We start from the raw sequence: 1153433 nt of genomic DNA, 5'->3' as shown, positions 1-1153433 counted from the left end.
ATCTTTGTTGTTAGCTTAGGCCTCTTATCTTTCTCGGTTTGCTTGGGACTGTTATTTTTACCTTCTTTGGAGATTTCTTTTGACTTCTTGCAGTGTCACAAGGTGATCTAATCTTAAATGCTTGCCTTCTCTTTGCAGCCCATTCTAGCTTTATAGCTTGGGTCTTTCATCTATTTCTTGATCCAAGATCAGGTGTTTCATTCATTCATAGATAATTTACTTCTACTGGTTATTTGAGTTTTTCAAGCTCAAAACGCCAATTGAAGTGAAAACTTCAGAAAAAAAGAGACTCAAGTACTTTGGAGTCTAAGACATTTAAGGTTCCTCCCAGGCGGTTAACTCTCCAGTTCAAGGTGAGAAGATTTGCAAAGTTAGAAAGGCTGGTAAATTCATGAATTGACTTCCGAAGTCACATGTAATTTGCTTTTTAAGAAGAAGAAGAGCATTAGAAATTTGGGTTCAAAATAGAATATATACAATGAGAGAATTCAGTCCTGAACTTTTTCTTGTATTTTTCCATTCAAATAAGGCAGTTCGAGCGGAAAATAGGAGAAATTGACCCTGCAGTCAGCTAACGGTAAAGCTTAACATATAAGAGACAATATTTTAAAAGCATATTTTAAAGCAGTCTAACTCCAGTAACAGAATTAGAGTCATTTGAATCCTCAGCAAACTTTCAAAATTTGCGGCTTTGTTTTGGTTTCCTTCTCTCTTTTCATTCTTTACTTCTTATTTTCATTCTGGTGCTACCTTTGCTTCACCCATATTTTAACTGTTCAAACCTCAGCTGGCAACCTAACATCCCATTATGCCCCCCTTTTCCCCATACCATTCAAAATTACTTTCTTTTTATGGTAATTTCAGCTAGGTGTTAGGAGAAAAATAATCTGAATAAATTTCCCTTTACCAGGCCATTTGTGAAAAATGTACACAGGAGAGAAAAAAAATTTTAAAGCAACAATATCCTAAAAGTGATGTGATGGCTATTTACTGGTTTCACCCACTCTGAGCAACAGAATCTTGAGTTTAATGGTTAGATAGGGTCTCCTCAGTGAGACAATTTATATGTAACAGGAACAGCAAATAAATTAATCTTATTAGGCTAATTCAGGTTGATAGTGCTGCTTGAAGCACTGTGTTAAGAAAGTTTACAAAGCAAAGTCAAGATGCAGTAAGAAAGAACAGTTCAAATGATTAGAGCTTTCTTCCATAGATGAGAGATGTGAGAATGGTAGTCCTAAGGCCAAACCTTTACCATGCCTAATATATTGAACTATACTAGTGGAACCTATGCTTTAAAGCAGTTGAAACAATTAAATGAAATAATACTTAGAAAATACTTAGCATGATCATCCTCAACTCTAGCTGAGATTTTGATTTAGTACCTCTGAAGGGATTAAAACAACACAGCAACAACAGCAACAGCAAATGACTAGATGAAAATGACTTTCCACTGGGATTGAGACCCATTGGCTTTACCCATAGTAGGCCATCAATATATATTAACTGTTATTATTGTTATTAAAATGGAGAAGCATTTCCCAAAAGTTGTGCTATGAACACCAGAGCATTAAATTATGTATGAAAATGACAATTGCAGTTATATGTGTGTGGAAATGCTGCATAGTCTGTTCCCTCCTTTAAAACTAAAAGGCGCTTTGCTTATTGAAAAAGTTGAGAAGTCCTTTAGTAAATAAATTTATTTTCCAAGTTTTTGTGAATTCATACCTTTATCCTTAACCATCTATTGACATTCATTGAAAGTAGAATTTGGAAGAATATATTCTGAGTACAGTTCTTAAAAGTTTAACTTAAGCAGGAATACACAAAACAAACTACACATAATATATAATTGTGTTCTGTATAATTTCTTATTTTGCAATAGTATGTAATGGTTCCTCTGACCAGATCAGTTGCAGAATAGGAAACATCATGGAAGTCATTTCTGCTATAAAAAGGCAACAGAAAACCTCTTTTTTGACTGAACCCAATTACCATCCCAATTTTCACTTCTTTTTTGTTCCATATTTCCAGCATAGCTTGTCCTATGCTCATATACTTTATTTTTTAATTTATTTTTGAAATTAATTTTTATTAGAGTATAGTTGATTTACAGTGTTGTGTTTCTGCTGTACAGCAAAGTGAATCAGTTATACACATACGTATATCTACTCTTTTTTAGATTCTTTTCCCATATAGGTCATTACAGACTACTGAGTTCCCTGTGCTATACAGTAGGTTGTTATTAGTTATCTATTTTATATATAGTAGTATGTATATGTCAATCCCAATCTCCCAATTAATTACTCCCTCCCCAACTCCCTTTCCCTCTTGGTAACCAAAAGTTTGTTTTCTACATCCGTGAATCTATTTCTATTTTGTAAATAAGTTCATCTGTACCATTTTTTTTACATATAAGTGATATCATGTGATATCTATCTAACTTACTTCACTCAGTATGACATTCTGTAGGTGCATCCATGTCACAGCAAGGAGCTAGAAGATTTTTTTTAAATCCCAATTTTCTATGCCTCTGGACAGCATATCTCCTTAGAAGAGTTGCCTATACTTGCTGTGTTATGGACTGAATTGTGTCTCCACAAAAATCCTGTGTTGAAGCCCTAATCCCCAGTATCTCAGGATGTGACTGTATTTAGAGATAGGACCTCTAACGAAGTGATTAAGTTAAAACAAGTTCATTAGAGTGGGCCCTAATCCAATCTGACGGATGGCCTTATTTATAAGAGGAAATTTGGGTACACAGAGATACCAGGTGTAATGCACAGAGGAAAGACACTGTGGAGCACAGTGAAAAGGCAGCTATTTGCAAGCCAAGCAGAGAGGGCTCAGAAGAAACCTAACCTACTGACACCTTGATCTTGGGCTTCCAGCCTCCAGAACTCTGAGAAAATAAGTTTCTGTTGTTTAAGCCACTCAGTCTCTGGTATTTTATTATGGCAGCCCTAGCAAACATGCTGCCTACAATATGTCTACCTTGTCTTCTCTTGAATCTGCTCCATTTAGGTGTTTGACCTCACCATTTTTCCCAAACAGCACATCTGAGGACACCACAGCATTTGATGCAGTTGATTACTCCCTCCTTTTTGGAAAGTTTTTTCCACTTGGCTTCTAGGACATCACACTCTCCTGGTTTTCCTCCTATATCACTGTCACTGTCATTGACCAGCCTTCTCACTCTTCACTCTGTTTTTCCCTCATCTCCCTGACCTCTTGCTCCCTGGGACTCCTTATTGCTCTTCCTTCTGTTTTTTTTACCCAGAACTATCATTATCAAACACCTACCTTATATATGTATCATCATTGTCTGATTCCCTCCCCAGGAATGTGCAAGATTTTTGTTTCTTTTAGCCACTGATATATCATCAACATCTAGGACAGTGCCTGGCACATACTAAGTAGGTTTAACAAATGCTTTCTGAATAAATAAATTGGATACAACCAATTAATTCACTTAGGAAAATGGTCTATTTCTTTCCTCATTGTCATTTTCTGATGTACTCTTGTGTTCCACTCTGTTTGGAAGCAGTAGAGGTTCATTTCTGCAGCACTTTAGTAAATTCTAGCATTGTCTAGTGGTCAAGGGTATAGGCTCCAGACCTGGACTCTGCCTTTACTGGTTATGATAACACAGGCACATTTAGCCTGTTGCCTCAAATTTGAACAAAAGCTAATGATTATTTCACCCTATAGGAGATGAAGGGAGAGAATGCATGTACTTAATGCAGTGCTTGGCACCTCGTACAAGTTCAGTGTTATCTTCCATCATGATCAGAATTTCTACAGCAGAATTTCTACAGTAGAGCTACATACTTCCTTGAATGCAGAAACCTTGGATTCTATACTTTCATGTTTACCAGTTGCTAGTGTTGTAATCTACATAGCAAAGCTACTCAGAAATGCTCCCCACTGATGTAGAAGCACAGCCCTAACTAGCTACATAGGTGTTAGGAGACAGCAGCCTTGCAAGGGTTAACAGGACTTTCTGGGTGGAAGAGCAGTAGCACTTGTTTTTTTTTTCTGTTCAAGACTTCACATACTGCCCAAAGTATCTCTTATAATTCTGTGCAAAAAGACTAAAAAAATCTGAGATCCTCTTCAAATGTAAGAATTATGAGTCAATAAAATGTGGGTTTTTTGATATGGAAATGCAGCATAAAATAGTTAGATAAGTGGAGCATCTAACATAGAAATTTTGAGAGTGTCTATATCTCTATTCAGTTGAGGAAGTGAGTGGTGTAGGTAGGAAAGGGGCTGTTTTAAGTTCACACTATGAAAGGGACTTTAAAGAATCCTTTATTTGTTGCGTTCTCTTCTATTTGTGACACAAAGCAAAGGGGTTAGTTCACAAGGCTGTGAGCCAGAGAGCTTGGAGTATCCTGAGGGAAAAGGCTTCAGCATTAAACACACAGACAAGAGAACCCAAACACAGGGTGTTAACACATGCAGGAAGCCTGAGGGCTTTGACAGAGGGCTTTGGAGGGAGCAAATCTTCTTAGCAACACTGATAATAAATATGCTGTTGAGAGTGAACATTAAGGGTTAGAATAAGGAAAGGCTGAACATTTTGTAAAATTTAAGAAGGGAATTAGAGGCAAACAGAAAAGCAAGTGTAAAGCAGAGCCCAGTTAGAATAACAAGTAGATTAGTGTGGCTGGAACATAGTGTAAGGGTGAGAGTTTCAAAGCATTTTTATTTATAGGGTAATTTTTAGATTGTTGCAGGGTCACTGGATCTCCCCAACCCCTTAAACTAAAAGTAAACTGCAGTTTTTCTTCACTGGGTGTTACATGAGGGACTGTGGTCACTGAAATGTAAAACTCTAGCAAGGAAATGGAATAAAGTTGAAAGAGGGGTTGAAGCTCAGCCTTGGAAAGCAATGTAGAGTAACACCTAAAAGACGACCTTGAGTTCAGGTGACTAGGTTCAAATTTCAATTCTGTGACTTGCTAATTGGGTGATCTTGGGCAAGTTAATTAATGTTTTTGAGCCTATATTCTAATTTACATAATGTGGGGATAATATTATCTTCCTCACAAGGTGATTATGAGGATTAAATGAGATCATGTATAGAAAGCATTTTGCACAGCGCCTGCCTTATTGTTAGTGTTTGGTAAAGATAAATGATGCCATTGATTTTGACAATGGCAATGATTTAAAAGGGCCTAGGAGGGAGATCTTACAAAGTTTTCAGTATAATAAAATGGACATAACAAACCCACATTTACATAGATAAACACATCACAATCCCTAGATTATATTGGGGAAAAAGGAGAACATCACAGCTTCACAAGAGAGAAAGTGCTGGATATTGGACCTTCTTACGTAACTGGAACTAAGAAAAGTAAGAACACGTAATCAACTTTCTCCCTCTGTGCTGTGGACCTAGCTCACTTGAGGATGCTTTGCTCTCATCAGCTGGCCAGCTAATGTCAGAAGATCAATGATAAACTCAGTACACTCAGATAAGCTTGATTCTGAACCTTAGAGTGCCACATCATTCTTTTACTGAAGTGAGCCCAATAACAGAGAAATGACCTTTTTGGATTGTCAACGACAGAAAAAATATATATATACTTAAAAACAATCCTTTTGGGCTTTAAGAGAAGGTATTTTTCTTGCAGCGGTATTCCACAGCTCAGTGGGGCTAGCCAGATCTTATACTAGAAAGGATGTACAAATGGTGTCTGAGGAACACACCTGCTGCTCTTTGTTCTAAATTTCCCCATGCTGCCGTTCAGGACCATGCTCCCCGTGGAAATGTTACATAAGGCCCTCCTTTATCCTGAATTGTTTATTAAAACCATTTTGAAATGAAGATTTTTATCTATGCTACCATCATCCACATCGATAAAATATTTTCCTGCTGATCCTCTCAAGCTCTAAAGCATACCCTGACTCCTGAGATGATTACATTTTATGCTGGCTCGTGGCATAAACTTTCAAAACCACTAGATGAGTTGTCTTTGTAGTACAACTGATTTCTTGATTGATGTACAGTGTCTGACATGGCTTTGTTCTCCTGGCTTCCCACTGGTTATCAGATTATAGATAAGAAGAAAAGAGTGTTGGGCTTCCCTGGTGGCACAGTGGTTGAGAGTCCGCCTGCCGATGCAGGGGACACGGGTTCGTGCCCCGGTCCGGGAAGATCCCACATGCCGCGGAGCAGCTGGTCCCATGAGCCATGGCGGCTGAGCCTGCGCGTCCGGAGCCTGTGCTGCGCAACGGGAGAGGCCACAACAGTGAGAGGCCCGCGTACCGCAAAAAAAAAAAAAAAAAAAAAAAAGAAGAAGAAGAAAAGAGTGTAACAATCAGAACAACACTGGGCTCGCTAATGATATTAGAGGTTACCTTCTCTTTAAGAGAGCATTTGTTATCTTAAAATGATTGGATCATCCAAATATGTCATGCCGGGCAAGTCGACTCAACTACAGACAGGCTTTGGAAAGCTTTCTTCCTGATCCCAGAGTTCATCTCATTTTTGGCTGCAGGAAATCTATGCCCTGAGAAATTAGATGTCTGGAATGATCTTTAATCTCAGCGGAAAGCTTTTTTGTTGTTGAAATGCTGCCCAATTGTGAGGAAAGACACAATTTTCCTTACAGTGCAGAGAAAGAAAAAAAATTTTTTTTATTTAAAGGAAGGTACTTAATGCTGGCCTCTTACTTTGCAAAACGGAGCTAATACTTTCCTCTTGCTGTGAGAAAACTTCAGCTGTTTTGTTTTCCTTTCTTCCAAAGTGGAAGAAAATTGACATACTGAGACGTTCTTTGGAAAGCACATAGGACACTTAGATTTGGCTTGCAGTCTGTAGATACTTGGCCTATCAAAAGATCTGGAAATAAGCTTTGATGAATCAACCAATTTTCCAGTTTGGAAAACTTCTCTGAATCCATTATTATGTAAAACAAATAAAATTGGTTTTTCTTTCAAATACGCTTTCTAATATCCACTGTGCTTCAGTACTAGTTAGAATTGCAACTTCCTATGTGAATATACTGTTTTTCTAACACAAATGGCTACCCTCTCCTATCCTCTATGGTGCAGTGGCTCTGTGAGTGTGACAAGGTTAAATATTTTGTGTTTAAAATATCTTTACTGAATCTCAGCTGTGGGCTTTTAATCCTAATGGAGAACACGGACAGATCTTACATACTTGTCTCATGCACCAATTACTTGGTGAAGGAAGTTGGCATGCAGATGTGACCTCTAAGAAGGAAACCTCAGACAAACGATAGCAAATTATATTGGAATAGGCAGAGGCTGAGGTCACCATAGAGAAAACATACAGTCTGTAATTCAAATGGCCAAGGCAGATTGTTTAAAACACAAATCATTAGGCTGGAAAGCGTTCTGCTTAGCAGTAAAATTTGAGTTATCCTTCCATCCCTTCAGACTCTTCTTATCCTATTCAGCCCTACTGCACCAGGCTTAGGGACTCCAGTCACAGTTTGTAGCTCACCCATTCCTCTTGTGTTGCTAGCAGGTAAGGCTGTTCATGCAGAAATCACTGATGACAGTGGGAATGACTGTACTGTCTTAGAAACAGACCCAGAAGGCCCTGGCTCCTTCAGATATCAGAGGCTGATGTACTCGTGTGATTAGTCAGAGGGGGAGAAGTGTCCAGCTCATCCCTCTGATCAAGCTCACCAACAGTGCAAAAACCCCATGGCTGGAATTGTCATAACTTCTACCTTGTAACCAAAAGTTGCCCAGAGCTGGTGAGCACGCAGGCTTGACAGAGAGCTGTGGGTAGGAGAGCAGGGGGCCAGCACGTGGCTATTTCAGAAGAGCAGCTCTAGCTGAGGAGAGAGAAGGGCAAGACCTAAGATAAAGTGAGCTTGGAGAAAGCATCTCCAGGAAGAAGAGACTTCCCTTGGGTCTCCTGGTTCCCCTGGGATCAGATTCCTGTGCTAACCATATGCTCTGTTAATGCTTCTGCCCTGTGTCTGGCTGTAAATGACTCATTTATTGAATGCCTGTGTACCAGGCACTATTAATTTAAAGTCTATTCTGTCAGGTATTAGTATTGTATCCTTCATGTTTTACAGATAAAGAAAATGAGGCTTCGGGAGATTAATTTGCCCCAGTTTAAACAGTTAGTGCATTTGTATTAGGATTCAAAGTCAGGTGTATCCAACTTTTGTGTTTTTAGCACAGTACACAGCTTCCCCATTTCCTCTCCACTCTTTGCTTGTCTCTTTTCTACCTTGAAAAGTCTCAGGTTTGATTGTCAAGTTAGTGTCCTAGAGCAGAATTCTGCCCAGAGCATCCTTACTGAAGGGGTTGTCTAGACAGGCAGGTCATCAGGACAGGATACCCACGGGGACTAGTACTAGTTGACTGACCACAAGGTTCCAGTGCAAAAGGGGCAAGGCTGGGTGGACCTTGCAGAAACACAGTTTAAAAGAGGAACTTTCGGCAAACAAATAGCATCGACTACACGACACCGACCAAGCTCAAATTATTCTCGCGCATAAAGTCTAATGATAAACAGAGGCATAGAAATTGATTCTGTTTTGTTTTGTTTCGTTTCCTACTTGAGTTGGACCCACTGCTGGATCTGTATTAGGTCTAGGCACATGCTCGCTTTTATGATTTACTTATTCCATTCTGTAATAGACCTTAAATTACTGATGTTTGATGAAGATACACATTCCCAGACTGGTAGGTCTTAGGCTAAGACATTGATGCCACATAACCCTACTATGCTATTCCTAACAAGAAATACAGAATTTTTCTGATTCCCTCAAATCAGCAATGAGAAAAGCCTAAGAAGAGGAGCAAGGGAGAAGAGTTAATGATGTTACTTTAGCTGAGATGAGCTGGCATATTTGAAATCAGTCTCCAGCCATGAGTCCCCAGCCTGCGGTCCCTTCTCCCTACAGTACCACCACTTTGAGGCTTCTAAGGGACAGACTCTATGCCTAGGAAAGTGAGACTCGGGGCTTTTGAATTTAAAAACAAACTCTGGTTGATTTTGATCAGCAGCATTCTTTTGGGTTTGCTGAGGACAAGCTGTTGATGGAGAGGTGGACTTAAAGAAGTTTAGGATATGATCCCTAACTCAAGAAGCACAAGGGCAGGGGTGGTGATAGAAGGGGGAATGTGTGAGATGGCACAGTGCTCAATACAGGTGCTGGTAAAAAGCTGAGTGCCAGAGTTGTGGGATGGACATTCAGACGAAGGCGAAATCTTGCCATCTTACACATTATATTCTAACCATGATAGTAGCTCATAGTTGCGAGTACAATTTTGAGAGGCTCTATGAATAATTTCTTTTCTTTTCTTTTTTGCTTAATGGCCTGTAGTCAGTCTGTCTGGCTTTGACACCACCTTCACTACCTAGTAGTTGCATGATGGTGTCCAAGTCTCTTTCTGTGTCTGTGCCTCCGTCTCCTTATCCATTAAACAACAACACTTGTACTAGTAATAAATACATCATTGTATGAAACGCGAGGAGTAAATGAAATAATTCGTATGAAGCACTCAACACAGAGCTTGGCACATGGAAGAGTCAGTAAATAATACTATGGCCGAAAGTGTTGATTGCATAATATCCATTCTCTCCTTCCCTGCTGACAAACTCCAACTGAGTTGAGTGGCATTTTCCCTAGATGAATGCTCACTCTCCAGCCTCCCTTGAACCAGAGGTAGCCACATGGTGCTATTCTGGTCAATTTGTTGTAGGTAGAAGTCTCCTGGAAGTTTCTGGGAAAGGTTTCACCTCCCTATTCAAAGGGAACATAACCTGACATGTGCCTGACATAACTCCTTCCCCAGTTTTTCTTCCTTGAATATGGATCTAATGTCAGGAGTCAAAGCCACAATTTGTGACAGAAGCAACAAGAAAAGAGAAATTTCAAGAGAATTGAAGATATGCCAGCCCAAACCCTGTCAACCTACAAAACCAACACCAGCAGGAACCCATATCCTGGTTTCTTTTTGTGTGAGAAAAATGCCCCCTAATATTTATTTTTATTGTTTTAAGTTGACTCTATCAGAAGGTCTTCGTTATTTGCAGGTGAAAGCATTTTTAACAGAGTTATGTATCACCATTTTTTTCTTTTTTACTTAAACCCAGGGATAATTTTAATCTTTGTAAAAATCCAGGAAGGTAAGGTATTGTTATTCTCAGTTTTCTTCAGATGAGACTTTTATTGAGGCTTAATAATAAAAAGTAACATTTTAATATTAAAAAGAATTAACAATGATAATACTACAAATAATTAATTATAATGTAATAAAATGTTAATGTAATAATAGCTGACAGTTTTTGAGTTCTTATTATGTGCCACTTGCATTTTATTTGTTTAATCCTCATAACTCTATAAGGCAGGTTTTTTTGTATTTTTTTTTTTTTTTTGCGGTACGCGGGCCTCTCACTGTTGTGGCCTCTCCCGCTGCGCAGCACAGGCTCCGGACGCGCAGGCTCAGCAGCCATGGCTCACGGGCCCAGCCGCTCCATGGCATGTGGGATCTTCCCAGACAGGGCACGAACCCGTGTCCCCTGCAACGGCAGGCAGACTCTTAACCACTGCGCCACCAGGGAAGCCCTAAGGCAGGTATTTTTATCCCCACCATTTTACAGATGAGAAAACTGAGGCAAATAAGGGTTAAAAAACTTGCCCAAAGTCACAGAACTGAGATTTACATTCAGAGCTTTTGGACCACCAAGCTTATGTGCCTAATTATTTAACTAATTCTACCTGCCTTCCTGCAGTTCCCAAATGTTTTCTGTCTCCTCCAGGTCTTTTTGTACATGCTGTTCATTGTGACTGGAACAGTTTTCTCTCCACTACCTTTTCTTGGCTAAATATCATTGATGTTTCCTACCTCAGCTTAAATATATCTTCTTGGAAGCCTTCCGCGACACTCCCTCCCCGCTATATGATTCCATTTTCTCTTGTGTTCACTCCTGTCACAGAACTTAGTCCACTCTTTTGCATGTTCTATTTATGAATCTTGCTCACCCCTCAGAGATCATCTTTCAGGACATTGGCTCTACGCTCTGTTCACCAACATTGTCCTAGGATTTGTCTTATAAAGACATTCAATTAAAGGTGTCAGAGTTAACTGATGCTTTGTTCTCATTGGATGCTTCAGGGGAGGAATGGTGCCTTAGGAGGTATGAACAAAGCAGATTTAGGGAAAGGAGGAATGACGGACTCAATTCTAGGGTCCCCAGCAGGACTTGCATGCAGATCAGTTCATGTAGTGCCAGTGAAATTATGCTCGCTATTTTAGCATTTACTGCAATCAGCCCTAGGAAGGCTACTAAGTAGTCCACAGCCAAAAAAAAAAAAAGGAAGGAAGAAAATAAAAAATGCTCTGAAAAGGTGGCAATGTGTGTCTCTGGAAGGCAAGCCTAGACATGTGGTGGGAGTTAAAGAAATGCAGAATTACAAAAAGAATCCCTCCCACGGATGTCTAAAAATGACGTTCCTAGCAGCTTTAGGTATCACAGTTGTTCAGGCAGAAAACTATTTGATTAACTCACTGGCATTATCTCCGAGGTGTGGGTGTCTTGGAAATCTGCATGCACAATATTTCCTTAAGATAAGCTACTGGGCATTGCTGTATATAGGCTTCATTGCTGCTCTTCGGCTCACTCTGTATATGGCTGACGTCATGCACTTTAAAAATTGTCCCTCCCAAGGTTAAGATAGGTGTGCTGTGGTCATTTTTGTGCCTGGCCTTTGGGAACAAGATAATGAGATTTGACGTTGACATGAAATAGAATTTCTGAATGTACCAGAATGGGCAACATACCCAACCCCACCCCCTTCATTCTCTCTACACTGCTTTCCCTTGAAGGTTTTCAGGTAGCTCCTTTCTCATCTGCATTTTTCCTTTTGTTTTAGATATTTGGTGAATCAGACTTGGTTCATCTAGGTGGCAGAGTTAGTCATAGTGTGATATTGAAGTCTGCAGAGGCCACATACAGAAGGATCACCAGAAATTATGGAATGAGTATGTGGGTTATTCAGTAATCCCTACTCTGACCCGTACCTAACCCTGGGTCAGAAATATGCTTTAATCGATTTTCATGGTTAGAGAAGAAAGCTTTCCACCCCAAGTTTAAGAAGCCCAAGCAACAAGAAACCTGACTTCCCAAATGTGACCTTACTTAAGTCCACTGATTTATAAATGATTCAGTTTGATTTAGTAGTAATGATAAATGATATTTTAAATTATAGGAATACCTAACAGTTTTATTTGTTTGTCAAATTTCAATCAGTCTTAGGGGGTGCCAGGAGCAATTTGTTGATAATGATTCTGAAACTATGTATTGGTTGGTAGAAAATTATACTGTAATCCAGGGGTTGGCCAATTTTTTTTGTACAGGGCCAAATAGTAAATGTTTTAGGCTTTGAAGGCCATACGATCTGTGTTACAACAACTCAACTCTGCCACTGCAGCCCAAAAGCAGTCAAGGCAATACATAGAGAAATGGGCGTGACTCTGTTCCAATGAAACTATTTGTATAAACAGGAGGCAGAATTTGGCTCACTGCAGGGCCATAGCTTGATGACACCTGCAATTAACAATTTCTTTAGTGGACAGAGGGAGATATTGGTAGAGATTGGTGACACAGAAGCCATGCAATTCCCATTGCTGTTATAGAGATTTGCAGCATTCAAACCCTTTCATTTTTAAAGTCTTATTGGTTCCTCCCAAGAAACGCATGAGGCAGCTCAGCAGCAGAAACTTTTAGGTCAGTGGTGCATTCTGGTTAAAAGCACAAGCTTTAGAGAGAGACTGGTGTTGGAATTGAACTCTGTACTTAAAAGCTGTATGAACTTGAGCAGGCAATTATCCTCTTGGTACCTCTGTGCCTAATCTGTTAATAAATGATAATAATAGTATCTACCTCAAGTATAAAGGGCCCTTTAATCAATGTTTGTGATAAATTCAATTATTATTATGATCTTCCCTATCTATAAACCGGGGCTAACCACATGGTACTTACAAGTATTAAATGAGGTAGCATATGTAAAGCTTATATAGCACAATGCTTAGCGCATAGTAATGCTTAATAAATGTTAACTAGTATTCATATTTCCATTTTACTGATAAAGGAAGTTTAAAAGGATAAAATAGTTCTGCCAAATCTTTATAGTAAATAATAGCAGAAGTGGGACTAACACCTAGTCCTTTGGACTCCAGAGATCATGTTATTGCCCACTAAAAATGAGGAAATGTACGTTAAACCTCCCTGAAAAGGTACAAAGTGAAACTCAAATGGAAACATTTTTCGTTAGAAGTGATAGGATATAGACAAGCCCTCACTTTCCATTAGTTGCATTTATTGATTTGTTTATTTTTAGTCATATATTTTGTCACACACTTCTCTATAAAATTCCTTGATTTGAGGTATATTTTTCTTATTTGCCAGTCAGGAGGCAACTTGGCCCTGGGAATAGAGCACAGGCTTGAGAGCTGTTAGGGAGGAGAGATTTTATATTGCCTTTTCTACGAGATATATTTCATCCTTTATAAAACAGACCCGATTGCCTAAATGCCCATGTTTTATTCCATGTTGGTACCATAATCTTAACCTTATCCCAGTGGAGAAAAATAGTGGACATATACACCAAAGTGGGGGGAGGCTAGAGACCTCTAACTTGTGTGCTTGTGTGGCTTGGAGAGATGATCTGAGTCAATTAGATTAATTTCCACTCCACTGTTCTTTCTCCCATGGAGAATGTCAGAGCAGTGAAGGGCTTCAGAGAGGAGATGGCACCTGGAAAGTCATGAAGAGTAAATAGAAAATTCAGCAAGAGCAGAAGGGGACAGACATTATAGGCAGAAAGTACAGGCTAAGCAAAGGAGGGTTGACTGCAAAGGGAAGAGAGATCCTAAAGAGAGCTGCCAGGAGGCTTTTGAGACTGTTGCTTGGTAACCACCTAGCACAGTTTGGTAGCTGTAGCTGAATCATTCAAATAACTCTTGGCTGCCCAATCCCTTTCTCCACCCCCATAAGTGTGAACACAGAGTGGAATCTAATTCTAAGTCAGCAGCTGATACAGACATCAGCGATGGGGAGTAAGTTATCTCAGGGACATCTCTTCTTAAGTTGTGGGTAAGTTCTTGCCTTCTCTCCTAGGGACACCCATAGACTCCCTTACCCATGTTCAAGTTGGCCCCTGGACTAGTGAGCTGTGGCTGACTTGAAAGAAACTCACCTTTGTAAACACAGTTCCATGAATTATACCAAACTCTAGAAGAAGAAATCAAACTTAAAACAGAAGGGAGATGAGGAAAAGTCCCCAGGGGAAGGTGCAGATGAGCGTTTTCATGTACTAAAAAAAAATGTAAACACTTTCAAAAGATGGCACTTTCAGCACAGGCAGGCAGTGAAGGAAGAAATTTGTCAAGATCCCATGTGTTTTCTTGATGATACTTCTCCTCCCTCAGTGAATAAATTGATAAAATATCAAGAGCTGTTCTGGAGGTAACGAGCACACAAGAATTTACAGTAGAGGTTGTTCACTGCAGCAGTTGACTGTCTATTTGATTCTAGCCCAGACAGTCTCCTACTCACCTACAGAGAAGGGTGGAGATTCTTCTGGTCATGACTCATGAGGCCGGTGGCCAGAGGAAGGGGGGAGACCAGCGTGGAGAGCTCAGGCTTGAGTGGGCCCGTGTACCCTTGCAAGCCGGGGACTCGTGGGAGATGCCTGCCCCACGTTTGCCTCCATTTGCTTTTTACTTCTCTCCTCCTTTCTCTTTCCATCCCCACAAACACATGCACATGTTGGAGGGAAGAGGCTATTTCCGGCTTGCTAGCAAAGACAGAAATCACACCCAAACACAGAAAAACTAGGAGAGGATACCGCTGAGACAGTGAACCACATTTTTGAATAGCTGAGTTGAAGACCCTTCAGAAGGAAGGAGACCTTTTGTGACATTTGGTTCTTCCCTTGTGATTGACTTGTTTTGCTTCAAAGGCTAAAATTCTTCTGAATTTCTATCAGCAGTTGCATGACAGTTTCGGAAAGAATGACAGAATGGCTCCATTAAACAGAAAATTCCTTCTCGACAAGCCACTTGGATGTTTAATGTGTATTTCTTTAACTTCTTGGAAGAATGGCGTAACCCGGCTAATGCCTGGGGGTCTGGTCATGTTCTATTCTTTTTTGATTCATATATTGGGAAGGAAATGAGTCACGCTTGATTAAGGGGTTGATACCACCTACTCATGCAAATTATGTGTGTGGACGGGGGCAGGATGAAGCAGAATGCCATAGGGTGGGCAACATTCCTTCCTGTGCTTGAGTGTTGACTTTGCAGACCGCAACTCTCAGCATCTCCATCCATGAGCTGTTCTGTGACCAACTCTGCAGAGAAGCAGTGTGTGTTTACGTGTGTGTGTGTGTGTGTATACCAAAACATCTTTGGCTCATCACAAAATGTCAAACTATTATATGGTCCTTATTGCCTCTATGGAAGAGACTGTTTGAATGCCAAATCAGACTGCCAGGCACAAATTACAGTAATAAAAATAATGGTTATTTATTATTTGTTTTGTGTTTGGTAGTGTGCTAGGTGCAGCTCCTCATTTAATCCTCCCAGTATTCCGCAAGTAGATATTTATAACCTCTACTATAATAATCTCAGGAAGGTTAAATGAATAAACTCAACCTCAGATCTGCTTATCTCTAAAATTTGTGCTATTATAAAATAGCATCCGCAATCTGATTTTGGAATTGCACTGTGAAACCCACCATGTTTCAAAAACATTTTTATAAAATGTAAGGCAGTGAGATAGAATATTTTATTCATAATGCACTGCAAAGCCAGAAATTTAAAATGATTCAATATCTGTACTACTCAGTTTAGCACATAATTTAATACTCTCACAAATTGTTCTTTCTTTTTTTTTTTTTTTATGAAGACCAATCCTTGAGGGCAGATTTTTTTTTATACTTTTAAAATGTAAACATATAGAGAGAGAGAGTCGGTATTTTGAATATGATTCAAAATTTCTGTGTCTGTTTTACTTCAACTGCATTTTTTTCTTTTCACCTTTTGGCTTCCTTCATCCATTTCTCCCATCTTCCACCCCCTGCCTCTGGCAATCACTAATCTATTCTCTGTACCTATGATCTTGTTGTTTTGTTTTGTTTTAGTTTCCACATAGAAGAGATACCATATAGTATTTGTCTTTCTCTGTCTGACTTACTTCACTTAGCATAATGCCCTAGAGGTCTATCCATGTTGTTGCAAATGGCAAAGATTTCATTCTTTTTCATGGCTGAATAATAATCCATTATATATCTACGTGTGTGTGTATATATATATATATATATACATATATCTTTATCCATTTTTTTAATCCATTCATCCATGGATGGACACAGACTGTTTCCTTATCTTGGCTGTTGTAAATAATGCTGCAGTGAATATGGGGGGGGTGCATATATCTTTTTGAGTTACTGCTTTTTTTTTTTTTTTTTTTTGATAAATACCCAAAAGTGAATTGCTGGATGATATGGTAGTTTTGCTTTTTTTTGGCTACATGACATGCAAGATCTTAGTTCCCCGACCAGGGATCAAACCCGTGTCCCCTGCAGTGGAAGCACATAGTCCAAACCACTGGACCACCAGGGACTTCCCTGGTAGTTCTATTTTAATTTCTGGCAGAACCTCCAAACTTTCTTTGTATCCTCTTCTGGACCTAACATAAGATAAGAGATCCAGTTACAGTAAAGACAGGAGAGCAGATGAGAAATTAATATGTGTGTGCCCAGCACAAGGAGAGGTATTTTTACATGGTTCCTATGGAATCACATTTTATGTGAGGATTTGATTATAAAGTCAGCACACATGGTGATTATTTGTTAGACTTTTACCCAGTATCAAGTTGCCTTTCTTTTTTTTAATTTATTTTTTGAAGTATAGTTGATTTACAATGTTGTGTTAATTTCTGCTGTACAGCAAAGTGATTCAGTTATATATATATATATATATATATATATATATATATATATATACATTTTTTTTTCCTAGAAACATACAGCCCACCAAAACTGAATCAAGTTGCCTTTCTATTATAATCCCTCATTTTCCAGCCATGTGGAATTTGGATGGGACATGGTCTCATCACAGCTCCAAAGTGGGTCCTGATTGAATTAAACTAATTAGTGAATTCCATCCCCTTGGCTACAGTTATTGATTCAGGGATGTCATATGACCCACACAAAAACAACCAGGACACAATTCCTGAGCTTTGACCTGAGCCATGAGAAAATTTGAATTCCTATTTTTGTAGCGTCAAGAGCCTTTTGAGGACGAAGGAGGAAGGACTTTCATATGAACCTGCCCAACATTGAAAATGCAGAGCTATGAAATGATGAGAAAGACCTGTGTCTCAGGAATATTGTTTGAGTCCTGAGTCACCCCTAATCTAGGAGTAGGATCCAATTTTCTTATTGCTTAAGGAGTTTGAGTTGTTTTTTCTATTCCTTACAACATGAATCCTACCTGATTCTCCAGGAAAGGCAAAAAGAAATCTCATATGTTATTACTTTATAGATAGTTATGAGGCAGGAGATAGATGGGCTCCAGGCCAGACATTTACAACTAGCCTCCTGTTCATATTTCTTGAGGCAGGGGATAGATGGGCCCCAGGTTAAACATTTACAGCCAGTCTCCTGTTTATACTTCAAGATAGAAATACAACAGGGACAGGGTAAATAGCTGAACTTGGTCTCCTGTGGACACTTTAAGATAACAGTAGTGGCAGGGGCAGAGATGGGCTAAGCACTGCTTTGGTAAAAGACCAAGAGGTCACATATTTCTCATGCTTGGGGTCAGGGAGACCTCGACTGCACGTGCACAGAAAGGCTCCTTGGGGGGTCAAAAGGAGGGGACGCCAGACCATAATAAGTTGTGGTAACTCCCTCAAAGGCCCTTGCACTGAAATCCATCTTGGCTAAAGGATGTGCACACACATAAGTGAGGGCCCTGAGGCAAATCAGCCATGGGGTCAAAGCAAGACGATTGGTCAGAGGAAAACAAAAACCCAGAAGACTGCCCTCTTATAAATGATTTAAACTTCTCAAAGGTGCTACTTCTCTTTCAGCTCGCCCATGCATCTGTTGGCATGTCCTCTGCTTTTCTAATAAACACCCAACTTTCCTCTTTACCTACTGTCTCCTTGTCAAAAAACATTTTTTCAAGGCAGACAAGAACTGGGACCCAGACTTTGTCTGCTGGCCCTACTGGTCTAGTGGTTGAGATTTGGTGCTCTCACTGCCGTGGCCAGGATTCGATCCCGGTCTAGCCCCCAGCTGCTGCTCACTGTTGTCTCTCCAAAATCAGTCATCGAATCTCCTAGTAAGGCCAAAACAACCAGTTTTTTGTTTGTTGTTGTTTATCATGGAAACAGATTGCTGTTTCTTGAGTTGGGCAGGTAATGAAGTGAATGGCTTTCATTTAAGGGTCACATTAGGAAAAATATATTTTTTTTAACTCTAGAGTAACACTGTGCTGTTAGATGCTCAAAATGTGCAAGGCAAGTGGAAACTGGGTTAATCCCAGGAAACAGCAAAATTTTGTGCTTGCTCTAGGACATTTGCTCACTGAGTGGATGTTAGGTAACATCACTGTCTTAGTCAGCTCAGGCTGCTATAACAAGAATACCATAGACTGGGTGGCTTGAGCAACAAACATTTATTTCTCACAGTTCTGGAAACTGAGAAGTCTGAGATCAGGGTGATGGCATGGTCAGGTTCTAGTTCCAGCCTTCTTCCTGGTTTCCACGTGATGAAAAGAGAGGACTCAGGACTCTTTATCCCCTTATAAGGCCTTCAATTCCACTGTGGGGGCTCCACCCCCATGATCTCATCCAAACCTAATTACATCCCAAAGTCCCCCACCTCCAAATATAATCACATTGGGGATTAAGACTTCAACATATGGATTTGGGAAGGAGACAAACATTCAGTCCATAGCAATCACCCAAACTATTTAAAATCCTTCCCCACAGCAACTCCGCCAAGTACTTGTACTTGAAATCACATAAGAAAAAGAAATATATCCAGAATATGTCTCCACAGAATTATCTAATTTTATCTTCACAGCATTACTTTAAGGAAGAAATCAGTATTTCAATATTCTGCATATGAGGGCATTGAGACTCAAGGAAATTTAGAGTTTTCTTTCAGCATTGTAAAGATGGTAACCAAAGCCAGGATTTACAGCCAAGCCTGTCAGACACAAGCTACATGATACAGGAGATCAATAAACTCTTTTTTGATTAATTGAAAGTCTTATTAGATTTCAATTTAATGAAAGTTATAAATATGGTGGCAAATTGCTACCTCTCAGGAATCAATGAGCCTGTTTAAAAATGTGGTATTTAGAAGTCTTGGCCTATCCCCTTAACTGAATTTTTTTCGAACTGTATTTCAGTTTTAGAATCATGGCAGTCTCTAAATTACAGAATACATGGGGATCATGTAGTGGCATGCCCCTCGAGTAGTTCTTTATGGCTAAAGAATGATAATTTCTTTTGAAGCAAAGAAGTCACACAGTGCAATACAGCAGAAAATAGTTATTGGAATTAAGGAAATAATAGGTATTCTTTGAATTCTTCAAATTTGTATCCCTTTGATAGCGCCCATAGAGTTGAGTTTCTGTTGCATTTAAGTGAATACAGTAAAGAAGGATGAAATATCACTTGTTTATAAGTCAAAAGAGAAACTACTTGGCAAAAATTACAATTCAATGCCCTAGGTTTTGACAGCCTTTTGGGGAAAATGTCATACTGCAATACCAGGGTAATTGCCAATTTCCCACAAAGGAAAGCATTTTTTTTTGTAACTAAGGAAGTTTAGTGTGCAGTAGGATATGAAGACTTGAAAGCACTTGAATCGTCTCTAGAAATGGCTGAGCTGTACTTACCCCTCTCTGTGTACACATCAATCAAACACAGTTTTTGTCAAAGTTGCTTTACTTTGCTCCCTAACTTATCATGACTTCTGCTGAGATTTGGTTATGGGGACGGGGCTTGGAAATAAAATAGCAACAGTGGTTTTAGAGGTTTTCATTTTTCAATATATTGATTAAAATAAATTAAACTTCAGCTAATTTATCAACCCTTATAATGAATTCATCAGGCCTCTGAAAACATAAGGAAGCACAAAATTGTTGCTACTTGTTTGTATTAAACTTTGGCATTTAGTATTCCATGGTTTATCATGGCAACCATTCTTTGTATTACCCTTCTTTTTTAGTGTTGGGAAGAAGGAACCAGGAAGAAAAGCAATTAACTTACAGTTTCCTGAATTGTGTTAATACAGATAGTCCTTGTACAGTCTTTAGACTTTGTTTTCACTGAAAAGATAAGAAGTAGTAACTCATTTAAGGCAGAGTGTCTTGACCCATATACATCTGAATTTTGGCCTGTAATTTTCTTTAAAGTAACAAGAGTTAAGAAGTATTTTGAGGGCAGCTATTTATGCATATGTTGAAGTAATCGTCAGTGCTTTTTGTTCTTTTTTAAAAAATTTTGTTTATGTCATCATCATCCCAAAGTGGGAGGACAGGTTTTATAATTCACATCTCCTAACCCCCAGTGTGATGTCTGCCTCATTACATTGCATTGTCCCTGGGGTAGGGAATAATTTTGTTGCCCAAAGAAATATACAGACTAAAATATATGAAAAAAACTGTCTTGTAATTTAAAAGTAAGGATTCACATACGGTTGAATAACTCAACACTACGAACGGTTTTCTAAAAGAAAAAATAAGTAAGAGACAGCACTTGAATTCAGGAAATTTTACTTTAAAGGATAAACTCCATAAAATGCATCTGACATCCTCCTTCATCTAACTGCTACCTACTTTTCTAGCTCATTTCCTGTCATTCACCATCTTACATTGTGTATTCCAACAACACTAAACTGTTTGAATTTCCTAGATACATCATGCTGGAAGTAAAAAAGAAACAGGTGGTTTATCAGAAACTAGGATTTGGGATTGTCCTGCAAAAGCTAGAACCATGGTATGGGCTGCCAGGTGGGAGCTGATGATAGGCTGCTCCTTGGGAGTTGAACCAGAGAAAGCACAGCTGCTGCTGGAAATGCTGTCATGCAGAGTGAGAAATATATAAATCTCTTGCCTTCTCCTCTATTCTTGCCCTTGCCCACCAGTGACTTCCATGCCCACACCAACCAGATGTCAGTTGCCAAGGGGAGGCTGGGAAAGTTAGTTCCCTGAGATGCAAAGCAGATCAGGGAGGAGGTAGGGAATGGATCTTAGAGCAAACATGCGAATGAAATTTACAACCTATCTTAAGTTGAGCTTACCCAGAAGTACCATAAAATGAGGACTTGCATTCAAGCAGTTTCTTTGGGAGGTGAATCCAGGATATAAAACAGAAGTGGAAAAATGATGTGTGGGGGAGGTAAGGAAGCTGATACAAGGAAAATTAATAAGCAAGTTATCACTGTGGGAACCTGGGGCTCAATCATGTTGGGAATCTCTGAGAAATTGCATAGAAAATGCCTCAGAATCCCACCTGAGGGATGAGGAAGCTGGGATATGTATGCAGCAACTCTTTTCCCTCATTGCTTGAGAACTGCTCTTGCAAGGGAATAGGCCATTATCTTGGTTGTACTTCCAGCCTTCCCTGAGCATGGGGTGAACATTCTCAAAGAAAGATGATCAGAGAATGTCCAGAGGCAGAAAAATCACAAGTGCTTGCAGTAAGAACCTGTCAGCAGATAAAGGAATGATGATGGTCAAGCGGCAATGAGAGCACCTGCTACACGCTCAGGACTGAATTAGGTGCTTCCTTTCTGTGTGTCGTTTGTACTTTCTTCATATGTCTGTCATTGTGTTTTTTACATAGCTGTTTCTAATCTATTCTTTTCTTCCTTAAACCAGAGCTATTTCTTATTCTTTATCTAGTCTCCACCAATCAGCCACAGAACTCCTTATATATATAAAATATTAAATTGATGTTTTTAATCCTATCAGACCTAACTCCTCCCTTTTTATAACAAATAATATGAAATATCCCATTTAATGTCCTGAAATTTAAATAATAAAGCCTATTTAAACACATTTTAAAAAATATCAATATTATATCCTAACTCTAATAAAAAGAAAAAAATCAGAAGAAACCAATTTATCATAAAATAGCATGTGTATCATTAGTAAAGGATAAGGTATGAATACACTAGAAGGCATAATAAGTGGTTAGACACTTGCATTTACTTATGAAAACTACATGAAAAACAGAAAGCTTTTGAATATTATTTACATTTTTATCTTTGTTAGTTGAAATATAAGCTAATATATAGACTCAGTGTATATATACATAGACATAGTGTGGATGCAGCAACTAAAAGTGCAGAATGACACGGAAGTGTTGTATGAAAACTTAAATTTCATAAGATTATTTCAATTTATGATGTGCTTTTCCAAAACAGTGAACAAGTCTTGATAGATTTACTAAGAAAGTACTTTTTGCTGATTAGCATAATGGCATTTCTGAAAAATTCTGTGTAGTTAAAACAGAGAAAATGTGTGTGTATATGTGTGTTTGTATTTTCGTGCAAAATAGAGTTAGGACATAAGCTCAGATATTATATAGAGATTATTCATCTACATGAATCTCCCACAGGACATTTGATAGTTGCCAGATGTGAGTTAATTATCTAATGTGCAGGACAGGCCTGTGCATTGAAGTATATATAGCATCCTTGGTCATTCCTATACCCTTAATTCTAAGGGGTCCCCTAATTATTGTGACAATGAAAAAATACTCTCAAATTTCTAAAACACCCCTTTGAAAGTGAGACTTGCCCTTTGAGAACTACTTTGTTAAATGTTTGTTGAATGCATCTGCTTCTCAAGTAGATAGGCCACAAATAGTGGATTAGTTATGGATGGGTGAATAGGAAGTTGAAATTACCTAGGAATATAAAAAGTGGAAATTCATCAACATATCAAAATCACTTTCTGAGTATAAAGATGATTGATGGCTGTTTGGAAATATATATTTTAAAATGTGGCTACTTATTGGTATATTTAAAACTGTCCTCCAGAAGAAAATATAATGAACTTGGCCTTTCAGCTCAACATTTTAATAATGGCTTGGAAAAAGATACAGGAGCCATGTTTATCAGATTTGGAGATAACACAAAGTTGGAAAACATAGTTAATGTGGTGGGTGATACCCATGGTAAAACAATGAGTTAAAAAAATACAATGATATTCATACTCTGGTCCCAGAATATGATTGCATCAGTACAAAACGAAGGCATAGGCTCTCTTATACACATCAGCTCATTACTATCTTAATAAGTAGAGAGACACTGGTTTCACCTGTTTCCATGTGATCTTTAACTACAACAAATGTCTAATATTTAACACAGACAAGGTTATAATCCCACTATACTGACTTGTTTATGGTAATATGTTGAAGTCTGAGTGGTGCCCTTTAAGAGGAGCATTGACCAACCTAAAAACTTAAAAGAAAATAATAATAATGCAAGATCTGAAAACTCCTCCATTTGAAGAATGATGAACAGAATTGGGGATATTCAGAGTGGAAATGAAAATATTTAGGGGAGACATGGTTTACACATGAGCGAATTAAGACTCAGAGGTTAAGTAATTTGTGCAAGGTAATAAAACTAATACATTTAATTTATCAAACATGCATTGCTAAGTGATGGACTATGGATCATTTGCAGTGTTCATAATAAGCACGTGTATTGGCAATATAAACAGTGCCCAAATTTTAGTAGCTTACTAATTCAGCAACTTAAAGTTTATTTACACACAGCTAAATTGTCCCATCTTTGATCTTTTTAAGTGATTTTCTGTCCTACATGGGGTGATTCTAGAACTCAGGCTTCCTCCATTTTGTCGTTGCTCTTTCCTCTAAGTTCTCAGCATCCTCCACATTTAGTCAGCCAATAGGAAAAAGGGAGCATGCGTGGTAGCACAACTGCTTCTTAAAAACTGCCTGGGAAGTGACATACACATATTCCATTAGCCAGAAGAACTCACATGACCAAACTTGGAATCAAGGGAGGGGGAAGAGAGCAAGGACTCAGGAAGAAGATGAGAACCATAGGCCTGAATTAGGCAGTTGTCTCCCAAGTATTGCTGGCTATGGAAAGAGAGAATGAATTTGTTGGAGGAGCCACTAACATTTTCAGCTACCATCAGCAAAATAAACTTTTCCACTTATTTTACAATTGAGGACACCAAAGCTTATAAATATTTAAGGACCTTTCCCTAGGTCTCATAGCTTTTAAGTGGGTACTGAATTTTTTGTCTAATTTTAAAGTCTAGGTTTGTCTTTACACTATTCTAAACCATCTCTAGTGAGAGATAGACCTTCCTATTACTACATTTTGCTTTCTTCCCCAAATGAGTTCAATTTTCCTATTTTTACTTACTTTTTTGATCAACCAATGGGATCTTGACTAGTTCTAACTTTTCTTGAATCGAGCGTTACATCCCCTTTCTAGACAAATTATTGTTAATCACCCAGAGGCATGCCACCAATAATCTTTCTTCTGGGAGTGGTTAAAACAGATACATCCAAAACATACACACACATACATTCACACACACACACACACACACACACACACACACACCTGCTTACACATACACACAGTCACTCATACACTCATACTGACACACACACTCACACTCACATATACACGCACAAGCTCCTTCTCTGACCTTTTCTAACTCATACATTTTTCTCCTTTGGGAGATTAGACTACTCCTGGCTCCCCTTTGCTGGTATTTAAATAAAGTCTGCATAAAATACTGAAGTCATTTTCTTCCTGGCTTTGCTCAGTCTCCATAGCAACCTGCTTAGCAACAGACTTCTTTAAAAAGGAATCTCAAAAAAGCTGCACAGGACCATATTTCTTACAATTGTACTAAAAATTGGGAAAAAATTAAAATAAGAACTCTCATCACAACTTACACTAACTTTCCTCTCAATAATTCTCTGGCCTGTTGACCTGCTTCTGCTCCTGCCGTGTACTGTCCATTCTCCACATTGCAGTCACAGCCACCTCCAAACACAGTTCAGTTTGTATCATTTTCCTTCCAAAATGTTTCTTTCCAAGAGTTCTGTTCTCATTCTGATACAGCCCAAATTTTGATCAGGGCTCACAAAGCCTTACAAAGTCCCCCCAGTCTCTGGGACGTGTTCCTCTTTGCTCCCACAGTCCTTTCTTGTTGTCACTCCCATCCGCCAAGTTCATTGCCCCTTCAAGGCCTTTACATCTGCTGTTCTCTCTGCCTGGGCTGCTCTGCCCCGAGATTTTTACATGATTCATACCTTCTTATACTCACTATCTGAATTAATCTGCATGATTTTAAATAGAAATGGATATCATCTTCTTCAATAAGTGGTGCTGGGAAAACTGGACAGCTACATGTAAAAGAATGAAATTAGAATACTCTCTAACACCATACACAAAAATAAACTCAAAATAGATTAAAGACCTAAACGTAAGACTGGACACTATAAAACTCGTAGAGGAAAACATAGGAAGAACACTCTGACATAAATCACAGCAGGATCTTTTTGACCCACCTCCTACAGAAATGGAAATAAAACCAAAAATAAACAAATGGGACCTAATGAAACTTAAAAGCTTTTGCACAGCAAAAGAAACTGTAAACAAGACAAAAAGACAACCCTCAGAATGGGAGAAAATATTTGCAAACGAATCAACAAAGGATCAATCTCTAAAATATATAAACTGCTTATGCAGCTCAATATTAAAAAAAAAAACAAACAACCCAATCAAAAAATGGTCAGAAGACCAAAATAGACATTTCTCTAAAGAGGACATACAGATGGCCAAGAGGCACATGAAAAGATGCTCAACATCACTAATTATTAGAGAAATGCAAATTAAAACTACAATGAGGTATCACCTCACACCAGTTAGAATGGGCATCATCAGAAAATCTACAGACAACAAATGCTGGAGAGGGTGTGGAGAAAAGGGAACCCTCTTGCACTGTTGGTGGGAATGTAAATTGATACAGCCACTATGGAAGTTCCTTAAAAAACTAAAAATAGAATTACCATATGACCCAGCAACCCCACTACTGAGCATATACCCAGAGAAAACCATAATTCAAAAAGAGACATGCACCCCAATGTTCATTGCAGCACTATTTACAATGGCCAGGTCATGGAAGCAACCTAAATGCCCATCGACAGACAAATGGATAAAGAAGATGTGGTACATATGTACAACGGAATATTACTCAGCCATAAAAAGGAATGAAATTGGGTCATTTTTAGAGACGTGGATGGATGTAGAGTCTATCATACAGACTGAAGTAAGTCAGAAAGAGAGAAAAAAATACTGTATATTAATGCATGTATGTGGAATCTTGAAAAATGGTACAGATGAACTGGTTTGCAAGGCAGAAATAGAGACACAGATGTAGAGAACAAGCATATGGACACCAAGGGGGGAAAGCGGGAGGAGATGGTGGTGGTGGGATGAATTGGGAGATTGGGATTGACATATATACACTAATATGTATAAAATAGATAACTAATAAGAACCTGCTGTATAAAAAATTAAATTAAATTTAAAAAAGAATTGAACATCGTCTGAAAATACAATCTTTATTTGTTTATGCACTTATTATACATGTGATTTCCACCAGGGGAGGGGCTTTGTCTTCTTCACAACCTTATTCCAACCACTTAGCACAGGGTTGGCAATGAGTAATCACTCACTGTTGAATAAAATCAACAACTAATGACCAATGTTTGTTTAGTGCCTCCCACATATCAGAATGTATTTGTTTGTTGTTTCAGACTGTAGATAAAATGACTGAAGTTTCTAGAGAATAGGGCCCAGTGTCTCTGTCCATCCTGAAAGTAAATGCTTATGCATTAGGAACATTCCACTCCACATTTAGATTAAGAGCAGAACTGGGATTCTGTCAGGCGGCCCAAACTGGCCATAATTAGTCTGCAGAGGTGGAAAAGGACTGTCCATGTAGTTTTGCTCACTGCATTCATCTAGACTCTAAGATCATGCATAAAACATGTTTGCTTTAACTTTGCACAAAGTTCAGTATGCTGGAGTTTGAGGGAAATTCATCTTTCAGACAGGTGGTTTCCAAGATTATAAAATTGAGCACAGGTGACTAAAGGGGTTTGCTTAAGAGGGGGAGGAAGGATTCTTTAGTATTTTTTACGCCTGCCCCTCTCCTCCTTTCCCAGAAATGGTGCTTGATAAAGAACATTAATTAAGTGGGTACTCTATGGATGATGCAGATTATTCCAGAGGAAATAAATGCAGTGTATAAGTTAATCAAAAGAATTTCCCCCGCATTGACTTTACCCCTTAGCTCTTTAATTAGCTATTCAAGAGCAGCGCTCCTATACATGTCTAAAAATAGACAGAAGCTTCCTCAGGAGAAAAGTAAGGCAACCTGTTTTCTCTGCATTTCAGTAGTGCAGATTTGCACTTTAATTTCATAAAACTGATAAAAAAAACTGAAAAAAAAATTTGCACTTTAATTTCATAAAACTGATAAAAAGTTTGTACATTTTTTTCTTTTAAAAGTGTACATCTGTAACAGAAAAGACATGCCCAGAGGCTTTACTCATGTAAAAGCATAGTATTATATTACGTTTGCATAGAACTTTGTAGTTTGCAAAGCTCTTTAATATAGATAATGTGACTTTTCTTCCTCACATTCAAGTAGGTGATGTTAACATTAAAAAACAGTTGTGGGGCATCCTGATCCCATTGGCACTTAAACTGGCAGCCCCTCCCATCCTGGTGTTTCTGGGAGTCCCAAGGAGATGTTTGACCTTGTCTCACAATGTTGTGTGTCAGCTACTGCTACCACAAGAAGCCCTTTATTTTCTTTCTCATCTGTACTGTATTCTTTTGTTAATGTTCTCCAGATTACTTTAAAAATGCCCACTAGTGCCTCTGTGAGAATGCTAATATCCTTGCTGACCCTTGAGGTGCCAGAGGAGTGCTGTGATCTCCATGGAAGTGGACAGAATGCTTTGCTTTAACATATTTTATGCTACATTTTCTCCGCTAATTCTTCCACCTTCAGGGACACTTATGCCAAATACATAGATTCTTTGAGCAGGCTCCCCCATCAACTCACAAATTATGCTCTAGCACTGGATCTGATTGAGGCCCAAGTAAGAGTCTGCTATACGTTATTTCATTAGGTTTCCATGACAACTCTATGAGATATTTAGGGTAAGACGTTTAGGTGAGGTTTATTATTGGTTCCATTTTATGTATTAGAAACTAAAATACAAGGAATTTGATTCATTTTTTAAATTTTTAAAAAATAATTTTAAAGAATTGTCAGGTTAAAATAGGAATGAGATACCTTTCTACTTACCTACCCCCACATCCTTTTTGTTATTTCTTTTTCTAAGATCAAAGTCTCCTTTTTTAAGTTCCTCATGCAAACTCTTTTTTTTTCCAGCTTTATTAATGAATAATTGACAAGTACACAGGTAATATCTAATTCTCTTTAAATGAGAAAAGCTGCCCAGGAAGGAATGAATTTTATGTGAGTGGAGGTTTGGAAGCAGAGACTGGAAGGTACAATGGAGTGGTCAGATACCAGATGGAGAATATGGACTAGATGCATCTCTAAAATCCCTTTCCAATCCTTTTGTGGTCAATAATCCCACAGCTAAAACCGAAATCAAGTGAACAACAATGTGACTCTGCTAAAGGAAAGGGAGACGGTCTGGACTTTTATTAAAAGAGGGGTGAGGAAAGCACAAAGCAAAATGGTTGATGAAATCTGAGAGAAAAATCAGAAGAAAGGCAGAGGGAGGAAGTTTTCAGTTTAGGCAAGAGCAGCAGGGTCTGGAAAGAGTTTGTGGATTACTAAATCCTTTCAAGTTCAAAGGCAGAGAGCTGGTGACCTGACATGAGGTCTTCTATAGCTGTTGGAGTTTGAAGAGGGGGCAGGAATAATGCCAGTCAGCGGGAGATGGGTGGGATCAAAGTCTTGAGTTAAGAAGCAGCTTAGCCCCATAGAGGCATCTCAACCCTCTTGCATTTGGTTTCAGCTCCATGTCCACACCTGGGAGCAGCATGCCCCTAACAGACACCAGGGTGATAGTGCTGGTAGTGGTAGAACAGACCTCTCTGCTACATAAGAACCAATCAGGAGAAACCAGTCTCATGGGAAAGAAAAACTAATGACAATTGTGGGACATCCAGAAATCTCTTCTCTGCCTTAGTTTTGAGTAAACATAACTCAAAAAGTTCTGGGACAAAGAATTGTGACTTGACCATTGACATAGGCCATTGGCCTGTGTCAGAACTATCTGTTACTCTGCTACTTTCTATATATCTATTTAATTGGTCCTTCCCCACAGATTACTGTTCATTGATCTTACTAAAGGTTTTCCAGCATCTGGGTTTTCTGTATACTTGTTTTCCCTAGGACACTGGAGCTCATTGCCTTGTGCATGTGAGTTGGTAGGGAGTTACTTAGTTGCACATCATCTTTATCCTGAAGTGACCTTTTTCTTAGCTTTGACCCATGGACCATAAACACTTACACTGCTAGGCTCTTGAACCACTAGGACGTGAGGCTCTGTCTGGCATCCCATACAGATGGCTTTGCCTCATTTATCTCAGGCTTGGAAACTGAGCATTCTAATACAAACACCCTTATGCATGATGTAATATTTATTTTAAAATTGTATATCTTTTTTGCAATAAATAATAAAAAAGTGAGTTCAGACAGCCTTAATAATCTAGTTAAGGCTTGCATCAGAAAAGAAAAGCAGGGCTTCCCTGGTGGTGCGGTGGTTGAGAGTCCGCCTGCCGATGCAGGGGACACGGGTTCATGCCCCGGTCTGGGAAGATCCCACATGCCGCGGCGCGGCTGGGCCCGTGAGCCATGGCTGCTGAGCCTGTACGTTCGGAGCCTGTGCTCTGCAACGGGAGAGGCCACAGCAGTGAGAGGCCCACATACCACAAAAAAAAAAAAAAAGAAAGAAAAGCAATTTTTATTTCCAGATGGGTAAATTGAGACAGGTTAAATGTTTTCTCCTGATAACAGCAAAAAGTAACAGAGTTGGGAGTATAACTCTGCAACCCTGATTCCCAGTTCTCATTAATAAAACACAGTCAACACCCTGCTCCCTTGCTCTGATTGCTAAATTTACAGACCCCAATTCTCCCATTAAATCTAAATTGTATTTGTATTTAAATCTAAATTGTATTTAGCATTTCCATCAGAAAGCTTTAATTTTTAAATTATTTCTAAGAGCTCTGAGGAGAGGTTATTGGCATTCTATCTTGAGAGCACAGGAGAAAAGGTAGTACAAAAGTTAAGTGACAAACCACAGGACATAAACAGACTGCTATTGCCAGAATAGACAGAAATTCATAGAAATTCATTCCGTCTATTTTTGAATATGAAAATTTTCTTAGTGAAGTGTTTAAAACAATCCTAAAATCAAAATATGACAAAATATAGAGAAAAACTGAGTATCCATTTGCCCACTAAGCTTACTCTTTAACTTAATACCTTGAATCGTTAATTATCTTTATCTAATTCCTATGTTTTCCAAACCTGTTTGGCCCTACCAATAGGCTAACATGCATATAGTGACTATAATATGTTGAATAACTCCAGGATAAACAGTAAAGATTTGAGCTTACACAGTCTTGCTATATTTATATGTGCTAACTATTGACATCAATATACTCTTAATTGCTGAGTACACATGAGATCACTATTTACTGCGAAAGACACTGGATAGGATTGAAAGGAAAACATCATGATAAAATTGCCCAGTAATTCAAAATGTTAGCATGTGACTAGGAGACTGAAAGCACCACCAATGCATTCAGAAATTTCTGTTCCAATGCAGAGTGTGAGTGAAGATAAGATAAAATTCAGATTTTAATGCAAGAAAGTAAATAAGACTATAGATTTCACCAGGACTCGGTAAGTGAAACTCTCAATTAGAGTAGAACAATTAAGGGATAGAATTTGTACAAAATGTAGAAGGAAAGATGGGAAAAATCTTTTACATGGGTACATATCCTATACAAAATATGTATAATAATTTCAGAAATTTAAGCAGGGAATGACATAATTTTCATAGAACTGCATGGCATATGATTAGAGGGTGGAAAACAGGAGTCAGAAACCAATTTGGAGGATTTCCAGTGATGTAGATGAGAAATAATAGATGTTTAAACTAAGGAAGAGACCATCTTTGAGAGATAATTAGGAGGAAGAATTAAGAATGTGAGACTTCAAAGAGTCTACCCTAGAACAATGGGTGGATAGTGGCTTCATTTACCAGGATAGAGAATGTGAGAAGTGAAAAAAAAAGACTTTGAGAAGACATTTAGATTTAGAAATTTTGCTTTGATATCTTTGTGAGACATTCAATTTAAAATGACCACCAATCAATAGGAAAATCATGCCTGAACCTCAATCAGTAAGTCTGGGAAGAGATATTCACAGTCCTGAGGTTTTTGTTGTACAAAATAACCTGGAGATACTGTTCCATGTGGGAAGAGACTCATGGATTGAACATTGGAAATTCCACATGTAATCAACTAGTCACATCTTTGTGATTAGTGTTTTAAAGAACTAAATATAGCACTAAAAACAGGTATATGCCAAGAACTTAGGAGTAGAAAAGGAAATTGAGTTGACCCTTGAACAATGCAGGGGTTGGGGCACTGACCTCTGCTTAGTCAAAAATCTACATGTAATTCATAGTTGGTCCTCTGAGTACACTGTCCCTCATCCTTGGATTCAGCCAGACTCCGATTCTGTAGTACTGTAGTATTTACTTTGGAAAAAAGTCCATGTATAAGTGGACCTACACAGTTCAAACCTGTGTTGTTCAACTGTATTTTGTTTTGCAGTCTGTTCTGGTAAATTAGGGATGTTTTCCTTAATCTTGGAGGATGTCTTCTAAAAGAGAAAGAAGACTTAACCTATGTAGCTTCCAAGGCTTAATCCAGAAAAATGAAATAAGGAAAAACTGTCTAATAAATTGAACTGTGCCAAATAAGACAGTTTGGTTAGGCAGAAAAAACTTTCTAGACACTAAAGCTGTGTCTGACATACAGACAACACACAGTAAACATTTGTTGAATGAATAAGACTGATCACTTTGCTGAGAGTTGTAAATAATGATGAAATATTGAATGAGGAGTTCCCTAAAATTGATTTCTGTCCAGTCTTATGTATCTAATATTTTACATTGAATAGTTCTTTGGTCCATTTCTTTGAGACATTTAAATGTAAAGACTTATCTGAAGGTAAGACTTCCCTGTAGATATAGCTCCATAAAATTAGCTTATCACCCTTTGCTGAGAAAATAGTATATATAAATGTGCTGGAGTCTACTTTGTCAAACATAATCTGTAAATCTAATAAGACATTTGCTCAGAACTATCACTTTGCCAATATCTTTACTTTGAACATGGTTGGCTTCCTAAATATTTTTTAAAGACTTTATTTTTTAGAGCAGTTTTAGGTTTACAGTAAAATTGAGAGAAAAATACAGAGATTTTCCATTTACCCCCTGCCCTCACACATGCATAGCCTCCTCCATTATGAACACCACTCACCAGAACGGTGCATTTTTTTATCAAGGGTGAACCTACATTGACACATTATAATCACCCGGAGTCCATAATTACCTTAGGGTTCACTCTTGGTATTGTACATTCTATGGGTTTGGGCAAATGAATAATGACATACAACTATCATTATAATATCATACTGCCCTGAAGATCCTCTGTGCCCTGATTGTTCATCTCTCACCCCTGCCTCACCCCTGGCAACCACTGATCATTTTACTGTCTCCATAGTTTTGCTTCTTTCAGAATGTCACATAGTTGGAATCATACAGTATGTAGCTGTCTCAGATTGGCTTCTTTCACTTAGATATAGGCATTTAAAGTTTCTCCATGTCTTTCCATGGCTTGATAGCTCATTTCTTTTTAGGGCTGAATACTATTTTATTGTCTGGATATAGCACAGATTATTTATTTACCTGTTGGAGGACAATCTTGGTTGCTTCTACATTCTGGCAGTCATGAATAACTGCTGTAAACATCTGTGTGCAGTTTTTTGTGTAGACATAAGTCTTCAATTCCTCTGAGTAAATACCAAGGAGTGTGAATGCTGGATCATGTGGGAGGAATGTTTAGTTTTGTAAGAAGCTGTCATACTGACTTCCAAAGTGGTTGTACCATTTTGCATTCCCACCAGCAGTAGAGGTTTTTTTCAGTATTTTAAGATTTTGTTCTTCTTTCATTTAAGTTTCTCCTTTACTATTGTTGTATCCATGTAAAATTATAGTGATGAACATGGCTAAAACATTCATTAATTAGCCCACCTCCCTGGATTTGGGCAGAATAGTGATTAGATAATTTTGGATTAATGGGGTAATAAAAATATACATTACAGCAATTTTGTGACTTCTTACTTTTATAATTTGTCAGTTTTATGCACATTTAATAGTGTGAAGTACATGGAAGTGTGTATTTTCTTTGCTTCATGACCTCATCTCTAACCTCTACGGTTTAATTTTGTTTTAAAAAGGTACTAGATTACTTCTATATACAACTTAAAACATATGTGACAATATCTCCTAATATTAACCTGTATGTATCAATCAAAATTTGTTTCATTTTATCTTCCTTTTTTCTTACTGATGATCCAATGTATATTTTCTTATTTTATTTTTTATGAAAATGCATTCACATTTTAGATTCTATATATTTTTCTTTATTAAGTTTTCAACATCACTAAAATGCTTCTGAACTTGAATGGTGTTTATCATTCTCAAAAAACATGTTTCCTTGTATTCCACCTCTGGGATCTCTGAGAGCCAGTATTAATGTGTAAAACACATTTTTTTTTATTGCTTTACAGAACCTTCTTTATCTTTAAAACATGGTACAACTTTATTATGCTTCCCTGATGCAATTAGGACAGAATATGTGAAAAATGTCAACACGAATAACAGTTGAATGTTTGACAGTGAACATGTGCTATAGTCATTTTAGGGGCAAGTCTAAATTGGAAACTCTAGTTAGATAAAGGTCAGCTTTCCTAAATAGATGAATCAATGTAAAGAAGCAATAGCTTCTTCCATAATATTTATACTATAGTTAACATATGTAAGCTATTTTTTCTTTGAGTTCTATGTGAAACTTTGTAGTTCAATATCCTACCTAACATACTAATGGAAAAATAGAAATAGCATATATCTCATTTGAATATGCATAGCACAAAGTATAAAGGGGTCTCCATCCCTATCGTTCAGTTTGATGGTGGGAATACATGCCTTTCTGTTCTGTCCAAACTGATCCAAATACTGATCAACTAGTTATTACCAAGTATTTACTTTGTTCTTGGAATTTGTGTTGAAAGTCTGATGCCATCAATTAGGATTATAAGGTAATTGGTCAAGACAAAGGTACTAAAGAGATAATCAGTCCAGATTTGATTTAACATATATTTAACACCTATTTATTAATCATTTCCTATATACTACATATGTGAAGAAAGAAAATTAATATGTTAGTGCAACCCAAAGTATTAGCTGTGGGTAAGAGATGGTTTTAGGTAACATGTTGAGGTAGTATTAAATGACAGTGGATCATACACTGGGCAAGCTCTTTTTACTTCTCTTCCAAACCTTCTGATTATCATCAAAGAGAATATTCAATTTGATGCCCCCATATCTTTAGCTCTTCTCTAGACAAATTCTCTCTCTCTCTCTCTCTCTCATGAAAGCGAGGGGCATCAATCTAAGAGCTCAAGGTGGAGAACAATATTACAATTTAATAATATGATTTTACTTTGTCATTTTTATTTTTGGGCTTCCTCTCTTATTAGAGTAAGTGATATTTTTTTAAAAGATAAGTCGATTTAAGTGAAAAAGCAAAAAGTTCAAGTTGAAGGAACATTAACAATACATGTAATATACCGTTGCAGCAAAGCTGGTAGATGGTTACACAAATGCCTGGAGATGGTAAGCACTGGAAAGCTATATCCTATGTTCTTGGGCATCACCATTTAGATTATTTTTTTGTGGGGCAAACTTCTATTCCTGAATGTTACCTATATTATGCCGCTAATCTAAATACTCTGTTTTACACTACTGGTTATATGGGGACAAAGATCATTGCCATCCTGTTAGTTTATTTTAAGGTTTATATGAAAAGACAAAATTAAGAAAAAAAAATTGAGAGCTAGTCACTGCCTCTACTGCATTTTTCATCAAACATGAGAGCTGAATGTGCCCCATGAACTTGTTCTACGATGCACAGCACTATGGTTGTGCGTTTTAAAACAGTGAGCTTTGTGTCTTGTTTGGTTATAAAATTACTAAGTCACCATACTTTGGGCACTTTCAGAGGGTAGATATGGCAACTTTGGATAGTACAGTATGGTACAGGTTAGATATACTACAGGTATGTATCATTTCAGGTTATGAATAAGCTTCTGAATCAGGAACTGGCAAAAAAAATAAGCAGTTAACAAATCAGGTACTGATTGTGGTTTTCTGCTCCCCATAATCAGAAAGAATAGTGGCCTTTTGTTTGTTTATTACTATTATTTCTTTATTATGAAGAGAATGAATGGCAGAAATGAGAATCAAACTTGGAAACCATGATTCCTGGAGGATGGTTTTTTCACTCATAGCAACAGCATGAATACCCTCAGGCAAATGCCACAATCAGACTACAAGAAACAAGAGAAATCCTGGACTAACAGTTAGGAAACTAAGCTGTGTGACCTTTGGCAACTCATTTAACTTGTTGGAGCCTCAATTTCCTCAGTTGTCAAATAGAAAAGTTAATATTTTCCTTGTTTGTCTTACAGATCTGCTGTGAGGCTTAAAGAAAATGCTGAAAGATATATGAAATTCTGAACTGCCATGCAAATGTAAGGCATTGTTATCCTTATATATTACCTCTTTCACTCTTTTGTGATGTTGATCATTTTCTCTACCCTGCTCCTTAGCCCCTGATCTTTCATATGTGTTCCTGTGTGTCTATGCTTCCTATTTCCTGATGGATGCAGAAGCTTGACAGGCTGCCATGAAGTCATTGGTATTTGGCAGAGAGCTCTCTCCTGTCCACATCTTTGCTGGGACTGCCTCCGAGGGACTCTGCTGGATTTACTGCCTTGGGCAGGGCTCCGTTAACGTCATCTGTTCTCCTGTTGTCATGAAATAAGAGAAGCTAAAGTTCAAGACAGAGAAGAGTCAAGATCCCAGAGGAATTTGGTGAGCACTTCTTCCTTGCCCTGGACCCTGGTGACACATGGATAAAACTAGGGGTAACGGTAATTTGCAAAAAATTTCATTCAACTTCCCTGATCCAACTCAAATTTCATATTCCCTCTGAAGCCTTTTCTGATCCCCCCAAGCAGAAAAATAGATCCTAGATCTTGTGTTCTCATTGCACTTTGATAAAACCTCCATTATGACACACACTATGATATATTGTACCAATTTCATATTTTTAAGCTTCTCTTTTGCAGCTGATCGTCTAGAGAGAAGAAATCTGTCTTATTTATTTCTATCACCTCAGTACCTACTCTGCTGTATAATAAGTAGTCATATTTTGGGGGGAATAAAAGAGTGGGAAAGACAGAAGAAAAGATTAAAGAGAGCGAAAGAAGGAGGGAGAAAGAAGAATAAGTGAATTTTCCTTATTCTCTGGAATGGATGATTTTGTTTGCAGCATCCCTAAATCTAGAGCTGTAATTTAAACCTAGGTTTTAGCCCTAGAATATTTAGCAAGGATATATTATTTTCCTAGGTGGTAAGATAACTGTGATAACTTGGTCAAAATGTTTGTTTCTTCCTTAGAATCCATTTTGACTACAGGCTTTTTTCTTTGCTTTTAATACCCCCCCAATTTTTTTTCTTAAGTAAGTGCTGTATATGTGACATGGTAAACATATATAAATGGTATTCTCAAAACGTTTTAATCAGTTTTGCTTTTGCCTATGAGATTATTTTTGTTTTCTAGCTCCAAAATGCCAAAAGAAAAAACGTAGTGCATTTTTTGAAAGTCTAGACAATTTTGCCTTTTGATTTGAGGTCTGGGCACTCATCTTATTCTTGTACTGCAATTAGAATCAAGCAAATCATTAAGCATGTCTAAGAGGACATCCTATGTGAATTTAAATAGCTTATATTTCTGGTTCACTTTTCCCAATTTTAAGCCACTGCACCACACGTAAACAGGCCTATCAGGTCAAGTGTTCACCTAACAAATTTCTTGCTATATTTTCTACTGAGATAATCCTATATGATTATGAAAGAAAAAAAGAAGGAAGGCAGAAAAAGAGGGAGGCAGGGAGAGAAGAAGAGAGGAAGAAAATGGGGAAGAAACTTTTTACTTAGATTTTTACAACATCTACAGTAAATGTTTTGGAGACAAGGCCATGATACTGGTAGAAAAACAATCAGAATGGAGAAAATCCTGCACAGATGTAAAAAAAATCTAAGAACATTTGTCCTTCTGCTGTGCTCTAAGAATCCTTAAGAAACAGCCCTATTTATTATTTTTTCTTTATTGTACAGCATTCACTATCAGTGATCTCCATTGCATTTGATGTTTAAAAGTTGCTTATTTTCCTCTTGAGATTTTAGTACAGTCTCATTAGAAGTGATCTTATCAACACTGAGTGATGGTCTTCAGAAGAGAGCTAGCATTGTATAAATACTGATATTTCACTGAGATCAGAAACCATGTATTTTTCAGCTTTTTATCTTAGGGCTTCATAAAGTGGCTGGTATGTGGGAGACATAAAAAAGCTTTTGAAGAAAATGCATAAATGATTGAATGACATATGAATGAAAAAATCAAATTTAAAACAAAACAAAACAATAGCCTAAGTATTTAATTTAGTTGGGAATCACAAATGTTTACTGTGTGCCTGTCATGGTTTACACACTGAATTCAACACTGTAAATTATATAAAATTGGTAAGTTTCTGATCTTCAAATAACAGTTTTAATATCAGTCACATATTCTATCATGACAGAATCAGCATCAGTTTTGGCTTAATTGTTATAATTGTGACATTATGCATTGGTTACTAAGAATGCCATGATTACCCTCACTAACTAGTTTTCTGACTTTTATCCAGTTTGCAGAAACTCATAGAGGAAAAAAATCTTCATGTGATGTGTAAAACTTTGTACCCAGGACAATTTAACATTCTTTCATTGTTACTAGCAGAGTTTCATATGTTTAGGCTTATCTTTTGCAACTGGTCCTATGGAGCCTGAAATAATTTCATTTTAGTTTGAAAATAGTTCAATTTTTAGTCCCTGACTGGTGAAGAACCAGATATCAAGGTGCACAATTAGGATAATGAGCCAAGTTGAAAGTAACATTCAAGCTTTCATTCACTTAACTGTGACAGAGCAAGCAAGAGGCAAAAAGTAGCCCTGGCTCCTCGGTGTTCCATTTCTCTTTTGCGGTACGTGGGCTTCTCACCGCCGCGGCCTCTCCCGTCACGGATCACAGGCTCCGGACGCGCAGGCCCAGCGGCCATGGCTCATGGGCCCAGCCGCTCCGCGGCACGCAGGATCCTCCCGGACTGGGGCGCGAACCCGCGTCCCCTACATCGCCAGGCGGACTCCCAACCACTGCGCCACCAGGGAAGCCCTTCCATTGTTTTCTGTGGAATGCACCAGGCAAGTCAGGTGGATTAGCACAGGCAGGGGAATCTTCTTACTGTGGAGGAGCCTGGACAGAAGGTCACTGCCTTTTTATAGACCTGTGTGTGTGGTAGTGGCAGGGGGTGCTGGTAAGGGATGGGAACGGAAAGGTACTAAGTTAAGTGGAGAAAAGTACCTCCGCCAAGACCCTCAATAAGGAAGTCTCTGAACTGAATGGAGGTGCCTGAATTAGGAGTACAGATATGTATATGAGCATGTCTGGCTGGCCCAGGGATGGGGGGGCTTGAGTCCTTGACTATAACTCCCTCCAGGACTGCAATGAACAGGCTATGCACCAACTCTGGTGTGGGGAAGGCAGCTTCGTCCCACAAGGCCTGCAAGGAAAAGCTTTGTAATTGCATATGGTTGGGCCAGAAAGATCACACATGGGATTTGGCCTGGCACCAGCTCCTCACTTCCCCACCATCTTCCCTCTGCTCTTCAGCACTGGGGAAGCATCCACACTAGCTCCCTCCTGGTAGTGTCACTCTGCCTGGAATTCTACAGCATCTGGCTCAAAAATATCATTCCTTTCAATGCATTTGCTATCTTTCAGACACTTGATCTCATGGTCAATTACCCTCTGCCTCTATTAACCTTCATTTCCACTTCTAATCAGCCGTGTGCCACAAATAACAGAATAAAGTGCTATCCCTGAGTTCCCTCGGTACTGTCCAAAATTAAGCCATCCTCACCTGTCGTCTCTTGCATTGCTTCCTCTCAAGCACAAAAATTGTTTTCCGTGCATATTGATATTTTAGAATATTGTTTTCCTAAAGTATTAAATGAGTCCCCTTATGGCCAAATGGTATTTTTTGTTGCCAACCCAGCTACCTGAATTATTTTATTATTCTATTGTCGACATCTTCTCTCACCCTGACCCACCCCTCTCTTTGCATTCCAGTACCGAGCCCGACATTATCCTCACATTCTACTTTCTCTGCTCTGTTCCTGCTTCTATACTACAGTGTTTGCTGGAGCCATAAAGCTTGGCTTACCAGAGGTTTGTTCTGTCCAACTACAACTTGGCCGTGGATATTTGCTTGGCAACTGTCTGTTCATCCCTCATTGGATTTCTGGCTCCCTCTCTTCAGTGGCATATCCAGCCTTTAGACTTCTATCACTTTTCTTTCCCTCACCTCTCCTTATAGCTGTCAACTTTCTTTTTCCTTCAATGAGATGTGAGCTCACCATCTACATCCTTAGTACCCCTTGTATATTGTATATCCTTTATAATTCCCCTATAAGAGAAAAACCGCAATAATGTAGTGTAGCATAATGGTAAAGAACATGGAAGAAAATATGAGACACTATAATTCACATCTAAATTAAAATCTAATATGATGAAGTAACAGGATCTGGACTTCTACTCAAGTAAAAAACAACCTTGAAAAAGACCAAAAAAAAAAAGAGAGAGACAACTATATGGAAAAATTCTTTTTAATACACTGGAATTAAGTTACAAAAGATTACCCATGAAAGACAAGAAACAAATGAGATAAGCCCTATGATTTCCTAAGCTTAGTGCCTTGAGAGAGTTTCAGGCTCCAGCTGAGGGAGAGAGAATTCAGGTAAAAACCAGCTGACTCTCTGAGTTGAAAAGATGAGTAGTTAGTTCAAGAAAACCAACAGGCTTGACAGAGTACCAGAGAGCTGCACGAAGAAAAACCCTTGAAATTTACAGAAGATCCCTCTCAAGTATTCAATCATGAAGTGATCAGTACATGGATGTGAAAAAACAACTTGAGGCTGGAGAAAAAAGGGAACATTGCCTCTATACTCATGCAGGGCTGGGAATAGTACCTCTTTCCACCAGCCTAAATGGAAAAACTTACAGGGCATTGGTAGAGAAGTCAAGAAGGTCTTTCTTTAACAGTGGGGAATAATTAACAAAATATAAAGGGAAGATTCAAAAGAATCAAATTGTTTTTAAGTAACTAAGCTATATTTCACAATAAAGCTCAAAGATGTTTATGAGGACAAAAATATCTGGCACATAAAAAGGTAAAATTCACAATGTATGCACTCAATCAAATATTATCAGGTATGAAAGAAAGCAAGAAAAACATGACCCACAATGAGAATAATAAAAATTGAAATGAACCCAAAATAGACACAGATATTAGAATTAGTAGACAAAGAATGCTAAGATAATTATTATAACTATACTCCATATGTTTAAAAAGTTAAGTAGAGACATGGAAGATATAAAAAAGACCAAAGTCAAAAGAATGCCAAAGTAAATGAAAAGAGCATCAGTGGGCTGTTGGGACAACTTCAAGCAGCACAATATGCAAATGCAGAGTTCCTAAAGCGAAGAGAAGGGAGGTAAGTCTACAGATCCAAGCTCAATGAATCTCCAAAACAAGAACCATGAGGAAAACTAAACCAAGGCATATCATGATCAAATTCCTCAAAACTTGCAATGACAAGAAAATTGTAAGATCAGCCAGAGGAAAAAAAGACACATTTCATACCAAGGAACAAATTTAAGGATGACAGCAGATTTCTCCTTGAAAATAGTGCATGTGAAAAAAATATAGCAACATCTTGAAAGTATGGAAATTTAAAAAAAAGTCAATCTAGAATTCTATACCCAGCAAAAATATATTTTAAACATGAAGGTGAAATAAATGCACCTTCAGACATACAAAAGCTGAAAGAATTCATTACCAGCTGACTCACAGCACAAGAAATATTAACAGAAGTCCTCTGGGCAAAGCAAAAATGATACAAGTTAAAAATCTGGATCTACATGAATGAACAGCACTGGGAAGGGTAACCATGTGGGTAAATATATGAGTGTTTTCTTATTAAATCTCTTTAAAGGATATTAACTGTTGAAACAAAAGTAATAACAATGCATTGTGGGTTTTATTACATATCTGTAAGTAAAATATATGGCAACAATAGCATTTAGGCCAGAAAGAGAGAAATAAGAGTATACTATTCTTAGATTTTTATAATATGCATGAAGTAGTATAATATCACTTGGAGTGTACTGTAATAAATTAAGGATGTAACTCTAAACTGTTATGCAATCACTAAAATATTTTTTAAAAGTTACAGCTAATAAGATAATAAGAGAAATAAAAAGGAACCTTAAAAATTGCCCAGCGGGGGGGAAAAAAAAATTCCCCAGGAACTCCAGAAGAACACAGAAGAAAGGAACAGGGAGAAATGGGACAAATAGAAAACAAATAGCAAGGTGATCAACTTAGCTATCTCAGAAATCACATTGAATGTAAATGATTTAAATATCCCAGTTTAGAGATAAAGATTATTTCAATGGTTAAAAAAAAAAGCCAGACTTAACTATATACTATTAGAAACTCACTTAAAATTAAAATTTAGCACAAATAAAGTTCCAGACTCAGATGATTTCACCGATAAATTATAACAAATATTTAAGGAAAAAAATATCAATTCAATACAAACTTTTCTGGAAAATGAAAGAAATACTTTCAAACTCATTGAATGAGTAAGGTCAGTGATAGATGTTATTGCTGTACATATAAAGGATTGATCAAATCTACCTGGGATGATTAGGAAACCTTAAATTTTCTTCCAGTAAAACCTTGTTGATTTTACATTTCTTTTCATTGACAGTACAATGCTATACCTTCAAATAATGCCTAATATCTTTCCTGTTAGTACTATAAGAAGTATATTGTAACCAAAGACAATGACTAGCAAAGGAATGCATGTTAAAATGCATCATGAACAGAGTATCAGCTGTGAATGCATTAAATATCTGTAAAATTATTCTAAAATCTTGATTTATTTATCATTTTCTGAGAAACCTTTTTAAGGTTACTGTAAAAATGAAGCAATTTTTCTTGATAGAAATTTTGTATATCATTTCTTTAATGCAAGCTACTCCAATTACCATTTAGCTAATGAATCCTTCAAATTTCATTTGCATAATTGGTGCCAGTTTTGACAAGGGGAATTTATCCTGCTGTGATAAAAGCATCATCGGACTCACCAACAGAGTGATGATTATTTAGTTTGAAATCAGCATGGACATGCCACTGAACAGACAGCCAGAAACACTGGCTTGTCATTCTAGGTTTCTAAAGTCTTAGCTTTCTTTCTCATTACAGGGCCTGGGACTCAAAACATGATTGATTATACTGATGTTATAACTAGTGATGAACCTTTCATTTGACTGGCATCTTCAGATGTACTAAAAGCCCTGGTCTTCAAAATGAACTACCTTTTTTTCAAATGTGAGGGCATTTTTATATATTACTATCTATATAGTGGTGACCGTCAATTCTCTATTTCTATAGCTCCAACTTTACTCCTGAGCTCCATGGCCATGTATTAAATTGCCCACTAGATACCTTCACCTGAGTGTCTTGTATTATGCTGGCTCTGTGCTAAACATTTATCATACATTATCTTATCCTTACAACAGTCTGGAAAAAGAGATATTATCATCTTTATTTAGAGATGACAAAAGTCAGGATCACAAGTGAATTCCCAAGGTCATGCTGGTAACAGGGGAAGGACATAGGATTCAAATCAAATAACTCTGAGTCCAAAGCTATTTTATACTGCTTCCAAGCTTATATTACATCTTAGACCTAATCTGACTTAAAATTGAGTTCCTAGACCAAATAATATTAAGTTTGAGATCCTACCTTTTAAAAAAGTACTCCATATCGATGAATAGCACAGAATTCCTTCAGTCAAACAAGTATGCCTCTGCTTTCCTCCAGCCCAGTAGTGGTTAATAACAGCAACCAGATTGCAAAGGCTGTGTTTGGGGATTTTCTTTAAGTAGAATGTTGCCTGATTACTTGGGGAAATAAAGCAGTGATAGGTGAAGCAAATTCCCAGACAAAATTAATCTAAAAATGATCATTCTCTCAGACCCGAGTATACTTGACAGTTAGTACAGACCCCTACATTACAACTAACGCAATTCAAGATGATTACCCAGGTATGAAAAATTGATTCAGACCATCTAGTCTTTGGTATTTTGATCTGCTTTGTGTAAATACAACCAGATTCCCATATTTTATAAAATTCACAGGTCCATGAACTATTACTGAGTTTGATTATTATGGTGAGAAGTCAGAGGATAAAGCCAAGCTAATATTTCTTGTTTCTTATTAAATATTATGAAATCCAGTTTCCTCCTGAAATTACTGTGTGGATTAAATGTGATATGACAAAATCAGTGAAAGCCGTGTTTCCTGTATAACACAATTAGTCACATGTTTCTATAAAGCAGAGGTTCACTAATTGTTTTTTGCTGTTGATTTAGATAAGTTAATATGAGAGTCCTAGCCACTACAGGATGGAAACTAGCCATTATTAAAAAGTGGAGGAGGGCTTCCCTGGTGGCTCAGTGGTTGAGAGTCCACCTGCCGATGCAGGGGACACGGGTTCGTGCCCCGGTCCGGGAGGATCCCACGTGCCACGGAGCAGCTGCGCCTGTGAGCCATGGCCGCTGAGCCTGCGCGTCCAGAGCCTGTGATCCGCAACGGGAGAGGCCACAACGGTGAGAGGCCCACGTACCGGAAAAAAAAAAAAGTGGAGGAATATGTAAAAGAAAAAAAAAAAGAAAGAAAAAGAAGCAGGAACTTACTAGAAATCAGAACTCCAGTAGTCAGGGGAATTTCAGGGATTTGACATTTATTAAGTACTGATGATGGTCTGGGAAGAGTGTGAAAAATGTTTAATATGCTTTGTTACATCTATCCAGAAGGATTTACTGAGTGCCTACTGGGCTGGTCCAGGCATGTTGCTAGTTAAGAAGCCTGTGATTTCAGTGCTATTTTGTCCATTTTTCCCCCTTGCAAATAAACTGAACATTGGAATTCTAAACAACTTGCCCAGGATTGTACAGTCTGTGTCAGTCAAAACTTAAACCTGGGTTTATTTGACTCCAAAGCACATGTTCTCAAACCCTGTGCAATTCTATGTTCTACATTCATAAAAGTTTCTCTTACCAGACAGTGAACTTAGGGTAAAACACATGGCTTCCAGAACGGAAATAAATTGGGGTTTAAATTCTGGTCCCGTTGTCATTAACTTACAATCATTGGCAAGTCCAGCCTCATAGCCCTCAGTTTCTTAACTAGTTTAATGAGAAATAAAACTCCCAGTTTATCTGGTTTGCAGTGATGATTACAGGAAACAATGTATGCAAATTGTGTGGCATATTATCTTGTACTCAGAAAAAAATATTATATTATTTTAAAAGATTGGTGACTTCTTCATTTTTTATTCTCAGCATCTAGCACAATGTCTATTATGTTATAGTTACTTAAGAAATGCATGTACACTCAATAATGAATAAAGGAGTGAATAGATGCATATAAAGCATCCAAAAGGCTATATACCTCTCGCAATAGTTTTCTCATTCAAAGTCAAGATATGCTTATCTGTTCTTGCTTATCTGTTTGCTTCTGAATGATTCCTGCTTTGAGGTAATATTAATAATGCTTCACCTTGTAGTTTTAAAAATATGTCATGCCAGAGCATGTAGCAGGAACTGAGTAGGCACAAATTACATACAAACTAGGACAAGAGAAAATAATCCATTAATCCAGAGTGTGAAATAACTGTTATTGGATCAAAATTACCAGAGATGATTGAAGGGCTTCTGATTTTATAAAATAATGCATAGAAAAACATACTTTAAAAAAATTTCTCAGTCCTTCCCAACTTGATATATAGATTCAATGCATTCTGAAACAAAATCTCATCAGGTTATTTTGTGGATATCAACAAACTAATTCTAAAGTGGAGGCAAAGACCCAGAATAGCCAACACAATATTGAAGAAGGACTGATACCACATGATTTCAAGACTTACTATAAAGCTGCAGTAATCGAGACAGTGTGCTGTTGGTGAGAGAACAGACAAATATTGTTAGATGAAAAGAACAGAATAGAGAGTTCAGAGACAGACCCACTTAAATATTGTTAACTGATCTTCGACAAAGGATCAAAGGTAATGCAATGGAGAAAAGATAGTCTTTTTAACAAATGGTGCTGGAACAACTGAACATCCAAATGTAAAAAAAAAAAAAAAAAAAGAATCTAGACACAGACTCTTCACAAAAATTAACTCAAAATGGACCACATACCTAAATGTAAACTGAAAAACTATAAAACACCTAGAAGATAACAGAGGAGAAAACCTAGATGACCTTGGGTATGGTGATGCCTTTTTAGATACAACATCAAAGTCATGATTCATAAAAGAAATGATTAATACACTGGACTTCATTAAACTTAAAAACTTCTGTTCTGTGAAAGACAGTATCAAGAGCATGAGAAGACAAGCCACAGGGTGGAAGAAAAGATTTGCAAAAGACATTATCTGATTAGGACTGTTATCCAAAATATATGAAGAACTCTCAACAATGAGATACTACTACACACCTATTAGAATTGCCAAAATCTGGAATACTGACAACAGCAAATGCTAACGAGGGTATGAAGTGACAGGAATTCTCATTCATTGCTGGTGGGAATGAAAAGTGGAGCAGCCACTTTAGAAGACAGTTTGGTCATTTCTTACAAAACGAACATACTCTTACCATAGGATCCAGCAATCACACTCCTTGACATTTACCCAAAGGAGTTGAAAACCCATGTCCACACAGAAACCTGAACATCAATGTATATAACAGCTTAATTCATAATTGCCAGAACTTGGAAGCAACCAAGATGTCCTTCAGTAGATGAATGGATAAATAAACTGTGACCCTCCAGACAATGAAATGTTATTCAGCGCTAAAAATATCAATTCATGGAAATACATGGAGGAAGTGCATATTGGTAAATGAAAGAAGCCAATCTGAGAAAGTTACATACTTATGATTCCAACTATATGACATTCTGGAAAAAAAAAAAAACTATGGAGACAGTAAAAAGATCAATGATTGCCAGAGGTTGAAGGGGAAGGGGAGAATGAATAGACAGATCACAGAGAATTTTTAGGGCAGGGAAAATACTCTGTATGATACCATAATGATGAAATACATGTCATTACACATTTGATGAAACCCATAGAATGTACAACAACAAGAGTGAACCATAAGGTAAACTGTGGACTTTGGGATTATAATGTGTCAATATAGGTTGATCAATTGCAACAAATGTACCATTCTGGTAGGGGATGTTGATAGAGAGGCTATGCATGTGTCAGGGTAGGGGGGTATATAGGAAATCTCTGTATTTTCCCCTAAATTATCCTTGAATTTAAAACTACTCAAAAAAAGTATTTTTAAAAAATCTATTAAAAACTTCTAATACATAAACATGTTTGGAGCTGTGCTTTAAATGGATTCTCTAACGCAGAGATTAAACAGAAGTTTGCACTGTAGCCAAGGTATGATTAAAAAAAGAGTATTCAGATAAGCACAGAATTGTTTTAATACAAACAGGCACAAAATTATGCATGGAGGAATTGAAACTAAAATATACTATTATTTTAGGAAATGGGTATTTAAATTTAACTGACATATTATTGGGAAATATTTGTATATTACCTTTAGTGTAAAACATGAGAACAAAGATAATGAGACTGATTTTATTCTATGGTCTATGGAATTGATGATATTATTTTATATTGCTGACATGGGTTTTTGAAAACTAACTAAGAGAAAAAAGTTTAAAATATCTAACTTATGTTCTATTGCTTTTACTGCAGGGCTTAACAAATTGTGGTAGATTGTTTTTCAAAATATTCACTCTCTCCTCTCCATGGCTTATATGTACCAGACCCTTTGCTTTGGGCTCTGCCATGTGGCTTTCTTTGCCAGTTCCATACCTGTGTATTAAGGTTAGGGTTGCAAGATATAGCAAATAAAAATACAGGATGTCCAGTTAAATTTGAAATTCAGATAAGAAATAATTTAGTTGAGTATAAGGATGTCCCAAACATTGCATGAGATGTACTTATGCGAAAAAATACTTGTTGCTTATCTGAATTTCAAATTTAACTGGGCACCCTGTATTTTACTTGGCAGCTCTACTTAAGAGCCATTGAATGCTTTTGCTTGTCCTCTTGCCACTGCCATGGAGAGAATATATGTGCCCTGGTAAGCCCACTTAATTCCAGGAGGTGGAAAAGAGGTTCATAGATCAGATCTATTCTTAACCCGTGAATGAGAGCTGCTCAACTGAAATTTATCTAGATCAACTAATTCTTTACCCACCCATTCAAACTACGGATGTGTAAGCAAAATAAATACTTATTGTTGTTTGTCACTGAAATTTTTGTGGTTATTTTTTATATAACAATGGCTGACAGACACACAGATTTTAAGAAAATAAAAGGAGTAAAGAGCACATTGGCATAATTATCAAAAAACACAGAATCAATAACTTTTGTGACTTTTTTCTAAGTTGATCAAAGGTTTCATGGTGATATACTCTATAGTAGATATTTTAATTTATACCCAGATAAAATTTGTTCATTTAGTAACACAGAACAGTGTACCATCTCTGTGAGATTTACAAATTATTGTTGATTGATTACTGGACTGAATCTTTTCCAGATCACACCTTTCTTGTTCTTACCTGTTTTCTACCATGCATAGACCAACTGTTAACACTTATGAGCCTCATTCACTTATCATTTTATTCAGTGGATATTTACTTAGTGCCTTGTTATTACTGCTTAACAAATTAATTCAAAATTTAGTGGCCTAAGACAACATTTATCATCTCACAGTTTTTGTGAGTTAGGAATCTGGGAATGGGCTGGCAGAGTCCTTTTCTTCACGGTTTCTCACAAGCTACAATGAACATGTTGGATAGATTGTATTCATCAAAGGACTCAACTAGGGAAAGATTCTGTTTCTAAGGTTATTCACTTAGCTGTTGGTAAGATTCAGTTCCATATGCGCTGTTGGACTGAGAACTTCAGATTCTCAGTGGCTATTGGTCAGAGACTTCCCTCAGTTCCTTGCCACATGGGCGTATCCAACATGGCAGCTTATTTCATCAAAGTATGTAAGCCAAGAAAGAAATGGAAAGAGAGAAGACTAGCAAGATGGAAGTCAAACTGTTTTATAAACTAATCACATAAGTGACATCACATCAATTTTTCCATATTCTATTCATTGGAAGCAAGGTACTAGGTCCAGCCCCCACTCAGGGGAGGGCATCACACAAGAGTATGACTACTGGGAAGTGGGCATCATTGGGATCTGTGGTAGGTTGAAAAATGCCCTCCCCCAAAGATATCTGTGTCCTAATTTCTAGAACTTGTGAATGTTACCTTATGTGGCAAAATAAGAACTTTTGCAGATGTGATTAAGGATCCTGAAATGGGGTGATTGTCCTGGATTGTCTGGGTGAACCCTAAAAACAATACATACATCCTTATAAATGGAGCCAGAGGGAAATTTATACATAGAAAGGAAAAGAGGATATGAAGATGGAGCATAGAGTGATCTGAAGATGCTGACCTTCAGAATTGGGGTAATGCAGCCACAAGCCAAGGAATGTCAACAGACAACCAAAGCTGGAAGAAGCAAGGAATACATTCTTCCCTAGAGCCTCTAGAGGGGTATAGCACTGCTGACTTGATTTTGGCCCAGTGATACTGATTCTGGACTCATGGCCTCCAGAACTGTGAAGTAATAGTTTTCTGTTGTTTTAAGCCACCAAGTCTGCGGTCATTTGTTACAGCTGCCACAGAAAACTAATATGGGGTCTTGTCAGAAGCTCCTTACCATAGTGCCATTATATGTATCAGTGTATTGTTCAGGAGCCTTTCAGTCTTTCATATTCAGCTAACAGAAAGCCATACTTAAACTAGCCTAAACAAGAAACATTTGTTTCAATTACTATCCACACTTAAGACTAAAGTAATGTCATACATTTTCCTTCATGGTTACTTTTATACTTAGGCAGAATAAGAACCGTTGGCAAAATGCGGTGGCAAAGCTCCCGCTTTGCATCCTCTTCTCATAAATCTGAGCCAAAAGAGTAATTCTTTCCTCCAGATATACCCCCATAAACCCAAGAGTAATTCTCATTGATCATGATTGTGTCATATGCCATCGATGAAACAAATCTGTCTGTGTTCAGAGGTATGTGATGGTCTGATTTTCCAGGCTGGTTCCTATATCTCCCCTGGGCATGATGTTAGCTCTACAAAGCTCATGGATTAAGAGGAGAGGAGTGATTTCTTAACAAAAATTAGAAACTGTTATTAGAAAAAGGATGAATGTATCCAAATAAGTGAAAGGGAAAAAAGGAATTTATATTTCATTCAATCCTAGTGAGAAATAGTTATAAAAAAAATCAATCAATCTATTTGAGATTGTGTTTGAGGAATTTAGAGTCTTATGTTGGGTACAAAACAATAAAGGCATAAATCTACTGTGTCTCAAGTAATTACTTTCTCAGAAATCAAGACTAAGCAATATCATAAATACAGATAGCAGACACACACACATTTACATATATATATATATATATATATATATATATATACACATTCTGCTTTAAGCAAGTACCTCCTTGACCTTCTTGGTACTCCCTGGAAATATGCTATTCTACATCTCAGCACCTTTGAGATATAGTGTAATGTACTGTTTAAAAACATGGGTTGTGTGATCATACTATCTTGGTTTAAATCATGGCACAAACATTTTCTAGTTCTGTGATCTTTGGTAAATTACTTAGCCTATCTGAGATTTAGCATTCTTGTTTTTACAACTGAAATAAGATTACCTACTGCATAAGATTTTTCTAAATCAGGATTTAATGAGCAAGCACATGCTTAGAATTTTAGTAAAATGTCCAGCGATTACTCCATAAATAATATTTATCATTATCTCTCAGCTTCCCTGAGTCTAGAATATTCTTTCTCTGTTTTCTCCCCTGTCAGTGAACTTCTTTATAATAAAGGAGTAGAGTAAGTCTGCTCTTCTTTGAAGTCTTGTTTCATAACTTTTCTTACACATTGTCTATAGCAATCCATGGTAATATCTTCCCTTGGTCTTACTGCTATTACCACATCACCACATAATCATGTGAACATACACTTTTGCACTTCTTTCTCTTGCTAAGTGTTAAGAGCTCTGTTTGACTTATACTGGGTCTTCAATAGGACTTTATTGAAATTATCATAAAATATTATCTTAGGGAGCATGGTGAAGCCTTTGACCTCATTGCAAATCCCTGGAAATCAGAGCATTTTTACTCCTTTGACTGTAGAAAAAGTTCACATAATGGTTTCCACAGTCTAATTAATCTATGTATTTTTTTTAACATTTTTATTGGAGTATAATAAGTTTACAATGTTGTGTTAGTTTCTGCTGTATAACAAAGTGAATCAGCTATACATATACATATATCCCCATATCTCCTCCCTCTTGCATCTCCCTCCCACCCTCCTTATCCCACCCCTCTAGGTGGTCACAAAGCACCGAGCTGATCTCCCTGTGCTATGCAGCTGCTTCCCACTAGCTATCTATTTTACATTTGGTAGTGTATATATGTCAATGCTACTCTCTCACCTGTCCCAGGTTCCCCTCCCCTGCTGTGTCCTCAGGTCCATTCTGTACATCTGCATCTTTATTCCTGTCCTGCCCCTAGGTTCATGAGAACCAATTTTTATTTTTTAGATTCCATATACATGTGTTAGCATATGGTATTTGCTTTTCTCTTTCTGACTTACTTCACTCTGTGTGACAGATTCTAGGTCCATCCACCTTACTACAAATAACTCAATTTTGTTTCTTTTTATGGCTAATATTCCACTGTATATATGTGCCACATCTTCTTTATCCATTCATTTGTTGATGAACACTTTGGTTTCTTCCATGTCCTGGCTATTGTAAATAGTGCTGCAGTGAACATTGTGGTACATGTCTCTTTTTGAACTATAGTTTTCTCAGGGTATATGCCCAGTGGTGGGATTGCTGGGTCGTATGGTAGTTCTATTTTTAGTTTTTTAAGGAATCTCCATACTGTTCTCCATAGTGGCTATATCAATTTCATGTATTTTTTTTAAAACTGGGGTATAGTTGCTTTACAATGTTGTATTAGTTTCTGCTGTACAACGAAATGAATCACCTGCATGTATACATATATCCCCTCCCTCTTGGACCTCCCTCTGACCCACCGGTATTCCACCCACCTAGGTCAGCGCAGAACACTGAGCTGAGCTCCCTGTGCTATACAGCAGGTTCCCATTAGCTATCTGTTTTATATGTGGTAGTGTATATATGTCAATCCCAATCTCCCAGTACATCCCACCCCTCCCCGTGTCCACCCATCTGTTCTCTACATCCGCATCTCTATTCCTTCCCTGAAGATAGGTTCATCTGTACCATTTTTCTAGATTCCACATATATGCATTAATATACGATATTCGTTTTTCTGTTTCTGACTTACTTCACTCTGTATGACAGACTCTAGGTCCATCCAGAGCATTGTCAATGTGTCAGAATATTAGAGAGAAATAATATTAATTGTGCACAAAGTGTTGTAGTATATGATTAAAATTGTTGTTTTCACTCTTTTTCAATGACATAATTTTTCTCAAGAGACATTTTTGTCCTTGGAGAAAACATTAAACCATTTGAATATTTACCATCATAATCTATGTTTGAATGCCTTTTGTAAATAAGATTGATAGCTTAATAGATGAGAGAGGAAGAGAGATCGAGAGGGAGAGAAAAAGAGAGAGGCAGAGAGAGAATAAGAATCTTTTTTTAAAAGTCCGAATTTTTGTTTTTTTCTAGAGGCTTGTTTGAAAAGTCACATCCAGAATTAGCCCATGGCTGTGCTCAACAATACACTATTACTGAAGAAAAATAGTCAATTTGGTTTTACTCTTAGTTGGGGGTGGTGAATCAATATTTGTGGAACAAAACTAAACTGATTTGACAATCCTTCTCTTGTAACTCTTTTATATAGAGAGCCCCTGAGTTATTTCTCAGGACTAAGAGTTCTAAGTTTGAAAAGCATAATGAATAGCAACAATTGTATTTCCTAATGCCTTCTTTATTTTGCCTTTCTGTGCCCACCTTCCACTGCTCTTATAAACATTCTTTAACTTTGTTTATTAATCTCCCAAATAGTGTATCAGCAAATGGGGCCAACTCACAGATGGAAAGTTAGAACTTGGGCCACACAGCTAACGTATTCGTCCACTGCCTTCCAGTGGTAGTCAAGTGTGTCCAGCTGGTTTAGCATAATAGGAAGTTATTAATACATAGCATCATAATCAGTGAATTGAGACTAAATTTTCTTTCAATAGAAATGAAACTACACAGTCACAGTGAGTTTTCTACAGAATCTATGGGGAAAAGCACAACCTGTTTAAAGTTATGATTCCTCAACATCTAACAGAAGCATTTCCATCATTGGAAGCAGAATGTATATTTGCCTTGTAGTACATCTTACATTTCATTTTTCTTGAAAACCTTTCAATCAATAGCTAATAATAGCTAATAGGGTAGATTGTTAGGGCATTTATAAATAGACAACTTACGGTGTTTAAATCTAAGTTTTTTTGCAAGTGATTTGAATTCCACAAGGTATAAATCCTAGGATGCAAAATTCACAAGCGCCATTAAAAAAAATTCACAAGTGCCACAACCTGATTTAAACATTAAATAAGGGCTTTACAACTTACCACATATTTTACAGGGAATATCTTAGTCACTATCATTGTCTAATTATGAAAAGAACTCTGCTTTACATAGTCCGTAGCAGCAGACATGCTCAGTGATGTGGAGAAGTGAGACAATTCTAAAGCTAAATTGAGCAAGTAAACAAAGCACTTACACTTAAATTATCTAAAGGAGTCCAGAACTTAAATTATGTAGACAAATTTTTCAATTTTCTCTCTCTGGGTTTGGCCTCCAACATTATGATCTTCATTCATCTTATCTCTTTGAAGAATTCATTAAAAGTATGAAACCCTAGAAATAATCCTAGGATGATGAGATTAACAATGATACCATTATTGTCAGTGAAGGTCAATCAATCTGTAAGAAGACGATGCCATATTGTAAACAGCATAGTCTTTAGGGGCAGTACAGTATACTTAAGGGATGGTCTATAGGGCTTAAATATTCCTCTGCCAATTACTAGCTTGGGTTAGTTATGTAAATGCTATGTTACACTCTAGTTAATAAACTCTATATAGGATAATTATAATAGTACCTACTTCCAAGAATTTTTGTAAGGGTTATATGATACAACGTAAAGCACTTAGAATCCTGGCATGTAATAAAATCTCAATAAATCTTAGACATTATTATTACTATACTTATTTTACTAGTAATATTATTGTTTAGATCCAGAAAGAAATGTATTTAAATCATGTTTGTCACTTACTAGCTTTGTAAACTTGAGAAAGTTGTTTAGCTGCTCTGACTCTCCGTTTCTTGGTATATCATAAGGCAATGTATTGCCTCATAAATATGGTATGAGGCTTAAACAGAGTATTCCTTGGCAGCTTGTACTATACTGTGAAACACCAATATAATTCCTGGCATAGCATTTGATAAGTGATACCTATTTTTATTGTTGCCTATTATTTTTACATGGTAAACAATATCTGAAAGGCTGTGAGCATAAGTTAAAGAATATATGTGCTAAGGCTTTTTCAACCTAATTAGAAGTCAAAACATACAGAGTAGACTTAGAAATAAACTATCCAAACATTCAGACATTTTTGATAACTCAAAAGAAAGAATTGGACCTTCCCAATATTAGACTTTTTATTTCTTTTTAAAAAACTACATATGTTGGGCTTCCCTGGTGGCGCAGTCGTTGACGGTCCGCCTGCTGATGCAGGGGACACGGGTTCGTGCCCCGGTCCAGGAAGATCCCACATGCCTCGGAGCGGCTGGGCCCGTGAGCCATGGCCGTTGAGCCTGCGCATCCGGAGTCTGTGCTCTGCAACGGGAGAGGCCACAACAGTGAGAGGCCCGCGTACCGCAAAAAAAAAAAACAACAAAAAAAACCCCTACATATGTTATGGTACTAATGTATTATGAATATCATTAATGTATACAAATATACACTTTAAAAGAATGAGATAAAATGTTATTAAAGGTATACAATCATTTTTACTCTCACTAATATATTGTTATTAATATATAAATATACGTAAGGGGAAAGCAATGTGATTGAATATGGCTCATTGTCTTTTTTATTGTTGTTTTTTAACATCTTTATTGGAGTATAATTGCTTTACAATGGTGTGTTAATTTCTGCTTTATAACAAAGTGAATCAGCTATACATATACATATATCCCCATATCTCCTCCCTCTTGTGTCTCCCTCCCATCCTCCCTACCCCACCCCTCTAGGTGGTCACAAAGCACCGAGCTGATCTCCCTGTGCTATGCAGCTGCTTCCCACTAGCTATCTATTTTACGTTTGGTAGTGTATATATGTCCATGCCACTCTCTCACTTCATCCCAGCTTACCCTTCCCCCTCCCCATGTCTTCAGGTCCATTCTCTACATCTATGTCTTTATTCCCGTCCTGCCCCTAGGTTCTTCAGAACTTTTTTTTTTTTTTTTTTTAGATTCCATATATATGTGTTAGCATACAGTATTTGTTTTTCTCTTTCTGACTTACTTCACTCTGTATGACAGACTCTAGGGCCATCCACCTCACTACAGATAACTCAATTTCTTTTCTTTTTATGGCTGAGTAATATTCCATTGTATATATGTGCCACATCTTCTTTATCCATTCATCTGTCGATGGACACTTAGGTTGCTTCCATGTCCTGGCTATTGTAAATAGTGCTGCAATGAACATTGTGGTACAGCCTCATTGCCTTTTAATCTTTAACATTTTGTGACATACCAATATAAAGGTCTTATTTTGGTTTCATTTTTTTTATTCCTGATTTTTATGGCTGCCATAGCTGAAAAAAATTTACAAATCCAAATGGTAGAAGGCATCATAAAGTGCAATTAAAAAAATTATTACACAAGATTTTTAAGTTTATTCACCACTTATGGATAGTTTATATCGTTACATCTTGTAAATTTCTTTCTTCTCTGATTCAATTGGTTGTTTTTCAACCTAACTATAAAACACTGTGCTTTTACATTTTTAAAAAAGCGTTTCAAACCCCCTCCCCGCCGAATACTATTTGTGAGAATTTTAAGAAGGTTAAAAGACTATGTTTCTGATTAGAGTCTGCAGATATGAGCATTTTTATGGGTGATATACAGCATTTTGGGCAGCAACACTAGAGGAGGATGGAAATAATTCTAAGCATCTATTTTCCATATTCTCTCTCCACAGCAAGAATTTCTTTCAAAAAGCAATTATTTTCTTGCTTATTGTTGAAATATCCCTTTTAACTTGAAGGGATGAATTAAAAGAGTTTATTTATTTAAACATCTGATAAGTAGCAGCTACCCAACAGCCACTTGTCATACCAGAATAAAAGTCAGCAAATTTGGAACTGTTTTCTTTTTCAAAACAAAAACACATAATTTACTTTTAAGGTCAACAGCTCAACTCTTTTTACTATATTGCCGAAAGATTTTATAGCCAGTTCTCATTTTATTACATAGTATTGTACAGATTTTATTTTTAAATCTTTATTTTTTTTAACACAGTTAACCATATGATATCCCATAAAATGCAAAATGTTTTATGTTCAAACACAAACCACCCAATGAGAACACTACTGTCAACACTTCTGTTGTGTGAAGTGTTCATTCTTTTCTGGGATTATTTTCTGATAATAAGCTTAGGTAGAGTGAGAACTGAATAAGGCAGAGATTAAGGCAAGATAAAGAAGAGGTTGGCCCATTTACTGAATATTAGAAAGTTTAATTTCTTCCTCATATTTATATTAAAAATAAATATTATGTACTCTATTTTCTCCCTGTTTCCAATGGATCATCTGATATATTCCTGGGTTTGCAGCTCCCACTTTGGAGGTTACTGCAGAGACTGCAGACTTTGAATGTAATCTATGTAGTAAAATCAGCAAATGCTGGAGTGGTGAGAAAAGGCTAGTTCATTGTGTTGGGGTCAGGGGGAAATAGCTTTTAGTAGCTTGTAAAGATTATAGAATATTTCCATTGTTTCAGAAAGCTGGTCTGGAATGAGACCTCTTAGAAGGCCTAGGGCAAGCAGAGCTTTTCTTTGTTGCCACTGGTACAGCATCTTAAAATTCTGAAGAAAAAAACCCCACTTTATTTTAGTCTATAATATCATAAAAGGAATAATTTTCCTTCCTCAATTAGTCAAATAAAATTAGAACTCCAAACATAATAATACTAGCTATTTATTGAGAACTAACTTTGTGTCAAGCATTGTACTGTTTCTGAGGATTATTTCATTTAATTCTCAAAAGTAATCTGTGAAAAAAGTTTTCATAGGGGTAAAGTAAATAATCCATGGTTATAGGATTGATAAGTAGTAAAGCTGTGGTATGAGTCTAAGCAGTCAGAAGTGGTGCCATGTTTCTGGTGATGTCACACATTCTGTGTGGCAAGGACACAAGTGGTGTGAGGAGACACAGGTGCACACCTTGAGTACAAAATTTAGGGGAAAGGAGTATGTCAGAAAACTCGGTAATCAAGATAAATAATCTTTTAATGCACTAATTTTTAAAAATCAAAATTAATGCAAAAAATCCATGGTGAACACAATGTCAAAATTTTAAATAAAGACAGGATCACTATTTCTGATTTTTCCTTTTGCCTGAGGTTCCAGTGTGGTTCCATATGACACTTTATTTAAAATTGTGATATTTCCACATTATGGATTTTTTTTTTTTTGCATTAGTGTTTTTTAGCAGTCCCTTCATAAATTCTTCGAATCACTTCTTTTGACCCTTGCTGGAACCGTGACTGATACAACTAATTAATCAGAATCTCTGAGGGTGTGGAACAGGAAACTAGATTTTTTGAGAGCTCCCTAGGTTAGATTTTGTAAACACTGACCCATGATTCTTTCTCCTGCTTTGTTTTCTGGTGGTATAACCAGATAAAGTAACCAGTTGGGCACAATGATTTCATTACACTAGACTTTTGCAATAACATTACCTGTCTTGCTATCTGTCTTGACTTTTAGGGTAACAATGATAAGTGATATTAGTCCTTAGATATAGAAATATTACATAAACATTTCTTGGACACAGAATTATTGGGGGGCACATAGTAAACACTCATTAAAATGTAGCAATATTTTTTATTAGATGACATTTTTTTTCCCTCTCCTTGATAAATTTTTCTTGAGAGATGAGGAAGTTGGTGTAGTATAATTAAGACCTGAAACATTGTACTGGACCTTCTAACATTGCAGAAAATGAAGGCAGCCACAACAAGTGATTAATAAGCAAAAACATTATGTTCTATAAAAGAATAGTACCATCTAGAGTTGCCTTCGACCACACACCTTTCACCACTTTCTGTTCAATGTTATATTCCCAGGTCTCACTTTTTACAGAGCACCTCAGTTTCTAGGAGGCACTCTGTACAGAGAGGAAAAGAAAAAGAGACAGGCATGGATTTCTGATACAAACAGAAGTGTATCCAATCTTGGGCAAGACCCTTGATCTCCCTGAAAACTCAATTTCCTCACAGAAAAAGCAATGATTATCTGAGTATTTTTATATTTCATTGTGTCTTATGGGGTTATATTTTCCTAACCTTTAGTTTATAGAGCTTGGTTAGTTATATAATTTTTAGAAATAAAACATAACCTTTGCTTGGTTATTGCTAACTACAAGACACTGTATTTTCAGCTAATGAGGATAGAATCCTAATGAGAAAAGGAAAACTAAACAAAGAAGGGCAATTTAATTTGAGCTTCTCCTAAGAATATTAATCCAGCCTCCATCCTAATATGTGAGTACACGACATGATTAAAAGCATATCTAGTAGGCACATTATTAATATTCAATATCAGTCACCCTACCTTTTGGTATACATTTGTTGAGAAATTTACAACCACCTTATAACAAACAGGATATCAAGGAATCAATTCCTACACATCTGTGGAACCCAAATATACAATATATCTTATTCAGTCTTTTGTCTTTCTGACTTATCCTAATATGTTTAATAAAATCACTAAATAAGTAAATAAACTATTCTCAATCCCACATTATTCAGATACTTTATTTTGAAGTATACAAGCAACTATCTTAGTGGCATGATTATATAAGTCAGTTATGCTTGAAGAAACCACAGTTTTAGCTGACCCATAATATAACCGTGTTATATATAATTCCATGATCAAGATTTGCTTCAGTTACTTGTTGCTGCCATAAAAAAGCACTAGAAAGTTAGCGATGTAAAAATAGTTTATTATTTTTCATAGTTCTGTGTTGACTGAGCTAAATTGGGTATTTTTTCCTACACTGTACAGGCTGAATGAGGTCACATTCAATGGGGAAGTCCACTGGGGCTGAAGTGGCCAAAGTTGCATCTTATCCACCACAGTGTTTCTACATGTAGCCTCTTGATATATACTAGTCTAATGACTGTCCCCAAGAGGCAAAAAGCAGATGTCAGTCTTCTTAACACTTGGGCCAAGAATGTAATTTCAGCTGCATTCAAACAAATCACAAGACCAGACCGGTTCCCAGAAGAGAGGAAACAGACTCCATCTCTTGATGGGAAGAGTGGCATGTGTGTACAAGGATGGAAGAAATGTTGATAACCGTTTTCAGAGGCCATCTATCTCTGTATTCTGCCACAGCAATTCACACCCCCCAATCTGCAAAACACCTTCACCTCTCCCCAGTCACATCCCGTTATGAAATCAGCTCCAAGTCAAGGATCCTGTCACCTTAATCAAACTCCTATGTGGATAAAGCTCCTCAGGGGCAGTTATTCAGAGGTAAGAACTTCGGTGCTATTTCCAACATAAAATATATGGCATTGGCATTGTGACTGAGTAGTTGGCAGAGGCCTGAATGGTGATGAGGAGATTGTTAATGAAGGAAGACCAGAAAACTGGGAAAATTACTATGAAAGACTGGAGAAAGTGTAGGGTATGTACTTAAGTATTGGCAGAAAAATTAAGATTATTGTCTGAAGTTACTTAGAAGATAGAAGAAGTACCTAATGAACTCTGTATGGCTTGGAAGCTTTCCAGGCAACATTTTTTAAGCTATGAGAAGATATTATAAGAGACAAATGAACTAAAGAAGGAAATTTTCAGTGTTCAACAGAACCAAGAAGAAATATTTTCAACTGGGTTTTGCTGGGTTGGAAAATAATACTATTTCTCATTCCCAGTTACTCAAACCTACAAAAGGTTCTCAGCGTAAGAAATAGCTTCAGAACAAAGATCAAATTGAAGCTCTGACAGCAAAATGTGGGCTCAGAGTTAAGATCGAATCAATGGCATAACTTTAATACTGCTTGTTAAAAACACTGAGAGATTTAAGTCAGTGCCTTGTAGACCCTTTTGACCAGACAAAAGGCTTCAAAGAACTTTAAAGATATTACCCCAGAGCATCCTGAATCTCAGCCCAAAGTAGAGAGTGACCTAAAGAGATCTGTGGTTGTGGCATTTTTCTAGTGTACTGGATTATAATTTGATACCTTGGAAACACAGTGTTTTTGTTTTTTTTTTAAGGTAGTTGAATTAGATTGGATGAAAAGGGACAGAGAAAATTTAAAATGAAGAGACTTTTAGGCCCTCAACTTTGTATTGGCAGATTGAAGGCTGAAAATGCCACTCAGCTATAAATATAGGACATTTCTTATGCAAAAAGATGATCTGAAAGGCAGAGGCAAGAGTTCAAGGATGAAGCTTAGAGCCATAAAAAATCACTCCCAGGGAACAGACTGAATCCTAATCAAGAAATTTTCCTTGTTCAAAAGTGGGGTGCTCCGAGAACATGTACCTTGCCATTGTCTGCTGAATTAGTCTTTTTAAATTACAAGTCTCCAGATTGACAAGACCCACACTAGAAGAGCCTTATCTGGACATGAATGTGGATCACAAGAAACTGGACGTTAAGCCTGATAAGACTTCTGAGTTTTGAGTGGGGGTGAGAGCCTTCTGCACGTGAAATGATTGTGAACTGTGGCCAGAGGGTGGATTGTAGCAAATTGCCTGCAAATATTGCCATCAACAATTTCCCCCATTCCAGATGTTTAGGATGCTCCCACATTAAGAGGTGGAGCCTATTCCCCTACCTTGAATCTGAAATAGCCTGTGACTTGCCTTGACCAATAAAGTATAGCAGAAGGGAGGTTCTAGGACTTCTGAGTCCAGGCTTTAAGAGAGATGGCAACTTACACTCTCTCTTGCTTAGAGCTCTGAGCCGCTCTGCAAGAAGTCCAGCTCTTCTGTTGGAGAGACATGGGGGGAGGGGGGAGGGAGTGTTAAGACCATTCCATACATTCTGAGCTTCCAGCTGAAAGCAGCCACATGGTGACTCCTGCTGACCCCCGCGTGAGCCCGTGTCAATCCAGAGAAGCCTGAGAAATAAAAAAACATTTTTGTTTCAGGCTACTGTATTCATTTGTATTGATATATAGCAAATTACTACAAATTTAGTGGCTTAAAACATACGTTTATTATTTCCATTTCCCTGAGTCAGGAGTCCTGGGTCATGGCCTGGCTCGGTCCTCTGCAGAGAATCTCACAAGGCTACAATCGAGGTGTCAGACAAGCTGCCATCTCATCTGAGCCTTGGCCAGATAAGAATCCACTTTCAAGCCCCTTTGGGTCATTGACAGAATTCATTTACTTGCAGCTATGTATCTGAGGGCCTCGGCTTCTCACTGGTTGTTGGCCGAAGACCTCTCTCAGGTCTTAGAGGCCACCCACAGTTTCCTGACACATGGCCTTCTCCACTTGCAGTTCACAAGGTAGCTGTTTATGTCTTGCTCTAATCTGCTAAGACAGAGTCTTATATAATGTACCTGAATCAAAGGCGATATCCCATCACCTTTGCCATATAAGGTAACTTGATCAAGGGAATGATAGCTCATTGCCTTTGCCATATACTGTTAGAAAGAAATCAGATTCCTCATGCACTTAAGGGGAGGGGATTATACAAGAGTAATTGCTGGTCACTTTAGGGTGTGTCTGTTGTTTTAGATGGCTTGTGAAGCAGCTATAGATAGTCAAAGGACCTTCCCTTCAGCAGCAACCCTATGAATATAAGTTGTCATTTTTAGTCATTCAGGTAAAGAGCTTAGAGAAGTCACTTCATTAAATGTTTACAAAATTGAAGAACCATCTTTTCAATAGAAATCTTGGCCACAATATATAGGTAGAGAGTGCTTCCCATGTGAGTCAGCAGGTGAGAAGTGCCAACTCTATAAAATCTTTACGCATATCAGATGCTGAGCTTAGGCTGAGCAGTGTTCTATCCATATTCTGCTTTCAGATTCAAGCAGCTTCTTTTAGAGGCAGGACCGTATGGGAGAATATGCCATTTCAAATCTCAAGAAGGAAGTTCGGAAAAAATTATAGTAATCCACATCACCTGACATCAGATGATGTTGAAAGCTGAAAGCCAAGCATTGGAACATGCTCTGTAGCAGAGCTCTTTGAATGTTATAACTTTTGTACTAATTTGGAACCACCTTAAGTGAAGATAGGAAACATTTGGATCAGACTGAGTGTCTAACATGTAAAGATAGGTCCCAGGGAATGCTTTCGTCAAAGGGCTGTTTACAAAGATGACAGGATCAGTGTGCATCTTTCAGGCTCAGATTATATAACAGCATACTGTTGCAAAAACTCTGCTGCAGATATTGCTTTATGGCAAAGAGTAACTGTAAAATATATAGGTAAACTCTGTACAATAACATTAGATAAAAGGCACTTTATGTGTGTTACTCAATTAACACTCAAAACAATGCTATTGTAGGTACTACGGTAAACTGTTTAAAGAAATAATGGGGAAAATGAGTCTAAGAGAGTTTAATAAAATACCAAAGTTTATGAAACTAGGAAGTCACAGAGCCATGACTCTAACTTTATTCATTTTCATCCAGCTCCAAAGCCCATATGTATTTTCCATTTGATGAACTGTTCCTTTATTTATCTTCATAAGTGCATGATGACAAAACTTTTGGGAAGGATTTGATTTTTATCACTAACATCTAAGCGTTCCTCTCGTTGGAAATTGCTAATAGAGATAGTGAATAGATTTTCCACCGTTTCCTTCAAAGAATTGAGATTATAGATGGTAGCCATAGTTTCATTCCATATGCATCAAATCACTGATGCCTGGAAATGTACTTTTTGTTTGTTTTTTTTAAGTCAGAAAGTAAAGTTTGAATATCTAGACTAAATAAGAAGACCTTGACCCAGTCAGCATAGCTGGTTGGTTTTACCAGTTGTAGTGGTAATAAAAATCAGTGGCATTCTAAACACAGAGGATTGAAAAGAAGAATCAAGTAGAGTTTTAGAAAAGTAATTCTAAGTTTATGAAAATAAAATCAATTAGTTGGAGAAGAAATGCGCAGTGAAAGAATCAGCACTTCTATTCTCATAAATAAAGTGTGAAAAAGTCTCTTACTGCTGAGGAGAGGAGAGTTGCTATACTTCACAGCCCAGAACTTCATAGAACTGCTGAACTTCAAACAGACTAGCTACAGACATCTATGAAAACTCAGGAAAACAGTGATTCTTCCACGGTCACCACAGAAGCTGGAATAAAGATGAAAGGAGTTTACACCCACCAGTTTGACCTAGATGCAGCTTCAAAATAGGCTTAACAGTCCACTCGTCCATTCATTCTTTTTATCATGCATGGGTACTGCAGTTCCTACTATGTGCGGCTGGTATTGAGGTAAGCACTGGGGATACAATGGTGAGCAAGACACACCTGGTTTCTGCTTTCATAGAGCTCAGAGTATAAGGGAGCATAAAAGGAGGACAAGTGAGCAGGCATTTTTAATACAGTGAAACAGGTCAAGTGCTGTGTTACATGAGCCATAGAGGGAGAAGGGATATCTGTCAGGGAAGGCTTCCTGGAAGAAATCACACATATGGTGGAACTGAGTAATGAATGGTAGATTGCCAGGTTAAGAAGACTTGGGAAGCCAGTTATAGACAAGGAAATGGCTTGTGTGAAGACTTAGTGGTGAAAAAAAGCAAGATAGATTGGAGGAATGGAATGAATTATAAGCTGGTGGAGCCCAAGTGTAAAGGAGGGAGTAGCCAGAGATGATGCTGGAATATTGGGCCAGAACATAGTCTGGCAAGTCTTGTGAGACTTGTCTAGGCAATGAGAAGGAGTTTGCACAATGGGAAGTACTGAGGGGAAGAGAAATGTTCAGATTATTTCTGGTTGCTATTTAGAAAATCAGTTAGGGTCGGCAAGATAAAGTGTAGTGAGACTAGTATGGTGGCTATTGTATGATAGAATCAACAGGATTTGATGATTGGCTGTAGAGTTGAGGAGGAGGAGGAGTCACGAAGGCCTTCCCAAGTCACTGGATTAGCCAAGGGTGTGGATGGCAATACTATTCGGTGCATAGGAAACCCAGGAGGAGGAGCATTCTGGGGGATGAAGGACAGGGTGATGCAGTTAGTTCAGTTTGAGGCAAGAAAAGGTATGTGTGGGTTTACTGAGAACCACTATAATAAGAGTTCAGTATGCTTTACTGTTTCTTTTGAATTGCAGTTTAGCTTTTAAATAAATGTTTTCAAATGTTTGATTTTTAAAATGTTATCCGCATTATTTCTATTTCTGCTACTATAGACTGTCCCCAACTTATGATGGTTAAACTGAAGAATTTTTTGACTTTACAATGGTACAAAGGTGATACACATTCAGTAGAAACCATACCTTGAATTTCGATCTTTTCCTAGGCTAGCCATATGCAGTATGATACTCTCTTGTGATGCTGGGCAGCTGCAGCTCCCTGTCAGCCTTATGGTCACGATGGTAAACAACTGATTTATGCTTAGAAGTGTAATGTTTTTCACTTTCTGTACAATATCCAATAAATTACATGAGATATTCAACATTTTATTATAAAATAGACTTGGTGTTAGATGATTTGCCCAACTGTAGGCTAATGTAAGTGTTGTGAGCCCCTTTAAGCTAGGCGAAGCTAAGCTATGATGTTTGGTAGGTTGGCTGTGTTAAATCCATTTTCAACTTATATTTTCAACTTGTGATGGTTTTATCAGGGTGTAACCCCATCCTAAGTTGCGGAAGATCTGTACTATTACCATGACCATAATCTGCAGTTTTGAACAGCTCCAAAGTGCTAGGCTTTGTACTAATGAATTATATTATTTAAATCTTCATAGTCATCGGATGAGGTAGGCACTACGAGAAAACTGAGGTTTAGCAAGATTACCTAACTTATCTAATGTCACACAGGCAGTACCTAGTAGAGGAAGGATTGAATCCTGTTGCTGCCAAACGCTGTGTTCACGAGTGTGTTATATTGAAAGTAATGGCTAACTTTACAGTTAGAAGAAGAAAAATACATTCAGGAAAAAAAGAGATACTGATATTGTCTCTGTTAAGTTCCAAATGCCATTTCTACAGAGATAAACGTAACATCAAGCCTACCTTAAAGAGCACACATTTTAGTGAAAGAGGCAGAAAGCAAACATATACTATTTCATGTAGTCTGTAAAAATTGCTTTGAAGGAAGTAGGTCAGTGGCAGTGAAGAAACAATGAACAAGAGGATTACATCAGAGTGGAATAAGGGAAGGTCAAGTAAGTGAAATAAGTAAAGTCAAGGAAGTCTTCTAAAAAGTCGCGAATGTCACAGAAACAATGTAGAGCATAGGACATTGTATGATCTGACAGAATTTCAAAATAGCGGGATCACAGTGTGAAATGGAAATGGTAAGGGATATAGCTGAAGATAATCAGAAGTCAGATCATTAAAAGATTGAGTGCCAGGGTAAGGTGTTTTGATTTTAGCCTCGAATTAAATCATTGAAAAACTTTAGAGTAGAGGAATGATATTATTAGATTTACATTTCTAAACAGATCATTCCAGAAGCCAAATAGATTTGTAAGATACAAGGTATAGAGACCATGTTCACAGAGTTTGCAAACTAGCTCAGAATTTGGCCACAGAAGTATTTAGCCACAATGATGGAAAACAAAACAAAACACAGACACAGCAAACAAAACTTTGAAAGGGAATGCTTTTAAAAGTGGCAAGAATCCTCCAGCCCATCATAGCCCTCACTACTCTGGATTTTCTTAGAGTGGTCTACTTCACTTATGTATATTACCACCTGGTCCCTTAATTAACAACCTTTATGATAGTAAGAAATGAAATGATGAAGACCTAAACTAAGACTGACTTTAGGATTAATGCAGAGTAAACAGGTTACAGAGAGGTTAAAGAGGTCAAACACAGAAATTGAAGTCCATGGAATTGGAGGCAGGGAATATAATTCGTGAATCGCCACAAATCATAAAAGACAACTTCAAGGTAGTTGAGTTCACCCTCTGAGGCTTTGCAGTCTGGTGAGAGAAGCAGAGCAAGGGAGGAAGTGTGGGAAACATTGACTTTAAAGGGTGGACTTAGGAAGGGTAGTTCATAAAGGATACTTTGAGGGTAGGCCAGAGTGCAATCTCTGGCTGTCTTTGCCCTTCTCAAGCCTGTGCCATTTGACTGGGAATAATGATTAAGAAAAAAAAAATTAGAAAAAAAAAAAGAAATGGCTCCACATATACAAACAATGTTCATAGATTCATAGAGTTGCAGTCAGCTCATTCCAACCTCCATCTTCTCAGAGGTAAGTAGGAGAGCCGGTAAACCCAGACTAATGCATGTGAGCTAAAAATGGGGCTCTTCTTAAACCTGATTTGTATAGATTTACTTTCGTATTTATTTAGTGGAAGTGGGGCAAATCTCATTTTTTGAAATAGTTATTTAAATCACACAAGATATCTATTAATTGATTCTTATTGTTTAAAAAAAAATCCAAATACTTTAGAAGTACAAAGAGCAAAAAATGAATCCCTCCTTACATTCCTGACCCCCAGTATTCCTATGCTTTCTTCATACAGTGGCGTATATTATAGTTTACAGTTTAGTATACATTTTTCCAGAGATTTCCCATTACTTTTATATGAAAATGTGCAGATTATTTCCTATTTGAATTCCATGCTGTACACTAAATTTCCATATTGTGTAGTAAAGAATTAACCTTACCCAAAGAGAAGTCTGGGCTTTGCCCTTGATGACTGGGAAGAGAGCTCTAGAACCCTGGAATATTCTGCCTGACAGAATATTCTATTCTGTCTATAAGGGTTTTGGCCACTGGACAATCTAACAGTGTGATTTCTGATGAGGACTTTGAGCTGCAACGTACCAATTCCAACTTCCAGAAGAACTGATGACAAAAGATATTAGTCTAACTTCTAGGAGGGGCTTCAGACTAAAAGTCAACCATGCAGGCACTATGTGATAAAGCCCCAATAAAAACTCTGGACACTGAAAGCGAGCTTCCCTGGCAGGCAGTTCTCTGTGTAGATTGTCTACAATGTGACCAGGCTGTTCATGACTTGGTGGAGAGAGGACTACTGGAACCTCCATGTTTGGACTCCTTGTGGACTCGACTCTACGTGTCTTGTCTCTTGGCTGATTTTAATCTGTATCCTTTTCCATCAACAACTTGTAATGTGAGTGTAACAGTTTTCAATGAGTTCCCTTATTCCTTTTAGCTAATTATTACACCTAAGCGTGGTATGGGGAACCCCATGAACTTGCAACTGGTGTCAGAAATGAGGGTGGTTTGTAGGGACGTGTGCCCTCAAACCTCACAGTTTAGATAACTCTGGGTACATGTAAATATGGGTCTGCTTGATACCTAAAAGGTTAAACCTTTTAGATATATAAAAGGTTTTATTTTCTTTTCCAAAAATTTCTTTACTACCTATGTATTTTCCTTTTCATTTTGAAGTGAAGAATTAACTTGTCAGAATCATCTGAGAATATAGGCTTGAGATAGCTTTGAATTTACAGATTAACATGAGAATTTTATATATTTATAATATTTAGTTTTTCCATTTGTGAATTTTATATATCTACTTAAGTCTTCTTTTATGTTTATTAGTAAAAGTTTACCTCTTTGTTTGAATAGGTAGTGGTTATATTCCTAACGTTTTATAGTTTTGGTATTAATTCAAGTAATATTTTCTCCTTTTTTCATTATTTATTTCTATTGTATAAAGTAGTGATATTTTTGTATGTAGCTCTTTTTATCCAGTAATATTACTAAAGCCAATTATGAATTTTTTGAACATTTCAAATAATTTCTCCTGGATTTCCTTGGTAGAGAATTATATCATTTGTAAATTCTGACAGTTTGTCTTTTTTAAATATGTAAAGTTTTAATTTATTTTTCTAAATCTACTGCTTTGCCTAGAATCTCCAGTAAGATATTGGCTAATGACAGTAGTAGTTGGTATCTACAATTTGTTCCTGAGTTCAGTGTAACTTTTAAAACTACTTACCCTTAAGTATAAGTTTTGCTGGGAAGTTCTGGTATACACATGTTGTCAAATAAGTTTCCTTCTATTTCTAACTTGCTAAGATGTTTTTAAACAAAAATCATATCAAATGCTTTCTACATCTATCAGGATGATCAAAATTGTTTTTTCTTAATCTACTAATGTAGTGAATTATAATATGATTTTCCTAATGCTAAACCCTCCTTGTATTTCTTAGAAAGAAATCCTTTTTGATTAGAATAAATTTATTCCTTCTCCAGTTTTGTTGTTAGGACTTATGCTTACTTTGTGGAATTATCTTAGAATCTTTTTATCATTTTACATATTCTGAAAACTTAATAATGTTGGCACATATTGGTACTCTGCTTCTCTTTTGAATATAATAGCTATGAATAGCTATGGAATATTGAAATATGTATTTTTTGATCACATATATCTGCCTACAGAATATATATATATATATATATATATATATATATGTATATATGTTGCTCCCTCTCTCTATGTGTACATTGAGAGAGGTGGATAAAGACAGTTAAGACTAACCTGCATGGTTCTGGGAAGAGCAAGTAATTTTCTAAGAACAGAAATGACTGACTAGCCCCTGCATGAGTACAAAATATTCAAGTAATAAATGACTGATGGTGATTTACAAAATCTAAGGTTAGCTAAAACCTAAGATTAGTCAACATGACGTCAGAGTGTCTCTGTTGAACTGTAGCTCCTGAGATGTTATCTCCAGAAACCAGGGCACAGGATTGGGAATAAAAGTGAAAACCATTGCTGCTACACTAACTCTGACTCCTTACTCAAGAAGGTTGAGCATTACAATTGGAGTGGCTAAGAAATTGCCCAGGTAGAATGAGGTTTGGTGTTAATGATTTGGAGCCTTCAAATGTCATACTCCTTGACCCCAGGTCCTATGCCATACTGTACCTATATTTTAACATCTCCTCTCTCCCCACAATACATGGTGCTTCCTAAGTATATGACATTTAAGAAGTTATCGCCCGAACTGGGAATCATCCTTAACTATTACCTTTCCTTCATCCCCACATTGCACTGATCCAGTTTTTGCAATTCTATCTCTTTAATCTCGTGGAAATCCCTTTACTCTGTGTTAATCCTATAGTCATCCTTCGTTTAGATCTTCATCATTTCATTTCTTACTGTCACAGAGGTTGTTAATTAAGAGAACAGATATAAGTCAGGGATAGAGTTAAAAATTATAACACAGAAACAATTGGGTCCTAAAATTTGCTGGGAATTGCCTATAAAATTTTGTGATTCCAATCATTTTATAGGCAGAAATTTGGCTATCTTTTCTCCTTTTTCTATAGTTATCATTCATTTCAGTTTTTTGAAGTGTTCTTGAGTTGTTTTAAAAATTATACATTATATTTCTAGGCTTCCAATGATTACCTTTGATTTTGAAGCTGATATTTTGACTATTTTTTCTAAGAATAATGAAGTCTAAAGTTAATACTTACACTCTCTCTTTGATCAAAATCCAATCCGAGGGCTTCCCTGGTGGCGCAGTGGTTGAGAATCTGCCTGCCAATGCAGGGGACACGGGTTCGAGCCCTGGTCTGGGAAGAGCCCACATGCCGCAGAGCAACTAGGCCTGTGAGCCACAATTACTGAGCCTGCGCGTCTGGAGCCTGTGCTCCACAACAAGAGAGGCCGCGACAGTGAGAGGCCCGCGCACCACGATGAAGAGTGGCCCCCACTTGCCACAACTAGAGAAAGCCCTGGCACAGAAACGAAGACCCAACACAGCCATAAATAAATAAAGCAAAACTGTTAACACGTAAAAATAAACACTATTAAAAAAAAATCCAATCTGAAGACCTTTGCAGTTTCACTTATCACCAAGTTCCTCTTCCATCTGCCCCTCCCCAATTTTTCATGTAATGATTGTATTGGATTTTTGATCCACATATTATTTTTGATATTGCATATCAACATTTATAGAAACTTTACTATTTTTACATTTCTTCACTCAGCATTCTTTCTTAAATTTCAGTGTTTTTCTTGATTTCACATTTCACTTTCCTGCAGAATGTCCTTTAATTGTCTTCACATGTCATAACTTGCTCTTCTTGACGAACATATTGGCTAAGTGTAAAATTATAGTTTCAAAGGTATTTTCCAATTTTTTTTTCTGTAGAAAACGTAACATCCATTCTACAATATAGGCACCACCCAGATCCCTAATGGAAATCTTTTTCTTTTGTGAGTAACTTAGTGATTTTGAAAATTTTAGCAGTTTTTCTTTATTCTTGAAGTTCTTAGGTAAATCAGGATATGTGTATGTTCTTTTCTTTTTAAATTTATGCTGTTTGTCACTCAGTGGACAATTTCATCTAAGACCATATGTCTTTATCTCAGTGGGAAGGTAGGTCTTCTATTTTTCTTTTCATCAATTATCTCTATTGTTTGATTTGGAAATCCTTTTAGACAGATATTAGATATCCTGCATTGATCTCTATGAGTCTTAATTTGTTTGCACTTTTAATTTCTTTGTCTTTTTACTTTTTTAAAAATCTCTTTGACTTAATTTTACACGTCATTAAATTGTTCTTTAGCCATTTCTCTTCTCTACTTCACCATTCTGATTTTTCTCTAATTTCAGCTACTCTTTTCATTTTAGTAATTTTCATAGTGCAGATTCTTAATATTTGTTATTGCAAGAGCTACTCTGTTTTTTGGAGAATGTTAATTAAATAATTTTTTTAAATCCCCCTTTATTTTTGGAATTTCTGATCTTTTACCAAAGTTAACTGTTCTTTGCTTACAATGTTATGGAATGATTAATGTATATAAAAAATCTCTCTTTTTAAACATGAAGTAAAAGTATCCACTCTTATTTATTTCTTTATTTTTTGTGGTATGTGGGCCTCTCACTGTTGTGGCCTCTCCCATTGTGGAGCACAGGCTCCGGACGCACAGGTTCAGTGGCCACGGCCCACAGGCCCAACTGCTCCGCGGCATGCGGGATCCTCCCAGACTGGGGCACGAACCCGTGTTCCCTGCATCGGCAGGTGGACTCTCAACCACTGCGCCACCAGGGAAGCCCCTCCACTCTTTATTAATTGACAATCATAAAGACTAGATGAAGAATGCAGATACAGCATCATCATCAATTCTACGTTCTGCATCAAATCTGCTAACAGTTACAGAAAAATATGTTTAAAATATATTAAATACAGAATATCTTGTTTATCTTTTCATTCTCTTTCAGTTCACTGCCTTTCTCCAGGAGCCTGGTGATCCATAGTTTGCCAATCTGTTAGGAGCGAAGGACTAGCAGATTAGTCAGGGTACTGAGAAACAGTTCTTTTGCACGTATGCCAGTCTTTGTCACCAATAGCCCTCTCTCTGACTGGCTGAGGTGACTGTGAGGTTTGTATCTTTGTGGAGGACGCAACAAGTGAGCTTTACTTCAGGATGTGCTGGGGAGAATACAGACAGAAGAACTAGTCCTCTTGCCCCAAGCTTCCACCAATTACCAGAATAAAACTGTTTGACTTGGCTTGGAAGCACTGTAAATCATTTCCTTTCTGTCAGGAATGACCTTTCTTTGCTCTCCACTCTTCCCCCATCCCTTTACCCCAACTTCAACTTAGGTTGCAAATTGGCATTAGCTCAAGCTTTGCTCTGCTTTTCTCTCAAACCCCCAGGCCCACACTAGGAGCCTCAGAAATGTCCCTGCTGCTCCTTGTTCAGTTAGAGCAAGGGAAGAAAAAGAACTCAGCATTCCAAAAGTATAGTCCTGCTTAGGTAAACTCTCCAGGGTCCTCTCTGACTCTTTGTACAATCTGACTCTGAGTTTCAAGAATCATTAAAATTGCTGGAATTTACATTCCAGCTTTTCTTCATATTTTGGAGGCTGTGGTTTTCTTAATTTTGTCTCTGGCCAATCAGTTATGTCTGCAATTCACCTTTCAGGTGGTTCTCAAAATTTCTGTTCTGCTGAAGTCACTCTATCTTATTTTCCATTATATTCTGTACTTATTATATTTAAAACATATTTTTCTGTAATTTTTAAAGGATTTGGTGCGGAAGGTAGATTTGATGATGATGCTGTATCTGCATTCCTCACCTTGTCTCTATTATTATCAATTAATAAAGAGTGGATACTTTTACTTCATGTTGAAAATGAGAGGTGTTTTATATGCGTTAATCATTCATAACTGTAAAATTAATAATTATCTCCCAATTCATACCTTTTCTGCCATTCATAGGTAATGTTAGTCATTGCATTAGTCTGGATTCTTCAGAGAAACAGAGCCAATAAGATATGTGTATATAGAGAGATAGATTTATTTTAAAGATTTAGCTCACACAATTGCAGTGTCTGGCAAGCCCAAAATCTGCAGGGCAGGCCAGCAGGCTGGAGACCCAGAAAAGAGTTAATGTTTCAGCTTGAGCCTAAACGTAGTCTGGAGGTAGTATTCGGTCTTCCTTGGGGGGAGCTTCAGTCTTTTTCTTTCATGGCCTTTAGCTAATTTGATGAGGCCCACCCACATTCTGGAGAATAATCTGTTCTACTCAAAGTCTGCTAATTTAAACATCAATCTCATCTAAAAAATACCTGCACAGAAACCTCCAGACTGGTGTTTGACCAAATTTCTGAGTACTGTGGTCCAGCCAAGTTTGCACATATAATTAACCATCACCATCATACATGTTCATTAACATATGAATTATAGTTACATGTGTTTCATTACAAAGCCTTACTCAAAATACATTTCAAAGGTTCACAAATACTTCTTGAATTTAAAATTAGATTTTTTAAAAAGATCATTTATTCCTAGCAGAGATTCCCATGTCATGCATTACTCAATTTCAGAATTTCAACTGTTTATAACGATTGAGTTTAAGCAGTCCTCAGTGGACCAAAGATTGCTGCAAAATTCTCAGCAGAGATAATTAGTACTTTAGAGGAGGTTACTGCTGTTTGATGTTGCTTTTAAATTTTTATTCAAAAACAAGTCATCTTTGGTGGATGAGTTAGTATTTTTGTTCCCACCCTTTACGCCCTCCTTATCTTACAACTTTGTGTCAGTAAATTTTGCTATGGACCTTCCAGGAGAGTAGATAGAGACTGTATCTCCTCTTTGTTGATATTCAGCTTGGCTCTGTGCCTTGTTTTGAGTAATTAAATGTGCACAGGTATGCAAGCAGAAAGTATACTTGCATGGTTTGACTTATTCTGTTGAGCTTCTATGTTTCCACATGAGGACAGAATTCACTGAATAACCAGTTTTAGAATGAGAAACATGTGGAACAGTCATAAACTAGACTGGACTGAAATAGAGCCATACCAAGTGTCCCACAGACCTATGAATAAGGAAACACTAATTTCCTAAGCCACTGAAATCCTGGGTTTGTCTCTTATACAATTATTTTACAGCAGGAGCGGACTAATACTGTAGGAAAATAAAGACCAATTTACATGTCACTGTTACTTGAATTAACTGGTATTATATTTTATCCAGTCATCCCACAAATATTGATTGAGCAACTACTACATGCCTGGGATCACTCTGGGCAGTATTAGTACTTTTCTACTGCCAGTGATATTTCTTTGCTTTTCTTATATAAGACACAAGAAACCTGCCTTGCTGCCTTCCTATTTAATTTAGATCCAGGTAGAGCTGCTGTTGAAGAAAAAAAAAAATCCCTTCACATTATTTTTCAAAATAATCAGTGTCAGTCACCCTGTGTCTTGAAGGAAAAAAGTCAGACACAAAATATGATGTTCTCTGATTAACAAAGTAACAATGGATTTTAAATGTCTTATATACAAATGAAGTTACAGATTGTGAGTGGAACACTGCAGGATAGACTGCAGTGACAAATGACTGTAAAATCTCAGTGTTCTGCAACAGCAAAGATTCATTTATCACTAATGCTATGTGTCCATCATGGAGTGGTGTATGGCTCTTATTCATGGTGTATTCCCTCTGGGCCCTCTGCAATATCCAATGTATAAAACATTGTTGACTCATAACAAAGAGAAAGTGTGAGCTGGTGCTTAAAATTTCTGCTTGAAATGGAATTCACTCATTTCTATTCTCACTTACTGGCTGATTCTGTCATCAGCTGGCCATGAAATTATAATTGTCCTCCAGGGAGGGGCAGCAAACAATTATGAATCATAATATACTTGTTGCAAGCAACTAGAATATATAGCTTCATAATTATTGGTTACATTTCATAAGAGAAGCCTTTAAACTTTTGAAGTCCCTAATTTTAAAGGAAATTCTTCAAAAATAGGCAAGGAGTTTTATGACGAGGAGATAGAGAACAGGTATAAATCTGACACAGATCTTACTCTAGCAAGAAATAAAGTGTGTATTTGTGATAACACTAAGTCAAATGCCTTGCAAACATTCCAAAATTTTATCTTTATCAATGAGCAGTAAATGACTTTAGAGTTCAGAAGTTTGCTTCCTGCAATGTACCTGAGTCCACAATCTTTTATCCTCCCCCAATTTTCATTAACATTTGCTAAGATCCCTTATAGCCTCTGGTATCAGCATAATTTTTATTAGATATGACTGAATCAAACAGTATGGAGCTTATAGGTTTTCTACTATGACATTAAAGATTATAGAGCTTATATTTTTCTATCTTCTCAATAAAGCAAGTAGCAAAATCCCTGGCATAAAGTAGGACTAAGAAAACCCTCCTTCTCTGTCTACAAAAACATACTTCCACCTACCCTTAAGGATCATTTAACCTTTATTAAACCTAAAAGTAATGTTTACCATTTATAAAGCACTTTTTGAAAATTCAATTAATTCTCATCACAATCCTATGAAATATGTATTACTACATTCCCTTCTTTATAGATGAATATATTGGGACTACAGGAAGTTAAGTAATTTTTGAAACATCACATACCTCAGCAAGTATTTGCTAAAGAGACCTTTGTTCAAAATCCCATACTTCTTCCAGCACGTTTTTTTATAATGCCTATAATTTGCTTTAAAACACTTCAACATAGTTAACGTGTGCCAGTTATTTTTAGCTCTAGGGGCGATTAGACAGTACCATGCTATCAGGACTTTAGAGTCCAGAGGTCTTCAACTAGCAGTATGATAAAGGGTCACATTCCAGAGATAGCAGAGAAACACATCCTCTGCTATCAACACCTAATCCACAACTGATACTTTACTAAGTGGGCAGTAGATATAAAAATGGGTTTTTACTGATGAAATTAATGTTGTTATTATCATTTTTTTAAAATTTTATTAACATCTTTACTGAAGTATAATTGCTTTACAACTGTGTGTTAGTTTTTGCTTTATAACAAAGTAAATCAGCTATACATACACATATATCCCCATGTCTCCTCCCTCTTGCATCTCCCTCCCACCCTCCCTACCCCACCCCTCTAGGTGGTCACAAAGCACCGAGCTGATCTCCCTGTGCTATGTGGCTGCTTCCCACTAGCTATCTATTTTACATTTGGTAGTGTATATATGTCCATGCCACTCTCTCACTTTGTCCCAGCTTACCCTTCCCCCTCCCCGTGTCTTCAAGTCCATTCTCTACAACTGCATCTTTATTCCGGTCCTGCTCCTAGGTTCTTCAGAACCTTTTTTTTTTTTTTAGATTCCATATATATGTGTTAGCATATGGTATTTGTTTTTCTCTTTCTGACTTACTTCACTCTGTATGACAGACCCTAGGTCCATCCACCTCACTAAAAATAACTCAATTTCGTCTCTTCTTATGGCTGAGTAATATTCCATTGTATTCATCATTTATTTTTAAAAGGAGACTTGTTTGAAAAATTGAAAACATTCAAGATATGTGGCTTAGCTAAACCATCTTTGCTTGTTACTTGCTCCTCTCAGAGACAATATCCATGCTTTTGATCCCCTAATTGGTCATGTGTCCAGTTATTGGTTTTGGAAGAATGTCTGGATTGCATGATGCCAATTAGATGGATTCCTTGTCTCAGGAATTTTGCCGTGTCCTTATCAAAACCACTTAGTGACGGACTCACCTAGAGGACATAGAACTGGGGATTCTGTTTTTTTTGGTGGTACGCGGGCCTCTCACTGTTGTGGCCTCTCCCGTTGCGGAGCACAGGCTCCGGATGCTCAGGCTCAGCGGCCATGGCTCACGGGCCCAGCCGCTCCGCGGCATGTGGGATCTTCCCGGACCGGTGCACGAACCCGTGTCCCCTGCATCGGCAGGCGGACTCTCAACCACTGCATCACCAGGGAAGCCCGGAACTGGGGATTCTTAAAGTGTAGAAAACAGATTGTATGAACCCCTTCTGTATCAGCTTTCCTAATAAATAGTAATCTAATAAATGTCCATGTAGGGGACAGAACTGAGGACTAATTCATGACTTGCTTTCTTTATAACCCGGCAGCTATATTATGGGGAGTAAGAAATACCAGCTAGCTCTGACTTTACTGGCAGCTCCTTTTATCTGTGACCAAATTGGTATAGGTCAGTTCTCAATCACACTACATATCTTCTCATGAACACCATGCAGCAGCCTTTCTTGAATGCTGGTCTTTGTAACCCGAGATTACCCGTGTGTTAATATTGAGGACAGTGACATTGTGACTAGAGCATGATTTTTTTCAAGGCCTTGAAATGCTTTGAACATATATCTGAGCTCTGTAAATAGTTGTATAAGCTAGAAATTAACTCCTTGAGAATGTTTCTTCAGATGCTTTAGAGTCCCCTGATTCTTTCTATAAGGCTATGTAGAATGAGAGATTCTACTGCTATTTTAAAAATTAATGTTCTTTATTTGCAGCAAGCGCACAGACAAAATATTGATACTTAGTAATAAAAAAAAAACCTCTTAGCAATTATACAAAGCCCATCTTTAGACAGCTTTACAAATATCAGCTAATTAAATTTTACTAAACATAATTTATTTATAAGATAATAAACATATGGTGGAAATAAGAAAAACAAAGCATAGTCATAGAAAATTACACCCAAATCAAATGCTAATTGATTGAAATTACTTTTTCTCCTTATAGGGTACGTACTCCCACCATCTTCAATATTTATTTTATTAATTCATGAAAGTTGGATAAATTTATTCTGAATTTCACATTTTTAGTATGCCTTAGATATTGCCTTCAATTATCATAACCGTCATTTCAAGGGAAAAGACTTCTTTAACTGTTATAGTAAGATACAATTTTGAATAAAAAATTAAGCTGCATTGTTATTGAAATCAGGCATAAAATGTAATTTTCCTTTGGTTTTCCACCTTAGATGCTTTGATGCTCTGATTACCACCAATTTTTGTCTTTCTTGTTATGCTTTCCAAACTGGTACTATTATTGTGATGGTGAATCTTTGTTGATGGCAGAAATACTCAATTTTGCAGCACCAATCAAATTAAAAATTTTTTATACAACTTCACAACTTCTCTCTCCCTGTTTGCTTCTCTCTCTTTCTGGTCATCCTTCCCACAGTGTCAGTAATCTGTAGAACAGTGAGGTTTGGCTTTCAGGTTAGAGATAAAAGACTTATTAAGCTTAGAGTTTAGGAGGATTTGAAAGAGTTCTTTGTGTTGACCGTTCAGAGCACCACCAGCTCAGGCTCTCTTCTGAACACTGCCAGCTCACAAGGTTAGAAAATGTTTTTCATCCCATAATTTGTGAGCCGATTGCTAGTTAGGGAATTTCAGAACTTGTCTCTAGTAAGCTGACCAAAAAAAAAAAAAAATCATAACATATTGAAGGGGGTCCCACACCTGCAGAGAAAGGACAACCAAAAGATCAGATGACTGACAAAATATAGCTGCTGGAGGAGAAAAACATCAACTTGAATAGAAAAGTAATACAAACACAAGACTATTCAGATTAAATACAGAAATTACTTTTTGGAAATAAAAATTTCACCATTAAAACATGATTTCCAACTAAACAATTTGATAAGTAAAGTGAAGAAATTGTGACCATTGTTGAGACCTGAATTAGTATCCAAAAGATCAAATAGAAGAAGGAAAGAAAAGTTCAGAGCAAATATTTTAAAGTGCAGATATGGATGGAAAAGAGGCTCTGAGGATAGATCCAGGATATAACATGCCAATAATAGAACTTCCAGAAAAAGTGAAAGGAACACATGTAGGGGTTACACTAATTTAACAACCATTTAACACAAATATCCCTGGACTAAAGAAAGACCAGATTTTATCATTTTAAAAGATGCACCGAGTTGCTGGTATGAGTGATAAAAAAAAAGGACATGTACCTAGGCATTAAAATTTCTAAATTTAAAGATAAAGAAAAAAAAATCTCTTAACATTTCAAACAGAAAGAGCAAACTGACTGCAAAAGTAAAATAAGCTAGAAGATGGTGGAATAATACATACATAAATAAATAATACATAAATAAATAATAAATGAGTCAGAAATAAAAATTAAAACATTAGAAACCTATATCTGACCAAGGTATTAATACATAAGACCAAAATAGATAGATAGATAGATAGATACAGATACTCAAGAATTCAGAATATGTGTTCCCTTACATAGGGTAATATATAATTTATCATTCCAATTGAGGGTGAAAAGTGCCACTATTAATAATTATTCTACAATAACAGGCATAAACTAGGACTTGCTAGGAAAGCTGGAGGGGGATATAATTTATCATCCTAAAGGAAAGTGAAAAATGGCATTATCAATACTTCCACCAAAACAAGTAGGACTTCCTAGGAAAATAGGGATGAATTGTCACTACCCATATACCACATTTGAGAAACATTCTGAAGAACTTGATCCATTTAAAAATAAAAAAGAAGAATCAGGAGATAAAGCTGAGAACTCAGGATCGGAAAAATGAATCAGGAGGAAACAAGTGGTGAGCAATAAAACTAACAGTTAAATTTAAATAAATAGTGACAGATCCTTTGAGAATGAATGTTATGTTTAACATTTCAAGAATGCAATGTTAAATGAAGTTCCTGAAATATAGGAAGCATATTCAAGATAAATTCTAATAATAGTACAGAAATAAGAGTAATAATATGTCAAAAAGAGTTGGAGTGAGAATAGGAAAAAGAGGGGAAGCAAAGTATTTTTATCACTTATCTGTAGGGGGAGAGAGTATGAGAGTATAGTTTTAAGTGAGTAGAGGAGAAGTAGTGCAGTCGAGTGCCCAGAATTAACCAAATTTGGGGTTAAGGGCACAGTCCTTAAGTCAAAACTTCCAAGTCTGTCTGGTTTCTGACACCAGCCAAGTCACAAGTTTAGGGTTCTCAAGGGCCATGCTCTCTTCAGACCAGCTTGATACAAATTTGGGGGTCTCCACAGAATTCCTCAGAATCAGTAATTTGCCAAAACTCACAGAATTGAGGAAAGCATTATCCTTATAACTGCAGTTTTATTGTAGCAAAAGTGTACAAGTCAGAACCAACCAAAGGAAGAGATATATAGGGCAGAATGGGGGGCTGAGAGGATTCCAAACATGAAGATTCCACGTCCTCAGGGATGTGTTACCCTCCTAGCATTGATGTGTAACAGTATATGCATCCCATGAAGCTCATCTGAGTTTGGCATCTAGAGTTTTTACTGAGGCTTCATCATGTTGGCATGATTGATTGCATTATTGCCCACTTAGTTGAATTCAACCTCCATTACCACTACTGTTCCCTGGAGGTCAGGCTGATCGCATGTTACTCAAAGTCCCAAGTCTCTAATCAATCACATGTTTGGTCTTCTGACATGGCCAGCCCCTATCCTTGTTAGTATAAATTATCTAGTGGCCCACCATGAATCATCTCATTAGCATAAATGATCAAGTGTTATCAGAGGGGCCAACCATGAATAACAAAGTAACTTCTATTACTTGAGAAATCATCAGGGTCTAAATGTTACCCTAAAGGAACCGGGGACAAGGGCCACACCTCTCTTTGGGCTGACACCAAAGTTTTTATTATATAGAATCGTTTTTGTGGAGGAATTATTTGGTAACATTTTCAGTTTATATTATAGAGGTATGTACCTAAAAAAGAAATGGAAATATATAGCACAACTTATAAATTGTACAGGGAGAAAATATGTATGAAATTGCTGAGCTAACGCACCAAAAGTAAATTTAAAAGATGAACTATTGGTGAATGGATAAAAATGGAAGTGATGTTTACAACTCGCAAATAATTCCCTTGAAAGGGAAGGTCCTGTCCGCTCATTTGTTCCTTTTTCCATCCAATTAGCTGGAATGTGGATGTGATAGAAGATAGAGAGCTATTTTAGAATACAACATGGAATCTGTGAATTGAGAAGATAGAAGCCCTGGACTTAATAGCATTTAGCCACAAATTCAACTGTGGATCACCTATCTTGATATTTGTGAGATGGGAATATATATTGTGTGTATTATAGATTACCCATATCCTATCTAGTACAGCTTGGAAAAGGGATACTCAGGAATTGCTATAAGTAGATAACCATAATGGCAATAATAATATCAGATAAGATGGCATTTAATATTAAAAGCACAAAAATGGCTAAAATAAGTCATTGTGTAATGAGACCCAATATGATGACATAATAGTCATAAATGTGTATACTCCAAACAATACAGCACCTAATTACATAGGCATAACTGTTAAAAAACATAAGAATAAAGTGAAAAAAAGATAGAATTGTGAATTTATAACAGACTTCAAAATACCTCTCCAAAATTAAAATGATTCAGTAGACAAAATCTTTAAAAATAAAGACTATGAAGACTTTAATGATGTGATCAATAAGCTTGATTTAATAAACATAAAATATTATAATCATTTAATAAATAATATCTAGAATTTTATTTAGTATGGGTCTGCATAAAAATGTCCTAAGATTTTTTAAAAGTCAGGATTTTTTAAGGGTGGATTTTCTGATTATGAGCCAATCAAATTAGAACTAAAAATCTTAGCAACTTGAAAGTCACTATTAAATAACTCAGATTAACAAGGAAAAAATCAGAAGTGAAATTAAAATTATCTATAAAACAAGGAACAGGAGAACATCTTATGTCGAAACATAGGATACAGAAAGAGCAATTCACATGGAAAAATGTATAGCCTTGAGTGACTACATTTTCAAGAAATGATGAAAAATAAAGGAACTTGGTACATCCTAGGGAATTAGACATGCAAAGCAAACAAAAATAAGGAGATGAAACTAAGAGGCAAAATTTTCACATTAATATAATGAAAAAGATAGAGAAAAGGATTTTTCAAAAAACTAAAAACTGGTACTGTGAGAAAAATAATTACTTTGATTAACTTATAAATATACTATGAGCTTGGAAACTTAGAAGAAATCCTATATTAACACGGATCAAACGTGGTTGATTGTTTCCATGGCAGAATGCTTTCAATTCTATTTAAATTTCTCCAGGTTTTCACTGTGGTAACTAATTTTTAAAAAATTAACAATAGGCAAAAACCATCTGAAAGCTGAATTCAAACTGTATGTCACCAGTTTGCAACTTGTTGTGTATAAGATTCCTTAAGGTTGCAGTCCCAACTTTTAGCATATATATCAAGTATGTTAGGTAAAATATCACAACATTGTCATATAAAAATAATCAACCTCTCTTTGAGCCTAACATTTTTATTTCAGTATACTTCTGTTAATATTACTCGGAGCTCAGTATTCCATTTTTAATTTCAAGGAGAGTGGCATTGCATTGACTTCAAGAGTGAGAGAAATGAAATAAAATAAAATTTCTTCTTAAAAAAGATGATAGTTTCATAAAGATGAAAGGGATAAACAAGGAAAAGTTTACTTAGTGATTGTCAGTTCTAAACCCCCAAATTATACTTTTCAACCACTTTGTGGAATTTGCAAGTCATGGTCTTGCAAATGTACATGTACATGTCATGAGATGTTCAATAGTTTGATTGAACTATTCTTTCCCTCTTTAACCAACAGTTATTACAGAAACCCAGAAATCAATATTCTGGTTTATTTCAGCCAGGTAGGATGGAGTTAGGGTTTACTTCACATGGCTTTCAAGCCAATGACACTTATCTTTCTCATGAATTCCAAGTGAAATTCAGAATTGCCAAGGATTACACCATAGCAGATTATTTAGGGATGTGGATTAGTCACACAAATCTTCTTGAATCAGTTCCGTAAAGACGATAAATGGCTAAAACCATGGTGCCGAAAGGAAGAAAAGGACAAGGTACAATCTATGAACAAAAATGCAGGCCATTTAGCTTTATGTGTAACTGTGTCCAAGTGCTTTGCCAGAGGAGAGGAAGGGCTTGGAAGGTAAATAATGAGTCCAGAGATTTAAGCCCCATCTGTTCAGACAGGCTGAAGCTCACTGGGATGACAGTGTTTATGCTGGGCATTGATAGATGTCATCTCAATTGGCTCTTGACATGAGAGATAGTTGAGGATGTCTGAATTAGAAATTGATCCCAGGATCCTGAACGTGAGCCAAGAGCAGTGTTCATGAAAACACTGTAGTAAAAGAAAGCTGGTGTCCTCTTCCCCCTGTCCGCTCCCTCTCAAAAAGAAAAGAAGAAAAAGAAAAACAATAAGAAGAAAATGTAGAATGCTACCCAAGTCTAGAAAATGTCAAAATAGCAGTTTCCTTTGTGTAATTAATAATTATTTGCATATATTTGACCCACGTGTTCTTTTCTGTCACACTTATTTTATTTTTATTGTTCTTAAATGTTAGTTTTACATTATGAAAAGGAATTTATACTCAATATTGCCAATATCTGATCATTTATTTTATTCATCATTTAATTTATTGTTTTTAATAATGTGACAGACATAATATTCCATTATTATTTTAGTTTATATTTTTTTAATTACTTGTGAGATCAAGTAATGTTTAATATACTTCCATACATTAGTGAATCAGTTACTTACTCTCTGATATTTGTTGGTCCAGGTTTTATTTTGTATATGTCTTAGCATATAAGGCACTGCAATCAGACCTATCCAGTCCCTGCCACCTGTAAATTGTATGGCCTTTGACAGTTTTCTTAATTCCTCTTATTTCAATTAGTTGGCCAGTTAAATGGGAATAATATTGGTATGGTATTATTTACCTCTTGATTCATAAAGTTACATATATTTTTAACCAAAACAGGCACTTGAGTCATCTGTTTCCCTTATTTTCCATAATCAATACTTAACTAGCCTTTGTTGGTTTAACCTCTAATATCCTTTTGTCATATTTCAGTGAATCTAAAATCCCATCAACTGTAACATACACCATTACTTTAAGTACCCATAACAGAAAAAATGCTGCCAATGCATGCATTGACATATTGCTTGCCTTAAGAGTTCTAGAGGTTTTTTCACACAGTATTGTCATCATGAAATTTGGCTATATACCATTTCTAAGAGAATTGCTCTGTTATCTTTTGGATTTTGAAAATTTCCATGCACTTACACAGGCCATGGCAATTGGATAATTAATATAGCACAGAGACTATAAGAAGTATCCTGATTTCAGAGACGTTAAACTTTTTTCAAAGACAGTATTTCTCATTATCTCCACTGCCATCAAAATAGTCTAAGCTGTAATCATTTCTTAGATAATTGAAATAGTTATTGAAGTAGTCCATTTGCATTCACCCTGCCCGCCTTCTTCTATCCAAACCTATCTCCACCTAGTAGCTAGACAGTTTGAAAATCTGATAATGTCACTTGTGCTGGGTCTTCTTCCTATGGCTCCCTTCAATGGCTTCCTGTTGTACTTAGAATAAAGACAAAACATCTCTATCGACCACATTTTGCATGGTCTGGCCCCCATCTCTTCTCCAGCCTCATCCTTCTCTGCTTTTCTTCACTCTGCATTCCAGAGGGTAGAGCACCTCTGTTCCCTGCCTCATCTTTGCACATATGTGCTCTTCCCTCTGACCAAATGCTCTTCTCCCGTTTAATTAAGTCATCTTTGTCCTTCAGATCTCAACTCAAATTATTTCCTCAGAGAAGCATTCTTTGACTTCTTCAGTCAGGTTTAATTACTGATTAAATTCATCTATACAGCAGTTGACACAGTTGCAATGGTATAATTATTTTTGTGATTATTTGTTTAGAATATAAGCCCTATAAGGACAGGGGCCATGATGACTTTTGTTCCTCACTATATTGCCACCAACTAGCACAAGGTCTACTAAAGAACAGATGGTCACCATGTATTTATTGAATGCATGAGAAAATAAAGAGTTCTTATTAAGGCTGAGTGTGATAATGCAGATTATAATAGTGCAGTACTGACTCTTTCATAGTAGGCATTTTATAAACCTTAGCTCTTATTATTATAGTTGTTGACTCTCATTCTTCATAAGGCATCTCTGTCTTCTCATCTACTTTTAAAGAGTTCACATGCTCTATATATCTTCACTAATTTCAATGTGTTTGCAGTGCAATGGACCCAAATGATCTCTCTCAGTTGTAAAACAATTGTACCTGCCCTGCAACATTTGTTTTCTTGGCATCAATTATACTGAAAACTACTGAGTTGCGAGCAAATCAAGTTATCACTGTCTATTAAAAGCCCAAGATTTGGGGCTTCTCTCGTGGTGCAGTGGTTGAGAGTCCGCCTGCCGATGCAGGGAACACGGGTTCGTTCCCCGGTCCGGGAAGATCCCACATGCCGCGGAGCGGCTGGGCCCGTAAGCCGTGGCCGCTGAGCCTGCGCGTCCGGACGTCCGGAGCCTGTGCTCCACCAACGGGAGGGGCCACAGCAGTGAGAGGCCCGTGTACCGCAAAAGAAAAAAGAAAGAAAGAAAAAAAAGCCCAAGATTTGCATCTCTAGAAGGATGAGAAACAAAGGGCCAAATTTGCCTCCATTTGGGAAGCACAAGTCTGTAATCACAGTTTGTCTGTTTTTGTTTTGCTTTGTTTTGTGTTTTTTCCTAGTAAAAACTGATGAGGATAACAGGTTTGCTAAATAGATTGTTTAATAATGCTACTTAAGGAATGCCAGAGTTCCATTTTAATCATCTCTCTCCCCAAAATATATGTATTTCTTTGCTCAAAGGCCAACTCTACTTTTGCATTACTTTAAAATTCCTTCTGTACAAATACCATGAGTATAGAAAAGGTACCTATAAAAATGTCCCACTCAACACTATCATTTTTGTGCATTTGCCTCTGGTTTAATTGGAGTCTTTGATGGCTACTTCTTGATCATCACACATTTATTGGCCATGTATTGTGGGTCACGAACAAGATTAGGTATTGCAAGGGACACAGAGGAAGAATAGAGGCATACACCATAAACTCTCTCAAGTTCCTTCTTTTTTCTTCGTTAACATCTCCCAATACTGGAAAGCCATTTTTCTTTGAGAATGGGCAGAAAAGATTTACTGTTTCAGTTAAGAGCTAGCTAACCAAAGTCAAGTTTTTAAGCAACCTAAGTCTCTAATTTTTCATCTGTAATAATATTGTAGATATCTGTGGTAGATTGCATCATTGTCACCAAATCTTTATCTTCTTTGTATCCATGTATTTTGCCATATGCCTCTGCAGTTTCTTCCACTAAGTCTAAATATGTTCCCAAGCTCCATTGATGTTGGACTTGCCCATGTAACTTACTTTGGCTGAAGGAATTTTATAAGGTCTGATGAGAAAAAAGGCTTGACATTTGCTTGTGTTGGGCTGGGTGGGGTTGGGTGGGGTTTGCTCTCTTGTGCTTCTGTCATAGTCATGAGAAACATATACTCAAGTTAGCTGAATGGTCCAAAGAGAGTGAAAGGCATGTAGATCATATCTGGATGATCCATGGCTTGCAGCCAATTCTAGCTGAGCCTGAACTAGATTAGCTGGCTCCCAGTCTGTCTCAAAAATCCATGAGTGAGAAAAAATGCTTATTGATTTTGCCACGCATTTTTGGTATGGTTTGCTATATACCAATAGCTGACTAAGACATGCCTCATCATATTTTTTTAGATAATTAAGAAAGACATGATATATAAGGTACCCAATATAGTAGGATGCTGAATAAACTGTACAGAATAGGTAATGATGGAAAAGTTCATAATCCAGTAAGAACAAAGAGTATTGGCAAAGTGTTTTTAGAGCTCTGAAATCAATAGAGAAGCATTTGACATTCTTCTCTACCAACTCTGTGTCCTTGAAGAAGGTACTGAACTTCTGTAAGTCTTGGTTTCTTCACCCATAAATTGAGGAAGATAATGGCAAGTAACTCAAAGCGTTTTTTCTTTTATTGAAGTGTAGTTAACTTATAATGTTGTGTTAGTTTCTGGTGTACAACAAAGTGATTCAGTTATACATGTATATATGTCTATATATATATATATATATCCTTTTTCTTATTCTTTTCCATTTTAGTTTATTACAAGATATTGAATATAGTTACCTGTGTTATACAGTAGGACATTATTATTTATCTGTTTCATATATAGTAGTTTGTATATGCTAATCCCAAACTCCTAATTTATCCCTCCCCTACCCCTTCCCCCTTTGGTAACCATAATTTTGTTTTCTATGTCTGTGAGTCTGTTTCCTCATAGTGTTTTAAAGATTCAATGAGGCTATGCTTTTGAAGGGCTTTGCAAAAATGTGATTCATTGTAAGCTTTCAATAAATGTTAACAATTGTTATTACTATATTATTATCATTATAAGTATTTATTAATCATTATCATTATTATAATTGCTATTTTAATAGGTTCTTTAGGGGCAGAAAGAGTATTCAATTTCAGAAATATTGGCCAATTACATTTTCTTTTTATTAACCTACTTCAAAAAGGTTACCAAATCCAGAATTAACAACCTTTTTTAAAAAATAGATACAGGGCTTCTTTGGTAGCGCAGTGGTTGAGAGTCCACCTGCCGATGCAGGGGACACGGGTTCGTGCCCCGGTCCGGGAAGATCCCACATGCCGCGGAGTGGCTGGGCCCGTGGGCCATGGCCGTTGGGCCTGTGCGTCCGGAGCCTGTGCTCTGCAGCGGGAAAGGGCACAACAGTAAGAGGCCCCCGTAACGCAAAAAAAGATACAATTTACCTATTGTTCAGTTTGTTTACTTTGATAAAGATTTCAAAACTCACAATATATGTAACCCCTAGTAGTTTGACTTCTACTATCCTCTTCAAGTTTCTTTGCACTATGTCTGGTTGGTTAGTGGGACAAGATCATGAATGATACTATTAGGATCATTCTATTCTGTCATCTAAATCTGGTAATCCCTCTTGTCCGGAAATCCTATTGATATGTCATGGCTTTTTGTTTAATAGCTATACTAACATGAATATTTTTCTTCATAGGAAAGATCATTTCTAAATATTATAGCATATATTTATTTTTTTAATTTTTTTTTTGTTGTTAACATTTTGCCACATTTACTTTCTCTCTCTCATGTATGTGTGTGTATACACACATTTACACACAAATATACAAACATATATGTATACATATACACATACACATAAGACTTTTTTGCCAAATATTTTAAAGTTGCAAACATTGCAATATATCACCCCTAAATTCTTCACCTTATCCTAGGAATAAGGAAATTTCCTACACAATCCCAATAACCGTTATCACATCAAAGTAAATGAACACTAATTAAATACTATCATTTATTGTTAATGTTTTTCTCTCTCACTAGTAAGTAAGGTCTCTGAAGGAATGGAGCTTGTCTTCCTCACTGCTACATCTCCAAAAACTAGAACAGTGTCTGACACATAGGGCTCACTCAGCAAACACTTGCTGAATGAATAAATGAACTTACATTAATAAAAATGGTTAGAATTTCAAACATTTTTACATGAATTATTTCCTTTAGTTCTCATAGAAGCCCTAAAATATAAGTACTATTAATCCCATTCTACAGATAAGAAAGCTTAATTTTCCAGTTATTTTTTTACTTGGATTAGACCCATTTGCAAAGAACCAAAATAGAAAAAGAAAAGAAAAAGACATTAGTGTACATAGAGAAAATCTCCCAAATGTAATTTCTCATTCAAAAAGATTTTTACTGCAAACGAGTTTTTAAAAAATAGGAAAAATATTTCATGAATCATTCATCTTCAGTGGATGGTTTTCTTCTACATTCAGGTGAAGTCTTTCTTTCTTGTTTTCATACATTTATCTTTTGGGATCACTGAATCATAGCTGTTAGAGATGAACACAACTTCAAGAGTCTGGTTCATTTAGAATCATGTATTTTTTGTTTTGTTTTGTCTTCTTTTCTCTTGAGATCTCTCAGTTTGGAAGGGAAATTGGTTTTCCATGGATCGCTGAACCAGCCACATGGCTTTTACTTGCCTGGGCAGCATCACCTAGAATTTAAAGGCTGTGACTCCAAAATATGATTTATTCAATGAAAATAAAGTAGTGAAGTAACCAAGTAGCCACTGAGTTATTTCAGACTAGAAATGTAAACCCCCAAAATACAAATTTCCCAAGGGAAGTTACATGTCTTTTTTGTGGTTCCTTAATCAGATCACACAACAGTCTGGACACAATCACACTTAAAATGAATTGAACTGAATGAATAGTGACTAGCAGCTGAAGACAAATTACTGAACCATTTTGTTCAAGGCATATGAATATATATCTTAGACATTTTGCTGAAACCAACATAAAGGCAGTGGAGTGTGTTGAATTAATTTCGAGAAGTGATTTTTCATTGTCTAATTGACCTGTTATGAAAATGCAACCTGCACCACGGAAAGGGTGATTCTAGCTTAGATTCTAGCTCTAAAATACTGGAGATTCTAGCTCTTCAGCATACTGGTTAGCAAAGTAGCTCTACAGCTAATCAAATAGATTTCCCAGAGAAACTGAACTTTTCATCTGAGGGACAGTGTGCATTTTGCCTGTCTCCCAGAGCTGAAGACTTAATGCTCAAAAAAGGGAATATACCTTTCCCCAGAGGATTCAGTATCTGAATTGGTTACTGTAGTCTTTTATTCGTTAGAACTCATTAATTTCAATGAAATAAACCCATTTGAACTAGCTGAAGCGAAACAAGAGAATTTATGAGATTCTAGGGCTATTTCCCAGAAACTGAGAGCATGCAGTCCAGTGGACCTCCAGAGTTACTTAGGTTGTAATATGGCTCCTGTTATAAACTGGTCAAGACAAGAGTCCATTGCTGAACTTCCTGAGCTCTAACAATTCTCTCCACTTGCCGCTATTCACAGCAGTTCCTAGCTTCAATGCTGCAATTATTTTTCTAACAGTCTAACACCTTTGTTTTCCCTCAGTGCAAAGTGTTTGAAGCTTCCTTGAAAGAGATATGACAAAGGAAGCTCACCTCTCCTAGTTAATGTGAATCTTTCCTCTCTTTCCTATAAGCTCCAGAAAGCAGGATATTTGCCGTCTTCAAATTATGGACAATTACACTTGCAAATAATTGGGCTAGTTAACCCTCTCATTACTGACTCTCAGTCTGGGAGGGGAGAACAGCTTCAGCCTCAAAGAAGGTTTCCTCGGAGCAGAAAAGCACTTCAGCAAAGAAGGCTTATGACATGACCAGGTCCCAGAAGCCATTAGGTGCCTGTCACATAGAATGACTTGTTATTTGCTCTACCTATAATTATTCCAGACTGACACTTTATGTATGTTGAGGAGGATTAAGAAAAAATAAATATGCTAGGAATTCACATCTTGTGAAAGAATGATATATATAAACAAACAATTCATGCCAATAAAACCAAAAAAGCTATTGAGAAATTTGTGACATTGAAGTAATATTCACACTGACAATCAATAGCAGTTGTTGTCACTTCAACATGAAAATGTTGAAAGATAAATATTGGTGCCTCTTATTACTGCCCTGACTGGAAATATTTATTGTTTAGATTAGTGGATAATTAAAAATAACTTACATATACTTATGCGTCCAATTCCTATCACAGTCTCAGAGGTAGATAGTACCTGGTAAAAGGATCCTCAGATTTCATCTGCAAGAAAAAATAGTATCAGCTATAGGCTAAAGATCTGAATTCACTAAGGTATTTTAGCCCCATTTTTAGTATTTTAAATAGAAGGAGGATAGCTTTGGAGTTGAGCACGCAAAAGTTTGAATCTTTGCCATATTTTAGTTGGATGGCATTTGACATATTTTTAAAATCTCTGAACTTCATTTGTGAAGTTCAGGGGAAATAATAACCACTTCATAGAATTATTATGAGGAACAAATGGAGTATTGTGTGTGTATCAGTGAGTAGAGTGACACACACCAGACAGACAGCAGAGAGACTCAGTATATAGTAGCTGTTACTAGTGATACTATTATATTAGAAAATAACAGCCCTATACTATAATTAAGTAATAGTTGTGCTTTATAGCATGTAGGGTCCTGGAGGAACTGAAAACCCTGATTTCCAAAAACGTCAGTACACTTACTAATTTTTCTTACCTACATTATACACAAAATAATTTCAAAATTATAACACCTGTATTATTATCAGGAACAATATCATTAAATAGAAAACCCAGGAGAGTAAGAAATCAAATATATAAATACCAAAAAAAAGATTTAGAGTTTCAAAATACACACATAAAAAGTAATTCATTTCAATCAACATTAAGTCAGAAAATGTAATTGAAGAATTTTTATATGCCTGCACTTGCACACGTGCACACACACACACACACACACCCCCCTATGAATAAACTCAACCAAGAACTTTGCAGTACTCTCTGTACAGATGAGGGTTTCTCGGTCTTGGCATGATTGATATTTTGGACTGGATAATTATTTGTTTTAGTGGTCTTCCCTCTTGTAAGATGTTTAGCAGCATCCTTAGCCTTTGTTCACTAGATTTTAACTAGATTCCAGTAGCACCTCCTTTCCCTACCCTCCCTGCAAAGTCATGACAATCAAAATTGTCTCCAGACATTGCTAGATGCCCTGGGAAGCAAAACTGCTGGCAGTTGAGAATCATTGGTATAGACTATATCATGAAAGAACACTCAAATGGAGAGAATGATCGATTTCTTTCATGTTAAGCTCAGTACTATACAAATGTCATTACTCTTTGGTTTTGAAAAGTTTTATAAAATATTTTTAAGGAAAATAACAACCAAGAAGAATAAACAAAGTATGTGGACATATAATTCACAAAGAAAGAGATAATATTTATTGGCTAATAAATATGTAAATGAATTTTCTAACTCATTAATAAGGAAAATAAAAACATAATTAAATAACTAGATAATATATTATTTAAAACATCAATGTTAGTAAATGTGCTTTGAAATAGATTTTCACCTTTCCTGCTGGTGGGAGTGTGTATTGGTGTGAGATTTTTCAGAGGGCAAATTGACAGTAACATCAAAACGTTTTAAAAATATGCATCTTATTTTATGCAGTAATTTCACACTCACAAATGTATTTATCCTTCACAATTAATTAGATTTAGATATGTGCAAAAATATTTGTAAACAAAGGTTTTTTTGTGATGTGATATTTAAAACAGCAAGGATTAGGAATGCAAAAAATGTCCAAGAACAGGAGTTAGATAGAATAATTATGGAATCACCATTGAATACAATATTATTCCTCTATTATTAGATTCCTGTATTATTAATAATATGTGGTTATTACAACATATACCTTTAATAAAGTGATGTGTGTGTATTTGTATATGTAAATGTGAGGGGTTAAGTTTCTCAGGAAGCAGACTCAGCAGTCTCAGAGATGGAATTTGGTATGTTGGATATTTCTTAAGGAGGGGCCTTGGGAACAACATCTGTAGAACAGAGAAAAAGGAAGCAGTTGTGAGCAAAAGAAGAAACCAACCTATGACTTATACTCAATGATAATCTTTTTTTGATGCTTAGGGAGCTCTGGAGCTAAAATGACAATTGAATGTCCCAAAAGATGGACCAGGACTTTATACCCATGCATCAATCAGCTATTGGATGTAGGCTTTCAAAGAAAAGTCATGACCTTGGATGGGGATGCTCTTCACACCTGAGGTGGTCCCTGAAGGGGCTGACAGCCCTGTGCTGATGCTAATTCCAGAAGCTGGGAAAACAAGCTTTTATGAAAGGGCCACCTAGATGGCACATCACAGCATCCACCACAGAGCACATGTGTTTTGTCGCTGTGTGAAGAATAAAGCAACATCCTTCTTTCCTGTCCAAGTTCTGAACAACTTGAAAAATAAGATTAAAACCTCCTCAGAATGAAGGCTAAAATATCACCTTTATTACAAAAAAAGCTGCAGTTGAAGAAAGTGGCATGTGGTCTTTGTAACACTCCAAAATTAGACAGAGCTTCCCATTCGGTCTTCAGCAGAGTTGGGCTGGGATAGGCCTCCCACCAGGTACCCACCTCACTAAGACTTACCACATGGAGGAGCAGAACAAAAAGTGTGCTCCTTTATAAGTGACTAGGTCCCAAGAGAAGGAAAAGAGGAAGGGGCTGGACAACTCATGTGCCAGTTTCCACTTCTAAACCCTCCACTCTGATTTTTCCACTTGGAGAATAGTGAGAACCAGTGTATAGAGAAACAAAGGAGCAGAATGATCCCCTAATTGGCTTCCTCCACAATTTAGAAAATATCAACAATTCCGAAAAATCATTTAACTAGTAAGGATACACATGTGGGGAAAAAGATTGTAGGCAAACACAGAATACCAAAAATGTTATATCTGGGTTGTGCTTTTGGGGCAATACAACTGTTCTTTTTAATATATACTTTTAAAATTTTATAAATGTCTTATATTGAACATGTATTTCCTTCATGATCTGGAAAAAATTAATTAAAAAATTAATGCCAGTTTGTTCACAACAGAACAGGTAGTATACAAAACATAGAGATGGTGAAGTAGGGGAAGATTGAACTACATAAATAGAGAAGAGAAGAAATAATATGGAGACAAGAATAGCAAGTGCAAGAGGTTGGGACATGAGTTGAAAACATGGCAGTCAGGACTCTTGTTACTACTGAATGAAAGACAAGTACACAGAGTTAATCAGTACCAGCTACAGTGACTGGTGGGCTGTGTTAGGAAGCGAGGTTCTCTAACTGACCCTTAGAAGGCAAAGTGCTTGACAGCATGGCAGTTACTCTGGCAGTATCCCAGTTTGGATGCCAAAACTTCAAAAATGGCCCTCAGATCCACGAGACAAGTTGAGCCAGAGTTGAGATTCAGGATGCTCTGAACACTTACTTTATTTTTGTCCCTCTCTCCAACACTAGAATGTAAACATCATTGACAGGACTTGGTTTGCCATATAAACTGCTTTTTCTCCCCTGTACCTACAACAGAATTCATAATAGGTTATACAATGGTATTTTTTTAAATGCTCGGAAATGAGGTAGATATGACTGTTTATCAACCCGTGAAAAAGAACCCCAACGTAATCTGTAATTCTTAAATTATAACAGTTAAATAACCCCAATTTTTGGATAGGCTTTGTAAAATAGGATTTTAGGGTAAAATGCCCACTTTACACCAAAATGTTTCTGTTAACATGGAATATAGTCTAAAAATGGAAGTTTTTGATAATGAACACATAGGATAGTTTTTATAGCATTGAAGCAGCCTCAATGAAAGATTTTACGATTTCAAATTTATAAAGGGCAAGCATCATTGTCATTTTTTCTGTGTGAGTGGTCAGCACTGAATACATAAACAAACACATTCACAACTCATAAACATTTAAAACGTATTAACCAGATAACGCAGCTTTCTGCCCATGCCCTTGCTGTTAATCATTATGGCCATTGTCTTTTACGTTATTGCTAACATTTTATAGCCTTCCTATGAGGGAAGAATTTTATGTTTTGCACTACTTTTTGGGGATAATGCAGCTTATGTCCACAGTGACAAGACCAACATAAATCTATCTGATGCTTAGTTGTGGTTTGAGACAGTGGGCTTAAAGAATCTGTACGTTTTTAATTTAGAATGCCTCTTCAATACAGTCCCCGTAAAACACAGAAACTATAGAAAAGTGACTTTCTTTGTTGTATACATTGATTCTTATGTGTCTTTCACTTATAATAATAAATTTATTAAGTGTTTGCTATATGTTGGGCACTCTTATAAGCACTTTTTATGTATTTTGTAAATCTTCATTGTGACACTATGAAAAAAATGCCATACTTTCCCCCTTTTAATAGGTGTAGAAACTGAGAGAGAAGGGTTAGTAAAGTAACAAATGGTTTACACACTTCATCATTTATTCACTCATTTAACATTTAACAAGTGTTATTAAATGCCCTTTTATGCTAGGCTTTGTTCTGAGGGTTAGGAATAAAACTGTGGACAAGTGGACAAGTTTCCTGCTCTTGGAATGCTTAAATTCCCTTAAAAGATAGAGGCAATAAATAAAAACAAATATAAAATAAATAATTTCCAATACTGATATATGCTGTGAAAAAAAGTACACATAGTTCTAAATAAAGCAGATATGGTAATAGAGTGTGACTGTATTTTACTCTATTATTTATATATTTTTTAATTTTTTTACATCTTTATTGGAGTATAATTGCTTTACAATGGTGTGTTAGTTTCTGCTTTATAACAAAGTGACTCAATTATACATATACATATGTTCCCATATCTCTTCCCTCTTGCGTCTCCCTCCCTCCCAGCCTCCCTATCCCACCCCTCCAGGCGGTCACAAAGCACCAAGCTGATCTCCCTGTGCTATGCGGCTGCTTCCCACTAGCTATCTACCTTATGTTTGGTAGTGTATATATGTCCATGTCTCTCTCTAGCTTTGTCACAGCTTACCCTTCCCCCTCCCCATATTCTCAAGTCCATTCTCTAGTAGGTCTGTGTCTTTATTCCTGTCTTACCCCTAGGTTCTTCATGACATTGTTTTTTCTTAAATTCCATATATATGTGTTAGCATACGGTATTTGTCTCTCTCTTTCTGACTTACTTCACTCTGTATGACAGACTCTAGGTCTATCCACCTCATTACAAATAGTTCAATTTCGTGAACTTTTTATGGCTGAGTAATATTCCATTGTATATATGTGCCACATCTTCTTTATCCATTTATCCAATGATGGACATTTAGGTTGTTTCCATCTCCGGGCTATTGTAAATAGAGCTGCAATGAACAGTTTGGTACATGACTCTTTTTGAATTATGGTTTTCTCAGGGTATATGTCCAGTAGTGGGATTGCTGGGTCACATGGTAGTTCTATTTGTAGTTTTTTAAGGAACCTCCATACTGTTCTCCACAGTGGCTGTATCAATTTACATTCCCACCAACAGTGCAAGAGGGTTCCCTTTTCTCCACACCCTCTCCAGCATTTATTGTTTCTAGATTTTTTGATGACGGCCATTCTGACTGGTGTGAGATGATATCTCATTGTAGTTTTGATTTGCATTTCTCTAATTATTAATGACTTTGAGCATTATTTCATGTGTTTGTTGGCAGTCTGTATATCTTCTTTGGAGAAATGTCTATTTAGGCCTTCTGCCCATATTTGGATTGGGTTGTTTTTTTTTTTGTTATTAAGCTGAATGAGCTGCTGATAAATTTTGGAGATTAATCCTTTGTCAGTTGCTTCATTTGCAAATATTTTCTCCCATTCTGAGGGCTGTCTTTTGGTCTTGTTTATGGTTTCCTTTGCTGTGCAAAAGCTTTGCAGCTTCATTAGGTCCCATTTGTTTATTTTTGCTTTTATTTCCATTTCTCTAGGAGGTGGATCTTGCTGTGATTTATGTCATAGAGTGTTCTGCCTATGTTTTCCTCTAAGAGTTTGATAGTTTCTGGCCTTACATTTAGGTTTTTAATCCATTTTGAGCTTATTTTTGTGTATGGTGTTAGGAAGTGATCTCATTTCATACTGTTACATGTACCTGTCCAGTTTTCCCAGCACCACTTATTGAAGAGGTTTTCCTTTCTCCACTGTACATCCCTGCCTCCTTTATCAAAGATAAGGTGACCAAAAAAAAAAAAAAAGATAAGGTGACCATATGTGTGTGGGTTTATCTCAGGGCTTTCTATCCTGTTCCATTGATCTATCTTTCTGTTTTTGTGCCAGTACCATACTGTCTTGATTACTGTAGCTTTGTAGTGTAGTCTGAAGTCAGGGAGCCCGATATCTCCAGCTCCGTTTTTCGTTCTCAAGATTGCTTTGGCTATTCGAGGTCTTTTGTGTTTCCATAAAAATTGTGAAATTTTTTGTTCTAGTTCTGTGAAAAATGCCAGTGGTAGTTTGATAGGGATTGCATTGAATCTGTAGATTGCTTTGGGTAGTAGAGTCATTTTCACAATGTTGATTCTTCCAATCCAAGAACATGGTATATCTCTCCTACTATTTGTATCATCTTTAATTTCTTTCATCAGTGTCTTATAATTTTCTGCATACAGGTCTTTTGTCTCCTTAGGTAGGTTTATTCCTAGATATTTTATTCTTTTTGTTGCAATGGTAAATGGGAGTGTTTTCTTGATTTCACTTTCAGATTTTTCATCATTAGTGTGTAGGAATGCCAGAGATTTCTGTGCATTAATTTTGTATCCTGCAACTTTACCAAATTCATTGATTAGCTCTAGTAGTTTTCTGGTAGCATCTTTAGGATTCTCTATGTATAGTATCATGTCATCTGCAAACAGTGACAGCTTTACTTCTTCTTTTCCGATTTGGATTCCTTTTATTTCCTTTTCTTCTCTGATTGCTGTGGCTAAAACTTCCAAAACTATGTTGAATAAGAGTGGTGAGAGTGTGCAAACTTGTCTTGCTCCTGATCTTAGTGGAAATGGTTTCAGTTTTTCACCATTGAGGACAATGTTGGCTGTGGGTTTGTCATATATGACCTTTATTATGTTGAGGAAAGTTCCCTCTATGACTACTTTCTGCAAGGTTTTTATCATAAATGAGTGTTGAATTTTGCTGAAAGCTTTCTCTGCATGTATTGAGATGATCATGTGGTTTTTCTCCTTCAATTTGTTAATATGGTGTGTCACATTGATTGATTTGTGTATATTGAAGAATCCTTGCATTCCTGGAATGAACCCCGCTTGATCATGGTGTATTATCCATTTAATATGCTTTTGCATTCTGCTTGCTAGTATTGTGCTGAGGATTTTTGCATCTATGTTCATCAGTGATATTGGCCTGTAGTTTTCTTTCTTTGTGACATCTTTGTCTGGTTTTGGCATCAGGGTGATGGTGGCCTCGTAGAATGAATTTGGGAGTGTTCCTCCCTCTGCTATATTTTGGAAGAGTTTGAGAAGGGTAGGTGTTAGCTCTTCTCTAAATGTTTGATGGAATTCACCTGTGAAGCCATCTGGTCCTGGGCTTTTGTTTGTTGGAAGATTTTTCATCACAGTTTCAATTTCAGTGCTTGTGATTGGTCTGTTCATATTTTCTATTTCTTCCTGATTCAGTTTTGGCAGGTTGTGCCTTTCTAAGTATTTGTCCATTTCTTCCAGGTTGTCCATTTTATTGACATAGAGTTGCTTGTAGTAATCCCTCATGATCTTTTGTATTTCTGCAGTGTCAGTTGTTACTTCTTTTTCATTTCTAATTCTATTGATTTGAGTCTTCTCCCTTTTTTTCTTGATGAGTCTGGCTAATGGTTTATCAATTTTGTTTATCTTCTCAGAGAACCAGCTTTTAGTTTTATTGATCTTTGCTATCGTTTCCTTCATTTCTTTTTCATTTATTTCTGATCTGATTTTTATGATTTCTTTCCCTCTGCTAACTTTGGTGTTTTTTTTTGTTCTTTCTCTAATTGCTTTAAGTGCAAGCTTAGGTTGTTTATTCGAGATGTTTCCTGTTTCTTAAGGTAGGATTGTATTGCTATAAACTTCCCTCTTAGAACTGCTTTTGCTGCATGCCATAGATATTGGGTCGTCGTGTATCCATTGTCATTTGTTTCTATGTATTTTTTGATTTCCTCTTTGATTGCTTCAGTGATCACTTCGTTATTAAGTAGTGTATTGTTTAGCCTCCATGTGTTTGCATTTTTTACAGATCTTTTCCTGTAATTGATATCTAGTCTCATAGCATTGTGGTTCGAAAAGATACTTGATACAATTTCAATTTTCTTAAATTTACCAAGGCTTGATTTATGACCCAAGATATGATCTATCCTGGAGAATGTTCCATGAGCACTTGAGAAAAATGTGTATTCTGTTGTTTTTGGATGGAATGTCCTATAAATATCAATTAAGTTCATCTTGTTTAATGTATCATTTAAAGCTTGTGTTTCCTTATTTATTTTCATTTTGGATGATCTGTCCATGGGTGAAAGTGGGGTGTTAAAGTCCCCTACTATGAATGTGTTACTGTCGATTTCCCCTTTTATGGCTGTTAGTATTTGCCTTATGTATTGAGGTGCTCCTATGTTGGGTGCATAAATATTTTCAATTGTTATATCTTCTTCTTGGATTGATCCCTTGGTCATTATGTAGTGTCCTTCTTTGTCTCTTCTAATAGTCTTTATTTTAAAGTCTATTTTGTCTGATATGAGAATTGCTACTCCAGCTTTCTTTTGGTTTCCATTTGCATGAAATATCTTTTTCCATCCCCTCACTTTTTATCTGTATGTGTCTGTAGGTCTGAAGTAAGTCTCTTGTAGACAGCAAATATATGGATCTTGTTTTTGTATTCTTTCAACCAATCTGTGTCTTTTGGTGGGAGCATTTAATCCATTTACATTTAAGGTAATTATGGATATGTACGTTCCTATTCCCATTTTCTTAATTGTTTTGGGTTCGTTATTGTAGGTCTTTTCCTTCTCTTGTGTTTCCTGCCTAGAGAAGTTCCTTTAGCATTTGTTGTAAAGCTGGTTTGGTGGTGCTGAACTCTCTCAGCTTTTGCTTGTCTGTAAAGCTTTTAATTTCTCCATCAACTGTGAATGAGATCCTTGCTGGGTAGAGTAATCTTGGTTGCAGGTTTTTCTCCTTCATCACTTTAAATATGTCCTGCCAGTCCCTTCTGACTTGCAAAGTTTCTGCTGAAAGATCAGATGTTCATCTTATGGGGATTCCCTTGTGTGTTATTTGTTATTTTTCCCTTGCTGCTTTTAATATGTTTTCTTTGTATTTAATTTTTGACAGTTTGATTAATATGTGTCTTAGCATATTTCTCCTTGGATTTATCCTGTATGGACTCTCTGTGCTTCCTGGACTTGATTAACTATTTCCTTGCCCATATTTGGGAAGTTTTCAAATATAATCTCTTCAAATATTTTCTAAGTCCCTTTCTTTTTCTCTTCTTCTCCTGGAACCCCTATAATTCGAATGTTGGTGCATTTAATGTTGTCCCAGAGGTCTCTGAGACTGTCCTCAGTTCTTTTCATTCTTTTTTCTTTATTCTGCTCTGCAGTAGTTATTTCCAATATTTTCTCTTCCAGGTCACTTATCCATTCTTCTGCCTCAGTTATTCTGCTATTGATCCCATCTAGAATATTTTTAATTTCATTTGTTGTGTTGTTCATCATTGTTTGTTTCATCTTTAGTTCTTCTAGGTCCTTGTTAAATGTACCTTGCATTTTGTCTATTCTATTTCCAAGATTTTGGATCATCTTTACTATCATTATTCTGAATTCTTTTTCAGGTAGACTGCCTATTTCCTCTTCATTTGTTAGGTCTGGTGGGTTTTTATCTTGCTCCTTCATCTGCTGTGTTTTTCTGTCTTCTCATTTTGCTTATCTTACTGTGTTTGGGGTCTCCTTTTTGCAGGCTGCAGGTTCGTAATTCCCGTTGTTTTTGGTGTCTGTCCCCAGTAGCTGAGTTTGGTTCAGTGTGTTGTGTAGGCTTCCTGGTGGAGGGGACTAGTGCCTGTGTTCTGCTGGATGAGGCTGGATCTTGTCTTTCTGGTGGGCATGTCTACGTCTGGTGGTGTGATTTGGGGTGTCTGTGGGCTTATTATGATTTTAGGCAGCCTCTCTGCTAATGGGTGGGGTTGTGTTCCTGTCTTGCTAGTTGTTTGGCATAGGATGTCCAGCACTGTAACTTGCTGGTCGTTGAGTGAAGCTGGGTGCTGGTGTTGAGATGGAGATCTCTGGGAGATTTTTGCCATTTGATATTATGTGGAGCTGGGAGGTCTCTTGTGGACCAGTGTCCTGAAGTTGGCTCTCCCACCTCAGAGGCACAGCAGTAACTCCTGGCTGCAGCACCAAGAGCCTTTCATCCACACTGCTAATGACATGGTGCCGATGGAACATCAGACATGAGGGACTCAGGGTGCATCTGCTTTCAACCACAGAGCTGGCATCTCCCCTCCTTGGGAGCGAGGTGCAGTCCTGACCACCCGGCCGCCAGCTGCCCAGCGGCTGGGTAATCACAAGGTGATATCTACTCTATTTTATTTTTTATTGACTTATAGTTAATTCACAATAGTATATTAGTTTTAGGTGTACAGTGTAGTGATTCAATATTTTTATAGATTATACTCAATTTAAAGTTATAAAATATTGACTATATTCCCTGTGCTGTGCAATATATCCTTGTAGATTGTTTTATACATAATAGTTTGTGCCTCTTAAGCCCCTCCTTACCCCTACCTTGCCCCTCTCCCTACTGGTAACCACTAGTTTATTCTCTGTATCTATGAGTCTGCTTCTGTTTTGTTATATTCATTTCATTTGTTCCATTTCCTGGATTCCACATATAAATAATAACATACAGTATTTGTGTCTCTCTAACTTATTTCAGTAAGTATAGTACCCTCTAGGTCTATCCATGCTTTTGGTCCTTCCATGTTTTTACAAATGGCGAGGATGTGGAGAAAAGGGAACACTAGTGCACTGTTGGTGGGAATGTAAATTGGTGCAGCCACTGTGGAAAACATTACAGTTTCCTCAAAACTGAAAATAGAATTAGACTGTGACTTTAGATAGGAGAGTCAAAGAAGGTTTGAATAAGTGAAAGTCTAGCTGAAGCTCAATGTGGAGATAGACCAGGCATAAGAAGATCTAGGTAAAGAGAGTTCCAGCCAGAGTGAAGTGTGAGTAGGAACAGAAAGAAGTCCAGCATACTTGGGGAATGGAGCAGGAGAGATAACAAAAGACCTATCATTCAGGTAAATCCAGGTCCTCTGACTCTGGAACCTGCACTCTAATGTAATGGCTAACATTTAGGAGATTTTCAGCTACAAAGTGTTTCCAGCTCATCAATGGACCACAAGAATTCTGACACTTAGGCCAAGGTAGTTGCTACTCCAAAATGTGAAATCTCTGAGAATTTTCCAGTGCTTATGTAAAACATACATAAATTTTGCATTCTATTCCCAACGCATCTTTTTTTGTTTTAACATGAGAATATATTCTCCTCCTCTTAGAAATTTTGAATTCTGGGAAGATGAGCTATATTTCTTCTGAGACTCTGCATGGAACCCCCATGGAGCACTTCTGAGCACACCTGGTGTATACAAAACATATCTTGAGAAACACGATTAACATATCTCATGGTAAGTACTGGATAAATGCTTAATGAACAGATGCGTGAACACATTCAGCTTGTTCCTCCCCTCTGAGTGCATGGAAGTGTCACAACATAACCTTAAATATCTTGTCCGGAGGTGGTAAATCCTAGTGTTAAGTATACCTATGAGTTGTTTATTAGGTTTGAATTTTGATTCTAGAATTTGCTATCATTTGACCTAGGGCAGATCATTTAATCTCTATGTGACTGAATTTCATCACCTGTAATAGTTGGGATAATAAAAATACTATGGTACCATAAAAGGATGAGGATTAGGTATGATAAAGTATTTAAGGAACTTAGCATGATGTCTAGGATATTAGGTCCTGTATAGGAACATGGAATATCCCACTGTTTGCCAATGACTAAACAGGAGCTGCTTTCAGGGACATGTGGATGAAAATCTCAACACTGAGAACAGTAAAACTCAGAATATACTAACAGCTGGAAGTGGCATCAGAGAACAGTATTCAACTATAGTATCTTGGTACACTAGTGTCTGTTGCTTAGTAGGCTCTTGAATTATTACTGAATAAATACATCAATAAGTGAAGGAATGATCAGTAGGGTGGTATGCCATATGTATTAACCAGTAAAATAGTTGATAATATAATTTTTTAATTAATTCATTTTTCTTATAGTTTATAAAGCATTCAATTTTGTCTTGACAAAAGTATTTCATGGCCAAATATCTTAAAGACATCGTGGGTATTATAATTTAAAAATCTCTCAGAATTCCTGTGATAAAGAATTTATCATCCAAAGGTATGCTGATAAACTGCTCTCTGGAAAATAATCTCCAATTTGTAGTCTTTGCAGATTTCGTGTCAATAATCCCACCTTGGCCTATTTCAAAGTACCCATATGACATTACTGAGTGCAGAGATGGAAAGAGACAAGCAGATTTAGCTCTTATGAGTTGGTATGAACCAGCTTCAGCAAACTACTGCTTTGTCATATCAGAATTTTCTAAACTTGTATAGTTTCCCCACCTTTTGTCTAACAGCATGCCTGTTGGTAAAGTATGGAAATGTTTTATGGGGCATGTTTTTGTGAAAGTATGCCATATGTTGTAATGTTCTCTTACTTTCATTCCCATACACTTTCTTGAATGAGTAGCAAATGGGGAAGGCTAGAGCTAGGGCATAGTTCCCGGAGATGGTGTTTTAGGTACGTGAGCTTGTACTGTCATGTGTGTCATATGTAAAATGTACTGAGACCTGGTGGTGTGAGAGAAGGCCCATCTAATATGGTTCTATTCTTTGAAGGCCCAGAGATTCACTCATGTCAGTGCCCAGAAGGGGTCAACTCCTAAGAGTTTGATTAACTTGGGCTACTGAATTTAGAATGGTACTGCGACAGACACAAAAACGACTGTTGAACATACTTTTATGCTAGTCATACCTGATGAGAAAGCAAATATGAACCAGAAACTAACTGACTTACTCTAAGAAAATAAAATAATAGGGACTGAAATAACTTGAAATCTATTAACTAAGCCATTTAATGGCCCTACAGGAATTAGATAGTTATATAATTTAACAAGATTGAGACAAGATCATCTGATGATCCCATTTCACTTTAGGGATGATCTTGCCAGTGACACTATTGGCTGAAGTTGCTTCTACCAATGTGACCAGTAACAGGATCAGCTCTGCCAGAATTTGCTTCTGTTGTCTTTTTTTCAGTGATCCCATTGCTGACCACACCCCATCCCCAAACACCACTGCATTATTTATTTATATCTTTTTATATATTTAATTAAGTTATAGTTTAGTCCTAGGTGTTAGAATATTCTCTTTCAGAGTTTTTGAATATCTCTACTCTGATCCATTATATTTTGTTCTCACTAGTTCACAGTCAGATAACAATCCTTCTCCTTAATTTCCTAGCTGTTGTGGGTACCACACCATAACTCTAAATTGCTACAAGTTTAGCAGCAAATATAATATTGGAATGAACTTAGGATTCAGGGTTTTATTTATTCTTCCAAAAATACTAAGTTTACTTTTACTATTGCCATATTTTGGTGGAACACTGGTAATAAAATTATCAGCAAGACAGACATGATCCCAATCTTCGTGAATTTATAAACCCACTATTTCTACAACATAGTAAGCTGTAAGACTGTCTGGATAGGCAAATCACTTCATCTTTTGGATCTTCAGTTTCCTAGCATGTAAAATGAGTGTAATAATATTTACCTTGTGGATTGTGTTGGGGAAATATCATTAAAGACAAAAAATCTTCTCCCAACCTAAAAATTCTCTCTACAAAGTCAGTAGGGAAAGAAAACAGTTTTATTATTACACAAACATTAAACCAGGAAGTTTTGCACATCACAGGCAATCTGCTAAGAGACTGCAAAGACAGAAAGAAATCTCACCCTTTAATGTAGCCAAGCTGATATGACTCATTACATACCTGTGCTCGAGATAAAGAAAAATTTGTCCTTGTCAAGTAAGAGGACTTGACAATACCATTTGCCACACATAGTTCATCCCAATATCACTTCATAGTTGGTGTGACTGTCTGTATTAGTTAATTGGCTTTATCCAGAAGAAAAACAACTTTTCATATCTTTATAATAGGAAGCAGTTATGCAACTTGGAGCAAGGGATCCATGAAGTTGGGTTCCTACCCTCCCACTGAAACGAAGAGGTAGCGGTGCTAACTCCCTTGATGTTTATATTTCAAAGAAATGGCTCCCACGTATTTGAGAAAGATACTCCTGGTCATAAAGCTGACAAAGGGCCTATCTAGTTTTTCAAAGAATTTATATGCATTTCAAAGCAAAAAGAAAGTACTTATAAGTTTTCTAAAGTAAACAGTCAGAAAAAGGAGAGGAGAAGGATATCTTCCCTTATTTTCAATAGAGAGAATTAAGTCTATTATTTTTTATTTTTATATGCCCTTTCACCTGTTATAAGAATTGAGTAATGTGTCTATAAATGTAAAAGCATTCTGTAAATTCTTAAATGTTTTTACAAACTGAAAGTGTCATTTTAACTGGAGTAGGCATTTCCTTGAATTAGAGACATCTTGAAGGCAGATGTGTGAAGCGCGATACTGCTAGAGAGGGCCCAAACTAGTCTGAACAAAGAGAGGAAAGTAGGAAGGAGCAGGCCTCTGCAGGTCATGGTCGAGTGCTTTGCATAATGAGAACAAATACTGTCTACTGGGAAAAAGTTTATGATATTGTACCCAGAGTATGTTGGAATTTGTGTGTCACAAGAACGACATAGCTTTTTTTTGATAGGCAAAAGGCAAAAGGAAATATTTGTAATTTTCCTTACAGAGGAATGACATGAGATAACAACATGCAGGCAATTCAAATGATTAGCATTTGGATGGATTAAAATGTGATAGACTGGCTATTGAGAGCCCAGGTATTGACATCCAGTAGACCTGGACTTCCGTCTTCAATGGAAGCTTCAATACTTCCATTCAATACTTACTATTGAGCTTCAATACTTACTAACAGGACAAACTTGGACAAGTTTCTCAATATCCTTACAGCTCATTTTCCCTCTCATCTATAAAACTAGGAACATAGTACCCACTCAGTAGGATCACTGTAAGATTTAAAAGTGTTTAGTCAGTGTCTGGCATATAACAAATGCCAATAAATGGTGACTGTCACAGCACCATTTTCATTATTAAGAAAAATAATAAATGAGTTGGGAAAGTTTTGGAATAATTAAATGATCCTTGAAGAGCTTTTTAGAGTCTTGTTTGGTTTCTAGTTTTTTAGTGTGTATAGAAAAGTTGCAAATATTGCAGGTATGTTGAAAGTTAAATCAATAGAACATGGACAGCAATTTGGTGAAATAAATAGACAATATTAAGCCTTTGTCGTCTGTTTGAGATTGATTGCTTAATGGGCCCAATTCTTCATCCCTTGTCATGGGACTTCGGAGTGCCTCCGATCGAGAGGCAGAGTGTATTTTCTCTATATATATCTGTGGCCAATGAGGTGTTAATAGGAGTGAGCCAACAGAGGTTTATAAAAGGAACTGCACATTTCCACTAGTCTAGTCCACTTTTACCTCTGCTATTGCCATGAGAAGGACATGTCTGGGGCAGCCTGTGGCAGTTTGAGAGACATGTGGAGGAGAGCCAAGTAGCTCCAGTCACCTCAGCTGATAGCCAGACAACCTCTAGACCTGTGAAGAAACCCAGCCAAGATCAGGAGAGCTGATTCCAGATGCATAAGTTATCAACTGTCTGTTGTATATCATGGAGAGCTATGGTTGTTTGTTACTCAACAACAGCTAACTGATACATCATCAAACAGATATAACATCAAGCCATCATCAGAAAAAAAATAAAATAACTGCCTCACAAGGTTGTTGTAAGGATTAAAACAAACAAATGTACAAAGCTCCTGCCATTAAAGTGGCACTTAGTAAGGGCTGGTTTTTGAGGCTGAAAAAGTCAACTTCCAATAAAGGTCTATAAACTTTTCTCAGTGCAATATATTTTGATGTTTGTGATTACTATTTATTAGATCCAACAAAGAAAACAGAAATGCTATATTAGAACCTTAATGATAGATTCATGTGTGTTTATAATCCCAGAATAGACTTCCTTTTTGAATTTTTATGTATTGCTTTTAAAAGACCCATTTTATATGACAGACATTAAAATAAGTCTCTCTTTAAACAATGAACTGTTAAGATAAGACTTTATTTTTCCATTTTTCCCCCATTAATACAATGGCCTTATTTTCCATTTACATAATGGACTCAAGCAGTCAGTGATTGGTTAAATTGCTCATTCTGCCTCTTGCCTGCAAGGCTTTTGCTGTGAGCAAGCATCAAGCACAAAATCTGACTACCATGGAACATGAAACAGGTATTCTCCTTTTTAAACTTTGTGATCTCAATTTCCTGGACTTATCCAATAGAAAGCAGATGCAAATTAAGAGCTCGATTCACAAAAATAATAAGTAGCATTTATACTGGCTTCCTATGGAGATGGCTCAGAAAAGTATGGAAGGCACAGCTAGCACTGCCAAATGAAATGTGTGTTCCTACAGTTTCATAAATATCCTTCTTGTTCTCTTCCAAATATTGACCTTTCTGTGCTGAATGAAAAAGTAAGTACAGGCTCAAACAGGCACAAACAGGTAGAATCATAACAGAAGACTGCCTCTCTTTAGAACATGCTTTGATGGGTTTTACTGTTTCTTTTTTTAGACACACTAAAGAAAGAGGAACAGATTTATTCAGTCTGACTTATGCCTGCTGTATAGTGCAATAAAGGGCCACAAAGCTGATATGTTTCCAGCCCTCTCTCAATATTACAGCAAAAGATCTCTAGCATTCTAGAGAAAGTCATTAAGAAAGGGGTTCTTTGGTTTTTGTTTGTGTGTATTGTGTGTGTTGTGTGTGTTTGTTTTCTGTCTGTTCATTTGCTTTATTTTTGCTTTATGAATGAAAGAAAAAAACCTGGAAAAGATAAATGGCTCTGCTATATGTTGGTGCATTTATAGCAATCCTTAAAAGAATTGACAGCATGTTTCACCTACATTAATTATAGAAAGTCTTCACACAGACTTTGGTTTTCTCTAGAAAGTTTGTAACCTTTGGTGACAATAACAGAAAAGGACATAGAAAAGTGAATACAAAATGTGACTTGTATTTAGGGAAATGGAAAATCAGCATGAAGATTCATCACAGCATCAACCTCCACAATGAACTGAACTCTGTTTTAGATGATCATTTGGTCTGAACAATTTGTAGAACCACATCAAGTTTATTGAGGATTTTCACTAAGGAAATCTATGATACACATATAACATAACTAGGTACTCAGTAAGTGCTTAATGAAATGGAGTGAAGCTGGTCTAAGAAGATACTAAGGCGAAGAATTGGTAACTTGCATGTTAGATCAATATGGAGACAAAAAGCTGGATTCTTGGAAATAACCAGATATTTGGCATATAATAGAGAGAACAGCTGCTGATAGTTCATTTTCCTTGTCATTATTTTGGCAAGATCATCAGTAAGGAAATCTTGGCTATAAGGAAGGTATCAACTTCCACCCCACCTCTTACATCTCAGATGTCTGCAGGCGGGTGGTGGCAAAATGGACTCATTTGTAAATGCAGAAAGCAGACATTGATACCTATTATGACAAACTGCCAGAGATCATCCTCTATTTGTATTTAATCCTCTATCCCTGCACTCATTTCCAAAGCTCTCATATTCCAGGATTAGAATGTTGCTGTTGTAGAGAACTGGCTGAAGCCAAATGGTCTATGTACATTTATTAGATTACTTGTGATAGATTTTGGTAGCTGCTGCAGTCAGCTAGAGATGAGTGTTAGCTACTCCCTGACAACATCAATACTTGGATAACAGGTTATTATAAAAGCAAGTGTCAGAGCAGATCCACCCACACTTGGAGATATTTTTTAGAAATGCTATTTGTTTAAAAAACTGTAACAAATAACAGCTCAACAGCCCTACTCTGTACATTCAAAGATGTACCAGTTCTCGGTTCTTTAGGTGCTCTGAACATGACATGCTGTCTCTGGGTTCACTAGAGATGATGCAAACTATAGAAGCAGGATTCAATTAGTCTTACACTCATCATCCACTCTCCTGAAGAGTGAACAGTGGAGGTCTCACTGGACTTCCTATTTATGCCAGAGTGCAGAGTGTCTCCAAATATCTTAGACAAAGCATAGATCTTGAATACTACTAATTTGTCACCATTAAAAACCCATTCTTAATATTTATTAAGTTAATTAGCAAAGCCTCTGGAATTGATCGGAAATAAACATAGCTGACTCAGGTAACAACCACCTCTGGAGCCCGGGCCTTTCTGCTCTAGAATTCCTATGACCTGTGAATTCTTCAAATGACTACCTCTAGATTATAAATTCAAATACATTACACACACACACACACACACACACACACCATATTGTCTGCAAATTTATAAATTGCATACATATAACAGATGTCAAAACCTTCTGGCTCTCTCAGCTTTTTTGAATCTTCACAGAGTTTTGAGCCTTCCTGTTTTGATTTTTGAATTTCTATTTGGGACCTGTTGTTTTACAGTTTAGTTTTTGCAACGCTATTCCCCTCTCTTGCCCTTCCCCAAGGTTTTCTTTGTCTCTAGCCACATAAAACCCTGTAGGCCATGCCTGCCCTCAGTCCTGTAGTAGAGGAGGGTTGAAGAGAACAGTATTTCTAAATACTTCTAGAACATTGAAGAGTAGAGTATGTGTGATTTGTAGCAAGAGGAAATGGTGCTGAATGAAAAAAAGAATCTTTCTGGTAGAGTACAGTAAGTAGAAAGATCACATATAGGTTTTAGACTCAGTTCTCTTTATATTTAAAATCTGACTTCACCATTTGCTGCCTGTATGGCCCTGTGCAAATTGCTTAACCTCTTTTAATCTTAGTTTCCTCATATGGTAAATGGGGATAATTTTTATTTACATATATATATATGTAACATATATAATAACATATATAATGTGCTTAAGTAGTGCCTGACATACCTTACTTCTATAAATGGTAGAGTGTCAGTGTTAATAAGTAATCTGTATTATTATTGTTGTGGTTGTTGACATTATTAATTGATATTGAGGTTATTAATATTATTCTACAGACTAGATATGAAATTGTAAGAAATCATTGAGACTCGAAACATGAAAAAGTCCTCTTGTGGGCATATGAAAGGAATTAACTTGTGAATTAGGTGTAGATAGAAGACTCTACTAGTGATTAGTATAAATTAGTTTGTATGTACACAGATTGCTCACCACTATTGGTATTTAAAACTATACCTGTATGCTATGATTGTTTTCAGTAGTGCTATCTTTCTTCCTGAAAGGGAATGAATATAGATTTATATGAACATATATAGTATACTGTATTTTACATGGGTGCTAACCCCAAAGAGAGGAATGCAAATGGGAATCTTTGTAGGGCTCTGCGTTATAATCCTAAAAGGAAAGCCATCATCTTCACAGTAGGCATTCTAGTACAATGATTATGAGCTTTAAACTTTGATTAGGACAGAGCTAGATTGTAATCTGGCTCTACCTCTTACAAGCCATGAGATCTCACTTATAACAGCGATGGGAAGAACAGAAAAGTTTGAGGATAAAATGAGGTAATGTATAGAAAGCATTTATCACAGTACCTGACACATAGTAAATGTTAATTTTATCCATTTGACAGAGAGAAAAACAAAACCCAAAATCTCTCAGATGTTCCACTGATGTGTGTGTTTGTGTGTGTGTGTATATATATATATATGTATATCATGCATGCTGGGGAAACTATGGAAGTCAACTTACAAAAATAATAACTGTAATGATAAATGCAAACATGTTTGCTTTTTCGTATGTGTTCCAATTACTGGGCTAAACACTCTTGTAATCTCCCAAAGAACAGTATGAAATAGGTACTATTATTTCCCTCATTTTTAGAGATGAAGACACTGAGATTTAAGAAGATAATAACTGCTCAAAGTTGCACAGCTCACTGAGATTTTGATTCAGGCTATCTGACTCGAGAAAGTAGATTTTTAGCCTCCAAGCTATAGCACCTCTTCTTCATAAACCTTCCTAACCGTTAAGTGACAGGTCACAACCACCAACAAATCCTGAAAACAGCTACTATTCAGGCCCTGAGACAATGTGTTATAACGTCACAGCTGCTGTACACACTGCAGTCCAGGCATTGCCCCATCCAGAAATAGGACAATCCTCAACCACCTTTAAAATGGATGGAAAGCCCTTCCGTCTTGCCTCCATTGTACTTTCTAGTCCTATCTCTCTCCACTTTATTTCTCACACTTTATTTCTCAGTCTAGGCTCCACACATACTAAATTTCTTTAATTTCCCCAAATGAGCCTGCTTTCACAGCTGTCAGGACTCTGCCCAAGATACACTGTCCACCCTTTTCTTCTCATCAGCACCCTGGTGTCCCGACTAGCTTACCTTGTGCCTTGTGCCTATACCGCCAGTGGTCTGACTATAGGAGCAGTGATTTTCTCTGCTAACCAAGCCTTGATGTTTGCCCCTGACATTAGGAACATATTTCCTCTCAATTACATTTCCCAACATTTTACATCTTTTGGAAATAACACCTTGTAAAGGAAGCAAGAACAGGAAGTGGCTGGTGCCTGCAAGCCTCTAAGAATTCTTGAACTTAAAACACTGAACTGAGTCAGAATACTTCCATAGATCATGGGGTTTAGCATCAGTCTGTTTTTCTAAGTGTCTGAGTCCTGGCTGTACAATTGCTGGTATGCATCTGTCACAGTCAGTATTGAAAATCCTACAGCCACAGACTGTGAGAAAAGGTAACATTTGAGGTTTATTCACATTTTCTTTACACTTATTCATTATTCATCTTGTGTGCCTGTCATCTTGGAAGCTACAAAGTTCTATTCACACAACACCTGCTGACCAATGATCAGTGTGAACGAATGGTCTAAAAGTAGCTAAGAAAAGAAGGACAAGAGAAAATAGAGCAGCAACTTATCCAGGAAGCCAGATCCTCATTGTGTGTATGTGTGTTTGAACATTTACAATTCAGTGTGACTTTAGCTTTTCATGAGGGAAAATGAGCAACAAAAGCAAAATGCAAAAGTATCTTTTAATGTGAGCTTTAAAATTTTAACATACAGAATGATTTATTTATCATTTAGAAAGATCTCCCAAGGGAGATATTTATCAATACTCATGTAGAATTTGCAAACTGGTTTCACCTTTCTTTTATTTTTATTTTTTTTTACATCTTTTTTTCTTGTTTCTTTTTTTATTTATTTTATTTATTTATTTTTTACATCTTTATTGGAGTATAATTGCTTTACAATGGTGTGTTAGTTTCTGCTTTACAACAAAGTGAATCAGTTATACATATACATATATCCCCATATCTCCTCCCTCTTGCATCTCCCTCACTCCCACCCTCCCTATCCCACCCTTCTAGGTGGTCACAAAGCACCGAGCTGATCTCCCTGTGCTATGCGGCTGCTTCCCAATAGCTATCTATTTTACGTTTGGTAGTGTAATTCTCCCACACCGTATGGCAGACAGGGCAGGGTCTATAACCCTTACTTTAGATGTGAGGGGGAAAAAGGAACAGGGAGGTTGAATGATTTACAAAATTGAACCTTTAAAACTTCATCTTCTAATTTCCTGACATTCTTCAAATCTCTCTCCCTGTGCTCTCCAATATATCATTAGACATCAGACCTTGGGCTTCAAAGATCTTGTCTTTATTAGGAAGAAATAAGCCACTTTCCAATGGGTCTTACATTGTGGAAAATCATTCTTTCAGTCAGAAGATTATTTTGCCAGTCCTTCTCTCTGCTTCTCCCTGGTTCACAGTTGCAATTGTCCTTCTGTATAAAGAGATACAAGGCTTCATAAGTCAAGGGAGTGTAAATGGTAACAACATTCCCACTGGGTCTTGGCCTGCTACCAGCCCCAAGAAGGATATCATTTTCAGTGTCATGTTTCCAACTTCCCTGGAAAGGTCTCACCTCTTTTCCCACACCCCAGCTCTCCCTAATCTTGCAGGCTTATGTCTGAATTGCCTCTGCTTGTCTCTGCCTTTTCAAAAAACCGAGGTGCTTATCTCAGATATACCATTACAAGCTCCTCATCTTTTCTACTTTTGTCACTGATACCAGCCTCTGCTGTCAGAGTTGATTATCAAGATGGTAATCTTCTCGTATATAAATATGCCTCTGCTCTCGGAATGAGAAAAAGTTTGGATGCTGGCCTTGAAGGCTGTTTTATTATGATCCTTATTTGCCACCCTTGCTTCCTTTCAGGAACATAGAGGAATCATGTTGATGTTTACTGGAAATGCTGTAATCCCAATAGGATTTCCATAATAGAATAAATTTCACTGTCATCACCTTAGACCCCCATAACTTTGCGCCGGTTCTATGACAATGGCCTCCTAACTGGCCTTCCTGCCTCTTTTCCAAGAGTGTTTCTCAATATTGGCAAATAGAATTATCTTTTTGAAGCGCAAACCTTCTCATGTTGCTTTCCCATATAAAACCCTTTCAGAGGTTTCCACCAGCCTTTAGGATTAGAGTCCACATCCTGTAGAATTATCTACAAGTGTTATTTTGTAGCCTTATCTCAAGCATTCCACCATGTGGTCCCTACTTATCTCTTTAGTCTCACTCCTCTCCTTGAAGCCTTCCTTTCATCCATACTTTTAGCAGTTTCCTAACCGTGCTGGGCTCTCTTATGACTCTGGGGGTTTGCATGTATCATCTTACTGTTTAGGATAGTTTTTTTGGCTGCCTGGCCACTGTTTCTTTATTCTGTAGGACTTACCAGGCATCATCGTTTTTGACTACACAAACACCATGAGTCTGGAAGAATTCTTTGCCTGGGTTCAAACTACACCGCGATTAGTTGAGAATTTGTAGTTTGAGGGCAGAGGCTCGGTATTATTCATGTCTGTACTTCAGTGCCTGGCAAGAAGTGGGTACTCAACGATGATTATGGAATGAATTGTTGATATTCTACCGTCAGTATATGAGTGTGCACAGTACCCTTTCTATAACTCCACAGTCAGAGATTGGGTTCTTGTTGTACTAATGTTCAGGCAGGATACCACCAAACTGGGAGTCAGGAGGTCCAGTTCTTATTACTGACTCTCCAAGCTACTGTCTGAGCCTCTATTTCATTCACATACTTCAAAATGTATATTTGTTGAGTCACTACTAGGGGCTGACACAGTTCTAGGTGCTGAGGATGTAGTAGTGTCCAAAACAGGCAGAGTCTCTTTCTCATAGAATTCACATTGTATTTGAGAATACAAAAACAAATGGATAGCCATATAGTGTGCAAGTTATTGTAAGAGTTATAAAAAGTGAAACTGGGTACAGAGGTTAAAGAAGCAAGGGGATACAATTTTCAAATAGGATGGTATGAGGTGGCCGTTCTGATAAGGTAGTATTTGAGCAGAGACCAGTGAGCATGTGTATCTTTGGAGAAAGAGCATTCCAAGCAAAGGGAACAGCAAGGTCAAGGAGCCTGAGGCAAGATCACGCTTATCATGTTCCACAAATAATAAGTGTCCTATTGTGGTAAGAGCACAGTGAAGAAGGGGCTAGTAGAAAAAGATGAGGTCAGAGTGGGCAGGACCAAATCATTCAGGGCCTGTAGCTAGTGGGGAGGTGTTTCCTTTCTACTCTGAGTTGCAGAAAACTCCATTGAAAGATTTTCAGCAGATTTGAGGCACAATCTGATTGCTCTATTAAAGCACTCTGACTCTTGTATGGAGTAAATACTGTTAGGGGGATAAGTGTAGAAGCAAGATCAGTTAGGAACCACTGCTGATGACTCGGGCTAGGACGGGAACCGGGGGGAGCAGAGAAAAATAGTTAGGTTTTTTTTTTTTTTTGCGGTATGCGGGCCTCTCACCGTTGTGGCCCCTCCCGTTGAGGAGCACAGGCTCCGGACGCGCAGGCTCAGCGGCCATGGCTCACGGGCCCAGCTGCTCCGCGGCATGTGGGATCTTCCCGGACCGGGGCACGAACCCGTGTCCCCTGCAGCGACAGGCGGACTCTCAACCACTGCGCCACCAGGGAAGCCCCCAATAGTTGGGTCTTAGATACATTTTGAAGACAGATTTCATAGCATAGCTTTTTTGCTGATGAATTTGATGTGAGATGCATAAGAAATAGAATAATCTGTGATGATTTTAAAATTTCATGCCATTTACTGAGGTGAGGAACACTGTGAGAAAAGCGGATTTGGGGAGGGGAGAGAAGAATCAAAGGATCCAAGTTAGATGTAAATAGATATAGACATAGATATAAATATAGAGCTATAGATAAAGATGTAGATACAGATATATAAGTATATACGAGAGGAAATCTCGAGTCAGCAGTACGATAATTGAGCCTGGAGAGTAGGGGAGCTCGAAGTTTGAGATAAAAATCTGAAAACGACTGAAATACGGATAAAGCAGCCATGGAATTGCACGTGGCTGCCAAGGGAGTGAGTGGAGGCAGAGAAGACCAGCGTCCTGAGCAAGGTTTAGACGCGGGGCCATCAGAGCAGACTGAGAAGGAGGAATAAGACTGAAACCAAGTGAAGCCGTAGTTTCAAGGAAAGAGTGATCAGTTGTTTCAAAAGCTGCCTAATAGGTTGAAAACAATGAGGACTGTGACTGTACCCTAGAATCTAGTACTGTTCAGGGTATTAATATCCCTGACAAATGCGGTTTGGGGGAGTGGTGAGGACAAACCTGATAGAAGTGAGTTCATGAATAATTAAAGAGCAAGTAGACGCCGGGAATATAGACAGCTCATTAAATGAGACTGGTGGGCTAAGTAATTTTCAAATTGCCTTTTCATCTCTAATTTCTATGATTTTAAAAATCACATCCATGTTGTATACCTCAGTATTTACTTGGGTTGCCAATCAGAACATTTGAGTTCAACCCAATATCCTGAGCATAGAATTATTTTGAATGCACTTTTTCTTTGGAGAATTCAGAAGGCACATTAGCTTTTTCAGAGCCTCAGGGCCACTTTTAGCTGCTTCAGTTATCGCTGTGCTGCAGAAGTGGTGAAGGGCCAGGTAATAGAATGCTGGGTAACAAAGAGCTTCTGGCATGTAGAGTCACCTTGTCTTTTGCTTCATCCTTCCATCTGTTCTGCACACCTTATCACTAATGCATCAGTCCATCCATCCATTCAATCATCCATCCATCCACCCTTCACTTATTCATCAAGCCTTGGTGATACTAAGACCTCAGAGTGTTCTCGCCTCTCTATCTGGGGACACAGATATGGAGTATCTCCTGACCCATAGGAGGGTCTCCCAGTACAGATTACACTGAGCAGGCCCTGCAAACGAGCAGGCCCAGAGCTGTAAAAGGAAGGGGAAATGAAGAGAAGCAGAGGCATTATAGTCTGAAGACTTTTAATCATAATCTATAATTATGATTGAATAATCATAATGAATGAATAATCATAACCATAATCTGAGAATGAACCTTGGGTTGAAGCTATAAATATTTTGCTAAAGCATCAGATCCGAAAATGATTAGGTGGAGAAGGTTCAGTGCGGTGTACAGCCTGAGTCAGGAAAAGACGTTTAGGATGAAGTCCTTGTGAGGGGTTCTAGAAGTCTGCTCTTATGTTATGGAGGTTCATGAAACAGGAGCAGGGCTGATTGTAAAAGGTAATACGCAGTGCCAGAATAAAACATGTTGGAAGGGCTTCCCTGGTGGCGCAGTGGTTGAGAGTCCGCCTGCCCATGCAGGGGACACGGGTTCGTGCCCCGGTCCAGGAAGATCCCACATGCCGCGGAGCGGCTGGGCCCGTGAGCCATGGCCGCTGAATCTGTGCCTCCGGAGCCTGTGCTCCGCAACGGGAGAGGCCACAACAGTGAGAGGGCCGCGTACAGCAAAAAAAAAAAAAAAAAAAACATGTTGGCAAAAAAAAAAAAAAAAATCTTAGTAACTAAGATCCTGAAGTGCTCAGTTTTTTATTCTTTTACTTCCTCTTTTCCTATCCTCTCCTTTTCGAGTCTATCCTTTTTTTCTCTTACATAGCACAAAGAAAAAATTGATATAAACCATGACGATGAAATTCAGAATAAAACATTTCTTTTTTAAAGCATACAACTGAGCTTTACCTGTCTCTGAATTAAAGGTGGGGTAGCTGTGCTTTGCTGATGGATCCTAAGACTAATTACTAAACGGTAAGACCTGCTAAATTCTAGACTTCTTTCACATTTCACTGGGGTGCACAATTCAATAGTGTAGATATACTAACTGAAGGACTGGAGTGCCAATCACTTTGAGAGAAAATAAGGTGCTCCCTGGTATAGGGGGCTGTTTTAGGGGGCCCAACACACTCTCCAGTTTTCTGTGACCCTGCCAAATGGTCTCTTTAAGCCCCAAGTTTCATTTCAATGTTGTGGAATAGCATTTTTCAGCTCACTTGCCCTCATCTAAAAAACCCTGATAATTCTACTTAGTTCACAGTTTGTTAAGTAGATTAAGTAACACCTGCATAAATGTAGTTAAACTGTAACTTGCTATATAGCTTTTATTAATCTAACTCAATGTTGGCTACTAAGTTACTTGAGGACAGGGACATTCATCACTGAACCCCCAGCAGCTGGTACATTTCTGATATCGAGTAAGTGCTTCTTAAAGTGAAATGTGAGGAATTATTATTATTGTTACTCTTCTTATTATAGATTGTTTGTTGTGCTCCTGTACCCTCATGTCCCTGCTTATGCCTAGTACCTGTTGTACTATTATATTTTATCTACAAGCTCACCTGAACCCCTGAAGACATTATACTCTAGAGCTGGCACTGTCCAATATGTAGCCACTAGCCCTGCATATACAGAGCACTTGAAATGTGTCTAGTGCAACTGAGAAACAGAAGTTTTGATTTTAATTGATTTAAATTTTAAAACTGACACTGAATTCAGTTATGGGAAAACTTTAAGTATGTTTGGGAATACTTGGATATGTGATTCTACCTTTTCTCTAAACTTTATGCAATCTAAATACAAATCAAGTATTTTTGGTGAAAATTCAGTATTTAATTGAGATGGGATAAAGTGTAAAATACACATCAGATTTTTAAGATTTAATATAAAAAAACATGAAAATCTTATTAATGATTTTTCTGATGATCACATGTTGAAATGATAATAATTTGGACACATTAGGTTAAATAAAATATAGTATTTAAATTAATTTCACCTGTTCCTTTTCTTTCCACATCTAATTATGACTGCCAGAAAATTTAGAATTGTTTATGTATCTTGCATTATATTTTCAGTGGACTGTGCTGATCAAGACAGTCCCCACTGATGACCAGTTATGCTCCAATTTTGATTAATACTCTGAGCTTGAAACTAAATTTGATGATGATGATGATGATTGGAACAACAAAGACAGTATCTTAATCTAACTACTTACATGGAAATTTAGAGTTTATAAAGCATCCTTAACTAGAACATTATATTAAATGCTATAAATCGCTGCAATGTGCTATAAAATTCATGGAAGCTCAGAGAAGCAAAGTGATTTACCCAAAGTTATTCTGTCCATTATTGGCAGGGCTGAGATCAGAACCCATGTGTCCTGATTCCAAAAGGCTTTTTCCATCCCTCACTGAACTTCCCTTTTATTGTGTTGTCTGTGATTTTTTTCTAAAATACATCACTTAAATTATTAGTGTACTAAATATAATTAAATACATGTATGATGTCTATTGAACTCAATCATTATACCAGGCAGAAGAGTGGCCAAGGGTTAGGATTCATAACTGGCCCTTGGTTAGACCATCTGTTCTGATGAATTTTTTTTCCCTCAAGATTATAACAATAAGGTTAGAATCCTGACACTGGAATTTTTCATAACTCTCTGGAGTTAATTTTTCACTCAGGTATTATTTCAGCACCCAGAATAATAGAGACCTGAGGCTTCCTTTCACTTTCCACATATGTTGCTTGGCCATCAGTGTGTCTGTCTGCTAGTAGATGACTGTCTATTACAGAATTTAGTCTGAGACATATTTATGTGATACATGACTTGTTAATGTTTGGACTTTCTTGAGGAGTACAAGGGGGAAGTATTTTTTTTTGAGAGCCTTTCCACATCATATCTAGTGTTAATGTAATGACCAGATTCTATAGCAGTAATCTGCTACATTAGCAGTAGCAACTGGTAAGAATAAAAAAAGTAAAGAACTGCTATAAATTAGCACAACATATGATCAAAGCAGATTCCTTTAACTTGTATCGAATATCTTCTATGTGTTGGGAGATTTCATCATCTCATTTCATTTAAACATAAAACAGCCTCATGAGAATGATATCATTACCATTTTGTAAGTAGAGGTCCAGAGTACAAGTGGTAAGATGGGTTCAATCCTGGGTATATGACTGTGGCATGATCTCTGTATTTTTCCTTCTGTCTAAAAAGTGGCAACTGTGGTGCAGTGCAGTAAACACTAGACTTTGAATCAGAATTGAATCCAAATTACAGGCATAATACTTAAGATTACATAATACTCAAGATTCAAAAATATTCATAATACTCAAGATTTAAGTTACAGACACAATTCAATCCTTATGAAACATCATTGTACATTTGTTCACTCATTCATTCAACAAGTGATTGCTGATTGCCAAGCCATGTGTTAAATGCTTAGATGTTGTGAAGCTTAATGAGCTGCATCTAAAAACATATTTTATAAAACAACAAATGCTTAAAAGTAGCTTCTATTTATAAATTAGTAATGATTCAATAGTCTGTGATGATGTGGAGAAATACTGTTGTCTAAAGTAATAGACAACCTCATCAACTACTTGGTTATCCTGGCCAGAATTCATTGTCATCCCCACATCACATTTCTAGCAATAACTGTTGGACATCTGACCATTCCTCTTCATCCACATTGCTATTGTTTTGTTTAGGCACTATCTTTTTTTAAATAGACTTTACTTTTAAAAGCAGTTTAGGGTCACAGAACAAATTAGCAGAAAATACAAAGATTTCCAATATATGCCCTACCCTGACACATGCATAACTTCCCCATTATTGACACTCCCCACCAGAGTGATGCATTGGTCACAACTGAAGAACCTACACTGAGACATCATTATCACCCAAAGTCCATAGTTTATGTTATGATTCATTCTTGGTGTTGTATGAATACATTCTATGGGTTTGGACAAAAGTATAAGGACATGTACCTACCATTATAATATTACACAGAGTAGTTTAATTGCCCTAAAAATCCTCAGTGCTCTCCCTTTTTATTCCCCCTTTCTTACCAATGTCATGTAGTTGGAATTATGTAGAATGTAGTCTTTTCAGATTGGCTTCTTTCACTTAGAAATATGCATTTAAATTCCCTCTATGTCTTCTCATGGCTTGATAGCTCATTTCCTTTTAGCCCTGAATCCATCGGCCAGATGTATCATAGGTTATTTATCCACTTAACTATTGAAGGGTATCTTGGTCGCTTCCAAGTTTGGGCAGTTATAAATAAAGCTGCTGTAAACAACCATGTGCAGTCTTTTGTGTGAACATAAGTTTTTAACTCATTTGATTTTATACCAAGGAATGTGATTATTAGAGAGAGTATGTTTAGTTTTGTAAGAAACTGCCATACTTTCTTCCAAAGTAACTACACCATTTTGCATTTCCACCAGCAATGAATAATGGTTCCTGTTGCTCCAAAGCTTCACCAGCATTTGGCATTGTCACTGTTTTGGATTTTTGCCATTCCAGTAGATATGTAGTGGTGTCTCATTATTGTTTTTAATTTGCAATTCCCTAATGATGTATGAAGTTGAGCATCTTCTCATATGCTTATTTTTCATCTGTATATCTTGTTTGGTGAGGTGTCTTTTAAGATCTTTTGCTTAATTTTTAATTTTTTTTATTTAATTTTTTTTGGCTGCATTGGGTCTTCGTTGCTGTGTACGGGCTTTCTCTAGTGCAACGAGCAGGGGCTACTCCTTGTTGCGGTGCATGAGCTTCTCATTGTGGTGGCTTCTCTTGTTGCAGGGCACAGGCTCTAGGTGTGCGGGCTTCAGTAATTGTGGCATGCAGGCTCAGTAGTTGTGGTGCACGGGCTTAGTTGTTCTGTGGCATGTGGGATCGTCCCGGACCAGGGCTCAAACCCATGTCCCCTGCATTGACAGGCAGATTCTTAACCACTGCACCACCAGGGAAGTCTCTCTTTTGCTTAATTTTTAATCATTCATTTTCTTACTGTTGAGTTTTAAGATTTATTTGTATGTTTTGGATAACAGTCCTTTATCATATGTGTCTTTTGCAAATATTTTCTTCTTACCTATTCTGAAGGGGCAGTTATGATGATCTCTTAGCTATCTCATTGACATCAACCTTAACTTGTTCTCCACACTGCTGTTAGACTCAGAACCCCATAGTGTGGACTATAAGATGATTATCTGTCCCTCTAGCTGCTTCCCACCATACCACTTCACCCCTGCACTCCAGTTATACTCAACTACTTCCAGTTTCCAAAACAAGCCAGTCTGATTAAAGTCTCCATGCCCCTGACCATGTTTCTGCCTGTACTCAAAATGCCCCTTTCCTGTGCCTTTACCAAATGAGATCTCACTGATCTTTCAAAAGTCATCTCATCAGGCTCTTCTTTTAGCTTGTATTTCTTAAACCTCTTACCTTAAATACTCAGGTCAAATTGACCAATTCCTCATATCTCTTTGTTATCCTTAAATAAACATAAAATATGATGATACTAAAGCACTGCCAATATCTAACTGTACTTATTTATTTACACAAGAAGTTGCCTCTACTAAACTGTGCGCTCCTTGGGATCAAAGGTTGTTTCATTTATACATCCCCAGTGCCTGGCATACAAGAAGATTCTCAGTACATATTTTCTAAGAAATTGAATAAATAATTAACTTATCATTGCTTAAAATCTTTTAACGGATGCCCTTTGTCTACAAAATAAAGCCTGAACTCACCTCAGTGGTATATCAGTCTCTTCCTCATAGAAGAGACTTAGTCTAGAGTCTTTGCTGTGTCTATACATTTATTCATGATCCCATTCTACTAAAATATAAGCAGTTCTTCCAGTGCGTGTTAGGGTTTCAGGCTTCAAGGCCATGACTCATCCAGGTTCACAGTTGAACTATTTCAGGGTCTGGTCAATCATGCCATCCTTGCACTAAGGGCTCCCACAAAGAGCTTGTGGGAGCTCTTTGTTACCTATGGATCTAAAGAGAGTGGGTGTGCTGAAATGTAGGCCAACCTTTAAAGCAAAACCTAAAATGTTCCCAGCCTGTTTTATATACCCCTGGCCTTGCCAATTCTGTCACTCTCCAGCTGAAGTTCTCAAATGCTTTCCTGCCCACCATTCTTACATACTCCTAGATGTTCAGGTCTTTTTTGCGGACTCTTAGGTTGCAAATAGCACCCATTTTTACCATCTTGTCTTGACTACCATCCTGTGACTGCCTGCTAGGAAGTAGTGTATTTAGGCCACTTCATTCCCCAGGAAATGTGTAAGTAATAAGAAATGAGAAGCTGTGCTTTCCAAGAGAAAAAAGTGGGAGCGAGCTTTCTGCAAATTCCTTGCAGTTAGAGAGTTAACTTGACATTCCCCACTTTACGTGGGCTGAAGCTGGCACACAGCAATGCCAGCATTTCCTCCGCTGCTAGCATGTAATTAAATGCTTTGTGAAGCATTTGGGGACATTCAGTTATGTGAAAAACATCACAGAAATGAGGGCTGTCTTTGCCTTTGTTCTTTAATCTAAGGCATCTTGTTTCTTGCATTCATTCTGTTATTCTTTTTTCAGATAATTATGGGTCCCCAAAAATGCTGAGTTGGACATTTGGATAGGAAGATTTTGTTTTCAAATTGGAAAATCCCTAATAAAGAATTTCAAAATATTAGCTGTAAAGGGCACACCTTTCATCTTAAAGCAGAACAATGGTCATTCCTTTTCCTGCCTCTCAAGTATTATCTGGTGGGTCAATAACAGACTGCAGTTTCAGGTCAACCTAATTTCAGCCAACTTTACCTTTCCAAGCTCCTCTCTGCCTACCTCCCTCCCGAGCCAATTATGACAAAGTCAGAGGCTACATAAGAAGGTCTCTTGCTATCATGTGAGGGGCTTTGGACTGCATTATGCAGCCAATGGGCCCAGTGTCTAGTGTGCCATGGATAAGCTCTTGGTTGAGTCCAAGAAGCTTCTGAGTCACAGGATTCTCTGCTCCACAACCTCTATACCATGTTAATACTTTTATTTCCAGAAGACAAGGCAGGTACGTTGGTTTCTTTGCCCACCCCATTTGCCTGATAACCTGAACTGCTCTGAAACTGTCTAGCTCTTACCAGCCTATCATTCTCCTCTCCTTAGTGGCGCTTTGACTTCCTGTCTAAGACTGTGAGATTCACTGCATCATCCTGAGAACACCATCCGCTGAATGATATTAGTTGCCCACCACCGGCACTGTTCACAGGCCGTTGCTGTGCCGCACAGTCCAGGCTGGACGTTCCTCTTCCTCTTCCTTCCCCAGGCACCGAGCGGTGAGGTCTGTCCAAACCATGCCAGGCTTGCAGGCCGACAGAGCCAGTCTCACAGAGCCAGGCCCTGTCTCCTTTAATTGTCCTCACTATCCTTGTTGCCAAGGGCTAAGGATGCCATATTGTGAAGCCACTTCTGTTATGACAGATCCCGACTTGGAATAGTCATCTACCTTTTATCACAGAAAAATATATTCCTTTGACATGTCATTTTTATCTTTGGTATTAAAAATGCTAGCTGAATGCTCTTCACATTTGCAGACCTGGGCACATTTATCACTGTGCTCAATTTAAAAAAATCCTACTCATTATTTATTATCTTGTTGTTTGTTTTGTTAAAAAGAATAAGTCGATGGGTACACTCACATGCACTTCAAACATTTATTTATATATACAACATATAAATACATATGTATATTATACATATATATGAATCTACATTTTTAAAAAATCATAGAGGCAGAGCAGAAGAGCACTAATACTTCAGCCTTGAATATACAGCAATATTCTTTCATAAAAGCAATTCTAAATATTTTCTCAGTTAAAGGATTACAATATCAAGAGCCTGACTACATTCCAGGGTATATGAAATACAAAGTACAGCCAACAGTGTTCTAGTAATTCAAAGAAAAAGAAGCAAAGGGAATAGCCGCTGGTGTGCCACAGGAGGCACAGAGAAAATTCTTAACAATGTTTAATTATGGTCTTTGTATCAACTCAGCCTAGATTATATAATAACAGGGATGACCCCCAAAAACAGATGATTTCATCTAGAAATCATATTCTGCTATTCTACTACCTGGGAGGTACAGTAGCTCTCTGCTCATATGAGGGGGCAAAGATGTCTCTTCTATTTGCCAGTAATCCTATGCCTACTACATTCTGAAAAGTAGACTGGAAATTTTCAAAGGACACCTTAGGTTTTAGTTGTTATGCTAGATAGTACATTATGTGTCACTCGATTCGGCAAAGGGATGACATTGTTCTATAAACACACCTGAATTGCAGTTAAAGAGGGCAGATATTCAAAATCACTATTTAATAACATGCTTCCTAGTGAAACAACTATGGTGTCTATATATTATACACATACACACACATGTTTTTGAAGTTTAATTGGCTATTTTGGACTACAATATTAGAAATGCATATATTTAACTTCTCCAAATCTCAGTTTCTAGGTGTATACTAAGGGAATAATAATGACCACTTACCAGCGTGGCTATTGTAAAGATTGAATGAAATAATGTATAGGAAACACCTAAAAGAATGTAACAAATAACAGTCATTCAATAAATGTTACCTACTTTCCCATTCTCTTTTTTAAAATAAATTTATTTATTTATTTAGATTTTTAATTTTGGCTGCATTGGGTCTTCAATGCTGCACGTGGGCTTTCTCTAGGTGTGGTGAGCGGGGGCTACTCTTTGTTGCAGTGCGTGGGCTTCTAATTGCGGTGACTTCTCTTGTTGCAGAACATGGGCTCTAGGCGCATGGGCTTCAGTAGTTGTGGCACACAGGCCCAGTAGTTGTGGTGCACGGGCTCTAGAGTGCAGGCTCAGTAGTTGTGGCACACAGGCTCAGTAGTTGTAGTGCACAGGCTCTAGAGCACAGGCTCAATAGTTGTGGCACACGGGCTCTAGAGCGCAGGCTCAGTAGTTGTGGCACACAGGCTCAGTAGTTGTGGCACACAAGCTCAGTAGTTGTGGTGCACGGGCTCTAGAGCGCAGGCTCAGTAGTTGTGGCACACAGGCCCAGTAGTTGTGGTGCACGGGCTCAAGAGTGCAGCCTCAGTAGTTGTGGCACACAGGCTCAGTAGTTGTGGCACACAGGCTCTAGAGCTCAGGCTCAGTAGTTATGGTGCAGGGGCTTAGTTGCTCCACAGCATGTGGGATCTTCCCAGACCAGGGCTGGAACCCGTGTCACCTGCACTGGCAGACGGATTCTTAACCACTGTGCCACCAGGAAAGTCCCTCTACTTACACGTTCTCTTACACATGAAATTTGAGGCCATCTTGACAGTGGTCATTTCTACAAGCAGTGTTGTGCCCCCAAGAACAAGTCTGGTTTGAGTGGACATACCACTGTATTGACTTAGTCATCTGGATTAATCCTCCAGGCTGAATTGGTTTAACAATCCTGGCTGCTCTCACATTAGCTGATACACAAGGTCATACTACAGTGATAATAATGGCTCCCACTTATTGATAATTATGCTCTGGGCATTATCTGTACACCTAAAAGTCTCTCTGAAAGGTGGGAATTTACTCCCCTCATTTTGCAAATGAAAAAGTTTAGGCACCAGTAGATTAGAGACATATCCAAGGCATACAGCTAGCTAGTGTCAAAGCTGGTAACTAAGCAGATGTGCTGGCTTTCCAGTTTCTGTATTTCCACTGCACTGCATGTTTTCATCTCATGTGTCTACCTCACCAGTCTATAAGACAAGACCGATGTTATATTTATATTATTATCTTTACTTCATGACACAGTTCAAGGCATAGAGCAGATCCTAAATGATTTCATGAAAGAAGAAAAGACTATTCGGTCTGACTAATCATGTAATTCAATTCAGTTCAATAAATACTTCTAAAAGTTTATACAAGAGGCCTATTAAATTCTGGCTGTAGGAGAACTACAGTACTAAATAAGAATATTATTTTAGTTGAAATTCCCTAAAATCAGTCTTGTTTTTATTCCTTAAGGAACTTGCAATATACTAGGGGACTCTATGTGTCTGACACTAAAGCACTGCAAGACTAGGTATAATGAACTAAGAGTGATGCCACATGCTTGGGTGTGCTCTTGGATTCTGCATCAGGTGGTCAGAGAAGTATCCCTGGCAGGGAATGGGGTGGTGATATCTAATTTGGACTTTGAAAGATGAGCAGAATTTCATTATGTGACAATAGGACAAATGACATTTTGAGCAGAGGAAGATGTATCAGCAAAATAGAAAGAGTAGTTTGTTTGCATAAAGGCTGTACTTTGAGATAATTTAGGCTGAATTAAGGACCTTCTAAAAATCCAGAAGTGACAAGCTTGCTGCTTCCTTTGAACTCAAAGTAACCACAGAAAGGAGCATATGTATATCATCTTTAAGAGTCAGAAACAGTAGCCAGCATTTATCTTTAAGAGTCAGAAACAGTAGCCCACTTTTATCAAAAGGTTTACCTGTATCTCTGCCCTTGCAAGGCATGGCAAGGAGAAGTCAGCTATCATCCTTGACTTCTAGAGAAGTAGTTAAGTGTAAGTGAAATTGAATAAAAATATTTTAAAAATAATAAAACTTAAAATAAATAAATAAAGCACTTAACCAAATCTAGGACTCAGGATACTTGCCAATTGTTAGTTTTTTTCCCCATAGCTATCCAATGAATCAACTAATTAAAAAAAAAAAAGAAAAAAAGAAAAGCAACTCCAGCTGACCACACTCGTTTCCTTCCCTTTCCTTTCCCCATAGCACTTTTCATCATCTGACGTTATGCGTCTACTTGTTTATTATCTGCCTTCCCACTAGAATGCAAGCATCATGAGGGCGAAAACATTTTTTTTCTTTCAGCATCTAGAACAGGGCCTTAAACATAGGAAGTCGAATTGAGTGAGCGCTGGTTGAATGAACGAAGGAAAGAATGAAACAAAATTAAATGTAAGGAGCAGTAAAAGATGAGCCCAAGGAGCGGGGAAGGAGCAAGATCAAAGAAATCCTTGATGTGTTAATTGCCATCACTGAAAAAGAGGAAACATGAAGCTGAAAGTAAAATGATCTGCTGTAAATAGAATTTGAATGCAGAATATTAGAAGGTCAGCAGATGGGGCTCTAAGAGGTGAAAATTACATATAAATTCAGACTAAGAAATAAGGTGATGTGATAAATTCAGAAAAAGATGAGATAAGATACAAGACCAGGAGATAAATTTTTACTTTGTGGGTTAAACAATTTAAGAACAAAGAGTACAGGTAAAACCAGCTCTCTGCAGAGGAGAAGAAAATGACTCACTCCCAAAATAAAACAGAGAGCAGAGAGTTTGTTGGAATAGAATCCACAGACCAGCATGTGGTTCTAGGAAGACAGGACATATAAAGGAAAATATACAAATTCTGATCTAAGGAGTGTTAAAGTTTGCATACTATCTGTAGCTCTTACTGACTGTGTGACCTTGGGCAAGTCACGTAACCTCGCTGAGCCTCAGTTTCCATATCTGTATAATTTTTCTAATAATGCCCTCAAAGGCAGTATAGGTGTGTGGGCTCCAAAATCAGACTGCCTGGATTCAAATCTTAGCTCTACTACTTAACATCTGTAAACCTGAGTAAGACAATGTCCTTGCCTCAGATTTTTTATCTGTAAGATGTAACAAATTACCTATCTGCCGCAACATTCATAAAAATCATTTCTGGGGGTTGACAGGCAAAACTATCAAATCCTTTGAAAGCGACATTGAATAATATTATTACAACCTCAGGATTGGGAAGGATTTTTTCAACAAGAAAAAAATAATTTTAACTTATAAAGAGAGAGATTGATAAATTGGACTACATTAAAATTAATTGCAAAAGATAACAGTAAAGAGAGTGAAAATAAAACCATAAACTGGGAGAAGATATCAGCATCCTATATGAAACATAAAATATTGATATTCAGGATATAGTGAAATAAAAGCCTTACAAGTCAATAAGATAAAAGACAAACCAATAAACCAAGAGAAAAGAAAGGGAGTTATTAACAACACATTCAAGATACTGGTCCATTGAGATAATGTAGGAAAGGAGGGAGATGCATTTTTTATTTCTTAAGCTGGGTGGTAGATACTTAGGTGTTCATTTTATCAATATTCATATTTTATACACTCCTTTGTAAAGATTATGTATATTTTTTAAAATAGAGACTGTAATAAGTACCTACTTCATAAGGTTGTTATGAGGATAAACAAGTTATTTAGAACAGTGCCTGGAGTATAGTATTTAATGTATTTATTATTATTATTATTTTATTATTATTATCTTAAAACATTAGAAGCATTGCAGGCACTTAATATAAGGTAGTTATTATTTTGAAGCTATTGTCCCATGAAAGAATATGTGAATGGAGAGAAAGCGGTCTGCATGCAGACTAGAACAGAAGAAAACCATCCAAGAGAAGCTCTGAGTCTCTACTTGGCAGGCTTGTCCTTACCAGTGGAGGTGGTTCATCACAATATAGTAGATCTATTATACTAGCCTTTATGACAGCCTTGCCGTCATATCAAGTTCACATAAAAACACTACAGTTTCTCATACAGCTGTTCTCAGAGGAACAGAATGTGCAAATCAAACAGTATAAATATTCCAATCTTTGGTTAGCTTTACCACGTTTTATCTATTAATAGAGGAACATTCTATTTTGTCTCAATTGCTTGTGAGCTCAGTTAGGGGAAGTTTTAGCTTTCTCAATTCTGAGGGCATCAATAAAAGGGTGCTTCAAGACCAATGAGGCAGAAGACTGGTTCCAGGATTCTGATCCAGGCTCAGTCGTCAAGCCTGGACTGAGCAGCCCAGCAGACAGACCCCTCTTAGATTTCAGTCCCTAACTACAAAAGATGAAAGAAAAAAAGAGAAAAATGTTTTGATAAGAGACTATGTTAAGGGTTCTTGACAATGATACTGAAGAGCAAATAGATGTTATCTCTTGAGATCATTTAAATATATTGAAATGGGCAGCTGGCAAACTGTTCTGAGTGAATTCTGAAGCATTGGTCACAGAGTGTAAGACAGGTTAACCGGGGAGAAAAGGAAGGTATGTGATAGCAAGTGTGCCATGACTGATAGGCAAGTGCTGATCACCAAACCAAGAGGGGAGTAATATTTTATGTTTATTGTCGAAAGACACAAAATGTCAAGACGAAAACTACAGCTATTATTAAGAAAGGAGGAGGACAAGACTTGGGAATATATGCTCCTTATAAATGCAAAAGAGAGAAGTTGCCCAGGGAATGTAGCATTTGCTCTGTGTACAACTTAAAGCATGGAAATGTGGAGTAACTTCATCTAGGTGTCTAGGTTTAAAAATAAACAAAAGCAATCAGAGAAGCCACACAGTAAAGTATTACTTGTATGTGAATACGATTAGAGACTCTGGATGTCAATATATGTGCTCAGAGGTTGGTCAGTATTATCAAAAGTGTGAAGTGATCACTTGTTAAAATGGAAAGGCAGATTTTATTCAGAACTGTCTTGATAGTTATAGGGACTATTGCAGTGGGTTTTGCAGTATGGAGAGATTAGGCTCAACTCCAAATACAGCAAGGAAAAAGGGGAACTTATAGCCAAGGAGCAGGGTAGGGGTCTGTAGATAGAAAACTACTAAGGAGAAACATCAGGGGTAAGGGGGGGATTCTGGCTAAACTGATTGGACAGGATTTTTACTAAAACTGGTTCTTTTTTTTTTTTTTTTTTGCGGTACGTGGGCCTCTCACCACTGTGGCCTCTCCCGTTGTGGAGCACAGGCTCCGGATGCACAGGCTCAGCGGCCATGGCTCACGGGCCTAGCCACTTCACGGTATGGGGGATCTTCCCAGACCAGGGCATGAACCCGTGTCCCCTGCATCGGCAGGTGGACTCCCAACTACTGCGCTACCAGGGAAGCCCCTAAAACTGGTTCTTGAAGACATGCCAAGGATGGGGTCTAGTCAGGCTCAGAGGTTCCTATCTAGAGTTTGGTCAAGGAGAGAGTTGTTGTCAGTGGTAACACATGGTAATAAATGATATAAAGAAAGTTTTTAGGAGAAGGAATAAAGGCCCAAACTCAAAGCCTATATGTAGAGATTAAGGGAGTCCTCGTATAGAATTTTTAAATGTGAATAAGTTGGAGCAAAAGGTATACACACCACCAAGAGTACATGAGGCAAGTATGAAAACTCCAAGTTGGTGAGGAGAGAAGATAGATGGATGATTGATAAATGACAGATAGCTAGCTAGCTAGTAGCACAGCAAGGATGGACCCCCCCCCCGAAAATTTGTTTCAGATGTCAAGACCAATAACCACACACACATACACACCCCAAGAGAGTATGAAAAGACTTATTCCTTATATAATCAGACTTTTTGGAAGAACAGGGTGAGCGGCCCAAGCTGGTTAACAAAAAGGACAGTGCAAGGAAGGAGACTGGCTTAGGCTTTCACTGTGGTTAGTGGTGGGGCTGAGGCCCACCTGCACCAAAGGAGGGTGCAGCTTTCTAGGCCTTCTAAGCAGTTTTGCCCAGATGTGGTCAAAAGGGTAATGGGCTTCAGCTGTGAGCTGTGAACAGGAGTAAGGTATTTTTGTGACTGTCGTAGGAAAGTATTGGAGAATTTGGGGCAAAGGAGTTATGTGATATGATTTACATGTTCAGAAGTTTTATTCCCTTTCTGGTATATTGAGAATGGAATGTAGGGAACAAGGGCAAAAGCAGGGACATTAGTTGAAAGAATTATGCAGCAATTCAGGCCGTTTTTACTTGGCAAGTAGCAATGAAGCTGGTAGGAAGAGCTTACTTAGAGTTGAGATATATTTTGAGAGTATCACTAACAAGACTTGGTGACAGATTGCATTTAAAGAATGAGAAAAAAGAAAGGGGCCTGGACATTACTTAAGTGTAAGACCTGGTCAACTGGGTGAATAGTGGCCCCATTGAATGACATGGGGAAGACAGCTGTGGGAGGCAGCCCCCAGAGGTGTGTTTGCACATAGGCTAGATTTCAGGTACCAGTGATATATCTAAGTGGAGGTGTCAGTTAGGCATTTGGTAGTGCTAGAGACAATACACTCAGAGGTCCACATTTTAAAGTTACCATTGAGTGAAGACCAATCGAAAACTAAGAACAATTTGGCAACATATGTAAAAAGTCCTGTACTTCAATGTAATTTATTTCAGCAACGTTAGTCAAGAGACATCATGAATTTGTTCAAAAGAATAAAACTCTTAGGGTGAAGCTGAAATCTCAGCCCAGGTTCACTAGCCAAGAAGTGGGGAGAAACCCATTGTGATGTTGCCCAACCTGATTGAGATCACTGCTGAGTTCTCTAAAACATCTGAGAATGGGCTTCCAGCCAACATTTGGCTGCACTTTTAATGGCATACGGGCTGAAGATATAATGAATGGCACAATGAAATAAGAGATGTCAATAACAGCAGAGGTGAGAGAGAGAGATTTTGTAAAGAGGAGGCAACAAACCATACTTATCATTGACTACCTGATTTTTGAGTAGGATCTTGTTCACAGTCTGGGGAAAAAAATGGGAGGATATAGCTAAACCGAGAGCCATAAACTTAAGGTAAAAACATGTAAAGTTTTCAATAAAGGAGTGGTCTGGAAAGAATTTAGATTTTGTGTTGTTTAGACAAACTAGAATTTTTCTCTTTATAAAAGGTTACATTATGCTCCTCAAGGGGGAGGTGATAGACTCATAGACTATGTGAGAACATTACATTAAAGTGACCACACCTTCAAAGCTCTTAGCTATTTAGAGCAATAAGTTAACTTAGGAAGGGACATCATGTTCAGGTTGCCCTTGAAAATCTGGCTAGTAAACTCTCATAGGAAAAGTTGTCCACCTGCCTGCTTTCCTATGTGCATGCTACCCTCACATGCTTCCAGAACTGTCTTCCAGGAGAACAAATCATATTTTATTTCTCCCATTTCTCAAAATCTTAGTCAAGGTCCTACATTATCTGATTTTCACAACTTTTTCACACCAAGTGTTCCACTCACTGTGTCTCATCTGTATTTTTCTCTTTTGTTCTCTTATGTTCTGCCTTAACCTTTGGGAAACATTTTCCTACAAAATCCTTCACATCCTTCAAGACCCAGTTTAAATGTCTTCTCCTATGAGAAGCTTTCCTAGATTCTCTAAACTTAGTGAGTCTTGGCTTCCTCTGTTTCTATTCATTAAGTAACCTAGACTTTATAAACAAGTACTACAGTTATTATATATAATACTGTGTATTACATATGGTTATACATGACAGTTGTTAGTGTCTAATTTCCCAGTTAGACTGTGAGCATCCTTGGACTAGACACCATGCTTCATTCCATGTGTTGGTATTTCCACAGCCCTTAACAGACTGCCATGGTCATTGTGTTCAAGAGAGGCTTGAAATCATGAACTTTAAAATGTTTTATGTCTGGTATAGGATTCAATTAATCTTAATTCTTGATATTGATATTAGTAATTTAAACACAATGAAAAAAATAGGGGCTGAGTTTTTTTCCCCTAAATCCATTTTTTTCCATTATCTACCTATGGATTAAAGTGAAATCCAGAAGTTTGGGGGAAGGCCTGGTCCTAAGTCTTTCCCATTTATGTGGCATACTCAAAGGATGAGCAGAACATAGGCACCTAGGCGTGGATCTGGGAATTTCTGAAGAAACTTCTGTTTTTCTCTTTGTTCCATAGTCAGGTTGCAAGATCTGAAAATTTTCAATTTGAATACAAAGGTAATTTCCAAGGTGCAGTGTACTAGATAACCTACCTAATGAGCATTTGTAAAGTTCTTAATGTCTCCGTGGAAAGGTGCTATGAAAGAACAAATGAATTTTCTTTATGGTTTCACTTAATTTCATTTCATTTATAGCTATTTGTTCCAAAGATAACAGGTTTTATCATTATTCTTACTCTCTGTGTTTAGCTTTATTAAAACAAACTGTTCTCCAGGAGGAAATTGTTTTAATGTGATTTTAGAACCCCATGTCACATAGAAATATAACAGAATAAATCTGGTAAAATGTAATCCTTCATTTTTCAAAAGATAAATTAATTATCCTTTCATGTTTATTGGCACTTCTGAAATGATTAGCCACCTTGAAACATTTTGAACTTGCTGGAATTTAATATGTCCTTCAAGAAACCAGGCAGTAAATGGTCTTTTTAAGATAGACTTGGCAATTTCTCATTTTGTTTCTGTACATCACTGATACTATAAGCTACTGGCTGCAGGTTTGCCCCTCATTGTGCCTCATAGTGAAGGCAGCTTAGCTCCCTAAAAAGCTGCCTAAGAAGGAAAGGAAAGAGGAAATTACAGAAATATTCATTGTGATGCACAGTCTCTAGTTATTACTATGCTGTTACGGGCACATTGATTGTTATGGACTGAACTGTGTTGCCTCCAAATCATTCATGTTGCAGTCCTGACCCCCAGTCTCTCAGCACACAACTGTATTTGGAGATAGGGCCGTTAAAGAGATAATTAATTAAAATGAGGCCATTAGAGAGGGTCCTAATCCAATCTGACTGATGGCCTTACAGTAAGACGGAATTTGGACACATAAAGAGACATCAATGATACAAGCACACAGAGGAAAGCCCATGTGAAGAGCCAGTGAGAAGGGGGCCATCTGCAAGCCAAAGAGAGAGGCCTCAGAAGAAACCAAACCTGTCTACACTTTGATCTTGGACTTTTAGCTCCAGAACTGTGAGAAGATAAATTTCTGTTGGTTAAGCCACCCAGTCTGTGGTATTTTGTTACAGCAGCCCTCACAAACGTATTTATTCTCCACCAACGTGGAGCACCATCGATTGGAGTAACACTCCTGTCTCAGTCACTTCTTTTCATCTGATTGGTGATTTGGGGGATGAGAAACTGGGAATGCTTGGCTTGACTTTACTCTCCCCGCTTCTCTCCTTTCAGACCTGCCCACTTCCATAGAGCACGTGCTCCAGTCTGAAGTTGGCCAGAGCAGCTACTGGACATAAGCATCTCAGCTGTTCTCTCCTTTCTTTGTCTTTGGAAGCTGCCTGCCTACTGTGACCATGCATTCTATTCTCATTCATGCTACAAGTTTTCTAGTGGTAATCTCTGTCCCTGAAGCTCTTTTCTAGTGCTTCCAATGCCTGGGTGTTCACACTTGTCTAATTCTGGGGTGCAGCTTTAAAAATTCCACTATTACCCCAAACTTAAGCCATGTCCTTAAGAGCTAACTATTTAACTCCTTATTTAAGTTCACCTTTTGTCTCCATCTGATACCATTTTGTCTATTCACTTTGCTTCCATTTCATGTGACTTAGAAAGGGAAATAATTCATTTACATGTTTAAAACTCAACATATAAGAAATTAAACATCAAGTGAGAGTAATCATAGCCTCTGCATCTGTTCATGATAAATAGTTTATTACAAACTAATTGATTCTTGTCTAAAAGCTAGATGAGCCAGCAACTAAACTACTGATAGACACATTTTAACTCTTCTCAACTACAGATGACTGGTTGGCTGGTTTTGTTTAACGTGCCACCTACAAATCAAATTTCCAGTTTATGATGGCCTTATTATTTTCACTTCTTACCTATTCTCTGGTTTTTGGATACTTTATTAGTATAATCCACTTTTCAAGAAGATGAACAGCAAGCTCAGAGAAAGGAAGGAGAGCTAATTTCTGCTACGATGTTTGGTTTTAATAAAAAGGGAAATATTGGCTTAGCAGTGTTGCCAGATTATTTAAGCTATAAAATTAATATAATAATGACATAATTAAAATTCATTGTGTGTGTATTTTATGCTAGTATGTATATATTATAGCAGAAATCTGCTAAGTACCGCACATGCATTATCTCACTTAAACCTTATAACAACCACATGATGAAATGGAAGTACAGTGTTTAAATACCTTGCCCAGTCACCCAGTTGGCAACCAGTGGAGCTGAGAATTGAATTTGGGCTTTCTGACTCTAAAGCTGATATATTCATCACAAAAACTTGCTGCTTGCCCTATGCCAGGAATAAGCATTAAAAGCCACTCAGAACCTTTCAATAGTGGGAAGACACAGAATCATTTCAGGAGATCAAGTGGGGAAGAAGACTAACTGATGAATCAGTGACTTATTTCAATTCACATAAAAATAGTTGGAAGAGTTTGAAACATAATTCAAAAACATCTCTCATTTTTTCCCCAATAAGTCCACCAAAATTCTCTTCTTTTGTGAAATAAAAGAAAATGGTAATTTAGTCATTGCTATAATTGCCTTAAACAAATTGGTGGCTTTTAAATCATATTCCTTTTTGTTGGTGGTGTTTATTTTTTGGCTGCGTTGGGTCTTTGTTGCTGCACACGTGCTTTCTCTAGTTGCGGCGAGCAGGGGCTACTTTTCGTTGAGGTGCGCAGGCTTCTCATTGCAGTGGCTTCCCTTGTTGCAGAGCACGGGCTCTAGGCACATGAGCGTCAGTAGTTGTGGCTCGCGGGCTCTAGAGCGCAGACTCAGTAGTTGTGGCACATGGGCTTAGTTGCTCCGTGGCATGTGGGATCTTCCCGGACTAGGGATTGAACCCGTGTCCCCTGCATTGGCAGGCAGATTCTTATCCACTGTGCCACCAGGGAAGGCCCTTAAATCACATTCTTATGGCTCTTGGGAGAAAAACAAAAAGTCCACGTGATTTTGCCAGCAATATGCCTTTTAGGGTTTTAAGATTCCAAAGTAAATTGTCCTCAAAAACAAACACTAAAAATATATATTTGGTAAAACTAAACTTACACATGGGAGCTAACCTAAAAGTTACCTACCACAAGTAATCAAAGGGCATGTTTCTATTAAGCTTGTTTTATAGAACAAAAATTCCCATTTGGTTCTTCTTTATTATAAATAAACTTCCTAAATATTAGCAGATTTCTTTAATTGCCATTGCAATCATGTTCTTCTCTATTAAAATCTAAATCTGGATCATGTGAAAATAGCAGTGTAAGTAGAGTGAGTCTTATTTCATGTGCTAGATGAGCTAAGTGTAGTTCTACAAAATGCATATTCTCTGATGAGTTGGTCACTCCCCAAAATGACCTCAAATGCAATATGAAGATCCCCCAAACCACGTGAAGAGAGATTTAATGAGTATTAATGATACTCTAAAGAGATGCTAGACTTGTTAGTGGTGAGCAAGAATGCTTAGATCATGCTAATATTAAAGCCTAACAGATTCCCTAAATGCCTTTCATGTTGATGCGAGATTCCTGTTTCCATGGCAACCTGCAGTGAGTTAAGAAGAGTACTGTTAAACTGTACCACAGTTTTGCTTAGTCTCTCTGAAAGAAAAATGTCAGAAGAAACCATTTCTCTATCCATGATTGTAATTAGAGATCCTCCACCTCCACCCACAAGCTTCTGCTGCTGCTCCTGAAGAAGAAATTAAAGGCAGTAAATCAGGAATCTGTTTAATGACCTACTGTGTTCTACATGAGCATGAGCTGCAGACCCTTTACTGGATCCAAGAATCACATTTGCATCACATTAATGTTGGAAAATCTGTAGAAAGGGATCAAAACAGATAATGGTGCCAAATAATGTGCAGGAGAAATAATGAGGAAAGCATCTATGCCCTGATTCTTAGAGGCTGCTTTTAAATTTGTTCAAATGACTTCCTCTAGGGTAGTGCGTTACTGTCCTGTTTTTGAAGCTCTGCTATTCTTTGCATTTTGAAAGGAATGAAAATATAATGAACATTTCTGTTGTTCTTCAAGGAATCTAAATCAAAGCTCTGACAAGGGATATCAACCCACACGTTTGCTTCAGCTTTCCTAATTCATTCATTATCCTGCTCAAAGCTCATGACCAAAAGATTCGCCCAGAATGACAGAGGCAGTATGTCCATTGGCAATTATCCCAGACCACTCAAGGGGGAAAATGCAACTGAAAATCAAAGATCCTGATACAGAGCATCTTTTATAGGAAATGGAGTGATAGGAATGCAGAGTCAATTTTTAAAACCACATTTATTTTGTTATATCATAGAACACTGTAGCTAACATTTATTGCACACCTACTCTGCTTTAGGAATTATGTTTTATATGCATCATCTTATTAATTATCATAAAACTAAAAAAGATAGGAATTACTATCTCCAGTTTTAAAATGAGAACATTACCTATGAGAAATGCCTAAGGTCACCCATATCCTAGAAAAAATTTTAAAGTCATCAGAGACAGACTTTGAGTCTGCCTACCTCCCTGGTAGGCATTCTTTTGTTGTTAAAAAATAGTAATAATAATAAAATAATAGTAATAATAATATCTATCAATCCAAATCTAGATGGAAAAATCAGTAGCTATATAATTACAAATATCTTCAGAGTCATGCCAGTAATTTAACCGAGTAAAGCAGGCTGATTGAGTGGAGAGACAATAGAGACTGGTGCAGACTGTGGCCAGCTGGAGTTCACGTATCCCATGTAAAGGAGGCAGCTGCTGCTCAGCTCCCACTGATGTTTGTCATGCTGAAACATAGGCTTACTGTGGCCAGATTTTCTGACTTTTCAAGACAATCCACTAATCACAATTTTCATGTGAAATCTATGCATTTTTAAAAACGAGTACAAAATTAAGTGTGAGAACCAAGAAAGAGATCTTCCCCAGGCTTCCTTATTGCTTTCTCCATGTTAGGAATTAATCAAACTTCTCTACAGAAATGAAAGTAATTTCCAGAGGAACCCCCCCACCCCCGAAAAAAAAATACCAAGGACAAAATTAACAAGGAAGTAGGAGTGGTAGAATTTTAGGCATTGGTGAGACTTTCTGATAAATGTAGTGGAAAGAACAGTTGCATAAATAGCATCTAAAAGTAATGCCCAGTTGTGATTTTGATTTCACTTATTAAACTTCTCATAGAAACTTAATGCTTTCCCTTTTCTTCAATGTTGTATTTTTTTATACCAAAGAATTGAAGTAGAACAGAATTCTATTTGCTCCTTAATTAAATGAAATAACATTTTTTTAAAAAGTTCTATAATTTTCTTCTGTGTGATGGTACAAGTGGCAAGTTTAATTTCATTCAACTGAATGACAGCAGTAAATGCACAGCAGAGGTGAGTAATTTAGATTCTCAAAGCTCCTGCTATTGAAGTTACCCAAGGTGTCAAGGGTAGGGAAATCTTTAAGACATAAGCTCCCACAGCAGCAGTCCCTTGCAGACAGCAAGCAAGGATGAAGCTGAAATTTACACTGGAAAATGTTTACTACTGATTTTCTTAATACGTTTACTTTTGATGACAGAAGGTCAAGTTACATGACTATTTCTATACAAAGAGAAAAAAAGAATATAGTGCCTTGTTTCAGCTTAATTGACTCATTAAATAAACAGTAAAATTCTCTCTCAGGGGAGAATATGGATATATATGTTTAAAACATGTCTTAGAGATTTTCTAAGGCAATGTTAATATTACATTAAATATCAATGAGTCATTTTGTTGGAATAGTGATGTTAGACCATTTCCTCATAATTTTACTACAGTCATTAGCTGGCCAAATAAATGACCTTGAGTTACACAAAAGTGAGAATGATCATAAAAATAAATTTGAGGGCTCACAGTGGTCCAGCAACACATGTAATAATTCATAAACATGGCCCCCACGATGACAGTTCAGGGATTCTTTTCCCTAACTTTACAAAACTGTGAGAGACTATAAAGCAACCAAGCTCAACCAGCATTCTGGCATTAATAGCAGCCAATCAGACCTAACTGAACTCTTTAAATGCAAACATATATGGATGGAAGTAAAAATTTGTTTTCTGGGAATCTGAATTTGAGGGTCAGCGCAGGAAATCAGAATAAATACCTGAATCTACATGCCCCTTCATTTGCATACTATATTTCCCATTATCCACTGTTACTTCATAAAAATGATGATAATGATTTTAGGCAATGATATATTTAGTTCTTATTAAGTACCACGTATGGTGCTGTTCATATACAGTCTCTCATTTGATGCACACAGCAACTCTGAGAGACAGGGATTGTTATCTTTATGTCACAGAGTAGAAGACATGAGCCAAAGATGCAAAGTAACTCAGTTAAGGGCATAGCTAGTAAGGACCAGAGCAAAGATATGAAGCCACCCTTTTTCATGCCAATGCCCTCACCACTCCAATGTTATAAATCCTATTGTTACACTGTTATGGTAGCACTGGGAATCCAGGACACAAGTGAATTTCTCTGGATGACAAAATGCAGGGTTCCAGAGAGCTGAATACGTTGAGCAAGCCATTTCGTCATTTGGGGTACAATCTCCAAATCTATAAAATGGGAATAATGCCTTTGCATTGCCAACTCCATGAAATTATTGTGACGATCAAAGGAGAAACTGTATGTGAGAGCAATTTGAGCCGTAGAGACTGTTAGCTAAAGTCACTTGAGAATAAGCAGATATGAGAAAAGCTCTTTGCCCTCCCCATATTTGCCTAAAAGTAAGACATAAATTTGTAAAGGTGTCCCCTCTCTCCTCTGAATAAGGAAGGACAAAAGTTAATCATTGGAGACAAGTCTAAACCCTTAACAGCCCAGAGAAGACACTAAAGGAACCAACATAACAAACCTTGCTCAAACTAGCCCTTATCTACCATTAGTTTTTCCATATATTTGCCTTTCCACATTTGCTGCCCCTAGAAGCTACAAGCCGTTTTCCTTTGTCTTGTCACTTCTCTAAAATTTATTATTATTTTGTTAAGATGCTATACAAACTCAAGTTCTACCCACCCCTGTGAGTTACTCATCTCTGAGTGCCCCCCTGTGTATGCCTGTGATGCGCATGCTAATACACTTCTGTCTGTTTTCCTCTTTGTCATCTGTCCTTTGTTAGTCTAATTTATAGGACCCCAACCAAGGAACCTAAGATAGGTAGAGAGGAAAATGATTGTTTTCCTCCCCTACACTGAGATCCACTTAGAAAAATTTTGACTGAAAATAGCCCAGAATAGTGGCTACTCTGAATTTGATCCCATCCTTTATTTCTAGCCTCACTTCCCCAAACTGCATCCCCACAGGGACAGCCTAATGCACAACTTGTGCCCCAAGCACATTATACTTCCCACTCACCCCAGAATTCCAAGCTCTTCTGTACACCCAGACATTTGTATCCAATTTCCTCTGCCTAACATGCCATAATGTCTCTTCGTTGAACAATAAATTGCTACTCATTTTTCAAGATTGAGCCCAAGGGTCACTGCTTCGAAAAAGATTTCCAGAGCTTCCAGACAGAGTGATCTTTTACATGTCTCAAACTCTGTTCATGTCTCATATCATTTACCATGTCCTGTGTGTAGCAGGGTGTCCTATTTGAGTCCAAACTAAATCAGGCTGTGCACCTTATTAGTGGGCTGGTGGCCACAATTTGCATGAATATTTTGCATGAGACTTTTTATGTGTTTTGGCTAAAGGACAGGGAAAGGTTTGCTCTGTTGTGTTTTATCTGTTTGTTTCAAGCTCTTAAGAGACAGAAACAAAAATGGAAAATAATGAAGCGTGTGTTCCTGCCTAGTCCTTTGGTTATGTTGGCTTTTTTAGAGAAGGAAGAGTCACAGCTGGGGATACTGCTTTTCTGAGAGTCTCTGAGACCTTGAGTACCACTGGGCTATGCTACAGAATGCCCTACTAACCAAACCCTATTAAGTAACTCAGAATCAGAGCACGGACAATCTCCCCACCCCACCATGGTCCAAGGGAGAGGAGTGGCTTAGGGCCACTGTCAACAGTGCCCTAGTGAAGTTCCCATTAGCAATTTAATGAGAACAAGATGGTGTTCCTTCTCTTCTCCTGTGACTCTCCTAATCAGTGCATCTACTGTAAAGTCTCTGTAGCTAATGGATCAGTTCATGTACCAGAAGAAGCATCCACTGGGTATTTCTAGAAATCTTTGGGGGTATTTTGCAAGAGGTAGAAATGTCCCAAGTGAGCAGTTAGGGAAAAGAGCAAGGCTGGGAGTCCTTAAGACACTGAATTACATATTCTCTAGAGCATTGGCCTAGCCTACAATTAGTAAACAAGCAATGTGATTACCATTCTAATTGTCTCCTTGCATGCCTATATATTCCCATATATTCTCCTTGCATGCCTATATATTCCTATAGGCTGTGCAATTCTTCTGATCAAGAACAATGTCTTGATAGCCAAATTTAGTGCACCTCAGCCACTAGGCACTCCATGCATGACTTTTGAATAAAAGAGTGAATGGATATAGATTCAATCAAAGCACAGAACTGATTGTTGCTTTGAGCAAGTATTGTTCACAACCACACATACTGTTTTTTTAAATGTAACATAAATCCTTGTAAAGTCACCTAGAATCATGGAACTGCAAAGGGAAATTGAGAAAACTGTTAGACTTGAACTTATTACCAAGACAATGCAATGTAAGCTAATCTCCATTTGTATTTTGTAGAGCACACAAGGATTCTCCGCTGTTAAAAGGTGTTCCATCCTCAGAATAAGAATAGTATAGTGATTCAAAGTACAACTTTACAGTCAAATTGCCTGGATTATATCTTTGATCTATCACTCTTGAGCTGTGTAAGCTTGGCTAAAAATTTGTGTTCATGTGTTTCAATTCTCTCACTTGTATAATGGTAAAAATAATAAGACCTACCTTGTAGGACTGTAGTATTAAATAGTTATGATTAAAGTGTTGATGACAGTTCCTGGCACATGGTAAGCATTCATCAAATGTTAGCCTGAATGGATATTTATTAGCTGAACTCTATTTCACTTAGTATGGTCTTGGCTTGCCCAGAAATCTAGTAATTCCAGCCATGTACTCAGGCTTGGGTTTCCTATACTTCAGTTTCACTTTTGTAATATTGACACTAGGACTGGATGGACATACTGAAGGTTAGCAATAACATGTGTTACATTTCTGGGGTAGGGAGGTGTTTTAAAGTACCTACCATGTATTGTAGCCACATACCTGGCCTTGTAAAAAAAAAAAAAGTCAGTGCTTTTTCAAACGTTTTGGCCTTTTCTTTTCTTTGCCATTTTAATACTGCTCCTACCACTTGCTGACCTCCTATGGAGAGACTGGTTTCCTGGTGATGCGTGTACTCATATAGTTACAAGCCCACAAATCGACCCATCAGTAGGTGAGAACAACTCGTTCCAATCTGACCATTACTCTGTCCCAGAGAGTTGCAATTAGAATTCTAACAACTGCCATATGAGAGAACTCCTAGGGAAAAGGTTACAAAGAAGGGACAAAGAGGTATTTAGGAAACAAGTGAAGTCAAGTACAAAAGAGGATTTGTGTTTAGAAAATGGATATTATGTCAGGAGAATGGTTTCTGTTTACTGGTATTGTGCCCATTTCTTCTGCAGGTAGCTCAGGATGCTGTTCTTCTGATGGATCACGTTTGAGTAATTGCAGCGTCAGTCCATTTAAAACACCTTGCTGTGAATCAGACTGAGGTGGCCACGAACTCAGCAGAAGTCACTGCATTCTGAAAAGGTCAGGCACAATAAACACAGGCTTTGTAGATTAGGGAGGTGTAGAACCTAGATTTCAATGGAGGCAAAATGAGTGTGCCCAGTTTCACAAGTGAAATTGCTATGTTCGTCAGTCACTTTTGTGTATTGCTTTTTCTCTACAGAGCATGAACGGTAAGAGATAGAATCCAGACTCCATTTTTGTTACAAGTCAGCCTCGTCTGCCATATTACTGAGACTGTAATTTATCTTTATCAGCCTGTATTTACAGTATTATCATGAGTCATAAGATAAAACAGGCTCTCATAATTATAGGTTTTATGGTGAGGCCATGTTGGAAGGGGCTCTAAAGAAAATTGAGAACATTTGGAAAGAGACGTTTTCCTTTTGCTGCATGACTAGTTTTCTTTCTCTCTGATTTCTGATCACTTGAATGTTTTCAAGACTTCAGTGATTTGCCATTTCCATAAGGATAGAGTTGCGAGATAAAATAGAGGACACTTAGTTAAATTTGAATTTCAGTTAAACAAAGAATAGTTTTTAGTGTAAGCATACTGCATATATTGCAAATGTTGCATGGGACATACCTGTACTAAAAAATATTTGTTTTTTTAATCTGAAATTCAAATTAAACTGGAGTCTTATAATTTTTTTGTGTGTGGTACGTGGACCTCTCACTGTTGTGGCCTCTCCTGTTGTGGAGCACAGGCTCCGGACGCACAGTCTCAGCGGCTATGGCTCACGGGCCCAGCAGCTCCGCGGCACGTGGGATCTTCCCGGACCGGGGCACAAACCCGTGTCCTCTGCATCAGCAGTCAGACTCGCAACCACTGCACCACCAGGGAAGCCCTGGAGTCTTATAATTTTATTTACTTAATCTGGCAAACCTACCTTAGGGCAAAAATCTCAACTCCATAACCAAGCTCTACACAATGTTTCCTTAGTACGTAGATCTGCTTACTTGCTACATTTTTTGCTCTGATCATATTGGATTTATTTCAGTTTATTAACTATGTTATTTGCTCTATCAGTGCCATGCCTTTGCTTAGCTATTCTCTTTAGCCTAGAAATCTCCACTCCACCATCACTATTTATTTGCCCAGCCCAACAACTTATATTTGTTAAAATCTTTAAAAGGTTCACCAGGAAAGCCAATATTGTATAGTCTTGCCCTTGTTAGGGTTTCAGTGGAGGCAATAAATAAAAACCCTTCCTTGATCTCTTGAGTTAAGAGCCAACTGAGAAATAAGATGCAGAAGACAGAGAGAAAGCAAAACTGACTGATGAATATAATTATAAATTTGCAGCCAGATGGACTTCTACAACTCTCCCTGAATTGGACTTAATCCCCCAATTTCAGGGGTTGTAAAGAGCAGGCCAGAGTGTTGCTCCCAAAGCAGAGGAAAAACAGAAGGACCGAACTGAGTCTCTTCTCCCAAACTGTTGTGTCAGACAAGTCACTCTTCCTCCCTTGGGGCTAGAGGGAAACTCAGAGCCTTCCATCTAAAACTTTCTTTCCCAGGAAGTTGAGTAGAAATTCTCTCCTTTCTCCATTCCCCTTCCCTTTGAAAAATTAGGAATATGGAATAAGTATCTGTCTCCAATGTCCCCAGCTTTTTATGTCTTTAACCCACTCAGTTTATTCATTAAGTCTATGGTCAACTGTTGGTGTAGCCAGTTTACTAGCGGGAAGAGATTAGGATGGTAATGCTGTTACCTTCCTGAGGCCACCTCACAATATCAGACACTCATACTTTTTTTTTTTTTTTTTTTTTGACACTCATCCTTTAAAGTCCTGCCAGGCAACTGGTGGGCAATTTAGCTTTTGCCTCCAAAAGGCTTTGAAATGGGCCAGAATGGAACAAATTTCTGAATCCTGGGTAGAAAATTTATCCTTTAGTTTTTTCCTTCTGATTTACAAATAGACGTGTCCTCTAAAAACAATCCTAAAGGAGTCCTAAATTTGAATAAAAACCATCTCTGATTATGAAGAACATGGATACAAAAGGAGGTCCAAAGGTTATATTCCTTTTTCTTTACAAGTTAAGACCAAATAGTATGTAAAATTGTTTCATCACAATCACCCAATTTCTTATTCTGCTCAGTCTGACTCAGAGAGATCTCTGATGCTATTGTTGGGTAGAGTTGGGACTCAGTAGACTGCTTCTACTAAAAAGTATAGTTTCTAAATCATGTCAATGTGGAATTAATCCAACTTAAAACCGCTTACGTGCCATGTTTTTTTCTAATATTTGGACATAAAAGAATATCACAGCTTCAACCCCACACTGCAAAATTTAAAAATTCAAGTCAGTCTCCAGCCTCTATAGAAATACTGTTCCCAGAACCCTATACTCTGTACAATCCAGACCCACGTTGTTGCCAGAAATGAAAGCAGAAACGTAGTAGCTGAGGAAGAGGAGAGATACAGGGAAGTCTTGGTTTTAGCGATTTACCAGGATGCCTGTTAATTCATGTCAGTAATCTGAAGGATACAGGCTGTGAAATTAAGCTCTTATGAGAAAAAGCTCCCATAAGTTTAATTGTAATGCTATGTTTGTCGTCTGTAAGGGGAGAGCAGGGGGTAAGGATCTACATATACACCATCTCAACTCTCAGAGCATGGCATTTGAGACATCTCTGCCTTCTTTAAAAGACATTATAACTGAGCACAAGTGGCAGCTTCAGTCACGAGATCTTATTAGACATGCCATTCTTCCCCATTTGGCATATGCAAAATCTCTTCTTTCTGCTTTCCCTCTAACCCTCTAGCATTCAGGGCTGTGTTATGTGTTTTGTCGAGTGACATAGGCTCCACCCTTTTTCTTTTGTGAGAAGTCTTTGTCTTCTGTCATAGTGATCATTGCCACTGTTACTTGTGAAAGTTCTTTGACACTTGAAGCCTCTTTTCTATATTTGTTTATACCGGAGAATCACCATACAGTTTCCCGCATTGTAAATATTGTTGATGCTTCTGAACCTGAGCTACATGGGCCTAGGGAGAACCAAAACACCTGCCATCTGCTTCTCAACACCTTGCCTTTCCAGGCTCCTTTAGAGAAATAACCCTGATCTTCTAAAAACTCAACTCTCTTTTTCTATCCTCTGCTCTTCATCATCCTTATTGATCTAGAAATAACTATCATGTTCTTTAATTCATTTTGATCTTTTTGAATTTTATTTCTTGTCACTGTTACTATTCTGATGGTAAGAAATAAGCATATTTTAAAATTATCTTCACCTTTCTGATTTGTTCAGCAAGTTTAACTTCTAAAAGCTGAGTAATCTAGGTACTTTCTTTCTTATTTTATTTTATTTTATTTATTTTATTTTATTGGTGTATAGTTGCTTTATACTGCTGTGTCAGTTTCTGCTGTACAGCAAAGTGAATCATCCATACATATACATATATTCCCTCTTTTTTGGATTTTCTTCCCATTTAGGTCACCACAGAGCACTGAGTAGAGTTCCCTGTGATATACAATAGGTTCTCATTAGTTATCTATTTTATACACAGTACTGTATATATGTCAAACCCAATTTCCCATTTCATCCCACCCTCCCCTTCCCCTCTTGGTATCCATATGTCTGTTCCCTACATCTGTGTCTCTATTTCTGCTTTGCAAATAAGATCTATACCATTTTTCTAGATCCCACATGTATGTGTTAATATACGAAATTTGTTTTTCTCTTTCTGACTTACTTCACTCTGTATGACAGTCTCTAGGTCCATCCATGCCTCTGAAAATGACACAATTTCATTCCTTTTTATGGCTGAGTAATATTTCATTGTATTTATGTAGGTATGTTCTTTCTTAACTCATGAGTTTGGGAAAATTTCATGGAGTTTCTATGTCAATCCAAGGAGAAGCCAGATTCTTCATTCCTTTCAAAGTGTTAATTAATAAAGACTAACATGCTTCTGTGATCAATACCAAGGTATGAATCACTGTAATCTAAAAACCATGGTCAAGGCTTAGGTAACCAATAAATCAGAGTACTAAACAGAGACAACCTGTTAGTAGGGAAGATGACCCAGGACCCTAAAGATAACCTACATGAATCCTAGAGTTTAGCCATGATTTGTTCCCCACTTAGTCCTGAACCTTGATCTACATAGAGAAAAACAGAATTGGGAGTATATAACCTTGCATTTCTTCCCTATGCCTGGCACAAAACATACCAGTGTTCGGTAGCCCTCACTGAGATTAGCTGTCTTTAGAGTTTAAAGATTTAGTCTATAGTCTTCATTAAGAAATTCAGTAAATGCAGGAAAAAAAGTTATTCTGCCCAGCAAGGCCTAAAAAAGCCAGTGTGTTGAAGTACTGCCTATCTTAAGATGAGGATTAGGTAAGACACATATACTCTCTTTCCTCTATGATCTGATCCCTATGTGTCTTCTTAAATCACATCAAGTTCAGTCATAAAGGTCAGTCATAAAGGTCTCTGGTTATTGCAATACCCCAAGTGTCACCGTCTTCAGTAACCAAAGGCAAAGCCCCACACAGATAAACTTCCTAGCTTTAGCACTGGCAAAAAATTTGAATACCTCCTCGGTTTAAGCCAAAAACCTCAATCTCTCTTTTTGCCAGTGGATTAATTTGGTTCTTAAATGCCAGTTTCTTGCATCTACTCCTCAGATATCTGGCAAATGCTATAAGATGATGGGGTATAAAGGACATCAGTAAACAGCATGTTTATTTTCTCTTCCAAGTTTAGAATCCATTGAGAAATTAGGCTCAGGACAGACAGATGGTTATCAAAATATCAGCTCATTTTTAGATCCATAAATCTGATTGGAGAATGTGGTTTAGCTCTAATACTGAAGTCTGAATTAAACCAACCCTTCACCATTTCTAGCTTTCCCCTGCAGGGCCAGAGTCCCTCTGCTGAACTGTCTTCTTGGGGAAATGAAGATCCTGTGGTGCACAATCCCTTGAGGCTCTTTATTCAGAAGAGAGAAACCAGAGGTTTGGAGCATGCTCAGATCCCCCCTGCAACTCACCCTTCAGGCAGGCATTCTGTAGGTCAAAGAGACACAAATGAGGGGTGAGGAGGCAGGGAGAAGATGGGAATGAGAGGAGTGGGGAATCCCTGGTCCCAACTTCCCGGCCTAAATCAAATCTCCCTGTTGAGTTTTACAGCAGCTCTCCTCATTTATCTGTCTTCTGATATAGAACATCCTTGAAGGCAAGGATTCCTTTTGCCTTGATTGTCAGTGTATTCTTTGCACCTGGTAAAGTGCTGGCACTCAGAAAATATTTGCTGAATGAGTAAATGACTACATGGCCTCACTAGTGTGGAATTCTGGGATAGCACATTGCTCAACCAACCTGTTTGCAGCAGCTGGCAATGGTATCACCTGGAGATCCAGATGGAAGATCCAGATTCCTTCTACTCTCTTTCCATAGCACAGGAATAACTAGCATGTCTCTGATATAAAGATATTCACTATGTCACTGTCCCCTGTGTGTCCTATTTCTGGCAATGCACAATATCACTGAATAGCCCCAGGGACCCATCAGTCATTCTTCTCTTCTCGCCCTATGCAGTGGCAACAGAATAATATTCTAGGCATCTGTCGCCTGAGACTACTGAGTAGTTCTCAGAAACGTAACCTCCTCATAGAATGACAGGTTAACTGGGTATCTTCAATTAAAGAACATTGTATACAATGTTTATTTTATTTTTCCTAAGCTCTGTTTTAATGTAAAGTTGTAACTCAAAATCTTTCACATTGATGGCTGCATAGTCTAGAAACAAGTTTTTCGACAAGAATAAGCATTTTGAAGGGAAATGGTGTTGATCACAAAGCCTCCCTCTTTGCTCTAATTTCATGTGGATGTCCTGGCATCAAAAACATATGGGAATAAAAATTGAATAATGAGGCTGCTATATATGGGAACTTCCTATATCCTTTTGAAAGACTGGAAGTGAAATCTTTAGAAGAAAAATTAACTAGATCAAACATAAAGTAGGATGGAGGCCTTTTGCTCTATCCTATCCAGTGGCTGGTATGATATAACTGAGGTTATAACTGAGGTGAGGAATGGACTGTCCTGCATAAGAGTTACTGTCACTTATAATGTACTTAGTATATAAGTCAGACATGGTGATTTATGCTTATTGCACATGATCTCAATTATTCATTATAACTACAAAGCAAGTACTATTATCCTCACTGTACAGATGAGAAAACTGATGCTTATAAAGGTAATACACCCAAGGTCAAGAAGCCGGTATTATGCATTACGATTGGAACATAAGTCTGTTTCTGGAGCCCATGCTTATTACCAACAAACTATGATGCATCCTTTCAGAAGAGGAAAGGAAGTAAAGTGTGATTGGATTGGCTCTAGCTTAGGGTTTAAGGGGGAAAGCCAAAAGAAGGGTTCCCCAAAAGTTCATACATTATCCTGTTTAGTTTACCTGGTAGTGGTGAATTCCAGTGGAAATAAAGAGTATGCAACAGCTTAAAGTTTTCTCTGCTGTAAGACCCTCAAGGAACAAGACAGTGGAAAGCTGTACAAATATTTGGATTAGAGTCTGATACTAAGGGGACTTGTAAGCATTGGATGAAATGAGAACCAAAAGCTCTAAGCAAAAATAATCCAAATAAAACTGTCCATCCTTTAGCAGATGGTCAGTGCAGGGGGCTCCTGCATCAGAGTCATGACCTGGTCCTGTGAATCTTCCTTGGTGATCAAATGGCACTCCAACAGTGGGGTGGGTTGAGCAAGCTCAGCTGTTTTGAAAAGTTGTTGAGTTAAAAATATAAAGTGTCTCTGAGGTCCTGTAATAAGTAGTATTTGCTAATGAAGTTATGTACACACTGCCTAACAATAGCGTATCTAATTTCCACAAAATGAAAGTTGTCCTTCTTTTTAACTTTTTCTTTTTTGATATTCCTTAGCTCTTGAGAATATTTGGTACCCAGAGAACCATGCCTGTAGTTTTTAAAAACTTTTTCTGAGTTTCTCTTCTGAGTTGTAATTTAATTATTTATGTGACCATAAAAGATAGACTGGATTCAGGTAAATGCATTTGATGATAACAACACCTAAAACAAGGATATATCCAAAGGTGGTGCGGAGCTGGCAAAAGGTTAGATTTCTTTTATGCACTGTATGGCCTCTGAGAGGACCACATGGATTTTTTTTTTTTAAGTCATCTTTGCAGCACCAGACTCAAGACAGGCATTAGCATAACTCCTGATCAAATTCAGAAATACTTTGTACAGTGTCTTGGAAAGGGGTCATGTATATCTTTAAACAGTGAAAGCCTTGTTGGATGGGGAGATAACCACTTCCTCGAATAGCCACTTTGTTCTGAGGTTGGCCTAATCACTTAGGTTCTTCCTGACAATTCAAAGCATACTCATTGTAATTTAGGATAATGGAACTGAAAAAGACTTTAAATTCATTTGGCAAAACCCTCTTTTTTATAATAAGAAGTCCATTAATTCACTCTACAAAGAAACACTGTGAATCCACCATGTGCCCAATATTGTTCCAGGTACTAGGGGTACACAGTGAATACAGTGAATACTAGTGAATACAGCAGACAGAAATCTCTAACCTATGGAGCACACCTCTTTTGAACTGGCTTGCTCAGTCATACAGTATTGGAGAGAAATGAAAAACAAAAGACTCTCATTACCCTGTACTATTCATGTCACCCCCTTTATTTAGATTACACTCTTCTTCATTGCCCAGCTGTATCCTATGAGCCATCAAAACATTGTTTAAAGTCACCCATATTTTCCATGTTAGTCTTCTATATTTCCCAGAGTCTTTTTTTATAACTCTGTAACAGTGTCTTTGATTGCTTTATGCTACCTTTATTTATATACTTAACTATCCCAATAGACTATAAAGTCCTCAGTTGTTAGAATTTATTCATGTTGTAGCCTCAGCATCATTCTGAGTGTTCTAATTGAATGAATTAGTGAATTATTGTATAATATCTTTTCATTTATTTATTCATTCAATAAATATCTACTGAGTGTCTATAGTTTGCCAATCGCTACACCAACTACTGAAGATCCGTCATAAAAAAGATGCAAAGCTTATATCCTGATATTGAAAATGAGACACTGAACAACAAATTAAATAAGTAACTTAAATGTTAAGTAGGAAAGTAATGTATTTTATATGAAAAATGGAGTAAAAGTTTTCAGGAATGTCGGGATGCAGAAAGCAGTTGTAGTTTGAATGCAGTAGTGAAGGCAGGTCTGAGTGGAAGGTGATGTTAGAGGAAGGCCTTGAAGGAGATGAGGGTGCGAGCTGTGTGGCTATGGAGGGAACAGCATTCTGGCAGAGGGCGAAGCCACTGCGGGGGTCCTCAGGGAGGAGGGGGCCTAGGCTTCAGGAGCAGAAGGCTGTTGATGTGGCTGGAATAGAGTAACAGACGAACCATTCATAGGAGAGGAGGACAGAGAAGCAGTGAGGGCGTGGAGACTACCACAGCCTGGTGATCATTATAAGGACTAGCTCTTACTCTGCGAAACTGAGGAACCATGGGAGCATTTTGAGTGGAGGCGTGATAGGATTTGACTTGGATTTTAACAGGATCTCTCTGGATAGTCTATCGAGAAGAGTCTGCAGGAAGGCATAGGAGCTAGAAAAGAGACCGATTAGGAGGATATTGTAATAATCCAGTAGCTAAATGGTTTTGTGAGATAGAAAAGAAGGCCCTAAGAAGTGGTTGAATTCGTGATATATTGAAGATAAAACCAACAGCATTTGCTATTTGGGGTGGCATGTGTTAGAGACAGACACAGCAAGAGTGATTTTAAGATTTTAGGCCTGGGTGACTGAATGAATGGAGTTGCCATCAACTAAGATTTGGAATGTAATCAGTGGGGCGAACCGTGGAGGAGGGATGAGGAAGCAGCAGTTTTGGACATAAGTTTGAGATACTCATTTGGCATCCAATTGGAGACATCATATAGGCAGTTGGATACAAACGAGGAAGCTCAAAGGAAAGTGTGGTAAAGGAGGAGATGATCCTCGTTGTCTGTGTGTGTGCGTGTGTGTATAGTATCAGCACATAGGTAACATTAAAAGCCATGAGATGGGATGAGATTATCAAGGGGCAAGGTCCAAGCTGAAATAAAAGAGAGAGAATGAAGAAGAAAGGTCAGTGTTGTGTTGTTAAATAAAGAGGAATTGTGAAGTAGCTGTTTATGAGAATGCAGCAAAGGATAGAGTAAGGAAACATAGTATGATTTCCAGGAAGCATTAAGGGCACATCTGAAGTTCATGGTCATAAATCTAAAGTAAGACTAGTCAGCATAGTTTATGTTTTTCTCCAGCCATGTTCAGTTGCATGGGTGCAGGTAGAGTGTAGATGGAAAGTTGGGTTTAACATTTTAGACAACATTAAATACATCCTGCATGAACTGTAGCTGTTTGGGAAAGTATATTGATAACTAGCATCAGACTTATTAAGAAGAGAATTCTCTATATGTCAGAGTGTATATTGGTTAGTCTTTTGGGTGCAGGAGGTAGGACTCCAAATACATAGGTTAAAAGGATACAATTAAATATTCACAGAGAAAAAAAATACTCTGCATGAGAAATGACCAAGTTTTTATAATAGAGAAAGTAGGGAATGAAGAATGTGCTGGTGAAAGAAAGCAATATGGCAGAATTCCAGAGTCTGAGGAAAACATTACTAGGAAGAAATTTCTGGTGACCAGGCAGACAAGGAGATTTTATGAACAAAAATAACTAGCTTATAAGTCATCTTTAATATTTTATGGTGATCAAATCCAGTTACTCTAAACATTCAGAGAAGCCTGCCTTACACACAAAAGCCTGAGTGAATGAGAGGAAAAATCAAAGGAAAATCAGAGGTGAGAGAAGAGAACAGACACAGAAAATAAGATGAGTCAGAGCTCAAGAGAAGCAAGAACTTGGAACAAGAGCTACCAGGGAGGACATGAACCCAGAGGGGTGTGCAGAAATATTGTGAGGACCGTAGACATGACATAGACTTTGTGGGTTCAGATTAATTTTGTATTAAATTTTTAAAAAATAGCAAGATATCATATGTTATTTCAGTTAAGTGAGAATAATAGCTACTGTTTTTTGAATGCCTACTTTGTGCCATGCATACCCACAGATGTGCCTACTATAAATAAAACTTATTTTTTTATTACAAAACCTTGCAAGATAGGTTTTATTAAATTTTCACGATATTAAAACATCTACTTGTTTATACCTTTTTATACTGATGCATGCATTGCATTTGATATAGGCTATAATTTTTGTGAAATGCTGCTATTAAATTGCTGACATGCCTTATGTTTGATATCTTAAAATTAAGAAAGTGTGGCAATTTAGTCACTATATGTGATAAGACTAAAATTCAGAAAGCTTAATTAACTTTTCTAATTTCCCACAAATGACTGACTCAACGATTCAAAATCTAGGTCTCTAGGACACCAAATCTCTGACTATTTCCTCATGCAAATTATGGTTATTTTTCCCACTGTTTGAGAACCAGCCCTGATTCAGTTTAGCAAGCCTAATTCAATTTGCATACCCAGGAATACATGTTCATGTCATGAAAGCAAAACATGTTCACACATCAACAACTCATCAGACTAAAAAAATCTTGGTGTCAGCAGTGGCATAGAAAGTGTCTCGGTGGTAGAGACAAAAACAAGTAATGTAGCTATCTGATTTACCAGAGAAAGTGCAGGGGTCACAAACAGTAAGATAAATTATGAAGAAGGGGAATAAATCTTGTTTTCTTAGTGAATCGGGGAAATGAAAAAAAACAAAACAAAACAAAAAACAACCAGAAGTAATTGCTGAATTTGAAACACTAGAAACAGTTGACAAAAACAAATGATTCAATCAAAGTTGTTATTTCATGTGGTGGAACAAGTGTTTGCAAAACCATTAGTCTACTAGAAAGTCACTCATCATATAAACCCAACATACCTTTCAAGAAGATGTCCTTTTTGGATCTAAGCTATTACAAACAGCCTGGGATTCTTATGTTTTCCCAAAATGAACTATGTATTTAAGGTCCTAAGCTCAGGAACTGGTAGCCCAGCTCTGAAGCTGTGGCAGAAGAGGTCAGAAATTGACTAAAACTGGCATTAGATGGGTGATGAAAACAGGAGGCATGGCTAAGTCACAGGAGAGAGAGAATTCTAAGCAGAGATACATGTATCTATGCTATGAATATGAGTATATATATGCTATGAATTATAGCAGTCAGCCAGGGGAAGGAAGTACCAAGTAATACAGCCAGAGCCACTGGGGAGGAGCTATTACTGGAAATATTATGCCAAGGGAATAAAACAAAATTACTAGTGGTATAAGGTCCGAGAAGGCAAATTCAGGGCAAGCCTGAAATAGAGTTTCATGGTAAAACAGTGGCAAACGTGCGTAAGGTTATCTGAGGTTTTTCTTTTTTAGCCATTTGCATTCTACCTCTTTTGCTACCATACATTTTTTTTTTTTTTCCTCTTAAAGTGATCAACTTCATACTTACCTGGCAGGGGAGATACCATGATCATGAAGGTGATTTTCCCAGGGCGTGGCTTATCCATTGCACTCCGGATGTGCTGACCTCTTTGATTTCCCCAAATGTGGGAAACTTGACTGCATAATTTGAGGTAGTGGGGGACTGCATTTGCGCTTTCCCCTGATTTTTGCAAGGTTTTTAAAAAAACAGACATTTTGTAGTTTTACGTATTTCTCTAGTGTATTTAGTGTTCCCTCCTTGTTACCAGATTTTTTCTGCTTGTTGTTCAGTCTGCACTTTCTTTTCCTTGTGGAAAAATGTAGGTGAGGTGCCCCTTTATGTCAGTTGAGCCTTCTTTTTATGTTGCCACGTAAAGTATATTTTAGGTTGTAACTTTGATGTTTTGTATATCTAGCTCCACTTTTTCTCTAGTCAGGGGATGTCTAAGCAAAGGACTAGTGGGCTGTTACTGGCACTCCTCTACCCAGAAGCAGCGAAACACAGAATTCCCCTTCTTGCTTTTACAGCCTTGAATAGCTACCAACTTCACCACGACAGTTTTCCTTTTAAACCCCACCCCACCAAATAAATACGTACATACATACACACATACGTAAGTGATGAACTTCAGGAACCACTCACTACCTCCATGACTTGATGCCTTAGATAATCTATGGTTAAAATGGAATCTGTTAAATTCCTAGCCGTATTTCAGCAACCTTTGTCTGAAATGACAGAGCCCTAAGTAGCTTCCTCTCAAATCACTTGTAAGGCCGCCTGAATTCCCACCTCTGAGTACAATACCATCCTCAATTTACATTTCCACACATTGACGTTAGCAGACTTTTAACTTTATAAATCTGATGGGTGTGAAAATGTGAAGTTGAACATCTTTTCTTTATGTATATCTTTATGCCTTCTGTTCATATCTTTACCCTCTTATCTAATGGGTTGTCTTTTACATACTGATTTGTAGATTTCTTTTTATATGTAATGAATGCTAATCTTGTTTTCTTACACGCATTGCAAATATCTTCTCCCAGTGTATGGTTTCTCTTTTAGCTTTGTTTATGGGGTCAACTTATTGATGCCTTCATTTGTGGTTTGTTACTTGGTTTCCCCACTTTATTTAAGAAAGCCTTTCCAATCAGGACATAAATATAGTCTCCTGCATTCTCTTTTAAAAGTTTAAAAATTTCGCTTATCATATTTTTGTCTTTAATCAATCTGGAATTTACTTTTGTATATGGTGTGGGGTAGAATATCAATATTATTTTTCTGTATATAAGCCAATTGTCCCAGTACAATTTAATTAATATCTCAATTTTTTACTGATTTCTAATGCTACCTATGACATTTATAATGTCCCATATTTTCATGAGTCTATTTTGCCTTCTGCAATATGATTAACTCTTTGTTTCTGATTTTCAAAGCCCTATATAATCAAATCATATAGACCTCAGGTGTGTACCCTGTAGTACAACAACAGCACTAAACCCACAGAATCGAAGAATCTTAGAGCTTGAAGGTAATATGTAGTTTTTAAAAAATCTAGTTATATAATTTTATAGATAAGAAAACTCAAGCCCAGAGAAGCTAAATGAGTTGTCCAGGGTAATATAGTCAATCAGTGGTAGAGCCAGTTATAGAAATATATTTACTCAACATCCACTGCAGTCCCCTAGTCACAAAACTAGTGCTCAGCACATATTAGATTTACTTACTGTTTACACCAAATGACAGCTTCAAATTAAATCAAATGGGAAAATATGATTTGTTAAGTGCCTACCATGTATTAGACATGGTGGTATATTTCCCTAAAACTTGAGAGCAAATTTCCTTTGAACTTTGGCCCATGAGTTCTAGTCTGTGTGTTCTTTTCTCAACCTCTGTAACATGACTGATAATTCTAAGAATACTCTTAATCTGATAAGAAGGTTCTATTCAAAATTGAGTCCTACACTGCTGGAATGCAATTTTCTCCAACATGCAGAAAAGTTTTGCAAAACCCCTGAATGATACTTACATGTGTATTACACAAGAACTATGAGAACAGAATTTCTCCTTAGAAATTCAAGCTGCAACTGTTATCTACTTCTTTTGCTTCTGACTACATATTCCACAAACATATTTTAAGAACCCACATAACACAGATCACCCTTATGAATAACATTCCTGTTCATTAGAGTCTTATAGGCTAGTTGTGGAATTAGGTTCACAAAAAAAAGCGATTTATAATTCAATTGTAGTAAGTGTCATTAAATAGATAAGAACAACAAAGTTATAGAAAAGCACAAAAAAGATCTGAACTGATCATTCTACATGGTAGAGTCTAGGAAATCCTCATGAGTGGGAATACATGAAATGAACTAAAAGTATAGGAAGGGAAACAAGTATTTATGCGCAGATATACATATTGATATGGAACATTATAGCACAAGAGTTAAAGAAAATTGAGATTTTGTGTTAGTTGGTAATGTGTCTTTTCTTCCCAAGATCTCACATTGTGATCAGTATCACTTAATATTTATTAAGTGGTCAATTATTTTACAGGCACAATGAAGGGCCAGGAAATACAGGAATGGACAAAATTGACTTGATTCCTGCTTCAGAGATAGATGTGTATACAGTTTAACAACCAAATGAGTACACTTTGAGATTGTGAAAGGATACTATTAATAATTACAGTGTGGCAACAGATGTGAATCAGGACTAGAATTTATGTCACCATATACAAAGGAAAATATCAGTGTGAGAAGTGACCATGCAATAGGGCTCATAACCCTTTTTGAGGTGTCATAGAAGACTGTGGAAATGAAATTTCTCCATAGAGTCAGAGTTTCATCAACATGCAACCTATGCTGTTACACAGAGTCCTGCACCTAGAAGGGCTCTGCAGTTGGTTTAAGGCTCTGCTGTTGCTCTCTTAAATTATGAAAAATTTTTAACCAGAGGTTTCACATTTTCATGTTGTACTGGGCTCCCCAAGTTATGTAGATAACACTATATGGAAAATATAATTTAATCTGATTTAGCAGGAAGACATTCAGAATGCCAGAGGACTCAGGAACTATGTGGTATGAGGCTGGTTGAAGAATCTGGAAATAGTTAGCTGGATAAAAACTATCCAAGGATGAATTAATAACTGCCTTAAGATAGTGAGAGTTCAAATGGCCTAGAGGAGAAGTAGGATTTTCCAGTGCAGTTCTAGAAAGGGAACAAGAACAACTTTCGAAAACTATAGGAAAACTGAGACAGGGCAGAATTTCACTACAATAGAAGGAAAGACATCATACCTGTAAACTCCCTAATATCAGGGGTATTAAAGTTGAGGCTTGGTGATAAGAAGTAATGATTATTGAAAATTAAATTTTGCATTCATTAAGCGGAGAAAGAATGAGATGATTACAATGGTCCAAACCAATCCTAAGATTTCATATTTATGAAATACATTGAAACTTCCTTGTCAAAATGAACCATATATTAGAATTCCAGGAAGTAAAGCAGGGAACATGAAACACCATCTACCTTTGATTACCTGTATACTTTTTTGAACAGAGAAAATGAGGAAAAAATGTAGACGTCTAATAGTGTACTCACTTAAATTATCTCATTAACAAGTATACAAGTCATGCTGACCTTAATTGTTGTTAAGATTTCCAAGACATGACTTTAAAATTAGCAAATAATGGTAATAACTCAACATTCAACAAGTGAGGTCTAACTTAGTTATTTAAGCCTCACAAAGAACTTGTGAGTTAAGACTTGTTATACCATTTTATAGATGAGGAAACTGAAGCTCAAAGAGTTGAGGTTTTAGGCACAGAGCTAGTTAACAAAAGAGTAAGTAATCAGTCTATTTATTCACTGAGGAGCTATTTATTGAGTGCCTAGGATGTTCAGGCACTGCACTATGTGCTAAGAACACAAACGTGAGCAAAATGGAATAGAGTTTACACTGTAACAGAATAGCCAGGATGTAGTAAACTTTTTCCTTTATTACATTCTAAAGGAAACTCTCAGGCAACTTTTCTCATTGGCAAACAATTGTTATTTTGGATAATTGGGATTTACATGTTTATTAAGCCTTTATGTTAAGTCTACATGAGCCTGGTGCTATCAGCAAGTGAATAGAACATATTCTCTGTCTTTTGAGAGGTCTAGCAGAGACAGACTTACATAAACAACTGACCACAAATACAAAGCAGAATGAATAAGTAGTAAGAAGATTTGTAAATATGGGAGAGGCTGAAGAGCAGGAGAATTAAATATGATGGGGTTATCAGGAAATGTTTCATGGAGGTGAGCCTAGAACCACGACATAGGGATAAAAGTTCAAAATGATGAGAACAAGTTTCAAGAGGACACCCTATGATGTCAACCCTCATACCCACAGCACTAACACAGTAACTAGCATATATCCAGTTAACAAATGATAAGTATTTATTAAGTGAATGAATATTAAAAAACAATTTCTTGGTGTGTATTTAATATTGAACAAGGAGAAAGATCAAAGTCACAGAGTTATGAGTATCCATGGAACATATGGGTAGGGAGCAGGCTGATGAGTATTCGTGGTGAGTGGTATGACCATGTCAATGAACAAGTGCTTATGGAAGAGAGAGGAAATGATACTTAGAAAGACAAGTAGGAATCACATTGTGGAAAACCTTACTTTTTAGATGAAGCTTGAAGTAAACTCAGTAGGAAATGACAAGACTGTAACATTTAGCATCTAGCACCTATCACAGTGTCTTAAACAATAGTACACAATATATGTTTGCTGAATGAAAACACGTCTCCCCACAACTAGGACGCCTGCCAGCCGCTGGTGAGGGACCTCAACACCCAATGATATGGGAGGAACCCCGAAGCGAACTGGTAGGATGTGGGGGGACTCAGGGGGGAGACAAGTGGAGGCTGGACACAACTGGTGTCCCTGAGGTGTTCCCACGCATGGAGGGACCCTCGGGGCCTTGGATTGGGGGGAGCGCGCCCAGTGTTTCCCCTGCCCAATTGGCTGGGGAATTCTGCCTGGCTCTTCGGCCGGGTCCTATGCTCTCAGAGGCCCCCTCTGGGATGCGCTGGTTCTGGAAGAGTAGGAAGGTGGCCAGGGGAGAACAGGAGAGGCAAGCAGGAGGGGGCTTCCAGAACCTGAAGAGCAGGAGAGGAATGGAGGGCATTGGCACCACCCACTGGAGCCTGGGAAACCTACTGAGCTCCCAGGTGGGGTCCCCTGCCCTCTGAGACCAGAGGCAGGAGGCACGTCTGGGCACCTTCTGTTCTGTTGAGCCTAAGCCCAACCCCCCACACCTCCCAGGACCTTTTCCAGCCCTGTGGGTCCTAAGCATAGGCCTCTCCCACCACCCAAACCTCACCCCTGCTAAGGACCTGCCTTCCACAGCCACGGCCTTTTCCACCATTTTTTCTTTTTTTCTCCTCTTTTTTACTATTGTGTTTTTGTTTAACCTTCCAGTTGTTGTTTCATCTATATTTTTATTTTTATATTCTTTCTAACATATTTGTTAGTTTCCTAGTCTAATTTTATTTTTTACTTTGTTACTGTTTTCTTTTCTTTTTCTTTTTTTGTTTTTTTTTCACCCTGCATGGCTTGCAGGATCTTGGTTCATGAACTGGGGGTTGGACTGAAGCTCCTCTGGTGGGAGGTCCTCGTCCAAACCACTGGACTAACAGAGAACCTCAGAAGCCAGGGAATATTAATTGGAGTGAGGTCTCCTGGAAGTGCTCATCTTGGCACAAAGACCCAGCTCTACCCAACAGCCTACAAACTCCAGTGTTGGAAGGCTCAGGCAAAACAACCAGTAAGACAGGAAAATAATCCCACTCATTAAAAAAAAAAAAAAAGAGAAATTAGACAGCAAGTCACCCAAGTCCAGGAAGCACAGAGAGTCCCATACAGGATAAACCCTAGGAGAAACACACCAAGACACATAGTAATCAAACTAACAAATATTAAATTCAAAGAAAAAATATTAAAAACAGCAAGGGAAAAACAAAAAATAACACACAAGGGAATCCCCATAAGGTTAACAGCTTATTTTTCAGCAGAAACTCTGCAGGACAGAAGGGAGTGACAGGATATACTTAAAATGATGAGAGAGAAAAACCTATAACTATAACATTACCCTACCCAGCAAGGATCTCATTCAGATTCGATAGAGAAATCAAAAGCTTTTCAGACAAGCAAAACTGAAGAGAATTCAGCACCACCAAACCAGCTTTACAACAAATGCTAAAGAAACTTCTCTAGGTGGGAAACACAAGAAAAGAAAAAGACCCACAAAAACAAACCCAAAACAATTAAGAAAATGGTAATAGGAACATACATATCGATAATAACCTTGAATGTCAATGGATTAAATGCCCCAATGAAAAGACACAGACTGGCTGAAGGCATACAAAAACAAGACCCATATATATGCTGTCTACAAGAGACCCACCTCAGGCCTAGGGACACATACGACTGAAAGTGAAGGGATGGAAAAAGAGATTACAAGCAAATGTAAATCAAAAGAAAGCTGGAGTAGGAATACTCGTATCAGATAAAATAGACATTAAAATAAAGACTGTTACAAGAGATAAGGAGGGACACTACATAATGATCAAAGGATCAATCCAAGAAGAAGATATAACAATTATAAATATATATGCACCCAACATAGGAGTTCCTCAATACATATGGCAAATGCTAACAACCATGAAAAGGGAAATCGACAGTAATACAATAATAGCAGGGGACTTTAACACTGCGCTTACACCAACAGACAGATCATCCAAACAGAAAATAAATAAGGAAACACAAGCCTTAAATGACACAATAGACCAGATAGATTTAACTGATATTTATAGAACATTCCACCCGAAAGTGGAAGAATACATTTTCTTCTCAAGTGCACATGGAACATTCTCCAGGATAGATCACATTTGGGGTCACAAATCAAGCCTCAGAAAACTTAAGAAAATTGAAATCATCTCAAGCATCTTTTCTGACCACAAAGCTATGAGATTGGAAATCAATTACGAGAAAAAAACTGTAAAAAAGACAAACACATGGAGGATAAACAGTGTGCTACTAAATAACCAAAGATCACTGAAGAAATCAAAGGAGAAATTAAAAATATACACAGAAACAAATGACAACAAAAACATGATGACCCAAAACCTATGGGACACAGATGCAGTAAAAGCTGTTCTAAGAGGGAAGTTTAAAGCAATTCCATCTCACCTCAGGAAACAAGAAAAAATCTCAAATAAACAATCTAACCCTAACACCTAAAGCAACTAGAGAAAGAAGAACAAAAAATACCCAAAGTCAGTAGAAGGAAAGAAATCATATAGATCAGAGCAAAACTAAATGAAATAGAAACGAAGAAAACAATAGCAAAGATCAATAAAACTAAAAGCTGGTTCTTTGAGAAGATAAACAAAATTGATAAACCCTTAGCCAAACTCATCAAGGAAAAAGGGAGACGATGCAAATCAATAAAATTAGAAATGAAAAAGGAGAAATCACAACGGACACCACAGAAATACAAAGGATTATTAGAGACTACTACAAACAACTATATGCCAATAAAATGGACAACCACAAAGAAATGGAAAAATTCTTGGAAAGGAACAATTTTCCATGATTGAACCAGGAAGAATTAAAAAATACAAATAGACCTACCACAGGTAATGAAATTGAAACTGTAATTAAAAATGTTCCAACAAACAAAAGTACAGGACCAGATGGTTTCACAGGCAAATTCTATCAAACATTTAGAGATGAGCTAACATGGATCCTTCTCAAACTCTTCCAAAAAATTGCAGAGGGAGGAACACTACCAAATTCATTCTATGAAGCCACCATCACCCTGATACCAAAACCAGAAAAGATAGCACAAAAAAAGAAAATTATAGACCAATATCACTGATGAATATAGATGCAAAAATCCTGAACAACATACTAGCAAACAGAATCCAACAGCACATTAAAAGGATCATACACCATGATCAAGTAGAATTTTTCCCAGGGATGCAAGGATTCTTCAATATATGTAAACCAATCAATGTGATACACCATATTAACAAATTAAGGAATAAAAACCATATGATCATCTCAATAGATGCAGGAAAAGCTTTTGACAAAATTCAACACCAACTTATCATAAAAACTCTCCAGAAAATGGGCATAGAGGGAATCTACCTCAACATAATAAAGGTCATATACGACAAACCCACAGCAAACATCATACTCAATGGTGAAAAACTGAAAGCATTTCTACTAAGATCCAGAAGAAGACAAGAGTGTCCACTCTCACCACTCTCATTCAACATAGTTTTGGAAGTTCTTACCACAGCAATCAGAGAAGAAAAATAAATAAAAGGAATCCAAATTGGAAAAGAAGAAGTAAAACTGTCACTGTTTGCAGATGGCATGATAGTAGACATAGAAAATCCTAAAGATGCCACCAGAAAACTACTAGAACTAATCAATGAATTTGGTAAGGTTGCAGGATACAAAATTAATGTACAGAAATCTCTGGTATTCCTATAAACCAACAACGAAAAATCAGAAAGAGAAATAAGGAAACAATCCCATTTACCATCACAACAAAAAGCATAAAATATCTAGGAATAAACCTACCTAAGGGGGCAAAAGACTTGTACTCAGAAAACTATAAAACACTGATGAAAGAAATTAAAGATGACATAAACAGATGGAGAAATATACCATGTTCTTGGATCGGAAGGATCAATATTGTGAATATGACTACACTGCACAAAGCAATCTACAGACTCAATGCAATCCTTATCAAACTACCAATGGCATTCCTCACAGAATTAGAACAAAAAATTTTACAATTCGTATGGAAACACAAAAGACCCTGCATAGCCAAAGCAATCTTGAGAAAGAAAAACGGAGCTGGAGGAATCAGCCTCTTGACTTCAAACTATACCACAGAGCTACAGTCATCAAGACAGTATGGTACTGGCACAAAAACAGAAATATAAATCAATGGTATAGGATAGAAAACCCAGAGATAAACCCACTCACATATGCTCACCTAATTTACAACAAAGGAGGCAAGAACATACAATGGAGAAAAGACAGCCTCTTCACTCAGTGCTGGGACAACTGGACAGCTACATGTAAAAGAATGAAATTAGAACACTACCTAACACCATACACAGAAATAAACACCAAATGGATTAAAGACCTAAATGTAAGACCAGACACTGTAAAACTCTTAGAGGAAAACATAGGAAAAACACCCTTTGACATAAACCACTACAAGATCTTTTTTGACCCACCTCCTAGAGTAATGGAAATAAAAACAAATATAAGAAAATGGGACCTAATTAAACTTCAAAGCTTTTACACTCCAAAGGAAACCATAAACAAGATGAAAAGACAACCCTCAGAATGGGAGAAAATATTTGCAAATTAAAAACGGAAAAAGGATTAATCTCCAAAATATACAAACAGCTCATGGAGCTCAATGTCAAAAAACAAACAATCCAATTAAAAAATGGGCAGAAGACCTAAGTAGATATTTCACCAAAGAAGACATACAGATGGCCAAGAGGCACAGGAAAAGATGCTCTACATCACTAATTATTAGAGAAATGCAAATCAAAACTACAATGAGGTATCACCTCACACCAGTCAGAATGGCCATTATCAGAATATCTAGAAACAATAAATGCTGGGAAGGGTGTGGTGAAAAGGGAACACTCCTGCACTGTTGGTGGGAATGTAAATGATACAGCCACTATGGAGAACAGTATGGAGGTTCCTTAAAAAACTAAAAGTAGAACTACCATACGACCCAGCAATCCCACTACTGGGCATATACTCTGAGAAAACCATAATTCAAAAACAGACATGTACCACAATATTCACTGCAGCACTATTTACAATAGCCAGGACATGGAAGCAACCTGAATGTCCATCGACAGATGAAAGGATAAAGAATATGTGGCACATATATACAATGGAATATTACTCAGCCATAAAAAAAAAACCGAGATTGAGTTATTTGTAGTGAGGTGGATGGACCTAGAGTGAAGTAAGTCAGAAAGAGAAAAACAAATACCATATGCTAACGCATATATATGGATTCTAAAAAATATATATATATATATGGTACTGATGAACCTAGTGGCAAGGCAGGAATAAAGACATAGACATAGAGAATGGACTTGAGGACACGGAGGGGAGGGGGAAGCTGGGGTGAAGTGAAAGTAGCATCGACATATATACACTACCAAATGTAAAATAGTTAGCTAATGGGAAGCAGCAGCATAGCACAGGGAGATCAGCTCAGTGCTTTGTGACGATCTAGAGAGGTGGGATAGAGAGGGTGGGAGGGATGCTCAAGAGGGAAGGAATATGGGAACATATGTATGCATATGGCTAATTCAGTTTGGTGTACAACAGAAACTAACACAGTATTGTGAAGCAATTATACTCCAATTAAGATCTATTGGATCTTCCCTGGTGGCGCAGTGTTTGAGAGTCCGCCTGCCCATGCAGGGGACACGGGTTCGTGCCCCAGTCTGGGAAGATCCCACATGCCACAGAGCAGCTGGGCCCCTGAGCCATGGCCGTTGACCCTGCGCGTCCGGAGCCTGTGCTCCACAACGGGAGAGGCCACAGCAATGAGAGGCCCGCGTACCGCAAAAAGAAAAAAAAAAAAAAAAAGATCTATTAAAAAAAGAAATAAGCAGCATATAAGTTAAAGTTTGAAATATGAGCAGGAGTTGGGGAGAAGGAAAAACAAAGTGTGCAAAGGGCTAGAAATTAGAAAAGTTCAGTAAAATATTCAAAGAAGGCCACAGGAAGAGCTAAGCCTAAGGATGTAGAAAGGAAACAGATGAAATATAAAATCAGAATGCTGAAAAAGTGAACACCAGAATGCCAGTGGGGTGACAACAGCAGTAGGTTCACAGGAGAGCTAACTAAGGCCATGGCAAAGGGAACAGAAATGGGGGGGGGTCTTTGTAACTTACATGTACTCAATGTTCAATAAATAGTGCATGACAATAGGATTTTGGGACTAATTGCTTATGTAGGGTAAAGAAGAAAGAGAAGAGAAAATTGACTCTGAGTTTTAGAGTTTGAAGGGTTAGATTGATATTGACTATATAATTGGAAATTGGAAATATGGTCAATGAGCAGATTTTGCAGTTCAATTAGTAAATTTAATTTCGGCCATAAATTGGTTAAGATATCTGCCTGCCTTCTCTTTTGTCGTTGCCTAGAAGAGTGGAAATATACGTGGAGCTCAAACCTCATAGTGTTAAAGGACAATTCTAGCAGAATCCTCTCCATCACACCACTAAGTAGCAATTTTTCCTTTTCATGGAAAGTAAATGGAAGTAACAAATGGTGACTATTTTCTATTGCTCTTAAGTAGAGATTGTCAATATGTGTTGCCCTTTCCAAAAAGGTAGGCTGCTCCTCTTACGTTAACAGATTAAACAACCTCTTCAAATTTCATACTTAAAGCCATTTTACTTAGAAATCATGTATGTTTATCTTTGTATGTTTACGCCTAAATAACTAACTTGTAGGAAAATATGTCCCTTTGAATACTGAATAAAGCCAAGCAAAATTATGTTTCGATGTTTCCTAATTTCTTCACAAGAAGGATAATGAAAGGAATCAGAACAAATCCTTCTCCCTTGAAGAAAGAGTTGCTCATAGGAGCTTGTCTACCAGCAAGGATCCTTCTTTATGCACTCTTTTCACTCAGCTAGCCCTGCATGGACTTCTCAGAATATTGATAAATCCCACCTTTGGCAAAGAACTGAATGCAGTATTTCTTGGCATTTGTTTCATGGAGCATTAAAGGAAAGTGAAAACATGTCACTGGATTTGGTCTACTGATGTCCTGAAATATCTTTTTAATTACAACCAGAAACATCAAAGTATAGTATAGCTCGGAGAGGGAGGCTGCCACTATTTTGAGAACTATGAGAACATTTATAAAGACATAAAGCATTTGAGTTCAAGCATCATCTAGGAAAATGTACCATATGAGTCCAGGGGAAAGAATAAAATAGAGAGAAAGACAGAGACAGAAGTGTGGGGGAGAAGAGAGAGAGAGCGAAAGGAAGAGGGAAGTAGGGAGAAGTGAAGGGAAGGGGAGGAGACAGAAGAGAGAAAAGGCTGAGCTGAACACTAGAAACTCAATATTCTGAAGAAATGAAATTTTAGGAGTGAAGAAGAGAAAAGTGAAGCAAGTTCAATGAAATGTGGTGAAGAATAGTTGAAAGGATGAAGACAGACATGAGACCACTGGATCTGACCACGAGGCACTTTTTGGTAATTGATGGAACCACTTATACAAACATTTCAACTTGGATGCAGTGGAAAAGAAATCACTAAGTTTAAAGAAGATACTTACGATACTAGTGATAAAAGTGAGATGAGATACAGAGTGTGTGTTTTGTCAGGTCCCAGAGGTAAGCCCAGGTAAAAATCATGGATTGGAAATACATGAAATGTAGCTAATATTCAACTCACAAATCACTCAGTATATTGCACACAATTAGAACACAACACAGGTTAGTCAGAGTAGTGAAATTAGAAAAAGGGGTAACAAACCACTCCAAGGAGAAGTTCAGGAAGAGGCATCTCAGCATGAGCAGTGGTCTTCAGTCCAACAACAGATCTTGAGACAAGCCTGAGTGGAAAGTCACCTTCTGCTCCAACAGGACCTCTGGCAGCGCTGACTAGACCAGCTCCCAGCAGCAGCATGGAGTCAGGTCCTCCAGCAAGGAGCCTTCAAGTGTCTTGGCTCAGTGGTTTCATTTTAAGAAGTCTGCCAGCATGGCGTAAAGGTTACACCCTAGAGGGTTTTATCTCTATAGTTGCTCCTATGTTCCAGTAAAGTCTTTCCTCTGACATTACCAAACCAATTCCTTATCTAAAGTAACACTCTTATTTATCACTCTAAGACACTTGCAGTCCTGTATCAGACATTTCAAAACAACTGTTGTGGAGTTCACATTGGCCACTGTGACTCCATCTTGAATTACTTACCATAGCTTAAATCCTAGGAATTTCACACAAAATGAGTAGGAATCATAACACAAAAGAATCACACTGGGGCTTCCCTGGTGGTGCAGTGGTTGAGAGTCTGCCTGCCGATGCAGGGGACACGGGTTCATGCCCTGGTCCGGGAAGATCCCACATGCCGCGGAGCGGCTAGGCCTGTGAGCCATGGCCGCTAAGCCTGCGCGTCCGGAGCCTGTGCTCTGCAACGAGAGGGGCCACAACAGTGAGACGCCTGCGTACCGAAAAAAAAAAAAAAAAGAATCACACCATAACAGTGTGTGGGCTGGTGAAATATTTTAGATTTTTAAGAGAAAATCAGATTTTTACACATCATAGCATATTCCTCTTAGCCTGATTTCTATACTTAGCCTTAATAGCTGTGATATGGTCTGGTAGAAAGACAAAATTATCCTCTGGTGGAGATTCTGTTTCTCACTAAGTCCATCCCTCAATATTTTGAGTAGAGAACAGAAATCAAATGCACAAGGTCAGTGCATTTTAGTCATTCAGGTTAATTCTTTTAATACAGATATATTGGTCAGATAGGTGACACTTATGTACAGTCATTTTTCAAGTCTGGTTACTCCTTAATCCTAATTATGCCTGACCTAATTTAAAGTGAACAAAAATTCATTTTCAACAAAGCAAACAGGAACAAAAGAGCTTTTATTATTTGTTAGAACAAGCCTTGTTAAATAGTGAGCATCTGCTCTCCATTCCAATTATTGTTTGTAGGTTTTAAGGGTCTGGGTTAAGTAGAGTTGTCAGATTTCACTTTGTTAGATAATGAAGTCAGAAAAATGATAATAACATCAGCTCAAATCTGTCGTGTTTTGCAGTTTTTTTAGTGTATCCATTTGCCCCTTTGATTCTGATAATGCTGGGAAGTAAGTACTCCTGGTTCTTCATCTGTACAATGGGGATAAGAATTATATCCTCCTTATAAGGTTGTGCTATTAAATGAGTTAATAAAGGCAGGGAGCTTAAAATTGTGCCAGGCACAAAGCAAAATATTAATAAATGTCAGCTGTTTTGTTGATCCTATTATCATGATTATTAACTTCAGTGTACTTTGTACAATTTGTATCACACCAAAAGAAGAGGGAGCAGAAAAGAGATGATGAGAGAGAGAGGGAAGGCAGGAGATAAATGAAAAGAGGAAGAAGGGATTTATAATCAGACTTACAGGTGAGAGAATCTGCACCTTACCTATCTGAAAAGGCTATTCAGGATTGTACCATGTCAGTAAGTAAAGTGGATTGAAGCAGATACAATAAACTGGTATTGATTAGCTTTGTAAATATCCATTCTCTTGCAGTCAGTCATGGGAGATCATTTAGATTAGAAAGAAGTGTGGTGAGACACAGCGTCCCAGGGATTCAAATGAAAGACTAAGAACCAATGACTATCTGTATGACCCTGTGTGTGCTTGTAACTAATCTGTCAGGACCTAACCCATTTTCTCTGAAGTGTAAAGTTAAGTAACAGTTTCATATGTTTATCTTGTGGCAAGAGCACCAAAAGGAAAGTCAGAAGAGGCATATGGAGTCCTTCACCTAGGATGACTACAATGATGAGTAATCTCAACAAATTGTACTCTGCGGTGGTTTCAGTTATTGTTTCTTTTGTTCTATATAGCCTGTGTTCAAGTCCTCACCATGCCACATCTGGATGATTGCATACCTTCTCACTTTTCAGTTTTTCACCTCCTCAGTCCATGTGCCATGTTATACACCAAATATACACCTGATCAAGTTAATTCTATCGCTCAATGAACAATCAAGTCAATCACTATAGCATGGATTTCACAACCTGATATTAGAAACTTTCTTAAAGCTTATTCATTCTGTCCTCATCTTTACAGAACATTATTTATTATATCTTTATCTTTACAGGGGTCATACAGACTAACTTCCCATTGTTGTTTTACTGTTATTCACTGTGTGATTTGGAAAAATTGCTTAACCTCTCTCAGCTTCATTTTCCTGATTTTAGCAGTGACTGATTCTCAGTAGGGGTGGGAGCAGTTGATTGTGCATCCCAGTGGACATTTGTCAATGTCTAGAGACATTTTTTTTATTTTTACAAATGGGGGAAGAGTGCTATTGGCATCTAGTGAACAAAAGCCGGGGATACTACCAAATATCCTACAATGCACAGGACAGCTCCCCACTATGAAGAATTATCCATTCTCAAATGCGTGTCAAGGTTGAGAACCTCTGCGTTATGGAGATCCTAAACCTACTGACTCATGTCACTGTGACAGTTAAAAGTTAAGGGCCATACAGTGCCTGGCATTCACAAATACTCAACAAATGTTCATTTTGATTGCCTGTCCAATCTTATTTCCTGCCTTTCCTGATTCCTATTTTTATTTATTTAACGAAATCTTCTTTAGTGCTTGCTAAGCGCCAAGCACTTTAAAAATATTAACCTATTTAGGGCTTCCCTGGTGGCGCAGTGGTTGAGAGTCCGCCTGCTGATGCAGGGGACATGGGTTCGTGCCCTGGTCTGGCAAGATCCCACATGCCGCGGAGCGGCTAGGCCCGTGAGCCATGGCTGCTGAGCCTATGCATCCAGAGCCTGTGCTCCACAACAGGAGAGGCCACAACCGTAAAAAAAAAAAAATATATATATATATATATATATATTAACCTATTTAACCCTCAAACTAGCCCTGCCACGGTAAGTTCATGCTCATTTTCCAGATGAGGAAACTGAGTCACAAGGAGGTGGAATATCTTGGCTAAAGCCATACAGCTTGCAAGTTGCACATGTGGCATTTAGACATTGGCAGTCTGATTCCAGAGTCTGTGTTCTAACTATGGTGTCAAGCTGCTTTCCCACATTCTACTGTCCTATGTACCAGTCACTTCAGGCTTCTTTTTAGTTCGTGTTATTGCAAGCATTTCCATACCACTGAACAAGAAGTGATAAATTTTTGAAAAAGGGACCACATTGTTGTTCCTCTTAGAATCCCTTGTAGCTAGCAAAGTGCTTAGCATGAAGTAGGCTGTACATGAGTAAATGAACCAACCCATCAATCTATCAGCCAGAGTTCTGTGGTGCAGTTTCCCTTTCAGTCACTAGTAAGGCAGGGTCAGGGGGATGTACTTGACCCTAGAGCAGAAGAAAGTCCACTGATCCTCCCAGGGGCTTTATCTTTGTCTTTCATCATGACTTCTTTAGCCTGGGCCCCAATCACCTAAACTAACCAAAACCAACCCTTAGTGAATTTGTGGGTACTGAGCCTCCCAGAGGCTCCATGTGGCTTGATGAAAATGCTTTCACAAAAATGGATACATTTGTATGTCCATTATTTGGTGACCAGACAGACACTAACAGGAGCATATTTTGGTTCTTAACAAGCAAAAAACAAACAATCATGTATATTATCTTTTGAGAAAGTAGGTAGGAAAATTATTGAAGCTTTCTCTATTTTTTCGTGACACAATTCTAACACATGAAAAGAAAAACGAAATAACATCCTCCTTGTATGTGTAATGTTCCATCATAAATATTGTTTTAAAGCCCAGGATTTGGATTCAGAAGCCTCAAGTTTAAGTCCCAGGTCTGCTACTTCCAAACTGTGTGCCCTTGACCAAGCCAATTAACCTCTCTGTTTCTGTTTCTTCAACCTGAGAGAATATTAATGCACCCACATGCAAACACACACACACCCCATTCATGACTGTTGCAAGGGTCAAGTAAGATAAAGTATATAAAAGTACCTAGGAAAATTTTACAAAAAACTGCTTGAATTTAGTTAATATTAGGAAATTAATTAATTAATTTAAAAATAATTTTAAAAATAAATTAATTAATCTTTGTAACCCTCAGAAAGGGGACAGGCTAAAAGAATGATTTGGGAGTGTTACCACAAAACACACCTATAGTAGCTTTAAAAAATTGACTGAAAAAATCAGGACAAGGCTGATGATGGCTGATAGGATACAAAAGCTTCATATTTGAGAAAAAGCCCAGTTTTTACTCACTGCTTTCATCTTTATCAAGGTGTTAGCTTTAGGAGCCCTCATTTTAGGGAGCAAGGAACTCATCGATATGCTCAGTCCTCTCCTCCTGTTCCAAGTTGCCCTCACTTCCACCCTCATGACCGTGGACTTCAACATATAAAGGAAATTCCATTCACCATTCTGCCTGCATGCAGGGTCTTGTCTTCGGCCACCCTTCACTGCTGATTCTAAGATGTCCCTGGATGGAGACTTTGGTTGTGTAAACCATTTTCTTGTTGTCTCTGCGTACATAGACCTCACCCTTGACGAAGACTCGTTCCTTAACCAAACTTTAGTCAGGTTCCTCTGGACACTATTTTTTTTTAACATATTTATTGGAGTATAATTGCTTTACAATGGTGCGTTAGTTTCTGCTTTACAACAAAATGAATCAGTTATATATATACATATGTCCCATATCTCTTCCCACTTGCATCTCCCTCCCCCCCACTCTCCCTATCCCACCTCACTAGGTGGTCACAAAGCACTGAGCTGATCTCTCTGTGCTATGCGGCTGCTTCCCACTAGCTATCTACCTTACGTTTGGTACTGTATATATGTCCATGCCTCTTTCTCGCTTTCTCACAGCTTACCCTTCCCCCTCCTCATATCTTCAAGTCCATTCTTTAGCTGGTCTGTGTCTTTATTCCTGTCTTATCCCTAGGTTCTTCATGACATTTTTTTTCCTTAAATTTCATATATATGTGTTAGCATACGGTATTTGTCTCTCTCTTTCTGACTTACTTCACTCTGTATGACAGACTCTAGGTCTATCCACCTCATTACAAATAGCTCAATTTCGTTTCTTTTTATGGTTGAGTAATATGCCATTGTATATATGTGCCACATCTTCTTTATCCATTCATCCGATGATGGACACTTAGGTTGTTTCCATCTCTGGGCTATTGTAAATAGAGCTGCAATGAACATTTTGGTACATGACTCTTTTTGAATTATGGTTTTCCAAGGGTATATGCCCAGTAGTGGGATTGCTGGGTCATATGGTAGTTCTCTTTGTAGTTTTTTAAGGAACCTCCATACTATTCTCCACAGTGACTGTATCAATTTACATTCCCACCAACAGTGCAAGAGGGTTCCCTTTTCTCCACACCCTCTCCAGCATTTATTGTTTCTAGATTTTTTGATGATGGCCATTCTGACTGGTGTGAGATGATATCTCATTGTAGTTTTGATTTGCATTTCTCTAATGATTAGTGATGTTGAGCATTCTTTCATGTGTTTGTTGGCAGTCTGTATATCTTCTTTGGAGAAATGTCTATTTAGGTCTTCTGCCTATTTTTGGATTGGGTTGTTTGTTTTTTTGTTATTAAGCTGAATGAGCTGCTGATAAATTTTGGAGATTAATCCTTTGTCAGTTGCTTCATTTGCAAATATTTTCTCCCATTCTGAGGGTTGTCTCTTGGTCTTGTTTATGCTTTCCTTTGCTGTGCAAAAGCTTTGAAGTTTCATTAGGTCCCATTTGTTTATTTTTGTTTTTATTTCCATTACTCTAGGAGGTGGGTCAAAAAGGATCTCGCTGTGATTTATGTCATAGAGTGTTCTGCCTATGTTTTCCTCTAAGAGTTTGATAGTTTCTGGCCTTACATTTAGGTCTTTAATCCATTTTGAGCTTATTTTTGTGTATGGTGTTAGGGAGTGATCTAATCTCATACTTTTACATGTAGCTGTCCAGTTTTCCCAGCACCACTTATTGAAGAGGCTGTCCTTTCTCCACTGTACATTCCTGCCTCCTTTATCAAAGGTAAGGTGACCATATGTGGGTGGGTTTATCTCTGGGCTTTCTATCCTGTTCCATTGATCTATATTTCTGTTTTTGTGCCAGTACCATACTGTCTTGATTACAGTATGTTTTTGTAGTATAGTCTGAAGTCAGGGAGCCTGATTCCTCCAGCTCCGTTTTTCATTCTCAAGATTGCTTTGGCTATTCGGGGTCTTTTGTGTTTCCATACAAATTGTGAAATTTTTTGTTCTAGTTCTGTGAAAAATGCCAGTGGTAGTTTGATAGGGATTGCATTGAATCTGTAGATTGCTTTGGGTAGTAGAGTCATTTTCACAATGTTGATTCTTCCAATCCAAGAACATGGTATATCTCTCCATCTATTTGTATCATCTTTAATTTCTTTCATCAGTGTCTTATAATTTTCTGCATATAGGTCTTTTGTCTCCTTAGGTAGATTTATTCCTAGATATTTTATTCTTTTTGTTGCAATGGTAAATGGGAGTGTTTTCTTGATTTCACTTTCAGATTTTTCACTAGTGTATAGGAATGCCAGAGATTTCTGTGCATTAATTTTGTATCCTGCTACTTTACCAAATTCATTGATTAGCTCTAGTAGTTTTCTGGTACCATCTTTAGGATTCTCTATGTAAAATATCATGTCATCTGCAAATAGTGACAGCTTTACTTCTTCTTTTCTGATTTGGATTCCTTTTATTTCCTTTTCTTCTCTGATTGCTGTGGCTAAAACTTCCAAAACTATGTTGAATAAGAGTGGTGAGAGTGGGCAACCTTGTCTTGTTCCTGATCTTAGCGGAAATGTTTTCAGTTTTTCACCATTGTGGGTGATGTTGGCTGTGGGTTTGTCATGTATGGCCTTTATTATGTTGAGGAAAGTTCCCTCTATGCCTACTTTCTGAAGGGTTTTTATCATAACTGGGTGTTGAATTTTGTCAAAAGCTTTCTCTGCATCTATTGAGATGATGATACGTTTTTTCTCCTTCAATTTGTTAATATGGTGTATCACATTGATTGATTTGCATATACTGAAGAATCCTTGCATCCCTGGGATAAATCCCACTTGATCATGATGCATGGTCCGTTTAATGTGCTGTTGGATTCCGTTTGCTAGTATTTTGTTGAGGAATTTTGCATCTATGTTAATCAGTGATATTGGCCTGTAGTTTTCTTTCTTTGTGACATCCTTGTCTGGTTTTGGTATCAGGGTGATGGTGGCCTCGTAGAATGAGTTTGGGAATGTTCCTCCCTCTGCTATATTTTGGAAGAGTTTGAGAAGGATAGGTGGTAGCTCTTCTCTAAATGTTTGATAGAATTCACCTGTGAAGCCATCTGGTCCTGGGCTTTTGTTTGTTGGAAGATTTTTCATCACAGTTTCAATTTCAGTGCTTGTGATTGGTCTGTTCATATTTTCTATTTCTTCCTGATTCAGTCTTGGCAGGTTGTGCATTTCTAAGAATTTGTCCATTTCTTCCAGATTGTCCATTTTATTGGCATAGAGTTGCTTCGAGTAATCTCTTATGATCTTTTGTATTTCTGCAGTGTCAGTTGTTACTTCTCCTTTTTCATTTCTAATACTATTGATTTGAGTCTTCTCCCTTTTTTTCTTGATGAGTCTGCCTAATGGTTTATCAATTTTGTTTATCTTCTCAGAGAACCAGCTTTTAGTTTTATTGATCTTTGCTATCGTTTCCTTCATTTCTTTTTCATTTATTTCTGATCTGATTTTTATGATTTCTTTCCTTCTGCTAAATTTGGGGTATTTTTGTTCTTCTTTCTCTAATTGCTTTAGGTGCAAGTTTAGGTTGTTTATTCGAGATGTTTCCTGTTTCTTAAGGTAGGATTGTATTGCTATAAACTTCCCTCTTAGAACTGCTTTTGCTGCATCCCGTAGATTTTGGGTCATCGTGTATCCATTGTCATTTGTTTCTAGGTATTTTTTTATTTCCTCTTTGATTTCTTCAGTGATCACTTCGTTATTAAGTAGTGTATTGTTTAGCCTCCATGTGTTTGCATTTTTTACAGATCTTTTCCTGTAATTGATATCTAGTCTCATAGCGTTGTGGTTGGAAAAGATACTTGATACAATTTCAATTTTCTTAAATTTACCAAGGCTTGATTTGTGACCCAAGATATGATCTATCCTGGAGAATGTTCCATGAGCACTAGAGAAAAATGTGTATTCTGTTGTTTTTGGATGGAATGTCCTATAAATATCAATTAGGTCCATCTTGTTTAATATGTCATTTAAAGCTTGGGTTTCCTTATTTATTTTCATTTTGGATGATCTGTCCATTGGTGAAAGTGGGGTGTTAAAGTCCCCTACTATGAATGTGTTACTGTTGATTTCCCCTTTTATGGCTGTTAGTATTTGCCTTATGTATTGAGGTGCTCCTATATTGGGTGCATAAATATTTACAATTGTTATATATTCTTCTTGGATTGATCCCTTGGTCATTATGTAGTGTCCTTCTTTGTCTCTTCTAATAGTCTTTATTTTAAAGTCTATTTTGTCTGATATGAGAATTGTTACTCCAGCTTTCTTTTGGTTTCCATTTGCATGAAATATCTTTTTCCATCCCCTTACTTTCAGTCTGTAAGTGTCTCTAGGTCTGAAGTGGGTCTCTTGTAGACAGCAAATATATAGGTCTTGTTTTTGTATCTATTCAGCCAATCTGTGTCTTTTGGTGGGAGCATTTAGTCCATTTACATTTAAGGTAATTATCGATATGTATGTTCCTATTCCCATTTTCTTAATTGCTTTGGGTTCGTTATTGTAGGTCTTTTCCTTCTCTTATGTTTCTTGCCTAGAGAAGTTCCTTTAGCATTTGTTGTAACGCTGGTTTGGTGGTGCTGAACTCTCTCAGCTTTTGCTTGTCTGTAAAGGTTTTAATTTCTCCATCAAATATGAATGAGATCCCTGCTGGGTAGAGTAATCTTGGTTGCAGGCTTTTCTCCTTCATCACTTTAAATATGTCCTGCCAGTCCCTTCTGGCTTGCAGAGTTTCTGCTGAAAGATCCGCTGTTAACCTTATGGGGATTCCCTTGTGTGTTATTTGTTGTTTTTCCCTTGCTACTTTTAATATGTTTTCTTTATGTTTAATTTTTGACAGTTTGATTAATATGTGTCTTGGTGTATTTGTCCGTGGATTTATCCTATATGGGACTCTATGTGCTTCCTGGACTTGATTAACTATTTCCTTTCCCATATTAGGGAAGTTTTCAACTATAATCTCTTCAAATATTTTCTAAGTCCCTTTCTTTTTCTCTTCTTCTCCTGGAACCCCTATAATTCGAATGTTGGTGCATTTAATGTTGTCTCAGAAGTCTCTGAGACTGTCCTCAGGTCTTTTCATTCATTTTTCTTTATTCTGCTCTGCAGTAGTTATTTCCACTATTTTATCTTCCAGGTCACTTATCCGTTCTTCTGCCTCAGTTATCCTGCTATTGACCCCATATAGAGTATTTTTCATTTCATTTATTGTGTTGTTCATCATTGTTTGTTTCATCTTTAGTTCTTCTAGGTCCTTGTTAAATGTTTCTTGCATTTTATCTCTTCTATTTCCAAGATTTTGGATCATCTTTACTATCATTATTCTGAATTCTTTTTCAGGTAGACTGCCTATTTCCTCTTCATTTGTTAGGTCTGGTGGGTTTTTATCTTGCTCCTTCATCTGCTGTGTGTTTTTCTGTCTTCTCATTTTGTTTATCTTACTGTGTTTGGGGTCTCCTTTTTGCAGGCTGCAGGTTCATAGTTGCCGTTGTTTTTGGTGTCTGTCCCCAGTGGCTAAAGTTGGTTCAGTGGGTTGTGTAGGCTTCCTGGTGGAGGGGACTAGTGCCAGTGTTCTGGTGGATGAGGCTGGATCTTGTCTTTCTGGTGGGCAGGTCCACGTCTGGTGGTGTGTTTTGGGGTGTCTGTGGGCTTATTACGATTTTAGGCAGCCTATCTGCTAATGGGTGGGGTTGTGTTCCTGTCTTGCTAGTTGTTTGGCATAGGATGTCCAGCACTGTAGCTTGCTGGTCGTTGAATGAAGCTGGGTGCTGGTTTTGAGATGGAGATCTCTGGGAAATTTTCACCATTTGATATTATGTGGACCTGGGAGGTCTCTTGTGGACCAGTGTCCTGAAGTTGGCTCTCCCACCTCAGAGGCACAGCAGTAACTCCTGTCTGTGGCACCAAGAGCCTTTCATCCACATGGCTCAGAAGAAAAGGGAGAAAAATTAGAAAGAAAGAATTAGTAGAAGTAGAAAGAAACAAAGAAAGAAAGGATGGATGGAGGGAGGGAAGAAGGAATGAAGGAAGGAGGGAAGGAAGGAAAAAAAGGAAGAAAGAAGATAAAGTAAAATAAAATAAAGTAAGATAAAATATAATAAAGTTATTAAAATAAAAAAATAATTATTAAGAGGAAAAAAATCTAAAAAACAAACAAAAAAAAAAACGATGGATAGAACCCTGGGACAAATGGTGGAAGCAAAGCTATACAGACAAAATCTCACACAGAAGCATACACATACACACTCACAAAAAGAGGAAAAGGGGAAAAAAATCATAAATCTTGCTCTCAAAGTCTACCTCCTCAATTTGGGATGATTTGTTGTCTAAAGGAGGGAAGGAAGGAAAGAAGGAACAGAGATAAAGTAAAATAAAATAAAATTATTAAAATAAAAAGTAATTTTTAAGAAAAAAATTTCAAAAAAACCCCCAAAAACAAACAAACAAAAAGGGACGGATACAACCCTCTGACAAATGGTGGAAGCAAAGCTATATAGACAAAATCTCACACAGAAGCATACACATACACACTCACAAAAAGAGGAAAAGGGGAAAAAATCATAAATCTTGTTCTCAAAGTCCACCTTCTTAATTTGGGATGATTCGTTGTCTATTCAGGTATTCCACAGATGCAGGGTACATCAAGTTGATTGTGGAGCTTTAATCCGTTGCTTCTGAGGCTGCAGGGAGGGATTTCCCTTTCTCTTCTTTGTTCTCACAGCTCCCAGGGGCTCAGCTTTGGATCTGACCCCGCCTCTGCATGTAGGTCGCTGGAGGGCGTCTGTTCTTCGCTCAGACAAGACGGGGTTAAAGGAGCCGCTGATTCGGGGGCTCTGGCTCACTCAGGCCAGGGGTAGGGAGGGTCACGGAGTGCAGGGCGAGCCTGCAGCGGCAGAGGCCGGTGTGACGTTACACCAGCCTGAGGCACACCGTGTGTTCTCCTGGAGGAGTTGTCCCTGGATCCTGGGACCCTGGCAGTGGCGGGTTGCACATGCTCCCCGGAAGGGGGGTGTGGATAGTGACCTGTGCTCGCACACAGGCTTCTTTGTGGCGGCAGCAGCAGCCTTAGCGTCTCATGTCTGTCTCTGGGGTCTGTGCTTTTAGCCGCGGCTCGCGCCCATCTCTGGAGCTCCTTTAAGCAGCGCTCTTAATCCCTTCTCCTCACGCACCAGGAAACAAAGAGGGAAGAAAAAGTCTCTTGCCTCTTCGGCAGGTCCAGACTTTTCCCCAGACTCCCTCCCGGCTAGCCGTGGCGCACTAACCCCCTGCAGGCTGTGTTCACGCCGCCAACCCCAGTCCTTTCCCTGCGCTCCGACCGAAGCCCGAGCCTCAGCTCCCAGCCCCCGCCCGTCCCGGCGGCCGAGCAGACAAGCCTCTTGGGCTGGTGAGTGCCGGTCTGCCCCGATCCTCTGTGCGGGAATCTCTCCGCTTTGCCCTCTGCACACCTGTTGCTGTGCTCTCCTCCGCGGCTCCGAAGCTCCCCCCTCCGCCACCCGCAGTCTCTGCCCGCAAAGGGGCTTCTAGTGTGTGGAAACCTTTCCTCCTTCACAGCTCCCTCCCACTGGTGCAGGTCCCGTCTCTATTCTTTTGTCTCTGTTTTTTCTTTTTTCTCTTTCCCTACCCAGGTACGTGGGGGGTTTCTTGCCTTTTGGGAGGTCTGAGGTCTTCTGCCAGCATTCAGTAGGTGTTCTGTAGGAGTTGTTCCACGTGTAGATGTATTTATGGTGTGTCTGTGGGGAGGAAGGTGATCTCTGCGTCTTACTCTTCTGCCATCTTCCCAGAAGTCTCTGGGCACTTTTTTGATTTGGCCCTGTCCTTGGGCCTTGTCTGCAAGAGCAAGAGTCTTGTCAAATCAGTTTAGTGAGAATCCTCCACCCTATAAATCGGATCATCCCCAAAGTTTGATCAAATTGCTCATTCCCCATCATTCCCCAGGTGATATCTGATCACCCTGAACTGCCTTCAGCAAGAATCCTGTCCAGTTTGTTTAATTAACCAGAATCCCCCCTTCCTTACTTCTGATATTTCCTTTAGTTATTTCCGGTCCACAGACCCCAACCCCCCCGACCCCCCCCCCCCCGCTCCTTGCCTATACATTCCCATTTGTCCTTGTATACACAGTCTAGTCCAAGTCCTCCCCTCTACTGCAAAACCCCGTTGCAATAGTCCCTTGAATGCAGTCTTCCTTACCATCTTTAACAAATACCGGAATAATTTTTAAGTTAACACTCTGAAGTTGATTCCCTGAATCAGCTCCTTATAATAGTAATTATGGTTCACAGTCATGTTTATGCTGCCACACACCACCCTTGGAGAAATACCTCTCCCCCAACGGCTGACCCCAGGTTCAGCTCAGTTCTGAGATCATACAGGCTTATGCCAGCTCCCAGATTCAGCACCCAATGCATTGCACTCTTACTAAAATTGTAATTCTGAATACATGTGCTTCTTTATTGCGGGTGCGAGACAGTTAAATGCCCAGCCTGGTAGTATGTATGGTACTCTCTGTGTATGTATTCTCATTTAGGAAAAGTCATGTACTCACATGAGAATCATGTGATAAAATCCACATACTGAGAAATCCTGCCATGACTCTTGCTTCTACCCAACAAGAATTTTAAAATAAAGTCTAGTTGAAGCCAAAGCAGTGCATCTGGCATATGCTTTGCAAATCCAGTGTTTCAAACTGGAATTTAAAAGGTCCATTGCCCTCATTTGGCATCAATTTCTAATGTACTTCACCTAGGATATATGCAGATTTGCCACCCAAATCCTAGCTACAACTCAGTCCCTAGTCTCAGCCATCTAGGGATAGATTGCTGAAGTAAAACAGCCAAGTGAATCAGACAGAGTCATTAGGACCGCTGCCTAGCAGGATCACAAATGAAATGATTTCACATTTGTAGCATTCTTGGCAATTGACTTGTACTTTTTTTTTTTTTTTTTGCAGTACGTGGGCCTCTCACTGCCGTGGCCCCTCCCGTTGCAGAGCACAGGCTCAAGACGCACAGGCTCAGCAGCCATGGCTCACGGGCCCAGCCGCTCCGCAGCATGTGGTAGCTTCCCGGACCGGGGCACGAACCCGTGTCCCCTGCATCGGCAGGCGGACTCTCAACCACTGTGCCACCAGGGAAGCCCACTGACTTGTACTTTTAAAAGTCATCCTAATACAGGGCTTCCCTGGTGGCGCAGTGGTTAAGAATCTGCCTGCCAATGCAGGGGACATGGATTCAAGCCCTGGTCCGGGAAGATCCCACATGCCATGGAGCACCTAAGCCTGTGCACCACAACTACTGAGCCTGCACTCTAGAGCCTGCGTGCCACAGCTACTGAGCCTGCGTGCTGCAACTCCTGAAGCCCGAGTGCCTAGAGCCAGTGCTCCGCAACAAGAGAAGCCACGGCAATGAGAAGCCCGCACACCGCAACAAAGAGTAGTCCCTGCTCACCGCAACTAGAGAAAGCCTGTGTGCAGCAACAAAGACCCAATACAGCCAAACATGAATAAATTAATTTTAAAAAAAGTCATCCGAATACAAATTCAGTTCTTGAGCTCTCATTCCTTGAGTTTTTCTAACTTGTAGCAAAATGAGCCAAGAGAGGTTTCATAAAAAGTCCATTTTCCGACTCAAAGACGGTGAGCCATATCAAAGAGGTCTGTGTAGACACAGAGTAAGGCTTTACTACTGCCAACTAATCAAAGAAAGGAGAGTAAACATGTGAATTTTAGGCAACTTTAAAAGAAATTAAAATAAATATATTCTGAATAGTATAGTAATTCAAACCTTATGACAATAGCTTATTGTTTAATGAAGATTCCTGCTCTCACAAACAAGTGAGATTGAATTATAAGTAAGAGCACCAAACTGCACACAGTTCTCTGAAGAGATTGCTCTCCAAGCAGATTAAAAACTTTCGCTTTTAATCATATTAATCTAATATAATTTAAGGGAAACTATATAGCTATAGATAAAACAAAAATGAATCTCAGTATTTCTATTCCCAAACTTTAAAAATGCATAAACTAAGGTTTCTTATATATCCTTACATAATATAATACAAAGAGAACTGAACTAGAAGTAGAAAAAACTGGGTCTTTTTCTCAGCTCTAAACATTGTTTCCAAGTCAATTGTTTCATTAATTTAGTTATTCAATAACAATTATTTATCTAAAGTTAAGTCTGTGCTGTAGGCTGTTTCAGGCATTAGAGATAACAGTGGTAACAAAACAAGCTCACGGCATTATGGATCTTAATTGCAGGTGGATAAAATAGAACAGCAACAAAAAGTTGTCATATATATAAAACACAAAAAGAATCATATATGTATAATTTCACACGGTGGTTAGTTACTTGTTTAAAAAAATTGCAGTGTATAGGCATAGAATATGAGATGGTAAGGGCACGGGAAACCCAGATACAATTTGATACGGGGTGATTAGGAAAACTCTGTAAGTAGGTGACATTTGAGCTGAGCCTTGAGTGTGGAGAAAATTCCATAAGCCTCAGTCTCCTTATCTGAAAAATGAGAATAATGATAGTATAGCATATTCCATAAGATTATTTAAAGTATTAATGTCTTGCATTGAAGATACTTAGCAACTGAATGATGGCACAGGGTAAATACTCAATGAAAGAGACCTATTAATGTTATTATGTTAGGCATCACAGTGATGACAAGTTTGGATATATTTAAATAATAATATAAATAGCAAATGTTCTCTAGAGAGGATGAAGTCAGGTGGCATGTTTAATTAAGACACTAGGTAGAATGATTACAACAAAGCAAGATAAAAACTATTTAAAAATTAAAAGTTATATTGTCACCTATCACCATTGGATTACCACTCATAATCATATTAGATTGAAAAGAATGCGGCTTATTTATATAACACCTTTTATCTGAGCACCTTAGCATGCTTGTATCACATCTGGGGGGAAAAAAAGCTATTAATCTCTGTTGATGTTTTATCAAAACAAGTTCTGTTCGTTCTCATGCTACAAGGTGGAATCAGAATTGCAGGTGAACTAGAGTCTTGTATCACATACAGAACATGATTTCCTTCCCCTTTTAGAACTCCAACAACAGCGAGATGTTGTAGAGATGTTGTGAGAAGTATGTTTGAGAATGGTAGATCTCTTAGAAACAATCATTCCTTGCCACTTACCAACTGTGTAACCTTTAAGATGACACTTAACGTCTTGAAGGCGTAGTTTTCCTATCTGTAAAAGGAAGATGGTAATTCCTAATCACAGGCTGGTTTTGATGTTTAAGTGATATAATAGATACAGAATCAATTAGCACAACATCGCCGATAAACAACAAATATTGTCCCTCTTTCACTGAATTAATCAAATAGGAAAAACGGACAAACAAATAAGGTCATGATTGAGCAAAGCCATGGAAAATAAAATGATATAAAAATGATGAAATAATAATGAAAATATGAAGAATGCCAAGAACTATTTTTTGTAGCAGTGGCTCTTTTGGAAATAAATTCAAAGAGGGCAGTAATCATCCTTCCTTAAGTTACTTGGTAGAGGGCCTGACACAACAAAAATGTCACACTTAAAATATTGATTTGATAAAGGTGATTGATTATTGTTTTATAGTATAAGTAGGCAAGGAAAATATAGCTATAGGAAAATAAAAAGATAACTAAGACAAAATGTCCACTCCATGCTTCAGTGAGTCTAAAATCTAGTGGGAAATAAAAAGGAAGAAATACTCTCGGCCAAAGAACAGTATTCCTTCTTGTGGAAAGATCACCCTTTTAAACAGCTCCTAGAAGAACAAAAAAAAAAAAAACAAAAAGGGATGCAAGCAAGAAAAAGAAAACCTGCTTTATAGTAGATCAATTTGTCAATCAAAGAGGTTGCTATTTTGTCAGAACCACATCCTTCCCCAGGGCCACAAGAAGAAGGCAGAATGTTACAACTGATTTGAAAGAGTCACAGATAAGTCAGCATTGCCCTAAAAGATGCTGACCCTCTGAACTTGGGGAGTCTACATTTCAGAAGTTCATATCCGTTGTAAACCTGTAAAGTATTCCAATTCACTTGACAAGTTTAGACAGGACTCAATGAATTTACATAATTGCCATGTAAATCTTAGGAGAGGATTTTTCTACTTAAAGAAAAAAGGTCCTTGGCACCCAAGCCAAAAGTAAGACACCAGGTCCTTTTTGTATAAGAAAGTTAGAAAGATTTTGCTTATATTGCTCAACAAATGCATAACAAAGAGTAAAAGAGATCATAGGGTCCTAAATGCTGTACACTTTTCTTACACATAGTAAGAGCTTAAAGATCATTATTGAATAATTGACCCTATTCAATGAGACTGTTTCAGGAGACCAGACAAAAGAGTATGTTCACACACTTTCTGGCAGACTGTTTATTATCCTGCCACTGCAATTATGAAAACCAAAAAGAAGTGGCAGCTAGGAATGGGGATTTTTCTGGGTTTTTTTAAAAATACGATAGATTTCACACATACATATAAATTGCGTTTTCTTCAAGCAAGTTTACTAGCTTCTGCCACTCAAATAACTGTCCTTCTCTCTTCAGAAAACTCAAGTTACCTGTCTTATTGGAAGTGGTAGTTTCCTTACAACATAATACAAAACACTTTGGGGAGGATAAACGCCAGAAAGAAAAAACAAACAAACAAACAATTAATGAATATGGCAAGTGCATCATTAACTTTCTATTCTTATGAAATAGAATATTCTTCCAATATTCTTATGATTGAAAGCTATGTAAAAAGACTTTTCCATCTTCTTTATTATTTTAATAAACTAGAGAGTCAGGAAGATATGTGAAACTGGAGTCCTGAGATTCGTTTGAATATTGATTTCACTCAAATATTATCCAGTGATGTGTCTTCTATTTTTTGAGGATGAATGAGATTGAGAGAAGTGGAGTGACTTAGTCAAGTTCACACATTAAGTCAAGGGTAGAGAAATCAGATATTCTGACTGTCAGCAACATGCCCTGCTCTCATGAACACACTGAATGCAATTACTGATTTTTTCCCAGACCTATCTGTGTAAGAAAAAAGTCACTGAAGCTGGGAATAACAGTGACAACATTTTTTTTAAAGGAAAAGGAAAAGCTCTGTTTCAGAAAATGTCTTTGTGAATCTTAAAGGTACATAAGAACCTAAGGTACACAGATATCTTAAAGAACATAAGGCAGGTGGGATAGCATTAGCGGTTATCTGTCACTCCACTTCCAGTTGGTGGGGCGAAGGAGAGTGGCCTCCTGCTGTTAGCATCTTTGTGTTCCTTACACTTCCTTTGACAGAGGAATGCTGTCAGCCCAAGATCATCTCTGGATACCATGAGTCCTGAAGTCAGGTACATTTTGACAGTTGCGGATGCTTATCCCAGAACCTTGAAGATACCAAGTATATCTGGTAGGAGTTCCTGAAATAAATATTTAGACTTCTAAATTATAGATTGCAAAGTTTTAAAATTATAACAATAATATCAAAAGAATCAACCTCCCTCCAGATCACAGCATGATAAGATTTGAACACAGAATATTTCAAAGGAGGCATGTTCTCTGGTTTGGCATAATTTATATACAGTAAGTAAGCAACACATGTCTTTATCTACATCAAAAATGCATAGAGTATCTTAATTACTATAATAAGCTAATAACTTTGAGGAAAGGAAAGACAACATCTAGTAGTTTTTCCACTTTCTAGTCCTTGTTTGAATGATTTTTCCTGTTAAAACACACAAATTAATGTTCCCCAAAACATGCATTTGGAAATATGGAGCATCTTGGTGTAGAGGAAGTGTAGTATAGTTGTCAGGATTTGCAAACAAGTCAGCCTGAGTTGTACTCTGAATTTCACTGATTACTAGCTCTGTGTTATGTCACAGTCACTTACTCTTTGTGTTGGATATAGCTTATTTAATTGGCACTCCACATTTATTCCCACTTTCTACTAGGATGCCTCCCTTTACAGTAGATGCTGAAAGACTGAAAACTACATTTCCCAGATTCCCTTGCAGCCAGAATCTGGTGACAAATTAGGTTCACTCATTCGATTGCATTCAACAAAGTTTTGAAAGGTAGAGGAGAGACGACATAGACCACATTCCCATTGCACTTAGTTTACTATGCTGCTTGAAAATATCATAGAAATGTGGGCATTTTCTGCAGCAGTGCACTAGTGTCTAGCTTTGTAAGTATCTAGGATCATGATGGCTTCAAGGGCTTCCTGGTCCTTTCTCCCAGTTTCATGGCTTGCACCTCTAGCTGTTCTTATATTTAATAGCTTAGCAAAGACCTCCTGATCCCCCACGTTTCTGCAGGGAAATCAGTCCTGTCCTGTTATGTTTGTGGGTGTTGTTCCCAGAGACCCTGCATAGAGACCACACCTCCCACTTTTCAGTGATCTTGATAAGTACCTAAATCTATGTGTTGAATCTGTTTCTGTTTAAACTGTCTTAAGCCTGTTCGAAAGAAATAGCACCCCAAAATGGAGTCATTTGCCTTCCATGACAGCAAACCAAGAGTTAATTGCAGTTCCAACCCCTCCCAGAAATGTGACCTTTAAAGTAATCAATCTGAAATTTTCTGATCAATGCTAGTGAGGTAATCTGCATGATAAGGACCACTGCAATTCCCTTTCCCCCAAAGATGTCCTGGCCTGAAACAATACTTTATATTCTTTTGCTAATACCTTCTTACCCCACCTTCCTTCTCCTTATAAAAACGTTTCATTTATACAACCTTCAGAGTGCCCTTCTATTTACTAGATGGGATGCTTCCTAATTTATGAATCATTGAATAAAACTGATTAGATCTTCAAATTTACTCTGTTGAATTTTTTTTTTAACAAATTGGTGGCAGCAGTGGGATCTGAAACAAACTTCCTATGGCATTTGGGGAAAATGAGAAACAGAGATGACACTCCACAAATCCTTTTGAGTTCACTGCATTTCTTGCTGTTCCCAGGGGCGTTTGGTAACTTCCTCATTCCTCTCAGTTTGAGCTCCCCTCTCTTTATGTTCGAGCTCCCAGTCTCATTGACTTTTTTTTACAGGGCAGATCAGCTTGAGCTGGCAACAATTCTGCCTGGAGCCCAACAGAACTAGCAAATAGTTCTACCTGGGGCCAAGTCACTAGCCATTTAGACCAAAATTCTTTGGATGAAAAACCTAAGCCCTTAATTCTGTCCCCAGACTCTGCATTGGGAACTGCTGTAGTTCCTCCATTTATTTGGAATTCTTCCCCAGATTCCACTCTGACAACTGCTGGTGGAAGCTTCAGTTCTCCATTTGTTTGGAGTCAGTCTGCAGTTCTCATTCTTAGAAAGCTGCTGGTACAATCCTTTTTCCAGTCTCTAGTTTTCTGTTTACTGCTGGTTTCTGTTAATATGCACATGAGGTAAAGTCATTGCTTATGGAAATCCTGGAAGCCAAAAAGTCACAAAATTGATGGGCATGAGTCAGGCATTTAAAAGCTGTTAGAGTGCTTGTTACCTCAAGAAGATCCTGTGATAGGATAAGTTAGTCATGGAACAGGTTAGATTGACACTAGTCACTTGCCAACTTCAAGAAAATTTCTGTGAAACAAGGCACACTGTAAAACACCCCATAATTCCCAACCCCATGGCATATCCCTTCTAGGTATTAGTTTGGCTCCAAGAGAACCAAAGGCCTAGCTAAAAGAAGAATGCTTTATATCCAAAAGTTGAGCATACCACATTCCAGCACACCTGCTCATTTTACGTTTGACAACTATAGTCTTGAAAGTTTCAGATATCTAATAAGATGGTAATATTTTACTAAAAATAATCTATAATTACAATGGCCATTATGTGGAACATTCCAATTAGACCATATCATTCATTAAGAAATGCACTTGAGAGAAAGGGATCCCAAACTGGACAGATAGAATGGAATGCCTACTTTAACTGGTATGCAGAAGCTCATAAAAGGCTTCAAGATTCCAAAATAGCTTCATTAAAAGAGTCATTACAAAAGGCTAATGAAAAATTAAAGACACTAACGGTATCTATAACAAAGGGTGGCAGGACCAATGTGACCACTGATGTGACTCCTGCTGGCTCCTCCATCCTTTTTCACCTGCATATTCATGATCTATTCCTAAAATCTTCCCTGTCCACCTGACTGGTCTATTTTTCAATCATGCAAACAAAAGAGAGATGAATCTGTGACAGACTTTAAAGCCCATTTGGAAGCTTTCTTTCTAAGGCATTTGGAGTTCCATACAGGAACTAAGGTCACCCAGCCTACTCTAGCTGCCCATTTGTAAATGGATTATTTCCTGAGATTAGTGGATAAAAAGGCAGAATATAGGATGGGAGGCTACCAACCTGATTGAACTTGTGACTATAGCTGAGCCTTTTGAAAGGACTCTGGAGCAAGGTTTCAAACAGAAATCGTCCAAGCAAATAACTTTGCAGCTACAACAGCTCCAAGGCCAGAGACCCAAAGTAACACCTGGGTCTCCTCCATTACACCCTCTTAGGGATTCATCATCTAAACACTGGCCCAGAAATTGATATCTCAATTATAATCAACTGAGGGACTGGAAAAGAGATTGTCCTCAAAGGCTCTATGCAAATTCATCAACATCAACTCAAATGTTCCCATATGGGCTCCTCCCAATATTGATTGAACTCTGAGGGACTTTCTAATAAACTGCTACGTTTATTACCTTAAATGGTAAAGGGGAAACTAAAGATTAAAATTAATGGGGTTGTTCAGTACTGCCAGAAATATTTACTGTTTTCCAAGCTGAAAACTGACAAGATATTTGAAAGAATTTAATAACTTTATGATCAGAAATTTGGCCAAATTGGAAACTAATATTCAGAGCCTAATAGGAAATTTTTTAGCTTCTCCCATAAGCTAAATGTGCCCAAAGAGAAAGAAGAACATTCAAAATAACCCAGCTGTCTTTGTTTCACAAATCAAATATTTACAGGAGAAAAGTGTGGCTCTATAAGTTCAAAACTCACTTGCTTTTTTTCTTTGTCAATACACATTACCTTACCTATTCCTTGCAAATCACTTGAAGAGATCAGGACGTTGGAAACAGAATTGCCCTGCACTTAATCTGTACCTTTGTGATGTAGATTTCCTACGAATTTCTCTGTGACCTAAGAGCCATTCTTTGAAATGCAAACTTTAGGAAAGCAATTCTTATGGGAATGGGGAAAGGCCATTTGACACTTAGGTCATCTGAAACTTAAAAAAAATTACGTCTTCTCCAAAAATATTATTAAAAAAAAAAAAAAAAACCCTTAGTCATCGGAGCAGGTAACTTTAACTTATTCCATATGTCAGAAAAACAGTTTGGATGTAACTGATTTTTTTTGTGGTATGCGTGCCTCTCACTGTTGTGGCCTCTCCCATTGTGGAGCACAGGCTCCAGATGCGCAGGCTCAGCGGCCATGGCTCATGGTCCTAGCCGCTCCGCGGCATGTGGGATCTTCCCGGACCGGGGCACGAACCCATGTACCCTACATCGGCAGGCAGACTCTCAACCACTGCGCCACCAGGGAAGCCCCTAACGAGTGAGTTTTGATTATCATATCCACTTTAAGGTTAAATTTTTAGAATGGAAGCACTGAAGTTTCTGTGTCTGTTTATATGTTTATGTTTGTGTGTATATATATGTGTGTGTGTCTGTGTTTGTGTATTGTAGATGTCTGATGTTTTTCTACCTCTGAATCATATTATAAGATAAAATAGTGAAAAATTAATTATTAAACTAAGTTTATTTACTTTTGGCTTCCTATTGCAGAGAAACTAAAGATAAAATTGGATCTATTAGTAAACATGTTTTATGTCACACTGAGATATTTTCTACGAAAAAGCACATTTTCCAGAAATTATAACAAGTATAAGTCTGCCAATACACAGAATGCTAATGTAGAAGAGAATTCATACTTGCTTACTTTTTAGTTTTCACCAGAAATTAAAGGTTTCTAAGGGTTAAAAATTCTAATATATATAATTGAAACTACTAGAAATAATAAAGGAAACAACTCTGTATGAAAGGGAAGCAGGATATGTTTTTGATTAAGAAAAGGCATGAGGTATGAAGATACATTCCTGTTAAGGGAAATGACAATAATTTTATCTAATCTAAAACTTCTGGTTGTTTTGGAGAGAGAGAATCTTGCCTTGCATAATCAAGTTGGCTTAAAAAAAAAAAAAAAAGATTTGTTATTATAGGGTTTTTGGAAATAGGCTTTTATGTTATGTAAAACTAACTTTAATTTTCTTTTATCTTTTGAAAGGACAAGTTTTCTGGGATTGTAGATCAGCTCTTAATAAGAAATTGTAAACAAAGTTCTTCTTTATCTTTTAAGCAATTGACCTAGAAAACAAAGGTTTTGTGTTTTATCAAAATAATTTTCTTTGTTTCCTGTCTTTATCAGGTCTTTGATTACTTAAGAAAACTGAGTCTTCTTAATATTAAAAGAGCTAAGTTTTGCTAAAAGATATTAAGTATTATGTCATCATAATCTGTGATCCTATTTAGTAACGTGTTTTAGAACGTTTTGACATTTTTGACAAACTTTCCAAAATCATATTCTAAATGAAGTCTTCTGACCACAAACTAACTTTGAAATTTTTCAGAGGGTCTCTGGAACATTTCAAAAGGTTTGTTCAACTAATTAAGCTTATTTGATATGTTAAATTACCTGGAAAGCAATGCCAAATAAAAAGTAATACTAAAAACTATGGAGGTTTCTTATAAAACTAAAAATAGAGCTACCATATGATCCATCTATCCTATTTTTGAGCATATATCCAGAGAAAAACTTGGTTAGAAATTATACATGCACTTCAATGTTCACTGCAGCACTGTTTACAATAGCCAAGACATGGAAGCAACCTAAATGTCCATTAACAGATGAATGGATAAAGATGTGGCACATATATACAATGGAATATTACTCAGCCATAAAAAAGAACAAAATAATGCCATTTGCAGCAATATGGATGGACCTGGAGATCATACATACATACATCTGTCTGAAGTAAGTCAGACAGAAAAGGAAAAATATTGTGTGATATCACTTATATGCAGAATTGAAAAAAAATGATACAAATAACCTTATCTACAAAACAGAAACAGACTCACAGATTTAGAGAATGAACTTATGGTTACTGGGGGGAAAAGTGGGGGAGGGAGGGATAGGCTGGGAGTTTGGGATTGACATGCACACTGCTGTATTTAAAATAGATAGATGGCGGGGACTTACTGTAGAGCACAGGGAACTCTGCTCAGTATTCTGTAATAAACTAAATGGGAAAATAATTTGAAAAAGAATAGAAAAAAAGGTATTTAAAAATAAATGGCAACAACTTTAGTTAAGTGGGGTTATTGCATGGTAGGGGGTGGGCAAGACATTTGAAAGTTTATATATAATTGTTTTTATGGAACAGTTATCTGTACATAAGATCAACAATTTACTTTATATTCCTTTCCTTACATTTTAAGTAAAAGAGCCTTTCATATTTGTTTGAGAATAAAAATGTTTTAAATTTTCAAAAAATAAAATAAAATAGAATAAAATAAATAAAATTAAAAGGAATCTCCCATGTTTGCTGTAACATATGGGTAGTCCGTCCATATTGTTTTAACAATGGCTCACAGGCAGTAATAGTTTTATCTTCTAGATATCTTCAGATTGCTATTTGACATCAAAGGCTTACTTTTTCATAGATGTGAATTAATTCATGGATTTGAAGTTTCTTAGTCAGCTACATATTCAACAAATATGTATTGGATGCCTGTTATATACCAAACATTGTTCTAGGTTAGTTGTGATCTATCACACTTAAATATATTCTAGTGTTAAATATTTGTTTAGTATAATGTGTTACTGTTATATTATATATTTAATAAATATTTAATATATATATTTTAAGCAATACTAGGCCTTCTTTATTTTGTATTGGCGCAGGTATGTAAGTTTTCTAGAAACTGTGTGAAATTCCTAGAAATGTGATATGCCTTGGTATAATGTTATCAGTTGTAATTCTAGCCATTGTCTTACAGCATATGATGTTCTCTGGGACCATGGTCAAAAATGGGCAACAAATAGGTGATCTTCTCACTGCTATTCTCTTACTTTCTGAAAAGTAATTTGATGACAAAAAATGAGGTTCATACTAAATGGACTGAATCTGAATATCAAGAAAATGCCCTAGCTGACTTTCATGCAAAGGCAGCAGCAACAGAAGCTATTACGATCGTGGCAAATGTAGGCAAAATCTGTTCTGCTTTTGCAAAAATGGCTACTCAGTTGCCAGACTTTTGCCATCCTGATGTCCTTGTAACATGACAATAGTCTGCTCCTAAATCAGAGAAATTAAGAGAAGTAAACATAGCTATATATTAATGAACATTCAGGGCTGGGCTATGGGAACTACAAGACAGCTGCTTGGTTCTTTCTGGCTCCCTGGAAAACCCATTTTCTGGTTTTTGCATTCCTTTACCCACCATAGTGCATTTAAGAAAAACTATTTTTGTCCCTAGAGGCCTCAGACCTCCTCTCTCTGGACCCTTTGAACACCTGTAGCTGGACTTCATTCAACTCCCACTTAGTATGGGTTATCAATATGTTGTTGTTATTGTACGTATGGTTTCCAGATGGGTTAAAGCCTTCCCTTGCTACAAGGCCAATGTCCTCACAGTGGCAAAGAAAGTTAGAAAATGTTTTTTCTCATTCGTGGTATATCTTCCACAGTCTCCAGTTACCAAGGCAGCCACTTCACTGGGCAACTCATATGATCCTTAAAGATAACTTTGCAAACCTCCTTGAATTATCACTGTCCCTACCCTCAATCATCAGGCAAGGTCAAAAGAACTAATGGAAAAACCGGATAAAGCAGAACAAGAAGTAGTACTAACACGGAATTAAATGAACTGATGAGGATGATTATAATTTTTATGACTTTGTGTTTAAAATATTACAGGTTCTTAATTTTTTTCCAGATTTAAAGAAATCTTTTCTCTAAAGCTATCAACGCTTTGGTAAGATATACCTTTTTGTAAAGAGGTAAAGAATTTACTTTTTCTTCCTACCTAGTTCCTCCAGAATTCAGAAACTCTCAGTGAGTATTCTTATTTTCATATTCCTTGTCAAACAAATTAGTTTTACTGTAATTATCTCTGGTAAAAAATGAAGATAATTGTGGAGAGAAAAATTATGTTTGCACCTTTGTAGACATTAAATTCTAGTCCTGTTAATTGTCTTCGAGGTCTTATTATATACCTTAAACTGGACTGAATCCTGAATTCTTCTAATATCCTCAAATATCTGACTACAGCTCACCAAACTAATGTTTCTAATTTTCTCCCATCCTTCTGATTTGGACTGACTAAGAACTAAGACACTCCTGGAACTCCATTGGAAAGGACCTTACCAACTGTCCCTGACCACTGACACTTCTGTAAAACTAGAAGACTTTGAGCCTTGGGTACACATCTCATAGCTTAAGAAGACCCTACCTGACACCTGGTCCTGTAGGAATGCTGGAGACCTCCGAATCAAATTGATGCGGAAGAGAAGCAGTTGACTGAGGTAGACTCCTTCCATCCCAGATGACAGATCAAGATTTCGTACTTTTACTGAACATGAACCCCTTTCTTCTTGTCTTTCTTTCCTTTATTCTCACATTGGCCTGGAAAGACAATGCCCTCTCTTCACCTCCACATTCCCATGTTAACAGAGGTAAAATTTGTCCCCACTCACTAAGGGAGCTCACCAGCAGTACCCATCTTTGTAAAGCATTTAGGATGACTCTTTATTTCAAGCTAGGAAATTCTCTTCTCACGTGCACTAAAAACCTGACTGACCCTTGGATATTCCCTGATTAGGAATACATACAAATGAGAATATGATCAGAAATCACTCCTTGACTCTTGGAGACATTGCAGATTCCATTGCTAAGAAAATTGCTGCCCAACAAACATCCATAGACTCTCTGGTTAAAGTTGTTCCTGATAATAGAATAGCCCTTGATTATCTTTTAGGTGAGCAAGGAGATGTCTGTGCGATGGCCAACACCATGTGTTGTACCCAGATTGAAAATTCTGGGGAAGTTCAAACTCAATTACATAAGATCATTAAGCAAGCCATTTGGCTTAAAAGAGTGACTCCTTCAACAGGGTCTTTCTTTAATTGGTTCAGGTCTTGAGGACCATAGCTCTGAAGTTCACTCCAAACATTTGGAATTATCATGCGTATACTCTTCCTGGCACATTGTATTTTATCAAAAGGTTTAAATGCATTTTTGTAGGTGCTGACCACTAGATATGATCTCCCTAAGACTGGAATGTCAGAAAAAAAACAAAGAGAGTAACTGACTTAAAGATTGTAAACTTGAAGCCCTGATCTGCGAATGTCTCAGGGATTAAGCAAAAACATCATGACCTAGTGATACCACACAAAGGATCAGAAAAAGCTATAAGATATAGAGCAGTAGTGGAGAGGGGCTTTAATGCCTTCAATTTTGATCACATCTCTCAGTTAGGCAGAGAGTTTGATCAAAGGGGGGAATTGTTAAAAAGAAATAACAAGCCCCAAATGGAGTCATTTGCCTCCTATGACAGTAAAACAAGACTTAATTGCAGTTTCAACCCCTTCCAGAAATGTGACCTTTAAAACAGTCAATCTGAAATTTCCTGATTAACAGGAGGTAATCTGCATGGTAAAGACCCCTGCCTTTCCCTACCCCCAAAAGAAGATGGCCTGGCCAGAAACAATTCTTTCTTTTCATTTGCTCATACCTTCTTGCTCCACCCTTGGAGCAACCCCTTGGAGTTGAACAACCCCTTGGAGTGCTCTTCTGTTGACTAGATGGGATGCTGCCCAGTTTATGAATCATTGAATAAAGCCAATTAAATCTTCAAATTTAGTCTGTTGAATTTTTTTTTTTAACAAGCCTTAGCTTTCTCATCTATAAATGGGGGCAAACTGGGTATTTAATTAAAAAGGATGTTATGAGAATAAAGTCAGATGATTTACGTAAATATTTAACCCAAGGCCAGACACACAGTAAGCACTCAGTGTATATTAGATATTATTCTTTTAAATATCGATTTAATGCTGCTGTGCCCAATGTTGTCTTCTCACTAAACCTTGGAAACTCATTTAATAATGGTAATAGGAACAACTGAGAAAGATAAATTGAATAGGAACACGAGATAAAAGGAAACACTTCTAAGATCCGTATTAAAAACAAGGTTGTAAAACTGGCATTTTCCATAAAGAGAGATATGGGTGAGAGAATTGTCTGAAAAGAGAGGCACCAAGAAAGAAGAGATGTGTCCCTGGACAGCAAAGAAAACATTAGAAGGATGATATAAGAACAAGGGAGCAACTGAATGTGAATGCAGTAGAGAAATCTCTGAGGCCAACTCTAACACATTAAAATAATTAACTGTTGAAATTTAGGAAGAATGCCCTGGGGAGGGGGTGAGGTGTTACAAACCAGAATGTAAAATTTTTGACACTAGGCAACAAAATGTCTTGGGATAAGGCATTTCTTCTTCTTCCTTCAGTACCTGAAATGTCCACTGCTTTGTTCATTGCCCCTTGATTTAGAATTATTTTAGTGGGATTTATACCCTGACCTAAGGAAAATAAACTTAGAGGGTATTACTTTTAAAATTATATGAGGGAGTTAATTTTTAAAACCAGCAGAAATAAGAATTATTAGAGTAATTATAGCACAGTCTTAATCATTTTCCACATCTTTTGGATGTGCTTTAAATTAGGCAATTGCTCCCCCACCTTTGTCAGGTTCAGTCAATCAAACTTACTGCATGTAAATTTAAGTAGTATCTCTCTTATGCAAATTGGAGGTCACACCATAGGAGATAAAATTAGAAGAGGTTCTACAAAGAGACTTTAATGGAGGCTATTGATTGGCTCATTACTTGGCCTTCGGTTTTTAGACATCATTAGCAGGAAAGGACTTAACAGAAAGCCTCATTAGTATAGGGAATGTGCACTGGCATGAAAAATGTATGAAGGTAAAATCAGGTATTAGAATTCTTTAGACATGTATGAAGTATTCCCTGTGTTCCGGAAAAGCAGAGGAAATGCCTCCTGAAAAGCAGCTCTCATTTCACATCCTGCAAAGATGTTACTGTAAACTCAGATCTAGACACAACTTTGAGAAGGAGTTCATTGTTTCCTGTTCACCCCTTCAAATCTTAGGGATTTCAAAATGAATGTATAAAATGTATAATCCAATCAGAAGTAGAAACCAGATTTCCTGATGCCCTACTCAAATAATTTTTCTACTATATCATACTTTGTTACTTCCAATTAATATAATGTATGCTCTGAAGTGATTTATTTCTTTCTGAGTTACCTGGTAAGGCTGGGCACACATTCTAAATCAATTGTTTTATTCTTAACATTGCATTTCATTATATCCTGGGGAGGTCTAGTTTCAGAGAGGTTCACATATCTTCATATAAATGTCAATCTCAACATTTAACTTTATTGTACACATCATAGATCAACTTTTAGAGAAATTCATAAGTCTTCATATGAGGTGTAAGAGTCATCATGGAAACTAGGATTTGAGAACTATAATTTACAAAGTTTAAACAAGAGATCTCAACTTCTCTCTGCCCATAGATATATTGGTGGGCTCTGAAAAGAAAAAAATTCTCATGAAACAAAGAAGAAAACCATGAGGAAGATGGGAAGATGGAGAGTAATAGTTTTCTTATCTTATTCAGTCAAAAAATGTCTTTGTTTTTAGGGAAAATAAATTAGAATTTCAATGTGATGGAGAAAATGAATAATTTGCATCTAAACAACCTAACTGAGCTCATTAGGAAAGATCCTCAAGAAAGTTTGGCTTTTCTCCTGATCTTATCAAAATTTCTATAAGTGATATTTGGCCAAATCATTTCACTTCTCAGGTCTTTAGTGTTCCTTACCAGTAAAATGATGGCTCTGGTTTTCAAACTGGGTTCTGCAGAGCCCCGGCCTCCTCTTGAAGGTCTGCAAGTATAAGGAGAAAGCCACATGGGGAGGACCTCAAGAAAAATAGAGAGCTGAGCTTTTGTCCCTCTTGAAGTTTTGTTTAAAGATAAAGGTTCACTACCAAAACAAAGTAAGCCCTGATTATTTGAATGCATTTCTAGCTCTAAATGCTAAGATTCCAAACGGCTGACTTAATCATCAGATCTGGCTTTTTGTAATTGGATCAAAATAATGCAAGGGAGGAAAATAATATTTTTTCCTACCTGCTTAAGTTCTTACTTGGATTCCTCATAACAAGAGACAGATTAACAAGAGACAAGCATACATATTTATTTAATATAAGTTTTATGTGACACAGGAGCCTTCATAAGGAAATAAAGACCCAGAGAAATGGTTAAATTTGAGTGTTTTCATGCTAGGTTTGATGAATAATGGGAAGTTCTGAAAAGATGTGATAGGACAAAGGTGAGTTAAGTATAGTAAACTGGGGGAAACTTAACAAGGCCTGTTTGTTCAGATTTCCTTCTTTGTCCCTTCATTTTCAAAGATAAGAATGTTCCTTTCTTCTGAGTATTGGGAGACCACTTCTCACATGAGAGTTTTACTTCAAGGGAAGGTCAGAAAGTCCTCCCTGCATACACCATTTCTCAAATTCCTTCAGCTTGAAATATTTAACATGCTAAGTTGCCATATTGTGAAGTAGCTTATCCTGGAGTAACTTATCCTGAACCCCATCAGAGAAATTTGTGCCAGAAATAGAAATAAAAAAATGTGACCAATGAAAATGAAACTGAGGGCTATACCCTGGTTAGTCCCACCAAGCATAATCTGCCTCACTTGCTTTTAGTCACTGGCTTTTAGTTGATTTTAAACCTCATTATAGTAATGGTTGCTTAAGTTGTTTTTCAGAAACATTAAGCTAGTTCTTGCCCAGTTCAGACCTGCTGAGACCACCAACCATTCAAGCAGGCCTATGTGAGTGTCCCATGGGTAACCTTTTGACATCAGAGGGCCCCAAACTCCACCCTCAGAACATGCAAATGCCACCATTTTCTGAACTTGCACCCTATAGAGCCTTGAAGCTTGACTACCCTTGCACAGACCACTGATTACCTCATTTTTCTTACCTCCAACCACCTTTCCCCACACCTCAAACCACCCTGCCTCTTTTTCCCATAAATAGTCCTAACCCTTATCTTAGGGGAAAGAAATCTGAGATTTGCTTTCCTGCCTCCTTGGTCTGCTGCCTTGTGAATTAATCTTTTCTCTACTGTAGACTTCAGAGTTTCAGTGTTTGCCTTGCTCTGTGTCAGTTGAATGAACCTCATTTTGTGACAGAACTATAGAAGAAGGTACATGCTTTTTTGTATAAGAAAATGTCTTAGGTCTCATTTTATGCCTACGTTGTCTTGAGTTCACCTCGGTGTTGGTATAAAATCCCAGTAGAATCTGCAAACAGCAGTTGTTGGACAAGTCCTCAGCATGCAGTTATACTTAATCAGCCAACAAATATTTCCTGAGTTCTTACCAGGAAATCTTACATTCCAGGCCCCAGGATAAAAAAGAGTTATATAATAGTCATGTTCATTGGCCTCTTAGAGCTTACAGTACCATGGGGGAGGCAGACAGTAAACAAATCTAGACTCAGTAAAGATTTTCACTCTCCTTAAAAAAATTATTGTAAAATAATTTTAGATTTACACAAAAGATGAAGAAAATTTGATGCCAAAAACTTGGCCTCTGTGCACCGGTGCTGAATCAAATCTTGGAGACAGAGTTTTGGGTGAAGTAGAAAAGAATAACTTTATTGCTTTGCCAGGCAAAGGGGGACACAGCAGGCTCAGGCCTCAAAAACTGTGTGCCCTGACCTGGGAGGATTTGATGAAGAGTTTTATAGCAGTGGTTCAAGGGCAGAGTTGCTAATAAGGATCAAGGTGTGTGCAGGACCTGCATTCCTTTAATCTGGCCTCAGGTGGTCTCCTGATGAGTTTCTCTAGGTTATCAAACTGACTTTCTCTCTGGAACATCTTCAGTTTGGTGGGGGTTTTAGTTCTGCAGAAGAACTCAAAGATATTGTTATGTGTATCCCTTGAGGCAGAACCAGCTCCCTGCCCCAAGACAGGCACTACTGTTTCTTGACTGCTCCTCTCTTGTCTCTGCATCCCCTCCCTTCCCTGATTAGCAACAGTTCAAATCTGCCCTTTGGAACTCAGGGAAGGTCATGGAGGCTGGAGTCTATGCCCTACAAACAAGAAATGGGGACATTGAAAAGCTTCTGTGTGCAGGAGCCCCACAGGGTCCTGCTCAGTTTCAATAGTACAGAGTTCCCTAATGTCAACATCTTATATAACCATGGCATGTTTGTTAAAAGTAAGAAATTAACATTGGTAAATACTATTAACTGAACTAGAGATTTTATTTGGATTTTGCCAGTTTTTTTCATTAATGTCCTTTATTTCAGTGTCTAATCTAGGATACTACATTGCATTTAATCATTATGTCTCCTTAGTCACCTTCAGTCTGTGACAGTCTCCTTACTTTTCATGATCTTGATCCTTTTGGAAAATACGGGTAAGGACTTTTGTAGAATGTCCCTCAATTTAAGTTTGTATGATGTTTTTCTCATGACTAGACTGGGGTTATGGGTTTGGGAGAAGAATACAAGGATAAAGTGTACTTTCATTACATTATACTAGGGGGTACATGCTCTCAGCATGACTTAATCATTGGTGATGTTAACATTGGCCAAGAAGTAGAGCCAGTTTTCTCCACTGCAAAGTTACTATTTTTACCTTCCTATACTCTTCATCAACAAGGAGTCACTGAGTCCAACCTATACTCAAGGGATGGAGAATTAAGCTTTACCTCCTGGAGGGGAGGAGTCCATATTTATTATTTGGAATTCTTCTTTAAGCAAGCTGTCTCTTCATCCCATTTCCAATAAATAGTTTTGCAAATTATGATAAGGGCCCTATAGGAAAATAAAAGTGTGTTGTGAGAGAGATAACAGGAGAGATTTATTTAGAAGGCTCTCTAAGCAAGACGGGAAACTTCAGGTCTCCTACACTGATGCCCCTAAAGACATGGAAGAGGCAAAGAGAAAATGGTAGGAGAAAAATGTACCATTACTCTTTTGGTTTCCTCTCCTATCCTACCACTCATGGCAGGAATTACAGATACTCGGGATAAGGGGTGCCAGGAGACAGCATAAAAAAATAAACAAACAAAAGGACAAAATGAAAAACTTGCAAAACTATCTGGGACATGAACAGAACTCTTGTACTGCAATGATGACTACTATTGAAACACAGAGTATCTTGAAGGAATTCTTGAAGAAATAGCTAACTTGAGCAAAAGAAAAGAAAAAGGTCACAAGTTTATTTTGCTACCTGAGATATTAGTTGAGAGATTACATCCCTTCCTCTTTTTCATGCTTATTAAACCCAGTTGTTGTATAAAATACAAGAATTATAATGTGCAGCATCACAGAATCTCAGACTGATGTACCTGAAGTAAATAATCAAGGCAAGGTTATGGGGAACAATAGACTGGAGTTAACATGAAAAGAGTTAAGTAACAGGAGTCAGGATGAGTTCACATTCTAGCTTAAATCCCTGTAACCTCAGTTCATGGGCCAAATTAGAAACTGGCGATATAAATGTCTGGCTTTAAAATCTTTCCTCAACAGGATGTGAAACTTCAAACCCCTTGTGAGTTTGCAAACACTATCCTGAGATGAAATACAAAATGTAAGAAAACCAATATTTTAAATAAAATAATAAAAAGACAACTGCATTATGAGCTCAAGGAGAAAGTAGATTGGTTAATTGAAACACTACTTCCAGCAGAAAAGTAGATGAAATGGGCAGATAAAAGCACTTTCTAAGCTTCCATGCCCTTGTTTTGTATGTTTTAACTTTCTTTTCACAGCTCTCAATCCTATGTCCTATTTCAGAGCCTTTTTTCCACTCGTCTTGGGAACCTCAGGACACTGAGGAAATTTTGATGTTCAGACATTTTATTTTTAGGGTATCATATTATATAATATCTTAGGCTGGTGTCATTCATTTCAAAAACTGCTGTTTTGAACAAGAACTGAGAAAAACGTATCCAGTAGATATGAACCTTTTACATTTAAACTGTCTTGAAAACACCTTATAAAAACTCAACAATCCCTCCTGAAAGCATTTTTCTTCTTTTATCCATTAACAAATACATATGTGACTCCAGGTTCATTTTCAAAGTCTAATCCTTGCACCTCTATTTCTGGCAATTTTTCCTCAGTTAATTATCTTTCCTAAGAGCACAGTTAGGCACAACATTGAAAAAGAGAACTTTTATTTATTTGGTTTCCCTGCTGTGTAAAGGATGTTATGAATCTAGTATACTTCATCCTTTGAAAAAATCCTCTTGTTCTCCCATCAAGGATACCCATGAAAGCAACAGATAGAGAAAGAAAAGGAGAAAAGGTGCAAAGATAAAGAATAATGAAGGATGTTGTATATCTACTGAGGCTCAAATATCAATAGGGCTCTGCCACATAAAGGGCCTGCAGTTGTGTCTGCTCACCACTCAAAGTACTCTTTTCATCTTAAAGGAAAAACATTTGTGGGATGTCACTGACAAGATCAATGTCAATTTTGAAATTCTGCATGGAAAACAATAGTGAGCTTCTAACCAGCAATTATCATAAAGTCAAAACATCTTACAGTTTTATGGTGAATTAGTAGAATTGTTTTTGTTATGGTATTTATTTGAAAAGCTTTTCATCAGTTCTAGCAAGCATTTGATTGGTGGATCTTGGTAATTTAGCCAGTCTGATGTTTAAACAGAATTCTGCAGAAGTGGGACAGCAATCCTAGAATGCTGTTGAAATGACCATAGATAAGCCAGCCTAGTCATTAGTTTTATTGCTAACAAAGAAAATCGTGCATATAATTATACGGATTGCAGAGCTGGCAAACAGAGTTGGCACCAGGGAATTATTTCCCTGCCACCATTTCTTCATCAGGATCAGAAGTTGTCTATATGCCTTCAAAGGAACATGGAGTTGGGAACGACATAAGCATGTGCTCTCTTTTTGCTGTAGATTATTTTTTACCCCTAAGCAAACCTCTCTCTAGCCCGAGCCGGTTAAACTATTTTCAGAAGTCAGTGAACCTAATGAGTCAGTGAGTTGACTTATGATAACTGTAATGTCAATACAATATAATTAGTAAAAAATAACTATATTAATGAGAATAAGAGATAATGAGAACTGAAGTTCAGAGAAGTTTGAATGATTCAAAGTTACAGAGCTAGTAGTGAGTGTGTGTATGTGTGTGTGTTTCTGTGTCTGTGCTAGTGTCTTCTACATATATCTTCAAAATTTTGAGGTTCAGTCACAGATGGCCTGCCTCTAAGTGTCACAAACAGACAAGAACAAAGGACCAAATGAACCTACTACTTGGGTCTGCTTGGGGAATTCTTACATTCTTATTCTGTAAGGCTCCTTTAGACATCAGCTTCTTAGCCATCCTTGAACCTCTCTTATTTCTCTTGTTCAGTTGAATGGGATAATATGCATAATTCACCAGCACAGTTCCTGACACAGCCAGACATTCTCCCTTATCCAGATGCATTCCCATTCCTCTCTCCATTTGTAGCAGAAGAACCCTCACTTTGGAATCCAAAGGACCTTGTATCCAATGATCTTGAGCCATTCAGATTTCTCCCTATAACATGAAGATTATAACACCTGTCCTACCTTTCTGAAAAGGTTGATATAAAAATGAAAGCAAGATAATGCATATGAAATTGTTTTGTTTATGATTCATTAGCTGATTTTACTTCAAAGTTCCACATCATTTTTATGAAGCATCATTGCTCGAATCCATTGAGATTTCTTTCCTCTGGGAAATATGACTTTGTCGTTATCCTTGATTTTCTTTGGCAAATAATGATATTTATAGAACATAAAAATGTGTTTCCATATGTCCAATGCCCAGAAATTTATAAGCAAAGAAAAAAATGGTCCCTGTAAGCTTTGTCAATACGGGGATATTGGTGAGGTGAAACATCACCCTGCAGAATGAAGATAAATGACAGTTCCACATAGCCTTATGGTTGGAGGCCTCCCAGTGACCAGCTCAGCTCACAGATGCAGCTGCAGCAAATAATAGCCAGGGAGTGATGAGCATTGTGATTTCAGTCCATTATTACAGGAAGCCTGATATACATAAAATGTAGGTCAAAGCATTCTGTTTAATGCCATATTTATCTTCAGACTATGAAGCACGAGAATGTAGTTCCAGCATTAAAGAAACAGAGGTGATAAATTAGTCGTCTCCAAAGTGCTGTTTAAATGACTACATTCAATTTCTATCTCCTCATTGAGCTATAAATTCCACAAGGGAGAGGACCATGTTTATTTTGTTTTCTGTCATCTCTCGGGGCTTGGTACAGTGCCTGCCTCATGTAGGCCCTCAATCAGATGTATGTAAAATGTTTGATTCATTAGTTACTTGATTGAGACCTATATTGTTTCACTTATTTACTTACAACTTTTTCCTTGCTAAACTAGCCCTCCACATGGGGCATGATTATATTGTATTCACCTTCATTCACCCTCTATCTAGAAAGGTGCTTATTCAGTGAATAAGTAGATGTAAGAAGGATGCTATAAATATAAGAAGTTGCTGCCAGATGTTGCTTTCTGCTCTGGGTCTTAAGCACAGGTAAGAAGAGAATACAAGATTTATAATGGAAACAGTTGTTTTCCAGGATTAAACCAGCAAGAGGAACTGATCAATGAAACAAGGCAGAAACTGTTATGGATAGAAAAAGTTACAGGAAAGACAAGAAAATTAATGGGATGTTCTCGGGTAGACTAATTGGCACAGAAAACCAAAGGTAACTCTGGAACAAGAAGAGAAGAAAAAGGAATGGAGGAAATTTCTGAAGTCAAAGAAGTTAGCAGAGAATGGTAAATACAGCATGTTGCTTTTTAAATGTCAGAACACAAAGAAAAATTTAGAGCTAAGTTATAGGTTTCAACTGTAAAAATGTAAAAGAAACAGCATAGAGACAATTGTTAGAGGGTTAGTGATATGTTTAAATGTAATTGTGTGAAGAATATGGCAGTTTTGATTGTGAAAAGCTGTGGTTAGGAATATAAGGAACTATTTTTTTAAGCTATGTAAGTAAATTCAGATTGTTGGCGATAATCCAACAGCTGCTGTGCATGGAATTTAGTGTTTACATCTTGGAAACTAGCACATTATATTTGGCCTTTAGTCAAAAATTAGTTAACAAATGATTTTTCAGAGAGATTATATAAAATTTACTATCATATTTTTCACAAATGCTATTCACAGTTTGAAATTCTGAGGGAAAAATCAGGAAGTAGTCTTTTATATGCACTTTTCTTTATACATCTCATTCTTTCATACAAAGATGGATCTTGATAGTTTATCTGCTACCAAAATATGCTTCCTACAATTTATGAACATAAGAGTTTTAAAGGTGAAAAAAATAGTTGAACAATATTTTGTATTCCTCAAAATGATTGATTCCTTGACTTAAATTTTCATTGATCCTGAATTTTAAAAAGAACCTGTTCGAGTATCTATATACACCCTCTATCATCTGACAGATATCAGCAGTATCAAGGTTGTCATGAGATGGCAATGGTTTAAACACTTTACATCTAACTGGACACTTTGGAAAGTTAAATAGCAGAATAACCCAGAAATATAAAAATGGAAAAATAAACTATGATTTTATTTTAATATTATATTTTAGGAAAAAATAATAAAAATATGAATACCAATTTATTCAATATGGAAAACAAATTCACTTTAAGAATCCTAATACACACAAGGGCTATGGCTTTTTGAGGAGAGACTAACTAATGAACTTATATTGGTGCCTCTCGGGACTGCTATCTCTCTTTCAAGTCATCACTTCCTCTTGAAATAATATTATTAATATTTGTGCTGACTAATGAAGAGATATATGTCTCTTTTATCTACCTACAAATAAAAAGTGAATTTAATGATTTAAAAATAAGTCTATGGAGGATTTGTATCCCAAGGATTCAGTAAATGTTTCAAAAATCTCTATAAACATGCATTTATGCATAAGTAAATAATTTGCATTTAAATCTTAAAATTTCTTTTATGGTAAATACATGTGCTAAATTGAGAGTTAAGAGAATGAAGACCTTTTCCCAGTTTTGTCACTAACTAGCTCTGCATTATGAGCAAGTCATTTAGCTGTTTGGCTCTCAGTATATAAAATGAGGAGAAAGTGGTAAATATCCTTTAAGCATATTAAATAAATGAACTTCTATGACAACATTAACTACTGAAAAAAATTCATATAAACTGAATTGATAAAGTGAAGAATATCATCAACCATTATGGATTGAGTGCTGGTGGTTAAAGCCAATAATCCTTTGGAAAGTAATTAAGTATGCCCAGTGGGTTATAGTGATTATTCTTACACTACGGTTAACATGTGAGCAAAAATGGCCCACTTTAGTTACGTGAAAGATGTATTATGAGTTTGTACAAAGATTAAACTCTGGAAGTTGATAAACTATCAAAAACATTTTAATAAGCTTTGATGATAAGTATTAGTTCTATTTCTAATTAATGTCCTCACTAACTAGCTATTTAAGTCTGAAGTATCTAGGGACTTCCCTGGTGGTCCAGTGGTTAAGTCTCTGTGCTTCCACTGCAGGGATCACAGTTTCAATCCCTGGTCAGGGAACTAAGATCCCGCATGCTGCACAGCCAAAACAAAGAAACAAACAAAAAAAAACAAAGATGGTATGAAATATCTATATTGTCACTTGAGATAATAGTGCCAATCTTATTAGCAGTTCAAATGAGTATTAACATCTTTAGCTAGCTAGTTAACAAGAGATTCTCATATTTGGGGACATTTGTCACCTGGTTAATGTCAAAATTAGGAGGATAATATTGATTTTGATTTAGGTTTACCAATTATAGTCTGCATGGTGAAATTCAGGCCATAGCATTTGATTGGTCCTGGTGCATAATTGTGGCCAAAAAGCAGAGCTAAAATCAGTTATTTTATAAGCAAAGTTAGTATTTTTACTAGATGATTTCAACGTTTTGACTGCTTTATAAGGAGCATAATACCACAGATCAAATGACTGGTTTTTTTTGACCATCACATTTCTAATGATGGCAGGGACAACTGTGAGTTTTCACTGCTTAACTTTTATTTGAAGCAGGTAACTATTGTGTCAGTGAAAAAAGGAACATAATTTGGATCTAAATTGTCTATTTACTTATGTGCATAAATGAAATCAAAATATTTCGAAGAAAAGAGTTGATCCTACTGGTGAGTTTTCAGACAACTTTCAAAATGGATGTTTATCATTATCTCCTATGATCTGTTAAGGCACATGAGTCTTTATATAACTGGTAGCAAAAAAATACTTGTGTATCAAGACCTTGCCAGTTACTAAACAAATTTGAGCTGGCTATAACCCAGTATTTTTCCAACGTTCATTTGAGAGATATAATGTACAGGAATAATTACATGCAGAACAAACCGTCCATCCACCTTCTCTGATATTCTAAAATATCACACCAGATCAGTGGAGAGGTAAACATACATACTATATTATAAAGGCTACAGCTCCTGACAAATTATTTTGTAAATTTTCTTCTAATTGGATGACACCAAGAGCTTACACTGAAATTTAGTAACAGATAGTCTTATGAAATTCAGTTTAGTTCAACAAATTATTGAATACCTACTATGTGCTAACCATTGGGTTAAGGACCAGGGGTATGACAGTGAACCAAACAGAGATGTCTTCAGTCCTATGGAGCCTGGTGATGTATACAGGTGTATACTGATGTATACAGGTGTATACTGATGCATACAACTCAGAGAGGAAAGTGCTGTGGTGGGAGCAGTGCAAGGTGCCCTAGGAGCCAAGTGGAGGAGCTTGGAACTCATTCTGGAGGCTTCAGAAAGGCTTACTAGAGAAAGCAATATCCCAACTGAAGATCTGAAGGATGAGTAAAAGTTAGTCAAGGAAAAGGACAGTTTTGTGCATCATTATAAAATATTTGTCTTAAGGATGTTACCAAAGATATTGTTCTTTATCTCAGAATGCTGTTTTTAAAAATCAGCCTTAGAGTAATTCATGTCTGGCTTTAATACCATGACTATTTTGTTTCTTTTGAAAAATTCCTTTTTCCTCTTATGGATGAAGTTAAACTACTTATTGGCTTTTAAGAGTTCAGATCAAATGGTTAGGTCATTTCAGGATGCATGCTTTGCCAAATGTCTAGTACCTACTTATGTCCCTACCTTTCTTTTCCTTTCATTTTTCAACCAGTTTATTTCATGTAAATAATTTTTCTGTTTACTAATGCAGTGCACGTTCCCTGTAGAAAATTTGAAAAGGGCAATATCAACAAAAAATTCAGAGGTGAAAATAAATCACCCATAAATAACCTCGAGACAATCTCCAAATAAGAATCCATATCTAAATGTTTAGACAGAAAAAGACAAGGGTATGGTTTTGTAAATCGAACTGCACTACATTTTAACCAGATATTCACTTAGCAATAAATATCTTGCTATATCTTTAAATATTATTGGCAAAAACATTTTAGTGGTTATACAACGACTTCTCCTCTGGGCATATAATTTATCCATCTAATAGTATTTTATTTTCAGACATCTATGTTTCTTCCAAATTTTACCCTAATACACAATTCAAATTTTCACCTGAGGAATATTTTTATCAATACATACCTCCACTTTTGTTTTATTTTCTTTAGCTTTTGTTTGTTTTCAATCCTTTACATGATATATTTGCTCAAAATTAGCGGTCTGTGTCAATCCACAATGTGAAAAATTGTATTACTATAAATTGAGATGAGATTAGATTACTAGGAGCTGGCAATTGGGCCAGGTACCTAGGAATTTCTCAAACTGCCTTATTTATTTAGTCTTTCCTTATAGATATTTGACAACTTGATCTATAATATATATATATATTTCAACCTATTTATTTAAATTTTATTTCATATATAGTATTTTAAAGTGTCAAAATTTTTTCTGTAATATATTTAAACCCACAAAAATTTTTCTTTGTGTTCATATCTTTGGTTATATTCTTGGTAAAGTACTTCACCATATCAAGATCTATAATTGGTATGTATTATGTATATATATACATATATATATATATCACTTATTTTTCCTTTGGTTCTCCCTATTCTTCTTTTCTTTTTTTTTATTTTACATATCCACTTATACATTGCTTTAAATTATTTCTGCAACAAGACAGTACATAAATACATACTGTATTTCTTAAGATCCATAAAAGCACTGAAATCTGAAAAACAATTAATGTATAATAAAAATGACCAATAAGAATATTTAAAATTACAGTTCTCTGTATAATTCTATATAAATATTAACTTAGTGGCTTATAAGTTGAGTCTTATTGTAAGAGCTGTGTAAGTTTCATTAAGTTAAGTATACCTTGTGGCATCCAAGATATATAACATGCAAATATACTTTGAAATTGAAAATGTATTTTCACCTAGACATATTAATTTATGATCTTCATTAAGAGAGAGTGACAAAATTTTATTTAAGCCAAGGTAAGCATAATCTTCATAGCAAAGATGATATTTACAAATGTGTGCATTGCTAGCCCTTACTGTAGATATATGTCAGTATTCAGCATTTTTCTACGATGTACGTAAGAAACCTAGGGAGAAATGAAAATATCAATAGAATGGCAGATTGAGTCAATCTTTTAATTGGTAACTACCAGGTAACGCTGAAGTTATGTTTTTCTTATTTTAAGTGGGAGTTCAGTCTCTTGAGATGACACCAAACCAAAAATCCTGCTTCTTCTCAGTGTTTTTGTTTGTTGGTTTTTAAATATATATATTCTGAATTGGACCAAATGGATTATACACTTACATTTAAAAGTCTCCAATTGGTTAACGCCTATACTTATAATTTTTGGTGCTATAAATTGAGGTATTTGATTTTACTGAAAACTAACTTAGCCATTACAGTGGGTAGGAGTTTGCTACAAAGAAAAGAATATGAGTTATAGAGTTAGAAAGAGCTGAATACACTCTCAGTTAAATAGCTTGCTAGATCTGTAGCTTTGAAAAATTATTCAAGCTCTCTGTTACAGATTTTAACCTATCTAACAAATAGGAGTAATAGTTACCTTACCAAGGCTTACTTTAATGATTAAATTAGATAAATTAAGTAATAATATATAATTTTAAAGCCCCAAGCACCCATCCCAGAGTATAGTAGGTGCTAAATGGTTACTCATTTATTTTTTTTAAGTACTAAACTTTATTATTAATTTATATATATATATATATGAGAAAGGGAAATAAACCGGTTTAGCATTGATATTTTAAGCATCTCTGGACAAATCAGTTGACAGTAAGAACTGATTAAATACTTCTGGTTCAAAGTAGTAGAATAAAATTAGCATGATCTCACATTTTCTTCTCAGATAACACCCAAATTAGCAAGAAAAATAAAAACTGGAAACATAAACATATCCTGTAATAAAACTATGAGCCGTCTTATGGCTATAATCAATAACATATGTGGAAGTATTACCACAAGCAATGACCATCAAAAAAAGTGAAAGAGGATTAAAAACAAAATGTCAATCCAGCAACTGTACTCGTATACCCCAAAGAATTGAAAGCAGGGAATCAAACAGATATTTGTACACCAATGTTCATAGCAGCATTATTCATAATAGCTAAAAGGTGGAAATAACCCAAGTGTCCATCAGTATTTGAATGAATAAAGAAAATGTGGTGTATACATACAATATAATATATTCAACCATAAGAAGGAATGAAATTCTGATACATGCTGCCACATGGATGAACCTTGAAAACATTGTGCTGAGTGAAATAAGCTAGACAAAAAAGGAAAAATATTGTATGATTCTACCTATATGAGGTATCTAGAATAGGCAAATTTATTGAGAAAGAAAGAGAATAGATGTTACCAGCAGCTGAGGGGAGGGGGAATTGGTGAGTTCCCCCTAAGAATTTTGTACTCAGCCAAATATAATTCAAATGTGAAGGCACAAATATTTTCAACATGTAAGAAGCAAGAAATCAGAGATGTTATTCTCATGACTCTTTCTTAAAAATAAAAGCACTATAGAACAAATTTCCATAACCAAGGATGGCAGGGACATTATAGCAGAAGAAATGGTAGTGAACACTAAATATTTGACAGTGGGTCTAATATTAAATAAACTAAGTAATATGCTTGTAAAGTGGAATGTGAGTAGTTTAAGCTGAGACAATACAGAAATTATATTTTTCAAAAAGAAACTAAAAGTGAAAGGAATAGAGATGATGAGAGGGAATATAAGCCTGCTGACTGCCTCATATTTATTAACAAAAGGTCCAGAGATACTATGTGAAGTTGATAAATCAATAAGTAAAGGTAAAAATAATGTATCAGTCAGGGTCTCAGCAGGAGGCAGATGACATACTTGAATGGGATAATTGAGAAGAGTTGACAAGTGGATTTTTTTTTTTTTAATGCTGGCAAAGTTAAAGGAAACCAGCAAGAAATGGTAAAATTCCCAGGAGCTAGCAACAGTGAGGAATTCTTATTACGGATGTGAAGGTAAGGGAGAACCTATTAGATAGTATAGGGTCACTCAATGGGGGTTTCCATTGACTGATGCACTTGGAAGCCAGAAGGTAACAGAAACTTTTGATTCAGCCCATACCGTATGTGTCAGCCTTTCAGGTCACAGAATAGAATGGAGAATTACAGATAGTGGTTCTTGAGAAATGTGGAGAATATCCAGTACAAACATACTTAATTAAACAAAGAAAAACGCTAAGAAAAATAAGGTAATCTGCAAAGAGAAAAGGGAAGAGAGGAAAGGGAACAGAGTGGAAAGGAGAGGAAGATAGAATTATGATGTCATTTGTTAAGGTGAGAAATCAGTAGATACTATCTAAAGAAGTAGAAAATCAAGGTATTATACAGAAATATACATTTAAAATTAACCATTAGAAGCAAAAAGAAACATTGAACAATAGCAGAAGATACAAGTACCCTAAACAAAGCAAAAAAATTACATATGACTTGATCCTAATACAAAATCTAGATCTGTTATATTCAAGAAACAATGTAAAATTGAAAACACACATACAAACACATAAACATGCACATAGACACAGAGAGAGAGAGTTGGGGGTGGAGAAAGTTATATGGGGTAAATGTAGACAAAAGGAAAGAGGATCACTACCATAATTTTAGACAAGGTTGAATTCAGGAGAAAATAAACATTAAATGAGAAAAGAGTCACTTTGTAATTATAAGACCTCAATTCATAAATAAGCTATGAGTATTAATATCTAAGTGCTAACTAAGATCTTATTAATAAAGCATTAATTATGAAAGTTACAAGAAGAAATAAAACCAAAATCCAGTAGTTCTAAAATTCATCTTTCTCATTCCGTGGCTAATCAAGTAGACCAAAGCTACGCTGTAAAATACTTAGTGTGTCAACAAGTTACGTTGTATTTACTATATATATTCACTTAAGACAAGAAGAAGAAATTAATGATTAAAAAAATTAAAATGCTACTAGTATTGCATTTTATTATTGTTTTTGCATTACTCTTTGATTAACCTAAGAACACACAACTTTAAATTTTCTTATTCAAAATTCTATGCATTTCTGTTTCCCTAAATCTTTTGGCTTCCCTCAATAACAATTACTTTTTAGTATAGATTTTCCTATATATTTTAAAATATATTTTCCTATATTTATTTTTAATTATTTTATTGGTATTGTGAATAGACATATTTTTTCATTATATCTTTTAAATGCTGCTTTTTTCTGTATATGTAAAAGCTATTGATTTCTTTATGTTATTTTGGTATGCAGACTGAATTTTCTCATTTATAGAAAATTTTCAACTGACCCTCTCTGGCCAAAGGGACATATACTTTTTACTATTGTTAAGTACAATTGTGTTTTATCTTCACATTTTTTTTTTTTTTTTTTTTTGCGGTACGCGGGCCTCTCACTGCTGTGGCCTCTCCCGTTGCGGAGCACAGGCTCCGGACGTGCAGGCTCAGCGGCCATGGTTCACGGGCCCAGCCGCTCTGCAGCATGTGGGATCCTCCCGGACCGGGGCACGAACCCGTGTCCCCTGCATCGGCAGGCGGACTCTCAACCACTGCACCACCAGGGAAGCCCCACATTTTTATTTTTTAATCATTAATTTATTTCTCTTATCTTACATGGAATTGTTCAGCTTGTGAAAATTCATTGATCCGGTTGTGATTTTGTACATTTTTCTGTACATGTGTCATTCTTCACTTTAAAAAGTGAAGTCATGTTTTTCACCTATGAAAATGGTAGAAATATTAAAAGTATTTTGACTAGGGAAGAAGAAGAAAATACTCTCTTGCAGTGATAGTAAGAATGTAAATTAGTGCAAACTCCATGGAAGACAATTTTTATTGCATCAAAAATCAAAACTACAAATGCACACATTCCTCTTCCCCACAAATCTACTCCAAAGAATATACTCTTCAGGTACTCTCACACATGAACAAAATGATGTATGTTCAAAGTTATTTATTTCAGCATTGTTTGTACAAACGGTGTCCGACTTATAATGATTTGACTCACAATTTTTTGACTTTACAACAGTGGAAAAATGATATGCATTCAGTAGAAACAGTACTTTGAATTTTGATCATTTCTCAGGCTAGCCATCTCATGATGCTGGACAGCAGCAGTATGACAAAGCTTCCAGTCAGACATGCAGCCACAAGGGTAAAAAACCAATACAATTACAACTATTCTGTACCGATACAGCTATTCTGTTTTTCATTTTCAATACAGTATTCAATAAACTACATCAGATATTCAACACTTTATTATAAAATAAGCTTTGTGTTAGATGATTTTGCCCAAATGTAGGCTAATGTGTTTTGAGCACGTTTAAGGCAGGCAGGCCAAGCCATGATGGTAGGTTAAGTGTATTAAATGAATTCTTGATGTATAATATTTTAAGCTTACAATGAATTTGTTAGGATGTAGTCTCATCCTAAATCAAGGAAGATCTGTATTAGTAAGAAATTGAGACAACCTCAAAGGCCATCAATAAACACCTGTTTTAATAAATTATGGCTACAACTATTCAATAGAAAATTATGGAGTTATAAAAAAAAACATGAGGAAGAAGTTTATGCATTGATAAGGAGCAATTCCTAAAATATATATTGTTACATTTCAAAAAAATAGTAAGAAGTAGGAGGACTGAATGGTATCTTTTCATTTATTAAAAAAAGTTTGTATAAACGTAGGGAAGGGTAGATTAAAAATATGTAACATTTAATGCTTCTAGACAAGGGAATGGATAAAGAAAAACTAATAGTAGTAGTAGGAAGACTTTCTACAGTACACTTTTTTTTTGAATAGGTAAATGTATCATTTATTCAAAAATCAAATACAAGTTACTTTAAAATGAAACATCAATACATTAGGGAGGAAAATATACATATTCTACCACAGAATAATTGTGAAAAAAAGAGAAGTGAATTTTCTTGCCTGGATACTGTACCAATGCCATATTCTAAAGTCACACCTTATGTTATTAAGTGTGAGATATAATAAATCATTGAAGACATTCAGAGAAGGCAGTTTTATAGTTCCTGCTTGATAGGATATAGGATATCCTGTGAGTATATTTATTGGACTATGTCATTGTCAATTTAAGATCATGTCTACTTCTTTATTCATTACATTGAAAAGAAAATAGATTACCTAACATACAGTCAGTTTACACTTGCCTTTCTGTTTTCCAGTTTTTTTTATAATTTAAAAAAATTACTGCAGAGACTTGCTCTTTAGGAGTAACTGTGTTTGCAAGGTATCGTATCTGGATGGAAAGTCAAAAAGTGCTTTAGTTCTAACTCTTCTCTTTGTTTATATTCTTGGGTTAACAACCTTTTGTTATTTCAGCAACATACAGATAGAGTTAATATGGTTGTAACCTAAAAGGTTTTGTTAGAATCAGTTTTTTTTCCCTAATTATAAAGCACATGTGGAGATATTCAAGGAATATCTTCTGTTAGCATGGAAATATGTTCAACAGAAAGGCTAACAACTTTATTTCAATGATTTATTAATGTAATATATATTTTTCTCTCATTATTTGGCAATATGGTTTGATTTATATCCAGTGGTTAATCAGGAAAACATTTTATCATTGATACCAAACATTAATATGCTTTGGATATATAGTTTTTAAAATGGAGAAGTAACTATAACTTTTATTCATTATTTTAAAACAGTGACATGTTTAGTTTTCATATAAATTTTATAACTACATCAAGAAACTGAATGAAATTATTTAAGAGTTTGAGAAAATCATTCCACTAAATGCAACCAATATTTATTGAGATTCTAATCTGTCTGCTAGAAACCAAAGGAGGTATAAAAGAACTATTGGGTCATAAAAAACCCTTGACTGGCTCCTAAGGACACAGAACAATAAGATCCAATCTCTACTTAGAAGAAACTTACTTTATTTTGGATATGGGTTATTTAACTGTAAATATATGTAAAGATACATAAAAAAATAAACTTCATGTGAGTTGTATAGACAACAAATACTACATGAGAATGCATTAGACACAAGGACGTATCAGTCAGGGAGGAAATTGGGAAGCTGACAGGACTACAGAGAATCCAGAGAGAATTTAATTTTTTAAATAAAGCTTTTTTTCAATCCCATTCTATAGTTAAGTCTACTATGTTGTATACTATGGAGAATTCATACAGTTGATAAAAAATATTTGTTGAATAAATAACTGAAGTAATTTTCTGCTTTTAAGTAAATTACCATCTGCTATGGACACAGCATTATCATAATAAAAAATAAAAATAGTAAGTACTATACTACATGAATAGATAGACAGCAAATAAAGGACTTTTATAGTACTTAGCAATTAGTGAGGAGCAGTTTTTTATTATTTATTATTTTATTTTATTTGTTATATCACTATTTTGTTTGTTGTATAAGCATTTGCTATTGAGGTATAAATACTTGGAGATAGTGGTGTCTTGGAGCCAGCTCCATAACTCTGCCTTAAGTCATAGGGTCTTAAAATATACCATAGAAATCAACAAAGGCCACAAATTAGGACTTACACCCTACCTCCAGAACAAATGATAAACACAGCACCATAAACACAGTTCAATGTAGCACCCCATTGCCTAGCAGACAGATGAATATGCATTTCCTCAGGTAAAATTTGTAGTTTACTACAAATTCTTTGGACATAATTTTGCCATCCTAAAATTGGATATTCTCCCGGCCATTTTGCCTGGTTAATTGGTGATGTATAAAGAAAACTACATTATCTAATTTGTACTAATAATGTTCTTCAGAACTTCTTTGTGGGGTCCACATTTTTCAGAATAAAATGTGTTGTCCCTTAGGGGTTGCAGTTACCAAATGATTAGATATGTATGGGTAGGCAAGAGACAGAGAGGAGGAGAAGTTAGAATTAGAGAAATAATCTTAAAAAAATACCTTTCAATAACTCATTCGTTTGAAATATAATTATTAAATACAAAACAGGGTACCAGACACTGTTCTAGTTACTGTCAATGCAGTGGTGAACTAAAATAAACATACTTGGTCCTCATGGAGCCAGTGGCCTTACCAAGGTGGAGAGGCAGCTGTAAAATATTATGGTTTGTACATATCTTGGTTCTCTTACCAAAGGCGTAGACAGAGAGATACATTATTTTCCAATTTTATTTTAGGCAGAGAGAGGGACTTTCTTTCATGAGATAAAGTGTCTGTTGACCATCAATTAGTTGCTGAAACCAGAATCATTATGATCTCTTGGGTTCCGTCAATAAATGCCACGAAAATCAAAGACTTTTTTTAAAGTTTATTTTTTTTCTTCTTCCTTATGAGTATTTAAGCTAAATGTTGTGAGAGACTTCACTGGGGGCTAATGGACAGGCTAGTTTGCATTCATTGGGCATAACTCCACCATCCTAAAATTGGATATTCTCCAACTTGGAGTCTTTGCTTCTTTTTGTAAGAGAGAGCTTTATTTCAAGGGATGTTTACAACTTGAATTGCAATATTCATTCATTCAGCCAGTGGCTATTGAGCACCTACTGGGTGAATAATTCAGTCCTAAGCTCTAAATATTATATTTTGCCAGAGAACACTTACCAGTTGTTAAAAAAAATGTACCACACTTGACTATTCCTTTCTACTTTATTTATTAGTATGACTGTGTTTTATTTATTTTGCTCAAGCATCATAATTTTCCCTGGAAAACTCTGGTTCTGCATCAACATGAACCCCTACTCCACTATCTAAGGCAGAAGCATTTTGGATTCTAAACAGACCCTGGAGCCACTTGAGGAAAAGTGTTCTTGAAAGATTGGTATCTTGATACCTTTTACTCACACCCTATGCCAAACTTTTCCTTCTGAAAATATCGATAATATGATAGTCTTCTAAGATTGCTTCTGATCAAATGTCCCACTAAGTAACTGAAAGGTGCCTCAAATTCCTGTGATACTGGCAATAAAATAAACCAGAAAATTCCTTTGATTTAGTTGATAAAAGTAGATACTTTATTCGCTTGCAGTTTCCCTCACACAAACATTGTAAACTGTGTAATCGGGATGGGGGCAGGTAGGGGTGGTAAACTAGAATGTTATTCTACTGGCCGCATCAGTCACATAGGAATACTTTCCATTTTTAACGTAGATTTTTCTTTTGAAATAAGATCTTTTGGTATTGTCCTCAACATTAAAGTAAATACTTTTCAAATTTGCAATTAGCAGTAATTTAATAGGAAAACCTGAGACCAACAACTAAATATCATTTAGGAAAATTAATATACTCATGGTACATTTAATATAACTATATAATTAAGTTTTATACTGTAGCCATCAAAAACCAACGCAGTTTCCTTTATATATCCATTTTTAATTAGAAACTTCTTACAACTCAATTGGCAGGTTATCCATTTTCAAATGCCAGATATTATTTGATTAAGCAATTAATCACTTACTGGTGACATTTTCTTTCCAAATAAAGTTATGAGGATATGCATATATAACCACATACCATAATTTTAATGAATGCGATACTCAAAATCTTTTTATCAATGTTATAGTTCCAAAACTTTCTACTCAATGACTCTTATCTCTATAGCATATATTTAACCTCTTTAATGTCAGCATGAATTTATTGATTGATTAGTTAAATCATTCACTGAAAAGTATTTATTGCTGGCTTGACTATATGGCAGCATTGTGACAAGGCTACAGATGTTTGAAGGTTGCTACTCTCAAAGATTTTCCATTTCAATGGGGAAAATAGCTATACAAACATATTATATTCAGAATAAAAAAAAAAAAGGTTGCCACAGGAGCAGAGGAGAGAGAAAAAAATTTAGTTTTTGGCATGGCAAAAGGCTTCATGGGGTAAGTGATATTTAAGTCTTAAAAGTTAAGAAAGAGTGCCACACTGGGAGAAAAGTGCATCTCACACAGAGGGGGAAAATGGGTATTCCATTCAGAAGGAAATATATGTTCACAGTCATGGTTGAGTAGAAGAGTGTGGTGTGTTCCAGAAATTTCAAGTACTGTACTGTACAGTGTAACTGGATACAGAATGCATGTGAGCCGGACAGCTGGGCAAGGAGGGCTACATGCAGGTGGAAAGAGTTTTGACCTGCATCTACAGTATGGGAGGGAGGACACTGAAGAGTATACAGTCTTCCCTTGCTATCCACAGGGAAGTGGTTCCAGGACCACCCCTTCCTCCTTGAGATACCCAAATCCACAGATGCTCAAGTCCCTTATGTAAAATGGCATAGTATTTTCTTATAACCTATTCACATCCTCCCATATACTTTAAATCAACTCTACATTAGTTATAATGCCTAATACAGTGTAAATGCTATGTAAATGTTGTAAATAAAATGGAAATGTTATGTACATAGTTGCCAGAATGTGGCAAATTCAAGTTTTGCTTTTTGGAACTTTCTGGAAATTTTTAAAATATTTTTAATTGGCAGTTTGTTGAATCATGGAAACTGTGGACAACTATATAATCCATAATGAAACCAAATTTCCCAGTTTGGCAGCAAAGAGTAGGATGAACTGAGAAGTTGGGTGAGATGAAGTGTAAGGAAGCTGGGCCCATTGCTGTGCTAAGAATGTTGTTGAAAGGCTTTGGGGGCCTGAACCATAGCAGTTGTGGTGACATAAGGACAGGAACAGCAGTCTGAGAAGTATTTAGGAGGTCAATTTAAGATGGGTTCTAATTAGAAGATGAAGTAGATGTTGCATATGCACATGTATACCTATTCATCCAGTCATTTCACAAGTGTCTAGGAGCACGCTTTATGCAAAATACTGTGATGGATCAGTCATAGTCCCTGCTCTTAGCCAAATCACAACTCAGAGATGGAAGAAAGGCATGTTTAAATACCTGGAAGGGAAGTTAAAATATGGCTAATGTCTCACTTGATGCATAATGAGAAACTTGATATAAAATGTGTAAAAAGACAAAAACTGGATGCAGAGTGTTATACATATTACTAGCTCATTATTAAGTGAAATGGAAGATTTTTGTAAGATTTCAAACATTAGGGTATGACCCACAGGCTGATTCATTCCAGGAATGCTAGTTACTGAATTGAATTCAGTTATAGTTTAAAGGTTAAGTGAACATTTTCTATCTTCTAGGAGATGGTGTTATTAAACTTAAAATATATATATATATATATATATATATAAATCTCCCTACCTTGAGAGAGTTTAAAGTGACAGAGAAAATGGGAGGTATTCCAGATTGGGGAAGAAGTACAAGCAAATGAAAAGGTGACAATGAGATGTTCTGTATGACCAGAAGTAAAATTTAATTTTAGAGGGGAGTGGTTCTCAGGAAACATGGATCTTAGTGCTATGAAAGTCAGCTTATTTTAAGACATAATCTACTGACTAGTCAAAAGAAGAGGTAAGGAGAAAAATCAATGTTTATCAGTATTTACAAACTATTTATCAAAAGGCAATAAAGTGAACGTTTTAAAAAGCACTGGAGGGTAAGCTGTGACAAAGCGAGAGAGAGGCATGGACATATATACACTACCAAATGTAAGGTAGCTAGTGGGAAGTAGCCGCATAGCACAGGGAGATCAGCTTGGTGCTTTGTGACCGCCTGGAGGGGTGGGATAGGGAGGGTGGGAGGGAGGGAGACGCAAGAGGGAAGAGATATGGGAACATATGTATATGTATAACTGATTCACTTTGTTATAGAGCAGAAGCTAACTCACCATTGTAAAGCAATTTTACTCTAATAAAGATGTAAAAAAAAGCACTGGATTATACCACTTACTAGATATTGTGAGTTGCTTAAGCTTTCTGTACCTAAACTTTATATCTAGAGGTGATAATAATAATACATACTTTACAGGATTGTTAATAAGTTGATACGTATAAAGTACTCAGAACAGAGTCTGGCACATAGTAAGTGCTCTATAAGTGTTGGCTATTATTGTATACAATATGATAGGCAGTTCTGTATGGTTAAAAGCTCATAGCCCATGGCATACGGTGGGTTTTCAAGAAATATTTGCTTGGAGAAAATGAAGGACTACTGAAAAAAGGAAAATGTAAATTTGAATTCCTGCTCTATTATTTACTGTGTGTGTGACCCTGGACAAATGGGTTAGCTACTCTGTGCTTAATTCACTCATTAATTGATTAAATAAACACTTGTTGAATATCTATTCTGTGCCAGAAACAATAGCAAAGGAGACAGACTTGTTCTTCGTTTTTATAGTTTCCTTTTAGAGAGAGCTTCAACCACAAATATGTAAACAAATATGTAAAAATAAGAATTTCACTTTGTGGTAAGCACCTCAGTTCCCTCATCTGCAAAAGGAATATAGCAATACTGAGTTTTTAAAGTCACTGCAATGATTATAAATAATGTGCATAAAAGCATTTGCATAGGGCTTCCCTGGTGGCGCAGTGGTTGAGAGTCCGCCTGCCGATGCAGAGGACACGGGTTCGTGCCCCGGTCCAGGAGGATCCCACGTGCCGCGGAGCGGCTGGGCCCGTGAGCCATGGCCGCTGAGCCTGCGCGTCCGGAGCCTGTGCTCCTCAACGGGAGAGGCCACAGCAGTGAGAGGCCCGCGTACCGCAAAAAAAAAAAAAAAAAAAGCATTTGCATAGTTCCTGGCATAGACTATAGGGGAGTATTTAATGACTCATTAGTGGTAGTATTAACAGTGTTCAAATAAATATAGCGTGGTTCCAGCATTTCAGAAGTTGATGGTCTAGTGCAGTGATCAAGAAGCTACAACCCTTGGGCTGGCCAACTGTTTTTGTTTTGTAAATAAAGTTTTATTGGAAAATGGCTATGCCCATTTGTTTACATAAGCAGTCTACAGCTACTTTCTCACTAAAGAGGCAGAGTTGAATAATTGTGACAAAGACCATATGGTCCTTAAGCCATATTTACTTACACATTTACTATTTGGCCTTTAAGGAAGTTTTCTGACCCTGGTATAATATACCAGTTAGGTGATATTACAAAAAATTGCCTCTAACATGTATGTGATGCACCCAATGATGAATATCAATTTTTTTTTTTTGCGGTACGTGGGCCTCTCACTGCTGTGGCCTCTCCCGTTGAGGAGCACAGGCTCCGGACGCGCAGGCTCAGCGGCCATGGCTCACGGGCCCAGCCGCTCCACGGCATGTGGGATCTTCCCGGACCGGGGCACAAACCCGTGTCCCCTGCATTGGCAGGCAGACTCTCAACCACTGCACCACCAGGGAAGCCCTGTCAATCTTTAATGTTGTGAAAAGGGAGAGATTGATTGCTCCTAATTGGGGTTATCCTAGGGAAGAAAGCATTTTAACCAGGGTTAGAGAGATAAATAAAAAGTCAGGAGATGGAAAAGGCTGGGAAGAGGGCATTCCAGGCAAATTTCTATGAGGAGAAAAGCCTCAATAGAAGCATAGTATGTGATGAGTGCCACAGTTCAGAAATTACTGGATAGGAGGCTTAAAGGCATGTTAGGAGATGAATGAGAAGTGTTTTGATAACCAGACCAATGTATTTGAACTTCATTTGGTAGGCAATTGAAAGTCACTGAAAATTTCTGAGCACGAGAATGACATAATCAGTATTTTAAAGATATTCATTTGTCAGTTGGTACACAAAATGAATTGAAGCAGAGATAATGAAGAAAAGTCAGCCATCAGCAAGTGAATAAAAAATTTGCACAGGCATAAGATAATGAGGCCTAGCACTAGGATGATAGATGAAAAAGAAAAAGATGACCACAAATATTTCTATAGTTACTGTGAGAGATTGAGCACGCAGGGTGGAACTGGGGGCAAAGCCTGAAAGCTGGTATATGCCATCAGTGTCAATGGTGTGAGAATGGATGAGAATGATGAACAATGTCAAAGCCAGCAGAGAAACCAAGATGAATGTGGACTGAATAAAGATCAGTGGATTTGGGGATTTAGGAAGTCAATTGCTGCTAGCATAATGGTGACAGATGTGAGATTATGACTTAAAGAGGTAGTGTACTTGAAAAACGAGAGAACAAAAAGTAGCAAGGTGGTGGTAGTAAAACCTGTCTCACCATCACTGAGGGCTTACTATGTGCTAGGTGCTGTTTTAAGTACTTCAGTACACTATTTCATTTAAGTTGCATAATGTCTCTATCAGTAGTCATATTATTATCATTCCCATTTTACAGGTGTGGAAATTAAAACTTAGCATCATTAAATTGCCCCAGGCTTTCACAGTTAATACTAGAGTTTGAACTCATGTTTGTATGACGTCAACACTTTTTGCTTAACCACACAACTGCACTGCATCTCACGGAAAAAATAAGTATGATGAACCAAAGCAATGGTGCTTTTTAATCTTGTTAATTATTGAAGTATTTGCTGTCATTTGGTAAGGGTTACATGACTACTATTTAGAATGAAGTCTTCATAGTTGCAGGGAAGGAGGTACCTAATTTTGAATGCAACAATTACTTAACAAAAACATACCATAATATTTTTGATATTTTAATTAGTTAGCTTTTTGGTAAGTGTTGAGAAGCAAGTAGATTCTTAAGGCTGGCCACATTTGAGATAAAATGGCAGGATCCTAACTACTGTAAAGGTGGATTCCAGTGCTGCCTAGAGCTTGCCAGACCCAGCTCCAGCTCTCCCAGTGATTTTGAAAGCACCAAATTCCCTCTGTTAAATCCTTTTCTACTTAACCTAGCTGCAATGATTTCTGTTATGTGAACCCTAATCTATCCTATACAGTATTGAAGCAGTAAAATTAGCAAGCATGAGATTGACAACACTGAAGTTCCAGGAATTTCTCCAAAATGTCTCTTGTAAGCTTTCCCTGACAAACAAGGGGAGTGCACAATCAGACAAGGGCTGGATTAAAGGAGGTGTTTTCTTAATTGTGGTTATTTTCCAAATTAACAAATGGGTAGGGAAAAAGACCAGTGACCAACAGATAAGATTCCTTAGGTTTACAATCTCTCTCTCTCTCTCTCTTTTTTTTTTTTTAATATTTATTTATTTATTTGGCTGCGTCAGGTCTTAGATGCAGCACATGGGATCTTCATTGTGGCATGTAGAATCTTTTAGTTGTGGCATGTGGAATCTAGTTCCCTGACCAAGGATTGAACCTGGCCCCCTGCTTTGGGAGTGCAGGGTCTTAGCCACTGGACCACCAGGGAAATTGAGGTTTAAGATCTTTGCCTTTGGAAATAGTTTACTCTCTTATGAAATTGACCAGAATCAAATAGCCCTGATGCCTTCTAGGATTTTAAGGAAACTGTTGCCAAAAATCTGTCAAGTAGCAGCCTGTGACTGTTCTACCTAAAGAAATCCTTGGGCTCCTGAAGCTTAACAATGGGAGCAAGGTGTGAACACTGTGTGATTCCCAGAAGGGTAACCCCTTCAGAGCTTACCTGAGATAGTTGGAGATTTTCTTTGGCTTCTATTTGTGCTCTTGATTTCCAGTTGAATTATATTATCATCTGATAGTGCAGTCTGTACTATTTCAAATTTGGAATTAAATGACTTTTTCTTTGAGTTTAATATGTAGTCCATTTTTATAACTGTTCCATGGTTGAGTTCCTTTCTTTTACTACCTATATCTATAGATCTATATTCATCCAACTTTATTAATTCTTTTGTTAAAAACCCTCTATTCTTACTTATACTATTTTCTATGCAATCTAACATGAGGGAGAAGAGATACATTTCTATATTTATTATTATCTTTTTATTCATGTAATTCTTGAAGATTTGGCTTTCGGTATTTTGGTGCTATAATATTCAAATATTCATGACAAACTATGTCCTCATTGTGGATTTGCAAGTTACAGTTATAAAGTGGTACTTTCTATGTCATTCAGTTTGCCTTGAATTTAATTTTGTCTCATGCTATTTAAAATTTTAAATAGACACTCAGTTGGTCTGATTGAAAATCAAGAAATTTAAGAGATGGTTGATGGACAAGAAGAATCCCCCCCACTGGAATATGACTACTATGTTCATATTGCTTCTACATATTTATGAAGTGAAGGCCCAGGGAAGGAGAGAATCAATGTCTGCCAGTGACAATAATGAAGCTAATGAGAAAATAAACTTTAGCTTTCATCTTTCATAAAGTACATTAACAGATAACATTAAAGTCTGGGGAAATAATTAAAATTCATTAAAAAAAAGAACCCCTCACCCACAAGATAGTGTTATTTTTCCTGATCTTTCCTGGTAAATCTGTTTAATCTGAAATTCTTAGGTAGGACTATGGTCATATCATGCAGGGTTCATAAATTATTTGTATTTGTTTACATATTTTTGTCATTTATATGGGGATAATTTTAGGAATTAGAGTTCTCTACGTGTACTTTAATTCTCAATATTTAATTTGTTTAAAACCCTAGCTAAAACTTCATTAAGTACTTCTTTCATTAGTTAACATAATAGATTCAAGCTTTTTAGTAGGGCTTTTATTGCAGTAAAAATGTGTTATTTTCCACCACACTTTAGATCCAAATAACAGGGACTTCCTGGTGGTCCAGTGGTTAAGGCTCCATGCTCCCAAAGAAGGGGGCCAGGTTCAATCCTTGGTCAGGGAACTAGATCCCACAGGCCACAACTCAGAGCCGGTGCAGCCAAATAAATAAATAAACTATTTTTTTAAAAAAAGATCCAAATAACAGACTCGTCATAGCTTTTCTGACTGTATTCCTCAATCTCCTTGGGAATTTAAAAAATGTAATACCATCCACCATCAATGTTCTTAGCAGTTCTTAAAGGTCTGAAATAACCACTGTAAAGTGAAAATACCTTGAAGGGCAGCTATTCCACGGTCTAAACCAATAGCTATGATTGGGCTTGTTTGACTAATCGATGCTTATAGCCATCATTTAGATCAAATCTCAGACTCTCCTTTTTTGTCTGTGTTATTGAACTTGACCTTTCTTTACATTAATCATGGCATGCTTAGCAATCAGATTAGAAGATTTTTTTGACATTTGAAAAATGTCCTTGTCTCTGAAGGGCACCCCACTGTGAGTACGAGAGACCTACTTAATAGAAGCAAAGAGATGTGCAGCAGACCTGAGAGAAAAATCTTATTTTTACACTTTTCTATTTTTCTATTTTCTCATGCATGTGTTTTTTTTTTTTTAATTTGGCAAGTTTGTTGCTTTTCATAGCTACTAGCTTTTTTTTTTTTTCACATCTTTATTGGAGTGTAATTGCTTTACAATGGTGTGTTAGTTTCTGCTTTATAACAAAGTGAATCAGTTATACATATACATATGTTCCCATATCTCTTCCCTCTTGCATCTCCCTCCCTCCCACCCTCCCTATCCCACCCCTCCAGGCGGTCACAAAGCATCGAGCTGATCTCCCTGTGCTATGTGGCTGCTTCCCACTATACTAGCTGTTTTCAACAAGTTTTCAGTATTAGTTGTTTTGTAGTAGTTCCCCTATTCAACCTAGTAAAGTCCTAACAATTTTCAAAACCTGAAGATATAACCCTACCCCAGTGAGCCATTCCCCAAATACTTCAGAATGATTGATATCTCTTCCTTTAGAACGCCTCTAGTATCTGAGTTTATGGTCAACCCCATGTTCAGGACATGGTCATTTGGTCTAACTTCTTTATCACTCATTTATAAGTCTAATCAGATCCCATCTATTAGTTTTACCTCTTGTTTCAGGTCCTTCTCCTCCTCTTTCAACACCATGTCACCCACCTATCTCTGTCTACTAGTATACTGTCCCTGTCACCTACTTGGTTTGTTCTCCTCTAAGTCCATGCCAGCCTCAATGAACAGCTATTTAGGATATTTTTTCTCCTTTAATCCTGATTATCATCACAAAGTTGGCTGTAAAGAGTCTAGAATGAGTCTGGCTATAGCAGTTTCCCAGCTTCTCTCAGCATTTTATTTATTTATTTATTTAGCTCCACTGGCTCTTAGTTGCAGCATGCAGGATCTTTGTTGCAGCATCTGGGATCTTCATTTGCGGCATGAAGGATCTTTAGTTGCAGCATGTGAACTCTTAGTTGCGGTATGTGGGATCTAGTTCTCTGACCAGTGACTGAACCCAGGCCCCCTGCATTGGCAGCATGGTGTCTTAGCCACTGGACCACCAGGAAAGTCCTCTCTCAGCATTTTTAAAAGTCTACTGTTTAATGTGCAAAACTACTGGTTTCACCAAAGTTGTTCAGTGATGCTACTTTTTAAAGTCTTTGCAGCTACATTAATCCTTGCTTCCTTCTTTATGTTCTTCACATATGCCTCTCAAGACTTTACATTCCCACGGCAGAATTTTAGTCATACAATCATTTGAGAGACTCTCTAGATCATAGGTCACAGTTCAAGGACCTTGGTGCTCAGATATTCTTTCATACCACATTGGCTCTCCTGACAGTATTACCCAGTCTGGCCTCACACATGATTTTTACTTTCCAAAAGAAAAAACAAACAAATTTTGTTTCTCTCTCACACATACACTTAAATTCACAACTGCACACAGAAACTGATTGTTGGAAGAGACTAAGAATTAATAAAGTACTTCTAGGATATAAAATATTGCTTCATATCCATGAATGTATTTTTTAAAAGTTTAAAAAGTCATTTTTACATAACAATATGTAAAATTCTAATTCATCAGTTACCTATACAGACACAACCAAGAGTTATCTTGATTTGCATATTTCTTATGCAGGTCCTGAAATTTTTTGCCCGTACCATGGCTGCCAAATGTCAACTTTATAAAGGCAAAAGTCATGTCTATTTATATTGTTTTCAATAGCATGAGAACAAGGATTATTGATGATTTTTCTTAAAATAAAGATTGAACTGCCAGGTCTATTGTCATGTTTAATGCCAGTGAGATTCAAAGGTGAGATTGATAATTTCTTGAGAAAATCTTTAAGTTAATCAGCTACGCAAGACAGTTTTGTCAATCAGTATCTGGATATAATTTGTCCCTGGATTTCTCCCTATACTAGCCATAGCCTCATAGGACCTAAAGTAAAATTAGAGAAAGCAGAGACTGTCTAGCTCACAGAAACTTGGAAAATTTTATTAACTATTAGAAGTTATAATAACCAATCCAGATTGAAATCAGAGAACGAGATTTCACCAAGTTCTTTGAGTTCAAATATTACAATTTTTCTCCAGTGTTTCTCCAATTCTTATTCTTCCTACTACATCCACCAAACCAGAAGAGAAAATTCTAATATCTAGCTAGTCCTTGTCTTTGATTTGAAATCACATGGTCCATTTTTGATATTCTAACAGCAAGTTCAGCTGTGTGCCCTTGAAGATTTTACATATTATAAATTGAGAAAGCTAAGTTCCCCTCAAAGAACTATAAAATATTTTAGGCAAGAGATAAATGACAAATAGGATCAGTATTTTAGGTTGTTAATTTTTGTTTATTTATTTATTGGCTGCGTTTGGGTCTTCATTGCTGTGCACGGAATTTCTCTAGTTGCGGTGAGCATGGGCTACTCTTTGTTGCGGTGCATGGACTTCTCATTGCGGTGGCTTCTCTTGTTGTGGAGCACGGGCTCTAGGCGCGCAGGCTTCAGTAGTTGTGGCATGCAGGCTCAGTAGCTGCAGCACGCAGGCCGTAGAAAACGCAGGCTTTGGTAGTTGTGGTGTGTGGGCTTCAGTAGTTGTGGCGCTCAGTCTCAGTAGCTGTGGCTCACGGGAACGCATGCTCAGTAGTTGTGGCGCACAGGCTTAGTTGCTCTAAGGCATGTGGGATCTTCCCGGATCAGGGCTCAAACCTGTGTCCCCTGCATTGGCAGGCGGGTTCTTAACTACTGCACTACAACAGAAGTCCCAGGATCAGTATTTGAAAACAATTAGTTGGCATAACAGGAAAATTTTTGGCTATTACACATTGAGGAAATAATGGCACATCTTGGTTATAAATACAAAGACTTAGTTCCTGCCTATCTGCTTAGTATTGTTAGGAAAAAGTATCCAAAAACATATAAATGACATATAAATAAGGCAAAAGAATGCTTGCATATCTTTTCAATGTCACATTGAAGCATTATTTAACTGAATCACCTAACAGTTAATTCTTTAAGAGAATGTACCATTGTTTGACATTGATATTTATTATTTATTAAGAGTTAAGACTGTGAAGTTACATGTGACCTTGGAGATTTCATATGGCAGAAGTGCAAATAATTTCTATTGTAAGAAAATTAACCCTAAATGTGAACAGTATATAATAGAACAATAATTCTTCCTAAGATTCTTTTATCAAATATCCTATAAATATATAGTTCTTAAAATGCCCTTTGAATCACGTTGACTATCATACTGATCCTTCATCAATTAATAAGTCAAATAAATTTTAGACATATGTTCATTCTACATTTGCATGTGTGTCATGATTTGTACCATTTGGAAATAAGTTTTTGTTAGTACATCACAATTCTGCTTGAATTCTAGACATCTTTTGCAGTTAATCTTAAGCATTTATGGCAAGTGCTTCTGCAAACTTAACTCATTAATTCTGTGCAGTTTATGAAATGGAAGGATTCTCTAAAGTGATGAAAAGAATACTCCTTCTGTGGGTGTATTTTGTTTTCATTTAATTTGGCACTAATCTACCCTGATTTCCTGGGCTTCCCTGTAGAGGACTAATCTTCTCAGAGCAGGATGCAAGTAAGTAGCTGACACTGTCCTCTCCGGTTCAAACAGGATGTTCATTAATGTAGTTTCCAGGCTGCCTTGACCACCAGCTTCCTGCTGTGCTTCTACCTACTTGCTGTTTCAAATGCTGTTTTGTTAACATTTCTTGCCTAAGCAAATTATTTGATTTTACTTTCTGGACACTTATCTGTCACTGCATAAATACCTTACTATTGCTGGTGGTCAATTAACTGGGGTGCTAAAGGAAACTCAAAAGATCATAACACAGTTATTAGAATCTGTTATACTTTGTAAATAGAAAAGATTCAATAGAAAACAAAACCATTCAAGGAAATAAACAACAGGTGAATACAGACTTTTTGTGTGAAAATGTTTTTAGAAATAAGCAAATATATTTATTTTTCTACTTTCAAGATCAAAAAACTTTGAGTGTAGACATCAAAGGGTCAATATCACTATTGCAAAAGTCCCAAGGGGTCAGAGAAAACACACTGCCAACATAATGCTGTGGGAACTTGATATGGCCACTGTGAAGATTTCAAAGAGTAAAGAGAGTCTGAAGAGTGGTAAACCTGCTCTATTTGCAAGTTCTAAAAATGGTTTCTCAACCAGCATATTAAAGCTGTAAAACATTTTCAAAATTCAGTGCAATAATTTACACAGGAGAGAAATACATCCTTTTCTGGTATGTTACCTGTGTGTTTTCTCTTTGCATCACAAACTAAAAGCAATTAATAGTAGACATTTCTCGGCATTTTTCTTTTCCAGGAGAAAATTCCTATTGCTCTTATTTTCATTTCAATGCAGTGCTACAGCCATTTATCTTAAAAGTTAGCTAGTGTAACACAAAATGACTGAATAAGGCATTTTGACTTACTGGAGTAGTTAATTCTGTAAAACCAACTGCAAATTTGATGAAGCAAACTCACTGAGGTTTGGTAGGAAAATTGAGACAATTTTACTTTTGTTGGTTTGTTTACAAAATTTATTGAATTACTATGGTTCAGGGACCAAAGATATGAACTGTATGTGACACTAAAATAATGAAATGAAATATTTTATTTTTTATCAATCAAATCAATATTTTAGAGACCAAAGATTTGGTTGGCCAAGTTGAACTTTGTTTTCCCAGAATGTAATCAAACCACTTTATGTGTTGGTATGTATCTTAAAAATCCATAGGATGGAATTCCTGAGTTTATTTAAGAGATCTGACTTTCCAGAATGCAGATCTCTCTGAGGTAATTCAGCAGGAAATCCAGCATCTGCTACAGCAACTGGAGAAATCCCTTGGTTCCCAAACTACCTCTGTCTTAATTTCCTGTCCTTTTTGTTAGCTTATTTAACCTGCAATTTTATAATTAAAGTACAGTGTTTTCAGCTCACTGAAAATAACCTTATTCAACCTCTCTTCCCTTCACATGGGTCTTGGCGCCCTGGCAGATTTGCAACATCTTACAGGAATCTTTCTCCTTTTCTCTCTCTCTCTGAGTTTCAGCATTCTACACAGAATTTTACAAATTAAATGTCTCATAGCACAAAAGGGAACACAGTGCAACTACTGGAATGATATTTGGGTCAAATAGTTACTGAACTAAACTTGGGTCCACTTGCCTGTGTGCAGTAAAGCCAACCTACTGACACCGGGCTGTGGTAAAAGAAAGTGGAGCATTTATTGCAGGCAACAAGCAGGGAGTCCAGGGCAGCTAGTGCTTAAAAGATCCAAGCTCCCCGAAGGCTTTCAAGGAAAGGTTTTTAAAGATAGGGTGAGAGAGGGGGGTTGTGAGGTGTGTGATCAGCTCGTGGACATTCTTCTGATTGGTTGGTGGTGAGGTAATCAGGAATCAACATCATCAGCCTCCTGGTTCCAACTGGTCTTGGGTTTACATATGTGCTTGTAGGTAGCATACGGTTAACTGCTCTCACTTGGTGAAGTCGTTTCAGTATCTTCAAAACAACTCGAAGGACATGGTCCAGAATATTATCTATAGCTCTTGAAGAGGAACTAAAGGTCCTTGACTTTGTTTAATGGCTAAAGTATTATTTTGTCTTGCTTGACTGTTCTCTTTTCTTACTGCATTTTCTCACTTCTCTGATTAAATTTACTCTTTGGACCTCGGGGAAGGCCGAGGAGGCTACAGTTTTTCTGCAGACAAGAGGCAGGTGGAGGACATGGTGCTGAGGTAGTCTGGTCTGGGAAGACTCCATAGGGTCCTGCTCAGTTACAAGATGAGCTGGGTCTGATTTTTTGATCAAAAAAAAAAAAGAAAGAAAATTTCCATGAAGATGTTTGGTAAGGCTTTCTAACTAACCCTTCACAATGCCAGGCCTGATAAAGAGGAAGCCATAGACCTCCTTTTTAATTCCAAAGACTATACAACCAGAACAAAATCCACATTCTAGCTTTAGTGTGACTTTGCTTATCTTAATTTTTATTCATTAGGCATTGATTTCTTGGTTTAATTCACACAGAGCAATCTTATTTTTCTAATTTCAAGGGTCTTATGGGAAGCATCACAATGACTTCCATCTACTGACATCAGTGAAATCTTTATATCTCTTCCTTTGAAATTTCTCCCATTTCTTTTTTGCTTAGCAAATCCTACTCCATCAAGCAATCACAAAATATTTATCAATTGAATTCTTTCAGATATGAATTGTAAAAATCCAATTCAAACTATCTTGAGCAAAAAGAAAAACATAAAGGAAATGTATAAATTCTGAAAGTATACAGTCTGCTCTGTCTGACTTCTGGGATCCTTCTATAGTAGTTCCCTTTTCCTTTAGGTAAAGGTGGTTATCAGGAAGTACTCAGATCATCAGGAATCTGTCTCGATTCCTCAGCTCTACTTCTCCCACAATTAGGCTCACACATTCTTGTGGTGGCCCATGACCATTTCAAACTTATATCATCCCAGCTTAGAAACCACGGTGACATAGCATGCTTCTTTCCCAATAAATCTAGCAAAAATCCTAGGTCTAACAATTATAGGAAGAGTGTGGGTTTGTTATGGAATGCAAGTTCCTACACAGTGAGGCAAACAAAGTGAAATGTCAGAGTTTGGAGCAAGAGAAAGGTTAACTGCAGAGTCAAGCAAGGAAAATGGGTGGCTCATGTTCAAAAATCTCCAACTCCCTGATGGTTTCTGGGGAGAAATTTTTCTAGGCAAAATTTGGAGTGAGGGCTTCAGGGTGCGTGACTTTCTTCTGATTATTTGATGGTGAGGTAACAGGGCAGTGTTCCAGGACTCTCAATCATCAGCCTCTGGTTTTCAACCAGTCTGGGGTCTGAGCCTATAGTTACCATCTTCTATATGGGTGGAGGCCTTAGTTCCTATAAAAGAACTCAAAGATATATTGTTATGTATATTCCTTAAGGAGGAACCAGGACCTTGTCCCATGGCTGCACTATTGTTTCTTGACTACTCCTCCTTAAGTTCTGCATTCCCTCACTTCCCTGATTAGCAACTGTTTGCATCTGCCTTTTGGAACAATCAGTAACTGGAGCCTGAGGCAAGTATGTAGGAAGGTCAGTCAAGTGGGTAGGGTGTAGGTGAAGCAGGCACTGGTCGGGCAGGGGATGTACAAAGAGCAAGAGAACAGCCATCTTGAGTGGCCTGACCATACACAAGTGTTAGAGCCAGCTATACCATTATCACTTGAACTGAGGGAGTAGGGAAAAGGTATATTCAAATAAAATTCTCTATTCACTTAATAGAAGGAAGCACAGAAGGTTGGCTATAAAAGCAACAAATATAAAACACAATCAACCGCTTGGATGGCACATGCACATGCAAATGTACACACACAAACACAAATTTCATCTCATTGCCACAATTTAAATAATGCTCATAAGTAGTGTGAAATAAAATTCATATCTTATGGCAAGACAAAAAACATTTTAATGAAAAAATCTCTTTCCTTTGGCCTCCTCTTTCCCTCACTGTGCATGGTGTACCTGCATTATGTATCAACCAAGCCTTCCTCATTGGCAGAAATACCTGCTCAATCATAAAGAGCAGTATTTTCCTAGCATCAGTAAGACAGCTCCTTAAAGATAATATTGCTTCTTGATAAGGGTTCACATGGCACCTAGATCTGGATTATGTAAACTGTCAATAATATGTCATTTGATGTACAGCCTTCTGTCTCAAAAAACTTATATAACTGTGCCTTGACTTCTAACGAGTGGAACAGTTCTCAGAGATTTCTAAAATGTTCTTCCCAGGTTATAATCCTCAAATTTGGCTTGAATAAAATTTTCCACTTTTTCTCTGACAGTAGTACAATGCAACTATTTCTCCTATAACTAAAAACACATGCTCTCTCTTTCCATTAAGATATAACCAAAGACTCATACAGTTACTGCATCTAATTCCCAATTCATCGTCACTGAATGATGTGCATTACCCCTATAAGGCCCTGATGTTGGATTTTGTGTTCTGGAATCCCATATTCTATGAACCCTGCAGGGGATAACTGCCATAAAAATACCTATTTGAGAAAAAGAAAAGAGAACATTATGTAGACTGGTATGCAAAGGTACATCCCTTTAGCTACCTACTACTGGTTGGTGAGCATTTAAGAGTAAACAATTGTCTTAATGGTCAAATGATTAAAGGTCTCTATTTTCTGCTCTGGAAAAAAAAATCTCCCTTTAAAGTTTAGGTAGGAGGTCAGGTCTTTAATTAACAATGATGGATTAATTTGCCTTGCTTTGAACCAAGCCTCACATTCAGAAGATTTGGAGTAGCTGGAAACAATATTTTAAAAGCAAATCTATTTTCATTTATCAGAATGCTACCAAGACACAAGGCTTGTGAGAAAAAGAAAATCCAGAGAGGTGCTCCAAAGTCCATACTGCTTTCCTCTGCCAGGCCTTGGCTGATTCATAGATAGTTGCTGAGAGGCTGAAAAAGCAGGGCTGTGAAGATGAGAAACAAAGCAGAGATTTCAGCCATTTCACATGCTGAGGGAATAAACATTGATGAGAGTTTTGTTTCCCAGAGAATTAAAAAATATGAGGCGTGGATAATTAAATTGCCTTTAGTAATTACAGGTGCCAAATATCAACTGCTATTCAACTGCTATCGTGTTGCAGTGTTCACATTGCATCAGCTTTAACTTTTTTTTTTCTTTTGCTTTTGGAATTAGATTTTGTGTGACCTATGGGTCATAAGTTGCTTATCACTGTTTAGGTCTCTGAAAGACAGGGCCAAGAACTTTCAAGAGTATATATGAACTTGTTTGTTTGTTTTAAATTTATTTATTTTTGGTTGTGTTAGGTGTTCGTTGCTGTGCGCGGGCTTTCTCTAGTTGTGGTGCACGGGCTTCTCGTTGCAGTGGCTTCTCTTATTGCAGAGCACGGGCTCGAGGCACGTGGGCTTCAGTAGTTGTGGTGCATGGGCTTCAGTAGTTGTGGTTTGTGAGGTCTAGAGCGCAGGCTCAGTAGTTGTGGCACACTGGCTTAGTTGTTCCACGGCATGTGGGATCTTCCCTGACCAGGGCTCGAACCCATGTCCCCTGCATTGGCAGGCAGATTCTTAACCATTGTGTGACCAGGGAAGCCCTTTTTGTTTGTTTTGATTCTTGAAAATATTTTGCTCCTATGCATCTATTCACTCACTATTTGCTGATGGCAAAACAGAGGACTTAAGAGCACAGACACAGAGCAGACTGCCAGTGTGGAATCCCTGCTGTGTTATGTATTACCTGTGTGACCTTAGGCAAGTGAATTTGCCTGACTGAGTTTCAGTTTTCATATCTTTAAAGTGGGGATGAAAATAGTACTAACATAATAAGAGTTTCTTTGCTGAATAAATGAATTAAATATACAAATAATTAAACAATGATTACCAACTAGTAAGAACTATATAAATGCTTCTTATCATCATCTCATCATCTTCTTATTTTTCTCCAGTCGAGGTCCTTCTTTGACGCCAGGAAAACAGACTTTCGTTATTTGAGGCTAACCACTTTATTTTGTGCCGTCATATATTCCCTTCCAAAGAACTTCCGTGGTGGTTTTTTATACACCTGCCAATTACTCTGGCTATAGTCCCTTTAGATAGTAGACTTGATCATGATGTGAGAAGCAGGACACGGTCAAACAGATTTGGCTGTCAAGATTACTGTGTGTTATTTTTCACTGAGAGTATTTCTGTCCATTAGTGACAAAGAATTCTTGATCCTATTCTTTTCTCTACTTCCACAACGTTATGAGTTTGTCGTAACTATATTCGAGGTAGCAGAACTGCTTCTGAGTTGTTCTGGCTACAACTTTTAGGAACACTAATAAGCTCAGGTCCATCCAAAAGATTGGCAGAGACCCAGCGAAATGTATATAGTGTACTGGGAAGATAAAGGTTTATTAATCCTTCTGAACTATAGAGCTAAAACAGTCCTGAAATAGGTAGACAGCTTTGCCAGCTGATGCAATGTTAATATTTTGATGTTACTGCAGGCTTTTGAGGTGTTTTTTTCCTCACTAATTTTGAGTGCCATCAAAGTCAAAACCACTTCTACAGTTGTGATGATTCAGTGAAAAAAAAATTTTTTTCTGATTTGAATCACAAAATCTCTTTACAGCTCAAAATGATGAGTGACTGATTGTGCACTCTTATCCATGGAATGTCAATGACATGAAAATCCAAATATACTCTCATCCTTTTATACTTAACAACATTTAATCCTGATTATGTCAAGCTCTTAGACAACTACTTGCCAAGTGAAGAGCTGGAAGAAATTTAAAACCAGTGGATTGGACAAGTATTATTCCTTCGTTGCAATTCATGAATTTCAGGTGTCACTATCTTAATCAATCTCGAGGTACTTTTCCATATCCATAAGTGACTAATAATGACTAAAGTAGTTTAAAGCTGATTTTGGTGAAGGTGGATTGATAAAGGACAGAGCATTTGACTTTAAGTCTTTAAAAATTACTGTATCACATGGTTTGGAGTATGGTGTCTATTTGGACATGGGGTACTAAGTGAAATGATGAGTCAGTTTTCTCAGTACTAACGATGAAGACTCTAGAACGAGTTAATACAATGCAACAAAATTCATTTCGCGTTAGGTGCTAATCCAGAACAAAACACATTGTACTGTAACTATACACAAATGATACATAAAGACAAGAGTACAGCCATTTTGGAAAAGAACATGGGAATGGCCTTGGGCAAAACAGGCCTTGAAAGCTAAAGAACAAAGGCCCTGGGGGCCTGAGTCCCAGAGACAAAAGTCAGGCTCCCAGGGATAAAAGATTAACTATCTCTGCTACACTAAGGAGTATACCTAGTTGCCACAAGACAAGAAGCTCAACTGTAAATTTTAACCTTATCTGTTCCTGTGTTTTCTTGCAGAAAATTCTCATGCATTTCTTCCTTTCCTCAGAAGCCCCCGCTATTCCTGATTGCCACAATGGAGCCACCTGCTGCTGATCATAGGAGTCTGACCATTTCTGGAAATTATCAGTGATCATGAGACAAACCCTCCCTTTTGTTATAAAAGCAACTCGCCCCTTCTACTTGGAGAGCTTGCACTCTTTTCCTGCATTCTCCCTTGTGCAGAAGCTATCTATCTCTTAATAAAAAGCTTTGCTTGCCTAAGAGTCTTGTGGAAACGATATTCATTTCTATGGTATTGCTGTCCAAGAATCTGGAAAGGGCCACCAACTACATACAACGCATTATTTATAACACATAACAATACAATGTACTGAAAAACATTGTATTATAACTTGTATAAAGCCTTTAGAACAGGAAACATACAATTCATTTCTCTATTTAAATTGCCTAGTCCAAGGCATTAATAATTTAGAAAGTATTTGGTAAATAATTTTGAAAAAATATAGGAATTAATAAGTGTAAAGGAATTCTACAATATTCACATTTTTAATAGGTGAAGTTTCTGGTAATGAAATGAACATCAGTGTTTTCAGCACACCAAAAATCCACATCATGCTTTGTTTATAGCTATGTTATCCTTTATTATAAATAATCAAATCACGGTTAGGTTCATAAAGTGCCTAATGTCTACAAATAATCAGCCACCTGAAGTTTAGGCCTGTGATGCTTTTCTAACTAATGGCTTATTTTTAAATTTCTGTCCTCTTTGGAGCTGTTAAAGCATCTGGATTGTGTTTGCTGAATCTGTCAGAGGGATAACGTGTTTATATTTACTAAAATTTTTGGATATTATTTTCTTGAAATTAATATCCTTATTATTTTTATAACTTGAACTTTACATACTTATAAATTTACAATTTACATATCCAATATTTTTAGTCATAATTAATTTCAATACCCTCTTATAAATATAAAATTAATATATGTTCAATTCCAAAAACTTGGAAAATACAGAGAAGCACAAAGGAAAAAAAACTCAACAATTCCACTAATTAAATGCTCCATTATAAGTATTTTGTTGTATATGCAATTTGTACGTAAATCTTAATACATATGTTTGCCTTTATACATTATGATAATGTAAATGCTGTTTTGTAGCCGTTTAGTTTTCTACTTACCATTTTACACAGCAATATTCTTTAACAACATATTTTTAATGCATATAGTATTATACCATGGTTTAGTAAATTAATTTTCCATTGTTGGATGTTCAGGTTGCTGTCCAATTTTTAGCATTATTAAATACGCTCTCCTGAGCATCGTTATGTCTGTTTTTGCACAAATAGCTAGAAATTTTCTTTTTGGCAGAAATAACCATAAGTGAACTGTTGTTTCAAAGGGTGTGTAATATTTTGACCATACTGAAGCTAAAATATTATATTTTAGCTTCCATTGTCTTCTCCCAACTTGTTGATTAAAAAGTCTTCCACTGATTTTTTAAAAAAATCATTCATTATAAATTGAATAATCAATTATTCCTATCTCACAAAGTTTTACAGTCTCTTATGAGTTATAATAAACTCCTCTGATATAAAACAATGTCAATGGTATAAAGAAATAATTAATATTGTGGTAACATTTAGAACTGATTGCTTACTAAGTGCCTGGAATTTTTCTTAGAACAGCAGGTTGTATAGTAAGTACTAACTCACCTAAACCTTACAAGTCCTATGAGGTCAGTACTTTTAATGAACCCATTTCAAAACAGAAAACTGAGGCACAAAAAGGTTAAGTAATTTGTCCATGGTCATGCAGCTAGTGAGTGACAGACTCGGGATACAAAGCTAAGCACTCTGGCTCCTGAGCCCACAGCATTAACCACCATGTTACACTGCCTCTGAAACAGCCATCGTGATGTGAATAACCTCTTCATTTGCTGATCACTGATGGACACTGGGCATTCCCTGGAATATATTCAAATGACTCCATAAAATTCTGTCCAATTTTTACAAAGTTCTTCCTGACTTTTTTTAGATTAAAATATTTTCAGGTAGAAATCATAGCTATCTATGGCTCCTACTTGATACATAGATTGGTTTTGTGTGTACTGTGCTTAAAATATGGAAAATTGCACATCTTTCTCCTGGCGGGCTGGGATATCAAGTGTGATATTTGAAAAGAAGGAAAAATATGGTCTGACTTTTACTTCAGCAAAGGCATTGCTATTCATCCTATTAAACCTGGTCAAATGTACTTATTCCTGGTGCCAAGCAGAGCCCTTGAGATCTAGCTCATGTGAAATCTCCAGCTTTGCAAAGGGCAGAGAAAGCTTCAAAATTACTGCTGAAAAGGAAACTAGATGCTCTATCCTTTTATGCCTATTAGGCTAAATCCTAAAAGAAATGAGATCGTTCCATTCTCTCTTACTACCTGAGACCTTGATTTATTAATTATCCTCACTCTCTTAAATAGTCTGCCAGTCCCGCCCTTAAGTTAAACAATGGTACACCATAGACTTTGGAAATATGAAGCTTGACACCATCAGTTAGGAATACTAAAAGGAATTAGAATAACAACACAGTTGTACATTGATTATTTCATAACCAATCTTGGAGGTAAACAGCTCTATTATCCGCATTTTACAGATGAGGAAGTGGAGGCATAAAAACAGTGTGTAAACTACTTCAGGACACATAGCAAGTGGGTAGCAGTTCATAGACTTGAACCGAAGTCCTCAGACTCCAGGGCCCTTTTTCGCAATCACATTACTTGATCTTCTATAGCATATGGGTGATAAGGATAATAATCACTATCTTACAGAATTTCTGTGAAAATTAATAGTATCACAGAGCTTCCTTGGTGGCGCAGTGGTTGAGAGTCTGCCTGCCGATGTAGGGAACACGGGTTCGTGCCCCAGTCCGGGAAGATCCCACATGCCGCGGAGCGGCTGGGCCCGTGAGCCACGGCCACTGACCCTGCGCGTCCAGAGCCTATGTTCCACGACGGGAGAGGCCACAACAGTGAGAGGCCTGCATACCGCAAAAAAAAAAAAAAATAGTATCATAATATCTGGAACATGATGTACAAATAACAAAGGATTAGATTATTGTTGATGACGCTTTGGTTGTTATCACCCCATTAAAAATATACCTTCTATTCATGTGCAATATTACATACACCCCAATAATATGTGTATCCATAATAAAACAAATACCTACTGTTACCCATTGTAAGAAATAAAATATGTGTGAGCACTGCCTTTGAAGACACTATACAATCATGTTACTCTCCCAACACCCCAGAAGAGTTATCTTACTCTGAATTTTTTGGCTTATTATTCTCTCTCTCTCTCTCTCTCTCTCTCTCTAAAGCAAGTTGTCATTTATTTAGTATCTGAGTTTTTTGTCCCAGGATGGCTTTTCAATGATCTCATCAATAATACTGCTTGAGGAAAATGTCCATTGTGCCGTTTTTACCTCTAAATTTCTTGAGTGGGCATTCTGCGCTCACTTCCTTTTCCTCAGCTGAGTTTATTCATCTAGGCTTGCCTCTTATAGATGTAGGAACATGAAAGCTAATGGGGAAGAGCAAGAAGCTAGAATCCTGGCTGTAAAGCCAACACTTTAAATATGGTGTCCATAACAGCATGAAGAACTGGAATGGAAGGGATCCTGGTGTCACCTGGCATGGGCTTGTCAAAGTTTCAAAGATGTCTTTGGTTAGTGGGGATATTTGCATCGAGGCACAGAGGACTGCAGACCAGAAGGTCTGTTCAGTGAGACGAGGGTTCTAATCAGGCACTGGGATTTTGGAGCTGGTCTGGTTTCAGAAGCAGAGCATGCACAGGAGCCTGGCTGAATGTGCAGACCCTGTCAGACTGGTGCTGCCACGGCAGAATTTCTATCTCTACAGGATATGGAGACCAATGAATGGCTAGTCTTATGCCCGGAGCTCATTTAAGATCCACTGAATGCTGTGAAGGAAACAGGATTCATTCCAGATCCACATGCCAATGAGAATGTGGCCATTATAAGGCTACCAGATTGTTTTTTTTTTTTCTAGATTGTTTAGCTGTTCTCAGCAATTGTCTGTCCTGGACTAAGCTTGCAACTTGAATGTTTCGAGTCTGATGTCAAGTAGAGCTGGTAAAGGAAACAATGCATATTCCTGTTCCTGCATCTTCAGTTTCTACTCCTCTCAATCCCTTCCACATGTGCGTTTAACTATGTCATGCTACCAAATCCTGCGGAACGTCTTTGTTCTTCAGCTTGTTCTCCTTCACTTCTTTAAAGTATTTGAGAGTGCCAGCCACTCTTTCTTTCTAAATCTCTCTTTCCGTTTTCTTCATTAAAATATGTATGTCCTGGACTTCCCTGGTGGCTCAGTGGGTAAGTATCGCCTGCCAATGCAGGGGGCACGGGTTCGATCCCTGGTCCGGGAAGATCCCACATGCTGTGGAGCAACTAAGCCTGTGAGCCACAACTACTGAGCCTGCACACTAGAGCCCACGAGCCACAACTACGGAGCCCACGTGCCACAACCTCTGAAGCCTGCACGCCTAGAGTCCGTGCTCCACAACAAGAGAAGCCACTGCAATGAGAAGCCCGTGCACCACAAGGAAGAGTAGCCCCCGTTCGCCACAACTAGAGAAAGCCCACACGCAGCAACAAAGACCCAATGCAGCCAAAAATAAATTAAAATATATATATATATATGTCCCACTTCTGTTATCCCTCTGTATTTTACTTTTTGCTTTAATTTGCTGGTTGCCATTTGATTTTCTTTTCCCTAAATATAATTTTAAATGGATCTGTCTTTATATTTCTTTCCTTCTAATTTCTATATCCTCTTCTCTGACCATTTACCCCATTCTTATAGTTCCAAACTACTCTCTAGTCTCTCTTTTGAATTATTGCTCTTTATTTCCAACTTGTCATGCATAACCCTACATGAATATCCTACATTAATTCCATCTCAATATATCTAAAACTGATCTCATTATCTGTCCTTCCAAAACTTGCTCTTTCTTACATGTTCCCAACCTTTATGAACGACATCTACATAATCCCCAACACCAAGGCTCAAGATCTTAGTGCAACAGTTCTCGAAAGGAAAGATACTCTCCTAATGGGGCATTTTGGACATTTGTGTGGTCTTTTGGGTTGGGGTTGTCATAAAAATTGAGAGTTACCAGTACAATTTCTTTTGTAGGGGCTAGAGATGCTAAACAACCTGTAGATCAGGTTGCCCACATTCCCCCCAAAATTGTTTCACAAGTTGAATGAATTTTAAATGTCTGGCCGGACATTCAGAAAGGTAAAAAAAAACTTTTTTTTTAAATTCCTTCATCCTTGAATCCAACTCTCTGTTACATTAAGCATGCAGAATTTTTGGCAGTTTCAATATATAATGAATTTCCAGAAATTCATACACCATGTAAACTGTCCATTTTCCTAAATACTGCCAAGAGGTTTTCATCATTACAGAAAATTATATCACTGTTGGCAACACAGCTCATGGTCTTTGAGTCTCCAATAATAACTACTCCATAAGTCTGCTTTTGTAGCTGTCATATTCATAGTTATCATTCATATGGGTACAAAAATTTGTAGAATCACTTTATTCATTCTTCTTTCATTTATCCATTTAAGGCATAAAAACTTCCTTATGCTTTCCCAAGGTAATCATGCTGTGGTTTATATACTGAAGTACATTTTGCTAAAATTGTTTTCCTTTAATTTCTCTTATTATATGTCACATTTAAAGGATTATACTGATTTTGCTTAACAAATGGATGCAGATAATTTTTAGATATCTAGAAATTTTATTTCAGGATAAAGAAAGGGGAGTTGCTAGTATTATTTTTATGTATGTGGACTTGAGAACTGTTGACTTATTCTCTAAATTCTTCTTTTCCCTCATCTACTAACATAAAAATATTTGACAACTTCTATAAATTTTACTTCATAAATATTCTTAAATATTTTTGTATGTTACCACTGACTATATCTTAATTTATATAGTCTTAATCTGAATGCTCAGTGGCTTCTTAATTAATCTTCTTTCTTTGAAAGATGTTATAAAATGTTTTAACATATTGTATAAGTCAGACTGACTTAAATTCATATTTTATCTTTTCACTTATTAGCTGAATCTTAATTTTTTATATTAAAAATAACAATTCCTGCCTAGCAATAATGATGCTGTTAGAAATCAGTAGAGCAATATACAATATGTCTAATGCATAATAATAAATATTCATTTAATGTTAGTTTTCTCTCTCAGTTCTAGTACATATCTATATTATGATGATCATAACATTCTAAATTGTATAATGTTATCTTGATTACAATATTAAATATTATGGTCAAACCATGTGACATGATGTTAGGCTTAGAAAATATAGCCAACATAATTGCAATATATCTTTTGGTGTGTGCACCAAAGGCCTAGGTGTGTATGTACCCACAGAACAAGCAATTGAGAACTCCTTTAGTAATGGGTATTAAATGACTTCAAGAGATAAATTCTCATTATTTCTTCAATAATATTGCAGATACATTTGATACTGGGTATGAACAAAATTTTCTTTCCCATCTAAGCTGCCGTTTCTACTGGATGTCAAGAAGTTACTTATTTTCAGCTTACATTTTTTTTATGAACTGTATTTCCATTCAACTTCTGTTCACCTGAAATGGAAATATGAGGTAGTTATCAGGAAGCAGGACTTTTCCTGCTTCTTTATAAACAAAACATTTCTGAAAATTAATGTGGTACCCTAAGTTAACAGCAGTAATTTGAATGCCAGCATGGCTGCTACTTTAAGGAATAGGGAACATAAGTTGTTTTTATTATTATCACTATTTGTAAAGCCCATTTTGGAAGATTGCTTATTTCCTCCAGTTTGGACTTCCTTATTTTAAATATTCACCTGCAAAATAAGTTGTCAGAAGGTTAATTTAAAACTGCCACTCTGACCAATTTTCTGAGATGACTTTCTTAAATGTTAATAGATAAGCTCATTTATATCAGGAATATTCCCAAAAGGAGATCAGAGACAACTATAGAAAAAAAGAATTGAGTCAAGTTTGGGGCATTAAGGACAGTGGGAAAAAACTTGTCTTTTTAAGGACAGTGGGAAAAAACTTGCCTTTTAATTTTAAGGAACTGGATATACCTACAGAAAATATACAGAGCAAGTCCAGTGGGTTTCAGGCTAAAGGGAAATTATAATAGAAAATTGCATCTGTGAGCAGTGTATTAATTTGCTAAGGCTGCTGCAACAAAAGACCATAAACTAGATGGTTTGAGAAACAGAAATTTATTGTCTCACAGTTCTGGAGGCTAGAAATCCAAAATCAAGATATCAGCCTTTGGTTCCTTCTGAAGGCTGTGAAGAAAATCTGTTTTCTGCCTCCCTCTTAGTTTCTGGTGGTTTGCAGGTAATCTATGGTGTTCCTTATTTTATAGGAGCATCACCCTGATCTCTGCCTTCATCTTCACATGGCGTTCTCGCTGTGTGTATATGTCTCTATGTCCAAATTTTCCCTTTTTATGGAACTCCAGTCATATTGGAATAGGGCCCACCCTAACACTTCATCTTAACTAATTACATCTGCAACCACCCTACTTTCAAATAAGATCATATTCTGAAGTACTATGGGTTAGGACTTAAACATATGAATTTTGAGGGGACATAATTCAACCTATAACAAACAGGATTGACAACCACTAGAAAGTGTAAATTTCTGGGTAAATAGGATAGATTACCATTTTTTTTCTTTTTCATTTCCTTGAGATAATTGACTGTTTAAGTGAAAAAAACATTTTCTTATGAGGTTTATAATATTTATACATGTAAAATATATGACAAAAATAGAACATCCAATGAGAGCAAAAATGGAGTTTTAGTGTTGTAAGGTGCATTTAAAAAATATATTTAGTGTGAAGTATACAATATTAACTCTAGGAAGACTTGAGAAGTCAAAGATACATATTGGAATACATAGAATAGTAATAAAAATGAAAAACTCATTAGGAGAATTAAAATAGGATACTCAAAAATATTCATTTAATTGAATAGAAGGCAAAAAAAGAAGGAACAAAGGGGAAAAAATATAGACAAAAAATACACCTAGCAAAATTTTATAATTAAAGCAAACAATGTAAAAGTTACATTAAATATACTGAATTAATCATTTTAATTAAAAGCCACAAATTTTCAAACTGGATAAAAATGCACTACCCAACTATATGCTGTCTACAAGAGATACATTTTAAACATAAAGTCACAGATAGGTAAATAAATAGAAAATATATGCCATGCAAAGAAAGCAATTGTGGCTATATTAAGATTAGATGAAGTCTACATCAAAACAAGAATTATTATCAGATATGTATATATATACACACATATGTACATATAAACATATATGTATACATATATTCATACACACATACTTCTTGTCTCTCACTTTCTATGTGTATATATAAATATATATCTATAACAGACTTCAAAATACATGAAGCAAAAAATGACAGAAATCGAGAAAAAAAATCCACAATCATGGCTGGAGATCTAAATCTGATTGATATGGAATGCTTCACTAACAACTAACAACTACAGAATACACACTTTTTTTTTTTTTTTTTTTTTTTTTTTTGTGGTACGCGGGCCTCTCACCGCTGTGTCCTCTCCCGTTGCGGAGCACAGGCTCCGGATGCGCAGGCTCAGCAGCCATGGATCACGAGCCCCGCCACTCCGCGGCATGTGGGATCCTCCCAGACCGGGGCACGAACCCACATCTTCCTCATCGGCATCTCACCCACTGCGCCACCAGGGAAGCCCACATTCTTTTTAATGAACATGGAACATCACCAAGACAGATCATCTACTGGGCCATAAAATATTTCTCATGAATTTGATTTTTGCAGAAGAGTTTGACCATAAGATAATTAAATTAGTAATTAATATATAAAGATACCTGGGATAACTGGAAAATCTTCAATTATTTATAAAGTAAACAACACACTTTTACATGAACCCAGGGTGAATAAAGAAATGACAAGGGAAATTAGAATATATATCAAACTGAATGATAATGAAAATACAATATATCAAAATTCATGGTAAACTGCTAAAGCAGTGCTTAGAGGGAAACTATTACAGCTCTAATTGCTTATATTAGCAAAGAAGAAAGGTTTAAATTCAATATTATAATTGTCCACCATAAGAAGCTAGAAAAAGCAAGGACATTTTAAATGAAGATAAATGGAAACATGAAAAATAAATATAAAAATATGAAAAATAAAAATATGAAGAACAAAAATAAATGATATACAAAACAGACATAATAGAGGAAAATAACAAAGGCAAAAGTTGGTCCTTTGATAAAATTAATACAATTAATAAAACCCTAGCTATACTGATAAAGAACAAAAGAGAAAAAAATACAAATTAACAATACCAAGAATAAAATTGGGATATCTCTACAGATCCTACAGATAATAAAAGGATAATAAGCAAATATTATGAATGACATAAAGCCAATGAATTTGATGACTTAGATAAAATGAACAAGTTCTTTGAACCGCATAACTCAAAAAACTGGTACGGGCTTCCCTGGTGGCGCAGTGGTTGAGAGTCCGCCTGCCGATGCAGGGGACACTGGTTCATGCCCCGGTCCGGGAAGATCCCACATGCCGCAGAGCGGCTGGGCCCGTGAGCCATGGCCGCTGAGCCTGAGCGTCCGGAGCCTGTGCTCCGCAACAGGAGAGGCCACAACAGTGAGAGACCCGCATACCGTAAAAAAAAAAAAAAAAAAAAAAAAAACTGGTACAAGATGTTGAAATAGAAATATGAATAGCAATTACATGTTAAAAGATTTCATTATCAAAACCTTCCCAAAATAACAAAACTTCATGCCCAGGAGATATTTTTGTGAATTCTATCAAATTTTTAAGGAAGGAAAAATAACAATGTTCACAATATATTTTAGAAGATAGAAGACGAGGGAACACTTCCCAATTTATTTATAAGCCCAGTATATCTCCAATACCAAAACCTAGCAAAAACATTTTAAGGATTTTAAGGAAAGAAAAATACAGACTAATATCTTTAATGAACATTGCTGTGAACTTTCTTCATATATACTAGCTATTCAAATCTAAAAACAAATAAAATTATATCAAGAACAAGCTGGTTTTATCACAGTTATGCAACTTTGGTTTAATATTTAAATATCAACCAACCTAATTCACCACATTAACAGGATAAACTCTCCAAAACAGGATCATCTCAACAGTAGCCTAAAAAAAAAAAAGGGGAAACCAGCAATGACAACAACATGTTTGGTAGAGTTATGGGGAGGAGTAAACGCCTACGTGTATAATCTCCCAGCTCCTGGCATACGGAAGTGCTTCATTGATGTCAATAGTTGCTGTTATTAAACGTGCTGAAGCAGTTTGCTATCGTCCTTGTTTTAACGTGACTTTCAGAACAAAAGCGTATATATTTCATCAAGGACCAAATTTCAAAGGAGATAATGAGAAGAGTGAGTGGCAATTTAATTCTGAGAGGTGTTGAAGACAACTTCTCTAATTCATGGATACTGGCCTCCAGCTCAGAGGAATCTGTAGTTCTGCTTCATCCTCACAGCAGCAGCCAATAATTTTACACTGATTATTATGTGCTGGGCCAGAAAGCATGGAGAATATGCTTAGCTCAGTGCCTGGCAAATTGCATTAGCTGAATCTGAATTTACCTCAAGAGCCCATCAATGACTAACTACTTAGGAGACATGAACTAAAGAAAGAAAAAAAGACTAGTGAAGTAAAAAAAATTAAAAAAAGACAAGTAGGAACTCTAATAAGAATTTGCAGAAGAGCAGGATGAATATTATATGTCTTCCATTTTACACTTAACAAGGGACTTTCATAAATATTATCTCAGATCTTTATTTGTTTATACTAAACTGATCTAAAGTAGAATTTTTGAAAGTCTTCAATATGCTAATGTGCATTACAAATCTCCAAAAGCTGACATACAGTTATACTTTTCCGTCCAAACAATATTAACTTCCTGAAGGACCAGGGTGCCGTGGAGTACAGTTTATAAAATGCTGCACTGAAAAGTTGTGAGATCTTTAGGAGTACGGTCTGTTTCAATTAAATCTGTATTTTCAGAACCAAGCATGAAATCTGGTGTTCTATGAATGTTTCTTTAATTACTTTTTTTTTAACATCTTTATTGGAGTATAAGTGCTTTACAATGGTGTGTTAGTTTCTGCTCTACAACAAAATGAATCAGTTATATATATACATATGTTCCCATATCTCTTCCCTCTTGCGTCTCCCTCCTTACCCACCCTCCCTATCCCACCCCTCCAGGTGGTCACAAAGCACCGAGCTGATCTCCCTGTGCTATGCGGCGACTTCCCACTAGCTATCTATCTTACGTTTGGTAGTGTATATATGTCCATGCCTCTCTCTCGCTTTGTCACAGCTTACCCTTCCCCCTCCCCATATCCTCAAGTCCATTCTCTAGTAGGTCTGTGTCTTTATTCCTGTCTTACCCCCTAGGTTCTTCATGATATTCTTTTTTCTTAAATTCCTTATATATGTGTTAGCATATGGTATTTGTCTCTCTCTTTCTGACTTACTTCACTCTGTATGACAGACTCTAGGTCTATCCACCTCATTACAAATAGCTCAATTTTGTTTCCTTTTATGGTTGAGTAATATTCCATTGTATATATGTGCCACATCTTCTTTATCCATTCATCCGATGATGAACACTTAGGTTGTTTCCATCTCCTGGCTATTTTAAATAGAGCTGCAATGAACATTTTGGTACATGACTCTTTTTGAATTTTGGTTTTCTCAGGGTATATGCCCAGTAGTGGGATTGCTGGGTCATATGGTAGTTCTATTTGTAGTTTTTTAAGGAACCTCCATACTGTTCTCCACAGTGGCTGTATCAATTTACATTCCCACCAACAGTGCAAGAGGGTTCCCTTTTCTCCACACCCTCTCCAGCATTTATTGTTTCTAGATTTTTTGATGATGGCCATTCTGACTGTTGTGAGATGATATCTCATTGTAGTTTTGATTTGCATTTCTCTAATTATTAATGATGTTGAGCATTCTATCCTGTGTTTGTTGGCAGTCTGTATATCTTCTTTGAAGATATATTTGAAGATATATTTAGGTCTTCAGCCTATTTTGGGATTGGGTTGTTTGTTTTTTTGTTATTGAGCTGCATGAGCTGCTTATAAATTTTGGAGACTAATCCTTTGTCAGTTGCTTCATTTGCAAATATTTTCTCCCATTCTGAGGGTTGTCTTTTTGTCTTGTTTATGGTTTCCTTTTCTGCGCAAAAGCTTTGAAGTTTCATTAGGTCCCATTTGTTTATTTTTGTTTTTATTTCCATTTCTGTAGGAGGTGGGTCAAAAAGGATCTCGCTGTGATTTATGTCATAGAGTGTTCTGCCTATATTTTCCTCTAAGAGTTTGATAGTTTCTGGCCTTCCATTTAGGTCTTTAATCCATTTTGAGCTTATTTTTGTGTATGGTGTTAGAGAGTGATCTAATCTCATACTTTTACATGTAGCTGTCCAGTTTCCCCCGCACCACTTATTGAAGAGGCTGTCCTTTCTCCACTGTACATTCCTGCCTCCTTTATCAAAGATAATGTGACCATATGTGTGTGGGTTTATCTCAGGGCTTTCTATCCTGTTCCATTGATCTATCTTTAATTACTTTTTCCATTTATTATATTCTTGTTTTGCAGATGAAAAATAGATGTTCAGAGAAGATAAATTATTTGCCTAAATCAATCAGTCAGTGACAGAGATGGGATTTGATTCTTATTTGCAGTCTTCTGCTGTGTGAACTCAAGTAGTTAGGCTCTGGGCTGCAGGTAGACAGAGAGATTCATGGGGCAGAAATGGTATCAAATTGGTGGTTGGCAAATATATGATCTTGTGGTGTTGCTACCCTGGGCAGGGCGATTTAGAGCAAATTGTGTAATGTTCCGGGCTTTATATGCTTCCTTTGCTATGAAACAGAGGAGCAATTAGATTAATGATTTTTTGAAATACCCAAAACCTCTAAAATTCTCTAACTTGATCTGAGTGTGAAGGAATGACAGAATGTAAATGCGTAAAGAAGGTGAACAAGATAGTTTCAGGTATCTGGGGAGCAACTTGACACTTCAAAGTTAGTATCCATTGGCAGACTCCCCCTAAAACTGAGCACCATCACCAGTCACCTTGTTCTATTAATATATATATATTATTTTAGCCATGCTGCTAAGCATATAGGATCTTAGTTCCCCAACCGGGGACTGAACCTGTGCCCGCTGTAGTGGAAGCACGGAGTTCTAACCATTGGACTGCCAGGGACGTCCCTCTTGTTTTATTAATATTATTTTTTTTAATCTGTTCATTATTACTATTATTGTAAATAATAATAATAATTGCTTAAGTTAGAAGAGGGTTTTCCTTTCTCAAAATTGTTTCCTCATTTATTTCCCATCTTAACCTTTGCTTACTTTAGGGCAGAAAGCAAAGGCAGACATATCTGGCTATATCTACACTATTAGGACAAATGGAGAATTTGCATAAGTTCCCCCAATAAGCAAAGTTCAGAGTCAAGGTCTGCTGACTTCCAGCCTCATGTTCCTTTTTCAAGATTGCTTTTTCCTTTCTCTCACTAATATTTTAAAATATTTTTCTTCCAGATTTAGATTTCTCACCTTTAATTTTGCTCAGGGATCATGATCTCTATACAACTGGAGCCAGAGCTTCTTATTTCCTTTCCACCCTGGGGCTTTCTTCTCTAACTATAGATGATTAGAACATCTCTCTGCTCGTCGGGATGGTCCTTGTAAAACCACTGTAAACTCAAACTTCAAATCTCCTTTTATGAAAATGTCTCAAACCTCAAATCACAGATAAAGTTATTTATTATACCTTGAACTATGCTAGAGATTTAATAATTCACTCTTTAAACATAGCTTTCATACAAATTATTTTTATCTCTTCACAGCAGAGTAAAAAATGTATTTTAGGCTGCAGATTTGTTTGTCAGGTATTAAGGGTGAAGATGGTGTCAACAGAGGAATACAACTACTAAACGCCTACTATATTAGTTAACAAAAATATGTTAGTTAACAAAATAATGTGAAATAATTCTTAAATGATTTATCTTAAATGAACAAAACCATCCTTTTTATTTGAACAAAACCATGCTTTTTATTTGGTAGCATTTATTCTTTAACAAAATATTATTAGAGTACCATCTTTTGCCAGAATCTGTGCTACGTTCTTGTTGATTTAAAGATAAGCAGGTGGGCTTCCCTGGTGGCGCAGTGGTTGGGAGTCCACCTGCCGATGCAGGGGACGCGGGTTCGTGCCCTGGTCCGGGAGGGTCCCACATGCCGCGGAGTGGCTGGGCCCGTGAGCCATGGCCGCTGAGCCTGCGTGTCCAGAGCCTGTGCTCCGCAATGGGAGAGGCCACAACAGTGAGAGGCCCGCGTACCACAAAAAAAAAAAAAAAAAAAAAAAAGTTAAGCAAGAAGAAAAACAGAAAAAATTGTTAGCCTCAAAGTCTTCATAATCTAATAAGAAGAGAAAAGAGACACAATTTCATATTATTTCAGATTGTTAGATTCCAGATGAAAATAACTCTAGTATATGTAAGCAGAAGATGCTATGGCAACCAAAGAAGGCAGCTCCTGAATGTCAGGGTCAGTTCACAGAAGAAGTGATGCTTGAGTTGAATTCTAAAATATGGATGGGAAGCCAGCAGGAACTGGGTGGGGAGATGATAATTCCGGGCATGTTTCAGCATATGGAAAGAGCATATCACTTTATGGGAAATAGATATACTTTATTATGACTAGATTACTGTGGTCATTTGGAAAAGTAGTACTTGTTAAAAATAGAACTAAAGTAAGCCATAAAGGGCATTGCATGCCAAAAGAATTTCTATTTTATGAGACATTTGAGAAAAATCTCTCCGGTGATTGTGTGAAGGAAGTTGGCTTGAATGGATTAAAAAGAGTAAGTGAAGGATTTTCCCAAATTGTGAACATGAACAGAAAGGTAGTTACTTTGAAAAAGGAAAAGTTGGGAGAACAGAAGTTCTCTTTTAGACATGATATTAAACAACCAGGTGGAAGTATAGAAAGTTGGATACACAAGTCTGGAATTTTAAGGGACATTTCTAGGCTGAATTATAAATTTTGATTTTATCAGCATACGGGTAAGATTTAAAACCAAGGACTAGTGAAATCACCTACAGGAAAATATAAATGGAAATATCTTCCAGTACTTTACCTGGGAATATATATGAGAGAGATGGTTGTTGGGGGAAAATAATTGCTGTTAGAGATGATCGTGCCCCTTTCCATCCTTTCTCTTACTTATTGTAATCCAAGAATGAATCTGGGGCTAGAACAAGACGACATCTTGTTCAAAGTCTTGCAAACTTTCCTCTGTAAGAACGAAGGTATTACTTAAATTTGGGAACACTATTTTCTGGGTTTGAGATTGCGAAGCAGATAAAATGCTATCTAACTTTGATGTGTGTGAACTATTGTTCCTCTTCCGCTTCCACCTGGGTACCTTGGGTGGTAAACAAAGGATCTGCTCCTCCAGGATCAGGATCTGACCTGTCTCCTTTTAGATGAGCTCTCTCTTCTTCCTTTGTGAGGCCAAGGACTACTTCCTTAACCTGGGAAAGCTGAGGCAAGCAGCTTAGATGTTCTTTGTCTAATGAATTTAATTTTGCTGATTCAGAGATTTTTTTTTTCTGGCCACACCACACGGCATGCAGGATCTTAGTTCCCTGACCAGGGATCCAACCCGCCCCCCTGCATTGGGAACACGGAGTCTTAACCACTGGACCGTCAGGGAAGACCCTGATTCAGAGATATTAATGTAAGGAACCATACCTGACATGGAAATAAAGCTTCATAATGCTACTAATGGAATGTTACATTGCTAAGTGTTTTTCTATGACCATGATTTTTCATTTTTGATGCCAATGTTATCAGACATCTCTCAATCTTTTTCTGTTTTCTCTAGGATATGAAGGTTAGTCACCAATTTCTGAAGACATGAATATAGTGTATAAGAATGTATTCTGATTAGTCATATATTAATTGTCTTAAGAAAGTCTGTTTTATCCAAACAACCCAATCCAAAAATGGGCAGAAGACCTAAATAGACATTTCTCCAAAGAAGATATACAGACTGCCAACAAACACAGGAAAGAATGCTCAACATCATTAATCATTAGAGAAATGCAAATCAAAATGACAATGAGATATCATCTCACAACAGTCAGAATGGCCATGATCAAAAAATCTAGAAACAATAAATGCTGGAGAGGGTGTGGAGAAAAGGGAACACTCTTGCACTGCTGGTGGGAATGTGAATTGGTTCAGCCACTATGGAGAACAGTATGGAGGTTCCTTAAAAAACTACAAATAGAACTACCATATGACCCAGCAATCCCACTACTGGGCATATACCCTGAGAAAACCAAAATTCAAAAAGAGTCATGTACCAAAATGTTCATTGCAGCTCTATTTAAAATAGCCCGGAGATGGAAACAACCTAAGTACCCATCATCGGATGAATGGATAAAGAAGATGTGGCACATATATACAATGGAATATTACTCAGCCATAAAAAGAAACGAAATTGAGCTATTTGTAATGAGGTGGATAGACCTAGAGTCTGTCATACAGAGTGAAGTAAGTCAGAAAGAAAAAGACAAATACCATATGCTAACACATATATATGGAATTTAAGAAAAAAAAATGTCATGAAGAACCTAGGGGTAAGGCAGGAATAAAGACGCAGACCTCCTAGAGAACGGACTTGAGGTTATGGGGAGGGGGAAGGGTGAGCTGTGACAGGGCGAGAGAGAGTCATGGACATATACACACTAACAAACGTAGTAAGGTAGATAGCTAGTGGGAAGCAGCCGCATGGCACAGTGATATTGGCTCGGTGCTTTGTGACAGCCTGGAGGGGTGGGATAGGGAGGGTGGGAGGGAGGGAGACGCAAGAGGGAAGACATATGGGAACATATGTTTATGTATGACTGATTCACTTTGTTATAAAGCAGAAACTAACGCACCATTGTAAAGCAATTATACCCCAATAAAGATGTTAAAAAAAAAAAAAGGAAAGTCTGTTTTATCTAGCTTAGATCCCACCCACCACCCTCAACTGATAGATCTGACTGAAGCAAAAGGAATGTTTCTGATTGACCAACCCAGGAAGGATGCAGGTTCATACTATGAGTGAAAACTCTTCTGCGGGAGGGGTGGAGACAAAGTGAGTTTTTATCACACAAAGGCTGAAAGGCAGTCATAACAATTGATGTTTTCTTTAAAATGACTGAGGAATGGAGTAATCTTGCTTTATGCCTCTTCTGGTTGCTAACAACATCATTGCTTTGCTACTCTTTTGTTTCATGGATAAATAAAACAGTAACTACCTACCCTGTTCAAGTTATAAAGAATTCAAAAAGTTGCATGGTTGTTCATGTAAATGAAGCATGCCGTTTTTGACAATTCCCCGGGAAAAAGCTTGTTAATATGAACAAAACAAATATAAGTAGGGTACAAATTACCCATCCATTTAAACCTCCTCATTGTATGTGTTTATAGATAATAATGGAAATCTTCTCAGGATTCCTGTACTTAGTGTTATTATAATTTTATAGATGAAGTTAAAATTCAGAGAGTGTATGGTGTTCACCAAACGTTCTGGGAATAAGTAAGAAAACTAAAACTCAAAACAAGAGTTTCCCCAAGGATTTATAGGTAGCTAGGGGGGGAAATGAGATTTCAGCATGTTAATCAATACAAACACAATCATGGAAGACTTTCTGGGTAGTATTTTCCAAATTATTAATGAATTTTGACATACTCAATAAAGCATTCACTAGCTCCATAATCCTTTTTAAGACCTTCTCTCTGACCTTTTCTTTTCTTCCAGTTGTTTCAATTAGCAAGTAAATTTTGCCAAGTAAAGATGCCAGTGTCCTTGAGCCCATCCACTCCTGGCCCAGAATCTTCACTTGCTTTCCGCTGAGTGAGAAGAAACAAAGGCAAGCTCTTTTTTTTTTGGTCTTGATCATACCAGGCTAGAGAGGGCAGGCCAAGAACTAAAAACTTACACTCACCTGTATGAGCAGACCAACCAACCAAGTTAAATGAGAGGGTATTATGGAAACACAGTAAAAATGAAAACAGAAGAGGTTTAATCTTGTAAAATATATACATATATCTTTATTGTCACTCTAAGAATTTGGTTTATTTGATAGCTTGGATAAATATTTATGTACTCCACATTCTGCATTTGAATTTAACATAAAATCAGTTTAAAATATTCCTGATTGTGACACAGCTGACAAATTGAATACTAAATAGGATTACTGCTGTAAGGCAAAGCATTCTGCTGGTTTGCTTTAGGTAAAATGATATTCTCTTATGAGTACCCACAACATCAAATATATCAACTTTTTATCAAAAGGCCAGATTGGAAGACTTCCATTTTCTAATTACTCTTCTCCAAAAAGCCAAATAGAATTACAGTAAATCCAGGAAATATTGCAGCCATTTTAATTGTAAACATTAAAGGGTAGAAAAGAAACATTCTCTTCTTCTCAAATAATAACGTCTTGCATGTATATGAAGCTTTGCCATTTTTAACTTGCTTTGACATGAAAAATCTCACCTGAGTTTCCTTCAATAAACACTCTATGTTGTAGACGAGCATACTAAATCAGCTACCTAAAATTATACAACTAGGGTGAGGTGAGACTAGGGCCTGCATTTGACGTCTGTACTATTTCTTAGTTTAGAGGTCTTCAGCTACATTGAATTTTCTTTATTGTTTTCAGAGTATGACACTGCAAATTATAAATTTTTTGACAAATTAATACACCAGCTTACTGTCAGGACTAAATTTTTCTTAAAGTTGTTCCATTATTCAAAACCCAGAGGTTATTTTTTCTATTGCAATAGTAGGGTTTAAAAATTCCACCTTTGCTGTCTTTTTCCTGTTAGAAAGGAATAGAAGGAAGAGAAAAATAGAGTGAATAAAGGATAGCAGGAAAGGAGAAAGAAAGAAATAAGGAAAGGAAGAAAGAAAGAAAAAGAAAGGAGGGAGGGAGGGAGGAAAGAAGGAAGGAAGGAAAAGAAAGAAAGAGAAAGAAAGAAAGAGAAAGAAAGAAAAAGAAAGAAAGAAAGAGGAGAGAGGCAGTAAGGAAGGAATTGTGAAATTGTTCAGATTGATCATTTCATCAATGTTAAATACAAATTACCCAAAAGATGAAAAGTCTGTCTTTCTTTACTATTTAAAATGGGAATCAGTTAATCTGTAGCCGTTTTATGACACATGAAAACAGTCAGCAAGCCCTTAAGCAGGCTCTTTCTTGGCACCAATTCCCTAAAGCACCTAGAAATTATTTTCAGACAAAATCCAAGCACTTTATTTCATTATTTATAGGTTTAAAAAATACTACATGTATGACATGCAAATAAATGTTCTTCTCCAGTTCACTAATTCTACAATAAAAGCCTTGTGATTCTATTAGCAAAACATTCCCAAGCTGGTGGATAGAGGTCTTGGGGAATAGCACAGATGCTTGCTTATCCAACTGATCTTGCTTATAAATTAAGAAGCTGTTGAAGCACAATAATTATTTAATAGGCATAGCTACTTCAGTGGAAAGGGAGAGATAGTCTCTAGACTCTTGAATTAAGTATAGTTTGAGTTTGAGGAAACCTTATGTTAAAAAGTAAAAGTTTCCTCCATCTACCACAATATGGCTGTGATACAATCACTTTGCAGAATTTTGAAATTATAGAATTTGTAACAGAGACCTAATTTATTTTTTATAACTTGAAATTTTATCCTATATAATTTTCATAGCAGTACTTATCATTAGTAGTTACCACTAGTAAAGGGTGTTGCTACAGTCCTGTTTTCTAAGGCACGATATAGTATGATAAAAAAGGGGGAGAAAACAGGTAAAAGAGTTGAATAATGGTAACTTTGTTTATTTAGCATGTTGTTTAAAATGCTCTATGTATGAGAAAGTGTGATTTCCAATTATTAAATGAACTTCTGTGGTCCAGGGTTATACAGACACATTATCGAAGGTGAGAGAAAGATCTACAGACTAAGAAAATAAAAACCAATGTGCAGCTAAGGACCATATTTTTCAGGAAACTCATTTATTTATTCTTTCATCCATCAGCTATGTATTAAGCTCTTAATCCATCGAAAGCACTGTGCTTGATGTCTATGGAACCTGGCAATCCCAGTCTCCTTGTAGGTGGCCATATGCAGTGGGAAGAGCCATGGCTTTAGGGCCTGAAAACTGGAGATTACTTCTCTCTTCTATCCTTTATTAGCTGGGTACTCAGGCATACATTACTTAATCATTCCTGAGACTGTTTTTTATTTGCAAAATAGAAGTTTAACAGATGCATTATGAGTTCATGAGAATTAATTGAGATACTGTCTATAAATACCTGGCAGATCATCTGATTCAGAATCCAGCAGTTCTTCTGGACACAGTTCTTCTTCAGCACAATTCCCTGTGCTGAAACAGGCAAAACTGAGGATAATTACATACTGATAAAATTCCTTTCATTTGACTTTTCCTCTACCAGATAATGGGTTTCTTAGGTGATCAAAGAATACAGCTCTGTAAGTGGATGTAGATTTTTGAGGAAATCTGAAAAATGTTGGCATGCGAATTAATCAAATAAAATTGGAGACCTGGGTGAGTGGAATCATAGAAGTATTTTATGTAAAGGTGAGTCCTGAAATAATTTAGAAATCTCAAAGTCTTTATTTTACAAGGATAAATAGATAAAAATTACCCATTTATTTGTGTAAAATACTTTACTGTTAAACATACTTTAAGTTTGGAGAGCTTTAAAACACATATTCAAATTTAAAGACTATTAACTAATGGAATAACTGGAGACCCACAACCCCAGTTAAGAGATACCATGGCTAGTATTTTAGGAGCTTCATCTATGTCCCCTGTGTGTACCTACTCAATCACACTAGTCCCATTCACCTCAAGAGGAAACCACCATTCTTATTTGTGTACTAATCAGCTCCTTGAATTTCTCTATCGTTTTTGCCACATATACAGGTGGCTGTAAAGAATATATAATTCGTATTGTTTATTTTTTATTATTTTTTTGCTGTACACGGGCCTCTCACTGTCGTGGCCTCTCCCCTTGCGGAGCACAGGCTCCGGACGCGCAGGCCCAGCAGCCATGGCTCACGGGCCCAGCCGCCCCGCGGCATGTGGGATCTTCCCGGACCGGGGCACAAACCCGTGTCCCCTGCATCGGCAGGCGGACTCCCAACCACTGTGCCACCAGGGAAGCCCCGTGTTGTTTATTTTTTAATTTTTTAAATGATGGAATTATACTGTTTGTAGTTCTGTGATATATTCCTCTCAATATTATGTTTTTGGGAATTAGATTAACCCAGTGCATACCTGTAGTCAATTTATTTTCATTGCTGAATATTACCATACTGTATGAATTTAGCACAATTGTTAATCTATCCTACAATTGATCAGCATTTAAAATGTTAAAATTTATTTTCTACCACAAACAATCCTGCCTTGTAAATTACCTTCTTCTGTACTGGTGCAGGATTTTCCGAGTTTTACTAGACACTGGTGAACTGTCTTCCAGAGTGTTTGCCACAATTTTAATTTGATGAGCAGCGGATGAAATTTTTCATTGCCCCGCACTCCTGACAACACAGAGTGCTGTAAAACAATGTGTTACTGAGACAGCAATGTGTAATTCTGTGGTTGCTAATGAGCTTGAGCATCTTTCTGTGTATTCAAAGGTCATTCATATACCTCTTCTATGAAATGTCTGTGTTTTTTGTTCAATTTTAATTGTTTTTTTTTTCTTGTTGATTGATTGGTGGGGTAATAATCCTTTATTGGTTATATATGTTGTGAGAATTTTCTCAGTTCTTAGCTTGTATTTTGTGATCTTTATGGTATTTGTGATGATCAGAAGTTATTTTAATCTAGTAATATATTTTCCCAGTCTGTTTTAAATGATTTGCATTTTCTGTTTTTTGTTTAGTAAACTTTTCCTTGCCCTGAGGTCGTAAAAAATGTCTTGTAATAATTATAGAGGTTTCCATTCCCATTTAAATATTTATTCTATCTGGAATTGATTCTTGAATGATGTAGAGAGTTAATTTGACATTTTTTTCCCCGAGTGGATAAACAATAATTCAAAACCATTTATTTCCATTGATCTGCTCTGACAACTATGTCATAAGTTAAATTATACTTTCATACACAGATATGACCGTTTATGGATTTTCTATTCTGTTCCATTTTTCTAGAATTCTATCCTTAAGCCAATACTATACTATTAAAATAATTTTAGTTTCATAGTAATTTTTTATAGTAAAGAAAATCTTCTTCAGGGTTATTTTTGACACTTTATACCTCCAAATAATTTAAAAACTTAGTTGTAAATTTCCACAAAGATCCTGTGGGAATACTGGTCTACAGAGAGGTGTCATTTTTAGTATAGTGAATCTAAGGATATGAACACCTCTCCATATTCAGGTTTTCTATATCTTCAGATAGATATTACAACCTTCTTCATAAAAATCTTAAACTATTTTTTTATTCCTAAATATCATGTTTTTCCTCCCTATATGTAGTAAATGGTTTATTTTAGATTACATTTTCTAATCAATCATTGCTTTTATCTTGAATATTGGCTTAATACCCATTATCCTTTATTTTTATTAATTCTAATATTTTTATCTGTGGATTCATTATTTTTAATAGCAATCATTTCATCTGCAACGTCTGCAATATTGATTTTTCTCTTTTCTTTCTAACTGTTATATTTTTGTTTCTTTTACTTTTATTATTATTTTTTTTTGGAACTGCAGCAGGCTTAAGGTAAGCCAAGATTGTTTTAATGAAGATCAAGGTAGAATAACAAAACTTAATATGCAGCAACAATAATGTACAGAGTTTAGTACTAGCTCAAGAGTAGAAAAACAGACAAATGGAAAAACCACAGACTACAGAAGTAGGACTATTTATGCTTAGATGATTTATGATAAAAGTGACCCTGCAGAGCAGTGGGTAAGTATGGACTTTTTAATAAATGGTCTATGAAAATTGTATATCTGAATGGGAAAAAAAGAATTTTAACCTTATCTCATACCATATACTAACATCAATCCCAGATGTACTGAAAATCTAAATGTGAAAGACAATAAAAATAATGTTTCTATAACAAAGAAGACTGTCTTCATAACTTGGAATATACAGACTTTTATTCCAAATAAAAATAAATCTATTTAACAGACTTGTTATATATTTGTGGTTCAAATATAAAATCCCCTATAAAAATCATCAAAGGTACAATCATTAAAATCCAATTAGTCAGAATATTTAACTCAATACTTTATCTTTAAATATAATACACACTCTAGATGTTTCTGTAGGTCTCCTATATCAGCTTAAAGAAGTGCCTGTATTTATTTTTTATATTTTTGCTCCAGTTTTTGGGTCCTGAATGAATGGTTTTTTGGGTCCTGAATGAATGTTTTTTTCTTAAAATGACCAGTCCTTACAAATGGCCAGAACCGAGGCCATACCCAGCTCTCTTATTATCTCTTCCGTAGCATTCCTTACCTCGCTCCCGCCCACCACCCCAGGCACACGGGACACTGCAGAAGGCGCGTCTACTTCAGTGCTTTCGTTTGTTGGATCCTCTACCCTTTTCCCAAAATATCTACAAGCATTACACTTTCCTCCTTCAGTTTGGGGTTATTACTAGAAAGTTCCCTTCTCAGTAATGCATTCCTCAGACACCCCACCTAAAACTGCAGTTCTCACCCTCACCCCTCTGACAGGTCCTGTCTTCCTCACTTTATCTTTGCCATTGGAATTTACTGGTACTGTGTTACATGCATGTTTTGTCTTTTTAGTGTCCTATTAAGGAGAATTTTCCTCTTGAGTATGCTTTCACAAATCAGTCAGCTGAGAAATTACTTTAGAGGCAAATAGGCTTGATTCTTTCTCCTCTATTAAATGCTTAGTATCATCCTAGGTAAGCTCTCTGTGTATTCTTTGTTAAAAGGGAAAACTACTTCAAGAAACTTTCAGCAACATCCTCATATCTCGGATTATTTATCTATGGAACTTTGCAGCAATATCTTCTGATCATGTTTTCTCCTACTAGGCACAAAGTCTGAATCATGGTTTTAATTTGTTTTTGACATTTTATCTATAAGATGACTCTAAATTATGAAAGAATACAGAAATAATTTCTTTTCCAGTTAAAAAATGAATATATAGAATAACAAAAAGTTATCTTTTACCATGAATCAGATTGATCAGAGCCATGTTTTTATGGCTACCAGGATTCTTGAACAAAGAGATAAAATAAGCAGATTACTGAATGTTATGGTCTCAGGGCATTTGGTTTTCTTTTGGGTATCTTACAGGTGATAACAGTTGTCTTTCACTTAAAATGGAGAAAAGGTGTTGAATTTTCATTTATTTGTGAGGTAGTTGTATTGTGGTAGACAAAGGCACACATAATGGCTTTGTGTGGCCATTGGGTTGTTGTTGGTAGTTTGACTACAGGAGAAAGGACTGGCTGAATCTTAAGCAGACAAGTTTCAGACTGTGGCCAGTACTGCAGACTGGCTTATGAACTCTCTTCCAAACCACTCCATTTGCTAAAGGCTTCTCAATGTGGCCAGGACTAGAGTGAGACAAGTGAGGTGTCCAGTCCCACATATTTAAGAATGCATTCACTCTAAGGCTTGTGCAAGTACAGGATTGGCACATTAGAATGAGTGCCACCTTAAACTCTGTACCCTGGATGTCTCTCTTGCTTCACCCTAGTCTCAATCCTGCTTCCCAAACTCCCTGACAGCTCAGTTCCACCTATGACCTAGCTTCTGATAAGCCAAAATTCACCCTTATGAGATTTGGAAGTAACAAGTGATACATAGTCCCCCTCCTGGGAATTCTTCTGTTTCTACTGGCCCACAAATAGGAGGAGTGTGGATTTTCCTTTTTAGCTTTATCAGAGGTTCCATTAGCTGTTCCCCACATTTGCAGGCATTTAGAGGGAGAAGGAAGGCAAGGAACCTGCAGAACATCCATTTTACTGGAATGAAACATATTTGAGATAATATGCTCCCGAAGCTAGTAGTTGGCGTGGTTCTCATTTATTTCACAACTAGAGCTGAGGTGGTCAGGCCTTAGAGCTTAGAGTTTGTTGAGAACATCTTGACCTTCAGACTTGAGCAGAGCTGGATTGATCCTGGAGCGAGGAGTTAGAGGAACAGCTCCCTGACTTCTAAGCATCCTGATTAGAAGGCAGCAGCTCCCCTAGTGGCCATTCTATGATGGTGTTCTGGAAGTAATCGATCCTCAGTCTGCAACTGGTCCTCTAACCCTTCCAACAATGTTCTTCGTACACCACTTATTTTCTGCCTATCTGATACTTGCAACAGACCCTTGACTGATATGAACAGAGAATAAATGTTTTATCCTAAAGGAAAAGAAAGACTGAAATAAGTTTTCTGGTGTAACACCAGGATTGACTATAAATAAATGTTTACTCAGGAAACATTTACTTATGTATATATTTATTTTTAATCATTCACCATGTTAAATATATGGATAATAGTTTGAACTAATAGGGAAAGAATTCACTTTGAATCATGCTGGTCAATTAATTAATCAATAATTATGTTTCAAGCATGCGATTAGAACTTTAGCAATTGAGATAAGAGATATAAAAATGACAAAACTTATTCCCTAAAAAACCTGTAATTCTTGTCATTATTAAGAAAATAAAGAAATTGCAAATGATGCAAACATGACTGCGCTCCAAGAAGGCAAGGAGTATCTGTAAGCTCTAATATATCATGATTCAGAGTATTCATATTCAATGTTATCTAATTGAATATGTTAATAATTATAAAGAAAGAGTTCATCAATTGAAAGTGACCAGGGATTGGTCTGCCACAGCCAAATAATAAAGGAAGAGTCACAAAGGCAAGATTGTCCACTTCACTGAAACACTGGCCACCAGGGAGGAAACTCAGTAAAGCGCCTTATAGTACTCCTAACTTCTATCCCGTTGGAAAGACCATTATCACAAATTATTCTCATTATCTTGAAAAATTATTTTAGCTTGATTCCAATTCTTCCAATGCCTCTTATTGTATTTTCATGCCCACTAAGTGATATTCTAATTATGTTCTAGAGGAAATGGAGTGACAATGTTCACCTACTGTTTTCTTATAGTAGTTATACTTCTCATAAGCTATTCTGTTGGTATTCTTGCTCTATTCATCACTTTTAAACTCACTTTATGGGGATCTGTTGCTACAAAATATATTACTTCTTTTTTTTTTTTTTTTTGTGGTACGCGGGCCTCTCACTGTTGTGGCCTCTCCCGTTGCGGAGCATAGGCTCCGGACGCGCAGGCTCAGCGGCCATGGCTCACGGGCCCAGCCGCTCCACGGCATGTGGGATCTTCCCGGACCGGGGCACGAACACTTGTCCCCTGCATCGGCAGGTGGACGCTCAACCACTGCGCCACGAGGGAAGCCCCTATATTACTTCTTGATAGCTTTATAAAACTAAGTTTGGAGACTATAAACACTGAGGGTTACAGCCTGGACTACAGAAAATTTACAACTGCCAACTTGTGATGCCTCTCCTCAGATAATGAATGCACCTTTCCACGGAAAACAGGCACAAACCAGATATTACAAGACCACAAGCAGAGTTAAAAAAATTTGTTTGCTTGTTTGTTTTTGTTTCTTACAACAACTTTTACTTTTCCAGGAGCATAAGAAAGTGATATCTGGAGTTCCTGTTCTACTTATTCACCCATTTCATCTGAACTTCTGGAGTTTTAAAGCTATGTCCAAACTCCTTTATTTTCTTGTAAAAGTATATTGAAATCTAATCCAAATTATTCATGCTATCTTAAGATAGGATATCCATGCTATATTATATTTGCTATAGAATTTTTTATTCTAGATTTAAGCTCCTGAATGCTTCCCTGTGGTAGCTTTAGCATTAAATCATGAATACTTTAAAATGAAATTTAATTTAAACTTAACACATGTCTTATTTCTTTTTAAGCACACACGGCTTCATGAATAGTAAATGGTTTATAAATGCTCCTTGATAGTGATGAAACAAGGTTATTTTAACAAGAATAATATATAAATTATGTCTTTTCATTATTTTCTTCTGTAGCCAAATTTAAGGAAAATTAATAACATTCTACATCATTTAATCTCTTTATCTCTTTTAAAAATTGACCAGGATAATTTTGATTCGATTTTGAATTGAATTATGACTTACAGTTTTTTGACAAACATTTCACCAGCCCTGTAGAATATGACTAATCCCAGACCCTTTATTTAGAACAAATTATCATCCTAGTCTTCAAATTTCTGATCCAATAATAACATCTCTATTTGTTATGGTGGGTAAAAAGTGCTTTTTTATCCATTTTTGATTTGGCTTTAGCTTCACAAGCAAACTTGTTAGATAGGCTGGAGTAGAGTTATTCATTATTTCTATCATGCAGTTGTAGAAAATGAGGCTCAGAAGATATACTGGATTGATTAGTCACCCAGTTACTTAGTAATAGACCCAATTATGAATTGAGGGTTTTTTCCCTCTTAAATCAACTTCTTTTAGGTATAATTTATAAACAATTTATAAACAATACAATTAATTCATTTGAAGTATACAATTCGGTGATTTTTGAAAATTTCATACCCCCATGAAACACCACAATCAAGATACACAACACTTGACAACAGCCCAGTAAGTTCCCAGTGCTTCTTTGCAATCAATTCCCCATCACAACCAGGCATGGCCCTAGGCAATCCCTGATAATGTTTTCAGGCCCTAGAGATTGCTTTTGCTTTTTCTAAAATTCACATAAATGAAATCATGCAGTATGTACATTTTTGTGTCTAGCTTCTTTTGCTAAGCCTGAATTTGAGATTCATTCATGTTGCTGTGTGCATCATTATGAACTGAGATCTTTGCATGCTAGGTAATTATTATTCCCAAGGGACTGTCTTATAATGCTTCTTATCTTCATCCCAGCTTTAAATAGTCTTAGTTTTTCATTCAACTGGGCTATTGAAATCATCTCCTCACAAATTTGAATCTCCACCCTATCAGCCATACTGTTTAAGAGAACTCTTTCCAAAATACAACTCTTTCAGATTCCTTTGCTTACAGCAGTAGTCCTCAAGATATTTCATGGAAACTATAAGGGTGATGAGAGCAAGTTGGGCCAGTTCCGTCTGCTTCCCGACTTACCTCTCTGCCTTCAGGCAGAGCAAGCCAATATTTTACCTCTTTTTTACATTGGATTTCCACATAAATTTTTAATTGCAGTGAAAAAAATTTCTGTGCTTTAAAATTCTGAAAGTAGCTAATCTACAGAATAAATCCATCCTCCGGCCATTCACTGCCCCTCCAATATGTGTCTCATCCTGAATCCCCCCTTCAATCATTTTTCTTCCATCCATAGGTATTATCTGTTTTCAGACCACACACTGTGCCTGTAACTCATCAGGTTCTTTTACACTCAAGCCTTTGCTCCAGCTGTTCCATTTGCCTGGGGAGTTTTCTACTCTCAATCTTGACCCATCCAGCAAACACACATTTATCACTTGAGATTTTAAGCTCTAGGTACACCTTATTCATAAAGTTTTTCTGACTTCATCCCCTAATATGAGACCCACTTGTGACACCACAATTCCCTGAACTTATCACAAATACTGTGCTAAGAAAATAGTTTTTCCTACACATGCCTATTTTCCAGTAATTATTTCTTACCCGTTATATATATTTACCTTGGAAGTAGCCATTTTATACAACTTTGACATGACCCAGTGACCCCAGTTCATTGATAAGGAGTGATTCATAACCCAACTTAGGCCAATCAGAGACTCTTCCCCACTTGCTGCCACTTGGACAGTCCATTAGTTCAGGATGGGCATATGATCCAGAATGGGCCACTCATAGCTCACAGTTCCCATTTTTGCTTAAACTAGTTTAAGCTGAGACTTTGTTATTTGTGACAAAAAAAAAAAAAAAACAACCTCCTAAAAACATATAAAAACTGAAGTGCATTTATTTGTGTTTTTCAAATCTGCATTTTTTTTTCCTTGACTGTATTCGTGGTCTTTATATCTCTAGCCCAGTGCCTGGTACAAAACAGATATTTAATAAATGTTTAAAGAGTGAATGAACAAAAAGGTGGGTGAAGAAAAAGTACCTGTAGAATATAATAATTAAGATGAATTTATTAGCTTGAATAACCAAGCTAATTTATTTAGTAATTGAAACTAAAAGCAACTAGACATAAAATGTACAGAAAAACGGATGGAATTTAACATTAAGAATATTACAAAATAAAGATACAAACAAGTGGCTAGAGAAAGATCAAATCAGAGAACAAAGTTCACGATTTTGAAATTTCAAACTGCCATAGGGTCTGACACTTAAACCTTGCAGAGACACCTTCTTTAATTAAACAATTTTCATATATTACAATTGCAGATAGTAGTCTCGAGGAAGCCCCAAGAGAATGAACAGAAATCATGGATGTAAGCATATTCACAGCTGGGAATAAAGTGGGAAAATCACACCATCAGCCTTTGTTCCTTAACATAAACAGGTGAGGTGTGCATGTTCATTCCTTTCTGGCTAGTAAGTAATAGAACCCTGGTTAACATGCCATGGCATCTTCAGAAGGAAATGATTTAAGAGAAATAATAAAGATCACTTGAATTCTAGACTTTATATATTATTAAAGCATCCAAATAAATAATAATATGTAGAATGAATTTTCTTTATTTTACCACAAAACTTTACTGAGTGCCTGAAGAATACCAGATACTGAGTATTCAAAACCAATATAACAAAGACCCTACCCTTGAATACAGAGCAATTACATGGGGGACATAAACAGAGAACAAAATTTATGACACAACATGGTAAAGTGCTGTAAAACAGTATGAATAAAGTGCAGCAGAGATAACCTTAAACCCCACCAAAGAAGATTGTTGAAGGGCTTAGTAAAAAAATTAAAGAATATCACCTATACTGAAAGTACAAGTTTTGACCACTATTCACATCTCTTCTGCTAAGTGTAGCAAGTTTTATTGGCTCTTCCCCACATTCATATTTCATTGAGTGATATATCTACTAAGGAGTGTTGAAGAGAAAGGGCAATTTGCTAAATAGAATAGAATCAGATTGGGGGAATTACTTAGGTCCTATTATTTATTGTCAGCATAAATATTCTTGTGCTTGATTATCTACAAGGTACTTATTCTTATGAGTTTAAAAAAGTAAGGATAATTGATAATTCTCTCCTCACATATGTGAGATACACTGATATTATGTATAGGTGGGATTGACCCTACAATAGAGGAAGATGGGTGGCTATTGATTTGATTTGAGGAATACAGGGTCTTACCTGCTTAAAAATGTTACCTTCCCTCTGGGCTGCCTTTGCATGAATTTCTTATGAAGTGAGTTATATTTTTTGATTGAGACATTTCCTTCAGAAGGTCACTCAGGCCATGCATATGAACTGACTGGAAAAGGCATGCTAGCAATGGCTATGGTGCTAATGTGTCAATAAGTGTCCCGGCCTAAGAAGGATATGAAGGAATAGGTCACAAAATTGTTGAGTTTTGCTGGAAAAGAGGAAAATAAGAGGGTCTTGAATATGAGAAGCCATTCAAGAATGGCAGATTCAGTAAAAATAAAAGCAAAGGCATTTCATTTGGAACAAAAGAAGGAAATCAAGCTCAGAAGAACAGAGAAGCACAAACTATTCAGACTAAAAAGAACACATTTTGTTTACTTCACTATTTTTATTGTATATATTACCTTTATAATCAATGTACTTTATGCATCTTTAGTGTGTGTGTATATATATATATATATATATATATATATATAGAGAGAGAGAGAGAGAGAGAGAGAGAGAGCAAGAAAGAGCAAGAGAGTGCCTTTTTAAAATAAATCTGTACATTTATTTGAGATATTGCTATTGAATCCCTACATGTGCCAGACTGTATTGCAGGACCTGGAGATATGATGGTGGTAAGAGTGACCCAGGTCCTTGTATCTTAAAGATCCTACTATTGGAAGGTCTATTGGAAGACACAGGCAAATATAGGAAAATATCTTCTATGATAGGAAATATACTGGAACTATGGGAGCATTAAGGAGAACTTAAGTCTAATGTAAGGGGTTAAGAAGAGCTTCCAAAACAGTGATTTCTAAGCTGAGCTATAGAGCATGGGCAAGAATAAGCTGGGTGAGCCCAGGAGAAGGAGAAGGAAGGGAGAAGGCAGAAAGAGCAACATGTGTAAACACTTAGAAAGAAGAAAGATAATATCAAATTCAGGAATCTGAGACATTTTTGTGGCTAAAGTTCAGAGTGTGAAGAGGGAATATTAAAAGATGAGTGTATTAGGATTCTTTTGGAGCAAGGTAGAGAGACACATTGTTTCTAGCTTAAACAAGTAAAGGAATGGTTATATTTATAAGCCTAATGTGATATCTCATGAACCCACATGTCAAGGAACATGTCAAGGAACTCTTTGGTCCCAAGAAAGGAGTGAATTCAGAACTATAATGGTATTAGGATTCCCTTTATATCATTTGTCTTTGCTCTACTCTCTGGGTTGGCTTCATTCTCCATGCTCACAGCTGACACTGTCTCTAATTGATAGGCTATAATTTTGTCTTTCTTTGCTTTTCATAGTGGATACTCATGAAATTTTTGCTTAGTCCCTGACATTATACTGAAAGAACTCCTTATACAGTTGTCGTGGTGGTCCCCAGTAGTCACTTTGTAACTGATTGATTGATAAAGAAATAAGTAGTTGGCTCATGATAAGGCAATAAGAACATTTTCCTGGCTAGTCTCTTGCATGGAGATAATTCAATCTTGGTTGATACAAGATCAACATATCACCATGATGACTGTAGAAGGATCTCTTTCAGGATAAGGCAAGGGGCTAAGCAAATACCTCTGTAGGTATACATTACAAAATAGTAGAGTATTGAGGAATTTGGACTTCAGTATATAAAAATATGAGCTCATCAAAGGCTGAAATTCTTTAGTTGATTAAAGCACAAATATTTCTTGAACTAGAATTTCCATTTGCTTGCAAGCTGTCAGGAGAAAATTCACTACCAAAGCATGATGCATTTCTTACACAGTTGAGTCCCTTTGATGCATGTGAGTTTCTGCAGGTCTGAAGACCTGAACAATTCTCATGAAGGACCACATTTGTCTCCCCAGAGCTCCCCATGATTCTTTAGACTCAAAGTAAGATAGAAGGAGTAGTGGGTGGGAGCAGATGCTGTTCAAGAATTTCCTTCACTTTTGGCATTTTGTTTTCTGATCAAATGAGATTTTCCTATATTTACTTTGGATACAGTCCTGCCACTTTCTCCCAAACCCCATCATCTGCATTTAACAGGCTGTGTACAGAAGTACTGATCCTTGTCATATGACAGATCACATGTCATATGAACAGTGCAGTATGGTGACAGACAAACAAGTAGATGCTTTGACAAAGCATGGAATGGCACAGACTTATCTGGGTAGCCCTTCTTTATTCCTATTGGCATGTTTTAGAAAAATGGTTTTAAAAACTCCTGGATCTTGCCATACTGAGAGTAAAGCAGTCTTGCTGAGATTTTGTTCCTTGTATTATTCAAGAAGAATAACAACTATCTTTTATTTATTAAGTACATATTGTATTCCAAGTGCTTTATGTAATCATACATTAATATGACTCTTTCTTACTCAGATTTGGTTGAGATCCCAACCAAACACATGCATGCACACATGTACACACACACACAGAAACACACAGCCAGTACTTGTTCCAGTTACTACTGGGTGACCATCTAAGACAAAACTTAGAAGCATAAGACAACCATTTTATTATGCTCACAGATTCTGTGGGTCAGAAATATGTATCCAACATATGATCACTCAACTGACTCCAGGGCTGGGGGTGACTCAAAAACTGTGAGCCAAAATCTTCTAAAGGCTCTTTCACACACACGTCTGACACTTGGGCTGGGAGGAGTCAAATACTAGAACTGAAAACTGAAATTGCTGAGTGTGCCCTCTCTAGGCTTGGCTTCCTCACAGCATGGCTGCCTCAGGGGATTTGGACTACTTACATGGAGGCTCAGGGATTCCAATGTAAGTGTTTCAGCAAGCAAGGCAGAAGCCACATCATCTTTTATGACACAGCATCAAAAGTCACACAGTGTTACTTTCCCCATATTCTATTGATCAAAGCCTACATGCATTCAACAGGAGGAGACATAGATCCTCCTTTTAATGAAAATCAAAATTTGGGGGGCCATGTTTTCAAAAAACCAAGGCATCAGATTGCCCTGGCATGGCATGCTTAAAATTGTAAAAATGGTATTGAAATTCTTAGCTCACCACCCTTTTTGGGGATAAATAACACATGTGAGGAATTAGCAAACATTAAGATTGCTTTGGAAAAATTGTCAGTATGTCCTATATTCCACTTCTTGATGTCAACCACGGTGAAAAAACAGGGCATGGGAGGAGATTACTTTGCTCTTGCCTGAGACGAAGGGATTCTTTAAGAATTTGGAGAGTCTGGTATGCAAATCCTGCAATTTGAAGGATGCAGTGACTACTGTCTGATTCATGCCTAAGACGTCTAAAGGCTAGCAGCTTTGACTAGCTGAAGTAGCCTATAGCAGCAGAATAAAAAAGTCTTCACTGAAAGCAAGACAAACTTTTAGAGTTTTCCTGTGTGATTTCCATGTGTCAGAAAGAGTCTAGCCATGAATTGTCCTGAAAATGACAACGTCAATCTGCTTCCTCCAAAGACTAAGGCGACCTTGATATAAAGAAGCTAGAGGCAAAAGCTAGAGGGGGATGGATGTGGCCAGCTGGAGATTGTCACATGCACCAACGAGCTAAAATCAGAGATCCATAGTAGTGACAAAGGAAATAAGTAAATGGCTTTGGACATCCACCACATCTAGTGGATGTCACTGAAACATTAAAAGTACAAGTAAGACCTCCTTTGTTCCATACCTTTCTTACCATCTATTGTGTCACAAAACAACTACCTGGCATTGGAAGATGTGAAGTGAAAATAAGAATGGAAGCATTCCCAGCCTATCCCCACTAGAGGATAAAGGGAAAGAAAAGTTTTTAATTGAATGAGAATTCAATGTTTCAAATGTTTATGGACTGTTCTGTTAGTAAAACCTGGGAAAAGAAAACATCCTTTGAATACCTGATGATGACTAACTGTTTTATGATATCTGTTGAAATTTTATGCAGGATTGAAGACAAACAAACCCCAGAAAATAAGATAGTTTGTAGGAGCAATTGTTGGGAGATAAGCATGCAGCATGCTTGCTTTCTAACTTTTTCAAGTATTTCATTAAGCGTGGTTCATATATTTTAAATTTTATTTAACTCTCATAATAGCTCTAATAAGGTAGGAAATATTATTCCTTGAAGCAGACAAAAGGTGGCCATAAACTCTCTGACATTTCTTTCAACAAGAGATGGAGTCTGTGTGTCCCCACCTTGCATGTAGGTTGTCTCTGTGATTTCTAAGGTGAAAAAACAGCAGAAGTGGTGCTCTACCAGTTTCTAAGACTGAGGCCTTAAGAGACTGATGAGGGCTTCCATTTCCTTTCCCTTTAAACCTCTCTCTAAAACCCTAAGCCACAATGAAGAAGTTGAATTACCCTGAGGGTATCATGTTACAGCGCGCCTCATGTAGGTGCTCCAATCCAATGTTTGAGTCCAAACATCCCACACACAAGGTTCCAGACAAGGGGGTGAAGCCATTTAAGACCCTCCAGGCCAAAGAATCTCCCAAATGAATAACACATGGGTGACCTCAGCCAACACTTCATGGAGCAGAGAAACTGTCTAGCTGAGCCATGCCCAAATTAGTGATTCTCAATAACATGAGGTATAATGAAATATTATCCCTTAAAGCCACTGAGTTTTAGAGTTATTTGTACACAGCGATAAATAGCCATTTTATAGATGAGAAGACTGAGGCTCAGAAAGGTCAAGATTTTTCCCAGAAAACACATTTAACAAATGGTAAAAAAAAATTCCAATTTTAGATTGTTTTAGACTCCAAATTCTTTTCACTATGCCATGCTACCTCAAAGCCAAATGCTGGATCGACTAGGAAATATTTATTTTTATGTCACTCCTTATTTATTCTACATATAGAAATATCAACAATAAAATCAAAGTAGAATTATTACATCTAGGAAGTTGGGATGGACTTCAAGTACTATTCGGGCTATATTTTCTTTTTAAAGCTTAATACTGGTCCGTTGGATTAATCTATTTTATAGGTCAGTTTACCTGACAGATAATTCTGCTGCTTTGTGTAATTGGTGTAATTGTACCTAATTTGCTGGTACAACATAAGTCCTTCTCATTTATCTATTAACTGTATATTTCCTTGAAGAAATTTTGTACATATGCATGTATGCATATATATAATCACTAATTTATTCATTTATTCATCCATCCATTCATTTGCTTCTCCCTTGCTGCTTAATTTTTCATGGCTATAGGACTGGTTTCCATAAATAGATAAAAACTAAGGAACAGACATAGAGTTTTACATTTTTTTCAAACCCTCAGATTTTAATGTGTGATGCACAGAACGGCCCCAAGTTGGATTTCAGGGATTTTTAACACCCTTAAATTTTATGCAAAATGTATTAATTTTCAGATATGCATTTTTTAACATCTTTATTGGAGTATAATTGCTTTACAATGGTGTGTTCATTTCTGCTTTATAACAAAGTGAATCAGCTATACATATACATATATTCCCATATCTCCTCCCTCTTGCGTCTCCCTCCTACCCTCCCTATCCCACCCCTCTAGGTGGTCACAAAGCACCGAGCTGACCTAAAGTGCTCAAAACTTTTATGCATTCTCAAATCTAATTTTTTTTAAAAAAAATTAAGACTCACTGCTCTTGAGCACTTGGTAGAGTTGAGGGCTAGTAGTAAATTCACAATATATCTTGGTGATTTACCTCCTGGTTTAGAACAAGATCTCCCCTTAATATTCATGAAACTAACAGCAAATGTGTGACATTGGGACTCTACTAGACTAAATTCAAATTAAAATTAAAAAAAAAGAAAAATAATAAATATACAGCTATAAGATACTAGCAAAGTACAAAGGAGAAATAGAAAAATAAAATATAAATTCATACATGATTTCTTCACTCAGAGGTAACCCTGTTAACTTTTTACAGAGTATTTTGTCTCTTTCACATCCTCTCTATATATAGTTTACAAAAATATACTTATATTTTGAACACTACTATATTACTCTTTTTAATTTTTGTTTTCTGGGGCATTCACTTTATTGTCACTCTAAAACCAAAATTTATATCTTAATTAAAAAGTCAGGCATTAGGATCAGTCCCTCTTTACTGATCTTTCCCAACAGCTATGGCTAGTGACCTGGGTTCCATCTCATCCAGACACTGAGGCAATAATAGGGAGACCGAACGAGATACCAGGAGTTCTATACCTTCTGTGGAACGTGAGTGTGTAAATAACCTGCTTCTCCTACATCCAATTGACTAAGTGGCTGTGGAAAATGTAATTTCTGAATCTCCGAGAAAGAACTAGGCAAGAACATCCTTACCCTTGTGGCAAGTTTATCTGCCTGGTCTAACTCTCTGATAAATACATACATACATGCGTACAATACATACATACATACATACATACTTACATACATTTATTTTTTCCTGAATTACTTCTACCTAAATCCAAAGCTGAATGGAAGACACCTGACCTGCTGATGAGTGGCTGCCAGTTTTGATTTCTAGAGCTGGATCCTGGTTCTGGTATCTATTACATTGCCTTAGATGATTCTCCTTAACTGTGACTTTAACATCACAACTGATGCCCTAAATCTCATTTATCTCAAAGAAGTAGGTAATGTACAGCTCCACATCACAGATAGCATATACTTTAGAAAATGACATTAACCCAAATTGCATTTGACTTCACTAAATCCCACTCCTACCCCAGGTCTTAGATCTGGACTTAGAGTTTTGAAATATTAGCCTCTTATTGAGACTCTTAGTTCATTTCTATGAGCCCATGTTGTTGCCAGTTCCTGACATATACACTACCTCACTACCTCTAGTGAAGTTTTTAAGACTACTCTGTGACCAGCATATATATGACAATTTGGGAATATTTCCAATTGGTGGAAGATTACTTGGGCATTTGTCAATATGGAAGTTGTTTCAAGAATACCAAGAGGTCCCTTAGTGCAATTTAGGAAGGAAGCCATCCTAATTTCCTTCTTAGCCTTAGATCTTTCAAGCCTCTCTGAACTCTGTGAAGAGAGAAGATCTTAAGTATTCCATCAATACTGAAAATTACCCCTCCTATTAGTTACCAAAGTATGTATTTCAATTTTATGACTCTATAAAACCTATTCTTCACTATTAAGAATATTCTTTAATTTTATGTTTCTATATTTTAGTTTATTTGTCTCCTTCTGATGCTCTACAGTATTTTAGAGTGGCTATTTGCAATTAAGGAAAAACATTCTGAAATTTTTGTAAAGCTGAACAACAACCTAATGCTTTTTCATGTCTACTTTGGTATACATTGGCTAGGGAGTTTTCTGGTTGCTGTTGTTGTTTTTCTTAACTATATAGTCATCCTCCCAGAGTCATTGCATCACTTAAATAATACTCATTCATTCATTCATTCATTTATATATTCAACAACAAAAAAAATTAAGTATCTACTCCATACCAGGCATTGTTCTAGACTTGGAGGATATACCAGGGAACAAACTGGACAATAATTATGCCCTCAAGACGTTGACTTGCTATACGAGGGAAATATAGATAATAAACGAGAAAAATGCTAAAGAAAAAAATAAAGCAGGAAATGAGTGTTGGTTGAAATGTAACATGTGGTGGTCAAAAAGGGCTGAAATAAGAAGTGGGCTTTTGGATAACACCCTCCAGGAATTGTAGCAATAAGCCAGGAGGATTCGGGAGAGAACATTCTAGAGAGAGGGAAAAGCAAATGCCAGAAGACACTGAAAAAAAGCCATATTTTAATGTAAATTTTATAGCATTTTTTACTCATTTCTGAAAGATTATTATAGACACTGTTAGCAATGTCCAGTCAAGAGTTAAAATGAAGGAGGCTTAGACCAAGGTAGTGACAGAACACATGTTGAGAAGTGCAAATATTTTGAAGGGAGACCAACAGATTCACTGACATATGGGATATGGGATATGAGAGAAAAAGAGGAGTCAAGATTAAGCCCAGGGTTTTGATCTAAGTTACTGGAAAAATGCAATAGTCATTAACAGAGATGGTAAAGACTGTTGTAGATCAGGTTCTTTAGGAATAGTCAAATGATGGGTAGGTGAAAGGATGAATCAATAGAAAGATAGCAATGGATGTAAGAAAAATGAAAACATCACATGTAACCAAGGATGCACTCAAACCCAGCAGCTCATATATATATATTTTTTTCTTTTATGAAATAACCAATATACATTGAGTTACTATAATGAACTACATGTTATACTATACATACTGCCTTTGTCAGGGTTCTGTCATGAAAACAACAACCAGGTAAGGTGTTTTATGTAAGGAATCAATTACACGATTGTAAGAACTTACAGTTGTTGGGAAACTGGGGAAAAATAAAAACAAAAAACAGTAAAGTGAACTGAAAATTAGAAGCATCCATGACCAGTTTCTACCCCTAAGTCAGAGAAAATAAAACAGTACAGGAACGTAAGATTAGATAAACAAATATCATGAGTAGGGTTAGGCAGCCAAGCTAGAACTTGTAGAAAAAAAAACACAGTTTTTAGGAAAAAGAAAATGCAGTAGTGGCTAGTCAAGTCAATAAGAGATATCAAATTTGCTACTGTATAGCAAGTATTGAAAAATGCTGTGCTGGTCTTTGGATGTGTCAACTTGGCTAGACTACAATCCCCAGTTATTCAATCAAATAGCGATCTACATGTTCCTGTGAAGGTATTTTGTAGATGTGATTAAAGTCCTTAATCACATCTTGACTGTTGACTTGATGTTAGGGAGATTATCCTAGATAATCTGGGTGTGCCTGATTCTTGAAGAGCTGAAGTTGTCCTGAAGAAGAAATACCATTTGTGGATAGCTGCTTCATCTCACGACCCAGAATCCCAGAGTTCAGTTTGCCCTTCCTGATGTCCTGTGCTATGAATTTTGGACTTTCCTAACCAGCTACCACAATCAACATGAGTCTGGCAATAAATATTTTAATATCTATCTCCTATCTTCTTCTCTGGTTGAGCCTTAACTGAGACAAGTGCTAAAAGAGAAGACAAGGGAAAGGATGTCTATAGCAAGTGAGAAGTCAGTGAGAGGGAGAGTAGGTAAGGGAACAGAGGAATGGAGTGGAGGCAACAATAATCAGGTGAAATCCTTGACACATGAAGCAACTTTTGCCTCCACTATGGGAATTTTATCTTTTCTACTTGGGCATTAGTCCGTCCTCAAGCATGACTTAACTTGGGAATGTGAGGTAGAAATGCTTGGTTAATACTCCTCATATGAAATCAGAGAGAAGGGGAGCTATGGCTGGTGGTAGATTGTTATTCTCAAGGCCCCCAATGAATTACATCTGGTATCCACACCCTCATTTAGTCCCCTTGGACATTGATGCAGGGCTTGGCCACATCATTTAGTTTTGTACAGTAGGATAAATTGAATGCAGTTTGATAGTCATTGAGGATTGCACTCTTTTAAAAGTGCCTGAAACCGCACGTGAAGGAACCCAGTCTAGTGTCCTTGAAGATGAATCCCTACAAGGAAAAAGAGGCCCAGTTTTCCAGCCCTCCCTGCTGGATGCCCAGTCCCCCTGCAAACCCACCAGCTGAATGTAATTGCATGAATGAACCCACACTGGAAAAATCACCCAGCCAACCCACAAAACCTTGAACAAGTAAAAGTTTTTTTTTAAAAAATAGATCTTTATTGGAGTATAATTTCTTCACAATACTGTGTTAGTTTCTGTTGCACAACAAAGCGAATCAGCCATATGCATACACATGTCCCTATATCCCCTCCCTCTTAAGCCTCCCTCCCATCCTCCCTATCCCACCCCTCTAGGTCATCGCAAAGCACTGAGCTATGCTGCTGCTTCCCACCAGCCAACTATTTTATATTTGGTAGTGTATATATGTCGTTGCTACTCTCACTTCACCCCAGCTTCGCCCTCCCACCCCATGTCATCAAGTCCATTCTCTATGTCTACCTTTTTATTCCTGCCCTGCAACTAGGTTCATCAGTACCGTTTTCTTTTTTTAGATTCCATATATATGCATTAGAATACAATATTTGTTTTTCTTTCTTACTTACTTCACTCTCTATGACAGACTCTAGGTCCATCCACCTCACTAAAAATAACTCAATTTCGTTTATTTAATGGCTGATCAATATTCTATCTATCCATATCTTCTTTATCCATTCATCTCTTGATGGACATGTAGGTAGCTTCCATGTCATGGCTATTGTAAATAATGCTGCAATGAACATTGTGGCACATGTCTCTGTTTAAATTATGGTTTTCTCAGGGTATATGCCCAGTAGTGGGATTGCTGGGTCATATGGTATTCTATTTTTAGTTTTTTAAGGAACCTCAATACTGTTTTCCGTAGTGGTTGTATCAATTTACATTCCCACCAAGAGTGCAGGAGTGTTCCCTTTTCACCACACCCTTTCCAGAATTTATTGTTTCTAGATTTTTTGATAATGGCTATTCTGACCAGTGTGAGATGGTACCTCATTGTAGTTTTGATTTGCATTTCTTTAACAATTAATGATGTTGAGCATCTTTTTATGTTTTGCTTGGCTATCTGTATGTCTTCCTTGCTGAAATGTCTATTTAGGTCTTCTGTCATTTTTAAACTGGATTGTTTGTTTTTTTGATATTGAGCTCCATAAGCTGTTTGTATATTTTAGAGATTAATCCTTTGTCTGTTGTTTCCCTTGCAAATATTTTCTCCCATTCTGAGTGTTGCCTTTTTGCCTTGTTTATGGTTTCCTTTGCTGTGCAAAAGTTTTTAAGTTTAATTGTCCCATTTGTTTAGTTTTGTTTTTATTTCCGTTACTCTAGGAGGTGAGTCAAAAAATATCTTGCTGTGGTTTATGTCAAAGAGTGTTTTTCCTATGTTTTCCTCTAAGAGTTTTATAGTGTCTGGTCTTGCATTTAAGGCTTTAATCCATTTGGAGTTTATTTCTGTGTATGGTATTAGGTAGTGTTCTAATTTCATTCTTTTACATGTAGCTGTTGAGTTTTCCCAGCACCACTTATTGAAGAGGCTGTCTTTTCTCCATTGTATGTTCTTGCCTCCTTTGTCATAAATTAGGTGACAATATGTGCATGGGTTTATCTCTGGGCATTCTATCCTGTACCATTGATCTAATTTCTGTTTTTGTGCTGGTACTATACTGTCTTGATTACTGTAGCTTTGTGGTATTGTTTGAAGTCAGGGAGACTGATTCCTCCAGCTCAGTTTTTCTTTCTCAAGATTGCTTTGGCTATTCGGGGTCTTTTGTGTTTCCAAACGAGTTGTAAAATTTTTTGTTCTAATTCTGTGAAGAATGCCATTGGTAGTTTGAGAAGGATTACACTGAATCTGCAGATTGCTTTGGGCAGAATAGTCATTTTCACAATATTACTTCTTCCAATCCAACAACATGGTATATTTCTCCATCTGTTTATGTCATCTTTGATTTCTTTCATCAGTGTTTTATAGTTTTCTGAGTACAAGTCTTTTGCCTTCTTAGGCAGGTTTATTCCTAGGTATTTTATTCTTTTTATGCAATGGTAAATGGGAGTGTTTCCTTAATTTCTCTTTCTGATTTTTTGTTGTTGGTGTATAGGACTGCCAGAGATTTCTGTGCATTAATTTTGTATCCTGCAACCTTACCAAATTCATTGATTAGTTCTAGTAGTTTTCTGGTGGCATCTTTAGGAATTTCTATGTATAGTATCATGTTATCAGCAAACAGTGACAGTTTTACTTCTTCTTTTCCAACTTGTATTCCTTTTATTTCTTTTTGTTCTCGGATTCCTGTGGCTAGGACTTCCAAAACTATGTTGAATGAGAGTGGCGAGAGTGGCCATCCTTGTCTTATTCCTGATCTTAGTGGAAAAGCTTTTAGTTTTTCACCATTAAGTATGATGCTTGCTGTGGATTTGTCATAGATGGCCTTTATTATATTGAGGTAGGTTCCCTCTATGTCCATTTTCTGGAGAGTTTTTATCATAAATTGGTTTTGAATTTTGTCAAAAGCTTTTTCTTCATCTATTGAGATGATCATATGGTTTTTATTCCTTAATTTGTTAATGTGGTGTGTCACCTTGATTGATTTGCGTATATTGAAGAATCCTTGCATCCCTGGGATAAATCCCACTTAATCATGCTGTATGATCCTTTTAATGTGCTGTTGGATTCTGTTTGCTAGTATTTTGTTCAGGATTTTTGCATCTATATTCATCAGTGATATTCATCTCTAATTTTCTTCTTTTGTGATATCTTTCTCTGGTTTTAGTATCAGGGTGATGGTAGCTTTGTAGAATGAATTTGGGAGTGTTCCTCCCTCTGCAATTTTTTGGAAGAGTTTGAGAAGGATGGGTGTTAGCTGTTCTCTAAATATTTGATAGAATTAGCCTGTGAAGCCATCTGGTCCTGTACTTTTGTTTGCTGGAAGATTTTTAATTACAGTTTCAATTTCATTACTTGTGATAGGACTGCTTATATTTTCTAATTCTTCCTGGTTCAGTCTTGGAAAATTGTACCTTTCCAAGAATTTGTTTATTTCTTCGTGGTTGTCCATTTTATGGGCATATAGTTGTTTGTAGCAGTCTCTAATAATCCTTTGTATTTCTGCAGTGTTCATTGTGATTTCTTCTTTATCATTTCTAATTTTATTGATTTGCATCCTCTCCCTTTATTCCTTGATGAGTCTGACTAAGGGTTTATCAATTTTGTTTATCTTCTCAAAGAACCAGCTTTTAGTTTTATTGATCTTTGCTATTGTTTTCTTCATTTCTATTTCATTTATTTCTCTTCTGATCTTTATGATTGCTTTCCTTCTACTGACTTTGGGTTTTCTTTGTTCTTCTTTATCTAGTTGTTTTAGGTGTAGGGTTAGGTTGATTATTTGAGATTTTTCTTGTTTCTTGAGGTGAGATTGAATTGCTATAAACTTCCCTCTTAGAACTGCTTTTACTGCTTCCCAAAGGTTTTGAGTTGTTGTGTTTTCGTTGTCATTTATTTCTATGTATTTTTTAATTTCTTCTTTGATTTCTTCAGTGATCTCATGGTTATTTAGTAACACACTGTTTAGCCTCCATGTATTTGTGTTTTTTACAATTTTTTTTTTCCGTAATTAGTTTCCAATCTCATTGTGTTGTGGTCAGAAAAGATGCTTGAGATGATTTCAATTTTCTGAGACTTGATTTGTGACCCAAGATGTTATCTATCCTGGAGAATGTTCCATGTGCACTTGAGAAGAAAATGTATTCTGCCACTTTTGGGTGGAATGTTCTTTAAATATCTATTAAATCTATCTGGTCTATTGTGTCATTTAAAGCTTGTGTTTCCTTATTTATTTTCTGTTTGGATGATCTGTCCATTGGTGTAAGTGGGGTGTTAAAATCCCCTACTCTTATTGTGTTACTGTTGATTTCTCCTTTCACAGTTGTTAGAATTTGCCTTATGCATTGAGGTGCTCTTACATTGGGTACATAAACGTTTATAATTGTTATATCTTCTTGGATTGATCCTTTGATCATTATGTAGTGTCCCTCCTTATCTCTTGTAACAGTCTTTATTTTAAAGTCTATTTTATCTGATACAAGTATTGCTACTCCAGCTTTATTTGATTTCCATTTGTATGGAATCTCTTTTTCCATCCCTTCACTTTCAGTCTGTATGTGTCCCTAGGTCTGAAGTGGGGCTCTTGTAGACAGCATAAATATGGGTCTTGTTTTTGCATTCCTTCAGCCAGTCTGTGTCTTTTCGTTGGGGCATTTAATCCTTGACATTCAAGGTTATTATTGATATGTATGTTCCTATTATCATTTTCTTAACTGTTTTGGGTTTGTTTTTGTGGGTCTTTTTCTTTTCTTGTGTTTCCCACCTAGTGAAATTTCTTTAGCATTTGTTGTAAAGCTGGTTTGGTGGTGCTGAATTCTCTTCAGTTTTGCTTTTCTGAAAAGCTTTTGATTTCTCAGTTGAATCTGAATGAGATCCCTGCTGGATAGAGTAATCTTGGTTATAAGTTTTTCTCTTTCATCACTTTAAGTATACCCTGCCACTCTCTTCTGGCCTACAGAGTTGCTGCTGGAAAATCAGCTGATAACCTTATGGGGATTCCTTTCTATGTTGTTTTTGTTTTTCCTTACTGCTTTTAATATTTTTTCTTTGAATTTAATTTTTGTTTGTTTGATTAATATGTGTCTTGGTGTGTTTCTCCTAGGGTTTATCCTGTATGGGACTCTCTGTCCTTCCTGGACTTGGTGACTATTTCCTTTCCCACGTTAGGGAAGTTTTTGACTATAATCTCCTCAAATATTTTCTCAGATCCTTTCTTTTTCTCTTCTTCTTCTGGGATTCGTATAATTCGAATGTGGTGCATTTAGTGTTTTCTCAGAGGTCTCTGAGAGTATCTTCAATTCTTTTCATTTTTTTTTCTCTTTTTCTGCTCCTCAGCAGTTATTTCCACCATTTTGTCTTTAGCTCACTTATTCGTTCTTCTGCCTCAGTTATTCTGTTATTGATTCCTTCTAGTGTACTTTTCATTTCAGATATTGTGTTGTTCATCTCTGTTTGTTTGTTGTTTAGTTCTTCTAGATCTTTGTTAAATATTTCTTGTATTTTCTCATCCGTGCCTCCATTCTATTTCCAAAATTCTGGATCATCTTTACTATCACTACTCTGAATTATTTTCCAGGTAGATTGCCTATTTCCTCTTCATTTATTTGGTCTTGCAGGTTTTTACCTTGCTCCTTCATCTGTGACATATTTTTTTCTGTCTCTCTCTTTTTTTTTTTTTTTAATGAGTGGGCTTGTGTTCCTGTCTTACTGGTTGTTTGGTCTGAGGCTTTCAACACTGGAGTTTGTAGGCTATTTGGTAGAGCTGTGTCTTGGTGCTGATATGAGGAGCTCTGGGAGACCTCACTCTGATGAATATTCCCTGGGGTCTGAGGTTCTCTGTTAGTCCAGTGGTTCAGACTCAGAGCTCCCACTGCATTAGCTTTGACCCAATCTGTGGCTCCTGAACCAAGATCCCACAAGCGGCGTGGAGTGGCAAAAAAAAAAAAAAAAAAAAGAGAGAGCAATAACAAAATAAAAAATAAAATTAGGCTAGGAAACTAACAGATATGTTAGAAAGAATATAAAAATAAAAATTTAAATGAATCAACAACCGGAAGGTACATCAGTATCACAATAGTAAAAAAGAGGCAGAGGGAAAATAAAAAAATAAAAAAAAACAAGGGGGAAAAGGCCTTGGTTGTGGAGGGCAGGGCCTAAGCAAGGGTGAGGTTTGGGCAGTGGGTGGAGCCTATGCTTAAGATGCACAGGGATGGAAAAGGTCCTGGGGGCTGGGCAGCGGGGCTTAGGCTCAAAGAACAGAAGGGGCCCAGGCGTGCTCCCTACCCCTGGTCTCAGAAGTCAGGGGACCTCATGTGGGAGCCCAGCAGACTTCCTGGGCTCAAGTGGGTGGGGTAAAATCCCTCCTCTCCTCTCCTGCTCCTCCTGGTTAGCTCCTCCCACCTGCCTCTCTTGATCTCCCTGGCCTCAGGGGTATCTATCCTCTCTGTCCTCCACTTCTCCCCACTCCTCAGTCCCCCTACGTCCTACCAGTTCACTTTAGGGTTCCTCCCTTCTTCTTGGGTGTCAGAGTCCCACCAGCCACCGGCAGGTGCCCTAGTTGTGGGGAGATGCTAACTCCATGTCTTCCCACACCGCCATCTTGTCTCTGCCTTCCCTAAAAGTTTTGTTTTTAATCTACTAAATTATGGGGTGGTTAACAATAGCTAACTGATACAGTGATATTCTTTGGTAATGTTATACCCTGAGAGCATGATCCCCATTAGTAATGGTCAAGTGCCAGTATGTAATATTTTAGCCATATTTATTTTTAGAAATTTTACCCTCTAGTTTGCTCAGCCATTTTGGGATTTATAAAGATTAGAATATAAATTGTCTTAATTTCTTATCTGAAAAAAAATATTTTTGAATAGTCATGGATATGAAATATGAAAAATGTAATTATATAAAATTATTATCTGAAAATAAGTGATACAGTAGTCATTGTGGAATAAGGAAAAAGGAAAGTGTGGATACCAATAACATTACCAAATAGACAATTTATATAACTTCAGAGAACAATACCATGCAATAATAAAATTTCCTTCTGCCCAGCAGGGCTGCAAAGTTGTTCTGCATGTTTGAATCAGAGCCATTCAAGGGATGTAACTCCTAAATTATACCTAATTTCCTCTAAAGATGTGGCTCTGCTTACTAATATGGATCAGGAAAACTCCTAAGAGAATACTTTTACTGCTACTGCTATTTTTGCCTGGACTACGTTCATTGCATTTCTTATTCCTTTGCACTCTGCACATCTGAGAGTTAAATTCAGTTATGCAGGACACAGCTACCCTATGTTTCTTTTGGTCTTGAACTTAGTGGCATATACTCTCAAAACTGTGCTTTCTCTTTGGGCATGTAAATGTCTCCTTTTCCCCTTTAACCCGTAAAATCTCTTGCCTTTTCTACAATATTAAAACTCTAGATGTTTTACTGGCCAGCTGGCCTGATAGATAGACAAGCCAATTACTGGCCACCATATATCTTTAACCTGCATGACCAGTTAATCAAATTCACACTTAAAATTTAAAAGTCATGCTCCCAATTAGAATGGCTGTCATCAAGAAGACAAAAGACAGAAGGTGCTGGTGAGGATGTGGAGAAAAGGGAACTCTTACACACTGTTAGTGGGAATGTAAATTGATGCAGCCTCTATGGAAAACAATATGGAGATTCCTCAAAAAATTAAAATTTCCAGGCTTCCCTGGTGGTGCAGTGGTTGGGAGTCCACCCACCGATGCAGGGGGCATGGGTTCATGTCCCGGTCCAGGGAGATCCCACGTGCTGCGGAGATCCCGTGTGCCACGGAGTGGCTGGGTTCGTGGGCCCTGGCCACTGAGCCTGTGTGTCCGGAGCCTGTGCTCTGCAACGGGAGAGGCCACAGCAGTGAGAGGCCCGCGTACCGCAAAAAAAAAAAAAAAAAAAAATTAAAATTTTCAGGAATGAAAAATGGGCAGAAGAATGAAGGCTAGTGCCCCCATATCCTAATCCTTTGTGTTAGAGTGAGAAGAACATTCTCATGGTACTATACTACTAGAAAATCTCTCACTCAGTGAGAGAAAAAAGATTTTTCTAGTCTTTTCTCTTTGCTTGTTTTAAATTATAACACATCTACATCATATGAAAATGGACCTTCAGTACATCAAGAAAGAAAATGTAGTAAAGTGGTTAAGTTAATGGGCTCTAGAATCAGATAGACAAGGATTTACCAGACAAGGTGGCCCTGGGCAAATTACTTGACATCCGTAGTCTTTAGTTTTCTCTTATGAAAACAAATAATAAGTTTGTTGTGATGAGTAAAGTAAGACAGTTGTTATAAAGCTCTACATTGAGTTTGTGGCATATGATGCATTCAGTATCAGTAGCTGTCAGTGGTAGCCACACTTGTTATCTTCATGTATTTGCTTGAGGGAATAAACAACTGAAAAAAATACCCCAAATTCCAGTCAGTCCAGTAAATTAGTAGTATTCTATCGTAATTTAATCAGTAGTCTCTATCAGTAACTTTTTGAGCACCAGTTTCCTATTCTCAGATAAGAAATGCCACTTTTTCTTGTTTGTTCCAGAAGGTAATTCTGAGTGGTTCTGCTGAGTTTCACCTCTGTGGAGCTGGGGCTGAGTCATTCATCAAAGGTTGTTAGAAGTCATCTGTATCTGCTCTAACAGTGGCAGCGTCCCTGCTCCTGGTGACCTCACGTTGCACTGCTGCTCACGGGTGTTAAAAGCACTCTCTCCAGGGCATGGCTTTTATATACAGAACCTTCGAGCAAGCACTAAAATGTCTTGACAAAATTGGGCACTCTGTGACAGAAAAACCCAGTGTGTGCACTGAAAGTTGTTAGCAATACCCTGTCACAATAATTGCTATCACAGAGCAAATATGAGGTTGTTTGTACTTATGCAGCTTAAGAAAATCTGTATGTGGGGGAAAAAAATCTCTTTTCTAAGATAGAAATTCTTTGTAGAGAATAAAGCTGATGTAGTGAGACAAGCATTGAACTTGGTGGCAGGAGAACTGGCTGGTGTGTCAGCTCAACTTACATGTGAGCTTGTCCCAGTGGTTGACCTCTCTGTGTCTCAGTTTGCCCATTAGGAAATTGGAGATAATCCTACCTATCTAGAAGTCTCTGTGAGGTAACGTATGTAAAAAACTTCCCACTGTAAATGTTAAATAATGTGTATAAAAATCATATTTGCACAGGAAAGTTGTTAAAATTCCAGTTCCTGGGCCCTTTTCTAGAGATTCAGACTTAAATCTGGGGTGAGGACTATAAATATAAATATTAAACATGCATTCTAAAGACCCTCAGACTCTGTGCAGTTTATCTCTGGACCACACTTTCAGAAATCTCAACATTTTATTGTATACTTTTTTTTTTTTTTTTTTTTTGCGGTACGCGGGCCTCTCACTGTTGTGGCCTCTCCCGTTGCGGAGCACAGGCTCCGGACGCGCAGGCTCAGCGGCCGTGGCTCACGGGCCCAGCCGCTCTGCGGCATGTGGGACCCTCCCGGACCGGGGCACGAACCCGCGTCCCCTGCATCGGCAGGCGGACTCTCAACCACTGCGCCACCAGGGAAGCCCTATTGTATACTTTTGAGTTATTTAGTACTACTACTGGTCAGAAGAGAAGGAAATGTACCAAATTCTTTTCTCTAATGTTTGAAAATTATCGAATATGAAAACCCTGAGAGAACTCTATGGATTCAGAATGTCCCTTTCCTCCCCACTATTTTTAGCATAATTATTATCAACAGTGAAGCAAGAGCTGAAAACTTTAATGTGCTAATAAGTAAAGACAGATTCTATTGTCCTAACCATCATAACATCATATGCTTAAATATACTTAAGGCTTAAACGTGAGTAGAAAGACCAAGAGAGAAAACAAGGGGGATATAGATCAAACTGATCTGTTTTGGTTGGAATGAGCTACGCAACACCCCTGACCTATGGATTCTCCTTAACCATCTAGCTATAGCTTCAAACATAACTTGTGTTTCTCTTAATCAATACAAAGATTTAGGACAGAGCAATAAATGGGGGAAAATCAAAATGAGAAAGGATATCGCAGTATTTCTGCTCTCCGAAAACCAGGTGCTGAGCCATGGTTGTCATTGTACAATAGAAACTGGTGTTGTCATTAGTTTCCAGACACCACTATTACAAACACAGAAAATCTCTACCACCCCCATTACCAGGAGAGCCTTTACAGAGACGGAGTTAACATCTAGCTCTGAGTTATCACTTGAAAGGTGCCTAAAGGACTCCCTTCTCTGGCCAAAAATATATTTCTTCCACTGATTTGTCACCAGTTGATTCCAAATTGACATCTTTTAAAAGAGCTAAGTACTTATAATAAATTAAACATACATGTTATTCCATATCATGAGAAGTCAGATAAACAGAAATTCACTGAGTTCCTATCTCTTTTAAGAAATTAGATAGCCATTAGGTGCCTTAATTACATTTTTGAATATAGCAGTGTGTACAAAGTTTTGTTTTAGACAATGTAGACTAGTTTATTTTGAACCAACTCTCCTGCTTAAAACATCTAGAAAAAATTTAGACAAAATAACAAGATCTGTGTGTAAGCCTTGTTTGTAAGCTACCAAGGACGTAAAGTTCACCAGACTAAGTTCCCAAAGATGAAGAAAACATAGAAATGTGAACCTGACACTTAGGACAACTTTCCCCTCAAGCATTTGCTGATTTGAAAGTAGTAGCTGAAAGGTTAGGAAAGTGAACAGAACTTTTGGCAGACTCACTATCTGGGGAAACAGATCAGAGCCCACCAAGAATGGAGGGGTCCCAAAATAGTACACCAAAAACTTATGCCCCAGGAATAAGGGTCAATCTGAAATATACCAGCCCTCTTGGGGCTTCAAATTTTCGAAATCTCTGTTTCCATTAAAGTTAAATGCCCTTAACCTAGTATCTTACAGAAGAAATTTTAAAACCCCACTAGTGTAAGATGACATTATTTAGAACCTCAAGTTATCTCTAGAGAATTTCATCTAATATTTCCAGCCAATGGTGCTGGGTTAACTGGATATCTGTGCAGAAAAACAATGACTTGATCTTTACTTAATTATCTACACATAAAAACTATGTTTAATAAAGCTTAAACTGAAAGGCAAACAGTCAGGCTTATAGATTATAGGTAGAAACAATAAGTTTCCAGGAGTACATCTTTGACTACAGTAAAATTAAAATTACTCTTAAACAAAAAGAAACCCTTAAAAGAGGGTAAAACCAATCTATGTAGTTTTGACATTTGCAAAACACATACTTAAATAGGAACTTGTGGTCAAATTATATAAAGAACTTCTATAAATCAATAAGAAAAATCAGACAGCTCAATAGAAAAATGGGCAAAAAGACTTGAACAGGCACTTCATATGAGAGAATTTTCAAATTGCCACAATCAGAGAAATGGAATGAAATAAAAAATAATACTGCAATGAGCCATCACTGCACAGCTACTATAACAGCTAAAAACTGAGAAGACTTGCAATAGTCCTGTTGGCAAATATGTGGAGCAATGAGAACTATCACACAGGCTGGTAGGAGTATAAATTGGTACAATCACTCTAAGAAAGCTACATGGAAGTAACTATTAAAGTGAATATGTGAATACTTTATGGTCCAGAAATCCCAGACCTAGCAATGTGTACATATGTGCACCAAAAGACATGTATGTATAAGTCAAGAGTGTTTATCACGTTATTATAATTGTCCCAAACTGGGAAATAACCCAAATGTCCAGTAAGTGAGGAGTAAACAAATTGTAATACATTTATACAATTCAGGAAATATAGAGTATGGAAGAAAACAAATCTCTGCTACATACGACAGCATTAACGAATCTCACACACAGAATGTTGAGTGAAACAATCAGATTTTAAAAATTTTGTTATTTAATTGGTATGAAATTCAAAATAGGCAAAAGTTAAAATTTCAAGAAAATGGTTATTCTTGGGGAGGAGGTATTTAATACTTTGGAAATATTATGAGGGATGCTCTGGTTCTTTGTTCTTGACATGAGTGGACCTTCCATGGGTGTGTTCCTTTGTGATCATTCATTGAGCTATACACTTTTGACTTTGCATTCTTCTCTGTATTAAACTTTAAAAGTTAATATTAAATCCTTGGTGAAAACAGCTAACTTTTGTAGTGTCTTTTTTCTCACTTTAAATTGTCAACTCCTTGAGGACATTTACAAGAATAATTAGGCCTTGACCTGCAACTGAATTAATATCTATAGGGATGGTCCCCAGAAGTTTGTTTCTTTTTCAATCTCCCTGAGTACATTTTGGCAGCCAAGACTGAGAACTACTATGCAAGGACCTCCAAGTCTTTCTCAGTTGCATTTATATACATATATACACAAACCTATTTTTCCCATTTGGTACTCAACATTTATATTTATTGATATGCAAATATGTATAATGTGAGAGCACACATAATTGTTTTCTCTTTCCATAAAGATTTCTGTAAGCTCAGTTTTTGTAAGAAAGGAAGATGATTGATCTTTGAGTACAAATTGAATTACTTGTGCTTAAAAGACTTTTTTTTTTCATAAATGATTATATATAAAATTTAGGTTTCTGTTGTATTATATTTAGTTAATTGAATCCTGTAATCTCAATATAGATTTCACTGGGATTCCTTAAGCATTACTTAAAATAGTAAAGCTTATAATACAGTAATTTTGGGAATTTTGTTATTGTCTCTTTGATATTGTATTTGGATGGGAAAAGAAATAATTGAGCCTGATTTATGTAGGCCTTCAGAGACAGACTGTGGGCTAGATGACATTGTTTAATATATTATTATAAGAGTAGGAAGAATTCCAAGATTTCTGATGTACATGCCCTGTATAATTCCAGGAATTGTAAATTATGTACCTCTAATGAAAATAATAGATTTTATTTCTGTGATTATGTTATATCATATGGCTCAGTTGACTTTAAAAAAGGGAGATCGTCCAGATGGGCCTGACATAATCATAAGCGCCCTTTAGAAGTAGAGAATTTTCTCTGTCTGGTCGCAGAATAAATTGTCAGAGATACGCATTCTGGCTGACCTGGAGGAAAGCAAATATCCATGTTGTTGAACTGCCCAAGGAGACAAGTGACCTCAGGGGGCTGACAGTGGCCCTACTGACAGCCAGCAAGGAAAGGGGGACCTCAGGCCTACAATCCTTAGGAACTGAATTCTTCCAACAATCAGTGAGTTTGGAGGATCTCAAACCACAGATGAGAAGTGCTGCCCCAGCAGAAATCTGTTTTTCAGCCTTGTTCTACCCTGAATAGAGAACCCAGCCATGCCATGTCCAGATTTCTGACCTACATACTGTGTGAGTTAAAAATGGGCATTGTTTTAAGATGCTAAATTGTAATTTATTACATCATCATAGAAAACTAATAGAGATTTTGGACCTGGAAGTGTGGTGCTACTGTAACAAATACTTATAAATGGAATAGTTTTGGAACTGAACAGTGAGCAGAAGCTGGGAGAAGTTTAAGGAAAACGGTGAGGAGCATGCTTGAGCAAGCCAAAGTGACCTTGAGCAGACTGTTCAGAGAAACATGGATGTTGAGAATGATGTTGATGAAGGTTCTGGAAGAAGTGAGGATGTCATTATTGGAAATTAGGGCAAGAAGGATGGATCTTCACTACGTAGTGGCAGAAATTGTGTCCTGCAGTTATGTGGAAAGCAGGACTCGTAAGTGATGAATCTGGGTGTATGGCTAAAGAGATTTCCAAGCAAAGATATGAAAGTTCCACTGGGGGCTTCCCTGGTGGCACAGTGGTTGAGAGTCCGCTTGCCGATGCAGGGGACACGGGTTTGTGCCCCGGTCCGGGAAGATCCCACATGCCATGGAGTGGCTGGGCCTGTGAGCCATGGCCACTGAGCCTGTGCGTCCGGAGCCTGTGCTCCACAAGGGGAGAGGCCACAGCGGTGAGAGGCCCGCATACCGCAAAAAAAAAAAAAAAGTTCCACCTGGTCTCTTCTTGTTGCTTATGGTAAAATGGGACAGGAAAGAGACAGATTGAGGGAAGAACTATTTAACTAAGAGACTCACAGTCTGGAAAGCATACTCTGGAGAAAAGGTTGAGAGCGTGACTCTATAGTCCTTTGATGAAACCTCAGAAAGATCAAAAATATCAGAGGATTCATTCATAAGAGATTAAGGATGTGCTTACAGATCCTCTCAATCAAACCAGAGGGCCTCTAGGAAGCTTGAGAATATTTTCTCTAAGTCACCTCAACAGGAGGTTGGGCTAGAGAAGGCATTATCTTAAAAATCTGTGCATGTAGTTTTTGTGTGATGGAATGAGTCCCTGTGAAATTCACAACAGACCCACAAGATTCTTGTGGAAATTATGTCAGCAGAGACACTTCCAGCTTGGACTATAAGAAACAGAGAGTGTGAAATTAAAAGAAGCTCCCGGACTCCCAAAATTCTACTGGCAGGCTGATAAAAATAGCCGCAAACACTTGCTACTTTTCATGAAAAAGGAATGATGATTCAGAAGGCAGAACCAAGGGCCCAGTGGGTATAAGCAAGTACTCAGAAGTCAGAACTGAGAGTTCCCAGGCCTTGAAACCTAATCAAAGAACTCTGGCTGGATTATGCCCAGATGGATTTCAAAATTACATTAGACCCGTGAATCTGTCTTACCTTCCATTTTCCACCTTTTTTTTTTTTTTTTTTTTTAACAGTAATGTTTATATCCTATGCCTGCACCACAATTATATGTTGGGATGTTTGGGGGCAGATAACTTGTTTCATTTGTTTCAAAAGTCCAAGGATGGAGAAGAATTTTGCCCCAAATTTTATTTAACTGATTACTCATTGGTACCTTATTTAGAAGCTTTCAGTGGTGGAGTTTTGGACTTTGAACTGAAGCTGTAATGGGATGAGGACCTTAATCATCTTGGGAGGTGGAAGGGGAAGGAATAGGGTGGACTGGAAGTGTATCGCACCTTAAGTTCATAATAAGAGGTGGGGTATTCCACAGGCAATGGGAAATCACAGAAAAAATTACACATTTTTAAAAATGGCAAAGTTCAAGAAATGTCTAAAGGAGAAGCTTCTGTCACTGTAATGCAGAACTTTAAAAACAGTTCTGTGTGAAATGAGGCATTATTCACAAAAAGAAAAAAATATCACTATAAAATGGACTTGACCTCAAAGAGACTTCTTTTCTTGTCAGAGGTGATCTTACAGATGTGAAGATCCTATGAAAATCCTATCATGTTGGAATTTGCCTTTGGCTGGAAATATTTGTTAAGAACTGTTCGATGTTTTAGATATTACAAGCCTTCTCCCCTTTATGTCAAGAAACGATGTGTAAATGGACTCATGTTTGTATTTATTTATGCCTTGCAGATTTAAGGCAAGTGTCTCAACAGTATTGCATCTGTGACAGCTTTTTAAAGTACAAATTAAGAAAACCTTTTTTTCCCCTAATTATCCCTCATTTTAACTGCAAAGGATGTCATTTCTCTCAGAGTTTTAGTGTATCATATATTCAGCTATAATGAAGCCATTTCCCCCTTTGTTTCACAAACTCCAGAGTTGTATCCTTTACAATCCCCCAAACCTTGTCATGGTTTCTTTAGCCAACGATGGTCTTCTGTACTGTAACCCATGATGATTTGTCCTTGGTTTACAATGCGAATGAAACTCCCAGGCTCTCCATTGGCTGTAGGGTGTCTTGAATTTTGGCACAAGCACTTAACTATAGACCATACAATTAATTAGAAATGTTTCAAGAACAGAGCATTTTTATAGTAATTTTGACATTGACCTGAGGGCTCTAGAACGCATGTCATATGAAGAATGATGCAAGAAATGAAGGACGTTCAGGTGGAAATCAAGCACATTTAGTGTTCACTAACAGACTAGTACCAATAGGTAGACACTGAATACAAATTACTGTTTAGAAGAAATATCAAAGATCTTGATTTTTTCAACAAAATCAACTTATTTTTCCAAAATTATTTGTGAACATTTTCTAGGAGAGCTAACCAGGAGCCTGCCAAGTGTCTACTGGACATCAAGACTGCATTGTTTGTATTGGCTGCATTGAGTGAAATGGAGTACATGATCTAAACTCCTTTTGAACCCAGAGTCTAAGATTCCCTCTTGTAGGGTTTCTGATGTAAAGAAGGACAGATCAACTGGTTCCAAAAAAAAAAAAAAAGAATAAAGGTGACCTATATTATTTTTTAATAGAAACTTTGTTTGACAGAATTCAAAGCAAAAATAAAAGCATCCTATTCCAAAAAGATCTGAAAGCAAGCCCAGAATTCATCTGATCCAAACTTTTAATTTTACCAATGAGAAAACTGAGGCCTAGAGAGTTGATGTGACCTACCTAAGATTATAACAAGTTCACACCTCTAAAAGGTGGGCAAACCAACCAATCCCTGGTATGCAGGTTGTAGCTCTTAGCAGTAACCTGGGCTGTGTAACAACTGCAATTCTTTTGTTTATTTCCTATTAAATCACCCTTAAAGAGTAGTGCATCGTTCCTCAACTTACTTCTGTTTTCTCACATAGTAAATTGATAATTTCTACTTCTCTTCTCTGTCCCTTCATCTTACTTGCAACCTCACCCTAAACACTCAAATGCCCTACCTGCTTCTTCATTGAAATAACAGTGAGCAGATGGATGCCTGATCTAAAGTAGGTTTCAGAGACACAGGTAGCAATACTAAAAGCAGAAAAAAAAACCCCAGAAAACCCTATTGCTTGCTATTGTCAAAGGAGATCAGAAGTCAAAAGTCATGAAATACAGAGAAAAGGAAAGGAGGCCTTTAGGAGGAAATATAAGAGGTAATTGTGTAGGAGCCCCAAGACTAAGAAGCTCTGTAAGCACGGGCAACACAGGAAGTTATGGCTGAAAACGTCTCCCTCCCTCTCTTGACCCCCTGGAACTCTGATACTACTCATTACTTAAGAGGCTGTAGTAGAAGACGCCATAACAAAATACCATAAACTGTGTGGCTTAAACAATAGAAATGTATTTTCTCACAGTTTTGGAGGCTGGAAGTCCAAGCTTTGAGTGCCAGCTTGGTCAGGTTCTGGTGAGAGCTGTCTTCCTGGCTTGCAGACATCTCATTGTGTGTTCATATGACCTCTTCTTTGTGCTAAGAGAGAAAGAGTGAGCTCTCTGGTGGCTCTTCCTATGAGGTCATTAATGCCATCATGAGAGCACCATCCACATGACTTCATCTAATCCTAGTTATCTTCCAAAGAACTCATCTCCAAATACCATCATATTGATGGTTAGAGCTTCAATATGTTAATCTCAGGGTGGGGAAAGGATACAAACATTGAATCCATACAGAGGGCCACTTGCTTGCCCTAGAATACGTACGCTGACAAAAAAACTCTGATACCAAATTTTCATAGCAAAATGCTTTTTCCACAGGTTTTCAGCCTGTGGAAAATTTTGAAATTGTGTACTTAGAGCAACAACAAATATTAAGTTGCTATTCTCCTTTGTTTAGTAGGTTTAAGAGTATTTTTAAAGGTTTATTCAGAGAGCTTAGTTAAACATTGACTATGAGACTAATTTGAAATTGTTCACCTTTATCTCAAAATTGTATTTTAGGATTCAGAATGAAAAAGAAAATCTCTCAACTGGTTATACATGCTCCAGCTAACCCCTTCAATCATCCCCCTGTCCTATGTTAATACATTTCTGGTTAAAATAGGTGTGCCACGTACTGTGGAGAATATCACATTTTTATACTGAGATCTTTTGGCGGGGGGGTGGGGGGGCATTTAAACATGTAAATAGTTCAGTCTATTCTTATCATTTCTTTTACATTTTGAAATGTTATTTCCCCTCCACTGATAGACATTTCGTGTTCTAAGTGGAGAAGAATATTAAGTTCTTTTTTCTCCCACTTCTCTACTAACACACTGAATATTTTTGAGAAAATATCAGGCTTCTACATGAAGGATCTAGGTTATGTATCAAAATACTTTTTCAACATGTTGGTGTTGGAGTAGAGTTGATGGGAGATGGCATATTAATACCATTCTTCAAGACTTATGAAATCTGCTTATTTTCAAATATGTACTTGATAAAGATTTAGGGAAAATTGTATCCATCTATATTTAATTAGAACACCACACTTTTGTAATATCTAGGTCAAAAAGTTAAATCCAAGGACTCCAAAATGAATGTTTAGCATTCAGCAAATCTAGAAAGAAAGAAGTCTTGATAAAGTACATTTCATAAGGTGTATAACTAACTTAGTTTTTTCACACAGGGCACTCCTAATCATAAAAGGCAGATGGGAGATACTTTGGTCAAATATCGATCTGTAACAATGCCTGAAAATGTTCCCAGTCTCAGAACATATTAAGACAAAAGGATTTGTTAAGAATGACCAAACCCATGATGTAGAAACAGAAGTCAATTTATTTTACTATATGTAATTATATACTATTTACTCTTAACAACATATATCCAGGTTACAATAAAAAATTTAAACTTCTATGCTTCCCTGGTGGCACAGTGGTTGAGAGTCCGCCTGCCGATGCAGGGGACACAGGTTCGTGCCCCGGTCTGGCAAGATCCCACATGCTGCAGAGCGGCTGGGCCCGTGAGCCATGGCCGCTGAGCCTGTGCATCCGGAGCCTGTGCTCTGCAATGGGAGAGGCCACAACAGTGACAGGTCCGCGTACCGCAAAAAAAAAAAAAAAAAAAAATTAAACTTCTCTCATTTTAAAAAAATGACAAAAATTGAATTCTATATCTTTAAGACTAAGTTTCTATTCTGATCCTCTTCTACTCCCCACTCTTCTTCTGCCTATATGGTCGTATTCTGAGTCATGGAGAACTCTAGTTTAAACCCACTTGCTGTAGAATGGTGATATCTTGTGTTTGGTTCTAATGTTACAAGATGGATAAAATCATGTTATCTTTCTTTAAAATTCAGGTTAAGCACCAAGTCTTTATCAGTGATATGTTGTATATATTGGGCAAGCCATAAACTGGAGTGTGTAAGAAGTGGAGTGTTATGTTTGGTATTAATGGACTTTATTTTAAATCCACATTCCTCTAGAAATTGGAAATTTATGTTCTGTTAACTTGGAGTCTCACCATCCTTTCCCAGGGGTTATATCCAAATTCTATAGGAAGAGGGGACTATGTAGCACTCTGATCTTGCCATGTTAACAGTGGGATAGCACAATAAAATCTCCATTTTCATTTATCTACTCTAACAATCATTGCTTGTTCCCATCTCACCTATAGACAGGGATTCACCCAGGGAGCTGCTCACCCTCTTTGTTCTAAACTCAGGGCACCAATCCCTCCAGCATGGCCACACTGCTCTCCATGTACAAAAGATACATTCTGCTAATTCTAAACCCATCAGACTATGGGTAACTTTTGTACTTCTACTTTGAAGGGTGTTGGCTTAGTTCTTGCTTTGGCTTTTGCTCTAGCAACATACTGGTTGTGTGGTTACTCTAGGCTCTACTCTGGGGACAAGGTTACAATTCCTCTCTGCTCATAGATCTCCAAGTATATCCAGAATATTCTCCCCTATCCTTCCCCAAGAGCTCTGTATGTGGTGGGGCAAGGGCAAGGCATAAATCCACTTCTCGGGTAAACATCATAGACTAAGTTATTTACTTTTCTCTGTGGTCCTTCTCTCATTTACTTCTAGTCTGGAGAGAGAGATGAGGTGGGTAGTCTATTTCTTCATCTTTTCTTTCAAAGTTATCATTTGTGGCATGTTATATCTGAGCTCTTTAAAGTCTAGACTTAAAAAACAGCTAAAGACTAGACTTTTGTAATCCTAAGTGATTTACCTTTTTTAATGTTTTTATGCTACATTGTCCCTCCAAAGGGGGGAGTGAAAAGGGTAAGAGAAGATCTGAGGAAAATTCCTTGGTAAATATTTCAAATACTAGCCTTGATATTTGCTTTCTTTTAAAGTGCTTTGTATGCACCCTGCTATGCCTTTCAGCACTGTTTTCTATATGCGTATTTCTCCTCCAGTTGCCTCTGTCTTCTACTCAAACTGCGACAACAGCAGGCAACTTTACTTTTCCTACAAAAGAGTTGATTTTTAATTTTCTGTTTATGACATTAGTACCCGCCGCACTGGGAAGAAATATGGATGTCATGACACCTGCTGAGCTATGTTATTCAATATGCTCCACTCTGCCATAACCGTATCCTATTTATTGTATTTGAAGCCTAGCAGAATAATCATGTAATCATATTATACTCAATATTGTATGAGCTTCAGACTCATGTAATAAACTCTGAAATACAATTGATATGCTTAATGCCAAGCCGTCAGTACAGATCAAAAATGAGCTACTTTAGTAGGATGAGATCCAATATGAACTGCTGTTGTTGAGGAAGAATCACGTGCAGTGGTTCAAAATCAAGAGTATTGGAGTAAATGACTCTTCTAGTGAACACAGTGCAGATGTCAAAGCTATATTTCAAGAGTAATATGATTAATAAGTAATTGATACTGCCTTAATCTTGGCCTAAAGGATAGCAGCTGGATTTTCTACAAGACCAACGTGTAACTGGGAGACCATGGATTCCATGCTCATGAGACATAAATCCTGTATAAAATTAACCTTTAGTGATTAATTAAGTGGAAAGATTTTAATCTTCTGAAACAAATCCCTTCCAGAACCTAACAAAAGTCCTTTGTCTTATAAGAAAAGAATTATTAAAATAATATCACTCTTTCCTTTATATCTAACAGTTGATCTCATGCCATCAAGTTCAGACTTCAAAGTCATTTTAAATTTATATATAGCACAGAGTACTTGGAAGGGAAGGGAAATGAGATGCTCTAAATGCTTTTCCTACAAATTGATGCTTATAAATGGGCGTTTACACTTCTAACAGACCTATTGCACCAATTCTCATCCTCATAATCTATTATTCCATTTTAATGTGTTTATATAGATCATCCAGCTACTGTGAACAATATTTGTCTTGCCTAAGGATTCCTGATAATCTTATCTGGTATGATGAGATGTAAGTAAACGTCAATAAAAGTCATCTGTAGAAAATTCTGTGTTGTTCATTAAATCAACACATTTTTTTCACTCAGTCTTTTTTTTTTTCTATCCAAGGTACTAGACTCACTGCTGAAGGTAGCAAAAGGTTAAAAAATATATATTCTTATGAAAGGAAAACAAGCACATAATTAAATGAAACAAATGCGATGCAAGCATCAAGCATCCTATAAGGAAAAAAGTGTTAAAGTGTTATGAAAATTCAGTTGTATGAATGTTCACATTCAACTGGAGAAATTAAAAGTCTTCATGGAGAAACTGTCACCTAAGACATGCTTAAAGGAAGCCTGAGATTTGAATAGCAGACATCCTGATTAAAAACAAGAAAATATAAATAAGAAAGGTCATTAAGATGGAGGATAGCATGAGTAAGTTGGAAAAATATGGAGCATATCCAAGGAATAGGTTTGACCTGAGTGTCTGTAATATAGAATTATTAAGAGTAGAAGGTAAACTAAAAATTGGTCTGAAACCATTTACTGAAGAACCTTAAAGATCAAGTTAGGAGGATCTACCAAAATTAATAGGCAATGAGAAGCCACTGAGAGAATGATATTATGTGGAGTATGTTTTCTGAAACTTCTCCTGGATTACAAATTAGCTGTCATATTTAAAAACTAACTTTTATTGTTTTTTCCTGGTCCTGTTTCCTATGTCTATATCTTTTATGTAGGTTCCAGATATTGATCTTTATATTTCACTCACCTTTCCCACACACATACAGGCCCACATGTAAATGAACACGTGTACATACACTTTGACACACTCTTTTCCGAACTGACTTACTGTTTGTTGTTTTGTTTTTGTTTGTGGATTTTTTTCTTTCCTACCATGAAGTATAGGCAATGTTTTTAGACAAGTATTGTGATGATTTCTGGTTGTATTGTATGAGAAATCCAACACCCATTTCCTACCCTTTTCCCTTTGCTCTTTCTATCACTGAGGCTGAAAGAATATTCACTTTCTCGTATTCTTTTGTAAGAAGAGAGTGGTCATGTGATACAGATCTTGATGTATAATTGGAAATCTGCTAGAATGGCTCCTGGGAAAGCTCTTGCTTTCTAGGTTAAAAGGATTGAATCAGTATCATCGCCACCACTTTCTCCCTCTTTTCTTTTTCCTGGAATGTGTATATGATAATTCTTGTAGCTGGGGCAGGGGTGTAGGGTAGGGAATTTCAGAAATATTGGTTTCTATATATTTGAGCTATTCAACCAATGTCAGCAGAAATCTATAGATATCTGACATATGATAAAAGTAAGCTCAAATTGCTTAATTCACTTTTAGTTTATTTGCTGTTAAAAAAAAGTGTTCCTAATTAGCATATAATGTTTATTTATTTTATGTATATCTTAACTATACATAAATCTATAGAGTATGTTTGGTTAAAGTCAAATAATTTATTTGATAAATTCATTTAACCTTTCTGACTCTCACTTTTTTATCTGCAAAAAGAAGAAAATTCCAGCTACTCTGAAGAATTATGAGGACAAAGGGCAACAAAACACCTGATACAGGGTAAAAACACCTATCACAGGGGCTGATCCATAGTGGCAGATTAATGAAGATTTTTAAATGAATGAATAAATAAGACATTCTTACTTCTAGGAAGCTCCTTTGAATGGTGTTAAGTGTTGGCTGCGTTGACTGATTAGACATATATCTTTTTTTTTTTTTTTTTTTTTTGCGGTACGCGGGCCTCTCACTGCTGTGGCCTCTCCCATTGCGGAGCACAGGCTCTGGACGTGCAGGCTCAGCGGCTATGGCTCACGGGCCCAGCCGCTCTGCGGCATGCGGTATCCTCTCGGACTGGGGCACGAACCCGTGTCCCCTGCATCGGCAGGCGGACTCTCAACCACTGCGCCACCAGGGAAGCCTTAGACATATATCTTTAAAGAATCCTGTTGGTTATCTTTTCTTCCCATCAGAAGAAAGTTGGCAATTAAAGAATATTTGATACCAGTCCAAATATAGATTTGGAGGTCACAATTATATCTATATTTAAACTGAATAATAGAGACAACATGTTGGATTTGGTTTCTATACCTTGAACTAGAATTTGATACTGAATCAATCTTGGTGATTAATAAGTGACAAATATAGTCAAATTTGAAGTTGATATAATTTAACAATGTTTAGAAGATTGCCAATAAAAATTTTGAATTATATAATTCAAACTTACATTCCTTCTTTATTCGTGCATTGCTTAAGAGCTTACTCTATAATAGGAGAATATACTAACAACTTTCAATATTGTACAGTAAATAAAAATTGCATTTGTCAAGACTACATGCTATATCATGATTCTACTTAATACCATTAAGCTATAGCATGATGATGACTGACAGTACAAAATATTTCTTAACTTAATGCTTGAAAAGCAGAGAATCAGTCAATATATGAAGTAGGAGGATTGACATTTAATAAGCCCAAATCAATATTACTTTAAGTGTTCGTTACATAAGCAGAAGATAATACCTGACTTCAGATAAGGAAGGGATGTAGAAAACATAGTTGATAAAAAGTGGTGGCAGAGTGTATAGCTCGCAGTTTGAGGATAGCTCACATCCATCTTCAACGTCTAGTAGAATCAACCTAAAGGTTGGCTTCATAACCAGATCCTTATAAAATTTTACATAGAATTTCAGAAGCTGGTTTTATTTTGAATCACAAAAAGTGACTATTGTGTCTTATAGTAAATCATGTCAAAAATAATGTTTTTCCTTTATAAACTCTCCTCCTGCCTCCAGAACTCAATCCTGCTGAGCATTTTGAAATTCTGAAGAAAATATATGGAGGGTTCTTTATTGGAGCTCACTATCAGAATACAGACAGAACCTTTAAAACAATAAACATGACCTCACTGGCCATAATTCACAAGCAAAGAATCATTTGACTTCAAAATGCTCTGGCAAAACTTTTTGCCTTTGAAGTTGAATGAAGGACAATCAGAAATACCCTCAGAGTTCAAACAACTTCCTATTCAAAGAAAAATCTTCCATTTCCTTCTTCTAATCAGAGTATTATTTTAGGGTCTTCATGTCACTGCTACAAATGTATAGTTGTATTCTCTTCTATATTTCAGTGGACTTGCATATGAACTCTTGCTTCACATGTAAGTGTTGAACAGAGCAAGGATGGGAGCTTAAATTAAAATAGAGAAATCATTGGTTTGGTATTAAGCTCTAAGATATTTTCTCCTGCAAAGATGAAATCTCCCCTAAATCTCCTCAAAATGTGTGTTTGATTGAAGCATTGAATTATAAATAAGTAGTTCAAGCCATACTGAAAAAAAAATGGCCTGTCTAGGTCACCTTTACCAGGTAAATCAATAGTAAATTAATCACATGGCAATACTTTTGGAGAACTTCATCCTGGTCAGGAAGCACATTTGTGTTTATGGAAATTTAGTGTGAAGGTAATTAAGGTAAGGACTGAAATGATGTCATACTGGATTAAGGTGGGCCTTAAATTTAATGAGAGTGGGCTTATAAAACACAGAAAAAGAGAAACAGAAAAGAAGATGATTTGAAAACAGAGACAGAGATTTAAGTTACATTGCCACAAGCCAATGAATGCCAGAAGCCACCAGAAGCTGAAAACAGCAAAGCAGATTTGTCCCTTTGGAGGGAGTTTGGTCCAGGAAACACCTTGATTTTGGACTTCTGACCCCCAAAACTTTTGGAGAATAAATTGCTTTTGTTTTACATCCCCATGTTGGTAGTAATTTGTTGCATCAACCTTAGGAAACAAAAAATATAGACAGGTTCCCAACCTCTGAGACTATCTCCTGTGTTTGAGAAATTAACAAGTTCAAATGCTTATTTTTCCAACTTCTCTTATAGATAGTGTGCAGGCCTAAAGTCTAGGCTCAGTCACTATATTTCTTGTCTATTGCTGTATAACAATTACCACACACTTAGTGGCTTAAAACAATGCACATTTATTATTTCATGGTTTCTGTGGTTCAGTAGACTGGGCAATGCTTAGCTGGGTCCTCTGTTTCTGGGTCTCACAACACCTCAAGTTGTCCGCCAGGGTGCAGTCTCACGTGAGGCTCAACTGAGGTTGGATCTACTTCCAGGCTTACATGATTATTGGCAGCATTGAGTTACTTGTGGTTTCTTGGACTGAGTGCTTGCTAAAATAATAAATGTGTGAACAGATGAATGAATTTTTATTACAGCTTTCTCTGTAGTCTTGGTCTTACCTAGTAATCAGTTGTGTCAGCTCCACATGTTAAATGTGCTAGAGTTAACCTTAAATCATTTTGAACTTTTTCCCTGAGAACACTGTTTCAAAATTCATTCACAGCTAAATTTCCTAATTTCCTCAATGTCATATCATAAAATAGAGGTATTATTTCATCTTTTGGCTTACCTGAGATCCCCTAGATCATTTTCTAAACTTTATAACATTTGAAACGAAATCAGATGAAATTCTTTGCTGATATTTGCAGTTAAGTTCATCTGCTTTATTGCCATGCTTTTTACTACACTTGCAATATTCTCTCTTTTCACTTCACATATTTTTTGCTGATATCCTCTGTTTCTCACACAAACCACAATGTTCTACCACCATTGCTTTGTTCATGCCATTCTTTTCTCTACAATGCTCCCATATTTCTACAGGTATTCAACTGATACTCAATCTTCAAGACCCAACAAAAATATGATCCCTTCTACTCTCATTTCCCTGCCCAGCCCAAAGTAATCTTTTCCTGATTCAGATTCTCACATTTAGTATTTCATAAGTTCTATAATAATATGCATCTATCTTATCGCCTTTTGCATGGTGTGAATTCCCTGAGTACACCATACATGATGATTCATCTTCGTATTCCTGAGTGCCTTATATATGCTGGATATTCAGTAAATACATGAGTGATCTTATAATGAAAAGAACATTGGATACAATAGCTATACCTGTAGACATTAATCATTTCCCGTATAAAAGAAGCCAATTTCTCTAAATTGCTTCATGTAGGTAAAGCCCAATACAACATATGAGTATGACCCACTTAGTGCAACCCAAATAATACCATTTATAAAAATCTTACAGAATTAATTATCTGCCTCAGTTTCTGTGGCAGTCATTAATGGTGCTATGTACCAAATATTTCTGGCTTTCTTCTATCTACTCTCCAGGAACAATTTGTGGTTTAGTGGGGCCAGATGATTATTCTTGACCAATGGATTTGAGTGAAAGTGACATTTACCAGTTCAGCCACAGAGCATTTAATTGCTTAAGTGGCATTTTCAGTCCTCCTTTCACTCTGGTATGGTAACTTATTTCATTTGAGATGCTGCTGCTCTGTCCTCTGGGTCCCTGGGACATTAAGATGAAGAGAGCTCCCTATTGACCTACATGAACAAGAAAAAAAACCATGATATTCAAATCACTGAGAATTTGAGTTATTTGTTACCACAGTCTACTCTGGTGGTACCTTTATTTTCTTTTCAATCTAGCAAGCCTGGATGTGTTTAATAACACAAAATCTGTACAGTTTTTCATTTCTCACTTTTCTTTGCATCACACTTCTTGTCACCCACTGCTTAGAACATCAGCCATAATTTATGCACATGTGAAAGGAAGATGGAATCATTGATGGGGAAAATTAGCTATTATGAACTGGATATGGAAAGGGACTTCTATAGTGAAAACAAAGGGGCATAACAGAAAAAATTTCTTGAGAAAAGAAGAAAGGATTTAACTTTATTTCAAGTGGAAAATGCCATGAATGTTATACTACAGTCTCAAATTCCTATGGACATTTTTTTCTTTATTTTGACAATTCTTTATAAAAGAAAGACAAGATGATGAATGCAACTAATAAAAAAGTTTGGGTTTTAGGCTATGATTAGAAAGGTAAACTTTTCTATGGTTAAAATCTGGATTTTTATTAGATAAACATGCTCATAGCAGAAATTTATATTAATACATAAGTATATTATTATACCTTTCTAAACAAGAATGCTACCTTTGTTGTATATTATCATAACATTTCAATAAATTATTTTCTTTTACAGAGGATCTAAACTTTAAAGATAAGTGACCTGCTCTAGGACATAAATGCAAGCAGTAGAAGTTTTAAAGAATAATGTGACCTACCCACTTGGTCTTGGGAAAGCTTGTGTTTTTACAGTCTGCTTCCTGAGAACTAAAAAGCAATTTTAACATAATGGGCAGTTTAAAAAAATTGAAGATCAGAGGAAATATCCTATATTAGAGTAAGTTGCAGTAAATTCTTAATTATCATGTCATTTGAACTCACAATGACACCGGGGTGTTAGAAAATTTCTTTAAGCTATGTGTCTCAGGAAGGTGATAGAAAGCAATGAAAAAGTCTCATCCATTGATCTTGAAAAAATTGCTGATATAGCCCTTATGAAATCCTGACATAAGTAGTTTCTGTGCAGAGTCATATTAACAAAGCGTGATCCTGTGAAAGACAAGGTGCACCAGACAATCAAGATGACTGTGTTCAGGCTATTGTTAACAGGGAGAACATTTATTAAAGAAGACTGTCTCAAAGAGAAGGAAGGGGCCTCGGTATTACAGAAGCAGGTACACAGGAAGTCATTGCAGCAGTACAGGAGTTATGAGGAAAGATGGAGCAAGGTCTTATCTTAGAATATTCGCAGGCAGAAGCCTCTGAAAACAAAAGGGTGGGGTATTTCAGAACTATTAATATTTTCTAGGCATACAGGGCTCAGGTAAAGTTCAACATCATCAATTCCAAACCCAAGTTTCAGTCAGGACACAGAAATCACTCTAAGAATTTTTAGCAAAAGAGGGCTTAATACAGGGAATCAGTTGTTTGCAAAACCACTGGGAGGGCTGAAGATGCAAACATCAGGAGAAACTTCCACTAGCTTTCAGGTTCACCACTACAGGTGTAGTGTGGAGAACCAGGTGGTAATCAGGTTTTTCCAAGCAGAACAGAAAACTGCAGATGCTGTTCTTAATAACAGCAAAACCTCTACAAAATCTTACATCTGCTAAAGCCCAGGCACTCACTTACCACCGCCAAAGAACAAAGGAATATGGCTCTGCCTCCCCTCCACTTCCAAATCCTGCTCAAATGCCCCTCTTAGTAGAACAGTAATTGTATTCCAAGCCCTGGAGTCAAGAGAATCTGGTTCCTAATACCCAGCCACTGCGAAACAGAGGAAACATTAATTTTGCTGCTTGCAAAATTAAATGAGCATGCTACTTTTTATTCTTAATAAAACTTTGAAGAGGTTTAATTCATGACAACCAGCAACATTTCTCCCTGTATCACCACCTCAAACCTCTCCCACACCCTGCTGCTCCCCTTTACCTTTTAGGTCCTAATTCCCTGCCCCTAAATCTTTCACTTCCCTCCCTTTTTTTTTTCTCTCTTCCCTATTTCCTTCCCCCCATCCCTTTCTTTTGTTGCTCAACTTAAAAAATAAAACCCTTGGGACTTCCCTGGCCGTCCAGTGGTTAAGATTCCGTGCTTCCAATGTGAGGGGCATGGTTTCCATCCCACATGCAGCGCTGCAAAAAAAAAAAAAAAAAATCATTAAGCAGGCTTTGGATTTCCTACTGGATGTGAGATTGATATTTCTAGGCAATTTTATGTAAATTTCCAAGGCCTGCTTGATGATAATTTTTTTTTAATTTTACAGGTTTATGAGAACGTGATCACCTCTTATAGAATAATACACTCTCTGATGTATAGTGACTCATACATGGGACATTACCCCTTTTCCTTTATTTTTTCACAGCACCATCAGTAAGAAACACTTGGTCTAACAGGTTAAGGATTACATCACAGCATCATGCAGCAAGGATAAAACTGAATCTTCAACACTTTTCTTCCTTTGGCCACCTTTACCACCAGAAAGTGTTTCCTGATAGATTCGCTTTCCCCTTTATGTCCCCTCATTTTCTGTCTTCTTCCTTTCTTTCTAGCTCCCCATCTCTCATCATTTCTTATGCAGGACATAAGTTTCACAGTTTCCTTCTACCGTGGGGTACAGGGAGATAAGGAACTTCTCATTCCCTCTGCCCAAAACAGCCTATGAAGATACTTTGTTAAGCGAAAGATCATTTACTATGAAAAGAAATAATGCCATTCCCATACGGACAGAAGTTGTGGCCAATACTGTGATTCTAAACAGAGCAATTTGTTTGGTACTATGCTATTTAAAGGAAGACCAACTCTTTAATTCTCAGATCTTAACCTCATAAAAGAGGGAACTGAGCGATTAATACTGAAGCAAGGTAAAAACTACAGCGTAGTTTAATAATCTATCCAGGACATCATAGACTTCCTGAGTGAGGTCTTCAGTGCTATGTGCAAGAGTGAAACAATAGCAATCCTCCCTTCCTAAGCAATGTTTTTGTTAATTCTGTAGGAAAACATGGTAGGTGTGAGAGTAAAAGTGTGGAGCCTAAACCCAGACTGCCTGCATTTGAATCCTGTCACTGGTACTTAATTGTTATGTACTTTGGGACTGAGGACAACTTGACTCACATTTCTAAGACCCTGTCTCATGAACTGTAACATAGAAATAAAGACAAATATCTTGGCTCCTTCAGAGTTGTTGAAAGTATTAACATAGTGATGTGTGTAAAGCATTTGACAGACACACATTTAAAAAAAAAATTATCGGAGTATAGTTGATTTACAATTTTGTGTTAATTTCAGGTATACAGCAAAGTGAATCAGTTGTACACATACATATATCCAGTCTTTTTTAGATTCTTTTCTTATATAGGCCATTACAGAGTATTGAGTAGAGTTCCCTGTGCTATACAGTAGGTCCTTATTAGTTATCTATTTTATATATAGTAGTGTGTATATGTCAATCCCAATCTTCCAATTTATCCCTCCCCCCTTACCTCCAGTAACCATAAGTTTATTTTCTACATCTGTAACTCTATTTCTGTTTTGTAGAAAGTTCATTTGTACCTTTTTTAGATTCCATATATAAGTGATATCATATGATATTTGTCTTTCTCTGTCTGACTTACTTCACTCAGTATGACAATCTCTAGGTCCATCCATGTTGCTGCAAATGGCATTATTTTGTTCTTTTTTATGGCTAAGTAATATTCCATCATATATATGTACCACATCTTCTTTATCCATTCCTCTGTTGATGGACAATGAATGTTGGGGTGCATGTATCTTTTTGAATTATGGTTTTCTCCAGATATATGTCCAGAAGTGGGATTGCTGGATCATATGGTAGCTCTATTTTTAGTGTTTTAAGGAAACTCCATGCTGCACTCAATAATGGCTGTACCAGTTTACATTCCCACCAACAGTGTAGGAGGGTTCCCTTATCTCTATACCCTTTCCAGCATGTATTTTTTGTAGACTTTTTGATGATGGCCATTCTGACCAGTGTGAGGTGATACCTCATTGTAGTCTTGATTTGCATTTCTCCAATAAACTAGTGATGTTGAGCATCTTTTCATTTGCTTTTTAGCCATCTGTATGTCTTCTTTGGAGAAATGTTTATTCAGATCTTCACCCATTTTTTGATTGGGTTGTTTGTTTTTTTGATATTGAGCTGCATGAGATGTTTGTATATTTTGGAGATTAATCCCTTGTCAGTTGCTTTGTTTGCAATAACACACACACTTTTATGAAATACTGTCACCAAAGCAAGAAAGCTCACAGTCATTCCAGGCTCCTTCTTCCACTTTATCTTCTACCTCTAATTGCTCACAAAATTTGCCTTTTAAATATCTTTCAAATATTTTCGCACCTTACTTTAAACCCTTAACAACAACATCTCCTGCTGAGACTGTAGCAAACAGGTCTTAACTCATTTTTTATTATTATTGTTGTGTCATCCTCCTACCCCCCTTCCCTAATTATCACCTACACTGAAGCCAGTGATCTTACTGTATGGAAAATGTAATCAGTCTAACTCCAATTTTAAAACCTTCATTTTTATGCAAATACTTATAAAGTTTAATCGCTATCATTTAGTAGATAGGAACCTCATCATCTAAATTTGTCAACATTTACAGCAGTGAAGCTCAAACTTTAGAGTGGATCAGAGTCCTCTGGGATGTTTGTTTAAAATGAAGATTTTAGATCCTTACTCCATGGGCAAGTTTTGCATGGTGTCTTAATTAAAGATCACAAGTCTGATTTTTTAACAGTCAGGCCAGGACATTCAGATTCAGCGTTCCTGAGATCACCTTTTGAGAAATACTCTGCTGTATAGCCCCATAGCCAACCATTTCTCCACTACCCCTACCTTATATGACCGGTGGGTCTTCAAATATGACATGCTTTAAATGCCTTTTTGCCTCTACAACTGCTATTTCTACTTCCTGGAAAGTCCTTCCTCACCTTCTGTCTGGTTAATTTCCATTCTTCTTTCAGCATTTCATTCAAATGTCACTCCTGTGTGAGGGGATCCCTGAGTTCTCTCAGGGAGAAGTTAGTTACACCTTCTTTTACTTTTTAGTAATATCCTGTACTAATCTCTACTTGTACTCCTGGCTTTGGGTTATAAGTAAATTTTATATGTTAGACCTCTCTACTAGACTATAAAGGCATGGCAGCAGGAAAGCATCCCATTCATTCTTGTGTTACCATTATCCAGGGCCTGGCATATACTAGGTGCTAAATAAAGTATTCACTGGCTGAAAGAAGAAACTAATAAGTGTTAGAAAATCACTTACTTGGGATTATTTAAAGATTTAGGTCACCTCCACATGAAAAGTATTTCCTCCATAAGATTTCTGCTCTTATCTGAACTATCATTAAATATTATCTCTAAATCTTCACAATAAGAACAAGAGATAAAAACATTATTAACCTTATGTTAGAAACACCTGACAAAATTGAAAACTGTATTCTGTTTATTTGATTATTTGATTTCACTGAGGCAGTAATTATAAGACACCTAAGAGATAGAAGGTAAAAAGATTTCACATTCCCTTTATTCCCTATTAAATACAATGTTGGAATAAACGAGGTATCACCTGAACTGTTGGTAACTTTGCCTGAGGGTGGAATTCTCTAAGTACCACAAACAGTTCCTGGATACTGGAACTGGTGCAATTCACCTGGCCCTGGGAGTGGATGATCCATAGTTTTACCTGATATTTGCAGCCAAAACTTGTCTACAAAATAGAGTGAATTCAAAGAGGGGCTGGTGTTATTTCCAACAATTTACTATTTTACATAAAGGAGAGGACTGACATTGCTGAACTTTACTTGAAGCATGTGATCCTGGAAAAGAGCAAAGGTTAAGAAATCCCTCCACCCTCTTGTATTCCAGGAAATGGTTTACTACAAAGAAACATTCTTCCCCATATGGCTTAGATAAGGCTCCTAGATGATGTCCTTGCTTATCTATGACAAAGCCACAGACTCTCCAAATCCCCATTATTTGTCTCATAATGATTAACAACACTGTTTGTCCCTATTGACCAATCTGGACCAAATGCCCACTCATTTGACTTGACCAATCTGTAACCAGACTTCTCTCCTTCCCCTAGGCCATTGAGTTTAAACAGGCATTGGGAGCTTAAGCAGGCATTAGAACATGGAACAACCCTTACTTAACAGCTCCTCCTAAGATTCAGCTGGTTGCAAGAAAGACATTCCCTGCCCAACTGTCCAATGAGGCCCACATAAGCATCTCACTCCGCATTCCCATATATGAAAGCATAATGGTAGATCAAGAGATGGGTAAATCGTGGTTTTCTCCTTCTCCAAATGCACTGCTTCACTACAATAATTTCTTTCTCAGAACCATCAGAGAATTAGTCTTCAGGATAATTTATTAAGTGCAGAGAGATGAGAGGAGTAATGAACAAAGCACCTATCATTCATTGAGTAATGTTTCTACTATGTGCCAAGGAATGTCCTAGTCATTTTACTTTAACAAAATTGGAGGAAAGTAGAGTTAAATGGTACTTACTCAAATAAGGTAATGCATTCATGATTGAAATTTGAACCAGTCAATACACAAGCTTAGATCACCAACTATAAGAACTGCCTTAATTTTAATAGGTGGAGGTACAGGTTACTAAGTGCTTCAGTTTCTAGGAATTGTCCACCAGGATTTTTAGAGAGAAAAATGCAAAAAAATTGTAAAGGAGAATTTTTTAATACAGATGTTATCCTGGTTTTTCAAAAATTACTTTATTTATGTTCAGTTGGGCCTTGACATATAGATGTGGGCACTGAGGGATTTTGCATGGATGTGCAGCTCTATTTAGCATGATCAATGATTTTGTTTCAATTACATGATTCTCATTAAAAGAGTTCTCTCTACAGCTGAGACATTACTGTACAGCGGTACCTCCTTTTATCGTGTTTCACTTTATTGTGCTTCACAGATACTGTGTTTTTCACAAATTGAAGGTTTGTGGCGACCCTGCCTGAAGCAGGTCTATCAGTACCATTTTTCCAACAGCATTGCTCACTTCATATCTCTGTGTCTCATTTTGGTAATTCTCCCAATATTTCAAACTTTTTCATTGTTATTATATTTGTCATGATGCTCTGTGATTAGTGACCTCTGATGTTAATGTTGGAATTGTTTTGAGGAGCCACAAGCCTAATCAATAAATGTTGTGTGTGTTCTGACTGCTCCACCAACCAGCCATTCCCCATCTCTCTCCCTCTCTTCAGGCCTCCCTATTCCCTGAGACACAGCAATAGTGAAATTAGGCCAGTTGATAACTATACAATGGTCTCCAAGTGTTCAAGTGAAAAGAAGAGTCACATGTCTTTCCGTTTAAATAAAAAGCTAGAAGTGATTAAGCTAGAAATGAGGAAGGCATGTTGAAAGCTGAGATAAGCCAAAATCTATACCTCTTATGCCAAACAGCCAAGTTGTGAATGCAACTTTCTTGAAGAAAATTAAAATTGCTACTTCAGTCAACAAATGAATGATAAGAAAGTGAAACAGCCTTATTACTGATACGGAGAAAGTTTTGGTGATCTGGATAGATGAACAAACCAGCCACAACCTTTCCTTTAGCCGGAGCCTAATTTAGAGCAAAGCCCTAACTCTCTTCAATTCTCTGAAGGCTGAGATAGATGAGGAAACTACAAAAGAAAAGTTTGAAACTATCAGAGGTTGGTTCATGAGGTTTAAGGAAAGAAGCAATCTCTGTAACATAAAAGTTCAAGGTAAAGACGCAGGTACTGATATAGAAGCTGCAGCAAGTGATGGAGAAAGTAAGATAATTAATGAATGTGGCCACTTAAAATAATAGGTTTTTAATGTAGATTAAACAGCCTTATATTGGAAGAAGATGTCATTTAGGAATTTCATATCTAAAGTGGAGAAGCCAATGCTTGGCTTCAAACCTCAAAGGACAGACTGACTCTTTTGTTAGGGGCTAATGCAGCTGGTAATCTTATTCATTTATTTTTTTTGGAGGCTTTATTTTTTCTATTAGTTTTTGTTGAAGTATAGTTGCTTTAAAATGTTGTGTTAGTTTCGACTGTACAGCAAAGTGAATCAGTTATACGTATACACATATACCCTCTTTTTTAGATTTCCTTCCCATTTAGGTCACCACAGAGCCCTGAGTAGAGTTCCCTGTGCTATACAGTAGGCTCTCATTAGTTATCTATTTTATACGTAGTACTGTATATATGCCAATCCCAATCTCCCAATTCATCCCACCTCCCCTTCCCCCCTTAGTAACCATAAGTCTGTTCTCTACACCTGTGTCTCTATTTCTGCTTTGCAAGTAAGTTCATCTGTACCATTTTTCGAGATTCCATGTATAAGCAATATTATATGATATTTGTTTTTCTCTTTCTGACTTACTTCACTCTGTATGTTCTATCTCTAGGTCTATCCACATCTCTGTAAGTGGCACTGTTTCGTTCCTTTTTATGGCTGAGTAATATTCCATTGTATATATGTACCAAATCTTCCTTATCCGTCCCTCTGTTAATGGACATTTACATTGCTTCCATGTTCTGGCTATTGTAAATAGTGCTGCAATGAACATTGTGGTGCGTGTGTGTCTTTTTGAATTATGGATTTCTCAGGGTATATGACCAGTAGTGGGATTGCTGGGTCATATGGTAGTTCTATTTTTAGTTTTTTGAGGAACTTCCATACTGTCCTCCATAGTGGCTGTACCAATTTACATTCCCACCAACAGTGTAGGAGGGTTCCCTTTTCTCCACATCCTCTCCAGCATTTATTGTTTGTAGATTTTTTTGATGATGGCCATTCTGACTGGTGTGGTAACTTTAAATTGAAGCAAATGCTAAGTTACCATTCTGAAAATCCTAGAGCCCTTAAAAATAATCCTAAACCTACTCTGCCTGTGCATTATATACAGAACAATGAAGTCTGGATGACAGGACATCTGTTTACAACATGGTTTACTGAATATTTTGATCCCACTGCTCAGAAAGAAAGATTCCTTTCAAAATATTACTGTTCGTTAACAATGCACCTGGTCACCCAAGAGCTCTGATGGAGATGTACAATGAGACTCATGTTGTTTTCATGCCTGCTAGCACAATATCTATTCTACAGCCCATGGATCAAGGAGTAATTTTGACTTTCATGTCTTATTATTTAAGAAATATAGTTTGTAAGTCTGTAGCTGCCATAGTGATTCCTCTGATGGATCTGAGCAAAGTAAACTGAACACCTTTTGAGAAGAATTCATCATTCTAGATGCCATTGAGAACATTTGTGATTCATGGGAAGAAGTCAAAATATCAACACTAACAGGACTTTAGAAGAAGATTCCAACCCTCATGGAGGACTTTGAGGGGTTCAAGACTTCAGTGGAGGAAGTAACTACAAATGTAGTGGAACTAGCAAGAAAACTAGAATTTAAAATAGAGCCTGAAGATATAACTTTGTTGCAATTGTTGCAATAAAAGTTGAACAGATGAGGAGTTGCTTCTTATGGATGGGCAAAGAAAGTGGTTTCTTGAGATGGAATCTACTCCTTATGAAGATGCTGTGAAGATTATTGAAATGACAGCAAAGGTTTTAGAATAGTACATAAGCTTTGTTGCTAAGGCAGTGGCAGGGTTTGAGAGGACTGAGTCCAGCTTTGAAAGAAGTTCTACTGTGCATAAAATACTGTCAGACAGCATTGCGTATTCAGAGAAATTGTTCATGAAAGGAAGAGTCAATTGATGGAGCAAACTTCATTATCTTATTTGAAGAAATTGTCACAGCCATCCCGAACTTCAACAACCAAAACCCGGATCAGTCAGCAGCCATCAACACTGAGGCAGGACCCTCCACTGGCAAAAAGATTACAACTAGGTGAAGGCTCAGATAATGGTTAACATTTTTTAGCAATAAAGTGTTTTTAATTAAGGTATGTACACTTAACAGACTACAGCATAGTGTAAACAATACTTTTAAATGCACTGAAAAACCAAAAAATTCATGTGACTGGCTTTATTGCAATAATCACTTTATTACAGTGGTCTGGAACAGAACCTGCAGTATATCTGGGGTATACCTATGTAAGGCAGCATGCAATACATTTATTTTAAAAGCATCATTTAAAAAATGTCATTGTTCATTGGCTTGAAATTCTACTATATAATACCACAATGTTTAGGTTCTGTAAGTTTACATATTGAATGTTGCATTATGCTCCATTTCTAGGCATGTTATAGAAATCATTATTTTTGGCTTGTATATTCTAATCATATTCCTAAGATTTATAGATGTGATTAGAAACACTTTGATGTTCAATGTAACACAATGACTTTTTGACAGTGATATTTACAGCTGGTAATATGTGTGCTTCATCATTCTCTATCTGAGCTATCATTGTCTAAAGAATAGAGGTAAACTACACTTGTAATAATGAGGACAGAGTGCACAACAAAAATTGAACATAAAATCAGAAAATAAAATGTCCCAAATTCCAATATTACAACAGTGGGCTAACTTATAAAAATAAGACTATCAAGGGAAGGAAATAGAAAACCATCAACAATTAAAATTTAACTATAAAAAGAATAGTGGCACTAGGGGTTGGGGTAGGAACACTGAAAATATATCATTGGAACATAGGATTTCTAATGTAATATTTTCCAAGCACTCATTACTTAACCAAAGTAGAACAGCCTGTTACTTTTGCATAGCTATTAATATTGGAATAGCTCTAAATTCACATTAATGGGTATTCACATCTGCTGAATAGACTAGTACTCCTGTTCTACTCTACTATGCTAGTTTTTTCAAAGTGTTTATTTTAATTACCTTAGCTATCCACTTATGAAAAAATAAGAAGACTATTTTTCTTTTAAAGACAAATGTGAAATTTCCTACAAACAAATGTGCTGAAATCAAATTTTATCCTTTTCAATACATGCTATACCTCCTCACAGAATCTTGGTCAAATTTAATTCTTCTACCCCCCTTCCTCAACTATCTTTTTGAAGTCCAGTTATGGCCATGGAAGAAACAGCAGCATGTCTCAAACATATTCCGGATCTTACAGAACATCTTAACCTCACAAGGTTTTGCCTCCCACAAGGCACCATAACTGATTAGTTAATGGGCCATTCCTACGTCTCACAAGGCCATCTGCAACAAGATAATGGAGAAACAATGAATTCTATAGTTTTAAGCTCTTATTATATTTCTTTTGATGTAAAATTCGTTATTTGCTCAGGAGCAATATTTTGTGGAATATCATGACCCTAAATAAGGCATTCTATGAGTTCACATGTGAAAGTATTGCAAGTATGGAAGGCATTATTCATATCATGAAGTGGAGATAAAACACTGCCCACTCTATGAGGGAAAGGGTTCACTACAATCAATCTGCTGCTGGATGGCTTGATCTTCCCCTCAAATGGTGCTGTGTTCTGTGCTCACATTGATCTCATTGTTGGCAGGCTGGGAACACTGCATGGGCAATAGCCATATCAGCCTTGGTGACTGAGCATGTGTAGAGCCTTCAACCCTTGATGCCAAGTCCACATTTCATTAAGCAAAAATAATATATTAGTTTCCTAGGGTTGCTATAACACCACAAACTGGATGGCATAAAACAATAGAAATTTGTTCTCTCATAGTACTGGAGGCCAGAAGTCTGAAATCAAGGTTGGCAGGATGGATTCCTATGGGAGACCTTAAGGAAAAATCTGTTTCATGCCTCTCTCCTACTTCTGAAGGCTGCCAGCAACTCTTAGCAAAAACTCTAATCTGTGCCTCCATATTTACATACATGGTCTTCTTCCCTGTGTCTCTATGTCTGAGACCTTCCTCTTCTTTCTTTTATAAGGATACTGGTCATTGGATTTAGAAAACACCTAAATCCAGGATGACATTATCTCAAGATCCTTAATTATATGTACGAAGACCCTGTTTACAAATAAGGTCATATTCATAAGTTCCAGGGGCTAAGATTTGGACATATCTTTTTTCAGGACACAATTCAACCCACTAAACACAGTAGGATGAAAAAAGACACTGACTGAACTTGACTGACTATAACAAAAATCCATCTTATCTCCCTGACTATTGAGATACTCTTCTGCTCTGAATGTCCTCTATTGGTTATTCACATGGAACAAACACATAATCACAATCTGTGCCTCTCATGAGATGTCATCCACATACCTCACCTGTATATCATTTTGTTAACAATTTGCCAAACTTTTTCTCTGACTACCTGGCCAAACTGTTAGCTATGTTCCATAAATCAGTGTGGATACACACATTGTAGGCCCATCATCTCTCTACTAAAGTGTCAGTTAGATGTACTGCTTGAATTTCTGCTCTTTGAGGGAATTCCCTTACCTTTCTATCTTTCAGGACTTTCCTTGAGTATGCCTGTAATGTTGCACAGTTCTCTTCTGAGTGGTCCCAGCATATTAGGCCAAATGCTTACTAAGCACAGACCTAATATTTTTCTCCTTCAGTAAACTAATTGTAAGGAACTCTGTATGACAGGAGTTGGCAAACCATGGCCCATAGGTCAAATCCAAGCTGCTTTTATAAAGGTTTATGTGAACATAGTCACAATCCTTTATGTATACTCTATAATGGCAGAGCTGAGTAGGTGTGATAACGATCATTAACACCCACAAAGCTTAAAATATTTCCTATCTAGCGCTTTAGAGAAAAAGTTTGCCAACCTCTGCACTATGGAGTCATAAAAATGGGTTGGAGGAGAGTAAATAATGTAGTTACCATAACGGTCCAAGATCATGCAACTTACTTGTGCCTTCAAAACCTGATCAAGCCCAATTTTGTATTATTCACTTCTACTTGATGCATGCATTCACTGGCTTGGTGGAGCAGATGAACCCAATTTTGTCACTTTCTGTCTCACAGTCTGGGATTCAGACATTACTTGTGGCCAATAGCAAGCAAGGTGCTGTTTTTATAAAAGAGAATAGTTATTTTCTAAAGAGGACTTGAGACTTTTTTCCCTAAACATTGTGATTTACCACCTCTCCAGGCTTGTATCAATAGGATTTCTATTTATCATACAGTAAGTCCCCTACATACAAATGAGTTCCATTCTGAGAGCATGTTCGTTAAGTCCAGTTGGTTTGTAAGTCCAACAAAGTTAGCCTAGGTACCCAACTAACTCAATCGGCTATATAATACTGTACTGTAATAGGTTTATAATACTTTTCACACAAATAATAGATAAAAGACAAGCACAAAAAATAAAGAAAACATTCTTAATCTTATAGTACAGTACCTTGAAAAGTACAGTAGCACAGTACAACAGCTGGCATACAGGGCTGACATCGAGTGAAAAGGCAAGAAGAGTTACTGACTGGAGGAGGGAGAGGAGGTGGGGGATGGTAGAGCTGAAGGATCGTCAGCAATAGGAGATGGAGGGCGAGCTGCACTTTCACTCATGCCTGACATTGATGGCACAGGTTCTGGTTCCTTGCTGGATTCAATTCAATCTATCTTCTTGAAAAAAGGATCCAGTGACGTCTGGTTAGTAGCTCTTTTTTTTTCGCATCATAGATGCCATAGTAGCACTGGATTGCATTCTGAACGGCTGCTGCAACCTTCATGTACTGTTCTATGTTGGGGTCCAGTCCTGTGCCTCAAAAACGAACAATGCCTCCTCAAATAAAGAAAATCCCCTTGTCATTTCCCGCATTGTGCTTCTCTTTGGTTCTTCAGTTACTTCTTCTTCCTCTTATCTTTCTTTATCCTTTCTCTCGGCCTCTAATTCCTGGCTCTTCTTAGCAGTAACAGCCACATCACCACTGCTTTTAACTCTTGCTTCTGAACATCCTGGGCTTGAAATAAAGATACTATACTACTGTACTCTTTACAGTAGTATACAGTAAAGTATGCAAAAGCACGACCACTTGTAGAGGGTGCACACACATGACAATGTATGCCAGACACGTGAACTAATTTACATTATTGGACATGCGAATGCACAATCACATCTTTGAAAGTTCTCAACTTGAAGGTTCATATGTAGGGAACTTACTGTATATGCTTTCAGCATCATTTAATATAATGGGCAATATGGACCAAGTGGAGGAAAACTTGCAATACACACTGAAACTGTTATCAAACCTTCTCTTACTCTAGGCACCTCTCAGAAGTTAAGTTTATGGGTTATTTAGTAATTGAATGAGAGAAACACCCTGAATGATGGTTATGTATTGTTTCTAAAATCCAAAAAGGTCCACCAAACATTATGCTTCTTTCTTAGTAGTAGGTTGTGTATGGAGTGAAATTTACCTTTCAATTTACTCATGTCCCAGATCACTATATTCAAGGAAATTTTACTATGTGCCCCTTAGTTTTTATTAATGTATCTCTTGCACTGGGATTTTTGAGTCTTACCAAGTCAGTTAGAACACTTCTGGCTATAATGTCCAAATAGCATGATGTCATCAATATAGGGGACTAATGTGATATTTTTGTAAAGGCAGAATGGTCAACATTCCTATAGCCTAGATCATATTAAGAGAGCCATAGACCTGACATAGCTCTGTGATAACACATTAGAGGTATACGGTTGTCATTGTCATATGAAACCAATACTTAACATAGTCCTTAGTAAACATTATAAGAAAAGCATTTTTCAGGTTAATAGCTCCATATGAAATGACAGGGGCTATGCTGATTTATTCCAATTAAGAGATCAACCTGGGAGGACCTTCAAGATGGCAGAGGAGTAAGACGTGGAGATCACCTTCCTCCCCACAAATACATCAGAAATACATCTACATGTGGGACAACTCCTACAGAACACCTACCGAATGCTGGCAGAAGACCTCAGACTTCCCAAAAGGCAAGAAAATCCCCTCGTACCTGGGTAGGGCAAAAGAAAAAGAAGGAACAGAGACAAAAGAATAGGGATGGGACCTGTCCCTCTCGGAGGGAGCTGTGAAGGAGGAAAAGTCTCCACACACTAGGAAGGCCCTTCACTGGTGGAGACGGAGTGGTGGGGGGGAATCTTCGGAGCCACGGAGGAGAGCACGGCAACAGGGGTGCGGAGGGCAAAGGGGAGAGATTCCCGCACAGAGGATCGGTGCTGACCAGCACTCACCAGCCCGAGAGGCTTGTCTGCTCACCTGCCAGGACAGGCGGGGTCTGGGAGCTGAGGCTCGGGCTTCGGAGGTTGGATCCCAGGGAGAGGACTCGGGTTGCTGCATGAACACAGCCTGAAAGGGGCTAGTGCACCACAGCTAGCCGGGAGGGAGTCCAGGGAAAAGTCTGGACCTGCCTAAGAGGCAAGAGACCATTGTTTCAGGGTGCGTGAGGAGAGGGGATTTAGAGCACCACCTAAACGAGATCCAGAGACTGGCGTGAGCCGCGGCTAACAGCGTGGACCCCAGAGACGGGCATGAGATGCTAAGGCTGCTGCTGCCACCACCAAGAAGCCTGTATGCAAGTACAGGTCACTGTCCACACCTCCCCTCCCAGGAGCCTATGCAGCCCGCCACTGCCTGGGTCCCGGGATCCAGGGACAACTTCCCCAGGAGAATACATGGTGTGCCTCAGGCTGTTGCAACATCATGCAGGCCTCTGCCGCCACAGGCTCACCCCACATTGCGTACCCTTCCTTCCCCATGACCTGAGTGAGCCCGAGACCCCTAAACAATTGCTTCTTTAACACCCTCCTGTCTGGGCGAAAAGCAGATTCCAGAGGGCAACCTAAATGCAGAGGCAGGGCCAAATCCAAAGCTGAACCCCAGGAGCTGTGCAAACAAAGAAGAGAAAAGGAAATTTCTCCATGCAGCCTCAGGAGCAGTGGATTAAATATCAACTTGATGTACCCTGCATCTGTGAAATAGCTGAATAGACAAAGAATCATTCTAAAATTGAGGCAGTGGACTTTGGAAGCAACTGTAGACCTGAGGTTTGCTGTATGTGACTGACTAGTTTCTGATTTATATGCTTATCTTACTTTAGTTTTTAGCACTTGTTATCATTGCTGGATTGTTTATTGGCTTGGTTTCTCTCTTCTTTTTCTTATTTTTTATTTTAATAATATTTAAATTTTTTTTCTATTAATAACTTTTTTATTTTATTTACTTATTTTTCTTTTTTTCTCCCTTTTCTTCTGAGGCATATATGGCTGACTGGGTCTTGGTGTGCCAGCCAGGTGTCAGGCCTGAGCATTGGAGGTGAGAGAGCTGATTTCCAAGTTCAGGACATTGGACCACAAGAGACCTCCCAGCCCCATGTAATATCAATTGGCAAGAGCTCTCGCAGAGATCTCTGTCTCAATGCTAAGACCCAGCTCCACTCAACAACCAGCAAGCTCCAGGGCTGGACACCCCATGTCAAACAACTAGCAAGACAGCAACACAACACCACCTATTAGCAGAGAGGCTGCCTAAAGTCATAATAAGTTCACAGGCACCAGAGCACACCACCGGACGTGGTCCTGCCCACCAGAAAGACAAGATCCAGCCTCATCAACCAGAACACAGGCACCAGTCCCCTCCACCAGGAAGCCTACACAACCACCGAACCAACCTTACCCACTGGGGAAGACACCAAAAACAATGGGAATTATGAACCTGCAGACTGCAAAAAGGAGGCCCCTAAATACAGTAAGTTAAGCAAAATGAGACCACAGAGAAATATGCAGCAGATGAAGGAGCAAGGTAAAAACCCACCAGACCAAACAAATGAAGAAGAAATAGGCAGTCTACCTGAAAAAGAATTCAGAGAAATGATAGTAAAGATGATCCAAAATCTTGGAAACAGAATGGAGAAAACACAACAAATGTTTAACAAGAACCTAGAAGAACTAAAGAGCAAACAAACAATGATGAACAACCCAATAAATGAAATTTAAAAATCCCTGGAAGGAATCAATAGCAGAATAACAGAGGTAGAAGAATGGATAAATGACCTGGAAGATAAAACAGTGGAAATAACTACTGCAGAGAAGAATAAAGAAAAAAGAATGAAAAGAACTGAGGACTGTCTCAGAGACCTCTGAGACAACATTAAATGCACAAACATTCAAATTATAGGGGTCCCAGAAGAAGAGAAAAAGAAAGGGACTGAGAAAATATTTGAAGAGATTATAGTTGAACACTTCCCTAACATGGGAAAGGAAATAATCAAGTCCAGAAAGCACAGACTCCCAGATAGGATAAATCCAAGGAGAAACACACCAAGACACATATTAATCAAACTATGAAAAATTAAATACAAAGAAAAAATATTAAAAGCAGCAAGGGAAAAGCAGCAAATAACATATAAGGGAATCACCATAAGGTTTACAGCTGATCTTTCAGCAGAAACTCTGCAAGCCAGAAGTGAGTGCCAGGACATATTTAAAGTGATGAAAGGGAAAAACCTACAACCAAGATTACTCTACCCAGCAAGTGTCTCATTCAGATTTGACAGAGAAATTAAAACCTTTACAGACAAGCAAAAGCTAAGAGAATTCAGCACCACCAAACCAGCTATACAACAAATGCTAAAAGAACTTCTCTTGGCAGGAAGCACAAGAGAAGGAAAAGACCTACAATAACAAACCCAAAACAATTAAGAAAATGGTAATAGGAACATTACCTATTGGGTAGGAACATACATATAGATAACTACCTTAAATGTGAACATACATATCGATAACTACCTTAAATGTAAATGGATAAAATCCTCCAACCAAAAGACATAGACTGGCTGAATGGCTATAAAAACAAGACCCATAAATATGTTGTCTACAAGAGACCCACTTCCAACCTAGGGACACATACAGACTGAAAGTGAGGGGATGGAAAAAGATATTCCATGCAAATGGAAATCAAAAGAGAGAAGGAGTAGCAATTCTCATTTCAGACAAAATCGACTTTAAAACATAAACTATTACAAGAGACAAAGAAGGAGACTACATAAAGATAAGGGATCAATCCAAGAAGAAGATATAATAATTATAAATATTTATGTACCCAAAATAGGGATGCCTCAATACATAAGGCAAATGCTAACAGCTATAAAAGGGGAAATCGACAGTAACACATTCATAGTATGGGACTTTAACACCCCACTTTCAACAATGAACATATCAACCAAAATGAAAATAAATAAGGAAACAAAAGCTTTAAATGACACATTAAAAAAGATGGACTTAATTGATATTTATAGGACATTCCATCCAAAAACAACAGAATACACTTTCTTCTCAAGTGCACATGGAACATTCTCCAGGATAGATCATACCTTGGATCACAAAACAAGCTATGGTAAACTTAAGAAAATTGCAATTGTATCAAGTGTCTTTTCTGACCACAACACTCTGAGACTCGATATTAATTACAGGAAAAAAACTGTAAAAAAAACAAACACATGGAGGCTAAACTATATGCTACTTAATAACCAAGAGATCACTGAAGAAATCCAAGAGGAAATCAAAAAATATCTAAAAACAGATGACAATGAAAACATGACGGCCCAAAACCTTTGGGATGCAGCAAAAGCAGTTCTAAGAGTGAAGTTTATAGCAATACAATCCTACCTCAAGAAATAAGAAACATCTCAAATAAACAACCTAACCTTACACCAAAGCAATTAGAGAAAGAAGAACAAAAATACCCCAAAGTTAGCAGAAGGAAAAAAATCATGAAGATCAGATCAGAAATAAATGAAAAATAAATGAAGGAAATGATAGCAAAGATCAATAAAACTAAAAGGTGGTTCTTTGAGAAGATAAACAAAATTGATAAACCATTAGCCAGACTCATCAAGAAAAAACGAGAGAAGACTCAAATCAATAGAATTAGAAATGAAAAAAGGAGAAGTAACACCTGACACTGCAGAAATACAAAGGATCAGGACAGTTTACTACAAGCAACTCTATGCCAATAAATTGGACAACCTGGAAGAAATGGACAAATTCTTAGACATACACAGCCTTCCGAGACTGAACCAGGAAGAAGTAGAAAATATGAACAGACCAATCACAGGCACTGAAATTGAAACTGGGATTAAAAATCTTCCAACAAACAAAAGCCCAGGACCAGATGGCTTCACAGGCGAATTCTATCAAACATTTAGAGAACAGCTAACACCTATCCTTCTCAAACTCTTCCAAAATATAGCAGAGGGAGGAACACTCCCAAACTCATTCTACGAGACCACCATCACCCTGATATCAAAACCAGACAAAGATGCCACAAAGAAAGATAACTACAGGCCAATATCAGTGATGAACATAGATGCAAAAATCCACAAGAAAATACTAGCAAACAGAATCCAACAGCAGATTAAAAGGATCACACACCATGATCAAGTGAGGTTTATCCCAGGAATGCAAGGATTCTTCAATATATGCAAATCAATCAATGTGATACACCATATTAAAAAATTGAAAGAGAAAAACCATAATATCATTTCAATAGATGCAGAGAAAGCTTTTGACAAAATTCAGCACCCACTTATGATAAAAACCCTCCAAAAAGTAGGCATAGAGGGAACTTTCCTCAACATAATAAAGGCCATATATGGCAAACCCACAGCCAACATCGTCCTCAATGGTGAAAAACTGAAACCATTTCCACTAAGATCAGGAACAAGACAAGGTTGGCCACCCTCATCACTATTATTCAACATTGTTTTGGAAGTTTTAGCCACAGAAATCAGTGAAGAAAAAGAAATAAAAGGAATCCAAATCAGAAAAGAAGAAGTAAAGCTGTCACTGTTTGCAGATGACATGATACTGTATATATAGAACCCACCAGAAATGTACTAGAGCTAATCAATGAATTTGATTAAGTAGCAGGATACAAAATTAATGCACAGAAATCTCTTGCATTCCTATACAGTAATGATGAACAATCTGAAAGAGAAATTAAGGAAACAATCCCATTTACCATTGCAACAAAAAGAATAAAATGCCTAGGAATAAACTACCTAAGGAGACAAAAGACCTGTATGCAGGAAAGTATAAGACACTGATGAAAGAAATGAAAGAAGATACAAACAGATGGAGACATATACCATGTTCTTGGATTGGAAGAATCAACATTGTGAAAATGACTATACTGCCCAAGGCAATCTACACATTCAATGCAGTCCCTATCAAACTACCAATGGCATTTTTCACAGAACTAGAAGTAAAAATTTCACAATTTGTATGGAAACACAAAAGACCCCGAATAGCCAAAGCAATCTTGAGAAAGAAAAACGAAGCTGGGGATCAGTCTCCCTGTCTTTAGACTATACTACAAAGCTACAGTAACCAAGGCAGTATGGTACTGGCACAAAAACAGAAATATAGATCAATGGAAGAGGATAGAAAGCCCAGAGATAAACCCACACACATATGGTCACCTTATCTTTGATAAAGGAGGCAAGTGTATACAATGGAGAAAAGACAGCCTCTTCAATAAGTGGTGCTGGGAAAAGTGGACAACTAACATGGAAAATAATGAAATTAGAACACTCCCACACACCATATACAAAAATAAACTCAAAATGGATTAAAGACCTAAATGTAAGGCCAGACACCATCAAACTCTTAGAGGAAACAAAAGCAGAACACTCTATGACCTAAATCACAGCAAGATCCTTTTTGACTCACTTCCTAGAGTAATGGAAATAAAAACAAAAATAAACAAATGGGGCCCAATGAAAGTTAAAAGCTTTTGAACAGCAAAGGAAACCATAAACAAGACAAAAAAGCAGCCCTAAGAATGGGAGAAAATAGTTGCAAATGAAGCAACTGACAAAGGATTAATCTGCAAAATATACAAGTAGCTCATGGAGCTAAATACCAAAAAGTAAACAATCCAATTAAAAAATGGGCAGAAGATGTAAATAGACATTTCACCAAGGAAGACATACAGATAGCCTAGAGGCACATGAAAAGATGCTCAACATCACTAATTATTAGAGAAATGCAAATCAAAACTACAATGAGGTACCATCTCACACTGGTCAGAATGGCCACTCTAAAAATCTAGAAACAATAAATGCTGGAAAGTGTGTTGTGGAAAGGGAACATTCCTGCACTGTTAGTGGGAATGTAAATTGATAACACAACTATGGAAAACAGTATGGAGGTTCCTTAAAATACTAAAAATAGAACTACCATACCACCCAGCAATCCCACTACTGGGCATATACCCTGAGAAAACCATAACTCAAAAAGAGTCATGTACCACAATATTCATTGCAACACTGTTTACAATAGCCTGGACATGGAAGCCACCTAAGTGTCCATTGACAAATAGACAAAGAAGATGGGGCACATATATACAATGGAATATTACTCAGCCATAAAAAGAAACGAAATTGAGTTTTTTATAATGAGGTGGATGGAACTAGAGTCTGTCATACAGAGTGAAGTAAGTCAGAAAGAGAAAAACAAATACAGTATGCTAACACATATATATGGAATCTAAAAAAGGAAAAAAAATTTCTGAAGTACGTAGGGTCAGGACAGGAATAAAGATGCAGACATAGAGAATGGACTTAAGGACACAGGGAGGGGAAAGGGGAAGCTGGGACGAAGTAAGAGAGTGTCATGAACATATATACACTACCAAATGTAAAATAGATAGCTAGTGGGAAGTAGCTGCATAGCACAGGGAGATCAGCTCGGTGCTTTGTGACCACCTAGGGGGTGGGATGGGGAGGGTGGGAAGGAGACGCAAGAGGGACGGGATATGGGAATATATGTATACGTACAGCTGATTCACTTTGTTATACAGCAGAAACTAACACAACAATGTAAAGCAATAATACTCCAACAAAGAGTTAAAAATAAAGAGATCAGCCTGGAACAGAAGCTGCAATTGGAATAACCAGTTGATTCGTTTTATGACAATGCACATTCTCCAGGATCCGTTGGTCTTATTCACAAGTCAAAAAATAAGTTAAGTGAAGATGTTGTAGCAATCACTACCTTGCATCTTTCAAATCTCTGATAGTGACACTGCTTTCTGAAATGTCCCTGTGGTTGCAATATTTCATTTGATTTTCTATTTTGTTTATTATTGACATTTCAGTGACTTCTACTTGGCCCTTCCTAATAATAGACCTTACTGTACGGGTCAGGAAATCAATATGGGATTTTACTCTTTGCCAAAAAATGTCACTTCAACTGTACTTTCAGGAACGATTATGTATGATAATCACTTTGAGAAAGTCTAAAACCAAGATTTGATTTAACATCTGACCTGTACAAACCCCTACTTGGACTATTGGACCACAGCGTTATTTTAGGTCTCTGAGGATTAGTGTCAAATCTGAGCCATTGTTTAATAATCCTCCCCATGTCTACTTCCCTCCATTTCCTTTAGTAAACACTTGAAGATTTACAGTATTACTTGTGGCACTGCAAGAGAACTTGACCTTCCCTTGAATAAAGTGACTCTTGATCTATGAATTGGAAAAAAGCTCTTTGTGGCAATTCAAGTCAAAGTTCTGGCCACCAGACCCAGAATTTTATTTTTATTTTATTTAGATCAAGTAATATTTTAGTAATCTGTCCATCTCTTCCATTCCAAGGAACAAAGTGATTACTTAGCAACTGCTAAAACTCCCTGTGGAGTTTTTGTTTTTCCTCTGGCTTTGCTGCCTATTAACTCTATCCTATCTTGTGTCTGGTGTTTTAAGTATTGCCACCAGGCATTCACCACTCCAGCATCCTATTATTGCCCCTTGTTTTCCAACCGTTTTTTCCTGATCTGCAGGGGAAATTTACTAGAAAACTTTTGATGAATGATGGTGCTCCCTTTACCAAGATTTTGAGAAGTTCCTTGGTGAAAAGAGTACTTCTGATTTGCCTTGGTGATTCTCAAATTATGGCCCCTGGACCACTTGGGAAATTGTTAATAATGCAAATTCTCTTCCTTCAACCCAGACTTACTAAATCAGAAACTTTGGGAGTGGGGCCCAGTAATCCATGTTTTAACAAGCCTTCCAAGTAATTCTCATTTGCACCCCACCCCCGCCAAGCACCACCATTCTCCATTGTTCCAGGTAAATCCTGGAATAGAATGTTGGTCATCACTGAGTTGAGGTATCAAATGAGTTCAAAGGTTTCACATCATTTAAATGAACTGCCTGATTCACTCCTGGCTTCTGGGGCTAACACATTAAATATGTGAGTCAGTGTTGGCTAGGGCTGTCATAACAAAGTACCACAGACAAGGTGGCTTAAACAATAAAATTTTATTTCCTCATAGTTTTGGAGGCCAGAAGTCAAAGATCAAACAATTGACAGATTTGCTTTCTCGTGAGAACTCTCTCCTTGGCTTACAGATGGTCACCTTCTCAATGCATCCCTCATATGGCCTTTCCATGTTCATCCTCATGTCTCTCCTTCTTATAAAGACACCAGCCATACTGGCTTACAGCCCAACACTAATGGCATCATTTTAACTCAGTCACTTCATTTAAGGCCCTATCTTCAACTATAGTCACATGAACTAGGATCTACCCAATGACCTCATATAACTTTACCTCTTTAAAGAGTCTGTCTTCAAATATGGTGATACCATGAGACACTGGAAGGAGAAGGCAGTTCAGTCCATAAATTTATTTAAGTGCAGCCATATCAGTAGAATCATCACAGTATAATGTGGTTTCGTCTTCCTTGATCTAGCACAACATACATTCTCATACATACAGTAAGTCCCCTACATACCAACAAGTTCCATTCCGAGAGCACGTTTGTAAGTCCACTTTGTTAAGTCCAGCAAAGTTAGCCCAGGTACCCAACTAACACAATCGACTATACAGTACTGTACCGTAATAGGTTTATAATACTTTTCACACAAATAATACATAAAAAACAATGAACACAAAAAATAAAGGAAACATTTTTAATCTTACAGTACTGTCCCTTGAGAAATACAGTAGTACAGTACAACAGCTGATATATAGGGGCTGGCATCGAGTGAACAGGCAAGAAGAGTTAATGACTGGAGGAGGGAGAGGAGGTGGGAGATGGTAGAGGTGAAGGATCATCAGCAATAGGAGACGGAGGGCAAGCTGCAAGTTCACTCACACCTGATGTTGATGGAATGCATGTTCGTATCTTTGAAAGTTTGCAACTTGAAGGTTTGTATGTAGGGGATTTACTGTATTTTTCCAGTCTCTGCTGATATAAATAAAAACCTGACCATACTTATTAGTGGGTAGGTGCCTCCTCCATGCTAAGACTTTGTACTTGTTCCACTGGGATATATCTGGGGTTTTTGATTATAGTCATAGAAATGGAGGTTAGTGGAATGGAAATTGAGAAAAATAGACATTGTCAGGCAAGGTCATTGATTTTTTTAAGCAAGAGTTTCCTAGTTTCCACAAATAGAAAAGAAAGGGCTACATCTATATTCAAGGGAACCTCATGGTAATACAGAACTTCAAAGTTCTCAGATTCATCCAAATCCACCCAAATGCAACTATTCTCATTCTTAGGGTCTCAGTCATTACATTAATATCAGAAACATGACAAGGCTTAATTCAAATTATGTTGTAACTCTATAACCCATATAAAATTATTTGACATTCCCAGTGTAGTAGCTATTCAGCCTCTCAAGAATCCTTCATCATAGCCATTGCTTAAGAGAGTGGGATAAAACTCAAAAAGCCTGGCTACCCAAAGTCTAAGATTATTGGTCCTAAATAAAGCATCAAATCAGAGAAACAGAAAGGTTTTTGAAGTAGACAGAAATTTAATTCAGAGTGTTAGATATAAAAATGTTGGAAGGGCTGATGGAACAAAGGGTTTGTGTTATTACCCTTAGGTTAAAAACTATAGGAAGTCATCATCACTCTGCAGGAGCCCAAGAGTTCACACACCGCTGATATTCTTTGAGCTGCCATCTCTGTTATTTAGCAGGAGTGGAGGGAATACCTCTCACCTTTGCCACTTCTGGAGCCACTACTTGAAATGGGCATTGCTGGAGCTACTGCTGCTGCCACTTCCAGAAGAATAGCTTCTACATTCTTCCATCTTCTAATCTCAATTGTGTGCCCCCCACAAGTCTCTAGAACTACACTTCCACGGCATTTATTTTTGTTGATTTGTTTTCCCAACAAATTTCTTCTAATTTAGAAATATGTTGAGGAAGTAGAAGCCTAGAGACTTTCAATACATCCAAGCACAGGCATTTGTTTCAGCATGGGCTGCATGGATCCTCCTCAACTTCAACAACTAATGAGGGCCAATCCTCACTGTTTCTCTGGACTCAATGTCTTTGCTGGCCATCCCTCTTCTGTCCATAATTTTTTGTTTTTGGTAGATAGGTCAATATTGATGATTAAGTTACAGTTAACTCCTACCAACCTGGTAGATTTTCTGTATTCAAATGAGTTATCTAATTGTTTTCATCTAACAAATATTGCTTTAAGTGTTTTAAAAATATTAACCCATTAATCCACATACACACTTTATGAAACAGGTACTGCTATTACCTCCATGTTACAGATGAGAACTGAAGAAAATAAAGGTTAAGTAACTTGAAAGCACAGAGATAATAAGTACTAGAACTGGATTTATTGAATCAGACAGTCTGACTCTAGAAGTCATGCATGCTCTTAACCAAGGTGTTGTACTACCTATGAAGTTAAAATTTTATAATTCTCAAATCTATGTTATATTTTATAATTCAGTTTGACAGTATGGATTCCCAACCACTCTCCAGTCTCTTCTCTCTCTCCTTTGCTGAACCTCCCCAATATGTATGCACATGTCCCCATATGTGCATGGATGCTCACATGCACACACACACACATGCTCTTCAAACTTCAAATATGGAACTGAAGGTTCTTGTAACATTACCCACTGATCATTACTTAAATTCTCTTGCATATGCTTCCTCCCTACCTAGTATGTCCTATCTGACTTTATCACCTTATCAGCTTAGAGAGCACTTTTATATTTTAAACTACCCCCGAATGCACATACACACATACTCCCAATAGAATTAATAGCTTCTTTTAATCAATGAAGTCTATGACACTTGTACAGACTTCTATTGTAATTATTGTTACTACATCTGTTTCCATTATTATACTATAAGCACAATGAAGATATGGTTCAGGTCTCATTTTTTCTTTATATCCCCACTGCCTAGCACAATTCTTGATGCATAGTATGTATACTAGAACTAATTTTCATGTTTAATTAAAATCCATTTTGCCATACTTTTGCTAAAAAAAAAAAAAACTTCAAAAACTCCCTACCATCTATTTTTGAAACCTAAAATCCCTTAGCCTGCTGTCAGCCCTCCATAATTTTTACCCAAAATTTACTTTCCAATTTTAGAAATAAGGAAACTGAGGCTCAGAGAGTTCAAGAAATGTGCCTAAGATGACACATCTAGAAAACAGAAGAACCCAGACTTAAATCATATTCTGTCTGTCTCCTGTACCTGTACTCATAACAATAGAGTGTTTTCCCTACTTCATATAAAATGCACTACCCCAAGCATCTTACAAACATCATATTTGATCCTTAGGATAACCATGTGAGGTATGTATGTTCTCCATTTTAAAAATTAGGAAACCAAGACTCCCCACATGAAGTCATTTCCCCAAATTTACACAGCCAGTAAGTGATGAGGTTGAAAGTTGTGCCAAGACCATTTGATGCCAGTCTTATCTTAAATTCTAAACTGTCATGTGTATAGGTCATTCTGTTCTAGCACTTTTTTCCTTTTGACCAGTGGACTATTTGGAGTTTTCAGTAGAAGCAGTAACAGAGTCACTAGATATTTAAAATGTTTTCTTCAGGCAAGTTAAAGAATTGAATTGCCCCTAAGTCACAAGGCACAAGGCACTATCCATTTCATACTATGAAACAATCTCTTGTCTTTTGTGAGCCCCAGGGTAGAATAGAGACCCTAATTGATTTATTAGTCATCTAGTTCTCTTTTCACAAATCATGCATTGGAGGGATTATTGATTCACATGTAAGCTGATTTTTAATTAGTTTCTCTTTTTCTTACAAAAGTATTTATGGTTAAATTGATTAACAGGCAGGTAAATAACTCATGGCAGGTACATATGCAGTTAAATTGTCAAGTAGTGCCTGACATTCTCGGCTTTCATAGAAACTCTGTGTTCAGTGATTTGTTGAAATAGTTTTTAATGGGCAGAAGCCCATACTGTCAGGCACCAAGCTGTAAGGCAAACGACCTGGATTGTTGCTAATCCCTGGGAAGGGAAGCAGGATGGAAACCCCAGGATGGTCCGGCCCTGAAGCATAGAGCCAGCCCTCATCACACTGCATCTACCCATTAGGACAGATGCCCGATGGAAAAGACAGCTGAATATTTGCTTCCTAACTCATTTTCTTACCAAAGTAGTGGTCTTATGATAAAAACAATAATAACAACGATGACAAACAATACTCTCACAGGCTTTTACAGTTAATAGAATTAAAGTCTTTTTCTTATAGCAACTTTTCTCAGATTCCATGGGCATATACAATGGAGATACATAAGTATGAAAGGGGTTGGCAAAGCTTCCTAGAAGACCAATTTTATTCTAAGTAATGTGAAACATAATTTCATATTAAGTCAAACATAAGTGTATTATGAAGTAGACTGCAAAATAAGCATAAAGTCTTAAAATAAAACACTAAGTTTCAAAGAAATATTATGCTTGCTTCAGCTAATTTGCACTGTTTTCCTAGAACCCTGAGGGTTTTGACTTCATTGTCTTCAGCCATTGAGGGTATTGGGGAGAAAGTTTGAGATGCACTGATACATCGCATTTTGTTCTAAGCCTATGAATCAGATAATAAATTTTATTAATTTTACTAAGTGGATCAGGGTGATTTTTATGGTTATAGGGTAGATTTTAAGGTTTTCAAGCCATATTCTCTATTTCCTGCCTTTCCAACTATCCACTTGTAAAACCTCTCAAAACTCTGGGTACTCCCTGGACCATATGAGAAATGAATAGGTGCTCTAAGAAGATGAAAACAACCCACCTTACTCCACCCTTGTGCTATCTGAGAATGTTTCATTAATATTCACTGACTCTTTCTTGTCGTTTTTCCTACCTCTTGGACTACACTGCTTGTCATGATTCTGAACCATTTTGTATGGTGCTTGTGACCAGCTGACATTTTAGATAACCAACATCACACTCTTTCAGACCTCAGCTCATCAGGGTCAATAGCAGTAATTCTGCCAGTGTTGTCTGGTTTCTCTCATAACTTGATTGCAGCAATTACGTCCCAAGTGGTACTCAGTCATTCTAGCCTAAATGTTTTATCATAATTCTCATTTGTATCTCCTCTAGTAAGACAGACCTTCAGCCTGAAGCTGTTCCCTTCAGTGCATGCAATATGATTCAATGTATTGGGGAAGGTACCATAGAGTGATTTAGAGCATGTCTTCTGAAGTCAGCAGACCTGGGCTTTAATCTCAGCTTTACCAGTGACAAGGAAGTTGATTAACCTTCCTAGAATCAATGCCTTATCAACATAATGAATAAATATACTCATGAGACTGATGTGAGGATTAAATGAAACAGATTAAAAAGCACTGTGTATGTTAACTTAGGAAAATTTGTCAACAAAAGAGAGTCATATTTATTATTGTTGTTGATATTATTGTAGATATAATATTTTAAATTAAATATAATATGAACCCCCCCAAATCTTTGGCATATAGCTCCATAAACTGAATGAATACAACCATGTAGACTCCACACAAGTCCAAGATACCAATACACACAAATCCTTGCTTAAGCCTCCATCTAGTCATTAACTATCTTAAGGAAACCATATTTTTACTTTATCCCCATCAACTAGTTTTTGTCCTTTTATTGTGTGTGTGTGTGTGTGTGTGTGTGTGTGTGTGTGTTTTACATGAATAGAATAATATTATATGTACTCTTCTGTGTTTGGCTTCCTCTTTTCAATATTATATCTGTGATTTCTTCCTGTTTCTGCCTAAAGCAACACTTTGTTCATTCAGATTTCTGGGTTATATTAATATAAAATGATTTTATTCATTCTTTTGTTGATTGTTAAATGTTTTTAACATTTACTTCTGGTTTGGAACTATTTTGAATAATGTTGCTATGAACATTCTCGTATATGTCTTTAGTTCTCATTTTTGTTAGATTTTTACCTAGTTTAGAATTGCAGGACCAAAAGATGCATATTTTCAATTTTAGTAGATATTGCAAAATAATTTTCCAAGTGGTTGAACTAATTTACACTCCCACTAGCAATGCATGAGAGTTGCAGTTTCTCCACATTTGAACCCAAACTGGGTATTATGAATTTTAAACCATTCTAAGTGGAATGGCATATGATTGAGGGTGTAGCTTGCATTATCCTGATGATTGATGACATTCAACACCTTTTAATATGCTTATAGTCAATTTGATATATTCTTTTTGTTCATATATTTTGCTAATACTTCTGTTGTGCCACCTGTCCCTTTTTTATGGCTTAATACAAATTTTATACATGCTCTGGATATGAGTCCTTTGTAAAAATATTAGTATTTCAAAAATTGTTATCTACTCTGTGGTTGGGGTTTTCACTTTATTAATGGAATATTTGATGAAGAAAAGATTTTTTATTTAGAGGAAGTTTAATTTCTATCTTTTCCTTTATAATAGATGTTCTTTTTTTCTTATTTTTAAAAATATTTGCCAATCTCAAGGCCACAACAATATTCTCTTATGTTATTTTCTAGAAGGTTTATTGTTTTAAATTTCACATTTATACCTACAAAGGAGGTAAAAATTATATTTATATGTGTGAATTAGAGGTTAAGGTGCATCTTTTTCTGATAATTAGACCAATAAACACATTATTTATTTAAAAGACCATCCTTTCCCAACTGCATTACTATGTCACCTTTGTTGTAAAATGACCACAGAGACGTGGGTTTGTTTTTGGACTTTCAGATTATTTGTCATCAATCTATTTGTTTTCCCTTGCACAAGAACCATACTGTTTTAATTACAGTAGCTCTGTAATAAGTTTTTATACCTGGTAGTATAAGTCCTCACTCAACGTTGTTCTTCTTTTAATATTGTTTTTGTTATTCTTGACTTTTTAGATTTCCATAAACATTTTTTAAATTGGCTTGTCAGTTTCTACCCCTCCTCCCTGCCCCCAAAAAACAACCAAACTAAAAAAGTCTCTTAGAATTTTAATTGAGATTGTATTGAATCTGTAAATAATTAGGGTAGAAATAACATCTTTACAACATTGACTTTACCAATCCATGTATACACAATATTCCATCATTTATTTAGGTCTTTCATTTTTCTCGGTATTTTGTAGTTTTACCTGTTGAAGTCTTGCATTAGGTTTATTCTCAGTTAAATGAAATTTCATCACCTAGTTTCAAAGATTGTTTTTTCTATTCCATTTTCTAATTTATTGGTAGTGATTAGAATACAAATGATTCTTTTTTTTATTTTGACTTTGTATCTGGTGAACTTGCTAAATTCATTCATTAATTCCAATAATTTATTTGTATTTTATTTTGGATTTTCTGTATCCATAATCAAATCTTCTGTGAATAATGAAAATCTACTTATTTCTTTCTAAACTTTATATTTTTTATATGTTTCTTACCTTATTGGAATAACTTGTTTTCCAGGTCAATGTTAAATAAAATTGGTGTTAATACTTTGTTATCTTATTTTGTTTCTACACACAAGAAACTTGATAGCTCATCATTAAATATAATTTTTTGCCAAAGAATTTTTTGTAGATTATTAGGTTAAGAACATTCCCACCTGCTCTTAGTGTACCAATGGTTTTTATTATGAGTTTTTCATCTTAGCAAGTGATTTGGGTATATTTACAATCATGTGGTTTTTCTCCTTCATCTTGCTGATATAGTGAATTACTTTTATTGATTGCCTAACACAAAATCAAACATGCATTCTTGGAAGTAACTCTGCTTAGTCATGATGTGGCATCCTTTTTATATACTATTAGATTACACTTGTTGATATTATGTTTAGGATTTTGCAACTGTTTTGTAATTTATTTTTCTTAGTAATGTCATTTTCAATTCTTGTTCTCAACATAATACCAATCTCATAAAACAGCTTGGGAAGTGTGACCTCTTTTTCTACTCTCTGAAAGAGTTGTATAAGAGTGTTACATTACAAATGAAAAAAATCGGTTTCATTTACTGTTGAGGCAATCTTGACCTGGAGTTTTCTTTTTGGTAAAGTTTTAGATATGGATTAAATTTCTTTAATGAACATAAGGTCATTGAGATCTTTACTCCTTACTTTTGTTAAATATTTTTCTAAAAATTTTCATTTTATTTATATTTTAATTTTGTTGGCTTAGTTTTCATAATATTCTCTCCTAACTTGTATAATACCTCTGGATATGTGATTATGTCCTCCATATTATCCCTGAAATTGTTTTTGTTCTTTCTCTCTCTCTTTTTTTTTTTTTTCAGTATTGCTAAGGGATAAACAATTTTATTTCCTCTTACAAAGAATCAGCTTTTGGATTTTCTGCCCTTCTCTATTGCATGTCTGTTTTTATTTCATGAAATTCTGCTCATACTGTCATTATTTCCTTTTTCCATATTTTGGAGATAATTTGCTGTTCCTTTTTATGGGTTTTTGAGATAGATAATTGTAATTGTTAATTTTTAACCATTTTTAATTTATGCACTTATATCTAAACATGTCTCTTTAGCTGCTCCCCACATTTTGATAAGTAGCATTTTAATATAATTTATTCAAAATATATTCTAATATTCATTTTGAAATAACCCATGGGTTATGTACAAGTGTTGGCTTAATGTCAAGCATTTGGGGAGTTTCTAGCTTTTTAAAAAATTATTGAGTATTAGCTTAAATTCTCCGTGGAGGGCAAATCCTCTGAATCACGATGAGGCTTGCTTTATGGCATAATAATTGGTCAATTTTTATGAGTACTTGAATATAAAATGTTTTCCACATTTGTTGATGCCATGCTTAAACATGTAAATTAGGACATTTTGTTAATCATGGTGTCTAAATCTTCTATTCTTTACTAAATTTTGTTTTTGTTTTTCCTCAGTGACAGAGGTATGATAAAATCTCCAGCTATAATTATAGGTTTTTCTATTTCTCCTATAAGCCTGCTAGAATTTTCTATGGATATTTTAGGTCTATGATATGAATTATATTATATGAATTTCATAAATTATGGAATATTATGTTTCTGTTGAATTAACCCTTTTATTATTGTGAAAACTCCCTTTTTGTTCCTGGCAATACTTCATGCCTCCAAGTCTGAGCTGTCTATTATTATGTACTTTTCCTGGCTTTCTTTTAGTTACAGTTTTTACAGTGTATCTTTTAAATCATTTTACTTTCAATCTCAATCTGTCTTTGTATCTTTTTATTCCAGTGTTAAAACCTTTCTTTTAAACTGTGAATTTAGCTTATACCCATAATGTAAATACTGATTTGAGTTTTATCTACCATATTATTCTTTGCTTTTTGCTTCATCACTTTTTTGTATTCCCTTTCTTATATTCTATTTGTTGAATCAAGCATGTTTCATGATTCTATTTGTTCCCAATTGAGCTTATTAGTCATATTGTCTTTTACTATTCTTCTAGTACGTTCCTTAGAGATACCAATAAATACCTTTGACTTGGTACATTCTACTTTAAATTGGTACATTTTCCATTTTGTAGCCTAGGAAAATAACTTTTTCACCTAATTCTCAATTTTATGCTATTATTAACATGCATTGCAATTATACATATTATTAAACCACACAAGACAATATCAATGAACCAATATCAAGTTATTGTTCTCATCTACAAATCCATCTTTCTTTTCCTGCTTTGTGATACTCAGGCTGTACCCTCTGAACATTTCTTCTGCTGTCTGAAAAAAGGTTAGAATTTGCTAAGAGAGGAAACTGTAGTGACAACAGAAGACAAAGAAGCAGGAAGACACTTTTCTTCTATGTAAAGTTCCTCCATGGTTTATTTAGCAAGGGTGCCCTACAGACCTCACAGACCAGTTTTATCTGCACCCTCAGGCCTTGCTCTCTCCGCTCAGTAGCCATTTCCATAAGCTCTAATTGTGCTTTGTTGGTAGCCCTGGCTGAACCTATTTCTCCCTATCCAATGGCTGCTTCTGAGATGCTCCAGTGGGCTGCTTGCACAGCAGCTCTGGTCACATCCTCAGGGAACTATTTCCCAACTTAGAGAGTTGTTTCCTTAAATCAGCTCCAGCCTGCTGACATTTTCCATCTGTGGCCTATCATTTCTAATGACCATTTCTGACCTGTGCCTTCTGGAATCTTTCTTCACCCTATGAGGTAGTGTGTTCCTATGGAAGTCATGCCTTCTTAAAAAACAAATATATGAATCTCAGTTTTGGGAAGACACAGGGGGAGAGTAGGGAGGGACAGTCTCTGAGCCTTCAGTTTCTTTATTTTTCATTCTCTCTCTGCCTAGGAATAACAACTGGGCTTTTTTGTTTGTTTGTTTGTTTTGTTTGTATGTGCTACTTATGTGCTTCTTAGAGTCTTCTTTTGCCCCCCCCCCTTTTTTTCTTTCTTTTTTTTTTTTTTTTGTGGTACACGGGCCTCTCACTGTTGTGGCCCCTCCCATCGTGGAGCACAGGCTCTGGATGCGCAGGCCCAGCGGCCATGGCCCACGGGCCCAGCCACTCTGCGGCATGTGGGATCCTCCCGGACCGGGGCACGAACCCGTGTCCTCTGCATTGGCAGGCAGACTCTCAACCACTGCGCCACCAGGGAAGCCCTTTTGCCCCTTTTAATAGTTAGTTTTCTTTGATTAGTGAACAAATCTTTACATTAAATTTTCTCTGTTCTAATAATTGGTTTGGTTTCTGTCTCCTTGCTAGATCCTAACCAATATACTCAGATTTCTAGTGGTGTTTTCCATTATTTACCATGTGCTCTTCATTCCTTTCTGCATTTCTGTGATTCCATCTGAGATTATTTTCTTTCTGTCTGAAGAGCATCCCTTAGTATTTTTGGAAGTGCATGACTGTTGACAGTAACTTATCTCAAACTTTGTCTAAAAATGATTTATTTTGCATTATCTACTAATGAATACTTTTTCTCTGTGTAGAATCTGAGGTTGACAGCTACTTCTTTCAGCACTTTAACAAAGCAATTTATTGTCTTTGGTTTTATCATTTCTGTTGATGAGTCAGCTGTCAGTCTCACTGATATTCCCTCAATCTGCCTTTTCTCTACTTACGCTAAAGGTTTTCAATTTTCTTTTCTTTTTTTTTTTGAAGTAGATTTTATTATTATGTGCCTAGGTGTGTGCCATTTGTTCCTAGGTTCATAGAAATTATTGAACCACACTGACTGATACCTTTAATCAGTTTTAGAAATTTTTCAACTACTATTTTTTCAACTATTGTTTTCACCCCACTCCCTTTTTTCTCCTCCTCTGTAATTCCAATTATATTTGGTATTAAATCTTTTCACCATACCCCTTTCACTTCTTTTGGTATTTTCACCCTTTATTTTTTCTCTTTGTGTACTGATTTGCTCTGTCCTCTAATTTATTATTATTCTCATTGCAAGTCTAATTTGTTGTTATAACAAATCTATCAAGTTCTTTATCTCCATATATATCCATATATACATATGATTCATTTTTTTTTACACAGACCAGTTCTCTCTCTCGACATTTCCCTCTATTTCTATGAACATATTCATAATAATTATTTTATGTCTATGTCCCATTACCCTGGATGATGTGTAGGTCCATTTCTATTGCAAATTTTTTGCCATTTGGTCTTGCTTCCTTAAATGTTAATTCTTAATTAAACATCAGAAATTGTGTAGAGTAATTATAGTATCTACCTTGTTTTGCTTTTTATTGTTTTATTTTTTACTTTTGAATTAACTTCAAAATAAAGTTTAAATTCTATATCTAAGAAGAGTAAAGTTTTGTCTGAGATGCGGGGGGTTGTTGGTATGTGTATCTCATTATAGGGTGTAATTCTACAGTTAAGGTGTATAATTAAAGTCACAATTAAGTCACCATATATTCGTTATTGGATTTATTATTTTATTTTGACATTTTCTAATACTTTTCTATGTAAGAGTGCATAACATGTATTTGTTGAAAGTCTCTACTAAACAAATCTCAAATAAATATCACCTTTATTAAGGAAGTAGGTTGTATTTGGAAGATATTTGCTTTTTCCCTGAGGCATTCAGGATATAAATATAGAACCATTCGGGGCTTCCCTGGTGGCGCAGTGGTTGAGAGTCTGCCTGCCAATGCAGGGGACACGGGTTCGTGCCCCTGTCCATAAGGATCCCTCATGCCACAGAGCGTCTGGGCCCATGAGCCATGGCCGCTGAGCCTGCGCGTCCGGAGCCTGTGCTCTGCAACAGGAGAGGCCACAACAGTGAGAGGCCCGTGTACCGCAAAAAAAAAAAAAAAAAAAAAATATATATATATATATATATATATAAAACCAATAATTATTTTTTAAAATCTAACAATTGCTGGGCTTCCCTGGTGGCACAGTGGTTGGGAATCTGCCTGCTAATGCAGGGGACACGGGTTCGAGCCCTGGTCTGGGAGGATCCCACATGCCGCGGAGCAACAGGGCCTGTGAGCCACAACTACTGAGCCTGCGCATCTGGAGCCTGTGCTCCACAACAAGAGAGGCCATGATAGTAAGAGGCCCATGCACCATAAGGAAGAGTGGCCCCTGCTTGCCACAACTAGAGAAAACCCTCGCACAGAAATGAAGACCCAACACAACAAAAATAAATAAATTAATTAATAAAATCCTACCCCCAACATCTTAAAAAAAAAAATCTAACAATTGCTATTAAAATGAAGAAAAATCTGCCAAATATTTGAAATTTTTATAGACTTTGTTAAGTCAGTAACACATAGGTCAGAGCTAGATATTTAAAATCTGGGTGTATGGCATCATTACTTATGGTTTTAAAGCCCGAAAATTACATGCTGAAAAATATTTGTGGAGAAAAATATCCTTAAACAGCTGTGTAAGTACATGACTGTGAAGAGAGAGACAGAGGCAGAGAAGAAGGAAAAGATATATAACAAGATATAATATTTTCAGTGAATTTCATATTCCACCATTGTGGAAGAGTTATATTTATATCAGCCATATCCAAATTTAACAGAACAATTCAGTATGCTGAACACAGGGTATTAAAATAGAAGTGCTTGGGCCTTCTATTGTTAGCAGGCAACTGAGGTAGACTTCATATTTGAGTCTGGAAGAAGGTATTTTCTTCCTATGTTCTGGTTCTATATCTTTACCTCCTGTGGATATAGATGAGCAGCACGTTTCATAAGTAGCACTGTCAGCCTGGGTTGATTCACCTTGGGACCACTTACATGCTTTTTACTGTTTCCTTTGGCGCTGCCCCAAAGTCTCAGTTTTTAGACACTGGACATTAATCCATATGGCTTTAAGATATCCAGGGGTCTCCATACTTTTAGTAGCAATACTGTTAATTATACAATGGTATAACATGTCAATAAAATTAATGTTCTGTCTCTTTCTATGTCCCACAAAACAAAGCAGATTTTTTTTTACAAAACCTGAGGTTATGTCTGTGATGGTCTAAGTTAACATGATTGGGTGTCAGAGTTTTGATTGCTAACTGTAGCACCTATAAAACATTGAACTTTGGTGAGAGAAAGGAAACTGAATGATTACACAGTAGCTACTCAAAAAGGCTTGTTAAAGAAAGCTTTGATGTTGCTTATAGAAATTCAGTATAAAGCACTGAGCACCATGGACTGAAGAAGTTCTTGAATTTGAAGAGACATTTCGGGTGTTAAAATTTATCACAGTACAATGAGAGAATTGATCCATTAAAAAATCATTTTTGAATAGAAATTGTTTTGTAAATTTAGGAAAACATAAGAAATGACAAATTGAAAACACTTCATTTTAAATACTTCTGTTCAGATCTTCAGAAGTTGTTTTCTACCCATCAACAAGCATTTTTTTTTTTTTTCTGTATTTGGTCAACAATAAAGCTGTCCTTGGATTTAAGGGGCATATCTTTTGTATTACAAAAATATTGCAATGTTACTGAAAACAAACCTAAATGGCACTCTCAGTGGTCATTCTTACTTGGAATTTTCTTGAGAAAGCTTGCCATACTAGTTTCATTCCATCCAGAGCTATTCTGTGCAAAGAACTCCGCTAGGCATAGGGGATACAAAGATGAGTAATATAGATTTTCTGCCATTAAGAAATGAGACACAAATTTACAGAAGACTCACTGTATCAATATTAGTTTGAGTATTAATTTCAGCCTGGTTTTTACTTTATCTTCCAGCCTCCTAAGGAAGAAATTTTCCAGATATTTGATCAGATTTTGCATGAAAACATAATAATGAATCAAAGTGAATATAAATGACATTGATTTCCTTCCTTATTTGTCATAATTAAAGGATTTTTGTCTAGTTAGAATCATACAAAATAAACTCTTTTTCATAAAAATAAGAAAGTATGTTTCAGAGTTAAAGTAAGTAATTAAGAATTTCCAAAATCTTTTCTTCAAAGCATTAGTGGTATGAAATTTTGAGATTTTCTGTATAAAAAGCGTTTCATTCAAAATGAGTTTGTAAAATAATTTTTCTTAGATCTGTCTGTGAAAAATCCCAGAATATCAATTTTTTGGAAATTCTGTGATTCAAAATTTCTATTTAAGTTCCTTTAACTTATCATTTCCTACTTACTTAAGCATAGATCTTCCCTTATGAAATTCAGACAAAAAATAATGCCTTATGGAAGATAGTGGAATAAGTAGAGTTCACACAGCAAAGAAAACAGTGTCTAAATTTTGATTCTCAGATCTGAGTGTTTTCCACTAACCATGCTTGCTTGGCCAAGTAGTGATAAGATAGTAAACATTCTCACATGGAGATTGAATCAATGGCCCAGTAAAGCAAAAGGCCAAAAGGTGATATAGTGACCAGAATGCAAAAAGGAGCTGTATTATAGAAGGCACCAAAAGTTTCTAGAAAGAGCCTATGTAGTGCTTAACAGCAAGGGCTCTGGACCCAGACTCACTGTGTTCAAGTCAACTCCAATTATTAGCAGTATGATCTTGCAAAATTTGCTTAACCCTGTGTGTCTCAATTTTCCTATATGTAAAACAGAAAGAGTAATAGAGGCTACTATAATCATATATATATATATATATATATATAATGATTTCTAAATTAGTTAATATGGTTAAAGTGCTTAAAACAATGGATACCACATAGAAAACAGCATCTAAGTGTGTAAATAAATAATCTTCACAGTTCTTATCTTTCATGTGTCTCCTACTTGATGAATTGTCTTCTTCCAACTGAGAAATCCATTTTTCTTACACATGCAAGCTGACTAGGCTGACACTTAACAAATAACATGTTCAGGAAATTTACAAAATGTGTTATTGAGTGCATAAAGTAAGAGAAGAAGAGGAATAGTTCTTTATATATGCTGGCAAAAATCTTCAGCCCCTGTTCATATCCATTATCTTGGGACATGTTCCCTGGAGAAAATCAACTAACCTCATGTAATGAAAACAACAGATTATTTTCCATATTGGTCCCTGTTGTCTCCAAATCTTTGCGTGTGGACTTGGTTATGCAATATTGATAATAACAATGTATTTACTGTGTGCTTACCATATGCCCTGCGCTCTTCTTAGGGATTTGTATATAAGTTTTTCACTGAACTCCTACCACAATCCTACAAGTTGGTATTATTATCCTCATTTTATAGATGAAGACGAGAAAGTAATGGGAAACATCTTCTTACTACTAAACAAATATAGAGTTTCAAAATATTTTTAAATATTGCAAATATTTTAGGTTCTTTCAGCATAGAAAATAGTCTTTAAACAAGAGTCTTTTTAAGATGAAACTGTTGGGGAGAATAATTCATAGCTTACAGATTTACACATCAAGAGTGATATATCTTTGGTACTCACCAAAATCCATGAAGTTGCTATAATTGTTCCGTGTTACAAAGAAACAAGCTGAAGAGCAGTGAGGTTAACTCACAGCTCCATGTTCATAATGAAAATGATCCACTTATCTCTTTAAAAATGGGCTAAAAATTATGAACAAGAAGTACACATTTATCACTGAGGTGAGAGAAAGAAGAAATATTAGCAATAATGGTAGATACATAAGAGATTATCAAATACAGGAAAGTCTCCGATGCTAAGCTAGAAAAACAGAACATAATTCAGAACAACCTTAATGGGAATTTTTTCTTACTGCTTATTTTCACTGTGCAAAGACTGATTATGGATTCATTTATCTAATCAAGAAAAAAGCATGGAGAAGTTGCTTTATAGTATGTACTAAATAGGACAAACAGGAAATAAACATTTATATAATTCAGTACTTCCCATGCAGGTACATGCACATCTGCAAATTGAACATAGATCTTTGAACCACTTCTGCAGTTATAAGAATGGTCAGAAGAAAATTCACAGTGATTTCTTATTGTACATACTTGAATCTGTTTGCTGTCAAAATGAAATGGAGCATCCTCCAAACAGCGTAAATATGTATCCCTTAGCTATGTACATAGTTTGAAATAATCCCAGCACCTTCATTTTTAACAGAAAATGCATTATTTTTCTGTCTGTATGCAAGAAGCTTGCTATGAGTCTGTCTTCTGCAGAAGCAAAATAAGTAACTGTCATCTTGAAAACTTTCATTCCTTAGTTTAGCTATTTAAGAAAACTATCTTTACAATGCATCAGGTACTGTTTACTTCATTAAAGAAGATGGAAAAACATCAACAAATTGTCAAGAAAAATCCAAGTTTATATTCAAGGTTTCTGGCCTTAAATATCATGAAAATGAAAAGAAGACCCTCTCGTTCACTCCTCACTTGTTCTATGATTTAGATCTACTGCCTAAAATATGATTAATTATTGGGTTAACAATTAAATTTCCTTTGAATATAAGTTATGGAAACTAAAAGGAAGTGGAATTCAACTCTCTCTTGTCTATATAAATGCAAGGGAATAGTAACCTAAGTATAAATAATGCTGGGATTGAAAATCAAAGCACATTCAGAAAACTTCCCCTAGGTTTTGTAGTCTTTCCCTGTTCTTTTCTTCTTTTAGTTTTTTCCCTTGTGGTTTGATGATTTTCTTTAGTGATATGCTTGTGTTCCTTTCTCTCTTGTTTTTGTGTATCTATTGAAGGATTTAAATCTGTGGGGCTCGTATATGTTGACCTATAACTATATCTATTTGTTTTAAACGGGTAGTCCTTTAAGTTAGAACACGTTCTAAAAGATCTACACTTTTTACTCCATTCCTCCACACTTTACATTTTTGATTGTCACTCTTTACATCTTCATGTTTATTCATTTATGGATTGTTGCAGTTATAATTGATTCTCCTTTTTTAAAATTTAATTTAATTTCTCTATTTTTTATAGAGCAGGTTCTTAATAGTTATCTATTTTATACATATTAGTGTATATATGTCAATCTCAATCTCCCAATTCATCCCAGCACCACACCCCCCAGTGTGATTTTTCATTTTTTCGTCATTTAACCTTTGTACTACCTTATTTAAGTGATTGATCCTCACTCTTTAATATATTGTCTCTTTACTAGCTGGATTTTCCTTTCCTATAGTTACTTGCTTCTCGTTATAGCCTTTTCCATTTAGAGAAGACTTTTCAATATGTCTTTTACGGTTGATTTAGTTATTTTTTTCTTTCTTTCTTTCTTTTTTTAAACATCTTTATTGCAGTATAATTGCTTTACAATGGTGTGTTAATTTCTGCTTTATAACAAAGTGAATCAGTTATACATATACATATGTCTCAATATCTCTTCCCTCTTGCGTCTTCTTCCCTCCCACCCTCCCTATCCCACCCTTCTAGGTGGTCACAAAGCACCGAGCTGATCTCCCTGTGCTATGTGTCTGCTTCCCACTAGCTATCTATTTTACGTTTGGTAGTATATATATGTCCATGCCACTCTCTCACATTGTCCCAGCTTATCATTCCCACTCCCCATATCCTCAAGTCCATTCTCTAGTAAGTCTGTGTCTTTATTCCCGTCTTGCCCCTAGGTTCTTCATGACCATTTTCTTTTAAATTCCATATATATGTGTTAGCATACAGTATTTGTTTTTCTTTTCTAACTTACTTCACTCTGTATGACAGACTCTGTGTCCATCCACCTCACTACAAATAACTCAATTTTGTTTCTTTTTATGGCTGAGTAATATTCCATTGTATATATGTGACACATCTTCTTTATCCATTCATCTGTTGATGGACACTTAGGTTGTTTCAATGTCCTGGCTATTGTAAATAGAGGTGCAATGAACATTTTGGTACATGACTCATTTTGAATTATGGTTTTCTCAGGGTATATGCCCAGTAGTGGATTGCTGGGTCGTATGGTAGTTCTATTTTTACTTTTTTAAAGAACCTCCATACTTTTCTCCATAGTGCTGTATCAATATACATTCCCACCAACAGTGCAAGAGAATTCCCTCTTCTCCACACCCTCTCCAGCATTTATTGTTTGTAGACATTTCATGATGACCATTCTAACCAGTGTGAGATGATATCTCATTGTAGTTTTGATTTGCATTTCTCTAATGATTAATGATGTTGAGCATTATTTCATGTGTTTGATGGCAATCTGTATATATTCTTTGGAGAAATATCTATTTAGGTCTTCTGCCCATATTTGGATTGGGTTGTTTGTTTTTTTGATATTGAGCTGCATGAGTGGCTTGTAAATTTTGGAGATAAATTCTTTGTCAATTGCTTCACTTGCAAATATTTTCTACCATTCTGAGGGTTGTCTTTTTGTCTTGTTTATGGTTTCCTTTGCTGTGCAAAAGCTTTGAAGTTTCATTAGGTCCCACTTGTTTATTTTTGATTTTATTTTCATTTCTCTAGGAGGTGGTCAAAATGATCTTGCTGTGATTTATGTCATAGAGTGTTCTGCCTATGTTTTCCTCTAAGAGTTTGATAGTGTCTGACCTTATATTAGGGTCTTTAATGCATTCTAGTATATTTTTGTGTATGGTGTTAGGGAGTGTTCTAATTTCATTATTTTCCATGTAGCTGTCCACTTTTCCCAGCACCATTTATTGAAGAGGCTGTCTTTTCTCCATTGGATATTCTTGTCTCCTTTATCAAAGATAAGGTGACCATATGTGTGTGGGTTTATCTCTGGGCATTCTATCCTTTTCTATTTATCTATATTTCTGTTTTTGTGCCAGTACCATACTGTCTTGATTACTGTGCTTTGTAGTATAGTCTGAAGTCAGGGAGCCTGATTCCTCCAGCTTCGTTTTTCTTTCTCAAGATTGCTTTGGCTATTCGGGGTCTTTTGTGTTTCCATACAAATTGTGAAATTTTTTGTTCTAGTTCTGTGAAAAGTGCCAGTGGTAATTTGATAGGGATTGCATTGAATCTGTAGATTGCTTTGGGTAGTATAGACATTTTCACAATGTTGATTCTTCCAATCCAAGAACATGGTACATCTCTCCATCTGTTTTTATCATCTTTAATTTCTTTCATCACTGTTTTATAATTTTCTGCATACAGGTCTTTGGCTTCTTAGGTAGGTTTATTCCTAGATATTTTATTGTTTTGGTTGCAATGGTAAATGGGAGTGTTTTCTTGATTTCACTTTCAGATTTTTCATCATTAGTGTATAGGAATGCCAGAGATGTCTGTTCATTAATTTTGGATCCTGCTCCTTTACCAAATTCATTGATTGGCTCTAATAGTTTTCTGGTAGGATCTTTAGGATTCTCTATGTATAGTATCATGTCATCTGCAAACAGTGACAGCTTTACTTCTTTTCCAATTTGGATTCCTTTTATTTCTTTTTCTTCTCTGATGCTGTGGCTAAAACTTCCAAAACTATGGTGAATAATAGTGGTGAGAGTGGACAACCTTGTCTTGTTCCTGATCTTGGTGGAAATGCTTTCAGTTTTTCACCATTGAGGACGATGTTGGCTGTGGGTTTGTCATATATGACCTTTATTATGTTGAGGAACGTTCCCTCTATACCTACTTTCTGGAGGGTTTTTATCATAAGTGGGTGCTGAATTTTGTCAAAAGCTTTCTCTGCATCTATTGAGATGATATTATGGTTTTTCTCCTTCAATTTTTTAATACGGTGTATCACACTGATTGATTTGCGTATTTTGAAGAATCCTTGCATTCCTGGGGTAAACCCACTTGATCATGGTGTGTGATCCTTTTAATCTGCTGTTGGATTCTGTTTGCTAGTATTTTCTTGAGGAATTTTGCATCTATGTTCATCAGTGATATTGGCCTGTAGTTTTCTTTCTTTGTGACATCTTTGTCTGGTTTTGGTATCAGGAAGATGGTGTCCTTGCAGAATGAGTTTGGGAGTGTTCCTCCCTCTGCTATATTTTGGAAAAATTTGAGAAGGATAGGTGTTAGCTCTTCTCTAAATATTTCATAGAATTCACCTGTGAAGCCATCTGGTCCTGGGCTTTTGTTTGTTGGAAATTTTTAATCACAGTTTCAGTTTCAGTGCTTGTGATTGGTCTGTTCATATTTTCTATTTCTTATGGTTCAGTCTCGGAAGGTTGTGCATTTATAAGAATTTGTCAATTTCTTCCAGGTTGTCCAATTTATAGGTATATAGTTGCTTGTAGTAACCTCTCATGATCCTTTGTATTTCTGCAGTGTCAGTTGTTATTTCTCCTCATTTCTAATTCTATTGATGAGTCTTCTCCCTCTTTTTCTTGATGAGTCTTGCTAATGGTTTATCTATTTTGTTTATCTTCTCAAAAAACCAGCTTTAAGTTTTATTGATCATTGCTATTGTTTCCTTCATTTCTTTTTCATTTATTTCTGATCTGATCTTTATAATTTCTTTCCTTCTGCTCTCTTTGGGGTATTTTTGTTCTTCTTTCTCTAATTGCTTTAGGTGTAAGGTTAGGTTGTTTATTTGAGATGTTTCTTGTTTCTTAAGGTAGGATTGTATTGCTATAAACTTCCTTCTTAGAACTTCTTTTGCTGCATCCCATAGGTTTTAGGTCGTTGTGTTTTCATTGTCATTTGTTTCTAGGTATTTTTTGATTGCCTCTTTGATTTCTTCAGTGATCTCTTGATTATTAAATTGTGTATTGTTTAGCCTCCATGTGTTTGTATTTTTTACAGATTTTTTCCTGTAATTGATATCTAGTCTCATAGCACTGTGGTCAGAAAAGATAACTGATATGAATCCAATTTTCTTAAATTTACCAAAGCTTGATTTGTGACCCAAGATATGATCTATCCTGGAGAATGTTCCATGAGCACTTGAGAAGAATGTGTATTCTGTTGTTTTTGGATGGAAAGTCCTATAAATATCAATTAAGTCCATCTTGTTTAATGTATCATTTAAAGGTTGTTTTTCCCTATTTACTTTCATTTTGGATGATCCGTCCATTGGTGAAAGTGAGGTGTTAAAGTCCCCTACTCTGATTGTATTACTGGCCATTTCCCCTTTTATGGCTGTTAGTATTTGCCTTATGTATTGAGGTGCTCCTATGTTGGGTGCATAAGTATTTACAATTGTTTTATCTTCTTCTTGGATCGATCCCTTGATCATTATGTAGTGTCCTTCATTGTCTTTTGTAATAGTTGTTGTTTTAAAGTTATTTTGTCTGATATGAGAATTGCTACTCGAGCTTTCTTTTGATTTCCATTTGCATGGAATAGTTTTTCCATCCCCTCACTTTCAGTCTGTATGTGTCCCTAGGTCTGAAGTGGGTCTCTTGTAAACAGCATATATACGGGTGTTGGTTTTGTATCCATTCAGCCAGTCTAAGTCTTTTGGTGGGAGCATTTAATCCATTTACATTTAAGGTAATTATCGATATGTATGTTCCTATTACCATTTTGTTGTTTTCGGTTTGTAATTGTAGGTCTTTTCCTTCTGTTGTGTTTCCTGCCTAGAGAAGTTCCTTTAGCATTTGTTGTAAAGGTGGTTTGGTGGTGCTGAATTCTGTTAGCTTTTGCTTGTCTTTAAAGGTTTTAATTTCTCCATCAAATCTGAATGAGATCCCTGCTGGGTAGAGTAATCTTGGTTGTAGGTTTTTCTCCTTCATCATTTTAAATATGTCCTGCCACTCCCTTCTGGCTTGCAGAGTTTCTTCTGAAAGATCAGTTGTTGACCTTATGGGGATTCCCTTGTGTGTTATTTGTTGTTTTTCCCTTGCTGCTTTTAATATTTTTTCTTTGTATTTAATTTTTGATAGTTTGATTAATATATGTCTTGGCGTGTTTCTCCTTGGATTTATCCTGTATGGGACTCTCTGTGCTTCCTGGACTTGATTAACTATTTCCCTTCCCATATTAGGGAGATTTTCAACTATAATCTCTTCAAATATTTTCTCAGTCCCTTTCTTTTTTCTTCTTCTTTTGGGACCCCTATAATTTGAATGTTGTTGTGTTTAATGTTGTCCCAAAGGTCTCTAAGACTGTCCTCAATTCTTTTCATTCTTTTTTCTTTACTCTGCTCTGCAGTAATTATTTCCACTATGTTATCTTCCGGGTCACTTATCCATTCTCCTGCCTCAGTTATTCTGCTATTGATCCCTTCTAGAGAATATTTAATTTCATTTATTGTGTTGTTCATCACTGTTTGTTTGCTCTTTAGTTATTCTAGGTCCTTGTTAAACGTTTCTTGTATTTTCTCCATTGTATTTCCAAGATTTTGGATCGTCTTTACTGTCATTATTCTGAATTCTTTTTCAGGTAGACTGCCTATTTCCTCTTCATTTGTTAAGTCTGGTGGGTTTTTGCCTTGCTCCTTCATCTGCTGTGTGTTTCTCTGTCTTCTCATTTTGCTTAACTTACTGTGTTTGGGGTCTCCTTTTCACAGGCTCCATGTTCGTAGTGCCCTTTGTTTTTCGTGTCTGCCTCCAGTGGCTCAGGTTGGTGCAGTGGCTTGTGTAGGCTTCCTGGTGGAGTGGACTAGTGCCTGTGTTCTGGTGGGTGAGGCTGGGTATTGTCTTTCTGGTGCACAGATCCATGTCTGGTGGTGTGTTTTGGGGTGTCTTTTGCCTTATTATGATTTTAGGAAGCCTCTCTGCTAATGGATGGTGTTGTGTTCCTGTCTTGCTAGTTGTTTGGCATAGGGTGTCCAGCACTGGAGCTTGCTGGTCATTGAGTGGAGCTGAGTCTTGGCATTGAGATGGAGATCTCTGGGAGATTTTCGTCGTTTGATATAATGTGGAGCTGGGAGTTCTCTTGTGGACCAGTGTCCTGAACTTGGCTCTCCCACCTCAGAGGCACAGCACTGACATCTGCCTGGAGCACCAAGAGCCTGTCATGTACACAGCACAGAATAAAAGTGAGAATAAAAAAGAAAGAGAGAAAGAAGATTAAAAAAAATAAAATAACATAAAGTAAAATAAAATAAAGTTTTTCAAATAAAAAATATTACTTTTTTTTAAAATAAGAAAACAAAAAAGAAAGAAAAAGAGAGCTACCAAACCTAAAACAAAAATCCACCAATAAGTGTTAAAAACTATACTAAAGCTAACAAACAAACAAAAAACCCTCACAAAAACTGAAAAACGGACAGACAGAACCCTAGGACAAATGGTAAAAGCAAAGCTCTACAGAAAAAAGTCACACACAGAAACATACACACTCCCAAAAAGAGAAAAAGGAAAAAAAAATATATATATATATATATATATATATATATATATAAAATGTCATTGCTCCCAAAGTCCACCTCCTCAATTTGAGATGATTCATTGTCTATTCAGGTATTCCACAGATGCAGGGTACATCAAGTTGATTGTGGGGATTTAATCCGCTGCTTCTGAGGCTGCTGGGAGAGACTTCCCTTTCTCTTCTTTGTTTTCACAGCTCCTGGGATTCAGCTTTGGATTTGGACCCGCCTCTGTGTGTAGCTCGCCAAGGGCATCTGTTCTGCACTCAGACAGGACGGGGTTAAAGGAGTCGCTGATTCAGGGGCTCTGGCTCACTCAGGCCGTGGGGAGGGAGGGGTACGGATGTGTGGCGAGCCTGCGGCGGCAGAGGCCAGCGTGATGTTGCAACAGCCTGAGGCGCGCCATTGGTTTTTCCGGGGAAGTTGTCCCTGTGTCACGGGACCTGGCAGTGGCGGGCTGCACAGGCTCCCAGGAGGGGCAGTGTGGAGAGTGACCTGTGCTCGCATACAGGCTTCTTGGTGGCGGCAGCAGCAGCCTTAGTATCTCATGCCCGTCTCTGGGGTCCGCCCTTTTAGCCGCGGCTCTCGCCCGTCTCTGGAGCTCCTTTAGGCGGCGCTCTTAATCACCTCTTCTCACGCACCAGGAACAAAGAGGGAAGAAAAAGTCTCTTACCTCTTCGGCAGGTCCAGGCATTTTCCCAGACACCTCCCGGGTAGCTGTGGCGCACTAGCCCCCTTCAGGTTGAGTTCACGCAGCCAACCCCAGTCCTCTCCCTGGGATCCGACCAAAGCCCGAGCCTCAGCTCCCAGCCCCCACCCGCCCCAGCGGGTGAGCAGACAAGCCTCTCGGGCTGGTGAGTGCCGGTCGGCACCAATCCTCTGTGCAGGAATCTCCCGCACTTTGCCCTCCGCACCCGTGTTGCTGTGCTCTCCTCTGTGGCTCCGAAGCTTCCCCACTCTGCCACCTGCAGTCTCCGCCCACGAAGGGGCTTCCTAGTGTATGGAAACCTTTCCTCCTTCACAGCTCCCTCCCACTGGTGCAGGTCCTGTCCCTATTCTTTTGTCTCTGTTTTTTTCTTTTTTCTTTTGCCCTACCCAGGTACGTGGGTAGTTTCTTGCCTTTTGGGAGGTCTGAGGTCTTCTGCCAGCATTCAGTAGGTGTTCTGTAGGAGTTGTTCCACATGTAGATGTATTTCTGTTGTATTTGTGGGGAGGAAGGTGATCACGTCTTAGTCTTACTCTTCCGCCATCTTGAAGCTCCTCCTCCTGTTTGATTTAGTATTGATGAACTTTTAGTTTTTGCTTATCTGAAAGTTTCTTATCTCTCCTGCAATTCTAAATGACAGTCTTGCAGGTTTTCCCTTTCAGCATTTTAGATCTATCGTCCCTTCTGGCTTGCACAATTTCTGCAGAAAAATCATCTGATAACCTTATGGGTGTTCCTTTGTGTATGATTCTTTGTTTTTCTATTGTTGCCACTAGAATTCTCTCTTTAACTTTTGTCATTTTAATTATTACATGTCTTGGTGTGGGTCTGTTTGGGTCATCTTCTTTGGGACCCTCTGTGCTTTCTGTACCTGGATATCTGTTTCCTTCTTTAAGGCTTGGGAAATTTTTAGTCATAATTTCATTAAATACATTTTTGTGTGTGTGTGTGTGGTATGCGGGCCTCTCACTGTTGTGGCCTTTCCTGTTGTGGAGCACAGGCTCCGGATGCGCAGGCTCAGCGGCCATGGCTCACGGGCCCAGCTGCTCCGTGGCATGTGAGATCTTCCCAGACCAGGGCACGAACCCATGTCCCCTGCATCGGCAGGTGGACTCTTAACCACTGCGCCACCAGGGAAGCCCTTAAATACATTTTTGACCCCCTTCTCTATCCTTTCTCCTTCTGGGGATCCCTATAATGTGAACGTTGGTATGCTTGATGTTATCCCAAATATCCCTTCAATGGTTTTCCTTTTTTTAAATTTAAATTGTTTTTTTCTTTTTGCTGTCCGGTTGTCTTTGATGGGGCAGCTGGTTTTCATGTGAACAGAAGTCATGTCTTTTCTCAGAGTGTGCTGGCAGCTATTACTTTGATAGAGGTGGGGCTGGATAAGGAGGGGTTAGGCCTGGAGCCAGGTGTGAAGCAGGGCTTCCCTTCTGCTCGGTTGCTGTCACTGTCTTATTGAGGGCAGGGTCAGGTCTCAAGTTGCTGGAGCAGGCGTCCTGAGGGTTGATTCTGAGCTAGCTCAGTTCCCCCTCCAGGCACTGGCTTACCTTGCCCCAGAGAGGAGCAGTGCTTGGAACAAGAGGGGCAGGTGTTAGTATTTGACAAGGGCTGTGGTGCAGGCTGTGGCGGTCTGGTCACTGTCACTAGTCTGGACTGCCTCTGATGCATAGCCTGTGCAATCACCAGTCATAACTACCACCTTCCTATTCAGATGTGACTTAGGGTTTGAGCTGCCTCAGGGTTTCATGGCTGGCCAAGTAGTTTCCTTGGTCACGGCAGCCCCGCTTGCTCCTGGGTGGAGCTGCTACAGGACACAAGCAGCCAGCTTATGTTAGGTGCATGCTAGGGTGGTTGTGGGAAATGAGTCAGCCACCTTGCAGTTTTAATTTCAATCCAGCCTCTTCACCCTGCTTTGGGAACAAGCAAGCATTCACACACTCCTCATGAGGAGAGTCTGGGCTTCCCATAGCCCTCTTGTTGGTCCCATCAGCCCTCCAACAAGAGAAGGGGGCTTGTCTTCCATTTGTTGGACCCTGGGGCTGGGGTGCCCAATATGTGGCTCCAGCTGCTCACTCCACATAGAGGGTCTCTGCCCATGCAATTCTGCTTTTCCTCTGAGTTCCCTCCCAGGGACACAGGTCCCAACCTGATCGCTTCTCTTCCCATTCTTACAGCCTTGGTTGTATAGGAGTCTTTCTGCTAGCCTCCATTTAGTTTTCAGTGAGAATTTTTCTACATGCAGATTTTTTTCTTTTTTTCTTTGTGGTACGCGGGCCTCTCACTGCTGTGGCCTCTCCCGTTGCGGAGCACAGGCTCCGGACGCGCAGGCTCAGCGGCCATGGCTCACAGGCCCAGCAGCTCCATGGCGTGTGGGATCTTCCCGGACCAGGGCACGAACCCATGTCCCCTGCATCGGCAGGCGGACCCTCAACCACTGCGCCACCAGGGAAGCCCCATGCAGATGTATTTTTGATGCATTCACGGGGGAGGTGAGTTCCAGGTCCTCCTACTCCACCATGTTGATTCCTCTTATGATGGCCCTGTTTTGATAACAAAATTAAAAACTCCCAAACATTCTTTACCTTCTATCTTCATCTGGATATTAATTTCATTTTCTCCTGTAATTCTTCAGTGCTAAGGACTTCCAAAGAATAATTTACATTTATGGTTTCTTTTCCTTTGCATCTGTGCTGTTTACTGTGGTTATAAAATATTGTCGAAAACCTAGTGGCCTAAAGCATCTAGGATATGTAATCTACCATTTGAGAATGACTTAATGGGGATAGCCCATCTCTGCTTCAGATGTCTCAGCTGGAGCAGCTCAAAAGATAGGGACTAAAATCATTCAAAGAATTGCTCACTCTAGAAGTTGGTGCTGGTGTTAGCACTGAGAAGTTAGCTGGGTCCTTCGGCCAGAATACCTATATGTAGAATCTCCATGTGACCTAGGCTTCCTCACAACATGTAAGTTTCAAGAACCAGCAATGAGAGATAGAGGGAGAGAAGGAGAGAAAGAAGAGAGAAAGAGAGAGAGAGAGAGGCAAAATCTTTATTTCCTTTATGATCTAAACTTGGAAGTCACACTGCTATAGTTTGTTCATTGAGACAGTCACAAAGTCCTATTCCAGTTCAAGGAAATAAGAAATAGACTTCACCTTTGATAGGGTGTAGCAAAATTCTGGAAGAAGACTTGGGACCCAAAACATTGCTGTGCTTAGTTTTGGAAAACAAAAACAAAAACAGTCTACTGAATGGTTCATTCATACTTCAACCTTCTATAGTCTGATTATAGCCTCCACCATTGCAATGAAACTCCTCTATAAACATCACAAACCACCCAATGATTGTTAAATCATATGGTATTTCTTCTCTCCTAATCTTAGTTTACTTACCTGTAGCATTTGGTAAGGTTGACCGCTTCCTTCTTGTTACACTTCCACCTTGGCTTCCTCAGCATGAGTATCTCCTGATTTCCCTTGTACTACATGGATGTGTCTTCTCGGCCTCCATTTTTGAGTTCTATTTCTTCTACCTATGTTTCATATATTTATGTTTTCCAAAGTTTAATCCTTAGCTCTCTTTTTATCACTCTAATCTCTATAAGCAGTCACATATGGTCTCATAACTTTATCTAAGTATTATATGTAGGAAACCCACAAGTGTCCTAAACTCCAAGTTGAAGCCAACATAACCGAATTGTGTGATAGATCCCTGTGCTTTTATGTACTATAGACAACTCAAACTCTACTTCTTCAAAACCAACCTTATCTTATTAATCTAGTCCTACCCTCCTACCACCTACCTTCCTACCTGTATTTCCTGTTGGATTTGCTATCTTGATGAAGTCATCATCCTTCTGGAGCCTGGATGTCATTCTTGATTCCTTCCTTTTTCATGTTGCAACATTATATTGGTAACCATGCTCCATTATTTCCAGCCTTTTATAATCTCATACTTATACATTTTTCTCTGTTTCTGTGGTTGACTTGGTTCAAACCTTTATTATTTCTCTCATGGACCACTGAAATAGTCTTATATCTGTTTTCCTTATTGTGTCCTCCAATTCACCTCTATATTGCAAGAAGTATGATCTCTTTAATGCAAACTGTATCATGGTACTCTTCTGGATAAAATTATTCAGTGACGTTCCATTTTCTACCACATATGAAATCTAAAATCCTTTCATGGCATAACAGATTTTTCAAGCTGTGGCTTTGACCCTTGCAGTTTAAATGTGATTTTTAATATAATCGTAGCAGTAATAGAATCTACCATTTACAATACACAGTGTGTAGACTGTATTCATTATCTCATGTAAACTTCATAATATTCCTTTATATTGGTAATTAATAAATATTTGTATATGGTATGTAATTATAGTTTATAATTAATTAATCTTTATAAATATTTTACAGAAGAAGAAATTGAGATTAAGAAAAGTAAATGTATATATTTTCTTACACTGTTGGTGGGAATGTAAATTGTTGTAGCCACTATGGAAAACAGTATGGAGGTTCCTTAAAAACTGAAAATAGAGCTACCATAAGATCCAGCAATCCCATTCCTGGGCATATATCCAGAAAAGATGAAAACTCTAATTTGAAAAGATACATGCACCCCAATGTTCATAACAGCACTATTTAGAATATATGTATTAATATTCCATTATATATAATGGAATATTACTCAGCCCTAAACAAGAATGAATTATTGCCATTTGCAGCAACATGGATGGACCCAGAGAATATCATACTAAGTGAAGTCAGGCAGAGAAAGACAAGTATTATATGATATCACTAATGAGTGGAATCTAAAAAGATACAAATGAATCTATATAAATAAACAGAAACAGATTCACAGACATAGAAACAAAATTATGGTTACCAAGGGGGAAGGGGGGGAATAAAGTAGGAGTATGGGATTAATAGATATAAACTACTATACATAAAATAGGTAAAAACAAGGGTTTACTGTATAGCACAGGGAACCATATTCAATATCTTGTAATAACCTATAATGGAAAATAATCTGAAAACATATATATATATATATATATATATATATATATAGTTGAAACATATATATAAAACTGAATCATTAGTTAAAAAGGTTTTCCTTTCTCCATTGGATTTGGCACCTTTGTTGAAAGTGAGGATCTATTTGGGAGCTCCTTATTCTATCAACCCTTACACAGTTCCACACCGTTTTGATTTACAGTATGTCTGGAAGTCAGATAGTGTAAGTCTTCTATTTTGTACTTTTTCAATCTAGCTTTGGAGATTCTAAGCCCTTTTCATTTCTGTATAAAATTAAACATTTCCAATCAGTAGAATATATGAATTATCTGTCTATTTAGATCTTCTTAATATTTTCTCACTTTTTCAGTTTTCAGGGTGGAGGTCTTACACATCTTTTGTTTAATTTACTACTTAGTTTGTGGCTTTTGTTGCTATGGTAAAGTGAATTGTTTTTTAAATTTCATTTTCTAATTTTTTGCTACTGACATAAAAATAAAATTGATTTTTCTATATTAACCTTACTTAATCTTGATATACTTGATATCCTCTTGATATACTGCTGTATTTGGCTAGTATTTTGTTAGTATCTTTACCAATAGTAAAGAGGATTTGGGGGGCTGGAATTTTTTTTTGTACTCTCCTTGTAAGATTTTAATATTAGGATTGTGCTGGTTTTGTAACAATAACTTGCTAATTCTTCCCTACTCTTTTTTCACTAAGCTTAAGACTGGTGATATTTCTTCCTTAAATATTTGAGAGAAGTTTTTGAGAGAGACCATGCGAGTCTGGAGTGCCTATAGATTTTGGATAAGAAGTTCATTAACTTTAATATATGTAGGGCTAAACAGATTTTTCTGTTTTATCTTGTATCAATTTGGACTAGGTGTATTTTTTAAATATTAATTTTTTCATCTAAGTTGAGAAATTTCTAGGCATAAACTTGGTCATAAAATTACCTTATTATCCTTTTAATATCTGTGGAATTCAAAATGATAATCTCTCTTTTATTCTTGATATTGGGAGTCTGTTTTCTCTGTTTTATATTTTATCAATATTGCTAAGCCTAGTTTTTAAAATTTTCTCCATTGTTTGTTTTCCATTGAGTTCCATTATTATATTTCTTATTTCATCCTTGTTACCTATTCTGGCTTTAATTTGTTCTATTTTTCTATCTTTTTAAGATGGAAACCTAGGTCATTAATTTTAAATCTCTTTCTTTCCTAATATATCTATTTAAAGCTATGCATTTCCCTCTAAGCACTGGTTTAGTTTCATCCCATACTTTTTAGTGAGCTCAATTTTCCTTATCATTTAGTTGGAAATGTTTAATAATTTCCCTTATAGCTTCTTCTCTGAACTATGAATTATTTAGTAGTTTGTAATTTAGTTTTCAAGTATTTTATGCTTTCCTAATATCTTACTATTATCTAATAGCTCCTAGTTTCTAATTTAATTCCATTGTGGTCAGAGAATGTACACTGTATGATTTGAATTTTGAAAAATTTATTTAGATTTGTTTTATAGTTTAACATATAGTCTGTATTGATGGACATACAATGTGCACTTGAAAATGTATATTCTAAGATTGCTGCATGTAGGATTGTATAAATATTAATTAGGTCAAAAGGGCTGACAGTGCTGTTCAGATCATCTATGTCTTTACTGAGTTTTGTTTCTAATTGTTCTATTGTCAAAAGAGAAAAGAAAAAGTCTTTGACTATGTGGAATTATCTATTTCTCTCTTTAATCTTACTGATTTTTGTGTTACCTACTTTGAGATTTTGACATTAGGTACATACACACATATGATTTTTAGTTCATTCTTATGTTTTGACTTTTTTTATCATTTAGAAGTGTTCTTCTCTATCTCTGGTAAGATCCTTTATTTTGAATTCTGTTTTATCTGATATTAATATAATGATTCTCAATTTCCTATGCTTGCTGTTTGTGTAGTATATTTTTTCTATTTGTTTTCAACTTCCTTTTGTCTTTGTATTTAAAGTACACCCCTTATTATAACAAATAGTTTGGTCTTCCTCTTTTGAATCTGACAGTCTCTGACTTTAATGTTTGCTACATGAAACTTTAATACAATTATTAATATGGTTGATAATTTTAGGTTGAATTTAGACCTGATGTTTTTATTATTCATTTGCTGTTTGACACTGCCCCTCAGTCTGTGTTTTTGGTTTCTATTCCTCCTTTCTTGACTTCTTTTTGATTATGTGAATAGTTTTAGATTCCATTTTAATTTCTTTACTGGTGTTTTAGTTATACATTTTGTCTTTTTTTTTTTTTTTTGCTTGTTTCTCAAGATATTTCAATATATGTCCATAATGTTTAACAGTCTAGTTAGAGGTAATATTGTACTATTTAACAAAAAAAATTAGAAACCCTGCCACCATATAAGTCCATTTATCTCCCTCCATTCTTTATGTTATAGTTATGTAACATATCTAATATACATAACAAACTAATAATTTTGCTTTAAATAGTATATGTATTTTAAAGAAATTAGAAGAAGATATTTACAATCATCCAGATATTTAACAAATGTTGATGTTATTTATTTTCTCCTAAAGTGCCAAATTCCTATCTGGTATCATTTCTGTTCAATCTGAAGGACTTTTTTTTAGCAATCCTTGAAGTATAGGTCTGCCACCAATGAATTCTCTTAGTTATCTTTTATTTCAAAATATCTTCATTTTGCCTCCTATATTACAGAATATTTTCATTGTATATAGAATTCTGGGTTAAAATTTACTTTTAACACTTTAAAAATGTTATTTCCTTATCTTCTTGACTACATAGTTTTTAATGAGAAATCAGTGATTTTCTTTTTCACCAGTGAGCACAGTTCTACATTTATTATAAATCCTTTGAGATTAATTCCAAATATAGGTCTTCTTGGGGATGGCCTCCATTTTGTCTTTTCTCTTGAGAATGGGTCATATTTTCCTATGCTTTTTTTTTTTTTTTTTAACATTGTAGATATTGTGAATGTTATGTTTGCAACTCTGGATTCTCTTACAGTCTCCTGAAGAGTTTGGATTTGTTTGGATTGCCTGTTCTTCCCTTTAATCTTGTTTCCTTGTGTGTCAAGAATATATATTTTTAATGCCAGATGTTACATCTGAAAATCTGTGGGCTTGGCATAATGCTATCTCCCTTTAGAGATAGTGTACACTGTACTCTGATAGGTACATCACCTCGATCTAATCACGGACAGAAAAGACTTGAGGCTGGTTTTCAGTCTCTATTAGACTCCAGCTTCCTCTTTTTTGCCTATGTTCCTGGAGTCCCCACTGACAGCCTGGGTTATATTTTAAAGCCCTCATTCTTGGTAACTACTGAACTCCATTTTTTTCAGCACCAGAGAACTGTCAAAAGTTCTACTCTGCTTCACAGTAACTTTCTGCTTGATTCCTTACCTTTTTTTGTCATGTGCAGCTGAAATAGCAAAAGTTTTGTGAGTTAAACATGTGTCAGGGTGACTTATTTTCACTTTTCTTCTCACTGAGATCTTGAACTTTCACATGTAGCTGTTTTGGCCATCTCAGACTCAAATTTTATCTTCCCAGCCTAAAGAGATTGCCTTGAAACTTCACTAGCTTCTTTGGCAGCATCTGTTCTGGCAAGCTTCTTGGCCTTTTGGCCTCCTGACTTTTACTGAAAATGAGCAAATGTCTTAAGAGGAAAAACAGCATGTAGAAAGTTGAGCACACCTTGATGAATTTCCCTTCTTTTCATCTGGTCCCTCAAGTTCTGGCTACCCTAGAAACTCTAATATTTTCATCATGATTTCTGTGGAGATTTTTTTTTCCTGACATAAAAATCATTCTAGAAATATGCTAAATTATTTTTATAACAAATGTTTATGATCACATTATATTTAATTGAACTGGTGTTCTGTAACTTCCTCAGTATCTTTCTATTTCACAATATTAGCAATGATCTCATTTAAAATTTTTTTGCAATGAGCATCCAAATTCATATAGTTTTTTCCCCAAAGAGTTATGTTTTCAAAATTAATTCTCAGGAACAAATGGTCCATTAATATTTCAAAAGATATGAACAATGTGCCACTCATTAAAGACATTTCTTGATAGTCTTTAAAACATATTTGTGCCAATCTACAATACCACTTACAATACATAATTGCTGTAGTTTTATTACAAGTTTTCCAGTGTTGAAGAATTTTAAAATATTTAATTTTGAATTAATAATTATAAATGATACTTCTTATTTCAATTTGAATTAACTTTGATCACTTATGAAATTAAAAATTGTGTTATATTTGGGAATGAGTAATTTTAAAGACTGCATGTCAATTGAGCCACTAGGTAAATTTTCATAATTATAACAATAAATTAGTCCATTTCTCCAGTAGTTTGTGGTATACTTTGTATTCTCTTCAGAATTTTATATAATATCCAAGATATAGAATGTACTCATTAAACATTGATTAAATTAAATATAACTGTTTCTTTCATTTTTCAGTAATTATAAACACTCTTCAAATAATACTGCAGAGGCTGTAGTTGGACCTGGTGCAAAATTGTGTCTTCTCTGTTTAAACCACTTACCATATGTCCAATACCCTCCTTTCATGGATGTCTCATTCTGATCTATTTTACCATCATGAGAAATAATAGATTCATAAGTTATATATCTGTTATCTAGACTTATATTGGTAGATTTTTCTTTTTATCTGTAGCAAACTGGCAAAGGGGACATAACTGTATTTCTGGACTTTAGCAGATACATAATAACAGAGTTTTAAAAAATGAGGACATTACTCAAAGCTACTAGATAAAGCATGTCAGCCAGAGTTTTGATTGGAAAAACAGTCAGTTCTGCTCAACCATCATTCTCTAAACTCCTATCTTTCAGCAAGCAAAGTTAATTCAGCTAACATGTCAGCAGTAATGTGGTTTTGAGTTGCTTCTCTGGGAGTAGCAATTTGCAATGACGCTTTCTTGTAGTTTGAAAAATTTCTGGGCAAGTTTAAATTATAACAAAGCAGTTTATTGTTGTTAATAATATTTTCAGGAAAAAATTTCACATTAAAGTATACAATGCTATTTAAAATGTTTTATAGCTCTAAAATAATTTAAAAGCATAAAATATATGTTTTGATTTTTTTCATAAAAATCACTATGTTTGCTGTATTAAATTTAGAAGTATAGTTTATTCAAGAACAATTAAAAATGTCCTAACGAATTTGCTTGTAGTTGTTTCTTTTTTTAAATGTGAAATCATAAGGTACTTACCATTAAGGATTCTAGCATCTCTTGAGCTATTGAGAAGTAGGCTAAAATTTGTGAAAACAAGAAAACACATTTGTTAAAAAAAACAAAAAGTGGGCTTCCCTGGTGGCGCAGTGGTTAAGAGTCTGCCTGCCAATGCAGGGGACACGGGTTCGAGCCCTGGTCTGGGAAGATCCCACATGCCACGGAGCAACTAAGCCCGTGAGCCACAACTACTGAGCCTGCGCATCTGGAGCCTGTGCTCCGCAACGGGAGAGGCCGCGACAGTGAGAGAGCCACGCACCGTGATGAAGAGTGGCCCCCGCTCGCTACAACTGGAGAAAGCCCTTGCACAGAAACGAAAACCCAACACAGCCAAAAATAAATATAAATTAATTAATTAATTTAAAAAAATGGTCCACATCAAAAAAATCTTTTAAAAAAACAAAAAACAAAAAGCAAATACATTGCTTAGATCTACTCACTTTCAGAGAAACAAACAGGTAGAAAAGAACAATTTTTCAAATGAGCCAAAGAAATACAAAAAAAGTCCTTTAACTCTTTTTTTTTTTTTTTTTTTTTGCTGTACATGGGCCTCTCACTGTTGTGGCCTCTCCTGTTGCAGAGCACAGGCTCTGGACGCGCAGGCTCAGTGGCCATGGCTCACGGGCCCAGCCGCTCCACGGCATGTGGGTTCCTCCCGGACCGGGGCATGAACCTGTGTCCCCTGCATTGGCAGGCAGACTCTCAACCACTGCGCCACCAGGGAAGCCCAGTCCTTTAACTCTTGAAATAAAATTTTATTTAATTGGTTTGATTTCCAGTTTGGAAAAAAAAAAAAAAACTTTTAAAGATATTCTATTCCTCATCTATACAATGAGTAAATATCCTTTCCATCATCTCTTATAGGTAGTTATCTACACTCTAGGTTTAATAGCTGATGAAAGACAGGCATTTCAATAAGTAACGAGGGAAGCCAGTGTTGCCTTAATAACTTTATTTTGTCAAGTTAAAGACAGTAAAAACATCGACCAGGAAAGTCTAAGATCTACACATATCATTTCCCAGTAGAAAGTGTATCTAAACACCAAAAAAAAAAAAGAAAGAAAAAAGAAAAGAAAGACATAAGCTCAAGATAAGATAGGCTTTTCACTAGACACATTTAACCTTGTAGAAAAGTCATTACAATGTTTTTTCACTTTTATCTTCATTACATAATATTTTATTCCCAAGCTGAGTATTAGTCACATGGATGTGTTCACTTTGCCTCAATAAAACAAAAATTATTTAAAATTAAAAAAAAAAACTTTGCGGACTAAAGACAGTTCTTAGACTAACATACATCTCGACACCTCCAGCCACAGAAAACTCAGTGCTTTTTAAAATGAGGAAGCTCTGAATTTTCAGAAATACTTTTATTATTTTGAAATAAAGTCAATTTTTCTATCATTTCCCCCCACATACTCTTTTAAAGAGTCTTTTAGAACCCTGTGGAATAAGTCTATTCTCCTTTTCATGGCCTATAAGTATTATTGAAGTAAAAATGTTAGAATCCTATTAGCAGTTTCTAAATATCTTCCTGTCACATTCTTTCATTTTTGGGAACTTCTACAACCCAAACCCTTGAACATATTGAAGGCAATTTTTACAATTTAATGAATTAGTTTACTTCTTGATTTTGTCTGAATTCAAGCAGATATGTGAGCTTCAGATAATGGTGGACATCTTTGAAGTAAGAAGCAGTAATCAGAGGCCTTACCCACAGAATGTCGGAAGACTTTTCTTGGCAGAATTTGGGACTGCATTCCTGGATCAAATGGCTGAAGGTGTACTCTGTTCTCTAACTGCTGAAAATGCATTTCCACCACGAGTCCTCCTGTGCAGCCTGATCTTCTGTCCTATGGAGTGCTGTAACAGTGCTGCCCTTATCTAATGAGAAGTGTCCCTGGAGGCAGACATGAATCATGCTTGCTTTTGAGAGTTGTATTTTTTGTCCCTGGTTGCAGAAATAGTGATGATCTGTTCTGTGTAATTTAACATCCTCCTTTTGCAGCATTTGTAGGAATCACTCCGGGAGAGTAAAAGCTGAGTAACAGTATTAACAGCACTTAACCAAAGGGATTTAATTTAATTCTAATATTATTCCCATCCTATCTATTTTCCATGCTGTTACAGAACTTCTCTGCAAATATGTTCATTGCCTTTACACTGGTGTCTTGTAAACTTGGGGGTAAAATATAGTCTTCTTTGTGGCACTGAGAACCTTTCTGATCTGGTTACTTTCTGACTTATCTGCATTATCTGTTGTCATGACTACCCCCACTCAAAACTCCAACCACATTGAACCGCCAGCTCCCCAAAGCCCCACACTCATTCTTGCCTCTGCGGCTTTGTGCCAGCAACTCCCTTTGCCTAAAATGCCCTTTTCTACCATCTTTCTCCTGCATTATATACACCAAGAGTTATAATATCATCAAATAAGCCTCCCCTAACTGCAGCCCATCTCTATGCTACCACAGCACTCTGTGTGCAGCTCCACCCCAGCACAAGTCACACTTATATAGAAGCCTTTATTTTGCCCTCCCATAGATTGTGAGTGACCCTTGAACAACTAGGGGGTGAGGGGCATTAACCATCACCCTCCACAGTCGAAAATCTGCATGTAAGTTTTGACACCCCCAAAACTTAACTCATGGGGTTCTGGATGGCCAGGGGCATTATCCAATATCAAAAGAACTTCAAAAGGTAGTCCCTATACTAGTTGGAACTTCTAACTTCCGAGACAAGTTTTAACCCAAATTGCTTTCTGAAATTATCAAACCATCCTTTGCTAGCATTAAATTCTCCAGTTTTAGATCCTTCATCTTCTTTTTGCTTTAAGTTGTCACATAATGATTTTGCTTTTTCTCAACTCATATTAGACTATAGGTATGCCTTTCTTACAGCAACCCTGAACCCACATAAAAAAACTACATATTCAATACAAGATAAAAAGGTATTTTGCAAAAAGTGCAAGGTGTTCATGACTGCTGGCATAGCTAGAGGGACAGCTTCACGAATTTCCTTTTCTGTTTTTATAATCGTCTTTATGCTGGATTCATTTCTCTTGAAATGGTGGGAAAACCCAGCTGCAGACCTCAATCTAGGGTACATATCAAGCAATTCAACTTTTTCTTGTAATGTCATGACTTTTCTCTTCTTCTTTGGAGCACTTCCAGCATCACTAGTGGCACTTCGTATGGATCCCTGGTAGGATTCAAGGTTTACAGGATTGGGTTAAGCACCACGCAAAACAGGGGAGAACCACAAAAGATCACTTTTTACTCCGATATGCAATTTACAGAAGAACTGCTCACTGGGAGATGATTAGTGTCCCAGGGCATTTTAAGCAGAGACATGAAACTCTTGAGCTCACCAAAATAGCAACAGGAGGTGGCTACGAAATTATTACAGTGGTACAGTATATTAACTTTATGCAGTTAACTTTATGCAGTTATGATATAATACTACATCTTTACATTTGTTTACATTTCTCTAGCACCATGTATGATCTGTGAATGTTTGTGTGGGTAAGTGTTGATAAATTTTAACTTTTTATAATAGATTTGTGTATATTTTATGGTAGCAAATGATAAAATAGACTAGTATCTACATATATTTTATGCATTCATTACATACTTTAATTTTTCTTAATTTTTTTCAATATTTCTAGACTATGTAGTTTATCGACAAGTTTTTTTTCAAATTGTTGCAACTCTCAAGGAAAATTTTCCAGCAATTTATTGAAAAAAAGTCCACGTACAAGTGGACCTGTGTTGTTCAAACCTACGTTAAGGGTCAACTGTATTTTGAAAATGAGGATCTTACGTAACCACCCATGTATCCCTAGCATTTTACACAATGTCTAGCACATGGTAGTCTCCCTGAAAACTTTGTTTTTTTTGTCTTTTACTTTGATAATTGATAAATGTGCTTTAATATGATTTTTTTAAATGAGCAACTGCATACATTTATAGAAAAACCAGCTAGAAAGTGGGTTGAAAGCTAAAAGTAACAAACCTACCTTCCCCCAATACCTATTAAAACAACACGATTAGGGGCTTTCCTGGTGGCACAGTGGTTGAGAGTCTGCCTGCCAATGCAGGGGACACGGGTTCATGACCCGGTCCGGGAAGATCCCACATGCTGCGGAGCGGCTAGGCCCGTGAGCCATGGCCGCTGAGCCTGCACGTCTGGAGCCTGTGCTCCGCAACGGGAGAGGCCACAACAGTGAGAGGGCCGCGTACCACAAAAAAAAAGCCAAAAAACAAAAAAAAACCCACAATTAACTCACTGCCAAAGTTATCCAACCACATAGTGACACAGTGAACTAATCAAAGACCTTTTGATATCCCTTGTCTTACTAGGAATAATGGGCATGTCCCTGGTAGTGCAGTGATGTTTGATATTTTTGTAAAGATACATCCAGTTCTACTGCTTGTGACAATCATAGCGCTTATGTGACCACTGTATGTAGAATAGCTGACAACTGTGAAGTCAGAATAACAATGAATTCGTCATGCTCTTTTACAGTGACAAGTAGAAAACACACCTTTATAGTTTCAGCTTCCTGGTAAGTACATTTTGTACAAATATTTCCCAGTGATCATGCCTGATGGATTGACAAGTTCAAAATCATTTTCTCACAGGGAAAATTTAGTAAAACTTCACAACCAGGTTCAAGACAGAATGAAGTTCAGAAAATAAAAGAACAAGGGTAAAGGAAAATGATGTCTGCACCAGGACATCCTCCACCTAGATTAAGGAGAAAAATGTACCGTCATCTCTCTGCATAAGATCATCCCACTTTTATACCCACAAATACATGCATTATTTACTTTTTTAATGCAGTAAAGTAACAGATGCTGACAAAGGAGAATTTTAAAACCAAAGCATACTCTTTTCCTGAGGTATAATCTATTAATAGCAATCTAGGGACCACCCATTTTAATTAAAATAATACAACCAATTTCTCTTTATAAATCTGGGCAAGTCTGCTTCTATAGATATGAGCAGTTGAATTAGCATGTCTATGTGGTGGGCCCACCATTCTCAGTTGTGTTCAGTCACATGTGTCATATTGTGAGTGTGGCATGTTCAGAGATGGGGTATTGTATGAGAGAAATATTTACTTAGCACTAACTCTTTCTCAGGTGTTGGGTCAGTTTCATTACATGACTCTTTAATCATTACAGGAACCCAGTAGGTATTTGTATTTGCTTTTTATAAAGGAGGAAACTGACTCAAATAAATAGCCGAGCCAGGGTTAAAGTCCAGGTCAAACCGATTTTAAAGCCTTTACTAATTCCATTGTGTCACATTATCAATAAGACATGTAAATTGTGATTCTGTCTTTACATAGTCCATGTCATTACTGAGCAATACAGGTAGTAGTCTCTGAGCAGGACAGAAAGCTGCCCAAATAGATGGCATCTGCGTTCTATCCCGTCAATTTGGCCTAGTTCATCTGCTTCCATATTATTTACTTAGATTTCTTGAAGTCCATATATCTAAGTTATACTACAAATCGACATAATCAGAAATTTTAATCAGGTAGAGCCCAGGCATCTACAGTTTTAAAAGCTTAGCAAATGATTCTAATGTGGACTAAACTGTATTCTAGATTTTTCTATCTGCTTAAATCAAATTCTTAATTATTTATTGGAAACCTACTAAGGCACTCTGCCAAAGGCTGATTTTGCTACAAAGACCTGGTAAATCCCAGGAAATTCATTTTGATTTCCTGATATTTTCCCAGAGCATGGAAAGTGACCCTTATTGACCAGAGATTGTCACCAAGGTACTTTAAATACGAAAGAACTAATCAGCCCATATACATATACCTAACAAACATAGGCAGAACAGGCTTAGTCACTTTCCTTGAGCTTATCAGGAAGCAACATGTGATTGGTCTCTGTTTTTTCTACTGGAAAGCAAGGTATACAACTTCATGGCCATACACTTTGACCACTTAGGGCAGTGAGACTATTCTGTATATGATGGATGCATGTCATTTTACATTTGCCCAAAGCTATCAAATATACAACACCTTGATGAACCCTAATAAACCATGGAATTTAGCTGATATTGGTGTGTCAATGTAGGTTCATCAATTGTAATAACTGTACCACTGTGATGAGGAAGTCAATAGTGGGAGAGGTTGTATACATATGAGGATGATTATATGGGAACACTCGATTTTCCTGTGAACTTAAAACTACCTTGAAACATAAAGTTTATTACTTAAAAAATAGCACAAACTATATAATATTATGTCATAGTACCAGAATTATTCAATCAGTGTGAAAGAATCAATAGTGAGTAACACTAATGATTTTTTAAAAGTTGGAGCACATTGATCTAGTGATAATTAATTTGCTTAGGTCTGTATCTTACCTGGAGGAAATGTATCATTCAATAATGGATTTTAAATCAACTTTTTCATTATTTGCTTAATTAACCTAATGATAAATGTTAACCAAGATACCAATTACAATTTTACTTCCAAAAAAGGGCAAGCAATTGGAATATTCTTTTCTAAACCACTAATTAGCCGTCTATATTTTTCTCATTAAGTTGACAGACTACACTCAGTAAGTAGTCCACCATTTTCACCAGAAATGACAAGAGTGAAGAGTATTCTTTACTTTCCAGTTTATTTTTCCTTGGTTATAAACCATTCATGGCCTATATTATTATCTGTCTGACTAGAGACAATCTCCCAGTAAGTCTTAAAATGTCTTATCATTATCCATCAAAGTGAAGGAGCATATTGTTGCTGCTTTTGTGTGAGTGTGCGTAACATATATATATATATATATATTTGTACTTATATGTATATGGATTAATTATGCTTTGTGCCTTTGTGGAGATATTCAATTCTAACTTTTCTGCCTACATATATCTAAGAACTAGTCTGGGACCATGCATACAGCCAGCATGATGAGGTGGGAACATAATCTCTCAATTACAATATTTAACCCAGTGCATGGGCTAGCTACTTAACCTCTTTGTGCCTCAGATCACAGTTTGTTAGGCATCTCTTGTGATATGCAACAATATCAAAGGAGAAGAAAATATGGACTAACCTGAGGGGCTACCAAAATCTTACTGAACCATAATATTAATGTGGAGTGATAGGAAGCAATGGGATTGAGAACTGACAAAACCGGTGACATTTGATCTTCACTTAATGGTAGGAGTGTTTTGAGAGCTTGAAAGGTCCTGTGAGACCCTGATGATTTGAAGTTAACAAAGATCTTGTGTAACTAACATCAGTAGCTTGTCTAAGGCAGTGGAGAATAAAGCCGCTTGAAAGAAATTTTCCATCTACGGAAATCCAGCAGCCCAAAGGAGTATTACTGTTTGAAAATGGGCTCCAGAAGTAAAGATGTTGGGTTCCAGGACACCAGCATTAAAATTCAAAAAAATGGAAAATAAAGGGCTATTGCCAGTGTGGATACACAGCCATTTATCTAAAACTCAGAGAGTTTAAGCACACATAACACATTTTGAGAGTTCGTTTGCGTGGTAGCAAAGGACATTTATTAACAGGATATTGAGTGGTGTCATTCAAATATACTTTGTGTTAGCTTGATTGGAATTTGCCTCAGAGACCTAGAGAAAAGGATAATGGAAGAAAACTGGGAGCCTACTGCCTGGTTTTCTGATACTCTAGTAGAGGATATGGTGATATGACAAAATACTGAAGTAGTGAGGTCTTTTGAAGGCCCTAAATATGAAGGAGATGGACGGCAGTAGAATTTTAAGAAGACTCAGACTCACATGGGACTTTAGGCAGTTTAGATCACCCTTACAGGCTAGAGGAATAACAGTGACACTTCTAGCTCATGAGGAAGAATGATAAATGTCACAGAAACGGTGAACAAGGAGGCTCTTTACCAAAGACACTGCCAGATGGTCAAGGGACTTGCGTCTCATGTTTTCACTCGGTTTAACTTGGAGCCAAATACGCTTTTTCAAGCTATTCCTATTATCCATACAATCCATAAATGGCATGGATGCAAGAGCCACACAAATATATACACACAAATACACACAAACACTAAATACATCTAAAAACTAGTCAGGGATGCACATGGAGGAGAAAGTATTTCTTTTTTCACTTCCAGTTTTATTGAAATATAATTGACAAACAACCTTGTATAAGTTTAAGGTGTACATTATAATTATTTGACTAATATACATCATGAGATGATTACCACAATAAGATTAGTGAATATTCATCATCTCATATAGATTCAAAAGAAAAGTAAAAGATAAAACATTGTTTTTCTTGTGATGAAAGCTCTTATGCATTACTCTTTTAACAACTTTCATATATGAAATAAAGCAGTGTTAATTATATTTATCACGTTGTACATTTCATCTCTACTAATTATCTTCTAACTGGAAGTTTGTACCTTTTGGCTATCTTCACCCAGTTCCCTCACCCTCCACCCCCACCTCTGATTATCGCAAATCTGATCTCCTTCTCTGTAAGTTTCTTTGTTTTTGAAGTATAATTGACCTACAGACACTGTTAGTTCCTGGTGCACAACATAGGGATTCAATAATTCTCTACATTGCAAAATTGGATTCAATATTTCTCTACATTGCAAAATTATCACTGTGAGTTTAGTTACCATCCATTACCATACAAATATATGTATGTAGGCCAGGGGTCCTGGAACTGGTGTTGGCCTACTGGTGGATGGGGAGGGGTGGGCAGGGAGAGGGTCCCAGGGCTGGTGCAGGCTGCTGGTGGGTGAAGCTGGGTCCTGGGGTGGGGAAGTTGGGAGGATGCATTTCTTAAAGAAAGAAATTAACAGTAGCAGTAAGGCTAAAAGCAGAAGAAAATGAAAATACATACATCTCTGCAGTGAAGATTATAGGAATTTGTAAACATAGCACTGTTTTACTTAATTCTGACAGCACAAGATAAAGATCTGCCAAACTGAGGCACAAGTACTAGTTCTGACATGTAGATCTGTCTCTGGTCCATATCAGTTTAACTTCACAGGAATTTTGCCAAAACTATCTCCTTCGGAAAGGTACATAAAAACACTTCCGTCTTTTCTCCAAGGATAAATAGTCATCATTTGTTATCCTACAAAATTTTGTGTGATATTCAATGAGAAGACAAAATGCCTTCTTTTGGATATGGTATCAGAAAAAAATTCTTTAGACAAACTGAAAATAATGCCTCAGAAATGAAGACACTTGAAATGCATGTTTAAGCTTAAATTGGTCATTTTTTCAAACATGTCATATGAATGAGATGAAAATATTAATAGAAAGTGTATTTTTATCATATTAGTCAGGATTCTCCAGAGAAACAGAACCATAAGGGATGTGTGTGTTTGTGTGTGTGTGTGTGTAAAGAGCTTTATTTTAAACAATTGACTGGGTGATTATGGAGGCTGGAAAGTCTAAAACCTAAGGTGGGTCAGCAGGCTAGAGACCCAGGAAGAGTTGATAGTACAGTTCAAGTCCAAAGGCCAGCAAGCTGGAGAACCAGGAAAAAGCCAATGTTGCAGTTTCTGGTAACATTCTTTCTCACTTGGGAGAGACAACCTTTTTCTATCAAGCTCTTCAACTGATTGGATGAGGCCCACCCACAATATGGAGAGCAATTCACTTTATGCAAAGTCTACTGATTTGAATGCTAATCTTATTTAAAAACACCCTCACAGAAACATCCAGAATAATGTTTGACCACATATTTGGCCAACATGGCCCAGCCAAGTTGACATATAAAATCAACCATCACAGTATTTACATAATCCATTGATTTTTAAAATATAATCTTGTTTTCCAAAATCATAAAAACATTGTTAAAGAAGTCCTCCTAAATATAAATTATTCCTTTGCCTGTGTACAACCATTCAATAAATAATAAATTTGTCACAGCTCATATCAGTATCAGCATTTCAGGCATACACATCTTTGGCATTTACTCAGTAGTCAATAAATTTGCTCAACACGTGCTACAGAATTATGTGTTTGATTAATAACCATAGAAAGGGGGTGTGAGAGTCCACTATTCTGAGAAATGTTCCCCTTCCTCTAGATAACTCTACATTCAAAGCACCTGCAACATTTACTAATATTGACATACATGCAAGACCAGTTTGCTGAAAGAGCTGTTGATTAAGAATCTCAACTTGAAGGCCAATTGTACTTGGCACATACTGGGCATTCAATAAATATGTATGGAATATATGAATAGAAGTTGGCTGTGAGTAGCATGCATTCCTCCTTGCTTCCTGAGATAGCATAAGCTAAAAATATCAAAACTGTGATGTCAGTTATTACATAAATTCCTTAAACGTTCTTTAAAAAATCATTTAGCCTGGGCTTTGTGTTTCTGACATCACTGAGTGGTGCTTGAACTAATTTCTGAAATTTTTTTTTTTTTTTGCGGTACGCGGGTCTCTCACTGTTGTGGCCTCTCCCGTTGCAGAGCACAGGCTCCAGACGTGCAGGCCCAGCGGCCATGGCTCACGGGTCCAGCTGCTCCGCGGCATGTGGAATCTTCCCAGACAGGGGCACGAACCCATGTTCCCGGCATCGGCAGGCGGACTCTCAACCACTGCGCCACCAGGGAAGCCCCTACACCCAATTCTTAATGCAAATATGTGAATTTCTATTTTCTTTATTATATGTTCCTTTCTTCTTTCTATGTCTTTCTTTACTTTTACTATCCTCTCTTTTTTACATTTCTCATTTCTATATTTTTCTTTACAGTGATTTAGGCTTAATATTGCCCTTCCCCATCTCCTGTAGTATTATTTAGTCCTTCAGTAAGCATTTGAAACTAGACACAGACATAGAGAACAAACGTATGGATACCAAGGCAGGGGGGGAAAGGGGGGTGGGATGAACTGGGAGATTGGGATTGACATATATACACTATTGATACTACGTATAAAATAGATAACTAATGAGAACCTACTGTGTAGCACAGGGAACTCTACTCAATGCTCTGTGGTGACCTAAATGGGAAGGGAATCCAAAAAAAGAGGGGATATATGCATACATATAGCTGATTCACTTTGCGGTACAGTAGAAACTAACACAACATTGTAAAGCAACTATGCATCAATAAAAATTAATTTAAAAAAAAGAAACTAAGCAGTTTTCCAGCTTTTCAGTGATTTTAAACTCATTTGTTTTGCTATTTGCATTGATATCTATCTCAAAAATTCTATTTAAATGTCTATCACATGATATGTTCCCCCTACAAAACGTGAAGATAATCATAGACGTATAAGAATGATAATGGGGTTTCCCTGGTGGTGCAGTGGTTGAGAGTCCACCTGCCGATGCAGGGGACACGGGTTCGTGCCCCGGTCCGGGAGGATCCCACATGCCGCAGAGCGGCTGGGTCCGTGAGCCATGGCCGCTGGGCCTGCGCGTCTGGAGAGCCTGTGCTCCGCAACGGGAGAGGCCACAACGGCGAGAGGCCCATGTACCGCAAAAAAAAAAAAAAAAAAAAAAAAAAAAGAATAATAATGATGATGATGATGCTGGCAAATGACGTACAGAGTGGACTTCTGGCATTTACCACTGCCCCGCCCTATCCTCTCTCGTTTTAGTATAAAATGATCTTTAACGTTTTGTTTTAATTTTTTTCCCTAAGTGAGACAAGCAAACAAAATGATACCTGGCAGTGATGATTACGTTAAGAGTGAAGACTCAGAGAAAACACACATAGGCTGGTCAGTGACTATGGAATTGTGGTTAAATAGAAATTGGCTCAGTCTGATTCCAATTCCAGGAATTTGGGATCTAAATTAACTTTGTTAACAGAATGTACTATAGTTGGGAGGTCATGACATTAAGTTGAAGTTGGTGGCCATTTTCTGAATATATGTATATGTGGAAATTGATTAAGTCGGAGTGGGTTGAGGGTTTTTGTAGAGATAAATGCAGCCAACTCAGGAGAGCAGCAGAGTACAGAGAGATTACACAGTGCCTGAGAGAGGCAAGGAACCATCTATAATTTTCCACTTGAAATTCCCACTTCTAGTTTTTCCTCTCTAAGATCCATGAGATCCTTGAATAGTTTTCTGTTCCTTGATACCAGAAGAATCTTAAGAGTTTCAGGAGGCTCTGCCTCCAAAGAAAGAATAATTATGATTTCTAATGTTATCATATCCTTAAACATAGATTCTACATAGCTGTGTAACAATATTTATTCAGCATATACAAAAATCTCCTCAGAAGCCATAATTACAAATAGTGTACAACATTTCTGTAATTCTTCCTCACAGAATCCATTGCCATTTCTTTCTTTCTATTTAGTAGTAGAACTCCCAAGTTTTAGTATGCCATGTGTCCAATAAAATTCTGTATCCCTCAGTATCCCTTGCAGCTAAGTAGGTTTATATGACTGGTTCTAGTTTTGAATGAAAGTGATATGTGAAACTTCCAGGTTGGTGCTTTCAACTGAAAAAGCATGCTCTCTACTCCCCTTTATCTCTTTCCCATTGGCTGGAATGTAGTCATTATAATAGCAATCATCTTAGATTATGATATAGTAGTCACACTATGATGATGGCAGTCTCTGATGTTATGGACCCTCCATTTAAGATCTAGACTGTTTATACTTGTATCTTTGCATGAAATTTCTATTTTATTTAAACCAGTGTTAGTTTGTCTTTGTTAGAACAACCAAAAAGGTATTTTAACAAGCATAGACAGCATTGATGAGAAGGAGATTCTGCTAATAGCAGGAAGGAAAAGCATCAAAGGCAATCAGATGAAATAAAATAGTTTGGTTTTGGAATTTTTTAGCAAGGGCATACTTCACCAAAGTGTTGTAAGAAATAGACAAAAAAAGAAGAGGAAAATTGGCCAAAGTTTATATGTTCTCAAATCACAAACATTAAGTAAATAAACAACAAAGTGGATGTTTTCCCAAGTATAGTTTGCATATTTCCTCCTCCTGATTTCCCCCAAAGGAGGGCTCCTTCTCTACACTAATGCCATTACGGTGAATAACACTGTATGCCAATGAAGTAAATTAGAAATAAAACCAGCCACACATTGCCTAATTAGCACCATTTTAGAATAAGTAGGTCCAGGTATTTGTGCCAACAACAAAATCTAAGGTCCTGAGTGAAAGAATTTTAATTGTATCACCAATGCTTAATGTGAACCTGTGCTTAAAAAATCTTTTGTGAATGGCACACCTGTTTTTCTCTATGATTTTGCTAAGAGTATATAGGAAGTATGTAATTGCATACCCACATATCACCAGTTCTGCTCTTGGTATCACTGTCTTGAAGAACTCATTATCTGAAAGTGCTGTAAGTTCTTTTTCTTGATGAGCAATGTAAGCTGCAGAATGATTGTAGAAACTTGATGCTTAGATTGTTTCCACACACTTATCCTAGCAACCAGGAGGATTGGAATGGCCCAGAAGAAGCAGAGGGAGCAAGACAGAGAGGGAAAAACCTTAATAGTTTAATAAGAAAACCTTAACAGTTCAATAAATATTCCAAAAACAAACATTCTGAAACCAGATCTGTAATCAGCATAAAATGTTTTTATTTGGATGATGGTGGGACTAACTGTTCTCTCCACAGATATGATGATGGTTAATCAGAGCTAGAATACAAATCTTAATTTAATCAGAGATAGTAAATGTGCTTGTTCCTATCAAGCACTGGCTTTGATTTTTGTAAGACAATAATAATGACCAATTTTAGAATAGTATTTGTGTTAAGATAGTTATTATTTATCAATATTTATAGAAGACTATAAACTGGATTTCCAAGGGCAGTGAGGAGTAAAGTAAATAATACTCATTCATATGGGCGTACCATATTTCCAAACATCACAATAAAATCTTATCTTACAAGACTCAGATATCATTTACTTTAGGAAGCCTTCTCAGAATTCCTACCATTTTGTCTAGGTTAGGCACTCCTCCTCTGTACACTGATGGCCTGATTTATCTCCCCATTATATACTTTGGTGAATTTATTTATCTGCCTCTGTATGGTAAACTCTCTGGTAGTAGAAACATATATTACTTGATCATGATACATTCCAGTTATTGATTGCTGCACACAAATGACTCCAAAAATTTGTGGCTTGAAACAACAATCATTTATTTTGTTCACAAATCTGCCATTCAGACAGGACTTAGCAAGGATGGTTTGTCTTTGTCCTACACAATAGCAGTGTGGTAGCTGAACTGGGACTAGAAAATCTATTTCCAAGATGGTTTCATTCAATGGCTGGTGTCTTTGTTATCTATTACTGCATAGCAATTTAACTCAAATTTATCACTTATTGCAAATTTATCAGCAATAAACATTTGGCTTTGTTCACATAATTTCTGTGGGTCAGGAGTTTGAGAATTAGCTGAGTGGTTCTGTGCAGGGTCTTTCATGACACTACAGCCAAGACACTAACTAGGGCTGCAGTCATATGAAGGCTTGACTGAAGCTGTAGAATCTGCTTCCAAGATGGTTCACTCAGATGGAAGATGCTTTGGTACTGGCTATTGGCAGAAGACCAGTTCCTCACCTTTTGGACCTCTCCACAGAACTGCTTCTATGACCCTATTAAATGGTAGCTGTCTTTCCCCTGAGTAATCCAAGCGAGAGCAAAACAGAAGTTGCAATGGCTTTTTATACTTAGCCTAAGAAGTCACATACTGCTGTTTCTGCAGTATCCTATTGGTCACACAGTTCAGTTTTATTTAGTGTGGGAGGGGACTGCACGGTCATGATACCAGAAGGCAGGGATCATTGCGGGCCACTTTAGAGGTTGACTACCACAGCTGACACATTGGCATTGGCTGTTACCTGGGCTTCCTCATAAGACTATTTGGGCTTCCTCACAGCATGGTGAAAAAGTCTCAAGAGAAAGAAAATGCAAGGCAACCACAATACAGGAAGTGGCAAGTGGCACAATGGTTGGGTCAGTTTGGGGGTATGTATTCAGAAATTGGTACAACATCATTTCTACCTTATTCTGCCAATGAAAGCAGTTATTTATGTCATGCAGAATACTCAATAGGAAGGATATAAAAGGTTTTTGTGGTCATCTGTAATTGTTGCTATGATTGTTTTTACAATTGTGTGTGGCTTCCCAACTTACCACAAGGTTTAGAATTCAGCAGGCATTCACTGTTGATTAGTATAGGTATATACCACAAACATTTTAGAATTTAAATTTTTACACATATTAGTACATTCACAAATAAAAGGAATAAAAGCTGTTTTTATGTTCCAGTTAAAATTTACATTATGTTATTTAAGGTTAGCCATTTAGCATTGCTCTTTCAAAAAGAGAAAATCAAATTACAGAAACTGTTTTTTTCAAAACAGCATTGTAAAAATGACCCTTGAGTAGAACCTGTGATTAAAGGCAATTAAATATGATGACAATATTTTTATTATTTAATGTTGAATTAGTAGATAGTATATATCAGAGCCAGTAAAGAATGGAATTCAGAGAATTTCTTTCAAAGACATGAGGGTCTTATAAGGTAGAAATCGGAGAAAAGTTAAGAGGGGAGGTACATGAAGTCTCTAGGTAACTTATGATGTATGGCTTACTCATAACCAGCTTCAGTAGGAATGAGTAATTCTAAACATTTGAAGGCAGGTATCACTATACAAAGATACACCTAAATTTGAGCAAGACTCCTTTAGTTAAAGATAACCTTTGAGTAATGTCTATGTTATTTACACTTTTAAACAAAAGCTGACTGTATTTTTGAAAGGTAGTGAAATAAAATTACAGTCCTGCTGAGTCCAGTTTCACCTTTAGACAGTTCTTTTCAACCTTCTATAAAGGTTTTGTAAAAGCCAGACAGACTTTTAATTACTATTGCAAGAGCAGCACCATCCCAATATAACATTCAGTAACATATTATCAATCAAATTGAATTTTTGACTGTTTTGAGATGAATACACACTCGATTATGCACTCTGTGTCATGAATAGTTTTCTAAGGACCTTAATCCATATTGGCTTTAATCCCGTTCCCTAGGGTTCTTTGCAGGATTAAATCCAGAGTGAGAAATTGTAATGAATAGATAAACAGCTCAGTACAGTGTCTAAGAGTAGTATGCAAACCATAGACAGACTGGCTTTTGTTGCTATTTCACAGCTAAGCACAAACTGCAGCAACTTGACTGTGACCTGAATAATAAGAAAAAACAAAACAAAAAACCTTTGCATTAATTTTCACCTTGAATAACTATGCTGAAGTTTTATTATCAAAGAAATTGTCCATAAAATCTCCTCTTCATTAGCACTTCTCCGAGTCAATTATTTTGAAAACAGAGCAAATTCTATAATACTTCCTATATTAAATGCTGTACACCATGGAGGTGAGGTAACACGGACAGACTGATGTGCATTAGCAAAAACAGCAACAACAAAAGAATCCTGCTAAATTTTTTTACCAGAAATTAACAAATAGAAAAAAGGTGCTTCCACAGATATTTAAACTTAAATCTAAAATATGACAAGCCAGATTTAAAGAAGGCCAGGAAGATGGTTCTTTTTTTTTTTTAATCTTTATTGGAGTATAATTGCTTAACAATGGTGTGCTAGTTTCTGCTTTATAACAAAGTGAATCAGTTATCCATATACATATGTTTCCATATCTCTTCCCTCTTGCGTCTCCCTCCCTCCCACCCTCCCAATCCCACCCTTCTAGGTGGTCACAAAGCACCAAGCTGATCTCCCTGTGCTATGCGGCTGCTTCCCACTAGCTATCTACCTTACGTTTGGTAGTGTATATATGTCCATGCCTCTCTCTCGCTTTGTCACAGCTTACCCTTCCCCCTCCCCATATCCTCAAGTCCATTCTCTAGTAGGTCTGTGTCTTTATTCCTGTCTTACCCCTAGGTTCTTCATGACATTTTTTTTTCTTAAATTCCATATATATGTGTTAGCATACGGTATTTGTCTTTCTCTTTCTGACTTACTTCACTCTGTATGACAGACTCTAGGTCCATCCACCTCATTACAAATAGCGCAATTTCATTTCTTTTTATGGCTGAGTAATATTCCATTGTATATATGTGCCACATCTTCTTTATCCATTCATCCGATGATGGACACTTAGGTTGTTTCCATCTCCGGGCTATTGTAGAGCTGCAATGAACATTTTGGTACACGACTCTTTTTGAATTATGGTTTTCTCAGGGTATATGCCCAGTAGTGGGATTGCTGGGTCATATGGTAGTTCTATTTGTAGTTTTTTAAGGAACCTCCATACTGTTCTCCATAGTGGCTGTACCAATTCACATTCCCATCAGCAGTGCAAGAGTGTTCCCTTTTCTCCACACCCTCTCCAGCATTTATTGTTTCTAGATTTTTTGATCATGGCCATTCTGACTGGTGTGAGATGATATCTCATTGTAGTTTTGATTTGCATTTCTCTAGTGATTAATGATGTTGAGCATTCTTTCATGTGTTTGTTGGCAGTCTGTATATCTTCTTAGGAGAAATGTCTATTTAGGTCTTCTGCCCATTTTTGGATTGGGTTTTTTGTTTTTTTGTTATTGAGCTGCATGAGCTGCTTATAAATTTTGGAGATTAATCCTTTGTCAGTTGCTTCACTTGCAAATATTTTCTCCCATTCTGAGTGATACACCATATTAACAAATTGAAGGAGAAAAACCATATGATCATCTCAATAGATGCAGAGAAAACTTTTGACAAAATTCAACACCCATTTATGATAAAAACCCTGCAGAAAGTAGGCATAGAGGGAACTTTCCTCAACATAATAAAGGCCATATATGACAAACCCACAGCCAACATCATCCTCAATGGTGAAAAACTGAAAGCATTTCCACTAAGATCAGGAACAAGACAAGGTTGCCCACTCTCACCACTCTTATTCAACATAGTTTTGGAAGTTTTAGCCACAGCAATCAGAGAAGAAAAGGAAATAAAAGGAATCCAATTTGGAAAAGAAGAAGTAAAGCTGTCACTGTTTGCAGATGACATGATACTATACATAGAGAATCCTAAAGATGCTACCAGAAAACTACAGGAAGATGTTTCTAGTTACAGGGAAGGTAAAGTGCAGAGCCTATATCTCATATTTCAAAAATAAATAAATAAACCAGATTTCAGTCACTACACCTACAAGGAATACAGAATATTTATTTCATTGAACTGTTCTTTTTAATGCAATCAGATATATTTCTCTTTGGTTTACGTGATCTTGTGAAAAATGGAACTTTTTCAATATGATTTTTCAATTATGTACCCTGAAAACGTATGCATTACAAACCAAAACAACTTATCACTGCAATTCTGGGAAATGCTGAATCCAGAAATGATTGAGAATAGCTGTTGATGAAGCAAGACAACACCAGGGAAGTCATAGAGGAGCTAGACACCTAGGAGAAGAGGAGAGAAAGACGTTCAGTAGCAAACATATGTGAATGGAAGGGGGATATGAATTTAGAACAAAAGTCATATGGTTGTTAAAAAGGTATGAGTTCTGTATTCAAACCTGTATATGACCTGGAGACTCGATTGTTACATAGACCAGTTTCTTGAACATTAACATAGGAATAATAGGACCCATGCCATCCAGTTGGGTTTTTTTTAATTTAATTAATTAATTTATTTATTTTGCAGTATGGGGGCCTCTCACTGCTGTGGCCTCTCCCACTGTCGAGCACAGGCTCTGGACACGCAGGCTCAGCGGCCATGGCTCATGGGCCTAGCCGCTCCGCGGCATGCAGAATCCTCCCAGACCGGGACACGAACCCGCATCCCCTGCATTGGCAGGCGGACCTCCAACCACTGCGCCACCAGGGAAGCCCCTCATCCAGTTGTTTTAAAGATTAAGTGAAGAGAAATATGTAAAGTCCATTTATTATACTGGGTGTTGGCTAAGACACTACAACAAAAAGACCTAAAATTATAGCTACTTCAAAAAAAAAATGTGTTTCTCTGCCACCTAACAGACCAGGGTGGGTAGGTGAGCCCTGCTTCACAAAGCCATCCAGGGACTTATATTGTCCATCTTAATGGTTTATTAAAACCTATGGCATGGTTGCACTTGTGGTTGAAGCTGGCTGATCTCATGTCTGCATTCCTGTTTTGGGAGCAAGAAAGAGAGGAAGTCTAGGGCAGACAGCTTGTCTTCAAGAATTTGAAATATGTTGTACGTTATTTTTATTTCTACATGGACCATGTAGTCTCTAGCAGACCATCCTGTTCCTCAGCCTTAAATTTGGAGGTTTGGGGTCTAATACCAAAATAAATAAGAGGAAAATGGATGCTGGAAGAGAGTTGTAATCTCCATCACAGCACCTACCATAATACTTGGTCCATATTATTATTAATCATTAGTTCCATTAATTATCCTTTTCAGGAATACCTTCATTCATTCTTTATAAACTTTATTGACTTTTAAGTGCAAACACATTGGATTTTTATTTTTAAATATATAATAAAATTGGATCCCTTGATGATTATTAACATATCTCTACCAACATTTCAGGAACACTCTGTAAGTACAAGTGTTTAACCTGGTGTTTTACTGAGTTATTCCTGTAACAAGATGGCAGCATACCACATAGTCTAAGTATATGGAGAATTTAATTTGGAATCTACACTCAAACACATATGTATGGATATGGGTGGAACTTAATTTATTATTCGACCAAGTGCAACAAATTTATGTATGTGGACCCAGCCCAAGTAAAACTACTCATAAGTAGCAAGTTAATAAAAATGACCATAAATCAAGTTCTCTTCACTTAATTTGGTAAATAGCCTCACAGACATATATTATCTCTGCAAAAAAAAAATCTGTGACTGTCTAGTTTTTTTACCTCTGTTTTATTTTTTAAGCTTTTTTTTTTTTTGGCTTATGAATACATCTGGTTGTTCAGAATACATCCAGTGAAGCAAGAGAACATTTGCCTCTGATTCAATCAAAGCATTTGCAACAATGATCCTATGCTGAATTAAGCAGCTGTAGCAGCACTTAGGGACATGTAAGTCAGGATGTTAATGAAGAACTGAGTACACTCACATTTAAAGAGTTCCCAGGATATGGCTCATACAACTAAAATAGTTCATTACAACTCAAAGTCAATTTTATTGGGGAAGTAAAACTCTTAACTTCTACTGGCAAATGAAGAACTTTGTAACAGGGACTTTTTGAAATCTATAAAAAAATACAACTAATTCTATTTAAAACAAAAGTATATATATATATATTTATGTATAGGGCAAAGCACCTTCTCACTTCCCTCCTTTTGGTCAATATGTACCATCTCTTTAAAGTCATTTTATATTTTACCTTCTCCAAGAGATTTTTCTTGATTATTCCTATACTTTTATGTTTATTTTTAATACTGTAAAATTATTTTAAAACTTCAAAGACTTGTTGATATATGAATCTGTAAAGCAAAACCAATATTTTTATGATTTCATTGTTCAGATGCTAACATTATTATAAACATAAATAGAGAAAGAAACTGACATGTAGTTAGTTAGCACATGTTATGTATCAGTTTCATTTACATACATATTTTCATTTAATCCAATGCAGTATTGTATGATGGTTGAAAATCATGCTCCAGAATCAGGCGGTCCTAGATTTGAATTGCCTGTTTGGTAATTTTTGTGTAAGTCACCTTAAGCAAAGTAAGCCTAAATTTCCTCATTTTGATAATTACAAAAGCCACTCAGCAGTGTTACTGGATGATGAAGTAATGCATGCAAAGCACTTAGATTATCCTGATACCAGAGTAAACAGTAAATAAATCAGTTATTACTGTTGTTATTAATAATTACTTCTGAAACTGAAGGTATTCTAAGTCCAGTTGTATAGAAGACAAACTAAGGTTTAAAGATTTCAGGTAACTTGAAAATCTAAGTGGAATGAAAGATTTAGAATTTAAAACCTGCCTTTTTTTTTTGTACCTTGCTCTGCACCAATACCTAAGCAGATACTGCTGTTTTCAGAATGATTAAAAACTGCATCCCACGTCTAGGCAGGGAGTTGGTTGATATTCTGTATCCTGGGTGGGTTGAGAAAGAAAGATAATAATTGTTTTCTCATACATTCTGGCTCCTATTGTTTTTCACATGGTATTGTTCCAGAGACCACTGCTTTTTATTACTAAGTAGATTTTGTTCTGAAAATCTAGCTGCCTCCATCTCTGTAAAGGGAAAAGAGAAGAGGGAAAAGGAGCCCAAATTGGGCAGACCTGAAGCTAAGTGTGTAGACAGCGGACAGTGAAGGAGCTCTGCACTGGGTTCTGAGAAGTCTGCATTACTTTCTGACTGACTCCCAAGCTAAAATTTTTACTGTACTACAGTATGTTATTTCTCCTTGAGAGAAATAATATTTATTATTTTCTTAGAGGCAGAGTATGAGCTTAAGAGCTCTAAGTGTTGAGTCAAGCAATGAGTTTAAAAAAAATGGCAAAAAGAAAACATACAAACACCAAGTTTAAAGATTAGCATTCAGAGTAGCCAAACTGCACTGTATTGCTCATCCTGTCCCCTCAGGGCAACTTGCAATGATGCCATAATTATGATATTCATAAAATATATGTAAAATCATATATATGAATATAATTTATATCATGATATAGAATATATATCACACATAAAAATATATACATATAATTTAAATTGGGCTATTTCTAAGGCTTGGCACTTTGATAATTCACAGGAAATTTCTTTCATTTATCTCAAGGCATTCTGGTGTTTGGAAGGCATGTTCTACTTCTACATTTATCCTTTTGTAAAGCCAGGTGAAGAAAGCTTTATATGATTCCAGTGATCTGGTGAATGGCCCCTACTTTTAGAAGCAATGGATAGAAGTTGCTTTGGTTGGGGGCAGGACTAGTGGCAGGGAAATTGAAGACAACTGCAATGTTGTGGGTGACAGGTGATAAACTGAATTAAGTGGAGATGTGGTGACAGGAAAAGATATTTTTAAAAACCTGGAATTATTAGGCTAGATTAATACTTGGAAGTTAAGAGGGCATTAAAGAAAAAAAGGAAGAAAGTGAAATGAAGGTAAACAGGATTTTAAAAGAAAATGAAAAAGGTGAAAAGGATTTTAATTAATTATGAGCAAGTTGAGTTTTAAGGGTTATAAAATCTTAAAGGTCATCCATATGAAAGTAAAGTGTACACAGTTACCAAAAGTTTTTAGAACTTTTATTAAAAAATTATCCAGTCATTAAAAATCTTATATGAAACACCTACTCTGTGCTTCATGGTCACTCTTCTCAAGAATCATTTAAAGATTTTATTATTATTTTAAGATTTAACCCAGAGTAAAATGCAGTATTTTCAAAGAAATTAATTGAAAATATTAAAGTTATAGTATTACATTTTGTATCTGTCTAAAATTTGTATCTTTATCAAAGATTTGTTTTAATGTAAGGTTCTCTGATCCAATATAAAGATACTTGTTTGGTTATTGCTGGTACACTTGCAGACCAAAAGTTTCGTATATTTTATAATCGGTTATATTTGTTTTAGTTAAAATGTTGTCTAAAAAAGATACCAAAAAAACCCTTGCTCACTGCTTTGATTTTATCATAATCAAGCAGCATTCATTCCACTTAGGCTCTGTCATACATCCAGATTGAGGTCAAACATTCAGTTAATTTGGATCAGCTGGGGACATTGCAAATACCACCCCAAATCAACAGTTCAACTTTAGCATATTTTTCATGAAAGAAAGTGAGTTTTCCCACAACTTCTCATATTTCAGGACACTAACTATACAGTTGTTCTAGTTCATCCAGCTGTTTACCAAAATTCAGATGGGAGATTTCAATTTTGAATATAAATGAAATATGTGTTTTACTTTTATTTGGTGTTATTCTATGGGCACAGCCTTAGATAAGGCAGCACAGCATTGATCAACACCTCATTTTATTTCTTTCTGTCAAATAATTAGAAAAAGAAGAGCAAAATAAGCCCAAAGCAAGCAGAAGAAAGGAAACAATAAAGTTAAGAGAAAAAAAACTCAATGAAATTGGAACAGGAAAAAATAGAGAAAATTAATGAAATGAAGAACTGATTATTTTTTAAAAATCAATAAAATTGATCAATAGGAAGGCTGGCAAAAATAAACAGGAGATGCAAATCACCAACTTCAGAAATGAAACTAGGGATATCACTACACATACTAGAGAATACTATGAACAACCAAAATTCAACCAAGGTGAAAGAGACCTGAATAGTCCTATGATCATTAAAGAAATTTAAGTTTAAGAAATTAAAGAAATTTAAATATAATTTTAAAGTTTCCAAAGAATAAATCTTCAGGTCAAAATGGTTTTACTGGAGAATTCTATCAAACTTTTAAAGAAGAACTAACACCAATTTTACACAATTTCTTCCAGAAAATAGATTAGGAAGGAAAATTTCTCAATTCATATTATGAAACTAGCATCATCCTGATACCAAAACTAGAAAAAGAGAGTACAACAAAGAAAACTACAGACTAATGTTGCTCATGGACAAGGTGCAAAAATGCTCAAAGTGTTAGCAAGAAGATTCCAACAATGTATAAAAAAAGAACTATATACCATGACCAAGTAGTTTTTATTCCAAGTATGCAAGTCTGGTTCAATATTTGAAAATAAATCAATCATTTAATTGATCATATCAACAGATGAAAGAAGAAATGTCATATGGTGATATCAATTGGTGCAGAAAAAACATTTCACAAAATCTTACACTCATTCGTAATAAAAACCCTCAGAAAATTAGGAATAGTCACAGCAATAAGACAAGAAAAAGAAGTAAAAAGTATACAGTCAACTGATTTTCAACAAGACTGCAAAGAATACACAATGGAGAAAGCATAGTCTCTTCAATAAATGATGCTGGGAAAACTGGATATCTACATGCAAAAGAATGAAAATGGATCTTTATTGTACACCATACACAAAAGTCAACTCAAAATGGATTAAAATCTTAAATGTAAGACCTAAAACTGCAAAACTCCTTGAAGAAAACATAGGGATAAACCTTTTTGACGTTGGCTATGGCAATGGTTTCTTGGAAAGAACACCAAAATTATAGGTAACAAAAGTAAAAATAGACTAGTGGGATTACATGAAACTGAAAATCTTCACCACAGTGAAGGAAACAATGAACAAAATCAAAGGCAACCTGCAAAATGGAATAAAGTATTTGCAACCCATATATATGATAAAGGGGTAGTATCCAAAAGCTATAAGGAACTTCTACAACTCAATAGCAAACAAAACAACAAATAATCCTAATTTTTAAATGTTCAAAGGAACTAAATAGACATTTCTTCAAAGAAGGCATACAAATGGCCAACAAATATTTGAAAAGGTGTTCAACATCACTTATCATTAGGCAAATGGAAATCAAAACCAAAATAAGATATCATCTCTCACCTGTTGGAATGGCTATTATTAAAAAAAAAATTGTATTGACAAAGATATAGAGAAAAGGGAACCCTTGGACACTGTTGGTGAGAATGTAATTTGGAGCAGTTACTATGAAAAACAGTATGGAGATTTCTCAAAAAATTAAAAATAAAACTACCATGTGGTTGAGCAATCCCACTTCTGAGTACTAAATGCCCAATCGAACTGAAGTCAGGATTTCAAAGAGATATCTCTACTCTCATGTTCATTGCAGCATTATTCACAATTGTCAAGATGTGGAAGAAACCTAACTGTCCATTGGTGGATGAATAAAGAAAGAAAAGGTGGTATATGCATACAACTTTATATTATTCAGCCTTAAAAAAGAAGGAAATACTGTTATTTATGACAACATGGATAAACCTGGAGGAGATTATGCTAAGTGATATAAGCCTGATACAGAAAGACAAATATTAGATGATATCACTTATATGAGGATTCGGAAAAGTCAGATTCATAGAAGCAGAGAGTAAAACGGTGGTTTCCAGAGGCTGGAAGTAAGACAGAATGGAGAGTGATATCCCAAATGTACAAAGTTTCAGTGACACAAAATGAATAATCCTGGATATCTGCTATACAGCATAGCCCCTATAGTGAAAAATACTATATTATATACTTTAAAATTTCAAGAGAGTGTATCTTATAGTAAGTGTTATTATCACAAAATAATAATAGTAATAAATAAAAAATGGACAGAAACTTTTGGAGAGGATGGATATATTTATGGCATTGATTGTGGTGATGCTTTCATGAGTATAAACATCTCTGAACTTATTAAATGGTATTCATTAAAACTGTACAGCTTTTTGTATGACAATTACACCTCAATAAAGTGGTTAAAAAAACCAACACAATAACAGTGCAACTCACAGGAGAAATTATGCAAAAAGTGGTTATGGGAAAAAAGAGAAATAGAAATCTAAATTACTAAGACCAAGTTTCTGTTTGTTACCATATTACCTGAATAATATTCATATTATTTCAGTATATTATTTAAATGATATTCACAGAAACTTTTTGAGGGGAAAAAGGATTAATCCCATGTTCAAGGATTGGAAAGCTTAACATATTAAAAATGCCAATTCTTTCCAAGTTGTTCTATAGGTTAATGCAATTTTTATCAAAATCGTGCTAGGTTTTTTTTGTATACATATAGGAGCTTATTCTAAAATTACTATGGAAAGATACATGCTCTAGAATAGCTAATCTAATATTGACAATGTATAACAAAGTGGGTGAAATCACTAGCTTTGATATTCTTTTTGGGTTTTTTTTTTTAACATCTTTATTGAAGTATAATTTCTTTACAGTGTTGTGTTAGTTCCTGCTGTATAACAAAGTGAATCAGCTATGTGTATACATATATCTCCACCTCCCCTCCCTCTTGCATCTCCCTCCTACACTCCCTATTCCACCCCTCTAGGTGGTCCCAAAGCATCGAGCAGATCTCCCTGTGCTATGCAGCTGATTCCCACTAGCTATCTATTTTACATTTGGTAGTGTATTTGTGTCAATGCTACTCTCTCACTATATTCCAGCTTACACTTCCCTATCCCTGTATCCTCAAGTCCATTCTCTATGTCTACGTCTTTATTTCTGTCCTGCCCCTAGGTTCATCAGAACCTTTTTGTTGTTGTTGTTGGATTCCATATATATGTGTTAGCAAAGGTATTTGTTTTTCTCTTTCTGACTTACTTCACTCTGTGTGACAGACTCTAGGTTCACCCACCTCACTACAAATAACTCAATTTCATTCTTTTTTATGGCTGATTAATATTCTATTGTATATATGTGCTACATCTTCTTTATCCATTCATCTGTTGATGGACACTTAGGTTGTTTCTGTAACCTGGCTATTGTAAATAGTGCTGCAATGAACATTGGGGTGCATAACTCATTTTGAATATGGTTTTCTCAGGTTATATGTCCAGTAGAGGGATTGCTGGGTCATATGGTAGCTCTATTTTCAGTTTTCTAAGGAACCTCCATACTGTTCTCCATAGTAGCTGTATCAATTTACATTCCAATCAGCAGTGCAAGAGGGTTCCCTCTTCTCCACATCCTCTCCAGCATTTATTGTTTCTAGATTTTTTGACAATGGCCATTCTGACTGGTGTGAGGTGATACTTCATTGTAGTTTCAATTTACATTTCTCTAATGATTAGTGATGTTGAGCATCCTTTCATGCGTTTGTTGGCAGTCTGTATATCTTCTTTGGAGAAATGTCTATTTAGGTCTTCTGCCTGTTTTTGGATTCGGTTGTTTGTTTTTTTGATATTGAGCTGCATGAGCTGCTTGCATATTTTGGAGATTAATCCTTTGTCCATTGATTTGTTTGCAAATATGTTCTCCCATTTTGAGGGTTGTCTTTTTGTCTTGTTTATGGTTTCCTTTGCTGTGCAAAAGCTTTTAAGTTTAATTAGGTACCATTTGTTTATTTTTGTTTTTATTTCCATTTCTCCAGGAGGTGGGTCAAAAAGGATCTTGCTGTGATTTATGTCATAGAGCGTTCTGTTTTCCTCTAAGAGTTTTATAGTGCATGGCCTTACATTTAGGTCTCTAATCCATTTTGAGTTTATTTTTGTATACGGTGTTAGGGAGGGTTCTAACTACATTCTTTTACATGTAGCTGTCTGGTTTTCCTAGCACCACTTACTGAAGACACTGTCTTTTCTTCATTGTATATTCTTGCCTCCTTTATCAAAGATAAGGTGACCATATGTGCATGGGTTTATTTATGGGCTTTCTATTCTGTTCCATTGATCCATATTTCTGTTTTTGTGCCAATACCATACTGTCTTGTTTACTGTTGCTTTGTAGTATAGTCTGAAATCAAGGAGCCTGGTTCTTCCAGGTCCGTTTTTCTCTCTCAAGATTGCTTTGGCTATTCGGGGTCTGTTGTGTTTCCATACAAACTGTAAAATTTTTTGTTCTAATTTAATGTGTCATTTAAAGCTTGTGTTTCCTTATTTATTTTTACTTTGGATGACCTGTCCATTGGTGAAAGTGGGGTGTTAAAGTCCCCAACTATTATTTTATTACTGTTGATTTCCCTTTTATAGCTGTTAGCGTTTGCCTTATGTATTGAGGTGCTCCTATGTTGGATGCATAAATATTTACAATTGTTATATCTTTGTCTTGGATTGATCCCTTGATCATTATGTAGTATCCTTCTTTGTCTCTGTAATAGTCTTTATTTTAAAGTCTATTTTGTCTGATATGAGAATCGCTACTCCAGCTTTCTTTTGATTTCCATTTGCATGCGTGGAATATCTTTTTCCATCCCCTCACTTTCAGTCTATATGTGTCCCTAGGTCTGAAGTGGGTCTCTTGTAGACAGCATATATATGGGTCTTGTTTTTGTATGCATTTAGCCAGTCTATGTCTTTTGGCTGAAACATTTAATTCATTTACATTTAAGGTAGTTACAGGTATGTATGTTCCTATTACCATTTTTCTTAATAGTTTTGAGTTTGTTTTTGTAGATCTTTTCCTTCTCTTGTGTTTCCTGCCTAGAGAAGTTCCTTTAGCATTTGTTGTAGAGCTGGTTTAGTGGTGCTGAATTCTCTTAACTTTTGCTTGTCTGTAAAGGTTTTAATTTTTCCATCGAATCTGAATGAGATTCTTGCTCGGTAGAGTAATCTTGTTTGTAGGTTTCTCCCTTTCATCACTTTAAGTATGTCCTGCCACCCCCTTCTGGCCTGCAGAATTTCTGCTGAAAGAACAGCTGTGAATTTTATGGTGATTCCCTTGTATGTTATTCGTTGCATTTCCCTTGCTGATTTTAATATTTTTTCTTTGTATTTAATTTTTGATAGTTTGATTAATATGTGTCTTGGTGTGTTTCTCCTTGGATTTATCCTGTATGGGCCTCTCTGTGCTTTGTGGACTTGATTGACTATTTCCTTCCCATGTTAGGGAAGTTTTCAACTATAATCTCTTCAAATATTTTCTCAGACCTTTCTTTTTCTCTTCTTCTTCTGACACCCCTATAATTCGAATGTTGCTGCATTTAATGTTGTCCCAGAGGTCTCTGAGACTGTCCTCAATTCTTTTCATTCTATTTTCTTTATTCTGCTCTGTGGCAGTTATTTCCACTATTTTATCTTCCAGGTCATTTATCCGTTCTTCTGCCTCAGTTATTCTGTTATAGATTCCTTCTAGAAAATTTTAATTTCATTTATTGTGTGGTTCATCATTGTTTGTTTGCTCTTTAGTTCTTTCTGGTCCTTCTTAAACATTTCTTGTATTTTCTCCATTCTACTTCCAAGATTTTGGATCATCTTTACTATCAATACTCTGAATTCTTTTTCAGGTAGACTGTCTATTTCCTCTTCATTTGTTTGGTCTGGTGGATTTTTACCTTGCTCCTTCATCTGCTGCATATTTCTCTGTCTTCTCATTTTGTTTAACTTACTGTGTTTGGTGTCTCCTTTCTGCAGGCTGCAGGTTCATAGTTTCCGTTGATTTTGGTGTCTGCTCCCAGTGGATGAGGTTTGTTCAGTGGTTTGTGTAGGCTTCCTGCTGGAGGGGACTGGTGCCTGTTTTCTGGTAGGTGGGGCTGGATCTTTTCTTTCTGGTGAGCAGGACTGAGTCCGGTGGTGTGTTTTGCGGTGTCCATGAACTTATTATGATTTTAGGCAGCCTCTCTGTTAATGGGTGGGGTGTGTTCCTGTCTTGCTTGTTGTTTGACATTGGGCCTCAAGCACCGGCACTTGCTGGCCGTTTGGTGGAACTGGGTCTTAGCATTGAGACGGAGATCTCTGGGAAAGCTCTCGCCGATTGATATTACGTTGGGCTGGGAGGTCTCTGCGTGGTCCAATGTCCTAAACTTGGCTCTCCCACCTCAGAGGCTCAGGTCTGACATGAGGCCATAGCACAAAGACCCTGTCAGCCACACAGTTCTTCAGTATTTCAGCTGCAGCCTCATAGGGATTGCAGAATCTGGGTGAGGTGGCTGAATTTTTTCCCTGTGTCTGATAGATCTGCATAATCATGTTAGCAACTTGACGGTGGCATGGGCAGCTCAGCCCCATGCTCCCATTGACCAGGAGGTCTAAGCCACCGACGCACCTCTTTTTGATATTAAGGCCCACTATATAGTTACACTAATCAGGACAATGTGATATTAGTGAAGGGATGGACACCTGTATCAATGGAACAGTTAGAAAATCTAGAAATACACCCATGCAAATACAGCAAATTGATTTCTGATGAAGGTGCAAAAGTAATTCAATGGATGATGAGGGGAACTTTTGTCTACATCCAGTGACATTCATTTTTTTCTTTATTATGTACTTTATTAGTAAAAAAAAAGTCTGACTTTGCACCTCCAAGATTTGTAGACTAATTTGTTTATAATTTAGATGTGTTTTACTGTACTTATTCTGAAAAGCATATGCAAATTATAAACAATTTTAAAGTATAAGATAAAGGTAAATATAATGAGGAATTTAAAATTTTATATCTACACCACAGTGGATCATCTTGCATACCCCTAGGACACAAGCACTGGCAGTTTTACGACGGCTTTTGTAAACAAAGGGAAGTTATTAAAGGATTTTTTTCCTTTTGTTTCAGTATGAATTTTGTGTTCATTTTTTTTTGCCCTTAGATCATTGGCCTGAAATAACTAAATAACATAGGTGATATAGTCTCACAGTGTTAGTCAGAGAGTACCATGATTCTCTAGAGAATAGTTTTTGTATTATTAATAGTGAAAACTTAACCAGTTTCTGGAGACAAGAGAAATGTGAGGAATTTTGGGTTTGCTCATTATTTTTAAAATATGTGTGATAAGTTCTATAGTGCTAAGAGTGCAATAAACCAAAATGCACTTTTTTATTTTCTCCTAACCAATCTCCCCTTATACTATCATCATTATATCTCCTTGCAAACTATTTAGTGATTGATATCTGTAAATTGTTCATGGTATGCATGCATGTATGTATATTTTAATATTCAGTACTACTGAAAGATGATAGGGACTCACTTAACTAAATACATTACCATAAAATGTTTCTGTCTTCTGTTTATTTTTTCTGTAGTTTATGAAATGGGTCAGAACAAATAAATCTGGAGGGTTTCATAAAGACAGGACAATGTTGTGTTGCATTTCTTCTTATATGACCAGTAGATTTACTTTGATAAGTAAATGTTAGAAATAATGTTTTGTATATAAAGGACAAAATAATGGCAAAGTAATAACAAATATTTTAAATGCACAATGAAGAACACTAAGAAGTAGAACATCCAACAAATATGGTGAAATTTTTAGAATAAGTACATCAGCAAATAATCCCCTTTTAAAACAAAGGAATTTAACAACAACAAAAAGTCCAAATAAAGACAAAAATATTATTTAATCCAAAACCAGAGAGTTCAACCTCCTACCAGAGATTCTGGTGAAAACTCTTCTGATACAAACAATTCTAGGCCACCTTAAGGAAGGACACTGTTAACCAATGTATAGTACAGTTGTATGAGATATAGTCAGGAAGTTCTACTGGTTTGTCTAGGTTCTGATAGATAAAGGTTAAAAATAAAAGTAGGCAGCTCTGTGGCAAAATGTAAAAGACATACTTCTTCAAGTCATCAGTATAGGCAGAACTAGAACATTTATCATCTAACCTGAACTTCTCATGAAAAAAAGTGAGAGTTAGAGGCTAACTTATCAGAAACAACCATATAGAGATAAATAATATTTGGGCTGTGATATAAAATGCTTTAGTAATTATGTGGCAGCTAACATAAATTTTCAGCAAGATAACTGTTTCACTCAAAATAGAAGAAACTGAACTCTAAGGAAACACCATCAATGGGGCAAAACATATTCCTAGTCTAATGGAAAAAATATGATTAAAAAAAGAGGATAACTTAGATTACATTGCTCAGGGTCCCAGTTCTTTGCACCCCCATTCAGCAACCATGGTGCTAAACACTGAATTTATAACTTTAGTTTCTAGCAGCCTCAGGATAGCCTAATAGTAGTTAAATATGCATCAGCCCTAAAATCATGCTTTGCTGCATTCCCACTTGTCACTTTCTCCATAGTGCTTACAGATGTTTAACAGTATCCTATGTATATATCATGGCCTAAGTTTCCACACTAGAGTGTAACCTACTAGAGAGCTGGTCGGTTGTCTGTCTTGTTAACTTTTATTTTTGTCCAGGGCCAAAAATAGTGCCTGGTGCAGAGCAGAGACTCCATAAATATATGTGCATTGACTGCACAGATGAACATAAAGAGAGTTGAGGTGATTCTACTTATAGTACTCTGTGACACATGGACTTAAAATAGAATTTATCCTACATAAACATAAGTAAACAGAAAAAAATAGAACTTCAGCAAAAATTTGACAAAAGATAAAAAAGAGAAATATTTTTATTACAATTAAGGACATTGAGGAAAACAACTTTTATGAAATAGAAGTTATGATAATAAATTAAATGAAAGAGACAGTAGCAGAATAAGAAAATAAATTTAAAAGTAAAGATAGAGTAAAACTTACAAACAAGACAAAGAAAAGAAAGAATGCAGTCCACATTTCAGAGGGTCAAATCAATGGCATGAGGCAGAGATTTCAGAAAATTATACATAATACATTGGAAAACAGTTTTAAAAAGGTAATAGAAGGAAAAAAACAACTATCTAACACAAAGATTATTGTTATGCCTAGAGAATACAACAGAGCTAGTAAATAAGAACAAAACCAAATTCAAATATTAATGAACGAAAATTTTCCTGAAATGAAAGACTACATAAATCTGCATCTCCAAAGGATTCACTGAGGTCTGCTTGTCAGAAAAATAAAAAACAAGCAAGCAAAAAACAAATAGCAAAGATTGACAATTTTATTTGTCACAAATTTTATATTAATACTTAGCTTATCTAAGAAACATTCAGCTAAAAGAACTAGGTCTCCTATAAAGGAAAACAAATAAGCAATGGGTTTACCTCCCAATTCTCTTTGGCAACTTTAGCTGTTGACAGTGGAGCAGTGTCCAAAGCTGAGGGATAAGAGTACAAATCAAAAACCTTTACCCATCCAGATCATCATTCACATGTGTTGACAATAAAAAGACATTTTCAAATATATTACCCATGTATCACTTTAAAATTTTTGTTTGAAGTAATCCAGTCAAATGAAAGATGAATCAAAGAATTTTCATAGTAACATCATAAAAATAAAAGACTGATAAAATAAAATATTAGTTTAAGAAATGTTACATGTATTTTACTCACAAAGTATTTATTCATAATTGCATTTAAATTCAGAAGTAAATATGAATATCTATCACAATTGTGGCTGTAAAACTGAATGTGAATGCAATTTAATCTTCTGCTTAAACTAGCTCGAGGAGTTCTGTTATACAAGTGAAAACTGTTACCTAGGCATGTATTATCCTGATGTCAGGAAAGAGCAATCTGCTGTGAATGCCAGCCTCTCTCCTCTCTCCTACTGATCTCCACATATATGGTTACACCTAGTCTTGAATCTCACTCTGCACTAGCATCAGCTGCTCTTATCTGGTGTCACTTGAGCTCTTGTTCCATGGTCCACAGACTCTACATCCTCTTCCTTTGCCCTCTCAGTATCTTTGCCCCTCCAACACTGCTGATGGTAAAGGGGGTAGGGGTGGGGAGTTCTGAACTTCTTAGCTGTTTGCCTTCACCTAGTAGCAGTTGTCTTCAGTTTATCGGTCTAGACACATTCCTTCCCATATCCTTCAACCTTAGTGGGCATCTCTAAGAAGTTTGCAGGCTCTCTGGATTTGGAAGTGTGAAGCCAAATCCCTGCTACTCTGTATAAGTATGTTTTGGCAGGTCTCTGAGAGAAAGGTCATCTTTATCGAATACACATTCACCCACATACACACATGCATGCACATCAAGATTTGATTTGCAGAAGGTAATGTAGAGAACTTACCAGCTAAAAAGCACCAGGCTTCTCACCTCTGAGCTTCCTCTTTCTATGGTTCTGTTCTATGGCAATCTTTGTTTCAGTCCTCCATGCTTTGCTTTTTATAGTTACAACTCAACTTATGAAAACAAGGACAACCTTTCCTTTCAACTAAAGTCAAATATGTTTGGTTTTCAAACCATTGTCTCAGTCTTGGAATTTAAATCTCTCCTTTGAAACTCAAAACTGAGCAATGACTTTTTTGTTCTAGTCATTATCTGCCTTCTCTCTGATTTCTAGTGTTTCTAGTTTTTAAATTACACACAGTAGGCTCAGAAAAACTCATAGTTACTTCTTTTTCTGTTTGTTTTAATATTTTTGTAGAGTTTTGTGTCTCTTTCATGGTGTCAGTTTTTCTTGAACAGTCAATGTTTCTTGGTTATTCTCTTTATCTCTCTGCCTGTGGTGCTTGTGATGGGACACTGGGATGGCTGGACTTATCTTCGGAGTTTAGGTGCCAAATCAGTTGGGTTTGGCAAGCAAGTTGGATGCCAAACTCCAGTTTGTGTTATTTGCTAATGTGGGTACTCTGTTTACCAGGTTTCAATGTACACTTTTATTCCTTAAAACCTGTGGGCAAATACTCTGACTACTCACCATTCAGCCAACCATAAGAAAAGAAAGGGACAATCCCTCAACTGCTCCAAATGCAGCTCACCAAGAGATGACCCTAAAATTCTCCTTCCTTCTACTTCTACCTGTGTTCTCTCAGCTCAGTTTCCCAAAATCACTCCCATCACTTCAGGAATCTTTCCCTGATATTTCGTACTTTCTGTCTCAGCAATTCCTCAAGATTTCTGCTCCAGGATCCTTGCTGATTGCATATCAACAGAGTAAAGAAAGTGAAATAGGATGCGGGAAGACATCTGGGAGAGGTGACATTTCAATAGAGACTTGAACAAAAGAAGTCATATTATCTTATATAATATTATATAACATGTCAGTGAGACTAGTATTCCAGGTAGTGGGAATAGCAAGTGTGAAGACCCTGAGAGAAAATTATTTTTAAACCGTTCAAAGAATCCAGTGGGACCGGAGTATAGCATGCTAGTTGCTTTTTGGTGGAATTGAGAGAGGAAAAACCATCACTGTGTCATGGTGTTATGAGAGTAACAAATACACACACATAAAAAGCAATAGAGGACTTCTCTGGTGGCGAAGTGTTAAGAATCCGCCTGACAATGCAGAGGATACAGGTTTGAGCCCTGGTCCGGAAAGATGCCACATGTCACGGAACAACTAGGCCTGGGAGCCACAACTACTGAGCCCGTGTGCCACAACTACTGAAGTCCAAGAGCCTAGGGCCCCTGCTCCGCAAGTATAGAAGCCACCACAATGAGAAGCCCATGCACTGCAATGAAGAGTAGCCCCTGCTCGCCGCAACTAAAGAAAGCCCACTCACAGCAACGAAGACCCAATGCAGCCAAAAATAAATAAATAAATTTTAAAAAACCAACAACAATCCAAAACAGGATAAGATGAAAATACAAGGGTTCTAATTACATGCTAAGTAAATATACAGGTGGAAGAGATTAATTCTGACATGGTGGATTAGGCACGATTCTGTGAAAGACTTTAAAGGAAGAGATTTATTTCTTGTTTATGTAAAAGTGTGAGTTTGTTTGCTGACCCTGCCACATGACTTCATAAAGTCGCCATCATTTGTAAAGTGTTGCTTTTGTCTGAGTAGTAAGTCTCCCACTATGTTGATATTGCAGCTAGCAGAAAGAGGAAAGGGAAGGAAAAGACATTATCTCTTCCCAATAAGGGAAAGACATGAAAATTACACACATCACTTTTACTTACCTTTTGTTGGTCAAACATTTAGTCACGTGGGCAACTTAGCTGCACATGGAGGTTTGGAAATGTAATCTTTATTGTGAGTTGCATTCTACTTAGCTAAAATCTATTTCTCTGGAAGAGGGAAGACAAAGTGTGATGGAAAATGAGAAATCTATACCACACTTTCTAAAAAGAAAATATTCATAATTCTAATCACAAAAATCTATCAATTATAGCACAGTTTAAAGCTTTACTGGTATATAAACTTCAATTACACTAACCATCTAAAGAATCATATTCATCTTTGAGTGGTGCTAACTCCACCTTTCATTATATTTAGTTTTAGGTATTATGTGGAATATTCTTTGACTTGTTCAATTACTTGGCTCATAGATTATAGCATGAATTAAGTAGACACTGTACATCCAAACAACAAATACTTCATAGGTTACCTGTCAGATTCCAAATTATATTGAATGAAATTTTTATTACTTTATTCTTCATCACCTTCATGGATTTTTATATTACCATTTATAAGGGCCCATTCTATTTCAAATTTGATGGATATGCATAGAATATGAAACAATCTATATTTATGTTCCTTGCAAAGGCCAGGAGTTGACTAAACACATCTAGAAACTGCTCCTGTCAAAATGTAGTTGAACATATCATGAATACATTATTGCTGCTGCAGCATCTGCAATGCATTTGGCACAAACTGCTGCAGACTTTCAGCAGACTGCAGCAAATAGTAAATATATGCTGTTCTTCGATCCAAGGGGAAACTACTGCATATTTTTTTGTGAAAATATGGCCCCCAAATTAGTGTGTACTGAAACAAAACACAAAAACCAAGTACTATTTATTGCAACACTTGTAATTTTTTTATAAATGGAACATTTATTTCAATAATTGTACACATATACTAATCTGCAAAATATTTTTTCCTGCATTATCAATGACACCAAAATATAGATTTTGAATGAAACTTAAATGTCATTTTTGACTTATTAGAATAGTAGTTTTGTGACCAGAATATCAAAGGTATCATCCACAAACATTATAAATACATATGGAAGAAATAATTTCTAGTGTATAAAGTGGTGTAAATAACTGTTATTTTGTATTACTTACATTGTCTATATAATAATAAATAGTCTTATAATTAAATAAAAATAATAGAATGAAAGAAGTAGTCTTTTTAATAATCAGGTAAGTTTTATTTTTTTTAAATAAAATCCTTAAAATTAAAGTATAGCAGTCAAGAAATGATGACTGTGAAATCACTCCTAAGTCACATCTCCTGACCAGTTTGTTTTGAAAAAAGCAATGAAAAACCATAATTGATATTATCAGAAATATAAAACATTGCATTGATAAAACAGAATTCTATAAAAATGAAACAGAGAAGAATGAGTTCTTTAAAATAAGAAATATGATGGCTAAAATAAAAATACTCAAGAAAAATTCAAAGTGTTGGAAATAGCATCATCTAGGAGGAAAATAAAAAGACAAAGATATCAAAAATAGGAAGGAAAGAGAGAAAATTAAAGTCAGTGTAGGGGGTCACATATCTGAATAATAGAAGTTTTTGAAAAACTAGAGAAAAAGAAGAGAAATATTTCCAAAGAATTAATTTAAAAAGATTTTCCATTACCAAAGTACTTGAATTTTGCATTGATAAGAGCCAGCAAGGATCTAACACATTGAATAAAAGTGATCCATACCAAAGCATCATTATAAAATATCAGAGCACGGTGGATACAAAGAAGACCCTAAAAACCTTCCAACAGGAAAAACAAGTCAGAGGAATAAGAAGAAAACATGGCATTGGACTTCTCAACAGCAACTTCAGTTACTAGAAAACAGTCAGCAATGTCTTCAATATAGTTAGAAAAAATGAGTTCCAAATTAAAATAGTATATTTAATCAAATTCTCAATCACTTGTGAGGACAAAGTTTTCTTACATGTAAAGAGTAAAACAATTACATCTCATGCACCTTCTTAGGAGACCAACAAATGATATATCTCAGCAAAACAAGGAGATAAAGAAAGAAAAATCTGAGCAACATGGAAGATAAGCAAAGGGAATTTCTAAAATAAAAGTGAAGGAAGTCCCTGGGTGACAGCTTATTCATCAGAAATAAGGAAAAAAAGATGAAGAAAAACTGGAGTGGGGAGGGAGATGAAGAGAAAGGAGATGAAAATAAAAGCATGGAAATGATAAATCATCTGATGTTTGGCAGTATTTGTGAACATTAGTGTAAAGAATTGGCAGGCCTGTTAGAGTATTTAGAAAAATAATAGCAATTGGTACATGTAACACTAAGCAAATGGATAAAAATGAGACAATAATTAGCTCTAGGTAAAATTAATTTTTTTTTAAAGAAATGTATTCATAGTATACTACATGGCTCAATAATTTGCATAATCCTAGTAATGTAAATACTAATGATTTTACCAAGAATTATGATATAATTATATTGAGAAGATAAGAGGAAGGATTGTTAGCTCATCTGAACTCTTAACTGCTATAATAAAAAGCTTAATAGATTCTGTCAAAATTCATCAATCAAGAGAAATCTGAGTATGCATAGTATATAGAAATACGGATGTAAATACTAAAAGGAACAGCTAAAAATTTCCAAAGTGTCTGCCTCTGGGAAGCATAACAATGGAGAGGCTGTGCTGGATAAAGATATTTTTTAATATAATGGCAACTATTTTATTATATGGGCAGGATTCAATAAGGTGCAAGTAGAAAATTAATTGATGCCTCCACTAGTCTTTCAAATACAATCTGCAGTCTCTTTTTCGCTACCCCCTGGGTAAAATTTCTAGCAGGTACAATTAGTATTTCAGATCATTCTGAGACAGTAAAATGTCCTCTGGTCATTTTTAGATCTAAGCATAGTAACTACATAATCCAAACTCAGGTCATAATTGCAGAGCTCCACAGTTTTGCCCATTTTAAAACCTTTCCCCAATCCTCAGGATTATTCTAGGCTGGGAGACTTCAGTGAACGTTGGGAGTGATGATGGGAGAGAATAGAAGCCTTCTTCTCTAATTAATGCTTTTCTTTTTCCTTCACCCTCTGATTTTTCCTCTTGTGGGTAGTGGCACTTCTGTGAGTTTCTCAGGGGTGTTTTTTCTGGGGCTCCCCTAAACGTTTTTGCTGTGAACAGTAACGGTTCTCCACTGGTTACTTGTTCTCTTAGGATGGTACAATCAGTTTCTGTATCAAATAACACTTTCAGCCTTTAAAATATACTGTTTTAACTTGGCTCCAGATCATGTACATCTTATGGGTCCACAGGGCTCCTAGGAAAGTCTCACATTCCTGCCAGACAAAATGGAAATGCAGCTTCCTTCCAAGGAAGGAAAAAATTGGAAAAACCTCATCTGTTTGCTCTGCTGCCAGGCAAGCGACTCCACTTATTACTGTTCACCTTTAGCCTTCCCAGATGTGAGTCAGCTACCAGCACTTATGAAAATCCAAGAGATATATGCAAATTATCAGAGTGATCTTTTCAAGGGTCCTCTCATGCATCTTGAGATGAGAGGGAGGCATCCCTCCCCCACCACCTCATAGAGGTGAAAATCACACAGCACATGACAAAACTCTCCAGGAATCCTCTCTTCCAATTCTTCAGCCTCCCCTATTATTGCAGGATGTGGAGGATCATCAAAGCTGGGAGAATCAGTTCCACGATTGGCTAGTCTGTACAACACAGGTCTATAAGCACCCAGCTTCAGAATATAGGGGTGTTTGGTAGCAATTGTTTTGTTCTTGGCCTTTGGGCATCAGACGAAACTGAAAAAGAGATTCCATTTTATTATCCTGCTGCATTAGTTTTTTGGTACTATTTTTTGAACTATGTGCATTTTTTATTTGAACTAAAAATGAAGGTTAATTTTTCTAAAATAATGAGACCCCACAGTATAAGTTAAATAATAGTTCATAATCCTGAGTCTTTTTTGTCAAATTTCTTGATAAAGGAAGACTTGGGTATGATACAGGTCATCATAAAGCAGCAAGCTTCAGGTAAAATTCAAGGGTCAGATCTGCAAAAATCACAAACTCAAATGCCCACAAGAACCAGACAGATAATAGTCACATATGAAGTAGGGTAACCCTAACAAAAACTATCATGCAATTCTCACAAAAAAATAAAGAAATAAAATAAGTAAATATGTGAGACAAAGATGTGTTAATTGACTGATGGGGGAATCCTTTCACAATGTTTATATATCAAATAACCAAGATACCACAATGTACACTTGAAATACCTTACAATTTCATTTGTTACTTGTACCTCAATAAAGTTGAAAATTAAAAAACAAAAACAAAACTATAGTGCAAGTGTACTGAGTGGTAGCAACCAGTGTCAGCAAATGGGAGTGAGGGCAGGGATTCTGAGAACCTGCACAATCTAAAGCAGGCAGCTACTAAACAGTTTCAGATGATTGCCATGCAATGATTTAACATCTTCCAGTGGCAAAGAGAAACTAATTTTATGTAGAGTTTCTTTTTTAGAAAAATTTGTTTGACAACTAATTGAAAAAATATTGAAACATTTTTAAGACAAACAAAACTTCTCTGTCAGCCAGATCCAGCCTGTAGGCAACCCCTGATCTTCAGATTTCTTTGCAAAGTACCTGTTTATGTAAACACTGTTAAATAGATGAATTATTTCCTATAATACTGTGCAATTTTCTCTAAGACTATGAGCCCTAGACTACAGGGTCACCAAAACCAAGGTCAGTAACTCAATCCATTCAATAATTTAACAAATATTTATCAAGTGCCTACACTGTTCCAGGCACTATTCAAGGCACTAGAGATACAGTAGTGAAAATAAACAGAACAAACAAAACCCCTGTATTAATGGAACTGAGTTCATTGGCAAACAAGCCAACACACTAGATTATGAATAATGCAAATGTTTAGGGCAGAAGCATTATCTTTATAAGCATCACTGCTGGTTACTTACTAAGCATTTATTTAATCCTCATAATAAAAGATAATGAAGATACATTGGTTTCCTCATTTTACAGATGAGAAAATTGAAGCCTCAGAGAGGTTAAGTACCTTGATTAACTTGACACAGATATTAAATGGCACAATAGGAGCTTGAACTAAACTTTGTGTAATGCAAGGACCCTACATTATAGTATCATGCTGAATTAAGATCAATAAAACACCATAGGTAGAAGATGAGCTAAAACGGAGAGACTGGAAAAAAATGATATGATGATCACACACATCACAAATGTGTGACATTAAGGAATAACTCACAGCAGAGTATTGGGAAATAACAAACACAAGTGCACAACTTCATGTTCAGATATCAAAAATAAAGAAATACTTTAGGCAAACACATAATAAGTATGCAAAAGATAAGTGTCTCAGCTAGGTTGCATTCAGTACCAAATAAAAGGAGACAGACGTGAATGATAGTAGCTTATACTCTACAGATACTTTGTGTTTATTAACAAAACTAGAAGTTGATGGTCCCAAGTTTGTTTCTAGCAACTCAACAACATTGTTAAGATACCAGGTGTTTTTCAATCCTTCCTCTTGGGCAAGTGCATCTTGCTGGCTTTTTCCCTCTGGCATGTTTCCTCAAGGTCACAAGTGTCTAAATGAGGAAGAGAGGGAAGAGTTCTCCTTTCTCCCTTTTGTGGATCTTTACCAGGAAGAAAAATATTTCCCAGAAGTCCTTTCACAGATGTTTGCGTTCCATTGGTCAAAACAGTAACTGACTAGGATGAATGGAAATGTTCAAGTTATGATGGGCTTTGACAAATATTGATGTGGCCAGACACATAGTTTCTTGAATGAAATTATGGTTTTATTAACAAGAGGAAGTAATAAAAGGCTGTTGGTTAAGCCACTGAAAAAGTCTTCCAAAATAAAAGACATGCCCATTATATACAAGATACCTTACAATACAAAAAAAAAAAAAAAAAAAGACAATGCAATGATCTATGACTACAAAACCTTACTTTTTATAAATATTAGGGTCAGAATCAATCCTGCATCAGGCAGTGCAAGGATTCAATCAAATGTATCAAAAATAATGACCTGTAAGAAATGAAAAGCCTTTTAAAGAAAAGTCACAAATGAAAACTAAAATGCAATCTTGACCTATGTGTAGTAGGAAAGACAGTGTATTCCTGCACAGAAAAGGTCAACCATACAGTTGGTGACAATATATTTTATTGCTACAATTCTTTAACCTTACTGGAGCTAGGTAAACATACAGGCACATTCATTCTTTTTTAATAAACGGTGGAATCAGGTGTTTCTTGTCTAACTTTTAGAAACCAGTCCCTCTGTCTCTCGGCTGCAGGCAAGCAAGAAAATATCTCAAAATGAAACTGCCTCTGTACCTGGGAACCAACAACAAGTATATTTGATTAAAAGAATGCCAATTATTAGGTCCTTTTTTGCTTTTCCTGTATTTCTACGGCTCTGCAGACAAATATGAATTCCTCCAATTCTCTCTTCACACACACATTTTTTAAAAGACAGTTGTGACCTTCATACATTTTAAAATTTTTATGTCAGTATTTTACTTTCTCATTTGTTCCCATTTTTGTTTTTCTCAAATCAAATATGATTTTAAACACTAGGAATTATTTATAGATACTCAGCACACATCTTATGTTTACAATAGGGGTCTTTTATTAACTCAAATAATGTAGATAAATATAACCACCAGAGCCTAACTAGACAGAAAAACAATGGATTGTATATATGATTTACATCCCCCTTTTCTCCAGCTATTCAGTGTCCCTTATTGCTTCCCAACCCATTGTGGCAGATGCTCTCAGTGCTTTACCCACATCCTCCAGCCCTTTGCCAATTTTCCTCATAAAATTCACCACTGTTCTTTTCCTCCCAAGAGCTGGCAGTAAGCACTCATGGATCATTTTCGAAGGCTGGTCTCTGGCTTCTGGAACAAGCTTTGTCTGAGCACAGGGAAACCCTGAAGAACCTCTTCTATCCACACAGACCAAGTGGGCACCCCTAACCAATGGCTGCTCTGGACTGAAGTTCTAAAGCTTCTGCTCTCTTGGCCATGACAAGGACAACTCAGAAGTGGTACCTATACGGTTCATAGAGTTCTGTGAGATTGAAAAAAGTTACCTTTTGTAGAGCTTTGCCCCTTTGCTTGCTTTTCTTCCTGTCACAGTCCCATTTCCGAAATCCCCTAGCAGTCAGTATTTATTTCCTAGGGTTGCCATAACAAACAAGTGGGTTGGAGTTGTCTCACAGTTCTGGAGGCTAGAAGCTTGAGATCAAGGTGTCAGCAGGGTTACTTCCATCTGAGGGCTGTGAGGATCTGTCTCATGCTTCTGACCTAGCTTCTAGTGGGCTGCTGGCAGACTTTGTAGTTGTTTAACTTGTAGAAGCATCATCTATACTTGGCCTTCATGCTCACACGGCCTTCTCCTTGGGTTCATGGCTATGTCTAAATTTCCCCTTTCTATAAGGACACCAGTCATATTGGATTAAGAGCTCCAGTATGACCTCATCTTAACTAATTACATATTCAATGACCTTACTTCCAAATTAGGTCACGTTCTCAGGTATGGGGAGGGGGGGTTAGGACTTGAACATCTTTTCACGGGACACAGTTCAACCCATAACAAAGTTTTTCCTAATAAATCACTTTCACATGAATTCTCATCCTAAGTTTTGTTTCTGGCAAGCTCATTCTGTCCATCAGATATTTAATTACTGTCTCAGTTACAGTGCTTTTAGTTGCAAGGAAAAGATAGTTCAACTTAAATTGACTTCAATAATAAAAGGAATGTATTCTTTATGTAAATTGAAAATTCAAAGAGAGATTGACTTTAGGAATAATTTCATCCAGAGATTCATGAGGCATTCAACAAGCTTTTATTAAGTGCAAACTCTGTGCCAGGAAATGTTTTGGAGATATAACAGCAAATCAAACAGAAACATTCCTGGAACTTGTATTCAATAAAGAGAAGACAAAATAAGTAAAATAATAATTAGATGATGATAAGGACTCTAAAGAAAAAATAAAGCTGAGAAGGAATCAAGTAGAGTTGGGATATGTGTGTGCATGTGTGCATATAAGGGGTTGGTGCTTATATGAATAGTTTGATCTTGAAAGGTCTCACTGAAAAAGTAACATATGAATAAAGACCTTGATGCAATGAAGGAGTGGTCCATGAGAAAATCTTGGGGTAAAGCATTCCAGGCAGAGAGAATTAATAGTGAAAGAAGTAGGGGTTTGCCTGGAATGTTAAGAAACAGAAAGGAAGTCACCTGGTCTGAGCAGAGTCAGGGAGAGTGAAGGTGGAGAAAGATAGGTCAAGAGAGGAAATACTGTTCAGAGCACATAAAACTCTATAGACTATTATAAGAACCTTAGATTTGACTCTGAATAAGATAGGGAGCTATTAGGGGATACTGAGAAGTGGCAAGGTCACACACTTCAACAAGTTACTTGGCTGCTGTGCTGAGAATAGACTAAATGGGGACAAGCATAGAAGCAGGGAGACCATTTCGAAGGCTATTGCAATAAGGCAAGCAAGAGATAAGGTGTCTTGGACAAGGGCATAGCAATAAATGTGCAAGCTGGTCAGATCCTGAATGTGTTTTAAATACAGAGTCAAAGGATTTGCTGGGAAATTTTTTCTTTAAAGAGCAGATATCTTCAAAAATGCATCTACATGTCTTTGCAGCTACATGTTTTTGATTCTCTCAATTCTGCCATCATTATGGACTAGCTGCATCTTCAGATTGCTTTTCTCATGGCAGAAAAACAACTGTTTAATGCTTCCTTGATAACATCCAGGAGAAAAGGGGTTTCTCTTTCTCCAACCATTGCTAATAATGTCCTAAGATCCCCTCTGAATGAAATAACTTAGGTTACATTCACTGTAACCAAGAGAATATCTTGTACCAGATGGCTTAAGCCTGGCTTAAGCTATATGCCCATCCCTAAACCATTAACTGTAGCAACAAATGCAGAACTTCCTTGATTGCTTCAACTCAACTGTTGCTCATGGTGTGGTCAAAATTCCGCAATGGTGGCTACAAAATGGGAAAGAGGTAATATAGATACTGGCAAGACAAACACAGTATCTATTACAAATACAACTCTGCAGTCTAAAAGTTGTTTTCAACCTTAAACCTATGACTTCATTAGTAAATATGATCAAATATAAGCCAAAGCATCACAATATAATTCATTACAATGTTTTGAAGTGAGAAAAAATAGATAAACATCAGGAGAGTTGCTAATCTTTCAACTGCCAATTATGAATGTCTTTATCCTTTGCTGGGTGCACAGGACCACATATGGAAAAAATAGAAAAGAAGATAAGAAGATCTAATCTGATCTAATATTTTAAATAAAGAGTTTATCATTCATACTTAACAGATGAATTAGGCAATACCTCGAGAAGGCTGCCTTAGTAAATCTCAGTCTATCCTAGTTATACTATCTTTGAATTAATAACCTTTGATTTTACTGTTCAACTTTGGCCTTACTAAGTACTCAAGTTTACCAGTGATCTGAAATATTAATATTATCTTTAATTATTTTAGCCCTCTTTAAGATGTTGAGAACCATGCTTAACACAAATCCAGAAAATGAAAAAAGATTTAGATCTTCTGGAATCACACTATTACAGTGCTGTTCTTGACCAGGACTAAATATCTACCTGGAAACAGCACATTTGGTTAGTGTAATTAAATTCTATAATAATTTAATTACCCTATAAATCTTAATGACCTAAACAATTAAAGATATCAGTACATTTTTCTACTTCAGTTTATCAGGTGGTCTAAGCTCTTTTGAAGACTCCCAACTGTCAGGGTTATTATAGTGGTAATAACAACGAATAGTCAAAATCTTAGGTTCCAAGAGTAGAACGGTGGCTGCCAGGAACTGGCGGCAGGAGGAAACGGAGAGTTACTTATCAATGGGCTTAAAGTTTCAGCTATGCAAAATGCTAAGCTCTAAGGAGCTACTGAACAGCACTGTAACTATAGTCAACAATAATGTATTGAACATTTTGAAATTTGTTAAGAGAGTAGATCTCATGTTAAGTGCTCCTAACAATAAAATAAATAAATCAAAAATAATACCACCACCAACAAAAACAGTAATAGCTGACTCATTCACTATTAACTATGCAACAGCCATTCTTCTAGATGCTTTACATATTTTTTTATACATATTATTTGAGAGACAGCATAGTATCTTTTTTTTTTAAAGACACCAATTGCACTTGAACATTTGTTACTTTTTTTTAAAATTTATTTATTTACTTTTGGCTGTGTTGGGTCTTCGTTTCTGTGCGAGGGCTTTCTCAGTTGTGGCAAGCGGGGGTCACTCTTCATCGCGGTGCACGGGCCTTTCACTATCGCGGCCTCTCTTATTGCGGAGCACAGGCTCCAGATGTGCAGGCTCAGTAGTTGTGGCTCATGGGCCCAGTTGTTCCACGGCATGTGGGATCTTCCCAGAACCAGGGCTCGAACCCGTGTCCCCTGCATTAGCAGGCAGATTCTCAACCACTGCGCCACCAGGGAAGCCCTAGGTGCTCTACGTATTTAACACATTTCATTCTCACAATGGTATCATGATCCCCATTCTTCAGATGAAACACAGGCACAGAAAGGTTAAGTAACTGGCCCAGTATTGAATCCAGACAGTTCATAAATGAAAAATTGCTATGCCAGTGGAAAACTGTTACCTATTTTATTATTACTGTTCTTTATTTCAAGAGAGTTATTATTGGAAGAAGTCAATATTGATGGTGTCTGATTTCAAATCTAGTGACAAACATTAAAGCAAAACTGCTAGCTCTAACATTTAAAAAAATATTTTAATGTGAGCGTTGTGTCATTGACTCAATTGATTTCACCATGTAAAGCAGCCACATTAAAAACTATGAATTATCAAATCAATTCTGTTGTCTAAATAGATGTAACTTGTTCTGGGAAAATACAGAATAAATGAATCTCATTAAATATTTTATACACCCCAATTTAAAATAAATAAAGTAAGCATTTAACTTTGTTAAATTTCATGACTTTACCCTTTATATTTTAATATATTCAGAAGAATCATAACATATTGAAAGGTGCAAAAACTAGGATTTTAATCTTGGTTCTATGATTTGATGTTATTTCATCTTTGAAATGCAAAGGGAGAATTAGATTATCTCTAACTTTGCTTCTAGCTTTTATATTCATAGATAGAAAACTGATAAAATATCTTATATTTTACCTATAAAATGTATTTCCTACAGTTTCATGCCATATATAGTTAAAGTAATTATACTATAAAGTCCAAAGTCATCTGAATTTTTACACTAAAACATTTATAAATATAATGTATGTGTATCTAGGTGTGAGTCCATTCACACATACACAGTTTTAGATAATGTATTAATTAAACAAATAAACTTCTCTATCTGAAACAAATGACTGCAGACTAAATTTCCATAGGCAAGCTTGGAGTAAATCTGATAAAAACATAGATAGTTTTATTAGTATTTTAAAAAGAAATAAGATAGCTGTATGGTTTTAAATCCCAATTATGATGCCCTTCTTTGAATCAAGTCAGTTTAAAAGAAAAAGTAACTTTAACATTTTGACATTGAACACAAAATCATCACACATTAATTTTCCATTTTTACCTACATAATTCTTATGAAAGTAGTTGCTTGTCATATACTACCCTTGACCCAAGGGCTTTGGCCACATTTTAGATTTCAGGGCAGGTAAAATAGACACAGTACACAAAACGCTGACAGGAATTCTGACTTATTTCTGTATGCCTTTGATACTTTATAATAATACTTACTGAGGGTAAGGAGTTAAACCTTCATTACATACAATAATATTCACGTTGTCTGGAGATTTTCACCTAAACTTATAAGCAAACTTACAGAGGAAAGAACTCCATATTTGGAATTAATGTCTTGGATAATCATCCTGGTTGTATCTGTTGCCTGAGGGTAATTAATTTAATCTCATCTTTGGTTTCCTTACTTGTAAAAAGAGAATTAGGATGCTGCTTACCAAACAATGAGAATGATGCTGTCATGAAGTCTCCAATAAGCTAAAATTGTATGATCTTCTTAGTAAATGAGTACAGTAAATGACTACGGATCTCTTTCTTAAGCACTGGATCTCTACATCCACCCAGATGTGCAATAATAAAACCAAAAACTGGGAGGGACCTTCAAGATGGCAGAGGAGTAAAACATGGAGTTCACCTCACTCCCCACAAATACATCAGAAATACATCTACACGTGGAACAACTCCTACAGAACACCTACTGAATCCTGGCAGAAGACCTCAGACTTCCCAAAAGGCAAGAAACTCCCCACATACCTGGGTAGTGCAAAAGAAAAAAGAATAAACAGAGACAAAAGAACAGGGATGGGACGTACAGCTCTGGGAGGGAGCTGTGAAGGAGGAAAAATTTCCACACACTAGGAAGCCCCTTCACTGGCGGAGACCGGGGGTGGGCAGGGGAGAAGCTTGGGAGCGACGGAGGAGAGCTCAGCAACAGGGGTGTGGAGGGCAAAGCGGAGAGATTCCCGCATAGAGAATCGGTGCCGACCGGCACTCACCAGCCCAAGAGGCTTGTCTGCTCACCCGCCGGTGCAAGCGGGGTCTGGAAGCTGAGGCTCGGGCTTCGCAGGTTGGATCCCAGGGAGAGGACTGGGGTTGGCGGCGTGAACACAGCCTGAAGGGGACTAGTGCACCACAGCTAGCTGGGAGGGAGTCCGGGAAAAAGTCTGGAACTGCCTAAGAGGCAAGAGACCATTGTTTAGGGGTGTGGGAGGAGAGGGGATTCAGAGCACCGCCTAAATGAGCTCCAGAGACGGGAGCAAGCCCCGGCTATCAGCGCGGACCCCACAGATGGGCATGAAACGCTAAGGCTGTTGCTGCCGCCACCAAGAAGCCTGTGTTCAAGCACAGGTCACTATCCACACCTCCCCTCCCAGGAGCCTGTGCAGCCTGCCACTGCCAGGTCCCGTGACACAGGGACAACTTCCCCGGAAGAACACACGGCGTGCCTCAGCCTGTTGCAACGTCACGCTGGCCTCTGTCACAGCAGGCTCACCTCGTATTCCGTACCCCTCCCTCCCCACGGCCTGAGTGAGCCAGAGCCCCCGAATCAGATGCTCCTTTACCCCCGTTCTGTCTGAGTGAAGAACAGACGCCCTCCGGCGACCTACATGCAGAGGAGGGGACAAATCCAAAGCTGAACCCCAGGAGCTGTGTGAACAAAGAAAAGAAAGGAAAATCTCTCCCAGCAGCCTCAGGAGCAGCGGATTAAATCTCCACAATCACCTTGATGTACCCTGCATCTGTGGAATACCTGAATAGACAACAAATTATCCCAAAATTGAGGCGGTGGACTTCTGGAGCACCTGTAGACTTGGGGTTTGCTTTCTGCATCTAATTTGTTTCTGGTTTTATGTTTATCTTAGTTTAGTATTTAGAGTTTATTAGCATTGGTAGATTTGTTTATTGATTTGGTTGCTCTCTTCCTTTTTTAAAAAATATATATATATATTTTTTTCCTTTTTCTCTTTTTGCTTGTGTGTATGTGTATGCTTCTTTGTGTGATGTTGTCTGTATAGCTTTGCTTTTACCATTTGTCCTAGGGTTCTGTCTGTCTGTTTATTTTTAGTATAGTTTTTAGCACTTCTTATCATTGGTGGATTTGTTTTTTGGTTTGGTTGCTCTCTCTTCCTTCCTTTCTTTCTTTCTTTCTTTCTTCCTTCCTTCCTTCCTTCCTTCCTTCCTTTCTTTCTATCTTTCTTCCTTTCTTTCTTTCTTCCTCTCCCTTTTCTTCTGAGCCATGTGGCTCACAGGGTCTTGGTGCTCCAGCCGGGTCTCAGGCCTCAGTCTCTGAGGTGGGAGAGCTGACTTCAGGACACTGGACCACCAGAGACCTCGCAGCCCCACGTAATATCAATCGGCAAGAGCTCTCCCAGAGATCTCCATCTCAACGCTAAGACCCAGCCCCACTCAATGATCAGCAAGCTCCAGTGCCGGACACCCCATACCAAACAACTAACAAAACAGGAACACAACCCCATCCATTAGCAGAGAGGCTGCCTACAATCATAATAAGTTCACAGACACCGCTAAACACACCACCAGATGTGATCCCACCCACCAGAAAAACAAGATCCAGCCTCATCAGCAGAACACAGGCACCAGTCCCCTCCACCAGAAAGCCTACACAAGCCACTGAACAAACCTCACCCACTGGGGGCAGACACCAAAAACAACAGGAACTACGAAACTGTAGCCTGTGAAAAGGATACCCCAAACACAGTAAGTTAAGCAAAATGAAAAGAGAGAAATATGTAGCAGATGAAGGAGCAAGGTAAAAACCCACCAGACCAAACAAATGAAGAGGAAATAGGCAGTCTACATGAAAAAGAATTCAGAGTAATGATATTAAAGATGATCCAAAATCTTGGAAATAGAATAGGGAAAATACAAGAAACATTTAAGAAGGACCAGGAAGAACTAAGGAGCAAACAAACAATGATGAACCACAAAATAAATGAAAGTAAAAATTTTCTAGAAGGAATCAATAGCAGAATAACTGAGGCAGAAGAATGGATAATTTATCTGGAAGATAAAATAGTGGAAATAACTACCACAGAACAGAATAAAGAGAAAAGAATGAAAAGAACTGAGGACAGTCTCAGAGACATCTGGGACAACATTAAACACACCAAATTTCAAATTATAGGGTTCCCAGAAGAAGAGAAAAACAAAGGGACTGAGAAAATATTTGAAGAGATTATAGTTGAAAACTTGCCTAACATTGGAGAGGAAATAGTCAATCAAGTCCAGGAAACACAGAGTCCCAGACAGGATAAATCCAAGGAGAAACACACCAAGAGGCATATTAATCAAACTATTGAAAATTAAATACAAAGAAAAAATATTAAAATCAACAAGGGAAATGCAACAAATAACATACAAGGGAATCACCATAAGGTTAACAGCTGATCTTTCAGCAGAAACTCTGCAAGCCAGAAGGGAGTGGCAGGACATATTTAAAGTAATGAAAGGGAAAAACCTACAACCAAGATTACTCAACCCAGCAAGGATCTCATTCAGATTTGATGGAGAAATTAAAACCTTTACAGACAAGCAAAAGCTAAGAGAATTCAGCACCACCAAACCAGCTTTACAACAAATGCTAAAGGAACTTCTCTAGGCAGGAAACACAACAGAAGGAAAAGACCTACAATTACAAACCCAAAATAATTAACAAAATGGTAATAAGAACATACATATCGATAACTACCTTAAATGTAAATGGCTTAAATGCTCCAACCAAAAGACATAGACTGGCTGAATGGATACAAAAACAACATCCGTACATATGCTGTTTACAAGAGACCCACTTCAGACCTAGGGACACATACAGGCTGAAAGTGAGGTGATGGTAAAATTTATTTCATGCAAATGGAAACCAAAAGAAAGCTGAAGTAGCAATACTCATATCAGACAAAATAGATTTGAAAATAAAGACTGTTACAAGAGACAAAGAAGAACACTACATAATGATCAAAGGATCAATCCAAGAAGAAGATATAACAATTGTAAATATTTATGCACCCGACATAGGAATACCTCAATATATAAGGCAAAAGTTAACAGCCATAAAAGGGGAAATTGACAGTAACACAATAATAGTAGGGGAATTTAACACCCCACTTTCACCAATGGATATATCATTCAAAATGAATATAAATAAGGAAACACAAGCTTTAAATGATACATTGGGCAAGATGGACTTAATTGGTATTTACAGGATATTCCATCCAAAAACAACAGAATACACTTTCTTCTCAAGTGCTCATGGAACATTCTCCAGAATAGATCATACCTTGGGTCACAAAACAAACCTTGGTAAATTTAAGGAAGTTGAAATCATATCAAGTATCTTTTCCGGCCACAATGCTATGAGACTAGATATCAATTACAGGAAAAAATCTGTAAAAAATACAAACACATGGAGGCTAAACAATACACTACTAAAAAATTGAGAGATCACTGAATAAATCAAAGAGGAAATCAAAAAATACCTAGAAACAAATGACAATGAAAGAACGATGCCCCAAAACCTATGGGATGCAGCAAAACCAGTTGTAAGAGTGAAGTTTACAGAAATAAAATCCTACCTCAAGAAACATCTCAAATAAACAACCTAACCTTACACCTAAGCAATTAGAGAAAGAAGAACAGAAAACCCAGAAGTTAACAGAAGAAAAGAAATCATAAAGATCAGATCAGAAATAAATGAAAAAGAAATGAAGGAACCAATAGCAATAATCAATAAAACTTAAAGCTGTTTTTTTGAGAAGATAAATAAAGTTGATAAACCATTAGCCAGACTCATCAAGAAAAAAAGGGAGAAGACTCAAATCAACAGAATTAGAAATGAAAGAGGAGAAGTAACAACTGACACTGCAGAAATACAAAGGATCATGAGAGATTACTACAAGCAACTATATGCCAGTAAAATGGACAACCTGGAAGAAATGGACAAATTCTTAGAAAAGCACAACCTTCCAAGACTGAGCCAGGAAGAAATAGAAAATATGAACAGACCAAACACAAGTACTGAAATTGAAACTGATTAAAAATCTTCCAACAAACAAAAGTCCAGGATGAGATGGCCTCACAGGTGAATTCTAACAAACATTTAGAGAAGAGCTAACACCTATCCTTCTCAAACTCTTCCAAAATATAGCAGAGGGAGGAACAATCCCAAACTCATTCTATGAGGTCACCATCACCCTGAACAAAACCAGACAAAGATGACACAAAAAAGAAAAACTACAGGCCAATATCACTGATGAACATAGATTCAAAAATCCTCAATAAAATACTAGCAAACAGAATCCAATAACACGTTAAAAGGATTATATATCATGATCAAGTGGGGTTTATCCCAGGAATGCAGGAATTCTTCAATATAAGCAAATCAATCAATGTGATACACCATAATAACAAGTTGAGGGAGTAAAATCATATGGTCATCTCAATAGATGCAGAAAAATATTTCGACAAAATTCAACACACATTTATGATAAAAACCCTCCAGAAAGTTGGCACAGAGGGAACTTACCTCAACATAATAAAGGCCAAGTATGACAAACCCACACCCAACATTGTTCTCAATGGTGAAAAACTGAAACCATTTCCACTAAAATCAGGAACAGGACAAGGTTGCCCACTCTCACCACTATTGTTCAACATAGTTTTGGAAGTTTTAACCACAGCAATCAGAGAAGAAAAAGGAATAAAAGGAATCCAAACCAGAAAAGAAGTAAAACTGTCAGTGTTTGCATATGATATGATACTATACATAGAGAATCCTAAAGATGCTACCAGAAAACTACTAGAGCTAATCAATGAATTTGGTTAAGTAGCAGGATACAAAATTAATGCACAGAAATCTCTTGTATTCCTCTACACTAATGATGGGAAATCTGAAAGAGAAATTAAGAAAACAATCCCTTTTACCATTGCAACAAAAAGAATAAAATACCTAGGAATAAACCTATCTAAGGAGACAAAAGACTTGTATGAAGAAAACTATAAGACACTGATAAAAGAAATTAAAGAAGATACAAACAGATGGAGAGATATACCATGATCCTGGCTTGGAAGAAGCCAGGTGGTTCAGGGTTCATGTTGACAATACTTATGTAGAATTAGAGTTTCAAGAGTAAAATATAAAAGTTGATTCAAGATTAGCAAAATTCTAGGGAGCCCAACCAAAATTAAAATTTTGCATTATGGAAAGTTTCAGAACCCAGGACTCAAGGGGTACTCATAGGAAAGAAAACAAACAAACAAACAAAACAAATAAAAATCTCCACAGGAGGTTAGGACAGAGAAACTGATAAACCACAAAATTGGATCTTTGTTTTACCACTCACAAAACTTAACTGAAAATGGATGAAAGACTTAAACATAAGACCTGGAAACATAAACTCGTAGAAGAAAAAATTTGGAAGAAGCTCCTTGACCTAAATCTTAGCAATGATTTTTTGGATATGACACCAAAAGCACAAACAAAAGAAAAAAATCAAATGTGGGACTACATCAAACTTAAAAAATTCTGCACAGCAAAAGAAACAATCAACAAAATACAAAGGCAACCTACAGAATGGGAGAAAATTTTGCAAACCACATATCTGGTAAGGGGTTAATATCCAACATTTATAAAGAACTCAAACTCAATAACAAAAAAACCCCCAAACAATTCAATTAAAAAATGGGAAAGGGAACTAAATAGAAATTTTCCAAAGAAGACATCTGAACAGCCAGCAGGTACATGAAAAGGTGCTCAACATCACTAATCATCAGGGAAGTGCAAATTAAAACCATGATGAGATATCCCCTCACACCTGTTAGAATGGTTGTCTTCAAGAAGACAAGAGATAAAGTTGGTGAGTATGTGGAGAAAAAAGAACGCTTGTTCACTGTTGGTGGGATTTTAAACTGGTTCAGCCACTCACGATGGAGAGCAGTGTGGAGTTTCCTTAAAAACTTAAAAATAGAACTACCATACAATCTGTCAATTCTACTTCTAAGTTATACCCAAAGGAAATGAAAACAGGGTACTGAAGAGACACATGCACTCCCATGTTTACTGCAGTATTATTCACAATAGCCAAGATATGGAAGCAACCTAAGTATCTACTGACAGATGAATGGATAAAGAAGAGGTGTATGTACATAATTGAACATTATTCAGCCATGAGAAAGAAGAGAATCCTGCCATTTGCAACAACATGGATAAATCTTGAGGACATTATGTAGAGTGAGATAAGTCAGACAAAGACAAATACTGTATGAGATCTCTTGTACGTGGAATTTAAAAAAACTGAGATCATAAAAGCAGAGAGTAAAATGATGGTTACCAGCAGCTGGTGGTGAGGGAATGGGAAAAATGTTGTTTTAGAGTATATACTTACAATTAGTAGATAAATAAATCCTGGAGACCTAATACACAGTATAGTGATTACACACAATAACACTTTATAATAAACATTGAATTTGCTAAGAGACAATATTTTATTGTCTCCAACACTAGAAGAAATGATAACTATGTGACATGATAGAGGTATTACCTAAGGCTGCTATGACAGTCATATTGCAACATAAATGCATCAGATCAATATGTTGTACATCTTAAACAACAGAATGTTGTATGTCAAATATAACTCAATAAAAAGTAAAACAAAACAAAGCAAAAAACCAACCAGTTCTGGGAGCTCCCTCAGGGAAATGGCTATAATCACACCCCTCCCTACCAAAGACAAAAACACAAAAACAAACACACACACAAAACGTGACAAACCACTACCATGTAAGGAACCGATACATGATGAGGGAGAGTTAGCAGAAAATACATACAAAAGAATCAGCAACTTAAGAACTTGAAATAAAGAAAATTGCAAGAGAAAAATATGTATGTTTAAAGTAACAGCAATAGCAGTGGTTAAGATTTATTCTGTACTTACTATGTGCCATGCTCTGTTCTATTCGCTTTATATGCATTGTTACTTATTTTAAAAATTGCATGTATAACATAAAAAAAGCTTAAAACAAAAGACAGTTTGCCTAGAAAGAATTATATTTAGACAGACAGCAATAATAGAACAGTCATGGAGATAGAAAAATGTTAGAATATCTTCTTCAAAATGCTACAGAAAAATGACATCAATCTAAAATTCTATTCTCATATAAATTGTGAATCAGGAGTGAAAGCAAACACATTTTAGACAAAGCTTAAGAGGGTTTGTGATTCATAGACTGTTTGAAATAGCCACTAAATTCTGCATTTTGGTATGGAGATTTTTAAATCCAGAAAGAAAGAATGTGGTATAAGAAATATGATTAGCATAGTAATTGGTATTGGCAAATCTAAATAAGCATCAATTGTATAAAACAATAATGATGATAGTGACTAATTTCAGTGTATAATCAGGTTGAACCTAAAATACTGGACATCAGATAGAGATGGGAAGGGGAGATTTAATGTTTCAAAGTCCGTGTAGTTTTCTGGAGTAAGCCAGAAATATGTAATAAGAATAAACTTCATTGAGTCAAGTATTTACTTAAAGAATGTGTGTAGTATATAAACTTCAGATCAAGAGAGGAAAGGAAAACAAAATGGGGGAAAGGGGAAATTTTGCCTTTTCTGACAATGTTGATGAATGTTGGGAATATGAAGAAATCCCGAAGTAGAAGAATTAGGTTTTGAGGGGATGTGTGTGTTCTAACCTTTCATCTTCAGCCTTAAAGAAGGGCTGTTTGCTATGTAGATGGGGGGCAATTCTGGAGCAGAAAGGCTATCCCCTCACTAGTATTGGTGAGGTGAGCCCCCTGCAGAATGATTCTGCACAACCAGAGGCAACCATATTAAACAAAGTACAGGTGGTGGCATCGTGTGTTTGGACAGAAGCTAACCAGAGTTACTTGCCAACAGTGTCAATATCGGGGTGCCCTGTGGTTTGGCAGGTGTCCAGACCTTCCCACGTGCCCTATAATGGGTACAGAAAGCATCTGGCTAAAGAGTTTACTAGAGAGAGTGCTGGGACAGGGGAATGTAACTCTAGCTACAGGTTATGTCTCAATTAGCGTGTATCCAAACTTCAAGTGCTGGTGAGGACCAAGGTGGAGCCAAGTCATCAGGGAGGACAAAAGGCCCTTGGCCAAGCTCAGGAAAAATATCATATGCTCACGAGCTGCCAACTTGGGCACCAAATGTCAGCTGCAAGAGCAATGACCAAATGGACAAGGGAATAATCCATACAGAGTCCAAAAAGACACCTTATGACCCCATGGATACTAAGTGACTTTGCTATCACTGGTAGCCCCAACAAGGACACAGTAATTTCCCTCAGAAATCTAAATGACGTTTGAGTGAAGAACAGAGGGAGAGTGTAAAACTCTGAGAAACAGAGCCTTTACCAATAAAGGACTAACTTAAACTGAAAACTATTACAACTAGGTAATCTTTTAAAATTTAAAGTAGTTTTTTTAAAAAACAGAAAACAACCTCCTGACTACCCAGAAGAGTGATGATGAATGAGAAAAATTAGATTTGAAATATTAAAAAGTTACACATTTTACAATTTTGTGGGTTGTACTGTGAGTGTATTTTAAAAGGCACCAAGAAATTCCCAGATATAATTACAACAAAACTATTTTTTGTACCCATTAGCATGCGCAGAAAAGATATCCTGAGGAACATATTTGGTTACTCTCTGCTCTACAACTTTGTTCTCATCATACTATACCTTTACTGTTTCTGTATTTCTTAAGACTCTCCAGAGAAACAGAACCAATAGAAGATATACAGAGAGATAATGATACAGCTATAGGTAGATATAGATATAGATGCAGATAGGCATACATATATAAATATCAATATTATATATAAATGTCATATATATAATCATATATGTATATGATTTATTATAAAAAATTGTCTCAAGCAATTATGGAGACTTCCAAGTCCAAGTCTGCAGTGTGGCTGGCAGGCGGAGACCCCAGAGAGCTGATGGTGCAGATGAAGTCCAAAAGCAGGCTGCTGGAGAAACACTCTTGCTGGAAGAAGCTGACTTTTTATGCTATTTAGACCTTCAACTGATTGGGCGAGGCCCACCAACATTGTGGAGAACAATCAGCTTACTCAAAGTTCATAGATTTAAGTGCTGATCTCATCCAAAAACAGCTTCCCACCCTTCTCTCTACCTTTTTGCTTGCAATGTCCTTCACAGGTTCTTTTTTCCCCTGCTAAAACCCATTTCCCAAGAGATCCGTTCTTGGTTCACTACTTTCTTTCTTCATTCTTTTAGTAATCTCATCCAGTCACAATTTCATGTGCCATCTCTACATTAATGAAGCAAATTTATACCCCTACTTATATCACCTTTAAGCTTCATATTCTAGCAGCACCAATTCATTTGGTGTCTCATGAACACAAACTCAAGAGCTTCCAAGTTAAACTTTTACAGTTGCCCCTTTCCCACACATCACCTCCCCAAAATCTTATTTCAACATTACTTATGCCTAACTATTCCCTTGTTTTGCTGATTTAATCCCAGCATTTTAAAGTCTTAACCATTAGCTAGACACACAAAGACCTAAGTGATCTAAAACTTACCTCAATTTTCTTGTTCCTAACTTCACCTTTTGAGATATTAAACTACATATAAGTCTTACGCCTCCATACCTTTTTTTCAGAGGTTTTTTTTTTTGGCCAGAACACTCTCCTAGCACCCATTTATTCACCTGGCTAAACTCCTTTCAGCTCTGGATATTGTTACCTAAATCGGAGACTAAACTAGGGTCACTCCCTGTTCCAATCATTCCCTCTGCCTCTCTATCAGAACACTTAGGACACTGTAAGGCAGTTTTCTGTTCACAGTTCTACTCTTGGGCCTAGAATGATTTTTTTTTTAATATTTATTGAAGTATAGTAGATTTACAATGTTGTGTTAGTTTCAGATGTACAGCAAAGTGATTCAGTTATATACACGTGTGTGTGTGTGTGTGTGTATTCTTTTTTTACATTCTTTTCCATTGCAGGTTATTACAAGATCCTGAGTATAGTTCCCTGTGCTATTAAGTAGGTCCTTGCTGGTTATTTATTTTTTTCCTATTGGGACTTTTATTTATTTTTTAAAATTTTTACTTTATATTGGAGCATAGTTGATTTACGATGTTGTGTTAGTTTCAGGTGTACAGCAAAGTGATTTTGTTGTATATATATATATATATATATTCTTTTTCAGATTCTTTTCCCACATAGGTTATTACAGAGTACTGAGTGAGTTCCTTGTGGTATACAGTATGTCCTTGTTGATTATTTTATATATAGTAGTGTGTATATGTTAATCCCAACCTCCTAATTTATTCCTCCCACACATTTCCCCTTTGGTAACCATAAGTTTTTTGTTTTTTGTTTTTTGTTTTCAGTACGCGGGCCTCTCACTGTTGTGGCCTCTCCCGTTGCGGAGCATAGGCTTCGGACGCGCAGGCTCACCGGCCATGACTCACGAGCCCAGAGGCTCCGCGGCATGTGGGATCTTCCCAGACCTAGTCACGAACCCATGTCCCCTGCATCGGCAGGCGGACTCTCAACCACTGCGCCACCAGGGAAGCCCTAACCATAAGTTTTTTTATCTAAGTCTGTCAGTCTGTTTCTGTTTTGTAAATAAGTTCATTTGTATCATTTTTTTAGATTCTACATATAAATGATATCATATGATATTTTTCTTTCTCTGTCTGACTTACTTAGCATGATAATCTCTAAATCCATCCACGTTGCTGCAAATGGCATTATTTCATTCTTTATTATGGCTGAGTAATATTTCTTGAGTGCTCTTGTTTCTTGAAAACATGAACATTATTATACATCTTTTTAACTCTATCACCTATCAGAGTGCCAAGAAGAGAACGAGCTTGCAATTTTTTGTTAAACTAAGCTGAATATATAAGTTAAATTGGCTACACTTTACAAGGGTTTTATAGAGCAGTAGTTCTCAGACTGGTGTGTGGAACCCTGGATAAACTCAAAGCACTTACAAGGAATCCACAAGGCCTATTTTCATTATAATATCAAGACATTATTTGCTTTATTCACTATGTTGAAATTTATACTGATAGTACAAAAGAAATGGTGGGTTAGATTGCTGGCTTCTTAACAAAAATCAAGGCAGTGGCACCTATCTATACTGTATTTCACCACACACTTTCATGAAAAATAATAATAACAAAATAATAAATAATAAAAGTGCCATTTTTACTTAAGAATGTTCTTGATGAAGAAATAAAAATTATTAATTCTATTAAAACTCTACCTCTGAATGCATTTCTTTTTAATATATTCCTTGTGACAAAAATGGGAAGTATGCCACAACATTTCTGAATAACACAAAAAAATGTATCTGAATCAAGAAAAGCACCTGTGTAATTGTTTAAGGTGCAAGCTGAAATAATCACTTTTTTCCATAAAACACCATTTTTATTTGAAAGAATGACAAGTAGGCAAACTATTTGACTATTTTGCAAACATTTTTTCAAAAATCAACAAAGTGAGCCTGCCATTTCAAAAACAACACTGACAGTACTGTTGCCAGTGATAAAATTTGAGTTTTTAAGCAAAAATTAGAACTTTAGAAAACTTATGTCAGCCATCTTGAGCTTGACAGCTTCCCAATACTTAAAAACTTTTCTGATGAGATCAGTGTCAATACTAATAAATATAATTTTTATTTTATGATGAAATGCATCAACATATTTTTGCAACATAATTATGCAGAAAGATCTGCATAAATTAGTGAACCAATATTTTCAAATTAATGTGCTTTATGGTACAAAATCAGGCATGGTTAAAAGATCCATTCAAAATGCAGAAGAAACCAAAGGATTTTTTTTGTAACAGAATACAGAAAGTTTATTGATATGGTTTCAGATTCTGTTTGAAACTAACTTTTAAGAAGCTGTCACTTGTCAAGCTTTAGTGTAGTATCAAAGAAGAATATCCAAAATTGTCTAAAAATACTCCTCCTTTTTCTCCCTATCTGTTATCTATGTAAGAACTTTCTTCATGTACTTCAAACAAAAAAACATATATCACAGATCTAGCATATAAAATAACCTGTCTTCTATTAAATCAAACATTAAATAAATTTGCAATAGTGCACATAACAATGCCTCTCTTCTCACTTTTTAAAATTTGAGATATATAATTATTTTAACAAAATACATGATTTATGTTAATATGTAATAAGCCTAATATTGTTAATTTTAAAGGAATTAATAAATAAGTTTTCATTTTTTTTTAGTTTTAAATTCTATTATGGTAAATACGGATAGTAGGAATAACTCACATTATAAGAACTCTTTATGGTCCTCAACAATTTTTAAGAGTGTAAAGAGGCCCTGAGACCAAATTGTTCATGGACTATGGCTGTAGTGACGTGTATCTTAAGCTGCAAACACTGACATAGAATTATTTTTAAGAATACCACCGATTCCTAAATTGGTAAAATAGTTCAAATATTTATTTTAAAATACATCTAAAAGTAATTTATTCTATATCCTCGTGTGGTCCCTTAGACCATTAGTTAGAAAAGGTGCACAGAAGTAGGCAGACCAATGTTCAAATCCTGGCCACACCACTTAGGCACATCAGGAGTGAGGAAGGAGGAGGAACTGAATGTCCTACTTAGGGGCGGTACAGTGTATTAGTGTATTATTGTTCCCAATTATTAGTTGCCTGTGAGAAGATTTGACTTCCTTGACTCAATGACATCAGGATTGGCCATGAAATTTATTTTACTTAATTAAGTGTGAGTAGAAAGTGACATAAGCCAATTCTGACCAGAAGTTTTCACTGCATCATGAAGTTCTGACATCATCCTTTTCCCTTTCCCACAAAGGCCCGCAGGTCTCATGCAAGGATATGACTTCAACCCAGGTCCTGGAAAGAGGAAAACACGGAGCAAAGCTGCTTGGGCCATGCAACATAAGCAAGAAATGAAGCACTGGTTTTGTAAGACACTGAGGTTTGTGGGTTATCCCCTCAGCATAACCCAGCAAATTTGATAGATACACTAGGTCACTAGTAGTGTCTACTACGATGTTCACTATCTTGTGTAGGCAATATGATAATTACATAATTTAATACATAAGAGTTATTACTACCAAATCTGAATATAGTAGGCTTTTGGTGAATAAGAAGCAATCGGCTTCTTTTGTTGTTTATTCTCATCCATCTATTTCTTCTATCTTCTTATCAGAACCTCACTTTTATTCAGGTATAATTGCACTTCTCATGCAGCTCACATGGCTCAGGAAAAATGCCCCCACCTCTTAGCTTTGGAATAGTTCTCATTGTTTTAAGAGTCCCATTCCTCCTTGTCTGGAACTGATGGAAGAATGGACAAGTGATTCACTTCCAGCCAGTAAGAACGAGAGAGTTTGGTAGAAGCTTCTAGAAAAAAATTGTTTCTAACATTTAAAAGAGAGTCATGAAAAGCCTTTCTTCCTCTCACGCCATGTGTTTGTATATGAACGCGAAAGAACATGGCTTCAATTACTACTAGCAACCACCCAATCGCTTAGGGTGCCTGTGAGTAAGGGCACTGAAGGAACCTGGGTCTCTGACGACGCTGTTGAGGTGCTAGGCCAACCACCTCTGAGAACTTCTCTCTGTCTAGAGTTCATATTATTTAAGCCAATGGCTTTCTGATATATACTCCTTATACAACAGAGTCCTATTTTCTGATCTCTGTAGCCAAAAGCATCCTAAGTACAGTAAGAAAGTTACTTTTTATTCTCAGCCTTCTCACTGAGTAGAATTTTATAGGCTTTGGACCCTCATTGGTGGCATTTTCAGGGCAACTGGTGTTCATGCTCTTCCATTTGTCTAGAACGCCCTCCCCAGCATTTGATTGATTGATTCAGGCCTCAGGTAAGGTCTTTTAAAACTTTGGCTTTATATTTTTCATAGCAATAAAAATTTATGATGCTGCACTTACGGATATGTTGTTTAACTACAATTGCTAGTGCTTTAACCAATGCATTCTTATCTTTTCAGCACTTTTGAGAACTTTACTTGAGAGTAATAGTATACCAAACCAAGTGTTTCACTGATGACTATCCAAGGATGTTACTATTTTATTCAGAATGTATACTATGTATATTTTGTATATAATTTTCACTTGTGATCAAAATACTATGTCAATAAATTAAGATATAAACTAACCACATAGCTGATTTCTTTTAGATTCACACAAACTTCCCATGAATCAGTTATAATGATTTTGATTTTATATTAGAGAATGCACAACTAAAAGTGGTTTAAAATAGTTTGACTTTCCATAATAACAAAATGTCTGAAAGTAGGTGGGCCCAGGATCAGTTCAACAGGTGAACAAATTCAGGGTGCTGGGTCAGCCTATCAGTGGTTCTCTTGTCTTTTCTTCACGGTCTGAAGATGACTGTCACAGTTCCACATGACTGCCTCAGCTCATACCATTCAAAGTCAGAAGCAAGGGCAGGGACAAGATTTTTCTATATTTCTCTTTCTTTTTTATCAGAAAGGAAGATAATCCCCCAGAAAAATCACAGCACACTATTCCTCCCAAACTATGGCAAACGCAAACCAAGCATGGGTAAAGTGTTTTCATAATACATTGGCGTTTTTTCCTTTATCATATCAGTGCTCAATATCTGAACAAAATTTGGGTTCTGTTGATAAGTAAGAAGACGATAATGGCTGAGCATATGCAACCAACAATATCTGTCCCTTACCATCTCTTGTATAAGATGTAATTTAACCCTGTTTCTTCTAAACAACTCTACTCCCACCAAAGTCTACCATTTACCACTTTGGATAATCAGAGTTGTTTTTACTTACCTCAGAAGATAAGCAGGTGGTTAGTGCAAACCAAGGTGAGAGAGGAAGGACTAATATGGACATCAGTGTCTCTACAAATCAGTCACCTGTGATAGAAAAGATGACCTAATCCAGTTCACTTAACACCTTGTGATTTAACAAATATTATATATTTCTTAGAAGAATATTTCAACTTTAAAAATTAGAAATGGCATAATCTCAAAATGAGAGTTTTAATGAAGAGTGGTACAGTTGTAACCTACATTGATAGACAGATAGATAGATATAGACAGATAGATATATAGACAGATAGTAGGTAGATAGATAGACTTTTTAACTTTTTTAATATTCCTCTGGATCAGCACTGATTCTTAGCACAACCATGTAAGCAAGCTAAGGACACATTAGAAGTAATGTTGAAACAAACTGAGGCACTGAAGAAGAAGATTTAAAAGAAATTCAAATCCATTTGTACAAGTCCATATAATTTCTCTCTAAATTTTACGTCCGGTCCCCAATTAAAATAATTCTACTTTTATAGCCTCTTAAGTCTAAGTATCTTTTAGCCCATTATCTTGTGTTGCTTTCATAAATTAATTAATTAATTTAGTCGAGTAACACTTATTGAGCTTATACTGCGTGTAAAACATAGTGATTTAAGAATATGGTGATGTATAGAACAAGATCCATTCTGTCAGTTACCCTCCTCATTCCCCAACTCTGTTTCTTTAGGTTTCCAAAGCATTAAAACATCTTGTTTAAAACTTATCAGAGAAAAGAACGACCTTTTCGGGCTTCCCTGGTGGCGCAGCGGTTGAGAGTCCGCCTGCCGATGCAGGAGACATGGGTTCTCGCCCTGGTCCGGGAGGATCCCACATGCCGCGGAGCGGCGGGGCCCGTGAGCCATGGCCGCTGAGTCTGTGCGTCCGGAGTCTGTGCTCCGCAACGGGAGAGGCCACAGCAGTGAGAGGCCCGTGTACCGCAAAAAAAAAAAAAAAAAAAAGAAAGACCTTTTCATCTTAATTTTTCTGTTTAGGTCCTTTGTATTATTTACTCCACGTGTCTGCTCAATTTTTAGGAGAAAAACTTAAAGTTTTTTTTAAGTTATAGTGGCAGCGTTACAATCAGGAACCATCTCTTGCTATTTACTCTCATAGCGCTTTCTCCTTCATAACACTTACCACAAGAAGAATTAAATTATAGCTTGATGTCTGTCTTTCCTACTATCTTGCAATCTCCTTGAAGGCACTGTCAAAACCTGCTCGTTCATTATATCTCCAGTACCAGGAATAGTTCCTTAAACATTGTTAGAACTTACTCAGTTTTTGTTGAAAAAATAAGTAAATAAATTCATAACCCTATTCAACTTCTCCATTCTCGACTAATCAGTGAATGATTTATATTAATGCAGCAAATATCCATTAAACAAAAATTGAATAAGCACATGCTACATGCCTGGAAATGGAGAGATAAAACTTGTGATCTCAAGGAGCTCACAATACAGTGAAATCTATTTTATCACATTTGAAAACTTGATTCTGATTTTTTAACAGGCAACGTTGGTGCCTAACATGGCAGATTACTCACTCCTACTACTCTCCAGACAATATTTTTCTTTGAGTATTTTAAACACAATTTGAACATAATGAAATTGCTTTCTTTTTAAATCAAAGCTCTTTAATACTGTCCTATTCAAAAGACAGGCAGATAATAAAGAAGCTGGAGGGGAAAGTTTGGAAGAGGAAAAAGTCATGCGAAGGATGATCAGGGCCATTTGTGATGTCAGGTGCCCATGGCGCATAAGTTGGGGAATTGTAAGCACACGTGCATAAAAAACACATCTGAATTTAAAATATTAATCACAGTCACAAAGATAATATTTCTTTTTAATCAAATGTTAGGACCAATAAGACTTCTTAATTTTTTTTAAATTTGGAAATGTAATATTTTTTATATTATTTTCCAAATCTCCTTCTCAAGCTTCAAGGTCTTATCAAATGCCATCCATCTATTCTAAGAAGTCTTCAAGTGATTCCTCTGCTAAAGGTAATAGTATCTACTGCACAGAATCATTAGGAAGAGCAAAAGAACAAATGTGTGTGAGTGCCCCTTCTGAACCATAAAGGCTCAATCATTAGTTTATTCATTCTTTAATCCATGAAAAATATATTGATCACCTGTAATGTGCCAGCATTCTTCCAGGCACTGGACATGGACAAGTTAAGAAGAAGGCAAAAATCTCTCATGGAGTTTACTTTATAATAGGATAAAATCAACAATAAACAAGATAAGATATATCATACTTAACGTTAAGTGCTCAGGAGAAAAAAAATAAACAGAAAAGAGTGATATGAAGCTTGTGTATGTGGCTAAAATTTTCAGAGGAAGGAAGGTCTCATTGAGAAAACAAGTTTTGATTACTAATCTGTAAATAAGAGGCTGAGTTCTATGAAACTCTGGTAAAGAATCAGTCTAAGCAGAGGGAAGAGAAAATACAAAAATTTCTGGAAAGGAATTATGTTTAGAAGGTTGGAGGAACAGTGAAGGGACCTGTATAGCTAGAGGAAGTGGGAGTAGTAAGTAGAGAATGAGGTCAAAAATGATGGGAGAACATTGATCATATAAGGATTTTGTTATCAAATATATCAATTAGTTATTAGAAGTTAGTTTTTATAATTAACAATAAATAAATATTTTCCTACTTGAGCACTCACAGTGCTTTTTAATAGTACTCCCTTAATTGACCTTATCATTCCTTTCCTTGTATCCATGGCTTTTCTTCTCTATTAGATTCTGAAATTAAACACTATTCATCATTTTGTACCTTACAACATTACCTGAAGAGAACTGCTGACCACAAAAATATGAGAATAAAATCTAAGTAACTGTGTTGACCTTTATTGGTGTTTTTATCATAAACGAATGACTACAAACTTGGCTCCACCTTCACATCAGCCAAAGTAGGATTTGGTGAAACTGACTTTTTTTTTTTTTTTAGACATAGTTCAACTATCTGATTGACCCTGTGTAGATACGTAGTCTTTCAAATTTATTTGGGATCATTAATGTTCTGTAAAAATTCCCCAGATGATGCATATTCATTCAATAAGTCAACAAATACAAGTCAACAACATCCATGTGACAAGGCTTATGGGAATGGTTGTTGAATATGATAGACATTATTCCTGCTTGAATAAAGCTTATACTCTACTGGGAAAGATAGTCATTATTTGTAGTTGCAATGCTTCTGAAAATGATTGGTTTTGTTTATAGACTAAATTAACATTTAAGTATGACAGTTAGTGGTAAATAGTATCTATCATTTACAGAGCCCTTACTATGTGTCAAGCACATGTTAAGCACTTTTTTAGGTTTTAATTTAACATTTTTACAATCTAGATAAGTAGATATTTCTATTTTACAGATTAAGACACTGAGGCACTGACAGGTTTTTCAAAAATTGCCAAGATTTGCTCTTGCATTCCTATACACTAATGATGAAAAATCTGAAAGAGAAATTAAGGAAACACTCCCATTTACCATTGCAACAAAAAGAATAAAACACCTAGGAATAAACCTACCTAGGGAGAAAAAAGACATGTATGCAGAAAACTATAAGACACTGATGAAAGAAATTAAAGATGATACAAACAGATGGAGAGATATACCATGTTCTTGGATTGGAAGAATCAATATTTTGAAAATGACTATACTACCCAAAGCAATCTACAGATTCAATGCAATTCCTATCAAATTACCAATGGCATTTTTTATGGAACTAGAACAAAAAATCTTAAAATTCGTATGGAGACACAAAAGACCCCGAGTAGCCAAAGCAGTCTTGAGGAAAAAAAAACGGAGCTGGAGGAATCAGACTCCCTGACTTCAGACTATACTACAAAGCTGCAGTAATAAAGACAATATGGTACTGGCACAAAAACAGAAACATAGATCAGTGGAATAAGATAGAAAGCCCAGAGATAAACCCACGCACCTATGGTCAACTAATCTATGACAAAGGAGGCAAGGATATACAATGGAGAAAAGACAGTCTCTTCAATAAGTGATGCTGGGAAAACTGGACAGCTACATGTAAAAGAAGGAAATTAGAACACTCCTTAACACCATACACAAAAATAAACTCAAAATGGATTAGAGACCTAAATGTTAGACCAGGCACTATAAAACTCTTAGAGGAAAACATAGGAAGAACACTCTTTGACATAAATCACAGCAAGATCTTTTTTGATCCATCTCCTAGAGTAATGGAAATAAAACCAAAAATAAACAAATGGGACCTAATGAAACTTAAAAGCTTTTGCACAGCAAAGGAAACCATAAACAAGACGAAAAGACAATCCTCAAAATGGGAGAAAATATTTGCAAACAAATCAATGGACAAAGGATTAATCTCCAAAATATATAAACAGCTCATACAGCTCAATATTAAAGAAACAAACAACCCAATCCAAAAATGAGCAGAAGACCTAAATAGACATTTCTCCAAACAAGACATACAGATGGCCAAGAAGCACATGAAAAGCTGCTCAACATCACTAATTATTAGAGAAATACAAACCAAAACTACAATGAGGTATTACCTCACACCAGTTAGAATGGGCATTATCAGAAAATCTACAAGCAACAAATGCTGGAGAGGGTGTGGAGAAAAGGGAACCCTCTTGCACTGTTGGTGGGAATGTAAATTGATACAGCCACTATGGAGGTTCCTTAAAAAACTAAAAATAGAATTACCATATGACCCAGCAACACCACTACTGGGCATATACCCAGAGAAAACCATAATTCAAAAAGACACATGCACCCCAATGTTCATTGCAGCACTATTTACAATAGCCAGGTCATGGAAGCAACCTAAATGCCCATCGACAGACGAATGGATAAAGAAGATGTGGTACATATATTCAATGGACTATTACTCAGCCATAAAAAGGAACAAAATTGGATCATTTGTTGAGATGTGGATGGATCTAGAGACTGTCATACAGAGTGAAGTAAGTCAGAAAGAGAAAAACAAATATCGTATATTAACGCATATATGTGGAACCTAGAAAAATGGTACAGATGAACCAGTTTGCAGGTCAGAAATAGAGACACGGATGTAGAGAACAAATGTATGGACACCAAGGGGGGAAGCAACGGGGGGTGGGGGTGGTGGTGTGATTAATTGGGAGACTGGGATTGACATGTATACACTGATGTGTATAAAATGGTTGACTAATAAGAACCTGCTGTATAAAAAAATAACTAAAATTAAATTCAAAAATGAAATTGCCAAGATTTGGAGAGTGTTTAGCAGAACTGGGATTTGAATGTAGATTTGATACCTTGTTCTTAACTTCATAACTAGTGTACTTCCAATGGTTACCTCTTTAGTGTATCATCTGGAGTTTTGTATTTAATGTTTTATATCAGGGAGAAGTACAGGTTCTTCAGGACTCATCGTATTTTAGTTTCCCCATAATGTTTTTAATGTCCTTGTATATCCAAGTTATATTATTTGACATAATATTGAAAATGAGTAGATGAATGATCATAGTTCAAAAGACAGTAAAGAGTATAAGTAGGACTTAGGACTACTCAAAGGTAGGATAGTCCAAGGATATTAATATTTAATGAAAGTAATACCTAATTATTCTAATTAGCTGTTTTTTCAAGGCTTTTTGTATACTCCTTTATAAGCACTTCATGGTTGCTTGGATTAATTATAAGAATGTAATTTTAAGATACCATGTCTTAAGTTGACAGCATGCCTTTTTGAGAATTCCCATTAAAAAAAAAAAAAAGGCTGAGTTTGCTCCTCTGTCCAGTGATGTAAACAGAGAACTGCCAAAACCTTTAAGGGAAATGCTTTTGTATCAGAGTTTTAAGCGGAGGTTAATACTGATTTCTCTGATAGGTACTTTGTCCCCATGGACAACTATAATCTAATCTCTAACTGCCAGGATAAGTACAGGGCTGGAGCATATTCTCACATTCTCTGGAACACAAACTCATATTCTGATATGAGTATCCTCCCCAGGTGCATGCCATCCTTCGGAACTTTGTGAGGTATAGAGAAAACTGCTGCTTGGGTTCCTGTTTGACAGTGGGTGTTTTTTCGACATAAATTGGCAAAATCTCTTTATAACAAATTTTCCTCACCAATCTTCTTTTGAACTTATAAAATACTTCCTGTTGATGTATTTATTCAAAATCAGTTGTGTTATACCGTAAATTATTATTTACCTTTTTTTATATATATATAACCCACTGTAAGCTGATCATCCTCATGTGGTGATTTTGTTCATCCTCCAGAAGCTTTGTGGTTGCTGTTCCTTTACTGCTTACTATAAGAAATCTAAACACAGTCAGAATTTCCTCAGTTTAGTCCCTTCTGTACAGATTTGATGGAGTTGAGCTGAATCACATTGTGGCATTTGCCTCCCATAATCTCACCATCGGTTTTTCTTCCTCAAACTATGTCCTTCTCTGGGATCTCTTCAATAATTCTGCACCAAATAGTGCCCAGGTTTGTAGCCTCTACCTTCCTCTTTGATTTCTTGTTCATGTCAGCTGTTAACACTACCACTGCCCACTTGATTTTGCAGAATAATGTATCCAGTATCAGCTTCTACCCTCAGCTTTCATACCCATGCCCATTCCAATCCTCAGAAAAATAAAATAAAATAATAAACTCATCCAGCTACTATGAATCATCACATTCTAGAAAACAATAAAAGGTATAAATAATTTTCAAAGATATGTATATATTTTACACCTCTCACTAGATTGAACTTACTTCAAGGGATTGCACCTCACTTCTCTATGTTACCCATAGTTCTCTGCACTAGGTAAATGCTCTACTATATGTTATTTGGTTTATTTATAGAACAGGCCATCTAGGAAAGTGAATTAACAAAAGGAATATTTCCTTATCTCCAACACTTCTTGAATAGTATGTATAGTTGAATTTTATGTTACTGGAAGGAGAGAATCCAGTAGCCCATTTTTGTTAGGAGTTTTCCAAACAATACCTATGTGAGCTCACTTGACTTTAAGCTCCTGTAAGACAGAGACTTGATCTATTTCATCTTCACTGTGGAAGTTCATGGGAATTTATAGGCAGGAATTGATAGATACATCAACAGAGTACAGTTGTATAAAAATGGTACAACAGAAAGTAGCCTTCTGGGGGTTGAAATTTTGGATTCCCTCTTGGAAAAAATAATTTAAAAGGGAGTCTACTTCTAGATGCAAAGAAATTCTCAACATCACAGTGAGGCAAAGTAACAGACATTAGCATCAACTCTATAAATTGCTGAATAAATCTCATCAAGTGAATGGAGTTTTTGACCTTCTTTCTATTCTCTAAAAGCTTTAGTTACCCCCGCTGGTAACTGCAAATCAGGCAGTGTAATTTATATTCTTCTTTTCAATGAAAGTGTTTTACACATAGTAGGTATTCATTAAATATATTGAACCTCATTTTATACAATTAACCATATATTCAGTAGAAGTAGAATTTGAAAACAGAACTCAAAAAGTCTTAAGTTTTGTAGTCATTTTTAGGGAAATCAGCTAATGGCATATAATTTCCAAAAATCAGTCATATTAATGGGCATAGCAAAAACAGTGGTAAAGTATAAATAAAAATGAATTTTTACTTAAATCATTTTGGTATAGCTTACACTCATAAAGATATTTAAACACACTGTGGGTAATATAAGCAGGCAGCTCAATTTTAAATTCAATTTTTTCTGTAATTACTCTGCTACCTATATAAAATTTTGATTTATTTCCAGAGAAGTAAAATAATCTCTTTAAATTTAATGTTAGTATAAGCAGAGAATTCTTAAATTATCCGAGTGTGTACTTTAGAGAAACAGGAATATATCTTGACATGTTTAGAGATGTACAATACATAAGGGTTAAATAGCAATGGTAAAATCTTCCCAGTTATTTTAGATATGCATTTAACATTATAAAACACCTTGTTAGATTTAAAAGATAATGTCTGCATCCTGATCCAGTGTCTATTCATATGATGAAAGTAAAAACCACCTCCACTGTTTTAATACTTTGAATAAATTGCATTCATAATGATTTACATATTGTCTATTCATTCTCAACACTCCTAGATTCTTACTTATTATTTTAAAATGCTTTGTAGTGCATAGAGAAACCACTGTAAAGAAAGAAATACTATTTGTTTTTATTTCAAACCAAATATCAAGCTTAAAACAAAATGACTGACAGTGAACTGTATTTAATTTCATTTTCTTATGCAAGAATAAATACACTAAGTAACCCAAGCTCAGAGATACTGGTCTGTGTCATTTTCAAGCAATGAAACTAAGCAAGTGTTAGTGAGGTTGAAGATTACATAATGTGAACTGTTAGTGTCTCACGGGAAGAATAGGTTATCAAAAAATCTTTGGCTATATCCATGTGGTGCCAAATTCCTGTCCAAACAGTAAAACATTCCTTTAAATCAACTGGGTGAAGTTTTTTTTACTGATGTGGTTTAAATGCAAGAGGATATCAGAGATGCTCAGATCTGTGACCTTTTTCTTGGTAAAGAAATGAGAAGAAGCTAGGGGGTGGGATTTTAGGGGTATGTAATGAACTGAGAAAACTTCAACACCTATTCCTTTTACTACTAAACTCTCATCAGACTTACCTAAAAACTAATTTTCTATAGGGAAGATTTTGATTTCTATATTGTTGCCTCATTTCTGCTTATTTTCTTGCCACAGATAAAAAATATGATGAAACAAGACCATCGCATTTCAAACTTTCATAAAAGGCATAAAGCTTAACCTCAATTTAATAACTATTGCAGATATACAAATTAAATCATGAGATGTACTTGTTTATTAGATTGGAAAGGTTTAAAAGATGATTGGTACCTAAGGTCAACAGTAGGTGAAAAACAAAAATTTTGATGAACAGCTGGTGACAACATAAATTAGTTTAACATTTTGGGAGGGATTTTGGTACTATCTATTAAAGTTTTGTATATGTATAGTTTTCAATAATACTAGAATTATTTTATGTAATCATATTGCTATATTATATTACAATAATTATTAATATATTGGATTAATATTATATAAAATATACAGTTTTTTAATTATATTTCTAAAAATATATGCTATAAAAGTTATGCATAAGAATGCAAGGACATATATACAAGGAAATTCATTGCAAAATTGTTGCAATGGTGAAATAAATTAAAATTAACCAAACAGCCATTAATAGAAAAGAGGTTACATAAATTATGGTATATCCATGCAATGGGATTCTATAAAGCTATAAAAAGGGACAGGATATCTTACTATATTAGAACTGAAACAGAAGGATATTTCACCATATATTGTTCAGCAAAAGCAAGTAATAAGGCAATATGCATACATATAAACAATATACTTCTGAGGGGTAAATGTAAGAATGTATGTAACTTTATGTTACTATATGTTGAGATAAATTCAGAAGAGTACACCACACTAATAACTATGGTTATTTAAAGGGAAAAATTTATAGAGTACTTTCATATTTTACTTTATAAAATCTCTACTGCTTGAGATTTTAACAATAAGCATAACAATTCTGTGATAAGAAAAAAAATAAAATATTAAAAATATCAGAGAAACATTTTGGTAATTTTTAATATACCCTTTTCTTTCACAATGTTATATTGCTACTAGTCTTTTTCTTCTTTCATAATTTTCTAGATTATTGAATTCCCTTATATGTTTATCAAAGAATCCACCTATTTCAAAAGGAGCTAAATTTGATTGGTTTTCTACCTTTTATGTCTCAGATATAAATTCTCAATTGTTAGATGAATGTTTGGAACATCATTCATGACTCAAGTTGTTTGTGCATACTGTTATCAGGAGAGTAGATTTTAATCGAATAATAATCATTAATGCTATCTATTAGTGTGTCCTATAATAAAAAAAATAACTCATTTAGAGGAACGTGTTTATTACCTGATGGCGATAACCGGTATTAAAAGAGACTTCTGCTTACACTGATCCTGAAAATAGATTAGGGTCATCAAAAATAATAACCAAGTATGTTTCTGTTTGCTTCACTTAGAAGCTATCAGTCCATAAAGTCCTTTGTAACAACATCTTGGTGGCAAGCCTCATTTCTACTGTCTCCTCTAACAGCATGCTTCATAGAAAGGAAATATACAAATACTATTTAACCTAAGTAACTTCAACATTTTGACACTGAAAAATATCACCTCAAAAATTGTGATGTAATAGATAAATTAGTTCCACTTCCAAAACATGGCAGTCTGAATATCATCAAAATACTTCTAGGACAAAACATCTAGAAAAACTGGATAAAAATTTAAAAACTATGCATTTTTTGTCATTGTTTTGTGGACAATTAACTTTCAAGAAAGAAGATTAATTCTTGAAAGCCAAACAATTGATAAAAAATAGGAAACCATAGTGGTAAGAAGCATTAAATATACAACTCCTCTGAAGGCATTTGCCAATAAGTAATCTATAACAGAATCTCCCTATTAACAGGCAGTTGAATAAGACACTAGACCTTTAGCCTAGAAAAGGTGGGAATTAACTTAAAGATGGAACCCTTGAGGGCCTACATTTTCACTAAGTTTAATTTAAAAATATTTACCCCTGGAAAACAGGAATTTTTTTCTGTTTCTGGAAAACAGAAACAGCACATTGTCTGCTTCAACCTTGTCTTTGGGTTGGGAAGAAAGTCTTTTCTTTGTAATCACAGGCATGGTCTTTTGAGCACTTGGGACTTATTTGATAATCTGGGAAACCCACAGCTAAAAATTAAAATGATTTGGGTAGCTAGCTCCTTGGGTCATCGGAAAAAAAACAAATACAAATCCTTATTGCAGGGAAACATCTTTAACCAAGGGTTCACATTATTCCCACATGTAACATCCAACTGAAAATGAGCTCCGAATCCAAGGAAATATACCACTACTAGCAAGAGTCAAGAGAAAATAAATCAGCACCCCAAATTAGACTTCTTGAATTTCAGATATTAAAATTATTAAATCAGCATGCAAAATAAAAGAGTGAATCAAAAACATGAACAAGAAATATGCTTTCGGAACAGATCAGAAAATCTTATAACAAAATAACTTGTTGAAATTATAAACATAATTAGTGAGATTCAAAATTCAATGGTAGGTTAAACATTACATTAGATAGTTGAAAAAGAATCAATTAACTGAAAGATAAAGGCCACTAATTGCAGAAAATGTAGCACAGAGAGACAGAAGAGAGAAAAATATTACAGAGTAGTTAGTGATACGGAAGATAAAATAAGAAAGCGACAATATAGGGAATGGAAGAGAGACAGTATTTTAAGAGATAAAAGCTGAACAGTTAAAAAAATTAATCTATAACAGCAAAAATAGAAATAAATAAGAGAAATAAAATTTTAAAAACTAGAAAATAAAATGGAAGGAAATTGATGCCTAAATACATCAGTGTACAAAGCCAAAAAGAGAATATCTCAATGACAGCAAGAATGAAAGGAACGACTGTCTACAGAGAAATGACAATTAGACTGAGAGCAGATATTTTAACAGTAACAGTGAAGACCAAAACAAACCCATGGAATAATATCTTCAAAGTACTAAGGAATAGTAACTGTCAACTTTGAATTATATACCAACTAAATTATTATTCAAGAGTAAAGTGTAAAAAAAGACATTTTCATCTAACCTAAAATTTTGAAACTGTGGGGTTTTATAATTATAGATGATAAAGTATTAAGTGTAAACTGTTGAGAAGAAAAATTCACTGAAATAAAATGTTATCCTGGATCTAAATGAATCTCTACTTGTTTCCTGTTAACAAACATTTTTTCTAATGATAGAGCTGAAAACATAAATAAAATTGGATAATAGCAAGCTGTGTAACTTTATATCAGTTATTCTTAATAGTCAATAGTATGAAGTCTCCACTCTGAACTATGATTAGATTCTATGCTAAATATTACCATTCTGGAACATATTAAAATATTCCAGTATGATTTATATACTCAAAGCCATTTCTTTCATCTTGAAGTAAGCATAACAGTGAGACCTAAACAAAAAGTTCTGGGGTCCTGACTACATATGTCCAAACTACTCCTGCTTTTACTAAAAATAAGTAATTTTTAAAACCTCAAATTGCTGAACTTACTGTGTCTGGCACCACTATTTGACTATTTTCTGTCAGGCAAATAGACAAAATCACCACAGCTTAGTATATCTTGCCTTATAATTAAATTAGAATTGTGTTCAACTTATACTTTCCTCCATCATTTCCATTTAGATTTTAGATGTGGTCTCACATAATAAGCAAAAACATAGGATAAATATTTTTCTGGCTATGTCTATTTTCCCATCTTTGAATGGAAAGATTTTCTTTCCTAAGAATTCTCTTTCTAGAACAAAGCAAATTCCTGACACTATAATTGAGGTCCCAAGACTTGTGTTATACAAGAAAACAATTACAGCCATACCTTGGAGATATTGTGGGTTCAGTTCCAGACCACTACAATAAAGTGAACATCACAATAAAGCAAGTTACACAAATATTTTGATTTCCAAGTGCATATAAAATTATGTTTACAATAGTCTATTAAGTTTGTAATAGCATTATGTCTATAAAAGCAATGTAGATACCTTAATTTAAAAATAATTGATTGCTAAAAAATGCTAACCATTATCTGAGCCTTTGGCAAGTCATAATGGTTTTGCTGGTTGAGGTTCTTGCCTCAAAGTTGATAGCTGCTGGACTAATCAGGTTGGTGATTGCTGAAGGCTGGGGTTACTTTGGCAGTTTTTCAGAACTAAGACAACATTAAAGTTTTCCGTATCAATTGACTCTTCCTTTCATGAAAAGTTTCTCTGAAGCATGCAATACTGTTTGATAGCATTTTGTCCACAGTAGAACTTCTTTCAAAACTGGAGCCAATCCTCTCAAAACCTGCCACTGATTTATCAAATAACTTTATGTAGTATTCTAAATCCTTTGTTATCATTTCAACAACCATCACATCATCTTCACCAGGACTAGATTCCATCTCAAGAAACAACTTTCTTTGCTCAGCCATAAAAAGTAACTCCTCATCCTTTAAAGTTTTATCCTGTGATTGCAGCAATTCAGTCATATTTTTAGGCTCCACTTCTAAAGTTCGCTTGCTATTTCCACCACAACTGCAGTTACTTCATCCACTGAAGTCCTGAACCCCTCAAAATCATCGATGAGAGTTGGAATCAACTTCTACCAAACTCCAGCTAATGTTGATATTTTGACCTCTTCCCATGAATCACAAATGTTCCTAAAGACATCTAGAAAGGTAAACACTTTACAGAAGGTTTTCAATTTATTTTGCCCAGGTCCATCAAAGGAATCACTACCTATGGCAGCTATAGCCTTAAAAAATGTATTTCTTAAATAATAAGACTTGAAAATCAAAATGACTCCTTGATCTATGGACTGCAGAATAGATATTATATTATTAATAGAATTGATATTGTGTTAGCAGGCGTGAAATAGATAGATATTGTGTTAGCAGGCATGAAAACAACATTAATCTCATTGTACATCTCCATCAGAGCTCTTGGGTAACTAGATGCACTGTCAATGAGCAGTAATATCTTGAAAGGAGTCTTCTTCTGAGCAGCAGATTTCAACAGTGGGCTTAAAATATTCAGTAAACCACGTTGTAAACAGATGTGCTGTCATCCAGGCTTTGTTGTTCGGTTTATAGAGCACAGGCAGAGTAGATTTAGCATGATTCATAAGGGCCCTAGGATTTTTGGAAAGGTTAAAAAGCATTGGCCTCAACTTAAAGTCACCAGTTGTGTTAGTCCATAACAAGAGAGTCAGTCTGTCCTTTGAAGCTTTGAAGCCAGGCATTGACTTCTCTTCTCTGGCTATGAAAGTCCTAGGTGGCATCTTCTTCCAATAGAAGGCTGTTTCGCTACATTGAAAATCTGTTGTTTAGTGTAGCCATCTTCATTAATTATCTTAGCTAGATCTGCTGGATAACTTGCTTCAGCTTCTACATCAGCACTTTCTGCTTCACTTGACACTCTTATTTTATGGAAATGGCTTCTTTTCTTAAACCTAATGAACCAACTTCTGCTAGCTTCAAACTTTTCTTCTGCAGCTTCCTCACTTCTCTCAGACTTCATAGAATTAAAGAGAGTAATGGCCTTGCTCTGAATTAGGCTTTGGCTTAAGGAATGTTGTGGTTGGTTTGATCTTCTATCCAGACCGCTAAAAGTTTTCTTTTCAATAAGGCTGTTTTGCTTTCTTATCATATGTGTGTTCGCTGGAGTAGCATTTTTAATTTCATTCAAGAACTCTTCCTTTGCATTCACAACTTGGCTAACTGGTGCAAGATGCCTAGCTTTCAGCCTATCTCAGCTAAGGTATGACAAAGTACAAAGCAGAAAAAAAGCAACAAATATTAGTTTACCTTAACTTCTAAGGAAAGATAATTGGTTTCCTTACTGACTGATTTAGCATAGAAACAACTTAATATCAGCAACATACAGATTCTTGGGTTAAAAGATTATGTTATCTAAGGGAAGGTGAATGTTGTATATGTTCTGGATTTTGTGTGCATGAAACCTCCTGAACTCTGGTTAGTTATGCAGTTTGAATTCCTATATTTGCAGACCACTGAAAATTCTTCAGCAGTTTATAGTTGTCGTTAAAAAAAAACTTTGCTATTAAAATCATCAATTCCTTACCTGTTTTTTATAATTCCTAACTACTCAACTTAATAATAATATACTGTATTAAAATTTAAGATCATGGGATAATGTAATTTTATAATCAGAAAGAACTTCTGGTTGAAGAAAATGTATTTAAAATTTTATATAGATAGGAAACTACCCAGAGATAGCAAAGACATTCTCAGAAAATGTTTATACCATAATGTGTTAGTGAACTCACCTATATTATTTTTTTTAAAAAATATATTAAATTCCTCAGAGCTGGTCTTTTTACTTATATTTCATTTAAGATAACCTTCCTGTTGGAGTACTGGTATATTAAATTTTGTCTGAACTGCTCGTGAGAGAAAACTGCCAATATGATTTTGTTCTGTCTATAGTGTGAGGTAAGGTATTAATTTTTGTTTAAGTTTCCATTTTATTCCTCAGGAGGTAGCTGATTGCCTTCTGCCTCCTCTGTTGTATAAAAGCTCATTGCTCAATTTTTGGCCTTTGTATTTGGTTTCACCTATCTCTTTAAACTGTTTCAATTGAAAACTGTCCTAAATTACTGTAGTTTCACAATCAATATTGACAAGGAAAGCAAGGCACCTCATCTTATTCTTTTTCTTTGACTTTTCTTTATCCTTTCTTTTTGGACTATTAATTCTTAAGTACAGGGTAAATCCATGATAACTTCTTTAATTTTTCTCATGCCACTGATCTCTTGAAAACAGATTGTGAAATCACAAGACCTTATTCTATCCAGTCAATGTCAGATAGTTTAAAGTCTGAAAGGTAAAAAATTCAAATTCTAAAGATTTTAGCATACGATATAGGAAAATATATAATCTTGGGATAGTAAAGTGTTTCTTAAACTAGATACAAAGCACATATCATAAAGGAAAGTACTGATAAAGTTGACAATATTAAATTAAAACTTCTTTTCATAAAAATACATCATCTTAAGAGTGAAAATCAAAGATGAGATCTGACAAAGGAATAGAATCCAGGATACACACACACACACACACACACACACACACACACCAAGAAAACCCAATAGAAAAATGCATGAAATATATAAACTAACCAATTCATATTGGAAATGTGGATTGTTAATAAATATAAAAATGTTCTCAATCTTATAATTAAGCAGGAAGATACACATTTAAACCATAATGAAATACCATTTTACACCCCTCGGACTGGACTGGACAATGTGAGAGTATCTGATAATACCAAGTACTGCCAGGATATGGATCAAAGAAAACTCTTATAAATGATAGCAGGAATGTAAATTGTTTGAAAACAATTGAATATCGAATATACTCCACAACCCAGGAAATCCACTCCTAGATGGTATATAAAATAGAAAAACTCTCATCCATATACATAAAGAGATATAAACAAACATGTTTATAACAGCATTACTAAAGTAAAAATTGTCATCAGAAGGTGAAAATGACAAATTCATAAAGTCAAGTATCATGCAGCAGTAAAAATTAGTGAACCAGAGTGTCACATATCAAGACAATTCACACTCACAGACATAATGCCGTTTTCTTTCAAAATCAAAAGCAAGTTGCAAAAGAATACATACTGCATTATATCACTTTTGTAAGACTAAAATTTGCAAAGCAATATAAACATGTTGTTAGCAGTAAAAGGGCATGAAATTTAGTAATGTACAAATGTACAAATAAATACAAAAGTTTAGGAATGAGGTTACCTCTGTGGGGTAAGGGGAGAAGAATTAGAGGAATGGGAGAGGAAGCTTCAATTCTTTTTTTTTTAAGATTTTTTTTTTTTTAACGTGGACCATGTTTTTTAAAGTCCTTATTGAATTTGTTACAATATTGCTTCTGTTTTATGTTTTGTTTTTTTGGCCACAAGGCATGTGGGATCTTAGCTCCCTGACCAGGGATTGAACCCACACCCTCTGCATTGGAAGGTGAAGTCTCAACCACTGGACCACCAGGGAAGTCCTGGAAGCTTCAATCTTATCAATCATATTTTTCTTCTTAAAAGAGATGCATGATGTGTACATTAGTGTTCATTGTATTTTGTATATCATAAATATGAAAATTAATGTTTAAAAATAAAAAATAATTATCCAAATGAATTCAATATAACAATAACCATTCTCTTTAGCTAGACTAGATTGTTAATCTGAGAGATTAGTTTCACAGTAAAGGCTGTCTAACAGATTAACTTGAAGAAGAATCTAATGACTCCCACTTCCTTTTCAGAGTTTCTCCCTGTTTTTCAAAAGCTAACAGTACTCCATACTCTTATGGTACCCCATTGATACTGATCCTGTCCTACCAAGCTCTACCAGCTCCGAGCTCTTCAGATCTATATCCCCATAAATCAAAATTTAACAAAGTTTTTTTTATTTCCCCAAGGACCAATATCTAATTAAGATAATCCTGTTAAGACTTTAATGGTTGGTAAAACTGAAAGTATTGTGCTTTCTATAAGTGGGTTTTTTAAAATCAGGAATTGCCGAAGAGGAAATCTTTTTAAGACAAGTGTGACATACCAGGCTTCCAAAGAAAAATATTAGAAAGATAGTTGGTGCCTGATTGTCTAATATCACCATATGTCTTTTATTTTCAAACAAGGTTAGTCCTGCTTATCTTGGAAACAGCTTATCCTTTCAAAAATTTTAGTAGTGTGAGTCAAAGGAATTGATTAACAGTTTACAAAATTTTATGGATTCAATGTCTAACCATTCTTAGATGTAATCTGAACAGCTAAACTGTTAAAACTGCCTTGACCTAATTTTGAGTTGTTACTGTTTTTGGTGTTGGACCTCTGCTTGAGTGACAGCCTAAGGATATTCTACATTCATCTTTCTCCAATTTGCAGACAGTCATCTGCATTTCCAGAGGGTTGATGAGAGGGCAACTTGGAGTTTAAAGACAGCATCTTTATTTGCATTTCAATAGATCCTTAATTCTATGAAACCATTGAAATCTCTTCAGTATGCTTCATTGTTTAAATAGTGAAGGTGGCCAAAATTTGTTCAAGATTCATAAACCTTAGAAAAAAATTGGGCCATTGTATCCAAAGCCCATTCTACAGAGAATACTTCCTTCTTATTTTTTTCATGCTAAAATCATGTTTGTTAAAAACCCATAGGCACTGCATCACACCTGCACATATTTAAAATATTTTATCCATTTGAACCTATATAGTCTGAAATCAAGGTTCTAGGATATGACAAAGAGGAAAGGAGGGCGTATGATTTGAAATATATTACAGGGGCATCATCAATTTTTAATTTGGGGTTCCAAAAAATATCTTTCTCTCCATTAGAAGGGAACAATTTTGTTTTCATTTAGGAAAGTTCCACTGAACACCTGAGATGTAAGTTCATTGGTAGGTATGTTACCTGTTTGCAATGATCTGCAGTTTCCTCATAATTGGCTGTGATTTTACATACAATTTTTTTTTTTGGTCAAATATTTTGGTAAAAGGGAATGAATCCTGGAGTTAAAATAAGAAATTCTGAGTTCAAGTACACGGCAATTGGGTACGTTTCTGAGATGAGCCTTGTGCCCTTCCTATAAGTGTGGAAAACGTTACCCACCAAATAGTTTTAGGAAAGGATTAAATAAAATAATATATGTGAAAGTTCTGTGTAAACTGTATCCAAAAGAACTGGAGGCCTGTAAAGAATTGCTACAATTGTATAACTGTTGTGCGAGGTTATACTTTTTTTAGATTTTCAATCAGTACCTAAAATTTTTCATATCACTCCATCCAGCTGAGACACTAAGATGTGGCAAATGTTTACAAGGACAAAACCATGGGTGAAAAAAATAGAGCTCCACAGAGGTCAATTCAAAATTTGTCCTTAAAAAAATTTTTTTTTCATCTCCTTGCCGTTTCAGAACCCTTTCTCAGTGGTGTTTTATAACACACTTTTAAAATGATCTGGATTTTCAAAATATGCTCTCATTCCTCTTTCCTTTTACATGCAAATAATATGATATACTGGGAAGTTATCCTTAAAAGTCAGCCCACTTTCATGGCCCAGGTAAAGTGGAAAATAATAATTCTTGGTACTCTGCAGATTAGGTGTCAATCTCCAAAGTCTCTTCCTAGACAATCCTTAACAGCCAGAAAAGATGATTTTTGACCTTGATGATTTTAGCATTGCAAATCCAAGAATATGAGCAAATGCATTTTCTTTTTAGTAAACTGTGAGTTTGCATCCACCCCAGAGTGGTAAATGAATACCATGACATCTGCCTGTATTAGCGATGTAGAGAAATAAAGGGAAATCCTTTCTTATAATGAGGAAACAAAAAGCGTATAGCCTATATTCCAGGAAAAGAAAAAAAATAGGTGATTCCAGGATAATAAATCTTATTTTAAAGAGAGAATTGACCCAATGGGTTTAGAGAATAAAAGAGAAGTCTAAATATAGTACCAGCTTCGTCAATATGTTTCTTAATATATTGCTGCTTATGAGAGTTTAAAGACAAGTGTGAGAGAATAAAGTGTCTGTGTGTGCTTTTACGTGAGGAAGCATATGAGTGTGTGTGAGTGTGAGAGTGTGTGTTCATGGCAGGAGGCGTGGCGGTGAAAACACGAAGGATAGTTAGAAAACCCCTTCTTATTTTGCGCACTCCCAGGGCAGCAACCCTGGCCCCAGAAAGAGAAGGGAACGTGAGAGCAGGCACAAAGGTCGTTGCCTTGACTGACGTGAAGCGACCGACCCGCTAGCAGAGACTTTTCTCCTTGGCAGACAACAACCTGCAGCGGGAAAGGCGGGCGGGGGAGGAAACCCCGAGGAGGCGCTCCCAGCCGCCTCTTTGCTGAGATAGCAGGAGCGGCAGCCTGCGGAGCCACGAGCGCAGCGTCACCGAGCCGGTGCGGGTGCAGGGGAGCTCTGGAAGGCGCAGAGGCCCGGGGGCGCTGGTGCGGCGGAGTCTCCCGCGCTGCAGGACGCCGCGCCGCCCGAGCGCCACGGGCCGGTCCGGCAACGGGAGGAACCGGCGGCCCAGCGCTGCCCGGCGCCGTGCCTCGGGCACCTGCCTGGCGCACGGCGGGCGACTGAAAGAACCCAGAGAGCTCGGCCTGTTGTCCCGTTCTCTAACAACAGCCTGTGCCGGAGCCGGGAGAAGGCGACCATTTCAATTCTCCGCCGAACTGGGATTTTTCTTCTCACAATTTGGGGAAGCCCGAGTGGAGGTCAGAGGGGCAGGCGAGGATCTCAAAAAGAGGCCGAGGGCTGTGAACGTGGTCACCCCCTCCCCTATTGCTGGAAAATCTCCTTGACATTTTTTACACTTTGAAGCAGCTGCAGCTGGTGTCGTCGGAAAAGGGGGTGGGAAAAAAGAGAGGGGGCGGGGAGAGCACGGAGACACAGCCAAGAGCCAGGAGCAGCGCCTCCTCGCCTGCCAATCCTGGCACCTGTTCACCGAGCCACTGCACCGAGGAGGACCCCACTCCGGGCGAACCCTGGGCTCGAAGCTACGGACACTCAGCCCCTGGGCAGCGGGTTCTCGCCGGAGGGACCTGCAACCGCCCACTCGGCCGCCGCCTGCAGCCGCGGGAGCGCACTGCCCCTCCGAACCGCCCGCTGCGCCCCGGTCCCCGGGGATCCTCGCCCAGGAGAGGCGCGGCAGCGGGCAGGGGGTGTTACGGAGTTGGGTGCAAGATTCGCCTTTTCTGCTCGGATCTTCTCCGCCCAGGATTCATTGTCTGTGGAGCCTTCTGGGGGTGGGGAGGGAGCTGCGCCTCCGCCACCGCTGCTGCCTCTTCTGCTGCGGTCGCTAGCGCGGCGCGCAGGGCAGGCGGAAGCTGGGCAGTGGATGCGCTCCTGCCTCCCCCGCCAGCGCTTCGGGCTTCCCCTCAGCTGCTTCCCGCCGGAACCTCTCCAGGTGTCCACCTGAAGGGCACGGGCATCATGGTCTAACGTGGCACCTGCCTGGAATCCCCTCTTTCTCCTCTTCTCCTCCTTCACCGCTCCTCTCCTCCGAGGAACCTCGTGCCCACTCCACTGCGGACCCCCGAACACTTTAAGGAATAACCCTTGGCAGCTGCACGATTCACTCTCTCCGGAACCTCATGGGCAGTTTCTCCCGCCGGCGATGTGAGTAGGACACTATCGCTCTGTGGCCAAGGGGGTTGCGGGGGCCTCGCCGCGACAGCCACAGCGCCCGAGGTGTGGGACCCGGGTGGCCGACGGGGGCGGGGGTGGGAGGACCGGAGCCTTCAGCGCCCTCTGGGAGCTGCTTGCGCGGTGGCCCGCGGAGGCGGCGGGGAGGTGGTAGGTTGCGGGGCATTTAGAATGGGGTGCTAGCTGTGCGGGTGCAGGGGAGCGCCGAGCGGCCTGGGCTGAACTTAAAGGGTTACATATTGCAAAAAGGAAACGTAAAGAGCTAGATTGGGGTCCTGGTGCTGGGACCGTTGGTTGAGCTGAGGTTGATCTTAGTTCTTTATTATCTTGGGTATCTCCAGTCAGTTTTTTCCTGGAGGTGTCTGAAGGATGAAGCGCTCGTTTGATATTCTCTCTCTCTCTCCCTCCCCCCCCCCCCACACACACACTTGTGGCAGGTCGCGTTTGTCCCTTTATCTTAGAAGCTGTAGTATTCCTGTTTGATGTCTATTTGTTTGAAAAATACAATTAGAAAATCTTTATGCCTTTGGGGATTAAAGGGAACGGGTGGGGTTTTGGGGAGGGGATGAAGGGGAAGAAGGAGTATGAGAGACTGGAAGACCGAAAGAACTGGGGGAGCGATGGAGCGAAAGCTTTCTCCCTGGGAGTCAGGAAAAGCGTTGTCTCCTTCCCCCTAAGCTAGACAACTCCTACCCACACATCTTCTTTGTGTTGCACGGCGAATCTGGTGAGCCAGCTCTATTCCCAATCCCAGTGCTGAGCCCCCTTCAGCATCTAGCATCCTCCTCTTAGAGTCATTAATGATGCAGGACTAGTTTCAGATCCTACGTGGAAAGAGGGAGGGAAGCACATTAACATTACGATAACCATAGAACCATAGAACCATAGCTCACGGACAACTCAATTGGCTGCCACAGGGTGTCCTGCCTTACAGTTTGCAGAGTCAAGAATGGGGGTGAGGGAATGCGGCTTGTACAGAATGCCTTTAAAAAGAATGTGACTTAATAATAACGGAGATGGCTGCAGAATTGCTTCATTATACTACTTCTTGCCCATCAGGGCTGCATAAAGGACCCGCCTCCGCCCTCTCCCTCACTGTCTCCTCCCCATCAAGTCACAAAGCGAGCGGGCTGGGCGAGAGGGCGCAGCGCCAGGCAGAGAAGGGAAGGGTGACTTTCACAACTCCCGGGAATCGGCTTCAGGAAGGAACCATCTGAGACTCCCACGACTCCCACGTTCCTTTCGAAGTTGTCCTTCAAAAGAAATTAGAAAAGGTGTGTGTATGGGGGGTAAGGGGGGGGTACGCTCAGTGAGATATAAAAGGTCCTCCACCTGCTCTTTCCCATTACTTTCCCAATACACTTCTGAATTTACCTGCAGTGGTAACTGGGTCACCACGTAAAGATGTGTACCTGTTTACATTGAAATGTGGTTCTCTTGGTAGATGAAAAGCAATTTGTATGTGAGCATATTTTAACCTGGGTAAAATTTCTAAGCACAGTAGAGAATTTATAGCGTGGGCGAGAAGAGTGCATTCCAGTGAAAGCAGGACACGTGATCTCCAACAGGAGCGATACAGTATTAGGAACTCGATTTTCTTTGTTCCAGGCTGAGCCTATGAGATGCTCGGCATCCCTGTTGCTTAAGTCCTCCTTTAAGAAGGAAAAATAATAAAGTTGAAGGGGGCGAGAAGAGAATGTGGAGAAGCACGAGTAGATACCTGTGAAGGGTTTGAACCTTCTGCTCTGCCGCCCACCTCTCCTCTTTTACTGCCCACCCTCCACCCACCCCCGCCCCTCGCCCCAGCTAGACCCTATTTAAAAGTGAGGCATTCCTTCCGGGAGACGTGGCAGAAAAGTTCTCCAGCCCCTGCACACGTGGGTTCTCTAGCGCCTCAGAACCTGCTGCGTTTCTCAAAAGATTCTGCCACCTCCCCAGTCCAAGTGTCACGCCTCCATCCAGGCGTCTTGAACTGACTTTACAGACTCTTAAGAGAAGCACCACGAGATTTTGTGCAAAAGACAGTAGATAAGAGTCACATCCCTGCTTCTTGGAAACCATTGATCGCCGCGGGGAAGAATGAGAAAGTAGGGCTGTAGGAATGATTTTAATTTTCCTTAAAAGTAAGTCATATGACTAAAGTATATTGAGGGTGGTGTTTAGCGCTGTTTGCGTTTTGGACTCCCGGGGAGTGTATCAGGCATGTGGAATGTCCTGGGGTGTGATTATTTATTAATTTAATGGAGGTAGAACTTGTTCTAGACCCACCATTTAATTAGTTCCCTGACTTGGAGATTTCTTATTTCATTTTCACTCCATGTTTTATAAGCGATCTTAATGGGCTGAAGTTTTTAGAAATGTGGGCTATTTCTGTCCTGTGCTGCATTGCATCATACTAATATGTGTTGGTAAGGAAAGCAGAGTCAATTTCCATGACATATTATGAAGTGAGAGTTCTTTATACAGTTTTAAAAATACTTGACTGCCCAAGAAAAGATGTGTACTTACCATGGCAACCCTTACATTCCCCATCACGTGTGCCTGCACATATGCAGCTTCAGAATTAGAAAGCACTTCTTAAAGAAATAAACCTGCTTCAGTTACAGTAGCCATGTTTTATTCCGAATTTTAGTGCTGCTTTAGTCTGGCATTAAAATTTTCTTAATTAAAATTTCATTCCACTTTTGTTTGTAAGCTTTTAATTTTTCTGCTTCCTCTATAAAATATAGAACATAGCTTAAAGTGCTTTTGTGCATCTGTATTTTTGTGTGCTTTCGATTTAAAAAAAATGCAAAGATACAGATTAATATCACTATGAATTTTTATCAATTATGAAATCATTAAGTGACTGTATTATCCACATGGTGTTAATTCTCAGGGGTATTTCTTAGATCTCTGTCATTTGCAGTTCATAGTACATGGTAATACTTGATATGAAAACCTAGTTTCTTTAATCATGACTTAAAATGTCCACCCTTTAAAAATAGTTGAAAAAATAAATAAAACAGTTGAAAATTTGAAGATAAGGTATGTTTTCATTGATGTATCAAAATTACACCTATTTTTACTATAATTTTATCTTCTGATGACTGTTGTCCCAGTGTAAGGCTGGATCCCTCATTCCATGATATTATAATTTCATTTCATATCCAAATTAACAGAGTGCACAAAGAGTAACCAACTATTGATAAATTACCATCTGAGTTATTTCTGGATCCATATTCCATTCTTTTTCCTTCACATAAATTATTTCATAATTTTTGGAAAATTCTTCATTAGAGAATATATGCTATTCACTGAGTATAATAATTATAACAACCACATAACCAATAAAAGACATTACTTGGAGTACTTTGGTCTCTCCAGTAAGAATGGCTGCTTTGTAGAGTATCATCCATATTCTGTTTTGGCTGGGTCTAGTCAGTCACGTGAATTGGCAAGATGGCTTTGGGGGAAACGTTAATTCACATCTGTGACACAGAACAGACCTTTAGTTTGTGCCAAGCCAAGTGATCATTAAGTAATTCATATCTTCAAGGAAGGACATATAGAAGATGATTCTAGGATCTTCTGAGAACCTTGACATTTTTACTTTGAAGCTGTTTACTACATCAGTATTCAGTGGAGGGTTTTTAATGTCTCAGGATTAAAAATTGGAATTTTAAGATTAAAATAGCAATTTGACCATATAGTGTAGCTATTAAATTCTACTCTGAGGAACCACAAAATCAGAAAGGAGATGCCTAGATGGTAGGTTTTGTATATATGTTAAAATACTGATTCGTGAATTATCAATGAAAACTCAAATTTCAAAGTGGTACTATAAATCAACAATGTTTGAAAAATGATGGCCACAAAACAGTAATATTTTTCCTTTATGAAGTTTTTAGCCAGGTTTTGTGAATAGGGCTTGAATCATTAGAAATATCCATGTTTTTATAGAAAATACTCTAGTGAATTATCCTGAGGTAGTGAAAGAGGATTAAGAAAACCATAGGTACTTCCAGAATTAACATGTGATCCTGGTAATACAAACCAGCCTCTTTTAATGCTATAAAATAGAAGTAGTAATAATTGCTAATTTATAATTCTAGTACATAGCAAATAATAAGACAAAATGGTACATTTTAGAAGAGTGCAACATAAACTTTTTGGTACAAATGAGGTTTTCTATAGTAATATGTGTGTGTGTGTGTGTGTGTGTGTGTGTGTGTGTGTGTGGTTATATGTCGTGATGGCATAGTATGTTTTTAAGGTATGCCATTTAAATAGTTAAATATGTTTATTTCCTATCTTGGAATTAAGTGATATGCTTAAAATTCTTGACCTTTTGTGGTCAGGAACCATCCCTTGTCATCTGGCTTCTCTTACCATAGTGCATAATTATAGTAACAGCTACCAGCTCCTAAAGACCTACCATGAGTCAAGTGCCTTATTTCAAAATAATCCTTTAAGAAGCATTATTCTCACCATTTGAAAGATTAGAAAATTTAGGTTCAAAGACAGAAGTAATACGTCCATGTCACATAGCTACAAGGTGATGATTTAAACCCAGATTTGGCTTCTGTACCATTTTCTCCATCCTATGCCTTCTCCTTCACAGGCAAAAATTGTGCTTGTTAGATGACAGAAATCTGTAGATCATTGAATTATTTCCTAATGAATTAAAAAAACTTAATATTTTGAAACAACTTTTCAAAGTTATCAACATATTTGGCAATAATGCACCATATTACTTTTGTGACCACCGTTTAATATTGGTACAGAAGATACTGCTGCTTATCTTCCTGGCATAATTAATTCATGACAGAAACATTTAATAAACTATTAGAATTTGTCATATAAAAGTACAGTAAGGAAGTTTTCAGTAAAGCAATTTTGAGTCAATAGCTGTCATATCTACTTTGAAATTGTGATTTGATATATAAACCTCTGGAGAGGTATCATATATGCTATGTAAATTATTAACCATAACAGAAAAATTATCATTTGTCATTCAATGACACATGGAAAAATTATTAAATAAATTTAATAACCCAAAGGATTTCCTGCATATACTCACTTTCACTGTACTGTTCACTGCTTGATAAATTACTTAAAATCTCTGTAGAAAAATATTATTTCACTTTAATAAACATGAAAGCAATAGTAGTTACCAGAGATGAAGTAGTGAAATTTATGTTAGCATTGACATGATCTATTTAAATATTTTAACACTAGCGTAAATGCTTAACATTGTTTAAAGACTTCATTTACTGGCTTCTTAAAGATGCAGTTTCTTCAGTTGTGCCAGGGTACTTTTACTCTACATGAAGTTCAGTAGGTTGAGGTGATGGTGATCCCAGGCCCAAGGTGGTAGCATAACAAATTTGTTAAGAGCAAGAGAATGGCAGGATATATGTGTAAGTGTGTGGTGTGTGTGTGTGTGTGTGTGTGTGTGTGTGTGTGTGTGTATGTTCAGATGGAGAGAATTAAATTTTGTGCTCTTCAAGAGGTAAAATAGTATGAGAACAAGTGAGATGCTGTAGGTTTCAGTTAAACAAAAGAGGTAGGTGACCTGAAAAGAAAAATACTGATAGTGTAAGTACTATCATTATGAGATTTTCACAGGGAGAAAGAAAAGGAGGTGGTACTGTGGAATACAGAGCTAGCAGAGGAAAAGATGGGTAAAACAGTCTAAGAGAGCATTTGATTTAATTCCCCAAGAAAAAAAAATTACAGGCTTTTATGTTATTATACTAAAAGAGATAAATATTGGTTTGTATAGTGGCAAAATATTTTATAGATGGCTGTCTGCATTATCAAATTATGTGGTAATGGAAGGAGAGGCAAGAAATGAACCTTACTGAGATAGTGCCTAAATGTTATGAAGACCTTTGCTGTACTAAAAAGGTGAGTAATGGATACAAAGCTAAAATGTGTCAGCTGAATTTGAAGAATTAATATGACACAAATGGTGTAACTAAAATAATTTAAAAGTGCAAATAATTAGACTTCTTGAATATTAACTTATTAGGTTTTCTGCATCTAATGCATTCACCATTGCAGTTCTTACCATGAGTAGGCATCTTACAGAGTCATTAGAATGGAGATGTACCTCCGACCACATATTCTTAGCACTGGCATCACATTGAATATTTATTCTGGTGTTATTCTGAGTTGGTGTAACACAAGACATGAAAAAAATTTTCTTCCCTACTTCAAGTGTGATTAATTTCTTAAGACAATTATAAAAGCTATTATAATTAAATCAAATACCTATTTAAACTTCGAGTGATTGTTAAATATTAGCAATATCCTTAGGGTAATACCATATTGTTGAACATTGAGCATACCACACACATACACATACAGCTGTAATTGCTCTGTTTTATAATACATACTCTCACATAGCTGTCATCTTACTATTTCATGAGTTCATAACATTTCTGAGAGTTAAAAGACTTTAGAGGGTCTTATTTTACAAAAGAGGAAACTAAGCCCAGATAAGTGTGCTTTCTTGTACAAGGTCACACATCTGTTAGTGAGAGAAACATAAATAGAACCAGATCTCTTGGCTTCCAACCTCAGCCACTAAAACCACACCTTTGGAACTTCTGGAAATTTTACACCTTAGCAAAGGGAAATAAGGATGAAAATCTTAGTCTACTAAATTCAGTTAATGAAGTCAGCCAACATGATGACCCACCCAAAATACATTTCTTTCTCATTTCATTTTTGGCTTGAATTTTGGCCTGAGTTTTTATTTAGCCTAAGATTTTTGGACAATTGCCTTATCTTTCCACTTTGATTTGACTATCTAGGCAGTTTAATTCTATAAATTTACCATCTGTTAAGTATTCTATTTTTAAAAAGGTACCATTATTTAAGAAATATGGAATTAATTTCACTAATATTAAAGTATTCTAAGTTTGGATACTACAGCCTTTTTAATGAAAATTAAAATGTTCTTTTAAATTATTGATCTATTTAGAATAATGCCAACTAAATGTTAGATGATGGAGAAAAGTTCAATTCCTTTTAAATAAATGAATTTTCTTCTGAATTTGCTAATTTCATTAAGGATAATCAATGATTTTTCTTACCAGAAAACAAGAATTATTTAAAGTGAGGTTAGACCTTTCTATAAAATATTGCCTTGAATATTGATTAGGAAAACATTTTTATCAGGAAAATAAAATATGATATAGTTGAAATTTCTAAAAACATACTCATTTCTGTTATTTTTTTTTGCATTACAAAGTTATATTTTGGAGGGTCCTTTGAAATAATAAATTTCCTCTTACTGCTAAATATCTACTTACTTATCTGTTATGTTATGACTGTTATGACTTTAAAGAAGGGAATTCTCTGTTCTTTCATCAGACAAATTAAAACAAATGTTTCTCATTTAATGTTTTCTCTAATACTAAAATTCTGAATACATTTTATCTAGAATCTTCAGTTACTGGGAAACTTAAGATGTTTTCTAACCTACTACCAAAACATATTAGCAACAATTATAAAACATTTTTGAAATGATGATGTACATCTCTTAAAATATGTATTTGGCTTATAAATAATGGCATACAGAAATATCTACACACAAAAGTATTTACTTAACAAGACTACCTGCATAGCCACATATCATAACCATTTTTAAAGGAAAAATGAATACTTCTTAGTGTAGCATTAATGTTTAAAATTGAAGAAAAAATATGGTGACTAAATTAGTTCATTACATATCAGAACGTTAGCTCTGCTTTTCATTTGTGGAATGGTTCTTATTCATGCCAGCTTTCAGTGTACTGTTCTGGGACTCGTGGGTGTGATAGAATGGAACATATTTCTGTATCTGTGAATATAATCCCACATACCATTTTATATGACAAAATCTGAATATCCTAAGACTAGGTGTTAAAGGTAAGACAAGAAGTCAACCTTTACCGGTCCAGGGTTTGAATTACCTCCATAATAATGCTTGTTTTGTCTTTCAAATGATCTAATGCTATTTAAAGAGACGTTATTTAGACAGGTACTACAAGGAGTAAGGGATTTTTTCATTTGATTCCTTGCTTGCTAGCTTGCTTATTTACTTGCTTACTTGCTTTTTCTATCTCGATATAACTAAGATTTACTTCCTGCAGAATAAAAGCAAGCTGCTGAAACTCAAACATAGTAGATACCAAAGTGGGATATGAACAAGGGGAAAGGTGCAAAGGTGATGTATTCTTTGTATTTTGGTACAGAAACTACTAGAACTGCAACGTATATTTATTTTCTATATAAAAATTATGAAGAAAATAAGCTTTATTAGTAAATATAGTTATTAATATAATTACTAAATATAGTTATTAATAGTTAATAAATATATGAATTAACAGATGGGGTACATGCTCATTTACGAAAATATATTGGAAAAACTAGGAAGATGGGTAATTGAGAATGCATTTATCTTAAAGTCTAAAATGTGCTGATGAGTAAAATGTTAAAGCATGGTTTGTACAAACAGTGTTTAATGTCTGCTTTTCCTAAATATAATTGTATATATGTCAAGCTCTTAGTCCTAGGTACAGTCTCTATGCATCCTATCCTAAATACACCCTCTGAGCCAGGCCAAGGGCCCTTGTCTCCTGGAACAGTTGGCAAGGTATATATCTTCTCTACTCTTTGTTAATTAGCATAAATTCAGCTGTGAATACATGGTGTAATAGTGACTGCTAGTGGAATAACATCAGTCTCTTTGCACACAGTCTTGGGGATGCACTTGTCACCCCTTTTGGCTCTGCATGTGACAAGGACAGCCCCAAAGCTCAAGAGTACATGTCTTCTTTGCATGTGTAAAGTTATCCACGATTTTTAGAATGGAATATATTCTTAATCTTCTTCTCCTTTTTCCAAGTAGAATTTCTTTGTATGATAATGTGTGAAAGATAGATAGGAATGCAGAAAAAAGAAAATTGAATTTGGATTCTGGAAATATGGATGAATATTTTCTTGTCTTAAATGTCCTTAATATTTTTAATATTTTTGTTTAACAATGGATAAAATAGTATATTTTTGGTATAAAAAGTAGGACATTTTATTGAGAGTCAAGAATTATAGTCAGATGGGCTCACATTATAAAAAGTAATATAATAGCTTCCAGTATTTACACTGAGAAGGAAGGCAACAAAAAACCCTATGATGTTACTTGAAAGGTTTTACACTCTCCTCTGGATCTGAGACATGTAAGAAATTTACCCTTAAGCTGAGTAAAGATCACTGTTAAGTTGGTACATTCTTTTTAGACTGCTTAGTTAAATGAAATATATATGACTATTAATATACTTTAATGAAACGTTAGAGTGCTTTGATTATATTTTTAAAAAAGATCAAAGCTTTAAATTGTGTGATTTGTGTGATCACCCAAGATCACTGTAAGTTGGTCTTTTGGGGATTCTTCAAAATGTGAATATGTATCATTCTTAGCATCCTTAAATAATTGTTTAAGTGGTTGTCTCCAAAACTAGCACATGTATAGTGGCTCACTTGATTTTTATTCCTAGCATACTAGTTCACAGCATAGTGCAGAAAAAATGCATGTTGTGTGAATGAATGGTTTCATTTATGCCTCTGAATGTCTCTGACTCTGGCAGCTTTTAGTGTGGTTCCTCTGGATTTCTTCTTCTCTTTGCTTTTTGAGAACATCATAGGATTTAAGTCTCCAGTCCCTCTTTGCAGTTAGGCTGACATGTGACTTAATTTGGCCAATGCAATAGGAGCTAAAAGTGAGGAGTATCTCTTGAGTAGAAGTATTTATGACCTAGTGCACTATTTGCTCTTCTCCTGATACAGCAATTACAGACATATTTGTCATGATGGGGCCTCCACCAGCCTGACACCTGAACAATTACATTAAATAAAGTCATCCTTTCAACATGTAGCATGAACAAGAGTGAATGTATTGTTGTGTTAAGATTTGGGGGAGTGTTTGTTACTCAAGGTAACCTAGACTTTCCTTCCTTTCAAATTCACTGAGTGAAATTCTAGTGAAAGAATCCTGATGTCCAGTTTATGGTGTCACAATTACAGGGCTGTTATATGGACATACCTCTAGTTTACAGTTTAATATAAAATTGTATTCAATTCCCATTTATATTCTGTCTACAAGAGACCCACTTCAGACCTAGGGACACATACAAACTGAAAGTGAGGGTATGGAAAAAGAGATTCCATGCAAATGGAAATCAAAAGAAAGCTGGGGTAGCAATACTCATATCAGATAAAAGACTTTAAAATAAGACAGTTACAAGAGACAAGGAAGGACACTACATAATGATCAATGGATCAATCCAAGGAGAAGATATAACAATTAAAAATATATATGTACCTAACATAGGAGTACCTCAATACATAAGGCAAATGCTAACAGCTATAAAAGAGGAAATCGACAGTAACACAAAAATACTGGGGAACTTTAACACCTCACTTACACCAATGGACAGATCATCCAAACAGAAAATTAATAAGGAAACACAAGCTTTGGATGACACAATAGACCAGATAGATTTAATTGAGATATAGGACATTCCATCCGAAAACAGCAGATTACACCTCCTTCTCAAGTACACACAGAAGATTCTCCAGGATGGATCACATCTTGGGTCACAAATCAAGCCTTGGTAAATTTAAGAAAATTGAAATCATATAAAGCATCTTTCCCGACCACAACGCTATGAAATTAAAAATCAATTACAGGGAAAAAAATGTAAAAAACACAAACACATGGAGGCTAAAGAATAATTCCTAAATACCCAAGAAATCACTGAAAAAATCAAAAATGAAATAAAAAATACCTAGAGACAAATGGCAATGAAAACACGATGATCCAAAACCTATGGGATGTAGCAAAAGCAGTTCTAAGAGGGAAGTTTATAGCAATACAATCCTACCTCAAGAAATAAGAAAAATTTAACCTTACACCTAAAGGAACTACAGAAAGAAAAACAAACAAAACCCCAAGTTAGTAGAAGGAAAGAAATCCTAAAAATCAGAGCAGAAATAAATGAAATAGAAATGAAGAAAACAATAGCAAAGATCAATAAAACTAAAAGCTGGTTCTTTGAGAAGTTTAAAAAAATTGATAAACCTTTAGCCAGACTCATCAAGAAAAAAGAGGGAGAGGACTCAAATCAATTAAATTAGAAATGAAAAAGGAGAAGTTGCAATGGACACTGCAGAAATACAAAGCATCATAAGAGACTACTACAAGCAACTCTATGCCAATAAAATGGACAACCTGGAAGAAATGGACAAACTCTTAGAAAGATATAACCTTCCAAAACTGAAGCAGGAAGAAATGGAAAATATGAACAGACCAATCACAACTAATGAAATTGAAACTGTGATTAAAAATCTTCCAACTTCACAAAAGTCCAGCACCAGATGGCTTCAAAGGTGAATTCTAGCAAACATTTAGAGAAGAGCTAACACCCATCCTTCTCAAACTCTTCCAAAGAATTTCAGAGGAAGGAACACTCCCAAACTCATTCTACTAGGCCACCATCACCCTGGGCTTTCTGTCCTTTTCCATTGATCTATATTTCTATAAAAAAGAAAACTACAGACCAATATCACTGATGATTATAGATGCAAAAATCCTCAACAAAATACTAGCAGACAGAATCCAATAACACATTAAAAGGATCATACACCATGCTCAAGTGGGATTTATCCCAGGGATGCAAGGATTCTTCACTATACACAAATTGATCGATGTGATAGACCATATTAACAAATTGAAGAATAAAAACCATATGATCATCTCAATAGATGCAGAAAAAGCTTTTGACAAAATTCAACATCCATTTATGATAAAAACTCTCCAGAAAGTGGGCATAGAGGGAACTTTCCTCAACATAATAAAGGCCATATATGACAAACCCACAGCAAACATCATTCTCAATGGTGAAAAACTGAAAGCATTTCCTCTAAGATCAGGAAGAAGACAAGGATATCCACTCTTGCCATCATCATTCAGCATACTTTTGGAAGTCCTAGCCACAGCAATCAGAGAAGAAGAAGAAATAAAAGGAATACAAGTGGGAAAAGAAGAAGTAAAACTGTCACTGTTTGCAGATGACATGCTACCATACATAGAGAATCCTAAAGATGCTACCAGAAAACTATTAGAGCTAATCAATGAATTTGGAAAGTTGCAGGATACAAAATTAATGCACAGAAATCTCTTACATTCCTATACACTAACAACAAAAAATCAGAAAGAGAAATTAAGGAAACAATCCCATTCACCATTGCAACAAAAAGAAAACAATAACTAGGAATAAACCCAACTAAGTAGGTAAAAGACCTGTACTCAGAAAAGTATAAGACACTGATGAAAGAAATCAAAGATGACACAAATGGAGAGATATACCATGTTCTTGGATTGGAAGAATCAATATTGTTAAAATGACTATACTACAGAAAGCAATCTACAGATTCAGTGCACTCCCTATCAAATTACCAATGGCATTTTTTACAGAACTAGAACAAAAATTCTTAAAATTTGCATGGAGACACAAATGACCCTGAATAGCCAAAGCAATCTTGAGGGTAAAAAAACGGAGCTGGAGGAATCAGACTCCCTGACTTCAGACTATACTACAAAGCTACAGTAATCAAGACACTATGGTATTGACACAAAAACAGAAATATAGATCAATGGAACAGGATAGAAAGCCCAGAGATACACCCATGCACCTATGGTCAACTAATCTATGACAAAGGAGGCAAGGATATACAATGGAGAAAAGACAGTCTTTTCAATAAGTGGTGCTGGGAAAACTGGACAGCTACATGTAAAAGAATGAAATTAGAACACTCCCTAACACCATAAACAAAAATAAATTCCAAATGGATTAAAGATCTAATTGTAAGACCAGATACTATAAAACTGTTAGAGGAAAACACAGGAAGAACATTCTTTGACATAAATCACAGCAAGATCTTTTTTGACCTACCTCCTAGAGTAATGGAAATAAAAACAAAAATAATCAAATGGGACCTAATGAAACTTAAAAGCTTTTGCACAACAAAAGAAACTATAAACAAGATGAAAAGACATCCCTGAGAATGGGAGAAAATATTTGCAAATTAATCAATGGACAAAGGATTAATCTCCAAAATATATAAACAGCTCGTGCAGCTGAATGTTAACAAAACAAACAACCCAATCAAAAAATGGGCAGAAGTCCTAAATAGACATCTATCCAGAGAAGACATACAGATGGCCAAGAGGCACATGAAAAGATGCTCAACATCACTAATTATTAGAGAAATGCAAATCACAACTACAATGAGGTATCACCTCACACCAGTCAGAATGGCCATTATCAGAAAATCTACAAACAACAAATGGTGGAGAGGGTGTGGAGAAAAGCAACCCTCTTGCACTGTTGGTGGGAATGTAAATTGATACAGCCATTATGGAGAACCATATGGAGGTTTCTTAAAAAACTAAGAATAGAATTACCATATGACCCAGCAATCCCACTACTGGGCATATACCCAGAGAAGACTGTCATTCAAACAGACACATGCACCCCAATGTTCATTGCAGCACTATATACAATAGCCTGGACATGGAACCAACCTAAATGTCCATCGAGAGATGAATGGATAAAGAAGATGTAGCACATATATACAATGGAATATTACTCAGCCATAAAAAGGAATGAAATTGGGTCATTTGTAGAGACGGGGATGGACCTAGAGACCGCATACAGAGTGAAGTAAGTCAGAAAGAGAAAAACAAATATTATATATTAATGCATATATGTGGAATCTAGAAAAATGGTACAGATGAACCAGTTTGCAAGGCAGAAATATAGACACAGATGTAGAGAACAAACATATGGACACAAAGTGGGGGGAAAGCAGTTGTCGAGGGGTGGGGAGTGGTGGTGGGATGAACTGGGAGATTGGGCTTGACATATATACACTAATATGTATAAAATAGGTAATTAATAAGAACCTGCTGTATAAAAAAATGTATTCTGTTTTATGTGTAATTAAAATTTTAGTAATTTAAAAAGCTATATTTAAAAGAGACAAAGATCAATCTAATTGAGAAAATTTTATATGTTTGAAGCACTTTGACTTTCTTAGTTTATAATTGTGTGTTCACACATATTTTGATACACCTAAAGTCTAAGAACTCTGCCATCGTTCTTGTACATACAACACAGAAGCAGCTCCTCTGATTTGTGAACAAATTGAAGAAACCAGCGAGATACATATTTTATCATTCTGTAGCTTGTTGGGACAATACTTATAATAAAAAACTCTACCAAATCTACTAGAATCTGCAACATTTTCTCAGTTTAATACATTTTACCCATGTTCATGCATTTATTCATTCATCCATTCTGAATATTTATTGTGCTGTTACTCTGTGCCATGCCCTGTGCTAGACAAGGCTGATTACACATGTGACCCCTGTTTTCATGGCATTATAGCCTAACGGGGTAGGCAGACATTAAACAACTAATCATTCTAGGAATATAAAACTTCAAGTTATGATAAGAGCTACGAAGGAAAAGACCAAGGTACTGAGAGTGAATGTAATAGGGATCTGAGCAGGAGAAGTAGCATCTCTGATGAACTGATATTTAAGTAAGACATCTTAGATGATAGGAGTTAGCCAGGCAAAGAGAGGGAGAAAGAGAATTCCAGACTGGGCAAATGGTGTATGCAAAGACTCTAAATCAGAAGAAGGTGGTGCATTGGAGGGCAGTGTAGTGGGAAAGAGGCCAGTGTGGCTGAATATTAGGGAGCAAGGAGAGACTGGCATTAATATGAGACAGGCATGAACCAGATCATCTCAGAATTTATTGACCCAGTTAAGAATATAAGATTTTTATTCTACATCCTATGTGAAGTCATTAAGTATTTTTAAACAGAAGAGTGGTGTGAACTGATTGATATTTTTAAGTGATCACTTGAGCTGCTTTGTTTAAAATGCATTACCAGAAAGTCAGAGAGGAAGTATGGATTTTTAAATTAGGAGATGTTTACAGTAGGTTGGGCAAGATATTAAGGTATCTTGTGCTAGGATTTTGGTCATGGAAATGCACAGGTGGATAGAAGTGGGTATGCCTTGTAGAACCTCTTGTATTCTTTGCTGAATTGATAGTGGGAAAGGGCTAGAGATAATAAGTATGGTATCAAGGATTATTTCAAGATTTCTGACAGGAACAACTGGACACATGGAGGTACAATTTATTGTCTGAAGAATCCTGGATAGGGAGCTAATCTATTCAAGCGTAACTAGAACATTGACACTAATATTAAGGAAACTGAGCAACTGACTGAGATATTGAGGAAGCATGAATCAGAGCATTAGCTTATAAAGCTAAACATCCCTATATAAAATTACTGGAAATGTAGCGAATACTTTTGTGGGGAAAATAATTAAAGCCTCTTTTTAAGAAAAAAAGTTTTCAAATAAATGATAATTGAGTATGCATTAGAGTGACTCACTTGATATTGCTCTCTTGCTTTTCTTCTAATTATTCTCTGGCATGAAAAGAAAACATGAATGTGTATCCATTCCTTTCAAATACTAATTTCTTCTACCTCTTTCTGTTATGCTTTAAAGTTTGGAAAGAGCAATTTACTTCTGGTCCTTTTACATTTGGTTGCCTGAGATGAACAGAAGGCCGCTAACTGTTGGTATAGTTTGTTTTAAGCAGCCCATCTCACGTACTTCCTATCCTCTTGTAGCCCTGTAACTACCCTGGTATCCATGCTGCATACTTCTCTGGGCAAGGCCACACACATTTACAAGTTATCCCCTGTGTGGTCCCTTTCCTTTAGGCCTTCACATTTATAATTTTCTGATGCTAAGTTCTGTCAGTTCAGACACATTGTAAATTGCTGCCCAGAGAGTGCATATATAAGTAAAGTGATAATCTTTTATTTATGTACATATTATGGATATATTATTTAGGAATATGTTCAGCTGCAAGTAACCAACAATTTGTGGGCTAACTGAGTAAAATATTATTTTACCCCTTCTTCCAGTTAGCATTTGCAGTGGTAACTAAAGATACCAAAACATTTCAGTGGCTTACAACCACAAACATTTATTTCTCACTTACAGCAGCAACTCTGCATTGCTCTGTTCACCCAGTCTTCTCACTCCAGCCTCCAGGCTGAAGGAGTACCGTTACCTGGGATGTGTTGTTCTTCTGGTAAAGGACAGGAACAAGAGGCCAAACTGACCCACTCAAGTTCAGTGAAAGCTTCTGCTCACACATAGCGTATTTTATGTCCATTCACATTCCATTGGCTAAAACAAATCATATAACTATAATCAAGGCTCAGTGATGCTGTTAGGAACTCTGAGTCTTTTCAAATCATTGCTTATGGCTTGGGTAGCATTCTTAGCATTTATGCTTGAAAAGTTTTCCTACCATAACAGAACTGCCTTCAAGTGGATTGGCACCAAAGATAATAGAGGCAGTGGATATCAACTGTGAGTTCTCTTAGTTCTCTTCTTTGTTTTTGCTTTTGTTTTTTCCCCCTTTTATCCTGGCCAGCATGCAGATCTGTTTAATACAGTACTACTTGTGTATATATTTTGATTTTTTTTTCTTTGAGTTCAAATGTATTTTATAAATTTCTCAAATAAATTACTTGGACTATGCCCTGCTATTTCCCTAGCATAGCTATTATCCTACCATGGGGCACTTTGAAAAAATAACATTCATCTTGAAATTTAGATAAATAATAACTCAGTTTTAGCTTAGGGGAACAGACTTTATGTTTTAAAACACTGAAGCTTAGTTATGAAGTAAAATTTTATTCTTTTATGAAAATCTGGAGGATCTGTGGAGTGATCTAGATTTTAAGAATAGTACTTTGGAACTCTCAGATAACTGATAGTTAACTATCAACTGATAAAACTATAATCTGAAATTCCTTTTAATGTTCAAAACCTTATATATTTTATTTTTATTCAGGTCTACTTTATCTAGCACTGTGGTTTGTGACCATTATTTATTTCATGAATCGTATTTTCACAAAGAAAGTTTTATTTTTTTCTGTTAGATGGAATCCTTAAAATTGGATGTATTTATAATTAAAATAAATTATTCAGAAGTAAATATGTAAGAGCATTTATGTTTAAACTTCTTTGGTGTTCTTTTGAAACCACCTGACTTCATTGCTGTGCACAGCTTTCTCTAGTTGTGACGATCAGGGACTACTCTTCGTTGCGGTGCACGGGCTTCTCATTGCGGTGGCTTCTCTTGTTGCAGAGCACGGGCTCTAGGGTGCATGGGCTTCAGTAGATGTGGTGCACGGACTTCGTTGCTGCGCGGCATGTGGGACCTTCCCAGACCAGGGCTCAAACCCGTGTCCCCTGTGTTGGCAGGTGGATTCTTAACCACTGCGCCACCAGGGAAGCCCATGAAACGTTTTTATCAAGTGAAACAGTACAAAAAACTCCAATGCATAAAACAGAGGCAAGTAAGGTTGCTGTGTTTGAAAATCACTATGTTTTATATTCAAGAATTATCATGCTAAAATATAATTATTTTATAGTTTCTCACTTTCTATTTTAACAGAAAAACATTTTACCCCCAACTGGAGAAATTTTAAGAAAATATAGACATTATTTATTTTCAGTTACAGGTTACCGACAGAATTAGAGTTCAGCAAAGTCATTTGAACTGTCTTATGGTCCAGGATTGCATTGCATTAGCTCTTCCTTTTTTTTTTTTCCTTCGATTGACAGAGGGGTAACTCCCAGAGGGTTTCACTTTATCACACCAAATTATCAGTGTATATTCGAGGCCTCTGCAGGACAGGAAGGTATTTGGGACTGCCAGCGTTACCTCTTAATGAGTGTCTTCTGTGCTCAGCTAAATAAGCAAAATAATAGAGAAAACACGACTCCAGGATAATCTGAGGCAGTTGGAAAGACTTACTCATTTTGCTGAATATAGCTCTTTGGTTTTGGCATTAGTTTTGGCTTTGGTTTTAGATTTTGTCAGAGCTTGGGATCACTTAATTCCCTCATCCTAAATATCCTGTTGTGACTGGTTATAGTTTTTATGAAAGTGAACGCTAAGCAGATCAGCAAAAAAAAGCTTCAGAGGCAAAGGGGGACAGAATGATTATTTCCTCAGAATTTCATTTCTCTACTATCCTATATGACAGAAATATTTGAGGGTATTTTGGGGCTCTTCTATTTTAGAAGACATGGAATTCTTATTACCTTTGTTGGCTAACCTATATTACTCTCTTGCCTTCTGCCGTCCTGGCCTTAAATTTTTATTTTATCAAATGTCTGTCAAAATTTTATTTTGCTGCCCTCTGTGGTTTAGTGATATGAGTAGTTGAATTGCAGTCAAATCAAATATATGGGTTTAAACATTTTTCTGTTACTTTTTTGCTGGGTAAAAACTTAGGAAAGTTATTTTTAATTCTCACGTCATAATTTACTCACCCTTGAAACAAACATAATACTACTCATTTCACATAAATGTTGTGATGATTAAATAATTTATGTAAGAAAAAGTATCAAGCACAGTGTTGCCTTAGTAATACTTTGGACATGCAAATCAAGTCACCTTATCTCCTCTCCAGTGAAAACAGTTTATTAATTTGCCATTTGTTTCGGGACAAAGACCAAAATCCAAAGTTTTTTCTGCAAGTCCCTCAAGTCTGCCTGTTACCCACACTCCAACTTGACTTCCTACGTGTCCAAAAATGTTGGTCCTTTTTCAGTGCCTCGAACAGGCCTGTTTCCTACAACCTTAGGGTCTTTTCCTGTGCTGTTCTCATTAACTGCTCTCTTCACCTGGTTAACTCCTAGTCTACTTTCATCTTTCAAATGAGTGCTCACTTCCGGTGGAAAACCTCTGCCACCACATTCTCTTTCGGCACTGCACAATGCCATACAAAGTGTTCCATACATGTTTATTGAGTGGGAACTGCTATACTCATGTACAGTTTTATCTTTCTTATCCTTCAAACTGTTTTATCTTGGACGTTTATAAAAATGCTTCAAAATGAATACACGTACAAATGGAGTAAAAGGAGAAGAAGAAAGCTAACATTTATTAAAGACCTACTGTCATTTCAGGAACTCATCTAGGCATGCTATAATTTTTTTCCTTATGTAATGCTCACTGACTCTGTGAGCAAATATGATTTTTAGGAAAAAATAAAATTATATGTAATATTATATTACATATATATTAATTAAAGGTCTTTGTGCCAAATTAAGAGGAGAAAGGGAAGCATGAACAATTTATAGACTAAAAAGTAATTTTCTCTTTTGTTGAAAAGATAGAAACAGGAAGTTTTATTGCATAAGGAAAAGTTCACGTTGTAGAATGTTGTAGTTATTTTTTTTCCAGGGATATATTTACCATTTGCATAGATCAGGCTAGACGAAATATAAAGCCTTTGAAAAGATGATAGTCTATATCTTAAACATAATTTATATATTTGTAAATTAAGTCACTATTATGAAGATAATTCCCATCACACATGGAAATGTCTATGATGTTGATACTCATCTGCACCATAAACACAAAAAAGAGAGGCTTTGGAAAAGCCTGCAGATGTCAAGAATAAGTTGTGGGCAATCACAGTTAACATTCTTAGAAGTGCAATATGTGATAAAACACTTGCAGCCAGTTAAATGAGGGCCACTGACCTTGTCAGAATGACACCTTCAGCCACCAGTGAATTCAGGAAGAACTACATGAACTATTACCAAAATATATATCTTTCTAGAATTTTTAATTAGCAAACTGTTCCATTGTTTACCTTATATATTTTATAAGGTAGTGCCTTTGGTTTCTTTATATCACAAAAATGGTGAATGTCAACTAAATACAAATCTTTGCTTACAAAAATGTTTCTTAAAATGGAAGGATTATGGATGCTAGTATGAATCTATAGAGAACAGAAGGTTTTTGCAGAATTAAATCTACTATTGTTAAAAAGCGGGGGTAGCAAGAGCTGGTCTGACACTCAGTCAAGCTTACTCTCTCCAGTTATATTACAGGATAAGCCAAAATTTCAAAATAAATTTAATTTCAATTTTTGTCAATTTAAAATACTGACCCATTTAAAAATGTTTTATTTCCTCCTATCTCTTTCCCTATATGTAAGAATTTAATATATTATTTTAATTAGTTTTTCTGACTTTAATCTCCATCACCCATCTGTCAAATTAATCTTTGTGAAGACCTTCCATACAAAATTAATTTTCCTTCTGAGAGATCTCCAGTAATTCCCCACTGCTTATAAAATGTCTCAGTTTCTTAAGCTGAAGCCCACAAGCTTTCAAATTTCACTTACAACTTTCTTAAACTTATTCTCTGCTCCTTCTTTTTATTTATATTCCTCTCAGTTTAAGCTGAGCTGAGGTCTCCAAAGAGACCTTGTATATGCCTTCAAGGAGGAGGCATTGTGATGAAATGGTTGAGGAGTTCTGTGGATTTCCATACTCTTTACCCTCTCTACCAGTAAGCTGTATGTGTTGTATGCCTAACGCTTCCTCTATTCCCCTCTGATCTTCAGTTTACCCTTCTGTAAAATGGGGACAATTGAAATAATAACTATAAGCTCCCTCAAAGGAGTGTTTTGAAGATTACATAGGATAATAGATACAAAGCAACAAGTAAAGAGCCTAACACTGCTAGTTGAGGCTTAATAAATGCTGCTCCTTATACCACTTGCCATATTGAGTTCATAGTTCCCCTAAAAGTACCAATGAACTGCCCAAGGTCACAGTGAAGTATATGTTCTGTTGATTACAAAGACAAAACATGAAGGGAGATCATGTAGCATTTTTGGTCAGGAGCAAGGGCTTTAGCTTCAGCTGGTCTGGAACAGGCTCTAATGCTGCTTTTTTCCAGCTGTGAGACCGTGGACAGATAAGTCTTCCTGAGCCTTGGGTTATGATGTGTAAAATATGCCAAGTAATCCTGTTCTGATAGTGTATTGGGGCGGGGGGGTGGTTTAGATGAGCTAATGCCTGCCAGTAACTAAAATAATTCCAATAACTCTTGATAAATGTTATTTATTTTTATTTTAATAGAAAAATAAGTCTTTTCAGTTTAGTAAATGGCAATGAAGATTTTTTAAATCAAACTATTAATTTTAAAAAGGCATTTTTACCATTTTTCTAGATTCTACATATATGCATTAATATACGATATTTGTTTTTCTCTTCCTGACTTACTTCACTCTGTATGACAGACTCTAGGTCCATCCACGTCTCTATGAGTGACCCAATTTCGTTCCTTTTTATGGCTGAGTAATATTCCATTGTATATATGAAAAATGGTACAGAAGAACCTATTTGCAGGGCAGAAATAGAGATGCAGGCATAGAGAATGGCAGTGTGGACATGGCGGTGGGGGGATGAATTGGGAGATTGGGATTGATGCATGTGAACTGCCAGGTGTAAAACAGATAGCTAGTGGGAACCTGCTGTACAGTGCAGGGAGCTGGGTGGGATGGGGGGGCGGTGGGAGGGAGGACCAAGAGGGAGGGCATATATGTATACATATAGCTGATTCACTTTGTTGTACAGCAGAAACTAACACAACATTGTAAAGCAACTATACCCCAATTTTTTAAAAAAGGCATTTTTAGCTGACTTTATTTTTGGCATTTCAAGTGTTATTTAAGAATTTAATGGGTATTACTTAAATACTTGTTATTTCTCCAAAATACTGTCTTTTTTGTCCATTACTAAGCAACAAAATCAAAGATTCTAAGGAATCCCATTTATTGTTAAACCTTGGAATTACTGTTTAAGAGGGTGGGAATAAAATGTAGGAATGAATATTATCCATGAAATATATCCAAATATATGGTCTTATTATTAGTTTCTGCGATTTAGAGATTCTATTGTTTTTTAAGATTATATCCTAAAATTTCCCCCAAAAAGATAGGTAACAAATTCGATTGTTTATTCTGTATGTTCCATATCCTCAGAGTATAAATTGAAGACAAAAGCTATGCTTAAGTGTCTTTATCTACAAACAGGGGCTAATATCTCATTAATCTTTGTGAGTATTAAATATGATAATGTAAATAGAGCACCCAGTAAATTCCTAGCATATATAGGTACTCAATAAAGTTATGTTGTATTCTTCCATCTTCTTAACAGAGTTGGTTGGCAATCAGAATCAGCAAAGTCTAATAATATTAACAATAAATGCAACAGCTAACAATTATTGCTTTATCAGCCATGAACTTTTGCAACCTTTGCAGAAGCCTAAAAATATATACTATTCTGCACAAAGGGAGCCTATTGTATTCCAAAAATGTCAGCAACAGTGGGGATTGGTAAGCCTTTTTTAGAAATCTCTGCCTCAACAAGTGATACACTAATATAAAATTGACTAGAATGTCAGGTGAATACATGTCTTTGGAGCATTAAGGAGGTAGTAGAAGTATATACATGTTCTAGGTTTCTTATGTGATGGTGTGTCCAATTAATCCTGACAATGACAACCATGGCCTAGTTGCATCTGGTCACAGATTTGCTGTTCAGCTAACCATGTCCAATTCTAGCCAGTTCATTAGCCCAGGCTTAATATTACATTTAAGCTACAGATATCAAAAATGCATAAAGTGACAACAAGGTTCTACTGTATAGCACAAGGAACTATAATCAATATTCTGTGATAAAACATAATGAAAAAATATGAAAAAGAATATACATGTATAATGGAATCACTTTGCTGCATAGCAGAAATTAATACAACATTGTAAATCAACTATACTTCAATAAAATAAAACAAATACATACAGTGTATGACCTCTGTAGAAAGTCCCTGAATTCTGTTAGTTTCACAGAGATGTAAGAATTGAAAGAAAATAAATCTGAAAACACTTTTTAATATATAAGATGCTATAAAATATCATTGATAATCATTTATTAATATTGTTACATTAAGAAGTGGTGGTTAGAAAGTATAGCTATTTTGCTTAAATACAGGAGATCTTAGCTATACATTAATTGAAGTTTAATTTTTGTTAGATGAGGATGAAAATGATTACTTGAAATGGGAAAGTAAACTCTAGGAAATCCTATGAAAATAGCAGGGTACAATCACTGATAACTGATTCTGGATAGTGTACCAGAGGAAGATGCTATACCCAGCAGTTATAGGGGTTCATTTGCTTTACTCCTTGAAACTTTCCAAAGATTGCCTCAAAATAAACAAGCAGAAATAAAATGTTCAATAATCAGTGCTCCAAAAATGAGTCGTTCAATTACCATGAAAGGGCTTCCACTTCACATACATTTGGTTCCATTTGTTCACACCAGTTTCTAATATTGTTGGGAATGCTTTATGTTGCCACTTCATAAAAAGGGTGGGGAGTAAGGAGCTATTTGACAGAATAGTGGTTCCTCATAGATGTCAAGAGGAAAAATCTCTCTGCCTAGCAGGCATCAATTATACATGCTTTGAAGTAAAGCCATATGATCCTCAAATAATCTCCCTATAGAAAAGCATAATAAAAATAATAGCTTCCATGATAGATTTCCATTCTATGCACATTTATAAATCTGAGCTTTAGTATTTTGACAACTTCCTCTGATTCCACAATTTTTCATAACCCAATATCACCAAGATAAATATTTCTTTTTCTGTACTATCTACAAATTCATCAGAAATCTAATCTGTGATTCAGGATTGATGATCAAGTGGGTAATTAACTGTCCATTTCTTCATCTAATTAGAATAAACAGGAATCAGATCAACCAAAAAATGGGCATTTTAAAATTCTTATTAGTAAAACATTAGCAAATTTGACACATCTGTCTGTATAATAGCTCTTTAAGGCAGATCTACCATTTCACCTCAGTTATACAAAAACTTTTCTCATCTCCCTCACTATTTTCATTCCTCCATTTATTTCCTTTTTAATTTTTTTCTCCTTCTTGCCCTGTAAACACTTATTAAAAATTATATTAATCTAATTATGTTCCGTATATGCAAGGCACTATGTGAAGTGCTAGGGATGGACTTAATTCCTACCATTAAACACTTTATAGTCTAGAGGGGAATAAAGGAAATTACTTTGTGCCACATGCTACAATACAGTAGTGTAGGTTATCTTGCCTATCTCATATTCTTTTTCCTCTTTCTTGTCCCTTCCACACACAGACACACACATACACACCCACACCCACACCCACACAAGCCAACACACACATCCCTTATCCCTTCGGTCTGTAAAAAGGAGCAGATATTCCAATTTAATAAAAGTTTTAAATGAAATTAAATCATGATTTAAAATCTGCTGATTCAAAAGAACATAAGGACATCACCTGAAAGGGATCAAGAATGAAAAATTCACAGAAATTGTATTTTATTCCTAACAAAAGAATAAAAAGGAAAAAAAAAAGGAGAGAGAGCACATTTTTTTTTTTTTTTTTGCTCAAAAAAAGCTGACTTTTTGGAAGCACTTGAACATTTTCATAACTTTTGAGTTTTAGGTCATTTATAAAATACCTAATGCTAGCCAAATGCCGATATAAATTTTCTATCTGGAGGGCGAAGATTGCCTGATTTGAGGTCAGGACTAAATTTCTGTCAGTGTTTCCTCTACTAAGATTTTGGCTAAAGCATAACTGATCATTTAGGGGGCACTGTGGAAATTTAAGAACTTATATTGGGAGTAGAAATGGCAAGCATCTTTTAGATTTATTGATAACAGCTAATATTTTCATGTATCAGGAATACTTTTATAAATGTCTGACATGTATTTAAGCTTCACAACATCTCTGGGAGAAAGGAAATTTTATCTTCTTAATTTTACAAATAAGGAAAGCATAAGGTGTGATTGAAAAGGATGAGTGATTTTTCTCAAGGTCTTAAGAGACAGAGCTAGGATCCAAACGTAGAAATCCTGACATTTAAATGCTACCTTTTAATGCCTCATAAAAGTTTTAGTTTTTTTTAATTTTTACATAGATATTTCTAATTAATACATTGTTTTATTTTGTATACAGTTTTTTCAAAGAATCCATTTTTTTAAGTGAATTAAATTTGTTGGACTTTGCAGTATGTAGCACGGAAGGGAGGGTGAGTAATGGAGCATATAAAATTAAAATTCTGTACTTAGAAATTTGATTATTCTTGGAATAATTGAGAAAAGAATCACATTCTATTATAAGCAAATTAATTAAAAAATAATGTAAGTTCATGAAAAACCCACAGTAGAATCCAAGTGGTCTTAATAATAATAAAACTATATTTGAACATCTAACACATGCTTTATGCTTTTTTATATTGTTTTGCTTTTTGAACCAATTCACATGTGGTTATAGCAATGTTTCACATTTATTTTTAAGCAAATAGTAGATATTCAATAAATATTCTTTGATTTTAAAAATATACTGACAATTTAAGATATCAGCAAGAGTCTTGGGTGTGTGAAATATACTATAAAAGATTTTTAAAAATTAAATACCTACTTGTTTTTAAATGTCATTTCTTTGTGAAACAAAACTGCAACAATATCTAAGGAAATTTTTTAAACTTTCACAACACAACAGTTCTCATTTGTCCTGTAGCCTTCTTTTCTTTACCTTTTTGGTGTATACATTTCACATTTGAAACCATAGATGTTCAGCTCTCCTCGTTTAAACATGACTTGCTAAGCTGGTGTTCAGAGAACAGGCTTTGTAGTCAGATGAACCTGATCTGAGCTTAAATCTTTGTTCTGCTATTTCCCAGCTGTGGAAACAGAGGCTGGGAACTTCTTACATCTGTGAACCCTCAAACTGATCATCCCTTAACACAACCTATCCACAGGCAACATCTTCAGTCCCTTTGCCACTCATTAGCTGGGTGACCTTGGGAAATTGTCTTAATTTCTCTGCAGTCTAATTTTTTCCTTGTAAAATGGGGATAACAATACTTACTGTTGAGAATTATGATGGTTACATGAAATAATCTATAAAGTGTCTAGTACAGTGAACTCAGTAAGTGGTAGGAGTTATTAAAATGTGTAATTCTTATTGTCTGTATAATGTTCTATGAAGTTGATATACTACATAACTAGCCTTCTCCTGAAGGTCATTCAGGCTCTGCAGACATTTTTCCTATTATCAATAATTATCAAAATTATCAACATTTTTGTGTATATACCTCTTTATCCCCTTACTTACTAAACACATTGGAATCATCTATTAGAAGTAAAATTCTTGTATGATTGATTGTAAACAGTTTTATGCCTCTTTATGCATACCATGAAGTTATTTTCCAAAAGGATTATAGTAGTAGTGTTTGTGCTTACTGTGACCAATTTTATTTGGAAAGCATTCCAGAATATAAATAGTAATATAAGTGCAATTGTACTCTCTTCCTCAAAGTCACTCCAGGAAAGCTCTGTTCTGATGCTAACAGTTCTATTATGGCTCCTAACGGTTCTAAAATGCCTTTGGAATTACTTTTATAACATGCTCCTCAGAGCTTGGTGTTGAATTCTCCCTTTTCTTAGCTTCCTGTATCTTATTCATTGCTAAGTCCTGTCCATACTCTATTTACACAGACTTTCATGCTCACCTGTGATCTTCTCTTCTTGTTATCAATGCCTTAGTCCTCATCCTCAAAATCTCTGGCCTGAAATATTCCAATGGTATTTTAACTGGTCTCTCTGCCACCCATATTTTAGCCCTCTGAGTCATAGTCTCTGGTGGCAACAGGTATCTTTTCAAAACCTAGATCTGGTCAAATCCTGCATTTACTTTCCATTCCTTGCGTTGCTTCTCTCTTCGATGCTTTTGTTGCCCATATACCTGGCTAACTCCTACTCGACATGGAGGAAGTGTTACCTAAACTATCCTAAAGCGTGAAAAGGAGTAATATCATTCCCTTTTAATATTGACATATGTAGAAGATGATATCACTGTACATAAAAAGAGTTTTGTAAAAATGATTGTTGTCACTTTTTGAGTATTCACCATATATCAGGCACTATTTTAAACATGTCCCACGAATTAATTCATTTAAACCTCACAACTGTCTTAGGAAAGAGGTACTATCATAGTGTCCATTTTGCCAATGAAGAAAGTAAGGCACAAGAAAGTTGACTAACTTACCAAGGTCTACCAGCTGGTAATGAATAGTGCTGGATTTCAAACCTGGGAAGTCTGGCTTTTAACCACTACTGGACCAAAAGCCACCTGGTAATTCATATTTTTTTTTCAATAGAAATTACTCCACTGCAACTGCTACCCTTACAACATTATTTTCCTTACCTTAGTTTTCTTGCTCTAATGGTGCAATAGGCACTACCACACATAGTAAAGTTTAACCTGTGCTGGTTTTACTCCATGTCAAGTGTGGTGAAATGATATATAACGTTACTCATTCCAACAGCAATTAACTCTGCCAGATGGCACTTTAATAATATATTTGGTATATTAAGAAATCTGTACAAATATCCCATCATTTGCCCCTTTTGAAAATATTTAACTACAATTATGCCATTTAAGTTTCCAGTAAATTTTCTTTAACTTGCTCAGCTTTTATAATAAAGCGCATATTTTTACTTAAAATATATATTTAATAATATATTCAGTAAGTGATTGCCTACTCAGGCTATTAAACTGTCTCATATAGAGTAGATTATGTAATTTAATTACCTTTTACTTGACTCTTCTAAGTAATTATCCTCAATTACACGTAACTGAACAATGATACCTATGGGTCTGTGTCTATAGGAGAAGGACTATCCAGGTACTTTAAGGCAAAGACTTTTTGTTTTCTCTTCTGAGACAAGTCCTTCTTCATAATAAGAGCATTTCATTTGTGTCAAGCATTATTCTAACTACTTTATTGGGATTACTGTCTTTACTCTTCACAACCCTAGTGTTATTATAATTTCTGGATAAAAAAAAAAACCCAGAGAGATTAAGTAACTTGCTCAAGACCACATAGCATATTATATGGTGAAAACAGAACAAAAATGCAGGCCACTTGATTCTAGAGCCCTTACTGTTAACCACTGGAGATAAAACCATGGATGAAAATGATAGGATCTATTAAAGTGTCTGAGAAAGATAACCTGTTTCATAACTAAATGGTGGCTATACATACATTTTCAGCTTTAATTGGAACAAACCTTCTTCTTTCATCTCAAATGAATAGGAAGTCAGTCTTTTGGATTTGTGGAGAAATTTGTTACCAGGTTTAGCTAAAAGCGGAACCACTTATATTCTCATTTTTTTGTTTGTTTGTTTGTTTGGAAAGATCCACTAGAGAAGCAAAGAGTTTTCTTTTTTTTTTTTTGAAATATAGTTGATTTACAAGTTGTGTTAGTTTTGGGTGTACAGCAAAGTGATTCAGTTATATATATATATATATATATATACATCTAAAAATAATTAAAAGAATATATATATATATATATATTCTTTCAATGATGTAGTAGAGAGTGACTAGCCAAAGACGAAGGCTGTTGAAAAGCAAGAAGGAAAGAAATCTAATTGTGGAGTCATTGAAAGGTAGAGAGATGCTTTCTCCACTGAAAATAGAAGGAAACAATGGTGCAAGTTTATATAGGTTTGGTGGTGTGAAGAATATTAGTCTTCCCCAGTCCGGGTGGCTGTTTCTCCTGATAGATTTGGGGAAGTCAGTTGGAGTAGTGTCTTTTTCTCATTTGGAATTACAACTTATTTGAAAATTTTTTCCTCATACCTATTTTGGTAACAGAAAGGGAGTTCACGCACAAATGCATCTTTGGATTCAGTTGTGGCGCGTGTGCTTAGTCTGTGAGCAGTGTTCCCTCTCCTTCCCCTCTCTCATTGGTGTAAGAGCTATGTAGGATCTACACAGAGCTAGTTACAGCGTGTTGATTGGGAACAACAGTCTGGTATCAGTCTCCTGTGTTGGTGGGGCAGGCAGATTAATTTCCGAAATTATTTAAATTTTCATTGACTATCTTATAAAACTGAAAAATAAAACCCAATAAATACTACTGTTATCTTTTATCAGTCTTATTATAAGAGGATGTGTTCCTGATTCAATATTACCGATAATTCCTTACACTTGGTCAGTGTTTCCCAATTTGCTTTTACAAACATTATTTTATTTAATCTTCACAAAACTCTGTGGAGTTGGTACTATCAGAGTTTCCCAGCCGGGACTTGAATCCAGGGCTTTAACTTGCAAACCAGAGTTCTTTCTCCTGTATATTCATTATTTTATTAATGCAACAAATATGTATTGAGTAATTGTTGTGTACCAGGCCTATTCCAAGAACTTAGGGTAAAGCACTGAACAAAATTGTCAAAAATCCCTGTCCACAAGGGGCTTATACTCTAGCGGAGGAGGGGGAGGGAAATAGGTGATATGTGATAAGTAAAAACTAAGTAATTTATAGAGTATATTGAAAATAATATGTATTTCAATATCAGTTACTGATGACCTTGTTAATTAGCTAATTCATATCCAGATATATTTTCTTAAGCAGAACATGCTGCATATTTAATTCTGATTTCAAAATACAGATGTAGAGTCTTAATACATAATTGTGAATGAAAAAATGAAAGAATGAATGGGGTAGAGACATGAAGATCATTAGATTTAGGGAAAGGGTCTGGAATTTCTGTACTGATTGTGGCTTAACTGATCCATTTATTTATTTATTTGACAAATATATTTTGAGTGCATACTGTGTGCCCTAAAGATAAATATCAATAAAGAAATGCAGGGTGTCAGAATGTTAATACTTTTGTGGAAAAGACAAAACAAAACCAAGGCTAGCATTCTAATTCTATGACTGGGAAAATACATGATGTTATGAGAGAGGAAAGTAGTCATCAAACCTAGACACAGAAAGACAGGAGAACTGCTGGGTGGAAATGACATTTATATCTTGGGAAGAGAAGGGGAAGACGCTGGAGAGAGACACAGTCAATAGATTAAAAAATAAATATTTTTTAAAGTTTAAAACTAAAAATAATTTCATGTACAAAGGTCCAGAGACTACAAAGAGTACAACTGATTTTCTAAACTAAAGGGTTTGAGTTCTCTGAGTCTTTAGAAGGAAAAACAAGTTACTGCCTTTCCCACCTCCTCTAGCCTTTGTCTCCTTTCACCATATATTATAAATAAAAATGTTCCTTAAATTAGACTGGTTCCAATAGGTGTAATTTAAATAATAGATCTTCAAGATTTAATTTGAATCACAGCATCAAGCAAGGTGTCTCCGGCATCTAGGAAAATGCCTGACCCATAGTAAATGCTCAGTATTGCTGTTGACGGAAGTAAGTTTATGGACTTGAAACCTCCAAGTGGCCAGGTTTTAGAGGGAGTGTGGGATGATACTAAGAAGAGATATCTGAGGGACAGTCTGCTAGACTGACTAACCTATTTCTGATTATGTCCATTTACCTCTAACTTCAACATAAACTACTAGGATATTAATTCAAACAATATCACATATTAACATACAACTATATGGTCACTTTCTTTGTAGTTTGCACCTTTGCAAATACTTTTGTTGACTCAGTGCTTTCATTTAAATCACAATCATAGAAATAGGGAGAGAATAAGCAAGGAAGACTTGACAGAAAAAAAAAAATCACAATAGAATATTCTATGAGGGTGAGGGACTGTTCCCATCCACCAAATGGAATTTTTCTGTGTGAGGTAAATTGATTTAAGGAGCAAAATTCTGTTGTATCACTTGAATAAATTTAAATACAAATGTGTTGTCTCTTCTACTAATGCATACCGGGAAAGATGCGTTTGGTCACAGTTAACTAAATTGTAGCTAAAAAGTTAAAAACAAAGTGTGAGTTCTTCCTACTCTGTTTCTATTGAGTGTCAGGTTACTAAACTTAATTTACCTGCAATCCAGAGACTAAACATTCAGGAATGTAATCTATGGGGAATCTCAGGGAGCATGTTTTGATCCAGTTTAAATAAGTTAAAATATGTAGTGATGGCAATATCTTAAGCACACACAGTACAATTCTGGGCTGGTAATCTTTGTAAAGGCCTTCTTGAACAGTAAATTGGTGTATAGTTGACATGGGGGCAGGCTCATTGTTATTGTTAGAATTTATGAGATATTTCCTTACATTAGAATTTTTTCCTAAGAATTCTCCAAAAGCCAGGTTTAGATTTTTGAGGCATAGGCTATGCTTTCCTAGGGAAAAGTCCCTTTGTCTCCATTGAACAACTGGTCTTTTTCTAGCAAGCAATGTGAATAATGATGCTTAACATGGTAAGAATAACTATGGTAGCCAATATTATACTTTGTAATTAGAAAATACCTTTCACATATATTGACATTCATAGCTACCTTGTAAGGTAGATGTGATTATCACCATATAGTAAATAAAGAAAATAGAAGCCCATTACGGATAGAACAAATAAGAAACAACCAAGGAAACTTACCAAGAATTAGGAAATGGCAGACTCCATCTGAAAGCAAGTCTTCTGTTCCTATTATATGTGTCTTCTCACTACATTGTGAAATGTTTAAGTCAGGCCCAGGATACATGCTCTATTAGTCAGAGTTCTGCATAGAAACAGAACCAATGGGATATATATATGTGTGTGTGTGTGTGTGTATATATATATATATATATATATATATAATCTATATCTACACACACACGCACACACACACGCACACACACATACACACACACACACACACACACACACACACACACACACACAGGGTTTTTTTTTAAGGAATTGGGGAATTGGCTCACATGATTCGGGTTTGATGACTCCCAAATCACATGGGGCAGGTCAGCAAGCTGGAGACTCATAGAAGTTTCAGTTCTAGTCCAAAGGGAGTTTCTGGCAGAATTCACTCTTGCTTTGTGTGTGTGTGTGTGTGTGTGTGTGTGTGTGTGTGTGTGTGTGTGTGTGTGTGTGTGTGTGTATGTGTGGCAGGGAGGTGCAGAGAGAGGGGAAGGAAGGTCAGTCTTTTTCTATTAAGGTCTTCAACTATTGAAAGAGGTCTGTCCACATTACAGAAGGTAATGTGCTTCTTCAAAGTCTACCAGTTTAAATGTTAATCTCATCCAAAAAAACACCTTCATAGAAACATCCAGAATGATGTTTGACCAAATATCTGGGCACTGTAGCCCAGACAAGTTCACACATAAAATTAACCATAACACATAGCAAGGTGTTTCTAGCCAAAATGCACAAAGGGATATTGGACAAAATTAGTTAAGTCATGGATACCATTAGCAAAGTCAGTGATCCAACATTCTACAGATTTCACATTCCAGGTACTTCTACTGAACATTATTAACTTTGATCCCATTTGAGCCTTTTGCTCTCTTTCTTTTATATACATGTTCTTCAGACTTTTCAGAGTCACCATAGATTTCATATATTTTGTCCACACAGTTTTCTTACCTGACTTGACATGGCAAATGAAGCACAGTAATTGCCTCAAATGTGTCTCAAGCTCTAGGAAGAATCTCTACAGGGGAAGTATAAAAAGGAAAAACAGTGTGCATTACTCATCTCCTACATTTAGCTAATGTGTACCACATAAGGGTGAAGAAGAAATGATTTCAGTATACAAATGAAGAATCAAAGGACCAGAGAGGGTAAGTAATAGACCTAGGATCACACAAATAAAATGGAGTACAGATGTACAGAAGTACAGAAGTTCACATCAACTTCTTTTTGGTGTACCTGTTTTTTTCATTTTGCGACATTTACCAAGGATTCTTTTAGGTACCTGAGGAAGCAGACTGGCAGCTTTCTTGATCATTTATCTTGTTACAAGTGCTTCTTTACTCTGTGAGCATATATGCAGGATAAATATTCACTGGGAACCTCCATACATTGCTTGGGACCTTCCAGTCTCAAGAAATAATTTATGTAAATTATAACAGGAAACTAGACCTAATATAGGATGAACTCCAGTCTTTACATTCTAAGCCATGTCATAAGTTGTCAGGTTTTATTTTTTTTAACTCAGTACAATAAAACTATAACAAGACCTTTAATTATATAAGCTTTGGAAAATAATATTCCATTCATCAGAAAGTCACATTTGATAAACCAGAAACAACATAATATAAGTGAAAAGTAGTGGGTGTAGGAGCCTGGAGTTTTTTAGCCTTGGCCCCTTCATTTACTTGATTGTGGGATGGCAGCAGACATGACTAGTTATCTACTTGCCATCCAGTCCCTTTTTCTTGCTTACTGGCAGAACCCTAATTTTATTTGGATATCTCTCTCCCCCACAAGTCTCAGGGAAGGATGTATCTATTTCCAGCTGCAGGGTAAATCATGACTGGTCTAGCCTGATCATGGCCATTCCAATCCTTTGCCAGTGGTTGGTTTAGACCCAGTTCTGGCCAATGAAACATGAAAGGAGGTTTGCAAAAGTTTCCTCACTCCTAAGAAAATACAGAGAAATTAAACTGCTCCTTTTGTTCCTATGCATATTTTCTTATTTATATTATACCTGAAACCAATGCATTTATATTTGACCACAAAATTAGCCAGTCTTAGAATGAATCTGATTCAGGAGTTGGCAGAATAGGGAGGGAAGCTCCCCAGTTCCATGGTGACCCTTTTGAGACACAGATCAGACTAAGTCTATAGCCACTCTACCACTATACTTTACCTCATACGTCAAGCTAAAACAATATTTTTTTTATTGTTTAAGCCACTGTAAGCCAGGTTTTCTATTACTTTCAGCCAAATACATTCTAAATGATACAATTTACTTTCAATGAAGAAAAAGCAGCACCTTGTTTGTGGTGATTCTATGAGCCTTGTTTTTTTTCTGGGTTTATATTTTTGTTTTTGCTGCTTTGTATGCATACTAGAAAAATTAAAATTTAGCAAGAATAAAATAAAACAAACTACTCCAAGTTGGAAAAATAATGCCCCCCAAATTTCAGCACTAAAACTCATGTGGACTAGTCATTTAACCTCTCTGGGGTTTAATTTCCTTAACTGTCAATGGAAATGGTAATAAATATACTACATAGAGATTTAATATAATAATGGATGTAAAGTAGTATAGTGCAGGACATCTTAGAAGCTCTAAAGTTTAATTCTCAATATATGTTTATTGGTTATTGGTGCTATTTATTTCTACTGTAACTATTTTTGTTTCAAAAATCTTATTATAAGCTTAGTTACCTACTTTCATTTCCTATAGAAAAGAAAATTAAGACAGATATAGACTGTAGCATATATCTCATTGCATCTTTATACAATCCTTAAAAGCTCACAAAGATTACAGATTTACTTCAAATTACATTGGTAAAAAGTAGCAAAACCCAAGACTTCTGTGTTTTTGGTGCTCTCTTTCATACAACATAGCAGACTTCTCAGAAGTAACAGAACTGAAGAAGGGAACTGGTTGCTAAACACTTGCAAAGTGTATAACAAAGTAAAAACTAGAAATACGGTCATGGAGGAAGAGATAGATGAGCTCCACAAAGTGACTGCAAGGGCCAAGTTTAGAACTGTAAGGCAAACAAAAATACACATCTGAACTCAACTTAGGGAATCACTCTATTATAGAAAAGCACATACATGATGTTTAGAAAAGGTCATATTCAGTATATTCTGTTAATTTAAAAAGTAAAATGTACAATGTGATATTCTATACGTGCTACTTAGTATCTTTTAGCTAAAACTACTAGTAGCAAATTACTGTGAACTAATACCATATAAAGTATTACTGAATTATGTAAAGGGTCTACTGAAATGGCATCATCAAGTAACAGAAAAATAAAACCATGAGTTTTACATTTGTCTTCAGTAATAAATTGATATTATAGTACAGAGGACAATACATTGAACTAAGTACAAATTTCAGTTTAGTTCATTCAATAACTTTTGTGACCATGAGCAAGTATGTGTCTTAGTTTCACATATAAGGTGAAGTCATTGGAATGGGGGAATAGTCTTCTTCTTTCTGTAGAATTCCATGACTATAATCATTTTTAAAAACTTTTTTAGAAGTAATACAGGTATTTACATTTATAGAAAAATTACAAGATGTTACAGGGAGCTCCCATATACCCCCATGCCAACTTTCCTCTTTATTATCTTACGTTAGTATGGTACATTTGTCACCATTAATTAGCAAATAGTGATGCATTGTTATTCATTAAAGTCCATACTTTCTTCATGTTTTCTTAGTTTTTACCTAATGTCCTTTTCTGTCTCTATCATCCAGGATATGACATTGCATTCAGTCATCATGTCTCCCTGGACTCCTCTTGACTGTGTTAGTTTTTCAGATTTTCCTTGTTTTTGATGACCTGTTAGTTTTGAGGCATACCAGTCAGATATTTTTTAGAATATCCCTCTATTGAGACTTGTGTTATGTTTTACTTATGATTAGACTGGGGCTATAGGATTTGGGGAGGAAGAACACAGTGATAAAGTGCCAATAGTGACTCATAGATGTTTATTTTATACTTTGGGTTATAATCCAATACAACTTTATTTTATTGCTCAGATTGTTCCAGTTTTAACCATTATTAATGCTCTATTATTTGATTTCTGAGTTCCTTTGACACACACCCATAGTTTTGTATCACTTCCTTACTTTGTGGTGCTACAAGATGCTCCTGGATCATCTTGTATATTTCCTATCCCAGTCTTAGAATCAGCCATCTCTCCAAGGAACTCTGGAATCTTTTATTAAAGAATGGTTTTAGAAACCAAAATCAAGGCACTAGGTGTGTTATTGCTACTGAGGTGTCATTGCCTCCAGGCCCTCTCAGCTGACAGAACAAGAAAATATATGTGTGCATACTAACCTGTGTATATGTATTCCCCAAAATATTTCTATATGTAACTCTCTGTATCTATGTTAAGCCAAACATGAGTTCATTCTCTCTCCAACTCTAATCCATTACCACCTGGATCATTCTACCCACCTCTTCTTATTTCTCTGTAACCACCTATCCCAATAGTAAGAACCTACTTTCCACCTTTTGCTATCCATTTGCTTAGTTGTTCAGTCCCACTATATATGTATAGTGGTTTCAGAACTGTTAAATCATTTTCTTGTGGGAAACAACTTATCAGCTAGAGAACAGTACTTATGTGCAGTTATTTTTGCCTTTAATGGACTCCTTTTATTTAGAGTTACTTAGGTTAACACCCTTTTCCCCTGCCAATATAGTAATTTTTAGCATAACAGCATAATCTTCAAATTGTTAAAGATAATACTTTAAAAAAATATCAACATATAAAACTTTTGCCAGATCAACAAGATAAAATAAAAAACATCATGTAATGCTCCAAACTTTTCCTAATTTCTTCTTTTTCATTTATTAACAAGAATAAGGAGAATATACATTTATTTGAGGCCCAAATGAGATTCAAATTTAAAAATTGTTAATCAAATTTTTCTTCTTCACCTTTAGAAGAAGCTGCTGCTATTTTTTTTTTTTCTTTTCAAGAAGCTGCTGCTTTTGATAGCTGTATAGTTTTGTAAAGGTACTTATACCGGTTCACACATATATTTTCTTTGCAGTTTTATGACTAAAAAACATTACTTTCAAGAAAACTTTGAAGTATCTAACCCCAATAATGTATAAAACATTTTCATTTTTTTTCATCTTTTTTCAAAAAGAATCTTAAGGAGATAGATGGGCAAATTTTGTCAGTTTTACTTTGCAAATAAATTGAGATTTAGTTAGTCCCATGTCCATATGACTTTAAAATGCCCGAGCAAGGAACAGAACCGAGATCTTCTGTCTCCCTGTTCAGTTATAATTTTGACAGCATTTTTTTTCCATCTCCAAATAGATTCACTCTAATACATTTGTTTTTATATTTTCATAATTACTTGATAGTACTAATGACAAAAGAATATTTCTAATCAGCAGTGCAAGATTGACCATAATGCTTAATGATTAGAATACTGTACACAAAGTAAACTACAAGAGAGTAAATGTTCTTTGAAATAGACCAGTGATTCTTAAAAGTGGCATATAGCTAGATGTTATGGTACATATTTTATTATATATCTGAATTTTACAAAGCCTGAAAATGGAAAATTTCACATGAAATGGATTTTGGTAAAGCAAATTAAAATTAATTTTTAAATTATTAAATTTCTTTACTATTTTTACCCCCTTGTTCTATTGTATTATATTAGTTTCCTAGGACTACTATAACAAATTACTGCAAACTGGGTGATTTAAAACAACAGAAACATATTCCCTCATAATTTTGGAAACAGAAGTCTGAAATCAAGGTGTTAGCAGGGTTGATTCCTTCTGGAGGCTCAGAGGGAAAAATCAGTCTGTCCCATGCCTGTCTTCTAGATTCTGATCACTTAAGCTTAGGCAGCCCTTAGCAATCTTTGGTTTATACGTGCATCACTCCAATATCTAATGGAAACAGATTTTTAAGCAAAAAATAAGTAGAAATTTTGGTTTCATTTATTGCTTTTTCATCCTAGGGGCTAGATGTTTTGTATCATACAACTCTAAAATCCTTTTATTCTTATGCAGTATGTCTTTAATAATCTCCAAATTTCTGATTATGTTTATATTTAAATTTATTGTATATTCTTTGGGATACCAGAATGTGGATGACAAGTTAGGAAGAATAGTAACCAGTCTCCCTGTAGTTGTTCTGCTTGTGCCTTTTTCTTCCTGTGCCCTTATTAGTTTGATTTAACTTTCAAAATCTTGGTTAGAAAATAAATGAATCACTTTTCAAACATATGAACAGTATAAAATTTTTAATTTATTTACATCAGCTTTATAAATTGTTTTTTTTTTTTTTTGCCTTATCAAGTTCTTGAATATTTTAAAATTTGTTTTTTCCTTTTCTTTGGACCCAGGGGGAAAAAGTGTATATCTGAGACTTTTTTAGAAGACAAGTTATGACTTCCATGTTGTTGTTTCTAGGGTTTTACATAGGTAGATATGCTATTTTCAAAGTCTAAAATTCCAAGCTTCTCAAAAATTATACAGTTTACTAATTTTATTTTATTTAGTAGTCATTCCAGATTTGATCCTAGGCCACAGAGCTAAATACCACAATTTACTTTTTGCCCTTCATAACAAAATCATTTTTCATTTTAAATAAGTGTCTATAAAAAATAATGGGATATTTTGTATTGGCCCTTTAGAATAATTTACAAGTTGTAAAATCCCCAAATAATCCTCGCTATTAGTGAGAGGCAGATGGGTTACAGAAGTCCTTCAGTAAGATTAAGATGCTATTTGGAACTAGAAAAACATTAACTCATTAATACCTTAACTTGATTTAATGATTTGGTTTACTGGATTAGCTCTAGCAGAGAGCAGGACCCCAAGAGAATAATATGCATGATAGATTAGGTTCTGGTGAAGAACTATGATGTCTTAACATCACTTTTTATTGTTTTATGGGCTTTGTTGTAATTATTTTATAAGTAGATGTGAATCTACCAACATTTTTATCACAATCCCCTGGGTTTGCTGGCATTAGGTGAGGTAACATGTATTAGGGTGGCTCTGAGAAACTTCCTGCCATGGTAGGGTTAGAGAGATAAAATAATACAAATTAAATAGTATCTACTCTGTAAAAGAAAATTAAACTATTTACTACTCATGGTGTTATGCCAATGAGGTAAAAAGACACATCATGTATATGTAAGAAAAATATTAAAAATCAGTCATTCAGCAAATGTGTGAGAGCAATCTGGTTTTGACATATGACATCCCATTGGACCTCAGAGTGATTGGTTGGCTAGGCAGGTATCTTCACCTTAGTGAAGATGATTGTCCTGACAGAACTGGACTCTTCTATTAAATATATAGAATGCATTCAACAAAGCTATTGACAACTTGCTTTGTGAAAGGTGCTTGACTATATGCTGTAGAGGATGCCAGAAATAATAGGACAAAATGTCTTCCTTAGAAATCATTAGGTCTATTGGGGGATGGAATGTGTATACAGATAATTGCAATTGAAATACGTGGTTTAGTTGCCATATAACTGTAGTTCCATTTAGATAGGGACATCAATTGGTCCCTGACTCTAGGTACTGGAGGACAGTTCCTAGAAAAGGTTATATTCGTTGTGGGTCTTGAAAGATAAAAAGGATTTCAATAGTCTGAGATAAGGTAAAGATGTGGTATGGAAAAACACACGTAACAAGTAGGAGGGCATGAGTTCTTCTTATTTATTTATTTAGAATGAAAATTGACTTTGCTAGAACATAGGCCTCATTGAGAATTATGGCTGGAAAAATAAGTGTGCCAAGATGTAGGATGTAGAGAATGATCCCAGTGCTAAACCAAAAGGCTAGAGTAATAATCCCTAAATACTAAATTGAAAATCAAACTCAAAGTTACTATTTTATCTTATAAAGAATTTTATTTTTAAAGGGATAAACTACAGTTGCTTTAAAACCTGAAAGATATATATACATATACATATGTGTCTATACATGTCTCAAACTTTCTGAACTGAATAATTCCCTCTCATGTGGTTGATGGAAAACTTTATATAAAGCAAGTACGAAATACCCTTGGAATTCACACATTTAACACTTGTGATTTTACTGAGGCATTACTTTAAATAGTATACTTTAGAGCACATTCAGATCTAGTCATTTATCTAGTCCCTGATCTTAAGAAACCATCAATTCTCTTGTCGTGATCTCAAACAGACTTTACAGTTGATCCTTGAACAAGGTGGGTTTGAACTGCACTGGTCCACTTCTATGCTGATATTTTTCAGTAGTAAATACTATAGTACTACACTGATCGTGCTTGGTTAAATCTGTGGGTGTGGAGGAACTCTGGATAAAGAGGGTAGACTATAAATTATAGGCTGATTAACCCCCATGTTGTTCAAGGGTCAACTGTGTTTGAGAAATTAAATACAACAGTGGTATAAGGGGTTCACAAGCAACTTAGGATGTATCCTACTCTGAATATCAAGGAGTTACTTTACTCAAATACTGTAGTAAGGAGTTTCAAAAGCTCCTCCATCCATCTTCAAAAATCACTCACTATCATATCACTGACTTTAAAAAGACGAAGTTGGGCTTCCCTGGTGGCGCAGTGGTTGAGAGTCCGCCTGCCGATGCAGGGGACACGGGTTCGTGCCCCGGTTCGGGAAGATCCCACATGCCGCGGAGCGGCTGGGCCCGTGAGCCATGGCCGCTGAGCCTGCGCGTCCGGAGCCTGGGCTCCACAACGGGAGAGGCCACAACAGTGAGAGGCCCGCGTACCGCAAAAAAAAAAAAAAAAAAAAAAAACCACGAAGTTGCCAAAACATAATTAAAACATCCTATTGGTTTCTAATAAAGTAAGTATAATATATATTTTGATTATAATTAAGGTTTTAGACAGTGTAAGAAATCTACACTATTTTAGTATTCAATTATAGCTATTTATGTTTAAAAGAAAAAAAATCAGCCTAAATTTTTTAAAGGCTTAAGGTAAAACGTCATATTTTCAGAATAGTTTTGAAGAAATAGCCATGGCAGTTTGACCCGGGTATATACTATCTTACAGATTCTCTCTTTGAGCAAAGGAAGGAGAGGGGTGTGGGACAATTTCAACAACATCCATCCAACAAAAGCGTCATTATATTTGATTGATATTTTTTTGAGTTGTGTTTTTTTTGTATTGTTGGAAATGGGAGATTTCAAGAAACACAAATCTATAAAGGTCGGCTCTTTTTAGTTTCAAAATGAATCAGAGCATGATAGTTCACTCTGACTGCACACCTACACTTAGGCAAGGTCAAGGCTGGGCTTTCTTTATTCTTTATTCTTTTTTGGAAAAGGATTTGATTTTCTGCTTTTTCACAACAGGAGACAAATTGACATTGGTGATATCCTTCAGAATAAGATGAGTTGACTGAAGACTTTCAGGTGGTGCATTGATAAGAGTTTGTGTTGGTTTGGGATCCTCAGTATGTTTTAGTGCTTTTAATGGAGACCTGGTGATGGGGCTCCTGTCTCATTGGTTGACAAGATTTTGAGTGCACTAGCCAAGTGTTTCGGAAGGCAAATAAAAGTCATCATTGTCATCTCCTAGACATGATTCACTAGTGCCCATTTCAGACTCGTTACTTTCTTCTCTTTTAGAATCATTTCTTTTTATTTTGTCAGAAAGGAGTAACATAATACCAAAATAAGATTGTAAGCGTTACTGAAACTGACAGAGCCATCCAAATATTTTTAGGGACAGATTTTTTTGGTTGCTGTTTAATTTTCATTTTTTTTTCTCCCTCTATACCTTAATACACAATTTGATTTTGTTTTTACGTTAGCTTTTCTTTTATCTTTTTCTTTCATGTGAATCTCTAAGGTTAGGTGTAGTTTGTTCAAATTTAGGCTCAAAAATATCTTCTTTTGTGTTAATAATTCATTTTAACATAATTTATGTTAATAATGGAGTCATCATTACTGTTGGAGTTCATGCTAAAGGGACATACCTACTGGTTTTGAGCAGGTTCTTCTCTTTGTTCTGAAGTATATTTTTCTTTCAAAGGAAATAGCTGACATTCAAGGTAGTAACATTCTTTTCTGACCTTAGGATGATATCTTGGGCTTTCTCATTTTGGATTTTTCATTGCCCAAGTCTAACACTAATATTTTATTATAGTCCAGGTAATTTTTCAACAGTGTAGAAATGCTGGTGATCATTTGGCATGGCCCAACTACAAATGACTTGGCTTTTGCCAATTTCTACCAAGTTTTTATTCCTTTTCTCTTCTGTTTCTTTGTGCCTTCAAGACTAACTTGAAAGGACTCTTCAAGGCACATTTCTTTGGCCATCTTCGGCTTTGGCCCCTGCCTCTGCCAGAGCCCTCCTCCTCACATTCCAAGGCTCTGCAAAGCTGTTGGCATGACCCTCAACCCCAAAGACTGTGGCATCATCTCCTGCCGCCTGAGACTTCTGAGACCACAGTTGAAACTCTCTGCTGCACTCACCCATTGGCTGTCTGGAGGTGGTCATGTAATGCGATGGCTCTGCCAGGCACTCAGGTAGAGTCTTGCTCTGCCAGGCAGCTTTCACAACCCCTTAAAATAACTTTAAAAATATGACAGAACAGTCACCTGGCCACATTCAGTCCCTAACTTAATTTCTTTTCAGTTTCTTCAACAAATTTAGTAAATATTTGTTAAGTGTTTCAACATACTGGACATTTTGTTGGGTGGTAGAGATACAGAAGCAAACAAGACCTGTGAGAACCCTGCCCTCAGAGATCTTATATTCTACCAAATATCTTACCCAAATACCTTTAAAATAGGAACTGGAATTTCCCCTAAGTTGCCATATATATCTTTAACTTAATGATACGTAGCAGAAAACGTGTTCATGTAGTCTAATACAACACGATATTTATAAAATTGGTATTTCTCCATAGGAAATATTTCAAAATAATAGGATTTTTGACAATTAGCAGAGGCAGCATGAAAACATTAAGCTTTTTAGTTGGGAAGGGAAAGAACTAGTCTGTAAAATCAGAGAAAGGAGAATGGAGGGAGACTGTGGGCTTCACAATTTGAACTTGGGCCAGCCTTGTTTTCTTACAATGCTTAGAATGTTACTTTTATTCCGTGCATTCATCCTGATAACATGATGTTTTAACCTCTGAATATTCAAGTCTAACCCACTTCTACATATTCATAAAGATGATTAATTAGACAGAACAATAGTAGAGGATGATTCAATATGTTAATATTTACATTGTTCTATTCTTAGCTGAAGAAAAAAATTTTACCATATGAAATCAAAGCGTTAGATAAATTTATGAGTCTATAAAAATTGTGAGTTAATTTTTTACATTTATACATACAGAGAGAGAGAGACATTTATACACAGAGAGAGAGAGAGAGAGAGATAGACAGAGATAGTAGAAAAACCTAAAACTGTAAGGAAGGAAAAATCAACAATGATCCCACTACCCAGAAATTAATAACACTTAACCCTGAAAACACCTCATTAATATAAGTACTGTTACACTTACCATTTTATGGATGAAGAAGTTGAGGTTTACATGGGTTAGGTAACATACAATGGTGCCCAGCTGGTAGGTGACATAGATGTGATTTGAACCTGTCTACTTAACTTGAAAGCCCTGTTTTTAGCCAAAGTGAATAATTGTTCTTGTAAGTTATGATTTCTAATGAGTGATATATGTGTATTTTATTTAACTAATACTCCATTTTTGGATATTCAGGTTGTTTCATAGTTTTTTCTTATACAATGCTACAATAAACACTGAACATTCTTGACTACTGTTTATATAGAATAATATATATAACAATGAGGACTTGTACCACTGGCATTTTACAAACGACCTTCCAGAATTATTTCCCATGTTTTTTTCAAATACACAAAAAAGTAGAAAGAACGTTAAAATGAACCCCAATATATCCCATCAGCCATCTTCAACAATGATCATTATTTTACTGCTTCTGTTTCATCTATGCTGATATTTATTTTGTTTACTATAATATTGTAAAGAAAATCCATATATCATTTTACCCATAAGTGCTTCAGTGCATATCTCTAATAGATAAGAATTGAACTCTGTAATGATTTCCTGTTTTTCTTTTTTTTTCAATTTATATGTTGAAGAAATAGGGTCATTTTTCCTCAACAATTTTCCATGATCTAGATTTGACTAATCAGTTGTGGTGTTGTTTAACCTGTTCTTTTTTCCCTCTTTTTTTTTTTTTTTTTTCTTTTTTTGTTCTTCATATAAACTGGTGGTTATATCTAAAGGCTTGATGGGATTCAAGTTCTTTCTTTTTTTTTACAAAAATTCTTTATGGGTGGTGTTATATACCATATCATGAAGCATACAATTTCACGTTGCCCCATTTTCAATGATGACAAGATTGTCGCTGGGTTCAGGCACATATCCTTTAGTCTATCTTCCTTCTTTCTTTACTTCTCTTCCCCTCCTTCTTTCTAAATCTTTTCCAGTCTGATATCCTGAATTGATAACTCATTTTTGTTTTCCATTTCCATGATTACTAGTGATTTTGATTTTTTCAACATGCTTATTGGCCGTTTGAAGTGCCTTAGCAAATTGCCTCTTTGTCTTTTGTTTCCACTATTTGCCCCTGTGGAAGAATGTACAAGGTCTTTGGGGTTCTTTTTTTTTTTTTTGTATTTTAATGTAATTAGATTAGGGATATGTTTGATTTTTTACATGGCACATTTTTAAGAGACAGTCCTTTAAAAAAACTTCCTAATCTAACAAGGAAATTCATTTACACATGGTGGTTAAACTCTTACAAGACTGGTGAGTATATTTAATCTCCAAGAAAAAATAATTCAGAAATTTAAGGAAAAACACAGTTTTCTACACAGAATATTTTACCAAATGCAGTTTTTTATAACAGACACCTTCAAGATCACAGTTACACAAAAACACTTCTTGAATTTTTAATTAAATCTGACTATTTATAAGAAAGATCATTACTCTTATTAAATACACTTTAAGTCAAGAAATTCAACTTTATGATGAAAAGATACAGACTAGGTACAAATTTAATTAAAGTATTATGGCAACTGTACATAAATATTGGCTAAATTTTCTTCCGAGAAAAGGTAATGAATAACTTAGTACTTTTATTTACAAAACACTACGTCAAGAGCTTTTTTTACTTCACATTTTTCATTAATACTTTTCAAATTTGTGACCAATGATTTTAACTACAATTTTAACCAAAGTAGAATTAAAGTCAATTGGCTCTTAATATATTCTATTTTCACATCTTTTTCTGTTTGTTTTCTCATATATTATTGATACTAACCCTTTGCTGTCCTAAGTGCTGCAAATATTTTTCCTAGGTTGCTATTTACCCTTCACTGTATTGACCTTATTTTAGATTTGTAGCATTTAAAAAATGTTATGAGGTAAAGTATGTCAAGAGATTGACTTTGGTTATTCATGGTAATTATGTTCTTATAAAGTTCTGCTAATACTGAATTAGCAAATCATTGTTCCTAGAAGAGATACAGGGTTAGGTTCCTGCAGGCCTCTGGTCACAAGGCTTTTATTAACCAAAGAATACATAACCTTGTTTTATGTGTGTTCTGTTTGAAGGCACCTTCTTTAATATATATTGTTGATTCATTAACAACGAACTCATGGCCAAATAGCACTATAACTCATGCCTGAACAAAGCTTATCAATGTATTTCTTCCATAAGGTGCTTGACAGCCTTCTTGTGCTTAGGAACACTACATAGCACTTCATTACCATGCTTGGGGAACACTTTAAGAGCAAAACCACCAACAAAAAGTATAAGAATGCAAAAACGAGGCACTGAAGACTTTGAGGTATGAAAGATGAAATAAGTAGGCAAAGTAGGCAAACCTTGTTCAGCCTCATCTGAAAATGTGCACATAGAACAACTAAAGTCTTTGCCACTCTATGCATGCACATGGCCACACATGACCACAAAAGTGCTGGAAGTATTGGATTGCAGTTTACAAATAAAATTGTTTTGAAAAGGCAACTTCATAAATTCAGAATCTTCATATAATGAGGATTGACTTTTGATTCTTTTCTGTGTCATCTATGTTTTAATGATGTCTTTGAATAATTCCTGTTTTGGTCTAATGTTATTGCCCTATATTGCATTAAAAGTAAATACATTTATTTTAGCAATCTGAAATTAAAATAATACGCCAAACCAGTCTTTTCTGCAATAAAATAATATACTATAGATTTTTAAGAATTTAAAAGTTGAAGTGACTTGATTTAAGATCAAGTCACTTCAAGATCAAAACTTGATCTAAGATTAAAAAATAATCACCACTCATGCTTTTTTCCAATCAATAACAGTGTTATTTTATGTAATTTTCTTTACTGTTTTGTTGGAGTTAATATTCTAATACATTTAAATACATGTAAAATATTCTAATACATTTAAATACATGTAAATTAAATCTGTGAGAAGTTTAAGAATTAGGTTATTGGGCATTCTGCTATAAGATTTGATACACAGCGTTTAATTAATAGAAAGTAGCCACAGCCTGACTTCAAAATAAATTGTTATGAAATATTCTTAATGACAAGAATAGGTTTATTCTGAAACTCTTGTCACTGACATAGAAGCTTTATTTTGACTTGAGGGAATACCCATAGTGGTGAAGGAACACATCAGGGATTTTAGAGCATTGGTGTGAGGGACTATTTCCTTAAATTAGTCTGTGTATTTTATACTAGGTAATGTAATTTACCTAAAACATCTCTAATGTTTTTAACTTAATTTTGTAAATTAAATATATGTACACATATTGTCATTTTTACAACTCTACGTTAAAGATATCACTATCTCTCCTATGCAAATGAGGATACTGAGATCCAGGGGTTTAAATAACTTATCCAACTCAAGTAACTTGCCCAAGATCACATAACAAGTAAGTACTAAAGCAAGACTCATCTTTTCACTCTTTGCACTGTAAGCTCTAGGTACATTAAACAACTTCAGGTTCTCTAATTTGGCCTATTTTTCTCACTTCTTGGCCTTTCCATATGCTAGTTCTTCTTCCTGAAACAATCTTACCTTCCCACACCATCTTCACACGATGAACTTTCACTCAGCCTTCGGTTTTCACACCAGGCATCATCTTCCAGTCCTCATGAGGTGTGTCTCAGTGACCTCAGTGTGTGAACACTCAGTGCATCCTTGTTGATGTGGACCACAATGTATTATCTTTGCTGCATTTTTTGCTTGTATGTACAATGAGTGAGATCAGGGGGTATGTCTTGTTCACTGTTGTATTCTCAGCCCCTAGCACACTGACTAGTGTACAGTAAGACCATTTGATTTGAAATATTTGCTGCTTAAGTGAACGTACATTTACAAATGTTGAGCAAAGCAACATGTTTCTAGATTTGGCAAATGTAAGCATTTTGATAACTTATGAGGTGAGAACTTCCTGAAACCCCACTTACATGAGGAAGCTGGAGAAGAAGAATTATTCTGGAAAGATGTGTCATTAATTACACTCACAGGATAAATGGCAGAAAAAAACATATATCCAAGAGGAATGGATAATGAAAAACAATTATGGATTTTCATTAATAGCCTGAAAAAGAGTAAGGACTAATGAGAAAAATATAAGAATATTTATCTAGCATATAATTGTGAGAACACAATATTATCATTCATAAAATTTCAGCAATTGGAAACCATTCATCTAATTTTACATCTAATAGCTCTGTTCTTGACAAACCAGTTCACTTTTTTTTTCATATTAAGATATATTCATGTATACATCCTATACATACACAAACTCTCCACTGGAAAAATTTATTGGTTTATTTACATTATCAAGAGCATTTGCTAATCACGTTTGTGCTTGCAGTGGCACATGGGAGGGACACCAGTGTAAAATGAATCTGACAGACACAGGTTCTCTTCTCAGAGAACTTTATTGTTAAGACAAACACTCAGGAGCATAATAATAAACTGTTCATTATAACAATTTCCATACCCAATCCCATTGTCAACATATTTCAAGCAATATTAAATACAATTGGAATACAACCCTGGAGTATGTGACAACTGTGTATCACACTTTTCTATGCCACTAAAACTGAATGCAAATCAGCTAGGGATGTGTTCATTTTTACCTATCAGTGCTGTAGGCAGATAAAGCTTTATTTGTCCTGGCCTCTATGGCATGTTGATATCACTGACCAAACACCAATTTGGGCTGTTCTTTTGTGTAAGAAGGAACAGGAGCAATTTAAATCACCCTTAGGCAACTTTCATTGTCTCATTCATGTTCCCTTTCCTGGCACTGATTACTTACCTTGGCCCTCCTATTAACTTCTGTGTGACCTGAGGGATACAGAATTTAACAACTTGTGTGATCTATCTCATTTGTAAAATGCAACTAATCTACTTACTGTGGCAATGTGTGGAATTTGTAATAACACCAGGCAACTATAATTACTTGAATGACTAGAAACAATTTACCACAAATTTGGAGGCAAGACACAGGTTATATCAAATCTTTCTCAGTGTAACATATAGATATCTCCACAATGTATCCCACTGCATAGGATAAAAACTAGTTTAGGTCTACTGTATTTCTGTCTTTACAAGAGCCTGGGGTAGTTTTCTTCTTCTTTTCTTTACTTTTAGCCAAATATTTAGTATAAGATATTCAGATTAAATATAAATATGCTGGACTGTAGATCCATGTAATTACTCTTCCTACTTTAAAATAACTTGTTAGATTTTATCAACTATTTAATCCCTTTTATAAAGAACTTATAAATGCTTTTGTGCCAAAAACTCAGTTTCCTTCTCCCTTGCCACTTACATCTATAGGAGCTAAAAGAATAATTCCTCATTTCCCCAGCCTCCCTTGCAGCTAGGCTTGGCCTTGTAACAATAGTTCCAGTCAGTGAAATTTTAGCGGAAGACTACTGGGGTGTTCTTGAAACGGTTTTGCTTTTCTAGTAAAGGAAACAGAGGCTTATCAAGTTGAAAGAAATCTGCAGTAGCTATCTTGAGGAAAAGGCCAAAATAATAAAAAGAACAAGGAGATGACTTTGTTGAGCTATTAAATCAGTGCCAACAGCTTCCTACTTTCAGAATTCTAATAACGTGAGGAAAAATAAGCCTCTGTAAGTGGTTAAGCTGAGACAAGATAAGAGACTATAGATATACATGCAATTGTATATATATTGTATATATATGTATATACATATGTTAATGAAGTAAGAAATTTGGGGGGATGCAAAAAAATCCATTGTATGAAATGCAGGTTCACATTACTATGAGGTTAATGAAAAACATTATTTTTGCAAAATTAGTATAATTGTAAATAATTTTAAAAAATTATAATGTTATAAGCACACACTGAATTGAGAAAATCCCCAATGAGCAGGAAGCAGTCACTTCCTAACATTAGCCCCCCAACCCTCCTCCAACACCCTCAACACAGAGAAGACAAGAATTTTTAGCTCCCTTGGGGAGGGGGGTGGGCTAGAGGATGGTACTTAATCACCAAGTACGTATTACCAAGTTTAATGAAATTATTAATTTACTGTAATTTAAAAGATAAAGCAAAATTTAAATGTGATTGTCAAAGGAATTCAGTAAATATTTCTCAAGTGCATTTTTGAAAGCAGTGCTGTGCTAGCACTGCAAGGTATAGAAAAAAGTATGATTCTTACTATCAGCCTCTTACAAGAAGCTGACAAGAAACAGTGAGTATATTTTCTAAAACCTTTAGGCTTGTAATCATGGTGCAGCAAATAAAATTTAATGTCTATTTTAGATATCTAGAAAGTGAATTTTTTTTTTTTTTAACGAGGAAGAATTTTTCTATTTCTTCAAGGAACTAAGTGCTTGAAAGCACTTTAAAAGCACCCATTGTATGTGAACATAAGAATATCAAAGTGGTCACTTTCAACTCATAGAGGACTGCTCAGTCTTACTCCTCATTAAATTTTTTTTTTAACATCTTTATTGGGGTATAATTGCTTTACAATGGTGTGTTAGTTTCTGCTTTATAACAAAGTGAATCAGTCATACATAAACGTATGTTCCCATATGTCCTCCCTCTTGCGTCTCCCTCCCTCCCACCCTCCCTATCCCACCCCTCCAGGCGGTCACATAGCACCGAGCCGATATCCCTGTGCCATGCGGCTGCTTCCCACTAGCTATCTACCTTACGTTTGTTAGTGTGTATATGTCCGTGACTCTCTCTCGCTCTGTCACAGCTCACCCTTCCCCCTCCCCATATCCTCAAGTCCATTCTGTAGTAGGTCTGTGTCTTTATTCCTGTCTTACCCCTAGGTTCTTCATGACATTTTTTTTTCTTCTTAAATTCCATATATATGTGTTAGTATATGGTATTTTTCTTTTTCTTTCTGACTTACTTCACTCTGTATGACAGACTCTAGGTCTATCCACCTCATTACAAATAGCTCAGTTTCGTTTCTTTTTCTGGCTGAGTAATATTCCATTGTATATATGTGCCACATCTTCTTTATCCATTCATCCGATGATGGGCACTTAGGTTGTTTCTATCTCCGGGCTATTGAAAATAGAGCTGCAATGAACATTTTGGTGCATGACTCTTTTTGAATTTTGGTTTTCTCAGGGTATATTCCCAGTAGTGGGATTGCTGGGTCATATGGTAGTTCTATTTGTAGTTTTTTAAGGAACCTCCATACTGTTCTCCATAGTGGCTGAACCAATTCACATTCCCACTGGCAGTGCAAGAGTGGTCCTTTTTCTCCACACCCTCTCCAACATTTACTGTTTCTAGATTTTTTGATGATGGCCATTCTGACTGGTGTGAGATGATATCTCATTGTAGTTTTGATTTGCATTTCTCTAATGATTAATGATGTTGAGCATTCTTTCATGTGTTTAGAAAGTGAATTTTTATTAGTAAAATCCAGATTCTTTTGGTTACTATAGAAATGTATGCCTAACTTTTTTGTACTTACATTCTAAAATATTAATAGGTCAATAATTCTGTTATAATAAAAATATTTAGTAGTACTGTACCATATATGCACAGAACTCTCATAATCAGATGTTTAGTAAAATAAAAATGAAGCCTTCAAGTCATGTGCGTTTGCTTCCTCAATTAATTCAGCAATATTTTATTTAAATTTATCATTATTATAATGTGGAAAACTTAATGGGAAACTCTTTTCCAAAGCTTTAATGATTTGATATATTCATGGACTTTATGATGAGGGAAAATAATAATCTGAAGCCTAGAAAGACTAATTGAAAAATAAATTTTACTTAAGGCCCTTGCTAATGAATGACCAAGGTTAGCTTGGATTCTACCTTAAAGATATGTTGTCAAAAATGTTAGCTTTACCAGGTTTCCAGAGAAATTAAACACCCTGTATTTCAAAGTGGAAGGGATACATTCATAATGGCAAAGGATAGACCAGAGTAGGAACAATGAAGTTAATTGACTAATTGTTCCATAATGAAGTACTTCTCCAACCCAAGGAAACTTCCATGTTTAGACAATACTGCAGGAAAATGAGAGGAACATGTGTTCTTGAAAAAATGCTGTCAAAACTTGTGCCTAACTCTAAATGTTGGAAGCCAAGGTCATTCATTGTTCCTTGAGGAGAATTTAATTTCCATACTGCATTTGCACTTTTAATGCTACATCTATTTGTCCCAAGTTACATGAAAAAGACATTAAATTTCTAAGCAGTAACAAAACCAGCAATTGTCTGGTGGCCAGTTTCATTATTGCCTTTCTCTTTTTCATACATTTTACTCACAGCTGTGATCGTTGAATGGATGTCCCAATTACCTTGGAATATGGGTGGCAGCAGCTAGAGATTAGAATTCATCTCTAGGCAGGACTAGGATGGCATCTAACATAAATCAAGAGGATATAAGTCAAATGCAAATGAGTCAACAGAAGCAAGCACATTATTAATATGCGGTGAGGGATCACATCTGATTTGCTTATCACTGTATCACCAGCATCTACTACAATGTCTGACACATAGTAGGTTCCCAGTCAATAGTTATAAAATCTCCAGTTTAAAAACAAAGGTCAGAATTATCTTGGGAGTGTTATTTATAAGAACACATTAGCAGCAAGGATAGAGTGTTGTGCAAAAATCTTTGTGAGCTGAAGAGTATGTTATATATTTAGAGTCAAAACTCAGAAATACTCAGATTGCTTGTGGGACTTGGGTCTGCAAGTGGAGGAAATGATTTTGTCTGCAGGACTCAGCATCTCAACCCTTCAGGTCAAGGTAGCTGATTGGTATAAAACAAACAAACAAACAAAAAACTAAATCTCAGTAAACAATTGTAATAAAAGGCTTACTTCACATTTTTTTTTTTCAAAGTCCAGTGCAGGTCAACAGAGTACACTTTATATAAACAACTGTCCAGAGATCTGGACTTCTTTTATTTTTTTGCATTTAGTTCCTTTAAATCTTTGGAATTTTCATCATCAACCAGAAGATGAGGGAAGAGAATGAGGTATAAATGTACTCATAAATTGGCATGCATCACTTCCACTCACATTCCATTGTCCAAAAATAAGTCAGAAGGCCACCCAAAGAGGTGTGGAAAATGTACTCTTACTTTGCTCAGGAAGAAGGGGAGAACATGGAAACTGGTGAGTACTCGCACTTTTACAATCCACTCTTCAGAACATCACATACTTGTTTTACTCTTTTTCCCATGTATAGGACAGATTCATTTCCCCTCCAGAAAGGCAACCCAAAATCCCATTTAGTCCCTGGATCCACGTCAAAGTGTAGGGACACTACTTGGGTGATAGGCAGTCTTCTTCATGAGACCTAAATGTGGTTCTGTGTGGGCCAACAGCCTAAGAACTAAAAGAAAAAGTAATCCACAACCTCATGCATAACAATAATGAGCAATGATGGAGCATAATAAAAAAAAATAATAGAAACATGTTTTTAGATAGAGGAAGAATGGAAGACACTGGGCCATAACAATTATGAAACATAACTAGGCAGGATGTGAAGATGCCTGCCGTGAGGGTGATGGGAGGGATGTTTCTTAATTAGACTCCAATTCTAATAAGAAGAACATATTCATCCATTTTTTTAAAGTTCCCTGGCTCCAGGCTCTGTCTGGGAAGTTTCTTCTTTTCTATTAGCCTTCATAACCAGATCTGATGTGAGAATTGGTGGGTATGTCTATCTTGGTGGATGCCCAATATTCACAACTTACTTCTGGCACATGCAAGTATTGGGGCCAGAGAGTCATTTTAAATATCAAGTAAGTTCAGGATCCTGATTTCTTTGGCCATAAAATTTTCTTAAAAACGTAGTAGCCTTTTTTTTTTTTTTAATACGAACAAGGTTCTATTGATATATATATATATATATATATATATATATATATGTACATAAAGCTGGGAAAGAGAAGGGCGTAGTAGGTTTTTGATCTATGTGATTCAAGTCAACTCTGTGTCAGTAACTATACCCTAAGTTCTTTCCTGTGTATGCCAGTCTGACTCTACTTAATGGTAGCTACCTTAGGCCTTCAGACATGGCTGGAGAGGCTATATCCTGAATCTGACCTTTGCTATGATGGCTAAAACTTAGTAGAACTTTGACTCTCAGAGGCAAATTTTGGGGGTCTTATTTCCTATGGTTTGGCACCTAGAAGTTGTTGCCTCTAGCATTCCTTGAAGGCCTCGAGTTTATGGGCTCTCTCTTCCCTGTCATTTCTGCTAACAAATCTGCCAATTCTCGTTTAAGTTCATCTCTTTCTTATAATATTCTACTGAAAAACAGCAGTAGCATCTGATACACATGATCGTGTTCATTCTTTCCTCTAGAGCTACAGGCTCCGTGACCAGGTGCCTGCTTCCGAGCTTTCACTAGTGATATTTTCACCAAATATTTGAAAAAGCAGAATAGGGTTTTCCAGCCTTATAACTTCTGTCTCCTTGCCATCTATAGCCCAAACATCTAGCATTAGCTTAATGCCCATATTTTAGTTTTTGTCATGGTAACACCGAATTTCAGGGTATAACTTTCTAAATTAGAGATGCTTTTTGCTGCAATAAACAACCTCCACCTCGAGTGGCTTGAGCAATGCAAGTTCATTTCTTACTCATGTCACAGTCCAATATAGCTCTCTGTTTGGTGGAGGGGTTGGCATGTGTGCAGGCTCTGCTGTAGTGCTTCAAAGACCCCTGTCCAATTCATCTGTGACTACTTCTAGTTCAGCAGTTCTCAAAGTGTGGTCCGTGGACCTTTGGGTCAGGGAGGCCAGTAAGGTCAAACTTTTTCTTAGTAAGTAATGAAAATTATGTGTCTTTTTCAGTGTGTTGACATTTGCACTGATGGTAAAAAAGCAATGGTGAGTAAAGCTGCTTGTGCCTTCACATGAATCAAACTGAAATAGTACTATCTTCTTCACTGCCACTCACTTGTAATCAAAATATCATCAGTTTATTTTAACAATATCCTTGATGAAGGAAGATTAATTATTTTAATAAATCCTAACTTTTGAGTGAAAATCTTTTTCTATTCTGCATGAAGTAATGGGAATTACGCATAGGGTATTTCTGCTGCATACCAAAGTCCAATGGTTGTCTCATGGAAAAGCCCTCGTTCTATTGTTTGAGTTTCAAACTGAACTTGTCTTTTCTTTTTTTTCCTTAGTATACTATTCCTGCTTGAAAGAACAGACAATTCAAACTTGGATGTTTGGCAGAAATTTCCTTAAGAGTTAACAAAGTGAGCCAATTATTTCAAGGACAAAAATTGTAGTGGCAAATGGTAAAATTCAAGGTTTCAAGTGAAAATTAGAATTTTGAAAAACTTGTTTGTGCCACTATGACCTTGAAGGCTTCCCAGTGTTCAGAGGCTTTTCTGATGAGGTTGGCAGTACTATGATATTGTATAATGACATGTGTCAGCATTTGGAAGATAACTTAGTGCTCTAGTGTTGTCCAAATGATCAATGCTTTATATTACAAAATCATATATTGGTAAACTATCCATTCAAAATGAAAGAGCCATGGATTTTAATGTAATATAAGATTAAAGGTTTGTTGATATGATTTCAGATTCCATATTGCAATGAGGCTTTAAGAAACAAGGAGCTTTCATGTAGCATCAAAGAAGAGTATCCAAAATCATTTTAAAATACTTCTCCCTTTTCCAACTAATTATCTATGTGAGGCTAAATTTTCTTCCTATGCAGAAGCAGATACAAAAATCCAGTTACTTACATTAAACCAACATTAAAGAAATTTTCAATAATGTAAATAATGCTACTCTTCTCACTAATTTTTTGCTTTTGTTTTGAAATTATAGCTATTTTAATGGAAATAAAATGGAAAGTCCTTGACAGTATTTCTTCCAAGGATTGTTCTCATCTTTTCATGTTCATTTCTACTTGATATTTGCTTCTTGTTTTGTAAATATGTGTCTCTTTTTTTTTTTTTTTTTTTTGTAATTACCGTTTATTGAGCCCTCACTATGAATTGGTCTGGGCAAGCTACTTTACTTTTAAATTTGAAGTAATACTCATTAAAAATCCCATGAGGTAGCATTGTTATCCCCACTTTACAGAAGAGAAAACCTAGGTGCAAGATGGTGAGGTAACTTGTACAACATCTTCTGGAACTGGAATTCAAATCTAGATTTATCCAACTCCATTTTCCCTATCCCTTCCTTTTTTTTTTTTTTTAATACTCTGTTATATAAAAAAAAATGACTGTCCTAAATCAAAGCCTGGCCATCTGATTTTCTACAGATTTTATTAGTTTTCATAGATTCTCTAGTCTAACTCAGAGTAGAGAGTTTGGAATCTTAGGGTTTTAGGGAAATCTCTAGAACTGAATTTAGATTATGTTCTAGTCTCAGATGCATATCGAAGATTTTCTCTCACTAGAAAATTTCCTGGCTGAAATATCATAGCTCTTTAGTAATCATACTCAATCTCTTTACTAAAATATGTTTATTTTTCTACTCTCGAAGTGTTAGCTTGCAGATTGCCTTGTCAGGTTCTACCATTTTCATTTGTAAAGTTATGTCCATACCAGACTTCCTAACTAGTCTAGTAGCAACTGCTCTAGCAAGTTCAGTCTCTGGAAGAGGTAAATTTACCACCACCCTCCTTTTTTTTCTGTCATTCTGCCTGTTAAGTATCTCACCACCCTATTCTAGAACTGTTACAATATATAGGCTACATAATTCACCTGCTTTTCATCTTTTTTCTATTTGCCTCATTTCAAATATTCCTACTCATTATTAACTGGTGGAACCACTTCCATAGTTCCTTCATTCAATGCCCTCAAGTGTCTCCTGAATTAAGTAAAAATTCCAACTTGGAATGTATTCAAAACCTCTTTCTATGCCTTGGCATTTCTTTCCTTACTGTCATGTAGTTTCTCCAAGCCCTTATTGGACTGGACCACTTTTTTTCTAACTTGTGTTGCACTCTCTCAGCCTTTTACCTGCCCATGCCTTTTCTTTCATCAGTAATGTTCTCTTCATCCTGTTTATGCCTAATTAAGTGCTTTTGATTCTTCAGTGTCTCTCTGAATCCTGACCTTTTTCCAAAGCTTTCCCAGATTATTATATATAATATTTTCCTTCTCTGAACTCTCAGTTTTCTATTTGTATCTTTCCTTTACATTATTTGTATACATTATACTTTATTTTACATTATTTGTATACATTATTTGGCTTACTTTGAAATTAAACTCATAACTTCCTTAAACAAAGACATCCTGCCATGCTCATCTTCTATCTCAATACTGTCTTATATATGATGGTAGCTCATTCTGTATAACTATAGATGAAAATGATTTCTACCCTTCTAAGGTTACTAATTGTTCAATATCATTAGAAAATTCTATGAGAATAAATGTCACATAGAAAGTAGCTGATTTTCTAAATCACTATTGCCTTGGCACTAGTTTTGGGGCAGAAACTTTCTTGTCCATGTGTATAACATACTTTAATTATAGTTACTATCCAAATGACTTTTGTCTAGATATGGCTATTCACCTAGTTCAGGTCCATTTCTTACATACCAGTCTATTCAACAAGGTCATGGAAAAACCAAAAATTGTCCTTTTTCTTATAACTTGACGATACTCCATTATTTTGTCTGGCCTTAGCATCTCTGATTATGGAATTCATGGTTTTTCTATAACCAAAAGAAGTGATGATGGACTTTATACATCAATATCCAACTCTTAGGAAATACTGACTTAATTGAAACCCAATACCTGACATAATGTTCAGAACGAAGAGAACTGTATAGAAACTCATCTTGAAGTGGAGGTGGTACAAAGAGCTATAGTGGATTTTTAGGAGGCTCAGTGTCTCAGGAGAACAGTACAGTGTCCTAATCATATGCTTTTTCAAGTGTAGGAAAGATCTTCCCAATAATTATCTGAGGGTTTCCCTGGTGGCGCAGTGGTTGAGAGTCCGCCTGCCGATGCAGGGGACATGGGTTCGTGCCCCGGTCCGGGAAGATCCCACATGCCACGGAACGGCTGGGCCCGTGGGCCATGGCCGCTGAGCCTGTGCGTCCGGAGCCTGTGCTCCGCAACGGGAGAGGCCACAACAGTGAGAGGCCCACGTACCGAAAAAAAAAAATTATCCGAAACATGTTAGAGATTAGACTATTATTCAATTTAGCAAGTAAAAATTAAAGATACTAAGTATACTCACGAGTTAGAAGCTTACAACTTTATTAGAGGTGACTGCTCTTAATAGATGACAGGCTTGGGACTGGCCTCAGGTCTTTCTCAAACTACGTCTTGGTTCCTGGTCAGCCTCCTCTGGGCAGGAACAAACTTGTCTGGCATTCCTGGAAGTGCTCAGAGCATTTTTTATAAATCAGAGTCCAGGTTTGCTACCGCTTGCAGCTTTGAGAAAGGAAGAAGAGCTTGTTATCCTTACCATGACTTCTAATCCAATCTGAAGATAAAATTCTTCCCAGTACAACTGACAGTGGAAATGGACACTCCTTCAGGGGAACCCCAGGCCCAACCACAGGGACATGGTCTTAGACACCTTCTGAAGGACAATTAATTTAAAATTCAGTTGGCTTAAATCAATATTTCTGGGTTATAGAGTTTTAACTGACATCATAAGGCAAAAGATATATTTTCTTCAGTCCTCAGTGATTTGGAAATGGAGAGATTATCTATTGACATAGAATAATCTCAGTCAACTGAGAGAATACTAACATTTCTAACCAAATTCCAAAGATAGGTATCTTTGCTAAAAGAAACAACAGGTTTATGTGACTAAATATTTAATTTCTCAGTTTAATCATCTGCTTTACCATACTGAAATATGTCCCAAGAGCTAGGACTTTATAAAAACCCATAGCAGTATTTTTTTTTTTCTAACAGTGCAATGATCAGGTATAAATTTAAACCTCCTTACTGTAAGAATCAAGACTTCAAAATTTTTTGAAAATTAAATTTTAATTATCATTTTAAAAACTTCTTTCACTTTGCTTTTGTCTTCTTCTTTCGTTGAATATTGTATTTATGAGATTCAGTTTATCCATGTTCATTTAGTCACTTCAGCAGAGTTCCTGTTATTACACATCAGCCCCTATCAACAGTATTGTCAGTAGTTTTTACTTTTAGCCATTCCAGCGGGCATGTAGTAGAATCTCATTGTGGTTTAAATAACACTTTCCTGATGACTAATGATGTTGAACACCTTTTATATGCATATTAGTCATTTGGATATGATTATTTATGAAATTCCTGTGTAAGACTCACATGTATTATTTTTCAGCTCTTCCTTTTCTTATTTATTAGTAGAATGTCTTTAACTATTCTGTATAAATATTTTATATTAATTATATGTGATTTAAATATTTAAATATCTGTGACCAAATCTATAATCATACTGGCATGTGTACTGGTCCTCTTTTCTCCTCTCCTTTATCACAGTTCTTATCCACTGCTTGGGATTACATTGTTTCTACCTCCATCCATCCATTATCCACTGTCTCTGTATTTTAACATCTCTCCTTTTACTTGTTTCTTCCCTTTCTCATTTAATCTTCCACAACTATCTCCCATTACAAACAATCAACTTGCCCTCCACTACTTCATCTCCTGTCTCCCCTCTCTACCATCCATTTCTTTCCTCCAGTTCACAACAAACCTCCTTAAAAGGGTTGTCTCTTTGCTATAGAGGACTTTTCAGTATTGTGCTATTCCAGACTATAGTGAAATTAGCATGCATTTCTGTAGGGTAGATTTACAAGATTGTTACTGATATGTCATGAGATTTCAGTATTTAAAGCTCGATAGTTACTGCCAAATTACCTTACAAAAATGTGTGTAACAATTACCAACCCATCTACAGTTCCATTTACCTATACTTGCCACCTTTACTATGTATGATTAATTTTGGATAATCTAAAAGTTGAATATTGTACTTCATTGCTTTAATTATTTTTCAGCAATAATATTGGCACCTTCTCAAATATTCATTGGCTATTTCTTTTTCTACTAATTGCTGGTTTGTATCCTTTTAACCTTTTGTCTTTATATTTCTAGGAGCTATTTATAAATTTACTAATATGTATTATAAATATTTTCCCATTTGTTGTATAAATTGCTTGATAGTTATGTAGCCAAATCTGTTACTCTTTTTCTTTCCAGCTCCTGGGTCACATGCTTCAAAAATGACTCCCTCTGGGGAAATTGTCTACATTGACTGCCTTCACTTCTCAAAACCCTGTTACACAACTTAATCTACTGCAGTGTGATTTCAGTCTTCATCACTGCACTGAACTTGCTCTTGCCAAGGCCGCTAATGGCCATAGTGACCACAACTTACATGAAATCCTCTTTTCTGCTGTTTTACATGATACCATACCCTACTCATTTTGTTTGCTGCTTGCTTTCTGACTACCTCTCAGTCTTTACACCCCTTTAACTCAAATTTCTTAATTGTTGATATCCCTCTAAGTTTTGCCATAGAATCTCATCTCTTTTCATTTTACACGCAGTGTGTCTTGTAACGATAATAATCATCTCTGAGTTTGATGTAATTTTGATAATTTTGGGATAGAGTGATCTTCTGGTCTATTTGATATCATTGTGACCAGGGACTAAGGAATACCAGGGGCCTGCCTACCAGTCTCCCTTCTTTCCTCTCTCGATAAAGCCCTGAAATAGCTTTTGACCAAAAGCAGTAGCCAGAAAGGGGAGGGAAGATGCCATTTTATTATCAAAGCTTGGCTGGTTTCAGATAACCCTCAAAAAAGAACTCTGTTAAATTAGGTAATAATGTGTCATTTAGACTTCTGCCACTACTTTTCCCTAAAACCCCAATCTTTACTTTTGTTATCTTACTACACTCTGGCTAGCTGCTTGATAAAGACACTCAACCTAATAGTCAGCATTCTCAGTGTGTTCACAATCTATTTTCGACTCTGTAGCTAGCCTGTGTGTTTATCTTAATCTTAAATCTGATCATGCCTACCTCTTACTCAAGTCACTCCAAAGATTCCCTGTTGACCTAAGGTTAAAATTCAAAACCTTTATTGTGGCTTCCAAAGACTTTTTGATTAACCTCTTTTTTCAATACAGCCTATTTTATCTTTCTTAATATTTTTCTTCTCTCTGCACCAGGCAGTCTTAATCTTGTTTAGATTATCTAATAAAATGTATTCTCTCTAACCTTACAGACTTTTTTGCAAGCTTTTCCCTCTGGCAGAACCTCATGCATTTCTTCCTATAACACTTCCTTGAATTTCAAAGACAGGGTAAGTGGCCATTCTTAGGTGTGCCCATAGCCTATTGCATGGCTCCAACCCTCCAGTACTTATCACATTATATTTTACTTCCCTGGATACTTTTTTGTAGACCCCATACTAGACTTTGAACTATGTGAGGAAAGAAGACAGTTTTGCTCACCATTTTATCCTCAACATCTAGCATAGTACCTGGGATGTATTATATGATCTATAAATATTTGTTGAATTAATGATTGAGTGCCAAGTATTCCCTTATACCATTTTAAATTTTCTATATCTTTCATTCTTAATTTTGCATACTTTTGATTAATCTTTTTACATATTACTATATAAAATCTCACCCTACTAATTTTTTTCAAGAAACTGTTTTACATTTATTTTTCTCTTTTATAACTTTTGGCACTCCAAATCACTGTTTTATTTATTATTACATTTTGTTCTTGCTTTTCTCAGGGTTTTCCCCACTTTGATTATTTGATAACTTAATGGTTTATTGAGTGTAAGGGTGAGTGAATGAATTAATGAGTAAGTGTTTCTATCCCTTCCCCAACAAAACTGTAAGCCAACTAAGCAAGGACTGTGTTTGCCTTGTTCATCACTGGAAACTCAGTGATATGAGATTAATGAATAAATACTTAATTTTAAGGCTATAATTTTGTTAAATGGTTTCAAGTTCTTGTTTTAATGTTCTCTCTAGCCTAAGAGTTAAGTAGGATATTTTTATAATTTCCAAATAGAGAGTTTTTTCTTTCTTTTTTTTATTTGTATTATTACTTTACAATTTTCATGCAATGAAATCACAAAAATAGAGCATTTACAATTTGTTGTTTTGATAATTTGTTGGGGTTTCCTTTGTGGGATAATAATATCTGATAGTGTTTTTAATCTTTCATCATTACTTAACTAAGAAGTTTCCATATTTTACCAAGTTCTACTTGCAAATACTAAATCAACAAGAATATAGTATCCAAATCTCATTACTTATTTTTTTCTTTTGCATACTTATTTTGGAAAAAAAATTCTAAAAAATGAGTTGCATTTTCAATCATTATCCATTATTTTATTTTTTATTTTATTTTTTGTGTTTTTACAACACAAAATCTGTAGATTATATTTTAATACCCTATTATTTATTACATAAGCATTCATGATTATGCATTATACATTTTTTCAAAGTTAAATAACCATTTCTTTCCAATGTCCATCAACAGATGAATGGATAAAGAAGATGTGGCACATATATACAACGGAATATTACTCAGCCATAAAAAGAAACAAAATTGAGTTATTTGTAGTGAGGTAGATGAACCTAGAGTCTGTCATACAGAGTGAAGTAAGTCAGAAAGAGAAAAACAAATACCGTATGCTAACACATATATATGGAATCTAAAAAAAGAAAAAAAAATGGTTCTGAAGAACCTAGGGGCAGGACAGGAATAAAGACACAGATGTAGAGGGCTTCCCTGGTGGTGCAGTGGTTGAGAGTCCACCTGCCAATGCAGGGTACACAGGTTCCTGCCCCGGTCCAGGAAGATCCCACATGCCTCGGAGAGGCTAGGCCCGTGAGCCACGGCCGCTGAGCCTGCGCGTCCGGAGCCTGTGCTCCACAACGGGAGAGGCCACAGCAGTGAGAGTCCCGCGTACCGCAAAAAAAAAAAAAAAAAAAAGACACAGACGTAGAGAATGGACTTTAGGACACGGAGAAGGGGATGGATAAACTGGGACAAAGTGAGAGAGTGGCATGGACATACATACACTACCAAATGTAAAATGATAGCTAGTGGGAAGCAGCCACATAGCACAGGGAGATCAGCTCAGTGCTTTGAGACCACCTAGGGTGGGGTAGGGATGGTGGGAGGGAGATGCAAGAGGGAAGAGATAGGGGGATGTATGTATCTGTATAGCTGATTCACTTTGTTATAAAGCAGAAACTAACACACCATTGTGAAATAATTATACTCCAATACAAGTGCTAAAAAAATTGCTTTTTAGGGGAATTCCCTGGTGGTCCACTGGTTAGGACTCTGCTTCCACTGCAGGGAACTAAGATCCTGCAAGCTGCATGGCCAAAAAATTAAAAAAAAATTTTTTTTAGTATCTTCTTAATATTTGATATTTTATTTAGTTCATGTTTGCTGGTATAGTTATGACTAATACTTTACTTTTAACCTTTTCTGTTATTTTTTTGAGTGCAATTCTTATGAATTAACTTACATTTGGACTTTGTTTAATGATCAAGTCTGAGAGTCTTTGCAGTGTAAGAGGATTTAACTCATTTATACTTAGTGACGTAAAAGCTAATGTTCATAATAGAGGTACTTACAGTGTGTCATGTACTATTTTAAATACTTTTATCTAGTAACACATTTAATTCTTATAACAGCCCAATCAGGTCAGTGGTACTAATATACACATTTTACAAATCTGAAAACTGAGGCACAAAGAAATCCTAAGTGACTTACTATGGTTACAGGGATAAAAAGCAGAAGAGCCAGGAAGTGTACCTAAGCAGTCTGGCTATAGAGCCTGCTTTAACCACCAAACTTTATTGCCATCTAGTTTTATGTTGGTTTTGAAAACTTTAGATAGTACCTTACATACTCATTGTGTGGTCTACAAAGATCTTTGAGGTAGTCATTTCAAGTTGTTGCAAATACATGTTTTTCCATGTAGTTCAGCTGTTCTATTATAGTTTTCATCTATGCTCTGAATCATAAAATTAGCTCTCGATTCTGGAGTAACATTGTTCTACATGCCTAATTTGTGGTTCTGTTGAAACTTTGTATCATTTTATGTTTTCTGGGTGAAGGATGAAGGCAAGGCTCACTCTCTGCCAACCTAAGAATTCCACTAATCAGCTGTACATTCTTACTCCTTTGTGTCCATAGAATCCAAATTACCCTTTCCTCTCTTAACTTTATGGCTGTATGGCCACAGTGCCTGTGACCACCTCTCTTAGGATACTTCAGAATTGTTACAATGCAGCCACTGACATAGCCCCTGGAAACATGACAGGTTATGGTTTTTAAGCTTAAGGATGGTCACAGGAGGCCAATAGATCTAACAGTATAGGCAGACACTTGACTGAAGATTGAAGTAAGTATAAAAGGAAATCTGACTTGAGAAGAAAAATTGAGGAATGAGGAGTGGGAAGTGTCTGACATTCAAGTATTTAAAATAACTTTAGTGTTTGCTTTAAGCTTAGTGAATGTGATTAATCTTTAATTACTAAAGACTAAAAGGAAGAAAATGATATTAAAACTACTTTTAAATAATTATGGAATCTATTATGAAAATAATAATTTTGGTGTATTGAATCAATGAGGCAAAGTAGTAATTATAGAAATCTAAAACAGATAATAAAGATAAGATCAAAAAAGTAGAAATCAGAGCTAATAGCTTATATGGTATGGGTAACCAAGTAATGTAACTTAGTATTTTTTTAAATTAAATAACTTTGTAGTTTTGACAAAAAAAAAGGTGACAGAATTTTTTATCTTTTTGTCCACCTGAAATACTTGTGTAATGAAAATAATTGGAATTTTTCTACTGGAATTTATTTTACAGGCAACATTGTAATGTAATCTTTTCTTTTTCCACTTCTGGATTTTTTTTTTTTTTTGCGGTACGCGGGCCTCTCACTGTTGTGGCCTCTCCCGTTGCGGAGCACAGGCTCCGGACGCACAGGCTCAGCGGCCATGGCTCACGGGCCCAGCCGTTCCGTGGCATGTGGGATCTTCCCGGACCGGGGCAGGAACCCGTGTCCCCTGCATCAGCAGGCGGACTCTCAACCACAGCGCCACCAGGGAAGCCCCACTTCTGGATTTTTAAAATAATAACCCAGGGAAAAAATATAATGTTTGCTTAAGGAAAGCAACCGAAAAGTTGATAGTGTGTATGTAAGAATTAGCAATAACCATCCAGTACCTATGAAACTAATGTAATTAAAGAAATATCAAAATAAGGTATACATCATACATGATTTGTTTATTTTAAAAACAGTATGGCTATTGTGAATAATGCTGCAATAAACATGGGAGTGTAGATATCTTTTCAATACCCTGTTTTTATTTATTTTGGGTATATACCCAAAGGTGGATTTCTGGATAATACGATAGTTCTATTTTTAATATTTTGAGGAACCTCCATAGTGGCTAAATCAATTTACATTCCTACTAACAGTGTACAAGTGTTCCCTCTTCTCCACATTCTCACCAATACCTATCTCTAGTTTTCTTGACGATAGCCATTCTAACAGGTTATTTACAATAGCCAAGATATGGAAGCAACCTAAGTGTCTGTCAGTGGATAAATGGATAAAGAAATATATATATATGTATAATTTATATATAATATTATTCAACATTAAGAAAGAAAGAAATCCTACCATTTGTGACAACATGGCAAAGTGAGATAAGTCTAAAAGAGAAAGAAAAACACTATATGATACTGCTTATATGTGGAATCTAATAAAGGTGAACTGTAAAAACAGAAAGTAGAATGGTACTTAACAGGAAATGTGAGGTGGGGAATTGGGGAAATATTGGTCATATGGTACAAACTTGTAGTTAGAAGATGAATAAGTTCTGGATATCCAATGCACAGCATAGTCAACAATACTATGTTATATACTTTAAGATTTTTAAGAAAGTAGATCTCAAATTTTCTCACTACCAAAAAGAAATGTTAATTATGTGACTTCATACAGTCACACAGAGGAGTTAGTTAACACTATGGGTGGCAATATTATTGCAATCTATAAATGTATCAAATAAATATGTCGTATACCTTAAACTTACACAATGTTATGTGTGAATTATATCTCAATTAAAAATATGTCAATATTGACAACATATGAAATAATCCCATATAGGGTACTAAATTAGTAAAAATGAGCACAGTGCAGTGTATAACCACAAACCATGCCAATGTTAGAGAATAGACATTATAAAGTAGATTAAAACAAGTTCCCTTAATATGTGGGATTAATTCATCATTTTAAGTGGTAGGCTTTGTTTAGGACATATTTATTGAGTGATTGAATAAATTAATGAATGCTGAACTTAATTCCTGGTTTGAAAGAACCTACTGTGCATCAATTCAATACTACCTAGGAAAAGTTGTAGCGTTATGCATTTCTTGGGAAAAAAATGGTCAGCTTCATGTTTTCAGGCCATGCAACAACATATACGATTCTATTTAATTATTTTATACTCTGAATCCATTGAATACTTTTTATGTTCCTAGTATATGACAGTTTTTCTGGTAGGAAGCTTGCATTGATTTTCAGAGGCAAAAGGAAAGAGTAAAGTCCAGTTAAACTTTAGGATATCTTCTCCTCAACTAACTAAATAAATGAAATCTAACATCCCTACAGATCCAAAGAATTTTATACATGAACATGCACACACATATAAATATACATATGTATATAAATGTACATAAATGTCTATATATCAGAGGTAAATTTTGTAGGAGGAAGAAAGGATGTGATTAACTAAAGAACTTCTAGGATCTTTTAATTATTTGTTTTCTTATTATGAGCTTCTTAGGTGCTCCAATACAATGTCAGATACAAACGTTGATAGTGGATGTATTTTTTGTTTCTCTCTGAATATAGAGAAAATATTTCTGATGTTTACTATTAAGTATGATGTCTGCTGAAGGTATTGGGTAGGTAACTTTTTCAGGTTAAATAAATTTTGGTATTTAAACTAGTTTGTTGACATGAAAAACTAAGAGTTGAAATTCATTTTTGCACCTACTGAAGTAGTCATATGGTTTTTCTCCTTTAATAAGTTCACTGGGGGAATTACAATAAGAGAATGATTAAAGTTAAACCAACCATGCGTTCTTGGAATTAATGTATATTGATCATGAAAGATATAAATATTTATACTGACTGGATTTAGCTTGCTAATATTTTATTCATGATATTTCAACTATGTTTATGAATGAAATTAGACTCTAATTTTCTTCTCTCATATTGCCCTTGTCTTATTCTTTGACATAAAGGTTACAGTGACTTCATATTACTTGGAGAACATTCTCTTTTCTCTTCCTTCCTCTCCCCTGTTTACCTTCCACTTTCCTTACCATTTTCTATTTTCTCTCCCTTTCTTTCCCTTTTTCTCATTTCTCTAGAATAGTTTGTGTAAGGTAGATTTAGATTACCCAAACCATTTAGACTCAGTGGAGGTTTTGTGGTGGTGTCTGTTTGATTTTGTGTGATGGGAGTAGGTTTTAGATTACTGGATAAATATCTTTAATAGTCCTAAATAAATTTAGATTTTCTAATTCTTCCTTGAGTCTGCTGCAGTTGTTTATATTTTCCAATAAAATGGTCATTTCTTTTACATTTTAAATTTAAAAGACTAATATTGTTCATAGTCTTGAGGTTATTTCTAAGTAAATAATTCAGAATTGCAGAACTGAGCAGGAAAATAGTAATACAGGACTGGTAGTTAGAAGACCTGATTTCTTATCACATCTCTGTCATTAAGTATACATGGTGGCTTAGGCAAAATGTTTTATCTCATCAATTCTATTTCCTTGCCTAAAATTTTGGGAAATCGATAGGGTTGTTTTGATAATTAAATGAGATAGTATATGTAAAATATCAAACGTCTTCTCAAGAGGGGTTTCCTGATATATGTTAGTTCTCTTTCTCTCTCTCTCTTCCCTTTTATGACTATTTGTAGATATCTATTCTGTGAATTACCTTTAGTGATTTCTTTACCTCATGTAATCCCTCTCCCTATAGCTAACATATTTCCTGATATATTTAATTCTTCTTGTGTGATCCATATTTAATTATATAGAATAAGTTTTATATGCCAACAGTTGATTTTCTAAAAGAATAACAAAGAATTTCTTAAAAGATAATCAAAGAGGCATATTGATGGAACAAAGCTAAGTTTCTTAAGCTCAGTGCAATAAGATAAAACACAGCCTTGAGAGGATCTTATTAGTGTCTCAGAATAGGGAGGTCAGGGTAGGATTTTTTAGGGTTTGAGTCTTGTCTGAGATTTTAAGGCAGGCTTTGCAAGCAGAGGAATAGGTTGGGATTGGAGGGTATAATGAAGTAAGTTTTGGTAAATAATATATTAACCTTGGCAAATACAATTTTTGGTTACTTCACAGAATTATCTTTCAGAAGCAAGTATTTCCTAGAACTATAACCAGGTTTATTTTGTTTGGTCTGAATAGTAACACTGGGCAGGGAATCATGCACTGTCCCAGTATTGCTTAATTTAGGTACAGGAAAGAAATCCTGCTCTCATTATTGTTTAACACAGTGTCAAGGATGTACATTTATTGCAGTTTTCAGTCACATTCTTTTGGTCATTTCTAATCCTAAACTGTGATATAGACCATTATGGTCTAGTAATGATTAATACAGATCTATAATTCTGTTTAATATGTCATGATCATGTGTACATCTTCTGATGGCAGTCATTCCAGTTTTTGTAAGTGGCATATATTCTTGGTCTTTTTGTTGGGAGATTATTTGTTGTATCATTTGATGGGGTGAAACAGTCACTGTGTGACAGCATTTAAAACTCTGGAAATCCAAATTTGATCCCTGCAACACATACAAAAACAGAAGTATTATAATCAAAGTTTGCGTCTAAGATGAATGGATAAAGATGTGGCACATATATACAATGGAATATTACTCAGCCATAAAAAGAAATGAAATTGAGTTACCTGTAGTGAGGTGAATGGAGTTACCTGTAGTGAGGTGGATGGACCTAGAGTCTGTCATATAGAGTGAAGTAAGTCAGAAAGAGAAAAACAAATACCAGATGCTAACATATATATGGAATCTAAAAAAAAAAAAAAAAAATGTTTCTGATGAACTTAGGGGCAGGACAGAAATAAAGACGCAGATGTAGAGAGTGGACTTGACATGGGAGGGGTAGGGTAAGTTGGGACAAAGTGAGAGAGTAGCATTGACATATATACACTATCAAATGTAAAATAGCTAGTGGGAAGCAGCTGCATTGCACGGGGAGATTAGCTCGGTGCTTTGTGACCACCTAGAGGGGTGGGATAGGGAGGATGAGAGGCAAACGCAAGAGGGAGGGGATATGGGGGTATATGTATACATATAGCTGATTCACTTTGTTGTACAGCAGAAACTAACACAACATTGTAAAGCAATTATACTCCAATAAAGATGTTTAAAAAAAAAAAGAGTTTGCAGTCTACTTCCAAATTAAGAGCATAAATTAAGTCAAGAGACCAGCACCATCCACACTCTAAAGAATCTGCAGAGGGCTTCCCTGGTGGAGCAGTGGTTGAGAGTCTGCCTGCCGATGCAGGGGACACGGGTTCGTGCCCCAGTCCGGGAAGATCCCGCGTGCCGCGCAGCGGCTGGGCCCGTGGGCCATGGCCGCTGAGCCTGCGCGTCCGGAGCCTGTGCTCCGCAACGGGAGAGGCCACAACAGTAAGAGGCCCGCATACCGCAAAAAAAAAAAAAAAAAAAAGAATCTGCAGAACCGATATGGAGACATTAGAGAAATCACCTAATTGTATTATTTATTTCTTTTCTGGAATTATTTTGTTTTTTTTCTGGAACCACAGAGGTCTGTCAGAATATAAGTACAACATTCTTCACCTGAGAAAACACATGTTCCACCTAAAGTTGTCAGAATTATAATATCTAAAGGAGCTGTACTTTGAACCATCACCTGTCCAACTTTATGGATTTCTTGGGTGAGAAGTTCTATGGCCTACTGTCTTGTTATCCTACTATTCCCTGTTCTAAAGCAGGTAGGTGTCCACCAAGTTTTCAGGTCTCTTATACAATGTGAAATAAATAAGCTTGGAGGATGAAGAAATCAATATAAAATTTTTCATTCTTAAGCCGTGGTGTAAGTCAAATAAAAATTAAAGTTTTGAACTCAGACTGAGACCCTCTTTTATCCTTCCTGGATCAAATTGTCTATTTTCCTTCAAAGGGGGAAAATTAATGGTCCAAACTGGACTCTGGATAATACTGGAGACCATATTGATTGCAAGTATTAGTTTATTGAGGTAGAAGATCCTATCTAAATTGTAGATAGTAACCAATAGGCTTTTGTGTCCCAAATTCAAAAATAGTTTTTAGAGGCCTGTCAATGATCTCTTTCAGTTGAATAATCAAATGGTATTGTTGAATAGCATTTAATTGTCTGCCATCATTCATCAGTAATTACCAATGCACCAGACAATGACATGTCTAATGTAGAGATCAACTGATAGACACAAAGCAAGAGTTTAGATTTGAGTCTAAATGGTGTGGTTTTCTTATCACTTCTGTAAAAGTCAAACAACCTCAGAGTACATACCAGTACTTATTAAGCTTTTTTGCAAGGCTCTATTTCTTTGAAAATTTTACTACCAAAACAAGCCCCTGTGAAAGGACTCAGGGTGTTATTTCTGTGAAGATAAGAGCCTTCCCATATAGGTGCATCCTTAAAGCAATTTTAGATATCTGACTTTCTGTTTTGTTGCGTTGTTTGCCCTCTACAAATGCCTTAGTAGTTCAGTCCAACTACCCGGGAGACCAAGTTACTGATTTTTTTAAATTGATATCTTAGGAAACTGGATGGAACTGAAATAAAATGAATACAAACCCAACAGCTGGTTTGGTTGTATGTTTTAGTCTAACACAAGCAGGTTAATTGTTGCCTGATATTTGACTTACACCAAGGCCTAAAAATGCAAAAAGCAATATTAAATATAGGGACTTTGAGGTATCATAATTACCAGGTGAAAAATATCTGTTAATAATACAGAATTTCAAAACTGTAAAAAGGAAATAAAATAGCTATGAAAAATGAAGAAAACCCAAAAGCATGCAGATCCAGGTAAGACTGTGAGTCTGTGACTCTAGATATGTGGATTTTGCTCTGTGGGTTTTGGGTGGAGCCTGTCTGTTTCATGCAGTTGCCATCTTTATCAGAAGGTGTTTGGTGGGAGCTGTCTACTTTGTAGAGTTGTCTACTTGCTCTGAAGTTCTAGGCAAACACTTTATCATGCTCTCAGAGTTTGTCTGCTTCTTGTGGATTCCTTAAAGCCTTCAGCTTGAGGTCTTCAGAAGGATATAGATGTGAGGAACAACACTCTAGCCTTTTACGGTTATATTCATTATTAACAGTATTCGATAGGACTTCCCTGGTGGTTCAGTGGTTAAGAATCCACCTGCCAGTGCAGGCGACACGGGTTCGAGCCCTGGTCTGGGAAGATTCCACATGCCGTGGGGCACCTAAGCCCATGCGCCACAACTACTGAGCCCGCAAGCCACAACTACTGAAGCCGGTGTGCCTAGAGCCCGTGATCCACAGCAAGAGAAGCCACTGCAATGAGAAGCATGCGCACCGCTACAAAGAGTAGCCCCCACTCGCCGCAACTAGAGAGGGCCCACACGCAGCAATGAAAACCCAATGCAGCCAAAAATAAATAAATCTATAAAAAAATTATTTAAAAATATAGTATATGATACTGTCCTTTCATTGTCTTAATGGAGAGTTTTTTCTGATATTTTTCCAGTTGATGAAATCTCCAGAAATGTTATCATAATAGTAGAGGTTGAAATCATTTATTTAGTTACAGCAGACAATTAAGTTTTAAAGATGTAATCCATGACTGCAGTGGGAGAAGAACATGTTGTAACAGTGCAAAACAAGGCAGAGTAATTTCAAAAGCAGCTAGTCTGACAATCCCTCTAAACTTGTCTGTTTTGAAGCTCTAGAACAGACTTAGGCTGGGCTTATCAAACTTATAATCATTTTCTTTCAATTGACTGTATTTTAGAGACTCACCATGGAAAGTGCCAAGGATAGATAAAGAAACCATTGGTTGTATTGTTAGTTGTGTTATCTTTTCCACCAGAGATAACCATTTCTAAATCTGAAGAGATAGTCAAAAGATTCCTAGACCAAAAGAAATTTAGCATTTGGAAGCTTTTAAAAAGAAATTGGAGCTCAAATCCAATGAAGAACCTTCCTCACTATCACAATTGGAGACACCCCTGAGTAGGAGATCCAAGGAAATACAAGGGAGAGCCTCTTCCATGCCAAGGGTTTTGAGCCATAGCCTTTAGGATATCCTGACTGGATCTCAGTGGGACTTCCAAAAATTGTCTACTGTCCAATTCTCAATGGAGCACCCCAAAGACTCGTTGATTAAACAAAGCTTAGTGTAGTCAACCTAGTACAATAGTTAGAGAAGATCATTCTGACACAGTTTTAATAGTATAGAATGGAGAGGTCTGAGGAAAAATTTATAAGATTTTAGGGTCTGAGTTGGATGATTTTAAGGTGGATCTTGCAAGGTAGAGAACTGGTTGGGTTTTGGATAGTTTATGACAATAGCTTCAAATGGTTGAGCACAGCTAGGAAAGTGTATCTTGATGAGTAAGCTGATAAGCTTGACATATAAGCTATTTTAGTTTACTATTTAATTTTAGCAAACTATTTCAGTTTTAGTTCGTTCACAGTCTCATCTCACAATGTCAACTATTTCCTGTAACAAGTTATTGCTGTTGTTTTCAGTGTTGTTTAAACCTGGGACAGAAAGAGATGCTTGCACCCAGAATTGTTAAACACAGAGATAGAAAATCATGTTGGTTTTTATTCTTAACATTAATGTAAGTATATTACCATTAGAAGACAAGTCTGTTAAAAGAAAATTTAATGTAATCTTAATTTAAATCTCAATGACTTTTGAATTGTCTGTATCATTTCTTCTATTAGCAAGGAAAATTATTCACTGTCGCATGAATTACATACTTTTGCAAAGAAAAAAATATATTCTCTAAGTTCAACATAGTATGAAGTTAATACTTTAAATGTTTTTTAATTATTTAAAATGTATATTTTAAGTGGCAAGTCTCAGCCTATGAATCAAGAACCTGATATATGAGATGATAAATGGTGCGGTGCCTTTCACAGTAGACCACATTGGATTTATTTTGTTAATAGCAGTGATAATAATTCACTAGAGAGTTTGGCCTGCTTACATGCTTAGCAGTCTCCCACTAATTGGTATGCTGAACCAACAGTGCTACCACTTATCCTAGATTAGTCCTATGCCTCTTAACACCACTGCAGAATGAGCCCTCAGGAGAAGTGTCATTTTAAACTGACTGACTGTTCGAGATAGCCCTTACATGGTGAGCTGCCAATTCAGTTAGTGGCCTTGAGGGTGACATGATGTTAACTCAGTCCTCAAAGTAGAGAGCTATGTATCATATACATAATCTCTATAAGATAAAAAAAAAAAAGGTAAATCTTCTGTATAAGACACAACGTCTACCTTGGTTAATTATATATCCTAGAAATAGCCACAAACTAAATAACTGAGTGGTTAATGACATTAAATTTAATTTAGAACATGTCTTTCTAAATTATGTATAGAAATAATATACAATGACAAGAGGCACAGAGTAAAATCTGTCACATGAGCGTTCAAATCTCAGTTTTGCCATTTCCAATTTAAGGCATAATTACTTCATTACTTCAGCTTTCTGAGCTTTCATTTCTTCATCTGCTAAATGGGTAAAACAAGGTTGCTGAAAATTACATGGGAGAATATCTGTAAAATTCCAGTGAGATGGCTTGTATAGCAGGGATGATTTAGCTATTTCTCTTCTCAATGGGTCATGTAATTATGTGTTTATAATCATATACATTATTTTCCTATCTCTCAAAGTGGAAATTGTTCTTTTCTTTTTTTGTATTCCCATACCATTTTCCTACACCTTTTCATGGTTTTTATATTAAACTCTGTTTTATAATTAATCCTACTTATAAACTTTCTTAATTCAGTGGCATTCAAACATCAGTTTTGAGGGTTTTTTCCCCCATTGACTACTATCTTCAACAACACTCTGCCTTTGCTGCCCCTTAAAAACATTTTAGGCAGATTCCATAATTTTCTGATCAGTTTCTAATATTTAAATTTTCAACTTAGTTTAAAATTTCAACCACAAGACAAATCCTTCTCTCCCTTCTGCTAGAATGAGCCAGGAAAGTCATCAGTTCAGTAGGTGAGGGGAATGATCTGCTCCTTCCCTTCTCCTCCTCCACCTCTTCTAAAACAGTTTCTCCTCTTATGTGTTGGTCCCGAAAGAGAGAGATGAAGGACAAGTGCCTCTTGCTGATCTGGCCCCTCTCAAAGACCTGAGTTGACTACTACCACATGTCATCTTCTGTCAGTGCTTTCTGGGTGGAGGATGCTCATTGCTACATTTCTTTTAGGGCTTAGGTACTAATAACTGCAAAGGATCCTGTAGAGGTGGGTCCTTCATGCCTCTACTCTTGTATAATAGAAATTCCTGTCCAGCTCTTTCTCCTCCAGCTTCCTTTAGCTGTTTTCTCAAAGGTACAGCCCACATTCTTTTGCAGTTCAAGTTCTCTTTCTTAATGATAACCAATTTGTCTTATGATTGATTGACCATAGCTTGTTCCTTGCTAGGCCAAGTGGTGGGTGCATCTCAGTTACCCCAAACTCTCTCTCTGTTCTTCTGTTACTCTCAAATTATTGCTTTACTCAACAGGTGGAAGGATTAATGTCAGATTAATATAAACAGTTTATAGAAATCTCAAAATTGTGTAATTGTTTTAGGACTTCCTCCCTTCCTTGGTTTAGGAAGAATGCCATGTAACACCTTTGCTGACTCATGGGTTATGTTCTCTGATTACAGTGGAATTAAATTAGAAATTGATTTTTCAAAAAACTAGAAAATAGCTAAATATTTGAAATAAAAACCCCACACACATTTAAAAGTAACCCTTGGGTGAAAAAGATATCACAAACTTTAGAAAATATTTCAAACTGAATTAAAAAAAAAAGATATACCCAAATTAATGGGATGCAGCTAAAGTAGTGTTTAGAGCAAAATTTTTAAAATTTAAAATATTTTATTTGTTCATTTCTTTGTATTTGGTTATCTTGGAGTATGTCTCATGTGCACCTGAAAAAAATATGTATTCTGCAGTCGTTGGGTATAGTATTCAATAAATGTCAATAAGATTAAGGTGATTAAGAGTGATATTCCAGTCTTCCATATTCTTATTGATAACAAAATGCTAGCAAATTTAATCTGGCAATATATAAAAGTGAGAATACATCATGAATGAGTGGGGTTTATCTGAGGGTTAACATTTACAAATTAATGTAAATCACCATATTAACAGAATAAAGAAGAGAACTCATGACCATCACAATAGGTGCAGAAAAAGTGTTTGACAAAATGCAATACCCTTTAATCATAAAAATCCTTAGCAATTTCTGGAATAGAAAATAACTTTCTCCATCTAATAAGAGTACACATGAAAATCCATAGGTAACATTTTACTTAATTAATTGAAAGTATTCCCCTAAGATAGGGAACAAAGCAAGAATATCTACTCCCATGACTTATATTTGACATTGTACTGGAGGTTCTAGCTCCTCAGTAAAGTTAGGCATAAAGTTTGGAAAAGAAGAAGTAAAACCCTTTTTTTATTCTCAGACGACATGATTGATTTCATGGAAAACCCAAAGGAATCCATAAAACAACAACTAGGACTAAGTAAAGTTAGCAAATTCAAAATATGTAAATTCAATATGGAAAAATCTATTGCACTTCTATATAATAGCAACAAACCTTTCCAAAATGAATTTTTAATTGCATTTACTATATATAGCATTAAACATCAAAAAATATTTAGTCATATGGTGGGCCTTCACAACATAGAGGCTCAGGCCTTCAGTTCTGGAAAATAGCCTTGTCTTTCCATAATTTTTCTCCATTTTTGTGTTCTTGGAATTTTAATGTTAAGATACTTAACACTCAAAATTGATATCTCTAATTTTCTTTTCTCTACTTGTTCAACTTTAGGAAATTTTCTTCATGTTTCCCATCATCCTTCTTTTTTTATAGATTAGGAAAGAGAGGCACAGAGCACAAGTAATCATCCAGAAAAAGAAAAAAAAAGAAAAAATAATCATCCCCAGATCATTCAGCTAATCAGGGTTTGAACTGCTATTTGAAAGCCGGTCATGTGACTCCAGAGCACAGGATCTTAGCCATTACACTCTACTACCTCTTTTAGAAAATATGTTTGTAATAAATAACTTGATGTTTAATGAAGAAATATGTCTTAAAAACAATAAATTAGAAAAAGATATTACTATGCCTTTATAATACTGTAATTAAAGATAAGGTTTTATAGAAATCATACTATAAAATGTCCCAAGTGCTTTTAATTTAGAACTGTGATATCTTGGTGCCCAAAAGATTTTTCCAGTAAACATTTAAAATAAAATCTAATGGGGATTTTTCTTCTTGTCCCAGATTGCAAAATCCTGAAGGTCAGAGGCCATGTTAAGTTTCATAATTTATAGTGGAGAATTTATAATAGTTTGTTATGAATGATGTATCACTGACATTCAAATATTATGGACAGTATATTACTTATATGAATGATTAAAAATATACACAATGGCTAATTGGACAGCATACTTAAAATTAAGCTGGCAGCTCTACTCCCTTTTTTAAAATGGAGAAGTATGGATGATACATGCCATACCTTTTTTATTTCATTTTTGTGGCTATAACAATAACTTAGAATTGCTATTAAAGTGCTAGAGCCTCTAATATTTATTTTACTTTATTCTTTTCTTAAAACGATTTGAGGGTCTGATGAGTATTTTTGCATAGATTTTCACTTAAGCCATTATTTCAAAATTTTCATCATCTTTTTGGAGTAAAGCAATAAAATAGTGTAAATTAGCAAATCCAGTATAATTCAAACAGTTATAATAGCATGTGGTACATATATGACATTCAGAATAGCACTCATATAAAAACAAGATATTAGAGAATTACCCACATTTAGCTTTGTAGTTTCCTAGCATAATGCAAGTTAAATTTTGAGTTCCGATTTGAATGTCAGCATTTTCTAATCTAGCTAGTAGTCCTTGATGCAGTCTCCTGAAGCATATGAAAAATTAGCTATGAAGACAAAGAAAGACTGAAACATGAGATAGAAATGTTTGGCAAATACTGAATGAAGAGTTGTGGCCTGTAAGAATGGAGGAAGAGAGCTATAGGGTAGGATTTGGATGAGATGAAAAACAATAGAATAATTGTTGTCTAATTTCCCATTTTGCTACTGTCTAGCATTTTAGTTCCATTATTAACTTTAAAGGCTATCAATTTTAGTCTTATTTAATTTTTAAGGTCAATACGAATTTAGATTTATCAATATATTTTACTAATTTCTTTGCTGACCAGTGACTTTTCCTTCCTACATCCCCTACCACATTTAGCTTTCTTCTTATAATAAGTTCTTTAAAGATTCTGTGAAGCAGAAGTATCTCAACTTTTTAATGAAACATCTTTATTTTTGCTGTCAGTCTTGAGTATAAAGATAGTGTACATAAAGTGAAATTTTAAGTTTTCACATACTTTTATCAACACTGAAGGTATTTTAATTCTGGCTACCACTTTTACACATGAGAAGTCTGCTACCATTCTATCTCTTTTAAGACCTTATCATTTCGTTTAATGTTTTGTATTCACACTACAATTTATTTAGGTGTAGATTTGTTTTCATTTATTTTGCTCAAATCTTGTGATCTCCTTCCATTTGAAATTTATATATTTATTTACTTCTGGAAAAATTTCTGTCAATTATTTGAATATTTCTTCTACCTCATTCTTTCCTTTCTAAAATCCCATTATATGTGCCTTGACTATACATAATCATTCATGCTTTTTAATATTTCCCTCGTATTTCTCATCTACTTTAGTCTGCATGCTGCATATGGGGTGCTTTTTCAGGACAACCTTATAATAAACTAGTTTTTTCTTCTGTTGGTTTTATTGTGCTGTTTAACCTTTCCACTGATGTTTTATTTATTTCAGAGATTATATATTTAATTTGTACTTGCCTCATTTCCAAATTCACCTGACATAGCTAGCTAGTTAACTAGATATATTTTAGATACACAAACAGATCCTTGCTTTCTGGAATATATTTATTGCTTTATATCTTTGAACACTGAAAAATGTTTCATTCTACAGCTTCTATTATCTATCACTCTTGTGGAGTGAAATTGTGCCATTTGTTAGTTTGTAGACCTATAGTTAATTAACAATGTTGTGTTAGTTTCAGGTGTACAGCACAGTGATTCAATTATACATATACATGTATCTATTCTTTTCCAAATTATTTTCCCATTTAGGTTATTGCAGAGTGTTGAGCAGAGTTCCCTGTGCTATACAGTAGGTCCTTGTTGCTTGTCTGGTTTAAATATAGCAGTGTGTACATGTCAATCCCAAACTCCCAATCTATCTCTCCCCTCACCCTTCCCCCCTGGTAACCATAAGTTCCTTTTCTAAGTCTGTGATCTGTTTCTGTTTTGTAGATAAGTTCATTTGTGTAATACTCAGGTGTTAAAAGAAGTGAATGGTACGGTTCTGTGGGAGAATCTAAGAGGAGCAGGGAGATCTTCGTGAGGAAGGCCTAAGAATGAGGCATTCACCAGATGTACAGGGCTTGAGACTCTGCGCCTCAGGGCCAAGCCTTGCCCTTCCTCTGCCTTGCCCATGCTCGCTGTGGTGGTGACCTGTTAGCTGGTTTCTGGCTGGGACTAGTGGTGGAAGATTCTGTTTGAAGAAGAGAGAAAGAAGAAAGAGAGAAGACAGAGTAGTTCTCTCCCACTTCTTTGCTGCAAAGGGCTGAGCTTGCAAAGGCTCCATCTCCCCGGGGGGTGCTGGCTCCTCCCAGACAAGCCTACTGTGGTTCAGTTTCTGCCAGGTGAATCCACACCCAGGCTTCAGAAACACGCCTTCTCCCTCTGTTTCTACAAAATAGTATTGATAGTGATTTCCTGCTGTTGCTAATCTCTGTCCCCTGTTGGGCTTCTCAGCTCCTCCACCTCCTGTGTCACCAGTGTCCCTGCATTCAGTTCTCTGTTATATATTTGAAGTGGTTTTTGGTTTTTTGAGACACCAGGTAAAAATAGGTGATGAGACGTTCTAGACAGCACAAAGTATATGTTTGAAGTATATATAATGTTTCTATGGTATGGAAAACCACCAGAAAACGTTGAGAATATATTATTATTATTTTGAAAAAAATAATAGTGTGCTGACATAGAAGTAAAAATTTATGAATGATCTTGAGTTGCAGTTTTTCAAGATTTTCAGTTTTCTAAGAGGTTGTTTTTTATGGGAATATGAACTTACAGATAGTCTTGGATTCTGTGTCTTACTCTCTGTAGTCTTCAAATCCTGGCTACACCACTTATTAGTTACATGATGCCGTGTAAGTTACTTTACTTCTCTGTGCCTCAGTTTACTCACCTGTAAAATGGAAATAATAATAATAACTACTTTACCTTGTAAAGTGCTTAGAATGGTGCCTAGACACAATGGATGCTCCAAAATTGTTAGTTGTTACTATTATTTCCCAATTTTGAAGGAGAAAACACTATTTTTAGCTCTGGGAAGTGAGGAATGATCCCTTTGCTTTGCCTAACCTAGACCCTAAGCAGACTTGCAGGGCTATGGAAGAATGGAAGTGAATGCTGGAAAGATTGATAGACTTCAGATTTTGAAGGACCTTGTATGAGATATAAAATTTCATTAATTATTTGTAATATGAGGAACCATAAAACTGTTAGAGAGATAGTTATATTCATCTTTTTATAATTATCTTTTTAAGAAAATAATCTCTGATACCTTTGGATAATGGAATTGGAGGAAGGTAGGAATGGAAACTGGGAGGAATTCACAAAGCTCTAGAAACCCTCTAGGACAGATGTCAGCAAAGACACTACTAATCCATCTAGCACCTTTGTGAGCCATGTGGCATCCCTTCCTCCGTGCAGGTGCAGCTCCATGCAGGAGCGTAATGTTTGGCGAACAGACTTCCTAACCTGAAGGCCTTTATGCAATTAACAAACAGCCAGTTTACACTGCAAGCAGCCCTAGACTTGTCCTAGGGCCTGAGAAAGGCTGGTAAGAATGACTTAAGGAATAAGGTGGATTTCAAGAGACTCTCTCATAGACTAATTCTTAGGCTTCAATGACAGTCATGTGGAGATGAGGCTCAATCCTCAAGGAGGTTTAACCTCAGTACCAATATGAATCCTTTGCGAATGATAACAGACAAGCATGCAGTAAAAGATTACAAGGTACAGTAAGAAAATCTATCAATATTCCCAAACAAAATGTTAAAGTCACTGTGACTTTCTGCTAATGAAACTCAAGGATATAGCACAGTAGTAAAAATGTTACTTCTTTATTTGTTTTGTGTTTTTTTTCCTTCAAGGCAAATTCTTTCCTTCTTACCTCACTATTAGTTCTATTTTTTCCTCATACAAAATTATGTTTTAAAAAATGCTTTGGCGTATTCTCAAAAAACTTTCTAATAAAAAGCCTAAGCGTCTATGTCATTTGTTACAAATGAATACATCCTTTCATATACATAGAAAATATTCATTAAGCATCCATTGTGGGCTGTCTGTGAAGTCTTTGTTTGATACTTGCATGCCTGTAGGTTTGTATTCAATTAGTGTTTCTAAACCACACCTTCTGAATAAAATGTAATGTGCAATTTCTTATAATCTGAAAATTTTAATTATTTTTAAATGCACTTTGAGTGTTTCAAATTTGAAGACATACTTTGGCAGAATTTGGGAGCAATTTGCAAGCATCTTTTCTTTGGCACTGTCAATAGCTTACCTAATTTAATGGGTATATTTTAGCACATTTTTCATTCGATTATAGCTGCCACAGATAGGCATGCTATCCTCATATGAAAGTTACAGCAGTGTTGACAAGTATAGATGTCAATTCAAGAATTATGGACTGAGGCCTCCAGCTAAATCATCCACCAAGACAGTTTGGCACATCTAGATTCATAAAAATAAGTGACGAATGTCAACTCTTTCTAATTAGTTGACAAGCCAGAGGTACCACCTGAATATAACTAAGTTTTGGAATGAAATTAGACATAAATTAGACATAAATAATAACTTTTTAATATTTTATTCATATCGTTCATATATAGTTTCACATGTGTAAATCTATTTAAAGAAATAAAAATAATAAATAAATAAATAAATAAATAAAATTGTTTTCCAGGCAAGTTTAACCTAGTTTAGAAATTAACTATAATAGTGATTTAGGAAAAAAAAAATTAAAGTTTGAAAGAAACTTACCTCTAACTTTCTTTGTAGTTGAGACCAAATTATGCATCTTTTTTGGTCATAATGGAAATTCAGATATCCAAGAACATCTGTCAGTGCAAAGACCATTTTACCTCGTATCTATTAGAGCCATTTTAAAAGGCAGCAGCAGATAAAATAAACTTGGTAATTTATTTAAAAGTCAAAAGCACAATGGGAAAAGCAAAGACATGACACTAAGAACCCTATATTTATCTTAGAAACGGGACAAAAATATCAAAATACAGCAGTATAAGAAACTTCAGAAAAATACCCCCCAAATGTGGAAGTTTTAAATTTACGTCACTGGTTTAGTTAGGTTGTTAATTCACTTCTCTTTTAGTGCATCTCCTTCTTCATCTTAACAACAACCACAAAAAACTGTATGTATAAAATTCAAAACACAGTTTTGGGTGAAATATTAAAATGGAAACTGCTGATCTCTTTACCTTTTACTTAAACAAATCCAGATGAAAAAAGATATATCTTAATTGTGGTTATTCCGATATAAATTCCTAAGAGATACTTGCTTCCAAAATAAGAGTTGTGTTAAGAAGAAACAACAACCTTTATTTAAATTGCCAAAACTTGTCACAGAGTACATGCCAGATAGACCTTAAGATGCCTCCCAACAGTGCACTATTGTAGCGATGCTAGGCAAAAAAAGCAAAGTTACCATTCTAACACAGAGAATCTAGCTTTTCAATTTTAAAAAGTCATTTCTGAACCCTTGCCCAGTATACTTCTTCTATGCATTATAGGTTCATTTTTAAATAGATGATAGCTGCTATTAGGCTACAAGAGAAGCTGCACTTAATTGTCTTCTGCAAACAAGTGAGAGAAAAGTTAAGTTAATAGCAAATATGGCAGCTTGCCTGCCATTTATTCACTATTAATAAGTGATAAATTGTTTTAATAACATAAATGGGCTGTGCTTCTCAGAAATGAAATTAATAAAAAATACACAATTTGGTGATAAACTGTCAGATACTCATACCAGATATGCTGGCCAGTATTTCAAACAGATTGGCTTCAGTTTGTGTACCCTGTTGCTATTCATCATAATCGAGGTTTTCTTCTAAGATGGTGCAATATTCCATATCTCACAGCTAACTGGTCTCATCAAGCCAATAAGCAAATGAATCCCTGGAGCAAGTTAGGCACGTTGAGAAAGCTATGATTTGCTCAGATTTCTGTGATAAATTTCTACTCGCTAAATAATAGAATTAAATAAAAGAATTCACAAATTTTATATGTATGCCTAAATACATTTATTACTAAAAGACATTTGTATAAGTTATGAATTACATTTAATTACTGGTAATATAAGTCGCCCCCACAGTGACTTAAACCAGCATGTGTTTTATTTTTCTATACTTTCCTCCACTGTAAGTACTAAGATCAGGCCAGTGAAGTAGCTTGGAGTTGCCAGTGGAAACCCCAGCTTTTTCCAGCTGTCTATCCAGACATTTGGCTTTTGCCCTGCTTACTGCCTGCACGTTTGCATGGGCCACCTCTACCGTCATACCCATGTTACAATCAAGAGGAAGAGAAAGGGCAAAGGGGAAAAACACAGAGACAAAGCCCAACAGAGTCTGTCTCTTTTAAAGAGCTTTCCCAGATGCCCCTAGTGACCTTGGCTTACAGAACTTCAGCCTGGACTGGGTCACATTGCCACCCCTAGAGTCAAAGGAGTTTGAGACCTACTACCTTGAGAAAAATTGGGGCTGTATTAGTGAAAAAGGGGAAAAAAGGGCACAAGGGCATCTACTAGAATGCTTCCAAGAATTTAAAGAATTCACAGTACAATAACCACCAAAATGGAAGCATTCCTGCTTACTTGTTAAGTTTTGAAATTTTACCCTCAAACGTTGCTCTAAGGATTCATCAAATTGAGTACTTCTTTATCCTAACCACTTTGATTGACATTGAGGCTGGTAGTGAACATGGCTCAGTTTCCACTTTCCGGAGTTGATAGTCTGGTCTAGTGAATGCCTATGGTAACCCGTGGTTGCCAGGATCCACAATTCCACAGGCCACCATTAACATTGTATTCTAAGTGAAAGATGCCTCCCCAGGTGGTTATAATGAGAAGGCTCCAGGTAAACCACTTGTGTATTACAATAACTTTTCACTTTTCCAGCATAATTAGGAAATGATATCTTTCTCAAGGGGAAAAATGTTACTGGATAATGGTGTTTGGAAAGTTAAATAAAAACATATAGGCATTACATAGGTACAATAAATTTTAGTTTTAAAAGAAACGTTGTCCAATTCTCTTGGTTAATAGTTTGGTCTCTACAGCCAAATGGCCTGAATTCAAATTCTGGCTCCACCACTTTCTAGCTGTGAATGACCTTGAACAATGTTATGTCCTCCTCCATGAAATGCTGACCTCATAGGGTTACTGAGAGGAGAAAATGAGTTATGTAATTCCTGTAATCATACATTCTCAATACATTTTGGTTATCAACTTATTCACTGAACCTGCATTATTAAGCCTCGGCATCCATTTTGTTGAACAGTATTTGATGGACATTTTTCTAACTGTTGTGTACATTTTTCTTTGCTTTTGTCAATAAAATAGAGTAAATATAGTTTAAACTTTTCCTCATGTTTAAGTACCATTATTACAAATATTGATATTGTGCTACAATAAAATTAGCTTGAATTTATTGATTGCTTACTGAGCACCAAGTACTCCTGTAAGTGTTTCACATGTATAATCTCATTCAAGTCTCAGAACAAAGTTTGTTGTTATTAAGATTTAGAGGTTTTATTTTTGTTTTGTTATTGGCTTCCTTGCAAAGTCTCAGCTATAATTCAGATAGTTGAGGCTTCTCAATAACTGAATACAAGATAGGTAAACATGAATATTTTTAGTACTTTGCAATGAACACTGTTAAACTCACAGTAGCATTCTAGATCAATGTTTCTCAATTTTTTTCCAAGATAAAAAAGATTGCCTTTTTATTTTGCCCAATAGAAAGGGTAGCTGTGATTCTGACCTGGAAAGTTATCTCTACTCCCACACCAACTGTAGCTATTTAACTTACCCCCTATTAAGAGTTATTGCTCTTGGTGTTCGAAAAAGTTATGATTGGCCATGCAATACTTTATTTAAAAAAATCCCATCCGAAGAAAACTATTTAATATTAATATAAAATTCCAAAACTATAGGAGAGATTATTGAAGAGTTAAACTTTTATATTAAAACAAGATTCTAATTTTTTTAAATGTTGACTTACACCCATACCATAGAGTCAGTCTCTCTCCCATCTCAATCCAAAGTGACCAAGGCAAGCTCAGGAGAGAGTTCCTCATTTGGCAGTAATCATATCTAAAACCTTAGTTAATAAAATGATCAATTAACCTTTAGCACAAAAGACCTTATTATTTGCTAGGAATGCCATGACAAAATATCACAGACTAGATGGCTTAAATAACAGAAATTTATTTTCTTAAGGTTCTGGAGGCTAGAAGTCCAAGATCAAGGTAGCAGTGGGTTTGATTTCTTCTGAGTCTTCTCTCCTTCCCTTGCAGGCAGCCACTTTGCACTATGTTCTCACATGGTCTTTTCTCTGTGTGCATACCCCTGGTATCTCTTTGTGTGTCCAAATCTCCTCTTTTTATAGGGACATCAGTCATTTTGGACTAATGCCCACCCTAACAGCCTGATTTCAACTTAGTCATCTCTTTAAAGGCCCTATTTCCAAGTATAGCTACATTCTGAAGTACGGAGAGTTAGGACTTTAACATATGAATTTGGGGAGGGACACAGTTCAGCCCATAATACAATCAATTTAGAGATCATTTTTCTTCCATACCTTCTGGTTACTAGACATTAGACTTCAGCTAAAATGCACAAAACAAATCAGTAATATGAAATGATGTATTTTTTTCATGTTGTAGTGACACATCATGATTTTCTGATCAAGAATGTGTTTGTTATTTTAATAAGCACAGAGGAAAACATCTAATAAAATCTTAGTTTTAGCGATGGTAGTTATTTCAAAATAGATCATAAAATAGACATATAATATCTGATTAATGCATCTGTTTATCTAACTTTGGTAAAAATAACCAATGCCTATTTAAATAATGCTAGCCAGTGTAGAAGAAAATGCCACTCTAGGTCAAAGATTTAGGAACTGTATCATTCAATACTAGCAAATATAGCTATAATCATGTTTAGAGACTCCTATGTAAAATAAGATTGCTAAAAGAATGAGAAAATAAATTTCCATGTAAAGGAAGGTACATTCAAGAAAGATCGTTTTATCTGTTGATATTTTTATCCCCTGAGTTTTCTCCTAGAATTAAGCCAGATTTACAAAGGAAAATAATTTTTTGTTTCTCTCCTAGGTCTTCAGATAGATTTTGGTTAAGGGTATTTATGATGTGGATCAGTTATTGGTATTTGTTTGGTTCTGTATTTCACTGGTGCATATTATACTGCTTATTGTTAGAGTGCTGCCAGGCAGATAGCCCTAAAAATCAATTCAGTGTGCAAAACTTCTGACCGGGCAACACATATTCAAATATATCTGTCCATATTTACAATTGTACTTTCATTCACTTAACATTCACTCAGCTACTATTTTTGGAATGCCTGCTGTGTGCCAGGAACAGTGCTAAGCACCTCCCCTTGTTTTTTGTATTTTCTCTAAGCAAAGGTATCACCAACCTCCAACTTATCAAGTTGGTCAAGAATGCCATGATCCTCCCCAAGATCATGCAATTCAGTGGTCCCCAGACATTGGAATTTCACAGAGCAATGCTATTTTTTTTACTTGGGACATTTTATCAGAATAATAAGGACAGACTTACCATTGATTATCACTATCAATTTATGAGAAAGAACATTTTAGTGCCAAAAAGATTGCTTAAAGCAAACCTCAAAACATTGCTTATTTTTCTCATTTCCCCAGTGAAAATTTTGTCATCCACAGTACAAAATTTGAGAACCACTAATCCAGAAAACAGAATAGAGAGAGAGGCAGTAAATATCAAGAGGACTAATTAAAGACCCGTGTGTGGAATAGTACATCACTTCTCAACCTGTTACTCATTTTCTAATTAAAATATCAAAAAGCATTGTTCCCGTGTAACATTTGAAAGAATGACATTTAGCTTATTTTGTATATAGTAGTAGATAAATGAGAAAGAATATTACTTTTAAAAAATTGTGAAGTCATCCACTCGTGGCTTTAGTTTCCTAACAAGATTCTCTAGGTAATTTAAAATATCTTGTAGCACAAACCTTTCTCTCAATATAAAACGTAGAATTTCAAAAGGGTGTTTCCATTAATTAGAACCTTTTGGTCCTAAAGATTGATTAACTGCTGATAAATGTCTATGATATTAATGATAGTAGAGATAAATCATTTTAGTGACAATAAAATGGAAAGCATCAAGAAATAACTACTATAATCCTTCACTATATTACAGTTATAAAAAATAAGGGAAGAAAAGAAAAGTAGGAGACATAAATATTCAATTAAAAGCAAAATCATGGTGATTCATTAAGGCATAAAAATCCATAGTCAGTTGTAGACCCCGAAGTAGGTACTTGCATTGTGAGTCTGTGTGTGTGAGGAAGTACTGGTAACTGACCCATATTCACACTGACCTAGTTTTTCACCAGCACTTGTATGTTTCGAATAGTGAGAACCATTCCTGAAACATTGTTACTCTATGATTAATCTGAAATACCAAAAACATAATAATATTTTAAAGTATAATAACTAGTCAAGAACATTATAATTATTTGTTGAAAACAACAGTTTATTGAAATCTTAATCCATTGTCTTTTAAATAGATGATTTTATGTAAAGGATTGCCAGCACTTCAAGATATTTCTTGTAGGTAGAATTACTTCAGACTAACAATAGAACCATAGGTAGAATCAGATTACAAGGTTACCTATATTGTCCCATTTGAAAAGTGCTCCCAAGGCTCCCCTTCATCCAGGTGCTATGCATCTGAACCACTATAAGTAAAATGCATTCATATTATGTTTTGCCTTATGTATCTTCTACATATAAAATATCGTAAGGGGTAATATTGAATGAATCCACCATAAGATGTTATTGACTTACCCAGATCTTCAGAGAAACTAGGTAGAATAAAAGCAGAGTAAGCATGGGAAATGTGGAAAATGAACAAAAAGAAATTTGAGGGTTAATGCGGTTGAATTTTTTCCTGTTTAAAAATGTTGTCTAGAATAGTCCTGATGAAATCACCTATTTTTATCATGTTGTCTTTTAGGCCATCCATTTATTTCAAGTTCTTCACCAAGTATACATGGATTTATTTATCCTCCATTCTTCTTCACAGAACATTTCTTCCAAGTGAGATAAATTCATTTGGTTTATTAATATTGAAAATGAGGGAATCTATTAAAATCTGTATACCATTTTATTGATTCTCTCTAGTGTACCTTATAGCAGCTGTTTTTTAACTCATCACTTTTATACTGATAGCATGGGCATTTAATGGCTCTTACTTGAGCCTAAAGTAATTTTGTATATTCTTAGCAATATAATTCTGATATATACAAAGATGCCAGCGTTAACAGAGCTCTTATAGCATAGAGATTCTGAAATTAGAGAAATGTAACTTTGAATCCTATCTTTCCTACTTCTTATTCTGCAGCTTACATACCTAGCATTTCTAAGGCTCAATTTTCTCATATGTTGAATACACTGGCAATATTTTAAGTAATTCCTATTAGTTTGTTTTTATTCCTTGTGAAATATATTATCATGACAATTGAATTTGGTGGGTTTTTTTTGAAAGAAATGTAACTTCTGTTACTTTTCAGCATGAAACACTAAATACGCTGAAAGTACATTCCCATGAAAACAACTTAAAAATCTGGATAAAATGTAAATTACATTTCTTTAAGTGAATTGCTGAGCTGGCTAGAAAATAAGGAAGTACGCAAACGCTAAATCAAGGAGAAACCTTGGAAGATGGGTAAGAATTAAAGCTGGATTTTGTTCTAAGGGCATCTGTTAAACCCTAGAAATCTTGAACTTCTGTTTTAGTGTCTGGAAATGTCCAGGCAGTCAGGAAATAAAACTTAGATATTCTCTGGAGTTAATACATTTCAATCAGGACCTCAAAGAATCCTCAAAGATTAAATTTCCAAGGAAAATGAGTTCATCATATAAAATCACAAAACACATAAAGAAACCAGAAACCATAAGAAGCATGGCACCGTAAATCAGAGTCAGCAGAAACAAGAACCAGAATAATCAGATTACAAAGTCTTCAGTTATTGGAATTTTCAAATGTATGAGCTTTAAGAATTAAGGAATGGAAATGTGAGAAAAGAACATGAATCTATAAAAATAACCAGGTAGATTTATAAAAACAGGATAAGCAGAATGAAAGAAGCCAGAAAGGTATGATGAAGCATCCAGGGACTAATAATAGCAGGGAATCGTTTTCACGCCTATGTGTAAAGGAGCACAGAAAAGGAGATTGTAAGACTGGAGAGAGCCGTAATTGTAGCTATAGCAAAGAGTTATCTGAGAGGAACTGCAACTTTGGTAGAAGACCCACAACACACTAAGGATGCAGGTGGAGAAATAAATACCCCTACCTCTCTCCTCCCACACCCAATATCCCGCTGGTAGCTTTCACTGACCAAACACACTGGGATGCCAGGGGCAAGGGAACTTTGGTGATGCATGACATAGAGGTTAATGTGCCAGGACACAGAGCAGAATGGAGAAGAGAGGATTACAGGGGCAAAGAGAGAATTCCCAGCGCAAGAGAATAAGGGATTTTGGGGATAAAATGCAAAGGCCTAACTTACCTCTAAACAGAGTTATAAAAAGAAAAAAAAAGGCAGGGGGAAGCAAATGTTCAAAGGTAAAATGGATGATAATTTTTCAGAATCCCTGAAAGACAGTACATCTCAGGTCAAAAAGCAAACCCAGTGTAAAAAGAAATTCACAAATAGACAATATCAGTGAAACTGAAAAACACCGAAGAAAATGAAAATATCTTAAACCAGCTAGAAAAGAAGGATTAGCTACAAAAGAAGTCATAACTGATTTCTCAACCACAACGGGGTTGTAAACTGGAAATAACACCTTCAATGAGCTAGCAGTATCTGTCCACATTTAATTCTTCATCTTGTGGAGCTGTCTCTTAAGAAGAAGTATAAGATGTAGACATTTTCAAATGAACAACTGAGAGGTCTAAAATCTGACTCACTTTAAAGACAATTTTAAAGGATGAACTTCAGGAAGAAGGAAAGTGATCAAAGGTAGAAGGTCTGAGATACAATAAAGAAGAGTAAACAAATATTAAATATGTGGATATATCTAAACATAGAAATCATAATTTCCAAAGTAGAAGAAAAAAACAGAGTGAAAACAGGGAAAATAACACTTAATTTAAAAGAAGGGTAGAAAAGGAAAATAGAAAATCTATATAAAGAGAAAGCACAAAATAAGATAGCAGAAATAAATCTAAATTATTAGTAGTAAAATAAGATAATGCAAATAAATATTCTTACTACAAAAAAATCTGAGTACATACTGAATTTTTTAAAAGCTGGATTTAAAATTCACAATATTTTCTTTCCAACAGACATACCTTAAACAGAGGACCAAAACAGGCTAAATCTAAAGTATGGAAAATGATATTCCAGGCAATTGCTATCCATGAGAGCTCTTGCAAACTATATTATTAACAGATAAACAGATTGTAAAGCAAACAGTCTTATTAGATCTTAAGTTCACTACATAATGATAGAAGGGTCAATTCATCAGGATGTTATAGCTTCTATATACACAATAAGATAGTATCAAATTATATAAAACAAAAAATAACAGAAGTACAAGGAGAAATAAATTCATCATTATATTGGGGAAGGTACTGACACATCTGTCACTAATTAATGGATATAACAGAAACAAAAATCAACAACATTTGGATCATATACATTCTTTTCAAAGCACATATAGACTTTTACAGTCAATAAACAATAAACTCTGTAAATAAGTAGATTAAAAGATTATGTTAGAAGTTGATAGGCCCAGGGGTAAAGAAAACAGAACAGGACAAAGAAGATCAAGAGTGTTAGTGGAGGAATGAACTATTGGAACTGATTAAGAGGGGAAGGAGAGGATGTGAGGAGAGGTTACAGGCAGCAGAACACAAAGGGCTTCATGGGCCATTGTAAAGGACTTTGGCTTTTGCTCTGAGTAGAAGGGAAATCCTCAGCTTGCTGGGCTCAACACAGTGACACAATCTGACTCATGATTTTAAAAGACTCCCTGGCTGCTGAATTGATAATAGACCATAGGGAAGCAAAGGTTGTATGACAGAGGCTGTGAATATATGCTCTAACATTCCTTTGGTGGATAATGTATTTACTTACCCACAAAAGAAGCCAGTAGAAGATAAGCAAAAGGAAACAAAGAAAAGCAAACGCTTCTGGCCATGCAGAGGGAAGGAACTGAGAAAGGAAATGCCAGGTGAGGACTTACAAGGTGAAATTGCTATGCTCCATGGGATGTGATTCTTTGTTGTGACCCCATAAATTTTTATAAAATGCCAAAAGGTGTTTCTAAATGCTCCTAGAATTAGCACATAATTATGTGATGTCCATCTGAGTGGTTCAGGCTGTTCAGGTACTCACTCAGTCTCAAATAGAAACTAAATTGGGTTTTTCCCAGAAGCCTATCTTCCTGAATAGATGAGTCATTTGACCATTCTTTCCCTAGTAAAAGATACAAGATGTCCCATTTTTTCTCATCTTAGTATAAAATAGTAAGAGATTGAAAGTATTTGTGCTTTAAAACATCCTAGAAATTATAAATATGGTTCTGATTATGAAGTTTTCTTTTTTCTCATCAATAAGAATGATAGCCATCAAACCCAGTACTGTCATAAAAATGCTGAGTATCTTCTGTGTCTCTGTGCCATGTCTGACAATTCTACAGAATTTACTAGGGCAACATTGTCCTAACATTCAAAAATCTCAGTCCAGTGACAGAGCCATTGGCCTGTGGGCTATAACTACCAAAAAGATGTTACTCAGAGATAGGATGCAGGAGAACAGGCTGAAGGCAGAACTCCAGGGAAGAACTTGATCTTTACATGCCTGATTAAAAGATTATGATGTCATTTGCATTATACATTATAGTATATGTTTAGATATTTATGCACATTTGGAAGATAATATTACTTCATATTTACCAACTCTCCCTATTTCACTTAGAGAAAGGAGTATATGCTTTTCTTGAGAAATAATTAAGTCCTTCCATACACATTTTTTTTTTAGAAGATGTTGGGGGTAGGAGTTTATTAATTTATTAATTTATTTTTGCTGTGTTGCGTCTTCGTTTCTGTGCGAGGGCTTTCTCTAGTTGTGGCCCCCAGTGCGTGGGCCTCTCACTATGGCAGCCTCTCTTGTTGCAGAGCACAGGCTCCAGACATGCAGGCTCAGTAGTTGTGGTTCACAGGCCTAGTTGCTCCGCGCCATGTGGGATCCTCCCAGACAAGAGCTCGAACCCGTGTCCCCTGCATTAGCAGGCAGATTCTCAACCACTGAGCCACCAGGGAAGCCCCTTCCACACATTTTTTTCCTGCATCTAAACAACTGCCATATATGGTAATAGTCCCTCCTCTGAGACTTAATGAGGCTCCAGGTGAAAGTGGAATCACCTGGAAATGAGCAAAGCCGTTCCTTCATTTAGGCAGCTGTGCTCAGGTACAAAGGTCAGCAGGAATCAGAAAGTCTAGATGTTAGTCTGGCTTTGCTGCTGACCTTGGGCAAGTGAGTCTCAATTTCTTCATCTGTAAACTATTAAGCCCATAGTCTCTTTATGAGGAATAAATCATATATATAAAGAGGTTGTATAACTGTAGCTCACATTAGAGCAGTACAGGATGTACATTTATTCCTCACACCACTCATTCATTCAATCACTTAAAATGAATATTTAATTTCTTCTATGTTCAGTGAATTGTGCTAGATCCTCAGGAATGATACAACTTCTGTCCTCCGGGATTTTTAGTGGAGGCTGAGGCAGTAAGACGTATGTGTAGGATCCCATAATAGGGCAGAGAGACAGAAGATAGTTGGGAAGGTGGGTGAAATCACAGAAGACTTTCCAGAGGAGAGATGATTCTATATTCCGGTGGCATTAGTATTCTCATTTCATAAATGTTGACCGAAAACCATGAAACCCAAACGTTGACACAGGTATTTTCCTCAATCTTTAGAGTCAAAATGTGTGGGGGAAGGAAAGAAAGAATAGAGAAAAGGAATCTGACTGGGCTTATAAATATGTATTATATTGTATTAATTTCTAGATGGTAGGTAATTATATTGTATCTCTGTATTTCATGCTATTCAAAATACAAATTTTTAAATAGTTTCCATATGCTCTTAAATTTTAAAAGTGATGGGCAGTTCAGGTATAATTTTGGTAATAGTATTATAACCTGAGTGTTAATAATCTTATTAAAGCAGCTAGCATTTTTCTGTATTTTTTAGCATCAATTTTATCTTTGCGTAATTACGTTGATTCAACATTAGAACTTTTTCAAGAATTCTCACCATTTTTCCATCCTCTCACTTTCAGTCTGTATGTGTCTCTAGGTCTGAAGTGGGTCTCTTGTAGACAGCATATATATGGCTCTTGTTTTTGTATCCATTCAGCCAGTCTGTGTCTTTTGGTGGATGCATTTAATCCATTTACATTTAAGGTAATTATCGATATGTATGTTCCTATTTCTCACCATTTTTAATTAGATATATTTCTTCTACATTGCCAGCTCTGTTTTTGCTTTTAAGAGTAAAATAAACATGTTTTGAATATTTTGAATGTATTGATTTATTTCTTATTATGGCTTCTTTACATTTTTTCCATCCTGTGAATGTCATTCCTTTTTATAGGCAAATATTTTATTAATTCACCCACTTGATATACATAGCTTTAAGGGATTTATTTTCTGAATAACTCTGATTTTAGTGAACTTTATGTTTGGTGTATGTGTTTGTGTGTGTGTGTGTGTGTGTGTGTGTGTGTGATTTTGGCAATGAACATATTCCTACATATTTCATGTAGCTCACTTATTTCTGTAAGGAGCTTCACAGAGGGAAGATTGTTATTCCTTGTATCAATTCAATTTGTTAATAAAATACCTTCATAAAGATAACAGACTTCTGATATACTACTACTTTGTGTGTGGATAAAAAATACAAAGATTTTTTTTCTTTTAAATAGGAGGAAAGTAAATCAATTTGAACTAGAATTTTGTAATAGTGTGCTTCCTGAATTTATGAGGAGCTGGACTTTATTTTTCCCATTGCTACCCATGCTCTTCTCAATTTCATAGATTTTTCATGGAACAGTTGTTTGCTACAACCTCTATAGAGTAAATTATATACTATTCACATTCCACTTTTGATTTGTTGTTTAGAAAAGGTAGAATCTACATTTTCAAGCCCATAATGATACCCATCTATTTTGAATTCTATTTTCTTGAAAAACGGTGAAAATAATACTGTTATATTTGTCATCCCGTAAATGTGTGACATGGCAACGTAAAAAGAAGTTTCTCCTTTGAGACTATTGATGATCTCTTGAATATTTGGTAAATCATCACTGGCCTTAAAAATCAGGCATCTGGCTCTTTTCCAAGTGGACAGTGCTTTACCTATCATTTTGTTATGTTAGGCATTTCACTCTGTTTCCAAGCAGTTTAAGTGTAGTTAAGATGTGATTTATTTTTTTCCTGCAACAATCTTGCCGTTTAATTTCATCCAGTTTGTCCTTATTAAATATCAAGTCAAAATATTTGACTGAGATAATTGGGTATTGATTATTTTTGCACTGTCATTTGCAGTTCAAATTGGATTTTTGTAAACACTTGAGACTTTTTAATGGCTACCTTATACTTAATATGCATGCATAGTTCTAGTTTGGTTCCAGGTTGGTTTGGAGATTGTTTCACTGTGCTGAATTCAGACTCAACTTTCCATAAAAAGGAAAAAAAAGCAAAAAAAAAAAAAAGAAACAGCAGCCCACTGCTTTTTCAACTCTTTCCTCTTTTTTCTTTAATTCAAAGCCAACGAAGGAATTCTGAAGTGCTGGGGGGGTGGGTGGGTTACTTGGCTTTATAACTTTGTAAAGATGGATGGTCATAGCATGCTGCCCCTTATTATTCTCTTTCCCTGGGCAGAACAGACTACTAATTATTATTTCTAAAAATAATATAGCAATCTTATTTTTCCTTTTCCCATATGCAGGCTTAAGCACATTTTCATTTTTTAAATTCTTATTATTTGTATTTATTTATCTATTTTTATTTACTTTAATTTTCCATTAATTATTTCTGTTTAGTTTTTAGACTTGTAGACGTGTAAGTCAAAATCACAATAACTTATAAATATTCCATATTTTAAGATTTAGTGAACACCTACAACTCAGTAAGAGAACTGCTTTATGATCCACTAGACATTAGAAAAAACAAAAGACTGATAATATTTTCTCAGCATTATGAAATGAAGATTGCATTTTAGGAGTCCAAGGACCAGAGTTCAAGTTCTTCCTCTGGCCCTCCTGTGTTACTCTGCATATGTCACTTAATTTCTCAGACTTCCTGTTGTCTCATCTATAAATAGTGATGCACTGATACCTACTTCAGAATTGTCAAGAAAATGAAACAAAATAAATTATATGGAAGTATTTCAACAACTGTAGTGTGTTATGTCAAAGCCCTCAAATGGTCTAGAATCTATATGAGTAATACAGATGAGTAATTCTTCATTTCAAACATTGAAATGAAGAATAATACTAGCTAGAAAATCACCAGTTACACTTCCAAACATTTAATAAATATCATATAGAAAATTCAGAAGGCAAGCACTGAGTATATTTGAAGTGGTTGGATTTGTTTCTGAGTAGAATTGGAACTTAAAAATATATCTTCAAGGATGGGTAAAATTTGGAATGAAAAATGAAAATCTTCCAAATGTTCCTGCCAGAAAGGAGCAGACTTCATTCATCCATCCATTAAATCATTAATTAAATATTTATGGAGCATTTACCATAGTCTAGGCACTGTGCTAAGGAATACCGAGAAAGATGGAGTAGCTATGGAAAGAAAAAGATGTTTGACTTGTGTCACATGATAGACACTTTAAACTTTGGACTCCGACTAATTGAAAGGTAGTACCCTTTTTACCCCAGAACTAATTGGATGAAATTTCAGATTGTAGTCAATATTGTATGCCTTTGTACTTTAACAGAAATGCTCCTGTACATTCATTGTCAAGTTTGAAGGCAACAAATGCTACAATATTTTATTATAGATCTTACTAAGCTTCCTACTCATGTAGATTGTCACTCTAAATATAAAAGATTGTGTTTATTTATAGGTGTGTAGCTTATTGTGTTCAATTCTGCTTATAATCAAGTTAAATAAATGCTCAATGAAATGCCAGTCTGATTTTTTGAAAAATGTCTGCATTTATTTAAGATTGTTTAATTAAAGATAATTATTAACACAAAATTGGAATTCTTACTTTCTTAGAAAGTAATGTCAAGGATATTTACTCTTTGTAATTTATTTTATATCTAGTTTACAGATTTTTTTTAATTCCTTAAGGAGTCTTAGGAAGCCTACAGACCACAAAGCAAAGGGGTTTGCAAATACTCAATTCATTACTTGTGCACTGAACGTCATTTAGGGGCTTATCTACGTTGTCTAATTATCAAATAGACCCATTAAGCACTACAAACTTCCAGTTTGGGTTGTGCTCACAAAGCAGCAAGTATAGTAATAAGTTCAATGAGGGGGAAAAATAGCCTCCATATCGTTGGTATCTTGTAAGCAAAACAAGTTGATTTTGTTTTTTAATCGAGTTTTTGATGTCATGATAAAATCTCTTTTCCTTAATCATAATCCCCCATAATGTACCTGTGGGAGCACAGGGAATTCCCCTGGTTCTGCTGGAGAAAGTCCCTACACAGGGATGCATCACCCTGAGGAGAGCAGCTCCTGATGTTCTATCTATCTTGTCTCCTCCTCCCCCTCTTATCCCCTTGGTCTTGCAGCAAAGGGAACCTGGGGTGGTTTAACCTGCTTTCCAATGTCTGTTCATGCTTGGCAGCTGGTACAGAGTGGGATGGTGAGAGGCTGTTCAGTGCAAGGTGATGGCCTACTAGGAAAGTGTTAGGGGTGCCAATGAATGACTGAGAGGAAGCACATGAGTTGGCGGTAAAGGGATGATAGCCACAGTATTTGGAAGGTCACTCACTAGGTTGACCACCTGGATCACACAGAATGATCCCAGCATCATATATTTTCCCTTATGGCAAGATTAGGAGAGATAGATTCATTCATTCATTCAAGCAACGAGTATGAATATGAAGCACCATACTAAATTCTCCAATAGAATGGAGTATAAAACTGACATTGTCTCTGCCTCCATGGAACTTACAGTTCAGGAGAAAGGCAGGCATTAAACAGAAATCCAGAAGTCTGATATGTAATTGCAATATGTGATAAGTGCTATGATAGAAAATTCTAGGCTGCAGGGTAGAACCATATTTGGAGATCTAATTAGATGAAGGAGTTAAAGAAAACTCTCTTAAAAAGTCATGTTATAGTGAAGACTGGAACGGTGATTAGGAGTTATTTAGATAGGAATAGGAGGAAGATCATTTGAGGCAAAGGAATCAGCATGTAAGAAGGCCCTGAGATAGGAAGAAGTTTCAAGTGAGTATCCAAGGTACTTCAATGTGCTTGGAGGAGAGCTCCGTAATTGAAAACCATAGTTGCATGAAAAGTGTGTTTTTGCAAGGAAGCTCCTAGGGGGTTACTGTAGCCTGTTCTACAGTGAGGAGTTAAATTGTTCATTTGTCTCCAAAAGATCCTCATACAGAATACTTTTCCATAACTTTACTTTTCTGCTCATGTTGACTTTAATTTAGAGGTCTTCAATGGAGAACTGGATTTTCACCAGTCATGTGCTAAGTTAATAGGGCCTTCTAGATATGCAGTGCTATCTATTGAAATTTGTCATATTGAAATTTAAATTTAAATAAACTAAAATTCGATCAAATTTTAGAAATTACAAATTCAGCTCCTTGGTCACACTGGCCACATTCCAAGTGGGAATATACTGTGTATATGTCTAGCAGCTACTGTATTGGACAGTGCAGATACTGAGCATTAGCATCATTAAAGAAATTTCTGTTACATAGTCCACATAGTAGTTAACCCCATGGGCTCTGGAGTCAAATCTGGATTTAAATTCTAATTTTTGCACTTGCTGTGTGATCCTAAGCAAGTTATTTAACATCTCTGAGCCTCAGATTAGCCATGAAAAAAATAAGAATAGCATGAGTAATATATATAAAGAACCCAATAACTCACCTGGCACATAGTAGACATTTAGAAATACCAATACCTGATACCTCTATTTTCTTAGTCCAACTCTCTTTTCCTCCAGGCACTCAATCATTCTTCCTCTTCCTCCTCCATATTGAGCAAATCCACTTCATCCATATTTTCACCCATGCTTCCCTTGCTTTATTCACTGGCCACACCGTCAACCCAATCCACAATTCTAGATCAATCCAGACTTATTCTCTGATCCAGCTGAGTCTGCCAAAGCTTGGTAGAGGAAATCAATTCACTGTTGAGATGATCAGCATTATAAATGGTCAGCCTCCAGGTTCATCTAGTTGATCTCCAGCCAACTTGGCCAGCCTTTGAATCTTTTGCTTTGGCTACTCTTTTCCTTTTTGATAGTACCTATCCTAACTGCAGTCTCCTCACCAGGCCCTCACCTCACCTCTATATCAGCAGAATGAATTCACTGAACTTCCCTTTCCTACCTCTTCAAGTATATATATTTTTATTTACAGGGGTTCCCAATGCCAGTATTGGGACCATTGTAAGTCTACTTTAGAAGTACTTGGTTAATGTTGAAAAATATATCTACCTGGGCCTGACCCCAGTCTACTGAATGGAAATCTTTAGTACTGGAAATGGGGGAATCTGTAGTTGTAAAGATCTGCAGATGATTTTGTGACCTAAGTTTTGGAGACACCACCAAGAGAGTTGTGGATACTGTTGCTTATAGCCTCTGATTGCTTTTTCATGCTGCTTGATATTAATCTGGCTGCCCCTATTTCTTCCCAGCAGTTGACATGTAGGCTGCACTTTTCAGAGCTCTTCAATGAGTTGTTAGAGCATCTGTCTTGCCTGTGGTCATCACTCTTAATTTCTCCTTGCTGGAACTACTAACACACTCCCTCTAGTGACATGCCAAGCTTGAGAGTAGCTAGAATAGCCTCTTTGCTGTGTCCCAGCTGTGCTCTAAGACTTCATTCTTGGTCATTTTGTCTGACCATTTAATGCAAACTGTAGATCATAGCTGACACTGGTGGAAGAGTTCAAGTAAGTAGTCAGAAGTGTAATCTTAAGAGGATGGAAGTCTCAAAGTTATATAATAGTTTGGAAATGAACATTGCTGTGTAAAACATTTAATTTGATTCAAAGTATATTTTCCACTGGGTATAACATTTAGCATTCCAACGACTTTTAGTGCTATTTTAATCTTTATTCATCTATTACTGTGTTGTATATGTAGCTTACAGTGAGTTTCCTTGACCCCAGTTATCTTTTTTTTTTCATTTTTAAGCATTTTATTTGGAAAGAATTGGAAACTCAAAAAAAGTTGCAAAACTAAAAATCACACAAAGAACATCTATATACACTGTATCCAGATTTACCTATTGTTTACAGTTTACCCCATCTACTTTATGATGTATTTTCTCTCTCATACAGTTATATATGTTTATACATCGTTTCTTCTGAACATTGCAATAAGTTATATACATCAGAGCACTTTATCCCTAAACACTTCAGTGTATATTTCCTAAGAATAGGAATATTCTCTTACATACCACAGTAGAGTTATCAACTTGATTGATTTACATTATCTAAACTATCAGCCATATTATAATTTTTTCACTTGATCTAATAAGAGAAGTTTTTGCTCCAGTGTAGGATCCAGTCTAGGGTCAGGTATAGCATTTTGATTTCATGTCTCTTTAGCCTCCTTTAATCTGAAACATTCCCACAGCCTTTCCTTTGTCTTATACGATATTGATATTACTGAAGAATACAGTGCTCCATTTTTAAAATAGGATGTTTCTCATTTTGTGTTTGTGTGATGTTTCTTTATGATTAGAGTGGGGTTATGCATTCTCAGTAACAATACAACGTAGGTGATGATGTATACTTCTTGGGGTATCACATCTGGAGGCATGTAATGTCCATCTATCCCTCGCAGGTGATCTTAATTTTGTTTGTCCAGTCAAGGTGTTACCTGCTTTCTCCACTATTAATTACCATTTCCCCCCTCCGCTGCAACTAGTAAGAAGTTTGTGGGGAGACAGCTTACCATTTGTCATCAAAATTTTCTGCTAGATTTAATATCCATTGAGGATTCTTGACTGACCCAATCTTTACCATGATGCTAATATTCCGACTCCAGCATTTACCAGTTTGCCCTCAGCATTCTATTAAGCAAGAGCCCTCCTTTCATATCTGTTTATCTATCTATCATCTATCTACCTACCTACCTATCTATCTAGCAATCTATCTATCTATCTATCTATCTATCTATATTACATCTTTATTGGAGTATAATTGCTTTACAATGGTACGTTAGTTTCTGCTTTATAACAAATTGAATCAGTTATACATATACATATGTTCCCATATCTCTTCCCTCTTGTGTCTTCTTCCCTCCCACCCTCCCTATCCCACCCCTCCAGGTGGTCACAAAGCACCGAGCTGATCTTCCTGTGCTATGCGGCTGCTTCCCACTAGCTATCTACCTTATGTTTGGTAGTGTATATATGTCCATGCCTCTCTTTCGCTTTGGCACAGCTTACCCTTCCCCCTCCCCATATCCTCATGTCCATTCTCTAGTAGGTCTGTGTCTTTATTTCTGTCTTACCCCTAGGTTTATCATGACATTTTTTTTTCTTAAAATCCATATATATGTGTTAGCATACGGTATTTGTCTTTCTCTTTCTGACTTACTTCACTCTGTATGACAGACTCTAGGTCTATCCACCTCATTACAAATAGCTCAATTTCGTTTCTTATTATGGCTGAGAAATATTCCATTGTATATATGTGACACATCTTTATCCATTCATCCAATGATGGACACTTAAGTTGTTTCCATCTCCGGGCTATTGTAAATAGAGCTAAAATGAACATTTTGGTACATGACTCTTTTTGAATTATGGTTTTCTCAGGGTATATGACCAGTAGTGGGATTGCTGGGTCATATGGTATTTCTATTTGTAGTTTTTTAAGGAACCTCCATACTGTTCTCCGTAGTGGCTGTACCAATTCACATTTCCACCAGCAGTGCAAGAGTGTTCCCTTTTCTCCACACCATCTCCACCATTTATTGTTTCTAGATTTTTTGATGATGGCCATTCGGACCGGTGTAAGATGATAGCTCATTGTAGTTTTGATTTGCATTTCTCTAATGACTAATGATGTTGAGCATTCTTTCATGTGTTTGTTGGAAGTCTGTATATTTTCTTTGGAGAAATGTCTATTTAGGTCTTCTGCCCATTTTTAGATTGGGTTGTTTGTTTTTTTGTTATTGAGCTGCATGAGCTGCTTGTAAATTTTGGAGATTAATCCTTTGTCAGTTGCTTCATTTGCAAATATTTTCTCCCATTCTGAGGGTTGTCTTTTGGTCTTGTTTATGGTTTCCTTTGTTGTGCAAAAGCTTTGAAGTTTCATTAGGTCCCATTTGTTTATTTTTGTTTTTATTTCCATTTCTCTAGGAGGTGGGTCAAAAAGGATCTTGCTGTGATTTATGTCATGGAGTGTTCTGCCTATGTTTTCCTCTAAGAGTTTGATAGTGTCTGGCCTTACATTTAGGTCTTTAATCCATTTTGAGCTTATTTTTGTGTATGGTGTTAGGGAGTGATCTAATCTCATACTTTTACATGTAGCTGTCCAGTTTTCCCAGCACCACTTATTGAAGAGGCTGTCCTTTCTCCACTGTACATTCCTGCCTCCTTTATCAAAGATAAAGTGACCATATCTGCATAGGTTTATCTCTGGGCTTTCTGTCCTTTTCCATTGATCTGTATTTGTTTTTGTGCCAGTACCATACTGTCTTGATTACTATAGCTTTGTAGTATAGTCTGAATTCAGGGAGCCTGATTCCTCCAGCTCCGTTTTTCATTCTCAAGATTGCTTTGGGTATTCGGGGTCTTTTGTGTTTCCATACAAATTGTGAATTTTTTTGTTCTAGTTCTGTGAAAAATACCAGTGGTAGTTTGGTAGGGATTGCATTGAATCTGTAGATTGCTTTGGGTAGTAGAGTCATTTTCACAATGTTGATTCTTCCAATCCAAGAACGTGGTATATCTCTCCAACTATTTGTGTCATCTTTAATTTCTTTCATCAGCATCTTATAATTTTCTGCATACAGGTCTCCTTTGGTAGGTTTATTCCTAGATATTTTATTCTTTTTGTTGCAATGGTAAATAGGAGTGTTTTCTTGACTTCACTTTCATATTTTTCATCATTAGTATATAGGAATGCCAGAGATTTCTGTGCATTAATTTTGTATCCTGCAACTTTACCAAATTCATTGATTAGCCTAGTAGTTTTCTGGTAGCATCTTTAGGATTCTCTATGTAATGTCATCTGCAAACAGCGACAGCTTTACTTCTTCTTTTCTGAATTGGACTCCTTTTATTTCCTTTACTTCTCTGATTGCTGTGGCTAAAACTTCCAAAACTATGTTGAATAAGAGTGGTGAGAGTGGGCAACCTTGTCTTGTTCCTGATCTTAGTGGAAATGCTTTCAGTTTTTCACCATTTAGGATGCTGTTGGCTGTGGGTTTGACATATATGGCCTTTATTATGTTGAGGAAAGTTCCCTCTATGCCTACTTTCTGCAGGGTTTTTATCATAAATGAGTATTGAATTTTGTCGAAAGCTTTCTCTGCATCTATTGAGATGATCATATGGTTTTTCTCCTTCAATTTTTTAATATGGTTTATCACATTGATTGATTTGCGTATATTGAAGAATCCTTGCATTCCTGGAATAAACCCCACTTGATCATGGTGTATGATCCTTTTAATGTGCTGTTGGATTCTGTTTGCTAGTATTTTATTGAGGATTTTTGCATCTATGTTCATCAGTGATATAGGCCTGTAGTTTTCTTTCTTTGTGACATCCTTGTATGGTTTTGGTATCAAGGTGATGGTGGCCTCGTAGAATGAATTTGGGAGTGTTCCTCCCTCTGCTATATTTTGGAAGAGTTTGAGAAGAATAACAAACATTCTCTAAATGTTTGACAGAATTCGCCTGTGAAACCATCTGGTCCTGGGCTTTTGTTTGTTGGAAGATTTTTAATCACAGTTTCAATTTCAGTGCTACAGTGCTTGTGATTGGTCTGTTCATATTTTCTATTTCTTCCTCATTCAATCTTGGCAGGTTGTGCATTTCTAAGAATTTGTCCATTTCTTCCAGGTTGTCCATTTTATTGGCATAGAGTTGCTTGTAGTAATCTCTCATGATCCTTTGTATTTCTGCAGTGTCAGTTGTTACTTCTCCTCTTTCATTTCTAATTCTGTTGATTTGAGTCTTCTCCCTTTTTTTCTTGATGAGCCTGGCTAATGGTTTATCAATTTTGTTTATCTTCTCAAAGAACCAGCTTTTAGTTTTATTGATCTTTGCTATCGTTTCCCTCATTTCTTTTTCATTTTTTTCTGATCTGATTTTTATGATCTCTTTCCTTCTGCTAACTTTGGGTTTTTGTTGTTCTTCTTTCTGTAATTGCTTTATGTGCAAGGTTAGGTTGTTTATTCGAGATGTTTCCTGTTTTTTAAGGTAGGATTGTATTGCTATAAACTTCCCTCTTAAAACTGCCGTTGCTGCATCCCATAGATTTTTGGTCATTGTGTTTCCATTGTCATTTGTTTCTAGGTATTTTTTTATTTCCTCTTTGATTTCTTCAGTGATCACTTCGTTATTAAGTAGTATATTGTTTAGCCTCCATGTGTTTGTATTTTTTACACATCTTTTCCTGTAATTGATATGTAGTCTCATGGCGTTGTGGTCGGAAAAGATACTTGATACAATTTCAATTTTCTTAAATTTACCAAGGCTTGATTTGTGACCCAAGATATGATCTATTCTGGAGAATGTTCCATGAGCACTTGAGAAAAATGTGTATTCTCTTGTTTTTGGATGGAATGTCCTATAAATATCAATTAAATCCATCTTGTTTAATGTATCATTTAAAGCTTGTGTTTCCTTATTTCTTTTCATTTTGGATGATCCGTCCATTGGTGAAAGTGGGGTGTTAAAGTCCCCTACTATGAATGTGTTACTGTCGATTTCCCCTTTTATAGCTGTTAGTATTTGCCTTATGTATTGAGGTGCTCCTATGTTGGGTGCATAAGTATTTACAATTGTTATATCTTCTTCTTGGATCGATCCCTTGATCATTATGTAGGGTCCTTCTTTGTCTCTTCTAATAGTCTTTAAAGTCTATTTTGTCTGATATGAGAATTGCTACTCCAGCTTTCTTTTGGTTTACATTTGCATGGAATATCTTTTTCCATCCTCTTACTTTCAGTCTGTATGTGTCTCTAGGTCTGAAATGGGTCTCTTGTAGACAGCATATATATTTGGGTCTTGTTTTTGTATCCATTCAGCCAAGCTGTGCCTTTTGGTGGGAGCATTTAATCCATTTACATTTAAGGTAACTATCGATATGTATGTTCCTATTCCCATTTTCTAAATTATTTTGGGTTCGTAGGTCTTTCCTTCTCTTGTGTTTCTTGCCCAGAGAAGTTCCTTTAGCATTTGTTCTAAACCTGGTTTGGTGGTGCTGAACTCTCTCAGCTTTTGCTTGTCTGTAAAGGTTTTAATTTCTCCATCAAATCTGAGTGAGATCCTTGCTGGGTAGAGTAATTTTGGTTGTAGGTTTTTCTCCTTCATCAGTTTAAATATGTCCTGCCAGTCTCTTCTGTTTCTGCTGAAAGGTCAGCTGTTAACCTTATGGGGATTCCCTTGTGTGTTATTTGTTGTTTTCCCTTGCTGCTTTTAATATGTTTTCTTTGTATTTAATTTTTGACAGTTTGATTAATATGTTTCTTGGTGTATTTCTCCTTGGATTTATCCTGTATGGGACTCTCTGTGCTTCCTGGACTTGATTAACTATTTCCTTGCCCATATTAGGGAAGTTTTCAACTATAATCTCTTCAAATATTTTCTCAGTCCCTTTCTTTTTCTCTTCTTCTTCTGGAACCCCTATAATTCAAATGTTGGTGCGTTTAACGTTGTCCCAGAGGTCTCTGATACTGTCCTCAGTTATTTTCATTCTTTTTTCTTTATTCTGCTCTGCAGTATTTATTTCCACTTTTATCTTCCAAGTCACTTATCTGTTCTTCTGCCTTAGTTATTCTGCTATTGATCCCATCTAGAGTACTTTTAATTTCACTTATTGTGTTGTTCATTGTTATTTGTTTCATCTTTAGTTCTTCTAAGTCCTTGTTAAATGTTTCTTGCATTTTGTCTGTTCTATTTCCAAGAGTTTGGATCATCTTTACTATCATTATTCTGAATTCTTTTTCAGGTAGACTGCCTATTTCCTCTTCATTTGTTAGGTCTGGTGGGTTTTTATCTTGCTCCTTCTTCTGCAGTGTGTTTTTCTGTCTTCTCATTTGCTTATCTTACTGTGTTTGGGGTCTTTTTTTTGCAGGCTGCAGGTTCGTAGTTCCCATTGTTTTTGGTGTCTGTCCCCAGTGGCTAAGGTTGGTTCAGTGGTTTGTGTAGGCTTCCTTGTGGAGGGGACTAGTGTCTGTGTTCTGGTGGATGAGGCTGGATCTTGTCCTTCTGGTAGGCAGGTCCATGTCTGGTGGTGTGTTTTGGGGTGTCTGTGGACTTATTATGATTTTCGGCAGCCTCTCTGCTAATGGGTGGGGTTGTGTTCCTGTCTTGCTAGTTGTTTGGCATAGGGTGTCCAGCACTGTAGCTTGCTGGTCGTTGAGTGAAGCTGGGTGCTGGCGTTGAGATGGAGATCTCTGGGAGATTTTTGCTGTTTGATATTATGTGGAGCTGGGAGGACTCTTGTTGACCAGTGTCCTGAAGTTGGCTCTCGTACCTCAGAGGCACAGCACTGACTCCTGGCTGCAGCACCAAGAGCCTTTCATCCACACAGCTCAGAATGAATGGGAGAAAAAGTGGAAAGAAAGAATTAGTAGAAGAAGAAAGAAAGAAAGAAAGAAAGAAAGAGAGGAAGCAAGGAAGGAAGGAAGAAAGAAAGAAAGAAAAAAGAAAGAAAGAAAGAAAGAAAGAAAGAAAGAAAGAAAGAAAGAAAGAAAGAAAGAGAGAAAGAAAGAAAGAAAGAAGAAAAGAAGGAAAGAAAGAAAGGAGGGAGGGAGAGATGGAGGGAGGAAGGAAGGAAGGAAGGACAGAAGGAAGGAAAAAAGAAAGAAAGAAAGAAGATAAAGTAAAATAAAATAAAGTAAAACATAATAAAGTTATTAAAATAAAAAAATAATTATTAAGAAAAAAATTTAAAAAAGAAAAAAAAAAGACAGAATGCTAGGACAAATGGTGGAAGCAAAGCTATACAGACAAAATCTCACACAGAAGCATACACACTCACAAAAAGAGGAAAAGGGGGAAAATCATAAATCTTGCTCTCAAAGTCCACCTCCTCAATTTTGGATGATTTGTTGTCTAAAGGAGGGAAGGAAGGAAGGAAGGAAGGAAGGAAGGAAGGAAGGAAGGAAGGAAAGAAAGAAAGAAAGAAAAAGAAAGAAAGAAAGAAAGAAAGGAAGAAAGAAAGAAGAAGATAAAGTAAAATAAAATAGTTATTAAAATAAAAAATAATTATTAAGAAAAAAATTTAAAAAACAAAACAAAACAAAACAGACAGATAGAACCCTAGGAGAAATGGTGGAAGCAAAGCTATACAGACAAAATCTCACACAGAAGCATACACATTCACACTCACAAAAAGAGGAAAAGGGGAAAAAATCAAAAATTTTCCTCTCAAAGTCTACCTCCTCAATTTGGGATGATTCGTTGTCTATTCATGTATTCCACACATGCAGGGTACATCAAGTTGATTGCGGAGCTTTAATCTGCTGCTTCTGAGGCTGCTGGGAGAGATTTCCCTTTCTCTTCTTTGTGCTCACAGCTCCCGGGGCTCAGCTTTGGATTTGGCCCTGCCTCTGTGTGTAGGTCGCCGGAGGGCGTCTGTTATTCCCTCAGACAGGACGGGGTTAAAGGAGCCGCTGGTTTGGGGGCTCTGGCTCACTCAGTCCGGGGGTAGGGAGGGGCGTGGATGCGGGGCGAGCCTGCAGCGGCAGAGGCCAGCGTGACGTTGCACCAGCCTGAGGCGCGCCGTGCGTTCTCCCAGGGTAGTTGTCCCTGGATCCCGGGACCCTGGCAGTGGCGGGCTGCGCAGGCTCCCCGGAAGCGGGGTGTGGATAGTGACCTGTGTTCGCACACAGGCTTGTTGGTGGCAGCAGCAGCAGCCTTAGCATCTCCTGCCTGTTTCTGGGGTCCGCGCTTTTAGCCGTGGCTCGCACCCGCCTCTGGAGCTCCTTTAAGCAGCACTCTTAATCCCCTCTCCTCGTGCACCAGGAAACAAAGAGGGAAGAAAAAGTCTCTTGCCTCTTCGGAAGCTCCAGACCTTTTCCTGGACTCCCTCCCGGCTAGCCGTGGTGCACTAACCTTTTCTGGCTGTGTTCACGCCGCCAACCCCAGTCCTCTCCCTGCGCTCCGACCGAAGCCCGATCCTCAGCTCGCAGCCCCGCCCGCCCCGCCAGGTGAGCAGACAAGCCTCTCGGGCTGCTGAGTGCCTGTTGGCCCTGATCCTCTGTGTGGGAATCTCCCCGCTTTGCCCTCCGCAGCCCTGTTGCTGTGCTCTCCTCCGTGGCTCCAAAGCTTCCCCCTCTGCCACCCGCAGTCTCCGCCCGCGAAGGAGCTTCCTAATGTGTGGAAACCTTTCCTCCTTCACAGCTCCCTCCCATTGGTGCAGGTCCCGTCCCTATTCTTCTGTCTCTGTTTTTTTCTTTTTTCTTTTGCCCTACCCAGGTACGTCGGGAGTTTCTTGCCTCTTGGGGGGGTCTGAGGTCTTCTGCCAGTGTTCAGTAGGTGTTCTGTAGGAGTTGTTCCACGTGTAGATGTATTTCTGGTGTATCTGTGGGGAGGAAGGTGATCTCCGCATCTTACTCTTCCGCCATCTTCCCTTAGTCCCTTCCCCAGTTATCTTTTTCGTGGTTCTAAAAACTTAAAATATCACTAATAGAAGCAAACATTTCAATGAAAATAGATAAATGATAAAAAAACCTCAATATGTAATTAGAAGATAAACATTTTTACAAATGTATATATATTTGTGTAGTATTATATTTAATGTAATATATACTATTTGTATATGAGTATATACTAATCTAAATATTAATATTATGTTCAATAAGAATTACATCAAAATTAAATTTGCACGACATAGTAGAATCTCAAGTATTCAGTCTGCTAGTGAAATTATCTATAGCTAATCATAGACTCATGGAAATAGTGGGTTAAAAAGCAACTAGGAAAAGATTTTTAAAAAATCAGAAAACCTTGATTAAATCTCAGTTGCACCTCTTACTTCCTGTGTGGCCAGGATCAGGTCACTGAACATTTCTGAACATTAGCTTCCTCATCTTCAAAATGTTCTTTCAGAAGGTTGTTGTAAGGATTAGATGGAATAAATGATAAATGGTAATACATTGTAAGATATATTCATTGTTCTTGCTAAGGTCAAAGGCCACTATACAGTTTTGTAACATCTTCTGAATTCTCTAAGAAAGAATAAGTTATTTAGCATTTTAATTAATTCATGAGGTTACCAGCCCACTTTTATCCATGTGAGTATCCTTGGAAGATTGTCATATAGTGATCCTTTAAATCTTACTGAATAAAATGAAATATAGTTTATTAAGTTCTTCATTTTGAAAATTGGCAATTTATGTGCATGGATGTTTTGTATTTTTCCAATAACCAGAACATTTGTTTAGCCAGAATTTTTTTCTCAACAGTGTCATCTGTTCTTTTTCTTTATTAAATAAAGGCTAGTTTTCATATTTCTCCTAACATACCAGACATTTAAAATTTTAGTATATGATTTCATTTTTATTTGGGATAATTATGATTAATAATAACTACATTTGCTGAGCTCTTGTATTGTGGTGGACACAGTGTAAGCACATGTACACTATTAACGTATTTAATCCTCACAACAATCCTATGAGGTAGCTAATGTTATCCCCATTTATTGCTGAGAAAATTAAGGTATAAAGTAGCTAGGTATCTTTCCCTAAAATCATCCTTTAAGAGACAGAATGGGAGTTTAGCCCAGGCAGTCTATTCCAGAACCTAGGCTCCTTAAAATTAAACTATGCGGCATTGCTAACACTGCATAATCTCTTGCATATCTGCTTGTGAGCATTCCCATAATGCAACATTTGGGCACAATGATTCTTGGTGATCTTTGATGCCAATAGCAACCATGTAAGTGAAACTTTCCTGGAGCCTTTGGCAGTACTTTCTAACTTGTATTTCAGTTTTTCTGACATACCCTCAAATATAATTACGTCAAAATCAACTAGACCATTTTCGTTTTCACATTCTCGATAGATACATAAAAGGAAAAGTAATAGCCTATCTAACAGACTGGTTTATGTAGATTTCCAACCAGGGTAAGTTGTCATCCCTCATCTGTATAATCACGATGACTAATTGTTTTTTAAAATTAATCACAATTTTATGTAGATACTTGCATTTGTAGGTTATGTTTGTTGTATTTTACTATCTTGAGCTTGTAAATACTAGTGATTAACTAAAGTTTACTTAAATTGTTATTATATCATCATGAAAATTCATGTATTTTCTGAAACATGTAATCAAAATAGTGCACTGAATTAATTCGAGTCAGAATCTAGAACATTTTATATAATTTACATGGCTAATCCTCATACTGAAACTGCAGGGATGGTCCTGGAAGCTTAATTTTGCCCCCATATATAGTATTAAAGCAAATTATGTCTTAAACTCTTGAGGTTTTCACTTGATTTCCTGTCATTGTATTATCATAACCTTGAACTCTTTTTCTCACTTGAAATGATCTTCAAGTGAAACTAAATTTCAAGTTATCATCACACATTGAGAAATGTTTTCTTGTACTTTACATACACAAGCATGGGCATATGAGTGAGCATACACACACATATAAAGTAGTCCCTACCTATGAATGGTTTGATTTAAGGAAATATATTTGGAAAAGTATTTCTAAGAACCAGTGACAGCTTCTCATAGAAATAGTGTTATGTTACTCTTCCAGTACAAAAGGTTATTTATCTCATATTTCACACCATTTTACATATTGCTTTTATTGGATTATCCTTTCCCAATTTCCTCTCTAGACACTAGAAATATAATTCTCTGTACTACTCACCCTAGGAGACTTTCTACCACCATAACCCATAACAACCACACCATTACATGCTATCTGCCAGCATGTTTGTTAAAACAAGTGATATCCCATTAGAATAATTATGTAGATGTTAAAAGCTATGTTTATATTTTTAAATGATAAATATCATTGTTTTGTTCTGAATTTCCAAATCCTAAACACTCAATAGTTGTTTAATGTTTTCAAAATAAGCAGAGTGTGCATTGCTGGCACAAAACTGTAAGGTTTACTAAAACCAGAAAATACTAACCACAGAGTATATGCTGTTTAATATGCCAACCCAAGTTGCATGTGGCCCATTTATTATTATTTTCTGGTTGTCAGCATTGGAAGTAACTGAGAAGTGCACTTTATATTGACCATATTTTTAAGAAGTCACAATGATTAGAATTAGAAAACCCCTCCCAATTTAATCATTAGCACAAAAGAAAGCAGCAATTAAAACTCCTGAAAACTGGTATTCAGAATGTTGGTGAAAGATATGATCTTTCTTTCTAAAGGGTAACGTGATTTTTGATAAATGTGTTTGCTTTATAAGTAATCATTCTTTAGTTAATGGGTCTCTGACTTAGCTTGGACTGCTATAACAAAATGCCACAGACTGGGTGGCTGAAACAATAGACATTTATTTCTAACAGTTTTGGAGTCTTAGAATTCTACTATCAAGGCACCAGCAGATTCAGTTCCTGGTGCGAGCCCTCTTCCTGGTTTGTAGATGACTACCTTCTCACTGTGTCCTCATATGGCAGGGGAGAATGAGCTCTGGTCTCTCTTCCTCATCTTATAAAAATACTAATTCCATCATGCGTGTCCCACCCTCATGACCTCAACTAAACCTAGTTACCTATCAAGGGTTCCACATCCAAATACCATTACCCTGGGGATTAGAGTTTCAACATATGAATGGGGGTGTGGAGGGGAAGGGTTGGAGGAGTGGAGGGGGTGGGGACACAAACATTTAGTCCATAACAGTCTTTAACTGGAGAATGTTTACATGAGTTTCATCCACATGTGTTTTTATATTTTTAACATTGGAATGCCTAAGAAAAGTCAAGCACTCTCCAGTTTACCAGAGTCACTGCCACTCCCTACTGTCTTACTCCTTGCTAGATACTCTTAATGGTGTGGTCTACCTGAATTGTTGACTCTTGATTTAAACCATTTAACTTGTTAAAATTTATCAAGATTTTGGTATTAAAATATTCTGTTAATTCCCTCCTGTAGGATGGAGAACCTAATAAGGGGAAGGAATCCCCCACAATATCAGAGAAGTCCTTGTAAAGAAGTTCGTGCAGCCCTTCGGAAGAGGCCTGAAGAGGAGTGTAAGTATGTTTAATAGGTTTAACTACATTCTAGGTAGACTTAGGTGAGTGGCATAGTAAAAGTAAAACATTAACCTTTAACTGATAAGTCAAATAACAGAGGTACTTAACAAATACTTGTTGATTCTAATTGAATTTATTTTTTTTAAAAAATATCATATGGTACCTGGATACAGGCACTAAGAACATTGTTTTGTTAAGTGTTTCTCTTGTACTTCAGAATGCTCTACTAATAACTTGGTTCCATGTTCAAATGAGATTGGAAAAAGCTACATGATTTACCACATCTTTCTTAGATATCTGTACCATGAATATTATTTCCAAAGAGTCCTGAAGTAAAAAAAAAAACAAAAACAAAACAAAAAACTTTTAAAGTGTGTTTAAAGTGAACATTTCCCAGTGTCATTTGACCACAATTCTCTTTCAACCTTTTTTTTTTAAAACTGAGGACTCTTTGAAAACAACTTCATTAGGCTAAAGAGTAAATGTCTAGTAGCAAATCTAAATCCATTGATCAAAATGAAACATTTGATTTAATCGAATTTAGGAAAAGATTTTGAAAGAAGTCATGTATCCCCTCAGAAGGCCATTTTAATCCATCTTAAAATTATCAAAATGTTACAATATATAATTGTAGAGATTTTATCTAAATATTGCATCTAAATATAGCATTGTTAGAGATGTTTAACATAATACTTGCATTTTAAGTTTATAAGATGACCCATAATACTAGCTTTCCTCATGTCACTTGCATCTAATTATTTTCAGGGTACTAAATCACAATCCATTATGACAAAAAATCAGAAAAAAATTTCTGAATGATGCCTTTTTACAGGAGTTTACATTTTGTAAGGATAGAGCTAACGCAGTGGGTTCACTGGCATATATAGTTTAGTAGATTTTTAAGGTTATATTGGCATTTTAAATTAGTTTGGAGTACACCATTCCAGGTAAAGACCAAATGTATTAAATCTGGGCACACTCATGGCAAGTAGAGTATCTTTGTTTTGTTTCATTTTATTATAAAGTCAATAGATAATCTGATTGGGTTGGCATCTATGTCATTTAATATAGTGTTAGTTTTCTTTTATTTGGTATATTTATAGTTTCTAGCATTATAAACAATATCCAATTAAAACTAAAATTTGAAAATGAAGGTATAGTTCATGGGCATGTTAGAACAAAAACTGTTTATAAGATGCAGACTCGTGCATAAAACTATTGCTTTATTATTGGGTTCATAGGGAAGCTTTGGGATTTCTCCTCTGTGCTGGTTTAAGACAATCAGCTTAGTCTCTGTTATAGTTCTGCAGATTTTATTTAGAAACTTAGAAAGGGTTTTTGTGGATAATTCTATAGTTGATTCTCATGGAGTCACAGAGTATAGTTAATATATACAAAGTTATTTTTCAGGCCTCTTATACTGAGTTGGTCTGTGCCAGAGGTTGACTACCTATGGTCCATTTACCAAATCCATCCTGACACCTGTTTCTGTAAATAAAATTTTATTGAAACAGCCATCTCCTACTTATTTAGGTATTGTGTATGGCTGCTTTCCATGGCAAAGGAAGAGTTAAGCAGTTGTGACAGAGACTATATGGTCCACAAAGCCAAAAGTATTTACCTGATTCTTTACAGAAAAAGGTTTTAAAACCCTGGTCTGGGCCAGTGGTTCTCAAAGTGTGGTCTTCAGACCAGCAGCAGCATTAGCAGCATCTGGGAACTTGTTAGAAACACAAATTTTAAGGTCTACAACCCACAACTACTGAATCCAAATGTCTGAGAGTCGGATCCAGTAATCTGTGTGTTTCGAAGAAGCCCTACAGGAGATTCTGATGCAAGCTCCACTCTGAAAACCACTAGCCTAAGTCAAATGACTGGCGGCAAGATGACATTAAATCACCATGGATACAAAAGACTAATAATGATAGACATATTTCAGAGTTAAGTCTTATTGTTGTATAATGTAAGGTACATAATATAACTGTTTCCTGTGTTGTAACAAGCAAGTCCTCAACAATTGAATCGTGGCAGTCAGGACAATTTTTGAAATATCACTACAGGAGCTCAGCTGGATTGACTGTGTTATTGAACATGGAAGGACATAATGAGAAATGAGAAACATGTAAAGTATTATTCCCTGCCAGAGAGGTCTTCATTATCCCTTGTTAGTTTAATGAACAGTCCTTCTTGTCCTGTACAGACCACTGTTAATTCCCTAAGAAAGAATCCTCTTTTTTAGAATGGGAGGAATATAGTAGTTAATTAAGACATTAACTTTAAAGTCACCAAAAGGGTGTTCTAATGTGACACTTAATGAACAGCTGCAGGACCCTGGGTATTATTTCCTTAATCCAAGACTCAGTTTACTTATTTAAAAAATAAGATTAATTAAAGAGCCTACCTTGAAGGGTTATTTGGAGAATTAAGGAAGATTTTTTTAAGTACCTGGTATAGAACTTGGGACTTGGCAAATTTTTTTCCTCCTCCCTCTCTTCTTCTTCATTTATTATTATTGTTCTTCTTTTTTCAAACTAACCATTTGAGGATAGAAAGCATGTTTTGATCATAGAAATAAAAATCTACAGAAATTATAACCACTATTTTTAGAAATAATAATATAAAGCAAGGAACAGGTTGTAAACAAATGACGTAAAGCTGGAATTCTTGCAGCAATGTTTGATAGTAATTCGTGTTAGATAGTAATTTGTCTCACACAGTTCTTTCCCTATGATTCTACAAATTCAACATGGGATCTAGACCAAGACTTACTGGTCAGCTCTCATGGAGAGCTGCCAACTTAGAAAGCCAAATGATAGTGGTTTTGTTTTACTGAGAATTGAAAGAATAGTGGAACTTGACTCAGACAATAGGATCCTCCAGATGCAAGGTGAGCCCTCTTGCATTTGGAGATATTGCAAATAAGAGGGTTTTGCTAAATAACAGAATTCATACTGCTGTCTTTTATAATCTTTTATACTTTTTACAATATTATCAATATTAATATCAACATTAGGTCACGAGACATAGCTCTTAACCAATTATTTCATGTGAATTATATCTAGCTATATTGCATTTAACATAGCCAAGCAAACTTTCAGTAAAAATTGATTCTTGTAAAAGACAGACTTTTAAATATGCTCAAGTTACTTACCATTAAAAAATAAAAATAAAAACTTTGTCCTCAAAACCAAAGAACCATTCAGCTACAGCCCTACATTCCCAGACTGTTCTCAGGCAAACCTCTCAAAGGAGTTATCTATACTCACTCCATTTACTTACCCCTGACTCATTCCTCCAAATCAATGCAGTCTGGCTCCTACCCAATCACTCTGCTGAGATGGCTTTCATTCAGACCACTAATAATCTCTTTATGATGCTATATTAGTTTTATATTGCTATGTAATAAATTACCACAAACTTACTGGCTTAAAACAGTTTATCTCACAGTTTCTTTGGGTCAAGAATCCAGGTAGGGCTTGTCTAGGTTCTCTACCTCAGGGTCTCACCAGGCTGAAGTTTCATCATGAACTCAACTGGGGAAGAACCTACTTCCAAGCTTACTTAGGCCTGAATTCACTTTCTTGTGAATTCACTTTCTTGTCGTTCTATGACCAAGAGCCCCGCTTTTTGCTGACTTCCAGCTGAGGGCCACCTTTAGGGTCTAGAGATCTCCTGCAGTTCCTTGATATATATACATTCTAAGTATGGCTGCTTACTTCATTATTTATACTAAAAAACATAAATAAATAAAAGTTGAACTAAAAAAATATTCAAGTAACCCACAGGAAGGCAAGAGAAAAAAAATAGAGGAATTAGAAACCAGGGGAACAAACAGAAAACAAATAATAAAATGGAGACATAAGCCTTAACAGATCAATAATTACATTAAGTGTAAATGGTGTAAATACCTCAATTAAAAGAGAGAGCCTGTTAGATTGGTTAAAAAAAAAAAAGAAAAAAGAAAAAGTTGCTATACAAAATGCCTTTTAAATGTAAAAATATGAAAAGGTTATATATAAAAGGATAGAAAAAGTATTTAAATGAAAGCTTGAGTGACTATATTTATATCAGAAAAAAGTAAGTCCAGAGTAAAACATAATAAAGAAGATAATTTCATAATGATAAAGGGGTCAGTTCATCAAGAGGATATAACAGTCCTAAACAATCCTAAATGTTTATGACTTCAATTTATTTTTTATAAATTTATATTTTCTTAAACTTTGTTTCAATAGCTTTGCTATGTTGTCTTTTTTAAAATTTTTACTCAGTCCAATTTAGTTTTCAATAGCTAAGTAATTCTTGGTAGCATAGTTGTGATTGTGGCCTGTTTAAAAGAAAAAAAAAATACAATTGTTTTCATATAGAGAAATATCTATGAAGGTATAACTTTTCCTCAAAATTTCCCTGAGTCCGTACTTGTGAACTAAAATTCCACAGAGGCTTTCTGTTCAGTTTCTGAATAATAAGAAAAATTAATTGAAGAGTTTTTCTTTCTTTCTTTTACCATCATAAAATTTAAATTCCTAATAACATAATTCTATCCTTATAGCATTGATATTTTACTTTTCCTTAATATAAACAATCTGTTTTATATTATCAGGAGATAACATTTAAAATTATTTTGTTTTCAAATAACTAAATGCTACCTTTCCAAATGTCAAAATATTCTTGTATTAACCAGTTTGGTGAAAATCATGATAATTAGTCAGGTTCCTGCCTTCATATTAGAAGTTACTGAACATGATTTAACCTTTCCCTAATGATTCAAGGACAGTTTTATAAATACCCATTACTGCCTATAATTCCATCTGGGCATCCCTCCAAACCAAGTTGTCATCTTTCACTTCTGCTGTGATTGTTCTTGCTTTTTAGTTACCCATTCTTTTGGCATTCTGTTTCCCATTTTAGTTTTCTCCTTCAGAGAGCTGATGCACCATCCTTATTAAGAAGTTTATATTAAATATGTGTCAATGAATCAAGGATTGAAAGGCACTCAAGCCTTGGATGATTTATGGTAAATAGGATAAAGGAGTAGGGAACACTAAATGCAGTGTAAGAAGTGGAGTGCATTAATTTAAAAGATCCTAAGGCTACCCTTCTTCTCGTGGATTTCATCTCAATTTTGTGGTGAATCCCCAGATACTTGTATTCTTTACCAGGTTCCTATTTCAAACTATGTATTAATGACTCAAGTATGATGTTGATGACCGGGTGTTACTGTCATCTCACTCACTTGGTCTGGGGGCTTATGCAGTGGGTGTGGGGAAGGGCTCATATCTGCTAAGGAAATTTGAAGTAATCCTCAGGATGGTAACACCATGCTGTGTAGTTATAGACCTCACACACATGCATAACAATGTCAGTATGCAGAAGAGTTACTATCTTTTCTCGGGCTTCTCTTTATGCTAGGAAACCTCCTAGATGATCCTAGAAAATGTTCCCTATCATTTCACTAGCCTAAATTGGGATGTATTCCTATTCCTGTACCATTACTATACACCATAAGAATGCTATGCACTCACTGGCTTAAGCCTAGAACTGGTTTGGTATTAAAAATAATCCTAGATAAGTTAAGGAAATGAAAGTAAGATGATGTATTTGCCATTTGACCTAGCGTAATGGAACAGGTAAGGTTATTCAACACTGTATCCTATACTATTGTTTGTATTGTATATTTGTCTGTATATACTTAGCTATCCCAAAATACTTTAGGGATGGGAATGGGAACAAGGAACAGAAGAGGTGGTACTTGGGAGATCAGGAATCTGGGCACTGATATTAAAGTGACTTCCAGGCCTCTATTTATCATTCAGAGCCCTCTTTTCCTATCTAAGCCCTACAATTTGTGGGCAGATATGTGTCCATTATCTTCAACTGCTCCTTTAACTTTCTTTAAAATACAATTCCTTCTGGTTTGGAATGAGACCCATTTCCCCTACATCTCCCTTCCATGCTAGAGCCAGCCCTTCTTTCTTTCAAATTTGAACTATTATTAGTCATATTGTATAGATGAAGCTATAGGATCTCAGACATGTTAAATAATTTATGCAATGTCACACAGCTAGTAAGTGCCAAAGCTGGGACGCAAATGTTGTTTGACTCCAGAAGCTACCTTATTCCTACTGTTCCATGCTATATACCTACACTACAGTATTCTGTGTCCTCATTTTAGCTCTCCATGATTCATTTTCTGAATTTTTAAACATAAACTATCATACAAAGAAATGTATATAATGTGTATATAGCTTAAAGAATTATAAATTAACAGTCATGTGTCTAAAACATCAGGGTTGCTGAATTACACATTCCTATCCAGCTCTGCTTATCGTTTTAGTTAGCATATCCATTCTAGGAGACTAGTCTTTCCCACTCCTCATTTCTTAGGTCTTTCTTTAGGCGACCCTTTCTTAATTCCTACAACAAAGCCAAAGGAATAATATACATGGTTTTAGTACAAGGGGGCTCAAGAGAAACAAGTGGTCAGTGTTTTCTCATTAGCTAGAAAATCTTACTCTTGTTTGACTTTATTAATATCTTAGATTGTGACTATACAGTGTCATAACAAAAAATAATGTTACATTTTCAACTTGAATTTTATCAGCACACCTGAAATTATTACATGTTGCTTACTAATAATTTTGGCATGAGGTAAAAATAAGATTAAAGGGAGGTTAGATTAAATTAGACTTACAGCCTGAACGTTCTTAGACCAATTAGAAAATTGAAATCAGGCTCATGGCTCATGCAAAATTTATACAAAGTTGATGTATTTTAGACAGTTTTTCCATTCAAGGTAATAATAGAAATTCAGGCAAAAATATGTCTTAAACTCTTCTCTGGAATATCTCCAGGTTTAAACCAGCTTCCTTAGCTATCTGCAGCCATATTTCTCCCAAGATTCTATTTAGGATATAATTTTAGAAAAGATCCACTAGAACTAATTTTCCTAACACCTCTGGCTTAGCAAACCATTTGCTTGAGTTAGGGCTTGACTCTTCACTGGACTTCTCCTTTTGTTTGTTTAAATTAATTAATTATTTTTTTTTTGCTGCATTGTGTCTTCGTTGTTGGGTCTTCGTTGCGGTGCACAGGCTTCTCATTGCGGTGGCTTCTCTTGTTGCAGAGCTCAGGCTTTAGGTGCGTGGGCTTCAGTAGTTGTGACACGTGGGCTCAGTAGTTGTGGCTTGCAGGCTCTAGAGTGCAGGCTCAGTAGTAGTGGCATACGGGCTTTGTTGCTCTGCGGCATGTGGGATATTCCCAGATCAGGGCTCGAACCCGTGTCCCCTGAATTGGCAGGCAGATTCTCAACCACTGTGCCACCAGGGAAGTCCCTGGACTTCTTTTAAAATGCAAATTCCTTTGAGGGTAATACTAGTCAAATCTTAAGACTATCATAAAAGTGATTTTAGCTCACTAATCTCAGTAATTACAAGGAATCAAATCTCAAGAGATGTTTGGATGTCCAGGAAGAGAAAGGAAAGGTCAAAAAATGGTTATATAGGTGAGGAGTTTGAAAAACAAATTCACTTGCTACATGTTTTTGCTAAGCGTTGGTTCTCTTATCTGGTGAAAGACTTCTTCAAATAAAATTTCAGCCCTTTCTATATCTTTCCGTATATTTCAGTAGTTACCACTCTACTAATTTATTCCTTCTTTATGAAAAGTTCTCCTTCTCTCCTTGGCAGAGGGCAAGACCTCCCTCCTATTAGTCCCTGAAACACTTTGCACAGATTATTAATGCAGTACTTACAACACAGTATTTTATCCTTTGCTTTCATGTCTATTTTTTCCCCGTTGGGTTGTTAGTTGCTTAAGGGCAGGCAGATACATCTTATCATTTGTCTACCACTAGCATTAAGTACAATATTTGATATATAAGTATCACTCTAATAGAAGTTTACCAAAAACAAATGAACTATAAAAGATACAACTTGATTCATGCCATGATACTTATTGGAGTTTAAAGGCATCCAATAAATAATTTCCATATTCCAGACCAATTTTGGAACCAATTAAGATATTGACAAGATGGCAGGAAGTTAGAGATCAATCATCAACTTTATTACTTTTAAAAGCTAGATTGGAGGACATAGCTGTGATGTTTGGCAACAATGGACATCTTCATACTGTACTCAGATATATGCATACTTAACTGACTCAGCCACAGCAGTACAGAAAAGCCACAGGCCTCCTCATGTGGGGAAGTCTTGCTATAAAATTTATAGCAGTGAGAAACAGACCAGTGTACTGTATCTGTCCTGAAGCAGCTTCACCCCAAAGAAAGATGGAGGAAAGTGTTGGGCTACGCATGTCAAGTTCTTCAAATAATTGGTAAATAATTGCATTGCCTGGGGCTTCACTGGTGGCGCAGTAGTTGCGAGTCCGCCTGCCGATGCAGGGGACATGGGTTCATCCCCCGGTCCGGGAAGATCCCGCATGCCGCGGAGCGGCTGCGCCCGTGAGCCATGGCCGCTGAGCCTGCGCATCCGGAGCCTGTGCTCCGCGACAGGAGAGGCTGCAGCAGTGAGAGGCCCACATACCTCAAAAAAAAAAAAAAAAAATTGCATTTCCTAATAAGAGTTAGAAATGAGATAAGAGGTCAATAATGTTGGGGAAATCTCTCCACACAGAAAATAAGTGAGTGGATAAGAAGCATCTCCACTTGCAATGTTCCTTAGAATTTTTATCTCTTAAACTACTGAGCTTAAACATTAAGCCCTTAGACAACTAGTGGGGAATTTATTAGGGCAGTCTTTGCCAGATATAAACTGCTATTCTTTCATGGACTCTTCTGGTATCATTGGGGGCAGAGAGGAGGAGCAGGGTAGATTTAACTCCAAGACCACTGTAAACCAAAGTCTTGACACTTCATGTTCTACCTGTTATCCCAAATAATGTCCTGCATGGTTAGCAAGGCTTCTGCAATATGATTAAATTACATTCATTTATTCAACAAATATCTACTGTTTGAGTGCCTACCATGTGCCTCTCTCCCTGTTCTGGGTGTTTGTGATACATTGTGAGAAAAGATTTAAAAATCAAACCAAAAAAGGCAAACATTTCCAGTCTCAACAGTCATGCTCTTGTTGGGGAAAGCAGACATTAAACAAAATAAATGAGTTATAATTCATTAGAAGGCGATTCATACTGTGGATAAAAGTGCAAAGTTATGGGGGTTTAGGATTAGAGAGAGATTTGAGGGCAATTTCAAGTAGGGAGACTAGAATATGTAGAACTTTTACAAAAGATGGCATATGTACAAGGAGATGAAGGAGTTAGCCACACTAGTTTACAAATTGTAAACTCTATGACTTCTGCATTTAAATTTAACTGGAAGAACTCTCCCATCCATAGGTTAATTTTGGCATGATGCATAGGTGATATATGGGGGAATAGTTACCTATACATACTGTTTCCTCTCTCAGAGAGAAGCTATTAAGACACTTTGCCTTTTTGCAAAGTTTAGAAGCTTGCAATGCTGAATACCCTAGTTCAGCTTGTTTGCAGTGCCTTTTTCCCCAGGCAATATTTTCAAACCTTTGAAAATTGTTGCCTCTTTGAGTGCCAGAGATGGGCTGAATGTGGGTCTGTCTAATAGCATGGTTTCTAAAAGCCGGGTGAGCAAATGTCTTTAGTCCTGGAACCCTAGTACCCTTTGCCATATGTACTGCTATGGAATTGCTGAGGCCTATGTAGCTGCTGTCATTGTTATCTGTTTCATCTGGAGAATTAACCGCAGCATGTTCCTGGCCTAAAGCAGCTGTTGTTACTTCAGAAATGTGTGCCTCTAGGGACCTAATGAGGCTAAGCGTCTGCTCTTTCAAGAAACTTGCTTTTTTCAACATTGGGCTATTCCAGGCAGGCCTTGAGTAGAATCTCTTTCTGAATATCTTTTTCACAGAAGTGAAATAGGCCCATAGTGTTTTATCTCCCTCTATTGTTCTACTGATTTTAGGGTAAAGTTGCCAGATAAAATATAAGACACCTGATTAAATTTGAATTCAGATAAGCAACAAATAATTTTTTACTGTAAGTACATCTCATACAAGATTTAGGGCACATTTAAAATGAAAATATTATTCATTCCTTATCTGAAACTCAGGTAAGGGTGTTTGTATTTGGATTCTACAGAAAAACAAAAACAATAGCATATATATATATATGTGTGTGTGTGTGTGTGTGTGTGTATTTATATATTTTTAAAGAATTTGTTCATATGATTATTGTGGCTGGCAAGTCCAAAATCTGCAGGCTGAAGAGTCAGGAAGAAGCTGATACATCAATACAAATCCAAAGTCCATCTGCTAGCAGAATTCCTTCTTTCTCCAGGGAAGTCAGTCTTTTTCTATAAAGACCTTCAACTGATTGGATGAGGCCCACCCACTGTATGGAGGGCAATCTGTTTTACTCAAAATCTACTGATTCAAATGTCAATTTCATCCAAAAACACACTCACAGAAGCATCCAGAATAATGTTTGACCACATATCCAGGTATTGTGTCCCAATCAATTTGACACATAAAACTAACCATTACATTGTCTTATTTTTATTCATTAAATCTGGCAACTCTATTTCAGGGGGTCTGAACTGAGTTTCTAAGAGTTTATATTGTTCCTATAGGTGATCTATTTCTTTCTTTAATAGTGTAAAACTAGTACTATTTCCTAGTACTTTGTTTTTTAGGTTTTCACTGCTTTTGGACTCATATTTTTTATAACATATTTTTCTAAACTTTGTCTCATGAGGTCTCTCATATGAGAAATATGAAATCAGTAAATTATGAGTCTTTCAATAGACTTCACTATTCAAATAAATCGTATCCATCCTCACCTGTCTGGGTTGGATAATCCCACTGAGGAAGAAATTTCCCATGAAGTCAGGATCAAAATCCAGGCCTAGACTTGATCTCTTATTGTTCTGCATGCCTTTTCCTGTAATATGTCTCCTTTAATATGCTTTATCTTTGCTGGATCTTCCTTTAAAATGCTAACTTTATAAATTTCTGGAGGGTTTCCTTAGGGCAAGGCAATACCTGTACCCTCATCTATAATGATTTTATCACTTTGAAACTCCCCTAATAATGTTTTAAATATATTTTTTCCTATCCTTAAATTTGTCCAGGTTTTGTGATGCTTTGGTATCATGTCCCTGTTCTTCAAGTTGTGGTTCCCAATTGCTGTCATTCTGGACGCTTTATCTACAGCTTTGAAAGGCCACATCCTCAGTAGTTTCCCAGACCCTGCCATCTCTTGGGGATTCGTTCCAGATCACTCTCTAAAATTCTGTCTCTCTGTTTTGGTTAGATTTCTTTAGGCTTCTGTCATAATTGTTTGACTTGGTACAGCTGAAACATCTTTTGCTTTTCGACTTTCTTCTTTAAGATTCATCAGAGCTGAGTCTATCCATTTCCTTTTAATATTTGTTTCTCTTGGCCTGGAAGTTCCCATTTTCTATTTCATATCTGTCTAATATATCCTATAAAATCTCAATATTTCTCCTAAGGAAAGTTCTCTTTTCCTCCAATAAAGTTAGCCAGTTTTCCTTTATTTTGTTTCTATTCTTCTGCTGCTTCTGTTCTGATAGTAAAACTGAAGCATTCTTCTTTTCATACCATTTCAATTCCTCCTTGATACCTTAACAAACTCAATTCTTAAAGACCAAGTGCTCCGAACAGACTTTATTATTTCTTTTTGTGACCTTTATGTATGCAATCGTTTCAGTGACATGTTTGTTATCTTTTTCAATTCCACCTAGAAGAGGGCAGATTCTCTTCATTAAAAGGGATCCCTGTTACTTTTCATTTGTTTATTAATCAAATTCACTACTCTTCTGTGGGGACATCCACAATGAGAGTTCTCTAACTTATAAGGCCATGGACAGGGCTTACGTGTGTATCAAGCCCAAAGCTCAAGGTCAAACTACAGCAGCTTAAACACTGGCCAATGCGCACTAAGATCAGCAAGGCCAATACAGTGTTGATAAAACAGCCCTGTCTGTGCAAAAACAACCGTTTGCCTAGGAATAAAACTGCTGTGAACTGTAATAAACCCCCAATCAAATCTTGCATGGCCTACTTGCTAAAACTGAAAGCCCATAGCTCCATGTCCTGGCCCCATCAAAAACTTCTCCAGGTGCTATTTACCTCACCAAAATTTACTTTTTGCCTATTTGTTTTTATTACTGATAACACTGATGCTTGAGGATGTAGCTCAAGTGCCTGACTACCGTGATCTTCCTAAGAATTAGCTCATGTAGCTTCATTCCACGGGGCCTAGTGCTGTACAGCTAGAAACTTGCAGGGTAAAACCAGATGTCCCAGGCAGGATCCAGAGGAGGGAGGGGAGGGGTTCTGAGTGCAGCATCTACTCTCAGTTCTTCTTCAGAACTCACCAATTGCATAACTCCTTCAGCATCCCTGGAAAAGAGAAAATGGGGCAAGAGCCCAGGAAGGGTAGGGAAAATGCCTCCTTGTGGAATCCTGAGAAGCAGGCAACATGTCTGACCCCACCTCCAGCACTCCTGTGGCACTCACAACCAGGAACCAATTCTGGCAGAAGTCCTTATAGCTCCTGTCTGCCATGATGTGACTGCACATCGATGTCTAGAACTCCTGTTGCAGAATGAAAGACCAGCCAAGAGAGCTTCCTTACCCCTAGGTGGAAAGGGTACTCATACCATGGAAATAGCTACTCCAGCGAAATTCCTTCACAAAGTCTCCTTCTCTTTCAATAATCTGATCCCTTTTAAATCATTGATCTGGGGTCCAAAACAGTAGAACCCGAACTTAGCTAGTATAGACCAGCTACGAGTAGTTCAGAGCACAGATCCTGGAGCCAAGCCACTGGCATCTGAGTAACAACTTTACTACCTACCAGCTGTGTGATGTAGGCAAGTTACTTAATCTCTCTGTGCCTCAGCTTATTCATTGAAAACAATAGGGAAGATTAAATTAGCTAATATATGTAAAGCTTTTAGAACAATTTCTGGCTCTATATAATTACTTGCTATTATTATTACTTCGTAAATTCCACATACATCAGTCTGGCTTTGGAATATCACCTCTGTAGTATCTTGCTGCCTCTACTGAAGTCTATGTTTGAACAACCCATTATAATTATGAGTCCATCTAGTTCTTCTGCTGGCCTAGCAAAAAAAAACAAATTAACCTGGCACCTTCCTGTCCATCCTTACAGTACTGGATGGGAAGCCAGAATAACCATGAGGCCATGAGCTATTTCCACCTCTGGTGAGGCTGGTTCCATTACTTCATAGAATAGCAATGCTAGCTCCTGAAAAAAATTATCTAGGAGCTGGGAGACACATTCAACGTCCTCATTCAAGCCAAGGGGGAAGAGAGGAGCAAAAGAGGAGAAAAGGGACAGGAACCTAGAAAATTCTAGGGAACTCAGCAATAGAAGTTCGTGGCTGTTCTCTCTCAAAGAGAAAAAAACATAAAAAATAATTAATGTGATTCAGTTCCAAAGATTCAAAATCACTACCTCTGCATTTCAAGTTTTATTTCTCAGCAAAGAGAGAATTTGATCAGCCCAGTTTGAGTCACTTCTCTATGCCCAAGTCCAGGGTAGTATTGTGTTTTATATTAAGGCCATTCCCAGAAAGAAGGAATCCTTGCTGGCCTGACAACTTCCCTGGAGATGTCCACCTTAGTTTGGAGCCCATGACCCTTCTGTGCCCCACTGTGAGTACCTTTCTCTTGTTAACCTCTGGCAATCTTGACTTTGACCTGCTGCAGCTCTAGCTGCAAAACCACGGTGATTTGTTTTAAGATCAAGTTATTTTTTTAGTTGTGCTAGATAAAACTATACTTGTGGCTTTAAAATGATGGATGATACAGACCAAGCCTCAAGAAACTTTCTCTCTAAATTGTCAAATCATATGTTACATATAAAGAAACTAAGTATATTAAAAGGCAAACAACATATTAGTTAGAAAATCAATGCATTTCAAATGTTTCAGGCTTATTTGAATAAAGTTAGCATAAAATATCCCCCAAAACAGTAACACGATTAGTAGAATGTCATGTTTGGAATTTTGCTTCACTAGAGTCAGACTTGTGGCGACAGGGACTGGACCTCTGTTCTACCTGCATTACCTATGCTGAGCCCAATGCCAGGCACATGGAGATGCTTGGTAAATACTTGCTCAATGAATGAAATAATTAATGAATAGCAGAATACATCTTCATTAAAAAAATATATACACTTCAAGTTTTATTGTTTAATTGCTCATATTAAATGAAACAAAAAGTCATTACACTGATAACATAGTAAAGGTAGTGGTATATTTATGAATTCACATTCCTTGGAATTTACAGCTGGACTCAATATCAACTATCGGGGAGGGAAACATTTCTCCCTTGACCCCTTTTGAGTTCTTTTAGCTACACTAATAATAAAATCGACACAAGACAGATTAACAGGAGAAAAAGAAACGAATTTTAATTCATATGCACGGAAATCTCATAGAAATAGGATCTAAGAAGTGGCCAAAGCAGGCAGCTTTTATACTTTTTAAATAAAGAAACAATATATTTGAGAGGAGTTGACAGGACAAGGAAACTTAGGTTCTGGGGACTCAATTTGTGAAGAATCTAAAGAGAGTTTGGGCTTGGATAGTAAGTTAAAGTAACAAGGTTTGTTTATATAGGCTTCTCTGCCCCTAATTCCTTATCTCTGGAGATAAGGGGGGTCCTTCTACTACTAGAGGCGGATTTTTCACATGGGAAGTTTTTTTTTACTGCTTTTAGGGAGACAGAGGAGGCTCAAAGTGTCCCTCTTGTATTGGCCATTTCTTAAGTAACTTTAATTCAAAATAATCAATATGTCATTGAGGCATATTTTGGGGTGGCCTGCCCTGGGCCCCCACACAACTAAAACTCTGATCCATGTGAGACTGTTCTATATACAGAATAAGTAAGTGTTCCTATGAAATAAAAGTCCTGAAAGCAATGAATGTATTCTAGCCCCCTTGGAAGATTCTCTGGTTTTATAAGTTTAAAGAAAACTTAACTATTTAATTGGAGCACGCTATTTTAGAAAGAGTTGGCTTAATTTATTTTCAAACTACTGCACAAAGGATATTTGTACTCAAAGATTTTTAAATGGTATCTCCAGTGTTGTATAGGCCAAAGAAAAGATTACATTTTACAAGTTTGTTTGAATTGATGGTGTGTCCATATGGTAAAAAGGCAAGAAAGTCTTTGCATCAATATTTTCTACATTCTGTTTTTAATTAATTTACATTTTTTTATGAAAAATATTTGAAAACCAGGCATTGTTTTGTTTTATTTTGTGTGAATTTGAATCTCCTGTCATCAAGACCAAAGCTAAATACTTCCTCTTTAATTTTGAAAGCAAACTATATATGACTTTTTGTGCCATTTGGTTGCATGGGTGAAGAGTGAATAATGTTACCTCTCTGCTCACAGGTCTTCACGCACCATGTTTAATCAAGAATGTATTTTCACTTGTAGCGTTTGATGTGTCACATGCCTATCAGTTTACTGTCAGGCAAGATAGAGCACATCATAACGTCCATCAGTTCTTATTGCTGTCTTTTAAAGTCAAGCACTACAGATGACAGTAAACATGACAGCTTTTGTGATAAGCATTTTTGCTGGCATCCTGTTATTAATAATACTTTGGCTAGTATTACCAGGAATAATCCATGGTGGGGCAATCGTTCCTGCATCATCAACCACAAAATGATTTCTAAGCTTTTTCTGAGGCTTTTTTGTTTTTCAGATTTTTTCCCCTTTAGGCCAAACGCTTAACTAAACTTGTTATAAAATTAATTGGGAAGGGGAACTAAGGGAAAAGAGACTATTAAAGGCTCACTCTTTAATTCTGGACTCAAAGGCTGTATTTGCTAACTTTTAAGAGCCACAATGAATACTGAAGGTACAGTCAAGGCTGAGTGTGATTGAGAGGTGAACTTAAAAAATATAAAGGATGCAAAAATGAGTTTTGATTGAATAGATAATTATAGCACTTAGAAAGCATATTAATGAGATGAATATTTCTGATGATATATGAAATGTAGACAATATTCTAGGCATACTATAATATGTACTTAATAGCCATAATGACTTTTTGTGTTTAAAAATAATCAGAAATGATTTTTTGATGACAGTCAGCAAAGGGTGAGCAGCTTTACAACTAGCCATTATCCAGACAAGTTTTCCTCTCCAAGGATCAACTGCAATGTTTATTACATAAACATAACTTATATTTCTGGTGCCATGTATTTTCCACACCATCATTAAGAAAGTTCATGAGGCGGCCTGTTCATGAGCTCATTGATGCATCTGCATAGACTCCAGCCTTCAATTACTTAATGCTTTTCAATGCTTTTTCAATTACTTAATGTGATAACCTAAAAGAGTCTGAAAACACCAAAAGTTTTAGAGGAATCTTACCTCCAATTTACAAACCACATTTCACTTTTACCTTGTCCTGATTTACTTTATCTTGAAAAATCTCACGGAAATGAGTCTCTCTGTCATTATTTATGAAGATTATAAGTGGTTAAAAAATAGATTACTTTCTCTAATAGTTTAATGCTTTAAGACAAAAACAAATCTTACTTCACTTTGTTTCATAAAGTCGGTGCTCAATTTTTCTATTTCAATGTCAATTCTAAATGTTTTCCATAAATTTTTAGGTAGGACTAAGCGAATTTAGAAGGAGGTTATATTTTAATCTTAAATTGTGCTGACTCTAGTTTATCCAAGGGTGGTGTAACTTTAAAATCCTTTAAGATATACCACTAGTTACATATCTACATATCTATTCCAAGAAGAAATTTAAATCTCTTATCTATAGGAATCCAACAGATTATATATATTGTTGCTTCAAATTCCCAAAATTGCACAGATACATTTGTGTGCGTATGTACACATATATATCATGTATATAATGTGTGAGTTAATGCATATTAGCTTAATTTTGAGGCTTGCCTTTTAACTAACATAAAAATACTTCATAGTAAAAGCTATTAACATAAAAGGATATATAGATAGATGGACAGATGTTTCATGCATTTGACTTAATCACTATTCTTTACGTTATTGAAAGGTCTTTTGGTTCTTTTCTAAACTTGAAAAAGTTAAGGATTTGGTCAATGTTATTATTTACAGGTATTTTAGGTTGTATGTTATGTGAATCAACAAATTAAACACCTTTAAGAATTCTGCATCAGAATTAATGTGATTCCTTGAAACAGATTAAGAACATGTATAGCCTCTACTTTTGCCCTGTTGCCTGTCTTCCAGGGAAGCAAACAGATACATTCCATGCTAAGTCACAGTAAATGTTAGTCTTATAATAAGATTTTTTCTTTCTTTTCATTTTTATGGTTCTAATTTTTTTTATTTTACTTAAAACTAGTTTGTATCTATCTTTTATTATAAGCCTCCTCAGATTCTTTTATGAAGGAGATAAAGAAAAGAAACAAAAGGATAATAAATAAAATGATTTTTTTGTGTGCATTTTATTCATTAGTTCAGTGAGCACTTACCAAGAACTTGCTATGTGCACATTTTTTTTTTTTTATTGGTCACTTGGGGTAGAATAAATCTCTTCTCTTCTTCAGGAATAATCCATCCAGTTGAGGAAGCAAAAAAAATTTCAAAAGAAAAATCAGCCAGAGAATAAATTTTTTCAATATACAAGTATCTATAATAGCTAAGACTTTATTTATAAGTGATGATTTAGAAAGCTTTTATAAATGAACATGCATTAACATTTTAAATGCAAAAAAAGAGAATAAATTACATTTTATGACACATTTGAAAGCCATTTTACAAATTGTAGAATTAAAAAATTGTAGAATTACCATAATTTTGGTTTGGGTCAACTTTAATTTCTCTGAGTCTTCATTTCCTTATTTATAAAATGGAAAATACTTTACTACTTCATAGTGACTTTTGTTGCTGTGAGTTTTTAATGTTATAGGATGACTTTTGTGCACAGTAAAGATTATTTATTAATTAATAAATTATTATTTATTTGCAATTTTTAATTTTCATTTTATAAAAGTTAAAGTTTTTAACTTAAACCTAGTTTTTCAGTATTTTTTTGAGACTGAACATACAAATCTTATTCTATTTATAAATCAGGTAAGTTTTAATAATCGCTTTAAAACTTTTACTTAAAATTGTTAAATATTTTTTTCTTCATAAATCTAATAAATTTTCTCTTCTTTATTATTTCAAACACTGAGGTAACAAGTAAAACCTTCCCAAAGACTTAAACCACTCTTACAAATCTAATCAATTAATGTATAAACATAGTAAATTTCAAGTTTTTGTAAGCATTACAATACTATTATAAACCAACTAAATAAAATTCTCCTGCATATTTGAACTCAATGTCACAACTCAGTAAATAATGTATTTCTCATTTCATTTGGAATCATGTGCCCATATGCCCTAACATGTCAAAGTTTTTTAAATATTATAAACATTTATAAATTTTTCTTGCGTTAAACTTTTAAAGTTATGAATGGAAAGTGGTTTTCTTCAAGATCTCAATTTTTGATTTGTAAACTTTCCCAGAATTAGAAAGGCACTTTTACCTACTTATTCATACACAGCTTTTACCATTGTAATAATAAAAAACCTTAAACCTTAGTGTTTACAAGAACAAAGGTTTATTTTTCATTACTATTACATGTTGGCTGCATATTGACTGGGACTCTGCTCCATCATCTCTTTGTTCCAAAGTCTAGAAAGAAAATGGAGCCCGTGGCTAAGATTTGCCACAAAGGACAGAGAATGTAGGCTGGCTTAAAGCTTCCCCTTGGCTGGTATTCCATTAACCTAAGCAACTCACTTGGCCTAGGCTAATATCATTGGGGCAGGGAGTACTATCCTCCCATGGAAGAAGCACCCATAAAGAGGAGCGGTAGTATAGGAATGCTTCAAATAGTTTTAATCAATCAATACATTCTTTCCTCCCAAAAAAATGGAAAAAAAAAAAAAGGTCATATTATTACCTAGTGTTTTTTATGTGAATTTTCACCCTGGTACTCAAGCTGTAACTCTCTTATTTTCAGTAATTTTGTTACTGCGTGACTGAATGCTAAATTATTTCATGCTTTTGTCAGGCCCTACAGTCATGCTAATGACCTGGTCCTAAGGCTTAAATGAAATAATGTAAATGAAAGCATCTACACGTTGTTAGCAAATATAAGTAGAAACACATTGTTTTCTTCCTCTCTTGTTTCCTTCTTCATTTTTCCTGGTTCCATTTTGCTTGTGTGGTAGAGTGTTTTTTGTTCAGGCCCAAAGCCTAAAGCAAAATCACTTATCATGCATGGATAAAAGGAATTTTGCTGTTCTGTTGTCAGTTTTTCTGAGTTCCAGTCATTTTGTCCTCAGAAACCGAGTCTTACATGCACCATCATTAACACCCACCCCTCTGACTGCTCTAGAAATTACATTTACATTCATTTAGCCTTTTCATTGGACTTTTTAGAAGGCGGATCACACTGTTTTTTCATATTACACTAATTTTTGACAAAAAGCAACCTGCAAGTCATTTTCTCATATGGTTTTAAACAACATTTCATTCATCCCATAGTGTATTTGTGCACTAATTTTTTTTAAGATGCAGCACGACTGGTCTAACTAGCCAGATTATAGAAGGAACTGAAAGTCAGGCAGAGGAATTTAGATTTAATGATGTAAGAAATAGGAAATAATTGAGTTTTCTGAGACAGGAAATAGGAAAAGAGCATGGTATCATTATCGCAGTGTGGTAAAAGTATGGGATTTTATGTCAGACCTTCCTGGATTGGAATTCCGTCACCACTAATATGGCCTTAGTATTCCCATCCAGTAATGAAGATTACACTACCTAGCTTATAGGGCTGTCATTCAATACTTGATTCAACAAATACTGGGTTTCTACTTTGTACTAGGTGTTGTTGAACAAAATAAACTCAGTTCTTGACCTCATTATGTTCACAGTCTAGGAACAAATATAGAAAATATACAAGAAAAGAAGCAAATTAATAGTGATCAATTCCGATAAGGGCTCAGAAGGAAAGGACAAGTGATAGAAAACTGGGGTATGTGTCTTTAAATTAAGTGATCAGGGAAAAACCTCTCTAAAATGGTGACATTTATGAGGAATAAATGAAAAGAAGGTTCTGCCGTCGGGGGCCCTCCCATGTCCTCCTGACTATTAACACTCTACTATGTGCTCATGGCATCTAAGTGCAAGCACTGTCAAATTTTATTGAGACCCTTCTTTCAGCTTGTGTCCACTGCAGCCTGGAAGTACAGAGGGGTTAATGGCTCCAGGTTCAGCCTTCAGTCATTCACAGATGAGAGTTGGAGAATAAATAGCCCACGTTCCTCACCTTCTGATGGCTTACCCTGAGATATATTCCCCATGGATGAGCCTTAGCGACCCAGAGTGGCAGTTGCTTCATTACACACCCATTACTGGCTTCCTTCCCTTCCCTGTTTCACTCCTTTTCTACTGGTGTTTTCTAAGATTGCTTCCCAAATAAAGTATTTATTCTCAAATCGTTGTCTTAGGCAGAGTCTGCTGCCAGGGGAAACCAGTCTGAAAGAAATATCATCTCTAATCACCTAGGATAATACCTAGAATAACATATGCACCCAGTAAATGTTAGCTCTCCTTTTCCTCACCCGTGTCCCCCTGGGTCAAACACATATGATGAAATGTTTTAGGAAGTTATCTCTAGACTATATTATAGTATTGGAGGTAGCTAAAGTTAGAGTCTGAAAGACCAGTGAGGAAGCAGTCTGTTCCTTTAGGGTGCCTGCTCCATACATCTCTCAGTTTCTTCCCAGGACCAGTGGGCTAATCTGAACCTGTTCATTTCATAACCTTTACCTATGGCAGAGGTGGAACAGTATGAACAGAAACATACAAGGCCTTTTAAGTCCTAGACTCACAACTGGTCCACTGTTACTTCCCTATTCTGTTGGCCAAAGCAAGTCATAGAGCCTAACCCAACATCAGTGGTAGACTCTTCCCTTGGAAATATGGGGAGTGGGAAGGGAATACTTCTGAACCATGATCCAATTTACTAAAAAAGATCTCCTTTGTTATTCCAGTTCAGAGTACTCATTTTATTCCCTTCCATGCAATTTTGGTTTTGGTGTTCAATTGTCTAATGTCTGTCTCCCCCTTGAAACTTTGTATTAATCAAGAAAGAAAAAATAGACTATACTGTGGTAACAAATTAAACCCCAAATATCAGCAGTTTAACACAATAAAAGTTTATTTCTCCCTCATGTCACAGTTAAATGCAAACTGAGAGGCACTGCTGCCTTGTAGCTATGTCACCTGAGCCCACCCAGGGGAAGAGAGGGCCAAAAGACCAAATGAGACGATTCTTTCCAGGGCCAGGCTAAGAAATGGCTTCTATTGCTTTTACCCACCATTGGCCAAAACTCAATCATGTGGCCCCAATCCAGCTGTAGTGGGAGGTAAGGGGCAGAGAAATCCAGCCTTCTTTCTATTCAGGAAAATAAAATGGTGTGATGAACGTACAGCTTTGTTTCTGCTAAGACTGTGAGGTCTTTGATGGCAAGATGTGTCTCTGGTACCATAAAGCCTGGCAAGTAGAAGCTCGTCACTTGTTAAGTGAATGAATTATCGATTACAATAATGAACGAACTCTGAAGTCAAGTTTTTTCATTTATGAATGGAGAATAATAACACTTACCTAACAGATTCATTATAAGGATTAAAGAAATAATCTCTATGACAGGGAGTTGTTTCATGGAGAGATGCACTTTCTGTGGGGGGGTCTAACTTAGTTTATGACTTCACTTCTGTTTCAAAAATGCTTAAGGAATATTGTTATTGTGTATGGATTATTGTTTGTGATAAAATGAGTAAAAATTATTGATGTATGCAAATATGTATGTGGATAGATGAAGCAAGACTTTAAGTTTCATTTCTTAAGATAATAGTCGAGAGAATATGTTCTAAAAAAAGGTCAAGACAGGAGACTTAAAGCAGAAACAGGCAGGAAGGGTGATGCCATCTAGCACAGAGTCTTTTGTAGAGCTGCAGGGTTTCCTTGACAGCACTATCCAGGTCAAGCAGTTCTATACTTGTCTCCATCCCTGTAGAGTTGAAGGAATTTGGAGAGGGGAGTAAATGAAAAAGGAAAAATGAAAGCCTTATAGTGATTCATGAGAATCTGCCATTTTTTCCTGTCTTTTTTACTGGCCTTAAGGTAAAACATACACATGGAAGAAACTAAAGGAATCTTGGTTTTGTTGACTGATGTTCAATTAAAATTTAATAAAATGTATAAAATGCTTGGGGCATCCTCGGCCCTGACTGATAACTGAGTCAGAAGCCTTCCATGAACCCCAAGATTGTGTGAGTGTCCCTTCTCCAGGCTTCCACAGTACAATGTGCACACTTCTGTCATATCACATCTCATTATATTTCAATCTGCTTTGGATCATTGTCTCTCACCGATAAGCTCATCTAGGGGGTTTATTCATAATTTATCCCAGAGCCCACAAAGACCTTAGTCTTATATTAATAATTTTGTTTTGTCCTCTAGTTTCTGTTTTCCTTTTTTTTTTTTTTTTGATGTAGACCATTTTCTTAAAGTCTTTATTGAATTTGTTACAATATTGTTTCTGTTTTATCTTTTGGTTTTTTGGCCGTGAGGCATGTGGGATCTTAGCTCCCCAACCAGGGATGATCGAACCCACACCCCCTGCATTGGAGAGGGAATCTTAACCACCGGACTGCCAGGGAAGTCCCTGCTCTCTAGTTTCTGAAGGGGCTTGATATCTGGACTTCAAAGCTCTGCCTTTAAATTCAAGTGACTTACAGTGCTACTTACTGCCAAGACATCCTTCGCTTTACCCAAATCTCACAAATCTAATGTTGAGTGTATAGTCTCAGGTCCTGACTCTTAATTCTCATAAGTTGAAACCTGCAAGATTTGACAGCACATGAATTTTCTGAAGGTACTGGTGACCTTCAAAGTACAGTGGATTCTCACTTGTTAAGGATGGCTGTGCTGAAATTCCTCCCCAAATAATTAACAGATTATGACGATTTAAAATGTCTTTCAAGCTAGTAATTCAACATATTCTCTACCATAATTCTTGCTTGGGTTACTATTATCAAATTTCTTTGATGTGCAGTGCCTGTTCTTCATTAGCTCCAAGAACATTATTGCATTAAATAGTCAGTGACTATTAGTAATCACATCACAAAACACTAAGAGAACATGAACCGTGAGACAGAGTTAAAGTTCTTAGCCAATTCAATATCTATTTCAAAGCATCCTTGACATTTCAAACCCCCTGAATTTTTCATTTATGCAGTAGTGGTTGGAAACCTAAGTCTAAAACTTTAGTGTTATCAAGAGTGCCCACTGGCACTCTGAATTTGAAAGGTTAATTTTAATGAACATATAAACCCTTGCATTAGGCAATCTCATTTAAATATAATTGAAATGTGAAGCTGAGAGTTGTAGTGCTTGGCATCCAAATCTGGCCTATTTACTTCAGGCATAGGCCAAGTGCCATAGCAACACTTGCTAAGTATTGCAGCATCTATAATAAAGAGTAATAAACACTGGTTAGGAGTGTAACTGAAAAAGGCCTTGTCCACAGGAGACCATATTTTAAGTAAGAACTTATATGCTAAGGACTTTTCATGTGTACTTTCTACTTTTGAGTAGCAGGACAAAGAGGCAGCTCAAACAGGGGTTAAATGCAGCTCAGGACATCAAAAACTATAGAAAGTGCGGGAAGGAAAGGGCTGTGTAATGAGCACAAGCTAGTGAGAATTAGCATCCACCTATTGCACACAGTGAATGGTTTTGTGGTTTTTTTTTTTTTGTCTCATCATTTAAATACAATTAAGGCACTGAATGAGGTTATATTTCAAAAATTTTGACTAAAAACTGGAAGCCAGAAATACACAGAAAGAGTTTAGCCCAAAGCAAGGAGACTTTCAAAAGGCTTTCAAACAATGCTTCCATATATAAACCCATTAAGTCTTTTAAAATGGACTTTAACCTAGAGGCTCAGGCACTTAGCCAGGCATACCCTGGACCAACCAGGACAGTGATAGCACTGAAAAATAAAAAAGAAAACTAGAAAATTTATTATTTTTTTAAGATATTATTTTAAGTTATTTAGTAAAAAGAAACCATCAAGACTGGTATGCTGGTCTCTATTATAACCAAAAGGTTCTTTTTCTTCCCCTTCAACATTGGCCTTAAAACTGTGATGTTACCTGTAACTAAGAATATTAGGTCTCCTGCAAAATTAAAATACTGTGTTTAAGAGTATGTATCTTCCTCATATCCTAATAAACTTCTCTGAAGTGTGTATATTTACACCAGCTGTGGCAGGGCCCAGTTCCATTGATTTACAGAGAACAAAAGCATCTATCCTTAAAATAACATAACTATATATTATAGTACAATATTATAACTATAATAATAATATAATTGTTATTATAATAGTATATTGTACTACAGTACAGTATCATATAGTATAACAATATAGTAATAATAATTTAGTGTTCTAATTCAGACATATATTTCTCTCATTATAGTGAATAGTGAATCTGCCTGAAAAGTGGAGACGCAGTTTTTGTCTTCAGGTAGAAACAAGATAACAGAAAACAAGAATATAATAATTTATTTTTAAGTATATATCACTTTCCTGGATACTGGAATAATATATTTTAGGCTTATAATTTTACTTGTTATAATAAAATAATAATAAATACCTTCCTCCTAAGGAGAGTGCTTAACTATTAAGAATTTATATAATTAAAAAAAGAAATCTTTATGGGACCCTTAAGGTTAATTATGATTGCCATTTTACAGGTAGAGAAGTTAAAATAGATGATTCCAGTTTTTTAATCTGTAGGCCTAGACTATTATAAATAGTATTTAATCAGACTATATATTTTTGTTTCTCTAAAATTCAAGATAATATATTGCAGACTGTAAGCATTTCATAATGTAACACTGTAATGGTGGTGTGTAAATCACTTTTAATTTTCATATAAAAGTTAAAAGATACAATTATTAACAATAATTATAACTATAAAATTTGTTAATTTCTATTTTATTTTAATAATGCATTTGTAATCAGAAAATTACTTCAGCCTAAACACATGGTTTGCTAAATTTTATTTACGACTTTATTTTGTATTTTATACAAATAAAGAATTACATTAATTAAATAAACATAATCTCCAGCATTTTGACTGCTATTTATATATTTTCACTACAGTTACTCTTTTCCAGAAGATCCTGTAAAGTCCTAACTTCAAGAAGAGATTTTTTTAATATCTAAATCTTACTGTGTACAATTGACTTTATTAAGCCTATCTTGAATATTTTCTTGGTTCTTTCACTCCCCTTTTTAAATTTTTGATTAGAAAATTGCACTAAATAATAACAAGAAATCTTCCCTTTATGACTTTTGAAACACATCAGGCTCTGCCGGACTCTGTGCATGGACTAGATACTTCTCTGTTCTACAAATAAATGGAGGTTCCATAAAGTCCTGACTCACACATTTATAGAGATTCTTGGGCTTTATAAACATAAAGGTTTTACATTAAGTATTCAAATAAATAATTTCAAGCTATCATTGTTTTCTTAATTTCCCATATCATCCATGGGTTGTATATGTATCAGAGTGAAAACTATAAAACTAAATAAATGTATATCTGCATTAATCTTGTGGAAGTCAAAAAAAATAAATCTCGTGGAGGTCACTTTTCTAAAATACTTGATTATTACATATGCATATGAGTATTTTAGGCTCAATTATTGTAATTATATAGAACACATTAAGCTATGAATATATACACATATAATAAGCACTTTGCTTTAATGATTACTGGGAATTACCAAATCAGGGTTTAAAGTTTAACAGTAAGATCTTAAAACTTTATTCATTCAGAATAACTAGAGTAAAAGGCAACTCTGACCTGTAAGAATCTAAATTATGAAATATTTTATGAGAAATTTTGTTTTTATAATTTTTAAAAACAAAGGAGATACGTTGCACATTTATTTAGTTGTTAGGTATAAAACAGGCAAGGAGGAAAATCACTATTGAAAGAATTTTCCTTGCAGCTATTGAAGTGTTACTTTAAGAAGGAATATTAGACAACAGTATCATCCTTTTGTTCCACACTGAATTTATATATTCACAGCTCAAATACCTAAAGTGATAGTATTTGTGGAAATATGCTAATAGGATGTGTAACCTGACGATCAGAAAAGCATCTGATTAAACTCTTCACAACCCATTCTTGCTTTTTATGTTTATTTAGATGCATTTGTCAATTTATAAGAGCAGTTAATTAAAATTTTTTACATTTTCTTTTTTTTTTTAAAGGAGCCCGCTACATGAAAAAAATGCAAGTCAAAGTGGTCACAACCTAGAAGTCCGCAGAGACAGAATAACTAGCAAGTAGATACTATGTTATTTTACTATGCTTAAGTATATAGAATTAAGTAGTATTCTGGGAATTTTCCTCTATAATGACCAAATAGTCTTATAATTTTAAATTTATACTTAGTATTATTTGTGTTAAGTATATTACATCACAAAAATAGCTAGGAAGAAAAATGATAACTGTGGATTTCAGGAAATTAATTTTCTGTCAATAATAATGAAATTATTTTGGACAGAAAGATGAATTTAAATGTTGTATTCTCTCTCAGGTCTTATTTTCAGAACCCTAATTCAACAATCTAAGAATAAGATCTCCCTTTGCCTTGTGACATATTTAACTGCTATATAAATGTATTAATTCCTCTCCTAAACCATTAACAGAAATTATATTATAATCATGCTTTTAAGAACTAGAGCAAAATTACATTCACTTTTGAAGGTTACATTTCAAAATTTCAAGGTTATATCAAATAAAATTCAGGCACAAAGCAGGAGCTTTCCATTTATTAGTACTCACTGACATTTGCAAGAAATGAAATAGGAGGTTCAATGATAAAAACATGCAATGTTTGGATGAATGAATACAAAAAGGACTTAAAGAATGTGGAAAGGGTAAATAAGATTATTTCAATGGCAAGAAGAATCTTTGAAAATCTCACTGTTCCATATTAAAGTGGATGGAGTTGATTCTTTCTCCTCAAATGTATCTTGAAGGTTGTAATAGAATCAGAAAATGTTAAAGCTAAAAGGATTTTAGAAAGTATTTACATCAACTCTTTCATTGGTATGGATTAAGGAACTAAGTTTGCAAGTAGAAACTGATTTTACGTGTTAAAATTATACATATATACACATAAATACCTTTATATGCACATATATACATAATATGCATATATTTTAAGATAAAATTAATACAGTTATTAATTCAACAGGTATTTTCTATGGTAATGGTGATTAAAATATATTTGCAAAGATAAATATATATGTAATAATGACAGTATCCACAATCAAAATATTTTAGAAATTGTCCATAAATATTTTTATGTTTAAAATCCTATAGTAGAGAAATTTCTATAATTATAAAAAAATGTTTAAAATTGTGTTTTAACATTACACATTCCTAAATAATTATATAAACCAACAGAAGTTTCTTCCCTTTCAATCTTCTTTTAAGGCTTTATAAATGACAAGTCATGGATGATAAACACCTTGCCTTTAAACTCTATCAAATATTTATACAATTTAAGCCACTCATTTTGAAAAGAACAATGCTAAGCAATAACTCAATAGAGATGAAAGGCCTCATTATAATGTAAATTATTAGTCCTTAATATATTTGGTTTATAAATTTGGACTTTTTATCTTGGATTGTCATACAGTGATACAAGCTTACACTATAAGGCACTAGAAAGGAAAGCACCTTCAAAATTCAATGACTTTTTAAAAATTGAAGTATAGTTGATATACGGTGTTCTGTTAGATTCAGGTGTACAGCAAAGTGATTCAGTTATATATATTTTCTTCAGATTCTTTTTTAAATAGTTCTGTTAGGCTACCTTGGTACTAAAGGAGAGAATGTTATGAAAATATGTTTAGAAATACATTTGTAATAGTATCAAATTTAGCTCAGAAAGAAATGAAGAGGACCATAACTTTGAAGGTATTGAAGAACTTACAAAGGAAAAAATCATCTGGTGGACTGCTGGGAGAGAGTCTGGACACAAAGAAATTGATGCTTGCGGTAACCAGGCGGGAAATTTTAGGAGCCAAACTAAATGGTGGCAGTAGAGAGAGAAGGATTTCGATTTGAAAGAAATATCTTCTTCACTGGTTTCTACAGGAACCTGGTTTGGATGAATAGTTATTCCGTTATTTGAGATCTGGAACATTAAAAGAAGAGCAGTTTACTTTTAGTAAAGGATGTTGAAATGGTAACTTTAGTTTTAATGTGAAATTCATGTGCCTCTAGCATAGTAAAATGGGGATAGCATGGGGTTGGTGGAAATGCAGATCTGGAGCTCTAGAACTAGATTACATTGGCTTTTATCTGAGTAGGGATGATGGTTGAAGCCACCAGAATTTAACCAGGCAGAAAACGTACAGAGTGAAAAGGGAACATTACCGTAGTATAATTCCTGGGATCATCAATATTTAGTCATAAAAATTCTGTTTGGAGGAAGAGGAATTGACAACAATAACAGGGCAGTAGTCACAAGTAAGAGGAAAACTGGCTTTCAGTGTTTTTGTTTTGTTTTAAAAGAACCAAAGAAGCAGAGAGATCCAAAAAGGTTAACTGTGTTAAATGCTGCTGAAAAGCCTAGAAGGAGGATGACTGAGGGAGAAAAAGCTTTTGGATATCACAATTAGTCAGTCATTGGAAGCCCTAGTGGAAATAATCCAACTTTGGAAACCAGATGGATTTATGAATCCTTTTCAGTACAGTGCCTTTATTCTCTACCTTATCTCCTTCCTATGTCAATCACAATAATAGAATTATGTTTTTCAGATTTATCTTCGGGTAGTTTAATTTTCTTAATTCAGATTTACTTAATCTCAGAGTATAATTCAGTTAAAAACACCCTAAAACTCAGATAATTTGAAGAACTAATTCAATTTAATATACTTTGGTTAAGGAAATCTTTATTGCTGGGTAATTGTACCAAATATAAATGGCCTACTATTATTTCATTTAGTAACCTCATAAATGATTTTCCACAGTAGGCTGACAAATACTCTATTTGCTGGGTTGGGAAAAACCCAGTCCTCCTGTGTCTCTCCTCTCACACTACTATCACACTCACAACACTTCTGACACCAATGTATGGAGATTTTTTCCCACAACAATCAATTTTCTGTGATACCAGCTGGGTGTCATAATTTAAGTCAATTATGACACTCTTTACCTGAAGATACTGTCAGATCCCACAGGTTAAGGGCTCAGTCCCAAAGACTGCCCCCCAACACACCCACTTTAGATGACAACTGCAAGCAGTAGGTCCCCGGGTTATCCACAGCTTCTGTCTGACTAGGCTACAAATCGTAGTGTCCCAAGACTTTTGGCTTGCCTTTGGACTCTATTATTTGATAGAATAGCTTACAGAACTCAGGAAAACACTTAACATTTACCAGTTTATAAGGGTATGATGAAGGATACAGATGAACAGCCAGGTGAAAAGATACATAGAGCAAGGTCTGGGAAGGTCCCAAGAGCAGGAGCTTCTGTCCCCGTGGAGTTGGAGTGTGTCACCCTCCCAGTATGTGGATGTATTCACCATCTGGAAGCACTCCAAACCCCACACTATTGAGATTTTATGGAAGCGTCCTCATGTAGGCATGATCAATTATTGACTCCATTTTCAGCCCCTCTCCCCTTTCTGGAGAATGGGAGATGAGCCTGAAAATGCCAAGTTTTTAATCATGGTCTTTCTGGGGACCAGCCCCAACCCAGGAGCCATCCAGGAGCCCACTCAAAGTTGCCTTATTAGAATAAAAGACGCTCTTATCGCCCAGGAAACTCCAAGGGACTTAGGATCAGGGTGTCAGGAACCAGGGTCAAAGACCAAATATTAGAACAAGAGATGTACCTAATGCTCTTATCACTTAGAAACTTATAAAGGGTTTCAGGAGCCCTGTGTCAAGGACTGGGGGCAGAGACATATATATATATTTATATATATATATATATATATAAAATTATATAATAATAATATATATTATTATTTTGCAGCATCATAAGTAATAATTTCAATTAATACCTGGCACATAGTACTTAATTATAATTACTTATAAGTAGTTATTGAATGAACAAATGAATCAGTGCTTTTCTCCCTTTGGATTATTCCCACATTCTTTTCTAAGTATTACTATCCTCTTCTTTCAGAAAATGCACTCAGAATTATGTGACTGTCTTCAAATCCTTAAATAAACAAATAAAACTAAGGGAAATGAGATTATGTAACACTTTTGTGTGAGATTTTCTACCTGATTCTCCTCAGTGCTATTTTAATATTTTTTGCTCTGTTACTATAGACTTAATTTTTATAGTTGTCATTAGGGCATAACAGCCATCAAATCTTTCTAAAGTTTTAATAGGGAAAACAGATTACTCTTAAATCTTTGTATTGTTTTATTTCTTTCTTTGTCCACAATAAAAATAGCTTTATTTTTTATGTCATATTATATAAATAATCCATGCTCGTTGTAAAAAATTCAAACAATACATGAAAGTATGATGAAGAAAGTAAAAATTACTTGAAAAGCTACCCAAGTGATATCAGCACAATTAACATTTATATTCCTTATGGACTTACAACTTTATCATTATGATATGACTTTTTTTGCCTTTAATGATGATTCTTGCTTTAAAAATCTACTCTTTTTGCTTTTAGTACAATACCGCCAGCTTTCTTTTAGTTAATATTTGCATGGTATTTCTTTTTGCATCCTTCTGCTTCTAACCTTCTTGTGTTCTTATATCTATGGTTTCTTGTAAGCATAATATATTAGCCTTTAAAAAATCTAGTATGATAATATTGATCTTTTTCTTGGAGTATTTAGTCCTTTTACATTTATATAATTCTTAATATAGTTAGGTTATATCTACCATGTCACTATTTATTTTCTCTTTAACTCACTGATCAGGTTCCTTTTTTCTCCTTTATTGCATTCTTTCGGATTTTGTATTAAATAGATACTTGTAGTGATATTATAGTGGTTACTTTAGAGATGTCAACATTCATCCTTGACATATGACTGCTTAATACAAATAGTAACTTTCAACAGTTTTCTGATACTGATAGAATCTTAGAAGACTTTATTATTGTGATATGTTTTTCTACAGATATCCTAACCCTCAATTAAGAGGTTTCTATTATTGTTTTGTAGAATCAATATCGATCTATATTTACCTGCATGTTTACCCTTTCCACTGTCTCATTTCTTCTTGCATGTCTGTGTTTCCATTTGGGAATATTTTCCTTATATCTGAAGGACACTATTTAGTATTTCTTTTAATGCCAATGTGCTAGAAATAAATAAATATGCTTCCACCTTTTGCCTATTGTGAATAATGCTACTATGAACATGGGTGTACAAATATCTCTTCAGATCTCTGCTTCAATTATTTTGTGTATATATCCAGAAATGAAATTCCTGGATCATATGATAATTTTCTTTGTAGTTTTCTGAGGAATTACCATGATGTTTTCTGTAGCGGTTGCAAAATTTTATATTCCCACCAACAATGCACAAGCCACAAGCAAACCAATTTTTCCATATCCTAGCCAACACTCATTATTTTGTGGGTTGTTTTTAATAGCAGCCATCCTAATGGGCATGAGACGATATCTCATTGTGGTTTTCATTTGCATTTCCCTAGTAATCAGTGATGTTGAACACCTTTTCATTGCTCATTGCCCTTTATCTTCTTTGGAAAAATGTCTGTGCAAGTCCTTTGCTTATTTTTTAACTGTGTTGTTTTTGCATTTTTGTTTACATTCCTTTTAAGATCTTCTCTTTATTTTCAGTGCTTTGATTATGATAAGCTTGGGTGTGGTTTTCTTTCCAGTTATTTTGCTTGGAGTTTGTGAATTTTCTTGAATTTCTAGGTTAAAGCTTTTTATCAATTTTGGAATGTTCTTAGCCATCATCTTTGCAAGTACTGTTTCAACCCCTTCTTTCTTCTTTCTGGGACTTCAACTACATATATGTTAGATCTTTCCACTGTGTGCCCCACATTTTACTTATATTCTATTCTTTACTGCATATCCTTTTTCTGTCTTACTTTAATTGGATAGTACCTACTCCTCTGTCTTCCAGTTCACTAGTCCAATTTCTAATCTGATTTTAAATTCATTTATTGAGTTCTGAATTTCAGAGTCTATATTTTTCAGTTATAAAATATCTATTTGATCCTTTTATACATATTCTAATTATCTGGTGAAAGTCTATTTATTTTCATCTGACCTATTGTGTACATCTTTTCTACTATTTTCTTGAACCTGTCAATCACAGTTACTCTAAAGTCTTGTCTAATAACTGTAATATCTTGATTACCTTTGCATCTATTTTTTAGTGCCTGTTTATTCCCATATATTTTGGTCATTATGAACTCATCTATTTAAGTAATTTTTTTATTGAATGCCAGATGTTGAGTATACAAAATTTTAGAGTCTGTAGGGGATAATATTTAGGCAAATAAAGTAGAAAAAGTGTTCCACCTAATTTTTTTTCAGGGACAGAGGTGAGTACAGGCTAGGTGTCAGTCTATCTCTGCTTGATCTCTGTTTTTAACATGTAGCCCTCTAAGATTTTCAACTGAAATCTTGGTGAGTTCATCGTGATAGTTACCCCCTCATGAATCTTTGTCAGTAAGGCAGCACATTCTGCCCTGTGTTTCAGAGGTATTTAAATAAAACTCCAGTTTTCTCTGTCATGAAGCATCAAAGTACAGCAAATGACTCAAAGGAGAGATCAAATATAAATCTAAGTTTTCTCAATTCTTTAATTTTCACATTAGGCTCACAAGATCACCCAAAGCCACTCTTACTTATCTTTCCCTAGTTGTGGCTTTCTGATCAAACTATAATAAAACCAGATTCTCAGACTCTGTTTTCTGTCATAGAATTGGCAAATGTCTACAGAAAAAGGAGCTTCTGACATTCAGCTCATCTCTCTTTGTTTCTCCCCACTCTGAAAACTTAGCAACTAGCTTTGTAGCTTCATCAACTGTCTGACGCATGAAAGCAGATGTTTGTGTGGCTTTTCCAGTTTCTCTCTCTAGGAGAATTGGTGCTGCCAAAACCACTTTTTATGCATTGTTTTCCAGTAGAATAGAAACATTTACATGTCAACTAAAATAGACTAATGTATTTTTTCTTTTCTGTTTTTTCTCTCTCATTAGAATTCTTTTTAAAATAAACTGCTTTTAGAGCAGTTTTAGATTCACAGCAAAATTCAGCAGAAAGTACAGATATTTCTCACATATCACCTGACTGGACACATACATAGCCCTCCCCACGATCAACATCCCTCACCAGAGTGATACTTTTGTTACAATTGATGACATACATCGATATCATTTTCACTCAAAGCCCATGGTTCACATTAGGGCTCATTCTTGGTGTAGTACATTCTATGGGTTTGAACAAATATATGATGACATCCATCATTATAGTATCCCACAGAACAGTTTCACTGCCTTAAAAATCCTCTGTCTTCCATGTTCCCTAATTCCTGGCAACACTGATCTTTTCATTGTCTATAGTTTTGTCTTTTCCAGAATGTCACGTAATTGGAATCAAAAAGTAGCCTTTTTAGTTTGGCTTCTTTCACTTAGTTATACTCATTTAAGTTTCCTCCATATCTTTTCATGGCTTGATAACTTATTTTTCTAGCACTGAATAATATTCCATAGTCTGGATGTAGCACAGTTTATTTATCCATTCATAAATGTATTCTTTTTAACAGCTTCATTAGAGTCTATGATATATGGATAAGTTTTATTAAACAATCTCCTACTTAGGGACAATTTCCAATTTTTTTACCACCTAATATAAAGGTATATGAGCCTGAATATATACTTATTTATTTATATTTGTTTCCAAGGGATACACACCCAGGTACAGGCTTATTGGGACATAAATATACTTTAAATGTATATATACATATACACACATATATAATTAAAAATCATTTTATTATGGTAAAATATGCATAAAATAAAATTTACCATTTTAAGCATACAATTCAGTGACAGTAAGTACATTAACATTATTATACCAAAGCATTATTATTATTATTAATGTTAATAGGTAATGTTATATAGTTCAAAAATCATGCCTTCCAAATGATATAAACTGAAAAGTCTTTTTCAATTCTATCCCCAGCCAACCAATTTCCCTCTTTAGAGGGAGGTAACTGCTATTATCAGTTTCTTATATAAATTTCCAGAGATATTTTTCATAAGCCTATGGACACATAGCATTTTAGACACTGTTTGATAAACTTGCTTTTTCCACATACTAGAAAATATAGGAGATAATTTGATATCTGTTTGTAAAGAATTTTCTTATTTAACTTTAATTTTAATTTTTTTTTACAACTCCTTAATAGTACATTGTGTGGATTTATGTCATTTCCAGTCTTTGCATACATAGATTACTTTGCATCCATGCAAGCATATTATAGGAGAAATTGAATTGTTATATATAATGGTATGCCTTTTAGCAATTTTGGTAGAGTTTGTAAAATTCTCCTGCATAGACCTCGTTCCAATTTTTACCATTATCTATAATGTGAAGCATATGACTTGCTAAATTTAATCGATTGGTATTGTACTCAAAAGCTGTGATGGTTTAGATTGCTACAGGATTATATGTAAATATCCTGTCCTTACACTGCCACCCAGAAGTAGGTTGTAATCACTCTTTTCTTATTCTTCTCGTTGTGCTGAATATACAGTAATATCTGAATTCCTTCAAGTTGCATTTTCTTGACTACTACAGAAATTCAGCATTGTTCTTTATTTGTCATATGCTCTTCTGTAAATTGTATATTATTGCCTACTTTTTTTATTGTTGTCTTCTTCTTATCACTTTGTGACTACACTTTGTATATTATATATACATCAACCCTCTTTCAAATACATTACAAATATTTTTCCTAGCTAAAATTTGATTTTGTGTATGTTACTTTTTGTCATTTTTTAGCTATATGATGCAAAATACATCTTTTCTTGTTGTAATAAAATTAACTTGCTTTTGCTATAATCCCTCTATATAATTTATAATGGTAATTAATTCTCTGGAAGGAGTTGTGTAGTTCTCATAGATTATGATGACAGGAAGTCTGTCTTCCTAAATTATCTCATTACCTTAATCTTAATTAATTTATGATTGTGGAAGAGTCAGTTTATACAATTATGGAATGTTTTATATTTAATGTGAAATTCAGAGATGGCTTCACACTTTTATGCAGCTATCCTGAAAATGTTATTTCCTAAAGAAGAAATGTTAGTAAACAAGAGATAGTAAACCTTGTTTTAGACTTACTGGGTTAAGAGAAAAAAAGTGATCTCAAAATGCCAGGAAGGGGAGAAGAATACTCGTCTTTTTTTTTTTTTTTTTGGTTTTGGTTTTGGTATTTTTTTTTTGATGTTAAAAAAGTTGCCAGAAGTCCTCTTGGGTTATTTCTTACCTCCATGTTTTACTGGATAATTGCCACAAATTATTTGGAAGAGTATGTGGAAATTAAAACTTTTACTTCTATTACTATTCAGCTCATGTGATGGTTAGAGAGCCTTTCTTCTTTACAAGTTACAGTGTTAGTTGGGTATGAAGGGTAGCAAAGATATGTAAATCATGAGATCAGAGTCAGTGGTTAAAATGCACGTTCTGGAGTTGAATCATCTAGTTTGAAATCCAGCTTTACCGTTTAAGGCTGTGTAAAATTGAGTATATTCCTTAACTTTTCATTACCTTTGTGTTCCTCATCTGTAAAATGGGGCTCATTGTACTTGTCTTATGAGATTGTCTAGGTGTTGGGAATAAAGCAGCAAACAGAAATGACAAAACTCACACCTTCATAAATGTTATTGGGCTATTCATATGAAATACGAATCTGAGAACAGTATGAGAAATGGATTGGAATAAGAAGCAACAGGACACATGGCACATAGTGAGCACACAATAAACATTACTTATAATAATTTTTTAAGAATCAAGAAATACAAATCAAATTGGGCAAATTTATTTCAAAAGAAAGTATATTTAGAGCATAATTAGTATTTATAACTTATGAACCTCTTCTAAACTTTTTTGAAAAAAAATTTTCTTTCATAGTTTGTAAAGAAGAATATAAAATTGGAAAATTATACCCAAAAGAAGGACAAATTTGTGCTATTTTTATACTAGGATTTATTTATTCAACCAATATTTATTGAGCATCTACTGTATGCTAACCCCTGTTCTAGGTGCTAGCATACAGCAGTAAATAGAACAAACAGAAGAAATCCACACTCTCATGAGTGTGTGTGTGTTCTGCACAGAAGAGTGATAGGGCTATGAATTTGGAAAATGAATCCTGATAACCACTTGACAAATGTACTGGAATAGGGAGAAGCAGGAGATGTAGAAATCAGTCAGGAGGCTATCTTCTTTTGAGATGAAAAGTCACGGAGACCTGTACTTGTGAATGACAGAGAAAGCCACAAAAATTGCACAATTGTGTGATTACTGAATTTCTGTAAATAAAATAATTTCAGTGCACTACGGGAAGTTGCTGTTTTTAAATAAATCCTCTTCAACTGTTATTACAAATAATTATCTATTTACTCCTTAAAGTGAGATAAGCCTATACTACTACTTAAAAAAACCCCAAAACCTCCAAGTGTATATTCTACTGAATGTGCAACAGTCATTGTGTTCCTAGACACTCAGAGAGAAATAAAAATAATATAATATTGTCCATGAATAACCTAAAATTGATAGCCAGTTGTTACAGGTTACATATGGCATCTATACGGACAGAAATTCAAAATTTAAAGAATGAAATTGATGACGTGATTCTTCAGATCCTGTAATGCCAATATACAACTTAGATGTGTAAAGGTTATAAATATTATGATAGAAAAGAAAGTAATTGTGGGTGAGCCACAAAGTAGTGATCATATGAGAGGGAAGCTGGAGGTTAGGAGGAAAGTTGACACAGACTGTACTTGACTCTCAAGCCATGATGGGCAGAGAAAGACTACTACCAGCTGCACACTCCAGGCTCCTGGCCAGACCTGTGCTGCTTTGGAGATCTCTGCATGAGCCAGTATCCTGGCTTCTGTGTCCTGAGGTATTCTGATGCCAGGTGAATGAGCTCCTGATGCTGTCACGTCTGACTTTATTCCTATCTGTGCTGAAGAAAGAGCCCAGTTCCTACCTGTGATCTGGTTGAGAACTTTCTAGCTGGAATTTAGGAACTGATAGTTCTTTAAATCATAGGTGGAACCAAAAACCTGGAGAGGAAAGAAAGGACAGAAGGGAGTGAAATTAACACTTATTGAATAACTTTTATGTAGGTTCATTTATACACACATTTTCTCGCTTTCTAGCCCTCATAATATCTCTATAAGAGAGATGAGAAACTGAGCTGCAGAGAAGGTTTTTCCATGGTCACTACAGCTACTAAAGGGAAAATCAGTATTACAATCTATTTCTATATGACTCAAAGGACCATTCTCTTTCTACTGTATTGCCAGGAGAAAAGAGCTTGCATGAGAAAAATTGGATGAAGAGAACATCATAAAATTTTACCAGAATTATAAAACTCTAGAGTCATATGTTTATGAAATAGAAATGGAACAAAGCCTTCTTAAAGCAACAAAAATGGAACAATGACAATAGCTGTCAGTATTGATGCATTGAGCATGGCACCTCTGACCATAGGATAGAGGGTAGATTTATGAAGACCATGGCAGGAGACAGGCAGAATGGCTGTGAGGAGCAGCCATTCAGGGAATAATATCAAGTAGGGTTTTTTTGTTGTTGTTGCTGTTGTTTTTTGCGGTACGCGGACCTCTCACTGTTGTGGCCTCTCCTGTTGCGGAGCACAGGCTCCGGACGCGCAGGCTCAGCGGCCATGGCTCACGGGCCCAGCCACTCCGCGGCATGTGGTATCTTCCCGGACCGGGGCACGAACCCGTATCCCCTGCATAGGCAGGCGGACTCTCAATCACTACGCCACCAGGGAAGCCCCCAAGTAGGTTTTTGAAACATAGGACAGATCTGAGCTAAAAATGTGGATTCAGGAGGTTTTACCATGAAGTGAAAACTAAAGTTAAGAGCAAAATAGGAAGAGAACCAGAGATTTTGGGGGAAGATGGAGGAAGAGTAAGACGTGGAGATCACCTTCCTCCCCACAGATACATCAGAAATACATCTACACGTGGAACAACTCCTACAGAAGAGAACCAAGAGCAAAACTTGGGTTAAAAAAAAGACAAAAACCAAAACAATAACAAAAGCATTTAGAGAGGTAGGGAGAGTATCAGGGTTAAGCAGGTTTATGGAAGCAAAAAAGGAGTGTGCTAAGGGGAAAAAACTGGTCAACAGAGTTAAATAAAAGCTGCAAAGAAACTTAAGGGTTCATGGAATCTGATGGTTAAGTTATTGTAAGGGAACTGTAGAAGAAATTCATAATAGTATAGGGTGAAGAACTAAGTGTGTCTTCAGTTGAGTTCCTTGGAAACAGGCTCTGAGATAAAGATTATTATCTTATTATTTTGGGTTTCCTTGAAACAGGCTCCAAGATAAAGATAAAGATTATTTAGAAGTGCTGGGTAGAGAGAGAAATTAAACTATGATGACTTTGCAACAAGAGGACTCAAGAGACCCTACAGATAGCACTGGCACTGGGGAAGCCCTTTAGAATTATGCCAAAGTGAAGCAAGGTATCTGGGCTTTTAAACAAGCATCAGGCAGTCTTTGGAGGAGTGTAACCAGGAAGGTAATTGCCTTCAGAAACAGGCAGTGCCCAGAGAGGGATGCACCTTTGAGCCATTGGTAGTCAACCTTCCAGCAGCTGGAAGAATGAATGGTTCCATCCTACAAGGGGATCTAGGTTTGGCAGCTCCTCATAGCACCCCAGGAGAGAGTGGAAAAAATGACTGTAAAGGACTAGGCTAGCATCTTAAATACTTTGCTGTAAGAGATATTATTATTGCAGCCAATAATCATCTCTTCCAAATTCTTTCCCACCACCATCTTCTTGCCAGCTAACTCCTTTACTGCCAGATTTTCTTCTTAGCTAGATACTTCATTTACTTACATGGCCTCCAGTTAGGTAGCTCTCTTTTCCTTCACTGTTCTTCATTAATTGTTACTCTTAGCTTATCTTGTACCATATGGGCAGATGTGAGCCTAAGTGGATTTCCATGGCCACTGCCATTAATATGTGTTATGTGAAAAATAACCATAATTTATAGAATTGCTTTTCCTAAATCAATTACCAATAGAAAAGAGGCTTTCCATGGGAGCTCTAGGTTAAGGAACTTAGAAATTACAAACCAAGACTTGGTGTATCACTGCAAGGCTGTGACTACATTGAGCAGTCTAGTTTTACATATTTCATGTGGGGCTTTCCATTTCCTTAGAAGAAGACACTAAGTAAACAGGCTGTACAATTACAAATATGAAATCTTACCATAATCACATGCTCATGAATATAGAAGAAGGTTAAATAAAAGCTGTTCATCATTTTAGTGATTATTAATTTATGGCAGCTCTGAGTGTGAGGATAGTGTAAAAATAGTTCCCAGGAGGGATTTGAGTCGATATGCACTTATATCATCATGTCAACCACTTTTATCACCCTGCATCCTTATGCTTCCTGTAGGTGCTTAATGCAACATCAACTGTCTGTAGCAGTTACTGGGGATGTGTATTTACTGGCAGTTTTATTACTTTTTATAGAATATATAGGACCATATTTTTATTTCTCTTTTTAAATTATCAATAGAATAGTTTAATATTTAAGATGTATTGGCAGGGTTCTTTTGGAAATTGTGAAGTTGTAATATACTAAATCCCCATATAACCACCCCCCTAAAAAAAACCTGAATTATGTACAGCTTTATGGAGCTCTAACTGAAGACTGTCTGAAAAAGGAAGATTTGTCCTTGCTTTGAAAATACCATATAAACACCAAAAAAAAAAAAAAAAAAAAGAAAATCAGTCCCATCTGTCAAATTGCCTGGAGAATGCATTTAACAAGGAATGAAGCTACATTAAAGGCCATAAAATATGCAGCAAGGGAAAGAAGGATAAAGCCATCCTGCAGTTCATTGGCTTCACCTACTGTGCAGAGCTCTCCTTGTGAACAAGACAGATGGGGTAGTTATTGCCTCATCAAAATATCTGCCATTGTGGAGGGTAAGAGAATTGGAAAGGGAACACTGGACTCCAAATTCCAGCTCTTTCCATGATCATTAGCCAAGGAAATGTGAAAATTAATTACACTTCCTTTCATTTTAAGAAAGCAGATCAACTTTTTCAACTAGGAAAATAAATCCCACAACTTTTTTTGCAATCAAGGAGACTGCCATTCCATTAATGTTATTACCAATTTGGCAAGTGAAAGAAGTGAAGTTTGCTTTACAGTTTTGCAGCTATGCCTAAAGGAAAGGAACAAATTTCTAAAGGGTATGCTGATAGACTAGCTATTGGGCAATTATATAAATTCTCTATTGTTTTATCAAAATGTGGAAGCAACACAAGAAAATAAGATTCATTTGGAGTAGCTAACAGAAAATAAATTGCATCTAACTTAACCTGCTGAAAAAAAAAAAAAAAAGACAAAACATTTAGATGTCCTTTTCCAAAGTACATTTTTGCTCAGATTGTAATTTTGAAAGGTGTTCACTTCTCTGTCAAATATCAAAGCGGAAAACATTTATCTGAAACAAAATGTTCAATGCTAAACTTATTGAAAGTAGTCTCCATCTGTAAATGTTAGCAAAGCTATCCAAGGATTCTCTATTGATGCATTTTGAGGGTGAGAGAATAACATCAGATGTTCTCAGCAGTTTATAAGTGCTTCTGAGAAAGGAGTGATAATGTTAAAAAATCTTGCTTATTAGCAATAAGTTATTGTTTGTTATTTTCAGATAAAACATGAAAATGTCCTTTATATTGTCCTAAGTTTACTCACTTTATAGGAAAAACATGACATTTTGATGGCTAACTAGATAATTTATTTGAAAACACTAGACAGTATTTTACTTGTTTCGTTTTACACAAACTATGGAACTATTCTTCAAACCACTTAGTTCCTAGAAAATATAATAAAATAGAAAAACAGTTTCTCAATAAAAATGTATTACAAGTTGCAAAAGTAATTCCAATTTAGTAGTAATCATAATCAGCTAATTTTAAAAATACTTTTGTTAAAAAGATCTGAAACATAACTTGAAGAAAAAGTGGGGTTTTTTTGTTTTTGTTTTTGTTTTTTTCACGATACACGGGCCTCTCACTGTTGTGGCCTCTCCCGTTGCGGAGCACAGGTTCCGGACGCGCAGGCTCAGCGGCCATGGCTCAGGGGCCCAGCCGCTTCACAGCATGTGGGATCCTCCCGGACCGGGGCACAAACCCGTGTCCCCTGCATCAGCAGGCGGACTCCCAACCACTGCGCCACCAGGGAAGCCCAAAAATGGGTATTTTTTAATGAAGGAAACATTTAACACTATGGTAGATAAAAATTTTAAAGATTTTTCATAGTTTTAGAAAATTGGACAGTGTTTTACAATCTAAGGAAAAATAGGAAACATGTATGTAGCTAATTGTCCAAAAGAAGATGCACACAATTATGACTAAAATATGCAATCACTGAGAAATTCAAAAAGCTCTATTCAATTAAAAATGTTACCTAAAAGTTTAGAAATAAAGACTCTAAACATCTTGTCCAAATTTAGGAACTGTAAAATAGTAATTATTTTAATGTTCTATGTGTTAATATTCTGTTGTGAGGGATTGAAATAAAGATTATTTCATATTGACAGACAGGGACAAAAATCTAGAGAAAAATTCAATTTCAGTAAATAATGGAGCCCCTCTACTGAAGAAGATATAATTTCTGCAGTGTTCAATTGGACTTAATATGTACTTGCAATATTTTGACCCTAAATTTTGACAAAGTGAATGAAGAGTTAGCTCTATCTCCTTTTTAGAAACAAAAATGCTTTATTTTCATTGAACTAAAAAATTAGATGTGACTGCAGACTGGATTGTAACCTACATGCTCCTTTGAACATACCTTTGCCAAAACATACTTTCATAGTAAACCACTTTTACACCTTAGACATAAAGCATTTTATAGTTAGTAGGGCCTTCATACATTTCTGAAACAGTAGGAGTTCATCAACAGCTCAGGAGTCCATCCAGATGCTCTGTACTGGCTAGATGTGAAAAGAATATCTAATTCCTAGGGGAGATCCCAGTGTAGGAAAAGATCTAACTGGGTTTTGGTATAAAACATAATTAAAGAAAAAAATACATGGAGCCTGTATTTTCTTATCTATTTAAGACATGGTAAGGTTAGAGAATCATAGAAATGGGTCCCCATATACTCTAGAACACTGTAGCAGGGGAAAAAAAGGTAATTTGACTCAAATCATGTGGCTGCTTAATGGCAGAGCTGGGACTAGCATTCAGGTTTCCTGACTCTTAATCCAAAGCCCTTTAGTGGAATTCTGGCAAGATTCTTGAGGATACTTGATGTTCCCTGTTAGACAAGCAATTAAGCTTATAATTGGTCCTTGTTCCGCTTCTCTGTGAACATGCCTTTCTTCAGATTCTGTGAGAGGACACATTATTCACCCAGGGACAGAGAAGAGAGTGTGAAAATTAAGTCAGTGAAGTAATTTTATTTAAATTATCCAGAAAACAAGGATAATAACATGATTTGATTATTTGTTATTTTCTGCTTATGTTTCCTTATTTGCATTAACTGAGCACCTGACTCATCTGAGGTTCAAGTGACTCTCAATTTATTTTTAATTTTATTTCTGAATAATGGTAGGAAATTTGTCGTAAATTAGGCCCTCCCACATCAATTCTTGCATGTCTCTCCTGAATTTTGGTAGTTATATGTCGTGTTCAACTTTTCACTTCTTTAAGCTAGCAAACCATTCTTTGCTAGCATTAAAAACTTCTTTCACTGATTTCTCAACACAGCAACTGTTTTATGCAGAGAAATCGTGTCTCTGATAAAATTGTAATTTTTTAAAGGCATTTAACTTACGATTATGCATCTATACAAGCAGAAGTTTTCCATCTTAGAAATCATCCTTCATGCTTTCTTATCATTGTTAACTGTGCTAATCTACCATAAGCAACTCAGCTAGGCTTACTGTCTCCTGTTGCAGTCTTCAGGTGGTCATAAATAGGAGTATGAGTTGATGATGTACTCTTATTTGGAATGAGGTACGTTGCAAAAGTTAGAGCCTCATGTAAAATAGCATGAATATCAGATTGAGAGTGTCACATATATTTATCAAGAATTCAAGATCCTGCTTAATTTATTTTATTTTATTTTATTTTAAATTAATGTTTTACCTTATTACTGGGGCAAAATACAGTGATTGTAGAAAAATTATAAAATACATACAGTCAAAACAAAGAAAATTGGACATGTCCATAAGCCATCAGAGAAGCTATTAAGAAGCTATTAAGCTCCGGGTACTTTTATCTGAACATACTTACATGCACACACACGAAAAGGAATAATTCTGAATATGTAACTTGTTAAGGTTTTTTGCTCTGAGCAATATATGGCAAAGATTTTCTCATTAATATAATCAATTTTGAATTAAAAAGTAGTATGTGGATTTTACATTAATATTATCTCTGAATGAATGAGAGCTATATGAACCAGAGTAGGGTATATTACCAATGTAAACATTATTCATCTGCATCATTTTTAAAGATTGCACAGTATTCTACTATGAGTACATTCTATATTTATTTAACTAATCCTTTATGGCTATATTTTAAGTTATTTTAAATTTTCTTTGCTTTTATGAGCAATTATGCATGTCTTTCTACACATTCAATTCTGGGTACATTTTTTATGGATAGAATTACTGTTCAAATAAAATTTCTGAATAAGAGTTTTGAACCCTTTACTTCTTATTCTTGACTTCCTATTCCAGCTGGTAATTCTTTCTTTTTTTATTTTTCTTTTTTTTTTTTTTTTTTTTTTGCTTGAGGCATTTTTTTAAATTCAGTTTTAGTGCACTATGGACAAAATGGCTGGTAAATAATTTTTAAAAGTTGTGTGGATAAACAGCCTTCTTATCCAATGGCAACATGCAAAGAAATATCATGAAACAATAAAAATCTTTTCCAAATTTTCAGAAATCTCCATATCTATAAAAAAATAGACAAAGAAGTGCCTTTATATCCTCTTCCTAGATTCACCAATTGTCAGCATTTAGCCACATTAGCATTATCTCTTTCTCTGTAAGTCGCAGACATTATGATACTTTACCTTTAAAGATTGTACTCTATAGCTCCTAAAATAAGGGCAGTCTTTTCCACAACTACAGTGCCATTGTCAGGTCTAAGATATTTACAATTACTCCATAATATCATCCAATATGTGGTCCACATTTAACTTTCTCAGATTGTCCTCCAAATGCCATTTATGACTTTTTTGTTTTGAATCCAATCAATGTTCATACATTTTGGTCATTATATCCCTTTAGTACTAGTAACATTTACATGACATTAAATTTTTAAAAAGTCTTGGCCAGTCATCTTTTAAAATGTCCAAGATACTAGATTTGTTAATCATAGCCTCATTGCACAAACTATTAGATTGTTGGTACTGACTGCTTCTTATCACATCAGAAAGTATATAATGTCAGTTTGTCCCTCAATTGATGATACTAAATGTGACCACTTAATTGAGCTGGTGCCAAATCCCTCCATTGTATATTTTCTCCTTTATAATTGGTAAATAATGTGTGGGTTTTGAAAGTATGTGAATATCCTGACTCCAATAACTTTTTACCCAGCAGTCTTAGTGTCCATTGATGGCCCTTTACTGAATTGCCGTTAGGGATTGCAAAATGAGCATATTGTATCATTTTCATACACTGTATTAATATTATTTCAAGAAGTTTCCTTTTTATCTCTCTCTCTTTTTCTTTCTCTCTCAGTTTCTCAGCATTGTGGACTACTCATGAATTTGTTTTTAGCCCAAATATTTTTGTTTAATTCAAGGAAAGCAATAGAGATTTAATTGTCAGTCTAGTTCACTTTGGCTTATAAAAATGCTCAGAATTTGGTGTGTGGGAAAATGTATATATTTAGTAACACTAACATTGCTCCATTATTTTTAAAATAATAATTTTTCTGCTTTTCTGCAAGTCTCCATGACATACGTTGAAATTATTTCACAATTTTCTATTTCCAAAAGTGACATTTGGAATTTGCAAGACTAAGTACTGCAGAAAAAGTGTTAAAGAGCTTGCTTTTTAAATTCCTATAAGATTTAAATACCATTTTTTTACATCTTTATTGGAGTATAATTGCTTTACAATGGTGTGTTAGTTTCTGCTTTATAACAAAGTGAATCAGTTATACATATACATATGTTCCCATATCTCTTCCTTCTTGCGTCTTCCTCACTCCCACCCTCCCTATCCCACCCCTCCAGGTGGTCACAAAGCACCGAGCTGATCTCCCTGTGCTATGAGGCTGCTTCCCACTAGTTATCTACCTTAGGTTTGGTAGTGTATATATGTCCATGCCTCTCTCTCGCTTTATCACATCTTACCCTTCCCCCTCCCCATATCCTCAAGTCCATTCTCTAGTAGTTCTGTGTCTTTATTCCTGTCTTACCCCTAGGTTCTCCATGACATTTTTTTTTTCTTAAATTCCATATATATGTGTTAGCCTACGGTATTTGTCTTTCTCTTTCTGACTTACTTCACTCTGTATGACAGACTCTAGGTCTATCCACCTCATTACAAATGGCTCAATTTCATTTCTTTTTATGGCTGAGTAATATTCCATTGTATATATGTGCCACATCTTCTTTATCCATTCATCCGATGATGGACACTTAGGTTGTTTCCATCTCTGGGCTATTGTAAATAGAGCTGCAATGAACATTTTGGTACGTGACTCTTTTTGAACTATGGTTTTCTCAGGGTATATGACCAGTAGTGGGATTGCTGGGTCATATGGTAGTTCTATTTGTAGTTTTTTAAGGAACCTCCATACTGTTCTCCACAGTGGCTGTATCAATTTACATTCCCACCAACAGTGCAAGAGGGTTCGCTTTTCTCCACACCCTCTCCAGCATTTATTGTTTCTAGACTTTTTGATGATGGCCATTCTGACTGTTGTGACATGATATCTCATTGCAGTTTTGATTTGCATTTCTCTAATGATTAATGGTGTTGAGCATTCTTTCATGTGTTTGTTGGCAGTCTGTATATCTTCTTTGGAGAAATGTCTATTTAGGTCTTCTGCCCATTTTTGGATTGGGTTGTTTGTTTTTCTGTTATTGAACTGCATGAGCTGCTTATAAATTTTGGAGATTTATCCTTTGTCACTTGCTTCATTTGCAAATATTTCCTCCCATTCTGAGGGTTGTCTTTTGGTCTTCTTTATGGTTTCCTTTGCTGTGCAAAAGCTTTGAAGTTTCATTAGGTCCCATTTGTTTATTTTTGTTTTTATTTCCATTTCTCTAGGAGGTGGGTCAAAAAGGATCTTGCTGTGATTTATGTCATGGAGTGTTCTGCCTATGTTTTCCTCTAAGAGTTTGATAGTTTCTGACCTTACATTTAGGTCTTTAATCCATTTTGATCTTATTTTTGTGTATGGTGTTAGGCAGTGATCTAATCTCATACTTTTACATGTAGCTGTCCAGTTTTCCCAGCACCACTTATTGAAAAGGCTGTCCTTTCTCCACTGTACATTCCTGCCTCCTTTATCAAAGATAACGTGACCATATGTGCGTGGGTTTATCTCTGGGCTTTCTATCCTGTTCCATTGATCTATCTTTCTGTTTTTGTGCCAGTACCATACTGTCTTGATTACTACAGCTTTATAGTATAGTCTGAACTCAGGGAGCCTGATTCCTCCAGCTCCGTTTTTCGTTCTCAAGATTGCTTTGGGTATTCGGGGTCTTTTGTGTTTCCATACAAATTGTGAAATTTTTTGTTCTAGTTCTGTGAAAAATGCCAGTGGTATTTTGGTAGGGATTGCATTGAATCTGTAGATTGCTTTGGGTAGTAGAGTCATTTTCACAATGTTGATTCTTCCAATCCAAGAACATGGTATATCTCTCCAGCTATTTGTGTCATCTTTAATTTCTTTCATCAGCATCTTATAATTTTCTGCATACAGGTCTCCTTCGGTAGGTTTATTCCTAGATATTTTATTCTTTTTGTTGCAATGGTAAATAGGAGTGTTTTCTTGATTTCACTTTCAGATTTTTCATCATTAGTGTATAGGAATGCCAGAGATTTCTGTGCATTACTTTTGTATCCTGCTACTTAACCAAATTCATTGATTAGCTCTAGTAGTTTTCTGGTAGCATCTTTAGGATTCTCTATGTATAGTATCATGTAATCTGCAAACAGTGACAGCTTTACTTCTTTCTTTCCGATTTGGATTCCTTTTATTTTCTTTACTTCTCTGATTGCTGTGGCTAAAACTTCCAAAACGATGTTGAATAAGAGTGGTGAGAGTGGGCAACCTTGTCTTGTTCCTGATCTTAGAGGAAATGCTTTCAGTTTTTCACCATTGAGGACGATGTTGGCTGTGGGTTTGTCATATATGGCCTTTATTATGTTGAGGAAAGTTCCCTCTATGCCTACTTTCTGCAGGGTTTTTATCATAAATGAGTATTGAATTTTGTCGAAAGCTTTCTCTGCATCTATTGAGATGATCATGTGGTTTTTCTCCTTCAATTTGTTAATATGGTTTATCACATTGATTGATTTGCGTATATTGAAGAATCCTTGCATTCCTGGAATAAACCCCACTTGATCATGGTGTATGATCCTTTTTATGTGCTGTTGGATTCTGTTTGCTAGTATTTTGTTGAGGATTTTTGCATCTATGTTCATCAGTGATATTGGCCTGTAGTTTTCTTTCTTTGTGACATCCTTGTCTGGTTTTGGTATCAAGGTGATGGTGGCCTCGTAGAATGAGTTTGGGAGTGTTCCTCCCTCTGCTATATTTTGGAAGAGTTTGAGAAGAATAGGTGTTAGCTCTTCTCTAAATGTTTGATAGAATTCGCCTGTGAAGCCATCTGGTCCTGGGCTTTTGTTTGTTGGAAGATTTTTAATCACAGTTTCAATTTCAGTGCTACAGTGCTTGTGATTGGTCTGTTCATATTTTCTATTTCTTCCTGATTCAATCTTGGCAGGTTGTGCATTTCTAAGAATTTGTCCATTTCTTCCAGGTTGTCCATTTTATTGGCATAGAGTTGCTTGTAGTAATCTCTCATGATCTTTTGTATTTCTGCAGTGTCAGTTGTTACTTCTCCTTTTTCATTTCTAATTCTATTGATTTGAGTCTTCTCCCTTTTTTTCTTGATGAGCCTGGCTAATGGTTTATCAATTTTGTTTATCTTTTCAAAGAACCAGCTTTTAGTTTTATTGATCTTTGCTATTGTTTCCTTCATTTCTTTTTCATTTATTTCTGATCTGATTTTTATGATCTCTTTCCTTCTGCTAACTTTTGAGTTTTTTTGTTCTTCTTTCTGTAATTGCTTTAGGTGCAAGGTTAGGTTGTTTATTCAAGATGTTTCCTGTTTCTTAAGGTAGGATTGTATTGCTATAAATTTCCCTCTTAGAACTGCTTTTGCTTCATCCCGTAGATTTTGGGTTGTCATTTGTTTCTAGGTATTTTTTATTTCCTCTTTGATTTCTTCAGTGATCACTTCGTTATTAAGTAGTGTATTGTTTAGCCTCCATGTGTTTGTATTTTTTACACATCTTTTCCTGTAATTGATATCTAGTCTCATGGCGTTGTGGTCGGAAAAGATACTTGATACAATTTCAATTTTCTTAAATTTACCAAGGCTTGATTTGTGACCCAAGATATGATCTATCCTAGAGTATGTTCCATGATCATTTGAGAAAAATGTGTATTCTGTTGTTTTTGGATGGAATGTCCTATAAATATCAATTAAGTCCATCTTGTTTAATGTATTATTTAAAGCTTGTGTTTCCTTATTTATTTTCATTTTGGATGATCTGTTCATTGGTAAAAGTGGGGTGTTAAAGTCCCCTACTATGAATGTGTTACTGTCGATTTCCCCTTTTATGGCTGTTAGTATTTGCCTTATGTATTGAGGTGCTCCTATGTTGGGTGCATAAGTATTTACAATTGTTATATCTTCTTCTTGGATGGATCCCTTGATCATTATGTAGTGTCCTTCTTTGTCTCTTCTAATAGTCTTTATTTTAAAGTCTATTTTGTCTGATATGAGAATTGCTACACCAGCTTTCTTTTGGTTTCCATTTTCATGAAATACCTTTTCCATCCCCTTAGTTTCAGTCTGTATGTGCCTTTAGGTCTGAAGTGCGTCTCTTGTAGACAGAATATATATGGGTCTTGTTTTTGTGTCCATTCACCAATCTGTGTCTTTTGGTGGGAACATTTAGTCCATTTACATTTAAGGTAATTATCAATATGTATGTTCCTATTCTCATTTTCTTAATTTTTCTGGGTTCGTTAATGTAGGTCTTTTCCTTCTCTTGCGTTTCTTGCCTAGAAAAGTTCCTTTAGCAGTTGTTGTAAAGCTGGTATGGTGGTGCTGAACTCTCTCAGCTTTTGCTTGTCTGTAAAGATTTTAATTTCTCCATCAAATCTGAATGAGATCCTTGCTGGGTAGAGTAATCTTGGTTGCAGGTTTTTCTCCTTCATCACTTTAAATATGCGCTGCCAATCCCTTCTGGCTTGCAGAGTTTCTGCTGAAAGATCAGCTGTTAACCTTATGGGGATTCCCTTGTGTGTTATTTGTTGTTTTTCCCTTGCTGCTTTTAATATGTTTTCTTTGTATTTAATTTTTGTCAGTTTGATTAATATGTGTCTTGGTGTATTTCTCCTTGGATTTATCCTGTATGGGACTCTCTTTGCTTCCTGGACTTGATTAACTATTTCCTTGCCCATATTAGGGAAGTTTTCAACTATAATCTCTTCAAATATTCTTTCAGTCCCTTTCTTTTTCTCTTCTTCTACTAGAACCCCCATAATTTGAATGTTGGTGCATTTAATGTTGTCCCAGAGGTCTCTGAGACTGTCCTCAGTTCTTTTCATTCTTTTTTCTTTATTCTGCTCTGCAGTAGTTATTTCCACTATTTTATCTTCCAGGTCACTTATCCTTTCTTCTGCCTCAGTTATTCTGCTATTGATCCCTTCTAGAGTATTTTTAATTTCATTTATTGTGTTGTTCATCATTGTTTGTTTCATCTTTAGTTCTTCTAGGTCCTTGTTAAATGTTTCTTGCATCTTGTCTATTCTCTGTCCAAGATTTTGGATCATCTTTATTATCATTATTCTGAATTCTTTCTCAGGTAGACTGCCTGTTTCCTCTTCATTTGTTAGGTCTGGTGGGTTTTTATCTTGCTCCTTCATCTGCTGTGTGTTTTTCTGTCTTCTCATTTTTCTTATCTTACTGTGTTTGGGGTCTTCTTTTGCAGGCTACAGGTTCGTAGTTCCCGTTGTTTTTGGTGTCTGTCCCCAGTGGCTAAGGTTGGTTCAGTGGTTTGTGTTGGCTTCCTGGTGGAGGGGACTAGTGCCTGTGTTCTGGTGGATGAGGCTGGATCTTGTCTTTCTGGTGGGCAGGTCCATGTCTGGTGGTGTGTTTTGGGGTGTCTGTGGACTTATTATGATTTTAGGCAGCCTCTCTGCTAATGGGTGGGGTTGTGTTCCTGTCTTGCTAGTTGTTTGTCATAGGATGTCCATCACTGTAGCTTGCTGGTCACTGAGTGAAGCTGGGTGCTGGTGTTGAGATGGAGATCTCTGGGAGATTTTCGCTGTTTGATATTATTTGGAGCTGGGAGGTCTCTTGTGGACAAGTGTCCTGAAATTGGCTCTCCCACCTCAGAGGCACAGTACTGACTCCTCGCTGGAGCACCAAGATCCTTTCATCCACATGGCTCAGAATAAAAGGGAGAAAAAGTAGAAAATAAGAATTAGTAGTAAGGCCAGAAACTATCAAACTCTTAGAGGAAAACATAGGCAGAACACTCTATGACATAAATCACAGCAAGATCCTTTCTGACCCACCTCCTAGAGAAATGGAAATAAAAACAAAAATAAACAAATGGGACCTAATGAAACTTCAAAGCTTTTGCACAGCAAAGGAAACCATAAAGAAGACCAAAAGACAACCCTCAGAATGGGAGAAAATATTTGCAAATGAAGCAACCGACAAAGGATTAATCTCCAAAATTTACAAGCAGCTCATGCAGCTCAATAACAAAAAAACAAACAACCCAATCCAAAAATGGGCAGAAGACCTAAATAGACATTTCTCCAAAGAAGATATACAGACTGCCAACAAACACATGAAAGAATGCTCAACATCATTAATCATTAGAGAAATGCAAATCAAAACTACAATGAGATATCATCTCACACCAGTCAGAATGACAATCATCAAAAGATCTAGAAACAATAAATGCTGGAGAGGGTGGAGAAAAGGGAACACTCTTGCACTGCTGGTGGGAATGTGAATTGGTTCAGCCACTATGGAGAACAGTATGGAGGTTCCTTAAAAAGCTACAAATAGAACTACCATATGACCCAGCAATCCCACTACTGGGCATATACCCTGAGAAAACCGAAATTCAAAAAGAGTCATGTACCAAAATGTTCATTGCAGCTCTATTTACAATAGCCCGGAGATGGAAACAACCTAAGTGCCCATCATCGGATGAATGGATAAAGAAGATGTGGCACATATATACAATGGAATATTACTCAGCCATAAAAAGAAACGAAATTGAGCTATTTGTAATGAGGTGGATAGACCTAGAGTCTGTCATACAGAGTGAAGTAAGTCAGAAAGAGAAAGACAAATACCGTAGGCTAACACATATATATGGAATTTAAGAAAAAAAAAAATGTCATGAAGAACCCAGGGGTAAGGCAGGAATAAAGATGCAGACCTCCTAGAGAACGGACTTGAGGTTATGGGGAGGGGGAAGGGTGAGCTGTCACAGGGCGAGAGAGAGTCATGGACATATACACACTAACAAACGTAGTAAGGTAGATAGCTAGTGGGAAGCAGCTGCATGGCACAGGGATATTGGCTCGGTGCTTTGTGACAGCCTGGAGGGGTGGGATAGGGAGTGTGGGAGGGAGGGAGACGCAAGAGGGAGGACATATGGGAACATACGTTTATGTATGACTGATTCACTTTGTTATAAAGCAGAAACTAACACACCATTGTAAAGCAATTATACCCCAATAAAGATGTTAAGAAAAAAAATTAGTAGAAGTAGAAAGAAAGTAAGAAAGAATGAAAGAAAGAAGGAAAGAAAGAAATGAGGGAGGGAGGGAGGGAGGAAGGAAGGAAGGAGGGAAGGAAGGAAAAAAGAAAGAAGATAAAATAAAATAAAATAAAGTTAGATAAAATATAATAAAGTTATTAAAATAAAGCATAATTATTAAGAGAAAAACAAAGTAAAAAAAAATTAAAACAACAAAAAAAAACCGGATGGATAGAATCCTAGGACAAATGGTGGAAGCAAAGCTATACAGACAAAATCTCACACAGAAGCATACACATACACACTCACAAAGAGAGGAAAAGGGGAAAAAATCATAAATCGTGTTCTCAAAGTCCATCTCCTCAATTTGGGATGATTTGTTGTCTAAAGGAGGGAAAGAGGGAAAGAAAGAAAGAAGATAAAGTAAAATAAAATAAAGTTATTAAAATAAAAAAATAATTATTAAGCAAAAAAAAAACCCCAAAAAATGGACGGGTAGAATGCTAGGACAAATGGTGGAAGCAGAGCTATACAAACAAAATCTCACACAGAAGCATACACATACACACTCGCAAAAAGAGGAAAAGGGGAAAGAATCATAAGTCTTGTTTTCAAAGTCCACCTCCTTAATTCGGGATGATTCGTTGTCTATTCATGTGTTCCACAGATGCAGGGTACATCAAGTTGATTGTGGACCTTTAATTCGCTGCTTCTGAGGCTGCTGGGAGAGATTTTCCTTTCTCTTCTTTGTTCTCACAGCTCCCTGGGGCTCAGCTTTGGATTTGGCCCTGCCCCTGCGTGTAGGTCGCCGGAGGGCGTCTGTTCTTCGCTCAGACAGGACGGGGTTAAAGGAGCCGCTGATTCGGGGGCTCTGGCTCACTCAGGCCGGGGGGAGGGAGGAGCACGGAGTGTGGGGCTAGCCTGCAGCAGCAGAGGCCAGCATAACATTGCACCAGCCTGAGGCGCGCCATGCGTTCTCTCGGGGGAGTTGTCCCTGGATCCCGGGACCCTGGCAGTGGCGGGCTGCACAGGCTCCCTGGAAGGGGGTTGTGGATATGACCTGTGCTCCCGCACAGGCTTCTTAGGGGCGGCAACAGCAGCCTTAGTGTCTCATGCCCGTCTTTGGGGTCCGCGCTTTCGCGCCCGTCTCTGGAGCTCCTTTAAGCAGCACTCTTAATCCCCTCTCCTCGCGCACCAGGAAACAGAGAAGAAAAAGTCTCTTGCCTCTTCGGCAGGTCCAGACTTTTTCCCGGACTCCCTCCCGGCTAGCCGTGGCGCACTAACTCCCTGCAGGCTGTGTTCACGCCGCCAACCCCAGTCCTCTCCCTGCACTCCGACTGAAGCCCGAGCCTCAACTCCCAGCCCCGCCCGCCCTGATGGGTGAGCAGACAAGCCTCTCGGACTGGTGAGTGCCGGTCGGCACCGATCCTCTATGCGGGAATCTCCCCGCTTTGTCCTCCGCACCACTGTTGCTGTGCTCTCCTCCGCGGCTCCGAAGCTTCCCCCCCTCCGCCACACGCAGTCTCCGCCCACCAAGGAGCTTCCTAGTGTGTGGAAACCTTTACTCCTTCACAGCTCCCTCCCACTGGTGCAGGTCCCGTCCCTATTCTTTTGTCTCTGTTTTTTCTTTTTCCTTTTGCCCTACCCAGGTACGTGGGGGGTTTCTTGCCTTTTGGGAGGTCTGAGGTCTTCTGCCAGCATTCAGTAGGTGTTCTGTAGGAGTTGTTCCACGTGTAGATGTATTTCTGGTGTATCTGTGGGGAGGAAGGTGATCTCCGCGTCTTACTCTTCCGCCATCTTCCCAGAAGCCCCTAATTACTATTTTTGACTGATTGACTAAGAATAGGCAATTATTAATTTATTCAGCAACTCTGCAATGTTTAATACGCAAACACTTGCTAAGTCACTTTGCTGTATCTTCACCTCTGAGAAAAAACCAAGGAACTTTATAATTACTAGTTTTTTTTTATTTTTAGTTTTTTATAGAAATAAAAATTGCTGAATATTTTCTTCATTCTTTAACATAATCCAATAGTATTTGAATGACAGTGAGACACTTTAGGTCATCAAAAATTGATTTTCAAAAATATCTCATCAGTGTTTGTGAATAAGTTAAGTAATTATTCTCTTTCAGAGGAAGAGAACATCTTCTGAAAGATGAAAATTTATATCTAGAAAGTTCCAGAAAATTTCGGTTAATTTTAATACAAAAGTCTATTCTCGTTATAAGAAGGGAGCTTGTATAGAGGATAAATATAGTTTTTAAGTTAAACTGTCCTGTGATTGAATCTCAATGCATTCACTACTTTGGTATTTAGTCTCCTTATTTGCATAAAGGGAATAAAACTGCCAGGTTTTTCTCCTTGTTATGAGATTCAGGGTAGGCCCTCACCTAATTAAATGTAGCCATCATGATTATTATTATCACCGTCATTATCTTTACATTGCCTTTGATACTTATGAGCCCTTGAATTTATTGGAGACAATAAAGTTGTAAACCAAAGTTCTACAAGCATGACCTGTGTATTGGCCCCTATAGTTTGTCTTCATAGCAGGCTAAGACTGCTAGCTTAAAGCCTACCAGAGCCGAACTCAAATTCTTACACATCCGATTGCTTTAAATAGAGCCCCCAAAGCATAATATCAGCCATTTAGAGGGTGCCTGCTTTGCATGCCTCACAAAACTGCGCCCAATATATGCTAGCCATGGATAAGACAAACCCTAAGGCTACAGAAGAGGCTGCTACCCTTTGCAGTTCTCCAACTCAGAGTCTCCCCATCTTGCTGCTAATGAACAACATCATCTTGATATATAAGCCCCTTCTCTAATTCCTTTCTCTTGTCCTAGTCTCCTCCTGGGCAGTAGTCCCACACCACTGTCTCCAGAAGGTCTCCCACTGTGAAGCAAGCACTTCCCAAAGTTTGCTTGCAAACTTGTCCAAGTGCCACCTATAGCGCTTGTTGTGAAATACTGCCGTCTTGTGGTTGTGTCTTTCCCTTGATCAGACCTGGTATCCTTAAACTTACCAGTCTTATACTCGAGTTTTGGATTAAAGACTAAGAAGCTGAGTCTTTTAATAAATATTATGGCTGGAATTTACTCTTTGCTTCTTTTTGTGACAAGAAAGAAGGGGAAGAGGGGGCTTTTGATGCATTTATTTCACAACCTCAAACCAGGGAATTTGATTGTGGGCTCACATTGCACATGTCCAACAAAGAAATCTGACTCTTTTGGGCAGAAACTGCCTTATTTTATTCCAGAGGGAAAGCTTATCTTGTTTGGGCTTACTGACAACTATTTTGGGTGCCAAGTGAGAGCTGAATTGCTTGAAGAAGGCCATCTTTGTCTCACTGAGACCACAGGAGAAGAAAAATGTACTGAGATCTAATGAGAAATTTTTCATTGATTACTTCGCTCGGTCCTATTTAGAAGGGAACATTACTATTTCATTTGGAAGGTAACTGGGATGGTGGTGCTAGTAATGAGTAGAGCTGAAATTTGAACCTTGATCTTGTAATTTCATAGGTTTTACCCTCTCATCATTCCGCTTTACCTACCCCAGAGCTGGTACTAATCTGTAATTGAGTATTTTATAGGAACTATGTATGATACAAACCTATTTAAGACATTTTTTTCTGCCAGTTTTTACTTCTTTATTTTTCTCCATAGTCAGTTCATTGAATATCTTATAAAATTGAAATCTGGAACTCTTTAAAACAAAAGGCCTACTTTAAAAAAATTGCCTTTATGTGTTTTTCTTATTATGCTTAGTGTTAGTTTATCAGTAGGCTGCTGTTTGAGCCAGTTGCTTAGAAATATTGAATAGTACCCCTTTGAGAAAGAGAGAAAAAAAGGCTGTTTTTATTCAAAAATAACACAGTGATGGATCTGTTAGTTGTAAAAGGCAAGCCCCCCCACCCCCCAGGGGTAGTTTATGTGAAAGAAATAAGACACAGAAAGAGCTAAACTGATTTACTTAATAAACTATCAGGAATTACCAATTTGACTATTTCTCGGCAGCTTTGAAAAAAAACTTAAGTGAACCCTGGAGAGATAGTAGAAAGTAGGTATGCAGGAGTAAGCTCTTGGAGGACTCTTAATAGCTTGGAAACAAATAGGACCTAGAAAAAGATGGCCAAGTGAGAAATTCCTTAGAGAGAAGAAACGGACTATAATTATACCCCAAACAGCAGTTTTTAGGTTACTGAGTCTAATGCAAAATTCCTATATTGAAAAATAAAGTGGGTTTGAGAGACCTGACTAAAAGCAAGATAGCAGTAGCTGGTCACTATGGTAACAGAGGTGAAGTGATGTCATTGGGAAAGAACACTGTTAAGATAAGGTTGAGCTTATATATAAAGCCCATAGAGAAAGAAAATCAAGTTGCTTTTTTCCATCTATTCCTTTCTGACTTGGAAAAGAAAAGGTAGAGTGATAAGCACTAGCTAGGAAGTATCATAATATAAGTTATATAGTTTCCCTTGGCCTTGCTGGATCTAGCGAAGGCAGGCTGAGATAAGGGTAAGCATGGTAATTAAAGGTGTTAGTCACAGTGGGGGACAGCCATGGGCTTTCAGCAGGTCTACTGTAAACCCAGGAATATAGGAGGAATGCTTCCAACCCACCAAGGATTGGGATGGCTTGAGCTTATCGTCCTACCACCAAGACTGCTTAGCAGCTACAGGATATTTAAACTGGACAGTCTCAGATTGAATACAGAATGAGAGAGCACAAGATTAAAATAAGATTAGGAGCACACTTTTAGAAGTTAAGTGATTTGACTGTAGACCTTTGTGTTCTTTTTTTTTTTTTAATTGCTCTGAATATTTACATTTTTATTATCAAAGGAAAAGCAGGCTATTTATTGGTTAAATGGGCAACTCACTGGTTAACTATGCTAGATAATTTACATTTAATTTAATGAAGAGTTAGTTATTAAAGATATAAAGTCATACTTTGCCAAAAACAAGTTTAATTTGTATCTAATGGTGGCTATAAATCTGAATTTTCAAGATGTCAATCACCAGAGAAGAAACTGGATGCTGGTATAAGCTATTAAACAAAGAGCTATCATTAGTCAAACTAAATTCACGTATAAAGTTTACAGGAAAAAAAAAATGCCTTTGTCATCTATTAGTCAGAATCTGCTTTCATAACTGTCCAGCATTCACCTATGAGTAACATCAAAAAAATACCTCTAAGATAATGAACAAACAAATGGAGAAAATAAGCAAGAGATGAGAGCTTATGGGCTCTATTGTATGATTGGTCTGTTTTCTAAATTAAAAGGAAGAAATATATTTATTTATGATAGCCATACACATCAAGGATTGCTGTATTATTCTACTTGAGCTAAAAACAAAATATCACAGACTAAACAACAGAAATTAATTTTCTGACAGTTCTGGAGGCTGGAAGTCCAAGATCAAGGTGCTGGCAGAGTTGGTTTCTGCTGAGGTCTCCCTCCTTGGCTTGCAGACAGCGCCTTCTTGCTGTCACATAGGCCTTTTCTTTGTGTGTGCACATCCCCAGTATGTCTTCCTCTTCTTAAACAGACAACAGTCCTATTGGATTGGGGCCTACCCTTTTGACTTCATTTAACCTTAATTATCTCTATAAAGGCCCTCTCAGTCACGTTGGGGATTAGGGCTTCAACTTATGAATTTTGGGGAGATACAATTCAGTCCATAACAGTTGCCAACCCCCAAAACAGAGCAGATTAGTGGAAGTATCCATTCATAAATTTACACAAGATATATGTTTATTAAGTATCTACTATATGATCAGGAAAACTCCACAAAGGTGACATGTAACCTAAGGCCTGAGGGAATGAGTAAGAGCAGGAAAAGAATAGGAAACCAAAAGAAAGGAAAAGAAAAGAAGAGAACCTCAGACAAGAGAAAAATGCTAGACACCAGTAGTGAAGGTAGAGATCACCAAAATGCAGTGTAGACGAGAACCAGTGGTGAGAAGCAGACATTTGACAATGATAAGTGGTAAAAATAAAGGACAGAGACATGCATGAGGAGGAGATGGAAAAAATAACCAAATTCTACCAGCCTCCAAAGGTATTCAGTATAGAAACAAGCTAATGGAGACTTACCAACCATGACTAGCCTATCACCAGTCTTGCTGATTGTAACTTTAATTTATTTATTTACTAAATATTTTACTGTGTTTACTTCTCACATCTCTACCTCCTTGCTGGCCACAACTTCCTCAAGAACCTCCTGATTGGTTTCTGAGCCTTCTTCCAACTATTCTTCAGTGAGGAGTAAGATACAAATGCAGATCTGATCAGATCTTTTCCCCATTTAGAACCCTCAGGACATTTCAAGATGAACATTTGTTTGTTTAAGCCAACAAAAATTATTCAGACAGTGATGCTAAAATTTAAAAAGTGATGAAGATTTGAACATAATTTTGAAAGAACAAGAACAGAACTATATTTGTGTATGTGTGTGTTTATGCAAATTATGTAACATAAAAACTCAGAAACAAAACCAAAAACTCAGAAGGAAAACTGCCTAAAATCCTCATATATTCCAAGTTGAATAAAGCAGCGCTAAATATGTGAAATAATTCGAATCATAAGGTATTACTTTTGGTAAAGATCTGAGCTATTTCAGTCTAAAATTATTATTTGCCTATGAAAAACTAACCATCAAATAGTTTAAAACACTTATAGGTTTGTATCAAAATTAGGATTATGATACAGGTTTCTTGATATCTTGATATAGTATACTTATAACCATGCTGCTTTGTATAAGTTATATATAATCAACTGGTAAAATATTTCCAATGAAAAGATTTCCAAACCATAGTAATTTTAGAGGAAAAATATTTTTATGAGTAAAATAATTTTGTATTATCTTATACATTTTATTTTGGGTATGTTTAGTGTCTTCAGATTATATGGCATTAGAAGATATTTATATATGTGTGTGTATATATTTATGTGTATGTGTATAAATATTGTGAGATATCTCAGCAATTGCTGTGAACAATTTGGGGTTATGAGACCCATTTATTTAATAATGTTTATGAAATTCTGCACTGGCATGATCAGTCATTTTCAGATTAAAGCAGGAAAATAGGGTGACTATTATTTCACAGAGATATGCCATAGATAGACCTTCATTATCTTAAATCTTCGTGATTGAAAATATAATTATATTAGTGCTTTCAACGTTGTCAATAATTTTATTATTGTTTAAAGAGCATAATTGTAATCTATAACTAACAAATAATTTTTAAAAGTTGATACATATTATTTCGTACTAGAAGCAGACTAGCATTTCTGAGCCATAGATTTACTAAAGGAAAAAAAAAATTTATTGTGAAAGAAAACAGAGTTGGCATCTGGTTATGTTTATTATAACCTACCAAGTTGTTATTTAGAACACAAATGTGACTGTAGAAGACATTTCATAAGGAAGACGATACATCATTCAGATGTCACCCATATGTAATGTATAGTAAAACATGAAAGTGCTTTGACTTTCTTTTGAAATTTAGAAAAGAAATTTGAATCCTCAGCTGGCTAAGAATGGATACTTTTAAAGTAAATAATTCTGGAATTGTCTGTCTTGGTCACGGATGAGCAAGTTAGGGTCATGATAATCCACAGAATGAGCTTTGACAATTTACCAGAATAAATGCTAGAAAGTCAAAGGGCAAAAGAAGGGATATAACTTACACGCTGAGGAAGATGGAAAAGATTTGCAGAAGGAGTGTCATTTGAGCTGTATTCAGGATGCATAAGATCTCTCCAAGTTAAAAAAAGAGTGAAGATCATTACTGGCAGAGAAATGCTTTTGTGAAAGCATGGCAGAATGCAGAGGCATTTTGGATGTATGCCGGGTGGAAGAAGTTGACGGCATTCACAGGATAGGCTATGTGGAAACCAACTAGAAAGCTATTTAAGAAGCCAGAGGAAGTAAAAGCAAAAGGATCTAACATTCCAACAATGATTACAGGGTGGGGTGGGGGCCGAGGGGTGCATATGAAAGCTCTGACTCATCTGTGTTATTGAAAATGTATAATGACAGAAAATATAGAGTGGAGGACGGTTCCAAAGGTGTAGCTTAGGAGACTGGATGAGTGTTGCCCTATTAACTCAAAGATGGCAATACCTTAAGGTCATATTTGGGGGAGAAAATAATGGGAGCATGTGTTAAACATTGTTGTCACTTTAAAGAACAGTGAGAGTAGTAGTAAATAAGAGAATCTGTACAGGGGAGAAATTCACTGGGGAAAACAATCTGAGAGACTCACCTGAAGTATAAACTTTTAACAAGAAAAAAAATCTTTTGCCTCTTTGATATCTTGGTTGTATGACTAAATATTTACCCTATTTCTCAGTGAAAAATGTTTTTTAAAAATTTGATAAAATTCCCTTTAGCTTCTATACTCTACCCAATTACATCTATTATAATCTTTGCAAAACAGACCACCAGTACTCCTGATAACTCTGAGGGGGGCAGAAAAAAATTATTCTAAATATGTATATTCCCTTTATTATGGAAAACACATTTTTACAATATAAATTAAATGCTTAATCTAAAAAGCTAAAAAGTTTCCTCTAATTATCTGGTATATTCACTCATCTCAAAGTGTTCAACTTTTCCCCTACTTTGACACAGCATGCTCTCAACTCCAATGCACACATACAAATACACTAGCGCAATGCATATAAACCCTTTTAATGAACCGTTTTCTACCATCCTTAAGAACTAAGCAGATGGTCCAGGAGAATGATGAAATTACGTTACTTTTCTGCTTCAGATTAGATATAGCCCTTGGTTCAGAGCTAGTCTAAGGAGACAGTTGTTGCTACTTAATGAGAAACCAGGTGCATTTTGTCTCCATTGGTGCTCATTTCTGTATCTTGTTTTGTTCTATGTATATCTAGAAAATGTGAATTAGAAAGATTTGTTCTGACAGCATTCATATGCTAATCTCACTATAATTGCTAGAGGCAGATTGAGCTCTAACTGGGTTTATAAACAAAGTAAAACATTAAATTTATATTAGTAAAATAATTATTTGGTCTGTGACATCCTGTGTCAGTAAGAAAAATAAATATTCTTGATTTAAGGCTTAGAATATTTAGATTTCAAGGTCAGTCAGCAGAAGTGCTATCAAGAGGCATTTCCATTTGAAAGAGTCCATTAGTGACAATGGAGAACAAAATCTTAGAAATATTTTCCCCATTTATTCATGGTACTGTAAACACACAACCTAAAACACACAACCAAGTGAGAGATTAAATTCTATTAACCTTTCACATATAAAGATGTACCCTTTATATAATCATTTACTTGGTTCTCTTATAATGGACACACCTGCTCAAAAACCATGGCCAATAGAAAACTTCCAAATTTGGATTATTCACACACTGTATTGGAACTATACAATTATCTAAGTGAGATTGTTCCTTTAACTGAAAATTTAGAAAAGTATGGGATTGACAAAAGTTCTTGTCCAGGAGGCGAGAAGAGAGTTCCCAAAGATGATGTTTAAAGGCAGTGACTGATAAAAAATAAAGTGTTTCCTATTTATAATCCATTGAGTCAAGTGCATTCAGCAAACTGATTTTATAAGCATAAATTAAAGGAGGAACAAATAAAGGAAGAGACTAGAAACACCTCAAATTAAACACTATCAAACTGACAAAGATTGAAAATAAACTGATAACATCTGCTGGCACTGGTGCAAGGAAATGGATATTCATATATAATACTCCGGGCAATATCAGTTGGTACAAATAATTGAACAATTTTTCAATATTTATCAAGAAGAATAAAAATTCAAATTCTTTTCACCTAGTAAATGCATAAGAACTTATATTTGAGGTTGTTTTATCAAGGCATTTGTTATAATTTGGGAAAATAGTAAGCTATATAAATTTCTAGGATAAGAAGAAGATTGGTCAAATAAATTGGTAGACATATTCACAACAATATTTCATAGTCTTCAAAAAGTATATTTTAAGGAATGTTTAATGATATGAGAAAATGTTTATAGTATAATGCTAAGTAGAAAAGTATGACACAAAACATTATGTTTAATCTTAGTAATATATGTGTGTGTTGTATATGTGTGTGTGTCTGTATGTGTGTATTCAGTGTGCAACCTTAAATGAATGATAGAAAATACTCCACTGTGTTAATAGTGCTTTATTTCTGGATGATAGAAGTATGGCAAATTTTATTTTCCTATTATACTTTTCTATATTTTCCAAATTCTTCATAATAAATAGACACTGCTTTTATGTTCTGAAGAAAATAACAAATGAATTTTAAATAGCAAAATTTTGATTGAGCAGAATTATGTGTCCAAAATGTCTAAAGAGCTCTTCTCTCATTACTCCTATTTTTTCTCTTCATGCCAATGTGATAATGTTCATTAGAAAAGCATCATTCATATATATTTCACATGATCTGGAGGTTAATAGTGTATTTTCTAAGGTAATATAATTTCTATTTTTATCCTCTCCCAAATGTTCTTCAATTTCCTTCCACTATCCATTTAATAGATCCATATTGACATAGAGTGCTCTCTTTTGTCTGTTAGAACCACTTCTTCTAAACAAGATATGCCCATCGTTTCCATGTGAGAACCATCATATCAATTTTTCAAGATACTTCTGAAATCTTTATTTAACTCTTTGTGTTAAATTTTTAGGTTCAAGTAGTTTATTATATTCCCTAAGTGTGCTGATTAAAGACATTGAGAGTCACTTATTTTCCAGGATGTTTATTTCTGAGAATGAAAGGGGTTACCTATACATTTTGTTCATTCTGTGATATCACACATGTTGTTCTTTAGAATATCTAACTTTATACTCTTGTTGTACAATTTTACTTGCATCTGAAATTGCAGTTTTAAATCTTCTTCAACAGGTTGGTGAATCTAAGGCCAAACAAAATTTCCATTGCTCCCTTTTTTCATTAATCTGTACAAAAGAGAATTTCACAATGCCTGTCTGCCTTAGACTAAGAGAACAAACAGAAAAAAAGAGTGTTCATGGTCTAATTAATGCTCCCTCAAGAGATTCACAAGGAAACAATTTGAATAAGTCTGTGCCAGATTGGGTCCCGGGTTCTATAGATGTTGTAGAAGAGCCACCTAACTTTTGCTTGGAAGCTGCAGAGGGGGTTGTATTAGTTTGCTAAGGCTGCTGTAACAAAGACCACAAACTAGGTGGCTCACCCAACAGGAATCATTGTCTCATAATGCTGTAGACTAGGAGTACTAAATCAACGTGTTTGTTCCTTCTGAGGACTGTGAGAAGGATCAGTTCCAGGACTCTCTCCTGGGCTTACAGATGGCCATCTTCTCCATGTCTCTCTCCATTTTCCCTCTATGTGTGTCTTTCTCTTCACATGCATTCTTTTTCTAAGAATACTAGTCATACTGGAGTAGCGCCCTACCCTACAATGGTAGGACCTCATTTTAACTAATTACACCTGCAGCAACCCTATTTTCAAATAAAGTCACATTCTGAGGTACTAAAGGTTAGAACTTCAGCACATGAATTTGGGGAGGACACAATTCACTTGTAACAGGGAGAGTAGAGGCACATTTTCCTACAAGGGTAATCCTTGAATTCATTGAAAAGGATAAGGAAGAGTAACTCAGGAGAGATGAGCAAGCAAGATGGTTCATGAGAACAGGAAATGCAAAGGCAAGAAGGCCTGGAAGGTAAGGTGTGAGTGTGGTCCACGGAGAGACTGAAGTCTTGGCAGAGGATTATACATCTGGCTTGCGAGTGCAGGATTCATGGTGAGGTAGCAGAGAGCCTGTGAAGAGTTTTACACATGTTCAGATTTGAATTTTAGAAATGATTATTCTGGTAACATGTGGTCTTTTTGAAGTACATTCCTTCTACCAGCGGGACCCTGTTAGTTCGGCATGCTCTTTTCATTCGAAGAGCCCACCTGCCTTCTTTAGGCCTTTTCCAATTCTCTTTGCAAAACTTTTGCTCCTGATTTTATTCTCTTAATTCTCTCAAATCCTGTTGCCTTTCATCATCTCCTAAATTCAGTAAGAATATAAACCAAAAAATTCCATATATAACATATAGTACTTACAAAATTAATAAAGATAAGTATTTAAATACTCAGGATGTTTTAAATTCTTGTTTGAAATTATTCTTTTAATCTCATATGAGAGACTAACAATGAAAACATTCAGAATCATAACAAAATATTTCAATTTTAAAATGAGCCTCTGATTCTTCCATGTTAAGCTTTCATGAACTTTTCATTTAACTACTATTAAATCTATGAGTGCATTCTCACATGCCTTTAACTTCCTTGCAGAAAGCTTTTTAAATTAATTTTTCTTTTATTTTTAACTCTTCTTTCAGCCCGAGTGTGACCTCAAGCAGGCGTTTATCTTTCATGAATCTCTTAAAATCTTTCCAATTATAAAGTAATTGCCTAGATTTATACCCAAAGAAACTTAATTGATTAAAAGATTATCTCCAGAAGTCCTGTTTATTTAGTTGAGTTTCAAAATTGCAACATTTGCTCTATCCTGAAAGCACAAGTACCATCATCATCAGAATTAATTAAAATATTAATAAACAGAGATAATATCAGAAGTTATCTGTACTTATTATTGAAGAATGAATATAAAGCTGCATGAAATGCCATTTAAAAATGCTTTCTCTAAGTTGTTTATATCAGATTGAAAACATGGGTCTTTCATCGTGTCTTGTGAAGGGCACCATATTGACATTGTGTCACATCACAAAAGGCAAGGATCCCTGAGCTGAGACAACTGCATGGAAAATGCTTTCTTACTGGCTCCTACTGAAACTCCTACTCAAATCTTTTGAATAAAGTGTGGAGTAAAGTGTTTCACATAAGGTGAAATTTTTACAAAACTAAATATTAACCATCATATACTGCAAGTTTTATTAAATAAAATATTTAATTAAACTACCTCTAAATGTACTATACATATCTCTGGCTTCTCAATAAATCATGCTGAATAATTGATCTTTTTCATAATAACTCAGTCATCATTAAGAACATAAATCATTACCTTATATCTCAAAATAAAAATATGTCAAGAGATATTAAGGTATAAGACCGTCATCTGAGTAATTTATTCAAGGATGAGACAAGTGATTAGACTAAGGTTCCAAAAAACCTAAGATACTATTAATTAAATTGCCTATATCTGACTACTTCTCTTCTATTTTCTTATTCTGTACCTCTGTATAAACAAGTCTTCAGATATTATTCCAGAGACTCATTACTTTAGGTTACCACATTTTGAAAGTTAGATCTTTGAGAGTACCCTAATACTTAGAAATTTGTTTCTTCATACTGCTCATGGCTCAGATTCACAACTTGCCTAAAAGCAAAATTCTTCAAGAAACATAGCTGTAACATTTTATTATAGAATTAGAACTTTTTCCTGAACTTGAGCCATTTTAAAGCTAAGCTTGAAGTTTGCTTTCTACTGTCCTCTACAGTCATGTTTGCATATTTAAGTAAGTCAGTAGATAAAAATTCTAGGAGAGGATGTGTGGAGAAAGAAGGACAAGAGATTAAAATATTGTTTTTCACCTATGTAAAAATAAGGAAAGATTTTTTAGTAAGATCGTAAATTCTACTACTCAGTACAAATCTTGTCTCGAGGTTTTTTTCAGATTGATTCTATAAGCCTTATGTTGATGTTCTTTAGAGTAATTAGTGTTAATATGACAATAATAATAGTAAGGAAGAGGAGGAAGACAAGGAGAGCAGCATTATTTATAGTCTGGAACAGTTAGAGAAGACTTTAAAAAGAAGAATTTGAGCTTCAATAAGTGATCCAAACTCAGATTCTGTGGATCTCTTTTCTACTGGAGCACACTGTGACTAGTAGACAAGGACTTAAATTAAAGAGTAAAACAAAGAATTCTATTTGCCATTCCCAGAAGTTCCAAAACACAAGCTTCTTTAACATCAGCTACTGTGATGTTTTAATACCTGCGAACAAATTATAATAACCAATAAATAAAATTACTCAACATGATTTATAAAGATATAATGGTATTACCATAGTTTGGCAGGATTGTATAGATGAAGAAAGTGGATCAGGGACATTAAGTATTGGGAGTGGTTTAAGGTAGAGCACAGACTTGGAAGTACTAGATAAAACAGCTGAAAAGTAGATTATAGAGAGCTTGATTGTCAAGCTAAAGAATCTTATAGACCAGGCTTTCCTAAAATGTATGATTCAGAAGACTAATTCCTAATTATGGTGATAAACTATAACATTTTACATGTTTTAAATTTTAAGTGGTTTAAGAAACACTAGTTTGAACAAAAATAAGCATATTTCTTTGTCACAAAACCTCTCTGAGCCCTTAATTTGCTAATGCACAATGCTTACTTCTTAGAAGAGATACGACCCAGGGACATGGACTGGGAAATACTGCTATTGAAAATGTAGACACAGTGAAGCTTTTAGAACTGGGGAATGGACATGCATTTTAGGGGATTAATCAAGATACTTAATGTGTAAATATATAAAATGGATAAAACTCTAATATTTTCTTTTAAAGCAATTATTACAATGTACAAGTATGGATTTATTTGCTTAATTTTTTGTTCAATATTTATCTCCCTCACTATCCAGGAAATTTATTAGAGCAGGGAACGTAGCTCTTTTACCCACTGTTTTTTCCCACCATATAACCCAGTACCCAGCACATTGTAGACACTTAATAAATATTTGCTGCATAAATGATTGTAAAGGAAAGATGTCTGGAAATAGTATACTTTCGTACTGTATTACTTTGGGCAGTACTACTAGGAGATAGTATGGATCTGAACTAGATTGAATGGTAAGGAAAGGAAAGGGAAGACATTGAATGTCTAATACAGAAGGAAAGAAAGGAGTAGTAAAAGATGACTCCAAAGTACAGCATTAAGAGAATTAAAACACAACTAATCAAAGCAAGAAATCAAGAGGGAAAGCACAGTGTCTGGTACAGAGTAGGAACTTAGTAAATATTTTTCACGTTCTCCTTTAGACAAGTTGAGTTTTATTTAAAGATAGGTGGCTCATCAAGCAGTTAGAAACTAAATCAGGGATGATGGTTTATATTAGGAATCATTCATAGAAAGAGACTTTCTGAAGTCAGTGGATTAAAATTCCTGGGAAATATGTGAGGAAGGAGAATGGAAACATTGCTATTCTTAAAAGAACTCACTTGTCTAAAGGCAGAATTAGAACTATTAGAAAAGCTTTTTCTTGGTACCAGACACCATGCTTTCCTTCTTGATTTCTTGTTTTGATTGCTGATGTGATAATATCAGCATTAAAGACCACTAATGTGTTTATCCTAATAACAGTCCATTGATCTTCGTGAAGACAAACTGGTTTCCTTGTAATGATATCAAATCAAATTATGGATAACAATTTCAGGCTTTCAGATATTGTAATGATAAGATGAAAACAAACCCATGAAATATGAGTATTTTTGAAATGTGAACATTTCAACAATCAAAAAACAAACAAACCTCAGGTGCTCCACTTGAAGTCCAAGAATCACCATGTATGTTGTCTTGATAAGGGAGTTTTAGAGACTACTTCAGATTAGGTAATGGTTTTAAAGATGTTTCTTGAAGTAGGACATGGAGAGAGTTTGGCAGGTTTCCATATCCCTGTGGCACATTTAGTGAAGCAAAGGGTTTCTCAGTGAATAAATTAGAAACATTTGTCATTTGAAAAATGTAAGACTGTGCCAACTAATGAGGACAGCCAGAGTATTTATCACAAGAAATCTTGGAAAGATTGAACTTTCCCTTATCCCTTTAACTTTCCAGGGATGAAATATTAGGCAAGGGTAACATTAGCATACATGGGTCTAAAATCCTAGAGAATGCAGTGGTACTGGAAATCAGGTGTTTTGATACATATATTCTTATTGCTTGGGTCAACTACTGTAGGCATAATTCTCAAGTGATTGTAATTCTCTTTGGTTTAAATTATGAATAGAGAAGGACCTGATGACTGTAGCAAGATAAGTCTTTTTGCTGTTTCACCTATGTTAGGCCATGTTAGCGAGCCCTGCTACTTAAATACATTTGACTCAGGGAGAGTGTTGAAAGGGAGACTGTTGACTGTATGCTGTGGCTATAGAAAAAGAAAAATCCCTTTAGCTATTCAATTCAGATTTTAAAATATATATATATATATTTTTATATATATTATATATATATATATATATATATATATATATATGATTCAAGAGAGAAGAGAATCCATGCAGTGAGAATCCAAAAAAGATAATACTCTTATCTTTGACTTAAGGAATTTATTGGAAGGACTTTAACAGGAAGAGATGAAAACTTGTTTTCCTCTTGCCTTTTTAAATCCCTTTGAAAAACTGAAAATCTAAGAATTCCTCTTTTGGGTGTTTGCTAAGGATAGTAGTGAAACAAGAAGTCTGGTTGCTTCTGAGTCAAAGTCCATACACTAGATGTGAAGCCACATGCTTCTACAGTATACTGGGAAATGGTCATGTTTCAGGAAAAAGCAAAAGTTGCTTCTATATATTATGTATGTAACATTTATGTGCTTTCTTGTATGTTATGCTCTACTTATTCTACCCTACTGTATTTTCATACTTTTGACATGCAAAAAAAATGTTTAAACTCTTATCACCAGATAAAAGAACAATGTTATTTCCCTCACTGCTACCCCATCATTCTGTTTGCACCTATGAAGTAGTCTATGTGTAAATAACTATCAAGTGTGTGAGTGTGTGTGTGTGTGTGTGTGTGTGTGTTTAGTATAGAACAACTAGTAAACTCATGTTTGATAAATTCTCATATGCTGATCTATGTGTATCACTGTAAATGTAATGCAGGGTCTGCTAATGGGAAAAAATGATAACTTTGGGGTCAAGAAAAATGAGATCTAACCTCAATTCTACTAATCACTCTGTGTGTGACCTTATGCACATTACAGACTCACTAAACCTTAATTAGTTTATTAGTGAAATACAGAAAATAATATATGAATGCTTATTCATCAAGAAAAAAAGGTGATAAATTGTAAATTGTTTTGAAATTTTGCAAGGACTATACAAATAAAAGTCATTATAATCATCTTTACTTACCATATTCATTTATTAATACAGTTAATGTTTTTAAAGTATCTACTCTGAACTAGATACTAAAGTTACTGGAAATATACAGTGTTTAAAGGCTAGACATGGTCCCTGTCCTCACAGAAGTTTCAATCTAGTGAACAAGATTGATTTGAATATGTAATTAAAATGTGATCAAAGGGTATGGCAGCATATAATTGAAACATATAGAGATGAGGACATACAGAGTTGGAACATATTAAATAAAGAGAGGCTACTTTCCCTTCTAATCTATTTTTTTTTAAAGAGCAAGGAAATGTACCCTGTGCAAAGGCAGCCCTATTTCTGAAGGCCCTAGTAGAAGAAAGATCATGTAGTCCTAGAAATGCAAAAGAAGCCATGAATAAGAAGAGCAAAGAAAACAATAAGCGTGGTACCTGGCCAGGCTGCACAGAGAGCTGGGTGTGAGTGTGGAAGACAGCAGTCAGGCCAGAATACCATTATTTTAAGCCGCAATAAAGACTTGAGACTGTCTGGAGGGCAGAGAGGAATCATTGAAGTATTTGAAACAAGAAGGTGACATAATAATGTTTGTGTTTTTAAAGGTCACCCCAGGTTCACTGTGTTGGGAGAACAATAGAGAGACAGGTACATATGCAAGAGAAAATAGTTTGAACTATGTTGTTAGGCAGTTGAAATTAATAAAAACAGACCTGAATCAGGATATGTTTAGGCTATGGAAGGATTAGGACTTGGTGATTGTTGGATGTGGGAAGTGAGGGCATGAGAGGAGTCAAGAACATTGCCAAGCTTTCCATCTTGAGAAACTAGGTGAACTGTATTGCCATTCACTGAGACTGAGAGCACAGGAGGAGGAGGAGGAGGTTTGGGCAGAACAGTAATTGCCAACACTTAGTGAATGCTTAAAACTTGAAGACACAATTCTATGAGCTTGGTATGTACTCTGTTATCTTAGAGATGACTAAATTGATAGAGGTTAAATATGTGCTGAGAGTCACACAGCCAGGGAGTTGGCTTCAGGGTCCAAGGTCTTGACTATGATGATGGACTCCATACCTTTGAAGAGCATCACTTCAATTTTTAACATGTTATGTTTGAGATGCTCATAAAACACAAAGTGGAATTGATGAGGGAAATAAATTTGAGTAGAAATTTGGAAAGATTTATAGCTATCACTCATCAGAGTTAAATGAAAAGAGTTGGGAAAGGTGAGTGAGACTATAAAGATTGAAAGGGAGAGAGTGTACAATTAGAAGGGCAACAAACCTAGCCAGGGAATAACTCTCTAATACTATAAATGTCAATATTTGGTAGAGAAGATGGATCTTCTTAAAAGATTGAAATTGAGGAACCAAAGTGGAAGGATAAATGTCAGAAGATTGTGAAGTCAGGGGAGCCAAAGGAAGAGAGTGTTTCTGAAAGAAAAATATAATTCTCTGTCCAATGCTCCTAATAGGTCAAGTAAGAAGGGATTAAAAGTATGAAAGGGCTTAAAGGAAAACTTTCTTTTAAACATGGAAGTTAATCTCCCACCTTCCTTATTGACCTATACTTACAACCAAAATTTCACTAAACTAAAAGAAATTTTAAAATGCATATACTCACAAGGAGAGAGAAAATTGAAAAGAAGACACTAGGAGATAAGAGATTTCAACAAATTTTAAGAAGACAGGGAAAGAAGATGTAGTTTATATTCACGTATATAAAAAGTACATTGTCAGTTACATTATAAAGCACCCACAAAGGGATGTAGAAATTGATTTGCTTCATAGTCCTCCTTAGAGTCTTGGAGACAACAGGTACCAGACAAAGAACTGAGGAGACTTAGTACTGAAAATAGAAAAATCGACTTAAATCCTTATTTACAAAACTGCATAGCTCTTCCCAGTGAAATTAAGGTCTTTCTTCATCACCAAAGAATTCAGAGACGAAGTGATAGGTAAGAATCAGATTTATTTAGACAGAAACACACTCCACAGACAGAGTGTGAGCACTCTTGGAAGGCAAGAGGCAAGAGGCCTCGAAATATGGCATGGTTAGTTTTTATGGGCTGCATATTTCAGAGGCTAATGAGTGGGAGGATTATTCCAATTATTTTGGGGAATGGGCAGAGATTTCCAGGAATTCGGCTACCACCCACTTTTTGGCCTTTTATGGTCAGCCTTGAAACTGTCATGGCACCTGTGGGAGTGTCATTTAGCATGCTAATGTATTACAATGTGTGAGTAATTATGCTCAAGGTCCACTGGAAGTTGAATCTTCCGCCATCTTGTACCTAGTTGGTTCTCACTAGTTTTCATCATGTACTATGGCTATGTCATTCTTTTAAAGGTTGTGCCCTGCCTCCTTCCCTCCTGTTTCATAGCTATGCCTCAGGCTGAAGACCAGAATATTCTTTGGCTTGCTGCCAATCGTCCTGCAGTGATACCTATTATGCATACAAAGCTTCCAATTAGTTCTTTAGAGAGTCACTCTTCAATATTGAAGGACAGCCAGGGATCACCAGATATTTGTGGAAGACCCCTATCATGAAAAATAAAGATGAAACGAAACAAACAGAAAATGGAACTCGGAAAAAAATGCAAGGAGCAGGGGGAAAAGGCAAAAAAAAGTCTATAGCTAATATCTTCTTAGAGAAATGAAATGATATAGCGCCCTGAAATACAATCATGATACTGCTAAAAAGGAACATGCATTTAGGAAGCAACAACTAATTTTTGGACAATAAAAATATGTTATCTAATAAAAGATAATACAGGAGATGTATTTAGAAGATGAAGTTGAGAAAATCTTCCAGAAAATAAAATAAAAAAACAAAGACATGGAAATTAGAAGAAAAAAAATAATTAAATTACCAGACATTTCCTACATTCAACTAATCAGGATTACAGGAAAAGAAAATAGAAACAATGAAGAGGAGGAGGAAATCATCAATTAAATAATAACAGAAAATTTAACACAATTTAACAATAAATGCTTCCAACGTGAAAGGGCCCATTTAGTACCCAGTACAATGGATAAAAACACATCAAAGTACATTGTCATGAAATTTCAAAAGACTAAGAATAAAAGTTCTAAAATATTTTGGGAGAGGGGAAGGTGGGCGTAAAACAGGATTTTGAATAGTAATAGAGCTGGATTTCCTGACAGCAACCTTAAAAGCTAGAAAATAATACTTTAAAAATGCCTTCTAATTTATAAAGAAAATTATTTCTGACCTAGAAGTATATATCCAGCCAAACTTTCAATTGTTTGTGGGTGAAATGAAATCATGTTTGTATATGCAGAGGTCTCAAAAATGTTCCTACTGTAGATTCTTTCTCAGTAAGTTACTGGATGTTATATTTCACCATTGGATGTTATAGTCCAATAAGTCTAGAAAGAAAAGACATGGGGTTCAGGAAGTAGGAATAAAACGGAAGGAAATATAAAATTCACAGAATGACAGTGAAGAGAAATTCCAGGATCTCACACACACACACACACACACACACACACACACACACATATCAGGTCTAGAAAAGTAAAGTGACCACTCCAGACTGAAGCAGGAAGATATAGTGCTCCTAAAAGATTATTCCAGGGGGAAATAAGACAGATTACACGTTTTTCACTATATCAAGAGAAGAGGAGATAGGAAATTGAATTAATGAAAGACACATAGGGCTTCCCTGGTGGCGCAGTGGTTGAGAGTCTGCCTGCGAATGCAGGGGACACAGGTTCGAGCCCTGCTCTGGGAAGATCCCACATGCCGTGGAGAAACTAGGCCTGTGAGCCACAGCTACTGAGCCTGCGCGTCTGGAGCTTGTGCTCTGCAAGAGAGCCCGCGACAGTGAGAGGCCCACGCACCGTGATGAAGAGTGGCCCCCACTCGCCGCAACTAGAGAAAGCCCTCGCACAGAAACGAAGACCCAACACAGTCAAAATAGATAAATAAATAAATAAATAAAATTAAAAAAAAAAAAGACACATAGACAAACCAAAGAAAAAAAAAGCAATTTTTAAAGAATAAGATGCAGAAGAAATAAAATGTGACTGAATTACAGTGATATTTATAGCTATAATAAAATAAGTACTATTAATTTAAAACAAAATTGCTATATATATTTTGGTTGGTTAGAAGTTTATTGAAACTTTGTTAGAAGAAATGTAAACTACCTAGATATCTGCAAGGGAAAAATTAATGGAGTAGCACTATAATCAAGTTACTTAGAAATTTAAGATGGAAAAAAAGTTGAAAGCTATAATGTGTAGGGAGCATAAATCAGGAATGGAAGGAGTTCCAATTGAGAGATAGTCCATGAATCAGATACCAAAGTCATCAATGGGTTCTAGAGGTGGTAATGAATGATATGAAAAAGAGTAGAAAGATGTTACTACCAGGTAATGAGACCATCAGAGGAGCAGGACATTTTTTAGGATGAGAGAAGATTAATAATTTTTAGAGAGCAAGGGAGGATATCAATTCTACTTTCCAACCTTGAAGTGTGTTTAAGGTATGAGAAAATCAGCATGCTCCACTTTTAAAGGCTATAAGTGAACCATGTTTTAGTTGAGACTATGAAGGGGAGGAAGACTTCAGTGGAGAGGATCAATGAAGTTATTGATCATGACATAAGGCACAATTTCAGAGTTTAGTGGGATTGAAGGAAAGAGAAGTTGGGTCAGGGGGAAAGCTCAGCACATTGTAAGAATGAGACAAGGGACCGAAAAGAGGACCAGAAGAGCCTACATTTTTGATCAACAAAAGGGAAAGCAGTCCTAAGTGAATTAAATTGCAAAAGTCTTAGCAGACAGTGGATTCTCTGGCCAAATGGTTCAGGTCCAGGCCTGGATATTCTCTTTTTTCTCTTCATAATAAAAAATTTGCAATTGCAGCAACAGATGGGTATCAAGAAATAGCTACAAGGTTCAGCATAAAAGGGTGAGTGCAAGGAACTGGGCAAAACCAAAATATGAACAATTGATTCCTCACCTGTGAGTCATAGAGACAGACAGGATACACACCTTGAGCCAGCTTGACGGCATCACAGCTGGGTAGTCAATGTGGCTACTAGTGATAAATTAAAAACCTGGGAATTTTTCAAGACTTCTCCCTCTCTCCACAGCACCCCTTCCACCTCTCATCTAATCCATTACCCACACTTTGGATTCTGCTTCTTAAATACCTTTCCAGTCTATCACTTCTCCCCATCCTCACTGCCACTATCATAGCCTGAGCCATCATCACTTACCTTTACAACTGCAATAACCTCAACAAATATGAACTAGGTACCTAATATATGTCATATATTTACTAGATGCATTTACTGGCTGCTTGATATGTGCTAGATCCCATGTAGAGATCAACCTACAATCAGGGCTTTCAAGGAAAGTCAAGTAAAATAAAAGTTACAAAACCTTGTGATTCAAGCTCCCAGAAATGAGAAGTGTAGGAGTTCAAGAGATAGAAAGTAATGGAGAGGAAAGACCATCTTTTTTAATGTTTTTAGTTAAACCTTCTAAAGATTACCATGTTCTTATAACCTTCTATAAGAGCTGACTCATGAACCTGTCCCAAAATATAATTTTATTAATTTCATAAGTAAAAGGAGGAATAAAAATGGCTTTGGGCTGCACTTTCAACATCTCTCAAGCATATTGTATTCATTTGCCTCCAAATTTGATTTAATCTAAGCCATTTCAAAACAAAATGCTATATTATTTTTGTGAACTATCACTACTTTCTGTTTCGGCAATAAGTTTATGCTGATAAGTAAAAACAAATCAATGAATAAAATGCGAGTTTCAAATTGATGCTCATTCAGTACTATTTCTGCAGATGGCAAACTGTGTACTGTTATTGTGAATTCAAAGATGAATAAGACAAGATCCTCTCCTTCAAGAACTCACCCAGTACACAAGGAAATAGTACACATAATTAGGAAGCAATGTGATTAGTGCCCTGGGAGCTCAGAGGAAGACACTATTCATTTATCCTGGAAGACATTCACAGAGATAGTGACATTTTAGTTAGAATGAGAAATTTTTCAAGCAAATTATCAGTATCTGTTGGTGGTTGGGGAGAGAGTCCCAAATGTATCCATCTATTCATTCATGAACTGATTTGTTCATTTTACATTTGTTATTGAATATCTACTATATGTCAAGAACCAATACAAATGTAAAAATGAACAAAACACAGTTACTACCCTCAATAGCCTTGCAGTCTAAGGAAAGAATGACATGAAAAACAGTAACTTTAATAAAGTGTTATAGATGCCATGATATCAATTTTGTGCAAGATTTCATGGCATTTGGTCATTTTAACCTAGAGAAAGACATGCCAGGATGTCAGAAATTTCTGCCATGATTGTTCTCTCCCATTAAAATAAAAGGATTCATAGGGACAGATTCTTATTCTGAAGTGAATAACTGTAGCTCCAATAGGAGCTTTGTTCAGTTCATCTCTATCCCCAGTACCTAGTTCAATGCTTGGAGCATATTAGTTATAATAAATTTTTATTTTTATTTTTATTTTTTTTTGCTGTACGTGGGCCTTTCACTGTTGTGGCCTCTCCCATTGTGGAGCACAGGCTCAGGACGCGCAGGCTCAGCAGCCATGGCTCATGGGCCCAGCCGCCCCACAGCATGTGGGATCTTCCTGGACCGGGACATGAACCCGTGTCCCCTGCATCAGCAGGCAGACTCTCAACCACTGCGCCACCAGGGAAGCCCAATAAATAATTATTGATTAATGGAATAAATTTGAGTCAAAAAGAGGATATCACAAACCTTATGGGTAAAACTTGACTATTTTGCAGAAATGAGAGAAATGTGTTTTTCTCCAACAAATTCTGGAGGTTTATGTTCTGCACTGCAATTTGTATAAAATTTTTAAAAAAACATATAGTTCTATGTTTCAAGTGTGAATGTAAGCATTGTGCTAAGTCAGGATTGTATTCTGGCCCAGTTCTGCCATTCCAAAACTGTGTGATTATGGGATTCTGACCCTTTCTGAATCCATTTCTTTATTTGTTAAATGGGAATAAGAACATGTCTTTACATAGCTTGGAGAGCTATTTAAGGATTAAATGATCTATTGCATGTGCATGTCTTATGTAAACTTCTTTAAGGCATTATATAATTATAAAATATACAACGTAAGTAAATTTCTAAGCTTTAAATATTATAAGAATGCCTTCCAAAGGCAGGTAGTTAAGCAGTTGGTTTTTTTTCTGTTTTTCTCTAGTGCAGTGCCTGGAGATGACCACCAAGCGGAAAATCATCGGCCGTCTGGTGCCGTGCCGATGTTTCCGAGGTGAAGAAGAAATCATCTCAGTTTTAGATTACTCCCACTGCAGCCTTCAGCAGGTGCCAAAGGAGGTCTTTAACTTTGAACGGACATTAGAGGAACTTTACCTAGATGCCAATCAAATTGAAGAGCTACCAAAGGTAAGTTTTGAAAACCTAAAATATATACTTCAAATGAGTATTTCATAACTCCAGAGACTTGGCATAATGATAATGCTAACTACAGCCTTCTATCTAGGTAATTGACAAATCATTCAAATTAATATAACTTTTCCCAATATTCTCATTACCTTTTAATGTGACTCCATTTGCAACTTCATGTAATATGCCAATAACCAATTGAACTCCATTGAAATCATAATTTTATGTAATATGCCTTTTTATTTTAACTGAAGATGATCTCCAAGAAAATAACAGGTTGGTAGGTTGAGCTCAATAGCTTATGTTTAGAAAAGAAAGGGAAAATATGGTACTCTTTATTCCAGAACTGAAAATTTGTATGTTGTATGTTAAGGTGACATTGTTTTAAAACCTTGAATTATATGTTACAAGTCTAAGAAATGCTTTTACATACACACACACACACACACACACACACACGAAGAGTCAGGTATACTATTATGAAAAACATGCTGTTATTTCTAGAATTTGAAATTTTTGGTTATTACAAACATCACTGAATTTATATGGCATACAACTTATACATATAGTGTAGCTAAAATTTTTTAACTAATGTCAAACTTTACACACACATACATATGCACTGCCATTATGATCTTGTGCTATGCAAAGAAAATGTCTCCTATGACCAGAAAACACTGGAGAGATTAGTTACAGCAGACTAAGGCCACACAGCAGAAGGTTCAAAATCTAAATCATTGGATCCTATTGTTCACCTAAATAAGTGACTCAGGTTAAGTAGCTGGAATGGCATTCACCCGTGAAGAACTTAATGGCTAAGAGGGGGAAAATGTCATGCAATACATTTCCATTGCTTGCGCTAAAAAATATGCATGTTAAATATCCAAGAACCAGAAAAAAAAATCTCCCATCAAAAAAACTAAGTTAATATCAAAAGCAGAGTAAAATGCTCTGATCAAAAGGATTTTTGAATGATTGTTTTCATTTAGGATAATGGATTACAGTGTTTATATAACACTTCAGAGACAGGAACTATTTAATGTATACTTCAAAACCAATATCCTTCATTTTTGACCACCTGTGTGTATGGTGTCATCTTGAATCTTTGCCCAGGAGGGCTGAACCAGACCTAAAAGATTTTGGCCATATGGATTAACATCCAGATTGCACATAAGTGGAGGCTGGACTGAAATGGGCTGTGTCTTCCACCAGGCTATGAATTACTTGAGGGTAGAGGGAAAGATCTTATTCATCTTAGATGAATCTTTCATTCTTCATCTTTGACTCCCTGTACAGGAGGATACATGGTGACCTTCACATAATGGATACTCAATCTATGTGTTGTTACTGCTAGATGAAACAATGCAGAGAACTTCATGTACTATAGGACTTGATTAGTAAGACTACATAAAGTTAAGCAATTCATAAATGTGGCATTTAGCTCTAAATTAAGAAATTAAGCACAAAGTTTTGTTTTTTTTAGATCAGGTCAATCTAGAATTGCCAGATGAAATAAAGGACATCCAGTAGAGTGTAACTTTTAAACTAAAACACAGGCCATTTTTCAGTATAATTCTATCCCAAATATTGCTTTGGGTATACTTATACTAAAACACAAAACAGTTTGTTATTTCTTTGAAATTAAAATTTAACTGGGCATTTTATATTTTTATTTATTAAATCTGGCAGCCCTAGGGCAATCCAGCCATTTAAAATCTTTTTCTAGATGCATGCAACAGAGTCTGTAAGACAAATAGTAAAAATATGGTTAATTAATCAAGTACATACTCATTTAATATCTACTCTGCTACACAGTATTTGAAGCTTTAGGGGGGTTATAATAGAAATAAATCTCAACCCTTGCTCTCAAGGATCTGACAACCTAATCACAGAGAAAACTGAAGCGTTAGATGTGAATACACAATAAAGTATAATCAGGGCCAAAGAACCAAATCCTGTGGGAGAGCTTGTGTATAGAGAAGAGTTCCACTCTTGGAGGGGTTGGGGAAGGGCCTGACCAAAAAGTACAGATGCAAAAACTAAGATGGAATATATGTAGAGGGAGAGGAGAGGAGCAGCAAAGCTGTGAAGAGTCTGCAGCTGCAGGTGCAAGTGGGCAAGTGCTGACATATGTAGGTAGAGTAGGGAGAACAGAGGGAACCCAGATTATGAAAGGTCTTGAGAGTTACACAGCATTGTTTGACTTGATGCATCAGGCAGAAAATGCCATTGGAGAGTTTTACATATCAAGTCAGTCACTAGGGGCTTAATGAAGAGAGCTTGGATTAACAATAAATAAAAATAATACAAGTGAACCAAGGATTTGATAACACTTTTGCAATGTATTAGAATTCAGGAGAAATAGTTGTCTTTTGTTATTGGTATGATTTATGTATTTCAAAGACCTTTCACATAATCTCTCAAGGTTTCTTTGACTCCCAAAGTTCAATATTATTAGTTTCCTAAAACAACCCTGTAAGTTCCTTTTTTCTAAAGTATCTGATATTGAGATATGATCTAAATTATCTGACTTGAGATTTGATTACAATAATACATGGATATATTTGTGCATTATTAGAAAAATAGGTAAATTAAGAAACAAAAGGACTGACATATCAATTAGGGCTCATTATGTGTGTTTCAAGTAATACAAAAACCAATCCAAACTGATTTAAACAAGAAATAGGCTTGATTGGCTCACAGAAGTGGAAAATGCATCTCAGAACAAGCTCCAGACTTGGTATGTTTCTATTTGCTTTGTGTGGGATCAGCTTTATTCTGAGGCTGGCTTTCCCTCATGGGGCAGAATGACTAGAACTGTTCTAGTGTGCACGTCCACAGCATCCCAAATTAGAAATTTTTGGCCTCTGAAAACTTTTTCTTTTTCTGAGAAGGACGAGAAGTGTCTCCCCCAGAATTCTTCAGTTAACTTGTCCTTAGGTCTCATTGACCTTAATTGTGTCACATGTTCATTGTTGATCCAGTCCATTTGCTATGGGATCCACTATGTCAAGAAAAATGAAATTACTCTAATTGGGTTAAACAATGATGGGCCACCTCTGTAGAGTTGTGCTTACTGGCAGCAACACAAGGAAATGAGGTGGAAGAACTGTTGGAGAGATTACCACAATGTACACTACAAACAAAATGCTATAAAATCGCTGTTTTGTGAGGAAAAGTTCCTCTTAATCAAAGTTTGTAAGGACTTGTAGGCAAAGTATTGAGCCCTTAGGGGATTTAAACCTTTCACAGTTAGATTAAATGAAGTATTTTTTGTCTGCCATCTTATTTTACTGTTTTCTTGGTATTATTTTGACATTATTACCATTGTGATTTGAGATTTATTGAGTAATGAGATAACTATTTGTATTCTTAATATTACATTACGGCAAGAATTACCTTTTATACATTTTAAAAATTATTTTCATTCAGATATTTTATACTGAGAATGTTCTAGCTGGCCAAGAGTCTGTACTGTACATTCTTATAAAGCAGGTAGGGAACAGAGTCAAGGTTAATGGCATTAGGAAAAGAATGTCAAGAGTGTGTCAGAAAAGATGCAAAAAATAAATATGAAAGAACAGGTAGTGTTTTGATTAGGAATAGTTCAATCTGTGTTGCTTAATTTTTTGTAGTGAAAGGTAAAAATACAAAATAACATGCCTTTCACACAGTGATAGAAACCCACACAGCTTATAATTTAGTACTGCTTTGCTTGTTATTTGGAACTGGAAACTTAAAATTATAGACAGAGTAAGAGACGATCACATATGTATATTATATATGAAGTAATAGAGTGGGAAGACAAATGTGAAAAAAAAGAGCAATAAAGAGAAAACTTACAGAGAAACTTCTTGAAACTGAAGAGGAACTTTAAAAAAGATTAAAGAAATAATTTTGGTAAAGTCAATATGTGACCAAAATTGAAAGACACAGAGTGGATTTGGTAGAAGAGGTTAATTTATCCATGTATAAAAGAGGACGGGACTAAATCTGCAGTACTGTACTTACAAAGTTTTCCCCATATAAACTACCCAGAAGTATTCTAGAGATTAAGAATTTAGGATTTGGACTCAGACAAACCTGGGATTAGATCCTAGCACTGCTAATTGGTTGGGAAGGTATTTTATTTTCTGAAAGCCTCAGTTTCTTCAGAAACTGGGAGAAACTGTTTAGCTGGGAAAATAATATCATCAACTCCTGGGATTATACAGATAGATAGATAGATACATACATACATACATACATACATACATAGGTAGATACATAGGAGGGTAGGGTACTTGGTGTGATAATGTTTGTGGAGTACCTGCAATAGAAAAAAATCAATAATTGGTATTTATCATTCTCCTCCCATAGATAAAGGAAAATTTCCATGTTAATTACCCTGGGTACAATAGTAAGATTTTGTAACATTTCAAGATAGTTCTGGGTATTGACTCTCTCAAAAAATGTTGTGGCATGATGTCATTTCTAACTGAAATCTCCAAAGACATCTTCCAGAAAAACAATCCTCTGCGCATATTTGGTGATAGGTTATTGACCCAAATAGCTACACCTGCACATTTGTGAGGGCTAATACCACCACTTCCCCAGAGAATTTCCTTGATTCACAGAATCACGTTATGTCATTTTTGAGTAAATGCAACTTTGGAAGTTATTTTATTTAAGCCCTCAATTATTATAATAAGCAAATCAAGGCCAGAAAAGTTAATTAACTTATCTTAGGCCACATGGGATATTAAATTCCTATCCAAAACTAAAACCAAAGACTATGTGTTAGTTAGGATAGAAGAGATTATGCTACGGTAACAAGTCAAAATGTATCTCTAAAGTTTGGCTTTGTGCCCCATGAGTGTTGCCAGGGACCACTGCTTTCCAAGAACCTATAGCTAGTAACTAGTCCAACTGTGCCCCCAGTGCAGAAATGTCTACCTCTTATTTCTATTATAGTAGTCATCCAACCTCTTCACGAACCTTTCTATTATGGAAGAAGTCACTCAATTAAGAAGTAGACCATTGTATTATTGGAAAGTTCTGATTGTTAGAAAGTTCTGCAGTATATTAATGGTGTAGATCCATTCACCTATCTATCCATCTAAAACTTGGCTGGGCACTCAGAGTGCTACTAAGATTATTAAGACCTGCCTTCCCTGGATGAGGAATTATGCTTCTGGCATTACTGCCTTGATCCTTAAAATATTTTAAAGGAATTCATAGAGTCCCTTAGAGTTCTGTTTTGCCTTAGAGTTCTGTTTTCCAAGACAAGTTTCCAAGTTCCTTAGACCGCTTTTCCAGGACATGCTTCCCAGATGCTTCATCATCTTAACAATATTACGTCTAGTGTAGAATATTGTCAGTGAGCTAAGAGATGCTAGAAAAAACAAGCACCTCCATATCGGCAGTTGCTTCTTCTGGGAAGAAAACAGACATTGAGAAGCCAGGTGCCAGGCAAGGGCTACCGAAAAACACTTGCATGGTGCTCACGATTCTGTGTTGACCACTCATGCAGGGCTGTATAACTAAGACATTGATCATCCACTATAAAACAGAGAAAACTTTATCAAAGAGGGATATTTTAGACTGGTGAAAATTTTGTCATGGCTTGGATCCAGTCATTGGCCATGAAATGGAAGAAATCCCCATGGACTTTTAAGAAAATAAATAAGCAACAAAAATGTACCTGAATCATTTGCCAGCATCCAGCAGGTAAAATAGAGCTCCAAGTTAATGACCAATGAACGGGTTCTGACAACTATGTTGGAGTTGTTTGTACCGAGCCTATACATAAAAGCCAAGCAAGCTCTCCACTCAGAGATTTGGTGCCCACTCTTTCCTCTGCTAGTGCTCTTCCACATGGCCTGCTGCTTCATTTCCTTCAGGTCTTTGCTCAAGTATCACCTTCCTAGAGAAGCTTTACCCATTATCTTACACAAAATAACAATGCCCACCACTGTCACTCACTTCCCCAACAAAACTTTAGGCTCAATTATATCTCTAGAAGATTTCGAGTACAATTCAATAGTGTTAACCAGTAGTAAGATACTGCGAAATAAGTTTTCATTGTTATAAAACATCGGCATAACTCCCTCTGAAACAGTGTGTATTATTTTGCAGAGTAAGACCTCTGACAGTGGCCAGAGGTAGGGAAGGACAGGAAATGTGGGCACATATCTGCAGAGAACAGAGAAAATCAAACTCTCTCATTTAATTTGTTTTTTTTCCTTTTCTTAACTTTTGATGCTGATTCTTGGGGTTGAAGTGAGGTGAGATAATTTTTGTGGCTCCTCCATAATCCACTACTTAATATAGTACACTCTGCATTTTTTCTTACTCCCAAACTCTAAGTACTTTATCCATATAAAATAGAGCTTCGACATAATATTTTCCCAAGTTAAGAAATGTGCTCTTTGACTCTAGAAGCAGTCAAAAGAGGGATGTCAAAGAATATACTTTTACATGATGGTAGTAGAGGGTGAAAAAAGCCCTCTAAAATTCCTTTCACAATTAACATTTTGTGATTCACTCATCTGAGATTCATTTTAAATAGATAAAAATGATGAACAATATAAGGAAGTATTCTGACAAACAGAGTAGTGACTGTAGTTACTGGTTATTATCACAGAAGTACTACAGTAAATGTAAATTCTGAAGAGAGAAGACCTAGGTTTAACACAAGTTCTGAAATGAGCTCATCATGTGACTTTAGACATCTTACTTAACCCCTTTGAACCTTAGTTTCCTCTTCTGCATTAGATGCTAACAAATTTATTTCTGCCCATCTCCTAGGATCGCCATGAGCACCAAATAATATAAAGTACATGAAAGCCCTATAAAAACGGCAAAGTGATATATAACTCTTGAGCTAAGAGAAATAGTTTATTTTGATAAGAAAGGGCATATGTTTAATGAAGTTGATTGGCTTCTTTAACATAAATTTAGACAAATACAGTACTACAATAACAAGAAAATGTTAATTGGTCAACAAATGGCTATGATTTACTATTTAATATGGATTTACAGTTGTGTCAGTTTTTTATTTTATTTTATTTTATTTTTTATTATAGGCCATAAAAAGGTATGGTAAAGATGAACATTTATTCAAAATATATCTCAGGCTCAAAATCAATAGGAGCCTGAAGACCTTTACATGAAAAAAAAGGGTAGAAACCAAGAGAGCTCTGAGTTGCTGCACAGAATTCACAGCACAATGACAGTACGGACCACACACTGCTGCTCTTGTGAGGAGTGTACCTCCAAACACCCCCATGTAACCATGACATTTATTCAAGATTCAAATTCCAGATGCCTCCCAAAATATTATTATACAATTAAGGATGCTCTTAAAAAGAAGGTTGATGTTCTAATGGAAAAAGGGAAATGGATTCCAGATAAGCCAAAAAAAACCAAAGTGTCCTACAGTATTCTACACATCATATATCTGCAATTTTATTGATTCTTTCTTCTTTTAATTCACTGATGTCTGATACTTAGAATTCGGGAGCCTGAAGCCGTGTTTTTCTTACACCTTTAAATAAAATTGTTTGAAATCAAGGGCACTTGCTTATTTTGTGAGAAGTCTAATGACATCAAAGGAGCCAGAGAAGAAATGTTTTAGGGGGACAAATTCTGAGTTGCTTGTTCGTAATTATGATTTGTTTATCAAAGCTTGAATGATCATTGATTATTTTTTTCTTCTACTCAAGAGGAATCTTTCAAAGTAAAAGAAACTACTTGAATCACTATAGTTGCTGATTAAACAATTGTCATGTGTAAAAAATATGAAAAGATTTGCTCTAGATTAAACATGGGCTAAATTTTCAAATGCAGAATATAAAAGCTGCCACTTCTTTAATAAAGTTGCCTCATTTTTAAAAACAAATTTCACATTAACAGGTAATTCCTTAAGTGTTTGTCTTGTAGAAACATAGAATTGTCTATAACCATGAAATGTTACGTAAGTAGCTCCACATATAGCTATGGAGGGCTCTCTGAAGATCCAATAAAGGTGAAAAGAATGGCCTTTTCCAACTCTCTTACTCCCTCAAAGGTGTTCAGTGTGCATAGTGTGAATTTACTTTGTCCTCCAGCACCAAAGGTATAGAATTCATCTGAATATGATAAAAACCATGTCCAAAATAAAATTGTCACGTGAGTGATGCATAAATAATAAAAATCTAACTGTTTAATCTCTTGCCTGGAACGTCTTTATCCAAATCTGTTCTTTTATTGCAATCATTTTGGCATTCAAATGTGTAGGTTTGTTTTTTTTTTTCAATAAATAATGTAGATGGACTCTCTAGGGGCCCAAAGGAAAGTAAGATGTAGGACAAATTTATAAAAAACATTGTTTATATGTGGAAAACTTTAGATATTTTTTTCTTACTCAGATTTCTATTTTTGTTTACAATGTTTTATTGTTTCAAAAGTTGATAGTACCAACAACTCTTTATTATGTGTGTCAGTGAGAAACTGGGACTTCTGTAGTAGCCCAGTCAGTTTTTGAACTGGTTTATCTTCCAACTAAAGACTTACTCATCCCATCATTTATTGCTAACCTTTACCCAAATATCAAATCTCACTGAAATTTCAATGAGAATGAAACTCATTTGCTGATTTATACTGCCAGTTTTTTGGAAATTATATAGAAAACAAATTTTAGGTAAAATATATCCATTGATTTGTTCATTCATTCAGCAAACCTTTCCTGAGTATCAAATATGTGTAGACAACTCTTCTAGAGCTGGAGATACATTATTGAGCAAGACCAACAACTTCCTGTTCTCACAAAAGTTACATTCCTGCAAAAAAGGAATGAAAATAATATTTAAGAGAAAATGTTAGATAATGGCAAGTATCATGATGAAATTAAAGCAAGGAAATTGCTGAGAGACTGCTTTAGGTTGAGAGGACAGTAGATGCCTCTCTAAGGAGTGACCCTTTATGTTGTGCTTTGGATGACAGGGGGAGTCAACCATGCAGATCTGAGAAAGAGCATTCCAGGCAGAGGAAATACTCTAGGGTAGGAATATATGAGGCATGTTCAAAGAACAGAAAGAAGATGGATGTGTAATGAGTGAGGAGAAAGCTGTATAAGGTGCAGTAGGAGATGTAGATAGACAGTGGAGCTAAATCCTGTAAGTTCAAGCAAGCGAGGAAAGGGCTTAAGATTTTATCCAAAGTGAGATAGGGGGTCACTGAAGAATTTTTTTAATGGTGATCTTAAATAACATATATATATATTTTTAAATGCCACTTTGGATGCAATGTGAGAATACATTGTGGTAAGTTAAGAGTGGAAGCAAGGAGATTAGAGGCTACAGTAGTTATATGGGTGAGAAGTTGGTAGTTTCAACTAGATTGGTGGTAGTGAAGAAAATAGAAGCATGCTCTGTAGGTAAAGTTAATAGGATTTGCTATTAGAATGGATTTGGGAGATAGGAGATTAAAGCCTGAAAAGGGATTTAGAAAGAGTTTCCATTGATAAATTAGGAAAGCAAGGAGATAAAGAGTTGCTATGGATATTGGAGGAACCCATGTGCTGTTGTCATGGAAGCTAAGAACAGAGATGTTTTAAGAGAAGAAATTGACTTAGATCAGAAGAGGTACCATTGTACTTGCTAGTATAGAAGTAATTGGTGACCTTGATAGGATTAGTTGGGTGGAAACCCAATGAAGTGGGTTGAAGAGACAATGGTGGATATATATGTATATATGTATATATGTATATGATATATACATCTCTCTTAAGAGGTTTTGTTGAGAGAAAGCAGAGAAATGAGACAAGCTAGAGAGAAGTTTGAGGTCAAAATAAGCTTTGTTTATTTGTTTTTTAAGATCAATGACATTAAAGCACATTTGTACACTAGTAAGAATAAATTAGAAGAAAGGGGGGAGAAACTAAATGAAGGAAATTGATGGGATAATTATATAAGCAAAGTCCTGAAGGCAAAAGGACACAGGATACACAGAATGCATGAAGGGGTTGCCTTTGAGAGGAACAGGCACATTTCATCCATTTTAATAAGAGAGAAGAAAGAAAATATGGGTACAGATGATGATGGTTGGTAGGACTTAAGGGACATGATGGATATTGAAATTTAATTCAAATGATAGTGGTTTCAATATGTTAAAGAAATACTGGAATCAGTGAACCAAGAAGATGACAAGTGGCAATCCTACTGTGAGCTGAGAGCATTAGGAGAATGAGGTATGTGAAGCTTAGGGTTACAGAGGAATATAATTTACAAAGGAATTAAGGTTCCTAAGTATATAAATTACCTATATTTTGTGAAGTTTTTCCTTGAAGTGGCAGGTAGTTGAGAAACAGATGCAAAAGCCAAGTTCCTCTAAACTCATATTAGCTCACATGCCTGGACCAGTGTATTAGCAGTAGAAAAGGAAAAGAAGACAGATGGAAGAGGTAAGAAAAGAGCATAAGACAGGAAATTCAACATTTATTGAGCATCTACTCTGTGCTAGGCACTTCATATGAAGTAGCTCTTTTGTCCTTAGAGCAACTCTGACAAATAAGTTTCATTATCCTAATTTTAAGTCCAAGGACACTGAAGCACAATGAGTTTAAAAGAATTTACCAAATGTTATACAACTAGAAAATGGCAAAGTCCATAGAATAGAAACTATGGACTAGCAATAGAATGTTACTCCAAATCCCATGTCCTTTCCGCTTGACTAATCTGAAAGAAGACCTTCCTTCTAGAATTTAGCATTTGTCTAGACTGGAGGATAAACAAGAAGGAGGAATCAAGGATGATATAATTTTCAAGTTAGAGAACTGATACAATTAAAATGATATTAAAAATGATATTATTAAAAATATATTGGAAGGGGCTATTGTGTACAAAAACATGACAAATTCTGCTTTAGATGCAAAATGTGAGCTATCAGACGAGCATTCTCACAAAGACCCCAAAAGATGCTGAGAGATCTCAAACTGAGCCTCATCGGAGCAAGGCTGGCAATACAAAACTATCTTTCAACCAGAGATCAGAAATAAGCAGCCATGTTTTGTTTGGCCTATTTTTGAAAATGAGCTGTAGCCAACTTGTAAAATACCAACTTTTACCAAAAAAGTCCAGATTCCTGGCCTCTATTTAAAAAAAAAAAAAAAAAAGGAAGATCTGGAGGTGTCCATATGCTTAGCTGGTAGCAGTTAGGTGGGACTTAGTGTCTCATATCAATAGGCTCTTTTGGTGGAGCAGATCTAGTTTGCCACAGATCCCACTCAGGCTGCCCCCAACAATGAAGTTACCCATCTAGGTCCTATAGGAAATTGAGTTTGCAACCGAGTATGTATATTCATTAATTTCTTCATGAAAAAATACTTACTCTGTGCCAGATACTTGCTAGTCACTGGGAAAATAATGACTGAATGGATTTAGGTACTCTTTAGCAAGAAAAACAGACATTGAACAAGTAATCGCATCAAGTATGTTTCATGCTGTCTACTATGATGGGTGGGACACAATGGGTGTTTTGGAAACATTCAGTGGAGTTCCCCTTGAGGAATATCATTGCAACTAAGACACAGATAAGTAAGAAACTGTAGGTTAAGTATTGCTTAAAAATGTAGTGCAAAAGAGACAATGGGAGAAATGAGGCTGGAGAAATTGTAAAGGCCTTCCATGCTAAGATACAGAGTTTGAATTTTATACTGAGATTTGTGGAAATTCATTTAAAGTTTTACCTGGGTAGCAGCAAGATCAGATATATATTTTAGAAAGATAGTTCTAGCTGCACTAAGAATAGACATAAAAGGTTAAGCCCAGAGGCAAGGAGACCAGTTAGGCAGAGCTTGTAGGAATCTGAGAGGTGATGGTGGCCTGGCCCAGGGTAGTGACCCTAAAGATTACACAATGGACACATATTGGAGAGGATTTGGGGAGGCAGAATTTACTGGGTTTGGTCATCTGTTTGATATCTTGATTTCTGGGTAAGGAGAAAAATGAGTCACAGGTGACTCCCAGTTTTCTACTAGAGGATGTGAAAGTGAACCAAAAGAAGGAAGGTATGAGATCCAGGAAACCAGAGCCCAATTCAGTGGAGTAGCAAATGAGTATCTGTGGAAGCCATGTGTGCATCACAGTGACAGAGCTATCTGCCCATACTGGAGCTGGCTATACTGGGTGCAGGAGTAAAGTCCTCCAGAATAAAATGTGGGCCTAGCAAAATCTGATGAGCTTTAGCATTTTGAAATATTACTGTTGGGCATTTGTCAGAGCTGCTGGAGCATTTGGAAACAATTAAAGATATATGCATAGAAAACCAAGCAAATAAAAAGTGAAGAAACTTCAGGGGAAAAAAAAAGTATGAGTAAAAAACAAACACAATGTGCAAACAAACATTACTGATTTAACCAAAAATTCAGATGTAAGTATAATGAGAAGATGAAGAAAAAGAGAGTGATGGTGGTTGTGGTGGTGCAAAGTGATATGACTTTTCAACTGCAATATATGAAATAAATAGGCAATGTCTGCAATTGATAAACAAGAAGTAAAAACACATTGTGTTCTCTAGAAATATAGACGAAAATACAAGAAATAGTATCTTAAACAGTTTAAAGCAACTACCTTTAGAGGAGGAATGATAAGATGCAAACGATAAGATGCAATGAATTGATATAATGCTTTTATAAAAATAAAAATTAATTTCAAAATAATAAAAAGAAAAATAAGAGAATTGAGTTGGAATAGAAGAAGCACCAGGGGTTAACCTTTTGGTAGCATTGACCAAATCTGACCATATTATGGTACTTTCTTTTGAAAATGATCCATAAGACACATTGGTAAATGTGAATGTCTGATGCTCAAGTAAATTATAAGGTATGATTTGAGCAAATTAAATGACATAAAAAATGAAAACGTAAATTTATAAAGGAGGGTCAGTATCTGCTATCTATTCTTTTCAATTGTTCTTATAATAGTTAACTGATTAATACAGGTTTTAGTATTATTCATTTCCCAGCTACGTCCTTAGTATATGAAGTGGTTCTAAATCAGAGAGAGCATTCTACTAATGCAGCAATTTGGACTCCCAGAATGAAATCAGCCTTTAGGAAATTGATGGAGGATTATTTCTCTAGTGTATTTTTTTCCTAAATTTGCTTCATTTTTTATTTGCTTGGTTTTCTATATATTGATCCTCTAAATTTCTAGAGAAATAATTTCTCTAGAGTGTTTATGAGGCTTAGAACAATTTCATGATCCAATTCTTGACCAGGGACTCCTGGGAAGTCAGGCTATTCTCAACTTGATATAGAAACATGGGATTATGTCAGTGTGATTACAATGAAGTTGACCTAACATAAAACTGACCTATAGTAATATGTAAAAATCAACATGTGAACATTTGCTTCCAAAAATTAGTACAGATATGTTAGCATCTACTATAGCATACATGTAGTACATTTTTCTAGGTTGACAATTAAGTAAAAGATTTCTAAGAGAGAAAAGTGAATATGTTATGGAATCAAACACAAAATTCATCTGAATTATGAAGATAAAAATTTGTTTTGGTTGTATTCTGTTGTTAGAGGTGCTGATGTAGGTGGTGAAGAGGCCCTTGACTAGACTCCATAGATAGTGAACAGTCAGGTGCTGAGTGCTGATGGAAAAGAAGAGAAGCCAAGGATATGAATAATTTAAGCTCACAGTTTTTGCCTGCTGGATGGTATATTTAACTTCAGAGGTCAGCTCCAAAATTTCACTAGAACTCTAGTTGCTGAGATGAAGAGCAATTAGCAGTGAAATGTCTGGTGTAGTGGAAAGCTGTAGAGGTTTAGAATCAGGCAGATTTAAATTTGAATTTGAGTTTGGGGAAGGTTTTCAATCTCAGTTTCTCCCTCATCTAGGAGATACCATCTACCTTGTCGGACTGTTTTACCTACATCTTATTTTTGTTAACTACTGACCTTGTGGTAATTTTTCTTCATTGTTATAAATTAAATAACATAACGTACGTGAAGTGAGTATGGGGCCTGGCAAAGCATAAAATCTTCAACAAATGTTGGCGATTTTTATGAGCTGTAATACCATAAAGAAAACCAAAAACTTGACTTTCTTCTATAAAATGAGAAATGATAGTATCACTTTGCAGAAAGGAAGTTATTTTCTTTTCTAAATTAATAGTGATATAAAAAGAGAGAAAATCTTTTGCAGATATCTTTTCTTTCAAAATTTATGTGAAAATTAATTTTAACAAAATCCTAGAGATTTTATACTTTCTATACAAAGAGATGGTTTGCTGTTTCTGTAATGAACCCAAAACAGCAATACATGAGTTGAATCTTGACCAGAGATTCCAGAAAATGACAATAGTATCTCTCTCTCTTTAGAACCTTTTTGCTGCTTCTTGATTTCCTGATAACAATGTAGCCTTGCTGTTGATTTTTCATTTTGGCATGTGTGCATGCTACTTGACTACCTAGAGAGTTTTCTGTTTTCTTTAAATTTGAAGTGGATGATAAACGTTTGTTCTCTTTTTTTTTTTTTTTTTTTTGAGGTGGCAAAAAAGGTTAATTGTGTTGAATTTAAGTCCCATGGCTCTCAGTTATCTCTTTTCTGTGTGGCAGTGGCCTTTGATAGGAATAAAGTTTCTCTTTCTTTGTTCTAAATAATTAAGAACTGACTGCATAAACGCTTGCATATATGTTCACCACGTGAATTTACTCATTAACATTCATGGTGGCTGCTTCTTCACTGCCCGTGAAATGCTGCCATCAGCCTGCAGGGAAACTGCCTCCCGAGAACTGGAGCAGAACCAAGGCCAGCAGGGCGGGACGTGGGGAGGTGCTGGCAGACAGAAGTGGGAACTCTGTTTAGAAGCATAGTCACGGAACTGAGGGAGTGAAGGCTTCTAAGGAAGGAGTGATGACATGGTCAAATGGAATAGGGAGGCCAAGTAAGGCAAAAACTAGATAATCCATTAAACGGGGCAATGAAGTTTCATTTGTGACTTTTACAATAACAACTTCAAGGGAGAGGAGGAAGGAGCTTCTTGTTTTCTTTAGATTATCGCACTCATCCATCCTCACGTTTTCAGCCACTGTACTGAAGACTCACAAATCTCTTGTGGCAGCTCAGCCCTACCCCTCAGTCCTCAGATTAAATGTGTGTTCTGGGCCTACTTGAATATTCACACTCAGCACTTCTGATTTCCCCCTGGAAAGCTGTCTCCTGTCCTATAGTCTGTTTCAGTTGGTGACTATCCATTCAGTCCCAGTGCCAGGACCCTGTCATTTTTTACTCTTCCTACTTACTCACCTTCCACATCACATCAGTGGCCAAGTCCTATCACCTTTGCCACCTAAATATTTCCTAAATCTGCTCTCTCCACCCTATGAACAGAGGCTTTGTCAGGCCCTCATCATCTCTCAACAGACTAATGAAACAGTCTCCTTATTGATGATGTGTCTTAAACCTGATTTTCTTTATCCCAATTTATTCTTCACACAGCCAACAGTGGTAGATTCAAATGTAAATATGACCAGGCTACCCCCAAGGTTAAGCCCATTCCCTGTCTCCTCTCTAACTTGCAGGAAAAAAAACACACAACTGAGCATGTAATGCTAATAGGAGGCCTCCCATGGTCCAGCTACAACTTGCCTCTCCAATCTCTTACTCTTGCTCTCACAGGAAGTGTTCCTGAAACACAAAACTCTTTCTTGCCTCTAAGCTCATCCTGTTTTCTCTGCCTCACATGCTACTTCAAGGTTCATCTCAGTTGTCACCTTCTCCTACAATCTTCATGCTTCACTTGCTGGCATGGTTATTTAACTCTCCTCTGTGCCTACGTATTACCATGTGTACAATTCTACAATTCCACTCACCAAACCTGTTGTAGTTATTCATTCAATATATATTTGCTGAATACCTACTCTACTCTGGGGAAATAAGATTGAAGAAGAAAGACACTAAAATATGGGACTATGTCTATTTAATCTTTGTTTCGACAGGAAACACAATGTTTGGTTCAAAGTTAGATCTCACTGAATATTTGTTGCATAAAGAATTTGATTTTGCAAAAGTGGATTGTAGAAATATGTCCACAAGATTATACACAACCACAGTAGAGAGATAGCTCATCTTGTTATGCTGGAGGATCAAGGAAGTCGGCTTGGCAGAAACACATTTTTAAAGATAAGATTAGGGCACAGTCTAGTTGGGCTTTTTAAATGATAAATTGAGCCTTGGAGAAAATGTATGGAACTTGCTCAATAGCATGTCACCTGTTAACCATGAAATCAGAATTCAAATCTAGGTCTGTTTGCTTCCAAAGTTTATAACCTTTTCATTATGACTATAAGTGAAAAAGAGACTGCAGCTATACCATTAGCCATCTTCTCTTTGGCTTACTGACCTAGGCAGAGCTAGTCAGCACAGGTTAGGTTTTTAGTACCTAGAACTGATTAGGGCATAGACATTAAAAACTTTTAAATATATATATATACCAGCTTACACTAATATCTATATATGTAAAAAAAAAGCAACAAAAGAAAATCCCAAAGGACACACATCATTTGTCTTAAGTACTATAGAGATAACAAGATTTTACCCCAAACTCTTAGCAGCCATTAAGCTACATCAAAATTAAGAACATTTATAGAACTTTTATATCCAGCTTTTCACTCTTCCTATTTCTTTCCTGGTTTTATAAGCTTGTATCATCAAGTGAAGTAATCTTTAATAGGTAAATTAAAAAATATATTCATTTAAAAAATTTTAAATGAAAATTGGTATCAAGCAGAATGGGTAAGGCAAGGTGCTATGTCTTATATATTCAAACAGATAGCTCTTATTCCAATAAAACAGATATATTCCCTTCCTTCTAAGACACTGAAAAATGGTAAAATAAACTTGCTGTTCCAAAGGGAGAAATGATTCAACACCACCAATGGGCAAATTGTTGCTGAAAAGATCTGTATTTTTAAAACAGCGGCAATAATATTTATTGTTTTCTGGGATAAAATGCCTGAGTATTTATTGTAGTTGCCATCTTTCTCCAGGGAAGAAAAGATCTTGTCTCTGCAACACATCCAATATTGCTAAAATGCACTAGAAGGGATTATAAGTGTTCCCTTCCCCTACAGCCTCAATATTATTTGATGCTACCAGCATTTGTCCAGCTCCATACCTCCCACACCAGCCCACAACTCCACTACTACTGGTGACCTTAAAGTGTTGTTGGACCACAAAATCCTCCCTCCTTTGACTGCCCATGTATTACTGGCACCAAGTCTTAATGATTTCTCCTCCCAGAGTGCCTCACTCTTCCTGACAGTGCCTTAACTAATATTCTCATTATTTTTCACCTAGATGTTTTCTCATTGTTCTTCTGCCTCCTTCTGGTCACAGGTGCCAGTTTCTCAAAAACAAAAATCTGAGTCAGTCCCTTTCCTGCTTATGAACCTCTACAAGGTGGATGATAACGTGAGAGAGCAGTGTAGAATCGTTGAAAAGGCACACAAATCCAAGCATCCAAATTCTCTAGGTTAAGGGCAAAGTCTAGGAATGTTTCTTTTGGAATAATATGCACTTTGCAAAGCCCTCTCTCTGTTGTAGTATTTACCTAGTATTTACTACATTGCCTCTTATTTTTTGTGTATATTTATAACCGCTAGGTGACTGTATTCTTGAGGAAGTGGATACTTTGTTATTCTTCTTTGGGTCCTGGTGCTGTGTCTGTCACTAAGTAGATGTTCAAGAAGTGCTCACTGAATATAAGCAGTCAGGAAGGAAGGGAAATGGGCAGGAAAGAAAGGAAGAAGAAAGGAAGAAAAGGAAGGAGAGAGGGAAGGGAGGAAGGAAGGAAAGAGGGAGGAAGTAAAGAAAGAAGTGAATGAATGTCATATTTAGAAGCCTACAATTTCACCAAGTGCATACATTAAAACTATTTTTATTCTATTATTTTTGAGTTGGCTCTTTTCTAACTAAAGATAATTATTAACATTTGTATTAAACTAAAGAATTTTTAAACATTTTATTGTAATGTGTACAAAATAATTATTTCTTTGAAACAGCTTTCAAATGAATTTGGAAACACTGTAGCCTGAATAATTTTAAAGGAATTCAAAGGAAGAACTTCTAAGAAACCAGCCATTCAGTAATGCCAACTCATTAGACAATTAGTTCTTTTCCCTGGTGGAATCCACTTGTGCCAACATAGGGCATCAATAACAGTCTCATTGAATATTTATAATCTTACATGAAACTTCTCAGGAAAAGGGTTTGTCTCTTTACAATTCACAAGCAACTAATGCTTTTTAAATTTGTAGTGGAAAAAATAAACACCCTATCTTATTTTTTCTAAGGAACTATGTTTTGAGATCCAGTCATTCACATTCATGATGTCGTCATTGTGTCCTTAATTTTCCAAGCCTGAGGGTAAAGGTGATAATAAAATGCTAATCCAAATTATAATACTTTGCATTTATGTAGCACTTCAGGGTTAGCAAAGTGCTATAACATATACTTAGATTTACTCTAATTTAGATTTTTGCTGTCAAAAGATAGTCACTGAATCTGAGTCTTCTCCCCTAAGCCCCGTAGGACCATTATTATGGGCGGAAGACTCCCCCTATCTCATTCACTTTCCCCTCCCAGACAGCCACCAGCTGTTGTCAGTCATCACTATTGTCTCTCCCAAGCACAGATCTGATGGTACAGAGGGAACAATGCACTGAAGTAGAAATGGCTTTGTACCAGACAAAACTGAATTTGAATGCTGGTTCTGGCACTTCCTACATATATGACCTTGTAAAAGTTAACCTCCTGAGTTTTCTCATCTGCAAAGTAGAAATAATAGTACCTTCCTTACAACATTGTCACAAGAAGTAGATCATATACTATAAAACCTAGGTTAGTGCCTTGCACCTATATAATAGGCACTTAAGAAATGGCACTATCTTATTATTTGCCACTCCCCTGCCTAAGAATTTTCATGAAAAAAAAACTATATACTGAGAAAGTACAACGTGTCAGGAGTTACATTATACACAGCAGATGCTGCAGAAACTAAAGAAGCTTACGGTCTAGTAATCCCAAAACAGGGGCATCCAGGCTTCAATAGAGATAAATACAGAATGTTATGAAAGTACACAAATGGAGCATGTAAACCAGTCTTAAGCTGTGACCAGAAAGGTGAGAGGGCCTGAGCTTGGAAAAGACGGTAGAAGGGAGGTGAGATAGGGCGAGGTGGAAAAAAGCTTCAGCTGGAGACCTGGCATTTACAAAGGCAAAGCAGAGCATGGTGGATACAGAAACTGGCAGCTGCTCAGTGTGTCTGGATATGTGGTCATGCAGGATGGTAGGTGGGAAGGTATGAGAAAAAGACAAGAGACAGGGGAATAAAAAGATAAAACTCTGTAGAGGTAAAGGACATTGAAAGCCATAAAAAACTTGGACTTTGTCCTGAAGAGAGGAGAGAGCCATTGAAAAAGTATAAGCAGGAGATGGACCTGATCACATTTGCCTTTTTAGAAGTCACATGGCATGACCTATCACAGAGGTCCTTAACCTGGTCCACAGAACCATGCATGGGCTTCCAGTGATTTGCAGGTTCCTTGAAATTGGCTGCAAATGTGTGTGTGTGTGTGTGTGTGTGTGTGTGTGTGTGTGTGTTTCTGGAGAGAGTATCAGTAAGGTTGACTCAAAAATGATTAAAAATTACCATCTGAACACCTCCTGTGGGATAAAGCCCTGACTGAAACCCTTTCATTTTCTGGCTGAAATCTGCATTTTCTATCCCCCTCCACAAAGCTTAGAGTCACTTTTAATTTTTTGCCATTCCTAACATACCTCTGGTCCTTTCCTCCTCTTACAGCTTCCTGAACTGCTCTGTGCTTCCCAATCTACCCCTACTTCCCCACCCTACCTTCTGCTCATAGAACTTCTCTCTCAAAGCCTAGATGGACTGTTTCTTCCTTCTCCAGGAATTCTCTATATTCCTTCCCCATTCTTCTCTGGCACAAACACAAATCAGAGTCTTAGATTTCTGGTGACCCAGCTGGAATGAGAAATAGACAAATAGACCAGTGGACTAGAAATAGAAAGTCCAAAGACTGACCCGTACTTATGTGGAAATCCAACAGAACTTGTCTTGCAAATCAGTGGACAAATTAATGACCTATTTTTAAAATGGAACAACTGGTCATCTGTAAAGAGAAAAGAATGCATCTTTGCTTCACATCATTCTCAAAAATAAATTCCAAATGAGGCAAATCAAAGCATTAAAACTTTTAGGTAGGGAAAAAATAGGAGACCATCTGCACACATTCAAACTGAGAGATAAATTTGACTATTGTAAATGTCTTTTTATCAAAACTACCATAAAAAGAATGGAATGATGAGCCATATATTGAGAGAACTGTCCAAAAATTCATATTCAGAATATGTGATGAACTCTTTCAAATGAATAAAACACGAAAAGGTGTTCAATTTTTTTAGTAATAGATAAAATATGTTACCATTTTACATACCACAGATTGGAAAAATAGTCTGAAAATATCAAATTTTGATATTTTAAAAAATAACAGACAAATGTAAACAGTATCTATATTGAGGATTACTAGGACTGTGGTAAAAAGTGAGAGAATGAGAAATTGGTTGTTTTTTGGTGGATCAGGTAGGTGACAAAGGGACATGATTGGGAGGAGAATGAAGTAGCTTTCTTAAACTGGATTGAGGAGTATGGCTCTTTATTTTATCATCATAATTTTAAAAAATACATATTATATACACTCTTGTGTATTTAGATTTCACAGTAAAAAAAGTTAAAAAGACAAAAACTATCATAAGATACATGCAGTGACTTGGAAAAGACATGTTCCCTCTGTTTGAGGAGCTCCCAATCTGGGGCTTGTTTCAGAATCTCTAGCTTTCCTACTTCATAGAACACTGTGAGTTGCAAGGGACTCTTCTTTATTGTTGCTTCCCTTCTACATTCTGTTAACATTTTTTCTGTCTTCTTAAGCTGCATGCTTAACTCATTCATTTTCACCTGATTATCTCTCCTAATGTAAGCATTTCGGGCTACAATTTACTGCCAATTACTCTAGCTATATTCTGCCATTTTAGACAGGTAATATTTTGTTATTATTTGCTAATATTTTGTTATTATTTGCTCATATTTTGTAATTTCCAGTGTGATTTCTTCTCTGACCTGGGATTATTAAATTTAACTTTATATATATCCAAATATAGAAGCTTTTAAAGATATCTTTTGGTTAATCATTTATAACAATTGCATTATGGTCCAAGATTTTTGTCTTTTTATTACTAATTCTTTTAACTTTGTTGAGCCTTCCTTTATGTCTATCTAGTACATGGCTAATCACAAGGTTTTCATATGTGCTTTTTAAAAAAGTACTCTATAGTAGTTGAGTTTAATGTTCTATACGTGTCCACTAGGACAAGCTAGTGGCCATCAATTCTTCTGTACCTTTTCTTTTATTTTTATGTTTTAAATTAATTACTGAGAGATATGTGTTAAAATACCCTATTATGATAGTATATTTGCAATATCTCCTTGTAGATATGTCAAATTTTTCTTTAACTATTTTAAAGCTATGATACTAGGTGCATACAAGTTTAGAATTATATATTCCTGGTGAGCTGAAGTGTTTACTAACATAAAGTCACTATATCTCTATTAATGCATTTTGCTTTAAATCAGTATTGCTGCATTAGCTTTCTTTTGGTTAATTTTGCCAGTTTTATCATTCTTACATCAAGTTTTGGGTGTATCACTGGTAATAGGATATAACTTGATTATGTTTAATTTTAGTCCACTCTGATAGTCGTTTTTTTAATTGGAGAGATTAATTCATATTTATTAATGGCAGCTATTGGTATTAATTTATCCCATTCTACTCTTCATTTTTATCTGTCTTATTTCTTGGAAGTATTTACTTATATGTATTAAAGATTATTATATGTAAATATTTACTTATGTGTATTAAAGATCTTTTTTTCTCTATCTCATTCCATTTATTTTGTTTCTACCCACTAGGAAATCATACACCTTATTTATATTTCTTTAATTGTTACCCTAGAAATTTTAACATGCATATTTAATTTTAATCTAAAGTTAATTAGTGTCTTTACCCTCCTCCCAAACTATGCAAAAATCTAAGAATGTTTTTGTTTTCCTTTTTTCTGATACATAGGCCTCTGTTGTTCAGAATTTTAGTTCTACGTTGATTCTCCCCAGCTTTACTGTGATATTATTGACATGTAATATATGTAAGTTTAAAGTGTACAATGTGATGATTAGATACATGTATATATTGCAAAATGATTACCACAGTAAGGTAGTAAGTTACCAATAGGGTACCACATCTCAATCCCTTCACATAATTACAGTTTGTGTGTGTGTGCTGATAACATTTAAGATCTACTTTCTTAAAAACTTTCAAGTATATAATACAGTGTTGACAATTATAGTCACTACGCTGTGCATTAGCTCCCAAGATCTTATTTATCTTATAGCTGGGAATTTGTGCCCTTTAACCAACATTTTCCCATTTCTCCCACCCCCCAGCTTCTGACAATCACCATCCTACTCTCTATTTCTATGAGTTCAGCTTTTTCAGATTCCACATATAAGAGATATCATACAGTAAATATTTGTCTTTATCTGATTTATTTCATTTAGCATAATGCCTTCAAGGTCCATCAATTTTGTGATAAAAGACAGAATTTTTATGTTTTTTATGGATGAATAATATCTCATTGTATATACAGTTGACTCTTGAACAACATGGGAGTTAGAGGCGTAAACCCCCAGACAGCTGTAAATCTGTATATAGTCTTCCCTCGGTATCTGTGAGGGATTGGCTTCAGGACCTGCCACGGATACCAAAATCTGTGGATGCTCAAGTCCCATAGTTGGCTCTCCAGATCCATGGTTCCATATCTGAGAATTCAACCATTCATGGATAGTGTAGTGCATATATATATACGTATGTATAGATCTCACATCTTTATCCATTTATCTATTGATGGGCCCTTAGGTTGTTTCCATGTCTTGTCTGCAGTGAAATGGGGGTGCAGATATGTCTTTGAGATAGTGTTTTTATTTCTTTTGGATATACATGCAGAAGTGGGATTACTGTATCATATGGTGGTTCTATTTTCAATATTTTGAGGAACCTCCATGCTGTTTTTCATGATGGCTGTGCCAATTACATTCCCACCAGTAATGTACACAGGTTCCCTTTCCTCCACACCCTTGCCAACACTTGTTGTTTCTGGTCTTTTTGATGACAGCAGGTGTGAGTTCTTATCTCATTGTGATATTGATTTGCATTTCCCTGATGACTGGTGATGACAAGCATCTTTTCATATACCTATTGGCTATCTGTATGTCTTCTTTGGAAAAGTGTCTATTCAAATATTTTGCCCATTTTTTTAATTAGATTTTTTTTTTACTATTGAGTTGTATGAGTTTCATGTGTATTTTGGATATTAACCCCTTTTCAGATAAATGGTTTGCAGGTATTTTCTCCCATTCCAGAGGTTACCTTTTTATTTTTGCTGATTGTTTCTTTTGCTCTGCACAAACTTTTTAGTTTGATGTAGTCCTACTTGTTCATTTTTGCTTTTGTTGACTTTGCTTTTGGTATCATACACAAAAATCTTTGCCAAAACCAATGTCAAGGAGATTTTTTTCCTATGTTTTCTTCTAGGAATTCTACAGTTTCAGGTCTTACATTTAAGTCTTCAATCCATTTTGAGTTTTTTTTTGTGAGTGGTATAAGATAGGTGTCCAATTTCATTTTCTGCTTATGGTTATCCAGTTTTCCCAACACCATTTATTGAAGAGACTATGCTTTTCCCATTGCATCTTTCTGGCTCTCTTGTCAAACATTTGTTGACCATACATGAGTGGGTTTATTTCTGCGCTCTCAGTTCTGCTCCATTGATCTGTATATCTATTTTTATGCCACTACCATACTGCTTTCTGTTTTGACTTACACTGACTTTTTAATCCCACAATTAGACATTTTGTTTTTGTTTTATTTGTTCTCTCTCTCTCTTTTTCTCCCTATCTTCTTTTTTCTCGCTCCCTCCCTCACTCTCTCTTTTTCCCTTCCTTCCTTCCTTCCTTCCTACTTTCCTTCCCTCCCTCCTTCCTTTCTCCTTCCCTTTCTTCCTCTTCCCTCCTTCCCTCCCTCTTTCTTTTTTTCTTTCTTTCTTTTCTTTCTTTCTTTCTTTCTTTCTTTCTTTCTTTCTTTCTTTCTTTCTTTCTTTCTTTCTTTCTTTCTTTCTTTTCTCTCTCTCTCTCTTTCTTTCTCTCTCGCTCTCTCTTTCTCTCCCTTCCTTCCTTCCTTCCTTCCTTCCTTCCTTCCTTCTCGCTTCACTCTGAGACAAAACTGAGAAAGTCATGCATTCACCACTGACTCATTTTGCAGGACCCAGTTTGTTTTTTTAACTTCACTCACTGATGGTATCACCCTCAGGAGAACCCAACTATGTATGGAGTGGCCTTTAAGCCAATCTCCAACCTCTGTTCAAATCCCAAGCAGTCTTCTATCCTTCCAGTTGCAAAACAAACAAACAAACAACAACAACAACAAAAAACTCTCAGTCTTCAGCCACCAGAAAACAACAGATACCACCAAAGCAAAAGCTAAATACAGACCCACTTAACTCGGTGTATTAGCATTTTCTTGTTTTTCTGGAATTTTAGAAATTCCAGTATAGCCATAGCTATACTTTTACAGCCATAGCTCACCTACGCATTAAAGGAATGTGTGTGTGTGTCTGTGTGTGTGTGTGTGTGTGTATGATTTTGCTGTACTAAAAAGTTTTTCTTTGAATATTTAGTCCACCATACTGCTGAAAATAGACATTGACGGGTATCTTTTCACATCCTTACCCTCAGTGCTGAACATAGACCATACTATATAATAGGTATTCAATAAATATATTTTAAATGCATGTAGATGTTGTGGATGCAGAGATTTCACTCCATGATCCAAATATCCTCATGCTGTCAAGCAAATATTTGAAGCTAGTTTGAGTTACACAGTCTTTGAATTTGGAGTATGTTTAGATGCTACAAATACAACATTATCCCTCTTTAGCCTTCATCTGGCTAGCTTGTGCTCGCTCTTAGGTGATCCATTTCTTATTACCTCTTCCAGAAATACTTTCATGAGTCAACCTTGTCACCATCATCAACATAACTTAGGACAGATACTCTACCAGTGTATTTTCATTATATCTGATATTTACCTTGGCATAGTCATTAAGAGTCTTACTTTCATTAGCTATTAGAGTTGCTGTTTTATACTATATTGAAGAATTACAGCTATTTCATGATCATTCTTTACATCATTTTCATTCAAAACTTGAGTATTGGGCTTCCCTGGTGGCGCAGTGTTGGGAGTCCGCCTGACGATGCAGGGGACATGGGTTCGCGCCCCGGTCTGGGAGGATCCCACATGCCGTGGAGCAGCTGGGCCCGTGAGCCATGACTGCTGAGCCTGCGCGTCTGGAGCCTGTGCTCCACAGCGGGAGAGGCCACAACAGTGAGAGGCCTCTGTACCGCAAAAAAAAAAAAAAAAAAAAATGAATATTGAAAAAATCATTAAAATGCCTTCTTAATTTCTTTTCCACTTTATAGACATCATGACTCATATTCAAGAATTCACTGCTTGTTTATTAAATTTAGATTCCACTGAGATTGTTTATCTATCTGAAACTTCCAAACCAGTGAAGTACCACTCAGCTGGAGCTTAGCACTGTCTTTATTTTCTCTTTACTTATCTAAGTATACTTTCAAAGATATTTATGCAACATACACTATGTAAAAGACACTGTGCTAGTCACTTTAATATATACAAAGGTGAAACAGGTTGACACCAAGATGAATCAGACATGACTCCTGCCTTCAGTGACCTCATCATCTAGAAAAGTAAGAAATAGATTATATAGGTATATTTCTGTTTCTGTATTAACATATAAATATTAGTAATTGCTAACAGTTATCAAGCTCTTACTATATGCCAAACACAGTTTTACACTTTTACAAGTAATTCCTTTCATCAAATCCAAGGCCATTGATTTTAAGAAACACCATTACCGTCATTGTAGTACCACTAAGGAAAAAGAAACACTGTTTACAGATATAACAATGTTGATTGGAAGATGAATCCCAAACAGCAAAGATGTTAATACATGAGAAAGTGCAAGACTTAGAACTGATGACGTATAGTAACTCATTTAATCCTCTCAACAATCCTTCAACTTAGGCAATGTTATTGTCCCCATTTTACAGATGAGGAAATTGATAGAATTCAGAGATATTAGGTAACTTTCCCAAGATTACACAGCAAGTGAGTAGATAAGTGGGGATTAAATCTACATGAATCTGATTCCAAATGCCATGCTCTTAGCCTCTCTCAAGATCTTAGGATCTTGGATTATTTTATGTAATAGGGTGTTCAGGAGTGCCCAAATCTTTTGTTCCTGATGTGGCTTCATTTAAAATTGAAGAAGAATATAGGGACCTCTATTAATTCTTGAGATAAACTGAGTATTTACTTGAGATGAGGCTTGAAATTACAAAGCAAAAAACAGTTTTGAAAATAATTTGTCTGAATTTTACATAAAATGGTTATAATAATCAGACTAAAAAGTAGTTAATACATCTTACCAGTATCAGCCAAGAGGCAATTGATTTTTTTAAATCTATGCATCTATAACTAACCACATTGCATGTAGTGTAATGGTCCTAACAGAATGATGGAGACTGGACAAGAACTTAAATTAACTTTGGCCATGAGTGTAGACATATTTTTTTTTCTATTTTTAAAGAGAAAATTAGTAGTTAGTGGAAACTATCCATCAAAGTTCTCTTTTTTTAGACTTTATAAAAAGAAGTAGCAACATCTCTATGGAGAATATTGAAATCCTAGTACTACATGAAGTATTGCAAATAATCTTTGTAAGGAGCCAAAAGCAAGTCAGCCAAAAGCAAGAAACTACATATTTTATCTTAAGTAATAACCAGCACAATCTATTTTTTAAAAGGTAATGAGTTAAGAAATAACAACCACATACTACATTGTTTTGCCTATAAATTATGAATTACATTTAAGAACAAGCAGCAGTTAAATGTACTGTGGGCCAATTGCATAGTCATGGATACCAGAGACTTAATCTGTGGAAATTTAGCAAAACAGAATTAGAAATGTCAAACAGAAAAGATCTCATTAAGATAATTCTTCCAGAAATGAATCAAAAAAAATTCTGACCCAGCTGTTCAAATCTTGAGTAGTCAAGATGAGATGGACATAGCTAAAAAATCTAACCATATTGTTTCCAGAAATGTAATACTGGAAACACCTACATAAAAATAACCAGATCACTAGAGTGTTTGTTAAAAATGAAGATTTTGATCTTCATCCCAGACCCACCATATCAGTACTTCTTTGGGTAAAGCTCAAGGACCCACATTTTAACCAAGTACCTCCACCCACCAATGATTAAAACCATGCTGGATTTGAGAACCGTTGCATTAACACTTGACTCTTCCCCATCTAGTACTTTAGGATTGGTGGCAGAAGTGAACCAACCACTAGTGGTTATTTTTCACCAAGTATCAGAGATTAAATGTTTCATTTGATAGATATTTATGAAGCAGTGTGGGGACACAAAAGAAATGTGAGCTCATGTATTCAACTGTATTGCAGTTCTTGCATGTCAGATAAACAAGTGTTCAACATGATTAAATGGAAGTAATTTGTGGTTGTGGAGAAAGAGAATTGAGGTAATCCTGGTAGCTGTGAGAATAAAAAGGAAGGGGTTACTCCAGAAGTTATTTCAAAGAAAAAAATAAATTGATTGGTTCAGTGGCAAATTGAACACTAATGTTAAACAGAAGGGGAAAAGTAGAATACCTTGAGTGGCGAATGTGGATAGCAGAGAGTAGGGAGGTACTAACATGATGATGGAATGTGAAAAAACTCTGAGGAGAATCCAGAAGATGGGTGTGGAAGAAACTGAGCCTTTTGGGGTTGGGCCCTTTTACTATCACATTTGTAAAGATGGTGAATTGAATTTTGTTACTAAGTTTATATATGAATGGATTTAACCAAATTGAGATCTAATAAATTATTATTTTCTTTTTACAGCAATTGTTCAACTGTCAAGCTCTAAGAAAACTAAGTATTCCTGACAATGACCTTTCAAATCTGCCAACCACTATTGCTAGTTTAGTTAACCTTAAAGAACTCGACATCAGTAAAAATGGTAAGATTCTCATTTCATCTCTAAACAGCTTGAATTTTTAACTGAAAATATGTTTTAATGTTTTCTCTTAGCAAATGATATACACTTTTTCTTTGATTTTGTTGCAACTCTAATTTAATTTTTGTTGAAAAGCTAAATCCTGAATTATAAATTGAAGACAGAAAACTTCTCTCCCCTCTTACTAATGTCCCTGACTCACTCGGGCCTTATTTCCCTCTGCATTCAGATGTGTGATTTAATCTTTTCTAGACAATTTTACTGACTTTACACTGCTTATTTTCCTCATTCTCAGGGTAAAATTTTTTCCAACACGTCTCAAGTATCACCTGCTCAATGAGGCCTACCCGTTAACCCTTCTTGGAATTGAATTCCCAGTTTCCTTTACTCTGCTCCATTTTTTCCTGTAACACTGACCATCTTCTCAGTATATATGATTTACTGATTTTTTTATGGTCTTGTCTGTCTTCTCCTGCCCCAAAATGCAAACTCCATTATGTGGCAGGAGGGATTTTACTCTGTTTTGGTCACTAATATATCTCAAACATTTAGAGCAATGCCTGATGAATAATAAGTGCTCAGTAGTATTTGTTATATTTTTGGCCAAACTTGTTATGTCTGGTGATTTTATTGATATTCATGTTGATGATCTTTTCTTCTAAATGTTTGTGGGAGTCTCCTGTGTCCTAATACGTTCATTAAATCCTCATTTCCTTCCATGAAAACTTGGCTAACTGTTTTATTACAATAAAGCAAGGATCAGTCAAAAAGAGTTATGTATAGGCACTATGAGGATATAAAACATGACCCCTTCATCATTAAGCTAGTCGGTTAAACTTTGTGTGTGTATGTATGTATTGCTTTGGTAACTTCAGGCAATATGCTTGGTGCCAAAGGAACAGGAATCAACAAAACAGATCCCTGCCCTCATGAAACTTACATTCTAGTACATGTGTTAGACATTAAACAAATAATTATGGATGATTAAATAAACAATTGAGTGTGAAGATACATTGGAGGTGAAGGATATGCATACTAGTAGGACATAATCCAGTCAGTGTAGTTAAGTAAAGTTACCCTAAGAAATGATAACCAAGCCCAGACAGGACAAATAAGAGTTGTTAGTCAATGGGTATAAAGTTTCATTTGTGCTGGTTGAATAAATTCTAGAGATCTGCCATCCAACCCAACATAGTTAACAATACAATATTGTGCACTTCAAAATAACTGATCTTATTATACACTAGAAGCATACCCTATGTCCCTTCCCTGTTTTATTTTCTTAATAGTCTTTATGAGAAACTGACATACTATATTTTTAACTGGTTTATTTATTGTCTAAATTCCCCTAACTAAAATTAAAATTCAGTGATGTTCTAATTTTTTATTGTTGTCTTGGTCACTGATACATCTCTGCTGCCTAAAACAGTGTGTGGCACATTGTAGGAGTTCAACAAAATATATTGAATGAACTCACGAATGAATGGTCCTTCTGGAACATTGAACATTTGTTGAAATGTACCAGTTTAAGTGGCTAGTGATTTCTTCAATTCAGGTATATGAGAGTTGTAGAAAAGTTTACAGTATCACTGGGGAAAGAAGACTAACACCTACAAATAATCAATGATTATCAGAGTTCAAGTAATGCATATGGCTTGAGGGATTCCATGAAGCACAGTAGCATTTGAATAGAGAGCATTTCATTTGAAGGAAACAGATAGAGTGCCTGGGACTTCCTTGGCAGTCCAATAGTTAAGACTCTGCGCTTCCACTGCAGAGGGCACGGGTTCAAGCCCTGGTCGGGAAACTTGAGATCCCGCATGCTGTGTGTTGCAGCCAAAAATAAATAAATAAATAAAATTTTCAAATGGAGTGCAAATGGGGGACACACACATCTTTCTATACCAACTTTATTTACCACTTAGAGCGTTTTCAGGAAGCCAATCCTAAAAGGACCATTTGCCAATTTAGAGAGAACAGCAACTAGATTTAGGCCCATTGAAAGATGACATAAAGGCCTACATTTATTCTTTTAAAAATAGATTTACAGGTCACATATTATTATGAATTGATAGTTCTGTACTTTAATAACAAATAATGCTATTTATATACATTCACACATCAAATTCTATTTTCAAATTACAATTTCTGAGAAATGTCATATGGCCAAATATAACACATCCCTTGGCCTTCATGCAGGTTTGGCTGGATAGTTCATGTAAATAAAAAAAGCTATCTTGTTCTTAAAGAGAATCAGAAGAAAATTCATCACCAAATATAAACACAAAACTCCTAAGAAATATGACATTTTTATGAGCATTATAATCATCTCCCAGCAGTCCTCTTGCATCAAGAAATTTGTGTTGTCAGTATGTAAACTGCAGGTTATACTCCTACTTAGAAGTAAGTTTGTGAGCAACATTAGAAGTCCTAGTAAGTAGTATTTAGGGACTTTTAGACTTTTAGCTATGCTTATGATTGCTATATTGTGGAAAAAGACAAAGCAAAGCATGGCAAATCATTCTGCAAGGTTAGTATAGTACTAAAGGTTTAATGAACTTGATGACATATCAGCCATTGCTAGGAGTGACACAAACAGTAAAAGATTTCAACACATCAGTCCTTTCACAAAATCATACCTAAAAAGCTGTCACTGAGTTCTGTGGCAGAGACCTAGACAGTTACTTAAGGAGCATAATACATCCTTTGGGAATCTGTCAAGTGAAGAAAGAGCAGATAGCAGAAAGTAAATGCAGTGTCAGCATCACAGTTGGACAAGGTTAGAATAGCCCCAGTGGAAAAGAGTCAAGACATGAGACAATATAATCAGTATTGGGATTTAGGGACAGAAAATGAATGTTCATTTGGAGGCAGGGACTCATGCAATTGCTAGTCAATCTAGGCAAACATTTGCCTGACTTGTGTTGGAATTTGATGAGTGACCCTTTATGAAATTAATTCAATTGGAGGCTGAGGTTAAATCTGATCTTGGTTGTGCCTGTGCCTCCAATCTTTACTTGTCATGTCTAATTCTTCCACTTATCCTAATTCACCATTTCTCCTTCCATAATTTAAAAATACTACTTTATATTAAAACCTTTAGATAAGTGAACTATTGTGGGCAGAAAGGTATCTAGAAATTTTTTGTGAATAGCTTTCACTACCTCTCTAATCACACTGCCAACTAACCCATTTCATCCCCAGGTAATGCCAAATTATCATTCTCAAATGCATCAGGCTGGTTACTGTGACATAAGAAATGATACTATTTTCTCTGCCCAAAATATTTCTTTCTCCCACTCTTGTCCCTCATCAACCAGAGTCCTCTTCACCTTTAAAAAGACATCTCTGATGTTATGTATTCTGGGAAACTTTCCTGACATCCTATACGCAAAGAGAATTAATTGCTTCTTCCTCTGTATATCTTTATACTTCCATCTCACTTTGTAATTTATTTTTTTAATATTTCAAAAGGTAAATTTTATTTTATTGATATTTTCAAATGTTTTGGCTGTTTAAAAGACACAATTTTTATTATTGAAATATAATTGATACAATATTATGTTAGTTTCAGGTGTACTACATAGTGATTTGACATTTGCATACATTAAGAAATGATCACCAAGATGTCTAGGAACAATCTGTCCCCATACAAAGTTATTAGAGTATTATTGATCATATTCCTTATGCTGTATATTACAACCTTGTGGCTTATTTATTTTATAACTGTAGGTTTTTACCTCTTATTCCCCTTCACCTATTTCTCCCAGTCCCCATGCCCTACCCTCTGGCAATCACCCATTTTTTTCTCTGTATCTCTGAGTTTGTTTTCATTTTGCTTTGTTTTCTAGATTCTAAACGTGAGATCGTTCGGTGTTTGTCTTTCTCTATTTCACTTAGCATACTACCCTCTAGATCTATTCATTTTGTTGCAGTTTCAGAGTTTTTTAAGGCTGAGTAATACTCCATTCTATATGTATGACACATCTTTATCCAATCATCTGTGGATGGACATTTCAGTTGCTTCCATATCTTTGGTATTGTAAATAATGCTGCAATGAACATTGGGGTGCATATATCTTTTTGTATGAGTGTTTTTGTTTTCTTTGGAAAAATACCCAGAAGTGAAATAGCTGGATCATATCACAGTTCCCTTTTTAATTTTTTTTTAAACTTTTTACTGGAGTATAGTTGATTTACAATGTTGTGTTAGTTTTAGGTGTACTGTAATTTAATTTCTATATATCCCTATGTATTTGACAAGATTGTAAAACCCTTGAAGTCAGAAACTATCTTATTCATTTCTCTATTTGGAGCTACTAACACAATACCTATACATGGCAGGTGCTCAGTAAATGTCTGGTAGGTAAATAAACATTATACTTTAGCATTCTTTTAAAATATATATTTTTATATTATATTACATTAGGGATCCTGCATAGTATAGGGTCCCCACCTCTTATACTAGGGTCTGTTAAATATGTAACTGAGTGCTGGAAAAGACAGAAATGATGCTGCAATAAGTGATGAGTAACCACTAAAATCAGCTCCAACCTTCCATATAGAAATATATTTAATATTCTTGTTCTTGGGAGAATGACTACTTCATGTCAAGTTTTGACCTTTCCCTTGAGTTTTAGACTGGTATAGCCAACTGCAGGCTGGACATAGCTATAATATGTTCCGTAAACACCTCCTAACATAACGTATTTAAAACGAAGCTCATCATCCACCCTAATCTGCTTTTCCTCCATTATATCCAGTTTTCTGTTAATGTTACTATTATCCACACAGATATTCAATGCAAAAATCCATTCTTTCTTCTGACTCCCATATGCATTAAGTCACCAAATTCTACCAATTTTACCTCCTAAATGTATGTCTAGTCTGTTTCTTTCTTACCATTCCCATTGTTACCATGTTAATTTAGTGTCTTGTCTGTTTCCAGACTGGTTAACATAGCCTTCTAATTGGTCTCTCCCTCCCATTATCGCCACCACCATTCCCAAACCTATCCTCCACAAAGTAGCTTCAGCACTTTCTAAATTGTAAATATGACTAGCTGGCTCTCCTTCTTAAGATACTTCAGTTGATCAAGGATAGAGCATAGGCTCCCTAACATAGCATTAAAAGTTCCCACAATTGACCACCTACACTTCCATTCCATCTGCTCATCTCACAAAGACAATTTGTACTTTTTAACTTTATGGTCTAGATATTGAAGAGCTGCCTCAAATGTTTAATGCTGTTGCAATAACTCTGTGACTCTATTTATATAATTTCCTCTGCCTAAATCACCTTTCACACCTCTTTTCCACTGGTTAAAACTTACTTATCATTCAAAGCTCAATTTAGTATTGAAAACACTTGACACTTAGTTATATTAAAATATTTAGGTAGGGACTTGCCTTGTGGTGCAGTGGTTAAGAATTGCCTGCCAGTGCAGGGGACATGGGTTCTATCCCTGGTCCAGGAAGATCCCACATGCCACGGAGCAACTAAGCCCGTGCGCCACAACTACTAAGCCTGTGCTCTAGAGCCCGTGAGCCACAATTACTGAGCCCGCCTGTTGCAACTACTGAAGCCCACGCACCTAGACCCGTGCTCCACAAGAGAAGCCACTGCAATGAGAAGCCCACGCACAGCAAGGAAGAGTAGCCCCAGCTTGCCGCAACTAGAAAAAGCCAATGCACAGCAACGAAGACCCAACACAGGCAAAAAGAAAATTATGTACCTTTAATTTTTTAATGGTAAACACTTTAAGCATGAAGAAAATAATATGAGACAGTAGTGTGACCACCATGTAGATTAAAGTGATGGCATTTATTATAGATAAAACACTCTAGCTTTTTTTAAATGAAACTTGTAAATTCTCATCTCCATCCCTTTTTCCTTCCTCTGAGTTAGTGTGTTTAAAATTTCAATGAAGTGCTAACACATTGTGTATGTTATTCTGCAAGTTTTCATTCTACATTACGTTTCTAAAATTTGTCCTTAATGATCAATGTGAATATGATTGCACCAGCATAGTATCAAAGTTCCCACTGCTCCATATCCTTGCTAATACCTGGGGTTATTCGATATTTTAAATGTTGGCCAGTCAGATGGATATATAAGGATGGCTCAGTATTTTAATTTATATTTCATCAATCACCAGTGAAGTTGGCATTTTTTCATTTCTTTTTATTAGCAAGTGTAGAGTATCTTTCTCTGCAAATTGACTTTTTGGTCCATTTTTATTTTGGATTGTTTGTTAGGTTCTTAGTGATTTGAAAGATTTACATACTGTGAACACTAATCCCTTATTGGTTAAATAGGTTACAAATATCACCTCCCAGTTTGTGGTTTGTCTTTTTGCTTTGCTCAGGATGCCATTTGTTGTAGAGAAGTTGCCAATTTTAATATACTAAAATTTATCACTCTTCTCTTTTGGGCTGTAGTTTTACAGCTTATTTAAGAAATTCTTTCATATACTAATATCATAAAGATGTTTGTCTACATTTTCTTCCAAAACTATTAGTTTTCTTTTCCCATTTAGGCCTTTAATTCATTTGCAATTTATCTTTTGTGCTATATATTATCAAAATTTATTTTTTCCATATGAATAGATGATTAATTGTTCCATCAACATTTGTTAGTCTCTTTTTTTCTCACTAACTTATAAATATACCTATTTTACATATAAAAGACATTTATCCAAACTCTTTGTCTTGCTCCATCAGCTTACTTGCCTATTCTTGTACCAATATCACGTTGTTCTAAGCATTATAACTTAATATTAAGTTTTAATATTTGATAATAGAGGTCTTCTTTCTTTTTAAAATGTGTCTCGCTGTTCTTGGTACTCAGTTCTTTATATAAATTTTAGGTTAACTTGTTGAAGTTCACAAACAATCTATTAGAATTTTTTTAATTGGCTTGAATTTAAAGATTCATTTGGGATGAATTGTTATCTTTGTGATAGTCAGTATTGTAGTCCGTGAACATGGTACTTACCTTTATTTAGATCTTATTTTGTGTCTTTCAATAAAGTTGTTTTCTTTCAAGAAAGAGCTGCACACATTTCATTAGAGTTATCTCTGAGTAGTTTAAGTTTCTAGTTTTATAAATTGTATTCCTTCTATTTTTATTTATTTATTTTTTCCAGCCATGCTGCACGGTATGCGGGATCTTAGTTCTCTGACCAGAGATCGAACCCATGTCCCCTGTAGTGGACGGAGTCCTAACCACTGTACCGCCATGGAATTCATGTATTCCTTTTAGAAATTTCAAGTAAATTTTAGTTGATCCTATATAGAAACATTGCTAATTTTGATAGTTTGATCTTACAATCAGCCATGGTGCTGAAATATAAATTCTAATATATAACCAGTAGATTCTTTTGAATCATTGTGTATAAAATCATATCATCTGCATGTGACAATTTTATTTTCTTTCCCATCCTTATACCTTTATATCTTCTTTTTTATTCCAATTTTATTTATTTATTTTTATACAGCAGGTTCTTATATACATATTAGTGTATATATGTCAATCTCAATCTCCCAATTCATCCCACCATCACCCCCAACCCACTTCCCCCCTTGGTGTTCATACGTTTGTTCTCTACATCTGTGTTTCTATTTCTACCCTGCAAACCGGTTCATCTGTACCATTTTTCTAGATTTCACATACATGCGTTAATATACGATATTTGTTTTTCTCTTTCTGATTTACTTCACTCTGTATGACAGTCTCTACGTCCATCCACATCCCTTTATATCTTCTTGATCACTTTTTTATAAGTTATAATTTCCTGGGAAATAATCTATTCCATCATCCAGACGTTCAATTTTATTGTAAAACATTGTCCATAGACTTCTTTTACACGTTTTATAAATCTCTACCATATCCATGGCTGTCTCTTTCTTTGTATTCTTAACGTTTTTTAATTGTTCCATCTATCTTCTATGTTTTTATCTCCAATATGGCCAGAGGTTTTTCTGCTTTGCTAATCTTTCAAATAATACTTTTTTGACTTATTTGTCTCAATACTGGTTGGTTGGCTGGCTTTTCCTCCAATCATTAATTTCTATTTTTCTACTTTATACTGCAGCTTTTTTATTATGCCCCTCCTACTTTTTACAGTTTACTCAATTGTTTTTAGTATTCCAATAAACTTGCAGCTTTTTTAGTTATCATATTATTTTTATTGAAATATGTTACAGACTACATAGTCTGGATTATTTCTCTTTATTCATTGACTTTCACATTGTGGCCTAGGATATGGTCAATTTTTAAAATATTCTTGGTTGCTTATGATAAAAACACATATTCTCAAGATTATTGAGAACAGGCTAGGGATCATCTAATAATATTCTTTATTCTTCCCTACATTATAGGCTTTTCTAGGACAAATACTGTATCTTAGTGATTTCTATATGCTTGAACATTGAAAGCAGATTTCAACCTCTTGTGTTCAATAAAGATTCTAGTCTTTCTTTTTAAGAATAAGTACATTAACCTTTATCTTTCTTGAGAGAAAGAGAGAGAGAGAGAGATGTAAATAAATATTCATGCTGCATGTAAATCACCCTTCCTCTCTAAGGAAAATTCCCAAAAATTACATACAGCAATCCATGGGTAAATCATTGGCTATCCATGCCAATGGATCTTTTATCCTTTCTTCCTCAGAATCTTAATCCAACAGTAAAACTATGATCTTATGTCCATCAGAGATAACTGCATTTTATGATAGTGTGGTATCTGAATAAATAGTCTATTCCTGTTTGCAGAGTTGATACATGGTCTTAATGGAGTAAATTGTTTTATATGATAAAGCAAGATAATGAATGATAAGGTTTAATTGGGCAGTGATTCTGTTTTAAGTCTGATTGTTGATTTGTCATAGCTTCAGAGAGACTATGACACTCTAATTTAAGGACTTTAATGAAAATGAAGTAATGTGAAAATGCTTCCTAATTCTGCAGCAATTAAGTGATTTTTCTCTCATCCTCTAAAACTTATTTCTATACAAGAATGAATTTGAACAGCATCATAGTGGGCCAAATCACTGTTGTTAGTTATAATGAAAGGCGATCAGAGTTGAAGGTATTATTATGTGTTTTACTGACTTGCCAATTATTCTACCCCTTCGCCAAATGCATCAAAAACACTGAAGACAAATAATGTCTTCAGCTTTCAGTGAAGAGGAGGAGTTTCTCTCAAACACACCAGAGAAAGAAGATATGAGTAACCAGTTAAATGATGAAAATCTTTAAAATTTTGAGCATATTCAGAAAAGAATAGAGACTCTAGCAGTGTATATATAAATTCTTAAGGCAGTCTATTTTGGGATGCCTTATGTGGGTTGGGGAGAAAATATTACCCTGCAGTTGTTTTCAATTAGCAATAAATATGCTCTTTGATGTTTGGCAAATCATTAGGCCATTTGTTTAGAGTAAAGCTTATTATTTTGTCCTATTAAATACCTCACTTCCAATGCTCTTAATGTGCTATTTATCTGAAAATCACTAGCACTTCCCTCACTGTAAGACTACTTTCCTTTCTACAGAGTCTACTTCTGCCCAAGATTATAGTGTTAAAATAGAGGATTGACTCCTCTATTTCCATAGAGGAGTATGATGGCAACAAAAACCAGGTCTGTTCTCCTGCCACCTTCTTAGCTAGATACCAGGATTTTTAACTCTTTCTAATGTCTTCATGAGGAAATAAAACCAACATATAATTTTTATGTGTGTTGCCAGCACTTACTCCATGGGAGATAGAGCTTCCAATCTGGTAATATATTTAAATATAAGGGAGAAAGGAACTGTTCCCATCCCATCATCCTTCTGACGTCTGTGTTGGGCTCTGTCACCTAGAGTCAGCAGAGTCTTTCCTGAGCTGATTGATTAACCTGTCTTCGTGTGCCCCTGTAATTCCTAGAACTTGTAAAATAACAGAATTGGACTGGCAGTGAAGCGTTGTGAGTCCTCTCTCTACTAGGCCATACCCCCTCACAGCTTCAGGATAAACTCCTGAAAAGAACTGCTGCACCTTGCACTGTTTCTAGACTCACAACAGCCACTATCAAAGTGCAGGCATAGTAAATGCTCAATAAAGCAGTTGACTGATAATGAATAAAAAAAATCATTAGCCAAAAATGAGGTAAGATTATTAAATAGGTCCATTTAATATAGTAGTGACTCAATATATTTGTGGTTGAAGCAGAGAGAAGGTGGGGAGGGCAGGTGTCATTTTAACTCCTTTTGACGAAGTCTTATTCATTCCTCTATGAAAGAGCTTGTTGGTCAAGGTCATAAAGATTTCTTAAAATTTTCTCCAGACAGACATGTCCTAAAGGCAGAATCAGTTGCATGATTGCCTCAAAGTATTGATTACTTTACCTGCATTTGGCTTTTCTCTTTATAATGCCACTAAAATAGGCAGAGTCTTATAGGAGACCTTTAACTCTTCTTGCTTGAGTTCCTACTGAGTTCCTGGCTCCCTTCATTTGAAGGGTTGGAGGTCAAGCAAATCATTCCAGTCTGTTTGTTCTTCTCTCTCTCTCTCTCTCTCTCTCTCTCTCGCTCTCACTCTCGCTCTCTCTCTCCGTCTTTAATATATGACTGGCCTGTACATTGTCTCCCAAATTTACTAACCTAACTGCTGGATGCTTTTGCTTTCTCCCATATAATAGATTGTGTCTCTGAAATCTAACTCTAATCAGTACTTCCTACTTAATAGAGTATTGCCTCATTTACCAAATATGCTTAGGGAATGTGGGTTTATACACAAAATAATTTTCAAAAAAAAATTACAGTTTATCCTTTTACACCTAATTTTAAAATTTTATTTGAATCATTCTGAATGGCAATTATTCCAAAAATGTTTCATATCACATTATTTTCTTTCAATGAGTATAATGAATGCAATTGAACCTTTCCAGGTTGACTTGAGTTCATTATGGTTTGTGTTATTAAATTATTTTAGTATGTGTAGATGCTTGCCTCTACACAAAATAAGAATGGTAGGCTTTAAGAGTTCTGGTGTTAACTTTGTAGTTTTTCCCATCACCTCCTTTATTATCAGACCATGAGTTATCAAGTCTTCATATTGACATTCTGCCTATTTTGAGTAGCCCTCTCTTCTTATTTGTTCCTTCTAATAGCTATTGGTTGAACTATATATAAAGAGGACATAGATTTGGAACTAAGCTTATAGTACTTGTCAGTATATTAAATTAAGAAATAAAGAACATGGGCTTCCCTGGTGGCGCAGTGGTTGAGAGTCCGCCTGCCGATGCAGGGGACAAGGGTTCGTGCCCCAGTCCGGGAAGATCCCACATGCCGGAGAGCGGCTGGGCCCGTGAGCCATGGCCGCTGAGCCTGCGCGTCCGGAGCCTGTGCTCCGCAACGGGAGAGGCCACAACAGTGAGAGGCCTGCGTACCGAAAAAAAAAAAAAAGAACATTATGACCTGAGCAATGCACTCAATCTCAATGTTCCAGAAAGTTAATAGTACTATCTGAAATTTGACCAAAGGTAATTATAGAACAAATACAGTTTACAGTGCCCCTATAAGAATGCCACATGGTCAATCTTGAGTATGCATTAAACTCAGAGTTCTAGAAAGTTGGGGCTGTTTGTATTTGACCTGGAGAGTATATATGGAGCACATCCAATATATTGTGCTCTATTATGAATGTTGCGTTGTCAATTTTGAGTAGCTAAAATGTATACCCCCAAATAGTTTAAATCCTGGATTTGATGGAGGCAGCTTAATAAACATATAATGTGTGTTTGGAATAAGCTTGGCCTGGTTTCAAAACCTCCGAGCCTCAGTTTCTTCATTAGTTTAAATAGCAATAATAAATCATCTTATAAAATTGTTGTGAAGATGAACTAAAGCAAAGTGCTTATGTTTCCTCAATAAATTCCATTCTTTCTGCTCCTAAATCTAATCCAATTTACTAGATATCCAAAAACCTGCCTGCTTTCTCAAAATTGAAAAAAAATATATAAAAATTGGTATCACGTTTAAAATATCAGATGAAAATATTAAAGTGTTATCAATATATATCCCTCCTTTGTTAAAATTAAGGTTTTAATCCTTTTTCAGCCTACGGCACTTACATCATGGGGTAGACCATTTAGGCTGATGATACCTCTGAATTTCAGAGAATTCAGAGAAGCATTTCAAAATGCACTATCTATAACTATTATCATATATACAGGTTTAAATAAAAATTTTTAAAGTAATAAACATAAACTTTAATGCATTTGAGAGAACTCTAAATCATTTAAAATTTGGTATTTGTAGGAAGTCCTTTATATTATTTTTGTATGAAAAGAGAGTTACCTGTTTCATCTTAGAAAAGGTAATTTCAATCTAAAGCGTCTGTGCTTAAGATCATGTGTTTCTTTCCATGTTTGTACTGTTTTAGTTCATTGCTTCAGGATATTGATGCAAAAATATAATTAAATCCAATTTAATAGACACTTGCTCAGTTTCTGTTGTTTTCCTAGGTCTGATCTAGGTACTGTCAGGAATATCAAGAAATTGAATGTCAACTGACTCCATCCTCCTATCTTTCCAGAACACTCCCTCTTATACCACTCCAACCCTCCTTTGAGGAGGGTTGGAGTGGTATAAGAACCATCAATCTATTAGTACCACCACCTTTTCATGAATTCTCTCAACCTCTCTCAAGGTTTGCTCTGCCCTTTTTGCACGGTTTAAATTTTATGGTCAGTCATCAAATGACCCCCTTGATACCTTTGCTTCTTTTTTATATATCTACGTATGCTCAGTAAAATTACAACCCTGACTGAATCCAGCTCTCTACCTATGGCTGAAAAGATCCGGAAGAAAACAGTCACACTGATTGATATGACTTTAAGTTCATGATTGCAGTTCTGAAGTGGAGCCTTAATGCTTCCCAACAATCATGTTGTACTTCCTTCCTCTATTGACTCTCATTCTCTTCTGGTGACTATTTCACATGTTCTCTTCTGTCTTCAAACTCCCACATCTCCTGTCCCATGTTCATGGTTATTTATCCTACTCCACTGAGAAAATCAAAACTCTCGAAGGATGATTTCCAGACTGTCACCATCCTATCAATTCATCTACCAGCATCTGCACCCATATTCTCTCATTTCTGCCAAATTAGTACAGGTGAACTACTCCTGTTTCTCTCTAAAACCAGTCTCTCCACTGGTTAACCATCCCCTCTTGCCGACCCATGGATATCACTGTAGAAATTCTCCTCAGTCTCTACCACATCATCAAGATTTTCCTCTCTACTTGTTTATTCTAATCAGTATACCCACTTGCTATTATTTCTTCTGTTCTAAAGAAAATTTCTTGGATTTTCTTCCCTTAATATCCCTCACCCCCTTGCAGCAAAAGCTCTAGATGGAGTTGTCTATATCCTTTATCTACGATTCTTTCCTCTCATCCTCTCTTAAACCCACCCCAGTCTTTAAGCCCTCCACTCCAAAACAATTCCAAATGAGGTCATACAGATCTCCTCATTACTAAATCCAAAGGCAATATTTGGTCATCATGTTACTTGACCTAGCAACATCATTTGAAACAGTTGAATGCTTCTTCCTACTTTGCACATTTTCTTTATTTGATTTCTAGGATTCAATACTCTTATTTTTCCCCCTATCTCACTGATTGATCTTGTTCAGGCTCCTATGTTGATTCTTCCTCTTCTCCCCAAACTCATTTTGGAGTATTTCATGGTTCAGCCCCTTGTCCTTGTTTCTTCATTATCTACATTTACATCACTGGTGCTCACATTTTGTCTCATGGTTTAAATACTGTCTAAATCAGCGGTTCCCAACCTTTTTGGTACCAGGGACCGGTTTCATGGAAGACAATTTTTCCACAAACCGGGGTGGGGGGGGATGGTTTCAGGATGATTCAAGCACATTACATTTACTGTGCACTTTATTCCTATTATTATTACATTGTAATATATAATGAAATAATTATACAACTCACCAGAATGCAGAATCAGTGGGAGCCCTGAGCTTGTTTTCCTGCAACTAGATGGTCCCATCTGGGGGTGATGGGAGACAGTGATACCCGAAGTGTGTTGCTATGTCCAGTCTACTCAGTAATCTCATTTTGGTTGCTGTCACTGCAGAAAACACTGCTTCACAAAGATAGGATGTTGGAAATGGAAGCAGGTTTTTCAGTGCTTTTATGGCAATCTCAATTTATTCTGCCTTGACTTTAATCCAGAACGTATGGAGATTTGAAGTTGTCTCAAACATACTTTTAAGGCCACCATCATTTATGATATCAAGGAGTTGATCCTCTTCTATAGCACAGAGAAAGTCAATTCACCTGGCTTATGCACAAATGGGTCATGGATCCATTCCTTCCCAGTTCGGAGGTCTTTTGTGGTTGGGAAGTAATGCTCAAATTCTTTTGAAAGCTGAGATAAGTGATCATACGCCAGCTGGGAGAAAGAAGGCCCTGGCTCTGTCTCTTTCAAAATCTCTGCTAATGTTTGAAACTTGTCAAAAATCCCAATGTTCAATCGTCGCCCCCATATTTCCAGTTTGGCTTTGAATGCAGCCACATTATCTGCCGACTTGAACACACTTGTCGTTCTCCCCTGAAATGACAGATTGAGCTCGTTGAGCAGGTTGAATATGTCACACAAGTAAGCAAGATTTGCGACCCATTCTGTGTCACTGAAATGTGCTGCCAGTGGTGACTGTTTTTCTAAAAGGAATCTCTGGAGCGGCTCTCATAACTCAAAAACTCTGACCAGTGATCTGCCTTTAGAAAGCCATCTCACTTCTGTGTATAAGAGAAGACGTGTGCTCTGCGTCCATCTCTTCACAGAGCTGCATGAACAGACGTGAGTTAAGGGCATGTACTTTAATGTGGTTGATAATTTTAATCACATCCTGCAAAACGTCTTTAAGTTCAGGTGACATTTTTCAGATAGCCAGCATTTCTCTATGGATGACACAGTGTGTAGACTCACATTCAGAAGCGACCTCTTCGACCCGAGTAGTGAAACCAGAAAGCTGTCCAGTCATGGCAGCCTCTCTGTCCGTGCATATACCAACACAGAATGACCAATTCAGTTTTCCTGACATGTAATCATTCAAAGACTTGAATAGTTTTGCAGCTGTGGCGTTGGTTGGCAACAAAAGTGTACATAACGTATCCTCATGTGCATCCTCCTGAAAAATATATGGCACAAAAACATGCATTGTTGCCTTGTCATCAACATCGGTAGAGTTGTCAACCTGGATTGAGTACCACGGTGACTCATTAATCCTCTCTAACAATTGTGCCTCAATATCCTCTATTTCATCAATTTGTCTAGTTATGGTGCTAGACGATAGTGAAACACGTGCCATCTTTTGAACTGCAGCCTCTCCTAAAAGTTCACGACAGATGTCCTTAACAGCAGGCAGGATCAACTCTTCACCAATAGTAAAGGGCTTCTTAGCTTTAGCAATGTGGTTAGCCACTAAGGATGATGCTCTCAGTGCAGACACATTTGATGAAGTAGTGGTCTTCAATAATTGCTTCCATTCTTCACGTTCATGTTTTTCTTCTTTTGAAAAACTCCAAAGGTTTGTCTTTTAATGCAGAGTGCTTGGTCTCCATGTGACAAAGCAATTTTGAAGGTTTCATGGCTTCGTTGGATAGCCAGTCGCCACATACTATACAACACGGGCTTGGAGAATGTGAATCAGCTGTTGCAATGAACCCGTAATTTAAGTAGAACTCTTGGTATTTTCTTTTAAATGCAGCTTTCTTTTTGTTGGCAGTCGTAGAGTCTTCTGCTATCTCATCATTGGGTCTTTCCCCCTTTTCAAAGAAGCTCTCCAGCGATGTTTGATTTTTACTCATTTTGACTAGGGTTAGCTTGTGGGCTTACCAAAACTGTGACTGAGACAAGTGTGCAGTGCGGAGAGGCGTGGATGTAAGTGGTAAATAAAATAATAGACGAGCCACACACGGACAAAAATAAGTGTCGGATTCTGACTTAAAGCCTGTCACCAGATGCAGCTGTACAATTGAGGTACATCAACTCACTTGCCACTATAAAGCCTGCCATCAGATGCAGCTTGTCACTTGCCACTCACTGATAGGGTTTTGATATGTCTCCAAGCAATTGATTTATTACGGTCTCTGTGCAGTCAAACCTCTCTGCTAATGATGATCTGTATTTGCAGCCACTCCCCAGCGCTAGCATCACTGCCTCAGCTCCACCTCAGATCATCAGGCATTAGATTCTCATAAGGGACGTACAACCTAGATCCCTTGCATGCGCAGTTCACAGTAGGGTTTGCGTTCCTATGAGAATCTAATGCCATGGCTGATCTGACAGGAGGTGGAGCTCAGGTGGTAATGCCAGCAATGGGGAGCGGCTGTAAATACAGATGAAGCTTCGCTCGCTTGCCCGCTGCTCACCTCCTGCTGTGCGACCCGGTTCCTAACAGGCCACAGACCGATACTGGTCTATGGCCCAGGGGTTGGGGATCCCTGATCTAAATGATAATGAATCCTACATCTTGAAATCTACAGTCTAGACCTCTCTCCTAAACCCATCTGACAACCTCTCTTAGAAGTCTTACAGACATCTCGAATTACACATGTCCAAAAGTGAACTGTTATTCTTCTTTCCAAAACCTATTTCACATATTGTTTTTCCCATCTAAGTTCAAGATAACTCCTTTATTCAAGTTGCTTAGGACAAAGAACCTGGAGTTGTCCTTGATTTCCTTTTTTCTTTCATACTCTTCGTCCAATCCATCATGCTGTCCTATTGGTCTTATGTTCAAAATTCATCCAGATTCCACTCACTTCCTTCACCCTCCATTGCTCCCACCCTGATGTAAGCCATCATCAATTCTCCTTATGGTTTATTACAATAACACTTAATTGACCTCCCTTTCAGAAAGACCACTCTACTCAGGAGCCAGAGAGATCCTCTCGAATTATAAATCAGACTGTATAACACATCCTTCAATGTCTCTCTATTTCATTCAGAGTAAAAACTATTCTTGTAATGGCCCGAGAGCCCCTACATGAGTCAACACCCCCGTCTCCCCATCATACACCCCTTATTACTTCTCTAACCTAATTCTTTGCTACTCTTCTCTTCCTCACTGTGTTCCAGTCACACTGGCCTCCTAGCTATTCCTAGAATACACCAGGAATGATTAATCTTCATGTCTGTTCACTCTGTCTAAAATTCTCCTACTGTCCATCTTCAGTTTCCAGATATCTGTATTCCTATCTCTCTCACCTTCTTCAAGTCTTTTCTCAACTGCCACCTTTCCAATTAATAAGGCTTACCCTAATCACTGTAGTTAAGTTTGAAATCTTCAGGTATTTCTGATCTATCATTATTGTGCTCTAATTACATTTTCCATAGCATGTCTCAAAAATTAAATACTATTTAATGTATTTCATGTGTATGCTAATTCTCTATGGTTTATTGTATGTGTTACTTTGCCAGAATATAAGCTCCACAAATAAAGAGAATGTATCCATTTTTCTTACACTGTATCACCAATGTTTAATACAATTCCTAACACAGAGTAAACACTCAATAAATATTTGTTGAATGTTGACTTTCCCTTTTAGGGACCTTATAATTAAAATATCAGGGAACCACGTAAGACAAGATGATAAAGCAATAATTCCTCAATTTATAACCATATATTGTGTCTCATTATTTTTCAGTGTAAATTTCAGAAATAATACAATCTAAAATGCTAGTCTTAAGAAAAGAAGGTCATGGGCTTCCCAGGTGGCGCAGTGGTTGAGAGTCCGCCTGCCGATGCAGGGGACACGGGTTCGTGCCCCGGTCTGGGAAGATCCCACATGCTGCAGAGCGGCTGGGCCCGTGAGCCATGGCTGCTGAGCCTGCGCGTCCGGAGCCTGTGCTCCGCAACGGGAGAGGCCACACAGTGAGAGCCCCGCGTATCACAAAAAAAAAAAAAAAAAGTGTGTATGAACTTTTTTAGAATTGAATAGTGTGTGTACATTTATATATATTATAACAATATATATGTGTATAAATATATGTATTTATAACTTTTTAAAAAATCAAACACACTGTGTTTCAGAGGACCAGACAGACCAGTCTCAAAAATTGGTTAATAAAAATGTGAGCTCTACGGGGAATTTCCTGGCGGTCCAGTGGTTAGGCTCCGTGATTGCACTGCCGAGGGCGCAGGTTTGATCCCTGGTCCGGGAACTAAGATCCTGCAAGCTGGTTGGCAAGGCCAAAAATAAATTTAAAAAAAAAAAAAGGAAAAGAAGCAAGATGCTTAAAAAAAATGTCGGCTCTACATTTTTAATATAATAACGTAATAAAGAGGAACAATAAACAATTTTAATAAGTAATGTAATAAAGTAACGTAATAAAGAGGAACAATAGACATGGTGTTAAAAAATATTAAATAAATCCCACCTATATTCGTTCCCATCTATAAACATCCATTAGGTATTTAAATAAGTTACCTAATCTTTGTGAATGCGTGATTCTTCATCCATAAGATGAAAATAATATTGCCTAATATATCTTCCTCAAAGGATTATTAAGAAAATTAAATTATTTTACACAGTGGCATAAAGGAATGTAAGTTAACTTTCCTCTTATTAATACATGAATTTTACCTAGTATTTATTAGATACTTATTAAGTGGCTGACATGATAGTAAGTGCTTTACAACATGCTGTCTAATAATTGGAACAGCCCTTTGAATTAGGCAAGAAATGAGAAAGTGACGTTCAAATATTAAAATGTCTGACTAAGATTACATAGCTAGTTAAGTGACAATACTGAGATTAGGTCATCCTTCCAACCCATGCTTTTAACTACTATGCTTTAGTACCTCTCCATGTTTAGACTGAACTATAAGTTAAAGATATGCTCTAAGAACTTTTCCTAAAATCTAAGGTCCATATATTAGTATATATGGTAAAGTTCCCCTGGCAACCTATTTTTCCAAATGTGTTCTGACTTGCATAAGCAAATTAAGCAGCTATAAAAACCTCTACAAAAATACAAAAATATTGCTCAGCATAGACTAGTTATATATGTTTACATTATAATATACAAATATTTATTTATAAATGTTTATTATTTACTTCCCATCTGCAAGAGCATTTATTGCAGCTATTATATTGATAAGATATTGAGATATTCTTTTCAGCACACTAATTCCTACCTCTTTGTTGTTCTCTTAGGTAGATAAATTTTACAAGTTTATACTAGCCAGCTCATCTCGACATGATTGTTGGTTCCTTTGTTGACGGACACCCTCTGCTTCTATTTGTTTCTAATAATTATAGATAACAGATATTCAGCACTTTGTGCCAATTACTTTACTTGCTTTATCTCCGTCAATCCTCTCTGCAACTCTCTGATGAAACCATTTATATAATAATCATATTTCAGAGTAGGAAACTAAGACATCGAACATTTAAATGACTTGCCTAGGATTACCCAAACGGTAAATTATAACGTTGGGATTCCATTTTAATCCAATGGACTCTGCTCTGAACGATTTTAAGTTTAACTGTAAACAACATAATATGAGGGTTTTTTTTTTTAACAAATAATGTGGTAGTATTTTCACCACAGCAGGAAATTCCATTTTCAGCAGAAGATAAAGAGATACACTACAGTCTTTTCTTTAAAATCTTACTTTAATTTGCTTCTCCTTCCATGTCTTGGTTTACATATAATTTCAGGAAATATCATCCTAAGGCAGGCACCTGTGGAGATAAGGCATCAGGCACACTGGCTTGTAATGAGCCCAGATTGGTCAGGCAGAAAAAGCTAAAGGGAGAAAAGTAAAAGCCTTATACTCCTGTTGGTTGCAGATATCCAAAGTGACTATGAATGCTCAGGGGAAAAGTTGAGGATAGCTAAGTGTTATGTTATTGACTTCTGTGCCATTTTGTTAACCTCTAGTTAATAAGGGCAGCTCTAGGTGTTATGACCTTTCCAAAAAGGGTAATTGTTTTTCTCATTCAATCCATATGTAATGGTGCTCCTAAACTTCCTTAGGTTTTTATTAAGAAGGCAAAATCCTTCAGCAATAATTTTAGGACAGCACAGTTTCTGGTGAATCTTCACATAGAGAGAAGTGGCATGAGAAATGCCTCCACACCATCTTTCATACCCTCACTTCGCATTGGTAAATGACTTGTTTGGTTTGGCTCTCCTCCTGATGCTTCTCTGGACCTTCAAATCCTGTGGACATGGTGGTCTAGGTCAACAGAATCTAGGAAGGTGGAGGGTTTTCTTTCTTGATTATCTATCATCAAAAAGTTCAACTAAATCCTACCACAAAGTGTTCCTTATCCTTCTGTCATATATGAAGTACTTGGCAGGACTAGTACTTCATAGACATTTTTTTAAACGCTTAACAATAGTTTCAAAAATTGAGAGCAAGCAGTACTGCAGGGATATAGGAATGGCTTCATATAGCTGTTTTCCCTTCTAATTTTTGTAGGGCTTATTTCAATCATCCCGCAGTATCTGTGGGAGATTGGTTCCAGAAAATACCAAAACTGGTTGGTTCCCTGCAGATACCAAAATCCGCAGGTGCTCAAGTCCCTTATATAAAATGGCGTAGTATTTACATATAAGCTATGCACACCCATCTGTATACTTTAAATCACCTCTAGATTATTTATAATACTTAATGAAATGCAAATGCTATGTTAATAGTTGCCAGTGTGTAGCAAATTCAAGTTTTGCTTTCTGGAACTTTCTGAGTTTTGTTTTGTTTTTTTAATATTTTCTACCTGCGCTTTGTTGAATCTGTGGATGTGGAAATTGTGGATAAGGAAGGCCAACTATATATTTAATTCATTTGTATCAACGGATTGAAACATCCTCCACATCTTTTATTCCTCTGAATAAAATCCTAATTTATGGATTGGGTTTTGGCTTACTGATTTCCAGTAAGAAAAACTTGTGTTTTTCTGTCACATAGCCAACAGCACAGCTGTGACAGCAGATGAGCAGTTCTCCAAGGGCAGTCAGCCAGGCTGGCTACCTCAGAGACTCCAGAGAGGATCCCAGGAAGGATTGCTCACCTTGTCACCCTTTCAGGCAGATGTAGAGCTGCACTCTGTGCCAACAAGAAAGAGGTGCACAAAATGTGTTAGAGCTTCTTAATAGTTTGGGAATATCTATTGGTTTTGTGAATTCTCCTTAGGTATCTTTACATTGTACATGTTCAATCTTCTCAATCTTACAAAATGAAGGGAGTAAAGATTTTATTTTCTGTTTTCTTATATCTGCTGATTTCCCCTTTCTTTTGTAGCAGCACTATAATAACTAAATAATCCCAACTATTTTTATTTCTTTAGATTAGTAAACAGCCAAGGTATATCCTATGCTAAATTGTCCTCAATTTTATATCTAATTTCCAATTATTACTATCATAAAATATTATTTAACACTCATATTTTTAAATGTATGTATATTATATAACACTAATGTATTATATTAATAAGTTATTATTCTTACATGTGATTACCCATATGGTGTTTACACTGTGTATTTAATTAATTATTCTTAATATTAAAACTATTGTTTAGTATATTTTATGTACTATTTTCTTAATTTTAGGTGTACAAGAATTTCCAGAAAACATAAAGTGCTGTAAGTGTTTAACAATTATTGAAGCCAGTGTCAATCCCATTTCTAAGTGAGTATGAGTGATTACATTTTATTTATCTTTATATTTCCATTGGATAATAATGTACCAAGATAAAGGAAACTCACATAGTAAATGAATTTTAAATGCTGTATTTAAAATTCAATTTAATAGAATGATGGGAAAGGAATAATCAAATCAGGATAGTTCAATAAAAGATGAGTGAAAGCATTGCTGAGTAACAATGAAGGCCTAATTGACACAAGATGGCATTACTTTGAAGGAAACTGTGTCATCATTTTTTGTGGTTCTCAAGCAACATTCCATGGAAGAGCGCCAAAACTAAGAAAACAGTTATTAGTTATGGTCATGCTGGAAAATTAGCATCAAGGTTCTGATGAAAGTTCAAGAGAGTGCAAGTATATAAGGTGCATGCAAATAGCTGTCATGTGATTCAAGGTGGAAAATGAATTAAGTATGATCAGAAAAAGGGAGTACTGTATTTAGGTACCAGATATCACAGGAAGAACAAAAAGACAATTCTGTGAGGATAGCCTAATGGAAGACATGGATGGTAAAAATACTGTGATCAGAAATAGGGTATTTGTGTGTCATGATCTGTTAGTAGAGAAATGCCAAGGGAAAGTGAAACCCAGCATGTGATCATGTTTCAAATTATGATATGCCATAGTGATAGTGTGTATTGTGGAATCAAATAGGTCAAGAAACCATGAAGTGAATGGATTGGGTAAGCCCTGGACCTGAATGTTAAAGTCACTTATATGTGGAAGTGGATGTAAAATCTAGAAAGTCTATTGAAAGTTGTAGTAACATTTGGAAGTGGATGAAATTAATCAGTGGTATTGGGATGCAGATAATGAGTTGCAAAGTAAGACTGGCATTTTAATAATACAAACACTGACAGGATTTGAGCAAAATCCCTCAGTCGTTTGTCCACGTGAAGATGGGGAGACTGGGAGAAACTGAAGTTCATAGGAAAGGCATTGAATGAATCTAGTGTTTCCAGTAAAAGACAAAAGGAAGTTTATCAAAGGGAATTTAAAGGGAAAATTTTCACCAATAGGGTTGAGGAGAGGGAGTAGTGAGGATGGTTTCTCTATGGATCATGAGAAGAGGATGTAGATGAAACTAGAAATGAAATAGAATGTAAAAGAATGAGGTAGAAGTTTAGATGAGGCTCTTTACAGTGAATGGTTTGTGAAATAATTTGAGGCCTTTAGTAGAAAGTGTGGAACATCAAGGAATAAACTATGTTTGAATAAACCATATTCTACCTCAAATGTAGAATATGGTGAGGGGAAAGAAAAACGTGAAAAGTATTCTCCAAAACACTTAGACCAAAATGCAACTTTCTCATAAAAGAAATAAATATTGGTAACTTATCACAACAGGACTATAGACATGTCCTTGACTTAAGTCATAATCCAGGGCAGATGATGAATTATTTTGATTTCTAGCTCTTTAATTCTAATATCTCACTGTATTTAGGAATCGTGGTCAGGTCTTTGAGAGTAGAAGTCAGATGATAAATTACATATTAAAAAGCTTAAAATCTATAGTTTTATTGGCTATGCCTCTGGATTCTTTTCATATATTTAACTTTTTAAAAGATAAATGAATATAACTGATTTCATCAAAAAATGTCTAACACTAAAAGAAAGTTTGGGAATTCATTAAAATATTGCTCAAAAAAAAGTCAATTTAAATAGTATATCAATTTTAAAGTCAGCGTTTTTTTTTTTTAAGATATATTGGGTTGGCCAAAAAGTTCATTTGGATTTTTCCCTAAGATGTATGGAAAAACTCAAACGAACTTTTTGGCCAACCCAATAATTCACATACAGTAAAATTCACTCTTTTAGGTGTATGGCTCAGTGAATTTTGACAAATGTATATAGTTACAGAATCACCATAATTATTAATATATAGACTATTTCCATCATCCCAAAAAGTTCCCTCAGCCCAGTCATCCATTGATCTGATTTCTGTCCCCATGGTTTTGCCTTTTCCAAAATATCATATAAATGGTGTCATACTTTGTGGGTTTTTTCTTAACACTGATTTTGAGGTTTATTCCTGACATTTCAAGAATTGGTACTACATTCCCATTTATTTCTAGGTAGAATTCCATTGTATGAATGTAACACAATTTGTTTATCTCTTCCTCAGTTGATAGACTTTTAAGTTGTTTCCAGTTTGGGGCTCTTATGAATAAAGTGGATATAAACCTTTCTGTACAGGTGTTTGTGTAAGCATCTGTTTTCACTTCTGTTGGGTAAACACCTAGGAGTAGTTTTCTCTGTAGTATGGTACATGTATGCATAACCTTTTAAGAAATTTCCAAACTGTTTTCCAAAATAACTATTTCATTGTGCATTCCAAGCAGCAATCTGAGTTTCCATTGTTCCTCATTATTGTCAGCATTTGGTACTGTCAGGTTTTTTTTTTTTTTCTATTTTAGCCAGTCTAGTAGATATAGTATCTCATGGTCATATCTCATTGTAGTTTTAATTTATAGTTTAAATGTCAAATTAGAATCTTTCCTTGTATTTATTTACAATCTGTATTGCTTCTTTGTTAAAAGTTCAGATTTTTTGTTCATATTTATTGACTTGTCTTTTTATTATTGAATTATAAGAATTCTTTATAAATTCTGGCTAAAAATCAGATATTTGTTTGCTCTTATGACTTATCTTTTCACTTCCTAAATAGTGACTTTCAAATATAAAAAAACTTTCATTTTCATGAAGCCCTATTTATAATTATTTTATGGTTTATTCTTCTTGTCCCTGTCTAGGAGATCATTACTAAATTCATAGTCATAAAGATTTTCCTCTATGCTTTCCTCTGGAACTTTTGTAGTTTTCGTTTTACATTTAGGTCTATGATTCATTTAAAGTTGATTTTTGTAAATATATGTAAGGTGTGAGGGTTGTGGTTCTCTTTTTTATTTATTTATTGCATATAGATATCCAACTGTTCCAGTTCCAAGATTATCCTTTTTTTTTTTTTTTTTTTTTTTTTTTGCGGTACGCGGGCCTCTCACTGTTGTGGCCTCTCCCATTGCGGAGCACAGGCTCCGGACACGCAGGCTCAGTGGGCATGGCTCACAGGCCCAGCTGCTTCGCAGCATGTGGGATCTTCCCGGACCGGGGCACGAACCCGTGTCCCCTGCATCGGCAGGCAGGCTGTCAACCACTGCGCCACCAGGGAAGCCCTATCCTTTCTTTATAAAATTATCAGAGTACCTGTTTTGTAAATCAATTGATCATATGTTTAGATCCATTTCTGAATTCTCTATTTTTTATGTTAATCTATATGCCTCTCCTAACACCAGTTTTATACTATCATAATTACTGTAGCTTTGTAGTAATTCACACAGTCAGGGAATGTGAGTCCTTCAACTTTGTTCTTCTTTATCAAAATTATTTGGACTCTTCTGTGCCCTTTGCTTTTCCATATAATTTTCATAATCAGCTTGCTAAAAAACATGGAATTTTGATAAGGATTTATTGAATCTGTAGACCAATTTGGGCAGAATTGACATGTCAAAAATATTGAGTATTCCTTTTTCTGAACATAATATATCTCTATACTTATTTAGATCTTTTAAAAATTTTTATCAATGTTTTGTAGATTTAAGTTTACAAATATTGTGCAAGTTTTGTTCATCTTATTTCAAGTATTTCATGTTTTGGGGACAATTACAAATAATTTTTCTATCATAGAAATATAACTGATTATTGTATATTGACCTTATATCCTGCAACTTTATTAGATTCACTTATTAGTACTAGTAAATACTTTGTAGCTTTGTGGGGGAAGGGATGTGATTTTCTATGTAGACTATCATGTTAACTGTGAATAAAGACAGTTTTATTTCATCCTTTTCAATCTGTACTTCTTTTATTTATTTATTTAGCCTTATTGACCTGGCTAGGACCTCCTGTATAATGTTGAATAGAAGAGATGAAAACAGATATTATTGCCTTGTTCCCAATCTTAGGGAGAAAGCATTCAGACTTTCACCATTATATATGATTGTTACTTTTTTTTTAATACATTCCCTTTATCAGGCTGAGGGAATTTAAAATAATACATTTCTCACTTCCTTTTGAGCTTTTACCAGCAGGGCTGTCAGAGTTTAGATTTCTACTTTCAAACTTTTCAAGAAAATCAAGGCTTTCTCTATTATGCTCTTGAACAGTCATGCAATCTCTGACCACTTCCTGGTTCCAAAGCCACTCCACATTTTTTAGGAATTTATTACAGCAGAATCCCAATACCAGATACCAAAATCTGTGTTCGTTTTATAATGCTGTGTAAGAAATTACCACATACTTTGTGGCTTACAACAACACATATTTACTATCTCTAAGTTTCTGTGGTTCAGAAATCTGGTCATGCTGTAGCTGGGTTCCCTGTTTGAGAGTTTCACCAGGCTACCATCAAGGGATCAAACTGCAGTCTCATCTGGAGGCTCAACTGGAGAGAAATACATTTTCAAGCTCATTCAAGTTATTGGCAGAATTCATTTTCTTGCTGTTATAAACCTGTGAGCCCAAGCATTTTGCTGGCTGACAGCTAGAGGCCACTTTTGCCTCCTAAAGGCTGGTGCAGTTCCCAGCCAGGTGACCCTCGCCATAGGCAGTTCACAACATAGCATCTTGTTTCTTCGAGGCCAACAGCAGAGTAGAGTGAGTATCATAGCAAGATGGAGTCACATAATGTAATATAGTTTTGAGAATGACATCATATCCTATTTGCCACATTTCATTGATTAGAAGCAAGTCACAAGTCCTACCAATACTCAAGAAGAGAAGATTTTACCAGGGCATGAACTTCTGAAAGCAAAGATTATGGGGTCCACCTTAGAATCTGCCAAATCTTTGAAATCTGTTTTGCTGAGACTTTTCCCTGTCAATAGACATTGAATTTTGTCAAAGTTTTTCTTAAAAAAATATCTATTGACATGATGATATAAATAAACCCTACCTGGTCATGAAGTATTATACTTTTTATAAATTAATGCCTCTGATTTGATAATATTTTGTAAGGATTTTCCCATCTATATTCATGAGGCATATTAGTCTGAATTTTTTTTTCCTGTATAGTACTATTCAAGTTGCCTATTTTTTCTTGAGTGATTTCTGGTAGTTTGTGTTTTTCAGGAATGTGTACATTTCATATGTTTTCAAACTTATTGGTACCTCATTTTTCATAATTGTTTTATTAGCCCTTTAATATCTATAATATCTCTAGTGATGCTCTCTGTTTCATTCCTGGTATCAATAATTTTTGTCTTCTTTCTTTTCTTATTTGATCAGTTATACCAGAGATTATCAATTTGCTCTATTAAAAAATAGACTTAGGTTTCATTTACTTTTCTTTATAGCTTTTCTGTTTATCTTCTTAGATACAAGAAATCTACAAAGTAGTTAAGTCATGAAAACCCTAGAATATGAAAGTTATAGTTTTAAGTGTTAGCGTACTAGTTTTAGTTTTAGATGTGAACTTTATAGTATAGTCTGAATGCCTTAACCAAGTCACTGGTGAAAATTATTACAATAAAATTGAAATAACAACTTCTCAATGAGAAAGTAAGGACCGACATTTATTGAGAACCTAGAATGTCTCAGGCTTTTAGATTATTTCATTTTCATCTTCACGGCAATTATGAAGTAGATAAATATTACCTATGTAACTTTTTACATATGGAAATGCATAAAGATAGTATTTAAATTCCTGGGCTCCTTTTATTATATTTCACAAATCCTGAAGAAACATTTTGATTTTGGTTTAAATTAAAAGATACAATTTGAAAAATCTGTACATTCTTAATGCTCAACAATAAGGAAATCGCTAATAAATTATGGTACATCTACTGGATGGTTATAAAGATTATTTATAGGGTGATCATATGTCTCTGTTTGCTCAAGTCATCCCAGTTTATACCTCTTGATGTGGCATGATTAATAATAGTTCCCTTTTAACACTCCAAAGTGTCCTAGTTTGAATGATAGATTATGTAGTCACTCTGGTTATGCAGCAAAATTGAAAGATAATTACAAAGTAAAGGGAGAAATCATGATACAAGTTTGCAGTGATGTTAAAATAATTAATTGGAAATTAGATCAAAATTAAATACATGAAATGGTAATAATAGTTGTGTTAAGGAGGTGGAATTATGAGCAACATTTTTCTTTTCTCTTTATTTTCTAAATGTTCTCTGATAATGTTAGGTTAATTTTATAACTTTAAGGTTATAAATTAAAATATTTAGATGTAAAATATCTTTCCAATTAGAGTAGCAGATTTGACATTGGCTCCTTAATCAAAACTTATATTACCTGTATTTTAATTTTGTTTAACTGTTCTAATGGAGGTCAAATGCCTGTAATAAGTTTTCATTAAATTTCTAAAGTAAATGCAATTAGAAAAGAAAAATGTTGAAACAAGGATGTCTGCAGCCAATCTTAATCTGCCTATTCCAACAATAAAATTAGCACTGATAAAAGTATTTAAATTAGTATTCTAGTTAATTTTGAAAGATCAGAATAAAAACAATACCAAGGAAAAGTAATAAAATTGCTCCAGTTTAGTGAGTTCTTAATATGGGGTGGGTAATCATTTACTCATTGGAGCAACTCTGGAAGTGGATATTAGTATGATCATTTTATAAAGAAGGAAACTGAGTCTTACAAAGATTAAGTGATCTGTAAAAGTTACAGAGATAAATAATTGAAAGAACTGTGATTCAAACTTAGGTCTTCTGACATCAATGCCCATGTGCTCAAGCACTAAACATTTTAGGTGTCTGATTCTAGTGTGCTTTCTTTATTGCAATTTGAATATGCTAATTAAAAAAATTTTATTGGAGTATAGTTGATTTACAGTTTGTGTTAGTTTCAGGTGTACAGCAAAGTGAATCAGTTATACATATACATATATCCCCTCTTTTTTTTTTTTTTAGATACTTTTCCCATATCGGCCATTACAGAGTATTGAGTAGAGTTCCCTGTGCTGTACAGCAGGTTCTTATTAGTTAGCTATTTTATATTTAGTAGTGTGTGTATGTCAATCCCAATCTCCCAATTTATCCCTCCCCCCACCTTATCCCCTGGTAACCATAAGTTTGTTTTCTACCTCTGTGACTCTACTTACGTTTTGTAAATAAATCCATTTGTACCCTTTTTTTTAGTTTCCACATGTAAGCGATATCATGTGATACTTGTCTTTCTGTGTCTGACTTATTTACCTCAGTATGACAATCTCTAGGTCCATCCATGTTGCTTCACATGGCATTATTTTGTTATTTTTTATGGCTGAGTACTATTCCATTGTATATATGTACCACTTCTCTATCCATTCCTCTGTTGATGGACATTTAGGTTGCTTCCATCTCCTGGCTATCATAAATAGTGCTGAAATGAACATTGGGGTGCATGTATCTTTTCAAATTCTGGTTTTCTCTGGGTATATGCCCAGTAGTGGAATTGCTGGGTCATATGGTAGTTCTTAGTTTTTTAAGGAACCTCCATACTGTTCTCCTTAGTGGCTGTACCAATTTACATTCCCACCAACAGTGTAAGAATGTTCCCTTTTCTCCACTTTTAATTTCAGCCATTAATAAAATGAAAATGTTTCCTTAGAGAGAGAATTGTTTACCAGTATATATTTTTAAAAATACTTTGAATTTTTTAATAAATCAGTCAAATGTGGAAAACCACAGTTACTTTAGGAATGTGAAAGCCTTTAGGAATGTGAAAACCTTTCATTAGAGTTCCCTTACTTAGTGTAAAATGTTGGATTTCATTGAGTATCTTGGAGGAGGATAAAGACAGCCCATGACTTTCATCTTCATTGAGTTTATCTAGCTTGCTAAGGAATATCTTCTTCCTTGCAGGTCCTTGTATGTTCCTCTGGAAGTTGTGATGTTGACAAGTGGGACCACTGTCACTATTAAAGCTACAAAATCATACCATAAAATTAATAATGAATAAAGTTGAATATCTGTTTAGCAGACCTACTGAATATATATTTTCAAATAATATGTTTTCAAAATACAATACTAGATTATTGCAGAGATTAAAAAAATTCCTTGTCCTCAAAGAATGTATAATCTATTCCAGGAATAAAAAATTCCCCAAACTTGTATAAAATATAATTGTTATAAGCATTTTGCTAAACCTATGAATATAATGCTGTGGAGAAGATGAGGAAGAAAGCATTAATTTTGAATCTCAGTGCAGAGTAACCATTCAACAAATTCTTATTTAAGTAAATTGAAATAAAAAATACACATGCTATTAAACAAGACATACTGTATAAATATACCTTTTAATTCTACATTTTTAGAAAAGAAAGATTTGATATACAGTGTCAACACATCTTTGTTTATAAGCAGACTGAAACAACTGTCTTACTTTGTATTCTGGTTTTTTCATATAACTTATTTTTGGCAGTCCAATTTTGCAATTGGAATCTGCCCAGTGTAGTCAATTCTTAAATCCTTAGAGAAGTGTTCTATGTAAGAGCCAGATTTTCTTACATGATTAACTTTGCCAGAGAAGCAGCCTAAAGAAATATATTTTTTATCAAAAGAAGTAGTACAATGTAATACCATTTAGTGCATACATGTGTGGAAAAATAGATTAAGGTAAGCTGAGTAGTTCAAACTGTCCCTATAACTAGAAAATTGGTGTTTTTAAAGGATTTTTATTTATTAATAGTTACAATGTTAAAATAAATTATTAGATAAAAAGTTTTAACATTCTTCTCATTTTACACATTTTAATCTTCTTTTTTGAAAAGTCATAAATGATTTATTTTCTCAAATGACTATAGAAACCAAAAGGACATCAAAGTAAGATAGTAGTTAAATTGAATTGTAATCTATTGGACATCTGTGCCATTATCATAAAAACTATTTTACTATCAGCATATGAGCTCTAATGTATTATAGAAAGCAAAAAATAGAGAAAAACAAAGATCTACAATAAATTCTTTGTAATCTTATAGGATAAAGTTCAAAACTTTGTCTCAAGCATTAAGTATCCTATAAATCCTGTCCCCTACTAATATTCTCAAATCTTAATTTCTAATACTCTTATACATAAAGTATTCCCTCTAGAACTCATCTTCTCTTTGTCACCCATCTCAGGTGAATTCTTACCTCTATGTTATAGAACCTCTCACTCCTCCCCTGCCTCCTTTCTCTCTCTTTTCTGTTTTTATGAATCCTACCTCCCTTTGGGAGCAAATTTATGGAAACATCCTCTATGAAGCCAGATACAAACAATCCAACTCCAAAATACAAATTGAACCAAGATATTTGTAGCAAAAATTATACATATAAGATCAGTGTCTTAAGAGTGTATAAAGAATTCCTACCAAATTGATATACAAATATTAATTGTGTTTAGTTTGGGTCCCCCAGCAGAAAAGTTTAGAAAGTAATTCAAGCAATATATTTAGAAAATAATCTAAGAAAATACCAGTTAAAGATATGTTATCAAGCTATTTACTAGTATGGACCACTGGACCTTAATCTTTGTGGGAAACGCTGGGAAACAGTTTAAACATATATCACAGACTTGTTAAGCACAATGGGTGAGGGAGCTGAGGTATTTATACTCCTTCTAGTCATTAGCTGAGACCTATTCATAGGGATATTAATCTCTTGTAACCAGAAATATAACTTAAGTAAACTCTTGTACACCAGAATATATGTTAAAAATAAATAGAACATATAACAGAAATACAAACAAAAAACTAGAAGCAGCTGTAATGTTCAATTAGATAGAGAATGATAAATAAATAGTGGTATATTCATACAGTGGAATACTATGCTATGGTGATCAGTCACCTACCTCAAAATGAATGAATTTCATTTAACTAATCAGTGAATTATTTAATAATATGAATTATTAAAAGTCTCAGAAAAATATTCATAGTATGATTTGATGTTCAAAACATGCAATGTTCAAAAACATGCAACATAATGTTCAAAAACATGCAAAACCATGTGACTTTTTTTCTTTTTTTAGGGATTTAAATAGGTGTGGTAAAACTCCTTAAAAAGCAGAAAAGTAAACATCATTCAGGAATTTGTGGAGCAAATAGATGTAGTCAGGGAGGAACACCTAGAGGGTGTTAAAGGTACCGATTCTATTTATTAAATTATACTGTGGGTACATATATACTCTTTTATTTTTTTTAACATCTTTATTGGAGTATAATTGCTTTACAATGGTGTGTTAGTTTCTGCTTTATAACAAAGTGAATCATCTATACATATACATATATCCCCATATCTCCTCCCTCTTGCATCTCCCTCCCACCCTTCCTCCCTATCCCACTCCTCTAGGTGGTCACAAAGCACGGAGCTGATCTCCCTGTGCTATGCGGCAGCTTCCCACTAGCTATCTATTTTACACTTGGTAGTATATATGAGTCCATGCCACTATCTCACTTTGTCCCAGCTTACCCTTCCCCCTCCCTGTGTCCTCAAGTACATTCTCTATGTCTGCATCTTTATTCCTGTCCTAACCCTAAGGTTCTTCAGAAACTTTTTTTTTTTTAGATTCCATATATATGTGTTAGCATACTGTATTTGTTTTTCTCTTTCTGACTTACTTCACTCTGAATGACAGACTCTAGATCCATCCACCTCACTACAAATAACTCAATTTCGTTTCTTTTTATGGCTGAGTAATATTCCATTGTACATATGTGCCACATCTTCTTTATCCATTCATCTGTCGATGGACATTTAGGTTGCTTCCATGTCCTAGCTATTGTAAATAGAACTGCAATGAACATTGGGGTACATGACTCTTTTTGAATTATTGTTTTCTCAGGGTATATGCCCAGTGGTAGGATTGCTGGGTCATATGGTAGTTCTATTTTTAGTTTTTTTAAGGAACCTCCATACTATTCTCCATAGTGGCTGTATCAATTTACATTCCCACCAACAGTGCAAGAGGGTTCCCTTTTCTCCACACCCTCTCCAGCATTTATTGTTTGTAGATTTTTAGATGATGGCCATTCTGACTGGTGAGAGATGATACCTCATTGTAGTTTTGACTTGCATTTCTCTAATGATTAGTGATGTTGAGCATTCTTTTGTGTGTTTGTTGGCAATCTGTATATCTTCTTTGGAGAAATGTCTGTTTAGGTCTTCCGCCCATTTTTGGATTGGGCTGTTTGTTTTTTTGATATGGAGTTGCATGAGCTGCTTGTAAATTTTGGAGGTTACTCCTTTGTCAGTTGCTTCATTTGCAAATATTTTCTCCCATTCTGAGGGTTGTCTTTTCATCTTGTTTATGGTTTCCTTTGCTGTGCAAAAGCTTTGAAGTTTCATTAGGTCCCATTTGTTTATTTTTGTTTTTATCTCCATTTCTCCAGGGGGTGGGTCAAAAAGGAACTTGCTGTGATTTATGTATAGAGTGTTCTGCTATACTCTTTTATATACATAAAACATTTCATAACCAAAGATTGGTCAGAGGAAGAGAAACCATGCAATGAAACTCAGATATAGTTTTCCAGGAGTAGGGGGAAGAGCAGGTAGAGTATATTAGAAGTCCAGAAGGAGAGAACAATCAGTGATGGCAACTGTTGCTAGGCAATGTGGGTTACGAAATGAAATGAAGTTAATGGAATTAGGGCTTAAAAGCCTTTGGTGAGTGCAGTTTCAGTAATAGAGTTAGGGTAGATGCCAGAAAGCAATAGCTTGCAGAGTAAAGTAAAAAATAGTGAGTAGAGGCAGCTCTTTAAATAATTTTGTCAGTAAATTCAAGGAAGGAGATAGGTTGGAATTTTAGGGGAAAGCAGATATGAACAGTATTTAGAAGTATTTTGTGAAAGAATATGGTCTTGTCTAAAGCCTAGATAAAGACATTAAAATTTTTAAGTAGAAATTTAATTATTAAAAAATAATATCCTTTTAAGAAAAATCCTGGAGTTAAATCTTTTTGGTAAAACTTACTTAAACATTTCAAATAATTGTTTTATCTAAGTAGTAAGATTTTCCCATAGGATATTTTCTCAACTCTTTTAGTGCTTCTTAAAGTCTTTAGGATTCGGTTTAATTACTGTGACAATGTTTTTATTCAATGCACATGAATTGGATCAATTTGAATTATAATGTACATGTATGTTGGGCCTGCGTTAAAGAAATTATCAGTTAAAGGGACAAAATACTCCTTCCCTTTTCATGTTGGGCAGCTTTAGTCATCATTGTCACAAACTGTAGACAAATTTTAATGATTAACTGAATGAGTAGATAGCATTGCCTGACTATATATGTGAATATGCTATTGAGAAAGAACATTAAATTTAAAATTACAAAACATGTCATACAACTTGAAATTTCCATAAAAATATCTCACTGGTGTGTATAAGTTTAGGGCAACAGTAAGAAATGATGTCTCTGACTTTGGCAATGACATAAATCTCAGCATAGGAAAGCAGTGTGGAGGTGGGTGAATGCCAATTTATTTAAATAACAGGCAAAATTTTCAAGCTGTAACAACATGCTCAGTAAATTCTTCCATTACTGTGATACTGAAGGAGAGTTGAAAATGTATTACACTTCTATTTTTTCTCCTTAGAGATATATTTTTTATTCTGTTTCTATGGCAACATCTATGCAATGACTAAACCTTTAACTCCTTTCTAGACTCCCTGATGGCTTCACACAGCTTCTAAACCTGACCCAGCTCTACCTGAATGATGCCTTTCTTGAATTTCTTCCAGCCAATTTTGGAAGGTAAGAATAAGAAGTTTAAACGATACATTGTCTTTCACTTTAGATAAGTACTGTACCAGCACCAGTAGGTGAGGCTTCAAAAGTGACCATTGGAATTAAAGACACCCTCATTCTTGTCCAGTAAATGAGACCATGTCAATTAATGAAACATTTTGCAAAAAATTAAGTTAGGTCTTTACATGTCATTAATAATCAAATTCCAGATGAATTAAAGAGTTAAATATAAAAAAATAAAATCAGAAATGATCTGGAAAAATATGCACATGGATATTTTTGACTCTTGGGTTGGAAAATGCCTTTATAGCATAGAAACAAAAGAAAATATCATAAATGGATAGATTTGAATTTGTAAAATGCTTTTAAAATAAAATAATATTAGAAAATAGTTTTTAAATTAAGGTAAAACAATAAATAGGAAAATATTTCCACTGAATATGGAAAGTAAATTATATCCTTAACTTATAAAGAATTCTTACAAATGAGTATGAAGTTAAAGTTCTCATTAGAAAAAAATGGGTAAATGACACATACTGGCAGTTCATAATAAATGTACAAATTGGCAACACAAAAAATGTTTATCATCATAAATAATAAAAATAGTACAAATTAATATGACAACAAAGGGGCTTTGTGCTCTAGCATGTTATAAAAAGTGTAAAGTTATTTATAGACCATGAGGAAAGAGATAACCTCACACTGCTGATGAAACTGCAGAATGTTATATACTCCTTGCAGGGCAGTGTGCTTTAAAAGATTTGAAAATATTTACAACCACTGCCTTTGTAATTCATTTCTAGAAATGTATCATATCATCATGTATCACACTAGGATTTATGGACAAGGATGTTTATCATTATTTACAATATGAAAAATATGGAAGCACACATCCATCTAGGAGATTGGTTGAATATATTATGGTACATCCATATGACAATACCATGTAGCAATTTATAATCTTGCCTAGAGGAATATCTATTAATTCCTATGATGTTATGTTCAAAACATATCATAGCTATATATAAACTGTGTTTTCCATACTAATATGAATGTACATGAAATAAAAGACTATTTCCTTGGAAGTGAAATTATGGATGATTTTTATTTTCATCTTTATATTTTCAATGTTTTCTAGATGTTCTAGAGTGAATTTTTTTCTTTCAGTTTTATTGAGGTATAATTGACACAGCACAATATGAGTTTAAAGTATATAACATAGTAATGACAAATTTATTACAAAATAATTAGGACAATAAATTTAGTTAACATCCATTACCTCATATAATTACAAAGAAAAAGTTTTTTGCCTTGTGAAAATTTTTAGAATTTACTCTCTTAGGAGCTTTCAAATATACCATGTGCCATACAGCAGTGTTAACTATAGTAATACTGTTGTGCATTACATCCCTAGTACTTATTTATCTTATAACTGTAAAGTTGTGTCTTTTGACTACCTTCACCCAGTTTCCCCACCCCACCCCCACCTCTAGTAACCACAAATCTGATCTCTTTTTCTATGAGGTTTTTTTTTCTTTTTAGATTTCACATGTAAGCGAGATCACGCAGTATTTGTCTTTCTCTGCCCAACTTATTTCACTCAGCATAATGCCCTCAAGGTCCATCCATGTTGTTGCAAATGGCAGGATTTTCTTCTTTTTTATGGCTTTATATATATATATATATATACACACACACACACACACACACATGCATACATATATATGCACACATTTTCTTTATCCATTTATCTGTCAATGGAAACTGTCTTTCCATGTCTTGGCTATTTTAAATATAAAAGATATATCTTGAAAGTTAAGACATTTTAAGTTTATTGTTAACTGCATTTTTCTAAATGATCATCTTTAAAATTGTTCAAATAACTGACTGAGTGTAACTCGACACCAATCTGTTGGCAGAAGCTAATATATGACATTAAGAAGAACCCAGTGGAATAATGAAGTCCCTTAACAGGTAGCAGCCTCCATTTGCATACAGAAATCACCTCGAAAGTTTCTTCCAAATTCCCTTACTTTTGTAGATCATGATTTCACAATACCTATGAATACCATACACTTGGGAAGTTCTGAAAATTCACAGATATTCAAAAGAGCATTTGTCTCGTTTCTAAATGAATTGATACTTCACCATTTGTCCACATAAAGTAGATTTTCCTTCCGGTACTGATGATAACACTACAAATATACCTTTGGTTTATTAAATCAGGAAATTTTTATCTCCCTAAGACACACTTTTGCATTTTGTCCGTTCTTTTTTACCAGTCCTAATATAGGGGAAGAAATTTGGGCAATCAGATAACATAATATCAAAACCCAAACCACTTAGAAATTAGAATTAAATTTTATGTGAATTGTCTGCCAAAAAAATGCTCTATTTTATTATTGTAATCTAAAAAGCTCTATAACTTTCAGCTGAATAATTTAACAAAGAATGTTTTAAGATACTTTCCAAAACCTGAGATTTAGTGCCCCTAAAGGCCAAACTAAGTCATAAAATATTATTACAACAGTACAAATATGAAGATTTGAGATATATAAATGTTTAAGAAACATCTTTAACTAGTGATATACCCATGCTCTGAAGAACTAAATTACTTTATTTCAAATAAAGATTGAGTTATAAGTTTAAAATTAAATTGGAAATTTGGTGGAACTCAAAACACAAAGGAAAGGAGAAGAGAACTAGTTGAATATCTAAAAGCACAGTAAATATGGGACCTTGTAGGTGAATTGTATAGTTCAAATAGTGAAATATTCCCACATCACTAAGGATTTGGATAATTCAATTAATATTTGTCCTAAAGTAGCCTCAACTGAGTACATTTTAAAGTTCAGTATAGGCATTAGTAACAATAGCATGTCCCAGATTGCAAACACTAACAAATACTTAAATATGAAATGCATTTCTAATTACAAATGTTATGCAAGCAACAGAAACTGTGAACACTTCTCATCCCCTTCACAAGATTATTCCAACTCCAGTACTGTCATACGATAGATGTTACTATACATTTTTAAATGTGCATCCACTTGAAATGTTCAGATGTTAATCTCAGAGTCAATTAAATATGGTATATTATAGCATTTTTCCCATTTTTCAATTAAAGAATAGTAATAACCTAACACATACTAAAACTTATGGTGTGCCAGGCATTATGCTTTACATGACATCATTTAATATTCAAAACCCTATAAATTTTGTACTATTATCACATACTCATTATAGATGAGGAAACTGGAGTTATGAGGAGTTAATTAATTTGCCCAGTGTCACACGGCAAAAAACATATAGGATATGAAAGAGTCTGAATATTACCCAGATCTGTCTGATCACAAAGCTCAAGCTTTTAACCTCTATGCTCTATTATTTGTGTTAAAAATTCATTTATTGTCTCTTGAGTGGAAGTATCACCATGTTTCAGTGAATGCAGCATCTAGTATTTAGTAGATATTCAATAATCTGTTGAATGCATACAGTCAAACAACAGTGAATATAATTTTATAAAACATAAGAGACTTAGATGACTTGGTCTCAATGATATCTTTGAAAGAACTTCATTTTTAGGAAAGGGATATTTGTTATTCTCCAATGTTGATGCAACCCTACTCATAACCAATTTGCATAATTCTTAAAAATCTGTAACCATGGTATGTAATGTTTGGACATAGTTGTTTGGATAATAAAGTAACAGTTTACTTTACCATAAGAATATTGTTTTATAGAGAAATATTAAGAAGCAATTTTTAAATTTATTTCTACAGACTTGCCAAATTGCGGATATTGGAGTTAAGAGAAAATCACTTGAAAACTCTACCAAAGTAAGTGGTTGAGTATTTTCTAAATTTGAATTGTGATTTTTCACTAGTAGGAAAAAAACAGCTATTTTTATCTTGGCTATGCTTTGTCATTATGATTGAGTTAATTTTTCTACAATTTTTTTCTAGAGGCTAAAATGTACAGTGTATTATAAGGGATTCATATTAAGAATGTATCTGCTTTGTAAAACTGTGTAATTACAAGTGAAGGTGGGAAGAGTCCATTTAAGATTCTTCTTAAACATAAACACTGCATTGAAACTTAAGAAACTGACATTTTTATAGCCCCCAAACAATCAACAGTTTCAAAAGGTTCAACCTAATAGAATGTTTAACATTTCAAGTTAATTTATGGTTTGAGATAATTTTCAGTTTTTAAATCAAAAATACACAAAAATATTTCATAAAAATGATTAAAATGTTCTTAGAGATCCTAAAATGATTTGGCAGAAATTTTATATTTATACATTCTTTCAAACTGTACCTTTTTAATAGTCTGTTCAAAATCTGGTTTACATAAAAATACAGAATATTTTTATGTCAAAACTAATCTCCAACATTTTATTCAATGTTTAGTTTAATAAACTTGTTTCATCCTGCTTTGCTTTATTTATGTCTAATGATAGAATTTTGTGCTGTACAGAAAAAAATATCTTTGAAACTCAAAAATTATTTAAAGTGGGGATTTTTTTACTCAAATAAATAATTATGACTTGTATATGCTACAGTTAAAATATTGAAAGTACTATGTTGCTATTTTAACCTTCCTGCAGTATTGCTGAAAAATATTGAGTACAGTGATTAATTTTTGAAACATATCAGCAGGATTTAGAGACCTAAGGATTTGGATAATTCAATTAATATTTGTCCTAAAGTAGCCTCAACTGAGTACATTTTAAAGTTCAGTATAGGCATTAGTAACAATAGCATGTCCCAGATTGCAAACACTAACAAATACTTAAATGTGAAATGCATTTCTAATTACAAATGTTATGCAAGCAACAGAAACTGTGAACACTTCTCATCCCCTTCACAAGATTTTATATTTTATATTTATACATATATATATATACATATATATATTTATATTCGTCTGCTGAACCAAAACTTAATTTTATTTTATTTTTTTTATATTCCTTCTCTAAGAAAACTACACTGAATTTCATTGATTTTTTTATATCAATACAATACTCTCAAGTACATTTTGTTACATAGATATGTACGAAAATTCTGTCAGGGCAACATAAAGCTTTCAATAATTATACAGATTTAATTTAAATATATACATATAGATAAAACATCTATTCATTCCTCCATAAGTGGAAGACAAGGAAAGAAAGTGAAAAGGAGGAATGTCACCACATCTGGATACCCTGCACTTTTGAGTGGTCTTTCTCTAAGCCAAAGCACTATGCATAGTCTTGGAAGGCACCTCTTCCACATTGGGGGCACAAACAGAAATGCGAATATGGTTGAAAGTGTTACTTGTTCAGCATTAATCTACTGCAAATGCATTTCCATCCCCCATATTTTAAATGTCTACATTTAAAGTAGAGTGAAAACAAGGCTAATTACACACTAAACTATGGTGAAAGAGCAATTGTCTCCTTCACCTAAACATGAACATTTGGGTCAAAGAGAAAATATTGATTGTGTGGAGGAGAATCCTTTCCCCTCTGCTCTTAAATAACAGTTTTGATATGAAATAAAAAATAAATCTGATACAGGTTGTCAGGTTTTTAAATATGTATTTTTAAAATATAAATTTTAAATATAAAGCATGACCATAGATGGGTAATATGGAATTTATATGAGATAGATGTGTGAACAGTTCAGAGTAATGAGTAACAGTGCTCATAATTGGTGAATGGGTATTCTGTAGGCTGTGAGACAGTGGCCCAGTATCAAACAGAATTCAAATAAGTAGAATAATATGCATTTACCTTTGTTTGGCATTTTTAAAAATATTTGTAAAGATATGTGGAAATGACACGGGGTCTCCTTGGTAGACTGTTATATTTGTACAATTTATATAGCTGTTACAGTTTTTACATTTAAAAAATCTGAAAAATTATTTTCAATCTAGTATGCTTATTTTTTACCTTATAGACAAAAATCAGAAGAACCAAGGGCATGCATTTGTATGGTGAACTTTATCCTAGTTTTGATGTCTATAAAAATGAGAATTGCAGAAAGTTCTGTTGTGAATAAAGATAAACTCTGTTTTTACTATGTATTATATGTAGTACCTTCTGATCACCAATCTAGACCTGTAATAGACATATGAGAGCTTTCTACTTCCTTTATTTTTACACTTCTAATGAAAATAAAGGAAGAAAGATAGTTTTATGAAAAACAATTTAACTTTTTAATAATTACTCCAAGAAGAGGTAGCTCATGATTTCCTCATGGACACAAACAAGATGTCAAATCTTTACCAGGTCTTCAGGGATTTTCTCTTCTTTTCATCTTCTGTCTTAAAGTCTAAATGCCTGGCAAGCTATGAAAAATGTAAAAATGTGAAGAATTATGATATAACACATTAAAATGTCTCTTTAAAGTAAACTGATAGAGACATTTTGATATGTGCAGATTCTAGGACAAATTCTTTCTGTTATTAAATAGAACTTAGTATTATCAATTTTTTCACACTGTTCCTTTCCTAAGGTACACATTTGCTTAAAACTCATTGACACAGTCATTCTTGATTGTGTGTAATAATTGAGGACATTGAATATCTGGAAAAAACTAGATAACCAAAAAGAAAAACCCTTTCACTTCTATGATAAAATTTGTCCTCATAGCAGAATTATCCTCTTAATTAATTTTGAAGGGTAGTCCAAAAATGAGTTTGTTCCCATTTTGGAGCTTTTGCACTATCTGTTTCTCTCTGGAATTCTCTTACCTCAAATCTTTTCAGGCTAGAGCTTCCTTAGGATTCCTATCTTTCTTCAAATGGTGCCTCCTTGGAGGCTTTCCCCGATCACATCATATAAGGTTGCTCCCCCTTAGCCTTTATACCATTTCACTCTTCCATTTGATTTTTCACACTTATGGTTCTCTAAATTGTATTGACTTTTTGTTTGCTTGGAGATGATCTCCTCAGGAGAACATAAGTTCTGTTCAGAAAAGGAATTTTTTCTGTTTTGTCACTGCTGAATCTCCCATGCCTAAAGCAGTGCCCAGCATATAGGGGAGTACTCAATAAATAAACAAGAATGCTGATATATTGATTCACAATGAGAAATATCTGTCATGTGACCTGGACATTTTGTGTCACTTGATTATTTTTTCCCATAGAAAATAATATAAGATACAAAATATTAAAATAAGATGAGTCTTTGGTGAGCATCATGAAGGCAAAAAGAATAAATGGTTAGTGGATTCTCAATGGCTGATACCTGAGCCCTGAATTTTAAACCTACACACACACACACACACACACACACACACACACACACACACTCTCTCTCTCTCTCTCTCTCTCTCTCTCTCTGTCTCTCTTCTTCAGGTGGTTTCAAGTTACATATAATAACCAAGTCATGACAATGGAAGAAAATAATTTCAAATTAAGGCAATTAATATTTATAACAACTAAAGAAAGTCCAAAAGTATTATGACTTATTTCTTTGACTTTGTCATTAAAAAGTGATACATTTAGTTAAGAAACATATGTCAAGATGAAAATAAAGGGATAAGATAATATTTTAAAATGAAATTGAGGAACCATTTCCATGGAGGTAACGTAACAACATACAAATGGTTAGTAAAAATGGTGGGTTTTATCTTTAAATAAACATTTTCCATTTTTATGAGAATTTTTCTGAAACCTTAAAGTTAAAATATGGCCTGTCCGTTGATAACGTTATGACTGTGACTTTGTTTCAAATTGAGCCAAAATATGATGTTGTGTAAATTTGTCTGTGATAATTATAAAAATATGAAATAATATGAAGAAAGGAAACACAGGTTAAGCTAATATTAATGTTTATATTTGCCCTGCCACCTGGGAACACAAGGCATGAAATGTGATTCCTCGATCCGTTGTCATAATAGAATAACTAAGAGAGGAAAATTTCAAACATGTTGCAGTGGAATTGCTGGGGAAATATCAATAAGTAAGTAAACCCTGGTGAACAAATCCAAAAAGGGAAAAATGGATGAACTTGGTGGATAAGGAACTCTAAGAGTTGTTAGAAGAAGGGATTCAATTAGAGAAATGATAAGTCTGAAGTAGCAATGACTTCTTTTAGATCCTAGACTGTTTGTGAAGCTGGAAAAAGCTATGGAATCCAGAAACATATTAATTGTAAAATCCGAATTGTCTCTATTTCCAATATATTCATAGCCCATTGTGAGTTTTCACATTTTTATTTTCACCTAGAAGTAGATTTGGCTTTTTATGTAAAATAAGCCTTGTCAAAATACCTAGTATACTATGACAGAGCACCAAATAGAGGGCCCTCTCAATTTTAAAGAACCAAATTTGTTGAGTGGATTATTTTAATCATATAACTGTTTCTAGTATATTCACTCAAAATATAACATTTTATTGAGCAAATTTTCTTTGGGGTTGTTAATTGAATTCTATTTCACTATCATCTATGACAATTTTTGGACTCTGTATAGAAAAAAATCATTAAGGAATAATTGAAAGGAAGACTTTCCAAGTATAAGCATGAATGATACTTTGAAACTTCTAGGCTATGTAAGCTTGAAAACTAGTAAATGATGTATCTATTATTTACATGATTTTATTCCCTGAGCATCATTGCTTTTATTGTGTTCCCCCCCACCCAAAGACAAAGGTTCAGAAACTCTACAGTATTCCCCCTCTGTGAATGTCTAAAGACACACACACAACACACATATATTCACAGAAGGCGCAGAAGCATAGTATGTTATCTGGAAATACTCTAAGAAAAAGATCCCCTTGAATTATAAATATAAATTGAAACCAGAGGTACATTAAAGCACTGTTAATGAGAGACGCGAGATCATGAAAGTTAAGAAAAGACGGAGGGAATGTTTCAGACTGAAGACTAAAGAGGCATTATAACTAAAAGCAGTGTTTCTGAATTGGTTCTTCTGCTATTAAAAAAAAAAAATTATTGGGACACCTGGCAAAACTTGGGTAGGGTCTGATGATTAGATGGTAGCAATGTATCAATGTTAATTTCCTAATTTGGATGGTTGCTTTGGTTTGGTAGGAGAATGTTCTTGTTTGTAACAAATACACACTAAAGTACTGGGGAATGATGGGACACCAGGTTTGCAATTTACCATCGAGTAGTTCAGAAAAGTTATTTGTATAGTACTTTGAAGCTTTTTATAATTTTTTACATTGTTTCAACATAAAAACTTATTTTAAAAAGCTATTTTCATACAAAAATTCTTTAAACATTTAAAAATAAACACTATTAACACTGAGGAAATTTTCAGCTTTATGTCCGAAATGCTTGTAGATATAGAGGGGCAGGGGAGAGTATATATTTATGTGCTAAAATGCTTAACTATTTATAAAAATGAGAATTTCAGTGATAGAGGTTTTATATATGTGAATAATATATATATTGTGGATTTTTTCCTAACCTGAATGGCAATAAATACTCCATATTCATAATTTCCACTCAAATTTCTGTTTATTTGTAAATAACATGTCTTTAGTTTTCATATAAGTTCATTTATATATTTTTAAATAAGATTACTCTTTAGGCAGACTTACAAAAATATAATGTATTTGTCATGTTTTCTTTTTTAAAACCTCTCTTCCTTTATTATCTATTTTCCTACCAGTTATCATTGTCAGCATAATGAAGAAAAAGTCATAAAGTAATATGTATTCTAAACTGGACAGCTGTGACTAAGTCATTTTCTATTCTCATTTCAGTGTCCTATTAATGAATTTATCTCATTTGGCATTACTGTACTGGTTGCTACAATGAAATACATCAATAGTTTCCTTAGTGCTATTGTAACAAAAAATTCCTTTGTCAGGCACAGCTTACAGAATAGCTTTTTGATGTTTCTATTAACTGTTTTTGTGACTGTAATACATAACTAAATACAGTGTGTTTTTATAATGGTACTACCTTACGCTTTTACGAATGAATATCAATTTACAAGGTATGATATTTTGTTACACCCATGGTACCCTCCCATTCTGGGTTTTCTTTATCGAAGGTGATAATGTGACAAGCTAGCTAATCAAGGGTAACCGTATTAGTGGATTAGAGAATTGCACTTAGAACTAGGATTTTTTTTCACTTCTTCTCACAGGGTCTTATATTTTAAATTCAACTGAAATAAGTGATAATTATGACATGTTATATTTAAAAGCATTCAACAATTATAATGCATTCTAACAATATAATTATTAGATTCCCTTTTAAATGATCAAACATATGCTTTCCAAGGATTCACAAAAGAGTGTGAGCTCCCTAACATGTGAGCTAATTATATTTCTTTTTATCCTTGTATTTTCAACATAAAATTAAGATTGAGAATATTATGGTTAGCTAAGGTTGTGTCGATGCAGTGAGGAGTTAGGGGGAGGGCACAAAAACCACATAAAACCATGGGATCAAATTGCTCTTTTCAGAATACTTCAATCAATAGCCACTCTGATCCCTGATGATTAAATTTACCAAAAGATGAAAACGACCTGGTATAATAGCGAGATTGAAAGTGCTATGACTTCAGTTTCATAAGCTCTCAAGGCTTAGTCTCTCATGGAACAATTAGCCTATACTTAGTTCTATTTCACCTAAGAAGAGCCAGAATGTACTTGAATGAGGGTATACTTTGCAGTCAGACAAACCTGGACTTGTATTCAGGCCCTTGCTTCTTGTTTATGAATTATTTAACTTCTTTGAACTTCAGTGTCTTTATTTTAAAAGAATATTGGGTGGTCATTGCCTTCTTTAAACTGTGAAATATATTTTGCATAATAGTTGATAAAAATGAGTCATGATTATTTAGAACCAGAAAAGCATTTAAACAAAAGTGTGTTCTATGGTACTTAGACAACTTAAAAGCATTCAAGGAAAGATTAGCATAAATGAGACGAAAAGACAACCCTCAGAATGGGAGAAAATATTTACAAATGAAGCTACTAATCAATTCTTAAAGACTATTTTTTTTTTCTTTTTAAGGTTTGTAGTTTCTTTGGGTGAATTGAACTCAGATCGTAAAAGACATGATAAAAAAATAAATAAAAACTCTCAACAAGAACTGAGAGGAACATATTCAACATTTGCAGATTTCCAAATTCAAACAATGTAATGTGGATGGTTGCTCTCCCCTCTATGAAAAAATGTAGTATCTTTACTAAAGATATAATATATTCTGAACTTTACATTAGTGTTGATCTTGGTCTCAGAGTCTTGTAAAAATATACAAAGACACAAAGGACCTAGCTAACAGACTACTCCTGTGGTCTCAGATATGGTGAATTGCACACATTTACTTGATTTCAAATTCCATATTCCAATAGCCAGAACTCAGATGGACTATTCACCACATATCAAACCTGAAATCTCCTTCATCTCTCTTCTCCACTCACCACTCCAAGAAAAACCAAATCAAACCAAACCAAACCAAACAGAAATCCCAGGCATCTTATTATATGCAGCCTAGTGACAGTACCATTCACCTAATTACAGAAATTAGAAATCTCAATTCTATTTTCCTCTCCTACTACCCCCAAATCCTCTGTCCATCAACTTATGCCACATCTAAACACTCTTCTCTACTTTCTGTCATTGCCCTACTTGAGGTCTTTAATATTACCTGTCTTAGCCTGCAGTAACTCATTCTTCCTATCTCCTCCATTGGAATCTGTCTCCTTATTCTTGTCAGAGTGAGCTTTCTTACTAAAATACACCATGACACATGTCAATGTAAAAACAATGACTGCCCACAGCTTGCAGAAGACAAACATGTCAAGACACTTCACAGCTTAGAGTCAACATTTCCAGTGTCATTATCTTTCAACATTCACCATCCCACAGGGTGTCTCTGCTATATACAGTATACAATGCACCTTTGTATCTCCAAGCATCTTTCTTAGAACTTTCCCTTTTTCTCTCTGAAAAACTTCAAATCATCCCTTAATTTTCCCATCACTTTTGCTGTGAAATTAGCCATGGATTCTGCTTTCAGAGTGGTAGCTTAGAAACTCTGCTAGAGTGTTTTCAAGGCAGAGTTTCGCAGGAATTTTGATCTGATTATAGTTTGACTCAGGAATCTAATAAGCTTCATTTTGTGAGAGATTTTTTTTTGTCATATTGACTATGTTATTTGAAGCTCCAACCCCACAGTCCAACTCCCAAGGAAGCAACTGCTGAGCAGCATGCTTTTTTCTTTCCAATTACTAATTTGGGGATGGAACAGTTTCAGCAACAGTGGACACTCAAGAGGAAATGGTGAATTGATTTTCACTAGGGTCCTTCTCTGGTATTTTAGAAAGTGCATGAAAAAACTAATCATTAGGAGATATGTTTTATTTCAGCATTTGAAAAGCTTTCCCTGCCACCTGTTTTGATTTTCACTTTTAAAAGACTCTTGATGAGTAAACAACAAACTATTACTCATAATTGCCTCAATAGGACACATGAAAACAAGTGAAATATATCTAACTCTCCATAGATTTTCTGCTTTCTTCGTTCTTCTGCTCTTCTCGCTATTCAAGGCAGGGTTAATTCAGGTCTTTCAATATGCAAAATACATCCTAAAAAAGCTTGATTTCCTGCTGAACAGATGAAAGAGAAATATTTCTAAGTTGCTATAGTTTTCCACAGTTTCTGTGACATTTAAGATCAATACCTGAGCAATATTAAAAATAAACATTCACATAAGATACTAACTTCCTGACATTAATTTCCTTGAATGTATATTTTGCATTTCCTTTTAGTAATATGAGATTTTAGTTTGCCCTTTTATGGCTTTAAAAAACTGTGAATTCTTCCTTGCCAAACTTCCTATTCCATTATGTTTAGTTTTACATTATCTATATTCAAAATTATCCCAAACTTTTACCTAACTACACTGTATTTCTATTCATTTTCTCTTTATAGTTAAACTTAATTCAGTACATTAAAAGTACTTCTGTTAACATTTAGTACATAATAACAATCTTTTCTAGTTATAAAGTAAATGCTGTATAATTTTATAAGTAAGATTAGAAATAAAATTAATCAGATTAAAGCACTGTGACTCTTATCAAGAATTAGCTGTTCAGATTTATGTTTGTTCTATAAAGATGGGGTAGAAAATATGCTACATGAAGTGGTTAAAAAGTAAGAATAACACATCTCTATTAAGAAATGTTCAATAGCAACTTAGATAAATAAATTGTGTGTTTAAGTTACATTAAAGCTATTGACTCTTCTGATTATCATAAAACATTTCTAAATTAAACAGATTCCTAGAGGCAAAAGCTTTATTTTGATTAAGTATCTCATGAAATTTTAAAAACAAAAGTTAAAACATTTCTTATACTAAATAGAATCTTAAAGGGCATCTCTTTAAATATTACATCCAACTAAGTAGAAATACATTTTAAAATATACTTAACATACTTTAGTTTTATAAAAGGAAGATCTCATAACTCAAGGTTTTATTTAAGACAAAATTTAAAATCTTTGGCTTCCCATTCCTTTACAATAATGTCCAAACCACTAAACATGGCATTCAAGACCCTTCACAGCTTGACCCCCAAGTTCCCTCCAATTACTCCCCACTTAATCCCCTAAATATGACTTGCAGGTTTGTGCCTCTGTACACTTACCAATAAATTCTCACTTCATATAATGAACAAGTCAGTTTAAACTTTAATTGAGTATGTACCTAACATGTGTCGGACACTATTGTACGTGCTAGAGGATATGACAATATGACAATGAACAATAAAGACAGATTCTCTTTTCTTCAAAGACTTTCAAGTCTAATTAAGGGAGACAGACGACAAACACATAAACAAATAAGTGAATAAGACAAGCAATTGCTATAACGAAAACAGGATGATGTTATAGGAAGTGATTGGATTTGGGGGGTATTTTTGCTTAATTGGTTGAGTGTTGGTTTTTGGATTTTTTTTATTCTTTGTTTTTTGGCTAGGCTGGTCAGAAAAGACCTTTATGAAAAGGTGGGCTTTGCACGATTTAAATGATGAGAGTAATACGAAGTTCTAGAGGAAGAGCAAAAGCAACAACAAGGAACAGCAGGTGTAAAAACACTTGTGATGGGAGCAAGCCTGATGTGTCAGGAGCAAAAAGGCCAGTGTATCCAGAACATAAAGAGCACAAAGTGAAGGAGTATGAGACGAGGTTGGAGAGACAGGTGGGGCAAAATGATGACGTGCCTTGTGAACTATGTTTGGAAATTAAGACTATTTTCTAATTGTAATGAAAAGCCCTTTGAGCATTTGAGCAAGGGAGAAGTGTGATTTGACCAAACCTTTACAAAGATCTGTCTGGCCACTCTGCAGAGAAGAGGTTCTAGGTGGACAAAACTGAAAAGACACCAATTAGGAGATGATTGCCATAGTGTAGAAAAGAAATGACAGTAGCTTTGCCTAGGATTGTACTCTGGAGGTGGTAAGTGGTCAGATTTGGGATCCATTTGGAAGTGGAACCTTGCTGATGAAAAGAATCTGTGGTGATAGGAAAAGTTAAGTATTTAAGGAGGGATTAAGGAGCATTCCCAAAGATTGGGTTTGACTAACAAGGTGACTGGTGGCATAATTTCCTGTTGTAGAGAAAATTTGAAGAGGAGCAGATGTGGGGAATCGGAAGTTTGATCTCGGCAAAGAAAAGTTGGAGATGCCTATTAGAACATCAAGTGTAGGCAGTGGAATACATAAACCATATGCTCAGGAAGATAGGGATGTAAATTTAAGAGTTATCACACTATAGATGATATTTAAAAATAAGACATTGGTCGAGTTAACCAATTGAGAGTATAAATAGAGAAGAATTGAGGACCCAGAATTAAGCCTAGGACACTTTAATATTCATAGTTTAAGTATGGAAGGGGATTCTACAGAAGATCCTCAGAGTGAACACCCAGAGAGTTAAGAAGGAAACCACATGTAGGAAGTGCCACAGAAGTCTAGAAAAAAGAGGGAGGGAGGAGTCAATTGTATCAAACACTAGTATGATGGGAACAGAAAACTGAGCATTGGCATTAGCAAGATCTAGGTCATTGATGAGAGCTTGGTAAGAGCTATTTCAGTAATACATTATGTGCAGCCTCACTGGAGTGGTTGAGGAGAGAGTAGGGATTAGCAAAAGAAGATAACAAGTACAGATGGTTCCTTCAAGCAGTTTAGTTGCAGAATGAACAGTGAAAAGGTAGCAGTTACTGGATGGGAGTATGGTGTCAGGAAAAGGATTTGTTAAGAAGGATAATATTAAAGCATATTTGCAAGATGACGGGAATGATTCAGTAGAAACAAAAGAATTAATAATGCAGGAGAGAAGGAAAATAACTACAAGACCAAATGCTTGAGGAAGTGAGGGAATGGGATGCAGAGCACAAGTGGAGGAAGTGGCCGTAGAAGCAAGGATGCTTCTCACATGGAAACATAAGGATCCTAGAGAAAATAGATATAAATATAGATAGATTGATGGCTTGGGAGTGGAAAGAACATTCTCAACCAATTGCTTTGATTTTCTCTATGAGGCATGAAGAAGAGTCATCACCTGAGATGGAGTAGGGAATAATGGAGATTTGAGGAGGTGAGAGAAAGTGTGAAAGATAAGTCTCTTAGAGAATGGGAAAGCGAATACACTAAGGCAGTGTCATAGAATCATCTGGCAGTGTTGACTGTCCATTTGAAATTTAAGGTTATATATGGGAAAGAAGTCCATTCAGGAAAGTTGAGCAGACTTCAGAAAGTCAGTTACGTTGCTGCAGTTTTAGAAGGAGACAGCTGGCTTGGTTTACCAGGCATGCCAGATGGAGGAGAGGGGCAAGGGAACGTGTTTACAGAAGAGTGACTGGTATCTGGGGCTACAGAATCCAAGATGGAGGATGGAAGTAACTGAGGATATTAAAGGGTCAGAAGAAATGTCTTATTTGCCCTTCTCTCTTTTTTGATATACTATGAATCTTTAAAGTACAGTGCAAATGCCACTTTCTCTATAAAGTGTCTCCTGACACTGCAGGCACAAGTAATTATTCCTTCCACTTTGCTACCACAGCATTTTGTACATGTCTCTACGATAGCCTTTATTACGTTATATTGGATTTGTTGCCTATGAGTATATCCCCAAGAAGACTGTAAGCTTTTAAAGGAAAGAACTATAACTTATTTATCTTTCTATTGGCAACAAAGCGGAGCATAAGGAAGGTTTTCAGACAACACTTGATGAATGAAGGCAGGCAGTGTAACATGGAAAGAAGTGTTTTAGTTCCTCAAACATTGCCAAGCATTCAGTGGGCACCTGGTGTATAGCTGATTGATTGTAAGAACCAGAAATTAATAGAAAGTTAAACTCTGTGATATTTTCTCATTAAATAATTTGTCCACTGCAGCTGGCTCTTGATTATTGAAAAATTAAGTCACGCATAAGGCTCATTGTTTTTCTTTCTTTTTATTTCACTCGCATACATTTTAGTCATCCCACTCATCCTTACCCTTGAAGAGAGTACACTACAGATGTCAAGTTGGTGTTGCTATACTTTGTCTTTAAGAAAATATTAGCAATGTAGCTGCCAAGGGGGCGGGTGTGGTTGGGGAGGGATGGAATGGGAGTTTGGGGTTAACAGATGCAAACTATTATATAGAACGGATAAATAGCAAGGTCCTACTGTATAGCACAGGGAACTATATTCAATATCCTGTGATAAACCATAATGGAGAACAATATAAAAAAAATGTAGGGCAATTCTCTGGTGGTCCAGTGGTTAGGACTCCACACTTTCACTGCTGAGGGTGTGGGTTCAATCCCTGGCCAGGGAACTAACATCCCACAGAATGTATATGAATGTATAAGAATGTATATGTATGTATAACTGAATCACTTTGCTGTACAGCAGAAATTAACACAACATTGTAAATCAACTATACGTTAATGAAAAAAATGTTAGCAATATAAAGGTATGGCTTAAACTGACACTGTTAGTTACACATGGACTTTATTTACTTTCTTGGATTAGTTAATCAATGTGTTATCTACTTTAATTTAAAAAATAAATATCATCTCTGGGTATATTCTTTGATTATGTTTCTTTATAAGAAAATTTATTATAGTACTCTTTATATGGAATGAATTTCCATGGCATTATATAAAATGAAAATGTGTTCTAAAGAAAGAGATAAGGAAGGTACAGTGTACTGTGAGGCAATATGACCTCTTCTAGGTGGCCAAATGTTGTTGCTTGGGAAGCAAACCATTTAAAACACTTTGTACCAGAATATCCATAAAGTAATTATAATTTTCTATAGACGTAGTTTACCAAAGTTTCTGTAGCTTATCAAATGCATTTTGCTTGGAAATGTTTACAAAATCTTTAAATCAGCCCTGATACCCACATACAGCTACTACACACCCCCTTGATGAGACTGCTATTATGAACAATAAAGCACAACAAAGAAAGAACACTAATAGATGATACACAGTGTGATCGTTGTAGTGAAGGAACCATTATTTGGTGGTCTGTGATCTATCTGAAATTTTAAGATAAGCCACATTTTAATGGAATTCTGTTCTCCTTGAATTATCATTAAGAAATTAGCACCTTTTATTTTTTCCTTTTAGATAAAATTCCTGACAAGAAATTTTGCATTTAAAAGTATTTGGACTATCATAGGAAGAAGTATGTTGAAAAAGTCCAATCCAAGATGAAAGCAAAACTGAAACTCAGCAAACTGTGGGAGAAAATAGATGAGAAATATGAATTCAATTGATTTGGGCAAGGGATAGATGTTACCTTTTATAGTAACAGTGGGAAACCTGAAATTCTTGTTTCAGGTGTAGTTCAGTAACATATAATATTTTGTATGTTTTCTATCAACTATAATGGCTAACATTCAATATTGGTTCATGAATAAAATTTACCCCCTTATAAACTCTGGCAGACATTCCATTTATAAGGTTTTGGATAGATGATACAAAATCCTGTTAAACAATTTGATTGTGTTTGCTATTCTTATTCTACCTGAGAAGTATTAAATAGGTAAATCTGGCTTATTTTTAAGTTGAAACCTTGAATGTAATTATAAGAAGGATAATTAACTTCCCGAAAATTTCTTCTGAAAAAGTATTTTTCTGTTACTTTTCTCTATTTGCATTTTCAAACAAAAATTCATACTGATTTTCCCTCTGTGACTACTAAACAAGTAAGATTAAATAAGAACAGAATTTTTGGTATATCATAAACTGTTTTTTAATCATCATACTTGGGGTGGCCTGATGCAAAGGGAATCCAGAAATCTTTATTAATCTCGCACATAATGAAGTTACTGCTTGAAAATTATGTAATAAAAAATAAGTATTGTTTTGAAAAAAACAACTGTTAGATGAGCTGTTCCAACAGGTTAATAGTTAAATTAAAAATATTCTTTTAAAATCAAATTCAAATTTCCAGAATATACCAATATGCTTTAAAAATCAAAAATTCAATTGGTGATTGTTTGGGGGTTTACAGAATAAAATCTGGAATATTTTTTCTTAACTCAACCTGTGGTTCCCTGCCTTCGTCAAGAGAAGGAAACCATCATGGCCAAGAGAAGGGGTCTTGGGCTCTACAGGACAAACATGAATTGAAATCTCTTTCACACCTTAGTACTGTGTGCCTTAGAGCAAGTGACTTATCTTCTTTCAACTTCAGTTTCCCACATATATCATGTACTTAGGCACCGTAGATAATACTACATATATATTATACCAAATAATGTTTACCTGCAGTGGATGCATAATAAATGGTTCTTAAGCTTGCAGAGGGAGGGAACAAAAAGGAAGCCAAGAGAAGCTTCTCAGAGGGACTCAAATATTCAGCAGTCCTTGCTCAAGATAAAAAGAAATTCATAGAGAAGGGGGCTATACCCATGCGGGCTACACAGTATTACCATTCTAGATGGGCTCTCCGGATGTTCTCTTTTCTCCTTTTTCTTTCACCCTTTGAATTGGGAATTTTGAGAGTGCCTCTGGGTTCCAAGTTTACTAGTTCTGTTCCTGCTTTGTCTGCTGTACCTCACACTGGCAGTTACACAGCAGGATCCAGATAGCCACTGCTCAGGAAGCCAAAATACTGGTATTAGAATCACCCACTCTGGCCCACTAAACCATGAGTCATAACATATTTGCACTAAATTGCCATGGCAAAAGTGCCCGTTTTGCATTTCCTGTTTTCTCTGACCTCTAGTTCCTGAGAACTGTCCTCTGAGTCCTTTTACCTTATTTATCATAGTAACCTCCTCAATGCCTAGCATCCTACCTTGCACAAAGGTAAACAATCAGTCAATTATTGTTGAATAAATGAAGAAATAAATGTCATTTGTTTTCAGAGAATTCATATTTATCTTGGAATCAGACGGCATAACCAGAAGGCAATACACCTACAGCATAATTGCAACCCGGCAATATTGTATGTGCACTACTGTACACCACACTCCAAATCAGACATTATGTGTCCCATATTCATATGCTGAAATCTGGCAGATTTACTCAAGTCAAAACAATTAATCAAAGCCTTGATCATTAATGTGACTGAAGAAAGATCTTTATTTATAGAAACAATCTTAGAAACACATCAAATTATTATCTTTTGTTCACATAGTGGATAATGAAAAGATGTATATTTTGTTATTTGCTGATATTTATATACATTTTACAATTTTAAAGTCAAGTATTCACCTTTCTTTGTTATTTCCATACTTACTTGATAGTAAATAGGTTAAGATCTGCTATGTTTTCAAAATGTTCTTGTCTTAGATAAAAACAATACAATTTCCTGAATATCCATGAAGATCATATAAAGATAAATTCAAAATCCTTAGAATTATTTCCAGCCAATTTAGAAAAGTTGTTCTTAACCAGAATGCTGTGGTACATGAGAACCTCATCAACACTTCACATACATGCCAAATTCCAATTAACATTTAAATGTTGTTTTTGCTTCGCCTTGTTCAGGTCCATGACCTGCTATAACAAGTTCCAGTTCAGGTAAAGGCAGTGAGCAGTATTATTCAAACAGCCAAATCGTATATAAGGATGAACAGGAATAATTTAACATTCTGGTTGTTTTCATAAATATTGTATGATATTGTTATACTCTCATAGCTATTGCATTGAATCAGTGCTGATTTGTTTAATGTTGCCATGAATCTTTTAATGCATTCAAAACATGCCACCGCAACTCATAGTATGAGAAAACCTACAGAGAACACACAAAAATGTGAGAATTTCTGCCTAAAACAACCCACTTGAATTTATGAAAACTTAGGAAGTATTTTTATATGTTTGACTTGTTTTAATAATCCAATTCTTCCCTAATGCACCTGTTTTCTTCGTGATTCTTCCTGTTAAGCAAGGGCAATAGATAATCACTGGTGGTGAGGAAAATATTTAGCAAAGGCTCTTCTTACTGATTCTGTGACATACAAAGAATAGAGTCGGGCTTCCCTGGTGGCGCAGTGGTTGAGAGTCCGCCTGCCGATGCAGGGGACACGGGTTCGTGCCCCGGTCCGGGAAGATCCCACATGCTGTGGAGCGGCTAGGCCCGTGAGCCATGGCTGCTGGGCCTGCGCGTGTGGAGCCTGTGCTCCGCAACGGGAGAGACCACAACAGTGAGAGGCCCGCGTACAGCAAAAAAAAAAAAAAAAAAAATAGCGTCATTTGAATAATGATCCTGCTGCACATAGCTTTCTTTAAAGAGTCAAGATAACTTACTGTTGTTTTTTATAAGAAGACTATAACTTTTTTCAATTAAGACATGCACAAAACACAGTTTAGTTGAGCTTCTGTGTTGGCATACAACGAAAAGCCTCTTTATACACAAATAAGAACGGTAAAATTTGGATTGTATTCATATTCCAATCAGGTGTTTAATTTAAAAAAATGGGACTAATGAGGCAATCAAGGACAAACTTTCTGTAAAGATCTGGAAAGGGTTAAGTTGAAGGAAATAGGTTTTACAATGATAAATTGCCACTCTTAACCCTAGGTAACTGATCAGGAAATGAATGTCGTTATTCACAAACAAAAATAAGCTCCCCTTCTTCCGCCAAAAGAGTTTTCCCAGATCAACCCATACACAAATCCATTGCTTCACATACAACCCATATTATTGCATGCTTCTGCTGAGAGTGGCTCAGTTTGTACCATCTGTGTACATAAGGATCACATTAGTAAATGTATAAGAACTGAGAGTTTTGATAATTTCCAGCAACTAGATGAAGACAGTTTTTTATATTTTCAGACAATAAAAACATACATTATTAGTCTTTCATTATTCAGATTAAGTTTATTCAATAGCTTTTCTAACATATTATATTAGTATCACATACCTATATAGTAGATTTAATATATATATGTTATCAAAACTATTATTATTATATCAATTATGATCCCCAATTTCAACACGCTATTGACAGACAGCTAATCTGAATATCCAGTATTTTCTTTTTGGTTAAAAGGCTTTTATTATAAGCTGAGTCAAAATTTTTATTCCCTTTGATTTTGTTCTGGTGGCAGCTAGGGTTAATGAATTCTGCTACTAAGTCTCTTTTTTATTTATTTATTTATTTTTATTTTTGGCTGTGTTGGGTCTTCATTGCTGCATGCAGGCTTTCTCTAGTTGAGGCGAGTGGGGGCTATGCTTTGTTGCGGTGCACGGACTTCTCATTGCAGTGGCTTCTCTTGTTTGGAGCACGAGCTCCAGGAGCACGGGCTTCGGCAGTTGTGGCACGCAGGCTCAATAATTGTGTCTCTTGGGCTCTAGAGCGCAGGCTCAGTAGTTGTGGTGCATGGGCTTATTTGCTCTGCAGCATGTGGGATCCTCCCGGACCAGGAATCTAACCCGTGTCCCTGCATTGGCAGGTGGATTCTTAACCACTGCACCACCAGGGAAGTCCCAAGTCTCTTTCTTTTGACAAGTGTAAATTAATCACTTTTGGGGAGCTTTTCTTAGCTAAATTATAAAAATTTAAGTTTTTTTACAAAAACTTAATTTTTTTCTCTACATATAATGCCTTTGTTAAGAACTAGCAAAGTTGAGAAAGGAGTAAGAAATCTAAAACTGGAAAAAGTTTCTTTAAACTGACCAAATACATGTTCATTTTGACCTGTTTTTTAAATCAACAAAAAACTTTCCTAGAGAACTTACACCAATTAGTTAGATTTTAATAAGATGTATTAATATTTGAAAAAAACTGCACTAATCTTCCTTTATTAATAAGTTACATTGAACTAAATGATGTGAGTAGACATTTATATGGGATGTATCCATTTCTACTACAGTCAACTTATGAGCTCAATTATCTTTTTTTCCAATGGTTCCCACAATTCACACAGTTTAAGTTGCCATTCTAGTTCTCCATTATTTTTCTTTGTTTATGCAAACATTAATTTCCTGATAAGTGTTTTTTTAACTGTTGTTTCTTAAACTTTAAAAACCTTATTAGATGAAATGCATATTCTTCGTTGGATTTTATTTTGCAAAATACTCAACTATCATTGTATTTCCTGTTTGGGTCATTCTTTGTTCCATATTATCTGGAGAATCTCCTGGCACTCAGAAGAATCCAAGCTCTTTAAGCTTGCCTATTTAACATCTTATATCTATTTGTCATTTAAAAATTAAGAAACAATGCTGCTGGAAAATTTACTTTTACTACTTAAACTGGTTTTTGTCTATGAATTCTTTAGCAGCTGTAGTAATAATAGTAGCCATCATTTCCCAATGTCTTATATCTGCCAGGCACTGTACTAAAGTGTTTTATTTTTGTCAATATATTTAATCCACATGTGATCACTATAATATAGGTACCATTATCAGTTTCCAGTTTATAGATGAGGAAAAGAAGACTTAAGGAGGTTGAACAACTTGCCCAATATTGCAAAACTCTCAAAGATAGATTAGGATTTCAAAGGTAGATCTGCCGACATAAATCTGTGTAGAAATAACTGACAGTAACAGTTATATTATTTGCTTACCATATAGTCATACTTCTGTACATTTAGCAGATCTGAGCCCTAATACACTACAAAAAAGAATAAAGGTATTTGCAAGATGATTAGAGAAAAAAGTAAGTATAGAATAGTTTTTTTTTTCCATTCTAGAATAAACACTGATGAAAGAAACAAATATATATTCCATTCCCAATAGAAACAGAAATGAAGTAATATTCAGGAATGAATGTAACAAGAAAGGCATAATGCTTATGAAAGAAAAATATAAATTCTTATTGAAAGACATAAAAGAAGATCTGAAAGCATAGGCAGAACACTCTATGACATAAATCACAGCAAGATCCTTTTTGACCCACCTCCCAGAGAAATGGAAATAAAAACAAAAATAAACAAATGGGACCTAATGAAACTTAAAACTTTTGCACAACAAAGGAAACCATAAACAAGACGAAAAGACACCCCTCAGAATGGGAGAAAATATTTGCAAATGAAGCAACTGACAAAGGATTAATCTCCAAAATTTACAAGCAGCTCAATAACAAAAAACAAACAACTCAATCCAAAAATGGGCAGAAGACCTAAATAGACATTTCTCCAAAGAAGATATACAGATTGCCAACAAACACATGAAAGAATGCTCAACATTATTAATCATTAGAGAAATGCAAATCAAAACTACAATGAGGTATCACTTCACACCAGTCAGAATAGCCATCATCAAAAAATCTAGAAACAATAAATGCTGGAGAGGGTGTGGAGAAAAGGGAACACTCTTGCACTGCTGATGGGAATGTGAATTGGTACAGCCACTATGGAGAACAGTATGGAGGTTCCTTAAAAAACTACAAATAGATCTACCATATGACCCAGCAATCCCACTACTGGGCATATACCCTGAGAAAACCATAATTCAAAAAGAGTCGTGTACCAAAATGTTCATTGCAGCTCTATTTACAATAGCCAGGAGATGGAAACAACCTAAGTGTCCATCATCAGATGAATGGATAAAGAAGATGTGGCACATATATACAATGGAATATTACTCAGCCATAAAAAGAAACGAAATTGAGCTATTTGTAATGAGGTGGATGGACCTAGAGTCTGTCATACAGAGTGAAGTAAGTCAGAAAGAGAAAGACAAATACTGTATGCTAACACATATATATGGAATTTAAGAAAAAAAAATGTCATGAAGAACTTAGGGGTGAGACAGGAATAAAGACACAGACCTACTAGAGAATGGACTTGAGGATATGGGGAAGGAGAAGGGTAAGCTGTGACAAAGCGAGAGAGTGGCATGGACGTATATAGACTACTAAACATAAAATAGATAGCTAGTGGGAAGCAGTCGCATAGCACAGGAGATCAGCTTTGTGCTTTGTGACCACCTAGAGGGGTGGGATAGGTTGGGTGGGAAGGAGGGAGACACAAGCGGGATGAGATATGGGGACATATGTATATGTATAACTGATTCACTTTGTTATAAAGCAGAAACTAGCACACCATTGTAAAGCAATTATACTCCAATAAAGATGTAAAAAAAAAAAAAGATCTGAATGAATGATAAGACAAATCATTTTTAAATGGGAACTTTAATATAAAAATGTTATTCTCTCAAATTATTATTAATGAAATTCAATACTTATTTAACACATCTTCTAAATCCAAAAATTTTTAATTGGATAAAATAATCTTAAAATTTGTATGAGAAAAAAAATTATGGATAGCAGTCAAGAATGTATAACAAAAAGTATTAATGACAGAAGGACTTACCTTGTCAAATATTGGAATATAATATTAACTATTCTTATCAAATAAATATTGTCATAGATAAAAAGTAAGTCAATGGAATAAACACAAAATCAGAAATAGATCTTAGTATCTATAATAGTTTTAAATATAACAAAATGTATTTTAAAGCAGTGGAAAAGGGTATATTACCTAATAAATGCTATTGGTGCAATTGATGATTCATTTAAAATAAAATGGAGCTAGACTGTATCTATACAGCATATAAAAACTGTCGGTGATTACTTAACTTACAAGGTTATGGCAGTATTGTTTGGAGTAAAAAAAAAAGTTGGAAAAATAAAAATTAACAATGCAGGCTGACTAAATAATGGTGCAGAGACATGATAAAGCCACTAAAATAATGATTTCTACAAGTTATTATTGAGGGGGGAAGAAAGATTCAGAAGCTGGCATACAGTATAATTTAATTTTTATAAAACAAACAATGCCAGCACTTCTTATATTTGTGTGTATTTGTGTATAATTTTATAAGCATCAAGAAAAATATAATAGGCTATGTACTAGATTATATATTTGGATCACTTGAGGTTGGATTCAGGATGAGAAGTAAATAAGAGTGAAAGGGAAAGGGGGAAAAGACACCAAAATTAAAAAAAAAATAATTAAAACTGCACTGAAAAAAGCATATATGACAATCACATTTATGAATTTATTAGTGATAGCTTATTTTAACGTATAAATAAAGCATTTTCAAATATAAAAGAAGTTGAAAAGAACTACAAATTAATTACTTCACTTGTTATCAGCAATTTATGTCTCTGCGTTATAATCTGCCACATCTTCAACAGTGTTGATATTTCTCTATGTTCATACATAATGTTCTTTGAATAAATTCAGTAAATGGAATTCTTAAACAGTATTCAATGGGCACAGCTTAATATGACCTTGTATCAACATATTGCTTTAGAAAAATGAGAGTGTCAGCAAAAATCTAGCAGTGGGAACATGAGAATTTGCAAATCCTCTTTACTGGACTTTGACTCCTAAAATGTAACAGATTAAATCTACGTTATGAGTCCTGCTGAACATGAGAAGCAATTTATCCAATCTAGCTTAGAGAGAGCTAAGAGTAGAAATCAGACTAAAGAGGAGGAGCCTAGCAAAAGGTTTGATAAAAGCTAAGTACGTCCAAGAAGGCAGAAAATCAAGCTCAAGGGAAGGAAATGTAAAACTGGTAGCCTAGAACTAAAAAATGCAGCCAGTATCCAGCTATCAGTGGAAGTGTCCAACTCATATAGGGATGGCAGAAGAAATTAATCAAGAATCTTAATTCTAGACCAGAGGCTCTTTGCTTTATGCCTTATATCATGCAGTGTCAATGTGTGGTACAGCTAGAAATCATAGGTTTTAGTAGTTCAAAGACAAGAGGCTGTCAGGTCCTACCCGCACTTGATAAAATCAGTTGCTAAAGTCTAGTTTTCTGGCACTTTTTTAAAATTATCTGACAAATAGTACAGTTTTATCAGGTCAAATTCCTTATAGTTGAGCCTTCTCTATTGAGATAATATTTCATTGTGAAGTTTCAGTAGCTGTGTATGTAGCAGGACAGTCTCTGGTTTGTCTGCACACAAAGGTCACTTTCTACCTTGGATGGTCATTAGTCTGTATAACACTTTACAGAGTTAACCACAAAAGTATCCTCAGTAAAGAAGTTTTATTTTCTCCCTTCTCATCAATGGCCTAAAGGGATCTATGGCCCAAGATAGTATTGAAACATATTTGCAGTACACCACACAGATCTGAACCCAATCCCCAAGACTAGGTTGAACAGGAAAAAAAATGGTAGTAAGTTTTTACATATGACATATAGGCAAAAATAATGGATGAGATCCCCCAAACATTGGGCCTCTTTCAACATAAGTGAAACTATTTTTATAGGAAAGCAAAAATTAAAACAGTATTAAAGCACTGTAGTGAAGAGTTCAGTAAAAGAGTCTAGATTTCCAGATTTCTGCCTGGAAATAATTAGTCCTGTCTAAAGCCTACCAATTACTAATAGTCATGTTATGTTTTGGTGACCATGATATTAGAGAATTCCAGACAGAACACAGTCTACTGGTCCTGAATTGTAGGAGGTATTGGGAAGACTTTCAGGAAACGTAGTCAACTGAAGATATTGTCAGCTAAAAAGTTTCATCTGGAGAACACTGTTGTAACAATCTTTTAGAGTTGTGGCCTGTATCCTTTCTGTTTTTAGAAAGAACGTCTCTTGGAGATGAATTACCATCTACTATTTCAGTGCATCACAAGTACCTTAAAGTCCACAGTTCCAGTGCTGAACTTCATGTTTCCATCACTGCCAGTACTTTTTCCAGTATTCCCAAGCTCATTTAGAAAGAATAGAAATAACATTTTCTAGATCCTGTGAATCATCCTAGGCCTATTTCTTCCAATAAGTCAACAAGTTCTGTCAAATCTGTCTAATTTGCTTATTCATTTCCTTCTGTCTGGAACTGTCTGCTCCCAGAGCCACCCATGGCTGACTCCTCTCTTATCATCCATATCTTAAATCAAATGTCACTTGCCCTAGAATTCTTTGATGACCCTTCCATCTAAAGTAGCCTCTCCCACCCCAGAACTTCCCAAAAACCCTATTTTAATTTCTTTGTAACACTGATTACTATCGCAAATTCTCTCACTTATTACTTGTTTCTCCCCTTTCTAAAATTTCTCCTTGAGGGCAGGAATCTTGCATAGCTTATTCAGCACTGAATCTTCGCTGCCTTGTACACTGTTCAGTTCATAGTATGCATTTAACATGAATGTACATTTTAAATTCATTCATTATCAAATTCACTCAACAAATCCTTATTAAGCACTTGTGTGCCAGGCACTGTGTTAGGCATAGAAGATACGATGGTAGGCTGAAACGAACCCTATCTTTGTACTCATGGATCTTATATTTAATAAAAGAGATATATACTAATCAAATAATCACATAAATAAATCTAAAATTACAACTATAAGTAGTGACTTTCATCTGTTTTCCCTTCTCTTTATCTCCATCACCATTGCTTTAGTTTAGGCTATCATTGCCTCATGCCTCAGCTATTAAAATCATCTATTTCCCTGCCTCCACTCTTGCACCCTCCACTATGTTTTTCCAAAACTAAAGTGCAAATATTAACTCATTTTCTACATTAAAATCATTAATAACTTCAATGGCCTTCAAGAACAAATATCTAAATGCTTTAAGATAATGGCCATTTATGACCTACCCTTCAACTATCTCTTCTTCCCCTCCTCACACTCTATGCTCCAGTCACCCCTGAATTACACTCTTATCTCTTGACCTTTATGTATGTTGTTCCTTCTGCCCTGTACATATGTTCCTACTCTTTGATTAAGTGATTCACTTACTTATAATTCAGTGGAGATGAACTCCCCCAGAGAGCCCTTTCTGAGCTCACTCAGCCTGGCTCAGCCATCCCTTTTCTGTGTTCTCTTAGCAAAAGAAAGGTTATCTTGTTGTGCTATAACTGTTTATTTACTTGCTTGTTTCCCTTGCAGGCCAACGATTTCCTTTGTGGCAGAGTGTCTTTAATATTTCTATCTCCTTTGCCTAGAACAGTAGCAAGTATGTAGAATAAATGGAAAGATGGCTGGATGGATGAACGGATGGATGAATTCCCTTGACAAAATTAAAAATTAAAGTCTAAGGTAATATTCAACACCGCTTCAAACATGTACTATTAAGAATATGTGTAAACAGTAAGCTAAGCAAAATGAGAAGACAGAGAAATACACATCAGATGAAGGAGCAAGATAAAAACCCACCAGACCAAACAAATGAAGAAGAAAAAGGCAGTCTACCTGAAAAAGAATTCAGAGTAATGATAGTAAAGATGATCCAAAATCTTGGAAATAGAAAGGAGAAAATACAAGAAATGTTTAACAAGGACCTAGAAGAACTAAAGAGCAAGTGAACAATGATGAACAACACAATAAATGAAATTTAAAATTCTCTACAATGAATCAATAGCAGAATAACTGAGGCAGAAGAATTGATAAGCGACCTGGAAGATAAAATAGTGAATATAACTACTGCAGAGCAGAAGAAAGAAAAAAGAATGAAAAGAATTGAGAACAGCCTCAGAGACCTCTGGGACAGCATTAAGCACACCAACATTTGAAATATAGGGGTCCTAGAAGAAGAAGAGAAAAAAAAGTTTCTGAGAAAATATTTGAAGAGGTTATAGTTGAAAACTTCCCTAATATGGGAATGGAAAGAGTCAATCAAATCCAGGAAGCACAGAGAGTCCCATACAGGATAAATCCAAGGAAAAACACACCAAGACACATATTAATCAAACTATCAAAAATTAAATACAAAGAAAAAATATTAAAAGCAGCAAGGGAAAAGTAACAAATAACATACAAGGGAATCCCCTGATACTGATCTTTCAGTAGAAACTCTGCAAGCCAGAAGGGAATGGCAGGACATATTTAAAGTGATGAAATAGAAAAACCTACAACCAAGATTACTCTACCCAGCAAGGATCTCATTCAGATTCAACGGAGAAGTTACAATCTCTCCAGACAAGCAAAAGCTAAGAAAATTCAGCACAACAAAACCGGCTTTACAAAAAATGCTAAAGGAACTTCTCTAGGCAGGAACCACAGGAGAAGGAAAAGACCAACAATAACAAACCCAAAACAATTAAGAAAACTGTAATAGGAACATACATATCAAAACTACCTTAAATGTAAATGGATTAAATGCTCCAACCAAAAGGCATAGACTGGCTGAATGGATACAAAAACAAGACCCATCTATATGCTGTCGACAAGAGACCCACTTCAGACATAGGGAGACATACAGACTGAAAGTGAGGGGATGGAAAAAGATATTTCATTCAAATGGAAATCAAAAGAAAGCTGAGGTAGCAATTCTCGTATCAGACAAAGTAGACTTAAAATAAAGACTATTACAAGAGAAAAAGAAGGACATGACATAATGATCAAGGGATCATTGATCAATCCAAGAAAAAGATATAACAACTGTAATATTTATGCACCCAACATAGGAGCACCTCAGTACTTAAGGCAAATGCTAACAGCCATAAAAGGGGAAATCAACAGTAACACAACCATAGTAGAGGACTCTAACACCCCACTTTCACCAATGGACAGATCATCCAGAATGAATATAAACAAGGAAACACAAGCTTTAAACGATACATTAAACAAGATGGACTTAATTGGTATTCATAGGACATTCCATCCAAAAAAAACAGAATACACTTTCTTCTCAAATGCTCATGGAACATTTTCCAGGATAGATCGTATCTTGGGTCACAAATCAAGCCTTGGTAAATTTAAGAAAATTGAAATTGTATCAATTATCTTTTCCAACCGTAACACTGAGACTAGCTATCAATTACAGGGAAAAAAAACTGTAAAAAATACAAACAAATGGAGGCTAAACAATACACTAATAAATAACCAAGAGATCACTGAAGAAATCAAAGAAACTCAAAAAATACCTAGAAATGAATGACAATGAAAACATAACGACCCAAAACCTATGCGATGCAGCAAAAGCAGTTCTAAGAGGGAAGCTTAAAGCAATACAATCCTACCTCAAGAAACAAGAAGCATCTCAAATAAACAACCTAACCTTACACCTAAAGCAATTAGAGAAAGAACAGAAAAAAAAAATCAAAGTTAGCTGAAGGAAAGAAATCATAAAGTTCAGATCAGAAATAAATGCAAAAGAAATGAAGGAAACAATAGTTAAGATCAATAAAACTAAAACCTGGTTCTTTGAGAAGATAAACAAAATTGATAAAACACTAGAGAGCCTCATCAAGAAAAAAAGGGAGAAGACTCAAATCAATAGAATTAGAAATGAAAAAGGAGAAGTAACAACTGACTGCAGAAATACAAAGAATCATGAGAGATTACTACAAACAACTATATGCCAATAAGATGGACAACCTGGAAGAGATGGATAAATTCTTTGAAAAGCACAATCTCCTGAGGCTGGATCAGGAAGAAATAGAAAATATAAACAGACCAATCACAAGCACTGAAATTGAAACTGTGATTAAATATCTTCCTACAAACATAAGTCCAGGACCAGATGGCTTCACAGGCGAATTCTATCAAACATTTAGAGAAGTGCTAACACCTATCCTTCACAAGCTCTTCCAAAATACAGCAGAGGGAGGAACACTCCCCAACTCATTCTAAGAGGCCACCATCACCCTGATACCAAAACCAGACAAAGATGTCACAAAAAAAAGAAAACTACAGACCAATATCACTGATGAACATAGATGCAAAAATCCTCAACAAAATACTAGCAAACAGAATCCAACAGCGCATTAAAGGATCATACACCATGATCAAGTGGGGTTTAACCCAGGAATGCAAGGATTCTTCATTATCAAACAATGTGATAACCCATATTAACAAATTGATGAAGAAAAACCATAGGATCCTCTCAATAGATGCAGAAAAGCTTTTGACAAAATTCAACACATATTTATGATAAAAACTCTCCAGAAAGTAGGCAAAGAGGGAACTTACCTCAACATAACAGAGGCCATATATCCCACAGCCAGCATCATTCTCAGTGGTGAACCCACAGCCAACATCGTTTTCAATGGTGAAAACCTGAAACCATTTCCACTAAGATCAGGAAGAAGACAAGGTTGCCCACTCTCACCACTATTATTCAACATAGGTTTGGAAGTTTTAGCCACAGCAATCAGAGAAGAAAAAGAAATAAAAGGAATCCAAATTGGAAAAGAAGAAGTAAAACTGTCACTGTTTGCAAATGACATGATACTATACATAAAGAATCCCAAAGATGCTATCAGAAAACTACTAGAGCTAATCAATGAATTTGGTAAAGTAGCAGGATATAAAATTAATGCACAGAAATCTCCGGCATCCCTATACACTAATGAGGAAAAATCTGAAAGATAAATTAAGGAAACACTCCCTTTTACCACTGCAACAAAAAGAATAAACGGAATAAAACTACCTAAGGAGACAAAAGACCTGTATGCAGAAAACTATAAGACACTGATGAAAGAAATTAAAGATGATACAAACAGATGGATAGATATACCATGTTCTTAGATTGGAAGAATCAACATTGTGAAAATGACTATACTACCCAAAGCAACCTACAGATTAAATGCAATCCCTATCAAACTACCAATGGCATTTTTCACAGACGTAGAACAAAAAAAATTCACAATTTGTATGGAAACACAAAGACCCCCAATAGTCAAAGCAATGTTGAGAAAGAAAAATGGGGCTGGAGGAATCAGGCTCCCTGACTTCACACTATACTACAAAGCTACACTAATGAAGACAGTATGACAAAGGAGGCAAGAATATACAATGGAGAAAAGACAACCTCTTGAATAAGTGGTGCTGGGAAAACTGGACAGCTACATGTAAAAGAATGAAATTAGAACACTCCCTAACACCATACACAAAAATAAACTCAAAATGGATTAAAGACCTAGATGTAAGGCCAGACACTATCAAACTCTTAGAGGAAAACATAGGCAGAACACTCTATGACATACATAAGAAGATCCTTTTTCACCCACCTCCTAGAGAAATGGAAATAAAAACAAAAACAAATGGGACCTAATGAAACTTAAAAGCTTTTGCACAGCAAAGGAAACCATAAACAAGACAAAAAGTCAACCCTCAGAATGGGAGAAAATATTTGCAAATGAAGCAACTGACAAAGGATTAATCTCCCAAATATACAGGCAGCTTCTATAGCTCAATATTTAAAAATACAACAACCCAATACAAGAATAGGCAGAATATCTAAATAGACATCTCTTCAAAGAAGATATACAGATTGCCAACAAACACATGAAAAGATGCTCAACATCACTAATCATTAGAGAAATGCAAATCAAAACTACAATGGGATATCACCTCACACGAGTCAGAATGGCCATCATCAAAAAACCTACAAACAATAAATGCTGGAGAGGGTGTGGAGAAAAGGGAACCCTCTTGCACTGTTGGTGGGAATGTAAATTGATGCAGCCACTATGGAGAGTAGTTTGAAGGTTCCTTAAAATACTAAAAATAGAACTACCATACGATCCAGCAATCCCACTACTGGGCATATACCCTGAGAAAACCATAATTCAAAAAGAGTCATGTACCCCAATGTTCATTGCAGTTCTATTTACAATAGCTAGGACATGGAAGCAACCTAAGTGTCCATCAACAGATGAATGGAGAAAGAGGATGTGGCACATATATACAATGGAATATTACTCAGCCATATAAAGAAACGAAATTGAGTTATTTGTAGTAAGGTGAATGGACCTAGAGACTGTCATACAGAGTGAAGTAAGTCAGAAAGAATAAACAAATACCATATTCTAACACATATATATGGAATCTAAAAAAAAAAAAAACGGTTCTGAAGAACCTAGGGGTAGGACAGGAATAAAGACACAGACATAGAGAATGGACTTGAGGACAGGGGGAGGGGGAAGTGTAAGCTGGGACAAAGTGAGAGAATGGCATGGACCTATATACACTATGAAATGTAAAGTAGATAACTAGTGGGAAGCAGCCACATAGCACAGGGAGATCAGCTCAGTGCTTTGTGACCACCTAGAGGGGTGGGATAGGGAAGGTGGAAGGGAGACCCAAGAGGGAGGAGCTATGATGATATATGTTTATGTATAGCTGACTCACTTTGTTATACAGCAGAAACTAGCACACCATTGTAAAGCAATTATTCTCCAATAAAGATGTTTAAAAAAAAAAGTGTGGAAAAAATATATTGACCAGAACAGAAGGGTAGTGAAGACATTTAAATCTTCCAAGCACTATAGAGGGTAGCACTCAGTAATAAGTTCACTAAATATATTCCATGTTTGTTGTTAAGGAAAAAACATTAACTATCCATAGCCCTATGTTTGAAATGTTAGAAGGTAAGGCAACATAGCAATCATATTATCAGATTGAAGGACAGTTTGCAAGATTTCTACCATTGATGAAACACAAACTTAAACAAAGTATATTAACCCTGAAAACAAAGGGTATTAAAAACCTCTAATCTTCAGTAGGAACTCTGTAACCAAAGAAGAAAAAGGTATGGTGACAATCTTTTTTCACTAGATACATAGAATCATGGGAGCAATACCATATGTTAGAGAAATTTGAATATTTAGACAAATAAAATATAGTGCAGGCTTAGACTTACTAATTAGTATATGACAACAACTGCTCTGCTAGGGAAGTTGACTATTTTTTTCTAGTGAAGGGGAACATGAGGGCACAAAGATAAGCTGGTCCTTGAGAAACTCTCAGCATGTTTGCAAGCAGAAAGTTGTTTGCTGCAGTTAGCCATTAGGGACAGAATGAGTATTGAACAGAAAGTATTGGGTTGGCCAAAAAGTTCGTTCGGGTGTTCTGTAACATATTACAGAAAAGCCTGAACGAACATTTTGGCCAACCCAGTATAAAAATAGGGTGATTCTAGTTATTCTACTGGAGAACATCCTAGCAGAGGGGAACTACTTTCACGTTACCCACAACAAATCTAGAGAAAATAACTTCCCTTGTCCAAAAAGGGTAAGGTAATTACTAGTGCAGGCACTTATTATACCAGCTATGGTCCTAGTAGAGGTGTCAGTTGATCATCTGTAAAACACCCATCCAATATTCAACAGATATTCATTAAGTACCAGCTATATCAAGCATTAGGCTACACGAACCCTAATTATTAGGAGGAAGAACTAAGGGTGGCTGATAGAATGAAGCAATAGTGAAATTTTAGGAGTCACCACTAATAGCCAATTAGATTAGATTCCAGCAGCCAAAGAAGTAAGGTCCTTAAGAGTCTCAGAATAAGTGAGCCACTGATGACAGTTCTTTTTATATAGATGACAGAGAGGCAGAGTATCTGAACAAAGTACCAGTCACCTCAGGAATTATCCGAAAAATCAACCTGTGAACAGGATAACTTCAGATCCACCAACAGTAATGAGTGAAGACATAACTCCTAGGTGCTACTGCTAAAAGGAAAAGAACATTTTGGGGTATACGGAATATTTGGAAAGGAATAACTGTGTCTAAATATATCTTATCTAACACTTGATCATGAGTTGATTTGCATTTGTCAAGGTGGCAAATTCTCAAATGACAAAGGAATGAAACCTAAGATAAATTCAACAAGATGCTTTTTCTATAAGTCTGTTATCATTTCTAACACTCAAATATTGGAAAGGAAGGTCAGTGAGTCTTCTAATGGAAAAAGGAGATTTGGGGTGTGTGTGTGTGTGTGTGTGTGTGTGTGTGTGTGTGTGTGTGTGTGTAAGTCACTAGGTCTGAAAAGAAAAGAATAGATAGTAAAAATGAGAGAAAGTGGAGTCATCTTCCTACTTCCTCTCCACTAAAGCTAATGTTTGGGGTTTTTTTATGGGAGATGTGGTTTTCAAGGGAGACAGGGTTGCTGTGTCAGGCTTGGGGTGGCTGCAGGGTCTGGAAGTATAGCCATAAAGCTAAAGAGAATCTGAAGAACCAGCAATGTGTGGCCCACGGCAGCAGGCTGGATGGTAGAACGGTGTGTCCTTTCATCCTCCCAAAGTAAATTTAAAGAACTTTTAAAGGTTGGGATCTGATGGCATCCAGACTTTTTAGACACAGACCTTCTGACTTCAAGGGTTACTTACCATTTTCTATTTGTAAAACATCTTACTATAATTCTGCCTTAAGAATATATGTATTACCAGGTGTCCCATATAAGGTATACATCAGAACATTCTTAAAATTCATAATAAAAATCATAACAATAACCATTACTTATAGTGGTGTTATTCAAACCAAAGTTTCTTTTCAATTAGCTTCAAAATTAATTTCTTAGCACTGAATATCAATTCTGCATTAGTACTCCTCTGGTAATTATTGCTTACTGTCAAGGCTCCATTAAGATTCCATGCTTGAAATGATGAATGTGTACCTCTATTGATTACTGCTTGTGATTTATTGAGTTATTCTTAGAATAATCATATTTTTAGCAATATGTTTAGTTTTTCCAACATTTGTGAATCTAGTAAAGCTTGAAAAGTGTACATATATATTTAAACTCACAGTTGGAGTACTACGTCATATTTTTTCAGGCCCTTAGGGACACTGGTATAAATACATTAGTTTAGTGAAGGCTCTATTACAAAATTATCATACGTTTCCATGCCAAAGGAACTTAGAAATATAAAAAATATTTTTATTTTGTTTCTGGTTGTGATTTTATTACAAGTTGCTTAGTTTTTAGTCTCCTCTTTCTCTTTTAATATCCTTCCTACCGTGAACCTACAGTGAAGATTTTTGTCAACATAGATATTTAGATCTGTTAGCAATTTTTTTTTTTAGTTTTATAACTTGTTCTTGCAAGTTCGCAGTCTGAGAACAGATACATAAGTAAAGAGTCACAAGAAAGTTCTTTAAGAGAAGTTCTTTAAGAATGGAGAAGTCAGCTGATTCCCTCAGAGGAGTGCAAGAAGGATTGAATAAAACATATAAAACCTTAAGTACAGAGCCATTTAAAGGGTCACAACATGGTGTTGAAATATTCAATGATCCACTGAAGAATATTAAGTTAAGGAGTGACATGATCACTTTGAATCTTTAACAGTTACATTGACAGTTATGAAGCAAATTTATGGAGGAAGGAATTGGGGTGTCTGGAGACAGAGAGATGGAGTTAGAGAACATTTCAATAGCTTAAAGATCATGTGGACCAGTTTAAATGAATAACAATGGAGTGGAGAGGAAAGACACAAGATATAGTTTAAAATACAGAGTCAAAAACACTTTAGTAAATGATTGAATTTGAGTTGGGAAAGATTGAAGGAAAAGAGACATCAGGATGAACCACTGGTTGCCAGTTTGGAAAACTTGGTGAATTATTGTGCTATAAACAGACATATAAGAAGGTTTGGGAGAGATAGAAGGGGTAGGACAGATACTAGTTAGAAATATTGAATTTAGTTTGGGACTGATTTAAGTTTTAGTGAAATGCTCTGATGAAGAGGTCCAACTGATACACAGATCCAAAGACCAGGAGAGAAATCTAGAATTAGAAGTTTGAGAATAATACCATAAAATTCATTATTAAGCCCAGAGCAATCAGGGCTGAATTTCTAGTTCTACTAGAATGATTAGATTAATTGAGATAAGTCAACATGGTGAGATATTTTATGAAGTCATTAAAATTATGTTTTTAATAAGAAAATGCTCAAATAGTAATATCCTATCAAATAGAAACAGAAAACAAAATTGCTTGTGCAGTAAAATGTCAATTGTGTAAAAATTGGCCTTAAAAAGGCTAGAAAGAAAAGCATTAGAGTTATATTGGTCCTACTAGGGTTAAACATTTATGGTGACTTTTCCCCATCTTTCTATTTATTTATATTTTGTAAGTTTTCTATGTGCATTACTCAAAAATTAATTTAGTGTAAGCGTTGGCTTCCTGGAAAGATAATGATTAAGCTGACTTTAAAGGTCTAGATAGAAATTAACCAGATGAAGAGGATAATAGTAATAGAGGTACATAAGTGAGGAATACAGTGTGCACAGGGATCTGTAAGCAGTTGAGGGTTGTTGAAACATTCATGATGTCAGAGAGTGGTCAGAAAGGAAGCTAGATAGGAAGGTGTGTTAGCCCTATGACAGCTTGTTATGTTGAGATTCTATCCAGTGTACTCTGAGCATCTGTTAAAGGCATATATACACAGGGTAGTGTATTCATTTTCTAGGGTCACCACGGCAGAGTAACACAGACTGGTTCAAACAAGAGAAATTTATTTTCTCACAATTTTGGAGGTTAGCAGTCTAATATCAAGGTGTCAGCAGGGCTGGTTTCTTCTTAGGTCTCTCACCTTGACTTGCACAGAGCCGACTTCTCTCTATGTCTTCACATGGTCTTCCCTCCATGAATCTGTGTCCATATATCCTCTTCTTATAAGAACACCAATAACTGGTGTCCTTATTACATTAACGTCCACCCTAGTGACCTCATTTTAAGTTAATGGCCTCTTTAAAGATCTATTTAAAAATACAGTCCTATTCTGAGTTACCAGGGGTTAAGACTTCAACATACGAATTTGGAGGAAGGGGAGACACAATTCAGCACATAACAGAGAGTGATATGGTTAGATTTCCTTTGTTAACCATGTGGAATATGGATTTGAGGGAGAAAAGCTGGATGAACAGGCTGTTTTAATAATGTAGACAAGAAATCATTATGTTGTTTAGAACAGTGAATGTATATAAATCAATGAATGTAAAACACATGTAATCATAATAATTCCAGAGAGAACAGCTAGGTTAGAGGGGAAATAATGAATTCAATTTGAGAAAATTCAATTCTATACCTAGTATAGAGTTAGATATAGGAATCTGGAGCTCAAAGACAGATTGTTGGGATGGAATTCTGGATTTGGGCATCATTAGTACATATGTTATTTGAAACAGTGGGAGCAGATCAGTGTATCTGAGTGATGAGAGCAATGGACTTAGAACAGAAAACCAAAATTTACAGATCAGGCAGAGAATGAGCCCAGGAAGGAGATATGAAAACGTGAGGTAAAGCAGAAGAGTGCCTCATCATAGAATCTAAGGAAGTAGAGAGTTTTGATGAAGGGAATAATCAATAGTCAAAGAGAGCTTTGAGATCCTAAAGACAAAAACTGAGAAATGTTAGTTGGATTTGGAATTAGACGGACTTTTGGACGTGGATACTTGACAATTCCTTGAACTTCTATGTGCTAGACTCTGGGCGAAGCATTATAAAACATATAATTATATTTCATTTTGAGCTTCACTTAAGACTGAGAGAAGGGTTATTTTGTCTGTTTTACAGATTAAGAAAACAATGGCTCAGGAAAGTCAAAGTACTATCTCAAGATCAACAGACAGCAGCAGATCAGTGGAAGTCAGCTCTAGACTTCTTTCTGTCACCAAAACTGGCATGATTAACCACTAGTAATACTAACTCCCTAAAAGTGAGGCAGTTTAATTAACTTGGAAGGACTAGAATTCCAGAGAGCTGTGGGTTGGTGAGTGAATGGTGAGGAGGTAAAATAGACTACCCTTTTCAGAAGAGAAGAAAGTAGGACAGAGACCAACCCATCTTGCTCTCCTTTGTTTAGTACATTGCCTGGAACACAGTAGATGCTCAATAAATTTTAGTTCAATGAACAAGAAATAAATGTGGACATGAGCTAGGCATAAGGTGTACATGGAAGAGGAGGCAGCAGAGATGTAGATTGCATGCAGCCCAAAGGGGGGAAAAAGTGGAGAGGATAACACTGAAGAAGAAAGAGAAGAAAACTTAAGCCAGGTGCTTCCTAGAAAATGTTACTAGGGTTCAGGATCAAGACCACAAGTAAGAATTTCACCCGAAACACCTTCTTTACAGTTGAACAAAAAAAGTGAAGTATAAAAATAAGTATGTAAGGACACTTGACAAGTTGCTTCATCTTTTAACAATCCTCTCCATATTAAGCTTCTTCAGGAAAGAATATCTCGCCATTTCCAATAAGTTATTTGCTTTAAATTTTAATAAATTCATACATGTAATGCCCTGTGCCTAGATTTCCCTCTTTTTCACTGTATGGTAATCTTTTATTGCAACATAAAGACTTAGATCACAGATTATCTCTTAGAATTATTTATTCAATTCTCCAAACAGAATCTGTCACTTCCTCTCTTTTCTATCTCTTAATGCAATCCTGTAGTGACTTGGAGGCCGTAGAGAAAACACTCTTACATTTATTTATTAAGTGCCTTTGAAATACCTTAGCATATCAACAAAATATTTCAAAATGTTATATGGAATATTTTAAAGCAAAGGAATTTCATAAGCTGATTTAGCTTGGACACAATTTTATTTATTCAACTTTTATATATATAAATTCAACTTTTATATATATATAAAATTCAACTTTTATATATATAATAATATATGTTTTAAATTTTCTTACTAGTCAGCTAAAGACTATTCTGTTAGATGACTGCATTTTGTAACAAAAGCACATTCTTAATCCATTGAGTTTTAATAATCTTATACTGAAAATGACACATAGGTTGGAAAATTTTATGCAATGTATTTAAAGAATAAAATGTCACTTGCCATTATAAAGATTTATCTTTTGATCACTGTGATGTTTAAAGAAAATGATTTGTACTTGTGCCCTAGCTTCACTATCTTTAAAGCCAAATTGTGTGCTGTAATACTTTAAGCTTTCAGCTAGTGTTGAATTTTGGCTGGTTCAATAGTGGGATGAGATTACTGACTGCTATATTACTATTCTGTGAAACAAATTCATTCTTGAATAATCTATATGCCTTATGGGAAGGTCAAATGATAAGGCAGAAAGATCTGAAACAAAACACTAAGATTTCATTGTTTTAAGTTTGGCAGATATCCAGTTGCATATTTCAAATTATCTAAGAAAAATACACAAAGTGCACAATTATATTCAACTTGAGCTTGAACTTGAGCTATATAGAATTATCCTCATCTAATTTATAAAACATACTGGTATATATGAAATAGGAAATATAACATCTTTGTAACACTTGGCATATGTTGATATTTTCCTTCTATCACTAAATTAAGAATGTGAACTTAATAAACATATATTGGGAGAGTTAAGATAATGTGAAATAGCTATATCAATTTGTCCTTAAACACCTCTTTAAATAACTGTTTAATATTATACCTAAAAATACAAAAATAAAACTAAAAGTCTAGCAGAATCTGAGACAAAATATCCTCACAAATAATCTGTATATGTATTGCCTGTCAATTAAACTTACAGATAGGTAATTTTTGCTCAGTCTATGTGCATTTTTAATCTACCTAATGTAAGCATTGAATTGTTCAACTTTTAGAACATTTGCCAAGTTACAATGTAATTAATAATCATATGGATTTGAAGACTCTAGTTCTTTCTTTCTACTATGAAAATGCTTTAAGATTAATGTGCATTAATTTCAGTTGTATGAAAAAATATTGTAATGTAAGATTATGTTTTTATTTTTTAATTGAAAATGTAAGTCTAACTGGAGCAAAGAGAAATTTCTAATGCAGATAAACTATTCAGTCATCATTTAATATTATGTATAACCATAATTGCATTTATCTGGGAAAACATAATTTGCTTTGTTTTGCTATTTATGCATATCCAATTTTTAAATCATATGTTAGTAAAATTGTAGCATTTAATTAATTTGAATAAAATGTACATCAAAGTTGTAAGTGAAATATGTATAAGTCATTAATTAAAATATGCGATTGGTGGCTTTTCTGGAAATAAAGGAGAGAAAAATTAAGGTAGAGTAATAGCATGATTAATTGATTCAGGATGGCTCCTGATGAAAAATTATGTTCAGTAAGAGTTTGTCATTATAATTTGTGATCATATGTCACTTTACAGTATATCATATACAGTGGATTCAGGTGCACAAGCTGTATAAATGACTGTCATAAAAATGCCAATTTTTAAAATAAAAATGATGGTTATTTTACTGATTTAATTCAAAACTCATTGTATATTAATTTGAGCTATTGCTGTGTTTCCAGAGATGGTAAATACTTTGTAAATGATTTCGTTCTCATATATGCATATATCATTTAAAAAATCAAATCAATTATTTTTTAAAAATATGTTTCAAGATACAAATTTCACATGTTTTTATTAAAACATGAAGATACTGGGCAAAAGTTGTTTTTTAAATATTTAGTAAAAAATAAATAGAAGGAATGATTATTTTTTACAACCCAAAACATTCTTCCACTCAAAATTCTTTTAATATAATAAAATGTACTTTTTTACAGTATGTTCCCTTCTGTATCTCACTGATTTCTTCAGTATTTTTATCTCATATAAGAGCTTTTGTTAAACACTATAGATTAAGCTGAATTATTCTACATATGATGGGAACTGATAAATTTGAAAAGAAAATTTTATTTAACAGAGGACATTCATAAACCAAATTTTGTTATTTTCAAAGAGAAAAAGGGACACAAACTCAGAGTAAAATACCAATGGACTCATTTGTGTTCTGCCTTAAACAGCAGACATCAATAGTGCTTGTTATTGTAGAGTTAATTTAAATGAGTAGAAATAACCTTGGAAATAAAAGTTTAAGCAAGTTATTTTCATGAGACTGGTTTATTATGCAATGATTTTTATATGAATATTTTGCTTCCTTCTTTTAGGAAGTATGCATGTTTTTAGTCATCTTGTCAAATACCACTCAGTCTGATTTTCTGTTTCTATCCTATCTAGTACTTGTCTAATCCTAGAACTGTACCACTTTATGAAAATCTTGTTTATAACCTATTTATATAGAATTATATGAAAACAAACAAAAATTTCACGTCCCTGTGCTGTGGACCAATTGGTAACTATTTTAGTCGCCTTCTGCATTAGGAGTTCCATCTTTTGGGCATTGAAATTGATTTTTCTCATCTTAGCATCTGAAGATCCAGAGTGTGCCCCTTGCCCAATCGCCTGAGACTATACAGTGACACCTACAACAGAGGATGTGGAGGCAGCAGCTTTCGGGCACCAGAAATGGCAGCATCAGGAGCATCAGCACGAATAGACTTTGTAGAGGTAGTTCTCCCAAACTGTATTATGAAACCAAACATTTTTGGTGTGCTACCTGCTGACGGGGGCTGCCTTCTTATTGCCTAGTGTTATGCAAAATGTTTGGTCTTTGTTAAAGCTTAACAATAACATTTCTGACTAATATAGAGCAACCTGATTTTTTTCCCAAGTGTGTTCAGTTGCCTTAACTTTCAATTAACGTGAAATTTTATCAGTCTAGAAAAACATTAATACTCATATCTTTGTCCAGTTTATTTCACTCTTAGTTTATATAAAGCTGCTGTCACATATAATTTTTGTATAAATTTTTTTGACTAGATCAGAATAAACCATCATTTTAAAAGACATCCTAATGAAGTAAATAAGAGAATTTCTCTAGTCAGTTATATACTTCAGAGACTGAATAGGGTTGCCCAGGTTTTCTGTGTGGACCGCCTAGTGATATTCCATTGTGAACTTATTTTGCAAAGTGAAAGATTATTCCCAGATGGTCCCAGTCAAAATATGAAAGGCCAGTGATTGATTGGTTTTATATATCCTTTCATTTTATGTAATTTAATGTGAAATAGTTATTTTGTAGCTATAAAACACATTTGTTAATTAACCACATTGGCCTTATCTATACAGTTCAATGACTTATAACATTTCAATCTGCATGTAGAATGAACCTCTGTAATGATGTCTTTGCAAAATAAATAAAAATTGACACAATGGGTGCATTTGCTTTTAACATGTTATACATTTGACTTAGAAAAGTAGGTTATATTTCATATTGAAATTTTGAAGAGTTTGAAATTCAGCATCCAGAGATCTTCATCTTGGTGCAGTACAACAAATTCATTCTTCACCCCATCTTCACTCCTTTTTGGAACAAGGCATGATATAAAGAATTTATACTAGTTCTATTGGAACTATTGCTTGATTAAATATAATTTGAACATTCTTTGCATAAACCAGATATGAGCAGGATAGATACATTGACCTTAATAGTATTTTTATTTTTTTTTGTTTTGTTTTTTTCTGTTTTATTTCCTTATTTAGGAAATTACAAATTGTTATTTTTTGCCAAATCTACACTACGGAGTTGAAATGTACTTTTCTGAATATTTCCATTCTGTCCTAATGTATTTTAATTATATGAATTTATAAAATAATGGCCTTAAATGCATAGACCTTTGTAAAAAGTACATATATATTTGAAAGTGGATGTTGTTTTTTTAGTTAAAATTGTGTAAACACTGATTTTTCCATGAGTACTTATAAAGATCTTATGTAAAAATTCATAAAACTACTTAATTGAGTTTGTACAACATAGTTTTTACCTGTGTGTCATATACTCATTTACTTCTGTCATTTTCACAATATATTGCATATGTCTCTAGAAACTGTATATTGAAAGGTATGTTGCTCTTCTAAGAACACAAAAGTAAATCTCTGACTCTGCTTTAAAACAAATTGTGCTATTTTAGTATAGTTTTATAATGTGCTCTCATCATGTCCTTCAAATGCCATTTTCAAGATTACTTAAAACATTCTGCATGAAAGTAGCTTTAAAGTATTTAAGAAATACTTCTTCCTCTATCATGTTCCAAGTAAGGAACTGGATTTTCCACTGTTAAATTTTAAAAGTCTTACAGAGCTGCAGTTAAAATCTGCAGCATAGTGCAGTAGTTCTGTTTGATAATTATTTTGGTGGCGTGACCTAACTTCAGTAAACCATGCTGCATTCCTGGTCTTATGATAACATTACAATTGAGACCTGGTATATATAGGATAAAGGAAACTTTTCTTAAGGAAAAGACATTAACAAGTAACAAATAATTGTTATCGGGTTGGAATGGTTTAAAACCGCATCATGAGAAGTGATTACAAAAGTAAAAAATTAAATCAAATACCACTGAATATGATACTTAATTCGTTTTTGCCCACTGTTCATGCTATGTCACTGTAGTGTTCCAACAAGTGGAAGTGATTATAAATTCCTTCACAATGTTTATGGCACTCTAATCTTTTATGCTAAGAGGAGTCACATATACCAATTTAACAAAAATATTAAATGTGTTCATTTCATAAAGTTACATAATTTTTAGCCTTTCTCTCTCTATTTTTTTAAACTAGATAAACTGGTAAAAGGATAAGATGTGTTTATGTACATTTGTTATTATTGAAATAACAGTAATCTCCTATTGAGCTATCTTTTAGAAATATATTCTATTGCTTATACATTCATGGGTAGTGGAATATGGATATTAAACCAGAATTTGACTAAATCTACAATAATAACTAAAACAAAAATAACTCTTAAGAAGAAGGCAGCACAATAGGTGCTTACCCATTCTCCAGGATACCAAGTATTACAACAGAAACCCTTCCTTCTTTGTAAGATAAGTGTCCCTCCTGGGAACCTGGGCCACCATTTGAGCAACATATTGAATTGCCTTTCAACATCTTATTTACATCTCATGAAGAGAAGGCAACTTTTATAGCTCTTAGCAGCGTCTTAGAAAATAGAATACATCTCCCTATGTTTCTCAGAAATTACAGGTTCCTGCATGTTTATTAAGAATTTCATATACTCTCCCATCCCTATTTTTTTGTTCATATCAAATTTTACCAACTACGATTTCTGCCATTTTTATTTTCTTTTAAATCGAGTCAACTTTTCCTGGAGATCTAAATTTTGTCACAAAAGAATATGATTATTTTACAAATTTTTAGTCATAAACAAAACATAACAAAGTTATATTAGGTGTTTTCAGTTTTATATTATTTGCTTCTGCTACAGCAATCAGTATAAATTGGATAAAGACTGATAATTTATATGTATTTATTGGCAGAAAACCAGAGGTCTCAATTACTCAGGCTACTAGAATATTGTTGAGTACTTGTATAGGTGTCACTTTTATTTGAATTACTAAAATATAGTTTTAGTCCATCATTCTAAAATTTACCAGATATCTTTTAAGTAAGGTAATGATCCTGCCCTTTCTCTTCTCTCTTCACCTACTTGACTGGTTTCTTACTATCCATCCTTTAATCTTCCAATGTATCAGGCCTATACATCTATCTTTCTGTCTTATTTATTTATGTACTTGCCTTTTACATTCTTCTAAATTGTAGATTTCTTGAGGACAAGGTAGGCTGTTTTATTCATTCTCCAGAATACCTAGAATGGTGGCTTGCAAATAGTATGCATAGCTAATGAAGAAAAAAGAAAAGAAAGGAAGAAAAGTAATCCCCCCAAATACTTAAAGAAAATAAGATTACTTCCAGGGAGAGGTAAGGAGGACATATTTGAGAACATGTGATCTAGGTTTTAAAGGGGAAGTTATATTTCAACTATTGGGAAGAAAGCAGCAGTATACTTACAGAGGAAATGAAGGATGTAAGAACGTACAGGGCATAGTTACGGAATGCCCTGATTTTGCTGACGGTTGGATAAGTTAAAATGAGCAGTGGAAGTAAAAGTTGAAAGGTGGATTGAGGTGGTCCTGGCTAACTGACAGCTGCTAAAAATTTTTGACTACATGAGTAATAAGGAAGATTTGGCATTCAAGGCAGCAGTTAAAAACTCAAAAAAGAGAAAATAAATGTTACAGCAACATTTCATAAATAAAGCAAATACACAGTGCAGTACACATTTTTTCAGTCTCTTGTGAGTGGCTGGCACTGAAGATAGATGAAGTCATATGCACTACATCTCAGTCTTTGTCTTCCCCTCCAGTAAAACAGTAATCTAGACAAAATTGTTTTAGCGCATAAGTGGTCTTGAATTCCTTGACAGTGAAAGGGAACAAATATTTATTTAGTAGATATAGTAGGCTCTTTATCCACGAACCTTATTTTATTAAACCTTATAACAGTGTAAGGTATGGCTTGTCACTTTTTTTAACTGACGAGGAAACTGAGTCTCAGAAATTAAGCAGAGTAGAAAGTGGCAGAACCTGGATTCAAGCCCATTTCTCTCTCCTGTGCTCCATAATGTACTGACTTCACTGTTTTACGTACAGATTGTAGTCCTGCTTAAATGATATTTTTAGCAACTTCAAATTATTTATGCTGATTTTGTTCTTGATTGATTTATCTCCAAGGTACTTGATTAGGAATCAAATCCTATAAATGCCTCTTCTAGATTATAGATATTTGTCACATATGGCAAGAATTGCTTATCCTTTTGAGGTGTTTTCCATTAAAAAAAAAATACATCAGGGTATGTTTGGGGTTCTGGAATCACAGATTAACCATTCAGTCCTCATAATGATAAATTAAGGAGATGATCAATGAGTTTCATAAGGTTATGAGTGTCAGTTTATTTGTGATAATGTAAGGTTTTGTTCCTGCCTTTAATTTATGGCTGAGTGTCTTTAACTATCAGTTTTATCTTTCCAACCTTTTAAAATCAAGGTGATTTCTTCTTTAGCGTTTCCTAACATACAAGATTGTAAAGGTAACAATACCTCATACAGCGAACGTGTATTACATTTTTCAAAGCTTTCAATAGTAATTTTTTGATCTGCACATTAACCTGGTAAGGAAGGCATAAAAGATATTTTCCATTCAGGTAATAAGAACTTTAATGTTATTTGCCACTATATAAATAATATTCTTAGCCCCGCAGACAATGCACTGATTTTTGTGTCAGCTTATGTTATTTATTGGTGTACATTAATTCTATGTTATATTTTTTCTTGAGGACAAATGTTTAGAATTGCAATTTTCATTTTAAGTTGATGCTTTGCAGAAGGATTTCACAAAAACTGGTAAAACTTTGAAATATAATTTTTTTCTATGGTAATTACCACAAAATACAGTTAAGTAGTTCAGGATGTTTCTATAGTAATTACTGAACAATGTGCTTTCGGTATTTTTGATATAAGTAAATATAGAAATTACGTAGCTTCTAACGTCAAAGCATTTGTTACTCTAAGATATTTCTAAATTTGCTTTTTAATATAAAATTGATCATGCTTGAAATCAAACTTTTTTTTCTGTGTACATAATTGATATACATTTTACTCTTTAGGAAAACAAATAGAAACTGGAAAATTTTTAGGAAAAAGCAGAAGAATGTAATTCTCATCAGTCTTCTCTCTGGATCAACAGGTTTATATGGGCATCTAAAATTGTTGAAAAAAAAAAGACTTGGAAATAAAGAGGATTAAAAAACAGCAGTAAATATGGATACACTGAGATGGCAATCTATAAACTGTTGTCCTAGTTTTGTCATTTAGTAATTTTAACAGAAGAGCAAAACAGTATATTCCTTTAATACCAAGCTTAGGGCACAAGAAATAAATGTATTTAACACAGTGACGGAAAACTCAATAAGAAAATGAAAATTAGAATCAAGGAAAACTTGCCCAACATTTATTGAAAACTTACAATTGAGCACTGTACTATGTGTTGAGAATTTCAAAGATATATTGAGCCCTTTCACTGAGTTTTTGGTTCTGTGGAAGAGATAGTCTAGCCAAGGAAAATCATGTGCAAAAGCAGAGAGATGAATGGAAACTGATGAATTATGCAAAGTACTAGGAGATTCATTTGTGTTGTATGTATTGGCTTGTGCATAAAAAGAGATGGGGTTTGAAAAGTAGAGAAAAGCCTATTCGAGTAGTGTTTTGTATGCCAGTATAATGGTTAGATCAATAAAGAGAAATAAGCCTAATTCAGTGAATTTTGCAAGGAATACTGGCCGTTTAATTTTACCTAATATAGGCACTAGAATTTAACTCTTATAGGTCATATAATTGCTAATATTTATTGAGTTCTAAACTCTTTACATATATTAACTCATATAGCCCTTACATTAACTCTCTGAAGTAGGTATTAGTACCATCCTTATTTTATAAGTAAGGACACTGAAACATAAAGAAATTACTTACCCAATGTCACAAAGTTGGTAAGGTGAGGTGGAAGGATTCTAACCCTGGCAGCCTGACTCAGAAGCCTTGTTCTTAATAACCATGGCACAGCAAGGTAGAGTTCACTCAAACTGGACTGAAGTTTTAAGGATATGTGATGATATCTTTTTTTAGAGATTTGAATACATATTGAATTTGGGAAAGTTTTGGAAACATTTGTTAATAAAGTATCCAACTCTTCTTTTTTTTAAAAAAAAACAGCTTTATTTAAGTATAATTGATATCTAATAAATTGCACATATTGAAAGTAACAATTTGATAAGTTTTGAAACATATATACACCACCAAAAGCATTACCACAGAAAAGATAATGAACATATCCATCGCCCAAAAACGTTTCCTCATGGCACTGCTTACTCACTCCCCACCCAGGCAAATACTATTCTGCTTTCTATCACTACAGATTAGTTTGAAGAATTAGTTTCCAGAATTTTATGTAAATATTATCTTAGAGTATATTATCTTTTTGGGGGGAATATGGCTTTTTTCAATGAGCATTATTATTTTATTTGTCTATGTTATAATGGTTATCAATTTTTATTGCTGAATAGTATTCCACTGTATAAATATAGCACAATTTCTTTACCTTTTCCCCTCTTGATGGATATCTGAGTTGAAAGTTTTTTTCCAGTTTTTCTCTGTTACGAGTTGGCTGCTCTGAATGGTCATGTGCAAGTCTCTGTATGAATGTTTAAGGAAAGAAGTCAGGCACAAGGAATATATATGTTTTCATTTATGTAGCATATAATGTGAGGCAAAACTAGTCTATCTTACCAGAAATTATAATAGTGGTTATCTTTTGGGAGGTAATTAGTGACTAAAAGGGTGCATGAGGGAGACTGCTTTTGGACTCTGAAAGCATTTTGTTTCTTCATCTTGATATTGATTACATGGGTAACCAGTTCAGTATATGAAAATTCAGTGAGCATTACACTTCTGCTACGTACTCTTCTATAGGTATCTTACACTTTGATTAACAGTTAAAGTAAAAGTGAGGCTAAACAGCTAAAGTAAAAGTGAAATAATTTGGTTCAGTCTAGATAATTTTCTATATGTTATCTGGCATGTATGCTTTTTATTTCATAGCTCTTATTAATATTCCAGTTTTATACTCCTATAATATCCTCCTTGTACATTCTATACCATTACATTTACACCTTTTGCTGTAATTACTATTTTACTGTATGTCTTTCTTGTCAAATTATAAAATTTCTGTAAAAGAAGGTAATATCTAACTTTCTTACCTCCATGTCCATTGTCTGGCACTGTTCTTGGTACATAGTAGGTATTCAACGAATACTTGGATGAATGATACATAATTTTTCTTTCTGGTTTCTTGTGTACCTTCTCCAAGTTTAGCCACTGAGTCTTCATTATTTGTTTTCTACTGAAGGTTTTGCTTCCCCTACTGTCTACAAATTATGGATTATATTGTGTGATATTAAAAGTTTTTCCTCCTAACTTCAGTTCTTTGTTTTACCATACATTTTTCAAACTAATAATAACTTCTATTTTTGAATGTTTACCATGGGCTCTGAGCACTTTACATCTACTAACTTATTTAAGATGCACCATCCAACAATGTAGATACTCATATTGTTCCCATTTTATGGAGAAACTGAGGCACAGGAATGTTAAATATCTTGCCCAAGGTTATAAGGTCTTGTAAGTGACAGAGTTCATATTTAATCCCAGACAGTCTAACTATGTAAGTCATGATTTTATACAGTATAGTCTTCTGTGTTTATATACACTACATTATGTCATAACATTTCTTCATTTCCTTCAGAACTTGGATAAAATGTTAACTTTCAACAATGGCTCTCTCTGACCACTTTATATGAAATAGAAGCTCTCCAGATGATCTCAATCGTTCTCACCCTGCTTTATTTTCTTCATAGCGCATTTCACCACATGCTATATTGTACATTTATGTTTATTTCCTTCTCATACATCTCTCCCACTAAAATGGTAGCTCTACAAGGGCAGAGGTTTTATCTGTTTTACTTTTATCTACAGTGTTATATCTTAGAATAAAGCCTAATACATAGTAGATGCTTAATAAATATTTGTTAAATGAACAAATAAATGCTTCATAGAATCAACTTACACTGTGACACTTTGGTGCTACAGGGTTGGCAGAGGTTTTTAAAACTCCCTTTAGCAGAGTCACTTCTTGCTTACAATAGTGACCAAAAAGGATCTCTATTGGACAGAAACACAGACACCATTACACATTCCAGTTGAACATATCCTGGAAGTAGTAACTCAAGAGCATTTCTGAACATGCCAGTATCATGTGAATTTTTATTCTAGAAGCAACTTTGTTCTGGCAAATGAAATTTTATTTGTCGTCATATAATTTGCATTTTTAAAAGATATCTGTGGCTCTGAAGTGGAGAGTGTGTTATAGAGGACACAATGGAAGACACAGTAACCAGTTATCGAGGCCATGGAAGTAATTCATGGGAGAAACAAAACTTTGAACTAGAGCTATGACAATGACCATAGAGATGAGAAGAAATAGATTTCAAAGAGAGTAGAATCCATAGAACTTGTGAATAATTAGTCATGGGTTTCTGATTTAGGTAGTATCAACTCACAGGCAGGAAATAGAGGAGGTCTGGGAAGATGACTAATTTTGTTTCCAACATGATAAATTGGAAGTTCATATGGTATATTCAAAACTGTTCAGTAAACAATAAAAAAAAATTAGACCTGGAACTTAGAAGAGCATCTGTGACTAGAGAGTTATATTTCGGTCATCAAATGCTTGAAGTTGCTTAGGGGGATACTATGTAGAATGTTGTTCCAGTATCAACAGGTTCTTAACTAGCCACACGATAACCAATTCTGCATGATTTAAGTTGAAAGAGACTTTAATGATAGAACATTGAATAAATGAAAGAATGGGCTATAAGACAACAAGTGAAACTTAGAAAAAAGGCAAAAGCAATTTTTCAAAGAACAGTGTGGTGTCATACCATCATTGCCACCACTGAATGCTGAATGCCACAGTTTGCACCGGCACCCTGCAAGCACTGGGTACTGACCACTGTTACGCACCATCACCCTGCAACGTATTACTCTCGCTGCTGCTGCTGCTGCTGTTGCTCAAGCCATAATGAATTCTCCACAGTTAGCTTCTGTGGCGAGAAGGGAGTATGTGTCTGACTTGTAGAGCCCCTGTCCCCAATTCACTGATGCCAGAGAGACTTGAAAACCAGGTATGTGGCTTCTAAAAAGGATGTTGATCCCCAGCAGCCAAAAACCACCATGTACACTTAGTCACCAACATTAGGTTTATTAATTGCTGCTGCAAGGGAGGCTGCATACCCTGGAAAACCATGGAGCACCTCAGTAAGAGGGAGTTAGGAGGTATTTTAGGTGATTTTGGAGAAGGTTTAAGAATGTGGTTATTTTTCTAGATCAGGTATTCTCTGAAAGTGGGGCATTTGGTTATTGGAGATTTGGGCATTTTTTAACCTTTGAGACCAGGGGAATGGAGAGTAGCTGGAGTTGCCATTGGAGAAGAAGTAGTAATTCCTTATAGTAATAGAAGCACAAGGTCTGCTTTTGTCTCTATCCAGGTCTGATTTTGTAGTTGACTTGTTTTTTTTTATTCCATCATCGTCTGAAGAGTTCTCAACTGATAATTTTGTGTAATTGCTTATGATCAGCAGAGAAATACTATGGTTTGGTGGTAGCAACCAGGCTAGCTACCAGCTGTCAGCTGTCAGGGCTGCTCTTCCCTTTTCAGTAGGTAAGCTTTTCATCCTACCAAGTTTCCTAAAGTGGAAATGACCAAAATGCCAGATGCTGGGCAGCCAATTGAAATATTACCAAGCCTATAATTTCCAAATATTAGGTATTGTATTAGTCAGCTCAGATTGCCTTGACTGAGTGGTTTAAACAGCAGGAAATTATTTCTGGAAGCTGGAGGCCTAAGATCAAGGTGTTGGCTGATTCTGTCCCCCAGACAAGGCCCTTTTCCTGGCTAGAAGAGTATGCCTTTTTGCTGTATCCTCACATGGCAGGGAAAGAGGGAGCTCTGGTCTCTCTTCCTCTTCTCATAAGGACACTAATCCAATTGCGGTAAGTGAGGTTCCATCCTTATGACCTCATCTAAATCTGATTACCTCTCAAAGGACCCACCCCCAAATACCATTGCCTTGAGGGTTGGGACTTCAGCATATGAATTTTGAGGGGACACAAACATTTCCATAAGACGTGTCACTTTAAATCAGAGATCAGCAAACTTTTTCCTGCAATAGGCCAAATAGCAAATATTTAAGTTTTGTAGGCCATAGGGTCTCCATCACAACTTCTCAGTCATTGTAGCACAAAAGCAGCCAAAGACAGTATGTAAACAAACAAGCATGGCTGTGTTCCAAACTTTATTTATAGACACTGAAAAATTTGAATTTCATATCATTTTCATGTCATGAAATATTATTCTTCTTTTGATTTTTTTCAACTATTTAAAAATATAAAAACTATTCCTAATTTGTAGACTATATAACAACAAGCAGTGGACCAGATTTGGCCTGCAGGCCATAGTCTGAAAACCCCTGCTCTAACTAAGAAGTGATATTATTGATGAGTTGGTTGCCTGTGAACTGATATGAAGAGAGAAGATCCAGTGGTGTTGATTAGTTCAAAAGAACACATCACGTGGAATTAGAAGTCACCGTAATAGAGGTTCCATTACTTCTGGGTCCTTATTGTAAATCTCAGAATCAATGTCTATTTTAATAGTTCTTAAATTAGGAGATAGTGACAGACTCTACCTACTACTTCACTGATGTTCTAGGAAAGCTTCTTTACATAGAATTTTTTTATTTCCTTTTATTTGGATACATTATGACTCATTTACAGTTAGTTTTTTTTCATTTTTTCCCAATTTTATCAAGATATAATTGAAGTGCATCACTGTATAAGTTTAAAGTATACAACATAATGGTTTGAGAGATATATATATATATATATATAGTGAAGTGATTACTGCAATAAGTTTAATTAGCAACCATTATCTCATTTAGATGCAATAAAAATAAAAAGTAAAAAAGAAAAAGAAATTTGTTTTCTTATGATGAGAACACTTAGGATTTCCTCTCAACAACTTTCATATATATCATACAGCAGTGTTACCTATAGTCATCATGTTGTACATTACATCCCTTACATAGATTTTTAAATATTATTTTCTATTGCTCAGCTTCGCAGGAGAGACTTCATATTAGTTGCATACAAACCAAAAGCTTTAGTATTTTTTTGATCTATAAAAAGTATAACAGCTTATTTGATGATATATTATTTTGATAACCTAATACTTTTCAAGAGGCAAAACCATAACAAATATTTTCCCCAGTAATTGCTCCTCATAAAAATTCAATTATTCTCAATTGTATTTTTTAATCTGAGAAGTCCTCTGAGGTATATTTAAAAGGGCTAAATTTAGTCTCACATCCTCCAAAGATAAATCTACCAGAGAATGGCTCCCATTAGACAACCTAGCTCATTTAGGACACTATAAATGTCTGTAGATTATAATATGTGTAGGGGTGTTGCAGTCAATAAAACCAGAAAAGTAAACTGGTGTCAAATTATAATTTCCTTGAATGCAATGTTGAGGAATTTGGACCTTTTCCTGAAATAATTTGGTTTCTGAGCCCAGAAATGACATGACCAAATTATTTGGGGGATTGCTCTTGTGACAATGATAAGTATGGATTGGAAGAAGCTGAAACTGGAGGCAGGCAGACTAGCAAAGAGGCTGTTACAAGTCCTGGGTCACCATAGTCCAAGAAGTAAAAGAGGTTAAACCAAAAAGTAAGGAAACTAACAAGTGAGAGGAGCTAAGGGACTCTTCATCTCTTAAACCCTAATTCTAGTATTATTTGATATGAAGCCTTCTTTGGGTCAGGCAGAGAGGATGAAAAGAGAACATATATTCAAGACATATAACAGAGGTAGAATAAACAGGTGCTTGTAATTGACTAATTTGGAAGGTGATAGAGAAAAAACAAGTTTAGAATAGCTTCCAAGTTTCTATTTTAGGCTACAAGGGAAGTAGTGGTAACATTCATCAAAATAGGAAATAGAGAAGTAAGAGGCAAGTTCTTTCTACCATTGCTTTATTGGGACAATCAATCCTTCCTTTCCTTAAAGGGACTTGGGCTCCATCTTCTTATTTTGGCACTGATGGTTCTCCATTCGCAAGACCTGTGAGCTCTGCTCACAGTGTGAAGGTCCAACTTGTCCTGGGAACATAACCCACTGTGGCCTGACAGGGGAATAATTCTCTGAACCGGTCTTCTCCAAGAGTGAACTGCTTTGAGAAAGAACTTTCTGTCTTCTTTGGGCTTTAACACTAAGGAAATAAAGAAGTCCTCTGAGTCCCTTCATGTTGCTGAGAATTTTACTGAGAAAATACTTTTCTATTTCCTGAACATGTCGAATACTTTAATACCTAGGAGAATGCTGATGCTTGTGTCATTTTCCTTGCTTGAAAATCCCTTTCTACCTTCTCCATCTGGTGAACTCTTCATCTCATAACCCCTAATGTCAATATTATCTGATATGAAGCCATCTCTGGGTCAGTTCCTGAATTACACGTTCTCAAAACACGACATCTGCTAGGTAGCATGAATCCCAGGCATAATACATTAACACGTTAATTTCAAAATTACTTAATTTCTTAATTTTCTCATAGAATATAAGCTCCATCAGGGCAGGGACTGTGTTTTGTTATGTAAATCCTTGAATTACTATTAAACACATAATAAAAATTTCATATTATCCATTATTATTGTTAATTGTAGGTTTTTATGTCCACTTCACTAAGTTGTGAGGTACCTGAAGGAAGTGACCACATCTTAGTGCCAGCCCTTAGCCTAGCCATCTGATATGTGCTCAAGAGATGTTTGTTATAGTAAAGAAAGAATTGTTTGGTTAATGAATTTAAAAGGCATAATTTACAAGGAATTTGTAAAATGAAGTATCAGGGTAGTACCAAAGTAAGATAGTCAACTTGTTATTTTGTCTACAATGATAATGATGATATGAAGAATCAGACCTTTCTTCCTTTTTGGGCAGTTAGCTAAGTGTAAAATTCAGGTTCAGAAATATCATTTTTTTGACAGCATGTTGAGAATCAATGGCTGAACTTATGACTTTTTTAAATCAAGATTGCCTTTATATAAATATAATTACCCATAAGAAATAATGCTATTAGAATTCAGTGTCTTTTACAGTTCTTTGATTTAAATGAGCTTTCATTATGAGGCACATTTCACAATGGTCTCATCTAGAGTTGATTTTTTACCCATTGTTCTATTTGGTTTCTATTGTACAGTCCGTTATTTCTGATTGCTATCCTATTATATTTTATTTCACAACTTCTAAGTACTGATTGTTATAATCATATTTTAGAATGATAATCTTTATGCCAATTTATATCCATGGGGAAAAAATTAGTCCTGGTTAAGACCAATCAAAAAGTTATCCTAAGTGAAATTTATTCCTAAATTGCTATTTTAAGTGAACATATGCAGCTAAAAGCACATATCATTCCAATTATTAAATAAAAGCTAATTTTATTTCTATGTATTGATAGACACTATGAAAAAATATACCAGTAATGTAGGTTTTAGCATTCAAATACTAAGGGAAGAATCTCTAGTAATAAATACATAGAAGAAAAAATATCTAGTTGAGTCTGAGGCAAATATTATTTTAAGAAACTTAATTTAGGAAATTAAGAAAAATTAATAATTTTAATTTATAATCATAATAAAAAATAATTTTTCTAATTAACTGAATTTAGAAGAAAAGATTTGTGGAGTAATTTTCTTTGAAGATATAATAAACATAAAAGTGAAGAGGCATACAAACTTGAAAAATATTAACATCTTTACCATATTTTCAAAACTATAAAGTAATAAAAAATAAAAGAAACAGAATATATATAGAATCACAGTCATGGTTTCTGAAAAGTTGAAATTATAAACATCAGAAATCATACAAAAACCCACAGAATAATTTATGAAAAAGAAATTGTCAAAATGGAAAACTAGAATATTGATAAGTCAAATGCAGGAAGGAAAAAACTTAAACTACTTTGAACATTGTTGGACCTAGAAGGTATTATGCTAAATAAAATAAGTCAGACAGAGAAAGACAAATACTATATGATTTCACTTACATGTGGAGTCTGAAAAACAAAACACATGAACAAACAAAACAAAACAGAAAGAGTCATAGACACAGAGAACGGATGGTTGCCAGAGGGAAAAGCGATCAGGAGGATGAGTGAAATAGGTGAGGGAAAGTAGTACAAACTTCTAGTTACAAAATAAATGAGTAACAGGGATGAAATGTACAGCATGGGGAATAGAGTCAATAATAATGTTTTAACTTTGTGTGGTGACAGATGGTAACTAGACATCATGGTGATCAATTTGTAATGTATAGACATGTCAAATCACTATGTTGTGCACCAGGAACTAACATTGTGTTGTAGGTCAGTTCTACTTCAAAAACATACAAGAAAACAAACAAGCTCATAGAAAAAGAGATCAGATTTGTGGTTACCAAAGATGAGGGGACAAGGAGGGGGAATTGAATGAAGGTGATTAAAAGATACAAATTTCCAGTTATAAGGTAAATAAGTACTAGGGATGTAGTGCATAACATGATTAACATAATGAACACTGCTGTATGTTATATAGGAAAGTTGTTAAGAGAGTAAATACCAAGAGTTCTCATCACAGGAAAAAATATTTTTCCTTTTTCTTTTATTTTGTATCTACATGAGATGATGGATGTTGACTAAACTTATTGTGGTAATCACTTCATGATATATATAAGTCAAATCATCATGCTGTATACCTTAAACTTATACAGTGCTATATTTCAGTTATAGCTCAATAAAAGTGGAAAAAAAATAAAATCAATTAAAGCTGCAAAGGCTATGCAAATACTTTTATACATATTTTCTGTTTTTTAAATTTAATTTAATATTTTATACAGCATGTTCTTATTATCTATTTTATACATATTAGTGTATAGATGTCAATGCACATTATCTCTCATGATCCCAAAAGCACCTTTGTACTTAATTTAATTAAGTAGTAATATATTCATTTCTTTGCTAGCTTAGTATTATCAAAAAGTTTTTTTCTAATCAAGAACAAAAGTTTTAAAACTATTTCTTTTATATTTTTTGCCTAAAATCTACTAAAACTCAAATTAATAAATCAGGAATTTTTTTAATGTGTGGTGTATCAGACACCTCTGGGCCTTAAAAGACCTCTATTTTTACTTTAGGTCTGCCACCAACAAACCATGTGATGCTCTTTTAGGTACCTAATAGCTCAGTAGAATGAGTGTATTTAGAAGTATGCTTTTGGCAATAAGAAACAGAATTCTGAGTAAAAGTGACTTTTTAAATAATAAGTACCTTGTTGTCCATAACAAAGTCTCAAGATAAGCAGTTCCAGGGTTTGTTTCAGTAGCTTAATGATTTTACCAAAAGCTCAGTCTTTTTCGATTTTTCTACACTGCTATTCCCAGCATGTTGGTTTTCATCCTTGAACTTGTTACCTCATGGTTTCATAGTGTCTGCTGCAACTCCAGACACCACATTCTCATTCAACCATGAAAAAAAGAGGAAAAAGAGGGACAGGTAAAAAAGTTCTCATGCCTCTCTCCCTCTTTTAAACCAAGGGGAAAAATCTTTCTCAGGATCTCCCTCAGAATCTCTTCTCCTCCTCTTCCTGTTCTAGTGGCCAGAACTGAGTCATATGCTCATATCCTAGCTGCAGAGGAGGTTTGCCTCATGACTATTTGGGATTTCCAGTCTCTGATGCAGGGCAGATACCACTGGCAAGGAAGAAAGGGAAAGGAAATGACAGTTGCCTGGGAAACCAGCCATGGCTACCTTGGCAGATTATTTTCAAAGGCCTTTATCTGCTAAAGGTCAAATTCTCCGACATCTTAGTCACAGGTTGTTTCTGTATTTTACATTAGTCAGGGTATCAACAATCTAAGGCCAGATTTACATAAAAGTACATGAATTAATATTTACAAAGCCCAAAGTGACAAGTTGTAATTTTTTCATTGAATAATAGGAAGAAATAATGAGCCTGAAACAATGAGCCTGTGTGTGTGTGTGTGTGTGTGTGTGTGTGTGTGTGTGTGTGTGAAGAGTCTCTTAGGAAAGAAACTTGTTTTTCCCTGCTCAGTTATCTATGAGTTTTAAAATAGCTTAACTGTGCCTGAGTAGTTTTTCAGTAGTGTTTGAAATCTCTTCATGAGCTTATAATGTAGGTTGCAGCATATTCTAGTGAAAATGAGCATCTTCATAGCTGATTATGTTTCCCATAACCTCTTGATTAGACTGCTTCAGTGCAAGCCAGGAGCTTCAGTTCCTGAAGTGTGACCATACACAGAGATAATTGTCATGGTTTCTGCTCATATGGCACCGTTTCTCCAGAAAAGTTCAAAAAGTCTTACAATTTTATCTTTACTGCATTGTCATGAGTTAGGAATGCACAATAATTTTTGGCCAGTGGGAAAACTCACATTCAGAGTGAATGAATGACTGGTTCTGGTCATAAACCCAAGAAGACTAGAGAGAGAGGAATGAAATTCAGTCTTCTCCTCAATCTAATTAGAGTAGTGCAGAATTTGTCTTACAGCTGGTTGCTGTTCATAAGGTTCTATTTTATACTTTAATCTATTTCACTGGAGAAGTTTATCTTACTATATAAACTAAAGCTATTCTTGAGAGGTTACTTGTAAGTTTATTTCTTCATACAGAATTTTTTTCATGTTATGCATTAAATTAAAGATACATAGTTATAGAAAAGAAAAGTTTTCTAATAAGACATCATGAAATCAGCTTAAACTTTTAAATGTTGAATATTTAAAAGGAAAAAATATTTCCCAAGGAAATACTCAAAATAATGTGACAGCTTGATGTAAATTATATATTTTAAATATTTATTCTAAAAATTTAAATACTGCAAGGAGAAACATGTTAATTAGAAGCATTCACAAATTGCTTAATTAGACGAATTCTAAAAAATTGTCTTCCCAATATTCTTTGACAGAATAATAGATGTTTAGTTTGGTTACATATCCTTCTGGGAGATCCAAGAAGCCAGTTTAGCTTTTTGTTGCTGTTCTTAGGGGAAAGTTGAATTGAAATGATGGAGAGTACATAAATATTGTAGCTGTGACATTGGCTTAAGATATAGTAATAATCGAGGAAGATTTTTTTTTTAATTTTTATTGGAGTATAGTTGATTTACAATGTTGTATCAGTTTCAGGTGTACAGCAAATCAGTTATACATATACATATATCCACTCTTTTTTTTAAGATTATTTTCTCATGTAGGCCATTAAGGGAGAATCTTTATAGAAAACATTTTATCAGAGAAATTATATTATGTTACTGGACAATGGATTTTAAATTTTTCCTTGTGTGTAAATATAATAAGTTTATGTTTCTTCAACATGAGGTATGCTGCTACTTGCATTTTTAAAGAATATCAATTCCTGGGCCTTCTTGTCTTTAGTACTTGTGTTGTAAGGAATGATTTACTTCAAAATGTATAATACAAGGCTTCCCTGGCGGTGCAGTGGTTGAGAGTCCACCTGCCGATTCAGGGGACAGGGGTTCATGCCCCGGTCCGGGAAGATCCCACATGTGGCGGAGCGGCTAGGCCCGTGAGCCATGGCCGCTGAGCCTGCACATCCGGAGCCTGTGCTCTGCAACAGGAGAGGCCACAACAGTGAGAGGCCGGCGTACCGCAAAAAAAAAAAAAAAAAAAATGTATAATACAAAGTTCATTTAAAGAAAGATTGTGAACAAGAGAACATGGTAGAATCAGTAGGTCCAAAGTATAAAATGTAAATGTCCATTTAACATAGGACATGGATTAAGTGGAAAGATAGTATATTCTTTCCCTAAGTTCCAATACGAGAGAAACATTGGACAGTAGCAACTGAGGGGAGTTTTCCTATCCTTGTGACATGAATAGCCACTAATTAGAGAGTGTTTGAGAACATTTGAAAGACAAGTTAAAAGATGGAATGAATAAGCCCATGCCAAAAATTTGCAGAATCTTGTGAGAGTCAGCAAACCCATGTTATTGCACTGGGAATTTATGGAGAAACAAAATTCTGCCAACTTTATGTGGCTTCAGAAGTAATTGTACACTTGAATAGATAAAACCTCTGAATCTGATAAAAAGCAAATCATAGACTGTATAATTTTATCAGAGTGACAGATGCACCAAGATATTGTGTTATTTCCCGTCATTGCTCCAATTGGAATCTTTTACCAGATTTGCAATTGGATAAATGCTATAAAGTAATAGCATGCTAGTAAGGACTTAATTTTCATAAATGCAACCAAAGGACAGTATTAAGAATAAATGTCCCTAGATTCCAGTAACATGTACCCTAAGAAATGAGAATTTCAAATAGTATATAAATATAGTTATCTAGTGGCAATTACCTCATAATAAATATTTCCAGTCCTTAATTTATCTATTGTATCAGGTTTTAAAAACTTAAATATTCTTAGGGACCAAGCTTATATCATAAACCCACGGAGCTATCTAGATGTAAGATCTTAAGGACTGATGTAGACCAGGGGTTGGAAAACTATAGCTTATGGTCCAAATTTGGTGGCCCCTTTTTTATAAATAAAGCTTTATTGGAACACAGCCATGTCCATTGCACTACAATGGCAGAACTGGGTAGTTGAGACAGAGACCATATGGCCTATAGAGCATGAAACCCTTCTTGTCTAGCCTTTAATAGAAAAAGTTTCTTGACTCCTGGCATAGACTACAGTGAGCTCTAGAAAATATTCTTTTCAAAAAACATTAATATTTAAACAATGGTCAAGCCAAACAGTCCAGGCCAGGTTTAGATGATTGGCCACTGCTGTGAAAAGAGATCCTGTGCCAGCTCTGTCATTAACTTTCTGTGTGACGTTGAACAAGTCACCAAGTCTCCTCTAGTAAGAAGGGAGCACTTCTTTTTCCTGAGGTTGCTGTGCATAAGGCCAAATGGCAAAAATCAATATGGTCTTTTAAGGAGAATGTGAAAGTCAAACCAGGGAAGCATGTCCAAAACAGTCATAAATGCAAGAAGAGCCTGAAGTGAATATTGGGAGTTAAGATGCAGGGCCTGACAGGTCAGAGTTTCAAGAAGACAAAAGAGGATGATTCGATCAAATTTAAATCCTATATTCATTATAGGGAAACACACATGCCTGTGTTTTCGTGGACTAAGTATGTCCATGATTCCATGGACTGGGATGGACAAGAACTCAATTTCATCATCTGCAAAAAAGTATTTACAGTGTTCTCCTAGTCTAAGAAATGTCCTGTGGGAAAGAAAAGAAAAATGTTTTTGGTCACATAAACAGGAAATTGTCTAAACTAATTGAATCTGTTAAATAATCACAATGAACATTTGTATGTTTTATAAGAAGTCCTACTGATAAGAAATCTATTTAACATTTTTTAAGCAAGATTTGCCAAAATGTACTGACCATCTGAAATTTTTTTTAAATCATGCAACATTTATAAGTCCTTAGGAAAACTTCAAGAAACTCTGACCTCAATAATCTCTCAAAATATTTCCAACTCTGAAATTCTTCTGTAAGTATTTCAATACCTAACTCTTAAAGAACACCTACCATATGTCAATCACAATTTATGTGCTTTACCTGTATTAACTATTTTAATCATCAAAATAACCTTATGATGTAAGGATTCTTATTATCATTCCCATATTACAGATGAGAAAACTGAGGTGCAAAGATGTTCTTACTGGTTTAAAGTCAAACAGCTAAGTGAGTGGTAGAATCAGGATTTATACCCAGGTTGTCTGAATTCAGAGTCTATGCCCTAAACTACTCTCCATTTAGAGTTTTGTTGCTATATTTCAGATATCCAAACAAATGAAAAACTCACCTAAATATTTCACTTAGTATTTTTTATTATTTGGATTTTTTAAAACCTACTATTGAAAATGTCAGGAAGTCAACTTAACACAAGATGCAGATATCCTGGGACGGATGAATCTCAGCCTTATCTGCCTTTATCATCAAGCATAGTTTACAATAAGTAAGCTAATGTATATTCATTACAATATTCATTAAAACAGGCCTATCAGGATATCTCCTTGGCAACTGTTAATTAATTATAGCTGCCTCCTTGGCAACTGTTAGTTAACTGTAGATGTCTGATAAAAATTGAGTGGTTTTTCTTTGTAAATATTCTAGAATTCAAACAGCTCACTGGTAAAGAGTTATTCATTCACGCACATATGAATATCTTCATTAAACAAACTGTTTGAGAAGCTATTTGTAAGATCAACAACTTACTTGCTCTCATGAAGCTTCAGTCTAGTAGGGGGAAAATAATTAGCAAGTAAACAAGTTTTAATTTTCAGTATTAAATATTAAAATATAAAATTAACCTAAAAAATTAAATTAAATATTTTCAGTGGTAAGTGTTAAGAAGAAAATGGAACAGGGCAATATATAACATGAAGATGGGAAAGAGATTTAATTTTGGGTAAAGGGGATATGAGGAGGAAAAATATGAGCTGAGTTGAAAAGGAGCCAGCTATGAGAAGATTTACGAGTTAGAACATTACAGGCAAGAGAAGCAGCAATGATAAATGTAACAATCATGGAAACTTTATACATTTCTACAATTTTTACATGTATAATATGAACATAGGTTGGTAAACATCATTTAATACAACCAATTTCATTAGAACTTGCTCATTCAGATAACTAGGTGAACTTTACAAATGGCTAAATAATCAGAAAGATATTTGGTTCAGACAGGAGATGATCAAATTGTAGGCATAACTGATAGAGAATGTGACCCAAACTGTAACAAGTCCTGATATTTTCTCCCTAACCTATGGCAGTGATCATGCCTTCAAGCCATTTGTAAGGGGAAGTCACACCAGTCAGATTCCTGTGTTGGGACATAGAGGTAGGCCCCAGGCCCATGTGTTTACTGTAAGGACAAAAGAGTACAGTCAAATGAGTACATAATCAAGTAGACTGCTTGAAGTGCATAAGAACAGGCCACGTGGGACCCCACCTAGTAGAGTAAGGAGGCTCACCCTCCAAGGAATCAGCAAGGAGAGGAGATAAAAGCCTGGAATATTCCTCTAGCACAGTGGATCTCAACTAGAAGTAATTTTGCCCCCCTAACCTCTACCCTGGGAACATTTGACAATGTCTGGAGACATCTGAAAACTGCAGAGATTACTACTGATATTAGGTAGGTAGAGGCCTTGGATGCTGCTAAACATCCTACAATGCACAAGATAGCTGCATCCCAGATATCCCCTTATCCAACCATGAGGATAGAATGACAGGGATTCGTGCAATGGGAATTTTTAGAATTTCTTCACTTTGGACCAAAATCTCTTACATTCTTTAAGGATACATGTTAGTATTGTGGACTTAAGCTATAATCACAGAAAAACCTCAGCTTCAGATGTACTCTTTTAGCATTTTCATTCTTTCTTTTCACATATATGACTCATATAGCAACGTTCTCCAAAACCCAGCTCAAACTTCACCTTTTCATAAAGTTTTCCATAATTACCAAACTGTCAAATGTTCCTTCTTCTGAGCTCCTATGGCAATCTATACATACTTTTATCCTAGCATTTATCACCCTGTGAAGTAATTATTCATTGAAAGGTCATTCCCATTTTAAAAATAGGTCTTTCTGGGTAGAGACTATGTAAGATGTGCTAAACATCCTACAGTGCACAAAGTAGTCCCCTATATCAAAGAATTAACTGGCCCAAAATGTCAATAGTGCCAAGGTTGAGAAACCTTGCATCCCAGAAATCTTTGTAACTTCAATGTCCACGTGGCACCTGCCATAAGGAAGCACAAAGTGAATGAATAAATGCTCACAAACACTACTAACATAAAAATACCATGAGTTCTATTTTATTTTTCTGACAAAGCCTTACTTGTTTGTGTCCTAATTAAATTAAAAACCTATTACATATTTCATCTGAAAGGAACTTTTTTTGGACAATTTGACAATGATTATAGTTTAGTAACTAGCACACGAACAAGAAAAGCAACAGGCTGCATTATAGACTGTCTAAAATCTTGTGGGTAAAGACAGTCATTTTGAAAGGTGTAAAATGTAAGAAATAATATAGAATGACATTTTCAAAAAGCAGAAATAAGAGTGTAAAATTTTAAAGATATGTAAGAAATCATATTGGAAAGTAACTTTAAAAATGGAAGTAAGGACGCGGGTTCGTGTCCTGGTACGGGAATATTCCGCGTGCCGCGGAGCGGCTGGGCCATGGCCGTTGGGAGTGCGCATCCGGAGCCTGTGCTCCGCAGCGGAAGAGGACACAACAGTGAGAGGCCCGCGTACCGCAAAAAAATAAATAATAAAAAAAAAAAAAATGGAAGTAAGAATGTAATGATAGAATGAAACTTTGGTGATAGTAATTAATGGAAACTAAGATCAAGAAAATAAAATAAGATAAAATTAAAATAGAAGAAAAGATATTTTAAACAACAGACTGGGCTTCCCTGGTGGCGCAGTGGTTGAGAGTCCGCCTGCTGATGCAGGGGACACGGGTTCGTGCCCCAGTTCGGGAAGATCCCACATGCCACGGAGTGGCTGGGCCCGTGAGCCATGGCCACTGAGCCTGCGTGTCCAGAGCCTGTGCTGGGCGACAGGCGAGGCCACAACAGTGAGAGGCCCCAACAGTGAGAGGCCCACATACCGCAAAAAAAATTAAAAAAATAAAATAAAATTTTAAAAAACAGAACTTAAATAAGCTTCAGGAAATAGTTTAGAGAACCTCATGGGAAAGCCTTTTGTCATTGTTGTTCCGGAGCAAACAAAAGGAAAATTGTTGCTCATTCAAAAGAATGGCAAAGGAATCGTAGGAAGCTATGTTATAAACTTAAAATATAGTTTTATGTATGAATTTATGAGTCAAAGATTTCAAAAGCAATAGCCTAAAACTAGGATGGGAAAAGAAAAGGTCTTAGAGGTGGCAGAGAGGCTACCTATCCCCATACAAAAGGAATCAAGCAAACTACACTAATAGAAACATAAGACATAATAGATACATTTATACATTGTCTTGGTCAGCCCACGTCTAAAGAACAGTGTTTAATTCTGAGTGCCAGTTGGCCTTCAGAGATAGAAATGTTTCAGATTCTGTGGTCCATATGGTCTGTCTCACTACTCAATTCTGCCATTGCAGTGCAAAAGAGCCATAGATTATATGTTAACAAATGGGCATGACTATGTTCCAGTAAAGCTTTATCTATAAAAATAAAAGTGCCAGGTTTGTATCTCATCCTGTTTGGAAGAGAAGCTTTGATAAAGATGATCAGGGTGTTTAGGTTTCTGGAAACCCCATCATGTAAGAAATGATTTAAAAGATCACCAATATTTAACCTAGAAAAAAGAGATAAGTCCCAGAACTAATAAAATTTACTTTAGGACACTCAAGTACAAGACATCACTCATGTCTTCATTTAATAAAAATAATTGTGTCTTTCTCTTTAACCACCATGGCTAGAAAAAATGTATATTCTCAGGTTTATGTGATACGCATCTTGGAGATCAGTGAGAACTACAGAGTTCCTAGAGTTCAGGAAGTTGTGGAAAGGCTTCTGGTCTTCAGCTCATGATGGTTCTCACTAGAATACTTTTTGCCTAAGGCTACATGGTCAAGTCAAATGCAGGTGGCTTTACTACTCCTGTGGTCATTTTTCATTCATTGCCATGCTTGGTCACTTGGTCCTTCACCTTGGTTCCCAAAGTTTTGGTGCTCATTGTTTGTTGGACGACAATGTGGTCTAGAAACAAAGCTTGAGAGAATCTGCCACTCCTCAGTATTCCCAGGCTCAGAAGAAAATCTAATTCTCTCTTCATGGAGCACAGCCACTACTGCCCCTTCCACTAGAAGCACCTATTCAGTGGTATAGGTTTGGCAAGAGGTGAGTCAGATGTTCTTACAATGCTGGCCAATGTTTCACAACCATCTTTGGACTGCTAGTGGTCCCACACAGACCCTTCTGGGCATCTTGAAGTGTAAAGGAGACATATATATATATATATATATATATATATATATATATATATATATATATATAAACTAACAATTCAAGAAAGTTAGTGACCAATGCCAAATAAATCATGGAAAAGAAAGCAGATAGTATGTGAGCTTAAAAGGAGAGATAACTTTGTGGTGGAGTAGACAAGAAACATCACTTATTTATTTTTCAAATATTTATTTCTAGTCAAGACCTTTTACCTGAGCTCCAGTCTTACACAGGCACACGTGTGCACGTGTGTGACCATGCGTGCACACACAATTTTCTCCTAACATAGGACTCACACATTCACCTCAAATTCTCTATAGTATTTAAAAAAGTATTCACTACATCCAGCTCTCTCCACCTTAGATTTATTCCTTTGCAACATTCCCACAGTGCTACTCAATCCAGAAACTAGCTTCAATTCCTTCCTCTTCTTTACCTTCCACATCCAACCAACTATCATCATTACCAAGTATGTCTTTACCAGTGCATCCCTCATAGTTCCCGCCATATCATCCATACTGCCATTGTCCTATTTCTGGCCACAATTATATCCCACATAGATTTCAGGACAGTCTTTTATTTGACCTTTTTGCTAGCACATCTCCACATTTCCCACACCACTCCAAGCTGCCAAAGTGATCTTTCTAAAATAAAAATTTGATATATCTTCCCTATCTAAATCTTAAAGCTTCCATTGCCTTCAAGCTAAAACTCAAACTTCTTTGTTTAACATGGATGATCTCATGATCTGGCCCTTGTCTACATATTATTTCTTATTTCTTACTATGTTTCTTATTTACCATTCTTACTAACCTGCAGTTCCTTAAATGGGCTTTGATCTCTTTCAATGCCCCCCTTTGATGTCTCTTCCAAAAAACATCCATCTCTTCTGATTCTGTAGCCTGATCAACTGCTACAAAGTGAAGGGTCAGTAGAGTCTCTTCTTTTTTTTTTTTTTTTTTTTTTGCGGTACGCGGGCCTCTCACTGTTGTGGCCTCTCCCGTTGCAGAGCACAGGCTCCGGACTCGCAGGCTCAGCGGCCGTGGCTCACGGGCCCAGCCGCTCCGCCGCATGCGGGATCTTCCTGGACTGGGGCACGAACCCTCGCCCCTGCATCGGCAGGCAGACTCTCAACCACTGCGCCACCAGCGAAGCCCGAGTCTCCTATTTTTTACTCCCACTCTCCAACGCTGAAAAAGCACTTCTTTAGAATCCTACACATATATTTTCTATGGCATTTAGTCTATTGGGTAAACATGGCCCATTGTCTTAACCATTTTCTTTCAAGATTATGAGCTATCTGATAATAGGAAAAACACCTTTCATCTTGATAACCTTAAAAGTTGAGAGATAGTAGGAAATCAATATGTTTATGTTATTGAATAAAGAGTATTGAAGATGTATGGATAAAGGCATATTGAACGGGAGAAAAAGAGCATTAGCAAAAGCTTAAAACAGAAAACTGATCTTCTCAAAGTCATCACTAATCTACGTGTTGTTCAATCAAGTGGTCATTTCTCAGGTATATCATCAAGTTTTCTTACAATTTGTTATTTCTTCCAACTTGAAACGCCATCTTTACTTGACTTCCAGTTCTTCACACTCTTCTGGCTTTTCTCTTGTGATCCTAATAGCTTCTCTGTCTTCTTTCCTGGCTCATCCTCATGTCTTCTTAGACCTATTATCTTCTCATCTACACTCATTCCTTTGGTGATCTCACATGCTCAAGGCTTGATACCGTCTGTATGCTGACCATGCTCTAATGATCTATTTTGCCTGGACTTCTTCCCTGAACTCCAGACTTGTGTATATAACTTCCTGCTTGACATCTCTAGTTGGCTTTACAATAGAAATTTCTAATTTAGCATTTCTTTTTTTTTCAACCTTATGAGGTGAGGTATAACTGATAAATAAAATTGTAAGATATTTAAAGTACATTGTGATGATTTAATGGAAGTATACATTATGAAAGGATTCTTCTAATCTAATTAATTAACCCATCCATCACTTCACATATTTATCTTTTGAGGAGGAAATTTGAGGGGGGATGGACAGGGGTAAGAACATTTAAAACCAAGCTTTTGATGAACCCAAAACCCTGCTCACCCTGTCTTCTCCATCAGTCAATTACACTTCATCCTTCTAGTTGTTCAGACCAAAACACACTTTTAATCACATTTGACTCTACTTTCTCTTACTCCCCACAATCATTTCATCAACAAAACATTTGAATCTAATGTTAAGTATGTCCAGAATCCAGCCACTTCTCACCCCGTCCGCTGCCACCAACCTGACCAAACCACTGTCACCTCTCATTTGGCATTTTCCATTAACTGCCTGTTTGATCTCCCAGCTTCCACCTTCGTCCTCCTCGGTCTGTCTACAAGCCTGAAATCATAGGTATCCTTTTAAAATAAGTCACTTCAATATACCTTTGATCAAAGCCTTTCAGTGACCCTCCATTTTACTCAAAATCAAAGCCAAAGTCTTGGGTTATAAGACCCCATATTTTCTAACTCCCCATTATCATGTCTTTACTTCTCCTGTCCCTCAGTCTACTTCAGCCACACTGGGTACCTAGGATGTCTTCAAGCAAGCAACGTGTCCCTGCTTCAGAGTCTAGGCACTAGGGTGCTCCTTCATTTCGTTTAAGCATTGGCTCATATTTCTTCTCAGTGAGACCTGATTACCCTATTAAAAATTGCAGTCATGTTATATGAATTCTTCCTATCTTCCTCCTCTTCTTAAGTGTTCTTCATAGCACTTATAACCTTCTAGTATATTATTTTATTTTACTTAATTGTTTTATTTATTGTCATTATCATCTCCACTGGAATGTAAAGTACTTTTGAGGAGGAATTTTTGTTTCTTTTCATCCAGTGCTATTCCCCAGACCCCAGAAGATTGTCTAACTCATAATAATCTTTCAGTAACAGTTGCTGAGTGAAGAAAGAGTACACACATTTTTTTGCATTTATGAGTGCCTGCCAGAGTCTGAATTACAGTAGTATTTCATTTGCTACTCATAAAAGCCCTATAAGATAATTACTACATGAATTTTAAAGATGAAGGAATGAAAATTTTTTGAGATTTGAGTCAACAATGCCTCCAGAATTTCTGTATAGTCAAGAGTTGGAGACAGCATTCTGGTTAGTAGGGAGATAAAAAACTTGAAAATCAGAAAAATGCTCTCTTCTCTTATGTTGTATGTTATACTTGAGAATGGTTTGGTAAATGCTGATTACACATGGCATGTGCTAAGATACGTCTAATCTTTGGCACCAACTCTTGCCCGAGGTTTAAGGTTGTTCAAAGCTGCAGCATCATTCAAGCCAATATGTTTAGGAGACAATGAGTACAAAAGTTGGGGGTAGGGGATTAAGAGGTACAAACTACTATGTATAAAATAAATGAGCTAGAAGGATATAAAGTACAGCACAAGGAATATAGCCAATATTTTATAATAATTATAAATGGAATATAACCTTTAAAAATTGTGAATCACTATGTTGTACATCTGAAGCTTACATAATATTATAAATCAACTATATCTCAATAAAAGAAGATAAAAAAGTTTTTCTATAACAGAATTTCATTTAAGGAAGTGAAAAATGACAAGATTGATGATGAATTTGTGGCCATATTGTGAAATTTTAGAACGCTTTACTAAGAATTGGGTTTATCTGTTGGTTTCCAAAACCTGTGGGGATTCTTAAAAATATGGATTTTGGAGCCCCAATTGGTACCTCCTATTGGTATAGATTTTTAACAAGCTTCCCAGATTTTCATTAAGCATCCAGGCCAGAACTCCATCCATAGACTGGCATTTGGAAACATGGTAAGCTACTAAAGGTTTTCAGGCAGCAGTTTGCATATGTTACTGTATATTTGCAACTTACTTCTCCTTAAAAAATACCCCCATATCTGTGCACTATACACCCAGGTAAATCTGATAGGGAGGTGGGTGGAATGTCTTTTGGAGCGATGTGTCATACACTGCCTCACAATAATATTTTTCTCCATCTGTTATAGGTCAATGCACAAACTGGCCCAGTTGGAAAGACTTGACCTAGGCAATAATGAATTCAGTGAGCTGGTAAGCAAATGCATTTTCTAAATTTGATAAATATATCCCAGGGGATTATTTCTTTTGCTCTGTCTTGATAACCTCAGGCATTAAATCATCAGGTGCACATTTACATTTGCTAAATGAAATAAAATCTGGAATTAAAGTGATTGTTTATCTGTATAGTAAGCTACAGGGAATTGAATAATATTAGGATTAACTTTAAAAGCGGGGGTATGGATAGGCAGATGCAAAGTGTCAGTTTTGAGCACCACCTATATAGCAGGCACCATGTTCAGAGTGTTATATATGTTGCCTTATTTAATCCTGATTTGCCATGTTGCCATGCAACATGGAAACAAGCTCAAGGTGGTCACTGACTTACATAGCTTTTATGTGGTTGAACAGGAATTAAACCAAGACTTGATTAACTCAAAGTCCATACCTTGAAGACTTCTGCTTTGGCTGCTTAATGGGCATAGCATGAGAGGAGTGGTCAATGGCCTTTTATTTCCAATTGTACTGAAAGTGTCTTTCTAGTGAACATATGTTATGACCTCACTGCCAGCAAAATTGACAGAATTTTGACTACTCCTTTTAGGCTTAAGTTTTCTTTAAATGTTCCTGAAAACCAAAATCTCAAATGCAAATTAGAAAGAAAATACTCTTTTACCAGCAGACCCAGCCTGTTTTACTCAGAGGTCTTCCACTTGAACATCTTCAAATTTCAAAAATCAATTCACCTAAATTGTATTTTAACTATTTTTAAATTGAAACATTTAAGAGTGTAATCAGCTTTTCTTTTGCAGCTATGTTACTAGCTACATGACCTTGTGAAAATGACTTAACCTCTCTAACCCTCATTTTCCTTTTCTATAAAATGGAGATTATGATGGTTCCTCCCCTCCAAGGTTTGTAGGAGAATTAAGTTAAAAAATGTACAGGACCTGGAAAAGTGATTCCCAGTAAATGCCAATGTATAGGGGTGATAGGGTATAATTCACACTACAACTTGAACGTGCAAAAAAATAACTTGTTTTACTTTGACCGTAACTAATTTGATCATTGTCCCAGCCTCTATCAGCTCTTTATTGAGGGTAAAAACTGACTTCTATTTTTCTATGATTAGAAGTTAAATCTAATTTTAGAAGTTACATGGTCCCTTTAGGTTGTGTTCATCTTCCCTGCATAGAAATTCTCTGTAACCTCTTGCCTTCCCCTGCTTGTCTCCTTAAGATGGAATCTGAGTGAGTGCGAAGGAAGGTACATATCTTTCTGACATGAGGAAAAGAGACGCCCTGTCCTCAGGCTGGATTTCAGAAGTGCTGGCCTCTGGGCTGATGTTTGCAGCTGATACTGCCTCCTGTGTTAAATCTGCAATTCTGAACCTGCCAGTTGGTTCTTTGGGCTCAGGCAATACCCCCTGGGAGCATTGGTCATCTTCCTCTTGCTGGCAGTGCCATCACCCAGTTATCATTGCATATACATGCATAAGTCTCTGTCCTGTCTTCCCTCCAGCACCATGCTTGGAAGTTCATCCCCGATTTCTGTTGTGAAGGAATCTCACCAGCCATAACCTTAATAGTGACCCCATAGCAAGTCTACAGGCTCTGAGAGTCCAAATGATATGCAAACTGAAAGAGGTCCACTAAAAACAAACTTCAGAGCTTCCTTCTGCCTGCTGCATCACACCGCCAAGCTTGCTCTGCTTTGGATACACCCAACTGTGTTATAGGGCAGCTGGCAAGGTGGCCTCAACACAGTAGAGCAAAATGACCCAGTACATAGTTTAATGCACCTCTGGCATTTTTAAAGGAGATATTTATTAGTGCAGGTAGAGAGAGACGTAAAGGTGGTGAATAACAGTGGCAAAACTATTGGTAGTTTTTTAAATTAGTTGTTAAGAAGTTAGGATCTACCCATGATTCCATGAAGACATGTAGCTTGGCCTAGTAGTTGAAAGAACATGGACAATGGATTCAGACGACTGAGGTTTAACTTTCAACTCCATCACTGGTTAGCTGGGTACCTTTGGGTCTATAGCTCACTCCCTATCCTCAGCTTCCTCTTCAATAAAATAAGGGTATCAAACCCATATATCTCACAGACTTTTTGAAAGAATTTCATGCAAGAGAATCTATAATAAACAATGCATGTTCAAATGAATTTCAGTTCTGTCAGGTATATAATTTTGCAAGCCTTTTGTATGGATACTTTGTGAATCAATATTTTACTATAAATATTTGCATTGACAAAGTTGAATAGGGCATGTTTATTTTTTGAAAATAAGCTTACTAAAGGTAAATTTTAAATACACATATTTTGACTTATGCTTCTGATGTCTAAGAAATCATCATCTGAGTAAAAACATTTTTTACTTTTGAACTCCCAATATTTTATGCCTGTCACAAAGTTAAGTCTCTTAATTTTTTTTTGCATTTCTACTGGGGTGCTTTATTTGATAATAGTTATTTGACGGGGTTGGGGGGAGTATATTTCTGGAACTTCTCATTTCTAATGTTATTTACTTTTAATCAAATATTTGAATTTTATTCATCATATGTGTGGGACTAGCTGTTATTTCTCTGACAGTAACAATTTTTAATGTGAAAATAAGAGAATTTGCTCTGATAAGAGGCTTCTAGAAACAAGAGCATATGGAGGAAAGGGAATTAAATTCCAATCTGTAGCTAGATATTGACACCTAGGAGATTACTGTTAGATGATTCATTTTGTGTGTCATGGTAAAGAGACAGATGTGAAGAGATGGCAGTAAGTAAAAAAAAAAAAAAAAAAAAAATGAGAATGAGAATGAGAAAACCTAATGAAGAAAACAGAAGTCTGCTTGCTAGAGAAGCAAGGTACATATCCCAAATAAGGTCTGAAGTAGAAATATCTACTTATGGATGCTACTTATGGTAACAATAAAAAATTGTAAACAAAAGAAATTATCTTATGTTTCTACAGGAATAACCACTAGAAGATACTAGACAAAGTTCTGGGAACATAATAGATTCTTAAAACTTTTTTTATGTGTGTTTCTTTCATGGCTTTTTTATCAATATAAAATTAATAAGTGTTCATTTAAAATTAAAATTATTAGAAAGTTAAAAGAAGCATAAAGACGATAGTAAAAGTAATCTGTGACCTCATCCCCATATATAATCATTATTAATATTTTTGGTATATTCTTTCTCCCTTCCCTCATTTTCTTTTAATGAGGTCAAATGAGCATTATTTGGAGCCTGGTCAGAGATGGGACACTAGTAGGTTGATGTGTGGAGTTGGATAGCATCAATCCTTAAAAATCCTCTGTACACTCTATGTAGTACATTCTTCGCACTGTTACAATAATTAGTAAGATCCCAATGTCATGGAATGGTCAGGGACCCTAAAACAGATTCAGTGATTATCATGGGGCCCAAAAGCTGTATGGTAGGATTATATTTCAGGTATAGATATATTTATCCAATGAACTAAGAATTGCTATTTGTCCTGAACTGGTGCAGGAAATAATGGAGCCCCAAAGCAAATCACCATGAGCCAGAATACTGGAAAATGGAGCAGATTGAGTAGCAGAGCCCCGAGGAGATAGGATGGATCCAGTAATAGTATGAGGTCATGGTTGACCATCCCCCAAAACTAGCTCTAGCTTCCAAGCTCCTTTACTTCCTTTCTTCATCCCCCCTTCCCTCAAAAGGAGAGGACTGTGGCATACAGGAAAATGTCACTTAAAGCCCCCAAAAACTCTGCTATGGGAACATTCATCAAAAGAGTCAGTCATAAGAAGCAAAATAAGAAAGCTTTAAGGCAAGCCAGAAAGAGAAAATTGCTCAGCTCAGAGGAGGCTAAAAGCAGACTGGGAAATGGTCTGTGTATGCCTCAGAGTCCATGATCGTGATATAACGATGATCATGACCTTCTATATAAACTATATTCAGTTCCATCCTGTCAGGGATATTTTTTACATCTGTGCTCATGCATGAGGTTGGTATACATTATTCTTGTGTACTTTATCCATGGGTTCCTGTTTTTCATCAGTTTTGAAAAATTAACAGTCCTTATCTCCTCAAATGTTGCCTTTTAACTGTATCTTCTGTCTCTCCTGCTGGAATTTGGATTAAATATGAATATGAGTGATTTTGAAATAAGTGATTTTGAAATACCATCTTATTAATATTTTGTAAGTTTTTTCTGGAAAAGTAATCAGATAAAAGGTAATTTTTAAATATCTATTTCATGTCCTTAAAGAAAGTCTTCCTGCCTCTGCACCTAAAATTAGCCAGGATTCATTCTCCAGAGTTTGAGGCATCATGATGAGATCATTTTAAGAGTATTTTCAACTCTTTGAGCTATTTAATGTGTCCAGTTACTGACAGAGATATTTCTAAACTACAGACCATTCAAATTCTGGATTAAAGAACAAAACATGGATTTTAAAAAACAAAACACCTAAATGACAGCAACAAAAATATTTAAAGAGTAAAAAATATATATTTTTCTGTGATAAAAAAACATTTTTTAAACACATGTAAAGATGGATTGAATTTAAAAGTTCAGAGAATTCATCAGGAAATGAGTAGCATCATTTTTGTTTTGTTTTGTTTTGTTTTTATTTTTGGCTGCGTTGGATCTTTGTTGCTGTGAGCTAATTTTCTCGAGTTGCGGCAAGCGAGGGCTACTCTTCCTTGTGGTGCACAGGCTTCTCATTGCGGTGGCTTCTCGTTGCAGAGCACGGGCTCTAGGCACGCGGGCTTCAGTAGTTGCAGCACGTGGGCTCAGTAGTTGTGGTATGCGGGCTCTAGAGCACAGGTTCAGTAATTGTGGCACATGGGCTTAGTTGCTCCACAGCATGTGGGATCTTCCCAGACCAGGGATCGAACCCAAGTCCCCTGCACTGGAAGGCTGATTTTTAACCACTGGTCCACCAGGGAAATCCCAGTAACATCATTTTAACTCTCTAATATTTGAAACAGTATGTCAAGCCATCTTTATAAAAAGATTTCATAAATTCAGCTATCCATGGACTGTATTAGAGGATTTATATTCTATAAAGCTTTTTTATAGAAAAGCTTAAAAAATAGTCTGCACTCTACAAGTCACTATTTTAAATGCTTAATAAGGCTGCAGATCACACTAAGCAAGAATTTCTAATCTCAATATTCAAACTGAATTTGTTTCTGTTGACTTTTTTCACTTTATTACATAGAATCAAACAAAAATTTCAAATGGATAAATCAAGTAAAGAATGGAGTCACTCTGAGCAAAATAACGGAGAAGAAATGCCAGTCGTTGTATAGACTATCTGTTTGGTTTTATAAATAATATGAATGTGTTTTCATAGAAATTTGAAACAGCTGAGTGCTGTTTTAACTTGTAATTTAAATTGATTAGAATTAAATTAAACTTTACCAGTAGCGTAACAGCCAATGATTTCAACTCCCTAGTTTGCCCAAGGTGTGCTCATCCTTAATTACCTAGGATGCATGTATACCTGGGGCAAGCGTTATATTTACATATCTGGTAATTTCCTTTATAGATAATTACAATGTAGGTTTGCCACACTTACTAATAAAATTTTGTTAATTATTCTTCAAGTAAAGCTTATAAGAAAAAGCAGAGTAATAAAAATACAATTTGTCATCTTATAACAGGCCATTCCATTTTCAGGGAAGATATTTAAAGCATCTTAATTAGTAACGCTTCCATTTCCTGCATTTGTAAAACTACTGAGGCCATAGATTGTGTGCGTGTATACACATATAGAATTTATATAGATCACAGACATTGCCAGAGGTTATCGATATATCAAGAGAAACTTGAGAAATGAAACTAATTTTTAAAATGATTGGAGACACATCAGTTTCTGTATCAGCCAAGGTCCAGGCAGGGGGTAGAAACTATATCAAGTATGTAACAAAGAAAGTTTAATATAAGGAATGGACAATCATGTACTAGAAAACTGGAAAGACAGAAAGTGGACTCTGAAGGACCACAGATGTAATAACTCTAGGAAGCAGCTACCACCTCTAGCTTAGGGGACAAATGGAAGATGGTAATATAAGGAATTATGAAAACTTGAAGCTGCCACTCAGACCTCTAAATAGGGGCACCAGTCAGCTGATGTCTTCAAGGATCTAATAAGGCTAGTTCTAATTGTGTGGAAAAAATACAAGCTGAAAACAACTGCTGTTGCTGGAGTTTAGTGTCACTGCAAGGAGCAGTGCTGCTGTTGAGATACTAAATTCCCAGGAAGTAAGTAGAATGAGCAAGTCCCTTCTGCCTTCTCTAGCCTTCCAGCCCTCTCCAGTACATCCAGTCATCAGGGCCTGATGCAGAGTCACATATCAAAAAAGAAATGTAGGGCTTCCCTGGTGGCGCAGTGGTTGAGAGTCCACCTGCCAATGCAGGGGACACGGGTTCGTGCCCCGATCCAGGAAGATCCCACATGCCGCGGAGCGGCTGGGCCCCGCAACAGGAGAGGCCACAACAGTGAGAGGCCCGCGTACCGAAAAAAAAAAAAAAAAAGAAATGTAGTTAACCTCAGAATTACGAAGTAGAATATTAGAAAAGTGGGCCACAGCTAAAAGACAATAGCTTAAACATTTAAAATAAAACAAATGTTTTTTTTTGCCAACTCAATTTTGGCATCATTTTCTCCAGAAAGTTTTCCCAGCCTCTAGCAGAGTACCAACTCCCAACTGGCTCGTGATAATTGTTTCTAATGAACGAATGAATCATTTGACTTTAAAAGTGAACAGTTAAGTCAATTATCTTCATCAGAATCGTGCCTACATAAATTGAAAATTTTTGATTCAAACTAAGCAATAATAGAGGTGGAGGAAATGCTTTAGTTTATATGAAAAACAATCATTCCATAATAAGCTATCCTTTTAGGAATCAATTTCAATTCACTTTAAAACATACTTCTAAATGAGTTTCTACATGAAACTTTAAAGTACAAAATTGAGAACTGTGACCAATAAATAAAACTGTATTTCCACCAACTCTGGAATTTGAAAGGAATCCTTGATGAATCATTCAATTAAAAGGTGTTTTATGTCTGAAAATAATTATGGAGTTTTTTTAGATAGGAGGATCAAACTGGGGTCTCCACTTTTATAGGTGCAACATCTGTTGACCGAGGGCTTTAAAAAGCAATTTCCAATGTTGCACATACAAAAAAATAAATAAATAAAATAAAACCTCATTTCTTTGCTTTTAAACTTTTCTTTTCCTAGCAATAAAATAAGTTATCTTGGCCTCTGTTTTCAAAGGAAGCAGTTTTTCTCTCATTGCCATTTCTTATTATTGCAATAAGACTGGGTACTATAAATGAAATTAATTAGCTCTGTTTCCCTTTCCATAAATAGATTTTTCTAAGAATGGCATATATCTCAATGTAGTCAAGTGCCTTGGTGATTCTGTCAATAGTGTCAACAAGAGAAGTTAAAAGAAATGCTCTCTGATTGAACCAGGGAAAATTATGTGAAATAAGAGTACAAATTTATAACCAACACTTTACAAGGAAAATAAGTGTATTATGCAATCATGGAGTAAACCCAAGAATATTCTTGAGTTGTGAATAGGGATTGTGAATCATCCAAAAACTAACAAAAACTGTATTTAAAGTAATCAAATTCAAAATGACATCTTCCTCATTGAAATGCTGAAATGTATACTATCTGGATGTATTATCTGAAATTGAATCAATAAAAAATTTATTTGATTTCAGGTTTCACAACAAACCAAACCCAGAAGACAATGAAAATGCTAAGGAGAAATATAAAGAAAGGGGGATGGAGAGAAAGAGAGAGAGACAGTGTGTGTGTGTGTGTGGGGGGTGTATATGCATGTATGGAGAGTGTTAATTGTTAGGGTGGCCAGGGAAGCTTTACTCAGCAGGTGACATTTTAGCAAAAACCTAAAGAAGGCGAGGGAGCAAATCATGCTAATATCTGGGTGGAAGATCGTTCTAAACAGAGGGAACAGGCAGTATAAGCACCTGACATGAAAACAAGCCTGACTTGTGGACAGCAAGAAGACTAGAAGGTCTGGAGGAGGGTAAGTGAGAAGAGTAGGTGATAAGTTAATTTGGGGAGTTTGGAGGTAGTTGCACAGGGAGAGGTAGAATCCTGTAAGACATTTCAAGGATTTTGGCTTTCACTCTGAGTAAAGTGGAAGCCCTCTGGAAGGTTTTGAACAGGTAGAACCCATGGTCTGACTTACATTGTTATGTTACATTACACTACATTTGGTTGTAGTATGTTACCTTAATTACACTGCATTACATGGCATTACCAGGATCAGTTTGAACACTGTGCTGAGGATGAATGGAAAGTGGGTCAAAGTGGAGTCAAAGAGACCAGTTAGGAAGTTATTGCAATAATATAGGCAAGAAATGGTAGTGTCCGGGGATGGGGTAGTAGCAGTGGAGGTGGTAAGGACTGATTTCTGGGTAAATATTAAAGATATAGCCAGAAGTAGGATCTGAACTTGTAAATTAGGGACACCTTCTTTCAAAATATAATACAAAATTAGTAATACGTAATTAAGTACAAAAGTGAATGTTTACTTAAGATGAAAAAAAGAAACTATGAATTTTAAATTACAAATTAAAATTAATAGAATACAATTTGAAAAGCTGACAAATGTTGTAAACATCATTAAATCCAGAAAAATAACATAATAGCACACATCTGTGATACTCTTTTTTCCCCCTACATATTGGCCTCATGCTCTTTGACAGTGTGTTCATATGACAAATATTTTGTAATATCATTTTCTACGGCGATAATAGAAAAATAATCCAGGCTTTCCTCTACCATGGTTTTTATTCCTGATAATTTGGAAACATCTGTTTCATCTTTACAATTTTTCATTGATACAGCTTGTAAAATTCTAGGATTGTCAAATTTGGGAAAACCTCTGACTCCCTACATTTCAAGCCTTGTTTCTCTTCCTCCACCTACACACTGAGAACCAAAGGACATATTCATGTCCCAATACTTTCCTTGGCCCTGTACCTTCATGTCATGAGGGTCAGGGGAAGTGACACAATGAACAAAGTATTTCTGGAAGCCATTTCTACTCTAGATGGCTAACAATAGGTTAACTACGTGGAGACATGATTGCAAACCATATAAATATATTCCATTAAATCTATACTAAAGGTATTCCCATGTAACTCCCTTTTATCTGTCTCCCCAAAATGCCTGTGGCCATTCCATCACCACATGACATGAGAGAAATTGCAACATAGTGGAAGTCAGGGTAGAAATTATAGTTAAAAGATCTTAATTTTACCTAGCATTTCAGGCCTAGGCACATACCTGTACTCCTTTCTTATTGCTGATCTGTAGCAAATGACCACAGACTTAGTGGCTTAAAACAATACAGATTTATCATCTCACAGTCCTGGAAGTCAGAAGTCCTAAAATCAAAGTGTCATCAGGGCTTTAATCCTTCTAGAGACTTCATGAGAGAATCTGTTCCTTACGTTTTCCAGCTCCTAGAGGCTACCTCATTCCTTGGCTAGTGACCCCTTTCTCACATTACTTCAATCTCTGTGTCTGTCATTATGTCTCCTACTTTGATTTTATTTCTATCATTGCAACTCTTTCTCTGTCTTCTCCAACTCCCCTGTCTCCCTCATGTAAGTACCTTTGTGATTACTTTGGGACCACTGACATAATCCAGGATAATCTCTCTTTCTCAATATCATTAAATTAATCATATCTGCAGATTCTCTTTTATCCTGTAAGGTAGAATATTCACAGGTTCAGGGGTCAGAACATGGACATCTTTGAAAGCCCATTGTTTAGCCTACCAGTAAGGTCCCTGTCCCCAAAGATTCATGTCTAACCACTTGAAAATGCATCCACCCCAACTCAAGTTCTCCAAAATTCTCACTCATTACAAAATCAACTCATGTATAAAAGTCTCATCTAAATCTCATCAGCTCAAAAGTCCCAAATTTCATCATGTAAAGCATCTAAGTTAGGCATAGGTAAGGTTCTGTGTACAGTCTATCCTGGGTCCAAATCACCTTCCATCTGTAGACCTGTAAAACTAGAAAACAGTCAATCTGCTTCCAAAATATGATTGTGCAATAGGCATAGCATAACAGTTACAGAGATTCCCATGCAGAACGGGAAAAAAAAATGGAAGGACAAAAGTAGTCTACACTCAAAACCAATATCAAAATTCACCCACGCAAACTCCATGAGGTTTCAAGGCCAGGGAATAAACTCTGTGGCTCAAGACCCATTGCTCTGTGCCTTTGGTTTTATCCTCTGCATCATTCTTCCTTTTCCTGGTAGGAAAGCAAGGTTTACAACTGAGTAGATTTATCAGCCTGTTTCCTGCTTATAGAATTTTAGGAGTCTGGCAGTCTTCTTTTGTCCTCTCTCTATTCCTTTCAGTCCATGCTGGCAGTGTTTCTGTTGATACAACAGTCTAAAGAGCCTTGTGGGTCTCCCATTTATATCTTGAAGATTTCTCCACTGCACAAGGGGTTCCTCACGGATCTTTCCTGGATAATCTCATGTCTATTCCTGGCTTCTTCTAAGATGTCTAACAGGTTCCATGAAACACCTACCTAAGCACTTTGATCCTTACAAGTCACTTTAATCCTTAGAAAGGTTTGCCCCAGCACACCCTGACTTTATTTCCAGAGCACACTTTCCTGGTAGTGAATCTCCTAATTTTAGCATTTTTTTGTAGTCTGAATAGGATGAATATTTCCCAAGTCAAGTCCTGGTTTCTTTTTGCTTAATAGTTCTTTCAATTTACCCTTTCCTCTTGCATTTTACTACAAACAGCAAGTAGAAATCAGGCCATACCGTCAAAATTTTGCTTGGAAATCTCTTCAGCTAAATATCAAATTTACCTCATACAAGTTATGCTTTCCACATAAGTGTATGATACAATTCAGCTACTGTATAACAAAGATCCCCTTTACTCCATTTTCCATGTTAACATGTTCCTCATTTCCTTCCGAGCCCTCATTAGTAGTGAGGGCTTAGAGTCCACATTGCTACGAGCAGTCTTTTCATGATCATTTAGGTGTTCTCTAAGAAGATACAGATTTTCTGTACCATGCTCTTCACTTCATTCTGAGTCCTCCTTAGTAGAGATAAGGAGGACTCATTACCATCCATATTTCTACTAACAGTATGTTCAAGGCAATTTAGGCTTTTTCGATCATGCATTTTTAGCTAGAATTTTTCCAGCTCTGTTCACTACCCAGTTCCAAAGCCACTTCTGCATTTTTAGGTATTTGTTTCAGGAGTAACCCACTTCCAAGTTCCAAAATACGATTCCTGTGATTGAACTGTAACAAATTATGACAAATTTGGAGGCTTAAAACAATACGTATAACACAACACAACACAAAATTATTATTTTAAAGTTCTGTAGGTGTCATCAGGGCTGTATTCTTTCTGGAGGCTCTAGAGAAGTATCCATTTTCTCTCCTTTATCAGCTTCTAGAAGCCACTTGCATTCCTCTGCTCACAGCCCCTTCTTTGCATCACTTCAACTTCTCTTCTGTTATGACATCTCCTTCTCTGCCTTCTCTGAACTTCTTACCTTCCTCTTATAAGGACACTTATGATTACATTGGGACACTCAGATAATCTCTCCATCTCAAGACCCTTAAATTAATCATATCTGCAAAGTCTCTTTGTCCATGTAAGGTAATATATTCACAGGCCCTAGGGAGTAGGATGTGCATATCTGTGGGGAGCCAACACAATATTCATCCAACCACACTATCCAAGAGAATTTAAAACATATATCCGGGGCTTTCCTGGTGGCGCAGTGGTTGAGAGTCCACCTGCCGATGCAGGGGACACGGGTTTGTGCCCCGGTGCGGGAAGATCCCACATGCCGCGGAGCGGCAAGGCCCGTGAGCCATGGCCGCTGAGCCTGCGCGTCTGGAGCCTGTGCTCTGCAACGGGAGAGGCCACAACAGTGAGAGGCCCAAGTACCGCAAAAATAAATAAAAATAAAATAAAACATATATCCACAAAAAATCTTGTACATGAATATTCATAGCAGCATATTCTTAATAGCCAAAAAGAAAGAAAATCCAAATGTCCATTAACTGATAAATGAATAAACATGATGCAGTATATCCATACAATGGAATAATATTTGGAAATAACAAAGAATTAAGGACTGATACAGATGAACTTTGAAAACATCATGCTAAATGAAAGAAGCTAGAAACAAAAGCCATGTGTTATATGATTACAGCTATATGAACTGTTCAGAATAGACAAATTCACAGAGACAGAAAGTAGATTAGTAGTTGCAGGGTCTGGGGAGGAGGGAAGAATGGAAAGAATGAGTATGGGTTTTTTTGGAAGAGGGGGTGATGAAAATGATCTAGAATTATATAGTTATGGTAGTCAAACAACTTTGTAAATACTCTAAAAATCACTCAGTTTTATATTCTAAAAGGGTAAAATGTATCATATGTGAATTATGTTTTAATTTTTTAACCTTAAAAAAGATTTGTGCAAATTGCACAAAAACATATGGCCATGTGAACACTTTGCCAGGCTGCCTCCCAGGATCTGGAAAGGAGTTCATGCAAGTAAGGGGCTTGAAAGTTTGAACTTCATTAAGTTTAGAGGAAACCTGCCTCAGTAGAAGCAATAGGATTTGTTGACAGATGGGATGTCAGGGATGAGAGGGAGAGTAGTTAAGGATGAGTTTAAGATTTGAGACTAAGCAACTGAAAGATGACATTTCTACTTCTGAGTAGAATACTATACAAGATGCAGGGGGTTTGTTTGTTTGCTTGTTTGACTGTGGCAAAAAAAAGTGCAAACATGAGATTTAACCTCTTAACAAATTTTTAAGTGTTCAGTACAGTGTTTTTAACTATAGGCTTCTTGAATTTGAATGTGCACTTCCTTCACCAGATTTGGAAAGTTTTCAACCATTATTTCTTTAAAAAAGCTTTCTGCCCTTGTCTCTCTCTTCTTCTTCTAGAATTTTCATAATGCATATATTGATACATTTTACAGTATTCCATAAGTCCCTTGAGCTTTCTTCACTTTTTTTATTTTTTTTTCCTTTTTCTCCTCTGATTGCATAATTTCAAATGTCTCATCTTTTTTCTGCTTGATCAAGTCAGCTGTTGAATAATCCTAGTGAATTTTCCAGTTCAGCTACCGTGTTTTTCACCTCAAAAGTTTCTGGGTTTTTAAATTAATTTTCTACTCGTTTTTTCATGTATCATTTTCCTAAGTTTGTTGAACATTTTTATGATGGGTATTTTTAATTCTTTATCAGGTAATCCATGTGTCTCTACTTCTTTAGTGTTGGTTTTTGGAGATTTATTTTGTTCCTTTCTTTGGGCCATTCCATGTTTCTTAATGTTCTATGACACTTGATTTTGGTGTCTGCACATTTGAAAAACACCTACGTTTCCCATTTTGTACAGACTAGCTTTGTATAGGGGAGGACCTTTACCAATCAGCCAACTAGATATTCGAAGGACAAGAGATGTAATTTTAGAGGGAAATATCAGTTTTATTCTGGAAATCTTAAGTTTGATATGCCTATTATGTATCCAAATGGAGATGTCAAGAAGGCAGTTAACTATGAGTCTGGTCAGAAGTTCAGGCCAGATCAATACATTTAAGAAATACCAGTATAGGGCTTCCCTGGTGGCGCAGTGGTTGAGAGTCTGCCTGCTGATTCAGGGGACGCGGGTTCGTGCCCCGGTCCGGGAAGATCCCACATGTCGCGGAGCGAGTAGGCCCGTGAGCCATGGCCACTGAGACTGCGCATCCGGAGCCTGTGCTCCGCAACGGGAGAGGCCACAGCAGTGAGAGGCCCACGTACCGCAAAAAAATTAAAAAAATAATAAATAAATAAAATAAAAATGCTGTCTGCCACATAAAAAATAAATAAATAAATAAATAAATACCAGTATAGGGAATTCCCTGGAGGTCCAGTTGTTAGGACTCTGTGCTTTCACTGCTGAGGTCCAGGTTCAATCCCTGGTTGGGGAACTAAGATCCTGCAAGCTGTGCAGTGAGGCCATAAAAAAAGAAAGAAAGAAAGAAATACAAGTATACATGTACAATTTAAAATTATGAGGCTAGATGTGATTACCAAAAGAAAAAGTATGAACAAAATATAATAGCTGTAATTTCTACAGACTGTAATTTTGTACAATAGATACAAGTAGGATTGTCCTGGTAAAATAAAGGAGTGCTCTCATACCCAAGAGTCTTCTTCTACTTCCTGTGGCTCCATGGAACACAATGCTATGGTCTGTATTAATAAACTCAATTAACAATTGGGAGCAGTGGAGGAAGGCAGAATTCTAAGATGGCCCCCAAGATCTGCACCCTCTGGAATACAGAGGTCTTCTCTCAGTTATTCAATCAAACACTAATATAAGTGCTACTGGGATTTTGCAGATATAATTAAAATACCAAATCAGATGGCCTTAAATAGAGAGATTATCTTGCATGAATCTGACCTAATTAGGTTATCCTTTAAAAGGGAATGGACTCTTCTTAATTAAAGAGATTGAAAGTGTGAGAGGGCCCTTGAAAGGAGACATAGTCAAGGAATATAGGCCTCTCTAGGCCTGAGAGCTACCCCAACAAGAAAGTAGCTGACAAAAAGCAAGGAAACAAGGACGTCCTTCATACAACCCCAAAGAACTGAATCCTGCCACATCTATGTGAGTTTGCAAGAGGATGCCAAGCTCCAGATGATAATGCAGTCTAGCCAATACCACCATCTTAGCCTTTTGAGACCCTAAGCAGAGAACACAACTACATCATGCCCTGATTTCTGACCTACTTGAATTAATAAGTGAGTGTTGGTTTAAGCAGCTACATTTTCAGTAATTTGTTATGCAGCATTAAAAAACTACTACAGCTATATTTTATTCAAGGTTCTTGCAAAAATTACAACACAGATAATTGAAAGGATTTGTGAGACTCCACAGAGAATTCTCACATAAGGTTTTCAATAAATGTAAATTATACAGTAAAGCAGTAGAAACAGAATGCAGGCAAACATCAGGGGCCCAAGAGCCTTCCAAGTACAGCTTCCCAAAATCATTATTCACACACGACATGCTGCCTCTCTGGATAAAATCACCAAGATTTGTATGATAAATCTTAGTTTCAGAAGGCATCCTAAAAGTCTCCAGTAGTGTCTTTCATGGCCTTCTGTACATATAGCCAAGCCAGACTATCTGACTTGTAATGCCAGGCATAAGTCCTAATAAACCAGCAGTGGGTACCACCAGGGCAGTTTCAAACTTTAGTGCATTATAAATCATTAATTATCCCACTGCCCTTATCTCAGCCAAGAGTCAGTGTCAGACTTATAGGCCCCAGAGATAAGCATAGCACTGCACCTCTCCAACTATAAAATAATTCTGTCTCATATGGTTCTGGTTCCCTTCCCCTACTTCACTCTCCTCAAGCAGGATACTATATACTGGCTCTGGTGAGTGAGCAAGCAGGTAGACAAAGAAGTAGATATCATTTGGGTCCTTCAGGAAAGGTGGATGGCAGCAGAGGGCCCTTCTTTAGGTGACAAATGTCCAACGCACAATCCATGCCTGAATAATCAATGCTGTGGTCAGCTACCTGTTGTGAGGTGCTCTAGTTGACTTCTCTCAACCCACCATCTCTTCTAGCCATTGTTAGGGGATTCCTAGGGCCTAAAGCTGTCCTTGCTGGCAAGATGTGGAGGAAGAATTACTAATGAGGATAAACACATAGTGGAACTTCACTGCTGCTTTTGTCGTGCCAACCTGAAGTTAGCTGGAATACTGCCTCCTTCTCTAACTGGCCCTACTATTCATATTAGAAGGCAATGGGCCAGATCTGTAATGAGCAGTCCTAGATAGTGAAATAACTCTAAGTACTAATCCTGACCACCTAGAAGTCCTTGTTCCTTATGGACTAACTATGGCCGGTTTTGCTCTCAGCCCCTCCTATTCCATGTCTGAAAATTTTTTTTGTTTAAATTGTTAAACTGTTTATATTGCTCTTTAGTTATAAAAGTGATTGTGATATAGAAGTGAAAAAGGAAAAAGAGAAAAATCCCCCTTAGCACTCCCCAGAGGTAGATAAAATTCAATGTCTGTCATCCCACTTTTTTTCTTTGCATTTACAAATGTGCACATGCACACGCATATGCATTTTTTTCACTTTAAGAATGTATCATGGGCATTGCACATCTTTTATTCTTCTCTAAAAGTTATATGTGGTTTCCTATGGTGGGTGTCACATTATTTATTTAATCTGTAACCCATTGATGGACATGTATGTTGTTTCCAATATCTTGCTATTTTAATTATGCAGTGACCAACTCTTCACATACAAATGCAAATACTTGCAAAGAATGGCTTCTTAGAGGCAGAAATGCTGTATCACTAGCTATGCATATTTAATTTTAATAGATGCTGCAAGTTTCCCCTCTCAAAACCAGTACTAATTTACACAAACTTTTAGAACTTGTTAGAGAAACCAAGTAATTCTGACTTCCCAGAGGGACTCCTTTTGGTTTGTATTAAGTCACAGGTGATTGGCACTGGATTTTTTAAACATAATTGGATTTACTTTGTACCTTCTACAAAATTCTCTAAGTTTCTGGCTTCTTAGTTTTACCATTTCCTGTTTACTAGCAGCAGCATTTTTTCCCCTTTATTTGTTTTCAGTTTTGTTTCTGTTTTTTTTTGCTTCAGTGAAACTTCAGGAAAAATGAGAGATAAACCCATTTTGACATCTGAATCAACTTGCTGTTTATTCATTCACCATACGTTTACACTACATTTATGCAGGTACTCTGCAAGCACTGAGGATACAAAGATGAAAAGACATAAACTTTACCTTTCAGAAACTCAAGCCTAATAAGAGAAATGCAAATGATAGCAACACAATTAAGAGACAAAGGTAGATGCATAGATAGATAGAAAATAAGACAGGAGAACTGAAGAGTGACTTTCAGAGTGAAAGACAGAGGTTCAAGGTAAAGAAAGACTTGAAAGGTAAGTAGGGGAGAGAGAACAGCTCATGGAAGTTACAGATGGATGAAACAGAAGAGTAGGTTTAGAGAGCTTTAAGTGGTTAGATATGGTTGGCATACAGGTACTTTTGTAGGATAAAAGGAGGTAAGATTAGAAGAATGAACTGAAGTAAAAGCACTAGAGTCTTTGAATGTCATGCTAAGAATTTGGTATTATCTCATGAATGACAGCCTGAAAATTTTTATGTAGGAGAATAATATGTTTAAGCCTACATTTTAAAATTTACCCCTGATCTGAAGGACAAATTATCACTAAATCAACAATTTTTTTAAAATTTATAACCTACTCTGTGTTAGAAATTGTGATAGGAGCTAGAACTTTAATAAGAACAGATTAAGCACAGTGATAAGTGAAAATTACTATAATAGTTTAGGAAACGAATTATATAACCAGAACTAAGATGTGAAGACAGAAGAAATGAAGAAAAAAAATCCATGGATTCAAGAAAATAAAGAAATGACAGAAAGGGGAAGGTGGATAAAAGGGAGAAAGAATCAGATCTGTTGCTTCTAGTTGTAATAGGGATGATTTGGTGGGTAATGCTGTTATTAATTGAAATAAAAGGAACACAGGAAGAGAGGAGGTTGAATACGAGAAGATGGAAGATCTGAACACATTGAGTTTGAATAACCTTTGGAAAACATAGGTGAAAATGTCTAAAACATAGTTAGAAATATAGATCTGGAATTTAGTAAAGGTGTCTGAGCTAGCAATAGAGATTTGAGAATCACTGGCATAATAGACCCTATGGAAATATATAAAAATAGAAGAAAATTGTATGGAAAATCAGAAAGGAAGAGAATTGTGAAAAATAACACAACAGATACGTAAAAGTTTTACAAACTTTAAAATATTGTATAATATAGCTAATTATTGCTATTGTTGCTGTTGGAACAATTGCACCAAACTACTAGATCTTATTAGAATTTGTTTCACAAAATTAGGGAATTTGTTCCCCTTGTTCACCAGCATATACAAGAACCTAGACCATTTTCAAACATGTAGTAGGTTTTCACTAAATATTTATGTTTTGTCTGGGTGTATTTACTGAACATCTTGGCCATATGGATTTGTTATGGGGGTGGATTAGCTATCGTGACTTTTCCTGAAGAAACATCTCACAACCCTCTTCAACAGCCGTATAGTCCATGAAGAATTTGAGAGCCAGTTCTTTAACTCTAAAGAACAAAACAAAGCCCAACAAAACAAAACAATATAAAAGGTTTCTTCCTTAAATGTGTAGCCCAAAACAACCGTCATTACTTTTTAAATATTCCAACAGTTGTTTTACAGGGTAGTCATTACTATTTATTTCCATTCCAGGTACACATTTTTACAAATTTAAGAAAATACTTTCAGTTAATGTGCAGAAAATGAAAAAGAACATGCATCTGTAGTAAAGTTCCCAATGGGCTAAACTTGCATTATTCATTTTTAGACACCTCCACATACTCACAGCATGACCTCTGTGATTGTCAACGGTGACAGTCTTCTCATATGCTTAACATGGTACCAACAGAGTGAAGAAAACCCCAGTGGTACATAGCCCTCCTGCATGCTACGAAAGCTCTCCTTCTGAGAACAAAAACAATCTCTCCTAATCAGTCAACACAAATTTTTTGAACTCCTGCTGTATGCTAGACGTTGTGCTACATTCTGAGGGATTTTGAAGGAAACGTGAAACATGCCCATGCCTTCAAGGAAAATATAGGCTTGTTGGGGAGACAAGGTATAAAAAGTAACATATATTGTGTCAAATAAGTTGTCCAAAGAGTAAATGCTACTCTGAGGTCTAGTACTCAAGGTTCCCTAAGATTGGTCTGGTTTACCTTCCTAGAGTGTTTCCCTAAATCCACAACTATGAGAAAGTTATCCTTCTCATACCCTTTTCTAAGCCAAATTAAACTGCTTGCTATTCTCCCTGCCTTCAGCTTGCTTTCCTTCTTCTGTGTCCCTGCTTGTACTAATTCTTCCTTCTGGAATATCCTTGCTTTCCTTCATGCTCATGTCTATATTATAGTTTGTACACCTTACCCTTCCTCAAGACCCAGCTCCAATGCAGCACCTCCTCAAAAATGTCCTTATGTTACTAGCTAGAAATAATCTTTCCCTCCTATAAATGCCTCTCTAAGGAGACCTCCACTGCCCCCATTACTTTCTTTCTTATGTCATACTTGTCCCTATCTATGTAGATGCATGGTCACAGAGAACAACCTTTCCTTCTACCTCCTCTACTTCCTGATGAATATTGTCTTAAAGGGATTTTAATTCCTCAGAACCCAGTGAGGCTAACTTGTAGTTTCAGTGTATCCAGTACTATTGATTCTTTCCATCCCCTATGGTCCCTGAAACTGGCTTACAAGCCTATTCTAGTTTTTAATGTAATAATTACATAATATTTCATTTGCATTGTGATTAACCACCAGCCCTAACTAGAATGTGAGCTCCTTGAGGGCAGAGAATCTGTTCATTCATCTTAGTAACCGCCCTATGCAAGCCATGTATAGTAGAGAAGCATGTTCAAATTACCATCAACACTTGTTAAAATTTTTGACTTCTGGGTCACACTCTCAGAAATTCTGATTCAGTGGGTTTCATAAGGAGCCCAAGAATCTACATTTTATCAAACTCTTCAGATGATTCTTATCCACAGCAAATTTTAAAATGGTCACCAGTTAATAAGTATTTATTGAGTGAATGCTGACCTTTTTTCTCTCTTAAACTATAACATCATAAGGGAAAGACATGTGACTACCTAATCTTTGTATTTTCCCTAAGTATATGGCCTAGCTGTTTGAACATAGGAACTCAAACGCTGTGGAGCTGACGTATGTTAATGGGATGACTGATGTAATTTTAGCTTTCCCTGAGGCACAGAAGTTGCTAGGCCATGAAGAATGAGCTGGTTTTGGATGGGTGGGGAGGGGTGAGAGCATCCTGGCCAAGAGATTGATATCATCACAAGGATAGATAGAGATGAGGAAACACAAGCGTGCTGAGGGTTTATTATTAGATTAGTGTAACAAGAGTAAACGTTCTCATGGCAGAGGAATGAGAGATGAGGCTGCTTCCCCACTGTATAAAATAAGCTTTTGTTAGCAGAACTCTCATTTTCATTTTAATTTAATAATGGCAAAAATAAGTGGTTTTGAGGTGATTAATGACCAACGAGAGAGCTACAGTGCTGACTTGGCCAGCACGGCACATATAGAAGTACAAGATTTAGTACAGAATTAACCTGCCCAAACATCTGTTCACAACTCCATATGAAAAAGAAAAAAATAGACCATAGCATATGTTACAAGTGGAAACCTGAGAAACTTTTTTTCACATCATGTTTGTAGGAATTCATGTTTTAGCAGTATTCCTTATTGACTCACTAATATGAATTTGAACATTAAATAACCATAATAATGATAGGCAAAAATTTAAGAAATCGTTCTGTTCACACATGAAGAAAAGAATAACTTGTTACAAAAAAGATAATAAATTTGCAGTTAAAATATATTCCTTTGTTCCTGTGACATAGCCAGCCTTGACCTATACATCTGCAATTAATCCAGTGGGACACGAGTTTATTCATCAAGTTGGCAAATGGTTATTAGCAATCTACTACTTGCAAAGCACTGTACATAAAATGTTAATGGTAAAGCACAATGTGCATGACACAAATTGAAAGGTTCATTCTTACATGGAAGAGAGGTTGATATGGGAAAATTAGTATCAACAAGTTATTCATTCATTCATTCTTTCATTCTTGGATGAATGAATGTAGCTCTATGACTTTGTTTTATTCTCCGTCATATCCCCCACGCTAAGCACAGTGCTTGAAGTATGTTAAGTGGTCAGTCAAATCTGTTGGATGAATATATTTACTGATCACTCTGTCAGACTCCCAGTATCCAAAATAAAGTAAAAACAGAGATAGTCCCTGCACTTGTGGAGTTGATAGTCTAGTGAAGAAAGCAAATATTAATCAAATGCATTCAGAAATGTAAAATTCCAGCCATGACAAGTGTTGAGGATCATCTAATGGAGTTTGGCCATACAAAGACTTTCCTCAAGGAGTGATCTTGAACTGAAATCTAAAGGATGAATGGAAATTAGCCAGACAAAGAAAAGGAGGAAAAGCACTTTGGGCAGAAGGGATAGTAGAAAAGAACATGATGAGTGACTGCAATATAGATTGAGAGGGAGTAACAAGAGTGAGGGTGGAAAGCTAGGTAGGTAAGGTGTAAGTATGTGATGATAGCTCAGGGAGTTCTAGAATATAAATAGTAGGCAAGATTACATAGGTAAGGAAATTTCTCATTTAAAGTTGATACAGTACAAATTGATTTGAGTTATAACCTCATTGCTCATTTGCAATATAAAAGAAAGATTTGTCTGATAAAATGTACCATATTTTTTATAGTGACAAGCAAAATAATCGAGCATGTAATTTCAAATTACATAACCTTGATCCTTGTAGATTGCACCAATAAATAGTATAATTTTACTAAATTACATAGCAGCAATTAGCTCTCAAATGGGAATTAATAAAGAAATCAGCACAGTACCATAAGAATAATTTGGGTATATTGATGTAGAACCCTATTGACAGATATATACCCTGGCGAACAGCTCATTCAACTGTTATGTGAAACTATTAAAAAATATAAAATGTATTGGTATAGTTCACATGATAGAATTTGTGCAGAAAAAAATAAAACCAAGACTTTTAAAGTGTTTTAAAGCAAATGTAGAAACAATGAGATGTTAAAATCATATCACAATACTCTTGAGTTTTCCCTTCCGCACTTGCACATGCACCTATATCCCATAACAGAGTACTGGACATGAGCTTGGTGCTCGGTAAGTACTTGTTAAATGTTCAGAAACGGCCAGTTAGAATACTTACAAATAAATATTCCAAGTTTTAATACTAATAATGAGAAGTATTATAAGTTGCTAGATTTAGTTGTTTATTATTATTATTAAGATTATAAGTATTAGAGTAAACAAGTTTAGGGATAGATGTTGTAGAATGATATAAATTTTCTTTACCAGTTCATATTGTTTTATGTGAGATATGGTCAAACAAACATAGTAAATATGCAGCAATATTTATATCTCTTGTGTTCTGATCTGATTTTTAATTGAGAATAAATGTATAAGTGAATAGTAAATATTAGAATGTATTGTAAATGTAGAGGACAACATATTCAGGAGTAATAAATAAAACAAACTATAATATGTTAAGGGTAATAAAATTAAAATATGCACACTTAATAACTAAAATTCTATTTAAAATAACCCATGGAGCTCTAATAATGTTTTAAAGTATTTATATTTCTCACAATACAGTTTAAAAGCTTGTGATGTGTAACACAAGATTTTATTGATGTAAATGCCATTACTATGTAGTGAAGTAAAGTAGGATAAGTATTGATACAAGTGTTTCCACTTCTCTAATGGGAACACTAAAATGCAGCATGGTTAAAGGCTTCTACTGATAGATAATACTATTTTTTTTTCTTTTTTTCAGTTAACACATGTTTATTAAGCATAAAGCTAAGTGGTAGGGATATAATGGTGTTGACTCATTTTTAGCATTTCCTAATTTCTACAAATTGAAGACAGGATGACTTTGGAACCCAAATATGAATGGGTCTTGTCTTGACTCTGTTCTTGCCTACCTCTAATGAGCTACTCTTGCTACCAAACACTTAACAAAATGATCTTCACATTGAAAGATTTACAATTTTTAATATAGGTTCTAACTTCCACTGATGTAAGGCATAATGATCTGCCTTATCATTTACTGGGTTTCAAGCAGAAAAGATATGTATGCATACTTGACAATCCAGTTTCTTATTTGCTGCATTTCTTACTGTTTAACAGATTGGTGACATAATTTCTCTGTTATTTTTTGTTCAAGTAATTGGGCATTATATACTTAATAGAAAACTAATTACTTATACACCAGATATTGATTACTGATTTTCAAAGCATTTAAATTCTGAATTACATTGAAATCACTCTGAATAGAAGTAGTCTTTTATGATTCAGAAAGTAAATCAGTTTTGCAGTACATCTGTTTGACCTTCAAGGCTCATTGCTGACATTTTTGCAACAAGTGCACTGCTAAGTGTTAGGGATTCAGGGATGTAAGCCCTGCTCCAGAGGCTTACAGTAATGAGTGTGGAACTAAGAGTTTAAAGAGATTTCAGGTTATTGGTTTGCCAGATAAACTAACTTTCACTGTATTAAATAAATAAAATCCAATAATGTTATCATCAAGTAGTAAAATAAAAAGAATTTTTCCAGTATCTATAAAAAATAGAACTAATGCTATACATAGATTCTTATGTACATCTTAGCAGTTTCATTAAAAAATATTTCTCACTGCTATTATAAATTAATCCACATTATGGGGTGGGCTTGACTAACAGCAATAAATAAAAAAAATAGTGACTCAGGTTTGTTTTTCATTCAGTAAAATAACTATATTGGAAAAAATATTTATCTGATACAGAGGAAATAAAACAATTTTAGATATTTTCATAGATTAGCTCATAGGAATTGTAAATTATAGAATATGGTGTATCTAAAAGTATATGTCTGTATTTTCAACATTTCAAACATTAATAAGAGAGAGAGAAAATAGGTATAACATAGAAATTATAGTTTACCATAATTATAATTTTCACTAATGAACATCCATATATCACCTAACAATTCTAGAATTTAAAATTGCACTGGCAACTGCAAATATTTTTCTGTATCCTGAAAATACTTATAACTATAAAATTTTCTTTAATCAGTCTTTAATATAAGTTTTTCATTTTTACATTTAAGATTGTTTTTTTCCCCTGATTTGCTACTTATCCTTTATTGTCTGACTTTAGCAGCTAAAAGTCTGACTCATGTAGCCGTATTTTAGGGACCCCAGCCCTAAAACTGCACAAGAGCAGTTTTCAGGGACACATCAGAGTGGCTTGAAGGGTAAATGGGACATAAGAAAGCAAAGGTAAATCGTGGCCAAACTTTTTCTAAAGTGTCTCTGCGAAGAAGACCAAACAAATGGAAAAGTAGCTGGAAGGGACTATACAGGCAATGAGACAAACTAAAGCATGTTTGAATGTGGCTGGAGGCCACCTAGTAGAGACAGAGATTGATGTGTGTTGGAAAAAAGATTACTCCCGGCCTGGATCCCTGCAAAGACAAGAAAAGATGGAAGAGATATGATCCAGATCTCAAATGGACAAAAGGGGATACAAATTTGGGAGGGCCAGAGGTGCTTAGTGAAAGAAAACTCCAGAAGTGACTACAAAACACATAAACATAATGCACTAAATCCAAACTAAATGTATCCCCAACTCAGCTTCAACTAAACATAATTCCAATTGTGCCACATTGCACCCAAGGAACTATGATGCAGGGAAAGTCAATGTAGCAAACAACAGGAATATTAACTAATTGTTTTTAAAATATATTCCTCTGCAAATTTTTCTAGCCATGCGTGTGAGAGGCCTGAAACTTAAGCTTCATTACCTTTGGAATAAATCCACCTCAGATGGTGTGTTTGCTTGTTCATTTGTTTCAGAGAACTATAGGCTAAGTTATAACCTGGGGTAAGAGGAGGATTCAAGATTGAAGAACTATAATAGTCTCAGAGAGTTGAAAAGTAACTTCTCAGGGAAAAGTAATAGGGTCGCCTGTCAGTATTCAGTCCACATTTCAGGTACTTGTCATGAATTTACAGTAAAACCAGTCAAGCAAAGTGTGATTTTCTTCAACTAATCCTGGTGCAGTAGCAGAAAAGGCGGAAAGTTGGATTCAACAAACACTAAGTTCATCTAGGCAAATGTGACAGAAGGAAAGAGGACACATCTGCTGAGAGATGTTTGAGGGAAACTGTTTATAATGATGGAATGTTTATCATGAATCTCCGTGTGGTAAGGAAAGAAAGATAGGCAAATAAAAGTAAATTTAGCATATCAGTGATATATCATATCAATAACTTCTGCTAGGGAGTTCTAGGGTACTGGAGTAAGTGAACTGGAAGTATAGGAGATTATGGTCAGCCAGTGGTATATTTGCAATTGAGACTTCAAAAGTGATACATATATTTGTGATGACAAACTTTAAGTGGGAACTTGGGAGGGAGTTACTGAGATAATGTAGAGGAAAAGACTGATTATGAATCTAGATTGTTTTGTTCAATTCAGATGGAAATTTTGAAGCACTAGCATGCACAAATTACCATGGAAGGAATTGGAGATACAGAGGTGAACACGATTCAGTTTCGTGCTTCAAAGATCTTACAATGTAACTTGCAAAGTGCTACAGTAGGGACACCAACACAGGAGGAAGGATTCTTAACCCAGTCAGGGATCAGGTGAACAGGCTTTAAGAACAACATTCGCAAAGACCAGACTGCAAGATAAAACTTGATGCCTTTGAGAACAGCAAACAGTTGGGTTTTCCTTGAGGCTCACGTTTAACTGAGGGTGCTGTGAAAGAAAAGGCTGAGAAGTAAACAAAGGTCAGATGAAGGTCATTTTGTCTGATATGGTCAAGGTATGTGGGCCTTGTATTCTTTGGATAATGGAAAAACTGTTTCAAGCAAGAGTGGACATAATGAAATGGCCTACTGGCTGCAGTGTAGACAGAGGGCGGAGGAAGGAAGTAGCTGCAGTTCTTTGGAGAAGAAAGGCAAGAAGACCAATTCAAATTATGAGACAAGAATGTATTTGTTATACAGTTTTCACCCTTAAATTTAGATTGAGACAAGGTCATCAAAGCTTGCAATCTAGGTTGAGGGTAGTACATTAAATTGGAAAGCATGAAACCAGAATTGCTTCCCTTGTCCAGTTGTTAATAACATTTTGTAGGACCCAGCCTAGGAAACGTGAAACACCAGAATGTAATCTCCGTAACGGAGCTAACGTTTTTATCTCCAAAGAAATTAACTGAAGAAGTTAAACAATCTAAAGGCATGTAGGACAGAACAATTGAGAGAATGAACAAGTAGGCTTGTCATCAAGAGTTGAACAGTTTTAGTTATTTTGTGTATCAGAAAGAGTTTCCACAGTGCACCATGGAATTCATAAATAAAAGATTTCCCAGTTGTGAGAGCCATAGAGCTGGTAATAAGCTAGGTGTATTATTAAATAAAAAATTGAAGGAAAATGAGGGAAATTTTCTTAAAATGTAGTCATGTTTCCTCGGCAAATTGCAAACTCTAACGTTATCAAACAAAAATGGTAAAAGTAAAAAAAAATAATAATACTTTAAAGTATTGATCTCAAAATTTAGAAAAACTATAATAACTGAAACATCTCAATGAAATGTCATAATTGGGTCATTTTGATTGGAGAATATAATTTTTTAAATTTGCGTTGGTTATTTTACGCTTATTGATTTGAGAAACCACTTTCTAGTGTATTTGTCAGCATTTTGAAGCAGGTTCCATACTGTTGCCTTCCAGTTCTGCATAGTTTCTGGGAATAACAAAGTTTTGTTATTACAGTATCTGCCAGGTAATCTCAACAATTTTAAGACATTTCAAATGTAAAGTTCTCTTTTTAAATTTTAAAGTTTCCTAGTTTAATTTTGATAAAATTAGATAAATGTCAGATGTTATGTTTTTCAGTGAACATTTCTCTTAACCTTATTGGAAGAAAAAATTTAATAGGTGTATAGATAAATATAATCAAACTCTATTATCGAAATTAGTGGAATAAAAGTAACACATATAGTCATATCAAGAGAACAGAATAAAACTGCATATACATGACAGGAGTTATTTGAATTTATTGTAGTCATGGAAAATATATGTTCTATTTTTGTTAAAACTGATGTAACCCTTTTCTTAGCTCATTTCAGCTAATAAAAATAAGATCACTTCAAAGATAATTCTACAGTGGTTTAGGTAAGTGTAAATGTAAGACAAGACACTGAAATGTTCTCTAATGTTTTATTAAATTAATGCCTATATACCGTAGGAAATTTGGAAAATACAGAAGAAATGCAAATGAAGAAAAAAATTAATCATTATTCCATCATAATTTTTCTAATGTTTTAAAAATGAAAACAAATATAAAAATTTTAAAGTAATATATTAAACACCTGCCAACCAAAAGGAACAAATGTTAACTATTTTTTGTATTTGAGTTAGATTTCTTTTGTAAAGAAATAAAACACCGCAGATCAAGTAGAAATCTTTTATATTCTCCTTCCTACTCTTACTCCAATCCCAGAACAATTACTGTTTTTTAATTTGGTGTGCATCGATTCTATATATTCCTATTTTTACTGTATGTTTATGTATTCATAAATATATAACTTTTTAAAATTTATGTTCAATTGATTTGTGCTATACAAATTTTCTAAACTTGTTTTTCATTCGCTCTTTTTTGCAGGGTATATCTTACATAAAAATATAGATAATTCATTTTCATTTTTGTATGCTATACCAACATATTTTATCATAATTTGGTTATCTCTTTCCTTATGCTGTAGTTTATTTAAAGCGTGACCAACTTTTTAATATTATTAATTATTCTACAATGAAATTTTTCTGCAATAAGATTTTTCCATATTTCAGATGATTTCAGTAAGATAGTTGCCCCGAAGCAAATGTGAACACTTTTGAGAACTGATACATATTAGAAAATGTTTTCCTAAAAGACCAAACGAATTTATAATCATCAAAGCAGTTTATGTGAGTGCCCAGCTCACAGCACCTTCATCAGCATTGAATATGCCAAGCCATTCTTGATTTAATTCACTCATTTTTAATACAAACAATTGACTTTGAGAATGAAATTAAGCGGTATGAAAAAAGGCAATTTATGTGTTTGGTTGGGTGTAAGCCATTTAGTTTAGCTCCGAGATCCACTTTAAAATTGTCTATTGGTCATGAGACGTCATTGCATCTTCATGTTGTTTCAGCAAGGTTATGTATTGATCTGCTGAATACATTTTGTCTCTGTTTTTATTAGAAAGTTGCTGAAATTTCCTCTGTGACATATTTTATTATAACATCCAGTAATAAAAATATTATCTTTTTTTAGAAATCCAGCATATGCTTTACTTTCTTTATTGGGCGTTTGTGATCACAAGCATTCTTCATTATTTCAGAATTTCAGTCTTAAGCTGTAAGATGATGTCATTTTTGGAGCCAGGAGACTTGAGTAATAATCCCAGCTGCAGTTATGCAACCCTCATCAAACTATTCTCATTTTCCCCACAAAATGATTATCAGATTCTTCATCTGTAAAGGAGGACTCTTATTACCTTATTATATTATTAAATAAATTAAATGAGAACTTTTGAAATAAAGTAGAAATATAGGTTAGCAGCAGTAATCCCTCTCCTAGTTGTCTTAGATGTTAGGGTCCCCAGTAGAACCCATTGTGAGAGGTATTTTAGAGGTATAATTGATCAGTTTTATCTGCCACTTTGTGTAACACAGACAAGGGAGCAAACTATGCAGTCCACCAAAGGTTACCCAAATCCTCAGAGATCATGCAAGACCTTATGTTCCCACAGCGTCCTCCCCTGCCCACACACACCAAGATGTCATACTACCCAGGGTTACAAGCTTGAATTTTTTCATTGCCTTGGAACTACTTCAGAAATCTTAAACTCTGAACTTTTGCTCTCTCATTCTAATTTTTTATCCTTCTACTTCTCTCAATCTGTCACTCTTACTATACTCCTCTTTGACCTCATGGAAACCTGAAATCTCCTATTTCTTCTGTTTTTTTCCTAGACTGTCAGTTTCCCACCTGGCTCCCCCCAAAGTTAAAATAGTTACCATTGATAGAGCTTTTTTTTTTTTTTTTTTTTTTTTTTTTTTTGCTGTACGCGGGCCTCTCACTGTTGTGGCCTCTCGCGTTGCGGAGCACAGGCTCCGGACGCACAGGCTCAGCGGCCACGGCTCACGGGCCCAGCCACTCCGCGGCATGTGGGATCCTCCCGGACCGGGGCACAAATCCGTGTCCCCTGCATCGGCAGGCGGACTCTCAACCACTGCGCCACCAGGAAAGCCCGATAGAGCTCTTTTGATTGCCCTTAATTTCCTCTTTGATTCCCCTCCAACGATTCCAGTATGAACCATTCTCCCAAAATGCTCTTCGTATAGAAAATTCTTGCCCTGCCAGCTCGACAGATTACCTTGCTCCTTACTTCATTAAGAGAATTTGAGACCTTCAGACATGCTCCCTCTCAACTTCCAGCCTTCCCCCACCATGCCCACCTACAACCACATCAACCTTACTACCTTCCCTTGAGTCTCAGTAAATGAGGTGTCTCACTTCTATTCAAGGGCAGACCCTCTTTTTGTGCTATCAGTCCCATCTTTTTTGTCACCTCTTGGAATTTACTCCATTAATTTTATACCATTTTGTCTGTCCTTAATCTGTTCCTCTTTGCTAGTGTCTTCCTATCAGCTTTCTTTTTTCTCAACTTCCTCAATTTCTACCTAGTCCCACAACTTCTCTCCTCACCTCTCATCCAAACTTTACAAAGAATACTCTATCTGTATTGCCCGCATTTATTTGCCTCATTTATCTTCAACCCACTATAATACAGTTATCACATGAAATGGCTATCAGTAAGGTTACCAGCATGCTGCTATTTCCAAAATTGAGTGGACATCTTCATTTCTTATTTTACTGGACAGTTCTCCAGTGTATGATACTCTTGTTCACTTACTTATTCCTAACACAATTCTGTTCATTGGACTTTAATAACCCTTTAAACTCCTCTGGACTCCATTTCTTCTTGCCTTCTTCTGTAGTTTGCCCTTCTGTTACTGACCCTTTCGAGTCGGGCCCCAACAAGGGTCCTTCTGCTTGGTGTTGCTTGTGCCAATAGAATGAGACTGAGTTCGGTTCCGAAGCAAAGGAAAGCTTTATTCTTTGATCAGAGAATGGAGAGGTGCAAGCTCGTGCCCTAGAGCACAAGTTCTTCCCTACGGACTACGGGCTGGGCTGCTTCATAGGGGTCTCCTCAACAGGGCAGGGGCAGCGTTCTCCTGGGTCTGGTGCAGCTGTGCTGCTTCCAGCAGTCACTCCAGATCGCAGTGCTGGGTACAGCGTCTCTGCACATGGCCCACTGCCGCCATCTTGGATTTCGGTATCATGCACAGCACTTCTGCACACGGCCTAGAGCTGAGGTGTTGGGCTCAGCTATTTTGCACGAGGAACTCCAGTCTGAAGTATGGGGGGCAAGGCCTCTTCACCCGACACCCTATGAGCAAGTGAAACTAGACGAAGTACAAAGGAAAAAAAGGTTAGAACTTATTTTATTACCAAGATCCTATTTTTATTTCTTGGGAATTGTTAATGGGCTTTAACAGCAGCACTTCCTGTTTTCAACTTTCAAGTGTTAGTGTTCCACAGGGCTCCTTCCTCGGTCACCTGCACCTCTGAGTCCCTTCACATTCCCCGTAGGGAGCTCATCCACATGGGTTTCTATTTCCACAAAATGCCTAAGTCGTACAACCTTAGCACAGACCTATTCCTTAAGCTTCAGATTTTAATAGCCACCTGATTTCTGGACATCTCCACCTGTGTCTCACAGGAACCTAAAGCTAATCATGATCAAAACTAAATTCAGTCTCTTTCATAAATCTGCTCCTACCTCCAAATTCTGCACCTCCATTGGTGGCACTACTAAGTACTGGGAAACTGGGGGCCATGCATCTTCTAAGCATTTTCTGAACCCAACTTATCTTTATTCCTCATTATCTCTTTTATTACTAGTCCTAATAAGCTTTTCTGGTTTCTTTGTTTCTTTTTTCCACCAGGATAGAGTGATATATATAAAACATTGATCTGCCAAAATCACTTTCCTTTAGAAAGTTTTTATGCTTCTAGACCATAAGGTAAAGTCCTACCTCCCTAACAAAACATGAGGCCTTCACAGACCGGCACCTTCTTTTGTTAGCCTCATTTTCTGCTACTTACTCCTTTGTAAACTTGACAATCGTGTAAAGCAAACTGCCTGTTGTTACCATTCCTACACCATGCTGTTTCTCACCACTCTGCTTCTGGCTAAAATGTGTTTCCTCTCCTCTCCTCTCTTCTGACCAGCTCCTTCATATCTCAGCTCCATGAATCCATGTCTGGTTTCCCTCAATACTAAAGCATATAGGTACCCCCTTCTTTATATTCCCATAATGTCATGTATTTGTTCTTTGTATGTTTGCTCAAGAAATAGACCATGGGTTTCTTGAAGGCAGAGACCATACCATGCATTATGACTCTAGTGCAGTGCCTGGAACTTAGAAGCTGTTTAATAAGTACTTACTGAATGAAGGGATAACTAAATTATGAAAGTACTATATATTCCTTCTTGTCATTCTTTTTCTCATATGGTGTCACTGTGTGGCAGGGGCAGTAGTGTTCACCAAATATTCCATGAATTCCTCCTACATTTCCCAGCCTTCCCTAAACTTAGGTCCTAGCCATATAAACAGTTCTGGACAATGAGCTATAAGCAGAAGCGATAAGTGTCACTTCCAGCCTGAGATCTTTAAGAGCAGTGGCTAGTTTTCCATAGTCGTTCCTGCTTTGGCTCTTCTGGAAGTCTTGATTTGCAGGTAACACAAGATCATGGTGTAAGAAGTAATCCTGTTGTGTTAAGACACTGAGATTTCAGGATTAATTTGTTACCACAGCATAATCTAGTCCATCCTGAATAAGGCTCATTGTTTCAAGTTTATACACTAATCTCTATCTTATTACATACATAAAGTTGTGTTGAACTTATCAGGTATGCAACTCTTTCTCTTCTCCTAAAGTCTGCATGATGCCTGGGCTTAGAAAAACTGCATCATGTGACCGATGTTTTCCAGTACAGAGATGGAGTAGTTCACTACCTGTTCCCTATGATGTAAGTGACAGTGGAATATTTCCTACACAAAGTATCCCCCCGCACTTACTCATGCAGTCCTTTTTTTCCCTGTCATAACTTTAAGTTTTGATGCTTGTTATAAATGAAACTTCTCCCAGGAATAGTACCACGTTCCACTGCAATTGCAGGCTAAAGGTATCAGAGACTATTGCCAAAGTAGTCCTGGAAGTCTCTGAAGTGTATTGTACTGACCCACAATTATCAATAGTCTAATAGTAACATTGATACAATTCCATTCTTTTCCACAAATATTCTATCAAATACACTGGCTTTCCTAATTAGGTCTCAAATTTTATTAAACTATGGTTGTATCTTCTTTCAGTGATAATTTTTTCAGTTGGAAGAGACAAAAAAATCTGACTTCAGGTGTGGCTTAATTCTAGACTTACATGATGTCATCAGGATCCATCTTTTAACTCAAACAGGCTTTGCCCCTTTCCTCATGCCTGAAGCCCCCAGGACTGCACCCTTCCAGTTTCAAATCCAGCAGGCAAGAGCAAGTCTTTTCCCCAGAAGTCCCAGTCAGAGAACCATTTCTTCTTATCTGCTCTGAATGGATCCTTGAGCCAAACCCTGTGGCCAGGTGAAGATAATGCACTAATTAGCTTAGGCCTTTGTCAGTTCCCTGAAGTGGTAAAAAGGATTCAACTTCAAGGGAAGCAGGTGGCCTTAGGGTGAGGGAGGGGATGATTTCTGAAAAGAAAACAACAAGAGGTCATCATAAATCAAGAAATGATGCTGGCAGCAATAACAACCTCTATCTTCTATATATAGTCTGCTGCCCAGGAGATAGAAGCTAGAGACAGCTTCTAGTTAGGGAGTTAAAGTGTTTCATTATGCGCTGTAGGTTACACCTTGATTATATTCTCTCTCTTTTTTCTCTGGACTTCTCTACTATTCTTTACTTCTACTATTCTTTTCTCCCATATGATGCCTTGTGTTTTAGTTGTTTATATGCATTTGTCTCCCCAATTAGATCATCAGCTACTTCCAGACAGGAACTGAGTTTGAATAACTGTGGATCCTGCACTGTGTGTTTCTCGTAGTAGGCATCCTCACTATTCAACAACTAATTATTTGTTGAGTAAATGAAAAGATTTCTTATCTTTCTTAGAGTGGGTTTATACTATTAACACATCATGGTAATGTAATGCCTGGGAGCTGGGTGAGGGGAGGGAGATGTTTTTGTGTATGGTGTTAATACACACATATGATAAAAACCTACTATTTACCAAGTATCATGGCAAACAATGGGGATATGAGGATACAGTGATTAAAAACCAAACATTACTCTGCCCTTCAAAAAGTTATACTCTAGTGAAGAAGACAGAGTAGAGTATAATAAATACTACAAAGGATAATTGTAGGGTGTTAAGGGAGAGTAATAGATTTTAACTTTTATTATTGTTGTTCTGATTGTTTCCACATAAATTCTAGGTTGGCTACCTCAGGGATTACCAGTTGTGCTGGAAGAGGTCTGTTAAACTTGGAATTTCTTATAGGATTAACACTAGATTCCCAAATCAAAGTTCCAGATCCAAGAAATTACATCTTGTATTGTGACAAGAAAAGACTAATTTAGTTTTCTTCTCCTCTCTCTTTTCTCCCTACTCCTCTCCTAGCCTGAAGTTCTGGATCAAATACAAAATTTAAGGGAGCTGTGGATGGATAATAATGCATTGCAAGTGCTACCTGGGGTATGTAAGTTTTTATTATGCCATGTTGTCTCGCATCTATGTTGTATATTAATTGTAACTGATAATGATTAATCTTACATCTTAAATCCCAGTGTTTTCATTTCAAAGTTAAACATTTGTTAGGAGTGTTCCATCATCAAGTGTTTTTCACTAATTTGTTTTTTTTAATATTTCATATAACTTTTATGAGTGTTATAGGTGTGTAAAATGTATGAAAATTTTTAGTGTCTCTTAGGTGTATATTTTTCATCTCCTTCCCTATTTACTGTTTTTCAAAAGCTGAAACTTTCATATTGTTAAATGAAAAACAATGCTATACATAATACCAAGTCTTACTTTTACAAAAGCAACCTTCTTGTAGGTAACTAGATAATGGTTTCTGCTCATATTGTTAGAGCTCTTGCACAATACAAATCCCTCTCTCTTGGTTCAGGTGATTTCCAATAGAACATATTTGAGTTTTTGAAAAAGGCAAGGAGCATAAATTGTTAAAAATAGAAAGTTAAACTAGAATCGATTTTTCTTCTCAACTAACAGAACATCCAATAATACCTCCTGAAAAGTAGGTTTATCAGTCAACTCATTGAGTGTGACTATTCATTCCTTTTTCATCCAGTGAGAGAATGGCTTTCCATAAAACACTGCTTCTTACCACTCATAACACATGCACTTGAATATAAGCATGTACACACACACACACACACACACCACCACCACCAACAACAACAACAACAACCACCACAAGGGTCTCTGGTGAAAGCCAACTCTAAACTCCTTGCATTGGGCTGAGAAGCCAGGGCAGCTGGTTGTGTAATAACTCTTCAGCCACTGAGATTTAGATGTATATTCCCAAAGTCAAACTTATTCCTTGTTTGAATTAACATTTAAATTTTTTTAAATGATTGCAAAAGCAACAAGAACAGGAAGCTTATTCTCTTTTGAACAAGCATGGGACCACATAAAGAAGAAAATATGACAAAAGATTAAGGAAAAAATACTTTCTCCTCTCACCAAAGGAATACATTTCTACTATCATCACAAATGCAAAACAGAAAAGCATGCATGTTTTCTATTTATTGATTTATTCAAAAACCATTTGAAACCACAATATACCTCTATGAACTAGAAACCATGTTAGTCAGGGTTACAAAAATAATATACTCAGTGACCTTGAATATATTTGTTTGAGGGGCTCACATATAACATGAGAGACAAATCTGTATTCCACTACACATAGCAGAGACTGATTTGTATCATATTCAAGGTATGTACTAACCCTGGGGCAACAAGTAAGACAGTGATCAATCCCTTATGCAAATACTGAGGAATCAGAATGTATGTCTAGTTGGAAAAGTTTATACCTGCTTCTTCAATGTATTCATGTATTCAAAAACACTTACATAGCATTTATCATGGGCTAGGCGCTATCTAGCTATTTTACAAATGACTCACCAAATTCTCACAGCAACCCTGTGAAGCAGATTTATTACCAACCCCATGTTATAGATGAGGAAACTGAAACAGAAAGAGTAAGTAACTGGGCCAAGGTCACACAGCCAGTAAATGGTGGGTCTGTAATTCATACCAGCTCCAGAGGCTTTTGTTCCTCTGATGCTCCAAAATTCTGTTGCTATAGAATCAATAGAAGGTATAAATGAGAATTAGGCTCATCTTACTTTTCACAGTTACTCCATTCCCCAAATCCAACCTTGGAAATCAATTCAGACCTCTAATCCCTTAGTTAGTGTATTATTTAAATGGAAAAGTAGTGGTTAAATCTTCTGTAAAACAGTGCTGCCTAATTTTTTCTCCTTCAAAAGTAGATTTTTTATTACATACTGCCAAGTTTAAGTGGATTTCCCACTTTAGTTAGTACACTTGAATTCCACATTTTGTGATGCTCCTTGTGGGAATACCCCACACCTCCCTGCCCTAAACAGACATGGTTTCCTGGATGTCCAGTGCTGGCAGTTAGTTGTTATGCAATTACCTAGACATGCTTGACTTTGAAAGGCTAATCTTGAATACAGTCTTCAGCCCATGTCTGACAGTTTCACAGGATAATTAATCCTAAATATTTAGTGTTATAAGACAGAGGTCCCCAACCCCTGGGCCATGGACCGGTACCAGTCAGTGGCCTGTTAGGAACCAAGCCACACAGCAGGAGGTGAGCAGTGGGTGAGCGAGCGAAGCTTCATCTGTATTTACAGCTGCTCCCCATGGCTGGCATTACCGCCTGAGCTTCGCCTCCTGTCAGATCAGCAGCGACATTAGATTCTCATAGGGGCACGAATCCTACTGTGAACTGTGCATGCGAGAGATCCAGGTTGAGAATCTAATGCCTGATGATCTGAGGTGGAGCTAAGGCAGTGATGCTGGCACTGGGGAGCAGCTGCAAATACAGATTATCATTAGCAGAGAGGTTTGACTGCACAGAGATCATAATAAATCGATTGCTTGCAGACTCATATCAAAACCCTATCAGTGAGTGGCAAGTGAAAACAAGCTCAGGGCTCCCACTGATTCTGCATTATGGTGAGTTGTATAATTGTTTCATTATTTATTACAATGTAATAATAATAGAAATAAAGTACACAATAAATGTAATGCTCTTGAATCATCCCAAAACCATCCCCCCCTCCCCCGCCCCGGTCTGTGGAAAAATTGTCTTCCACGAAACGAATCCCTGGTGCCAAAATGGTTGGGGACTGCTGTCATAAGACACAGGGGAAAAAAGCATGTTCCTTTTTATTTTTAGTTCGTGTACCAAAATACATTAAGCTAATATACTTTTTAAATACTTTTGGAAGCCTGGGCTTTCATTTTTCCACTGTTTTTCATAAATCAGAGAAGCAAATAGATAATGATCAAACATTAGTTTGCTACAGAGCTCTGTCTTGTGGCCATCACTCTAAGTCAATCAACCAAAATATGACTAAACAGCAAACTCCAATATCTTCTTTTGCTTGTGATGGCTTCGACATTTTATTTGTTGCCCACCACTCATCTGTAGGCCCCTCTATGTTCAGAGAGATGTTGGAGCAACATTCAGCATCCTCAAGAACTCTGAGACATTGGGCCTCAAAGGCCTTTATCACTCCAGGCTACTATTGCTTTTATAAGATGTTTGAAAGTAAGGCTTTAGAAAGATAAAAATAAACACCAAATTGTTATTTTGCTTCCAAAAAAAAGATATTTAGAAACTTCACACCAAAATATTTATTGAGTCTGCTGGAGATAGCAATTCAGGAAGCTTCAAAGAGAAAAGAAATTTTCTCATCGTAATGAAACAAAAAAAGAAATATACACACACATAGACACATAATCATATATATTATTCTTTCTATGCTCATTAGAAGAGATGAGCTAAGGTAACATAATAGTTCCTTGGGGTAGAGAGATATAAGTAAAGTGACAGTATTTTTCCAAGGAACATATTTCTAGGCATGAGGAGAAACTCAGCCCCATGGCCTGACTCACCCAGAGTACCCAGTTCCGAGCCTAGCAACTATTCACCTGTTCTAAGACTGTGTTCACCCTCTGCCCACATGGGGAACTGGAGGAGCAGGGCTAGAGATATGAGCTGAGTTAATTAAGGCATCAGTCAGAAAGTGCTAATGTAATCGGTAGGCTTGGCAGTCTGAATTCCGGTAAAAACGAGTTTGAATTTTAGCTCCACCCCTTATTAATGGAACAACTTTGGAATGTTACTTGTAGTATATCCTGTCGTGCATCATCCTCCTGGATGAACTCCCCAGCTTCTGGGCATGCTGCTTGCAGCTCTCCACCCTCTTCAGGAATTGCCTCAGCTGAGAGAACTTTCTCATGCAGGGTTACACCCCTATTCCAGGAGACCTGCATCCAATGATCAATCAAATAAGACTCTGAAGGCCTGGCCCCTTCCCTGCTACTTCAATACTATTTGAAGGGTCAGCTGAGGAATTCCTCAAAACTTCATCATAGCCCACCTTCATCTGTCCAATCCTGCTTCCTTCCTTCCCTCTTTCTTTCCCCTGGTATTAATCCCAAGAATCTCTCTCATAAATTTCTCTTTGTCTCCAATTCTCAGGGAAACCAGCGTGTGACATTACTTAACCTCTAAGCTTTATTTAATGTGTGTCCAAGTGCAGATTCTGATTCAATAGGTCTGGAGTGGGTCTGGATTCCACATTTCTGACAAACTCCCAGGTTGTACCAATGCTGCTGCTGTGTAAAACACATTCTGAGCAGCAAGAATATAAAGTATTATGTCAAGTAATATGTATAAAGTACTTAACACAGTGCCAAGTGTGTGCTTGCGTAATAAATTTGTTTATGTAATATTTATGTGTTTATACTCTGTCAAATAAGTAGAGACAGCATAGTAAATTGTATACAGGTAGACCAACAAGCAGATGACCCACTGAACACAGATATATGTGGGACATTTATTTGCAACTCATGCCCTTAAAGAAAAGGAAAATGAAGGATTTTATCTTGCTCTAATTCCCACAGTACATGTCCAAGCTAAACAATCACTATTCACTCCCTGCCCAATGTATGACCTGATTCCTCCCCCGTCCTCAGTAATCAGTTACTAATCCAATCATTTCACATTTAAATTTTTCTCGAGCCATCCCCTCTGCATCCTCACTTCTGCTGCCTTAACTCAGGTCCCTTTCATCTCCTCAGCTAAACTGCTTCCAAATCCTTCTAATCCTTTCAGATCTACTCTAACCCCAGTCATGAATCTTCCCTTCACATTTCCCTGAGGTCATTATTTCAAAACACAAATCTGATTATGTCATTCACCATCTTAAAAGCTTTGAATAGCTCTCCTTGCCTATAAGATAGAGATCACGTAATCCTCACATGACAGGCAAGGCCATTTAACAGCTGGCTTCTTATGATGCTTAATTTCATCACTGTATTCAGTGACGTTGAATCTCCCACTCTCCCTCAAACACACCACACTTCCTCACACTTCTCTGTGCTGTTCTCTCCTCCAGGTACAGTTTCTCCTTTTCTTGACAGCAGTGCCTTCCAGGAAATTTGCATCCCTTTGTTTCTAGGGCATTCTCTACATGCTTCTTTTATTGTACATATCATAGGGTATTATAGTTATTTATTTGACAGTTTCCTTCACTGCTATAAGCACCTTAAAGACTTTATCTATATCATGACAAGTCTCTTCCCTCACATAGCTGACTTATTCATGATTGTTCTCCAGTATATAATAAAAGCCCTGGTACGTAGTAGATCCTCGAAAGAACTGTTGAATGAACAAATTGATTCTGTGTAGTAGGATGAAGTCCAAATCACGATTTAATACCTTTCTTATGCATTTGAAATTGTAAGAATCAGAATGTCAGCATATGTTGTTTAGGTGGCAACTTTTTTCCTTTCTTTTCCTTCCTTCGTTTTTCTTTCTTTCTTTCTTTCAATTTACTTAATTCTACAGCAACTTTGAGATTATTGCTGCTATCTTTTAACATATTATCTCTGTTGGGAGATATATTCACATATCATAAAATTCACCCATTTAAAGTATACAGTTCAATGGTTTTCAAAATACTCACATAATTGAACAGGCATCACCACAATCTAATTTTGAACATTTCCATCACCACTGAAAGAAACATTAGCAGTTACTCCCTTCCTCTTGACCTTTCAGCCTCTAGCAATCCTTATCTACTTTCTGACTCCATAGATTTGCCTATTCTGGACAATTCATATAAATGGAATCATACAATAGGTGGTCTTTTGTGACTGGCATCTTTCACTGCATGTTTCAAGGTTCATCCATTTTGTAGCATGTATTGCTACTTTATTGCTTTTTATTGCTAAATAATACTGCAGCTTATGGATATACCACATTTTGTTTAACTGTTCATCATTTGATGGACATTGGGTTGTTTCCACTTTTTGCCTGTTGTGAATAACACTGCTTTGAATATTTGTGTTTCTTTGTGGATATATATTTCATTCTTGAGTATGTACCTAGGGATTTCTGGGTCATATGGAAACTCTATGTTTAATATTTTGAGGAATGGCCAAACTGTTTTCCAAAGTGGCTGTATAATTTTACATTCCTCCTAGAAATGTATGAGGGTTATGGTTTCTCCACATTCTCGCCAAAACTTGCTATCGTTGAATTTGCTTTTAAAATTAATTTATAGTGCTGTGGTTTTGACAACTTTAAAATATTTCCTGAAAGTTTCTCAACTAACCCTGAGTTTATGCAATGTCATCAAGTCTATAGGGAAGTTAAAGATGTTGGTGTACCTGGATATGTCAAAAAACAGAATAGAAACAGTTGACTTGGACATTTCTGGATGTGAAGCCCTGGAGGACCTCTTACTGTCATCCAATATGTTGCAACAGTTGCCTGACTCTATAGGTGAGAATGTAATATCTCTTCACGAATGTTTATGTCAAATATACTGTTTTCTATAGTTTGTTCGCAGATGTAGGGTATATACTCTTAGCATGATATTAATAAATTAGCATGATCATTATTCAAGGTGATAAAATATTTTACCAATATCTTAAAATGAAATGGTAACTATAGTTGTCAAACTCAAGAAGACTCTCCTATTAAAATGATCCTACTAAATTGTTATATTTTAAATAATTTTAGATCTCCTAAGTTGTAAAATGTTATTAAAAGGAGTATATATCTTAGATTTAAGTACTTTGATAAACATGTATGTCTCCTTTTATTACTATAGAATTACAGTAGCTTCTATCCACAGCGTGGCTATATTCTATTTTTACTATTATTGTAACATCACTATAATAAGGAATGACACAATAAATATGAAATATCTTCATATTTCTATTATTCAAAAAAGATATCTCACCTTTATATTTAAGATTCATAAGACCAGATATTTTGTCTGTTAGTATATATTAACCACTCAATCTATTTTTGTCATAACTTTTTATCTGAGTAAAATAATGAAAGAATCTAATTTAAATAGGAGTAAACCTTTTGTATGTATATCTTATTATTATTTTTTATGAGAAGAAAGAGCTAGGAGAGTAATCATCAAACTACTTAACTTTGGAATGTAGTTTTTAACACTCTGAATTAGATGTATCATATGTCTGGAACTTATTAATGCTTCTAAAAATTGAGTCACAACCTAGGTAGCCTGATTGAAGGGAAGCTAGAAGACAAAACAGTTTCCCAAATTTTTCGTCAATATTTTATTGCTTCCATTTTCACTATTCTTTCAGGCTAATAGAGAATACTAGTTTTAACAGAACAGGCTGGCTTTTCTTTCTTTGTAGATTTGATGACTTTTTTATTTATATAATTATATATTTTTATAACAGTGTTTCTCCAACTTATTCCACCATAAGACTTATCTGAGAGCTTTATTAAACAGTTCCACATTTCCAGGCTCGTTCTGTGAAAAGTCTGATTCAATAAATGTGTAATAAGCCCTCTGTTCTGTATTCTTGTTAAATACCCTAGATGAAACTTATGATCAGATAAGCTTAGAAAATACTATTTAGTGTTGTAGAAGGTAAGGAAATATAATAGTTTAAAAGAGCATCCTCTAGTCAAGATGATAGAGATGGTCATCTGGTCAAGATAACCATATGGTCAAAATACATATCTTACTCTCCTACTCAATCACCACTCCATGCCTCTTCAAAGACACAATGAGAATGGAAAAACTATATTAGAAGAACATATTTTTGTTCATTACTGCCTCTTCTGTACAAAGAATTATGCCTGGTGTATGGTAAGTGCCCCTTAAGTATTTAGTAAATAAAATAATTTTGCCCTGCTTAAGAAGAATGAACATATACCTGGATTTGAGACATAATGGAAACACAGCAATGACCCCAGGCCTGACTGATAAATTGTTCCTGCAGTGAAAAAAAAAAAAGACCTTAAGCGTAACAGAAGAATACAGACTTACAGGGACTGAGGCAGGGAAGGGACCCTTTTCTGCAAAGAGAGACTTGAAAAAACCTGCAACTAATATGTAGAGCTAGGGTGGAAGGAGAGAACAGATACAGATTCACTGCTGAAAATTATGGCTCGTCACAAGCTGGTTTGGACTGAATCTGCAATATCCACATCAAATGAGAGTACCACGTTGCTAATATAAGACCTGGTTCTGAACTCCAGAAACTTGGGGGTCAGGTGGAGGTAACCATAAGAGTGCCAGGCAGGGAGGGGTGAGCATAGGTAAGGAAAAAATATTCACCCTCACAAATGGGCATGAAAACAAAAATTTTAAAGGAAAACTAATGTTACAACAACCCAAAACTCAAACAATAGGAAAATTTACCCCAAGGGAAACCAAAATTATCAAGCAATGTTAAAAAAAAATTTTTAAGTATGTGCAGATCCTCAAATAGATAAAAGGAAGAATAACATTTGTAAAAATAAAAATAACTTATAAAACAAAAACAGGAGCTATGACTAAGACCACGTGGTTATAAAAAAGAACCAATTAGAAATTCTGGAAATGAAAATGTCACATAGTGAAATAAAAGATGATATGATTATTTGTTTAAAATATCTTCCATTAAGAAAGCAGACTAGGGAATTAGCCTTCTGGTCTGGGGAAGGCAGCATGTATAGATGATAGAAAATATCAGATTAGATCCTGGGATGATAAAACAGACCAGCACAGGCAGGTGGTATAACATATTTAACACCTTCACTTAGAATCTGAGTGGTTCTCAGATTAAGAAAGTAACTTGTTAGTAGCTTACTCCTGGAACTATCTTTGGACCCTATTGACCTTTTAGGGAAAATTGCATTTATACATCTGCAGAGTTGCCAGAGTACCTGATTATACACGTAGAATGGCTAACTTTCCTCTAAGAATTTCCTTCTTGGTCAAGAGAAATACCTGGGAACTCTGTTCAAAAGTCCTAAAATAATTTGTTGATTCTAATTGGATGGTAAATTGCATCTCTTCTTCTTTATTTGAGCATGGATCGTCTATTGGACTACCAACATTTAAAAGAATAAAAGACAAGAAACGTCACAGTATTAATAAAGGGAAATAGCAACTAAAATAAAATCTTTACTTCCTTTACATCTATTTTAATTCTGCAGTTGTGGGGTATTTGAATGGAGTGATATATTCAACAATGAACCCTGTATGCTGAGTCCCTTTCCTTGTGCTGGTTGCAGGGAAAATGAAGGGGGCTCTTTACATTTTCAAGATAAAGCTTTAATAATCAGTTTCTTTGGATAGCAGAGAAACTCAGTAAAGGAGAATATAATTTTTTTACTTTCCAAAATAATTTATCTTATTCACTTAGTGGTTAAAGACACAGGTTTTGTAGTCAAGCTACCCGAGTTCAAAGTCTGGCTTTTCTACCTTACTAAATGTGTGACTTTACACTAGCTACTTAATCTCTCTGTGCCTCAGTTTTATCATCTTTTAAGTGGGGAAGTAATAGTACTTGCATCAGGGGATTATTTTGAGAAATAAATGAATTAATATATGTAGCATTGCTTAGAACAGTACCTGGCACATAGTAAATGTTCAATCAATGTTAGGTACTATAATAATATAATAATTATCATAATCTTAGATATGATGAGTGCACAGCCGTTTGGCTTTCAAAATTCTATTATCTAGGGTAAATGCCATGTAAATATTAGCTATTTTTGATATTAATGTTTAATACATTGCTGCTTATTATATATTTATATATAAGTAGCTAAAATCATAGCAAAAAAAGCCTCCTTTTTCTTTCTCTTCAGTATATCTGAGTTGGGAATATAGGATAAAGAGGTGGGGAATTGAGGAAGAAATAGGATAAAGTACCTTTGGTGCCTGAGGGTAGAAGAGAGTCCAAGCAGATATGATATAGCTATGTAGTATTTATCTGCAAGAGGAAGTCATGAGCAACAGAGCTGAGGCTGTTGGCCTTTTTCCACTCCAAGGACAACCAGATTCCTACCGAAGCTCCAGAATGTGTCCAAAGGGCACACCCTTGGATGGAATATGTGAGTGACAAAGCAGCCACACCACAAATGAGTGAAGTTCCCTTAAGTCCACAGACGTGGAACTAAGAAGGGAGCCCTAACTCACTTCAACCTTTAAAGCTATAGAAGCTTCTGTCTATTGTCAGAGCCACTACTCCATTCTTCAAAAAAAATCTGTTGCATCAGTCTTTTGGCCTTAATCCCTATCCTGCCTCGAAATTTTCTCACCACTACTTCAGACCTAGGAACTGTGATTCTCTTAAAGACTGCTTTGCAACCTGGTTTCATGTTTGCAGAGCCATCTGTAACCCAGCCCAAAATTTCTCGTGACCAAATCAAGCAATGTTGAGACTGTCAGCCCTCCTCTGGCTCCACTGGTGGGCAGGGACAGTAGTTTGATCAGGACTACAACTCATTTAGCTGTAATTCATAGTCCCCTGTTGTCTTCACAATTGATGAACAAGCTCAGGAGTTCTTTTATATTTCCAAGGTCTATAGTTTCTTACACATACATCAGAGAAGCTAAAGTGATTCAGTCACCCTTTGAGCATAGATGAATATGGCAGTGGGTATTCAATTTCAGAGATAAATTACCCCAGTGAGAATTGTTTTCTTTCTCAGGTGCTACTGTTTTCAGCCATGTATCCTAACAGCACAAGCTGATGTATTAATCTCCAAATATTGTAGGTATTTTCTAACAGCAGTCTGATAGTGATAACATTTCTCTCAACTAGAGCAGAAATTCTGAGTGCTTCTGCAGAATACGTAACTGAGCATAGTGAAACTTAAAGTGCAACAATGGCTTTATTTCAGACTTCTTGTGACTTACTTTTTGCCTTTAAGATATGCTCAAAATACTTGAGGTGGGTAGGCATGAGCTATAGCAGTGCTTCTGAGAGCATGTTCGCAAAACACCACTATACAAGATACTCTGTGCATACACACAAGTTGCCCAATAACTTTAGCGTCACCCTGTTACATTAGCATATTAAAAATTCCTAGAAAAACTTCATTAAAGAAATCTGGTTGATTTTGTTTAATTTAGATTTCCCAAACACATTCAACCATGGAACCTACTATATCCATCAGAACAAGTTTTCTGCAAAACAAGTCGTCTATAGTGTATATCTATATTCCAATGTAAAACAAAAATTAGCCACTGTTAATGCTTTGTCTTGGATTTTAGCTATTTAAGCCATATTGATACAATGGGTTCTGTTACGGCCGGGTAAAGGAAGCTGTTCTTCAATTACTCTGTGGTTTTTGCTCTTTAAAACCCTGGGAGTAGGAGTAGATCAAGCAGTAAAGGTATGGAGGGCATAAATCAGACAGTGAAATATAAATAGTTGGAACATCAATTCTTGGCCAGTTCTACTTGATAGATTAAAAGCTACAAGTTTTTGTGCTTACTGCTGATCCAAGTCAAGGATTTATGGTAACAGAAAGAGTATGAAGTCATACGTTGTAATTTTCCAAGTCGATAATTATAACCACTACACTGCAGTACTTCAGTACCCATTTGTTGATTATTAGGCTTAATTCAGATTTGTTTTCAATTTGTATCACAACAGGAATATTAGTTATTAGTGCTTATGAGTTAATAAAATACTGAACACAGTTGGCTTGAAAAGTTTCATCTGGTCCATTTGCTGCATAATAGAAAAGGGAAATGTGGTAGTAGTACTGCCAACTCAGGTTTCTATGGAGCCCTGTGTTTTGTTTATTGTCTCCACCAATGTACTTGAACTCTCATTGATGTAAGTAAATGTTTTGTAACTGGAAGGTTAAAACTAGACACACGAATATCAGTTTGTAGGTTGATATAAGCAGAGTGCAACCAATTAGCATGACAAACACTCATCACCCAATCAAGTGATGTTGAGACTGCCAGCCCTCCTCTGGCTCCACTGGTGGACAGGGACAGTAGTTTGATCAGGATTACCACTCATAAAAAGCGATTCCTTTTATATTGTATTTTTTATCAGAAATCTATTCTTATACATTAATATATCTTCTTCTCTGTTTTAGGTTTGTTGAAAAAACTAACTACTCTGAAAGTAGATGACAATCAACTTACAATCCTACCCAATACAATCGGAAAGTAAGTGACAAAGTTTCATACTAGTCAGTCTCTCTAAAGCCAGAAACAAAAGAATATATTGAGTTTTCTACTTTCACACATTTTCTGCTAGAGATATCAATAATTTTGCTCATATGTAAACTCATTTTAGACCACATTTTATTTAGTTATATATTTGTATATAATTTATCTTAATTTAGTTTTATATTTAGACACTGCATTGACACCCAACTATATATTGATAATATCATAAGAAATACTTAACCATCACTCTTTCATAAGCAAAGTGATTACCCAGACCTTCAATTATACCATTGCCTGTAATTTTCCAGATACTATTAATTTGATGTTTTTGACTGAGTAGCAGCTCTAAATACACTTATGTCTTACAAAATCAAATCAACTTTTATAAGATCTGCATTATGTATATGTTACCATTACACTGTTAGTAAAATTTGATATTTGTGGAAACTTAATGTATTTTTAGACTTTAAGGAGATAAGCATCTGTTTTAGCTTGCATTTTAAAAAGCTGCAAGGTGAAAGGTCATCATTGCCTTTTAAGGACAAAATATATTCCATGTGTTTGATAGGGATTTATTTCTAATTTTATGTTGCCATTAATGTTTGATTTACAGTTCTTTAAGAAACATGTATGTTATTATCAGTGTTGCACTGAAGTTCTTTTGTTTACAACTTGTGTAAAGTGAGAAATCAATAAGCTGTCTTTATTCTAACATTTTGTAAGGCCATTTTACAGGAATCTTGCCCCACATTTCATGTGAAGAATTATATAAATCCATAACTTAACAGATTTGGGTGTACTTGGGGTGGTGGGGAGAAAGCCTAGGTTTTTTTAAAAAAAAACAGATTTATTAGCTATAATTGATGTACAATAAACTGCATATATTTAAAGTCTACAATTTGATGTTTTGACATTCATATAAAGCCATGAAGGGAAGTGTTAAAGAAATGGACTATATGACTATATTTTATTACAATAAAAAAAGGCAGAATAAAAAAACAGTAGGAAGTATATGCGAAATCTCTACCTTCTGCTCAGTTTTGCTGTGAACCTAAAACGGCTATAAAAATAAAGTCTATTTTAAAAAGAGGAAGAATGACTGACAAACTGTGGTTACTCAGACTTGAGTATTTGGCAGACATTTTGTCAAAAATGAACAAAGTGAGCTTGTCACTTCAAGGAAAACAACTGACAGAATTTGTTGCCAACAGTGAAATTTGAGCTATCAAGTAAAAATTAGAATTTTGGAAAATTTGTATCTGCCACTGTGAGTTTGACAGCTTCCCAATATTTAAAGCCTTTTCTGATAAGACTGGTGTGATATCACTGGTGTAATAATGAATGTGATTTGTTGATATTGCAATATGAAATGTGTCAACATTTGGAAAATCTGTTCAACTCAGTGAAGCAACACTTTCCAAATGACCAATGCATGAGCTACAAAATCACACATGAGAAATAGACCCATTCAAAGTGCAAAAGATTAGTTGATTTTAATGTATTGGTATGAAAAGTAAGAAAAATTCATTGATGTATTTCAGATTCTACATTGCAATTACTGTATCCCCTAAAAAGACTGCCATTTGTTGAGTTTGGGTGTAGTATCAAAGAATAATCACAATTATCCAAAAAGACCATGAAAATACTTTTCCCTTTCCCAACTACCTATCTGTGTGAGTTTGGACTTTTTTATATATAACTTAATCAAAACAATATACCACAATAAATTGAATACAAAGCAGATATGAGAATCCAGTTGCCTTCTATTAAGCTAAACATTGAAGAGATTCACAAAAATAAAAATGTCACTCTTCTCACTAAAGTTTTTTGTTTTGGAAAGTATACTTACTTTTATAAAAATGTGTTACCTACATTAATATGTCATGGGTTTATTATTGTTATTTAAGAATGAATAATAAATAACTATTTTTAAATGCCTCTTTTAATTTATAATATTATAGATACCAATAGGTATAAGCCATATTTTAAAAAATACTTTAAGATTACCAATGATTTTAAAGAGTGTAAAGAGGTCCTAAAATGAAAAAGTTTGAAGATTTCAGTTCTATAATACATCATGTCTTGGATGGTAAAATTGTGACAGCCATTGTCTAACATGTTCTCACTTCAAGGTAGCACTTGTGGCAAAAATAAACTAAATTTCTAAAATTTTATAGTATACCTTAATAAACAATCTGTATGAAGTAAAAATAATAATAATGATATAATGGCTTTGCTTTCTTTAGGGAATTCAGAACTGATAGATCAGAGATTTAGCTCAAGGCTAGAGATAAAATTTGATTAGAATCCTATTTAATGGCACACCAGATCACATGCAGAAAGTGTTCTGTAAGTAGTGAAATAGTCTTTATTTTATTATGAGACATTCTACCTAGAATCTGTGCACCAAAATGTTCAGATCAGCTGCAGTGACCAAAAATATTCTTATTCTGCACATCGAATGTTTCAATAGGTTAGACTTATCTTTGGTAATTTTTAATAGTCCAACTAGTAAAAATTGCTGAAAGAATTCATTTTTCAACATCTTTCACAGTTGAAATGGATTCCATGACTTTTGTGCCACATGACTTGTAAAATTGGTTATTTTTTTTGTTGAATCTTAAGTTGTGCCTAAGAGTTCCAGCCACTCTAATAATTGAATGTGCAATGAAAATAGTAACAAACAACTTTTTGTGTGTGCTCGTATTGTGCCAGATACCATGTTTGGTGCTTTACATGTATTCTTATTTAAAGGCCCCATCAACACTATTCAATGTGTATTATTATCTCCCCATCAACAGATGCAGAAACAGAGGCTGAGAGAAGTTATCAGATTTCAAAGCTAAGCTGCTAATTGACCTATGTTGCTTCTGTTTTTTTAATTTTATTTATTTATTTATTTATTATGCAGCAGGTTCTTATTAGTTATCTATTTTATACATATTAGTGTACACATGTCAATCTCAATCTCCCAATTCATCCCACCACCACCATGCCCCATCCCCGCTTTCCCCCCTTGGTGTCCATACATTTGTTCTCTACATCTGCGTCTCTATTTCTGCCTTGCAAACTGGTTCATGTGTACCATTTTTCTAGATTCCAGATATATGCATTAATATATGGTAGTTGATTTTCTCTTTCTGACTTACTTCACTGTGTATGACAGTCTCTATGTCCATCCACGTCTCTACAAATGACCCAATTTCATTCCTTTTTATGGCTGAATAATGTTCCATTGTATATATGTACCATATCTTCTTTATCCATTCATCTGTCGATGGGCATTTAGGTTACTTCCATGACCTGGCTATTGTAAATAGTGCTGCAATGAACACTGGGGTGCATGTGTCTTTTTGAATTATGGTTTTCTCAGGGTATATGCCCAGTAGTGGGATTGTTGGGTCCTATGATGCTTCTTAATATGTGTTATAGTTGAGTCACACATTTTGTAATATTAGGTCATTTAAGAGCCCCATTGCTCTAAAGGCAAAAGATCTCCCCTAGGAAGAGGAACCATACGCTAAACCTACTCTCTCTTAGCTTCGTAGCTTTGGAGAAAGGCAATAAAATCTCAAAAATTGGAATGGATATTTTAAAAAGTCATTCCATCATAGAGTATGGTCAATGAGAAAGACTACTGACTAGAATCAGAGAGTCTAAGTAACTATGCAAAGCTGGGTAAATGCCTTCTTTCCTATGGGCCTCAAACTCCTGAGGAATAATGCAAGGAGCACTGGCTTTGGAATCAGCATGGGTGTGAACCCTGGCTACGCCACTTACTGTGTGAACTTGGACAAATTACTTAAACTCTCAGTGGTTTAGTTTCTTCATTTGTAATTTCCACCTATGTCTAAAATTCTAATTCTTTGATCCAGATGTTTAGTTTATATGATATCAATACCCTAGATGGTAAATTCCAGTAGTCTACTTACTAGACTGCTATAATAACAAGAAAATAAGCATTCTAGGTATCTGAATGCTAAAAACTGCGCTTCCCTCTATTCCCTAAGCATGGAAGGATACACAAGAAACTGGAAATGTACATGGCTTTGGGGAGGAGAATTTGGGGGCTGGGCAGTAGAGTAAATAGGGAGACTTGCTTTTATTGTATACCTTTTGTACTTTTTGAATTTTGTATCATGTAATGTTATTCTTGTCAAAAAATTAAAAACAAAGTGTGTGTGCACACGCACACACACACACCCTGCATTGGATAAAACCCAAATTTCTTCACACTAATATTCAAGTTTTTCCATATTCTAGTCTAGACTGGTGGTTCTCAACATGTGGTCCCCTGATCAGCAGCATCAGCTTCAACTGGGAACATGTTGAAGTGCAAATTCTCAGAGACAATCCCAGGTTTACTGAATCAGAAACTCTGGGCATTGGACCAGCAATCTGTGTATTAACAAACCCTTCCAGGGATTCTGACGCATGCTAAAGTTTAAGAACCACTAACTGGATTCAGCTTACTTATACACCTATCAGATAACTGTCTTCTCAAACCCTATTCCATTGTGCCTGCATCAGAATTACCTGAGATGCTGGTTTATTTATTTATTTATTTTTGCGGTACTAGGGTCTCTCACTGTTGTGGCCTCTCCCGTTGCGGAGCACAGTCTCTGGACGTGCAGGCTCAGCGGCCATGGCTCATGGGTCCAGCCTCTCCGTGGCATGTGGGATCTTCCCGGACTGGGGCACGAACCCGTGTCCCCTGCATCGGCAGGCGGACTCTCAACCACTGCGCCACCAGGGAAGCCCGAGATGCTGGTTTAAAACGAAGCTCCCTGAGAGAAGTTTACCACAGCAGTTGGTTGCTTTGGCTTTGGAGCCAGACCTTCTGGCTCTTCGATGTGCTATTGGGTAGATCCTTAGATTCCTCCTCAGTAAAATGGAAATCATAGTAATAATGCCTACCTCATAAGAATGTTGTGAGGATTAAATATGTTAATACATGGAAAGTGCTCACACATTTAATAAATGTTTTATAAAAATGAAGTCCAATAAGGTAAAGAGTTATTGACTTAAATCAGATTGGGGGTATTTGGAGTCAAAAATATGCTTACTTGTTTTTACAACTTAATTCTTTTCCCTCTGTCTACCCAGACCACTGCAGCTTCCTCCTTTAAATTAAAAGCTCAGTACACCTACTAACTAAACCAGCATTTCATAAGTTATATTCCTCAAAATAATCATTACTTGAGATTTTAATAGGTATGACATAAAGATAAGTTTCGTGGACAGATAAGTTTTGTGAACTCTTTATACAAGTTAGGGAACACTCTAGCGTGATATTTTTCCATTTCTTATATGTCTCTTATTTATCTTTTTTTTAACATCTTTATTGGAGTATAATTGCTTTACAATGTTGTGTTAGTTTCTGCTGTACAACAAATTGAATCAGCTATACATATACATATATGCCCATATACCCTCCCTCTTGCATCTCCCTCCTACTCTCCCTATCCCACCCCTCTAGGTGGTCACAAAGCACTGAGCTGATCTCCCCGTGCTATGTGGCTGCTTCCCACTAGCTATCTATTTTACGTTTCATAGTGTATATATGTCCATGCCACTCTCTCACTTCGTCCCAGCTTACCCTTCCCCCTCCCTGTGTCCTCAAGTCCATTCTCTACGTCTGTGTCTTTATTCCTGTCCTGCCCCTAGGTTGTTCAGAACCATTTATTTTATTTTATTTTTTAGATTCCATATATGTGTGTTAGCATACGGTATTTGTTTTTCTCTTTCTGACTTACTTCATTCTGTATGATAAACTCTAGTCCATCCACCTCACTACAAATAACTCAATTTCGTTTCTTTTTATGGCTTAGTAATATTCCATTGTATGTATGTGCCACATCTTCTTTATCCATTCATCTGTCAATGGGCACTTAGGTTGTCTCCATCTCCGGGCTATCATAAATAGAGCTGCAATGAACATTTTGGTACATGACTCTTTTTGAATTATGGTTTTCTCAGGGTATATGCTCAGTAGTGGGATTGCTGGGTCATATGGCAGTTCTATTTGTAGTTTTTTAAGGAATCTCCATACTATTCTCCATAGTGGCTGTATCAATTTACATTCCCACCAATAAGTCTCTTATTTATCTTTTGTATCATCATTTACCTTTAAATTATAATGTCATGCCCTCCCAACTAGTATATGGGCTCCTTAAAGGTTGGTATCTTGAACATGTTTAATCTCTTCATCGTACCTAGGCAGTATGGCACAGGGGAATATTGGCAAGCCTTGGAACTAGACTGGCTTCTCCACTCATTAACTAATTGACCTTGGACACATCATTTCACATCTCAGAGCTGTAGTTTTCTCATCTGTAAAATGGAAATAATAATACATCTCTGAGTTTATTGTGAGACTTAGTGTTAGATAGCCTTCAATAAATTATAATAGTCACCAATAATAATAAGCAAAAAACCATTTATTTATTGATCCTTGCTTATATTCATCTGTGTAAGGATTAGTAATATAAAATGAATGAAAGATCCAGTTCTTAACAAGAAAAATGTTTTATACTTATTTACAAATATAATAATAATGTATTGTCTTATTCTGTTCAGGCTGCCATAACAAAGTAGCATAGACTGGGTGACTAAAACAGCAGAAGTTTATTTCTCAGAGTTCTAGAAGCTGGGAAGTCCAAGATCAATGTGCTAGTAAGGTAGCATACATTGAATCCTCACTGATACTCTACATATCAGGCATTATCAACCAATTTTATAGATTAAAAAACAGGGATTAATAAGTAGATAAAGTTCACTCAGATATTAAGTGGCCACACTAGAATTGGAACCCAAGCCTGTCTGAACATTTTCCATGGAATTATATTACTTCTGTTAAGAGTTAAAAGTGAACTAAGAAAATGAAGCCCAAAGTCATTTATTTTTATGTTTATTGGCATCTACATTAATAGAATATTTAATGGTATCTAATGGTTTCTAATGGTCATAAATGATGTTAAAGTTTAATCATAGATTATCTATGTAGTATATTCACAATCCCTCTTCCCCATTAGCTAGGTAATTGAGGGTTAATGATACAGTAATATGTTCTCATCCAAGACTGATTCATGGAGACCAAACTAAAGTAGAGAAAAATGTGGAGAATGTTTTTAGAAAATTAAGTCAATATTGTTGCTGTTGTTTAATGTCAAGCATTACTACCTTGAGTAGTGTTGCTTGTACTGATATGTGATCTAAGGTAAAACCTTACCGAACACAACTCTTATAATATTTATACATGAATTTTAGCCATCATTGACATATCTTGTGTGTGTGTGTGTGTGTGTGTGTGTGTGTGTGTATGTGTTTAATATCTTTATTGGAGTATAATTCCTTTACAGTTTTGTGTTAGTTTCTGCTGTATAACAAATTGAATCAGCTATACGTATACATATATATCACCATATCCCCACCCTCTTGCGTCTCCCTCCCACCCTCCATACCCCACCCCTCTAGGTGTTCACAAAGCACGGAGCTGATCTCCCTGTGCTATGCAGCTGCTTCCCACTAGCTATCTATTTTACATTTGGTAGTGTATATATGTCCATGCCACTCTCTCACATCGTCCCAGCTTACCCTGCCCCCTCCCTGTGTCCTCAAGCCCATTCTCTATGTCTGCATCTTTATTCCTGTACTGCCCCTGGGTTGTTCAGAACCATTTTTTTTTTTTTTTAGATTCCATATATGTGTGTTAGCATACGGTATTTGTTTTTCTCTTTCTGACTTACTTCATTCTGTATGATAGAATCTAGGTCCATCCACTTTACTGCAAATAACTCAATTTCATTTCTTTTTATGGCTGAGTAATATTCCATTGTATATGTATGCCACATCTTCTTTATCCATTCATCTGTCAATGGACACTTAGGTTGCTTCCATGTCCTGGCTATTGTAAATAGTGCTGCAATGAACATTGTGGTACATGTGTCTTTTTGAATTATGGTTTTCTCTGGGTATACACCCAGCAGTGGGATTGCTGTGTCATATGGTAGTTCTAATTTTAAGTTTTTAAAGGAACCTCCATACTGTTCTCCATAATTGCTGTATCAATTTACATTCCCACCAACAGTGCAAGAGGGTTCCCTTTTCTCCACACCCTCTCCAGCATTTATTGTTTGTAGATTTTTTGATGACGGCGATTCTGAGTGGTGTGAAGTGATACCTCATTGTAGTTTTGATTTGCATTTCTCTAATGATTAGTGATGTTGAGCATCCTTTCATGTCTTTGTTGGCAATCTGTATATCTTCTTTGGAGAAATGTCAATTTAGGTCTTCCACCCATTTTTGGATTGGGTTTTTGGTTTTTTGATATTGAGTTGCATGAGCTGCTTGTATATTTTGGAGATTAATCCTTTGTCAGTTGCTTCGCTTGCAAATATTTTCTCCCATTCTGAAGGTGGTCTTTTCATCTTGTTTATGGTTTCCTTTGCTGTGCAAAAGCTTTGAAGTTTCATTAGGTCCCATTTGTTTATTTTTGGGTTTTTTTTCCATTTCTCTAGGAGGTGGGTCAAAAAGGATCTTGCTGTGATTTGTGTCATAGAGTGTTCTGCCTATGTTTTCCTCTAAGAGTTTGATAGTGTCTGGCCTTACATTTAGGTCTTTAATCAATTTTGAGTTTATTTTTGTGTATGGTATTAGGGAGTGTTCTAATTTCATTCTTTTACCTGTAGCTGTCCAGTTTTCCCAGCACCACTTATTGAAGAGGGTGTCTTTCCTCCATTGTATATTCTTGCCTCCTTTATCAAAGACAAGGTGACCATATGTGCATGTGTTTATCTCTGGGCTTTCTATCCTGTTCCATTGATCTATATTTCTGTTTTTGTGCCAGTACCATACTGTCTTGATTACTGTAGCTTTGTAGTATAGTCTGAAGTCCAGGAGCTTGATTCCTCCAGCTCTGTTTTTCTTTCTCAAGATTGCTTTGGCTATTTGGGGTCTTTTGTCTTTCCATACAAATTGAGAATTTTTTTTTTCTAGTTCTGTGAAAAATGCCATTGGTAGTTTGATAGGGATTTCATTGATTCTGTAGATTGCTTTGGATAGTATAGTCATTTTCACAATGTTGAATCTTCCAATCCAAGAACATGGTATATCTCTCCATCTGTGTGTGTGTGTGTGTTTTAATGTTACTCTTGCCATATTTGCAAGTACTTTATTTAAAAATGTGTGGTCCCAGGACCAGGAGCTTCTACATCACCCACTAGCTTGTTTCAAATGCAGAATCTGGGCCCAACCCCAAATCACTGAATCTGAATCTGCATTTTAGCGAGTTCTGCTGGTGATTCATATGCACGCTAAAGTTTGGGAAGCACTGCTTTGAAGTACTTTATACTTCCTTTGCAGCTAGTTTTCACTTTTAATGTGTACTATTATAGACTATAGAGAAAACTTCTAAAAACAGTAGCTTTTGGTCTATCCTTTTTTTTGTACAAAGGGTAATGTGCTTTCATATGTACAGCAGGATGATTCCATATTTGTATGTATTGAAAAATGATCACCACAATAAATCTAGTTAACATTTTTCACCATACATAGTTACCTTTTTCTTGTTATGAGAACTTTTAAGATCTACTCTCTTAGCAACTTTCAAGTACAGTATTGTTAACTATACGATGCTGTACATTACATCCCCATGACTTATTTATTTTATAAAGGGGAGTTGATCCCTTTTAGTCACCTTCACCCATTTTTTTCTACCCCTTATCCCCTACTCCTGGCAACCACCAAACTGTTCACTGTATATATGAGCTTGGTTGTGGGGTTTTTTTTTACTTTTTTGTATTTTTGTTTTTAGATTCCACATATAAGTGAAATTGTGTGGTGTTTGTCTTTCTCTGTCAGATTTATTTCACTTATTTTGGTCTATCTTTTGAATGCCAGTGATAATTTGAGTAAATGTGGTACAACTGTATTCATATAGGATCCTGTATTAAAATACCTTAGGTGATTTATAACAAGATAACCATCAATAAAGTCAGTTGGAATGTTAGATTTTGAGTTTGAATCCTTTGAATTCAGAGATCATTGAAGAATGTGTGTTTTGCACATAATAGATTTTCTTTGTAACCCAAAACTGTAAAATACTTTCAGGCTATAAATTATTAATTCAGTATAGCCCATGATGCAGTAAAAATGTTGTCTTTTTATTGTAGGAAGTCCTCACTTTGCACAGTAGTGGGGACTATGAAAACAACCATGCACACTGAAACTATGCAAAATAGTCTTAAGAATCAATGGAGGAAATTATGATTGTTCTGACGAAAGATCTTTAAACCTTTTCAAACATTAAATACTGTTGCTGTTGGTTATAAATGTATAGAGAAATGGAAAAATAATAAATCAACATGGATTTAATACACAGTCATTGTAAACATTAGGAACATCAAGAATTAAAGTGTTTTTTTTTTTAAAAAAAAGCTTATCAAAATTAGTTTGAACAGTGCTTGCCTTCTTTTCATTGTGTAAGTTGTAATTCAGAGTGAACATCTTTTCTATGAGCCAGTGAATTGTCATCCTCCTTTTAAGCTTGGATCAGCTTCCAAACTTTTATCCTTTGTGCTTTCAATATCATGAAATATCTCTGAGAGTTCCTTTAATGTAAAGTTTATTGCCAGGGTCACTTCCTCTGAGACATCTTCATCCTTTCATTACAACCACTTTCCTCATTGATGTCAACAAGTTTTCCTTCACTAAGTTCCTCTGGCAGCAGATCTACAGGCTCTCAAACAGTGGCAGGCAGCATTCCCACAGTCAGCTGTTTCTTCTATAATTCCATGTATGTTCAGTTCAAATCCTGCCAAATTATTTGCACAGTATGCTAAAAGTTTCTGCTACAATGCATGAGTATTACTTGCTGTTATTTCCTGCCATGATGTTTGAATATTTTCAATTGAATGCTTTATGTCATATTTCTTCCAAAACTCAGCTAAAGAAACTGTATGATCTCCAGGTGTAGCATCAATAGCCTCTTCAGAAGTCTGTGTAAGATAACAGGCCTTCAAAGTTGAAATAACTCCTTGGTCCACTGGTTGGATTAATGAAGTTGTTCTTGGTGATAAAAAGCAAATTTTCACATTTTCATCCAAATCTCCAAGAGAAATAAGATGACGAAGAGCATTATCCAACAGGAGTAGTGTTTTAAATGTTAAATTATGGTGCCTATAGTATCTCTCTATAGCCGATTGACAAGAAGGCAACATAACTACAAGACTTACTGTCCGTGTGTGAACTGAATAGTGGATGTGCAGAGGCTGATCACTGACAGACTCAAAAAAGTAATATGACTAGTCACTGATCATGATGTACATCTGTTATTTACACAGCGATTTGTGGACTGAAGTGTTAGCAGCAAAGTTTGTACTTTATGCAGTTACTCACAGTTAATATACTGAGGTAATTGAAATTTGAGCCATGTTGTTGGGGGACTAATGTTATTTAAGGAAACCATGATAACTGAAATCTGTGCAAAGTAAGGAGTGCCTTACTATGATTCAAGACTAACTTCAAAAATGTTTTCATAAAAGAAAGAAAAATAAGAAACCTTAATTGTATTATTTAATTGTTTAATTCTTTGACTTCTACCTCTGAGCATACATCTGAAGTTTTACTTTTGTAACATCTTTGTTGGAGTATAATTGCTTTACAATCGTGTGTTAGTTTCTGCTTTATAACAAAGTGAATCAGTTATACATATACATATGTCCCCATATCTCTTCCCTCTTGTGCTTCCCTCCCACCCTCCCTATCCCACCCCTCTAGGTGGTCACAAAGCACCGAGCTGATCTCCCTGTGCTATGCAGCTTCTTCCCACTAGCTATCAGTTTTACATTTGGTAGTGTATATATGTACATGCCACTGTCTCACTAGTTTTTATGTTTAAAACTCACTCGTACTTTCATGACCACTTGCTGAGTACATGACCACAAACCATAGATAGAAACCTCTTTCATTCAATTCTACCAAATTTTCTTAGTGTATTATATGTGTATGACACTGTGCTAGACTTTTTTTAAGAAACAAATAATCTGTTACTGGGTTTTCCACATACATTGATTTCTGCCACCACCAATGCATACATACAGAGTCACACAGCCATGTATGTCTGGTACCCATTGACATGACCACCCCTGAATGTGCGGGTCTCAAAGGATTTAGAAATTAATTTCTCAGGGTTCACTAATAAAAAGAGAAAATATTTCCTGAGTGTGTATTTTATGGCAGGTATTGTGCTAAGTTCTTTACTTACAGTATTTCATGAACTACTCAGAGAAACTGCATGAGGCAGGAATTACTAGTATCGTCACTGCAAATACAAAGAAACTAAGGCCTGTGGAAAAGTAATATGACTTGTCTATGCAAAAGGAAAAGCATTTGCCTAAGAGCTATTATTCACAGCTGAATACTGTGTCTCACCACTTCTGGGTTTTAACCACTTGAAGCTGTTAAGGACCATAAATCATGAGTTACCCTGATCAGGGTCAGACTGAACTTGACTGAATTAGATTCTTCCCTGACCCATGAATGACGGGACTTGATTTACCTACTTGTACACAGACTTGTGAACTTATTCCAATCTCTCCATAATGCAATTTTTTCATCTTTAATGAGCATGATCATCATGACCTCCTGTCACCACCCCCTTTTGGCACTGACTTTTCCCCCTGCAGTGCAGTGCTAAGTGAATTTCTTCTGAGTGTGAACAGGGAGTGTTCCCTTTCCTGGCAGTAAATAAAATCAGCTTTGATTTTTGAGCTCTGATCCTTGTTTTATTTTTTTAATTTTTTATTTTTTTATTTTATTTTATTTTTTTTTTGCGGTACGCGGGCCTCTCCCGTTGCAGAGCACAGTCTCCGGACGCGCAGGCTCAGTGGCCATGGCTCACGGGCCCAGCCGCTCCGCGGCATGTGGGATCTTCCTGGACCGGGGCACAAACCCATGTCCCCTGCATCAGCAGGCGGACTCTCAACCACTGCGCCACCAGGGAAGCCCCTTGTTTTATTTTTTGATACCCAAGATAATATGTCTAATAAGTGACAAGACTGGGACACAAATCCATTCTGACTAACTTAAAACCCAAATGCTTAATTTCTGTGTTCACTTGTTAACTAAATTATGGGAATAAATTGCATTCAAGCCAGCTAGTTCCAAGATATAAAAAAGGGAAGTTGATTCTACAATATTACTCCAGCTAATTCTAATTCAGTCTTCCCTTTACAATGGTGAGATCATCATCCTTGAGGGTTCCTTCCTATTACAGTAAAACAATGATATGAATGGTAATAGCAGTGTAATAATATTAACATCAATGACAGCTTAAATATAGCTAGCGCTTACTCTGTGCCAGGCACTCTTTCTTTCCCAGCTATCTCAAGCCAGACAATAAAATGTCTTGTTCCCTTGTGATAGCTTGAAAGTGTACGCATACAATTCCTTTCTGTAGATTTGGGGTAAAGCAGGCTAAGTTTGGAGTGGTGGAGATTGTGGCAAACTGGAGAACTGTGCTCATTTGAAGACAGCAACCATTACTCTGTTTCCATTATTGTCATGCAAGAATAAAGGCCCAGTATTTGCAGATCTTCTTTTTCAAAAGGCACCAAAAGTCTGGGTCATTATGTAGAGTTTACCACTTTTTAAAATACTATGTAAACCAACCAAAACACATCTGCAGGCTGAAATGAGCCCTGTCCATAGCCTCTGCTACTGATGCACAGGCTGAGAGGCAAGAAAATAGAGTGGAGCCATATTGTCTGCATTTAGGTACTAGTTTTCCTACTTCGTGTGGCCTTGGACAAGTTACTTAGCCTCTTTATGCTTCAATTTCCTTATGTGTAAAATGGATTTAAAATAATAGATATCTGCTAGAGTTATTTTAAAGAAAAGAGTAGTTATTTTTATCTCTAAAATGCTTAGTAAAATACCTAGCATTTAATCAGTGTTTTTGTTGTTAATATTTTGCCCCCCTTATCTTCCCTTTCTTGGACCTGCCCTCTATACCCTTCTACCTGCCCATGCCAGTTATATGCACTCATTCCAAGGATATACATTATGAGCCTCTGACTATATGTGACACCTAAGTTGTATAAAAACAAACAAAATCTTTTGTCATTCTCAATGGCTCATTTAAATGACAGGTGAATTAAGAAAGGAGAAAAATGAACTACATTTATTTCAGCAAATTGAACCACTTATTAAATGGTATTGAACATTTGGTTGAATAGATAAATTAACTTATATAATATTACGTAGTCACTAGCTAAATAATTTGGTTGGTGAATTTGAATATATGGCTTTTCCAAAACTTTTGTGCCACATGACCTTTTAAAATGTCTAACTAATGTATTTAATTTTCAGTTTATCTTTATTAGAAGAATTTGACTGTAGCTGTAATGAACTGGAGTCACTACCTTCTACTATTGGCTACCTTCACAGTCTTCGAACGTTAGCAGTCGATGAGAATTTCCTTCCAGAATTACCCAGAGAAGTGAGGAATAAACTTGTTTCTATTAATTTCTTTTAATGAATCTGTTTGGGGATTAAATCTTAACAGGCTCAGTAGCAGTGTAGCTTACGAGTTGAGCTGTGAATGTATACAGGAATTATTTATTTGTTAATCATTCTTTTTTAAATGGCAAGTTATAAGTTCTTATATTTGACCCAGGAAATACATTTGATTTAAACATTGCTTGCCAAAAATAGTAATAAAATATTATAAATTAGTTCATGCTAAGGAATACAATTTTAACTAATCCAACTTATATATTTTGCTTTTAAAAACAATAAATAAATTTTGAGATAACTATACTTCCAGTTCTAAGTGAAAGTTTTTAATATAAATAAGTTGTTTAAAGTATCATGTTGCATAATTGTTTTAACTTCAGGATCCACCAAAATGGTCCATTAGCATTCATCTCTAAATGGGACTTCCATGTATTCATGTCAAGAAAAAACTGTGAAATATATTTTCAATTTAACATTTTCTATTAAATGCTTTCATAATACAGGAACAATAATTCATATATCATTATTTAGAGGCAAAAGTTATGAATAAAAATACCATTGTAACATTAAATAAAACTAACTTTTCAAAGGAAATATCAACAATATTTCATTTTTGAGTATATATGATCTATTATAAACATAGCTTATTAGTACTTACTCGGATAGACAAAAACAATGTGATTTATGAAAACAATGAAGCTAACAAGTATTCTAATCACAAAATTAAAAAGAAAATTTTTCCTTCATAATATGTAAAAAAATATGAGATACACAGTCTTAATATCTAAAGGAATATATGTATTATAGACATATTTTAGAGAGTGAGATTATAAAAAATAAAACAATACACATATTGATAGTCTTTAAAGTGATAAAGAAATTTGTAAATTAATTAAATTACTTTATAAATTATAAATGTTAGTATAAAAATAGTTTACACTGTGATTCTTTACTTTTTTTTTCTTTTGTTACCCATAGATTGGAAGCTGTAAGAATGTAACAGTTATGTCTCTACGCTCCAATAAACTGGAATTTCTTCCTGAAGAGATTGGACAGATGCAGAAACTAAGAGTCTTAAATTTGAGTGACAACAGGTATTTCTGCAATATTTCACAATCACATATTAGTTATTTTCTAAAAGCAAATTATTGTTTCTTATCAATAATTTTGAAATTTTTTTCTGTATCTTATAAAGTATATGGAATGCAAATATTTATATAAGTATGCAAATATCCATTTAGAAAATGGCAGAAGCTAAATGGTTTTTAAACTGATATTTCAAACTTTTATTGTTTGATTATATAGAAACATATATTGTATATTAAACTTATGTAAAATTTATACACCCAAATTTATGTACCAAAACCCTCCCATATGCAGAAAGCATAATATTATGAAAACATGGAAAAATAATTGTAGTGAAAGTCTACAAAATTTATTAATAAAAATATGTCCACAGTTATGTATGTATGCATACATATATGTTTTCATGTATATATTTATGTCTCCAGTAAATTAACTGAGCTATGTATATACTGTCCACACCACCAGAACACTGGTGAGAATATTGCCAAGAAGCTAGTACTCAAAAGTCATGAGGTTTGCACATTATAGTAAAGACAACCAAATGGCTATTTAATCATGTTCTGAAAAGGATGAACAAAGAAAGGATAGGTCCTCTTCTTGTGACAAAGTTGTTATATTGGTGAATGGGTGAAAATGCTGTTCATCTTTATTTCTACCACAGTCGTCCTCAAATAGGAAAGGATAAAATCAATACTGACTAAAAATAACTTCTAAGAAGATAAAGTGATTGTGGATTAGAATAGACTACTTGAACTCTTTGTTTTCATTAAGTTTCAGTCAGATAAATGATAATATGAGACTGCAACAAAACTAACAAAGATTAGCTTTTATGGAATCACAGAGAATGTTCAGATTCTAAGGTTTCACTAAGTGTGGGAGTTGTCATTTGTTTGTTGGTTTGTCTAAGAAAAAACTACTAATGTGAATTTCAAAAACCATTCACTTAGTAGCTTAAAATATTCCATGTAAGAAATAAAATCTTTTTTTAAAGGCTTTGGAATTTTTTTTTTTTTTTAAATCAAGGTGACATGGAAGCTTCATAGCTTGGTGCATCAAGAGTAATTCATGTCAAATCAACCCCATTTCTTGTTTTGACTCTTAACCTACAAGATAATGAAGGAAATGCATTAAATGTTGTGCCCAACTTTCAGTAAGACATTTTTCAGAATTTTCTAATTATATTCTTGTGAATAAGATTAGAAACATGGTCGTAGAGATACCATAAGAGATGGATTCTAGTGGATTCAATTACAGTCCCCAGTGGAACCAAGCTTCATTATTGTCAACCTGGAGGGAGGGTTTTCATGGTGAGCTGGAAGTCTCTCCTAAATACTTGGTCTGCTCAAATTTTATACATTAATACTTTACATGATGATATGGAAAATATGCTTACAAAATATTTTTAAATGACCCATAGTTTGGACTCCTAATGGAGTTATTTATCCAACAAATATAGCACATGTGAGTATGTACCATAGGACAACACATTGCTAAATGCCAGTGCAAAAGATTTTAATAAGACATTGAGAATCTCATAATAGTAGGAGTTTAAAATACTTCATCTGGCCAGAAATATAAGCTAGTTTGTCTTCTAATACAGTGATTGGAACATAGTATAGAGCCAAATTAATATTTTTAAATTGATGAATTAATCAATGAATCTTAACCTGAGATTAAAATCAACATTCAGTCAAAGCTGAGGCTAAAGTTGAACATCACTGTCAGAGAAAAAACTGCTTGCATAAAAGATTAAATATTAAATTTTATCCAAAAGTCATGATTATTCCAATTTTATATTTAAAATGTAATAAATTTTAGAAGTTCGTCATTATAGTTCAGGAACAATGATTCTTTTACACTGTCAACTGTAAGATTGCTCCTGTGATCAATACACCACACAGTTATGATACTAAATAAATGCTCACTTTCAATGGTGGCCACTGGAAGAACAAGGAAAAATGAAGGTAACATCCTTTTCTGACAGTTTCTTTCCATACTCTACATTTATGATTTGACTGATGATTTATCATGGATATTGTATATGATTCTGGACAGTTTTCCCCTCATGTAATTTTTATGTGGCAGAATTGATATTCTACTTTTAATTCATCTCCACATGATGTAAAAACTTCTCCTCATAACACATTACTTCATAATTTCTGACTTAAATTAAATAACTAAAAAATTAGAAAACTTTAATGGACAGTTTGGTTTAATGTTATAAATGCTAGTATAAAAAATAATTATATTAAAAATAATTGTGATATAATTTAATCCCTGTTATTCTTTATATACTTATTTATGTTTTACAAGTTTCTGTTAGCTCAGAAAGTTATTATATCCTTCCTAAACTTACCTAGCTAATACACTCTGTTGATATGTTTCTTGGCTTGTCAATATCTTTTCATATTTATTAAATTATTTGATAGTGCTTAATTGCTTTTGCATATACAATTAACTGCTTCCACAATCCTTATTAATTATTATAACATTTTCCACTTCTGTTCTCAAAATATATTTATTCATCATTTGACTGATTGAATTCCAACATATTAAAGAATTTCAAAGAAATTATCATTCCAAGTCATATCTAAAATATTTGTATTCAAAAGTGAACATGCAGAAAATAACAATAAATTCATTGGTGTGCCTTGTTTGTATTATTCACTCTGTTGACTAGCTATGGTGGTAACCCAAGTAATGACAATATATTGATCATACACAATTTCAGGGATATCATACAGTATGTTGAAGCAGGCAGTTGGTGATTTGGCCCTCCACAGGCTGAAGCCAAACCTAAATAGATAATTTTGATTGAATACCAAGGCTGATGCCAACTTTACTTATCTCAAAATGCTATTTTTAAAGATTCCCTCTTTGAATATCTATTACACAATATATGAAGGGTGAAAGAACAAAAGGACACGCTTTCAGGAGCTGTAAATTCCTTTCGAGGTAAGGTGGAAATGGCCTCTTGCCCTCATAGAGCCTACAATTTTATGGGGATAACAGACAGTAAAAAAATAACCACAAAACTAAACAAAAAATTACAAACTGTGATATGTTCCATGAAAGTGCTTTGAGACTAAACTGGTGAAAGAAATTTAAATGAAGAGTCAAGAAAAGCTTTGAGGAACTGACATTTAAGCTGAGAGCTAAAGAATATGTGGAATTTTAGTTAAGTGAAGTATGGAAGAAAGAATATTCCAGACAGAAGAAAAGAGCTTGGCTAATCCTCAGAGTAGGCTGATAGAAGGCCAGTGGAACTAATGGGACTGTCAGGAAAAGAGTAACAAAGAAGCTCTGGAGAGGTTTTGGAGGACCAGATCTTATAAGGTCTGACAAGGCATGTTAACAATTTTCAGTTTTATCCTAGCATTTGAAGAGTTGTAAACTCGAGATTTTCACTTTTAAAAGCTTGCTCAGGCTACTCAATGGAGAAAGAAGTAGAGAGAAGAATGAAACAAATAAGTTACAGTATTTTAAAAAATTCTTCATAAAAATGAAATTTATCCATCTTCACCCATGCTATTAGACTTTTCTTATTTTTGCAGATTGAAGAATTTACCATTCTCATTTACCAAACTTAAGGAGCTTGCAGCTTTGTGGCTTTCTGACAATCAGGTAAAAATTTTTATTACCTGATTTATTTTGTTTATTCAAATGAACTACAGTTGAAACTTTGAATTGCTAACTTATTCCCAATAGGTACCTTTGACAATCACTGCAAAATATAGATTCTTTATCCCCTGGAGGAGAGATTTTTGTAAAGGTAATAATTCAAATAAGTATTTCATTGCTGTGGACAAACAGTACTATAGTTCTCACCCCTTTTAAATGCTTCAATCTAGCTTCTACTTCATTCTCAGAGACCTAATACACAAAATGATCATTTTTCTAGGTGGTACATACATGTCCTCAGAGGATGTACTTTAATTATACCTCTGAAGGTAAAGAATAAGAAATCATTACCACAATTCCCACAAGAGGGAATTATTATCCTCCATGTTCCTTTTGTGTGTGTGTGTGTGTGTGTGTGTGTGTGCTTTTAATTATAATCAACTTAATTCTAAAACTTTATTCAAAAAATTTGTGATGTCTTTTGTTGCTATTACCAGTATCTTCTGTGAAATTGTTTTGATATTAACTCTTATACTTATGAAAACAGATTATAATAGAATTAGTAATTGAGTGTTAATGAATAATTTTATTAACTGGAAAATAAAAAGAAATAGTTGAAGACATCTGATTTGCCACCAGAAAAACTGGTGATAGACAATTTTGACATAGTTTATTTTTCTTCTTTTTACTTTTTTCTTGTAATCCTAAAATTTTAAAACATCCTATCCCAAAATATGAATTACCAAGTGAAAACAAATCATCTTGGTTTTAGTTTGTTATGATTATTTTCTGAGCATAAAAACAGCATTACTGGTAAATGAATTGTTCAGACATAGGTATTGAGCTACTTTTGTAAAAAAGTAAAATAAACTTCTACAAAATGTGAAATATAAGTGTGAGAATAATGTTTGTATTCCTACAGTCATTACAGCACTTTCTTCCATCTACTAAAAAAAATTAGATTGTCATTCAAATTCAAGTCTTACCAATGGACTGTAGATTTTTCAAAGCATCAATATATCATTATAAATAAATCATTTCTGGAATCAACGTGAACTATGCTAATGGAACAGTATTTTCTACAGTCTTGCATTGTAAAAAAACATCCCCTAATGTCATGATTTATTATTCTTGTGGGATAATGAACAGAACAGTGGCTGCACCATTTAGCTTTTATTTAGAACAGCAATTTAATGTGTTTCTGACTTAGTTTCATGAGACAAGTTGGTACCCCAAATCCCCTTTGTGCTTCACTCTTATTAATAAATGTCATGAAATAAGTGTATTTTAAAACAAATAATATGATTATTTCCAATATGTTTTATAAAAATAGTATATAATATAAAAGTTCTAAAAAATACCTTCATAAATAGTATTTCTGAAATAAAATTAATAATAGAGAATTAAATGTTACCATCCATAGGTAAATATATTGTGATATATCAAATACAAGGATTGTTGCTTATGTGTATGTGGACCCTGTCTTTGGTTACAAAAATTTCTTTAAAATAAATGCTTATGTTTTAACCTAATTAAATTCATAGATGATCTTGTATAGTATAAATTTGATAGCAAATTCCATTTATTTTTTAGGGCAACAGTTCATGAAAATATAGGACTATACCAAAAGTTTACTTAGTTGAAACAGTTTGACATATTTTGGTCTCTTCAAGATCAAAACTGACATTACTCAATGAAGATGAATAGGTCTTGTAAAAGAATGTACTAAAGAAAAAGAAAATCTCATTATGAAAACCTTAGAATTTCAAAATATTCCTCTACAATAGTCTTATTTTATGTTATACTTTCTTATTTCATTACCTTTTTCCTTACTTTTCTTTAACTGTTCATTCAGCAAAGTGCATCCAGACTATTGACCTTTATGCTATATAAAAGAAATATTCTTTATACTTCCAATCTTATTAATCTAATTTATGTCCTTTGCTTCCAGTCCAAAGCCCTTATCCCTTTACAAACTGAAGCCCATCCAGAAACAAAGCAAAGAGTATTGACTAACTACATGTTTCCACAGCAACCTCGTGGTGATGAAGGTAAACAGTCAGTAGAAATTTCTCCTATGCTTGTATGATTATGAATAAAAGGGATTAATTTTATTCTAATCTCTGGCCAATACTGGCACATGGGCAAGACACATAATTACATGACACACATAAATCATTTGGGGGTTAACTCTAAGCAACTCTAATTATCTTCCATACTGTAATATTCTAAGTAAGATTTCAAAAACATAACTCTTCCTCTTTATATCTGTCATGAAAATAATGTTGACTTTTAGGAGCGACATCTTTTCTTGGTGGATTGCAAAACCCAGGACTAGTTAACCGAAGGTGATACCTAGCCAGTTGAAATGAGCTAAGAAGAGTCAGATCTTAAGGAAGATAAGTTGGTTTATTTCCTGCATTCACTAATTTTATGAACACAATTTAAACATTTAGTCCTGATCTCAGGCCCCAAATTATTTCATGTTAAGAGTCAACCGTAAAGAGATGACTTGCAAACGACTAATTTTTCAAGTTGAGTTTTCCTAAACAATGTCAGCAATTATGATAGGAATAATTTTTGAAAAACTTAAACCTTTTTCAATAATAAAATTTTCTCTTCTATGATCACATTACTCATAAAATTTTCAAAGGAGCTTTATCCTTTACCATTTGAAATTCAGCACAGGCCCCTTAGCTCAAGCCAGCACAGGCTGTCATGCACATTTACCACAGTCTAACAGTAATAGTAATTCTTGAAAGAGTAAACCCACTTTAATCCACCCATGGATTAAATCCACCCAACCCTTTTAAAAGAGACCAACTTTTAAAAGAAACTATTTGCTTATGTAGTTTTTATTTTCAGGATAATTATAACAAATGTCTTTAGGTTTTTTTACTTAAAAAGGGAAATGAATCATTTTGAAATATTTTAGGATATTTTCATTCAAATTTTGACTTACAGAAGTAGAAAAAGGAAAGATTGTTTCATATGTATTTTTCAGGCTTCAGTAAAATTGATCTTTTGAATTTATGAAAGAAATGCCACTGTGTTTACATAGGGTATAACAAGAGTCTTAAATAAGGATTATGTTTTATTCATGCAACTTTACTTACATTTTCATTTTAATATCCCTAGATTAACAAAATATTTCATTTTGAAAGGCTATAGGGGAAAATGAAAAGTGTCTCATATTTTCTGGCCATTTCTGAGATCTAGTCTGACAGATTAAATCCCTAAATTGTTCCATGGAATGAGGTAGATCTAGTTAGGTAAGATGTGATGTTAAGGAATTAGCCTAGTTTGTTTCACTTTGTTTTCCTTTGAGGAAAGCAGAGTTGGTAACAGAAAAGTTTTCTTGAAATTTAAACAAGTCACCCTTTGGTTTTTCAAGCAGAAGTGTAATGAGTGAATTTGCAGAAATCCTTGCAACACACAAAGTTTTATATAATAAAGGTTATCCTTTGGGAAGTGCTTTTATTGCATTTTCATGTGATCTTCACAGGATTGTTGCAAAGAAGATATTACCATTAACCAACATGTAAATTAAAGATTGATAAGCCATTTCCTTTCCCTGTTAATTTGAGACACATTTAGATTAATTGAGACCTGAATGTTAAAGACTATTTTCCAAATGCTTTTTTACCATAAAACCAAGCACCACTACATTGCCCCCTACCAGACACACAAAAGAACAACGACAAGAAAGGTTGCAATCTTGGACAGTTTATTGCAAAACCAAAGTTATGTAGTACCTTTTATAACATCCTAATAGCATTTAGTGGTTACAGTTATGGACTCTATAATCACACAGTCATGGTATAGAATCCTGCATTGTCCGTGGAGAAGCTGCATGGCTTTGAACAAGTTTCTTAAAACTCAGCTATAGTTTTCTCATTATTAAATTGAGGATTATATTACTTCTACCATGGTGCTGTTTTGAAGATTAAAAGAGATAATGGTTTAAAATACCTAATTCAGCTCTATTATCATAATTAGGTTATGGAGAGCTCATTCTCTACACTGGAAAACTTCTCTACCCCAATATATAATTAATGTATACTTAAGAAAGCTGAATGTGAGTTAAGATGTTAAAAGACTATGTAACAAATATGAGGGGAATATTTTCCCTCTTTTTCTTTCTTTCCTTCTTTCTCTTTCTTTCTTTCCCTCTTTACTTCTTTCTTTCTTTCTGTTTATTTTTCCTTTTCTTTTTTTCTCTTTGTATTTGTTTTTAGTACCTATCACCATTTTTCGTATAGCATACTAAGCTCTGTTAAATAACAATTTATGTTTTTTAAAAAAAGCAATAACACTTTGGAATCTAACTGTAGATTTCCAGTCAGACAGTGACAGCTTTAACCCTACACTGTGGGAAGAACAGAGACAACAACGCATGACTGTTGCCTTTGAATTTGAAGAAAAAAAGGAAGATGATGAAAATGCTGGGAAAGTTAAGGTGAACCTTTTAATTTTTGTTTCCTCTTTCTTCTCATTATTTTTATTTGTTCATTGTTATTATTCAAATAGCCTTTGGGACTAATTGACTGACCTCTGCTAGAAGGTCAGATACATCTTAAAGTCTCATGGTGATACCTTTCATTATAGCAGGATGATGATTTTGGAAGCACTTTTGTGCTTCGGAATGAGACTAACATCCTGACTGAGCAAATTTCATATGCCACCCCATCTTACAGAATAGCAACATGAAAGAGATTCAAGCTGAGAGAAAGCCAAAAAAAAAAAACCTAAAAATCTAACACAAAAGTCTGGGTGATGGGCTTCACCTTATTACCTCTTTGAAACACTGAAATGTGTTTTTTTAAAATCACTGATCAAGGCAAGGCATCATGCAGACTGTGTGAAGCCAAAATACACATTTATGAAAGAACCAATGGATTAATATATTACATTGGCATTAAAATCTCAGAAAGATTCTATGTCTCTGGAATATTTGAAAAGACTTTATGAGTTTTCTTAAGTGTGAGGACAAGTTTTAATGAAGGTAAGAGCCTAAGAGTAGGTGATGTCCCTTAGGGAAAATTACTTAAAATTTTTCACCTTAAAGCATATTTTAAAAAATGCTTTATTGGCACTAATCTAAGTCAAGTAACAAGGTCGGAATTTTAAAATCTGTATTTTTACATTATATAAATTTGAAAATAACAGAATTTATATGGATTATATCAACATCAGGTCTTCATGTTATCATCATGGCAACATCTTGAATCTCTCATCAATTTTTTATGGTATTATTTTTGCACTTTTTCCATCATGGATACTAACAGCTCTCACCCTTAGTGACTAATTACATAAGTAATTGTATATGCATCCTATTAATAGATCTGGATTGTGTGATGTGTTCTTTTCTATCCCCTCATTCCCACATTTTCTAAACTTTTTTCTTAAACCAGCATACTCTAGAACCTTACTGGAATTAGTAAGGTAATTGACAAAGCCTACCTATTTCATTGTGGAGAAACCAAAATGGATTCCCAAATCAAAATGACAATTTTGTTAAAGATTTGGACTTAAAAAAATGTTTCTAAATGGTTGATTAGTGCTATCTAATAACCAAAGAGACATTTTTTAACTAAAAATAAACAAAAAAAGATCTTTAGAACATTTCAGTTCTTCTTGTAAGGATTTTATATGTTAAATCCAGAACCAATGGATGATGCATTCTATACTGGACCTCTGATTCATTCTTTTACTTCATTGAATGTCAAAAACTACATACTTCTTCCTAAAAAGAAACCTATATTCAAAGGCTCCAAGAAGAAAAGAGTGCATTTAATACTGGTATATGTGTCATTGAAAGCATAAAATATAGCAAATGCAAACAGACATTTAGAAGCCCTGTTTGTGTGTTATGTGATCAAGTTTGATTATAATTAGAGTAGGTTCATTATACTTTAGAGTACATTTTCTCTATGTTTATTTATATTTGATTTATTTTATATATTGGTGAAATAATATGTGTTTCCAAAATCTCAAACTACTTGGTTTTGACCAATTTGAGTATTTCCAATGCCATTGGCTATTGGACAAATTAGAACACAAACAAATGTCTAAATAAATCATCATGGAAGTATGATGATGAATGGAATATGCTGAAATCTTGCACTAAATTAATTATACTTTTCTGGCTCATTACATGTACATTAAATTTAGTACCATTTTACCTTTAATTTACATAAAATTTTAAAGGGAACCACTGACCTATTGCATCAACTTCCAAATAGACTAGAGTATAATGCCCTACTTATAATGTGTTCAGTGTATGAAAGTATGAAAGTTTAGTTTAGTTTAGTTTAGTATGAAAGCTGCATTGTGTGAAGAAATTGTGACCCTTTAGCTTCATATGATATTGGTACTGTTTTATTACATAGAATTAAAACTAATTTTCTGATGGTTGTTTTAAATGCATTACCCAGAATGAAAAATATATATATCAAGAATAGAAAAATGATAAAGTGAAAGTTTTGCTACAGTGCTCCTCTTTCTCCCAGAAAATGGAGATTCCTTCTCCCACAGGATCACTCCTGCCAAGCCCCCTGGGAAAGGGGCCAGCGTGGGATTACTCTCCAACCTGCCAGACTGTCTGGCGATTGCTGCACACCATGGGCCAGGTGTGATCAGCAGATCCAAGATATGCCCGTCCCCCAGAATGACCCACAGCTGGCATGGGGTTGTATAAGTGGCCTCCAGCAGGAAAGGAGCATGTGTACTCCATTGCCAGTTGCAGCACAATCCACCACTCTTCCCTCTCTAAGTGGCAGACAGGTAGGCCTAGGTGTTTGGGGTAGGAGAATCCCTTACGTAGAGGCAACCTTGGAACAGTGGTTTATGGGGTATGTTCTGCATGATTTGGGGTAAGAAATGTTGATCATACAGAAACCTTTCAATTGCCAGTGTTTGATCCCAGTTTAATTTTTTATTCATTGACATTGGCAATGGGGTGGGGAGAACTGAGCCAGAGGGGGAGGGAACATCGATATGATGTGCCTACTGGTGGGATATCTGGCATGGTTTTTAAGTTGGGTGCTTCATTTTTATTTATGTTTTTATTTTTCAAGATTTTTATTTAAAGTGTGGGAATACCAATAGTCGGGCAGAATGTTGATGACACTACTGATGCAATCTAAATTGTCCCCAGACATACACACATTTTTTTGTAATATCAATTCTGAGGGAGATTAAATAACTAAAACTTGATTCTAAAACAGCATGAGATTTGAATTGAAATTTGCTGAGAGTGGACTTTGAGCACAAAGATGGACATCTGTTGAAAAGCATCAATTTCCTTTTAATTTGAAGGCACAGATGATGAGAATTCCTGTAAGAGAAGATTGGCCTGGGAATTCTGGCAGATAGGGCTTCTTTATCTCAGTGGGTGGGGTATTGAAGAGTTTAATGAAAAAAAGTCTTAATGGGATGTGGAAGAACACTACATATTTTGTAAACCTTATCCACATGTAATGGACTAAATTCTTATTCTGTGTGTATATTCTTTCTACAGTATATGGCAAGTTGAGAATCCTAACTAAAACTGCTATAGGTTTCCTTTCTATGTAAAATGTTCCAATTAATTCCTAGAATAAGATATTTAACAATTAATAACCAAAGCATTAACTATTATTTCTCTTACTGGAATTTACAATCAAATCAAATGGTAATTTAATCATTATATAAGAAAAGCATAGTTCTTTGTGAATTCAAGGTATCACTTCTAAATGCCCTAACTATTAACATTACTTCTTTCTTCATTGCTAAATCTTTGGGAGTCTCCAACATCTTGCAGCTACTATTTGCATTTACTGCACTTTCTTAAGATCTGAGATATATAGAATGTTGTGAAACACTTCTATTTTCCAAAATAAAATAACATTTCAGTAAAAATATTGGACTTTAATAAAATGTACCTGTAAAATGAGCAAATACTTTATGGTGAGTGATAAACACAACATTTTGGTAAGAACATAATTGACAAATTTTTCCCACCTATTACATATATCCTGTATTAGAATAAGGGAATATTTATAGCCTATATATTTAGCAATATAAAGAAACTAACTGGGCATTACTGGACTATTAATATAATTGTGTTTATGATCATAGTTATTCATTTCTGAAGCACTTCACACATGCATTGAAAAATAGAGAGGCAAAACAATCTGTAAAAGTGTATAAAATATGCTTTTAGAGAGCTTACGAACATAACAGAATTATAAAATACTATACTTTCATTTTTTTAATTATAAAATATTATGATAACTTTATGTTTTAAAAATTGAAATTATCTTATTTAACTCAATAAAATTCACACTTTAGATTTACACTATTTCTTCCACAAGATTGTACAAATATATGCTGCACCTATACCAGAGAATAGCTCTGAGCCAAGTAACACTTGCGAAGCATAAGCTTTGGAGTTAGACCTGAGGTTGAATATGGGCATTGATTCCTGTAGCTGTATCACCTTCAAGTAACTTACACCATCTGAGCCCGTGTTTTCCTTCTGTAAAATGGTAACAGATGCTACAAATGGGTTGTGAAATTAAAATGAGATTTAATTATAATTAATTATAGATTTTAATTAATATTATTAATTATAACTATTTATTATTCATTTATAATTAAATCCATATGGTAAATAATAAAATAAGTATTGTTTATTATATAAATAACTAACAATAATTAGTTTTATATATTCTTATAAAACACTTCGCATGGTGCCTATCACATGGCAGATAATGAGTAAATGATAGTTATTGCTGCATACAAACTGAAAAAAATCCAGTTACAGGTATTATAGTTAGACATATATATAATAAAACTAGATTGCCAAAGACTCCAGATTCAAAAAATACATGAGAAGAATCTGATATTAGAAATAGTATCTAATCTCTGCATAGAAATTATACATTTTCAAGGGACTTCACATTTATTATCTCATTCGAGCTCTAGATTAACCCAAGATATTATCATTGCCATTTTACATGAGTAGAAACTGGACAGAAAGATTGTGGCTGATAGCTAGTTGGGGGTAAATCTGTGGCTTTAATTTGGGTCTTCTGACTCTAAGTCCAGTAAATTCTGCTAGTAGACTAGTGAATGGGAAGCAAGTAGCTTATTGTATAGGTGGAACAAATCCAAGTTTTATGAGACCTGAATTCAGCTTCCACAATTTGGAGAGGAGCCTCTTTAAGGAAAAGAATATAAAATAACCATGTAAATACATAAGCAGGGCCCCTCACAAGGCTTTGGAAAGAGCCCATGCAGGTGACAGACCCTAAAGCTTAAGCTTCATTAGCTTAATGGCAAATCCACTTTTATTTCTACATTTAAATATTTTTACAGAGATAAAGTGCCCAAATACATTCTCATGATGTGACCAAAATATAACATTAACTTCCTTATAATATAACCAAAAAATATTGGTACCATGGCCATTAGCAAATAGCCCTCTGTGTCAGAAGGGACACAGCATCTACAAAAATTAGATTACATTACTTGATGTATTTAATTCTAAGAAAGAACACGTCCCAGGGGGCTTCCCTGGTTGTGCAGTGGTTAAGAATCCACCTGCCAATGCACGGGACATGGGTTCGAGCCCTGGTCCGGGAAGATCCCACATGCCGCGGAGCAACTAAGCCCGTGCGCCACAACTACTGGGCCTGTGCTCTAGAGCCCGCGAGCCACAACTACTGAAGCCCATGCACCTAGGGCCCGTGCTCTGCCATGAGAGAAGCCACCGCAATGAGAAGCCCGCGCACCACAACGAACCCCCACTCACCGCAACTAGAGAAAGCCCATGTGCAGCAACCAAGACCCAACACAGCGAAAAATAAATAAATAAATAAATTTATAAAAAAAAAAAAAAAAGAACACGTCCCATTTTTTGCCTTTGATTCAATTTAGAAGTGTAGTTTTAATATTGAGGATTGTTTAAGGTGTGTAGAATTTTAATTTAAGGACCTATTTGAAAGTTATTTTTCATTCATATTAAAAATTAAAAGATGTTCTTAATTGGCATAATAGTCACACCATTCTACAATTTACATTTTTTAAATGTAGTTTTTTGACTTTTAAGTCCTTTGGTATCAAGGACTTTTAAACAAGTTCAACAATATAATTTTTAAACTTAGATCAAATTTGTGATTAATATTTCTAATACCAATTTAAACAGCAGATCCAAGAATGCATTCATCCCAATGGATTTTGTCTAGCATGGCTATCATTCTTTTTATGTTTATTTAAGAATGCATTATAAAGTACCCTGAGATATACTTATATTACACTCTAACAACTTATACTTTTGTTTTTTGGTAGTCTTTTTTCCTTGGGTTATATTTTTGTAGCTTTGTTTCTATATATTATTAACTTCATCCTATTTGTTTCAGCGTATTAAAGATTAAATTACATTTCAATGAGATTTACACTAACAAATTTATCTGGTTTTTCACCAGCTTCCCAAACATTTATTGGAAAAATAATTTTGTAACTTTAGTTCTGAAAGGAATGTTAAAAATCATCTAGTGAAGTCCAATCTCAGTATTTGACATGGACAGAGAGCCACAGGAAGATGAAATACTAGAATAACAAAGTTGGTGGATTTGCTAAAACTGCAGATGAGCAAAAGTGTTTGAATTCATATTTATAATCCTCAGATCTATATCACTATCATATTTTCTTACATCCCATGTGTTACATAGGTGTGGAGGGGGTGGGTATGTGTGTGCCCCACCCTCTTTCTCTTTTTATCTCTCATCCCCCTCTTTCTTCTTCCCCTTTCAGCTTCTCTTCCACCTCTGCCCTCCCCCAACGCACCCTCACATACACTTTCCCCAACACATACTCACCACGATCACATAAATCATTCCATTTTGTAAAGTTGGTTCTACTCAGATTCAAAAAGACATAACTATTGGAATAAACCAAGCCAAGTAAATATGCCCCTTATTTTTCCTCCCACTCCATTTTAATCAGCCTGGATAATTTGTATCTATTCCATTTTAAGTATATTTTAAGTACTCTGAAGGTGGGATATTCTGTATGGAATGTCTCATATTTTCTCTCTCTGAATTAAATGTGAAGAATAGTAATATATATATATATATATATTCCCTAAGTCAGATTGAGACACCAAAAATGAATTCAAGAATAGAAATAGGGCTTCCCTGGTGGCGCAGTGGTTGAGAGTCCGCCTGCCGATGCAGGGCACATGGGTTCGTGCCCCGGTCCGGGAAGATCCCACATGCCGCGGAGCCGCTGGGCCCGTGAGCCATGGCCGCTGAGCCTGCACGTCCGGAGCCTGTGCTCCGCAACGGGAGAGGCCACAACAGTGAGAAGCCCGCGTACCGCAAAAAAAAAAAAAAAAAAAAAAAGAATAGAAATAAGTCTCTGGATAAGTATAAGCCCAAATTTACATATTTACCTAGAATATCCTAGACAATGTTCTCAATTTTTTATTTCTCTTTATTGTAAGATGTAACCTATAAAGCATGATACTTTATTATGGTAAAAACTAAATATAAAAGCCTCCTTGAAGGATTTTTTTTTTTTAGTTATTAACAAGAATTAGCTACCCTACCTTTTGATGTAACATGCTAATTAACACAGAGCTGGTGCATATTTGATCAGATACTGTCAACTCCCCATTTCTTAATACATGATAACTCACTTGTAAATCTTTTGGGGTCTTCTCCCATCACCTGCATTGATATTCCAAAGATATTTTTAATGTCAAAATGATTCTTTTTAAATAATTAAGATAGGTAAGGGAACAGCCTCTAAAGTATAAAAGCAGCTGATAGTAACTTGATTAAATTTTTCAGAGATTACCAATCACTTAAGTGTTTGACCTACTGCTATTTCAACCATCTATAGAGTAGACCTAAACATAAGATATAATCCAAAAATTGTTTTTAATCTAGAAAGGTGGCCAGGGGTGGGGAGAAGTCCAGGAGGCAGAATGTGAAAAGAACACTATGTGTTCTACTCTACAACACAGTTTTTCAGCCAGCTCAACACTCACTATATTGCATTTGGTTATACTACTGCACATAAAATGGAGTAGTTTTGTGAACATGCTTGCTGAAGGTATTTTTATGTTAAATTTCTTTTTACAAACTTCTAGGTTGAAATAAACCTAAAACGATATCCAACTCCTTACCCAGAGGATTTAAAGAATATGGTAAAATCTGTTCAAAATCTGGTGGGTAAGCCAAGCCATGGAGTGCGTGTTGAGAATTCAAATCCAACTGCTAACACGGAGCAAACTGTGAAAGAAAAATACGAACACAAGTGGCCTGTAGCCCCAAAGGAGATTACAGTGGAGGTATTTCAAGGTTATTGGTAATTGCCAGTGTGGTTTGGATTTTTTGGAATTACTAAATGATATGTTTTTTTAACTGAACAGATCTTCCTTGATAAGTGCATTTTTTCCTAATGTATAAATGAGTCTCTCTACTCTTCCAAACTATGAGGGTTGCATTTAATAAATGCACCTTCATGGCGTAAAATCATTAATACAGCTCCAAAAGTTCCAATACACACAGAAGGAATAATTCGCTCACCAAGTTAGGCCTGGCCAGTAAGTGCATTAAACATTTTCTTGATATTCCTTTGACTACCCCAAACTTTTATTGTATGAGTCATTAGAAAAACCTAAATGAAGTTTTATTATTATTATGCAAATATCAGTAAAATTCTTGATCAGATTTAGAGCCAATTTTTAAAAATGTTTTTGTGTTTGGGTTACACCCTTTATAGGAAACACTACTATATAAAAAGGGGCAATAACTTTGAAATTTAGCTTTACAGAATCTAATATGAAGCTTAGTTTCTATATTTTAGAATGAATTAGATATTTATCCTTATCAATTTGTGTGGTCTGAAAAGAATTCAACTACATTTATGCCACCTCTGTACTATTTCATCTACTCTTCAGCTAATTTGGTTATCATCTTTTAATCTTCATTAGAAACATAATTGATATGAGTACATCTAGAAGTTCCTATACCTACTGCTCAAAAATCTAGGTTGACAAAACTCTTTTACAAATCTGCGTTCAAAGCATCAGTTTTTTGCATTAAACACCAACTGTATATTTAGCACTGTGCTAAACACTGTGAGAGAGAGTAAAGAAATATGAAATGTGTGAATAGTCTCCAAATAATTGAGAGCCTAGCCAGGTAAACTTAACACAGATGAAGCCATTAGAGAATGTATTATATAAAACATGATAACATCCTTGGTTGTGTGATGGAGAATATAATACTCTAAGAAAATGGAGTGATAAGCAGTCACTGCCAATCACTTTAAAAGTTATGTGAAATGCTTAAGATTGAACTGCATATTAAAGATTAGGTGATTCTTTTAAAGTCAAAAAGAGAAGAAGGCATTCTAGGCGAAGAGAAAAGAAAGCTTAAGCAAAAATAAGCGTGGTGTGCATATCTGCCAGTGGAAGTACAAGCCTGACCCAAAAGAGAGGAATATAGCTGGATATCTAGGGAAGAAAATTTAAGTAAATATTTATTTTCATTGCTTTTTTCATTTTGCTTATAAAACTCATATTATTGTACTTTTTCATCTCTAAAACATTACAGATATACTATAGCAAAGCAACATACTTTTCTTTTATCTCTAAGATACTGCAATAATATAAAAAGGAGGAAAACTAACATTTAGTGGGTACACCCTAAATACACATACACTTTATATTTATATCTCATGTCATCACAGTTTAACATCAAGATGACTGTAAGGTCATGATAACCCACAAACTGAATAACTACTGCAAAATACGTAGATCCTAAAATTGCTTAATACAGGGATGGGAGAGATGAGACAAAGAAAAGATGGCTTTGGTCATGAATTTAATAATATCTCAATAGTAAAAAAAATCTTAAAATTGTCCCACAAGCACTTCAAACTTAACAAATCCAAATTAATTTTAATGTTTCCTCCTCAAACCTCCTTCTGCTTCAGTATAATTGGTCTTGATCTCAGCTGGCACCATTATCTACCGGTTCACTCAAGCTAGAAATTTGGGAGGCATCTTGATTTCTTCTTCCTTTTTGCTTCCCACTCCCTGCCCCTTCCAATCACTAACTCCTATACATTTTCATCTAGTGTATCTCCTCTATCTCTTCAGGTCCTCAACTCTGTCCTGCATTTCTGTAAAAACTGTCAATTTCTTGGCTTACCTTGTCCCAAGCCCCCCATTGCCTTGCTAATGATCTTTTTAAACACACATCTAATCTTGTCCTCCTTAAAAAAAACACTATAGTGACTTTGTATTGCCTATCTAATCTTCTTAATTTGCTAAAGTAGCCAAGCTAAGTAAGATTGAAGCTCAACTTTCAGCTTCATATTTATTTCTATGATTCGCCCCACTCTTTCTTAGTTTTCTTCATCTACTAGCCTTTTCCACTTGAATAGAAATTTCACTGATAATATCAATATTTTTTCTAAAATTGAGATGTTAGATCTTCTATGCCCAACTTTTAGCCATCCTAGGGCTAGGAGATGTCCTTTTCTGTATCATCCTTCCTTCTCATTACTGCATCCAAATTAAGGGGCCCTAATTCTATTCTACTTCCAGATATAATAAATACAAATAACTAAGTGTCTAGCTGATCAGTGTATACTATGCATTTTTATTATATGTTTTACCTGTGCCTGCCATTTTTGGGTCATCATTATTTAGATCATGCTACCAAGAAGGTGAAAGAGGGTGTCACACACTGTATGACATATTTATCCATGTTGTTAAATATGGAAAACCAAGAAAAAACAAACAGAGGTAAGCAGAAGCAAAAGCAGAAAACAGAAAGAAGAAGCAAGGTAAATAGGTTACAAATGCAGCAGAGAAAGAGGGAAAAGGAAAGATATATCATTTATTGATCACTTTCTATTTGCAACCCTATGCCAAGAGTTTTAACATAGAGAATATGGCCAAGAGGGCCATAAGAACAAGGAGGTCAGAGAGATATGAAGGTTCTCCTCTGCTCCCATTTTCCTTCATACATGCCTTGTGGAGATTACATTTGTTTTTCCCCCAGTATCAGTCCATTTGGATGGCTATAACAGAAAACCATAGACTGGGTGACTTAGAAACAGTTTTTAAGGAGCCAGATTTTATTTATATGTAAAAATCAAAGCCTATGAGACTTAAAATCAAAATTTCAAAGGCTCAAAAGTATCAGGGGTTAATATACAGTGATAGCCAAGAAATACCTAACAGTTCCAATTATTATTGTTAGGTCTGAACAACTTAGTAAATACTTATGCCCCACTTAGTGGTTATTTGAAAAAAACAATACACATAAATTGAAAGAGAAAATAATAGTTTTAGTTCATTCTTAAATAACCAAAACTACTTACTCATGGAATGTGTGCACCTGTTGGACACCACCTACCTTCTCAAACCTTGGAATCATATTGGGTACTACAACTCTAATTTCTGTTTCACATTGATTTTCCAGTGGCACTTGATTATTTTTTATCACAGCAACCACCAAAAACCCAGATTCACACAGACTATTAATCAAAAGAAGTGTGCAATCTAATGTTGAAACTGAGAGCTACCTCAAGGTAGCAGTTCTCACAGTATCTGACTGATGTCAAGTATTGCTTTTTTCCCCTCAAATATTTAAAGTAACTCATGTGTCCCTGTGAATTAGCAACAGCACTGTGAGTGCCTCAAGAGCACAGTTTTCAGAATGGGGGAAAGGAACAGGGGAAAGTGTAGAAGACATGAATTCAAAGTTTGACTCCACCTTGTTACCAATTGTATGACCTTGACAAGTCACTGAAACCTTTCTGAGCCTTGGTTTCTTATCTTTAAAAATACAGATAATAATAACAGTCTTTCAGAGATTTTGCGGAGATGAAATCAGATGAAAATATTTATAACAGTTCTGAGCACAGATCGTGGCACAGAGGAAAGCTGCAGTAAATGACCATTCCTTTCCCATCCACAAGAGCGGGAGACCCTGCCACATTCTCCTTTAATACTTCTGTGAGTCGGTAGCTTGCATTAACCACTTTCATAAAGGAAGGCACTTTTCCATTTCTTAGGAGACTCAGTCCAATTTCTCTCTGTAGAGGAATCACATCTTTCTCCAGGAAAAAGAGAATAGTCAATTACCCTTGAAAGTTTCCTTAAATGCTTTTATTAATGCGTTTATTTATTTTGACTCGAAAGCTCAGGCATAAGCTTTCTTCCCCCTTTGAATTCTACCTTAGGCTTTAGGCTCCCTTTCACTACAGCAGTATCAGCCAAGATTTAGTTTGACCAGTGGAAGGGCAATGGGGTTAAAAAAAAAAAATTTTTTTACCTTTTCTTTCCCCTCAATCTCTGTCCCCTCACCAGAAAAAAATATGGCTCAATTTACTTATAATGGGAACTCCACTAAATTTGATTCCCTACTAGTAACTTCCACTATCTTCACCCAAAGAAGTAGTCCCAAAAGCTTCACCCACTTTTCCAACATGAACTTGATTCTTCCAGCTATTTATAAAAGACTTTATAGAGGCAAAGCCAATTATTAATTTCCTTTGTTGGATAGTTAACTTTCTTATGTGAAGCCCATTTGAGAAGTGAGCTTTTCTTAGGATAGACAATATAGCATATACAGTATCCCATAGAAGACCTTCAAGAAGAACAGATTCCAGTTCAAATCCCAGCTCTACCACCTATTAAGCTTGTGACTTGGAATTATTTGCTTACCTCTCTGAACTTCCATTTCTTTACTTGTAAAACAAAGGTGATAATAATAAACAACTTAAAATAATAAATAACAATAAAAATAAGATTATCATTTAAATAATCAACAGGGATAAAATATAGTGTTTAGCATAGTAACACAATAGTAGACAGGTAATAGATTTTTCTTAACTGATGACCACCATCATCATCATCATCATCATTATTTTGCTCATAAAGATAAGAGAGTCTAACTGGGTCAGTGTAAATCCATTACTCTTGCTTCAGTAGTAGTCCTCTACCTAGGTGGAGGGCCACAGAATTCTAGAGAAGAGATGCAAGTTCATGATTAGCTGATATCATTCTTCCCAGTCATGAGGGCTCTTTTTTGATTCAAAATAGAAATTCTTGAGCAGCGTCAGAGACTAGAATTTAAGTCAAACTATAGCTGCCATGCAGAGCTCCAGTCACAATTGTGAGATACAAGTGTAAATGTTTGATCTATACATAAAAGATAAATTGAGTACCGAATGTGTAAGGCATAAGGGGAAAAAAAAGTAGTGAAATCCTTAACTATATTTACATTTCTGTGCTTATACAACTATTTTGTTTATTTGTTTTTGACTAAAACAAAATGCTTATACTTCTATATTAAAATGTCATAAGAATATTTCCTTTTTAAAATATTATTTCAACAAATAAGTTATATTGATATTTACAGAATGTTAGTATTAGAAAGAAATTTGCACTAATTCTTATTATCTATTATCCTCATTTTATTGATAAATTGAATAAGATCCAGAGAGTTACAGTGACTTGCTCGAGGCAACCTGATTAATAAGTGGTAAAGCAGGAATAAAACAGAAATATGCCACTTTGTAACTGAAAAATTTTTGAAAGTCTTAACATATTTTATGCCTTTCATAGTACCATTTCTCAGACTTGCATCTGCTTCTACTTAATACATGTCTCTAAAGATGTGTGAAGGCTTTTACTCTATTCTCTCAACTCAAAACTATATCCAAAGTCTCTTATGCTAAACTTTTGAAATAATTTTCAAAATCCATGAAAACACAGATTTTCCTATTCATCTCCAGAATTTCCATCAATCCCATTCCCTTTTCCATTCCTCTTCAAATATATACAATACTGCATGTTAAGTCTCTAATATGCTCAAGCTGAGCTAACCAGGAGGCGGCAATGTAAGGGATAATCATCCGACTAGAGCCCAAAGGAATCCTACCTCCATGCTGGATCTTTGTCTACTTATCTATGTAAGCCTGGGCCTCACTGAGTCTCAGAATCCACCTCTAGGAAATGAAAGGATTGGACTAGATGATCGTCCAGTCTTCTCCCACTGAAATATTATTTTTTTAAAAAAGTGTCAGATATACCCAGGTTTGCGGTGGCGGGCGGGGGTAAGCAAAATGTATAGTAAGAGTTTCTATCTGATATTACCAACCAATTAGTTATAAAGTAGGAACCATTTCATTATTATATTTTGTCCTCAAGTGTATTCTTTCTCCAGTTTAACAAAATACTTCTAAATGTATTACATTAATGTTCAAACAAACAAGTACTAATGAATGAAAAAAACTGAAAATTCTTCTTTAAATTCAAATTGAGCTTAAGGGGAAAAGACAGAAAGATAACTGCTGTGCACAAATTTATATCACTACTTACTCCTGAGTGTAAATAAGCCATTTTTATATCTAGAAGGAAGTGAGAATTTTGCTTTTCCTAATGTCCTCCCACTACCTGGTTAACCGGGAATAATAATTTGAATTACAGAAGTTTAAAATTCATCGGTTTTTTTAAATATGTTTATTTGTCATAAAGTTATATTCTTATACCAATGTTGCTCATTATACTGAGTGAAAGGATGTAGAGTGAAGATTTAGCGGGCTAGATTGATCATGAGAAAACTAGAAACCTTTGGAAGAAGGCATGGTAAAACTAAAGAAACTGAGAAGATCACTTGGGAAACAGTAGGAATTAAGAGGGAGATTGACAGTAAAAGCAGTATTTATAGGGCCCAATTGTGCATTAACTTTGTTAATATTTGAAAAAAAACCTAGTTGGTCAGTAATATATTCCTCTTAGAACTCTTAAAAGAGTTCATTCCTTAGAACTCTTACATGTTTATATGTTATAGATTATGTATTGTATTACTTATATATGACTTATTATAATTCAGTCCTGTTTTATGAGTTATATCTATCTCCCTAACTAGACTGTAAACTCCCCCAGGGCATTGGTGGCATTTTGTCTTTCTTTGGAAACTCCACAGTTCTTTGCACAGTGCCAGGCATAAAAACAGCTTTCAAAAAATGTCTGATGAATAAGTGGACTCATTTAAATTAGAAAAACAAAACATTTTAGTGCTTACCTCAGAGATACATATGATTCACTTCTCCTAGTGCGCCACGGTGAATTAAATTCTGGAGTCCCATCTTGTATCTGAGCCAAATAAAGATATTGCCATCTTGGTTAACCAATGCTTAAATGTTTACTTTCCTTGTCCTGTATTATTATATCTCTCAGGATTCTTTTGTTCATCCAGCTAATGAAATGAGGATTGGGGAACTTCACCCTTCATTAGCTGAGACCCCTCTGTACCCACCCAAACTTGTTCTGCTAGGGAAGGACAAAAAAGGTAACATTGTGAACCTGATGTGGAAAATATGCCACAAATGCATGTGCATGATGAATCACCAGTTGTAAATTATGATATACCATAGTCTATAGAAATATTTTATAAATATGTATCTCTAACATTCATTGGTATGCTGTTTTTCATACTTGCCTTTCTGTGTTTATACTTGTCAATGTTCACAGCATTATAATAATTTCCTGTTTACATTTCAGAATCAACAGATGAGTCTGAAGTTGACAAAACTCACTGTCTGAATAACAGTGTTTCCTCAGGCACTTACTCAGACTACTCGCCTTCCCAGGCTTCCTCAGGATCCTCTAACACCCGGGTTAAAGTGGGGTCCTTGCAGACAACAGCTAAAGAGGCAGTACATAATTCTTTGTGGGGTAACAGGTGTGTTTAGAATTCCCTCTTTTCTGTCCCCAAATGCTTATTTTCAGCAACATTTTAAAAAAATGGAATCTTCTTAATTTGGGGATTGTATTTAGCACATGAGTGGCATAGAAGACAGAGGGGCAGGTAAGCAAATGTAGTCCCCCTGGGATTTCCAAGAGTGGATAAATCCATTTTACACAGCAAAACCATTGTTTACGGAGTGAGGGTAGTACATTAACAGGTTGAGATGATAGAACCCAAAAAATTTTTAATCGAAAATCAAAAATTGTGTTTGCCTCAGTACATAATTGTGACACATTTGGGCATTCACCATCCAAAATGGTGTTATGAATTAAAGAAAGATTCATGGAAAGCACTAATGTGCCAAGTACAGAGTAAACATTCAATAAATTTTTCATCAGCATCTTCATCATCATCATTTTATCACCACCTGGAAAAGTTAGAATGTAAGTAAAAGTATTTAATCCTTCCAAAATGGCTCCTACTCTATATTACTTCCATTTTACAGATATATTAAAATCAAAAGCTATGGAGGTCAATAAAGTGACTCAATGAAGTAGCATTTACCCAGTGCTGATTCCCTTGTTTTGTAACATGTTGTTTTGTAACATGTTGTAACAAATAGCAAATAAAAATTTTCATATGATATAGGTAGTCAATGACTTTCACTCAGATTTTACTGCTAATGTCAATACTGTTAACAATATATTCTTTGGTAATTGATGAATAACTATTTCTACTCATTGATGCCCATGATAAAAATCTTAACTCTTTCAGTTTCTAAATTTATTATTTGTTATATAAGCTGAGACTGATTTAGGTACTTTTGGAAGATGCCTTCTAAATGCACTTTTTTTCAATTAGCAAAAGCCCTTAAAAATCTTTAATAAAAGATATATAATTCAATATCATTAGTGTGCAAATGGTTTAGAATAAACTTAGAAAAATGAGCATCTTGTAGAGATACTGTGGTCACCAGAATAAACATGCCAATGACCAGAACTCACAATTTAATTTAATTATTTAATTTAATTTAATTTACATTCTAGAAAAAGATATGTGAATGCATACACTATACAATGGATTTAATGTCTTCTAATACCTGGCCCTCAAATATGTTATTTGAAGACAACTTGGGTTCATTAGATATAAGAAGCATTGATAAGAAATGTACTCTCAACTAATAGTTTGGAAATGTACTGAATCAGAAATTCATGGGGACCAGGAATCAGGTAGCTCTAATTATCAGACAGGTTTCAGGACCATTACTAAAAATATCTATATTTCTTTCATTCACTCATTTATTCATTCATTCATTCATTCAACAAATATGTACTTAGTACCTACTATGTGCCATGCACTATGCTAAGCCTGAAGAGAAAAAAACCTCTGCCCTCATGAGTTTACATTCTAGCAGAGGACACAAGACATATAACAGGTAAGTAGACTGTGCATATTAGAAGGTAATGATAACTGAGAAGAAATAAAATGTAGAGCAGGGTAAAGGGGTGACTCTTTTTGGACATGGAATAATAATGCTATCGTTAATCATAATTGAGATGTGGATGAATGATCAGTTGAACAAAGGATGGTGGTATTCTGGCCGGGTGTTCTTCCTGGCAAAGACCCAGATCTTCCTCATTTTCAGGTTTCTTCTTCCCATTGTGTTCACAGGATTGCACAATCTTTCCCACAGCCTCTTGATGCAAAGCCATTGCTCAGCCAGCGGGAGGCTGTCCCCCCAGGGAATCTACCACAGCGTCCTGACCGGCTGCCATTGAGTGACACTTTCACTGACAACTGGACTGATGGCTCACATTATGATAACACCGGGTTTGTTGCAGAGGAAACCACAGGCGAGAATGCCAACAATAATCCTCTCCTGAGTTCAAAATCTAGAAGCACATCTTCTCATGGACGCAGGCCTTTGATTAGGCAGGACAGGATTGTTGGTGTTCCCCTGGAACTTGAGCAGTCTACACACAGACACACACCAGAAACAGAAGTGCCTCCTTCCAATCCTTGGCAGAATTGGACCAGAACCCCTAGTCCTTTTGAAGACAGGACTGCTTTCCCTTCCAAATTAGAGACAACCCCTACCACCAGCCCATTGCCTGAAAGGAAAGAACATATAAAAGAATCTGCTGAAATACCTAGTCCTTTTTCTCCAGGAGTACCATGGGAGTATCATGATTCTAATCCCAACAGGAGTCTCAGTAATGTCTTTTCTCAAATCCACTGCCGCCCAGAATCTTCTAAAGGTGTTATTTCAATTAGCAAAAGCACAGAGAGGCTTTCCCCACTAATGAAAGACATCAAGTCCAATAAATTCAAGAAGTCACAGAGTATCGATGAGATTGACGTTGGTACATACAAGGTTTATAATATACCATTAGAAAACTATGCTTCTGGGAGTGATCACTTAGGAAGTCACGAACGACCTGACAAAATGTTAGGACCAGAGCACGGTATGTCCAGTATGTCTCGAAGCCAGTCAGTCCCGATGCTGGATGACGAGATGCTCACTTATGGAAGTTGTAAAGGGCCACAACAACAAAAAGCTTCCATGACAAAAAAAGTCTATCAATTTGACCAAAGCTTCAATCCCCAAGGAGCAGTGGAGGTTAAAGCTGAAAAGATGATACCGCCCCCCTTTCAACACAATTCTGAGTACGTGCAACAGCCGGGCAAAAACATCACCAAGGATTTGGTTAGTCCTAGAGCTTACAGAGGATACCCACCGATTGAGCAAATATTTTCATTTTCTCAGCCATCTGTTAATGAGGATGCTGTGGTAAATGCCCAGTTTGCAAGCCAAGGTTCCAGGGCAGGCTTCTTGAGAAGAGCTGACTCCTTGGCGAGTTCCACAGAAATGGCCATGTTTAGAAGGGTCAGTGAACCTCACGAGCTGCCTCCGAATGATAGGTACGGCAGACCTCCATATAGGGCAGGTCTGGATCGCCAAAGCAGCGTTTCAGTGACTGAGTCCCAGTTCCTGAAAAGGAATGGCAGGTATGAAGATGAACACCCTTCATATCAAGAAGTGAAAGCTCAGGCGGGAAGTTTTCCAGTTAAAAACCTTACCCAAAGGAGGCCATTGTCTGCAAGAAGCTACAGTACAGAGAGTTATGGTGCCTCCCAAACCAGGCCAGTTTCAGCTAGGCCTACTATGGCAGCTCTTTTGGAAAAAATACCATCTGACTATAACTTGGGTAACTATGGTGACAAGCCATCAGATAACAGTGATATAAAGACGAGGCCTACTCCTGTGAAGGGAGAGGAGAGCTGTGGTAAAATGCCTGCAGACTGGAGACAACAGCTGCTTAGACATATAGAAGCTAGAAGGTTAGACAGGGTATGTTTGGCATTTCTCTGTAAGAATATCCCTCCTGCCTTTAGTTTTACTTTATTGGCATTTCTAAGTACATGTAGTGAAGCATGAACTACATGAATGAATAGATGATCAGCATTTTATTTATCTTTATATTGTGGGGAAATTGATCATAATAGTTTTTCATGGATACTGTTTGATGCTCTTTGAGAGTTCATAATGTATAGGTGAATTATTTGTCAGAACTATCCTAAATATGGTTAGTAAGAAAGAATTCGACTCTGTTATATGGGATAGTGCTTCAATTGCTTTCTAGCCATTAAGGCAAAATGCATCTCCTAGGACACAAAACTGTTCTCTAGTGACCTAAAGAGTATGATTTTTATTGAATCTATAAAAAGTGAGTATTCTAATCCTTTCTGCACACACTCACTTATATTAAAATCAGACCTAATTTGTTTATACAATTTGCATATAGTTACTGCTATGGGACTACTAAAGTTATTACTTCTAATGAGCAATAATCTTCTCAGCAAGAAACAGAAAAATAAAATAAGCAGAGATTGAATGCCCTCCTACACATTATTTTATTCAATGAAAATCTTGCCATTTAGAATGTTGCTTTTCCTATAGAAAGAAATGGTTAAATTCAAATCATACTACAGACAACAAAAATAGATGATGTCTTTATAAAGACTACAAAAGTACAAATTAGTGTGTATATTGCAGCAAAAAAGGGGGGGGACATTAATCCTAATGCAGTTAAAAATTGAATCACAGCAAATCATGAAATGCATAGCAATTGAGGAGAGCAAAAAAAAAAAAACTTGTATAAGACCTAGAATTACTTTTTGTTGTTGTTTGTATCTCTCTAAGAGAAGTCTGCATTTTCTAGAACTATGATCAATTGACCATCACCACTGAGTGTATTGATACTTTGCAGCTTTGGTGTAGAGGGCTTTGTGTACTCTGCATTGACCTTAGAATCTTAAAAGTCCTTTTTGTGAAAATAGGGCCTTTTGTTCTCTATTTCTAGATTTAAATGCTCAGTGTAAATTGGGGATCTGGGTAATAATATACCATTAGAATGTTTCACTCAATAATTTTATTTCATTTGGTGTCCTGCTAAAAGCACAGGTCACTGAATTTATTATATATTTTCTTAATGCTGAATTTTATGTTTTCAGGTGTACTCTTTTAAAATAATTATATTGTTTGTAGGTCGTGTCTACATGACAAGAAAACAATTATTTATAGGGAAAGAATGAACTAATAAATGTGGGTGTGGGTATTAGTTTCTCAATGTGGAAACTGGTTCTGCCTTGCAAAATATTTCATCAGAATGTCTGTTTCAAATAGGTGTGCTCAGTCCCATTGAAGGGAGCCTCATCAAAGCCTCATGACTGGCTGTCAGTGGGAGACACCTGGTCAGTTGTCACCATGCCTTACCTCAAGTTATACCCTCCATGTAGACAGATAACTTGGAGGGCGAAAATATTTGGGGCCAAATAAAACAGTACAGTTTGGGAACTCTGGCCTCGTGTAGACACGACCATACGTAACAGGGTAAGATGAACTAGCCAAGAAAGGTTATAAGAAGCTTTTTGGAGCATATATACAATGACTAGTAATTTGAGGCAACAGAGGAGTGAGTGAAAACAAAGCATGAAAAAGAAAAGACAAAATTTTAAGCACTTGGTACCATCATTTATTTACTGGTTTCCCAAATAAATGGTTCCTTTCCTTTGATCAGAGCTACTGAAAAGTAGGTGACTCCTCTAGTTGGAGCAGGAATTTGGAGAGAGGAAAATAGGACTGGGGAAGGGGGATTTGGATCAGCAGAAGTCTGGAGGTCCTGCCTGTCCCAGATCCAGATAACTAAAAGTAAATTTGTATGTATTTTTCCATTACTGTGACAATACCTCCCTTTTTAGTTAGTCTTCACATATCCTCTGTCTTTATAATTCCCTCAGTCTGTCTTTCATTTTTCAGAGCAATTTCAATGTATATTTAATAGTTTCTCATTTAATTCCATGAAATTAAATTATCTTAGAATATTGCTTCAAGCTATCAAATCCTGAAAGCTCTTCCTCTTTTCTCCAAGTAACTTTTCTTTCCCTCTCTAAATTGAGTTACTGAGCTATTCAGGCTGTATCTAACTTAAAACTTAAAACAAGATAAATTCAGGGTGCTGGAACACAGAGTTGCTATGTAAAAATAGTTCTGTACCGTTGTTCTTAACATTCTGCCCAAAGTCAGATTGCCCCAGACACAGTGTGCTTCCTTTCAGTGAAATTTAGTTGAGTGATTTGAACCCTGGAAATCAAATAGTTACATTAGAAACTACAAGATCTTTGTCCATTCCTCATACAAGAGAACTGCCTAGAAGCCTGGACATTGGATAAGCTTAAGTGTTCTACATAATGTTGGTTAAAGATCTTGCTCGGTGTTGACCTTGGAGAGGCAGCTCCAAGTACTACCCTAGATTAAAGATGCTTGTTTTCTCCTTTGGTTTTATCTCAAGGCTCATGCTTCCACTATAGAGCCCCATTTGACTGGGAGAAATGAAAACATGAACCCATATGTCTAAGACTGCTACTCTTCCATACGAGCTGAGAGAGCACTAGACTGGAGTCATTTTAACCCTTAAGGAGTCATTCAAGTGCTAGATTGAAATGTTCAGTGTCCTTTTCAGTTTTGGCATGGTGACAATGAAAAAAAATCTCTGGATGAAATAATCAGGGATCCATAACAAATATGATTAGTAGACAGCACACCATCAGGAGTTTAATAGTCTTTCAGTTGATGGAATTCTGGTGCTAAAAATCATTTCTTTGCAAAAATGCCCTCAGAATAGAATAGCTGCCTGCTGTTAATGTTCAATAATATCCAGTTTTAAAAAGTGTACTAAGTTAACTTCTGTAGATTTTTTTTTTTCCAAATTAAGAGAATTACTTAAAAGGGCCAAATGCTGTCAATTATTACATGTCCATGATAGGTGGAAAGTAGAGATTGTACTGATGGAAACTATTTGATGACAGGGTATACAAAATGTTTTAATTTTTAAATGAAGTTCTGTAGAAAAAAACAAACTACATATCAGACACTTGGAATAACTTTAGATGAACCTACTGAAGGGTAGCTACAATGCAAATATCACTAGAATGTTCTATAGGTATTTAGGTATATCAGATAAGCAGCATTAATAGTTCAAATCATAGTTCCTTTAGTTTCATTATGAAATTTTTCCAGTTTAAAATGTAATTAAGAAACAACAAAAAAGTTAGAATATTTGGATTCACATACAAGTTGACTGGTTTAACTAAACTAATAAGCAAATTCAATCATCCACTGGTCAGATTGACTGATTTTTTTGACCAGCTCTTTTTTCTGAGTTGCCATAATTATGCCTATAGACAGAGAAATAAAAGCAACTGATTTTGGCTTTAACTTTTCAGTGTATTAGTTTTAAGGCAGAATTATAAGCTAAGCTAATTTGTATGTGCTAATCTTACAATGTGAAAGAGACCATGAGATTTGCAGCTGACAAAATTTGATTAAGACCTCGCTGTTTGAAATTTTTGAATTAATAGACCGCCACTGATGAACATTTGTCCAAAGTCACTACAATCATGATATATAAGAGATAGATTTTATGCCTTTGAGTTAGCAGCAAATGTAAAACAAATGTTATCTTTGCTTTTTGTCTTTTCTGTAGTTTTGGATGGTACTCATTATGTGCATAACTAACACTGTTTACTGTATGCTTCTGTCTGATCAAGTGCATGTTTAAAAAAGAAAGTTACTGTTTGCCTGCTTTAAGTTAAATGTTATAAATTTAAACATGTTCGTGTAATAATCAGTTTGTTGAGCATGTGTTCACATCCTGTCACATGATTATTTCCTCTACTCAGAATGCTGCTTACAAACACAGCACAGTTAACCTTGGCATGCTGCCCTATGGAGGTATTTCAGCAATGCATGCAGGCAGAAGCATGACTTTAAACTTGCAGACTAAGTCTAAATTTGATCTACAAGAACTACCTCTTCAGAAAGTAAGTATGGACTGCCCTACATGTGTCAGCATACCAAAGCCAATTAATGTTGTTTGTTCACGTAATGTGTTTAGGCTGTACATACAGCCCTGCTTATAGACTCTCAGGAGTCCAAAAAGCACAAGGGCAAACAATGTAGAGCCCAAACTCTTAGCTGCTAAATGAATATTTATAGCTAGATTGATTATCAGGTTCCTGCTTAACAGCTTTGCTTTTTGGATTGAGCAGGTACATGGCTTTTTGTGTTGCTTTAAGACTCATTTTTTTCCTATTATTCATTTTCTTTTTCTTTTATTCTTTGCTTCTCTTTCTTTTGTGTGTGTATTGATATATACCTGTCTTTTTTTTTTTTTTTTTTTACTTTTTTGGAGACCACCCTATATTCTCTTGCTGATGCATTCTGAGAACAGAACGAGAAATTATTACTGGATGGCACTGGCATAAAAACAGACACATAGATCAATGGAACGCAACAGACAGCTGAGAAATAAACCCACACAGTTATGGTCAATTAATCTAAGTCTTAAATGTACCAATGAACTAGGTATAAGTAAGGAATTCTCAGAAGAAAAGATTAAATAAATGCTGGTTGAGTACAAGAGCTGAGATAGAGAATGGATGTGAACTACAGTTTTAATCCTCATGAAGTGAAAGAAATAATAAAAATAAAAGAACAAAACAAAGAGACACACACACACACAAAGAAATTATTATTGGATTTCAGTTGATTCCTTTGGAAAAGGCATAGAGTCCTAAATTAGAATGAAAATTAAGTGGTTGGCACTTCTAAATACTTCTGTAGCCCATTTTTTTTTTGTAGGAAATATTACACAGAAGTAAAACATGAGAAACAAATTTGTAGCTTAGCTAGCAAATTTTTACTCATCCTGGGTTAATGGAAAAGTGGAAAGTTCGCATGATTTTAAATGAAAATGTAGGCTTATTTGAAAGAGAATATACTGTAAGAGGAAACATTTCCATTGTCAAAGGACCGTTTCCACTTGTTTTATTCAAGCAAAACAGAGAATACACATTTTACCTGTTTAAATTGACTAATGCACTCTTAGTTACCTTTCGATGGAAACTAATGAGTCATTTTCACACAATATGTCATTATGACTATATTATTAATGTAGTCATTAACCTAGTAAGTTTTTACAAAAAAAAGCAATGGAAAAGTAAGGATAACAAAATGATGGTAGCCTCCAAACACTCTTCTCTTAATCAAATTAATGAACATATGAAGCAAACTCCCATCCCAGGAAAGTGAGTGTTATAAGACCACAAACTCATGTTTTATTGTCAAATTAGCCTTAATAACAGCCCCTAGCTCTGTATAGTTTGCTTCCTACTCTGAGGAGAGTAATAAAATTAAAGAGACATTTAAATTCACAGCTTTTCTGTCACCCATGATCACTTTGGGGAAAAGAAAAAAAGCTAACTTAATTGAGAACTTTTGAAAATTATTTTCCTTGTCCTCAGTCTCCTGTTACAGGACCAGTATTGTGTAGGTAACTCTCTCCAGGGAGAAAAATGACTGATTTATGGTGTTTACCTATGTCAGTGATAAAACACTCCCTCTCTGGCCAATTTCAAAGTAGTAACTTGACATCACTGAACTCAGAATTGGGACTGAGAATAGTCAGCTCTCATGAGCTAGTACAAGTCGGCTCCAGCACACTACCATCAGTGAGACCCTTTTCACAGGAGCCTCTAGTCTGTTCTTCATGTCCTCTTAGATGCCCAGGGCATTCATCTTCTGCCCTAACAAAACCAGTGTTCAAAAAGATCTTGAAACTTATTTGCACTAAGGAACAGATGAGCCATCACAACTTAAATAGACACCTTTTCTGGAGAGCTTGGTAATTAAACAGAAATCAAACCCTTAAACTACAATCATAGAATTTCAAAATACAGTGAGCAGATTTGAGAGATCTTGGTATGAAAGAAGCTATTGCTTGAACCCCTTGAAATTATATCATATGGATAACCCCTTATTTTGCTTAGTTTTTAGCCCTATTTTCTCATCAATCTATAGGATAATATAGATATATTCAGTGTCTGAAAAATGGTAATACACTTGAAGCACTGTTTCTCAATGTATAAATTATTCTCCAGATATAAATTAGGTACCTCTGTGTTGCTATATTAATTTTCTGATGTTTTGGGGGTACCCTATAGAATGGATTCATTAACTATTACTATAGCTCTAAGATGATCTGTAACAGAAATATTGCAGAGTTATATTTGGAGACATTGCAACCTTACTCAGTTGGACACAGAGATGACCTAAAGGAATTCTTTTTGGAAACTACCTTAAATTGCAAACCAAGAATAATTCAAGTATGGAAAAGAAACTGAAAAAGAATATATATAAAATAATATATATACATTTCAGTATATACACACACACACATATATATAGAACTGAATCACTTTGCATACAACTGAAACTAACACAATATTGTAAATCAAGTATACTTCAATAAAAACAAATAAATAAGTAAGCTGCCATCCAGGCCCCCCTAAAAAAGAGTAATTCAAGTATTGAAATAGTCTATCTCAAAATGAATTATCATCAATACTTTATTATACACACCAAAAAATAAATAAATAAAAGGGAGAAGAAAGAAAGCAAGGGATGGAAATAAACAGTCAGGGCAACTACTCCATTGCCCCCAAAAGATTTTATGACCCAAATGATGAGTTTAAGCCCTGTAAACTGTAGACATTTCAGCATCTGGACAACTTTGCTACCTTGTTGCTAGTGCAGGAACATTATCAGGTGTGGTTACTGGATGTTTAATCACTTTCAAGACTACTCCATGCTCTACTTCCTTTCATGGATTCCAATCTAAGTCTCTGCCCTTTTGCCTTTGTGCTCAGGTATATCTCTTCTGCAGAGCTCCTTAATTTGAAAATTTGTTTGGTTTTTCTGCCAAACTTTAGTGTCAACCTCTCTTAAGGTGCAGCCTTTCAGATTCTCCACTAACCGTTGATAACCGGTTCTATGATTGAGGCTGTTTCCTGGAGCCCTTCTCACCAGGAGAGGAGATAGGCAAAAATTATTTTCCTTTGATTTACAAATACATAAAAACCTATTACAGCACTTTCATCTTGCCACTTAAGATAATAAAAATTAGTATCAGCTATTTAAGATATCATTACAGCCTCTAAATGATTGTTAGCCATGAGAATTGCACTAAAATATAGAGTAAGATCAAAATAAAAATATTTCAGTAGATAAAATTAACAAAAACTGTTCATTCTCCTGTGAAAATCCTGGAGCTATCTTTTTATTCATAAAATTGCTGAATGATAACACTGGCTATCTCTAGTTAAGTACTGTGGTAAATGACTTTGGGGTGTCCTAGAAAGAATAAATGAAGTGTCCTAAGGAATCTAAATGAATGTTTTCACGTATTACCAGTTAAGAACTGGGTATGGAGTTGCAGCATACTTTTGTATAGGTGGTGTCCTCCCCAGGGAACATTCAGGGGTTGAAATCCAGACCCTTTCCCCACACCCTCTGCTGGCAAGACTTAACCTCTTGTAATTAGAAGAAAGGAGCACTTCTTTGTATTTTCTCTGTTACACTGAGATTGTCTTCTTGCAAGTTATGTACCCAGAGAGGGCACCTTTTTGTGATTCCTACCTCCTCATCTTTCCATTATGGTAATTGACCAAAGGGCACTACCTGAGGTCCTGACTGAGCAAATTATTTGTTTTTCGGTTTGGATTTTTTTTTTTTTTTAGACTACCAAAACATATCTAATAATTTTTTCTCAATTTTCTTTTAAACAAATTTGTAATAAACTACTTAAAAGATATAACTATTTTTGAATAAAGATTGAAGAACTCTGAACTTGAAGTATTTACACAACGAATATTTATATGGATAAAAAGAAAAGACTCTCCCAGATTTTGCTATGTGTTTTGAATATTTCTATTTTTTCATATTTATTATATTCCAGGTCAAGTACTGTACATTTTTCATGGACTACAAGCTAAATATAGTCTTTCTGTATTATAGATAGTAAATTATATTTTCTATGGTAATTTTACAGAACCTGTTTTGATATTAACAGAATGCAAATCAAGAAAACCACAAAATTAGTTTAATAAATTTAATTTCCTTTAATATTTTCATCTTTTGATGCTTACTCTAGTTTAATAAAAAATTAATAGTATTTATAAATAGAACATCTAAGACATTAAAGTCAGCTATTAAATTATAAATTATTAGTATTCTCTATCTATTTACTTATTCATTCATTCATTCATTCATTTATTCATTTGTCATTTATTCACTGCCTCTCCAAAAAGCATTTAAGACAACTTTCTGTGACGTTTTTGATGGTTCAATGTGCTTCTTTGGATGTGTTCTGTTGTAATTGAGCTTAGCTACTGTCTTGAAATTTTATGTTATCAAAGAGAAATATAATATTGTAAAATGTCAGTTCAAACTGTCATTTTTATTATCCAGATTAATGGTAGAAAAAATAAATATTTTGATAGGAGAAGAATAAAGACTAGGATTTATTGGAAATCTACTATGTACATAGTACCATGAGATACTTTAAATTTTTTTTTTTTTTTTGCACAACCCTCACAAAAATCCTGAATGGAATTATTTCTCACCATTGTATAGAAGAAGAAACTGAGACTCATGTGTTACATAAAAGAACTCAACTATATTTTCACTGTTTTACTGTTGTAACCACTACACCTAGCATGGTAGTAGAATTTGAATCCGACTCTGCTTAGCACTCAAGTCCCTATTTCTTGTATATGATGATGTCTTCTCAAATGTTTATAAAATCAGACATTTTCATTGACTGTAATTCATAATATTTGATAAAGCTCTTTCATATACATAATTATATTATCTTCACGACAATCCAGAAAAGTAGATCTTATGGGACGGAGAAAAGAATACACAAGTAGAACATAATAACTAATCTAAAATACATCATGACCCAAATCATCCCCTATGTGCTACAGATACAGTGCTCTCTTATTTAGCTGAGCTTAATAAATGCTAGTAGTTACCTTGCCCTCTTTAAGATCCACTTGCATTTCCTGAGCACTCAGTAACACCAAGAAATATGTTTGGTAGCAGGAAAAGATCAAAGGTTTTGAACCTAAGAAAATCACGACTTAATCATCCATAATAATCCTGCTCCAGAGACATGCAAGGCTGGGAAAGAAATCCCTGGCCTTTTCTAACTCCCCATCTGCAGGTGTCCAGCTGCCAATATAAGTAGTGTGGTCTCTTCTACACTGGAGAAATTGATAATTTTTTTTCCTTTTTTTTTTTTTTTAACTTTTACCAACATAATATTACGCCATAGTACCTACTGCTTTTTGGCTTATTGAAACAGACACTAATATAAATTACAATTTCAGAGGAAGGGAAGTTGAAATTATGGAAATATATGTATTCAATGATCTTTTCATATAATTTTGCCTGGAAGAAGATGGCCTCAGTATCTGTTTTATTAGTTGATACTTATTCCACCGTCTTTTGAATTAGAGTTTAGATAGCAATGTTTGCACCTAAATTCTTTTCAAATTTCTAATGTCCTTTCTTATAGACCTATGCAAGTGACTCAGGATCAAATAGTAACAATATCTGATATGCATTCGTTCACCCTAGTTCCAAAGGTTACTTACTTAATTCCAGTTTTGTTTTGCTTTATTTTGTTTTGTTTTGTTTGCTGAAAGCAAAGCAATATTTCTGCAGCACTTTGGGGTGACTTATGCCTGTAGTTTCTACTGATTTTGCTACCTATTGCTTAAGAAGTATTCACTTATCTTTCTAATTATGAAAAAAACCTTCAGCCTGTAAATCCACATAAATCCTCATAGACAGTGATTAAAATTACCAAAATAAGCTTAGTACTCATACAGATGCTTCCCCACCAATATAATGAAATACTAACTTTAAAATAATCTGGACATTACATTACCATCTTCAGATTGAACACTGTGAAATCATAATAATTAAGATCCAAACTTGGTGTATATTTGTCTTTATAACCTACTTTTTTCAAAAAATATGCAGAAAAAGAATAATTTCACTGAAAATACTTTGGGGAAAGTTGTTTTCACACATTTTTTTGAAGCTGTGGTAATGCCCTCTGTGAACCATGTGCCAATTACTAAGCAAAATAGATCCTTGAGTTCTTAAGGAATATATCCCAAGACCTTTGCACAGTGCCAAATTCTAATACCACTCTCATATAATTCCTCCAACTAAATGCCATAAGTGAATTTCCCAAGCTTTCAGTGCACCCATCAATTAACAGTCAAGAGCAAAGCTACTGGATCAACTAAGCTCATTTACTCATATATGTGAATCCTCTACATACATATATCCTCACATATGGGCACACATATGCATACCTGCATGCATACACTCATATACATGCTCATGCATACACATATACATAGAGATACATATTCATGCACTTTTATGTCTCAACAAATTAGAAATTACTTCTTCCTTCCAATAGATGCTTGTGATCATTCACAGTAGTCAAAATCATAAACGTTAAATCTACAAATGTCCACAGTCGTCTTTGGGATTAGCATCTGTTCAGCAAAACTTCTACTAGCATTACCGAATTTCTTAACAAATATAATTTCTGACTTTTCACTAAATCACATTGATGAGTTTTTCTTTTATTTTGAAATATTAAGGATCTACAGAATTTAGAAGCTGAAGAAATGGTATATTGTGATGATTTTCCACGTATTTTATATTTAATTGGTCATATGTGGTGAGGAAAAGACTAATTCTTAATCTTTTGAAGTATCTAAAGAAAATAACTAGAATGTGGTACTAAAGATAATTGAACCTCAATTTGCTTATTTTCTTTGAAATAATAAAATTCAATAGTGACAGTTGCTCCTTGTAACTTTTCATAGAATTTTAACAACTAAGTAACTGTATTTATGTAAAGCTCAGGAGCACTTTATCAGAAGTTCATTTTTTTGTAACTAGCTATACTCACTCCTTTTGAGAAAGAATGTGAACCCACTACATAATTCTCTTTTGGGTTCTTCCTTCCCAAACATTAATAAACTGTTTTCACAGTCTATTTTTTGCAAACTTAAGTCACCCCTAGGGTGTCTCACTTCAGAAAAACAAAGAGGCCAGAGCATTCTTGAAATTAATAAAGGAAATTGCTTTCAGGAAATTCCTTTAATTTTGGTGTCTAGTCAAAGTATTTTTTTCACGTGTCTGCATGTTTATGTTCTCTTTGGGCCCTGTAACATAAAGGAATTAGTGCGGTTGTTAATTCTAATTTTAAAAAGAGAGAGATTAATTGCTAAATTAATGAAGAATCTCATTATCATGATATTAGGATTTTGACTAAGGGTTTTAGCCTTCTTTTGCATTGAAAAGAATCTTGCAATTCTCAGTTGTTCTCTGAGTAGGAGTCATGTCTGGGCAGCTGAAGGGAGTTTAGTGGAGGAAATAGAGATGGAGATGAAGATGATATGGAGGAAAAAAAGATTATATGTGTTGAATTCTGACCACTTCTCAAAAATCTGTGTTCCACAGACCCACCTAGTTGAATATATTTATTATCCCACTTCATTGGCAAAGAAACCAAACCAGAAAAGACATGAGTACTAAAAATTCAAAAAGAAAACTGTCCAGTAGTGTCTGCCTGCATAATTATATTTTAACTGCTTAATTTTAACAGTTTGATTTATCATATGCTAGAAAAATCGTGTGTGGGCATATGCAAACATTAATCTCTAAAAGATAAAGATTAGAAAATTAATGCTTGAAATCAGACAGATGGTCATTGAATAGCTGTCTGGTTATTTTCAAGTAATATATACTTTAAATATGTTACCTCTATTTGATTTTCAAACAAACACATGTAAATTCATTCCTAACTAACCCAGGAGCCTCAATTCAGTACCTTTTTTCTCTTTTTTCATACTTGCTGATATGCTCATGAAAAAGGAATTCACACGGCCAAAGCCAAAGAAGAAAATTGAATTATTTCCTTACTTTTCACTATATCCACTAGACCCCAGGAAAATTTCATCTAATTTTGTTTAATTAATCTTGTCATAATAAATATTATTTTTAAATAGTTCCAAGCAATGCTTTTTAAAAATGCATGTAGTCAAAATGCAGATAGGGTGGTTATATAATTGTTTTCTAAAGGAGAACAATTAGGAAGGAGCACTCCATATAACTGGATGAAGCCTGGCAAGCAGTCCGTCTGTGCCATGTTATGAAGAGAATGGCCCAGTTCCCTCATTCCAGGGTTGGAGGACCATTCTTCACACAAAGAGTTGCACATACACTCTCTAACCAGGCTTTCTTTATCCATAGGGATCCTCCAAAACATGTGGAGAAAATGGCATAGGAAACATTGAGTATAATATCTCACCACATAAGAATTCCCCAGGAAATCAAGCAGTACTTGTATATCCTGTAGGTTAGAGGAGGAGAAAGCCTATGGAAAAAGTTAATCGGCTTCGACAGGGAAAATATCCCATTACTGTATCCCAACACGGGATGCCATCTTTCTGATGATGTATGATTATTTTCTGTTACTCAGGTCAGACTACGGAAGCCTCCCAAAATATCTAGTAGTAATAACAATAAATACAGGAGTATTATTATTTGTTAAAAATAATAAGCAGTAAATCAGCCAAAAATAAAATATATATGAAGAGTGTAAACTTTAATGCATAAATGGTCTATATAAATCAATTTGGAATCAAAACAATTATGATTTATTTACACTGAAATTCTAACAGCACAATATTTTTTGATGTGTTAATCTTTCCTCTAAGCGATCTGTAGATAATGTCATAGTGCCATGAATCTAGCACTATGCTAGTGTTAATACCATTTTGGATTAGTGCAAGACACATTCTCCCCGAATCAATACAGCCTTATAAAATTTGTTTTAGGTTATGGTTTGGAATATTGGAAGTTACATATTATGTATTATATGGTTTCAGTTTATATTCCAAGTGGTAAGATCACACTAAAGAAACAAATGAAGCAACTTTTAAATGTTGTAGTTTTTAACAATTGGTTAATTTTATAATGATTATTTTTATTCCAGTACTGTAAATTTAAACTTCTCTTTAAAATTCAGTAAATAACTATAAGATGGTTATTTTAATTGAATTTCTCACTGCTTCCAAAAAGCTATTAATTTACAGTTCTTACCACGTAAATAGTATATAATAATACCTCCAGTTTAGGATATATGTTTTTCTGTGATTAAACAAAATTAATTTTACCATAATCATGAGGGACTCTTTTCAGAAAACTATGATAAACTTCTATTACATCACTAAAGAATGCCATACCATTTTTGCAATAGACCCCGTCCCAGCAAAGCAACATTTTAGACAATGGACAAGAAGATGTATCTCCTAGTGGCCAGTGGAATCCTTATCCTCTTGGGAGGCGGGATGTACCTCCGGACACCATTACTAAAAAGGTAACCAATTTCAAATTAATGACACAAACCATGAATCTTGCATATCCATTGTAATATGTAATCCATATCTTGCATCTTAACATCATTTCTAACTTTGTGATAAATTTAGGCTAAATACTATCCCACAATAGGGAGTCTGGTTAACTGTAAGTGCATTGAAAAGAATGAAAAGTGAACATTGCCAAATGCTCAGAGCTGGTAATGAATTTTTATAAACGACATCCTGCCACCTATCTGAAGATCTGTCACCTCTTATTTGTGTCTGACACCCACCTGTGAAGTGCAACTACCGGAAATTGTGTAATGTATACTTTCTGACTCTGTTGGATTCAGCAGTATGGCGTAGCCAATTTGCATAAAATGAAATTTGACCACAAAAAATTGATTCACCATTTCTAAAGTCATAGCAACTCATTCATCCTGTCATTCATTCATCAGACACTTAGTGAGCAACTGTATGTGCTAAGCAGCACTACTATGTGTTGAGTACTTGCTAGATGTTAGGGAACAAAAATGAATAAAATATGGTATGGTGTCTTACCTCTAGTACCTATTAGTCTGGTGAGGTAGGTTCAGTGATGAGTAGGTAATTGTAATACGTCATGTTAAATCACCATAAAGGGAGCAAAAAGAAAGCTATAACCGAGAAGATAATTGCAACATATATGAGGGACAAGAGATTTATATTCCAGAATATATTTTTTAAAACTCCTACAAATCAATATGAAAAGTCATATAACACAGTACCAAAAGTATGGTAAAATACAAGGGCATCAGGAGAGTAAATTAACATTAAAATAAAACTGAACCTTTTTATCAATCAGGGAAATACAGAAAAAATGCTATTTTATACCTACTGGACTTACAAAAATTAAGAAGTATGAAAATATAAGTTCTCTGCAAGTATAAGAGCAATGTAATCTCTATACTTCTTGTGGGAGTATAAATCACAATCACATTGGCAACAAATTCTCTTTTAAAGCTGAATATGCATATACCCAACATTCCAATAATTGGCCTCCTAAGATATCCTAGAAGAACTCTTGTGTATGTCATTCAAGATACCAACATGTACAATGGTAGAATACTGGATAAGCCTAAATGTCTATCACAAGAAATGTGATAAAAAATATTCACACAAGGGAATACTTTACAGCAATGAACATTTGTTAGCTATAATTAGGATAATGTGTATAAACTTTAGAAGCATAGTTTGAGTGAAAAACAAGTTTCAGAAGATGGCACACATCAAGAGTTCCATATTTATAAATCTCAAAAACAAGCAAAACTAAAAATATGTTATTTAGGCATAAGTATATGAGTGAGAAAAAACTTTTTATAAGGGAATGGTTAATATAACTTTAAGATTATGGTTATCTCTAAAGGGGAGGCTGGGGGTAGAATCAGGGAGGAAGCGAATATTAGTTTTAGTACTGTTCTGTTTCTTAAGCTGAATTGTGATTCTTACACTCTAGTTCTTAAGCTCATAAATGTTCATTTTATAATTGTGCTTCATAACATATACACTACATAATCCCATACTTTGTAACATAAGTGGTGATTTTTTCCCTTGATAAATACTTCAGTGTTTTTTTTGTTTGTTTGTTTGTTTGTTTTGCTGTACGCGGGCCTCTCACTGTTGTGGCCTCTCCTGCTGCGGAGCACAGGCTCCGGACACGCAGGCTCAGCGGCCATGGCTCACGGGTCCAGCCGCTCCGCGGCATGTGGGATCTTCTTGGACCGGGGCACAAACCCGCGTCCCCTGAACCGGCAGGCGGACTCTCAACCGCTGCACCACCAGGGAAGCCCTTCAGTGCTTTTTTAAAAGGATATATTAAATATCAAATTATTTTACCCCAAATAATTGTTAATATTCTGATTTGCAGGTGTTATACACGTTATTAATCTGCCTATTGAGCAATATCCAGCACTGCAGATATACTCCTGTGAAGATGGTTAGGAGAGCACCTGGAGAGGACACAAGTTTAGTAAAGAAATTAAAGAAAGTTAAGAGAGAAGAGTGGCTTAAAAGAAAGCTAGGAGGATAAGCATAAACCAGATTATGCTGGGCTTTATCCTGAAAGAAATGGGAAGAAGTGTTTTAAACAGGGAAGAGACATCATTAAATTTTTGTCTAAAGAGCACTCTGACAGCTTTTCAGAGAATGAATTGGGGAGCAGAAAAACTAGAGGCCATGGAATGAGTTACAAAGCTTCTCTTGTAATCCAAGGGAGAGTAGATGGAAGCAACGGGTGGTAGAGAGAAAATGCAAAGATCCACTATATTCTTAAAAGGTAGAGCCAACGTGATCTTGTGATTGACTGGACATAGGGCCTAAGAGACAGCTAAGAGTTCCAAGACTAATCCCCAGGTTTCTAATTTGTATGAGTCATGATGTGCCATTCACTGAGATGGGAAAGCAAAAGAGTAATAGGTGTAAGTGGAGGAGGGGAGGGAAGTTTAAATTTTAAGATGTAGATTTGAGGTACCTTTAGGAAATCTGAGTGGAAATTTTTAGTGGATATTTAGATATAGTTTTCTGACGTTCAGGAGAGAAATCTTAGCTGGCGATACAAATTTAGCAATTAAAACATAAGTCATAATTGAGTCGTGAGTGAGACAGATAGACGACACAGAACTCCACAGAACACCAACGTTTAAGGCATGTCCTTAGAAACAAGAACAGAGAAGAAATGACCATTGATTTTGTCAATAAGTTTCTTTCTACCACAAGTTATAGAAAATTCCAGGCTTGAACACTAAAATATTTAGCTAACATAAGAAGTAGACAAGATCTAGGCTCTGATTAGTCTTCAGTTAGATAATTTTAAATACTTAGTTTTTTTTTCCCTCTCCACTTTTCCATTCATATTGTTGGCTTTATCCTAAACTTGGTTCCTTTCATAATTATCAGATGGCTACCTATGGCAACTGAAGATAACAAGCTTCCTCCTTCCAATCCATCAGGAGAGAGAACCAAGTTTCCCATAGCTGTCTCTTACAAGCAAAACCTTTTTTCCCTAAATCCCCCCACAAGCCTCTTTTTACATCTCATTGATCCAAAACAGCTAAGGACTTCTCACCCCTAGCAAGATGAATGGAATTATATGATTGGCCTTGACTAATCTATTGGAATAGAATAGATGTGCTTTCAACTCCAATGACCACTAAAAAACTGTAGAAGGAAAAACAAGGAAAAGTGGCACCTTAGAAATCAAGTAGAAAAAAATGTTTAAAGGAGGGAAAGGTCAACAGTATCACATGGTGCAAAAAAAAATCAAGCAAGGTAAGTGAGTAAAGGCTCCTTGGCTTTAGCGACAAAAAGTAATTTACTTAACTGACGGGGCAGAATCCATAGGAACCTACATTAAGAAATAGAGAAACTTTAAAAAAACTCAAGAAAGGAGTTTCCTTTTAAAAGGAAAGAGAATTACGGTAGAATCTGGAAGGGGACATGAGGAAGACAGAAGGAATATTTAAGATGATTACATTTAAAGGCTGATGAGAAGCGATTGGTGAAGAGGAAGTTGGAAATCTCAGGGAAGTAGGGAAATCTGCTTCTTTATGAAAAAAGAGGAGATTGTGAATGTGATGGTAGGAAATTGAAGGAGTACCTATCAGAGCCAAGGGACTCTTACATAACCTAACCAAAGAGAGAACCGTAATCACGTACTTAGTTGCAAAGGGCTACTATAATTTTCCCATAAAAGGAAAAGCCTTATTCATTTATTACTCTAAATGGAATTAACAGGTATTTACATTATCCATTCATGCATCCATTTTACATAAAATCTATTTTCAAAGTCCATAATATTATGTTTAATCATATCATCAGTACAAATCATGATGATCATTTGCTTGCTTCTCTACTTGCTTTGAGAACCCCATGCAATTCTGTATTGATTAAACATTTGTGAGCTAGTTATTCTTGTTAACGGCTAAAATAATTGTTTAATCTATCTGAAAATTTCAGTAGCCTTTTATACGTCTTGTCAAATGTGAAATAATGTAATATGTATTTAAAATTTTACCATGTCTTTCATGTGTAAACTCACTTATAGCTTCTTCCTACTATCATAAGCATTTTCTGACTACCCTACGTTATAACACTTTTGCCTAAAATCTGAGACTTTAGAACGTAATAATGGATATGTTTACCTATTACGTCACAGAGTAAAGAGAATAAAGAATGCTTTAAATATTCAATTTTAGTTTTTTATTATATATTAATTGAGGATATCAAGTTAAAATTCTAGTGAGAATCAACCTAAGGAAATTAAAATGGTAATGGATTATTAGCCTGGGCTGCTGGATTTACCAAAATAGGGGTGAACGTTGTACTATTATTCTTTGAGTTTATATTTTATTCTACAATCAATTTTTTTTTAAGTCAGTGTTGGTTTTGCCATTGTCCTGAAGTAAGTAGTCATTAGGCTAGATAGGATGAGAATGAAAAATCAGAAATTAAACTACAAATGGAATGCGGAATCAAGGATAATAAGTGGTGAAGAAGTCTTAGTCAGTACCCCATTTGAGTCTGCTTCTCAAAGTCTCTGCCGAAGATTTTTTAAATCTTATCTCTATGCCAAGGGATACTACTATGATGCTACTACTAGGATAATACTACTGTGTAGTTCTAGTACTGTGATACTACTGTGATCAGAAAGTACTGTGATGCTGCAGAGATTCCGTGGGAAATCCATTTTAGAAAGACTATGATTGAACTTGTGGCTCTCTGTTCTAGTTGTTGTATCTTTTGAACTAATATTGGTAATACCTATGGCTATGCCTAGCAGTACTCCAAGCATTACAGGAGAACAAATATGGGTACCCTCCAACCTGTGGATCCAGAGGTTTAGATATATAACATAAACAAAATGTGTTCATCTATCAGAAAGAATTTTGCTCCTGTGTCCACCATCATTGTTCTATGTACCTGAGAGTGGCTAATATATGGCAAAGTGTTGAGGGTGTTAAATCCTAGCCTCTTTTTTCAGTAGCATAATAGTAGGAGGTAGTTTTTAAATTTTCCCGTGCTATGTCAGTCTCCAAAATCTCAAATTCTGGTGTCCATTAATTCAAAAAGTCTGGGAATCACTGCTAGAAGAGCATGTCACAGTAAGGTAAATCCACCCTCACACCCTCAAATTCCAGACAGTACTGCTTGAGCACTTTGAGAATTGCTGTTAAAAACTTTAGTTTTTAACAAAAGTGCTCAGAAGGAGTATCTGCATTTTAGAGTCGTATCACATCATTGCTTTTATTGCTTCAGTCTATTGGATTAAGTCACAGTCACCATGGTAAGAACTATGAGGTACCATGCATTAAATACTACCCTGTATCAGGCATTGTGCTAAATTCTTTCATGTATTTGTTCGTCTTATCTTCACAACAATCATATGAGGTAAACACTATTATTTTTGTCCACTTTAATGAAAGAAGAAACTGAATTTAGACTTTCTCAGTTAGAGACTTGGAGTTGAGGTTAGGTTACTTGCCAAGATCACATGGGTGACTAAATATTTTAGATGACTCTCCTAAATGTAACCGAATATAGTATGAAGGTCATAATGTAAAATATAAACGAAAACCATTTTCATTTTAAAGTCAGACATTGTACTCTGATTTGGTAGCATTCTCCATAAGGATGACAAGGCTGTTTTTCTCTAAATCTGAAATGACAAACTCTGTTAAAAGTATTGAGAGTCTTAAAAAGCTTTAATATCCCTGAGAAGATTTTAAACTGAAGGACAATACCTGTAAGGGTATGTTAAAATGCTGGAGCAGGAAAACATTGCAGCAAAAAGGCTGAAGTGACATATTAAAACTAATGAAACTTAAAACATTTCTCTTCTTGAAAGAGTAACCAAGAAACTTTAAAATTCCAGTGATATTAAATCTGAAAATTCTTTAATATGTAAAGACTAGACATTCAAAGGTCTCTTTCAGCATTAGTGACCCTTCCCTCCTCAAGTGTCTGTTATTCTAGGTTAAGTGCATAATGACTTGGTAGTTAGAATAGTAAAGGTGGGTATCAAGGGTCAACATCAGGATGTACATAGTTGAAGAAAAAGGTATAAAAATGTAGCTAATTTAGTCTTGGCTCACAGACATGCCCCTTATGCTGAACTTGCCCATGATTTTCTCACGTCTACAATGCCAGCCATTGCAAGCTCAGCCATTAAGAGCTTCAGGATTTCCAGATGCTCGTCATCTCTGAGGCATGCCCAGGAACTCATTAGCAGAAACTAAAAGAAATTATGTGGGGTTTGATCATTTTTATGTTCTTTTAATTCTTTCTTTCACAGGCCCCCAAATCGAAAGTTTTGCTTTTTCAGACCATATGACGTATTAAAATTTTTTTTAATTTATTAATATTCATTCCTTATTATAATTTTGCCATTTGTCATGTTTCTTAGTATAATGCATTTTACTGTTTCTTTTTATACATATATAGAAAGATCAAGTCTAAAATATCTTTTGAAAATCTTAAATTGTTTTGCTATTGACGATACAACCACACCATCATTTGTGTTTAAAACAACTGAGTCAAACTACTACTGGGATTGATTTTTCACTTGGTAACAAAAATCAGTCTGTTGTAGAATTTTTCACAGGATAAGAATAAATTTATGTCATTTTTAAATAAGTAAATGTTTAAAAGAAAATCAACTTAAGAAAAATCAAGCTATACATTTAGTAATTTAAATAAAATCATTTTATTATGCTATAAAAAAATCTTATCTAAAATATATAATCTTTAAGTTGTAGTCATTGAAAAGTAATTTTCTCCAAAATTACTGCCTTTAAAAACAAATATTGCTATCAGTACTCTATATATGTACAGCTGAAATAAATGTAACTACAATTATTGGCTTTTATATTTAACTGAGAATGGACATTATTGCTGTTGGAATCCCTTATTTCAAAGACAGGGGACGGGAGGTGGGGCAGGGGCGGAAGGCGGATGTAACTCACTTACACAGAAATAGAGGAAAGTCTGGAATAAACAAGAAAGATAGGTGAAGATTTAAATATTAGAAAACATAGGAATGGCAACAAGTAGAACAAATCCTGAGGCTATAAGAGAGCAAGTCAAGGTGTGGATGAAGCAGATATGAAAATCAACTGGGTAAACCTTAACATATGAGAGATAAGAGACAGGAAATAGAAATGTTTCCTATTTCCATCAATAACATAAAAGTCAAGCATATCTGCTCTAGTTTAAGTAATATTGAAATTCTAAAAAAATGCATTTTAAACTTTAGTGAATATCAATGCTGTAGCTAAACTCTCCTTTTGTACAGAAAGAAATAGGTCAAGTAGTGTAAGTTTCACCTGAGGCTTTGTATTTTTTCCCTCCTAAAGCAATACGCGTTATTAACAGTGAAGAATGCCCAGGAGTAATGCCTCGACTTCATCAGTTCATAAGCAAACAAAACCAATATTCTCTATTACTGTGAGTAATGCCAAGCACAATCCTGGCTCCCTCTTTTCTGATTCTCTTTCCCAAGCCTCATTTTTCTCCTCTGATAGGGGGAAATTTTGCACTGGTTGCAGTAAATTTTTCTTCTGGTAGACTGGGTCATCACTGAAACTCAAAAACAGACTGGAGGTCTTCCCTGGTGGCACAGTGGTTGAGAGTCTGCCTGCCAATGCAGGGGACACAGGTTCGTGACCCAGTCTGGGAAGATCCCACATGCTGCGGAGTGGCTGGGCCCGTGAGCCATGGCCGCTGAGCCTGCGCGTCCGGAATCCTGTATATAGAGTCATTTTGAACTCCAAACATTTTTATAAACATTAGGAAAAGAGATCTTTTTGAGTCAGTTGGTAGGTTGAGATTCTCCTTGCTTCCCTCAACCATCCTCTTCCTATCACCCTCACTCACGTTGGTGTCACTTCTACTGAGGCTGCTGGACTTCAAGAAGAAATAAATAGCAGTCAAATGCATTTGCTATCAGTGAGTTTTGCCCCCAAAATGAGAAGTGAGTCAGTGAAAGGGTAGATTGATGAAGTCATACAATTACAGATTTTTTAATTATCAAAAACAAATAAACAAAAACTTTTAGCACTATCTGTTGCCCCCAGAGAGACATTTCTTACACAAATATATTGAGTTTTTCTTTTGACCAAAAGCCACTTTTTTCAAGGGACATAAGTTTAAAAAGGAAAGCGGAACTGTGGGAAAACACCAAATGTGTCCAAATGAAAAAGAACCTCTAACCCTAGCAGAACTTTGACTCTCTTGATCAATGATAACGCAACTCCACTTTCCTTTGAGTTTCAGTATTCAGAAATAATCTGGAACTGAATATTTGTGTGAATAGTAAGTTTCCACACCTTAATTTCACCCTTAGGTTGAAAAGGGAGTTTTAAGCAACAGTTCCAATCACACCAGTTGCCTGAGAGGTGAACATACCCACTGTCATAAATATCACTCCAGGTTAGGAAGGATTAGGAATAAAGTAAGTAGATGAAAATTATATCTTAGGGGACTTCTGTGATTAAGGATCAACTATTGATGACATTTTTAGGCATCTATCAAACGCGTATTGAAGGCTCATTGAAATTTTTGATGCTTATATTTAGAGTAATATATTAAGACAGACACTAATTTCCCTCCCTAACAAATACATGCTCTGTCTCTACCACACTAGCCTCAGCATGGTCTTTATGGAATAGATATGTCATTGTTCTAGAATAGGATAAAAATGCACTGTTTGGGGTTATACAAGTTAAAATATATAGAACATTCCAAAGAACAATTACAGGAATTGTAAGCTAAGTGTTCAAATCTAGTCTTGAGACTTTCATATTGCACTTCTTTTGGGTTTACCAGTATCAGAACTGTTATTCAGATGAACTAAATGTACTCTTTTTAAAAAAAAGCTTATTGATTGATGATTGTGTTACCTTTTCCAGTGTGCCCATGAAGCCATGCCTTTTGCTATACTAGAGAAATAAGAATGAATACATCCAATTGGATTCAATTCTCCCTACAATTGGAAATTATTTATATAAGAGAGAGAAGGCTGAAAATATATAAAGACTTGCTTGCTAAACAAGAATTAATTGCCAAAGCAAGAGTACATGGCCAGTAGGAAGTCAAAAATTTCACGAAAATGGGATCCTTCAGAGGCAGTTCCATACACTTAGTGGCTAAATCAGGAAGAAGCTTTTGAAAAAAATCAATGAAATAATTTTCTGTATTTAATGATCCATTTCAAATATTCCTTTTGTTAATCTAAACAGCCAGGATGATATATTTTAATCAGTTGATTTTAGTATTATTTAATTCATAGGTATTTTTAAAACTTACTCTATTCCTATTATGTAATTAAATTTGTTCTAAAAAATAGTTCAGGTAGGAAGTTGTAGAAATGTGAATGGAAAATTCTTCCCTAACTTACAGCAAGAACGACAGCTGAATATTGTTTAGTTTCACAGTCACTTTTGTATTGGATTTTCGTACTTAATACAACATTAATTCTTTAATTCACAAAGCACATTATTTTATCTCCTAATACCAGTGCAACAATATAGCTATCTCCAGTAGTATGGGACATTACTGTCATAAAATCAGGAGATTGTTCTTAACCAGACTGACTCTAAATTATTTCCTTAATAAAAGTGCAAACCCAAAGAGTGTCTATCAAATGGCTATTAAGTAAGAGGAAAAAAAAAATCTTGCCACAGATCAAAGCAATAGAAAACAGTGGCAGATTAAAACTACTTACTTCATCAATTCTTAACATAGGTGTTCCTTAACACAAATGACTATTCGACTTCAGAAAATGGAACTAACTCAATAACATTTATACCATCTTCATTTCAGAAGAAATATAAAAGCAAAAATAAAATGTGAAATTAATCCATTGTAATGAAAATGCCCGTGATTGAGTATGTAATTTGAAGACCTAAACCACATGACAACTGGCAGATGATCAAGGATTGCTGCCAAATAGAGGATGTCAAAATGATAAGGTGCCATTTCTTGACACTTGATTTTTATCTGACTTACTCCACTACTTTTAGGTTCCTAGAAATCTTAAGGGCAAAATAAGTAATTGTCAAACTTTTATTGTTAGTGCTAACATCTTCCTTTTCATTTTATTTCAGGAATGTAAAAGTCAGCATCATCACACCACAAACTGTAGGTGGAATGTGTAGATTTAGCTCTAATTTCACCATTTTTTCTATTATGGATCCTCTGTTGTTTTTTTCATTTTGATTAATAATTTCCAATTCCAGAGCTATGTTTTATAAGTTGACATTTAATCACAGAAAAATTTGCTTATAGAGATACACTAAGCCACAAATGACTGCCTGCACATATCAGCCAGCTGCCATCCTAAGGCATATGCACTGAAGGGAAAGGCCCTATTGCCTCACTTTTTTATCTGTCATTTGAAGCACTGGAGTATATTACCAGTATTTGGCTCTAAAAAATTTAAGATCAGCAAATAATTTGAATCCCCTCCCCCAATACTGCACTGTGCCAGCAGAATGCACTGTCACCAAGTCCCTAGGGCAAGAGAAACAGTAACTTCCTATCCCCTCTCCTTCAAGCTTCAGAGCTCCCTTTCATGTATTTGTAAAAGTGTGTCCTCTAATGTCCAAATGGGAGAACATAGATTTTTGGCATCAAAATTGCCCTAGCTGAATACAAACACCACAAGAGGAAAAAAATAAAGCTTAACAGTTTGGTTGTCATAATCATAAAACAGTATCTACAATACATATTAGGCATTGTACTAAGGTGCTTGACATAAATACACTCTTATCTTCAAGACAACATTATTCTGCTTCGTTTGATATGATCACATGATTTTTCTTCTGTAGCCCATTAATACAAGGCATTGCATTGGTTGATTTTCAAATATTGAAAAAGCTTTGTATTATTCAAGTAACCCCCACTCAGCCATTGATGTTTCTTTTTATATATTGCTGAATGCTATTTGCCAATATTTTGTTAAGGACTTTAGCATCAGTATTCTAAAGGATATTAGTCTGTAATTTTCTTTTTCTTTCTTTCTTTCTTTTTTTTTTTTTTTTGTACTGTCCTTATGTGGTTTTATTCACAAATTGAGAAGCTTTTCTGCCTCATCTATTATCTGGAAAAGTATGTATGTGCAGAATTACTGTTGACTCTTATTTAAACGTTTGATAGAATTCTCCAGTGTAACCATCTGGGCCCAGAGGTTTTTTTCCTGGAAGTTTTTAAATTATATCCAACCTTGATAGTTTCAGGACTATTCAAATTACCTAGTTCATATTGTGTGAGTTATAGTAGTTTGTGTTTTTTGAGGAAATGAATCATTTCATATGAGTTGTCAAATTTACTTATGTAGAGTTATTTGTAGTATTATACCTTATTATCCTTATGATGTCTGCAGGGCCTTTATTGATATCCCCTTCACTCTTGATTTTGGTAATTTGTGTCTTTCTTTTTCTTTTTCAGTCTTGCTAGAAGTATGTCAATTTTATTGATCTTTTCAAAGAACCAGCTCTTTGTTTTATTCATTTTATCTGTAATTCATTTTGTTTCATCAATTTCTGAACTTTTTTATTATTTCCTACCTTCCCTTGCTTTTAGTTTATTTGACTCCTATTTTTCTAAGCTATTGAGGTAGTATCTTAATTACTGATTTGAGGTGTCTTCTTTTCTAGTATATGCACTACTTTAGCTGTATTTTGCAAATTTGCATTTACATTCAGTTCAATGTATTGTTTTATTTCCCTTGAGACTTCCTCTCTGATCCATGAATTATTTAGAACTACATTGTTTAGCTCCCAAGTGTTTGAATATTTTCCTTTTATTTTTCTATCATTCATTCCTAGTTTGATTTATTGTGGCTGGAGAACACATTCTGTGTGATTTCAGTTCTTTAAAATTTGTTGAGATTTGTTTTCCAAATCAGGATATAGTCTTAGTAAATATTCTGTAGGAACTTGAAGAGAATGTGTATCCTGCTGCTGTCAGATAGAATGTTCTGTAAGTGATAATTAGATCTGGTGGGTTGATGGTATTGTTGAATTCTTCTTTTTCTTGCTAATTTTCAGTCTAGTTCTTCTATCAGTTGTTTAGAGAAGGGTGTTGAAATCTCCAACTATAACAATAACGAATTTGTCTATTTTTTTCTTAGTTCTATCAATTTTGCTTTACACATTTGCACCTCTGTTGTTTGTTGTGTATACATTTAGGATTGCTATGTCTTCTTGGTGGATTGACTCTTCTTCATCCTATAAAATTCCTCTTTATTCCTAGTACATTTTCTTTGCTCTGAAATCTACTTTATCTAGTATTAATGTAGCCACCTATCATTTCCTTTAATTCATATTTGCATGATATTTATTTTTGATTCTTTTAATATCTACCTGCCTAGCTCGTTATAGTTGAAGTGACTTCTTATAGTCTGCATATACTTGAATAATGTTCTTTAATCCAGCCTGCCAAGATCTGTCTTTTAATTTGTGTATTTAATCTCTATGCATTTAATTTAATTTGACACATTAAGGTTTAGGTCTTAATTTAAGTTCTTATTTTCTGTTTGTCTCTTTTTTTGCTTCTCTAATTTCTTTTTCCTGCTTCTTCTGAGGTGTTTGAATTCTTTTTAGAATTTAATTTTGATTTATCTACAGTGTTTCTAGTATATCTTTTTGTGTAGTTTTTTTAGTTATTGTTCCTGGTATTGCATTACATATACATAACTTATAAGAGTCTACTAGCATCATCACTTAGCAGTTCAACTGAAGTATAGAAAACTTACCTTCTTTTATGTCCCTTCACCCTCCTCAGTGTATATACATTTAGAATCACCTCAGACAGTAACATAATTTTACTTCAATCATCAAACATAATTTTGAAAATTCAAGAGGAAAAAGAGAGCTTTTTTTTTTTTTACCCATATATTTGCTTGCCATGTTCTTTCTCCTTTCCTAATGCTCCAAATTTTCTTCTTTTATCATTTTCTTTTGATTTAGAGAAATTCCTTTAGCTATTATTTTAGGATAAGTCTAGTGGTGACAGATACTCTTCATTTTCCCTCATCTGAGAATGTTTCAATTTCTCTTTAATTACTGAAGAATATTTTCACAAGTTTAGGACGTTGGGGTGACAATTCTTTTCCTTCAGCACTTGAAAAATATTGTGTCTCTTCCTTCTGTCCTCCATTTTTGTTTGTTTGTTTGTTTGTTTTTTTGCGGTACGCGGGCCTCTCACTGTTGTGGCCTCTCCCATTGCGGAGCGCAGGCTCTGGACGAGCAGGCTCAGCGGCCATGGCTCACAGGCGCAGCCGCTCTCTTGGCATGTGGGATCTTCCCGGACCAGGCACAAACCCGTGTCCCCTGCATCGGCAGGCGGACTCTCAACCACTGGGCCACCAGGGAAGCCTCCATGGTTTTTGATGAGATATCCACTGTCATTCAAATTGTTTTTCCTCTATAGGTAAGACGTCATTTTTCTCCAGCTGCTTTTAAGATTTCTCCTTTGTCTTTAGTTTTCACAAGTTTGATTATCATGTGTTTGTGCATGGATTTCTTTGGGTTTACCCTGTGTGGTATTCTCTCTGCTTCTTAAATCTATAAGATTTGCCAAATTTCAGAATTTTTCAGCCATTATTTCCTCTTTTAATTTTTCAGCTCCACTTTCTTTCTCCTCTTTTTTGATAATATTACTGTTGGAACTTTTGAACAGAGTCTCTGAGACTGTTCATTTTTTTTTCAGTGTGTTTTCTCTCCGTTACAGATTAGATAATTTCTACTGTCTTATCTTTCAGGTTATTGTTTCTTTCCTCTGTTCTCTACATTCTGATGTTAAGTCTACTCACAGAGCTTTTCAGTTATTGTATTTTCCAGCTCTAAAATTTCTATTTGTTTCTTCTTTACATCTTCTGTTTCTTAGCTAAGACATTATATTTCTTCAGAAGTTTTCTATTTTTTAGTTTTTTTCAAGCATTTGTGTAATTGGTCATTGAAGCACTTTTTTAATTGTTGTCTTAAAAATCTTTGTCAGGTAATTCTAATTTCTGTCTTCTCAATGTTGGCCTCTATTGGTGGTCTTTTTTTCATTGTTTGAGATCTTCCTGGTTCTTGGTATGATTAAAACCTAGACGTTTTCATATTATGTTATAAAACTCTGGATTGTATTTAACCATCTGTTGCAGCTGGCCTTCTCTGACACCACTCCATTTGGGGAATGGTGGAGCACCTCATTTTGGCCAAGTGGAGGTACAAGTCCAATTTTTCCATTTAGCATCCAGTAACACTTGAGGCAAAGTCTCCTTGTTATTGCTAGGTGGGGATTGAAGTTCCAGCTCCCAGATGGCCCCACTGATACCTCAGTGGGAGTAGCCTCATTATAATTGGGTGATGGAGAAAATCCTGACCTCTACTAAGACCTCCTCTAACCACCCTAATGGGAAGGTAGAGGAGTGCCTCATTACTGCTGGGTCAGAGTGTAAGCTCATGCTCCTTATGTGGTCTCCATTAACACCACTGGGTGAGGAGTGGGTTACTGCTGGCCAGTGGGGATGAATGCAGTGACACCTTACTTGGCCTTCTCTGACACCACCGCAGCAGGAGTGTTGTGCCTTGTTAAATCCCTATAAGGGTAGAAGTATCAGCTTCCCACTTGGCCTTTGCTGGCATTGTTGGGACGGGACCGCAGTTCTTTCCATGTTGTTTGGCTGTAGTAGAGCAATCTGAAAGTTTTCTGTCTTGCTAGGATGCCCTATTTTCCTGGTTCTTTGGCTAGAGAGAGTAGGCTTTTGTTGGGGCTTTTGTTGTCTGCACTGGCTGGCATTTTAGGGGATGCCCACTTTTTCAACTCCTAGTCTGGGATATATGACACAAAAATAAAACCTGAGAAATTTACCACCATCTTGTTACTTGGTCCTTGGCTTCTTCAGTCTACTTCCCAGAGTTTTCCTATATTTGTTTATGTACAATGTCCAGAGTTTTTCATTGTTCTTAATGGAGGGAATAGGGAACAGTATACCTACTCCACAGACCAGAAGCAGAAATCCTACTGTCTCAATTTCTAAAACCAAAAGTGCATGTTAAAAAAAACAAAGGGAGGAGAAACACTGCAGAGTACATGGTGCAGATAGAAAGTGATAGGACTGTTTTGTTGTTGTTTTACAAAATTACTGAAACTGACTCATTTAAATGAGTGTTAAATGATGTTTCCTTGAAATCAGTTACTTAATTATCCTCTGTATGTAATTCTGTATTGTTGACGCTGACCCCAAACATCTTTAGAACTCTTTTGAACTTAATTTTAGAGAATGAGTTGTACCCATTTGAATATTCTCAGTGGTATAAACTGTCATCCTTTGAGGCTGTGTTTGATTTTTGGGAGCACCACAAGTGGTCCAAGAGCAAAGATGGGTAGTAAAACTGATAACCAAATTGAGTAATAAACTTCTCAGTCTAACACTCTTTTCTAAGAAAATAGTGTGAACCAAAACTTTGTTGTAGTGAAAAAGTCATTTATTTTATACCATACAAAACCCCCCAAACACTTCAAATTTCCACATAATAAGCCTGATGAGCTGTGAGATGAATTGCGTATGAACAGTGCCATTTGGTATCAAATCACATTTCTTTTCTGTGGCTTTGACATAAATATTTCCTTGGGTCCTATTGATATTGAAGTTTTCCCCATAAACCTTGACAGTATGGTTTTGGGTCAACTTGAAAACATCATATTCCATCACTATTCTCAAATACATGTTATTTTGTCCAACCTCCCATTGAAAGTTCAAAACAAATGTCAAATCTCTATTTCTTTTTATCATTCAAAATGTGTACCTCAGCCTTTATAGAAACCTTCATGTTCAAATTCTCCTTCAGTATGAGTCAGTGTCCTCATAGCTAACCCTCTATCTGAACGAATCCAGTCTCGATATTTCCTACATTTTCATCAGTCCTTTGTACTTCATCATGAGCATCCTTATTATCTTTCTTAAGCCTCTGTGCCAGTCAAAATAACTTACTCTTTACAGTCCCTCCACACCATAATTGTCCCTTTAGATGTCTTGTGTCATTCATATTTGCTTACCTTCACAAAGAATTTAGTGTTAATTCTTTGCTTTCTATAGCTGTCATTCCCCATCCTCATTTATTGCACCCGGTAGCCCCAATAAAGAGTGAAAAAACTGCTACTGATGTGAACAGAATCATTTTACAGAATGTTCCTTCCATGCCCACTTTATGCTTTGCCAAGCCATCTGTGAACATGAGTGTCATTATTTCATAATCATGGAAAGATTACTAAATACACAGAGTATCCTCCTAATTGCTCAAGTATAAAGTCTAAGTCAAATACGTAGGATCTAAAATAGATAATAGACCTAATTCAATAAGTAGGAATGGCCCTTTGGCAAATTGAAGAGCTGCTAAAGAAATTTAATATATCCTTCCTTAACAATCAGATCCTTCTGTTCCTTTCTGTGGTTTCTTTTCATTTCATAGTTCAGCTATTGTAGGAAGAGAGACAATCCTGGGGAATGGTGGTTGCAATGTAGTTTAAGAGCATGAACTCTGATTGCCAGACAGCCTTGGTTCAAATCCCAGTCCGGCCAGTTTACCAGTTGTGCAAATTACTGGGGAAAGTTACTTAACCTCTCCAAGCCTTAGTTTCCTCCTCAGTAAAATTAAGTAATAATAACTAATAATAATTATCCCTTAATGCTATTGTAAGGATTAAAGGAGGCAATATGTATAAGGTAAGTTTTAGTACATTATCTAGCACCTAGTATTTGAATAGTAGCCATTGCTTCTTAAGTGCCAGTTACTGTGCCGGTTATTAAAGATGGTAAGTAAGATGTGGTGCTTGCCCTCAAAGAGTTTCAAATCAAAGCATAATTAAAGTTTAAACTGTCCCATCAGAATGAAAAAATAAACCATAAAAATAAGTCTAAAGGGTATTATAGTTCTATAATATCTATGTTTTTTTACCCTTAGATAGACCATTACCAGAATATTCTAATCAATGAAATTATTATTAAGCAGTCATTATTGACTTTCTAATGGATTATGCATTGTGGGACCAAAGCTATGTTCTGGAGCTCTTTAAGTTTTTCTGGGTATAAAAATTATTTGCTTGTCTGTCACTTTCAATTAAACAACCAGTCTTCCTCTTTCCCATTGGCTCAAGGACTAACTGAAGACCCATGAGTATTATACCAGTGGATGTGAGAAGCAGATATAAATGTAAAATCAATTGTTTGTTCAGTAGCCAGGCCAGTCAGCCTTAGTCCACTTACACCCCCAGTTCCTCTAGCTCCAGTAAATCATTTTCTCTAACTAAATAACTCATCAGGCCAGTGACTTCATTCAGAGTACAGCAGCCCCAAATGTGATACTGGGTTTATCATGGCTTTCCTTGCCTACCAAACAAGAGAACATGAAATTCCAAGGAGGTAGGAGAGAATTGAATTTGCAACAAGGAAAAACTTGACCAGAAGGGTGTTCAGTCTTCTAGAATGGCTGAGAAAGTTGTGACATCTTTCATTTAGATTTCTGAGAAGGAAATAGATACATTAGAGAAATACACATTTGCCCTTTATGAGGTTATCTTATTTGTGTTTATGCTGCCGTAATTTTCTGATCCCTGGTTGCATTAGACAGTATTAGATTGATAATTGTTTTGTTATTGTGCTGTTATAGCCTGAAACTTTTTTTTGCATCTTTTCCTCCAGTTTCTCATGACTGAAATATCTTTACTGTATTTGAATGTAAAAAGTTGTACATGATAAGACAATCAGTTGGATATCTAAAATATAATCAAATGATTTTTTCTTTCCCTTGCATATTGCTAAATAATAATTTTGAATATTTTCTTCACTGAAATTACCTCTTGTTTGGAATCAAAAAACATGCCTTCCCTCTCTAAATGATTTTGCATGATCACTGTCATCTCCTATGTCTCTTATGTTGCTCTTTAAGAACTTTAAAATAATTAAAATTCATCTTTTCCTTGAATACTTGTTTAATAATTTTTCCTTTATACCTCCAATCTGACTTTTTCATAGTAATTAAAAATCTTGATTAGTCAGGAAAATTCACAAACTTTCCTAATTAATGAATTCTAAGGTAAAATTTACTTTTAAATTCCAAATTGCCTACCCTTAAAAGGTCAAAAGAAAGACAATGGATTCAGGAAGTAATCCATTGGGTGAAGTACCAAGCACAGCATTAAAACGTAGGTTTAAAAGTATTAAAGATAAGCATTCACTTCCCATGTTAGACCTCCATGTTAAACCATACTTAATTTTAAAAGGCACGTTCTAGGGGACTTCCCTGGCAGTCCAGTGGTTAGGACTCTGCCCTTCCACTGCAGGGGGCACAGGTTTGATCCCTGGTCGGGGAATTAAGAGCCCCACAAGCTGCGAGGTATGGCTAAATAAATAAATAAATGGCATGTTCTAGGTTATCAGCTCACAAACAGAACTGCTTGCTTGACAGAAAAGATATCAGGTAGAATGACTCAAGGAGCCCATGCTAGAATGAAGGTAAGAATATCGGAATGAACGAGAAACAGGATTAGGCACCAGTCATTTAAAGATGGGAGACCAAAGTAAGCATGCCCTTTCTCCTCTAGCAACCACCCTCAAGGGCTGATAAATGATCATTGTTTTAAATGAGGTACTGATGAGTCTCTCTGAAAGCTCATGTGAAGATGATCTGCATGCAGAGTTCACTTTAAAGACCTTTCCATATCTAGTGCCTCTACAGGCTACAGATATTCGCAGGAATTTATCACATGATTAATTTTTAATGGAACTTAAAGATTGCAAAAACCATACTCTTGTTTTAATATTGCAGAAAATTAATAAATATTGATTATACTCACCTGAACAAGCTTCCTATACATGTGTGTGGCATAAAGGCAAATATGCAATTCAATTCTTTTGCTGCAGAATTAGAAAGTAGCTTCTATAATTTTCTCCCTGATGTTTCATATATTACATCTCTCTCCCTGCTATTATTCTAAATGAAATGCCAGATAGAACTCCACTTTATTTTTTAAGTTGTGACTTTTTTTTCTTCTTGAGATTTTCCAAACTGAACTTTGTTTCCTTAAAATGGGGGCTAAAATAAGCTTTGGCAAGCCATCAGATGACAAGTGTATTTAACGTGACCTTGCTCCGATCTTAGCATTTTCACAAACCACAGCAGGCAGACCCTTACTGTTTTTTCATTATCCTTCCTAGCCATGGCTGAAAGCCCAAATTATGGCACTTTACTTACTGGAGAAGTATTCTGTACTTTCTTTTTTCTAATTTAATCACATCCTTTCAACACCACAAACCTTCTGACAGATTATCTTCTCCACAGGCAGGCAGCCACATCCAGACCTTGATGGGGTCCCAGAGCCTTCAACATCGTAGCCGGGAGCAGCAGCCATATGAGGGAAACATAAACAAAGTGACCATCCAGCAGTTTCAGTCACCATTGCCTATTCAGATCCCCTCTTCACAGGCCACCCGGGGACCTCAGCCTGGACGGTGCTTAATTCAAACTAAAGGGCAAAGGAGTATGGATGGCTATCCAGAGCAGGTGAGTAGAGTTTTTATAATTGATAAATTTTCAGGAAATATTTGGGGAAAGTCCCATAAATCCGTGGTTTGCCTTCCCTCATTAATGTAGTTTGGGACACATTAATGCTGTCACCATGTTGAATGGAGTAGAGCACTCTTTGTAGGGATTTTATCATTATTTTCATTGGTTAAGAACTACAACATAGAGTAATTGATGGTTGGTAAAATGCCCATTTCACATAAAGCAAAATTGATGAATTGGAATAGTTTTTTCTGGTTTATCCTGCACCTCCTTCTGCCCACTACCAACTCCAATTTAGCTCTGCAGCACAGCTTTTGAATGTTACAAAGAGCTTCAATGGATTAGGTATATTTACCAAGGCCTTTGGTGAAATTGACAGTGTAAAAACTGAACTGTATATTCCCATCGATTTGTGGGAACATTTTTTAAAAGTTTTATCTTCTGATTTTTGAGTAATACAGAGATAAAGCTTTGCTATGAACAAAATGATAAAGAGCAGTTAGGAAGGAAACATTTATGAAACGCTCCAAAAGCTGTTGATAAGTGCCATGTAGTAAAAAAAGAATTGCTGCTCCTCTGACCTATTTAAATTAGGATCTGGTTTTCCATTGTAGACTCTGCTTTCCTTTCTTAAGGCCAGAACACTGAATAAGATCTCATCTGTTGAGTCATATTAAGGTTAGAAAGTAAGACATCAAGATATTAATACTCTCAGAAAATTAATTTCTCTTATTAATTAGTAAGAGAAATTAATTTAATTTAATTAATTTAATTAAAATTAATTTCTCTTATTTCATTCTTTAGATAATTAGGCAAAGCTCCCACTGACTTCTCTAACCCCTTAATATGGTTTATAAAGATTTCACTTTATTATTGCTTATTCAAAGCTTCACGTATCACCGTCCTTATTTCCTAAACATATCAGACAAGATTATCTTCATTCTCCAGTTTTTTCCTTTATGCTGTTGGGTCATTTATTATTTGGATCCCAGCTGCTCCTGACATCTCCTGAGTTTCTTAATACCCTTCTTGAAGCTGAGATAGGGTTTTGGGGGGGTTTTTTTTGGCGGTACGCAGGCCTCTTATTGTTGTGGCCTCTCCCGCTGCGGAGCACAGGCTCTGGACGCGCAGGCTCAGCGGCCATGGCTCACGGGCCCAGCCGCTCCACGGCATGTGGGATCTTCCGAGACCAGGGCACGAACCCGTGTCCCCTGCATCAGCAGGCGGACTCCCAACCACTGCGCCACCAGGGAAGCCCTGAGATAGGGTTTTTTAAGATAATCTTCTTCCTATCCTGCCTTGATCTAGGCCAAATGTTGGATTTAAGGTAAAATAAATCAGACAGGTGTCTTTAATCAGGTAATGAGGTGAGGTTTTTAATTCTAAAAAGTTAATAAAGTTTTAAATTATGCTTTACCGCAGGCAGCTTAGGTTAAAAATTGTTCATATATCCTCTCCCCCACAAATATCATAACTTCAATCCAGTTCTCTGATTTAATGATTCCTGTTAACAGGAATAATTAATAAGATAAGTTATTACAAAATTTTTTTCTCCCAGAATCAGCACATTTAAAATCCACTGAGATCAATGCCTTCTGTTTCCCCTACTTTGAATAGTAGGGTTAGTATTAACATACAGTTATTCTTAACACTCTAAATTTAAAGGCCTTTTTTACATTATTCTCAAAAAATACATAAATTATATAGCTTGACTTAATGAGAGGATTATTAAGTTTTAGTTTACATGCTTATCAAACTTAAAATATCATGATTCTTTCAAAGAATGTATTTATAGTCATTGTAAGTGTTTTGATTTGTAACTCTAACAACATCAGGTGTCTTTCAAACTGAGAGATAAAAACTTAAACATTCAATGATTATATTAAGGAAAGTACTTAAGTGTAATTCCTTTTGAATTCCTGGTTTTTTCTGCCTTGGTTTCAGGCTGAAATGGTTTGGAATGCTGAGATGAAAACTTTGGAGTGACCACGAGAAAGCCTAAGGAGCATTTAAACCAATAGTACTAGTCCCCAAACTATGCTCCCCCCTCCCCTGAGTTATAAATCTGGAGACAGTTTCTCAAAACCTTTTTCATGATTCAGTGTAATATTTATCCACTACCAGTGGCATGTTGGAGCATACTCATCCTGGCTCATTACTGTGTGCATATCTTCCCAACTCTACCTTCAGGGACACCACACTGATAGGTTGAAATTGTGGGGATAATTACACCAGGGAAATGAGCAAATACTACAAACCAGGGCCCTCCCCTTCCCCCAGCCAGCTCTTAAACATTCTCCAGCACACCACAACTACTACACTGTTTTCTTTCATCTCTTTTTCTTTTTCTAAACCTCTCCACTTCTTTGTTTAGCTCTATAGCATTCAGGAAAGAGAATACTAGGAATAGGTTTCAGAATTTGGAGTTCGAGTTCCATGTTAACTTCTATTAAAGTGTGTGAATCTGGACAAGTCATTAACTCTTTCCTGAGGTTCTGTTTTTCTCCTTATAAAATGAGAACATTACCACCCACCAACAACATTCAAAAAGTTTTTGAGAGAGTCCAATGATACAATTCTACATGTACACACACGCACACAAAGTAAGCCTGGCCCTGAGAGTAAAGAAATAGGAAACAGAAGAAATAAAATTCAAGATTTTAAGAATTCAAATACTGGAGGGCACTTAATGAATATCAGTCCAACCTCCCTAGTCTATAGATAGAAAACAAACAAACAAACAGAAAGAGGCTGAAGGAGGTTATGTAATTCACTCTCATAATAAAAATATTTTATGTATTTTTTACCTTCCTAACTCATTTTTCTTTTGAAAACTCAGACCTCTCTAATATGTGTGTGTGCCCTTTAAAGCAAGACTTTTTCCATATTTAACAAGAAAAAAAAAGGAGGAAAATATTTAAAACATTTAAGAACTGTATAGTTTCACACGAAAATTATAGAGTAGCAATTGAAATGCAAAGACCAAGGAGGTAACTGAAAATTCTAATATGGGTTTCAGGCATATAAATCAAGTTACTCTATTTTCATAAGGCATTTCTAGTGGCGCATTAAAAGGGCCATTAAGAGAAAACAGAGTTTTCTTAAATGATTACTACAAAAACAATGTTAAATTTGGTCAAGTACAATATGGAAAAAATCTAAGTCATTCATAATTTTTAAGTGCAAGGAGACATCATAAACATAGTACAGAAGGGTAAGCTGGGATGAAGTGAGAGAGTAGCATTGATATATATACACTACCACATGTAAAACAGATAGCTAGTGAGAAGCAGCCGCATAGCTCAGGGAGATCAGCTCTGTGCTTTGTGACCACCTAAAGGGGTGGGATAGGGAGGGTGGGAGGGAGCGCAATAGGGAGGGGATATGGGGATATATGTATACGTATAGCTGATTCACTTTGTTATACATCAGAAACTAACACAACATTGTAAAGCAATTATACTCCAATAAAGATGTTAAAAAATAAGTAAATAAAAAATAAACAGTACAAATAAACATGCTGTGTGCAGCATGATAAAGCACAATAATTTCTACTAAAGCTTGGAGATTTTACTTTAAAAAAGTAATCACTTATTGGAATGCTACAGGTGAAAAACAACCGATTACAACGAATCTACATTTTTTTAATTCAGGGAGGAGAAGTCTGAATGAAAGTAGGAAAAGACAAGACAACAGTTGCCATACATTGAGTGCCTACTATGCTATTCATACTATATAAAGTGTATTTATGCTATAAATACCATGTATCTTACACACAGGCCTGGCTTCATGGTGTGTGAACGGTGCAGCTGCACAAAGTTCTGCATTTGGAAGTGCCCCACATTTGGTTTAATGCTCTGCTGTCACCAGCTTGTAATTCTTAAAAATCATTCAACAAAGAGCCTCACATTTTCATTTTGCATCAGGCCCCACTAATTACATAGTTGGTCCTGCTTACACACGCTATTTCATTTAGTCCTCAAAATAATCTTATTTCCTTTTTATAAATGAAGAAACCAAGGCACAGAGAAAATAAGTAACTTGTAAGAGGTATAATTGGTCAAGCTACTTGTGAGAGGTATAATTGGTCAAGCTGGAATTTTAATCCAGGTCTATCTAACCCAGAACCCAAGTTCTGTGTACCAGTCTTACCATTAAATTAACCACATGATCCAGACGCTTGCTGTGGCCTCAGTGTCCCTTTCTGTCAAATAATATTAGTTAAACGTGTTTCAGCTACAATTCAGAGTTATGGAACTGCCTTATACAGATGGTATGCTGACTGGAACTCACATGAACACTTCCAATTCTTTGAAAAGCAAAAATACTCAACAAATGGAAAGTTTTATTATTAGAAAAAGTATACCTCTGTATCTCTTAATGTGACCTAAAGAACTAATGAATTTCTAATCTGATTAAAATAAGTTCCATATAGCAATAAACATACATAATAAATGCTACCACTAATGAAGTTGAATGAATTTAAATGAATGTCATATTTTACCTAACTAGCACACTTAGCCTTTTTTAGCCATAAAGAAGTACTTAGTAAACTTTGATGTTCCACCTGAATGATGAAACCATCTCAACTTTCAAACTACCCATCACAATAAAACAAGGCAAAATATCTAAGAATTCTAATTTAATACACTTACTTTTACATATCTATTTTTCATAGACGTTAAGTATCATCTGTTTTCTACTCTAGGATTAAATGGCATAAAATATATGGAAGTGATTTTTAAACCATAATGTGCGACCCAGATTCAAGGTATTAATTTCCATAGACTAGAAATCTGATGTGTAATAATGGATATTCTTTTTAACAAATTATCTACAAAAAAATCATGTGCATGTCACTTGAAGTTCATTATCAGGGAATTTTACTTAGAAAAGGTATTATAATGCATAAACCATTTTGATTATTGATGAACATAATAGAGAATAATAGAGTTGTACTAAACAGTGAGCTGAAGAAAGCCAGAAAGTAAGATTTGACTCCTTCCCATTCCACATGAAAACTCTTAGCCATCATATCCATTCTCTTAGCTCTTCCCTTTGTTTCCCAGTCCAAATGACTGTTCAGCTTATCCTCCCCTTCACAATAAAATAATACTTTATATCAGATATTCTCAACCTCAGCTGTACATTAGAATCTGCTCAGCTTTTGTTTTAATTGAAGTATAGTTGATTAACAATATCATATTAATTTTAGGTATACAGCATAGTGATTCAGTATTTTTGCAGATTATATTCCATTATAAATTACTACAAGATAATGGCTATAATTCCCTGTGCTATACAATATATCCTTGTTGTTTATTTTATACATAATGGTTTGTATCTGTTAATCCCATATCCCTAATTTGTCCCTCCCCCAACCCTTTCCCTTTGGTAACCACAAGGTTGTTTTCTATGTCTATGAGTCTGTTTCTGTGTTGCATATATTCATTTGTACTATTTTTTAGATTCCACTTATAAGTGATATCATACAGTATTTGTCTTTCTCTGTCTGACTTATTTCATTTAGCATAATACCCTCCAAGTTCATCCATGTTGTTGCAAATGGAAAAATTTCATCCTTTTTTTATGGCTGAGTAATATTCTATTGTGTATATATACTATGTCTTCTTTATCCATTTGTCTATTTATGGGCACTTGGGTTATTTCCATGTCTTGGATATTGTAAACAGTGCTTCTATGAACATTGGGGTGCATATATCTTTTCAAATTAGTGTTTTCATTTTTTCTGGATATATACCCAGGAGTCAAATTACTGGATCATATGGTAGTTCTATTTTAGTTTTTTGAGGAAATTCCATGATGCCCGATGGAGGCTGCTCAGGAACTTTGAAAAATACTCATGCCCTGGCCTCATCCCCAAAGAAACTGATTTCATTAGCCTGGATGTGAGCTGGGTAATGGGAATTTTTGAAACTCCCCAGGTGATTCTATTGTGTAGCCAAGGCTGAGAACTGATATCGAGATATTCTATAACTCAGCAATTTGCCAGCTGAATAGCATAGTGTTATTAACACTATTTAGAAGTATACACAAGTCATCCATAACTTGTTGAATAGTTTTTATAGAAACTAACATAAACTTGGTTTTTCTGTTTTGCAAATGTATAATCCAAGGCAAAGCATATCTGTATATGTGGAACATATAGACCCCAAAGCAGAATTAGGAAGGAAAAACATCAGCATGATGCTTCAAATGTCTCAAAATCCTTTCATATATTAACTGATTTAATCTAACCAATAATGCTGTGGTGGATAGAGCAGTTCCTGTTTCACTGACTAAAAATCTAACATTCAGAGAAGTCGAACTAGAATTAGAATCCAATTTCATGAGTCTACCACATAATGCTACAGCCTGCTGCACTATAGCCAAACATAGAGGTCAAGAGTAAGCCCACACTGGAAGAATAAAAATAGAAAAGTGCACCTTCAAGTCCATGTCTGCCCCAGACAAGAGGACATACCCGCTAATGAACCTAACATATCAGGAGAGCCAGAGCTCCATAGCTGTTTCCTGCCAGTTCCTGTGAGTATACATTTGAACTAAAGTTTGTGCTTAAAAGAGAACTTGTAACATTACATTAGAATTACATTAGAATAAGCCTCGTGAGTTATACAAAGCAGCTCACACCCATCGTATTCAAGGGGAAATAAAAACAAAGCTCTGAAACCCTCCTTGAAGGACATGCTATAGTGTACCCTGGAAGAAATCATTTTGATACTTAATAATATGTGGAGTACATGAAGCTTTTGGCTAAGACATGTTTTCAGACATCTCTTTAGATGCTCTGATCAGTTGCCTGAAGGGCTCACAAGGGTTCCAGGTGAGGCTTCATCTAACCTCACCTCATCCAGGTGAGGTTCCAGGTGAGGTTCACTGGGAACCAAGTGAAGAAAAATACATTATCCTGAGTGTTTGATATAAGAAGAAAAACTTGGAAATATTTGGGTTTTTTAATCATGAATTTTAAAATTAAAAGGCAATAATTTAATAAAGATGGTTAGAAAATAGATATTAAGATGGTTTTAATGTATATTATTTACTCAAATGATTTCAGGGACATCCCATACCTCATCCTGCTCTACTTAAATTACTGCTATTTATGCATATTTTCCCCATAGAATTTTATTCTCCAGTAACCAAAGTAATACTGCAACTCTAAATTCATACTTTGACACAAATAATGTCTAACTCAACACCACAAATTCTACAAATTGACTTTATGAATTATGTTTAGTCAAATAGTAGGATTCAGTAAACACTACAGTAGGAATCAGAAGGCCTCTTTCAGTGTTCCACTAAATATATGTACGGTCTTCTTGGTTTCCTCAAGTTTAAAATGAAGGAAATGAAGTGAATAACCTTTAAAATGCATTTACAGACGAAAGAACATTTGAGTTTCTACTTTCTAGTTACATACAGAGTTGGCTATTTTTTTCTGAAAGATCTAGAAAATGCTACTCAAAGGATTTTATTCATCAACCTATTAGTATGTTTCTTCAAAAGATTTAATTAGCACTTTTAGTTGGACTTGCATCTCTGATACACAACAGAAAAAGATATGAAAATAGAAGGATCAAAAAAAAATTTTTAATATTAACATTTATATATTTTTATAATTATTACCTTTTTTAGTCTATGACACAGGCTTGTTAGAAATTTTGGGAATGCAGAGTTTTATGTAGATTTTGTATGGCTGTGCAATACACATAGTGTAAATCACAACAAAATTTATAATACCTTATCATTGCATAGCACTCTTTATTGTACAAGCACTGTTATATAATAACCTATAAGACCAGGAACTAAAAGTGAAAGTAGCAGCAAATTTAATTTCCAGTTTAATTTCAGTACCATGAAGCATTCTCTCTACTTCTGTCAAGTCGCATAATCAAATCTCCATCATCATCTCATTTGATCTCTCAGCAAGTGGCTTGACTGAACTCTTTCTTTAAATTTTCTTCACTTGGCTATCACTATTCTACCGCTTTCCCTCTTTCCACACTAGCCATTCTTTCCTGATTTCTTTATTGACTCCTTTTCTGTTCCTGACCTTTAAATGATAGAGTGATCCAGTGCTCAAACCTTGACCCCCTTCTCTTTTGTATCCATACTCACACCTGTATGATTTCATTCACTTCCAGGATGGATGAGTCCAAGATTTATATATCTCCAGCTCTGGCCTCTCCCCTGTACTCCAGATGTTTATATTCAATTACCCACTTGTTGATATCTCAACCTGGATGTCCAATGAATTTCTTAAACTTAGCATAGTCAAAAGAAACTCTTGTTTCCCAGCCCTGCCCCTACCAAACCTGCTTCTCTTCTAGATTTCCCATTTCAGTTAATGGCTCTTCTATTTATCTTGTTGCTATGGCCAAAGATCCTTGACTTTCCTTTCTCACAGCCCACGTACAAGTCACAGCAATTCCATTAAAATATATTCTGAATTCACCACTTTTCATCACCTGCACTGCTACCACCTTATCAGCCATCACCTCACTCCTATCTACTTCAGTAGCTCCCTAATTGTTTTCTCTTTTGCTGGTTGCTTTTCTCCAGTCTGTTTTCCACTGCCAGAGTGATCTCTTTAAAACATGAATCAGATCATGTCAGTCTTCTGCTTAAAAATCCCTAGTGGCTTGAAAACTTCTGAACCCTTATAAATCCTCACTATGGCGTGAAGTCCCTACAGACCTGGACCCTGCCTCCTCTCCTTCTACTCTCTCCTTAGCCATTTTCTCTCTCGTCATGCTGATCATGTTGTTGTTGCTGATTTTAACAGCCTTATTGATATAGTTTAGACACGGTAAAGTTCACCTGTTTAAATTGAACAATTTAGTGGTTTTTAGTATAGTTATACAGTTGTACCACCATCACCATAATCTAATTTTTAAACATTTTCATAATTCCAAAAAGAAACCTTGTACCCATTAGCGGTCATCTTCCATACTCCCTGCCCTCTATTCTGCCCCCAGCCCTAGACAATCATTCATCTACATTGTATCTCTATACATTTGTCTATTCTGGACATTTCATATAAATGAGATCATAGGACATATGAAGTTTTTTGTGACTGGCTAATTTTAATTAGCATAATGTGCTTAGTGTAGCACATATCAGTAATTCATTCCTTTTTACTGCCAAATAATATTCCATTATATGGCTATACCATATATTGCTTATGTATTCATCAGGTGATAGACATTTGCGTTCTTTCCACTTTTTGAACATTCATGTACAAATTTGTGTGTGAAGGTACATTTTTATTGTGCTTGGGTAGTTACCTAGGAATGAACTTGCTGGGTTATATGGTAATTATGTTTATCAATTTTAAGGAGCTTCTAAACTCTTTTCTAAAGTGTCTGCCACATTTTACTCCCACCAGCAATGTGAGTGTTCTAATTTCTCCATATCCTCACCAATATTTGTTATTGTCTTTCTTTTTTATTATAGCCATCTTGTGAAGTATTGATAGTATCTCATTGTGGGGTTTTTTGGGATTTTTTGTGTTTTTTCTTTGCGGTACGCGGGCCTCTCACTGTTGTGGCCTCTCCCGTTGTGGAGCACAGGCTCCGGACGCGCAGGCTCAGCGGCCATGGCCCACAGGCCCAGCCGCTCCGCGGCATGTGGGATCTTCCCGGACCGGGGCACGAACCCGTGTCCCCTGCATCGGCAGGCAGACTCTCAACCGCTGCACCACCAGGGAAGCCCCTCTCATTGTGTTTTTAATCTACATTTCTCTAATAACTAATGATGTTGAGTAGCTTTTCGTGTGTTTATTAGTCATTCATATATCTTCTTTGAGTAAATGTCTATTAAAATTCTTTGCCCATTTTTTAATTAGGTTATTTGAACTGTAACTGTCGTTCATATATTCCAGATACAAAATATTTTCTCCCATTCTGTGGGTTGTCTTTTCACTTTCTTGATGGTCTCTTTAAGGCACCAAAGTTTTTAATTTTGATAAAGTCAGTCATCTCCTTTATAACATTTGGTTTCATATCTAAGAAATCATTGCTTAACTCAAGATGACGGAGATTTACTTCTATTTTCTTCCTAAAGGTTTATAGTTTTAGCTCTTGCACTTCAGTCCCTGATTTATTTTGCATTATTTTTTGTGTATGGTATGAGGTACAGGTAAAAATCATTATTTTTCATGTAGATATCCAGTTGTCCCTATACCATTTGTTTAAAAAATTATTCTTTCCTCATTGAATTATCTTAGACCTTTTGTTGAAAATCAAATGACCACAAATGTTAGGGTTTATATCTTGATTCTCCGTTCTATTTCACTGATCTATGTCTGTCCATATGCCGTCTTGTTGTCCTTTGACTTTACAAAGATCCATCTGTCTTCAGGGCATTTAAAATTGCTGTTTTCCCTGCCTGGAATAGTTTTCCCATTTTTCTTATTGTCTGTTGCTTGATCCTTTATCTCATTCACATTTCTGCTCAAATGTCACATCCTCAGAGAGGCCTTTCTTAGCTACTCCAACTAAAATAGCTCCTCACTACTGTTCCGTCAAACTGTACTTACTTTCCTGCTTTATTTTTTTGCACAGCTCATATCACTATCTGAAATTACTTCCTGTTCACATGTTTACTATCTGTCTTCCCCATTAGAATGTAAGTTCCATGAGGGCAAGGATTTTTTGTCTGTCTGATAAGGTGCCTAGCACTTAGTAGAAAATCAATAAATATTTGTGGCATAAAGGCATGAATCATGATTTCTACAACCATTTTCATTTTCAAAGTTACAGCGGTTTTTCCAAGCAGTTAACAATATAACTGGAGCACTTCTTTGAATAACTGGCATATCTTCGAAAAACTCATCACATGTTTTAAGAAAGAGTCATCATATACTTTTGACAGTGAATAATTGAGAGTATCTTTTGTCACACATGCATATTACCGATTTATTTATTCAACCAAAAGTTAATTGAGTGCTAACTATGTGCCAGCCACTGTTGTAGATAGTCAATTAAGAGATAACGTAATAGACATTCAGAGGTGATTCAGATGTCCTACTTGATTAAAACTCCATGCGGAATGTGGATGTCTCTTCACCAGACCTTCTCTATGTTAATACTCTCAGGGTTCAAACCTGGAAATGGCCTCAGAGGTGAAACATTTTTAGTTACAAGGTCCTTTCTTGATGCTTCAGCAATTAACAGTCCTTAAATAGATCAAAAATTTACCTTGAATTTCTTACAATACAGAATATTTGAAATTCTGCTCACTTCATTTCCCAAAAGAATTTTCTAACAAGTGTATAATTTTTTTTCTTTTAAGATAAATCAATTCTTTTATGTCTCCAAATAAGCAAGTTTCTTCTCAATTTATTTAGTCAACTATGCCTCTTGATTATGAGTGACTCAACCTAATAAGACTTAAGCCAAAGGAGAATGTTTAAACTCATATCAGCTGGAACTCCAGAGATGGAGGAAGCTTCAGATAAGGCTTAATGCTAGGCTCAGAGGAAATCATGACTTCTCTCTCTGTGGGCTGGTTCCTGTGCCAAAAAGGCTTTCCCCTCGTGATAGAAAGATAGCTCAAGAGCTTCAGACTCTCTCAGACGTAAAACAAGCAAGAAAGAGCAAGATTCTCTTTCCTGAAAATCCTAATAGCCATCTCATTACTCCTAGTTGATCAAGTGACCTGCTCATCCTATAATAAATCATATTTTTAGGGGATCCAGTGCTTTGTTTTAGGTCTAGATAACATGATTCACTGAAAGCATACAGGCTGAGAATAAAGAAGTGGGTGGTTTTCAAAGAGAATTTGAGGTTATAACTGCCAGACAAAGAATGAATGGATCTTGAGCAGCAAAAACAGCAGGTATCCACTAAAAGCTTCATAATACATACTGCTAGGAAAGAGAATGGTCACTAGAACAAAGCATAGGAAGCACGTTAATTACAGCATCACCAGGTATCTTTCTGCAATGCAATTCTCTAATCCTGAATTACACCTCACGCACATGTGCCCACCCACACACCCACACACACGTATTTCCTTTGTGCTTGCTACTAGGTTTTAGAGCATTGCAAGACCAAATGAGATCACTGCCTTCCAGAGATTATACATTACGACTTCACAGAGCCTCACTGCTACATTACAGTCCATTTTGTCATGGGCTTCTCCAAGTTATGACCCAGTATTTTAATTAGAGCAAGATTAACACAAACCAGAAATATCAAGTAGTCAAATGATGGAAGCAGACTCTGAAAGAAGCAAATGCACCATTTCCTGCCAAACTGTTGCTGTTATCTTCAGCCAGCAATTTCACTCATTGATATCAATAACTTAATAAAAAATAGAAAAGCTGATTTTCATTGAATAAGCTATTTATTAGCCTCCTAGATCTGACCTTTTTCTAGAACACTGCATTTCCTCTTTGCTAAACCCTTTTAGTTTCAGACTGTTTCTTGGCTGTGAGGCATTCCCTCCTCTCACATTTTATGGCCCCTTTGGGCCTTAGCAGACAGGTGGAACTCCTTCTATGTGAGATGAATACTCTGTCTGACATGCTTTATGGAACATAGCAGTCCCAACACAACCTATTAGCCATACCATAGTGTGCCCAAGGGGAGCCTAGCTTCAGATCAGAATTTGTGGTTGTTTGTCATATTTATAAAACCACAGTGTCATCTTTATTATTTCTATTATTAAAAAATATATTGAAGCAGTTCTTCAGATACTTGGCACATATGAAATTTGTTTTCCTAAGATTTTCTAGTGCCTTCCAGATTGACAATAATATAAAATAGATATAGTCACTACCTTGAAAGAGAATGACTAGAAAGTACCCTCAGCAATTTACTTTGTAAATAAAATCTGTTGCATATGTTTCCTTTCAGTTTTTATAGTGGCCTGGAGAAAGCCCAAAGTGTACACCTTCCACATATTATGTTATACAATATAAAATTTTCACATTAGAAAGGCATAGCCCAAATTTTAAATAATTTAATTGGAAATGCACAGATATATGGGAAAAACAAAAGTAAAATGTTTAAATAGTATTAGTTCCTTTCTTCTCATTTTCTAATTAACCACTAATAACAAAAAAAGGACTACAAGGTGAACTCGTGTGATGAATAAAGCTAAAGTATTCCTTCGAGCTAATCAAGCTATTATATGTTCAGATCCACAGACTGTGAGCCATATAAATACAAAACTATTAGAAACTGTAGTTTCTACCACCCTATGATAACTAGTTTTAACAAATCTAGATCAATGAAAGGAAAAGTTGTAATTAAACCAATCTTTAAAATAAAAATATAGGAAAGTATTTATGGTATTTGCAGTTACTCATCATTTAGAAACTCTTCATTAATGAGTCTATCATAAAAATCACATTAGTGGATAGTTTTTGGTCCTTGTGTTGCAAGTGAACTATGTAATAAACATTATGTTTGCTATTAAAGAATATGACTGAATTAAGGATAGTCCTATTAAATGGCCAAACTTAATTGATCCAGCTCCCATCGACTCACAATATATGCTAATTAAGTCAGGAATAGGACTCAAGTTTGCCTTGAACTATCTAAGAGGTAAGTATTGAAGGTACCTTAAAAATAAAGATGTAGAGAACATTTGGGGCATTTGCATTTTCCCACAAGCAAATTAATAGGCTAAGCAATGTTGCTGGGGAAAACATTGAGCTACTTAAAAAAGCAAATGTTTCCAATCATCTTTAAGAACATTTCCAATGTATATTTATATAAATACAAAATATATGCTAATGTATTTCTTTAGACTTTTTTCTTAACTCTTTATTGATAATCTTTTGCCTGCTAATCTCTGGTAATACTTGGTTCACCCTAGTTCCAATACTCATTCTTTAATTAAAAGTTATAAAAGTTGTTTTTTTCCCTTTGTGTAACCAAAGTGCATGCTACCTCTGGGGTGCCAAGTCTTTCAGTTATCTGGGGTCACCCCGTCCCACTTTACATGGAAAACTAGCATTTTCCCCACAGCCCACACATTCACATCCCCAGCTCAGGATCATCAAGAATTCCTAGGTTTATTATAGTTTCTCTAAGTCATTCCTGACACTGATTTCCCTTCTGCTGAATTTTTGATCTACGTTCCTTGTATCAGTTCTTTTTTTTTTTTTGGCCACGCCATGTGGCATCCAGGATCCTAGTTCCCCAACCAGGGATCAAACCTGTGCCCCCTGCAGTGGAAGCACAGAGTCCCAACCACTGGATCACCAGGGAAGTCCCTGTATCAATTCTTATAATTGCTGTTATCTTTACTCCAACCTTACCCCAAGGTGGACCTACTCCTAATGCCATCATTTCCCAACAGTACTGCAAAGCATAAGGCTCTGACGTTTAACAGATTTCATTGATGATTTGGGGTTTGGGGAGGTAATAGAGCACAGAATACTGGAATATTAGCCTTCACAGTCCTAAATATTTATTGACTCTTCTCTGTCACAATTTCTCTATATTTTTGTCCTCTCTCTTTCTCACAGTGTTTTCCTCTTTCCTCTAACACTTTTAACTTCCTCTTGAGGAGCTGCTGCCAAAACCCAAAACTCTTTTTACTGAGTATTTCTTTCTTCTTTTGTTTCACCTTCACTCTAACTGTGGATAAAACTTCTCCCCTTTCTCAAACTACTGGGCTGTCCAAAAAGTTCATTTGGGTTTTTCTGTTAAGATCTTACGGAAAAACCAAATGAACTTTTTGGCCAACCCAATAAAACCCCTGCTATGTCTAAACAATAGAATTATCTACCGAGAAGATGAAATATTCTACTTTCCTAGAAAGCAGTAACAACTGATTTAAATTAAATAGCCATCAGGGGACCTTCAAGATGTCAGAGGAGTAAGAGGTGGAGATCACCCTCCTTCCCACAAACACATCAAAAATACATCTACATGTGGAACAACTCCTACAGAACACCTACTGACCACTGGCAGAAGACCTCAGACTTCCCAAAAGGCAAGAAAATCCCCATGTACCTAGCCATGTGGCTGACAGGGTCTTGGTGCTCTGGCCAGATGTCAGGCCCGAGCCTCTAAGATGGGAGAGCCAAGTTCAGGACATTGGACCACCAGAGACCTCCCAGCCCCATGTAATATCAATCGGCAAGAGCACTCCCAGAGATCTCTGTCTCAACGTTAAGACCCAGCTCCACCCAATGGCCAGCAAGCTCCAGTGCTGGATGCCCCATGCCAAACAACTGGCAAGACAGGAACACAACCCCACCCATTAGCAGAAAAGGCTGCCTAAAATGATACTAAGTTCAAAAAAAAATGATACTAAGTTCACAGACACCCCAAAACACACCACCAGATGCAGCCCTACCCACCAGAAAGACATGATCCAGCCCCACCCACCTGAACACAGGCACCAGTCCCCTCCACCAGGAATCCTACACAAGTCACTGAACCAAACCTCACCCACTGGGGGCAGACACCAAAAACAATGGGAAATAAGAACTTGCAGCCTGCAAAAAGGAGGTCCCAAACACAGTAAGTTAAACAAAATGAGAAGACAGAGAAACATGCAGCAGATGAAGGAACAAGGTAAAACCCCATCAGACCAAACAAATGAAGAGGAAATAGACAGTCTACCTGAAAAAAAATCAGAGTAATGATAGTAAAGATGATCCAAAGTCTTGGAAATAGAATGGAGAAAATACAAGAAATGATTAAGAAGGACCTAGAAGAACTAAAGAGCCAACAAACAATGATGAACAACAAAATAAATGAAATTAAAAACTCTCTAGAAGGAATCAATAGCAGAATAACTGAAGCAGAAGAAAGGATAAGTGACCTGGAAGAAAAAATAGTGGAAATAACTACCATAAATGCACCAACATTCGAATTATAGAGGTCCCAGAAGAAGAAGAGGAAAAGAAAGTTTCTGAGAAAATATTTGAGGAGATTATAGTTGAAAACTTCCCTAACATGGGAAAGGAAATAGTCAAGTCCAGGAAGCGCAGAGTCCCATACAGGATAAATCCAAGGAGAAACACGCCAAGACACATTAATCAAACTATAAAAAATTAAATACAAAGAAAAAAATTTAAAAGCAGCAAGGGAAAAGCAACAAATAACATACAAGGAAATCCCCGTAAGGTTAACAGCTGATCTTTCAGCAGAAACTCTGCAAACCAGAAGGGAGTGGCAGGACATATTTAAAGTGATGAAAGGGAAAAACCTACAACCAAGATTACTCTACCCAGCAAGGATCTCATTCAGATTCAAGAGAGAAATTAAAAGCTTTACAGACAAGCATAAGTTAAGAGAATTCAGCACCACCAAACCAGCTTTACAACAAATGCTAAAGGAGCTTCTCTAGGCAGGAAACACAAGAGAAGGAAAAGACCTACAATAACAAACCCAAAACAATTAAGAAAATGGTAATAGGAACATACATATTGATAATTACCTTAAATGTAAATGGATTAAATGCTCCAACCAAAAGACATAGACTGGCTGAATGGATACAAAAACAAGACCCATATATATGCTGTGTACAAGAGACTCACTTCAGACCTAGGGACACATACCGACTGAAAATGAGGGGATGGAAAAAATATTCCATGAAAATAGAAATCAAAAGAAAGCTGGAGTAGCAATTCTCATATCAGAAAAAATAGACTTTAAAATAAAGACTATTACAAGAGACAAAGAACTATACTACATAATGATCAAGGGATCAATCCAGGAAGAAGATATAACAATTGTAAACATGCACCCAACATAGAAGCATCTCAATACATAAGTCAAATGCTAACAGCCATAAAAGGGGAAATCGACAGTAACACAATCATAGTAGGGGACTTTAACATCCCACTTTCACCAATGGACAGATCATCCAAAATGAAAATAAATAAGGAAACACAAGCTTTAAATGACAAGATGGACTTAATTGACAAGATGGACTTAATTGATATTTATAGGACATTCCATCCAAAAACAACAGAATACACTTTCATCTCAAGTGCTCATGGAGCATTCTCCAGGATAGATGATATCTCGGGTCACAAATCAAGCCTTGGTAAATTTACTAAAATTGAAATCATATAAAGTATCTTTTCTGACCACAATGCTATGGAGACTAGACACTAATTATAGGAAAAAAAAACTGTAAAAAATACAAACACTAATATGCTACTAAATAACCAAGGAATCACTGAAGAAATCAAAGAGGAAATCAAAAAATACCTAAAAAAAAATGACAATGAAAACACGACTACCCAAAACCTATGGGGTGCAGCAGAAGCAGTTCTAAGAGGGAAGTTTATAGCAATACATTCCTACCTCAAGAAACAAAAAACATCTCAAATAAACAACCTAACTTACACCTAAAGCAATTAGAGAACGAAGAACAAAAAAACCCCCAAAATTAGCAGAAGGAAAGAAATCATAAAGATCAGGTCAGAAATATATGAAAAAGAAAAGAAGGAAATGATAACAAAGATCAATAAAAATAATAGCTGGTTCTTTGAGAAGATAAAGAAAATTGATGAACCATTAGCCAGACTCATCAAGAAAAAAAGTGAGAAGACTCAAATCAACAGAATTAGAAATAAAAATGGAGAAGTAACAACTGGCACTGCAGAAATACAAAGGATCGTGAGAGATTACTACAAGCAACTCTATGCCAATACAATGGACAACCTGGAAGAAATGGACAAATTCTTAGAAAAAAACAACCTTCCAAGACTGAACCAAGAAGAAATAGAAAATATAAACAGAGCAATCACAAGCACTGAAATTAAAACTGTGATTAAAAATCTTCCAACAAACAAAACCCTAGGACCAGATGGCTTCACAGGCAAATTCTATCATTTAGAGAAGAGCTAACACCTATCCTTCTCAAACTCTTCCAAAATATTAGCAGAGGGGGGAACACCGCCAAACTCATTCTACAAGGCCACCGTCACCCTGATGCCAAAACCAAACAAATATGTCATAAAAAAAGAAAACTATATAGGCTTCCCTGGTGGCGCAGTGGTTGAGAGTCCGCCTGCCGATGCAGGGGACACGGGTTCGTGCTCTGGTCCAGGAAGATCCCACATGCCGCGGAGTGGCTGGGCCCATGAGCCATGGCCGCTGAGCCTGTGCGTCCAGAGCCTGTGCTCCGCAACGGGAGAGGCCACAGCGGTGAGAGGCCCGCGTACCGCAAAAAAAAAAAAAAAAAAGAAAACTACAGGCCAATATCTCTGATGAACATAGATGCAAAACTCCTCAACAAAATACTGGCAAACGGAATCCAACAGCACATTAAAAGGATCAAACACTATGATCAATGGGGTTTATCCCAGGAATGCAAGGATTCTTCAATATATGCAAATCAATCAATGTGATACACCATATTAACAAACTGAAGGATAAAAGCCATAGAATAATCTCAACAGATGCAGAGAAAGCTTTCGACAAAATTCAACACCTATTTATGATAAAAACTCTCCAGAAAGTAGGCATAGAGGGAAATTACCTGAACATAATAAAGGCCATATATGACAAACCCACAGCCAACATCTTTCTGAATGGTGAAAAACTGAAACCATTTCCACTAAGATCAGGAACAAGACAAGGTTGCCCACTCTCACCACTATTATTCAACATAGTTTCAGAGGTTTTAGCCATGGCAATCAGAGAAGAAGAAGAAATAAAAGGAATCCAAATCAGAAGAGAAGAAGTAAAGCTGTCACTATTTGAAGAAGATATGATACTATACATAGAGAATCCTAAAGATGCTACCAGAAAGCTACAGAGTTAATCAATGAATTTGGTAAAGCAGCAGGATACAAAATTAATGCACAGAAATCTCTTACATTTGGGCTTCTCTGGTGGTGCAGTGGTTTAGAATCTGCCTACCAATGCACAGGACACAGATTCGAGCCCTGGCCCAGGAATTCCCACATGCCATGGAGCAAATAAGCCCGTGCGCCACAACTACTGAGCTTGAGCTCTAGGGCCCGCAAGCCACAACTACTGAGCCCATGGGCCACAGCTATTGAAGCCTGTGTGCCTAGAGCCCGTGCTGCACAACAAGAGCAGCCATGACAATGAGAAGCCTGCACACTGCAACAAAGAGTAGCCCTGCTCACCACAACTAGAGAAAGCCCACACACAGCAACAAAGACCCAACACAGCCAAAAATTTAAAAATAAATAAATAAATTTATATATATAAAAAAAGAAATCTCTTGCATTCCTCTACACTAATGATGAAAAATCTGAAAGAGAAACTAAGGAAACACTCCCATTTACCACTGCAATAAAAAGAATAAAATACCTAGGAGTAAACCTACCTAAGGAGGCAAAAGACCTGTATGCAGAAAACTATAAGACACTGATGAAAGAAATTAAAGATGATACAAACAGATGGAGAGATATACCATGTTCTTGGACTGGAAGAATCAATATTGTGAAAATGACTATACTACCCAAAGCAATCTACAGGTTCAATGCAATTCCTATCAAACTACCAATGTCATTTTTCACAGAACTAGAGCAAAAAATTTCACAATTTGTGTGGAAACAAAAAAGACCCCGAATAGCTGAAGCAATCTTGGGAAAGAAAAATGGAGCTGGAGGAATCAGACTCCCAGACTTCAGACTATACTACAAAGCACAGTAATCAAGACAGTATGGTACTGGCACAAAAACAGAAATATAGATCAATGGAAAAGGATAGAATGCCCAGAGATAAACCCACACACATATGGTCACCTTGTCTTTGATAAAGGAGGCAAGAATATACAGTGGAGAAAAGACAGCCTCTTCAATAAGTGGTGCTGGGAAAACTTGGCAGCTACATGTAAAAGAATGAAATTAGAACACTTCCTAACACCATACACAAAAATAAACTCAAAATGGATTAAAGACCTAAATGTAAGGCCAGACACTGTCAAACTCTTAGAGGAAAACAGAGGCAGAACACTCTATGACATAAATCACAGCAACATCCTTTTTGACCACCTCCTAGAGAAATGGAAATAAAAACAAAAATAAACAATGGGACCTAATGAAACTTAAAAGCTTTTGCACAGCAAAGGAAACCATAAACATGACCAAAAGACAACCCTCAGAATGGAGAAAATATTTGCAAATGAAGCACCTGACAAAGGATTAATCTCCAAAATTTACAAGCAGCTCATGCAGCTCAATTTCAAAAAAACAACCCAATCCAAAAATGAACAGAAGACCTAAATCGACATTTCTCCAAAGAAAATATACAGATTGCCAACAAACACATGAACGGAAGCTCAACATCATTAATCATTAGGGAAATGCAAATCAAAACTACAATGAGGTATCACCTGACACCAGTCATAATGGCCATCATCAAAAAATCTACAAACAATAAATGCTGGAGAGGGTGTGGAGAAAAGGGAACACTCTTGCACTATTTATTGGTGGGAATGTAAATCAATACAGCCACTATGGACAACAGTATGGAGGTTCCTTACAAAACTAAAAATAGAACTACCATATGACCCAGCAATCCCACTACTGGACATATACCCAGAGAAAACCATATGTACCACAATGTTCATTGCAGCACGATTTACAATAGCCAGGACATGGAAGAAACCTAAGTGTCCATCAACAAATGAATGGATAAAGAAGATGTGGCACATATATTCAACGGAATATTACTCAGCCATAAAAATAAACGAAATTGAGTTATTTGTAGTGAGGTGGATGGACCTAGAGTCTGTCATACAGAGTGAAGTAAGTCAGGAAGAGAAAAACAAATACCGTATGCTAACACATACATATGGAATCTAAAAAAAAAAATTAGTTCTGACGAACCTAGGGGCAGGACAGGAGTAAAGATGCAAACATAGACAATGGACTTGAGGACACAAGGAGCGGGAAGGGTAAGCTGGAGCAAAGTGTGAGAGTAGCATTGACATATATACATTACCATATGTAAAATAGTTAGCTAATGGGAAGCTAGCTAATGGGAAGCAGCTGCATAGCACAGGGAGATCAGCTCAGTGCTTTGTGACCCCCTAGAGGAGTGGGCTAGGGAGAGTGGGAGGGAGACGGAAGAGGGAGGGGATATGGGGATATATGTATACGTATAGCTGATTCACTTTGTTATACAGCAGAAACTAACACAACATGTAAAGCAATTATACTCCAATAAAGATGTGTAAATAATTAATCAACTAATTAATCAAATAGCCATCTTTTCCCTCACTCTACATTTGCAAATTTTCTTTCACTTATTCATACAGTCCTTTCTAATGAGTCAGACTATATGTACGTTTAAAGTAGATAATTAAAATAATGTACAATCTTTTTTTTTAAGGGGTTTTCTAAGTTTTAAAAACTGCTAATCAAAATTTAGTCCTGCACAGGTAACGAATAAATATTTACTCATGTCTGCTTGTTCAGGTAATTTTGTTAGTTCCAATTATAACTGATGCTTATAGAAACACTATTTTGTCAGAATTTATACTGTCTTTTATATACCAAGTTAACATAGGCTAACCCTGAGAACTTAAGTGAAATGTGATTATTTTCTATTGGGATACAGTTATTTGAAGATATTTAGCTTTCATATGTATTTGATTACCTTTTTATATCTTTTTTGCATAGTTTTGTGTGAGAATAGAAAAGAATCCTGGCCTTGGATTTAGTATCAGTGGTGGAATTAGTGGACAAGGAAATCCATTTAAACCTTCTGACAAGGTAAGAACTGAATTTCTTATTGGCAATTTTAACTAGAAAAACACTATATTCTACTGCAGCAAAAAATTTTTTTTTCAATTTTTTGGTTTTACTGTGCTTTAATAGGCTGGCTAACTATGAGGCCAATTAGAAACTTTTTCAGCAAAGGGAAAAAAGAATTCACTACAGTGCTTGACAAATCCTATGAATGAGAAAAAATAAATTTAAGCATTCTCTTTGAATAGGAAGTGGCTTGTTTTTGCTTTTTGTTTTGTTCACAGTTGTATATATTTGTAAAGGAAGCTATATAGGCAATTTCTAACAAGTTTTTTCCAAAATTTTATTTGTGGATCACTGATTTGGGAAAAAGTTTTCTCATAGTAACAGAATGAATAAATAATGATTCAACGCCAGGGCCAGCTGATTGCCATCTCTTTAATCCATCATGTTTGTAAAGTATTTCACTAATAGAATTGTAGAAATGAAAGACCATGGGAAACAAATATTCTGTGAGAAAATCAGTGTTAGCCACAGCAGAGGAATCAGGTCCTCCTCTTATGCTCACCCCTGTCTGTCAAATCATGGGTAATGGTTCACCACCATCCCCAACTCTAACCTCAAACGTTGCTGAATATCCACCATGCTGCATATGTTCACATCTGGCCTGTCTGATCCCATTGTGGACCACTTGACTTTTTTAAGCAAAAAAATGTACCCTGAGCTATGTAACCTGCCTTCTGCCATCAGGGTTTAATACTCTCAGCTTTTAAACAATTAGTGATTATAATTTGATGATCATTGAAACTGTCTGCTTTTGACCGCATCAAATTTAATTGCATTAAGTGACATCATAAAACTTTGGGATGATGAAGAAAGACAGAAATTAGATATGAATAAAACCTCCTCAGGCTCTCGACTTAACCTTTGAGTCACAAAGTGGTGCGGATCCTTTCAATTTACCACTATTGTAAAAATCACCCACACATCAGTTTCTGATTAAAGACCTATTTCTGAAAAAATTTGGATGCCCCTACTTTGGAGATTTCCATAGCCTTTAATCCCTTATTTTCCTCTACTTCTTCCCAATCTTTTTGTTTCCTACCATTAGTTATGCCTTCTTCCTTTCCTTTCTGAAGAAGAAGAAAGAAAGAGGTTGGACTATTTGGATGGAAAGGAGTAGAAAGGAATCCCCAGTTGCCATAGATAAGAATTTATTTGGTTAACTGATTGGAGCAGGTATTCATATATAAGGAATGTATATGAAGCAACCCTATATAATTAGGGAAATTCCAGTTAGAAATGTCTGTGTATAAGTAACTACTACATTTCCTTTTTGAAATGATGTTGAGGATAATCATTGATTTAGTAGAATTTAAATATTCATGGCTTAGTAAGACCAAGTGTTTACTGAATTTTAATAAATTATTAATATATCTTAAGACAAAAAGCATGAAAAGTCAAAATTATCAGAAACATATGATGGTATTTTTAAAAGCCTCAAATTATTGTCTTATTCATCTTGACTCCTCTTTTTGTCTCTGGTTTTACATCTCTTCCATAAGTTCTTTCAATGAAAAGGTAACAAACTTATCATTCATAAGATAGTTGAAATTCAAAAGACATGTTTTCCTCTCCTATCTCACCAGCAGATATATCTTTTCACTATATTTTTGGAAGGCACAGGGTAATAGATATTTTTCAATTAAAGATGCACAAGTTGCTAAATAGTCAAGATGTCTGAATGCTGTTACTTTTCTGCTTTTATTTTCAACTGAAGGGGATAGCAGGTGTGAGGCTTTCAAATCATTGCCTGTAATTCTTCCACTGTGATGAAATATGAACACTTTATAACTATTCATTTTATTTTTCATTGTAACATTTTGATGACTCTAGTGAGACTGAACTATTTCTATGATCTTATAATTTCTCTTTTGGTTAAATGCAACAGATATAGAGCTTGAATTATATAATCTACCCATTGAAATATTCCCCTCAAAAGCACTTTTCTTTGCCTGATTACTTTCTAAAACACTTAAAATCTGAAAAGTGAATCTCTATTACAGCAAAATTGATCAGAGTAATTAAAAGTTCCAAATCTACAGAAGACTCAGACTGCTCTTAATTTATTGACCACACCAAACATATGGTAGATACTTAGTTAAAAGTGTTGAGGAGATCTAAAGACATTGGCTTTGACAATTTCTATAAGAATTTAATCCACTCACAAGGAAAGGGATTAATCTCGAGGAAATTCAGTTGCATTTTTTTATCCCCAGTGCCCCATTCTTGTAGAGGTTGCATAAAATTTAGAGTGGGATCCAGTGCCTATATCAACCTAAAAATATCAAACAGTAAGAAAATGAAAATGAACTTTAAAAATACTCTTCTCTCCAATGTTGAAGGACAATTTTATCATAAATTGGCTAATTTACAGCTGTGAGGAGGGGTGAGGAGAACCAAAATAAACAGATGTTTTAATTCAACCTGGGTCAGAGGTTGATGCTTTCTTTATAAGGAGTTCTAGTCATGCAAAATCTTAAACTTTAATATGATACATATCCCCTTCCAATAAACAAGTCATGGGTTAGAAGCAGTCTTTCGAGCATACTATATTATTTTACCTACTGTTCATTAATGTTTAAGTGTTTTGTAATGACACTCAAAATTCTAAGTATCCAAGATATCTGAATGTCTTAGAGTCATTGAAGACTTTCTGTACTAAAATAGTCAGTAGATTTGTTCCATTCTTTTCATTATGATTGCTAGGAGCCACTGTTTCAGCCAAATGCCAAGGACTAAAGTGAAATAGCATCCAAACTGATTACCTGGTTTACAGCCAGATAGGAAAAGCATGAAGCAGTCATCCCTAAGGGCTGAGAGTATGAAACTGGGACAAAAGTGAGTTGTGTTGTTCAGTCTGGCAGAAGTTCCAATTTAGGTTCTGCGGTAGTGTGAGACTATTGCAGAAAAACTCTTGGTACAGCCCAAAAGTTAACTGAGGCTTTAGGGAGAATTGAGGATTAAGATATAAAGACTGTTTTGTACCAGACTTTGAGAGCTTAGAACATCATCTGGTCTTGCAAATTTAACTCTTCTCGAAGACGCCAAGGTAGTCTGATTATGGTCTCCTTAGGTTAAATGGATGGAGCACAATTAGTCCTGCAGTTCATATCATTGTCAGAACAGTGTTTAGTAGTTGAACAACCCAACTCACTCATCATGGAGTTCATTATTTTGGGTTCACTGCCAGGTGAAAACTGCTTTTACATACTTGGAAAGAGAAAACTGTAGAAAACCAGATGAAAAAGCCATCATATAATGCTTGCCTTTGCCCTCCCTGTGAAGTGGATGGAGCCATTATCTGGTTTATTATTATAGAAAAACATTGCTGTCAAGATGGCATGATGCTCCAGAGAGATAAAAGATTTTGATCCAACAAATCTGATGATAATAATAAAAGTATAGACTTTTACTGAGTATCTGTAATGTGCTGGTCACTGTATTAGGCTCTTTATATACATGAAATTTTCTCCTTAGCAACTTGTGTTAGTTGAGTATTATTATTCCCTATTTTGTTGAGGCCCGGAGTGGTTAATTAACTTGCCCAAGGTCATTTAGCTGACCTGTGGCAGATAAGATTTGAACCCAAATTGATCTGATTCCAAATCCTTTTCTCTTAACAAGCACTATGATACATACCTCTATCTGCAAATACCACTTAGCCGAAGAGCCACATGACAAATTTATACCCTGTAGAGTTGAGACTAACATAATAATCTAATACTGAAAGTGTTACAGAACACTGTAGTTAGTTATAGTCTAGATATTTGCTTCAAGTCCTTGGAAGTCAGCATGTATTCTCTGTTGAACTTAGATAATTAGAAGCATACTGTATACCTTAGATTGCTAAGCATTTGTATAACTTTTGGACTAAGGTATTACTACAGTGGAGATCCTGCCAATGGAACAAACCACAATAATCTTTCCCTATATTTAAATGTTCATAAAATAATAATTCATGATTACAAAATTTAAGTAATATACCAATACAGTTTCCACGAGATGTTGTTAGGAAGAAGAGACTGGATTAATGGATGACTGATATCATGTTGTGTGACTTCATAAGGCAGCCCGAGACTCTGAAAATAAATGAATTTTTAATGATGTATTCACACAGTTCATCATTCAGGGACTGATATCCCTCCTTGCCTCATTTTAGAAGGAAGGACTAAGCTTCTGGAGTTTAAAGATATTAACAAGAACTCATAGCCTCTTTCTCTATATACTGTAAAGGTACAGCACTGAACAATGCCATGAACAATCACCTAGTCACAGGATCAAAATGGAAGCTGTATTATGAATATCCTCAAATCACTTGAGATCAGGAAATATACATACTAGGACATTGGGACCAAAGAATCACTTATTCTCCACAGTTTTATCATAAACACTCATGCTGAGCAGAAGCCAGAGAGCCTACCCATATTTCCACTGATTTGGGCAATTGGCATGTACACACATAAATGATAGAAGAAACAATCCTTTTTTTTTTTAATGCCTTAATTTGCCCATGGTACAGGTAAAATTCCAAGCCAAGGAAGAATATTATAGGCATGGCAAATGTAAAATACTATAATCACCAATAAATGTTCTGGAATTTCAGAATAAATTACTATATCTAATTCTATATAAATTCTAAAAAATTGATTCCAGATGCCAAACATCCTCCCTCCTATTTACATCCCACCTTCCAACCCTAGAAGAAAATTTGTGTGGAGACGAGTATTGCATCAAATAAAAGTTTTTATATGATTAATATTACGAAGAGAAGAAAGGTTAGATGTGCAGATCCAAAGCATTTATTTGACATCTTTACCTGGGAATAGCAATACCCAGAGGCATGCTTGGCAGTAGCAAATTCGAAAATGCACAAGAATAATTTTCTGGATTTGTTCAGCCTCATGACACTGGGTGATTCATAAATAAAAAGTTGCAAAAGATATGCTCTTGACTTATGAAAAAGTTGCATACCCTATGTCTATACCTCATCATGTAATCTCCATGGATATAAAAATCAGGAATAGCAAACACATTTGTCTAGAACTCCACACAGCATATGATTTATATTTACTACATAAACATTAAACTACATATAATATTTCCTTCATTTTATACAACTCCTAGACAAAAGTGATTTATTTTATATATTTCTAAATTAATTTTATAATATAATTTATATATCTGTCCCATCTTTAATTCTACTTCAAGCGATTATGTAATGCAAAGTAATTTGGAGAATCTATTAGTTATGTGAAAGTAACATTCAGGAGCAAGGAATAGATATAATATAAATGTATATAATTTACATATAAAACTGGATTTTTAAAAATAAATTATTTTACAACACAATTACTTCAGCTGCATCTTAGTCACACTGCAGTTTGAGGTTCAGAATGCCACTTGGTTGTTTGAGAACTTTAAAAGCAAGAATTTTTTTAATGAAAAATGCATTTTTGCCTGTTCTGTTCTGTCTTGTATGTTGAAAAAAACCCTGAATCTCTTCAGAAATATTGATAGAAATGCAGTCTTTGCAATCTCCTATTAATAGGATTCCTATAGGTATGACCACCTATATGAGGCCTTTTAAGAAGGCATGGCAGTGTGCTTTAGCCAATTGGATAATTTCAGTATCAAGACATTATATTATAAAGAAGACATATAAGATTTCAGCTTGTGAAAAGATATAATAAAATATAACTCAACACAGACTTGGTTCTTTAAGAAAATATCATTCCATCATACATATGAAAAAATAAGGCGATTTAAAAGTACCATTTTAAATAAGAACATTGATTGGGACATTTTTATTCAACAATATATTTAGAAAGTCACTAGAATTGAGATTGCTATCACTTTGTGATATTTTTAACAATCAGTAAAACAATTTTCAATAAAATTAAAGTCCAAGTACATAGCCAGATATATTAGTTGCTAGAGTTAAATATTATCTATGTTCTCTCTGCTGCATCATTTCAGCCATTTAGCATGGAACAAAATAAGCTAAATAAGGAGACAGAAAATGGTGTGGGAAAGGATTTGGGACTTTTAAAGTTTGTTGCTATTTGATGGAAAAATGTCAGAGACTTCTCAATCAAAATGTGAAAGCACTTAAAATTAGTTCATAAATAATATTTTAGGTAATAACTAACAAGAATTGACAGATCCAACAATGAGAGAAAGTTAATTACTGAGGGTCCAAAAGATCTTTGGGAAACCTGTGAAATCTTTCATATTCCATTTATAAAGTTACTACCACAAGTTTTAAGTGGTATTGCAGGGACCTCCGTAGTATTTCTAGTTTCTGCTTGAAAATGTTATAACCAACTAGAATTCTTGAAAATATTGTGAATCCAGATTAATAGAAATAAAACAAAAATAAATTAAAAAGTAATAACTTCCATGTCTCTGCCAGTATTGTTTAGCTTTTTTTAAATTTATCTATATAACATTTGAGATGTATCTCAATAATACATATTTAATAACAATATTATCCATTTTTCCTCCAATCTACCCCCAAAGTTGCTCTATGCTTGGGGAGCAGAGGTGCATTTTATCTCCTGGTACTGGGTTCCAAAGAATCGCTAGTAAGCAAAATATAGAATCTACGTATCCCTTCCAGGCAAGAAGATACTGCAGAGCTTTAATTTTTATAGTTTATATTTGTCTAAAGCCAGCTCCCCAAAATGCAGAACCAGAGATGAAGACTTTTGTGCAAGTAGTTAATTGAAGAATTGCTGTCCGGTGAAATCTATGTGAGAATAAGGGATGCAGGATAGGGCAGGTGAAGAAAGTGGAAATCCACAAAGATGTGGACTTAGTGGAAACTGGATGGTACAGGGTACAGGGTGCTCTGGAGCATGAATGGTACCACAGAGTTGTCTCACCTTGAGGAGGGTAACAGCTTTTTGTACCCTGGTATCAGTCATTAACTACATGGGAAGGAGCATAACCTTCCCAGCATTTCCCAGAAAGGAGGCTCCAGTCAGGGTAATTTTCAAAAGATGGGTTAGATGTGAGCTGTCAGCAGCACCTGCAGGATGAGAGCACCAATCTGATGAAGGGAATCTGGGCAGGTCCCCAAAAGTGTCCATTATGCAACTATGAAAACAATGGATGTTCTTCATCTTTCAAACTAAAAGTACTTTAGTACCAGCAATTCTGATATGCTCCTCTATGAGAAGTACTGCCTGAGTGCTTTCAACCATGGCATCTAACTGAGAGGGATTGCCAAAGCAACTGATACTTCAGTGTGGATCCTGAAATTTGCTGTGTCATAGTTTTTTCAATGAGACCCATTAAATCTGCTTTTAAATACTTGTAATTTTTCTGATTAAGTTTTTTCTTTAAAAAAAAAGACTGCTATATTCTACAAATATAGTCTTAGTCTCTCTAAGAGATAGTAATCACTAATTGAGCCAAATCTATGTTCTTTGGCAGCGAAAGAAAGTGGTTTAGAAAATGATGTTGATCAGAAGGAGTGGGAAGTTTGGAGGCAACACAGTTAGATGGGAAAAAATTTTAGGTAACAATAGGTAAGATCGGAGAAATCAAAGACAACTGAGAAGGAAACCCAAGTAACTGCAAAACACTTTTATTGTGTCATTTTTCTCTTTTGGGTGTGTGAAGGAAATCATGAGAACTCAAAGAGTTTATTCTCAACTTCTGTAAGTTCCAACTTAAATCCTTAAATCCTCCCTAAGATCCTTTGAATGAGTTGAAGGAAAACCATAAACAGATGAGAATAGATTTCCAGACACCAAGTTAACCTGAAGGTGTTAGAACTATGCTGGAAAGTTGGACTACTAGATCAGAATTTAGACTGTGTTATTTTAAAATGTATATATATATATATATATATATATATATGTGTGTGTGTGTGTGTATATTTTTAAAATATATATTGTTAATAAATTCAGAGTTACATTAAGCAGTAAACAAGTAGTAACAGTTTACGATTACTGTATAAGGTACAAAATTATAAATATGCATTTGTTTAATTGCAATCATCCTTACAATATAATTAACATAGCGATACATGATCTTAGTAACCAATTCTATTTTTTAAGTATAATGCAGTAGAAATTATTTCCCATTTTTGAAACCTACTGGATCAAACCCCATCACCATACACAAACCACATTCCCATAACAAGGCACTATCATTTAACCTCCAAGAACATTTATTAATAGAAAATAGGAAGTGTTGGAGTAAACAGTAAAGTGATTAAAGAAAAATCATATCTTAAATTTGTGTTTCTCTTTGTTTATTGAGGTATACCAAGGTCTGTGTGTTTATTGAGAGAGAAAAATCATACATTCATCCTATTCTCTACTTCAAAAAAAATGTTTCCACCTTGACTCTGTGACTAATTTAGTAGGATATGTAGACTAAGGTACAAGATTTGCTTATTCCTATACTGCAAGAAGACCCTACAATATGTTGGGTTTTGTATGATTTGCACACATCAGCTGGGGCGGTTTCAGTTCTCTGAAGGTGTCCATCTCTGAGCCATAATGTGAGAGTGGTGAAAGAGACAAAGAATCGAGAACCACTTTTACTTAGGTACCTCCTACTGATTGTGAACTAGGGCATTCTCAACATAATCGACATAATCATCCTTTAAAATCATAATATGTTCTTAGTCTCACATATGTACAACTGCAACGTCTTTTTTCTTTAACTTATATCTCTTAAAAAATTATACAGGTAAGAAATGAAAACACTCTCACTATAAAAATTCAAATAATATAGAAATACAGAGACTAAAAAGTGAGGGAAGAAAACCTCCCTTTTCACTCTACCCCACACTGCCAATGCACAGCCGTGGCCTAAGAGCCACTTTGTCAGTCAATGTGTCAGGAATCCACAACTAGAGTGTCCTCTGGACATTTGTCACTGGCCTTTTTGACCTCCTGATTTCACCGCCAGCCCTAAGCAATACTTCTAGTATGGTCTACTCTACATAAAACCATATTTTATCTAAAAGAATCATAGTTTGACTGAATGTAGTTTACAATACAATAATTTTTCACTTTAAAAACCTTATTTTAGCATAAGTGACAAAAAAGCTTTGACTGAATTCTTCACTTTTCAATCCATTATTTTGAAGTGTTGTAGATAGTGTCAAAAAATTTGACAGCTGAAGGGGCTTTGAGGAAGACTGCAGGGATTATAATCAGAAAGCTGATTACTGATACTATTTTAGTAGTACCTAGGAAGAAGACGCCACAGCCACCTACAGTTACCCACTCTTTTTTTAATGGCGTCTACTATTTTATGCTATGTATAAAGCTGAGAAGAGGACTTCCCTGGTGGCGCAGTGGTTAAGAATCTGCCTGCCAATGCAGGGGACACGGGTTCAATCCCTGGTCTGGGAAGATTCCACATGCCATGGAGCAACTAAGCCCGTGCAACTACTGAGCCTGTGCTCTAGAGCCCGCGAGCCGTAACTACTGAGCCCGCGTACCTAGAGCCCATGCTCCACAACAAGAGAAGCCACCGTAATTAGAAGCCTGCGCACCACAACTAGAGAAAAGCTTGCGCACAGCAACAAAGACCCAACTCAGCCAAAAATTAATTTAAAAGAAGAAAAAAAAAAGCTGAGACGAAAAGCCAGTAGGAACTCTGATCAAATCAGTAAACTGTATGAAGTTCAGCAATCCATATATTGACCACCAGTTGAGGTCTTATATTAAATACAGGCTTTAAAGAATTCATAAAGTAAAAGAAATGAAAAATATTTCACCTATTTTTCCCAAAGAGGCAAGAAATCTGGAAAGACATTATGTGGAAGAGTGTGATCATTTACTTTTAAATGAAAATATGAAAATCAAATGAAAGAAAATTCTTTTTTTAAGCTTAAGAATTTTACCAAGAAATAAACAGGAAGAAAATGTACATTCAGTCAACAATACACAGACTCCCAGAGATTTTTAACTGTTAAGGAATAATTGCAATACTGAAGCAATCAATAAAAGGAAAATTACAATTATAATTCCTAACAGGAATACCTCAGAGATATTGGGGTTTGTTTCCAGGCCACTGCAATAGGATGAATATTGCAATAAAGCAAGTCCCTCGAAATTTTTGGTTTCCCAGTGCATTTAAAACTTATGTTTACACTATATTGTAGTCTGTTAAGTGTGCAATAGCATTATGTCTAAAAAAATGTAGATACCTTAATTCAAAAATACTTTATTGCTAAAAATGCTAACCATCATCTAAGTCTTCAGCGAGTCGTAGTAATAACATCAAAGATCACTGATCACAGACCACCATAACAAATAGAATAATAATGAAAAAGTTTGAAATATTGCAAGAGTCACCAAAATGTGACACAGAAACATGAAGTGAGCAAACGTTGTTGGAAAAATGGTGGTGATAGACTTGCTTGACAGAGAGTTGCCACAAACCTTCAATTTTAAAACTACATTGCCTGCAAAGTGCAATAAAGTGAAGCACAGTGAAACAAGGTACGCCTGTATAAAGTAATCAAAGCCAAACATAATTTCAACTCTTATATTCAAATTCCCCAAAGGAGAGTAGTGCCTGGTGATCAGCACCAAACTATTAAAAAAAAGAAGATCAATTTTTTGTAGTCAATTTGTCATTTCTAACAGGAATCTCAGATAAAAGGAAATAAACTGCTTACTTCTTGGTTGTTTTTATCAAGTCATAAGGGCAGTATCTTGAAAACTATATGTTTATATACATTTTTCTTTTTGGCTACTAAACAAAGCTTTACAATGACATAAAAGAATGGTGCAAGTGTATTTTTTCTGTTAGAATCACACCATTACGTTGTTACTAAGATATTTGTAATCACATAGCCAATTTCTATGGGTTTAAATAGTCTCCTGTTGCTCCAATGCATTATTTTTTTTAATAGATCCTTATTGGAGTATAATTGCTTCACAATACTGTGTTTCTGTTGTACAACAAAGTGAATCAGTCATATGCATACATATATCCCCATATCCCCTCCCTCTTGTGTCTCCCTCCCATCCTCCCTATCCCACCCCTCTAGGTCATTGCAAAGTCCCGAGCTGATCTCCCTGTGCTATGCTGCTGCTTCCCACTAGCTAACTATTTTACATTAGGTAGTGTATATAAGTCGATGCTACGCTCACTTCACCCCAGCTTCCCCCTCCCCACCTCGCTGTGTCCTCAAGTCCATTCTCTATGTCTATGTCTTTATTCCTGCCCTGCCACTAGGTTCATCAGTACCATTATTTTTTTAAGATTCCATATATATGTGTTAGCATATGGTATTTGTTTTTCTCTTTCTGACTTACTCCGTATGACAAACTCTAGGTCCATCCACCTCACTACAAATAACTCAATTTTGTTTCTTTTTATGGCTGAGTAATATTGCATTGTGTATATGTGCCACATCTTCTTTATCCATTCATCTGTCAATGGACATTTAGATTGCTTCCATGTCCTGGCTGTCGTAAATAGTGCCACAATGAACATTGTGGTACATCCCTTTTTGAATTATGGTTTTCTCAGGGTATATGCCCAGTAGTGGGATTGCTGGGTCATATGGTAGTTCTATTTTTTACAAATGCAACCAAGTGATTTTTGTTTTAATATTTCTTTATTTTAAAATTAATGAAAGAGAATTTTCAATTCCTTTAAACATCTGTGCATAAGATTTTTGTGAAATTTTTAGAGAACTTTGGTCAGTTGTATAATTTGTATCTCTGTCTTTTGAGGCTCAACTTTTTCAGGTTTCTAAAACAATTCTTCTTTCTGTTCATTTTTTATGGATTTTACATTTCATTGTTTTGTCAGCTAAAGTTCAGTCATACACTGAATCATCATATGTAGCTGCCAATGCCCTCCTTTTTTTCTCTTTCTCTCCTTTCCTTCCTCTCCCCTCTCCTTTAGTTTCTAATGGTCATGGGATAAATCTCTTCACTTGCTGCATATAAATTCCTGTTTTTAAGGTAGCAAATTGTTCAAAGCTCAAGATTTGTCTCTCAGCAGTTAACCTTAAATTATTTTGTTTTCACACTTTGACTCATAGAGAGTAAAGCTATTGAAACACCTTTATTCTTGATGTGTCTTCTAATAATCACAGGGATTAAGTAAACACAGTCTACTGTGTATGTGTAATGCTGCTTCTGTGAGCTGCATCATAGCTTAATATTAACCTTGCTCAATTCATGAAAAGAAATTATTTGCCAATATTTGACCAAAAAAAAAAAGTTTCCCCTTGCAAGCTATTGAATCTATGGCTGTGTTTGCTAGCTTTATGGGTCATTTTTTTCTCCAGAAACGCTCTTTGAACTTTTATAATTATATGAAAGCATATGATACCATATTCTATAATATATAACCAATGTGTTCTGAATTGTAATTGTATGCAATTTTTATCTGAGATATGGCCTTCCTAGAAACCAATTTCTTAGCATCAGCTAGAGCCAAGTTTTTTCAGAATTTTAAAGAAAAGCATATTTCACAAATTGAAGTTGTAATTCCCTTAAGACAAGTTCTATTTTGGTGTCTACATTTACAATAGCTGAGACTGTCACAGTCATTCACCTTCATCATTAAAAAGCCATATAAAGTTCCTTTCTCCTCTAAAGTTAGAATGTGAAATGTTGGCCTTGTAGACTAACTTTCAAGGAATCTTGAGTCCTTCAAGGTTTATGTCCAGAGGTGCAGAGACTAGGTAACCAATAAGACCAGGTCAGATTTTAACACTGTGAAAAACCTTCTATACTCATCCATTTTCAAAATTACTTGCGAAAAGTAAAACTTTTTAAAAACCCATTATGGGTACTTTTGGAAAAACTTCATTTATGACTTATATGAAGACTGGTTTAAAAACTGGGGAAGAAACGTGAAATGGCAAAAGGTCAGGCCTATTTGTAGCATCCAGCCAGTGCTCTCCACATTAGCTTTGGTTCAAACCTATGGGGGTCCCTCTGTGATACATGAGTCCATTGTGTCTGTGTCTGTCTCAAGCACACCCAGTTACTGGTGTCTGATAGGAGAAAAGACTTGCGTTCTTTGGAAAGGACTGCAATACTTAGCTCTGTTGTGAGATGCCCTCTAGAGGTGGTGCTAAGGGAAAACCACTGTGCTGTCAAGCCACTAAGGAACATGAGAGCTGGTGATGAGGTGCAAAACATTAGAGAAACACACTCAGAAATGCCATAAGCCAGTAACTAGACTCTAGCAGCCATTGTTACAGAGCTGATGTTGGCTTGGAGCTACCAAAGGAAGTAGCCTCTGAAAGTTATTAAGAACCATCAGAAAGCCCTCTTGTTGGGACCCATGTTCATTATTGAAAGTAAATAGTAATTGGAGCCATTATCACTGACAGCCACCACTAGGAAACCACAGATGATACAGGAGAGACTTTCCAGCCCTCTTCCCTTCCCCTTCCCTAAATCAAAGATGCAAATCCTCTTACCTGTTGGGAATTCAAGGTAAAGATAATAAATGTCGGCCTTTCAATGTACTCTAAGACTAAGAGTAATGAAGAATTTTCTGACAGTAAATCTGGTACAGTTGGGAGACTCTGAAATCTCTTATTGCAGGCTTTGCTGGAAAGAAAGACCCTGGATTGTAGCTCAACCTTCAGACTTTCAGTAATTATAATAACATTTATAGACCCTATACTGAGTGCCACACACACTGCTACAATGAACTTTTTGAAAACAGTGTCAAAGTTTTCATATTTCTCATCAATATTTCATCATAACAGAGACCACAAAAATGAGTTCAGAGTTATTTGGTCTCTTTCATATGACAGTGTTTATATGTAATACATAAATACAGTGAAAACTCAGGGCACTGGGCTTTTCAGGCAGTCTTTGGGGAAGCATTCCACCTCCAAAAATAATGAATGCTATAGACCATTATCAAACATAACACTCATTGCTATCTGTTTTGACTAATGTGGCAATATGCTGGCTGATAGGATATATATATATAGAGAGAGAAAGAGACAGAGAGAAAGAGAAACTATGCCAATGAGCAGTAGCAATTTCTTAGTTGGTAAAACTTATTGATTGAAAAGAAATATTAATGCTTTAGAAAACAGCAATAAATGCTTAGGAAGACTCAGGCCACCATAAGAGAAAGCTTCAAAGCAAGTCTCCAGAACAGTGGTTGAACCCCACAGAGCTTTGTGATGATTGAAATTAAACCTGCTAGAGACATGGCTTTGGTATTCTTTCAGCAGTCAGGCTGTGGAGTGTTGCCAGTTCCTCTCAGCATTGCAATATGATGGCCACAATTCAGTTCCTATGGTCTGGATTCATACAAAAATTATTAAAACTGTTCCCGTTCAATAAGCTGAAGAACGGCAATCAAAATTAACTAGGTAGCACAGACTTTGACTGCTGGGATAAAATAATAGTCAAAACAGCTTTGCCTTCAGCATCCAGAGATGCAGTGTCATTCTGCCTGTTTTACAGAGACCGCAACAGCATAAAAGAGGGACCACCAGGGGAACTGAGTACTCATATAGTCTCCTGGATTGATGGAGTAGGAGAGTTATGTGCCCAGTATGAAAATGACTGTGAGGATTATATGTGTTCTCACAACCAGTGCCATTCACTGGTCTGGTGGATTAGTCATTGTGCCTTATTTAACTGTCCCTTTCAAACAACCAGTTTTCTTTTTCCTTCTGAACTGACCATTTGTACAACTGAACTGACCAAAGTAACTAGCTGTTTGAACATCACACCAAATTGTGACACCATTAACCTAAAAGATTGTTTAAGTTTTTATTACTATTTTCTTAATGCTATTAGTGCCTAATCATTGTAGAAATATTAGAAAACACAGAAAAGCAAAAAGAAAGAAAAAAATATACATATATATTATGTCTCATTACCCAGTACAACCACTGCTAATGTTTAGGAGTATATTCTTCCAGATATTTTCCCACACAAATATACATTTAAACATGTTTCAGCAAAAATAGTATTATGCCACACATAATGTTTTATAACTTGCTTGTTTCTCTAAGCACCAGTGTCCTTCTATAGCTGTCATCTAGGACTCCATTTTTAATGACCACATATCGTTCTATTGTATAGATTTACCATAATTTATTTATTTAATCAATCCCCTGTTATTAGACATTTACATGTGATTTGTAATTTTTATTATTACAAATAATACCGTGATGAACATATTAGTAAATACATGTTGCATACTTATCCAGTTATTTCCCTAACATAAGTTCTAGAAGTCGAATTACTGGTTAAAGTTATGCAGTTTTCTAATATTTTAATACTTACTGTAGTTTCATCTTTGAATGGGAAAGATAACAGGTTAAAATCAGAAAGATAAAAATCATTCAAAATCCTTAAATTAATGTTTCATAAAGATCTAAAATGCTAAATTAAAACACATAGAAATATTTTAACTAGGGTCTGTTTGTTAAACCATTTACAAAGACATACACACATAAAGTTATGGGTTTAAGTGAGAGTTATTAAGTTTACAGATCAGTAAATGAGATTATTTTCTAAATAGCAGGCAAAGCCATTAAAATATTATCTTCTATGAATACTCAAGAATTAAAAACAATAAGAGCTGAATTGATATATAATTCACATACCATAAAATTCACCCTTTTAAAGTGTACAGTTAGGTGGCTTTTAGTATATTCACAGAGTTGTGCAACCGTCACCACTATCTAATTCCAGAACCCTTTTATTACCTTAAAAAGAAATCTGTACACATTAACAGTCACTCCCCTTGCTTCCCAGCCCCTAGCAAACACTAATCTGCTTTCCGTTTTTATGCATTTGCCTCTTCTTGACATTTCATATAAATGGAATCATACAATATGTGGTTTTTTGTGACTAGCTTCTTTCATTTAGCATAATGTTTTCAAGGTTCATCAGTGTTGTCAGTACTTCATTCTTTTCTATTGCCAAATAATATTCCACTGAATAGATATACACATTTTGTTTATCCACTCATCAGTTCATTCTTAGTATATTAATCAAAATCTTGTCACCATCATGTTTAAAGTACTTCAGTAGCTCCCCAAACTGATAAAGATGTCCATTAAAGACCCATCTTGATCTGGTCCTTACCTACTTTGGGGGATTGATATGATTTTCTCCCATGTTCCCAACCACATCCACTCGAACCCTTCCACAACCACTGCAGTCATAATAGAACTACATGCAGCTTCCTGAATGTAACAGGCACTCTCACTTTTGTATGTGCTATCCCTTCCACGTAGAATATCTTTCCTTATCTGTGTGGGTAACTTTTACTTGTCCTTTATGATTCCGTGCCAGATATCTCCTCTTCTTAGAAGCTCCAACACATTAAGGTTAAGCTGGATGCAACATTTTAAATAATCTATTATATTGATTACCTCTATCATAACACTTCTCACACTGTTTTATAGTCGGTTTTCTTGACTTTTCTTCTACTATATAGTGAGCTCATCGAAGGCAAAAATTATATTCTGTATATCTCTATAACACCAGCAATCAAGGCCTAGCATATGGTAGACATTCAACAAGTGTTTGCTTTGTGTACATGATCAGTAAAATTAATTTGGCATTTTTATAAACTAAATCAATTTAGGAATTTTGTAACTATATAGCTGCAAACTTTGTACGTTGGAATTTTCTTATGTTTTCTTTGTTCATTTTACTTTAAAATTCTCAGTAACATATAAAGTAATACTCATTAAAATAAACCAGTCTTATATGTGATTCTAGTAAGGTTTTTAAAGTGTACGTTGAATTTACAACCTATCAGATAGGAGACATTTTCAATGAGGAATACTTTAAGACAACTTCAGAAGTTATACAAAAGTTACACAAAAGATGGTTTAGAACCATACATCAAATTATTTAAGAAAGAAATTAAGACTATGCCATGAAATTAATTTATAAATCATAAGTGCACTTTAAAAACAATATGAGTGCTTCCCTGGTGGCGCAGTGGTTGAGAGGCCTCCTGCAGATGCAGGGTACACGGGTTCGTGCCCCGGTCTGGGAAGATTCCACATGCCGCGGAGTGGCTGGGCCCGTGAGCCATGGCCGCTGAGCCTGCGCGTCCAGAGCCTGTGCTCCGCAACGGGAGAAGCCACAGCAGTGAGAGGCCCGCGTACCGCAAAACAAAACAAAACAAACAATATGAGCGTTTTGTGCAAGTAAAAATGTTGCTTTTCTTAAACTTGATTTAGAGGGTGGTGCCTTGCTTAAAATACTATAATAATATTTTAACCTCACATGTGTAAAGTGTTTTTAATCTGTTTTCACTGTTTTCTATGTGAATGAAAAAGTTTTTAAGTAGATCTAGTTCTTGAAAATAGAATCCTAACCTCTGTTACTTCTGACTTATAGGGTATCTTTGTTACTAGGGTTCAGCCTGATGGACCAGCATCCAACCTGCTGCAGCCTGGTGATAAGATCCTTCAGGTAAGACATAAAAAGCAATGCTTTCTAAGGCCAACACTGAAACAAATATGTACCCAAGTTATTAAGCTGAATGACTTGAATTAAGTGATTGAACATAAGTTCCTCTTACATTTCTTATTTGCCTTTATTGTTCTGGGGTTGAGAGGCAGGTCAGAAACCATTTCAGACCTATAGAATCCTATATCTCCATTACCTGGCACATGGCAGGTGTTCCGAATATTTTTGTTTAAATGAATTTTGGGAATGAAAGAAGAATTGATACATACAAGAATCTGTGCATAAGTATCAAGTGTAAGTAAGAATATGAAGTACCCAAATAGGGTATCTATGTGACTTTAGATGAGGGAGAAGAGACTGTCCATGTTTAATTTCTCAACAGTAAGCTTATTACTGTTTGAATAATATGAAACACCTGGTTATATCTCTCTACTCTCCCTGCTGACATGTTTGAACAAAAGTTTAGCTGTATACAAGGTGACTTTTTAAAATGTATTGTGTGATGGAAAAAGACATTTCCCTAACTTAAAGCTCTGCATATCAAAAAAGGATCCCTCCAGTAAACAGTTAAGTACATGCTTGGTATAACCTCATCCATTTTGCTTTCTTCGTCCTTCTCTCTTAATTCACTTCCACTTAATCATTTCCTACATCACAGGGCAAGGCTCTTAAGTATCATCAATTTATTTAAGATTCAATATTTTGACTTACGACCCCAGAAATTTTCCACTGTGTAACTGGATGGAACTATCTAACATTGCAGAGATTCGATCATTTGGAGAAATTATAAAATGGTTCAACATAATAAATTGAAGACTTAGGGACACTGAGAACACAGGAGCCTTCTGGTCAGATTGGCTATGCAGATAGTTACCAGAATGCAAGGGCCCCACTCAACTCAGCTCTGAGGAGATCTTCTACCTTCTATTTATTGAACTCTCTCAAAGATCCCAGAAAAGTAGAAACCCTATATAGATAAATTGTCTTAGCATTTTATTCTCACACATATTTTAAACTAACTAACAAGATCATGAAAACTCAAGTTTTCAAAAATGATAATTATCTGAAAAGACTGCGGGTTGCTCCAACCTTTGGCAATGTCACAGGAGAAGTACCATCCAAAAGGTCCAAGTCAATTCCATGCAAGCAGAAGACCAAACCAGCAGCTGGTCTTTTGAGTTAAAACATTGAAACAAAAAAAAAGACACATAAAATCTAAATATTTTCTTTAACCACTTTATTATTGAAGTTCTATATTTTTTAATTGCCTAGCTAGCCCTTTGATCTTAAGCATTTTATATCATGTCTAGAGAACTCACATTCATTATATGTAAAATGAGTTTATACTACAGCTAAGGTCTCCCAGCTCAAAAATTCAACTGTTCAATAATTTTATCAATTTCCACGGAAAATGGCTAAGAATAAACTGACAGCGTAACTCCCTAACACTTGGTACATGCTGTTGTTTAGGAAAGGAAGTGGCTAGTTTTTTTCTCTACTGAATTTCAAAGAAATTATTTTGAATCTCAGAGTCTGTAAAAAATGAAGCCAGTTCATCTGAGATCTCTGATCTATTAGAATGCCAAGCTGGGTAGAGAAGCCTTCCATAGCTTGAAACAAGTTTGGAGACTTTGCCTTCATCCAAGAAAGACTTTTCCTTCCAAATTCAGAAATATTTAAATGGTATAAAAATGTTATATAGATAGAAATCTACAGATATAGATATAGACATCCTGCAGAAGGAAATGAGAATTAAGGTAATATCTAGTTGCAGGGTTAGAATACACTTCTGGCTGTGAAATTCTAGAAGGGTTATATGTGGGAAAATGAGGGTTTAGTATTTCTAGTCCCTGAGATGTATACAGAAACAGCAAAGTGCACAGAGAAATGAATTCCCAGTGCAAGAAGTAGGAAGGAATTATAAGCCAAATCAGTTAGAAGTCACAAAAACTGCAGAAGAGCTGCACCTGGGTTTTCTCTTCTCTCCACAAATGACTATCAAGGATGTAACATTTTATTTTTGCTATAGAAGTTTTTTGTATCTAGTATAATAAAATCAAAGTCCATTTTCAGTAAAAGAAAAATGCCCATAGACCTTAATCAAATAAATTGCTGTATTTACAGTTTCATTCATACTAGTTAAAAAGCACAAGTGGCCAATTATATTTTCTGAAGGAAATAAAAATGGCTAATTCTAAACTGAAATCATTGCCAACATCAGATGCTAAGAAAGGAAATTATATATTTGTCTATAATACTGTGGCTCTTAGTTTAAAGAACACTGGAAAAAATGAGTTTATCACATTGAGTTATCTGTCACTTACAAGATCATTAGAATATCTCCTCACTGGAGCAAATTTATTTACAAACCTTTGTGAAAGCATACTACCTGGAAAATCAAGGTAAAAGGAAAAAACAAAAACAACGAATGAGCTCCCCCTTTAAGTGATGGCAGTTATTGGGTTTGATCTAACCCAATAGCAAGTAGCAAAAGAGATATAAAATAGCAAGAGATATACCTTTCCCAAATTTCCCCCAAACCCAGAATTTGTTATATAAGAGCTATCTCTTTTTTTTTTTTTTTCTGTAAATCTTTTTACCCACTATTCTCTTCTTATTCTGCTATGGTATTATGAGCATGTTATTTGAGTTACATGAAGATGTGTGTATTAAAGGGTGATGTTAATTAAAACATATTCACATGATTATTCTGTCATTTTACTGTTCATTTTCCTAGAATAGATACTGTAATTCATGTGCATATTCAAATGACTTGCTGTGCTTAGCAAGTCATTTTGGTTTAAGACAGTGTGGCATGAGGAAAGAGCACTGTGCTAGGGCAACTGACCCCTCACAGCCTTACCTTCTGTCAAGTCGAATTACAGAAGAGTGAGAGAGAACCAGGGAAAGCACATGGAGCATAAAAAATGTTATTCAATTGAGCCGTGTAAATTTGCCGATATCTGACCATTTTTGAAGTGGCAGTTTTGTTGATTTAACATCATAGTTTCTTTATTCTAATGTTCTTTGCAGTTAAAAAATTCAGTCTAATTCATTATACATTTTACAATTTAAAGTATATTTAAATATAGAATATCTATTAATTATAGTTACTCTGTTGAAAAGATGAATAGACTGGAAAAAAAGGATATATTGTACTTGATAGTTAACATGACTCACAGTTATAGCCTACAGCTCACCTGTAAGTATATTGTATTCTAGTCTATCATGATAGTCAATACCTATCCTCTTCATTTACCTGCCCCCACCCCTTCCCAAGACAAGAGCCTAACTTTGACAAAAGAGAAATTATATTATTTATAATTAGTTTATGACATCCAGTTCTACTTTGCAATAATTTTAAGAGTTTGGAATTTGTAATCCAAAGTATATTCCTGGTCTATGGCTATATCTCGAAGATACCAAAATAGAATAATCAAAGAGATGATAATTCGAACAAACCTGATATGTTGCGCCTTTTTTTAAATAAATTTATTTATTTTATTTATTTATTTTTGACTGAGTTGGGTTTTTGTTGCTGGGCATGGACTCTTCTCTAGTTGCGGTGAATGGGGCTACTCTTCGTTGTGGTGTGCGGGCTTCTCATTGCGGTGGCTTCTCTTGTTGCAGAGCAGGGGCTCTACATTGTAAGCATATTAAGAACCTGAAAAATTGTACAAAATGATATATCCCAACATATTTAACCATGCAGCCCTCTTGACCAACAACGTCAATTAGCCACTTCCACAGAGCACACTTAGGGGAATACCTCTAGTAGAAGCAACTAACTGGGTCCACGGCTTCATTCCAGAGAGTGTTCATGTTCATAATTAATATCATGAGTCACTAAGAATGGGTTAGAGTACATTTATTTCTCTGAATTCTTTAAAATTTCCCCCCAAAAAAGACTACAAAAAGTAAAGAGGAGAAATTTGTGTTATGGTTAAAATGAAGTGTGGGACCCTTAAAGAAATAAAGTATTTGGAAATTTCACTAAAGCATTTCCTAACAAGGCTAAATAAGTTAACAATTTTCTATTGTTGATCTTATTTGGTGGTTTAAAATCAAAAACATTGGAGAGGTTTGGAGAAAGGTGGGTTGGGGGGTAGGTGGGGGGGGTAGGGGGTTGGGTGGGTTCAGCATCATGTAACTCTTAATGTTCAGAGAAATTATTGCTTATAATGATAAAATACATGTGCAAATATTTTTAAATAGCATTTGGTTAGAAGATAACCAAAAATAGTTTTTTAAATGTGTATGATTTTATATGCCAGTTTCACTGCACACCTTTATCCATTTGGTTTGTTCATAGTGTATAAAGTTCAGCACAGATAACTAGAGACGGAGTAAATACTTTTTGCAAATCAAAAAAAATAATATTTAGGTACTAAGTGAAACATGAAAAACAATAAAGACAAATTAAGTTCATTAAGCTGGCTCTAACTTCCATAATTTGGCTGAAATAAAAATAACATCAATTAAGCACCCATCTTGTGTCATTTAGAACACACAACAACCCTGCAAGGTATCTGTTGTTGACAGAGGTTAAATAGTTCATTTGAGCCTTTTCCATTATACAACACTGATTCTCCTGGAGCAAATTTTACTGCTAGCATGACATTTTCCATTCCCTGATTTGGCAAATATGCATTAAATGCCCACAATGTACAAAGTGTGATGCCAAGCCACGTGAACACTGCAACAAGGAAATAGAACTAAAGTTCTACCTTTACACACCTAGCCCAGGAAGTAGACGTGCCCAAAATTACACAGAGCAGAAAATGGAGGAAGAGAGACAGGAAAAAAGCTGACTTCAAACACGCAACAAAATCAACTCCCAGTCTGTTTTCTCTTAACAGCAAGCTCTCCACCAAAACAGAGACCAACCTGGCTACAAAGAGTTCCCTGAAAATGAGAGGCTGATTTTGCAGTTCCTTTTGTGGTAAAGTACAGAAATAAAGTGCAGCTAGTTGGGGAACTGCTTGCAAACGAAGATAGGGAAGTCATTTTTTAGAGATGCTCATTCCACATGCTGGTTTTGAAGAAAACAGGCATTCTAAAGCCAAAGCAGATAAACAAGTAAATATCCTCAGGATTACTATTTATTACCATTTCCATGCCTGACTTTCTATACAAATAATGAACAAAGTCTTCAGTTGAGTCTTTTCTATTTTGCCATGTCTTTTTTTGAGCCTGAATTCATGAAACATTCAAGCTGCAGTACATGTGTGCATTTAAGACAGAAGAGAAATTCTTATTTATGTTTTATTCCATGAATATTATTTTAACCTTTATTGAAGTATAATTGCTTTACAATGGTGTGTTAGTTTCTGCTTTATAACAAAGTGAATCAATTATACATATACATATGTCCCCATATCTCATCCCGCTTGCGTCTCCCTCCCTCCCACCCTCCCTATCCCACCCCTCTAGGTGGTAACAAAGCACCGAGCTGATCTCCCTGTGCTATGCAGCTGCTTCCCACCAGCTATCTGTTTTACATTTGGTAGTGTATATATGTCCATGCCACTCTCTCACTTTGTCCCAGCTTACCCTTCCCCCTCACTGTATCCTCAAGTCCATTCTCTAGTAGGTCTGTGTCTTTATTCCTGTCTTACCCCTAGGTTCTGCATGACGATTTTTTTTTCTTTTCTTTTTTTTTATTTTCCATATATATGTGTTAGCATACGGTATTTGTTTTTCTCTTTCTGACTTACTTCACTGTGTATGACAGACTCTAGCTCCATCCACCTCACTACAAATAACTCAATTTCATTTCTTTTATGGCTAGGTAATATTCCCTTGTATATATGTGCCACATCTTCTTTATCCATTCATCTGTTGATGGACACTTAGGTTGCTTCCATGTACTGGCTATTGTAAATAGAGCTGCAATGAACATTTTGGTACATGACTCTTTTTGAATTATGGTTTCCTCAGGGTATATGCCCAGTAGTGGGATTGCTGGGTCATATGGTAGTTCTATTTTTAGTTTTTAAGGAACCTCCATACTGTTCTCCATAGTGGCTGTATCAATTTACATTCTCACCAACAGTGCAAAAGGGCTCCCTTTTCTCCACACCCTCTCCAGCATTTATTGTTTGTAGATTTTTTGACGATGGCCATTCTGACCGGTGGGAGATGATATCTCATTGTAGTTTTGATTTGCATTTCTCTAATGATTAATGATGTTGAGCATTCTTTCATGTGTTTGTTGGCAATCTGTATGTCATCTTTGGAGAAATGTTTATTTAGGTCTTCTGCCCATTTTTGGATTGGGTTGTTTGATTTTTTGATATTGAGCTCCATGAGCTGCTTGTAAATTTTGGAGATTAATTCTTTGTCAGTTGCTTCATTTGCAAATATTTTCTCCCATTCTGAGGGTTGTCTTTTGGTCTTGTTTATGGTTTCCTTTGTTGTGCAAAAGCTTTGCAATTTCATTAGGTCCCATTTGTTTATTTTTGTTTTTATTTGCATTACTCTAGGAGGTGGGTCAAAAAGGATCTTGCTGTGATTTATGTCATAGAGTGTTCTGCCTATGTTTTCCTCTAAGTGTTTGATAATGTCTGGCCTTACATTTAGGTCTTTAATCCATTTTGAGTTTATTTTTGTGTATGGTGTTAGGGAGTGTTCTAATTTCATTCTTTTACCTGTAGCTGTCCAGTTTTCCCAGCACCACTTATTGAAGAGGCTGTCTTTTCTCCACTGTATATTCTTGCCTCCTTTATCAAAGATAAGGTGATCATGTGTGTGTGGGTTTATCTCTGGGCTTTCTATCCTGCTCCATTGATCTATATTTCTTTTTTTGTGCCAGTACCATACTGTCTTGATTACTGTAGCTTTGCAGTATGGTCTGAAGTCAGGGAGCCTGATTCCTCCAGCTCCATTTTTCTTTCCCAAGATTGCTTTGTCTATTCAGGGTCTTTTGTGTTTCCACACAAATTGTGAAATGTTTTGCTCTAGTTCTGTGAAAAATGCCATTGGTAGTTTGATAGGGATTGCATTGAATCTGTAGATTGCTTTGGGTAGTATAGACATTTTCACAATGTTGATTCTTCCAATCCAAGAACATGGTATATCTCTCCAACTGTTTGCACCATCTTTAATTTCTTTCATCAGTGTCTTATAATTTTCTGCATACATGTCTTTTGTCTCCTTAGATAGGTTTATTCCTAGATATTTTATTCTTTTTTGTTGGCAGTGGTAAATGGGAGTGTTTTCTTAATTTCACTTTCAGATTTTTCATTTTCAGTGTATACAAATGCAAGAGATTTCTGTGCATTAATTTTGTATCCTGCAACTTTACCAAATTCATTGATTAGCTCTAGTAGTTTTCTGGTGGCATCCTTAGGATTCTCTATGTATAGTATCGTGTCATCTGCAAACAGTGACAGCTTTACTTCTTCTCTTCCGATTTGGATTCCTTTTATTTCTTTTTCTTCTTTGACTGCTTTGGCTAAAACTTCCAAAAGTATGTTGAATAACAGTGGTGAGTATGGGCAACCTTGTCTTGTTCCTGATCTTAGTGGAAATGGTTTCAGTTTTTCACCATTGAGGATGATGTTGGCTGTGGGTTTGTCATATATGGCCTTTGTTATGTTGAGGTAATTTCCCTCTATGCCTACTTTCTGGAGGGTTTTTATCATAAATGGGTGTTGAATTTTGTTGAAAGATTTCTCTGCCTCTATTGAGATGATCATATGGTTTTTCTCCTTCAATTTGTTAATATGGTGTATCACATTGATTGATTTGCATATATTGAAGAATCCTTGCATTCTTGGGATAAACCCCACTTGATCATGGTGTATGATCCTTTTAATGTGCTGTTGGATTCTGTTTGCTAGTATTTTGTTGAGGATTTTTGCATCTATGTTCATCAGTGATACTTGCCTGTAGTTTTCTTTCTTTGTGACATCTTTCTCTGGTTTTGGTATCAGGGTGATGTTGGCCTTGTAGAATGAGTTTGGGAGTGTTCCTCCCTCTGCTATATTTTGGAAGAGTTTGAGAGGATAGGTGTTAGCTCTTCTCTAAATGTTTGATAGAATTCGCCTGTGAAGCCATCTGGTCCTGGGCTTTTGTTTGTTGGAAGATTTTTAATCACGGTTTCAATTTCAGTGCTTTTGATTGGTCTGTTCATATTTTCTGTTTCTTCCTGGTTCAGTCTCCGAAGGTTGTGCATTTCTAAGAATTTGTCCATTTCTTCCAGGTTGTCCATTTTATTGGCTACAGTTGCTTGTAGTAATCTCTCATGATCCTTTGTATTTCTGCAGTGTCAGTTGTTACTTCTCCTTTTTCTTTTCTAATTCTATTGCCATGATTTTTTTTAATACTACTGTAAAAGCCACTTGAGACTTCAAACTTCCTCACATTTAAAAGTGCAGTGTAAATTTTTCATTGGAACTCTCTAAGAATTTAAGGTCTGTAGGTCAGATTTTTTGATAGGAAAATTTTTCAAATGACTTGGCATATAGTTATTGTAGTACTGCTTATACAGTATACTCAGCCCTAAATATATCCTAATATTTAATGAGACTACTCTAGCAGATTAAAATTTTGCAATGGGAAATAATTCCAGGTAGTTAATGGGAAACATAAATATAATTACCTAAGATTCCCACTGTTTGGTCTCATAATTTCTGGCTGTCAGGATTAGACAACATGAAGGCTTGCCCTATAACTCTAAGATGGTTGCTGTATATTTTCATTTTCCCTCATCGCAAGAGCTATAGGCAGTCAAAGGACTGCCTTTGTATCTAACATACAAAATACATGTATACTGGCCCTTTAAATGTTTGTCCCTTGAGGGTTAGTTTAAATCAATTCAAAATCATACACCAAGTCTCTAATCCCATTTCTCTTTCGGATTCTTAAAAGAATCGTGCTGTCTTTCTTATTGGATAATCCCACCATTTTGTGGCCAAGCATTCTCAGAAACTAGTTTTTAAATTTAGAGCTTGGAATAATAAGAATACAACAGAATTCCTGGGAGAATTACAACATCCTCTGGAGAATTTCTGTGATATAAACATCCATAATTTATCCACTTAACAAAATATTTAGCAGAAGAAAATCAAAGATAAATTCAGGAAGCAATAAGAGGATGAAATCCAGAAACCGAGTACGTTTTACAGTAAATTGATGAGCTGTAATCACAAAGCTGTACTTTTTGTTAGAATTGCAAATGTTATTTTCATTAACCTTCCATCTTGTCATGTCTAAATCATGCAAAGGGGCAATTAAAAAACCTTTTGTGGCACAGATGTCAAGTGGAATTAAAACAAGGAAGGATACCTTCTGGAAAAAACATAAAAACTATTGTAAAATGAACCTTATACTTCAAATCAGCTAAAGCCAGAAATACATTAATTATACATTCTTGAAGCATAAAATTTTTAGAATATCTTTTCTTTCATAGATTGTTTTCTTATTAACTTCATTTTGACTTAAGCCATTCACTGAAGTTGCAATTTCCTCAAAATTGCACACATTTTATTATAATCCATGATAGTCTGTGTGTTTATATAAAACATATGTAGCCAAATGTGGCAACATATTTTAAAACTTTATTAATTTAACATTTGTTCTTCAAATCATCTTTTGTATTTATATTATAAACATATTCAAAATGTCAAATGCATAAATGTAGATTATATGCATTTACGTTTCAAAGCTTCATCAGATTTATACTCTGCAATTAATATTAAATAGTATCCTCCTTTATTTCCTAAGCTCTTCTATTCACACACATGAAACAACCATGAAACCTTTCTAGTTGAAATATTGTGATTTTTCTGAACTTCATGTTAATTGGAAAAGCCCTGCACACATGTAGTAACATAATTGTCTGATTCCCTGTCTGAACCATCTAAGATGTAAGCCAGATAGCCATATTCATTTGAACAAATACAATGTAAATTCTCTTGGCTCTTCTGTCCTAAGAATATAAATGAAAGTTCTCTAGAACTGAGATTCTATCTTCTCCTTCCATTCAAACCCCTCTGTCATTACCTCCCCTGGTATCAGGCCTACCATAATGTTCCATATCAAGAAATAGGGCAATTGGGCCTCCCTGGTGGCACAGTGTTTGAGAGTCCGCCTGCCGATGCAAGGGACACGGGTTCGTGCCCCGGTCTGGGAAGATCCCACATGCCGCGGAGCGGCAGCTGGGCCCGTGAGCCATGGCCACTGAGCCTGCGTGTCCCAGGCCTGTGCTCCGCAACGGGAGAGGCCACAACAGCAAGAGGCCTGTGTACCGCAAAATAAAAAAAAGAAATAGGGCAATTAATCTTAACAAGTGAATTAATTTAATGAACCTAAAACATTTGTTTCAACCTCACAACACCAATGAAACGAATTGTGTCAAGATACAGAGTTGTGACATAAATTCTCATCTAGCCACTAGCTGTGTGAGCTTGGATACTTCATGTAACTCTCTGATCCTCACATTTTCATCTTTAAAAAAAAGTTAAGGTTAACTAAACAGTTCCTTCCTCTGACATTTCGTCCTTCTACTCTTATGGCTTAATGAAAATTGTATTTCTTAAATTCAAGAAAGTAATAGTGAAGTAATATTAATAGTAGTAGCTAACATTTATTGATCGTTTACAGTGTTCCAGGCCTTGTCCTAAGCAGTTAACATATATTAACTCATTTAATCTTTAATAAACTTTCTAAAATAATTTGCTTTCTGATCTTCCAGAATCCTTTCGGTAATTTGAAGCCATTCCCAGGCAGTCCCTAGTTGTGGTCTTTTAAATAAGCCTCTTGAGATTCACCCAAGTTCTGGCTTAGAGCCAAAACATTTCTGGGGACTAGAATTACAGGTAGAGTCCTAATGTTTATTTGACACAGTGGTCTAATTTATCAACCTGCTTATTTCCTTCTGGGAAATCAACTCTTTGTGTTTCCAACTATATAACTATCATTTGTACTTACAAAGCATGACAACTAAAAGCCAATGCTTTAAAGCAATATTAAAAGCTAATTTATACAAGGAGTCTCCCTAGCTTGAATCAGAACCTGGACTGTGGGTCTGAACATCTTGAAGCCTTGTTTCTTGGAAACAGACCCAGATTCCAGGACAGAATTAATCAAGCTATGCTCTTTCTCTGCTCTTTCCTCTGTGCCTCAGAAAACTAGGGTTAATTGAAGCCTCTAGGAAATACCTGATCCTCGTGGATTTCCTGCTACCTTTATGAGCCCTCTACCTTGATCCCCTTCAGGATCCCCTTTCCAGTTCTCCTCCTGCCAGTTTTCCTGTTCGCTCCCCTCCATGCATTGGTATCCTCGTTCTTTAGTTCAGCCATTAGGCTAGCATCTGCTTTCTGCCATCCTCTAGCAAAAAGGATTGGGCCCTGTTTCACCTTTCCCTCCCTCACTTCAGACAAATTTACCTAGATGCCCAGGTCAACAGCAAACACTGTCTTTAAGTTCTATTCTACACATCCAAAGCCATGGCTCCATCCTGCTCCCCTAGTTAGATTTCCCTTCTTTCACAATGCTCCCTTTTAAACTTATTCTCTGATAATTCTCTCAGCATTCCATGTGGTAAATACCAGAGTGTGGTAAAAACCTAACTTCTGTTTCTAATGCTGCCACCCTGACCTCCTTCCTGAACTCCAGTCTCTTATTTCTAAATATATGTGCAACATTTTCCTTGCATGTGTCGTCAGTACCACAAACTCCGTTGTCTTCCCAACTAAGCCTGCTGCTCCTCCAAGGTTTCCATTTTCTGTTAATGGCATCACAGTTTGATTCTTGTTTGTTTTCATACCCTTGTCCAATCAGATACCAAATCTATTGATTCTACCCTAAAAGTTTTCTCCTTTTTATTTCCTCTCAAGTCTCATTGCCCAGGCAGATAGTCTGACTTAGTCTTTCTACTTTTGAGATAGTTCACATGTAACTACAACAACACAATTAAGCCAGAGTTAAAACTATAAGAATGAGAGATTTAGCATTTTGGTAGATCCAAATTTAGGACTAAATGTTATTTTTACCAGTACTAGAATAAGTTAAATTAAACCTGTTAGGAATCTGAATGAGAATTACAGCTTTTGCTAACACTGTAACGAAAAAAATTATGGTAGAAGGTGATATAGCAACAATTTTAAAGGGAAAATGTTGATTATTTTATCATGATCAATGAAATATCAGTTCAAATCACTAGAAACAATTGCAGTGTTATTATGTCAGTAAAGTATTGAGAGAAATAGTAAGAATATTATGGTATCAGATGACTCAGCCCTAGCTTAGCTGTGTGACCTTAGTCATGTTGCTTGGCCTCTCTGAGGTGTAGCTCTTTCATTTATAAAATAACAAGATGAATCTAGATCACACAGAAATTAATTCATTTCTGGATGGGATTGAGAACCACTGCTATAAATAATGAATATATTTGCATTCAACAATGAGGGAAATACAAATTATCTTTTTAATATAAAAACATGTAAATTAAGGACTTTTCAGTGGATCAAAATAAGATCTAACTATACTATATGGTTTGCATGAGTGAAACATTTGACCGTGTTGATGGGTTTATATCAGTGATTATGCAACAAAAAGGCAGTGGTCCTATGAACACTTCCGAACCATCTCAACTAAGTTCCTGCAAACAAATCAGAACAACAACAAAACAACTATCATATTTCAAATGTATCTGTCTGTTACTGACCAGTATATCTCTATGATTAGCACAGTGACTAGGACTATACTAGGACAATCCTAAGTAGGATATACTAGATACTTGATAAATATTTGTTGAATTAATAAATTGAGTTGAAGCTGGGTGAAATTAGTTGTTCCCATAATTGCAATTCTGCTGTGAATTTTAAAAACACATGACTTGGTTGCTCAATACTCCCTTGAATTTTATTGTTAGAAACAATGATATATGATAAACAAGTATCTTACATTGATTGCCCTGTTTTATTTGTGTGTTTACAGGCAAATGGACATAGTTTTGTACATATGGAACATGAAAAAGCTGTATTACTACTGAAGAGTTTCCAGAACACAGTAGACCTAGTTATTCAACGTGAGCTTACTGTCTAAATATTTTTTATAAATAGTGAAGATACGTCTAGCCAGACCTAATGTTCAAAAATAAATTTATACATAGAAACAAATTTTGCCAATTGCTGGACCAATGGCAAACATTAGTGCCAAATGTATAATACTATATGTTAGCACTGGTCATCCTTAAAAATGTTAACTATATAAATATGATGTTCATGTGGTTATGTATTATTTTAACTGTCAGCCTCTGGCTGTGCATTGGTGCAGTTTTGGTTTTGGTTTTGTTTTGTTTTTTTTAATCAAATAAGTTTCTTCTTGAAGTGGATTTCATATAATTTCGGAGCACGGAAGCACACACAAGCTCTTTACGAATTCTGCTCTCCATCAGAAACACTGCCTCAAAGTTGTATATGCCTTTATATAGAAAATACAAATATAAAGAATTGTAATTCCCATAAAATATTTCTAGCACAAGGTACATGTTGGCATATATACAAAAAGAATATAGAGAAAAAACAATATTTTCATAAACTAAACATCTCGGATTGAGAAAGAAAATATATCTTAAAATAAGACTTTACTATATTGAACCTTTTTCAATAAAAATTACAAGATAATGCCTTATGAAAGCAACTGTACATATGGTATAAAGTGTTTATATTTGGTTCCATATTCATTTGCTAAATTCTCATAACACAGAGTGAAATATTTCATAAATTAGCCATTAATCTCTGGGACCTGAATAAAAATAGGACAAACTAATTTGTTCAATGCCTTTAGCTAATTACAAAACACGCAGAGTTAAGAAACAGACTAAAGGTCATTGTAGATAAATCTTTTTCACCCCAAATGTAAGCAGTGAATGATGGGTGGCAGGAAAGGTGTTGCTTTATTTCTTTCAAGTTTATGTTGATTATAAACTGTAGCCCCTGTGATTTCTTTACTTGTAAATGTGGAATTTATTTGTGTGTTGCTTTATCCAATTTGCTACTTTTAAATCATTTAAAATGAGTTTGGGGTATTGATAAAATTTATCATTAAGAAAGACTATTGTTAGAAAGTTATGGTGAGTGATAAAAACCTTTGGTAATTAAATATGAAACTTCAAATATAAGTTCTCAGAGCCTTGGTCTACCTGTATTATTAATTTCTGTGTCTGCTTTTGAGGGCAGAAATAGAGAAAATACCTTTTTTCCCCCAAAGTTTCAAAGTATATACAGTTCTAAATTGTCTCACTGAAAACAAAGATTAGCATAATTAGTATAGAATTAGTTATGTTTACATTGGAAATGTTTTTCTCTATAAATGATCAAAATTCATTTTATAATCCTTTAAAATATTTCTTTTATATATTAGTCATTAATTTGATTAAAATATTAAGTTGAAATTCCAGAATAATTTCCCAGAGTTGGTTATATGCATTCTCTCTCATATTTTCACATAGCTGTCTTTTTTAAAATATATATAATGGATTTACTTTACATGCTAGTGTTCCAAGTATTTTGTTAGGATTTTCACAAGTGTCACATATTGATGTCACCAAAGCTCTGAGAGTAATATTTGTAAGTTACTGTTTTATGGGGACATTGAAAATATTGTATTTTTGTAGGGTCTATTAAAATGAGTGTCACTTATTAGAAGTACAGTGGTATTTTTTTGGCAATAGAATTTGTCACTTGAAGGCAAATGATACTTCACTTTATAGATGAGGCGCTAATTTTGATGTTGCTTTATGTCAGAGTGACATTATACTATGATTTTGTAGGCTTTGACATTTAGCAAATGATTAAATGATTGGCCTCTTTAATATGCTTCCCAGAAGTAACTTTTAAATGCATTTTAATATATTGACAGTTTCTGATGAGAAATGTCTTTCAGAGCCTAATTTTTTCTTTGTCAAAACCTCACACCAAACCACCATATCCAGCCACTGGATAATCAAGATAGAGGCCCTCACTGGCCTCGCAAGATCACTTAAAGGAAAAACAAACCCATGGGAGTAGTTCAGTGGCAATGAAGCACCTCCAATCATCCCATTAGTTTTGTTTAATCTTTTATGGGAGAGGTGGGAGAAGAGCCAGATAAAGGACCTCCCAAGTCTTTTTTCTTATGTCAGGTTTCCACATCAAACCCAGGGCTTCAGGAGATGCTTCTGAGGCCAAGCTGAGACGCTCATAATCCTAGTAAACACCTCTACACTCCTAATGTGACAACATTGTCTTGGGCCATGCTTTAATCCTTCCTGTTCTCAGGAAATGAGGAAAAGAGAAAAGGGATCCCTGACCAACTGGAAAAGAAATCTGATGTGCCAAAGCATCTCATTGTCAATTGTACTGCCATGCTGCATACTGAAAAAAGGCAGGTAATATTGAAAAGAGGTATTTTTTTTTTTTAGGTGGACTGAAAAAAATCACTGATCACTTACAGGGGAAAAAAGTCTAATTGATTCCATGGGTGACCAAAACCAATAATACACTGATTTCTGAGTATTGCCTTTTTCGGATAATTGGCTTTACTTTCTGAAATTAGAATCTGGTTTATGTTAACAAAAACAAACAAACAAAAGTTAAGGGTGTGCCTTTAAAAAAAAGAAAAAACAACAACCACAAAAAAGGAGTGGAATTCATGATGACTCCAATAGACTCACCTTGGTCTTTGATTTTTATTGGAATCTTTCTGCTGAGGAAGCTGTCCTGTACCTAACAGACGGGAATGAGAAAAATCAGAGGTGGAAAGAATAAGCACTAAAAATTATTATTAGAATTGCTGCAGATTTTGCAAGCCAAATTGGCATTAGTGGACAGTTTTTAAAACTATTTACATGGCTTATCATACATTGTCACAAAAGCTCTATTATGATAATTCCAGCCTGCCAGACAACACAAGCTACCTAAACAAACATAACAATTTTAAAATAAAAGGGTACTTTTGACAAGGCATTTTGAAAGTCAATATAACATACAAATATGTATATCATGCTAATTTATTGTTCATTGAAATCTATAAAATATATGTGTTCCAGTTAATAAGAATTGTAATTACATAGATGTCAAACAGCCCTGGTTGTTTTGGGGCCTTATGTTGGATTGTGTTTTGGGGATGGAAAGCAGTTTTAAAGAGAGGGTGACAAATCAGCATTAATTTGTTCTTAATCTTAAAGATGATTACACATATATCACTAATATAATTACTTTCTAAAAGCAGGACTGAAATACCTTTTACTGGGAGAGCTAAAGAGAGGGAATATTCAAAGGGAGGAAGGCTTTGAAGAAATTAGTCTTATATATTCATATATTAGGTGAAAAGTATCTGAATTTGGCAAAATAATTGATGAAGCCAGAAAAACATTTTACTTTTATTCATAAAATTGATTTAATATCTCCACCACAATTTAAAGCTTTGGAAAATATAGTGTGTTTGCCAACTTGTCTTTCCATTGGCTTTTAATGCTGTCCTCAGTAAATTTCTGCCCCTCACTGGCACACAGATCAAGAAGGTGTATTCTGACGAATACCCTCTTATCAAAGGGCAATACAACATAACCAGATAAAAAGCCGCGTTGGCATAAGACCACCACTGTAAATCTTTGGTAAATTCAATCAGACAACATATTCAACTGATTCCTGATATACTGACCAAACAGCAGGTTTATTGAAATACTGGGTCAGTAAAAAGTTATGCAAATAATGAAACCTAGTAAGTTAAGAAGATGAGTCGTTCATGTAGTATCAAGAAAAGTAGGGCTGAGTGTCCAGTAAAGTTCCTCTCACAGAAATGCTAAATCATTCTGAGGCTTAATAAAATGTTCAGACACTGGGTTGGTGATGTGCCCTCTCTTATGGTTGTAGTTACCTGATCATCTGGGAATTGGGGGGAAATCTTCAGATTCAAAATCACTTGCATGAACTTTTTCCTTAGCAATACACCTTCCATTAAGAAAAGCATCCTGACTTGGCCCAGAGTATTTCCCCCATTGCTCAGCAAAACCATCCCCCAAGTGTACATTATAGCAAGAAAATAGAATGTGGGCTGTGGAAAAATAAATGTGCACCAAAGAAAGCATGTAGGGCAATATTATAGGAGATCCTGTGTATCAGCTCTCCTATGCAATCTTTCAGCTTCATTTGATCTAAACTATTCAGAGAATATTTTTTGAAACACCCCACTGTATAAAACTAAGGCAGATACAATCAAATTTTCTAGTTATATTCTGAACGTTCTGGGGGGCATTTGTGTTTCTAGTATGCAAAACTGACCTCTCTTCCTCACTGCTGCTGCTGCTGTACATCCATTCCTTCAACTCCCCATGATGTTCCAAAGGCAGTAAATGACTTCTTCTATCCTGCTGACACAAGAATAAGAGGCCCCCTTAGAGTTCTGTTTGGAGACCCCTGAGTATCAGCTAATGGTTCCAGCTCCCAGTTTGGGAGGAACTTTCTTGGGTGATCAAGGAACTTGGAATAGTAGCATTAACAAAGACTCAAAGGTGAAAGCACTTATGTGTCTGACAACATCGAACAAAGCTTGTATACAAGCGTGAAGGTGGCAATGCCTTAGTAGAACTGTTTCCACTTCTGTTTTTAAAATGTTGAACTTTACAGTATTGAGGACTCTCTCTGAGGCTCCCAGCTGATTGTTATGGGGACAGGTTGCAATCGTCTTCACCTTTGACACTGTCTGCAAGAGAATGGTTTGGAAACACTATCCTGTGAGGGTATAAATTGTACAACTTTTACTTTGGAGAATTCCGAGATTTCTGATAAATGGAGGGGAAAAGTCCACTCTAAGTTTTGATTAAAAAGAGTAAATGAAAACCTAGGAATATTGAAGCCTTTGGGCTTTTAACTATGTGATTATCATAATCTTCCCTGAGAGCAGTTCCATGGGAAGTAAAAAGAGAGGAAAATAATTCACTGGCTCCAACTTTATAAGCATTACTTTATCTGGTAGTGTTTCCCCTGTTGGATTTTGCTGTGTAACAGTCAGCTCATGCTTTGTAACAACCCATTGAGCACTGAACAAGATAAGAAGTGGACCTGGATGTAAGGCAGGCACAAATGGGAAGGGTATCTCTTCAGCCACACAAATATCTCCCCAAATTAGCCTGGGCTGCAAAACTCACTTTTTTGCCTAATTTTGTTTTTGTTAATAGCAGCACCTCAGAGTGGAAGATTGTGAAATTCAAGCAGTGTTTATGTAGAAAGCACTGAAATCCTGTGACTCTTGAGGTTGTAGGCCTTGCCCTTTTTTTGGGGAGGGGGGAGGGAGATTTTAAAATGTTTCATTCTTTAAGCTAGCATAATTTTCAACGTGTGTAGGAAAGGGTGTTGAGAAAAAAAGTTAAATGAATCATCCAACCTTTCTCTACTTTTGAAAATACAAATATTTTTTTCTTAAAACTGTCACTGTTGCACAAACACAAATTGTATTATTTGTGCCAGTTTTTTTCCTGCTTTAAAATAACATGATGAGTAAGCAGCCTACAAAGAGTCAAGTATCTCTGTACCTAGAGTAAAATATCTTAGTACAGAGACTTATTTTCATCACCAATCTCCACAATTCCTCCATAGGAAAACAGTTACTGTAGCTGAATCTTAGATGCCTAAGGTATGTCATTCATAAATTCAAAACATTTGGGGACATTTTATTGAAGAATATAACAAAAACATTAAATGCAATGTTAATAAATATTCGTTGAGCATCTACTACATACCAGGCACTGCAAGGGCTGTAACATGGTGTCCTCGGCACAGAAATCTCACAATTAAGTGGAAAGATGAGAGAACTTCCAGATCAAAGACAATGCAAGGCCATATGGTGAGTTCCTTTGTCCCTGCCCTCAGCCCATGTATTGCAAAAGGAAGCAGCATCTTTATCTAGTCAAATCTCTTTTGGGTTTGAGCATGGTTTCTCCATTTGGAGCTACAGATAGGTCTCCCCACTGGGTCCTATGGCCTTTGGGAGGCCATATGAATGTTTTCCAAGACTTAGGACAATATTTGACAGGCTAGAAGTGGCAAGAGTGGATGCCTTACTGGACGAGATAAAGAGCAGCTATAATCCTTCAAATCTGTGAAAGAGAATTTTGCCAAATTGTTCTCTCCAAAGAAGAGAGAGACTATTAGAAAAAATGATGTCCCTCAACCTGACTCAGCACTGTGTCTATATGCCTCTGACATGATGGAGGAAAGAGATAGAAGTCAGTATTTTAAAAGGCTTGGTATGTTTGATTGAAGAGATTCTTCTATGTTGAATGCCCCCAAAGAGTCCCCCCTATGACCACTGCCTCTTATAGACTGTCAGGAAGCATGTGAGTCCATAGGGTCGGATATTAGAGTGACCCCCTCAGAAATGCAATGAATTGAATATTCATTCATCTGGCTGCACTTCATGTTTATTTACTTCAGTTCTTTCAGTGTGGTGAAGAGTATTTTCACTGTGCGCTGTTCAGCCCAGCCCATGAAAATACTGTTTGCATGAGGTAGGATCACACATATTCACATATCATAGACATCTATTTATTCTTCCAAGGAAAGTCTGATTACCTGAATCTAGGAATTGCTTGTTTTTCTTCACCCAATCTATACATACTCAGTGTTTTAGACACCTAAAAATCCTTCCTTTCACTGAGTACTTTCTAATCTCAACCTTTGCCCATAATGATCCCTCTACTGGAATGTCTTCCTCTCCCCATTCTCTTTCTACATTATCAAAATTATATGCAGCCTTCAGGGTCCAGCTCAAACATTACCACCATGAAACTTTCCCTAATCTTAATTGGAAGAAATTTCTCTCCCTCATATTAATACCATCATATTATTTTTTGTATGCTTTACAGTACTTACCACATTCTATCAACAGTCATAGAGGTTTGATATATATTTGCTCTTTCCTCTCCTATCACCTGTGTGCTCCTTGAGAGGACCAGACAATACTTAAAAGAGGCATTCTAGACAGAATAGCTTTGAGAGGGCACATCTGGTTTTCTTTAGTATGTATCCTTAGTGCCTGTCATAGTGTCAGATGCATAGTAGATGCTCAATAAATATTTGTACAATGATTAAGTGGATGATAGGCCTGGCACATAAACACATTTAATAAATACTGAATTAACAGGAAGTTGATGTTCAATTTACATAATAAATTTAAACCATGAAACTTTCATTTTCTCAGTTCATTCCTAATTTTTCTTTCTTCAATTCTCCCTTTTAACCCAATCCTCCTCTCCTCCTTAGCATTTCTTCTAAGACCTTTTAGGTTACTGGGCTGTGTTTCAACAGCTGTATTTAATTTCCCTTTTATGTGTTCTAAGGACCTTAACACTGTCCAAAAAGTTTAAGAAATGGCTTTTGTTCACTGAATTGGAGTACATCATATCTATCCTTTTGATTTGTTTGGGTCTTCTTTTCTTCGAAGGAGTCATGCAGATTGATGCCAGAAATATGCACTCAGAGAAATGAGTGCATAAGGTTGAACTTTTAGTGCCATGGTCTTGGTCTTACAGGCAGCTTAGAGATAATTAAGCCCAGTTCCCTCATTTTACCAGAGGCCCGAGGCCTGGAGAGGTGAAGCAATGCTGTGAACTAAGGAGACAAAGTACATCGTTAGATCTGGTTTTAGGTCCATACTTAAGGTTCTTCCACCTGTACACTGTGACTTGGTAGATTACTTTGCCAAGGCTATATTTAAAATTTGGAGATGTGGGCAATAGTAAAGGAAGTTGTGATAGGGATGGGGCTAGGGAAAGGTAGTTAGAAGAGGGAATCCCCAATCCTATTTTAGCTCTAAAATTTAATGAAACCACTGCCTCATGCTGCCTGTTCTAGAATAAGAAAAGTCTGTCCACAGGCCTTTGGCCATAGTTCAGCATAACAATATTTTCACACTGCATTTTGGATCATTTCATGGACAGATTCCACCATATTCATCCTTAAAGTGAAATGTCATACACTCCAGCCAGAATTCTCAGGCCACTGCAAAAGCTTTAAAATTAACATGATGAACTATTTACATAGATCACAGAAAATTTGGTTACCTTGATAAAACCGCACGCCCCCTCCCAAACTTTTATAGAGGTCAAAATCTGGCCTATTGATCTCAAAGTAGAAAGAAAACTATTTATACTGCCATTGGTATTGGCTTTATTAGATACATTGCCTTCATTAGAGGCAAAAATAATATAATTCAGTCCCTGAAAAAAAAACAAAGTGTCTAAGGGAGAAGAACACTAGGTTGGTAACCTCCTAACCAGAGTTTCTTTATTACCTCACAGTATCTTGCTTTCCTTGGAAATAAAGCGTTTCTTTCTTAGCTTTCTCTCAATGGTATTTTCCATATTTTTCTATTTGGGTTTCATAGAAAATTGAATACAGAATTGAGTGAAATCGTCTCAAACATTAAATCCATTTCTCATTTACTGTTTAGTTTATACTACTAATAATAATACTAAATACTAATTACTCCATCTGCCTCTGCCTTTTAATTTCTTTATATGAGGAGAACTTGCTACCAGGCTGATTAGGGCTTCTTTTCATGAAATTTTGTATCTAGGAGCCGTTAAGTATATCTTGATGGAAACTTCCTTCATTTTCTTTGATAGTAGGGTGCCTCGAACTGCCCAGAAGCCTACACCTTGGTTTTATAGCCCAGTGTCTATATATTTACATGAGGAAAACAATGCCGATTTCTGTTTGAACAAAAATGAAGTGAAAATGAAAAGGCTAATATTAATTGAGAGAGTAACAAGTGAGTAATAAGTGGGTAAGAGTATTTTAGAATAGTAGTTCTTTAAGTATGTTCAGTAAGAGTATTTTAGAAAAGTGAGGAAGAGTAAGAACAGGCTGGATGAAGGGGAGAAATTTTTAAGTCATTAAGGGGGTAAGAATGAGAAAGGGAAAAGAATGGAGACAAAAGGCTGGTAGAGAGGAATGAAAGAAACTGGATGGCAGAGATCAGACCCCAATTCAGACACACCCTCTGGTCTCCCGGTGACCACACCCCTCCTTCAGCCAGCCCCAGAATTCCCTTCCTCTCCCTCCCCTCCTGGCAGGAAGAGTGATCTTTCAGCTCTTCTTGGTAGCTGACCTCCCTGATACTCTTCCAGAAGTAGAAAGAAGAATTCAAAATGAAAAATAAGGCATATATTAGAAATATCTTTCATTTAATCATTATTTATGCCAGAAAATTTTTGTAATATAGTGGGTAATTTTTTTTAGTCATGTAACTTCTCAGTAAAGGGAATCACGAAAATCACGAAAACTTAGCTCATAAAAAAAAAATTACCATAGGACTTTTCTGAAATAAAGGCCAATATCAAACAATATAGCCATAGGTAAAAGTTCTGCGAGAAAATGAGGAAAATTATTGTTCTATCATAAGACAGAAAAGGACCTTGAGAGGATCTGGTTCATCTATTAACCTTCAGGGAATTAAACCTCCAGAGAAGAGGCTACCGCTTCCCTCAGTAACCCACCCTAATAAAGCAACAAATCATATGTTTCATCCCAATAAGACCCTCTGTTTAAATTACTGGATTCAAGTCTAGCATATCAATAGTATCCTCGTACGTAGAAGGACCGATCCATACTTTTTAGGAACATGTCTGCAGTTTGGAAGAGCTGCCACAAGATGGAGCCCTTATATCTATATTATATATCTAAGTCAGCAAGTCTGTAGCTTGGATGACCACACGCTCTGGACAGTCCATTTTTATACCTGTTGTACTGATATAACTGTTCATAAAAAAAATTAATAAACTGTTGATAAAACTTTTAACACCCCTTTCCATACTCTTTTGAGAGAATTAATTTGAAATAAAGCTCTAAATTTAAACAATACTAGAAAAACAATTAAAAGCTTTGAGTTTATTTTAAGCAGTTTCTATAATTTTTGACTAAATCTCTCAGTTGTATCAACCACCTAGTACCCAATCACAGAGAGAGACTGCTCTCTCCCTCTCAGCCTCAGGTGAATGTGTGATTTAAAATTCTGATGTTCCATTTGTTCAGTTTAATTATGACATCTGCCAGTTTAATCGTCTAATTAGCTTCAGTTTTCCAAATATTTTGTGCCTTATCTGCCATTATTTTAATGAGTTTCCTTCAAATATGCTCATTCCAAATATGTGGGAAGATATTTGCCACAAATTATTTAAAATATGTATTTTTAAATGAGCTCTCCAAAACTTAAACATCAGGAATTAAGTGTGCCTAGCATATAGCCTTGACTATATAGTTCTAACACTAGTCCACATCTGAATATGTGTATATCTGTATACAGCTTTATTTCTAGCTGACATCAGGCAGTAACAAGTTATCTAGCATAAACTCCTAATTTTTCATTTTATCTATGTGCACAAATAATTAGCTTAATATTATAATCAGATTTTACTTTATTGTAAAGTGAATATGGAATGTATTTCAAACTATGTCTCATAAAGTGATAATCAGAGTCAAGGGGTAGTTTAAAATGTCCCCCAACCTCCCTTCTTTCAGTCAGAATGTCTGGGTATTGGCACAGAGCCCAGAGCAGCTCTGGTGACCTGTGGCCTCAAGCTATTTTGGTTCCTAGGCATTTGGAACTTCAGGGCCTCTACTGGCTAGAGCATTGTTCTAAAAAACCAAAATTTTCTGTTTACCTCTTTAAGCTAATTATACCCTCACTCTCAGAGCTTAGCCATCATCCTTGTTTGAGCCTCCCCTTTACTAATTCCACCAAAGGCCTACTTATTCATGGTGTTTCTCTGCCAATCATTTAATCTTTGCTTCTTTTAAACCCAAGCAAAAGTAGAAAGAAAACACAGTGTTCTTTCCCGAAGACTATGTAAAGCTATTTAAATCCTCTGGTGTTTTCCTCCAAAGGAAACAGTTTCCTCTGGCCACATGATCACCCACTACTAACACAGTATGTTCTTAGCAAATTCAGTCAACCTTCTTTGGCGGTTGGTGCTTTATAACTTCTCTATGACCTCAAATGTGCCAATTTTAGGGCACCATCTTGGGTTTGCTTACAAAGTACGCTTCTTCTCTTTTCAGAAGAGAAAAATATTTTCTAAACAAACATGGCCACACATTCTAAAGCAAATATAGAAGGTGTCCACCATGGTTTCATTCTTTTGAATACAGCTTTTGGCTTGCTTTATTTGCCTTATTTTCTATTTCATCATCTTTTTCATCCCTTCTCAGACTTCCAAAAGCTTTACATGATAGGTTTGGTTGTAGAATCTGGAACTAAATATTAGAATGTAAATTGGGAAGAATTTGTACTGAGAATGAGAGAAGAGTTACTTGAAAGCTATTTCTATACTCCAATAGTGGTTTTTTGTTTGTTTCTTTGTTTATTAATGCTTGTGGTACTGGACTATCTCTAGATTTTTGGTATCAACTAGTACCTAAAGTATTATTTTTTATCATGTATGAAGAGTCTTAATTTTGTATTCCTGGGAGCAATTTCTAGGTCAGTGCTTTCCATTCAGCAGCCAGCTTAGTTCCCACAAGTACTGAGATATCGATCCCCTCAGAGCACAGGGGCTTGTAACTTATTGCTTTCACTTGGGGCTTGGAGCGGCCTTATTTATTTTACACACCTATACCCCATTATTCAGAACAAACACGATCGTTTTCTATCTGTGCCATGATGTAAAGAGGTTGGGAAGCTCTGTTTTTAGGTACAACAAATGAGAAAACCACCAAGGTTGGGTTGGGGTGTGGAGCCCTAAGCAGCTGAGGGAAGAAGAAAGCTGTGAGGAACCATTGCTTAAAATGCCTGCATTCCTTTGCAACACTCCTTGCATGCCTCCCCCCTCCCAACAGAATGCTGATTATCCAGTTGTGTCACCTCCCTGTAAAGTAAGTGAATGATGGACATATTCAAGACTCCACTTACTTCTAGTGATGTTCATTAAGCCAGAAATCACCTGTAAAAGAAAAGGTTGTTAAGTCGTGGGCAAGTCTCAATCTCCAAATTTGATTTTTCCTTTATTTTATCATTATGTTCCTGACTTGTAACATTTTACTTGCTGTCCTTCTGTTTGTTTTAAATTATCCATCTTTTATAGCAAGTCTTTGGACATAAATCTTCAGCCTTACTTGTGGTGTCATTCAACTTAGCAATAAGTATTTTGCACTTGATGTGCAAAATACTTATTGCTAAGTTGTGATCAAGACAGATTCTCTAGCAGGCCATCACTCTGTGTGCTTTATAAAACCATGAATGTTGCTAGCAAATGTTACAAATCTGTTTGTGACCATTTCTCAGAAAAATTCAAACTCAAGACTCTCTCTCTCTCTCATACACACACACACACACAAATATCAGGTACTATTTTTTTTAGGTTTTCACATATTTCCCCAAAATGATAGTTACTATCCCGGTGACCTGGGGACCTAGATCATCATAAACTACTGAAGGGTAAGGGACTATGTCTTCTTTTCTTTTTAAACTTTCCATAAATATTCCCGGCACATTCACCTACACTCCCACAACAATATACACTCATATTTAGAATATTCATCCAGACCTGTATGTAAGTTTGAATAGATCTATAGCTTGGAGAGGTGGTTAAGTAATTCCCTCCTAAGCCTTCCTCTGAACTATCCTAAGATTTGTCCTGTAGCCAATCTATGTGTTTATCCTTTAAGAAAAATTATCAGTGATTAAAACAATTTATCTTTTTCTTCCTGTGCATTCAATTTAATAAACATATTTAATGAGCAAAAGATTTTGAGAACAGAGGGAAATATAAATATAAATAAGCCATGGTCCCTCCCCTCAAGAAACACAATCTAATGGAGAGACAGACACATAAAAAGTCTAATAAATGCTACTGTGTAGGTACAAAATATAAGGGGAGAACAGTGTATTATCACTTTCTGTCTCATAATAAAATGGCAAATGCTTCCTTTCAGCTTTATTAAGTTTTTCTAATGTGGATGAGGAATCTTTTTCTATTCCCTTAGGAAGGCAGGCTTCTATCCCTCATATATGTTCTTTTCCAAAAAGGACAAAGTTTCAGGCGACAGTGAGAATGTAAATCTCTGCAGTATGGTCTAGAACAAATCATATCTGGGAGGGATGGTCACTAAGCTAGCTAAATTCTCGCTTTCCTCTTTCATCTGTCTTTGTCCTTCCTAGGGGCTGCCCCTTAGGAGTCAAAGTCAGAAATCAAGGGCATCTCTTCCTTCCTGGAGGGAGGGCACCAAAGCCTGATAACAAAGGCCTACTGCTCCACTTGAAGAGACTGATCTCAGGAAAGGAGAGAATAGAACAGTTAACCTTTAGCATCTCTTGAAATCTTTGCTTTAAAATAATTTGTATTTTAAACACCTTAACAAATGTACATACTTTTAGTGGACTTGCATATTCTAAATACTTATGTACCTATATATAAGGAAAAGATCACACTCTTGACTATTAATAAACACCCTCATGTTAGGAAGATGCTTTCTTTGTGTTTAAGAACAGAAGAGGACCCATTAGAGTTCAGTTAAAAATGCAACTTGAGCAGTACCTATGATAAAATTTTCTAGAAAGTAGAAAACTAAAGAGTGCCTAGAACTATGCAGATACAGACCAACTCTCACACATACCATTTAGATGGACAGCTGAAATACCTATGTGGCCAATGCCCGCACCCTTCTCTAAGTGTTGACCGTTGCAGCTGCCCTGGCAACATCTCTTAAGCACTAAAAAGTGGAAGCCATCTAAATTCCCACAAGTTATTCTGAAGGAGATTCTGAAGAGAAATAGCAGATATGGTTTTATATGCAACAAAACCCCTGAGTTTTTACTTGCTCTTTGAGGTTAAAATCAAGAATTGTCAAACTCAGGTTAGGATTAGCCTAGAGATGGGACAGCAACTGTATAACAAAGGGGGTTTCAAAAAGTATATGAGTTTAACCATGGTCTGGAAAATTAGCTGCCATTTGGTGATGAAGCGGTGGGTTTAACCTTGAAGCAATTTAGTGTCTTTGTGCAGCAACTTAGAAAATGGGAGTTTATTAAAACTATTTGCAATGGACTGTGTAGCACGCTTGAATTTGAAAATGAGATCATGCTTCTTAAATTCTTAACCAGAGGGATTCTGACCTACAGATATCACTTTGGGCATATTTCTTAAGATCAAGTTTGAAAGGTATTGAAAAAAGCCCAGTATCTACATATATATGTATGGTCAGTGGTCAGTTTGACAGGCCTTTTTTTTTCTTTTTCTGCTCTGTTAAATTGAACTTTTTATTTAGTCAACACCTCACCTTAATCCAGAAAGGACAGCTATCGAGTGTGATGCCTCCCCCTTTTGTTTTAAGTTTTTTAATAAAAATTACATATATTTAAGGTGTACAACATGATTTGATATACAAATACATAGTGAAATGATAACTACAGTTGATCTATTTAACATCTCATCCCCTTACATAGTTACCATTTTGTGTGTGGTGACAGCATCTGAAATCTACTCTTTTAACAAATTTCCAGTATTCAATACAATATTGTTAACTATAGTCATCATGCATATTAGATCTCTAGACCTATTCATCATATGCCTTCCATGCAGAGATCATCATTCCACTAAGCTGTTTTGATTTCCAAATACTTGTGGTAGCTGAAAGCAATAAATGTCCTAATATTGGCAAGACTGGCTATTTGTGAACTATATGCTGAACTGTATGATAAACTAGAGAAAACTATGTAAAAGTTATGTCTGTAACTCTTTATGGTACATGATACAGCAGGGAATCACACAACCTCAAAAAAATTGAGAAGGGAAATCAATTGTTTAAAAAAATGAAGGAATCAAATTTAAATTCTCAATATATCATGTGATGTGTTATAACTGTTTCAAATTCTTGTCTGAAGAATGAAGGGATGTTGTAGAACTATTAAATATATTAGTGTCAGGTGGCCTCTTGGCCTGGTGGAGAGCTCAAGTTTGTCCAAAGTATGATCTACCAGTGAGAGAATTAGTATTAAAAAAAAAATCACAGAAAAAGATAATCATTCTTTAGTTTAAGGCAGACCATTTAGTCTTCCTCCAAGCATCTGCTGCCTGATTTTAGAGATAAAAGAAATTAAAAGAAGCAGTCTCTTATTTATCATATGTCAAATTCAAAGGCATTACTGCTTGTGAAGATCCTATTATATTTTATTTGCCTATTTCAGAAAGAGATCTGCTGAACTGTCCTTAGTGCTTCATGTAGCTTTAAAGATTAGTCCTGCATCAGGTTATTCTAAAGGCTTCCTACCTTCAGAAACATAGATGTCTCAAATCCTGAAACTCACTGAAATATTGATATAAGAAGTTATTTTAGCATAAGCAAGAACACTGTACTCAAATTTCTGTTTACTATCAAGTTTGCCTCCAAACTCTGCAAGTAGTAGAAAATAAGGTGTTTTACTGCATTTCAGAACTCTGTATGCACTCTTGGAAAAACAGAAATGTAATGGGCTTCTAGCATTTCAAGAACTCATTGTTAAGACTGTCAAAGGATTCAGTAAGGAATTCTAACTAGAACAGCAAGTCACTAGTGAGAAAGAAAAAAGCATCTCTGGTGAAATCTATGGCCAGTGGACTTTAAACCATACAAACAGCGTATTTTATTCAGACCATTTGAAGTTAGACATACCCCAAAGACAACTATACAATAATGGCTTGTCTCCTACTTCCTGGGTGATGTTGCTTTTAGCTTTTACTTGTTAGGAGGGTGGATCAGGTGAAGGGTTTCACTACTACTTGAAAACTAGCTCTCCAGGAAGGGTGAAATCAAGTCCTCTATAGTGTGACCTTCTCTCATCTCCTCAGGGGAATTACATTTAAATATGGGCCAAAGGCTGGTCACAGGAAATGAGGCATTAATCATAGGATTTCAGAAAGTAGCCTTTTGGGAAGCTAGAGGACAGGACAGGTGTCTCCCTGGAGCCTCCAAAAAGTGCAATATGTAGGTCTGCTTTCTCAGATTAGGCTGAAACTCCAAGTCCTTGTTACAAATTGTCTTGGAATCCTCATCTGGTTTGATCAGTTTATTATCCACTCCAGAATAACAAAGGAGGGTACACAAGAGTACTTGTATCAGGTAAAGTGAAATAATTGTTTCCTAAAGAAAACTAATTTAAATTCTGTGTTAATTAGCTGCCTTGTTGGGGGGAGGGGGGAGAGGGACCACAGATTTGAAAGCTGTGTCTTTTTGGTTTTTGTTTTTTAATATTTGGGAAGATTTTCAAGCAATAACATATTAGGTATGCTATACTCTTGTCAGGTAGTGTGTGTTGGCTTTGGAAAGGTGAGAATTGTTACAGCAGGCTGCTTTCATTTATCAAGCTAAGCATGGACATGCCTTTTGAAGGGCACCTTTGATCATATGGTTAATTTAACATTTGGGCTGAAGAGCTCAACATCACCAGAGATGGATCTGAATTTTACAGAGTCCCCCTTATCCAAACTACAGCACGCTTACTGCTTTCTTCCTGCATTCCCCAGATAGCCTCCAGGACCAGAGACCAGCACGTCATTTTGTCCATTTTCATTGGTCTGGCCACACAAGGAACATCCTGTTTAAATCTCAAGTGCTCAAATTGCCATGTTGAAACCAACTATCAATTTTCTCCACATTTAATTCTCAGCTTCTTGTCATTTTTTCATTTTTCTGCATTGGTTCCCATGGTAATAAGTCTGTTGGCAGAGAAAGTGTGACTCTGCTTTTAGCCTTCTGCACAATACAAAATCCTTCCAGTGACCCTCAGGCAAGTGTCATACAAAAAGGCAGCAAGAGTACAGTTCCCTAGGTTAATGCCTCTAATCCCTTACACTACCACATGGACTTCCCACCCTATTCCCCAAACCAGGCCTGCTGACCCCAGAGAGGAAAGTCAGCATTCAAGGACACTGTCCAGAATCCCTTCACCTGTCCATACAAGTACTGAAAGGGCCAGGGCCCTATATCCAACTACAGAGGCAAGCAAGGATTGAACCTTTGGGTTCAGATGGCTTCCTGTTCTGTCAGTGACTTACCTGACATAAATGCATAATTAATGACAATGTCATCTGGGGGCAGATGGAGAAGCAACTTGCCCTCAGTTTTCTATAAAATTTTCTCAGTATGCATCTGAGATGTATACAGCACAGGAGATAAGTATGTCTTGAATTATCCTTAAATCAGTGTCTAGTGATAAGACAGTAGGGACACTTAAACAGATTTTTTTTCCTAATAAGTAAAGCGGTACGTGAGAGCGGGCCAGGGAGTCATCCCAGAAAACTGAGCTCCTGAAGAGGAAGAGATAAAGATTTAGTTAAGTGAAGAAGACATTGTACCTTGTGGCTGAATGTGAACCATGGAGCTTCAGTCGGCACAATTCCAGGGTTTAAGTATGGAAATCTAAGGAAATGAAATAAAATGAAAGCTAAGGAAATGGGTGTGTAGGGAAAGGAGTTTTTAAGAGTGAATCATCTGCAGAAAGGGAGCCTGCAAATAAGAATGGCTTCATGCAGAGTTTGGCCCAACTCTATCCACAAAATATTTTTCCAAGTAATGTTTATTACATATTTTCTTTTGAATTTTAGAATTCCTTTGTGGCTTGACATTAAGTTATATGCCTAGCAACCCCAAATCTCCTATGTCCTCAATATTTAGAAAAAAGCAGGAACTGTTCATCAGAAATTAAACAGTCCTCATATTTGAATGTGCTTTTAACTTTTTTCTTTTAGAAAAGTTAATGAATTCAGGGGAATGAAAATAGATGTTAGAAATTGAAATATAGGTATCTAAGCTATAGTTAAGAAAACTGTAAATGATTTCTTTTTTTGTTGGGTCTTAAAAAATATGTGATGCTTATGCACACTGAGTTTTAAAGTTAGCAGATTATATTGTATAAAGGTATTTTTGGCCCTTTAGAAATTATTTTCCTACATTAAGAAATGTTTTCTTATATTAAAAACTTTTTATTGTGACTCAGGTTTTATGTCTCTGTATAGACATACATAGGTGTTTTTCTTTGCACACTTGTTTTGCACATGTAAAGTAATGAGGTTAAATAATGCCCAGGTATGCAGGTCAACTGACCTTTATGATAGCTAGATTAGTGAAAGGATTTGATGAATGGGAAAAAAAAAATCACATTATATTTCTTTGTATCTTTCTCTCCCTAATCCCCTTCCCTTATTTAGTCAGGAGATCTTATGTAATTTTTTGAATAGCCCACAGGAAAACCAAGATGAAACTCTCAGGCAGATGGAACATAAAGCAGTTCCCATATTTGCTATGGTAATTTATTTTCAGAATGTACTGCTAAAATAAATGTTATTTTCAATACTTGCAGTCTTTCCACTCAAGAGGACTCTTATTGGTCTTGAATGTGGAAAGGCATCTGTTCAGGGCAGAAAGGAATGTTTTATGTTAATTTTTACTCTAGAAAATTTGGTTTTAGCTTTGATGACACCTAGTGTCAATGGAATGCAATAAATGTTTAATACTGCTTTATGGTGTTTAGGCATTTCCCTTTAACATCCTCAACGACGTTTTCCTCCTCAAAAATGCAAGCCTTAGTATTCATGAGAAAGATAATTGATAGATAAACCAGATATTTTTGTGTCAAGAGCCAATCAAGTTTCTCTCTGTACTCAGTGTATAGAAGGGACTAAAGGAAGCTTAAGGACAATGACACTGTCTTCATATGAAAGAGGAATTTTTTCCTAGTTGAAACATCAGAGGTAAAAATCTACTGAATTCTGTTTGTAAATTTCAAAGACCATCAAAAACAACCTTGCAAAAAGTAAGGTTTGCAGGTACTGTATTTTCATTTTTCCCACCTTATAACCAGCCAAGGGCATGACCCCACCCAGCTGTATATAAGTAAACCATAAATATGAACTATGGCCTCTTTTGATTCAGAGAAGAAATATTAAATTAGCAACAGTAATTCTAAACAAAGATATTGATTAAATTTTAATTGGTTTGTTGAGAATTAAAAAGAAACTAGATACTATGTTTTTAGGATTTTTAAGTATCCATGAAAATTCTCTCATTCCTAAACTATTTGATAATTGATTTCTTTTGACCTCAGTTATTTTGGGGCATAATCCTTTTATTACTGTATAATGAAGCTCTAATTCCACCTATTTATATTAATATTTTTCCATATGCTAAACACATGCACACACACACAAATTTTCCATTTTTCATTTGAGGTCATATAATTTCACTAATTTCAGTTAGTGAAATATTTCACTCTTCTGTAAGTTTAAAAAAAAAATCCTAAGCAGTGATGCAACATTGGGCCACTATTTCAGTAAAATGAAGACAGTCTCTAGACTCATATTCTTTTATGACATCTGACTTCTCTACCATATGTGCAGCTAAACAGTGACATCTTAAGGCCAAGTAACTAGAGCTCCTTTAGCCAGAGAAAGAACTTGAATTGGGATCTGTTTTCAAAGAAATTCCATTATATTATCAAGTAATTTTCAAGTTTACAATTTGCAATTGGTAGATCTTTGTAAATGCTTCTTTATTTATGACTTCTTTTGCAGTCTTTGTGAACATTTTAATGTGCACTAGAGTAAACACTAACATTTTACAGACATACTGTATATTAATGCATGCATTTCACTGCATAGTTTATTGACACTACCCTTGTAAAGCTTTTATGGAAGAAACAACAAGCCACAGCGGTATAGCAAAAGAGGCTTAATCTTTATAAATTGGGGCCTTTTCTGTCTCTTTGCTAGCTTAGGTGGCTGTATACAAATTCGGGTGGGAGGGGGCTGGAAACACCTCTTACCATTTAAGGTTTTCTACGTGGGTGAACTCTAGCCAATTCAAAACAAATTGCTTACTTTAATAACAAATTTTACCATTTTATAAAAAGTTAAATCATGACATGTTTAATTGAAATGGCTGTATTGTAATTAATATTTTGAGATAATCGTGATTTTGAGCTCAAATTATATATAAAAATTGTCATTTTTGTATGTGTTAAAAAAGAAATTACTGTATCACAATTAACAGTACTTTTTAGTTGAATTACATATTGATGTAAATAAAAACTGAATGAAGACATATTTACTACTTTATTAACATAGATTGTGAATGTAGTTAATGGTTTTTTTGCAGTATGAGACCATGACAACTTTGAAAGCTGCTTCATTTTATGTGCAAAGAAGTCCTATGAATCTATATTTTAAATTTACTGAATCAGTGAAATTACGTTGTCAGTTAATTTGCAAATGCAAGCTGTATTCTCCAGTTTTATTTCACGTATTGACACTTATCAGTAAAGGTGTACAATGTGATTAGAATGCATTTTGAAGATGCTTTCTGTACAGATACAAAATACAGGGACTAAAATAATGCTGTGCAGTGTATAGCAGAGCCATTTTTCGGCTTTGGTGTACTCAACTTTTTCAGTATTTAAAAAAGTGTTTTGAATAACATAAAAGTCTCTTTATTGTATAAATAATAAAATGTCACCTTATTGTAAAATGTCTTTTGTTTAATACCGAAGCAGATTTCTTAGGCAGCCACAGAGTTGTTGTATGAAAAGGGCATGTTTCTTTTAAACCAAAAACATAAACATTGTAATCAATATTTGAAAAATGTAACTTTTTAATGAACACGTAGTATTTATCTTTATTAGCAATGATTTTTTTTTCATAATATGAGCATGTCTCAATCATCCAAAAGCTATCTATCCATCCATCCACCTGTCTATCTATCTACCTACCTACGTACCTATCCATCCAACTATTTATATAAACTAATATACATTCTATTGATTAGTTACTTAATAGAATCACATAGTATGTTTTATAATGACTGACTAGCCTACTTACTTCTGATATTTTTGGTATAAATGTTTATATTTGATTTTTATCAAATATAACAAATTCCCTTTTAGAAAATTACCACATGACTACAAGCAAATTTAAAAATTAAGACCCTGGAAATAAAAAAAAGGCACAAGGATGGATTAGAACACATCAACAGAGTAATTATATATACAAATACCTGCTTAGTAAGTATTTAAACAAAATACATTTCAAGATTTCTATGTAGTATATGCTATTATTTTCTGTTGCTGTTATCCATAAAAATTAATAAAATTTCAGTACTTTTTTTTAAAAGAACAAAAGGTATTTTTTAAATGCTCACACTCTGAGGGAAAAATATGCAGATCCAGTTCCTTTAAATTTGTTGAATCTAGAAGTACTAGATTACTGTATCGAAACTTAACACTAAGACATCTTAAAAAAAAAAACAAAACCCAGTCAAGTTTTAAATTCAGAATTGTGAGAGCAATTATAACAACACTTTTACTATTTTCTCCACCAATAACCATATCTTATGTAGCATTTCTGTGACATTAGAAACCCCGACAAAATGATTTCATGAAACATGTAAAAAAGGCTAGGAAAAAACATTTCAACTATATAAACAAAAACAATCCAGTAAATATTAATTTGAAACTTATACTGACACCAACCACATCATAAAAGTCCTATTATGGATAATGAAAAGTCTTATTTTTTTAAATGCCAAAGAACAGTATTAAACAAAATTCAATTCAATTTTATATCCAATAAAAGGGTAGAAACTGGATGGTCATATTCAAGTCAATTGGTCATAATATACGTAACACAAACAGAAATGGGAAAAAAAACCCCACCTCTACAACAATGTTTTGTCATTATAAAAATATTAAACTGTGATAAATAAAAATTCACTTCTGAAGAAACTGTTTGCTGTGTTATAAGGGAATGAAAGTGAGGATAAATCTTATGCAAAACATTCAGAGCAAATGTATGAACACTATATGTAGTTACACCATTATAAATGTACATGATACCTTAGAAATATGTTAGTTATCAATCTAAGAACTCTAAGAATTAACATGACCAAGATTATGTAACAACTCCAACTTAAGTAGGAATTCGGTCTCTCAAATATTCCAGAATAGCAGCTGTTCCTTTCATTAATATGGCTGCTCGAGGAACGCGGAACGGATTTCCATCTAGTAGCAATGTCCTAAACAAAGGAGAGAAATTAAGAATTTAAAACATTTTCTATTAGGGAGGCTTTTCTTCTAATTTCATTTGCTATTTTATAAGTAAAATTTGTGTGTTTTTAAGAATTTGTCCCTTTTCAAATCTAAGCATTAAAACAATTGGAATTGTAACTACAATAATGACTGAAACAACATTAAATGAATACTTATTATGTGAAAGGTATTGTTCTAAGTAACTTACATTCACTGACTCTCTTAATTATCTTAACAACCCTGTGATGTAGGCACCATTAATATTTCTATTTTATAGATAATGAAACACAAGTTCAGGAAGGTAAGAAAGGCTTGTCCAAGATCACACAGCTATTAAACAGAAGAGCTGCGATATGAACCATAATTTTACCCATCACCTTCTCAATCCTATAATGACCATATACTAAATGGGTGAATTATATTTATACAAGTGTTAGAATGAGCAAACTGACAAATACTCATACCAAAGACTATAACATAGTCGATATATCCTTTTCCACACTGGGAACATTAACATGTCTGCCTTCATACTCCTTCCCTTGACCAGACACAATATATAAAATCTATTTTAAATGTTCTGAAATGAGGTTCAGTTTAAGATCTAAGTGCTGGTTGATTTGTTTCTTTATTTAATTAATGAAATATCTTAAATTATAAGATAGAGACTTTTATATTAATTTTCAATAACTTTAAGTGTTTATGTAAATAAAAGTCAAAGGATTCACAACATATTATACCATAGATCTAAATTATATCTTCAAATATTCCTGTACCTTGGGAATTATTTTAAAGAATGATTTTCTTAATTTATAGAAAAAAAGTTAATTACAGTCAATCTTCATTACTCAGACTCCAAATTTGCTTATTCACTAAAATTTACCCGTAACCCCCAAATCAATACATGTGGCATTTTGAAGGTCATTTTGGACGAGCAGCAAAAAATTTGAGTCACTTGACAGGCACATTCCCAACTGAGCTCAAACAAGGTGACACTCTGCCTTTTTTGTTTCAGCTCCCATACTGTAAACAAATGTTCCTTCCATGGTCTATTTAGTGCAACATTTTTTGTATTATTGTACCTTTTCTTGGTGATTTCACTGTTTAATATGGCCTGCAAGCGTAATGCTGAAGTGATGTCTAGTTTTTGTAAGCACAAGAAGGATGTCATGTATCTTACACAGAAGATACATATGTTAGATAAGCTTCATTCAGGCATAAATCACAGTCCTGTTTGGCCATAGCTCAATATTAATGATTTAACAATATTAAATAAGGCATCTTAATACAGAAACACACATAACACAAGGTTATATGTTGACTGGCTGATGAAAACATGACCAGAGGCTTGAAAGAGCCTAACTCTGTTATTTCCCCTAGGGAACAATGGTTTAAGTATTTACTAATTTGGTGTTCATGGAGACTTTATAGAATACAACTATTGCACATAACAATAATCAACTTACTTGTCTTCTATAATTCAGTATTGTGAGGTACCAGAGAAAGATACTAGTGCCACTCTAGTAAAGTAAAATATGCTAAACCATCATATGCAGTTTTCAATAATTAAATTTTTCTGACACATTCTGATAACTACTGGGCTTTCTGTTCATGTCTCAAATTCCCTTTATATTCACTTAACAAGCACTTATTAGGTGCTTACTATGGTCTAGGCACTGGGGTAACTCTTCCAAAGGAGGACAAAGAAATGGTATAAATGAGTCCAAATAAAGCAGGATGGGAAATCAGAGAAGGGACTAACTCTGCCTGGAATATCGGAAAGGTTTTCAAAGGTGATAATTAGGTTGATTACTGATAAAAGCAGGGTAAAGGCACTTGAGGCTGAGGTAACAGCAAACACAGAGTAAGAAAGACCATGCTGGCCTTGAAAAAATGGTAGTAGTCTGTAATCAGATATTGAAAAAACTTATATGCACAGCTAAGGAATTTATATTTCCTTGACATTTTTATGCAGTAGAGTTTCAGATTATATACATACATAGTGATGAGAAAAGTATCACTAGAAACAATCAATTGCTGTATTTACACATATACATACTGTATAAAAAAAACTAAAAAATATATTTGGTAACATTTGAAAAACAGAATTGGGATTCGGAGTTTTGTTACCTGTTATTTTTAATGGGACATTAAATTTTTTATTTCAACTTGCCTGCAAGAGTACCTCAAAAAACAAAAACAAAACAAAACAAAAAAATAACACTTCAACAAATCGAATGGAAAAACTTAGTAGAATGGTGCATTTACCTTAAGTTCACACAATTACCGAGCTCTGGTGGAATTTGTAGGAGGTCATTATTTTGAAGGTCCAATGTAATCAGATTTTCCATTGTCTTCATTTTCTGAGGGTCCACAGATCCAACCTGATTATTACTAATCAAAATTGTTTCAAGTGTGGGAATTCGATACAGAACTTCAGGTAGTATTTTGAACCTATAAGAATATGAAGAGAACACCTAAATATATTAGAATCAGAAGCAAAATCATTCCTTCAAATAGAGATAAAGTTTATCTCAAATAGAGATAAAGTTTTCTTAATGTAAGTTTTTAATATTTGGTATAAGTTCTGCATTTAAATTTTTCAGAAAAATTTTTAAAACTGGATTAATTCTGGAAACCTTGAAATATATGTTAAGTGGACACACTTGTAACAGTTTCTATTTAATGTATAAAATCAAACAAAAGTTTGGAGTAAATTCTCCTATGTTTTTCTTTTCTCATTCAGGAGACAAGGAAATCTTCCTGAAATGCTCTCAGTATAATGTCTCCATGTAGGTATTCTTCCTTAGTTCACTTTTACTTCTTATGAAAGAGAATCACTGCCAATATCTTAAGTAAAAGTTAGAGATATATACTTTGCTTTGACTTAAGCTTCGAAACTGACTAGTTTTGTCATTTTTTCAACAACCAAAAATACACTCATTTTGGTTTTTGAAAAATGACAAAACTACTATAGGCTGCTGGCTTTCTCACCCAAAGCAGCCCTGAAGATGCCACAAGAGAGATGGGAAAGCTTATGGCTCTCAGAGCAATTCTTAGTAATTAACACAAAATCCCTGAGGATCTTTTGGGGGACAGAAGCTAGTTTGGTTTTAGTGTGAGGCAAACTGCTGCCTCAACTAGAAAAGACAAGGATGAGCTGAAAGAAAGCTTTACAGTTGGCCTTTTCACTTCCCCACACTGCCCTTCCTTTGCTGCCTTGATGTTTAAAAAAAAAAAAAAAAAGCAATAATGAACAGTAAACTCAAGGCACCTTTGTAATTAGAGGGATCGGAGAATCAATAACAAGGAGTACAGATGGACCAAACCACCCTAAATAGTATCTCCTCTTTTTCTCCCGCACAACCCATAAATAAGGTAATTAAAAAAGATGTAGCTCACCAGTTAACACAGAAGTTACGGTTAGGTTTTGCCAGCTCCCCAAAAGACATTAATTAACAATGCAATTGATAGCTCAATAGAGAATCGATAGTTCAATTCAAAAATAAAAATTAGAAGAAATCTGAGAAGTGCATATATTTTTAAATAATGACAACAGTGGTATAACCTACACATGAGAAAACACAAATAATAGAGTAGACGGAACAAAAACTTAAATAGGCAATATTTTAACATCACTGTGCCTTAGATTCCTCATCTGTAAATGAGGAATAATAATAGTACTAAACTTATATACTTGAAGACCTTGGTATAGTATCTGTAATATATTAAATGATAGCTAATAATATTTATATTAACTTTTACCAGAATCAACTTTCACCATAGGAAACAATATGACATAGTTGTTAAGAGCCCAACTTCTAGAGTCAAAACACCTGGGCTCAAACCCCAGCTCTATAATCTATGTGAACCTTAAGTGAGTTACTTAATTCCTAATCCTCGATTTCTAAATAGACATAATAACAGAACCTACCATGTAGGGCTTTTGTGAGGATTAAATGAGGTAATACATGTAAAGTACTTGGTCCGGAGTCAGCAGATAATAAATATTAATAAATGAGCTCCCAATAAATACTAGCTATTCTTAATTATTAGTAGTATCTTCATAGTGTTTACAGAATAAAATCTAAATTTCACTGGGTATAAAAAGCTCTTAAAGGGCTGGCTACTGCTTACACACCCAACTTCATTTGTGACTTCCACTCTTCTACTTTCCCACTTTGTGGTCCGAGCCATATTGAACTTCTTGACGTGTCCCATCATTTTCTCACATCCTTGTGCCTTAGTATATGCTATTTGCTCTACATGGGATGCCATATCCCTGTGTGTCTGGCAAATGTCTATTTTCCAAGCCTCAGTTTCAGAGCTACCTCCTCTACCTTCACGTAATCTCTGGAAACACTTATGTCTATGCACTGTGCTTCCACTACAGTGATTAGAATTATTTATTTGCATATTTGTCTTCCTACTAGCTTACAGGTTTCTTAAAATGGCTAAAAGAAACAAAAAATCTACTAGACATCAGTTGTGAAAATTCTGAAAAAGCAACATCACTTTTAATTCTAAGTAGAACTAAGTGAAAACAAACCTGGATATTTAAATAAAGAAAACATATAGGGCCTTTTTGTTTATTTGGTTCTTTTAGTTGTATTCTCTAGTAAGACCTACAAATTTTCCACAGAAAATTGTTATTCAGATTTGTCTGTTCTGTTTCTTACCTATTAAAGGAAAGGTTGATTGTTTGTAGTCTTATCAATGATTCCATTTCTTCAGGCAAAGAATTTAAAAAATTATTCCTAAATTAGAGAGAAAAAAGATGATTTACAAAGTTTGAAAATCTGTACAACTTTAGTTTATAATTAAAATGTTGACCAGACAAAAATTTATGCAGCTCAGTTTGTCAATTCTTGATTTCATTAAGGCTGTGTCCTGAGAATTCTGAATCGGTCAGCTGCTTCAAGTATTTGATTAATTTGCCAAATCCTAATGGCAATGTGCAACCAACTGATACTGCAGTTAACTCTTTAATAATAGATTTAACAGGGTAAACCAGGTAAAGTCCAGGTTCGGGAAGATCCCACATGCCGCAGAGCAACTAAGCCTGTGGGTCACACTACTGAGCCTGCACTCTAGAGCTCACGAGTCACAACTATTGAAGCCCACATGCCTGTCTGCACAACAAGAAGCCACCGCAATGAGAAGCCCACGCACCGTAACAAAGAGTAGCCCCCACTCGCCACAACTAGAGAAAGCCCACACACAGCAATGAAGACCCAATGCAGCCAAAAATAAATAAATAAAATAAATAAATAATAAATAATTTTTTAAAAAGGGAAGCAACAGTATCAATAAATACCTGAGATCTATAAAGGTTAATTTTTGAAGCATACATAATTCCAAGGATATAAAGGAAAGCTTATTAAAACTGAGATTGACATCAGAAACCATTTCCTTCAGTTCCACAATCCTGAAACAAAAATAATTTTTAAATGTTAATACTATTTGAATTCACTGTCAGAACTTCAAAACTACAAGCAGACTATAGAGGAAAAAAATCTTACATTATTTTTGCTAATTAAGATTTTCTGTAACTGTTACTTTTCTCATAAAAATTGCAATCAGTTTGGATGTGTAACTGATAAAAATAGGTTTTGAAAAATAGCCATAATATTATCTGTCCAAGAATTTCTATTTGACCTTAAATGTAGATTGAAGTTTAAGAAACCATTCAGTTTATATTTAAACCAATTATGGACAAAAAAAATTCAATCTAGGCAATGTTTATACTGTATCTGTGACTTGAATCCATAAAATAAATTGTCAGACATATATTCTGTAACATCGTAGTTATTGTTTTAGACTCCATAATATAAAACCATCTAAGTACCAGAAGTATCTGATACATCAAAATGCTTTTTAGATATGGCAACATTTTAAAAGTATAGTATCTCTTATCCAAATTATCATTTAATCATGATTGCAAGAAAACAGTAAGTTAATTCCTAGGTTTGCTAAGTGTTACTACTAAGCAACTTAAACCAAATACTTAGAGAGGAAGAATTAAATACTTCTAAGTAAACCTGATCAAACTTAGTAGTTTGAAAGTATGATATTAATTTAAGAACAAGAGATGTTACATATGATTTGCCAAAAAACAAAAGTTAAACTGTAAATCATTTTTGTCTATCATATTAGCAAAGAAAAAAAAAAGAAAGAAAGAATATCAAATGCTGTGCTAAAGAAGATTAAAAGTGAAAGAAACCATCATGAAAGATACCATGAGTCTAGATATGTAACTGATAAAACTTTTTTGGAAAGCTTTTGGACTTATGTATCAAGAGCCATACTCTGATTTAGTAATTCTTCTGAAAATTTGGTTTAGAGATACAATGTTTTGTTTTATTTACAATCAAGCTTATGGTATATAGATAAATACATGTTTAAAGTATTGTTTACAACATGGGAAAATGTTTATGACAAATAAACCACTCAAGATACGAATTATATGTATAATTCTAAATGGGTAGCAGCTTGAAATAAAATATGCCAGGAAGTCAATAGAATAAATCAGTGATGAGACGATAAATTACTTGTCTCTTCATTTAGTCCAATATTTTATAAATAAGTATTATTTTTGCAATCAATTTTGTGACTTGTGAAAAAAATGACAAAATAACTGTGGTAACAGAATAGCATACTGTTTTGCATAAAAATAATCAGACTGTGGAATAATATGAGAAAGTAAGCAATAACATAATATCTTTTAACTCCTTCCATCTTCATCCCCAATCACCTTGTTTGATCTAGGATCCCCAAGGCAAATTTGTCATATCTAAGAGCCAATCTAAATGCTCAACTATTCTATCAAATACTTTCTGAACACTTTAAACAAGAGAAAAAGAAGATGAACTAGATCCCCTTTCTCAGTAGAATCTCTTAAAGTTATCACCTTTCAAGATCTACATTCCTCAAACTATTCTCTGTAAATAGAATGCAAGTAATAGTTTGTCTGACTTTTTAAAAATTTTAAGCCATCTAAAAAAATTTTGGGCAGTCAGATGAAATTTCCCCAATACATCATCTTTTCTTTCTTTTTCTTTTTTTTTTAAGTACTTAAGTATTTATTAAGTGCTAGGCACTGGTTAAATGCTTTAAGTGGATATGTCATTTAATTTAACTCTTATAAATAGGTCTATTATTATCTCTACTTCACAACTGAGGAAACTAAGAGAAGCTAGTTAAACCTGCCCAAAGCCACAAAGCTCATAGATCTGGGATACAGATACAAGCAACTGACTCTATTGCCCAAATTCTTTATGATTACCCTATCCTGTCTCCCATAGTGCTGTTTTAATTGCAAGGCTATTTGTCAACTTTCTTTGGGTATATAGTTAATGGCAAGATAACAATCATTTTTAGAAGTTCAACACTATACTAAACTAATATTCTCTCAAAACCTAAAGATTGTGCTATAATTAACATCCAGAGAGATGTATTAAACAGTACAAAGTATAATGCAAATGATTTCTAATGTTTGTAAATGAAGAATCCTTTTCTAGGAGAAAAATGTTAACAGAGTTGTCAATTTTGCTTTTACTATCAGTGGAAAAATTCACTGGCTTGGCAATTCATTAACATAAAGCCCCAAATTCCTATTAATCTACATGAAATTGGCTTTAGATGATCTCTTAAAACTTTCCTCTGATATTTCACTATATAGGAAAAAAGTAATATTTTTAATAATTCTAATACCTATTTTCCAAGTTTAAAATGTAAATGAAAAAGAAAGTTTTAACCTATCTCTCAGAACCAATGTTAAAAGTGTCTCAGGGAATACTTAAGTAAATTTTACCAAATCCCTCAAATATTAACAATCTAAGAAATTTTACATATACTTTTAAATTAAAAAACTATGAAAAATAATTATTCTTGCAACTAAGATGCAAGTACAACTGAGAATGATTCACAACTTAACAGAAATAGCATCACGAACAGTTCTTACCTTTTGGGAATTTCACATAGCTGATTCTTACTGAAGTTAACAGAAGTGATAATGTTACTTTTTACTGCATCAAACACTTCATCAGGAATCAAAGTTGTTTGTTTATCACTAAATGAAAAATGGTTTAAAATGCATCATTCTTAGCAATCTGGAAAGATATGATTATTGCTTTTCATTTTAAAGGCCTTTAAAGATTTCATAAGGAGATTTTTCAAGGTAGTTGATTATGAAGTTCTGTAAAAAATGCTAAAAAAACCTGCCAACCCACAAAATGTTAACTGTTAGGAATTCAGACAACATATTGTGTCATAACGCTTTGTGCCACACCTTCTGTGTAGTCATATACTCAATGGGAATAAAAACAAATATCTTCAGAGCCTAAGATGTCCAAAAGTCATACAGTAAAGGAACAGTAAATAGATTCCTCCACCTCAGAGTAAAACTAAATGTATAATTTAAAGAACTGTTCTAACCCCTTTTCTTAAAAATCTCTAACACAGGTTAGCTCTCAACTTTCTTTGGGTATATAGTTAACTATAAGACAACAATCATTTTTAAAAGTTCAACACTGTACTAAACTAGTTTTCTCATAACCTAAAACAATTTCTCTCTCATTTAGCATGTGAAAAGGTACACAGGGTAGTGGCCTTGGATTAAACTATTCCTGGTTCTTCCATTAATAAAATAAGCTTTGTAATTTACCTTCCTTAAACCTCAGTTCTATGAAATTAGAATCTGAAGAATTAGTCATTGTTATTTATGTCAGATTTTTTGCAAATATAAACATAAATACATTTCCTTTTCATTAAAATTTTCAGTTATATTTTCAATAAAATATAAATTTAATCTTAAATGAAAGTATAGTAGAACTCTGACATTTGCAGATTTAACAATTTTATGTTATAATTAGCTGTTATGCTTATGTTATTCTTTTACAATTTTTAATGCCTAACCTCATCCACTTAAAAGAATCTTCAATGGAGTGTCGAATGACTGTATGAGCAAGAAAACAATATTACATATAATGTGTGTTATGGGAGAACTGTATAAGAAAAGCATACAGTATACAGAAAGATAAAAGGTAAAAAAAAATGATAAAAAGCCTAGATTTCACTGTTATTATGCCTTCCACTTTTGCTTTCAGGACCCATTTTCTGCTGTGCAGATGGAGCACTTCTATCTTTTCCATCAGAAATGCTCAAGTCATGGGAAACTGATTTATTCAAATTAAACTTTGAAGATTTACGCTATGTTTAAAACTTTAGTTGAAGGCATTTATGCTTTAAGATTGGGAAATAATTTATATTTTAAATAGAATACTCCTGTCCAATTAAAGACTCCAAGGAAAACAAATTACAATAAATTTCAAATCAAAACAATTTAAGATGTATGGTCTTAAGCACTATCTTCATTATGCTTTTGTGACATCTGTACCTTTAAAGGATGGGAATGATTACACCCCACCAAAAAAAAGTTGTATCAATACTACTTTATAGATTTTTTAAATGATTAAAAGGAAGAGCATATGTGAAGTACCTAGTACAATGTCCAGCACAGAATAGAAACTCAATAAATCATATCCATGCAGGGTGGAGAGAATGGAACCCAGAGATAAAAGGAATTTTAAGCTAAGAAATTCCAAGGCAGGAATCAAGTCTGTCTGATCATTCAGTGTATTACAACACCTAGCATAGAATTTGATACATACCTAGTAGACTCCAAAAATACCTACTGAATAAATGGATATATTATGCGTAAGATAAGACATGCTAAATTGCTATGTTATGCTAAGGACACAACTACAAGTAGGGAAGAGTACTACCCTGTGTTACAGTGTCAAAGAAGGAAGGTGGTTTAGGGTAGTGATTTCTATGTGAATGGAACATAACAAATCTGAAACAGAGACTGAATCTTAACCACTCAGCAGGTGGTACCTACTGATACATTAAGGAAGAGAGGCCAGAAATTAATGCTGGCTGTGTGGGTAACTGAACAAACCCAGTCACTATCTAACTTGAGTCTGTATTCTTTTTTATTTTCATTACAATACCCAGACATGAGCTAATCACTGCAAGAGTTTTGACAGTATTGGTTTTTATCATTGTTGCCTTAGATAGTACTGAAGAATACTTGACAACCACTTCCAATCTCTGCATAGGTATCTTCTTTCTCCAATCGAACACACACCCATAATATATAAAAATTATTAGACTTCTGCCTCAGTTTATATACCAACATTGTAATTATTTCAGGTTTATCATATGTGCTACCAGAGCACATTATTATGACATATTATTTGACTTGTATTCAAATATATAAACAGAGTACAACCTCTCACGCTTTGCCTGTTTGAGGTGTTCATTAAATAAATGATACTTATTTTTTAGTTACCAATATAGGAGCCCCTCCAATATAAAATTCTCTCTGGATGTTGGTAACTGAGTCAGAAAATTTTATTACCAATGAATACTGTCACTCTTATTTTTTATAATAATAAAATGTTCTTTATTATAAAAACTTTACTATTAACAACCGTTTATCTATCTCTTAAGCCTAATCAACACAAATCACCTAAGGAATGGGCATTTAAGTTCACTGTACTTTTAATATGCTTTTATCTCATCACTGTTTTTGCAATTGCTATTATTCTAAGTACTAATGCACTCTGATGAATTCTTCACCAATTTTTCTGAAGGATTATTTCTAAAAGTTTCCTATGTGTTTTGCAACATTTAAAAAAATGAATTACATACCTATAGTCTAATATTTTTAATGTGATGATGGCGTGTACATTGACTCTAGATTCACTTGGTAGTGTCATGGCAGTCTCAGTAACAGAATCACTTTGGCTAGGTCCATCATCTGGCAAAAGAAAAGTTATATAAAAACCAATATTTATACTGCAAAGTCATTTTTAAAATTCTTAAAAATATTTAAAAATAGTTTATATGATTTCTATTGATAGATATTACTGGTAAAAATATCTTTTCATATGCTTTATTTCCAATATCTCAAATCTAGATCTAGAATTTAATCTTTATTTAATAGAAATAAAGTTCAAAATATTTTAATAAATCCTACCATAAGAAAATTTAGGAGTAGGAAAGAATAAAGAATAACTACAATGTCTCAGAAGAAACAATGACAAGCAATCCTTCCTCTTAAGCAAGAATAATATGGTATTACTTCTAATGAAGGAATTTGTTAACAAAGGAAAAGTATTATTTCCCAAAAATTTCTACCAAATAGGCATCTGCCTATCTTTTCAGTTTAGGATACTATGAAGCTGATTATCCCCAATCATTTAAAATCTGGCAATTTGCAGAGTCAAGTAAGCTTTTGGTACATTACTCACATTAAGATCTTTCTTAGCAAATTAAGACTTTATTTTAAATAGATATTTCCTAACATGCATACCTACTTACACATTTACATACAATCAACCCTTTCACTAATCTCCAGAGACTGTTTAATGTTTCACACTGTCATAATATGGCATAAAAAACAAAACAAACAAAAATCATACACATTTAAAAGAGAGCTTTGTGATTTTTTGGCAAAAGAGACTTCAGCAATCTAGACAGAAATAAAATAAGACTATTAATTTTCAGCGATGCAAAAACGATAAAACGGTCCTAGTATTCATATGTTAAGAGCAGAGGCTTGCCAAAAGAACATTAAAAAAAAAAAAAAAAATCAGTAGTATCCTTGATCTTGCTTCAACCCAGTAGGCATTTAGTGAACATTTGTTGAATAATACCAAGTGTATTTCTCTTGCATTAAGCTCATCAGTTATTCATTAATCAATAATTATTAAGTGATTATTTTCCACACAAATACATATCATATAAATATTTTATTTACAGAAGTAGCACAGAATAAATGACAGAATATCAAATAGAAATAAAAGACACCGAGAGAAATATTAATACCAAGTGAAATGCTTTGGTATTTAGAAGTTCCCTAGTGATTTGGTTATGTCACTTTAAAAAATATGTAATATATATTGCCAAATTACATCAGCAGAGAGATATATTAAACCAGCAACAAAACCCAGCATTATTTTTTAAATATACATGTATATTAGCATGATTACATATTGAAATAGAATATTCTCAACACTTTCCAAAGAGCTACTTTTCATAATCAGCATCAAGGAGACTGTAAAGAGAGAGGCTGATGTCTCTTGGGAGGGGACTACTGTGACAAATAGATTTATTTTTCATTGTATGTTCTTATATATTGCTTGAATTTTTTTTACCATATACATTTATTGACTTTTTGATTAAAAAAACTAAGATGGCGATATTCCATAAACTGATCTAGATTCAATGTAATCCCTATCAGAAACCCAGCTGACTTCTTTGTAGAAATTAACAAGCTGATTCTAAAATTTGTATGCGATTGCAAGAAACCCAGAATAGCCAAGACAAACCCAAGAAAGAAGAATAAAGTAGGACTTACACTTCCCAATTTCAGAACTTAGTACAAAACAATGGTATCAAGATAGTGTAGTACTGGCACAGGATAGACATACAGATCAATGGAATAAAATTGAGAGTCCAGAATAAATCCTACATTTACAGTTAAGTGATATTCAACAAAAAATGCCAAGACCATTCAGTGAGAAAAGAATTCTTTTCAACAAATGGTACACAGAAACTGGATAGTCACAAGCAAAAGAATGAAATTATACCCTTATCTCATACTATATATAAAAATTAACTCAAAGTGGATCAAAGACATGAATGTAAGAGCAAAATTATAAAACTCATAGAAGGAAAAATAGGAGAAAATCTTTATAAAACAGGATTTTGCAAAGGACTTTTAGATATGAAACCAAACACATAAGCAAAAAAAGAAAGAAAATGATTCCATCAAAATTCAAAGAAAACTTGTTTCAAAGGACCCTATCAAGAAAATGAAAAGACAAACCCACAGAAGCCTAGAAAATATCTGCAAATCATATATCTGACAAGAGACTTATATCTAGACTACATAAAGAATTATTACATCTCAATAATAAAAATAATTAAAAATTGGGCAATGTATCTCAATTGGGCAATGTATTTCTCCAAAGATATACAAATGGCTAATAAGCACATGATGTTCAACATTATTATTCATCAGGGAAATGCAAATCATATCTACAATGAGATACCACTTCATACCCACTAGAATGGCTAGAATCAGAAAGTCAGAAAACAAGTGTTAGTGAGGATGTGGAAGAATCAGAACCTTAATACAATACTAATGAGAATGTAAACTGGTGTAGCTGCTTTGTGAAAAACAGTCTGGCAGTTCTCAAATGACTTAATATAAAATTACCATATGACCCAGCAATTCCACTCCTAGATATATATGCAAGAGAAATGAAAACACGTTCACACTGAAACTTGTAAATAAATGTTTATCACTGCATTATCCATAATAGCCAAAAGGTACTGCAATTCTTTTTGAGGTGATGAAAATGTTTAAAACTGACTATGGCAATGGTTGTACTTACCTGTTAATATAGCAAAAAAACATGTAGTTGTACAATTCTAATGGAAGAATTGTATGGCATGTGAATTACATGACAATAAAGCTGCTTCTTATTTAAAAAAAAAAAAAAAGCTGTATTTTACAGCTCCCCTTACATGAGTGGCCGCAATATAAGTTCTGACCAATGGCATATGAGAAGAAGTCATGTACAATACAACAGCTTAATATATATCCTAATATATTTAATTGACCTTGTACCTTATAATGCCATAAAACATACCTTTTTAAAGTATAGAAATCATACAATGTCTACTCTCAGAGGACAATGAAATTAAACTAGAAATCAACAGAAAGATAACTGGAAATTCTCAAAATATGTGATTATTAAACAACACATTTCTAAATAACACATAGCTCAAAAAAGAAATCTAAAGAGAAATTCTACAATATTTTTAACTACATAAAAATAAAACCACAACTTATTAAAATCTGTTGTATGCAGTGAAAGCAGTGTTTAGAGGGAAACTCACAGCATTCACTGCATATACTAGAAAAAAAGAAAGATCTAAAATCGCCAATCTAAGTTTCTACCTTAGGAAATTAGAAAAAGAAGAGATAATTAAATCCAAATTAAGAAGAAAAGAAATAAGAACTAGAGTAGAAATTGATGAAATTGAAAACAGGAGATCAATAGAGAAAAATCAATAAGACCAAAAGCTAGTTATTTGAAAAGATCAATAACATTAGTATGCCTCTATGCCAGGCTAACTAAGAAAAAAGGAGAGAGGACACAAATGACTAATATCAGAAATGAAAGAGAAGACATCACTGCAGGTTCCATGCACACAAAAAAGGATAATGAAAGAATACTAAGAACAATTCTATGTCCACAATTTTGATAACCTAGATGAAATGGGTGAATTCCTAGAAATACACAATCTTCCAAAACTCACACAAGAAAAACCAGACAATCTGAATAGGCCTATTACCTATTAAAGAAATCGAATCAATAATTAATAACCTTCCAAAACAGAAAGCACCAGGCCCAGACAGTATGACTGGTGAATTCTACCAAACATTTAAGGAAGAAATTATACCAATACTCTACAATCTTTTTCCAAGGAATGAAGCAGAGGGAATACTTCCTCATTCCATGAGGTCAGTACTACCCTAATACCAAAACCAGACAAAGAAATTGCAAGAAAATAAAACTAGAAAGCAAAATCTCTCATGAACATACATGTAAAAATCCGCAACAAAATACTTGCAAATCAAATCTAAAAAAAGTATAAAAAGAATTATACACCATAACCAACTGGGATTTAACCCAGGTATGCAAGGCTAGTTCAGCATTCAAAAAATCAACTAATGTAATCCTTCATATCAACAGGCTAAAAAAGAAAAATTACATGGTCATATCAATAGATGTATAAAATGTGTTTGATAAAATCCAACAGGCATTTATGATAAAAACTCAGTAAAACAGAAACAAGAGAACTTTCTCAATTTAATAAAGACTATAACAGCCCTACAGCTGTCATAATTAATGTTGAGAAACTTGAAGCTTTCCCCCTAAGATCAGGTACAAGGCGAGGATGTTCCCTCTCTCCACTCACTCCTCTTCAGCACTGCACTGGAAGAAGTTCTTGCTAATGCAATAAGACAAGAAAAGAGATAAAAGGTACACAGATTGGGAAGGAGGACATAAAACTGTCTTTGTTCACAGATGGCACAATCATATTGTTAGAAAATCCAAAAATAACCTCCTGGAACTAATAAGTGATTATACTATAGTAAGGCTGCAGGATATTAGGTTAATGTATAAAAGTAAATTGTTTTCCTCTATATCAACAATAAACAAGTAGAGTTTGAAATTAAAAACACAGTACCATTCACATTAGCATCCAAAACTGAAATACTCAGGTATAAATCTAATAAATGTGAATAAGAACTCTATGAGGAAAACTACAAAACTTTGATGAATGAAATCAAAGAAGATCTAAATAAATGGAGAGATATCCCATATTCATGGATAGAAAGATCCAATACTGTCAAGATGTCATTTCTTCCCTATTTGATCTATATATTCAATGTAATTCCAATCAAAAACCCAGCAAGTTATTTTGTCAGTATCAACAAATTGATTCTAAGGTTTATATGGAGAGGCAAAAGAGCCAGAATAGGAAACATAGTATTGAAAGAGAAGAACAAAATTGGAAGACTGATGCTATCCAACTTAAAGACAGTAATCAAGACAGTGTGATACGGTAAAAGAACAAAGAGATCAATGAACAGAATAGACAATCCATAAAGAGACCGCCATAAATGTAGTCAGCTGATCTGTGACAAAGGAGCAAAGGTAATACAATGGAATATACAAAGGCAAAGATAGTCTTTTTCACAATGATGCTGAAACAATGGGACATCCATATGCAAAATAGCAGCTTTGGGTTTCCCTGGTGGCGCAGTGGTTGAGAGTCCACCTGCCAATTCAGGGCACACGGGTTCGTGCCCTGGTTAGGGAAGATCCCACATGCCGAGGAGCGGCTGGGCCCGTGAACCATGGCCGCTGAGCCTGTGCATCCGGAGCCTGTGCTCCACAACGGGAGAGGCCACAACAGTGAGAGGCCCGCGTACTGCAAAAAAACCCCACAAAACCCAAAAAACAATAGCAGCTTTATTCATAACTGTCAAAACTTCGAAGCAACCGTGACGTCTTGCAGTAGGTGGGTGAGTAGATAAACTGTGGTATGTACAGACAGTGAAATATCATTCAGTGCTAAAAGGAAATAAGCTATCAAGCCTTAAAAAGACGTGAGGGAAGCTTAAATGCATAATACTAAGTGAAAGAAGTCAATCTGAAAAGGTTACAGACTGTATGATTCCAATTATTCGACATTCTGGAAAAGACATAAATATAGAGACAAGAAAAAGATCAGTGGTTGTCAGGGATGGCAGGGATTGTCGGGGGGAGGGCGGATTAATAGGCAGATCACAGAGGATTTTTACAGCAGTGAAAATACTTTGTATATTACAATGATGAATACATGGCGTTATACATTTGTTCAAACCCATAGAATGTACAACACCAAGAGTGAACCCTAAGGTACCTATGCACCTGGGGTGATTTTGATGTGTCAATGTAGGCTCATCCTTTGTAAAAAATGTACTATTCTGGTGAGTGTTGCTGATACTGGGGGAGGGTATATGTGTGCAGGCAGAGGACATATGGGAAATCTCTGTACCTTCCTCTCAATTTTGTTGTAAACCTTAAACTAGTCTAAAAAAAAGGCTTTAAAATTTTTCTAATTATTCTGACATGACTTCTAACTGATTTATATCAGAATAATCAATCTTTCCTGAGGAGAAAGTATATCTGGAGAAAAAAGGACACTCTCTGATTGTCAGAAAATGAGAGTCTTAGAAAATTATGTCAATTTATTTGAAGGGCAAAGTGGAAAATATAAATTACTTAAGTATACAATTATCTTATTTATTTAACATCTACTGACTGACAATATGGTGCTAGACTAGGCTGTGCATAACCAAGAGTTGTGAGCTAAATTAATAGCTACTGTATTTAGCCACTACGTTTTGGAGTGCTTTGTTATGCAGCATTACACTGGCACAAAAAATTTTTTTCTTAATTTTCTAAATGTAGTGTGTGCTACAATAACATACATGAAATAAAAACTGGAATAAATCACAATTTTAGTGAAACATTAAAAATTAAATTTATGGTAATTTTTATTTTGGTGCATGTTTGTGCTAAATTAGCATATCCTAAAAAATGTGTTTTGTCTTTATTTTTGTCAGAACTTACCAAAACTATGAATGCAGCATATATTCAAATGCCTGTTAATATACTTCCCAGTCAACAGAACCCTTATATTATACCATAATAGTCAAGTTTTGCTCTTTTTTCAAAGGTAAAGCATTAGGTGCTTACAGAATCTTTTTTTATATTTTCTAATTGCTACAGTATAACACAACTCAAAGAGATTAAGGATAGAACAGTATTATTGTGAATTTAATGATTTTTTAAATAATTTCAGCATATTTATGGCCTAGTGGATTCAGAATTAGAGCCACACCTGCCAGGGAGCATTTTCTCTAAATATTTATACCAAAAATACATATAAATTTATATACTATTAACTCTTTACCACTTTTCATGTTATCCTTCAAAATATGGGAGAAAATAGAAAAGTACCTTTAATCTTGCTTCGTAGATATTTTAAGATTTCTTGGGTTCCTTTCTGAAAATGTGGGGAGAAAGACATATTCACCAAGACATACATTGCAGTTTTATAGATCAACGTGTATGTTTCAATATAAAATTTAAAAACCAGCACTGAATTCTAAATATGCTTACATTTATAATTTCTCTTCGAATCGTTCTCAAAGGATTTCCTTCTAGTGCCAGGAATTTCAAATGAAGTTCTCCCAATGAACAGGGCAGACTACAAAAGATTAAATTGATTTCAAGGAAGACATTAAGGGTAAGTATAATTCAACCAGATTATAAGTAGATTATAAAACTAACATATGACAAACTATACACCATAAAATAGTGTCAAAGAAAGCCTAAGTAATTTAGACCTAAAATATTTCCTCTCAAAATAGACGCCAAACATGTTTAAAAAGAAAAAAAAGAGAGAGATTTGTTTCGATACTATCGTATTGTGATTACTAAAAAAAGAATGTGAGCTATAAAACATTTGCTAAATTGTATCCAGTGTCAAAAAGTAAATGTAAGCAAATAAAATATTTCCTAATTGAAAAAAATGAGAAAGAATAATTTTCAATTGCATAATTCATATTTTCATTCAGTAAGGAAAGTAATTTTTATCTTTGGTACACAAAAAGATAACCAGTTTATACACGTAAATATTAAATCTCAAAATCTATTAAGCATCTATAATATACTAGGCATTGGTATAGGGATTTCAAGAACTTTCCCTTAAAAAATTTTTAGTTGAACAAAGGAAAAGGACACATGTATGGCTAACCAAAATATAGGAATTATCTTATGTTGCTGGTGAGCATATAAAATAGCACAGCCACTCTAGAAAGTGGAGTTTTTTCAAGTTAAACATACACTCACCATACAACTAAGCAATCCCACTCCTACATATTTACCCAGGAAAAATGAAAATAATGTCCAACCAAAGACTTACATGAATATTCACAATAGTCAGAAAATTGAAAGTAATCCAAACATCCATCAACTAACTAGTGAAGAGATGAATAAATTGTGGTATATCTGTATAATGAAATAACACTCAGCAATAAAAATGAATAAACTATTGATACACAAAATCACGTGAATGAATCACAAAAGCTTTATACTACAAGAAAAAAGACAGACACAAAAACTATATGCTATGATTTCATTTATATGATATTTTTAAAAGGCATAACTACAGTGACAGAGCACATCACTGGTTGCTAGGGGTTGGGGATATGAAAAGGGGATTGACTGCAAAGGGTACGAGGAGAATTTAGGGAAACAGAAATGTTCTTCATGACTGTAACAATGGTTATACAATTACATACATTTGTCAAAAATCATCAAATTGTATATTTTAATTGGTAGATTTTACTGTATGTAGATTATACATCAACAAATGAATATATTTATATATATATATATATATATGTAATAAGGCAAGTGCTAAACAAGTGAAGTTGCTCTGAGAGTACAGAAGTAGAAATTAGCAAGGGGAGTAGAGGGAGAAGGGAATAGCAAAGCCTGGATTTGGGCTTAAAAAGAATGGAATTCCATCAGGCAGTCAGGCAGGAAAAGGGCATTCTAAGGTAAAGAAAATGAAGAAAAAGTCAGTACATTTGCAGTTCAGTGTTGTCAGAGTAGGATACCTGTGGGAGTGAAAGATGACAAAGAGAATGAATGAAGTCTGACTGTGAGATGTACTTGGCTGTTACACTAAAAATTCTGGACGTTATCTTTCAAGACAGTGATTCCCAACTGCTGGATGGAAAACCAGACGCATCAAAATCTCCTAGGAATTTTTAAAAATAAAACCCAAAACAATTCTAAGGTTCCATTGTTAAAAATTCTGATTCATTGTTGCCTCAGTATCTGCATTTTTCTTAAAGCTTCTCATGGGGTTCTGATACATAGCCATATTTGGGAAACAGTGCTGTAAGAATGGAGAATCATCAAAGTTTTTTAGTAGAAGAACAACCTGATAATTTGTACTTTATAAAAATTACTCTGGTAGCATTGCAAGGAATCAATATTTTAGTTAGAGGAGATTTTGGAGGGGTAAAAAATGCATAGAATGGTCTAATATCTAGGAAGTATGAGATCAGATGAAAGGAAGGAAAATACTTATAAGTTTCATTATGTTCTAGGCCCTGTGATATATACACACTTTATATCCAGAGCTCTGGAGAAAGAGAAACATATATATCAGAAATATTTGTACCCATTACTCTATTTATTTAATATTATTTGTCATTGTTTTGGTTTTAAATATTTGCTTTCTGCTGCTTTCACGTAGTAGCCAAAATAAGACCGTTATGGGGAAAAATGTATGTGTCAATACTTATGAGGCAAGCGATTATTTCATTCATTATTTATAAGTACTTTTAGGAATATCCAGGTCACTTATTAATTCTGTCATAAAGAGAAGTGAGTGGAAAGAATGGTCACTGTCCAAGCATTCAAATCTATGGTCAAGATGTACCATATGGGGCTTCCCTGGTGGCGCAGTGGTTAAGAATCCGCCTGCCAATGCAGGGGAGATGGGTTCAAGCCCTGGTCCAGGAAGATCCCACATGCACATGCCATGGAGCAACTAAGCCAATGCACCACAACTACTGAGCCTGCACTCTAGAACCTGCGAGCCACAATTATTGAAGCCCACACGCCTAGAGCCCATGCTCCACAACAAGAGACACCACCGCAATGAGAAGCCCACGCACTGCAACCAAGAGTAGCCCCCACTCACTGCAACTAGAGAAAAGCCCGCACACAGAAACGAAGACCCAATGCAGCCAGAAACAATAAATAAAATAAAATAAAAAGATGTACCATATGCCATATGTACATTGTGAAAACAATTTTGATTTTTAAAAAGTTATTGAAATATACACATAGAAGAAAGTCTACCTTGCTTAACCTTTCTCCTTCTGTGAAGAGCGAACCATGTGTCTGACATCCAAACATAAAACTTCAGACACCTAACTGGCATACAATCCTAGGTGAGTCTGAGTCTTTTTTTAATGTATCTGTAAAATAATTCCATCTCTAAATATTATGACTTTATAACTCCTTATGATTCTTTGCTCACTACCCTCTTCCTCTGCAGCTCCAACACAATCAATTGCTAAATACTACTTATTCTAACTCATCACACCTTTCACGTCTTTCCTCTTCTTTCCATTCCCATTGTCACTACAGTTTAGGTCCTTATTACATAAGAGAGAAATCTACAAAGTTGTCAACTCAGTAAATTGGATATATCAAGTGCTCCCTAGTGACCATTATTAGATTAATAGAATTTTTTAGAATTCCCATCTACAAAACCACTCCTATCCAAAGTATCTGACCCACTATCACCAATTTATTTTTAATGAGATTACAATCAAGTTGGTTTTGTTCTTAATCTCCCCACCTCTTAATTAATGAAAACTGGCTCTTCACAGGCATTTTAAGGACCTCTTTCACATGGCCTCAACTTATCTTTCAAGACCTAAATTCTCACAATCTCCTTTCGTGCACCCTACCATCTCAACTCGATTCCTTGCTGTTCTTTCTATACATACTTACAATTTATTTTCTAAACTTTCAGAGCTTTGTTTGTGCAGTTTCCTCCAGCCAAATGACCACCTTATGCATGCACTTGAAAATAGTGGTCATCCTTCAGAGATCACATGATAGGACTATAATGAGGCATGACCCTGTGAGTACATTTAAATTTTGTGCTCTAGGCAATTAACTTGCTTCACCCTGGTCCCAGTTCTATAATATCATCTAAAAATTTTACTTCTTCCACAAAGTCTGCCCTGATTCTTCTCAATAAATTGTGATTCCTGTATCTCCTTTAAACCCCCAAAGTATTTCGTATCTCTCCCACGGCTTTACGTCATTTAACAAATTCAACAAATATTTATCAGGCAGCTTCTATGTACCCAGGCACTGATCTAGGAGTTATTCGTAGAGTTTGTGTCCCAGCGAGTTGGAGTAACTGATTCCATTAGCATATTAAGCTTGCTGCCAAGAACAAAATCTTTGTAGGTCTACACATGATACCTACTCAATAAACAGTTATTGAATTTGATTTACAAAAGAGATCTCTACATGCTTTTGTAACTTATGAATTACAACCAAATACAGACATGATTTCTTATTCATTCCATCTTTAAACTTACCTACTAATATCATTGTTGCTTAGGTCAAGCCTTTCCAAAGATTGCAGGAGTGTAATTTCATCTGGAACAGATTTTAACTTGTTATCTCGCAGGTCTAGCACAAGGATAGAATTCAGATGCTTAAGGTGTTCTGCCCCTAACATTTCAATCTGGTTTTCACCTACATGTAATTCCTGCAAAAGCAAAGATCAATCATGTGTATTTCTGTATTCAACTTTATACTAGATAATGAAAATAAAATTGAAATCTTGATTTCAAATCATTGAAAAATACATGGAAAATTTTCTAATTACTAAGATGCTTAAATTTTTAATTATATTTAAGTAATCTTACAGTTAAAGAAAAATGACAAAAAGGAAAATTTTCAAAAATTTCCTAGTAATTTAAAAATTAATTAAAGGTTTAAACTGGAAGAAAGTTCAAAGTTTATAAAACCAAAGCAGAGAAATGATTTAGTAGTTACATTTATAGAATTAATAAAAACACAAATCCAAGAACTATACTGATAAAAAATTAAAGTTTTAAAACAAATCAGTACAAATTTAAAAAGTTATTTATATTATAATAAATGTTTGTTACTCAACATTTTTATTAGTGATTATTATATATACTGATTTCTCACTAGCAGAATCTAAGATTATCAGATAATTAATCTTATTAAATGATAACTTTTTCAGTTATTTATATCATTGTCACCATTCTGTTTAAAAGTAACTCTTGTTTATGTGTGAAAGATTTTAAGTTTAATTAGGTCTCATATGTTTATTTCTGTTTTATTTTCATTACTCTAGAGGGTGGGTCAAAAAAGATCTTTTTGTGATTTATGTCAAAGAGTGTTTTGCCTATTTTTTCCTCCAAGAGTTTTATAGTGTTCAGTCTTACATTTAGGTCTTTAATTCATTTTGAGTTTATTTTTGTGTATGATGTTAAACTTAAAAGCTTTTGCACAGCAAAGGAAACAATAAATAAGACGAAAAGACAACCCTCAGAAAGGGAGAAAGTATTTGCAAACAAAGCAACTGACAAAGGATTAATCTCCAAAATATACAAACAACTCATGCAGCTCAATATTAAAAAAACAAACAACCTAATCAAAGAATGGGCGGAAGACCTAAATAGACGCTTCTCCAAAGAAGACATACAGATAGATGGCCAAGAGGCACATGAAAAGATGCTCAACGTCACTAATTATTAGAGAAATGCAAATCAAAACTACAATGAGGTATCATCTCACGCGGGTCAGAATGGCGACCATCAAAAAAAATCTACAAACAATAAACGCTGGAGAGGGTGTGGTGAAAAGGGAACCCTCTTGCACTGTTGGTGGGAATGTAAATTGATACAGCCACTATGGAGAACAGTATGGAGAGATTCCTTAAAAAACTAAAAATTGAACTACTATATGACCCAGCAATCCCACTACTGGGCATATACCCTGAGAAAACCATAATTCAAAAAGACACATGTACCCCAATATTCACTGCAGCACTATTTACAATAGCCAGGACATGGAAGCAACCTAAATGTCCATCAACAGATGAATGGATAAAGAAGATGTGGTACATATATACAATGGAATATTACTCAGCCATAAAAAGGAATGAAACTGAGTTATTTGTAGTGAGGTGGATGGACCTAGAGTCTGTCATACAGAGTGAAGTAAGTCAAGAAGAAAAAAACAAGTATTGTATATTAACGCATGTGTGTGGAATCTAGAAAAATGGTAGAGATGAACCTATTTGCAGGGCAGGAATAGAGACGCAGACATAGAAAATGGACGTGTGGACAGAGGGGGATGGGGGGACAAATTGGGATATTAGTATTGACATATACACAGTACCATGTGTAAAACTGATAGCTAGTGGGAACCTGCTGTATAGCACAGGGAGCTCAGCTTGGTGCTCTGTGATGACCTAGATGGGTGTGACGGGGTGGGGGGGCTGGGAGAGAGGTCCAAGAGGGAGCAGATATATGCACACATATAGCTGACTCACTTCGCTGTACAGCAGAAAGGAACACAACATTGTAAAGCAACTATACTCAGAAAAACAAACAAAAAACAAAACAAACTCAACCCTAGTGCATAAAAGTATACATACAGAAAAGCAAAGCATAGCAAATTTAAATACAATGTTAATGCTATATACTTAATACCAAAAAAAGTAATTAATTTTAAACAGACTTTATAATGAGGTAAACATGAGCTGGCAACTTATAGAATTAGATACGTATTCATTCCTGGTATTCCAGGTTTCCTGCACTATGGTCCCAACTTACTCTGTAAGCCTCATCATCTACTACTTCTCCAGTTATAAACTACTCTGCAGATGAAATGGACAAATTCTTATTTTTAAAATTGATTACTGCTTTTTTTAAAAAAATCTATTATTAACAATACCATTAATATATTTAGTCATTAAAATTCTGAAAAACAGGAATACAGGAAAAAATAACACATAACTAATACATATTCTCAATGTAAAATACATTTAAAATTTCATTTTCAGGATTAACTTTCAGAAAATGTATAGGTATTTAATAATCAACTAAATAGTACCTTTAATAATTTACAAGAAGAAAATTCCGGTAGAAAACGTAATTTATTCCTCCGCAAATAAAGCAATTCTAGTGATTCCATGCTAGCCAATTCAGAAGGTATAGTTTCCAAGAGATTTGAATTACAATCCAAATGCTTTAATCCTGTAATATATATTTAGTGAAACACAAAGATATTTTAATAGAGAAAAAATACTGGTTTATAATTGCATATACATTCAAAGAATGTGTAAGTAATCATGAGGACTTACAAACCTGTGATGTTCTATACTGCTATAATAATCAAGAATCCTAGAATACCATTGAATTACATAAATGTAAACTAAAAATGTTTTTATTTAGTTATAATTAAAGAGAAACGATATTAAAATCAATGTTTAATAATAGTTCAGGTCATCTTTGTAAAGATTTAAAAAACAAAGTACTCTAGTACTCCTTTAAAGTATGCTAAAATATATAAACTATATACTATGAGATTATTTCCCTCAGTAATTATACATCTTTAAAAAGAAAAAGTTTAAGGTAAACATACAAGCATACTACTCGTATGAAAGACTGTCAAGTAACTCTGGCCAGTGGTAGCTTAGACACATCTGTATTTAAAATAGGCAACTGATGTTCTGTCAAAAACCCATGGATTTCTATGTATTCCCTCTTATTCTTTCATCTACTCATACTGCCTCTCTCCCTGTCTTCTTTCCTTCCTTTCTTCTTCTAATTTTTTTAAGTTACATTCTTTTGCTAACACCTTAGCTAACACTCTTGATAAGAAGGTATAAGATAGCTCAAGAAGAATGTTCTCACTTGCAGCATCTCTCTCACCTCCTGGATCTTTCTTAAAAGGCAGAACAGAAAACAAAAATGGAAAAAAAGTAAAGGTCTTCTTTCTCTTAAGACTTTAATAAGCAGTTTTCTCCCTAATCCATACTACAGATTCTTCCACTTACAATGGCCACCATATATTTTCCACTATATATTCTCAACCCTATAATTTGAATAGACAATATGCATTTTACAACTTTTTTTCCCTGTACTTTGAGCCTGTCAATTTTAACATAATTCAAGACTGAATTGATGTACTGCCTTAGACTACTTCTTTCATTGTTTAAAGACGTTAACTGCTTTCCAAAACAAATTTAATAGTACTACTTTCAACTTATAATAATTTATGTATTATTTGGCTAGATCACTGAGAAAAATGTCACAATCTGATCTACCCTAGATCCAATAAATTCTATAAAGCAAGTTTGTTTTAAATTTAGAAACTAGCTTTCACAAGTGTTTCCATCTAAGAGCGTGATTGAGAATAGAAGCAGTACATAGAAGAAAGGGAGGTGGATGGACTCTGTCCTACAGAGTGAAGTAAGTCAGAAAGATAAAAACAAATACTGTATGCTAACGCATATATATGGAATCTAAAAAAAAAAAAAAATTGGTTCTGATGAACCTAGTTGCAGGGCAGGAATAAAGACATAGACATAGAGAATGGACTTGAGGACACGGGGTGGGAGGGGGAAGCTGGGGTGAAGTGAGAGTAGCATCGACTTATATACACTACCAAATGTAAAATAGTTAGCTGGTGGGAAGCAGTAGCATGGCACAGGGAGATCAGCTTGGTGCTCTGCGATGACCTAGAGGGGTGGAATAGGGAGGATGGGAGGGAGGGGATATGGGGACATATGTATGCATATGGCTGATTCACTTTGGTGTACAACAGAAACTAACACAGTATTGTGAAGCAATTATACTCCAGTAAAGATCTATTTAAAAAAAATAGATTGTTTATATATGTATAACTGAATCACTTTGCTGTACAGCAGAAATTAACACAACATTGTAAATCAATGATACTTCAATAAAAAATTTAAAAATATGAATAGTAAAAGTGAAAAAGAGCAATGGGGATGGAGTAAGAAGATGCAAACGCTGGCTCTACAATTTACTACATAATTTCTAAGCCTAGGTTTCTGAATCTTTTTTTTTCTGAATCTTTAAAATGTAAATAATATGCATCCATACTAACTTGTAGAACTATTGTGGCAGCAAAATAATATATTTAAAAGTATTCTGAGTTACAAAGAACCATGCAAATGTTAGATACTGTTCTTGGAATCTCATCATGAATAGTGAAATAATAACTAAATGTCCTACTGGTGATAGCTTAAAAGTAGCATTGTCATGGCTGAAGGACAGAAAGCATCTGAGCATAATTATATAGTATATTAGAAAAACTGCTGTAAGTTCAAAGTATTTTTCTATTGACTTCAATATTTGCTTCTCTCTCTCAATATTTCTACTCAATTTGTGAAAAAAAATGCTTACATATGCACTCCAGATATCATATTTTATGTTTAGCTCTACTTTCTGATACCTTTATTGAAAATGGCGAAGGCAAGCAGAGTCAACTACTGGTATCACAACTAAAGGCTCCCCTGAAATGTCAATTCAATTTATGGCAGATTTAATTTATGCATTCCTGTTATAAATTACAAATAACCATTAATCTAAAGTAAAACAGCAGTGATCATTTTGTAATGTATAAAAATATCACTATCTTACACACCTGAAATAATATAATATTGTTAGTCAATTATACATTAATTTTTTAAAAAGTCAAACAGCACAATTGTACAAGTTCACTGCAAAATAATCTGTAATCAACTGTACGAAATCACATCTATGACTTCCTCCACAAAAGGGAGGTTTAAAAAAATGAAAAGGCTCATATATGATTAGCAAAAAAGAGTAGTAAGGTCTATAGCTGACACAGTGTGGTCATCAACTAAGAAATAATAATAGTTTGCCTTTAGACAAAAAAAAAAAAAAAATCACTATGAAGATTTTGGACTCTAAATCAAGAATTCTAACATGATTAAGTATACTTACTTAAAAGGTACTGAAACGTACCTTCAGTTTTTTTATCCCTTAATATTAGTTCTACAATACACCAAATATAATGGTTCAATGGTAAACTTTAATGGAAGCACTAAATTTTAACTTTTTTTAAAAAAAGAATTGACAATTTGGGCAAAACTAGACTATCTCTTGACATTATTACTTATGGACCTCAAGGAGGATACAGTAATAATATAACCATGTATCATCGGTGGCATCACCTAGGAAAGGGGAATGACCTCTTCGTAAATGTTGAATAAAATGAATGAAGAGATAGAATAGCTCAAAACTTTAATCAATTTCTCAGGTATACAATATTACCACAATTTATAATCTTATTTTCTTTTTCTCCTTTTGATATGCCAAAGTATTGTTTTGGCAGTAATTCTTTTTTTTTATTGTTTTGTTTTATTATTTATTTATTTATGTATTTATTTAGGCTGCACCGAGTCTTAGTTGTGGCACACAGGATCTTAGTTGTGGCATGCAGACTCTTAGTTGCAGCATGCGGACTTCTTAGTTGCGGCATGTGAACTCTTAGTTGCGGCATGCATGCGGGATCTAGGTCCCCGACCAGGGATTGAACCCGGGCCCCCTGCATTGGGAGCACAGAGTCTTACCCACTGAACCGTCAGGGAAGTCCCCTGGTGGTAATTCTTTACAAAGTTGCTAGACTACAATGGCCTGGAGAAAATCTGACTAGTTGTTATTGTTTGCATTTACCACCATAAAATCTATTATTTTACTTCTCTGTAACTAACTATAAAAAGAAATATTTTTTTAAATGTAAGTTGCACCAACTTCAAATTTTTTTATTTTTTAAAATAGAGAAGATTTACTTTTCATTCCACTTATTTCTGCAGGCAAACTCTTCAGTTGATTACTGGAAAGATTGAGTTGCAGCAGGCTGGACAGAGATGCAAAACTAGCAGGAACAGTTGTAAGACGATTGTTCGAAAGATCCTTTAAAAAGAGAAAGACAAAGTGAATGAATGAACAAGTAAATAAAAAAAGAAAGGATCCCTAAGGGGAGTTTCAGAATTTTGAGGGCATTGCAACATTAAAAAAACTATTTACAGATGATATGTTTTGTAACTCTCATTCACTGACAATTTCACAGATCATCATTCATTACCTCAATATACTCTGTGGGCCTACTATGTGCCTAATAATGTAGCAGAGAGGAATTAAAATGAATTCTGACTTCAAAAATATTTTACACAAAGGTTTCTGTTAATATTAAGTCATGTTGTACCATGTTATCATGTTTTCAAAAAAAAATCTATTTTTTCATCCAATATTTGTTGAGTACCTATGATAAATCAGGCAAACTGTATGGTTAAATTGTAATATGAAATGAAAAACATCTTTGCAAGAAAGAAAAATTCTTGGAAGGAAAAAAAAGTAAGCTGAAAAAAAATGGCCATTTTAATTTGGGAGGAAAAAAATATTCCCTCTTGGTTCTGCTGACCTCAGCAAGTCTGCTTTAACTAAGTACAGAAGTCTACTCTACTCTCTAGTTTTCACTCATTCAAGCTTGCCTAATTAATCTCTATACCTTGATGTTGCTTTAAGTCTTTGTTTCTGTTTTGTCTTTTATGACAGAATATTTTTTTGAAACTCCCTTTAAAAGACAATGTTATGAATCAGGTATTCTTCTTACAACATTCAAATCAGATATAAGTACTACACCAGCTATCATCAAACTGTTAGGTAAGGCAAATGGCAACAATGAATAAGAAAAAAATGACTTAGAGGAACTGTTCTCTGAAGACTATGATTTAGTCTAACGTTAAACAACTGTAACTCCAAATAAATTAAGATAGAAAAAGGAAAAATGCTAGATCAGTGTATTTTTTAAAACATACTGTTATTATAATAACATAAAATAACATATTATCATAATCTACAACATCAATATAATAATATACAACCCAAATACTCTAAGGTCTAAGAATCAACAGATTACTAATAAATAAATATTTAGTAATATCAAAAGTTACTGACACTAAATGCAATGTAGTATTCTGGATTGGATCCTGGAACAAAAAAAAAGGACATTAGTGGAAAAACTGGGAAAATATAAAATCTGTAGTTTAGTTAGCAATATTGTACAAATGTTAATTTCTTAGTTTTTACAAATATCTCATAGTTAAGTAAAATGTTCGCCCATTAGGGCTTCCCTGGTGGCGCAGTGGTTGAGAGTCCGCCTGCCGATGCAGGGGACACGGGTTCGTCCCCCGGTCCGGGAAGATCCCACATGCCGCGGAGCGGCTGGGCCCGTGGGCCATGGCTGCTGAGCCTGCGCTCCACAATGGGAGAGGCCACAGCAGTGAGAGGCCCGCGTACCGCAAAAAAAAAAAAAAAAAAAAAAAAAAAAAAAGTTCGCCCATTAAGGTGGGTGAAGGGTATATGGGATCTCTCTGTACTATCTTTACAACTTTTCTGTAAATCTAAAATTATTCCAATATCAAAAGCTAAAAATAAAAAAAAGTTTCTGATAAAGAAAAGATTCACAAATTCTTAATAAGTTTTAAAGAACCCAAAACAACAGAATTGCTAATAAATATTTAATTACTGCAGTTAATGACTAAATTAGATACAAAATAAGTACAGTGCATATAAATTAATCATTATTTATGCTAAGTCATTTCTTCATTATTTATTTAGTACCATTGTGTTAAGCAGTTTTTATATAACTTTAAGAAATATTATTGGCTTAAATTATTATAGATCTTATACTTTTAATGTTTTAATATATTGTTGCTCAATTTGTGATTTATTTGCTAATGAGTCCTTAAGAACACAGTTCTCAGCTGAAGCATCCTTTCATTATGCAGTGACTATCTGGGAACCCATAAAGAAAGTTTATTAGGTTTCCTTTAAGCTTTCTACTAGGCTTTTGTTTTTTTTTCTTTTTAAATCAATTGCTATCTTTTACCAGCAAATTTTATAAGGAAATCTGATGGCTCCTTCCTTTACCACTCATTTCACCTACCTATGCCTTTTACTTTCCAAACCTTATTTCCAATCTGATCAGATTGAAAAACAAAGAGCTACTGAAGAAATGGTTGAAGAGAGTATGTATTTTGATTTCAAACACTGGTGCAGATGGGTGAAATATCAAGAAAAAATAAGTAAAAGAAGCAATTTTTCCTTGAACAAAAAATAAACTTTAAGGCTAAAATGACTAATGAGTTTTTCAAAACATGTAATTGTGACTAGAACAAGAATGTAACATGAAATAACTATGTGGAGTAGAGATTTATATTAGAACATCTGATCGAATACAACTGAAGTCTTTCAGATAGGATACCTTACAGTAGAGCCTTACTTCTTCCGTGGTAAAGTGGGGGAACAAAAAAAGGATACACTCTGAAGTCAGATTATTTTATGTTAAATTCCTAAATTCCTTACATATTAGTTATATGACTTTGGATGAGTTACTTTTTTTTTTTTTTTTACAAGTCTTAGTTTCTTATCTGTAATGGGGATAAAACTATCTACTTTGCTATGTGTATAGCAAAGTAATATGTAATCTACTATATGTATAGCAAATATAGTAATATGCTATAGGTATAGCAAAGTGCCTATTGTTTGTATTATTCTTAACAATATGACTAAAATAATATTTGCATTGCTTTATGGTTATCTCTATTTAAGATGTGAAATGGATAGAATAAAAATTTTTACCAAGAAATATGGCCATTTTGAAAAATAGGTAGAAAAAACAGGCCCTGAAGGCATTATCTGGACACTCAGAGGACAAAAGAGCCATAAGGGCTACAGAGGAGGAAATGAAAATGGAGATAAAAAAGGGAATTGGTATACGCTAAAAACACCTTTCCTCTATTTTGCTAAGCCATAAAAGCCTCTGAATAACAAGGTCATCCTCAATGGCTCCTTTCCCAAACTCTATTCCTAAATTAAAATCTAAGGTGATTTCCTTCATAAGAAAAACATAAGAAAATCAAATTTACAATTACTAAGTTAGCATTCTAATTGTAATTCACTGTTTCTGATAATCTAGTCATACAATCAGCTGCCCATGTAACCATGATTTCAATCATACATCCAATTTTTCAGCCTAATAAAAAATCCCACCAGCCCCAAATTATATAAATATTGCAAAATCAAAACTTACTAAATCTTCTAAGTTGGAAAGTTGTTCAAATCCCCTTGGTATGCAAGTTAGTTCATTATGCTGGAGATATAGGCCCTTCAGGTTTCTTAGATTTGTAATTTCTTCAGGGAGTATTTTCAGATTGTTATGGCTATTGATTGATAAAACAAATGCTGAACAATTTCGTGACAACACAATAAATATTTATAAAGGCATTTTTGCTAATCGACTACCTGGGCTTATTAAAAAAAATGAAGTAAGGTTACTAATTTTAAGTACTTACAAACTTTACATCCTAAAAGTACACACCCATTAAAATGACAGTAATCTAAAGTAATCAAATTGAGAGTTTCAAAGAAGTAAAGATTTTTAACCAAACATATAATTTGTGAACTTTTGATTGGTTCCTTTTAATCAACTTGATTTTACATATAAATGAAAACATTGGGCTATAATTTTTACACTGCATATGAGGCTTAGAATTTTGACAAAGATGTGCACATACATACACTACAATGAAGTCACATTTTACATGGGGATTAGGTTTCAACGTAGCACTCAAGACAAAAATAGCTATTTCTGTTTGAGGGCCTGGCATGTCCAGATGAATGCAATATGCAACTCCAGTCTTATTTTTCACCAAATAAGGACTGTTACTTGAGGAACTGTTGTTCTCCCTCAAACCAGTTAACTCCAGAAAACTGCAACTTTATCATGCTGTGATAGATAGATTTATATCTATTTTATAAGCCCCAGTTTTTCAAACTATGTTTTGAACACTTAAACTTTTTCATTTTTTTCTCCTAAATTAAATCTTCCCTAATCCCTTTCCCCCTGTGTATATATAACATAAAAGGCAGTTATTTTTCTTGAAAGTCTGAGTGTGTACTGAAGGGCAAACAGAGTTAGCTAGGGCCTTAGCCACCTGGCTTCCCATGTACCTATCAGTGAGTACCAGACGCATACCCATGGAATTCCAGGAGTCCTCAGAAAAGTTTAAAAACTACTGATATAGAAAACATGAAATTTTCCTCATTATAACCACTAAAAATTATTTCATAAAAATAAAAAGTATTTAAAAAAAAATCAACTGGCCTTAAATTTGTAAAACCAGAAAACATGCAGGCAATTCTAAAACAAAATAATCTGAGAAATAAAACTTAAAATTATTATTCTGCTTAATCACTTTCTGAGATACTACAAAACATTTTTTACATGCTAGAAAAAGTATTTGAAAAAATTTTTAAAGAATGTTAGATTTACACCCTTATACTAGCAATACTGAAATAAGTTTAAATTTTACCTGACATTAAGTTTCTGAAGATTTTCTAATTCTCTTATAGCAGAAGGAAGGGATGTCAGCTGATTATCATGTATCTAAAAGTTATTAAAAGACACAGTCAATATCTTAGTCTTACAATTAACCATGAGCTTTGCTATTGTACAATATTCTCTGATGACAGTCTCGTTATTCTAGCTCAAAAGCATAGCTGGGCTATTGGTAATTTGTTTTGAGAATAGAAAAGAAAAAGGAGTTTGAAATTGACCAAACTGCTGCTAATAAATCATGAAGTGATAAGAGATCAATTTTAAAATACTACAGTTAAAAAAAAAACAAAAAACTTCCCCTCACTGAGTGGAACTTCAATCTCAAACGAGAGATGACAAGGTCAGAAACTAACAGCCCTCTGATCGTATGATTAATGTCAACATTTACAAAAAATAAATGAGGGAGACTTCTCTCATGTTCTTACAGAATCATATGCTTTTAAGGTACAAGGAACCTTTAAGAGAACACTTATGCCAATTCATTCATTTAACAAATGAAGAATATAAAAGCTTCTCTAGAAATCTGACTACATCTAACTTTTTCAGACATGAAATTGAAGATTTTTGATGATCCTAAGTAAAGTATATCAGAAGTCTGTAGATTATGAAATAAACTACTCATGACATGGCAACTAGGGATTAAAAACATAGTCCCTGGGCTTCCCTGGTGGCGCAGTGGTTGAGAGTCCGCCTGCCGATGCTAGGGGACGGGGTTTCGTGCCCCGGTCTGGGAGGATCCCACGTGCCGCGGAGCGGCTGGGCCTGTGGGCCGTGGCCACTGAGCCTGCGCGTCTGGAGCCTGTGCTCCGCAACGGGAGAGGCCACATCAGTGAGAGGCCCGCGTACCACAAAAACAAAAAACAAAAAACAAAAAAAAAACAACATAGTCCCTGAATAAACACACAAAAATTTAAGCCCAATAATTCAAGTCAGTATTGGAGATAAGTTACCAAAAAAACCCCCCAAAGTAACAAAAAAAAAAAAACCCAAAAACAAAACAATATTAAATACTTGCTTTAACACCGACAATAATAATGATGATAAAAATAATAGCAATAGGGCTTCCCTGGTGGCGCAGTGGTTGGGAGTCCACCTGCCAATGCAGGGGACACGGGTTAGTGCCCCGGTCCGGGAAGATCCCACATGCCACGGAGCAGCTGGGCCCGTGAGCCATGGCCGCTGAGCCTGCGCGTCCGGAGCCTCCGCAACGGGAGAGGCCACAACAGTGAGAGGCCCGCTTACCGCAGGAAAAAAAATATATATATATAATAATAGCAATTAAAAAAAAGACGAGCAGCAGCAACCACTTGTTAAATACCAATTCTGTCTGTATGCATTAACTCATTTAATTCAAAGAACAATTTTTAAAAACAGGTAGTAGTACCAGTCTCGGTTTATAAACGTGGAAACTGAAGCACAAAGAGGTAACCTTCCCGAGATCACACAGCTATCAAGTGGCAGAGTCAAAATTTGAAGCCTGATGTTCTGACTCTGCACTCAACCATTATGCTATGCCGAACACAGTAATTTGTTATTCTTCCTTGCACTCTACCGATTGAACATGGGTCTTCTATTACTCAAAGCCTAAATTTAGCTTTAGAGTCTCTTCAGACGAAGATCCATATTTATAATCAGTCAACTTACATCAAGAACAGTCAGTGCAGGAAGGAGTCGGAGGTCATCAGTAAGTGACTGAAGTTTATTGTTTGATATGATTAGTTTGGTCAAATCTGTCTGTTCCCACCATCGCTCAGTAGCACTGAATGAAAGATTCTGATTAGCTTCTTCAGGGATATCCACATTTATTCTCCAAACACACTGAGGCACTATTTCCACCACCACCAAACCAAAAAAAAAAAAAAGAAGGGAAAGAGGTGAGATACTAAGTACACATGTTTATAACAGCTATTCTGCTTATCTACTGAAAAGAAGTTTCTGAAACACTAAAAAAACACTTTCAAATAAATCAAACAAATAGCAATGAATTCCAACTACATTACAATGCAAGTTGATTTTATTCCAAAACAGAATATTGGATATGTATTTTTCATATTAGATCTCACTCTTATCTTCATTCAACTATATTTACTATATACATTCCCTGCACAGCACATAGTGGTTAGATATACAAGACAAATAAAGAATGGACTCTACCATTAGGCAACCATAACAGAGAACGTATGGAAATCAACATTTAAACTAACTCATTTATATCTCATAGCAACTCCGTAAGGTAGGTGTTATTCTCACTTTACAGATGAGAAAAATGGGGCACAGAGAATGTATCATTTACCCAGGGTTATATAGCTAAACGGGATTTAAACCCTGGAAAAACTAAATTGTCTTGCTTCTCAGTGAATATTTGTAAGGTATATCTGACTCTGGTAGCTGCTCTCTATTTTATCTGACGTACAATTTTATTTCTTATCCCATCACACAACATTGTATTACTTCTGTTGCAGCATATACAGCAATTCCTTTGACACTGCAAATAAGACTGTTCAAGTTAAACAGAAAGAGTCCAGGTTTATCACTATAACACTTGAAGCTCCAGAAAATATTAACTTGCTCTAGTGCTACAGCAGAACTATTTTAAATAGTCCTTCATTCCTTGATACCAGTAGGACGATATATGGGTATGATGTAGAACTTTAGCTAATATTAATCAAGGCAACCATTGGTTATGCCTTACAGTTACTGACTATCATTTTAAAATGACATTAAATGGAAAGGTGTGGTCAAAGTTTCAAGTTCAGGACACAATCAGATCAAGCAATCCAATACAATGGTTTTACAGAAGCAAAGCAAAGTTCCTGAAATCCATTCACTCAAAAAAAATGAGGTACCTATACTTGTATTAGAATAAATTATAAGATCCCTTTCCTACCCTTCTCTCTGCCTAAGCAATCTGCATTTCTCTACTCTTCTATCAATGAATCCCCAGAAAATGGGAAAAAAACAGAATGAAAATCCACCCATGCTTATGCACAGAGGTTTATTTTTAAAGCAAAGCAAAGAAACAAAAGCCACTCTTTCCAACTCTTTGAGTACAAAAGCAGCATAAAATGTATCTTCACTGTTGTTATTATTATTTTGGTGGGTAGATATGGATGACTGAGTGGGAATGAGAAACACACATCAGCCCAGCACTAGCATGTGAAGTTACTGACACCAAATGAGTCAATAAAAATGGGTACATTTATGTATTTGACTAAAAATCAATGTTACCCTTAAGCAAAAACAAGTTACAAATGTGCCATACCAGTTTGGGTCACCAACAAAAAGCTCCAGTATAAGAACGACAAAAAAAAAAAAAAAAACAAGGCAAGACAAAACATTAAAAAAAAATGTATGGAAGAAGCTATGTGAGATGCACAAGTCTACTCCTAAAGAAAATATGTAGAGCATTGTGCATATATTTTTCTCTTAACACCTACACGTACATAGGTACATTAAGATGATTATACTTAAAAGGCAATGTAATGGAAAATATCTTTTTTTGTAAGGAGGAAGGTGGAGAACACAAGAAATTTGTATACAACACAACAAAAATATCTGTTACCCATGAACTACACTAAATGAATGTTACAATTTTATCATTATTACTTCAGATATTTTGGTTAACCAAATTTGTCTTTGTAGGAACTATCACGGGATGGATAATTGTTGATACTATACTGCTGTTATTAAATATGTATCAATTTGCTTTTCCATAAACATTGACTTACTGCTCATTCTTTTCCCCATTGTTTGTGAAATATCTCAATTTCTTCAAGAGTTTATAGCACCAAGATTCATGTCACTTTTCTTCCCTCCCCACAAATATGAAGAACCACTGAAAGGTATATTGTCCTAATTATTGAGGAATTCAGTGGAGCCATCCTAAAAGTAGCTTACCAATTCACAAAACAGAAACTACCAGGTAAAAAATAAATGTCAATAGGCATATAAATGTGAAAAAAATTTACTATGGAGTTAGATTTATTTGCTTTATGTAATTTTTAAAGTTATATAATATGTCAAATATATACATAAATTAACAAATAGTATAATGAAATAATGCTCCACGTACCCACCGCCCACATTTAACAGTTATCAACTCATGGCCAATCTTGCTCATATATAATCCCATATCACAATGATCTAAACTACAATCTTAGGAAGATAGAAAAGAACAAAGTAAACCCAAAGTAAACAAAAAAAGAGTAGAAATCAATGACATCGAAAACAAATACGGTAACAGATAAAAAGCAATAAAACCAATACCCAGTTCTTTGAAAGTGGGAATATCACTACCAATCTTACAGATGTTAAGAAGATAAGGGAAGGGGCTTCCCTGGTGGCACAGTGGTGAAGAATCCACCTGCCAGTACAGGGTACATGGATTTGAGCCCTGGTCCGGGAAGATCCCACATGCCATGGAGCAACTAAGCCTGTGCACAACTACTGAGCCTGCGCTCTAGAGCCCGTGAGCTACAACACTGAGCCCGTGAGCCACAACTAATGAGCCTGTGTTCCACAACTACTGAAGCCCGTGCCTAGAATCCATGCTCCGCAACAAGAGAAGCCACCACAGTGAGAAGCCCGCGCACAATGAAGAGTATCCCCCCCACCCCGCTCACTGCAACTAGAGAAAGCCCGCGTGCAGCAACAAAGACCCTAAAAATAAATAAATAAATTTATTTTTTAAAAAAAGTATAAGGGAATATGATGAACAACTTTATATCCATACATTCAACAACTTAGAGGATATGGAGAAATTCCCTCAAAGGGGGAAAAAAAAAGCACAACAGCAATAGGAAATCTGAGTAGCCTTTTGAAAGGGTTCCTAGACCCAATTCCAGTGTGCATATTGTTCCCCATACAATCAATTCTCAGACACCCTCCTGGTGTCTCAACTCTGACACTACTAGGGGATATAGAATCAGATTCAACAAGTAAAGGGCTCAGTCCCACAAAACTGCCTTCCACTTCAGAGGCCAGTCACAAGCCCAGCTTATTACCAGTACTTCTCATCAATTGGCTATAAATCAGAGGTTCCCACGACTCCCTCCTTGGGTTCAGTTAATTTGCTAGAATGGCCCACAGAACTCAGGAAAACCCATTTACTCACTAGTGACAGATTTATTACGAACAATATTAAAGGATACAAACCAACAACCAGATGAAGAGATACATAGGGCAAGGTCTGAAAAAGGGAGCTTCCATCCTTGTAGAGCTCGTGGTCCGGCACAATGGCACATGGGAGCATACTGGTTCCCTAATGTGGAAGCTCTCAGAACCCTCTCCTTTTTTGGTTTTTACAGAGGCTTCATTACATAGGCATGATTGATTAACTCATTTGCCATTGGTGATTGATTCAACCTCTATCCCCTCTCTCCTCCCCAGAATCAGGGTTTCTGGTTCTGATTCTATCTGTGGTTAGTTCTCCTGGCAACCAGCCTCCACCCTTAGGTGTTTTTTGCAAGTCACTTTCATTAACATAAACTCACTTGTGGTACTAAAGGCTTGTTAACAAGACACCATTTAACTTTTATGGCTCTGAAGCAGTTTTTTGGGGGTTTTGTTTTTGTTTTTCGGGAACTGAGGACAAGAAACCAAATATTATAACAAAGGATGCTCCCATTGCTCTTATTATTCAGGAAATTCCAAGGGTTTTGGGAGCTGTGGGCCAGGAACTATGGACCAAATATCTCTGAGAAATATATTTTGGTCATCTGAATGACCAAATATATATATTTCTTATAAATCACAATAAAGCACATAGTATCTACCAAAGAAATTAAACTTGCTATTTAAAACATTCCCACAAAGAAAACTCCAGGCCCAGATGACTTCACTGGTGAATTCTACAGACATTTAGAGTAGAAATGATACTGATTCTACAGACTGTTTCAGAAAATAGAGGAAAGAAAAATTCCCAGCTCATTTTATAAAGCCAGCACTACTCTGATATCAAAATCAAAGACATTAAAAGGGGGGGAAAAAAAAGCCAAAAACCAAAAACCAAATCTAAACACCATGACCAAGTGATTTATATAAGGAATGCAAGGCTACTTTAACATTTGAAAATGAATCAATGCAGTTGACCATATTAACAGAAAAAGAGTAACACAATATGACTGTCAAGGAATGAAAAAAAAAAAAAAGCATCTGAAAAAATTCAACAATCATTCAAGATAAAAACTCTCAAAAAACTAGGTATGAAAGGGAACTCATTCAACCGGATAAAGGGTATCTTTGAAAAATCTACAGCTAACAATATACTTAATGGTGAAAAACTCAGGGCTTACTCTCTAAAATTGGGTACAAAGTGAGGATGCCCATTCTTACTGTGTCAATATTTTACTAGCAGTTCTGACTAATGCAACAAGGCAAGAAAAATAAATAAAAGCCATTCAGACTGAAAAGGAAGAAGTAAAACTGTCTCTATTAGAAGACATGAAGATCTATATAGAAAATCCTAAGAAAGCTACCAAAAAAATTAAATGTAATGAGTTTAGAAAGGTCACAGACTTCAAGCTTAATATACAAAAATCGACTGTGTTTCTACATATTAGCAATCAGTAACTGAAAACATTCTTAAATGCTTAAAGATTTACAAGACATAACATCTAAAACCATGAAATACTGAGAGTTAAATTTAACAAATATATGCAAAACCTATGGTATGAAAATACAAAATATATGAAAGACATGTGTTTTTTGCTGTGAAAACTTAAAGAAGGTCTAGATAAGTAGAGAAATATACCAAGTTACAGCTTGAAGACTCAATATTTTTAAGATGTCACTTCTCAAAGTGACTTATAGATTCAGTACAATCCTAATCAAAATTCCAGAAGGCATTTCTGTAGAAACTAACAAGCTAATTCTAAAATGTATACTGAAATGCAAAAGAACTAAAATATATTAAACAATTTTGAAACAGAAGAAAGCGATAGGACTTAACAGTACTTGATTTTAATTTTTACCATAAAGCTTATATAAGGACAGACATATAGACCAACAGGGAAAAAAAAAAATGAGCTCAGAAAATATTCCAGGCAATAAAATAATGTCAGTTAATATTCAACAAAGTTGCCAAAATAATTTAGTAAGAAAGGAATAGTCTTTTAAACAAATGTTCGTATAGATAAAAAATGAACCTCAACTTTTACCTTGTGACATGCTCTAAAATTAATGCCAAGTAGAGCACAGACTTAAATGTAAAAGATAAAACTATAAAAATTCTATAAGAAAGCAAGGGAGAAAATCTTCACAGCCTTGGGATGGATAAAATTTCTCAGTATAGAAAAAGTACAATCATAAAAGAAAAAAATTGATAAATTGGACTTCATCAAAATTAAAAACTCTTATGTTTTTCTAAAGAAATTGTTCAGAAAATTAGGCAAGCCACAGACTGGGAGAATATATTAGATAGATACCAATATAGATATACAATATATCTGAGGACTTGCATCCCCAGAATATAAAAAGTCTTATAACTCAGGAAGACAAACAGCCCAATTAAAAATAGACAAAAAATCTGAACACTTGGCAAAAGATATACAAAAAACGAATGAGCAGTTGAAAAGATACTCAACATCATTAATCATCAAGGAAATGTAAATAAAACCATAAGGAGATACTGTAACACAACCACAAGAATGGCTAATGTTAAAAATAACGACAATACAAAGTGTTGGTAATGATGTGTGGCAACTGAATCTCTCATATTACTAGGGACAAACAGTTTGGTGAATTCTTATAAAGTTAAATATGCACTTATTATTATATGTCCAGCGATTCCACGCTCAGGTATTTAACTCAACAGAAATGATAACATATGTCTACACAAAGACTGTACTTGAAAACTCATAAGCAGTTTTATTCATAATAGCCAAAAGCTAAACACAACTCAACAGGTAAATGGATAAACAAACTGAAATACATACATACAATGGACTATTACTGTTCAACAATAAAAAGGAACTACTTTTGTAAACAATATGGATGACCCTCAAAAAACATACTAAGCAAAAGAAGCCTAACACGGAAAAATTGTAAATGTATAATTCTATTTGAATTAAATTCTAGAAAAGGCTAATTTATATTGACAAAAAGCAGACCACTGGTTCCATGGAGCTAGCAGTGGGGGTAGACTGACAGCAAGGGGAACGTCTCAAGTACTGGAAATGTTCTTTATCTTGATTTTGGTAGAAGTTACACAACTGTATATATTTGTCAAAACTCATTAAACTGTACACTTAAAATGTATGTACATACTGTTTGTAAATTATACCCCAATAAAGATAACTAAAGATAGAGAATTTTTTAAAATATAGATGATGTAATATATCAAGACAATCTTATGAATGCATATGTACACATATGTATATATGTGAATGAATAAAAAAATAAAGTGTGTATATGTGTGTATATATATACATATACACATATATATGTTTCTCACAGGGTAGATAATACCCTTAAGCAGCACTACCCAACAGAACTTTCTGCAATGATGGAAATATCCTGTATCTGCCCTATTTCATATGGTAGCCACTAGCTGCGTATGGCCAATGAGCACTTATAATGTGGCTAAAGTGACTGAAGAACTTGATTTTTAATTTTATTTAATTTTGGTTAATAAAATTTAAATAGCCATATGTGACTAGAGACTTCCACAAGGGATGGCATGATCCTTAACAAACACTGCAAAAAGATTTCTTTACATGTATTTTTGGGCAATTCATTCTTTCTTCCATTGACAACAGCTAATTACAGAAATAGGGAGTCACAAATGGGTTGACAGCAGAGAACTGTCTAATTTGAGGAAGATACAAGTGGGTAGGTGAAGAAACAGAGAAGAAATAAAAAAACATGTCTAAAATGGTGTTTACATGGATGAATAAAAGAATGTGTAGCAAGTAAACTATAGGAGCAATAAATCATGAGATTAAAAAAATTTTTTTGACTCCTTTGGACAGTTTCATAAATATAATGATCATGCATAGTATACAATAATAACTGTTTACTTAAGGCAGAAAATCATACCCATTAAAGTCTAGATCTAGTCTAGATTGATTACCATCTTCTAAAAGATTGTAAATATATTCAACTATGATACACAGTATAGCATCATGGACATACACTGACCAAAGAGTCAGGGACCTAAGGCTCTGGTTTAAACTGTATAACTAATCAAACTGGCCAGTAACCTAGTATTTCTGGTCCTCAGTTTCCTCGTTGATTAAATGAGAGGGCCCTACTGTCACTTAAATGCTAGAATCCAGTAACAGCAGTACAAAAAGGCTTTTGCTAGATGCAGGGTAATATTCGGATAATAGTTTATCTTACAAATGCCATTTACTAAACTGTCTACCCAATTATGAGCACTTTAAAAGAATAAACCAATAGATCAAGTCACTCTGTAAAGAATCCGGGAAAGCTCATTGATAAACATTCCAATTTTCTCCACAGTAGTTTATGTATGGCCACCAATGGCCTCATTACATTAAACAAAGAATTCCAAATTGATAAACCATAATATTATAGTGTCACTTTGAGGCTATCTTTAAAGTTTAACACACACATACACACACACACACACACACACACACACACACACACACACACCCCAAAGTAAAATTAAAAAGTTATATGGAAGGCATTAACTCAAAAAGTTATATGGAAGGCATTAACTCAGTTGCAGCTTTAGGTTGATTCAAAGGAATATATCTTTGTTGTTTAGAACACCTGAACCACTGTTATTTTAGAATGCATGAAGACAACACTTCTTTGCTGAAGTCCAGGATACTGTAAGAAAAGAGTGAAACAATGTTAAACATATGAAAAGGAAAACATGTTTACTAATCACTTTAAGAGAAAAACATGCTTGAATTTATTACATTAACTTGAGGGTACATTCAGTTTTATAGTGAAGACAAGCTTCACTGAAACTATAATTCCATTCTTCCCAGCCTGTATTTTTTCTCTTCTACTCAAGAAAACATATTAAAATGCAAGTGAGTGAACATGATATTAATATAGGGGTAAGTTTAAATTTGCACTAATTTATTAAATAAACTTTGGCCTTGGCGATAACTTGGGATACACATCCCAACAGGTTAAAATACTAACATTTAGAAATATATCAACAGATCAAGAAATAGGAATGGGATTTTCAATTAACTATCAAGGTCCTTGTTTTATAATCTAAACAAGTAGACTTCCCTGGATTTCAGTATACTAAAAATTAAATGTTCACCTCAGATTTTGTCATTACATATGGATTAAGGGCACTTTCATCGTGTTTTCATTTCTAAGAATTGTTTAAGAATTAGCTTGTTTTGATGATCTATTCACCTGGAAGCGTAGTTTCTTTCTGGAATTATTTGTTATAAAATCTGGATAGTTTGGTTAATTCTCATTAGCTTTTTAGAATATAACAGTAAATTCCATTAAGATAATCAGGAGTCAAAATACAGAGTTAAGCTAAATAGTAAAGCAGAACATGGTTAATACAGATTTAAGGATGGTTATTTAAAATCTTAGTAAACATATGGTTTGTGTTACACTTTTTGTCGTGTCACAACAAACTGTACAAACTGAACATGGCAAATTTTCATTACCCTAAAACAGACAACATGACATCTTGTGGCCTAGAAGCCCTAGACCTATTTACTTAATTCCACAAACAGAAACTAACCAAACTGCTCTCTTCAAGATAAGGAATGATAGCCTTACACCCATATTTCTCTCTCAAATAATATGGTTTCCAAACTAATTTAATTGGCTTATTTAATAAATTATCCACTTACCAATGTTCTTGTCAGTTCAATAGTGTGGTTTCCTTTAGAATTTACAGCATTCTTTTGTTCCAAACACTGGCCCCTCTTACTTTCATTGAGTTTTTGAGTCACTCAAAAACATTCCTACACTACTGTTCTGCCATGGTCATGCAAGCACAAGGCAACAATCAATACCTCCTTTACAATTCTACTTTCATTTTATCTGGTCCAATGAAAAAGAGCTGCAATATCTATACTGAACAAAAGATAATTAATTTTGGTTGAAAGATAATATATTCCCACACTGCTGCTCATAAAAAGACCTGTCACTTAAAATTTCCAGGATATTTCTAATGTGCTTCTTTGAAGTTGGTTATTAGTTATTTTGTTTGGGTATACCTTTCTAAGTAACTTATAGAACTGACACTCAGAATGATGACTCTAAAACTGCCAACAATATTTGGATATTTAAATTAATCACAATATTCATAAGACAGACTATTATCTGATTATTTTAATGACTCTATTTTTCAAGTGTTCCTGAAAAATGTACAAATAGAAGTCATAAAAGCAGAACTCAGTACAATTCCAAATTTGTTAAAAATAAAAAAAACAGAAAGTAAATTAAATATATTCACACACACACACAAAAAAAATTATAAAAGAAAAACCTCCAAAATATCAACAGTGATAACCGTAGATGGTTATTTTCATTTTTTATGCTGTATATAGATTCTACTTTTTCTATAGTAGACATATTGGTTATATAAAGAGGAAAATAATAAACAGTATTTTTACAAAAGAACTAGGACCTAGTTCTTTCGCAAAGGAACTAGAAAAGAAAGCGTATCTAAAAACCCTCAAGAGTACACAGATTTCAGTTACAGGTAAATATTTATCTGCACTGTACAGATACCAGTTAACAACCCCATCTAGTTAGTAAAATGCCTCACAGCTCTAACAAGTGACCTCATTAAGAAGAATCCATTTCAGGAGGCCACCACTTAAGAATAAGAATCAATAGAATTTTTGGGGGGAGGGATAAATTGGAAGACTGGGATTGACATATACACACTACTATATATAAAATAGATAACTAAATAATAAGGACCTACTGCATAGCACAGGGAACTCTACTCAGTACTCTGTAATAGCCTATATGGGATAAAAATCTAAAATAAGAGTCGATATATGTATATGTATAACAGATTCACTTTGCTGTACACCTGAAACTAACACAACATTGTAAATAAACTATACTCCAATAAAAATTTTAAAAAAAATTAAACCAAAATAAAACAAGAAAAAAGTAACAAAATGGAAAGAATGAAAATAAAATAGATTTAAACTCAAATGTATCAATAATTATATTAAATGTAAACAGATTAAATGCTGTGATTGAAGAAAAACAGATTATAGCAACCATGCTACAGGAAGGGCTGAATTACCTTTCCATTCTTAAAACAGAAAATGATATTGAGGCTCTTGTTGCTGCAGCCAGGAGTCAGTGCTGTGCCTCTGAGGTAGGAGAGCCAACTTCAGGACACTGGTCCACAAGAGACCTCCCAGCTCCAAATCAAACGGCGAAAATTTCCCAGAGATTTCCATCTCAACACCAGAACCCAGCTTCACTCAACGACCAGCAAGCTACAGTACTGGACACCCTATGCCAAACAACTAGCAAGGCAGGAACACAGCCCCATCCATTAGCAGAGAGGTTGCCTAAAATCATAGTAAGTCCACAGACACCCCAAAACACACCACCAGACGTGTACCTGCCCACCAGAAAGACACGATCCAGCCTCATCCACCAGAACACAGGCACTAGTCCCCTCCACCAGGAAGCCTACACAACCCACTGAACCAACCTTAGCCACTGGGGACAGACACCAAAAACAATCGGAACTACGAACCTGCAGCCTGCAAAAAGGAGACCCCAAACACAGTAAGATAAGCAAAATGAGAAGACAGAAAAACACACAGCAGATGAAGGAGCAAGATAAAAACCCACCAGACCTAACAAATGAAGAGGAAATAGGCAGTCTACCTGAAAAAGAATTCAGAATAATGATAGTAAAGATGATCCAAAATCTTGGAAATAGAATAGACAAGATGCAAGAAACATTTAACAAGGATCTAGAAGAACTAAAGATGAAACAAGCAACGATGAACAACACAATAAATGAAATTAAAAATACTCTAGAAGGGTTCAATAGCAGAATAACTGAGGCAGAAGAACGGATAAGTGACCTGGAAGATAGAATAGTGGAAATAACTACTGCAGAGCAGAATAAAGAAAAAAGAATGACAAGAACTGAGGACAGTCTCAGAGACCTCTGGGACAACATTAAACGCACCAACATTCAAATTATAGGGGTTGCAGAAGAAGAAGAGAAAAAGAAAGGGACTGAAAAAATATTTGAAGAGATTATAGTTGAAAACTTCTCTAACATGGGAAAGGAAATAGTTAATCAAGTCCAGGAAGCACAGAGAGTCCCATACAGGATAAATCCAAGGAGAAATACACCAAGACACATACTAATCAAACTGTCAAAAATTAAATACAAAGAAAACATATTAAAAGCAGCAAGTGAAAAACAACAAATAACACAGAAGGGAATCCCCATAAGGTTAACAGCTGATCTTTCAGCAGAAACTCTGCAAGCCAGAAGGGACTGGCAGGACATATTTAAAATGATGAAGCAGAAAAACCTGCAACCAAGATTACTCTACCAAGCAAGGATCTCATTCAGATTTGATGGAGAAATTAAAACCTTTACAGACAAGCAAAAGCTGAGAGAGTTCAGCACCACCAAACCAGCTTTACAACAAATGCTAAAGGAACTTCTCTAGGAAAGAAACACAAGAGAAGGAAAAGACCTACAATAACGAACCCAAAACAATTAAGAAAATGGTAATAGGAACATACATATCGATAATTACCTTAAATGTAAATGGACTAAATACTCCCACCAAAAGACACAGATTGGCTGAATGGATACAAAAACAAAACCCATATATATGCTGTCTACAAGAGACCCACTTGAGACCTAGAGACACATACAGACTGAAAGTAAGGGGACGGAAAAAGATATTCCATGCAAATGGAAATCAAAAGAAAGCTGGAGTAGCAATTCTCATATCAGACAAAATACACTTTAAAATAAAGACTATTAGAAGAGACAAAGAAGGACACTACATAATGATGAAGGGATTCATCCAAGAAGAAGATATAACAATTGTAAACACTTATGCACCCAACATAGGAGCACCTCAATACATAAGGGAAATACTAACAGCCATAAAAGGGGAAATCGACAGTAACATGTTCATAGTAGGGGACTTAAACACCCCACTTGCACCCATGGACAGATCATCCAAAATGAAAATAAATAAGGAAACACAAGCTTTAAATGATACATTAAACAAGATGGACTTAATTGATATTTATCCTATAAATTGATATTTATAGGACATTCCATCCAAAAACAACAGAATACACATTTTTCTCAAGTGCTCATGGAACATTCTCCAAGATAGATCATATCTTGGGTCACAAACCAAGCCTTGGTAAATTTAAGAAAATTGAAATTGTATCAAGTATGTTTTCCGACCACAACGCTATGTTGTTTCCACAACAATTAAGGAAAAGATCCGTAAAAAGTACAAACACATGGAGGCTAAACAATACACTACTTAATAACGAAGTGATCACTGAAGAAATCAAAGAGGAAATTAAAAAATACCTAGAAACAAATGACAATGGAGACATGATGACCCAAAACGTATGAGACGCAGCAAAAGCAGTTCTACGAGGGAAGTTTATACCAATACAATCCTACCTTAAGAAACAGGAAACATCTCGAATAAACAACCTAACCTTGCACCTAAAGCAATTACAGAAAGAAGAACAACAAAAACCCAAAGTTAGCAGAAGGAAAGAAATCATAAAAATCAGATCAGAAATAAATGAAAAAGAAATGAAGGAAATGATAGCAATAATCAGTAAAACTAAAACCCGGTTCTTTGAGAAGATAAACAAAATTGATAAACCATTAGCCACACTCATCAAGAAAAAAGGGAGAAGTCTCAAATAAAAAGAATTAGAAATGAAAAAGGAGAAGTAACAACTGACACTGCAGAAATACAAAAGATCATGAGAGACTACTACAAGCAACTCTATGCCAAAAAAAATGGACAACCTGGAAGAAATGGACAAATGCTTAGAAATGCACAACCTGCCAAGACTGAATCAGGAAGAAACAGAAAATATGAACAGACCATTCACAAGCACTGAAATTGAAACTGTGATTAAAAATCTTCCAACAAACAAAAGCCCAGGACCAGATGGCTTCACAGGCAAATTCTATCAAACATTTAGAAAGAGCTAACACCTACCCTTCTCAAACTCTTCCAAAACAGAGCAGAGGGAGGAACACTCCCAAACTCATTCTACGAGGCCACCATCACCCTGATACCAAAACCAGACAAGGATGTCACAAAGAAAGAAAACTACAGGCCAATATCACTGATGAACATAGATGCAAAAATCTTCAACAAAATACTAGCAAACAGAATCCAACAGCACACTAAAAGGATCATACCCCATGATCAAGTGGGGTTTATTCCAGGAATGCAAGGATTCTTCAATATACACAAATCAATCAACGTGATACACCATATTAACAAATTGAAGGAGAAAAACCATATGATCATCTCAATAGATGCAGAGAAAGCTTTCGACAAAATTCAACACCCTTGTATGATAAAAACCCTGCAGAAAGTAGGCATAGAGGGAACTCTCCTCAACATAATAAAGGTCATATATGACAAACCCACAGCCAACATCGTCCTCAATGGTGAAAAACTGAAACCATTTCCACTAAGATCAGGAACAAGACAAGGTTGCCCACTCTCACCACTTTTATTCAACATAGTTTTGGAAATTTTAGCCACAGCAATCAGAGAAGGAAAGGAAATAAAAGGAATCCAAATCGGAAAAGTAGAAGTAAAGCTGTCACTGTTTGCAGATGACATGATACTATACATAGAGAATCCTAAAGATGCTACCAGAAAACTACTAGAGCTAATCAATGAATTTGGTAAAGTAGCAGGATACAAAATTAATGCACAGAAATCTCCGGCATTCCTATATACTAATGAGGAAAAATCTGAAAGTGAAATCAAGAAAACACTCCCATTTACCATTGCAACAAAAAGAATAAAATATCTAGGAATAAACCTACCTAAGGAGACAAAAGACCTGTATGCAGAACATTATAAGACACTGATGAAGGAAATTAAAGATGATACGAACAGATGGAAAGATATACCATGTTCTTGGATTGGAAGAATCAACATTGTGAAAATGACTCTACTATCCGAAGCAATCTACAGATTCAATGCACTCCCTTATCAAACTACCACTGGCATTTTTCACAGAACTAGAACAAAAAATTTCACAATTTGTATGGAAACACAAAAGACCCCGAATAGCCAAAGCAATCTTGAGAACGAAAAACAGAGATGGAGGAATCAGGCTCCCTGACTTCAGACTATACTACAAAGCTACAGTAATCAAGACAGTATGGTACTGGCATAAAACCAGAATGATAGATCAATGGAACAGGACAGAAAGCCCAGAGATAAACCCACACACATATGGTCACCTTATCTTTGATTAAGGAGGCAGGAATGTACAGTGGAGAAAGGACAGCCTCTTCAATAAGTGGTGCTGGGAAAACTGGACAGATACATGTAAAAGAATGAGATTAGATCATTCCCTAACACCATACACAAAAATAAGATCAAAATGGATTAAAGACCTAAATGTAAGGCCAGAAACTATCAAACTCTTAGAGGAAAACATAGGCAGAACACTCTATGACATAAATCACAGCAAGATCCTTTTTGACCCACCTCCTAGAGAAATGGAAATAAAAACAAAAATAAACAAATGGGACCTAATGAAACTTCAAAGCTTTTGCACAGCAAAGGAAACCATAAACAAGACCAAAAGACAACCCTCAGAATGGGAGAAAATATTTGCAAATGAAGCAACTGACAAAGGATTAATCTCCAAAATTTATAAGCAGCACATGCAGCTCAATAACCAAAAAACAAACAACCCAATCCAAAAATGGGCAGAAGACCTAAACAGACATTTCTCCAAAGAAGATATACAGATTGCCAACAAACACATGAAAGAATGCTCAACATCATTAATCATTAGAGAAATGCAAATCAAAACTACAATGAGATATCATCTCCCACCGGTCAGAATGGCCATCATCAAAAAATCTAGAAACAATAAATGCTGGAGAGGGTGTGGAGAAAAGGGAACACTCTTGCACTGCTGGTGGGAATGTGAATTGGTACAGCCACTATGGAGAACAGTATTGAGGTTCCTTAAAAAACTACAAATAGAACTACCATATGACCCAGCAATCCCACTACTGGGCATATACCCTGAGAAAACCATAATTCAAAAAGAGTCATGTACCAAAATGTTCATTGCAGCTCTATTTACAATAGCTCTATTTACAATAGCCCGGAGATGGAAACAACCTAAGTGTCCATCATTGGATGAATGGATAAAGAAGATGTGGCACATATATACAATCGAATATTACTCAGCCATAAAAAGAAACGAAATTGAGCTATTTGTAATGAGGTGGATGGACCTACAGTCTGTCATACAGAGTGAAGTAAGTCAGAAAGAGAAAGACAAATACCGTATATTAACACATATATATGGAATTTAAGAAAAAAAAATGTCACGAAGAACCTAGGGGTAAGACAGGAATAAAGACACAGACCTAGTAGAGAATGGACTTGAGGATATGGGGAGGGGGAAGGGTAAGCTGTGACAAAGCGAGAGAGTGGCATGGACATATATATACTACCAAATGTAAGGTAGATAGCTAGTGGGAAGCAGCCACATAGCACAGGGAGATCAGCTCAGTGCTTTGTGACCACCTAGAGGGGTGGGATAGTGAGGGTGGGAGGGAGGGAGACGCAAGAGGGAAGGGATATCAGAACATATGTATATGTATAACTGATTCACTTTGTTATAAAGCAGAAACTAATACACTATTGTAAAGCAATTATACTCCAATAAAGATGTAAAAAAATGTAGGAAATAAAGCATTATAGAAATCATTCACTGTATATAGCTGTTAGGTAGTTAGTAAAAAATATATATTGTTCTTTCTGAAAATTGGAATGTTTTTGTTATTCGTTAGCTTTAAATTTTTTGTTAGCTTTAAATTTTTAAAAAATGTATTATGATTTCTTTCAAAATAAAAATCCACATTTGCTCTTAAGAAAAAAGAATCAACAGAATTTTAACTGCTTTTTGTTATATACAGCAAAATTAAAGGCTAGGTTCTATTTTTCCAATTTAGAAACAATGGACATGACTGCACTTTACAAATACATTTATATAATCATATAAATATAAAGGACGAAAGAAAGACCTGGAGTATACAATCCGCCCTCTGTATCCTTGGGTTCCACATGTGCATATTCAACCAACAGCAGACCAAAAATATTCAAGGAAAAAAAAATCCAGAAAGTTCCAAAAATCAAAACAAAGGCACTCGTAGGTTTTTACCCAAATGAATTGAAAATTTATGTCCACGCAAAAACCTGAACACAAACAGCAGCTTCATTCATAATTGCCAAAAACTGGAAGCAACCAAAATGTCCTTCGAAAGGTGAATGGATAAATAAAATGGTACATCCGTACCATAGAATATCATTCAGTGTTAAATGAAATGAGCTATCAAGCCATGAAAAGACATGGAGGAACCCTAAATGCACATTACTTAGTGAAAAAGGGCAGTCTGAAAAAGCTACATACTGTATGATTCCAATTATATGACGTGTTGGAAAAGGCAAAACCATAGAAAGAGTAAAAAGATGAGGGGCTGGGACTTCCCTGGTGGCGCAGTGGTTAAGAATCCGCCTGCCAGTGCAGGGGATACGGGTTCGAGCCCTGCCCAGGAAGAGCCCACATGCCGCGGAGCAACTAAGCCCATGCACCACAACTACTGAGCCTCAGCTATAGAGCCTGCGAGCCACAACTACTGAAGCCCACGCACCTAGAGCCTATGCTCCACAACAAGAGAAGCCACCGCGATCAGAAGCCCTCACATCACAACGAAGAGTATCCCCCGCTCTCCACAACTAGAGAAAGCCCGCGTGCAGCATCGAAGACCCAACACACTCAAAAATAAATAAATAAATAAATTTATTTAAAAAAAAAAAAGATGAGTGGCTGCCAGGGCTTCTGGAGAAGCAGGGTAAGGAATAAACAGGTAGGGCTCAGGTGATTTTTAGGGCAGTGAAAATATTCTATATGATACTGGAATGGTAGATACATGACATCATGCATTTGTCAAAACTCATAGAACTGTATAAGACTAAGAGTGAACAGTATGTAAATAATGGACTTTAATAATGATATATCAATATTGGCTGACCAATTGTGACAAATGTACTACATAATGCAAGATGCTAATAATAGGGGAAACTATGAGCTGGGGAGAGAGGGTATACGAGAACTCTCTGTACTGTCTGTTCAACTTTCTGGAATCCTAAAACTGTTCTAAAAAAACCTTAAAGTATGGTTGTTCGGGTGAAAAACGATTTGCTATTGTCGTTGTTGTTAAAGTATAGGATTCCGAAAAGAGACAGGAGGCTTTATTGTAGACGCTTAGGGGCAAGATTTCAAAAGACTTTTTTTGTTTGTTGTACTAAGAACTTTATGCTGAATCTTGTGGGCTACTGGGAGTCATTAAATGTGAATGACATAGTAAGATCTTTGTTTTGGAAAGATAATTCTTGGTAATGGCACTGATTTAGAGGGTGAGATTTAAAACAAGAAATTCAGGAAACCATTTAGGAGGCTATTGCAATAATAATAGCAATGGCCAATTTTTACCATGTACTTTTTATGTACCAGGCCTTTTATGGGTATTATCTCATTTAAACCTTAGTAGGTCCTATTCCTACTATCACATTATAAATGAGAAAATAAAACACCGGGAGATTAAGCATCTCAAAGTTACATGAGCAAAGATATGGAAATAAGAAGCATGGCTCCATACTGGACTACAAATAGTTCAGAATTACCGCAGTTTGGATATCAAAGGCTGAAAGACAAGAGAGGAAGTTGAAGGCTACAACTAGATAAAGAAAAACCTTTTATATTATGATAACAAGAATTCCTTTTTTATATATGAGCTATAGATACCATGTGCCTCTCCCATTTACATCTTTTGTCTCCTATGAAATATTGTACCTTCAACATAATTTGCTGAGTACCTAGTATGTGCCAGATATTATGTTAGGCTCTGTTTATACAATAATGACCTAAACAGCCCTGATCCATGTCATCATGAAGCTAGGAGTCAAAATTCATTTGCTCCCTGAAACTTTAATAGACTAAACCATCTGGATCCAATCAATAAGTACATTCCAGCACACACTTAGTATTTGGGAGTACTCATTCATTTACTTATTCCTTCCACAAATGTTTAATAAGAATCTACTATGTACTAAGCACTATTTTGAGTGTTAGGGACACAACAATTAATAAAACAAAGCTTCTTGACCACATACAACTAATACTCTAGCAGAGGATAGAAGACAATAAACAAATATATAATATAAATTCTGATAGTAATAAATGCTATTAAAAAACAGAGAATACACGTTAGCAATGGTATTTAGATAGGGTAGTTAGGAAGGGCCTATCTGAGCAGAGTCCTACAGGAAGCAGAGTGAACCCTAGTCAGGTATCATGTAGAAAGTTCCAGGCTTTGGAAAAAGCAAGTGTATATGCACATCTGTAGTTTTAGAATACTAATGTCCCCATTGATTAAAAGCTTTTCTAGGTAGAGCAGAGATTTTGTCATATACCCTTTCATTCATTCAGCAAGTATTTGCTTGCATGGTCAACTCTATACATGGCACAATAAAAAAAGCAATCATTACAAGGAAATGGAAGCTTTTAATCCCAGGTAGCCTTAAACCTAAATATAAGTAGAGGAAAATAGGAGGAATGCCATAATCTCTCTCTCCCCACTTCCCACTCCCTCCCGTATACAACAGAAAATCAGAAGAGCATCTGGCTATTATTCGTTCATGGTGTCCAGATTTGTGCTTTTTATCTTTACCAGATTTTCAGGATGGCCCCAAATTCACTCAGTATGGCATCCATCTTGATCTTCAATTTAGGATAATGTTCATTATTCCTTGTATTTCCTCCTGTCCAGTTGCACACAGAAAATGGTCTTGATAGAGAACAGTGACATTCACTCTTAGTTCACAAAGGAGCAGATAAAATACAGAATTTTAGCGCTGATAACTGCCCTAAGTGATTAAATTAAGAGGAGGAACAGAGGACCAAAGAAACAAAGCATGTGCCCATCACTTGATAGCTAATTTAGTCAAACATTATGTTGTTATTCCATAGAATGCAGGAATCCCAGAAAGCAACCCGTTTAAATTTTGACCGTATTCCCAGCACATTCCCTGCACCAGACACTCCTGGAGCGAAAGGAGGAACCGAACGAGCTGACCGAACCAGTGGAAATGTTATGAGTGCCTGAATTCGAGCACCGGGATCCTGGCTAGGAGCCTGGGCAAAAGGCGGCCAAACCCAGGCCAGAGGAAAGGGAGGCTACGTGGGGCAAGTGCTTTCTGCGAGGTCGCACAATCGGGTCGTACCTCTGGATCTTACCTTCACTGAGGTTGCGGCCCGACAGGTTTAACTGCCCGCTCTTCCTCGCCGCCTTTAATAGCCCCTGGGGTACGGAGGCACCGCGGTCTCTCCTCTCAGCTCGGAACCCCGCTCGGGGATCCCGCCCAGCTACTCCCTTCAGCCGCGACATGTTCGAACCCGGGTGTTCAGAAGCAGAGCCCCACCAGTGACGCTTAAAGGTGGCGCCGCGGAGCCGCCCAGCCCCTGTCGGGAGCGCGCGCTCCGTGCGCTGGGCCTTCGCTTTCGGCGGCGCGGCTCGGCTGTCGTCACCGCCAGCGTCTGGGGCAGGAGGACCGAGGGGCCCTTCCCGTTGCCGGTGCCGGCCTTGTGTCTTGGAAATTACTTCGCTCAAGTAAGTGCGTTTAACGGGCTGAAGAGCGGGTTTGAATTTATTGTGGGCACTATTACTGAGACTCCAACCTACTCTTCTGTGCTCCCGCGGCGGCGAGGGTGTCAAGAAAGGATAACCTTCTCTGCTCCCCTCGCCTGGCCTGAACGTGGGCCTTGACTAAAACTTGAGACCTGGGCGCGGTCTGCAGCCTCTCTGGACCCCTGCCTGTTTGTCGCTTTTGGTGCTGGCGCCAGACCTCCATTCCGCGTAGGAAGTAAAACCAATTTCTGTTCTTTGGGTCTATACTCCGACTCCTAGCCTTAGTGCACCTCGATTGTTGTTGTATGGAATTCGTAGCCCAACATAGGAGGTAGTGTGAAATGGAAGGGTTGGCAACAGAGAAGGAAACACAAAAAAAGAAAAAAAAAGCTTCATAATGAACGTTCTCTCTACCGGATGGTTTAGGGAAGCCAAGTGGAAGCGCAAGCTTGAGTGTAGCGAGAAAAGCTTAGATTTCGGAGCCCGAGAGCTACGAGTTCGAATCCCAGGTCCTTCTGTAGCTTACAAACTGTGTAACTTTAGACAGTTTACTTGACAGCTTTTAAAGCTCACTCCTTTTTCATTAATGTAGGGTTAATCATTTCCTATCTCATTCGGGTTTTTTGAAATAATTAAGCAAAGATGAAGTTTTAAATATTGAGAGCTTGGTGAGGAAACGGATTCCGTCCAGTTCAGAATGGAAAATGAAAATTTTGTGCAGTAAGTCGTATATCTTGGACAGTTAGTTTCTGCCTGAAATATACAGCTTTAGTGAGTCATTCAATAAGTAATTAATAACTCATCCTCTTTAGTATTGTCCTGGGCGCTAGACTTTTGTTTTGCCTAAAGTAATTTTGTTTTAAAAAGCCTTCCCCTGGAGATATCCTTTTAACTCCCCATCAGCTCGGCTGGGGATCATTAGGATAATTAAAAGGTAATATGACGGCCAGCTAACAAATTCTGCAGCGCACACGGTTTTGCCTGAGTCCACGTTCTTGCCAGCCGTAAAATTAGGTTTCTAAACCCTGACCCCCTCGATTATTTTTCTTCTTAATTCTGTGGAGTCCTTTGCATTGAAAGTGAACAGCAGAAAACTACCAGTAATTACACTATCAAACAGAGTGGGTTTTAAAGCAAGGAACATAGCAGTTTTTGCAAGGTCGCTAATAAACACCCCCGACCCAAGTTTGTCTTGACAATAATCATTATAGTTACCTTATTGGGCCCTAAGTATCAGGCTCAGTGCTGATAATACCTCTTTTACTATCTCTTATTTAGCACAAGGATCAATTTTACAGGTGAAGAAATTAAGGCTAAAAAGGATTAAGAAACTTGCCAAAAGTCGTAAGTTTCTATAAGTGGTATGACCAGGCCTTTGAACCTAGATGGATCTCTCTCTCTAAAACCTTTCTTATTAATCATTATGATTTCCCTAGTGGCTTTTATTTCACCATTTTCAACATTTGTCTTCGAACCATTTTTAGGGAGACTTCAATTATGTTTTAGGAGGTAATTATTTACTAGAGAAAACCCTTTTTCTCTTTTGTAGGATGTAGCAGCCTACCTTTGGAGGATTATTTACTCAAGTGTAAAATTTTACAGTAGCCACCTCTCCCCCTACAATAGATTCTTCTTTAGTTCAATTTTTTTTTAATTATAAGGAAGATACAGTTTTTTGATTTATTGTGCTTCTACTTGAAGTTAAATATTTCATTATTGACATTTAATTATAGTATTATGTTGAAACATTGTTGCATTTTGTATAAGAGAAGCATGTCCTGATTAATGGCAGAGTAATTCTGAAAAGTCCAAGTGACTGCACTCTTGTGGTAAACTTCAATAGATAACAAACTGACATGTATAAAAATTTTACAAGTATATATCTGTATTACACTGTGTATTGTACCTCTGTAGCAAGTGCAGATTGAACAAGTGAGGGTGAAAATTATTACCTCATGCAATCAGGAAAATCATGTTTCATCTCAAACTCATGCAAACTGAAAGCTTATCAACTTAATTGAGCTTCTTTATGAGAAAGTGTAATTATATATAGTTATATTCGTGGGAATTAACACTGTATATTCATTGTATTACTTTCGAAAGAATGCATTAAAACAAAAGATCCGAACCTTTTTCAACATGAGCATTGAAGCTGAAGTATTTGTTTCTTTTAAAAAAAAGATGGATTATTAAAATAATATGAAACGGATATCTCCTGTGTAGGGGCTGGAGACTACTGCATAGCTGCCATTTGTAACAGAATTTGCCTAGCTACTGTTTATTATATTCATTTTATTAAAGTATGGAAGGTTTCACTCTTCTAGATTTGCTAAATGAAAACAGAAAGTGAAGAAACCAAAAATACATTGACCCTAAGAATTGTATCGGCCAAAGAATGCTGTTCTGTTTCATAACGGAAAGTATGACTTATCAAAGTAAGATAGAGCAGCTTATCACTACCATTAAAATTTAATAAGACATTTTAAAACATGGCTGTGTTATTATGAACATTGCTACATGTTAAATATTTTCAAAATTGAAAGCTACAATTGGTAAGATGAATTTATTGAGGCAAATTGAGAAATTGTGGCAAAGGAAAATGGTATTAATTTGTGCAAATTTTTGAGCACAATTTTTTTTAATGTCATCAGGAGCAAAGTGAATTTGATTGCAGACATCTCTAGGAAGTTTTCTTTTTCTGTAAAATAGGAGATTTAGATTTAGCCTATACTGAATCAGTATAATGTTCACCTTTCAGAACATTGCCTTATCTGTGAGAACTGCTGTTTTATGCTAACGTTATTTATTGAGAGAACATTCTACTTTTTAACACTGTCATTATTGACTGGAGCTGTTGGACCTAACATATATTGCTTATTAAGTATTCTTTGAGTTGAATTTTTTACATTCTTATATGCTTATTATTCAAAGTTTTCTTTCTGTGTTTGTCCTTACTCTATAAATAAGTTGGTTTGAATTATCAAAATTGAGAGCAAAATTATATTGCACATGGACTCGTCGTGTTTTAAATATTCAACTTTAATGGTGCTTGTTACACATCATTAGTTTCCTTTGAAAATTGCATTTTGCCCATTTGATTTCCATTTAGGCTTATAACTGCCAACTTAAAAGTAGTCAGTAGAAAACATGCTGTTTCCTTGAAGGTAGTACATATTTTGCCTATTTATTCATAGTTTCAAATGTGGCTTGAATTGTATTTTGTTGTCATTGGAACTTTGTGTGGTAATTTTTTCTGGAGACGGTGCATTTTATTTTAGATTATTCATTTGTACATCCTTTGTATGTTCCCTGTGCTTCCCTTTCTTACTTTTGAATTAGGAAGCAGTGAGCTTGCTCTAGGAGGTTTAATATTTGATATAAATGTTGTCTTCTGTTTCTCTCTACTTTCAGTGTAAAAGGATTACAGTCCACTAGCTTTAGGAAAATATTTTTACTTTCCTCTTACAAAAAGGCTTTTACATTGCTAATGTTTTTCACATGAAGTGGAAGAAGTAGTTTTTTTTAAAGTTTTTTTATCTTAATTACTTTTAGTTTTTTTGTTTGTTTATAGTCTGTTAAAAAAAGCTAAAACACAGGTGGTGGTTATAAAGCAGTCGCTTATGTCACTAAATAAAAAGCACTTATGGTATTATTTCTTTTTCTAAAATCAGCTGAAAATATTTCCCATTATCCCTAGTGATTCTTACTTCTAACATTTAATAGCTGTTTTCTTGATCGTTTTTCCAAGATTAATGTGTTATGTGATTTCAAGTCTTAATTTTAACATCAATTGTATAGGTTTTATGAATTTGTTTAAAGTAGTAAAGTTATACAGAGATAAAATTAGGGCACCAAATCTGAGAATGTACTTCATAATACTATCCTTTCTTTGTGTTAACAGATACAAAACCAGTACCAAATAAATCTGTTTAAAGAAAAATCATTTTAATCAAAATCCACTATTTTAAAATTTGACTTTATATCACCCCGCCAACATTTTTATTCAAATGGATTTGGCTTGCAACTCTATTTGCTCAATACTTCAAAAAGAGACATTAAATAATTATACATGGTAAAAGTTCTGTATAAGCAAACGTCCCCAACAGTTTTAATGAGACAAGATATGGCCCCTGAGACTTTATTCTTAGTACCAACTGAAGTTGATACGGGGGAAATAGTAATAATTTGATAGTTTGTTGACATTCACAATTGATAGATTTTTATTTAAAAATTTGTTAAATTTGGAGGTGGAGTATTTATACTCGCAATTAAGAAAAATATTAGCTTAACTTTCAAAATACCTTCAAGAGTGTCCACTACTTTTTTTCTACATCATTTTTTTTTTCCATCCTTTAAAATATCACAGTTACATATACTTAGGTGATTTGGGTACTATTATTGGGGGGGTTGAAATACTAGTGAACATTTAAATACTTGGTCTCCACAGTGCAAATCTGTGAACCCAGAGCTTTTGCTCTTCATCTTTGTAGAGATACATGTTTTGCACTCATCACTAAATTTATCTGCCGTTAATAAAGCTTTGATATTTTTCCATTATAGAGCTCCTGACCTTTTTGCTTCTCTTTTGATTCCTTGTTTCCTAAAAAGTTACCTTTCCACTATCTCTTCCTTCCTTCAAAATAATTATTTGATCAGTGTCTCCACGTGCTTTAGACTTCACCATGAGCTAATTGTGGCTTGAAACTAACTGCAGTTCATAGTTAAAAGTGGCTGAGATGGAAATTGAAGGAAAAAAGCATTGTGGCCTTTCGCTTTAGCGTGTATCAAAAATTCAGATTGTTTTGTGTATTTACTAATATTTTGCTTTTTTTTTTAATCGGTGCTTTGGTTATTTGATAGTCTGTTGCTCCAACCCATGTCACAGTACTTTTTTTTTTTTCACAGTACTTTTAAGATTGATCAAGCATATGTGGAGTTGTTTGTCTTTTGAAAATTAGAATAGCAATCTTGCTCTAAAAATATGGAAAAGTAATTGAAGCCTTCCTAGCAAGAGTTTTCCATGAAGCATTGTGTTTTATCAAAAAAGGAATGTTTTGTTTAGCTGTCATCTATCTACACGTGCTATTGGTAAAGTGCTGCTTTAGGAACAAAATGAATATGAAAATCTGAAATCTGTCATCATGTTTCCATTGCAGCAGCCTCTTAAAGGAGAAAGAGCATCTAATAATAGTATACTTCACATGTTTACTACCACTTACGAAGTATTTTCACATTTGACGGTAATGCTCTAAGGTTAGACCAGAAGTATTATTGTTATTATTCACCTGTTGAAGAGAAGAGGAAGTGGAACACAGACTTTCTTGTAATGGTATAAAGCATTTGTTGAGTACCTATGTCTTGGGCACTGTGCTAGGTGTTTCATATCCATAATGTTTCTAATCTTAAAAACTTTAAGTGGTATCATTATCTCCATTTTTCACGTAAGGAAATTGAGGTTCACATTGCCTGTTAACAGTAGTTGAGAACATGCATGGGGAATGGGAATGAGGGACTTCTACTTTTTTACACATATAGTTTTAATATTTTACATTTTGCATTTATTATTTTATAATCTTTTTAAAAAAATATATGCCACCAAAAGCCTATATTAAAATGTGGGATCTTAAGAAACTCCTCTCACTGTATAAATTAACTCTTGATTCATATCTTTCATGTAAATGATGAAGTAGTAATAGTCCAAGATACTAGCCTAAAATAGAGTGATGGTATAAAGTGGAACACAGTTGAGGTAAACATTTTTCAAACTGAAAGTTTTTAAATTGTAGATTAGGGATAATAATAGTAGTTGATATTTATGTTTTCTAAGCATTTGTATTCTCACTTCATCCAGAAAAGAACCCAGTGAGTTGGAAATTATTATTATCCTCATTGTTCAAATGAGGAAATTGAAGCACAAAGTAATGAGCCAAAGATTGCAAATACCTTAATTGTGGCAGAGCCCCTTTGGTTTGACTCTAGGCCTGCATTCTTAATCACTGTAGCACCTTTTAAGTGTTGTGAGGATTAAAGCACATTTTAAAAGCATTCAGTTAATGTAGATCCTCAAATTACTGAGTTGAGTACACTTTCGGTTTTACCAGTTTCATAAGACTCTTTAGAAATAATTTTCCTTCATGATGAGAAAGTTAATTTTATAGCGTAAGGGGAAAAAGAGCTCAAATTGTACAGATGTCTAATTCCTTGATCAGGGAAAACTCTCTAGTATTAAAATGCTTGAAACTATTTACTTAGAATAAAGATACATATAAGTACTGGATTTTTTTTTCACTTTTTTTTTAAGATTATGAAGCAGTCCCTCAAATGGCCTTTTCTCAGTTGAGAGTAAAAAATTCTCATATAACATAGAGGATAGGTAGTGAGTAGTCAGTACCTGGAGCTTTCCCCTCCAAATATTTCTGTTGACCCTATTCAATCCAAACGCCAATAAATCTGTTACAAATAAATTGATTGTGGTTGTATGGACCACAGCTGAGAGTACTGTGCATGTGGCTTTAGGCAATAGTATCCTAATGCTCTAACTCCTTTTCTCTCTATGTTAATCATAAAAACAAACTTTGAAAAATAAAATGAAAAATACAGATTTTTGCCCACAGTTTCAAGGTGTTCACAGACCCTGTGCTGTCAATTTTAAAATGTAGATATAGAATTTCTGCTATTGACAGACAATATAAGTTAACAAAACAAGTATTTGGAAGTAAGTAGACTTTTTCTGTTCTGGTGTGTGTCTGTCCATCATTCTGTCCATTAGCCCCCTAATGCTGACTTATCCTTTAGTCTCTCCCCTTCGTTTTAGATGGAGCAGAAAAGGGAGTGTGGGATTTATAATTATGATTTTGAAGTAGATACTAATCATTATAGAATCATCCAATTAATAGAAATAGAAGAGAAATACAATTACCTAATTTGTAGAAGTAGAAAAACAAAACAGATCTGCAGGTAAGTTTGTTTTTTTTAAGTTATGGTTTGTAAGCAGTGATTTATTTCCCATGTTTTTCTTACTGCTTTCTATAGCTATGGGGGGAAAATGTATAGCCAAATACTTTGAGAGTTTCTCAACCAAACTTCCTTGTAAATCTAACAAATGCATTCCTGCCTTCATTCACCAAGCCTTTGTTGAGTAGATTGTGTAAGGCATTTGTAAAGCTTCTAGCACACAGATGATACTCAGTAAGTAAGTTTTTGTCAAATGCTTACTTTGTTCCAGTAAAATATTGTTGGATATCAGAAACACAGAGATGAATACATTGCCTTCCCTGTCCTCAAAGAGTATATTTGGTAGAGGGAAAGAGCTGCTTAACAACTAATTTGGTAAAAGACCTGTTGCTTGTGCAGATTTGCAAAATTATGTCAATTTACGGCAGCGGTCCCCAACCTTTTTGGCATCAGGGACCGGTTTCATGGAAGACAATTTTTCCACAGACCAGGGGTTGGGGGGTGGGGGGGGAGGGGTGGTTTCGGGATGATTCAAGCACACTACATTTATTGTGCACTTTATTATTATTACATTGTAATATATAAGGAAATAATTATACAACTCACCATAATGCAGAATCAGGACCCCTGAGCTCAGGACCCCTGAGCTTGTTTTCCTGCAACTAGGTGGTCCCATCTGGGGGTAGTGGGAGACAGTGACACCTGAAGTGTGTTGCTTATGTCCAGTCTACTCTGTAAGATGCAGCTTAATTGTCACTTGCCACTGACTGATAGGGTTTTGATATGAGTATGCAAGCAATTGACTTATTATGGTCTCTGTGCAGTCAAACCTCTCTGCTAATGATAATCTGTATTTGCAGCCACTCCCCAGTGCTAGCATCACTGCCTCAGCTCCACCTCAGATCATCAGGCATTAGATTCTCATAAGGAACATGCAACCTAGATCCTTCGCATGCGCAGTTCACAGTAGGGTTTGCACTCCTATGAGAATCTAATGCCGTTGCTGATCTGACAGGAGACGGGGCTCAGGTGGTGATGCGAACAACAAACAACGGGGAGCGGCTGTAAATACAGATGAAGCTTCGCTCCCTTGCCTGCTGCTCACCTCCTGCTGTGCGACCTGGTTCCTAAGAGGCCATGAACCCGTAGCCGTGTGGCCAGGGGATTGGGAACCCCTGATGTAGAGGACTCTACAATCTTTTCCAGTAGTGTGAACAAAGGTGGCTAACAGTAACAGGTAAGTTGACTTACCCAACTGGGAACATGGTGTCCAGTGGGTAGAGTTATTGTACATACCTGTGGCTATTCTATCTTTTAATTAAAGAATTTCCATTTAAATACATGAGGTCTTTTTCTTTTCCTTAGAAATATCTTTATTGCAATTGTTCTTTTTCCCAGTTTTATTGAGATATAATTGACATACAGCACTGTATAAGTTTTAAGTGTACAGCATCACAATTTTAATTACCTATATCTTGAAATGATTACAACAAAATTAGTTAATATCCATCATCACATATAGATAGAAAATAAAAGAAAAAGAAAAAAAACCTTTTTCCTTGTGATGAGAATGCTTAGAATTTATTCTCTCAGAAACTTTCATATATATCATCCAGCATTGTTAAGTATACTTATGTCATACATTATATCACAAGTACTTATTTATCTTATAACTGGAAGTTTGTACCACTTGAACACCTTCTTCTCATTCTCCCTCCCTTCACCCCCACCTCTGATAACCACATATCTGATCTCTTTTTCTGTGAGTTTAGTTTTGTTTGTTTCTTTGTTTTTTAGATATAACTTCTTTATTCATCCATCGATGGACACTTTCCATGTCTTGGCTATTGTATATAATGCTGCTATGAACATGGGGATACAGACATCTCAACATGGTGTTTCTGTTTCCATAGTGGCTGCACCAATTTACATTCCTACCAGTAGTGCCCAAGGGTTCCCTTTTCTCCACGTCCTCCTCAACTTTTGTTATCTCTAGCCTTTTTAATGCTAGTCATTCAAACAGATGTGAGGTGTTTTGGAGTTCCCTGTATATTTTAGTTATTAACCCCTTATCAGATATATGGTTTGTACATATTTTCTCCTATTCCATAGGTTGTCTTTTCATTTTGTTGATGGTTTTCTTTGCTGTACAGAAGCTTTTTAGTTTGATGTAGTCCCACTTGTTTATTTTTAATTTTGTTGCTTATGCTTTCGACTTTCAAAATATCGTTCCCAAGTCCTACATCAGGGAACGTTTTTCCTATGTTTTCTTCTAGGAGTTTTATTGTTTCAGGTGTTACATTTAAGTCTTTAGTCCATTTCAAATTAATTTTTGTGAGTGGTATAAGATAGGGGTGTAGTTTCATTCTTTTATACATGAGATCTTTTAGAACCTTGATACTGGAAAGAACTAAAGCTTGTTCATTATAACTGATAGGATTGGTACTGTTTTGAGGATTTGCATAAAGTAGTATTCTCTAATATTCTTTGAGAGACTTTCTTTCCAATATCAAGCACCTCTTTAAATTTTTCTTAGAAGTGTGGTGGTAGTAGCAGTTCCCCACCTGTGAGCAATAGGGCACTACTATCGGGAATCTTATTTTTCATATTTCAAAAGCCTATCAGAAATTATGCACTATAATATGCATGTATAGGCCAAACATGACTAATAGGCCATAATATGACTAAAGAGGCCAAAATGACAGGTTACTTTTTGCTTTGGAAATAGCATCAACCATTAGTGAGATTGGTAATAATTTTCATTCAAATATAACTGGAAGCCTTCCCAAACCCACTCCCAAAAATAAGCAGGTGGCTCTTCCCTGTGCATGCTTCTTTCACTTCACTTTCCACATGATACAGGATTTTCTTATAAGTCTCTCTCTGAAATATAAACTGTAAAGCTTTTAATCAACAAAGAAAATGGTCTTCCTACTTTCCTTGAAAGCTTCAAACTTATTCTCACCCTGAGTACCTTTCTAATTGGCTATTTCCTCTGCTTGGATTGCTTTGCTTCCTCCTCTTAATAAAGTTTCAGCTCAGATAACACCTTCTCCCCCATTTCCTATCCTGGTTTATTTTCATCACAGCACATTACTCCCTTACGTCTTTGTTTTTGTATTGAGAGTTTGCCATACCGAACCTGGCGTTTCATGAGATCAGAACATTGCCTATCTTTTTTCTCTGCTGTATTTCTAGGGGCTAGGAAAATCCTGAAACATAGCAGGGGCATAATAATATTTGAAGGAATTTGTGAGGCTTTTTTTTTTTTTTAACATTTTCATGATACTGGAGTTAAAGTAAATAAGACAGGCATGATACTTGTGTCCAGGTTCTGTACTTTTTATAGTCTTGTTCAATTGGGAGCCTAAATAAACCTAAAGTGATTTAATACTAGTATAGATTGGATACATTTATTTGCTTTCATATATTAGTTATTTGCCTTTAGCTATTTCATTTCTATGGGAAACAGACAATAATAACACAAGGTAGGTACCTAGTTATTTAATCTATTTATTAGACCTAAAAGGATCTTCAAAATTATGATTCAGCTCCTCACTCAGCTTTTGACTGAAGTAGGTTCTTAGAAGTGAAGTGAAATTTCCTCAAATCACACTTAATTAATAACAAGGTAGTATTTTATTTTAAGCCAGTCTTCTGGCTGTAAGTCCAGTATTTTTTTTTAGCTGCTAGATGATTTGAAAGTAAAATATTCAGAAATCCTCATTAGAACGATTTTTTTTTGCCACTGTTTCTCCATATGGAAGCACCATCTATTTGTGTGTTCAGTAAGTTTTTATGTATAACCTGGTTTCTGAGGACTTAAAAGATTTATCTTATCACAGAACTATGTTTTTCTTTGGCTTGAATTTGTAATTTTAATTATGTAATATGTCAAACATACAGAAAAGTGTGGAATAATAGAAAAGATTTCTGTGTATCCACCACAGAGAATAAAAAGATGTTAACATTAAAAAAAAAAAAAAGACAGGCATGAACCCTGCCCCTGTATTATTTGCCCTTTTGTCATAGAACATCATAGCCACTTCTAATAAGAGTTAAACGTATCAAGTGACAAAACTGAAACAATTTAGTAAGATGTTTGATGCCATTTATTCAAAGGAAAACAATCCATGGATTGGGAGAGTACAGTGCCTGGCAAGCATGGAGCACTCTTCACAAGGGATTTTGGGCAAGAGGGAGTTTTATAAAGAATTAGAAGAAGCATTGGCCAAGAGGTGGAGAATTTCTTCATAAGGCTAGCAGGTCCTATATTCTAGGGCACCGTAATCTAGCTAAAACTGAGTTGGAAGATTGCGATTTGCTGTTAGGTTTCCTTGACAGGTGTTTCCTGTAAGTGCTGGCTGACTTAGGTTTAGATTTGTTACGTGGGCTGGGCTACTGTGGAGGCCTTCATTTTGTGGGTACTGATATACTAATTAACTTTATCAAACTGTTAAGAATCTGTATTTGACAGTGACATATGTCTGATTCAAAATAAGAAAATTAATTATCTGGCATCTTTTATATTCACAGGTACACATTTATGAATGACATGCAGTTAATTGTAATTTGTAATTTTGCTAGGTGTATATTCAACCTACCCATCCCTTTGTATGAGAACTAGCAGAAATGACGTAACTAGTAAGAAAACCTAGCCAATTGGCTCTCAGTAACTTTAGTTTCTAATCTCTAACAAATTACACTCTCAGTTGCATTATTCCATAGAAGTATTTACTAAAGAAAATATTGTATACGTCCTCAGATTTTGGCCTCCAGAAATATTTAGGATCAAGTAAATTTTTTAACAGTTGTCTTAGAATAAATGACAGTCATTAAGACATATTTGTGCATGTGTTCAGCACATTTATTGGGCATTGACTATGTGACAGACATTGTGCTAGGTCCTAAACTGACCCAGAAAACTCAGAGCTTTGTGGGGGACATGTCAGTATAACAAATATATGTACCTCTGTTGTTGAGTGGCGAGAAGGAAACCCTAACTCTGCTTGCAGTTGTGTCAGTGAGGCAAGGAAGGCCCTATGGGGGATAGCAGTTAGATAAAATGAGGGAGGTCATTAATAATTTGTGTAAAGGCACTGAAATAAAAGATTTTGTCAGGTTTGGGAACTGCAAGTCATTGGATAACACTGGATGAAAGTGGGAGAATAATTCACATGAGGTTGAAAAATTAGGCAAGGATCTTTTTATGATCAAAAGCTTCAAAATTATTTTAAGCAAGAATATGCATGTAAAGCAGGTTTTTCTGTAGAAATTTTAGATCACATACTTGTACATATTTAGGTACTGTAAAATGTTCTTTAAAATGAATTTGTATCGCTTCTAGGCCTTTTGACTAAGATCAAGTGTAAAAGAGTGAATTTGTGAAATTAGCTTATAAAAGCACTAGTGAGTGTAACATTAAAATATATTTTAAGATTTTAGTGGGAAAGCAAATTCGTCACAAATTCAGTGTTACAAAGGTGTGTGTAAAGATTTAGAAAATTTTATAGTGGTAGGGAGGAAAATCTTGATAGCTAGGGTGTAAATTTCATTAGTAACTGGACAGATCTGTAGAAGATACTCTGTACAAAGAAATAAATATCGTGGGCATTTTTAATAAGAATAGTTGCTAAAGTGTGCATGCAGTTTTTTGCCGGGGAGTGGAGGCTTGCTTTAAAAAAAAAAAAGTTAACGCCTTCCACTTTTCTTGTCTTTAAAAAAAAAAGGGAGCAGAGAGGGATGGAGATGACTCCTTTCACGAGACCGCGGGCCCTCGAGTTTCTCCTGCTGTGAGTGAGGCTTGCTGGGCCGGCACGGGGCGGAGCCGAGGGTGACGCGCCCTTGCACCGCAAGGCATTGTGGGGAGCTCGGGCCGAGAGTAAGGTGGTTGGAACGAGGTGGGGGAGGCCGTTTGTTTTCTCGTGGTGTCGAGCTCGCGCGGCCTCTTCGTTCCCCGCGGCGACCGGCGGGGCGGAGAAACGGCGGCGACGGCAGCAGCGGCTTCGGACACCGTCCTGTCCCCTCTCCGGCGAACCGGTTCCTCTTCCCCCTCCCTCTCACTGTTTGTTGTGTGTTTGATGTGTTAAAGCAGGAGCGAGTACGCGAGTAGCGCCATGAGCAACACTACCATCGTCCCCAGCACTGCGGGCCCGGGCCCCAGCGGCGGGCCGGGGGGCGGCGGCGGCGGCGGCGGAGGCGGCGGCACCGAGGTAATCCAGGTGACTAATGTCTCCCCGAGCGCTAGCTCTGAGCAGATGCGGACCCTCTTCGGTTTCCTAGGGAAGATCGACGAACTGCGCCTCTTCCCGCCTGAGTGAGTATCGTCCACCATCACGGTTTTTGCTAACTCCTCCTCATCCTGGGCCTAACGCACAGCATTTCCTGCAGGCCCTTGTTCATGCTTCCCTGGGCTGGTCTGCTTTAGTTGAGGTTGGCTATTGCGTTTACTTATGCAAGCAATCTGTGCATTAGGCCTATTAATAATGCAGAGAGGCAGGGCCAGGGTTTTGGGGGATTAGGAGACGCTTCTAATCTTTTTTTTTTTCTTTTTCCTTAAATTGTGCCAGCGTGGTCGTTCTTTGGGCACTTAAATCAAGACAAACTGCCCACTGGATGTATTTTGTATATAGGTTAATTTCTTTATAAAAAACAAATGTTTGAATTCTTTGGAAAGTAACAAAAATATTCATCTCTGTTAATTTGATATTGAACTTTATAGGCTGTTGTTCACTTAATGCTAAATATTGTTCAGTGATTCTGACCCAGTGAACATAATTCAGAGTTAATACTCGTTTGGACAGACAGTTAATTCAGTGAGCCTGAGTAGTTTTTAAAATGAGAGAATGAGTTATAGCTGAAACCTTGGGTTTTCCTTTGTTTAAATAATGTACATATTTATATTTCAGAATTGTTCTTCAGAAGGAATTCTGTAGAATGTTAAACTTTTTAATTTGGGGTATGTGGTTTTTGTTTTTATCCTACTGTCATTTCTTATTTGTATCACAAAAGTATTGAATGAGTGCAGTAATTGTAAAGAAAAAAATTAAGCTATGACAAAATGTGATAAATATTAGAGCAAAAATTTGAAATAATAAAACAGTCCAGTGCTCTTTGGGAAAAGTGAAAATTCAGATTTTACTGTCAGTGGGTACTCAGTACCCGCTGTACCGTAAGAGTTTTATGATGTCACTTAAGTTCTAAACAGGAAATTGGAATCCTCAAGGAAGCCACCGTTGTGGATGTAATAAATCGTTAACCTCTGTACACTTCTCAAATAATTAATGGAAGTTGATCATACTGCGGTATTTAAGTATTACTGTATTTCATCACTTTCTACTTGAAGTATTTTCAGATGATTATTGTTTGCAAGTGTTGTGTTGTCTTTAATTTTGAGGGAATATACATGTGGAGGGAGATTTCAGAGTAATTTACATGAAGTGTAGAAGTCTGGGAACAAACATGTTTTTGTTACAGTTATTTTGAACAGAAATTTGCTTTGACAATGAAGGACAAATAGCTTTCATAATAGAAACTTATAGATGTTTTGCTGTTATCTTCTCACAACATACCCTTTGTTAAATTATTAGTGAAATTAATAAACAGTAAAATGGCAGAAAATAAAAGTGACACATCTGATTATTATCGATGACTTGATTGTAATCATGTTGTTTCTCAAAGTATGTGAGATACTGGATTTATTTATGAAAAAATTATTTCTGGTCCAGCAGGTCATTAAGAACTTCTTTATAGGTGCTGACTGTAAAATGCTTTTATTTCGAAAGTGTTCTTTTTATGATACTTTTATAAAAAGATGACAAAGAAGTGTGGGAAGTTTACTGGATCTTTTACCTAACACATGGTCCATATCTTAGAGGGAGTCATGATGGAACAGAGTCTCGCTTTTGATTTGTAGTCAAAGGAGTGGTTCCATTATAACCAGGAGAGTTTTGTGCACCAGGTAACATGATCTGGGGTGCTATGCATTAAGAGGATTCTTTCCCCTATATTGGGAGGAATAGATAAATATTGACACACTTTTTCTCTTTGACTCCTTCATATATGCTCCCACATACAGATCATTTTCTCTTCTGAAAATGCATAAGGTAACAATATAGTGAATGTTACACTGCTAGTGGCCTTTCCAGTTTGAATAGTGTGAATGTAGATGCTTTTGTTCATTTTAACTTTGTTGTTTTTGTTGTTTTTTTAACTAATTTAAGCCTCAGTAGCTAATCTGACCTGCACAATTTGGAAATACTTTATTGACAATTTCTTTAAAGCTCACTACAGTTTTCAACAGTTTGCTGGGGATAATGTGCTATGGAATCCCTAGCAGTCTAAAAGGGGTTCATCATTCCAAAAATACTCCAAAAATTTACTCTTATTCGTAGAATAAGATTGAATTAACTCGGATCACTTAAAATTCTATTGATTGTAAACAAATTTGGTGTTTGATTTTTTTTTTTTTCTTTTAATGGGTATGTGTGTATTTCTCCCAAAAGGTATTCTTATCCACCTGGAACTCTTATCCTAGATATGCCCGTGACGGACATGCTTTCTTTTGTTGCTCAAATGTCACCTAATCACACTATATAAAAATACAATACCCCTGCTCCCTGCCTTCTCTATTCATTTAACTGCTTTTTCTGTGTAGCACCATTCACCAACTTAGAAGTTTGACTTCCCCCCTTCTTCTAGAATGAGATCCCTTGGGGTCATCAACATCACTCTAGGGGCATTTATTTTTTTAATTTTTTTAATTTTTTTTTTTTTTTTGCGGTACGCGGGCCTCTCACTGCTGTGGCCTCTCCCGCTGCGGAGCACAGGCTCCGGACGCTCAGGCTCAGCGGCCATGGCTCACGGGCCCAGCCGCTCCCCGGCATGTGGGATCTTCCTGGACCAGGGCATGAACCCGCGTTCCCTGCATCGGCAGGCGGACTCTCAACCACTGCGCCACCAGGGAAGCCCTCTAGGGGCATTTTTAAAGAACTTACATGACTGAGCCCCAACACATACCTGCTGAAACTAATTTCAGTTCTACATGCCTGTTTGGGGGGAAAATTCCTGGGATCTGGGATTATGCCAGACATTTCACTGACAACCTCCTCAAGAAGGTGTCTCCCTTTGTTTCATTATTGAACCATCTATATCTTGGTTCCTTTAAGCCAGAAATTGCTGGCTTATAATTTCACCCAGTGATAATACAATCTTCACAGGAAATAGTATTCTATTCCTCTCTTCAGTATGATAGCCCTACCTACAGCTATCTGAAAGCATGTCAGTGTTCCCTCATTCTTCCTTTTTAAAAGAAAAGGTTACTTTGATTCTGGTTTTTCTTAAAATGCATATTGAAAATTCAACATGGTTTGTCTTTTGTATGCTAAATGCTTTCCTATTTTATCTTGCTCAGTCCTTTCATGTTCAGAATAAGAAGGTATTTTACCGTTTTACAAATGAGTGAACTGAAATTCACATAGGTTCTATATACGCAAGCCCCTCTACTAGTGTCAGAACTATTATTCAAACCCCAATGTTTTGATTCTTTTTTGCCATTTGATCAGAATTTCCTTGATTTAGCCAAACAACTTGTGAGTGGAATCATTCTTTTACGCCTGGTAGGTATTCTTCAAATGTTTGATTTTAGTGGGATTTCAGAGTGGAGAATGTAACAGGGGTCCTTATCAGGTAATGATCCTTGAGATGCATATGCCAGTTATGCAGTAACTGAAGGCTACTTATAACACTGCAGATAAATTCATTACTAACTTTTCAGCGACCAAAAAGAGATACTTTAATGATCATATAAGTAACTTAGTATAGTTAGGTAAGGGAAAGAACATAGTTTACCTTTAAAATTTTTTTAAATAAATGCAGCAATTTACTGTATTTCTTTAGAACTGAATAAGAGCACATGATGGAAAGGGCATATGAGGTCAACAGAGTTGTTAGCTTTGCCACACACTTGCTGTTTTGCAGGGTTTAGGAGATGCATTGTTTATAAGCTCAAAATTCTCTGCTCAGAAATGGTTAGCTCAGTATTAAGTTGGGGGTTGAAAGAACATCTGACCCAAACCAGCAGTTCTACTTTAGCAGGCACGAGTATAAGCTGCGGATCTTGTTAAGAATCAGAGCCTTCCCGTAAAAAAAAGGGATTCTCAGATTCAGTGGGCTTGAGATGGAGAAGAGTAATCTGAATTTTATGTGTGCATCCCAGAAGATTCTGAAAAAACCCTTAGAGGTCACTCTTAAGAAAGTAGAGACAATATCACCACCAGTCTTGCTCCTCAGTTCTTTTCAGCTGCACTGCCTCTTCTATATTAATTTTTCAAGATAAGGAGTAAAGACAGTCTTATTTGTAGCAGTGGTACTTGCACAAAATTCTAGGGTATGAAAATTAATTTCCAGTATCAATTCTTTATCTTAGCATCTCTTTTATTAATTTTAACTGAGAAAGTATGACAGTATACTTGTGGGACCAAATAGCAATGGTTTTAAACAAGACCATTTAAAGTGGAGAGAAATTAATTATTTGTCCTTCTGAGTTGTCTTACTGTGACTCTCTTTTCCGTGATATTTAAATTGTTTGTATTTTATCTTTACTTCACCACCACTTACAGGTTTGATATAGCCAACTAATGTTGCACAGACATGAGTGGGTAGAAAAAATGTGAATTATTTAAGATCGCCAAGTAAATAGAAATACATTGGGAGAATGTAGGCATACTTTCCTATTTTTTAAAAAAAAATTTTATTTTTTGGCTGTGTTGGGTCTCTGTTGCTGCGCACGGGCCTTCTCTAGTTGCGGCGAGCGGGGGCTACTCTTTGTTGCAGTGCACAGGCTTCTCATTGCGGTGGCTTCTCTTGTTGCGGAACACGGGCTCTAGGCGCCCAAGCTTCAGTAGTTATGACTCACGGGCTCTAGAGCACAGGCTCAGCAGTTGTGGCACACAGGCTTAGTTGCTCTGTGGCATGTGGGATCTTCCCTGGATCAGGGCTTGAACCCGTGTCCCCTGCATTGGCAGGTGGATTTTTAACCACTGCGCCACCAGGGAAGCCCCCTAATTTTTTTAAAAGAAGTGTTATGTTTATATTCTTTTAAAACCTAATATTTGATAGTCATTATCTTTTTCTTTTAGTTAAACGACAATAGATGGTATCAAAGAAATGGTAGAGGTCACTTTTTAAGAAATTTAAGTGCTCACTACCTGCCAAGGCATTGTGTTAGATGTTAAGAACATAAAATGATAGCGTTTAAAGAGCTTTTTAATTTAGTGGTAAGAATGTGGATGTCAGGGAAGAAATACGAAGAGCTATATAGCTCTTCGTATTTCTAAAACTAAAACTAATGAAACAGCATTCTTTTCAGTATACTGGGTGCAACATTGTTAATTTAGACCAGTGATGCTTTACACTGAAAAAACATTGTATCCTTTCAAAAACATTTTGCAGTAAACTTCTGTAACAAGATGGCTTAAGTCCATTTTGATATCTGTGATACATACATTGACAGCTTTGCTTTGAACCCTGGGTGCATATTAAAATTGTCAGGGAGAATTAAAGAAGGCAGCACTCAGTTCTTCATTCATCAGAGATCTTGATGTAATTGTAGTTCCGCAACCCCCCCCCCAACTCCCGCCATGATTCTAATATAAACCAGGGATGACATGATTACTACTGCCTTACGGTATTGATTTTCAAATAGCTTTTGGTTTGGTGTTAAGGCAACCCCTGCCTTTGTTTATTTAATCTTTCTCTTTCACAGAGAGTTTAGTGGCTGAAATTTAACCATCTTATATTTTTAAAAAACAGCAAAAACTCTGCTCTTTTTCTAATCTTATCTTTAAGCTACCATTGCTTGCACTGTAGCAACTTGTTTTTGTTTTATATAAGAACGCAATTGCCGAGGGGAGTGACACTTTGCTTACTGAAATTTTGCCTAATTGGGGGACGGGGTGTAGTATTATTCCCATGTGTGCTTAATTTTCTTTTTCTCTGTGAAAGTGCTCTAGTGGGAGAGCCTTAACTATTTATAATGCCTGGGAGTTTTAATATGCTGTAGGTTCAGGAGGACAGGGCATTTAGTAGCAGATCAAGAAAACTCATTGTCAAATAGGTGTACTTTACCACAATATTCGTATGTCCCTAAAATGGAATGGTTTTGTTTTTAACTCTGAAAAGTTAGCCATAATGAAAAAGTTTTGTTTTTAACTCTGAAAAGTTAGCTGTAATGAAAAGTTTTCTAAGCCAAAACTAATTTGTTACCTGTATTTTTAAATGGCTGGTATTGTTATTATGAAATAAATGTTGACATTTCTGTGACCTGTTCAAACTCTGAGACTTTATAGTTTCAAGCTGTTTGTAACTTGATGCATTGTAAATTTAAACAGTGATTGTTTTTGTCTAGGTGCAGTTTGCTACGGTCAGTTCTGTGGGTAGTACTTTATTGGAAATGTCATGTATTTTTGAACTGGTTAACTAATATGTGTGCAGTTATGTATTTTTATCTGCCTCTTTTACTTTTGGAATGCAAGTGTCATTTGTGAATCATTCATTTCTGTTTTAGCTGATATTTTTCTCTTCTTTTATGTTATCTGTTTATTTTTTAGTGATTCGCCTTTGCCAGTCTCATCCCGAGTCTGCTTTGTTAAGTTCCATGATCCGGACTCAGCAGTTGTGGCACAGCATCTGACAAACACTGTATTCGTTGACAGAGCTTTGATAGTCGTACCATATGCAGAAGGTTTGTGCTTTGTTTAACTACCTATGTGGGCATCCTATGATGACCATCTACCTCAGTGTAGTTTTAGAGTGAGCATTAGTAGCATGTTAAAAATCTAAGCTATTAACATTTTGAAACCCTTGTTATACTGTGGTCCATATTTTTACTTGAAGGCTTTCTTTTTAACTTAAAAACTCAAAATCAGGTCTGTTTTTATAAGATATTTAACCTTTTGCATTATTTTAAAGTATTTTTAAGTTCATTAAAACCATATCCCTAATATCTACTTAGTTAATTTAATGTTGTTTTATGAAAATGTCCTGAAGGTGAACAGTTCACGCCATGCACATTTACACAGAAACCTTCAAATAAATGCATGATGTTGTTTCTGTTTTGAATAAATGTGACCAGGTTGGTTTTATTCCTTAGTGATTCCTCTTAGTGATTCTTCTCACTGATAACTTTAAAAAATATATCCCACATTGAATTTCAGTATACCAAGGGTCGCAATGATTTTGGTTTTTATGAAAGTTCAAGATTTCCTATAGCTTAGGTGCCAGATGGGCACTGGGTGTTTTGTTTTTATGCCAGATTTTCTTGTTCATTCTTGCTATATTTTCTAGAATATCTCTAAATAATAAATTCTTCTCTCTGTTATTTGTGTGTGTGATTTTTGTAGTGGAGAAGGCAAATGCAAAACTCTTCCAGATGACTGAAAAACAGTGGGTCCTCTGCAGCTACAGGGGATTCTAGACATTAACTAAAGGCCAGCAAGCACTCAAGTCCCCCAGGTGTTTTCCTGGTGTAACCATTTGTTAACTACATTTTTCTCTCTTTTTACATTTTAGGCTGTTAAAGTAATTTGGCAGAAAAATAATGAGCAGGGTTTTTGGATCTAAAAAAGCCACTGTGACAAGACAGCACTCTATTAATTCCATTTTGTAAAATTTTCTAAGACATATATTAGTTTGTTCCCAATGTACTGCTACTTTATTTGCTTTTTGGTAACTATAAATTTGAGTCAAAGAAGTCACTGAAATATGTTACAACTACTGGATTTTATTAACATATATGCTGACCAAGATATAAATGCTTTCCCCTTTCCTTAGTGAACTGGTCAGTGGAAGCAGAATCTTGATATTGTTAACTTTAGATGCTATCTTAGATCTTTGAATACCGATGTGAACATTTACACCATTCCTTGTAAAAGTTGTGAAATGTCTAGTCCTTAAAACTTAGAAAAATTGCCTCTGTGGTTTTCTAAAGAAATTAAATTGCATTCATAGTTGGGTTAAGGCATGCTATATAATAACAGTAAATCTATGTCCGTGATATTAAAGTGTATGAGCCCAATTCTAAGGTTTTAAAATATATATATGCTGATAAACTTATGAGTTAGTATGTTTTGATTAAGCATTTTCTTTTATATCAGTGTGCCTGTTGTAGGATAAGACTTATCACCAAGAGAAAATTTACAGAATTCAAATTTAGGATAAGTAAAATGTAGAACATAGCTTTTGGAACAAGGGTCAAATCATGTGAGTAATTTACAAAACATTAGTTAGCCTTTTAATTTAAAGAATTCTTATTGGCTAAGTATTATAGTTCCCAAGCCCTGAACATAATACAGTATATCATATAACTGGCTTTCATAAATATTTTTAGACCATAATAATTTTTCTGGATCTGTTTTGAAAGTGAAATATTTAGAGAGTACATATATAGAATTACAGAAATATTTAGTTCCAGAATCTATTAGTGTATTACTGTAATTTTTGGTATGGTATGCTGTATTAATGTTATGTCCACTAAATATCTGATGTACTCAATCCCTTTGTCACCATTCACCCTGGCTTTAGCTCTTAAGCTTTGGTGTTGGTTCTTGGTCAGTGTTTTAGAACAATAGACACAAAGTCTACGGTAAGGAATAGTCTTAACTGGTAAAACTGAGATAGCTGGATTTGGAAGGAACTCTTAATAGTAATGGATTTGGGGATTATTTAGGTTCCTTGGTTAATGTTTGTTTCTTTTGTCTGTTTCTTTTTCTTTCGTTTCTACACATTCATGCAGTATTTCATGGTTCTATCAAAGCAGCAGTAAAAAAAAATACTCTTGACGCATGAAAATTAACTGGTGAGGGGCCTCATTGCTATTTTTAAATTGTAGTTTTATTTTTAAATAGTCTTTTTTTAATCAGAGGATCAGATGCATGACTTTTTTTTTAATGGATGCAGATCTTCTATCAGGTGTCTCACAATAAATTCAAGAGGATTTTAGTTTGCCAGAAATGTTGCAAATGCACTAATTTTAGTAAGATGTTGATACTTAATATTATCCTCTTGAGACATAATTTTGCATGCAAAATTATCCCATAATCTTTGTAGGTTTGTTAATAATGATGCATTAATGCCCTATATCTAAATGATCTTTTCCCCCCCTCCCCCCTCCATAACTCTTGGTATCTAAATTGATGACAGCTCTGACACAAGCAAGATAACAGTGCTGTGTAGTATACATTTGTTTATATTATCGGCACTTCTCAGTTTAGGTGGAAGGAACCATTACCTTTATTTAACAGTGGTTTTTCTTTTTTGTTGTTGTGTTTTACAGTTCTTTTCCCTGGTTCAGCCTGAACTATATACCAGGCCCTGCTGAAAATACCACCCAACAGTTTTCTTCTGCAGCTTATCCAGTTTCTCTTAAGTGCCCTGTACATATTGTATGTTTTATGATGAGATGCAGTTTCTTAATATGTATTACAGAAATACTACTGGTATTTGCAAATATGTAGTTTAATTGTATTATTGAACTCTCATTTTGGGGGCTTGGGCACATTAACAGATTAATCCATCTGTATAGGGCTTTTGCTGTTGGATAGAATTTAAATTGTCTACATAAATATTTGTCTTAGGGCCCTTAGATTTTATCTGAATACACAGATTAGGCTTTAAAAACAGACATACATGTTGTTTTTGGCTTTAGGAGTTTGGCTAAGCTAGCTTTTCAACTGACACTATGTAGCAGCATTTTTGGTATGGTTAGCATGGCACATGTTGGAACATAAGGCATTTTACTATACAGGTAAGGAATGTGCCATGTTGTTTTACTTATTCTCTCTCTCTTTCTCTCTCACTCACTCCCACACACACATCCTGTGTGTATTCAGAGACCTTCAGAAACATTCATTTTCATGAGTCAGCAAAAGCCCTACGCTTGATTCCAACAGAATATTTCCTTTACATACTTTTCTTCTCTTAATTTTTACAAAATTTGTATGGTAGGTGTAAAAGAAAATCATAGTAACTGTACCATATTATTAACCCCTAAATCAAACTTTTTTTGTCTTGTGTATCTTGATTTTTCTGTGTGCTTTATAGTGAAGCAGCCGACACGAGTCGTTGTTCATAAAACAGCTTTTGAAAGTTGAGAGCACACCCCTGGAGAACCGACTGTGCTTGCTTACGTTTGGTTCATGACTTAAAAATCGAGTACAGGTGATGAAATCTTGGCAGTGTTAACAAAAAAGTAGTGTGTATTGTGCTATTTTTTTTTTACTCTAGAAACTTAACCATTTGTAGAGAAAAAGGATACAGATTTTCACACATTGAAGTTTCATTCTGACATAAAATTAATGATAAATAATCATAGAAATCAAGCTTTATATTTTAGCGAACATAAATACTTTCAACAAACTCAGGTGGTGTATCAGGGAGACATTTTCTGGGTGTTTTTGTGTGTTTTCTGTCTTGCAAAAGAGTGTGTTCTAATGCATGGATGTTTCTCTGCAGGAGTTATTCCTGATGAGACTAAGGCTTTGTCTCTGTTGGCACCAGCTAACGCAGTGGCAGGTCTTCTGCCTGGTGGTGGACTCCTGCCTACTCCTAACCCACTTACCCAGGTATTAGTTCTGTTGAATTCTTAAAGAATGGAAATATATTTGTGCTTTTTGAGTGCTGTTGTGATTCTGGTTCGTATACTGTTATCACGTGGTCAGAGCATTGTAGAAGGCTGTAGTATTGTATTGTAATCAAAAATATTAAAGTGGTAGTTTGCGTTTTAAGAACATTCTGAGAATTGTAAATATCTTGTATCGTTTTGTCACTGGCTCTCAAAATAGCCCGTAAGTCAGGAGGCATAAGATTTCTGTTACACATGTTGTTTAAAATAGTATGTTCATTTGAACTACAAAAGAAAATTAAGGTGAAGTTCAGACTTTTTTTTTTTTCTTCATGCGCTGTTATCTTGCTCTTGGGCTTTAAGTTAAGTAGGTGGCTTAAAATAAAGATGAATTCAAAGATCTGGGTAATTTGTAGATGCCTTTGATGTACAAAATTGTGTATTAACTAAACCATTTTTATAATAGTACAGTTGAACCTCGAACGACATGAGTTTGAACTGTTTGGTCCATTTATATATATATATATATATATATATATATAAAAATATAAGGATTTTTTCTACTAATACATATTATAGTACTGCATGATCCAAGTATGTGGACCAGCAGATATGGAGGGCTCAGTGTAAAGTTACAGGTGTATTTTCGACTGCATGAGGAGTCAGCACCCCTAGCCCCCATGTTGTTCAAGGATCAACTGTATTAACAGTGTTTTAACTCAGTAAACAGTTACAGTGCAGGAGGTTTGGTAACTTATTTTTACTAAATAATAATGAAACTAGGAGAAATTTCAGCACAGTGCTTGTAGAGAAGGTCAACGGCCTCCAAAGTTATAAGATTTTGCTTGGTTTGTGTGCATTAAACTGACTAATCAGAATTATGTCAGGCAGGAGACAGAACCATACCGTAATTCGAAGGAGAAAAGTTTTAGTATAAGGAATTACTAATTAGTAACAGGAGATTACTAAGGGAACTCTAATGAGTACCAGAATCGCAGGTATAGGAAGCAACCTCTACTTCTAAGCTAAGGAAGAAAACACAAGAAAGAAACACATGTAGGTGAGGGGGCGCATCTTCCCCCTCAAGGCTAAGATTCAGACCTCCTTCAAAAAGTTAGATACAGTAGAAAGTTCTCTGGAGTACCACGGAACTTGCTAGGAAGCTGCCTAAGAGGATGGCACTGAAACTCACTGAGGTGAAGGCCACTGAGTGTCCCATGTGGCACTGCAGTAAGAATCAGAAAGGAGACAAAAGAACTATAAAGAATCCCTTCCACAGTCAGTGCCCTTCCATCTCCCCCTAAAGGTATTTCCAGCTCCCCCTAAAAGTAAAGCTTAACATCGTGCCAGCTGTCAAAGGAGAAATGCTTATAAGGGTGCTGCCTTCAGTATCACGCAGTAGGACAACAAACAATGGATTTGGAGCTAAGAAGCAGTAAATATTTATAAATGGCACAAGAATGTGTGAAAATCTTTGCATTTTTTCTAAATTCTGATTTTAGAGATAAATGTGCTGTGATGAGTGAAAAATGAGGCCATCATGTTATAGCAAGGGTAGGCAAGCTATAGCTCTTGGGCCAGACCCCCGTTATCTGTTAATTTTTATTGGAACACAATTATGGCCACTTATTTATGTATTGTCTCTGACTGTTTTTGATCTACAACGGCATAGTTAAGTAGTTGCACTGGAGTCCGCACAGCCTACAGACTTAAACTAGTTATTATCTGGCCTTTAGAGGAAATAAAAATTGACGCACTCCCCCAACCCCCACAGTATAAGAAACAGAAACAAGATTTTAAATAAATAAAATTTGAAATTTCACAGATTGGCGCTGTTCCATTGGCTGCTTTGGGAGCTCCTACTCTTGATCCTGCCCTTGCTGCACTTGGGCTTCCTGGAGCAAACTTGAACTCTCAGGTATAACTTAATACCCTTCAACTCTGAACTCATTTTTGTAATTAAAAAAATTACTTCATTAAATGTTACTTTGCATTTCAAGAACAGGAGTTAACTGACTTATATATTGTAGTAATTTTTTCTTATGTAAACTTGTTAATGAGAGATTTAAAAGGTCACTGCATTATTGGCCCCTTGCCCATCAAAGAATTTCTCATTTGATAAAGTTCAAAGTAGATGAGTTTCACAGGAAGCCAACACCACATCAATATGTTATGAAGTCAAAATAAAGTCATGAAATGATAGGAATGTGTGTTCATAATTTATTCTCTTGTCATCTACTCACTTGGAAATTTTTGTTTTCCCTCATTGCGATTTGGCTAAACTTTTTCCTGAAGTCCTTTATGGAATTCTTTTGATTATTATACTGACTAAGCACATTGAGTTTTGTTTTACATGTTTCCTTAAAATGTTACTTTCCCTTAGAAAGTCTTAAAATAAGGAGGAGGTCATTATTCTGTAAAATCTGGACTGTTCAGCTTCATAATTTCATTATTTACCTGATAAAGCAGCTCTGGGTATCCAGTACTACAGTCACTAATGTCACCTGTTTACTTTTTTAATGTTGTGACTAGAAAACTTAATATGACATATTTGGCTGGCATTATATTTCTATTGGTCATTGTTGTGCTTGGGATATGTTAGTTTCTGTAGGTTTGCCAGATTGTTCTAGGACATTTCAACATACTAAAAAAATTAAAATAGTAATCATTTATTGTTCTGTGTGTTCTCATTGCTATTTTTTTGTTTTTCCAGTCTCTTGCAGCAGATCAGTTGCTGAAACTTATGAGTACTGTTGATCCCAAGTAAGGATTTTTTTCTTCTGTTTCCATTGGTGATAGAGATATACTAATATCTAGAGAAGAGGTATTTTATTTTTGATAGCTAAAAGAAAGTTTTCTCAAGGCATGCAATATGTAATCCTGTTTTCTAGAAACAAGGAGAAAAAATCCAGAGGTAAGCCCATCTATAAAGGGTTTTGTTTTGGAATAATTATTGGTCTTTGAAAATCATTGTAAATAGGTTAAACCAGGATGACAAGTAAAGAGCTGAGTGTTGTCTTTAGTTGATTCATTTAAAAAATTACACTGACTACTACTATACTCAGAAAGGGAGACACTATTTAACTATAGTAAAGCATGTGCATCCAACTAAAGGAAGTACAGAGGTGCTATGGGAACTTATTACAAGGAGGAGAACTTAGTTCAAAGATCAGAGAGGCTAAGCCCTAGGGCAAGGGTCCCCAACCCCCAGGCTGCGGCCCATACCGGTCCACAGCAGCCTGTTAGGAACCGGGCTGCACAGCAGGAGGTGAGTGGCAGGTGAGCGAGTGAAGCTTCATCTGCTGCTCCCCATCACTCGCCTGGACCATCCCCCCACACACACATACCCCTGTCCGTCCATGGAAAAATTGTCTTCCACAGAACTGGTCCCTGGGGCCAGGAAGGTTGGGGACCACTGCCCTAGGGGATGAATAAGAGGAAGACAGAAGTGAGGGAAACACTAGCCCAGAGTAAAGGAGTAATACATGTCACATAATAATAGTCAACATCTTTTTAGGGGCTTTGAAAAGTTTTCTTCATGCTGTAACTTATATTTCCTACTTGATATATCACAAATTCATGAGATATTTTCATTGGTAATTTCTTAGTATATCAAATCTGAGCTTAATGCTTCTTCTTCTTAACTTGGTGAAAGTCACTGTCAGTAAGTGGGAGAGCATGTGGGGGAGGCAGGACAGACTCATTTGATTATAGTAGTTAGTGGCATTTTTTTCTTAAAAATTACCAGATAAAATCCAAGTGTCTACCACCCTGCTTATAAAAATATCACTAACACAGTTTTTAGGGGCTTCCCTGGTGGTGCAGTGGTTGAGAGTCTGCCTGCCAATGCAGGGGACACTGGTTCGTGCCCCGGTCTGGGAGGATCCCACATGCCGCGGAGCGGCTGGGCCCATGAGCCATGGCCGCTGAGCCTGCGTGTCCGGAGCCTGTGCTCCGCAATGGGAGAGGCCACAACAGTGAGAGGCCCGCCTACTGCAAAAAAAAACAAACACTAATACAGTTTCTAAAAACTCCCTGTGTACTCATTCTTGTTTACATTTCCCACTCTACCCACAAATAACTACCAGCCTCAACTTGGTGTCTACAGTATTTTTTTACTTTTATAAACCCTTAAGGTGTATCTTTAGCCTTTCTATTCAGGAATTTCGTAAGTAATTTTGGTGTGCCATTGGCTTCTGCCTCAGTTTCTCCCCATCTGCAAGCTTAAAAGTAATTATCTTCCCCAACAAAATTATGATTTAGAAAGTTTTTAAATCATGATTTAGAAAGTTTTTAAATCATATTAAGGAAGATTCTGTTAATCAAAAATCTTTAGCATCAGCATATTCCCATGTACTAACATTTGCCAAAATGTGTATAGAAAGTTCATGGATGTTGAGCAAAATTAAATAGATTTTTTTTTCTTATTCCACATATCTCTGAGTCTTTTAAAATGCAGGTGCCATTGTAAATATCCAAAGCTTACTATACTATATATATATATTACATATAATTTTATCAAAATTGTGGAGTTCCCCCCCCTTTTTTTCAAGGAGTATCTTACTAAAATGAAGATAGGAACATGTGTTTATTTGAAATGCTGTTGTACATTTTTAAATATTTCAGATGCAATTCTTGGTTCTGTTCCAGGTTGAATCATGTAGCTGCTGGTCTTGTTTCACCAAGTCTGAAATCAGATACCTCTAGTAAAGAAATAGAGGAAGCCATGAAGAGAGTACGAGAAGCACAGTCCCTAATTTCTGCTGCTATAGAACCAGGTAAAATAGGTTTATGCAATTATGTTTGGAAATTAGTTGAATAATACTTCAGTCATTTTTTAAATTTTATTTCTCATATTTTGATAAAAGATCATTTAGTGCAGTGATTCTCATTTGGGAGTGGGTGGGTGGTATGGGTAAGAGTTGTTACCCAGGCATATTTGGAAATACCTGGAGACACTTAGTTGTCATGCTGGTACCAGCTGCATCCGGTAGGCAGAGGGCCAGGGGTATACTAAACATCCTACAGTGTGCAAGCACCTCCCACTCGCTAAACAAAGAATTCCTCATTCGGAAACATTAGTGCCTAGGATTACCTAATGCTTCGTGTGATATTTTGGTGGTTTTTAATTTATGAGGTTTTTTTTTTTGGTGGTTTTTTAATCATTTATGTTTGCATAAGTTGGGGTAGCCTAATTGATTTCAGTCTATTATTTGACCAAGAAAACCTACTAAAGATCTTCTGTTTATGCCATTTGTTTAAAGAAAAGCAAATGTATTATTCTTTGCAGATTGTCTTTTTGAGATGAAATGAATGGTTGTCCCATTGTTTTCCTGCATGTATTTTTTTTTTTTTTTTTTTTTTTGCGGTACGCGGGCCTCTCACTGTTGTGGCCTCTCCCGTTGCGGAGCACAGGCTACGGACGCGCAGGCTCAGCGGCCATGGCTCACGGGCCCAGCCGCTCCGCGGCATGTGGGATCTTCCCGGACCGGGGCACGAACCTGTGTCCCCTGCATCGGCAGGCGGACTCTCAACCACTGCGCCACCAGGGAAGCCCGGCTTCCTGCATGTATTTTGATCTTTGGTCCTGATTTTTTTTTTTCCCATTAAAAACAATGTTTTATTTATTTTTTCACTATTTCTTAATAAATGGGATGGTTTTTATTATATATAGTATTAGGCAAATAATTGTTAAGTATAATGGATAAATTAATACCAGATGCTTTATGTGTATTATCTCATTTAATCAACAAATTATTAAACAATTAGCCCAAGGTCACATGGCAAGCAGTAGGAAATTTTGATAGACAACTGGACCTGTACGACTCCAAAGCCAGAACACCATTTCTGTTTTCATTGAAAACTCATAACTGAAATGACTAAAATTGGTTTCTTTATGAATTTTTTTTTTGCCCCAAGATTTTTGTTAATTTATTAATAATGACATTCACAATAAATTGAATCCTATTAATGAAATGATCTAAACGTAAAAGAGGAACTCAGTCTCACTTTGATAGTCCATATACGAAGAATGCAATGGCTGGATTTCTCTTTCATTATGTCCTAAGTTAAAGGAGTAAGTTAAGGAGTTTATGTGTTATTTTAAAACTAGGAAATGATGACAGATGTTTCTAGCTCTGCTCTCTGCACTTACACAGTTGAAAATGAGTGAGGAAGAAGAAGGACAGACAGATTAAAAAAAGAGCTAGATTAGTAAAATCCAGTTCTGTCCCAGCAGTATAGTGAAGAGAGTTAATGAATGAGACACTTCTTAGGAAAGGAGCATGGAGCTAAGTGATGAATGAAAGAAGGAACATTTTGCTGGACCAACAATTTTAAATGTTTATATTTTTATTGTAAACGTATTTTTTAAACATATTTTACACTTAAGTACTGGTTGGGGAGATGCTATTAATACATAAACATGTAAAGATTAGAGTTTTAATCTGGGTGAATGGTAGCTATATTTGGGGAAGTAGAACCTAGGAATGGAAAAAGGGACTCATGATTTAGAAATCTCTAAAGGGTAAAGAATGAGAAAGGTAATGATTTTCATAGATTGTTTTATGGATGACACTTGACAGCCTCCTAAGTCTGGCAAATGAAATAGTCAAAGGAACCTTTAGCTGCCTGAATTTAAGAATTTTGTATTAAAGCTGAAAATTAAGGTAATAAATTCTAAGAATAACTCCTGAATGGGAATAATCTTCCTGCTTGACGATGTCTAAAGCCAAATTCCTTTTCTTTTAAATCCAGATAAGAAGGAAGAAAAACGAAGGCACTCGAGATCAAGATCACGTTCTAGGAGGAGGAGGACTCCCTCATCTTCTAGGCACAGGTTATTAGATTGATTGCTTTTTGGTAGTAAGTTGTAGCTTAGACAAAGATAATTTCTCTATCACATCTGCTTATCTCTTAACCTAATTAGCTCCTGGTTAAAGTGGTTTTGGTAACTACTGCTATTAGCAGAGTATGAGAATAAGTGTTCACACATATATAAATGGAGAAAAGACATGGATGATTGATACTTTAAAACCCCCAAAAATCCAGGCTTAGGAGGAAGCCACTGGGATTTGAGCACTGAAATGAATTAGTACTATGGAAAGAACACTGGACTTGAAACTTTTAACTTGAATTCTAGTTCTGACTTTTCACTGGACTCCTGAGAGTTTGAACATGGAATGTCATCATTGCAGCCTGCAGATTACCATCTAAAGCTTGAATATTTGCAGATGACAACTTGTTACCTTTTATGAGATTGTTCTTTGTACTATTGGACAAACCACATGATAGTACCAATTATTCTTTATCCTACCTAGAGTAAGACTAGGCAATTTAAAAGGACCAGTGTATTTTTTTTTTCACATGACATTCCTGTATAAGTTTGTAAGGGTCTCTCTAGCCCAGTGGCTCTCAAACTTGCTGGTATTAAGATCTCTATACTTGTAGAAAATTTGAGTACTCCGATGAGCTTTTGTTTATGTGGGTTATATCTATCAGTGTTGGCCGTAATAAAATTTGAAACCATCATCTGAAATAACAGTAGTAAAGCCATTTATATTAACTTAGCTTTGAAACAAAACTTTTCCAGAAAAATTTAAAAAATCGCTTTGTTTTAAACCTTTGCAAATCTCTTTAACCTTTGGCTTACTAGAAGACGTGTACAGGATTCTGCATTCAACTTATTGCAATATATTTTAGTTAATATATGTAGAAAATCTTACACAAATATATAGTGAGAAGAGGGAAAAGTAATTTTATAGTCTTTTCAGGTAATTGGGAATAGTATTCTTTGATATAATACCAGACTTAACAAGAGTACTTTCTTAAAAGGTAGTAGTAATATGGAATCTGAAACCATAATAGTGAACCTTTTATATTTTGCTACTTTAAAATCTGTTGATCTTTCTTACACCTTGATGGATCTTTTTCCCAGGCATGCTTTTGTACAGTTATGCATTGGTGGTTTGGAAAATGATTGATTTATTGCATTATGCAAGTTTTCAAATGTTGACACATTTTGTTACACAAGATCAAAAAATGACTTGGTAATATCACCACACATCTCATCGGTAAACCCTTTTAAAGTGTTAGGAAGCTGTCAGGTTCACAATGGTGTGTTCAGGTTTTCCAAAATTTAATTTTCTCTTGAAAGCTCAAATTTTATTATTGGCAACAAATTTGTTTTCCTTGAAATGATAAACCTTACTCATTTTCCATGAAAGTGTTCTACCAAATACCCAAGTCTGAACAACCATGGTTTGTCACTTGTTCTTTCAGGTAAAGATGATGTTTCATGGCAAAAGCAATTAGGTGAGCTCACACTCAATCACACAGGTGTCTTCCTTGACACAGTCATTGAACTATAAAGTATCAGAAGTGATTTATGCATACTGCCCATTTTGTTGCACAGAATATTGCTGAAGGGACTAGATTTAATATTACTAGTCAATAATATTACTCTAATATTACTCAAGGGACTAGATTTAATAAATTTAATAGTTTTTACTGGCTTTATCAAAGACATCCTTAGGCAGGGTTTCTTTTTTTTTCTTTCTTTTTACTGCAAGTGCATACTACAAATGCCAGTGAAGAATACAGTAGATAATAGGGAGGTTCAGTTGCCACTACCTTGATTTGTAATAAGGAGATGCCAGCACTTGTACACCACCATTGCTTTTGCACTATTAGTGCAAAAGTCACAGTGGAAAAGGCAAAAAATATCTTGTTATTATTTTGGGGAAAAAAAAATTGATGGACCCCATAACATTGTTCAGTCATTTCTTAGACTGTGTCTTAGTCCATTCGGCTGCTATAACAATACCATAGACTGGGTGGCTTATAAACCATAGAAATTTACTTCTCACAGTGTTGGAAGCTGGGAAGTTCAAGATCAAGGTGTCAGCAAATTTGGTGTCTGGTGAGGACCTGCTTCCTCATTTATAGTTTGCTGTCTCTTCACTGTGTCCTCACATAGGGGAATGGACCAACGGGTCTTCTGAGACTTCTTTCGTATGGGCATTAATCCTATTGATGAAAGCTGCACCTTCATAACGTAGTCACCTCCCAAAGGCCGCTACCTCATAATGTCATAACATTGGGTATTCGGTTTTGCATAAGAATTTTGGGAGGACACAAACATTCAGTCTGTAGCAGAATGTTACAGGGTAGTTTTGTCTGGTGTGTCTGTCACCCAGCCCATCTCATTCTTAAAGATGTCTTTCAAAAACCAAATCTAGAACATGTCACAGCTCTATGAAACCTTTAGAAGCTCCTTATTGTCTTAATAAGTTGACACATAAAACCTTAGAATGGTGTTCAAGGATCTTTACTATTCATCTTGGTTTAATCTTTCTACACTTGTCAATTGCCACTCCAGAATAGCTAACCTCATTATTATATTTGTTATGGTGATCTGTGATTAGTGATCTTTGATGTTGTTACTATTGCAAAAAGATTACGGCTCACTGAAAGCTCAGGTAACGTTTAGCAGTCTTTAGCCATGTTTTTAATTAAATTACGTACACTGTTTTTTAGACATAATGCTATTGCACACTTCACAGACTACAGTATAGTATAAACATAACTTTTATATGCACTGGGAAACCAGAAATTCATTGTGACTCACTTTTTTGTGATACTAAGTTTATTGCAGTGATCTGGGAACAAACTCATAGTATCTCTGAGCTGTGCCTGTACTTAGAATCCTAACCTTCCAGAACTGGTGCTCTCATAGCTTAGTTTAACACTTAAAAAGACTTAAAAAGGAGAACCTATATCTTTTTCCTTTGTACATAACAGGGACATGCTAAGGCTTTCAAATACTAATTTTAATCATGACCAATGGGAAATAACAGTGAAACATTTATTTCCCTGAACAAAGTGCTTTTGAACACTTGTAGTAATGCCTCATAACAGAAAGATAAAGATTATGAGTTGTTGTATTTTTAGCATCTTGGTATATAAAATGACCATTACGTTCAATAAGCTTTTTACGTATTTAGATACATAATACGATAATTTTTATTTTTCTAATTTTTAAAAGCTTATGTAAACTGTGTTGAAGTGGCTCTGCAGTGCAATGCTGTTGAAAAATAACTGCTTCAGCACCTTATAATAAATTGATTGATGTAATACCTCTGCTTATTAGACTTTTTAAACTATTTTATATATTTTTTTAATTATTAAAAGTTAGATTTAAATAGTCATATGTGACTAGTGGCTACTGTATTGAACAACTCAGTTCTACCTTTACACAGACTTAGTTAAGTTTCAACTAATAATACAACAATTTTTTTTCTTTTGTAAGTGACTTCTTTTTTCCATGAAAAGTAAGAAAAAATAACGCTTCACGAATTTGCGTGTCATCCTTGCGCAGGGGCCATGCTAATCTTTATCGTTCCAATTTTAGTATATGTGCTGCCGAAGCGAGCACTATTTTATATTATTAATCACTTTGTTTAGAAGGAAACCTACAACAATGTACTTACGATTTTTTCCTGCCACTATGTTTTTTTCTATATACATTAGAGGTAGGATAAATGTGTAACGGTTTTGCTAAGATGATTGTTGACTTAAATTTTTATTAAAGCCAGAATTCTCAAAATATGAATAATACTTAATTCTAATAGCATCAATTTTGGTTTTCCAGAATTTTAAAAAATTCTTAATAAGAAAGTGATGGTTCTGATATTTTATAGGGTCAATATTTCACTCAAAATATATTAGTAGTACCGTTTACTAGTCAGACACTGTAGTCGTTGCTCAAGGGTACAGTGGTATAGACATAATATACCACTTGTCCTTATGGAGCTTAGAAAAAGGTAGGTAAGCATTACATGAAAATTTCCTAGGATATAGACATGTTATTGAGAGGGATTGCTTTAGTAGATAGTTTCAAATATGGTCAAAAGTAAGAAATGAGCAAAATATAAAGTTATTGAATTCGATGAGACACTGCTACTGATGGGTTTTGAAACAGCTGCTCTAGAGAATGATGGCAGTACTATGTTAGCACATTAGTAAGAGAAGAGGGAGTCAGTATATAATATATGTGTCTACAGTAAGGCACTGAGCTGGGCTTTATAATTTCAACTATTCTGTGATGGAGGTGCTGTTTTTCTTTGCTGAAATAATAGGCTCAAAGAGGTTAAATAATGAATGCTCTCAGTTAACTGGCTTATAAATGAGATTTGAACACATATCTTCTACATTACGAAAATGTCCGTCCTTTGGCACTTTGAAAAAGTAAAAGCAAAAAGTTTAAATTGTATTTGAAGTTTTCCATGAAAAGAGGTTGAATGGTCCACTAGAAATTAAATGACCAAGTCTAAGCAAAGAACTGCAATTTATTTTCAATTATTCTTAAAATAGAAAGGAATAAAATAGGAAGGAGGATCAAAGAACATCAAAAGGTTAATTGCACTTAACCTTTTAGAGAAAGTATGGGGAGCAGGGTGGTATGCAGTAGGCACAGGGAGAAACATCTCTTACGTGGCAGGAAAGAGATGATGATGTAATGTTGAGGACACTTAAGAGTAGAAAAGGCAGTTTGTACTGAGTTGTATATATCTGTATCATGCTTGCATTACTTGGATTTCTCTTAAACTGCAAATCGAAGAAGTGGAATATATTTCAGAGAACAACAACTGGAAATCATAGAAGGTAACACCCTATATGGTTTCCATTTTTAAAATGGGAATAATAATGGTACATACGTTATTAGGTTTATTATGAGGGTAAGTGACTTAGTATTTGTAAAGCATGTAGTGGGCATAAATAAGTATTCAATAAGTAGTAAATGGGTTTAACTTGCAATAGTGAGGAATCAAATAAGGTGTACTTGCAAAAATGCTATGTAATTGTGAAATGATGCAAATGAGTCAGATATTTTTTGTTTTTCTTCATTCTCTAGCAGTATTTTTAAGTTTGGAGTTGTAGTTTCAATGGGCAAAGTAGGATTGGTTTGACAGGTTGAGCAAAAGATTAAAAGGTGAGGAATTCCAGGGGTTAAAAGGTATTTACTAATTTCTAGGATATCAAAGATGTTGTTGTGTAGAGTAAATAAATAATGGCAGGAAATTACCCTCACTGATGGCTAGTCCACATGTCTGAATCTTTTGTCTGATGCTTATATGAAATAGTCAGAAACAGAGCTAGTCTTTTTCCATTTACATACATGTGTTTGCTTCCTTTTACATTATAAGGCGGTCAAGAAGCAGATCAAGAAGGCGATCACATTCTAAGTCAAGGAGTAGACGACGATCCAAAAGTCCAAGACGGAGAAGATCTCATTCCAGAGAGAGGGGTAGAAGGTCAAGGAGCACATCAAAAAACAGGTACAGTAAAAAACTATTAACAAACACTGAGTGGGAAGACAAATTTTAGAGTTCCCAACACCCCCAAATATTGCTGCTTTAATGACAAGAGGTTATGATAGGAGATGGGAAGAAACTGTTGGAGGAGGCTGACATTGTTTTCTTGTGCTCCTTCATAAACTTGAGATTTCTATTTACAGCTGAAGGCCTAGATAAAATTTCTTTGTAGTAAAAATTCTTAGCTGTTTCTACTGCCTTTTTTCATTTCCTCTTTTCTATTCAACCATTACTAAGGATGTAGTGTTACCAGCCACATCTCTTGGTATGCCAAAGAGTTTATGGCAGACAATCATGCCTTCCTAATTCATCTTTATATACCTCATTGTGAGCACCTTTGTAAATATGAATTCAGTATTGCTATATTCCAGAGACTGAACCATACTTAACAGGCTTATCCCATGGTTTGGGGACCAGTAGAGAATTAAAGTGAGGATTCATTAAAAAACAGACATCCCCACCTTAACATTGTATTTCAACTTAAACATGCATTCAATAATTTGTTTTTTCATATAGGGCCACACTGTTTGAAATTAGGCCTAGTCTTGAATAATACATACCAAATCACTTTCTTTTCATTTAAACCACCTTTAAAAGTGTTGAGAACTCTGTTACTTGGAAATATCTTGATTTTTCCCCCCATTTTTAGTTGTCACACAATACAATTTCACAACACTTAATTTTTAACAAATGTCCTTTATCTCTTTCTAAAATATTTGCCTTAATTTTCTAGAAGCAGCCCTATATTTTATACTACTTTACCCATTTATATATTTAATTATGTAATTAAAATAGTAAGGATCACAGGGAGGGGGCAACAAAATTTATTCTTGGTAAGCATATAACTCAAGTGGGGACAGAGGTTCTGGGATAGCTTTACTGAGTGTTCAGCCTCTAACGAGGCTTTTACTCATGTTTTACAGTTAGTCATCTTTTAATTCAATCAGTCAAACAAACAAGCTTACTTAATGAAACATCTCTTATACAAAGCAATTAGGCATTCCTTCCCTCAAGGAACTTTCTTTATACTAGGAGAGAGGTGAATGTAATTACAAAGGAAGGGACATTGTTAGGGATGTCGGAAGAGATTTATTGAGAGGTGACTCTTGAGTATTGAATTCTGATAGATTTGACTGGACTCGGGGGCCATGGTTTCAGGTAGAGAATGTTTACAAAGTTAGCATGAATTCTTGAAATAGCAAGTATTTTGGTATAGAAGGACCAGGAAATGAGGTCAGGAAAGTTAAGGAGACAGATCACCATAGAAGGCTTTTTTGTTCACACTAAGGAGTTTGCGGCTGATCCAGGAGGCAACAGGAATGAATTGAAAAGTGATGAGCAGGGAATTAATATTTTCAAGTTTGTACTTCGAAAGATTTCTGATAGGGGGTATAGCATCAATTTGTGGAAAACATGACTGGGGCCCCTTAAGGGACTATTAAAGTAATCTAGGAATTCGATGATAAAGACTCGAATGAATAGAGAGGATAACTAATGGAGCAGGATGAGCAAAGATGGGAGGGAATGAAGCACAGGATATAGGGTGGGACTAGCCTAGAACAACCGAAGAGATACTTTAATCTCTAAAACTGTAGAACAGTTGAAAATAGGTGTGTGTTTATAAGAATATAAGGGACATATATATATTATAAATATGTATATATTTTACCTTTTGCCTAGAATCTTGGGGCGAAAAAATGCTGTGTGGAATAAAAGTAAACGTAGAAGAATCTGTAGAAAGATTTTAGAGTTGAGGCCTGGTTGTAGTAACACTCCATTTTGATGTTTTTTTCCTAAAAGCATTGAATAGCCCAGAATATATAGCAGCTGGGAAAAAGTTACAAGGTTGGCTTCATCCATGAAGAGGTTACATCGGGTGTGTGCTTTGAAAGAAGAACTTACAATAGCGATGGGGTTTTGGCCTGTCAGTAGAGGATTTAGAGCCAGGGTCGGTTGGGAAACTGCTACTTACTTAGCTAAGAGAAAAACAGTGTTGAAGAGCCTAGAGAAAATTATTTAAACTATTACTGTTTATCGCCAGACACACTAAGAAACTGGCCAACATCCTTGTTTTCTTGCCACATACTCTGCTTTGCTCTTGGAGAGACGTTTTATGTGGAATACCAGGAAAATAGGATTTTTAAAATTTGTTTACCACAAATACGCCGCTTGAGTTACTATTATTTTTAAGTTTGTAAGTTTGTATAATAACATTAAGTTTGTATAATAAAAGTTTGTAAGTTTGTATAATAACATTAAAGAATAACATTAGATTTCACTGTACATCTGTTTTTATTTGTAGTTTGATAGAAATATATATTAGTTGAACCTTCCAATACATTCATAAATTGTTTTCATTTATTAGAGACAAAAAGAAAGAAGACAAAGAAAAGAAGCGTTCCAAAACACCACCAAAAAGTTACAGCACAGCCAGACGTTCCAGAAGTGCAAGCAGGTAGGGTGGCATTATGAATTCTCGGCATTTTTTTAAGCGTTCATTTTTTATTTTTATTTTTTTACATCTTTATTGGAGTATAATTGCTTTACAATGGTGTGTTAGTTTCTGCTTTATAACAAAGTGAATCAGTTATACATATACATATGTCCCCATATCTCTTCCCTCCCACCCTCCCTATCCCACCCCTCTAGGTGGTCACAAAGCACCGAGCTGATCTCCCTGTGCTGTGCGGCTGCTTCCCACTAGCTATCTATTTTACGTTTGGTGGTGTATATATGTCCATGCCACTCTCTCACTTTGTCACAGCTTACCCTTCCCCCTCCGCATATCCTCAAGTCCATTCTCTAGTAGGTCTGTGTCTTTATTCCTGTCTTACCCCTAGGTTCTTCATGACATTTTTTTTTCTTAAATTCCATATATATGTATTAGCATACGGTATTTGTCTTTCTCTTTCTGACTTAACTTCACTCTGTATGACGGACTCTAGGTCCATCCACCTCATTACAAATAGTTCAACTTCGTTTCTTTTATGGCTGAGTAATATTCCATTGTATATATGTGCCACATCTTCTTTATCCATTCATCCGATGATGGGCACTTAGGTTGTTTCCATCTCCGGGCTATTGTAAATAGAGCTACAATGAACATTTTGGTACATGACTCTTTTTGAATTTTGGTTTTCTCAGGGTATATGCCCAGTAGTGGGATTTCTGGGTCATGTGGTAGTTCTGTTTGTAGTTTTTTAAGGAACCTCCATACTGTTCTCCATAGTGGCTGAAGCAATTCACATTCCCACCAGCAGTGCAAGAGTGTTCCCTTTTCTCCACACCCTCTCCAGAATTTATTGTTTCTAGATTTTTTGATGATGGCCATTCTGACTGGTGTGAGATGATATCTCATTGTAGTTTTGATTTGCATTTCTCTAATGATTAATGATGTTGAGCATTCTTTCATGTGTTTGTTGGCACTCTGTATATCTTCTTTGGAGAAATGTCTATTTAGGTCCTCTGCCTATTTTTGGATTGGGTTGTTTGATTTTTTTGTTATTGAGCAGCTTGTAAATTTTGGAGATTAATCCTTTGTCAGTTGCTTCATTTGCAAATATTTTCTCCCATTCTGAGGGTTGTCTTTTTGTCTTGTTCATGGTTTCCTTTGCTGTGCAAAAGCTTTGAAGTTTCATTAGGTCCCATTTGTTTATTTTTGTTTTTATTTCCATTTCTCTAGGAGGTGGGTCAGAAAGGATCTTGCTGTGATTTATGTCATACAGTGTTCTGCCTATGTTTTCCTCTAAGAGTTTGATAGTTTCTGGCCTTACATTTAGGTCTTTAATCCATTTTGAGCTTATTTTTGTGTATGGTGTTAGGGAATGATCTAAGCTCGTACTTTTACATGTAGCTGTCCAGTTTTCCCAGCACCACTTACTGAAGAGGCTGTCCTTTCTCCACTGTACATTCCTGCCTCGTTTATCAAAGATAAGGTGAGCATATGTGCGTGGGTTTATCTCTGGGCTTTCTACCTTGTTCATTTGATCTATATTTCTGTTTATGTGCGCATACCATACTGCCTTGATTACTGTAGCTTTGTAGTATAGTCTGAAGTCAGGGAGCCTGATTCCTCCAGCTCCGTTTTTTTGTTCTCAAGATTGCTTTGGCTACTCGGGGTCTTTTGTGTTTCCATACAAATTGTGAAATTTTTTGTTCTATTCTGTGAAAAATGCCAGTGGTAGTCTGATAGGGACTGCATAGAATTTGTAGATTACTTTGGGTAGTAGAGTCATTTTCACAATGTTGATTCTTCCAATCCAAGAACATGGTATATCTCTCCATCTCTTCGTATCATCTTTAATTTCTTTCATCAGTGTCTTATAATTTTCTGCATACAGGTCTTTTGTTTCCTTAGGTAGGTTTATTCCGAGATATTTTATTCTTTTTGTTGCAATAGTAAATGGGAGTGTTTTCTTGATTTCACTTTCAGATTTTTCATCATTAGTGTATAAGAATGCCAGAGATTTCTGTGCATTACTTTTGTATCCTGCTACTTTACCAAATTCATTGATTAGCTCTAGTAGTTTTCTGGTAGCATCTTTAGGATTCTCTATGTATAGTATCATGTCATCTACTAACAGTGACAGCTTTGCTTCTTCTTTTCTAATTTGGATTCCTTTTACTTCTTTTTCTTCTCTGATTGCTATGGCTAAAACATCCAAAACTATGTTGAAGAAGAGTGGTGAGAGTGGGCAACCTTGTCTTGTTCCTGATCTTAGTAGAAATGGTTTCAGTTTTTCACCATTGAGGATGATGTTGGCTGTGGGTTTGTCATATATGGCCTTTATTATGTTGAGGAAAGTTCCCTCTATACCTACTTCCTGGAGGGTCTTTATCATAAATGGGTGTTGAATTTTGTCAAAAGCTTTCATTTGCATCTGTTGAGATGACCATGTGGTTTTTCTCCTTCAATTTGTTAATATGGTGTATCACATTGACTGATTTGCTTATATTGAAGAATCCTTGCATTCCTGGAATTAACCCCACTTGATCAGGGTGTATGATCCTCTTAATGTGCTGTTGGATTCTGTTTGCTGGTATTTTGTTGAGGATTTTTGCATCTGTGTTCATCAGTGATATTGTCTTGTAGTTTTCTTTCTTTGTGACATCTTTGTCTGGTTTTGGTATCAGGGTGATGGTGGCCTTGTATAATGAGTTTGGGAGTGTTTCTCTCTCTGCTATATTTTGGAAGAGTTTGAGAAGGATAGGTGTTAGCTCTTCTCTAAATGTTTGATAGAATTCGCCTGTGAAGCCATCTGGTCCTGGGCTTTTGTTTGTTGGAAGATTTTTAATCACAGTTTCAATTTCAGTGCTTGTGAATGGTCTGTTCATATTTTCTGTTTCTTCCTGATTCAGTCTTGGCAGGTTGTGCATTTCTAAGAATTTGTCCATTTCTTCCAGGTTGTCCATTTTTTTTGGCATAGAGTTGCTTGTAGTAGTCTCTCATGATCTTTTGTATTTCTGCAGTGTCAGTTGTTACTTCTCCTTTTTCATTTCTAATTCTATTGATTTGAGTCTTCTCTCTTTTTTCTTGATTAGTGTGGCTAATGGTTTATCAATTTTGTTTATCTTCTCAAAGAACCATCTTTTAGTTTTGTTGATCTTTGGCTATTGTTTCCTTCATTTCTTTTTCATTTATTTCTGATCTGATCTTTATGATTTCTCTCTTTCTGCTAAATTTGGGGTTTTCTTGTTCTTTCTCTAATTGCTTTAGGTGCAAGGTTAGGTTGTTTATTCGAGATGTTTCCTGTTTCTTAAGGTAGGATTGTATTGCTATAAACTTCTCTCTTAGAACTGCTTTTGCTGCATCCCATAGGTTTTGGGTCATCGTGTCCCCATTGTCATTTGTTTTTAGGTATTTTTTGGGTTCCTCTTTTATTTCTTCAGTGATCACTTCATTATTAAGTAGTGTATTGTGTAGCCTCCATGTGTTTGTATTTTTTACAAATCTTTTCCTGTAATTGATATCTAGCTTCATAGCATTGTGGTCGGAAAAGATACTTGATACAATTTCAGTTTTCTTAAATTTACCAAGGCTTGATTTGTGACCCAAGATATGATCTGTCCTGGAGAGTGTTCCATGAGCACTTGAGAAGAATGTGTATTCTGTTGTTTTTGGATGGAATGTCCTATAAATATCAATTAAGTCCATCTTGTTTAATGTATCATTTAAAGCTTGTGTTTCCTTATTTATTTTCATTTTGGATGATCTGTCCATTGGTGAAAGTGGGGTGTTAAAGTCCCCTACTATGAATGTGTTACTGTTGATTTCCCCTTTTATGGCTGTTAGTATTTGCCTTATATATTGAGGTGCTCCTATGTTGGGTGCATAAATATTTACAATTGTTATATCTTCTTCTTGGATTGATCCCTTGATCATTATATAGTGTCCTTCCTTGTCTCTTGTAACATTCTTTATTTTAAAGTCTATTTTGAATGATATGAGAATTGCTACTCCAGCTTTCTTTTGGTTTCCATTTGCATGGAATATCTTTTTCCATCCCCTTACTTTCCATCTGTTTGTGTCTCTAGGTCTGAAGTGGGTTTCTTGTAGACAGCATATGTATGGGTCTTGTTTTTATATCCATTCAGCCAGTCTGTGTCTTTTGGTGAGAGCATTTAATCCATTTACATTTAAGGTAATTATCAATATTTATGTTCCTGTTCCCATTTTCTTAATTGTTTTGGGTTTGTTATTGTAGGTGTCTTCCTTCTGTTTTGTTTCTTGCCTAGAGAAGATCCTTTAGCAGTTGTTGTAGAGCTGGTTTGGTGGTGCTGAACTCTCTCAGCTGTTGCTTGTCTGTAAAGGTTTTAATTTCTCCATCAAATCTGAATGAGATCCTTGCTGGGTAATCTTGGTTGTAGGTTTTTCTCCTTCATCACTTTAAATATGTCCTGCCAGTCCCTTCTGGCTTGCAGAGTTTCTGCTGAAAGATCAGCTGTTAACCTTATGGGGATTCCCTTGTGTGTTATTTGTTGGTTTTCACTTGGTGCTTTTAATATGTTTTCTTTGTATTTAATTTTTGACAGTTTGATTAATATGTATCTTGGCCTGTTTCTCCTTGGATTTATCCTGTATGGGACTCTGTGCTTCCTGGACTTGATTAACTATTTCCTTTCCCAAATTAGGGAAGTTTTCAACTATGATCTCTTCAAATATTTTATCAGGCCCTTTCATTTTCTCTTCTTCTGGAACCGCTATAATTCGAATGTTGGTGTGTTTAATGTTGTCCCAGAGGTCTCTGAGACTGTCCGCAGTTCTTGTTATTCTTTTTTCTTTATTCTGCTCTGCAGTAGTTATTTCCACTATTCTATCTTCCAGGTCACTTATCCATTCCTCTGCCTCAGTTATTCTTCTGTTGATCCCTTCTAGAGTATTTTTAATTTCATTTATTGTGTTGTTCATCGTTGCTTGTTTCATCTTTAGTTCTTCTAGGTCCTTGTTAAATGTTTCTTGCATTTTGTCTATTCTGTTTCCAAGATTTTGGATCATCTTTACTATCATTCTGAATTCTTTTTCAGGTAGACTGCCTATTTCCTCTTCATTTGTTAGGTCTGATGGGGTTTTATCTTGCTCCTTCATCTGCTATGTGTTTTTCTGTCTTCTCATTTTGCTTATCTTACTGTGTTTGGGGTCTCCTTTTTGCAGGCTGCAGGTTCATAGCTCCCGTTGTTTTTGGTGTCTGTCTCCAGTGGCTAAGGTTGGTTCAGTGGGTTGTGTAGGCTTCCTGGGGGAGGGGACTAGTGCCTGTGTTCTGGTGGATGAGGCTGGATCTTGTCTTTCTGGTGGGCAGGTCCACGTCTGGTGGTGTGTTTTGGGGTGTCTGTGGACTTACTGTGATTTTAGGCAACCTCTCTGCTAATGGATGGGGCTGTGTTCCTGCCTTGCTAGTTATTTGGCATAGGGTGTCCAGCACTGTAGCTTGCTGGTCATTGAGTGAAGCTGATGTTGGTGTTGAGATGGAGATCTCTTGGAGATTTTTGCCGTTTGATTTTACGTGGAGCTGGGAGGTGTCTTGTGGACCAGTGTCCTGAAGTTGGCTCTCTTACCTCAGAGGCACAGCACTGACTCCTGGCTGCAGCACCAAGAGCCTTTCATCCACCCGGCTCTGAATAAAAGGGAGAAAAAGGAGAAAGAAAGAAAGAGGATAAAAGAAATTAAAATAAAATAAGGTAAAATTAAAAAGTCATTAAAATTAAAAAATAATAAGAAAAAAATTTTTTAAGTAAAAAAAAACAGACAGATAGACCCCTAGGACAAATGGTGAAAGCAAAGCTATACAGAGAAAACCTCACACAGAAGCATACACATACACACTCACAAAAAGAGGAAAAGGGGGAAAAAAATAAATTTTGCTTTCAAAGTCCACCTCCTCAATTTGGGATGATTCGTTGTCTATTCATGTATTCCACAGATGCAGGGTACATCAAGTTGATTGTGGAGCTTTAATCCGCTGTTCCTGAGGCTGCTGGGAGAGATTTCCCTTTCTCTTCTTTGTTTGCACAGCTCCCGTAGTTCAGCTTTGGATTTGGGCCCACCTCCGCGTGTAGGTTACCGGAGGGCGTCTCTTCTTCGCTCAGACAGGACAGGGTTAAAGGATCCGCTGATTTGGGGGCTCTGGCTCACTCGGGCCTGGGGGAGTGAGGGGTACGGAGTGTGGGCGTGCCAGAGGCCGGCGTGACGTTGCACCAGCTTGAGGCGCACCGTGCGTTCTTCCAGGGAAGTTGTCCCTCGATCCCCGGACCCTGGCAGTGGCGGGCTGCACAGGCTCCCGGGAAGGGGGTTGTGGACAGTGACCTGTGCTCTCACACAGGCTTCTTGGTGGCGGCAGCAGCAGCCTTAGCGTCTCATGCCCGTCTCTGGGGTCTGCGCTGTTAGCCACGGCTCGCGCTGGTCTCTGGAGCTCCTTTAAGCAGTGCTCTTAATCCCCTCCCCTCTCCTCTTGCACCAGGAAACAAAGAGGGAAGAAAAAGTCTCTTGGCAGGTCCAGACTTTTTCCCTGAGTCCCTCCCAGGTAGTGGTGCACTAACCTCTTCAGGCTGTTTTCTTACTGCCAGTACTCTCCCTGAGCTCCATGGAAGCCTGAGTCTCAGCTCCCAGCCCTTCCCGCCCTGGCCGGTGAGCAGAGAAGCCTCTCGGGCTGGTGAGTGTTGGTGGGCACCGATCCTCTGTGCAGGAATCTCTCTGCTTTGCCCTCTGCACCCCTGTTGCTGCGCTTTCCGTGGCTCCGAAGCTCCCCCCCACCGCCACCCGCAGTTTCCGCCCACAAAGGGGTTTCTGGTGTGTGGAAACCTTTCCACCTTCACAGCTCCCTCCACTGGTGCAAGTCCTGTCCCTATTCTTTTGTCTCTGTTTATTATTTTTTCTTTTTCCCTACCCAGGTACGTGGGGGAGTTTCTTGCCTTTTGGGAGGTCTGAGGTCTTCCGCCGGTGTTCAGTAGGTGTTCTGTAGGAGTTGTTCCATGTTTAGATGTATTTCTGATGTATCTGTGGGGAGGAAGGTGATCTCCGCATCTTACTCTTCCGCCATCTTATCTTCCTCCTCTCCTAAGCTTTCATTTTTTTAAGCTTTGTTTGCAAGACTGTCAATAGACGGTGAACATGAAATGTTTTCGAGTACATAGCTACATACTTCAGTGGTGAAGTCTTCTGGTTTTTTTTTTTGCGGTACGTGGGCCTCTCCGGTTGCGTAGCACAGGCTCCGGATGTGCAGGCTCAGCGGCCATGGCTCACGGGCCCAGCCGTTCCACGGCATATGGGATCTTCCTGGACCGGGGCACGAACCCGTGTCCCCTGCATTGGCAGGTGGACTCTCAACCACTGCGCCACCAGGGAAACCCGTGGTGAAGTTTTTTTAAAGGCAATTTGTGAAGAATAACCTAAAGTTCATTTTTCTTTTCACTTAATGTTTTATGGTGTAGAGTGTATTTAAAATAGTGTGGGAATTCAGCAGAGGTCAGTTTTTATGTTTGCTATATGCATTTCACATCATAATTTGAATTGTTTGTGTGGGTTTTTTCCCCGTAAACGTCTAAGTTTTAATGGCTAATGTATACTGCATTATCACGTTAAATTCATTTTATCATAGTAAGTTATATTTAAAATATCTACATGTTAGTGCTGAAAATAATTTTTTCCCCATACATAGTGGTTCATTGTTAAAATAATTGGAGGCAGTGCAAGTTCTGATTTGTGTCATTCTTAGAGTAGTAATTCTGTCTTTAACCTGCTGTAGTGAAAATTCAGTGTTGGAAACTTTCTCCTCAGAAAATATATTTTTCACATTTAACATGGAATTCATATGATAGTAGTAAGGGCTTAATTTCATTTTCTTCCAATTTTTTGTTTTTTACTTTTATTTTAAAAATTTTATTGGAGTATAGTTGATTTACAATGTTGTGTTAGTTTCAGGGTGTACAGCAAAGTGAATCAGTTATACATATACACATATCCACTCTTTTTTTAGATTCTTTCCCCATATAGGCATAGTCATTACAGAGTAGTGACTAGAGTTCCTTGTGCTGTACAGTAGGTTCTTATTACTTACCTATTTTATATATGGTAGTGTGTATCTGTCAGTCCCAGTAACATTTTGTTGACATTGTTCATTTTCTATTAAGCAAAAGTAAAGGGTCATTGTACTTTTTTAAAACAGTAAGGAAATAATTCTCCTTCAAATGTTAGGACTCCTAGCATTGCTAAGAATCCTTAAATCTTTTACCACAGACACAGATGAGGCTTAGTTCTCTCAAAATTTAAAGCTGTTGAATTTCTCAGCAAATCATTTTCTTCCAATCTTGTTTACACATTTTACTACAGTGTTTGTTTTCTTAATCTTGATTAAATTCACTTAGGAGGCTCACATTGTATATAAATATTAACTCAAAATGGATAAAAGACTTACAAGCCAAAAGTAAAATCCTATTAGAAGAAAATATGTAAGTTAACTTTCATGACCTTGTATTTGGCAGTGATTCCTTAGATATGACAAAAAGCATAAGCACCAAAAGAGAAATAGATAAGTTGCGGATAATGAAAACTAAAAACTTTTTTGGAGGACTTCCCTGGTGGCGCAGTGGTTGAGAATCCGCCTGCTAGTGCAGGGGACACAGGTTCGAGCCCTGGTCCGGGAAGATTCCACATGCCACGGAGCAACTAAGCCTGTGCGCCACAACTACTGAGCCCACGTGCCACGGCTACCAAAGCCTGCGTGCCTAGAGCCTATGCTCCGCAACAAGAGAAGCCACCGCAATGAGAAGCCCACACACTGCAACGAAGAGTAGGCCCTGCTCCCCGCAACCAGAGAAAGCCTGCACGCAGCAACGAAGACCCAACACAGCCATAAATAACTAAGTAAAATAAATTAAAAAAACAAAAACACTTTGTTTCAAAGAACACTCAGAATATAAAGACAACTGTCAGAGTGCTAGAAAAATAATGTTTCCAATAATGGACTTGTATCTAGAGTATATAAAAAACTGTTACAGCTCAGTCTTAGAAAGAATGTAGACTTGTGCAACTGCATTGGAAAACAGTTTGGCAATTCCTAAAGAAATTAAACAGGGAGAGTTTTTTGACAGCAGTTTTGCTCCCAGTGATATGCCCAAGAGAAACAAAAACATGTCTGCACAAAAACTTGTACATGGATTGGATATTCTTGGCAGCATTATTCAAAACCAAAAAGTCAACCCAAATATCCACTAACATGGGTAAACAGTTGTACATTCCATACAATAGATTATTATTCAGCAGTAAAAAGGAACCAAAGTACTGTTACATGTTATAATATGCATGAGCCTTGAAAACATGCCAGGTGAAAGAAGCTAGACACAAAAGACCACATGTTGTATGATTTCATTCATATGAAATGTCCAGAACGGATAAATCTATAACGACGAAGTAGATTAGTGGTTAGAGTGTGATAGCTAAAGGATATGGGGTTTCTTTTCAAGGTGCTGAATATTTTCTTTAAAAAGACACATATAAATATATTAAAACAGAAAGTTAAACCAGATATAAGTGCTCAAGGAAATGCCATAGTAGGTCTGAGGTGGCAAAGCGGCATAAAAGATGGGATGTGCAATATGTATTTTCTTACCTTAAAAACTGGAGGCATATCGTTTGCCTGTTTCTTTATTTAATGGATTTATTCATAAGCATCTTATCCTATTTAACTATTGAATCATTCTTAAATTATGGCATATTCTATACATTTTTATTGTTTGCAGCCGTACTACAGTCTATCATAGGGCACAGAAATACAATATAAAAAACATCTTTTCCTTCTAAGGAATTTGGAATATTAGTTACACAAAGCAGTACAAGAAAGTGTAAGGTATACAACCGTGACAAACTTAAATATTTGATGAAGGGAAAGTTCTGTGTAATGCTTCCAGGACAGGGGTCACAGATGACTTGTAAGGTGGTTTTTGTTATTTAAAGCTTAATTTGGAAGCTGAAATGAAGACAACTGAAGGTATAGGGCTTTATTATTTTTTTGATTATTTTGTTTGTGCCTGAATCATATAATGGTCATCTTCAAAGTCCTATAACTTTTCTCATTTAATTATTTTTTTAAAATTTTTATACAATTTTTAAAGGTTACTATCCCCTTACAGTTACTACAGAATATTGACTGTATTCCCCATGTTGTACAGTACATACTTGAGCCTGTCTTACACCCAATAGTTTGCTGTCGTTAGGTGGGATTTGTTTGTTGTTTTTTTGTTTTTAATTTAGTTGCTGTACAGTATAGCGATTCACAATTTTTAAACATTATGCTCCGTTTATACTTATTATAAAACATTGGCTATATTCCCTGTGTTGTACAATGTATTCTTATAGCTTATTTTATACCTAATAGTTTGTGCCTCTTAATCCTCTACACATATATTACCCCCTGCCTTCCCTCTTCCCACTGGTAACCTCTAGTTTGTTCTCTATATCTGTGAGTCTGCTTCTTTTTTGTTATATTCACTAGTTTGTTGTATTTGTTAGATCCATGTATAAGTTATGTCATAACAGTATTTGTCTTTCTCTGTCTGACCTATTTCTTTCTTAACTACTTTATTGGAGTATAATTGCTTTACAACGGTGTGTTAGTTTCTGCTTTATAACAAAGTGAATCAGTTATACATATGTCCCCATATCTCTTCCCTCTTGCATCTCCCTTCCTCCCACCCTCCCTATCCCACCCCTCTAGGTGGTCACAAAGCACCGAGCTGATCTCCCTGTGCTATGCGGCTGCTTCCCACTAGCTAGCTATTTTACGTTTGGTAGTGCATATATGTCCATGCCACTCTCTCACTTTGTCCCAGCTTACCCTTCCCCCTTCCCATATCCTCAAATCCATTCTCTAGTAGGTCTGCATCTTTATTCCCATCTTGCCCCTAGGTTCTTCTGACCTTTTTTTTTTTTGGCGGTACGCGGGCCTCCTCACTGTTGTGACCTCTCCCGTTGCGGAGCACAGGCTTCGGACGCGCAGGCCCAGTGGCCATGGCTTATGGGCCCAGCCGCTCCGCAGCATGTGGGATCTTCCGGGACCAGGGCACGAACCCGTGTCTCCTAAATCAGCTGGCGGACTCTCAACCACTGCGCCACCAGGAAAGCCCTGACCGTTTTTTTTTTTTAGAGTCCATATATATGTGTTAGTATATGGTATTTGTTTTTCTCTTTCTAACTTACTTCACTCTGTATGACAGTCTCTAGGTCCATCCACCTCACTACAAATAATTCAGTTTCGTTCCTTTTTATGGCTGAGTAATATTCCATTGTATATATGTGCCACATCTTCTTTATCCATTCATCTGTTGATGGACATGTAGGTTGCTTCCATGACCTGGCTATTGTAAACAGAGCTGCAGTGAACATTATGGTACATGACTCTTTTTGAATTATGGTTTTCTCAGGGTATGTGCCCAGTAGTGGGACTGCTGGGTCGTATGGTTCTAAAAAAAAAAAAAAATTCTCTTTAGGTTTTTAAGGTACCTCTATACTGTTCTCCATAGTGGCTGTATCAATTTAAATTCCCACCAACAGTGCAAGAGGGTTCCCTTTTCTCCACACCCTCTCCAGCATTTATTGTTCGTAGATTTTTTGATGATGGTTATTCTGACCGGTGTGAGATGATATCTCATAGTTTTGATTTGCATTTCTCTAATGATTAACGATGTTGAGCATTCTTTCATGTGTTTGTTGGGCAATCTGTATATCTTCTTTGGAGAAATGTCTCTTTAGGTCTTCTGCCCGTTTTTGGATTGGGTTGTTTGTGTTTTTTGATATTGAGCTGCATGAGTTGCTTGTATGTTTTGGAGATTAATCCTTTGTCTGTCTGACTTATTGCACTTAGCTTAAATGCCCTCATGTCCATCCATGTTGCTGCAAATGGCAAAATTTCATTCTTTTATAGCTTACTAGTATCCTGTTGTATAGATACAGCACATTTTCTTTATCCATTCTTCTGTTGATGAACACTTAACATAGCTTCCATATCTTGGCAGTTGTTAAAAATGCTTCTGTGAACGTTGGGGTGCATGTACCTTTTCAAAATTGTGTGGGGTTTGGTTTGTTTGTGGGTTTGTTTTTATCTTTTGTTTTTTTGTGGGGTTTTTTTTTGGATGTGTACCCAGGAGTGGAATTTGGGTCATATGGTAGTTCCATTTTTAGTTGTTTTTGAAACGTCCTTACTGTTTTCCACAGTGGCTACACCAATTTACATTTCCACCAACAGTATAGGAGGGTTCCCTTTTCTCCACATGCTCTCCAGCATTTATTATTTTTAGACCTTTTGATGATGGCCATTCTGACCAGTGTGAGGTGACAGATACCTCAGTTGTTTTGATTTGCATTTCTCCAATGACTAGTGATGTTGAGCATCCTTTCATGTGTTTGTTGGCCATCTGTGTGTATTCTTTGGAGAAATGTTTGTGTAGGTCTTCTGCCCATTTTTTTGATTGGGTTGTTTTTTTGATATTGAGCTGTTTGTATATTTTGGAGATTAACCCCTTGTCAGTCTCATTGTTTGGAAGTATTTTCTCCTATTCTGTAGGTTGTCTTTTTGTTTTGTTTATGGTTTCCTTTGCTATGCAAAAGCTTGTAAGTTTAATTAGGTCTCATTAGTTCATTTTTGCTTTTATTTCCTTTACTTGAGGAGATGGATCCAAAAAAATATTGCTGTGATTTATGTCAAAGCACTTTCTACTTTTCCCCTAGTTTTATAGTATCTGGTCTTACATTTAGGTCTTTAACCCATTTCGAGTTTATTTTTGGATAGGGTGTTAGAGAATGTTCTGCCCCTCTTTTGCATGTAGCTGTCCAGTTTTCCCAGCACCACTTACTAAAGGGACTGTCTTTACTCCATTGTATATTCTTGCCTCCTTTGTCATAGATTAATTGACCATAAGTGTGTGGGTTTATTTCTGGACTCTCTATGCTGTTCCATTGATCTGTGTGTCTGTTTTTGTGCCAGTACCATAGTTTTGATTGCTGTAGCTTGGTAGTACAGTCTGAAGACATAGAGTATGATTCCTCCATCTCTGTTTTTCTTTATCAAGATTGTTTTGACTATTCAGGGTCTTTTGTGTTTCCATACAAATTTTAAAATTATTCTAGTTCTACGAAAATGCCATTGGTATTTTGATAAAGATTGCATTGAATATCTAGATTGCCTTGGGTAGTATGGTCATTTTAACAATATTGATTCTTCCAGTCCAAGAATAGGGTAGGACTTTCCTTCCCATCTGTTTGTGTTGTAGACACAGAATTTTTTTTAAGTCAAAATTGAAAGAGGAGAGGTACACCTTAAAAAGCTAATTGCTCAAAGCAGGGCGTGAATTGGGCATGGTTTGCTAGACAACAGGAAGTCAGTTTGATCTGTGTTACCACTAACTCTGGTTTTCTGGTTTTTACCTAGTGATTTAGAAGTAATTTTGGATTTTATTAGCAACTGCCTTCCGTAACACAGCATATTATCCTATACACGTTTTGGCCACTGAATGAATCTAAAACTGATTCCATAAATAATAATTTACTTCAGACTGTTTTTCCTTGAGTTAGAACTTTTGTTAATCAGTTTTTCCCCAAGTTTAACATTTCTAGTGTTTTGATGACATAATGTCTTTAAGAAGTATTGCTAAAATTAGGGTTTTCTTGAGGACATTAAAGGAAAGGCACATAGTTTACAAAAAAAAGAATTGCAGTTTTTTAGTATTCATTTGTTTCTTAGGCTCAGAACAGTATTTGAAAATAGGTCTTTCGTTGTCAGAATCCTCTTTCTAGTGGAGCTCCATCATAGACACATCTGCTATGATGTGTCTGCATTTTTTGGATAATACTGTATTTTAAAGTCTAGTTTGCACATTTGTGGTTCTAGAGAGAGACGACGACGAAGAAGCAGAAGTGGCACAAGATCTCCTAAAAAGCCTAGGTCTCCCAAAAGAAAATTGTCTCGCTCACCATCACCTAGGAGGTAAGAATATTAATCTTTTATTAAATCTATCCTGTTTTTCAGGAACTGTACTAGAGTTTTTCTTCCTTTTCAGGAATTAAAATGCTTAAGAATGTGCTGATACACTCTCTTCATGACTTGAGGCTGTGTTATAATAAACACTGTTTAGGATTGGGCATTTTCGATCTGTAATCAAGTTATAGTCTTCTTCCCTATATTACTTATATACAGCTTGTATCCAGTGACTTGAAATTGGATCTTTGCTGTCCTCTTTATAGCAAGTGAACTTGGGTTGTCAAGTTTGCCATCTAAAACAAGTTTAAACTTACTCCTATTTAATTAATGGTGAAAGTTCTTGAGCAGTTCGTTTCAAGCATCTTGTCAGCATTTTACTGTCATCCTAGACATAAAAAGGAGAAGAAGAAAGATAAAGACAAGGAAAGAAGCAGAGATGAAAGAGAACGATCCACAAGCAAGAAGAAGAAAAGTAAAGATAAGGAAAAGGAACGGGAAAGAAAATCAGAGAGTGATAAAGATGTAAAAGTATGTTTACAAACTAATTTATTTTGGTGTTTTGGGTGATGCTGGTACTTTAAAGAAGTGATTTTCCTGTGAAGACGTTTACTTTTATTATTTTCCTTGGCAAAGCAGGTTACACGGGACTATGATGAAGAGGAGCAGGGGTATGACAGCGAGAAAGAGAAGAAAGAGGAGAAGAAACTGACAGAGCCAGCTTCTCCTAAAGCAAAAGAGTGTTCTGTGGAAAAGGGAACTGGTGACTCACTAAGAGAATCCAAAGTGAATGGCGATGATCATCATGAAGAAGACATGGATATGAGTGACTGAATATTGCCTCTGTGGGAATCCAACTGTATACGTGCATCAGTGTCATTCCTCTGTGTGATTCCTTAATGCTGTATTTGTTCATCTCAAATCTAGATGTATACAGCTCTGAGTCATAAATGGTTATAAAGCTCTTGATGTTGATATTTGTTATTTACATCCAAAAGCTTTTAGAAAAATGATACATGGGTAACCAGTTATTGACAGGTTGAAATCTGATTGAGTAAACAAGCAGTTTTACTATTCTGGTGCTGCTTCATAACAAAAATGAAAAGCTGCATGCATCTACAGCAGGCATGGATTGTTTATGTTGTATGATCTCCTTTATTAAGTTCACTTATAGTATTTCTAGAATTTGATTCATTGCCGTAATAGAGCCATGTAGGGAATGCACTGATTGCATGTTAATTGTGGCAGGAATATCCTAAATGTCATTCAAATCCTCCAACATGATGGATCTACTTATGGTCTTGTTTGTTGACATGACAAATTAACATTCTTATAGTTACATCTGGAAATGAGCATTTGAAATAGATAATCCTTTAAGCCTTGTGGCTAAATTTTTGTGGCTTTTGTTTAACTTTGAAGGGTTATATATGCACTAACCTTTTTTGATGGCTATAATTAGGCTTTAATTACAGAAACAAGATTTCAATGAAACTGTCTTTGGCAGTAAGTAAATAGCATATTTTGGAGTAGAGTTGTATACTTTTTCATAAGGTGTTTGGGAATTTTTTTTCCTAAAATAATTTATTGAACATCTGCATCAGTGAAAGTTATCTGCCTATCCTGAAGTCCATCTGTAAAAGAAAGTTATCTCTTGTCCTGATTTTCAATTGTCCACTCTTTTATTAATTTGTTTTAATCTCGTTGTTGGAAAAGGGGGATAGTGCATTTTAAATTGACCTTCATATGCTTTTAAAAATAAGACAGATCTACTTGATAATGTACTTTTTATTTGATCTCAAGTTGTATAAAACCAATAAATTTTGTGTTACTGTTACTGCAGTAGTAATCTTATGCACACAGTGATTCCATGTTAAATGCAAAGTAGTTAGGCAACTGTTTTCTTACAGGAGTTTCCAAGCTTCACTTTTGTGCAGTAAAAACAAAAGTAGGCTACAGTCTGTGCCATGTTGATGTACAGTTTCTGAAATTGTTTTACAAGACTTTGATAATAAAACCCTTAAACTTATGTTTATGTTCCTGTAAAACTGTATTTGTATTTATTTACGTTGTTGAATGTATGGCATTTACCTCATTCATTTTACATATCAAGTTCTTTTTCCTTTCAGTCCACATATTTTAATATAGTAGTAAGATGGAATCCATCACTGTAGTGATTAGTTGCCATTAGAATTGTCAGAATTAGTTTAATTTCTATCTAAAACAGTCTTTTTCTAAGTGTAATTTTCTTTCTTATATTTTGGGTGTAGGACTTGGGTTGAGTAAAGCAATGAACTTTAGGATAAATGATCCCACCTATATCTAGTAAATTTATATTTTTGGTGAATATAAACATACTTTTCTGGAATAGTATAGAAACTCAATGGTATGTATCTACTGTACAATACTAAATAGTATATTTATTCATTTATGAAATGAGTAGTGTTTGAGTGGCTGGGATTAAGGGGGAAATGAGCCGAAATTGTAGCTTTTATCCAAATTGGAGTATAATTTTTTTTTTTTAACTTTTAGAATTGAAATGCCGTATAGATAAGCCAGCATTGTTTTTACAGTTTGTAGGAACTTTTTAAAGATTTTATGGAAGGGAATTTTGTCTGTAGTAAGACATTCTAGTAATGGTCCTAAAAATCACTGCATTTTTAAACACGAAGTTGAACGCAAATGACATTCTTTAAACTTACAAAAAAATTTAGTAGAAAAACATTTAAAGATTGAACCATATGATATTGTCGGTTTTGTAAGTCAAAAACAAGTAAGATATTGGCGGTTTCACTTGGTTAAGCCTAATATTACTCAAATTTTATTCCCTCACTTGTAGTCTTTGAATATATAGTATGCTGATTTCTAAAAAGGGATTAAGAAATTTTGGGCTTTAAAATAGTACCACTGACTTAAGATGCTGTCGTGAAGGGAGTCTATACTTAGGTTATTTTTCAGTGAACATTTATGCACAAAGGTAGGGTTGCACGGGACAGAAGCCTTTAACACATAACCAGTCGAAATCAAGTGAACACTGCCTCCACACTGAATTTTGTTCTGTATTTGGTAGTGAAAATGATTAAAAAATAAAAGTGGTTTTGTTAGAAAAATGTTTGTGCTATTTATTTGCTTAAATTCTTCATGAGTGAATGAGGTAGTAGCTATTTAAGAGCCCAGTCATGAATTTCAGCTTCATTTACAGCTGGGGAGAGCTGTGTTTCCTACCTTCATTTTCCTGTCTGTAAAATGGGAGTGATATCTACCTTGTAAAGTAGTTGGTAGAAAAAAATGTAGCCCTGTGTGCCTGGGTCAGTAAATGGTACCTGCTATTTAATTATGGAGCTTTTCAAAACTATATGAAAATTCAGTTTGGGGTAACGTTTTAGCAAAAGCACTAAGATAAATTGCGTGCAGATATGGCTATATTTCCCTTTACATTTTTGTGAATATAGGTTTTGGATAATAAGCTCCCTGGTAGTGATTCTATGTGGAAGGTAGAAGAATATTAGTTATTTAGGGAAGAAAGACAAACTGGGCTTCTACTAGAACAGTGAAAACTAATTTTACATTCACCTTGGAGTTGCATCTTAAAACTGATGTTCTGCTCTTAGTGTCATATAGCCTGTACAAGCCTACTTTTCCTCTGGCAAAACAATACCACTTTCTTCACTTGGGCACCAGATTAAGTGGTCTGTGCTGTTTGAAGATCGACAGACATCTTTTAAACTGGAATTGTGATTTCTGTTCCTTTTGTCTCAAATCTAGCTAGTGCATTTCACTCCTATCTAAAATATTTTCTCTAATCAAATACATGTAGTTGTGTTTAAATATGGAAACTCTACTGATACTTTCAAAGAGCATCAGAATATGTTACTAAGTGTTTATTAGCAGAGGTAGTTTTTAAATGAGACTAATTCTGGAGTTGTTGATTTTGAGTCTGTTTTACTTAGTTTTATTTTCCCATTTTCACTTTATAATATCAAAGTATATGTAAAATTCATAAAGACATTCTTCAGCAAAATAACGTGTGAACCATGCTAATTCTTTGCTAGTGGGAATATTCTTAAGAATATACTTAAAGTTTATAGTAGGCGTTAAATATCAAGTTAAGGAAGACAAGCATCCTGTAGGTTAGCATCATGTAATTTTGTTCTTATCAATCAGTCAGCATTCAATCCAGGGAGCCAAATGACCCAAAAAGATTTGTTGACAGAGATTTGACCTTAATTGTGGGAGTTGGTTTAATAGTCTCAAAGTTGTCTATGCTGTGCATCTGATGCTGAAGACTAAAGCCCACAGGCAGTCAAGAAAAGAAGGATAGTTGAGAGGGGTAAGAATAAGTTGGAACCATAAGCTGGAACCCACAAGAATGGGCTGAAACTGCAGGACCAAGCAGATAAGCCACAACGTGTATGAACTACATAATTTCTGCTTCACTTCTTCAGAATTCCTACGCTACCCATGTTCATTACTTAAATATCCCCGCCAGTCACTGTCAGCCTTCTTCAGTGACCAAGAATTCTATGGGAGGTACAGGTGCGTCTTATTTTTGTGTTTTTATACTACACAGTTTCTGCTTTAGGCTAATTATTTTCACCTGCAAAACATGAGCAAATTCAGGAATGATTGCCAAATACCTTTCTTTAAAACACAGGAAATTTCCTTCAGTTTTTTTAGGTGCTGTGGCAAAAGGAAAATTCTAATTCCATGTACCACATGTGCCATTATGGCCAGAAGTACTATTCCTAAAATGAGCTGTAACAGTTTTTTTAAAGTTCATCACTAGGTAGTACTACAAGGATAATCACATGATCTGAAAAGTGTGCTATTGGGCTTCCCTGGTGGCGCAGTGGTTGGGAGTCTGCCTGCCGATGCAGGGGACAAGGGTTCGTGCCCCGGTCCAGGAAGATCCCACATACCGCAGAGCGGCTGGGCCTGTGAGCCATGGCCGCTGAGCCTGCGCGTCCGGAGCCTGTGCTCCACAACAGGAGAGGCCACAACAGTGAGAGGCCCGTGTACCACAAAAAAATATATGTGTGTGTGTGTGTGTGTGCACGCTACTGAGATGACATTTTTAGATGGCATTCTATGACATTTTTAGATGGCATTCTAAGATACTATTGGCCCAGATTTCTGATATAAAATGCTTTACAAAAGCAGTTTTTGCTCATTCATAATATACAAAGGATGGGCTTTTACTGAGTTTAGTTTTAATGTCTTTACAAGTGATTTAATACCTCCTGTCCATTTATCTAGGTTTCACTGTCAGTTGTCTTTGAAAGTTCCCAAGTATAGCAACTTTGGTAAGGATTCATTTTGTTAATTTTGGAAAACACAGTTAAGATACCTTTTGCTGGAGTTAAGCACAGGCATAGTGTGTCCATACTAAGTAATTTGCTCAGTTTCAGAGGCTAGCATACTACAAGTAGGACTTTGAACTCACCCTGTTTTCTACAACTGTTTCTCAACCATATTGTGACAAATAAAAGTTAAGAGCAAAAGCAACTCAGTATTTTCTTTAGTCCTTTTGTGGCCTCGAAACAAGCTCTTTGTCTGCTTTAGGCTTAGTGAAAACTAGGGAGAAATTTCACTTAAGCACTCATTATTCACCACCCTTCCCCAAGATGTGAATGATAAGCTGTGCATGAATAACACTATGAAAACACATTTTTATTAGTGTGAGTGGGGCTCAATACCAGTTCTAAACAGGAGAAAAACTGAATAGTTTTTTCAGCTTCTGTTGGCTATCAGCTTCTCTGAAATGTGTTTGTGTCTAGACAATTGTATGTAGCTATACTCACAATAATCAGAGCATCAGCTTTATGCCTCCCTTTTTATGAAGCTTGATAATTTTCTGTACATGAATGTCTAGACAGGCAAACTAGGGAATTTTCTTAAAGAATCCTATATTCTTTTGAAACCATACTGGTGGCAGGATATACTGAACATTTCTAAACGGCCATTTAAGGTAACCATTTTATAGCCCCCCAATTTTAAACAATTTTTTCAGTCACAAATGGAAGGCAAAGAGAATTTTATGAACCTACATTACAAAATCTAGATTACCACGTAAGAGTATCAAAATATATAGCGTTTTTATCTACTTACTTGAAACACGGCATATAGCTTCATTCATTAGCTGGATTAAAAGGCACATTTTGAAAAGTCTAATACTGTGAAAAGTTTATTTGCATTAAATAACTCCTATTTTTACCATCATAAGAGATACTGACATTTGCTTGTCCTTTGTGATCAGATAAAAGACATTTTGGAATGGATAATCTGTACTATTCTTTATGAAAGAAAAAGTTAAAAACAAAATTCAAGTGCAAAAGTTTTCAGTAGTCTTCCTACCTCCAGTGTATCCCAGCAAAACAGTCACAGCTTTTAGGAAATTGATAAATCCCAAGCTGCAATTTACCATGTTTTTTCCCCAATGAATTACAAAAAAAGTCTGCAGTATATTCTTGAAAGTATACCATATTCCCACAAAGCAAGGGAGCCTAAAAGCAACAGTGATCATTGCCTTTCAGTATCTCAAACCTCATATAATCAGTGACAGGATAATAGAATCTCTAAGTCCAACAAACATTCCCAAAATAATAGGGATCAACTTCTATTTAACAAAACTAGTCTGGGTTTACCCACCCTTTCCACAAAATTCAACAGACCCACGTAAGGTAGAAACTGGTCTTTGAATTTTTAACTATGATTATTTTTCTCCATTATAAAATGTATTTAATAAAATGTCAACATATGCAATGTAGTATGTACCAGCATGGAAGATGCAGCTTTAAAGATGTTTATTACAAAATTTTTCTTATGGTTGATGCTTCGGATTTTTAAGCCATCTCTTCAATAAAGGTCTCTAAACTCATTCAAATTATTTAAAATCCTGAAAAAAGTTACTGGTCACTCTAAAAAACTTGACAGATGCATTCTGACACATTTTTCAAGATACATTTAAAAAACATTTCCTTAGCTAAGCTCTTTAATACAACATAACATTTTATGACTGTTATACATTATTCTCCCTAATTTATTGTCATTGTTGGACCTTCAAACCATCTTGGAATAAGTATGAAAAATTTTTATGTGCAAAAATGAATAATGCATGATTTTAACACTTTGGAGATAATTAAAATCAATAAATATTTTCTTGTGACTTACTTAAAAAAATAAACAGTAGGAATTACCAATCTTGTGTACGTTTCTGGAATTTAACTTGTAACAAATATATTCTATTAGCATATAAAATGTTTTTACCTTATTTTGAAAGCATTAAATATGTAGGGATGCCCAAAATATGTGGATTGTTTTTAAAACTGACACAAATGCATCCATATTCCACTAAAAACAAAATAATCAGAATGATGTGCACTTATTAGGAAGCAAGTTTAAAAATTTGGAATTTTTTTAAAGTGCTCAGATTTGGAAGAAGAATATCTTTAAGCATGCTCATCATGAACACAAAAAGGACTTTTAAACTCAAGTTTAGAAAAAAAAAAGTTTCTATGAAAGGAAGATTATTAACAAACATTTTCCATTGAAGAAAGAATTCAGGTAAAAACAAATAGCACCACAATGAATTGCACTAAGGTGCTAAAGGAGGTACCTTATTCCCTGCAGAGAGAATGCTCCTTCTGAAGTGTATTGCAACATATAAATGCAATTGTTTAATGGTTACCATTTGGTTCATTCAGCTACAGAAAACTGCATTCCTTCTAGTTCATTATATTGAACAAACATTCAAATTACTGAACTATACATAATGTTACATACTTTACATTTTATGAAAACAAAGCTTGAAGGAATATTTATAAAGGTCACCTTGAATATAAGATGACAAGTTTAAAAGGGCTTCATATCTCTTAAGACATTTAATTTATGTTAATGGTCCAGGAGTGTTTTAGATATAGATATAGATATATTTATATGCATATATATTTCAACAAGAAGTGTAAAAATTTTTAAAAACAAATCACAGCACTCATAGCTGTTTTACATAAGAAGGACTTGGGGTCATTAAGCTGTCAAACTATTACACTTATAATATGTATATTTTTAAAAAGACTGAAAATGGCACATCAGGAAACTTGCTGGAATTCTTATTAGAGGCCCATTTCATTATATCATATCACTGATGTGTCGATCCAACATAATTCCCTTTTCTTCAATGAAAACATTTGTCCCTTCTATTTGAATTCACTTCTGGGGTCTCTGCATTCTCTAGCTTTCCTTGGTTGAATGGCATCATTTTCTGTGTCAGTTAAAGATCAGGAAAACGGCTTGGGTCTTCCTTGTAGTCTTCAGGTATGGTAAAAATGGAGCCATCAAATTCATCATATCGAAACTCCTGAAAAGTCACAGTGGCTGTGATCGTAGGAAACACGGGTATATCTAGAGAGGACAATCAATGATAACACTGTAAAATGAAATGGTAACCTATTTATAGACTATGAAATACTATTAGAGATATCTATACTCCTTAAAATGTAAAAAAGTGTTATTCAAGGACCAGACAAATCCTAATATACATCTAATATTGAGTATGGGTGTCTGCAGGAAGAGTTTGGCTACTTGTGAGGAGAGACAGACACCAAAGCATCAAGAATTACATCAAAAACTCAAGGTCCCACTGCTTCCCAGTCTTAGCACTATGATGGCAGATTCCACTAGACTATTTTTTCTTGGGGCAAAGGGATGGCTACATTTGTACTTTTTGCATTCTGATATCTTTTCTTCAGATTGTAGTGTATATACTCTGAATCTGAGCTGATTTTTTTTTCATTTAATACAAATGAAATACATTCATCCTTTTTTGTTTTAAAACACTAAAAAACAATCCATCACTTTAATATATGGTATAAAAATAATCTCATCAGAATTGGAGTAATATCATACCACCACAGCCTAATATTCTTCTAAATAAAATACATTTCTAGCTGAAATTATGAGTGAAATGTGACATCAAAAATGGCCAAATACTTTAATCACTCTGCAGTTTTATTCCTAATACGATTTACTGGAAAGAACACAAATTATAAAACCTAGATTCTGATTCCTACAAATCATTTAATTTATGAGGCTCAAGGATTTCATCTACAAAATAAACTCTAAAGGTTACTTAAAACTCTGAAATGATTCTGTGAAAGCTAAGTTGAATGCCTAGGATAAAGGCATGCCATAAACTAAGGCTGACTGTTACAAGCCTAGTATTCTATTGCAGAAAGTAATATTCTCATTTAAAAAAAAAAAAAAAAAAACTTAAAGAAATCAACATAAGGATTACAGAGTTTCCAGTTATTTCTGGTGGAAAAGATCATTCATTTGTGCTTATTAAGTAAAGATGCTGTTCTAATTCAGAGGTCAGCGAACTAAGTAAGGCCTGTTGCCTGGCCTTTTTTTGTAAGGCCTGTGGGCTAAGAAAACATTTTACATAATTTAGTAGTTTTTTAAAAAACACAAAGAATAATGTTTCACGCAGATAAAATTACATGAAATTCAAACTTCACTGTCCAGAGTAAAGTTTTATTGGAATATGTGGTTTACTTATTCTCTATGGCTGTTTTCATTCTCCAACAAGAGTTGAATAGTTGTGACAGAAACCATATGGCCTGTAAAGTCTAAAATATTTACTATCTTTCAGAAGAAGTTTGATGACCTTGATGACCCCTGTTCTAGGCATTGGAATATACACCAGGAAACAGTAGAAAACAAATCATGCATTTATGGAGATTACATTCTGGTTGGGAGATACAAACCACAAATAGGTAAAAAATAATTGTGACTAAGTATGTAGGCAAAAATAAAGCAAGTAGGGGGATAGGGAGTTTCAGTGTTGAGGGTAAGAGTTCTTGATTAGGGTTCAAAGGAAAACCTCAATAAAGTGGCCTTTCAGCAAACACCTGAGATAACTACACAGTTGCCTAGAGGAAGGAAATTCCAAGTAGAGGGAATAAGTAAAAAAGCCCTAAAATGAAAGTGTATGGTTTATTCTGGGAACAGCTAGGAGATCAGTGTGGCTACAGCCAAATGAGTACGGGAAAGATTAGCAGAAGATGAGGTTTGAGAAGATATAGGCAGCCAGATCAAGCGGGGTTTAGGTCAAGAAAAAGTCTGCGGCTTCTACTCTGGATGAGATGGAAAGCCAGTGGATGGTTGTGAGCATAGCAGTAACATGTTCTGGCTTAAGTTTAGGCAGATGTAATGAGAATATAATGTAGGGTGACAAAAGTAATAGGAGGGATGTGCTCCAGAAGGAGCAGTCAGAGAGGCAGGAAGAAGATCAAGAGAGAACTCTATCCAAAAAGTGGGAGGAAATCTGAAGAGAAACTACCAGCTTTCACTGGGACAAGGACTCCACAAAAAGAATGAAATCTTGAGAGGTTAAGTCAGATAACAGAAAAGTGTCCAGCAGACTTAACGGTATGAACATCAATAACAAACAGAGTGGAAGAGATGAAGAGAATCTGCACCGAGCAGCTGGGTTATTTCTAGCCTGAGGCTATTACAAACTTATTTTTGTATACAGGTTTTTGTGTGAACATATCTTTATTTTTCTGGGATAAATGCCTAGGAGTGCAACTGACTGATCCCATGGAAGCTGGGTGGTTAGTTGTTTGTTTGTTTTTTAAGAAATGGCTAAAACGTTTTCCAGGGTGGCTGTACCATGTTACATAACCACCAGCAATGTATGAGCAATCCAGTTTTTCCACATCTGCACAAACATTTGGAGTTGTCACCATGTTTTATTTTAGCCATTCTGTTAGGTGTATATAATGATATCTCACTGTGGTTTTAATTTGCACTTCCCTAATGGCTAATGATTCTCAACACTGTTTTTGTGCTTATTTTCCATTTATATATCCTCTTATGTGAAATGTCTTTTTGTGTCTTTTGCTCTTTTCTAACTGGCTTGTTTATTTTGTTACTGATGAGTTTTAAGCATTCTTGTGGTTTTTTTACTCTTAACTGGGTCTTTCACAGAGCAGAGCTTTTTTACTTTTGAAGAAGTCCAATTCATTGATTTTTTTTCTCTTATGGGTCATGCTGTGGTGTGAAGTCTAAGAACTCTTTGCTTAAACCTAGATCCCTAAGAATTTCTTCTACATTTATTTCCTAAGTTTTATTGTTTTATTTTACTTTTAAATTTAAGTCTATGATTCATTTTCAGTTAATTCTTGTATAAGCTGTAGGATTAAGGTGGAGTTTCATTTTTTTACCTTTGCATGTCTAATTGCTCCAGCATCATTTGTTGAAAAGGCTATCTTTCCTCCACTGAACTACTTTTGTACCTTTATCAAAAATAAGTTGAGCATATTTATAAGGATCTATGTTTGAATTCTCTTTTCTTATGTTGACTTATATGTTTATATCTCAACCAATACCATACAGTCTTGATTACTATAGCTATACAGTAAATATTGAAATGGAGTAGACTGATTACTCACACTCATTCTTTTTCAAAGTTGTTTTGGCTCTTGTTCTGAGTCAAATTCTTTCCCCTCCAAAAAGATCTATTCCAGTCCTAACCCCCAGAACCTAAGAATGTGACTGTTTTTTGAGACAGGGTCTTTGCAGAAGTAATCAAATTAAGAATCATTAGAGTGGTCCCTAACCCAATGGCTAGTGTCCTTACAAAAAGGGGAAATTCGAAGACACACGTACAGGAAAAGGACACCATGTGAAGATGAAGGCAAAGATTGTGGAGTGATGCTTCTACAAGCCAAAAAACATCACCAGAAGTTAGAGGAGGGCCATGAAACAGATTTCCTCTCATAGCCTGCAGAAGGAGCTAACCCAGCTGACACCCTGATCTCAGATTTCTAATCTCCAGAACTGAGACAATAAATTTCTATTGTTTAAGCCACTCACAGTTTGTGGTATTCTGTTATGCAGCCCTCGAAAATATAGATATTCTAGTTTCTTTGCCATCCCATGTAAATTTTAAAATAATCTTTTCTCAATCTACAAAAAAAATATGGCTGGGATTGTGATAAGAATTGTGTTAAACCCATGTATCTCTTTGGGAAGAATTAACATCTTTCCTATGTTGAATCTTCCAATCCATGCGCATCGTATGTCTCTACTTTTGTTTAGATCTTCTTTTATTTCTTTCATCAGTGTTGTATAATTTTCTGCATACAAGTACTGTAAATGTTTTGTTAAATTTACATCTATTTCCTTTTTTTTGCAATCATAAAAAATATTTAGTTTTGGTGTCAGTGTGTTCAATGCTAATATACAGAAATATTACTGATTCTTGTATGTTTAACTTTTATCCTGCCATCTTGCAGAATGCATTAACTCTAGTTTGTTTCTAGAACCTTTGGGATTCAACTCATAGAATCGTGTCATTTGCAAATAGAGAAGATTTTATTTCTTCCTTTTTCTACTCTGAATGCCTTTTTTTTCCCTTTCATTCATTATTACACTTACTATCCCCTTTTGATTTCTGCAGGATCTGTCATGCTATCCTGTTTCATTCTCTGTTTTTTATCTGTCTTGCTACAGATGTGTTGATTTTATCACTCTTTTCAAAGGACCAGCTCTTTGCATCACTGACTTTCTCTATTTATTCTGTTATCTCTTTCATTTATTTCTACTCTTTATTATTTCCTTCCTTCTGCTTGCTTTGGGTTTATATGTTCTTCTAACTTCTTGAAGTAGGAGCTTAGATTATTGATTTAAGACTTCTCTTTTCGTAATGTATGCATTTAGTGCTATTGAATTTCCCTCTCAGCATGACTTTAGCTATATTATACAAATTTTGATATTTGTAATTTTACTTTCATCCAGCTCAATATATTATTTTCCCTTGAGATTTCACCATTGACCTATAAATTATTTAGAAGAGTGCATAACAAAATATCACAAACTGGAGAGTCTCGTTATCTTTCTATTATTAATTTCTAGTTGGATTCTACTGTGATTGTTTTTCAATTATTAAGGTTTGTTTTATAGCCCAGGATATGGCCTATCTTGGTATATGTTCCATGAGTACTTGAAAAATATGTGTATTCTGCTGATGTTGGGTAAACTGTTCTATAAATGCCAATTAGGTGCTTTGGTTTATGGTGTTGTAGAGATGTTCTATAATATCCTTGCTGATTTTCGTTCAAGTTGTTGTATCATCTGTTGAGAGAAGGGTGCTGAAGACTCTCACTATAATTGAAAATCTATTTTTCCTTTCATTTCTTTCAGATTTTGCTTCACTTATCCTGCAGCTCTGTTGTTTGGTATACACATTTAAGATTGCTATTCTTCTTCATGGATTGACTCCTTTATCATTATATAATGCCCCCCCGCACCCCGGTAGTTTTCTTTGCTCTGAAATCTACTTTATCTAATATTAATATAGCTAGTCCTGTTATCATTTGATTAATGTTTGCATGATATATCTTTTTCCATCCTTTCACTTTCAACTTGCCAATATCATATTTGAAGGGTTTCTTGAAGATAGCATGTAGTAGAGTCATGTTTCTTTAATCTGTTTTTCCAATCTATATCTTTTAAATGTTTTATTTAGACTATTTATACTTAATGGAATTATTTATATACTTAAGACTTAAGTCTGCTGTTTCATTTTTTGTTTTTTTGCTTGTTGTCTTTTTTCATATATTTTTCTTTTTCTTGCCTTCCTGTAGGTTACATGACTACTATTTATTTATTTATTTATTTATTTATTTATTTATTTGGCTGCACCACACAGCATGTGGAACGTCCCTAACCAGGGATCAAACCTGTGCCCCCTGCAGTGGAAGCGCAGAGTGTTAACCACCGGACCACCCGGGGAAGTCCCAACATGACTACTTTTTAGAATTTTATTTTTATTTATCTATAGTGTTTTTGAGTATATCTCTTTGTACACCTTCTTTAGTGGTTGCTCTAGGTATACATTATATATAACTAATTTATCATAGGCCCCTGGTGTCATCACTTTAGCAATTCAAGTGAAGTAGAAAAATTTTACCTCTCTTTATCTCCTTTCACCTTCCCCCATTTATAATATAACTATAAATAGAAAGAAAGAATGGAGAGATAAAAGTAGACTTTCAAGCAACTTGGCTATGAAAAGCAAAGATTAAAGGCAAGTGCTGGGTAGGGTGGAGCTAAAGGGATTGTTTCATTAGATTGGTTGAATTTTATTTCTGAAGTTTGGCCATCTTCCCCTCACCTCCCTGTGCCTGACTTTTCTTTTTTTGGGCCATACCGTGCAGCTTGAAGGATCTCAGTTCCCCAACCAGGGACTGAACCCGGGCCACGGCAGTGAAAGCCCACAATCCTAACCACTAGGCCACCAAGGAACTCCCTAGATCGGCTGAATTTTAAAAAGAGAAAGACCTTTAATTGGTTTAACTTTAAAAGGAGAAAGACCTGAACAAAGCCTAACGGCTAAGAAGAAAAAGGCTGTACAGGAGTTGGAAGATAAAGGAGAAATATGGGGAAACTGATAGAGCAAGCTTTTTAAAAAAGCAGGGAGGAGAACAGATCCACAGTACAAATGAAGAGAATAATCAAGCTAAGAAAAGGGACACCACTTCTACTGAGATAGAAAAGATGGAGGAAAAGATAGGGCTTGGGGCAGAAAAGTCTGTGTGAGAAGTTGGGAGTAATGAGGGAGGTCTCATTTCTGATGGCCTTTTTTTGTAACTAAGAAAACAAAATTCATCTGCTTAGACTGTGGGAGGAAGTAGTGGGGGGTGGGGATGGGGACTGTTGAAGGAGGTTCAAATTTAACCTTTGAAAGCAGAATGAGGGAAGCAGCAAATCAGAGAAAAGATCATTCAAAATCCGCATTTAAAGCTCTGGCTGCTTTTGAAAACATGTAATTGTGTTAACAATACCCAAATTTTTCCCCTCAATTGTACCTTCTAGCCTAAATATAGAAACAGAAATGACTGAAGATTAAACTGACGTAGGACTGGAGTTTTATATGGTCATTTTGAAAGAAGGACAAAGAGACAAGAGAGACAGAGGTAAGCAAATTCCCAATAAGTATACAAGCAAAAAATTATAAATCCCTTGTTAATATGGCTCTTTATCAGAGAAATGCCTGCAAAAAAGTATTGTAGATTTTTTTCCTTTCTATATAAAGTATTTCTTTTTCATAAAAAAAACTTGTATTGTGAGGTTTGATTTGTGCTTGGGACTTTAAAAAATGTGAATACAGTAATAGTTTCATATATTTAATCCCTACCCTCTATTCTAGTTTGTCACTGTGCCCCTTAAATACAGTATATAGAAGAGAGTCCAATGCTTGAACTATTTTCTGGCTACAGACAATTACAGTGGGATTTGAAGCTTCTGCAGAAATACTCATGTAATGATCCACAGCTCAAACTCTCAGCTTTAGTTTTCTAACAGTTTCTGCCTAGAATCTTATCACTGGTTTACTCAAGTAGACACTGGGTTCCCAGTGCTTTTACATCACAAAGGGAATCTAGAATGACATAGTTAGAACATGTTTTAAAATCAATTTTAATTCACAAAATGTATTCCCAAATTTGGAAAGTTGAGAAGGTCGAGTTTAATTTTAGCAATAAAAGCATTACTTCTGGGATTAAAGCATTTTGGCCTAATTATTCTGAGATGTGGTTTCAGTAATATTGAGTAAAACAAGATAAAATATATCAGAGGAATTACATAAAAATTATATTATTATATAATATCCCCCTACCCCATACATAATGTAAACACCAAAAGGGCAGGGGCTTTTTGCTGTCTCTCATCCCCCCCATAGAAAAGGGTCCAGTACACAGCAGGCACTGATTAAATATTTGGAGGCTGGATCAGTGGATGGTATTGAAGGCCCTCCTGGAGATTAAATCAATGCTAAATCTAAACCTCAACTCCTAAAGAACCTGTAAATAGTGTCTTGCTCCCAGTTTTCTAATACAGTTAAGAAGATAAATATATACGAAAATGAAAGTTTACTGTTTTGAAAGATCATTGTTTAAAATAAAATTAAGTTTACACATTTAAGACTGAAAAATAAAATGTAAGGAGTATTACTGTATCCCTGAATAATGACTGTTGACAACAGAAACATTCCCACTATTCAGAAACTCAAAGTCTGCTGAAGATTTGGGCTAAAATCCAGTCTCCCTATATTTCATATTAAAACATTATCACAGTGCATCATAAGTTCACCCACACCCTCTTGAATGAAATATTTGCATATCCCTTACATTTGACTTAAGTAGAATTAGAGTTTTCATCAGGAACTTTATATATTTGACAAAACATGAATATCAATGCATGTAATTACAGAAAAACCATATAAAAATTTAAACTAGGAAATCCATTTTCCTTCAAAGCATATTTCTTCTTCTTAAATGTTAGTAAACAGCTCCATATTTCTAACAGACACTGAACTTACATGAAAATTTTTCTCTTACCTAGTTTTACAGGAAAGCCTGGAGGAAGCTTCATCTGAACAAATTCTCTAAGCTTATTAAAGTGCTTGAAGGGAGCTATTACTTCCAAAACATTCAATAATCTGAAAAATGGAAGGAGAAAAACATTTTTCAAATTGATTTCATTGTGTCTTTATGTTGTTTTATAACTACATGCTTCAAACTTACACAGTATTACTGACTTCCAGATATTAAAGATGAGAAAATGAGAAGATGAGACACCTCCTTCCACCTCCTGTTTTTTTGTTTTATTATTCTTTTCACTGTGTCAAAGTTTATAACTTTCACATTTTATTGGGCAGCCATAATTCCCACAGTTGTTGATTTCAGATCTATATTTCAGCAGATTCAAGGCTTACACTAGTCTTCTTCCTGAAGTCTACAAATTCCCAAGTTCTTTAATTAGCCTCACTGTTTGGACGCCTGAATTTCACTGTCAATTTTGTGTGTGTGAAGGGCTCTTACGTACTTATTATTCCTTGATTTCTTATAGATTTGATAACTGAGTGTTTCTTTTTTACATACTAAAGAGAAATCCAACTGGCATAAAATTTCAGTTTATAATCCTTCCCTCTTAACTACAATTTCATGAGGTCTCTTAACTTCTTTTATCCTTTGGTTGGATGAATTTCATTTTCAAGTAGTAGTATTTTTCTTTCAAAAAAGGCCCATGGCTGCTATATTTATTGAATTCTTCTGTGTCCTTTTCAATTGCCTTGATATGTAAATGACATCTTACCTAGATATACTATCAGATCACACTTTCTTTGCCTCAGCAATATCAAGATGTAAAAAAAACGTAAGGCCAGGCTGTTTTTTACCCTTTCACCTGAATGCCTTTAGAACTCTCTATTAACAATTGAAATACAATAGTTTAACCAATATAATAATTGTTACTAATCCTTCTCTATCAATTTTTCTTGGAGCCTAATGTTAGGCTACAGAATTAGTTCTTCCATACAGAGAAATTTTCTTCTATCATATTTTGAATACTATTTTGTTTACATTTTGGAGGCTTTCTATTTAAATGGAATAGCAATGATCCTTATATTGAACCACTCTCCTCCATAAATATTACTTCTCAAATTTCTTTAACCTCTTCTTTCACTGGATTCACTATAAGCTATAAAAATTTAATTTTTGGTCACATCTATCCTGTTCATTGTTGTTTCTACTGTATTTGTTTTGCAATAGTGCTATTCAGTGCATAATTTATTTCCTTAGCTTTACAATCTCCTTTTCATTTCATTCTGTTGTCTTATCATCTCATCTTAGAGTGATCTAGTTTACCAATTTCATGTTCTTTTTATGTTTTCCTATAGTACTTACAAGAAATTTTCTTCTGTTCTTTGACTTATATTTTATTCTAGAATGAGTTCTTTTTCTGGCTTTTACGTACTATCTATATTCCTTATTTTACTTTTTGCAGGGGGAATGGCTATAATTCCACATTTTATAAATTCTAAAATACCCATTTTTTTTCACATATTAACATCTCTGAAATTGGGATAACTCCTAAAATTGAGAGCATCTTATAATTTGCCACATTATTCTTCTTCATTAGAGTATATATCTGGTGCATCTTGGAGTCATTTGGGTCCAAGATATGAAAAATTATGCAGATTTGTATGTATGGCTAATTCCCTTCCCGCATCTTCTGACAACTATTTATTTCCCTCTTTGATCAATAACTTGAGGACTGTATACCAAATTCTATCTACTCTTCCAAAGCCTGGCTATTGAGGAGTATGAGATGTGCACAGAATTTGTAGAAAAGAAGGGTCCTGCTCTCTTCTGTGAGAATTTTTTTTTTTAATGTAATAGCCCAGACTGAAAGTGGAAGGATCTACAAAGGAAAGCCTAGGACTTCAATTCATCCCCTACTTTAGTGAGAAGCCTAAAGGTACAATTCTGTCAGAATCGGCTCTAGCTACCCACCTCACATTCCATCCATCTCTCCAAATCAATTTTTTTTAATGAGCATCTGATGAATACAGGTTTGGAAGGATATATTCAAGTACTCCAGGAGTACTGTTTATAAGGGTGACAAACTACAAATAATTAAAATGTTTATCAGTAGGGGGATGATAAAATAAATGGCAGTATATCAATACTACAATATATCAAGGAAAGAAGAAAAAGATAGATAATAATGTACTTATTGTAAGAACTCCATGATAACTCACTTTTAAAAGAAAAAAAGGAACTAACAGAACAAATTGTAGACTGTTCCCCCATTTTTATAAAAAATTCTAAAAAAACACAGAAAAAATCTAGACAAAAATACAGCAGTTATTTACCTGAGGTGAAAGAAAACTGCCATTTTTATTCTATAAACTTCCCAACTGTTACTTTTTACAATAAGCATGTATTCATGTATTACTTTTGTAATTAAAAAATAATTATTCAAAAATTTATCTGGTTAAAATAATTAAAATGTTAATATTTTGTGAGCTGGAAAATTTCTAGAAGGGAGCACGACACACTGTCAAAGCAATGGCTGTTTGCTTTTACATTTCAAAGGCCTCAAATGCACCACTCAGATGCCAACATTATTATAGCATTTAGAGTTCAATAGCTTCTTTCATAAACTTGTGCAGTTAATAACAAACTTACGACTCAATTCCCAAGGGAAATTCCTGGCTCATGGCTATTGTGGCTTTAAACGTTTTCTTACTCTCTTTGCACACCAGTTCTCTACCCAGATGAGGAGCTCTAAAATGAAAAAGGAAAAAAGAAAGAAAGAAAGAAAATATTAGGAAATTTTTTCCACATGCTGTCATCTTCCCAAGAAGAATCTGTCATCTTCCAATGACATTCATTAGTATTTCAACTTTCCTTACTCTGATAGAAATAAAATTATGCTAAAAGGGAATGAAACGTATAATAAATGAGGCAAGGGTAACAAGAAAAAGAAAATAGCAAAGCATAAAAGTTCAGAAGAATATGATCAAAACCCAGAAAATTTCATATTGAATTTTAATAATCACTATTTTTAATAACAAAGCAAATCCATAGAAAAAAACAACCTTTAAAAATATTTTGTATCTTTTAAATCACTTATTCAATTCAACCTCTTACTGTCTATGGTTCTCAGCACTGATCAATAAGAAGTGATATAAAGAATACAGAATTTTACATTACTTGTAGAATATTATAAGATGGAAACATTTTAGAGAAGTTAGAAAAAGTATAACAATAAACCTTTCAACATAAAAAAAAAAAAAGACAACTTCTTACTAAGCATGAGGGTAGGTAATATTTTATTCTCCACCAAAAGAATATTTTCTACAAAGGACTGTATTTTCTTTGACATGGGCAGCCAGAAAAAAATTCTTATTTATTTATTCATTCAAAATAAACCATTCATTCATCATTCTTTTATTCAATAAGTACTTACTGGATACAAAAACTATGTAATAGGTACTCTACTAAGTATTAGCAATATAACATTAAGCAAACATCTTGGGTAAGCATAGTAAGAAGTAGTCTGGCACAGGCTGAAACAAAGAGATCATGACAGGAGATGAGCTTGGAAAGGCAAAAAGTAGATAAACAATGAGTAGCCTTACATACCTTGCAAAAGACTCTGGATAATAACAGAATATAAAGTTCATCATACAGTGCAAAAACTCAAATAAGCAACTGTATTGGGCAAGTCCTCATATTTCCTTAGAACAATGTCCTATAGGTTTTTTGGTGTATATAAATTGGCAAGAGGGATGTAAAAGAAGGCTCTACAACTTATTCAAAAAGAGAATGTAACTGGGGATGCTTCTCCCTCATCATGCTTCATCCATATATATATATATATATATTTTTTTTTTTTTTTGTGGTACGCGGGCCTCTCACTGTTGTGGCCTCTCCCGTTGCAGAGCACAGGCTCCGGACGCGCAGGCTCAGCGGCCATGGCTCACGGGCCCAGCCGCTCCGCAGCATGTGGGATCTTTCCAGACTGGGGCACAAACCTGTGTCCCCTGCATCAGCAGGCAGACTCTCAACCACTGTGCCACCAGGGAAGCCCCTTCATCCACATTTTTAAAAGGAAAAAGAACTGCTTCAGATGAAACTATACTAGTGATTCTCTGTAAAAAAAATTTTATGCCTAAATATTCATGTTTTTACAAATTTTTCTAAAAACCAAAGAATATATAAACAAACAAAACAACACTTACTTTCCATTTTCAGAAGATATATATTCTTCCCATGTAATAGTGTTCTGAGGAGGAGGGGTAAGGGACTGTCTTCGAATTGGCTGCCAAAAAATAACAAACAGAGAGGGGGAGAGAGAGAGAAAGAAAGAGAGATACAGAGACAGAGACAAAGAGGGAAGGAGAAAAGAAAATTATATTTTTTAAAATATAAAATTAAAACATACAATAAACTATAATCTACTTAATCTCTTCAATATAATGCTTTAAGAGGTTATTCTGAGATACTTCCATGGTGATGTAAGGTCCAATAATATTTATTATCATTTTTTAAACCTCAAATAAAAAGAAAAGTGTCAAAGTAGTAAAATCCATTCATTCAATGTCTATTTTTTTGTTTTTGTTTTGTTTTGTTTTTAATTTATTTATTTTTGGCTGTGTTGGGTCTTCATTGCTGTGCATGGGCTTTCTCTAGTTGCAGCGAGCAGGGGCTACTCTTCATTGCGGTGCGCGGGCTCTCACCACGGTGGCTTCTCTTGTTGTGGAGCATGGCCTGTGTCCCCTGCATTGTCAGGCGGATTCTTAACCACTGCACCACCAGGGAAGCCCCATTCGATGTTTTAATCATCTAAAATGTCCTTGGCATTATGCTAGATGCTGAACGTGGGAACTACAGAGAAGTATAAAAACTAATCCTGACTTCACAGAGTTTACAATTCAAAGTTGGAAAGAAAAAACACATACAAACATGAATAGCTAATCAGGAATACAAAGTATTAAATGATTAAAGATCAAATGAGCTTACAAAAAACTGAGTAATACAGGGGTTCAGAAAAGAGAGCAGTTTTCTATAGACAATAAATCGAGACTAGGGGATTGAGGCTCAAATTTAAATGAAAAAATAAAAAGAATATTTTGGACAGAGAGAATTAACAGTGAAAACACTACATTGATTTGAACTAGGGAGGAAAGTTCAAAAGGGAGATCAACAACAGTGGTAAAGGTCATATCAGATTTAAAACTTACACCTCATCTTTGTTAACTAAGAGCTTGGATCACAATAGGATGAATTGGCAATAAAGAACTAAGGGAGTGGCAGTAGAAATCGAAAATTGCTAAGGAAAAACCACAAACTGTAGAGCAAAAGGGCAATAAGTGAAAGACACATAAATAACAAAATGAACAGTAACACTGGGAGAGGATTCCATTCAGAGAAGTATAGTTTTGGATATAATGAGTTTAAGATGTTAATAGGCAGCATATTAGAGTTGTTAAAATCAAGGATTTTGAAGACACAAAAATGAACTGGAATCCCACCCAGCTCCACTACCTGGTAGTTGTGTGAATTGGGGCATGTTATTTATATTATTGTCCATTTAATTCACCTTCAAAATGGGAATATGACCACCCAACTCATAGTTAAGAATTCAAGGAGACAGTGTATGGAAAATCTTAGTGCCTAGCACAGTATAAAGGATTCAGTAAATAATAGTAACTATTTTATACTTGGAAGTTCCTAGAGGGCAGTTACAAAAAGAAAAGGAGAGAAATCATATTTAGAGATAATGGTTTAAGAATTCTCTGACTAACTAAATGAAAAGTAATAAAACAGAGGACTAATGACTGAGTCCTAAAAACTACACAGATTTGCCAGGGGGGAGGGCGGAGAGGACAGAAGGGAGCCAGATATTAATCAATAAGGGAAAAGAAAAAAACATAGCATCAAGTATCATGACAAGATACAAGACAAGTATCAAGTATCATGACAAGATGCAAGACAAGTATCATGGAAGTGAAAAGGCTGTTTCAATATCATGACAAAGACTTTAAAGGGAAAGAAGCCTGAAAAAAAGGCCACAGATTTTGTTGGTTAGAAATCATTGATGATCTCTGAGTAGCAACAGAAGAATAGGGGAAGAAGGGAAACTAACAGTTTTTGAGCATCAGGCAATATGAAAGATGACGTTCTGCCCTTGAGAAGTTTACAAAGAGACACACAGGAAGTAGATAATTATAATCCAGGATGGGTGTGCTATGATAGAGGGATCAAGAGGATGGCATAAAAGCACTGAGAAGAGGTTTCTCTGACCCAGACTGGGGTAGCCAAAAAGATGTGCCAGCAATGGTGGTTCCTGGTGGAGAAGTCTAAGAGAAAGAGAACAAAATAACCAAATGAAGGACATTGAGAAAAGTACAATGGTGAGAAAAAGCATGCTGTACTGGGAAACTACAAGTGTGGTGCTATTTTTCCCTTCATGTGTAGCATACATGAAGGAAAAATAGCAAGATACAAGGTAAGAGGGCAAGACACAGAAGAGAAAAAGTAGTTTGAAAGCGTTTTGTGCACTAAGTAAGATTGTATTTTACTCAGAAAGCAATGGACGAATATTTTGAGCAATATAATGTTTTAGAACACAAACGTTGGAGCCAGACTGACCAAATCCTGGCTTTGCCAATTACTAGCTGACTTTGGACAAATTATTTAACCTCTTTTGTCTCAGTTTAGTCAACTACATAACCTCAGAGGGTCGTTGTAAGGATAAAACTGGCTTGTTAACATAAAATACTTAAAATAGTGCCTGACACATAGTAAATATTCTATACATTTTAGTTATTGAGGCTTTACATAGTTCAATCTATTTCAGAGAGGTCATTCTGGTAGCAGTGAGTAAGTTAGGAAGCTATCTCAGTAATCCAAATGAGAAATGATAAGCTATTTCAAAATGGAAGAAGAGAAATAGATTCATGAGATCTTTAGGATTTTGTAATCGATTAGACACAGAGGTTAAAGAAAGCTAAGAAGTCCAAGGACAAATTTCAGATTGCTGGTTTGGGTAATGGTAGTAGATAATGGTGTTACCACTCAAGACAGAGAAAAGAAGAAGAATGAAAAAACTGATCAGATTTAAACATACTAAATCTTAGATACCTATGTTTATCCAAGTGGAGGTAGGCAAAATACTATAGATCTGGTGATTAAGAGACAGGTCAGAATTGAAGGTATATATTGGGTGACAGTTACTAGTTTATGTGGTAACTGAAGCATCAGGTATGTATCTAACAATGAGACATTAGAGAATACTAATTGTCTACTCAATCAATAATCTATCTCCTGTTCTTTGTTGTAAAAGAACCTCCCTACCAATTTTTGGCTGGACACATGACTTCCTAGAGTAAAGACTTCTAGATATCTTTACAGCTAGCTAAATTAGTTACACCTAAGTTCTAACCAATGGGATTTGAGCAGTGATGTATGCAACTTCTGACTGGGTACTCAAACAGAACAGGCATGTCCTCTCTTTCCTAATTACTATTAGCAATTATCATTCCTAATGGTTGGAATGCTAAACAGGTAATAAAACATCGTATACCATGTGAATGAGGGCCAGATCCTAGAAATGGTAGAGAAATAAGACCAAAAAAAAAAAAAAGGCTAGGTCTGAGATTAACTCACAGAACAAAGAAACCATATAAACTCAGATTTTTCCATGAGAGAAAAATAAACTCCTGTCTTGTTTAAGTTACTGTTATAATCAGCCAAAATTATATCATAACCAATACCAAATACGATATATAAAATGTGATACTACACACAATAGTATGGCATGTGGCAATGGCTATTAACAGAATGACAAATGGGCTTAATAGGTAGTGACTGTCATAAATATTGTGGCAAAACATTAGGTAAAACAGTGTCTTGTGATCCTGCAGAAGGCAGACAAGCTAATAGAAGCTGTAACAAACAGAAGAAATGACTGAAAAAATTTACCACTGATGCTCCAACCCAGAAAGGTTAATCACACCTCCACCCAAATCTCTATCTAACTAAGCAGATCATGGTCAATTTCTCTTTCCGAGCACTGCTTAAAATTGTCTACTCTTTTGTCTACTCTTGCTTCCAGTCTATTTAATACCTATATATATTTAATACCTGTATATACATTTGGCTATAACTGAGTGTTTATATATATATATAATATATATTAAATTATATATATATTAAATCACATATATATTATCATATATATATATATATAATATATATATTATCATAGTAAAGACTCATTTTCCTGGCATGATTAGATAATGCGGCATGTCATATAAGTATATTTTTCCAGGTAATAAAATTCTCTAAGCAGTTTCTACTATTGCCAATAGAATTCTTTCTAAACTATACATTACACATTCCCCATCTTAGTAGAGACTGTAATGAATCTAATTTAACCTTCCACTGAGCACTTTACTTCATCATTATGAATATCAGTTATTATATTTTAATAAGGTCTTTCTTAGTTTATGTTTATTCTAATTGATCCTTTGTTATATACTGATACTCACAGCTGAACCCATCAGTGTTCCCACTATACTGTTCCCATAACTATCTAATGAAACAGGAAGACATGAAGGCTGCCACAGGACACCAGATGGCTTTCTAAGTTTATTTCCCTAAGTCAGTAGGCTCTGTAACTAAAATGAAATCAAACCTTTCCTACATAATTAAATGCAAACTTTTAATGCCTGTTTTTCTTGAAGCATATAAGAAATAGTTTTGATTTATTGCTAGATTTGCTGAATTCTAATATTTTATATGGCAAAATTTTCTGGAAGTTTAACACATTCATGTATTTTATATCTATATATTCTTATTTTGATTTTATATATTAAAAAAGTACATAATCACTAATAGAGTTTAACTCAATATTCTATATGTATAGCTTGCATACAATTAATGCTTTTATCAATGACTGTCTAAGGTATAAATGGGGCATTACTCCCCCCTCCAACAATAAGTGGTTAGAACAAAGTGGAAAAAAGCACCAAAAGTGGAGGAGCAAGTGTCCATAACTTAAGAATTTCTGAGCACTTAAATTTTACTATAAAAAATATTGTCAAAAATATATACTAAATATTAGAACTGTCTGGAAAGGAGAGGGAAAAGAAGGAGTAGAAATGGCAAAACTAGTTAAAAGGCAAATAATTACTTCCAAGTGTTACCTATAAGCTATTTCTTATAGAAATTAAAACAAATATTTGTCTGAAAAAAAAAAGAAACTCAAAAGCTATTCATTTAGAATAAAGAACATAAATGCATTCTGAAAAGGACATACATTTTTAAGAACTGAAATTCTATTAAAATGTGGCTTTAAAATATAATATTTTCAGGAATTCCCTGGCGGTCCAGTAGTTAGGATTCCACGCTTTCACTGCCAAGGGTGCAGGTTCAATCCCTGGTTGGGGAACTAAGATCCCACAAGCCACACAACATGGCCAAAAATATATATATATATGTACATATATATATATATGTACATATATATAATATTTTCATGTCTTTTGAAAACAATCATAATAGTCATACATATTTTCTAAGTTCTTGAAATTTTCAATAATGTTCCAAAGCCAAAAACATGCTTTTTACTAATGTGTTCTCTATACATCATTAAAAAAAACACCACAATACTGATTTTGACTACTTTTACCAATAGCAACGTTCTCTCATTCCTTTTACAACTTCAACTTCACAATATTTTGTAAGAATTGCTAAGACGTGTTGAAAATCTGGTTACACACAAAGATGAGACTTTAACAAAGGCAATCTGGGAAGCAATATACTTAGCCCAAGAACAAGAAGAACTTGGGGTAAGGGTCCAAGAATCAAAACCCATCTTTGCTACTTATAGCTTTGTGACTTCAGATATATTAATTTCTTTAAACCTCATTTTCCTTTCTATACAATTGGGCAATGATAGTTATCTCATTAGGTCATTGTGATAATTAAAAATTAAATGAGATGATATATGAAAAAATACTTCACACAATGCCCAGGAACTATTTCCTTTGATCTGATCAGAAGTCAGAAGCTTAATTATTTAATTCATATTATTTTGTTTTATTATATAGACATCTGGGATTAAACTATGTTTTAATTTCAACATGCCAAACTATACGTGATTAAAATGTCATTTAAAGACCCCTTTACCAATTCAAGTGCATCAAGTTACAACCTCTGCCCTAAAGAAAATAAATTTGTGTACTCATCCCAAAATGGTTTGCTGCCAAAATTAAACAAAGGTAGCAATAAGCACCACCACAACAAAATCATTTTTTAAAAAAGAACTGTTATAAAATTTAAATCACATTATAGTCCAAAGAAATGTTCTTTATGTCTGGTTAACAATGGGAAAGGGTAACAGCTTTGTCAAAAGATTAGGCTCATCATTCCCTCTCTTCAATCCATCTCCATTTCTATTTCCTGGGCATATCACATCCTATTACCTCCTACTGATGGAGAGATCAGCAAATACCAGGAGGCTTCTGGAAAATAAAGTCTAGTGAGGCTCTAACCCAAGGACAAAAGAAAAATGAGGACTGCAAAGAGGATCTGGCAGGAAGGGGACACGATCACACTAAACTGGATCACAATTTTAACTTAAACATTTAATGTGGCTTCTTAAGCACTTTACATCCTATACTCACTTAACTAAACTATGGTTGATTCACTCAACACATAAACTTTCTAAACATTAAGATAAATTTGCTGGCACACACGGTATCACCATGAATTAGTTGAGACCTGGCATACTATTCTGAAAAGTTTGTCTATCCTGAAAATGCAATCTGGCACAATACCATAGGGGAGAGGCTAAACATTCAAGGAATTCAAGTCTCCACATAGTAGCCTTTCATCTTTTTCTGACTGTGACTCACATTTTACACTATAACCCAGCAGTCACACATATGCAAGTAGACACAACATACACCCCTGACACTATTGTTTCATAAAGTAATAAGGACCCATACTATGTGCTCTAGTTTTTCCTTATTATCTGAATTTAGATTCTACTTCAAAAAAAAAAAAAAAAGTGGGGGTCACAGCCCACAAATTGAATTCATAATCCACTAAAGGGTCCCAATCCTAGAAAACACTGCTATAAAAAATGTAGTAAAATGTTAACATTTGGGAATCATTTTTTTTCTGGTTTTAAAGTCTAAAATTGTTAAAATAAAAAAAAATTTAAGAAACCCTCCAATTCATCTTACTAGGGAAATAAGATTATAGAGCCAAGTTACCTTGTCTCATATAGCTATGTAGTTCCATGATTTCCCTCCCCTTTTCCTACTGTCACACAATTCTTTGCATGTACCATGTTTTCAATAAATACATGCTGAATAAAAAAATTATGGGAAGGTATAGGCTAGAAATGACTTCATAAAGTAGGTAGATTTTTAGCCAGGTCTTCACAGCAGCAGCAGATTTCAGTTGGTGAAGTAGGAAAAAAAAAAAATATATATATATGCAAAGGGACATGGATTAAAAATTAACACCAGGTTTTATGCTTACAAAACGATTTTAATCTATTTATTAGTGAAGACTCAAAGATCAAGAACAGGTTCACAAAAAATCACCAAAGACTGTATCACAGAAAAATAAAAGGTGATACATGGTAAACAAAACCTATGAGCATACTTATATAAACTCACTGAATGCCAGGAATGAAGTCTACCCCCTCTCTCTTTAGAACATTATAAATTAAGAAAAGTAAAAGTTATACCTCAAAATTCTGCTCCATTATGTTTCCACCTTTACTCAAACTCTCCATAATGGCTTTATTTCGAAGAATATCTTCTTCACTGAGATGTTCTCTTCTTTTTCTTGATTCTAAAACAAGTCCATTCACCAGATAAAAGTCGGCCAAAAAGTTTCCTACCCTTTCCTAAAGCAAAATCAAATATTTCAAAATAATAAAGTTTATCTTAGATTTTTTTAAAATTTTGAAGTAATACACAGTTTCTTCATAAACATATAACATTTAGATGTAAATAAAATATTCCTCTGGTACTTGAAATTATCAAATTATCTTATACATTCTATTAAGCTAAAAAATACATAAAATTACACATTTCAAATTTGTAAAGGAAAATTTAAAACACACAAGATGTATGGTAGTTAATCTGCAAATGAATTAAGTGTAAGTAAAAACAACACATAGTATTCCTTTAGAATCTACTCCCAAGTAGCACAAAACTATCTGACAACTTAATTTAGCTAATAGTCAAATATCATGAGTTACAAGGAGGGGTCAGGGATAATTAATGTTCCCATTTTATAGATAGAAAAAAATGGAATAAAAAGAAATAAAAATTTCTAGTACAACTAAAATTAATTACCTGTTCCAGTATTCTCTAACAGGCCCAAACTTCAAATTACAGTTGCTTGCTTCTTTCAACAGTGGGAGAACAACCAAGTAGTTTTGCTCATCAATATAATTATGTATTTATATTATGGATTGGGGATAGGGAAACTCAAATGGATTAAAAGGACATCAAGAAAAGAGGGCTCCTTCAACATTAACCTTCACCTTTTTCCAGACCCACAGGTGGTCAGAGTTTGAAATAACTTACCTCAGAAAACATGATCAGTAACTACTGAAAATAAGCTTCCCATTTCTACCTGCATGCAGATCACTTGCTCTCCTCTTGCTGCTGTTTTCTGGCATTCCAAAACTAAGTGTTTAGTGTTGCTTCCATTTCCACCTTGCTTTTGGTGGCTTCCTTACCAGTCATTAGAAAGCAAGGCATTCTGTACCTGTTTCTACCTACAAAATGGGAACCATAAGCATTACTGACTCCCTCCTTACCTGTCAAAGACTTAAGAAGATCACCTAGACACTCTTCAAGAGCTTTGAGCTGCTTAGCAGTAGCACTAGATGAACAGCAGCTTCAATTTTTATCTTCTCTTGAAGTGATCCTTCTAATGCTGTCCAGAAGAACAGAGTACAAACAAATAAGACTTCAAGCCAACAAATGGATTGCAATGTAGGATCTCACAACTGGGAATCCTATAATGGTACTTGTTGCCAAATAGGCTTAGAGAGGAAAATTGATGAACCTAGATCTCACAGTGAGAATTTTTCTGTGGTTGGGAAACACTCAAGTGATAATGATCAATTTTTGAAATCTTATAATGAAAAAGCATTTATTAAAAATAAATCATATCAATAAAAAAATTTAAATGTATATTCCCCATAATCCAGCCATTCCATTTCTTGCTATCTATAAAAGACAATGCAAAGGCATGTAAAAGGATAGTAAACATAACATCATTTATAGTGGGAGAAAACTGGACACAAATGTGTGTCCATCTAAATGTCCAAAAAATAAGAGACTGGATAAATAAATTACAACATATCCATACTATGGAATACTATGCAGTTGCTAAAAAGAATGAAGTAATACTACTGAAAACACTTCTAAGACATTGGGGGAAAAAAAGTTGCAAAACAATAGATAAAATGACACTTTATGAAAAATAAACCTATCAATCATAAATAGATATTTATGTACATAAAGCATAAAGAAAGGTCTGGGGGGTATACAGCTGGATAACCTTCTGCAAAGGACTCTGGGATTGTGAGTAGTGGTCAAGGGAGATTTTTCAGCTTTATGTGTAAGACTGTGTGGTGGTTAATTTTATGTCAGTTTGCCTAGACTATGATGTCCAACTGTTCAATCAAACACCAGTCTAGATGTTGCTACAAAGGCTTTTTCTTTTTTTTGGCTGTGCTGTACAGCTTGCAGGATCTTAGTTCCCCAACGAGGGATTGAACCCAGGCCACAGTGGTGAAAGCACTGAGTCCTAACCACTGGACCACCAGGGAATTCCATGAAGGCATTTTTTAGATTAATTAAAATTTACATCAGCAGACTTGAAGTAAAGCAGATTACCCTCCATAATATGGAAATGCCATATCCAATCAAATGTAGGCCTTAAGAGCAAAGACTAAGGTTTCCCAAAGGAAAAGCAATTCTGCCTCAAGACTGCAACACAGAAACCCTGCCTGAGATTCTAGCCTGCAGATTTCAAACTCAAGACCATATCAACTCTCCCCTGAATTTCCAGCTGCTAGACTGCTCTAAAAATTTCAGACTTACCAGCCTCTACATTCACACAAGCTAATTCCTTAAAATAAATCAATCTCTCCCTCACCCTTCTCTCCTTCTGTCTATAGGTATATATACATCTATATGCAGATATATACACATACACAGAGAGATACAGAACTCCTACTGATTTTGTTTCTCAAAGAACCCTGACTATTACAGGCTATTTTTGTCTTTCTAATGAGGATATATTCATTTCTACTGTGTGTAATAAAAGATAAATAGAATTCTTAAAATCTTGTCCCTTACCTAATGTGTTACTTATTCTTGACTTTAAAATTTTATAAGATGCTTCTTCATACATGCAACTAAAAACTGTTTGAATATATTTTGAACATATTATATTTGAAATATTATATATTATATAACCTCTTGCTGACAGATGAAATGGGAATTATAGAAAGAATTTACAATTCACTAATGGGGAAACCGCCACTGAGATTTAATTTAATTACAGTGTTGTAGAAATGTAAGCTTATTTAATTTTAGTCAAATATATGGAATACTGAGGGACAGATACTGGGTAAGTAAATAGTTTAAAATTCTAAAAGAAGAAAGAAAAAAGGTCCAGAGAAATGAATTTAAAAGTATATGCTTCTTTGTGGTCTTCCTAAGAAAAAAAGCATTAGAAATATAATGGAACCATGTGAAGACATTGTTCCCTGTATAATAACAAGGCAACAAACAACAAGAATATTTTTCAACATAAAATTCAAATGAACTAAACTTTCTCTCCTGGCTTCTCCTATCTTCCAACTCTGTAACCAACCAATATAATTCCCTATTTGGGTTCAAAGAGAAGAGAATAAACTACTTGAAAACAAGTAAGAAAGATACTTCTTTCTACCTGTATTTCCATCACATTATTTTGACAACATTAAATACTAAACAATTTTTAAAGTGTAAAAATCTCGATTTGCACATACTGTTTTATCTTCCCGAAAAAGCCATCCTGTTTGGGCACGCGTGAAAGAAATTGATTTGGTTGATAAAGTTGCAGAGTAAATATCACTACTCATTAAAATGTCAACCTCTTCTTCTGTTTCCATCTCTGATTCCTGGGGTGGGGGCAAAAGGTAAATATAAGAATCTAGGTTTTCAGAGGTTTTTAGCGCCACATATGAAAATGTCAACAATTAAAACGTTACAGATTTCAAAAAACAAAAAGGACCAATTCTAAAAAAATGTGAAGTGCTAGTTACTCTAAAAACAATTACAGAAGTGTAAACTTCATATAACTAAATAAGTTAGAATTATAACTAATTATGAATCTAAAAATACAGGACACATAAAAAGGGTACTCACACTCTTCCAGATATGTAATGGAAACAATACTAGATTACCCATTACAGAAGTACAAAGTATGCAGAGTAATTGTAAAAGATTACTTTAAGAATTAAGTAGACACGTCTGAGACAAAATGCCTGTAAGAAGGTTTTGTTTTCTTTAAGTATAGATGAATCTTACTTTAGTTCTTTTTAATCTAAAGACCCACCACTATGAGCCTTTCTTTCCCAATAGTTTTAAGTGGAAGGAAGGAAGGGAAGGAGGAAAGGAGAGAGGTGATAAGGAAGGAAAAAAGGAAAGGAGGCCACATGGGATCTTCTCTATACACCTTATAGAAAGAAAAGAAATCCATAAATATCAACTCATAATTTCCAAACTCAATTAGCAGCCTTGCTTCAACATATTCCCCAGTGCTGGCATAAAATAATTGATCGATAATTATTTTTTAAAAGAGAAAGCTTTGTGCTTGTTTCAGGGACAGAAAACTAAGAGACCAGGTACAGAAGAGTAAATGAGTAGGCATTAGATGAGGCTCTATTCTAAATATAATAGGCCAAGAGAGATTCTCTGATATTTAGGACCCCAGAATCCGAAGAAAAGAGGGAGAAAAAAGGCAGAACCTAGAGAGTTGACTGGAGAATGAGAACCATCCATAAGGTTTCCAATAAGTAGAGGCTCTATTTTCCCTACCTCCTGATTTCTAGATTCCCAGGAGGCCCATTTTCTATTCATCACCACAAACTTTCACCCAGATATAGCCCATTTCCTTCACCCTTACAAGTGAGGGATAGAAAATCTTGACATTAATGCTAAGGCTGTAACAGGTGAAAATGTATTCCTGGTAACCCAAACTAATTCTGAACACAATTTCCTAAAGAGAAATTTTGACTGGCATAGATTGTACAGAACTGTTAACCATCATGATGTAAATATATTACAAATCAATTAGGATTTTATGTACTAGCTTGGGAACAACGCTATATACAACACTACCTATGAAGAAATTTGCCTTAAGTTTCAAACATCCCAATTTCAAATAAACTTTTGAAACATAACTCTTCTGTAAATCATAGACTATCTCCTAACCACATCATTGAAAAAGACCTGTTGTTAATTACATTCATTCAACAAACATTTAATGAACAATTATTACTTATGTATACATATTAGGATAAAAAACAAGTATTCCCTGCCCTGAGGATTATTGCTCAAAATCTAGCATTTCTGTATTCTTTTAGACATAAAATACACACACATATACCCTAAATACCAGACCACTGGTGATCTCATTGATACTATAACATCAGCTAATACTTACACTACTAGCCTTAATCTCTGGCTTCTCTTTTAGTACTATCTTTCCAACTCATCTATTGCCCAGTTAGCTATCCTGTTGTTATTTAAAACATAAGAATTCGAATTATTTAGTACATATATGAGAGTCTAGAATAAGGGTCAGCAGACTGTGGCCAGCAGTCAAATCCAGTCCACCATCTGTTTTTCAAGTAAAATTTTATTAGAATACAGCCATACTCATTCATTTATATATTGTCTCTGGTGGCTTTTATGTTAATAACAGCAGAGGTGAGCAGTTGTGACAGAGACCATATGACCTGCAAATATATTTAAATATCTAAAATACTGACTCTCTCCCTTTACAGAAAGATTCTGCCAAACTCTAACTAGAATGTACTGATGCTGTATTAGGTACCAGAGACTACAACTAAAAGAACCCCAAACCTCTGAGAAGCTTAGCCCCAAGAAAGAAGAAAGCCATATAGACAAAAACAGCATTAGAAGCTCTATGGTACCACATTAGTGAGAACATCAAAACAATGGTCACTTGGCAGATGAGGAAGTAACACTAAGTAGGTGCCCCACCAGGGTGAGGGTACAAGAAGAAGGGTATCCCCAGAATTGGAAACAATATGAACAAAGGAATGAAACACTAAATAGCCTGGAAAAAATTGCAAAGAGTTCAGCATGAAGGTATCTATGATAACAGGGTAAGAAAAAGGCTGGAAAAATGAACAAAAGCCAGGTCACAGAAGGAACCATGGCATGCTAAGGAACTTGGATTTCATTCTTCAGGCAATAGGGAACTTTTAAAGTGTCTTTAAGGAAGACAAATGTCATGAATTTGTTTTCAATGTTCAACCTATCTCCAATATGTGAAATAATTTAAAAGCAGACAAGAAGGGGGCCAGGAAGATCATTATGAGACTTTTGTGACAGTCCAGTTGACATAATGAATACCTAAATTATGGCAATAACAGCATGAATAAAAAAGGGATAATTATAAGACATGAGGGAGACAAGAATAACCACACATGTTCTCTAATTAGGAAACGTGAGAATACAAGAAAAGATGTCAAAAAAAACCTCCAATTTTTCTCAATGATATCAATCACCAAAGGAAAGAAAATGGGAGAACGGGCACCTTAAAGGGAAAATAATGAGTTAAGTCTTAAATAAGCTAAGTTTTGAGGTACCTAGGAGACACACAGGCTATCCATTAGGCATTTAAATAGATAGGTCCCCACTCAGAAGATCTGAGTTACAAATATATGCTTGTGAACTATCAACTGATAAGAAGTAGTGAGAGCTGTGGGAATGGAAGAGATTATTCTGGCAATTTGTAAAAATGAGAACATCAAGCGCATATCAATATTCAAGAAGTGAGCAGAGAAAAGGAAACAGGCAAAAGAGAGTAAGAAGGAGATATGGGAAAAGAACATCTAATGATCAAGGTCAAGTCACAAGGAAATGCAAATTTTAAGAACTGAGTTACCGATAATAGCAAATACTTCAGAGAAGTCTATATAAAGAGAAGGTTGAAACAAATACACTGATTTTAGCAACAGATCCAATATGAAGGTCATCTAAAACCCCAAACCTGTTTCCTTTTCCAAATGCCCCAATTCTATCTGTGGCACCACCATCATTTACTCTGTATTGTAGTCTGTTCAGTGTGCAATAGCATCATGCTTAAAAAAACAAGGTACGTACCTTAATTTAAAAATACTTTATTGCTGGGACTTCCCTGGTGGCACAGTGGTTAAGATCTGCCTGCCAATGCAGGGGACACAGGTTTGATCCCTGGTCCAGGAAGATGCCACATGCTGCAGAGCAACCAAGCCCGTGCGCCACAACTACTGAGCCTGTGCTCTAGACCCGTTGAGCCACAACTACTGAGCCCGTGTGCCACAACTACTGAAGCTCGTGTGCCTAGAGACCGCACTCCGCAACAAGAGAAGTCACTGCAATGAGAAGCCCATGCACTGGCAACAAAGAGTAGCCCTGGCTTGCCGCAACTAGAGAAAGCCCACACACAGCAACGAAGACCCAAAGCAGCCAAAAAATAAATTTAAAAAAAAACACAAAACTTTATTGCTAAAAAATGCTAATCATCATCTGAACCTTCAGCAAGTCATAATCTGTTTGCTGGTAGAGGAGTCAAAATATTTCGAGAATTACCAAAATGTGACACAGAGACACAAAGTAAGCAAATGCTGTTGGAAAAATGGCACCAATAGACTTGCTCAACACAGGGTTGCCACAGACCTTCAATTTGTAAAAAACGCAATATCTGTGACGTGCAATGAAGCGAAGTATGCCTATAACCATAAAAACACATATTTTCCCCCCTTCCATTCTCTCCCTTTTCCAATCCATCTTGCATACTAGCTGTGTGATCTTAGCGATATCTTTTAACATTTATAAGCCTCAATATTTTCATCTATAAAATAGAGATGGTACTATTTAGACAGGTTATTTTAAGGATTTAATAAAAGAGCTTTAAAGTATTTATAGTTCCAGTATGCTGGCATTTAATGCTTAATATATGATAGTAATTGATATACAGTTTGCCCTCCATAACTGCAGGTTCCGCATCTGCAGATTCAACCAACAAGGGATCAAAAATATTTGGAGAAAAAAAAATTCCAGAAAGTTCCAGAAAGCAAAACTTAAATTTGCCACACAGGCAACTAGTTACAAGGTATTTACACTGTATTTACAACTATTTACCTAGGCTTTACATTGTATTAAGTATTATAAGTAATCTAGAGATGAATTAAAGTATATTGGAGGATGTGTGTAGCTTATATGCAAATACTACACCATTTTATATAAGGGACTTGAGCATCTGTGGATTTTGGTATCCTTGGGGATTCCTAGAATCAATCCCCGCAGATACCAGGAGACAAACTGTATACTATTAATACAATGCCACTATCCATAGCACCTAGCAGTGTCTAGCATTTATTAGGTCCTTGATAAAATGTTTGAGGAAGAGAGGGAAGGAGGAAAAGTCAAAAAACTATTATATATAAGATTAATTCATTTAAATTACTTTTTGATCAAATCAATCCCTTGTTTAAGAATCTATGACTCTCTATTGCCAACTATAACAGATCCTAAATTATTTTATCTGGCTGTTAAGGCCTTCCATAAATCATGTTCCTATGCTCAGTAAGAGAAACCTTCACTGCAGTCAGATAGATTGCTTTTCTGTTTCCCAAATAAACCATTCTTAGTCCTACTTTCCTGACTTTACTCATCCTGTTTCCCCCACAAGGAATGTCTTTTTTTCTTCTCTTCGAATCCAACTCTTCCTTGCTCAGTGCCAGTTAGGAAACTATTTATTTCAATAGTACACATACAAGGTAACTAAATATCAACAGATATGACAGTAGGAGGGTCTAATCTAAGAGATGTTGAGGAAGGGGTCACAAGATGTGGTAAACGTAAGGAAAGGAAATGGTGAAAAATAAAAGCCACAGTGACAAAACAAAATATTGACCTAAAAACATTTGTAAGGCTATCAGTGATATATATATAGATACTAGAAAAGCTTTTTCTTTGGTTTATAAGCATTCAGGGAACAACAGATATAAGATCATGGTGAATATGGTCTCTCAAAGGTCGTTGTGAAGGCAATTCACATGGTGTTTAGATATGGTGTTTAGAAGGGGTATAATTTTGTACTTTAAGAGTGAAAAGACGGAGAAAAGAAAGGTGGCCAAAGAGTTGGGAAAAGTAAAACGGTACAGACAGAAAGCCAAGAGAGGTGTTCATATTAAAGAGGTAGAGATGGTTCACAACAATAAAAGAAACTAAGATAGGAAGATAAATGGGGACAGGGCCAGAACAGGTTCAACAAATGAGAACTATGAGAAGTTAGGGTTTATTTAACTAGGAGATCATCAGTGAATTAAGAGCAAACAGACTCAGTGGATTAGTCAGGATAGAGAACAGATGATAAAACTTTTTTAAAAAGCAAGAGGTAAGAAAATCAAAGCTTTAGGAATGAACCATCTCAATTATGCCTTATGCCTTTTAAAACAATTACACCGAGGCTTGGTTGCATACACAGACTTCTTTTATTTTTTTAGCCGCACCCCGTGGCATGTGGGATCTTAGTTCCCCAACTAGGGATCGAACCCTCACCCCTTGCATTGGAAGGCGGAGTCTTAACCACTGGACCACAGGGGAAATCCCTACACAGACATTTTTAAACCATTTACAGGAATACTGATAAGACAACATGCTCACCTCATGGTGTATTCGCTGATAAACTTTTTGTTCATTGTCTAATACTACAAAAGATTCAGAGGGTGCCGCATCCCCGTTGAAAATGAAGCTTAAATCCCCTCGTTGGCACTTCATGTCAGTAAAGTCTATGAGAGTAGTGTCAAGCCTGTGAAAGATGGATAGATGAGAAATTCTGACAAATAAAATTTCAATAAAACTTCATATTAATTAAACAAGTTTTGCTCCTTCTAAACTCAAACCAAGATGCTAATACCATATTTCAAAATCAAATTTATAGATAAAAGCTAAATTTAAAATATCTCATTAAAAAACACCAAAAGAATATTTAAATATATACTCAATTTTATCTATATTTCATTTTTCTGAATATATACTTCATTAATCCAGCAAGAAAAAGGTTGTTTCCCCATTGTTGATGCATTTCTCTAACTGTACCCTTATTCTCTACCATTTCCTATACTGTAGCTACTCCATAAAAGTTACTTCAAGGGGGAAGGGCAGAAAAGGAAAGCAGACCTGTCTAACATTCTCTGATACTTTCAAGACCAAGTTGCTAGCTCAGCAGAGTACAGCTGACCCTTGAACACCAGGGTTTGGGGAGCTGACCCACATCCCCTCCACATGTAACTTTACTTTAGTCGGCCCTCCATATGCACATTTCCACATCCTCAGATTCAACCAACCTTGGATCATGTAGTACTGTAGTACGTATTTCTTGAAAAAGATCTACGTATAAGTGGGCCCAAGTAGTTCAAAACGGTATTGTTCAAAGGTCAACTGTATATAAGAGAGGTATAGCCATGGACAGACCACATTCTTAGACTAAGGACTGTGTGTCCACAGTCTTGTCCTTATGATCTGCATCTATGCTTATGCTTGGTACCAAACCTTGCTTCATCCTTCAACTCGATAAACCATTTAACTTACTCTAAATTCTTGGCCTTTCTGCTTGACTTCCCAGATTCAGATTAGCATTCTTTTTCCCAGCATTTTCTTTTCCAACATCTCCACAGCCTGAAAACATTATGGATCGTTCCTATGGCAAATATTCATGGACTCACACACTTGTATGTTTGTTGTGCTCATTATAACCAAGACCTGGCATGGTCGACCCAGTGGGTTGGTCTCAAATAAAATCTACAAATCACTACTTGCTGAAATTTGGGAGAATAATGGAATGGAAAAGTTCACAAGTACCCTGAAGTGCTTCAATCTTGCACAAGGCTTTGTAGGAGAAGCTGAAAAATGGAGCATATTTCGCATGCAAAAGAATAACTAGGGTTACATATAATTTATCACCAAAACTAGTAGTTTTTAAAGGTGAAGGTGATACTGTTAATAATTTTACCAGGACAACAGAGGTGAACAGGGAAATATGGTTATCCTATGTATAAGAGGCTCTTTTCTGAGCCATATAAAATATACACACCCCTCAGAACCGAATAAGAAGTCCTAAAAAGAAAACCAAGTCACCAACTCCTATATGACTGAACACTACCTGCTGCTTTACAGTTGAATTCTAGCCCCTGGTCCACTTCCAGTAGCCTGCTACTGTACTACTGGTGCCTGTACTACTAAACATATCCTGTTATTGCTTGTACATGTGGCGTAAGAGAAAATAATGCCAGTAAAAGGGGCTTATCCTCCACCTCTATAAGATGCAGGCTACTGAAGTCGCAAAAAAGGAACAGATCATTTTACATGCATGGCCTATTTGGACTCCAAGCTTCAGCTACCAGGGAACTCTATACCCCACCAAAAAAAGAAGAAAAGGGCCAGAACAGTCTTTTGCCTCCATTCCCTTCTTGCCCATCCTGGGTGAGAGTAGTAGTGGGTTGCAAGGGGTGGGGATAGGAAATGTGAGAGAAGAGATGTACAGAGAGACAAAGACAGACTGACACTGGCAACATTTGAGCCCTTAAATCTAATTTATCATAATGATATAATTTATAATATAATTTTTTATATAATTTATCACAATGATATTTTAATGTATTAACTAGTCCTTGGCTTTCAGCTTATAAGCCTAAATACTTTTAATTTTGCCATGTAATTCACCATGAAGAACAAAAAATTCTTTATACAAATGCAAAGATTTGAGTAGAACACGTTCTGTTTCAGATAAAAACTTGAAAAATGCCCAAGTAACAGTGAAAAGGAAATAGGGCCTACTCGAAATAGGAAGAGCCTGACTGGAAAGTTTGCAATGATTATTTTAGTCAGTGGTTATATGTAACCTCAAAATTATTAACAGTGAAAATATTTGTTAGTATTCTCAACAATAAAGTTGCCCACACTTTCCTATTTCTACTAAAGTATTAATTTCTCTTTGACAACAAAGAAGATACTTTTTTTTTTTTTGGCCACACGGCCTGCAGAATCTTAGTTTCCCGACCAGGGATGGAACCCGTGCCCTTGGCAGTGAATGCGTGGAGTCCTAACCACTGGAACACCAAGGAATTCCCAAAGAAGATACTTTAAATTATCACATAACTGTCAGGAGATACAAGTAAAATTCATTTGAAGTGATGTTTAAAAGAACTAATCATCTCCTGATGTTTAAATTTGAAAGTTTTCATTTAATGTTAACAAACTTCTTTTTCTTTAAAATAATTCTTCATCTATGCAAAAAACCTTTGTCATACATCCTAAAATGCAGCTTCTCCATTAATCTAGTAAACTTTGTTTGATAACTAGCACTTTGAACCTGTCACATTTCTCCCTCAACCTCGGCTGCTAGTAAGTCCCAGGTTTCAGTCTTGCTAAACTGCAGTAGCTTCCCTTAAACTACATTCTTTGACACAATTATTCTCTCTCAGCCTCTTATTCTCATGTCTCTATCTTAACCATTTTGTGGTTTTTTTATCATCTATATTTATTAGGTAATATGCATCATGTCATTTACTTTTAAAAGTCATATATAAATGTGAAACAATTTTTTAAAAGAAAGAAGCTCCTTCTCTCCTAAGTTTAAGAATCAAACAGAACTAAAACTAACCTTTAGTTAAAGTAGCACATGGAAGATAATACTATTCTCCCAAGTTATGTACTAACTTTGGCAAGCACCTATATTAAGCATTTTTAAACTGATAATTTTTTAATAACCATAATATATTGCTAACAATAGGCTACTGAATTAAATCTACATCATTATCAAATCCTTTCCTAGTTTTCTAATCTATACTTTTCTGTATTTTCCAAGGTTTCTATAATGACCATGAATTTAATGTGCATGAACACTTTCATCATCAGAAACATCTGAGGAGGTTATTTTTAAAAACAAAATCACAGAAACTTCTACCTTAACAGAATTTTGCTGGAGAATAATGACCCTAGAACTTACTTCCATCTAAAGGTTATCTCTTCATTATAATTCAACATATTGAACAATAAATCTCATAAAGAGTTGATTTTTTAAAATTTCTGCCTTGTGACATGATATGATCTGACAGGAAGTCAGAGAGGTCCTGGCTCAGTGATTAATTTGCAATATGCTCATAAAAATCACTTCACTTGTCAGAATGTTCTAATCTATAAAATGAAGAGTTTATATGAGATAACCTTTTAAGACATCTCTAGTTCTAGACCCTTACATATTCAAATTAAAATATTCTGGATTTTTATAAGATACAGACATGTAAAATTTTATGTATATATAAATATACTAATAGGTATGAATATACTAAAAAGTTGGCATATTCACCAGCATTATATATAGCTTAGATATATATAACTTGTAAATATACCTATATTAACAGAAAGCTAAAGAGATAATGATAAAATCCTGAAATAAATAAAATAAATAGATTCCCTGTGAGATCCAAACATCAATCTTAGTTTTAAAAGGAAACAGAAGAAAATTAAAATTAGCCTTAAAGTGTTCACTAGAATTGATAGATGACTGAACAGATGAATGGCTAGAAGCATGGATGGGTAGACAGGGGAGGGAAGGGTTGGAGAGGGATGGAGGAAAAACAGGACAATAGTTATGTCCTCCTTATGTGTCCCTTATTCCCTACAAAGCTAGGAAGAGGGAAATAACCATCTTAAATCTTATTAGTGTTATATCATGATCTTCACTCTACTTGCCTTCCAGATAGTCTGTAGTTAAATAATAATACCTTTGTTTTAGTCAAGATTTTATGCCTTTGGTTCCTTATCTGTAGTATCTCAAAGGAGATAAAATATTGTGAATATATTACAACATGTTATAAAATACTACATCCAAGTATAAGCTATTACTACAAAAAGAAAAGCTATCTCTAAATCTCAATTATCTGTTACTCAGAAAAAAATCAAATCACCTTACCTGATATTGATACCTTGTTTGTATATTTTACATGCATCAGAAGGCAGAATTCGGGAAAGTAAAGGCACTGTATTTGTAAAAAGAAAAGGCAAAAAATAACCACCTGAAGTTCAGAGAGATTACAAATTTTTTTAATTAGAAGAAGAGTAATGTAAACATTTTACTATTTCACCAAAATTGTAATAATTTCCTTTAAAATAGTATTTTCCACTTAAAAATAATATACAAAGCAATTTTGAGGAACTTCAAATACCTACTATTTAATTGTAATTGCTGTATAGTTCACCACCACCACCCACCAAACACATGTAAGAGTAGCAGAGTTGATATAATGCCACTCTTGGGTATATATTGTAGGATATTACTGTAAGTTAGAAAACGATGCCCTGTGGTAACTAAACCCTCCTGAATGGGTAACCAGATAAGCCTGGATTCCATCTGATCCTCTAAATATAATTGGATTAAATACCAGAAAAGTAATATGTGTAATAGAAAAAGACACTTTTAGAGCTAGATAGTCGAATTTGAGTCTGAATCCCAAATATGTTGGTTACTTAAGCTCACTGTAGCTCAGTTTCAAAATCCATAAAATGCAATCATACTATTGACTTATAGATTTCTACATTCCAGTGTTGCTTACATTCATATCACAAGCTATATTCTCATAGTTTTTTTATTATTTATTATCGGCTATATTTTGAGGAAATATAAGTTATTCTATGGATAAATAAATCTACATAACAGGCTATATAATTAAACTACCACATACCAAAAAAAGAAAAAAATGTGAAACTCAAAATTCTTGAAATTAAAGATTACATCACATGTACATGTGTATGTACGTGGGTGTGTGTATCTATGTAAGATATATTATATGTATATTTTACAAAACTCTGTGTTTTAAAAATGGGTGATAAATCAACCTGGGTTAGAAAGAAACAAAGACTTTGGAGAAAATTAAGGGCTAGTTTTTTAGTTAACTTTTTCAAAAGCATCAATATTTGCTCACTAACATTAAAGGTATACCAAATATAAAAATGTCTTTTTTAAATCCTTAGAGGTCATTTAATCCAAAATGATTTCCAGCATTGAAGACAGTTTTCTAGACTTATTTTATAAAAGCAAGAAAATTTTACTGCCCAGAGGGAATATCAACTAAGAGTTACCCTGGTCAAAGAACATAAGAAATCATTTTCCAATAAAACTTTTCCTTATATGAAACAATAGAAGTTAAGAAGATTAATAATGGCATAAATCTACGTAAATGATCAAAGCTCCTCTTTCATGCTTATTGAGATCCAGTTTTTCTGTCCTTAAATATTTGGTGTAGCATGAAAAAGACGATTACAAGAAGACAGCATCCTAACAATTTAAATTTAACTTATTACATCTTTTGAAGTAGTACGGTAACCTATAAAAACAAAACTTAGAATCACATACCAATACCCATTTATCAAAAATCAGAAAAGGAGGAAGAGGGGAATGTAGAAAAAAATTAAGAAGCTTAGGGTTTGAAAAGCAAAAGTTAAAAAAAAAAAAGATATCATTGAGAAAAAAAGATTTTAATGCATTCCAAAAATAAAGCAATTTTCATTTTCCCAATTCTGTGATGACTTTTTCTTCCCCAATGTAAACTGAACAATTAGGCTGTCTGTATCTTAAGTTACCTCAGCATAATCTGAGAGTCTAACACAGTACTCCAAAGGCAGCATAATCCTCTGAACTGAAAAATGGAAAGTCTCAAAATTTTAATTTTGGTTTTGCTATCACTTACTCCCTGATTTTAAGAAGAGTTCCTAGGTTGAATGTTTTCCATCTATAATATGCAAAAAACAGTCCCAAATACAAGATGGATATTCTGTAGATTATGAGATAAAGAAAAAAAAACTATTAGTTTTTCTGTTGAAACATGCTATATACACATAATGTTAAATTTGTAGTGATTATAAAATTATTTAACACTTTACAGTATCTGAAGGGCTTCCTTCAAAAACATGATTTCATTTCATCTACACCAAAACAAAGGCTTGAAATAGGTGGGGCAGTTATTATTATCCCCATTTTTAAAATGAAGAAACTGAAACTCAGGAAAGTTATGTGATTTGCCATGTCAAACAGTTAGGAGCCAGTACTTCTGATTCCAATTTAAAGCTTTTCCATACCTAAAAACTCAAGCTGGAATAATTCAGTCACCTCCAGACTTGCTATTAACCAAGTCTGAGGCTATTTTCAGCCAAATACTGAAGGAGAAAGAGTAGAGTTTGTGAGCTCCACAACCTCTAAATTAAACTTAACGCCGGACCTCAATATTTCTTAACTTCCTCTTATTTCTAGGTTGCCTTTTTTTTTTTTTTTTTAAATATTAGGGGCTTTAACAAGGGGAGGAACCATGCCTAAACTCTGGAAAAAAGCTTGATAATCAAATCTAATAATAGAGATTATCCAATTTTTTTAATCCAAAGTGTCTAAGCTAAATCTAGCCAATGAGTTTAGTTTTTAAAATTATAGATGACATCTAACCATCAGGTGCTAATAATTTGACATGAAATCAGTAAAAACCTTTATCAACAATGAAACAGATGGGCTGACTTTTTTGCATCAAAGTCAAGTTCTCAAAGAAGCAATACTTTAAACAAGTACCTCAGTGGTTGCATAATGAACTTGATTATGCAACATTTATAATGTGTTTATAACTACAGATCATATGCACAATTTCTGGAGTAATTACATCCATTTCTATTTCTTCATGTAACTGAAATGTCACTTTTAAAATATTTTAGAACATTTTGCTCAGCAACATAAAGTGACTATCTTAGAATTCAAACCACTAACAACTACTAAGACAATCAATTAAAGAGCCAGTACACTCAAGGGACAATCTCAGTTTAGGATCGCCAAGAATGACTGGGGTCTTTACAGACAGAAAAAAACCGTGTGAAAAAACAGTACTCAGGCTTTAGACCAATCTAACTTAGACCTCTTTTATTATACAGTGCTATTACAAACCTTTTTTTCTCTCAGTATTCTAGAACACTGGGACTTCTGAATAATTTATAGAGCATAAAGGACTACGACAGTTAACAAAACAAAATCATGTGTGATCTTTTTTTTTTGGCTGTGACATGAGGCTTGTAGGATCTCAGTTCCCCAGTCAGGGATTGAACCCGGGACACAGCAGTGAAAGTCCAGAGTCCTAACCACTAGGCCACCAGGGAACTCGCTCATGTGTGATTTTGATGGAGCCAAAACTAGCCTGATGAACTACAGTTGTTAACAATGTTAGAAAAAACTGATTATATTTAGGGATTAAAATTTTACATTTAGAGATTAAACACTAGAAAAACCTTAATCACCCATGCTGTACAGTATTATGCAGCTGTTAAAAAAAAAATGAAGTACTTCCTCATGAACTAAAATGTGAGATACCTATGATATATTAAGTAAACGTGACAAAATGCATAATGATATAATAGTATGATCCCATTAAAAAAAACTAATGCTGAGGATACATATACACATATACATTTATATTTATATATATGTACATACACACACGTTTGTAAGCATTGAAAAGAGTTTGAAATATTCATATGAAACATTAACAGTGGTTTCTAGAGTTATCAATATCTGATTTATTTTTATGATTATGATCTATTTTTATGATTATTTTGGTGATAATAAGCATTCAAATATCCTTAATATCATAAAGATTAATTCAGATGCTTTAAAAAACACACATAAGCATACTATATTCAAACCTATATATAGATTACATTAAAAATATATTTAACCCAAAAGTTAGTGGTTTGGATAGTTGTTTACTTAGTAAAGTAAAGGTCACTAGGATCAAACTTCCTATTTGGACACCAAAGTTTTCTCCCTAAGTAGACTCATGTTTAAAATGGGGAGGAGAGAAAACTTACCTTGCCAAGGTAAATCAATAAATGACTGTAAAATATCTAGGAATTAACATCTTTCATAAATAAGTGGAAGAGTGTGCAACCAAAAAGTATGTTAAAACAGTGGCTATAAAGTATGCAATAAAAGCAGCAAATGTGATTGAAAGATGACAAAACATACAAAATCAATTAATGTTAACCAAATTCTTCACATTCAGGGATCTAAATACTATATGTCAAACTTCCCTAAATTCAGTAATCTAATAATCCCATAATTATTCTTCTCTTCCCTCTGAAAATTCCTTATATTAAATTATTATAATATTTGAACCGGCATTTTATTTAAAAAAAAGAGAATTTTTAATCTTAAAAATAATAATTATGAAAGTTACTAATCAGGTTAGGATAATTAAGTATTACTATAGGGCTTTATAACCATTACATTCAACATGATGAAAAATATTTTAATTTCCTTAGGGTAATATTTGTTATGTTAACATTTCTATATAATAGTTATTTTTGCACTTGCATTTCTGCATACGTACATATTTTATAGTAAAATATAGCACACTCTTACCCCAGCTTTGAAAATCCCAGTGAAGTTCTAAATAAAAGTCACCTAGCTGAGAAATGAAATATGAATAATTATTGAATGCACACCTTCATTAACAGCTCTTATACCTACTTAATATTTTGCTTTAAAAAAATCTGTTATCATTAAAGGTCTATAGACAGGAATAGGAAATAATTTCAATGTATGGAGTTGGAGAAAGAACCAAAAAATATATATGGTTATTACTTAAAATTACATTACAATAGCAGACATTACTACACATATCTACAAAGGAAAACTCACACCACTCTAGATTTTACAAGAACGTTTTAATCACATAAGAACATATCTGAAACTGACAGGCATTTAAATTTGCATCAATAAATATTCCATTTCGCATAACAATAAGTAGTATTGTAAAAATACTTAATAACTTTAGAAGTGTTATAAAAAAAAACAGTAACTTCCAAAATGATTATTGTGTAGGCTCATAATGGTCTAATAAAATCACCCACTGCAATACAAACTTTTTTTCTATAAAGTGATAGGTTTACTAAATTTGAAATAATATGTCATCATATGAGATCTATAGAGAACGTTTTTATTTCACAAATTAGAAGCTAAACATCAAAGACTATAACTGTTCAAGGAACTATTAATCAAATATTGTCAAAAAAATTTATCCCTTGAGATTTCAAAAACAAAGCATACCTAAAAGAAGACATAGTCATGATGATATATCTTTCTCCCACAGTTCTTTCACGCATCCAAAATACAGAGGAAAAAATAACAGAAAACAAAACTCTCTCCCTTTCTGTGCCAGCACACCCAGCTCTTACCATCATGAAGTAGAACAGACAAAAAGAGTTTTGTTACATAAAGAAAATGCAAACTGCTCCTAAGGCAGTAGCACTTCAGCTCATAGAAAATCTTTCAATCCAAAGGACAAAGGAAAACTACTGCCATTAATTATGACTTACCTCCATTTTTCTTAGAGCTCTTACCTAATTTACTGAACGCAATAATTCTTTATCTGCCTTCTAAGATCAAAGCAAATAATGCTTCCCATAAGATTACATATCATAATCAGAGTATTTTGTAATGTCATTATTGCTTAATTGAAGCAGGATTTTTACCATTTCTTGACCCTTAATAATTAGTGAGAAATTAAACTGTATTTTTAAAATGCTTAAAAGTATACTTGCAATTACCCTTTAGGGCAAAATCAGCAAAGAAATTTAGCCTACCTCTTTCAGGGCTTTTAATAATCGAGGTCGTTTTTCTTCAACACTTTCCCTGGATTGCTGCTTAAGCTTCCTTAAAAGAGCTGTAACTAAAATTTAAATTTAAAAAAATTTTTTAATTTAAAATAAATTTCACCATGCTAGTTTGCCAATTACACCTCAATAAAAAATTTATGAAAAACAATTTCACCATGCTAGGAAACACCACTGGCTTATTACACAGAGATATAATATAGATATTGTGAATAAGTTAGAAAATACCTTTAGCAAAACTGTTAAGATCCTCAAGGAAAATTGAAAACAGATACCTCGACATCAACTTATTCATACTAGTTTTGCTAGTTTTTAATCATCAGTAGGCTTTATCTGACTGAGTCAAGATTACCAATCTCAGTCAGATGATGCAGTGTCCTGTTGTCAACACTGATCTAAAAGATGATCTCAAAGATAGATCTCAAAAATCCCACTGGACATTATTTTTCTAAAAATGTAATTATCTGCAATTGTTACCAGTTGCATCTGTTCTTCTTTCACTTGAGGCTGTACTCTCACATACCACCAACATAGCATAAAAAATACTAAAATGAATCCTACTCTATCTGTGAAAAGAACTTTTGACTCTAATAAAACCTGAAACCCCCCAGAGCGTCTTCTCAACAGTTAAGAGATGGAGATTTAGACAAACTGCCTAAGCGCAAACCACAGCATTACTACTTATTAGCTGTATAAGCATGGAACACTTACTTAATTTCCCTAAACTTCAGTTTCTTTTTTTCATATGTCAATTAAGAATAAAGTGAAATCTGCTACATGGAGTTACTATAGAGGCTCTATATAAATTGCTTACTACTGTGCCTGCAAGTAGGTAAGTATAAGTTTTGTTTATTAGAATAAAGGTCTAAAATTAACTAGCAAAATCAATCAATCCCTAACATTTATTGAAATAAGGGAAAATATTAGCCTTCAATGAAATAAGATGAAAAAATGTACAGAGGGGGGTAAAATGTATACATCAATACATGCTGATTTCCTCCTGGTCCTGTTTTCATATACATATGTATACATACAAATAAAAATACTATTATTTTTACTATTTTACAGTATGCACTCTTATAAACTACTTAACATCTTATATGGAATACAGAAGTATAAGGGAAGTATAAGGTTGGGGGAAAAATAATGTGGAAAGAAGACAGTAATAAAAGCTTATTAAATCAGATTTGTTTTGTCCACAAAGGCCAAAAGGAAAAGCTCAGGGAAGAATATGAGAAATAGTAGAATCTACACTTATTTTTAACCACAGGTCTAACTTTAATCCCAATGTATTTTTAAAAGCCAAAAATCAAAGAGCAATGTTTAAATTACTAAAGGTCTTTTGGGACAGAAGAGGATGAGACCTAAAAGTCAGGGAACACGGGACCTAGTTTCAGTTACACACTACCTGTGATCTCGGTCAGCAGTTCCCAAACACAAGTCTACATTTCAGTGGCCAACTGTTCAAGTTTCCAGTGATATGCAGCCAAATGAAAAAACTGGGTACCAGGGTGGATTTCTTTTTCTTTATACATTATACACTTTTTTAAAATTTAAGGACTATTCTTTCATTTTTGGTTTCAAAGTGTCTTTTATTTTTTTAATGAAATTGTGATCGCAGAAGAAAGTACTTTTAAAGTTCTTATATGCTAAAGTGAAAAAGTCGGCTACTCTACAACAATCCTTTAATAAAATTCTTTTCTGGTCTATAAAATCCAAATAGTGTGAGAACCAATGACCTATATAAACATTAGGGTTCTTTACAGATTCAAATTTATATGAATCTGGTTAACCTTCATGTTCATTATAATTTAACTTTAATATCAAAGCGATATTACCTAAATGTAGTAGAATTCTTTTTATAATTCTTCTCCACTATAAAGGCAAATACTTTAATAAATGTTTATTCAATCTACCTTGCCTTCAAATTCAAACAGACCCCTGTTGACATAAAGAACAAAAAGAATTAATTTCCTAAATAGAAAAGATATCAATGAAAAGCAGAAGTCACATAGTTTCCATTAACTAAATATACTGTAATTGACTGAAGACATTTATTAAATAGAAAATTATGTTAAAATGACCAAACATTATTAAAAACGTAGTGACAACAACTGTATATAGCATAGTAATGTATGCAAAGAAATTCCTGTTCTATGAGACTTCACATTAAAAATAACGTCACTTGTGGAAGCAGAAACGAACACTCAGAACACAATTAGACAGGGACTTCCCTGGTAGTGCAGTGGTTAAGAATCCGCCTGCCAGGCTTGCCTGGTGGCGCAGTGGTTGAAAGTCCACCTGCCGATGCAAGGGACACGGGTTCGTGCCCCGGTCCGGGAAGATCCCACATGCCGCAGAGTGACTAGGCCCATGAGCCATGGCCGCTGAGCCTGCGCATTCGGAGCCTGTGCTCCGCAACAGGAGAGGTCACAACAGTGAGAGGCCCACGTACCGTAAAAAAAAAAAAAAAGAATCCACCTGCCAATGCAGGGGACATGGGTTCGATCGCTGGTCCGGGAAGATCCCACATGCCGCAGAGCAACTAAGCCCATGCGCCACAACTACTGAGCCTGCACTCTAGAGTCCGCGAGCCACAACTACTGAGCCTGTGTGCCACAACTACTGAACCCACGCGCCTCGAGCCCATGCTCCGCAACAAGAGAAGCCACCGCAATAATAAGCCCGTGCACCGCAACGAAGAGTCACCCCTGGTCACCGCGACTAGAAAAAGCCTGCCCGCAGCAACTAAGACCCAAAGCAGGCAAAAATAAATAAAATAAAATAAATAAATTTATATAAAAAAAACACAATCAGACAAAATTACCATCATATTTGGGGGGAGGGTCAATATTTGTACTCCCATACTGTAAGGATCTTATTAACAGTGATTGATAATGAAAATAAAATCAGCTTTAGAGGATTTGGATGATATTAGGCAGAATTCATACAAAGACTCAAATGAAGAGCTCCAAAAAAACACAACTAACTTAACTTTCTCTTTCCTTCTTCTCCCATATAGAGTACTTGTAAAGTTTTCAGTTTTTTGTGTCTAAAGTTTTTGGAGCTATGCTCTACTGCTCCAAGTATTACTTAAATGTGTATCTTCTGCCTTCCACTTCCTTCTGTGCTCCAGTCTAATTATCTCCTACTTCTTACTTGTACAGTTCCACCTGCATATACTACAGAAAACTCAAACTCAACAAACCTAACACCAAATCAATTAAAATCCATACTGTTCTTTTTCCTATTTTCTGTATATCAATTAATTAATGAGATAGCCATTAATCCATGATAAAGGCTTTGGAATTACTCTGAATCCTTCCATTACTACCAGTATCCAAGAGATAATCAACCACTGTAGATTCCTTCATTTATCTTTCTAATCTATCCCTTACTTTTCTAAACACACTGTCTCTTCTTTAAGTCAAGTTTACCATAGTTGTTCTAAAGATTATTTTTCTAAAAATCTCTTGCCTCCCTACTCAATTAAACAGTCTTCAGGCTTATCTAATAATGTCAATTCCTGCTTTAAAGTCTTCTGAGGTTTTACAGTGACTGGAGGTTGAGATTAAAACCTTGAAAAGCACATCTCAGTCAGTGTGGCTCCTTTACCATCAAACTTCATCTCTCAAAACTACACTTCACCCCTTCACCCATGGTTGCCGTGTAGCCTAATTTAGGGAGCCACACTGAAATATACATTGTTCCCTAAAACGTGCCTTGTTCTTTACATTTCCATGCTTTATATATATTCTGCTGTCATAGGCTAGAATGTCCTTACCCACCTAATTATTAACTCCTAAAATCCTTTGAGACTCAGCTTAAATAAACCAAACACCTTGCCAAAACTGAAATTACTTTCTCCCTCATCTTTTTTCCTCTATACTTTGTGAATACTTCAGAATACTGCAGAATATTCATTGGTTTCTCTCCCCCAACTAAGATGAGTTCCTCAATGTCAAAGCTAATTGCACATTCCTACTATGTTTCCAATGCACCTGATATGTACTTAAGAGACAAACTGACAATCCCTACTCTAAATGAAGCTTACTGCCTAATGAAAGTGACAGGTAGAATTCTGGCATAGTATACGGGCAGAGAAAGCTTCCTTGTACTTGAACTGAGATCTGAAGAATTATGAGGAGCTGGGGCAGAAGGGGAAGGATGTGTGAACATAAGAAACTGAAAAGCCAGCAGAGCTGACATACAGAAACCATGTGGAAACAACAAGATAAGGATGGAGATTAAAAACTGACATTATCATACTAGATCTTATAAACCAAGTTAGAGATATTCGTCTTCATCTTAAGAATAAGAATTTTTAAAGGGTTTTAAATAGGAAAGTAACATGACTAGAAAAAGAAACTAGAAGAAAATATAATAACTCTCTGGGTGAAATTATTTCCTTTTGTTCTTCAATAATTTCCTAATTTTCTACAACAAATGTTATTACTTTCTTAAAAGAAAAAAAATTTTAAAGTTTTTTAAACTTTATAGTTTAAAAGAGTTACTATAGAGTTATAGTAAATAAAAATCTTAATATAATACTTTTCAGAAAAATGTTAATTCTCGATTAATCTCAAATTTTCTTTGCAGTTTTAATTTTCTTTGTTCTAGGAGCCAGAAATGAAAGGATGAATAAGAAAACATATTCATGACTTGAGTCCTCACAAAGATTATACCATCAGGATACAGTGTAGGGAAAAGACATTGAACAGTTATTTAGAAGTGTGCTGAGTGCTGCAAAGGAAAATAATGGACCACTTTGAAAACATATAAGAGAAGTTAATCTACTTAACGAGTTGGGAAAAGAAATATAAAGTTGAGACCCAAATGAAGAAGACTGCCAGTTCCTGGTAAGACTGCAAACCAACAAAGACTGCTGTCTCTTTCCCTCCAAACTAACTTTTGATGTGCTACAAAAATAAGACCGAGTCTGATAGAATTCCTAAAACTACCCTAACATAAATATACCACAATGAAAATCTGTATAAACTATGAGTAAGTCCTGGAGAGACAAAAGACAGCTAGGTCTCAGTATAGATAAGAACTGGAGCCACCAACGGTCAGGGATGGGGTGCAGGGAACAGACAGATAAAGGGAGTCAAAAGGTACCAACTTCTAGTTATAAAAGAAATAAGTCATGTGGATGCAACGTACAGCGTGTTGACTATAGTTAACAACACTGTACTGCATATATGAAAGTTGTAAAAGAGTATATCTTAAAAGTTCTCATCACAAGAAAAACAGAAGTACTGTAACTATGTATGGTGATAGATGTTAACTAGATGTATTGTGGTGATCATTTCACAATACATACAAATAATCAATATGTTGTACTACTGAAACGAATATAATATTGTATGTCTATATATATTTTTACTTAGGTACATTTATATATAATATATATAGTAATTATATATATATAAAGTCATGAATAATTCATATATAAGTTTGTAAGTAACTGCAAACTTCTCATAGTATGGAAAGTTACGCTGAATGACAAATATCTCAAATGCATCACTTCATAGTTTTAGAATACATATCAACAATAGTAATTTATATTGCTTACTCATCTGTCTATCTCCATAACTGATGGCTTCCGCCAGCGGGCTCCATCCCTGAGCATTTTTCACCTTTACTGGAGCATTGTGAGCCAAAAGTAAATGGGCACATTCTGAAACATAAAATGGTGATAACGTCAAACATCATGCAATTTTCAGAATCTCTAAATTAAAAACTCATATAAAAATTCAAGAAATCAAGTTAATATAATAGATCTATGATATAAGCACTATACTATAGAGAATTAAATAATTTTTAAAATTCCTCTGTATCTAAACCAGGTTATTTCAGATCCTTAGATTCAAGAAGTATCTATTCTATTACCTAAAAATAAATTGGATCTCTCTGCAAAGAAACTATTATATTCCCTAATAATTGTTCCCAAGGGTATTTTGAGAATGTTTCCATACTATAAAAGACAGCCCAAGAAACTCAAGAGTAATTTACCTAAAAATTTCACTATCTAATAAGAACTTACATCTGCAAGGTCAAATGGAAAGCTCATTATTTATTTCAGGGGGAAAAAAAGTATTTTCAAAAAGAATCACTAACGTTTCCACAAACCCTTATTTTTCAAATTTTACAATTCGTTTATTTCAGAAAAACACCCAAAAGGGACAAAAACTTGTTTATGACTACAAGGACAAATCCAGACAGTCCTTCTAGTAATCAAACAAAGTCTAAGGTATACTAAGCTCACCATCCAGCCCAGGCACAGTCACCCACTGAAACTTAAGGGGAACACTGAAGACTGTGCCACAAGTGACAGAATAATTACATAAAAGAAAAATCTATGCTCAGGACACAGTTCCCAAACCACTGGATTTTTCTTTTATCTCTTCCTTTTTTTGGGGGGTGGGGGGCCGTGTCCTGAGGCATGCAGGATATTAGTTCCCGGACCAGGGATCAGGGATCGAACCCATGCCCCCTGCAGTGGAAGCATGGAGTCCTAACCACTGGACTGCCAGGGAATTCCCAACACTGGATATTTTAGGAAGCACCGAGGGATCTCTGGCCTCTTGGATCTTGGCTGATAAGTTCAGGGGTGGTGGGTATAAATCATTGCTCTCAACGTTTCCAGTTATTCATGGGAAAATTAATGTACATAGTACTTCATCAATGGATTGTGTGGTTTCAATTGTTTTGTTTATATAGTATTTACTGTTCCCAACTCCAGTGGCTGGGGCATATCCAACATTTAACACAGGTAATCTGAACTGAGTCTTAAAATAAGAACATAATATATGACAACATGAATAAAAGTTTCCTACAGAAGAAAAAAAGTCTAAGGTATAGACACTTGTATACATTGAGGAAATTTGTTTTAAATTCAAAATAAAAAGCATATTAACAGGCAGAAAAACATTTGAAACCAAGGCTCATGGGAAATTTAGGATGGCTATCCAACCTAAATTCCCTAAATGAATGATTCATTCATTCAATCAGTCTTTTAGCAAATATTTACCAAGTGCCTATTATATGCCAATTCTAAGTACTAGGTCCTGGATATAAGTAGTGAGAAGAAAGATTAGTGAGAAGAAAGATAAGATCTTGCTATCAGAGAGCTCCAATATTAAAATATAATTAAGTAAACTAATAAATAAAAAAAGCTAATGATAAGTGCTCTGAAGGAAATAAAGGTGTTATGACAGTTGTAATGTAATACAAGTGAGCTGAGGTGGAGGAAGAATGGCACTGTTTTAGCACTATTCCTAGTAATAGAAGGAACATCTACATTAGCAGGAAATTATATCAGAATAAAGTAAAATAAATACAGAAATTTCACAAAGGTGTTTAAGAAAGTCTGCTAGTAATATATAAGAATATATGTACATGAACATTTATTTTAGGATTATTTATAATGCAAATATGAATATCCATCATGGGAGAATGACTGACTAAAGCATGATGCTTCTATATCCCTGGACTAATAACATGCAGGCATTTTTAAAGAATAGAGTCAAAAGGACAAAGGAGCCACCTGAATGGTCAGCCATTGGCCAAATTTGAGAAACTGAGCATCAAAAAGAATAATGACTAGTTACAACACATTAAACAAAAAAAAACTGATAGGCCCATAATGACATCAAAAAATGAGAGGACAATGAGTTCTCCTTTATAGAAGAATGACTGCTAATAAATGTAGAAGAAATGATAAAACTAGAAAATCAGCAATAACAACAATGTAATAACTGATACAGGCAAAGGACCCCAATGAATGCTAAAGTCACTAGGTAAAAGGCTATGTGCTGGGAAATAGGATATTTACTTAAAGTATCATCCCAAGATTACTTAATAAAATGAAAAGTGTTCCTTTACAGTAGAGATAGCTGAAGATCATCATCTCAAACAAGTGATCAAAACTTAGTGGCAGGGCTTCCCTGGTGGCGCAGTGGTTGAGAGTCCGCCTGCTGATGCAGGGGACACGGGTTCGTGTGCCGGTCCGGGAGGATCCCACATGCCGCAGAGCGGCTGGGCCCATGAGCCATGCCCGCTGAGCCTGCGCTCTGCAATGGGAGAGGCCACAACAGTGAGAGGCCCGCATACCGCAAAAAAAAACCAAAAAACTTAGTGGCAGTAATAGTGGGATAACTTAAAATTATGTTTCCTAATGTGATACAATATAAAGTTCATATGCCTCTGCAGTATTCTTTCCAGAAATGTTTAATCTGAATCTAATAAAGCATCGATACTTAATTTTTGATTCATAGAAAAAACAGAGTATAAGGAACAAGTTAAATAACATTATGAGAAAATAATCAGGCAAAACTGAGATGGGAGACATTCTACAAATTAACTGGGGAAGACACTTCAAAAAGTCAGGTACAAAGGAAGGGGGAAAAAAGGTGGGCAAACTTTTCTAGATTATCTGAAACAAACAACCAAATGTAATGAATGAATCCCAATCAGATCTTGATTCAATATAAAACACTGATAAAAGACATTTTTCGAACAACTGGAGAAATTTAAATATGGATTGGATATCAGATATTATAACAACATTATTATCTTTCTTAGGTGTGATAATGATATTTTGGTCATGATAGACAATGTCCTTATTCTTAGAGATGCATGCTGAAGTATTTGGTGGTAAAATGTCATGATGCTTACATCTAGTTTTCAAATGTTACAGCAAAAATAGTAAAAAAAAAATATATATATATATATACACACATATAAAACACTAAGATAAAGAGAAAAATACAGCAAATGATAAAATGTGAACAATTATTGAAGCTAGGTAGAGAGTATTTGAATGCTCATAGTGATAATCATTCAGTTTATCTGTATATCTGAAATTATTCATAATAAAGCATTGAAAGAAAAAAATGAATAAAAAAGACAAATATTAAAAACAAGAATGAATTTAAGTCATCCCAATAGACTGAAAGAAATGTCTACATTGCACTGCTAAATCATATATCTGCTCAATGGAGAAGTATATTATGATCAAGTTTTTATAAAGGAATAAATAAAAACTACACATATGAATGTGTGTTTAGATACATACACACATATTTGTATATAATAATAAGCATGGAGAACAGTATGGAAGAATACCTAGCAGGCTGTTAACACGGATTACCATGTTTAATGGGAGAAGGGGGTTAATAAGGAGAGAAGATGATAGAGAGACCACCTAAAAAGAATTTTTTTAATATATAAATAAATAAAATGGACCCTCTAGAAGACCTAAATAGACATTTCTCCAAAGAAGACATACAGATGGCCAAAAAACACATGAAAAAATTAACATCAGTAATTATTAGAGAAATGCAAATCAAAACCACAATGAGGTATCACCTCACACCGGTCAGAATGGCCATCATCAAAAAATCTACAAACCATAAATGCTGGAGAGGGTGTGGAGAAAAGGGAGCCCCTTTGCACTGTTGGTGGGAATGTAAATTGATACAGCCACTATGGAGAACAGTATGGAGGTTCCTTAAAAAACTAAAAATAGAACTACCATATGACCCAGCAAACCCACTACTGGGCATATACCCTGAGAAAACCATAATTCAAAAAGACACATGCACCCCAATGTTCACTGCAGCACTATCTACAATAGCCAGGACATGGCAGCAACCTAAATGTCCATCGACAGATGAATGGATAAAGAAGATGTGGCACATATATACAATGGAATATTACTCAGCCATAAAAAGGAATGGAATTGGGTCATTTGTAGTGATGTGGATAAACCTAGAGTCTGTCATACAGAGTGAAGTAAGTCAGAAAGAGAGAAACAAATATCGTATATTAGCGCATATATATGGAATCTAGAAAAATGGTACTGATGAACCTATTTGCAGAACAGGAAAAGAGGTGCAGAAGTAGAGAACAGACTTGTGGACACAGAGGGAGAAAGGGAGGGTGGAACGAATTGAGAGAGTAGCATTGGCATATATACACTACCATGTGTAAAACAGCTAGTAGGAAGCTGCTGTACAGCACAGGGAGCTCAGCTCAGTGCTCTGTGATGACCTAGAGGGGTGTGACGGTGGGGGTTGGGGGGGTGCGGGGTGGGAGGGAGGCTCAAGAGGGAGGAGATATGGGGATATATGTATACGTATAGCTGATTCACTTTGTTGTACAGCAGGAACTAACACAACACTGTAAGGCAATTATACTCCCCCCCCAAAGAAAAGAATCAAAAATAAATAAATAAATAAATACATACATAAATAAAATGGACACTCTCCTAAAGAAACCTACCAGGGGGTTTTATGTAAATATGTGTTTGTGTGCATAAATAAAGAAGTAGGGGAACATGAACATGGATAGATATCTACAGACTTTGTATTTCATGATAAACTTTTGAGTGAAAGGAAAAACATGGCAAAGTACTAGATGCAGTGATTCAACTTAAGTAAAAACAAACTAAGCCCCTGTATTACAAGGAGGAAGGTGTGCAAGGATGCCCACTAGGCTATTAATGTTAATTACATCAGAAAAAATGTAGGAGAGATGATGCTTTTTATATACATCTTTATACTGTATTATTTCAATTGTTTCATCAAGCATGTATTAATAACCTAAAAATCATTAAAGAAAAAATATTAGTTTAAAAATATTGAAAAGGAAGATGCACAACAGTATCTAAAGCAATATACCAATTGCATAAACTAAGGTATAGAACTGGTATGATTTATATATACGTTAAAGATGTCAACCGTTTTCTCATACGCCACAGACCTTGCCACAGGCCTTTTGCTCACATCACAACTCAACTGATGTAGAAATGAGCAACTAACGAAAAGCCAGAAAATCATAGATATGCCATGATCTCTGACCTAGTCTCATACATTAAAAAAAAAAAAAAAAAAAACTGGAACAATCAAATGCCTTCTCTCAGCAACTGTAACAATGAATAATAAGAAAAAAAGGTAGTTAACAATCAGGCAGTAAGGCTTAAAAATGCACAAATGCGCCACAAAGAAGTTATGACTTGAGGAGTCTAAACAAAATGAAATTATGATAAACAGAAATCACATATAAATATACCAGAGCTATACAGGTGACAAAATATAAAGAGAGTGAATGGGATAAATAGGACAACTGGGAACAAAACAGAATATTCAGAGAGACCCTTATGAAGATGAAAAATCAAACTAACTCTAGACTTATTTCAGAAAAAAAATGGAAAACTGCAGTTCCAAAAAATACTGATAATAAATTAAAAGTTGCAGCAACTGGTTTGAAGAATTTTTTCTGATGTCTAACCAAAAGAATAAGAATTAAAGGTTAGTTTTCTAGTTCACCTCCTAAAGATTCCTGAAATCTTTTAAGTATAATGTTTTTCTCCATTTCAATTCAAATCCATAGTTGAAAAACTTGCCAGCCAACATGGCAAACATGGTCAATAGACTCAGAAATTCAGAAAAAATCAGACTTCAATGGTGAAAAATAAGGTTATTCAGTAGGTTAAGATGACTGAGAGAAGTAAATAAAGGTGTATAGGTCATAGGGTATCTCTCTTTAATTCAGTCAACAAATATTTGAATACCCTGGGAATTTTTACTATGTTTACAAACAAGTATACAAACAGAAAGTGCCCTTCAACAGTGAAGTCACTAAAGGCATAGTATATCTCTAAAGGAGAAGATAAAAGTGGCACAGATTGAACAATGGTATAATGTAAAATTGCTTTACAGAATTAAGTATAAGGTAGATGTTTTATCTTCCACTACATATTTCAATCTCACTCCTATGCAACCAAATATCAAAAATATTAAAAGGTCAAAAAAAAAGCAAAAAAGAGTATTCAACTGGAAAAATGTAAATGGAAAATTATAAATTGATCAGTATATTAATGGCTGTACCTACTCTACATGAAAAAGACTCAGGAAGAGCAAATACTGACATTATTTGCAGATCCTGAATCATCTAACCAAGTTTTTCCCAAAATATGTTCCACAGAACTCTAGTTTCTCAAGATACTTGTGAAAAAGAGAAAATACCAAATAACTATTGGAACAATGACTCTATATCCAACAGAAGGCTCCAATTCAGAAGGTCACAATGAATATTAGCATATCAAAAGTTCTAAGAAGGTCCACAATAAACAAAACTGCTTAAAACTTAACTCACTATTTTCAGAATCAATTTGACCTGGAAGCACTATTTTCCTCTAAAAACTTATCAATATCCAATGAAACTAATTCTGTGAAACACATTTTGGATAGGCTGATACAATCCTATGATGAAACCTAACAATACCGCTACTGAAAATTAGAACACTTAGACCTAGGATGGTAGATATGTTTAATTTCATATTCGAATCCTGGCAAATCCATATTTACTATTAAAGTGCTAAATTTAGAATAGCAATCAGACTTGGCATCAAATTAACTATATTTTCCACAAAAACAGGAGGGAAGCACGATGCATGTTAGCTAACTTTGATTTAGACCATTTCCTTTTTGAATGGTTCACAGTGAAAAGAGAGCAAGGCAATTCACCATAATAATCAGGAATCCAGGCTCTGGAACAAGATACTCCAAGTTCAAGTCAAAACTCTGCTACTTTACCCTGGGAAAGTTGCTTAACTTCTCAGAGCTAACTTTTTCATCTGTAAAATAGGGATAATAATAGTATCTTCCTCACATGGTTGTTGTGTTAAATGAGTAAACATACATAAAGCCCTAAAAAAAGCATCTAGCATATTGTAAATGAATACATTCCAGTTATTTTCTAAAGTTCTGATCGAATGTTATTTGAAAGAAAGCATAAGTTTCAACTGCTCAAATTTAGCTAACTATATCTGATATCTTTTCACCAAGGTATCTATACTAAAGATGACTATCATTGTCTGCCCTGCCAATATTCCTGATAAACATTCTTCCTCTGTATTCCTGATTTCCTCTTCTACTCCCAACTCTCACCCAAAGCCAGCCAAGCTAAAGCTAACTTCACAGGAGTAAATATATATCCCAAAGTCAATTCATGAGATTGCCAGTCACTCATCACTGTGACTTGGCTCGACATGAACTAGACCAATCAAACTTTTTGTTCAGAAATTCAGGAACCTAAGAAACTGAACTACTTGGTGGAGAACACTGAAATCAAAGCCTTGAAGGTTTAGGAACCTAGAACAGTTATTTTGGGTCATGGTCAATTTCACTAAACAGAAAAGTCAATCAAGAAAAGGGAGAATATTATATATATATATATATATATATATGTATATACACACACACACACACACACACACATATATATAAAGAAAGAACAGCAGATGCACCATAAGAGACAGATGATAGATGATTGATAGTTGGACAAATAGATGGATATACATATCCGAAGGGAAGGAAGGAGGAAGGTTGCGGGGGTGGGGGTGGGGGCGGGGGAAGGAGGGAAGGAGGGAGACAGAGAGGGAGGAAGGGAGAAAGGATCGCTGATCTCCTAGACTGTCTTGGTTACTACTCTTCCTGAGACATAGCTAGTCCCCATAGCTTGAATTTCTATAATATGTAGCACCTTAATGAATCTCTCTTTACTTAAAAGTTACTTGACTGGGCTTCCCTGGTGGCGCAGTGGTTGGGAGTCCGCCTGCTGCTGCAGGGGGCGCGGGTTCGTGCCCCGGTCCGGGGGGGTCCCGCGTGCCGCGGAGCGGCTGGGCCCGTGAGCCGTGGCCGCTGGGCCTGCGTGTCCGGGGCCTGTGCTCCGCAGCGGGAGAGGCCCGCGTACCGCAAAAAAAAAAAAAAGGTTACTTGACTGAGTCTCTTCCTTGTAAGAAGGAGAAAAAAAATAACATAACTAAATAAAGAAATAAAGATTTGAGCCCCCAATTTATGTAGTATTAAATTTCCTACAAATCATATGCTTCACCTAAGCACAAGAACTTAATAAAACCAAACCAACAAAAGAATTTTTTTTCAACAAAGCAAGTTCTAGTAACATCCTTCAGATCATCATACATTCAGATCAAATGTTTACAGCAACAGCCACATCACACTATATAACAATAATAGATGTTCATAATGATACAGCTAGATCATCAGAAAAGTGTTAACAAAAATTAATTAGCCTGTTTAAAAATTCAAGAGTATATGTTTTCCAAAGATTTTTATCAAACACATCCAAAATTTAAAAATCTAGCACTCAAAAGGTTGCCAATCAGCAATCTGGAATCCTCACTTTCCAGGGTTACTGGGAATCCAGATAACTAAGACTTATTGCATCTAGGAATAGCCTTAAAAAGTAGATCTTTTAAATCACCTGTCTATGAGTTGTTGCTTTCCTTTTTTCTTTTTGGAGAATAAATAAGTACTAACTTTTTATTATCATCTACCATAAAAAATCTAGACTTATGAGTTTAGATATATAAAATAGTCCATATTAAAGAATCTTATAAAACTCTTTGAATATTAAAAGTATTACAATAATTAATAAAACTTAATATTTGGAAACAAGAGTCTCCTGAAATTATACTTCCTTGATAAAATAACCAAACAAGAAAAAAAAAAAAAGCTTCAAAAGGCATAAAGATTAGTATAAGACTTCCACTAATTCTTTGAAAAAAGTGCTATGAAAAATGAGAAAGTATTTGTGTTTTTTAATATACTGAATCCTAAACTCAATTAGCACATCAAATAATCAGGCAAATTTTTTAAAACTCAAAACGTAAAACTCATCTTAAAATATTTAAACTGACTATACATGAGTGAAGTTAAACAAAAAAAGAACATATTTACTAACCTTTATTTCCTAACATCACAGCAAGATGTAAAGGAGTGTTTCCTAAAACAAAAGCAAAAATAAATTAAATTAGTGTAGAAACATCAGAAAAATTATTTTAAGGTGGTTTCAGCTCCTTCAGAAATTTCACTGACAAATTTTAAGCAAAATAATGTGACCACAAAATGATCCTGCTTATGTGGCAAAGTGAGGGTCAGAGGATGCCATGCTTTCTAAACACAAGGTATCTTACTCCTCTTCCCCCCCACCTCCCGTAAAAGGTTTCCATTTTGCTTTTGGGATTTCTTCTCCAAACAGATGTCAGATTCCTTTGCTGCTAATTTCTCTGTTATATCAATCTTTGTTCATTCATCACACAATTTAAGTACCTTACTATATATATACTCATCCTTGCTCATAAATATCAATAAGTCCCAATCCCAGTCCTCAAGTTTTAATAAATAAAATGAAAACACTAACTAGAAAAAATATATGCACCCCCCATGTTCATTGCAGCGTTATTTACAACAGCCAAGATATGGAAACAACCAAAGTGTCCATCAACAGATGAATGGATAAAGAAAATCAGTGTGTGTGTGTACACACACACACACACACACAGTGGAATATTATTCAGTCATAAAAAAAAGAATAACATCTTGCCATCTGTAACAACAGAGATGGACCCTGAGGGCATTATGCTCAGTGAAATAAGTCAGATAAAGACAAATATTGTATTATCTCATTTATATGTGGAATCTTTTAAATATATATGAATATATATATATATATATATATATATATATACTGAGAATGAACTGGTGGTTGCCAAAGGTGGAGAATGGGAGGGTAGGCGAAATGGGTGAAGAGAATCAAAAGGTACAAACTTTCAGTCAAAAAAATGCCACAGGGATGTAATATACAGCATGACTATTATTATACTGCATGTTAGAAAGTTGCTAAGAGTAGATCTTAGAAGTTCTCATCACAAGAAAAAAAAAAATATTTTGAATTATGTATGTTGATGGATATTAACCAGACTTCTTGTGGTAATCATTTCACTATATACAAACATGAAATCATTGTTATACACTTGAAAGTAATAAAGTGTTGTATGACAATTATACTTCAACTTAAAAAAAAAAGTATATTGCAAAGGTAAACAATTTCTTCTGTCTCAAAATGCTAAATCCTAGGTGGGTCTGTAGAAGATACACATTTTCTGTTTTACTAAAAACAGTACCTTGTTAATCTAAACATTTATTTTGTTTCTGATCAGCTCCAGAAAAAAAGAAAAGAAATCCACATGTATAAGTATCAATTTCCAATTTTATTGGTCTAGAATAAGATCATCTTCCACCTTTTCTAAATATTGAACTATTTTCATAAGTTTGCATTCACATTCTGTGACAATTTATCAAAACCAAAAAGCAGTCATAAAAAGTAAACAAACTTGTTGACAAATTGATGCCAGAAACAAAAGCTCAACACTATGCCAAAACCAAAACCTTTACTTCGGATTATCATTCCTAATTCCCACCTCTTTTCTAGTTTAAGTTCTCATCACCTTACCTGAATATCTACTGCAACAACCTTCAAGTCTCCCTGCCTCAAGTTTTGCCCCATTTCAATCTCCTCTCTATATTGGAATAATAATTTTAAAACAAAAACTTGACCATGTTACACTTAAAAGGCTGGAAGTGGTCCATATTTTATCCTTAACATGGCATAAAAGGTTCTTGAGATATGTCCTTACCTTCCTTTCTTCTCCTATTTTCTTCTTTACCCTGTATTTCACCTGAACTGCATACAATAAATTCTCCAATAAGCCAGGTTCTCGATATTCACACATTTTATTAATCCTTCCTAAATATTCCTTCCCGATCTGCCTGGCAAGTTAATACTCACCTTTTAGGGCTTAGCTCAAACATCACCTATTCACTGAAGTCTTCTCTAGACAATCAGATGTTCCTCTGCACTGCTCCCAAAGCTCTCTATACCCATCTTTTTATTGCAGCACTTTTCACACTAAACTGTACTTTAAATTTTTTGTGTAAACATCTGTCTCCTTCATTAGACATTAACCTCAGGATAACTAGATACATATTTTGTTCATTTATGTATATGAAATGCTTCCAATACACATCTAACATTCAAAATAGTCAATAAGCATTCGTGAATGAAGGCATAAGAAAAAGTTCTGACTATAGAAACAAACCTTAAAAATATCAAATAGTTACAGAAACCTGATCACTAAAACGCGACAGGCATTACCTTAGGCAAGGGTTGCAAACTCAAATGTTTCCATAATTAAGTAATGTAATTGTAAAACTTTTGGTGTTATTTTTCCTAAATGTTTACACGAATACACTTGTAAAACCATCTAGCCTTGGAGTTTCCTTTGAGTGAACATTTTTATTACGGATTCATTGTCTTTAATAATAACAAGAGTACTTATGTTTTCTAATTCCTTTTTGTGTGCATTTTGACAAATTAAATTTTTCAGGGATTCTGTCCATGTCATATAAATTGCCACCTATTGTCATACATTTTGTTCACAATATCCATGATTTTTTAATGACATTAAAATTTATGCAGATGCCCCACTTTTCATATTTGTTACTTGTGTTTTTTCTTTGATCAGTCTGAGGTTTATTAATTTTATGCACTTTTTTAAAGAACAAAGTTTTGGCATGTTGCTACTTAATGTCTGTTTTAATTCAATAATTCTTGCTCTTTTATTACTTCTTTTCTTCTATGTTATTTGGGTAAAACAGACTCAACTTGGGAAATAAAGCAAGTTAAGTTGTTCTTTTTCTAATTTCTTGAAATAGATTCTTAAATGTTTGATTTTTTTACCATTTCCTAGTATATTTACCTTTTTATTAATAATTTCTAGTTTACTTACACTGTGATCAGAGAACAGACTCAGTATAATCTCAATGAAACATGTTGAGAGTTGCTTTATGGTCAAGTTTGGTCAATTTTTGTAAATGTTTTCTGTAACCTTGAAAAGAACATGTATCTTAAGGGTTTTGGGTACAGCATTTCATATAAACCTACTAGATCCAGTTTGTGTTGTTCATATCTTTTATATCCTTACTGGTTTTTTGTCAGCATGTTAAAGAAAGAGGAATGTTAAAAATATCCCACTGTAATTGGGGGTTTCTACGTCTTCTTGTACTTCTAGCAACTTTGCTTGATATATTTTCAGCTATGTTACTAAGTACAAATCAAATCCTCATACTTTCCTAGTTCAACAAATGATTTTCATCTTGAAGCACCTCTCTTTATCTCAGATGTTTTCTGCTTTAAAACCTACTATGATGTTAATATAACTATTCCAAATTTTTTGATTGATATTTACATGGAATACATTTTTCACTCCTCTCACTTTCAATATTGTTATATTTCAGATGTGTTTCCAACTGTATGTAGTTGGGTGTTTTTTCATACAGTAAGCTAATATTTGTCTTTTAACCAGAGCATTTAATCCAGCCTCATATGTTATACTTACTGATATTATTGGAGTTTAAATCTACCATCCAGCTTTGTGCTTTCTATTTGTCCTGCTGGTTCCATGTTCCTTTTTCTCATCTTTCTTACCTTCTTCTAAATTGATTATTTTCATTATTCCATTTTGGTTTTTTATCTGTGGATGGAAGGTATATATTTTTTTTATTTTACTATTCTTTTAGTAGTTATCCTAGAGATGCACTGTCCCATATGGTAGCTACATGTGGTTACCGAGTATTTGAAATGTGGCTAGTCTGAACTGAGATGTGCCATAAGTGGGATTTTGAAGACTTAGTATGAAAAACAAGAATGTAAAATATCTCAATAATGTTTTATATTGATCATCATGTTAAAATAATGTTTTGGATATTTTGGGTTAAATAAAATGTAGTATTAAAATTAATTTCACCTACTTCTATTTTATGTGGCTATTAAAAAACTTAGTTATAAATGTGGCTTGCATTGGCTTTCTATTAGACAGCACAGCTCTAGAGTTTACAATATGCATCCTTGATTTATCAAAGTCTAATGTTAAATGGCACATTCCCTTCTTGAGAGCAAGTCATTGACCTTAGAACACTAACTTCATTCCCTCCATCCAGATTTATATGCTGTTATCTAGTGCCATGAGTCTTTATTTGTACCTTATAGAATCAATATTCATTTAAGATTTCTTACCACTTTTGTTGCTCTTCATTCCTTCCTACCTCTCTAGCCTTCCATTAGAATCATTTTTCTTCTATCTGAAACACATCCTTCAGTATTTCTTTTAGTGGTGGTCTGATAAGTGAATTCTCTTAGGTTTTTGATTGTAAATGTTTATTCAACTTCGGAGGATATTGTACAGGGTATATAATTCTTGATTGGCTGTTATTTTCTTCAGTATTCTATGTAGTCTTATGGTTTTCTTTTTTGTTGAGAAGTCAGCTGTAGGAATTTCTACTGATCCTTTTAAAGTAATGTGACTTCTCTGGCTGCATTTAAGATTGTTTTTTCAGCCATTTCACTCCAATGTGGAATCCTTTTTTTATTTTACTTGGGTTGGACTTGTTAAATCTCTGAATTGGTGTCTTTCATCAATTTTGGAAAATTCTCAGCAACTGTCTCCTCAAATATTGCTTTAGCCCCATATTCTCTCTCTTCTCTCCTGGGGTTCAATTAACATAGAACTACTCTTACCATTTTTAATTTTTAAAAAATTTCTTTCCCTTTTTCATTGTAGATATTTTCTCCTGACATATTTCCAAGATCATGAGTTCTGTCTTCTTCAGGATCTAAACTGTATTAAGCCCATTTATTTAGTTTTTAATTCAGTTATTACATATTTCCATTTGAGAATTTCTATTGAATTATTTTCCAAATATGTTACTTCAATTTTCATAATTTCCAGTTCTCCACTAAAATATTCAAACTTGTCTCTCATCCCCCAAGAACATAATAAACATTGTTATTTAAAGTCTCTGTCCATACAAACTACTATATATAAAATAGATAAACAACAAGGTCCTACTGTATAGCACAGAGAGCTATACTCAATATCTTGTAATAAACTACAATGGAAAAAAATCTGAAAAGGAATATATATATGTATAACTGAATCACTTTGCTGTACACCAGAAACTAACACAACATTGTAAATCAACTATACGTCTATTAAGTAAGTAAATAAATAAAAAATAAAGTCTGTCTAGTAATAATTACAATAAATGAAGCTCTGATGGCTCTGTTTCTCTTATTGCTTCTCTCTGGTTCTCATTCATGTTGTCTAGTTTCCCTATAATGCTGGTCATCTTGAATTGTATGCTGAACATATTTAATTAACTCCTTCTGCAAAAATCTTGAAGCCTAAGAAACAAATTCTACAGAGACTTTTATTTGCTTCTGACATGTGGCTGGGGGTACTAGACTAATCCAGGGATTGACATTTTTTTTCCGGCCCTCACAAATGACTCAAAGCTATGCTTCAACCTATATCAGAGCTGATTTACCTGCAGTTCAACCTTATTCCTAAGCAGCTCTTCAAGTTTCCATCCCCAAAAGCAGCATGTTTAAGAGATACCCCACACCTGGTGGGCCCTGACCTCCATCTTTTGTCCTCTTAGCTCACCAAGGCTGTCTAAAGTACTGCTCAGCCTCTTAACTGCTTCTTCTGGATTCACAAAAGCTGCTGGGGAAAAGTAACCTCAAATGTTAGGTTTGCATCTTTGGATTTCCATCTTCTGCCAGATCTTGGCCCAGTATCCCTTCCTACCTCATTAGCTCTCCAATGTCCTTAAAGTAGAATATTTTATTCTTATTGCCTTCTAAAGAAGAGTTGTCCTCATTATCTAGTTCATCATTACTAGAGGCAGAAGTTCTACTTTGATTTTATGTGTTAACTTTTCTCCATCTTCGTTAATAATTTGCTTTCTATTTTTTTATACTCTTTTGATTAGTGCATAAAGATGCAATACTTTTATGAGTGCTAATGATCATAACTTCTATCAAAATATAATTACTCTCTTAGCACTTTTAAATCATTTTTACCTCAAATTCAATTTTATCAGCAATTAATCTTGAGGATTCATAGCTTTCTTTTCTTTACCATTGACTCAACAATAAAATCTCCATTTTTCACTATTCTCCTTCAAGTATGTGTGAAAGTCCTTTTCTTCCCTTTTAGTTAGTAGATGTCATCGTTGTTACTTTTGGAATTTCTTCACTACTCCTTTCTCTTAGTAACAAATGCCATACCTTAAGTACATGAACCAGGGAAGACACATGACACAAACCCAACTAGTCTGATACCTAATTAGAAAATAGTTTCAGGGAAGGGCACAATTCCCACCTGGGTCAAGGTTCTTTTCTGCATTTTTTTTTTTTTGTACTTGAGCCAGTGAGGAAAACTGTCTCTTGCCATTGGAACCTTAGTACTTTAAGGTTCTGAGTATGAGACTGCATATTCTCTACCATATAGATTAGCGGGTCTGAATCAGGGACAATTTTATCCCCCAGAGGATATGTGGCAATGTCTGGCACATTTTTGGTTGTCAAAACTGGGGAGTGGGGGGTGCTAATGGCATCTAGAAGGTAGAGGCCAGGGATGCTACTAAATACCTATAGTGCACAGGATAGGTTTCCACCACACAGAATCATCCAGCACAAAATGTCAAGTGTAGAGGTTGAAGAACTCTGACATAGAAGAAAGCCCAACTACAAGAGGGAAGAATTAAATTCTACATAACACCAGATCTAACAAATTGTACAATACCCGCCCCGCCGCCAACAAAAGTCCTGATGATACTGCAGAAAATCTGGATACAATCATGTCACTATTGTCTCCTACCCTATCATCTTCAGTTATATGAATCAATAAATACTTTGGGGCTTAAGCTAGTTTGCAATGAGTTTCTATCACTTGTAAATCCAAGAATCATTACTAACACAATATGGGAATATAAAGCTTTATTTGACACAATCAAACTTTTGGAGATTTCTGTTTTTTAAGTCCTGTGGCTTTGCTTTTCTACTGTTTTTTTTAATTTGGACTTTTAAAATTCATCTTCCACAATAACAGATTATAGATAGATTTTAAATTCTATTTATAGCAAACTAACACTTTTTAGAACCACCTTTTATTTTTAAATAAATTTATTTATTTATTTTTGGCTGCACTGGGTCTTCGTTGATGCGTGCGGACTTTCTATATTTTCAGTGAGCAGGGGCTACTCTTCGTTGTGGTGCACGGGCTTCTCATTGTGGTGCTTTCTCTTTGTTTTGGAGCACGGGCTCTAGGCGTGCGGACTTCAGTAGTTGTGGCACGTGGGCTCAGCAGTTGTGGCTCACAGGCTCTAGAGCGCAGGCTCAGTAGATGTGGCGCACGGGCTTAGTTGCTCCGCGGCATGTGGGATCTTCCCAGACCAGGGCCCGAACCCGTGTCCCCTGCATTGGCAGGCGGATTCTTAACCACTGTGCCACCAGGGAAGTCCTAGAACACATTTTTAAACTCATGCTTATCTAACACTCAAAGTAAAAAAGTAAACTATACTTTTGATTCCCATTACAACAAATGAAGAGGTCTGGACTTTTTCTTTTTTACTGAGGTATAGTTGGTGTATAACACAATGATTCACAATTTTAAAGGTTATATTCCATTTATAGTTATTAAAAAATATTGGCTATATTCCCTGTATTATTATCCTTGTAGCCTATTTATTTTATACATGGTAGTCTGTACCTCTTAATCCACTACCCTCTTCTTGTCTCCCTTTCCCTCTCTCCATATCTGTATCTGCAACTCTTCTGTATATCTGTGACTGTTTCTTTTTTGTTATATTCACTAGTCTATTTTACTTTTTATAGTCCACATATAAGTAATACCATATAGTATTTGTCTTTCTCTGTCTGACTTATTTCACTTAGCACAATACCCTCCAAGTTCATCAATGTTGTTACAAATGGCAAAATTCCATCTTTTTATGGCTGAGTAATACTCCATTGTATGTAAACCACATCTTCTTTATCCATTCATCTGCTGATGGACACTTAGGTCGCTTCCATATCTTGGCAATTGTAAAGAATGTTGCTATGAACATTGGGGTGCACGTATCTTTTTGAATTAGTGTTTTCAGCTTTTTACAGGTAAATACCCAAGAGAGGAATTGCTGGGTCATATGGTAGTTGTATTTTTAGTTTTTTGAGAAAACTCCATACTGTTTTCCATGGTGGCTGCACCAATTTGCATTCCTACCAACTGGGTACTAGGGTTCCCTTTTCTCCATATCCTCGTCAACATTTGTTATTTGTGTTTTTTTTTAATTAATTTTTATTGGAGTATAATTGTTTTATTATTTGTGTTCCTTTTGATGAGAGCCATTCTGACTCTGTGTGAGGTGATATCTCATTGTGATTTTAATTTGCATTTCTCTGATGATTAAACAATGTTGAACATCTTTTCATGTGCCTGTTAATAATCTGTATGTCTTCTTTGGAAAACTGTCTATTCAGATCTTCTGTCTCATTTTTCAACTGGGTTTTTTTTTTTGACGTTGAGTTATATGAGTTGTTTATATATTTTGGATATTAACCCCTTGTTGATCAGATCATTTGCAAATATTTTCTCCCATTCTATAGGTTGCCGTTTCATTTTTGTCGGTGGTTTCCTTTGCTATGCAAATGCTTTCAGGTTTAATTGGGTCCTGTTTGTTTATTTTTGCTTTTTTTTCCTTTGCTTTAGGAGACAAATCCAAAAAAATTTTGCTACTATTTATGTCAAAGAGTGTTTGCCTATGTTTTCTTCTGAGAAGCTTTATGATTTCTGGTCTTACATTTATGTCTTTAATCCATTTTGAGTTTATTTTTGTATATGGTATTAGAGAATGTTCTAATTTCATTCTTTGACATGTAGCTGTCCAGTTTTCCCAGCAGCAATTATTAAAGAGACTCTCTTTTCTCCATTGTATATTCTTGCCTCCTATGACAAAGTCATAGATTAATTGACCATATGTTCGTGGGTTTATTTCTGGGCCCTCTATTCTCTTCCATTGATCTACGTGTCTGTTTTTGTGCCAGTACCATACTGTTTTGGTTACTGTAGCTTTGTAGTACAGTCTGAAGTCAGGGAGCATGATCCCTCCAGCTCTGTTCTTCTTTCTCAAGATTGCCTTTGCTAATCAGGGTCTTTTGTGTTTCCATACAAATTTTAGAATTATTCATTCTAGCCCTGTGAAAAATGCCCTTAGTATTTTGATAGGGATTGCACTGAGTCTGTAGACTGCTTTGGGTGGTATAGCCATTTCAGCAATATTAATTCTTCCAATCCATGAACATGGTATATCTTTCCATCTGTGTCGTCTTCCATTTCTTTCATCAGTGTCTTATAGCTTTCCTAGTACAGGTCTTTAACCTCTTTAAGTATGTTTATTCCTAGGTATTTTATTCTTTTTGATGCAATTATAAAGAGTTCAGTACTTTTATGTCTCCTCTAGCTCCATTTTTGTTTCACTAATTTAATCAGTGGTTATAAACCATTTCCTTACCCATTATAGATTACATGTCTTTCAAAATTTGAAGCAAAAGTGTTTTTTGGGGGTTTTATTTGGGAGGGGGTTGGAAATTTGCTCTCAGGATTATAATCATATTTGCTTTAATTATTAGACTGATCTATGGTATATTTAACTGGTTTAAAATTCATTATCAGTCCTTTTTGGACACATGTCTCCTTTCTTGGGTTAGTCATTTAACCCTTCGAATCTGAGATACTTCTTTGAATAATATTTTTCAGGAATGATATCATGATGGTTGGTCTATTTTCTAGAATGTTACTATTGCTTTCACAAATGAATATTTGGCTAGAAAGAATTCTACAGTTGGCAGATGGTGTATCAAGTATGTTCTAACATTGGCGAGGTCTGAGGCCAAATTGATATACATTTTAGTTCAATATTATAGTAATCTGTGCTTTTTACTTGTATATATGTAGGATTCATTCAATTTTAAAATAGCACCAAGAGGGAATTCCCTGGCAGTCCAGTGGTTAGGACTCTGCACTTTCACTGCCGAGGGCCCGGGTCTAATCCCTGGTCGGGGGAACTAAGATCCCACAAGCCACGCTGCTTGGGCAATTAAAAAAAAAAAAAATAGTGTGAAGATATGCAGATCTCTTTTCATTAATTTTCCCTGGAACAAATTATGAGCTCTAACTTTGGAATCAGAACAAAGTTTAGATAAAAAAATGTTTTCTTCTTTATTTATAGCTTTGGGTGTTGCCTCTGATCCACTTCTTCTGTTTTATTCTCTGGAAATTCATATTATTCATAGAATACAATCTACACATGTAAAGTCCATATTTATAACTTGTCCTTCATTCTTTTAATCTGTCTCCTTTTCCTCTACAGTCTTTGTTTTCAAATTATTTTTGTACATCACTCATTCAATTTTCTTTACTGTCAAAACTTTACTTTCTATACTCAATTTAGATCATTTTAATGCAGTGATTATATTTTTTAAAATTTCCATAGTATCTTCATAATTTGGACTGTTTTCTTCACATCACTATTTAACAGTTTTAAAGAAACAAACTGTTTTATGTGTTACTGAAAAACAAGGCAATTATTTTCTAAACTTTTCTTCTATTTCTTATAGTATTCCTAACAGTATCTTCAGGATACTTATAATGATGCTTCTTTTATAATAACTGTTTTCCAAAGACTCTCAAATGGATTTTCTTTTTCTGCTCATCCATCCTGAAATGATTTATTCAGATCTAATATGGGAAAGGACAAGCATATTGCCCTCATTATCCTCTCAACATTCAAGAGAATAAATAGCAGAAACTCCTCTACACTCTGAAGCTAAAAGAACAAGCTGATATTTAAGCACTTTCCTATGAGACTCTAATACTCTAAATAAACTCTTAAAACTAAATAATAAAAAGACAACCCGGGCTTCCCTGGTGGCGCAGTGGTTGAGAGTCCGCCTGCCGATGCAGGGGACACGGGTTCGTGCCCCGGTCCGGGAGGATCCCACGTGCCGCGGAGTGGCTGGGCCCGTGAGCCATGGCCGCTAAGCCTGTGCGTCCGGAGCCTGTGCTCCGCAACGGAAGAAGCCGCAGCGGTGAGAGGCCCGCGTACCGCAAAAAAAAAAGACAACCCAATTTAAAAATGGGAATATATGAATAGCCATTTCTCCAAAGAAGATATACAAATGGCCAAAAATCACATGAAAAGATGCTCAAAATCATTAGCCATTAAGAAAATACAAATCAAAACCATAAGGAGACACAACTTTATGCTCACTAGGATGGCTATAACAAGTGTTGGAAAGGAGGAAAAACTGAAATCCTCAAACACTGCTGTTGGGCCAGTAAAATAGTGCAACCACTTTGCAAAACAGTTTGGTAGTTCCTGAAAATGGTAAACACAGACTTACCACATGACCCAGCAAAAGATATATACCCAAGAAAATGAAAACATGCCCACACAAAAACTTATATACAAGTGTTCATAGCAGCATTACTCATAATAGCCAAAAAGTAGAAACAACTCAGATGTCCATTAATTGATGAATGTGCAAACAAAATGAGGTACATCCATACAATGTAATCTTAATCGGCAATAAAAAGGAATGAAATAGTGATACATGCTACAACACGAATGAACCTTAAAAACCAGTGTGCTAAGTGAAAGACCACAGATTGTGTGATTTCCATTTACGTGAAGTGCCTAGAATAATAAAATCTAAAGAGACAGAAAGTAGATTAGAGATTGTCTAGGGCTGGAGGAAATGGAGTGGGGGCCAGTGAAAGGTAAAAAAAAATACATGATTTCTTTTTAAGTTGATAAAAATGTTCTCAAAGTGATTGTGGTAATGGTTGCACAACTCTAAATATACCAAAAACCATTTCATTGTACACTTTAAATGGTCCAACTGCATGCTATAGGAATTATTATATCAGAATAAAGCTGTTTAAAGATAAATAAGAGATAGGTGGCCGATAAGTAAAAACTTATTCACTCTCCTAATAATTTTAAAAGAAAAAGTTTTCCTTAAAAAGGCCTTTTCACTGGATTCATTGTTCCTTAACAACCATCACCAAGGTTAATCTAGCTCTCAACTAAAATAAGCTCTCTTGCCCACTTGCTTCTTTACTGTGAATTTCTCTATTCAAAATAAGGTACCAGAAAAAGTTTTATTTTTTTTCTACTGTTGTAAGTCTTAATTATAACAATAAATGAAGGCAAGAAGAAAGGGTAAGCTTGCTGTCGAGCACATACTTGCTCCTGCCATCTGTTTTCCATATTAGAAACTTCTTCATCCTCTAATTCAGGGACATGATGTAAAGTATTACTGGAACACAGCCACATGCTGATTGTTTATGAATTGTCTATGGCTACTTTCATGCAACAAATGGTATGGCCTGCAAGCCTATAATATTCACTATCTTGCCCTTTAATGAAATGTTTGTAGACCAATGCTCTAATCACTAAGGGTTTCATGTCACATTACAGGTGACAGGAAAGAACACCTGTCATTCATCAATATAATTTCTATATTTAATCATACTACATTACTATTATTAAAAATTTCTCTCATTATCTAGTTTACTTGATTCTAGAGTTATCATTGTATTTTAATACAAAGTTAGAAGGAGTTCATAGGTTCTGTTATTTCTCCAACATTTTACCCAGAAGGAAAATCCATTCATTTCCATTCAATAAATATTTACTGAGGATCACTATGTGCTAGGCATAGTGCTAGACACTAGAGATTCAACCATTAATAAGCTAGAAATAATTCTTGCCCTCGTGGAGTTTATATTCATAAAGAAAGAGAAATATAAAATAAAACAAAATAGATTATAAGTGTTGAGAAAAATAAAAGGCTAAGGCTGAAAATAATAAGGACAGACATACTTTTTGATATTTAAGTCAGGAAAATCTCTCTAAAATGAGATCTAAACGCAAGTAAGAACTATGAAATCAAAGAATAAGAAGAAATGCTTTCCAGACAGAGGCCAGAAATAACCTGGCATGTTCAAGGAACTGAAAGAAAATAAGTATGGCCAGACATAGAAAAAAAGGAGGGATTGGTAAAAGATTATATCAGAGAAGTAAGAAAGGGCTAGATCATGCAGGGTTCTATAACATATGGTAAAAAATATGAACTTACTTTTAAGTGGAGAAGGCATTAAAGGACCTTGAGTAGGGACATGACATGATACAAATTACATTTTAAGATCACTATTCTTAACATACAGAGAATGGAATGGAAGGGGACATAGGGAGACTAGTTATGAGTCTGGTGCAGTATTCCAGGGAAAAGATAATAAAAATTGGTTGGTCTCAAAGTGGTAGCAGTGGAGACAGAAAGTAGACTGATTCAAAATAACTTGTTAATTAGACATGTATGGGTAAAAAGAGGGGGTAAGACAAAGAATGATCCCAGTGATTGACACTTGAGAACTGGATAACTAAATGATGTGATTTACTAGATGGCCAGGTGGGAAGTGGAAAATGATAACTCCATTTTGGACAAATAAATTTTGAAATATCTCTGAGATTCCCAAGTGGAGATAATTATAAAATCTGGAACTCCAAGGAGAAGTCGAGGCTGGAGATATAAATTTAAAAATAAGAAAAGAGAAAGACATTTAAAATCAAACATATAAATTTCTGAATATCCATTTTTGTCCTAATAGTAGGAAAGGTTGTAATAGTTCTTTCTTCACTTCCCTATCTTTCAGGAGAAAAAAAAAAGTACCATGTTCTAAATGGTAGCAGAAAAAGAAAACAAGGAACTGATAACACTAGCTGCTTTCAAAGAGGATAACTGGGTGGATAAAGACAGGTGGGAGAGAAATTTTATTTTTACATCATATCCTTTTATATCTTTTTATACTTTTGTAGCATGTGAACATAGTAACTATTCAAAAACTTACACTCTAGAGCATACAGGTGAAGAAATCAAGGCATTTATGCACCTAGATAAGTACTCTTTGTTTTCTTAAACCCTCCAAGAACATATAGATGAAAAGGTAAAAGCCTCAGCACCTACTTAAGTTACAAATGAAACTTCCCATTACAAGTCCAAATTAATCACGATTTCAAAAGATTTATGAACTAGAAATGACTTTGAGCTCAACGATCCAGTCCCTCTCACTTTAAGGTAAGAACATAATCAGAAATACATACTACTTACAATCAAGGATGCCAAATGTCATGCTATGATTTCAATATTTTAAATGCAAAATAATCTTTATCAACATCATTATCTACCCAATACCACATTTACTTTACTGACTAAATGTATCATGAAACTAAGTGCTCAAGTATCCTAGTTTGACCCATCACCTACTATCCCCTCAGTTTTCTAAGTCCTCAACCTACTGCTTAAACTAATTTGTTACACAAAGGACACTAAAAACTTAAAATAACTTTCTCCATTAACTTTTCAAAATATACTTTTAAATCTGAAATTGGATGCCTTGGTTTTAACTTGGTAAACAAAACTGAACTCTGTTTCGTTAAATGAGTAAAAAACATTCCAGTAATATTAAGACCACTATAGTCAAAGTATGCAAATTATCAACCAAATGGCTGGCATTTACAGGGCATATATTATATACTATGTGCCCAGCACTATGCTGTATACTTTAGATATCTTATTTAATTTGCTCCCTAACCCTGTGAGACAAAGATTATTCCTATTTCACATGTCATAAGAAAAATACATCTAAAAATGGTTAAGTAATTTCCTAAAATTACATATCCAGAAATTGTGGGAGTCACGACTCTAAAATCAGTATTCTTTTTACTGTACCAACAGATTTCAAACTTTCTGGTTTCAAGACCCCATTAGACTCTTAAGAATTATTGAAGATCCCAAAAATCTCTTATATGAATAAATCTATTGCTATTTACATTAGAAATTAAAACTGTTAAAACCGTTACATGTTAATATAATTTTTTTATGAAAAAAATTGCAATTTTCCAAAACAAAACAAAAAGAATGACAAGAGTGGTACTATTTTAAATTCTTTAATTAAAAATAAAAACAAATTTAATGTCTGGCCTAATAGAAGACAGCTGGGTTTTTATAACTGGTTCTGCATTCAGTCAGGTGTAAATGCTGTTGTGAAGTATATGAAGAAAATCCAGATTCAGACGATATGCACTTGAAAAAAAAGAGGAGTATTTTAACAGCCTTTCCAAATAATTGGCGGTATCCTTTGATACTACATCAAAACTTAGTAAGTGGTTATTTCTTTAAGGTTTGTTGCCATGTGAGATCTCAAACCGTATCAATAAATTTTTTGTACTGTGGTACACTGAAATTCATTGGTTTCTCTTACACTTTGAATGGATCTTTTACTGATGCATGGTTTTGTAACATCAGGCGTTGATCAGTCTAAAAAATACTGATTTACTGAGTTATGCAGATCTTCCAAATGTCAACACATTTCAGTATACAAAAATTTTTAAATCACATTTAGTAATATCACCAATCTGACCAGAACAGTCTTTAAATACTAGGAAGCTGTCAAGCTTACAGTGACAGAGACAAGTTTTCCGAATTGTAAATTTCATTTCAAAGCTTGAATTTTTTAATTGGCAACAAATATTGTCAACTGTTTTCCTTGAGGTCACAGGTTCACTTCATCCAATCTCCAGAAAATGTATGCCAAATATCCAAATTGTGATAACCATAGTTTGTGTGTAAGCTGTTCTTTCAAATAAAAATGGTGTTCCATGACAAAAGCAGCTAGTTTGGCTTACAACTCAATTGCACAAATGTTCTCCCTTTTTTTTTCTTCAGTATGCAGCAGAAAAGTATTATGCATAATTCACATTATGTCACAAAGAATAAAAAAGTATGTACTCAAGATTAAGACTTTAAAAATTAACAATTTCTACACCTTCGTCAAAGACATTGTGAAACTGGCTTTTTTTTTTTTTCCTACTTCAAGTACACGGCAGTGAATAATACAATGACTACTAGCAGTTTGGTGCCTTGATTCATGCTAATGTTCCAACAATTTTACCCACGACTGCTTTTGTACCATCAGTGAAAATGTCAGCGCTGTGAAAAAGGCAAACAATGACTTTGGGTTATTACAAAAATAGTTTTGACTTCATGTGCCCCCTAACGAGGGAGCAAAGCAGGAAATTACAGGTCCTAGAACCAACACAGCTCCAGCTTCCACAGACATCTTCAAGTCTCATCCAAGCAAGCAATAAAAAGGGAGAATTTTTGTGCTTTCTCTCATAAATGGTACTATAGTACTAAAACTCACATACACACACACATTACTTTCAATCTATCATTGACTCCTAACCAGCTCTACCTTCTCATTATTTCCAGTTACCCCCACTTATAATAATAGCATGTTAAATTGACCCATGCCCCCCACCAAAGTTTCTTTTCTGCCTCATATAGTAGCCAGAAAGAGCCTTTTAAAATCAGATCATGTTACCTGGCTATTCAAAACCCTCAAATAGCTTCCTATGTTATTCAAAGTAAAAGTCAAAAACCTTAACAATGACCTACAAAAGTTCTACATGTTTATACCCCGGTCTCAAAATCTCCCATATCCTACCACTCTCTGCCTGTTCCAGCCACACTATTCTTTAAACATGGTACCTTTGTGTTTGCAATTCTCTGCCTAAAACTCTTTTCTGCCATATTCTCTTTACTATATTTTTATTAGTTTGTTTATTATTTATCTTCCCCCATTAGAATGTAAGCTCCCTGACAGCAGGGACGACTTTGTTCATTTTGTTCACTGCTGTAACCCCAGCACCTAAAACACTGTTTATCACATATCAGGAGTTCAGTATATATCTGTTAAGTGAAGGAATGAATGAACAAAAAAAGGGGGAAAAAAACTATGAAGAACCATTAGAATAGTGTTAAAATCTATTTTTACTCTCCAAAAAGCATTTTACCTCAGGACAATGCAGGTGTCCACACAATTCTCTATGAAAGCCAACCAATATCCAAGAGGATATGCAACACAGCACAGGTGGCTTTATAGAAATCAGCACAATGCTGATTAAGAGAGGATAAATTAACACACCTGACAGATATCTACAGCCAAGAATCCAAATGTTCTGAATCAAGTTGCACCAGTAGTAGACGAAAGATGACTGACAGGAGAGTCAAATAAACCTTTTAGCAAACTGATAGGCAGTATAAATTCAAGAAGCAGATAAAACCTCAACTGAATGAAGTCCTAACTAAACCTCAAAAACTAGAATGTCCTCTACTGAAAGGCACGTCACAGCAAAAGTAGAGCAAGATATTGATATTAATGGATATTACTATGATATGAGCCTTCATCATTAAAATATTTTCAAGTGTGGTCTCCCATTTAAGACTATAATGCCCCAAGAGATAGATATTATTATATCGACTTATTTCAGCAGTTAAATAAATAGTATAATTACATAAAAACCAGTTTGTAGAGAAGCATGGTCTCCAACTCAGATCTGATTCCATATATAGAAAAAGCCTTCTAGTTTTACAGATGATCTTTGGGATACCAACAAGACTAACAGGCTTAAGAACAGATGAAATGCAACCACACAGTTAAACCTCACATATCCTGATAACTAACACCATTCATAATCTTTAAACAGTTAGAAAAGAGACCTTTTCCCTTTTTCCTACCCTCATTTGACATGCTTCTGTCTTGCTCTAAAACTGATCTTCTACCGCTCCCCAGTGAAATAAATGGTATATGAACAGGAATATACTGTTTGTCTTTCCAGCCCCTATCCAATTTTTGAGAATCTACACTCCTTTTCTAGAACACAAAGCATCCTGACAATTACCTTGTACTCTTCATTTAGATTTCTATGACTTATGAATGCCATTAACTTGGGACAGACATATTCAGTTCTCCAATAAGTCCTCCAGAATTCTCCTGCCTCATTGCCGATGCCCAGGACACAATATCATCAGTAATTGCTCATTTCTGCTTCCTTTTTTGCCAAAGTTTGAAGGTCAGACTTCCTACTTCTACTGTGGTTCAGTGAAGGCAGCTCTTCAGAGGTAGCTCTGCAGATGTGTTCATATCACAATTTCAAGTAGCAGGTCATGTTCTATAGTGCTAATGATGATGGCATCAGGAAACTCATTTAACATCAGGACAGTCCTATTCTGTTGGAGATGCACATGCAGGAAAAGGTGAAAGGAAGAAGGTTCTATTCATACAGTCATGGATATCAACTGAATCAACCCCACAGGATCAGTGGAGTGACAGATTTCACAGACAAATCACCCTCATACCCGTGACAGTACATAAAACTTTAATGGATTATCTTGGGCCTCCAGAAACCACTTTTTTTCCTAAGGGAAAATGAAGTATGCCTTCCAAAAACAAAATTCAGAAAAGACTACAAAACACGAGGAGGACAGAAACAAAACTACTAGTGTTCTTTTAAAGATGTGCCTCTTGACTAAAATTGTTCACCTGAGACTTCAAGATTTTTTTTTCCATGCAAAGTTTACCTTTATAGTCGCCTTTTCTCAAACAGACATATTGTGCTTTATTCTCTTGTATCACCCATCATGAAGGTTAGGGACAAAAACGAAGCAGAGAAAATGATATCAAAAGAAAGATCAATTCATATAGAAAAAGCCAAAATAAACATATTGTATGGGCACCAAAAAGATTTCCTATCGCCTCCATTCTCAAATGTACATTTTTAAATTTTCTGAACGTAAGATGTTTTAAAATCTCTGTCTGAAGAAATCTGTCAGCCACCAGACACAAGTTAACCATTTCTGTATCACTTCATTGAGTTACCTGCATTGGCAGGAATATTCTCAAACTGACTTTTATTTTAAATTTGAAATCTCTAATCACTATGTAAAATAGCTTCAAGAAGATTACACTACAATTCAGTAAAAATGAAAATTAACTGTGTATAGAGAAGATGGCTTGTCACATGCCAGACGATGTAATTAAAGGCCGTAGAAACTGCCAAACCTCTCAGAATAGATCAGAAATTTTTCACATCTAGGAAACGCTGGTTTGAGCAATTCATATATCAAGGACTTTTGTCACTCTGGCCCCTAAAAGCTTCTGACTAATGTCCAAGATAAGGTGCTTAACTTCCAAAGATATTTGACTCAATTAAGGGAAAAAACAAAATTACAAGTTTAACAAATAGGATGCAGTCAAAATCAAGAAAGTCTTCTATAAACTTCATAAGCATTCTCAATTCTAAAGGGGGAGAAGTAAAAATCATTAGCATCAACTATAAAAAAATAGCATGTTATCATGATGCTTTGTTTAACTACCAATGGCAAAAAAGGATTCAGAAAAATCTTCACACTCAATGTGAAAAAAAGCCTAGACTTAAACTTTAATCCTATACTAAAAAAAAAAAAGGGGGGGTATAACTAAAGATATACTAATGATATAAGGTTTAAGTAATTTTTGTACACTTAATGTATCTTTTTCCCCACCCGAGAAGAGCTGTTATTAAATATACCATGTGTCAAAATCACTGGCATATTTGAACACAGTATATATATGATATTATGGCTGTTACTGTATTTAACTTATATTTCAAGAGATATGTTTGGATCCAAATACAATATTCCTTAATATAATTGATGGCTTAGAAAAAGCAATTCAAACTCAACTAACATTTTTCCATAAAAGAAAAAGCTCTATCCTTGCTCCTACTCAATTTGACAATAATTTGTAAATACACATACATACACACACACCAAAAAAAAGTTTTTCAATTCAGAGATCACTGCAAACTGAAAGAGCTAATGAACAGGGAGCTAAATAGTGACCAAATTAGGATTCAATAAGCTTTCCAGGTAGGTAGAATAAAGGATCAAGATTAACAAGATAAAAACTAATAAATGTAAAGCCCTGTTTTGAGGTTAAAAAAAAAAAAATAAGGACAAGAAAGGACAGAACAGAAAGCCACTTACTTGAGAATAAACAGTATTAAAAAATCTACATACTCTTGTACTATATTATTTAATGTATGTTCTTTACTAATATACATTACTAAATGTGTATTCCTTAGAGCAATAAATATAGTCTCTGTCTTTGCTGATGAGGCTACTATAGCTTCAACACTAAGGCTAGTTCTGGGCACCATCCTCAAAGGAAAGAACTAACAAACCAGAGTTTCACTAAAAGAAGATGACTAAGATTTTCATTTACTTTTTTAATACACCTCTATAGCATTTACTGTGTTTCAGGGACCATTCTTAAAATTTTATAAACCATGTCATATGAAGAATGGATACGGAAGTTAGGAATGTTTAACCTAAAGATAAGGAGAACATGATAGCTCTTGCTTGTCAAATACCTAAAGGGCTATCATGTGGACAAAGTAGCCTATTTATCCGTGCCATTACATAAAAAGAAAAATAACAACAGTGAGAGATTTGGACTCTACAGAAAATCTCTGTGAGCTGTTCAGTGGCATTCTCTCTCTACAAGTACTAAATGAGAAATATATATTAAAAAACTTTGCCATAAATTGCCACATACACATTATTAAAATTGACTTCTTTGCAAAATAGTGCATCCCGATCAACAGAAATATTTACAAACAGGCTGATCATGTGCTTTGGAGTTCCTACTGTCAGTTCAGTTCCCAGCTTTGGAGCTTATTTACTAAGTATGCAACTTTGGCAAAGTTTCCTTGCCTCTCCAGGCTTCACTTTCCTCACCTTTAAAACAAGGATAAAGCTACCCTTTATAGCAGGGTTATTGTGAGAATTAAATGTAATAATGTATGTAAACACTTAGCATAGCGCTGATGTATTTAATAAACTATTATCTTTGATGATGATGATCATCATCATTACATTATGGAAGGAACATCTAGTGAATATAAAACTATGTCATATGATGTGATATAATTGTATGGCTCTGCTATGCACCTGTATGAGTGTATGATTCTGCTATGTACTCATCATGCTATAACAATCCAAACATAACAAAGAGCTTGTTTTTGTTGGGTGACTCAAAACACATTTATCTTTTGCAATTTGAAAGGAAAAATAATCTAAAAAGACTAAAGTATCCAGGTTAGTAAAATTTCATGAGTAAAAGTAATGTAATATAGCAGGGAAATTATGCAGCTACAGGGGAAAAGGAGATTAAAGAAGTAGCACATTAAATAGAAGCCACTCTTCCTTAGGAGTCTTCACTGCAGGAGATGAGAATGTAAATTGCAGGCAAAACAATCACATTTTCCACAGGTATGTGAACCATTGGTTACATTCATCAAAAATATCAACAATGTAACAGAATGTAATCTGGTGCAGCCTTTAAGAACAGTATGGAGGTTCCTTAAAAAACTAAAGATAGAGTTACCATATGATCCATCAATCCTACTCCTGGGCATATATCTAGAAAAGATGAAAACTCTAATTCGAAAAGATACATGCACACCAATGTACATAGCAGCACAATTTACAATAGCCAAGACATGGAAGTAATCTAAATGTCCACGGATAGATGAATGGATAAAGAAGATGTGGTATATATAGACAATGGAATACTACTCAGCCATAAAAAAGAATGAAATAATTGCCATTTGCAGCAATATAGATTGACCTAGATTATCAGACTAAGTAAATCGGAGAAAGACAAATATCTTATATCACTTATATGTGAAATCTAAAAAAATGATACAAATGAACTTATTTTCAAAACAGAAATAGACTCACAGACATAAAAAACAAATTTATGATTACCAAAGGGGAAAGGGAGGGGGGTGATAAATTGGGAATTTGGGATTAACAGATACACACTACTATATATAAAACAGATAAACAACAAGGACCTACTGTATAGTACAGGGAACTATACTCAATATCTTGCAATAACCTATAATGGAAAAGAATCTGAAAAAATCTAAAATACATATATATATAAAACTGAATCGCTTTGCTGTACACCTGAAACATTGTAAGTCAACTATACGTCAATAAAAAAAAATAAAATCAACAATGTAAGGGCAGCTAAGTACAATGCAAGAATTTAGTATATCAAGACGACTTAGAAAGAGAATTTCAGTGGGCTAAGGAAGAGTTCAAGGATATTCAGGATTCTAATTACTTTGAACAGAATTTGTACTTTAACAAACCAACTCGTAAATGCTAGATGACATATGCAAGCCCAATAATCCTGCAATTCAGTACCTTCTGTGATCAGTCAAGAAAATCAGTTCTAACATACTATACTATCATACTTTGTCAGTCATAGTCACCTCTTTCTTCTTTCAAAGGGAATCAACTCTCAAAAACAAAGTTTTATCTGTTTTCAGGTACATTTCAATGTAATGGAACTCTACAATTTAAAGGCAATGGCCATAAGATAAACTATATATATATATATATATATATATATATATATATAGCTACTATGAAGACCAAATCTGAAAAATGTCCTAATAACTAAACAACCCGAAGCTACAACAGATCTCCCACTAAAAACTGTTTCCCAAAGGGTTAGAAAATAATTACCATGAACGAACAATATTATGTCGTTGCAACAACAGTAAAGTAATTAAGTAAATTAAATGTAGGAATGAAAAACTGGGTGCAGCTTTTAGGAACACTCTGGAGGATTTGATTTTTGATAAATGAGAGGTAGTAATTCTTACAATATTGTAAATTCAGAATACAAATGCAGTTGTTAGAGAATTATACAACCAACAGAAATCTTACTTTTTTTTCTTAATGTCAATTTTTGCCCTAATTGTACATAAGAAGCCTAGAGTCCAACAGAATTAAGGGAGGTTATTCCACAGGCAAGTATTTCATTAATGTGTTGCACTATTTTGAGCAGAGTTGAGTGTGTTCTAACTGAATGTATACAATACTCACGTTCAGTTAAAAGCCGAGCTATTAAAAATATTTGCCAACTACCCAGTTTAAAACGGCCTATCAAATGTTGAAAATATCAGTGTTGACAATAGTTTTCATTAATTTACTGTGGCTTAAATGTCAGCTCAGTCACATTATGTTTTTAGAAGAAACAGAAAAAAATTCAGCTAATAAATTAAAGCAAAAAGTAGAAATACAGTCCTTGAATAACAAATGACACTATATGTTGTCATGTAGGATATGATGAGGTTACTATGAAAAATCATAGTACTATTTTTAGTCACAGATCATCAAGATAAAACATTACTATTAGCAATTATCTATCTAAAACAAGCAAAAAACTCTAAGCTCTACTTCAACAAAATCTTAGCCACTCAGAAGTCACTTTACATGCTCCAGGTATCAAATGCCAACAAATTTGTACTGTGGCTTTCAGAAATCAAAGCATTTGCAAAGTGTAAACACTTTGTACCAAACTAAGCTTCCTAAAAGTAGAAGAAAAAAGAAAGAAAAGAAACAGACAACCTGATGGCACGTAGAAATCACAACCAGTTGCAGTCAGGTTGGGATTTGTACCTGGGCAATGAAGGGAGTTGGGTAATTTATATGTTCAAAATTCAAGATCCCAAGGGGGCAGGGGGGTTGAAGAAGAAAAGATACAGTTCAGTAAACAATGGATGATAACCAGGTTGGATGAGAGGCAATCTAAAATTTCTTATGGTCAAGAATCAACACACTGAAGCCCTGTCTCAAACATAAACCAAACAGCTTCTAAGAGTTTGAAGCAGCCAGGGAAGAAACATTCCTTCGCACCCACAAGAACCAATCCCGAAACCACTGGCATGCTATTACAAGATTTACGGGCATTTGGCTTGGAATGGTGGGCAAAAGAGAGGAAAGAAGGGTCTGTTAGGATTTCAGAGGCCTGGGGAGGCACAACCTAGGCTTTGGGAAGGAGAGGTGGACAGGGGCGAGCACTCCTCACCGTGATTATCTTTCTGCCCGATATTGTGCGTGCGGATGAGAGAGGACAGTCTCCTCACATCCCCCTTGAAGACGCACTCGTGCACCGGGTAGTGTGCGGGGCAACTGCCTCCACCTGCGACGACAGCAACGGGGTTGGTGCCCGCTAAAAGAGCCGGGGACTGGGAGGTGGTAGTCACGGAGGAATTGTGCAGCGGCAGGGCCGGGGCGCCGGGGGGATTGGAGGAGGCCGGAGCTGTCTTCAGTTGTAGCCGGTGGTGATGGTTACTGAAGATCTTATGACAGGCTCTACCGCCCTTGCTGCTGCTGCCTGTGCCAATCCTGCCTCCGGTAAAGGTGCCGCCGAGGGCAGCCGCCGCTTCCTCATCCCCGGGCTCCAGCAGGTCCCCCTCTTCTTTGCTGGGCTTGTGGTCCCTCCGCAATGAGCGGATCTTCTCCCCGGTCATCGCCGCCAGGGGCAGAGAGGGGATCCAGGAGGTTCACCCCTGGCGACGAAGCTTGCGCTGCGGCCGCACAAGGCGATTAGAGCGGTGGCCAGGATACTCCAGCGCAGCATGAACTCCCAGAGCGCCCCTGAGCCCGGGACAAACGCATCTCCCGGAGGAAGAAGAGCCGGCTCTCGCCTAGGCACGAAGGGACGCGCGCTCGCTGGGGGGAGCTAGAGTTCAGGTGCCCACGACACCAGAATCCCCGTCTCCACCGCCGCAGCCGCCGCCACTGCTTCACACCGAAAAACAGGGGACGGCCATCTTCCCCTAGCTTCTCTCGCGATAACTCCCCTGGGAGGGAGGAGGGAGGAAACACCGCGATAAGTGAGCTGCCTGCTCCCTCCCTCGCAGGTTCTGTTCCCAGGGTTGCAGAATGCCGGCGCTTCCCAGGCAGTGAGTTCCCGCCCCAAGCTGCAGTCTCTGAACTAAAAGACCGGGATCCAGCGTCCGGATGGCCGCGCTTCTTGTGGGCCGTCTGAAACCTTAGCCTGCGTTTGAGATATTCGATGCACGTTATAAACAATGACAAACCCTGCGACCTCTGGGCCTCCCTCAGGAGTGCTGACTGACGCCAAGGCACACAGGATATGATGTCACTGAAATGCACAGGACGCTCATTCAATAAACTTTCGCTAAGCATCTACTTCGTGCCGTACACTCTGCTAGTAGATTTATAAAACACCACTCCTGGCTCCAAGGTGCTCGTTAGAGGAGGAAAGATAGTCAAGCAATTGAGTACAAAATGTAACTGCGAATGAAGTGGATGAGGAGTGCTGGGTTGCACGAAAAAAAAAGGGGGGGGGGAAGGCAAATCTTAGTGTTGGAGTGTCAGAAAAGCCACCACCGAAGTTTAGGGACTGATCCTGGATAACAGGCTATTCAGCAGACTGGGAGAGGGGAGGTCACTCAAATATTTGTCGGATGAATGAATTTCGGGCAGGCGTCAGAGTTAAAGCATGGGGAGTGGACCCTGAAGGATGGCAAACAATAATTGTATAACCGGAATATCGCTGGACTAGTTCATGGCCAGCCTCGACCTAGCGTCAAATTCTGAAGAACATAAATCTGACCTTGACAAAATAACTAAAGCTGTTGGGAACTGGAGGGCAGAGGAGTTAGCAATGTCCGAAAGATACTAACCTGTTTATCTCTCCTAAATCCCATTTACTCTGACAGCTGCTTCTCTCAAAACTCTTCTTTCTTAAACCAACTTTATCCCTACCTCCATAACACCACCCCTCCAAATAAAAACTCCTGTGGGAACTGTCCTCTCTTCATCCTTCCCTGCTACTCAGGTTTCACCTTCCATCGTCTTTCAAATCTATTCAAATTAATGTCATTCTTCCCTTCTTCCTTTTCTTTCTTGTGTGTGTGTCTGGGAGGTGGGGGAGGCCGGGGGCTGGGGGTGGGGAGGTGTTCCAATTCTGTTCAAGCATTGCATGGGCAATCTGCACCTCAAAGTGTCCTCCTACTCAGAAAGCAAGAGGGGCTGGACACCTATGTACAAAAACATTTTCTTCTTCCACAATAGCCTCTGAAACAGGTGGTAGGCTCAGCACTTTATATGCTATTTCCTTGTGATAAGTATTATTTTCAATCTTCATTTGACAGTTGGAAAAACTTCCCAATGCATCAAAGGTGGAATGTAGCACAGTCAAGTGTAACTCCAGGGCTAGAGAAATAGGAAGGGGCCAGATCGTGTAGGATTTTGTATGTTATCTCAAAAGTTTAGACATTATCCTACAAGAAATGGATAGCCTTTTAGGGATGTTAAACAGGAGAATAGTAAACACACACACACACACACACACACACACACACACACAAAGCAAAAAAGAACAAAATCAAAACAGGGGAATAGCATGATGCGATTTGCCTTTTAGAAAAGTCACCCAGTCACCCATACCTTAGAAAAGTATGTATCCAGAATAGATTACAAGGGGGCTACTATAGAGACAAGGAAACGGAGAGACTCCTGCATAAATCAAATAAAAATGTGTGTAAAAATATGCACGTAAAAGTCTGGTAGAATATATGTCACACAGGGGGAACAGTAGTTCACTCTGGAAGATAAGATTGCTAAATCACATATTCCCTTCATTGCTTGAATTTCTTTTTACAAAGAGAAAGTATTCCTTTTTATTAATCAGAAAAAATAATAAATTAATTTTTAGAAGAAGTATGCGATTCAGGAGGTGAGAGATTATGAGAGTATAAACCAAGTTAGTAAGAGTTAGGCTGGAGACGGTTTAAGAGTTTAGAAAAAACTG

The 1153433-nt window shown here is 35.7% G+C and overlaps 4 protein-coding genes, 2 non-coding genes and 1 pseudogene across 20 annotated transcripts; 3 read left to right on the top strand and 4 right to left on the bottom strand.

The window, feature by feature from the left end:
• Positions 1 to 153339: 153339 nt before the first annotated feature.
• LOC115858402 (U1 spliceosomal RNA) lies at positions 153340 to 153503 on the top strand. Its single transcript, XR_004041636.1, has one exon. It is a non-coding gene; the product is annotated as a U1 spliceosomal RNA (small nuclear RNA).
• Positions 153504 to 440365: 286862 nt separating this feature from the next.
• On the top strand, positions 440366 to 939278 carry LRRC7 (leucine rich repeat containing 7). Of its 8 annotated transcripts, none has more exons than XM_060304393.1 (27): positions 440366 to 441489; positions 551791 to 551888; positions 628737 to 628939; positions 657099 to 657216; positions 678847 to 678925; positions 691578 to 691667; positions 695444 to 695500; positions 762190 to 762253; positions 795842 to 795916; positions 802151 to 802295; positions 807897 to 807969; positions 822343 to 822472; positions 823468 to 823583; positions 827130 to 827199; positions 829148 to 829247; positions 831531 to 831655; positions 833734 to 833982; positions 839339 to 839539; positions 846458 to 846569; positions 846782 to 846962; positions 848640 to 850320; positions 854211 to 854351; positions 863726 to 863845; positions 883190 to 883411; positions 905022 to 905114; positions 922499 to 922573; positions 935516 to 939278. In XM_060304393.1, coding segments are annotated over exons 1-27 (4728 nt in total). In that variant the 5' UTR covers positions 440366 to 441487; the 3' UTR covers positions 935624 to 939278. The 8 variants fall into 8 exon arrangements, with proteins under 8 accessions (XP_060160376.1, XP_060160361.1, XP_030721774.1 ...); XM_060304378.1 differs by lacking the exon at positions 854211 to 854351 and adding an exon at positions 578309 to 578383 and having other exon boundaries at positions 935516 to 939277; XM_030865914.2 differs by lacking the exon at positions 854211 to 854351 and having other exon boundaries at positions 935516 to 939277.
• On the bottom strand, positions 482181 to 523505 carry LOC132593993 (shugoshin 1-like; annotated as a pseudogene).
• Positions 939279 to 956156: 16878 nt separating the features above from the next.
• On the bottom strand, positions 956157 to 1012096 carry LRRC40 (leucine rich repeat containing 40). The gene is made up of 15 exons (XM_030865915.2): positions 1011880 to 1012096; positions 992002 to 992183; positions 990332 to 990405; positions 989050 to 989179; positions 985745 to 985868; positions 982012 to 982154; positions 979455 to 979627; positions 975430 to 975517; positions 975268 to 975313; positions 968324 to 968432; positions 965571 to 965678; positions 962925 to 963035; positions 962287 to 962364; positions 959876 to 960061; positions 956157 to 957597 (listed from the first exon to the last, which is right to left on the bottom strand). The coding sequence occupies exons 1-15, from the start codon at positions 1012028 to 1012030 to the stop codon at positions 957492 to 957494; spliced, it is 1809 nt and encodes a 602-aa protein (XP_030721775.1). The 5' UTR covers positions 1012031 to 1012096; the 3' UTR covers positions 956157 to 957491.
• Positions 1012097 to 1012133: 37 nt separating this feature from the next.
• SRSF11 (serine and arginine rich splicing factor 11) lies at positions 1012134 to 1066702 on the top strand. 8 transcript variants are annotated; one of them, XM_030865918.3, is made up of 14 exons: positions 1012168 to 1012252; positions 1020240 to 1020461; positions 1025319 to 1025540; positions 1031833 to 1031966; positions 1035734 to 1035843; positions 1037668 to 1037760; positions 1038556 to 1038605; positions 1040493 to 1040620; positions 1042599 to 1042680; positions 1048049 to 1048180; positions 1050582 to 1050671; positions 1064569 to 1064685; positions 1065069 to 1065207; positions 1065313 to 1066702. In XM_030865918.3, the coding sequence occupies exons 3-14, from the start codon at positions 1025341 to 1025343 to the stop codon at positions 1065508 to 1065510; spliced, it is 1473 nt and encodes a 490-aa protein (XP_030721778.1). In that variant the 5' UTR covers positions 1012168 to 1012252; positions 1020240 to 1020461; positions 1025319 to 1025340; the 3' UTR covers positions 1065511 to 1066702. The 8 variants fall into 8 exon arrangements, with proteins under 8 accessions (XP_030721780.1, XP_030721786.1, XP_030721778.1 ...); XM_030865919.3 differs by having other exon boundaries at positions 1025316 to 1025540; XM_030865920.2 differs by lacking the exon at positions 1020240 to 1020461 and having other exon boundaries at positions 1012134 to 1012252.
• On the bottom strand, positions 1046176 to 1046277 carry LOC115858395 (U6 spliceosomal RNA). The gene has a single exon (XR_004041631.1). It is a non-coding gene; the product is annotated as a U6 spliceosomal RNA (small nuclear RNA).
• Positions 1066063 to 1151543, bottom strand: ANKRD13C (ankyrin repeat domain 13C). The gene is made up of 13 exons (XM_030865939.3): positions 1150677 to 1151543; positions 1126841 to 1126882; positions 1117644 to 1117748; positions 1112039 to 1112124; positions 1110816 to 1110861; positions 1106340 to 1106406; positions 1102031 to 1102175; positions 1096114 to 1096245; positions 1092799 to 1092960; positions 1085270 to 1085349; positions 1083711 to 1083809; positions 1081077 to 1081177; positions 1066063 to 1073073 (listed from the first exon to the last, which is right to left on the bottom strand). Exons 1-13 carry the CDS (start codon positions 1151119 to 1151121, stop codon positions 1072943 to 1072945), a joined length of 1641 nt encoding a protein of 546 aa, XP_030721799.1. The 5' UTR covers positions 1151122 to 1151543; the 3' UTR covers positions 1066063 to 1072942.
• Between the last annotated feature and the right edge of the window lie 1890 nt (positions 1151544 to 1153433).

Source organism: Globicephala melas, chromosome 1 (assembly GCF_963455315.2).
Source record: "Globicephala melas chromosome 1, mGloMel1.2, whole genome shotgun sequence".
NCBI lineage: Eukaryota > Metazoa > Chordata > Mammalia > Artiodactyla > Delphinidae > Globicephala > Globicephala melas.
Note: the sequence above shows the minus strand (reverse complement) of the source record. Positions and strands in the feature narration are given on the sequence as shown.

What these genes read in the sequence shown, in the direction of transcription:
- LRRC40 (XM_030865915.2), bottom strand. Translation starts at nt 1,012,030, where the DNA reads ATGTCGCGGCTGAAGGGAGTAGCTGGGCGGGATCCCCGAGCGGGGTTC. An exon ending in TTTCCAACTTAGAAGATTTA is followed by an intron (nt 985,869 to 989,049) that starts GTAAGTTTTGAT and finishes CTCTTTTTAAAG; the next exon opens with GATCTTTCGAACAATCGTCT. An exon ending in TTAAAAATATTAGACTATAG is followed by an intron (nt 965,679 to 968,323) that starts GTATGTAATTCA and finishes TTTTTCATTTAG; the next exon opens with TGATAAACAAACAACTTTGA.
- ANKRD13C (XM_030865939.3), bottom strand. Translation starts at nt 1,151,121, where the DNA reads ATGACCGGGGAGAAGATCCGCTCATTGCGGAGGGACCACAAGCCCAGC. An exon ending in CGGGCAGAAAGATAATCACG is followed by an intron (nt 1,126,883 to 1,150,676) that starts GTGAGGAGTGCT and finishes CTTTTGTTTTAG; the next exon opens with GAAACACTCCTTTACATCTT. An exon ending in AGGCTTTCCTGTAAAACTAG is followed by an intron (nt 1,073,074 to 1,081,076) that starts GTAAGAGAAAAA and finishes TGTCCTCTCTAG; the next exon opens with ATATACCCGTGTTTCCTACG.
- LRRC7 (XM_060304393.1), top strand. An exon ending in TTAAATTTGAGTGACAACAG is followed by an intron (nt 823,584 to 827,129) that starts GTATTTCTGCAA and finishes TTATTTTTGCAG; the next exon opens with ATTGAAGAATTTACCATTCT. An exon ending in CATTTAAACCTTCTGACAAG is followed by an intron (nt 905,115 to 922,498) that starts GTAAGAACTGAA and finishes TCTGACTTATAG; the next exon opens with GGTATCTTTGTTACTAGGGT.
- SRSF11 (XM_030865920.2), top strand. Translation starts at nt 1,025,341, where the DNA reads ATGAGCAACACTACCATCGTCCCCAGCACTGCGGGCCCGGGCCCCAGC. An exon ending in ATGAGTACTGTTGATCCCAA is followed by an intron (nt 1,038,606 to 1,040,492) that starts GTAAGGATTTTT and finishes GTTCTGTTCCAG; the next exon opens with GTTGAATCATGTAGCTGCTG. An exon ending in AGGAGCACATCAAAAAACAG is followed by an intron (nt 1,048,181 to 1,050,581) that starts GTACAGTAAAAA and finishes TTCATTTATTAG; the next exon opens with AGACAAAAAGAAAGAAGACA.